General features: G+C 52.2%; 319 protein-coding genes across 319 annotated transcripts; 158 read left to right on the forward strand and 161 right to left on the reverse strand.

Moving 5' to 3' along the window:
• Positions 1-857: 857 nt before the first annotated feature.
• On the reverse strand, positions 858-2,633 carry A1O5_08957 (uncharacterized protein; the record flags this gene model as incomplete). Its single annotated transcript, XM_007749537.1, has 1 exon — positions 858-2,633. The coding sequence occupies one exon, from the start codon at positions 2,631-2,633 to the stop codon at positions 858-860; it is 1,776 nt and encodes a 591-aa protein (XP_007747727.1).
• Positions 2,634-3,088: 455 nt separating this feature from the next.
• A1O5_08958 (uncharacterized protein) lies at positions 3,089-4,156 on the reverse strand (the record flags this gene model as incomplete). The annotated part of the gene is made up of 1 exon (XM_007749538.1): positions 3,089-4,156. One exon carries the CDS (start codon positions 4,154-4,156, stop codon positions 3,089-3,091), a length of 1,068 nt encoding a protein of 355 aa, XP_007747728.1.
• A 781-nt stretch (positions 4,157-4,937) lies between these two features.
• A1O5_08959 (uncharacterized protein) lies at positions 4,938-6,017 on the reverse strand (the record flags this gene model as incomplete). The annotated part of the gene is made up of 1 exon (XM_007749539.1): positions 4,938-6,017. The coding sequence occupies one exon, from the start codon at positions 6,015-6,017 to the stop codon at positions 4,938-4,940; it is 1,080 nt and encodes a 359-aa protein (XP_007747729.1).
• A 953-nt stretch (positions 6,018-6,970) lies between these two features.
• Positions 6,971-7,438, forward strand: A1O5_08960 (F-type H+-transporting ATPase subunit H; the record flags this gene model as incomplete). The annotated part of the gene is made up of 3 exons (XM_007749540.1): positions 6,971-6,994; positions 7,043-7,124; positions 7,173-7,438. 3 exons carry the CDS (start codon positions 6,971-6,973, stop codon positions 7,436-7,438), a joined length of 372 nt encoding a protein of 123 aa, XP_007747730.1.
• A 1,623-nt stretch (positions 7,439-9,061) lies between these two features.
• Positions 9,062-12,577, forward strand: A1O5_08961 (uncharacterized protein; the record flags this gene model as incomplete). Its single annotated transcript, XM_007749541.1, has 2 exons — positions 9,062-11,589; positions 11,641-12,577. 2 exons carry the CDS (start codon positions 9,062-9,064, stop codon positions 12,575-12,577), a joined length of 3,465 nt encoding a protein of 1,154 aa, XP_007747731.1.
• Positions 12,578-13,370: 793 nt separating this feature from the next.
• A1O5_08962 (uncharacterized protein) lies at positions 13,371-15,307 on the forward strand (the record flags this gene model as incomplete). The annotated part of the gene is made up of 4 exons (XM_007749542.1): positions 13,371-13,407; positions 13,489-13,598; positions 13,686-14,855; positions 14,927-15,307. The coding sequence occupies 4 exons, from the start codon at positions 13,371-13,373 to the stop codon at positions 15,305-15,307; spliced, it is 1,698 nt and encodes a 565-aa protein (XP_007747732.1).
• Positions 15,308-16,206: 899 nt separating this feature from the next.
• On the reverse strand, positions 16,207-17,666 carry A1O5_08963 (uncharacterized protein; the record flags this gene model as incomplete). Its single annotated transcript, XM_007749543.1, has 7 exons — positions 16,207-16,620; positions 16,669-16,865; positions 16,921-17,038; positions 17,092-17,123; positions 17,180-17,296; positions 17,354-17,413; positions 17,534-17,666. 7 exons carry the CDS (start codon positions 17,664-17,666, stop codon positions 16,207-16,209), a joined length of 1,071 nt encoding a protein of 356 aa, XP_007747733.1.
• Positions 17,667-18,852: 1,186 nt separating this feature from the next.
• Positions 18,853-22,059, reverse strand: A1O5_08964 (Pro-apoptotic serine protease; the record flags this gene model as incomplete). Its single annotated transcript, XM_007749544.1, has 3 exons — positions 18,853-19,029; positions 19,087-21,585; positions 21,649-22,059. The coding sequence occupies 3 exons, from the start codon at positions 22,057-22,059 to the stop codon at positions 18,853-18,855; spliced, it is 3,087 nt and encodes a 1,028-aa protein (XP_007747734.1).
• A 1,462-nt stretch (positions 22,060-23,521) lies between these two features.
• A1O5_08965 (uncharacterized protein) lies at positions 23,522-24,704 on the reverse strand (the record flags this gene model as incomplete). The annotated part of the gene is made up of 2 exons (XM_007749545.1): positions 23,522-24,333; positions 24,419-24,704. The coding sequence occupies 2 exons, from the start codon at positions 24,702-24,704 to the stop codon at positions 23,522-23,524; spliced, it is 1,098 nt and encodes a 365-aa protein (XP_007747735.1).
• Positions 24,705-25,341: 637 nt separating this feature from the next.
• A1O5_08966 (uncharacterized protein) lies at positions 25,342-26,648 on the reverse strand (the record flags this gene model as incomplete). The annotated part of the gene is made up of 3 exons (XM_007749546.1): positions 25,342-26,057; positions 26,104-26,379; positions 26,432-26,648. 3 exons carry the CDS (start codon positions 26,646-26,648, stop codon positions 25,342-25,344), a joined length of 1,209 nt encoding a protein of 402 aa, XP_007747736.1.
• A 226-nt stretch (positions 26,649-26,874) lies between these two features.
• A1O5_08967 (acyl-CoA dehydrogenase) lies at positions 26,875-28,189 on the reverse strand (the record flags this gene model as incomplete). The annotated part of the gene is made up of 3 exons (XM_007749547.1): positions 26,875-27,614; positions 27,671-27,842; positions 27,902-28,189. The coding sequence occupies 3 exons, from the start codon at positions 28,187-28,189 to the stop codon at positions 26,875-26,877; spliced, it is 1,200 nt and encodes a 399-aa protein (XP_007747737.1).
• An 892-nt stretch (positions 28,190-29,081) lies between these two features.
• On the forward strand, positions 29,082-32,606 carry A1O5_08968 (uncharacterized protein; the record flags this gene model as incomplete). The annotated part of the gene is made up of 3 exons (XM_007749548.1): positions 29,082-29,248; positions 29,301-29,391; positions 29,445-32,606. The coding sequence occupies 3 exons, from the start codon at positions 29,082-29,084 to the stop codon at positions 32,604-32,606; spliced, it is 3,420 nt and encodes a 1,139-aa protein (XP_007747738.1).
• A 753-nt stretch (positions 32,607-33,359) lies between these two features.
• Positions 33,360-33,851, forward strand: A1O5_08969 (uncharacterized protein; the record flags this gene model as incomplete). Its single annotated transcript, XM_007749549.1, has 1 exon — positions 33,360-33,851. One exon carries the CDS (start codon positions 33,360-33,362, stop codon positions 33,849-33,851), a length of 492 nt encoding a protein of 163 aa, XP_007747739.1.
• Positions 33,852-34,567: 716 nt separating this feature from the next.
• A1O5_08970 (peroxiredoxin (alkyl hydroperoxide reductase subunit C)) lies at positions 34,568-35,368 on the forward strand (the record flags this gene model as incomplete). The annotated part of the gene is made up of 1 exon (XM_007749550.1): positions 34,568-35,368. One exon carries the CDS (start codon positions 34,568-34,570, stop codon positions 35,366-35,368), a length of 801 nt encoding a protein of 266 aa, XP_007747740.1.
• Positions 35,369-35,911: 543 nt separating this feature from the next.
• On the forward strand, positions 35,912-36,540 carry A1O5_08971 (ubiquitin-conjugating enzyme E2 15; the record flags this gene model as incomplete). The annotated part of the gene is made up of 3 exons (XM_007749551.1): positions 35,912-36,071; positions 36,130-36,266; positions 36,328-36,540. The coding sequence occupies 3 exons, from the start codon at positions 35,912-35,914 to the stop codon at positions 36,538-36,540; spliced, it is 510 nt and encodes a 169-aa protein (XP_007747741.1).
• Positions 36,541-37,526: 986 nt separating this feature from the next.
• On the forward strand, positions 37,527-38,788 carry A1O5_08972 (uncharacterized protein; the record flags this gene model as incomplete). The annotated part of the gene is made up of 2 exons (XM_007749552.1): positions 37,527-37,700; positions 37,763-38,788. The coding sequence occupies 2 exons, from the start codon at positions 37,527-37,529 to the stop codon at positions 38,786-38,788; spliced, it is 1,200 nt and encodes a 399-aa protein (XP_007747742.1).
• Positions 38,789-39,560: 772 nt separating this feature from the next.
• A1O5_08973 (solute carrier family 25, member 46) lies at positions 39,561-40,550 on the forward strand (the record flags this gene model as incomplete). The annotated part of the gene is made up of 1 exon (XM_007749553.1): positions 39,561-40,550. One exon carries the CDS (start codon positions 39,561-39,563, stop codon positions 40,548-40,550), a length of 990 nt encoding a protein of 329 aa, XP_007747743.1.
• Positions 40,551-41,939: 1,389 nt separating this feature from the next.
• On the forward strand, positions 41,940-42,532 carry A1O5_08974 (AP-2 complex subunit sigma; the record flags this gene model as incomplete). Its single annotated transcript, XM_007749554.1, has 2 exons — positions 41,940-42,044; positions 42,140-42,532. 2 exons carry the CDS (start codon positions 41,940-41,942, stop codon positions 42,530-42,532), a joined length of 498 nt encoding a protein of 165 aa, XP_007747744.1.
• Positions 42,533-43,226: 694 nt separating this feature from the next.
• Positions 43,227-44,135, reverse strand: A1O5_08975 (uncharacterized protein; the record flags this gene model as incomplete). The annotated part of the gene is made up of 1 exon (XM_007749555.1): positions 43,227-44,135. One exon carries the CDS (start codon positions 44,133-44,135, stop codon positions 43,227-43,229), a length of 909 nt encoding a protein of 302 aa, XP_007747745.1.
• Positions 44,136-45,352: 1,217 nt separating this feature from the next.
• Positions 45,353-46,935, reverse strand: A1O5_08976 (murein transglycosylase; the record flags this gene model as incomplete). Its single annotated transcript, XM_007749556.1, has 2 exons — positions 45,353-46,465; positions 46,516-46,935. 2 exons carry the CDS (start codon positions 46,933-46,935, stop codon positions 45,353-45,355), a joined length of 1,533 nt encoding a protein of 510 aa, XP_007747746.1.
• Positions 46,936-48,293: 1,358 nt separating this feature from the next.
• On the reverse strand, positions 48,294-49,466 carry A1O5_08977 (uncharacterized protein; the record flags this gene model as incomplete). The annotated part of the gene is made up of 2 exons (XM_007749557.1): positions 48,294-49,156; positions 49,208-49,466. The coding sequence occupies 2 exons, from the start codon at positions 49,464-49,466 to the stop codon at positions 48,294-48,296; spliced, it is 1,122 nt and encodes a 373-aa protein (XP_007747747.1).
• A 2,010-nt stretch (positions 49,467-51,476) lies between these two features.
• On the forward strand, positions 51,477-52,870 carry A1O5_08978 (enolase; the record flags this gene model as incomplete). The annotated part of the gene is made up of 2 exons (XM_007749558.1): positions 51,477-51,860; positions 51,917-52,870. 2 exons carry the CDS (start codon positions 51,477-51,479, stop codon positions 52,868-52,870), a joined length of 1,338 nt encoding a protein of 445 aa, XP_007747748.1.
• Positions 52,871-54,185: 1,315 nt separating this feature from the next.
• On the forward strand, positions 54,186-55,445 carry A1O5_08979 (uncharacterized protein; the record flags this gene model as incomplete). Its single annotated transcript, XM_007749559.1, has 5 exons — positions 54,186-54,409; positions 54,618-54,718; positions 54,799-54,903; positions 54,967-55,199; positions 55,281-55,445. The coding sequence occupies 5 exons, from the start codon at positions 54,186-54,188 to the stop codon at positions 55,443-55,445; spliced, it is 828 nt and encodes a 275-aa protein (XP_007747749.1).
• A 1,127-nt stretch (positions 55,446-56,572) lies between these two features.
• A1O5_08980 (transcriptional adapter 2-alpha) lies at positions 56,573-57,403 on the forward strand (the record flags this gene model as incomplete). Its single annotated transcript, XM_007749560.1, has 1 exon — positions 56,573-57,403. One exon carries the CDS (start codon positions 56,573-56,575, stop codon positions 57,401-57,403), a length of 831 nt encoding a protein of 276 aa, XP_007747750.1.
• A 280-nt stretch (positions 57,404-57,683) lies between these two features.
• Positions 57,684-58,794, reverse strand: A1O5_08981 (fructose-bisphosphate aldolase class-I; the record flags this gene model as incomplete). The annotated part of the gene is made up of 2 exons (XM_007749561.1): positions 57,684-58,558; positions 58,596-58,794. 2 exons carry the CDS (start codon positions 58,792-58,794, stop codon positions 57,684-57,686), a joined length of 1,074 nt encoding a protein of 357 aa, XP_007747751.1.
• An 820-nt stretch (positions 58,795-59,614) lies between these two features.
• A1O5_08982 (uncharacterized protein) lies at positions 59,615-60,184 on the reverse strand (the record flags this gene model as incomplete). The annotated part of the gene is made up of 1 exon (XM_007749562.1): positions 59,615-60,184. One exon carries the CDS (start codon positions 60,182-60,184, stop codon positions 59,615-59,617), a length of 570 nt encoding a protein of 189 aa, XP_007747752.1.
• Positions 60,185-62,342: 2,158 nt separating this feature from the next.
• A1O5_08983 (ATPase) lies at positions 62,343-66,692 on the forward strand (the record flags this gene model as incomplete). Its single annotated transcript, XM_007749563.1, has 1 exon — positions 62,343-66,692. The coding sequence occupies one exon, from the start codon at positions 62,343-62,345 to the stop codon at positions 66,690-66,692; it is 4,350 nt and encodes a 1,449-aa protein (XP_007747753.1).
• Positions 66,693-67,654: 962 nt separating this feature from the next.
• Positions 67,655-69,352, forward strand: A1O5_08984 (uncharacterized protein; the record flags this gene model as incomplete). The annotated part of the gene is made up of 1 exon (XM_007749564.1): positions 67,655-69,352. The coding sequence occupies one exon, from the start codon at positions 67,655-67,657 to the stop codon at positions 69,350-69,352; it is 1,698 nt and encodes a 565-aa protein (XP_007747754.1).
• Positions 69,353-71,109: 1,757 nt separating this feature from the next.
• Positions 71,110-71,730, forward strand: A1O5_08985 (uncharacterized protein; the record flags this gene model as incomplete). The annotated part of the gene is made up of 2 exons (XM_007749565.1): positions 71,110-71,373; positions 71,431-71,730. The coding sequence occupies 2 exons, from the start codon at positions 71,110-71,112 to the stop codon at positions 71,728-71,730; spliced, it is 564 nt and encodes a 187-aa protein (XP_007747755.1).
• A 670-nt stretch (positions 71,731-72,400) lies between these two features.
• On the reverse strand, positions 72,401-73,561 carry A1O5_08986 (uncharacterized protein; the record flags this gene model as incomplete). Its single annotated transcript, XM_007749566.1, has 1 exon — positions 72,401-73,561. The coding sequence occupies one exon, from the start codon at positions 73,559-73,561 to the stop codon at positions 72,401-72,403; it is 1,161 nt and encodes a 386-aa protein (XP_007747756.1).
• A 579-nt stretch (positions 73,562-74,140) lies between these two features.
• A1O5_08987 (uncharacterized protein) lies at positions 74,141-75,139 on the forward strand (the record flags this gene model as incomplete). Its single annotated transcript, XM_007749567.1, has 1 exon — positions 74,141-75,139. The coding sequence occupies one exon, from the start codon at positions 74,141-74,143 to the stop codon at positions 75,137-75,139; it is 999 nt and encodes a 332-aa protein (XP_007747757.1).
• A 92-nt stretch (positions 75,140-75,231) lies between these two features.
• A1O5_08988 (phytanoyl-CoA hydroxylase) lies at positions 75,232-76,288 on the reverse strand (the record flags this gene model as incomplete). Its single annotated transcript, XM_007749568.1, has 2 exons — positions 75,232-75,363; positions 75,413-76,288. 2 exons carry the CDS (start codon positions 76,286-76,288, stop codon positions 75,232-75,234), a joined length of 1,008 nt encoding a protein of 335 aa, XP_007747758.1.
• A 512-nt stretch (positions 76,289-76,800) lies between these two features.
• A1O5_08989 (uncharacterized protein) lies at positions 76,801-78,537 on the forward strand (the record flags this gene model as incomplete). Its single annotated transcript, XM_007749569.1, has 6 exons — positions 76,801-76,819; positions 76,865-77,002; positions 77,051-77,596; positions 77,644-78,072; positions 78,128-78,355; positions 78,383-78,537. 6 exons carry the CDS (start codon positions 76,801-76,803, stop codon positions 78,535-78,537), a joined length of 1,515 nt encoding a protein of 504 aa, XP_007747759.1.
• Positions 78,538-78,838: 301 nt separating this feature from the next.
• Positions 78,839-80,488, forward strand: A1O5_08990 (uncharacterized protein; the record flags this gene model as incomplete). The annotated part of the gene is made up of 2 exons (XM_007749570.1): positions 78,839-79,979; positions 80,031-80,488. The coding sequence occupies 2 exons, from the start codon at positions 78,839-78,841 to the stop codon at positions 80,486-80,488; spliced, it is 1,599 nt and encodes a 532-aa protein (XP_007747760.1).
• Positions 80,489-80,847: 359 nt separating this feature from the next.
• A1O5_08991 (uncharacterized protein) lies at positions 80,848-81,947 on the forward strand (the record flags this gene model as incomplete). The annotated part of the gene is made up of 3 exons (XM_007749571.1): positions 80,848-81,220; positions 81,277-81,717; positions 81,766-81,947. 3 exons carry the CDS (start codon positions 80,848-80,850, stop codon positions 81,945-81,947), a joined length of 996 nt encoding a protein of 331 aa, XP_007747761.1.
• Positions 81,948-82,647: 700 nt separating this feature from the next.
• A1O5_08992 (uncharacterized protein) lies at positions 82,648-84,002 on the forward strand (the record flags this gene model as incomplete). The annotated part of the gene is made up of 4 exons (XM_007749572.1): positions 82,648-83,170; positions 83,224-83,607; positions 83,653-83,811; positions 83,863-84,002. 4 exons carry the CDS (start codon positions 82,648-82,650, stop codon positions 84,000-84,002), a joined length of 1,206 nt encoding a protein of 401 aa, XP_007747762.1.
• A 456-nt stretch (positions 84,003-84,458) lies between these two features.
• On the reverse strand, positions 84,459-87,956 carry A1O5_08993 (uncharacterized protein; the record flags this gene model as incomplete). Its single annotated transcript, XM_007749573.1, has 2 exons — positions 84,459-87,510; positions 87,562-87,956. 2 exons carry the CDS (start codon positions 87,954-87,956, stop codon positions 84,459-84,461), a joined length of 3,447 nt encoding a protein of 1,148 aa, XP_007747763.1.
• A 491-nt stretch (positions 87,957-88,447) lies between these two features.
• A1O5_08994 (esterase/lipase) lies at positions 88,448-90,606 on the reverse strand (the record flags this gene model as incomplete). Its single annotated transcript, XM_007749574.1, has 2 exons — positions 88,448-89,790; positions 89,847-90,606. The coding sequence occupies 2 exons, from the start codon at positions 90,604-90,606 to the stop codon at positions 88,448-88,450; spliced, it is 2,103 nt and encodes a 700-aa protein (XP_007747764.1).
• An 871-nt stretch (positions 90,607-91,477) lies between these two features.
• On the forward strand, positions 91,478-91,729 carry A1O5_08995 (uncharacterized protein; the record flags this gene model as incomplete). The annotated part of the gene is made up of 1 exon (XM_007749575.1): positions 91,478-91,729. One exon carries the CDS (start codon positions 91,478-91,480, stop codon positions 91,727-91,729), a length of 252 nt encoding a protein of 83 aa, XP_007747765.1.
• Positions 91,730-94,368: 2,639 nt separating this feature from the next.
• Positions 94,369-95,835, reverse strand: A1O5_08996 (glycosyl hydrolase family 10; the record flags this gene model as incomplete). Its single annotated transcript, XM_007749576.1, has 5 exons — positions 94,369-94,447; positions 94,521-94,917; positions 95,018-95,066; positions 95,118-95,492; positions 95,548-95,835. 5 exons carry the CDS (start codon positions 95,833-95,835, stop codon positions 94,369-94,371), a joined length of 1,188 nt encoding a protein of 395 aa, XP_007747766.1.
• Positions 95,836-97,674: 1,839 nt separating this feature from the next.
• A1O5_08997 (uncharacterized protein) lies at positions 97,675-99,496 on the forward strand (the record flags this gene model as incomplete). Its single annotated transcript, XM_007749577.1, has 5 exons — positions 97,675-97,799; positions 97,863-98,643; positions 98,695-98,930; positions 98,989-99,257; positions 99,312-99,496. The coding sequence occupies 5 exons, from the start codon at positions 97,675-97,677 to the stop codon at positions 99,494-99,496; spliced, it is 1,596 nt and encodes a 531-aa protein (XP_007747767.1).
• A 693-nt stretch (positions 99,497-100,189) lies between these two features.
• On the forward strand, positions 100,190-101,623 carry A1O5_08998 (ATP-dependent rRNA helicase RRP3; the record flags this gene model as incomplete). Its single annotated transcript, XM_007749578.1, has 1 exon — positions 100,190-101,623. One exon carries the CDS (start codon positions 100,190-100,192, stop codon positions 101,621-101,623), a length of 1,434 nt encoding a protein of 477 aa, XP_007747768.1.
• A 688-nt stretch (positions 101,624-102,311) lies between these two features.
• A1O5_08999 (uncharacterized protein) lies at positions 102,312-106,154 on the forward strand (the record flags this gene model as incomplete). The annotated part of the gene is made up of 1 exon (XM_007749579.1): positions 102,312-106,154. One exon carries the CDS (start codon positions 102,312-102,314, stop codon positions 106,152-106,154), a length of 3,843 nt encoding a protein of 1,280 aa, XP_007747769.1.
• Positions 106,155-106,836: 682 nt separating this feature from the next.
• A1O5_09000 (T-complex protein 1 subunit gamma) lies at positions 106,837-108,683 on the forward strand (the record flags this gene model as incomplete). The annotated part of the gene is made up of 4 exons (XM_007749580.1): positions 106,837-106,861; positions 106,911-106,977; positions 107,030-107,238; positions 107,293-108,683. The coding sequence occupies 4 exons, from the start codon at positions 106,837-106,839 to the stop codon at positions 108,681-108,683; spliced, it is 1,692 nt and encodes a 563-aa protein (XP_007747770.1).
• A 7,410-nt stretch (positions 108,684-116,093) lies between these two features.
• Positions 116,094-118,039, forward strand: A1O5_09001 (uncharacterized protein; the record flags this gene model as incomplete). The annotated part of the gene is made up of 3 exons (XM_007749581.1): positions 116,094-116,602; positions 116,659-117,066; positions 117,124-118,039. The coding sequence occupies 3 exons, from the start codon at positions 116,094-116,096 to the stop codon at positions 118,037-118,039; spliced, it is 1,833 nt and encodes a 610-aa protein (XP_007747771.1).
• A 5,244-nt stretch (positions 118,040-123,283) lies between these two features.
• Positions 123,284-125,229, forward strand: A1O5_09002 (uncharacterized protein; the record flags this gene model as incomplete). The annotated part of the gene is made up of 2 exons (XM_007749582.1): positions 123,284-123,438; positions 123,486-125,229. The coding sequence occupies 2 exons, from the start codon at positions 123,284-123,286 to the stop codon at positions 125,227-125,229; spliced, it is 1,899 nt and encodes a 632-aa protein (XP_007747772.1).
• Positions 125,230-126,299: 1,070 nt separating this feature from the next.
• On the forward strand, positions 126,300-126,584 carry A1O5_09003 (uncharacterized protein; the record flags this gene model as incomplete). Its single annotated transcript, XM_007749583.1, has 1 exon — positions 126,300-126,584. One exon carries the CDS (start codon positions 126,300-126,302, stop codon positions 126,582-126,584), a length of 285 nt encoding a protein of 94 aa, XP_007747773.1.
• A 1,015-nt stretch (positions 126,585-127,599) lies between these two features.
• A1O5_09004 (trehalose-6-phosphate hydrolase) lies at positions 127,600-129,372 on the forward strand (the record flags this gene model as incomplete). Its single annotated transcript, XM_007749584.1, has 1 exon — positions 127,600-129,372. The coding sequence occupies one exon, from the start codon at positions 127,600-127,602 to the stop codon at positions 129,370-129,372; it is 1,773 nt and encodes a 590-aa protein (XP_007747774.1).
• A 1,032-nt stretch (positions 129,373-130,404) lies between these two features.
• On the forward strand, positions 130,405-131,547 carry A1O5_09005 (uncharacterized protein; the record flags this gene model as incomplete). Its single annotated transcript, XM_007749585.1, has 2 exons — positions 130,405-130,485; positions 130,615-131,547. The coding sequence occupies 2 exons, from the start codon at positions 130,405-130,407 to the stop codon at positions 131,545-131,547; spliced, it is 1,014 nt and encodes a 337-aa protein (XP_007747775.1).
• Positions 131,548-132,550: 1,003 nt separating this feature from the next.
• Positions 132,551-133,249, reverse strand: A1O5_09006 (uncharacterized protein; the record flags this gene model as incomplete). The annotated part of the gene is made up of 1 exon (XM_007749586.1): positions 132,551-133,249. The coding sequence occupies one exon, from the start codon at positions 133,247-133,249 to the stop codon at positions 132,551-132,553; it is 699 nt and encodes a 232-aa protein (XP_007747776.1).
• A 920-nt stretch (positions 133,250-134,169) lies between these two features.
• A1O5_09007 (uncharacterized protein) lies at positions 134,170-136,482 on the reverse strand (the record flags this gene model as incomplete). Its single annotated transcript, XM_007749587.1, has 1 exon — positions 134,170-136,482. The coding sequence occupies one exon, from the start codon at positions 136,480-136,482 to the stop codon at positions 134,170-134,172; it is 2,313 nt and encodes a 770-aa protein (XP_007747777.1).
• A 2,586-nt stretch (positions 136,483-139,068) lies between these two features.
• On the reverse strand, positions 139,069-141,809 carry A1O5_09008 (uncharacterized protein; the record flags this gene model as incomplete). Its single annotated transcript, XM_007749588.1, has 2 exons — positions 139,069-141,662; positions 141,713-141,809. The coding sequence occupies 2 exons, from the start codon at positions 141,807-141,809 to the stop codon at positions 139,069-139,071; spliced, it is 2,691 nt and encodes an 896-aa protein (XP_007747778.1).
• Positions 141,810-142,713: 904 nt separating this feature from the next.
• A1O5_09009 (histidinol-phosphate aminotransferase) lies at positions 142,714-144,095 on the reverse strand (the record flags this gene model as incomplete). The annotated part of the gene is made up of 2 exons (XM_007749589.1): positions 142,714-143,959; positions 144,010-144,095. 2 exons carry the CDS (start codon positions 144,093-144,095, stop codon positions 142,714-142,716), a joined length of 1,332 nt encoding a protein of 443 aa, XP_007747779.1.
• An 855-nt stretch (positions 144,096-144,950) lies between these two features.
• A1O5_09010 (uncharacterized protein) lies at positions 144,951-145,532 on the forward strand (the record flags this gene model as incomplete). Its single annotated transcript, XM_007749590.1, has 1 exon — positions 144,951-145,532. One exon carries the CDS (start codon positions 144,951-144,953, stop codon positions 145,530-145,532), a length of 582 nt encoding a protein of 193 aa, XP_007747780.1.
• A 617-nt stretch (positions 145,533-146,149) lies between these two features.
• Positions 146,150-146,806, forward strand: A1O5_09011 (uncharacterized protein; the record flags this gene model as incomplete). The annotated part of the gene is made up of 1 exon (XM_007749591.1): positions 146,150-146,806. The coding sequence occupies one exon, from the start codon at positions 146,150-146,152 to the stop codon at positions 146,804-146,806; it is 657 nt and encodes a 218-aa protein (XP_007747781.1).
• Positions 146,807-148,017: 1,211 nt separating this feature from the next.
• Positions 148,018-148,849, forward strand: A1O5_09012 (protein bli-3; the record flags this gene model as incomplete). The annotated part of the gene is made up of 3 exons (XM_007749592.1): positions 148,018-148,031; positions 148,204-148,354; positions 148,427-148,849. 3 exons carry the CDS (start codon positions 148,018-148,020, stop codon positions 148,847-148,849), a joined length of 588 nt encoding a protein of 195 aa, XP_007747782.1.
• Positions 148,850-150,011: 1,162 nt separating this feature from the next.
• A1O5_09013 (uncharacterized protein) lies at positions 150,012-151,997 on the reverse strand (the record flags this gene model as incomplete). Its single annotated transcript, XM_007749593.1, has 1 exon — positions 150,012-151,997. The coding sequence occupies one exon, from the start codon at positions 151,995-151,997 to the stop codon at positions 150,012-150,014; it is 1,986 nt and encodes a 661-aa protein (XP_007747783.1).
• Positions 151,998-153,586: 1,589 nt separating this feature from the next.
• On the forward strand, positions 153,587-154,498 carry A1O5_09014 (uncharacterized protein; the record flags this gene model as incomplete). Its single annotated transcript, XM_007749594.1, has 1 exon — positions 153,587-154,498. The coding sequence occupies one exon, from the start codon at positions 153,587-153,589 to the stop codon at positions 154,496-154,498; it is 912 nt and encodes a 303-aa protein (XP_007747784.1).
• A 1,263-nt stretch (positions 154,499-155,761) lies between these two features.
• On the forward strand, positions 155,762-157,168 carry A1O5_09015 (uncharacterized protein; the record flags this gene model as incomplete). The annotated part of the gene is made up of 4 exons (XM_007749595.1): positions 155,762-156,021; positions 156,096-156,528; positions 156,582-157,071; positions 157,128-157,168. 4 exons carry the CDS (start codon positions 155,762-155,764, stop codon positions 157,166-157,168), a joined length of 1,224 nt encoding a protein of 407 aa, XP_007747785.1.
• Positions 157,169-158,514: 1,346 nt separating this feature from the next.
• A1O5_09016 (uncharacterized protein) lies at positions 158,515-159,144 on the forward strand (the record flags this gene model as incomplete). The annotated part of the gene is made up of 2 exons (XM_007749596.1): positions 158,515-158,953; positions 159,023-159,144. The coding sequence occupies 2 exons, from the start codon at positions 158,515-158,517 to the stop codon at positions 159,142-159,144; spliced, it is 561 nt and encodes a 186-aa protein (XP_007747786.1).
• Positions 159,145-159,946: 802 nt separating this feature from the next.
• Positions 159,947-161,632, reverse strand: A1O5_09017 (uncharacterized protein; the record flags this gene model as incomplete). The annotated part of the gene is made up of 1 exon (XM_007749597.1): positions 159,947-161,632. The coding sequence occupies one exon, from the start codon at positions 161,630-161,632 to the stop codon at positions 159,947-159,949; it is 1,686 nt and encodes a 561-aa protein (XP_007747787.1).
• Positions 161,633-161,958: 326 nt separating this feature from the next.
• A1O5_09018 (uncharacterized protein) lies at positions 161,959-163,551 on the forward strand (the record flags this gene model as incomplete). The annotated part of the gene is made up of 1 exon (XM_007749598.1): positions 161,959-163,551. One exon carries the CDS (start codon positions 161,959-161,961, stop codon positions 163,549-163,551), a length of 1,593 nt encoding a protein of 530 aa, XP_007747788.1.
• Positions 163,552-163,847: 296 nt separating this feature from the next.
• Positions 163,848-164,681, reverse strand: A1O5_09019 (uncharacterized protein; the record flags this gene model as incomplete). The annotated part of the gene is made up of 2 exons (XM_007749599.1): positions 163,848-164,114; positions 164,343-164,681. The coding sequence occupies 2 exons, from the start codon at positions 164,679-164,681 to the stop codon at positions 163,848-163,850; spliced, it is 606 nt and encodes a 201-aa protein (XP_007747789.1).
• An 895-nt stretch (positions 164,682-165,576) lies between these two features.
• Positions 165,577-165,985, reverse strand: A1O5_09020 (uncharacterized protein; the record flags this gene model as incomplete). The annotated part of the gene is made up of 2 exons (XM_007749600.1): positions 165,577-165,767; positions 165,874-165,985. 2 exons carry the CDS (start codon positions 165,983-165,985, stop codon positions 165,577-165,579), a joined length of 303 nt encoding a protein of 100 aa, XP_007747790.1.
• An 862-nt stretch (positions 165,986-166,847) lies between these two features.
• A1O5_09021 (uncharacterized protein) lies at positions 166,848-167,672 on the reverse strand (the record flags this gene model as incomplete). The annotated part of the gene is made up of 1 exon (XM_007749601.1): positions 166,848-167,672. The coding sequence occupies one exon, from the start codon at positions 167,670-167,672 to the stop codon at positions 166,848-166,850; it is 825 nt and encodes a 274-aa protein (XP_007747791.1).
• A 1,222-nt stretch (positions 167,673-168,894) lies between these two features.
• Positions 168,895-170,310, forward strand: A1O5_09022 (uncharacterized protein; the record flags this gene model as incomplete). The annotated part of the gene is made up of 1 exon (XM_007749602.1): positions 168,895-170,310. One exon carries the CDS (start codon positions 168,895-168,897, stop codon positions 170,308-170,310), a length of 1,416 nt encoding a protein of 471 aa, XP_007747792.1.
• A 6,029-nt stretch (positions 170,311-176,339) lies between these two features.
• A1O5_09023 (uncharacterized protein) lies at positions 176,340-177,632 on the reverse strand (the record flags this gene model as incomplete). The annotated part of the gene is made up of 1 exon (XM_007749603.1): positions 176,340-177,632. The coding sequence occupies one exon, from the start codon at positions 177,630-177,632 to the stop codon at positions 176,340-176,342; it is 1,293 nt and encodes a 430-aa protein (XP_007747793.1).
• Positions 177,633-185,864: 8,232 nt separating this feature from the next.
• A1O5_09024 (uncharacterized protein) lies at positions 185,865-188,459 on the reverse strand (the record flags this gene model as incomplete). The annotated part of the gene is made up of 1 exon (XM_007749604.1): positions 185,865-188,459. The coding sequence occupies one exon, from the start codon at positions 188,457-188,459 to the stop codon at positions 185,865-185,867; it is 2,595 nt and encodes an 864-aa protein (XP_007747794.1).
• A 1,905-nt stretch (positions 188,460-190,364) lies between these two features.
• On the forward strand, positions 190,365-191,534 carry A1O5_09025 (uncharacterized protein; the record flags this gene model as incomplete). Its single annotated transcript, XM_007749605.1, has 1 exon — positions 190,365-191,534. The coding sequence occupies one exon, from the start codon at positions 190,365-190,367 to the stop codon at positions 191,532-191,534; it is 1,170 nt and encodes a 389-aa protein (XP_007747795.1).
• A 1,970-nt stretch (positions 191,535-193,504) lies between these two features.
• A1O5_09026 (uncharacterized protein) lies at positions 193,505-194,102 on the forward strand (the record flags this gene model as incomplete). The annotated part of the gene is made up of 2 exons (XM_007749606.1): positions 193,505-193,786; positions 193,926-194,102. 2 exons carry the CDS (start codon positions 193,505-193,507, stop codon positions 194,100-194,102), a joined length of 459 nt encoding a protein of 152 aa, XP_007747796.1.
• An 81-nt stretch (positions 194,103-194,183) lies between these two features.
• Positions 194,184-195,374, reverse strand: A1O5_09027 (uncharacterized protein; the record flags this gene model as incomplete). The annotated part of the gene is made up of 1 exon (XM_007749607.1): positions 194,184-195,374. The coding sequence occupies one exon, from the start codon at positions 195,372-195,374 to the stop codon at positions 194,184-194,186; it is 1,191 nt and encodes a 396-aa protein (XP_007747797.1).
• Positions 195,375-198,192: 2,818 nt separating this feature from the next.
• A1O5_09028 (uncharacterized protein) lies at positions 198,193-199,753 on the reverse strand (the record flags this gene model as incomplete). The annotated part of the gene is made up of 4 exons (XM_007749608.1): positions 198,193-198,613; positions 198,675-198,970; positions 199,043-199,198; positions 199,253-199,753. 4 exons carry the CDS (start codon positions 199,751-199,753, stop codon positions 198,193-198,195), a joined length of 1,374 nt encoding a protein of 457 aa, XP_007747798.1.
• A 1,631-nt stretch (positions 199,754-201,384) lies between these two features.
• Positions 201,385-202,137, forward strand: A1O5_09029 (uncharacterized protein; the record flags this gene model as incomplete). The annotated part of the gene is made up of 1 exon (XM_007749609.1): positions 201,385-202,137. The coding sequence occupies one exon, from the start codon at positions 201,385-201,387 to the stop codon at positions 202,135-202,137; it is 753 nt and encodes a 250-aa protein (XP_007747799.1).
• Positions 202,138-202,604: 467 nt separating this feature from the next.
• Positions 202,605-205,133, reverse strand: A1O5_09030 (cell division control protein 45; the record flags this gene model as incomplete). The annotated part of the gene is made up of 1 exon (XM_007749610.1): positions 202,605-205,133. One exon carries the CDS (start codon positions 205,131-205,133, stop codon positions 202,605-202,607), a length of 2,529 nt encoding a protein of 842 aa, XP_007747800.1.
• A 514-nt stretch (positions 205,134-205,647) lies between these two features.
• A1O5_09031 (uncharacterized protein) lies at positions 205,648-206,664 on the reverse strand (the record flags this gene model as incomplete). The annotated part of the gene is made up of 1 exon (XM_007749611.1): positions 205,648-206,664. The coding sequence occupies one exon, from the start codon at positions 206,662-206,664 to the stop codon at positions 205,648-205,650; it is 1,017 nt and encodes a 338-aa protein (XP_007747801.1).
• A 484-nt stretch (positions 206,665-207,148) lies between these two features.
• Positions 207,149-208,583, forward strand: A1O5_09032 (uncharacterized protein; the record flags this gene model as incomplete). Its single annotated transcript, XM_007749612.1, has 3 exons — positions 207,149-207,291; positions 207,364-207,548; positions 207,604-208,583. 3 exons carry the CDS (start codon positions 207,149-207,151, stop codon positions 208,581-208,583), a joined length of 1,308 nt encoding a protein of 435 aa, XP_007747802.1.
• Positions 208,584-208,622: 39 nt separating this feature from the next.
• Positions 208,623-210,236, reverse strand: A1O5_09033 (uncharacterized protein; the record flags this gene model as incomplete). The annotated part of the gene is made up of 1 exon (XM_007749613.1): positions 208,623-210,236. The coding sequence occupies one exon, from the start codon at positions 210,234-210,236 to the stop codon at positions 208,623-208,625; it is 1,614 nt and encodes a 537-aa protein (XP_007747803.1).
• Positions 210,237-211,803: 1,567 nt separating this feature from the next.
• Positions 211,804-213,454, reverse strand: A1O5_09034 (uncharacterized protein; the record flags this gene model as incomplete). The annotated part of the gene is made up of 2 exons (XM_007749614.1): positions 211,804-212,732; positions 212,830-213,454. The coding sequence occupies 2 exons, from the start codon at positions 213,452-213,454 to the stop codon at positions 211,804-211,806; spliced, it is 1,554 nt and encodes a 517-aa protein (XP_007747804.1).
• A 1,013-nt stretch (positions 213,455-214,467) lies between these two features.
• Positions 214,468-215,508, forward strand: A1O5_09035 (uncharacterized protein; the record flags this gene model as incomplete). Its single annotated transcript, XM_007749615.1, has 1 exon — positions 214,468-215,508. The coding sequence occupies one exon, from the start codon at positions 214,468-214,470 to the stop codon at positions 215,506-215,508; it is 1,041 nt and encodes a 346-aa protein (XP_007747805.1).
• Positions 215,509-216,433: 925 nt separating this feature from the next.
• Positions 216,434-217,573, reverse strand: A1O5_09036 (uncharacterized protein; the record flags this gene model as incomplete). The annotated part of the gene is made up of 1 exon (XM_007749616.1): positions 216,434-217,573. One exon carries the CDS (start codon positions 217,571-217,573, stop codon positions 216,434-216,436), a length of 1,140 nt encoding a protein of 379 aa, XP_007747806.1.
• A 1,004-nt stretch (positions 217,574-218,577) lies between these two features.
• On the reverse strand, positions 218,578-220,661 carry A1O5_09037 (uncharacterized protein; the record flags this gene model as incomplete). The annotated part of the gene is made up of 8 exons (XM_007749617.1): positions 218,578-218,892; positions 218,949-219,680; positions 219,730-219,825; positions 219,880-220,033; positions 220,088-220,145; positions 220,196-220,328; positions 220,382-220,522; positions 220,638-220,661. 8 exons carry the CDS (start codon positions 220,659-220,661, stop codon positions 218,578-218,580), a joined length of 1,653 nt encoding a protein of 550 aa, XP_007747807.1.
• Positions 220,662-221,846: 1,185 nt separating this feature from the next.
• Positions 221,847-224,630, reverse strand: A1O5_09038 (uncharacterized protein; the record flags this gene model as incomplete). The annotated part of the gene is made up of 3 exons (XM_007749618.1): positions 221,847-223,605; positions 223,654-224,255; positions 224,304-224,630. The coding sequence occupies 3 exons, from the start codon at positions 224,628-224,630 to the stop codon at positions 221,847-221,849; spliced, it is 2,688 nt and encodes an 895-aa protein (XP_007747808.1).
• Positions 224,631-225,942: 1,312 nt separating this feature from the next.
• A1O5_09039 (DNA topoisomerase II) lies at positions 225,943-231,021 on the forward strand (the record flags this gene model as incomplete). The annotated part of the gene is made up of 1 exon (XM_007749619.1): positions 225,943-231,021. The coding sequence occupies one exon, from the start codon at positions 225,943-225,945 to the stop codon at positions 231,019-231,021; it is 5,079 nt and encodes a 1,692-aa protein (XP_007747809.1).
• Positions 231,022-232,349: 1,328 nt separating this feature from the next.
• A1O5_09040 (uncharacterized protein) lies at positions 232,350-233,950 on the forward strand (the record flags this gene model as incomplete). Its single annotated transcript, XM_007749620.1, has 4 exons — positions 232,350-232,722; positions 232,778-232,893; positions 232,946-233,030; positions 233,085-233,950. 4 exons carry the CDS (start codon positions 232,350-232,352, stop codon positions 233,948-233,950), a joined length of 1,440 nt encoding a protein of 479 aa, XP_007747810.1.
• A 410-nt stretch (positions 233,951-234,360) lies between these two features.
• Positions 234,361-235,523, forward strand: A1O5_09041 (uncharacterized protein; the record flags this gene model as incomplete). The annotated part of the gene is made up of 2 exons (XM_007749621.1): positions 234,361-234,610; positions 234,658-235,523. The coding sequence occupies 2 exons, from the start codon at positions 234,361-234,363 to the stop codon at positions 235,521-235,523; spliced, it is 1,116 nt and encodes a 371-aa protein (XP_007747811.1).
• Positions 235,524-236,622: 1,099 nt separating this feature from the next.
• A1O5_09042 (uncharacterized protein) lies at positions 236,623-237,998 on the forward strand (the record flags this gene model as incomplete). The annotated part of the gene is made up of 2 exons (XM_007749622.1): positions 236,623-237,018; positions 237,093-237,998. 2 exons carry the CDS (start codon positions 236,623-236,625, stop codon positions 237,996-237,998), a joined length of 1,302 nt encoding a protein of 433 aa, XP_007747812.1.
• Positions 237,999-238,738: 740 nt separating this feature from the next.
• Positions 238,739-239,930, forward strand: A1O5_09043 (uncharacterized protein; the record flags this gene model as incomplete). Its single annotated transcript, XM_007749623.1, has 3 exons — positions 238,739-239,279; positions 239,347-239,559; positions 239,677-239,930. 3 exons carry the CDS (start codon positions 238,739-238,741, stop codon positions 239,928-239,930), a joined length of 1,008 nt encoding a protein of 335 aa, XP_007747813.1.
• A 3,967-nt stretch (positions 239,931-243,897) lies between these two features.
• On the reverse strand, positions 243,898-245,607 carry A1O5_09044 (uncharacterized protein; the record flags this gene model as incomplete). The annotated part of the gene is made up of 1 exon (XM_007749624.1): positions 243,898-245,607. The coding sequence occupies one exon, from the start codon at positions 245,605-245,607 to the stop codon at positions 243,898-243,900; it is 1,710 nt and encodes a 569-aa protein (XP_007747814.1).
• Positions 245,608-247,596: 1,989 nt separating this feature from the next.
• A1O5_09045 (uncharacterized protein) lies at positions 247,597-248,391 on the reverse strand (the record flags this gene model as incomplete). Its single annotated transcript, XM_007749625.1, has 1 exon — positions 247,597-248,391. The coding sequence occupies one exon, from the start codon at positions 248,389-248,391 to the stop codon at positions 247,597-247,599; it is 795 nt and encodes a 264-aa protein (XP_007747815.1).
• A 1,500-nt stretch (positions 248,392-249,891) lies between these two features.
• Positions 249,892-251,498, reverse strand: A1O5_09046 (uncharacterized protein; the record flags this gene model as incomplete). Its single annotated transcript, XM_007749626.1, has 2 exons — positions 249,892-251,186; positions 251,267-251,498. The coding sequence occupies 2 exons, from the start codon at positions 251,496-251,498 to the stop codon at positions 249,892-249,894; spliced, it is 1,527 nt and encodes a 508-aa protein (XP_007747816.1).
• A 1,203-nt stretch (positions 251,499-252,701) lies between these two features.
• A1O5_09047 (uncharacterized protein) lies at positions 252,702-254,470 on the reverse strand (the record flags this gene model as incomplete). The annotated part of the gene is made up of 2 exons (XM_007749627.1): positions 252,702-254,058; positions 254,115-254,470. The coding sequence occupies 2 exons, from the start codon at positions 254,468-254,470 to the stop codon at positions 252,702-252,704; spliced, it is 1,713 nt and encodes a 570-aa protein (XP_007747817.1).
• Positions 254,471-255,224: 754 nt separating this feature from the next.
• Positions 255,225-256,421, reverse strand: A1O5_09048 (uncharacterized protein; the record flags this gene model as incomplete). Its single annotated transcript, XM_007749628.1, has 1 exon — positions 255,225-256,421. One exon carries the CDS (start codon positions 256,419-256,421, stop codon positions 255,225-255,227), a length of 1,197 nt encoding a protein of 398 aa, XP_007747818.1.
• Positions 256,422-256,952: 531 nt separating this feature from the next.
• Positions 256,953-258,278, forward strand: A1O5_09049 (26S proteasome regulatory subunit N6; the record flags this gene model as incomplete). The annotated part of the gene is made up of 2 exons (XM_007749629.1): positions 256,953-257,220; positions 257,272-258,278. 2 exons carry the CDS (start codon positions 256,953-256,955, stop codon positions 258,276-258,278), a joined length of 1,275 nt encoding a protein of 424 aa, XP_007747819.1.
• A 925-nt stretch (positions 258,279-259,203) lies between these two features.
• A1O5_09050 (calcium-binding protein NCS-1) lies at positions 259,204-259,990 on the forward strand (the record flags this gene model as incomplete). Its single annotated transcript, XM_007749630.1, has 4 exons — positions 259,204-259,214; positions 259,286-259,371; positions 259,465-259,760; positions 259,811-259,990. 4 exons carry the CDS (start codon positions 259,204-259,206, stop codon positions 259,988-259,990), a joined length of 573 nt encoding a protein of 190 aa, XP_007747820.1.
• A 643-nt stretch (positions 259,991-260,633) lies between these two features.
• Positions 260,634-262,625, forward strand: A1O5_09051 (uncharacterized protein; the record flags this gene model as incomplete). Its single annotated transcript, XM_007749631.1, has 2 exons — positions 260,634-262,497; positions 262,558-262,625. The coding sequence occupies 2 exons, from the start codon at positions 260,634-260,636 to the stop codon at positions 262,623-262,625; spliced, it is 1,932 nt and encodes a 643-aa protein (XP_007747821.1).
• A 1,914-nt stretch (positions 262,626-264,539) lies between these two features.
• A1O5_09052 (uncharacterized protein) lies at positions 264,540-270,206 on the forward strand (the record flags this gene model as incomplete). Its single annotated transcript, XM_007749632.1, has 1 exon — positions 264,540-270,206. The coding sequence occupies one exon, from the start codon at positions 264,540-264,542 to the stop codon at positions 270,204-270,206; it is 5,667 nt and encodes a 1,888-aa protein (XP_007747822.1).
• Positions 270,207-272,790: 2,584 nt separating this feature from the next.
• On the forward strand, positions 272,791-273,344 carry A1O5_09053 (uncharacterized protein; the record flags this gene model as incomplete). The annotated part of the gene is made up of 2 exons (XM_007749633.1): positions 272,791-273,134; positions 273,188-273,344. 2 exons carry the CDS (start codon positions 272,791-272,793, stop codon positions 273,342-273,344), a joined length of 501 nt encoding a protein of 166 aa, XP_007747823.1.
• Positions 273,345-276,434: 3,090 nt separating this feature from the next.
• A1O5_09054 (uncharacterized protein) lies at positions 276,435-277,307 on the reverse strand (the record flags this gene model as incomplete). The annotated part of the gene is made up of 2 exons (XM_007749634.1): positions 276,435-276,865; positions 277,196-277,307. The coding sequence occupies 2 exons, from the start codon at positions 277,305-277,307 to the stop codon at positions 276,435-276,437; spliced, it is 543 nt and encodes a 180-aa protein (XP_007747824.1).
• A 4,160-nt stretch (positions 277,308-281,467) lies between these two features.
• A1O5_09055 (cyclohexanone monooxygenase) lies at positions 281,468-283,407 on the forward strand (the record flags this gene model as incomplete). The annotated part of the gene is made up of 2 exons (XM_007749635.1): positions 281,468-281,838; positions 281,901-283,407. 2 exons carry the CDS (start codon positions 281,468-281,470, stop codon positions 283,405-283,407), a joined length of 1,878 nt encoding a protein of 625 aa, XP_007747825.1.
• Positions 283,408-285,060: 1,653 nt separating this feature from the next.
• Positions 285,061-289,874, reverse strand: A1O5_09056 (uncharacterized protein; the record flags this gene model as incomplete). The annotated part of the gene is made up of 2 exons (XM_007749636.1): positions 285,061-289,509; positions 289,560-289,874. The coding sequence occupies 2 exons, from the start codon at positions 289,872-289,874 to the stop codon at positions 285,061-285,063; spliced, it is 4,764 nt and encodes a 1,587-aa protein (XP_007747826.1).
• A 293-nt stretch (positions 289,875-290,167) lies between these two features.
• A1O5_09057 (ubiquitin carboxyl-terminal hydrolase L3) lies at positions 290,168-290,967 on the forward strand (the record flags this gene model as incomplete). The annotated part of the gene is made up of 2 exons (XM_007749637.1): positions 290,168-290,195; positions 290,264-290,967. 2 exons carry the CDS (start codon positions 290,168-290,170, stop codon positions 290,965-290,967), a joined length of 732 nt encoding a protein of 243 aa, XP_007747827.1.
• A 22-nt stretch (positions 290,968-290,989) lies between these two features.
• On the reverse strand, positions 290,990-292,009 carry A1O5_09058 (uncharacterized protein; the record flags this gene model as incomplete). Its single annotated transcript, XM_007749638.1, has 1 exon — positions 290,990-292,009. One exon carries the CDS (start codon positions 292,007-292,009, stop codon positions 290,990-290,992), a length of 1,020 nt encoding a protein of 339 aa, XP_007747828.1.
• Positions 292,010-293,023: 1,014 nt separating this feature from the next.
• Positions 293,024-294,487, reverse strand: A1O5_09059 (beta-1,4-mannosyltransferase; the record flags this gene model as incomplete). Its single annotated transcript, XM_007749639.1, has 3 exons — positions 293,024-293,971; positions 294,025-294,221; positions 294,286-294,487. The coding sequence occupies 3 exons, from the start codon at positions 294,485-294,487 to the stop codon at positions 293,024-293,026; spliced, it is 1,347 nt and encodes a 448-aa protein (XP_007747829.1).
• Positions 294,488-295,460: 973 nt separating this feature from the next.
• Positions 295,461-296,879, forward strand: A1O5_09060 (uncharacterized protein; the record flags this gene model as incomplete). The annotated part of the gene is made up of 1 exon (XM_007749640.1): positions 295,461-296,879. One exon carries the CDS (start codon positions 295,461-295,463, stop codon positions 296,877-296,879), a length of 1,419 nt encoding a protein of 472 aa, XP_007747830.1.
• Positions 296,880-297,598: 719 nt separating this feature from the next.
• Positions 297,599-299,665, reverse strand: A1O5_09061 (uncharacterized protein; the record flags this gene model as incomplete). Its single annotated transcript, XM_007749641.1, has 5 exons — positions 297,599-298,343; positions 298,415-298,594; positions 298,660-298,689; positions 298,748-299,029; positions 299,085-299,665. The coding sequence occupies 5 exons, from the start codon at positions 299,663-299,665 to the stop codon at positions 297,599-297,601; spliced, it is 1,818 nt and encodes a 605-aa protein (XP_007747831.1).
• Positions 299,666-301,011: 1,346 nt separating this feature from the next.
• Positions 301,012-301,730, reverse strand: A1O5_09062 (uncharacterized protein). The gene is made up of 2 exons (XM_007749642.1): positions 301,295-301,730; positions 301,012-301,201 (listed from the first exon to the last, which is right to left on the reverse strand). Exons 1-2 carry the CDS (start codon positions 301,659-301,661, stop codon positions 301,080-301,082), a joined length of 489 nt encoding a protein of 162 aa, XP_007747832.1. The 5' UTR covers positions 301,662-301,730; the 3' UTR covers positions 301,012-301,079.
• Positions 301,731-302,901: 1,171 nt separating this feature from the next.
• Positions 302,902-304,664, reverse strand: A1O5_09063 (uncharacterized protein; the record flags this gene model as incomplete). The annotated part of the gene is made up of 2 exons (XM_007749643.1): positions 302,902-304,118; positions 304,175-304,664. The coding sequence occupies 2 exons, from the start codon at positions 304,662-304,664 to the stop codon at positions 302,902-302,904; spliced, it is 1,707 nt and encodes a 568-aa protein (XP_007747833.1).
• Positions 304,665-306,305: 1,641 nt separating this feature from the next.
• On the forward strand, positions 306,306-308,090 carry A1O5_09064 (uncharacterized protein; the record flags this gene model as incomplete). The annotated part of the gene is made up of 1 exon (XM_007749644.1): positions 306,306-308,090. The coding sequence occupies one exon, from the start codon at positions 306,306-306,308 to the stop codon at positions 308,088-308,090; it is 1,785 nt and encodes a 594-aa protein (XP_007747834.1).
• Positions 308,091-308,431: 341 nt separating this feature from the next.
• A1O5_09065 (uncharacterized protein) lies at positions 308,432-311,179 on the forward strand (the record flags this gene model as incomplete). Its single annotated transcript, XM_007749645.1, has 1 exon — positions 308,432-311,179. One exon carries the CDS (start codon positions 308,432-308,434, stop codon positions 311,177-311,179), a length of 2,748 nt encoding a protein of 915 aa, XP_007747835.1.
• A 586-nt stretch (positions 311,180-311,765) lies between these two features.
• Positions 311,766-314,129, reverse strand: A1O5_09066 (uncharacterized protein; the record flags this gene model as incomplete). Its single annotated transcript, XM_007749646.1, has 1 exon — positions 311,766-314,129. One exon carries the CDS (start codon positions 314,127-314,129, stop codon positions 311,766-311,768), a length of 2,364 nt encoding a protein of 787 aa, XP_007747836.1.
• A 2,595-nt stretch (positions 314,130-316,724) lies between these two features.
• On the reverse strand, positions 316,725-319,415 carry A1O5_09067 (uncharacterized protein; the record flags this gene model as incomplete). Its single annotated transcript, XM_007749647.1, has 2 exons — positions 316,725-316,868; positions 316,932-319,415. The coding sequence occupies 2 exons, from the start codon at positions 319,413-319,415 to the stop codon at positions 316,725-316,727; spliced, it is 2,628 nt and encodes an 875-aa protein (XP_007747837.1).
• Positions 319,416-321,435: 2,020 nt separating this feature from the next.
• On the reverse strand, positions 321,436-323,030 carry A1O5_09068 (murein transglycosylase; the record flags this gene model as incomplete). Its single annotated transcript, XM_007749648.1, has 4 exons — positions 321,436-322,095; positions 322,151-322,531; positions 322,602-322,866; positions 322,933-323,030. 4 exons carry the CDS (start codon positions 323,028-323,030, stop codon positions 321,436-321,438), a joined length of 1,404 nt encoding a protein of 467 aa, XP_007747838.1.
• A 691-nt stretch (positions 323,031-323,721) lies between these two features.
• On the reverse strand, positions 323,722-326,217 carry A1O5_09069 (DNA repair helicase rad15; the record flags this gene model as incomplete). Its single annotated transcript, XM_007749649.1, has 2 exons — positions 323,722-326,152; positions 326,201-326,217. 2 exons carry the CDS (start codon positions 326,215-326,217, stop codon positions 323,722-323,724), a joined length of 2,448 nt encoding a protein of 815 aa, XP_007747839.1.
• Positions 326,218-326,656: 439 nt separating this feature from the next.
• A1O5_09070 (uncharacterized protein) lies at positions 326,657-330,685 on the forward strand (the record flags this gene model as incomplete). Its single annotated transcript, XM_007749650.1, has 2 exons — positions 326,657-326,737; positions 326,792-330,685. 2 exons carry the CDS (start codon positions 326,657-326,659, stop codon positions 330,683-330,685), a joined length of 3,975 nt encoding a protein of 1,324 aa, XP_007747840.1.
• A 497-nt stretch (positions 330,686-331,182) lies between these two features.
• Positions 331,183-333,264, reverse strand: A1O5_09071 (uncharacterized protein; the record flags this gene model as incomplete). Its single annotated transcript, XM_007749651.1, has 1 exon — positions 331,183-333,264. One exon carries the CDS (start codon positions 333,262-333,264, stop codon positions 331,183-331,185), a length of 2,082 nt encoding a protein of 693 aa, XP_007747841.1.
• Positions 333,265-333,735: 471 nt separating this feature from the next.
• Positions 333,736-335,358, reverse strand: A1O5_09072 (uncharacterized protein; the record flags this gene model as incomplete). Its single annotated transcript, XM_007749652.1, has 1 exon — positions 333,736-335,358. One exon carries the CDS (start codon positions 335,356-335,358, stop codon positions 333,736-333,738), a length of 1,623 nt encoding a protein of 540 aa, XP_007747842.1.
• Positions 335,359-336,511: 1,153 nt separating this feature from the next.
• On the reverse strand, positions 336,512-339,730 carry A1O5_09073 (uncharacterized protein; the record flags this gene model as incomplete). The annotated part of the gene is made up of 1 exon (XM_007749653.1): positions 336,512-339,730. The coding sequence occupies one exon, from the start codon at positions 339,728-339,730 to the stop codon at positions 336,512-336,514; it is 3,219 nt and encodes a 1,072-aa protein (XP_007747843.1).
• Positions 339,731-340,274: 544 nt separating this feature from the next.
• Positions 340,275-342,215, reverse strand: A1O5_09074 (uncharacterized protein; the record flags this gene model as incomplete). Its single annotated transcript, XM_007749654.1, has 7 exons — positions 340,275-340,469; positions 340,579-340,987; positions 341,047-341,399; positions 341,447-341,659; positions 341,728-341,849; positions 341,904-341,963; positions 342,023-342,215. The coding sequence occupies 7 exons, from the start codon at positions 342,213-342,215 to the stop codon at positions 340,275-340,277; spliced, it is 1,545 nt and encodes a 514-aa protein (XP_007747844.1).
• An 848-nt stretch (positions 342,216-343,063) lies between these two features.
• On the reverse strand, positions 343,064-344,091 carry A1O5_09075 (uncharacterized protein; the record flags this gene model as incomplete). The annotated part of the gene is made up of 2 exons (XM_007749655.1): positions 343,064-343,959; positions 344,016-344,091. The coding sequence occupies 2 exons, from the start codon at positions 344,089-344,091 to the stop codon at positions 343,064-343,066; spliced, it is 972 nt and encodes a 323-aa protein (XP_007747845.1).
• A 943-nt stretch (positions 344,092-345,034) lies between these two features.
• On the reverse strand, positions 345,035-346,219 carry A1O5_09076 (uncharacterized protein; the record flags this gene model as incomplete). Its single annotated transcript, XM_007749656.1, has 3 exons — positions 345,035-345,678; positions 345,742-345,978; positions 346,036-346,219. 3 exons carry the CDS (start codon positions 346,217-346,219, stop codon positions 345,035-345,037), a joined length of 1,065 nt encoding a protein of 354 aa, XP_007747846.1.
• Positions 346,220-350,970: 4,751 nt separating this feature from the next.
• On the reverse strand, positions 350,971-352,149 carry A1O5_09077 (uncharacterized protein; the record flags this gene model as incomplete). The annotated part of the gene is made up of 3 exons (XM_007749657.1): positions 350,971-351,504; positions 351,595-351,640; positions 351,716-352,149. 3 exons carry the CDS (start codon positions 352,147-352,149, stop codon positions 350,971-350,973), a joined length of 1,014 nt encoding a protein of 337 aa, XP_007747847.1.
• Positions 352,150-353,506: 1,357 nt separating this feature from the next.
• A1O5_09078 (uncharacterized protein) lies at positions 353,507-355,450 on the forward strand (the record flags this gene model as incomplete). The annotated part of the gene is made up of 1 exon (XM_007749658.1): positions 353,507-355,450. One exon carries the CDS (start codon positions 353,507-353,509, stop codon positions 355,448-355,450), a length of 1,944 nt encoding a protein of 647 aa, XP_007747848.1.
• A 196-nt stretch (positions 355,451-355,646) lies between these two features.
• Positions 355,647-357,805, reverse strand: A1O5_09079 (uncharacterized protein; the record flags this gene model as incomplete). The annotated part of the gene is made up of 3 exons (XM_007749659.1): positions 355,647-356,189; positions 356,419-357,149; positions 357,271-357,805. 3 exons carry the CDS (start codon positions 357,803-357,805, stop codon positions 355,647-355,649), a joined length of 1,809 nt encoding a protein of 602 aa, XP_007747849.1.
• A 1,353-nt stretch (positions 357,806-359,158) lies between these two features.
• A1O5_09080 (uncharacterized protein) lies at positions 359,159-359,980 on the reverse strand (the record flags this gene model as incomplete). The annotated part of the gene is made up of 1 exon (XM_007749660.1): positions 359,159-359,980. One exon carries the CDS (start codon positions 359,978-359,980, stop codon positions 359,159-359,161), a length of 822 nt encoding a protein of 273 aa, XP_007747850.1.
• Positions 359,981-362,305: 2,325 nt separating this feature from the next.
• Positions 362,306-363,746, reverse strand: A1O5_09081 (fumarylacetoacetase; the record flags this gene model as incomplete). The annotated part of the gene is made up of 4 exons (XM_007749661.1): positions 362,306-362,661; positions 362,717-362,792; positions 362,847-363,272; positions 363,327-363,746. The coding sequence occupies 4 exons, from the start codon at positions 363,744-363,746 to the stop codon at positions 362,306-362,308; spliced, it is 1,278 nt and encodes a 425-aa protein (XP_007747851.1).
• Positions 363,747-364,372: 626 nt separating this feature from the next.
• On the forward strand, positions 364,373-366,286 carry A1O5_09082 (uncharacterized protein; the record flags this gene model as incomplete). The annotated part of the gene is made up of 3 exons (XM_007749662.1): positions 364,373-365,134; positions 365,224-365,854; positions 365,913-366,286. The coding sequence occupies 3 exons, from the start codon at positions 364,373-364,375 to the stop codon at positions 366,284-366,286; spliced, it is 1,767 nt and encodes a 588-aa protein (XP_007747852.1).
• A 635-nt stretch (positions 366,287-366,921) lies between these two features.
• Positions 366,922-367,506, reverse strand: A1O5_09083 (uncharacterized protein; the record flags this gene model as incomplete). The annotated part of the gene is made up of 1 exon (XM_007749663.1): positions 366,922-367,506. One exon carries the CDS (start codon positions 367,504-367,506, stop codon positions 366,922-366,924), a length of 585 nt encoding a protein of 194 aa, XP_007747853.1.
• A 766-nt stretch (positions 367,507-368,272) lies between these two features.
• On the forward strand, positions 368,273-370,053 carry A1O5_09084 (uncharacterized protein; the record flags this gene model as incomplete). Its single annotated transcript, XM_007749664.1, has 4 exons — positions 368,273-368,350; positions 368,415-368,939; positions 369,023-369,636; positions 369,783-370,053. 4 exons carry the CDS (start codon positions 368,273-368,275, stop codon positions 370,051-370,053), a joined length of 1,488 nt encoding a protein of 495 aa, XP_007747854.1.
• A 563-nt stretch (positions 370,054-370,616) lies between these two features.
• Positions 370,617-371,273, reverse strand: A1O5_09085 (uncharacterized protein; the record flags this gene model as incomplete). Its single annotated transcript, XM_007749665.1, has 1 exon — positions 370,617-371,273. One exon carries the CDS (start codon positions 371,271-371,273, stop codon positions 370,617-370,619), a length of 657 nt encoding a protein of 218 aa, XP_007747855.1.
• A 1,281-nt stretch (positions 371,274-372,554) lies between these two features.
• A1O5_09086 (uncharacterized protein) lies at positions 372,555-372,734 on the reverse strand (the record flags this gene model as incomplete). The annotated part of the gene is made up of 1 exon (XM_007749666.1): positions 372,555-372,734. One exon carries the CDS (start codon positions 372,732-372,734, stop codon positions 372,555-372,557), a length of 180 nt encoding a protein of 59 aa, XP_007747856.1.
• Positions 372,735-375,849: 3,115 nt separating this feature from the next.
• Positions 375,850-376,692, reverse strand: A1O5_09087 (uncharacterized protein; the record flags this gene model as incomplete). The annotated part of the gene is made up of 1 exon (XM_007749667.1): positions 375,850-376,692. The coding sequence occupies one exon, from the start codon at positions 376,690-376,692 to the stop codon at positions 375,850-375,852; it is 843 nt and encodes a 280-aa protein (XP_007747857.1).
• Positions 376,693-377,898: 1,206 nt separating this feature from the next.
• A1O5_09088 (uncharacterized protein) lies at positions 377,899-379,152 on the reverse strand (the record flags this gene model as incomplete). The annotated part of the gene is made up of 1 exon (XM_007749668.1): positions 377,899-379,152. The coding sequence occupies one exon, from the start codon at positions 379,150-379,152 to the stop codon at positions 377,899-377,901; it is 1,254 nt and encodes a 417-aa protein (XP_007747858.1).
• Positions 379,153-380,318: 1,166 nt separating this feature from the next.
• On the forward strand, positions 380,319-381,998 carry A1O5_09089 (uncharacterized protein; the record flags this gene model as incomplete). Its single annotated transcript, XM_007749669.1, has 1 exon — positions 380,319-381,998. One exon carries the CDS (start codon positions 380,319-380,321, stop codon positions 381,996-381,998), a length of 1,680 nt encoding a protein of 559 aa, XP_007747859.1.
• A 132-nt stretch (positions 381,999-382,130) lies between these two features.
• A1O5_09090 (uncharacterized protein) lies at positions 382,131-382,972 on the reverse strand (the record flags this gene model as incomplete). The annotated part of the gene is made up of 2 exons (XM_007749670.1): positions 382,131-382,729; positions 382,795-382,972. 2 exons carry the CDS (start codon positions 382,970-382,972, stop codon positions 382,131-382,133), a joined length of 777 nt encoding a protein of 258 aa, XP_007747860.1.
• Positions 382,973-383,915: 943 nt separating this feature from the next.
• Positions 383,916-384,329, forward strand: A1O5_09091 (uncharacterized protein; the record flags this gene model as incomplete). Its single annotated transcript, XM_007749671.1, has 1 exon — positions 383,916-384,329. One exon carries the CDS (start codon positions 383,916-383,918, stop codon positions 384,327-384,329), a length of 414 nt encoding a protein of 137 aa, XP_007747861.1.
• A 306-nt stretch (positions 384,330-384,635) lies between these two features.
• Positions 384,636-385,580, reverse strand: A1O5_09092 (uncharacterized protein; the record flags this gene model as incomplete). The annotated part of the gene is made up of 1 exon (XM_007749672.1): positions 384,636-385,580. The coding sequence occupies one exon, from the start codon at positions 385,578-385,580 to the stop codon at positions 384,636-384,638; it is 945 nt and encodes a 314-aa protein (XP_007747862.1).
• Positions 385,581-387,784: 2,204 nt separating this feature from the next.
• A1O5_09093 (uncharacterized protein) lies at positions 387,785-390,451 on the forward strand (the record flags this gene model as incomplete). Its single annotated transcript, XM_007749673.1, has 2 exons — positions 387,785-388,153; positions 388,208-390,451. 2 exons carry the CDS (start codon positions 387,785-387,787, stop codon positions 390,449-390,451), a joined length of 2,613 nt encoding a protein of 870 aa, XP_007747863.1.
• A 948-nt stretch (positions 390,452-391,399) lies between these two features.
• A1O5_09094 (uncharacterized protein) lies at positions 391,400-392,164 on the forward strand (the record flags this gene model as incomplete). Its single annotated transcript, XM_007749674.1, has 1 exon — positions 391,400-392,164. One exon carries the CDS (start codon positions 391,400-391,402, stop codon positions 392,162-392,164), a length of 765 nt encoding a protein of 254 aa, XP_007747864.1.
• A 558-nt stretch (positions 392,165-392,722) lies between these two features.
• On the reverse strand, positions 392,723-393,709 carry A1O5_09095 (uncharacterized protein; the record flags this gene model as incomplete). Its single annotated transcript, XM_007749675.1, has 1 exon — positions 392,723-393,709. The coding sequence occupies one exon, from the start codon at positions 393,707-393,709 to the stop codon at positions 392,723-392,725; it is 987 nt and encodes a 328-aa protein (XP_007747865.1).
• Positions 393,710-394,318: 609 nt separating this feature from the next.
• Positions 394,319-395,470, forward strand: A1O5_09096 (uncharacterized protein; the record flags this gene model as incomplete). The annotated part of the gene is made up of 1 exon (XM_007749676.1): positions 394,319-395,470. The coding sequence occupies one exon, from the start codon at positions 394,319-394,321 to the stop codon at positions 395,468-395,470; it is 1,152 nt and encodes a 383-aa protein (XP_007747866.1).
• A 984-nt stretch (positions 395,471-396,454) lies between these two features.
• On the forward strand, positions 396,455-397,575 carry A1O5_09097 (uncharacterized protein; the record flags this gene model as incomplete). The annotated part of the gene is made up of 2 exons (XM_007749677.1): positions 396,455-397,162; positions 397,276-397,575. 2 exons carry the CDS (start codon positions 396,455-396,457, stop codon positions 397,573-397,575), a joined length of 1,008 nt encoding a protein of 335 aa, XP_007747867.1.
• A 709-nt stretch (positions 397,576-398,284) lies between these two features.
• On the forward strand, positions 398,285-399,714 carry A1O5_09098 (D-3-phosphoglycerate dehydrogenase; the record flags this gene model as incomplete). Its single annotated transcript, XM_007749678.1, has 4 exons — positions 398,285-398,325; positions 398,624-399,248; positions 399,306-399,545; positions 399,613-399,714. The coding sequence occupies 4 exons, from the start codon at positions 398,285-398,287 to the stop codon at positions 399,712-399,714; spliced, it is 1,008 nt and encodes a 335-aa protein (XP_007747868.1).
• Positions 399,715-399,787: 73 nt separating this feature from the next.
• A1O5_09099 (uncharacterized protein) lies at positions 399,788-401,565 on the reverse strand (the record flags this gene model as incomplete). The annotated part of the gene is made up of 2 exons (XM_007749679.1): positions 399,788-400,358; positions 400,421-401,565. 2 exons carry the CDS (start codon positions 401,563-401,565, stop codon positions 399,788-399,790), a joined length of 1,716 nt encoding a protein of 571 aa, XP_007747869.1.
• A 974-nt stretch (positions 401,566-402,539) lies between these two features.
• Positions 402,540-403,589, reverse strand: A1O5_09100 (uncharacterized protein; the record flags this gene model as incomplete). Its single annotated transcript, XM_007749680.1, has 2 exons — positions 402,540-403,479; positions 403,540-403,589. The coding sequence occupies 2 exons, from the start codon at positions 403,587-403,589 to the stop codon at positions 402,540-402,542; spliced, it is 990 nt and encodes a 329-aa protein (XP_007747870.1).
• A 614-nt stretch (positions 403,590-404,203) lies between these two features.
• Positions 404,204-405,184, forward strand: A1O5_09101 (alcohol dehydrogenase; the record flags this gene model as incomplete). The annotated part of the gene is made up of 1 exon (XM_007749681.1): positions 404,204-405,184. The coding sequence occupies one exon, from the start codon at positions 404,204-404,206 to the stop codon at positions 405,182-405,184; it is 981 nt and encodes a 326-aa protein (XP_007747871.1).
• Positions 405,185-405,311: 127 nt separating this feature from the next.
• Positions 405,312-406,241, reverse strand: A1O5_09102 (tagatose 1,6-diphosphate aldolase; the record flags this gene model as incomplete). Its single annotated transcript, XM_007749682.1, has 1 exon — positions 405,312-406,241. The coding sequence occupies one exon, from the start codon at positions 406,239-406,241 to the stop codon at positions 405,312-405,314; it is 930 nt and encodes a 309-aa protein (XP_007747872.1).
• Positions 406,242-406,812: 571 nt separating this feature from the next.
• On the reverse strand, positions 406,813-408,925 carry A1O5_09103 (uncharacterized protein; the record flags this gene model as incomplete). Its single annotated transcript, XM_007749683.1, has 12 exons — positions 406,813-406,972; positions 407,027-407,132; positions 407,188-407,301; positions 407,360-407,499; positions 407,551-407,680; positions 407,732-407,741; positions 407,805-407,856; positions 407,912-408,340; positions 408,411-408,601; positions 408,664-408,725; positions 408,779-408,806; positions 408,863-408,925. 12 exons carry the CDS (start codon positions 408,923-408,925, stop codon positions 406,813-406,815), a joined length of 1,485 nt encoding a protein of 494 aa, XP_007747873.1.
• Positions 408,926-409,763: 838 nt separating this feature from the next.
• On the reverse strand, positions 409,764-411,919 carry A1O5_09104 (uncharacterized protein; the record flags this gene model as incomplete). Its single annotated transcript, XM_007749684.1, has 2 exons — positions 409,764-411,602; positions 411,662-411,919. The coding sequence occupies 2 exons, from the start codon at positions 411,917-411,919 to the stop codon at positions 409,764-409,766; spliced, it is 2,097 nt and encodes a 698-aa protein (XP_007747874.1).
• A 780-nt stretch (positions 411,920-412,699) lies between these two features.
• Positions 412,700-415,296, reverse strand: A1O5_09105 (uncharacterized protein; the record flags this gene model as incomplete). Its single annotated transcript, XM_007749685.1, has 2 exons — positions 412,700-414,177; positions 414,228-415,296. The coding sequence occupies 2 exons, from the start codon at positions 415,294-415,296 to the stop codon at positions 412,700-412,702; spliced, it is 2,547 nt and encodes an 848-aa protein (XP_007747875.1).
• A 1,526-nt stretch (positions 415,297-416,822) lies between these two features.
• On the reverse strand, positions 416,823-417,449 carry A1O5_09106 (signal peptidase I; the record flags this gene model as incomplete). Its single annotated transcript, XM_007749686.1, has 1 exon — positions 416,823-417,449. One exon carries the CDS (start codon positions 417,447-417,449, stop codon positions 416,823-416,825), a length of 627 nt encoding a protein of 208 aa, XP_007747876.1.
• Positions 417,450-417,906: 457 nt separating this feature from the next.
• On the reverse strand, positions 417,907-418,784 carry A1O5_09107 (uncharacterized protein; the record flags this gene model as incomplete). Its single annotated transcript, XM_007749687.1, has 3 exons — positions 417,907-418,450; positions 418,499-418,713; positions 418,773-418,784. 3 exons carry the CDS (start codon positions 418,782-418,784, stop codon positions 417,907-417,909), a joined length of 771 nt encoding a protein of 256 aa, XP_007747877.1.
• A 310-nt stretch (positions 418,785-419,094) lies between these two features.
• Positions 419,095-419,733, reverse strand: A1O5_09108 (uncharacterized protein; the record flags this gene model as incomplete). The annotated part of the gene is made up of 1 exon (XM_007749688.1): positions 419,095-419,733. The coding sequence occupies one exon, from the start codon at positions 419,731-419,733 to the stop codon at positions 419,095-419,097; it is 639 nt and encodes a 212-aa protein (XP_007747878.1).
• Positions 419,734-421,158: 1,425 nt separating this feature from the next.
• On the reverse strand, positions 421,159-422,122 carry A1O5_09109 (estradiol 17beta-dehydrogenase; the record flags this gene model as incomplete). Its single annotated transcript, XM_007749689.1, has 2 exons — positions 421,159-421,781; positions 421,837-422,122. The coding sequence occupies 2 exons, from the start codon at positions 422,120-422,122 to the stop codon at positions 421,159-421,161; spliced, it is 909 nt and encodes a 302-aa protein (XP_007747879.1).
• An 852-nt stretch (positions 422,123-422,974) lies between these two features.
• Positions 422,975-423,724, forward strand: A1O5_09110 (3-oxoacyl-[acyl-carrier protein] reductase; the record flags this gene model as incomplete). Its single annotated transcript, XM_007749690.1, has 1 exon — positions 422,975-423,724. One exon carries the CDS (start codon positions 422,975-422,977, stop codon positions 423,722-423,724), a length of 750 nt encoding a protein of 249 aa, XP_007747880.1.
• A 710-nt stretch (positions 423,725-424,434) lies between these two features.
• On the reverse strand, positions 424,435-425,093 carry A1O5_09111 (uncharacterized protein; the record flags this gene model as incomplete). Its single annotated transcript, XM_007749691.1, has 2 exons — positions 424,435-425,004; positions 425,079-425,093. 2 exons carry the CDS (start codon positions 425,091-425,093, stop codon positions 424,435-424,437), a joined length of 585 nt encoding a protein of 194 aa, XP_007747881.1.
• A 941-nt stretch (positions 425,094-426,034) lies between these two features.
• A1O5_09112 (uncharacterized protein) lies at positions 426,035-426,619 on the reverse strand (the record flags this gene model as incomplete). The annotated part of the gene is made up of 1 exon (XM_007749692.1): positions 426,035-426,619. One exon carries the CDS (start codon positions 426,617-426,619, stop codon positions 426,035-426,037), a length of 585 nt encoding a protein of 194 aa, XP_007747882.1.
• Positions 426,620-427,943: 1,324 nt separating this feature from the next.
• On the forward strand, positions 427,944-428,831 carry A1O5_09113 (uncharacterized protein; the record flags this gene model as incomplete). The annotated part of the gene is made up of 2 exons (XM_007749693.1): positions 427,944-428,205; positions 428,266-428,831. 2 exons carry the CDS (start codon positions 427,944-427,946, stop codon positions 428,829-428,831), a joined length of 828 nt encoding a protein of 275 aa, XP_007747883.1.
• Positions 428,832-430,150: 1,319 nt separating this feature from the next.
• On the forward strand, positions 430,151-430,955 carry A1O5_09114 (uncharacterized protein; the record flags this gene model as incomplete). Its single annotated transcript, XM_007749694.1, has 3 exons — positions 430,151-430,230; positions 430,486-430,589; positions 430,669-430,955. 3 exons carry the CDS (start codon positions 430,151-430,153, stop codon positions 430,953-430,955), a joined length of 471 nt encoding a protein of 156 aa, XP_007747884.1.
• Positions 430,956-432,234: 1,279 nt separating this feature from the next.
• A1O5_09115 (uncharacterized protein) lies at positions 432,235-433,139 on the forward strand (the record flags this gene model as incomplete). Its single annotated transcript, XM_007749695.1, has 2 exons — positions 432,235-432,521; positions 432,575-433,139. The coding sequence occupies 2 exons, from the start codon at positions 432,235-432,237 to the stop codon at positions 433,137-433,139; spliced, it is 852 nt and encodes a 283-aa protein (XP_007747885.1).
• Positions 433,140-437,652: 4,513 nt separating this feature from the next.
• A1O5_09116 (uncharacterized protein) lies at positions 437,653-440,159 on the reverse strand (the record flags this gene model as incomplete). The annotated part of the gene is made up of 4 exons (XM_007749696.1): positions 437,653-439,317; positions 439,377-439,883; positions 439,943-440,038; positions 440,130-440,159. 4 exons carry the CDS (start codon positions 440,157-440,159, stop codon positions 437,653-437,655), a joined length of 2,298 nt encoding a protein of 765 aa, XP_007747886.1.
• Positions 440,160-446,328: 6,169 nt separating this feature from the next.
• A1O5_09117 (uncharacterized protein) lies at positions 446,329-448,041 on the forward strand (the record flags this gene model as incomplete). Its single annotated transcript, XM_007749697.1, has 3 exons — positions 446,329-446,490; positions 446,546-446,673; positions 446,730-448,041. The coding sequence occupies 3 exons, from the start codon at positions 446,329-446,331 to the stop codon at positions 448,039-448,041; spliced, it is 1,602 nt and encodes a 533-aa protein (XP_007747887.1).
• Positions 448,042-451,309: 3,268 nt separating this feature from the next.
• A1O5_09118 (uncharacterized protein) lies at positions 451,310-453,064 on the reverse strand (the record flags this gene model as incomplete). Its single annotated transcript, XM_007749698.1, has 1 exon — positions 451,310-453,064. One exon carries the CDS (start codon positions 453,062-453,064, stop codon positions 451,310-451,312), a length of 1,755 nt encoding a protein of 584 aa, XP_007747888.1.
• A 1,001-nt stretch (positions 453,065-454,065) lies between these two features.
• Positions 454,066-456,748, forward strand: A1O5_09119 (AGC/PDK1 protein kinase; the record flags this gene model as incomplete). Its single annotated transcript, XM_007749699.1, has 2 exons — positions 454,066-456,327; positions 456,386-456,748. The coding sequence occupies 2 exons, from the start codon at positions 454,066-454,068 to the stop codon at positions 456,746-456,748; spliced, it is 2,625 nt and encodes an 874-aa protein (XP_007747889.1).
• Positions 456,749-457,827: 1,079 nt separating this feature from the next.
• On the forward strand, positions 457,828-459,540 carry A1O5_09120 (uncharacterized protein; the record flags this gene model as incomplete). Its single annotated transcript, XM_007749700.1, has 1 exon — positions 457,828-459,540. One exon carries the CDS (start codon positions 457,828-457,830, stop codon positions 459,538-459,540), a length of 1,713 nt encoding a protein of 570 aa, XP_007747890.1.
• Positions 459,541-460,181: 641 nt separating this feature from the next.
• On the reverse strand, positions 460,182-461,324 carry A1O5_09121 (uncharacterized protein; the record flags this gene model as incomplete). The annotated part of the gene is made up of 1 exon (XM_007749701.1): positions 460,182-461,324. One exon carries the CDS (start codon positions 461,322-461,324, stop codon positions 460,182-460,184), a length of 1,143 nt encoding a protein of 380 aa, XP_007747891.1.
• An 855-nt stretch (positions 461,325-462,179) lies between these two features.
• A1O5_09122 (uncharacterized protein) lies at positions 462,180-463,693 on the reverse strand (the record flags this gene model as incomplete). Its single annotated transcript, XM_007749702.1, has 2 exons — positions 462,180-463,394; positions 463,463-463,693. 2 exons carry the CDS (start codon positions 463,691-463,693, stop codon positions 462,180-462,182), a joined length of 1,446 nt encoding a protein of 481 aa, XP_007747892.1.
• A 476-nt stretch (positions 463,694-464,169) lies between these two features.
• Positions 464,170-467,565, reverse strand: A1O5_09123 (uncharacterized protein; the record flags this gene model as incomplete). Its single annotated transcript, XM_007749703.1, has 1 exon — positions 464,170-467,565. One exon carries the CDS (start codon positions 467,563-467,565, stop codon positions 464,170-464,172), a length of 3,396 nt encoding a protein of 1,131 aa, XP_007747893.1.
• Positions 467,566-468,678: 1,113 nt separating this feature from the next.
• Positions 468,679-471,115, reverse strand: A1O5_09124 (uncharacterized protein; the record flags this gene model as incomplete). The annotated part of the gene is made up of 4 exons (XM_007749704.1): positions 468,679-469,984; positions 470,073-470,132; positions 470,184-471,052; positions 471,104-471,115. The coding sequence occupies 4 exons, from the start codon at positions 471,113-471,115 to the stop codon at positions 468,679-468,681; spliced, it is 2,247 nt and encodes a 748-aa protein (XP_007747894.1).
• A 295-nt stretch (positions 471,116-471,410) lies between these two features.
• A1O5_09125 (uncharacterized protein) lies at positions 471,411-472,587 on the forward strand (the record flags this gene model as incomplete). Its single annotated transcript, XM_007749705.1, has 2 exons — positions 471,411-471,715; positions 471,846-472,587. 2 exons carry the CDS (start codon positions 471,411-471,413, stop codon positions 472,585-472,587), a joined length of 1,047 nt encoding a protein of 348 aa, XP_007747895.1.
• Positions 472,588-472,641: 54 nt separating this feature from the next.
• A1O5_09126 (uncharacterized protein) lies at positions 472,642-473,814 on the reverse strand (the record flags this gene model as incomplete). Its single annotated transcript, XM_007749706.1, has 1 exon — positions 472,642-473,814. The coding sequence occupies one exon, from the start codon at positions 473,812-473,814 to the stop codon at positions 472,642-472,644; it is 1,173 nt and encodes a 390-aa protein (XP_007747896.1).
• Positions 473,815-474,308: 494 nt separating this feature from the next.
• Positions 474,309-476,555, forward strand: A1O5_09127 (uncharacterized protein; the record flags this gene model as incomplete). Its single annotated transcript, XM_007749707.1, has 1 exon — positions 474,309-476,555. One exon carries the CDS (start codon positions 474,309-474,311, stop codon positions 476,553-476,555), a length of 2,247 nt encoding a protein of 748 aa, XP_007747897.1.
• Positions 476,556-477,474: 919 nt separating this feature from the next.
• Positions 477,475-478,836, reverse strand: A1O5_09128 (calcium binding protein 39; the record flags this gene model as incomplete). The annotated part of the gene is made up of 4 exons (XM_007749708.1): positions 477,475-478,002; positions 478,054-478,547; positions 478,608-478,668; positions 478,729-478,836. 4 exons carry the CDS (start codon positions 478,834-478,836, stop codon positions 477,475-477,477), a joined length of 1,191 nt encoding a protein of 396 aa, XP_007747898.1.
• Positions 478,837-480,865: 2,029 nt separating this feature from the next.
• A1O5_09129 (uncharacterized protein) lies at positions 480,866-482,091 on the reverse strand (the record flags this gene model as incomplete). Its single annotated transcript, XM_007749709.1, has 2 exons — positions 480,866-481,552; positions 481,606-482,091. 2 exons carry the CDS (start codon positions 482,089-482,091, stop codon positions 480,866-480,868), a joined length of 1,173 nt encoding a protein of 390 aa, XP_007747899.1.
• Positions 482,092-482,709: 618 nt separating this feature from the next.
• On the reverse strand, positions 482,710-489,261 carry A1O5_09130 (uncharacterized protein; the record flags this gene model as incomplete). Its single annotated transcript, XM_007749710.1, has 2 exons — positions 482,710-489,097; positions 489,152-489,261. The coding sequence occupies 2 exons, from the start codon at positions 489,259-489,261 to the stop codon at positions 482,710-482,712; spliced, it is 6,498 nt and encodes a 2,165-aa protein (XP_007747900.1).
• Positions 489,262-490,050: 789 nt separating this feature from the next.
• On the forward strand, positions 490,051-490,576 carry A1O5_09131 (large subunit ribosomal protein L27e; the record flags this gene model as incomplete). The annotated part of the gene is made up of 2 exons (XM_007749711.1): positions 490,051-490,167; positions 490,232-490,576. The coding sequence occupies 2 exons, from the start codon at positions 490,051-490,053 to the stop codon at positions 490,574-490,576; spliced, it is 462 nt and encodes a 153-aa protein (XP_007747901.1).
• A 282-nt stretch (positions 490,577-490,858) lies between these two features.
• Positions 490,859-491,887, reverse strand: A1O5_09132 (uncharacterized protein; the record flags this gene model as incomplete). The annotated part of the gene is made up of 1 exon (XM_007749712.1): positions 490,859-491,887. The coding sequence occupies one exon, from the start codon at positions 491,885-491,887 to the stop codon at positions 490,859-490,861; it is 1,029 nt and encodes a 342-aa protein (XP_007747902.1).
• Positions 491,888-492,911: 1,024 nt separating this feature from the next.
• A1O5_09133 (uncharacterized protein) lies at positions 492,912-496,351 on the forward strand (the record flags this gene model as incomplete). The annotated part of the gene is made up of 2 exons (XM_007749713.1): positions 492,912-493,610; positions 493,640-496,351. The coding sequence occupies 2 exons, from the start codon at positions 492,912-492,914 to the stop codon at positions 496,349-496,351; spliced, it is 3,411 nt and encodes a 1,136-aa protein (XP_007747903.1).
• Positions 496,352-499,226: 2,875 nt separating this feature from the next.
• Positions 499,227-499,833, forward strand: A1O5_09134 (uncharacterized protein; the record flags this gene model as incomplete). The annotated part of the gene is made up of 2 exons (XM_007749714.1): positions 499,227-499,277; positions 499,342-499,833. The coding sequence occupies 2 exons, from the start codon at positions 499,227-499,229 to the stop codon at positions 499,831-499,833; spliced, it is 543 nt and encodes a 180-aa protein (XP_007747904.1).
• Positions 499,834-501,458: 1,625 nt separating this feature from the next.
• A1O5_09135 (uncharacterized protein) lies at positions 501,459-502,413 on the forward strand (the record flags this gene model as incomplete). The annotated part of the gene is made up of 1 exon (XM_007749715.1): positions 501,459-502,413. A coding segment is annotated over one exon (478 nt), but the record flags the coding sequence as incomplete, so codon positions are not given.
• Positions 502,414-504,046: 1,633 nt separating this feature from the next.
• A1O5_09136 (uncharacterized protein) lies at positions 504,047-506,097 on the forward strand (the record flags this gene model as incomplete). The annotated part of the gene is made up of 4 exons (XM_007749716.1): positions 504,047-504,146; positions 504,202-504,229; positions 504,292-505,254; positions 505,314-506,097. The coding sequence occupies 4 exons, from the start codon at positions 504,047-504,049 to the stop codon at positions 506,095-506,097; spliced, it is 1,875 nt and encodes a 624-aa protein (XP_007747906.1).
• A 697-nt stretch (positions 506,098-506,794) lies between these two features.
• Positions 506,795-508,176, reverse strand: A1O5_09137 (uncharacterized protein; the record flags this gene model as incomplete). Its single annotated transcript, XM_007749717.1, has 5 exons — positions 506,795-507,042; positions 507,188-507,251; positions 507,375-507,687; positions 507,815-507,963; positions 508,060-508,176. The coding sequence occupies 5 exons, from the start codon at positions 508,174-508,176 to the stop codon at positions 506,795-506,797; spliced, it is 891 nt and encodes a 296-aa protein (XP_007747907.1).
• Positions 508,177-509,139: 963 nt separating this feature from the next.
• On the reverse strand, positions 509,140-510,249 carry A1O5_09138 (uncharacterized protein; the record flags this gene model as incomplete). Its single annotated transcript, XM_007749718.1, has 1 exon — positions 509,140-510,249. The coding sequence occupies one exon, from the start codon at positions 510,247-510,249 to the stop codon at positions 509,140-509,142; it is 1,110 nt and encodes a 369-aa protein (XP_007747908.1).
• A 375-nt stretch (positions 510,250-510,624) lies between these two features.
• A1O5_09139 (uncharacterized protein) lies at positions 510,625-512,433 on the reverse strand (the record flags this gene model as incomplete). Its single annotated transcript, XM_007749719.1, has 1 exon — positions 510,625-512,433. One exon carries the CDS (start codon positions 512,431-512,433, stop codon positions 510,625-510,627), a length of 1,809 nt encoding a protein of 602 aa, XP_007747909.1.
• Positions 512,434-513,536: 1,103 nt separating this feature from the next.
• A1O5_09140 (uncharacterized protein) lies at positions 513,537-515,144 on the forward strand (the record flags this gene model as incomplete). The annotated part of the gene is made up of 1 exon (XM_007749720.1): positions 513,537-515,144. One exon carries the CDS (start codon positions 513,537-513,539, stop codon positions 515,142-515,144), a length of 1,608 nt encoding a protein of 535 aa, XP_007747910.1.
• A 771-nt stretch (positions 515,145-515,915) lies between these two features.
• A1O5_09141 (uncharacterized protein) lies at positions 515,916-517,727 on the forward strand (the record flags this gene model as incomplete). The annotated part of the gene is made up of 1 exon (XM_007749721.1): positions 515,916-517,727. The coding sequence occupies one exon, from the start codon at positions 515,916-515,918 to the stop codon at positions 517,725-517,727; it is 1,812 nt and encodes a 603-aa protein (XP_007747911.1).
• A 559-nt stretch (positions 517,728-518,286) lies between these two features.
• On the reverse strand, positions 518,287-519,801 carry A1O5_09142 (uncharacterized protein; the record flags this gene model as incomplete). Its single annotated transcript, XM_007749722.1, has 1 exon — positions 518,287-519,801. One exon carries the CDS (start codon positions 519,799-519,801, stop codon positions 518,287-518,289), a length of 1,515 nt encoding a protein of 504 aa, XP_007747912.1.
• Positions 519,802-520,367: 566 nt separating this feature from the next.
• On the forward strand, positions 520,368-521,534 carry A1O5_09143 (3-isopropylmalate dehydrogenase; the record flags this gene model as incomplete). The annotated part of the gene is made up of 1 exon (XM_007749723.1): positions 520,368-521,534. One exon carries the CDS (start codon positions 520,368-520,370, stop codon positions 521,532-521,534), a length of 1,167 nt encoding a protein of 388 aa, XP_007747913.1.
• A 348-nt stretch (positions 521,535-521,882) lies between these two features.
• Positions 521,883-524,165, forward strand: A1O5_09144 (3-isopropylmalate dehydratase; the record flags this gene model as incomplete). Its single annotated transcript, XM_007749724.1, has 1 exon — positions 521,883-524,165. The coding sequence occupies one exon, from the start codon at positions 521,883-521,885 to the stop codon at positions 524,163-524,165; it is 2,283 nt and encodes a 760-aa protein (XP_007747914.1).
• A 522-nt stretch (positions 524,166-524,687) lies between these two features.
• Positions 524,688-525,599, forward strand: A1O5_09145 (uncharacterized protein; the record flags this gene model as incomplete). The annotated part of the gene is made up of 1 exon (XM_007749725.1): positions 524,688-525,599. The coding sequence occupies one exon, from the start codon at positions 524,688-524,690 to the stop codon at positions 525,597-525,599; it is 912 nt and encodes a 303-aa protein (XP_007747915.1).
• Positions 525,600-526,597: 998 nt separating this feature from the next.
• A1O5_09146 (uncharacterized protein) lies at positions 526,598-528,460 on the forward strand (the record flags this gene model as incomplete). Its single annotated transcript, XM_007749726.1, has 1 exon — positions 526,598-528,460. The coding sequence occupies one exon, from the start codon at positions 526,598-526,600 to the stop codon at positions 528,458-528,460; it is 1,863 nt and encodes a 620-aa protein (XP_007747916.1).
• Positions 528,461-529,239: 779 nt separating this feature from the next.
• On the reverse strand, positions 529,240-532,942 carry A1O5_09147 (uncharacterized protein; the record flags this gene model as incomplete). The annotated part of the gene is made up of 3 exons (XM_007749727.1): positions 529,240-531,402; positions 531,456-531,709; positions 531,763-532,942. 3 exons carry the CDS (start codon positions 532,940-532,942, stop codon positions 529,240-529,242), a joined length of 3,597 nt encoding a protein of 1,198 aa, XP_007747917.1.
• Positions 532,943-534,194: 1,252 nt separating this feature from the next.
• Positions 534,195-534,940, forward strand: A1O5_09148 (GTP-binding protein rho2; the record flags this gene model as incomplete). The annotated part of the gene is made up of 2 exons (XM_007749728.1): positions 534,195-534,232; positions 534,370-534,940. The coding sequence occupies 2 exons, from the start codon at positions 534,195-534,197 to the stop codon at positions 534,938-534,940; spliced, it is 609 nt and encodes a 202-aa protein (XP_007747918.1).
• Positions 534,941-535,752: 812 nt separating this feature from the next.
• A1O5_09149 (uncharacterized protein) lies at positions 535,753-536,595 on the reverse strand (the record flags this gene model as incomplete). Its single annotated transcript, XM_007749729.1, has 2 exons — positions 535,753-536,207; positions 536,391-536,595. 2 exons carry the CDS (start codon positions 536,593-536,595, stop codon positions 535,753-535,755), a joined length of 660 nt encoding a protein of 219 aa, XP_007747919.1.
• A 475-nt stretch (positions 536,596-537,070) lies between these two features.
• Positions 537,071-538,380, reverse strand: A1O5_09150 (uncharacterized protein; the record flags this gene model as incomplete). Its single annotated transcript, XM_007749730.1, has 2 exons — positions 537,071-537,118; positions 537,172-538,380. 2 exons carry the CDS (start codon positions 538,378-538,380, stop codon positions 537,071-537,073), a joined length of 1,257 nt encoding a protein of 418 aa, XP_007747920.1.
• Positions 538,381-538,876: 496 nt separating this feature from the next.
• Positions 538,877-539,718, reverse strand: A1O5_09151 (uncharacterized protein; the record flags this gene model as incomplete). The annotated part of the gene is made up of 2 exons (XM_007749731.1): positions 538,877-539,023; positions 539,086-539,718. 2 exons carry the CDS (start codon positions 539,716-539,718, stop codon positions 538,877-538,879), a joined length of 780 nt encoding a protein of 259 aa, XP_007747921.1.
• A 1,640-nt stretch (positions 539,719-541,358) lies between these two features.
• On the forward strand, positions 541,359-542,909 carry A1O5_09152 (galactokinase; the record flags this gene model as incomplete). Its single annotated transcript, XM_007749732.1, has 1 exon — positions 541,359-542,909. One exon carries the CDS (start codon positions 541,359-541,361, stop codon positions 542,907-542,909), a length of 1,551 nt encoding a protein of 516 aa, XP_007747922.1.
• Positions 542,910-543,476: 567 nt separating this feature from the next.
• A1O5_09153 (uncharacterized protein) lies at positions 543,477-544,157 on the forward strand (the record flags this gene model as incomplete). The annotated part of the gene is made up of 1 exon (XM_007749733.1): positions 543,477-544,157. The coding sequence occupies one exon, from the start codon at positions 543,477-543,479 to the stop codon at positions 544,155-544,157; it is 681 nt and encodes a 226-aa protein (XP_007747923.1).
• A 1,911-nt stretch (positions 544,158-546,068) lies between these two features.
• On the forward strand, positions 546,069-546,618 carry A1O5_09154 (uncharacterized protein; the record flags this gene model as incomplete). The annotated part of the gene is made up of 2 exons (XM_007749734.1): positions 546,069-546,242; positions 546,406-546,618. 2 exons carry the CDS (start codon positions 546,069-546,071, stop codon positions 546,616-546,618), a joined length of 387 nt encoding a protein of 128 aa, XP_007747924.1.
• A 2,551-nt stretch (positions 546,619-549,169) lies between these two features.
• Positions 549,170-550,858, forward strand: A1O5_09155 (uncharacterized protein; the record flags this gene model as incomplete). The annotated part of the gene is made up of 1 exon (XM_007749735.1): positions 549,170-550,858. The coding sequence occupies one exon, from the start codon at positions 549,170-549,172 to the stop codon at positions 550,856-550,858; it is 1,689 nt and encodes a 562-aa protein (XP_007747925.1).
• A 975-nt stretch (positions 550,859-551,833) lies between these two features.
• Positions 551,834-553,462, forward strand: A1O5_09156 (uncharacterized protein; the record flags this gene model as incomplete). Its single annotated transcript, XM_007749736.1, has 1 exon — positions 551,834-553,462. One exon carries the CDS (start codon positions 551,834-551,836, stop codon positions 553,460-553,462), a length of 1,629 nt encoding a protein of 542 aa, XP_007747926.1.
• Positions 553,463-554,978: 1,516 nt separating this feature from the next.
• On the forward strand, positions 554,979-556,843 carry A1O5_09157 (uncharacterized protein; the record flags this gene model as incomplete). The annotated part of the gene is made up of 2 exons (XM_007749737.1): positions 554,979-555,695; positions 555,755-556,843. 2 exons carry the CDS (start codon positions 554,979-554,981, stop codon positions 556,841-556,843), a joined length of 1,806 nt encoding a protein of 601 aa, XP_007747927.1.
• A 624-nt stretch (positions 556,844-557,467) lies between these two features.
• A1O5_09158 (allantoicase) lies at positions 557,468-558,649 on the forward strand (the record flags this gene model as incomplete). Its single annotated transcript, XM_007749738.1, has 1 exon — positions 557,468-558,649. One exon carries the CDS (start codon positions 557,468-557,470, stop codon positions 558,647-558,649), a length of 1,182 nt encoding a protein of 393 aa, XP_007747928.1.
• Positions 558,650-559,141: 492 nt separating this feature from the next.
• Positions 559,142-561,364, forward strand: A1O5_09159 (acetolactate synthase I/II/III large subunit; the record flags this gene model as incomplete). Its single annotated transcript, XM_007749739.1, has 3 exons — positions 559,142-559,332; positions 559,402-561,260; positions 561,315-561,364. 3 exons carry the CDS (start codon positions 559,142-559,144, stop codon positions 561,362-561,364), a joined length of 2,100 nt encoding a protein of 699 aa, XP_007747929.1.
• Positions 561,365-562,347: 983 nt separating this feature from the next.
• A1O5_09160 (riboflavin synthase, alpha subunit) lies at positions 562,348-563,070 on the reverse strand (the record flags this gene model as incomplete). The annotated part of the gene is made up of 1 exon (XM_007749740.1): positions 562,348-563,070. The coding sequence occupies one exon, from the start codon at positions 563,068-563,070 to the stop codon at positions 562,348-562,350; it is 723 nt and encodes a 240-aa protein (XP_007747930.1).
• Positions 563,071-565,379: 2,309 nt separating this feature from the next.
• Positions 565,380-566,369, reverse strand: A1O5_09161 (uncharacterized protein; the record flags this gene model as incomplete). Its single annotated transcript, XM_007749741.1, has 2 exons — positions 565,380-565,845; positions 565,906-566,369. 2 exons carry the CDS (start codon positions 566,367-566,369, stop codon positions 565,380-565,382), a joined length of 930 nt encoding a protein of 309 aa, XP_007747931.1.
• A 1,228-nt stretch (positions 566,370-567,597) lies between these two features.
• On the forward strand, positions 567,598-569,570 carry A1O5_09162 (MFS transporter, PHS family, inorganic phosphate transporter; the record flags this gene model as incomplete). The annotated part of the gene is made up of 3 exons (XM_007749742.1): positions 567,598-567,602; positions 567,685-568,859; positions 568,915-569,570. 3 exons carry the CDS (start codon positions 567,598-567,600, stop codon positions 569,568-569,570), a joined length of 1,836 nt encoding a protein of 611 aa, XP_007747932.1.
• Positions 569,571-570,344: 774 nt separating this feature from the next.
• Positions 570,345-570,895, forward strand: A1O5_09163 (uncharacterized protein; the record flags this gene model as incomplete). Its single annotated transcript, XM_007749743.1, has 2 exons — positions 570,345-570,761; positions 570,845-570,895. 2 exons carry the CDS (start codon positions 570,345-570,347, stop codon positions 570,893-570,895), a joined length of 468 nt encoding a protein of 155 aa, XP_007747933.1.
• Positions 570,896-571,179: 284 nt separating this feature from the next.
• Positions 571,180-572,853, reverse strand: A1O5_09164 (uncharacterized protein; the record flags this gene model as incomplete). The annotated part of the gene is made up of 3 exons (XM_007749744.1): positions 571,180-572,467; positions 572,516-572,714; positions 572,769-572,853. 3 exons carry the CDS (start codon positions 572,851-572,853, stop codon positions 571,180-571,182), a joined length of 1,572 nt encoding a protein of 523 aa, XP_007747934.1.
• Positions 572,854-573,824: 971 nt separating this feature from the next.
• Positions 573,825-574,295, forward strand: A1O5_09165 (uncharacterized protein; the record flags this gene model as incomplete). Its single annotated transcript, XM_007749745.1, has 2 exons — positions 573,825-574,203; positions 574,261-574,295. 2 exons carry the CDS (start codon positions 573,825-573,827, stop codon positions 574,293-574,295), a joined length of 414 nt encoding a protein of 137 aa, XP_007747935.1.
• A 399-nt stretch (positions 574,296-574,694) lies between these two features.
• A1O5_09166 (uncharacterized protein) lies at positions 574,695-575,771 on the reverse strand (the record flags this gene model as incomplete). Its single annotated transcript, XM_007749746.1, has 1 exon — positions 574,695-575,771. One exon carries the CDS (start codon positions 575,769-575,771, stop codon positions 574,695-574,697), a length of 1,077 nt encoding a protein of 358 aa, XP_007747936.1.
• Positions 575,772-576,365: 594 nt separating this feature from the next.
• A1O5_09167 (uncharacterized protein) lies at positions 576,366-578,560 on the forward strand (the record flags this gene model as incomplete). Its single annotated transcript, XM_007749747.1, has 3 exons — positions 576,366-577,417; positions 577,471-577,847; positions 577,899-578,560. 3 exons carry the CDS (start codon positions 576,366-576,368, stop codon positions 578,558-578,560), a joined length of 2,091 nt encoding a protein of 696 aa, XP_007747937.1.
• Positions 578,561-579,393: 833 nt separating this feature from the next.
• On the forward strand, positions 579,394-581,060 carry A1O5_09168 (uncharacterized protein; the record flags this gene model as incomplete). The annotated part of the gene is made up of 6 exons (XM_007749748.1): positions 579,394-579,830; positions 579,932-579,963; positions 580,107-580,174; positions 580,390-580,636; positions 580,774-580,841; positions 580,959-581,060. The coding sequence occupies 6 exons, from the start codon at positions 579,394-579,396 to the stop codon at positions 581,058-581,060; spliced, it is 954 nt and encodes a 317-aa protein (XP_007747938.1).
• A 572-nt stretch (positions 581,061-581,632) lies between these two features.
• On the reverse strand, positions 581,633-583,851 carry A1O5_09169 (uncharacterized protein; the record flags this gene model as incomplete). The annotated part of the gene is made up of 4 exons (XM_007749749.1): positions 581,633-582,832; positions 582,884-583,266; positions 583,320-583,624; positions 583,691-583,851. The coding sequence occupies 4 exons, from the start codon at positions 583,849-583,851 to the stop codon at positions 581,633-581,635; spliced, it is 2,049 nt and encodes a 682-aa protein (XP_007747939.1).
• A 1,203-nt stretch (positions 583,852-585,054) lies between these two features.
• A1O5_09170 (uncharacterized protein) lies at positions 585,055-586,492 on the reverse strand (the record flags this gene model as incomplete). The annotated part of the gene is made up of 5 exons (XM_007749750.1): positions 585,055-585,898; positions 585,990-586,044; positions 586,156-586,267; positions 586,359-586,405; positions 586,450-586,492. 5 exons carry the CDS (start codon positions 586,490-586,492, stop codon positions 585,055-585,057), a joined length of 1,101 nt encoding a protein of 366 aa, XP_007747940.1.
• Positions 586,493-588,062: 1,570 nt separating this feature from the next.
• Positions 588,063-589,916, reverse strand: A1O5_09171 (uncharacterized protein; the record flags this gene model as incomplete). The annotated part of the gene is made up of 3 exons (XM_007749751.1): positions 588,063-588,804; positions 588,869-589,757; positions 589,826-589,916. The coding sequence occupies 3 exons, from the start codon at positions 589,914-589,916 to the stop codon at positions 588,063-588,065; spliced, it is 1,722 nt and encodes a 573-aa protein (XP_007747941.1).
• A 6,792-nt stretch (positions 589,917-596,708) lies between these two features.
• Positions 596,709-599,876, forward strand: A1O5_09172 (uncharacterized protein; the record flags this gene model as incomplete). Its single annotated transcript, XM_007749752.1, has 2 exons — positions 596,709-598,874; positions 598,926-599,876. 2 exons carry the CDS (start codon positions 596,709-596,711, stop codon positions 599,874-599,876), a joined length of 3,117 nt encoding a protein of 1,038 aa, XP_007747942.1.
• An 857-nt stretch (positions 599,877-600,733) lies between these two features.
• A1O5_09173 (uncharacterized protein) lies at positions 600,734-602,644 on the reverse strand (the record flags this gene model as incomplete). Its single annotated transcript, XM_007749753.1, has 1 exon — positions 600,734-602,644. The coding sequence occupies one exon, from the start codon at positions 602,642-602,644 to the stop codon at positions 600,734-600,736; it is 1,911 nt and encodes a 636-aa protein (XP_007747943.1).
• A 193-nt stretch (positions 602,645-602,837) lies between these two features.
• On the reverse strand, positions 602,838-603,929 carry A1O5_09174 (D-malate dehydrogenase; the record flags this gene model as incomplete). Its single annotated transcript, XM_007749754.1, has 1 exon — positions 602,838-603,929. The coding sequence occupies one exon, from the start codon at positions 603,927-603,929 to the stop codon at positions 602,838-602,840; it is 1,092 nt and encodes a 363-aa protein (XP_007747944.1).
• Positions 603,930-606,245: 2,316 nt separating this feature from the next.
• A1O5_09175 (serine/threonine protein kinase) lies at positions 606,246-608,180 on the reverse strand (the record flags this gene model as incomplete). The annotated part of the gene is made up of 2 exons (XM_007749755.1): positions 606,246-606,911; positions 607,806-608,180. The coding sequence occupies 2 exons, from the start codon at positions 608,178-608,180 to the stop codon at positions 606,246-606,248; spliced, it is 1,041 nt and encodes a 346-aa protein (XP_007747945.1).
• Positions 608,181-611,339: 3,159 nt separating this feature from the next.
• On the reverse strand, positions 611,340-611,963 carry A1O5_09176 (uncharacterized protein; the record flags this gene model as incomplete). Its single annotated transcript, XM_007749756.1, has 1 exon — positions 611,340-611,963. The coding sequence occupies one exon, from the start codon at positions 611,961-611,963 to the stop codon at positions 611,340-611,342; it is 624 nt and encodes a 207-aa protein (XP_007747946.1).
• A 1,330-nt stretch (positions 611,964-613,293) lies between these two features.
• On the forward strand, positions 613,294-615,459 carry A1O5_09177 (uncharacterized protein; the record flags this gene model as incomplete). Its single annotated transcript, XM_007749757.1, has 1 exon — positions 613,294-615,459. The coding sequence occupies one exon, from the start codon at positions 613,294-613,296 to the stop codon at positions 615,457-615,459; it is 2,166 nt and encodes a 721-aa protein (XP_007747947.1).
• Positions 615,460-616,705: 1,246 nt separating this feature from the next.
• A1O5_09178 (uncharacterized protein) lies at positions 616,706-618,525 on the reverse strand (the record flags this gene model as incomplete). Its single annotated transcript, XM_007749758.1, has 3 exons — positions 616,706-618,177; positions 618,233-618,334; positions 618,393-618,525. 3 exons carry the CDS (start codon positions 618,523-618,525, stop codon positions 616,706-616,708), a joined length of 1,707 nt encoding a protein of 568 aa, XP_007747948.1.
• Positions 618,526-619,821: 1,296 nt separating this feature from the next.
• A1O5_09179 (uncharacterized protein) lies at positions 619,822-620,061 on the reverse strand (the record flags this gene model as incomplete). The annotated part of the gene is made up of 1 exon (XM_007749759.1): positions 619,822-620,061. One exon carries the CDS (start codon positions 620,059-620,061, stop codon positions 619,822-619,824), a length of 240 nt encoding a protein of 79 aa, XP_007747949.1.
• A 1,924-nt stretch (positions 620,062-621,985) lies between these two features.
• On the forward strand, positions 621,986-622,624 carry A1O5_09180 (uncharacterized protein; the record flags this gene model as incomplete). Its single annotated transcript, XM_007749760.1, has 2 exons — positions 621,986-622,026; positions 622,078-622,624. 2 exons carry the CDS (start codon positions 621,986-621,988, stop codon positions 622,622-622,624), a joined length of 588 nt encoding a protein of 195 aa, XP_007747950.1.
• Positions 622,625-623,467: 843 nt separating this feature from the next.
• A1O5_09181 (uncharacterized protein) lies at positions 623,468-625,073 on the reverse strand (the record flags this gene model as incomplete). The annotated part of the gene is made up of 4 exons (XM_007749761.1): positions 623,468-623,898; positions 624,003-624,425; positions 624,480-624,693; positions 624,849-625,073. 4 exons carry the CDS (start codon positions 625,071-625,073, stop codon positions 623,468-623,470), a joined length of 1,293 nt encoding a protein of 430 aa, XP_007747951.1.
• A 1,079-nt stretch (positions 625,074-626,152) lies between these two features.
• Positions 626,153-626,884, forward strand: A1O5_09182 (uncharacterized protein; the record flags this gene model as incomplete). Its single annotated transcript, XM_007749762.1, has 1 exon — positions 626,153-626,884. One exon carries the CDS (start codon positions 626,153-626,155, stop codon positions 626,882-626,884), a length of 732 nt encoding a protein of 243 aa, XP_007747952.1.
• Positions 626,885-627,641: 757 nt separating this feature from the next.
• On the reverse strand, positions 627,642-628,253 carry A1O5_09183 (uncharacterized protein; the record flags this gene model as incomplete). The annotated part of the gene is made up of 2 exons (XM_007749763.1): positions 627,642-627,760; positions 627,818-628,253. The coding sequence occupies 2 exons, from the start codon at positions 628,251-628,253 to the stop codon at positions 627,642-627,644; spliced, it is 555 nt and encodes a 184-aa protein (XP_007747953.1).
• A 1,457-nt stretch (positions 628,254-629,710) lies between these two features.
• Positions 629,711-631,202, reverse strand: A1O5_09184 (alcohol dehydrogenase; the record flags this gene model as incomplete). The annotated part of the gene is made up of 7 exons (XM_007749764.1): positions 629,711-630,138; positions 630,227-630,544; positions 630,593-630,641; positions 630,731-630,751; positions 630,804-630,910; positions 630,968-631,084; positions 631,157-631,202. The coding sequence occupies 7 exons, from the start codon at positions 631,200-631,202 to the stop codon at positions 629,711-629,713; spliced, it is 1,086 nt and encodes a 361-aa protein (XP_007747954.1).
• A 3,699-nt stretch (positions 631,203-634,901) lies between these two features.
• A1O5_09185 (uncharacterized protein) lies at positions 634,902-636,125 on the forward strand (the record flags this gene model as incomplete). Its single annotated transcript, XM_007749765.1, has 3 exons — positions 634,902-635,105; positions 635,164-635,385; positions 635,451-636,125. 3 exons carry the CDS (start codon positions 634,902-634,904, stop codon positions 636,123-636,125), a joined length of 1,101 nt encoding a protein of 366 aa, XP_007747955.1.
• Positions 636,126-637,039: 914 nt separating this feature from the next.
• On the forward strand, positions 637,040-639,291 carry A1O5_09186 (uncharacterized protein; the record flags this gene model as incomplete). Its single annotated transcript, XM_007749766.1, has 3 exons — positions 637,040-637,324; positions 637,411-638,611; positions 638,948-639,291. 3 exons carry the CDS (start codon positions 637,040-637,042, stop codon positions 639,289-639,291), a joined length of 1,830 nt encoding a protein of 609 aa, XP_007747956.1.
• A 54-nt stretch (positions 639,292-639,345) lies between these two features.
• Positions 639,346-641,010, forward strand: A1O5_09187 (uncharacterized protein; the record flags this gene model as incomplete). Its single annotated transcript, XM_007749767.1, has 1 exon — positions 639,346-641,010. One exon carries the CDS (start codon positions 639,346-639,348, stop codon positions 641,008-641,010), a length of 1,665 nt encoding a protein of 554 aa, XP_007747957.1.
• Positions 641,011-643,095: 2,085 nt separating this feature from the next.
• On the reverse strand, positions 643,096-643,782 carry A1O5_09188 (uncharacterized protein; the record flags this gene model as incomplete). Its single annotated transcript, XM_007749768.1, has 1 exon — positions 643,096-643,782. The coding sequence occupies one exon, from the start codon at positions 643,780-643,782 to the stop codon at positions 643,096-643,098; it is 687 nt and encodes a 228-aa protein (XP_007747958.1).
• An 857-nt stretch (positions 643,783-644,639) lies between these two features.
• Positions 644,640-645,767, reverse strand: A1O5_09189 (uncharacterized protein; the record flags this gene model as incomplete). The annotated part of the gene is made up of 2 exons (XM_007749769.1): positions 644,640-645,556; positions 645,614-645,767. The coding sequence occupies 2 exons, from the start codon at positions 645,765-645,767 to the stop codon at positions 644,640-644,642; spliced, it is 1,071 nt and encodes a 356-aa protein (XP_007747959.1).
• A 1,100-nt stretch (positions 645,768-646,867) lies between these two features.
• Positions 646,868-648,418, forward strand: A1O5_09190 (uncharacterized protein; the record flags this gene model as incomplete). Its single annotated transcript, XM_007749770.1, has 3 exons — positions 646,868-647,350; positions 647,431-647,829; positions 647,885-648,418. 3 exons carry the CDS (start codon positions 646,868-646,870, stop codon positions 648,416-648,418), a joined length of 1,416 nt encoding a protein of 471 aa, XP_007747960.1.
• Positions 648,419-648,651: 233 nt separating this feature from the next.
• On the reverse strand, positions 648,652-653,103 carry A1O5_09191 (uncharacterized protein; the record flags this gene model as incomplete). The annotated part of the gene is made up of 5 exons (XM_007749771.1): positions 648,652-650,852; positions 650,915-651,202; positions 651,254-651,618; positions 651,679-651,925; positions 651,981-653,103. 5 exons carry the CDS (start codon positions 653,101-653,103, stop codon positions 648,652-648,654), a joined length of 4,224 nt encoding a protein of 1,407 aa, XP_007747961.1.
• A 3,941-nt stretch (positions 653,104-657,044) lies between these two features.
• A1O5_09192 (uncharacterized protein) lies at positions 657,045-657,619 on the forward strand (the record flags this gene model as incomplete). The annotated part of the gene is made up of 2 exons (XM_007749772.1): positions 657,045-657,386; positions 657,458-657,619. The coding sequence occupies 2 exons, from the start codon at positions 657,045-657,047 to the stop codon at positions 657,617-657,619; spliced, it is 504 nt and encodes a 167-aa protein (XP_007747962.1).
• An 878-nt stretch (positions 657,620-658,497) lies between these two features.
• On the forward strand, positions 658,498-659,370 carry A1O5_09193 (uncharacterized protein; the record flags this gene model as incomplete). The annotated part of the gene is made up of 4 exons (XM_007749773.1): positions 658,498-658,639; positions 658,740-658,834; positions 658,946-659,138; positions 659,201-659,370. The coding sequence occupies 4 exons, from the start codon at positions 658,498-658,500 to the stop codon at positions 659,368-659,370; spliced, it is 600 nt and encodes a 199-aa protein (XP_007747963.1).
• Positions 659,371-660,413: 1,043 nt separating this feature from the next.
• Positions 660,414-661,484, reverse strand: A1O5_09194 (uncharacterized protein; the record flags this gene model as incomplete). The annotated part of the gene is made up of 5 exons (XM_007749774.1): positions 660,414-660,595; positions 660,658-660,769; positions 660,837-660,918; positions 660,992-661,402; positions 661,453-661,484. The coding sequence occupies 5 exons, from the start codon at positions 661,482-661,484 to the stop codon at positions 660,414-660,416; spliced, it is 819 nt and encodes a 272-aa protein (XP_007747964.1).
• A 2,120-nt stretch (positions 661,485-663,604) lies between these two features.
• On the forward strand, positions 663,605-664,807 carry A1O5_09195 (phosphatidate cytidylyltransferase; the record flags this gene model as incomplete). Its single annotated transcript, XM_007749775.1, has 1 exon — positions 663,605-664,807. One exon carries the CDS (start codon positions 663,605-663,607, stop codon positions 664,805-664,807), a length of 1,203 nt encoding a protein of 400 aa, XP_007747965.1.
• A 1,624-nt stretch (positions 664,808-666,431) lies between these two features.
• Positions 666,432-667,746, forward strand: A1O5_09196 (uncharacterized protein; the record flags this gene model as incomplete). Its single annotated transcript, XM_007749776.1, has 3 exons — positions 666,432-667,099; positions 667,286-667,334; positions 667,474-667,746. The coding sequence occupies 3 exons, from the start codon at positions 666,432-666,434 to the stop codon at positions 667,744-667,746; spliced, it is 990 nt and encodes a 329-aa protein (XP_007747966.1).
• Positions 667,747-670,358: 2,612 nt separating this feature from the next.
• On the reverse strand, positions 670,359-671,840 carry A1O5_09197 (seryl-tRNA synthetase; the record flags this gene model as incomplete). Its single annotated transcript, XM_007749777.1, has 1 exon — positions 670,359-671,840. One exon carries the CDS (start codon positions 671,838-671,840, stop codon positions 670,359-670,361), a length of 1,482 nt encoding a protein of 493 aa, XP_007747967.1.
• A 476-nt stretch (positions 671,841-672,316) lies between these two features.
• A1O5_09198 (uncharacterized protein) lies at positions 672,317-674,371 on the reverse strand (the record flags this gene model as incomplete). Its single annotated transcript, XM_007749778.1, has 1 exon — positions 672,317-674,371. One exon carries the CDS (start codon positions 674,369-674,371, stop codon positions 672,317-672,319), a length of 2,055 nt encoding a protein of 684 aa, XP_007747968.1.
• Positions 674,372-675,717: 1,346 nt separating this feature from the next.
• On the forward strand, positions 675,718-676,833 carry A1O5_09199 (uncharacterized protein; the record flags this gene model as incomplete). Its single annotated transcript, XM_007749779.1, has 1 exon — positions 675,718-676,833. The coding sequence occupies one exon, from the start codon at positions 675,718-675,720 to the stop codon at positions 676,831-676,833; it is 1,116 nt and encodes a 371-aa protein (XP_007747969.1).
• Positions 676,834-677,567: 734 nt separating this feature from the next.
• On the reverse strand, positions 677,568-678,629 carry A1O5_09200 (uncharacterized protein; the record flags this gene model as incomplete). Its single annotated transcript, XM_007749780.1, has 1 exon — positions 677,568-678,629. One exon carries the CDS (start codon positions 678,627-678,629, stop codon positions 677,568-677,570), a length of 1,062 nt encoding a protein of 353 aa, XP_007747970.1.
• A 530-nt stretch (positions 678,630-679,159) lies between these two features.
• On the forward strand, positions 679,160-680,959 carry A1O5_09201 (phenylacetate 2-hydroxylase; the record flags this gene model as incomplete). The annotated part of the gene is made up of 5 exons (XM_007749781.1): positions 679,160-679,378; positions 679,446-680,079; positions 680,134-680,348; positions 680,413-680,520; positions 680,582-680,959. The coding sequence occupies 5 exons, from the start codon at positions 679,160-679,162 to the stop codon at positions 680,957-680,959; spliced, it is 1,554 nt and encodes a 517-aa protein (XP_007747971.1).
• Positions 680,960-685,503: 4,544 nt separating this feature from the next.
• Positions 685,504-688,734, reverse strand: A1O5_09203 (protein Xni; the record flags this gene model as incomplete). Its single annotated transcript, XM_007749782.1, has 2 exons — positions 685,504-688,358; positions 688,428-688,734. 2 exons carry the CDS (start codon positions 688,732-688,734, stop codon positions 685,504-685,506), a joined length of 3,162 nt encoding a protein of 1,053 aa, XP_007747972.1.
• Positions 688,735-689,353: 619 nt separating this feature from the next.
• Positions 689,354-691,392, reverse strand: A1O5_09204 (uncharacterized protein; the record flags this gene model as incomplete). Its single annotated transcript, XM_007749783.1, has 6 exons — positions 689,354-689,567; positions 689,627-689,730; positions 689,812-690,402; positions 690,477-690,654; positions 690,722-691,004; positions 691,080-691,392. 6 exons carry the CDS (start codon positions 691,390-691,392, stop codon positions 689,354-689,356), a joined length of 1,683 nt encoding a protein of 560 aa, XP_007747973.1.
• A 530-nt stretch (positions 691,393-691,922) lies between these two features.
• On the forward strand, positions 691,923-694,847 carry A1O5_09205 (uncharacterized protein; the record flags this gene model as incomplete). Its single annotated transcript, XM_007749784.1, has 1 exon — positions 691,923-694,847. One exon carries the CDS (start codon positions 691,923-691,925, stop codon positions 694,845-694,847), a length of 2,925 nt encoding a protein of 974 aa, XP_007747974.1.
• Positions 694,848-695,460: 613 nt separating this feature from the next.
• On the reverse strand, positions 695,461-696,708 carry A1O5_09206 (uncharacterized protein; the record flags this gene model as incomplete). The annotated part of the gene is made up of 4 exons (XM_007749785.1): positions 695,461-695,768; positions 695,859-695,906; positions 695,999-696,410; positions 696,475-696,708. The coding sequence occupies 4 exons, from the start codon at positions 696,706-696,708 to the stop codon at positions 695,461-695,463; spliced, it is 1,002 nt and encodes a 333-aa protein (XP_007747975.1).
• A 1,902-nt stretch (positions 696,709-698,610) lies between these two features.
• Positions 698,611-698,928, forward strand: A1O5_09207 (uncharacterized protein; the record flags this gene model as incomplete). The annotated part of the gene is made up of 1 exon (XM_007749786.1): positions 698,611-698,928. One exon carries the CDS (start codon positions 698,611-698,613, stop codon positions 698,926-698,928), a length of 318 nt encoding a protein of 105 aa, XP_007747976.1.
• A 1,958-nt stretch (positions 698,929-700,886) lies between these two features.
• Positions 700,887-701,473, reverse strand: A1O5_09208 (uncharacterized protein; the record flags this gene model as incomplete). The annotated part of the gene is made up of 5 exons (XM_007749787.1): positions 700,887-700,903; positions 700,953-701,031; positions 701,085-701,115; positions 701,167-701,254; positions 701,305-701,473. The coding sequence occupies 5 exons, from the start codon at positions 701,471-701,473 to the stop codon at positions 700,887-700,889; spliced, it is 384 nt and encodes a 127-aa protein (XP_007747977.1).
• Positions 701,474-702,518: 1,045 nt separating this feature from the next.
• On the forward strand, positions 702,519-702,845 carry A1O5_09209 (uncharacterized protein; the record flags this gene model as incomplete). The annotated part of the gene is made up of 1 exon (XM_007749788.1): positions 702,519-702,845. The coding sequence occupies one exon, from the start codon at positions 702,519-702,521 to the stop codon at positions 702,843-702,845; it is 327 nt and encodes a 108-aa protein (XP_007747978.1).
• Positions 702,846-703,187: 342 nt separating this feature from the next.
• A1O5_09210 (uncharacterized protein) lies at positions 703,188-703,990 on the reverse strand (the record flags this gene model as incomplete). Its single annotated transcript, XM_007749789.1, has 2 exons — positions 703,188-703,521; positions 703,584-703,990. 2 exons carry the CDS (start codon positions 703,988-703,990, stop codon positions 703,188-703,190), a joined length of 741 nt encoding a protein of 246 aa, XP_007747979.1.
• A 2,040-nt stretch (positions 703,991-706,030) lies between these two features.
• On the forward strand, positions 706,031-709,294 carry A1O5_09211 (isoleucyl-tRNA synthetase; the record flags this gene model as incomplete). The annotated part of the gene is made up of 1 exon (XM_007749790.1): positions 706,031-709,294. One exon carries the CDS (start codon positions 706,031-706,033, stop codon positions 709,292-709,294), a length of 3,264 nt encoding a protein of 1,087 aa, XP_007747980.1.
• A 440-nt stretch (positions 709,295-709,734) lies between these two features.
• On the reverse strand, positions 709,735-710,124 carry A1O5_09212 (uncharacterized protein; the record flags this gene model as incomplete). Its single annotated transcript, XM_007749791.1, has 2 exons — positions 709,735-709,854; positions 710,062-710,124. 2 exons carry the CDS (start codon positions 710,122-710,124, stop codon positions 709,735-709,737), a joined length of 183 nt encoding a protein of 60 aa, XP_007747981.1.
• Positions 710,125-712,286: 2,162 nt separating this feature from the next.
• A1O5_09213 (uncharacterized protein) lies at positions 712,287-713,332 on the reverse strand (the record flags this gene model as incomplete). The annotated part of the gene is made up of 2 exons (XM_007749792.1): positions 712,287-713,210; positions 713,258-713,332. 2 exons carry the CDS (start codon positions 713,330-713,332, stop codon positions 712,287-712,289), a joined length of 999 nt encoding a protein of 332 aa, XP_007747982.1.
• Positions 713,333-714,745: 1,413 nt separating this feature from the next.
• A1O5_09214 (uncharacterized protein) lies at positions 714,746-715,654 on the forward strand (the record flags this gene model as incomplete). The annotated part of the gene is made up of 2 exons (XM_007749793.1): positions 714,746-715,028; positions 715,080-715,654. The coding sequence occupies 2 exons, from the start codon at positions 714,746-714,748 to the stop codon at positions 715,652-715,654; spliced, it is 858 nt and encodes a 285-aa protein (XP_007747983.1).
• A 9,129-nt stretch (positions 715,655-724,783) lies between these two features.
• On the forward strand, positions 724,784-725,197 carry A1O5_09215 (uncharacterized protein; the record flags this gene model as incomplete). Its single annotated transcript, XM_007749794.1, has 1 exon — positions 724,784-725,197. One exon carries the CDS (start codon positions 724,784-724,786, stop codon positions 725,195-725,197), a length of 414 nt encoding a protein of 137 aa, XP_007747984.1.
• Positions 725,198-726,120: 923 nt separating this feature from the next.
• Positions 726,121-728,906, reverse strand: A1O5_09216 (AGC/AKT protein kinase; the record flags this gene model as incomplete). Its single annotated transcript, XM_007749795.1, has 2 exons — positions 726,121-727,516; positions 727,570-728,906. 2 exons carry the CDS (start codon positions 728,904-728,906, stop codon positions 726,121-726,123), a joined length of 2,733 nt encoding a protein of 910 aa, XP_007747985.1.
• Positions 728,907-731,686: 2,780 nt separating this feature from the next.
• A1O5_09217 (uncharacterized protein) lies at positions 731,687-733,339 on the forward strand (the record flags this gene model as incomplete). Its single annotated transcript, XM_007749796.1, has 3 exons — positions 731,687-731,735; positions 731,790-732,837; positions 732,892-733,339. 3 exons carry the CDS (start codon positions 731,687-731,689, stop codon positions 733,337-733,339), a joined length of 1,545 nt encoding a protein of 514 aa, XP_007747986.1.
• A 4,228-nt stretch (positions 733,340-737,567) lies between these two features.
• A1O5_09218 (uncharacterized protein) lies at positions 737,568-738,991 on the forward strand (the record flags this gene model as incomplete). Its single annotated transcript, XM_007749797.1, has 2 exons — positions 737,568-738,067; positions 738,121-738,991. The coding sequence occupies 2 exons, from the start codon at positions 737,568-737,570 to the stop codon at positions 738,989-738,991; spliced, it is 1,371 nt and encodes a 456-aa protein (XP_007747987.1).
• Positions 738,992-740,346: 1,355 nt separating this feature from the next.
• On the forward strand, positions 740,347-741,931 carry A1O5_09219 (26S protease regulatory subunit 6A; the record flags this gene model as incomplete). The annotated part of the gene is made up of 4 exons (XM_007749798.1): positions 740,347-740,669; positions 740,744-741,708; positions 741,764-741,854; positions 741,913-741,931. The coding sequence occupies 4 exons, from the start codon at positions 740,347-740,349 to the stop codon at positions 741,929-741,931; spliced, it is 1,398 nt and encodes a 465-aa protein (XP_007747988.1).
• An 876-nt stretch (positions 741,932-742,807) lies between these two features.
• Positions 742,808-745,138, forward strand: A1O5_09220 (uncharacterized protein; the record flags this gene model as incomplete). Its single annotated transcript, XM_007749799.1, has 1 exon — positions 742,808-745,138. One exon carries the CDS (start codon positions 742,808-742,810, stop codon positions 745,136-745,138), a length of 2,331 nt encoding a protein of 776 aa, XP_007747989.1.
• Positions 745,139-745,613: 475 nt separating this feature from the next.
• Positions 745,614-746,660, forward strand: A1O5_09221 (uncharacterized protein; the record flags this gene model as incomplete). The annotated part of the gene is made up of 1 exon (XM_007749800.1): positions 745,614-746,660. The coding sequence occupies one exon, from the start codon at positions 745,614-745,616 to the stop codon at positions 746,658-746,660; it is 1,047 nt and encodes a 348-aa protein (XP_007747990.1).
• A 959-nt stretch (positions 746,661-747,619) lies between these two features.
• On the reverse strand, positions 747,620-748,420 carry A1O5_09222 (uncharacterized protein; the record flags this gene model as incomplete). The annotated part of the gene is made up of 1 exon (XM_007749801.1): positions 747,620-748,420. The coding sequence occupies one exon, from the start codon at positions 748,418-748,420 to the stop codon at positions 747,620-747,622; it is 801 nt and encodes a 266-aa protein (XP_007747991.1).
• An 888-nt stretch (positions 748,421-749,308) lies between these two features.
• On the reverse strand, positions 749,309-751,972 carry A1O5_09223 (serine/threonine protein kinase; the record flags this gene model as incomplete). Its single annotated transcript, XM_007749802.1, has 1 exon — positions 749,309-751,972. One exon carries the CDS (start codon positions 751,970-751,972, stop codon positions 749,309-749,311), a length of 2,664 nt encoding a protein of 887 aa, XP_007747992.1.
• A 4,765-nt stretch (positions 751,973-756,737) lies between these two features.
• A1O5_09224 (uncharacterized protein) lies at positions 756,738-758,434 on the forward strand (the record flags this gene model as incomplete). The annotated part of the gene is made up of 3 exons (XM_007749803.1): positions 756,738-757,224; positions 757,285-757,368; positions 757,422-758,434. 3 exons carry the CDS (start codon positions 756,738-756,740, stop codon positions 758,432-758,434), a joined length of 1,584 nt encoding a protein of 527 aa, XP_007747993.1.
• A 1,740-nt stretch (positions 758,435-760,174) lies between these two features.
• A1O5_09225 (uncharacterized protein) lies at positions 760,175-761,894 on the forward strand (the record flags this gene model as incomplete). The annotated part of the gene is made up of 5 exons (XM_007749804.1): positions 760,175-760,304; positions 760,366-760,577; positions 760,635-760,752; positions 760,809-761,292; positions 761,351-761,894. 5 exons carry the CDS (start codon positions 760,175-760,177, stop codon positions 761,892-761,894), a joined length of 1,488 nt encoding a protein of 495 aa, XP_007747994.1.
• Positions 761,895-763,389: 1,495 nt separating this feature from the next.
• On the forward strand, positions 763,390-768,137 carry A1O5_09226 (ATPase; the record flags this gene model as incomplete). Its single annotated transcript, XM_007749805.1, has 2 exons — positions 763,390-763,441; positions 763,495-768,137. 2 exons carry the CDS (start codon positions 763,390-763,392, stop codon positions 768,135-768,137), a joined length of 4,695 nt encoding a protein of 1,564 aa, XP_007747995.1.
• A 159-nt stretch (positions 768,138-768,296) lies between these two features.
• On the reverse strand, positions 768,297-769,294 carry A1O5_09227 (uncharacterized protein; the record flags this gene model as incomplete). Its single annotated transcript, XM_007749806.1, has 2 exons — positions 768,297-768,970; positions 769,105-769,294. 2 exons carry the CDS (start codon positions 769,292-769,294, stop codon positions 768,297-768,299), a joined length of 864 nt encoding a protein of 287 aa, XP_007747996.1.
• A 201-nt stretch (positions 769,295-769,495) lies between these two features.
• A1O5_09228 (uncharacterized protein) lies at positions 769,496-771,053 on the reverse strand (the record flags this gene model as incomplete). Its single annotated transcript, XM_007749807.1, has 4 exons — positions 769,496-769,982; positions 770,040-770,654; positions 770,703-770,944; positions 770,988-771,053. 4 exons carry the CDS (start codon positions 771,051-771,053, stop codon positions 769,496-769,498), a joined length of 1,410 nt encoding a protein of 469 aa, XP_007747997.1.
• A 2,531-nt stretch (positions 771,054-773,584) lies between these two features.
• A1O5_09229 (uncharacterized protein) lies at positions 773,585-775,293 on the reverse strand (the record flags this gene model as incomplete). Its single annotated transcript, XM_007749808.1, has 3 exons — positions 773,585-773,734; positions 773,814-775,004; positions 775,060-775,293. 3 exons carry the CDS (start codon positions 775,291-775,293, stop codon positions 773,585-773,587), a joined length of 1,575 nt encoding a protein of 524 aa, XP_007747998.1.
• Positions 775,294-775,698: 405 nt separating this feature from the next.
• A1O5_09230 (uncharacterized protein) lies at positions 775,699-776,837 on the forward strand (the record flags this gene model as incomplete). Its single annotated transcript, XM_007749809.1, has 3 exons — positions 775,699-776,070; positions 776,146-776,626; positions 776,677-776,837. The coding sequence occupies 3 exons, from the start codon at positions 775,699-775,701 to the stop codon at positions 776,835-776,837; spliced, it is 1,014 nt and encodes a 337-aa protein (XP_007747999.1).
• An 847-nt stretch (positions 776,838-777,684) lies between these two features.
• Positions 777,685-779,730, forward strand: A1O5_09231 (uncharacterized protein; the record flags this gene model as incomplete). Its single annotated transcript, XM_007749810.1, has 4 exons — positions 777,685-778,214; positions 778,272-778,433; positions 778,494-778,675; positions 778,727-779,730. The coding sequence occupies 4 exons, from the start codon at positions 777,685-777,687 to the stop codon at positions 779,728-779,730; spliced, it is 1,878 nt and encodes a 625-aa protein (XP_007748000.1).
• Positions 779,731-780,084: 354 nt separating this feature from the next.
• On the reverse strand, positions 780,085-781,143 carry A1O5_09232 (uncharacterized protein; the record flags this gene model as incomplete). Its single annotated transcript, XM_007749811.1, has 1 exon — positions 780,085-781,143. The coding sequence occupies one exon, from the start codon at positions 781,141-781,143 to the stop codon at positions 780,085-780,087; it is 1,059 nt and encodes a 352-aa protein (XP_007748001.1).
• An 838-nt stretch (positions 781,144-781,981) lies between these two features.
• A1O5_09233 (uncharacterized protein) lies at positions 781,982-782,851 on the reverse strand (the record flags this gene model as incomplete). Its single annotated transcript, XM_007749812.1, has 1 exon — positions 781,982-782,851. One exon carries the CDS (start codon positions 782,849-782,851, stop codon positions 781,982-781,984), a length of 870 nt encoding a protein of 289 aa, XP_007748002.1.
• A 592-nt stretch (positions 782,852-783,443) lies between these two features.
• Positions 783,444-785,416, forward strand: A1O5_09234 (electron-transferring-flavoprotein dehydrogenase; the record flags this gene model as incomplete). The annotated part of the gene is made up of 2 exons (XM_007749813.1): positions 783,444-785,251; positions 785,317-785,416. 2 exons carry the CDS (start codon positions 783,444-783,446, stop codon positions 785,414-785,416), a joined length of 1,908 nt encoding a protein of 635 aa, XP_007748003.1.
• A 3,911-nt stretch (positions 785,417-789,327) lies between these two features.
• A1O5_09235 (TATA-box-binding protein) lies at positions 789,328-790,210 on the forward strand (the record flags this gene model as incomplete). Its single annotated transcript, XM_007749814.1, has 3 exons — positions 789,328-789,581; positions 789,643-789,730; positions 789,785-790,210. The coding sequence occupies 3 exons, from the start codon at positions 789,328-789,330 to the stop codon at positions 790,208-790,210; spliced, it is 768 nt and encodes a 255-aa protein (XP_007748004.1).
• Positions 790,211-792,239: 2,029 nt separating this feature from the next.
• A1O5_09236 (uncharacterized protein) lies at positions 792,240-793,722 on the reverse strand (the record flags this gene model as incomplete). Its single annotated transcript, XM_007749815.1, has 2 exons — positions 792,240-792,546; positions 792,641-793,722. 2 exons carry the CDS (start codon positions 793,720-793,722, stop codon positions 792,240-792,242), a joined length of 1,389 nt encoding a protein of 462 aa, XP_007748005.1.
• Positions 793,723-794,399: 677 nt separating this feature from the next.
• On the forward strand, positions 794,400-795,494 carry A1O5_09237 (uncharacterized protein; the record flags this gene model as incomplete). The annotated part of the gene is made up of 1 exon (XM_007749816.1): positions 794,400-795,494. The coding sequence occupies one exon, from the start codon at positions 794,400-794,402 to the stop codon at positions 795,492-795,494; it is 1,095 nt and encodes a 364-aa protein (XP_007748006.1).
• Positions 795,495-800,018: 4,524 nt separating this feature from the next.
• Positions 800,019-801,357, forward strand: A1O5_09238 (uncharacterized protein; the record flags this gene model as incomplete). The annotated part of the gene is made up of 2 exons (XM_007749817.1): positions 800,019-800,467; positions 800,523-801,357. 2 exons carry the CDS (start codon positions 800,019-800,021, stop codon positions 801,355-801,357), a joined length of 1,284 nt encoding a protein of 427 aa, XP_007748007.1.
• A 2,430-nt stretch (positions 801,358-803,787) lies between these two features.
• A1O5_09239 (uncharacterized protein) lies at positions 803,788-804,624 on the forward strand (the record flags this gene model as incomplete). Its single annotated transcript, XM_007749818.1, has 1 exon — positions 803,788-804,624. One exon carries the CDS (start codon positions 803,788-803,790, stop codon positions 804,622-804,624), a length of 837 nt encoding a protein of 278 aa, XP_007748008.1.
• Positions 804,625-804,826: 202 nt separating this feature from the next.
• On the reverse strand, positions 804,827-806,114 carry A1O5_09240 (uncharacterized protein; the record flags this gene model as incomplete). The annotated part of the gene is made up of 3 exons (XM_007749819.1): positions 804,827-805,063; positions 805,219-805,944; positions 806,013-806,114. The coding sequence occupies 3 exons, from the start codon at positions 806,112-806,114 to the stop codon at positions 804,827-804,829; spliced, it is 1,065 nt and encodes a 354-aa protein (XP_007748009.1).
• Positions 806,115-806,738: 624 nt separating this feature from the next.
• A1O5_09241 (uncharacterized protein) lies at positions 806,739-808,634 on the forward strand (the record flags this gene model as incomplete). The annotated part of the gene is made up of 6 exons (XM_007749820.1): positions 806,739-806,979; positions 807,044-807,233; positions 807,320-807,593; positions 807,650-807,724; positions 807,782-808,380; positions 808,463-808,634. 6 exons carry the CDS (start codon positions 806,739-806,741, stop codon positions 808,632-808,634), a joined length of 1,551 nt encoding a protein of 516 aa, XP_007748010.1.
• Positions 808,635-809,273: 639 nt separating this feature from the next.
• Positions 809,274-810,722, forward strand: A1O5_09242 (uncharacterized protein; the record flags this gene model as incomplete). The annotated part of the gene is made up of 1 exon (XM_007749821.1): positions 809,274-810,722. One exon carries the CDS (start codon positions 809,274-809,276, stop codon positions 810,720-810,722), a length of 1,449 nt encoding a protein of 482 aa, XP_007748011.1.
• A 1,278-nt stretch (positions 810,723-812,000) lies between these two features.
• On the reverse strand, positions 812,001-815,162 carry A1O5_09243 (serine/threonine protein kinase; the record flags this gene model as incomplete). The annotated part of the gene is made up of 5 exons (XM_007749822.1): positions 812,001-812,597; positions 812,652-813,844; positions 813,894-814,063; positions 814,137-814,477; positions 814,533-815,162. 5 exons carry the CDS (start codon positions 815,160-815,162, stop codon positions 812,001-812,003), a joined length of 2,931 nt encoding a protein of 976 aa, XP_007748012.1.
• Positions 815,163-816,750: 1,588 nt separating this feature from the next.
• Positions 816,751-818,553, reverse strand: A1O5_09244 (uncharacterized protein; the record flags this gene model as incomplete). The annotated part of the gene is made up of 1 exon (XM_007749823.1): positions 816,751-818,553. One exon carries the CDS (start codon positions 818,551-818,553, stop codon positions 816,751-816,753), a length of 1,803 nt encoding a protein of 600 aa, XP_007748013.1.
• Positions 818,554-821,550: 2,997 nt separating this feature from the next.
• Positions 821,551-825,438, reverse strand: A1O5_09245 (urea carboxylase; the record flags this gene model as incomplete). Its single annotated transcript, XM_007749824.1, has 4 exons — positions 821,551-821,795; positions 821,857-822,433; positions 822,485-824,929; positions 824,974-825,438. The coding sequence occupies 4 exons, from the start codon at positions 825,436-825,438 to the stop codon at positions 821,551-821,553; spliced, it is 3,732 nt and encodes a 1,243-aa protein (XP_007748014.1).
• A 400-nt stretch (positions 825,439-825,838) lies between these two features.
• On the forward strand, positions 825,839-826,707 carry A1O5_09246 (lactam utilization protein lamB; the record flags this gene model as incomplete). The annotated part of the gene is made up of 3 exons (XM_007749825.1): positions 825,839-825,895; positions 825,946-826,117; positions 826,166-826,707. The coding sequence occupies 3 exons, from the start codon at positions 825,839-825,841 to the stop codon at positions 826,705-826,707; spliced, it is 771 nt and encodes a 256-aa protein (XP_007748015.1).
• Positions 826,708-828,638: 1,931 nt separating this feature from the next.
• Positions 828,639-828,953, reverse strand: A1O5_09247 (uncharacterized protein; the record flags this gene model as incomplete). Its single annotated transcript, XM_007749826.1, has 1 exon — positions 828,639-828,953. One exon carries the CDS (start codon positions 828,951-828,953, stop codon positions 828,639-828,641), a length of 315 nt encoding a protein of 104 aa, XP_007748016.1.
• Positions 828,954-829,232: 279 nt separating this feature from the next.
• A1O5_09248 (uncharacterized protein) lies at positions 829,233-829,544 on the reverse strand (the record flags this gene model as incomplete). Its single annotated transcript, XM_007749827.1, has 1 exon — positions 829,233-829,544. One exon carries the CDS (start codon positions 829,542-829,544, stop codon positions 829,233-829,235), a length of 312 nt encoding a protein of 103 aa, XP_007748017.1.
• Positions 829,545-831,153: 1,609 nt separating this feature from the next.
• A1O5_09249 (uncharacterized protein) lies at positions 831,154-833,673 on the forward strand (the record flags this gene model as incomplete). The annotated part of the gene is made up of 1 exon (XM_007749828.1): positions 831,154-833,673. The coding sequence occupies one exon, from the start codon at positions 831,154-831,156 to the stop codon at positions 833,671-833,673; it is 2,520 nt and encodes an 839-aa protein (XP_007748018.1).
• Positions 833,674-834,825: 1,152 nt separating this feature from the next.
• Positions 834,826-835,773, forward strand: A1O5_09250 (uncharacterized protein; the record flags this gene model as incomplete). Its single annotated transcript, XM_007749829.1, has 1 exon — positions 834,826-835,773. The coding sequence occupies one exon, from the start codon at positions 834,826-834,828 to the stop codon at positions 835,771-835,773; it is 948 nt and encodes a 315-aa protein (XP_007748019.1).
• A 325-nt stretch (positions 835,774-836,098) lies between these two features.
• Positions 836,099-837,213, forward strand: A1O5_09251 (uncharacterized protein; the record flags this gene model as incomplete). The annotated part of the gene is made up of 3 exons (XM_007749830.1): positions 836,099-836,151; positions 836,201-836,295; positions 836,366-837,213. The coding sequence occupies 3 exons, from the start codon at positions 836,099-836,101 to the stop codon at positions 837,211-837,213; spliced, it is 996 nt and encodes a 331-aa protein (XP_007748020.1).
• Positions 837,214-838,097: 884 nt separating this feature from the next.
• On the forward strand, positions 838,098-840,177 carry A1O5_09252 (uncharacterized protein; the record flags this gene model as incomplete). Its single annotated transcript, XM_007749831.1, has 3 exons — positions 838,098-838,454; positions 838,520-838,621; positions 838,684-840,177. 3 exons carry the CDS (start codon positions 838,098-838,100, stop codon positions 840,175-840,177), a joined length of 1,953 nt encoding a protein of 650 aa, XP_007748021.1.
• A 2,347-nt stretch (positions 840,178-842,524) lies between these two features.
• On the reverse strand, positions 842,525-843,203 carry A1O5_09253 (uncharacterized protein; the record flags this gene model as incomplete). Its single annotated transcript, XM_007749832.1, has 2 exons — positions 842,525-842,913; positions 843,089-843,203. 2 exons carry the CDS (start codon positions 843,201-843,203, stop codon positions 842,525-842,527), a joined length of 504 nt encoding a protein of 167 aa, XP_007748022.1.
• Positions 843,204-844,003: 800 nt separating this feature from the next.
• A1O5_09254 (uncharacterized protein) lies at positions 844,004-845,431 on the reverse strand (the record flags this gene model as incomplete). The annotated part of the gene is made up of 1 exon (XM_007749833.1): positions 844,004-845,431. The coding sequence occupies one exon, from the start codon at positions 845,429-845,431 to the stop codon at positions 844,004-844,006; it is 1,428 nt and encodes a 475-aa protein (XP_007748023.1).
• Positions 845,432-845,887: 456 nt separating this feature from the next.
• Positions 845,888-846,971, forward strand: A1O5_09255 (uncharacterized protein; the record flags this gene model as incomplete). Its single annotated transcript, XM_007749834.1, has 2 exons — positions 845,888-846,051; positions 846,110-846,971. 2 exons carry the CDS (start codon positions 845,888-845,890, stop codon positions 846,969-846,971), a joined length of 1,026 nt encoding a protein of 341 aa, XP_007748024.1.
• Positions 846,972-848,108: 1,137 nt separating this feature from the next.
• Positions 848,109-848,637, forward strand: A1O5_09256 (ribonuclease T1; the record flags this gene model as incomplete). The annotated part of the gene is made up of 2 exons (XM_007749835.1): positions 848,109-848,123; positions 848,176-848,637. 2 exons carry the CDS (start codon positions 848,109-848,111, stop codon positions 848,635-848,637), a joined length of 477 nt encoding a protein of 158 aa, XP_007748025.1.
• A 926-nt stretch (positions 848,638-849,563) lies between these two features.
• On the reverse strand, positions 849,564-850,418 carry A1O5_09257 (uncharacterized protein; the record flags this gene model as incomplete). Its single annotated transcript, XM_007749836.1, has 1 exon — positions 849,564-850,418. The coding sequence occupies one exon, from the start codon at positions 850,416-850,418 to the stop codon at positions 849,564-849,566; it is 855 nt and encodes a 284-aa protein (XP_007748026.1).
• A 415-nt stretch (positions 850,419-850,833) lies between these two features.
• A1O5_09258 (transcription initiation protein SPT3) lies at positions 850,834-852,069 on the reverse strand (the record flags this gene model as incomplete). The annotated part of the gene is made up of 3 exons (XM_007749837.1): positions 850,834-851,463; positions 851,519-851,719; positions 851,770-852,069. The coding sequence occupies 3 exons, from the start codon at positions 852,067-852,069 to the stop codon at positions 850,834-850,836; spliced, it is 1,131 nt and encodes a 376-aa protein (XP_007748027.1).
• Positions 852,070-852,987: 918 nt separating this feature from the next.
• Positions 852,988-853,994, forward strand: A1O5_09259 (diphthine synthase; the record flags this gene model as incomplete). Its single annotated transcript, XM_007749838.1, has 3 exons — positions 852,988-853,122; positions 853,220-853,344; positions 853,397-853,994. The coding sequence occupies 3 exons, from the start codon at positions 852,988-852,990 to the stop codon at positions 853,992-853,994; spliced, it is 858 nt and encodes a 285-aa protein (XP_007748028.1).
• Positions 853,995-855,022: 1,028 nt separating this feature from the next.
• A1O5_09260 (uncharacterized protein) lies at positions 855,023-856,201 on the forward strand (the record flags this gene model as incomplete). The annotated part of the gene is made up of 1 exon (XM_007749839.1): positions 855,023-856,201. The coding sequence occupies one exon, from the start codon at positions 855,023-855,025 to the stop codon at positions 856,199-856,201; it is 1,179 nt and encodes a 392-aa protein (XP_007748029.1).
• Positions 856,202-857,364: 1,163 nt separating this feature from the next.
• Positions 857,365-858,583, reverse strand: A1O5_09261 (uncharacterized protein; the record flags this gene model as incomplete). Its single annotated transcript, XM_007749840.1, has 5 exons — positions 857,365-857,441; positions 857,510-857,879; positions 857,930-858,026; positions 858,077-858,156; positions 858,431-858,583. The coding sequence occupies 5 exons, from the start codon at positions 858,581-858,583 to the stop codon at positions 857,365-857,367; spliced, it is 777 nt and encodes a 258-aa protein (XP_007748030.1).
• Positions 858,584-858,697: 114 nt separating this feature from the next.
• A1O5_09262 (uncharacterized protein) lies at positions 858,698-859,041 on the reverse strand (the record flags this gene model as incomplete). Its single annotated transcript, XM_007749841.1, has 2 exons — positions 858,698-858,840; positions 858,990-859,041. The coding sequence occupies 2 exons, from the start codon at positions 859,039-859,041 to the stop codon at positions 858,698-858,700; spliced, it is 195 nt and encodes a 64-aa protein (XP_007748031.1).
• A 729-nt stretch (positions 859,042-859,770) lies between these two features.
• Positions 859,771-861,282, forward strand: A1O5_09263 (uncharacterized protein; the record flags this gene model as incomplete). The annotated part of the gene is made up of 1 exon (XM_007749842.1): positions 859,771-861,282. One exon carries the CDS (start codon positions 859,771-859,773, stop codon positions 861,280-861,282), a length of 1,512 nt encoding a protein of 503 aa, XP_007748032.1.
• Positions 861,283-861,963: 681 nt separating this feature from the next.
• Positions 861,964-863,665, forward strand: A1O5_09264 (uncharacterized protein; the record flags this gene model as incomplete). The annotated part of the gene is made up of 2 exons (XM_007749843.1): positions 861,964-862,730; positions 862,783-863,665. 2 exons carry the CDS (start codon positions 861,964-861,966, stop codon positions 863,663-863,665), a joined length of 1,650 nt encoding a protein of 549 aa, XP_007748033.1.
• A 1,079-nt stretch (positions 863,666-864,744) lies between these two features.
• On the forward strand, positions 864,745-866,371 carry A1O5_09265 (uncharacterized protein; the record flags this gene model as incomplete). The annotated part of the gene is made up of 2 exons (XM_007749844.1): positions 864,745-866,119; positions 866,250-866,371. The coding sequence occupies 2 exons, from the start codon at positions 864,745-864,747 to the stop codon at positions 866,369-866,371; spliced, it is 1,497 nt and encodes a 498-aa protein (XP_007748034.1).
• A 633-nt stretch (positions 866,372-867,004) lies between these two features.
• On the reverse strand, positions 867,005-867,994 carry A1O5_09266 (uncharacterized protein; the record flags this gene model as incomplete). The annotated part of the gene is made up of 1 exon (XM_007749845.1): positions 867,005-867,994. One exon carries the CDS (start codon positions 867,992-867,994, stop codon positions 867,005-867,007), a length of 990 nt encoding a protein of 329 aa, XP_007748035.1.
• Positions 867,995-869,774: 1,780 nt separating this feature from the next.
• On the forward strand, positions 869,775-871,730 carry A1O5_09267 (uncharacterized protein; the record flags this gene model as incomplete). Its single annotated transcript, XM_007749846.1, has 1 exon — positions 869,775-871,730. One exon carries the CDS (start codon positions 869,775-869,777, stop codon positions 871,728-871,730), a length of 1,956 nt encoding a protein of 651 aa, XP_007748036.1.
• Positions 871,731-872,235: 505 nt separating this feature from the next.
• On the reverse strand, positions 872,236-874,077 carry A1O5_09268 (uncharacterized protein; the record flags this gene model as incomplete). Its single annotated transcript, XM_007749847.1, has 1 exon — positions 872,236-874,077. The coding sequence occupies one exon, from the start codon at positions 874,075-874,077 to the stop codon at positions 872,236-872,238; it is 1,842 nt and encodes a 613-aa protein (XP_007748037.1).
• A 3,024-nt stretch (positions 874,078-877,101) lies between these two features.
• Positions 877,102-880,138, reverse strand: A1O5_09269 (uncharacterized protein; the record flags this gene model as incomplete). Its single annotated transcript, XM_007749848.1, has 4 exons — positions 877,102-877,375; positions 877,431-879,859; positions 879,922-880,016; positions 880,072-880,138. The coding sequence occupies 4 exons, from the start codon at positions 880,136-880,138 to the stop codon at positions 877,102-877,104; spliced, it is 2,865 nt and encodes a 954-aa protein (XP_007748038.1).
• Positions 880,139-881,415: 1,277 nt separating this feature from the next.
• A1O5_09270 (uncharacterized protein) lies at positions 881,416-882,264 on the forward strand (the record flags this gene model as incomplete). Its single annotated transcript, XM_007749849.1, has 1 exon — positions 881,416-882,264. One exon carries the CDS (start codon positions 881,416-881,418, stop codon positions 882,262-882,264), a length of 849 nt encoding a protein of 282 aa, XP_007748039.1.
• Positions 882,265-882,579: 315 nt separating this feature from the next.
• Positions 882,580-884,528, reverse strand: A1O5_09271 (uncharacterized protein; the record flags this gene model as incomplete). Its single annotated transcript, XM_007749850.1, has 2 exons — positions 882,580-884,431; positions 884,494-884,528. 2 exons carry the CDS (start codon positions 884,526-884,528, stop codon positions 882,580-882,582), a joined length of 1,887 nt encoding a protein of 628 aa, XP_007748040.1.
• Positions 884,529-887,562: 3,034 nt separating this feature from the next.
• A1O5_09272 (uncharacterized protein) lies at positions 887,563-889,008 on the forward strand (the record flags this gene model as incomplete). Its single annotated transcript, XM_007749851.1, has 1 exon — positions 887,563-889,008. A coding segment is annotated over one exon (1,446 nt), but the record flags the coding sequence as incomplete, so codon positions are not given.
• Positions 889,009-890,406: 1,398 nt separating this feature from the next.
• Positions 890,407-891,796, reverse strand: A1O5_09273 (acetyl-CoA C-acetyltransferase; the record flags this gene model as incomplete). Its single annotated transcript, XM_007749852.1, has 2 exons — positions 890,407-890,607; positions 890,666-891,796. 2 exons carry the CDS (start codon positions 891,794-891,796, stop codon positions 890,407-890,409), a joined length of 1,332 nt encoding a protein of 443 aa, XP_007748042.1.
• A 775-nt stretch (positions 891,797-892,571) lies between these two features.
• On the forward strand, positions 892,572-893,166 carry A1O5_09274 (ubiquitin-conjugating enzyme E2 2; the record flags this gene model as incomplete). Its single annotated transcript, XM_007749853.1, has 3 exons — positions 892,572-892,613; positions 892,694-892,758; positions 892,818-893,166. 3 exons carry the CDS (start codon positions 892,572-892,574, stop codon positions 893,164-893,166), a joined length of 456 nt encoding a protein of 151 aa, XP_007748043.1.
• A 572-nt stretch (positions 893,167-893,738) lies between these two features.
• Positions 893,739-895,365, reverse strand: A1O5_09275 (bleomycin hydrolase; the record flags this gene model as incomplete). The annotated part of the gene is made up of 2 exons (XM_007749854.1): positions 893,739-894,665; positions 894,733-895,365. The coding sequence occupies 2 exons, from the start codon at positions 895,363-895,365 to the stop codon at positions 893,739-893,741; spliced, it is 1,560 nt and encodes a 519-aa protein (XP_007748044.1).
• Positions 895,366-896,233: 868 nt separating this feature from the next.
• A1O5_09276 (uncharacterized protein) lies at positions 896,234-897,319 on the reverse strand (the record flags this gene model as incomplete). Its single annotated transcript, XM_007749855.1, has 4 exons — positions 896,234-896,339; positions 896,459-896,620; positions 896,770-896,830; positions 896,878-897,319. The coding sequence occupies 4 exons, from the start codon at positions 897,317-897,319 to the stop codon at positions 896,234-896,236; spliced, it is 771 nt and encodes a 256-aa protein (XP_007748045.1).
• Between the last annotated feature and the right edge of the window lie 1,628 nt (positions 897,320-898,947).

An 898,947-nucleotide genomic window follows, 5' to 3' on the forward strand; every position in this document is an offset into this window, starting at 1 on the left:
AAGAGCATTCAAGAGCATTCAAGAGCATTCAAGAGCATTCAAGAGCATTCAAGAGCATTCAAGAGTATTCAAGAGCATTCAAGACCATGCATCGTCAAACCCGAGCGTCCAGTGGTGGCTATCTTCCGATAATCTCCCAGAGCCTCAGCTCAAAATGTAGCCTAGTTCAAATGGTGGCGGTCAGACTGGATTCCGAACCGCTGGAAGCAAATAAGGAGACCAAAGAATCACACCAATATTCTTGTGGTGACGAACGACAGTGGGATGGAAGACGTGCATCATACATATGTTTCTCGCCTAGTGCTGAAGAGTTGGTCCCGACTGAGGGTGACCAAGGTCGGCACGCGTCTTGGTGGTGGCTGTCGCTTGCGGTATACAGTCTTCCGCTGCAAAGGGCTGATCAAGAGTTGTATACAGTGCCGAAATGTTTTGTTGCCTTTAAACGCATCGTGTTACCTTACCAACCCAAGTCCGGCGATTCTGTTCAACTACCTTTGCGGGAACGTCAACCACTTGAGCACTGCCTTTTCTGTTGTGCTGCACCTAGTCTGGGTTGACTGCTCAGATCGAAGGCGCTTGGAAAGAACTCTCAAACCACGACAAACAAGCCATGCATTCGGGTCATGGCTTCGAAGCAAAAGGCACGAAAGAAGTCGGCTGCGGCATTTGAGGGTAATTTTGCTTGATCGTCCCGTCGCGAAACCTCTTGATCGACCACCGGCGGGAGACAATTTGTCCAACGTACGGCGAAAAGACCGGCCTGTCAACAAATGACAAGAGAATATCATCTCGTGCGCTCACTGTCACGACTTAGGACATGATCTTCGATGGCGGTGTACTGGGTACCTGCCTCTCAATCATCTTTTCCCTCTTCTCTCTTCATCCCTCTTCTGCCTCTTCCTTGATTCTGTCGCAATCATCTCGGACAAATCTTCCTGGAAATCCCAGTTTGGATTCTGCTCCCCTCTACGACCCTGCTCGTACGCTCGGCGGAGTTCTTCTTTATCCATTCCATCGTGCGCAGCAAGAGCATCCGGGTCCATTGACACCTCCACATCGCCAGGCTTCTTGCGTTTCCGAGAGGTATCATCTTGCCCGAGGATAGGGATGTTGGCTTCAGCTTGCTGTTTAGCGGCCTTTAAATCGTAGACGCGGTCGCCACCGAAGAAACCCTCGACGCGAGACTGGCGTTCCGGAATGACTTGATATGCGGACCGTGGGTGAGATGACTCTTCGGTTTCCGTGCCACGACGTTTGCGTAAGTCGAACTCGGAGACGGTTTCCGTGCCACCAATCTCAGTGGGCACGGCAGAGGTCATGCCGCTGGGTGTTTCCAGGCCAGTTGAAGCCTCTAACCCAGCATCGAATTCTTCTTCGCTTTCCTCCTCCTCCTCTTCCTCCTCCTCCTCTGATTCTTCTTGTTCTTGCAACTCACCCCACAGTTCTTTCTCGACGGGTTCGCCTTGCTGAGCGTTCTGTTGCTGTTGTAGCACGCCGAAGATGTCGCCACCGTATAGAGGTCTGTTGGTCGCTTCATCAACGGGTGGTTTGCCCCATTGTCCAGGTGCGAACCCCCAACTTGCGCCGGGTGGAGGAGGAGCATTCACTCCGGGGACTTTAAGGGCAGGATACGAAGGGGGGGGGCCGTATCTCTGCATATTGATCAGCCATGGAGGAGGCGCACCAGGGGGCATGTTGAGTGCCTCCTGCAATTCATCGGACAGTTCCCCGGGTCGTAGGTGTCGTAGATTCGTTTCAAACTCCTTGCCCTCGTAATAGACCTCGCCATACCTAGTCAACTCTGGTTTGGTCTGGAACCTGAAGAACGCGTCGTATAGTTTCTGGTAATCAATATCAAGTTTGCCTGTCTTTCCCTGTACTCGCTCACGTTGTTTCTGTTTCAAAGTGGCGTTTTCCTGCTTCTCCAAAATCGCGTCTCGCATTTCTGCGATACCGGTTTCTTGGATAAATTTCGGTAGCGCGAAAGGCGGCTTTTCGATACCTCGTTTTGAAGACAGATACTCTCTCTTAAGAGACCAATGGTTCGGCACAGGAACAACGTTTCGATATGACTTGATGTGGACCAACAACTTCGGATCGGGTGCTGAGGTGTCTGTCCATTCCACCATCTCAGGCTTTTTGACAAGAGCCTTCAGTTCTGCCACAGACAGCTTTGTCATCTCTTTCTTCTTTTTCTTTGAGATTTTTGGCACCGAATTCTCTTCATCTTCATCTGGAATATCATCGTCGTCGTCATAATACACTTCAGGCTTCTCTGGCTCCTTTAGCGTGGGACCTTCCTTATCCACCTCTTCGAATTTTCCCATGACGTCTTTGTACATGTCGAACAGAGGATTCTCCTCATCGACGATGAGAGGCTCACTGATGGGGCCGCCATTGCGCGCTTCTTCAGATCTAGTCTTTCCGCCATTCGGCGCTTCGGGTGGCTCTTCTTCTGGCTCAGGTTTGGTGGCAATTCCATCGGTGTCTGGGGTTTGTTCGTTGCCAGCCTGCATGTTGTTAATCTTGCGTACAGGTTTGCAAGAGAACAAGCATACCTTTTTCTTCTCCTTCTCGGCCTTCTTCTTTGCTCGCTTCAGCTGATTCTTTGTCGGCTTCACAGCGGCAGCCATGATGAAAGTTGTTGTCTCGAAGACTATTTCTGCAAAATGAACACGTGGCACACTGAGTAGCGCAGATTTTATTACTTCGATTTACCCTGATAAAGGTGCAACGGCAGTGAGAACATCATCAGTAGGTGATCGCAGGAACAATATCGAAATGGTGATCATCATGGGATCACGGGAAAACGAAGTAGGAGACCAACGCTGCAAAAATGCCAAGCATTCGCAAAATTTATCTGACAGTTTACCAAGTACATACTCCCTGCCCATTTGGCCATACCCAAGGCCAAGGCCAGCCTCCCTAGCCTCACCTCTCAGTTGTAGTCCGCAAGGCTGAGGATCAACATATTATCTCCATTCTTCGCACAATTCGCATTAATTGTCTACCCCATACCTCTCACTGATGATTGTCATTACGCCTCAAACACTAACATATATGCGTGTACGGAGGATCATTTGCAGACTTATTTCCTAAGCCAGGCCTCTACTAACGCCTCATCAACTGCCTCATCCCTCTTGCTCACAATCTCCCTATCCCAATCCAACCACTCCCCAGCCATTGTATTCCCCATCTTCGACCTCAAAACACCAACACTCAGATCAATGATATATGGTCTCTCAAAACTTTGGTAGAAGATTGTCGCCCCGCATACAGAGCAGAAACTCCGTACCACAAACTCCGAGGATTGATAGTGGCTGAGCTTGTCAATCTGTCTCGTTTCTTTGGTCAGGGGCCCGAATACGATTGGCTCATTGTCCACGGTGAAGAATTGGGACGGAGGTATGTAGGTCCATGGCTGCAGGGTGAAGCCTAATGTTAGGCGGCAAGACCGACAGCAGCAGAGGCGAGCGTAGTATTTGCCGTGGTCCGCTTTAGGTACAAACCACCCTTCACTGGTGGAATTATATGGCGGTGGCGCAATGAGGAGTTGACACCCACCGCAGTAGCAAGAGACTTCGAGCATTCGGCCTCTACCGGGCGATGAGGACGGCTGAGTCAGGGATGTCTCTTGGAGTTGCAGAAGGTCGCCTTCCTTTAAGGGACCATTGTCTTCGATGCTTGGCTCGGTCCTATAGCAGGGGACATTGCGGCCGCCGAGCTTCGTGAGGAATGGCGCGATGCCACCATCCACTGCGTCGTCGAGGTACCAGTGGCACGTGATATTTGTGACATTTCCTTTTGCTTTCACATGACTCCCTTCGCCTTTACTCTCCTCGCTTCTCTCTAAGATGCCAGCACAAGCCAACCACCTCCCATCCCGTTCAGAACGAACGAAGACGTTGCAGCCGCATTTCTTGCAGAAATACCGGGTATATTTCTCGGAAGACTTGTAGGCAGTGGTGCATGTGAGTGACTTCTCACTGGGCGCGCCGTTGAGTGTCACATACCATGCGCCTAGCGATCCCGTGGTATGTCGGCATACGTTGCAGTGGCACATAATGGATTCATTGGGCATAGATGAATTGGCGAGTAGCGAAGAGGGTTCGTAGACGAGGCCGCAGTGGCATGCCAGATGGGATGGCACTGACATTGTCGTTGTTAAGAGGGTACCAGACGAAGGCTTTCGAAATGCGCTCGATTCGAACAGAGGATAGTCAGCCAAACCTCACACTAAGGCGGCCACCTACTATATCATATCCCGATGCGTTTCCCCAGAGAACAGTATCGATCAGCAACACCTCGCGCCCTACGGCTCCTGTGGCTTACTTTTACGCCCTTGTAGTCAACTTACATGTCGATCGAGCAGCGTCAAAAAGCGCCAAGATAGAGAGTGACCCCAGGATCCGGATGGGGCTGATAGTCATCGGTGCAGGAACTGGCTGTGGGGCTTTTCGGTGTGGGAGACCAGTCAAAAGATTGACTCTTGACCACCGAGATGGCTGGAGGTGCCCTCGGGTAGCGTTGTTGATTAGATGGGGCGTAGAGATTGGCGGACTTGTTGTATCTACTCGTAATGTTGCAGTCAGAGACCAGACGTGGTGGGCAAAGGAATGACGGAAACATTAGCCTTAATAGATTTTATTTCTAACCGGTGCTCATTTTTGCCAATTGGCTCTAGCATTACACACACGGCTGTGCTTCCCAGTGTGGTGGGTATCTCCCCCCCCCCCCTAAACCAACGCCGTGCTGGGTCCTGTTGGCATTACAAATGCCCATAAGGAAAGCATGATAACAGTAACAATAAATCATGGAGCACCAAATCCACCCATTCGTCCATGCCGACGCCCCTGCCGCAGTTACAATGACACCTGACTTTTTGTTATCCATCCAACTGTCCAACATCGAGCGCTATGCCATTGTGGTGGAGCACATCAAGCACCAGGGAGATTCTTCAGGTCGCCGAACCCGCCGGCGTTTCCTTGCTCACCAAGCCAGCTGGGCTCAACCAAGGAGTCCTTTGCCTGAAGAAGATATCTGTAGGCGTGCTTAATAGTGGCATCACTCACACCAGCAACTTCGCTGATTTGTTTCGTGGATTTCCCAAACCCCAGCAAGTGACTAGCAAAATAGGTGCATGCAGCAGCATTGGATAACGGACTGCGCCCAGCCAAACCTTCAATAGTAGGTATCTTCTGAGCAAGCTCTCGTGCAATAGTCGACACTCGAAAAGGCAGACCGACCATATTGCAATACCGATCACAGAGGTCTTCAGGCTTGGTTGACTGGGTGCTCTTGAAACCCAGCAGATTACGATTCGCAATCCCGCCGCTTTCCTCAATGGCCTGGATACTCTCATTGGACGACTTGGTGAGGAACTTCTCCAGGTTTTTGTATGCTCGTCCGATCTCCTTCTTGGGGACTGATGTCAAACCGAAGATCTCACTGAAGGACCGCGGCGCCTGATGTTGACGACACGCAATGAAGAGGCATCCAGCAAGAATGACCTCTGTCTGCTTACCACGGAGGGCATTCGCTTCGTAGACCCGCTTGAAGTACATTTTTGCGGTAGTCTTGATGGTAGCCGTGAGCTTGGCCTTCTCGCCCCAAGCCTCGATTTGGGCATAGGCGGTCTGTAGAGCCTTGTCCGCCTTGTTCTCCTGTTGCAAGGCCTGCGCCTTCTTGAGCTTCCGTGTCTCCTTCGATACGTTAGGTCCGCCGCCACCAATCATCGTGCCGGCATTGTTGGTGAGGAATAACTCATTGTCAGCTTCACCGACACGGTTGGGATCCTCGCCCTTGCCTTCGTCAGAGTTGAAGGTACGCCACTCGGACTCGTAGCTGACCAAGCGCTCAGCAAGGACCATTCCACAATTGGCACAAATGGTATCGGCATTTTCTTCAATCAAATCAGGAGGCACCTGCTTGCAATCGGGACAGATGAGATGAGTATTGAGGTTTTCGCGCCATGCTGGCACTTCTGGCGGTTGGTTCTCGACGCCCGCGGTCGACATCTTGTCTGGCTTGGGCCCGGGCGGTTTCGGAATACTCTTTATCACACGCCCAACGAGTCTCCCTTGCAGGCGTTGAGTTTGACGTCGCTTGATCCCTTTGTAAGTTGTCCGCAAGTTGTGGTTATTTGCGAAGGTCTTGACAAACAGCGGCGAATACAGTTTGGCGGTAATCAAGGATAAGGCCGGTGGGGCCGAATTCTGTCCCAACAGGCTGTAGGACTCCCTTCACCTAGCCGGGTGCTGTCACAGATGGAAGGTAGGGAATGCGGTCATGAAACCGATAGGAATGGACTTTGAAAATATTATTGTATTAGAACGAGCGGATAGGTAGTGTAGACGCAGACTTGGAGGTCGTGGATCGTCGTACACTGGATGAGGCCGGTGTCAGTCAGGTCATCAACAAGTGAATGAGACAACCCAAACGCTGAAGCCAAATGATACTCTTGTCAACTATCTAAAGTGATGTACCTTTCTCGCGCAAAGTCGATGACGGGGAGGAGGTTATCGCAGTGTATTTGGATACAGCGCAGGCGTCAACGAAACGTGGATCTGACTTTGACCGTTCAACCAGCGAAGGTCTCGTGAGTCAAGGAAAGCCGAGGGGTTTTTGAACACGAAGAGTCGTCGTCAGCGGATCGTTAAAGTTGCGCAAGAGCGTCAAAAATGCGTTCTGTGATGAAGCGACGATAACAGAGGCGAATTCTTGACGGTCTCTGCGATATGTAGATGGCGGGATGGTGGAGAGAAGGTGGTAGAAATCTCTGAGTGAGGCGCATGTTGGGAATCAGAAGGTCAAGTCAGCGCCTAAATTTGATCACGTGATTGAGCCACAGAATGTGCTGGTGCTTAACCAAATACAGTTAGTCCTTCTTGAGAAGCTACTCTTCGAATCGTTGATGAGAGCTTCTTGACACAGACAGAGGATTTCGTTGTACCTTTGTCAAATCTCAGCAATGGCGCAAACTCTCAGGACCAGTGTAAGTGTCTTATTCAGGTGTTCCTGCTGCTACTGACCGGTGATTTAGACCCGTCTCTTTGCTCGGATGAGCTCTAGAACGGTGCCAGCTTCTCGCCGAAGCTTTATCGTTGCCCCCGTCTCGAGGATGCGTCAGTACACCTTCTCCTTGCTTCAAGAAACCTACTCATAAGCCACAGCGGACTTGATTCAAGACATGTACCTGAAAGAACTACGAGCGTACAAGCCCCCGCCACAAAAAGCTTCGGATGCCGAGGGACACGTTCAAAAATTCACACCTCCCGCCGTACCCAAGTCACCAGAAGAGACCAATCTTGCAAGCGAAATGAAGGAATACGAAGACCAAGTTGTTGAGATTGAAGGCCAGGCTGCACCAGGAGAGACACAGCCTGAAGAAGACTTTTTCGAGGACATTGAGGAGGAAGATGAACCTGCACACCATTGATGTCGTCGGAAAGGGTCTTGATAAAATCGTTTGTAAAATCAGTCAGGACATGACATAAAACATTGGGAGCTACTCGGTTTTCAGGGAGTGGTCAATTCAGTTCTCCTGCACAACGGAATCCAGACGCTACGCAGCATCCAGCCCATTTTCACACCGCGTTTCAATAAGAGTTTTTCACTTGGAGAAGTTTGAACGTGAGCCCGACTATCGAGAGGATTTGGCAAATGTGAAAGAGCAGGGTCACAGTGGGACCATGCACTTTTCTGTGAGATCGATTGTTCCGTCCCAGTTTCCGCTCCCAACCATCCAGAATGACTCGATCTCTGTCATGCTTCATGTTGGTCGGAGAGGGCAGCAGAGCAAGGGCCTAACTTCCATGATGGATTGCTAACGTCCGCAGCGCAACTTATTGCCAGCATAGAATCCGTGTCCCTTCCACCATCTCTCTCCCGAAGCCAATCACGTTCATGTCCGACGGGCAATGTTCCAAGGCATCCCAAAAGTTTTTGTACCCCACAAAATCTGACACTCCAGCCTCAAGACCACTCACAGCGAATAGAGGTTGCAGTAGCGGCCGGGCAAGGTGCCTGAGATCTACGTAATCCGTGGTGACGATAAGGTAGACTGACTGACAGCTGCGGTGTTCCAAGTAAGCATTTCCGTGATTGAGATCTGCGCCAATGGGCAACCTAGATGTATTAGATATGGCAGAGCGGCGGCGGAAATGTACGGAGGATCACCACCTGGGCTGGTACCAAGGGTATATTCTATGGGGTGGTCCATTCGGCCAGACGGGGATAAGGCCCGGACCTCGTTAATGCTGCTATCATAGAGTGGATAATATGCATCAGACGGAAGAAGAAAAGGGATTATCTTCCTACGATGATGCGATGCGATAGGGCACGGTTGGCGTCAACCTCAACGATAACCCAGTTTTTGTCGAGCTGATTGTGGGCGGGTGTCAAGCAAGCGAAAACAGGCTATGCAAGAGGCATCCAAGAGGCACCCAAGAGGCACCATAGCCGCTAGCGATGGCGGGCTGGGGGGCTGCAGTCCAGGCCCATCGGGGTTTGATGACGCCGACTGTCTCTCTTCAGGCTCCTCGCCGGACCATTCATGACACTCCAAAGGGCCAAGGCGCTCCACCACCACTGATCCTAATCCTCCGCCTGCGACCTCCAAACATGCAGCTTGCGGCGTGTGCGCCCTGAGCCTGAAAGACTGGGACACTCTTGATTTCCACTGTTCCAACTGATACGTACTGCTCCTTGTTTGCTTCGTTGTCCCATCGTTTGTCCTTCACTCTGCCCATATTGCTCATATTGTCCTTCGTTCATGTCCTTCCCAATCTTCTGATTCTTGCCATTATTAATTCTTAGATCTTTGACCCTTGTATATTGAATACCACACTGTTCCTCCGACTTCCAGCCCCTTCAATAGCGTCTACCGATCCGCTCCTCCCGGCTGGCTGAACCAGTTGTCCATCTCGTCTCATATCGATGCTCTTCCTCTGTTGTGTCGAACCTGATGGCGAGGACTAGGAAAAAGTTCACATCTTTCGCTTTGGCGTAACCGCAGCGACACGAGTGCCTAGAGTCGGTTCAGCTTTGGCACGCCGCCATCATGGCCATGGCAGCACATGTCGAAGGGCAGATTCTTCCCGCCCTTCCTGTTCACGCTCTGGCTCCTCTGCCCATTCATCCGACCGCTGCCATGTCTTCTTCGGAGTCCTTTGAACCTGGACCTCCCAGGGACTTAGTGCGCTCAGCCAGCTTCACCTACTTGCCAGCGTTGGGAACCGAGCACTCCGATTCTTCCACAATCAAACGTACCTTCTCCGAACACATCATTTCTCTCCCCTCCGATCCTAAAGTCAAGGTTAATGAAAGCATGCATTCAGCAAACTTGGAACTGTTCCGCCGGGTTTCCAGAAAAGCAAAGAGGAAAATGTTGGCCAGTGCTCGCTTCTCCTTGTCGCCAGATGATGATGAGCCTCAGCCGCGCGAGCCGAGTACCACGAACACCGATAAGGATGGACAACCAAGAAGTCTCAGCCGCTCTGTTGCAGGAACGCTTCGGACTATCGCCCGAAAATCATGGGCTGCCTCCTCATCGAGATCTTCATCTCCTGCTCGCCAAGGAGATAGGACTCCAGAGAGAAAGCGAAGTTGGTCACCCAGCAAGCGGAAACTTATCATCGCTGCAAACTCAGTCGCAATCCCGGAACCGGCGGCGTCAAGTCCTCCCCTGCGGACGTCTCCTGAAGAGAGCGAATCTTTGCTAGAAAATGCCATACAAATTCCAACCGGTGACAGACGTGCTCCAACCCCTACGCCCGTGCAGAGACCACTCTCCGTCATACAAACTAGGAATAAGAGCGACCTGAACCTCAAACGGATGTCGCGAAACTCTTCAGCAACTTCTCTGCGGAGTTTTGTGTCGAATGAAAGATCTCAATCGAGGCTGTCGCTTAACAAAGTCCCCCCTCTGCCGTCTTCCCTTTCCTCCGATCGCCTAGCGGCTCTCAGCGCCGAAGTACCACGGAGGAAAGACCCTTTATGGACTGCCTTTAGGACCCTCGACGGGGAGTACAGCGGTTTCCAAGCGAAGACGAGCCTGCAGAAGGCTAAAGTGCTTCGATTAACCCTGATCCCGTTTCTTGTCAAGTACGAACACAATCCGTCTCATAAATCTCTTCGAGCCGAGGATCTAGATCGACGAGTAGTTATTCTGAACAAGTGGTGGACCGGATTATTGGAGATGCTTCATGGAGCGAATAACCAGTCGATCTCTGGCACGGACAGGCCTGCATTTTTGGAATCCGCTACCAGAATCATGGTTCGGCCAGAGTGGAGGATACCGGGCTTCGCTTCAATCCCAGGCGAAAGCCCGCAACGCCATTCGATTCCCAAGTCCAAGTCGACGAATTCCCTCGAATCGGAAGAGGCAGACTTTCTGGTCGATTCGGTTCACCAGAATGTGCGTAACATCTTCGTCCAGAACTTACTCTCTCAAATGGAGTTTGTGACCGGCATTTTGTCGTTACGTACTGCTCCTCAAAGCCTGGTCACGTTTGCGGGAAAAGCGTGTGCCTATGCCTTCTTCTTTTGTCCTGGCGTGGCAGATATGCTGGTTAGGTTGTGGTGCCTCCCCTCGAGCGCTTTACGACGGCTGTTCAGGCAATTCGGTGTCGAAAATGGAGAGAAGCTTGATTTGATCTCGAATGCACTAGCAAGGAATTTTCCGCCGCCAGTCCGCAGCCTCTGTGTTGGATCCCAAGCATCCTTTTCGCGCCGGCTTCAGCAACGAGGTCCGATTCCGCCCGGTTCTGAAAGGATTAATTGGTTTCAACCTTGGGTCACGAGATGGTCTGGCCACAACAGCGATTTGTTCTTCGTCTTCACCAAGCAATATCACATTCTGGTCTCTGAGTTTCTGACTGAAGAGATCTCATTGAAGGATCGCGCGAGTATTCCTGGTCTGGTCCCAGTGTGCGCGCAAATGTTGGTTATTTTGGAGACAACGATCTATCGGCAAGCTGGTCAGTTTGGAATCGAAAGCTATGCACCTGGTACTGGATCTCATATGGACAACCCAGATGCCTTGGCTCCGATGCCTATGACAATTGCGAATGCAACTCGTTCAATTGCTGAAAACCGATTGATTATGTTGCTGAGAGATGTCATGGGAGACCTCGATCCTGAACACTCGCTTCTACGAAACTTGTTCTTGACCTCCTTCGACAGTGTCACCAAGGCTGCCACTGTCAAAATTTCGCTGTACAATAACGACGCATGTTTTGTGATTTGTGATTTTATGGAAGAGGTTCTTCCCATCATGTTCCGTTACCACCAGACATACATTGATACCCCAGTGCTCGACTGGCCTTTCTGGCTAGACGTCTGCAAGCAGATGTTGCAGAGTCAAACCACTCTAACCCAGATACGATCGATCGCATTCTTGTATAGTACTTGGTCCATTCTAATACATAATGAAGGACGAAAGCGTCAATTGGTTCTGGAGTGGCTATTGGATGAGAACATATTCGAAAAGCTCTTTTGCCACTGGTCGCCCATGGTTCGGCATTACTTCTACCGCCTGCTGTGCTGGAGGGTCGCGCGATACGATGGGCAGGTGTTAGACCTGGACTTGTAAGTCGGAATCTGGGATTTTCTTCGAGGGGGGCACTGACAATGCAGCAGGGAAATCTTGCAGACGTTGGCAGCTAGGTTGAATAAATGCTGGGCGCATTACCAATACCTGATTGCGGAAGCCGAGATGCGAGGGGTTGTACCACCATCATCAGCCCCTTGTTCACCTGCACCTAGCCGTGTCCTCGTCATCATCCGCACGGACAGTCAACCGATCATGACACCCTCAAAGACACATTTCGAGAGGTATCTGCCGACCTCGATCGTCACTCAGAGTTCACCCTATCAAAACCACTCTTCGGTTCTCAGCACAATCCCAGCGGCAGATTCACCTGCTCAAGGAAACAGGAAACGGTGGAGTTTGTTCCGTGGTCTGAATGTATTTGGCAGCCCTGGAAACAATCGGCCAGGAGAGGTCACACCGCCGGGAAGCCCTGACGATAATGGCGTCTCGACTTCTGGTGACGGTCCGGGCCCGAATAGTGCTATTACCACCCAAAAGAGACCGACTACTCCTCCACATCAGGCATTCTCATTCAAGTTCTCCCTGGAATTCTTGCAGGGCCGAACGAATTTAGAGAACAAGAACCGGATGCTGGCAGCACCCCAACTTCCGCCTAACGCACAAAGCATACTCATGGCGCGACGGAGCTCAGAGAGTGGGGGCAGTAGTAGTAGCAGCAACAGCAGCGATGGTGGTGGCGGTGGCGGCAGCAGCAGCAGCAGCAGCAGCAGAAGAAGCAGAGGAAGCGCGAACAGCAACGATCCTCGAGCTCGAGGCAGAGTAGCAGAGGTGAAGCCATTGAAACCCAAAGAGCATGAAATGGGCACAGCACGATATAGTGGACGATCACTAGCGGAATGGGCTCAGGTGTTGAATGAATGTCGCAGCTTCTACAGCAGACGGAAGCAGGAGGGAGTCCCGCGAGACAGCCTCGTCGAGACGCCGACCATGGGTGTGGAGAATTTTCGCTTGATGGGTGGTTGATGATGTGGATGGAGATGAAGTTGCATCATCGACAACAGTTTTTGCTTCGCTTCCTTTGGGGAAACGACTACGAGTGAAAAGCATTTGCTTAGGGATCAAGGCCTTGACGGAAGGACACTTTTAGAGAGATCTTTGGAGGACAGATTACTACGGGCGGCGCCTTGGATATGAAGCCAAACCGAATAACTAGGAGGGCGGGTCGACATGGGTTTTGTACAGAGCTTGGATCTGGAATCGGCGCACACATGTTTCCTGATGGTGGATATACTCGGTACAGTCAACAGAGACGAATATGAACCATGGACTTTTTCACAGCCAGACCTCGGTCTCTACCTACTGCCCAAGTGCCAAGCCCTTGCTACTCACGTGTTCGGACCCTTTTCCCTTCAGCCTTTTATTGCCGGCCTCGCCCCCACTCTTCGGCTTTCCGTTTATGGTTAATCTCGAATACTACCGGGAGCGGAACTTCTCGTGTTTCTCCGCACTTGGATAACAGCCGAGGACGTATCTCGCTTCCCTCCGAGGCTGCGATGTCTTGATCCTCGAGTCAGTGAATGCAGTTGGGACTAGGTAAGGGTGCTGTAACTCAGATAGGGAGCTCTGTCTCCCACTAATCAATCCCTGTTGAATATTTGTCTCCAAGTCAACCATCTGTCTGGCTTTTATTTTTGCTTGCGCTGGTTTGCTGAACCTTCCAGATCACCATTCCCCTCTCCCTTTCATTCCACCCGACTCAGTTGACAGCCAACGGTCCTAGCCGTTCTTGACAGAGGTGCTTGCAGAGGGAGTCAAGATGCCTATCTTCAGGTCGTTGCAGCCACCGATTGAGAGTTTGTCATCTCCAAGTCTCTCCCATCTCTTCTCCTCCTTGCTTGACCTTGAAGCTAACTGCCATGTCTCTCTGCGCTCAGTGCCATGGCATCTGCCGGTATGGACCTGGCTTTTCGATTCTGAATATAGTCCGATGCGACACCATAAACCTGAAGATATCCAGGGCTTCACTAATGCGGTGACCAAAGAGGTAATGGGCGTTGATTTCCTCCTTTTTACAGTACCGTCCAAGGATGTTAGATAAATGCTGACCCTGTGGGCTCGGTGACCCCTGCAGCATCTCAGTTATGTCGACCTTAGACAGCACACCACCCACCTCTCCACCGCCCTCGTGAAAAACTACGGCCTTCTCCAGGGCCAGACCGTTGCTCTCTTCTCCCCTAACACCGTATGGTACCCGTGCGCCATGTTCGGCATTTTGCGCGCCGGGGGGGTCGTGAGCGGTGCCTCGCCCGCATACAACATCGAGGAAATGACCTACGCGTTGAAAACCGCCGAGGCCAAGTTCCTATTCACAGTACCGAGTTCCATGGAGGTGGCTGCCGCGGCGGCCAAGAATGCGGGAATCCCACAGAGTAGGGTGTTTTTGTTAGAGGGTCAGATGGAAGGATTCACAACGATGAAGGACTTGCTTGAGATGGGCCGCTCACACGGAGACCGAGGACAGATTGAACAGTTCCGCCTCCCCCCTGGCAAGAAGAACAAGGACGTCTGTGGTTTCCTCTCCTTCAGCTCCGGGACGACGGGCTTGCCGAAAGCCGTCATGATCGCGCACTCGAATGTGATCGCTCAATGTCTTCAAATCAAACAGATCTCGCCAGCCACTTTACGTCGCATTCTTGCGGTATTGCCGCTCTTCCACATCACGGGTTTGGTGCACCAAATGCACCTGCCCATCCTCCTCAACGCCAACGTCTACATGCTGCCAGCATTCACCATGGACAGCATGCTACAAACCGTCCAAGACTACAAACTCGAAGAAATGCTCCTGGTCCCGCCGATTCTCATCCGCTTGGTGCGCGACGAAAAGACCCTGTCAAAGTACGATCTTAGCTCTCTGCGCCGCTTCAGCTCGGGCGCCGCTCCTTTGAGCGCAGAGATCCTGGAACTCCTCAAAAAACGATTCCCCGGGACGGGATTCAAACAGGGCTATGGCATGACCGAGTCATGTTCGTGCATTACTGCCCATCCGCCCGAGAAATATGACTATAAATACGCCTTCCGGGTAGGCACGATCGTCGCGTCCACGGAGGTGAAGATCGTTGATCCGGACACGGGAAGAGAATGTGGGTTGAATGAACCGGGAGAGATATGGGCGCGAGGCCCCCAGGTTGTCATGGGCTATCTTAACAATCCGAAAGCCACGAGGGAGACGTTTGATACGGATGGGTTTTTGCATACCGGCGACATTGGCAGTATCGATGAAGAAGGGTTGATTACAATCACAGTAAGTCTCAGGCTCGCCTTTCTCCTTGGATCTGTATCTCGCTTGGTGCAGGCTGACGGATGGTGTCGCAGGATCGGTTGAAGGAGATGATCAAGGTAAAAGGAATCGGTGTAGCCCCCGCCGAACTTGAAGATCTTCTCCTCGGACATGACGATGTCGAAGATGTCGCTGTGCTCGGAATTGCGGATGATTACTCGGGCGAGCGCCCCAAAGCCTACATCGTCCTCAAAGCATCCAAGAGATCTGGCGACCTGCAGGCAACAGGCAAAAAGCTCATCAAATACGTGCAGGACAAGAAGGTGCGGCATAAATGGGTAACCGAGATCGAGTTCGTCGACGAGATCCCAAAGAGCCCGAGCGGAAAGATCCTCAGGAGAATGTTACGGGACATGGCCAAGAGCGGGAAGAAAGGTGTCGTCGTTAGAGACGAGAGAGAAAGAGCAAGGCTGTAAGAGCAAGAGAATCAACAACGCCAGAATCGCACAGAAGCGGCGCCACCAAATACATATGAATAGAGTGTCTCAAGCAATTGGCCGAGGGGTGACAACGAGGAAAGCCAGTGGTGAAGAAGCATTGCTGTGAAAGTAAAAGTTGTGAGGAAGACTGCGTTGTACCTGAAACAGCTCGAGAGGTCGAGAAAAGTTACTGAGAAACCGAAAGAGCCCTTTGCCAGTGAAAGCCCAGACGTCCAGGAACGAGACTGGGACCAGAAAACAGGCTCATCGAAACACCGGCGCGAGGGATCTGGACAAAAGATGGGGCTCGTGCGGTGGCAAGGAGCGACATCTCCCCTGCGACCCTTGACCATTGTATGAATCAGGACTGTGCGTCTATCTACATCGATGGGTTCTCGAATGCTTGGGATGACTCTTGAGTTTGGGAACAACGCTGCGGGACAGGCTTCTTCCAGCAGAGAGACAGAGGTAGAAGCAGATACAACAGGGAGGAAAGCTGTAATCGATAAGCATGCTATTTGGGATTGTCCAAATCATACTTGCAGTCTATCATACAATACAAGAGAGTTTTTTTTTTTTTAAAAAAAAAAAAAGGCCCGTCACCTTTTGTTTCGTCGTCCCTAGCTTCTCCGTGCTAGGCTGCTATGCTCCTCCGGCCCCTGGAGGAAGAGAATCGCTGAAGGTCGAGCCAACAAACATCGCCATTCGCCCTTCATAACAGTACCAATTTGTCAACTTAGGATGTATTCATCATTTGTGCTCGTCGCCGTCTCATTGCATTTTGTCATTGACATGAGCTTGTCGTCTTCCAGCATGCACTTGATTTTGCTAGCCACACAAAACCGCTCGCAGCACTCAGCAATCATACCGTCATGCTACTGCAATTGGGCCGCTTTTCAGGAACCGATGGGTTCGGCCTCACCGTGTAGCAAATCGTCCGAAGTGTTCGGGAGGTCAGTCTTGGGCGCCGAGGGGAAATCACCCTCCTTGACTGGAGCCTTGCCGGTGGTGGGAGAAGGGATCCTCTGGCGAGCGCTTCCGACCATCTCTTGAGCCTTGGCAGCATATGTCCCAGTGTATTGCTTCATCGTGTCCAGGCCCTTGCTGGTATGTTGAGCGGTCAAATCACGGATCTGGGTAGTCTGTTGCCCGATGACATTTCCGGCGTGCTCAAGTTGGGAGTCGATGAACTCCTTGTTCTCGATGTAGATCAAGGGGCCGAGGAAGACGACGCAGTTGGCAATCAAGGCCATTCCCCAAAATGGGACGATTTTGATAAGGTAGTAGGTCATGAAGGCAGTCAGGAAAGCCTGTCACAGTCAGTCTCGGATCACAATTGTTCTATCGAGGCCACCTACAGCCGCAGTTACTGGGACGTTCTCGGCGAAAATAATCCGTTGCATCTCAATGACGAAAAAGTTGATCAGGTTTTCTAAGTCGTCAAGAGAAGCTTCCAGAGTCTCTTTGGGGATCTTGTAGTATCGTCGAGGTCGAAGCGAGCTGGCTACACTAGAGCCCATCAACGCCTTGCTCGAAGCCTCCGCAAGCGTGACCACTGTTCCCATTTGTCAAAGGTCATCCCTCAAATTGCTCGAATCTTTCACACATACCACCAAGGGTCATCCAAGTGACCTTGATCACATATCGAATGATAGGAAGGTAGCGACAAGCAAAGATGAAGGCAACGACGGAAGCAAAGGTGATGCCGGTAGCTCGCTTGTTCTTCCACTGGAAATGCGGTCAGCCAGAATTGCCACTTGGGTGATCATCCCGAGACTTACGCTCAACAAGGTGTAGAAGAAGGAATGGTAGTCTGCCCCAAAATCAGAAGAGAACCCTTTCAGGGAGGGGGGGGGAATTTTGGCCTACGTGTCAAAGTAGTATCGTTGGCAGCAGTGTACGAAGGAGGTTGACGAGAGCTGGCCAGATCGCTGAACTCGGATTTGGTGGACGCAGCATGGTCCTTGACGGAGGTTGCAACAGGGCCTGTGAGAGGTATCAACAACGGGCCTGGTGTGCGGTATTCAGGAGCAGGAGCCGTACCATTGACGATGTTTTGGGTGATAGGGTGTTCAGTCACGGTGTTGACCGCCGAAGCCGCGTCTGGAAACCTGTCAGTGGAAGTAAGAGGAGTACCGGTTCAGATCTGGCCACTGGTATTAGCGATGATGGTTATTCCTTGACTTGGACTGTGACGTAGAGCATGGAGCTTGCGCACCTTACTGTTGACGAAGGCCTCTTTCAAGGTGGGCTCGCTGGTCCCGTTGGTGATAGGAGGAGAAGTAGAGTCGTCGGCGGCAGACATGTCGGTATGCGTAGGCAGCTCTGCTGATGAATCGTAGCCTTCAGAAGACATCTATTAGGGAGGAGTATGGGATGGAAGAAGTCGGAAGTAACAATCAAGGATGGCGACCAGGAGTAGCAGTAGTGCAAACAGGGGGCGTCGACTGACTTTTTGGTAACCAGGGGATAAGAATTGGATCCTGGAACGGACTGATGAAATGGCAGATGGATGCTTGATGAAATGAGGGGGAAGAAGGCGGTTTGGAGCTTAGAAGAGGACGAGGTGTTGGGTTTGTAAGAGTTGAAAGTTGAGGACAGAGAGCAGAGAGCAGATGGCAGATGGATGTGTGTGTGTGTGCGCGCGCGCATGTGTGGGACGTCAGTTGCGGTCATCTGTGATCTCAGCCAAACAACCTGCGGGAGCTGCAGGCGGTTTCATTTTTGATTGACGGAATCCCTGGCACCTGCATCACTGTCGCCCGGCATCACCTGCATCACCTGCATCACCGGCATCACCCACAGACGCCTCGCCAGTCCCTTACTTGCTAGAAGGGCGCCCCCCTTCCCAACACTCGCTCTTCCCTCTGACGCAATTGTCCTCGCTCCCTGGTGCTGAGGTCAAGGGTGCCTGCTGGCCCTTGGGAATCGGGATATTATTGATCCCCTATCCAGTACTTTCTGCTGTCTTCCATTATCCTCGCCAAAATGGTCGCGTGCTCTACCATCAGCCCACCGCTCGCATTCGTCCCCTACTTGTTCGTTGTATCTAACAGTACAGTACATATTTCTCTTGCATCCAAATGAACACGCTGGCCCAAAGCTGCCTGTCGGTCTCCGACGAAGTCCATCTCGTCTTTATGGCCTGTGGTTCTCAAAACAACCCCTGATTTGGCCATTCTGGGCGGAAGCCTACTGTAGGTTAATGCCAATCCACCGCGGGTTTCATCTATTGGAGGGGGGTGCAAGTACGGAGCACGGAGTAACGGTGGTACCTTTTTGACATGTGATAATAATGCTCCAAGTCCCTTGGCATCGTTTCTACTTGGCCTTCAGCCTTCAGCCTTCACCTTCGAGCCTCGCGTCGGGCCCCAGTTGCCACTAATGGGAGCCAACCTGGCGAGCTGGTTATGCACTGTGTCTCTACAAGTCTTTATTACACTGGGGTTGATTTCTCCAGGAGAGGGAAATGATAACCCAACTCCTCTTCATTCCCCCAACTTGCCCGTCTAGGGTGAGTCTTTAAACCATGTCCTCTAACATCAACCTCTATCCGGACCTTCCTCTCCGTCGCTGAGCCCGTCGTCCTCGGCGCTCATTGAATCTGAAGTCATCGGCGCTCCCTCTTCGCCCTTTATCTTTCTGCCCCGCGGGCCGTAGGAGATCACTTTCCACCCATTGGCTTTGGTTGGGTCTTTGACATACTCGGACATGGGGAACTATTCAGGCGGTCTTGTCAGTATCCATCACACTGCCATTGCATCGCGACAACTTACGTAATGATCGTTCTTTTTCATCGTCACCACCCACGGCACGTTGTCGAAGGTCATTGCCCTCAGCCGAAAGTACGTGTTGTCCTCAATCTTGTTGACTTCTTTGACGAATGCGTCCAAGTCAGGAGTCTTCACCCCATTGACATGGGTAACAAAATTTGTAGGTGCCAGCCCGTATTGATAGGCCGGCGACCCTCGACTCCTAGCACTGACATAGATCTCCGAATGAAGCTTGCTGATCTGCTGTCTGACCGCATGGTGTGGCTTTTGGAGAACAGCTCCGCAGAAGATCACTGCCCGCGACGTCTCCAGGTCTTCTGTAGGTACAGTGGGCACCCGGAGGCGAATCTCCTTGCCTTTCCGGACAACGAGCGCATCGAGCCATTCCTTGTCATACATGATATCGAAGTCACTGACCCGGGTAATAAGTTGCCCATTCAGCGTGAGGATGATGTCCCCCTCTTGCAGGAGTTGTCCATCACTAGGTCCGTTGGCTGGACCGCAGTCCACTTTCCTCACAATGAACAATTGATGCCGCGACGGGTTGGCTTTGGCCACTTTAGAGATCCATTCTTCCGAGACCCCCATGATCCGACACTGTGACATCTGGACCACGTAGGACTCCATGTTCAAAATCCGAAGCTTCGGTATAATGCCAGACCGTATTTGATCAACCACCGGTTTGATCATGCTTGTAGCTAAGCCTAGATGGTATTCCGTGTCTCTATGGCTGCCTTGGCTTCTCTCACCCATGTAGGTGAGCCAGAGAGCTTGCACCACGCCATCCGCGCTCATCAGCACACCAGATGCACACTGGGAAGATAAACCCGTGTCGATGGTAATCGCATCAAGGTTGACCGCCCGGTATCTCGGAGCGGCTGCATTGGCAGGAATACCAACCGCTGTAATATCCGTGACCGTGGTCTTTGCAACCACGGCCCTATGGTTTTGGTTGAACCCCACAAAGATCGTGTCGGCGCCTTGCTTAATCATCTCGGTGGATAGCTTCGCGGTCTGGACTGGCGCGTGCACCAACGACGGATCATATTGGATCACCGTATAGTTGGTCAGCGGGTGGAGAAACACCACCTTGCCCTCGATCTGGATCGAATCTGCAACAGTCACGGTAATGTCACAGAGGTCGTACGGAACGGTGGCTCGGGATACCACCACCAGGCCTTTCTCGGCGTCGATCACCAATCCAAAACCTGTTCTTCGTGCTTGAGGGTATCCATCAATCTTAACGGGCATGTAACAGGTGATCTTAAGAAACGAACGGATAATTTCGGCCGCGGCAGGCAGATTGACGCCATCGAGCTGAATAAAATCTGCCGACTTTGGCACTTGTGGTACAGCGGGCAGCGCCTGACCCAGGTCTTTGAAATCCCACAGACCTGTTTGATCATTTCTCACCGACAACCTCATCTTCGGATGCCAATGCCGATCGATATGTACGATCGTAGTGGCCCGAGTGTGAAGATCCCTAATATGGCGGTATGAAATGACGATTCGAGACCGGTCAGGTATGGTTTTCATGACTTCGATGAAGGCGTCGAGGTCCGGGGTGGGTTTCTGATCTACTGTGTCAATGATCCATCCAGAAAGAGCACTATCCAACTTAAATGAGCCGGCAGCCTCACACACATACAACCCTTTGCAGGCGATGGCGTATAATCGAGACTGCTGATAGGACAAGTTGTGAAAGCTCCCGCCAGCCACAGTGACAAATCGATCCGGGGTGATTGCATGAAGGTCTCCCACTTCCAGTGTCACTTCGTGATCCTCTCCTCCACGCTGGAATAAGAGATGCACCTTCCCTCCCACACTGGAGTCAAGAATGGCATCCAGTTTGACAAAGGATGTCAACAACTCCCCATTGACTTTGATCAACACATCTCCTTCCTGGATCTTGTTGTCTGCAGGTCCTTCGGGCAGTACAATCTCGGCAACGAGCATGCTGTTCTCCTTCGGATGGACCTTTCGAACCGCTGATTCCCAGTTTGGCGTTAAACCCAACCTCCGACAGTCGTCAAACGGTTTTAGCATCCACTGTGTCTGGATTGTCCCTCGGGTGATTGGCTCTCCTCGTTGAAGGCACTGCAGTGCACGCAATGGACGGTCCAGAGGTAAGAAGTAATCAGTGGCGGCGCCGTCGATACGACCGCCCGCTTGCAGAGCAACCGCATGCCCGCTTAGATTTACCACCGGACTACCGGAGCTTCCACCCGTGGCCGCAGCAGCAGCTTGGATATAATTTGTGTTGAAGTCACTGTAGCCTTCACCATACTCTGGAGCATTGCGATCCAACCGACTAATCACACCGGAGAGAATGCTGAGCTTCTCACCGGCGTCGTTGCCCACCACTCTGATTTCCACACCCACTTTTGCAGACTCCGGTTGGAGTTTGAGTGCCTGGACATTCATGTATTTGATAGCTTTGGGGTCGAATTGCAGGATACCGAAATCGTGGACAGGGTCGCGATAGACAGGTTTCACGTCGCACTACATTGTTGTCAGCAATCTGTCAAAATAGTAGGCCCATGGGGCAGGCAAACGGCAACCCACTTCTTCATGGTTGTCAAACACACAATAACCCCAGAAGGGACCGGCGCAAACGACGTGGCGATTGGTCATGATGTAGCCATTTTCGGCGTCAACCACAAATCCGGTAGCTTGGGAGGAAAGGGACAAGTCGGTATCAAAAGAACATGTCTGGCAGAAGTGAATAGACACCACACTCTTAATCACTCGTTCTATAGTAGCCTGCCATTCCGGAGAGTCGCCTGCAGCGGGAACGGGGTTGATGATGGGGACTGAGCTCGAGTTGGCCTCGATGTCGTACACGGAGCCATTTTGAGGAGTAGCGTCGCCGGGGGTTGGCACTCCATTTTCTGGCTTTAACTGTTTTTTGGGTCTTTCTACGGCTGAGGTCGGGCTTGTCCTTCGCTTGAGTCGAAGCTCGCCGTTGGCAGACATGGTGGGAGCGGGAAAGGTAGAAAAAAGGCGAGGATGTGGTGAGGTTTCTCGAGGGCGTTGGAGGCGGTTATGCAGAAAGGAGGATGAAGATCGGAAGCATGCACTGGTACGCCTCGGTAGTAATTTACAGTGAGCAAGCGGACTGGGTCTGGATATCAAGAGTTGTCTGGAGGTCTTCGGATGACGGGCGCGTAAGAGGGCTGTGAGCCAAAAACTGGTAGAAAACTTCGATTTCGAAGGATCACAAAAGGGTATACAAGTAGAAGATGCCCTGGAGAAGTTGGGGCAAATACTGGATATCATCCAGAGGCGCAACCAAAGTCCCCAAGGAATGAGGGAGAGGCTCAGAGGCAGCAAGCACTTTCACGTCCCTAGTAAGGCAGTTGCAAGGTTGCGTGTAGACCACGACAAGGCTGAGCTGCGCTGAAACTGCGTTGAAGCCTAGGGCAGTGACACATAGGGCGGCGAGGCGGTTAGGGCGGCTCTCCCCTCCGCCATCACTTCTTGGCGGTTTGTAGCCGCAGCCTGACTCTTGAGTTCTACCGAATGAGCCAAGTGAAGACCAAGTGGCACAGTCTATCACCGAATGGACGCTGTATCTAATGTTGTGGAAGAGTACTCAACCACGACGAAGTGGCCGCTGTGTTAAATAAAGCTAACAGTGTTGATAAAGGATGAAAGACCAATATCTCCTGGGGTAGACGAAATACATAGCCACTTGTAAAATGAAGATTCCCTTCCAACATCGAAGGACTTAGTGTTTACCGCTGTCTGGCAGTCTGACCGTGCCATTTATTTTTCATTCCGGCTCGCTACTACAAGCAGGTATGTACTACTATAGGGGCTGGCAAGCATGGCTAACAGGGAATTGTAAATTTTCATTTCCAACCTACGGGATATCTCAACCCTCCAGTCAGTCTGGCTTGGGTCGTTATGGCCCTTGGGGCCCACCTTCAGACACCAAAATAATAAGTTTGACATGTAGATGGTACACTATTCCCGCTCGCCTCATCTAGCGGCTTTTCCCTCTTGCCCACTGTGTGTTACAATTGTCGCCACAAGGCTATTCTTGTGGTATAGATCGAGAGACTTGCCGTACGCATCCGCCTTCTGTTGGCTGAGATTTGCTGAGATTGAGCCGAAACCTCGCCATATCTCCACAAACAACCGGGTATTGAAATATTTGATGGCCAGTGGAATTGGTGGTCAATCCTCAAGTGGACCATCTTGACCGCTCAGGAGTGCAATCGCGCGACTCCAATGTTCAGCAATTCGATCCTATCTTCTAGGAATCAGGCTGTTATCCATGAGCTCATTCGGAATGACCTGCTCGACAGTGATCCGTTCCGCAACAGGCAGGTGTCCGGGAGAACTCTCAAGGCAAGCCGTGCGAGGCGCCACCGCTTTCATCGAACGGCATGTAAAACCTCCGATGACATCTTCTACATTGAACTGTGCTCGTTCACCCTTGCGCAGAGTTAAAAGATGGTGGAGGTTTCGAGCTCGCGTTCTGATTTTGAGCAGCCGCTTGCGCCATTGCCTTGTTGATCGCCGATTGACTTGCCTCGGGAAACAAAGCATTCAATTTTTTATACAACTCAATTACCTGTGGCAGGTTGGGCGGAGGAATCATGATGGCTGGTCCCGAGGGCAACGCTCCATTGGCCTTCTTTTTTGCATCTGCAATCGCGGCTAAATATGACAAATTGGCCTGTAGGCGTCGCATGCACTCGGCATACTCTTGTGATGGCGGCTTCGACTGAGGTGTTCCCCCTGCTGATTTTGGCGGTTCTCCTGGGCTGTTGGTAATCACATTGGCTGGATCTGTCGTTGAAGTGGGTGAAGTAGGTGATTGTTGTCCCTGATTCGCTGTGGTTCCCGCCTTTCCCTGAGCCTGTAATGAAACAACCTCTTGCAGCAAATGGGTATTGATCTCCAATAACACAGTGACTCGCGCTCGCTCCCTCGCAGCCGACTGCGGTGAAAGCGCAGGACCCGCGCTGATTTGTTGTTGTTGCTGCTGCTGGTGGGGAGCAGCCCGGGCCACTTGTGAGGCATTTTGTATCTGCGCTTGTTGAGCCAATGTGGAACTCGATTGCGCTTGAAGTGCCATATTTGCCGCCAGGTTCATATCTGATGGCGTTGGCGCAGACGTAGACGGTAGGGACTGGACAGAAGTGGCCACAGACTGTAAATGGGCAGGGCTCGAGGCGGGATTGGTTCCTTGGGTCACTGGGACTGGGATAGGAGGTTGCCCATTGGAGGGATGGCCTGCTGGGTACATGGAGTGAGCACTCTGACAAGTCCATAGTCCTCCTTACGAGAATCGGTGCATAATCACTGAGAGATTCTGACTAACCTTTGGATTGTGGGCTATAGCTGGATCGACTTTCCGGCCGCGGACCCGTAGCAATCTGGCCGAGTTGTTGTTGATAGAGATGCTGAGACAGAGGTTGCTGGGCCTGATGAAGGTGGGATAAGGGCCGTTGGATGTGGTTTGGGATCATGCCCGGCTGAAATGGAGTCTGGGCATGGTCAAAGGGAGTCCCAGGAGGGATGGCGTAGGCGACATTGGGCTGGGGATTGCTGAAAGCGTACGGTCCTGGATTCTGGGAAGCATATATGGGTAAGGCGGGGTTGTTCATGGCTGTTCTGGATGTGCTAGCAGTCGTTTGATTGGGCCTTGGAGCTAACTAATGAATTTCGTGAAGATGCGAAGCGTAGCGTAGCCTTGAAGCAAACGTGGGTTGATGCGGTGTGTTGGGTTTTGACTAACGACGTCTCGGGCAGGAAAGGAAGAGTGGCGCTACAGCGGGTAGCGGCTGGTCGCCGCCAACGACGCCAAAAATCTCAAGCCAAAACAAGCCGAAGACCAGCGCCAGGCGTCACTCGGTCTGTGGCCAAGAGGGGCCTTGACAGGGATCAGGGCACGGGGAATCGCAGGGAAAGGGACTGGATGACGGGAGCCTGATGCACGGTTGGCCAGATGGCAGAGATGGATGACCCAGAGAGCCGGATGGCTTGCGCAAGAAACAAGAAGGAGAAAAGGGATCGAGGTCAAGATGGAAAGAAGCGAGAGAATAGGCCCTTGTGAGTCGCTCGGCCCTCAGCGGCCACATACCACATGGGCTGCTGCACCCTTGCCTTACCGACGAGCCGAGTACTTGTGTGGCTCTGTACTGGGTGGCGGCCGTGAAAAGGGCAATTGGGTCATTTGCTGTACCGTATCAGCAAGTACATACTCGATGCGACAAGAATCAAAGACTGTGCCAGTTGAAGAATCTATTTGCCTCTTTTCTGCTTCATCTCTGCTATCCATTGAGGTGCCAATGGCCCTGGCACCACATAAATCCTCACCAGCCCGTCCACCACTTCGATCTTCCCGTTCGAGAGCGCCTCCAACAAAGTCAACTTCTTACCAACCTTCATCAGCCCGCCGCTGATTGTATCCATGTAACAGTCTACCGTCGACAATTTGTACTCGTTCTTACTGTCCCACGGCAGGGGCAGAATGTAGCTCAAATGATGGGTGATGGCATCTTTCTCAGCCCAGGCCTTGATCAGATCTGTCTGGTTATGCATCGGATAGAGCAGCATGACCGGGAACTCTAGCAGGCTGGTCGGCGATAGAGGGTCTGGCGACAATCGAATAGTTGCGTCTTCCAGATTTGGAGGCTGTTTGGAACCACGCACGGTAACCTTTCGTGCCTTCAACGCCGCCTCTAAAACCATCCTCTCCTGCTGTTTCCTTCTCAGCTCCGCCAGGCGCCGGCGGTCTTCTGTCTCTTTAGTTTTCATCCTGCCTCTGATCTGATCCAGCAATTTCTTCAACGCTGTATTGTCTGGGTCGAGCTTAACGCCGCGGGATGCCACATCTAGCGCTTCGAGCACTTTGTCCAGGGCGAACAAGGCCGAGGCTGACCTGTAGTGCGCTTTGATGTTCGAAGGATTGATACGCAGTGCAACAGCACAGTCCGCAGTGGTCGACCGGTAGTTTTCTGCATTGTCAGCATGCCTTCTGCGGTCAAGATCAGACCGCCATACTCAGCTCTAGATTGCAGCGAGCTCGATTGACATGGAGCTGTTCATTAAGCAAGACCCGGAGCTTCTCCTCGGCCGTCTGATCCTCGGCCTTGTCCCATCTCTCCTCGTCGTTGTCTGCCAGGACTGCAATCCCTTTGGTATAGAACTCTTTAGCATCCTTCCACTTCTTCTCCGCGACCATTTCGTTTCCACGCTCTTTAAATCCCTGGGCCACGTCCGCCTTTGTACCCTCGTGCTGCAAGGCTTTGATGGCCTCGAGCATTATATTCTCTCCATCTGCGCACCGTTGCTCAGCCAAATGCCTGAGCAGCCGTAGATTTGGGCGTACCGTCGTTAGCTGCTGCGTCGAGACTGTTCATGAAGAGCGGGGTTTTGCTCATGTCCTGCGCGATCTCCTCGAAGCTTTTGGAAGACATTTGGTTTGGTTCAGGACCGAATGCCGAGATGTGCTGATCGTACAGCTCCTCGATCGAGGTTTCTTTGGGGGCATCATTGAGATTGACGCGCTCGTCAAAATCATCGGGAAGTTCTTCTATCCGCGACATGATCGATCGGGCAGAGTGCCAAAGGGCTTGTCACAAAGCAGGAAACAAGATGTGCCACAACTGATCAGAAATATTGGTGCGGGGAAACCGAGCGTAGAATATCAGAACTAAAATCAATTTACTCTGACCACCCTGCTGTACTCTTGCTGGAAGAGAAGATCTAAGACTACCAGTAGGCAAAAGATGTGTCTGAAACAAATATTCGTAGATTTAGGTGTACATGGTCTCAGTAGCTCCTCGGCAGCTCGAGTACTTTTTCGCTCACAAAGTTCAGAATCATCTCTCGACTGATCGGGGCGATTCTGGGGACGAAGATTTCCCTCATGTATCTCTCCACATCATATTCCATGGCATAACCCATACCGCCATGGCTCATGACTGCTCTTTCACAAGCTTTGAATGCTGCCTCCGCTGCCAGATATTTGGCACTGTTGCATGCCACTCCCACCGCATGTGGGCTGATGGTGGTGTCCGTCTTGCTTCGATCATACAAACGAGCTGCATGGTAGGCAGCTAACTTGGCGGCTTCCAGATTCATGTAGGCGTCAGCGAGGGGATGTGCAATAGCTTGGTTCTTCCCAATGGATCTGCCAAAGACGACCCTCTCCTTGGCGTACTGTGCAGCCTTCTCGACCGCTGCATAGCCGAGTCCGAGCGCTTCTCCCGCTAGGAGACATCTCTCAGCGTTCATCCCATGCAAGATGATCTTGAAGCCTTGCCCCTCTTCTCCAACGAGGGTGTTCTCTGGCACCTCATAGTGATCAAAGAAAACTTCGTTGGCGTCGACCGCCCTTCCGCCCATCTTCTTAATCCGTTTGAGTTCCAAGGCAGGGTTGGATCTGTCAATGTCGATACAGAACATAGAAAGTCCTTCACTTGGCTTTTTCACGTTTTCCAGAGGCGCCGTTCGAGCCAGGAGAATCATCTTCGAGGCAACCTGTGCGCACGTGATCCAGATCTTTTGTCCTGTGGCTCGCTGTGAACGTGCCGTTTGATGCAAAAAGACTTTGGCCGCTACTTACCAGTGATGATATACTTGTCTCCTTTACGAGTGGCGGTGGTCTTTAGCCTCAACGTGTCCAGGCCGGTGTTCGGCTCAGTCACGCCGAAGCATACCCTCCATTTGCCGTTGATAATGTTTGGTATTGTTGACTGCAGTTGTTCTTTATTTCCAAACTTGGCAAGCGGTTGCGTCTTGAGACTTGTTAGCAAGTATTTCTCCCTAGCGTACACGAGCAGGAGCATGAGCTGACAGCGTAGACGTTTCCGTGAATGGATTGAGCTCCAGCCATGCCAGCCCCTGACTGAGATATTGTCTGTAGCATCATAGTCGCTTCTGAGATGCCCAATCCTGCTCCTCCAAATTCTTCTGGGAGAGCAATACCAAGCCATCCGTCAGCTGCCAAAGCAGCATGTAATTCTTTGGGATCGGTCTCAGTTTGGTCATGCTGCTGCCAGTACTCGTTCGGAAATTGAGCACAAATCTTCTGGATAGCCTCGCGCACGGTCAATTGCTCTTCAGTAAAACAGCTCATCTCCATGATCCTGCGGTTTCTAGTCGCAGAAAAGTGTCTTCTTCCATGGTTCAAGAACGCCTGCTGCCATAGCCGAGGTTGAGAGGAGATAGTTGACAGCGACCTGGAGCTTAGCTGTTGTGAGAGCCGATTAACACAATGTCTGGTGGGCATGGTGCTGATCTGATCAGGGGCCAGCTACAGTTCGGGAACCGTGAACACGGTATCTGTAGAGATTGTCGTCGTTAGAAAATGACGACGCAGAATATGTACTCGATATATGGTTGGGGAAACTCCGAGATCGCTGTCTTCTCCAACTAGGCCTGGAGTGCCGGTACTCGGGAGTTCGACAATTCCGGGCCGAGCCAATCGCTGTCCAATACACGCGTCTCGAAAATATAGTTGGTGATTTCGAGACGGGGAATCTCGGAAACCCGTGCATTCTGTAAGGGCTCTGAGCATGCGGCAGCGGCCCCAGAAAGTACTACATATTACGGTGAATCATCGTATCCCGCTTTTGGCTTCCAGTAGAACAATAATGAGCATTGAACTACCTTAGTTAGGGTCTGAAAGTTTGGAAGCGACACATAGATTCCCGATCGAAAACAGACGCAATTTCAGAGGGGATTATCTGAAACTGCCCAGCGCGACATGGCATAAAATACCCAAGAACACCATGCTTGTCACGTGAGTGCGTGCCCTACGCTAGTACCAATGCGGCTGTAACCAAAACATACGAAATGTTCCGGCTTCATGGACTTGCGTCTCTCGTCTCACGATTAGTTCTTGAATGCCTGAAATCCTGCCACGACAACCATGCACCCACTCACATTCAGAGATACAACTTCGAAAAAGCCTTGACGCCACCGTCCTCAGCAATCCATTATCTCTTTCCTGCGCGTTGATATAATCGCGCACAATGGCTACCAAAGGTACAGCAGTCGGATCAGTCTCTTGGATAGCTGCCGAAAAGGAGAATGCTCTGCACTTACTCCAGAATGAGAAAGAAGAAGTCATATATCCGGCCCAGCACCAGCTCGAATGGCTTAACGAGCATATGGCCGAGATATTTAACAAGAGCTATCTGTATGTCAAATTAGGAAACTGCGGCGTACGCAGAAATGCTGACCGAAAACAGTGATGTCGCCAATGTCTTCAAAACACCAGGAAAGCTTCGAGGGAAAACTCCTCGTACTGCAAGGAAACGAAACGCCCAAGATGCACGAATAGTGAGCTGACATTTTATTACCCGCTGCGACAGTGGCTAATCCCTGTTCCGCAGCCTTTGAGCGACGTCTTCTCTTCGAAACCTTTAAAACGTCAGAGTCCCCAGAGAAAAGCAAATCAAACGAAACTACGCTTCGAAGTCTCGATCGAAACCGACCAAATACAACAACCCGTCAAATCACAGACCGATTCCGGCTACCACACTGCCAGCCAGGACGATGTGGATGTCAGCACACATCCTCACTCCGCCAATGTCCCCGAGGGAGCGCAGAAAGAATCTTCCGACAATACACAAACGATATCAGACCATAACATGGACGATGCAATGGATGAGGGCCACCGCACTACCGGGGGATCGTTCCATTCAGCAAAAGAAGACCAAACAACAAAGATAGCGGGTCCGGAGGTGGGAGTGCCGGGGACCAGGCCACAGGTTATATCCCTGCAGACTCAACAGATTGACATTTTTGACGCCGCAAACGAGCACCAAGTGGACATACACCCCGAGTTGGACGATATTGGTTCCCCTTCTGATGAATCAACTCCTGACAGACCTTTGGTGAGGAAGAGCAGCCTGACATTTGCTTCCCTGCCCGCACGGGAGCCATTGAAATCAAGTATTGGCGCCAGAATCTCACGAACAAGTCATATCGACCAAGTACATCGATCTCACTCAAGTGCATATGGGCTCCGGCCAACTGTTTCTTCCAGTCAAACCGCACAGCATCCGGTCCGTGACGACAACATGGATGTTGCGATGGATGATGTAGATGCAGATGATGACGATGATGAGAATGACGAGAATGTGCAGATTCTGGGACATGATGATTCTGAGAGCGAGAATCAAGTCACCAAAGATCACTCTAAACTTTCGACGCAGAGGCTGCATGAGAAAATTGACATGCTTGGAAAATTCCCTCCTCCACGACTCTCCAAGTCGATTCCTTCAGCTATTGTGCTGCCCGACCTAAAGCAACAAGATGAACAACGTCACGAACCCCAATCTGGGAAGCAGATACAGATCGTGACTGACGACGACGATGACTGGATCAAACCATTAACCACTCCAGATGCTGCCGGATCATCTCCTCTCAAGACTGCACATGCCACCCAATCAGATAGCGAGGAGGAATATGACCTTCGGGCTCCCGAATTGATCGCACACGACGAGCGGATGAGGACTCCCGTACGCATGCCACCGGGTCCTGGTAAAATGATGCCCGGTTATGGGCACACTAAGTCTGCCTCGACCGCCACTCTGGCTTCTCCTGCAAAGGCATCCATGGCACCGCCGGCAAGCCCTGCGAAATCCATATCAGTGTCCAATCCGGCTCAAAGCAAAACAACCCCACAAGGCTCCCCGAGGCGATACCTCGATCTAAGCGCTTCCAAGTCCAAGTTGCAATCTATCATGAAGACTGCCAAGGGTCTATTTACTAGCAGCGCAAGCGTGTCGGCCGCGGCCAAGTTGGAAACCTTGTCCCCCAATGCTCTTAAGGTCGCTTCAAATGCAATGCCTGGAATGTATCCGAATCTCAACGCACTAATCGAAGACAAGCCCTTACCCGCAAACCCCCCAAAAGAGCCAAGGAAGACCCGCAGTTCCACAGAAAGAGAAAAAGAACAGAAACGAAAGGAAAAAGAGGCTCAGCTGAAGCAACGAATGGATGATCAACTGGAGAAGGCACGAGAGGAGGAGAGGAAGAAAGTTGCAGAGCAAAAGCTCGCACGCGGACAGATGGCCAAAAAGGACTTCGAGCAGGCCCCACCTTTAAGCCCCAAGCATCAAGCTGATGAACAAGAAACGACCGAACTGGCAGCAAGACCAACTCGACCAATAAGATTGGGAAGAGAGCATCCAGTCAACAAGGCTAAGCCTGCACCAGTATCAATACGCGTCGGAACGCTCTCTCAAAGAATGCCGGTCAATTCCTCGCAAGCTGCTCCGAATGCCCAGGAAACTCTGGCTGCGGAGCCCAAACGCCCGGGCCTAAATAAAAAAGCTAGCAATGCCTCCCTGCAGTCAACGACATCGGCAACCGTGAAGTCTTCAGTCCATGCGCCTCCAAAGCCAAGGGCTTTGCTTGCAGCAGAACGCAAGAAAGAGCAGGATGAACGAGAGGCCCAGAGAAAGCTGGAGCAGAAACGAGAATTAGAACGTAAGCGAGCAGCTCAGCAGGAAGAGGCACGAAGACAGGAACAGAGGCAGCGTGCAGAAGCCGAGAAACGTGAACGAGAGCGAGTGGCGGCGGAACAAGCGAAGCGACAAGCTCAGCAGCAAGCTATTGAGCGCAAACGTCAAGAGACGGCTCGAAAGGCAGAGCAACAACGGTTGGATCGTGTGGCCCATGAAGCCGCCCAGGCTGCCCAGGTCAGACCTCCCTCGCGTCTTGGTGGTCAAACTACTGGCCGTTCATTACTCAATCATCCCTTGCCTACCAATCCCGCAAAGCCTGCGAAGCGACCACTGGAAGAAGAACAGGCTACGATTCGTCCTCAGAACTCAAAATATGGGATTCTTACGTCTCAAGGCGACGCCAAGCGACGGAAGACTGAGGAAGAAAGCGTGATTGAACCCGTTCCACGCCCCGTTGTCTCTGGTGCCCCAATCCGGCAGTCACAACTTGGCAAGAAGCCATCGATCTTTAGCCACGGCACATACACGCAAGCGCAATCCTCGACGCATGTGAGCCAATTCCCCCAACCTCCTAGCCGAACTGCCCCCCCACAGATGCAACAATATGCCACTGGCGGAAAGATTCCCTTCGCGGATGCCCCCAACCCGCCAGCACACACGAAGACCCCCGTATCGCTCATGCAGCAGAAGACGATACAGACAGTCAAGTCTTCGCCACAGTATCCGAATGGAGAGGCCATTCATCTCCCAGAAATCCCAACCGATTCGGAGGATGAAGATTCAGACGATGAGGGTAATGCATTCCCAATCCCTGACTGGGCCACACCGGGCCATCTCACGGAACAACTCATCCGGCAGGAAGGGATGGATGAGGATGCGGTTTTTGGGCCTATTGCACCATTGAAAATAGAAGAGATATTCTCTAAGGGCAACAAAGACAGACTGAAGCGTCTCAGAGACCGAACGAGCAGCGCGAATTGGGCAATTAGCGGCGATGGGTTGACGCTGGAAGAGGTGAGGGCGGATCGAGAGCAACGAGAGAGGATGAGGCTAGAGGGTGGCTGGAGGTATGGCAATTAAAAGAACCCCAAGCGGAGAGCAATGTCCACATGGTTCCCTAGGATGTGATGTTGGATGAATTGGCGGCTCTTTGGGAAAGGACATGTCAAGGATAGCATACTGCACTTTGGACGGCGTTCGTTGTCCTGCGTGGGCGACTTAAGCCGAAAGGACGTAGAGAGACCAACTGCAGTGGAAACTAGGGTGTTGATTAACTTCACCGAAGCATTGGGGGCATTTCCCGAACGGCAAGGCGAGGCACAACTGGGCAACTTAGCGCATGATATTGGTCTGCTACATACGAGGTACACACGTTGTCCCTAGTTCCCAGCTACTTTTGTGAAAAGGCACTCTCACCCGTCCTGCCGCCTCAATTTCTCGCGGATCGCACCCGTGTAATATGTATTCGGGCAAAACACCGGCGGCCCATGCACTCTCAAAGCGACCTAGCAGAACTCTGAAAGAGAACGAGGTCCATGACACCTCCAGCGGGAAGTGGCGGGCACGGCTCGCCTTCGGGACAATCGTCTGGACGCGAGACGGTTTCCAAGGCCAGTCTGCCCAGTGCACACATGCTAAGGGAAATGGCCAAAAGTTCCGCCCTTGGAGACTTGATTGACTTTGTCGATCAACCGATCAGTACGAAAAAGGCCAGCTTGCGCCCTGCTGCAGAGGGTCAATAAGGAATATGTCCACCCGTCTGGGGACGGCCTCTCTTGGTAGTTCGATCCAAGGATCACAGACGCTTATCAGGCTGAGCTAGACATCAACACCATGCATTTTAAACCCCCGGTCTTGAAAGTACTCCTCGCAATCATATGTACTGCCTTAGCTGCGCCTCTAACCCACTTTCACCACCCTGCAACTGCAGCGGTTCCCAACTACGATCATCTTGTGAACACAACTCGTCATGCCGAGGATAAACGCCAGCTTCAAGTCCTTGTCGATGCAGTTGCCATCGCCAGGGTCGTGGTAACCATCGCTGACGCCCTCTTGAAGCTGGTCGACGGCATTGAAGACCTTGTGAATCAGCACCCAATCGAAAGCAATTTCACGCAGAGCACGGTCTCAAAATTAAGGGACGTCTATCCGACGATGAATGTGATTGTCTTCCATAACAAAAAGTCTGGCTACGATTTTTACGGCGGTAACCATACACATTACGAATTGGATATCGGATGGGGCAAGACGGAAGGCTATGAGACCTGGATTTTCAACCACGGCACCTCTGAACGCGCCGGTGAGGCCCGACGTCAAGTTTTATAGCATGAACGATAACTAAACGCGAATTCATTTGCCGAGGTCGGAAAGGGCGAATGAGGAGACTAGGGCTGGTAATGTAGCGAGCCGAATCACACATTGACTTCTCCTTTCTTTTTGTCCTATGGTGACGAGTGCTAGGGTTAGACTTGTCACCTTGCAGGATTCTTGGTGCATGCTTTGTGGGGAAAAGTCCACTTTACTTTACTGCCTTTCTCGTTGATACTGCAAATATGTCCCATTCAAATACTTCCACGACGGGGAGCGTGTTTCGCACTGTCAAATTCTCAACTGTCGGTTTGACGTAACCTCTACTTCCGCCGTATACTTCCCTCGCCGATTCCGATGACCACTAACGACCTTGTGGGTTTCTACATTACATAGGTACCTAGGTACGTTGGCACCACGGTCTTTCACAGAGAGAAACCACGCGCCGAGGTTTCATCAGATCCTGCCTTATACATGCCTTGTAGATAACTGATTCGTGATATGTATGTACATATGTATGTATGTACATAGATTATGGAGTATGATAACGCTTATCTTGGGCCCTTAGAGACCTGTTTGGGGACTAGCTCTAATAGCTTGAAGATCCGATGACGCCATTTCTATTGCGTATTCAACCATGAGCTATTAATCACTTCATGATCCCCTTCTCTTCGAGTACTAGATATCCGAATCTAAGTTGGCTTTCCACGTTAATCACGGCACTTTTCTCTAAGATGGCCTCGTATGCATCCCGATCATTCGTGCACTCATTCGGTCCTACGTTTCGGGCCCGAGGCGGGCCTTCACTCAGAACAAAGCCATTTTCATTGGCAAGATACACCCGGGGGTATGCTACGTCCGCCGCGGAACAGCCTCGTCTTCGTCTTGGAAGCACAGCACCCAACTTCCTGGCCAAAACCACCCATGGCGACATTGATTTCCATAAGTTCATCGACAACTCATGGGCCATATTGTTCAGCCATCCAGCCGACTTCACCCCAGTCTGTACCACCGAGTTAGGAGCGTTTGCCAAGCTGAAAGATGAGTTCGAGAAGCGAGGAGTGAAGATGATTGGACTGAGCGCCAACGGCCTCAACAGCCACGACGAGTGGATCAAAGACATCAATGAGATCTCCAAGACGAACCTGCAGTTCCCCATCATTGCGGACTCGGACCGCAAAGTGGCATTTTTGTACGACATGGTGGATCAACAAGACCTGGACAATATTGACGAAAAGGGCGTTGCATATACCATTCGGTCTGTCTTCATCATTGACCCGGCCAAGAAGATCCGGCTGATCATGCTCTACCCTGCTTCAACGGGCCGGAATACGGCTGAGGTTCTCCGCGTCATCGACGCACTCCAGCTTGGTGACAAAAAGGGAGTGACGACCCCCATCAACTGGGAGATGGGAGATGATGTGATTGTGCCTCCTTCAGTCTCCACCGAGGACGCGAAGAAGAAGTTTGCTGATGTAAAGGAGGTCCGCCCATATCTGAGGTTTACGACCGGCAATTTGAACAATTCTCATTGAAGTATATTTTCGTGGGTGGTCAGAATTGTGTTGTGGTGATAGAAAAATGGCTAGCAACAGATGTCGTACCCGGGCTGAGTCCTCCTCCTATCACATACCTAGGTTGCTATGTAGATGAAAAGTCCTGCGCCGAGTACTCGATAAACCATCCGTTATTATTAGCGAATCTGGATTTGGTGGAAGCGATGGCCCGTAGGGACGGACAAATCGGAGCAATAACGCCACTAGCTTCCATCACATCCTTGGGCACCCAAGTACACCCCACGCTGCAAAGAAACAAGAACTCTCTCAAGGCTCTGATTATTATTTTGCAAGCAAACAGGCAAATAATTCTTTCGACACCATCACCACCTCCCTCTCCCAACCCTCCAACCCTCCAACCCTCCAACGCTCTAGACGTTCTTCCGCAAGGAAGCCGTGTTCCGGCTCACGCTCCGCCACGCCGCCCTCGAGGCTGCTCTGGTCACGCGTATAGTACCTCCTGCTGTCCCTCAGTCCAGCCTGCGCCTAGACGAAAACCGCAGTCTGTGTCAATCTGCCAGTATGGCTTCCACTTCAGCGGCTGCTGTGCTCCTTGGTAGACAATTAAAACAGATGCAGTCGGACAAAGATATACCTGGGATCAGCTGTGGGCTGGTGGACAACAACGTCTTTCAGTGGGAAGTTATGCTCATGATCAACGACGACTGCAAATACTACGGCGGTGTGGATCTATTCTCCCCCACTGATCCTGAACACATGAATAGCTGACGATGGACCAGGAGGATTCTTTCGTGCCCGCCTGTCCTTCCCTCCAGAGTACCCTTTGATGCCTCCCAAAATGAAGTTCGAAACCCCCATCTTCCATCCCAACGTCTACCCGACCGGGGAAGTCTGTATCTCCATCCTGCACCCTCCGGTAAGTTGATCTCCCATCCAACCTCACCATACCAGCGCGGGCTAATGGGTCTCTTTCCTAGGAGGATGACCAATACGGATATGAATCTGCCGCTGAGCGATGGAGTCCCGTACAAAGCCCCGAGACGATCCTGATATCGGTCATCAGTATGTTGAGTTCCCCAAACGACGAGTCTCCAGCGAATGTGGATGCAGCCAAGATGTGGCGGGAAGATCCCAAAGGTTTCCGAAGAAAGTGTCAGCGGCTCGTCCGGGAAAGCTTAGGGGACGACTAAATATCGGGATGGAGGATCTACTTGGTATGATAGCGGCGTGGATTGCATCAGCACATTGGGACGGTAACATGTGGACGAGCTGCATGAGCATTCAGACATGGGCAGTTTGAGCTATAATTTTGCTGCGGGAGTTCTGAGCGTGGGAGTTGGCGGGATCGATTGCTTCTTGTGCCTTGAGAGATGAAGACATGATTGCATTGCAACGAACATGAAGGAGGGGAATTGGATCTGATCTGACATACCCAGTATTGATATGGACTGGTCGACAGGATGTTTCGCAGGAAGCCGACGTCAGCCTAGTGGCCACGCCTCGGCGTCAACGGGAATAGCCCGTGCGTGGTGTTGTGAGCTCTGGCGCCGACTAGGCGCTGCGGACATTAAACACGTTCACAGTTTTCCCCATGACCCAGTACAAGTTGGCCGGACAGGACAGAATGACTGAGGAGCGTCAGACGCGTGTTTCACTTCATGTGGCAAGGTGGGTTTCGTCGCAGCAGCCAGCTGCCAGTATACCATTTATGGAACAAGGGAGCCTAGGGGGGGCACGGGGGAGAACAAAATGACCAGAGTAGAGGTGAATGGTGAATGGTACCCCTTATTACATGGCTGTCCCATATCATCCGCCCTCGCCGCATAGGAAGCAACAATTATGGGATAATGGTACGAGGCACCCAAAGACACCGAGTGCTTCGTACTGGCGGTGGTGGCAGTGTTTTGTCGGCCGCAGGGGAAACGCGGCAGCCTGAGTGACACTGATTTGCTGCCTGCGGGGTCGGCGGAACATCTGATCCATCGGGATTGTTTCACCTTGTTCCCTTGTTCACCTAAGACACTCCCTGCGCTGAATAAAGACCATCCCATCAGCATCAGGCACCTCACGTCTCCCTCTATTCCTTTTACTCCCTCATTCTTTCTGCCCCTTCCTCCTCCCCCTCCCCCTCCCATTGTCGCCATCTATTGCTGCTTTCCCCCCATCTTTGCTCGCCATGAGTCTGTCTACCCATTTGGTTCGCCGTGGCTTCGACGTCGCCCACCATGGCATGGTCGCAGCCACAGCTGGGCCCGAGCAGCCAGGCGAGGGCGAGTCTCCTCAAGTCTCTCCCTTGGCCGCCCTGATCTTCCTCCTTTCTGGTCTGATTTGCGTTGGCCTTCTATTTTCCGTAAGTGTCTCTGCTGCTACTCTGCCGCTGGCGTTTAGGGACAACAACTAACGAGACCGAAGGTCGGTTATACTTACGGCCACTTGCTCCCGATTCTATGCATGGTTGAGAGCCCTGAGACCGAGGCCTACGTCCCGGTTGGCACGATTGAACCGACAGACCCTCCTGCCTACTCTGCAACCCCTGCACCCAAGCCCACAAACGGACAACCCGACGACCTCGAAGCCGACACAGAGGGCGATGCCGAAGTTCTCCTTGTCCGCAACAAGCCTTTTACGGCATCGATTCGCCAGACCATTCTGCACCTTCGAGCTCGAGCTGGCTACTGGTCTCGATTCCGGGGCTTGTCCATGTTCGTCGTCTGGAATATCATCTGTGGTGTCCTCATCTCCATCATTGCAACCATCTTCCCCAACCGACTGGGAGTTGCCTTTGCCGCCATCGTCGCCGAAACTGCCCTTGCCACCTGGCATATGGCCTGGGTACACATCGTCATTTCGGAGCCCAGCGAGAAGAGATGGTATAAGCGCATTCCCTCGATTCGAACCTGGCCCAAAATAGCCCCTGCCGTTGCTTTGTGGGCAACCACCCACCAGGTTGTATCAATTCTGCCTATGCTGGTTTGCGGCTCGTTTGGGTCGCTGAAGCATATGGACAATCCGCACTACCAGCCAGGCCGGAAAGATCTGTATGCTGTCGGCGGGCAGGGATTTCTAGGATTTTCCCTCATGGTTGCTCTATTCGTGCTCCTTCAGATTCCCGCCACCGTCACCTTGGTCCGCGTCGCAGCGTCAATGCTCCCGGAAGAAGATGAAACCATTGTTCCGTTTGACCGCACATTTGGCGGAAAAACCACACCTGCCATCATTGGTGGACAAGGCAAGATCGGGTTAGTCGAGGCGTGGAGAAGTTTCCCATGGGCTAGTCGAAAGCGATTGCTCAGGTTGATGGTCAAGGTGACGCTCATCTTCCTAGCTTGCTGGCTCCTCGCCACCATTGTCTTGGTCGCTGAGGCCCACATCTTGTTCGGGGACAAATTGGGAGAGATGATGAAGACGTTGCACGGCATTGCACGTGCTCACCATTGAATAGCAGCGTGACATGGATGCAGGATCTATTGCTTGGGATTTGCACTTGGCTGTCACTTTGATCATTGCATGAAAAATATGTACACTAAAGGGAAAGAGGCGTTGTCGTTGGCTCTGGAAAGCTGGGATAGCATGATGTCGGGCGTATTATATTTTGAGAGTTGGACTTTTTACAAATTCTGATGAGGGAGAATGCGAACGTACTGTACCCGGACACCGAGATTCGTCCAGACCATTATGCTAGCATCGGCTGGAGAACGAAAACATCTCGGGGCATCCGAGGGGCCTCCATAGATACACCCCACGGCTGGAGGGCACCGAGAGGCAAACCAAGGCCGAACCTCGGCTGGTTGCCCCGTGGCTTTTGAAACCTCCACAAGCTTGTGAAGGTCGGCGTTTTCTAGAGGCATGCGACGCTTGCCGCGTCCCTAACAATTTCATTCGGAGCGTGCAAAGTTCTCTTGGGGGGAGCGAATCTATATCTTTCAGCTTCAGTGGACAAGCCGTTGAACCTTGACTCCCAACGTCCTACCATGATATCACATCGCTAAATCCAGTCCCTCGCCCTTGACGCGACTGCACCTCCACCCGCCATTGACCTGCCCCTCCGACAAGCCTCTAGCCTCGCCCTCGCCGTTGATCCTTTCAATCACTCCGTCCGCCCGTTGCCTCCTGCCGCACCACCAGAAGAATAAGACGCAAAGACGAAGACTTGCCCTTCGACACGCAGACCTCAACCTCCTGCCCGTCTCTATAGCATCCCTTCTCCTCAATGGCACCAGCCACCATGCCGACGTCAATAGAGCAACTCCCCTCCACCGAGGAGGTCAAAGAGCAAGTCAAAGAGAGCGCCAAGGGTGCCTTCTCCGGTCTCCGGTCTCTCGTTGCCGGTGGAGTCGGCGGCGTCTGTGCTGTCGTCGTCGGGCACCCTTTCGACTTGGTCAAAGTCCGCCTGCAGACCGCCGACAAGGGAGTCTATTCGGGCGCGATCGATGTTGTGAAGAAAACTGTCGCTCGCGAGGGACTGGCGAGGGGCCTCTATGCAGGTGTCTCTGCTCCATTGGTGGGTGTCACGCCCATGTTTGCCGTCAGCTTCTGGGGATACGACATGGGGAAAAGGCTCGTGGACACGGTCACTACGGTGCCCGTCAAGAATAACATGCCCCAATATTCGATCGGGCAAATTTCCGCCGCGGGATTCTTCTCAGCCATACCCATGACGCTTATTACGGCGCCGTTTGAGCGTGTTAAAGTTCTACTGCAAATCCAAGGTCAAAAACACCTCGCGCCGGGCGAAAAACCCAAATACTCGGGTGGATTGGACGTCGTGCGGCAGCTATATAAAGAAGGAGGCATAAGATCCGTATTCAGGGGTAGCGCCATGACCCTTGCCCGAGATGGCCCCGGTTCCGCTGCATACTTTGCCGTCTACGAGTACGTCAAACGCAGCCTCTCTCCCAAGGACGCCGAGGGCAACGCGACAGGGGAATTAAGTCTGACGGCTGTCATGACCGCCGGCGCCTGTGCAGGTGTGGCTATGTGGATTCCTGTCTTCCCAGTCGATACGGTCAAAAGCAGGATACAGACTGCCGAGGGGAGGCCGACTATCGGTGGTGTCATTTCCCAAGTTTATAGAAGTGGTGGCATCAAAGCTTTCTTCCCAGGTTTCGGTCCGGCGTTGGCAAGAGCTATTCCAGCAAATGCGGCCACATTTGTGGGGGTCGAGTTGGCGCATAAGGCTATGAATTCAATGTTCGGTTGAGGGGATAGACTGAACAGGGGGCACAGTTTTGGATCAACAGCTTTGTTCAGGCCGTTCCGACTACCACTGCTTCGGGTTTGGCCTTCCCTATTCTCGGTGGGATCATGCATCCCGGTGTTGGAGGAGTTCTCTTTTCATGCATACATCGAATGAGGATAACAGCAGATGGTATGTACAACAACTGGGGTTTATTTGTCTACAGTCATCTTTTAGCTAGGTCTCCATTTGCGCAGATGGTGCTTCTAGAGCCTGGACGTCGGAATGGGGAATACTCTTGACACGCAACGGTCAGAGGTGTTCCAAATCGATACTAAGGGCAATCATCACCTGCCTCGCTCGCTAGATTCCAGAGACAGATGCTATCAGCTGGGGAGCAGCGGCAACCATCCGTCCATGTTGAGCACTGTGCCCTTGCACATGATGCGACACCCAAAGTTTGACGCCCACATTCTTCACATGACGATACAGCATCTACACCATCCGTCTGACCTCTCCCAACCTTCCCGAGTGGCTCCGCCGCGCAGCTTCATCCCAACTTCATTCTTCACCCTGCTCGGCGATCGTGTGAAAGAGTCATATCTAGCGTTGAACTGAGCAGGGCCAGCATCGATCGCGCTACCGCCGGGGCGTTGGCGGTTGGGATTTTCTTTGCCGACCTCAAGGAACCGGTGTACAGCTGCCCGGAAGGAGTTGTGCATTTTTGAGATGTAAGGCAGTCCTCGTCTATAGATATGGATTCGTTGCGGATTTCGAAGTGGATATGCAATGTGGGCGCAGAATCTGAAGTGTTGTTCTGATCGTTGATAGATATGTTGTATAGGACAGGTTATGGAGCCCAAGGACAGCAAGGGAAAGGCGAAACACGAATATATATACTCACATATGGAAAGCCGTTTGCCCATAGTTTTCCACACGGCCAAGTTGTGGGAGAAGCAAAATGAGTGACCGGTTCTTTCATTGCAATGATCATCACTGTAATCATCACAGTCTCTATGCCCTAACCTACCCCCACAGAAACAGGCTGATCCAGTGAGTGGTGACGAAACAGTGTAATAGTGACCACATATAGAGAAAGCGAGCGCGAATAATCACGCTGCGATGACTTCGTCGTACGCAGTCTTGAAGGTAGTAGCTCGTAAGAGTGACTCCATGCCCGCAAACCCAGGTCGAGAAGAGCGCAAAAAGGGCATTTGATGGCAGTGGCTGGGCAGTGTCGACTTTCACGAAAACGGGAAAGTACGATCTGACTCGGACTTGGCGGCGGACTTGGCGTCGGATAAGGCTGGGGACAAGGCTGGGACACGGCGACAACACACCAAGTACGAGGTACGGCATCAATTCATTTCCAGTCAATCTGCGTCTGCTTGAGCGTTGTTTGCATCTGCCAACATGGTTCTCTCCTTCATTCTCGTCCAGAATCGTCAGGGCAAAACGAGATTAGCCAAGTGGTACGCGCCTTACACTGACGAAGAGAAGGTGAAGCTGAAGGGCGAGGTAAGACAGTGTTCAACGCCACGACTATCACATTCAGTCTGCTCCGACTCCTCGAGCATGTTCATTTCACGCTGACTCCTTTGGACATTGTAAAGGTCCATCGACTCATCGCTCCCCGTGACCAGAAGTACCAATCCAACTTCGTCGAGTTCCGATCCGCGCCCTCTTCATCTGCCTCGACTTCCCACGCCCAACCCCTCGTCCGCCAGAACCTGTCCTCCACAAAGATTGTGTACCGGCGGTATGCAGGCCTGTTCTTCTGCGTCTGCGTTGACGCCAACGACAACGAGCTCGCCTACCTCGAAGCTATCCACTTCTTCGTCGAGGTGCTGGACCAATTCTTCGGCAACGTCTGCGAATTGGACCTCGTGTTCAACTTCTACAAGGTCTACGCCATTCTCGACGAGGTCTTCTTGGCCGGTGAAATCGAGGAGACGAGCAAACAGGTTGTTTTGACGAGACTGGAGCATTTGGACAAACTGGAGTGAGAGAGCGAGATCCGAGACAAAGCTCGAGACACACACGAGGAAAGGACACCACCGGTTACCGCAAAGCACTCTCTGGTCGGTCCCTTTAATCTGATATGATGTTACGTCGGCACCCTTCGCGTACCGCCCTGAAGGCGGGTTGTCAATCACGCGCAGTTCAAGCTTGAGCATTCAGTATGCTTTGCCAATTTTCCGAGGCTGGAACATCGAGTGCCAAATATGAATACTGCACGACGAACTTCTATCCTTCGACAAGAGTGCAGCATCCGAAGCTACACAACTATGACGAGTCATTCTTGGGATCTCATCCATACAAGCCAAACAGACGCCCGATTATACGGTTACCTGCTCGCAAAAAGCTCACCAAGCGCTCAAGCGGAGGGGCGGAGGGGCGGAGCTCGAATCCTGATTGATGGCAGAGGATGCACGTACTCCCCGCGAGAAAGTGTGTCGAAGATGAAGGATATGCGGCCGTGCCGAAGAAATTTCTATCCGAGTCAGGGGAAGGAGATCGTGTAGATTGAGTCTGGGGTGTGGACAAGTTGTCGCAGGAACAGAAGATGTCATGGCAGCAGCGCAATCTGCGAGGCCTGCATGTCGAGAGAACAAAATCGTCAATGCATGAGATTCGCAGCTCTTCCGCTTAGCAGGTGCCTGATCTGCCTTTTTGTATCTCGCCGATATTAATTCATCTTCATCTCTTGAGCGCCTGAAACCTCTTTGCCAAATCGTCCACAGTCGGCACGTTTCCAGGCACCGTTCCGGCACCTCCCCCAGGGGCGGCGCTCTTCCCTTTGGCCATTCCGGCAGATGGTGTGGACTTCGCATTGTTGACGCCCTTTCTGATCTCCCCTCCTCCAGGCAATTTGACCCTCGGGCTGAGATTGTCAGATGTCGCACCCGGGGGAGCTATTGAGACAGGACTTTTGGCCCCTCCAGGCTCCAAGCTCGACGGCGGTGTCGCATTCTGTAAAGTCCCAATATCGATTTTGTTCGGTCGGGACGGCGTAGCTGGGTTCGGTGGTGGTGGTGGTGCTCCGTCTGCAAGCAAAGGCAGCTCCTTCATGCCACCCCCCACGCCGTCATCATCATCTCCAGCATCCTCACCATCGACTTCTTTACTCAGTGCCTCCACTTGCTCTCCTTCCCTCTGCGGGGGCCAGTCCACTCCATACGTCCTTGCGATCTCCTCCAGATATGCCTGCACAAGCCTCGCACTCGGCGGATCGACTTTCAACTTGTCCACTACCCGAGTGGGCACGCAGTTGTCCTGGTTCTCATTTGCGCGGATCGCAAACTCCTTCCCGAACCGTTCGATCAGCATGCTTCGCACGATGGCCAGCTCTCGCACATCCCGCGGCAGCCTCGGCGCAGAGTAGATGATACTCGCTGCCGCCTCCTCCAAACCCGTGTCATCGCCCGCCTGTGCCGTGCCTTCCTTTATGTTCTTGTCCCTGACGTCCAACAGTCCCGCCCTGGCGAGAAGTAGTTCGGCATAGAGTTCCAAGATCTCCATCAGCTCCACGGTAATGTCGGTGTGGATGATGTTCTCGACGCGTATGCGCGCGGACGCCTCGCGGGACTGGGAGAGCAGCTCGGCCATCTCGCGGCGGGCCGACACGGAGAGGGCGGTGTCTTTCTTCTGTGCATTGCGGAGACGAGGGATGAGGAGGCGAAGGGTCGACTTTAATTTTATCTGCCGTGCAAATCGGTTAGTGAGAGGGAGACCTAGGTTGTTGGTATAATAATCTGACAATGGAGATAGAACGGCCAGCCAGAGGAGCCCCAATGTGCAACACCAAATCCTGAACCGAGTCCAAGAGACCACCACCAGCACGGCTAAACCTGGATTCTGGAGTAGATCTAGCCCGGGTCTAGGTAGAGACTCACCGTTTGAGGTGATGCCGCTGGCATGTTGAGTTAGCTGCGCGACCCGGTTCTATCGGTATCTGTTGAAGGGGCCTGGCTGGGGGTTCGGATTCGAAGACCGGTGCAGTATACGAAGTATGGGGGTACACCGATTCGCTGACTGGTTCTTTTCCTGTGGATCCAGAGTCGTATGTCTGGGCGATGTACTGTAGCAAGAAGAGAGAGGGTCGTCCGGGTGTGAAAGTGGTGGACGGATGGTGCAGTCCAATATGAAAGTGGGGGTTGTGTTATACGAACGATCACCAGGGACATGGAGCGGTGTGTCTGGAGAGCTGGGTTGGGCGAACCAGGCATTGTCCGCGCTAAAATGGAGACCCTGATAGGCACCTATATAGGGACATGTGTACATACTCGGTACAGTACATCTGTTTATCAACACAATTGATTAAGATCAACTATTTATATATTTATGTTCTCTCCAACCCAACACAGCCAAAGGTCAACACATTGCGCTACTCTTGAGCGATCAACTCTCCTCAAAGCCATCTCGATACTATGTCCCAACATGAACTCGCAACAAACAGACGTGGGCATCGTTAGAACAAGGTCTCCAAACCATAGATATTCTGAGCATGCGGTACCATCAACCAAAATCTCTCCCAGATGCGCAGGTGATCCGACTGCAAAAATGCGTGGTTGACGTAGCTGCGTGCCCCTTGCCGGCATTACCAGAATGATACGGACATGAAAGTATGTTCACTCAGTGCAAAAGACAGAAAAGCTCTCGATCGAAAATATCCAGGAAGAAGTGAAAAGAATGTGATCAGGTCGTCCAGCCGAGTCAATCCTCGAATCAGGTCTGCAAGACCAGCTGCGCTAGCGTTCAAGTCCCCCATAACAAAAACTCGGAGCTCTTCTGCTTTGCGGTTCCATACCACAGATTGTCCCGAGCTATGCTGGTGTCATAGTGACAGCCACGTAAACGGCTAACGCCGAGAACAGGCTGACCACAGAGAGTTGGAATGTCGAGGCGCCACCAGTGGCGGGCGAGAGCGGAGCAAACGATGACGATGATGGCCCGGACGGTATTGCTGTGGCTTCGACGGTTGTATCGCTGGCTCCATCGCTAGCCCCTGTCGGTGCTGCGTACGTGGTGTAGTTGAACAACGAGTAATAAGGTGAGTGAGTTGGTAGTCTGTAGGGGTGATTAGTTGCGGTAGTAGACCCAGTCCATGCTGATACTGTAGGAGCAGAGCTTGTTGTTATGACCGACGACGAGGTCCAGGACCAAGTCGATTCGGTTGAAGTGGTCGGCGCTCCGCTGGATGATGACTGAGATGAAGCCGTGGGTGACTGCCACGAGCTGGTACTTTGAAAGAACTGTCCTCCATTCTTACCACCCGAGGATGATGACGATGAATAGCCGCCATTGCCGCCACTGTCGCTGCTATCGCCGCCGGCATTGAAGACCACAAAGTTGGCGCTCGAACCCTTTGCAACCGTTACGACGCAGAAAGCACCACCACCTGCCCCGATGCTCGAGTCGCCGGTCATTTCATTGACCTTGTTTTGAGACGGATCGATTGCGCACGGAAGGCCTGCGCAGCCGCCATTGGGACAGTCAATTTTCACGCCCCAATCTGGCATTTGATTGCGGAAAGGAGTGGCCGGTTCGAGGTAGATGGGATTCCACCCGAGCTTGATGAAGGTATTCCCGGAGGAATCGACGTTGGCTCCGGCAACGTATGGGGACCAATTACCATAAGGATTGGTGTTGGTACCCCATACGCAAGCTTGATCAGTATCGATACCCGGGGGGTTAATGTAATAGTGCGCAGCGGTCTCGCACCAATAGCTGGGATCTGGTACTGCGATTGTGGCGAAACCGGTGACGGACGTGGGAATCAACATGGCTTCATTTCCTGGAAGCACCGTCTGGCAGAATGCCACAACCCCGCCTGCATTGTTCTGGACGCCGATGTTGCTACTGGTGGCCTGGCAATATGGTTTGTTGGGAAATGGTTTCTGTATGTTGCCGTTTTGGTCGCAGTACAATCCGCCGTTCTGAACTTGGTCAGCACAATTGGGGGTAGTTCTCAGACGTGGGAACTAACCATTGACTTGGGATATGAGTAGGATGTCGCACTGGGATCCCATTGCACAGACACTTGACCAGCTGGGCAAGCGTACGGGCAATAGGTCCCCGGCGTGCACTGCTGGTTTGGGCTCATAGCCCACCCTCCATTCTCATCTCCTGGGGTGACCGGAACCAATCCAGCATCTGTGGGAAACGCGCATTGTGCTTGCCGCTTCTCCAAGCTGGCCGGAGGTGCTGGACTTTCCGAAACCGATCTTATTTCAATCCCTTGCTCTCCAGCTTCAATTGTTGACCTGGTGGCCAGTTCACGATTTGCGCGGTGTCGTTTGTGGAGAACTTCGAGGTGCTCATGGATGCCGTTGTGTTTTGCACTGGCGAGAGAAGCGATGAGAAGGAGTAGAGCGCTTGCGCTCGACGTGATTGTCCGTTTCCGCATGGTTCTTTGCGTTCAGCGAGTTCTGCGCTATAATTGTTGTCGCATGAGCGTCGCCTCGCGACGCTTGGGAGTGTTCTGTATCGCCAATGTGGACTCGTAAAAGAGTGACTAGGGTCAGTCAGTTGTTTTGGTAAGGAACGTGGGTGCTCGCAGAGCGTGCAACAGCGAAAGACGACAAACAACGATCCCGGCGACAACGAACGCAGAAACAAAAACAGACTGAAAGACAGAATCACTATCGAAGAGAAGGAATCCAAGGTCCAGTAAACAGTAAAGGAGATGCAGATCAAGCTCAGGAAGGGCAAATTGCCTGGTGACGATGGGCAAGCCGGGGGCAGGGCCAGTCTGGGAGCCATGCAAGGCTGGCGCATTGTTGGTCCACTGAGCAGATCCAGATAGCTTGGAGAAGGCCCACAGTTAGCACTGTTTGTTTTGTGAATGGGGAAAGGCCAGGGATGCTAACCTCCCATCGCGTCCAGCCCCAGTCCACTTTGGAACAATGTCAATCTCACAGCGCGAATCAGAAATCCTCCGACTTGAGGTTAATGCTGGGGCTCGATAGGGTAATGTCCGTGGGTGAGCTGGCTTATCGAATCGTCACAGGGAAGTCAATCAGAGGCACATCTCGCCTGTTGCCCGTTGCCGTGTGATGCAGCTCGGTTCCTGCTTGGAATGCTGGAGGGGCAATCTCGTTGAATTTTAGTCAATTCCAGTCCCAAGTAAGTCGATGCTCTCTCCCCAGTCCAGGTCTTGGAAGAAGGTCTTTGCTCAGGGACGAGACTGGTCGAGGACATGCTCGCTCTTTCGCGTAGGTAGGTAGGTAGCTCTTAGTTCCACGAAAGTTGAAACCTTCTACCTGGAGGACTGTTTGACTTTGCTACCATGGTTCTGCAGAGATTCGACGACCCACAAGTTTGATAGGTTCAGCAGCGAAAGACATGCCCCTTGTTTTGGTTGATCGTTGCCGGGGTCGGGGATTAAAATTGGAGCGTGTTTGCGCCACGGCTGTCGGTCCAGCCACCTTTGAGCCCATAAGCGTGAACAGATGATGTACTGGGCACTCGGTACGAGGGTCTCACGCAAAGTGATTCTCTAAGCGCCGCAAGATGCGCATCATTGACTGAAGATGTCGGGCCGGGCCAGATGACATGTTGGTTTTATTACCGAGCAAAAATACCGAGTAGCTGTTCGCTGTTGGGACAAATGGGCACCAAGTGGAAGAGAAAGGTCGCGTTTCGGCGTCAAACCATCAACCAGGGCACGTGACATCTCTTGTTGCTTCACCAAATGAGGGCTTAATCAGTCCATCACAATGCTGAACCACTCAAAACAGACGACATCAAGACCTCGTACAAAGCTCAAGACATGGGACCGGGCAGGTCCTTCCAAGCTGAATTGTCTCCAAACCCTTTCCAGCCCCAACAGATGCAATAATGCTTTGCAAGAAGCACAAACTCCTCTACCTCGTCCATCCACTCCAACCCTTCCACACGTTCCTTCTCCTCTGGGGCTACCCATCGTTGCCAGATGAAGTCTATGTCAGCCGCTTCTGCACCTCCGCTAGGGCCGGCCCCGTCTTCCCTAAAGCCATGCGTCCTCAACCTTGTTCTCTGTTCGTCCAGACCAGCATATTTCTCCAGAGTCCGCAGTTGGATCCCTCGACTCATCAGATTGCTTACCATGGTCTTTCCAAACGAGTCATGGGGGCGGATAGGCTCGTAGATGGCAATGGCTAGTGGCGTCGTTTCCGGAAATAGCTGTGAGAAGTAGTGCAACACCGCATCAGCGCCCTCCGGCGGCAGGTACACGAGACAGCACTCGGAAATTATCAACGTGGGAAGGGTCATGTCCACGCCGGTCAACAAGGTCTCCTTCTGTGAGAGGTGCCGGAGGTCCTGAGGATGGACGACGTAGTCGGAGGACATGAAGGCAGCCGCGTCGTGGGAAAGCTGAACGTCGGCTCCACGCATGTCGACCTCAGCAAATTGCTTCGCGGCTGCTTCAAAGCCTGGGCTGCGCAATTGGGCGATCTTTCGTCTCGTGTTCGCCTCGAAGTCGAGTTCATGGTAGATCACGTCACGTTTTCGACGTTTCTGCCTCAACCGAAAATACCTGGTGTCACTGCCGGCGCCCAGGGAGATGATCTGCTTGCGTCCCTCCCCGGCAGAAGCCAGAAAGGTATCGACGATACGATCAATGCAGGTTGTCCTGACGTAAGTTCCTGCAGACGGTAAATGGAGAACTCGGATCATTTTTGCGGACAGAGGCCTACCTCTGTTCATGAGCGGCAGCCGTCTTGACACGGGGGCTCCAGTGTGCAACAGGGCAGAGAATGGATCCTCGAGATAACCAGCATCCACAGCGCTTTGCCGAGAAGTGGCAGCATCGTTATCGGTGTGTTGAACAATTTCATCGTGATGAAGCTGGTTGCAACCACCAGCATGTGGTCCGTGATCTACTCGACCTCTCCCTCGTCCACGGTGGCCTCCTCTGCGAAGGGAGTTCAAATTTGGGATCGCTGGTGCAGACATGGTTGCAAAATGCAGCAGGGCTTTCCCGCATCAACGAGATGCAAGTGCGCGGGCAATGCATGAAAGTGTCAGGCGATCGGATGGGAACGTACTGGGTACGAGTTCCTACCTCGTCGTACAAGGGCGAGTAGGATCCGTAGGCGGTAATTTTGCCGATATGTGAAAGACTTGGCTGTGGCTGCTATGACGCCATTGCTCATCTGCTGAAAAGGGGCATAAAAGGGGCATAAAGGGGTGGCCTAAAGAGATCCATCGCCATTGATTGCTTCTATCTTCAGCTTCTCAATTCACCAGTCTCTTCGTACTGTAGCTGCAAGTAACCATGACCCTAATATGCCATGGATCATGGAGGTAGACCAAGAAGGAAGATGCAGAAATATGGCAGAGGGCGCAATTCTCACCTGCTGGACACTTCACACTTAGACGTACTGAAGAACAAGGTGCAATTTTTGTCGTCGGTATTTATCTGCGAAGCGCTCAGCCTGAGCCGGTGGAATTCTGACCATGAAATATTCGTGGCTGGCATGCGAGGTGTGTCGAAATATTTGTACATGCCAAATGCCAGTGTACTCAGTGGTGAATCCTGGCCTCTCCAAAGACCATTTCTGTTTCCAGACCCAAGCACCTAGAGCTAGCTCTGGGTGAGAGTCCTGAGTCCTGATTCTCGAGCATACTGTACTTGAAGTGGGTTCAAAGCCTAACAAGGCCCCCCGAGCCACGTTCATGTTGTGAAGATGACTTGATAAGCGAGCCAGTGTAGCATCGCACCGTGGTCGCGACAAGGCTGACCGGCACAAACGTCTTTGTCTCTTTCTTTCCGCTCTGGAAACATTCAATACGGCATTTTTTTGGGGATGATTTGGTATTCCGTTCCCCACGATGTTCAGGACAGAAGAAGCAACACGGGAGCACGCGTGGGCCTGGACTTCCCTCCCATATTCTACAGCAAAACCAAAAATCCATTAGAACCTGAGCACACGACGGACGGACGGACAGCCGATGGGTTCGTTGAAAACACCGTCGACTTGCCGGATTTCGGGTGTTCGACTCAAAAGCCATCATGTTGACCCCGTTCAAGTTCGAGGAGTCCGAGCCGCTGGTCATGTACCGCGATGCGTAAGTGATAAAACTTCCAACTCTGCCGCTTCAAACTATGATCCTTCATATTTTGCCTTTGGCTGAACATCGGTTTCCAGTCCTTCGGTAAGAGATCCCGCCGCGGTGGCCGTGGGTTCAAGACCGGCTTTCCATACTTCGCTCACGGGGCAACCTGAGATCGTTTTCCCAAGCAAGTCTAAAGTCAACAGCCGATTGATCCAGAGAGAAAAAAACTCCCAATCGGATTTAACCGATGGATCACATAGTTGGCCGACTCGGTGTCAAATCTTTGTCAGCGGCGTAGAAGAGTACTACAAAGTCATGGCCTCGATTATTGGCCGGAGAGGTAATTGGGCTTGCGCCGCCCAAAAGTTCTGATTTTAACAGGGAAATCCCCCTGAGACTACCTTGCTTGGGGATGTCTGTGCTGGCATATGATTTAGCTTTCTCTATATTTTATAGACACGGATGCAGAGATCACCAAGATTACCTAAGAGATCCTCGTCAAAGCCGATATCCCGAACGTGGTCAAAACCGGCCGTGTTCACTACGCTTCCACAGATTTTACCCTAGTTCCTCGTGCTCCGAGGCAGCTGAGGTTGTTTGTCCACATTACCATCATCAGGAGATCTCTCTTCTCGCTTGTCATAATGCTATCAGTCCCAAAAACCTGGATCTGGGAAGCGCAATGCTATTGAAGAATATTCCCGACCGGGCCGTAATAGCCGAGTCGGATCGAAATAAATCATGAGATGGTACCTTAATATCTCCTTTTACAAGGTATTGCGGTGTCTTGATTCCCAGCATCCGTAGGAATCCGCAGGTATTTATTCGCAATTAGATTGTTGTGTTCATCGTCTCTCGTTCTGAAATCAACTATAGATAAAATAATTCCTGGATTCGTTTGAAGCTATGACGACTTTGCTAACATCTGTTACAGCCTCTCAACGGCTAGACTCCCGAGGAAAGCCTACTGTTCAGGTCGAAGTACGAACCGTCGATGGGACATTCCGCGCGATTGTGCCGTCAGGGGCGTCCAAAGGAGATTACGAAGCAGTCGAAAAACGAGATGGCGGCAAGGCATTTGGAGGAAATGGTGTGCTCGAGGCAGTAAAGAACGTCGGGGAAATCATTGGCCCTGCGCTCATAGCTCAAAGATTTGATCTGGGAATGGGATTGAAAGAGTTAGACTACTTCATGGTCGGCCTGGATGGGTCCTCGGACAAAAGTAACTTGGGTGCGAATGCTATCCTTGGTGTTAGTATGGCCTGTGCGAGGGCATGTGCGGCGGCAAAGGTAGGCCATGAGGATGATTGTTCCTTTCGAATAATACCTAACAGATCTCTGTTAAGAATATTCCTCTGTACGAATTTCTGGCACGCGAAACTCGATTACGCCGGCAGGGTTTTGTTATGCCGGTACCATTCTTGAATGTTCTCAACGGAGGCGTCCACTCTGGGAATCCGATGGCATTCCAGGAATTTATGATTGCACCAACGGGAGCCTCCTCCTTCGCTCAAGGTATCCAGTGGGCGGCTGAGGTGTATCAAGAATTGAAATCAATCGTCGCCAAAACTTTCGGCAAAGCCGCAATTGGCATTGGCGACGAGGGGGGATTCGCACCGCCTATTTCTCAGCCTCATGAAGCGTTGGATCTTATAATGGCCGCTGTCAAGTCCGCTGGGTACGAGGGACGTTTCAAGATTGGAATCGACCCAGCCTCAACGGAGTTTTTCACGGAGGGTGAATATGACCTGGGCTTCAAATCTGGCGAGCCTAGGAAGCTATCCAGCACACAATTGATGGAGTTGTTCCAGGGTCTGGTTGGCAAATATCCCATTGCGCTGTTGGAAGACCCTTTTGCCCAAGATGACTGGGATTCCTGGAGCGCTTTTAACAAGATCTGCAAAGGCAGTGCTGTCGAGCTTGTGGGTGACGACCTCCTGGCCACCAACATCAGGCGTATAGATAAGGCTTCAAAGGCTGATGCATGCAATTCGCTGCTCCTGAAGGTGAACCAGATCGGAACAGTGAGTGAAGCCATCTCCGCTGCAGAAAGAGCATACGAGCTCGGGTGGTCTGTTTTTGTGTCTCATCGATCCGGAGAGACCACGGACGATTTTATCGCTGACCTGGCAGTCGGCATCGGCTGTGGCCACTTGAAATCTGGTGCACCATGTCGAGGAGAAAGGGTGGCGAAGTACAATCGCCTTATGGATATCGAAGAGGAGTTGGAGGCGAAGAAGACGAGCTGTTCGTATGCTGGAGAGGCATTCAGGTATGCTCATACCAACACCAAGGGCTGAACCTTTCTCCCTGTAGAGATGAGATTAGTGGATTGCCATGCCTTCCAATGTCTTTGTTGGATGGGAATAGTGGTTATGGGATAGTTCAATCCAGACAATTCGACGAAAGAAAGGAGCGGATGAAAAGATAATCGAAGAGTTGAATGTGCTTCTCTCTCGGTACGCTAGATAGCATTCGCACCGAACGTTAGCTTTGGAATCGCAAAATAAAGCTACCAACACCCACAATCTTTCTACAGCATTTGCAAATAGACATCTGCGGCGGCTTGTATCGAGACGATCTAGGAATGGAATGTCTGACACGATGATCAGGACGCTGATATCGCAGTAAAAGCCGATGCCGTCTGAAACGGGCGGATTAAACTTCGTTTTCTTGGCGCGGGGATCGAAGTGGATCTAACCCTAATATGGTATAGGGCAGCACCTTCGCTTGGCATTGTTCTCCAAAGTCAGGACATGAAGGCAAGTGAGGGCACGCTCCATCCATGGAACCGCCATAGCAAAGGGTGACTTGATCCTCAGTCCCCAATTCAGGAAGTAAACAAGTGAGTATGGCTTCCTAGGACAATTGATACAGCCAGCCTGCGTACAAGTACTCACATAGCGGCGTTCATCCCTCGCCTGATCAACCACCACTATCATCCACTGGCTTCCGAAACTCCGCAAGATTCTGCTGTGTCCATTGGAGGTTCGTGATGCTCGCAATGGTGGCAAGAATACCATGTCAAGGCCCTTCCATATTCTTGGTCGCTGTGAACTTGTTCTGCACGGTATTGCTGGCCTATATCGTTGGTCCCGCTGTCGAAATCGAGCTCCAACAGGGCGGTTCAGACTTTCATCGCCATGTCACAAGTAACGTATCCATCATTGGCAGATGTGGACAAGCGAACTTCTCCCTCTTCTAAACGTAGTGAACGGTTATCCCGGCTGACATCGAACAAATCCAAGTGGTGAGCCTTTCCCGGCGACACTATTCCTTCCCACCGCACCGGAGGGTCGATCAATAGCCTCAAGAGAGGTCTTGCCGACCCGGATTCGTCGCTGTGGCTAGCAATATTTCACTACCCTGGAAGCAACTCGAGGTCAGCTGGCACCCATGACGTCGAGGTTGATCAAAGTCCATCATCAGCAATCGTCTTTCACTAGGCAATCGTTGCAAGATACCTGGTGGTCAGTGGAAAGGACGGAATATAAAGTCCCTCCCGTGACCAATGTCTTCTGAATATTGTTTCGTTGGTTCCGTTTTCCTGCCTTCTGCAAGCAAAATTTTGTGCCGACGCTTTTCACGACGCTCGAAGCATAGGATTGAATCAACATGGAGTCGAACGTACCGCGATATGATGGAACTGAGAACACCTTGCCGGGTGGCGGGACATCTGCAGAAGGCAAAGCTCTCGACCAACAGAATGAGTATTTGACTCGCTACCAGACCGCTTCCAGCGTGGTCATACCAAGAGAAGTCTTCGAATCGATGTACCTTAGCCCGTTTATGCAGAGGCCTGGACATCTCCGCAGCACATTTGCAAACCCTACTCCTATGTAAGCGAACTGAAATGGATGCAGGATTGTCTTGACAGTATGAGGACTGACTTGCCCTTTTATGGGCTTTTTAATCGCCTCCATGCCCCTAGGATGTAATCTCATGGGTTGGCGAGGCTCTGGCGGTGGCGGCGCTGCTCTTATGTGAGTTCTGGGTGCTCTTTCTGTGCCTTCTTGGCCTATTTACTGACTCTATGCGTCTCTATAGTGGGCTGTTCTTTTTCTTTGGCGGCATGCTCCAAGTTCTAGGCTGTGTGCTAGAGCTCATCATTGGCAATACCTTTCCATTCGTCGTTTTCGCATGTTATGGTGAGTCGACTGGCCCCAGAGGTATTTTCAGATAACCTGTTTCCAAAAGACGACCCGTTTGACAACCAATCTCTCCCAAGGTGCCTTCTGGCTCGCAATGGGCGCTACGCTCCAGCCCGATTTCAATGCCCAGGCTTACTACACTACTCACCCTGGTGGTCCTGAACAGTTCTACTCAAGTTTCGGTACGAATAACCTTGTCTCGACGTATAGCAGCTACAAATATGCTAACAGTCACTTCCATGCAGCATTCTTCTTCATGGTTATGGCGCTCGTGACATTCTTCTTCCTAATTGCTTCTCTCCGGACAAATGTCACGTTTGTATTGGTGTTCTTCTTCATCGATCTCGCGTTCATCATGCTGATGGCCACCTATTGGACCCTGGCGGAAGGCAAGACAGCTATTTTGCTGGAAAATGTCAAAAGGCAAGTGAATCATTTCCGTGTCGAATATCCTCACAAAGCTGCGAGAGTTGTGGGTGTAAGCAATGATGTTACAGTTTGCGTCTTTGGGGCTACCTAGATAAGTCTCGCTGGCCAAGAGAGTCTGACTGATAGGCAGGCTGCGGGAGCATTCGTCTTTGTGTTCTGCGTGTTTGGCTGGTATTTATTCTTCACAATGATCCTGCTCGCGGTGGATTTTCCCCTTAATCTCCCAACTGGAGATCTGAGCACCAAGATCAGGGGCGCATCAGAGAAGAAGAAGACATCCAAAGCGGATGCATAGCACCCTCCAGTGGACGAAGCAGTCTGAAAAATTGTCGCTGAATTTCGAGTTGCGGTGCGCTTGATACGAGTAGAGGAATGTGTGGTCTCACATGGGGTTGAGAGGGTTACTTACGTCTATGATACAGGCGCAATCTATCGACCACTTTGGGCCTGTTTTAAGGGTGGATCTGGCCCAGATTGGAAGCAAATCGGTTGGGGAAGAGTGTCTTGCAGATTTGTCTCGGAAATACCCCCTTTTACAGCTAAAAATAATGGGATTCTACTAGTACCCCGGATGAAAGATAGTTAGCACAGCCTGGTGGCCCCTTTCCCCCCCAAATAATTGCTAGTCAAAACTTTGGATCTGCTTAAAATGGGATAGATACAAACGTTTGACGACGGTGACAGCACTTCTCGTGATCTGTAGATGGTAAGCTGAGTCGATCATTTACATTTTGTGTTGCGAAGTTCGCACGACTCTTATGCCAAGTCGCCCGGGCTCTAGGTATGTATGTTTATGTGCATATACACACCCTGCATCTGGATCACCAACAGTTGTCGGTCCTGGCAAGGTTGGACAAGACTGGGGGTCTTCCCGGCCCCTAGGCTCCTTTGAATGTATACCCCATGTCGATACGTTCTCCAGAGCTTCTTGTCTCCGCCTGGAAGCCATCACATACGGCCGTACGAGCTATGCCCTCGCATAGCAAAGGTTGGTTGGTCTCATTGCGTTCTGTCTCGATCCACGGGGTATGGCTTCTGGCTTTACGGGGCTTCTCTGATTGCGGCACCGCTAATTTCATGGCGTCGAAGGGACTTAAATGAATGGCGGTCTTTAGCCTACTATGAGGACCTCTCCATCGAGGTGTTGATCTCTTCCCACGTGATGCTCCATGTCCCAGACCTCGGTATCTGTGTCTTCATACTCCTCACTTGAATTCTCCATTGCTAGAATGAGAATGATATAAACCGGGGTAGTTATCTCCTGCACATCAGATGGTGGAACTCGTCTCTCATCAGTTGCCACGAATACGCTGCTTTGGGTGCTACTAGCCACAACCTGCCAGCGCACGTCGCTAAGCCGCCCGCGATACTCCACCAGCGTCCCCAGAGCCCTGGTGTAACCGGTCCCGTCATACCTTCAAGATGGCTCCCATCCACTCTCCACCGCCGACACAGTTTGCGAAGCTCTCCTTCCCTGCTCCGGGTGTGGTGGTCGTCACGTTGTCACGACCTGAGAAGCTAAACTGCATGTCTGCCGCAGATGTCGTCGAATTAACCAAGGTCTTCCGCTGGCTTGACGATGAGCCTTCTCTTCTGGTGGCTGTACTTACTGGTGCTGGTGAGAAGGCGTTTTCTACCGGAGCAGACTTGAAGGAATGGCAAGAGAAAGCATCTGCCAGAGGTGCAAACCCCGGTGCAGGTCCCGGCGACGTACCTGGAGCAGTTCCGCTGTCCAACCGTGTTGGGAAAAAGCCAGTGATCGCTGCCGTTAATGGCATGGCCCTAGGAGGGGGCTGCGAAATGGTTGTGAACTGCGACCTAGTCATTGCCGCCAATACAGCTACGTTTGGCTTGGTGGAGGTCAAGCGAGGTGTTGCACCATATGCTGGTGTTCTTCCTCGGTTGATCAGAACGCTGGGCCTCCAGCGGGCAAGCGAAATGGCCTTGACGGGGAATTACTTGACTGCTCAGAAAGCGATGGAGTGGGGTTTGGTCAACAAGGTGGTTCCGCAACAAGATGTGGTGAAGGAGGCGGTAAAATATGCGAAGGTCATCGCGGAAAATAGCCCTGACTCGGTTATTTGTACAAGAGCTGGGCTGAGGCAGGGGTGGGAGACTGCAAGTGTCGTGGAAGCAACTGCTATAACAAGAGGAAAAGAATGGGCTGAATTGCAGAAAGGTGATAATATCCTCGAGGGCCTGAGGGCGTTCAAAGAGAAAAGGCCACCTGTGTGGTCACCCTCCAAGTTATGATGTATCGTAACTGTCATGATGGAAGATCAACGCAGCAGATCTCAAGACATCTGCAGCTGGAGCATGCAGGAACAGGCAGGAGAGAATCGACCGAGATACCAAGAGATTGGGAGCATAAAGAATATTGCAGCTCACTTCAACCAATTTTTCTTTCGACAATCACCAGCTTTGTCGAGATACTTCGGGCCAATTGCTCTTGAGATGTAGTTGCCACTGTTCTTTGATTCTGGACACATTTAGGATTGGCCCTTACTACTTGATCGCGTTCTTGACAACGCAACTATGAAGGACAACCTCCCTCATATGTGCCCATAGCAGCTTGTCCAGACCACCTTGCTCGATCAACCCACTGAGCTTGGCTTTCTTTCAGCTTTCCATCTGCCCAAGCCTGCATGGCGACACCTGGTAACGCACGACCGAAGGAGAATGTCAAAGCCCAAGGAACCGCATTTGGGTTGGAGTGCTTCTTTTTGTTGATGGCGTTGAGGAACGAGATTGAGTCCGAGTCGCAAAGACCGCCAGAAAGGAAGACGATGGTGGGTACAAGTGGCGGGACGGTCTTGCTCAGCACATGCACAGTGGCTTCTGCGACCTGTGCCGGAGTCGCTTTCTGGCCAGATTTGTCCCCCGGGACAACCATGGAAGCTTTCAAGACCAGACCAGCAAAGTCGACCTTGTGCAGAGATAACCTCTCAAATATTGCAGAGTAGGCAGCAATGTGAGCTTCCATAGAACGTTCCAGCGGCTGATCGTGCGTCATTAACACTTCAGGCTCGACGATGGGAATGAGACCGGCCTGCTGCGAGATGGCAGCATATCTTGCCCGCACCTCGGCGTTGTCCATGATAGAAAGTGGTGACGGCGTGGAAGGAGAGACAAGATAAGTACAGCGCCATTTACTGAAGCGAGCGCCTCGCTCATAGTACCGCTCGCAGCTGTCGAGCAGGCCATCTAATCCTTGGGTTGTTGTTTCCTCGGGGGACGTACGTGGCAGTGCCACAGTGCCCCTGTCGACTTTGGTGCCAGGGATGATGCCGCGTTCCTTGATGATGCTTACGAAGGATTTGCCTTTGTACTTGGAATCCAGCTGAGCATTGTGTTTCATGAGCGTCTCTTCGAATGTGATTATCCCAGAAATGGAGTTCTCAAACGACCCTTCCTTCGGCTGTGAACACGACATCCCGCCACTCACGGCGATTGTCTTCCGTGTTCTCTCTCCCTACTTTTTCTAGCCTCTTCTTGATGCTCCCTATAGACTCATCCGCAGCCAATAAGCCCTTGCCTTTAGCGCCTATAGCCAGCGCTGTCTTGTGGAGTTCTTCAGCATGCTCGAGTGGTAGCGGCGGTTGAAAATGCTGAGGTAGGAGAGGCGTGGATCCGTGACCAGACATCTTCGTTTCTCGTCAGGGAGGTGCAATGTTTTGACGATGCCGAGTGAAGGCAAATTGGGAAAGCCGCCGAGTTTGAACACCATGTACCCTTCACAAGTTTGATTCTCCATGGCATTCGGCAATCATTTTTGGTCATAATGACGTTTATGCTCCATATCCGCATCGAAGCATATCCACATCTTCCCCGCAAAATGATTAGACGAATGAGGCTCTTGTGGTGTTTGTAGTCTCTCTTGACGCAAGTCGTGCGGAGAGTTTTGCCCACCGTTCGAACGGCACTGGGGTGACGTCCAATGGGATGCCTCTCACAGTGCTCTTCATTGTGGATTAAGAATTACTGTTATCGGATCAATTCATTGTAATCTCCGTGGCCTTTCACGCATGGGAGTGGTGAGACAATCTACAAGAGGATTTGTCCATTGATTACGACTCCATGGACGGATTTCGAAACCATCTGTCTCTGAATTTCCAGGCTTTGACGGCCTCGGATGCGTTTGGAATAAATGTCTCTAGTTATGTATGGATTGCCGTAAGTCTACATTCTTGCAAAATAGCATTGTTTGAATGTTTCTACCGGAATGAATCTAGGAGACTACCTATCTCGCCGATCTTCATGTCCAGTTTCTGACCCATGACCGTGCATTGACCATAGACAAACATTCTAAGAGAAAGAAGAAATAGATGCGGTGTTCGCCGTCCTCGGTTGTTATCAGCGGCATAGTGCGTCCTTCGCGTCACCTGAAACTATCATTAGAGGAAGTGACAATCATGCATACCGAGGAGCAATACTGGGATATCCTCCGCTTCACCATGCCAATGCTCAAAGCCCAGCAGCTTTTTTCAAAAGCTCGTCAGAGGCATACTTGGCAACGAGCTCCTGCTTTGCGGTTTCAATCTCCGAGCCTTTGGCAGCGACCAACGCATCGATTCTTGCCTTTGCTTCTCCGATATACAGAGTGTTGGTGAGATCTCCAAGTACCGAAAAGAATGTTGCGCCACTCTCGGTCACCGGCGAGCTGAACTGAGTGTAAACACCGTCGGCTTGTGTGCCGCGCATTATGAGAATCATCTTCTCGAAACCAATGGTGCCGGGACTCATCACGACGTGGACCCGTGACTGTTCGTTCACGAGGAATTTGTGAAGAGTGTTTGGTGGAACTGAGACCGCCTTCCCCACTTTGAGCTCGATCGGCTTGAGGCTCTCCTCGTTCATATCTTCTGAACTCCAAACGGTCATTGAACCACTGACGAGGGTGAATGTCTCGGTAAAGTCAGTATGATAATGCGATGGAGCTTTGGCACCAGGAGCTAGGTCGGCATCGATAACTGTACGTTTGCCCCCATTTGTCAAGGATGACTCGACGATAGTTGGTACTTTATCGGCATCCATTTTGTGTCTTGCACTCGCTGCTCTGGGCGGGTATCGGTGGAAATCTCCTTCAAGAGTTGGAATGAAACCCAGGGAGACCTAAGGCTCTGATTTCAGTTGACACAGACTTGATGGAGAGAAGCCGCTAGCGGCCGAGAGAGTGAAGCCCTTTATAAGCGCATCCGGAGGGTGACCCGAGTTGCTTCCACCCACCTCAGCACGTAGTATCGTGCCGAGTGGGTGCAAGCATTCCCTGGGAATAGATCGCTTGTATTGGAGCCAGTGGAAAGATGAGAAAGTATGGAGCTCAGTAAAGGCATCCCCTCCTTCCTCGTATATTGCAGCTAAAATCTGACCAGGCATGAAGTAGACAAACGACGAATGCCACAAAGGTTGATTCCACGACGGCTCTGGGGGAAGAGAGGCATCATGAAACGCGGAACGAACCATGGCGGAATTTCATCACTCATACGATGTAACACCTCCAAACTACTAACGGTGCGCAAGGAGTCGCGGAGTGTTGATTGCAAGCATTCGAAAATGATCTCTTGAGAGGTACTAGAACTGGCATTAGGCAATGTGGAAGAAGAACCTGGGGTGGCTGGATCGGTGACTCGTTCGGTACCCGATGGCTGCGAGGTTGACGCCTAACGGAGGTTGTACAGCAATGCGAGAGCAAAGGGTGTATCTACGTAGACGGTGGTTGGCGGCCATATGGATTTTGCAGCGACACTGATGTTGGGCGGGCGAACAGTGGGCGAAAAGATGGGCCATCAGCCGAGTCCCCTAGTCTCCCCCCGCCGGTCCCGGCCCGATGGTCGACCTATGACAGCCCGATCTCACAGCACCTTCTTGACCTTGGGGGTAGCAGGATGCCTAGTAGGTATCTTGGATATCATAAGCCACCGGTAGACGAAATTCGGCATGAGGGACGACCGGGCTGAGCGATGCCATATGGATTGGCTGACTCAATATGCTTGTCGCGCTCTTCGCTCCTACTCGTACCTCTAGCTGGATCCTAGTGGCTGGTGAGGCCTGGTAGCCTAGGTGGGAAGCCAAATCTCACCTCCTGGCAAGCTCGATTATGAACCTGGCAGGATCTAGACCGTACCATGGCTGGCTCATAGTATGCCCGTGGCTTATTCCCCCTCCCTGCTGAGCCTAGTCCGAACTCCGGCAGCCTTCACTGTCATCAAGAGCAGCTATCTCCTCTAATCATGTTCAAGGGAGCATCTCACCGGCGTTTGCCCCTGATGGCGGATGTTGATCGTGACGGGCACCACCCCCTGCAGCTCCTCGTGAATAAGGTAACATTGATATACTCGTAGCATTCGGCTCATGGCGTGCTAAATTTTGCCGATGGCGCGATCTGATTGAACGGCTCGACGGTACCTGGAACGGACAAGCTTTGGGCTGCATGTGGATGTTTGACTTGCGGCAAAGGTAAAAATCACCCAGAATATTCCAACGCTTGAATCCCCAAACCTATTGTGACATTTTTAGATGTTGGTAGACTTGGGCATCTTCGATAACGGCTATGGCTGAGTTCTCGAGGGACAGACTTGTCCGACACTGATACGTTGACAGGTCCGATGATCCAGTCGGCTTTCAATGCTCGCATCAGAGGTAAATGGCAGTGTCGGACAAACTACCCAGTATCTACTGGTATTGTTGACCCGCAACTTCAGGGTACGGAAAAAGATAACCTTCACTTAGAATATTGGGTAACTCTGAGCTTTGGAGATAATCAACTACCTCTGCCTCTCAGGTTATTACTTCCTCCTCAGGGACATCAGGGACATCAGGGACATCAAACTTCTCCTTCAATCGACTCGGGTTGACTGGCACCGAACAGGCTCGCAGGTACCAAGTACCGAGTACTGTACCCCTGCTCCTCGATATGGTTAGTGTCTTGGCGGGGATTTGCATTCCCCAGAGTTGCATCTTACACCGTCTTTGTTTTCGACTTTGACCTGTGCCAAGTTGGATACGATGTGAGACGTCTGCTGGCGGCAAAGAATTGTCTTCGATTCATATACATACCCGCAGAATGATCTCCGAGAAGTAGCGGCCCGTGGTTTCCATCAAAGAGCTGTTCAACATATTCGCTGCCTCGAAGACGGACTTGTGCGTGGCTGGAGCCTCTTGGCCTAGCTTCCCCGTGGCTTGCTCAACCACCATGCCCTCCATATCGAACAATGCAATCTCAAGATTTGGCCTCCTATGGCCAGGACCCTTCATCCAAGAGCCTGTTGACGTCCTCGACATCGAACCAAAAGGCTCGCCAACAGCATGGAGCACACTATGCCTCTTCGCACTCTCAGCGCTCGGACTGGCAGCTCAACTTGTTGTGGCAATGAATGCGCCGTGGGCAATCCTCGCTACCGGGCTTTGGGTTGCCGCAGCCCTTCATATTGCAGCATGGCGCCCGAGGACTGCCTCGATACTTTTGTTTTTCGATTTCTTCGCCATCTTTGCGCTGGGAGCATGCATGGTTGCCGCTCAGTTTCACGAACACATGGGTAGCAAGAACGCAATTCTTACATTTTGCAGTGCGGGACTGGCTGCCGCTGCCATTATTGTCGTTATCAACATGCCGCTTCGTGACCCGGCTTTGAGTCGCGCCGAGATCAGTCGTCCTTTCGCAACACCATCCCACGCATTCCGATCTCCTGAGGACAACCTTACACTCCTGCAATGGATGACAGTGTCTTGGCTATCACCCTTGATCAAGATCGGGAACAGGAGACAGCTCCACGACGAAGATGTCTGGGCCCTCGCCTATGAGTTTCAGCATCGACATCTGCACGATGCCTTCCGCGAGCTCAAGGGCACCGTTGTCCGAAGGTTGCTGAAAGCAAACTGGATTGACCTGCTTCTTCTCACAGCTCTGGCAATCCTGGAACTAGCTGCCAATTACTCCGCTCCCATGATTCTCCAAAAGCTCCTGCAGGCCATGGAAAGAATAGCCGTTGACAAGCGACCAGCGATCGTGTATGCAATCCTCATACTTGTGGTCAGAGTTGTCTCGGCTCAGAGTGCAGTCTTCAGCTTGTGGTTTGGACGACGATGTTATGAACGGTCTCGCGGCGAGATGATCACCATGTTATATGAAAAGACGTTGAATCGGAAAATCCTGAGTAGTTTGCCCCAACAAGCTGAGAGCCACGCTGAGTCCGCCATGGAAGGCTCCGCTGATGCTTCCAACCTGGGAGAGACGGGCCCATTGCCCGAGACAGAAGGTCTCATCAGCGGGCAACTCAAACGACCCAAAAGCTTTGCAAACCTGGCCAGTGGGGCAATCCACAAAGCTAGATCCTTCTTCCTCCCCAAAAATGGTGCGATGACTGAGAAAAAACCACCAGCGTCGATGGGAAAGATCCTCAACTTGATGCGGAATGATGTTTACGAGGTCGCGCAACGCTTTTGGGAATTCCAAACTCTGATTAACAAGCCACTCGGTCTCATCGTCTCCATCTTTCTCATCTGGCAAATGCTTGGATGGTCATGCTTCGTTGGTGTCGCAGTAGTAGTTGTCGCACAGATCTTTAACTATGTTCTCGCCCGCATCCTCATCGGCTGGGAAAAGGAACGCCGGAAAGTCACAGACATCAAATTACAAAAGATCAGTCAGTACGTCGAGGCTATAAGGCATCTGCGATGGTATGGGTGGCACTTTACGTGGCTTGATGGTGTTATGGCTGCCCGGCAGAAAGAACTCAACCTGAGAATCATTACCTTTTTGTTGAATTCTGCCATCAAGTTTCTGAACTCATTTGCAAGCGGCATGCTCCCGGTCGCCACATTTTATGCTTACACTATTGCGGCAGGACATGAGCTGCGTATTGACATTGCTTTTCCAGCACTGCAGCTTTTCTCCCTTTTGCAGAGCAATATTCGGGAGCTACCAACGCTGATCACAGTCTTACTGAACGCTTCAGTGGCAGTTGGACGAATCTCAGAATTCATTGCCGAACCGGATAAGTTTGATGAAGCGGACAGTCGAGAGTATACGGACGACCGACTGGAGCTGCAAAATGCCTCCTTCTCATGGCCCGGTCTCTCGCGGACAGTGCTCCGAGATCTCAATCTCGCATTCTCTCCGGGATTGACTGTAGTCTTCGGCCCGGTGGCAGCAGGCAAAACAGCCTTGCTGCAAGCGCTTCTCGGGGAGCTTGATCTGCGCGGGGGGAAATTAATGAAGCCAGAAGCCCCAATCGGCTATTGTGCACAAACACCGTGGCTTCAAAGCATGAGCGTCCGGGAAAACATCCTTTTCAATTCGCAATATGACGATGCTCGCTACAAGAGGACGTTAGAAGCATGCGGGCTTCTGCCGGACCTTGCAAATTTCAAATTTGGTGACCTTTCCAATATCGGCGAGAACGGCATTGGTCTATCCGGTGGTCAAAAGGCCAGAGTCGCTCTTGCACGGGCAGTTTACAGTCGAGCAAAAATACTCTTGCTCGACGATCCTCTTAGCGCCTTGGACCAACAAACGGCGGAATGGATTGTCGCGAGATGTTTCTGCGGCAGTCTGATGGAAGGTCGTATTATCGTCCTTGTGACTCACCGAACTGATCTTTGTCAACATCTGGCGTCACAGCTAATCGAGATCTTTGACGGTACAGCTTTGCTGCATCGAAATGATGAGGACCTATCAAAATCCCTATCGGCCACTGGACCAGAGGTAGATCCGATGGAAGCCGAAGGCAGTGTCGAACCCATCGACAAATCTGCCGCGGTTCCAGACAAATTCGTGGAAGAAGAACACCGAGCCCATGGTGGAGTGCAGCTTCAAGTTTACTGGGAATACATCAAAGCTGGGACGCTGAGATGGTGGTGCATAGTAATCTTGACGGCCGTAATTTGTCGCGTCACTTATGTCAGTGAAAGCTGGTTCCTGAAAGAATGGGGAGAAGCATACAACAAAGCGAAACTCCGGTTTCTGACTCTCGAGGGATTTGACTTTGAAATCCACCTTCTTCAAAATCCGATCTCCGGTCTGTTCGACAAGTTTCCCGATCCAGCTGTCAATGTCCGGCCGTGGCTTCTCGGCTTTCTTGTTATCGTGGCGTGCGAGACCGTGGGACTGATGCTTTCCCAGATGTCCATGCTGGTCGTTACATACTCGGCTGCGCGTCGGATGTTCAAGGTTGTCATGGATCGTATAAGCAACGCCAACTTCCAATTTTATGATGTAACACCGGTTGGGAGATTGATGAATCGATTGACGTCAGATATGGGAACCATCGATGGCAATATCGCCGAGCTGTTCCTCACAGTCATATGGTATGCCGTTGCCTGGATCTCCTCCATGGTCGTGATTGCCAGCATCACGCCGACATTTCTGGCATTCGCCGTTTGCTTGACGCTGGCGTTTGTACTGATCTTCCTGCGATTTCTACCCACGTCACAAAGCCTGAGGCGCCTTGAGATGGTCTCTCTCACCCCTTTGATGTCTAATTTTGGTGCATTGCTGAACGGGCTGATGACCGTTAGAGCTTTCTGTGCACAATCACAATTTCAGGAGAGAAACATCCGGGTCACAGATGCATTCCAGAAGATGGATCATTTCTACTGGAGTCTGCAGGGCTGGCTGATGTATCGTTTTGACACGCTCTCAGCAGTGTCCACATTTCTCCTGACTGTCCTAGCAATTTTTTCCAACCTCTCGGCTGGTTTGACTGCGTTTCTCTTAATCTCTGCGAATAAGTTTGTCCAATCGACCCATGCCATTTGCAAATCATATGGCCAACTCCAACTCAACTTTGTGTCTGTTGAGCGAGTGGTTGAACTGGTCCACATTGAACAGGAGCCCCCGAGCTCGATCCAGCCGCCAGCCGCTTGGCCCACGTATGGAAGCGAGGTTGTCTTCGAGGATGTCACTATTCGATATCAGCCTCATCTTGACCCGGCACTGACAAATGTTTCTCTTCGGTTCAAGGGAGGATCGACAAATGCCATCACCGGCAGAACAGGGTCCGGCAAGTCCACTCTTGCGATGGCATTGTTAGCAACAATCACTCCAGAGTCCGGGCGTATCTTGGTTGATGGGGTCGACATCGCCAAAATTGACAAGCAGGCACTAAGAAGCAGAATAACCTTTCTAGCACAAGAACCTGTCCTCTTCCCGGGGTCCTTGCGTCACAATCTTGATCCAATGGAGGAACATTCTGACTTTGCCTGTGAATCTGTGTTGTCAAGGGTTTGCGGGAAGTATGGGTGGACGCTGCAGACACAGATCGATACTGGAGGACGAAATTTGAGTCAGGGGCAGCGACAATTGGTTGGACTCGCCCGAGCAATATTGCGGAGAAGCGCAATTGTCATCATGGACGAAGCAACGGCCAGCATTGACTTGGACACGGCTGCCGAAATACAACGTGTGTTGAGGGAGGAGTTGCGGGAAAGCACAATCATCACCATTGCCCACCGAGTCGCAGCTGTGGAAAATGCCGACTTCTGTGTTGTGCTTTCGGCTGGTCGTGTTGTACACCAGGGCCAGACTAATGAGACCGGGTTCTAGATCAGTTATTGCGGGCGTTCAGGTCATAAGGTAGCTCAGCACCACGGATGGACGTAATAGAGCATATAGATTGATACAGGACTTGGACGGAAGGAGTCGTCGCGCAACAATGCCATTCGGGACACAGGAGAGCGAACCCACAGAAAGCCGCCGGTCGTACACCTCTTTTCATTCATCCAGCTCTTAGACGCAGAACCCTGTTATTCCCCCGAGGGTGCATCCGGCGCTTCAGCCCTGGGTCGAGTCAGCGAATGTTGGGATTGCAGAGAAACTGCACCTTTCTCTCCCATGGTGGCTAGGAATTGATGTCCATTGTCTTGAGGCCCCTCGCAACCTTGCCACCCTCGGACGCGACTTTCTCGTGGTATTGATGTTGTGAGAGAGCACGGCAGGAAGGGACAGGAGGAGAAAGGCGGAAGGAATTCCAAGTGCTCTTGATACTGTAGCCCAGCTACCTGGGCACCGAGCATTAGCAGGGAGCGACAGGGGGACACCTTCTCTTGCTTCTCCAACCTGCCCCCGCCTAGATCATGAACTACGAGGAGTTCGGCAACGTTCGTGTGAAGAGTGAGCCATGGTTTTGGCTGGTAGAATGCGAGGAGACGGTTATTGCAACGCATGCAGCAGACGTAGTTGGACTTTGGACAATGGAAACATCCAGAACGTTTTTTGGCTGCTCGCTGTGGTTTGTCGTCTCACAGTGTGGCTTTGCCAAGCACAGCGTTTGGCAAAATGACGTTTCGAGTTTCTGCTTCCTCAGCTTCAACTTCATTCAAATACCTCGACAAACGCCTTCTGCCAAGTTTTACACCTTCTAGGTAGTTCTTGTGAAGCTCATTTATGCAGTAGTGAAGAAATGTTCCTTCATATCTAGGTAGGGACAATCTTTGTTCAATCCGCATCCGAATAGACACTCGTTTCCTCCCTGTGTTGTGGCGTCAAGCTCGGCCTTTTCTGCCACCATGTCAGACCCTCCAAATTCTACCGACGACAACCGAGCAGCACGTGTCATCGCTGGGCATCTCCCTTCAGGGTACACTGCAGGCCTCGATAGTGTGCATGCTGGTGGCGGTGACCCAAGAGAGCCCGGAGAGCCTGAGCCGGAATCATCTCTAAAACTCCAAGGGGGCGACATACACCGCGATCTGTACAAAATTCAACAGCCGAACAGATTGCAGCGGGCTGCTACCTTTTCCCATCCCAATGAGTCCTCCACCGCAATGGAAAACGAGACATCGGTCGCAGAGCAACTTGCCCCCGGTGGCTTCCGTCGAGAGTTCGTCCGCAAAAAGTACGGTCGTTTCAATCCCGCTGTCATTCCCGTCACCCGGAACTTCGTCGAGTTTCTCTCACTGTATGGCTCCTTTGCTGGTGAGGACCTGGAAGACTCGGAGGAGGAATCAGCGCTTGAAGATGAAGAAGGAGCGCCTTCGGAGAGGAGACCACTCCTCCCTCGGCGGCGGACCGCTCTAGCAAAACCAGGAGACGCCGGCACGATCAAGACCTTCTTCACCTTGCTCAAGGCCTTTATCGGTACTGGAATCATGTTCTTACCAAAGGCGTTCAACAATGGCGGCATCCTGTTCTCGTCCATGGCCCTGTTGACGGTTTCGCTCGCCACCACATGGGCGTTCCATCTCTTGCTGCGGTGTCGACAAATACACAAGAAGTGCGGTTATGGCGAGCTTGGTGAAGTAATTGGTGGTCCTAGAATGCGGGCTATCATTCTCGGATCTGTCACGATCTCGCAACTCGGATTCGTCTGTGCTGGGACGGTTTTTGTGGCACAAAATTTGTATTCCTTCCAAGATGCAGTCACCAAAGGTCCATCCCCAGTGTCGACCAATATCCTGATTGCCTTACAGCTGATCGCCTTGGTCCCACTGGCATTCATTCGAAACATCTCTAAGCTTGGTCCTGCGGCGCTGGTGGCGGACGTCTTCATCCTGCTCGGGCTAGCTTACATTTACTACTACGACATTTCCAGCTTGGTCGACCACGGACTCAATTCAACTGTTCAATTCTTCAATCCGCAGCACTACACGCTGACCATCGGGTCAGCCATATTCACTTTTGAAGGGATTGGTCTCATTCTTCCCATTCAGTCGTCCATGCGAGACCCTGACAAGTTCGAGCCCCTTCTCTGGGTCATAATGCTCATCATTACTGTCATCTTCACCTCGATAGGAGCGCTTTGCTACGCGACATTTGGGTCTGCGACGAAAATTGAAGTCATCTCCAACTTCCCACAGGGGAGCAGGCTGGTTAATGCGGTCCAACTTTTGTACGCCCTCGCCGTTATGGCCGGCACACCCGTCCAACTATTTCCAGCCCTTCGAATCCTGGAGGGAAAGATGTTTGGCCACCGTTCTGGCAAGCGGAACACGTCCATCAAGTGGAAGAAGAACGGCTTCAGAACCGTTCTCATTGTTCTTTGTGCTTTGGTGGCAATTTTGGGATCCAGCAACCTTGACACGTTTGTGGCCCTTATTGGTTCGATCTGTTGCGTTCCGCTTGTATACATATACCCTCCGCTCCTCCACTACAAAGGAGTGGCAAAGTCAAGCTGGGAGAAGGCCGGAGATGTCGTCCTGATGATATTGGGGGTTGTTTGCATGATTTACACGGCTACCATTACTATTGCGACTAGCTTCATGTAGTAACTGGGAATTCTGGTACCAAAAGTTGAGACCATTCTTTAGTGTTAAGAGACAATGCTGGCGGACATCCCAAAATTTGCTGGACTTGCAGAAATGACCAATTCGTCTTCACCCACACGTTCTTGTTCTGCTGCCTCCAACTCTTGTCGGAGCACTTTAATGTTGCTTCTTCAAGGCTTATCGCTCGGTTGAATTGAACAATGGATCTGCATCGTGTATAGAGTTTCAAGCCATCTCTCCCTAACACTGTGGCTGCCACGCCGGCTTTGACAAAGTATCCCGTCTGCACAGGAACAATACCTAAATACCCTGGGCGGAGCCCATGTAGGATTAGCCTGGTTGCCCGGTACGTTCATTGCAGGAGTTGTTTTATTGAACAAGTACAGCTTTTGCCAGAGAAGGCCTATCGAAGTCAGGATGGATGTTCTGCGAGCTACATAGGAGAAGCCAAGAAAGAGGCAGAGAGACAGCTGACGGTTATTAACCCCAATGGTGTTGGTGTCGATTAGTTCCAGAGTGCGCCCTACGCGCCCAAAGCAATCTGTCTGCAACTTCAACCCGGAATCCTTGCAAATGCCAGCATGGGGGTTCCCTGACTCCCATGCTCCCGGAAGTGAGATGAACACGGTTGGATTCTCTCCGACAAGCGGCAAGAGACTCATCAAATCATATTCTCCATTTTGGGGCCACTGTGACAGGGGCTCATCAAAGCTCGTATTTAGATACGGGGACCAAAAGAGAATCCAGGTAGAGGTAACTTGCAGGTTTGTTTCTGGTGAACTCTGGTAGACCATTCCCTGCATCGCCAAGAACAAGCGGCTATATCTACCTCCTACGGTAGGAGGCCTTAAGACAGGAGTTGTCGTTCTGCCCAAGACTATTGGCTGGGTATTTGAACCGCAATAGGGACATGCAGGGACGTGCCAAGCACATCCGCTCCTTTAATTTCAAACTTCACACAAGAGCGTGGAAAGAAGTCCAGACCTGCTGAACTCAGACACAGTTCGGGCGGTCCAAACATAACACGAGGCACACTTCCGCTTCCAACAGGATCTTATCCCCCTGCGATGATTCTCTTGGATCGACCTCGAAATGGCGACCTCAGCTACCCAGCAACTCGAAGAGGCTGTGATTTGCAACGATACCCGGTCTGTTCGTAGCACAACAGCGCTCCTGGGAAATTGCAAGACTCTGGGGCGAGCTCCCTCGGGCAAAAGTTTCAACCTTGCAAGCCCTCAAGCTTTGCGCTTCAGCTAATCATCAAACCTAAGCATCAACATGGCCTTCACGGAGGTTGAGCATCAGAATCGACCGACACCCACAGATCGAAGACACGACCTTCACCGACATCCGGACTTGGCAAAACCTAAGGCGTCTGGCGTCAGACGATCGCTGGCAAAGCTCGTGCAGGTCTGACCAACTGTTCCAGGCGTGGCTTAGACAAGGCTACGGGATAAGGCGCGACCATGCTTCACTGGGGTGATTGAGAGAGATTACGCCAATCTTCCTCTTCATGCATATGAGAAACTCTATCTTGAACGCCCTGGTGGCTGGAGATACAAAAGCCTCCTCTGATCTCTGGCGCGAGAGAGATAGACAGCAGCAAAGCTCATGTCACTCTCTTACAAGGTACACCTCATTCGTGTCCAGTCACTCGTTTCAACTCGCTCAAGTCACTCGCTTTTTGTATCGTCCTTCTACCGGTTTTGCTCTGTCCAATTTCGCATCTTATCGATCTTCGCCAACCTCAAATCACCATGAAGTTCTCCAGCATTTTTGCGCCTCTCGTTCTGGCCTCGGCCGTCACCGCTGCTCCCGGCTGGAGAGACTGGCACGGCGCAGGTCCAAAATGCCCTGAGAGCACTTGCCTGTCTCAAGCCGACGCGGATGACATTGTTGCCAAGTTCATCAGCATTCTTGATCATCCAGACGTTGCTGCTTCGAATGTCACTGCTCAAGCCTTGCTGGGGGACAATTTCTTCGAGAAGTCTGACTCCATCAATATGCTTGCTGGTCACCCGGTATGGATGCACCGTTACTATTAGTACTGATTCTCTGCCGTTACTAATGCAATGTAGATTGGCGCTACCACATTCTCTGGCAAGACTCAGTACATTCAAGGTGTTCTCCTCGCTCCATCTATCACCAACATCACGACGTACAAGACCATGGTCGCTGGCTGCACCAACGTTCTATGGTACTGGAACATGGCGGGCATTGGAAGCAAAAAGATCCCAGTTAATGGATTCAACCTCTTTGAGATCACCCCTGAGAAGCAGATCGCCGACATGTTCGTTGAATTCAACAACATTGGATGGGGCATCGACACTGGCTTCACCGTCACCAGCCGCAATGGCACGAAGCTTCCCTTGGCATAAAGCACTTGTGGCGGAGCGGCGCTGGGTATGATGCCAAATTCTCTTCTCGACGAGGATTACGGCTGCATTTTCATCATGATACCAATGTTTTATTCTGTTTCTGGATACTATTGGCTTGCCGCCTCTTCAGCGGCTAGGAACCTGCAATGGATCACAGGAACTTGGATTATGCAGAAGTGGATGTTCATTTCGTCGCAAAACACATGCTTTTCTCCCGGAAAAACTACATCAATCTCTATCTTTGTGCGGCCCAGTCTAAACCCTGTGATTTCTCATGATGTCCCTCGTGACAGCACACTGTGCCCGAAACAGTTGAAAGCGGGAAGCTGACTGTGGGGACTACTGGAAGCAAGAGCCTGAGGCCAGAATTTACGTGTCCGACTTGTGGAACCATATACAGTTTGCAACCTGCGTCGCTGTTTTAAGTAGAATTTGATTCAGCCCCCCCCGATTTCCATGATTTGGAATGCTTAAATCGCACCCGATACCTATGCATGCAAGAACCCGTGTTCAAGCTACAGCGCCAGCCAGCATTTAGAGGACCTCCAAGGTCGCTACAGTCTGGTTCAAGTCCCCAAACCACATGAGCAAAAAGAGACGTTGGACATCGAGAAAGATGCCCCCAGAGGATACCCCTTTTGGTCAGCCTCGAGCATAATACCACGAGGTCTTACGGGTTGACCTCGATAATGATCTGCCCTTCGCCTCCCAGGTCCTTCTCGACCTTTGTTCCAAACCGATGACACAATTTTCTGAGAATACGCTCCACCCATTCATGGTCCGGGTCGTCTTTCTGCAGTAACTGTGCGTGGAATCGCTCGATTCTGTTTGGAAAGACCTCTAGCCTCCTTACCTCGAGCTCGCTTTCTCCCTCCTTCTTCTCTGTCTTCTCACCAAGAGAGACCTTCCACGCCGCACTCAAGTCATTCCTGAATTTGGGGTCGACAGCATAATCATCCACGAAGTCTCCACACCCATAGACTGCCAACTTCCCTTTGTATATCTCCACACCTTGAACATGGTGGCTGCTGTGCCCGTGGATTATGTCCACGCCGCACTCGTCGATCATCCAATGCGCCAAGTCAACGATCTCCCTGGCGGGATGCCAGCGGTAGTTTGGGCCCCAGTGCATCGACACGACTTTCAAGCCCAACTTTCTCTGTCCCTCACTATGATCCTTCGCCAGAAGCTGCCCTTTGATCATCTCTCTCCCCTTTGCCGTGTAGTCGATGAGGTTGAAGGTGTCCACGGCCTTCCACTCGCTCGGGTGATCCGCGAAACTCCAGCACTTGATATCCCACCCGTCTTCACCGCCAAGCCGCAATGTGGCGGGCCTGCTGGCCTCCTCCTTTGTTCTACCCGCCCCTGCAAACTCGACGCCATTCTCGTCCAACGTCTTGACTGTTTCTTGCAGTCCTTCGACGTCCCAGTCCAGCGTATGGTTGTTCGCCAAACTCACGCAGCCCCTCTTCGTCCCACCGCCCATGCCGACGTCTGTCAAACATCGGACGTTCCCTGGATGAGTGCGGTAATTGAACACCTTGCTCGGCCACTTCTTCTCGCTTGTCGTCACGGCTGTTTCAAGGTTTGCAAGCACAACATCAGACTTTCGGATCAAGTCAGTACTATTTCCCCAAGGCGACAGATAGTCGTATGACTTGAGTTGGGGATAACGTGGGAGAATGTGCTTGTCAACTGTCCATGCGGCCGATTCGGGGTCGGAATGTGATGATTGTCGAGCTATACTGGTGGGCAGCAGGGCGTCGATGAGTCGGCCAATCATTACATCACCGAGGAGAAGGAGAGTGTATGTTTTGGGTGTAGTTGACATTATGAAAGGAGAGGCTTTTCAAGTTCTACTATGTGACGCGACGGCGGCGTTTAGATCCTGACAGTCAGTGATAGAGGTTCTCAAAAGAGACGCCTGTGGAAAAAAAATGCTCCTCGTAGATTATGGAGGATTTTTTCTTGCATCAGGGATCAATGCTACATAGTTTAGTCGATGGTGAGGAAATGCGAGGGTATCGCGGTTGATGAAATATCTTATAGGGGAGTATTTGCAGAGACATAGAGTGTAGCAATGGTGTGAGAATGGTATGACGCAGCTGCATGGCTTTGGCGACCTTTCACCAAGATATTATTCGATAGACCGCCTCTAACTTTAGTCCGTGACTGCCAGATACACCAAATGCTGCCCCGTAGGATAAAGACACAAGTGGAGTGTTGAGGAGGGGGGATGGGGAGGAGGGGGGAAGATAGACGCTGCATGTGCGATATCTAGGGCAGATCACCTTGGTCATGGTATGTACATAGTTGATCCTCGGTAGAATTCCTTGGACGGACTGGCTGTTATCTACCACTTGGCGGGACCAGGCCTGGCTATACCTCCATTCCTTTTAATTTCCAAACAATGCTGGTCCTGAAAGAGCGTGATGTGCACTCTTTGCTTTCCAACATCTCCGTCTCGGAATGTCATCGTCTGCTTAGCAACTTGCACGATATTCTCCGTGCATACTCCTCGACGAAGAATGCCCCTCAATCCGAGCAAATGATCCATCAACCGGAGAGGGAGTCAATCGTTACACGAATCGGCAACACCTCGTTGTTCATGCCATCTTCCATCACAACCTCCACGGGCATTAAGACCGTCACCATTAGTCCCAAGGGGTTGAAAGGATGCATCAATGTCTTCGCGCCAGACGGGGAATTGTTAGGTGTCTTGAATGCTGAAGAAGTCACTGCATTCCGGACCTCGCTAGCTGTCATGATCCCTTACGTTCGATGGCCGAATATCAAGAGGAACCTCGTGATCTTTGGAGCTGGTCGGCAAGCAGAATGGCACTTGAAACTTGCCCTTTTGCTAAGCGACGTGAAGCATGTCACCGTCGTCAACAGGAGCAGTCCCCGGAGGATGGAGAGGCTCTTCGCAGACCTGCAGCAAAAGAATGCCGACCTTGTCTGCCGGGTGCTTCTGAAGACGGCCGAGACTTTCGATTCGCAGCTACGAGAATGTCTTATGGCTTCGGATATCATCTTCTGCTGCACCCCGTCTGTAACACCGCATTTCTCATTCAGCTATCTTGACAAGAAGCCTCGGTTCATTTCTCTGATAGGATCCTACAAGCCGTCAATGCAGGAGATTGATTCCGAAACTCTCTTGTCCGCTGAACGCATCTATGTGGATACAAAAGAAGGATGCCTTGTTGAAGCGGGAGAACTAATCAAGGCTAATGTCAAGGGAGATGAGCTGATTGAGATTGGGGAATTACAGGACAACGAAAGCCTAAAGACTGGAGGGAACCTCATCTTCAAGTGCGTGGGCATGGGTATCATGGACTTAGTCATGGCAGGGAATCTGCTTGAGATGGCTCGAGAGAAAGGTATGGGCTTGACTGTCGACGAGTTCTGATTCTGAGGCGAGCAACTTTTGTCTGACATGCTGTCGGCGCCAAGTCGAAGAGCTCCTGCCATAGGCCCATAGCGGTTGACGGGCCTGTAGTTTCAAACACCATCGCCGAAAGTGTAATCGTTCGCCCATCGGGTGTCCCATGGACGAGACTGATTGACGAATCTAAGATCCGTACCTAATCGGATTCTGTTCTCAAGGTCGTGATTAATTGTCGAGGCGTGAATCTGCATCCTAGATCAGCAAGGATGACTACAGAAAGGATCTCATCCTTACAGCATATGCGTTATGAAGCACCACATCACCAGCCTCGTATGCTGTCAACAGCCAGCGGCGATTCCATTGCTTCCCAAATTCCGCAGGGCCGTCCGCAAGCAACCCTCCGCTCATCATATTCTGGTTGAACGCGCTTTTGGCCTCGTCGTCTGTCAATCCTGTGGCCTTCGCTTTTGTGGTGAAGTCATGCTCCATCTCTGCACCCAAGGTGTGGCCTTTGTCGAGGTAGATCAATCCACCGCCCGGTCTTGAGATATCTCCCATAGGTACCCAAGCAGTGACTGCGGTGTCCTCACCATGTCTTAGAAAAATCTGGTCATAATGTACTCCGATGGCCTTGTTTCCGGGAGTGTTATTCCGCAAGAGCGTCCTTCTGATTCCCAGTGTATCATCGCCCCAACCCGTTAGTTTTGCGATGTAGTTCCGCAAAGCTGGGTGTTTGCAGAAGTCTTCCTTGTACCAGTCCTCGGTGTGCGCTTTCAGAGCCAGTTCCACAAACAACGTAGCCACTTCGGGGTGCGGTCCTGTTGGCCGGCCGTTGGCATCTGCAAAACCAGCTCCAATGCCGGGAAAATCAAGCTTGTCCTTGGTTTCATCAAAGATGCCATCGACGGGCTTAGTGCCTGGTTTGAGTACACCGCTGGGGGACAGAAGCTTGAAATATTCCTCTCTCGCTTTGAGAACATCCTCTCTCGGCAAAAGACCTTTTATGAAAAGGTATCCATCTTCTTCATACCGCTTGCGAGCCTCCTCGATTGGAATGTCTAGCGTTGTCGGCCGTAAATCGGCGTACTGATCGGGAGTCAAGGGCCCATCATTGACGAACAATTGTTCTTCCCATGGCAGTAGAGGTTCAGGGGATTCCGCATGGGGCATCTTGACAAAGTCAGAGGGACTGCTTTAAAAGCTAAGGGGATTGATGCGAACTACGAGTAGATTCTGGTGGCATGTTGGCACTGGCAAGTTGAGATATAAACCTCGAAGCTGGGATATACTTGTGATTGATTGATGTCCATGGCAAATGCACGCAGTACCGTGGCCACTCCATAACCAACGGCTCACCTCGCCACAAACCGGTCTTCCTTCGACCTGCAGGATCGACACCGGAAAACTCCCAATCTGGCCGAAGGAGAGGAAGTCGCTGTTCAAGAAAGGAAATCTCGGCCCGGGACCTCTCAAAGCGATCGCGGCAAGACAGAATAGGCAAAGATTCCCGAAGGCGGGCTCCCCACAAAACCGGAATAGGCAACGAACCCCGGTGCCCAGTTCCCCGCAAAACCCCTTTTACGGGAAATCAAGCTCTCGCTCTCTCCCTGGGCTTCTCCCTCGTCCTCATTCTTGCCTTCAAGCGGCATGTCCTGTGATTTCTGCCGCAAGAAACATACCAGATGTGCAACTCACCCCCATGTTTGCGGTTCTGCAGAATTCAGACATCATGCTGACTTGCCTCAGGCGACAACCAGCATCCACGATGTGGACACTGTGTGAAAGCTGATCAGCAGTGTATCCGCAACCCAAGGCCATCTCGACACACTCCCAGACCTCGAAGTTTTGGTCTACAGCAGATTTGGGTGCCCGTTCCCCCGAAAGGTAGACGATGAAGCCCCGTAGCGATTCAATTGGTAGTAATTTTTGCAGTTGACTTCGTGGATGAGACCCCTTTGCTGCAGCATGGCAAGGCCTCTGACAATCGCTCAAGTGCTGTTCAGCTGGAATCTCCCCATCAGGCGCAGCTTTGCCAGCCGTCGAATGACGCCCCATTGAATGTCACATCACCGTTGCTGGCTGAACAAACATTCTCCAACGAACATATCGAGCTATCACTGCGTCATGCACCGAGGACGCCTCAGGACGACTCGCCCTTTCCCACCAAAGAATCCGCTGAATTGATGAGATACTTCGTCGATAATTGTGCTTGCTTCTTCGATTTTAGCGACGCTGAGAGACATTTCGCGTACCATGTTCCGCTTCGAGCTCGCCGAAATGCGACCTTGGCGAATGCTATGCTGGCGCTGGCTGCTCGACATCGGAGTCGGACAGGCGATTTCGAACCTTTCGCTGCCGACCGATACTACAACGCCTGCCTTCAAACAATGATTCCTAGGCTTGGAGATAGCACCGCGATCCAGGACGATGAGCTGCTCGCGGCCATAGTCATTCTACGATTGCTGGAAGAGATGGATGGTCAGTGCTCCAAGACGCCATTCCACTCCCTCGCTGACACTAATTAGTGCCGATAGTGGGATTGGATCCTCAAAAACACCTCTTCGGAACCCAAGCAATCATCGCAGCGTCCCAGGCTCACTCTCCATCACCGATGACAGCTCTGAGAAAGGCGTGTTACTGGGCGGCTTTTCGCCAGGAAATATTCATGTCCCTGTCTACACAGAGGCCATTTAAACTCATTTTGCCCGAGATGAAGCCGCCTCCAAGCCCGTCTGATGACTGGTCATGGACGCTCCAAGCGACATATCAATGTGGCAAAGTGCAAGCGTTCGTCTTTGACGAAAAATCTGCCACCGTATCAAGATATCTTCAATTGATGGAGGAGATCGAGAAATGGCAAAGAGAGTGTCCGATGTCCTTTGATCCTGTCTATCAGGAAGCCAGTAGGCTGGGGGGCTCTTTTCCAGACATTCGACTCCAGTCAGATTGCCACGGTGAGTGCCATGGCAGGCTACAATGAATGAAAACAAATTTGATGACAAAGTACAGTGATGGGTTGGCAATACATAATCATGGCACATTTGCTGCTAAACGCCCATCGACCGTTGCCGCGAGTTGGTCCATCTCATAAACAAAAAATGATGGACATGGAAAAGGTCGTTAAGAAAGGTGTAAGGACATTATGCGGAATAGCTCGATCAAATCCACAAACTCCTCCGGCAAGCCTGGTGGCTTGCATGGGTATTGCACTATGCAAGTTTGTTCCCTGCAGATATTGTGTCCTAGACCGCTGACATCTTCAAGTTGGAGATCGCTTCGATTCCGAGCCTGAGCAGGCGCTCCTCCGAGATCTCCTCCTTCAGACTGAACTCTCCACAGGGTGGCCGACTTGCATGGCGCGGGTGCAGCTCGAACAGACCTGGAATTGGACGCGGGACACCCCGCACTATCCAAATTGACATGCTTGGTCTTTCAAACCCGACGGAGACAAGAGTTTGGGCTCTGGGGCATTGCCGGGATGTGCGCGAAGGCCCATTGTTTACCTCAGACGCTAACTATTTTGAAATCATTTGTGGTTAGCCACTCCGATGATCCACGTCGACAAGTCCGGAAGCGAGCACAGCAGGACTGGACGACTCCACAGTGAGGTACCACGAGGATTCTTGCTCATAAGAACTCTTTGCTTGCCCGTCTTCGCCTTGAAACCTGTTCAAGGCTGCAGTCTCCTTAACTCGTTCCATCTTTGGTGCATCCCGCAAGATGTTCTCAATCAAACAGACCAGAGTCATTGAGCGTCCTCTGGACTATGACACCGCCAATCCTCGTCCAGCAAACCTCCCATATGTCTACCTCGTGACTGCTTTTGTGTCCTTAGGAGCCCTGCTCTTCGGTTACGACCAAGGAGTCATGGGCATTATCGTGGCCGATGAACGGTGGATTCATCTCATGAAGCCCGCCAATTCCTGGGTCACTGGTGCTGTGGTTTCTTTGTACGACGTCGGCTGCTTCATGGGTGCTATGAGCATCGGATATCTCGCAGATCATTGTGGCCGCGAGCGAACCTTGTCCATCGCCAGCATTGTATTTAGCGTTGGAGCCGTCATTCAGGCTGCGTCTTACGACGTTCCGACCATTACTGTCGGGCGTGTCATTCTTGGTTACGGAGTGGGAGCTTGCGCGGCCGGAGTCCCGCTATATGTTTCAGAGATTGCTCCGGCAGGCTTGCGTGGCCGGATCATCGGTATCGAGCAGATGATCTTGTGTCTGGGGGAGCTCATAGCGTTCTGGCTGGACTATGGCTTTGCATATTTGGACACTCCCGACTGGTGGCGTATTCCCCTGGCCATCCAAATTGTCCCTGCTGTTATCCTTGCTGTCGGATGCTGGTTCTGGGTCCCTCAGAGCCCACGTTGGCTTGTACAACAAGATCGACACGCTTGCGCTCGTGAGGTGCTGGCGAGGCTGCATGGAGACCAAGCCGCGGAAATTGAAATGCAAGAGATTGCAGAAAGGGTAGCCTTTGAAAAGACTGTTGCGGTCACCGCTTGGAAAGATATATTTACGTGGCCCATCCTGCGGGTAACGCTGATTGGAACCGGTGTGCAGTTCTTCCAGCAGATAACGGGTACAAATTCCATTGTGAGATTATGGCCCTTCCTAGAACACGTGTCAAGAAGAGAAGAATTGACAGTTTGGACCTTGCAGTTATATTATACACCGAGCTTGTATGAGCGTGGCGGGATAAGCTCTGCTCACACTCGCAACTTGGCGACAGGGGGTGTTGGAATTGTCCTGTTTGTCTTCGCTTGGATCCCCATCTTTGTCTTCGACAGACTCGGACGGAAGACCTGGCTTCAGATTGGTGTGATTGGGATGATGGGCGGCATGATCGGGATTACAGGTAATGGTCCTCAAAAGGCTTCCAGGACCGCCCAACCCTGACGAAAAGCAGTCCTCCAGTGGCACGCTGAGAGATATCCGGGTGCGAGCGGCAATTATGCCATTGTCGTGTTCCCGTATTTGTTTTATGTCTTTTTCAACATCAGCTGGGGAGTCGGCAGTTGGACATATGCGAGCGAGATATGGCCTGTGGCGTTGCGGGCAAAGGGGAACGCGCTGAGCACTATGAGTTTGTGGGCAGGGTGTTATATGGTTGCCCAAGCGAGTCCTCCAATTGGTGACGCCATCGGCTGGGGCTTGTATATCATTTACTCTGGAATCTGTGTGTTCGCATTCCTGTTTGTCCGGTACGCCATGGTCGAAACGCGAGGGCGTACCTTGGAGGAAATGAGCCGCTTTTTTGGGACTGAAGACAAGTTCGTGGTTCGGAGGGACATCGATCCAGTGACAGCATTCGAAGCGAAGAACATGGGCATCGTGCATGAGCAGGTGGAGGAAGTCGGCAAATAAACGACGCAGTTGTATGGGGCAGAGTCCCCAGGAGCAGTGACGGCATTCCTTGAGGGCGACTCTCTGCGAGGCTGCGAGGCTGCGAGGCTGAAGGAATTGTCAATCCTGCGTCCCGCGTACAAGTACAAACACCAGCAAGATGCGGGGCTGATCACAAGAAGCAAAGACGCTTTGCCCTATAAAGGGAACTTTGGCCGAAGCTCGGGAATTCCAGTTCATCATACACGTTCTGTTTGCAGGGCATTGAGAAGACTTATAAACCCGTCAATGGCCATAAATAACCATGACTTGCTTCTTTCTTCTTCATCAACTCGAAATATCCATTGCTGGCCCACGGTGGTTGCTTCTCAAAAATCAGCATGACATTCCTCTTCGGTCTGGCTCGTCGGACACCAGGCCTTATCCCCACCAACGGCGTCCGGGCTTTCTCAACCTCAGTGCCACTCCTTGCACAGCCTGTATCTGTCTATGCCACCTTGGCAGAGAGAGACCAGGGCAAACTTAATGAACAAAACCTGGAGAGGGCAGTCCGGCAAGTCCGCCATGACGGCCTTGTGATCGTCCAGAACGCCATTGACACAGATCTTCTCAACAAGCTGAACAAGAAAATGGTGAAGGATGCATTGGAGTTGCGGTCGAGAGGAGAGAACAGTCCGTTCAACTATAACCAAGGAAATCTGCAGCAGGATGCGCCTCCTGTGAGGGAATACTTCCAGCCAGAAATATTCCTGAGTGAGTATTGAATGCAATCTTCACTGGTTTCGCGTCAATAACAAGCGACATTGAAGATCCTATCGCAACCCAGATAACATCAGCAGTGCTCGGCCCCCGTCCTAAATTGACATTTTGCTCTGGCAATTCAGCGATGCCCCCGAGGCCGGATTCTCTTCCGGAGAGACAGCCAGTGCATTCGGATGCGGACTTTGCACACCCTGACCATCCCTTCGCGTTGGTTGTCAACGTCCCGCTGATTGATATGAATCCCGAGAACGGTTCGACTGAAATCTGGCTAGGAACGCACAATGCCTTCGGAATTGAGGCACAGGAAGGAGCGCACGGCGAGCGAGCCTCGGGAAGAATTCGTCCTTCGTTGTTGGAAGAAAGGTCGAGAACGAACCCACCCGTTCAGCCCTACGTCCCCAGGGGCAGCATCATCATCCGTGATCTCAGGCTTTGGCACGCTGGCATGCCAAACACAACTCCAGACGTCAGAATCATGCTGGCGATGAGTATGCAGCGTCCTGTCCCATTTGAGCACTTGCACTGATCAGTGACAGTCCACTTCGCCCCTTGGTATCGTAATCAAATGAGACTGGAGCTCGCTGAAGAGATAAAGCCGCTGGTGGAGAGCGCACGAGATCTCGACATCCGGGCAAACTTCGTAAGCGAAAGTGAGGCGTTGAAAAGATACCTCAATCGAGGGTTTGGAAACAGCTATGACTTTGGCCAAAGTCCATAGACATGGAGCGGCGTGGCTGTTCTCGGGTATCCATAGCTTGTATACAAACCTTTGCAAAATCCGCGTTACGATGCATGTGTCGACCAACCTTTAGAACGAATGTCACCCGCTGATCGAACGACAAAGGAGCTGCCAAACCACGGTAAATGTGTCGTTATCCGGAAGAGATCTGTTCATGGAGCGTCTTTTGGAGATTGCGCGATGGCTTCCGTGTTCTGCCCGGAAAGCGCCCCATGATGTGTTTAAGTGATGCCTGGGGGGAGGCTAGTGGCCATGGGAACCTAGGTAACGTCCCAATACTTGGCCCAAGTCATTCCTCCAGGGGAAACTTAATATGTAGCTGGTGTCCCTCGCAAAAAGGATGTTGCGCCTCGGTGCCCCTCTTTCTGCAAACCAATCTCTCCTCCCTGGCACATACCTAGGCAGTTACCTCGATCATTCAACACCAACGATGATTGCGCCACACATCTCCTCGACCGCTCGTCAATGAAACACGAAACATGGCCAAAGCGGCGAGCAAAAACTGTAAGTGGAACCATCTTAGTCCCGCTTGCCTGGGAGCTTGAGCCTGATTTGGTACGATAGCATGGTGAGGCCCAATACTCGTCGACGCGGGTGTCGAATACTCATGGACCTGCTGTAGTAGAACGTGTCGACTAAGGAAGTTGAAATGTGAGAGGGACCTGCACTGACGGTTAGTATGTATCTGACTGTGATACAAGGCGACGAAAAGCTGCCGACATGTCACCGCTGCGAAAGAAGCGGCCGCTGGTGTGACCGGACAGCCCCATTGAAGATCCATGCCCAAAAGAATGGTGGCAGGAGGGCGACCAACGGAGATGTCACGGACAGCATGGGGCAAGCTTCTGCTGAGCGATTTGACGAACCTCGTGTACGACTTCAGGACGAGGAGATTGCCCATTACTTTGGACACTACCTCAAGACACTAGCTCCGTGGTATGACCTCAACGACCTTGGGCAAGCCTTTAGAGGAATTGTAGGGAGCAGAGCTCAGCAGAGCTCCTTACTTCTCAGTGCCGTCATTGCATTTGCAGCCATGCACAAAAGTCGAACGTGTCACGCTGTGCCCAAGTTGTTGGCAGAGAGACATCATGCGCACTGCTTGCGGCTCTTGATCGGAATCACCGAGTCCGCCCCAGCGATAAAGGACGGGACAGCCTTGGCCGCGACGTGTTTGCTGCGATCGTATGAAATTCTAGGAGGTGAGAGTGAGGAGAATGGAGGGTCGAGACGAATGCTTGCTGATCTACATCAGAGGAGGAAGATCCGAATCGCCATCTTTTTGGGGCATTCTCACTCATACCGTCCCTGTCTTGTGTCCTTCCAGAGGAACCACTTCTCAGAGCCGGTGTATGGAATTACCTCCGCGAAGACATCACATTCTCACTCATCAATCGGTGTCCTTTGAAGATCGAAGTCGGAGCGTTAGACATCGTGCTGCGTCGCGATGATGACTATGCAAACCAAATCACGCTCCTGTTGGCCCGTGTCATAAATGCCGCCTTTGCAGATGGCTCGAGCCTTCTCGTCGAGTTGCAATCAGCCGTCAGTGATTGGAATTTGTCCGTACCGTTCCAGCCTTACCATGAGTCCCATGACGGCGTATTTCCGAAGATCCAGATGGTTGAGGATTGTCATGGTGAGTTTGTCAATGCTATTTTTGGTCCAAACCTAACCAATATAGTCGCTGCAATGCAATATTGGCATGTCGCCCAAATCCTGCTAGGTCTGAACTCTGGAAACACAGTGAACTTTGAAGCGCACGCCCGGAGCATATGTGGCATGGCTTTCTCTGCCTACAGTGACCCTGTCATTGTAAACTCATATGGCCCAATCTGCTACAGTGAGTCAATTGGGCCCCTGGAGAACGGAGCTGATTTGTGTGAAATTGCAGGCGCACAATGGCTGTCGAGAGACGACGCTAGACGGGAATTGGTCGATCGACTGCTAGACAGTCAGAAAAGAACTGGGTGGCCCGTTGAAACCATTATCAAGAAGCTGAAGCTATGTTGGGCTGAAAAAGCAAAGAAATGACTCGACCAATTTGCAGTCTGGACAAGAAACTCCGTCGTTCTCTCTATTCCACGAACACCCCCTCGGCCATAAATAGTTCCTCGTCAGCAATAACCTCATCAAACTCGTCCATGCCATCGACATGACCATTGGTGCCATTGTGCCTTGGCCTTGCGGCGTGCACCATAAAGTTGCAACTTCTTTCCTACGTCATTTGCGACATCCTCAGTAACCGGTGATAACCCAAAGTCTTCTCTGGGTGTGGGACGGTTTGCTGAGAGCAGAGAAAACGGCCATAGACCCAGACCGCCTATTACCCCAAGTTGTACTGTCTGCGTTTTGCAATGAAAGTGTTTCAGACCCAGCTCTCAAAGCATTCGATGAAGCTACAATGAGACCATGTTCTCACTGCATGCCAGCCTTGGTTCTCCCATACAGCGCTGCTGATCCGCCATTTACCATGGCACCTCCACGCTTTCAAATGGCAGTGTCAATAACTGAAATTCCCGAATCGATCTTGACTGGTGTTGGCGACGGGAGCAAAGCACAATTTTCGCTTCTACTACTGCTATCGATCACCGATACTGCTGCTTGTTCGGTAGGTTCGCCGCTTCGTATATGAGTAGCTACTGGCTCCAACGACTTTGGCTCGATCGAGCTCGGGGTTTCGATGTGATTGTCAATCTGCATCTGCATCACTTCCGTAAGGATTATAATAATCCACTTCAGCACCTCCAGGTCTTCACGGGGGTCCGGTTTTGGCATGACTGGAAGATAACGTTCATTCTCATCGGTTTCTTCCCCGGCCTCCTCTATTGCCAGCTGTTTCTCTTTCATCAATCTCTCTGCCGCTGCCAGAGGGGTTTCGCCATCGTTGTCCGCTGCGAAGGGGTCAGCTCCTGCTTCTAATAGAAACAGTACCATCGCAGGCTGCACAGATGTCACGGCTTCGTGTAGTGGCGTCTTCCCTTGCTCGTCTATAATGTCTATTCGAGCTCCATACTCTCGCAATTGCCGGACAGCGCTGAAGTTTCTGGATTCCACCGCGGAAAAAAAAGGGGTCCTTTTCTTGTGGTCGCTTGCCTCAATGTCCGCCCCTGCACCCAAGAGCACGTTTGCAGTCTCCAGTCCACCCATCGCCGCATGTATCCGGAGATCAATCTCAAGTATAGACTTTCCTTGGGACATCTGATCCCGCATGGATTTGAATTCATTCATGGGCTCAGGATACGGAGATTGTATATTCGCGAGACTCGCTTTGTGGAGAGCAGTTTGTTTGCAGAAATTGCAAGCATTGACATCACTGCCTGCCTCTAAAAGTGCTCTCACAGCAACTGCATTTCCGATTCGAGCTGCCATATGAAGTACGGTATCGCCGTACTCGTCCTGAGCAGCAATGTTTGCTCCACTTTTGAGCAATAGTGTGAGGATATCAGGGCTAGGCCAAGCTTTATGTAGGGGCGCGCAGCCCCAGCGATCCTTCGCCTCTATATCTGCGTGATTTGCCACTAAAGCTGCCACAATTTCTTTTTGGCGGTCACAGACAGCTGTGTGCAAGAGTGTGTTCTGATAGCGATCTCGGGCATTGACGTCTTGCCCAAGATCTATTAAAAGCTGCAAAGTGGCTGTGTCTCCTGCATCAACAGCAGCCCATAGACCCAAAGTAAGACAATCCGAATTCTTCTTGCGATCTTCTTCGGAATGTGACTCTGGTAGAAGCTCCTTGGCCAAACTTGAGAGACCAAGAGCCGCTGCTGCGACGAAGTCTGCACCACGGCGCAGTTCTGTCAATTTTTGGTGTTCCAGTAAATCGCCTTCTAATAACTCTAGCGTGGAAGAATACAAAATATTGTCTTCGCAGTAACATTTAAGCCAGAGGTATCCAAGAGAAGTGGAACTGTCGAAGAACGCACTGAAGAGTTTGGAACCATTTGTCCCGAAAGTTCGTGATCTTCGTGCATGATATAGCCAATTGAAGGCCGCATACCTTTCGAAAAGGTATTTGGCAGGCTCATCAGGAACTGACTCGTATATGTCATTTTCGTTGTCTGTGGCAGGGATATCTTCTTCGGGTTCATCAGGAACCGACTCATAAATGTTATCTTCGCCATCTGTGTCATCTGTGGTAGGGAAACCTTGTTCTTCCATTTCTTGAAATATTTCGTCGTCAAAATTATCCACGTTCATGACTTCAATACACCTTTTGGCAATGTTGCAGTTTCCTTCATCTGCATCGATTCGGAATGGCCTCAAGCCGTCTTCGGACTCAAGATCATTCTGCAAGAGGTAGTCTTTCAGGGAGACATGCACGAGCGCAACAAAGCCCTTGTTGATCAAAAGGAGGCCTTGGGACAACTTAACCTTGGCCTCTGTCACCACATCCAGCTCCAACTTCGGGGTTGGACCCAGCTTGAGAGCAAAACCCAGCTGGGCAAGCGACAGAGGTTCTCGGGCAAGTGCGACCCACATGAGCATGGTTCCAATAAGAGCTGAGTTCTCCTTGCTAATTGAGAATATTATACGGCGGTAGAGGGCGTCAAGTCCGGGTGGGAGATCATTGAGGGCCGCTTCAGTGGCGGAAAGGTCCACCTCGCGCAGGAAGCTGACAGCAAGGCCCACCCAGAGGAATGTCCCGTGTGCGCGTTGTTGTAAAGTCCTAAAGACATGTGTTTTCAATTCCTCTGGGTAGTGCTTGATTCGAGACAACTTGTTGACTTCAGTCCTGATCAATGTTTTAACGTCGTTCTCAATTTGTTTGCTGAAGTTTAAATCTGTGCTGGACTCCGAATATAGCTGGATCTTGGGATAAGCCGACAAGGCGGCATTGATGCGTGGCGGAAAGTCTCTGCTGAAAACCATTAGCTTTAGCTTTGGAGGCACGGTGTCCTCAAGCCGCTCCAGTTTCGAAAGCAGACACTTCAAAGACTCTGACTCCAGTTCATCGATCCCATCCAGTACACAATAGACAGTCGTATTGGTTTCATCTATCATCGTTCGAAAGATTTCCCACAAGCTCTCGAAATATTTCGGCTCAAATAGGCTCGAATGGTGAATCTGCCACTCAGGTAGGATGCATCGAATCAGCTCTGGCTTCTTGCCGAGCAACTGGTACATCATCCCTCGAAGAAGCGCAGAGACGCTCGTTTGATTCTTTTGTTTGTAGTCACAAAAGAAGTAGGTCAACAACTGAGCTCGTGAATTTGCAACCGCCTCGAGATGTTCAGTGACAAAGATTGACAGTGCTGTCTTCCCTTGTCCAGCTCGCCCGCATACCCAAAGGAGTCGGGACTGAGAGCCCGGATCTTGCCATTGCTGGTATTGAGAGGTTTGTATGATCCATGTGCAGGTGCCGGCACACTGTTGAAGCCTTTCTGTCTTCATTCTTTCGCGATCGCCTTTCGGGCTCGAAATACCCAGTTCCCCGAGACAGGTATCTCGTTCAACCTCAGGCGCAATGCAGTCATTGGGAGATGATGCAAGACGTTCAGCATTTGAGCTTCGGCTTTGAATTAATTGTTCGAGATGTTTTCTGCATGCCTCAGTCTTTTTTGATCCTTCCACGTCTAGGCTCGGTACTTACGTGTTGAGTTGAGCAAGGAGCGTATCCAAAGAGCTTTTGTCGAAGCTGATTTGGGCCAGTTTCCCGTCAATTTTGGAACTTAGCAAAGCAGCTCTCATAGCCTTTGTGGCTTTCCTGAATGGTGAGTCTTGTGGGCTTTTTGAGGCCTTGTTCAGTGCACACGAAAGTTTCTCGATCTGATCGATCAGCAGTTGGAGCCGTTTCGCGACTTCCTCTTGCTGGTAGGCCGGATCTGCTTTGATATTTGACATTACACCGTTCAAGTTTTCCAGAGAGCTGATGAGCTCACGGACTTTCTTAGGAGCACCTTTGACTTCCGCGAAAAGTTTGAGGGCATCATTAAGCTGCACCACAAGTGTAGTTGCGCTTATTCCTATGCCCAGAACTTCCGCCATCGTGAGTTACCAACGAGCGGAAACACGGCAGAAATAAAGGTCAGAGAGATGCTTCGCACTCTGGGAACAGCTTGTGGTTTTGGAAAGAGGAGAACGAACATCTAACGGAGGAAAAGAGGTGGCTGGGATCATTCCCTGGTCAAATCTGCCTTGCCTACTGAACTAGTTGCAGGTAGCCTCTGAGTGTCGTGACGGCAGCTATCCGACCAACCTGGTCTCTCGCGCAGCGCTTCGGTTACAGTGATGCAGGCCCCTGTCTCTTCGTACAAGTGATATCTGACAGCGGCTGCAGCAGCCACTCAATTTGGTTCATGCATCGGCGTGGTTGCCGAGAGCACGGCGATTAACGACAAGCCCGAGTCACAACAAACCGACATGTCTTGTTATCTTCAATGGCTATGTACAATCGTGATATTTTGGTTTAGTGTCGAGCCACAGCCAGGGCACATTGAGACATGTTTCATTGCTCCGTGCATGCTTGATCTCTCGGTTTACTGCTCGAGGTAATAGCTGATGCTATAGTTGAGCCACGCACATTGGGGCAAATCAACGAAGACACCGCTCGCCGCGGGGTAGTCTAGGTGCTTAATGGGCCCTGTGGCATTCGACACTTTCTCCCAAGGTCCCGATGCCTGGACGCCTTGTAAGGTCTTGGTATATCCTCTCGCTTGAAGGTAAGGAATTGGCGGATTAGGCTGGCCGCTTCTCACAAATTCTGCAAAGTATGCGCTGACCAATTGTACGGAATAAAGATCATTGGCATCTCTTAGGGGAACGTAGAAGTTGCCAAACGCCCAGTCCATATCGGCGCCATGGAGCTTGAAGTAGGGCAAGTTTGGATTGCCGTGAGGATAGTCGGGCGTGACCGGCGCGCCGGAGACATTCTCCGGGTTGTATCCGTTGATCGTTCGTTCGAACTGGTAGTAGTAGGCTGCAGGAAACGCCCCAGTTTCTGCGCCAGCATATACTGTTGCTTGATCGATGCAGCGGAAAGTGGTGTCGGTCGCGACACGCTGTGATACATTGAAGGAATCAAAGGTCATATTGCCAGTGCTGTAATAGGGGAACAAGCCGGAGCGAATGATCGCTTGTGCATAAGACGCATTGATCCTCAGACCAGCCATCAGCCCCTGTGTTTCGTTGTGCACCAGTGTCGGAGATATCGTAGAAAAGGAGGCGCCATCGTTTGCGGCATTGCCAAACATGATCGGGACATATGCGCTTCCCGCATTCTTCTTGACCACATTAAGTTCAGAGGAATTGACAATGGTACCGTCTTGGACGACATATCTTGCAACCGTCCCTAGATTCACTAGGGCTGTGGCATTGACCTTCTTGAGACACGCGATCTTGCCACTCAATGTCTGCTGGGTACAATTTGACGCATTAAAGATCTGGGGCCCGGCGACTGTATACGACTCGTTGACTGTGTAGTAAGACGAGTAAGGGGTGCCATAGTTGCTGTCAAGGCCAAGGGTCACTCCGCCGCCTAAGTTGGACATAGCTACTGCGCCCTGGAACAATCCAATAGCAGGGGGACTCCCGAGAAGAGTTCGGACCGAGCCAGCTCCGGCAGATTCACCCATGATGGTAATTTTCGTTGGATCTCCGCCAAACTTGGCAATATTCTGAACGGTCCAATTTAAGGCGACGATCTGATCTCCGATACCGAAGTTACCTTTGATATTAGTGCCAGGGATAGCCAAAAATCCCAGAGTTGACAGCCGATAATTGATGGTTACGACAACAATATCTTCTCGAGAAGCTAGGTTACCACCATCGCTTAACGGGTCGGCCCCAGTGCCGCCAGTGAATCCTCCACCGTGGATCCAAACTGGTTCAGTTAGCCTCGCTGGACCATGGGAAACACTCAACCTATAGGGGACTCACACAAGACGGGTCGCAGGTTCTTGGATGATCCAGATTTGGGAATGTAGGGCGTCTGGATGTTGAGGAACAAGCAATCCTCACTCGTGCCGTTGACAGATGGCTGAGAACATTGCGCACCATAAGCGGTTGCATTCACTGTTTTGCCAGTCCCAGTGTATAGATGAGAGTATACCCATCGCTGGGGCGGATCAGCATATCGGAGGCCCAGGAAACGAAACGATTTCTGATTCCGATAGCCGACATATGTGTTGCCTGCTACCGCCACGATAATTTGATTTGAAGCGCTCACGGTCGAGTTTGAAGGCTGGCTTACGTTGCTTGATTGAGTGCAAAGGACAGGCAAAGCAGTGTTGCCCTGTTGCACCGCGGGAAAAGAGAGCTGCGCTTGAGGGGACACTTGCAGGCTGCCGTCGGCAATGTGATACACCTGGTTAGGGGACACTCTTCCGGAGTATGCCAAGTATGACAATGCGGACGAGAAGTCACTGCTGTAATTCTGAATGGTAGCTTGAGTCAAAAGTGTCTCGCTCAAAGCCTGACAAGCAGCCGATCCGGCAGATGCTGACATAGGGTCAAGCAGAATTGCCCCGACATGGTTGGCGTCGTCCGAGGCATTTAGATTGTTTTGGAAGACATATGTCAGTGAACTTCCAGTATTGGACACGGCGACGTTGGCCCGGCGAACTGCATCCTGGGGATGGGCAAGGGTATGCCCAAGGAGTACAGCCAAAGGCGCCAGGACCCGAAGCAATGAAGCCATAGTCACAGGATGTCGGTTCGATTCGAAAAGTAGCTAGAGGAGGTACAAGGTAGAGAGATGGCCCAGCGCATCTGGGCAGCATGGCCTTCTTACCATTGTCATACTCAGTTCAACCACAGCACATTCCATCATCGTCTTAAAAACAGCTTCCGCCAGGCCGTAGGCACAATTCCAACAATTCATCCTATTTCAGGACGGACTCCGGTAGCGAAGAAAAGCTCCTCACAGTGCCAATCCAAGTCAGGAAGGCAGATATTGTATCATACAGTGTGTCGACGAGGCCTGGGTCGAACTGCGGAGGTGGTCGCGTCGATGCCGGTTGAATGCAGACAAGCTCATCGCCCTTGACTGGTGAACTTGACTGGTGAATCGACAGGCCCGTTTGGTAGGAAGTAATCTGGTATATTACTGCGGAGGGGCTTCAACCTGTTAAAAGAGCAGTCGATGACGACGACACCATGCAAGGTCGACAACCAACAATCGAGCACACCGAGAATTAGGCTGAATTGAGCTGGCAGCTCATTGGCCATAGCGATGATCAGCCATTTGCCAAAAAGAGACAAAGGGCTGTACTGGAGATTTGGTCCGCTCCAGAACCAAGCTGCTCGCTTCGAAAACCACAGGTTGTTTGCTCCAGAGTGTCTCGAATCTCCAGACATCTTTGCCGCCTCCGCATTTTTGTGAAGCTTGAAAGAATGTTTTGAGGCTCTCCTGACCATGGCAGCCCTCACCATCATCTTCTTGCTTCTCTTTCTCTTTGGCTAGGGTTAGACGGCATAAACGTTCCAAACCCTCATCGCATTCAATCAATCTTCCACTGCTCTTCTACTCGCGAACGCTTAGACTGCCTTGACAATCCTAGCCAGTCAAGATGAAATGGGCCGGCGTACATCGAGCAGCAGGTGATTTTGCTGAATATGTTGGACTGGTTACAATCCTCATTGGTACCGTCATGACGTTCGACTCCAGCTTCAGTTCTCAGTCTGCCTCGCCGGTTGTTATTGCAGGAACGGTTGGCAAACCGAGCCCGATACAAGCCCTCATTCAAGCGGGAAAGATCAAAGCGGATGCCATCAAGGAATGCGAGAGAGCTATCAAATACAGATGTTACCAGAGCTCTTAGCGGCATCAGCAATGCAGTTGTCATTGTTGGTGCTGACAAGCGAGGATCCGTATATGGCATTTATGATGTTTCAGAGCAAATATGGATACCGTATTAGGCGAGTCTATCTACCTTGAAAGGCGGCTTTGTCTTAAAGGCCATCGATATCAAATTTGTCAAACAAGTACCCGCGAACGAATATTTGTAATGAGCAGACGTTCCCATAGCGACACAGGAGTCTGTTTATGTACGAAATGTCACGGAAGCACAGCCGTCTCCTTCAGTCAAATATTGCGGCTTCTCCTTCAATGACAAACAGCCTGGCCTCACTATATGGCTCAACACATGTCACCTTCCCGGGAAATATGGTCCTGGCTTCAACCATCTTTTCTACTATATAATTTTCGAGTTCCCCCTGCGACAAGGAGCCAATTAGTCTCGGCCGGCTTGATAGAGTGTGTATGTGCCCATTTCCACGGTGTCAAGTCTCTGACGGAACCTCAACCTCCATGTTCTTCCTTGATGATACTCTGAGCCCCTTTAGGTGATGTGGGACGGGATGGTAGCTAACGCAGCCATGGCCAACACGACGACCTACAATGTCACAGAAGCAGGCGCCCACATCTAGAATCTGTGGTTACTGAAACCACGCCTTGTAGCGCAGAAGCTCCTGCTAGATATCGGAGGGGTGAAGAATAGCTATCTCGATTCCCCTGAAGGTACTATTATCTGAGACCAAGAGAGGGGTTTGTCTGCGTCACCAACCCACCTTGCAAAAAGGCCGCAGCAGAGAAATATAGTCTATAATATCCATACACCATTGGCAGGCAAAGGATACCCAGGCCGAATGAAAAGAGTGCTTCTCAAAGCAGAAACTAGAGTCGTTCTTGTTTTGGACAGTCTTAGCCCGTGGCGACAACTCAATGCGCGCTCTCTTTGTGATGGGCCATGGATCCTTCCTCGAACCCGGGCGGATCGATGGGCGCGCCACTTTCGCCATCGCAAGCGTACTCTGTATTCGTACGAGTTCGATCGTATGTCTCTCTTCCCTGTTTCTTCATTTTCCATGCGTGCCGACTAACGAGCCAGCTCTAATCATGTGCTGCATATACGAAGAAAGCTTGTTCAGACCAGTCCGTCAGGTTACCAGCCTTCGGAGGAATGGGGGCCTGGACCCCAGACCACGAGAGGCGTTGAATATTTTGGCTGAATTCGCCCTTTTGTCTGATCCTGGGCCCTGAGTTCCCACCCTCCCAACCCCCCCTCTGATGTGAATCCCCCGCGGGTCCTCGCCTCTGGTTGCTCGAAAAATCTCAAACGCATCTTCGTCGCGCGAAAGAGCGCGGATCACACCATCGCATAGATTATGGATCTCACTCCTCTTTAGGATTTGAAATTCTGAGGGGGTGGGTGAAGGGGGAAGAGAGACTGACTTGCGCCATTTTCTTTTGGGGTATTGCAGAATGACAGGACGGATGTTCGAATGTTTCGTGGTCATCAATCAATCGACTTGAGCGCATTCATTGATGTGCTCCAAGGTCCACGGCTGTGAGTGATAACGCATAGAGGTTCCGAAGGGCATGGTTCTGCTCACAAGGACACCACAGCCCCGTGATAGGCCCAAGGTAATGCAATGCAATGCAATGCAATGCATCTTTCGATTCATGTTTTGTTCCTTATTCTTTCTGCTGATGCGAATCGAAGCTGTGCGACTCGTCGTCTCCGTGTTCAGCAGATCATCCAGGACCGGAGCTGTGCAGCGACGTCTAGGTCGGCCCCGGACTAATCAGCTAACTTCCAAGTTAGCTTCCTGACCATGTAGGAGGTAGAACTAGCCGAGGTGGTCTGGGGGGAGCGGAGGAGGATCAGACATCTTTCCACCCTTTCCCACGCCTCGGCTTGCGGATATCAATGGCTGGTGCCCCATTTTTGAAGTCCGCCCTGCAGTGCAGAAGTCCCTAGTAGCTACAAGCGACACTCACTGGCGCGGTGTGGTGCAATACGTCGTGGTGTAACAAGGAAATTCGCGGTTGAACTTCGGCATCAACCGCTACTTTGCTGGTAACAAAATCCGTGGTTCAGGCGGATTGGCGAGATCACGTAAGGAACAGATGGAGAATCCACCAAGTCCCTTCTTTAGTGACGGCGTTTGGTGGCGTCGACATCTAAGACATGGTTCGATCGTTATTGGACAGAAAACCGGTCAGATGGGATGGACAGGATGGGCTGCAGCCCCGCGTCCCAAGCTCGTGCTCGTGCAATGCCGGGATACCGATCCAGCTGGAAATTAGTTAAGAGTGGTGTGTTTTGTATGTACGGAGCACGTATCTGCTACAAGAGAATCGCCTTTTATCTCGTCACGTCCAATCCCAGGCGGTCGTCGTAGGTATATTCTGAACTCGAGCAGAAGTCACCCCAAGCATCATATCCCCATCCAACCGAACATCCCTCCCGTATGAGACGCTAAGATACAGCCTTTCCCCTCATCTTCGTGGGAAAGATCAAGCGGTACACACAGAACACGGAACACCTTGGAGTGCATCGCCTACAGCATAGTATGCCGGTTTCCGCTATGCCGTCGCTTGTTAGCCACCAGAGAACAGCACCGGGAGGGGCACATCAGTGGAGTAAATCCTTCCAATGCTCGGAACTGGTGGATTCTAGGGGTGGTTGCTTACCCTGAAGTCAGCGTTGTAGAGGTCGGCCAAACCTTGTCCTGGAAAGCTCGAGGGAATCCAGCTTGCAGGTGGAGTCAGCCATCGCCATGCGTCGCTTGGGAACATGTACGGAGCACGGAGTACATCTAACATACCTGTACTGGTCGTCAAAATCCCAGACTGTAATACCGACACACCCTCCCACTTGGACACAGCTGGCCGTTGAGTTGTAATACTCTTCTGCTTGGAGGGCAAAGGCCGTGGCGTTTGTAAGGTTAGCTTGTGGGAAACGGATATCCAATTCTGTGATTGCCACTTCGACACCCGCCGCGATGTAGGCCTGTTTCGTGGCGATTTGGTCTTGCAACGAGGGCGTCTCGCCGAGGACGAAGTGGCTCTCGAGGCCGACGCCATCAATGCGGATGTTTCGACTTTGCAACTCTTGAATCAGACCCAGTACGGCCACTGACTTGTTCCCGGATTCGATCCCGAAATCGTTATAGTACAGCTTCGGCTTGCGTATGCCCGCCGGCAGGGAGTCCACTGCTTCCTCTGGCTCGCTGTCAGTACTTGCAGGTCATGGAACGGATAGAAAGATCCTGGATCTCCTTTGCAGTTTCTTAATTCCTGCTTCATTTCTAGGGCGACTCACGAGCAAATTGAAATGCCAGAAAGAAGTACTCCGGCCCGATCACATCGAACTGGGAAGAATCAGCCAGAGATCAAGTTACAAAGTGGATACCAATACTGACCCAGATACTTGAAGAAAACGACCCATTAGCAGCTACGGCCTCGTTGACGACATCCCACGAGTAACAAGCATCTCCAAAATGGGTGATCATTGTCTGGATATGGTTTTGCATGACCGCTATGAGTGAATCTTCGGTCCAGTTCCCGTTCAAGACCCAGTCGCTAACCTGGCTGACCCAGACCAGGTTATGGCATCTCAGATATTTTCCGTGGTCTCGGGCAATCGCCACATCAATGTCCCCGCCCGTGAAGTTGAAGACGCCCGGCTCCGGCTCGCTCAGCTCGAATTTCATCATGTTGGCCGGTGTGATCTGGCCAAAGATGTGCGTGTTGTTCAAGATCTCCTGATAGAGGATGCTCGTGTCCTCCCCGGTTCCCTGTGTGTTCCTTTTTAGTTTCCAGACTCCGTCGTCCGCCAACGTTGGCACCTACAGGTTGATCAGTTGCACTGCCAAACCACAGCTTGCCGGCTGCCTGCGCCAGATCATTAAGGAAAGGCGGCGAAAGGGGCTCAAAGTATCCGGAGCACGAAGCTGGAGCAGAGGATGCCGGCGCCAGTGAAGCTGAGGAGGTAGCGGTCGCTGGGGTGAGAGGAGGCGGCGGCGGCGGCGGCGGCGGCGGCGGATAGTGACCATGCGGTGGCCATCCTGGGCCCGCCGGGCTCGCAAGACCAAGAGCAGCAAGGGCGGACACGACAGAGGCAAGCCTGGCTAAGGACATGTTGAATTCACGTATAAACGAAGGACAAGCAGGATGAAACACAGCAGCACAACAACGTGAAGCTCCTTACACTTGCTCTTCCGCCGCATCGACACGACCTTTCCACTCTCCCGCATCTATATATATATATATATTCCATGGCGGCAAATAACCGCGAGAGTGCTCACCAAGATTCGAAATTTGCGTATACTCACGCAGACCAAATTCGCGTCATACACATGGCCGGATGGAAGACTGCCGACATTGTCAATTTCTGATATTTCAACCGGACCCCGCAATAGAATGAGAATTGACCAGCATGAGATCTAGTCGACATGAAGGACGATTATAGACCTTCCTTGTTTGGCGACGATGGCATGGAGTTAGGTAGATGCAGGTGAGTTAGCGAATCCGGGCACGATTGACATGGAAGCACCTAGGCAGCCAACATACTCTCTTTCCCCGGCGCAGGTTCACCATCTCCAATGCCCCAGTCTGGGATGTGGAGACAGGGAGACCTAGCTAGTCTGCTGTGCGAGTAGATAGAGTATATGCAGCTCATTTGTTTTTGGGACTGGGGTTGTGCTGTGGGTGCCTGGAGAGTCGACCCGCGAGCCTTGCTTCTCTTCTTCCTCCTCTGCCTTCCTGTCGCATGTAGCCTCGCAAATACGGCTATGTTAGTCATTGTTTCTCTCGTGGCGCACCTGTGGCTGTCTCTCCGTGTTGTCTTGGCCTCTCTTTTGCCGGCATGCACATTGATGATCCAGAATCCATATTTTCCCGGGCGGAGGATGTGACCCGAATTGGCTATACTTAGGGGGTCCAGTATGTAATAAACAACAAAACTAGGGGCGCCCCGGCGATGGCGTCGAATCGAACCCCGTCGATCTGGATGCGTTCTCTCTTCCTCCTTCCCAGAACGTGGCGATCGTACAACCATCGGCTGACCATGGAGAAAAGAAAAAAGGTCTGATCCAGTCCCTATCCCGGAGGACAAAGCCCCTTCAAGCAGGTGGCAATTGGAATCCCTTCTCTTCTTCCCTCCCTCCCTCGCCGGGTAATAGGATAAATTGCTGCTGGCTGTTTTCTTTGTCCCGAAGATCCTCCACCGCCCCTTTTCAGGAATAGCTGAATCCGTGCTTGATCCGTCCTTTTCCCTGGTAATACGGCATGGGGTCTGTCTCCCGGAAATCCCACATTCTCTCCTCCCTCCACATTCTCATCCACAAATCTGCATGCATGTGCACTAGAATTTGACCATACTTTTGCCGCTAGATCAATCAGAAGAGTGGAGGTTGTGCCCAGAGGTCACACACCCGTGTGTTCCTCTTTCCCGGCCTGGGTCTGATCTCTCTTTTCTTTCATTCCGAGAGGTTGCTCCTGCTGCCGGCCGGTAAAACTCCCTGGGCGTTTTTCGGTCTCCAGACTCGGGTTTTCCTGTCGACATAGACTGGTAGTCGTGATCCAAGCTTTCAGGCCATGACTGTTACACTAGTGGGCAGTCTGTTTACCCAGCCTTTCGCCTCGGATTGATCGTCCAATCCAGACCGCTTGAGTCCACCGGTATGGCACGAGTTGTGTGCTTGTCGACGCCCTCATTGGCTCATGCAGTCCTGGTCAGCTGTGAATGCAGACTTTCTAGAACGCTATCACCGAAATGCACGCGGTAGCATTTCCACCACGACCCTGAGTGAGATAAACAGGCACCGCAACGATGCCACCTTGTATAAAGCACTTGGCTTGCTCCCTCTTCTTCTCCCTCTCTTCTCTTCTTCATCAAGACTTCACGTAGGCACAGTCTCTACGCTCTTTGTCCCATTCTGCCCAGAGCTCATCAGCGATCAGTATCTTCTTGTCAGTATGGGTAAAGGATACTTCGAGCTGGCAGGCCGCCAGTTCCCTGCCGTGACATGGTATAGGGATCCCGCGCTGAGGAAGACCTATATCTGTCTTATGTTCGTGGTTCTTACCAGTGCCACCAATGGGTGAGTCTGCGCGAGTTCCCTGGCCTCACACAAGAAGTAGATTTGCTGACTTGTTATGCTCAGTTATGACGGCTCCATGATGAATGGTCTCCAGACTCTTCCCGCCTGGCAACAGCATTTCAACCACCCCAAGGGCGGTAAGATTGGCATCTTGAACGCTATCATGTCGATTGGTTCCCTGTCCGCCATTCCCTTTGTGCCATACGCAGCCGATATCCTCGGCCGTCGAATGGGTATCCTCGTGGGCTGCGCCATCATGATGGTCGGTGTTGTCCTGCAGTCTATCTCTGCAGGGTTTGGCATGTTCTTGGGAGCCCGATTCCTCCTCGGTTTCGGAATAGCTATTGCCCACGGTTCATCTCCTCTGCTGATCACGGAATTGGTGCACCCTCAACATCGTGCTATCTTCACAACTATTTACAACACAACGTGGTACGCTGGTAGCATTGTCGCTGCTTGGCTCACCTATGGAACCGATCACATCAACAACAACTGGTCCTGGCGCATTCCCACCATTGTCCAGGCCGCTCCCTCGTTGATCCAGCTCCTTTTCATCTGGTTTGTGCCAGAGTCTCCTAGATGGCTCATCGCGCACGGCAAAGAGGAGAAAGGTTTGGATATCCTCTACGATGTGCACGCCAATGGCAACCGCAACGATGAGATGGTTCAATTGGAGTTCGTTGAAATCCGCGACACCATCAAACTCGAGAAGGAAGTCGAAGGAAACCAGTGGCTCGAGCTGATCAAGACCCGTGGCAACCGCCGCAGACTCATCATCTTGTTGTCTGCTGGTCTCTTCTCCCAGTGGTCTGGCAATGGTCTCGTGTCATACTATATCACCAAGGTAAGCTGATTGTGCCATTGCTTCGCAAGGTTCCTGGCTAATGATCGTTAGATTCTCAACAATATCGGCTACACTGATACCTTGACCCAGAACTTGATCAATGGCGTTCTACAAATCTTCAACCTCTTTATCGCCGTCGGTGCTTGCTTCTTCGTCGACAAGGTCGGCCGTCGCAAGCTCTTCCTGATCTCCACTACCGGCATGTTGATTACCTTCATCGTCTGGACTATCTGCTCAGCCAGATACGCCATCTCTGGCTCTAAAGGGGCAGCTAACGCTGTTGTTGGGTAAGTTGCCAGGTCTCTGTATGAAACTCGGTGAACAACCGCTGACCATTTCGAATAGAATGATCTACATCTACTACTTCTGGTACAACATTGCCTGGTCTGGCATGTTGGTCGGCTACACCGCCGAAATTCTGCCATACAACATCCGCGCAAAGGGCTTGACAGTCATGTTCCTCATGGTTGACATTGCTCTATTCTTCAACCAATATATCAACCCCATCGCCCTGGACCACATTGGCTGGAAGTACTACATCTTCTATTGCGTGTGGCTTGGCTTTGAGCTTGCCATTGTCTACTTCTTCTATGTTGAAACCCGCAACACACCTCGTAAGTATCTTCAGACCGAGTTTTTTGGCCCTCACGCTAACTTGCATTCTACAGTGGAAGAAATCGCCAAGCACTTTGATGGCGACCAAGCATTGGTTGCTGGTGCCGCTGCTTCGAACAAGGGTCTCACCCTGGCGGCTGAGATGGGTCTCGAAGCAACCATGACTCAACACCACGATCTGGATGAGAAGAGACACTCCGTGCAGGTCGAAAACGCTCAAACAAAGAGCGAGCTGTAGAGGTTTGAGCGTGTTTGTATGAAATTTTGCTCTAGTTGAAAGTTAGTTCTTGTTTGGGACCAGTCCTCCATGTGGTGATGGTTGCAGCTGGTTGCAGTGGGATATGGTATCATCTCGCAAGTGATAGATGCTTTCCTCGAAGAAGAACAGTATTCATCAAACATACTAATACAATGACATCAATTCGTCACAGACTTCTAGCGTTTTGGGTGAACTTGGACACGTCCTGCTTTGCTTCCTCCACTTGTCGTGACCTGGAAATGCGAGCTTTTGACATCTATGACATCTCGTGGATCACGTCAGCAGCATCATTCACCTGGGTGGTCCAGTCTCACGCCCTCCAATACTTTCAGGTCGCATTCGACCCAGAGGCTATTGTCGATAGAAATTGCACATCTGCTATGTCGGTGGGCAGCATAAGGGCGCCCGAAAAGCAACAAAATAGTTCCTTGTAAATTCATCTTTGTAAATTCAATGTCGCATCAAGGAGTTTTGTCTGCACGGCGAGACGGTTCCAATCAGCGTAGAGAACGGAGCCTTGCGCGCAAGGCTGAGGTCACGGGCGATAAGATAAGCATTGGCCCAGCGAAATTTCCGACCCGCCGCCTGCGCCTCAAAAAGTCCCACAGAAACTTTTCCTTCCTGTCTGTTGAACTGCCAACTATTGTCTCCTTTCCGCCAGGAAAAAAAAAAATGCCACCGCTTAAGAAACGAAAATTGAGCCATGACGGGCCCTCCAGTGATGATTCTCAATCTGCAAATTCGCCGACCGGATCAGAGACCGCTCCCACTAGTGATGCTGAAGACGAGGTGCGAGCAAAGTCCACCAAGCCGACAACCTTCAAAGAGCTAGGAATTATTGACTCCCTGTGCGAAGCATGCGAGTCTCTTGGGTACAAAGCGCCTACGCCGATTCAAGCTGAAGCAATACCGTTGGCCTTACAGGGTCGGGATATAATTGGACTGGCAGAGACCGGGAGCGGCAAGACGGCTGCATTCGTTCTTCCTATTCTGCAGGCACTTATGGATAAACCGCAACTGCTCCATTCATTGATCTTGGCCCCAACAAGAGAGTTGGCATATCAGATATCACAGGCTGTGGAGGCTCTTGGTTCCCTGATCGCAGTGCGCTGTGCCGTGTTGGTTGGTGGCATGGACATGATTCCGCAAGCAATTGCTCTGGGAAAGAAGCCTCACGTTATTGTTGCGACACCCGGACGTCTCCTAGATCATTTGGAGAACACAAAGGGATTTTCACTGCGCCAGTTGAAGTATCTTGTCATGGACGAAGCCGACCGACTGCTCGATTTGGACTTTGGGCCAATCCTGGACAAGATTCTGAAGATACTACCAAGAGAAGGCAGAAAGACATATCTCTTTTCTGCTACAATGTCGAGCAAAGTCGAATCCTTACAACGAGCATCGTTGTCAAACCCCCTCCGAGTGGCGGTTTCCCAAGACAAATACCAAACTGTGTCGACGCTGATCCAGTCATACCTCTTCATCCCTCACAAGCACAAAGATCTCTACCTCGTTCATGTTTTGAACGAACTTGCTGGTCAGACAGGCATCATCTTTACACGGACAGTCAACGAGGCACAGCGGATCTCGATCCTCCTCCGGACCCTTGGTTTCTCTGCCATACCGATCCATGGTCAGCTGTCTCAACAAGCGCGACTGGCTGCCCTGAACAAATTCCGAGCAAAGTCCCGCAATCTGTTAGTTGCTTCTGATGTGGCGTCACGAGGCCTCGACATTCCTTCTGTTGATCTCGTGATCAACTTTGATCTTCCCCACGATAGCAAAACATACATCCACCGAGTCGGGCGTACTGCGAGAGCGGGTAAGAGCGGAAAGGCCATTTCTTTTGTCACTCAGTATGACGTGGAGTTGTGGATGAGAATCGAGGGTGCGTTAGGTAAGAAATTGAAGGAGTACGAGACGGTCAAGGAAGAGGTGATGATATTGGCGGAGCGGGTGGGAGACGCCCAACGAGCTGCAGCATTGGAGATGAAGGAGCTGCATGAGAACAGGGGCAAGAAAGGCGCGACGCTGCGACACAAGCGCACGGCAAAAGGCGTGGGCGGAAAGCGGAGGCGAGACGATATGGACCAGGATGAAGGGTAGATGTTGTTGGACTCGCATTAGTAAATGAGTTTCGTTTTCCCCCTTCGTGTCCTCTGACTCGGCCCCCAGCGTTCGCGGCCTCTTGTAGGGGGTACGACGGGGGTACCTACGCAGATATGATACCCTCGGGACATAATGGTTGTATATGTAACGCGGTCTCTAGGTCGAAAAAGTACTAGAGCAGCCTTGCGGTCAGGAAGCGCAAACGGCGGATCAATTCAACTTCCAGGCGACTTGTAGCGTCTGGCTCGCCTGGTTCGAGACGCAAATTCAGCACCTGTACCTCGAAACTGTCTGAATTTGCCCTCTCGCCCCGTAGCTTGCCAATCATGCTGGGCATGTGCGGATCGACTCCATGTCGCCAACTAAACCCCGATCAGCGAATTAGCGGCGTCTATCAACCCATCGCGAAAACTTCAAAGATGACGTCTTCTGGATCCTGCGGTTCCATTGGTCAAGGGCCGGGAAAGCGTGGGAGAAGTTTCCACAGGGGGCCACAGGCCAACACCGACCAACACAAGGCCCTCAACAGAATCAAGTTGGTCCATCGGAAAAAGCCTCTGACGTCCAGGAGGCCAAGTTTCTTTTCTTTTGCATCCCATTCACAAGAATAAAAAACATGGGGACTGTTCAGTGTTAGTCGGGTCGGAGATCTACCCCCTAAAACACTGCCAAAGGAACATCAAAGATGCCTGTCATCGACATCAACAAGGACCTGTCGGCCCTTTTCCGCCAACAGGTCTGGGTGACGCCTGATGCTGTGGCGTTGGAGGATGATTCAACGACATATACTTATGTCGAGCTCGATCGAAAGGTCGAGGCTCTCTCCAATCGCCTTCGCAAGCACCGAGTCGGCCGAGACAGCCTCGTTGGCGTGCTCCTACCACGCAGTGCCAACTATGTGATCGCCTGTCTCGCTGCGCTCCGGGCAGGCGGGGCTTTTCTCGTCCTCGAACTCGCGTACCCTCCTGAACTCCTGGCAGACGTGATCGACGATGCCAAACCAGCTGTAGTGGTCACATACAAGGCCGAGGTTGGTAAGATCAAGGATGGAATCCCTCTCATCACCCTTGATGAAGAGCAGACAAATACCAATGGAGATGTGAAAGACCTACCTCCGCTGCCTGCTGATGATGACTTGGACAGACTTGCTTTCGTCTCTTATTCTTCAGGTACGACGGGCAAGCCGAAGGGCATCGCAAACCCTCATCGAGCGCCAGTCCTTTCGTATGATCTGCGATTCGGTGTTTGCGATCTTCAACCTGGTGACCGTGTCGCCTGCAATGTCTTCTTCATCTGGGAGATCCTCCGTCCGTTGCTGCGAGGAGCGACTGTCGTTGCAGTACCAGACGAGGCAAGTTATGACCCCCCTGCGCTCGTGGACCTTCTATCTTCAAAGAATATCACCGAGACTCTCATGACGCCGACGCTCTTGGCTGCAGTGCTGTCACGCCACCCAAAGATTGGGTCTCGACTGCCAAAGCTGCGGACTTTATGGCTGAATGGCGAAGTCGTGACCACCGACTTGGCACGTCGAGCCATGAAAGCTCTTCCCAACACAACCCTGCTCAACTGTTACAGCGCCTGCGAGACCCACGAGATTGCCTGTGGGGATATTGGAGAGATGCTGGACGACGAAGCACACTACTGTCCCGTCGGCCCTCCGCTGGATCCAGAACACACCTACATCCTCGATGAGAGCGGCCAAAGGGTGGAAGGGGGAGAAAGCGGAGAACTTTTCGTTGGTGGATCACTCCTTGCTCGCGGGTACATCAATCGCCCTGAGACAACCGCCAGAGCCTTCACACCGGACCCATTCAATCCAGCGCCGGGAGCGCGCATGTACAGAACCGGAGATCAGGCGCGAATACTTCCATCAGGACTTCTCGAAATTACTGGTCGTGTGGGTGCCATGATCAAGCTTCGTGGCTATTCTGTCGTACCTGGAAAGGTCGAGCACGCCATTGTCCAACACCTCGCTGTTCGACATTGTGCTGTCACAGCTCATGGTGATGCCTTGGAACGACAGCTGGTTGCGTATGTCGTCCGGGACAAGGACAGCTCTGCAGATCATCCGGTGCTGGAGATTAATGAAATAGGTCACAGTCCCACTGCAAGACGGACGCTTTCACCATACCTAGCTCACTACATGATTCCAGCTCTCTGGGTTGAAGTTGAGGAACTGCCTACCAATGCAGTATCTGGCAAGGTGGATCTCAAGCGCCTCCCTAGACCTCCAAGTCCCACAACTGTCAACGGCAATGTGGTCTTGAATGGGCACAAGGGAGACCAAGATCCAATCGACATTGACGCCATAGCTGAAATCTGGGCTGCAAGTCTCAAGATCTCCCGTAGTACGATAACGCCGGAGCACAGTTTTTTCGATCTTGGAGGACATTCCCTGACGCTTGCCGACTTGTCTGCACGGTTCTCTCGAGTTCTCGGAGTCAAGGTGCCGCTCGCGCGTCTCGTCGACCCTGCCACTCTCAACGGCCACCTGGAGACACTGCGATCTGTGAGAGACGGCCACGCCGCAGCGGTACAAGCACATCTGCCTGATGTTCTACGCAAAGACTCGACCCTTGAGGAGAACATCCGACCAATAAATGTTAAAATCTGCGCGGCCAGCAAAGCAAGTACGATCCTTTTGACTGGTGCTACTGGCTTCTTGGGTGCGTTCTTGCTGAACGATCTTTTGGAAAGCACATCGGCCAAGATAGTGTGCCTTGTACGTTTTAGTGACCCTTCAGAAGCCGAAATACCGGAAGGAATTGCAAGGTTGCGGCGGCACCTCCTCGATTTGGGATTGTGGAGGGACTCGATCATGGAGCGCGTCGAGATCCTGCCAGGCAATCTATCCCGGCCACGCCTGGGCCTCTCCCCAGACGCCTTCGAAGAACTTAGTTGCCGTGTCCAAGTTATTTTCCACGCCGCCGCCAGTGTCAACCTTGTGTACCCGTACGCTGCCCTCCGGGATGCTAATGTAGGGGGAACAAGGGAAATTTTGCGTCTAGCATGTCGCGCGGGAGCCACGGTACAGTACATCTCCACGAATGGAGTGTTGCCCCCATCTCAGGATGGCTGGGAAGAGGATGCCATGCTGGGGATGGACGCTGTCCCAGAGAAGCTAACAGACGGATATGGCCAGACAAAGTGGGTGGCAGAGAAACTCGTGCATGAAGCTGGCCGTCGAGGCCTGCCAGTGAAGGTTCATCGAGCAGGTACAATTAGCGGCCACAGCACCACAGGCGCAGGAAACCTGTGGGATCTTCTTAACGCGATCATTGTCGAATCCATCAACCTTGGCTATGCCCCAGACGTGGAAGGCTGGCGTGCAGAGATGACCCCGGTGGACTTTGTTAGTAAAGCTATTGTCCATCTCTCAAATCAGACCGACACCACCCAGTTTGTTTTTCACCTGGGTGATCCTGATCCGGTCCACACTCGATCAGTCTTCAAAGACCTCGAAGAGCTCGGATATCCGACAAAACCACTCCCTTGGGACGACTGGGTTGTGCAGTGGCAAGAAAACAGGGGTGTTCTGCAAGGTGGAGATGGTGCATTTACTATCGATATCCTGCGCAGCGGCATGCCGAGCGTCGAGTTTTTGAGGGGCATTGTTGTGTTAAACAATGCCGCTACTCGGCCTTTGCGGGCTGTTGTTGAACGACCCAAGGTCGACAGCATATTGCTCGAAACGTATGCTCGCAATTGGTTTGCCCGAGGATGGCTGCCTCGTCCACCATCGCGCCAACATGCTCTTGGCGGAACTGCACAGCCCATACGAAGGGGGCCACTGAGCGGGCGAGTGGCTGTCATCACTGGGGCTTCGTCTGGAATTGGTGCTGCAGTTGCTGCTGCTTTGGCACGGGAGGGCCTACATCTGGCTCTAGGCGCTCGCCGCACCGAGGCACTCGAAGCTGTTAAAAACAGATTGGTAGTCCGTGAGGGCAAGGTCATAGTTCGACAGACGGACGTGACAGACAGCAAGCAAGTCGAGAGCCTCATCCGAGCAGCAAATGATGAGCTTGGGCCGGTCGATATCCTCATCTCTTGCGCCGGTGTCATGTATTACACCATGATGGCAAATGCGCATACAGAAGATTGGGATCGCACTGTCGACGTAAATTGCAAGGGTCTTCTGCACTGCCTTGCTTCGGTTGTGCCATCAATGATCTCGCGTAGAAGCGGGCACATTGTCGCCATATCGTCGGACGCAGGTCGAAAGGTCTTCCCTGGCCTGGGCGTCTATTCGGCTAGCAAGTTCTTTGTCGAAGCCACGCTGCAGAGTTTGCGTTTGGAGACAGCGGGGACGGGGTTACGTGTCACAAGTGTGCAGCCCGGCAACACAGCGACTGACCTCCTAGGCATGTCGACGGACACTGAGGCAATCAAGAAATATGGTGAGCCGACTGGTGCACAGATCTTGGATCCAGAAGATGTGGCCAACTCGATTGTCTATGCATTGAGACAGCCGCAGCATGTTGCTGTGAACGAAATTTTGATCGAGCCGAGGGAGGAGCCGATCTGATTGAACCGCCTTATGTGCGCCTTGACACGCATCATTGCTCAATTCCCTTAATGATGTTTGGAGACCAGTACCATATCCATGAAAGAACAGCCTCGAGAAGCGAAGGCGGCAAGTCATCCTTTTCGTTTCCTACCAAGGCCTGCCAGGTCCAAGACTCGGGTTATTAGTGTCTGCTAGCTTTGGTTATGGGAAGATGTGAAGAGACCGGCAACGATGAGAAGACACACGGATGGTATAATAAAAGTAGCGGCCTAAGGGCAGCGACCTGTAATCATTTCGATATGGAAGTGGTCTATGAGATAACTCTTATGATGAGGGAAGCATATTTCTTCCACGGCATGATCAGGGATCGGTCGGTGTACTCGGTGCGTGGTAGCAGAATGTTCCGCTACTGCCACTGGTAAAATGGCAAGGCTGAACTACATGCAAGAGTAGACTAGCGCAGCCTCGCCGCTTGTAAAAAAAGTTGGAGATCACCCCATTTTGCCCATCCTGCAACCACACAGGGCTTCAATTACACACAGGTTCCACACAACCATCTCTTTAAGCCTTGAGTTATCAGAGTTCTACAAGCCCTTTAGACTGCGCAATTTACTTCCTCCTCTTCATATTTCTCCCCAGGACTGCAGGTGGAACTCCTTGGAAATCTGTACCCGGGCCATAGGCCTAGACCGCAGGCAGGATGCAGGCGCCTGTGGTGGTTATGAGTGAGCGATCCAGGACTTCTTGATGAGCTGACACTGACGCTTTTGACAGACACGGCGAATGGCGAAAGACAAGTTGGTCGAAAAGCGCAAATATCGAACATTACCGCTGCGAAAACGTGAGAGACAGCCAGCAACCCGCAAAATCTGTCTGATGACTGACGAACGCAGGGTGGCTGATATCATAAGATCATGTCTCGGGCCCAAAGCAATGCTGAAGATGCTGCTTGATCCTATGGGCGGGATTGTCCTAACGAATGACGGCCACGCTATCCTCCGAGAGATCGAGGTTGCCCATCCTGCGGCAAAGAGTATGATTGAGTTGAGTCGGACGCAGGATGAAGAAGTCGGTGATGGCACAACCACGGTGATAATATTAGGTATAAATCCGCTACAGTGTCGAATGGCGGGATAAGAATTGACCAGGTGGATAGCTGGCGAGATCCTTGCACAAGCTCTGCCCCAACTCGAACGAAATATCCATCCCGTGGTAATTATCCAGGCCTTCAAAAAAGCCTTGACAGACGCGCTTGCGATTGTTGAGGAAATCTCAATCCCGGTCGACACATCAAGCGACAAGGCTATGATATCACTGATTGAATCCTCCATCGGTACCAAAACAATCTCCCGCCACGCGGAACTCATGTGCTCCCTTGCGCTGAAAGCTGTACGAACCGTGTCTCAGGATCAAATATACGTCTCCAATGCGTCGCAGGCGAACGGCACAGCGAAATCGGCATCTTCGGTGGCGCCTTCGAAACCCGTGGAGATTGATATTAAACGATACGCTCGAATCGAAAAGATCCCCGGTGGAGAAATCGAGGAGTCACAAGTCTTGGACGGAGTCATGTTGAACAAGGACATTACACACGCCTCGATGCGCAGACGGATAGAGAATCCCAGGATTGTGTTATTGGATTGCCCTCTGGAATACAAAAAAGGCGAATCTCAAACGAACATTGAGATTACGGATGAAGACTCGTGGAATAAGATTCTACAGATTGAAGAAGAGCAAGTCAAGAAGATGTGTGACGCCGTTTTGGCGGTCAAGCCTGATCTTGTCATCACCGAGAAGGGTGTATCGGACCTGGCGCAGCATTACTTCCAAAAGGCCAATGTCACGGCACTGCGAAGAGTGCGAAAGACAGACAACAACCGCATTGCCCGAGCTGTGGGAGCTACCATCGTGAACCGCGTCGACGACCTTGTGGAGTCGGATGTGGGCACTGGCTGCGGTCTGTTTGAAATTGAAAAGATTGGCGATGAGTATTTCACATTCCTCACGAAATGCAAGAACCCCAAGGCTTGTACGATCTTGCTCCGGGGACCCTCGAAGGACATCCTGAACGAGATTGAACGAAATCTCCAAGACGCCATGTCTGTGGCTCGCAACGTCATGTTCCACCCGCGCCTCTCCCCCGGCGGAGGAGCCACCGAGATGGCCGTCTCGGTGCGCCTCGCTCAAAAATCCAAGTCCATCGAGGGCGTGATGCAATGGCCTTACCGTGCCGTCGCAGACGCCATGGAAGTCATCCCCCGGACGCTCATCCAGAACGCCGGCGCCAGCCCCATACGGATCTTGACACAACTCCGGGCGAAGCAGGCCGAAGGCAAATCCACATTCGGCGTCGATGGTGATACCGGGAATGTGGTGGACATGAAGGACTACGGTGTTTGGGAGCCCCAGGCAGTCAAGCTGCAGAGTATCAAGACGGCGGTCGAAAGTGCATGTTTGCTGTTGAGAGTAGATGATATCTGTGGAGCGAAGAGCGCGAAGCAGGTTGGCGGCAGTGGGTTGGCCGCGGGTGCAGGAGGAGAAGAGTAGATCCAGATAAAGAGGGGAGGAGAAGGGCGATGGGACGTAAAGGGTGGCACCGTTCCTATGCCTCTGGGATCACGATGTGAAATGAAAGGAGCAAATGGATGAGATGAACATGATCAGACCGAAAAGTCTGCATATGACGAGGAAGCCATCACCCTCAAACAGAATATACAGTCATACAGCCATCCGGCCATGGTATGTGCAATCCATCGTCCTGCACGACTATCCACAAGATTGACAGTGCAGATTGTCTTCCTCTGCCTTGCCCTTCCCTTCCCTTTCCTTCTCTTCTCTTTACTTCCCTCCCCGGTTTTCAACCGCGACACAAGTAACCACTGCTCGACAGCTCTCTCGTATCCAAATCTTGGTTTCAGTTTGACTTCTTAACCGCCCGTTTGATTTTCACTTTCAACCGCGGAAGTTCCACCCAGTACCTGTGAGAAGAATGATTTCCTATGTCGATGCCACTACCGCTCTGCTGCTTTGAAAAGTGACATGTTTGCCCCGCTCTTTGAGTCACCGCGGTACGTTCACTCATGATCACGGCTGTTGAAATGGAAAGTTAAGTCCTCACATGACGAGGATTTGAGAATTTGAATCACGCATTCAATATCGAGAGTCCACGCGGAGGCGGCTCGGCGTCAAAGGTACGTGCACGCCCGTTTTCCCTCAGGGTATTTAAACCTCATTCTCCCTCCAGATTCTGTCTTCTTTTGTCTTCCATGGTTCACAAAACATTTGGTCGTTGCTCCCCTTCAGGGGTCTTCGTGCCTCTTCCAGGCCGGAAAGGAAGCACAACGGTTTGTGCTCCCTTTCTGGCATAATGGCGTCTTTCATATATATATATTTACCTAACCCCTCTTCCCCTGCGCGTCCTCCGATCCTCGCCCACAAGATCAAATGCCACACTCCAAGCTCGAAGCGAAAGACGGCCCCGCCGGGACTCGCGGTGTCAGGCTCCCATGTTCATCAATGGCGCCCGTGCCGATTCTATCAGCTCCTCCGGTGGTCTACAAATTGGGCCTTTGGGACGACGGAGGAGTGACGGTGGTGGACAGCCTCTGCCGCTCACATAGATTACGGGTCCGTCCCCAGGTCGGACGATCACGCGAGCACCAGACAGTTCCAGCAAACTACATCTTTTCTCCGCAAGATGTTAGATCGGGCACAGGGCTCAACTCAGAAGGAGCGTGTTATCATTTGGAGTTAACGAAGACAGCAAGAGAGCCCCTAATTATCATCGAGAGGGAAAGAGGCAGAAGACACAGAGGTGACCCAGTCTTCCTATCAAAATTCAAGCCTCCCAACAAGACTTGCGCTGAACGTTACGGATCCTTCCATCTATCCTGAGCATCCTGCACGTCTCGATCCTGGGGACGACACGCATTTCCCAGGTCCGCTACTTCAAATATCCGCTCTCTACCTATTCCTTTGAGAGCGCTTGCAACACCGGATGACGATTGACTTCTCTATTGACGCGGACAGTGCTGATGCATCGGATATGCTTTATCCACGTCCCAACCTCCTTCTCTCGGCGGTCTGGAGTCTCCGTTCGAAGTCAAACCGAGCAGCCCTAGGCGAAAGAAGACGGTTTCCACGATCTTATTTCACAACCGAGACCATCAATGTGCCTCCTTGTCGAAGCCCAGAGAGTGCTAAAGCTCCACTAGGAAGCACCGTTCCGTACAGTCCGGGTTCTGCGATCACGCAAGGAAAACAGCTCATCCACTGAGTATACGACGACAGTGGACGAATACTGAGATATAGTCGTCATCCCGGTGCCAATAGCTATCCCAGCGGAGGTTTAGACGTCGAAGACCACCAGGTAGGTGGTCTAGGGCTTGACGAAGCGTCTAGAGACGCCGCATCGGCGTGTTGGAGCAGTGCGCTGATATCCAGAAAGTCAAGAATTGGTGTTGATCCTCTACCGAGAATTCCACGCCAAATTCCACACAGATCTCCAGCGTCACCTCTTTACTTTCCCTTGCGCTTTATGTCACCGGACTCTCCAATTTCACCTCGACCAGCGACTTAACAGCCGCCCTCCCACTCGACTCAATATGTCGGACTATCTCGACGTACTTTCGATAAAGAACAGTCTTGATATGTACGAGTTTGATGGCCAGCCTCTCGGCGCCGATGACAATACATTCCTTCTCCCGACGATAGTTGCAGGCCGTGAAGCCATCGAAAGATTTCGATCATCCTTGTGGAAGGAGAGGGTGATGGAGGAGTTGGATTGAGAATGGACACACAGCTACAACAAGGAGATGCAAGCCCGGGCGGAGCGAGACGCTGAGGAGAGGGGCGTTAAGGATCAAGACGCTGACCCTCTGTTTGTGGCGACACATATCGAGAGAAGATGGTCGTTCTCATCCCGATTGAGAGCAGAGTGAATCGTCTCAACCTCGAACTGTACAAGCGTAACGCGCAGCCTTGGTTCCTCGCCGACGACAAAAATCTACAAATTTCCCGCACTGTTCACACGAACTCCTCCGCGGGCAGACGAGACGAGGTGGTTCTCTCCGATCTAACCAACTCTGAGGCAAAACTTCTACTGTGTGCTAAGGCCGGCGTGTTCTCCATGCCCCCCTTCCACGAACTGCGCGTCGGTTCGAATGCGGCCATCACCGCCAGTACTGTCGCTCCAGAGATGGCCACTACTCTAGAAGCCGCGAGCTACTAGTTCGAGAACCGGTATTTAAGTCCTTAGGAGCAGCCTCAACTTCTATCAAGAGGCTACCCACCACTGGGACCGCCACGGTTTAATTGCAATCACCTTTTGTGATGAAGGGGAGAAGTCAAACAGGATGAGGGTGAAGCACGGTCGAAGCGGGATAAAGAACTCCCACTGACTCAAGTGGTCCAATTCTATCGGAGGCACTCCTGGGGAACAATATACGAGCGAGCATTTCCCACACCTGGCGCCCGTCCATTTCAAGTACTTCGTCTCTGCCGTTTGTATGTCTAGTGTTCAGGGATCCTCCGCGAATGGGGTCCCATTGGTGGATTTAGATAATTTGACATGACGGACTTGCAGTACAAGCTCCGTTGTCGGTGTCATCTACTTTCTCGTCAATGAAAAGACCCGAGCCAGTCTAGAGAATAAGACAGAAATCCTTAAGTCAGACATGCCAATCCTCCAATCAAACATAGCTCGCTTATTTTAGGTGGACCATGTGGCAAGAGGCCGAGTTTAAAGCCACTTTTCCAAACTTGAAGTGACCCTACAGCCATCAAACTAAGGGGACAAACACCTGTGGCTACTCGATCCGATTGAGAAACATATCATCCACCGTCTTCGTAATCGTGATGGAGGGAACCCCAGATGAGGAAAGTCACCTTTTTGTTCTTGTCATATCCTTCCTTGAGAAGACAACAAGATCATCCCGGCGTGCCTGTTTAAGACCTTAGCCTGCGTAAGACTCTTTCTCGCACATCTTCGGTCATTTTGTCCGGAGCAGATGCGTCAGAAACTTGGTGACGCCTGCACTCCAAAACCCCAATGATCTGGCATGATTTGTACAAGCAAACATGACGCCTGGCAATCTCTCAAAGTAAGCGAGCATGAGTCCAGACGAGGAACTCGTCAGTGGACTTATTACCGCCGGGATCGTGTGCCAACTTTGCGTACTATTCTTGAGGGTGGCTCCTCGCGAAGATTTTGATGTATTTGTTCCATTAGTCGGTCAATATTCCACTTGGTATACGTCAATATTCCTCGCAGGAACAGATGTTTGACACAATTTCATCTTTCTAACAGCGACTGCCCACAAGTATTGGTCCAACGCTTACTATGCCCTGAAATCGATCAAACTCTCAAATGACAAAAAAAGCCTCCAGGTAAAATTCTATTGGCTGTTCAAAAATCCTTACATTCCGTTGGTCGAAGGCGAAGGTGGGTATTTGGGGTCTGGGGGCAATGAGTATGGAGAAGGATTAAAGGACAAAAAATATGGCTCGGGCACGGGCATGGGAGAGTCAGTGCAGCCGGAAGAAGGGAACACATCGATGGCCAGCTACCGACTGCCAGACGACAATAACCTTCAGCCAGGTCACCGGTACCATCATCCGCGACTTCTGGATGGGCTTCCCACTGAGCAATACAATCTGTTTGATCAACTCCGCCCAAGGCCTTCCCCACCCCCAGCGAGCGTGGAGGGGACACTCGCCTGGCCTTTGACACCAAAAAAGACGAAATCAAGCGCTCGAAAAGAGCTACACAACTTGGCCAGAGTCCTCTAAGAGGTGAGGCATGACAATCATTTAAGATCATATGCGACGGACAACCAGCTCGATTGTCACTTCGACCGATGTGTGTCAAAGTCTTTTTAGCTGCGTGTAACGGGTTATAACAAGCGACCACTGAATCGTTCCTTTTTGGAGCTCCCGTTGTTGGTCAAGGGCGACCTCAGTCGCTACCCCGCCGAAGGTGGGACCTCGCATTCTAACACCCGTCGGATACACCCATTGCTAACATTCTCTCAGCAGCTGGCCACCCCGGCCACGTAGCAAGGCATTCTGAAGCCGGACATACAAAAAAACATCTTCCAAGTGATTTGGAAGACCAAGTAGGCCCATTCCCTCTTCGAGTGAATGCTCAAGAAATGGCACCTGGAGAGCATGACTGGGATCGGGGCCTCCTTCCGAACACTCTGGCATAGCAATATTAAGGTCTTCGTGAGTCTCCTTTGTCTCTCTACCAGCTTTCTCCTCTGACACCTCATCCTCCAGGCCCCGAGCTTCCACTAGCTCAATCGACTGAACTTGCTTGGGAGCGATCTTGTTCCCAAGTTCGAAGTCGAATGACGAGTTGTATTCGTGACTGCGAGAGTACCCATGATTCTCCTAGTGGAGTACCGGAGGATAGGACTATGTCCGATTTCGTGATAAGATGTGGCTTGTTGCCTTTGGAGGCTTGGTGTTAAACCTCGGAATTTTTGTGGGCGTCTTGACGTTGCCGATCGAGGAGAAGAAAGAGGGCAGCTCACTCAGTCACGCTATGAAATACATCAATTCCGCTCAAGATCAGGACGACGGAAGAATCATCGACCTCCTCTCTCGGGGCTCAGCCCTCTCGACACAACCCAGCAGTCACCAAACCCTCCTCACTCTCACCGATCCACCAACATAGCTAAAGAATCCATACGCCGCATGTCGACTGGGGGCAGATGGATGCCGGGATAAGCCTATTGTAGGGGCCAGGAAAAACAAGCCAAGGAGGCCGAAATTATCTCCCACATGAAATCCGTCCTAGCACGAGCGTCAAACAGCTTCGTCCTTAACACAATTTTCCTACAATCCGGCCCGTATGGCAACCAGATGCAGGGCGGCAGATTCTTCTATGATCCAACCCAGAAGTCTAACACAGTCATCCATAATTGGGTTGATACCACGAAAAAGCACCTCTACCGCCGAACAATCAAGGCAAACAAGTTTTTCGTTTCGAACGCGCAGAAGACAGAGAGAGCAAAGATACCATTCACACTCACATACTTGGTGCAACAGACATTATCAGCAAAGTGTTAGGCAGCAGCGAGACGGTGCTAATTTCATGGGACGAGGTCGAGAAATGAAAGTGCCTTGTTATCGTTGATGTCCTAGTAGAGGGGGTAGGTGCGTCGAAATACTTCCATGCAAAGCGTTCTCATCGATCTAGAGCTTGACTGGCTGTCAAAGGAGCCTTGCAGACATAGAGCTCTAACGTCCTCATCCATCACCAACTCACATTTGGGATGACATTCAATGAACAGTGCAACAGCCGCAGGGCGACGTCCTATCAGTACAACTCTAGCAGCGATACTTGTTTGGTTCCGCTTCCTTGGCACCTAGACCAAGCTGCTGGCATCATCCTTCATCCGACCGGCCGAGACAAATGACCTGATTCGCTTCCCATCATGCAAGTGATGCCCTCTAAAAAAAATATCGTTCTCGAGCTCTCCCAGGGTACGAAAGTTAGAGACCGAAGACGACATCCCAAAGAAAACTAAGAAGGGCAAGAATTTGAAAAAGTTTGAAACATCTCTGCCAAATGGAAGGGCAGTCTACGGTGACAAGGAAACAGTCACACAGCTAATGGCAAGGCTTACTGAATACGATTCGATCTTTCAGCCTAGTTCAGGGACGGTGGATGCGTGCGAAAGCGAATGGGTCTCTATACTAGTTACACTAGGAGCAGACGTGAAGCCGGCCAATGTCAACCACTAGGCCAGAACGATCGTGAGCTTGAAGATTTCCTGCGAGCATGAATTCAGTTGGCAACCCTTGTCTCGTATACATTGCAAGCCATTCCAAAACCCAACCTGAATGCCATCTCCGCGCCGGGCGTCACGGCCGTGACGCCCGAACAATGATAACAGAAGTCGCCAACGTAGTAAAGCTCTTCAAGGTGATGGTGTAAGAAGTTAGATGCAGAGGAGCAGGACGTTTATCGACCTTTTCGAGATTTTCCAGATGTTGGAGACGTGGAGCACTGGCTGGTTGATCTTAGGTATGACTAAGCCGTTTTTAGCCGTAGCTGTGCGGCCCTGAGCGCCGCTTGGCAGGCCCTGAGCCATGTCTTTGAGAAACCTGAGCATAGCCATAAATGTTTCTTAGGGACCCATCATTTGACCCCCAGGTCCCAGTTTTTGATATTTAGCAATACCACCTTATTTATCGCTAGAATCGAAGGGTGTCCTTCTGTACGATGGGCAAGGCCGAATTTGCCATTGCCAAGATCTGCCAAGATTTCCGACATATCTCGAGGCCGAGTCGAAGGAAGCTTGGCACCGTGTTTGGAAGCTTGGAAAGCTTATCACCTTCCCGCTCGGGGATGGCTCATGCTTGGCGTGTCCGGGGTGAATTCAGTCTATAATGCAGATCCCACGCTAGCCATCTGATCGCGAGCCGTCGAGCCGTCGAGCCGTGTCCTGTGTCCCGTTGTGTTAGCGACCTGCGATGAAACGCTGCGTCTCTACCTAAGTACCCTGTACACCTGCCTGACCTCCCCCGTTTGTTCGTTCGAATTGGCAGCGAACGGGCCTCGGCCGCTCATCCTATGGACCATCATTGGTCACCCCGCCAATCGCAGCAGAGTTTATTGTCATGCTTGTGCGACCCAAGCAAGCTTCATCTTATCAAGAGTGCCACCCAAGCAAAGCTTCATCGTTATCAACAGGAGCATGAGATATCGCTAACGCCGCGTGCGCAATTTCCAGCGGCTGCCAATGGCTAAACCGCCACTGTTCGATTGATCGTGTGTTCATTTCATGTTACATCGCGAGAAGCGACAGCTGGGACATCAGACAGTTCCGTTCCGTGTGGCCACTTATTAGGAGTCCCTTGGCCCCCCCCCAATGACCCTGCTTTCCTTACAGCGCACGACTTCGTTTCTGCGTTTCTCACGTTCATCCCCTTCACTGTCTTTCAGCCATGGAGCATATCGCCCCAGTAACACATCCAGCGCCAGAGCTGGATGTGGTGACCGAGAAGCAGATGCGCAAGCCATCTATCTCGCCCAGTGAGAAGCCGCAGGTCATGGAGCGCGTATGGGGTTTCGCCGCTCGTGTCGATAGCACCGTGACGTACGAAGAATACGTCTACTGGGCCAAGATCGAGCGTGAGATGGAGATTGAAGAGAACAAAGTGTTCCAGGCCGAGCATGGCTCTCCCCTTCACGACTCGATCAAGAACGCCTTGTCGAAAGCTGGTCGAAAGAAGGCGAAAGCAGACAAGGAGGCCAGACTTCAGACCTTAGCACAGGTTAATGAGAAGCAGCCGGCTGGTGTTGTCACTGATGTTGACAATGGCCAGCCTGCCGAGTCTCCACTGAAGGTCTCAGACGCGGAATGGCGTACTGCTGCTCGTGCACTCCGAACTGCCAGCTGGGGCCAGATGTTCTTCCTCATCACCACTGATATTCTCGGTTGGTCAGGTGCACCGTAAGGACTCCTCGAGACTCAGATAAATACACATCGTGACTGACAGTTCAATATAGGTTTGTCTTTGCCAGCGTAGGCTATGGCACTGGTGTAGCTCTCTACCTCATCTTCGGCATTTTCGCTGCCTGGGGCGGCTGGGTTATCTGGAAAACTTTCCTCGATCTCGACTCATCTCGCTACCCAATGCAGAGCTTTGGTGATCCATTTTTGCGCCTCTTCGGCGTGAATATGCGCCATTTCATCAACGTCGCCCAATCCCTCCAGCAATTCTTCACCGTGGCCATCTTGATCTTCAGCAAGGCTTTGAACATTGAGCAGATCGCTCACTCGAGCGTGTGCTTCGTAGCGATGATGGTTGTCATCATGGTTGTCGGGATGCTTGGAGGATTCATTCGAAGCTTGAAGAAGATTGGATGGATTTCCAATGCCGCCGTGTGGATGAACATTGTGAACTTCATCATCTGGTCAGCCTTCTTCCTCGGTTGTCCGTTGACATAGCTTGCTGACCAGCGTTACAACAGTATGGTGGCGGCTTCACACTTTGCGCCTTACTACCCAGCAATCACAAGGTCTACGCTTATCCAGACTATCGAGCCCATCAAAGTCTTTGCTGGCATTCCACCAGATCAATACCAACAGCAATCTCCAGGCTTTGCGGCTACATTCAACGCTGTCAACACCATGGTCTACGCATATGCTGGCGCTCTCCTATTCGTCGCCTTCCTCTCGGAAATGAGACATCCGCTAGACTTCTGGAAAGGCATGTTTCTTGCCCAAGCTTTCATTTGCATCGTCTATATGTTCTTCGGTGTCTTCGTCTACTCCTTCTATGGCCAATACTCTGCCAACAACATCGTGAACGTTGTCAATCCATACGGCCTACAGACTGCCGGTAACGTTCTCAGACTTCTCTCTGGTTGGATTGCCATCATCATGTACTTCAACATCGGCATGAAGACGGTGTACCTTGAAGTTTTCCAGGCCATCTTCAAGTTCCCCTCGATAGTTGAAAAGAAGGGCAAGATCCTCTGGTACCTCTTGGGACCATGCTATTGGATTCTCGCATTTGTCGTTGCTGGGGCGGTACCTAACCTCAACGGCATTGTCAGCTTTGTCGGCGCCGTCTTCATGATGAATTTTACGTACACCTTTCCAGGCATGATGTACCTGAGCAGCATCATCCACAAGGCTGCTGAACTTCCTGGCGAAGGTTTCAACCCGGCCACACGCGAGACGATCAGGCACGACGACGGCTTGAAGCGATGGATTAGGGGCTACAAGAAGACCTGGTTTAGAAGCACCATTGCACTCATCTACGTTCTCCTTGGCCTTGCATGCTGTGGAATGGGTACCTGGGCTGCTATTGAAGGTTTGATTGCTGTTTTCGGCCCTGGCGGAACCGTTGCCGTCAGCTTCGGATGTCCTGTGCCCGTGTAGTTTAACGCAGTAATGGGGAAGAACGACAGAGGTTGTGAGGGCGGCTGGCCACCTGACGGCCCTCTAACCTCTTGGCACTGCTGCAAGCATATCTTCCTGCAGAGCAGGTGCAGTTGCATGATAGACCTGATAGTTCATCATACAGATTGAGAGTGATCGCATCACAGAAGAACATTCGCAATCAACCATAGCTAGCTCGTTGAGTATGCAGCCAGTTGCAACAATTCAAATAACCTACTCCGTTCGAGAGATATCGGTGCATGACATAAATCAGTAGCCACGTGGAATCCTATTCGCCTACAGAAGACCTGACATGGAGCGATGAAGGAGCTCTCGAGATAGACCGTGGGATGCAGGAGCTGAATTACAGCGCGCACTCTTATTTTGATGTGTTCGGAATAGCACGAGGCCATTCTGACGCAACGAATTAAGTAGACATGCTCTTGTACTCACACCACCCCCGTGCTGGATTTTCAATATTGCTTCCTTCTATTCCCTGGATTGGTGGCGACCCAGTTTCCGTGACCTCGAGAACAAAAGCACGCTGGCGCGATATTTTTTGGGCGAGCAATGCGGCACGATCGGCCTGTAGCGGGCAGTCTCAGCTTCAGGCAACTTCCTTATCGCTATGCGTCCGCTCGATGAGAGTGTGAAGTTCAGCTCTGGCGCCGCGGAGCCGCTGGTCTGATGTGGACCATCGTTCGGCTCTTTGTATTGAAACCAACAGAGCTTCAGAACCTCGCGAACTTTCAGATACGCGTCCGGGCTGTACGAGTCAGAAGACGTCGAGGACAACGTCCTCAACAAGGACAATATCGGACGTAAAGTAAGCTACTATCAGACCACCGTTCACGACAACTACAGGCGGATGGCTGCCTTTATTATATCTCGACTGTATCGTTCACTGGATCCGCGCGCTCTTCTCATCTGGTTTACTTGGCGCCAACGCCCAAATCGTCGCATTGTTGGACACAATCCGCAATCCGTTCTCTCCTGTCACGTTGTCTCTGGCGGCGTTGTAGAGCATAGTATGCCTCGTCAGGTCCGGAAAAGGTATCTGCTGTGAGACAGAACGAGCATCAGGCCCGTTTGATCATCAGCGCAATTTACAGTAGGACGACCTCGCCATGGACGTCGACGATAGGAGAGGTTTCAGGTTGGCCATTCTGACAGCGGCCAGATGTTGGTATGAACCGGAATGAGATCGCTGAAGGACAGGATAGACAGACATCTCGCAAGAAAGACAAATGTTATCAACTATCTGGACACTGATCTACGTCACAAATATGATTCTGCTCACCTAAACCCAAAGGCAACGATGTATTATTATAATGTCCCCGAACAGTTCAAGCATGAGTTTCCCTTCTCTTCTCCCCTCTTGTTCTAGGCGACGAGCTCTTCGTTTTTCTCGATCAACGTGCCTTGTGTTGTGTTTTCAGACGGTTGGGTTGGAATCTTTTTTTTTGCTGAGCTATATGTTCACACATAGAGCAAATAAGATGGCCTCTGTGGTGCACAACTACCTCGTGGTAGGTCGCCACCGCCTTTCCAGACCAGCTTGGGGCGCTTGACACCCCATGCCCCTAGATAGAGGAGAGCCAGAGCTCTCTAGGTAGATGATAGGCAAGAATTTTCACCGGTCTTCGTTCTGTCCCCCACAGCCTCTTCTTTTCCGACCAAGGAGTCCCTAAGACCAGCCGAATTGGACGAAGACCTCCACAAAGAGGCAGATTGAAGAGATTATCACTCATTTCCCAAAGGTAAACAACAACGACATCATGTCCGTTTTCGACAAGGTCAGAAAGGTAATTTCTGATTGCCAGGAGAGAGAAATGTCGAACGCCTACATCTCCTCCGCAGTCTCATATTCGGGTGGAGGGCCGAAGACGAAGGACCGTTTTTAGTGGTCTTTTAGAGGTGGAGATCCTGATACCAGACACCAGTTCGAAGATGCACAATGGTGGCATATTCTTTCCAATCGAGATATTCTGCACATTTTGGGGGCATTCCTCCCAAACCCCACATGTATACACTTTTTGGTCATCGGCTCCGTGTGTCTTCTTCTCAATGTGTTTGCAGGGTTCTGTAGACTTATATGGTACTCAAGATAGTACCTAGATAGACATTGTCGGTAAGAGCCATGGCAATGCCGCTATAATGGGGATGCCAACGACTATCCTCATCTAAATCACCATTTTGCTGATATTTCTCTGCGACGAGTCATCCCCCATGCACACATGGATATTCCGGCCTTTGTTTTATATTCAATTAATCGGTTTTGTCGTCAAAAAAGCTTTCCTTTTGCGTCGCTTGAATTTAACTGACTCATTCATTCTTTGCCCTAAATGGGTGATTACATATCTAACATCGCCGAAAATGGGTATTGACGATATATACGAAAACGAGTCATGCCCGAGTTGGCCAAATACACCCTGAAATCCGGGGCTAGCATTCCGCGCTACGCGCCACCACCAAGACCAACGGTGTCTGGGCACATCTCGTATCTTTTGCCAAAATGAGGCGTCTGGCGGCGTTATTCTGCAAAACATGATTGGATGAAATGGAACATGCACGGCTACCTAAACGGGCGCAGTTCTCGTATTCCATTTCAGCTAGACAGACACTTGATCATTATTGGCCAGCCTTATCCCAACGTCATGAGATGGAATGGTATCCCGTGAACCACAGGATGAGCGGGAGCATCGTGATAGTGCTTGCTGGTGCCCACATTGATATTTCTTTAAAATAGCCGGCGAGGTCCAGCTTCATAATACCACATTAAAATCCGTGTTGGACCAGCCCCATTTGGTAATTCCTGAGACCTCTTGGCGCTGCGGCACCGCTAGTATTTAAGCCTCTTCTATCCGGATGGAACTTCTCTTCTTTCTCAACACCGATCAACTTTCTGGCGCCTAGATTGGTCAATCAATCCAAACATCCAAGATTGCTAGACGAATCCCTGGATCATGGCTCAATCTCCGGAGTCGACTACTGATGACTTAGCTCAAAACCCAGTTACCCCTCATCCGCACAACCCAGTTGACAAAAAAGGCCTTATAGCTACGATTCTGCTGTAGAAAAGGTGGTTCGCGAAGATCAATGGTCGAGGGCCTACATCAACACCCTCAACGGTTAAAATCTTGGAGGTTCAAGCCAGGCTGGACATGGCTGAGAAGACAAACGAGCACGCTTTGGAAAGGAGGGAGAATGGACTGGGTGGAGAGTCTATTTTGACATCCCCAGCAGTCGACATACCCAGTACTTGAGGCTTCCCCTTGTGGACCAAGAAAAAATTGAGAAAACGTACGAGCCCGCTCTACAAAGTGGAGACAGGGCAGTGCGTCCAGATTTGACTTCAGCACTCTCGACAGTTGACGATCTGAACATAGACCCCGTAAGCAGGATGAGACTGAAGTCCGTGAAGTTCCAGCGATAGCAAGTGAGACGCGCCCCAATCTAGCCAACTCCTATACGATCATATCATTAACTCTCGTTAGTTCTACTTCGATTATCGAACGAATTACCCCAATTGATAGCGGAGAGTATAGTGAGGATCATGGTACGGGCATGAGCGAGGGACGACGGATGGTTTGGTTGGATCCGATAAAAGATCATGAGCAGCATGCTCATGAGCCTGCCCGTACTGTCAGCAGCTTGTTGCAGACTAAGCAGCAAAGGGGCCCAAATACTGGCAGTTGAGTTCCTGCAGCCGGGGATGTCTTTGCTGTGTCGAGCGCCATTGACGGGGTCGGAAGAACTCATTGGGTAGAGAAGGTACGGTCAAGGAGTAAGAAGCAGTAAGCAATAAGCAAGCAGAAAGACAGCACCAACTGCACCAACCGCAAGATGTATGCCTGTGGTCAGGACAAAAGGAACAAGAGGAATGGATTGACAGGAGGAAGGCACTTCTCGACTTTATAGGTGTCCTATGCCTAGCTCAAATCGCGCCCCCTGATCTCTGTTCAGTGGACGCCTGTCGAAGCCTCCTGGCTTCATCCATTTGGGCGAGACGGACGAGTCGATAGAGTGCAAAGAACGAAGAGGACCGCAAGTACAGGAAGCATAATCTCGAAGAAAACTTAATAGCTTGATGTTTGATGGGAAGTGATGGTTAGGATTGGACAGTGTGTTTTTGTCTCGCTTGGCCAGGGGCTGCGCATGGCACCGAAGGCAATTCTGCCGACAAATAATAGTGTGAAGAGCGCACCAGCAAGACCCCCAAACGGTACATGATCTGCAACGATGCGGACGGAAACGAAAGAACATTTCTTGCGACAAAGAGTTGAACAGCCATGGTCAAGCTGGAAGGCTCGCATTGGCTGGTACAGTTTTGTCTGCATTAGCCTTGCATTCTGTAAACGTCGGTGCATGAACAGCGCATTGAGCCGAAATGCGCCTAACAATAAAGGGCCGGGAAAATCAATACGGAGTGGAACCCCTCGGCCGCGCCCATTGGCCAGTGCTCATTTGTCTCTCTTGGCGTCGCTGCCAGATTTGACCTCATGCCTCCTCCCTTCCTGACCACACCGATGAACAAGGCAAACATGGGAAGGCTGCCTTTGTATAACACGATGTGCGACTCCCTTTCTCGCCGCTTGCCGCCGATTGTCAGCCTGGTATTCCGCCGTAATTTCGTATTGCTTATGCGCACGCCTCCCATCCCTCATCCTTTGAGTCCCTCGTCTTCCATGTCCACAGCCTTATCCTGTGCAACATCTCGCGCTTTCTTTCTTCCTCTTATAACGTGTATCGCCTCCGTCTCCGACCGGCAGTCTGGGTCTACTTCTCATTTCCTTGTTCCCCATTTCTACATTCTGCCTCAAAAATCTTCAACATCCCAAGCAGACTTGCAACGTTTACTTCACGCAGCTCCCCATGGAAATACCCATGGATTTGGACGCAGATAGCCGCCTCGTTGAACCGCAATCGAGGGCGGCCTTCCTTGCAGGCGTCCCCCACGACAAAAAGTGGGCGTTGCTGAAGGACATCCTCCAGCCCTTATTCCGTACTCACAAGGTCAAAGACATAGCTAGGATCATGAAGGAGCAACACGGCTTCAATGCAAAGTAGGCCTGTTCCGGGAGCACTCGTTTTCAAAGGCTGATCTTGTTTAAATTTAGCGAAGCGTCTTACCGCTATCATTTCAAGCGGTGGGGTTGGACAAAGAGCGTCTCTGCACTCACAAAGAATCTCATTCTGCAACGGGCGCAGGCAAGAGCTATGCAGGGAAAATCTACGACTGCAATGGTTGCTGGCTCCAAGATTGATGGGAAGAAACTGAAACGACAAGTCAAAGCCAATGCTAGGCAAGAGTACACGATTTTGGACAGTACTTCTCGCCGTGTTGATCACCAGTCCCAAGTCTTTGGGCGCTTCCTACCCTTTGGTAACAAAATGTTGTGGATACCAACGCTCCCACGGCAAGAACCGTACTGATGAATCATAGATTTCTCAATTGGAACATACCATTGGCAGCCAGCGGGGATATATGGTCACAATCTCCCAAATACACACCTCCATTCGGCTTTCCTGTCTCGACCCCGGACGGCGGCGTTGTTCGGACGCCCTCGGCTACTGGCGGTTCTCCCACGCAAATTACCTCTCTGCATGACAAGCCCTCGCCACTTTCTGCTGCTGTCTCAGAAGCCATAGCATTAGATCGGACACACCTTTTCCTGCATGGCAGGTTCGATGATCTTGCAAAGACATTGAACAGCACGGAGAAAGCTACGATGTCGAGCTGGCTGTACCAATTCTGGCTGTTTGCCTTGGTGACATCCAAACACTGGGGTCAAGAACCACGGACCTGGACTAGGTACAACCTAGCCTTTGACACTTATGAAGGCCTCTGCCGGCCCCCATCTGCAGCATCTCCGACTCTGTTCATTGATTGGTCTTCAGATGTGGGAGTCCACGAAGAAAGCCCGGAGATTCAAAGACCATCACAACGTTGCCGTTGGTCTATCCATATTGATGAAGAAGCACACGAAGTCGAGTTCGACGCCGACTTCAGCAATCCAAATACTGAAAGACCGCCAGCATCGCCCCTGGAAGAGCAGCTGGAAAATGCCCTCGAAAACAACGATTTCAGTAATATTGCAGCAGACAAACTACCTCTAGCTATGTCGCAAATTGTCAAGGCTGTCAAGAGGTCACCTAACGAGCTCTTGCTAGAATCGTTGTCGTTCAGCATCATGGCTAGAAATATTCCACTCTTGGAGGAGATGTTGAAACAAGTCAACGCTCGAGCCATTGATGTGAAACCGGTTTACCCGTTACATATAGCTACCAGTTACTTCGACGGCGGATCGACCTGCTGTCTTATCCTCGAAACTCTGTGTTCAAGGCTTCGAAGACCGAACACTTTCTACACCAACGACTATGGCCATACAGTCCTTGACAATTTGATGATGACCATTCTAAAAGGCCATTCGAGCAGCTCACCAGACATCTTAGATGACACTTTGACGCAGGACTCGCGCTTTGCGGGGATCGAGGTTGATTTGTGTGGACGCTGGGATGCTGATTCGCCATACTTTCGAGTTCTCTTACAGTCTGGAAAAGCCCAAGTTCCGCTCAAATGGAAACACAAATTCTGCCATACTTCTATTCTAGCGGTGTGCCACTGTATTGATGCCTTGCGCGCTTGTGGTCTCCTTGGCCAGTCAAGTGGACATTTTGCGAAGCGATGCTTCGGCTGCGGTCTGTCCCTACAACTCTCGCCATTCCATGTTCTCGTCCTGACAGCTTTTCAACTGGCTCGAAGCGGGTGCGAAGGTGAAGATCTTCTTGGCATGATCGCTGTTTTGCTGTGTATGTTGGCAAACAAAATGGACCCGCAGACTAGGACTGCTGTCTCTATCGACTTGCTCCTGGGAATCGACGATGGCACCCGCTGCACTCACGAGGATCTGAGGGCCATTGATCTCGCCGAAAGGTTGCCATCTACCGATGGATGGTCTGCGGAGTTACAACGGGGCTGGCACATATTTTGTCACATTCTCCGACCTGTTGAGTCTGCTGGCACCCGATTATGCGAAACAAAGTTGCTGTACGAGGATTTCATGCTCGATTCCACCCTAGATTCCTTAGACGATATCAATCAAGGTTCCCCTAGCCACGATTCGGGCTCAAGTCGCGAACATGGTGTCTTCCCTTCGGAATGTTCGGCGGAATGCTCTGAATTCTAGGATGAGGACTGTGGCGAAACCGGGTACACCTCACAGTTTGCTAATCGCAACGACCTTGGTCATGTCTGGGCAGCCCTCCAAACAAAATTGCTCACCTATCGAAGAATCAAAGAAGATGACCCCTGGGTATCTGATTACTTTGACTTTGACGCGCTCTTGACCGAACTACGGACGGGAGAAGGAATATCAATGCCACTATTAGACGATAGAATGATCCAACCCTACTGCCGCTGTGGTCGATCGGAAAGTCCTTGGGCGCCTGTCCTACGGGAGCGCATTGCGAAGTATCATTTCGGCAACCTGGATGGTAACCTGGATGCTTGGAATCGTACTTCTTTCATTCCACTCGCACAGCGCTTTTTAGCGTGATTGAATTGAGATTGAATGGGTTTTTCCAACCACTACGCCGCAACCCAAGTCTGTGCTACCTGACTTCTAAGTAACTCCCTCCTCCGTAATGTGCGGCTGAGGCTTATCGATTTATACACCAACTGAGGTAGCGCAATATCCCAGCCTTGCGATGCTCTCCCAATTTCTCGCGAGGATGACCGTTTAGACCCCCGCGACTGGTGTGAGACACTGGTGATCATTGGCCCCGCCTGCGCGAGCCGGGGGGAGCACGGGGCGGCATCACTTTTGTCCAATTCCGGGGAAAGCTGCGACCAGTTTTTACTCTGCTTGTGCTGTTAAGACTGACACGAGTTATGATTGTCTATTTAGGTATGGTCACGCATCCCTGGGCCGACGATAGAAAAAGACAATTTGTTGCATACTCCATTATCACCTCCTCTACAGGCGCCTTGACTCCAAGTATTTTATCCGAGGAGGCAGTTCGACCTTGTAAGGTCCTAAAGCCTTGTTGCCATGGCTGCATCCAAGATTTGGCAATTTCAACAATCGCTGAGGGCGGGACGTGAGTCAGTACATGTCCGATTTAGGGAAGCATTTCGATGACATGGTTGAGATATTAAGCCTCCCGAGAGCCCATAATTCCAGCAGAGCCAACCTCCTCTTCATGAAGGACAGCAGTCTCGACTACCTCTTGTTCCTTTGTCATATGAGTGATCAAGATGGACGAGGTCTACACCGTATTGACGGACCGTGCTCGCGAACTACACCAGAAGTCGATGCTGGGAAAGCCAGACCAACCCGCGCGTATTCTTATCGCGCTGGCTGGCCCTTCAAGGTCAGGAAAATCTACGGTGGGTGTAGAAGTGGTGCACTTCTTGAATAAAGAGTCGCTCACAGCGCCCTATGCGGCGGTTCTTCCCATGGATGGGTTCCAGTTGACCCGTGCGACACTGGATTCGATACCAAACAGCAGAGAGGCGCACGCCAGAAGAGGCATTCACTAGACATTCGACGCAAAAGGACTGATGAATCTGGTCATGGCCCTTCACCAGACTAGATGTGATCTACGCCACGTGCGCCTTGTTCCCAGTTTCGATCATGTTGCTCTGACATGGCTTGCCAGAATAATGTGAAGCTTACACTGAGCCCGTCTTTCAATAGCCTGTCAGGATGAAGAGTCTGAGAACGATGCTAATTTCATGTTATCCTCCCGGCATTGGCGGGCCATTCGTCTGTACGGGTACAGTACACAAGGGCGACGCGCGCTACTTAGCTCCATCCTTCCCTTCGTGATGTTCAACACTTTCCATGCTGCCGTACGAGGTAGTGACAAGGCTGACGCAGAGCCTCACATTCAGCGTGGTGACGCATGCCAAGAATTAGTCCCATGCCCCCGAAGTTTGTCCCGGCTCGCCAGGCACTTCTGTATCGAACATTCGTCGTGGTATTGCCCCCAGACGAGCCCCCATTTCCCCCCAAACGAATCCCGCCCAGTCTTGAAAGGCAAGATTCCTTTACAAACCAATACCCTCGACCCACGATCGTGCGGAACAGGGGGATTCGCAATTGATTCGAGCTCGGAGAAATTCTCGGCTGCCAGGGAGATTCCTGCATGTCTACCCCTGCACCACCTCGAAAAATAGCTGCACTCCCAGCGATTATTTCGACTCATGACCGACTGACATGACGCATCATTCAGCATCTCGGTCCTAGCGCCAGCCTGGTCTCTCTGGGTGCCTTAAGCATATGGGGGGACTGATCGCCGCCTTGGGAAATGTGGCCGACTCTGACAAAGCTCCTTCACGGTCAAATCTCAGGCTCCAGAAAAAAACTGATCTTGCATCGGTGATGAAGCCTTTCCTACCTTTAAAGAGCACAGTGTGCTCCGTGTCCGGCGGGAGTTGATCGCGCCCTGTGTCTGTTGAATAAGTTACCATCGCTCCGGACACCATCGAGCGTAACGGCAACCTCCAGTCGGAAAGCCCTCTCACAAAAGCACTATCGACTGCTCAGGCCATCATGGCAAACACATCACAAACTACAACATTGAAGCCGCCCCTCCACCGTGCTTGGTGGAAAGAATCATCGGTCTATCAGATCTACCCAGCATCTTTCAGATCGGCTAACTGCACTGTGGACAAGGCCTCGGGCACTGTAAAAGGTGATCTTCGTGGCATCATCTCAAAGCTTGACTACATCTCTACCCTTGGGGTGGATGTTGTGTGGCTCAGTCCTATCTTACAATCTCCACAAGTTGATATGGGCTATGACATCTCTGACTACTGTGCCATTTATCCGGGATATGGCACGATGGAAGACCATGATGATCTTATCAAGGGCTTGCATGATCGTGGCATGAAATACGTAATGGACCTTGTCGTCAACCACACGTCAGATCAACACGAATGGTTCAAACAGTCGCGCTCCTCGAAAGACCATCCATATCGTGATTGGTATTTCTGGCGTCCGCCTCGTTACGACGACAATGGCAACCGCATGCCGCCCAACAACTGGGAATCGGCTTTCTCTGGGTCTGCCTGGACTTACGATGAGGCCACTGGCGAATATTATCTGCATTTGTTTGCAAGTGCGCAGCCCGACTTGAACTGGGAGAATCCGGCAGTCAGGCGCGCAGTGCATTCCATGACACGCTTCTGGCTCGATCGTGGGGTCGACGGCTTCCGAATGGACGTTATTAACTTCATATCCAAGGAACCAGGCTTACCCGATGGAAAAATCACGAAGCCCGGTTTCTTGCAATCTGGCGCCGAGTACTTTGCTTGCGGTCCACGGCTGCATGAATTCCTCCGAGAAATCGGTGCGATTCTCCGCGAATACGACGCATTTTCGGTGGGCGAAATGCCTGGTGTTAAAGACACTAAAGAAATCCTCAAAGCCGTGGGGCAAGACCGTGGCGAGCTGGCGATGGTGTTCCAATTCGATATTGTCGGTATGGACGTCAGACCCGGCGGATCAAAGTGGGAACATCAGGACTTCGACCCGCGAAATCTGAAGCACATTGTCGCGAAATGGCAGACATTTATGCTCCAAAACGCAGGCTGGAATGCTGTATTTATGGAGAATCACGACCAAGGACGCACAATTTCCCGGTACTGCGATGAGAGCGATGCATACCGCGCCAAATCTGCCAAGCTACTTGCTGCACACATGGGTCTCCTATCTGGGACGGTCTTCATTTATCAGGGCCAAGAACTTGCCCAGATCAATGTGCCAGAGTCTTGGGACCTCGATGAGTACAAAGACATCGAGGCCATCAATCACTGGAAAACAGTGCTGAGAGATTGCCCGCATGATCAGGAGAAACAAGCCGCCTACAAAAGACAATATCGGCTCGTCGGACGCGATAACGCTAGGACGCCGATGCAGTGGGCTGCCGACGCAGACACCTACGCTGGGTTCCTGCCTGATGATGCTCCCAAGGATGCAAAACCGTGGATGTCCATCCACCCTGATTTCGCGGAGTGGAATGCTGAGGCGCAACTTACAGACCACGACAGCGCATTCCATTACTGGCAGCGCGCGCTCAAGCTCCGCAGGCAATACAAGGACATCTTCGTCTACGGTGATTTCGAGATGCTCGACTTGGACGACGAGTTCGGAAACGTCATTGCCTATCTGAGGATGGATGATGCTGCAGAAAGTCCCAACTCGCAGGCCACGAATACCGCCAAGTTAAGAACGTGCCTTGTCGTTACGAACTTCTCCGGCGAGAAAGTATGGTGGACTCCCCAGGTCGGGCAGAACAGGTCTTGTTTGATGAGGCTGGATTGAGGAAATGTGCCGTTCTGCCGGATTTCCGCAATTACACACGAAATGGTGAAGGGTTCAATGAGGTGCTGAAAGATGGCGAGAAAGGTTGGGCGATCTTGCTGAGGCCGTGGGAGGTCGTGGTTGCGATGGTCTGAGACTTGCCACACCCATGGGGTACACTTGACCGGGTATATACATCTGGGATGTAGCAAGAAGTGGCTAGACGTGAGTACAATACCTCATCTTTGCGGTTGAGCGCCATCGGCCAAGTAATTGTCAGAAATACATGAAAAAGAAGCCCAAAGTCTTGGGCCAGCTGATCAAGAATTTCTCCTCTCTACTACTACTGCTGCTCAACGCGCCCTCCCTCGACAGGGAAGCCAGCGAACAAACCAACAAGCTAGTGACAAAGGTCCCCGTGCCTCCCCCAGTGCAACAGCACACAAGAGTTGACAGGGCCAACGAGGCCCAGGCTCATACACGAGATGGCGCTAACCCCGGCCTCGTATTCCGCGTGGCCGCATTGGCCTGGCGCTTGAGCTCTGTCTCTCTTCTTCGTTAGATCCGCCCCAATCCGCCCCAGTTTTTGCCCGCCAATCGTCGACAGCCTTGCCGGTTTAGGGGGTACATACATATAAATCTGGTACCAAAAAAGCTGTGCTGTGCCGGGCAACATGGGTATCAAGATGTGCATTCGGACTGAGACTTGGGAGCAGAGTTAATGCAGAGCGGCGTTAATGCCATGATATATGGTGGTATATCGTGTTATATCCGGCGGCATCTCGAGACGAGATGGTTCGCTTTCGTCTGGCGAGATGGAAAGGAAATAAAAAGACTATAAATGAAGCACCCTCCAAAGAGCGGTTTTGTCCATTACATACCCAGTACGACCACACACACAGAGGCTTCGACTATCATCCCTCCCTCAGAAGTCGTGTTCTCTTCTTCTCTTTCTTCTTCGCCACCCTCTTTCTCTTCCTCGAGTTCGAGTCCGAGTTCGAGTTCGACACCTCTCTCTATCAGTGTCAAACCACCAAAGGGCCTCGTCGAGTCATGGCTCAGCAGCAGCTGCAATATGCGAAGGACCAGCCCGCGGGCTTCAAGAACCGTGTCGAAAACATTGCCATTGTCGGCGTAAGTCATGTCAAGCCCATTTACTACGTTAGACTCTCGAGACGCCCTGCTCTGGTTCCATGTACATCCTGAGGGTTTAACTTTGCGGGAGACGCATTTCATGAAGAAATAGTAACAATGCGCTATTAGGTAGGAGGCAGGATCGGCAAACATTTGACCGAAGCGCTGCTGAAGACGGGAAAGCACAAGATCACGGCTCTGACGCGGCCTGAGAGCACTACCAAGCCGGCAGATGGTCTCGTCGTCAGGAAGGTAGACTACAACGACCCCGCAGCGCTGGTTGATGCTCTCAGGGGTAAGGACGTCCTGATCATCACGATGGCCGTCATGGCGCCCAAGGAGGTCCAGTCGAACCTGATCAACGCGGCCGCCGAAGCCGGCGTGGCGTGGGTGATGCCCAATGAGTACGGGATCGACAAGACAAACGCGTCGCTGGCCAAGGACGTCCTGATCGCGGAGCCCTTGATCAAGACTTGCGAGTACATTGAGAGTCTGGGTCTCTCTTGGATCGGCCTGACATGCGGCTTCTGGTACGAGTTCAGCCTGGCGGGCGAGGAGTGCCGGTACGGGTTTGACTTCACGACCAAGACAGTCACGTTCTTCGACGAAGGCACCACCAAGATCAACACCAGCACCTGGAACCAATGCGGACGTGCTGTGGCAAGTCTGTTCAGCCTCAAGGTCCTCCCCGAAGACGCACACGACACGAGTCCGAGCCTCTCCCGGTTCAGGAACAAATCCGTCTATATTTCCTCCTTCCTGGTGAGCCAGCGCGACATGTTGGCCTCCGTGCTCCGAGTAACCAGCGCAGGGGATGACGACTGGACCATCAAGCACGAGAACACGCAGGAGCGGTACAAGAAAGCTGTCGAAGATATGCAAAAGGGGGAGATGTCTGGGTTCGTGAGGCTTCTGTACACGCGGGTCTTTTACCGTGATGGAGGCGGTGATTATGAATCGGCCAAAGGCACAGCGAATACGCTTCTGGGTCTGCCGGGAGAGGATCTGGACGAGGCGACTAGGCGAGCTGTCGAGATGGCCGAATCCGGCGAACCCGTGTAGCATGGCCAAGGACAACCCGTCCTGAGACATTTGAATAGTCCTCATTTCGCCTTAAGGAGCGCCAAGTCATATTCCAATGCACATGCCCATCCTTTCGTATAGCTGTTAGACCAAGAGACGAGTTGATATGCATGTGCCGAGATGCCGCGAGCAAAGGCGTGTTCCGTTTCCTAGTACATCGATTGATCTTCCGACCCTGCCGCGCGAGGATAGAGGATCCGTCCTCATACAAGGTGTTCTTCTTCCACAACGCCCATAAGTCCGCTCAGAGGATGAGACGAGGGATCCACACGCCAGCACTAATGAGGAAACTTCTCGTACCACAACCGCCTAAATTATCGTCAAGGACGCCCTAAGGACCCCAGCTCTGCAATCTGCCCACTCAGGGAACGTCAACGATCTCGACTCGCAACCTTCCTGGTCTCTCGTTTGTTACCATGACTCGGGCTTCCCACTCTTTAGGCCACTTTTTCGCCTTCTTCGTCGCTGCATCCTCCTTCTAGAATGTGTTCCACAATAGAAAGGTACCATTTCGAGCATCAAATATAGATTCCTTGGTGGGCGGGTGTGTATCAGTTTCTCTTCGATTAGAATGGTACAGAATGTGACGTCGACGCTGGAGCTATTCCATCAGTTACAAGGCCAGGATGCTGTGAACGCTGGCGCACATAAGCGGATCAACGATGCCGGCGGACATGGATGTAGCTCAGGAGTTCCCACGATCCATCCATTGGCGGGCCATCCATTGGCGGGCCATCCATTGATCATGTTGCTGGTTGGAAATGGTGCTTTTTTCGTCCCTGTTTTCCTGAACTCCCTTGGCTTCGCAGCCGACATTGTGTCAAGCAGTGCTGACAATAATCATATTGAAACCAAAATACGCCTCACGTGCAAGTCGTGCAAAGTTGGGGGTCTAGAGCCGCTGTAAATAGCCGTTGCGTTCCAGGCACTGTGGCTCGAATCCTGAAGAACACGGAGACTGGAGACCCAAGAATCAAGCTGTTCATGCATTATGTGCCGCACTTGCTCGTCGCTTCTTCTGCATTCGCATAACCTTCTTTCTTTCTTCCGATCCCTGTCTGTCCGTTTCCCATTTTGCTTTCAATTCATTCACTGCCGTCTCCAGTCTAATGTAAACATTTCCAGACTCGAAGGTCATGCTCTGCATATCTTGCAGTGCCTTCAGCCATTCCTCCAACTGCACCTGGGAGGCCGGCTTCGCAAAGGTGGTGGTTCTGTCGAGGTTAAAGTCCTCCGTGCGCTTGCGATTGTCGGCATAAGCAAGCCCGCCAATGACAATGACATAGAGGTAGACAACGCCGACTGTCGCAACGAAGGTGATAAAGATGTTTCGGAAGTCGTCGCGTCCGCCGTCGGGCTCGACGTGATAAAGCCATGAATAGAGCAGGTAGATGCCGAACCCGATGATATAGAACAAGACAGCCACATTGAGCACGACTTTGGGCAAGTCGAATTGCTTCAAAGCAGCAACAGAACTCTCCAGAGGGAGGAGGATAAAGGGCTTGCGGTAGTGACGCTTCTCGAGCTCGACCTTGCCACGGCTGAGCCAGAGCCGAATGTCTAGTGGTTTGTTAAGCATGCCGATATCGGATTGCTGAGACGCTGCAAAGACGACCGATAACACTCCCAGGATCATAGAGCAGGTCAAAAGAGCCCTGGCACTCCAATGGGTTGAATCCATATTTGGTAGCTGAAGTGCAGTAAGTCCAACACTGGCGAAGATGGCACCCTAAAATCATGAGTAACTCGGTTGACGTCTCCCGGGACACCGGATGGTCCTTACGGCGACCTCGATTGACGAGCATGTTGTCATGTAAGATTGTTTCCAAGCTAAGACCTCCTCATCAGTCCAAGTGTTAATATTCCAATGCAGCTGCCTAACACTGCTGGTATCAACCAGTCCACAGAGAGAGAGAAAATGGCCGAGTTTACCCCATCTTTGCCACTCGTAGAAATAATCCAGGCCAATAAAGTGACAGAAGGCGCCGAGGAAAGGGTTCACTGATGGCCAGACGGAGGTTGAGTTCATCATCGTGTACACGATGCGTTTTGATGCCGTCGGTTGAAGCTGGGCCTCAGCCTGTTTGAGCACCTATGCCTTCGCATTCATCAAGTCTGCTAGCTTTATTTATCTTGTGACCGTCTTCCGAATAGATGGAGGGTGAATGAATGCAGGGAGATCGAGGGATGCTGCGCGCGTGACCATGTAGACAATTTTGCTGTTCTTGCTGCTGGGGCCAAAACCGCCTCGTAGTGGAGAGGATGGCCTGGTGGGCAAAAAATGCTTCACCGTAGTGCACTGTACGGTGGAACTTTAAGTGATTGTCGCATTTTTCATAAGGAGAAACCATGGTCGTCTTCCGATGCGACGACACAGAGGGTGCTACATTTGATACTGATGCCTCGCTTGCATGCAACTTCGAAGCATTTGTGCACCGACATGGCTCTGGATGATAATTCAGGTTTTGTTTGTTGGCTCTCGAGACGAGACTCTGGACAATTGCACAACGCAATAGACCGCTCTCGAGTCTCGACGTCCCCTCGGCGTCTCGGGTTGGGCAAGGGACGTCCGGGGAACATGTTGTCTATCTATATGCTGATTCATCTAATCGTCACAGTCCCTACGTGGCCATCGGCTTTCATGTCCGTTTTTAACACCTCTCTAAACATGTCCCAATCGAGGTCAGGTCCCGTCCCTGGCGCCACTGCGCCCTGCCTCACCACCGGGTCAGGAACAGGATCACACTTCAAGGTAGTTATGATCAGACCAACCCTTCGCATTGGTTCCCTGGAGGAGCTCTGCCTCAGAGCGAGCCAATATCCTACCGCTGGGTCACGAGGGTTCCCGCTCTTCTCAATATAAAGAAGTGCTGCCGTTCCTTGTATGGCTCCAGTGCCCGTGGTAGGCGCTCGTGGTAAGTTAAGATCTCCATGGCAAGAACATGGAGCTCGGATGTCGGCGAAGAGCTCAATTTTCTCGAGGTGGACGCGAACATCATCTAAAAATCGCCAATCAAGCACAACTGCAGTATCCTGTCTGTTGGAAAGGGCTCGAGGACCAATACTGAACGGCGCTAAACGTGTGGTGACGTGCAGAAAGTGGTACGAGTTCAGATCTGGCTTTACTGAGGTTGCCCAGTCTTCATATTTTCCTGTCCCATCTTCCAAACTCAATTTCTCGGCGCTGAAAATGATGTAGGAATGGTCACATTCGTGACCGGCAATGGGCAGCAGTGGCCGATAGTGGGCGAAAGGTCTGCATGAGGCCCATGACCACGATGGTGCCTTGGAACAGAGACTCCCGTCCACCTGAGCCTGTGGGAATGAACTTGGTACTGGCTGAATTTCGCATAACCAAGTCAGTCCTGTGCACGCTCCCGCGCTGGTTGTGTCTCCAATGGACTGATCTTCGAAATTCTGCGCTCTTGGTGGGTAGAACGGGATGCCGTGCACACATTTAATGCCAGAGTTTGCCAGGTAGCCTTTGATAGCATCGAGGCTATCTATCTCATTCGTCATCCGCCGGCTGCAATACTCATTGATGGAACTATTCAGGTCGAATGGCCTAGCATCTTGATAGCCGACCAAGTTTGCCCTTTGCAAGGGGGAACGGACCTGCCCATGGCTTTGTGCCACTTCAACAGGCAGTATTGTATGCAGAGAGCCGTTCAAAAGTTCTTTGAACGAACCGTGCTTGCAAGTCAAGAAGACCTGTGTAGGGGTGAAGCAGAGCATTCTCGTTGATAACAACGATTCCTGAAAAGTCCAAGCCCTTGTCTTATGATGTGAAAGCTGATAAAAAGCACCTAAATCCGGACCAAATCCAAGCAGTTTTGAATTAGGCGTCCTCGCGGAGTACATGGGAACTCGTGGGACAGAAGCCACTCCTGGGAGACCAGCCTCGTCATCGTCACCCAACGCTACAATAACTGCTTGGGCGGTTTTGAAAATTCGATGCATCAAACTTAACTGCTGGCTGATATGTGCTGGATTCGTCTGGTCAATACAGTACCTGTCTGCCCATAGGTATTGCAGGCCAAGTTCCTTGGTAACGGTCACGGCATCCTCAATAGTCCGGGCTAAATTGAGTGGATTCATCTCTCCAGCCGCGGTGACAAAGGGATCTTTGGAGCGTTGCTTTGGACCCCAGATATAGCTGAGGCCCATGTAGACTGCTCCTGTGGGAGCTGGTACAATTTTTCTGTCGTGGCAATTGATCAATAGCATATCGGGAATATTAGCCGTCGAAAGGGTTGTTTCATTGTCGTCCGCAATTTCCTGAATACAGCAATCGAGCTCGACCCTTAAACGCTTATACGGTATGTCGTTGACAGTCGATGAGGCTGTGGATTTGGAGATGGCTGCTTCTGAATAGAGGACTTCACCTCTCATCAGCGTATCACGCTGCCAGGAGTGGGATCTACCCACTAGGTACAGGTGACGCGGCGCCAGAGGTTGCATGGATAATCCCAGATACCATCTTTCAACAGCAGTGTCATTTGTGCCAGTATGTGCGAGCGAACCAAGGAAGCTACACAACGAACAGGTCTGAGAATCAATGGCAGGCACCTCGCCTAGGTCAAACACAGGTACTATCCAGTGAACGTTACTGTAGGCATCGACTGTACCGTCACCCGTGCCGATACTCTGGACTGACCCATGCTTCTGAGGAGCCGGTTCGAAAGCTTCCTGTGCAGACCTGCGTAAGTCCTCATTGACAGAAGCCTGGTCGATGGACCATATTGTCTTCCAGTTAATTCGCCTGCAACGGTCACAGACGCCAGTGGTGCCTTCGAAGCCGGGATTGTCACTGTGGCGCTCGAGCGAAGCGTCGTAAGCATTCGTGTTGGACTCCACATCCTCAACAGCTTTTTGGACAGAAATTTGGAGTCCCCGCGGACGAACCCTAGGCATCAGTGGGGGGTTGAAAGGCCAAAAAGCCCTGCCACAGTCTCGAGATGAAAGATTGAATGTGGAAAAGCTTGGTTATCTTTTCGATCAGCACTGCAGCAGCTCCAAGGTCAGCATTTCCAAAGTCATCAACTCGTGGTTAGGGAATTGTTCAGTTGCCCGTCTTTCTGGGACGAGGACAACTGGGCGACATGAATGATCAAACTTCAAGCAGAAGAAGGAAAGCGCACCGACGTACACGTACTAGAGAAACAACGAGGCTGGGTCCCAATGTGTGCTGCCTGTAGGTCAAGTCAGTGAGGTGCAATCTAGCAGTCATTACCGAGTGAAGCACCCGGAACATAGGTACATAGGCCTCCCTAGCCCCACGCAAGCTAGTGGGCTAGTGGGCTAGGGCGCTCGGCTCGGGATTGCTCGGTCCAACATTGCTTGGTCAGGAATCAGGAGAAGAAAAAAAGAGGGACGCTTGGCTGTAGAAACGGAAATAGATTTAGGAGAGGTCGCCATTCGGAGCTGAGTATTGTGGTATTAACAAACACGAGGAAATCGGCTTAGCATCTAGAAGCCTATACCCTATTCGTAGGGACTAGCACGCACGACCATAAAGCATGCAAATCTATGGCAAGGACAAGAGGAGCCTCACAAAGAGGGTGTGAGATGAAAATGGCCAATACAATAGAGTGATATGGGCACATATGCTACACTTTCCACTTTGTGGGACATTTCCGAGGAATTTGAGAAGAAGCTGTCCCAAGGTCCCCGGTAGGGATGCAGGATCGTAGAACGATTTCATCATATGCGAATGATATGGCTTGCAAGTGGAAGGATGGAACGAGCAAGCCACCTCGCTCATCAGCGAAAGTGGGAACCGCTTATCAGTTGGATCCTGGGGCAACCCGGTTCGTGGTGGGATGAGCAGGATCCATGGAGTTATAGGCTCTTGCCGAGGGTTCAGTGTGCAAGTGTATAAGGGAAACCATGGGCAATGGTTGCCAGATCATCAAGCCACACGACCTAGACATCTTCAGTAGAAAACAGCAAGGCGTGGCCATCAACCCAATTCACGATGGAAGAGCTTGGGAGCGAGAAGAGAAGTTTGCGAGTAGACATGAATCTAGAGAGCCCGCGACCCCCGAGAGCCTCCTATGCACCTTGAAGTCTGGAGTTCGGAAAGCATTTTGAAGTACATGCTGATTGAAATGGTGCAGAGCGCGAAAACGGGGGGTGCCGGGTTGAGTGCCGAATGTCAGTCGCATGTTATATCTTCATGATGTTCTTCATGCAATTGTCCGCATTGCTCTGTTCCCCAATATTATAGCGGGCCTAGCAGCAATCCTTGCAACATTCAAAGCACAAAAATCCGGCGCACCTGTATGATGTGTATCAGTATCCAATTTACCTAGACTTGGTGTAATCGCGACGTAATCGGCAGGAATTATAAGACTTACAAGCCACAGCAAATGTCCTCTCCCTCACCACCACCTCGAAGGCCCACTTTGTTGCTAACTCCACTGGGATCCATGGATTCTCGCGCGGCCTGTGTGGCAAGGAGTCAGCAGATGTTTCACCTGCTTGAACTTGGGACCAAGGGTATTGAAAGGCAACAGGAGAACACCAGATCGCACAGGGCAGGTCTATCATGCATCCTATATCAATAAACGACAACATTGCAACTCACAGGTTGTTGAGAGATAGCACGGTCAGCTCCGGGTTGGGGTTCAGGAGCCTGGATTTTCTGTTGTTGATTTTCAACGTCCATGGTGGTAGATTGTCCTTCTAAGAGTCTGTTTATGGCTTGTACGGCCTGTCAAATATGAGTGAGCGTCTTGGAGAGAACAGTGGCGTCGAAAAGACTGCTGGTTTCCTCAGAAGAAGAAGAGAACAGGAAGCAGAAAAGAGCTGAAGCTGGAGCTGGAGCTGGAGCTGAGCTGTCAATTTCAACTCCTGGCACATTCCAAGTTTTGGACCCATGGCTAAAACGGAATTGCGCGGCCTGGCTGGGAGACTAACATTTACTGTACCCAGCCATCCGACGCAGTGAGCACTGAGCAGGGAAGTCACCAGCAACGAGTGTTCCAATTGAAGTCGGCGATAGGTTGGACGACGTGGCGAGGGTGGTCAAAACCTTATGTAGCCCACCAGCCCGAGGATTAGGCCAAGATTAGATAGAAATCTGACCACCGACTGACAAGCACTGCCGGGAACCTAACCAGCAAAGCTTGACCGCTGCTTGGCATGCTTGGTGGATGCTTGGAGAAGTTTATTATTGCTTGAAATGTCGGAACTTGCCGCCGGCTCCCCGCGGGCATCTCTCCCACGCTACTGTACTTACTATTAGGAGAATATAGGGCGACAGATACATACCAAGTGCTTGTACACATCCTGAGTGTCCTAAAACTATCTCAGCAGGAATCGAATCCATCTCACTATCGAGGCCAATGAGTGCAACAAGGGTATCTTATCCTCAGAGCGCCCAATTCCTTACTTCAAAAAGCAATTCATGGCATCTGGTGGACGGCGTCAACGGCCGTGACACTGTGCCATGCCCTCTTTGCTCGGCTGTACTGGATTCATGGATCCGTGCCGTGCTCATGAAGGTCGCAACTTTCGCTTCGCAACCTGCCTGATTCTGCCCAAATCTTCTAAACATTGTAAATGCTTTTCGTTTGCCTCTTCCCACCAGGTCCGACACTGTGCATCGTCTTTCAGCCACTGCATGTACGCTCCATATCCAGCCTTCTTCTCGCCCGCGCCATCTTCATCCAAAATATCTGCGTCTAGTCCATCGCTCGGTTGCGAAATCCAATGCGGACTCATCGTGCCGCAAACACGATCCTGCCTGGATCGAAAATGCTCAATCATCTTCGCGTTGAATTTGTTCCATTCGTGCATGTAGTTATCCATATTTTCAACATACTGCGCGAAATTGGCCTTATCCAATCGGTCCTCGGCCGGCGGGGTGACAGCTTTGGGTGGTTTGGGGAGATTCAAGGCCCGGATACGAGCAGTCGTGGTACGGTTGAGGTTGACATCGTTGGATGCTCGGGATTCAAATGGAAGGTGTGTTACAAGGTCCTCTTTCATGCCTTTGAGACCGGCCGACGTTGGCGCAAATGGGGCTTGCTCAGTGAATTCTTTCAGGTCCACTCCTCCGTGCGTGGATCGGCGTTTCGGTTCGGGACGGGGCGGTCCAGCACTGACTGGATATTTGATGCCGTTCGAGGTAGGAGGCCTATTGCCGTTGGTCTGCGGTGTGTCCACATCCATTGCGTCTTCTTCTACCACAATGTAGCGATCTCTAGAATCGTCCGTGGTGTCGGACACGGGACTTGCTCTCGGGTTCCCAGGAGCCGTTTTCGCGGACGCCCTAGCAGCCCAGTCGTCGGCCAACTTGCCAGGTTGGAATGCTGTCGACTTGTCTTCTCCATGACCGTTGGGGATCTCGGACGGAGATGTTTGATCTTGTTCTGCTGATCGCGATTGCGCTCTCCCTCGCGACGTTGGTTTGCTTGCAGTCCGACTTGACTTCGAGGGTGACTTGCGCAGAGACTCATCCGCACGGAAAATATCATCGGCTGTGACCTTGTCATGCCAATCCGCCGCTGAAAACGTTGTCTGAACTTTCGGTTGAGTGGAGGCATGACTGGCGCTTGGGTTAGTCCTATTGATCCACGACTGAACGCAATCAAGACTGCCTCCTTCCTTGGGGGTGTCACTCTTCTTCTTATGAGGCCGGGGAGGCGTGGTCTGCGGAAAGACACTCGAAGGAACTGCCCATGAAGGAAATCCGTTGAAGGAACATCCTCTCTGAGCAGGACCATCGCGACTATTTCTTCGGGACCACGTGTGGGAATCCAAGAAAAAGGGAGCAGCATACTTGGGTTTATCCGAACCTCCACCATCACCATGTAACACATTAGGCTTGGGTGCCTCAACATCTGGGGATGCCATGCTTGGGAATGGCTTGCGCGTCGGCTCCCTCGCATCGGGAGGCGGGTACTGATAGCGACTGTCATCAACGATTCTAGTATAGTTAGTACTAGGAAATTGACCTGTCAGGCCCGGGTTATGGTCAGCATCGTAACTGAGCCCTGTTCTGACTTGTGGTTTGCTCCGAGGGACAGCCTTTGGCCTAGAATTCTTGGGCAACGTTTCTTCGTCGCTCGACGAGGTCTCTGAGAAATCTGCATGTATTCCAGCCTTCCGCATTCCGGGACTAGCGCTCCGATGGCGAGGAATATTCTCATAGCGAGCTGACGGCCTGCCAAAGGGTCCTCGGTCGTCGATCGGTGAATTGCGGACACTCGACGAACGATGTAGACCGTCCCCATTGATGTCCGTTCGCTCCCCACCAGTTCCAGCATATCTTGAGGGCGGACGACCCCCAAGATCGTTCCTCATGTCATAATCGGAAGATCGGGCATGCCGTAGAGGACTGACCGCGGGCCTGGCCCTAGAAACGGGAGGCGATCGCATCGAGTGGTTGTCTTGGACGTGGATGTGTGGATTGGGCGGCGGCTGCCCACGTGTGCCCTGGACATAAGAAAACGCCGAACGAGGATATTGCGACGGGTCGGGCCCAGGATAGTCTGATTTTCTTGCACTGGCCGTCCTAGATAGACCCGGAAAACTTGTGGGCGGTACGTTGGGCACGTATGGCATTTCCGAGCCAGAACCGGGTTTGGGGGCAGTAGGGGCTTGCCGCGGTGTCGATCTCGGTGGCATTTGTTGAGCGGATGATGTAGGCCTCATGGCGGGAAAAACTCTTGCTGCCTCTGCCCGGGCCTCGTCATACTTCGCCCGATCCCATGACTGTGGTACCCCCCGGGTGAAAGCATTGAATTTATCGGCACCAGAAGAGGCCTGCTGTTGCTGACTTTTCGGAGCAAACGCCGGACGGGGAGCACGAGTTTGCGCTGACTTGGGAGGTGGAGGGAAGGGATATTGCTGTTTTGCTGTAGGAGTCGATTTGGAGTCGTTTGGTCTTGGGAAACCATATGGATCGGGGGGGTATGCTGAGGAAGTAGTAGCGGCGGTTTTAGCAGCCAATCTTGCCCGACCAGCATCATATTTGGCCTTCTCCACCGGATCGCAGAGGATCTCATGGGCTGCTTGGACGGCTTGGAACTTGGGAACGACCTCGACTTCGCGACCAGGGTTTCGGTCCGGATGATATTGTTTCGCTGCAGCGCTGTGAGTTCAGCTCAGCTGTTCAGGCCGTTCTTTGTCTTACCCAGAAGTCTGAATTGTTTTTTGATCTCTTCGGTGTCTGCGGTAGGAGGCAGATCCAAGTCCGCATAGTAGTCCCGTTTAACATCCGCCTTGACCATGATTCACCAATGCCCAAAGGCGATAATTTTCAAAACTGTAATGCGGCGATCAATTGCCTTCTCTTCAGCTCAATCAACATGGTTTCTCAAAGAAAGGAGGGTCCGAGGGTTTGCGCAGGCTTTAGAGATCGGGCAGCCAAAGTCAAAACGGAGTGACCGAGTAGTGAATTGACCAGATTTATTCACAATCCAACCGGAGCTGGGGGGGGGCTGATGGAGGTAGGACAAGCGAGCGGTGATCGAGGGAAGGGCAGCAATTCGGGGGCTCGAAAACGAAGTAGAAGAGGTGACTACACCTAGATGCAAGGCAGATGATGAGATCAAGGTGCAGAATGTGGCAGGCAGGTGGCTGCAGTGGCTGTATCTCTTCACGGCATGTCCATTCGCTCGGTCACTCGCATAGGGTATCAGAATTGCAACCAAGTTGCGGCCTATCGCGAGGCGCACAGAAGGCAGGAAGTTCGGGACGACAGATTTTGGAGGGCAGTTCGGTGTTCCTGCGCAGTGTCTCGAGCGCCAGGCTGCAAGGGAAATCGGTGCAGATCTGCAGGGTGTGCGTGTGTGTGAGAGAGAGCATAAGAGAGAGCGAGGCGAAGCGGTGTGGTGCTGGATTGGACGGCCGTCGAGAAGGTATGGGCGATGTGTTGGCAGGATGTGACAGGATCAAGGAGAAAGGGTGTTGTTGCTTTCTATCGATTTTGGGGATAGCTGTGAAAGTCTATGGAAGTCTAGGTATGCGACGCCCATCAGCCGTCCATCTGCCATTAAAGGCCCCTTCCACTCATGGGGACTTTTAGCCATGGGATCTGCCAAAAAGAAAAGTCCGAGCAGCCTCCACCGGCCACCCACCAGCCCTAGGCACCCTTGGCACCCTAGGCACCCGCTAGAGCATGCACGGTGGCCCCTATGATATCACACTGTTGGCAGCCGCCTCGCGTTCCCCCTCACTTCGACTGCCCTTGTCGACCCCATTCAACCCATTGACCTTCGAGCCTTGCGGTGTTGAAGCCGAGTAAATGTGACCCAAGACAGATCTGAGTTCCTCTAAGAATCGATCTACTTCCTGCTCGGTGCCCACGGTGATCCTCAGACAACCTGTGCACCCGTATTCCTTTCCCCGGAACCTAACCACCACTCCTCGTTGCCCCGCCATTGTTTCGTACACATTCAAAGCTGTCGCGTTGTCTGGTTGTCCACCCTCTTCCAGCGGACTGTCCAGAATCTCCACCAGCAAGAAATTCGACGCGGTCCCTCCTCGGAAACGGCCAATACCTGGGATTCGTGGGAGCTCTCGAAGAAGTCGGTCTCGTTGCTGGAGGATTTTCTCGCGGTGTTGTCGCATGACTGCCAGATTCTCTTCTTGCAAGGCTGCTATTGCAATGGCACTCGTCGGACTTGAGATGTTGTATGGTGCCTTGATGTTATTGAGCAGCGCTGCAATCTCGTGACTGCTAAAGGCCACTCCTAAGCGAATTCCGGCCAGACCGAATGCCTTGCTCAATGTCTGCATTACCACCAAATTCGGCCATTCCAACACCCATTCCGCCAGGCTTGACCCGTCAGGTGAGAAATCGATGTATGCCTCGTCCACAATCACTATGCCGTTCCATGTGGGATGCTCTAAGATTGGTTGAATGTCTTCCTTGGGAATGAGGGCGGCCGTGGGATTCCCAGGAGAACAAATGTACACCATCTTGATGGATGGATCAGAGGAGAGCTTTTCCAATATTGGTTGAGGCTGCAGTGAGAAGCTATTGTCGGGGTTGAGGGGCACCTGGACGATTTCAACATCGTTGACGTCTGCGCTAACTGCGTACATGCCGTACGTGGGAGGACAAGTCAGAATCTTGTCTTTTCCAGGAGCACAAAAGCAGCGCAACAAAGCGTCAATGGCCTCATCTGACCCGACTCCACAGAACAGATTCTCCGGTTTGAGTTGTTTGTCTGTATGGGTATGTGTGTTCCTCAAACGACAGAACAGTTCCTTCAGCTCGAGTTGGTGTGGATCAGGATATCTGTTCAGGCCCAGGAAGTCGACAGTTGTCTTGTCATGTTTACCACAAACACCACCCTCTTCCAGCGCGAGCCCGGGACCATACGCGTTCTCGTTCGCGTCGAGGAGGATATTGGTGCCATCGTCTTTGTAGTCACTGGGTTGGTGAGTCAGTGAACGAACTGCAATGCGCGTGGACACACTTACTCTCGCGCACACCTATAAGGGTGCAGTTTGAGGATGTTGGGTCGCGCACATTTGGAGAGATCAAAGGGCGAAGACTTCGGAGCCATCTTGGCCTTGTTGAACCGTGGTGAATATTCACGGAACCGGTGAGTTCATTGCAAAGAATGTTTTTTTAAGTATTAGAAAATATCTCCAAACTCGATCTTCTCCGCAGTGCCTGGCCGGTTGCGGAGACGGAGACTGCCGCCACGGCCCATCAGCCTAGTACAGTAGTACCCAGCTCGCCAGTAAGTCGTGGCCGCTAGTACTGGCTCACTGGGCAATACGAGGTACATAAGCTGGCGATGACTTAACCCTTAACAGCCCTTGACCACCGAGTCTACCAGTAGTGACAGGCACCAGATATTAGATCCCAGATCCAGGGACTCGTTCCTGTTCCTCGTGGCACCAGGTGGATCTATTAATAAGTGGTTCCAGACGCACTTCACCTCGGTGTGACTTGGTTGTGCTTATACCGAGTACGTACCGAGTAGATCTCTCGCGGAGACCAGAGCTCACTGCTCCCTCACTTCCTTCTCATGTTCCTCACATCTGACTGTCTTCGCTCAACTCGACATGGAACCACATTGAATCCAGGATAACTTCAGTAGGTCGACTTTGCTTGAGAACATGTGCCAGGCACAAGAGATAGTGAAAACAAGACATTACCATTTGGCCTGACTAACGTATAAAGGACCTCTTTTGAAAAATTTCACGGTGAGCATGTGCAGTATTCGGTGTTACCATGGACGCTTGACGACCAGAAAACACTTCACAACAAGGTATTTAAACAGTCTAACTTCGACGTCCTTTTGCCTGTAGAAAACAACATCCGACAATTCTCTCACCAAGCTCAAACTCCTTCTCGACACGACAAATGCTCTCGGCTGAATCGCATTTCCGCAGACAAACTTCTCATCAAAATGGAACGCATCGTTCTCCCTATTCTCCTCTTCTTGCTTGCCCTCACCAATGCCACCGCGATTCCCTCATCTCTCGCTGGCGAAGGAGCTGTCAACGGTCTGATCACCCGCAACGAAACCTCTGCCTCAGCTGCATTTGCCGGTCCTCTCATCTTCAACATCAGTCCTAACCCGGCCGGTCCACCATGCGGAATGACTTGGGAAGTCAACATCAATGTCAAGTCTCGTGGCTCCGTTGGCGACGCCAGCACCTCCTGCAATGCTTTGTACAATTATGTCACCTTGCCCTCATCATCCGTCCCGCAAACCATCAGCAAGGATGTCAATTTTGTATACCTCTGCCCTGACACTCCTGAGCCGATCAGCCCCGAGGGGTACGGTTACCGTGACATCAAGTTCATCGTGAAAGGAACATCAGATTTCCCCAGTGGTCAGAACACATTTTTGGCCCAGCTGCAAGTCTTGAACATCGACGGTCTTCCCGAGACCAATATGGATATGCCGGTTGAGATTGGATACGCCATCACCGACAATGCGGATCCGTTGAAGCAGCTCACCTTGCAGTACATCTACTGTGGGTGAACTCCACAGACGAGGACACGCACAGTCCGCAGGTGGCGAAATCATGCAGAAGCAAGTCTGAGTATCTTGGGAAAGCCTTCAATAGTGAAGAAGATCAAGTCGAATGGGATTTCGAAGCCATGATCAAAAACAGGTTGGCGGCGGTTGGTGGCAGGTTATTCCGAGAGGAGCATTTTACCTAATGCCATCTAATATCTGTTCCTAGCCAGATCACAGGCGTAGCTGGGCAGATATGGTTGCAGATTGGTTGGCGCACGGACTTGGAAACTGGCTGGAAGGGCTCGCAGCCGGAAATATTTGTGATAGAACACCTTGCTAGGTACCTACCCAGCAATGCAGAATACCTTCAGATCACAAGAACTCCCTATGTACTCGGTAAAGGTGGCGAAAATCTCGCGGAGGCGCACAAGTACTTGAAGCTGCGCACCTTGGTGTCCGCAAGTGCCCGCCATCGACGCAGGCTTCTCCGCATGGGGATCTTTTCCGATCAAACGACGTAAATTTCGAGACCTTTGATTCTCCGCATCGCCTCCTCCCTCTCTTGACCACTCTCACGACCTTGAGAACCTTACACATCCTTCGGGCTCTTCTATCCCCAGAGTTCAAGGTGCGCCATCATGGCCGACCGCAAATCCGCTTACGGTACCGCTGCTGCCTCCGATACCGACTTCCGCCGCACTTGGGACCGCGCCGAGTACGAAGCAAAAGCCAAAAAGCAAGAAGAAGAACGTCGCGAAGAGGCAAAAGCCCGTTATGAGGCCAAACTCGAAGGCAAAAAATGGCACAAACCCGTCGATTTCTCCTCCTTGGACTCCACCACCGCGCGCGGCTCAAGGTTAGATGTGGCGAGTATGGTCGGGAAGAGCACAATTGTTCCCGCCGGTGCGGGAATCGGTAAAAGGGGGAAAGGCGCAGGGTTTTACTGCGAGGCCTGTGATTTGACATACAAGGACAACGTGCAGTACATCGAGCATCTGAATTCGAAACAACACTTGATCAATACGGGGCAGTCGGGCCAGGTGAAAAGAGCGACGTTGCAGGACGTTAGGGACAGGTTAGAAATGCTCAAGGCAAGGAAGAGACAGCAGGAGGAGGAGGCGAAGATGCTGGGCGAGGTCGATATTCAGGCGAGGATTAAAAAGGCTGAAGAGATCGACGCGGCAGAACGGGAGGAGAAGAGACGGAAGAGGAATGAGAAGAGGAGGGCGGCCAAGGAAGAGAGGGGCATTAAAAAGGAGGATGAGTGGGAGGGACGACTAGGGATCATTTCTTGACTTGGATGGAGTAAATGCCATGTTCACGACAGATCGGACTTTGCGTGATGGCGACGTGAGCACATGTCTGCCTCAACGACTCACTCAACTTGCTCATAAGCACGGGTGTCGGCGTGTGCAGGCCAACGAGGCTTTCACCAAAGATTCGATATCATCTTTACGGCAGCCTCCGAGTTAGAGTCGGCAGGAGGGGTGGTTATTTGAACCAGTCGGCTGTCCGCTTATCCGCTATCTCAGGCTTCCCCTTGGAGCCAGCATCAATCCAGGGCAAGCTTCGTGGAGCTTTTGCTCCTTGCGAAATGCTAGAAAAGGACAACATTAAGGGGTTCGCAGCACGAAGCACGAGCGAGGCAATTACGCAAGTCACCTATTCGTACCGACAACATGGTTGCTCAAGGCATGGAGTACATCCGAAATCTCAAAGCCCAGGAAGGCACCAGAGACCATCTCGACTTGCAGACACCAAAGCTACCAGACTTACCGCCGGTGTCTCTTGATGATATATTCCAACCTTGACCCACACATTCAGGGGGTCATCATGCTCCAGGGATGGCACAATCCGAACTGCAGCCTCGTGGGACAGAGCAGTGCTGTTTGCTAGGACGCCACAGGACGCCCAATGCAGATATGCTGACGTTCATTGGCTGGATGTGGGATCCTGGGTCTGATGCAGCCTCGTCGGTCAAAACAACGACATCTCTGCAACCACTGAACGACAAGTTCGTGAGAATGCATCTAACAAACTATGGCGGATTCCTTAGTGGATGGGGACGCGCAATGTAAACCGGCCGCTTCCAAAATGGCCCAAACATGAGTAGACTAACAAGCAGTCCTACCGCCGGGCATCACCATCCATGAGTGACGCACATTGTACCTGGATGATCAGCATCATCATCATCTTTCTGTGTGTCTCCGGTGGTGTGCAACTCCACCTCGCCCACCCTCGATCCATGCAAAACTCTCTCTTGCTCCCATTTCCAATGGTTGGAATTATTGAATCTTGCCTGACCTCATCGACGTCACCGTCTTCACACGACGAAGGCTCTCGAGTCTCTATTTCTTCAGTGCCACCTGTGCCTTTGTGACTTTGTATCTCACTTCATCTTCTGTTTTGCTCACAATTCATTCCCCAGACACATCGACAACCCCAGTTTTCTCCAGAACTTGAACTGAATTCCCAATCTCAAGACTTCCACCTCGAACGAACCGAAATGGCATCCGATCCGTATGTGGTCTCTCCGCATTGCTCTCGCTTGTCCTTCATTTCCCCAGCTCTATCGTCAAGAAGACAGTCTCGGTTGCCTGCTATCTCCCTCTCCAATCAGTCGTCCACATTTTCCTCTATGAGAGAGGGGGAACCCTAAAAAAGACTGACCTCCCACCCATGGCAAACACAGGTACAAGGCCAAGAACAAGGACGAGCCAGGTCTCGAGGAGAAGATCACCGCCCTCAATGACTTTGCCAAATCCTGCAAATTCGGCATGATGACCACCCGCATCGCTGACTCGGGCCTGTTGGTCTCGAGGTGCATGGCTCTGGCCGCTCAGGTATGTCAGCGATTATCCCACCGCGCCCCAACCCACCTGTGGCACATCAGCTAACACCATGTTCCTCGTCAGGAGTCCGGCGGCGCCGACCTCCTGTTCCACACCAACACCGAGTCAGGCAAGACGTCGGACCTGTCGTCAGACTCGCACGTCAACATCTCCTTCCTGGCCCCGTCGAGCGGCAGCTGGGCGTCGATCTCAGGCACCGCGAGCATCATCACCGACCGCGCCACGGTCAAGAAATACTACACGCCCACACTCAAGACGTGGGTCGGCGACCTGGGCGACGGCGTGCACGACGGCAGCGAGAACGACCCGCGCATCGGCGTCATCAAGGTCAAGGCCCTGACGGCCACGTACGCGCTCCCCAAGGGGACCATGCTGGGCCGCGGGGTCGAGATGGTCAAGGGCGCCGTCACCGGCGAGGTCGCCAATGTGAATGAGCTGCGCGAGATCAACGAGCAGGAGATGAACCAGTGGAGGAGTTCACATTAGCCCACTCACTCCAAATCGCGCACATGGGCAAAACGCAGACATGCCCCCCCCCCCCCCCCTTCCCTTTTCTTCCATTTTAGCCCCGGCAAAAAACAAAGCCAAACGCAAAGAGCACGAGCTCGATACGTCCGGCTAGCCGGGTTTGGACGAGGATAATGCCTCGGACGGAGAGATACCTGACATGTAGATATTACAATTGCCCAACGCAAGGTCATGGGGATTAATAACTTGTCTTGCCTGGTAATTCCTGTTTAGGGGAGATTCTTTTCTATTCTCGTGACTATCAAATCGCTTCTTTCCTTGCTGCCATCTCGCGTATCTCCCACCTTCTTGCATCCTAAGCTTTGTCAAGTGTTGAATGTCCCGCATTTCCTTGCTCCTTGTGACCCGTGATTGATTTGACCCGGCAAGTTAGCCTCCTAATATGCAAATGCAATGTTCCAACCCAACCTGACTCGCTATAGAGGTCGCGGATTGAACCGCGCAGGAAAAGACATGGTCAAAAACATGCATAATGATATACACATGAGAAAGGGGTATCCATCACATCTATATGTACAAATTCTCAACCACGCCGTGCACACTCGGACAGGGGACACAACGTCGACGGGGCCATGAAAGCACCGCGCCCGGCGATGGAAGATGATGATTTTCGTGAGACAAGCGGACGGACTCCACTCGTAAATGGGCCACATGGCCGTCATTTTGGCGATCTCTCTATCGAGCGGAGAGTTGCTGTAGGTATAGGAAAGACAAGGATGGAGAGTGTTTCCACGGCCATGGTTTTGAAACCTCGTCGATTGGCATCGCATCAGATCCTAGAACTCCCACCAAGCCATCCCTTTAAATGCCATTGAAAACGTCGTCTTGATATAAATGCTGATAAACGACACAGGGGAAACGAAGAGCGGACGGTCTGCTCGAAGTCCATCCTGGGTAGGTGGATGGAGGAGGCCGGAGGTCTCGAAAGCTGAATGACGCCTGGTTTCTCACCTGGTCAATCAATGCCATGATAGAAGAGATGAGTATGGAGGGCCGCTAGGAATTCGCCCTAAACCAGGCCCGCTTCAACTCGCAAAATGGCCCCCGGTGGTCAACAAACGAGTTTCTCTTGACAATTGTCCTCACGTCATTTAGTGAGTCGCACAGACCACCGAGCTCCTTAACGAAACCTTCTATCACCTCCAAATCTACCGCGACCACGATCACTAAACGATGAGCTGTCTTGACCAAATGCCCCTCGACCATCGGCAGGGGCACCCTGGCCAAACGGATCGCGTTCGTCATGTCTGTCACGACGACTAGCGCCACGCGATCTTGCGCCGCCGCCGAAACCACCACGGTCACTTTCCTCTCGGAAGGTCAGGCCTTGGACACCGCCATATCCTATCTTGTCGGCCCAGCTTCTCGTCACCGAAGGCGGGGATTCAAGGCCCCAACCGTACGTCGCTAGCTCGTTGACTTGGTTGACGATCTCTTGTCTCGAGGAATTACCGGCCTGATTGAGCACAGATAACAGGCTTTGGTATGCCTTCGCCTTGTCAAGCCTGGAAACCTGCCTGACACCTGATTCAACCATCTGCATGATCTTCGCGGTTTGCGGCGAGAGTTGCGTGGGCTGAGTCATGTCCAATTTTGCCGTGTCCAGGCTCGCGTCTTCGTAAATATTGTGGGCGTGGATGCTGTTTGCCAGTTGTCTATAGTCGTTTCTCTCATCGTTTTGCAGGAGAAGCCAGCCTTGACCCGGTTTCCCAGCACGGCCAGTCCGACCCAGGCGGTGGACGTAGTCTTCTCTTCTATGAGGTGCGCCCACTTGAATGACATGTGACACGTTGGGGAAGTCCATCCCTCGGGCGGTGACGTCCGAGGAGATCATCAGTGCGCAGTCGGCATTCCGGAATGCATGCGAGTTCGCGGTTCTTTGCCGCTGATCTAGCTGAGATGACATTTCAATAATCTTGCAGGGTGCAAGCGGGTGAGGAGCAAACATTCCTTTGGCTGATGGGTCGCGCAAGTTTTTGATGGTTTCGTATGCCATTTTGACCTCGTTTAACGACCTGAAAAAGGCGATTGCTTTGAAAGGCATGTTGTTTTCCGGGTCTCTCTTGTGAGCCTCGATTGCGTTGTAGGCGATTTCGGTCAAGGCTGGAATTTGGTTCTGCAATCCTGGCAAAAAGACAATGTGCTGTGGGACGGATTCATGCGTTGCGGCATCTTCTGGGTCAACAGTCCTGACAAACTTGAAGTCGGGCTTCATGGTCTCTCTGACCAGACCAACCACGGATCGTGGCATGGTGGCGGAGAACATGAGCGTCTGACGATGTTGGCGTGTGTGTTTGGGCATGAAACTCTGGATCTCTCTGATCTCTTCGGCAAATCCAATATCAAGGAGTCGATCAGCCTCGTCCAGCACGAAAGTTTGGATATTTTCCAGGCTCAGACCATTGTAGGGGTCGGACAACAGATCCTTGACTCTTCCCGGCGTGCCAACAAGAATGTGGCAACCCAATCGCTGCATAAGCTTCAGATGGTATTGCTTCTGAGTGCCACCGACAGCCAGTTGTACCTGAACGCCGGTCCCTCGAACAATCTTCTTTGCCTCCTCACCGATCTGCTCTGCCAGCTCACGGGTGGGGGAGATGATGAGGGCTCGTGTGTCTCCGATCGAGGGTTGTCGACGAGCGAATTCGGGGTCTCTAAGCATACGTTGCACGATGGGCATCAGGAAAGCCAAGGTCTTGCCGGTGCCGGTACGAGCTTGGGCAATGACATCTGTGCCGTCCAGACATTCGTTTATGGTCATTCTCTGAACCTCTGTCATTGTGTGGATGCTCATTTTATCGACCAGGGTATCGATGATCCTCTTGTCAATAACGCCTGCATCTCCAAGCTCTGAAAATTTGGTGAACTCTCGATTGACTGCAGAGATGTCCTCTGCACCGAAATCTTCTGCGCGGGCATGTTCTTCAGCGAGAGCCTGTTGCCGTTGGTAGAATGTCGATGAAAACTGTCTGGCAGAGAGGTTTCTGGTGACAGAAATCCGCGAACTCGAAGGAACAAATTGTGTTCGCGAAGATGAGAAGGAGGCGGATGGGAGGGATCGGAGCACTCTCAGGACATGTCGTCCTTGGCGTGCAGCGCCATACATGATGGCGGTGAGATATGAGGAACAAGAGCGTAAGGGAGAGAGCAGCGGCGATCACAGTCCGCAAGAAACACAAGAGAAAGGGAGTGAGGGAGGGAGAGACTGTAGATGGTGAAGGAAATACCTAGTATGTGCTGCGATACAAAATTTCTACGAGACTCGGAAGAGCTACGGCGATTGGCGACTTAAGTCTAACCTCTTTTGGTTGACATGGTCTAACTTCTTTCGGTCAATAGGGGCGCCCATGTGCCCGTCGCATTTTCCACTTTCTATTCATTGTAGCCTCGAAACCAGACTCATCAGCTTTCCTGGGATGAAGTGCAACTAGAGAACGAAGACGATGCATTGGGCAAGTCCCGAACACATACTCGGAGTAGCCATGATTGATATCTCACCTCAACATCGAGATCCTCCTGTGGGGAACCGGCGCGCTCACACGCTTTGTTCTCGTTCAGACGCCATCTTCGTCACGTCGATATGTTGGCATTCCGCAGCTGATGCAGCGCAAGGGACATTCGGTAAGCAAGAGGAGGTAATGTCAAAATACAGCAATGACGACAAGCATCTGTCGATGGGGACTTTGGAAGGTGTGGTCAATGAACATGGAATCATGAGCACCCCGACAACCCACGACCGCATTACGCGTCCCTCTAACCCACTCGTGCATTTCTCAGTGTGCCACATTCAAGTGTACCAAGAGTACTGGGATCAAGGAATGACCATTCGTGACACGACTCGGCTGGACCGTTTGCAGGGAGGGCATCGTCTTGGGCATTGAGGAGACCACGAGTATTTCCAGGTCCCAAGCATCGCCCGTCTTCGGTTAAACATGGGCAAAAGTGGTTGGATATCATCGCACGAATATCCAAGAGCAGGCTAATTGGGACGGGGTTTGTCAACCAACTCGATGCCTCGGTTGATGGCGCAACGTCTGGCACGATTTTGTCTCTTGGTGGTTGAGTAGGCTCGCGAAGACACCGATCCAAACCTCGAAAAGCCGCAGTTTCCGTCGGCCCATCGGGCGGCCCAGGGAAGCCTGAGATATCTCTCAAATGTTCTCTTTATCATTCGTGCAAATCCGTCTGCGGTAGACTCGGGGTATTGTCCGGCGAGCCAATCGAGTATCTGATCTCGCCCTCTTGTCCTCCCCGCAGCAACCTCCAAGTATCGACCAGAGGGCGTCAAAGGGCGGTTGAGGGCGTTTGAGGGCGTCAGAGGTGATTCGAGGAAGGAAAGAGCTGTCAAGAGCAGATCCCGCAGTGGCCTTGCTGTGGAGAAGAAGTCAAAGCTCACAAATCCGAGGCCCAATTGTAGAGAGTTGACTTTATCTGGTTGCGGGTTTTTTGCCACTCAGTCTTGAGGCCGCACCGTCTTGACTGTCCAAACCGACGGCAGTTCCCCCACATTGGACTTGACTCTCATCTCACATTTCACTCCTGCTGTACCTATATCAACGGACATTTCCCCTAAGCCTTTAAGGCCCTCTCCTGCTGAGTCTTTGTTCACTCCTTCTGTAATCTTGTGTCTCTTTAACATAGTCATCAAGTTCGAATCCAACCAAGCCGCCTCCCCATAGCGACATCTCACCCATCATGGCCCCTCCTACGGCAACATACACTGAAACCTCCAATGTCCCCGCCGCCGGTTACAACACAGCGGACGCTCAACCCGAAGGCACCGCTCCCAACGAGCCCAAGTTGAAGCAAGGCAATGCCGATGTTCAGATGCAGAAGTTCCCCTCCCCACCGCGCTTCACAGACAAATACGAAGAGAGGGAATACCTCAAGGGCCGCCTGGCACTCGCATTCCGCCTCTTCGGCAAGTTTGGTTTCGATGAAGGCGTCGCGGGCCACATCACTCTGAGAGACCCCGTGAACCCCAGCACCTTCTGGGTGAACCCCTTCGGTCTGGCATTCTCGCAGATCAAGAGATCAGATCTCATCCTCGTCGACCACGACGGAAAAGTCATCGACGGCGGGCCAAACAGACTGCTCAACCAAGCCGCATACATGATCCACGCGGCTGTCCACAAGGCTCGTCCAGACGTCGTCTGCGCCGCTCACTCACACAGCATCTACGGCCGCGCCTTCTGCGCCCTGGGCCGACCAATTGACATCATCACGCAGGACAGCTGTGCGTTCTACAACGATCTCGCCGTGTACAATTCATTCAAGGGTGTGGTCCTGGCCAAGGAAGAAGGAGAAAACATTGCCCGTGCAATTGGAAACAAGAAGGCCTGCTTGCTACAAAACCACGGTCTCTTGACCTGCGGACAGACGATTGAGGCTGCGTTGTTCTGGTTCTGCTCCTTGGAGAAGTGTTGCCACGCCCAGCTCATGGCTGATGCGGCTGCTGCTGGACGTGGAGGAGCAACGGTCAAGATCGACGATGAGGATGCTGCGTTTACCTACAAGTCTGTGGGCACACCCAGGGCCGGTTGGTTCAGCGCGAAGCCCCTCTTTGATGTCATGATTCAAGAGTGTGGCGATGAGTATCTGCAGTAGTGCATCAAGGGAATGAACCTATCTTTGTTCAGCTGCGAGCAGATTCGGTTCCAGAAGAGGAACAGCAGCGGAACGTCCCAAGTCTTTCGTCAAAGGATTCGACTGGTTCTAATTCACAAAAAGGAGTCGTCCTCTATGCGTACCCACGAATGAGACAAAAATAAAAATAAATTGTCCGTGTTCGATGTACCTGATGGTGAGCGACTGGGTATTTCCTCCCCCTTTGTCTCCAGGATAACCTCATTTATGCGCCTCTCTTTCGCTGTCTGTGCTCTTGTCCCAGATCACACTTCTCTGCTAGGATTTCCAAGACCAACGCCCCATGCGCCTGGCATCCTGTGCTCTCGACGCGAATCCTCTACCTCTCTTTACCATGCCCTGCATATCCCACGACCCCGAACGAGGCGAGGAGGATTCCCTTACCTTTGCACTCTCATCGCATGTGCTCGATTACGCTTGAGAACCGTCAGGACGACGGGGACCCTGTCAGCATGTCGTTGCATCACATCAGCAATCAAGCAATCAGGCGGGGTTCGTCGTATAACGGCGTTCTCCATCCGCAACCCTTTTCTTTTCTTTGATAAGGTGGGAATATATATATAAATATATATATCAGGCAGGATCCTACGCGTAAAGATGTGGATTTGGTTCGCCGCGGAGACAGACGTGTTGAGGATTACATATGAAAGACAGAGGGAGAGAAGACAAAAGGGGAGCAGGGGATACGGGGGTGGTGCGTGGGCGGGGCTCCATCCTCCATGCCGCATGCTCCACGCACAGTACGGATGTTGTCAGCGGAAAGTTGACTGCCTCAAGGCAGATATTATCAGGCAGGAAGGCCTACCTGCCTGGATAATATGCTCGTCTCGGAGGTGCCTCAGAGGGAGGTCGTAGATTCGATAGGGGCCGAGGAAGAAAAACGAGGAGGGGGCGTGTCGACCGTGGGGTTGGCTAGTTGTGTGATGTTCCATGTACAGGCTGGGATTTCTATTCCCGCCCCGTGGTGATATGATGGCTCCTGCATGCATCTCGCAGAGTACCTAGGTATGTCTCGGTGTTCAACCTCGTGTTTGCTTGGGCGGACATGGAACAGTAGATTCGGTGCATGACATTGCATAGCCGGGTACCCCACATTCACCATAAGCATCCTGGAGTCGAAGAGGACCGTCCAAATTCTGTCAGCCGGTCAGGATAATAGCTTTGCCCAACTTACGCACATCAAGGCTGCGCTGCCCGGTAGTATCTCGACCGCACCATACAAAGATGGCCAACAGACTCCCATTGATCGCCATCTCGCTCGGCTTCGGCGCCGTGTTCTGGCAACTGTTCCTGCGCGATGCTCTCTTCAACGGCATGGGACTGGGTCGCAAGGTGCAGCCCGTCGCTGACTTCCCTTACGAATGCCATCGAATAAGCGGTGATCCAAATATCCAGGCCTGCGAGGACATGTGGCTGGATCAAAAGTCCAGAACGCTCTATCTGGCATGCTCGGATTCGCTGGCTAGGAAGGACTGGATGCCAAAGTAGGTGTCTGCCCAAGGAGGTGTCCCGTTGAAGGGGTAGACTGGGGCAAGCGTGTTAAGAATGATGCCACTAGTATTCATCGCCTCAATGCTTCCGGCCGAGCGCTGAACGACCATGTCGTGGCCATGGATATCGACAGCCCAACCCGTTCAGGAGGCTACGCTTACCGTGTTCTCAAGATGCAGGATTACCCCGGTGTGCATGGTGACGGTCGAATCCATGTCGTGGGCATGACCGGCACCAGTTCTGTCGACGGATCCAATATCCAATTGTGGTTGATCAATGCGCGTCCTTCTGTTGATCCAGAAACGGGAGAACTGCTCGACAATGCGATCGTCGGCGGAAACTCGACCATCGACGTGTTCGCCACCAACCCGAATTCTGACGGAATGAGGCATGTCAAGACGTACGCCAACTCCCAAATCGCGACTCCCAACAATGTTGCTGTTACACGCGACGGCGGGTTCTTCTTCACGAATGACCACGGTCCGCATAAGGTTGGCTTGGTAAGGGAAGCCTTCAATATCACAGTCTACGCCACACTGACAGCAGTGCGAAGCAACACCATCTATCTCCATTTCTAGGCACAGGAGACGTGTCATATTGCACGGCGGACGGGGTTTGCAAGAAGGTCGCATCTGGGTTCCAGTTTCCCAATGGACTTCATCTCGGGAGCGATGGCTTCCTCTACGTGCCCAGCGCAGCTGTCGGGGGCATTACCGTCTTCAAGCCAAACCCTGATGGCTCTGTGACCAAAGTGCACAGTATTGACCTTGATTATCCCATCGACAACCTCGCCGAGGATGCCAATGGTGATATCTACGCCGCAACTCTGCCCAAGGCATTCAAATCGTTGGCTGCCTTCGAGGATCCGTTGAATCCCAAGAGCGCTCCAGCGACTGTATGGCGGGTTCGGAGGTTGAACAGAGAGGTTCCGAACACGTATAAGTATGAGCTGACGAAAATCATTGAGGACAACGAGGGAGAGGTATTGCCTGGCATGACAACTGTGATCCATGATGCCCGAACGGGGACGTTGTTCATGAGTGGTAAGTAATATACCCTCGGCCAGCATAATGATGGATTTTCGGGTAACCTTTCCCAGGCGTCGTGTCGCCCTTCATTACCGTGTGCAAGAAAACTTGAGGGCGCCAGCTTCTTCAAACGACCTGGAACGCAGCTTGGGCCAGCATGTAAGGCCAGTGGGCTCAGGGCATTTCCATCAGCGCTAATTGAGCTCGAATGGTGACGTTGTGCTCGTCAGGGACAGAATGGACATCTTCCAAGAGTTGCTGCTAATCCTGATGGCATCGACGACGTCAGCGGGCTGGGCATGTGGACTTGTAGAGGAAAGAAGCTGGTCGAGGGTCCTGAGGGTCCTACGTTGGGACCTTCTTAGACCTTCCTAGACCTAGCAAAGCTTGATGCCGAGATGCGTATCAAGATGTATAGGCATGTAGGTTGTACCAAGTTGTACCTAGATGATGACGGCGAGTCGGCGCCCCAGAACCGCCGACCTCCGCCCCCCCCCCCCCCCCCCCAAAATGACGGCAGCTCCTACTGTACATAGCAAGCGAGTATCATCACTACCTACCAACAGCGCTGACCAGCACTGACCAGCACCGACCTGCTTTGACCGGCGCCCTCTCTCATCCCGTCCCCCTCGCCGCCATCACCAAGGCCCATCCACCGACCATCCATGATTGACGCATGCTCTCCTGTGTTTGGCCCCCTTGTCTCCTTGTCCCCTTGACCGTCAGGCTCGTAGGGTCTCCTGTATGGGGTCTTTCTCCGCTCTCTGTGGCCAACTGCATGTACCCGTTGCACTTGGAGGTATCTTTGCTTCCTGCTCTATCGGGCGCCTGATACTTGACGACGTGTCATGATTTGTCTCTATGCCACCAGATCTTTTTCCCTCTCGGGCACCGAAACATCAACCGTATCAGCCGCACCATGCTTGGTACCTCTTCATTCTCTGTTTGGGGAGGCGGGCGACCGCCGCCTACTTCACCATCCAAAAAAGCAGACTCCCCTTGGCAAGCCACATTCGTAACCTAGACGCCTTGAGCCACCAAGTTTGCGGGGCTGGTCGTGCCTCGTATGGGGGCCTCCAAGGCGAACTCGTCAAGCTGAACACCAGCAGCAAGGTGCCGACATGCTTCATGCATGGTGCCCGAGAACCGAATAAATAGGCCCTAGAGCTGACTCTGTTTATTTTTGCAACACTTTCAACCTCTCTATCTACCTTGTGTCGAAGCAAAAGAGTAGGCCATTGACCTGATCACAGCCCAGAATTCGGAATCTGCTCCTCAGGCCCTACTATATCCTCGTATTCCTCCGCTGTTCTACAACTATACAAACCACGGAACTCTGCTCAAACTTCCTCTTACTTTGTTCCCTGCTGAAGTGCAACCCTCGCCCTTAACAAGCAGCTTTCCAGTCCGTTCGCTTGAAATACACGCCCACGTTCGCACAGATCTCTTCTATTCAAGATGTCAGCCTCGGCACCAGCACCCCCAACCATAGTGATCAACACCCCCGGATCACCAACCTCTACCGTCTCTGCCCCCAGAACCGAGCCCTCAAAAGAGCGACCTCAGAAACCGGCGCTCGTAAAGCAATGCTACCTTTGCGATGAGCAAAACCCGGGCGACTTCTCTCCAACCACCAAATACCTCGAGACCTGCTTGCTCTGCTCCCGGCATTTTTGCCCCATCCACAAGTCCGTCAGTTGGGACCAAGTCTGCAACATCAATCATGCCGAGTACTACCGGGGGTGCCTGGAGCGGGCGAGGCAAGAGTTGATTACTCAGGGCAGAACAACGGAAGCAAACAGGCGATCGCTTGCGGAGATGTTGATCAATGAGGGTATCTACCCGAGTTTGGGCGAGCGGGAGAAGGCCATCTTCACAACGAGCCCTGTCAGTGAGAGTGAGTGAACCAGAATCGGGCCCCTATGGATCGAGGGGAGAAAACCTGTGCTAATGGGAGGGTGTATAGCTAAAATGCAGGAACTTGCCAACTACCGCTCCCTCGACGCCGCGTTGGCCGGAACGAGCACGCAGCCCAAGAGCCAGCTGATTGAAGAGAAGGACTTTGTCGGGGCGGACATTGCTGTGTGACGAAGTCTTGCGAGACAAAAAGTGGCACCCTGCCCTCCACTCTGCTCGTATCGACAGAGAAGGCTATGACTGGCGTCCTCGATACTATGTACCAGCTGTGGTGGACTCTGAAAGCCGACTCCTGTTTTGGTTCTCCTTTGCGATGTCTGACTATCGATGCCTTTGCTTGATGAGCGCGCCGGTGACGAGCATTACACACGGTACCATGTTCAGAAGAGCCTACCCGTGGCGAACGAAGGCTCGCACAAGAGCCCGGAAAACCAATATGAGAAAATATGAAACATGGTTGAAGTCTGGAGAATTGTTCTAGTCCAGTATCACCACTTCAGTCTCGTGAATTGGCTGCCGGTGGCTGCAAAGACCCTCATATCCGTGGAATACTCCTCCCGAACACCAGTCGCTCCACCTAAGCCGATCAGTATGTGTACGGATCCATCGCGGATTGCCTAATCCAACATTGCATTGCATTGCCATTGCAGAGAAGACCCACTGCAAACCATGCCTGTTCCCCCACCGTAACGCGGACAGGTCCATAGTGTGCCAAACCGTAACCTGGAACGCTCAATTGGATAGATCAAAGCAACCTGAGCAGTGTGATCACCATAGGCTTCGAAGCCAGTTCCGTGTCCCAAAGCGCCGCGCCCTCTAAAGATATGCATGAGAAGGGGAAAAAAAAAAACCAACACTTGATTTTCCGCGTAGTCCATCCCGTTCGTCAATCGGATGCGTGTCTTTTCTTTCCGATACTCCTTTCGCACTGCCATTCCATTCCGTTCCGGTGAATTCGATTGTTTTCCCATTCTCAAGCACAAACAATGCCCTCGAGAGCCCTCATGGCCCTCTCTCCCTCGCGTTCAAAAACGCCCACCACGCGTTCCGCCTCGGCTCTCAACCCTTCCTCCGTCTGCTTAGCGATGTATTCAATCCATTCCTGCACCGTCATGGCCTTTTCATTCGTGGAGAGCTGCGAGGAACCCGTCATCAGGCTGAGGAGTATTCCTGCATCCTCCGCCTTCTGGGGAGATGGGGGAGTGAAAATCAATTCTATGTCGGCGGGCGACCATTTCGGCATTTCTGCAGCGCCCGCGTTGGGGGATGAAGCGAGTTGAGTTTGACGGGTAGGAGAGAATGAGCTAGGAGGAGGCACGGGGGGACGTTCGGACGCAGGACGCGTAGAGGGCGGGGCATTTTCAATGTCTGAGGTTGAGAGGGAGGGAGAAGGGGAAGAGTTATTGTTGGCTTTTTGGGTTGGTGTTGCAGAACGAGCGGATTTGATTCTGCCGGTGATGGGCTTCGGCGTTGTTGTTCTTACGGCGGATGTGGATGGCCGTGTCCTCACAGGCGTAGGTGATGCTTGAGGGGGTGGGCCGAGAGGACTCAGATGACGAGGCTCATTGGATATCCGTGGGGGAGTGTTGTTTTCGTCTAATGATGGATATGCGACCTCTGCGGGAGGAGTGGGCGCTGGACTCGGAAGATGTTGTTGTTCGTGAGACTGAACTGCTGGCTCGATATCCACACCATCAACCTGGGTTGAAACTTGCTCGGGCTCAACTTCTGCTGGAATCTCTGCTTCATTTATCGGCTCGGGTTCTGACTGAGGCTCTTCCTTCTTTGGTTTTGTCGACTTGGTGGTCTTCGCTCTTTTCGACTTTGTCGCTTTCGGTCGGGGCCCAGCAGCCTTTCGCTTGCTTCTGGTTGTGGCAGTAGATGCTGTTGACATAACCGACATCGCCGACATAGTACTCGTATCTATCGACTCATCAAGATCTGGTATTAGATCGTTAACAGCACTGGGAGCTTCTGACAGCACGGTCAAATCCTGCGTGTTCGACTGTGTCGATAAACGGGTCGAGGCCTTTGAAGAACGCGACGCTCTTGATGTGCGACCTTTCTTGGCTTTGGGGCGCTTGGCTGGCGCGGTGGTCCCTGCAAAATGGAAAAATGGACAGCTTGGGGATCGCCGATGATGCTCTTCGAAAGGGTCGTCTTTTGGCTCCCAGCCATCAAGAGAGAGTTTGCAAAACGCGCAGGACACATAATCTTCGCTGTCCGGTAGAGGCGCATAATGCCAGCCGGCTTCCACCATTTTCTCAATCTTACATCGCCAACCTCTTTTTGACTCGTGCGGCCATCCGACGGCGAAGGTGGCTCGGCGAGCGTCTGCAAACAGCTGTCCCGTGGGATCTTCCATTGTGCCGACGTCGTGTTTGGCATCTTGTCCCGCGCTCATCAATATCGCCCAGCCACAGTCGCTTGAATGTTTATAATGCTCTCCAATTGGATCATCGTCTGGCTCCCATCCGTCCAGCTGTCTTTCGCAAAGGTAGCAGATGGTGTTATCATTGCTGGCGCTGGAGGGTTTGTAGTAGAAGCCCGCTCGCGCGAGTTCTTCCGGCGTTGGTGTCTTATGCGGCCATCCGAGCTTTGATCGTTTTGATGGCGGTTCAAAGGTCGCAAGACGCGACTCGAGAGTTGCATATTCCATTATGCCTATCGGGTGAGGTTGTAGGGTGTTGCAAGATAGTGACGGGACCGTTGATTGAAGTCGAATGTTGCCAGTGTTTGTTGATTCTGCCGAATTTGGCCGCGTGGAGCTTGGCGCATGACGTGCCATGTTCGCCTGACCTTCCTGCTCGGTCGCGTCATATTGCTTCGGGCCCAGATCCAATAGACCCCCATCTCTCTTCTCCCTGCACATGCGTCAGCCCACAGGAGGCAGACATTGACTTGACTTGTAAAGCGGTGGTATAGCGCTCAGGAGACCCAAGCAATGGTTGCATCGTTGAAACACAAGCACCCGACTTTTCAAAGATGACCTTACGGGCCGTCCCCAGCATCCTGGGCAAGAGGGGATTTCAAGAACTCTGCGGCAACCCCAGAAGACTCGCTGTCCTCGCCGCAGCTCAGCGGTTCCCTCTCAATATCTGCATCAGGCGATATGCCACTGTCGAGGAAAACCGAGGGCATGACAGTGCTCCACCTCCAGGATTCGACGCCTCCAAGGCGAAGCAGCGCCCCAGTTCGTCTCCATCAAGCCAGCAGTCCTCCTCCAGCATCTCCGGTCCTTCCGAGCAGAATCCCTCGAGCCATGGCTCCTCCAAACCTCCGTCCTCTACGTCGACCCCGACCGATTGGGAAGAAAATCCTGACCTCAGTATCTCAAAGTTCTCCGAGCTACCCGGCAAGGATTTCGGGGTTAATCAACACATCATCATCAATGAAGAGTTTAAGGAGGCATTGAGACAAATCCTGTGGAAATTTCGGGCGCCTATCCGCTATGCCTTTGCATATGGCTCGGGCGTCTTCCCGCAGAGCGCGAGCAAAGGCGGAGGGTCCAAAACCCTGCACCCAAACCCCCCGGAGGCTATCGCCAAAATTCAGGACGGAAACCAGAAAATGATTGATTTTATATTTGGGGTCTCCTATAGTCAGCATTGGCACTCTTTGAATCTCCAAGAACACCGAGACCACTACTCTTGGCTGGGTTCTCTGGGATCTTACGCTGTCTCCAAAGTGCAAGATTCATTTGGGGCAGGTGTATACTTCAACCCCTACGTTACCGTCAATGGAACTCTGATCAAATATGGAGTGGTCAACTTGGATACTCTATGCAGAGATCTGTCCGAATGGGACACGCTATATCTTGCTGGCCGCCTCCAGAAGCCTGTGAAAATCTTACGGGACAATCCGGCGGTGCGCCTTGCAAACCAGGTCAACCTGATCGCTGCAGTCCGCACAGCATTGCTTCTCCTCCCGCCTGAATTCACCGAGAAAGAACTGTACTCGACCATTGCGGGGATCTCATACATGGGCGATCCACGGATGAGCATTGGTGGAGACGACCCTCGAAAGGTCGAGAACATTGTCAAACACCAGTTACCCAATTTCCGCCGTCTGTACGCACCACTGATTGACAACCTTCCCAACATCTCCTTCAATGATCCGGCCTGCTCAAATCGAGACTGGTTGGACGACCCAACTGTCAATTCTAAACTTTCTCAAAACATGGACCCCGTTACTCGGGGCCACATGGTTCGCCGCCTTCCCAACGCCTTCCGGCAGAAACTTTACTTTGAGTATCAGTCCAAGTTCAAAATCCCACGAGGCGAGTTCAACAAGATGCTGGAGAAGACCAAGGACGAGGATCCAGATCGCATTCGTAGGCGAGAAGGTGGACCTTTTGAGCAAAGAATCGCCCAAGATTCCGAAGGCGGTGGACTGAGGGAAGAAGTGAAACAGGTGATCGAGCATACGATCCGGTGGCCAAGCTTTGTGCAAAGTCTGAAAGGAGCAGTAACGGCAGGGTGGTCGAGGAGTATCCGATACGCGAGAGAAAAGAGAGAGAAGGGAAAGAAGGGTGCACAGGCGCTGGGAGGAGAAGGAAAGGAAAGGAAAACTGACTAGCACAAAGCCAATGGGGAGAACGAGGGATTTTCTTGTGTGTGTTGATATAAATTGGAAATGATCGGACGCGTGAGCAGCTACTTTCCTGCACCGTCTAGAATTACTATAAGTACAAGAGCATTGGGCGATGTCCGACACCAACGAAAGATGTTTGTTACCTCGACCGCCTCTCCACCGCATTCCTTGGTCTAGTCCTCACAATCATACACTTCTCCTGCTACATACTACATACATACATCCCTTGGATGGATCTCTTTGATCCAACCTCCACGGCCATCATCTTCAGCCCGTCCTTTTTACAGACTCGCCTTCTGACCGGCCGCACCTCGCGCAGACTCTTGCTCTTGCGCTGGCCCATAGCCGTCAACGATCCTCCACCCGGCCTTCCAGAGCACGTAGGCCGGGATGCCCACGCTCCACGCCCAGACCGCGGAGCGCAGGTAGCTGGCCCGCTCACTGCGCACCGTCATGTACAGCACGCTGTAGAGCGTGCGGGCGACGAGGTACTCCGCCGCGCAGGTGTTGAGGTCGCGGGCGTCGAGCTTGGCGTGTGTGCCTGCGAGCTGTGCCACCCCTGACGTTAGTTTTTTCTTTTCTTTTTGTTTTTGCGGTCGTGTGTGTGTGTGTGTTCGCTGAGCGGTTAAGGCAAGCAAGGACGCAAGTGGAGAGAAAAGAATGGTGGATGAAGGGAGGACAAAGAAAGAAGGGAGGGAAGGGTAGATGCACCTGTGTGTGAGTTGGAAGGGCTGAGGCAAGAGGTATAAAGACTGTGAGAGCTAGTGGCAACATACCATTGCAGCCGCGAACAGCGGGAACCCCTCCAATGCATTCAAATGGCACCCTCTCGCACGCCAGAGCATGTCGGCCGTGGCCTTTGGCAACGTCGGCGCCAACGTCGCCAGCTGGGCCCGCGGCACCAGGTTCGAGTACGCGTACCCGGACGCCGTCATCAGTTTGGAAAAGAGGTACGCGTGCGGCGGGACCGAGAGCATCCACGCGGCGGGTATCGAGTGCAGAGCGAAGGCGTACGAAGAGAAGTATGGTGTGGTCGTGGTCGTGATCGTAGGCTGGGAGACAGCAACCGTAGCACCATCGTAGCTAGCAGACGTAGTTTGCCTTGTGAAAGCCATTGTGTTTTTTTTTTTTTCCGTTCAGTCACCTGGAGTGAGTCCCAATGTTGATTCACAGTATGCACCTGATTGATAAGAGGAACCAAGAAGCGACACACGATGAGAAGGGCGAATTTGGAAAAGCAAATGTGGATGGATGAATGGTGTTGGTGTTCTTCTATCCTTGCGGGAGAGCGAGAAATATCTCATTCTTCTCTCGCTCTCTTCCCCTTGTATATAATCTCCCAGATGCCATTGCAGAGCAGGTAGATACGTAATGTGTCTGTGGACACCCACGATGTTGCCTCCTTGCGTCGCGTTGCGTTATGCTCCATCACCTGGAGCATAACGTACATCTGTCAGCTCGCGCCGCATTCTGCGTAGGGCCTCTTTGCGGTTTTTCACTTTTTTTTTCCCTTTTTGTCCCTTTCGAGCGATGATTAGTATGTATACACCAATTGGAGAGCACCAATAACGAAGGAGAGAAAACTGAGTGTGTTCAGTAGAGCGTTCATCAGTCTCGGAGTGTGTACTCGGTACGTAGAGTCGAGAAGACTGTATAGAGAGGAAAAAAGTAGCCGTGTCTGACACATGAGAGACACCAGAAAAGTGGAGGGATATTTCGTCAGACAGACACATATTTGGAGCAGTGTCCTTTACGCGAAGGTGATCCGGTGGATCAACGAGGGACTTATTCAGCACAGACAAGAGAGTACCTCGTCCTCCGGATGCAGATTAAAGATCAACCCCTTCCATCATGCGGGGGTCGCCGAAAATCGATATATCGTGGTATCATCGCAGAAAACCATCTAGAGAAACCAACTTTCCATCCACATACTCCCAAAAGACAATATTGGTGGCGTTCAACTCGAGCGTCTGTGCTTGATGGGCATCATCTCTTTCTCGCGCTCTCTTCTCACAGCCCATGCCCGCCTTTCTCATTCTTTCCCTTCCTCTCTCCGCGGTTGAGCACTTCCTTGCTCGTCAGATTGCCCACACCTTCGAGCAAGCCACCTTTGCCAAGTTGGCCGCCGACGCCTTGGTTGACGTCGTCCTGGATGGCATCCACGTTCTCGTCGCCGGCGATTTTGGTTTTGTTAAGGTTATCTACATCGCAACTGGTTAGCAGATACTCACATCCAAACACGTAATGAGAAGGGGTCATTGACTAGGAACGGTCACGACTGAGGTGAGGCTTTCTGTGGTCTTGTACCTTTGGCGACGTAGCTGGTCTTGTTCTCGCCGAACCAGCCGAGAACCTTGTCTTCGACCCACGGCACCCATGCCTCGTACTGCTTGTTGTACCAGTTCTTTGCGCCTTCCATGTCGTACAGTGTTCAACGACAAGATTTGCAGGATTGGTCTGGGTGGTGGATAATTGTTCGCTGGTAAACGAAAATGGTAGACTTGACGATCGAGTGCGAAAGATCAACTAAATCATATGAAATTCCAAGGAAACAAGTGGTGTCTGCAACGAGGGCGATCACGCATATAGAGGCGGCCAGGAGGACTTGGAGTGTATGATGCCATCAGGTGCGAAAGAGAGGCATGCGGCACGACAGGCAGCCTGGCTCTGGCTGGCACGTCACCTTGATTTCCAGACGTTTGTGGTTTGCACATTCGACCCATGCAGAGTAGAATGAACCGGTTGGACGAATCAACTCTTGCAAAACGAGGGATGAAAAGAAGACAAGAAGGGAAGACGAGAAGAAGGGGGGGAGTGGGAAGAGACTTGGATGGTGCAGGCTTGAGGCTATGACGTAGATGGGGCGAGGGTCACCCTTGTAGTACCAACAGGGGTCTGCGGATCGAGACTCAGCCTGAGAAAGAAGCTGGTGAAAGGTGAATGGATCAGTCATTGAATGTCAGAATAGATACGGAAGAGAACTTGTCTTCTATTAGAAACATTAAGAAAGGCTGTCCGCTTGACAGATTCCCGAATGCCAAAGTCCCCCAAAAGAGGTGTGCGTTATCACACCCACCATGACTGGCTTAACAAGTTCTGTGAATCCCAGTCGACGAGCCCGAAGTCGAACAATTGCGTAGTAGTACACGACGAAAAGACCCAACCCGCCACCCAAGGCCTGAGCCAACATGGTCGTGAATGACGATAAGAATACCAAGAAATATGCCTCCCGAGTGCCTGGAGAAACAATTGGAGCTCCAGAATATATATGTTGGACCCCTTCACCGGCCATGACCCGGCCAATTGCCCTCAGAGCGGCCGGTGTCGTAGCCGTTGGCGAGGCCGATCGGGATAGTGCCTTGGGGGTTGTTCTCGTATGTTCCTGGGTGACATCCTTGACCATTCTGGAACGAGTTGCGGTTACTGTGTTCATCCATATCTCTTCGCATGGAGGTAGGGCGGGAGACAGGACTGGAGACGGGGTTGGGGATGGGGTTGGAGCAAGCACTGCACCGCATGACTGGCTGAGGATCGAAGCCGGTCATGAAAACTTCTCCCCCACAATCCAGGACAAAAATGATGGCTTCGGTGACGGCTTGCTTCTCTTGTGCAGATGGATTGTGTACATCAACGGGGCCGTTGTGAGCGCCGCAGGTGTAGCCATAGCTCATTGGCCGTGGTTCAATACCGCCTTGTTGAGTTATGGTTCTGAATACCTCCGGCCCCAGCGTCACCGAGATCCCATGTTTGCGAAGCAACACACAATGCTCATATATGGCCAGGTAAGGCACCGCTGTTAGGCTCCTAACCAGTGGCGGACGTTCTGCTGGTGGCAGCGAATCCAAATTGTGACGGGGTGGCTCCGCTCTTCGCTGGAGTCGAGGGTCGACTGATGGCAAGTCATCATCCTCGAGTCGCTGAAGCCCTTTGGAGAGTTTGTGTCCCTCATGCCGGTAGCCTGAGATGCGCGTCACAGAGGAATACCCGGCGTCGCTTTGTGACCTGATGTCATCGTCGTCACGGTGCTTCCTGCTACTAGGACGGGGCTCGCCATGTTTGGGCCCAGGCCGAGCGGCGATTTTCTTAGTAGTGTTCTTGCTAGACATCTTGGCTCGATCAGCAACTAGTCAACTTTACCGTCTGCCTCTTTGGGGAGAGACGAGGACTGAGCGAGTAGTGGTTACAGAGGAAGAGCGAGCCTGAGGGAGGCCGCTGCATGTTATAGACCGGTTGCAGGAAAGGGTGACAAGGCAACTGGCGAGGCTGAGCGACACAATTCCGCAGTGCTTTTGCTGCACGTTGCCCCGCGAAGATTGAAGCTGCGTGTCAGAAAATGCTTTGCAATGTTGCCTTTTCTGACAGGGGGCCTGCTGTCCGGTTAGTGAGGCTGCGAAATATCAAACCAATCGAGCCCGGTCGTCAGAGACAAGCGGCATAGGCTTGGAGAGGAAGGTGGCTTAATCATCGTCACGCGCCATTGGTACAAGTAGCCCTAGGCACAAAAGACATTGCAGGGAATTTTCGTGGGTTACACAGGCGTAAAAGGAGGGTGTAGGAGAACCTCACTTTGCGGGTTCGGGACAGGGAATCTGGGCGCGGTGGCTTGGACTGAAGCCTCATCTTTTGGAAAGGCTTTCTTCGTATTCAGCCGGAGCGGCGCCCGAATAACTAGGTTGTTGTCTTGTACCACTGCAGGGAATTGGGCAAGCAGAGCTGCCGCAGGTGTCGACTTGGGGGGACTAAAGGATCTTGTATTCGGCACATTCAAAACATTGCAAAGTCACATCGCCAGGCAGATTTCAACATAATCACGTGAGATGAATTCACGTGGCTGTCGGATGTCAAGTCACGTGGTACGATCCGCGGCATTTCCCCCGAGAGACGCCGCCGGCATTTGCCTTTGTTCAGGTTTTCCGTTCATTCTCTCCACAATCCCAACAGCCGAGAACACAGAAGATCCTCCTCCACCTTTGCATCTCCACCTTGTTGCCCTTTTGGCATCGGTCTCTGCGCCGATATATACCGGGTGGCCATTGGCATTTAACCGTAGGGATGGATGAGAGGAAGAAATGTATCGGCAAGTATTTATTTGACGACAATCTTGATTACCTTTGCGTACTCAGACAACCGCTCCCTTCATTGACGTCCGTTTCGAACTTTACGATTGCTGCCTCGTTGATGATACCCCCATAACGTCGTCTGTGTTGGCTATCTCTTGTAATCCCATTCACAGGTGTAACTACCATCTAACTAGCGTCTTTCTGCCCCGTCCCGATCCGGAAACCGAAAGCTGTTCTTCTAGAATCATCAGACACCCATTGAACAGCAATGGCGGTCATGTCAACGGCGAACCAGTTCCCTCAAGTAGGGTTCATCGGCCTTGGAGCGATGGGCTTCGCCATGTCAACACACCTGGTCCGGACGGGATTCCCAGTCACAGGCTTTGACATCTATGGGCCAACGCTGGACCGCTGGCGGTCGACATGCGACGAGATCCCCGAGTCTCGTGCCAAAACGGCCAACTCACCTGCAGAAGCGGTCAAAAACGCTTCGGTCGTGTGTCTGATGGTTGCGAACCACCATCACGTCCACTCTGCCCTGTTTGACGAGAATGGAGCGGTCCACGCCCTCCCCAAGGATTGCACAGTCATCATCCACGCGACGATCCCACCCACACAGCCGTCGACCGTGCGTGACCGGTTGACTAGGGAATTTAACCGTCCCGACGTCCGATTGATCGACGCACCTGTGTCCGGTGGCGTGGCCAGATCAATCAACGGCACGTTAACGATCATGGTATCCTCGGACGACATGAAGAACCTCCAGGAACCTAATGCGAAGACGGTGCTCGAGAACGTCGCCAGCAAGGGCAAGACGCTCTTCCCCATCCCGGGCGGGCTAGGTGCGGGGCAATCAGCAAAAGCATTAAACCAGGTCCAGTGCGGGATCCATATCCCGTCGGCCTCGGAGATCATGGGGCTTGCGGCCATCAACAGCGTCGACACCCAAAAGTTCTACGACGTGCTGACCACCAAGGACGCCTCGACGGGGAAGACGCCCCTGGGGTGGAGCTGGATGTTCGAGAATCGAGGCCCGCGAATGCTGAGCGCGTCGCCGCCAATGGCGTCCGCAACGGCCATTATCAACAAGGACGTGGGCATCATCCGCGATGAGGAGGTACGCCTGGGCGTCGAGCTGCCGCTGCTCAACGCGGCCAGCGACGCCATCACGCAGGTGATGAAGACGCATGCCAGCGCCGACGACAGCTGCATCGTGCAGTACTACCTGGGCTTCAACTCGGAGCGAGCAGACCTCGTGGTGCAGCGAGCAGACCTCGTGGTGCAGCGAGCAGGGAACCCCGAACCCTCGGCAAGCAAGCAGGAGGAGGACGGGATGATCGGGGCGCTGGCCACCGCCCACGCCGTCATCCACCTGGTGTCGGCGTACGAGACGGCGCAGTTCGCGCGCGCCCTGGACCTAATGCGCCCGGAGCAGAAGAAGCAGTGGTTCAACATTATCTCGGGCGCCGCGGGCGGCAGCTCCGTCTTCTCCGAGGTGATCCCGCGCGCGTTTGACGACGCCGACGGCATCGAGGCCGCCTTCCGGAAGTATGCGCGCGACAAGTTTGGGTCAGCCGACGTAGTGGCCAAGGTCACCGACATCGTCGACGGCGCCAAGAGGCAGGCCTACGTGCCCAAGCTGCTCGAGGCCGCGCTGGCGAATCTAAAGACTTTGCTTGCCTGAATTGCGGATTGCAGATGGCTCAGCAGCTTTGTCGGCCCAAACAAACAAACACACAAACTCTCTCGTGTCCACATTGAGCTAGAGAGGAGGAAAGAGAGGAAGATAATACCATCCCATACCACACTGCATTCCTAGGGCGTCTGTATCTGTCTTTCTTCGCTTTTCAGGGTATCTATCATACGAGGGCCATGAGTCGTACTGATTGACGTGCTGACAGGCAGGCGGACATTGCGTACATATTTATTTTATTCTATATGCGTATATATGCTCGAGCGGGTCTCCTTTATGGTGTTATATTGCAGCCCAATTAAGATACACTCTGTACGTCGATGGTGGCATTGCTTCAAGTCTCTGTCGCCGATAGTGTGTGATGATATGTGACATGTGATACCTTCATTTGCTTTTCTCCTCCTATCGCTCTCCTCCTCCATCTTACCCGTCGTTCTTTTTGTTCTTCTCTCTCCGGTGGGGTTTTTGATTCCAGTTGCCATAATGATGTCCATTAGAGAGACCTGACACTGACAATGTCTGTTGGTGCGGTTTCTGTTACACCTGCCATCAGAGAAGCTGGCCCACAGATATATTCTCTAGCTGTTGGCACAAAGGGGGTCCCTTACTTACAAATTGGACAGACTGGGTTACCGATCATATAGACGGCCTCAGGCCAATTCGGCCCGTCGAATCCACACTGGTGCAGTTATTGCTTGCTCGAGCGGGGCTTTGAAGACAGGGTCTCCATCTCTGCCGCTGGCTTTGCAGCCTTTCCGTACCAGGACCGGGAATCCTAGCTTGAGGAAGTAGTTGTCCAGCTCTCTTTAGTGACGCAGGTTTTCTCGCGTTAGACGACATTAGTCCCTGAAGACGTTAGCTATAATCAAGTTTTTCTGTGTTAACCGGAGCCAAGCGAAACTCAAGCTAAGCTGCCATGGAGGGACGAGCACGAAAGAGGCTGGACTGGAGGATCGAAGTTGGGGACGAAAGACGAGCTGGAATGTGCGGCTGAAGTACAACTAGGCCCCGCCAATCAGAGCCAGTTATAGCAAACAAATATGAGGCTGAGGCCGTGCGCGATGCAACTAACTGAACGTCGGCCAGGAGCTCCCAACTCTGAATCTTTCAACTCGTGTAGACAACCTGGCCACAGGGGTGCGTTGCAATGAGTATTTCTGTGGTGTAGACGGAACAAACTGCCTAGAGAGCAAATCCACCAGCACATGAGGAGCGGTCGGAATTCACAGCAAGAGGAAATCATGACATCCTCGATCCTGAAGCAAAGTTGTGTGTGTAAATTTCATCCCAACTGCAATTTCCGGCGACCTAATGCCTGTTGTCTTGATGAAGTGAAGGCTAGAGACTGGTGGAAAAGTGGCTGAGCCATTGTTGTCCCGCAACTGAAGAGACGCCCCTGCAATGTGTTACACGGAGATTGTTGAAGTCGGTTGTCGCCATTAGGCTATTGATTAACCAATCCTCGTGGGCAACTTAGATGGTGGTCAATCCTACGTGAACAAGGTACTCCGTGGATTGAGTCAAACCGATCCTCATCGCAACCACTGCGAGAGCATTGCAAGTAGCCATCTCTCAGTTAATGCAAGACAATGCTTGAAATTGTCCCGTCAGGTTGTCCCCATACAGTTAGAGGCGGTAGAGAGGCTGTGTCGTAGGAAGACATCGCAGGTCGCAGGCTGCGCAGGCCCAGATGCCCACTTAGCCATCGTGAGGCGGCTCCTCAACGTGATTGAAGTGGAGAGCGCATATTCATACATTGCAGCGTCGTGCAATGGTGCTGGGGAAGAAACGCCGAGGTAGGAGGGAGATGTCGACGAAGGGCGCATGAGCTTTTTGCTGATCGCAGTCTTGTGGAACGTCCTCGGGGATTCGAGCCCCAAGCGCCGTCAGACTTGAGGTGCGAGGGCGTTTTGGCGAGGCGCCCAGGATGCGCCAGCTTGACGGGCGTCGCAATCGTTGGAGCAATATTTCCATATCGAATGCAAGGGGTATCGGAGCGCCGTCTCTGGAGCAGGGAGCTCATAAAGGTGCCATGGGTTGGGGGGAAAATCCAAGTGAGGAAGACGGTTGCGCAGTCGCATACAGAGGAGATGGTTGCTGAGCTTGCTTACCGGAGGAATGGAAGAAGGAAAGAAGGAGGCGGAATGATGAGTGATCGCCAAAAGACTTACTCTGTCTGTCAGGACAGAGGATCCATCCTTCAGCCTCAAGTTGTTACTGTGGCTGGTGCTGAAGGTTGCTCTCGGCGGCTCGTCCACTGGCGCTGGTCGGGCCCAACAAAAGATTTGTTTTTCGGTCGGTTTTGTACAGCAATTCTCGCTCAAATAACCCTCAACTTTTTGGCTCGATCATTGGGTACGGGTGGAGTTGCTGCCCGTTTATTTTGCACACAAATCGCCAGAAAAGACTCCGCTCTCATCGCCCGATCACGTCAAGCAGCCCAACCGGATCATGCGTGGTATGACCCCTGAGAAAGACAGCCTGGTGGCCCGTGCACCAATCAAGTTCGCTCAACTGCCTCCCTCGTCGTGACCGCACAGGCAGCGCGTGATACAGACAGAGATGGTTGGCTCACAGCGGCCGATCCTCAGCTCCCTCAGCTAGCCACCAACGGCCCCCATCATGCGACCATGTGTGATTTCGAACAATAGATTCTGTGAGGGGGCACAGTTTCGCTTCCAGAAACCTGGTCCAGCTGCAAGCAGATCCGTCCAAGCTGGACGCGCGACATTATAGCTCGATCTCGCTATCAGAGATCTTCCATGACATATCCTGGAGGGTGGATCAGGGGCCCTGCAGCGGGAAAGGAGGGTTTCCTATTCGTCGGGGGAGCTGAGAGCCACGATTCGTCTGAAGTCAACGACAGTTAAGAGATCTTGCAGGCAACATTTTCTCTCCTTGAGGCACCTGGTATCATCATGGCTTGTCTAGTCTCCCGACGCCTCATGGGGCGATGATGATGTGTGAAATGCTTGGTAGCAAGGTCGTCCCACAACACAGTGCAACGCACCCTGACGTATATGCGGCCTTGACTAGGACGAGTGAGAGGCAGAGTAACTGGAGTGATTCGAGACTGACGAGTAATATTGGTGAATCCCCCAGACTGTAGCAGAGCTGACATGTTCGGTTGGAGGGTTTCCGCCCGTCAACGCAGCATCAGCATCAGCAGTAGCATTGAACAGTATCACGCTGCACGGAGACTTAATAGCAGGTCCGCGTAGCCAGTCTCGTTTCAACAGTCTTGAACTAATATGGTTGGCTCACCGCTATCCTACTCATTCTCGGACACGAAGTGGTATCTTCCTGCCTGCGGTCAGATATTGTATGCTGCATGGGGGGTGAGGAGTATTTTGGGAGAGACCCGCGGGTCAATTGCATTCGAGATCGAGACAGGATTTGGCCGACTAGGCAGACGATTTGTCAGTGGAAGTACGGATAGGAGCAAAAGCCTTTGAATGCAGTGACGAGCAGCGGTCTACCTATAATCGGCTGTGGCCCGGCAGTCTGACCTGGTCAAGATTGGCGAAGAGGAGTGGCGCTGGTGTGTGCTCCTTTGGGATGTCGATGGTCAGATCGTCAACCGACTGAGAGCTCTAGTGCGTGAATTAGAGAATCCTGCGTCAATCAGCCATAGCAGTGAGGTCCATGGCCTTGGATATGATGGGGTTCCTCCCGTCCTTGGTCGTCTGGGACAATTGATTCGCCATTGGCATTGGCCATGAGACAAGGGCACTCTCTCGCAGAGGACCTAGGTAGTCAGGGATTAACAGCAGCAATACCTAGGGTAAGCAGCCATGGCTTCGAAGGTCTAAAGAACGACATATCCATCATTGTCACTGAGAGGAGGGAAGAAGTGGTGGGCGGGCTAATTCAGCTGGTCAAAAAAGTGAAATGGATGAGGGGAGCAAAGTTTCAGCTCGGCGTCGCCGAGTGGCCGAGAGGTTCAACGAAGAAAATGCAGAAGACGGTGCCACTGCCAAATGACAGCAAAAGAGGAGGAGGAAGCGAGGTAGCGGCCGAGGTATGAAGACAGAAGGGATGTATTGTCGTGCTTGACATGTACAACAATCTGTCGGGGAGCAGGCTCACTGGCGGCTGAGTGGTGACTTTCAATGGGTACAACACCACCTGCCACAATATATTTCCTACATAATAATTGCGTAATATGATAATAGAAGCGAGCGAGGTGCTTGTTCCCGCTCCATACACAGCTACATCAATACTAAAGAAAGAGCTGAAGTACATCGAAGGAAGACGCAGCTGAGGCGAAAGTGAGCTGAAAGTGAAGAGTGCCTAGGTACCTAGGTAGCTGAGGTGTGCCAGGTTCGGACGGAGTTGCCCCCTCTTAAGTCCCTCCCCAGTACCAGTGGAAATTTGTCGACGCACACAGTGCACAACAATAATAACAGCAACACAGCTGTGCAAATTGGCATCTCGCCACCTGAAACGAGTCGCTAACCGGACTCCGAGGTTGCTAGCTGTTAGTTGCCATGGTGCCACTCCGCCAAAAGTACTAACCAGTTATCCGGTAAGTACCTACTGTACATACCCAGTACTTGTTACTACAGTATGTACCTACTTAGTACAAGTACTTACCCCTCTCCACCATCATGAAACATGCCCCGTCCGTGTTTCAGCCAGTGCCACACTGTAAACATTGCACAAAGCCCGACGCACTTGCACACAAACCACGGTTCATCTCGGTTTCATCGTCACTCACCTTGTTGCCGCAATGGGTAAAAGTATATATATGGACACCAAATCTCCCTCTAACAAGTATAACCTCTTCCTGGCATCCTGGCTCCCTGGTATCCTGCATGCAAATCAGCATCCTCGGTAAACGCAATCACATCACAGCAGCCGGCACCGACTAAGTGCTGATCCAATCCAACCAACTCCAAGTCTAGACACATCCGTCCCAAATTACCTGCCTGTTCTATTTCATGTCATCAAAATTCGTCAAAATACCGTGTTTCAGGTCGCCCGATCCGTCATGGCGCCGTCCGTGCATTGAACCAGGGCTGACCAGCCTTTCCCATGTGGCTGATCACCGAAATCTCATGTGGAGCCTCAGTTACAGACCACCAAATGCAATCGCACCAGTGACATACATACTCGCTCGAGCTTCAGCCTTGAAACTCCCTGCTCGCAATCAATCATAATCATATCGTCACTGCCCCAACTTCCGGCAGGATGCGCCATTTCTTCGAAACACATTCCGTTTCCCCCATGTCGCCTACTCTCGCTTATGCCATGCCCATCATTCTTTGTCGTGCCCCATTCCTCCCCCCCTCCCCTTCCAAAAATCACCACTGTCAAATCGCCGAAGAGACCTTCTTAGGCATTCCTCTCCACTCGACCTCGCCCGCTTTGGCCGCACATTCCCACATTAGGTCTCGCCAAATCGACCCCAAGTCCCCACCAAATCTGTGCTCATGGCCGGCCAGCGCCTCAAGCTCCTTAAGCGACATTAAACGGCTAGCTAGGTCGTCGTTGGCCCAAGAGCCAGCTCAAAACGTTGGAGATGAAGGATCTCAGGAAGCATGACATGGCATTCGTAGCATGGTGTGATCCAAGCCGCGGTTGCCGAGGAGCTGCTGCTGCCGCTGTGGTGGTGGTGGTGGTGGTGGTGGTGGTGGTGGTGGTGGTGGTCTGATCGATACCTACGTTAGGCATACTGGCACATCCTGGTGGGTCAATCCATCTCTTCGCCAGCGTAGCCCCAAAAAGATGTGGCCGTCGAAGGTGGAAAGGCGGAAGGTGCAAAGTAGAAGGTGGCAGGTAGAAGGTAAATTCTCAAACTGGCATTTTAATACTGCCTCTGCCAACCGAGACCCAGGATTCGGCGCACGCGCACACACGCACAGTCATACCGAGAAATCGGCGGCTTGGCTGTGTGTGCCCATTCATAGTCGTCGACCCGTCAAAAAGATTCACTACCTCCAGTTGGAATGCCATGTCAATATGCTGTCCCCGAGTCGGTCGCTTCACCCTCCGAGTCTGCCAAGTGCCTCGTATTATTACCGCGTTTCAGATTTGTCCCCCTCGTACCGAACAGGATTACTGTCTTCACTTGAGCCACTGGTGGAGGAGCCAGTCAATTTCCTTCTTGGGCTGGGCCCCGCTCCGCCACTGAGCTCATCCCTGCGCTGTTGACGACTGCTCGGTCTAGCAATGTTGCGACCGCTCACCTCCTGTTCGCGAGATGATGCATCACTGTTCTGGCGTGAATGCCGAGTAGCTCTGTTTCGATGACCCGGGCTCATTTCTCGTTCTCTAGACGACCGGGACGACATGGGCTGTGACGGATCCGACGGTTGAGACGTAGGGGGCACAGGCACTGCATGCCCGCTCGCCGTCTTCCGTTTCTTCGGCGAGTTTTGGTATTCCGACCGTAGATGTGATCCTGCGTGCTGTGAGAAGGGCGAGCCATGCGTGCTTTTGCCCGAGGGCGTCGGGGGCTGGTTGCCTGCTGAGGAAGACGATGGGTTTGGCGGAGTCCAGTGATGGAAAAATAGTCCCGGGCCAGATGGTTGCTCAGCCGCCGGAGTCTGCGCTTGTTGCGGCGGGTGGTGCAGTGGTTGTCGGCTCGTCTGGCTTGCGAGGGAACTGGGGATAAAATCAGCGGTGTTGAGTCGTGAAAGCGCGCTCGGAGTAGCTGGTGTTGGGCCAGATATAGAACTGCGGCCCTGGCTCGGCTGTGCGGTTGGAAGGGCTTGCGCAAGTGGCGGTGGTGCTTGTAAAGGTTGATGTCCTGCGTAAGGATTCGATTGAATCATTCTATCTCGGTGCATGTCCGGTGACATCTGCTGCTGCTGCTGCTGCTGCTGCTGCTGCTGCTGCTGCTGTTGTTGTTGCTGTAGTTGTTGCTGCTGAAGTTGCTGCTGCTGGGCTTGGATCTGTTGCTGTTGTTGCTGGTTCTGGATCGTCAAGCTTGCTAGATACTGTTGCGCCCACTCCAAGGTATGAGCCGGAAGGTTCCCTCCGCCAATGCCCGCAAAGATCAGAGGGACCATAGGAGGAGGAATTCCTCCCTGAAGAGATTCCCGCAACATATCCTGCTCGATGCGTCTTTGGTCGAGTCGCAGACCTTCCTGCCGGGTCTTCTCCTCCTCTTGCTTCCGGCGATCTTCCTCAGCCTTTGCATGGAGCCAACTTCGCATCGACTCATCCTGGCCAGCCCATTGAGAGGGCGGAGCCGGGAGGTGGCCGAGTGGAGGAACAGTAGAATGCCCTCGCTCTGGAGGGGGAAGACTGAGACTACCAGGGAGACCAGCAGGTAACGGTGGTAACCCTCGGTGAGAGTTGTTCATCCTCGAGTCCTCTGAGAATGGAGGTAAGTTGCGAGGGGACGGGGGAGGGGAATATCGTGAAGGTGTCGGCTTAGGATAGATTGGATAGTCATGGGGGGGTTTTACGTCGTTCTGCTGCATATGGTTAGGAGGGACCACTGATAATAACATGGAGGCGGTTGTCGAGTGGTCTGTTCGAGCAACAGAATGGTATGCTGTCGGTCGGACATGCAGGACCAGAACTGACTGCAAGTGCTCGTGCTTTGTGTCCGATCCAGGCCTGGGTGGTTCAAACTGGTATATCGCTCAGAGAATATAGTTGTTGACCGAGGAAACCGTGAATGACGTGCAGCCACAAAATCACAGATTGGCGGTAGTGGCACTTTCTTGATCAGAGACCGTCCAAATTGTGCACAGTGAGGAAGACCACGTAGATATGGAGTGGAAACGGTGTGGATGGACCCGGCGTTCTACCAGGGTGTGTTGAAATTGGGGCTTTTCGCCAGCACCCCAGACTGACATGAGCCCTGTCGGCTGAAGACACTTGGTTTGCGAGGACGGCCACGAATGCCAGAAGCCAGACTAGACTTTGGGTGATGGACAAGAGGTTACGTCTCTGTTGGAGCAGAGAAAGAGTTTTGAACGGGATCTTTGCTCGGCAGACATAAGCAGGGACCAGACCAGACCAGACCAGACCAGAGGTAGAAGGTATACAACAGTGCAAAGGGTCCGGAATCAGAACAGGGACTGTACCTGAATCCCAAAAGTTGAACAACAAAGACCGAGTGGACCGGAGAAATAACGAAGCTTAAGCGATGTGAAGGGTAGGGTGAGGTCAATCCGAGGTGAGGGTCCGTTCGAAAGTGACAGGATAGGATTCTCTGATACACAAGAATGAAAAGAGACGGCCGTTTTGGGCTGGTGATAGGGCCGGATGGGAGCTTTTTGGGTGGGCTGGCGGCCGTGCGTGTTACGAAAGGCACAAAGCGGATGGAGACCCTCTGGGAGAGGGGGGGGGTGTTTTGGTGGAGGAGGAGGCTAGAGGAAAGGTCGAGGTGACGAACCGGGATGTGTCCTGGGAAGGATGAAGTGGCGTATCAGAGTGGAAGAGGCGGGACTGAAAGGGACGAATAGATTGTAGCAGCCAGGTATCGAAAGGTTAGGGAAATGAGGCGGACTCGAGCGAGATGGGGAGAGAGAGGGTGTAGGAGGAGAGGAGGAGGACAGACATTGGACGGCTCGTTGGATGGTATTCCTGCTCTTGCTGTTGAGGCCAGCTAACTAAACAATTTTAGTCGGTCTAGAAAGGGCCAGCTATGCTAGACATGCTTTACATTGAAAGAAAAGAAAACGGTGGCTCAGCAGGGAGTGGTTTGAGAGGAGCAGCGTCGTCAGTTTCCCAAAGCGACATTAGTAGCCACAGTCCGGGAGGGACAGACAAAGTTACAAGAATGGAGTCTTGCCGTGTTGGGTAAGGTAGACCGGTGAGCAGCAGCATGAGAAGCTGGAGCCCGGGAGCAGGAGCAGTAACAGGGAGCCGGGGAGCAGGGGAGCAGGGGAGCAGGGGAGCAGGGGAGCTACCCAGGAGGGTCAGCAGCAGGGTGCAAGGAGTAGGTAAGGTGCAAGGTGCAAGGCCCGGGATAGTACCCAGTATGGGCCCTCAAGGCTCTATCTGTCTGGGTATTAGTGACGTGAAAGGCGAGAAAAGACAGCGAGAACGAGTACAGGAAAAGAAGGAAAGACGCAGATGCAGACGCAGATGCACGCAGGGATCTGTTGCCGCTGTCTGTACCACCGCAGCGCAGCTTGTAGTAGTCCGTGTGCCAGAAGTCCGGATTCCAACAACGGGCCAGTGGTCACGCCTCGTATAGAGCTCGCCCTCTTTACGTAGCATCAAAGGCTACCAAGGCTTCCCACCAGCACAACTCTCGTTGAATGGGTACGTACTGCCGTATTTTATCAAGTCTCCAAATCATCCTCGTACATGCCGCAGCAGTCTCCTCCACCAACCATCTGTGGCCCACGCCGCCACAATTGTCATCCGCCACCCATTCTCTCTTCCCCTTCATCTCAGATCGGTCTCCATTCCGTTCTCAGATCGGACTCCTGCTTCGAGAAGCCTCTTTGCTTTTCCGTCGAAGTTGCTGTTTCGGCTCGCGGCAAGCCTGATTTCTACCTACAGTACAAGTACTCTCTCTAATCTTTAGCCACGGCCTGCTTACCGGAGTCGGACACCAAAAGAGAAGGAATAATGGCATTTAATCGACAGAACTCCGCTCACATACGCCGCAACCGTCCCTCGCAGACATGACTCTGTGCTGAATGACACCGACAACTGCTGATCGTCGTACAATTGCGTCTTTGCCTCGTGGCAATGCCACCCCCTTGCCGCCCCCCTGTCACGGCGGCGTCGATTGTCGGCTGTCGACACCGACTGTGCAGCAACGCTGAACCCTGTAGCAATGCGCTCCAGGAGCAACGAATAATAAGGAATTTCCAGATGAGGGCTTCTCGCAGTTGTGTGGGTTCTGGAGAGCCTAGGAATCCATCGGGGAAATCGCCTACGGTGTTAGGGCGGCTGTGGTAAAGACACCCATCACGCCCATCTTCATGCCCGCCATACCTTGCAAAGGGAGGATCTCCATCCCTAGAGAGTCCGGTGGGAGCTCAACAGGACCCCCCAACGGACCCCCAATGCAGGTGCCATGCTGCGTACTGTACCTAATTCTGCCCGTACGAAGGCTAGGTACGCGAGGGTCTTTTGGACGCCCGTCATGATCACCCAGGCACTTCTAGTCACACCTACTTACCTACCTACTTGGTAGGTCCTAAGTATTTGGTCCTACCTACTTAGCCGTTGGAGGAATGGGGGGGCTAGTGGGCTCCCCACCAGCCCACAAGAGCTGCCATCCCTGCGCCTGGGGGGGCCCAAGACCACGTTGCCGAGGCGCTGCCGCAGCCCACAAACGTGCTCGTCGCATGGCGTCCATGGACGAACATGACTCCCCTGGCAGCCACGCGCTCTTCCATGTCGATCATCACTTTGCCCACTTTGACGTCTTGGTCCCTGGTTTCGATATTCAAGTGGCTCTCCGAATTGTTCTTTCGGACTCACCTCATGAATAACAATATCTGCCATAACTGTCCCTTGAAGTATCTCAGGAGAGCACAGCACAACTCTGTCCCCATACAGTAGAGTGGTCACTTCGGGCCGTGACAAATGCATGCAACAACAATAATAATCAGCACTTGATTTGCTTGCTTGTGTCGCTAGTTGTGGAGATGGCTTTGCTGACTGGGGCCATCAGGCGAGTGATTCTATCACCCGTAACAGGCTTCAATGACGAGTATTCACCCTGACACCGCCTACCCTCCTAAGAAGCACAGTGCCAAAGCGGTAATTACTTCGTCCTTGCTGGGCTACGCTTTGACAGCAAACTTTTTTTGTTGCCCGCGGCTTCTTGGCTTTCTCTCACACTAAAGGTCGCTTGATGGGCAGCATTTCCAGCAAGAGCCATCGCAATCAAAACAGAGGGTCTTGGAATTCTCCAGGAGCCACAAATGCGAAACGCTGGCGGCGAGTGAGCTCTGATCGGCAAATGCACCTGCCCCAGACCACGATAAAAGCCGCGACAAAGAGCCCTACCTACCTACATACCTGCGGAGTACATAGCATCTTGGCCGCAGGTCAGGGAGCCTGGTAAACCCCATGTTCACTGAGCATTTGCGTTGCTGAGGCCGAGTCAAGTTCAAGTCGGAGCGTTTCCCTGACGCCCCAGGGACAATTCCAGTTCGCAGACCAATAGCACTAATACTAGAGCCATGGGTTGCAGGCAAAAGGCCCTGAAATGCCATGGAAACTGGTTGCTTCGGGCGAGCGAGCACAACCCAACAACCGGAAAAAGCATGGCCTGGATGCAGGCCTCCTGCATTCCCGCCTCGCTTCAGCATAAATCGGGGGGCCAGCATACACACCACTACCGTGAAGCAGAAATTCTCCGACGGCACTCACCAGCTGAGATGACATACTCAAAAAGAGCTTGTGACGCCGTCGCTTCTTGCAAATGACCTTTGTCAGCCATGGTCAAAACGCGAAGTGGTGTGATAGTTTCCCTGGCTAGCAAGGTGGCCCATCGCTTCATTCCCTGTTCCTTTTTGCGGTTGCTTTAAGTAGTCGGTCCAAGCATCGGCTCCTACGACCACCAACGCCAGTTCGCATTCTGTTCCTGTCCACTGCAACGCTGCCTCGTATTTGGGCAGCACAACACTCGAGAGTTTTGCCCAACCAGGAACACAGAAGTGCCAAACTTTTGACGGCTTCCGGATCCCTTGGAAACTTTTCTGTAACTGGGGGCAGGAGATGGAGGACGTCATGGGTGCATGCACCAAAGCAGCTAACAGCCACCAACCTCGCAATCTAAACTCCCGTAACCGCGAACGCTTTTGAGAACCAAGATCATTTCGGTCAAGCCCGGAGCTTCCAGCCAAGCCGACGCGGCTCGAGGACCCTCAGTTGGCGTCATGAGCCGTCGCTGACAGGCCCGATTTGGGCTGAATCCACCCCAGCTTAGGCCGGATGCGTGCTGGGCTGGCCTCCGCCATGTCCCAAACCAGTTGAGGATCGCCTAGTCCTTTCAATTTCTCCAAGCGAACAGAACCACTTCGAGCATTCCTGGCGCCCGCAGCATTCGCGAATAACAACGGGCGTCCTCCACCGCGGATGGTCTGAGCGTCGACTTACCCAGTAGTATGCTCCTGGTAGCGAGGCCATCGCTTAGGACTACTCAGACTGTCCACAAATGATCAGCACAAAAGTGATAAGTAGGGAACAAGAAACCCAATCCTGAGCGGCGACCTCCGCTGCCCACTCCTTAGGATTGCATGAGCCACAGTTCACAAATTCCGCCCTTTTTTTTTTATCTTTTTTTAAAGGGCTGGCGAAATCTCTCCCTGCATTTGCTTGAATTCGCCTTCAATAATGGTAGCTGACTATTAAGAAGCCGCCATGTGTTCGACCTCTGCGGGTGCCTCTTCGGACCTCCGTCTTTTGCCGATTCGGACAGTGGACGGGAGAGCGATCATCGCCTGCCCGAGTCAAGTCAGACCAAGCAAAGCCACAAGCATTTCCCTGTTCAAAAAACATGCCAAAACAGACCACCCGCAAAAGGCAACAGATCGTCCTCGCTGGCATGTTATTTACTCTATGACTGATCCTAGAGGTCATGGTACAGACGATCTGCGCTTCAAACTCCGGTGCCGCGTGCTTTGACGTACTTTGGGTCGGCCACCGTTTGACGGATCCAATCCCAGCTGGACTGGGCTCTTGCCCGTTGAACTTGTCATACCAAAAAGAGAACCTTGATACTCTTCACCCATGTGCTACCTAAGTAGCTCTAAATTCTGATCGCCGCACGAGGCCACAGGGGTTTCAGCACGCGATGTTTCCAAGCGAGGTGTGATCGACAGTGCCGTCTTCACCCCTATTTGAACGCTTGTTCGTCGAAAATGGGCATCGATCGTCCTCTTTGGTCAGCTAACCGATAACTGGGGCAGATTTCCATGCTTTTTCAGGCATGTGAGTGAAAGCACTTCAACACAAATGTTGCCTCACCAGCAGACTGCCAGACATAGCCCGTCCGTCCTCGCTTCACCTGCCACTGCCCACTCTAATCACAATTTTCGTCATGCTCGCCAACGCGGTACTGAACCAAGTACTCTGCAGCGTAGCTGTCCTACACGTCAACTACACAGGCGAAGCAGGATCACATTTGCCCCTTCTGCTGCTACGTATGACAAAGGCGGCGTAGCACGCAAAGGGCTTTTCGATCCGTGTGGAGCTGATGGAGATGATCGTTCTTGCATGGGTAGAGCTTCAGTGCTGTGTGTGCAGAAGAAGCTGCTGGACTCTTTTTCTTTCGAAGCGAACCTGCTGTTGCTTCTTGGCAAGAGAGAATGCTTCCGCCACGGGTTTCGTACCCTTGGTTGCTCGCATGCAAATGGCTGGAGCGTCAAGCCACAGATCAATTTCCAAGGTGCCTAATACGAGGTACTGCAGGACGTGCCGACCCAGTAATCAGTAAAATCAAGCCACTGACTTCACCACTTTCGAACACACTGCAAAGGACCATTGGACCCCTGATGAATGCTTCCGGACTTTTTGTTTTCCGCGCCTCAAAGCAGGACAACAACGGAGGCCACCTATTCGGGCTGCAAGACCTCCAGATTGGGGCATTCTCCCGCATTGGCTTATTATATGCCATCCAATCCGAGTCCGAGCCTGTCGCCTTCAAGGCCCAAATGCGAATTCCGGAGCTGAGGACGAAACAGAAGCTGGAAGTCCTCCATACACAGGGCTACGAGGATGGCAACAGATTGCTTATGTGCGGAAGGAGCTGGCGGGCATTGTGCGCGTCTCTCACACCTTCGTAAGTGCGAACCAAATACCGAGAACTCGGTACAGCTCCCCAGACACGCAAATCAAGCCCCATTGATTTGGGTTGTCCCTGCTCAGCATACACCCATCTCACATCTAGGGGATCATCCTCTTCAATTCACGAACAAAATCACTTCATGTGGGTTTGATCGCCGGGCATTTGATGGGATCTGCACTCCGCTTCTCGCTTGCTCGCATTTCACCAGGCTCTGTCGATCAGTCGCACGTTTCTGCCGAAGTTGACGGGTGGAAGACCGCCAATAGTGCCCAATTGGAGAAGCCACGCTACGTAAACCATCAACTTCGAACCCAACCTCAGTCCACGGCGCAGCATTTGCGTCCTTTGGCACACATCTGGCGCAGCCATGGGTATTGAAGCGAGATGGAGGGTCGGACCCAAGATTTGTTGCTCCAATCTCTGAAGCGAGGTAAGCAGCACCGACAATTCCATGAATTTCATTGCCCATGTATCAAACATTCGAAAGGAACTGCTCCATATGACTTACCCAAACATTTGAATTCCAACATCCTAAACGGGTGCTTTGCTGTGGCAATACAAGCACAAAAGTTTCACAACAATGGTGCCGCTTACCGTCGTCAGTGGCTCTTAGAACAGCTCACTTTCCGCAGTCACGAAATGCGGCTGTGGTCAGCACTGAAACTTGGATGGAACTTTGTTGGTCTTGGATCAAATTGAGTCAACCTATTGGTTTGAAGGGGTCTCTCTCAGTATTGCCTCTAAACCTCCATGCCTCGAGAAGAGAAAAAAATGTTATACTCTGGGGCACGTACCTCGTAGTTCTAGTTCTGATGCTAACGACGCAGATATCACTTCGTATGGTTTACAAGGAGTAGGTCACTTCCACCCCTCGACCGGTTTGATGCTCTCGGCGCAAAAATTTGTATATTTGGGCCGATGCTTTCTCATCGCTCGAAAATTCAGGAAACAGGTGAGAATGATCTCTGGCATTGTGGGCTATCTATCCTTCTTCCTATCGGTGTCAAGGTAGACAGACACTGTTTCTGTCGACCATGATGGCAATTGGCTATAAATATGACGGTCGATATGGATATCTCTTTCCGACAAACGACTGAGGAACTTTTTCGTCTACGGAGGGGATTATGAGCTTTTTTACCTGTTTGAGGGCGGTCATTGCTATGGCACCTTTTCGTCTCATGTCCTACCAGATGTGGTGGCTCCTTTCCTGCATTCTCCATGTGTGTGCCCTTCCCTCTCTCTGATTGCAGGGAATATAGGAAAAGACATCAATGATGATGGAGGAAACAAAACACAGGAGTTGGAAGAGAGAGAGAGAGAGAGAGAGAGAGAGGAGGGAAAAGGGGGTGGCTCTCGAGTTCATTGCTCTGTTTTCATTCACTCGCAGCCTCCTTCCCTCTTGAGCCTTCTTTACTCTTCTCTTGTTAACGGAGCACGTACATAAATGCATGCATGTGTATACCCACGTACGGACCTACATCCATACATGCCTTCTCAGCTTCCGGACATGGATCTGGAGGCTGGCCGTGTAGGGTGCAGTGTGAATGGAAGAGTGTGATAGAAATTCGGAAACCGCAATATGACAGAGCCGACCAGGGGGGACCAAAAGCAATTATCGACGACGAACACTAAAATTCAGACTTCCTTTTCCTTGTGGTTCGCTGTCTCCTCTCACCATGACATGGTATTAGAAATATGCCGACATCTCGGTCTCGGTCCGATCTTCGCCTGTACAGAATATACCAAGATACACGTTCCATATCTATGTTCATTTTTTTTCGTCTACCTCTGCCCGTCTGACCCATCCATGCATGAGGCATCCTCATCGTGCCTTTATTCTCCCGTGATGAATCTTCCACTCGGCCCTCGCAATCCGCATAAAGAGATCCTCGTCCTGAATGGGGATCCAGCTGGTCAGAACCTTCATGGCATTTTCGAAATCCGAATCTAGAAGGATGTCCCGCATGCCATCGATCAGGGCCGCAGAGGCGGCGTGGAGGACGTCCAAGGTTGTTCCAAACAAAGCCCCTTCAGCGTCGGCTTGACATCTGTCTTTCGACGACGACGTACCACGGCTTGGAGGAACCGCGGGTGAGTCTGTGGCCGTGACATCGTCGCCCAGCAACATGAACACATCCCATACCCTCAATTGTGCCGGAAACGGGATTGCATAGTTGAACAATGTGAGATACCACCTCGTTCCATACGCGGTGGGCCCGATATTCAGTGCCTCCAATTTTCTGGCTACTTCCCCTTGATCCAACCATCCCTTTTCAAAATCATCCAACGCGGCCATCAACCCACCAAAGCCGGATTTGTACAACTCCCCTAGACCGCGCAGTTCCCACATACGCACAAGCATCACAAAGGCTTTTTCTTCGTCATAGTATGCCAGTAACGTGACCGCAAGCGCCGCCATACCTTGAACATATCCGGTTGAAGGAATATGCAGCGACATAGCATGAAGAACGCGGAACAACAGACGTTGGCCGCCCCGATATCTTCTCCTGAACATGATGTGTGAAGATATCGTCCGCGGCACGTCCAAGTCGATCTGGACGTCATCCGGACTCGCTTGATCCTGGTAAGAATGAAATAAAGAGATCAGGTCGGCATCACTGGCACAATTTTTCCGCCTCGAAGCGGATGCGCTGAGAAAACTGTGCCATGCCGTTGCGCGCCACTTGTCAGGGATACCCTTCCAAGTTCGCTCGATGAGTTTTGGATTTGTTGTCTCGAAAGTGTATTCGCTTTCGGAACCGGCGCCCACGAGGGGGAGACCGCTTTGGGGGTCCTTTGAGGGAGTCTTCGCCTTTGCCATCCGCCGCCATTTTGCCTCACGTTCGAGCTCTTTCCGCCGTGCTCGCGCATTGTCGATGTGCACATGTCCGTTTTCGACCACCGATTGCGCCGAGGTTGGGAGTGTAAGCATGTCCATTGCCGAGTCCATTAGACGACGGTTTTTGGAACCTGGTAGTGGTATTCTGCTAGAAGCGTTTCGACGCTGCGGGCGCGCATAGGCGCTTTGGGAACTCACGGGCCGAGGTGGAGTGTTTTCTGGGCTAGCCTGTTTGCTCTGCAATGACCGCATAGATCCATGTGCGCTGCTGGGTGTCCGGCGGATAGTGTTTTTCCTCCGTGGCGTCTCACTGGCGAGCTGTAAACTTGTTGATACTCGGGTCAGCCGCTGCGATTTGGACTCGTCGACGCCGTCAACAGAGGTGGTCGAGGCTTTGGCCATGATAAAGCCGTAGCGGTCCACATCTGCGTTATCGATATCTTTCCAGTCTTCTAAACCGCCGGCAAGCTCGTTCTCCTCGCGCTCGGGGACCATATATGAATGAGAGGCCGAGGTGGCCATGCTTGGCTGCCTCGAGTTGTTGGCATCTTCGTAAATATCTGTAGTGGAAGTAGCGCGCGAAAGGGATGGATTGCCGGCACTGCGATTATCGGCGACCAATGTCGACTGCCATCGAGCTCCCATGCGCGCTGCCAGATTGACGTTGGACTCTGTGTCATATTGACCGTCCGTGCCTGCAGCGTAGAATGCGCGGACCTTTTCAGACAAGAGTTCTTCATCGGCGGAAAGGGTCTTGGTTGAAGGGCGGCCATTCGGAGTCCTTGCCACGGCTGTGGGCGCAGATTGCCCGTCGCCAGCAGTCGCCTCTGGCACACGGGGCTCTACATTCACTTTTCTTTCTTCATCCATGATCGGAGCAAGATTGGGGGAACTCTTGCGGTTGGACTGATTGACCCTCCTCCCATCAATGAGCATGCTCCCCCTCTTGGAGAACTCAATGCTGGTCGTGGGAAGAAGCTCTTCTCCGAATCCGGTTGTAGGAAGGTTGATATCCAAGGATAGACCATGGGCTTCTGAAGATGTATCCTGTGTGCCTTTGCCTGTCTCTTTGAAGGATGCAGCCGAACTCGACCGTGACTGTCCCAGTGATAACCATCTCCCGCTCTCTGTGGTGCTGATGTTGCTGCTGCGGTCCGCAAAAGACTCCCGAGTGAAGGCAGTCTCGTTGACGCGAATCTGAGGAATGCTCAGAGTGCCCGAGGTTAGGCTGGATATTGTGGGCGTTCTTGTATTGAGGCTCAGCGTGGTGCTCGTCTGACTCTCTCGCACGGAGATTGAGCACGCAAGTTGGGAGCGCGGTCCGTCTCCATCTTGCGGCGATGCCGACGCGTGCGGGCTGTATCTCTTATTGGAGGAGGTGGACGCGCTGTCCCCTGTCAGCGGAGAACACAGTGGCTTGTCTGGCTCCAAGTCTGCAATTCGATGTAACGATGAGACTGAGCGGGTGACGGGGATGGGAGGCTTGGACGCTCGAGTTTCGCTGTAAGGCAGTCCTTGAAGGCTGTAGTTGAAGCCGGACGGGGACGGAGTCGCAGAGGCAGACTTGTAGTCGCCCATCACTTCACTTGACCTGCTGCCTTCCTCGCCCGGCGTGCTCTTGGGGGTAGTTATCCTTGCACGCCTGAACTCAAACTGAAGGGGTCGTGTGGGCTGCGGCGGGTGGCTGCTGGTGAGGCATAGGCTGGTGAGGCATAGGCTGGTAGGCTTAGGCGGGTAGGCTGGTAGGCTGATAGGCTCCGGGGGCGTGAGGAGGATCGCAGGGTAAGTCGCCGAGTAATAGGCAGTCAGCACTCAGCACTCAGCACTCAGCAGCCAGTTTGTTCCTCTTCTTCGTCCGTCTGCTGAGTCGCAAACGCAGGTCGAGGCGCAGAGTAAAAATATTTTTGATGCTCCTTTTTCGAACGTTGGCCCGCCAGTGGAAAAAAGGAGATAGTCGACGTCATGATCGAGTCAAGCGAAGCGAACTTGACCAAGTTGAAGTTGCCATCGTCCCCTATTCTGCCCTGGTGGGCGAGGTGGGTTGCGGGAGATTTCGCTTGCAGACTTGTCCATCTTAACGGTAATATTGCAGACAACGGCGGCGCACGAACGAAATCCATTTTCCAGAAGACGAGGCAAATTGCAGATATGGACTGGACGCGCAGTCGCACGTTACACGACCAGCGGGGAAAGCCAGACGCATTGACAGAAGCACATTCTCGTCTACCATTGGAACTGTGCAACCATCTCACAGCAGGGATTCACATTTTGACACGCCTTATCGCAACACGCTACCATGTTGGCTATTGGGCTGCTATCCCTGTTGCTCAATCAGCCTAGCCTGCTGTCGACACAGGCTTGTTCATATTATGCATCTCTCTGCACCAGATCCTCAGCAATCCGAGGATCTCTCACCCCTCTTCTGCACAGAGACAGCAGAGTGTTCTTCCCTTTGCCAGACCGCCGACGAGGCCAGGGTGGACCAATGTGAGGTGAGAGGAAGATGGTGGTGGTATGCCGAGTGAGTGTGATATTGTGGAATGAGCACCCGCGACGAACTGGCCTCATCTCACTTCAAACTCGCCTCCTTGCGATCTGATTTCTTTCCTCCATCGAGTCCTGCATGCCTTTCCAAGTCTCGAGGATCCTTGTTGCGCTTTCTTTCCTTCCCCCTGGAATAGAACCTCCTCATACCTGTCAAAGGAGCTACCAACTTGGGTTGCCAGGTTCTACTGGCTGTCCTCTCCAGTCCACGGAATGAGGAAACCAATTTGACAGTTCCTTCACATGTGTGATTTCAAGGCTTACTTTGCGGCGTAATGAAACAGACAACGATTTTCAGGGACCCGGCCATATTCAACATTGTTGCCCTTATAGGGCAAGTAAGATCGGACGACGTCTCTGTTGGAATTCTTCCAGTTTCTTGGTCTTCCATACTCCTGATATTAATGCCTGGTTGGGCGTACTGTACTTCGTACCGAGTAGAGCCCAACTGACCGGAAAGAGACGTGCAAGGAACGAGGGCAATAGATTGGGCGGAAAGGTGGATTAGAGGCTATATTGGAAAGGAATCGATACGGTTCTATACACTGGATCATCGCTGTCGCCGGGCCTCCTTATCTTTCCCTTAACCTGTGTCAATGCCTACGGCATCCTACAGGGTTCGTCAAGTGAGACCGAGTATCTGAGACGCCGCAGAACTCAAGCTCATGTGGCGCCTATTATTGAGGTGATCCGAAGAGTGTGATCCGATACAAATGCTCTGTACAGATCTTATGCCTCAACCCAAGTACTTGCTAGATAGACATTTCTCCACAGAACTTCACCGGCGAGGCTGTGTATCTCGCAAGGCTCGGCATGCGCCAATGAGAGCGGTGGCTTATCTTATCACCATGTGACATGAATTCTCCGCAAAACATTTTTTTGGGCCACAGTGTGGAATTCAACTTTTACAATCATTTCATGCCTCTCAATGTTTTCAATATGGGTGTAGAGGACGATACTGGATCACTGCTGTCTGCTTTGACTGCTGCCCTTCAGTCTGCAGCATGGGCATTCCCAGAGACGGAACAGCAACTGCTACCCCCCGCCGAAGGCATCTCGCTCCTTGACACCAAGAATGACCTCCTCCTCTCCTACATCCAAAGCCTCGCCATCCTGGTCGTTATCAAGCTGCGCAGTGGCTATGCGGAAGAACCGTCGACGGACTTAGTGTCTGAAGTTGTAAAACATCTTGTCGACTTGCGGGTCTATCTCGAAAGGGGAGTTCGCCCACTGGAAAGCAAATTGAAATACCAGATCGACAAAGTTGTGCGGGCCGCCGAAGAAGCTGAGCGCAGAGCTGCTAGAAGGACCGCAGTGGACCAAGGGGCAAAGAAGCAGCCTGCAAGCAAGACACCCCAGGGAAATGTCAATTTGTCAAACGAGTTCGAATCTGGCTCGGAAGAATCAGCGGAAGATGATGTCCTCGAAAACAGTTACACTGAAGGCGATATGTCGGTGGGACCAAGGCCTGCTGCGCTCCTACGGAACATGGCTGCGCAGAAGAAGGAAGACCGATCTGTCAAGCCACGATCAGCACCCAACGGCGCATATAAACCTCCACGTATAACACCAACTGCAATGCCGGAGCCGGTTTCACATCGCGACCGCGACCCCCCCACAAGGAAGCGCAGGTCACAACTTCTGGACGAATATATTGACGAGGAATTTTCCACAGCGCCACTCGCACAACCCTCGATTGGCTCCAATAGTACCATTGTCAAACATGGCCGTGGGGCTATGTCGGCAAAGGAACGTGAAAAGGAGCGCGAAAGGACCGAATACGAAGAACGAAATTTCGTCCGATTGCCTGCAGAGAGTAAGGCTGAGAGAAGGAAAGCGAGGCTACGAGGCGAAATGGACAAGAGAGACCTATTCGGTGGTGAAGATTGGACAGGCTTGGGTGGACTGGGAGACCGAATTCACAGGAGCGTTGCAGGCAGGGCGAGGGGGGAAGGATCTAGTGTGCTGGAGCGAAGACAGAAGAGAAGAAGGGAGACGCAGGACGGCCCCAGAGGGGATGGTGGTGGTATGGGCATCGGTGAGAGTTTTGAAAAGAAAAGGAGAATTATGGAGCAGAGGGCGGACAAGAAGGCGACGAGGAGGAGATGAGAAGAGGGCGCATCTCGTTGTTGCCTTTCAATCTGTCAACCTGCTTCGGTGCTGGCAACCCCTCATTCTGCGATTAGAGGTGTGGTCCTCAATCGACTTCTCAGGACTGACGGCGATCAAACCTTGGTGCAATCACCAATGGTTCAGCTTCTCACGCAACGGCTTACGAGAGAGCTTCTTTGCGCGTCGGCGAGATTATTCTCCTCGCAACCTCTATCGCCTTTGGATATTTTGCGACCGCAACGCCAGGCAAACATCCAGAAGGGAGAGGCTCAGGTCTATCAAAACGAAGCGCATCATCGAGCATATCGCGTATGCTGAATGCCCTGCGTGACGCGGCCGCCTTTTCCGTCTCACTTGTGTACGTCGTTCCCGACTCGTCACCACACCTGTGAGCCTGGCGCCCTATCCGTTGATCGCTGCCCGGAATGATTTGTGAGAGAAAGGGCGACGTCGAAATCAACCGACCTTGACGGTAGACCATGAAACTGGTCCCACCTTTGAAGCTACCGTCTTATGACACGGCGTACATACGCAGCTCAGTCCTGTTGCGCAGTAAGTCTTTCGTGCTCCTTCACGAACCACACGACAGCGTGAAGGAAGATACGGGGGAAGCTGAGAAAATGCTCTTCAGTAATCAACCAATGTGACGTACCAGAAGAACAGGAAAAGACAGAGGCCTGCCTCCCCCACCGACGCACTCGCCTACTACTTCGCTGAGGATTATTCCAAGACGCAGCCAACGCCCATACCAGAAGTACGAAGGAGTCAGAATGGCTCATACTCAGGGTTTATCGTCCCGCTCCCTCCCTGATGCCTGCCCTACTTCCTTCTCCCTTGTGTGCCAGAGGGGCCAAAGGAATAAGTAATCACGTCTTTCCGGCTATGGTACGGCAATATGTACTATGTACCTAGACTTAGAGTATGTATGTACCTAGAGCATACCTGGAGCAAATCCTACATACGTAATTATTAGCCTTGTCCATCTCCATGTCCATCACAATCTCAATCTCTCCATCTTCACAGCTGGAAGCAAGCAAGCATGCACCACAAAATCCAAAACGGGAAATGCTGGAGCCAAGGCGAGCCAGCAAGCAAGCAAGCAAGCAAGCGAGTACCTGAGTAACCAAGGGTGACCTACTTACTTACATATGTAGCCATGTAGCTATCAAACAAGACGGATCTCATGAACGAAGCGGCCTAAGTACAGTATATCCCGTGGGGCCCCTCCTCCCTCCCTCCACTGCTGACACAAGATCGGCGCCTCTCCTCTCTGGGTTGTTGCCCTCAGAGCCACGGCCACAGCAAGTCTCGCTCGCTGACACAGCGACCCCCGCCTGATTCGCCAGCCTTGCGTTGCAATATTGATTACCTCCTCCTACGTCGCTCGCCCGCTCGGTGGCCGGCTGGCTCGTACAAGAGCGGCCAAGGTATGTAGGAGGGCGGGGCGCGCGCACAGCGAAGTTGAGTAATCATCATCGATCGTCAACTTTCGTCAACCCCCTGCTCCGAATGCGAATCTGAAATCGAAATCCCGGGTCTGGCAAACGTTATGCTGGCGATGTTGGACGGGACACCTGGCCGGCTAGGGACAAGTAGTATCCTGCTGTCGTGTCACGACTCCCAGCAAGGACCAGGGTTGAGTGCTCGTACGGGTTGTGATCCAAGTTGGGACAGCCGAGACGTGCATGTGGCGGACAAAGGTCCACGTTTGCGCACAATGCTTCCAAGGGCGTACATTACTATGTAGGTATCCTCCAAGCCTCAGTCAGATCCGAAGCATGAGTAGCAAGCTCAAGTATATAAAGCGTGCTTTCCTCTCTCCCTCCCTCCTGCCTCTCTTGCAGATACCAAGTCTGTGTCCAAATCCACGGGCAACGATACCAATAAAGCCTCCTGAGCTCTTCTGTTGGTAAAGACACATCCCGATCCCTTCTTCTCTTGTACAGTCAGGCGTTCATTCCATTACCATGCCTCTGTGGCGGATCTTTTCCCACCCATCCACCTTCTCCTCTTCCCAGAGGGAGGGCATCTCCAAGGCCATCACTGATCTCTTCGTCTCCTACGGTCTCCCGCCCTTCTACGTCGTTGTCCTATTCATCGATGTGGACGAGAAGGGTTGTTTCGTGGGAGGCGAGTCGAAGAAGAATTTTGTGAGAATAGCGGTCGAGCAGATTGCTAGAGTCATGATGGGGCCGGAGACGGAGTGGGGGAAGGCCAGGAGAAAAGCCTGGATGGATCGAATCAATGGGGTAGGCATCCTTTTCCCTCTGTGCTCGTCTTTTTCAACTTTTTGAGTGGACGCCTCTCAATCTGCTCACATCTTGCTGGGAGTTGTTTCAACTTCGATTCGGTTTCTTCGGAGTTCCGGCTGATGACAATCCTGTCTAGGTCCTGAAACCGTACATCATCGACAGGACGGAGCTGGAGTGGGAACTGCACATCTATGAGACGCCTCGTGATCTCTGGAGAACCCAGGGTTTAGATCCTCCGCCGCCATTCTCGGAGGAGGAGAAGATGTGGGCTGAGAAGAACAAGGCTATCGCATATGAAGTCGAGAAGTCTTGACACCGACACTGTCATGTGGCCATCGCGGAGGTATCGAGAGGGCCGCCTTGAGGAAGATATACAGTGCACCAAATTTTTTTTTCACACGAGTTTTGGAGCAAAATACCACAACGCTGCAAGTCCGGAAAGAATAGTCACGCCGGCCAGTTGTTGAGCCAACTGCGGTTTTTCTGAGATCTTCATTCTTCCAACTGTTTCCCTCTGCTTCGACAGGACCCTTCTTGTAGTGCCATTGCTCTCGCTCGTCCTTTGCTGCAAAACATTAGACATCTGTGTCTTGTTGCTCTCCTGGGCGGCGGCGAATGTCTCATATTCCTGTACTAGTCGCTTGAGACCTTCGATGTCGTCTTTCAGGCTTTCAACACCTGATTTGGTTGCCTGAATCTCAACGCTCTGGACATTTCCAAAGAAATCGACGACCCTTCGACTCCTTCCCGCCTGCTCTCCACCCGGAAACAAGTCCCATCTGACGCCAGGATTCGAATGGATCTTCTGCACATCGTAGCTGTCGAACAGATCCCCTAGCGTCTTATCCGACGTCGGCCCCGTGACCTGCGTCTCTAGAAACTCCAAAACATAATACGTCCATCGGTCAATGACGGCCACGCCAACGTCATTATCCGCGTGGTGGGAATACGAGCTCTCGTCTTCTTCCGAGGACCCCGTCGCGATGATCCCCGGAGCGTAGAATTGTCGATAGAGCGTATTTGCCTGACACGTGTCGATCATGAACAACATTTCGTTGTATCTCTTCTTCTCTCTCATCTGGGAAAACGCGTCGGCCAGATCCCAGCTCGAAATCTCCTCGCTGTCTTGAAACTTCAAAAACTCGCTGCCGCCATGGCCCGTCATGTATATCAGGATGTTGCTGCCCTCGTCTGTTTGTAGTCTCTTGCTTGCGGGAACACTCTCCTCCCAACGATCGGTCAACAGGCGGATAAAGTTCTCCACCGTGACTTCGTAGCCGCGGTAGTCGACCTCGACGTTCTCGCCATACAGGTCCATGCGTCTGTCCGCGTTGGAGTAGACGGTTCCGGAGAAGGCATTTCTTGGGTTGCAGGCCATATCGTCGGGCAGGAGGAGAAGGATCTGAGAATCAGGGATGCCGAGCCGTTTGACGGTGCGGTAGAGAGAGAGCGTGTTGGCAAGATGCCGGTAATTGAACCAAAAGCGAGAGGTAGAGACCAGGACAGCCCAGTTAGAGGTTTGAGCGGCACAGGCGACCGCGACAAGGGTGAAGAACACCCATAGCGAATGTGTTGGCGTCATCATGTCGAGGGGATCAGAGGATTGCAAATATCTTTCACCAGGACAGTGTTGGAGGAGGATAATGCAACGATTTCATCCTTCGTCCCCTTCCTTCCTTTCTTCCGGAAGTACAGAGTAAAAACACGGTGAGTAGGTGAGTATTGTAACACTGGTTGACAAGGAGTTGGTAAGCACCACGAAGCAGTTGGAGTGCAGCCAGGAGGGCGGCGTTCGGAAAATCTCCTTTCCGTAACGACCCCTGAAATGCACCACAACACGGCACGTACCGAGTGATCTTCAGGCGGACCCCACTATTCACTACCATCGCGTTCTCTAAAGAAAAGGAAATGTTACAAAGTGCCGAGGAACATAAGAATGACCATGGTTGTCTGGTAGCTCACATGGCGGCCTCGTAGTCTGCACTTCACCGCCACGACTCGACTGTGTCAGCCACCCCTGGTGGTCAGCCACTACTCGGCTTTGATGTACGGTAGAAGCCTTAGGTAAGTCAATGCTTTGATAGAGAGCGAGGGACGAATGCAGAGTATGTGTTCTGTGAATTTGGTCGTGTCTAAGAAGGATCTCTCCCTATGAGAATATGAAGCTTTCCCTACGAGACTGAGAGTTTCGTGCTGGAAACTTTCAGGTGAGGGATGATATCGTAAAGCCTGTTAGAAGATTCAAGAATACATCCTACTATCCTCAAAATTCGTCTACTTGGCCGTCACTCGAAGTGTCTTACTGACGCTTGCGCCCAGACGTCTCCAGCTTGTCGCTTCTGTTCCCAACCTCGCACGCACATTTCGGCCCCTTGACATATTCCTTCTTGCCTGAAGATGTTTGCTTCTGGTCATAAGGGAGTCCGAGCTCGCGCCATGAAGCCTTTCTTGATCTATTATTTGGACCTTTGTAGTTGGTTTCGAGCAAAAGAGTTTTCTTTGAAGAACTTTGCAGAAGTGCTCAAAGTTTTGGAACCGCACATTCGGTGGTGCCCTATCCGTCGATGAACAGTCGCATCGTCAGAGGAGCCGGCATGACTGCCTCCGCTTATTTCATAACTGTCCCGGCTTCTGTTGTGCCTGGTTTCAAACCGATGCATGTCGATGACAAAGTCTTTCAGCGTTAGAACGAGGATTCCTACCACAAAACTAGACGCAGGACGCTCGAAGAAAGCTGCCCAGCGGTGCGCCACGGTACCGGTCTCACTGGGAGATCATCATCGCTCGAGCACTCGCGGACAGTGCAGTTGTGGAATCCTACATTCACGTTGATATCAAGGGTCGACAGGGCGAGCTGGGCGTCAGCGCGAAAGAAGTGGAATCGTCCTATTTGACAAAGAAAGATGCCTGTCTTCCGGTGTCTGTAAAGTTCCATGTCCATTTCCACGTGTATATTGAGATGGGTCAAGTTTTTGAATGCCCCTGTGAATGCGCCGAATGCAATATTTCTAGCAAGTCGCTTCTTGGGAACGTCGACGATCTTCGACCCTTCTGGGGCGATCATGACCCACTTGTCAGCAGGGTCTCGGTCACCAACTTCAATGGGACGGGGAAACGCTCGGAACGTCTGCATGGGCAACGCATCTCGCAAACCCTCGAAAGTGATACTGTAGTTGCTCACTGTCAGGGTGAAGACACGCCTCGCGCGTAATGTCCGGACATGGGTGTTGAATTGTCTGCACTTGGCCGCGAAAGTAGGAAGGCCATTGCTTGATCCATTTTAGGTGCCAGTGGACGCGGTTATTAGTGGAAAGCCAAGTGCATCGTCGTTGTTGCTGCCCAGTCTGACCCCCTGACTGTGAATACGATAGTGCTCCATGAATTTTGTGGTATCCGCCTCATTTCCGGCCAAGCCTTCGAACTGTTCCAGGCCCTCGAGCCTCGTAGGGGTTAATTGTCACGTCCATCTCATCGGTTTTGAACGGCGTTGGCTCGGTGTGACCGGGAACGAGATCACTGCAGATGCGATCAAGAATTTCATATGGCTACCCCGTGAGTTTTCTGGGAGGACCACCCTGTGGTTTGGCCGACTCGGGCTCCATGACAGCTGATTGATCTGATTCAGTCATCTAGCATCGCTGAACGAGAGGTGAATTGAAAGGGGACTCGAGACAGGTTAGAGAGATGCCATGGGGTGAGGTAGGAGTTCTGCGCGCTTTCCAGGGCGGACGGTTGCAGAGAGGGTTCTGTCACTAGACGTCCTGACAAGTGAGAAGTCTTTTTGTATGATATTTGAGGTGATGAGAGAGTGATGGACCAAGACAAAGAAAGCAGTCAAGTCTCGCTCACCTTTCACTAAAAGAACACGGTCACGGTCACGGTCACGGTCACGATCATGGCAACCTCCTGCCGTGAGTTACCGTGTACACTCTGAAGATGCCGTAGCGTTGAAAGGGACAGACGTCAGAGGATGGGGAGGGTTGTAGTGATGGTTGAAGTGATGATTGAAGTGAAATTTAAGCTGTGCGAGAGTTGTTGGTGAAGGAGGAATGAGCGGCACCGACAAACAATTCACTTGGCGGAAATGAGTCGACAGCCAGTCAAGCTGCCACATGAAGTCAAGTAAAAGAAAGACTTTTTGTTCTGCAAACCAGGGTATCTGAGGTAATGTCAACAAGCAGGTGAGGATGGCTCACGCAATGCTATATCTTTTCATACAGGGTGCTGGGCTCCTCTCTTTCATGTCAGAAGCGCCCGCTAAAATAACAGTTGAGCTGGAAGAAAGGTCATGATCGCAAGCCAATAATCCCCCATGGCGTCGGGCTAGAATATACTGTTCATTAAGACCTCTCGCGGACGATCAAATCTCGCTCCTTGCGATCCACTGCCAGGAGAAATCGTCGCTAATAGCGAGCCTGGAACCCCAAATGTCGAGGAGGCGTGCCTTGGATGGTAACACTGATCCGGCTCCTCTCATTGCCGTCGATTTCAAGAGGAGAGGGCGGTTTGGACGGAGCGTGGATTTCAAATACTTGGGTCCTAGGGGCGTTCCTGTCACCTGGGCCTCTCCCTTCGAAAGCTTTGGTGTCCAATTCGTATCGTGGAGGAAGGTCACCTGTGTTGCCACTAGCCAGTCGTGTGAGCCGTCGGTGGCGTCTCGTTCGAATATACAGGGCCACGACCAGAGCCCCTCCGAGGACAAGGGCCCCAATGCCGATGCCAATCCCTGCCCCTGCAGCAGTACTGAGGCCGCCAGACCCCTTGTCCGAAGATGAAGCAGGGGTCGAGAGAGGCTGCTGTCCGGTGGTATTGGGGTTGAGAGGACTTGATTTCAAACGTCAGTCATCATGTCTGTAGAGATGGACCAGGGTTTGATGTAGCTCACCTGTCAAGTATCTGCAACACACCATTCGAAGTGAGATAGTCTCTCGTCTTAATGAGAGACGTGTCAACGTAGACCTGGCCGTCAACCTCGGTCATAGTCGCAGAAATTCCGTCCAGCGTCGGAATCTTGGTGTTGTTCTTGAACGCCGACGAGTAATAGACCGTTCCCTGAGAGATGCTGTACTCCAAGATGGACAGGAGATCGGTTTGCGAGAGACCGTCCCATCCTGTAAACCCGGCCGAGAATTGAGACGAGTTGGGCGCGAAGATGGTGAGATCCGAAAGCGAATTCACGATCTAGATATCACCATCAGCCTATACAGGCACTTGACAGAGGCCAATAACTCCTCCGGGAAACGGGGGGCTCACATTGACTGTTGGAGAACTGGGACTGAGAAAGCCTCCTATGCTCATCAACGCCACAAGATCCGTCAACCCAGTCTTTGTGACGGTTGCTGGAAACGAAATGGGGATTGTGAGCACTGTGTCTATAATGTGAATGAGACCTCCCAGGTAGAAAATGTCCTTCGTCGATCAGCATTGCCGTCGCACTGACATTGTAAATGGAATGAAACCTACAGCCTCAACCACATGAGACTCTGCCTTTACCCCGCTCACGATAGTGGGTAGATTGTTCAATGCCGTTAATTCCACTACTTGCCCGCCTGTGACATTGGTATAATTGGGATTGGTCAGGAGGGTTGGCGCAAACAGCGGTTGTAGGCCAAATGAGGCGGATGGATGTGTTCCACGGGCGATATGGTATTCTAGCAGTGCCCGGACTGCGTCGGTATTGTTGGCCAAATCTGGATTCTCATTGCCGAGGGCAGCAAGGGCTTGGTCATTTGGAATGAGGACTGCGAGGAACTTAGTATTGGTCGCAAGCAACGGGACTTTGTTTGTCAAACCACTGAAGGTCCCCTGGTTCAAAGTATTGACCAGATCTGTAAACTGCTCTAAGAGCCCAATAAAGGTAGAAATCCCAGTTTGTTGTTTCAAGATGGTGAGAACATCTTGGTCCGCTGCCAAACCACAGGAAGCAAAGCTGAGAGTGGCAAATGTGATCCTAGACAGCTTCATCATGTATGTTTGCAGAGCATTGGGCAGAGGTCAAGAGACATGACTGTACGCCGACGAGATGGATATATTACGTGGGCTCGAATGATGATGGAGACCTTTGTTATTTGGCGGGCACACGAATCCCACAGGCTCCACGAGGGAGCTCCATCGCGAGTGGTGTTGCTGGTGCGACTCTTGAGACGCGGTCTTCAGGCTTCAGGAGACAGTGAGACGCAAGACAATACTTGCATGGTTGGGACAGCGGGAGATACTCGGTACCAAAGAGGGAGAACATGGGTATGGTGTCCGCTTACCCTGTACAGACCTTGTCGTGGTGGGGACCAGAAAAGAGGGCCCTTAGACGAACCTGCCTCCGGAAAGAGCATGCCGATGTGATAGATAGTGGAGAAATGGGGCCAAGAGGCAGGGATCTGGATAAACAAGACTTGCCGTGAGGAAGCACTCATGCAGGAGTTGCTCACTGGTGACGCGGAGGGATGGTTGTTGAGGCCATGTTGTGAGATAATCCCTGGCAAACACGCCCCAAAACGTCCTTCCTAGCAGTGTTTCAGCTTGTGAGCTAGTTTCTTTTCCTGCAAGGGACCATCGATGGTGTCGACAGAAGACTGGAGGATTTCTCGCCGGCGCAGCGCCGTGCAGCTCAGTGGCGCCCAAGCAGCCGTTGGAACGCCTAACGACAAGCCAAACCAAGCCAAAGCTAAGCCCAAATCATGAAGTAGAGTGAAGTCTACTAAGGACTTTGACGAACCGCCGAATCCTTCCCTCGTATGTATGGAGCTCATCGTGCCGAACGCGGTGCCTCAGTGCAATGCGTTCGTCTGCAACATGCAGCGAGCACGACACTTGGCAAGGCGTCTTGCCGGAAGGAAGGAAAGAAATGATCAAAAGGGGAGGGAATACTTAGCTTGCCCAGCCGATGCGAATGTGCTAGGCAGGAGAAATCTCCCTTTTCCATCAGGATTTTCGCCGAACGCTCAGCGACCTTCCTCGCTCGGTTTCTTGTCTCACTTCCTTTCAATTTTGGCGAGAGCGCGCAATTTCGCGGTCGACGATATTAGTTCTGTTGGTGAACAAGATAATAGCTGACAAAGATGATAAATGAGATGATCATGGATTCTGTTGTTCTCGGTATACCTATGTATGAGTATGGTTGACTTGAGCGCCGTACCTTGTCTACCCATGGCAAGCCAACCGTCGCTGATCACCCTGGGAGTGACAACTCCTTTGCGGAACTTTGCCCCTTTGGTGCCTCCGTGCAGAGCTCGAGGAGTACTGGGTACAAGAAGCTTGCAGGACAGGTACATAGATCGAGGCTTGTGTGAAATAGAACGTGGCCTTTCTCGTTCGGTACCTGTGCCGAATACGAAGGGCATACCAAGTATGTAGTTAGTAAGGTTTGTCCTGCAGCCTTGCTATGATGGGCGGAGCCAGTTTTTCTTCCTGGATGGAGAAGTTTCCCCTTTGGGGCGTGTCCGTGCTGAATACCCGTTTTGCGAACGTTCAGCCTTGCCAGCGTCACACGCCTTCATCTTCTCTCCCAATCATTCTCCTCCCCCCTGGGAACCATATCTCCAAGGAGAGAAGCGATATAAATAGCGTCTAAACACGGAACGTCTTAGTCTACTCCCTCTATGACGACCGTCTTCATCACCCTGATTCTGTTCAGTCTCGCAATCTCGTCACTGATCTCCATCATCTACAAACCACCAAAATGGCTAATCTGTTGGCTTCAAGCCCGCTACCCCAGCATCCTATTCTACGTCCCAACTGATAAAAAGATGGTGGCCCTGACCATCGACGATGGGCCTTCTCCTCACACTCTAGAAATCCAGCGAGTCCTCAAGGCGCACGGTGTCAAGGCCACATTCTTCGTGATCGGGTCACATATCCCCGGCCGCGAGGAGATCCTGAGAGAATTGGTCATGGACGGTCATGAACTGGCAAACCACGCCATGCATGATGAACCGTCCGTACGCATCCCGCCTGAAGAACTCGCGCGACAGATCCAAGCCGTGGCGAGACAGATCGAAGACATCTACGCGTCGGCACTGGATCTGGATCTTCCATCTGTTGTGAAGCCGCCCAGGTATTTCCGTCCTGGGAGCGGCTTCTTCAACGCAGCAATGTTCTCCCTCCTGGAACAACCGTATCTAAAGTACAAGCTCGTCCTAGGAAGCATTTATCCCTGGGACGCGCAGATTCCATGGGCCAAGTTGAATGCCTGGCATATTCTTGGTAGCATGACACCAGGCGCGACCATCGTCATTCATGATAGAAAGTGGACGGCGCCTATGTTGAGGGTTGTCTTGTCAGAGCTGAGGAGACGAGGCTGGAGTGTGGGGACTGTGACGGACCTCCTGGGCCAGTCGATGGAGGCTATCTAGGGTTAGACGAGATGGTGAGGAGCATCGTCGGTGGACATATTACCGTTGACCAAGTGAAAGAATATGCTACATTCAAGGGGCAGTAATGATGTTTCTTTCGCAACCTGAACAGATTGTATCCATCAGACGCCGAGTATGTTATGTATGTATCTTGTTCCGACCCGCGTCGCCATGCAGCGAGAAATTGAACAAAGACACGATGGGCATACAAACGCATCTGGGCATCAAGTGTTCCATTTCACGCCCAGAAAGCCCTTTCACCCGAATTCATCAGCTTTCATCCTTAGTCCACAGTCGTAACATGAGCCATCAAACTTCGCACATCTTCCAACGAAAAACGATGCCCAAACACAAAGTACACCCTGCTTGCTCTCAATGTACTCTCTCAACGGCCACCATCATCTTAATCATCCGAATATCCATCTCCATCCCCATCTCCTTCCGATCCAGCTCACACAGAGACTAGATCAACGTCCAACAACAGCCTTCAGACTCAGACCCTCCAGAAACCCGGCGAGATCCTCCTTCTTCACCTCTACTAGGCAGTGATCAAAGGAATCAATCCTGACCCGCGCGTTCGTCTCCCCGACAACCTCTTGAAAAGCAATACCAAACCGATTGTGGCCATATCCTCGCTTGCGTCTCCTCTCTTGTTCTGCTTCGTCTTCTTGGTCGTCGTCCGACTCGGAATCAGGCTCTGATTCAGATTCTGTGTCTTCCTCCTCGGCATCAGAGTCGTCGCCCAATAATTCCCTTTGTGCCTTTCGGGCGGCGCGTTTCTCCTCTCTGATCTTCCTCTTCTTCTCCCTTTGTTCCTCTCTCCTTTTCCGTCGTTCCTCCTTCTCCTTCCTTGTTTCGATATCCTCTCCGCCACCAACTCCTCCACCGGTGCCCACAACAATGTACGTCCCTCTCGCCTCATCCAATGCTGCAAGAACCAATGGTGTTGGCGGTTCTCTGCCACTTTTATCTCTCTCACTCACCGCAATCGCTTCACCGACCCACAACGCTAACTTTACTAACGCTCCGGGACTGTTCGCAAAAAGGGCCAGATCTGGTCCTTCTTTGACGACGCCCATACGAAAAGCACGTAAATGGCGGATCTGGTGTTTCATCAGCAAGGAAGAGCCGGTGCGAAGGATTGAGCGCAGAAGATGCTGCGCTGCCGGGATGGCCGTGAGGAGATGTGTGGGATGGTTTGGCGCGAGGGCATCATAAGCGGCGAAGAAGCGTGGGAGCAGTGTTTCCGAGCGCTCGGGAATGTCATCAGAGGTGCTTGTTTGTTGTGAGGAAGTTGCATATGACGTCGAAGAGGAGGACATTGTCGAGACAGTTGACATGTTATTTATGCCGACGTCAAGTATTGCTCCCAGTATGACACCCACGTCGACGGCCGAGAGTTGGGCTTTCCAGCCCCAGGAGCGGATGAAGCCCCATCCTTCTTGTTCGTACGCTGCTCGCCCTGACCCAGAAGGGACAAGGCCGTCGAGGCCATAGACGCCAGCATACTTCAGAAGGCGGTCACGGAGCGTTTTCTTGAGATCCATGTCCATGTGTGTGTAAGTCTGTTTGCATTGAGTCAAAGACACCCCCATCTTGGCAAGGAGTTTGTGCAGTCGCTTGACACCGGATTCGTTCCAGATATGCAATCGAGAGGCAAGATAAGGGGAATGCATCATGCTGTCATATAGAGACCAATGCCTTAGAAGAAGAAATCGCGGATCCGGTGTCAGTCGGATGGAGGTGTCGCTGGGTGAACTTGAGCCGCCAGTACCGGGTGATATTGCAGGTGACTGATCGGCTGGTGGGGGATTCAGACGTCTGACCTCGTCGCGGAGTAGAGCATATGTTTGGGAAGACCGCGTTGTCCGCCATCCTCTGTGCTGCTCATGTGGGAGGGCCATTTCTCTTGAAACATCTGTCCCAAGACCGGTCGATGTGTGGCCAGACAACTCGAGCGAGGTGACGCCAATGATAGCAAGCCACAGGATGTCATTGTCTTCGCGCCCCAGGTCTGACGCCAGAGAATACGCCAGAGTGGAGACTGGCTCAGAGTAGGAAGTACCTAAACTGCTGTATTGCCTGAGCACCGATTCATGTTCCTCCCGTAACTTTCGTAGTCGTCTGCGTAGCTGTATTGCTGTCTGTGGTTTGGGTGACTGTGGTTTGGACGCTGGTGACACTGGTTGAGAGGAAGAAGGACTTCGGCTTCGCGGGGACCCAATAGAGGATCCTGAGTTGCTCCTCCGTCGTTGACGCGGTCTTTCTTCGTCTCCTTCGCTGTCTTCACCTTCCTTATCGCGATCGGACCAGGACTTCCGTTTTCTGGATGACGAGCTGTCTTGAGCTCCTTCCTCTTCTTCCCTTTCATCATCACCATCGCTTTCATCTTGATCGACCTGAGGCATTTCTGCCAGCGCACAGTACGCGTTTCTCTCTGTTTCTAGGTCGCCAGCAATGTCTCCATCATCAAAGACTATTATGCCACCCTTGCCGGACTTATAGGATTTTTGGATGCATCCTTTCTCCACTCCCCGAGCGCGTGGTCTCGCTTCGTTGATGATGTCGCCCAAAGGTGCTTCAATTGGTTGCCCGCCAAAGACATTGTCCAGATTGTACGGTCTTCTTGCATCCAGCACCCACACTTCGACTCCGCACATTGTCTCACTCGACTCTTCGCCCTCTAAACCTAGAAGAGCCCCTAGGTCAACTAGTCCTCCGACACCGAGACAGATGACGAGGCCACCACTACCGCCCTCTGTAGTTTTCATGGGCCGCACCAGTTCTTCGCCGGCCTTGGACAGGTCTGCATATCCCGAGACCGGCTGTATCTTGTGAGGGATGTAGTCGCGCTTGAGCAGCGCTGTTATGATGCGGCACGCGCATAATGAATCAGGTTCGAGAGCAACCAGAAGCAGGACGGGAGGAGAGAGCGGATGGTAAGAGCGGATGAGGTTTGTATAGAGGTGTGAGATCAACGGGCGCGGGAGGTACATGACGGGATTGGAGTCGCGAGTAATTCTGGTGGTTGTTTGACCGTGGTGTTGCAGGGCATTACGATGAAGAATTAGCAGCACATTATAAAGAGGGTCGTCTCTGGGAAGTGTATCGCGTCAAGGGGTGCCCTAATTCTGTCGTCCGTGTGTGTCTGTGACTGCGTCGGAAGGATTATGCTTGAGGTGAGTTATTAGTTATGGCACGGAAGCGATTAGACCCGTCGCGTGTGAAGAGACGCGTCCCCGAGTTTTGTTGCTAACAACGTCATCCCGCTCGCCGGATTCCGGCCGCAGCCCAGACCCACCAAGCCTCTCATCACACAGATGGACCGATCGATCGGCTACAATCAGAAGGACAGAGTAGACGAGACAAAATAATCCTTCAAAGCTGTACAGAAATCCAAGAATCGCTCAAAGTACAGACACTTGCATATCCTTACAAAACGCTCACAAACTCAACAACAAAGCTGCATTATCCCCCGCATCCTCCTCATGCTTCTGGCATTCCACGGCCTTATTCACGGCGATGAGGGCTCGAACGGCGGACAATCTCCCCCACAACCACCTCCGAGATGCCATGATGTCCAGGACCAGTAGGATGGAAAACCCTCCACTTTTTCATTTCCGGCCATTCAGGAACGACTTGAGGGTCAGGCATACCCTCTTCGTCACCCAAAGGGTTTTGAGACGTAGAGCCTCCAAGGGACTCTGCAGCCTTGGGCGGAGGCATGTTGAAGAACCAAGTAGCGCTCCTGTCAATCTGTGGTTCCTCGACCCCGGGCTCGCAAAACCGGTGGCCATCGAAGGCACCATCAATATCCAGATAAACAGCGCCATGAAGCTCTGTCGTCGCTTTGATCACGTCGTTCAACATCATCACCAGCTGGTTGAGTTCCCTTCTCTTGGATTTAGTCAGGTAGTCCAATGGCCTGGTTTGACTGAAGGTGGCAGTGTCGCAATAGTCCGTGTCCTCATTGAAAAACCGAGCATAGCCAGTAACGACCAGAAGCGCGCCGGGTTTCAGATTCCGGACGGCTCCGGAGATGATGTTCTCGAGATTTTGAAGCGCCGTTGTCTCGATGATTTCTCGGGCCTTGACAAGCTGGGCTTCACAGCCAATCGACGGCTGCCAATGATAGACGCACTCATTCAAAACCACAAAAAAGTTGACATCATTCCCGCTGGCCGTCAGGGTAACAAGGTCCGAGTCGCCGATATAAGGGACCTGGTCTCGCAGGATGACGGTGCTAGTCAACCCGCCACATGCAAGGTGCTTGAATCTGGACTTGTCGATGTTGATCAGAGAGTTGTTGGCGACTTGGATGGGATACGCGTCAGAATAACGCCCACACCGGAAGTCTGCATATGGTGGCCATCCGGGTGTGCCCGCTCCAGCTCCCGAAGCGTAAGAATCCCCAATCGCGGCGTAGGAGCGTGGTGATTGATGATCGGCGCGGAGGTAGGCAGGAACTGAGTAGCCACCCAGGCAGAAGAGAAGGAGCAGAAAGGCTACAAAGCTGACGGATGCCATGGAGAAGGATTCAGAAGTTACACACAAACAAAACGCCCGAGGCGCTCATAGCTCTTCGCATCATATAAACTATCTGCGCCGAGTGCGAGGAAGAGATGAACGGAGATGCGGAGAAGGAAGAGAGTCGAAGCAGATAAAAGAACGAGGTTGCCTTGCCCTGCTGACTCATTCCCTGCCCGCCTCGCCGCACATCTTGGGTTGTCAGACACGTCGATCCGGAGCCTTCGTTGCCTTTCAACGGAGCACGTGGCGTAAAATGTCCTGTCAGACAACTGGTCATTCTAGAAAGCGTCATGAGTCGTGGTCGTCTGACCATTCTTGCAACTCTCACAGCTACTGGATGCCGTCCAACACAGTCCGTTGCTGGACCTCGAGTCCCGGGCTGAGTCGAACCTTTCGTCAAGCATCTGCGCCGCTCTCACTGCGTTTGAGTTACTTCCTTCGTACCGCTCCCTGCCCGTCGCCATTCGATGGCTGGCGAGGAATGAAGCGATCCGCCACTGCCAAAGCTCGCCCTCAACTCCCAGATTACTGCGATGTTGAGCCACGACGTGATGATACGGGGAAACCCATCTGGCCTGCTCCGGCGGCCGCCATGGGGGATGCCAGAGCATTCATAAAGGAATGGTGTGACCCGCCCTTTTCGATTTGCCCTCGTCCGAACCTCGAACTCGTGGGCCGCAATGCTAACTTGAACAGCGCCGCAAGTGGCAAGAAAGCTCTGATTGTACCAGACAAAGACGCCGACGGTCTCTCATCGGGCGTCATCCTATATCGGACGCTGACGAGCCTCGGTCTCGAGCCATCCTTGATCGACGTCCATCTTATTCAGAAGGGTTCTTCAATCCATAGTCAGCCAGAGCGGGAAGCTATGGCCGCTAAAGGTAGTTGAGGGTGAGCATCCAATTGATTGAATGCATCTTCTAACAATCAATCAAGGTCCGGCGTATGTCGTCGTGCTCGACCAAGGATCTATAGCAGCGCCACCCGTTGTCGATTTGCAGTCCACGAAATCTTTGATCATCGACCATCATTTGAGCGACCACTTTCCCGAAGGTGCACAGGTGGTCTCTGCCTGCCATTATCCGCCGGTTTCAACATCGTCCCTTCTCACCTACGAGATCTGCAAGACTCTTGCCCCGGACATTACCTCATCCTGTGCCTACCTTGCCTGTATCGGCACTCATGGCGACCTTGGAAACACCCTAAAGTGGTCTCCGCCATTCCCCGACATGAAAGAAACATTCAAAGCATTCACCAAGAAATCCATCAATGATGCAACCTCGCTCGTCAATGCACCCAGGCGAACCGCCAAATATGATGTTATCACTGCATGGACTGCTCTTCTCCGATCAAAAGACCCCAAAGACTTGTTAAGCAATGGCCGACTTCAAAGTGCCCGTGCAGAGATAAATGCAGAGGTCGAGTTAAACACGCATACTCCTCCAAAATTCAGCCCTGATGGACGAATTGCTGTCCTGCGGATCAACACACGTGCGCAGGTCCATCCGGTCATTGCCACTCGTTGGGCCGGGTATCTCAACTCAAAGGCCTTAGAAATAGTCCTTTGCGCCAATTCGGGTTACGTCCCTGGGATGGTGAACTTCTCCTGTCGTATCGCCCGATGCGCAAGGTCGAGGCATCCACCTGTCAACATCATTGAGAGCTTGAAAGCTGCTGCAGATCTTTCATCCGACGGCCTGAGAGATCGGCTCGGAGAGAGCTTTGCCAGAGGTCATAAAGAAGCCAGCGGTGGAGTTGTGCCTGCCGAAGCTTTCGAAGAGTTGATGGTTTTGTTAAAGATTGGTGAAAAGCCAGAGAAGGCCGATGACGCGGTTGAGCCGAGAGCAAAGAAAGTCAAGACTGTCGAAAAGAGTCCACAGAAAAACACCCTTGCGAACTACTTCCGGAAACCATGAATGACCTTTAGCTGGCAGAAGACATCATGCCCCATTGTATCAACTGGAATCATCGTCGGTCAACTCCGCAGACCTTGGCGTTTGGTATGAGTCCTGCAACTCTCGCAGAACAGTCGGCAAAGTCTCCTCGAGAGCCATGTTTACGAGCCACTGAAACATCATAGGATCACCGCCGAAAAGCGGGCCGCCCATCCTTTCAGAGAGTCTCTGGGGTAGATGGTTCTCGAGAAAGGTGTTGTAATCTCGGACACTCTGCATTGTGGCCGGGGAATTTGCGCAATCCACATAGGGAGTATGGGGACGTTTTGCACCGGGGAAGAGGATGTCGAAGATTCCAAACCACACGGACGTGGCTTCCCTGCGCATTTTCCTTCGCTTGACTGCTTTGTACTGTTCGTGGCTCATCTTCTCTTGAAAGGGGCAATCCCTCAAAATGCAGGCAGGCCTGGCCCGAGCGTGGACACCGCATTCGCTTTCCGACTCGAATTCGGCATAGCAGGATGAACAGTAATATTCAGGTCGCCGATGGACTCTGTACAGGTGCTGCTTCAGCCGGGGAATGTTTGTTAGACATACGCTTCGGCATCGGCGATATGGTTTTTCGTGCAAATTCTGGTTCATTTCTGAATATCTGTTTGGGTCGTATTTGGCATAAGGACAGGCAAGAAGACCATCTGACGCAATATCATCCGGGATCGGACTCTCGATGCGTGGTCTCCGTGGTCTTCTTGGCTCGTCTTTATTGTCATGTGCACGCCGTTTCTTCTTTTCGGACGATCGAGTTATCCCAGCCGCCTGTTCAGTTGACGGCCGAGACCCTACCGCAACCTGCTCCCCACAGTTCGAGCTTGTCGATGATCCTTGCGAGGTCGGAGGGGTGCATAGATTCATCCCTCGGCTTGCAGAAACGAACCCTTGCATCAAGTCTTGTACAACCCCTGAAGCCAGGTTTTCAATCTCTCTTTCACTTTCGGAGTCCATGCATGGTGGGGATTGAGAATTGAACACGAACGACTCCTCGCCGGAGGAAAATATATCCATCTCTTGGGCCAGTGATGGGGTGGTGGTTGTGAATTCTATATCAGCATTCACCTCGCCGGCATTCCTTATGGCTTGGTTTGCCTCCATATGGCTGGAGAAACTGACGAGGTCGTCCTGATCACTCTCGTTACCTGGGGGGGAGCACGACGGAAAGAAACCATCAAGCCCTTCTTTCACAAGTGGTGCAGTTGGGGTGTCTTCAGTCGCTGCCGTCAGCGCCGATCGCGTCGCAGCGGTGAATGGCCGGACCAAAGCCGAGTTGATGCGGTCTAGAGCTCCTCTCTGCTGCCTGTCGTTGTCATTAATGCTACAGGTCATCCCATCTTGGGGTTCCCAACGGCGAGTGACTGGGTCAGGAACGGTGGAGCTCGAAGTCATTGCTAGTTTTCGACCAGACAGGCCCTCGATTGAGCGAAATGTTGAAGAAATGCTCTGCTTGGAATCTCCAGAAGGAGCTCGGATGGCGGTTTCTCCTTCCAGCACGCCTTTTGGACACCCTTCATCTTCATTCGCGATCGCTTTCTCATTCTGTACTCTGGGAGTTTGATTCTGAGTCTCTAAGTTCGCCTCCTGTGGCACTCCTAGGAAAAGGAACGATGACAGGTGCTTCATGTTGAATGTCGGAAAATATTGGGGTGTTGATGCCAATGCTCTCACGTGCTCCACATAAGCATGCACAGCAGCCAGAAGGGGGCTTTCATATGAGACACCTCTTTCGCAGTCTTCGCATCTCACTTTACCATATTTGGAGGCCCATCTACTCGCATCGAACTCCCATTTCTTATCTTGCGATGAGTGAGAGTGGTGCATATGGAGACACAATGCAGAATGGGTGTACTGCTTTGAATCGGCACAGAAGAAACACCCGTCTAGATGATATGAAGCAGGATCTCCATATGTTCTGATACATGGCCAAACTTTCGAATTCTCATCAGATCTGCAGGCTCCGCAGGGTTCGTCGCCGTCGCACTTGCAGAGTTAGCTCATCACCGCAAGTCTCTGCTCAGGCCAGAACCTTACCCGGTCATTCGACATAACACAATGTAAGCAAGGACGAACGGCTGGCTTTTTGTAGTGTGGATTTATGGGGGCTGAGAAAGAGTCGCCAGAGTCTGGAGTCACCATAGGTCTAGTGCGAACAAGCCGACGCCTTAGAAGTCGCCTTACGCGCACGGCAGGATGACATTCCATCGTGGGCTAACTCGAGGTTGAGAGAGGTCGAAAATATCTCGACGTTTTTGCAGCATAAGCGATGACAACAAACGCAGTTTAAAGGAGATTCTGTCCAGTGGAAATGAGGATCCTTGTTTGATACGTTCTAAGAATTTCTCAGAGAAGGAAGCCAAACGAGGGGGCAGGAGCTGGCGTTTTTGTAGATGCAGCTCTGGAGAAGGATCCACTGACTAATAACGGGCGGAGCAGCGGCTTGCCAAACGGTCAGAGCTGAAAAGTCACAAATGTGTGTACTTGTACGGGAATCCTTCGAACAGGTTGCACAGCCACAAAAGGCGTCCCAGTACATGAATGCCCCCATTGGTCGTGAAGCGAGAATCCTATACTCTGTACAGAGTAGTACTTGTAGGCGAATATGACCAGCACCAGCGGCAACAAGAAGAAGCGCAAATACAGCCTTCGGTGGCGGCGGCATCGAGCACGACATTGTGTCGGGGTTTCCGACATCTGCTCTCGTCCGGCGAGGCTCCGTGCGAGTTCTTGCTGCTGGGACAAGAGTCTGTCGGATTTGCTCCAGCTTTGTTTGTTGAAAGCCTGGCTCGGGCTCGAGCTCGAGCTCGGGGGTTCCTGGGAGCAAAACGTCGTCGACGCACTTCTTATTTGGCGAGGGTGAGAAAATCCAACAGAAGCATCAAGTGAAGATTGCTTTGAACGACTGGAGTAGAGGGAGAGGAAGAGGAGGAGCAGACGTTGAGATCCAAAGACTATGGAGAGAGGTCGTGGACTTGTTTCTGGTTTCCACAACGGACATGGGCACATAACATACCTGGCAGCAAAGACTCCACCGCGCCAGAAGATCGAGCGCAATACATTGTGGGAAACTAACTAACTGGGGTGCTCTCTCTCAAATTGATTCACACCACCCCCTTTTGATCTGATCGACATGACATGTCCGCTGAAACATACCTACAAGAATGTATGTATGTAACTCACGCAGCTCAAGCACTCACACCTGGTCTCCGTGCCTCCTCCTGACGGTGACCATGACGTTCTTCTGCTGGTGGAACCAGCCCTGCCAAACGGTCCACTCCTTGCCGTCCATGTGCATCTCGAATTCGAAATCCCGCAAGACGGCCGGCAACAGTTTGTACATCTCGGTGGTGGTGATGTGTTTCCCGATGCAGATCCTCTTGCCGTACCCAAAGTGCATCATGTGCCTCTCCATGTTGGCCGCCGCCTTCTCGCCGTCTCGGAACCAGCGCTCGGGGATGAACTGTTCGGCGTCGGCGCCGAAGACCGACGTGTCGAAATGCACGGCGTTCGCGTTCATTAGCACGGTCGTGCCGCCTGGGAAGAAGCGCCCGCAGATCTCCACGCCGGGGTAAGGTACAACGCGAGGCAGGCCCGTGCCAAGCGAGCCATGCATGCGCATTGCTTCGCGGACGACCGCATGGAGGTAGGGTAGTTTGATAGCATCGTTGTAGCGGATGGGGTATTTCAGCGTGCCGTTTGTAAAGGCCTCTTCGATTTCAGCGCGGAGTTTGGCGAGAGTGTACGGATTTTTATGCAGGTAGTAGAAAATCGAGGTCAGTGCAATGTACGTGGTGTCGGAGCCTGCCCAAATCATCGCCCAGATTTCCGTGGTGACGTCGAGAATGCCAAAGTCGTTCTTCGGGTCGTTCGCAATGTCAATGAGTTTGCTGAGGACGTCGTTTCTATTATATGGTCTCCCCGCTGCCATGTCGTCTAGGCGTTGCTTCACGGCCGCGTGGGATTGGTCAATAACGGTAAAGAATCCCTTCGCTCCAGCGCGAGTTGCTGGATAGATCATCTGGGACAAGAAATATAGATTCCGGAAACCCCACGGGAGATTGTTCAGTGCAGCGGCTGGATTGGGCATGACGTCCATCAGGTGGCACCAGTTGTTATAGTCGACTGTAGGTATCCGTTAACGCTGGGCTGATACCATCCAGCTCTAATGCCGCCCGCCCCTTCGAAAATGGAACAGTCTTTCAACGAGACAGGGACTTACTGTTATCTCTGATGAAACCAAAGCCACCTTCGCGACCGTAAAAGATCTCGCCAATAATATCAAATGTGTACTTGCGAATCCAAACTGATACATCGAAGACCTCGCCTGTCTCGGCAAATTGGTCCATCTGCTTGCGGAAGAGGGCGATGACCCTGTCGACACAGGGCTCGTATTCCAGAACGGCAGCCTGAGTGTACAAATGCGCTACTGTCCGCCGTCGCCAGGTGTGAGCTGCCTCATCCCGTTCAGCGAAGCTGTCCTTTCGCTTAGAAATATGGGTGAGGAAATTGTTGTAAAAGTCGCCCTTGGTAAACTCATACTTCGGACCATAGATTGTCTCGATTGCAGAGGCGTCCGAGATTTGAACCTGGTTCGGAGCAAGCCGGACCATGGTGCCATATTTCTTGTGGATGGGCAGTTGGTAGTCTTGTCCTCGACCATTTCGCACGGCTCTAAAGTACCAGAGACTGGTAACCGAGGCCCAAAACGGTCCAGGTATATCCCTCAATGGGTGGAAATAGCGATTATAGATGGCGTAGCCCAGGATATAAACAATGATGGTTGGAACAAGGATTTGAAGCCCGAAGACAACATTGTCCTTGGACAAGAGAGGTGATAACAACATCTTGTTGGTTCAGTGTAGGACTGCTACACAACGCAAGACACAGCGTGAGGGAGGGTGACACGAAGAGGGGAGAGACGAATAGGCGCTGAACAAATGCAAGCCTGTACCTTGAAGTCCCCTTTGATCTCCTCAGACAGAACCGAGTTGAAAATATGCGAGACCAGCCTACCCACCTATCATTAACATCCGAGGACCTCTCCATGCATGCAGTTCCTCCAAGGATGATGCCACCAGGGATATAAAATGCGGTTGGCTGTTGATTCATGCGTCCTGGGTCCTGCGGTTGAAATGTCCTGTCGGGTATCTTGATCGGACCAAAGGGTTCAATAGTTGAGATACGTGGCACTCTCCCTGGCCATCGTGTCAGGGCAGCATCACTGGATCGAGTTAGCTGTCAAAGCAGGGATGATGCAAAGATTACCCATACGGGCCAAACAAAAGCTGCGCATTGGTTTCCATGTAAGCCACTGCAAATGAGAAGTGTTGGGAGACCTCAATTGATATGACATGTGGAAGATGATTTGACCGTTACCATGCAGAAACTACTACTGCATGCAGGTTGCGGCGCTGCCGCCGGCAGTTCGATGAATGGCGACCGCCGGCAGCTGGAAGATGCGGGGCCGTTGACGGGATCGGTCGAACTTGGGATGATGGGATGATAGTATCACGGGGAGCAGCATGTGCATGCTAGAGGGATCAGAGTGTAGGAGAGAGAAGGCGTGTGAGATGCTGATTGAGCCAGAGATGCGTCTAGTGATGCTGGTGGGTGTGCAGTTGATCCCAGGTCCATGGTGATGGGACGTCGACGGAAAGTCACGCGTGTGCCAAGGCCGAAGCTTCCCTCGCAACCGTCGCGTCCATCGCCTCGGCCCTGTTCCGCCCGCGCCTCTGACCGAAAATGTTGCATTGCAGCCACAACCACGCATCTGAACATCCTAATTCTGTGCCTAGTCTTTGCCATCGTTGCTGATGACGATCTGAATCACACTGCGGAGTCCTCCCGCACAGCCATCATGGAGTCACTCGTTCTTCGGCCCTTGAACTCGATTGAGACTCACCTCAATGCCCTAGTCGCGTCCTTCACCCAAACCAATACCTTCGCCAATGCCCCGCAACTCGCCAAAGACCTCATCGCCGATGACGACGACCTTTCCTCTGCTCTCTCTTTGCTGCAGCGCCATCAACACAATTATGCACGCATACTCAACCTCCGTGCTGAAGTCGCTACATTACAAGAGCAATTAAAGGACACGATTCGAAAGTGTGTTTCGTTCAAGCAGGATATCGGCCAAATCAACCCGTCGATTCTCGACTCCGATTCGGACGAAGAAGGCGAAGATGGGGACTCGCAAGTCGCCGAAGTCGATTACCACACCCTCCTCACCTTCGCTGCCAGGATAGGCAAACACAACACCATCGCAGCGAGGGAAGCTGAAGCTGAATCGCTACGGAGGAAGATCGCCGCAAAAACCAACCAGGATCAAACATCTCCAACTGCAGCTCTAAATGGAGTGGAACCCTCGGCCACGGGTGAAGTCGCAGTTGAGAGAACAGAGGAGGGCAGAGATGAAAACCGCACGGCCGAAACAACGGCAGAACTGATGCGCATAAACAACACAATTGCCCTTCAACGCGCACAAATGGGCATGTCCTTCCCTGATGCCGCTAGTCTGCGCGTCGGCGCCTTGGGCCAGCTCCAGCTGTTCCTGGAGCGGCAAAGGCAGCAGCGCGGGGGCGATGGAGGCCTAGGAGAAGATGAGGACAAAGCTGTGCAAGAGGCATTGGAGACAGAAGTGGAGAGGCTGGTCAGGGAGAGTGAGGACGTCGCAGAGGATACAGGCACGGGTGGGAAGATGGCGGATGCAGATGAATTGATAAATCCAGAATTAAGGAGAGCCTCGACCGTCGATGGAGAGAAGAACCACGGTGCTCCTGCGGCTGGAGGACATCCTTCAACGAGTCAAGCGCAAGCCTGGAAGCCTCCGAAGCCACCCCAGCCGAAGAGAAAACTTGACTTGGATTTCCCCGATAGTGACGAGGAAGACGAAGACTAACGCTCAATGGAAGTGCTGTAAGGCTCCCGGTTCGGCTTCTGCCTGAGCCAATGTTCACTTCGTTGTTTCGAACGAAGAACAAAAGCCTGCGGCTGAATCGCTCAGCTCAATCGAGCATCGACGCTTCGAGAGCAATTCTCTAGACGTCAAAAAGTGGCCATTCCCCCCCCCCCCCTGGTAATGGCAGCCAACACAGTATGGGCTTCGCATCAGTGAGGACGCGGCTCTAAGCCTCCAATCCCCAAACTCAGGGATCACAACAACGAGAAATCTCACATAGACTGCTCTTTTTTCCGTTTGCAGCCACGCCCGCGTGATGCGACCTAGGCCGGACCGCCCGATTGACCGACGTCGAGCTGTCCAGAAGCTACCTTGTGGTCGGCAGGTCGCGCCAATACAGCTAGACCGAGGGACAATATACCCTTCCTCGAGTCGCCGCGAATCCGAGCACTTACGAGGCATTACACAGCCCACGTCCCTTTACCAGGTTCGTCGCGTAAGACCGTCATCATTGTCGTTGTTCTTGTTGTTGGTGTTGCTCTCTTTAATCGGGATAGGCTCTGGTTTACAGCTTCTGATCATTTCTCGCGTGGGTTCATGTCCCTATCCCTATGCCTGTTCCTATGCCTGTTCCTATGCCTGTACTCGGTATTGTTCTGCCCATGCTCGTAGCTCTAATCATCCAACACCGGCGGTCGTGATTGAACTATGATCATGATCATGCCTTCCACGAGCATTCCACCACAGTTCGCCCTGTGTCGACTCAGTCAGCTACATTACTAAACTCTTCCGTCTTGACTAATCGATGCTGTAACATACATGGGCCTTATCCATCCTCCAGGCTCGCAGCTCAAAACATGATCCTCGACCTTTGTCAACAGACGTCCCTCGCTGCATTCCCCAACCAAGCCATATCAGCCGTGACTTAGCGTCTCGTCCTTCGACTCACTCTTCGATTTCTCTGCCCGAATCCCTTCACGTTGCGGTGTGTCGGAGGCTGCGAAGATGAATTCCTCGGATCAAAATCCCCGTCTCTATCAGAGTCGTCGTCTCCTTTTTCAGAAGGTGTCTCACTGCCAATCAAGTCGGATAACGTTGGCGACTTTACAGGCTGTGGTGTTGGTCCGCCGCATTCATTCAACAACATCTCGTCTTCTGGATGATAGGGAGGAGTCGGTTCGTCTAGCATCCTAGCTTGTGGTTCCCACGGTGTTATGAGTCGCGTATCTTCGACCATTTCTCGGTCGAAATCGGCTTCACCAAGTGATGTGGCGGGAGTGAATGCAGTGGAAGGGGTTTGAGGTGGCTCTGAAGAATGTTGCCTTGGCCAGTTCGTCATGTGGCGTGGCGGCTGAGATGCATTTTGAAGTTTTCTGCGACTCCTGGTCCTAACCGTTCCAGAAACAGGTTGGAGATGTTCCTCAGCTTCCTCTGCGGTACCACCATAAGTCCTGTCGAGGTTCCGGGCATCAGCATCAGACCCGTCGACAACATCGTGCTTGGACACGAAGCGATAAGTCGGTGAGCTCATTATGCTCTCGTCCAAGGTCAGTGGCTGCTGAGGGTCCGTTTCGTTGAAGTCTTCTCTTGCCATAGCAGCCGCTACGTCTACGTCGTCCAAGAGTCCCTCGCGACGCCACAGTTGCTCATATCGAGGGTATTGTTGGGTGTAGAAGGCTAGGTGCTGTTGGTGGAGAACCGCTCTTTGTCTTGAATATTGACGCATCGCTTTTCGTTCAGCCTCTCTTGTTTCCCTTTCGATTTCTGCCCTCTTCTCCTCCAACTTCTGCTGGATGTACTGCGCCTTTTGCTCCTCCAGACAAAGGCGATAGCGTCTTGTCATCTCAGGATCACATTCTAGCTGGTGCTCCGCAAACCCCTGATAGACCATAACCTCCTCGGGCTTCTTCGTGGGGGCGATACCGTATCTCAGGTCGGAGAAGGACTGGACCCAAGAGTTGCTTTCTTCGAGCATGGCTTCTTCCCACGGAGGTAACGGAGAGCTTGCGCGAGGAAGAGGATCGTTCTGGTCCGTCAGCATCTGCTCTCGTAAGGGATGCTCCATGACTAAAGCACGAAAACCTGCCGCGTAGTGTATGAAGAACCTGAGGTACAAGTCGAAGGATCGTGGGACGATGGAGAAGAACTTGACGAGACATTTTGTTCCCGCGCCTGTGAGTGAAAGGACCAAGTGAAGATCGAGGCTTCTCGGTCTGAGTGTGTAATTAGCTTGGTCGACCGGCTTCTCCGATGTCAAGAGCCAAGTCATCAATCGAGGAAGTCGCGCTCACTATGTGCTTCTTTCTGTCCCTCACCTCCTTTCACTGCCGGACCAAATAGAATCATGTCTCCACAAATAGCAATAATAATGAAACAAGTTACACTTATCCATATCGCCGTCGACGAGTTCTGTCAACATTCAAACTGGTAACATGGTGTCAGTAGTAAAAGGCTTGTCCTCAGTCGTTGAAAATCTACCTATGTACCATCCATCAATCATCTCCCTTAGTCGCAGCCAGAAATGAATATCCAAGGACCATCGAAACCTTCGAGCTCTACCCCGGAACTCTCTGATTCGGCCGAGATGGTAGCTTCGGGTATGATCATAGTGGTTCTTCCCAAAATGCGTAGGAGCTCTGGAACGACAGGATCTTGGAACAATCAACAAAGCAATGTAGGCGGGAGCAGCTCGATTCATCGAACCGACCGAATGTGAAAAGAACCAAAAAAGAATTCCCTTCGCGGAGTTTTCACCCACGTCTGAGTTTTGTTTGCAACCTGATATCACAGATACCAAGGCGGCAACGCCAGGACGAGATTTCAACTACGAAGTCAACGGTTTCTCTTTTTATTTCTGTGGGTGGCAATGTCTGCTGCGTGTGCGGGAGAAGGGAGAGGGACTGTAAGTGATAAATGACAGAGATAGAAGTTTGGCCCTGGTGACTGCGATTTCCATATGGAAGCTCTCTCATTTTCACCGCCTCCATTCAAAGCACTGTTCTCTGTATGGGCTTGACCAACCTATATGTATATCGTGGTGGCCCTAACAAGGCTCCGAGTTTTGTTGACTCACATGTTGTGGACCGAACTGTTGCTGGTCCACTTCCTGAAGGTCTTCCCGTAGACGTAAAACAAGATCCCAAAAGAGCACCACAAGAAGATCAGAGACATATTCAGCATGATCGGCGGGAGGTATCCATCGCGGATGATCCATGGCGTAATAAACTTGCCCAAGCCGTATCCCCAGACATTTTTGTTGACCGTGATGGCGACGAAGATGGAACCTGCAACCGGTTTGTAGGAGTCGACGCTGTAGGTCGAGGCGATGGCAGGGATGGCGGCAACTTGAATGCCGGCACATGTGTAGCCAATTATGACAATAATCTGGAGAGAGAATTAGCCGTACTGTCAGCAAGGTCGAGTCTGAACATTAAACTTACTCGCCAATCCCACTTGTATTCATACCCAAAGGCCACGACAAAGTTGTTGATGAGCATGACAATCACGTAAGGGATCATAGCCGGCAATCTCATCTCGGGCTCTCGGATGCCCCTGTTTCTCTTCGTCGCCTTTGCTGCGATCCAGTCGCTAAGCGGCCCGTTGGTAAGCAGGCCTATCAACGCCCCGACAAGGATGGCGAAGTTTGTATATCCGACGCTCTGTGGTGAGAAGTTGTACGGAGGCGCGGCAAAGTTTTGAGACTGTGTCAAGTTGATTGTCAAGAATGATGACGCCGACCAAGACACGACAAACGCGGAGAACTCGATAATAGGGTAGAGATGAAGTTTCCAGGGAATCCAAAGATCCAAGAGGATGGCCTGGAATGGATGGGTGTTATTTTGCCACAGCATAAACTGTTTCTTGGACGGTGTCCCTCTGTGGAGGTATGGGTCGCGTTCAGCCGTTGCGGCTGCCGTCAAATCAACAATGGTGGGTTCCACGGCCACGCCATTCTTCTCTGGATCTTCAACGGCTTCAGAGGTTATCTTCTCATCGAGGGAGTCTTGCTTCTGCTGCGCCATCATTTCCTTCGGGTGTTGGCGATGCCATTTGGTTTCTGGGAAGAGGAAAAATAGCCCGATGAAGACAGCTGAGTGAAGGGCCACGTTTAGCCACCAAAAGTTCCGCCATGTAGAGTATTGCGCCATCGAGCCTGAGATGATCGGTCCAACCTGAGAGATGCGTGAGTAAGGGTCTTCGTGCTGAGGGAGCCTCCCCTACCATCAAGCTGCCGAAATAGACAGTAAAATAAAGAGTATTGTATGCGCCTCGTTCGTGAAGAAATAATACATCGGCAATGACTGTGGGTGCAGAAGTCTGTCTCTGACTTAGACACGATATAAATTCGAATGACTGTTGTTTCTTGCATACCTCTGCAGGCCCTGCACCTATGCCGTTTAGGATGCAAGCTCCCATGAAGCTCCGATAATCCTTGGCCACGGCTCTCCAGATGTTCGAAACGAGGCAGATCAGGGTGGAAAAAATAAGGACAGGTCGACGACCAAAAGCCGTCTGGATGGGCACCCTGTGTGAATCAGCAACAGAACGGCAATTGGGGTGTTAGATTGCATTGGCCCACCAGAGGAAATTGCTGAAGCCCAGGACGAGGATACAAACACCCGTGAACTGGACGGCTCCTGCACAATGGGTGAGACAGAAACAGTAAAAAGGGTAGTTCGACCATTACCTGCGAGATCCGTGTCGAACGCTTCGATCAGATTCGGAAACATGGGTGCAAGAGCCAGAGGACCGAATCCTTGGGCGAAAGTCACGACAATCACCATTGAGACACTGGAGAACTTCCAGAAGCGGTTCCAATTCTAGAAAGCCGTTAGAAGCATCGACCACCTGAGTTGGCCGAGTAGTTGCTCACCAGAGGATCATGCTTGTCCGCCGACGGTTGAGGCACCAGAACTCGATGAGATTTATCGGATGACTTGACGAAATGATGAGATCCAACATCGCTCATAATCTCGGTGCCGGGATAGATCTGAGTATGAAGCTCCTCCTCCAACTGCGCACCGATTAGAGAAGTGTTTCAGACAGGAGGATCATCATTCACCTGGTGGAGCGTCTACAGGGCGTGAAAGTCAGCACATGAACATTAAATATGGAGGATGTGGAAATACATTTTCATCATAGTTCATCTCCATCTTGTGGAAAAGACGCGGCGGCGACACACAACCAAAATTCCCTCCTTTGTTGATATCAGTCTCGCAGAGAATTTCAAGCCTGGAAAGCTGGCACTCGATATTAGCCTTGCAGCGGCGGGTCTCGCTCATATATCTGCGGGCGTCACGGTGACTTGATGAGGAGAAGGCCTCATCACCACATTGGCATCCTGCATCGGAAGGCCAGAACCGATAGCACGCTTTGACGAGAAATTCCTCGGAGCTGCCACCTGGCGTGGAAGTATTCCTGCAGAGACATAGAATCTATTGAGCTGGTCACTCTGTAGTAGCTGAGTAGCGGACCAAATCAACGATCGCTCCCAAAGGTCTGGCCCGTACGTCCGGGAGAAACCCCTGAATGGATGGAGAGTTTATCATCGTCTCCTTCGGCTTGGTCAATCGGCTTAAGGATGGCGTTAGTCATTGGAGAGGATCGTGCGAGGCTCCATAGTTCTCTTTGACGAGTCTGGGGACCCCATGTCAATCTCCACGTTCTGTAGCGCAAGCCTCGTGTCGCCGCTAGGCTAGAAGGAAGCTCTGGGTTCCCGCCACGCGAGCTGGTGTGGTCGGAAGCGTCCAGCCTGCCGGGAAGGGACTTCACCGATTAGAAACCCTGTTGAGGCTTTAAAGTTGGAAAATACACCAAAAAGGCGGGGTATTTCCGTCATCGTATTCAAACGCAGGACATCATCAGCAGAGGCATGGGTCAGCTTCCAGTCAGTCCGCAACGCTTGAAGCCCGAGACGTCTAGCAGCTTCGGAAGTGGGCGAACAGACAGGCTGGTCTTGTCATACTCCGGTTGGCTGTTGCAGGACGCGTTTTGCTTTTTCCCTTCCAGGCGTGTGGCAGGCAGGGTACATTCCCGATTTCCTCCTTGGTCGGCAGAGGGTTTTGCGGAGAAAGATCTGGTGATAATCTACTCCATCCTTGTATCGTACTGTACTCACCGTCTCAATGTAGGAAGGTACCAGTGGGAAGTGTAGAAGCTTGAGGATCCTGTTGTCCGGGAGGCGAAGGTTGGTACGCGAGGGTCCAGGCCTTACCCAGTATAGGCCTAGAATTGCAGAAAAAAATTGGAAGAAGTGTTCAGGAGGTCATCGATAATGATTCAAATGGCTGTCTAGATCGTCAATTAAATGAGTACGTAGAAGAATGGTATGCTCGTTGTCAAGTCCCTCGCTTTCCCCATCCACTGAAAAATCCTCCCGTGCTCGCCGTAGCCGCGTGTGTAGATTTGGGAGGTTCCTTTGTCGCTTGACTAGGACTTGGCGTAGACATCGTTGGTGACTCGGTTGTGCTGCCTCGCATTGTAGGAGAGGAGGTCGCTCCGCCCAAAATCTTACGCAAAGCATCTAGTTTTCCTTTGGTCTCCTCCAGCTCCTGTCGTGCCACTGCCTCGGCTGTCTTAGCATTCACTAGCTCCAATAGCAGGGCATCGTTGGAAATGGGTTCGTGGTTTTCTGTGGCAAGGACAGCTTGAGTGTTGAGGCTGCTTGAGCGTTTCGAATACGGCCCGACGCTGCTTGATCGAGTCGTTTCCGGCCTACCTAATTTTAACTCTCGAAGTCCAGATTTAGGAGGAGGCAACTTCAAGTCTGGGAATTCGGTGATAGGAGTGTAGACGTCGGCAGGTGAATCCGGCACCGAGTTGTTGCGTGAGCGCAACTCGCTAACTGTCCTTTCTAAGCGTTGCCTGTCGCGATGTGCATCCTGAATTCTGGCTCGAGCATCTCGCAACTGCTCTTTGAGGCTGTGCTGTTCTGCTTCTCGCTCATCAAGCTGTCTCATCAGGTCCCGACACTTGGTCACCTCAGCATCATGCTTCTCCTTCCACTCCGATACCGCATCACGAAGCTGGTGTTTGGATTGGGCTACGGAAAGCCGCCTTGAGCCGTCTCGACACAGTTGACATTCAGCTTGGGCCATGAGAATATCCAGCTCCATATCTTCGTCTGTGGCATCGGAGCCGTCTACCCCTGCTATTTCTCTAATATCTGCGGTCTGTTGTCGTAGACGCTCCAACACTCTTCGTGCAATCTGCTGATCTTCTTCTCGTTCTTCACGTTCTCTCTGAAGCTCTTGAGCAAGCTCGACATGCTGTCGTTGGACTTTAGACAGTTCCGTGAGCAGATCTTCGATCTGGTTATGGAGATTCCGGTTACTCGAATCTGGGGTTGGGATAATTGCCGAATGGAGGCTAGTGGCAGCAGATACAGTGGGTTTTGGTGGTCCTTCATCAGAGAGTTCTGTGCCAACTGTACTAGCCTCTGTGTTTGTTGTTTCGAGCGAGTTCAGTGTTGAGGTTAAACTTTGACCAGAAGATGATTTTCGGACCGACTTGTTGTTTCCTGGAATCATGAGGCTCAGATTTTGAGACCTGGAAGGCGTATGTGACGAGCCTGCCCAGAATCTGCCCAAGAAAGAAGACACGGCACTCTTCAACGAGGGTGCCGCTGTTAAATTCTGCGAGTGCCTGAAATTTGCCTCCAGCGACTGAAGAGACTCTTGGCTCACCAACCCCGTCAGTGATACGAAGTCCGACACCAGATCGTCTGCATGTTGTGCGTAGGTATCCCATAGACTCCTCGAGAGCAGAAACTGCATGGCATCCTCGAATTCCGTATAGGCAAGCAGCTTTTTCTGATTCCGCTGCATCAGTGACAAGGCAACCCTCATCAGCGTTTCCGTTGCACCTTCAGAGAGTATGACGTCGTAAATCCTGAGTAGCATAGGAAGTGGACAAGTGACGGCGAAAAATGACAAAAACCATTGTGATACGTAAAGCGGTTCGATCTTTAACTCCTCGAGATGAGCCGCTAGTGCTGGTAAGTGTCGTATTAGAAGCTGTTGAAACTGGTATATTCGAAGATGCAACCCTGACAAGTCTGGCAAATAACATGAACGAAGATCATAATTTTCCATAAGCCTACACCCAAGTCAGTATTCTTCTGAAGAAGGGAAATGGCAGACGGACCTAACAAGGATGCAAAATGCTTCTGGTTCACTCATATGCATCAGGAGTGGTCCGACAACGAACCCGAGACCTTGGCAATATCCGATTTTGCTGTCATAAAGTGAGAACGCTTTCAAGACTTTGCCGAGCATTCTTTGCCCGTCACCATCTTTCTCGCGAAACATGTCGACATTTGGAAAGCTCCTACCCACATCCTTTCCGATCAAACCATCGTAAGGACTCGGCTCATTGGAGAGTCTCTGGTATTCTGAATGGAGAAAGCCGTCGTGAGCTTGAGCGATACTAGGCCAGACAACCCCACGGAGAGGTGGTGGAACGCCTCCTCGAATCTTGTTGGAGGTTAGGGTGGGCAGTCGCTGGGCTGTCTGAGTGTAGTCTTGAACCAATGCCGCCCAGAATTCCAGTTCGGTCATTGGAGGAGCAGGTAATAGCGAATATCTCAAAGAGTGGCGCTGGGGCCCATCTACCATTCTTTTTAACTGTTGTATTGAAGGAGGCCGGGTATTTTTGCGTGGGCGCGAAGTCGTTGTGATGCCAGCCTTGGGATTGGTGGCTAGCGCTGCGTTCTCTTTTTCCAAACGCGCCAGTAACAATGTTGTGGACTATCTTCACGTCAGCCGCATTCATGACCACAGAACTGTCGGGCTCACTTCATCGGTGGCTTCGTCTTTGTGCTCTTGTTCCTCCGTTTTTTCAAGGCCCTCCCAGTTCACAGAATTCAACGAAATCGAGCTCTCGGAAGTGTGGGAAGAGGATCGACTGGTCCGGGTCGATGACGGGCCACTGCGAGGCAGCGAGGTCTCCTGAGAGACATCTCGTTCGGCAATAATATCGAGATCAGGGTCAAATGGGATATCTGAAAGTCGCACTGAGACCATAGAGCTTCGTGGAAGTGGGACGTTCTCGGGTTCGATATCACTCTCACTCTCGGGGAACACATTGGAAGGGACTTGAGGGACAGCTTCGACGTCGGCCATAGTTGGCTGGTCCTCAAGACTACCGAGTACAGGGAGGTCTGCTATTTTATGCCAGGGGCGGTAAGTGAGGCGGGGGATGGATCAGAGAGGTTGGTCTCCGGGGGGTGGTTGGGATTTGGTTAGCAGCAACAGCCGGGAGAGATCACAAAGAGGGACTGCTCGCCAGGTCTGCCAGCGACCTTGCGAGGGGAGTGCGAAAGAGGGAAGTAAGGAATGAATGTCGTCGAAGACGATGAAGGGGAGGAGTGTGAGTACTGAGCACTGAACAGTGAGCACAGTCCACAGACATGTTTGAGCAGCGGTGGGCCAAGGGGCTTTGAAACTATGGATTTGGCACTAGCTCGCCCAATTGCCCACACCCAATGCTTGATTGCCCACCGTTCAGGCAATCTCGGCTCACTGCAGGCCCTGAGTGCTAAACCATGAGAAGCAAAGGCTCCAGATCATGTAGAAAGTCTCAGCATGAAGGACTCAGCACCGAGTACGAGGTATTATGACCATGAATGAATGCTGGGTTTGAAGAGGGAGCTCCTCAAGAGAAAGAGACGCGTCAACCGCGGTGCGGGGATGAGATAGATAGTATTGTGGTTGACAAAAGGGTCTGACGCTTCTGAAGCCGCGATTGCCGCAAACTATGGGGGTTACATAGAAGTGCATGTCACGCGATGAGTTGCTCTTCAACAACAGGGCGATATGTCGAAGTCATATGTATGAGTACCCAGTACGCGGTGCGGAGTGGCCGCAATGGTCGATACCTAGCCAGGGCAATAGGAAGTCTGCGGCATAGCACTATTGGTGACCCAAAACCCGCGCAGTTCAGACTTGGGTCAGGGGCTTGTTCCACTACTTGTCGATATTGCATATTACCGAGGTCATTCACTAGCCTGAACGGATTTTCAGGATACTGGGCACACCATGGCTTTCTCACCCACCAACCCACGAGGTACTGATATGCCAAATTATCGAACTGAGTAATAAAGAAGCGGATAGTGAATGGGAGGAAATGGCGAGAGGGAATACAGGACTTTTGTCTTAGCCGCCTGTGGCGCCCCCCTGATGACCTAAACAGGCCTAGTGTTTGACGCGACTTCTTGGCATTGTTGGGTCGGAAAGTCGCCTCCAAGCCGCGGTGTTTACAATATCAACAACCGTCTCCAGAGTATAGACTGACAACTTGTTCAACCTTCTGCGATAGTTGAGATAATAAGGCTGGTGATATCTCTCTGTATTGCATGCGTTCAAGATCTCATCCTCCTTGACCCCAATGACTGGGCGTTTCTGATCTACATTTCTTTTTGACAACACCAGCGCGATGGACGACTCGATGTTCGACATCGACGACGGCAGCTCAGATTTTGAGCCCGCTGCTGTAAGCCTCGGCGCGTCTCAAAGAAAAGTGAATGGGGTCTCTAACAAGCCTGTCCAGAAACCCAAGACCAAATCAGCCAAGAATGCCTCCGAGCCGAAACCCGCGACAAAGAAGGCAGCAGCAGCAAAGGCGAAGGCTGGCCCGAAAGCGAAGGCCACCGTTCCCAAGAAGCGCTCGAAGAAGGACTCTGAAGACGAGGTCTCTACAAATGAAGCTGCCAACCCCTTCGACGATGAGTCGCTCCTCGCAGACACCCCTCCCCAGGCAAAGAAAGCGAAGCCGAATCCTGTCAAAGGGAGTCACCAGAAACCTCTGGGTGATATTATCAATGAAGCTATAGGCCTCGATGGCGCGAATGACTCCCCACAGCCTCGGAAGAAGAAGCGCGTCTCCGAGCAATACCAAAAACTTACACAACTGGAACATATCATCAAGCGTCCCGACACATATATTGGCTCGGTCGAGCGCACACTCGCGCGGATGTGGGTCTACAATACGGAACAAGATTGCATGGAGTTTCGCGACGTATCTTTTGTCCCTGGTATCTTCAAAATCTTCGACGAGATCCTGGTCAACGCCGCAGACAACAAGCAAAATGACAAGAAGATGGATGAGATCCGTGTCACCATCGACCGCGAAAAGGGTGAAATCAGCGTCTGGAACAATGGCCGAGGTATACCTATCGAGATTCATTCGAAAGAAAAGATCTACATTCCAGAAATGATTTTCGGTCATCTCTTGACCGGCTCAAATTACGACGACGACGAACAGAAGATCACAGGCGGCAGGAACGGCTACGGCGCAAAGCTAGCCAACATCTTCAGCACGGAATTCACCATCGAGACTGCTGACTCGAAACAGAAAAAGAAGTACAAGCAGACGTGGACGAAGAACATGTCCGAGATGGGCAAGGCCAAGATCACTGATGCCAAAGGAGAAGACTACACCAAAGTCACATTCTACCCTGACTTTGCAAAGTTTGGTATGACCGCTATGGATAATGATCTCGAGGCGCTTTTCAAGCGCCGGGTCTATGATCTTGCCGGCACCTGTAAAGGGGTCAGAGTGAAACTCAATGGTTCCATCGTTCCCATCAGAAACTTTAAGAAGTATTGTGAAATGTACACAAAGGCGATCAAGAAAGAACGCGGTGACGAGGCTGCAAATGACACATCTGGAATCATCACAGAATCTCCCGATGACCGTTGGGAGATTGGCTTCGCCGTTTCTGATGGCTCTTTTCAACAAGTCTCGTTCGTCAACTCCATCGCCACCACCTTCGGGGGCAGTCATGTCAACTATGTTGCCGATCAAATTGTCAACTACTTGATGGAAGTCGTCAAGAAGAAGAACAAAGGCGGTGCACAAATGAAGCCGCATCAGATTCGAAATCATATCTTCGTTTTCGTCAACGCCTTGATTGTCAATCCCGCTTTCACATCGCAGACCAAAGACCAACTGACTACGAGGCCCGGTCAGTTTGGAAGCAAATGTCCAGTGTCTGAAGAGTTTTTAAAGAAAGTTGCAAAGACCGATGTCGTTAACAACATTCTCCACTTTGCCCAGCAGAAAGCCGATCAGATCCTCAAGAAATCTGATGGAAGCAGGCGAAGCCGAATGAACAACCCCAAGTTGACGGATGCAAACAAGGCCGGCACAAGAGAAGGCCACAAGTGTACCTTGATCTTGACTGAAGGTGACTCGGCCAAAGGCCTTGCAATGGCAGGACGATCCGTCGTCGGCCCCGATCTGTTCGGTGTATTCCCGCTACGGGGCAAGCTCCTTAACGTCCGAGATGCTTCCATTGACCAGATCTCGAAAAATGCTGAAATCCAGAATATCAAGAACTTCCTTGGGCTTCAGCACAAGAAGGTGTACACTGACACCCGCGATCTCCGCTACGGCCATTTAATGATCATGACTGATCAAGATCACGACGGGAGTCATATCAAGGGGCTGTTGATAAATTTCTTGCAGGTCCAGTTCCCCAGTTTGCTGAGGATCCCGAAATTCTTGGTCGAGTTCATTACTCCCATTGTCAAGGTGTGGAAGGGTGATCCTAAGAATCCTACACAATCCCGCTCGTTTTACACCATGCCAGAGTACGAGGCTTGGAAAGAGGCACACAAACACGAGCGTGGATGGGAAAACAAATACTACAAGGGGTTGGGCACAAGCACGACGGAAGATGCACAGCAATACTTCAATGATATCGACAAGCATCACAAGGAATTCGACACCATGAAGGATGAAGAAGCCGCATTGATCGAACTTGCGTTTTCCAAGAAGAAGGCGGATGACCGAAAGGAGTGGCTGCGGCAATTCAAGCCAGGCACGTTCTTGGACCACACAACTAAAAACATTTCCTACACCGATTTCGTCAACAAAGAGTTAATCCTTTTCAGCATGGCCGACAATATCCGATCTATTCCCTCGGTCGTTGATGGTCTGAAGCCTGGACAGCGAAAAGTCATGTATGCATGCTTCAAGCGCAATCTGAGAAAGGATATGAAAGTCGCTGAGCTTGCGGGTTTGGTCGGCGGCATGACCGCCTATCACCATGGCGAAACATCCCTCCAACAAACAATTGTCGGGCTGGCGCAAACTTTTGTAGGGTCAAACAATGTCAACTTGCTGGAACCCTCCGGCCAATTTGGTACACGAAACCAAGGCGGAGGCGATTCTGCCAGCGCTCGATATATTTTCACACGTCTATCACCCTTCGCCAGGAAGCTATTCCACCAAGCCGACGAACCCCTTCTGTCCTACAACTATGACGATGATAAGAAGATTGAGCCTGAGGTGTATGTGCCGATCTTACCAATGGTCCTCGTCAATGGTGCCGACGGTATTGGCACTGGCTGGAGTTCCTCCATCCCCAACTACAATCCGGAAGATATTGTGGAAAATCTCAAACGCAGAATGGCAGGCGAAGAGTGGAAACCAATGCAACCGTGGTTCCGCGGATTCAAGGGTGAGGTCAAGGCCACCGGACCTGATCGGTTTCAATTCAGTGGCATTATCCAGCAAACTGGTGACACCGAAGTCGAGATTACGGAGTTGCCGATCCGTACCTGGACGCAGGATTTCAAGGACCGGCTAGAAGAGATCATCAAAGCGGAGAAGGTTCCATCGTTTATCAAAGACTACAAGGATTACAACACCCACGACACAGTGCATTTTATCATCCAGATGGATGAGAAGCACGTCAAGTCTGCCCTCGAAGAAGGTTTGGTGGAAAAGTTTAAACTCACAAGGTCAATAGCGACATCCAATCTCGTGGCATTTGACCCGGAAGGCCGCATTACGAAATATGCAAATGTCGAAGCCATCATGGACGAATTCTACAGTTATCGTCTCCAGCTGTATGCTAAGCGGAAGGAATGGCTACTGCAAGAGATGCAGAAAGACCTCAGACGGCTCACCAACCAAGCTCGATTCATTCAGATGATAATTGACGGTAAACTCAGCATTTCCAAGAAGAAGAAGGCTGTCCTCGTTGCAGAGCTTCAGAAGCTTGGATTTGACGTGTTTCCCAAGACAGAAGATGCGGCCAAACAAGGTGAGATCGAACCTGTTGTCGAAGAGGAAGACGCCGAAGAAGAGTCCGTTGACGCCAGCGCCTACGATTACCTTCTTGGCATGCCTCTTTGGTCCCTGACGCAGGAGCGAGTTGAGAGACTCTTGCGTCAAATCGGAGACAAAGAAGAGGAGATGGATACTTTGATGAAAAAATCAAAAGAAGATCTCTGGAAACATGACCTCAATGAATTCATCGCAGAGTGGAGGTTCCAGCTGGAAGACGAACACAACCGCAAGCGCAATATCCGAAAGGGACGTCGAATCTCGAAGAAATTCGCAACAGCAGCAACGACAAAGCCAACCATCAAGAAGCGGAAGGGACTGGGTGATGCGTGGGATGACGACTCTGACTTCGAGGCATCTGCCCCAAAGGCGAAGAAGAGCGCGCCTCCGAAAACAGTTCAGGTTCCAAAACAGCGCTCTATCACCGCGTATGCTGCCCCAAAAACCAATACTTTAAAGAATGCTTTGGAGAAGCGCAGCATGTATACTGATGGTGCCAGTGACCCTCTTGAAGACCCAGAGGACGAGCTTACGAAGCCCGGCGACAATAGCCTTGCCAACCGAGTAAAGAATGAGCCTGAGGACGCGGAAAGCCGTATCCCCAAGGCCGGTACCCGACAAGCTCGGGCAGTGACTAAAAAGCCAACGAACTACGCATTGTTGAGTGACTCTGAAAGTGACAACGGAGACGATCTGCTCGCTGATCTTGGTGATATGGTCAAAGGTCTACCAAGCAATCCCACAGATAGTGGCACTGAATCACGTGCACTTTTCTCCACTTCTGTTTCCCGCCCAAGCAGCAGTCATGGCTACAAGCCGGCTCTGAAACCAGCTTCCAAGGCCGCTATGGAGCTGTCAGAGGATGAGACCGACTACAAGATGCTTGCACCGCAACAGTCTCCAAGACGATCCATCATTCTAACAAATAAGGATGACACCAACGCTATGGAGGATTCTGACGAAGACGATATACCAGTAAAGCCCGCCAAGAAACCTGCACCTAAGAAAGCCAAGAAGGTCGTCAGCGATGATAGTGAGAGTGATATTGCCCTCCCAAAGGCAAACAAGAAAGGGCCCATCAAAAAGGCAGTGAAAGAGGAGCAGCCGAAAGCAAAGAAACCAGCCGCGAAGAAAGCTCCAGCGACGAAGAAGGTTGAACAATCCCCCGTTGCGAAGGCTTACGCAAAGAGACTTGCAAAGAAACAGGTCACGGCTATGGATGCCGATATGGATGCTCTGGCGGATGATATTCTAAAGTCTCCTTCTGGTTCTGATTTAGATGCTCCTATTGCAAAGAAACCGGCGGCAAGACCTGCGAGACGAGCAGTGACCACGAAGAAGCCAACGACCTATACTTTTGATGATGATGAGGATGATGACAGTCAAGATGCGGGCTTCGACGATGATGGTTCTTCAGCAGCGTTTTCGGACGGGTGATCACGCGTCAACAGCAGTGGTTGAATTGATCAAGCACTTGCATGGGGGACTAGACGTGGAGGTTGCATGAAATACGAAACGGGAATCTGGACTTTATTGCAGGATTTTCTTGGGGCCGCGTAGACTCTGGTTGGCACAGATATCACTGTGCGATTGTGACATGATTTCTTTGGGTAGAGCATACTATTGAATTCAGCCTTTTGCTGACTCGGACAGTGATCGGCTTCTGACCACAGCGAAATGCATCTTGCAGCACGATGCAAAGAGCAGATCTGTTTCTCTGTCTTGCAAGGCGTTTGAACCTCCACAAACTCTCTGGTTTCCCCGTAGCACTTGCGAAAGCTAGAATATGCTTGATGGGCCCAAGAAGGGATCTTACACTGTTGTGTATCTTGTCTGCATATCTTGACGCAAGCGTTTCTTTGTCTGTTCTATAGCTATCGCAAGGCTAACTAATCGGTGTATCGATTGTGCAACCAGCTAATGCAAGGTACCGGCGGAGGAGGATTAGGATCAACGTCTGGATGGCGAGGCCGGCACCACCTTGGTGAGTCTTCTTTTCTTCCGAGTGAAGATTCTGATTTGGCTGATGGGTAACGGTTGCTTTTACGATACACCCTTGCCCTCCTGCCGAACACCGTGGCTCGAGGACATCTGCAGATAGTAGGCGAGTCCCACGAACCCGGCCTCGGCCTTCAGAGGGAAAAACTGTCTGCCTGCTTTGGGATCTGGCTTCATCTGAATGTTGCCGGTGGTCTTTCTGCACTTACTCTGCTGTGTAGGCATAGATATCTCGCCTCGCGTCTGCCTCAATGCCACGAATAGCCTGGAGAACCGTCAAGGTATACTAATCTTTCACAGATTCTGATCTCCCTGGAGAACCTGGCCCTCGCGTCTGCGCCATTCCGAACCTTCAAGGACGAACTCCTACACCGCTCATCCAGCGTGTCAGCCAAATTCAGTACCGTGGATACTTTGATTCGTCAAGGAAGGACGATCATGGAGAGACCGCTTCGTCCACCACCTGGCCTAGACTGGCCGCCTGCCTCAGTTATTGCATGAATGCAAAGGCATGCCGACTTAACAGCCCTTTTCTTTGTATCAGAAGGGCGAAGTGAAACCGGCTGTGATCGTTTCATGAAGATGGTGCAGGTTGCAAGCTTCTAGGCTTTGTTGTGGCATGTTTTCCTATTTGCCATTTACCATTTGCCATTCCATCCCATCAAGCAGGTATTTTTGGGGCGCGAGCAGATATATCAAACCATTCCTGCAAACGTGAAGCCTTCTCATCCCTCACTTTCTCTCAGTCAAAGTGATCTTCGTTCGGGATGGCTGCAATCCATTCTCTCCTCAACCCGATCAGAGACAATGAGGACTATGACAGCAACAACGACAGCAGGGATGAGGTTTCCGCCCCCAACAGTCCAGCCTCGCCAATGTCTGACGTGGTTGAAAATGGGCCAGACAAACGCACTCGAAAGAAGCAAAAGATGTGCAAAGATGCCGCAGTCTTCAAGCCAGGGGTCATTCAAGGGGAATGTCGATACCCACCGGACGAGTATCAAGATGAGTTGCTAGAGGCTAAACATCAGATGTACGAAGTCTACCCGGTTGGCGATATAGCGACTTACCCCAGACATATTCCTTACAACAGCGAGAAGAAGCTGTTTTGGGAGAAAACGGGGCGAGAGAGCTTCGAAGGTACTCCCTACATCCTGTTGATACATGTCGCCCAGCTAATCACACCTGCCTCTAGTCTTCCAATATCAATTCAAGATGCCAGGAGACTCAAGTACCTACACAATGCTGTGGGACTACAACATCGGCCTGGTCCGTACCACGCCTTTGTTCAAATGTGGAAACTATTCAAAGGTACGCCACTGAGTAGTTGGCGCACACAGCTGAGCTGACTGCCGGTCCGCAGACGACGCCTGCAAAGATGCTAGCCAGAAACCCTGGATTGAAAGAACTCTGCCATAGTATCACTGGAGGAGCTCTGGTTGCACAAGGTACGCCTAAGGGGTAGTGCTTCTCGCTCAGTCCGAAGCTGACACAAGATCCAGGATACTGGATTCCCTACGATGCGGCTAAGGCAATGGCTGCCACATTTTGCTGGCACATTCGCTATGCCCTGACGCCGGTGTTTGGAAAGGACTTCCCAGACATGTGCCTGCCCCCCGACTCTGAGGATTTTGGCTCCATGCAGATTGATCCAGAGATCACCAAACGCTGTGCTTTGCAAGCTCGGCACTATCGCGAACTCGAGAGCAGCTTGGTTGCATCAGGCCCATCGTCTGGCATATCCAGTCCTCGGACACCACAGACACCCCAAGTTCGCCCTCAACTCCGAAAGATCTTGCCCAAGTCATACAAAGAGACGGACACGCTGAGCGAATACTCGACAGACACAAGCCGTGAGGACAAATATGAATTGTCTTCTCCCTCGCCCCAGGTTGCCTTTACCAACCCTTGGTCTGCGGTCAACACTCCTCGCTCTCCTTCTCTCAGAATCTCTTTTGACAACCAATCGTCGCCGTCCAGCACGACTAGGTCGTCTTCCCCTTGTCGAACGTCTCGCAAAGCTCGAATGGCGGCTAACATCCCAAGATCCCATACTCCTCTTGACCTTTTGCCACCGCCTCGGAGGCCACTGTTCGCGACTACTGCGCCCATGGATATCGAGCCTGACCAATCGCTACCAGACATGTCTCTTAGTTCGGCTACGTGTGCCACGGAGGTTGACGAAGACTATGATGGCGGGTCAGACGATTCTGAGGATTGGGAGACGAAGAACGGTGTTGCGGCGAGGAAGAAGTCGTCGATGGGATTCACCGACACCAAGGCTGCATATGTGTTGATGAAGTTGAAGACGCACGGGGCCATGCTCAAGACGGACTCGAAGTCCTTGAAGCGTCGGGCTTCAGCGTAGGGGTGCCTGGTCCCGAGGGGATGCCGCTTTGTCAAGTTAAGAGGCGTTATGAGCCACTGCTGAGATGAGTGATGACCAGTCGAGGAGTAGACAAACATAGCATACCTGCTGGACCTGTTGATCGTCTCTTTCATCCTGTTGGCGTGGATTTGTGTGTTGGGCGCCTTCCTTTTACTCTTACATTATGTCTTGGTTTGGGGGTCAGTCGCCCTTGCGCCTCACTTCAACCTCTTGTCTCTCATTGTGCCTACACACTACACACTCATCTCATCCGACAGACTATTTGCTTTTACCTCTCTCTCAATTCTTCTGTGCTCAGCTACGTCGAGAAGCTCAGCTTCTTTGACTCCTCCCTTACTACTGCCGTCCTTTTTGCCAGCCGCAGTATCAACTGTCTCTCATCTCTCACCATGCCCGCTGCAAACCCACGAAACAAGCTCTACACTTGCCGATACTGGGCTCTCGGCCCCGGTTGCCCAAACACTGATGCTTTCGGTTGGCTTACCTGCGAGTTCGCTCACTGCGATACCGGTCGACTGGCCAGTTCTGTTCAACAAAGAGGTACATGCCTCCCGTGGAAGCATTTTGGATATTGCGGCAGCGGTGTCGGCTGTTGGTATGAGCATCGAGAAACGGGGGTTACGGGTCTCTATCAAGGCAGTATGGAGGCCACCATGGAAGCATAGTTCAGTGCTGACAAGCTGCAGCTGTCGAGTTGGCCGGCTTCGAGCTGGAAGTTGCAGACGCAGCTACGGAAGCTGGGTTCAATACGTTTAACCATGAAGCCTTATTCGACCTCATCTGGGCTGTCAAACGACTTGCGTTGCAAGCAGGATCTTGTCATTTCCAAAGGACCCGTCCTCCTAAAGATCCAATATACCCTGACAGGTATCGCCCCAGCGGTATAGGTGATAATGAAAGAATGAAGAGAGGTGCAGTTACCATAGAGCCTCCAGAAAATCATTCCGTGGAGTTGAAGTTTCACCCTGTTCAGCCTTTGATGAGGAAACGGCCCCCAAATGACAGGAAGCAAGAGAACTTGATTGACTTGACGCTGTCGTCAGACAATGAAACCAACCCCACAGACTCATCCAATGCCATATTCAAACGTCAGAAAATGGTTGGTGGGAGTGATAACCCAACTGCAGTCGATCACCGCCTTAGAGCTTCCACCGCGCTCCGAGGGAGAAGCGCATCGTTCACTTCAGTCCTCCGATTCTCCAAGCGCCCATCTCGAGCTGCACACAAACCTGCCAACAAGGGAGCCCAGGCTGCCGCAGCCATTCCAGTCATGCTGAAGGCACCTCTGGCAGCCGAAGACGAGATTAGCAAGCAGTTGCTCTTGGTCAAGGCCAAGCTTGATGATGCCAGGAATAGTATGAATACCTGTCAAGGAACGATGAAGGCGCTATTCGACGCGCACTATGAGAGGTTTGACAACGATCAGATGATGCTAGCTCTTAAGAATCTGAGGAGCTCTATGAACCAAGTTCATGACGGTGGCAAAGAGGGTGCAGAGGAGGTTGACAAGGCCATCGTATTGCTGGGAGTCAAGAAGGACTGCATTTTGTAGACGAGGGAACTTGTGTGACGTTTGGAAACAACAACTAACCACAGGCATTCGGGTCGACGTTGTGTGTGTGTGTGTGTCAGTACAGATTAGTCCAGGTCTCGTAGCACAGGGTTGTAGTCAATGAGCAAAGAAATGGTCATTTCCAGAGACCAGAGTCTTCCATCGTGTCGCCAGGTACAGCGACAGTGGAAGATTCGCAAGGCTGACCCGCCTGACTTTTCCAGGGGGCGCGAAGTCTCGGCACTGCGGCTGCAAAGAATCCATGAAGATCGCTTGGAGTTGAGGATCTTGAGACGACCATCACGGCCGTCCACCTGCAGTAACTGCACCCCCCTAGTCGACCTTCGCAATCATGAGTGAACGCTGTAGAACGGCCCACGCTCTCACTGCCAATGGTCCACGAATCATCTGAGGATTTCCACCGGTCAATCGCCAGCCTCGGTGCGCAACGGTAGAGTCCAGTCACACCTGCAATCACCGCTGGGCAGATTACGAACCAGGCCGCCGCGCAATGTCCTGCATGACATGGCGAACGTGGACGAAGTCAATCAACAAAGGTGTGGCCAATTTATTCTCAACTCTAACGGTGAATCCAACAGTGGTGAACGGCCGCTGCTAAACTTCCTGTCAAGAATGAAGAACGCAGACACCATGGAACTGGAGCAAGATAGGAAACATCCTGAATGATTTGGAATGTCCCCAGAGGAAATGCGAGAAGAGAAGTTTTCATGTGTCACCATAGCGGCAGCGAGGGAACATATGCATTCTGCCGCACCGTGGTAAACATGGACATCAGATTGGACTTCACGCCTGCGATACTCGCTCATGGTGATCTTCACTCGTTCGCCAGAGCACGCAGTCGCGTCGTCTGAGCAGGATTCTTTCTTTTGTTCGCGCCGTTACGATTGGGCTGATTGACAGCATCCTTACTTCTTTTCTAGGACCGATGACTTAGGACATGTCTAAGCGCAAACAAATTGTCCTGCCGCACACTGATTTTTCTTGACTACGGCAGCACAATTGCCAGTCAGTACAGGATAGCCTTGTCAACTCCTTACTCTGAAATCTGTCAACACCGCCGCATGTTGGTGTTGGGACGATGGCTACTCAACAGAACAACGGTGGACAATCTCCGCTCGCAATCGCCCCCTCCCTCATCGTCGGCATAGTGATCCTGGCCTCATTCGCATGCATCATAATCTTCGCTAGCATTTTTCGCTACTGCCGCCGGAGCCAGTCTAGCTTGGTAGATCCTGAACTCGCGTCTGATATGGGGGGTACTGAATTCTACAACCCCAACAAACCGCCATCGGCGGCACAATCTGCAAGATTGAAGGAGGTAAGATGGATCAATAACATGTACGCGTGGGAGAGAGGGCGGCAGGCGCGGATGGAAATTGGAGAAATAAGACCGACTACTATGCTCGTGGGACGAAGAGGAGAGAATAAGAATTGGGATGAATATTCCCTCGCAGGAGATAATTCGTGGCCAAACGTAAGTGCCATTGAACGTTTTCGCATACCATTATGAGAAAATGTGCGCGACATTTTCTGACACTGTGGTGACAGCAGAGCACGAGCAATGGCAGTGGCAGTGGCAGTGGCAATGCTGCAGGAGGATACTGTCATACTCCGCATTTCTACGATCTCGATGACCCTCATGTACGGTCTTCTTCGCAGCAACGCTTAAACCACCTCGCACCTCCCGCAGATCATGTCCGAAACTCTTACCAATCTACTGCCAGCGGCAACGGTTATCTTCCGCGACACTCATCTGCATTGCTCCCACCACCCGCTCATGGTCGACGTGAAGCGCTAGGATCGGTGACCCCAAAAAGCCCTTTGAGGAATGAATATCAAATTCACGCTGAAGAGCCAAACCCAAGATCAGTGTTCGAGGCTAGACCGCCGTTCACGGGTAATATAGTAGAAGATGATCCCGCTCAACGCACCCAAGGCCGGAATTCTTCTGGCGATCCCAAAATCACAATTAGCGACGAGAGTCAGGACGCGGCAAATAGGCGGTCCCCAACTCCACTGGCATACGATGCAAATTTCGAAACCGTCCCCCTCGATGGTAGTACTCAGATTGCCACAGGCGGTAGGGGCACGGACGCGATCCAACACAACTCTTCGAAGCTCAGCCCAGAAATTGCGGATCATAGACCATCAGTGGTTGTGGTGAATGACGAATCGTATCCGCAGCTCCAACTCCCATTTCTGTCACAGTCACATTACCAGAACTCAGTGAGTGGGTATGAGGGTGACGAAGTGGACCTACGTAGCGGTCCGAATGAGCAGCCACCCATGCATCGCGCCGAGACAGGAATTAAGCAGCACAAAGAAGAAGTGGAGGAGACGGATGAGAGCACAAATGGCCATGACGAGATCCCGAGGGAAAACGTCAAAGGGATGATTCAGGACTGGGAGAGAGTGAATGGAAGCTTTGGAAGGAGTCACTTGGCTGCGCCATAGTACGTGTGTGCATATCGACCGATGACGGGGTCAAGAGAGAGCTTTGGAGGCTAGAAACCCAACGCAGGCCCTTGGCATCAGGATTCTTGTGCGGATATCTGGTCCCGAACGCCTTGGAAAACAACATCAAGTGCTTGCCAACATCGTCTTCATTTGTTGGATGCGCCTCAAAGGGTCTCTCTGATCAAAGGCGAACTCTGAGGTGCTGAGTGAAGTAAGATGTTGAACAAGGCTGCAGCCTCCTGGACGCCAAGACTGCTGCTCAAGGTAACTTTTTCAAATTCCACTGGCACCTGCTTTGCTGAATATCTTTGCTTGGAAAACGGGTCCTTCGCAGTCTCATTCTGCCATGTTACTAGATCTCATATGGAATGCGTGCGAATGTCCAGCCGTGGTACGTCGACCAAATTCGTGCTGTGAAACCTCGTCAGGCGGCCCTTTGGTCCTGCTCCAACATGTCGCTGGTTGAGGACCTTGACCTCCACTGCGGGACACATACCCAGAGGCCCTGCCGTTCATTGTGGTTTGTTTCAGAGGGCATTCAGGGTATAAGACAGGGCTGCTCGCCTTCCTCATTTTCCTTTTTTCCTCCACCTTTGTTAAGCCTGCTCTTTCTCATACCATACCAAGTGTACACCTTGGAGATACGTCAAACGTCAACAAGTCTCACAATACTATCCCCTTCCTCCTTTCAACAAACACGACGTCTATCTGACGCATATTCTCCACTACTATTCAACATGCGTCTCTCATCATCCGCCGTCCTTCTCGCCATTCTCACTTTGCTGTACTTCGTCAAAGCGGCTCCCCTCGGCGCAGTGTCCATCGCCACGGCTCAGGGGCTGTTCACGACTGTGAGGACCTCTATGTTAGCCACACCAACTACCGGAGCTATAGCAGGGACCAGCACCCGCCACAGCGGAGCAAAGATATCACTGGTTGTAAGGCAAGAGGACGCCTTCCATACCCCCGACGCTAAATCGGAGGAGGATTCTACGCTTTATCCTCGCCCTGCCCCGGTGCTTCCTACCTCGCTACCAATGGTGACCACGGTCATGAGCCTGACGGGGCCCCTTTCCATTAGTTGGTGCCCTTGGTGTGGTATTGGTCCTGTGATGCCCACTCAACCAGTACCAACAACTTTGACTTCGTCTGCACACCCAGAGCCCACCGCCGCCGACCGAACTGAAAATGAGTGGGAAATGTCGACGGAATCCTCCAGCAGCCCCCCAATCGACAGCTTCCGGACCCATGTCCTGCCGAGTCACGAGCGCAATCACAGTGAGTCGGGTTGAAACCAACCCAATGCCGACTTGTCCAGCGCGTCAGGAGGCTCACTAGGCGGCAGCATTGGCCATCAGGGAAGCCGCCACACAGAGGGCATATCCAAACGGCCATCCCGACAAGGGCGTCCGGCGGTGTCCCCATGGTCAACACGCGCGACTGAAACCGGGTGTGGGCCCATTCGTGCCGAATGGGTGCGGGGTGGGGATCTTGGCCGGGATGATACCTGGAAGTGGGAAGTTCCGACAGTGCTGTTTCGACCATGATATCTGTTTTGGTGAGTTTCTAACAACACTGGAATGCCTAATTCCTATCCAATCCCTTCAAATATACAAACTGTCACAGTCCTGAAGAAGAACAGAATACTGATCTCGTCACATCCTTTTGCTTGTAGCCGAATGCCCCACGGACGACCTCCTGCAATGCAACGACGCATTCCTGCAGTGCATGACCGAAGTGTGCGAGCACCGGGGCGACGGCCTTATTGGGTATGCGAAGAAGGTGTGGTGCTGGATCGAGCGGAACATGTACGACGAGGCGGTCAGGGGCAAGATGGTGCAAGACCATTTCATGGATATGACGAGAGACCGGTGTTTTTGTGTCGAGGACGGGACAGATCCTATGCACCTAGGAAATGGGACGTATTAGTGACTTTGAAGATTTTGTTGTCGTCGACGACCACGCACTCTAGTCCACTGCCGGCGTAACGAAGTAAACTGATTTTGTACTTTGATCGACGTCAAATAAATGTTGGGGCACGTTACCGCGCGAGAAACCCCTGCCCATGTTTTTCTCCCTCTTTCTTTTCCCGTATACAGATTGATCGCTCTATGAAGACTACAGAAGCAACGCCCTGTTACTCTATGATAATGTCATTTAGACCAAAAAACCCCATCCTTGTCCAGCGGCTTCTACAGCCCTTGTCCTTCGTGCTACGGACATACACATGGCCATCGTCAGTGAAACTAAATGCTGGCATGTGCCGGCAGATATCCGACGAGGCGGCGCCCCTGTCTGAGGATGCCAATACTGTTGCGTCCTCCTCTTTCTTCTTCTTCTTCTTCTTCTTCTTCTATGACATGGCTTTCAGCCGTAGGCGGAGCTGTGGACCGTTTAACGAGCAAGGGTCTTTAGTGCTAGCAGCGCCGTGGCGACGGTGACTGCCGCGAGGTGGCCCATGATGCAGGCTTAACACCAGCCGTCACAGAAGAGTTTAAACATTATCCAACGAGCGACAAATCCATGATCCTATACGGCGTGCGGAGTCAGGATGAACAGAGGCGGGTGGGACGCACACGCGCGTACCTCGTAACGGTCGATTCATTCGATGGTTGCAGCATCTGTGCAAGACGGCGTAAGTGTGTATTTTCACTAAACCGAATCTGTCCATCTACAGAGGCCGCTTTCGCTAGATGGACTGCTAGCCTCGTGGCTGTGATCCGCACATTTGCGCAGCCTGGGTACAATTCAAGCCAAGCTGTGAGATAAAATGGAGGATGTGCAGCCGTGTCCGACTTCAGGCTGGTGACTTCTGGAAATGGCATGACGAGTATGACGAGTATGGCGAGGTCAAGCCTGCCTGGGGAAAGTATATTGCTGGCTGCTGAGGAGACATGGGCGATATCAAGGGAGAGATTCGGCATGAAAGGATAAAAGTAAGCCTCTTCTGCCCGGTCTACGTTAGGAAGAAGCGGGAGAAATGTTTTGATGGTCTAAACTTAATAGTCATGGAATTCCATGCATTTTCCATCCAACTCGAGCGGCGAGGTTGGACAAGATACAAACAACGAGACAAGAATTGTTGAGAGACGAGGTGAGGTTAAGTTCCACAGTATTCAGCTACGGCCTTGGCGTTGCCGATAGAAGCTATGCTTACCCAGGTACCCAGACAGGTGCTGTGTACCTAATCGCAGCTCTCTCCTGTCTCCTTTTGTCACATCATATCGCAAGCCCTCATGGCCATCGGGCGGCTTTGCCAGATCCTGGAGAACTTGCAAAGAAGGGCAATACACTCGGCGCGGAATTTTCGATGTTCGTGGACGGGATGCGGAACTGTGTGCAGGGCGCTGCGATCAGATTGTACGGACCTCTCGTGCAACAGTGTTAGAAGGCCCCTGTTATCTGGAGTACGATAGAAGGCTAGTTTTGTGCAATTGAACTGGATCTAAACGACAGTGTTTCTCAAGGTGAGCTATACAGAATGTCAGAGAATTCGTGGAACCCCAGTTACGCCGTCGGGAAAAGCTCATTGGAAGAGTTCTCCGGGATTGGTGGTGCATACTCCGGACCCCCAGCTACTTTGGTGGCGACTTCGCATGCCCCCACGGCAGCGACTCTGGATAAATAAATACTGCCGGTCGATCCCGGATGTAGATATGGTGCGTGCAGCTTGCTCTGTGTTCCGCTCCCTCCATCATGGATCAACCATACCGCTGCCAAGCGGACAGAAGGCGATCAACCTATGAATTAAAGCACGGAGAGGAAGATACCGATACTAGGTCTTGCGTTGAAATGGAGCTCGATTAGAAATAGCCAGAAGCCGTTATCTTGTGGACGAAACCACAACAGCCATCAGTAACTACGAGGATCATCATCAAAGAAGCGAATCGGCAGGGCCCCAGTCATGACAGCCCTCACATATGGAATGGTATTCGAATGCTGCATTCTCCTCCTTCAGGCAGAAGTTACGAACATACCGTCTATTACCACCCATCAGTAAGAATGCATCAATACGGTGATTGGCAATCTCTCCAACCTGAAAGGCAACCCAATCAAGGATCTCAAACCGAACGCTAAACTACACGAAAGTCCCCTTGTCCATCTCCTTTACTTGGCGGTTGACAGCGAAGCTCGGAGGAAACATCATGAAGCAGGCTAGCCTGCAGAATGCAGCTACCTGAAAGGGCGCGCCTTCGTGAAAGAGATACATGGACGTTATTGGCCCGGGATTCCGACCTGTATCGTAGCATATGTTCCAATTTCGGGTCTGCAAACCAAGTACAGTATCTCATTTTTCCCAGGAGCTCCATGATGATTCAAATTGGGAAAATCTATTTGAGCCGTCTTCAAAAAATTGATGGCTTTGGTCTACAAAGCTGGAGGCCCCATCATCTCAAGCCGCGGAAGGTGAGCCAGCTCGGAGGAGCCTTTACCGCTCTCATACGACGATCGAATGATGGCAAGAGTCGAATGCCCAACGGTGACTCAGTCGACGATCAACTTGGGTCTCTCGCACTATGCGGATGAACATCTGGACACCGAGGGTCTGCTAGGATATTTAAAAGGAGGCGCCGCGACTCGGCCCTCATGAGGCCATGCGCAAGCGAAACCAGGCAGGTGTTTTAAGCTTGACAAGAGGGACAACATGCCTTGCTGGGTTCCCTTTTTCTCGATAACCTAAGTACATAGTACTTGGTATGCGCGGAGTATGTTCGTCTGACGCCGCGCGTGGCACGTCGTACGAGGAGAAAACTGGGACATAGATCGATCTAACTTGATTTGGCTCGGCGGATACTTAGTCTCGGCCAGGTCCACCTTAGCTTGCTTGGCGCCACTGGCTTTGTTGGCTTGGCATTCGTCATAGGGGTCCCGATCCCGACACCGTACTTCGTATTTCCCTATCGTTGCACAGGCACGAGAGTCTATTCCTGAGCGAGCTCACTAAGTTCCGAGGCCCGTCGATCTCGCTCCTGTGCGACAGCCTCGTTCAGCCTCGCGGCCCCTGCCTCATTCAACCTTCACTCGCGCTTGTACTCATGCTCGTACCCTGCCCCCGCGGCCGTTCCCAGGGCCAGATACGGGTATGTATATACACGGAAGGACAGAAATATGGGAAATAGGGATATAGCCAGGGTATCTTTATCCTCAGCAATACCAGCTTAGTCCGATTCGTCTGGATTTGAATCGATAATCACCAGTTTGTGTATGTGTGTGTTGTTCATCTCAGTGTGTCCTGACCCTGGGCTCTCAGCTCTTGAGCCCAGCTGGCCGAGTTCGGAGGCATTGGTTGCCTTTTCACACACACACACACACACACACACACACACATCTACCCTACATATGAAATACCTGCTCGGAGGCAACCCGCCCACTTGCCCGACACGTCACATCACATGAACACAGCTGTGTAGTATTTTCTAATTGTATCGAGGAATGCACTCTGTATGGTCGAATCTGGTTCAATGTGGGAGTCGAAGATAGCAAAGGCGCCTCAGGAGAGGAAAAGCGGCGCAGGGAGCGACACAAAGGACGGCGGCTTGAACGTCAGCAACTGTATTTTTACCACCCTCGTCAGCATGCAAATATAGACGAATATCGACAAGACAGGTATCATCAAGGTTGCACCAAAGCCCATATCGTCACCCCATATCCTGTCCGATATCGCAAGGACATCACTGTATCAACCAGATCACCATAACGAGCCATGCGCAAACGTCATCCTATCCCCAGCGCCATCGCTCAGTGGTATATGCATAAATTCTCAAAATGAAACATGACCAAATCCAGACATCCAAAATCATTTTTAACCCGCAGCACCACGATCTTCCCCTATGATCATAGACAATAAATCACATGTGCAAGGCAACTCCCCCAATGTCAACCAGGGAGGGACATGTCATCGTAATAACCCACCAGCGTCCGAGATACTCAAATCATCGGGTCCACTCGGCCTCGCCGGTCGATCGGGGAATATATCCTCCTGCTGCGAAGGGAAGCGATTTCGATTTGACGACTTCTTCTTCTCCGACCTCATAGGCGAACGACCGGGGCTACTTGTCTGTCTCGGCGACGCTGTCGACGTGGAATGAAGCTCCTCCTCTTCGCGTATCCGTAATGGTCGAGATAGAAGACCACCGATGTCCGAAAGGAAGGCTTTCGAACCGGACCTGACTCCGTGCTGGTGGGGCTGCGACAGGCGACGGGAAACTTCTTGGATGGATGCTTGGCGGGAGCGAGAGATTGGTGATTCACTGGGTGGTTGATCGACGAGGCCTCCGACGTCGAAGAAGCCCATTCTGCTTGGAGTGTCTGGTTCCGCGTACTCGCTGCCACCTGCGTCTTCGCGCGGTTCCTCTAGTTGGAGTTTTAGATCGCGGAGTTTAATGTCGGCCGTTGAGGTGCTGCTGAGGGTATCTAAGGAGGACTTTCGGCGGCTGCGGGACGCTTCTGCAAAATTCCACCTTGATTTGAACGGAGCATGTCGGATTTGGTCGCCATGCTCGATGTTGATATTAGAGGCTTTTTGGGGAACTGCCACCACAGCCACCTCGGCCAAACGAGGGGTCTGTTCCATATACGTCCCGCGGCGCAGTACTGGGGGTAGCGACACGCCAACACCCCTGGCGAGATCTTCATCAGAGCCCCAATGGTGTTGGGTAACGGACACAGTCCGGGCTCTTGTAGGTTGTCGACCTAGGGAACTAGCGTCATCGAAGGACGCTGCTCTGAATTTAGCCTTCTTCACACCTCTGTCACGGATGAAGCTGCCGATGACAATAGAATTGGATACTCCTGCAGCGGCCAGAATTTCCAGTGACGCCAATAGCGATCGGTACTGCTGCGACGAGCGGCGTGAGATGGTGGAAGGAACTCGATAAGCGGTTATGGCGATGAGGATGGTTGATAGGAGAAAGAGGAGGACGAGAGAGATCTTCTTTCGGACGCGCATCGAGGATTGCCAGACCAAGGGGATGGGAAAGACAATAAGGACCACGTCAGAGACGATGTCGCACGCCCCCATGACAATTAGTTGCACCAACCCTTCTCGACAATGAGAGCCCGGATCCGGGACGACCTGCCAGTAGTGCGAGAAAGGTTGACATTCGGACAGGGTGCCAATAACGACGGCAATAAAAGTGACAGCCAGAAAGCCATAGATGAACCGGAGTCCGACTTCGTACGACTTGGCCCACGACTTCCCAATGAGGCGCTTGAGGAACTCGAGAACGGTGAGTTTGGCGATCCAAATAAATGCGGCGTAGAATATTCGCGCCGCCAGGACCAATCTGCTTCCAATCTCGCGGTGGTGTATTTGTAAAGATGTCAGCCCCTCGGTTTTTGTGTTGTTGGTCCCCCAGATTAGAATGACATGAACCAGACCCATGCGGATCATAAGGGGAATGATGCTATAGAACATGATCTTATCTTCCCGAAACAGTCTCTCGGTGCGCACCCATCGTCCAAGGACACGAATCAGGATGGCTGTGAGGGCAAACAATGTGCACCACCAAGACACGATCAGGGTTGGGTTCGTAGCCACCCGCGACTGGAGGTCAGGCGGGTCATCGTGGTATATGCGACGCTCGAGGAATTCGATGACGGCCATTTCGTTGCCGTTTGGCCAAGGCAGCAGTTGTTTCGGGCTTTAGGGTAGGAGAGTTTCGAGATTCGTCATAGCTTCGAGAGCAACTGTCAAGGCGGATAATTTCTAGAACTCTGCACCACGGCCATGGGACGTCGAGTCGCGACAAACTTGACGGTCGGGCGGCGCAGGTAAGCTCAGGTGTAGGAGTTGTAGAGGTCGTCGGCCGGAGGCGCGCAGGAGAATGAGCAAGGCGTCAATTGATCAAAGTTGGAGAGAGGGAGGAGCCGACTAGTAGCGGAGTTGTGGCAGAGGCAGAGTGTGAAGAGGGTGACGAGGGTGGAAAGAAGGCAATCAGGTGAACAGGCGCAAAGGCCATGACTGGGCGAGATACAAATGTGAGTGCGAGGAGGTGTACTGGGTAGGCGGACTAGACCCTTGGAGGGCAGGAAGGTTATCGCGGTCGCAGGCAGTGGGAATGAGACATGAGAGGAGAGTGATGGGAGTGGAGAGTGGTGGTGAGGCCGGGCTCGGTGGCGCAACTGATAAGTGAGGATGGAGCAAATGCTGGGTACATAGTTGGGTGATTAGCTGCCACCAAAAGGCCGAGAAGAAGCACAACGGGAAGAAAGAGTGGGATGGCCTGTACCCAGTACGGAGTAGATGGATGGATGGTGCCAGTGGATATGAGTGGAGAGGCAGTGGAGGGAGAGGCGAGCGTGAGATGGGGGGGAGAGGGAGACAAGAGGGACTCGCCTCGATCGACTGATGTGGTGACCTGAATGAGAGAGACGGCGAACTGTTTGGGGCACCGGAGAGAACTAGTTGGGTTACCCGTAGGTGCTGCCGTGGCCTAGGGCCTGTAAGGACTATAAGGAGGTCTTGTACCCCTGTAGGGGCTGTAGGAGCCCTATTTGTGACTTAGGCTGTTCAGTGAGCTTGCGTTATCAGTGGTTAATGCTACTGTATCTGCCCCTCCCCCCAGTCGCTCACCGGGAGCAATAATACACTACGCCAATCGCGAGCCAGAGACGTGAGCAGCATCACCATGGATTGATTGATTACCTTTCATTTTCTTTTCTTTTGGCTATTAAGGACGGAGTACATGTGGTATCCATACACATGTACCGGGTGTACCTAGGCACTCCAGCAGAGTACGTACAGATAAGACTTGCGGGTGCGCATAGAGTCGAACCAGAAGCCAGAGGGGCCGGACCCAGATCTTATTTGCCTCCCACATCTCCTCCGTTAGGGTTTAAGCACAGGTCGGTGGGCTGCAACTGGACAATCTCCCGGGCAGACAAGAGACAAAGACAAAACGCACAGACCCTTGATGGAGTGACCGAGGAACAATGACGGTCCTTTTGCGGCAGAGAGACTGCGCACCACCCAACTACTGTATGTACCACCACCACCCACTGCAGAAACTCAAAACAAGAACTCTCACTCTCACCTACATATTACGACTAATATGTACATAGCTATGTATGTACATATCTATCCATCACTATCTATCCTTTTATCTCTCCAAAATCCACCTCGACTTGCTCCTTACTCCTTTTTGTCGCACCCTCTGTCCACGGTCCTCGGTCCTCGCTAAAGCACAAAACTCAGTGTCGCGTGGTTTGATCCTCGCCTGCCCGGTGTCTTCCCGAAGCACATGTCCAGATTCTATCTTCGGCATGGTCGGCCACGCTCAGACCCTCCTCGTCTTGTCAATCCCACGCTGGGCGACAGACCCTTATCTCCTCCTCCACTGCTTGGTCCAAGCTCAACCCAGCCCCGGATCCGATACGGTGGAACTCTTAGGCTAATGAGCGCCCTGTCGCTAGCTGAGCAATTACGCCCCCTTGCTTCCCGCTGCTGTCTCAGTCTGCACATACAGTACCTGAAACGACTTTTGATGTTGTTACAAATTCTGAATCACGATCGCCCGAAACAATTCATACATTACAAGGCCCGAGTCCTCACTACATCTAGAGAAAAGAACACAATGGTGAATTGGAGCTTGCTTCATACATGGCAGGGCAGTGATGCTGTCCGCCCTCTGGTGCACCACTGCCTGATGCAAAAGCCAACCCACAAAACAACGATGGCGGCCCCCAAAACAATGACTGAGATCAACGCTGTCTTGCCTACGCTGGCCGAGAAGACGGACACGGCAAGAGCAGCAAACACCAGCGCTACCACCGATCCCAAAGGTAGGACGAGCGCTGCAATGAGGTTCACGTATCGGAAAACTTGAAATCTGACCTTGGTCCACGAGACCTTCGAATCTGCTTGCGTCTCTAAATCCTGCTGCGTCTTCTTGGACCAGGACTTGTGCACGTACATTGCCGCGAGCGAGATACTGGCTAGACTCAAGTCCATCGTGAAAAGCAGCCAACTGATTGCAATGAATGTCCGGGCGTGTTCGGGCGTGACCTGTGGGTTCTGAGTCTGCGCGGGAACCGCCTGGAAGATGCACTGAAAGGTGATGGACCCTCCAAAGGCTGCAAAGGCCACAACAGCTGCGAAGAGCTTTTCGTAGAATCTATCTTCTGGTGAGGCTGTGGGCGACATCAGGGAAGTTGCGCTGCCGGTAGTGGCGGTTCGAGCCAATTCGGCCCTCCGAGGGGCAAAGTCCCTGGTCTTGATTTGGGGGACTTCAGGAGGGGTCTTGGATTTGTTCTGCATCTGCAGCTCGTCCAGGATGAGCTGGAGCAGTTGGTCGGATTTCGACTCATTTGGGTCGACGACAAAAGTCCGCGAGCTCCGGCTGCTGGCGACAATCGGCTCAAGGTTTCGCATCTCGGTGCCACTCGACATGTTTCTCGTCTTCGTTGTGCGTGGTGCTGAACGGTAATGTTGGTTCGTCTATCGAAGAACCATTTTGCTGATCTGAATCAAATAGGAGGATGTTATCGTTGTCGCTACTGCTGCTTCTGCTCGTGAGTGGTTGGGCAATTAAAAAAGAAAGACCGTCTTCATGATCAACCGCCTCAAATATATAGACATTCAGGCTATCTGTCTCTCACCCAGTGTCATAAAGTGCTTCAACAGCATTGCTCTGCAGCGCCCGGGGGCGTGCACACTCATCAGGACGGAAATGGGAAGCGTGGATGGCTGATGAGGCTGTTAGCATCGGACTATGGGTACTCTGTACCAAAAAAGGCCCCCCTTCACACTATCCGGTTGCTGCTGGTATAGACGCTGCTATTCGACGCACAGGGGAAATCGATCAATGGTTGGCTGTGAGCTCCTTTGATGCATTCTGTGTGAGCCGCATGAGGCTGTGAGCTGCACCTCTCTCTGGTGACTCCCAAATTTGTTCAAATGGCTGCAGGCATCGCCAACACCAAGGGTCCGGTGTGCGTGCATGCATGCATTGGGGCCCGGGAATCACGATTCAAGGCAGCGATAAAGGCGGATCATAGGAATCATAGGATGTGTAGCCTGATGACGATCCAACCAACCCGCCCATCGCTGAAACCAAGCCCATCTGATTCAGCCAATGGCCTGCAAACCGCCAGCACGGCCCTTGTGCTCGTGCAGACGGGAAGGGAAGGGAAGGGAAGGGTGGGTGTGCTACAAATAAACCTCGCGAACGCACCACAGCCTCCACATCCCACACCACCGAATAACCAACCAACCAACCAACCAAGAGAGTTCTGGGGTGCGGCTTCCCGTGCCCTGCCCAAGCGGTGGAAATCTCGGGAACAGACCGACGCCGCAACATTGCATGTAGCACTTGTACATATTTTTGCAACGAGGCTCTGCGGCCCGGCCACCCACCACCCACCACCCCACGGCGAAATAAAATGAAAAAAACAAAAACACATGAGGCTGAGACGGACGAAAGAAAGAAAGAAAGAAGGAGACAAGGCGGCAGAAGAAGAAGAAGACGAGGACGAGGACGAGGACGAGAAGGAACAAGTGCGCCTCCTCTCTCTCAACTCATGCACCACACGCCTCTCCCTTCTCTCCTCGGCACCAGTCTCCCGTCTGCGGAATCTCGGCCACCACTTGTGACTCTACAAGGAGGTCCCAATCATTTTTTATCCCGGCCAATGTGAAGGAGGGGGCAATCGCCATTTTCTTCAGTGCTGCGTACCTCGCTGGCCAGTGATGTCCGTGCAAAATTCAATGTCTCTCATGCTGACGGTGCGATACCGTCCTGTACTCTGTCAATCATCTCCTGGGTCTAAGACAGTATTACACAGTGCAGAATTCCCGTCCCAATTCAGAAGATACCGAAGAACAATGGAATCCGGAAGATGCTCGCTTCCCCCCTAAACTTGTATATGGGGACGATATTGTTCCCCCAGCTCATCTCTGTCCTTCATGAACCCATTGATTCTTGAACACATTCTCATCATAGATCTCCATGCCATCAGCCTCCACAATCTCGGTGGCGACGCCCATCTCAAAGGCGCCTTCCGGGAGAGCAAATCTCGGGTTCTCCGCGAAGCAGATATCGAATGTCCTTTCAGAGCCCATTCTCGCCCCGCCTGGATCCAGACATATCGGACCCCAAAGTTCCACGCCATTCACGATCCCACCTTGATGATGGAACATGTGCTCAAAGAGATGATGTTCCCCTTGAAACATGGACGCCGAGTCGCCAAGAAGAACACACAGCAGACACCTGTATAGCCTCGTCTTTTTCTGGCTAGAGGAAATGTGAGACTTGAAGAGCACGAGAGATCGCCAACGTAGGTTCCGAGTTGAGTGGACTTTGTCGTCGAATCGTGCTCGTCCTCGCTCATCTCGATCAGCTGGTGTTGCAAACGGACATTTTCGACAATGACATGCCCACTCCATGTTCTTCATGGAGACCTGGACTCCCTTCTCGTAGATTCCTTGCTGAACATAATATGCCCCTTTGCAAAAGCCGGCCGCGGCAAGCACATCAATGGACGAAATGGTTGAAACCGGGCTGATAGGTGGAGTCATGACTTGGGATCTGCGAGGATCATCTGAGGACCTGATCGAAGGTGATGTGGGGGAGGTGACATATGAGGGAGGTCGTGAGGTCGCTTGTGGCGGTGCCGATATTGTCTCTTTGTCTGCCGATGAAGTTCGATGCAAGATCTTGAAGACGTTCCAAGACGACTTGCGTGGAACGTCCCCCGGGGTGGGAGGTGTCTCGGACTCCAGAGTCCCAATGCGCTTCTGATGCTCTGTAGGTGCAGGTCCCTCGATGACTTCCTTCATCTCATCTTCTGGAGAGGACCGTGGTATCCTCTCTGCTGGCAGCTGCGGGTTTCGTGGTGTCTGAGGCACAGGTCCGGAGGTCAGGCCAGAACGCTTCGTCCGTTCCGTAGGTGCCAGAGCCTCGGAAACTTCCTTCGTCTCTTCTGCAGAGGGTCGTGATATGTTCGCTGGCAGATTCGGGTTTACCGACCGCCCATACGTAGGTTCGGAGACAGGGCTGGAGGGCTTCTGTTGACGCAAATAGAGTTCATTGAGGATTGTAACCGCGCGCAACCGGGCCTCAATGGCGGAATCAATACAGGCCTCGAAGTCGATGACATTGTCATCTTTGATAGCGAGCATGAGATGGTGCAGAAAGGATGCCTGAACTTCAATAGTCAGGCTCTGGAGAGCCCGATGAGCAATATCTTGAGAGAAAAGTCAGCGCCGTGTCCCCGGTCCCCAGTCCCCAGAGCGCGCTGTAGCAAGTTCCAGGAATAGTGCTCACCGTCTCCTTGCTCGAAAGTTGGCCCAAACCGCCGTATGCCCTTTGCTGTAATCTTTTCAATCTCTTGATGGCCTTCTTGCAGAGACTCCTCCAGCGCCACACTTGGGGGTAGGGCGCCTTTTGCCTTGCGTCTCTCCTTGATATTCTCAACGATGGCGCCGGCGTCTTTGTACGCTGTGATCAGGGCTGCTACCGCCCCAATCACGGCGATACCGATCTCGGCTCCTGACATGTTGGGCAGGACGACTGATGGTGCAGGAAAACGGCGAAAGGCAACTTCAATCACTTCGATTGCGGTCGAGGTTGTGGTTATTTACCGAGGGTGGCCATTGTCTCACACCGCTGAGGGTTGGCTGGGTGGGACAAACAAGCCGGCAGCAGGAGGGGTGTCAGAGCAAGGGATGATGGAGATACATTGTTGCACCTGTTAAGACTCTTTGTCCCGGAGGGTTGGTATCTCAGGAGGACGGGTCGATGAAAGATTTAAGAGGGCAAACGTGCAGTAGAGTCGCTTTTAACCCTTGGTACCCTGGGGACGTGTATGAGCAGTTAGTCTCAGACGAGCTCATCTTCTCGAACAAGCAAGACAAGGCACCCTTCATCCAGGCTACAGGCACCGGTGACAAGTACTCCGTACTCCCTAGAGTGCTGGGTACACCACATCCCATCACGCCCATGGTCGACAAGCATCCACGGGAGAGGCAGCCAATGGCGATGGCAGGTGGCGGCATGCTACTGTAGCCACGAGTCCGTTGCGACGGGGGCGCAGTTAGGAGCTTCGCCCTACTCGATACTCTAAAGGGGGAGGGATGGGAACTTGACGCATGAGTCAGGGTTTGGCTGAGGAGCTGTCAAGGTCTGAGAGACATAGTTAAAGGGTGAAGGTTCGATCTGGTGGCACAGGTTTGAAATCAGAAGCAGTGCAACAAATACCTACGGCCATTGCCGGTCCTTTTCTTGGAAGACGTGGAAGTGGAAGTGGAAGTGGATGTGGATGTCGATGTGGGTGATGGCAGCGTGTTGCAGCGTGCAAAGCGTGGCATGACGAACACGACAACACTCCAAAAAGTCGACCCTTCCGCCCTCCACCTCCAACTCGCCTTGCTCGACTTGCTCGACCCACCCATCCTGGGCAGTCAATGCTCAGCCTCGTTACCAAACCATGAGCTCCACGACTCTCTCCTTCGATGCCGTTTCTCCTTGGCCCCCAATGCGGTTGCAAGGAATGCCTCCCTGCCAAGGGCGTCCAAAAACGAAAACGAGGCATTTTTGTGCCCGTCAGGCAATTGCCGAACCTGTCCCAGCCCTTTACCAAGGGCTTGGACCAAGAGAATCGTTCATCAGGGCCATCTAATCCTTCTAGAAGCTCTCATGATACATACATACCAGCCAGTCAATCGGCCAGTCATGCTGCGCGTCGCAAGGCCGCACCAATTCATGCACCTGCTGGTCTAGCTCCAAATATCCTCACCACTCTCCCTCCTCCCCCTGCATCCAGATTTTCTTCTTCCACCCAGCCAGGCACCGGTTCTCCGCTGTCTTTACTTGCAGTCACGCTCCACACTTCAGGGAATCCTGCCTTCATAGGTCCCCCAGCCTTTTGACTTCCTGGTATGGCGAAGCGAGGGTTGGTGTGCAGAGCAAAACCCCTGAGTAGACCTTGCTGGATCAGACTCAGGACAACAGATTCTACTTCATTCATGGTAGGTGACTCCGCTCCTTCGCTGCCGTATGGGACATACTGGCCGATGTATTCGTCAATGTACAGTCCCGTTTCTGGGTCAAACCCCGTCTCGTTGATGGCTGCATCCACATCCGCAAACTCAGGGTCGACGTATTTCTCATCTGACGATGAAGAGAGTGAGCTAAATCCATTCGCCGTGAATGTTGCTCTCTGCCTGCTCAACGCCCATATAGCTGCGTGATGGACATAGTTCAACCTGAGGAACGGTATTTTCTTCTCCTCGCCCATGTACCCGACAAGCAGGAAAGCCTTGCGGATGAGACTCCTCCATACAAGGATTTCACACCGGTTACGGAGCTGGAAAAGGATGGACCGCTTGAGGAACCACTGCCCAGACTCGCTATCCAGATCTAGGTACTGGTGGAACAATCCAAGATCACCAGTTTGTATGATCTTGCAGAGAGGAGTGAATCTGGGCCCAATGTCGCTGGCCTCCGGACGCGAGAGGAGTGTTGAAGAGGGGAAACGACCGAGGCATATGTTTGCTGCTATTAGGTAGATCAAGATCAATCTGCGATGCTTAATAGCTCGGCGATGGCATTGTTCGTATGCCATTTGGAGCACCCTCTGTGCCCGCCGGAAATGGTTATTGGCGAAATGGAATCGGCCGAGATAGTACAGGTACGTGACCCGCTGCGCTGCCGGGTAGTAGGATAACGGCGGGGATTGGACGTCGATACTTGAAAGCATTTGCTGAGCATTACGCAGGCGGCGACACTGTAGAAGCAGCTTTAGACACGAATTTGCTGTCAGGTAGATTCCAACCCGTTTATCATCGGGCGAAGGCCGAGATGTCCGTGGGACCCCAGGGCTGCCAGCCAAGCACTTGATAAACGCCTCTCTTAGCACATTGGCGGCGTCTTCCACGAAGCTCACTTTGCCCGGAGCACCTTCGGCGTCTTGCGTGGTAGCCAGGCTGGGATTCCGAATCAAGGACGGATTTCGATCCAGATTGGTGGCTATGGCTGCAAGGGTACGGGAAAAGGAGAGGACAATCGGGATCATTATGATCCCGTACTTGGTGTCTCCCAAAGCGGTCACACACTGGCTGTCGACACAGTCAGTACGGAGCCGACAGAGAAGAGTCACGCATGGCCCATTCACCTTGTCAGTTGCCGAATCTTGGTGGCTTTGGCTTGATTATCGGCAGACGTAAAGTCTCGAAGATAGCGAAAATACTGGATGATGCATTCAGAGAACGAAGTGCTGAATGTCCCGAATTCGTCCTGCGACACGGTCTGCTTGCATCTGGCCACGAGCTCTCCGTCCCTTTGCGGAGGATAGTCTCGATTGAGCTCTTGGTTGAGGTCGGAATATGGCTTTTGACGCTCCGGACTCAAGCTGTCGAAGTCCAGTTGAATGAGGTCCGTAATGCGTTGGCCATTCTTGGTTCTGATGCTGTCGACGATTTCCGTCAGGAACGAATTCAGTAGTGAGACATGGGCCCCGAAGCCAGCCATCTTCTTTGACAGTCGCCAGCGAGGCTCTGTCGGGCGGAAAGGAGTGAGGGTAGACGCAGCGAACGATCAAAAGATACTTTCTGTTTTTTGGTGGTGTGTTTCTTGACAGCAGTCTGTCTGTCTCGGTCAAAAACAAATCATAGCAAAACGGATTGTTTCTACGGTGAGGAAAATGGTCGTCGACGACTATTCGGTTTCGAGAAATTACCCTGTTAGATAAACACAGGGCTAAAGGTATTTTATTCTCCAGCCGCCGAGGTTTTGCCTCCGCTGTAGGCCACCAGCCTTGTTTTTTTCTTCGTCTCCATGGACTGTCACCACCAGTCCAAACTTGTCATGACCGTAGATCTACGCTAGTCTTATTCTATGAGAAATCCCTCCTGGATGCTGGAACATTATTCGGATTCAGTCTTCCTGAATATTCGATGTCGACGGTCATTTCAGTTGCACAAAACCCCATCTGTTTTCCAGGCTTTCAATGGAAGCCGGTCCCCGGAATCCTTCGTATCCTAATATAAGCTAGTCCTATAGCATGCCGCAAAGGGGGGACCTTGCTTTGCCTGGTCGGTACTTTCAAGGATGATGTCAGTGCAATCGATGGTCGATCTGCAGCACCTTTCTTCCGAGTCGAGTTCGGAGCAGCCACAGCAATCCAACGAGGCTGGGTGACTCCGTCGCTCGTATTAGATCTGGGTTGTGCGGCTGCTCTCCGTGAACGCCACATGGGCGATGATCTTATTGACCATGTCGAAGCTCATTTCTCGGTTCCAAGCACCATCTTTTCTCGCTCGCTGTGTCGGGGCATACTGCCTTTCTTACTATGTTTGCGCACATTCTCCTCTTTCCTCTTGATCGACTTGAGCTCTTCTCCTTTGATTTCGGCTGCTTTCTTCACAGTTTTGGGAAGGTGACGATGGCGTTTGATGCGCCGAATTTCCGGCATGTGAGCATATCTCCGGATCAAGGCCTGGTCATACTCAAGCTTTTGTCGTTGTCTTGCCGATTTTATGCCCTGTCGATTCGATGCATTAACTCGCCATAATCTCACATTGCCATCGTCTGAGCCAGACAAAACGTAATTGTTGTCCGGCGTAAAGCGACAGCTGAACACTCTCTGCATTCGCTTTGTGTGGTAGATATCTCTTGAATGCCCTCGATCTCTATTCCACAGTCGGACAGTCCGATCGTACGAAGCACTCACCAACTCCTCGCCGGTGGGGCTAAACTCGACATCCATGACTGCAGCCACATGATCTTTCAACACGTTTAGCGCCCTGTCCAATTTTCGCATGTCAAATATATAGATGTTGTGATCCTCGTTTGCCGCAGCGAAATTGAAGGCTTCCATTGGATTCCAGGAGATGGCATTAGACACTAGCCTCAGAACCACTTTGGTCAGAGGCGAAGAGGTACGGAGGTCATAGAGGACAATGGCTCTGTCCAGGGCCGCTGATGCCAAGATAGATGTCTCGGTCTGGTTGAAAGAGACGGCAGTAATCGTGTCCGTCGAGGTCGGCCAACGTAAGACTTGAGAAGGCCCAGAGGAAGGTCTAGATAGGTCATAAATCGATATTGCACTGGATGACGCGGCAAACGAAGGATGATCTCGATGATGTGAGATACCAGTGAATGCTCCTTGCCCAATGTAAGTTGCCAGAGGGACTCCGTTCTGCTTTCCGTTGTATGGATCCCAGACTTTGACCGTCTTGTCGGTGGCGCAAGACAACAGCTTCCTTTCTGGAGTCCAACACAAACCTCTGACCACGTTTTCATGGGCCCTTACACTCCAGAACTCGTCGCGGGTCGGCAAGTCCCATACTTTGACCACACCATCACCGCTTCCGCTGGCGAATCTCTCCAGTGACCCCGGGTCTTTTGCCATGGAATAGACACCGTCGACGTGGCCTTGACCTAACTGTCCGATGAACGGGGCGGCGAACATACGTTCCATTTTGACGGCATTGAGGGCTCTTGTATATTCTCTGGCCCGTTCGAAGGGATGATGGGCTGGGTCGAGATTTCGAGGTTGTCGCACAGCACCCTCGCCCGGAGGCGCAGGCGGCCTCGTTAGAGACTTGATTTTCTAGGCTACTATAAGTTGCGCGCACAAGTGAAAAGGGTAGAAGGCGCTTACCATATTGACAGCAGCATGTGGCCAGCAGTTCGTCGACAGTAAACAGACCAGTGCGCTGAGTAGAGACTGAAAAGTTGATGTCAAGGTGGTGTTCGAGTGCAGGAACTTTTTTGTGGGGAAGACACAAAAAGCGGCTGGACCCCTGCGCCGCAATGGTGAGAGACAAGGCTGGCCACTCCACCGCATCGCCGCGTCTTTTCCGTGCCTTGCGTCGCTCTGTCGCAGCCTTCCCATCCTCAAAAGTCGAAGCCATCGTACTGTCCATCTAACCTTTTGCACAGCTACCATCGACCTTTACTCTCTTTTATCCTCTCCTCCACCCTTCCGTCCTCACGTTCTTTCCATAATATGGCGCCTCCACCTTCAAACGCGGCCAAGGTCGACGAAGCCCAAAAGTTGGCCAAATCCGACCCAGCGAAGGCAGAGAGTGTCTACAAGGAGGTGCTCGCACAGTCTCCAGGTTCGGACCAGGCTGCTTTACAAGTCTATGAAAATGCCCTGGTAGGCCTTGGGGAGCTGTACAGAGACAGCAAACGGTCAGATGATCTGTCAGAGCTGGTCAAAACGAGCAGGTCGACCCTCTCTTCGTTCGCCAAAGCGAAAACAGCGAAGCTTGGTGCGTCAACAGGAAGTCAATTTGATAGGTGCTGCTAACGCCAATGTCTAGTCCGGCAATTACTTGATTTCTTCTCGGACATTCCCAACACCATCGAGATCCAAATCACTACCACTAAATCGTGCATCGATTGGGCCAATTCCGAAAAGCGATCCTTCCTTCGTCAGAACCTAGAGACAAGACTGGTTGGGCTCTACATGCAGAAGCAATCATACTATGATGCCCTCACACTGATTAACGGTCTGTTGCGAGAGCTAAAGCGACTGGACGACAAGCTAGTGCTTGTGGAGGTGCAGTTGCTCGAATCTCGGGTTTACCATGCTCTCACCAACCAGGCCAAAGCACGGGCTGCCTTGACTTCAGCACGGACATCTGCTGCCTCGGTCTATACTCCTCCTCTCCTGCAGGCTGGGTTGGACATGCAAAGCGGTATGCTGCACGCCGAAGACAAAGACTTCAACACAGCATATTCTTACTTCATCGAGGCTCTGGAAGGTTATCATGCTCAAGACGACACTGTCCGGGCAACGTCGGCATTACAATATATGCTCCTGTGCAAAATCATGTTAAATCTGGTCGATGATGTCAATAATCTCCTGTCATCAAAGCAAGCGCAAAAATATGCCAGTACAAGTCTGGAGGCGATGAAAGCCGTGGCAAGGGCCCATTCGAACCGATCGCTAGAGGAGTACGAGCAAGCCTTATCTAACTATCGTTACGAGCTGGGCAGTGATGTCTTCATCCGCAATCACTTGCGGCGGCTATACGATGCCATGCTGGAACAGAATCTAATCAAGGTCATTGAACCTTTCAGCCGGGTTGAGATTGAGCACATCGCGAAAATGGTGGGGCTCGACACCCAACAAGTGGAGAGGAAGCTATCTCAGATGATTCTCGACAAAGTCATTATTGGGGTTTTGGATCAAGGAGAAGGTTGCCTGATTGTCTACGACGAAGTTGAGCGGGATACTGGTTATGACGCGGCTCTAGAGACGATCGAGAAGCTCAGCAATGTGGTTGATGTGCTGTACACAAACCAAGCCGCATTGCTGGAATAGTAGCAGATGGCCGTTCTAGGATTGTGGTGAGGCTCATTCATGCCCACAACAACGTGTGTCAGGCCACCTGCTCGGTCAGCATCTGTCCACTGTGGGCGTTGGACAGAGTGCATTTCGATGAACAGCGGCGAAAAGCATCGATTGGAGCTGAGCAAAGCCAAGATGCCTTAGCTCCTGCATCAAAAGCTCGATGAGCGAGGCATGACAGTGCAAATATCCTTTCCATACCTGACAAGGAATGTGCTGTCCGGGCGGCCAAGCTGCTCGTCGGAACGAATCGAACCGTCGAAGTGGATTGAAGCCTTCGGAGCAGATCAAAGACATCCAATGGCCTGGGGTTTGTGGTCAGACACGTAAACAAGCTGGACAAGCAGGGACAAGCACAGAGGCACGATGAGACTTTGGCGATTAGTTTTGAATGCGGAAGTCTAGATTTCTTAGCAGCAATAGCGGCCGCCGAAGGCGATAAAGGCGGCTTTGTCATTTGACTTTGACTGGTTCTCGAGGCTTGTTTGGCCTGTTTGACCCCCCGCCACGCGGAAACGCAGCAGGCGTCAAAGCCTCAATCACTCCCTTCTTGTACCAATTGATCTCCGCGTCAGGCTACAAGACGGATTTGTCCTGCGGATTTTGGACTCTCAAGAAACTTGGTCGTTGTGGAAAATTGCGCTCGCGACAATACCTCCAGATTGTCTACTTCTGTCCTTCTTCCTCCTTGGACTCGTATAAAAGAGAACCTACCCCGTCCAAATCGCATTCCTCCTGCGCAAGGCCCCTGCCCCGCGATCGCAATCGTAGCCGATTACGGTCCCCTCTCAGCTCGTCAGAAGCCGACCTCGCGCGTCGCAGTTTGAACATCCTGCTCCCGGTTTCTGAGACTAGTGATTGAATACTCGGGCCACGGGGCCTTAGGTGGGCTATCAAGATGGGTCAGAAGTGAGCGCAGTGATTTTGCTCGACACCAAAGTGCGGTCGGCGAGGGTCCTTGGGGCTGACTTCGTCTCTAGACAATCAAAACTGTCGCCGCAGCAACTGGAAGAGCTCCAGAAGTCGACGCATTTTGACAAGAAGGAATTACAACAATGGTACAAGGGTATGCGATGTCTAATCTGAGCCGATCAGTCAGGCGAGAGTCTACCCCTGCCCTGAAAACGATCGCGGCTGAACATGTCTTCGCATCTCGCAGGATTCTTGAAGGACTGCCCCACGGGCATGTTGACCAAGGAAGAGTTTCAGAAGATCTACCGACAATTTTTTCCCTTCGGCGACCCGAACTCCTTTGCCGACTACGTCTTCAAAGTATTTGACTCGGATAAAAGCGGGACGATTGACTTCAAGGAGTTCATATGTGCCTTGAGCGTGACTAGTCGAGGCAAGATGGAAGATAAACTAGACTGGGCGTTTCAACTTTATGATATCGACGGGGATGGGAAGATCAGCTACGACGAGATGTTGGCAATCGTGGAAGCCATCTACAAAATGGTAAGACGGTTTCTCGCTTCCTGTGCCATCACGCTGACCAATTTGTTTAGGTGGGTTCTATGGTTAAATTGCCCGAAGATGAAGATACGCCAGAGAAAAGAGTAAGAAAGATCTTCAGAATGATGGACAAGGACGAGAACGGGAGTCTCGACATGGCTGAGTTCAAGGAAGGAAGTAAACGGGATGAGACGATTGTGTCGGCTCTCTCACTGTATGACGGCCTGGTATGATTGAACTGACAGAATCACCGACTCCAAACATTTCATTTTCCTCTTTGGCATTATGGGAAGGGAAAACATACGACGCTGGCGCCTTTGATTTTCTTGTCAGACTCTTGGATCAGAAGCCGGTGGCTTTATCTGTCCTTGGAGCAAGGGCGAAGGAGGTGCTTTTGGAACAAGCTGAAGCCCCAAGGCTACACGAAGAATACGCGCGATGAGTGGGATCACCTCGAAAACTTTGCAAGAGGGATGGAGCGTCGGATATCAATGACTCTGAGTTTTTAAATTGAATTGACATATTATTATCTGCGTTTAAATGCTCGAAATTGGCAATCGGTGGCTTGCGTTGATCAGGTCCTCTCGGTACGGTGACTCCGAAAGTCCGTGGACTTTTTTGTACATATGCGCCGAGGAGTTGGCTGAGGACAAGAAGACACCTCTGACCAACGTAGGGTACGACACGACTGCCTCGAAAACCACACGGCACCTCTGATATACTGGGTACCCATCAATCTCTACCTGAGTGATATCTGCGAGCCATTTTCTTTGCTCTAAATTGTTGCCTTCACCGCGCCCTTTAGCCATGAGGTGACCGCCTGTCTTCGATCGCGAACAAAGCACACTCTCGAATCGACCGCAGCTTTCCTTAGCTATGGCTCCCAAACGCCCTCCTATCCTTCTTGGCCTTATGCTCCTCAAGCAAGCCGCATGCTTCTATCTCCCTGGCGTTTCGCCCTCGTCATACTCTCGAGGCGACCAACTTGAGGTAAATGTCAACGCCCTCACACCTTCGATATCCCGGCACGACGAGCAAATACATGCCGTGGTTGCCTACGACTATTACCACCCAGCTTTTCACTTCTGTCAGCCTGAAGGGGGACCTCAGCCCAGGCGAGAGTCGCTGGGTAGTATCATATTTGGCGACCGCATTCAAAGCTCCCCGTTTCAGTTGTGGATGGGATTGAATCAGACATGCAAGATTGCTTGTACGGGTGACACATTTGATGAGAGGTCAACAGCCTTTGTCAACCAGAGGATTGAGGAGGCCTACAACGTGAATTTCTTTGTTGATGGACTGCCGGCCGCCGAATTGAGAGAAGATCCCCTCACCCATGAACGGTTCGCCAGTCCCGGGTTCCCCCTGGGTAAAGTGCAAGAGGATGGGACCAAGATTCTACACAACCACTGGGATATCATCATCGACTATCACACGGCAGGGCTTCGTGGACTGAAATACCGTGTGGTTGGTGTCCTAGTCCAGCCACAATCCTACGCTGATTCTCACGTCTCGGATGATGGCAAGGCAAGTTGCGCTTTCAATTCCGGCCCTCTTGTCCTGAAGGAAGGAGGAGGAACACCAGTCACCTATACATACAGCGTTTACTGGCGTCCTTCAGACACGGCTTGGGCCACCCGCTGGGACAAATTGCTGCATATCGTCGACCCCAAAATCCACTGGTTTTCTCTCATCAATTCGGCCATCTTTGTCGTCTTCCTGATCGGTATGGTCAGCACCGTCTTGGTCCGGGCGCTTCGCAAGGACATTGCTAGATATAATCGACTGGATAACATCAACCTGGACGATTTCTCGGGGACCTCTGCTGTTGATGAAGACGTCCAAGAAGACTCGGGCTGGAAGCTGGTGCACGGCGACGTCTTCCGACCGCCTCGCTATGCGCTGTTATTGAGTGTGTTACTGGGGAATGGCACGCAGCTCTTCGTGATGACAGCTATGACGGTGGCGTTCGCCATGCTAGGGTTTCTTTCACCTTCCAACCGGGGTTGGCTCACATCCATTGGTCTTCTGCTCTACACCATCTTTGGCTGTATTGGCGGATACGTGTCGGCGCGAGCATACAAGGCCTTTGGCGGAGAGAAATGGAAACTCAACATCGCACTCACACCCGTTTTTGTCCCTGGCATTGTATTTGGGACATTCTTCCTCCTCAACCTCTTTGTCTGGGCGAAGGGGGCTAGTGGGGCGGTGCCGTTCACGACGATGCTGGCCATCATCTCCATATGGTTCCTCATCAGCGTGCCGTTGAGCGTAGCCGGGTCATGGTATGGGTTCAGATCGCCGGCAATTGAGCCACCGACGCGAGTCAACCAGATACCGCGACAGATTCCGCCTGTGGCGCGCTCCCTCCGGCCACTGCCCTCCCTTTTGCTCACGGGCATCCTGCCATTCTGCGCCATCTTCGTGGAATTGTACTTTATCATGACATCGCTGTGGACGAGTAAGATCTATTACATGTTTGGATTTTTGTTCATATGCTACGGGCTGATGGCGATGACATGCGCTTGCACTACTATCCTGCTGGTGTACTTTTTGCTTTGTGCCGAGGATTATCGCTGGCCGTGGAGGGCGTTCTTTGGCGCGGGGATGACGGGCGGGTATGTGTTCCTGAATGCATTGGGATTCTGGGCAACGAGGGTCACCTTTGGAGGACTCACCGGAGCGGTTCTTTACGTGGGCTACTCGGCCCTCCTGAGTTTCTTGGTTGCTGTTCTCACTGGTAAGAGGTCTACCGGCCCTGCCATGCCGAGTGGATGGTTGAACTGACTGTTGTATACAGGCACGATCGGATTTTTATCGTCATATGTTTTTGTCCACCGCATCTACGGATCGATCAAGGTCGACTGAGTCGACTGAGCGCCACCAGTTAGTCGAATTTTGTATTTTATGGCAGGGAGTTGGAGGCAAATGGGAGGAGGAAAAAGCAAACTTTGAAGCGAGCCGAGATGACTATCGGGATTGATCGTATATTTTGATGGGAAGGCGGGTAGAATGTCTCCATACAATGACGATCTCGGATGGAGATGCCGATACGGCCAGGAACCAACCTGAAGCAGAACAGCAGAAACCCACAACGTGTTGCAGAAAGTTGTGGTTTCAGAATGGGAACAAGCTGCCAAAAGGAAAGGAATCAGCACGAGCGGGAGAGGGGATCGTCGATGGCCTATCCACTGCACTCCTGTGATTGTTCTCCGTTCATATCCGTCCGCTGCTTGAGCTTCTGGATGTCGATCCGTGGGTCCCAAGTGTTGTCTACGGAGGATCGCATTTTTGTTTTGTTTGTTGTAGTTGTAGTTGTGCTTGTTGCATGTTGTCCCTTTTTCTTTGCTCCCATATTGACTGTTGTCGGAAAGAGAGGAGGCAAAATGCAGCCGCATTTCTTGTGGAGAAAGGCAACAGCCATGGCCATTGTCACATCCAGGACTGGGTATATTTGGTTGAGAACAAACGTGTGACAAGCCCCCAAAGTAGCACCTAGGCAGAGTTGAGGATGAGACTTGGACGGAGAGTATCGACCGAAAGGGACGTTTGTGGGCCACTGACGTTGATTCGGACAAAGATGTGGACGAGAAGATGCACGAAGAAAGGTGGTGTTACGTACTTGTAGGGAGTGTGAGACGGAGAAGGGAGTGAGAGAGGGGAAACTGTAGTTACACAATGCAGTCTGCGCTCTCCGTCTTCCTCACATTATTCATCCCTATATCTGTGAGGAGAAAGAGGAAGGTGGGTGCAGATGGATGCGAGGCGGCTAATAGTAAAATACAGGAGGGTGAGGGAATTGAATCAGTTCTGTGTACTTTGTAGCCCTTGTTGTGGAAGCAATCGTGGTAATAGGTGCCCGGGAATATACCCAGTACTGTACTTGGTAGATCGGATATCTAGGAACGACGCCCGCCCAGAGAGACAAATGGCCAGGTGATGCAGGTCGTCGCAGATGGTGCGTGGGTGGCACCCAGTGGCTGCACTTGGTGGCTCTCGGGTGGCTCTTGGGTGGCTCTTGGGTGGCCATTAAGCGGCCTCTCAGTGGTCTGTTAGTGGTCTAGGGGCCCAGCCTGGGGCCGGGGTGGTTGGTGGTGCTGTTCAGTAGGTTAGTCACAGACACGCGCCGACGTCACCGTGCAGCAGCCACTAGCCCCCGTTCCTTCAGCTTCCCGCACTCCCAGTGGCCAGTGGCCAGGCCACAAGTGGCCTGTGTCGTCGACTTGTCTCGGTTGTCTGTTCTCTTCCCTCCAACTGTATATACACATCCACGACGCTGAAACTGCCATATTGTGCGAGACTCACCAATTCACTCTTCCGAAGCACGCTATCCACCTCGCCACTCCTATTCGGGTGTCGCGCACCGCACCCTTGCTCTCTCTACCACAGTATTCTCCCTCAAACTATCCTCACACTTCACACCTCACCATCAGCCCGTTTCTTTACCACCATCATACTCTCCACCTTGCTATCGTTTCCGCCTTGCGAGTAGTCTGCCTATCATTCAGCATTGTCCTACCTACACCCCTCTACTCTCTTGTATCTTGAACCTGGACCACCTCTCAACACCCTTGGGACTAATCGATCCATCTTTCCAAGACAAGACGGCGCCTTGCTGTACGCCATAGCGGCCGGACGCGCGCAACTGGACCATTTGAACCATCCTCTTTCACGAAACCTGACCCTAACGTCCTGCCCAACTTTACTCTCCATGCCTGCCCTTCGACTGCTGCGAGGTTGCAGACACCGAAGTTGGACGACCGAGTGTCTGCATCCGCAATAATGAAGTCGTCAAAATCCCAGCGTCTTGGAATGCCCCCTCGTGGCCGCTCTTCTCGAAGCACCGATGGCCATGGATCGGCGACAAGATCGGAAGAGGAAATTGTCGGAGACAGAAGAAGTGGCACAGACGCGTCCTCCCACACTCCCACCTCAGCGCACCACCAAGTGACGACTATCTTGACACGCGAGAACTCGGCTGGAATGGAGGCTATGCGACGAAGGATGAGTGCCGCGCTAGCTCAAAAACAACAGATGCGTGCTGCTGCTGCCGCAGCCAGTGCTTCTAGCGGTTCGTCCGATACCGCGAAACAAGACGACTCTTCCGAACCCTCGACGTCTCTGCAGCAGACCGAGTCGAGTTCGGATGAATCAGTCAATACCGGCGCCCTCTCGACAGATTCTGCCCGGACTATCAGGGCCTCTTTTGACATGACTCCGGGGACTGTCAGAACCCCTTCATATCCGTTCCCTCGCATGGCTTTGCGCCTCAATCGCCAAATCAGCCACCGTTCAGGCCCCTCTCATAGACCGTTTACTCTCTTGTCTCCCACCAATGAGCCGCCGTTGAGCGCAGACCCTGCACAGCCTCCCCATCCGCAACGGCAAGCATCCTCTTCGGACCTGAGTACACCAATTGGCCAGACACCAATGAGCCCAGGTTATCCTGAAGACCCCACTTTCCCGGCGCCCGACTTATATGATATCATCCTGATGCTCAATGCTGAACCAGGTCTAGAAATGTGGTGGGTCAATGTTACCGAGATTTTGTCCGAGGTCTATGGCGCTGAACGAGCATCGCTGGCGGTTCCTGGTGATATCACCGATCTAGAGAACGTGCCGTGGGGCCAGAAGGCAACCTACAATGTCAATGGCAGTGAAGGGGTGCCTTCTTCACAATTGGAATCTCTGGCTACCTCTGACGCCGACGCCACCTCTGTAGGCCGGCGACCAGATCCCGGCAATAGGATCCCCAGCGACGCTAGTTCAGCTCCTCCACGTCGGCCTCCTCTTCTGTCTCGGCATTCTATCGCAGGCCCCACTCCCGATCCATCTGCGAGAGGTGCGCGCCAGCGACCCGCAGGGCCTGTCCGCGCCTATAGCACCGTACCCAAAGAGCCCGCAGAGGAAGTCATGGCAATCTTGCCGCTCTTGCCCAGGCTGACCAGGCAGGCCGCTACACCTCGGTCGACGTCCGTGGCAGATTCAGATCCCTTGGCATTCAGAGGGCAGTACAACTTGTCTGGTTCCGCCTCGTCAACTCTTAGATGTCATGTTCATCGTTCGATCCAACCGCTAGAGGCCGAGTCTGACCCTTTACTTGTTCGCACGGGGGTTGCATCCTTGTTTGGTAAGAGGAAGCCTGTCGTATTGACGAGGGCCTATACAGATACTGCGCCGAGACAGTCACCCAAGGTAAAAGGTAGGGAAGATGATCGAAGTGCGCCACCGACGCCCTCCCCAGGGGGTTTTGAAGACCGCAAACTTGCCAGACCCGGAGATAATTCAACGTTGCAGAGCGCTTTTCGCGCATTTGACGAATATGAGCAACCAGAACCGTCACCTTGGTCGCAGAGCCCTTCACCTTCGCCTGCAGCACGCCCCGATCCAGCCGAATCGCCTTTTTTCACGCAACCTACGGCATCCATTGACGAGACCGCATTCGAACAGAATCCTCCTGCTTACGACTATGCGTCCACGGCCAATCAGTCATTGAGTGCGATAGGGGCTGACATGTCCAAGACACTTATTCACGTGCCACTGATACAACCAGTTTTGGCTAGAGGAACTATGGCGTCTAACCTCCGTTTTCCGATAGCTATTCTTTCGTTTCTGTCCCCGCTGAACCCGTATCCACGTAGCCTACGACATTCTTTGGAAGCCCTGCTTCCACATCTGGCAAGCTCATATTCACTTGCGCAGCAGTACAGTGCGCTTCAGGATCGTCTGCGTGGCACCCCAGGCAGTCGACATGGAGCGGCATTCGGCCTTGGTGGCACATTCTCTGATGAAGGCTCGGAACTCGAGCTAGTGGCTGAGCTGAGTGGACAAATTGCGCAGGATAAGGAAAACGCCAAATCATGGACACACCAAGAAGATCTCAGCCCTGGTGTTCTCAGGGAGAGTCCTGGCAGCTCTGTCGCGAGCACGCCACTCTTGGAGCAGTTTGGGTTGAGTTCGGGACAACCGCCAACCCCAGGTGGCAAGACGGGCTCTGAAATGGTGGACAGCTATTTCTCTGCTAGAAGACAGAGAGCCGGACAACAGCCACTAACGCCTGGCCCGCGACCGACAAAGGACGAGACCGAACAAGCCAAGCATTCGACTGAGAAAACTTCTGCGAGTTCAAAGGCGGCTGGGAAGAAAACTACCACAGGTAGTGCCACAAAGACGCAGCCCGACCCTCCAAGTCCGATGGCGCTTCGGACGGCGAGCATCGCTTCTGAAGGTGAAGCCGGAGACCATTCTTTCGCCTTGTACGATAGGATTGATGCTCCTCGGCGAAATACTGCTCGGCGTATAAGCGAGCATAAAGATGACGGCGAGAGACCTTTACCTGAGCTAATATCGTCTCTGATGCTCAATGCGGTTCCACTACAACTTTTCCTGGCCAAGCCGAATACTGGAGACTTGGTTTGGACAAATCGTAAATTTGACGCGTTCCGGAGTCAAGGAGAAGGTCGCGTGCGAGATCCCTGGAAGAACGTCCACCCAGCAGACAGAAATGGCCTGGTCAAGCTATGGAATGAAGCTCTGAGAACGGGGAGTCAGTTCACCCACTATATCCGCGTCAAGAGATTCAACAGTGACAGCGATTTCCGCTGGTTTGTATTTCGAGCCAGCACTTTGCTGAGTAACAGCGGCCGGCTCCTGTACTGGATCGGGTCATTCCTAGACGTGCATGAACAGTACATGAAAAATCTCGAGGCCAGTGAAAAGGAGGCCATTATGGCTCGTGACACAAAGATTCGTGCACTTGCAGATGCCATTCCACAGATTCTGTTTGAGGCCATCGAAGGAGATGGCATTGTTGCCGTCAACCAACAGTGGCATTCCTATTCAGGCCAGACTCTCGAGGATGCTCGAGGCTTAGGGTTTGCGAAACATGTCCATCGCGATGATCTGCATAAATGCGGCATTTTAGCACCATCAGACGTCGCTGCCATCGCTCGATCTTCAGCAGCTAGTGCCTCTTCGTCCAGCGAGTCAAACAGAACAGTCGCAGCGGTCGCACCGCCGCTTCCTGCACAGAAGAATCTCTTCTCGCCTGATCTGAGCTCGCTGGATCGGATGATCAAGTCAGGTTCGGTCGTCGTGGAGAAGGACGAAAATGGACGTCTGTCTTACCTGACAGAGATCCGCTTGAAATCGAGAGGGGGTGGGTATCGCTGGTTTCTAGTACGTCTTGTTCGGGTTGACACTGGCTTATGGCAGAGTCAGAGCGGAAAGGCATCTTGGTACGGGACATGCACCGATATTGAGACACGGAAAGCCTTGGAACGAGAACTAAACCAAGCCAATGAGAAGGTTCACTCAGAAATGGAGTCCAAGACCAAATTCTTCGCCAACATGTCCCATGAAATTCGAACACCACTCAACGGCATTTTAGGTAGCATGCCTTGGTTGGTCGAATCAGAATTGGATCACGATCAAAGGCGGACAGTGGACACCATTCAAAACAGCGCCAACAACCTAAGGGAGCTTGTCGACAACATCCTGGATGTGACTAAAGTTGAGGCTGGAAAAATGACACTGCTTCCGAAGTGGTTTCACGTCCGGACACTCTGCGAGGAGGTCGTGGATACCGTGTCATCCAGAGCCATCGAGCGTGGGCTGGAACTCAATTATTCACTGGAAGCCAATGTTCCTTCAATGGTAAAGGGGGATGCCTTCAGAGTACGCCAGGTTCTGCTCAATCTCCTAGGGAATTCCGTCAAATTTACCGAACAAGGCGAGGTGTACATGCGATGTTCTTACCGCAAGGCTGACCCGGCCAATTCAACAGCACAGGCGGACAACTCTGGCCTGCTCTCATTTACTGTAGTCGATACTGGGCGTGGTTTCAACAAAGACGATTTCAAGCGGCTTTTCAAGCAGTTTGGTCAGATTGGGGGCGGCAGCAGTCATGAGGCAGGTTCAGGATTGGGGCTTTTCCTCTCCAAGCAGCTGGTCGAGATGCATGGAGGCGAGCTTTCCGTGAAAAGCAAAGCAGGTGAGGGCTCGACTTTCAGCTTTTATATCAGGGTCGAAGTGGCTCCTCCTGGGTCTGAAGTTACCTCCCCCCAAGTAGCCGCTAGAGCCGGTCAACAGCAAAGGCAGTCACCTTCGTTGGGAGGGAGTGCCAGATCGAGATCCGATAATAAGACCACGACAATGGCGTCTGCCAGGGGTCTTTCGTACAGCGAGGGGGTCATTCAGACGCCCGGCCTGTCCAGATATGTCAGCTCTCCTCTGCAACAGGCACCTGCGTCGCCGGTCGTCTCATCTCCAACGCTGGTCTCACCACCGGTCCTCCCGTCAGATAGCTCCGGATTGTCGATGCGATCAAACTCAGGCAATATAGCGTCCACCTCATCGGCCACTTCGACAGTGCAAACGCCCGAATTCGCACCTCCCCCTGAATCGGCAGTCTCTACGAACGAACGGCAAATCCTGACAGAAAAGGCAATTGCCGCTCACCCAATTTTTAAGCGGAGCAAGAGCGATAACGACGGAAGTGGACTTGTGTCGGAACAGGCACATCCTCAAATGTATTCCATCATCATTATTTGCCCTGCCGAGCATGCACGGACGGCGATCAAGCAGCATATTGAGCACGTGGTTCCATACTCGATCGCAGCCAATGTCACGACCATTCCAGATATTAGTTCCTTCCTGGGTCTCTTGAACGGGCCATCTCCGGCCACTTTCACACACATCGTCTTGGACATCCCGGCGACTTCAGACATTATGCTGTTTATGCGTCAGATGGTCAACTATGGCGGTCCGGTGACACCAGCGTTGGTGGTGATTACAGACCACTACCAAAAGCGGGATATTTTGGATGATTTCACTGCCCTGACGGCCAGCGGACGTAAAGCCTATATGATTCACAAACCGGTCAAGCCCTCGGTGTTTGCCATGATTTTTGATCCTGCACAGTTACGCAACCTGAGCAAGGATCGAGCACGCGAGGTTGCGCAGTCGAGCTCTGACGACTTCCGACACATTGCCAACTTGGTCAAGGACAAGATTGGTGGAAGAGAGCACCGGGTGCTGCTGGTTGAGGACAGCGATGTGAACCGGATGGTGATCCAGAGGTACCTCAAGAAAGTGGCGCTTGTTAACGACTGTGCCAAGGACGGGCAGCAGTGTGTGGACATGGTTCTGGGCAAACCACACGGGTACTATTCGCTCATCATCTGTGACATCCAGATGCCGGTCAAAAACGGGTATGAGGCATGTACGGAAATTCGGGAGTGGGAAAGGAGTCACAGATACCGGCCGTCGCCGATCATGGCACTGACAGCGCACGCGATGCCAGAGGAACGCGCAGCGGCGGCGAATGCTGGATTTACCGACTATCTTACCAAACCGGTTGATTTTAATGTGCTGGGGACGATGATGATGACGCTACTGGACCCAAGCGTGCCACACGTGTTCTTACGTGATAGGCCTCTCGAGTCTTGAGTTTTTCGAGGCGCAGGGAAACGATTCTCGGGTAAAGGAAACCTCTGCGTTTGTGTGTGCTGTCCACCGGCAAGGGTCACTAGTTCCACTGCATTGTCAACGCGTTGAGCGAGTCATTGCGAAGCATTCTGGAGGTGGCGTTTTCTTGTTCGTTACCAGTGGCAACTTTTCTGCATCTTGATGTTGGGGGCAAGACGGACGACACACAGTAAAGAGGCTGATGGGCAGCAGCCATATTGTTTTCATCAAAAAGGGAACGGGTGGGTAATGGGGGAAGGGGTAATAAAGGCTCAACCAACACCAGGGGTGGGGAGATAATGATACGAATGTACATTGCAACCGGGTTAAAGGGGACCAATTTTGATGTCGATATGTTTAGGACCAAAGCCTTAGGGGAAAGGGCAACTCCTCGACGAGAACCACGAGATGCATGAATGGGCGTGGAGGCAAGCTGGCATTGACACTTGGTTGGGAGAAAAGCGTTCCGCCTTGCTTTGGGCGGCGAGATAAGGATGAAAGAAAGTAGCTTAGCTTGGCTGGCTGTCCAGCTGGCAACCAGCCGAGTAGGTAGACGTATCTACCTGTACCGCGCTAATGTATTGAATGAGTGAAGCAGGAGAGAGTTGAGTGTGTGATGAGCGATGACGAGGCAGTGAGTGGGAGGTTGAACTGAGGCTGTTTGACCGAGTTTATTTTCCACGCCTTGGCCAAGACCTTATGTCGCTGTCGCGCACAAATCATGTACCAAGGTTCGGAGTACTTGTAATAGCCATTGGTACCTAGCTGAACTGTTATTCCAGGAAGGTGGGTGTTCCGGGAGCAGGGAAGGGCGGCTACTTATGGAGGAGGGGGGAACTCATTGGGGGCCGGTGAGTACCTGTGACCTAGTGCCGCTGCCAGTCATTTGCAACCCACTCGACTATTTCTCAACGCCCAATGAGCCAGGGAGGGTGGGCAGCCAGGCAACCAGGCAGCCGGGCAGCTACGGGAGAGAGAGACCAGGCGCCAATTCGATTTTGTAACGCCCCCATGTTCTAAGTCCAAGGTGTACTGCAGATATGGGCAGGCCTATCGTGTCTCTAGGCAAGCCTACGAGCCTAATGTCCATCGCCCGTGCCCGTCGCCCGTGACCGTGCCATGCCTATATCCCAATCCACCCATGGCACTGTTATGCCTACTTGTACTTGTTAGCTGTTAGGTGTTGGCTATTACCTCTAATCGCCTTAGGTACTCCGTAGTACCTGTAGATTCCCTTCTCTGCTCAGCCTGCCTGCGACGGCGGCAACAACCAAGTGAGTGACTGCACCTTCCCACACTTTCTTCCTTTATTTTTTTTTTTTCAAAACTGACGACCACTCACCAACATCCTCATCACCACTCATCACCACCACCACCACCACTACTACCACTAACACCACCTCCACCTCCGCGACCGCTATCTCCTCGTCGCTCCTCGCCCTCCCACTCTCCCACCAGCACCCTGCGCCATCACCTCACCCTCCCACGCGCCAACGCCCAACGCTTGCCCCTTTCTTGACCCTGCCTCTCGCTGCTTTCATCCGGCCTCTAACGTCTGGGCCTCTCTACCACTCCTGAATCCTCCTCGACAAATTCGACATGCGACCCTCGTTTCCGCATCCACTGCTGCCCACGCGCCTCAACCCCCCCCCTCAAAAAAGTAAAATGTGAAAGTTCAATGAGACAATTTCCCAATACCTTTCTTTCAACACTCCACGTCTCACACACATATACCCTTCGCAAGTGGCCAGTCCTCCACCTCTCCTCCTCCATTTGTTCCGGCAAGATGAACTTTCCTATCTCAAACGGCCCTCCCGCCTCCTGGGCCGAATCACCGCTCTTCCCGCCTCTTCCCCCCTTGCTCACGTACCATCACGAACCTTCTCCGTCCTCGCTCCATTCGCCTTTCAGAACAGCCACTTCCGTCCGCCGTTTCGCTTCTAGATCCCGCGACTAAGGACCCTCAGGTCCTGGCAAAATGCCTCATCGACCCAATGATCGTCGTCGGCTTCCCGTTCCCTCCCATCAACTGCCTGACTCGGCTTCAGCTGAGACTTTGATCCCACCCTGCCATTTCGTGCTCGTGGAGGGTCTCTCTCCGCTCTCTTTGGTCAGCCCTTGACGGCCTTTTCCCTTCTGTCTGCCGGGCGGAAGGTGACGGACAGTGCCGACCCTGCTTCCACCCTGGCCGAGTCCTTCTCTTCTCATCATCCTGCTCGAGAAGCGGGGTCGGTGGGCTCATCATGACACCCCCCTCCTCTTGGGCCACGACTCATATTGGTCCGCCCAGAGCGAGGTGATGAGCTGGCAGTCTCCTCCCCTGCTCTCCTTGTGACGAGAGGAGCGCCCAAATTTGCCTATAAAAACCCGTCTCTTCTGTCAGAAAGTCCTCCTTCCTCCTTCTTCCTTTTCTATCACTCGACTTCGAGGAACTCAACTAACCCGTCTCCTTTCCCTTCATCAATCTTGGTCCCAAGCCTCAAGGTCCTCCCTACCTCTAACCATCACATCTTAAGTTATCCTCGACCCCCCGCCTGACCCTCTTCCTACTTATCATCTCTCCACCATGGCTACCGCCACATACTCTCGTCATCCCACTAGCTATGCCACTCACCAGAAGACCCTGCCCATTACAATGCCATCAGGGAAGGCCCCGGTCTACAGCTATCCGCAGTCCCGGGTTCTGGATTCTCCAGAACTGCCCGAGACGGGCACATCTTACGGTGGCAGCCGACCCTCCGCTGGCTCCTATTCCGTCAGATCTAGCTATGCGCCAAGTCATCACAGCAGCGGAGACTGTGATTCTTATGCGCATGCCGGCGTGGACGTTGTTGACATGCTCAGCGACAAAATGAATGCCGCCTTCGACCCCATCCGAATGGATCGCTCATTGGCGAAACAAGCCCAGACGTAAGTGGAATTTCCAGCGCTCATGGCGAAATTGGCAATCTGATCAGAAACAGATCTGGCGAATTGAATGCTAAACAGCGCGAGCTTCAAGAACTGCAAGCGATGGCCCAGAGGAGATTGAAATCTGCGCGGGTCAATTTCGCAGAAGGCGTAGAGGCCATCAAGGAAGCCCGACGAGACGTCGAATACACGACTAAGAAAATTTCGTGAGTTCCCACACACGAGGCTCCGCTCCGCCCTTTCGGGAAGCGCAACAGTGGCCAGGCTGACTTTTCCGGGTGGTAGGGCGATGAAATCGAAGGCAGAGAAGAAACATCCGGATGCGTACGCGAAAGCCAGCCGCAGTCGCCACGCATAACTCCACGGCGGCCACGATTGACGATGTTACGATTTTCCTTGCCTTTCCACGTCGGACCCAGCTTCTTCGATTTCGCGACTCATTGAGAAACCTCCCATTTTGCGGAGGGGGTTGATATGGAGGTGAATTTTCCACTGGGCTTCCGCTCCGCCCAGGCCTTTGATGTCGTCCGACCACAGCAAATCAGAGTCCATCATCAAAGTCGAACAATCATTCGCCGGGAGGGCCAAAGACAGCCTTGGCGGTAGTCCTCCGGGGTGATTGACGTGGCAGTGGGTTTAGGGTTCCGCTCCACCCCACGAATTGAGCCAAGTTTCTTGCTGCTTTTGCCCCGCATGGTGGCCAGGGCGATGGCGTGCATGACGCCAGGCCCATTTCTGCAGCCAGAGAAATCGCCCAGTTGCCGAATCTGCACTGCAGTGATCGACTCTGCAGGAACCGGCCACCCCAGCCAGCAGACGCCGAGCGGGTGCCACCATGGAGTCCCATGCAGGTACCTCGTACACTGGGCCAGTTTCCCTCGTTTGGTGCCACCTACCCCACGTCTAATTGGATCACGAGCTCCCCAGGCCATTTTTGGGACGAGATTTTTTTGCCATGTAGCGCGTTTCCCCTCCTTTCGGTCACAAGACCTCGATTCTGCAGTTGACGAGCCGCGGGAGCTGCAGATGGTGTGGAGATTGGGGCGTGCTGGCTAAGCCGGATTTGGCGCTGGGCCCGAACAGAACGGGGTTTGCGAGCAGCTTGCTGGTGACAGGATTCCCGTCTGGGTGTCCCTGGGGCGGTCGCAAGTAGGTTGTGGCTGCGTGGAAGGCTCTCGGGGGCTTTCTGTCCCGTGGCTCGGGCCGCGACTTTGCTTCTTGGTTTCCTTTTCAGACTCCATGTATTCTTATTTCCCCTGTTAGCAGTTGCAATTGGACAAAAGTTTCAATTTTAGCCGGTCCGGCGCTGAATCTGTCCCCCTGTAACGGAGATTCGTAGGGGACCTTGAGCTGGGTTCGGGGAAGACCTTGGGGACCCAAGCAGGGCCGTCTTGAGGGGGTCCAGTGGTGGCTATGTACTGATGGGGAGGCTGCTGGAGGCGTAGGGGAGCATGTTGAGGGCGTTCAAGGCTCGGTTGGCGCTGTGACAGGCGTTCCAGGGTGATTAAAGCACGCCCCCAGGGGGGGGGGAGGGGCGAGGCTGGTCCTAGGCACCCGTGGCTAAGAGTAAACTTGACCGACCCATGCGTGCCGTGGTGCAGTATGTGTTCTGTAGACTTCGGCGGACCTAGCTCCCCCACATTGTAATCTTTCAGCAGATATCTACTTCTAGGCTGTTCGTAATCGCCTAGCTGGCAGCTCGCTTGATTAACCAAACTGCCCAACGACAACTCCCCAGTGCCTAGAGCACCATGCCCAAGGAGAGGCGGGGAGAGAAGGAGAGAGAGAGAATGAAGGCATTCCTAGCGCCAAGTTTTGAGCAGCCATATAGGTCTTGTAACTTCTGTTCCAGCGCCACACCTTCGTATTACGTCCTGGATACTTAGTGCCTGCCTTTGATCTGGCGCTTGAATTTTCACGATATGACTACCGCACGTTATCCCTCTCCTCTCCTCCTCTCCCTCCCTCTCCCTCTTTGCGTGTGCGTGAAAGTATATATATACTCTCCGTGTGATTGTAGTGGTAGTTAATGAGCCTCCTGGTAGTGTAGCTCTGTGGAGATCAAACATGTGCCCCTACTCTACGTATTAGGGACAATATACAGGACCATGGACATGCCTAGGGTGGATCGGAGATTCGGGAAAATTGGAGAATCTTAATCGCGGACGAGGCTGTGCAGCCCCTTTTTTTTCTCTCCCTCTCGTGTTTGTTTTTGTTTTCTTCGTTATTGTTTTTCCACAGTGTGTTGCCCTTGCGCACTACAACTACGACAATCACCACACCATCTCTTTGGCCCCTTTCCCCCCTCTTTCATTTTTCTTTCCATTTTACCCCTTTTCGGCTACGTAATATTCTTTCGTTCCTGTCTTGTTGTTGTTGGGGTTTTCTATCGTGAGGGAAGGGTTTCGTGCATGTTAATAGAAGCTCGTGTGAGTGTGTGTGTTTGCTCATTTTGTTTCCCTGGTCGTTCTTGTTCGTTCCGTAAATTCGTCGTTCACCTGTTGAGCTGGTTTGCTTGCTTGCTTGCTTGCTTGCTTGCCTACTGCCTTCCTTCCTTGCCGACCAACAGCTCACAACGCACAATGAAAAAATGAGGTTGTAGAATTCCTAGGTCTTCGTCGTAGAGCGGGGTTGGCGATAATGTTGACGTTCTAGACAAGGAGATCATATATAAACAAGGAGCGTTGAAGTCATCCAGGTCATTGCGGCTTTCCATGTGCCTGGTCGTCCCATGTGTTTTACTTGTACTCATTCTTATGGATAGGGCACATCCTCGAGGGAGTCTCGTAGGCGATATTTCGAGCGCTTGGAAGGGACAATCGAGAATCGACAGCGAGATCTTGTCGTCACGAAGAACGATTGGTTCGACATTGCTCTGAGGAATTGTCATATTGGTCCTCTCCACGAGGCCTTCTCGCAAAGCTGTTCTAGGCCCTTGCGAGCAATGACCTTAGTCCCAACAAGTTTCTTGCGATGTAGATCCATGAATCGAGGGGGATGAGGGTGCTTTTCCATGCTTGATCGTAGAAATCTGGAGTTCGCAGTAGTCATACAATCAGTCTCTGCTTCAGGATTGGTGAGATCCCAAGGCAAGTATGGTGAGGATCAGCTGCCGTGCGCAATATTTTTCGGGTTCGCTCAACGGAGCAAATCTTTGCCCCGCTGAAATGTGGACGGAGAAATCGATGGTCGCCTCTGCGGTATGGAGTTGTGTCGCCCGCTGTTTATTTACGGTGCTGCAATACCCCTGTTCTGGCATTTTACACAATCTCGGACAACAGCGTTCCTGGATTCTAATGCTCACCCAGCCTTCTGTTGAGTTGTTCTGGCCGCTGCGGCTAACTTTCTGTTCAGACCAGGATTATCTCCCCCCATCCCCGTGTTTCGAAACCGGAACCAAGGATCATTATATACAAAGCCGGGTTTGAAGTAGACCTTGTCACCTCGCTCGTTGATTTTGCCACGAGTCCATTCATCCAGTTCCTCCGACGTATATGATATTCCCGTTTCCGGAGAAGTGAATATGATGGTTGTCTGTTGTTGTGTCGAAAAGGGGATTGAGTTAGAAGATGGCTGGGACAGAATTGACCGTTGTTGTTCCTCTCCAGGCGACTTGACGGACTTGAGGGCTTGAGAAGGGTTGGAACCCGGAAGACCAGAGGAACTTTCAACATGTGGTACTGGATCTCTCAGGGTTGCTGACTGAGATGGGACCTGCGTGAATGACGTGTCTAAAGTCAAGGTCAGAGATGTCAACTTTTTTTCAATCTCTCGAGTTGAGAGGATTGAAAAGAATGGAGGAAAAAAATAAAGAAGCAGCAAGGGGTAATATAGAGGCTCTGAGATGGAAGAGCCCGCATTAACCAAGCAAAGTGGTCGGGTCGGACTACCCACTCCGGGCTTAGCAAAACCCAGAGTTATAGTCTCACCAAGAAAGAGATTCATGGCTATGGCGAACCAGAAGATAAGCCTGTCTCTTGTATTCCAACTCAATGATTTGAAGTAGAGGGCGACATCCCTCAGGAGATAGTCCCTCGATCTTCCGCTAGACAATGACTTACCAGGTGGGTTTTTGGGGCGGCGCATCGAAAACGAGCTGAAGCCCATCATCTCGCGCATTGCAGCTTCGGGATCGGTGGAAGCATCTCGGAAGGGATGTGGAGGCTCTGGCATAATGATTTGCAGTGAAGCTCAGAAGGCGAAAAGCGTGACTTGATGTTACTGAGGAGGGAGAATCGATAAGGTTTGAGTTGGAAAAAAGAATAGTACTAGGTCAAATGACGGCGCTGACAGACGTAAAATGCTTGGAGTGTTGTCATTACAAGTCTGGGCATCGATAGCCATTCCTTACGCAAACTTCTCCCTCTCCGCTGCTATGATACTCGCATCCTTTTCTACCACCGCAGGCTCAGCTGCCTGATAGCGTATCGCAATGCGTTTAAAAAAAGAAAAAAAAAGAAAGAAAGAGGTACCGGCATCCACTATGCGTAGTCCTTTGACATGTTTCATTCGCAGCCGAGTATCCAATACTCTTCCCATTGCACGCTTCCGGCAAGGACGAGACGCGGTTTCCATAAATGTACGACGCTCTCTCCAGTCAATCCCTCCATCACTTGACTCATGGCTTGTCGAAGCAAACTTATGGATGAGACATCACCGGTCGCAGAAAAAGACCTCCCGGACTCTGTAGCAAAGAGGACGCGGATTTGTTTCCGCAACTAGTCATGCTTTTATCCATATTTCGGACGTGCAGCAAAACTCCCGTAGACGTGAATATACCTGCATGATGGCCATACGAGTAAGGATGTGACGGAGGCAGGAAACGAATCAGCATAGCGTACGGTGCAGATCGTACCATAATGGATTCAGCAGCCGCCGGTGGTATTGTTCTTAGATCATGCGTATAGACTGGCGAGCGGCGGCTGAACATACCTGGGACCCGGCGACGGCAATGGCACGAACAAAATCGTCATCGGTGTTGTCCCGGCTGAGCATCAACAGCAGAGGGCGTTGTACGAGGACTTGAATTTGCTTGTATCTTTGAATCGTCAGCAACGAGAAACATAACAGACGAAGAAAGCGCCCATAGCAGTGAACATGACATGGTTACCTGATCCGCATAACAGTCTGTTGGCGCTGGAAACTCGGACTGCCCCAGGTCGGAGAGTCTGCTCCAAATTTGCCCGCATGTTTTCATACTCAGCTCTGGAGTTGCCTGTGTGAAGAAAGGGATAGATCGGGTAAATTCAGTTGAAATATCCATCGACGAGATTGTCAGCTAGATGCCGGTCTAGCAGTTTTCGTGTTTCGATTGTGCAGACGCTATCCTGGTCAGCCCCGTCATGGTAAGCATGAGCAGTGGTCGACGGCGATCCCCTCGGCTGACCGTGCTGTAAACGGACGCCCTGAACATTTTGCATCTCGGGCTGAGCTCTTCATACAAAGGTAAATGTCGACGAATCTCCAAAATAACCATCCGCACCTCCTAAATCGCTTGTAGATGCATCATTTTGAGCCAGAGTGATGGAGCCGTGTGACAGTAGATCGACACTCGCGTCGTGCCTCGCTGGATTCATATGTGAATACGTTCCGTCCCTCATCAGGAGTGATGAAACAGTTGAAATTGCATTCATGGGTCCACCGCTAGGTCTGCAAGTGGAAATGGATTCTCGCGGGGAAGTCATCTGAGGGCCTTGCTGTTTTGTGCCCACTCCACAAGGAATATTACTCAGCTGAGATGTGGGTTGACATGTAGACGAATCGCTGTGTAGACTCGGTAAGGCCATCGAATTGATGCCATCGCTACGTGGCTCATCAGTGCGTCAATTCGAAGAGGATCTCATAGGTACTATACGATTGGATAGCCAGATTAGACACCGAACTGCTGTTCGCGGGAAACAACCCTGTCATAGGTCTCTCAAGCGAGCTTGAGTTCGGCAGCACGTTGGATGCATCCTGACAAGCGATACGCCTACTTCGACATCCTCCGCAAATATGGTGCTCGCCATCACACCAATGTTTCCGCTTCCGACATCCAAGACAGCTTGCCGCGAAGGCAGCCTCTGTCTCTTCGCTCGTTCTTCTGCCATAATAATCTAGCCTGATTTGGGGTGCCTAAAGCACCGGTCACAGCGATCATGGATCAGACACAACAAAGATGAGTCTCTGTCGCAGTGCGGGTTCGGGCCCAGTGTCCGGAAGTTGCAAGCTTAGATAGGATGAAGAACAAAAGCAGAATAGGCGACTGCATGATGGCGGATTGAACAAGATGATTGAAGATACTCGGCGGCTCGGCACAGCCTCGTCAGCTCCGGATTGGTTGTACGGACGTCTCATACGACACCGACTGCGGAGTACCGAGTACTTTAGTTAGGAATAGCTGATGAGTGTTGCTCGAACTTCAGGCATCGGGTTCGAGTTCGTCTGTTGCTTATCTCCTGCGAATGTCAAGTGCTCCGCTACCGCTGATCATCGGCTGTCCCCATCACCACTGTATTCATCCTTCGGCAAGGAAAACACAGGAATTCGGAGCTCGTGCTCAGAGTCTGTTATTTCCTGAAAGGCTAGCTAAAGCTAGCCTTAAGACTATTCAAGCCCTACTGCTTGTCTGTTTCTTTCTGCAAGAAACTTTACAAGTGAATAGATGTTGGAGCCTCGCAGGCCTGACGACCCACTCGGCGATTAGTATCGGTCTTTATCTCAATCCTACAACAATGGCGCTAACATCTCTTGAGGAAGAGTTGAGGAAACATGTTTGGTGGGGCTGTATACTCCTGGGATGTACGCTGGGCATGAAGTTCGGTCGGCCACCACTCATCAAGACGGGAGGTGGTTGCCTCTTGCATCATCCGGCCCAACTCCTGCACAGATTTTGGGAACTACAGTTATCATCGTTGGACAACTGTCTGAATAGTGGCGAACAGGGCCTATTCATCTGACGGGGGAACTACGATCTGATGAAGATTGTGGGGCAGAGGTTCTTCAGCAGCGTCTTATCTTATTGACAAGGGAAGGATTCGAGGGTTCTATCCTCCAGCTACTGCTGATGAAAGGACGAACAGATACCACCACGTCCGCCTTCTAACTATATCGGCAAGCTTTTTTGATCTTCAGTCGAGAACAGATCCAGGAGCTCTTTCTTCAAGTGGACGACGCGGCATCCGCTCAGATATGTATTGCGTCTGTCCGCCGTTCTATACAGTTGATCTGCGCGCCAGAGAATCGCCACAGGTTGAACTCGCCCTACCATAATTTGCATTATAAGCCCCCTTAAAGCCCCATAACCGGTATAAAGCTCACTCAAACTCAAAAGACACTTTTGCCGCAACTGGGGTCACGCTCAGTCTTAAGTCCAGAGACGCAGCACAGTTCGAGGCGATAGGGGTCACGCATGATGAAGTCCTCGGCTTCTGCATCGGCTTTCTGAGAAGCGTTTGCCATGCTCTTCCGCTAACAGCACGATATCACTTCATGCTGAAACAAGTCCAGAGCAAAATTGGTAGACCAGAAGCGAGAATGAGCGTTTCCGCATTGACCACGAGACCCGCTACAATAGACATCACGGGGGACAAATGACCGATCGGAACGTCAAATAGGCGATGTTAGCAACGACGCTGCTGTCGTCGGGAACGTGTATGATATGAATGGGGTCTTTGGTGTTGAGTCCCTGGATTGCAACGATCTGTTAACACATGGGCGGCGGGATAGAGATAAATACAAGTGTGAAGTACGACTGCACAGCCACACCTCAAGATGGCTTTCGCATGGCTTGGATTGAAACAGCCACACCTCCGGTTTAGCAACGCAAATCGGCAGTTGTTGAGGACAGCTTTGGCAATGGCACAGAGCGCTCTTTGTCCGATACAGTCAGAGTCTAGACCTTTGCTGGCATCCCACGGATAGATAGAAGCGGGGTAATTATCAATCCTTAAACTTCGTGCTCTGTAGCGCTCTTCTCTTCTCTTCGATATTGTACCACAAAGTTTTGATCACCTTCTATACCACCCCTGCACTCGCGCCAAGTTGCCAAGTTGTACTGGCCACTCACATCACGACCAGCTGTGGATTCTCGGGTCTAGCACGTGTTCAGGTCCGTCTAAGGCTGTGGCTGATATACGGCTCGAGCATTCATCGGTAGGGACAGTTCAAAGGTTCTGGAGCAAGATCTTTGAGCAGATGTGCTTTGCTAACTCCTTCACCTTGAAATTAAGACGAGCTCTCCTAGCTTATCTAGCAACCAGGTCAGCAACCCAGCTTCTGAGACCGGAGACTTTATCCAATAGAACCGTCACCCGTGGGTGATAACTGAAAAACAACCACAACACGGGTCAACTATGGCTACAGCTCTCATAGTCGAGGCGATGCCAACATTGGATCCATCAACAACTGCCCAAACGGCAGCAGCAATACCCAAGGACGTTAATTTCGACCCCGATGCCCTCAAATCCAAGTACTTCGCCGAGCGGGACAAGCGCCTTCACAATGGCGGGCTTGACCAGTATCGACCAGTCGAAGGCTCCCTCTCAAGCTATGTCGAAGATCCTTACGTCGAGCCTGGCTTCACCCGCGACCCTGTTGACCTGGATTGTGACGTGGTCATTATTGGCGGCGGCTACGGGGGCCAGCTAGTCGCGGTGCGGTTGATGGAACAAGGAATAAACAACTTCCGGATTATTGAGAAAGGCGGCGATTTTGGAGGCACATGGTGAGGGCGCTATGCTTGTATTGACTAGTAACGGGACAGCTGCTAACAAGATCTTCTCCCAGGTACTGGAACAGATATCCCGGGGCGCAATGCGACATCGAATCCTACATCTATATGCCACTTCTGGAAGAAACCAACTATATACCGACAGAAAAGTACGCACATGCGCAAGAGTTACTCGATCACTCGAAGAGGATCGGAGAGCAGTATGATCTGTATTCAAGATCTCTCTTTCAGACTGAGGTGCTCGTATTGCGGTGGTGCGCCTCTAATTCCAGATGGTTGGTTGACACGAGTCGGAAAGATAACATTCGAGCACGGTTTGTTATCCCCGTGGCTGGCCCACTTCACAGACCTAAACTGCCTGGACTGCCCGGTATCGAATCATTTCGAGGCCATTCATTTCACTCAAGCCGCTGGGATTACGATTATACTGGAGGAAATGAGGCGGGCGGGCTCACTAAGCTCGCCGACAAGCGAGTGGGCATCATTGGCACGGGTGCCACTGCGGTCCAGCTAGTTCCGCATCTTGGGGCAGGAGCGAAGGAGCTCTACGTTTTCCAGCGGACACCATCCTCGATCGACATTCGCGCAAACAAACCAACCGACTGGGAATGGGCAAACTCATTGCAGAAGGGTTGGCAACAAAACCGAATGGATAATTTCACCATAATTCTCAGCGGGGGCTTCCAGGAGGAAGACCTCGTCGCAGACGCCTGGACGAATACTCTCGGGAAACTCCGCCCGAACCCGATCAAAATGAAGACTGTGGCTCCCGAGGCTTATGCTGCTGAGCTCGAGCTGGCCGATTTCAAGAAGATGGAATCACTTCGTGCTCGGGTGGACGCCATCGTCGAGGATAAAAGAACAGCTGAGGGCTTGAAACCGTGGTATAACCACTTTTGTAAGCGTCCTTGTTGCCACGATGAGTACTTGCAGACATTCAATCGACCAAATGTCCACCTCGTTGACACTGAAGGTAAAGGGGTGGAAGCTATCACTACAAAAGGGGTCGTCAGCAACGGCAAAGAGTACGAGCTCGACTGCATTATCTACGCCACCGGCTTCGAAGTCGCCACAGACTTCTCCCACCGTGCCGGCATGGACATTTACGGACGCGATAATCTGACACTGACCGAGAAGTGGCGAGAGGGTGCCTTGACGTTTCACGGCTGGACCACTCGCGACTTCCCGAACTGCTTCTTCGTTAGCAATTTGCAATCCGCCCAGTCAGTGAACTTCATCCACGCCACAAACGAGCAGGCTATCCACCTCGCCTATATTGTTTCGGAATGCCAGAAGCGTGGCATCAACACCGTCGAGCCCACTGCCGATGCAGAGGCGAACTGGGTCGACACAGTCATCGAAACGACCAAGATGAGGCGCAATCTTCTGCGCGGGTGCACCCCGGGCTACTACAACAACGAAGGCGACTTTTCATTGCGTGCCCAGCGAAACGCGCCCTACGGAGGAGGTGTAATGCCGTTCCTTGAAATTCTAAGTGACTGGCGTCAAGAGGGTAAACTCGAAGGTCTAGATATTGTGTGTGTGCAAAGCGGTGACCCGTGAATACACAGACCATCCGAAAGAGTGGGAGGAGAAAGGGACGGACCGTTGCAATAGTCAGAGCAGTGGGTGCATGCTTTATTGCTTTTGTGGCTTTGGTTTAGATATTGCTTTCCAGACATAGATGGAATCTGTTCGCTTATTTGACCGAAACAAACATAAAAGGACCTCATTGTTTCATCAGGATGCGAACTACTCTAGTGAGCCAAGGATGCTGGCTCACTTCCCTCCCGGCGTACTGAAAGCTTTGTCAGAGTCTGTCCCGACAGTGCGTATTTCAGCCTTAGCCCGAGAGAACATTGATTATTGCCCAGGACGTGGAAGGACAGCCCGCCGAACCGAGGGTCCTCACTTTTCAATTTTCAGAGGCTCGCACGTGACAGAGTCTCCCATCCCTGAGCTTTTCAGCCTCGTCTACTCGGGGGAGCATCGGAGCAATATACACTTCGTCTTCGCCGTCGGCCGTGGAGAGATTCAGGGGATTGTTCAAGGGAGGATTTGGCCCGATCGATAGGGCGAGTTAGGAGCCCCAAAAACCAGGTTGAGCGTGTGCACATCGTTATTGGAATTTTTGGTGAACATGGTCGAACCTGATGAAGCAGTTCCCAGACTTGTTCAGGGATTAGCGTACATGCCTGGAGGTGTTCGTGTCCAAACAAGACCCCCTTTTTGCAGAAAGAATACATCGAATCCATGACCCTGGTTTTTCCCCTCCGATGACCCGATCTCTCCCAAGCTCCGAACTGATCAACCGGCCGGCGGAAACCCCACGTCATATTAGAGATTTAAGCCCAGACTTTCCTTGGAGCATGCAAGATTCCAGTCCGAAGGGCGCGATAGAACTCCTAGATAGAATCAGAGTTCAGAAGCATCTCCTAGGTTGCTGTGCCATCTCGTCTTTAAGCTCGCCCTTTTGTGTTGGGGGGGGGGGGTTGGCCTCTCTAGTTTGCTTCCACCTTCTTCTCCAGCAATTCCAGTCTCCTCGCGTATGTCAAAAACCGCCCAACCTACCACGAAAGTAACCCCTTGCAGTTCTGCTTTTCTTTCATGCAGTTCATTCTCCCTTCCTCTTTCTTGAGACGTATGGCCTTGCTTTGGTCCTCAATTTTCCGCCCCTTGTAGTGTAACAGAGCACTTCAGGGTTCGGCGTGCGCGTGCGACAACGCACAGAGGCCTGTCCAGCAGGTCGGGAATCGAGAACGCGTTTCTGGTTGGCGCTGACAAGACAACACCACCACCAACACCACCCAGAGAGGCAGCGGCTAGGGCTACGAACACCTAGCACGGCGGCGTCATCGAGGAGCAGGACAGGACTGATAAAACACTCAGGAATCAGGTAGACGGCACCAACAAGCCATGGAATTCATGATACTCTGTTCAAACTGTAAAGAATGGCACTCTGCCAGCACTGTAAACTGTCCCGCACCCCCCCCCCCCCCCCCCCCCCCCCCTTGCCAGCCCATTTTGGTTTGACATGTGACTGGACAACTCTCCCCCCCTGCTACCACTCCATCAGCCCAGTACAGCGACTTTGCCTTGTTACAATAGTGCAACCCTTGCAGGAATAGAGCACGACCAGATGGACCGAAATGGCATTCGATCGGGGTAATGTCACGAAGAAACTTAGGCTCTTCAGTGAAGACCTGGATCTGATAATTAGGCGTAGTTGAAGTTGTTTCGGCACAAGGGACAGCTCGAGCTATTGGAGCTCTTAAACCATCGGAAGAGGCAAGTCCCATGGAAGGTGTTGCGACAGGTCCCACATCGTTTGTTGGGGGTTTGCATGTCTGTCCCGATGATAGAGTAACAGATGGCACACTCACTTTGGCCTTGCAGAGCGCCTTGTACGTTGCGCCGAAATGCGACGAGGCCCTCGATAATGCTGCCAGTGCTGAATATGATGATTTGAAAGGTCCGCAGCCACGATTGCCAGTTCTTGTCCGAGACGCCCACTCGAGTGCGGGATGACACCGTCGGAGAATCTAGAGGATAGGTTTTCGGCAACGATATCGCTAAAGATATTGAGGGCGACTCGGGATCTACGGCTATCGACGCCACCAGTTCAGAGCCGCTTAGCGACGTTTTCACTGTCAGAGGTGCGTCATTCTCCTCTTGCGATTGGCTTTGTATCCATTCGCTGACTGTTGCAGCAGCAGCTGATATCAAGGCTGGTGCGAAATATTTCTGAGTCCAGCTCTCCAATGGCGACTTGACACGGTTCTTTTGTTCAATGAACCAACTTCGAGTGAGTCCGGGGAGAAACAGTAAGCAGCAATAATAAAGGTGCATAGCGAGGTGCTGCTCCTCTTGCTCATCTGTCTCGTCAGTGCCTCGTTCAAAGGATTTGATGTTGATCTTCGATGCGTCAATTGCCCGATTACTCGAGATCCGGCAAATGTCGCAGACGAAGTCAAGGAGGTCTCCGAGTATACCTTTTTCTTTGATGTCCGTAGCATAGAACTCCCGCAGCTTGTACGACGCCATTGAAAAGTGATCAAAGACCAAATGCCAGGAAAGCAAGTAACTCTGCCGAGAGGACGCAGACCCTGGACCGGAGGCCTGTGGTGCGTCCAACACCATATTCAAGAGCTCCGATGGGAGATGAGCAGCCTTTGACTCGAGGGCAACATCTAGCGAGATCTGCTCCTGCTTGGAGGGAATCGATCGGTGCAGAAGATCGTAGGCAGCGGTTCGGACAGGATCTTCCCGCGACGATAACAAAGAGTAAAGATCCGCATCAGGCGGCACGTTGATGTGCGAGAGCTGTCTTCGAAGCAATTCAGCAGTAATCCGGCGGGGTTGGTCAATCTCTTTGCTGGAGTCATTGAAGCTGTTGAGACAGTGCAGCAAACTCCCTTCCAAAGATGGCTGTGAGGCTTTCCAGGCATCGACTAAGTCCTCATTTGCATCTTCAGCGGTGGCAAGGTCTCTCAGACGTCCGTATACTCGAAGTGATGCATGCACGAGAGGAAGATCGCTGTTCAAGTCATTGCCATTCTGCAAAATGGCGAGCAAATTTTGCAGGCTGCGTTCCCAATGGTCCCCATAGATGTCTTTGGTAGCTGTAACGATGGGTTCAAGAAGTTTCATGGCCATTGTTTGATAAGCTAGGCCAGCGACGGCATCACCAGCGACACGCACAAGAGTTTGCATCAGGAAGATCTGCCGTTGACTAGGGATGCTCTCCAACGGTTCGGATCGTCCGTTTAGGAGAAGGTCTAGGAGAACCAGTGCCTGTAGGCCCTTTTCGGATGTGCAAGGAATCATTAAATCGGTTCCGGTGGCAATCAGCTCGTTGAGTAATTTGCGGCCTTGAGGTGAGTTGATGAGGTAGTCCCGACAAGTACAAACCAGACTTGCAGATAGCGCGACCTCTTGAACTCGGTGTAAATCCTTCATTTCCTCCCCGAAGGTGGACGTGATTATTGTAGGCCCGTGTTGGTCGATGAAACGTGACGTAACGTCGGTAAATGTCAGGCCGTAATAGAATGCCGTTGGGTTTGAATTTTTTAGTGAGCGAATCTTTTCGATCCAAATTTTGAGCATTTTATCATCTTGAGCCCACCTCTGAACCAAAGAGTTTCCTTGCGCGAGTGATTCAGCAGCTTCTTCCGTGACCTCATCGCTGGTGTTCTCCCAAAGATCATTTGCAGCCTCCAGAGTCAACTTCTGATTGACGAATTGTAGAGCAAGGGGATAATAGCTGTACAGCGTTTGCAATTGGTATTCTGATTGACAAATCATTATGTCAGTATCAAGTAGGATTTTTGTCATGTAGAGAACAAGTCGAAATAGCAAGGAGAATTCGTCAGGGTCTTTGAGCTGCTTCGTGGTCGTCACAGAATCTACAGGCTTAATCATGAAGATAAGTCCGTGGAGAGGATTCGTGATTGAGAGTGAAAGGTGTGGCATAGTGTTCATATGAGCTTCGAGAGCGGCTTTCCACTGAGTAACAGAGGGAACGAGAGCGGCAATCAAGTCAGATTCGTGTGACTGCGAAGTTTTGAGGGTGTCTTTCGCGAGATCAATGAGCACGAAGATAGAAAGAGGAACGCCGTTTCCAGAGAGCTGATCGGCAATGACAGCAGCAGAAGAAGCTATTGTGGATGACTCCCCTGCAGGTAACGTTTTAATTTTTGCTATGAGTGAGGTTGCAAGCTCGGCTGTTTCTGCACTGTCAGAATCGGAGAGAACGAGGAGCTTCGCGAGAATCGTGCTTCCTATGTCGCCAAAGATAAGGGAAGAAGTTGAACTAAGCAGGAAGCGAAGAACTGCGAGCTGCGATGGTGTATCGGCGCCTGGAGATAACTGAACGAGAATCTTTTGGCAACAATTCTTGTGTAAATTGGACCGAGCCAGTTTAGAATTTTTCAAGACACTCTTCACAATTTCTTGGGCAAATCCGTTTTCTAGTTGTGAGGAGATCTGGTGGATAATGAAAGGCTCGATTTCAGGATTCTGCAAGAGATCCTCTTCGGAAATTTGACCTAAAAGTCGTGCAAGTGCATTGGCGCTGACATTATGATCTGAGCCCATCAACTTTGCGAGAGCCTGTCCCAGATTTCGATGGAAATGTAGCAGGACGGAAGTTAAGTATTCTGCAGACGGGCTAGCGAGCAGGTCGACGGCATCTGATTCTAGGAATTCTTCCAACGAATTGGAAGCTATTGTCTCCATGGGGGAAGTGACTGCCTCGAGAACAGCAGCTGCACTATATGGCTTGCCCCTTCGCGTTTTCAGGACTTGTAAGGCGGCATTCAACAGGGAACCATCTGTCTCTTGAAAGACGTTCGCTGCACGCTGAGATTCGGCCTGAATGATAAGTGGCTTGAGGCGGAATAGCCGTTGAGCGTGCGCGATCACGTCGTCCTGCGATTTTGCAAAATCTTTCGAGCTTTCTGGCAGGGATAGCTTCATGCGAGCACTGAGTTGCTCACAGTATCGGACCCATACGTTCTCGAACGACGAGAAATTGCAGTGAATGAGATTAATGAGTGCTGACGCGGAAATCTTGGCACTGTGTGAACTCGGAATGTCCCAAACAGTTTGCTTAGGATCGTGAACAATATATTGATTGACCAATGGCAGGATGTTCGCTTCCAACAGTGCTGCTTTAGACTGGTCATCTTCCAATAGGTGGAATGCCCAGAAAGATACCTCGACATAGGCAGACCAGGCAGCTTCAAGATTCTGGCGTGGTTCTTCAGGGCTGGCTATGCCCAACCGTAAGGACTCGAGTAATGTTGTGACATCGTCTAAGCGACCTTTCCCATCGATGGTGCTCCAGACTTCGAGTGGGATCTTTTTAAGAAGCATCGCGACGTTAGACCAGAAATCCGCCGGGCCTCGCTGTGAGCCTTTCCGCAGGTACTGGAACAGCCTTTTGGAGGCCGTTGTTTTCGAAGAATAATCCGCGGTCCATATCCCCGACCGGACTGAAGTGAGGGCGAGAAGAGCTTCTAACAGTTGGCGGGACGAGCCCAGCTGACTGCTATGCAAAGCTTTGCCAATGAAGCAAGCGCTTATGATTTTCCAATCAAGCTCCCCAGGGATCACATCTGCGCACACGCAGGCTAGGTTGCAAACAGCGCTTCGCAGAACAGGATCCTCATGAGACGAGTATTCCCAAAGCTTTTTATCTGCCACAATCCTTCCGAGGCTCTCCGGAACGTCAGGTTTGCTGGTACCTGTCACTTGGGCGAAATTGATCTTGATAATTTGGCTGAGCATTTGCATGGCATTCGCAACTACTCGAACAAATTTGGCCTCTGAATCATCCGGCGTGGTCGACCGTTCATCGCTCAATGTTTGAGATGTCTGGACCAAGATGGCATCATGGGCGTAGTCAAGGAGGGTACCCCGGTAGACCTTCCACAGCGCCCGTCTCTTGTCCTCTGTGGCAAATGCAGTCGCAACTGACTCTTGCGAGGTTCGGGCCACCAACTTGTCATTATCGTAGCAGCCAGAAAGCCATGCTCCGATCACCTTTGGTAGACGAGGAGCCATTCGTTTGCCGGCGAGAGTAGTGAGAGAGCCCTGCAGGGCATGCGCGAGTTGGCGGACTCTGCGTGCATTGTCGATCGAGGTCCGAGGGTATAGGCTGACCTTCGTGGAGAGTTAGTCCGCTGTCAATCGGGGCGAAGAGAACAACACACCCATGCGTCCAGCAGGCCAGAATCAATGGAATCGCCCGAGGTCAACGAGTTCACATAGTCCTGTAGCTCCTCGAGTGCTTTAGCTTTGGTAGTACTATCTTTCTTGCTGAGGTTTCGGAGGGAGACAACCAGGTTCGGATTCGAAACAATGCTGAGATTTGGTTGTTCAGCGATGTAGGATAGGGAAGAGGGCGCAGTCTGGAATCCCGGGGACGGGGTGCGGAAACCAAAGGCGGAGGATGAGGACGATCCAAACGCAGCAGAAGCAGCACGAGCGCTCGAAGCGGAGGCCTGTGACTTGAACTTCTTGCTCATGCTGCCGCGATCGTCCTCCTGGAACGTGTGGTGCTTAAGGGTATGGACGGTTGGATGTCTTTAAATTCGCGGGGAGCCTCGTGGGCTGCCAGTGCCAATTTCTCCGCGTCGAGGGGTCTCCAAGCTCAGCCTCGCGTACGTCATGCAAGTCTGCCTCACTGGCCTTTCGCTTTTGCTATGTATTCTCCAGCATTTCAGCCTCGATTCACCGAACTCCCAAGGTTGTTTCTACACACTCGAAGTCCTTGTCCAAAAGATTTAGAAGAGCATTAAATACGATTTGCATCGCCAAGATGCCTCAAAAGACGTTTATTCCGCTTGGTGAACTCATTCTCAACCGGACGATTAAAGTGAGATATATGCTGATCCACATCGCCTTGTATTCGCAGAAAACAACCCTGAAGTCATGACCAAACTGGCCCATCGACTGGGACTGTCTCCGGCACTCTCTTTCCACGATGCATACAGCCTGTCCGACCCTGATTTGATGGCTATCTTACCTCGACCAGCCAGTGCCCTGCTGTTCACCTACCCAAGTACCGCAACCGCTGAAGACCACTACAACAGGACCAACGAGGCCGAAGGAGGTTACGAAGGTTCAGGCCGCGGGGAACCCGTCATGTTCTACCGCCAAACAATACATCACGCCTGTGGCCTCATAGGTCTCCTGCACTGCACCACCAATGGGATGGCGGCCGACTTCATCCAGGACGGGAGTGATCTCGACAAATTGGTCAAAGATACAATTCCTCTCAAACCTGCTGAGCGAGCTCAGTTCCTCCATGATTCAGAAATGCTGGAAACAGCTCACGCCACGGCCGCAGAGTCGGGTGATAGTACAGCGCCGCCGCTAGGAGAAGATCCTGGCCATGCTTTCATTGCATTCGTTAAGGGCAAAGATGGCCACTTGTGGGAGTTGGAAGGGAGAAGAAAAGGGCCGGTCGATCTTGGTGTGCTTGAGGGGGATGAGGATGTATTGAGTGACAAAGCGCTTAGCTTGGGACCCCTTCCATTCCTGAAGCGCGAGGAGGAGGCAGGTAGCGGTGACTTCAGATTCAGCTGTACCGTGCTTGCTCCGAGTATTGAGGAGTGACGAAAAGACACATATGGAACATTCATTGCGCCAGGAGAAATTCCGGACTCTTGAGGTCGACCCAACCCAGGTTTGGCTCACTCTGCTTCCAACCTAGTCGCTCTTGCACGATCTTCGAATATGTCTTGACCTCGTCGATCGAATACGACAGAAATGATACCTCTTCCTGTCGATGCACGCCAGTGCACGAGAACATTGCGTAGACCGTCCTGCTCTCTCTAGCACCGTCTTTCACCGTTCCCAGTGGCTTCTCATACGCTCCAGCTCCGTGATAAAGGCTTCCCAGCATAATGAACGCCTCTCCCATGCACATCTCTGCGTCGACAACTCCGCGGTTGCCGTCGGGTCCAAAGTCGGGCATATCATCGCCCCACAGATGGCTGCCTGGGACGACTCTCGTAGCACCATTGGCCTTGGTTGTATCGCAGGATGGAACGAACAGGCCTAATAGCATATCACGGCCTTTCTCGTACTTATCGGCATGGGAATGGCGAGCATGGTGATTCTTGTCGTCGCGATGAAGGTTTTGCGCTGGAGTTCCTGGAGGGATATCAAATGCAATTGAGATTGAGAGCAGTGGGTGACTGGTAGTCGTGAGTGGCTTGTTGCCGTAATAATGAGTCGTCTCAAGTGCCAGAAAGTGTTCGCACAGAGCTTGATAGAGCGGATCGGCAAAGAACTTCTCTCGTACTGTTGCGCTCTTTCCGATGAGTCTAGTGACTGTTCTCGTTTTGCCTTGAAGCGCTTGACTGCCAGTCAGTATGTGGAGTAATGACAGTGTTGCACGATAGAGAAACTTGCCGCCCACTTTCACACCGTTTGCTTGCTGATCTAGCCACGGCCGCACCTCCCATTCCGCTTTCTCAAGCGTTGCTTTGTCGGTGAAATCCTTGACTATCACACAGCCATCGGCTTCCAACGCTTCGATAAATAGAGACAACGGAGCTGATCGTGAAAGCTTTCTGATGCGATGTCCCGGGCTATGGTCTCCCTTATGACTGTCCCAAGCAACGCGTCGCGCGTGCTGAAGGATTGACGCCATCAGCCGTGTCCTTACTGTACCTCAATGCTAGTGTCGTAAAAAAAGATAAGGGGTAACGATGGCAACGAGCAACAGGAGAGCAGGGTACAGAGAGTGACGGGCAAGATATAGAGGGATAGACAAAGGTCTGGCACCCTCGCCAAATGGTTTCTCCAGAAACTTACCACCGTGAGATCTCCCATGATGTAGGACCAGACTCGGTGGCGTCAGGTACTTTGAACAGACCGGATCGAAGTAAGCGAGCTCACTCTTCGAGGAAGCAAGCGGCTCACACAATGAATGATTTTCCGCGTTAACAAATGTAATCGAATCACCAAAAGGTCCCGGAAAGGCCAGGGACTTTGCAAGGGGTGACGACGACTCTTATCGGAAGGGGGAGTGGTGGACTCCTCCGTTCCACTTGGCATTGGAAAGCGAGAGCGGCATAGAGATCATGTCTGCATAATCTGCTGAGTTTAATGATCAATCTGGGCATTAATGGGTATATCCATTTGCACCACGGGGTTGTGGCATTCACGTTGGTGTCTTGGCTCCTGTTGCCGCTCGGATATCTCGGATGACTGTTGTTAATATTTTGATGGTCGTTGAAAATGGAAACGTACTGCCGTGCTGATCTCCGTCTTTGCCCTCGTCGCCAAGCCATGTGTATAATTAGTTGGACGAGATAATCCAGCAATAGACTCTTTTTCTTCCCTGTGGAGAGTCGAAATGGTAATAACTGCATCGGGCTTCAACGCTGGAGTGGATTGTTGAATATATCGGCTCTCACACGCGGCTGTGGATTCAAAATCGACCGTGCTGCCCGCTCGGCCGCCAGGCTCTGGCTGCGTCCCAAGCTTTACAGGCAAGACTCGTAATGCAAAGGTTAGAGGATCCATACCTGGTGATCTCGAGGCAGGCATCCGTCTAAGTTCAGCTGAGGGTGAAATGGAGTCGTGGCCATAAAGCTTCTCAACTTTGCTGAAGTTCGCTACGTCGTAGTCTGCCATGTCGCAATCTGAGTGTAGATTATGATCATTTTACCAGACCGAGGAGCTTCCCAGCAACAGAATCCCACTCGGAGTTCCATCGCCGCTGGCTTTCCCTTGTAGCCCCTGCCTTCAACCTTGCAAGCTGTTGTGAGCTGGGATCAAACAATTCACGAAGAATGTCTGCCAACTCTTCTGAGCTGCCGAAGCCTTTGCCATTGACGTTTTCCGTCACTAGCTCCGGCCATGCTGCAAACTTGCTCCAGCCCACCACCGGGAGACCAGCACCGAACATGTCAACCACTTTCATGGGGAGGTCAACTCCACTGCTGCTGGTATGTAGGGAGACGCCGAGATCTGCAGAGCCTAAAAGAAGAGCGTAATTCTCGAAGCTAAGCCAGTCGGTGTAGATGCTCACCATTTCCAGCGCCTTTGCTGACCGCAGCTCTCGAATTTTGCCGAGATAATGTTGCCTTTGGGGACCTTTTCCTGTGATAACAATGACAAGTTCTGGGAGCTGGGGATGAGAGGAGGTGGCGCTGGTAGAGTAGCTACAGAGTGCATCCAGGAGAAGATCGAAATCTTCGTCAGGTGTCCAAGAGGTTGAAGAGACGAGCAGCCTGACCTTTGTGTCTAAGATATCACCGAAATGCTTTTGGATAAGAGGGTAGCGCTGCAAGAAAGCTATTCGCTTCGAATCTGTTAGAGGCTGGTACAAGTCTGCTGGTCGGTCATGCAAGGTCATAATGGGAGCAGTGATCTTGTAATCAGACTTTAAAACTTGAGCCATTGCGTCTGTAACAGTAAAATTTGCATTCGCGGCCTTTGCGAGAGTAGTTTCATAAAACCTGGATATTCCGACCAAAGGATGATCTGACCCGAGCTTGAGAGCCAGGATAGAATACCCAAAATTATGCCAGTCAACGATCAGCCGGGTTCGTCGAAAGAAACAGACAGTAGAAACAACCAGTAAAGTGGGTATCGAGGGGGGGTTCTATAAAGGGGTTCGTTAGAATATCAAGGCCAAACACAGCAGAAAAAATATACCTGAACAAGCATCCACTTGCAAGGATCAGAAGAATAGCTCAAAGTGGTCCATAGCGTCCATGTTTGCAGTAGGACTTTCAGAGGTCCACACAGAAGAAACAGGATCTTGTTGCTGGTTTGGAGCCATCGAGGAGGAGGCGATAATGGGCGGAGCCTGACATTGGGATGCGAGAGCAGCTCGGGCAATGGATCAGTCTCTGGGCCCATAGAGTTAGATCGGTGTTGTATCGTAGTTGTCTCGGGCCGTTATATATTCCTCACCTCTATAACCAATAAGCTGGACACGGCCACCGTGAGTCGCGATGCTCAAAGTGTGATATTGCATACGGGGGCTTCGGCCCAGGTCACCGAGCACCACGACTTGGACCGAACATTGCTGATCGGCGGCGAGCTGTGGAGAGGGCAACAGCAAGAGTAGGATGGTGACAATGGTGGAAATAGCCACCAACACCGTCAGCAGCATCTTCTTCCTCGTCTTCTCCGGTATTTTCCTTCGTCGGTGAGAAGAATGACGTCGACCAGTCAGAATGTCCAAGGTGATGATGGCCAGATTGATGAAAGTGGGTTAGACTCAAGAAGCGAGGAACCAAGGACACCTGCCACCAAGGACACCATGAGGAGTTACTAGGTGTTACTCGGTAGAGAAGCCCAAAAAAAAGGGGGGGCTTGAAGGGGCGAGAGACGAGAAGCGAGAGATATGCCAACATTGAACCCACTGGCGCGCCCATCGGCCAATTAGCGACGCAAGAGAACTGCATGCCGAGCTGCGAGATGCGAGATGCGAAGGTCAGAAAGGTCCGTCGAGGCCCATCAAGGCCCATCTTCTAGGATCAACTGCGTTGCCCCTTGAAATCCTCCATATGCTGCTGCCCACTGACATTCTTAGCCAGGGGCAGCAGGCTAGACACGAAATGTATACCCGGCTATCCCAGCTATTATCTTCGTAATCTCTTCCCCAGACCATCTCGTTCTCTCCCCCCCCGCCTGCGCCTATCGAGAAGTCGGAAATCAGCTTAGTTACCCTCCAGTCGCGTCAACATTCAACAACAACCCTGAGCTCCCTCCGCCAGGCAGCAACATCACCGACACCGCTTCTTTCGAGTCTTCCCTGCGCTGGCTATCACAACCGTGGATGTTGATTCTACACCAAAGTGTCGCCTCAACCTTCAGCACCATCTGAAAGGACCATGAGCGCCACCTTCACACTGCCCATTGCTGCCACCGACAACTGCAAGCATGGGCATCCTCATGGTCCTTCTCATGGCAGCTCCCACTCCCACTCCCACTCCCACTCTCACTTTCACTCCCCTCTGCATGCGAGTCCGAGTTTCAATACGCGCTCCCATCAACGGACTCGAACAGGAAGTCGTCTCACGGCCCCTATCCCCTTAACACGCATTCCCTCCGAGTCGATCGTCGAGCAGAATGAGGCTGCCATGACCGCGAACCGTTTACCTCCTGTGAATACGCATTTTCACGAGCATCGACATGTCAGCCCTGCCCCTTCCCGTGACAACTCGGGAACGCAGTTTCTGCCAAAGAGAAGGGATACAGAGAAGACAGCGTACTCATCCCTTGATGTAACCGAGCGGTCGTCATTCAAAAGAAATTTCTCAACACCAACACAGTTTCTACTCGACGCAACCAAAAGCTACTCCCTACTACATGGGATACTGGAAGACGATGAGTCCCGGCGGATATTTTATTTCATGATATTGAACCTCTGCTTCATGGTGGTCCAGTCAACATATGGTATCCTCACGGGCTCTCTGGGGTTGATCAGTGACAGTATACATATGTTCTTCGACTGTGTAGCCTTGCTGGTCGGGGTGTGCGCCGCCGTCATGAGCAAATGGCCTCCCAGCCTCAAGTTTCCCTACGGCTACGGTAAGATTGATACCCTGGCAGGCTTAGGCAACGGCATTTTCTTAATGCTCATCAGCATTGAGATTGTCTACGAGGCCATTGAACGACTGTTCTCTGGTGCCGATGTCTGCCGAACCGCGGAGCTGCTTGTGGTCAGCACCATCGGTTTGTTTGTCAATCTGGTCGGCATTTTCGCTTTCCATGGCGCACACGATCACGGACATGGACATGGAGGACACAGCCATGGGCATTCTCATCATGACCACGACCACGACCATGAGGACACGAAAGATCACAGTCACCACGAAGCAGTAGGAACCCCCATGACTGCTTCGGCTTCGCCAATGAAACATAGACGTGGTGCAGCAAGCGACCGCCATCGTGGCGGAGAAAATATGCAAGGCATCTACCTCCACATCATGGCCGACGCACTCGGCTCTTTGGCTGTTGTGGGATCCACCCTCCTTGTCCGCTGGACCGGTTGGAGCGGGTTTGATCCCCTAGCATCATGTATCATTGCGGTTCTCATTTTTGCATCTACCATCCCTCTCGTCACCACAACGACAAAGATCCTCCTTCTATCCCTCAACTCAGACATTGAATACAACCTTCGAGACATTCTCAGTGGCGTGGCCGAAATTCGCGGCGTCGTAGGCTACACCGTTCCGAAATTCTGGCTGGAAGATATCAAGAAAGAGCCCGGTCACCACCATCACCATGGCCATTCCCATACACACGATGACCATTCTCATTCGCATTCACACTCTCATAAAAACAGTGATGGTAAGAAGTGTGATGGCGAAAATGCCGACCCCACCGTGTTGGGTGTGATCCACATCATTGCCTCATCGAGTGCAGATCTAGAGGACATCAGGGAACGAGTCTCGACGTACTTGCGACGGCGGAAAATGGATGTCGTGATTCAGGTGGAGAGGGAAGGAGAACAGCGGTGTTGGTGCGGCGGGGGCCAGAAGAGCGCGAAAGCGTGAGCCTCGGTGCCACATGCAAGGTTTTGATGTGTTTAATGATAATAGTGCACGCCAAAATCACGAACCCAGATGTATGTATGTATGGGTCAAGCCGGGGATTGCAGAATCACGAACCATTTTCTCCCACCACTCTATATAGGCAGGGTTGGGGCGGCTGCAAATGCCGTCGCAGATAGAGCCAGTCCCACGTTATACGAGCCGTACAATACTATCCAGATCTCCCATGATCCCCAGCTGGCACAAATCCGTCGGTGAGGAAGGAGCACACCAATACCGCGAGACGATCAATACACATAGGGAGAGACAAGTAACACGTCTCATGTAAACGAAGGAGGGTGGACGAGGAATACACGTTACAAAACGAATATGATCCGTATGTACCTACAGTGCATGTACTATGTCACGTTAGAAAAGGGCGGGCCATTATCATCTTTCAACTGCCCTCCCTCCCTCCCCACCGCCCTTTCCCTTTTCTCATCTTCCTTTTTGAGAGTTTCACCTTGCTCAGTCCGCAGGACAAACCTATATTGTTAAATTGACCCCCAAACCCAACCAATTCCTTCGCTATCCCATATACATATCCCATGTCCCAAGTCCCATGTCCATATTCTCATGCTCATTCTGGTGCTGTTCTCATATCCAGCCCGTCCATTTCCTTTCAGGAAAACAAGATAACCAGCAAATGTCCTTCACCTGCTGGCTACATAAGCTACAGCAGCCTAGCCCTGCGAACTCAGCTCAGCGGGCGGTTGTTGTTTCGGCTCCGCACCGGCGCCCGGTTGCGAACTGCCCACCGCGGTGGTCGAAGTGGTCTGGCTGCGCGTGTCGCTGGTACCGAGCCCTGTGCTTTCGCGATGGGGGTGGAAGTACCGGACCTCGTCCCCTGCCACCTCGGCTGGGGGATCTTTGTATTGTTGTGTCTGGGAGCCGTAGCTGCCGCCGGAAGGATGGAATGGCGGCGGCGGGGATTGCGACGAAGGCGGGTACCCCATAGGGGGATATCCTTGAGGTGCGGGTTGAATGCCGTACGGATGGTGGTACGGATCCTGGACCTGCATCATCTGCGGCGGCTGGGCATGGGGTGCGGCATACCCGAAGGCCGGACTGAATCCATGTTGCATGGGCGAGCCGTACGGTTGCTGCACCATATTCGGGCTGCCCATTCCCGGTGACGGCGCCATGGTCGTCGCCACAGACATGTGTTTGGGATTCTCCTGCGCTGCGGCATACGCCCCGGATTCAGGGCGAATAGGCCCGCCTGCCGCGGTGTTTGCGGCTTCGAGTTTCCGCATCTTTGCTCTGCGGCGGTGACGGACGGCAAGGCAGGCCCAGAGGAAGCCAATGAGGAGAAGAGCGGCGAGGCCAACGCCGACACCGATCCCGATTTTGGCGCCCGTGCTTAAATGCGTGTGATTTTCCGCTGCTTGTTCGTTATCGGCGCAAGGGAGACCAAGGGCCCAGACTCTGGCGACAATGTTAATTTCAAAAGGGCACAATGAGGTGTTTGAGCAGCAGATCAAGGGGGCCAAGCTTACTGATTCACTATGACGTTTATTGTTGGGGTTGTCATTGTCGATTGCGCGGCCAAGGATGCCGACACTACTGAGGTAATGGACGCTAGCACCGCCGAATCGGGTGAAATGGTCGTAGTGAGTGTACTCACACAGGGGAGGTTGCCGATGATGCTTTGGCCATATGTAGTGAAGCCGATCGGGCTAGCATATTCGTTCAGTACTTCCCTAAGAATGAATGGGGAGAGACGAAAAAAAAAGACGCTCACCAGCAGACCGGGTCGATGTCAACCATATCACTGTGATCAAAAATCAGATGACACCCTTGAAACCTAGAGCTTCAACGATCGGCAATACCTTGGACAAACAGTAAGTGGAGCATTGCTCAGCATTGAAATGATTCCCGTCGGAGTTGGACTGGGAGTCGTGCCTGTCCACGATGTGCTCGACTCTTCATTATTTCCTGCACCACTTGCCTCCGTGGCTGACGGAGAAGCAGAACCCGTCTCTTCTGGTTCGTGACGTGTAAAATTCAACGACGGACAGCACTCTGGCCGATCATCGGAACATCCAACGAGGGGCACTTCCACCGTATCGCCGTCCGGAAACGTTAGAAGGGTGAATCGAGCAACATTGCATCTGGCCAGCAGGAATCAATACCGATAGAGACAATGCGGCGGATATTTTCACATACGTCCCCACAAGTAACGCCTGACCCGTGAAAGGCACAGTTTGGACGGCAGGGACACTGGTCGGAGTCGTATAGGTCGTGGTGGTTGCGCCGTCATAAGTGGTACCTGAAGTGTAGACGGTTGTAGTATACACATTGCCGTATGCGTCGGTACTGGTGACCACTGATTGCGCATGTACAACGTATGGCAAAGCAAGCAAGAATAAAGGAGACATTGTTGCAAACCTCATCGTGGCGGCCGACACGTCTTCAAATTTGGGATCAAGTAAGTCAAAGCTTGAGGGGAGCTCCCGGTCCCATTTGAAGGAAGTAGCATGGAGGAGGGAAGCCGAGATAGAAAAGAGATCTTCAGCCCTGCGGCGGCTGGGTTTCGATATACCCTTGACCAAAAAGGCGGGATGGCTCATGATTGAACCTTCCTCGACAGCCGTTTCCACAGCCAGACCACGCGGAACCTTACCCTGCAGTCGAACCACTTTGGAGGAGCAGCCAGTGTCCAAGACCAGCGTCTGGGAACTGTCTTTGTGTGCAAGTGGCACGAACACGAAGTTGGGCCCCCAACGGCTTCGCCCTTGCGTTGTCATTGCTGGAGGTTTAGGCGACGACAAGCAAGCCAGGTAGCTCATGGCTTGACTCTAGCGGCTAGGTTGTATTGGCCCGGATTGGTAGACCCAAGTCTGGACCCCAACTGATACGAGGCTCAACACGAACCCTTCCAGCCAAACAGGTCACTTTGGGGCGGCCGATTCGCCGGCGCGGGCGGGCAATAAAATCACATATCGAGATTAGGCTGCAATACTGAGTGAAAGTGAGTTTCTGGGCTGGATCTAGCCAAAGCCGAATGGTATGCGAAGAAAACAGTGTCTGAGTTGCACAAAGAAAGAGCGTGTCAATAGAGAGGGGGGGGCGGTCCTGAAGCAAAATGGTGTTGGTTGAGAAGCCCTCAGAAGCAACGGCAAGATTCTTCCAGTCTGGAGCTCACCCCCTCGCCACCATCACTTAGGCTTTTCAAAAGAAAAGGCTGGACCAGCCCTGTCGGGTCAAGAAATCGTAAAAGCGTCTTCAAGCTCAAAGGTAGAGAAAAGAAGATTTCAGCTGCCAAGTCTCTTGGCATCTCTGCAGTCTTGGCGCAGATAGAAATGTACTGTAGGAGCGAGGGAGGAGCTTAGAGGTAGAAGGACTCTCCGCCAGATATTTTATAACCCCAATGTTCAGCTAATCGTCCCTTTTTCTAACTTGTAGGAGAGGGTTTCCTCTTTCATTGCCGTATGTCCATGTCAGCGGAACGCCCTTCGCTAGAAAGGGCGGACGCCAAGGAGGATAAAAGTGAGGGCAAGGAAAACAGTTGCACGGCTGCGCGACAGGCTTGCTGTGCTACCGTTGTGCAACGAACCCTTCTGTGCTTCAGGTCAAGGAGGCCAAGCCTATCTCGAATGTTCTTTTGCCATATGACGGCTCATTAGCGATGGAATCAGCAGAAAGAGAGGTTGATTGGAATGCTTGCGTCCAGACAGAGCTCAGCGGAGTCCGCTGAGGGTACGGTGCCATTTCTATTATGCCCAGCTCGAGCATCATGGACCAGCCGTGTAACTATTCTCGCCTTCCAGTAGAGAGACGTATTTTGGGTAGACGATACTCTAAAAGAAAAGTATACCCCCCTTGAGCAGAGCTTTGGAACGGAAAGCCCAATAAGATCGGCCGATCTATTGTTCATTGGTAACTGCGACATCGTCATAGTAAGCTCTCTTCGACTGGAATTATTCGGTTGCCTGAAATCCCCCAGCCTTTTTGCCCTCCACAAAGACAACTGGTGACGTGAAGGGTTCTTTTCCATGGACAAAATAGGATATGACACTGAGCAGTATCGAACTTGTCTACACTGACGGCGCTTAATTTCCTGTACTCGTGTCAACCGGCAAGGTTGATGGGAAAAGTGGAATACTATTGCAAAGCTGCAATAAAGGAAGGCGAGGTTGTTGATTGAAAGCCTGTATCGTCTCAGACTCCATCGCGCCGCTGGCAGTGGCTCTCCTCTGATCCGCTTGAGACAAACACACCCGATCGAGACCATGCATGCGCTGAGCAGAGCCAGCAAGGTAAGAGAATAGATGATATTGAGCCTGCAAGGATCGTTTGGGCTTTGCCGATATTTATGGAGAGGTATCAATGACTTTCCGCGATGCAAACAAAATCATCCGAGGAGAGACACTTACGCAGTTGTTGAGCCAATGTTGATGACGCAGAGCACTGCAACCCAGAAGGATGTGGCGTATACTGCATTGAAAGAAATGTTTCGCCTTCGCTCAATCTTACTGAGCCATTGGGAGAACAGAAACCCGCCATCTCGTGGGAAAAGCAAAGACCTCGCGGCTGGTCGTGGCAAGCGTTGTGATATCGCCGCTGAAGATGCGCACCAGGAGAAGAATACACAGCACATAAGCCAGGGCGCTCGAGCCTGTGTTGAGAAAGAGCTGTAGATACGGTGTCTCGGCGTTGATCGCCTCTTCGAGCGGTGCGATGCAGCATAGTAATCAAGGTGATGATTCCCATGAAGAGATTCAACAAGTAGCTCCACCACATGGAGCAGGGAACATTTAGCGAAGCATCGAGGTCTTCCTCCGAGAGATGACATGTGCTATCCGATCCTGCAGCAAGAGAATTAGTCTTGACAAGAGACCCGTCAAGCCGAGTTGAAAAATAAGTGGCACACTCAAAATTCCTCGCTGTTAGACTGGTTGGTGGCCTTCGTCTGTAATGAGCATTCCGTGTCCCTTGAAAATAGTGGTCCTCTGTCATTCATCCTACACTGTCAATTATGTTCGATATAGCGGCCGCTTTGACGTTACTGAGCGCCTTCGAGGCACATATTCCATGACAAGAGTGTGCCAATAATCCTTGAATCTGGCTTGACCCGTATTGGTGCCGTACCATATGGATGATGCGCTTACCTAAGTTGCAATATGACAATAGCGCCGAAACAAGACATGAGAATTTATGCACCTGATGGCTCCGGTGGAAGGCCGATGTAAATCCTTGATTGATTTGAGCGATGAGCTACTGGATCTGAATGGTGAGCTGTGTTAGGGACTGTTCGCGGACATTGCCTTCCATCAACGCAGGCACGTTTTGAAAACTTCGCCAACTCCTCAGCGACAGCGTGTTCAGTTGCGAGGGCTGAGTCGCGTGGTCGCGAGTAGTTGTAGCATTCCTTGGTAATGACAATGACACTGTTTGCTCGGTCCGTAGGAGGCTCGGCGGCAACGCTGCCAACTAAGGCAGATGAATCGCAGAGCCGCCTAACCCGACTTCTCGATAACAAGCACCTTGTAAGGATACCAGAATTTCCCGCTCCTCAATAAGATTTCACGTTTCGAAGAGTACAGCGAGGTTGAGGATAAAAGAAACGATCTTCTGTTACAATGACCATATCGCTTTGACATTAGCACTATAGCTACCATAATAGGAAAAACAGGCATGGTCCAGATCGCGGGATTTAGTGATAGGGGAGAGAATTGTGGATTGGTGTAGATTACATGGTCATCAAATTGCTTCTACCCAAAAGATCGCGAAGAACCTATCTACTACTGCTTCCAACACATCTCACTCCACGCGTTCTCAGATAGCATCTGTACAGTTGTCCAACGAAGTGGTCGGCGTCGAGTCATTCTCATCAGCACGCAAACATGAAAGCGGCCTCAAATATCCAACATGTCTGAAATTGGTTTTCCCAACAACGCCTTGCATTTAATCCAATGTAAAAATATCTTCAAAAGCAATTGGGACTGCCTTTTGAATGATATCAATTATTATCAACCAGTCTTCACAAGCCAGCGGCGATCTTGCCGGCAACTTCATCCGCAACGCTCTCCTCGTACCAAGCCTTGATGCGAGCGGCCTTTTCGGGGCTGCGAACCTTGACATCCATCTCGAAAGGAAGGGGGCCACCGATCAGGTTAGGGGTGAAGGCATCGGAATCAGGCCACTTGGGTTGACCGTTGGCATCCAAATATGGCTTGAGCTCGAAGCAACCGATGATGCTGCCGCAAGCGACAAGCAGTTCTGCCTCAGTCACTTCAATACCAGGGCACATGCGGCGACCCATTCCGAAACCGTGATGGCCCATGAGTCTGGGATGTTCCGTAAGAGGCTCCTTGTAGGTGGGGTATTCCTTCTCGAGCCATCGCTCCGGCTTGTAGGTCTCGGCATCGGGGTAAAGCTCGGGGTTGCGGGCAAGAGCAAGATCGACAGCGTGAATAATAGCGCCCTTGGGAAGGTAATAGCCGTTCCATTCATCGTCCTCCTCAAGAAGGCGGGGAACACCCAATGGGACTGGCGGTCGCCATCTGACGCACTCCTTGATGGCTGCACGAAGGATGGGGAGGTTGGGAGCATCAGAGACTTCAATGACACGGTCACCAATGACTTCGTCGTATTCCTTGTGGACCTTCTCTTGCCATTCTGGGTGGAGGACCATAGCGAGGAAGAAGCAGTAGAGAGGACCGCCAATGGTGAAGATGGCGACAGTCACCAACATACCAACAGCGTAGGCAGCCTCGTGGTCGTCGAAACCAAAGGATCGATTGCCAGCCTCGGCCTCCTTGCGCTCAAAGTAGGTTCGTGCGTAGCTGATGGGAGCGATACCTTGATCCATTTCCAGACGGACCTGCTTCATGAGACCCTTCCAAAGCTTCTCCTCCTTCTCACGTCGCTCACGCACGCGTTTGATGGACGGGTTAAGCCACTCGGGGAGACTGCCAAGGAAAGGCAACAGGTTGGTGATTGGGCCCGAGGGTGAAATCTGGGGAATGAATTCACCAGCATTCTTGCAGTGAGCAGCAGCAGAAGCAGGGCTACCGTAACCGAGACGAGCGCTAATACGGCCGCAGAATCGATCGGTCAAGGCGAAGTGGTCCTTGGGGTCCATGAGGAGCTTGTACAGGAATCGCTTGCACTCGTGGCTGACGTAGCCGTAGTATTTTTGGTTAAAGCCCTGGGTCAGGACAGTGTGGGCGAATTTGCGTTGGTTGCGCCAGTGATCTGCGTTCAGCATTAGAATTGAAACCCTCATCAACTGGATGGATTCTAGAACTTACCATCATGCGCCAAAAGGGGCAGGTACTGTCCTTGGGAATCACTTCCGGGGACAGCAGGCACCATAGGACGGGAAGAGTAGATTCTGGCCTTCTTGCAAAGCAAGTCATAGGCGATCTTTGCATCACCAACCCAGATATGCATCTCACCGCAGATGGTGGAGCGGAAAATACCATTATATTCATCACAGAACTTCTTCATCGCAAACCAGGGGGCCATTGGGTCAACGTCGTGGACACGGCCTATGTAGGGGATGGTGCTCATGGGGCCGGGAATGAGCTTGAGACCTGGCGGAGGGCGGTCCCTCAGAGCATATTTGATAATCTGGATAGCGGTGACCAGGATGAAAATACCAGTGCCAATGAACCACTTGTAGGTCCCAATGGCATTGACGGCTTGTTGAGACTGGAAAAGAACGTCGGAGGTCTCATTGGCATTGAGATAGCTAGAAATCTGGGTCATGATGACCGACGGCGAGATGGAGGCCGCCATTGTAGGCAAAAGGAAAAGGGACTGCCCTGCAACTGACACTTGCAAGAGAAGCAGAAACCAAACGAAGGGAAGGGGTGAATAGATATGGAAGGACAAACGGGACACCAGGGGAGGTGCGGGCAGTCAGGGTGCCGGTAATATATCAGGGCCAGTTGGGCCGGCCATCAAGCCATCAAGCCAGCAAGCCAGCAAGCCATCAGGAAGATCCGAGATGGACTGGGCCACGGGCCTGGGCAATTCCTCCGAAGAACCAGCCTGGCCGATGTGATAGGTGCATCGGGAGGGCGCAGTTGGCAATCAGGCCTGGGAGCACAGGAAGTCAGACTGTGTCCGTGGCTAACAGGTTGTTCTTCCCAAGAGGTGCTTCAGCCCCCCCCCGAGCATTGGCAGCATCAGCTTTTGAAAATGGTCGACACGATACATTAGTCCCACATTAGGCCTCGACTAGCGCCCGTCAATCATAACACCTTCATACCCAAAGCGGAGAGATGTGGATCCATTTGTCTCCAATTTTGGAACACGAGCGGTACAGCCACGGGGTACCCGCAACGTTCCCCTGATACAGCCCCTGAGACCGCTTTGCTAAGATTGGCATGTCCGTAGCGGTGCTAATCGACGGATTGAGTATGGCTCAATGCAGCCAGACTCGGCGTGCCTGCGAAAATGTGAGATCACATGACTTGGGATGTAATCTCCTATCGTCCAATACCATCTGAATACCCAGTACCATCGAGACACCGTCTAATTATCCGCCACTACACAGGCCCCCAGCAAGCCTACCAATAACACGCGCCACCCTTTGAAACATGGCAAACCTTGGATTGCGGGTGCAGCACAAGATCCTTCGATCCATCCCCCGTATCTGGACCGAGTACAGTACATATCTTGCCTGGCAGGCCATACAGTATCATCATCATCATCATCATCACCACCACCACCAGCCAACAGCTTCAACGGACCACTGTAGCACCATTCCTCAGATGCTTCTCGCTCCCAGTCTTCCCTTGGCACCTTGGGTATGCTGACGGGAGTACTGGGTATTCAGGCCGAGGAGAAAGCCACACTTCCTATCAGCAGGATCAAATTGGATCCTCGTATCCTCGCACATACGGTAAGTCCTCCAGCTGCACCACATAGGGGCATCCAGGCCCTCCCCTTACTTTCTTAGTCTCGCCCACTCCCACATGTAGCAAGTAAGCGGCGATCGAAATTTTGCTGACAGGTTTCGGAAATCGGGGAACCAGGGGTTTTCTCGTCAGCCTTGTCAGTTTCTCTTCTCTCCCACGTGCGAGGCTGAAGCCTCTTGGCGTTGCCCACTTTGCCATCTTGATTCCCATAGCAACTGGGATCCTCGATAGTATTAACTCTGTCTCCGGTAAAGAAAATGCCCAAACTATTCTGCCGTTGAGCCTCGGCGCAAGACACTCCGTCCCCAGTATTCCGTATTTCCTATGCAAGACACGTGCTAGTCTAAGCATTGTGTTTTTTGCCAAGTGTCCAGCCACCACTTGCTTTCATGTTGACAAAAATCTTTCCCGGCAAGCCAGTCAGACTGAGCCACCTCCACGCTTCCCCCTCGCTTCACGGCTTCACGGCTTCACGGCTTGACTATAGCCAGCCAATCTCATTTTCTTGTTTTCAATGGACACTCTCAGAGGAAGCAGCCTGGACCCAGTCACTCTTTCATATTGGCCAACCTGCAAAAATGCGCTGACCTGGTCGCTCGAGGATTTGGCCGTTGCTGCAGGTGAGCTGGTGTATATCCTAACCCCTCGTGATGCATCTCGATCCCTGGGAGATCCAGGACACAAGCAATGGCACACCTTTGCTCTCCGCGTTAATCAATTTGACCCTTCCGAATGGCCTTTTCAAGATTTGGCCACCATCACTCAGTTCTCGATCGGCGAGGAACTCTCTGAGTCTACAGTTCTGTCACTCTCTTGGTCTCCGTCTGGACTGGGCATTTACCGAAGAAGCGTTCTTGCGATTTTGACTTCGAACCTCGTTCTCTCACTTTGGGAGTCTAATGGAAGGCTGGGGACCTGGCAGCGAACGGCAATTGTTAATCAGTTTTTACCGATTCAACCCAGTGACAAGGACGCCAGTATTTCTAGACGAAAACGACGTGTTCGCGCCTTTCACTGGCTACCCGCACTCTCGCTTTCTGTAGGATCCAGGTGGGGCCTCCAGCTCCTGGCTGTGGCCGACGATGATTTCACAATCTCGTTCTTTCAGCTGTGGAAGACCAACGGTACTGTTTATGGACAGTGGTCCTTCAAGCTTCTTGCACAGTACAAGGTCCCAGATCTACAGCATTTTGATGCCAATGCGATGAGAAAACTCAGCTTGCGAGCGATTCTAGCCCAGTCCTCACCGATCTCGAAGCTGGAGTCAAGCAAATGGCAAATCAAGAATGATCCAAGTAAGCATCCCGGGACAGCAGCTGCGGATATCAAGGTGAGCTTTGGCCAGTGCAGCGAGGCGAAATATGTGTCTCTACAGGCCAAGTTGGTGGATGCAGACAGCTGCCCAACCCAACATGAGTTGGCGCTTTCAGTCAGGCCTCTAAGGTCGGCGTCAGGATCGTTCTGCCTCGAAACGCCCACCGAAAGCCTATTCGATCTTGCAACTAAGAAGCCTCGTTCCGAATTCGACCGAAAGTTCAGACTTGGGGGAAGAGTTCGTGTCAATTACTGGGGCACTGCGTTCTCTCCTGATCACGCCATCGCAGCGGCATGCATCTCGTTCCACCCTTCGGACATGATTGAGTATGGTGCACCGTCGAGTCAACGCACTACAGTGGTATTCATACACACGCATGAGCCGCTCATCTCGGACTACGTTGCAGAGAATCCGTCAAGGGTGCAGGAACGCATCCTTGAGTTTGTGAGGGACTCGCCATCTGGCTTGGTGAAAACAGACTTGGATAAGAACATTTTGCGGACTGCCGCTGCCCTGATAAAACTGGATTTCAAAGACTCACCGTCTCTCACTCGCTGGGCAGATGAGTTGCTGACTCTGCTTCCAACGAGTGCTTCCGGCGAGGATACCAGTGGCACGGACAAGCAACAAGACAGCACTGTGCTGCAGCAGGCTGACAGTAATGCGGACCACACCGCAGTTGTCGAAGCTGGAGATAAAAACTTTCTAGCCTACGAGATTTGCGAGCTCTGTGGTGATATCATTCCTTTTTCAGCAGCAGCAGACCCAGGTCGAGCGAGGTGCAACCGAGGTCATCAATTCAGCCGTTGCAATCTTTCCTTCGTTGCTATCCAAGAGCCTGGAATTTCAAAGTACTGTTCTAAATGCGGTAGGCAATTCCTCGATCCTGGCAAGCTGGAATCTGCGGATGGTCCAAGCTTGAGTCAAGCGCTATTTGACAACTTCGATGTCTGCCCGTATTGCCAAGGCAAGTTTCGGGGGTGAGACTGGAATGCGGCTCGACGAAGCCTTCTGTGTCACCATCATAGATTGGGGCTGAGAACAGGTTTCCTCCACCGCTACCATGTTGGCAGAAGAGGGAGGTATTGAGCGTCTCTTTGTCCTGTCCGAAGAAGTCAAATTATCCAGCCCGTCGCCGGATTCTGAAATTCTCGACAACTCGACGGCTTTCTGGGAACAGATGTTGCCGCAAACGGAAATATTCTTTCAACCATGAGCGCTCACCGCAAGCAATCACCCAAGATGGTGCTGCTTAAAACACTCTCCAGCGATGATACTAAATCCAAACTCCTTGATATCTCTCTTGTTGTGAATGTTCACTGCCCATGGTCTTCAATCCTTCGAGCCCGGAACGAGTCTTTGCTCGTAAACAAGTCGTTGTTCCTCGTATTCCGAAGCCTCAGCAAGAAGAAGCCGCCGCAGACAAGAAGGCCAACGAAATGTCGCTTGACAGCGTGCCGAGATCGTCTTCGCCGAGTTCTGGCTTGCGCAGAGGAATTTCTCGGCTGATGCGACAATCGCAAGACCGGCCACACCCGCCTCCTCCTAAAGAGGTCAGTCGATGGTCCAAAACCACCACAGAATCAGAGATTTCCGATGCATTGCCGGAACCGCCATCATCCTCAGACAAGAGAAGGAGCTTCCTCAAAAAGAAATCGAAGCTAAAAAGGCAATCAAAGGACACGACAAACTCAAGCCCGACAGACCCATTCTACGACCCGGTGACAAGGCAGCTCCAACCAATTGGAGACATCCCTCCTGTCCTTTCCACAAGTCGAGATGACGAGCCGCCGCGGACAATGTACAATTCGGATTCCGATACTTCGTCTGAGCTCGACCCGACAAGCCCGATCATCCACAGAGCAAGCAGCGTCCGTGTGAGCAGACCGCATATTGTGCAGCACAGCAACAGCTCGGGTGGCTCTGTCCCAAAGCTATATGTTCCGCACTCAACCCCGACGTCGATGAATGATGCGCCATACATAGAAAAAGCATCGCAAACCTTGGGCGAAGGACTCAAAAACCTCTACAACTTGACACCCGGTGTCGAGAAGAGTGAGAAAACTATGGTCCCAGGCGGCCCAGGTGACGCTCTCAAGGCGCTCGAAGGTCAAGGAGTGCCGGAACTTAAAGATGACAACAACACCGCCCTTTCCCAGGCCCCGGCCGAACTCAGCAACGAGCCGCGTGACACCATGAAAGAAATCATCCTCGAGTGGCCAGACACTCCCAGCCGTATCGAAGCGCTCGATACCTTGCCTACACCGTTCGGTGGGTTTGGTTCTGTACGCATCCCTCGCACCTCCTACGCAACCTACTCGACAAGCCTGAGTACCAATGCCACCTATGTCTCTCCTCCGTCCATCGTCACAGACGGTCTCCGGTCGAACCCCCCCTCCGAGAACGATAAAAAACTTTCCCGGGCCATCTCAGCACCAGTGCGTAACCCCGCGCGACGAGTCATGATCCGGCCTACGGATCTGATCATCAACAAGGGTGCCCACGACCATAAACTGTTCCGTGAGAATATCGTCAGCACACCGTACCCGGCGAGACATAGCAGTATCGGCGAAATCGACGAGATTCCTTCTCACAGACCTCAAGAAAAAGGTGCAAAGACGCCCAAGCTAAGGCGGTCGAGACCACTGCCTCATCAACCCGAAAAGTCCGAACAAGACGACGAGAGCAAGAACGCAACCAACACCGGCAATAACATCAACAACACTACAGAGGATTTCCAAGACGAGAAAAGAGACGTCGCCCCCGAAATCCCCTTCTCCACAAAACCCACGCTCCTCTCTCCAAGCCCGGTGCGGCCTGCAACGGCAAAATCCGACCGCTTCCCTTCCCCGTCGGGCCCGGAGATCCTTTTCCTGGACCTGTGCCTGGACCGCCACCCGTCAGCCCGGGTTACGGTGGAGATCGAGGTCACCGACAAGGCGACCTTCGACGACGAGCAATTGTTCAGCATCGTGCGGGACAAGTATGTGACGAAGCTTATGGGACGTGGAAGATGGTGGTTCTGCGCGCGGACCTTGGAGGGTGCCAGCAGCACCTGCAGCAGTGACGTCGCGGGGACAACAAGTCAGCCATTCGTGCCAGGAGTGCCATTCTGGCTCGGCCAGCAGCAGGTTGGCGGCGGCGGGGGGGACTTTGACGGCGCAGACTTTGTGCGGCACTTGCTCATACCCCGAGTTGGACGGAGGCGGAAGATGTGGCTGCTCTGGCTCCGCAACAGCCAGCATCACGACTCGCATGGCAACAATAACAATAACGACAATAACAGCCCGACAGCACGCCGCGGGCGCAGGTCCTACTTGGCCCAGCAGCAACACGCTGGGAATGGAGGATACGCGTATAACAGTAGTAGCAGCCCGCAGCAACAACCAGGCGAAGCCAACAATGCGACAAGCCCGGTCTTCTCCTTCGTCCATTCGCCGAGTAACAGCGACGGCATTGTGGGCAATAATATCGAGCCATCATCGACAACACAGGCACACGGGCCCAGTAACGGTGTTGGTTTTGGTTTTGGTGCAGGTGGAAGTGGAGGTCCAGGCCTCACGGCGAAACAGCCCTCGATCTCTCTCCTGCGAATGCCCTTCCAGGCATCATCAACTCCAATGTCCTTCCACCGGACCAAATCCCTCGCGGCGCTCACCAACCTACCGTCTTCTTCCTCCTCCTCTTCCCCGTCCAGCTCCTACGCAACGAATCCTCACCCCACCTACCTGGCCCAACTCCAACACCAACACCTCCAGCACCCGCAGCGACAAGGTCCGCCCAGGATCCATCTCCACCACACATTCTCACTCGTCTCCATCGCCCTCTTCACACTTCTGCTCCTCCTGCTATCGTGCCTGACGGCGACGTTCTGGATCCTGTTCGGCTACCCGGGCCGCAGCGCCGCGGCGCGCGACGGCGCGACGGCGGTGGGCGGGCACGAGTACGCGCTGAGCTGGCGGCGCGATGCGCAGGCCCGCGTCGGCGTCGGCCTCGTCATGGGCGTCGTCGTCCTGCTTGTTGGCGTTGCGGGCGAGGTCGGCTGGGTCTGGGCCAGTTGGGTGCTTGTCTAGCCTTGCCTTTTCTGGATCTAGCACATCTACATAGCTGGCTGACCTGCTGGCCCATCTGCTTGTCCATTTGTTTGTTAGCTAGCCGCAACGAATAGGAGGATGGGGCATTTCGCAAGGTCGGCAAGTCACAGAGAGAGAGGGAGGGTCCGGAAGCTCGGGAACGGTGGAAAAGGAAGGGAGCTACGTAGACAGAAAGACAATTCAAAGATTATACTCATCACATTGTCCTCCGTACTGTACTATAGTTTACTCTCCTTTCTTTTTCTCCCCCTGGCCTGAGGTTCTGTGTCCCGTCGGCGAGGCCAACTGCCTGCCCGTATGTAAATGTATCGCCCAATGTATTTCGGACACATATCTCTTCCTTCGTCGTCTCGTTGATTCAATAGATGACGCTACATCTATCCATACACAAATACATAAATGGCCCAAAATCGCTGACCACCAGTTCCTCAGTCGTCCGTGCCACATCAAATCGAAACATCTAGTATATGCTATATATGATATATCCTCCTATAACTTCCTACTCCGCTATCTCGAAGCTATCCATTCTACCCTCCCCATCTGAAGTTCTACTTCCTGTCTGCAACTAAGCATTCACAGTCATAACCTCGGCCACCCAGTCGGTCGCTGTCGACTTCCTCTTTCCTGTTGGTTTGTCCTTTGCCTTCTCTAACTCCTTGTCACCGTTGGCTTGCTTCGCATCAGGATCGAATTTTGAAGTAAGAGATAAATCAGGTGTATCGAAGAATGAGGCTGAGAATTCTGATTCGAATTTTTCTGATCCAGATTTTCCAATGGCTGGGGACGTAGTGGTGGTGGACGTAGGTATTTCTGCAAAAGGTGTGGCAGCGGAATTGTCTTCCACCTTATCTTCTGTCACGATTTGAGCCTGAGCCGAAGCTGGAGGCTGAACTGAGGTGGCAACAGGCGTGGGGAACATGTCTGCACCTGCTTCTATGCTCGGGTGTGTCAGGGGAATACTTTCTGTAATCTCGCTGGTCATAGGTTGGGAATCATGGGTCGCCATCACGGGTACTGGTTCAACGAAGGCCCGGTCTGCTGATGATATCAGCTCAATCACAGGTTGGCTGTTCGCAATTATATCCTCGGCTGCAACGGCAGCGTCATCGACAATTTGATTGTGAACACCAGTTGTCTCGGGGTCCGCTGGCTCGCTGATGAGAGGTTGACTCTCGTCCGCTTCTCTTTCCGCTTCTCTTTCCGCTTCACCCTCATTTTCTTCGGCTATCACGGTTGAACCCACATTTCGTCGCCCATGCAAACTTGCAAACCTAACAAATTGAGATGGAGTAGAATGTCTCTTCATCCTCCGTGGACTCGAACTCAGCTGTCCGATGGGCTGCTTGACCGGACTCGAGGAAGCAATATTCATATCCATGTGTGGCATCTGCTCACTCTCGGCGGCAACCTTTAAAGGACCCGTATACGGTTCAATTGTCGCCTGACGCGTTTCGTTCTCACCCACCTCCATTGGGATAATGGGCGTAAACTTATGTCGGCTCGCATCAGAACTCCGCCTCTCGGATGACCCAGATGTTCGTTCAATCTCAAAGCTGAAGTTTGTTCTTAGGTTCTCGTTTTCCAGCACGGGACTCAGTCCGCTTGCATATCCCGGGGGCCGTTTCATTTTCCCACAGCAGGCGCATCGAGCATAGACTGGAGCAGAGATGATTTCCTTTTCTTTCCCTTTGAATTCGCTCGGGATAATTACAGAAATTGGGCGAATCGCCGGATGTGTCGAAAAATTATCGTTCTCAATCGTCGCGCCATCCACTTTTACTTCGTCAACTGCCTCAACCGAGATCGCAGTCTTGTTTTCAGATTTTTCTGCGTCGTTGTTCTTGCCGAGGGATAGAGTCCGTCTTCTCATCTTCTTGAGTTTGCCCCCATTTTCCGCACCTTCATGGTTGCCCTTATCTCCACCAAAGAGAGCAGCATGGATCGTGAACCTCTTCTGCTTTTCTTTTTCCTTCTTGGGCGATTCCGGCTGGCCAGTTTGATTTCCCTTTTCGATGGACGAGTCTGTTGCCTGTTTGGGCCGAGTATCGACATTCTCCAGCTTCTGTTCGTTCAGAGCGACTTCTTCATCACTTTGAACCTTGGGCTGATTGTGTAGATCATCTGCTGGGTCTAAAACTGGGAACTTCTCGGTGCAATCCACAATCATCGAGACGGGTGAGTCAGTCACTCTCGGCGGACTTACCGGCCTTGATGATGGAGCGCTGACGTTCGGTACAGAGTTGGTGCGTAAATTCCGCAAACTTTGAGCGCGATAAATGCTGACTTCTGGTGATTCATGTCTCCCCCGCTCTGGCGACGTGCTGACCTGGCTCTGTCTCGGTCTTGAAAAGTAAGACAGCGGATTGGAGACAATCTTCTGAGAAGGGTGCTGTAGCATGGTCAAGGATCCTGTTCGTGTAACTTCTGGCCCTCGGTAGGTGGGAAGTCCACGGTATGAGGAAGACCCAGAGCTTGATGGGCGAGAAGACAAGCCATTCGCCGACATGAAGGCAGCTTGCGCAGATCCCCGGGGTCGAGGAGCATGGATAATACCGTTGGCGTGGCTCTGGACCACATGATGGCCATAATGATGGCCATGGGTGCTAGATTGGGACGATCTTCGATGAGTATTAGGCGTAAGTGGAGGGGTTGGGATGTTGACGCTGTTGTTTTTGGAGATAGAGTTTCTGTGTGTCTGTGCTATATAGGGTGGAAGCTCATCAGGGGATGCGGGAGGAGTTGCATTGGTTGAACGTCTTGATCGGGATTGAGTTGAAGTCGATTTCGAACTGGATTGACTACCCGTCTTCGAGGCGAGGGCACTATGGTTAAGCGATCGAATCTCGGCCGGAGTAAGTTTGGTGACGTTGGCACTGTTTCGGACGGCATGACGTTGTCGTTGCTTCAGCGTCTTCTGTAACTTGGCCATATCAAACTCGTCTGCATGAGAATGAAATACATAGGTTAGTGGACGTCGGACAAGACATGGATGAAGTACTTGGTGGGAGGGAAAAAAAAGCAAATAAATAACGACAACTGGAAAGGGCAGGGCAGGGCTGATGGAGATGGGTCCGTGAGGGCAGTCAACGGAAATGGTTGGTGTTGATGTCAATGGTAAGCCCAAACAGAACTTGACGTCTGCAAGGTAAGCTTCCTAGCTGAGACAACACAAGTCACTCACCCGAGGGATGTGCGGTAGCCATCGCTGGCATGGCTGGTGTTGGATAAGAGTGCTCTGCTAGTAGGATAATGCCGTCAAAGTCCGCGGTAGGATATCCGGTCAGCTGGTTGCGGTAGCACAGCCAGTGGTACTGTCGTGCGTCCGGCCCAGCCCCAGGTGACCGGACAATCTGGCTTGCCAGGCAAGCAACAATAAAAGGGACAGGTTCCGCCGATTTTTACGAAAAATTCAACAACGAATGCAAGACGTCGTCGCTAACTGGCAGCAAGACCGGTGCCCAATCTGTAGAGAGGGAAACTGCAGACGATCTTCGGATGCTGGAATGGGAATCAGCGGTTGCGGTGTGGAATTGGCGGTGCGATCGTCATTCCCGAAGCGGTGCTCTCGGCTGGATCCTTCACAGAAAGAAAAACGTGGTCAACGGAGTCAGAGTTGAAGGCGACGGACTAGTGGTGTTCCGTCGCAAGGGGCGCGATACGTTCGACACAGGCCGCGGCTGTCGGACACTGAACGAGTGATGAGAAAGAAACGAAAGGAGGGTAGCTGACGTGCGAGCGATTGATGGATAGATAGCCAGATGGAGGGATGGACGAGGGATGCCGTGGATGGGAAATGGTGGATTGGAAATAACAGGAAGGAGGGGCAACAGTGACTCTCACCAGGACCCAAGTTGCTGGACCTGGAGCAGTGGTGTGGCTGCAAGAACCGACATGTTAGTGTCTTGTCGCATTCTTGCCGATGGGATCTTTGACAATGGTGACGATCGACGGCGTGGATTTGAAGGAAAAAGGCGGCAAATGCCTCTCCAGGTCTTTCTGCGTTTCCCTTGGTTTGTTTTGGACAGTCTCTCCCTCTGCTTCCTCGGGTTGTTCCTGTTCCTCCTCTTTCTCCCCCCCGGGGTCTCGATTTCCAGCGCGCTCACTTGCCATGGTGATGGAGAATTGGCCAGATTGAGCAAGGGCTCGAACAAACGGCGGGATCAGGTGGATGGGGGTTCGATGGAGTCTTGCGGCGCGAGATGCTAGCGAGGTCGTTGGCTAGGTTTTGGAGAGTGTCTTAAGTTTGAGGCGCCGGGCTGCCAATAAAATGCCATCCAGGCTTGGTAAATTGAGGTACGCCAATGCCGTCGACGGGCCATGGCTTTTTGGGCGGGCGTAAGGTGGTCACTGGAGGGGTCCCAGCTCGCCACAGCAATACTCGGGTACCCAGACTACCTACAAGTAGGCGCCCGAGGCTCCCTGGGGGCTTGGGCACCCTAGGCTGCCAACTAACGCAAATGAACCGCCTAACCGGACTTCTCTACAAGTAAGACGTCGCCAATTGAGCATCAAACGGGCGCCTGCGGTTCCCTCAGCACCCAGCATCCACCGCACCCACTCGGGGAGTTCCCAAACCCTGTTTGCCACGCACCGCCCACTGCATTTGGGAGGAAAACAACTGAAACATTGCAACAGCCTCATGCTCAACCTCTCGACCCAGAGCAGAAGTCTTGATGAATGGTTTCCGTATCCAACGGGTCCAGTGACCATGTCCAGCAGCCTCATTTCCCTATCAGTACCTCGTGCTCGTCCCTCGGAGGGCATTGCCTCTCATCTCTCCTCATCTCGTTTCGGGACCCTGGGGTTTTGCTGACGACTCCTCCCCATACCAGTACCCAGTAATTACCATTACACCGATAAGGGACAACAGCAATCCTTGCGTCGTCTCACATATCCTGGCTTTTCTTTACAAGTCCAGGTTGCCGAACTCGTGCAAGTTGAACCACCCCTTGACCACCCTCAGCTTTGTACCTGGAGATACATACCTCGCCCACTAGCCCGATGATTGCATGACGAAAAAACCCCCCCATCCCCGGGAACCCTCAAGCCACTCATTGACTTCTTTGATATAACACCAATCTCGCCTCGTCTGCTTGCTTACACATGGCGTATTCAAACTATCGACAAAATCAACCTTATCAGATAGGATACGACGCAAGGCCTTGCCCCATCATACACATCTTGTGCCCGCAAGCTTCTCCCGGAGCCCATGACCGAGTACCGAAGCAGGAGATGTGTGCACACGCGACAACGCGTCATCACAAAGATTTTTCCCATGTCCAATTTCCGTAAGTATCTTGAACTTCTTCCGTCATGATATCAACTCCAATTCCATTGCGGGCGTTGTGTCATCCCTCATAGAAAAAAACATTCGTAAGCATCCTGCGCGAGGCAGTGATTGCTTTGGGTATTTCGATACATGTAACCAGAAGAATCCTCCCGATTTTAAGATACCTCCGTCTCTACATACCTCTCGAGGGTGATGGCGCAGGATGGCCATCAGTCCTCTTGTTTTCGTATGTGTTTACAATGCAAGGCCGGTGCCGTCACCAGTCCATCTGTACAAAGCAAGCACCTCGCGTCGCCAATGTTGCTGCTCGGCCAAATCCTCGGGGATGCGTCCTCGCACTTGCTGAAGAGCCGATCGCATCACCTTCCGGAAGTTGCGCTGCCCCTGATGTCAGTCCCTGGACATATTTCCATGCTGCACGCGTCTCTAAATCCAACTTACCTGATATTGCGTATCCAAGGTGGCGACGCACGCCTCATGCGCTCGAACAATCGTCTCACAAGCCTTAACCACATCGGGGCTGACGTCGCCTTGCAATTTGTCCGCGAACAACAACAGCAAGAAGCTGCCTTGAAGAAGATACACGCCGAAAAAGAAGGGCATAAAGCTCAGGTCGGGATCATCCTCGATGATTTCGGCCACTGCCTCAGCGGCGCTCACCGCATGTCCCGTGGCAGTTACAAATGACTGAGAAGAAATCCAGAGGTCGTTGTCGTCCAGTAAAGCAATCGGATCCCACTTGCCGGTCAGGAGAATATGCAGCACGTGCATAATGTGTGTCCCATAGGCCACAACAGTCTTGGTCTGCAGCGCCAGTTCCGAAACACTGTGGGACTCATTCGTGCCCGCCGATACCACCGATGGAGTAACCACATCATTGTGGCTGGTATCTTGAGAATGTCCTCCGGAGGCCTCAAAATCTTTCAGACTCTGCCCATACGTCTCCAGCTGTTGAGTGATCTCGTCGGTGTGATCGTCCCAGTTTTTGGCCTTGTTAGCCCTGGGTCCAAACCGTGGTCGATTGCGGGCATGATTGAGATCCAAAATCTCCCCTAGGATTACCATCAGAGGTAGGAAATAGCCGAACACGCTGTGCGACGTGCATTCAATGTTTAACCCTCTTCTGCGATGCGCGGGATCCGACGCCTTGTCGAATCGCCCGGCCTGGAAGACGTCGTCGTCCAATGGCTGCAGCAGGCTCTCACATTCCTTGTTGAGGAAGAACATGGGTCGATTGTAGCACAACGCCAGATGACGATCTTGCATGTACAGTAGCCACCAGGTCCGCCGTCGTTCCTCCCTTTCTTCTTCCGACACATAGCCGATAGAGTTGCGCCGCGTGTCATCCACAGAAGTCTTTCGGTTTTCTCCCGAGTGGCCGTCTGTGTGATTGCTTCCAGCATTATTTTCTTCGCCATCCTGCTCCGGCGGGTTAGGAGGAAGCTCACGACCCAGCCGGATTTCTCGAGCGAGTGACCAAGCAGCATTCCACCATCGGAGGCTCGCTGCTTTTCGTTCGCTCGCGGACACCACCGTAGCCAGGTGTATGTACGTCGCTAGATTGTCAATTTGTGCTCGATCGACGCCGTGACCTCCGGAATGTGTTGGCACAACGAGAGCACCCAACCCGCCATCATTGGCCGCCATCTGCGGATAGTTGGGATTCGGCGTCGGAGCGGAGGTGTTGGGGTGGCTGTGAATTAGGGGTTTGAGCATGTTTATGGTGAGTTCCAACAATCTTTGACAGATCCGAGCTCGCGCGTCTAATTGAGTTGTTAAGAAAGCAGCATCACTGGTTTGCGCCGCGATCCACAACATGCTCGCCAGGAGTGCAGGAGTACATGGACGGGGATCGGTAGGGTGCAAGAAAGACTTCTTTCGGAAGATGTAGCCCAATATGTACGGATTGGCAGGTCTCAGATAAGCCGAAGTTGAACTGGTGAAGTATTGCTCCAACAGGTCGCACGCTAAAGCTTGAGGAATGATGGATTCAATGTGAGGCAGCAGAGGACGAAGCACGGGATATCTTAGCGTATCTGTGATGCGAGGCTGAGCCGGTAAGGAGTCGTTGATGAACATGGGCGACGTGAGCGCAAGCCAATCCGGCGATTCGACCATAGGTGCTTTGCCCATGAACGCGACTGAATAGTCGTCTCCCAGCGGAAACCCGAAGCCTTGTGCTGCCCCTTGCACGTGCATGGAGTCGAGGGTGGACGGCGCATACGCTTGGTTGGGAACGGCAAAATCAATGGCTTGACTTTGGGTAATTTGAGGTACCATGGACTGATCCATCTCGTGCAATTGATGGGCCGCAGGAATACCCACCCCCGAAGAGGGATCAAAACTGGTAAAGAAAGCCGCCTGATGATGGTTGGCGTCAAACCCAGCGCCAGAGGGAGTGTTGTTGGTAGGCAAGGGATTTCCATCGAGCATGCTGTCGCGACCGGCGTAGGAAGTGGTGGAATACTTTCTGGGACCAGCCGACTGGTGAACAGTGGAGGCATTGTTGTTGGCCAGTTGAGCGGTATTGGCATAGTTGGATTCATCGGCGGCATCCGTCTCTTTCTTTGGAGCCCGCCCTCGTTTCTTATGAGCGCGAGCATATTCGCAGACGAGAGCATTGTCTGTACAGTGGGCACAGGGCTGTTTGCCGTCGCATTTGGTACGTAGTTGATTGCACTGATCACAGGCCCGGCTTATTCGTCGTCGGACTGCCGCCGAATCATTCATATCATTTGGGTCCAGCTCCGACTCTCTTCTCTTGCGACCGGCTTGCAGATTGTCATTGTCGTATGGTTTGGCTTGGTTCTGGAGCATCGAGGTAAGCTGCTGAGGTTGGGAAGTAGTGATCATGTCGGGTCTCTGAGCATAGTCGTGGAATTCCGAGTAGGAGTTATGGGTCTGTGGGGGAATGCGGGAGAGCATGTCTGCGGGATTCGAGGGCGACAGCAGCACAGGGCCACTGTCATCGCTCTAGAATTGGATGAAGCGTCGTCGTCAACAGACCGGTGTTGCTAAGAAGAAGATGCGCAGTCGAGAGCGTCGGGATGGTGGTCAACGGCAAGCGACCGGAGACAGCTCCTGCACCCTCGGGCGTGATACAAGCGGTGCCAGCAGCAACAGCAGAGAGCGCATTTGTGTGTGGAGATTTTTTTCGCTCACATGAGACGGTGAAGGGATCAGAGGAGAGAGCGGGACACGGGCGAGTCAAGCCTCGACCATGAACCACCATGGAGCGGGGATTGGCAGAAGTTGGGGCTCGTAGGCGAGGACTGCTTGCTGGTCAAAGCAGGGTCTGGGACTCTGGGTAAGCAGTTTCTGGGTGGTTTTGGTGTTGGATGACGGGCCCTGGGGGGCCCGCGCCGTTAAGTTAGGTAGGCAAGCTGGGGCCGGGGTAGGGGATGGGCTAGTGGATGGGCATCTTTATTGGCAGGATGCTTGCCTCCTTGGAGGTTTGGTGACAAGCACAGGGATGCATGCGAGGTGTGAGGAGTCGCAATAGGACGGTGGGGCCGGCCATCAACAACGTTCTGCCGCTGAGATGCAGTATGTAGTAGATACCTCGGTGAGTTGGTCGTACATACCGAGTACTAAGTGGTTCGTACTCACAGCTTACTCAACTATGGGCGTTGATTTCTAGGCAAGAGAGAGAGGATGGCACGTAGATGACGCCTTGCTCAGAGATGAGTAAAGGAGTGGTTTATAAAGGCCGGATGGATGAGTGAGAGGGTTGTGTACGAGGTACCTAAGTAGATTGGTGTGGTGGGTGTGTGTTCCAGTTCCTTCGTTCGAGCTTCCTCGTGGGGAAAGGCTCTACTAGGCCACTACTGGGTAGGCTGTATGATGCGGGGCACCCCCATCCCAGGCAGCTTTAGGTTGCTCAAGGTTGCTGTACCTCGTAGAGCCCATACCAGTACATTCCCCCAAAGCACCCCCGTACACGGCTACCTCGTACTTACGGTGCAGGCTGTGGCTGTCCAACATCACCTGCTGGGTTAGTCGGCCATACTTACCGCCACCAACGGGCGCCACCACCACCCACCCAAATCCACTGCGTCATGATGCTGGTCCTGCTCTTATCCAACCACATCCGCCTTTACGATGTAGCATTCGTGATCTCAATGCTACCTAGGCACTACCTCGTACATAGCACACTTTCCTTGAGCTCACTATTTCTCAGTTGCTACAAGTGCCGACGTCTCGGACTTTGCGCGTCGACTTCTCCCTCCGCGACTGGAACCTTTGCCACGCCCGCCCAATCAGCAGTGCGCCTTGTGTTGTTTGTAGTTGCGAGATATTCTTGTATTTCTACAGGAGAGAAGCATTACCAAGTGCAATCCTGCCATTCCTCTATTCAAAAATGACCCTTGGCTGAACGCCTCTCCTCCACCGCCTTCTCTGCAGCTTGAAGTGCAACGTACCGCCACTGTTCTCGGCCGCTTTCGATGTCGAATGGATGCTAGCTCTAGCAGGTTTACGGAGTGTTTTAGGTCATCCAGTGGTGGAGCATGACTTTGCCCCATTTCGGAGAGTGTTGATACTGAACGACCCAGCTCGCCAGGCTTTCGCGAACTGCGTCGTTCTCATCCTCTGCGGGATCACTCCCAGAGTTGCCATTTGCGATGTGTGCATGCGTAATCGTCCTTTGATATGCACAAATATCTTCACAAAATGCCAACTTCGCCGCCTCGTTCCTGTGCCACTCGAGGGTACATTTTTGTCGAGTCATCCTCAGGGTGGTAGTTGGCGCCAGGTTCACCACGGATGAATCAGCATGAGGATTCTTGCCACCTCGGTGCCACCGTAAATTGAGCATGCGGCGGGACTGGTGGGTTACGCGGATCTGCACATGTTGATTGCGGATTGACTCGGTTGGAGAGCGGTGGACGGTGTGCCTGCTCCTCCATGATGGATCATCCGCCTACCGCAATTGAGCCGCTGTTTGTCACTGAGGAGCATGCTCGCTCAAGATCTTGTTCAGTCCATTCCGTTGAACACATTCGTCAAAGTGGAAACTGTGCGCCAGTTCGTCCAGCTCTTTAAAATCCATCCCCTCGAATTGTCTGGCAAACTCGTCCGAGAATTGCGCGCTCAACCACGTCTGGATCACGGCGCGCATGAGGTGCCTTTCAGTCTGCCATGGACTTGGATAGGCATCCTTCGCTGTCGGACAGATCTTGTCAATCCACTCCACGAGAGGATTCAAAACGGCTTCCGCCTCGGGCGCATGATGGACCCCCCACGCATCCAGACGGTATCTCTTCTTCTTGTCCAGGAAGGACTGGATGGTGCGGTTCCATTTCGAATCCCGGCTTGTGTGCACCATTCCTTGGACGCCGATGTCCTTGTATAGCCAGATGCTCCAACTAATCTTGTACTTGTCGTAGACCTTGAACTGTTGGCCGAGCATGTTGTACCGATCCTGGTTGATGGCTTCTGCGTCTTCGTCCTCGGCTGGGTCAGCGTAGACTGGTCCGAATTCGCCATTCCATATGGGACATTTGTGCTCGAGCATGAATGCGGCCTTTCGGAGGAACTGTCGGTCCAGTTTGCTGTTCTGGTCGTCGGTGCCTTTGTAGCGTTCGCCAGTAGGAAATCCCATCATCTACATTTTCTCATTAGCAAAATGCCCGGCGTCTGACCTAGACCTCAAGACAAACCGAGTAGTCATGGAGCGCGTATACACAATTCGCCAAAACCTCATCAAAGCCTTTCCATTCCATCGAAAAAGTATTGCCATCCAGCCACAGGATGTGATGATTGTCCATGGCACGGATAGCCGCTTCGATCCGTTTGTAGAACGCCGGCAGGCGGACATGCTCGGGATCGCATGGCTCATTGATGGGGTTGTATCCAGCCACCCATGTGTTATCCCGATACCTTTTGGCAATCTCCTGCCACAACCAGATCGTCCTGTCCTGATGGTCCTTGTAGTCCCAAAAGGCGGCATAGTTGGTAGGATTATCGGAGTGCCAATCGGGGTTCTGGCCGCCCGGCGCGGTGTGCATGTCGAGAATTGTGTAGATCTGATGCTTTGCACACTGGCAGTCACGTCATGGCAGTTTAGTCGGGAATGCTTGGGCCATCATCGTCGGATGATAATATGCTCACCAGATCAATAACTCTGTCGAGGTGCTTGAACCCAGACTCCTTCAGCACCCGAGGGTTCATGTCGTCTTCCAGGTGCCGGTAGTTGAAGGGGAGTCGGATGCAGTTCAGCTTCAGGCTGGCGAAGAAGCGAGCGTCCGCCTCAGTGAAGTGGTATTCCAGCCACTTGTCGAAGAAGAACTCGGCCTTCTCGTCGCCCAAGACTTTCCGCATAGATGCTCGATGCTGCGACTCGTGCCCAGGGTAGCCGGTGATGAAATTCTCCATGCTGCGAAAGCACCCCCGTCAGCTGCCAAAACTCATTGTTCCGCACGCAGCAAAGAGGACGACTTACTTCATCCAGCCTCCAATAGCTGCTCCCCGGAGAACCACATGGTGGCCATTGCCATCTACGATCTTGTCGCCGTCGACCCTGAGATAGCCTGCCGCCATCTTTGGTGGTGGTGAGAGAAAAAGAAAAACAGACCGAAGCTACAACGATCTTCTGTTGCCTTGAAGAGATATCCTTACCTTATTGCTCCCGGGTAATTAAAAGCGGGCGGAGGGGCGAGCTCACAGAACATCGTTTGCTATTCTTCGGCATTGGCTGGCGGGTACAGGAGTCAAGACGTTTCCGAACTCGCGCACCGAATGAGAGAGAGTTTAAAACCCGTCGAAGCTCTCTGCCAGCCCAGGCAGAGTGTCCGAGCCAGTGAGCGCATCTTCTATCTCAATCTGTAACTTACAAATGTGTCCACATGGCCAGCGGTCCGGCTAAATGATCTGGTCATTCGCCTGATATACAAAGAGGGACCGTTGAGACGCTTACGGACCATGGTTTAAAAGTGATAATCGCCAGCCATTTAGCCGTATGACTCTTGGCAATAGACTTCTACCGAGTGCTCGTAATGGATCGTCTCTCAATGTGAAGATGACTCGAATGTCATGGTGAGCATTGTTTATTACAGTTCTCCCCATCTTGTAAAATGCCTTTCTTCACCCGCGGGAGTCACCGTTTGAGCCTCGTGTAGTTGTTAGCGGTTAGTGTCGTCGTTCCAACCTTTTCCATTCTCATGTGTATCAATGGAGCAAAGAGATGAACGTCACCAATTTGCAGTGTGGATAAAGAATCCCGTCGTTCTCTTCATTCCACGACCATCGCCTCGGCCATAAGCAGTTCCTCGTCAGCAATAACCTCATCAAACTCGTCCATGCCATCGACATGACCATTAGTGCCATTTGGCTCTGGTGCCTTGTTCACCTCACTATGCATGTAGTCGTGCATTGTTGCATCTTCTCTTCCCATATCCCCTTCTCCTCGCCTTGCTTTTTGCTCTTTCTGGAAGTTTTCAAGCTCTTTCAGGTCCCAGCTGTCTTTACCTTTGGTCGAGCCGTCAGGTAGTTTCTGCCCCGGCCCCAGAGGCTGAGCTATACTCCTCAAGAACTTCTTTGCCATGCCCACAGCAGCATCGGTGCTCAGCCCAGTCTGAGCATCAGTAATCTCTTCCGCAATCCATCGGGGTAGTTGGGTCCGTTTCTTCTGAAATCGACGGTCGGCCAGAACCATTATGCCGTAGTCATCTTTCCCTCGCAAGACGCGCCCTAGACATTGGGCCGCGTGTCGCATGGCGTCGAAAGACAAGAAGTCTTGTTCCCTGATTCTGTAGTTCTCTCGCAGGAACTCCAACCGTGCCTTCAGAATCCTCGATTCGGTGTACTGGAAAGGCGCGCCCATGCACAGCACAGTACGTCCATAATGATGATCGAAGTCGATCCCTTCAGACACTTTGCCACGAGCGACGCAGAGCAAAATCGCGCCTTTGCCATTTTCACATGCAGTGCGGTAGGTCTCCAGTGCCAAACTAGTCTCTTGGGCGTCCGGGGTCTCCACCAGAATCAACTTGTATGTCCAAATTTGGTCCAGAATACCCATACCCTGCCACATACTGATGATCATCTCCATGTAAAGATAGGACGGAAAGAAGACAACGATGCCGTCTGGTGTAATTTTCGCAAATTCGTACAGTAAGGCGCCGTAATTCCGTACCACGCCTGGATCCGAGCGAGATTGGAAGCCAGATGTTATGGACTGCTGATCCGAACCACGGGTGACGATCATTGGCAGGAAAGATCGTCTCGCAAGTGACATTGGATATGACTCCTGTGTCACGGTACTAAAGTTGAGCATTCTTGGGTACATCTCCAGCGGAGATATAGTTCCAGAAGTGATGATAACAGAGGAAAACCTTTCGAAGACCGGCTTGATCGCAATTGAGGCATCAAGACAAGCGAAGTGCAAGATTGGGTTGGGGACTGTCGCTTGCTCGGTCTCGAATGGCTCCAGAATCAGGAGGAATCCGGTTTCGTAAGTTGCAACAAGTGTGGCAAAGGTCGCTACTTCTTGCAACGGCTGATAGTCTTCAATATTCGTCAGTTCCAAGGTGCGGACGAGTGATGTTAGTCGTTCGGCACAGAACCGCAGTGGTTTGCGCTCGATGAATGTCAACTCTTTGAGATGTGCGAGGAATGATGGAGCGGTTTCCTGAATGACGTATAAAACTTTCATTCGGGTCTTCAAGTATTCGATAAAGCGTTTGAGAAATGCCACGAAATGCTCGGCTCGACGAATATTGCCAGGGACAGCCTCTTTTAATAAATCATCCGGCAGCGTTGGATTAGCCATGAAGGCGTCCTCTGCTCGAGCTTCATCTGCTTCTCTCAAGCCTTCCACGAGCTTCTGGTATTCATTCTGAAGCTTTTCCTCATCGGATGCCTTCATCTCCTCAATCTTCCGTTCCAGGTTGCTTGCACCACGAGTGGCCTTCCTCAGCGAGTCTTCGGTTAAATCAATGGATAACGACTCGATGCAGACGTTGTCGATATTGTGAGCTTCGTCGAAGACGACTATGCAATCCTTGGACAGCTCTTTTGAGACACGTTCCGCAATTTTGGGGTCGAGGAGATAATGGTACGAGTAGATGATAACGTTGCAAAAGGGCATCATGCGCCGGGCTGAGAAGTAAGGGCACTGCTTGTGATCTTCACCATACCTTATAAGTTCATCCAGAGTGAATACGCCAGGAGGGACTAGATTGTGCGGCTCGAGGAGATCTAGATTATCGTGATAGACGCAAACCTCGACATCTTCTCCTCGCTCCTTTTTCTCTCTGACAAAGCCGGCTGTGAGACTTCGACACCTGGCATCGACGACAGCACCACTCTTTTCCCGCTTGACCGAGGGATGTAGGCACAGATTCTTTCTGCTGGTCAAGCCCAAACCTCGAAAGTCTTCAACGAACCCAAGTTCTTTGGCGCGATATTTCATAAGGGCTCTCAACTCAGCCAAAGCCTTCTCGATCTCCGACATGGTACGTGAACAGTAGATGAGCTTGCGGTGTTCGGGATAGTGCTGCTGGTACGCCACGATGAGGGACAGTAAGGAAACGGTCTTGCCAGTCCCTGAAGGCATTTCAAGGACGCAGTGACCCCCGGCTTCGAGGGTTCTTTTAAGATCGCACATGTACGCATATTGTTCAGGATAGATTCGAGGATAAGGGAAGAGAACAGGCAGATCGCTAGAAGCTGTTAGCTGTATGGGGCGCGATAGAAGGAGACGAGCGCACTCAATGAAGAACTTCATATTGAGAGCGTGACCTTGATCGGCCACACTCCCCCCTGCGTGCGTTTCAGAGAGCGGCTCTAGGTCAATCCCATGTCAAAATCTCGATGGCCTCAGCGTTAGACGCTCTGAGGTTGTGAACAACGGGAGAGTGATGATGCCATCGGGATTGTGGTTTGCTTTTCCACTGTGGTGGCACGCGTCTGGCACGGCATAGGCAGCACCAGCCTCGCGTGACGTACGCAAGGCTGAGTTTGGAGGCGCAGACACCCCTCGACGCGGAATTGGCACTGGCAGGCGCTGGCTACCTTTATCGCGTCACGCCATGCTCGATATTTGCGCTCTTCATTGCGTGACCACGTCATTCACTGATATATCACCCTGTTGAACTGACAACAAGACCAGTTTGTGCTCGAGCATGCGGTTCAAACAATAACCATCCAAATCCCACTTTGGTCCTATGCGAGCCATCCTGCCTGGGCGACCTCAATCCAAGAGACAGGCCCTTTGCACCGCGCATTGGTGCAGTCTGCGTCTGGTCGTGAGTTGTCTTCCATTCCACCGTTCTCAGCCTCAGTCTTGACGAGGTGTGCAGGCATATGTATCCGGCAATGCCGCTGTCATCCTCAGCGGCCCTCAGTCCATCCTCCAAACCATTTACGTCGATACTGTCGATGCCCTCACTGCGATAACCCTCGAAGAGACTACGGGTCGGATAGCCCTCTGCGATGCAACTCATGTCTATATCTACAAACCGATCGGCCGTGAAGAGGGTGTGCTGAGATGGATTCAGGTCCACGAGTTGAAGAATCCCGATGGACTGCAGGTGGAGTCCTTGTCTTGGGGATCCTCTAAAGAACTCTTGCTCGGTGGTTCCAGACTTGTCCTCTGGCTCGTACCCGACGCTGGTTCTCCGACTATCGTTTGGAATCAGCCACTGGCATATCCCACCGCCCTTGCATACTTTTCTCCCGACAGCAGCTTGATTGCCTCGGTAGGCCGGTATGACCGACTTGTCAAGATCTGGAGACGCCTTTCGTATGAGGTGGAAGGGACCAGATTCGACGTTTCCTATCTACCACACCCGGCTGCGGTAACGAATTTGCATTGGCGCAAACCATGGCACGAGGAACAGATTCTGGACAACCTTCTCTACACGTTTTGTTCCGACAATCACATCCGTGCCTGGACCAATTTCGACCCCCACGCCCTCACAGCACTACAGCAAGTCAGTGATATCAACATGAACTCTTCGATCCAGCCACGGAGACTAAGCACCAATCCTATTAGCACCAGACGATATGCCTTCATCATTGACAGCCGTGACTTTTCGACGGCCACGGAAAAGGCCGTTGAGAACTCTAGTCCCAAAAAAGCGGACCATGCCCTTGAACATCTCATTGAGATCGCGAATCGAAGTCCAGAGATCTGCGTCGTCCTCGACGGACTGGGTCACATGTCTGTGTGGGGACTGGAGAACGCTGGATATAAGAACAGAATTCTTCCTTCTGTGTTTCACATCTCCCATGTCGATGGCATGAACGTCCATGTTCCACAGCTGAGCGACCCATTGGAAGATTATGTGCAATTCTGCATCTTCGCTGGTGGGATGACCGAGTCATCGTTGTCAATTCTCCTCCATTCTTTTGCGGGAGATATTGATTGGTACGATAGTCAGATCACGCATCTGTTTGACACGGCCGCGAGACGAGATAGGACGGAACTGATTTCGACAATGGCGGGACACGGCACGCCAGTCCGGCGAATTGTCCGAAACGTGGTCGGCACCGTCGTCCTGTCTGGTACATACGACGGCAACACCAGCATCTGGCAGCACGAAGGAAATCTATCCAGTGCTCCCCTCTTGCGACGGAGTTCGTTCAACGTCAATGTGGAAATTAAAGATGCAGTCATCTTGTCTCGTGGGAGATACGCAGCAATCCTAAGTAACCATGGTCTCGAACTGTGGGATATCCGCGAAGCGAAAGCTAAAAGACTTGGAGTCTGGAAATCTGATGGTAATCATTTACCAGTTCGCATTACCCAGAGTCGAATCGCCAGCGAACGAGAACTTACCAGCCGCGTTATCGTGGGTTATCACGCGGATGGGACTGTTGAAGCCTGGGAGCTGCTCCTCCCAGCGAAAGAACCAGGCGCGACAAATGGTTATCGCGAGATGATACGATCGTTGGGAGATGTCAGGCTACATGCGCAAAACCGGTACAATGCCTTGATTTCCGTCTGTGACAATATGAGCACAAACAAGCGACCGGCCGATCCTCGCGAGATCCACGCTTTAGGCTTTGCCGCAGCACTTGCCAAAGATGGCACCTTGGAGATGGTCAGGTCTCAGGAAGAGCCAGATTCGACGAAGCCACATCTTATCTCTGGTGCTTTGATTGAAACCAACATCCGCAAGCCAAAAGCGATCAGTGCAAGCGGATACGGCAAAATTGTGGTTGTTAACGATGACAGCAGCAGCCTTAGCATATGGGATGCCAAGACCGGTTCGTGGGAGTATGAACATGAGCTTGATGGGACGGACACTATCCATACATTCGCATGGGCTGTCTCGCCACAAGGCTTGGCCTTAGTCGCTGTTTGCTTTGACTATCACATTGTCATCCTGGGTCAGGTCCGATACGCTTACCCAGTCAGCGAACCGGCTTGGGTAGATCTGCGACATATCAGAATAAGAGACTTTACCACCCACTCGATCGGAGACTTATGCTGGTTGAGGAGCGGCGACCTCGTCGTGGGAGCAGGCATTCAGCTTTCCATCTTCAAGGGGTTCGCGAGGAGTCATCACAATGAAAACGCCAAACCTCTACAAGATTTACGAGCAAAGATGCGAAATGGCGAAACTTTCGCCATGATGGCAATGTTGAACTCATTGGTCCCAGTCTTCCATCCCACCTTTCTCGCACTGCTTACTTGCGTTGGAGGGCTCAAGGCTACCAAAGATGTGTTATATCACCTTCACCGTGATCTGAAGTTCTTCACCGAAGGCGATGAGCTGTCGAGCTTCGTCAACATTCAGCCTGACAGGATCACCAATGCGGAGAGGCCAAGTCAGACGATTGACAAGCCGTATTATACGGCGAATGGTGATTTAAACGGCGATGCTGAGAATCTACTACTTTCGGATTATGCAGAAGGTCTAGACGACAACTTGCGACGATATAAACTGTGGCAATTGACGAACGATGAACAAGCCAGACTAGTGAAACAAGTCGATGTGGTTTCTGAAATAGAGAAACAAGAGGAGTCGGTGGATGCCAACGGCCAGCGCTACCTCCAAGCTCTATACACGTACGGCGATGAAGGCGTTCCATGGAGTGCCATTGCGTTCGCCTCGTTGAGCACGTCCCAAGAAGTTCTTGTCGACCTGGTCACTCGCTTGTACGGTGGTAAACTCACTTGGGAAGCGGCGCGGAAGTCGGGACTGTTCTGCTGGCTTTCCGATGTGGAAGCCCTCCGGCAGCAAATGGAAAACGTCGGTCGAACCGAGTTTACAAAGCACGAAGACCGCAACCCGGTGGATTGTTCGCTGTATTATCTTGCCCTTCGCAAAAAGACCGTTCTATTGGGTCTCTGGAGAATGTCGATCGGGGTGCGAGAAAAGGAAAATACTATGAAGCTGTTGGCGAACAATTTTGACGATCCAAGATGGAAGGCCACTGCGTTGAAGAATGCATATGCGTTGCTAAGTAAGCGACGCTTTCAGTATGCTGCTGCCTTCTTCTTGCTAGGAGACAGTCCCTGGGACGCGGTGAGTGTCTGCATACATCAGCTGCAAGATCTGCAGCTTGCCATTGCTGTTGCACGAGTGTACGAGGGTGAAAACGACAAGCAGCCTTCAACTTTGACAAGGTTGATGGAACAAACCATCCTGCCCATGGCCGTCGAAAATGAGCAAGGACGGTGGCTGGCAAGTTGGGTGTATTCGGCGATGCTTGATCGTAAAGATATGGCTATTCAAGTCCTTGTGCATCCTGTGCACAAGATCGTGGGTAGACCATTACTCGATGGGCATGAGGAACCGGGGATGGTCGGATCACTCAACTATGCCGCCAACGACCCTCTTCTGGTGCTGTTGTACACCCAAATTCGCGCTCAACTGGCGAAGCAAAACCAATGGCGCAGCGAGGTCATAAGCGCAAAGGACGAATGGGGTTTCATCATGCGTTGCGTGAGGCAGTATCTCCACATGGGATGTGACGTGCTTGCCCTGTCCCTCGTTAAGGACTGGGAGTTCGTCCCTGAAAGTTTGGACAAGCAGACAATAATTGCAGCAGTGGAAGAGGTTCCGCCCCCGCCACCCAGCCCGGGCCTCCAGCGCCGCAAGACATTCTACGATCTGGAAAAGGAGGAAGACGAAGAGAATATCCCGCAGGCGGAGAAGATGAAGAACAAACAGAAGAAGCCCCCTCCGACCATGTTCGAGGAGCCGAGTGCGGATAGTTTGCTCGATAGTTTTGGATTCTGATTCTGGTCCTGGTTCCCTATGCCGATTCGGGTTGCGACCGCGAGCGCGACCGCGATTGAGATTTTGATGGGGTGGAAATCAACGGCTGATTTAACATTTAGACATGGTCGTGAGCTACTATTGTTACTGATCATTACTTTTGTGATGACGACGAGGTACACAATGCATACAGAGCATACAGGTAGATTTCGTCTTCCGGGCTACCTAGCACGTAATTTCATGTAGAACCTCTTTCGCGATTGATCTTCATTCTCAACCAGCACGGATGGCTACGGGTATGAACAACCAAGATAAGCGGTGTCCAAGATTCAAGATGCTCTCTATCCATCCATCCATCTATCCTTCCCTACTCCTAGGAATTGGATCTAGATCTTGATCTGGGCTCTAGCTTGTGGGCCCTTGATAGGCTCTAGCTGGCGAGGCTCCCTTCATCTCCTTCCATGTCCATGTCCAACTCTCTCCTTAGGTGCTGTGGGCGGTATCGGGGATGATCGGATTCACACGCTCACCTTCTCAGGATCGTCGTCCTGATCCTCGACGACCTTCTCCTCCTCGTCGATCTGCCTGACCAACATCTCCTCGCGGCGGAGGACGTCGTCGTCGAGATCTGTCCACCCGACCTCCCGGAGGATGGGGCCCGTCATGTGCAGGTACTTCAGGTGTCCCGACACGCGGTCCGTGAGGTCGAAGTTCTCGACGCCGCATACGCCCTCCTCCGAGATGTCCTGGAGGCCCGCGACGGCGAGCTGCGCGCTGCTCGTGCGGTACAGGAACGCCAGGATGTAGTCCTGCCGCGAGTAGACGTTGACCAGGCGGCCGGCGACGACGGAGCGCATGGCGCGCCACTGCGATGCGTCGCACGGCACGGGCGCGCCCATCAGCACGACGTTGTCGACCAACCCAAAAGCACCGCGCTTGGCGAGCGTCAGCAGGCACGAGTAGACGACCCGCGCGCCGAGAGACTGGCCGACCAGCGAGACAGGCCGTTCGCCTTGGACCTTGTTGATGAGCGCGTCGGCGAGCACTTCGCCGGCCTTGACGGCGCGCAGCTTCGCGATCCCGAACGGCGAGTCGACCAGCTTGATGGCCTTGCGGATCACCAGTGGCGCCATGAGCGCCGACCACACGACCGCAAAGACCGTGCGCTTGACGAGCTCTCGCCGGATCTGTGACCACGCCTGGCTGACCACGAAGTCCTTCAACGCGGATCCCAGGTTCAGGAGGGCCTGCAGTTCCCACCGCAGCGCAAAGGGCTCACCACCTTCTCCCAGCACGCGCCACGGCAACGTGACTTGTTCCTCCTCGGTCAGCCACCCGGATATCCCAACCGTAATACGTAATCGACGTCGCTGCTTCTGGACTTCTTCCGGGTCATCTTCCCTGCCGTTGATAGGCAGGAATGCAAAGTCGTCGATCTCTTTCGAGTACTTTTCCATCGTTTGACTCGTCATCCTCGCTCCATACGCGCCGAACAAACCTCCCACAAGCATCGAGCTTCCCGCCAGAGCGCCCAGATACCCTGCCGCTGCAGTCGCTCCAAGTCCCAGTCCGCCCATAAGCGTGCCCACACCGGCTGCCAGCAGGGGAGCAGCAAGACCGCCGGTAATTCCAATCAACGCGGCACCGGCCACGCCAGCGACGCCGATCTTCCACTTCCTCGCCGTAGACGATGCCTGTTGGGCTTTCTGGGTGGATTCGCTGGCGTCCATATTCGCTGCCGCGGTCAGAAGGCCATACGCTGTATCTTTCTCCATTTTGGAGACTTCCGCTGCACTGATGCGGAGAGACACCGCAAGGCGCACCAGGAGGACGCGAGAATGGGCACGGTAGGATTCGAGACTGAGCAGGAGGAGGAGAATTGCCTTGATAATCGTAGAGCGTTCACCCTGACTTAGATTTGCCAGCGGTGTTCGTGTAGATGGAAACACCTTTGAGAGTTTGTTGTCCACTTCTTGCTCACGAGAGGTGGGTTGGTATTGTTGCTTTGCAGATTCGGTCGCGAGGTTGCGGTTCCGCTCATAGTGTCTATTTTGCGTCGCTTCCTCGCGGGAATTGACCACCTCACCGACGCGGAGGATGACGCTTTCGGCCCAGGCGTCGAAAAATGTCAGGGCAGCACTCTTCAGAGCTTTGGATTCAGGAGTTGGCGAAGTCATCAGTGTATCTGGTTCCACCTCGGTCTGAGGTTCATCCTGAGGCTTAGTTTCCCCATCTTCGAGTTGAATGCCGCCTGCCTTATCGTCGACTGCCGTACTCTGCTTCGCCGACAAGCTCAATTTGGAGACCTCAATCGCTGCCTCGTCAGCTTTAGCTTCACCCGTAGGTTTCGGTTTCGGTTTCGGTTTAGGAGTCGGCCTCTCATCAAACACTCTCACAAGGCTCCTCCTCATCTCTTCGATGGTCTGAGAGATGAGGAGCGTCAAGTCGGCCCGCTCTTCACGGGTGAGGAGCGTTGCCAGTGACTGGTCATCTTCGGCGTTCCGCTGTTGGGCGCCGCTCCCGGCACGGCCAATGCCTCCCGGACGCTGCTGGGGAATGGCGGCGTTGACTCTGTTTTTGAGAGACGAGAGTGAAGGCATCCTCTGAGACTGCTGGCTGAAGATGTGCCTCGTGTGGTCAAAACCACTTGACCCAATGGTTGAGGATGGGAAAGCTTTGTTCAAGTATACAGGGGGAGATGTGATGTGCTATATCAAAAAGGCGAGAGGAGACAAGGGAATACTCAAGCATCGGAGAACGTGGTACATACTTGTAAGCTGACAGGGTGGTGACGTGAGCCAAGCACTTCACAGCCTCGTCGGTCATTCGTCAATGTTGTTGCGAGGCTACGCATGTGAGGAATGTACCAAGATCTTTCATAGTAGTCTGGATTTATCATGTCTTTCCCTTTACCGATGGGATCATTCATATCATTCAAAACACCATATAAGCACGCACGATGACTCGGAGCTTTCCACAAGATATACCAGGACCTTCCAATCAGATCCCCCATTAAATGCGTCAAGGGATGCCCTTGTTCCGTCAGGAAATGCGTGCGGTCTTGCCTTTCGTTACTCCTCTTCGCTAACCTCGCTCTCGTCATCCTGCATATTTCCATGCGCCATTCCAATGCCCAAGCCAATACCTCTATCCTCGTTCTCGTCCTCTTCTTCCAGCGCCGCTTCTAGTGCCGCTTCAAGTAGATCTTCGTCGTCATCGTCGTGCGAATTGACTGGTTCAGGTGGTGTTGGCGGGGCTTGGTCAATCTGCTGTTGCTGTTGTGGCCGACGACCACGGTCTCGCCGGTCTTCATCTTCTGACACATCATCCTGCGATCTCGAAACATCTCCTCTGTTCGGCACGACAATGCTCTTCTCCCTTGGACTTCCCAGCTCGAACTCCTCCACGTCTTCGTCTTCTCCCCCCGAAGAGGCGCCTTCAATATCTTTCATCGTCACGTCCCTATCCGTGTCCCGTCCTCTATCCCTTTCTCTGCCAGGACGACCCCTGGCGATCTCCTCCACAGGCGGTTTAGAAACCGGCCTTGAAGTAGAACGCCCAATATTCGAACTTAACCCACCAATCGGCGTTGCGGTATGACTGCGGAACATCTCTGGATCGACCCTCCCACGTCGAGAGCGTCCATTGTCTGGAGGGGGACTGCCCATGTCGATTTCCAGATCGCCATCATCGTCGTTGATGATGATATGGGGTGAGCTGCCGATATTGTCAGAGACATTGCGCGTGTGGCCTTTTCCAGCCTTTGGCTGACTTGGTCTCGCGGTGGTGCTCGCTGATTTAGGTGCAGCTGCTCGAGTCACGTCGCTAGATTCATCATCTTCGTCAGAGTCAAAAACGCGGGCTTTGCTGAGAGGTTGGGTAGGCTTGGGCATGTCTCGCTTTGTGGGGGCCTTGGCAGCGGGTGCACGACCGGGCCCTCGAGATACATCTTCGCTCTTCTTCTTCCGCTGTTGCGTTGCTCTAGAAGTGGCAGGAATCGAGGTCGGTCGGGATTGTGGTGTAGTAGGCAAGAATCGACTTCCTCCAGGGGCAGGCGTGGTCGTGCCACTCATCGGAGTCCGACTGCCTGGAATGGGCGTACGATTGCCCGGCACATTTGTTGACTTTTCGAGGGTTTCGCGTGCTTCGGCAAGGAAATGTCGGAAGTCGTAGGGGTTGGACGGATCCGGCGTCTCGTCGTCGGAAGATGGGGCTGCGTGCCCGTTTGCTTCCGGTTGTTTTGTAGACGACTGTAGATGGCCAGGTAGTTGCGGCAATGCCCGAGCGTCCTTGGAGGACATGCCCGGCGCAGCTTTCAGGTTCATGTCCAAAGACGTCGAGATGGCCTCCAAGACGAAGGCAGACTTGGACTGGTCGAAGATGAGAGCTAGTGATCTTGACTGGTCATCGGGTGTCCCTGAAGGCTCCGAACGCGACTTGCTGCTCAGATACTCGTATTCAGCGGAGTCACTATCGGACACTTCCAGATGATATCGGTCACCAGCCTTTCTCAGTCGACTCTCACGGGCGCCGAAGCCGGATTTGGGTTGCCAGTTATATCGAATGTTCAGAAACAAGTCCTGGGCTTTCGCATCTGCCTTCAGGCTCTCTCCGAGGATGATGGGATAGTCCCCGGATTGTCGAGGATCAACCAAGCCTGAAGGCTTGCTCGGATGGATAGCAGGCGATGCCATGGGGCTTTCTGCAGAGTAACGGGCCCGATAGAAGGCGGAGATGTTCGAAACCGCAGGGGGGGGGATCTTAGACGAGGGGCGCAGTAATACCACAGAGGAGCTTATATATATTTGAAGGGAATAGTAACAGATATTAAAGCGAGTGACAAGTATGAAACTGGTGACACCGCAAGGACACCAGTCACAGAGAGTGACCGAGGCAGTCCATCACGGGAAGGTGGCGAGCAGGTAGGAAGGCAAGAAGCTACAGGGAGTAGTTACAAGGGGTGGTGGTTACAATGAGCTGTGGTGATGGATGATTAAAAGGACAAAAGGACCAGGGAAGATGAATCGGGAACAAAAGGGAAAGTTACGGGGTCCAGAAGTCCCAAGATGAAGCGGGTGGGCAAAGCGGGCCTCCGGCTCCACTTCGGCTAATTCCGGCCGATATATAAATAAATAAAAACCACTTTGTTCCCATTCTCCGCTTCTCCACTGCCTTGTGTACTTGGTACTTCTTACGACATGTTCAGCCGCAGGACCAGAGGGTGAATTCCAACTAGATTGAAAAGAGAAAAAGAGAGTTTCTGCTTCAACCACTCGAGTTCAGAGTCTGGGAAGTGGATGGTACATGGGGTTGATCGAAGCCACTGTTGAAGAGGGCCAGGGGAAGAGGGTGAGGAGAAAAGAGACCTAGATCTTCCTTGACATGAAGAAGTGATCTTGGTGAGGCCGTGGGGAGAAAATCCCCCTCGAGCGGACCTTATTATGGTACTCCATACATAGAGTTCGGAGGTGGCGCGAAGCTTGCAGCCTCACCATGCCGAACGAGGCCTGCGATATGCAAAGCAGGATAGATTAGGCCTGCAACCGGCATCATGTCCAGCCTGCGAACTCACCTGGTGGCCCCATGAAGCTAACTTGAAATAACCCTTAGGAAATGGCTACCTAGGTAACCCTTTCGATCTTTCGAGACAAATCTGTCGATGCCGGAACCCACGCACCTTCATGTAAGAGGATAAAACCTGACCATGGCCTATGATCTATCCCGAATTCAAGCCCATCTACTCCAAACCATGTCGTCCAGCACGCCCTGTCACCGTGTGGGCGGGTATCATGAATAACATCATTCATCATCATCACCATTACCGGGAAATCCCTTTCCCTATTGAGATTACTTTGCCGCTGCAAAGCGATCAAGCAGTGCCTGCAATTCGCCATTCAGTCTCTTCAGCATGACAATCGCGCCACGACTCAATGGCTTCATGAACACTTTGGTCTCGTCGTCCTTGGCACCTGCTGAGTCGACCAGTGAATCATCGTTGTTTGATCGAGCCTTCTCAGAACTCTGCAACAATAGTTTTCCTCGCTCAACAACAGTGCCAAGTAAGCTGTTGCCCGGATTCGAGACATCGTGCGGAAGATATAACCAAGCAAGGATGTCTTCCACAGCCCCCGGAGGGTGGAGCAAAGCATTCTTCACAAATCCCCTGCTGATGACAAATGCTTTTTCACTGTAAGCCTCGGATTCCCTTGTGTACGCCTTGTCGTGTTCATATCCCTCGAAACCTGCCTCGTTGTAGAAGGGCTTCTTCACAAACACCAACCCCTGCAATGAGACGAGAAGCTGCAATAAGGTTGCCTTCGGGCTCCAGGTCTCGCTTGCCTCTTTTCCAGACCAGGTTCCTAGGAGGCTCAAGCAGATCTTGCCTTCTTCGTAAAGGTTCGGATTGATGCGACCCAGCCCACTGGTCCAGCTGTGAAAATGGGCTGTAGGAGGTTTCGAAGGAAACCCCGCAGGCAAGCACAGGTCGATCAAAAAGGGAGCATTTTCATAAGGCGTATCTTTCGGACCGATGATCAGGCACCGCAGGAGGTCGAGTCGACTCTCGTACGTGCGAACATAGATCTCGCCCTCGGGAAGCGACGTCGCCAATATCTGGTGCTCTTTGAAGATACGTTTGAGAGGACGGGGCGCTGTCGAAACATTCTGAAGCCCGAACTGATCAGATGGGGGCTCCCGGTCCACCACAAGAAACTGCGCAGGCGGTTCAGATCCCAGTGTTTTCTCCAGCAGAGAGAGCGCACCGTTTGAGCTCTCCGCGGTGCCCTGTTGCTCTCCGGCGTCAAACATTTCCAGATCCCCGTCACCATCCTGTAAGTCTTCTTCAGCGTCCGCAAACGTCTCGTCCTCATCAGACACCCAATTTTCGTCGCCGCTGTCATTGTCGAGACGCACTCCGCCTTCGTACTCTACACTCTCGGATACGGCCTCGGCGAAGCCTTCAGAGAATTCAGCCCACGAGTCAATGTCCATAAGACTGGAATTCGACGGATCCTCTTCCATATGATCGCTGAAAATGGCGAAGATCGAGTCAACATGAACCACCACATCTCGACAAGGTTTAGATGCTCCTAAACGGACAGTAACGGAGCCGTCAAGTCCCAGTGACACAATTTGACCAACCCACTCAAGCTGACCTACCGGGTCCTCTTTCTGTTTCGGCGTAGCCGCCCTTGACGAACAAGAAGCCGGGGGACGCTGCCGCTGAGGATCTGCGTTCATGCCGGAATCTAAATTCTCTCGAATCCGCCCAGCTGCCCCAACAAGCTCTGGACGATATAGTGTGCGGATTCCATTATCCGAAGCTTGGAATTTCTCCTGAGTTGCTAGCACACACATTGAGCCTCGCTGCATCATCAACGACGGAAACGACATGATTTCGAAGAGAGATACATCCTCGACCTCATCTCCAATGGGGCCAAACCAGGAGTACGGCGCCAGGATTTGGCCTGATGCACACAATACAATTTTGGGTTCCTTGTACCATCGCACGCGGGCAACTTTCTCGGTCGGATCAACTGACTGGACCACACCCACGCCGGTTGGCAACAGGTCATGGGGCTGCTCAAAGAACGTCATCTCGTCAAAGTCTTTTATCAGCCCATTCGCCTTTCCCGCTTTGTTAACTGGTCTTTGTCGCATACCTTCTCTTCTCAACACAATGTCCGTGGGCAGGACTTCAGCCTCGAAGAGGGCAAACGTTCTCAACGACTTCGAATCAGTTGTAGTGACACTACCGTCTTGCCACATGACAGTAACAGACGACCGCAAGAAAACAATTTTGTACTCGTTGAGATCACAGCCAGAAGGCTGATCCTTCTCAATGGGCAGAAATCTTCCATGTGAAGTTCCCTCGATTCCCTGATATTTTACCCTGGCTGCAGAGGGATCTCGAAAGTGGACATGGACGCCAACCCCCATACCATGGCCTGAATAAACAATTCGGCTATTGTTGACTTCGTCATGGGACGCCTGACCATTGGCAGCTCCAGCTCCAATGTTAAAGGCGCGTTGGTCAGCAGGCTTTACAGGCATCTTGCCATTGTCATAGATCGCCATACCCGCCTTCAGGCGCAGATCTGGAACCGTCTTGTGGGAATGGATGTTCTCGTAGATGTGTGTCTCGGTCCTGGGTGGTGGACCTGCGTTGAGCGGGGGCGGGTATCCCATGATAGCCCAATCGGCCATGACATTATGAGTTCGGATATCAATGACGACGCCTTGAGAAGGGATCCTCGGGTCGTATGATCCATGTAACCATCTCCCATTCCGGAGAGAAGAACGATCAATAATGACAAAGTCACCGCACTGTGCAGCTGTAACGGGGATAGTGGTTGTCCAACCTTCAGTGGCCCCTAGAATATCAGGTCGCCAGAGTCCATCGAGTTCAGGAACTGCAATGAGAGGCTTATGGTTGTCGGGAAGAGGCATACGCATGCCGAGAGACCCGTAGATGACCACGACGGACCTGTTTGCAAGCATGACCACGGTGTCGTATTCCACATCTCGAGCAGTTCCCACCCATTTACCAAATATTAAAAAGTCATCTAATGCGACATCCTGTGCTCTTTTGACTTCGCGTGCAGGAACGTTGTAAAGGAGGATGTGTGGGTTTGGATGCGTGAAGTGCTCAGGCAGGGTTCGCGGACATGTGTCCAAACAGGTCGGAGGCGCTGACAGAGTGTTGGCGAAAACAGGATCAAGGATGTAAGTCTCAGACACATCGATGACCGTGCCAGTCAACGGGCTTCCATCTCGTTTGACGTAGTCGCCGAGCCGAAACGAACGGCTGATGAGTACGATGTCGTCCTGACTGACAAGAGAGCACCCTGCGGTTGGATGCGCAAACTCGACGTAGAAATAGCCTTCGGGCGGCACGCCAGTAGTGAGGAATCGATTCAGGATGTTGGGCGGGACTTCGACATGGGCTATGATCAACTCCTCTTCGGCGAAAATTCCAATCGCTTGACTATGAGTGCGCTGGATGTAGCCATGTAAGGAAACATCTTGTCTGAGAGCGACATGATCAGAGACGTCGAATGGGCTCATTGATCCTGAGCGGGTTGAAGAGGTTCGTCACGCCGGGTTGTCGCGCACCAAGGAGAGATTGTAGAGGTGGATGAAGGCCAAGTGCGGGAAACGTCGTTAAAACGACCTGCGACGCGTCGACGACATTGAATGCGCGGGGCTGGTGAGTGAACTTGGTTACCATTACAGGCAGGTGGAGCGACCTTTTTACCAACACCCAGTATAAGCACCGCATCATAAGGCTGAGCTAATTGTCCTTCATCTCTCAAGTCTTGTCTCTCTTCTAGCAGAACTCCTTGTGCAACCAAGAACAGCGAGCTAGCTGGCTTAAATAGAGGCATATATCTTGAGAAGGCTGAGAAGTACACCAAGTAGCGACTATACATCGATCTGTACTGTGAATTGGGTTTAAAAGTCTCCAAGATGCTCACTTGCTGTATGTATAAGGGCAGCGTGAATGGACGGGACAATGGACCCCCTGTATTTCCGGCCACCAGTGAAAGCTACTTGTTTGTAGAGCTACTCCTTCATTGCTGCATTGTTCCAAGAACGAGGGACTGCTCTATCATGCTTTCTCACTTCTTTTGCGCAAATATACCTCAAGTCCCTCCTGAACCACGAAAAAGGTAGAGTGATACGCCAATGGCCGTCCAGGATGCACAAGAGTCACGTCGTACTCCCTCAAGATCTGCACGAGAGTCTTGTTCATCTCAAACAGCGCAAGGTTACGACCAATGCAGAGATGGCTGCCGCCTCCAAACTGTTCGGTGAAAGAGGCACAGTAAGCATCTGCCCTGCCAGGGTGTTTTCATATCTCAAATACCTCTCACAGAGGGGGGTGTCGATGGGGGAAGGGCCCTTGAACATACCTGATATAAATGCGAACCCATCAACTTAGCGTCCCGCTCAAACCATCTCTCTGGCCGGAATTCATCGTAATCATCTCCAAATATCGAGGCGTCCCGATGCAACACCCATCCATTGACTGCAACCTCAACACCGCCAGGGTAAAATTTGCCATCGATCTCGACACCCTCTGGTGGGGTTTTGCGGTAAATCCCTAGACCCACTGCTGGTCGCACCCGCATAGCCTCCTTCAAGCAGGCCTGGAAATAAGGCAAAGCCTGTGCTTCGGCGTACGTGACAATTTCAGACAGTTTGCCGGCCTTCTGAGCCTCATCGATCTCCTGGCAGAGATTGGCGTAGACCTTGGGAGCGTTGAGGACCAAGTAGAAAAACGACTGCATTGTCGAAGCTGTTGAGTCTGATCCCGCAAACCTACAATCACGCGTAAGCGGATGGAAAAAGAAACTGTGTCTTGTGGCAGCACCACTTACACAGCGCCGTGAGCAATGCTGAAAACATCATTCACTGAGAACTTCTCCGGATTCGCCTCATGTGCTCTCAACAACTCGGCCAGTAGATCAATACCTGTGGAATCGTAGGTACCGTCCTTCTGTTTTCGCTTCTCAAGTTCGGCGACGGCGATCTTCGTCATCGTGGTTGGCTTCATTTGCAAGCCAAGGTAGGGTCGGATGGGGTTGTTTCGGAGTAGTATATCGTATTCTGCGATATGGCCCACGATTCCATCGTACCACTGAACGTCGTCAATGTTTTTGATTGAGCCTTCAATGTCGATTTCTTGTTCCAAGAAGCCGAATTGTCGTGAAAAGGCGACTTCTCCAAGTACCTGAACGACCTTAGCTAGCGAGTAAGGAAGGGTTGCGACAGCCATACATCAAAAGCGAAATAATGCAACAAATTACCCAGGTTGCAGACCCTCTTATTTTCGGTGGCATACTTCTCTAGATGCTCCATCAAGAGCTTGATCATGTTCTCGATTGGCTCTGATCGCTTTTGCATCTGTGCGAGGCTGTAGGGAGTGACGGCATAGCGTTTCATCTGCGCATGCTTCCATTCACGAACTTCGGTGAAGATATCCGGAGCATGCTGTAACGCATCACAATTAATTTCTCTGGCCCGACGGCAAAGGGGCACATGCGGGTCATCGAATTTACCTTTGGCGGGAAGACGCTGTAAAACATCGTCTTATGGAAACCTTTACCCACAGCAAAAATGTCTTTGGCGGCATTGCAAGTGCCGAAAGATACCTCGTTGGGGGCGGTTCGGACTACAGGTCCTGCAGGTGGTCAGATTTTCGGCCCATTGTTTGGTTCGCAGCCACGAAGCTTACCGTATTTCTGATGCAAAGCTATATGGTCCAATTCGGTGTGCCCATTGTAAGTACTCCACACTGTTTAGGTTGAAAAGTCAGCAAGCACGACAAGAGAAAGGCAGGATCAGCAGGACTACCTTTCCAAAGCCTCGAACACGAAGCCAGCCACGGGCCTGGCACATTTCGCAGAGGAGAGGCATAACGCTTATAGAGGCATCGGATGACAAGTGAAACGACTGCTAAAAGGAGCAAATTTGCCTTCAACAAGGCCAGAGTCTGGGCAACGAGCGAATGGCTCGCTGCCGAAGACGATGCGTTCTCAGCCTTCATCTTCACAGGCGGTCTTCAGGTGAAACACGGTGCCTCGACGCTGTGGCTCAGGAGTAGAAGTCTGAAAGAAGGAGGAGGAACACAAGCAGCAGGAGGAAGAAGACAGGAATGAACCCATAATCACTATATCTAACAGTATGCGCCCCCCGCGCAACTGGGCTTGGTTCGCATCGTTCTGCCGATGGCTTCCCTCACGATCGAGAACCTCGTGTGATATCATCCCCCTGAATGTTCCGTTTCATCCAATCAACACCGCGCCTGATCGTGCGCCCTGGAGCGGCAATTGCAAAAGTCAGGCTCGGCTGAATTTGATTGGCACATTTGCTGGGCTGAAGAGTTCTGCTTCACCGATGGCAGTTGTTAACCGTGTAGCTCCAATGCAGCAGTGGCCCCGCGAGAGTCATCCACATCGGAAAAACCCCGTACACGTCGGCAGTGGCACTCTGACCCCACATCGCCGTTTGTGGAAGGTTGGATCGAAGCACCCCATGTTGTGGCGCAATCGATGTGGCGGTTGTGGCTGCCTATCTTCGCGGACATCGACTTTCTCAGAAGCGGGTAATCGCTTGGTGGATGGCGAAGGATGTGAGTGGTTGCAGTCAAAGGGTTGGGGCGTCCTTGGGGCGTCCCGACCATGGAGAGAATCATTCCGCATTTTCGAAGCACGAGGCTGGCCGTGCAAGGTGATGGGAAGCAGTTAGGGCAATTTTGGGTGGGTAAATTCCACAGGTATATTCTCAGCCTTGTTTCCTGAGCTCTACCTACCGGGTGGCTACATAGCCTTTCAGACTAGTCATTCATGTGGCTGGCCTAGAGAATTACATGGCCTCGCCTCTACCGAGTACATGTTAAATTTCAAACTTCTCTCCAACCAACTCTTCACTCAGTTTCCACAATTTCTCCGCGCCCTCCATACTCTCAGCGTACTCGTACGTACTCTGGCACTGGCAATCTGTCATATACATCCCACTCTGCGATTCAATTCTAGGATCTAAGGCCGCTACCAAAGTCGTGGAAATACCTTCCGCCATGCTCTTTGGTTTCTCCTGGTCGAGGGGGAAGTGTCTGCCAGTATTCTTCTGCGCGATTGCCTCAATGCTTGCGAGCGACGCGGGAACATCGGTCATGTGGTTTGCCAATTGCGTGTCGTATATGCCGCCTGGGTGGACAGCGTAGCTTTGGATGCCACGGCCACGAAGTTTGTTGGCGAGATATAGTGAGAAGAGAACATTGGCGGTCTTGGATTGGCCGTAGCTAGACCAAGGATCGTATTCCTTGCCATCAGAGAAATTGTAGTCCTCAAGGCGGACGGGACCGATTTTGTGGCCGAGGCTGGTCAAGTTGACAATTCTCGATCCAGGCCCTGCGGCAAGAATCTTGGGAAACAAGCGTTTCGTAAACAGGAAATGACCCAGATGATTGGTCGCAAATTGAATTTCAATCCCGTTCTTGTTAGTCGTATATTGTTCGATCGCCATAATTCCCGCGTTGTTGATTAGAATGTCGAGCTTGGAAATTTTCCCGTTGATGGTGGCCGCGGCGGCACGGACGGAATCAAAGTCGTCGAGTGAGACGGGGACGAAGTCGACCTTGATGGCAGGGTTGATTTCTTTGATGCGGGACATGATCGATTCCACCCGGGATTGAGAGCGAGCAAGCAGGATCAAGTGTGCTGGATTGCCATGGGCGAGTGCAACGGCAGTCTCTCCTCCTAGGCCTTTCTCGCTAGCGCCTGTGACGACGACTTATTGGCTTGTCAGTCCTAAGCATTGCAGAACATTCGGGGCCAAAATAACTGACTGGTCTTGCCCTCAACTCTGTCGGCAAATTCTCTGACAACCTCCACTCCGGTGGTCTCACGACTGAAAGTCTTCATCTTGAGTGACTGGCGTGAACAAGCTGGCAGAATCTGGCAATCTTTGGGCAAGGAAGTTGGGGTGAGTGTTTGAGATACGGTTGTCTCAGAAGAGGGTGAGGTAGGCGCTGGGGTTAAATAGCCTCGTAACCCAGGCAGAAGCGTGGAGAGCACCTGGGAGATATCCTATCTCCATCTCTACCACTTACCATTTTAATACTTTCTATCATTCCCGAAGCGGGAACATGACCGATCTGCGGATAGTTGTGCACACGTGTGACTCAGCCAGACGGCCGCTTTCCGCAAATATTCTCCATATGCCGAAGGGCTCAGGAAAGAACAATTTGCATTGCGGCCGACACTCGAACAGAGCAGTCTTGGAGCTGGAAAAGGAGAATTAAACAAACGGAGAAGCAAGCGCCAAGGATTCGGTCGAAGGCGGCCGCATTAATCCGCAGCAACATTAGCAACTCGGATTTTACATGTAGTTAAAGGCGGATAGGCGGCGATAGTCAGCGACTCACCTCTCGATGGTTTCTCAATCGGACCGATGCTTGCAATAGCGTCGACAGGGGCACGCGAACGTCATTCGTCAACATCGTAACCAGCTGTCATTAATAGACCACAGGAGAGGGAAACAGGTTCATTTAGGTCATTATTGGCTGTAGTAGCTGCCCGCCAGCCTCGCATTCGCGCTTTGGCCACAACTTCGGCTTCAAGCGAGGCAAGTCCTCATTCGAGCATAAAGAATATTGATACACAGCTTAAAGCGAGTGTTGATACTCATAAAGGGGTATCTCGAAAACAGAAAAGAACGCCGAATTTTCATATTTCAAAGCCAAGCCAAGCCCACCAAGTCCCTGCGTCGTTCAATTCAGCTCCTTCTGCCCCGTCAGTCTGGGCTTTTCCGCACGTATTTCCTCCGCTGATCTGATATCCAGGCTGAGAGCGATGGGCACATTCTTTAGATGTTCTCGATAACTCTGGCGTTCATGGCCTGTTGGAAGCCATCGTTGCTATCCATGTTGAAAGCGTTGCCGGTATTTGGCTTGGAATTATAGCCACTGGCTTCGCCAGTGGTCTGATTTTGGAGCATGGCGTTCATATCGGTGGGCATGGTCTGGTTAGTTGCGGGCAAGAAAATGACCTTGCTGTTGGCCGTCTTGGCCATGGCTTGCATGGCTTCGAGATATCTGATTTGCATGGCGGGCGCAGAGCTCAAGATATCGGCAGCTTGTCTCATAAGTTTGGCCGATTCAACCTCAGCACGTGCAGCAATGACCTTGGATTCACCGATTCTCTTGGATTGAGCGGCCATTGACAGCGAGTCTTGGAGGTCGTTGCTGAAGATGATGTCCTTGATGAGCATAGATTCGACCTGGACACCCCAGCCTGAAGCGACCTCCTCGATGATCTCGCCGATTGACTGCGCAATCTCTTCACGACGTTCAATCACATCCTGGAGAACACGTGCACCCACCACGTGACGAAGGGTGGTCTGAGTACGCTCCACCAAGGCCTGGCGAATGTTGGAGATACCAAAAGCGGCCTTGTGAGGAGAGGTGATGTGATAATAGATGACCGATGTCAAATTGAGGGTCACGTTGTCTAATAAAATATGGTACTTTAGTAACAACACTTGTTTAACAAACAACAAGGAAATCAACGTACCCTTAGTCATACACACTTGACGTGGCACCTCCACGATCTGGATCTTGACATCGACTTGAATGAGGCGTTCCGAGAGAGGGTTGACCTTGACCAAGCCGGGATCGACGGCGCGCGAAAAGCGCCCGAATTTGGTGATCAGGCCAACGTTTCCTTGAGACACAGGTTTGTAGGGGTTAGGGCAGATGATGCAGCATGGAATGGCACCAATGCATCCAATGCATTGTCCCAGGGTGTTGACTGCGCCGTATGTTAGCAGCGCCGTTCAGGCTCCTGACTCTTTGCGGGAGCGCATACTCATAGACCCGTACCAGCCATTATTATCATCCTCAGTGTCTTGCAGAGTCTGCGCATAAGAGGGTTGTAGGTCCTCACGTCGCGGTGGCTGCACCTTGATGACACCGCCGTTCTGGGGCCGGAATCCGATCGGAGGAACGGCACTCTTGCCAGTGTCGCCGGCAGACTCACGAGGAGAATCCATTGTCGAAGGGTCCGACTCAGAGATCAGGGGACGCGTGGACGACGACACGTTGGGCGAGGGAGGGTTTCTAAGACGAATTCTCAGAAAGGGAGGGGTTCTTGTTGTGATGGAGATGTGGTGGTGGAAGACTGTGTTGTACGCCCAGGAGAGTTGCGACAAGCCGCAACTGAATGGTGAAGGGGGATGAGACCGGGAGGATAATGTAACGAGTCAGTCTAGGTCGTCATGGATTGAGGGACTGATATACTCCGGACTACCCAGTAAGTATGAGAGAGATCTGAAAGACGGCACCAAGGGTGGAGGAGCAGGTGTGGCAGGCTAGGAGGAGGGCGAGCCGTGAGACTGGGCAAGACTGGGCCTAGCGGCCTAAGGGTCTGGCACCACTTCCTCCAACTCCCTTGCAACTTGGAGCATCCTTGAGCATCCTGCGCCTAAAACACATCCTGAGGCACGCTATTTCTGGAAGCATGGACCCCCCTTTCTCGCGCATCAGGATCCTGTTAGAGGCAAACTCCCTCAGTCACGGGGCATGAACATGCTGCTTAAGGACACTAACTGGCGTCTTGCATAGGTATCCATCTAACACTAGCCGAGCACCTGCACGGCCGTTGTCGACCTCCGAAGAAGACCTAGAAGACATTTCTTCCATGATGGGGAAGGACAGGTGCGCCTGACAAGACGACAAGGGGACGACACGCTGGACGTTCCCCTCGTATTCCGATGCGAAGGACATTTAGCGCAGACGAGGGATGAGGAGGTGGAGAAGCAATCGTACGACCAATGTCCAGTAAGCACTGGTCTGGCCGGGGCGCACATTTCCTGCTGAATTTTGACCTGTCATTGCAACTACAGACGAGGCAGTGCAGACAACCCATCTCCACCTGCGCATTACGCTTTCTTTCCTGTCTGCCTCGGGCCATCAGTGAGTGAACGATTTGCGTGGTCATTGTGCGGGTGCTGATGGTGCCCTGCGCGTCCCACACCTCAAGATGCGGCATATTCACCGCCATGCCTTGAAGGTACAGTACCCAGTATCTGCTGCCTATCCGATTGTACAACGGATCAGTAGCGTCAATGCAACTGTACCGAGTACTCCACTTGGAGACCTTCGGCAAGAAAGCTTAGCATTGGAATGGATGGCAAGAAAACTCGCCGACCTGTTTGCGTCTAGTCCCTCAACTTTCCTACTCGACCAAGCGACGGAACGCGCAATCACCCAACACACCACTTCTGCAGTGGACAGACAGGTATGCAACCACCACCAGACAGCAAACTTGCAGGATGCCTTCTTGGTGCTTTTCGACCTCGAAATGCTGTACCGAGTGCGGAGGTGTCTTCTTTGGGCCGCCATCGACATTGCCAGCTGCGAGTGAGCCTTGCCTTGGCAATATTGATCCTTCGTGGCTGGGGTTGATTGTGGGATGAAATTGCTTCTCCAGATCAGATTAATTGACCATATTAACGCCTGGGTCGCTCGGTGGGCATGTCGCCCCAATGCGGAAGATTATCTCTGTCCCCGTGCCAGGTTGATCGCCGCTGGGCAACTAATTTTGCTGCGGCCATTTCCCGACGCCCTCCCCCCCACAGCCATGCCACCCTGCCAGTCCGAGGTTGGAAACTGGAATGATCAAAAGAGCTCGACATGGGCAACTACGGCAATGTCGTCACTCTCCTTATTCTATCGCTACCCGCGAATGTTAATACGACGAGTTGTACGGGACAAGACGGGATTCGGCAGCATTCGTTCGAGAATCTTCCCTAGAACAGTTAAGCTTGTCGCTGGGGAGACAGCACCTCCACATCCACTTCGATATCCCAAAAATACCAATCCATCCACCCACCCAGTGACACTTTCAACCGGGAACGGCAAGTCGACTCTTTTTGACCCTCCTTTCGACCGATGAGCTTTGCAAGCTCACCATCACGTCGATGCTGCATCTGGAGACTGCATTGTCTGGCCTCGAGACATGCGTGTCTTGTGAAGCTGGATGGTGGATTGAGGACAAACGGGAAGTAAGATGGAGGTTGGTTTGCCATTTCAATCAAGGAATTTGAATTGCTCAGTCCTTGGTACCCTGTACAGAGCCAAGATACTCTGCACATCGCGAATATTGATGTGATTTCCAAATCTAGTAGCACTCGTCGGCTTCATCTGGATACATCTGGATACATCACCTTATGATGAGGTGCTGAAAGATTGCTTGCCTCAGTCCTCTGAGAGTAGGCGTTCCTGATACGAATACGATAGGGAGGAATCATTTTACCTTAATTTACCAAGTACTTATGTACCTACCTTCAGAGTATCTACTGGGTAGGTACGTAGGTCCTCAATAGATATTTAGAGCTCGTAAGCTACAAGTCAGGTAAATTGAGGAAGGCAGGCCGACCCGGAACTACTATCATCCGAACCACTAAGCTGTAGTATATGCGTCCTCCTAAACACGTAGTTCGGTAGGTACTGCTGATGGGAGCGGAGCAAGAAAATAAGCACCTAGGTACTTGGTAGAGAACCTTCTTTGAATGATTTTCATGAGGAATCTCTGTCACACAGTGAAGCGAGTCTGTGGCGCCAATACGAGCTCTCAATCACTCGGTGCACATCTTTGATCACAAGCTACTCCATACCTCTTGGTACATGCTTTCCACGGAATGCAAAGGATTCATCCTCTAGTGTTTTACATCGGCTGGCCGCGGATCTGCCACCGACTTCTGGTGTTCCCCAAAATACACGGATTTGGCGCGCTGAATGAACATGTGTCCAAAGGTGTTAAGATTCAAGACGGGTACGGAGTACTTGAACGGTGGACGGTCGAGGAGATTGGGCGATTACTGAGCGTCATTTTCCGTGTCAGGTAGGGTCAGATCTATTTGATCTCACCAACTATTCCCCTATGATTTTGAAACTCTCCGAGAGAAATCTGCCTTGCCCCAAAATAGTCGGCTATCATAGGTAGGTATGGAACAACTTGTGTCAGGATACTGTTGCAACCTGGCTGGGAGAGCCAATGGAAAGCGGGTTCTGGCTAAACTTCCGGACACAATCTTCCAAGAAATCACATCTTGTTGACTGTCGACTCGCTCGTTTACATGTGGAGTGGCATCCTCCTGATCACACCTTTGGTTGCAGACCATATTCCACAGCACAGCCTCGCTGGGTCGGGACGCCGTCTCCACTTTCCCGTGCAGGCATGGGGCGCGCAGACGAAGGTTGGAAGGAGCGCCTATGGAGGTGAAAGCGATACTCCATACAGGTGGAAAACAGACTCCTTAATTCTGCGTCCACGCCCGAGCTACAAATCCATCCGTCTATCACAGTCCACCGCGGGCGCACATCCACATTTACCGCCCTCAGTCCCGTTTGGGCTTTGTCCCGTCAATAATTGACGCTCTTACATTAAGGGGGGACACTATCGGATATTCGAGAGCCACAATGCCGCCGCAAGATGTCGACCAACCGAGCCACTGGTGTTCGAGAAGGTTCAGAGCACTGCTGCATGCTGATACTGGACTTGTCGCACAGCCACGACCGAAGCAATTCCTGTGAATGACACAATTATGTCTAGTTAAGGTGGATCAGCGCTATGTGCTCAGGTGCATCGCGCAGAAACTTGATGGGATGAAGGTGGAATACAGCATCAACAAGGCAAACCGTTGGGTTGTTACATTCACCAGTCCTCTGATCGTCTGTGCTCCGAATCCATTCTATGAGAAGACAGTCCATGATTCTTCCAACAACCAGCAAAAGATTCTTCCTTCTGCATCCCTAAGCCTGTTGCCTCGTCTTACCTGGGCAACCAGGGCCAAACCAATGCGGTCATCGGGTCTTCCATCCACCAATGTGATGGATCTCTACCTGGAGCTATTGGGGGAAAAGGGGTGTTGTCCTATCCACCTGATAATCCAAATCTCGTGGCGCAGCATTGTGTCTAATACACTGTTCCCCCGGGTTTCCGCAGCACGAACCATTCTCCGCAGAGACATTGCATGTGACGGATTGGATTCGATGGCTGAGCTGAGCCGACCTTGGGTCTCTCGTGTTCGCAAAACAGAGCCTTTTTTTTAACCGCGAAGTCCCGGGGACATGCAATGGCCATCTTGGTTAGCCATCTCGATCTTGATCAGCTCAGTTATGCGGGTAGTCCAGAGCATGGTGCGAGTGATAGCTAAACCTAGGGTTCAAGATTTCAGGTTCCATTGAGTCGAGTCGGAGCATCAAAGATCCATCGGAAGCTCGATGGGCTTGCGGCATTTGATTGACAAAAGTTTGATCATTCTGGTTTGCCCTTTCCTTGTTTATCTTGTCTAACGAAATATCTATGTAGGTACTCGGTGACACGCCGCCTGGCTGTGTTGTCCTATTTCCTACCCAACCCACTTCAACCAGCGTTGACATTGCCCCCCAAAATCCATGGCATCGAAGGCAGTTGCGTGTCTTGATTGCCCAACCCCTCACCCCCAGACATAGAGACTGCGTAAAACGTCGATATACACCCGAGCAGAGCGATCTGACTCTGACCGACGGCCTGGGAAGTCAACCTGCGTTCCGATCCTCCATCTGCTTTCGCCTCGCATCTCGTCTTAGTATTTACCTCAGCAACCAGAACGTGAGTCGTTGGTTTGCATCCATGACACCTGTCCGAAGAGTGCACCAATCTCCGTGTCTCTGAGTTCAGGAGAAAACCGTGTCGTGGATGGGGGTTCTGCAAGTCCCCGCAGCTAGCTGTCCCAAACCTCTGACAGTAATAGGATCCCTATACACTAAACGGCTTCTTGATCTCGGCAGCCGTGCCAGCAATGCCCCTCTGCTCGTCCGGGTTGAGTTCGACGCCGAACCAGGTCTTAAGCCCTTGGACGCGCTCCTTCTCCGACATGGCATTCAAGACGATTTCCTTAGGGCCTTCCCCTAGCCTCCTCTCAAAGACAGTCCCCGACAGGATCACAGTCCCCGTGGCTTTCGTCCTCGTTTCCTCGTCCACAAGAGTCCGCACCAGGACCAGCCGGTGGGTGAACCAGCTTGCCGGGTCCTGACTCGTGCGGTAGTTGATGATCTCGAAGTCCATGGGCAGCCATTCTAGGTCAGCAAAGCAGTAGCCGCCCTGCCACTTCGGGTAGGTCTTGTTGCGAGTTTCGAGGACCCAGAGCTTCTGGGATTGATCCGTGTTTGAGGCGATGGGCCGGTGAACGAGGCGGACCTCGGCGCCGGGGACGGCGTCGTAAGGCTTCGGGCTGCTGTGGTCCAGCGGGATGGGGTGAACCGGGGACGTGCTGCCAAAACCGACATCGACCTAAATAGAGGTGTTGGGAGGAGTCTTCGTGCAAGATCCGTTGGGCATGTTTGTTGGATTAGGGAAAGGGGGGGGCAATGAAAGACATACCAGATATTTCTGATTGTCAATGATGACGATGATCACCTCGTGCTGCCTGTTGACACCGTTACGTCAGTTACGGTTCCGTCGTCCTCGAGACTACGGAAAAAATCGACAATTGGACACGTACCATCCAGCAAAACCATCCGGGTCGACCGAATCGCCACTCAAAGCGAGACTGACGCGTGCGCCGGTGACATAGAGGCGATAGCCCAGGGACCTGAGGACGGTGCTGAAGAAGGCGTTGTTCTCCATGCAGTAGCCGCCCAAGCGGCGCTCGACGAGCTTGTGGTACAGCGCTTCATGGTCGAGGGACAGGGTGCGGTGCCACGAATAATGCAGCGCAATGTTCCCCCACGGATTAAAGGCCATCTGGCGCAGCTGCAGGGTCGCCAGCGCCGCGAGGGGATCCGCCTTGATTTCGGCCTCGAGTGTCGCGAGCGTGTAGTCGGCCGACGGCGGTGCGATGCATTTCGAGACGTATGTGGCGAGTTGGTCGCGCGTGTAGGTTGGCCGGGAAGACGAGAGGGAGGTGGTTGCAGCAGGGGTTGCGTCTTCGCCCATTGTGCTTTGCTACCTAGCTAACCAGTATTCAAGTTTTGCGTCTGCAAGATGGGATTGAAGGTGGATTCGGGATCTTGATCGCGGTATCGTTCCGGTTCTCTCTTTTTTTGTTTCTCTGTCTGTCGCAGGCATAAAGTCGCCTTCGCTCTCTAATATCAAGCAGTCGCGAGATCCAGCAAATCAGCGGTATAAGAGCTTGAGCACCCTCGTTGAAGAGAAGCGAAAGATATGAAATCAACAATGAAAAAGAGAGAGAACAAAAGTTCGAGTTGTGATGACTCTATCGGCGCCACCATCGCTGACAAGTTAGCAAGCACATACGCAGCTAGAGGGATTGGATCGGGTCTGTCCAGGCGGAGATGGACGATTCCGATTTATCATGCAAATTAAGCCATTGACGATTGAGCATGTTGCGTTTATGCTAGTAACTAGTAAGTAGGGACTCGGTAATCCACGTGGAGGGGGACGGAGAGGAGGAAAATTGGCAGGGCGAGGATCTCGTATTCCACGTTCAGCACGTGGAAGCGGGACATATTATAGTACTAATTAGAACTCGGCAGAAGACCTCGTACTACTTAATTGACTGTATCTAAGGGTGAGGGGGAGGTGAGATGGAGGTGAGATGGAGGTGAGATGGAGGTGAGAGGAGCTGTATATATATGTACCAAGTTTGGGTAGGGAGATATAGGCGAGGAGTCCATAACATATAAAACCACCACTGGAACTAATATCCTCCTTTTCCGGCTCATAGAAACAGAAGGGAGGTGAAGTAAAAGAGGCAATCCTTCTCAGCGTCTTCTCAGCAATTACCAAATCGCAACAAGCGGCTACATAGGCATTACCTAGGACAATAAGATTAGGTGACTGGGTGACTGGGTGACTATGGTGGGTGTCATTCATCTGTGGCTAGTGTGGCCCAGTACCCAGTAGCCCCCTTCAGGCACCAGGCTTCCTCCTTTCCTCCCCTCTCCCAATTAGCCTGTTTCTCACTTCCCGCCTCAATGCCACCAGCAGTTCTGTACCATCACGACCACGTTGTCCATTTCTCATCTCTCTCGTCCTTGGCTGCTCCGTCATCCTGGATCAGATCATGTAGACACAAGTCTATCGATCCCAAAATGGCCCAGTCTTTGCATCTCCATCTCAGTTCCAGCTGATCGACGCCCGGGTCGCTATCAGCTGCCACTCAACCACCACCAAACCTCCAAACCCCCCACTATCCGTTGCCACGCTACGGCATCTGGGTCCTGAATCCTGATTGTGGTCCTGATTGAAAACGCCCAATGCTGATTCTGATTCCTGTGCCCAGGCAGCGCGTTGTCCGCTGTCCGCTCGTCGACAACGTCTGGCTTCAGCCATGAAAGACACTCTGCGCAAGAAGCCCCCCAAGACTAGCTCAGGCAGCGAGTTTGACGTGGCTTCGCAGCTTGATGTCACGTCCCAGTCGAGTGAATCCGTCTCGCCAAATCCATGGGCCAGCGAGGCTTCTTCCACCCTGAATGGTGAAGGCATTTCTCGCCAGATCTTCAAGTCTTCCAGAACCCCCGACACTACGTCGCCCATACGAAGCATCATGTCTACTGCCACCAAAGAAGAAGAGTCGGGGTCGCCTCCCCCCTCGACCCAGCGATTGGAGGTTCCTGGCGCTGGCGACAACGCTGTCCCTGACGACTCAAGCAAACCCACTCGCCGAAGAAAGACCGTCACCAAAACTCCCCACACTTTCGAGCTCGAGGCTGATCTGACTTCTGTCAAGCAAAAGGAACAGCAACCTCCCTCTGCACCAGAAGAGCCGCCCAAGCAAGACGTCCAAACCCCAGCCCCCAAAAAGAAGAAACGCGTTTCTCAAGTTGTCCCTCCGGACGCCGCAACCACTGCAACCACTCCCACCGTCATGGTCAATTCAGTGCCATCAACTGGACAAGCAGCATCTCCATTATCATCCCCCAAAACACCTTCCTCTATTGCACCATCATCCACCTCGAATCAAACTCAAATCTCCGCTCCCTCAGCGACGACTTCGCCAGCCTCCCTCAAACCATCCGCCTCATCGACAGTCACCCCGGTAAATCCATTCACGACACAACGAACCAAGAAATCTCAGTCAATGTCTTCGGTCCCTCAAGTCTTTGGTTCCAATCCGTGCCGTTTTACACCACCGCCGCTTCCGAAGGAATCCTTCCACGGCAAAGTCATCGTTCTCACTAACGGCGCCAGTCAGACAGGCCAGTCGTTAATACGTCATTTCCACGCGGCCGGGTGTCGGGTGATTTTTGGCGACACAAATAGCGACCAGGCTCGCAAATTCATCTCCTCTCTAGGCCCACCGCACGTGGTCCACTTTAACAAATGCGACATGACCAAGTACTCTGACATGCTGGAGCTCTTCAAGCTGGCCATCACCATGTACGGTCGCGTGGACCATGCCATCTTCGGCGTGGGCGACGATGGCGGTCAAGCATGTACGGTGGGCGCAGGTGAAAAGGGCTGGTTTGAAGACCGTCCCGGCATAAACAAGACGGCCAAGATGGCTTACGAAGAAGTGGCCACCGAGCCCGCGGGTTTAGCAGACATTGTCACAGCGAGCATCCGGTTTGCGCGGATTGCATTGGCCTATCTGAAATATTCGCCCAAGTCCAAGAGCAGCAGCAGCAAAAAGGCATTTGTGAATCCTTATTCGAGACCTCAGCCCGAACCTCCTGCCTCGCCAGGCTTGAACGATCGCAGTTTGACCTTCCTCACCTCTGTGGCAGCTTTCAAGGAAACGCCGCAGCTGCCCATCTACCAAGTGACACAGCATTCGATTCTCGGGCTAGTGCGCAGTCTCTGGACCAACATTGACCCAGACCCTGAGCGGGACGGCGTCCGCATCAACGCCGTTGTCACAAACGTCATGGTCCCGCGTGCCGTCGCGCAATCCGGAGGGCGTAGCATGTCCGTGCAGCTCCCGCCGGACAGGCCCGAGGACATCGCGCGGGTCGTGGTGGGTGTGGTCGCGACCAACGCATCGACGCCGGATATCAACGGCGCCGGAAGGGAGACCTCAAGCGGCGCTGCCGATGGCGGAGGCGGAGGAGCAGGGGGTGTATGGTACGAGAAGGGCCACGAGAGGGGCATGCGCGAGAAGCACCTCCACGGCCGAGTCATCTACGCGGTGGGCACCGAGGGCTGGGACGTGCAGGAGGGCATGGACCGGAGCGAGGCCATCTGGCTGGGACAGAGGCCCGCCGAGGCCCTGAATCGCGGAATGGCCGGCCTCCGTCTCGGTGGCCAGAGTACCTGGATCTTGGATTTGGTCTGAGCGCAAAAAAAAATCCCATTTATCCATATTGTAGGTTCTGATATACACATCCCGTGGGCCATGTAGCTACGAGGCTATGTGGCTTATGTGGCTATGTGGCTGGTGGGCCGTTATGGCCGTGACTCTTCTATGACCTCTCCCCTTGGTCACCCCAGGCGAAGGGGCCATTGATCCCAACGAGTGCATGGCTAACCAACTACATGACCAACTCGGGCTTCTCCTTTTCCTTCATCTGCACGGTGGTAATGGCGCCCCAGCCATCGTCTGCGCTGTCCTCATTAGCCATCATCCGCCTTCCCTGCCTCCTCCCCCTTCTGCTTCTTCGCCTCCTCCGCTTCTTCCTCCTCCTCCCCCCTCCCTCCTCATCCTCACTCGCAGTCCCAGTCCCAGTGCCATACCCACTCTCCCCTCCCCCTCCCCCTTCCTCCTCAAACCCGAGCGCCATCTCACGCCTCCGCGCCTCCGCTTGCTCGTCTTGGGCTTTGAGCCTGCCCCTCCACCGCCAGAAGAAATACAACCCGAGCACGAGCGCCGTGAGTCCGAGGCTGACCACCCAGAAGATCCAGATGTAGCCGCTGACCCGCGGCGGGGAGGTGGTCAGGTCGAAGAAGTTCATGGACACGATGGCGGCGACGAAGGTCGCGGGCAGAAACACCATTTGTAAGAACGACATGGTCTTGTTGGAGTCGGCGTCCTCGCGGCCTGATTCGTTGTCGCGGAGGGAGATTTTGCCTTTGATCTGTGCAGTATGCCCAGTACCAGTGGAGTATGTTAGTCACCTGGTGGTGGTGGTGGTGATGCTATATATGTGAATGGACAGATGGTATTTAGGGTTCTTGTGGGCTGGAGCGCGTCATGACAAATGAAGTCGGGAAAAGGGGAGTGAGAAACGGGAGAGCGAACAGGGGCTCGACTAAAGGAAAACAAAAACTGGTTCGGGGGAACAGAAAGCAAGAAAAATTGCTCACAAAATCCAGAGCATCTCTCGTCCTCGCCTGCAGATACAGGCACGTGGACAGGTTGTTCTCGATCAAATGCGAGATGTTCATCAATTTCTCCTCCATGTGCGGGTTGGTCTGGTAGACGTAGGTGCGGTACGAGGCGAAGGTGTCGTCGCCTCCTCTGCCTCCTCCCTTGGCACCACCTCCTTTGGTGCCGCCGCCGTCCCACTCGCGCAGGAAGATCTTCTGCTCGAGGAACTCCATCGTCTCGAGCAGGAACTTTGCCAGCGAGCGCAAAAAGTCCAGGTTGCGACGCACGTACTGCAGCTGTGTGGTGATGTTGTCAAAGTGCTCGAGCGAGCCGATCTGCGCGGCGCGCGACAGGGACTCAAAGTGGCCCACCTCGACGCACAGCCGGTTGACCTCCCAGGCGGCGTGGTCGAAGAAGATGCCGAGCAGGATGACGGGCACGTGCAGCGGGTGCACGTACCACTGCTGGCTTGCCTTCAGGAGACGGCGCGAGACGTCGCCGATCGCCCAGTCCGTGAGGCCGTCGAGGAGGCACCGGGTCTTGCCGTCGCGCAGGGAGTGAGACATGGCGAACGACCACAGGAACGGGTCGTCGCGCCGCGGGTTGTACATCGACGACTTGAGCGATCGGCGCGAGGCTTCTGGGGCGCGGCGCCCGCCCTTCGTCTCGGTCAGATATTTTGCTCGCCGCGCTGGGCGGAGAACGAAGGGGAAGTGGATGACCAGTCCTGGACACGCATTCAGTTCAGTTTGGCCCTTTTTCTTTGTACCCGTTTGCGAGCCTGTGCCGAAAGAGAAAAGACGGGGCCATGGGTTTTTGAGTCTTTGAGTACATTAGCAGTCACATACCCATTCGGAGCGCCCTGGGAGGCTCGACATCAAAGCTCCAGACCGTCCTGCGCTGAAAATTTCCCACTTCTCGCGCGTGCAGCCTCATCCAGGTGTATTCGCGATTGAGATCCCACTGATGGACCGGCTCCTGCACGTCCGCAGCGAGGAAGGGGAGATAGTTGATCTGTCGATCGCCCGGGGGTCCCGTGTCATCGTGCTTGGCCGTCTGATTCACCCCCAGCGCCGGCCGCGTGCACAGGAGGCGAAGAGCTAGACGGCTTCCGCGCGGTGGGATCGAGGGGTGATACGCCTCGAACAGGTCCGGGGGAAGTCGCCGCGACAGCGGGTAACTTCGATCCACGACCTGCGCACCTCGGCCGACCGTCTCCCATATGTCGACGGTCCTGGCTTCGAAGAGAGAATAGCGATCCGTCTTGTTCGGGTCTTTGTAGGCAGTGTTCTCGTCGTCGATGGTGGCGAGGAGAGACACGCGAATGGGAGCCACCACGAACTCGTCAACGCCGTCATGGACCGGCTCTGTCGACTCGCTCATCTTCCGCGCTTAATGAATTTGAAAGAGTCAAACCAGAATGTGACAACCAAGTCCAAAAGCTTTCATCTAAAAGAAGGTGTCCTCCGTGCCGGAGCCATCCGCAGCAAGAGAGCATAATTGCAGGCCAACGGCCATCCCGAGAGAAGGCGACGGCGAGATGGTTCCTTTAAAGCATCCATCCTGTCCCAGAGCCGAGTGTGCACGCCTTGAGATGGATTGATTTCCCGCAAAAGTCAATTTTCTGGCGCTGTCAAGCCCAGTCTCAGCTGGTCTCGACGCAAGCCACAAACAAGAACCAGAAACCCTGCGCGGGGGTGAGCGAGCAGCGCATGGACGCCGTAGTCATCTCGTCCTTGATCGTTCCAGCCTGATGCAATCGATGAGAACTTGGGCCAATCGGATGTGACGAAAAAGGATGACGGATCTCGCGCACCATGCACGGCCGTTGTTGTAGACTTCTGTTGTCGTTATCATCGCTAAACTTGAGCGAGACTGTCGTTCGTTGAAGCAACCGAGCTCGCGGGTTAGCAGTGAGCACAGAGGGTTTTTGAGCTAACGATTGACGGTGCCGAGCGCTGAGGGCCGGTGGACATCAGCCAAGCTTGATCAAGATCATCAACAGCTACTAGGAATGGAAGCTGTTGCAGAGCAGCATTGTGTCATGGCATAGTAGTTGAAGTGCTCTGCACCAATGATTCACTCCATCTCTCCACATGTCGAGCATAGCTTTTACCGAGGCGCCCTTTTGGTGTCAACTGAGACGAATATGTTTACTTGTAGGAATTGGCTTAAGAAGGAAATCGAGAGAGCTAGATGGAGACGAGTGCGCTGCATGTAATATGGTGGTCAAAGGACAATATATTCGCGGGTTGAATGGAAAAAAGTCATGTGTATCATCTTTTATTATTGACAGCCTTAAACCCATAGCTTCGAGTGATGCGGTGTCCCACCATTATCAAATAGGCGCTGGATGTCGCAACTCTTTACCAATCCCTTCTTCTTACCAGTTTTGTCCGTCATTCGAATTGCGCCATTTCCTCTACCGAGATCGAGATTCTGGAAACATATCGTAACGCCGATAGATGTGGTAGGAAATTCGCCTTCGCTCGAAGCTCGGATGATAGCACCATCTCCGAGTGCGACCTGGTGAAACTCGAATGTATTGAGGTGGTCGTGAAGGTCTAGTATCACTCAAGGCCTTGTTCGGAGCCCATGTCTTCCAGCTACCGGGAACTACCCATTTCCGAAGCATTGAGGATTGAGAATCATTTGGCTTTGTGAGCTGAACAAAAACTTGAATCCAACTGCAAAACGCTTATTTCAAGGATGGTCGAGGAAATTATATATTTCACTTCACTCTGTCGAGGAGTGCTCGTTTGGAGGTAGATGGTCTTTCCAAGTGTCATATGGTGCGCATTGGGTATATCCGGTAGGTGCTCTGACACCACGAACGGAGCTGCCTCCGTCGGCTCGTTGGAGGGTTTTGTGCCTGCAGTGGATAACATGATCATAAGAGATCAACTCCGTGATGAGCGGCTCTTGATTCCTCATCGACCGGACCAGCTTCTCCCAGGCGTAGATACAGTGGGTAATGTGGTAGTCTTGAGCGACGTATACCGCATCGTGCTCGCCTTTTCTCATCTCCTCCAAAGTGTAGGCGTAGCTCGCCGAAGGATCAGCGTACCAGGTCCAGTTGCCAACGTCGAGGAAGCGGTTTGAGAGAATTTCGTCAAAACACGCAGCGGGTGTCCAGAGTTGCATCATCACATCGAAGATGCAGCCGCGGTCTCTGGCTTCTTGGGGTGTATATCCGCAGTTTTGGATTTCATCCTTCGACGAGGTTGAGTCACCAGAATCCTCGGTCGTCTTTACCGAGTCGTCACCGATGAGAGGGGTGGGTGTTGCGGCGACGGTGCTGGCGACCACAGCGGCTGCGCTGGTGGTTGACGTCGAGAGGGAATCGGATGTGGATGGAGAGGCGTGGGAGACAAATACCGACGAAATCAATGAAAAGATGGCGACAAGGATGGCGATGAACAGCGTGCCTGTCGCGACGGAAAGGCAGAGGGACTGCTTGCCCCAGCCTGCTCTCGGTTGAACCTTTTCGCTCGCCAGTGGGAAGGATTCATCGTTGTCGTTGGTGGAAACGGAGCGATAGTGGTTGCTGAGGCCCATGGTCGCGACGCAGGCCTGATGCCGCAAATCCTGGTGGTTCAGATCGGTGCTGGTGAGATTGAGAGAGATCGGGCCAGCGGTCACTTAAGAAGAGGAACGCGAACGAAAGGAGACAAGAAAGAAAACGAATGTGAGTGTTGCAGGGGCAACGTGAGACAGTGACAAATTGACCAAATGGGCCAGCGGAAGAAGATGTAGCAATAGGGACAGGAATTTGGCTGGGAGGGGATGGCGATGTTTTCATATGAGCAGGTTACAGGTGAAGTGGTTAACTGCGCCAACAACTGCGCCAACTGCGCCAACTGCGCCCATCGCCATCTCATTGCAGCATTGCATCAGCAATCAGGGAATCAGGGGGGGGAGGGCAGTAACGCCGAGCCACCCGGTGCCAAAGTTTAACCACCAGGGATAGTGATGGCGTGAGAAGTGAGGTGCTGAGGGTGGCAAACCCCCCAAGCCTCAGCCCCTAAGCCCCTAAGACCCCGAGCCCAAAGGGGAGTGTGGCCCCTGGTGGTCCTCCCCAATGGCCATTGGCAATGGTGCAGTCGCCCAATCGCTACACTCGCTTCTCGTCTAGAGTCTAGAAATCACGAGATGTTGGAAATTACTCCTATCGATAATCCCACTTTTCGCTTCATCCACTCTCACCTGACCATGTCTCTGATTTCTCTGCGTCCATGGAGTCAGCAGACAACACAATGGATATTACAACATGATTCTCAGCGTACTCGGTCCTCGCTACAAGTACGGGAACAAACCAGCGTGCCGATGGCTATTCTGACAGGCGCAGCAAAGTATCTCGCCCCAAACCTGATCTACCCTGATTCTTGTGAAATTGATTGCCCCCTAACCGAGCGAACTGGCGTCATACCTTACAAGCAGTAGTACTCTGTACTATTGGTGAACCTACTTAGAGCACTCTGTACCGAGTAACTCGTACCTACAAGTACAAGTATATTTGCTACCATTTAATCCCCAGAAAAAGGGGGCTCTCGCTTCTTGTCCAACTGCCAAGAGTCGGGAAATCTGCTCGGCCTCCCTTGGGACTAAGGTGATGCCGCCCTATGCAATCTGAGTGAGAACAGAGGTCAGTAAAAGCAGCGACGCTGCAATAACGTTTTCGACGTTAGCATCACAACTTCGTTTAGCCCGACCGGGTAAGGCTCCTCTGGGCTCCTTCATTGCGCTTGGTGACTGTCTCTTTAGCAAGTACTTGGTACTTGTACTGTCATGTAATGCTCGCCCGACAATATCAAAAACACTCAGCATCCGACGGACAGCCACAGTCTGATATCGTGCGGAGAATGATCTATCCAGCCATGACTGAAGCCGGGGGCTCGCTGCATTGTCATCACTGGGTCCCACCCTTTTAGCATATATGGGTCGTCGATTCGTGATCAAGCAAGTCAATAAGCACGAATCTCCCGTTTCCACCAGCCCTGAATGCTCATTTGAGCGAGATACAGCCGATCGAGAAGTATTCGAATAGCCTGATGGACCCGCCACAGCCAACTTGCTAGATATACATCTCCATTGGAAAGGCCAAGCCAATGATCACGGTAATTTAGTGTCTTAGACCAGCCCTCTCTCATTTGCACTGCGGTACATCTTCTTTCGCCATCTCTACCGAAAAAGACAGCTCGTCTCTGGAATTAATTCCAATCTACATCATAGACACGGCAACCCTTACTCGAGGGCCTTCATCTAGGATATGGATCTTGTCCGCGCATTGAAAGAGTTTAACCAGTCCGCATTGCCCAATAGTGGTTTGCAAAACCTTCACTGGCTGAAGACAAGGAAGTATCGGTCATTTGAAGGATTGTTTTACCATGGCGAATATTTATCCCAAGGAGCCTTAAAGACGTTGTCAGATAATATCACCTCGAAGTCTCATCGACTCTGGCATTGACACCCGGTGATCTGAATGACGAAACTCTCCTTTGACTGTTCCAATTAACAGTCTTTTTAAGTGTGTGCCCTTGGAATGATCATGCTGGAATCGTGCTAGTAAATTATTGGCACATGACGAAAGGAGCAATGTTCATCAACAAGCACAAGAATCGCCAACGACCCAACTCTCCCCGAGGTTGAGCTATTCGAGCTATTTGCGCAAATCTCGCAAGCGGTCTACTTGGATTTTCGGATGTCAGAGATAGCTGGGATGTGTTGGAAGCAGCCGTCCCGGTCGCCCGCTAACATCCTCCCCATTCAGATGGTATACGCGAGGCGGAAGTTTAGCTTAGACATGCTCGCTTGCACCACGAGAACTGTCTGTGTGAGGTTCAAGGGCTTTGTCTTGAATATTTCATCTCGGCACCCTAAACATCAGTTGGCCGGTAGCACCTCGCCACGGCATATCCCAAACCCCACGTTTTCAAGGCCGTCTTTTGTCCGTATCTGTGCGGCAAATTCGACTATATCGCCGTCTTCGAGATAGGTTCGGCGAATCCGTTCTCCAGACGACCCTTCTGCGCTCATTTCACAGGGCTGTTCTCCGTATCGAGAAAGCTCAAGGAAACATCCTTCTTCTGATTTGGTAGGTCCAGACATTGTCCCCGTGCCCATAATGTCGCCTGGTCGCAATGGACAGCCGCCACGGGTGTGGTGAGCAATCATCTGGGCAAAAGAGAAGACCATAAACTTGGTATTGCATTCCGCCACTGCATACCTAGTATGGTCAACTGAAAAGCGCCTCATTAGCAGTCATCCTAGTCATTACAGGAGCATGTTGCTCACCTTCTAGTGTTGCTCGAATAGGAACCTCGAAGATGGATTTGGTCTCTTTCTGCATCAAGTAATCAGGAAGCGGACGCTGTGAAAGGTCAGTCATGTGTTGTCAAAACTTCCCGTGGACCAATTGACTTACATCCACCTTGATTGGGGAGACCCGAAAAGGCTCCAGTGCCTCGAACGGGACGATCCAAGGTGATATCGACGTGCCAAAATTCTTGCAGGTGAACGGCGCACTGGGCTCCCATTTTTGAAAGTCCCGCGCGGACCAGTCGTTCAACAAAACAAATCCAAAGATATGGCCTTCGGCTTGGTCCACCGGAACGGCTTCTCCCATTTGACTGGGTTGTCCAATTACCACGCCAAACTCGACTTCGAAATCGAGGTCTCGGCAGGTGCCGGACACTGGCTTCCCACCTTCACGATATTGACCTTTTGGTCGGTGGATAGGGGTATCAGAGACCACGACTGAGGATGAACGCCCATGAAAGCCGGAAGGAATGTCCCAGAAGCTTGGTAATACCTGCGTGATATCTGCTCCAGGTTTGAGAAAGCCTGCACACTAGGCACCATGTCAGCAACACTGCATCAGGATTGGAGTTTGCGCACTACCCACGTTATTGGCATGATGAAGACCAACAAAGAAATCTGTGAAATCGCCAACGGTCACAGGGAGGTGCATAATAGCGCTTTGCATCGAGACCAGGCACTTTTGCCGGAGGTCGTGGTTGTCGCGCAATACGTGGCCTAGCAGGGTGTTGTCTCTTAGCAGCTCTTGCAACTTCTTTCGAATCTGGCTGTGCACATGTTGTCCGAGCCCGGCGTATGCATTGAGGGTCTTTTCTTGGAGAGTCGAGTCGTCAAATTTGATGTCTTTGAAAACTTGTTCTCGAGTTAACACTTTCAAATCGAGCACATGATCTCCCACCGCAACGCCAATGCGTCGAGTTGGGTCAGCGTCTGTGCTGAAAACTCCATAGGGTAGATTCTGTAGCGAGAAGTCTGAATCGATGGGGATTGGTAACCAAGAAGCCATCGTGATTGATTACTGGTTTATTCTTTTAAGTTTTGATTCTGCTCAGCATGTCTCAACATTTTGTGTCCTCTTCGTTTCCAAAGTATATGTATGTAGTTTGAGCAGCCGTAACCCTAGGAATGAATCAGTCGATGGCATCTTCCGTCAAGCGTCTGTTAGACACAACCGGGCCTGCTAAGTCCCAAACGCCGAAGCATATCGCTCGCACAGGTACCAGGAATGGCAAGGACTCGTACAGTAGGTTCCGAAAGTCTCGTCACTTGGACGGCAAATCAATCGATCCGGAAAATCGCCCCATAGTTTCCCGAAGCGAACACGATCTGGGCCACAGACTTATTAACCGACAGGAATTGTCACCCCGTGGGGAAGATTATGTCTTGGAACAGCCACAATTTTGGTTGGAAGATTGATACCTGAGTTCGCCGCCAGACCAGCTGTGTAGGATGGAGCAAAAGGAGGCGCCCATGACTGCAATGCACTAAGAGTGGCACAGCACGCTCGTTACCTCCCAGTGACTATATGATTTCCCTGTCTCCTGCATATACGCTCGTCTATTAACACCAAAGACTTCGCCACTGCCATTCATCCAAGCTGTTCTCGCATACCCTGCGAAGCTGTCGCCCAACATGGTAGATACTATAGCTGGTTCTGACATCACCAAGAAACAGGCTCAACACCATGCACTCGAGCATCTGGAGAAAGTCGACTCGAAGGATTCACTGCACCGCAACGACCTGGGTCAAGATGCAACAACTCTGGGAGGTTACTGGGCCTCGCCTAGACTACTGGGTTCGATCTTGGCCTCATTTCTCCTCGCAAACAGCATTTACATCGGCTACGCGATGCCCGTCAGCATTCTCTCAGTCATGAATGCTGACATCGGACCATCTCCAAACATCTATCTGGTTTCACTGGTATACACGCTCTTCACCGGAGTGCTGCATTTGTTCTTCGCCCGTCTCTCGGATATCCTAGGCAGACGGTATTTCCTCGTGGGAGGCCAAACGTTTGGAGTGATTGGTTCCATCATCTGCGCCACGGGCAACAGCATCAACGTTCTCATCGGCGGTAGCGTCCTCGCTGGCATTGGTGGTGCCGCAGGGCTGCTCTATCCTGTCGTCATACATGAGTTGCTACCTAACAAACACCGGCCCTGGGGTCAAGCTGCAATAACACTGGCAGTCCTACCTACTCTGGGGTTCGGCCCCGCCATTGCAAGGACCATGATCGCCCAAACCGCGGTTGGCTGGCGAGGAGTCTACTGGCTCAATGTGGCAGTGTCAGGAGCGTCAGTCGTCCTCTTTGCCACCTGTTACTTTCCGCCAAACTTCCATATGATCAACAGTGAGTTGACGAAGTGGCAAGAGGTGAAGGCGTTAGACTACGGGGTGAGTGATTGCCATCTTTGCAGCAGCTTCGAGTTCTCTCCTTCGTTCGAAGCAGAGCTTACACCTGTACTGTGCTGACTGTTGCCCAGGGTCTTTTACTATATTTTGGTGGCTTGATCTTGGTCCTCATGGGGTTCACGTGGGCCCAAGGGACTTATGCCTGGCAAAGTGCACATGTCCTTGGCTCACTCATCGTTGGGACCGTCACTTTGGTGGCATTTGGTATCTATGAAACGTACATGCCACTGAAACAACCGTTGCTACCGGTCAGACTGTTCAAAATCCCAAACATCACCGCCTGCATCTTTGTCGGCTCTACGATGCAGATGGTCTGGCTGGCACTAAATGTATTTTGGCCCATCCAGATCAGTGTGCTTTTCACTTCGAACGAAGTAACCATCGGCTTGTTATCCTGCACTACAGGGATTGCATTGGCAGCGGGGGAGCTCATTTTCGCACCTATATTCAGAGCTGTGGGATATTTGAAATGGCAGATGATAGTTGCGAGTTTAATGACCGCCGTCTTTGGCACTGCGATGGCCGCAGTGACGCACAAAACAGAAAACATGGGCATTGCCTTCACGGTGCTGGCCGGTCTTGCAGTTGGATGGATCGAGATGGTAACTATTGTCATCACCGGACTTGTGGCTCCACCAAACGATATTGGCGTTGCCCAGGGTTTCTTTGGTTCTACCAGACTGACTTTCGGAACTGTCGCGGGTAAGCCACCGTCTTTTCAAAAAGTAAGGCGTCAATTGATCTAACTCACTGTGTGTAGTCAGCATCTACCTGGCTATCTACAGCAACAGGCTGACGGCCTTCCTGCCGCAAGAGATCGTTCCCGCTGTCTTGAGCGCGGGTCTGCCCGCCAGCAGTATCCCAGATCTTTTCACGGCCATAACCAATGGCACTGCAGCAGCCTTGGAAGAAGTGCCGAGAATGACCGATGGAGTTCTTGATGCTGTTGTTCTAGCCACGAAACTGGCATATGCCCATGCTTTCAAGATTGTGTATCTGGCAACACTAGCCTTCACGGGCATTGGATTGGTCGCAGCATTCTTCATCACGGACGTCGACGCTTTCCTCACAAACTACGTCAACAAAACTATACGCAAACCAATGATTGGAAGTTCCGATAAGGCCGAAGTGTGAGCAGAGTCCATCTGCTACACTTGGAGATCTTGCTATTCAGCACAACGGTCTTTGGGGGGGGGGGGGGGGTCAGGGACTTAACAAGATTCCTAACCTGTTTTTGCAGAATACTTCTGTAGCAAACAGATGAGCAAGTCAAAAAAAAAAATCGTGTTCGAAGTCTTCCAGCTCTATGAACATACCGAATTTGCTTTTGCAGATGAGAGTCTGTTGCCACAGGAGGTCTTGATTCTTTAGTTGTCACAGCATATTAGGCGGCGTTCTTGATCATAATGTCGGTTCCTAATCGAGGGGGGTATTGTCTTTCCTCTAGGTCGAGGCTATCAAGTTCTGTGGGCAGGAGCTATCACTCTGTTTCAAGCACGAGTAGAACAGCAAAATGATAAAGTGACTACTTGAGCCGAAGACCGATTATTCAATGTCAGTAGTAGCCAAACGGTGAGCAACCATGGGAGTTTGCTTAAGGACTTCTCAAACAGGAACAATTTTAGAGGCAGTCTTGACGGAGTACCAAATTCTCTTCTACAAGTGACGAAAATGATTCGGTGGCCTCGAACGTCAAGGTCACGGCCTTGATCAGCTCTCCCGAGCGTTCTGTATTTCGTCTTCTGCACAGCCTTTGTGCGAACCCAATCTCACTCTCTATCATTGGCACTCTCTGGCACATGTCCATTAGCCGCGCCCAGGTCCTCCTTGAATCTCTTCCCATTCACCAATAGTGGCTGACAGTCTTGCAGGACGAACAGGATCCTCGCCCACTCGGTCGGACTGGGGTTGCTCCACGCGTGCATGGTGCCTCGTTGGATGGCGACATCTCCGCGCGTCATGTGCGTCTCACTGCCGTCGTCCAGTTCAAGCACCACCTCGCCTTCCATGACGATGCCATAGTCGAGGCTCTGGGTCCGGTGCATGAATCCCTTGCTGTTGGGCTCAAAATCCACGAAACGACAGACGGTGCCCTTTGGCAAGACGGCAGGAGCGACTTTGCCTCCTGAAGTTACCTCCTGGTGACTCTTGATGTCTGCGTCATCGTTCAGGTTGGGCGGCATCGTTGTTGTCGTGTACAGTAACGCGGAAGCGTATTTCAACTCCTTGAAGGCCGTCCATTGGGGTATCTCTGAGCTGTGAAGTGTCGCCTGGCCCAAAGTATTATGTGTAGTGATGTGAATGGTCGACGGGGATAATGGGGAGGGCTGATGGTTGGTGCCGTTGGCCAACATCTTGACGATGCGTTGGAACTTGTAAACGTTCTGAAGCCGGGAAGAGAATGTTACTCTTGCGTTCGGACTCGGGAGCCTTCTTTTCAATTTGGAAAAATATTCAGCTACCTCGGGGGCGTACACGACTTCACTGAGAGCAGCCAGACACCCCTTTTCACTCCACGGCGTGCCTAGACTTCATGCCCCGAGGTCAAAGAGGGTTGCCACCCCCAGCATCATATCTTGCATCAAGTCGGACAATTCGGCTAATCTGGAAAACTCGAATCGCGGCAAATGGGCCCCTTGCATGAGTTCCCTTTTTTTGTGACCCCTTCTCCAATGACCGGAGCATGATCACTGGCGCGCAGCTGGGCAGTTTGCAGGGTGGACAGCACGGACTAATCTAACCTCATTTGGAAGGGGATTCCCTATTGGTGGTGGGGAACTTCAACGAGACTACGGCATGGCAATCCCTGTTTCGAACCCATCAATCTTCTTCTTTTTTCGCTCCTGCACATTAGTAATGGCCGATACGAATTGTTACACCCCGTGGGCTTCTCAGTCGGAACCGAGCTTTGTAATCCGGAGCCTCTGGAGGTGCCCATGGGGTGCGTTAATCCCCCACATCTGAGAACAGAGCACTAGAGCAATAACCGAGCTTCCAACATCAATCACTCATTCCGATATTGTTGACTTAGCATCCTCGCTGCCGCCTTCGAGTCGCTATCTCGAAGGTGATACTTCGACCCTGTGGCCCCTCAAACACGCCTCAACGACGACTGCAATCATGATTTGGGCTACCTCTGGGACATTTCGATACCTTGTACCTTTGGCATTACTCGTAGTAGTAGCATTGGCCATATGGGTGAGTAATGTTATCCTTCAATCGAACAATTTTGTGTCGCGCCTGCTCACAATCATGCATGTAGGTCATCGCAAAAGCGTTCTCCGGCCCGCTCTCAGCAGTACCGGGACCATGGCACACAAGGTTTACAGGTATCGTGATCAAGTACAAGATATTGACCGGCCAACGCATCTTCTATGTCCATGACCTTCACCAAAAGTACGGCCCTGTGGTCAGAGTTGAGCCAGGCGAGGTGGTTGTGTCCGACCTGGACGCCTTCCGCGAAGTCCATCGCATCGGGAGTGGATTCGTCAAATCTGACTGGTACAAGTCGTCTACGCCGGGAATCGAAGACAACGTTTTCGCCATGACGGATGTCCAGCAGCATGCGGCTCGTCGAAGACTGCTGGCCCGCCCCTTTAGCAGGTCATCACTTTTGGCCAACTTCCAAGACTTGGTGTCAGACCGTGCGCGACTGGCCGTTTCCAAGATGAAAGAGGAAGCGGACCGAGGAGACTGCGACGTGATGAAATGGTGGACTTTGATGGCTACCGATGTCATTGCAAACGTGGCTTTCGGAGATGATTCACATCTTCTAGAAGCCGGACAAGTAAGTTGACCATGGCTCCTCCACCCATTGGCCCCCCCCTTCAAGCTGAAATGCCGAACGGACAAGCTGATAATAAAGTAAAGAAAAGCAGCTACATCGACGACCTGGAATTAGCGTCGATGATCTTCGGGCTGGTAGGCGAGGTCCCGTGGCTGTACAAGATGATGCGCATTGCAGCGCCCGCTTTTACAAGAAAATGCGACACTGCCCTCCAGAACGTGGTCAACTACGGACTATCAGCCGCAAGCCGCGCCAGGGAAAAGGTCTCCTTGTCCAGACACAACATCATCAAGGGCCTAATCGACGCGAGCCGCGCCGAGGGAACCACTATGACCGACTTCAGCCTGGGTTCACAGGCCTCTGCCCTGATTGTGGCCGGGTCCGGCACGACGGCCGTGACGCTCACTTATGCAGTCTGGGCCATCCTCCAACATCCAGATGTGCGGCGGAAGCTGGAACAAGAGGTGAGCCAGCTGCCGGACGACTACGACGACACGGCATTGGAGAAACTGCCGTATTTGAACGCCGTCATCACCGAGACCTTGCGGCTGTACGGATCAGCACCGGGGGCTCTTCCTCGCACCACACCAGCCAAAGGTATCGAAGTCAACGGGCTATACATTCCGCCTGGGGTGACGTTGACGACCCAAAGCTACACGATGCACCGCGATCCCGCAGTCTTCAACGATCCAGAAATGTTTGAGTCACCCCTTTCCCCCTTTCTTTCCCCCCCAAACTACGTTCTCCTACTTTAGGGCCGTTGCGGCACTGGGAAAACGAAACCAAAAAAAAAAAAAAAAAAAAAAATCCCTTGCGGCTGGCTGACCTGTGGACTTTTCACAGATACGACCCCGATCGATTCTACCTGAAGCCCCTGGAAGGCGCACAGAAGTACGCGTTCGGGCCTTTCGGAGGGGGAACGCGGATCTGTCTGGGCATTCACTTGGCCCAGATGGAACTGCGACACGGATTGGCAGAGTTCTTCCGTGAATGTCGCCATCTCGAGCTCTCCGAGGCGACCACACCGGCGTCGATGAGGATGGAGAATTACTTCCTGATCAGTCCGATCAGTAAACGCTGCATGGTCAAGAAGTGTGGGAATGTGAAGATGTGAAGCTCAATTGAGGCTAGATCATAAAAGACGCTGCGAATTGTGCCTAACCATGCATCTATTGCTACTGCTATTATATTGCATCTACTGGAGAAAAGTAATTGTACAATGAAAATTTCCAACGTGGACAATGTCAAGATAGATCACATGTTGACCTGAGAGAGGTCAAATGATATGGCTGGCTAAAATTCACCATCGTGGTCAGATTTCAATGCAAGTAGTGAGCAGCGACTTGAGTTTACCAGTAGGCGATTGCGCCTCATAGAACCGCCCATGAGGCGTGTCGAAACCACGTCCAAGTCATGTGAGCAAGGAGTACTACCATGAAAGGAGTACTGCTTAGCCTAGCAGTACCCTTCGACGCCTCGAACATGCGGGAATCCGCTGCAGGAAAGGGTTAGCTTATTCCGTACCCCAGCGCTTCCCTAAACTTGGGAAGCGGGGTCCGGGTTGCTGCGGAGACAGAGCCCATGCAGCGTTCGAGATGGTGTCGAGGGCATGTGTTAAAGTGTTTGCGCATGATCTATCAACCCATGTGTGAGGCTTGTGACTCGCCGCAAGCTTTGTCAGCATTCTTCACCAGGATCCGTTGAACCGGCGTTCCAGCCTTCAACATCAAAGTATTCCAAATTGCTTAGCTCCGTATCCAGCTGGGAAAGATCTGGCATCTCTCCGTTTGGGAAGAGATCGAGCATCGTTTGGTCAAAGAAAGGATAGTATGGGTCCAAAGTCAGCCTCTCTGTGACACCTTGGCCCTGGAGTGGGAAAGGAGGCCCAAATCCAATATCAGCCTGATTGTGCTGAGGCCATGGCTCTCCCTGCTGCTGGTGTTGCGTCTGATTGACGTTGATCTCCGGCTGAGTTGGAACATGATTGACGCTTGAGTCAGTGCCTCGTAGGTACTCACGGGTTTGGGGGAAGTCTGATGGTAGAGCGACGGGGCTGTCTTCCCGGGGTTGTTGCCGAATTAGAGCGCTCTGCAGGTCGTGCATGGGGTCGTCGTGTATAGGTGACCTTGTTGCCATGTCACGCTCGACAGTAGCTTGTTCAATTCCGAGATCTTTGGTCTCGTCTCCTGAATCCACGACTCCGTCACCTTTAGGCCGCAAAATGTCGATGAAACCGAGAATAGAAGCACGAGCATGTGAGGCATTGACCTTGAAGTCGACCAGCTTTCTGATGTCAATATACCTAGGCTCGTCTTCGAGAGTGTTTGGGAGCATTCGGTGGATCTCGTACAAACAACCAACATGTATTTGCTAGAAAGACATTAGCATAGGCTCCAGTGTTTATGAGGTAAGATCATCAATACAAGCAGCGCGGCGAACTTCCAGTACACAGCCACACTTTGTATAAGTTGAATGTTCGCCTTGACATTGGCACGTATACGACCTCGTACTGTCGGATTAGAGCACCACATGAATGGCATTTGAATAGCACATCCGGAATACGCTGCGTATGCAACAAAGGTTGGTATGGCACCAGGTCGAGCGTACGTCGAAACAACTGTTTTGACCAATTCTGAGAATGAGCAGGCGTGTTCAAATGCCACTTGCGCTGAGCAATGTCGAGAGGTAAGCCAACTGCTATCGCCGGAGCTCCAAGAGAAGAGAGGGATAATGGACGCGTGCAGCGCGCCCAGAGACTGGTGATATACGGCGTTGAGAAGCAGGATTTTAGGGAAGGAATGGGCGTCGGTCGCCATCTCGGGAACTTTTGATGGTGTCAATTTAAAGTCTGGTGACACTTCTTGCCACCAACTCGATATTTTTTCGTCGAACGCATGCAAGCTGGTTATTCTCTCACTAATATCCGTTTCGCGACACTTTATGAGCGAATGTACCGAGTACCTACCAAGAATTAATCTCTCCGTTCAAAAGGGCATCGGGAGCCAATATTACCAGAGTGTCAGGCCTTTAATCACCTCAGCATATAGGCTATGACCACCAGCCGCCGTACTTCGGTTAGAATCCAGGCATTCCGATGGTTGTCTGGAAACGCCAATATCGAAATCTTCTTCCGGCCACGGCAAACTCAAGCTTGACAGATCGACGAGTGGCTCGAAGAAGGTCAGGCTGTCGGCGGACTGACATTGCATCAGATAGCAGGCCCACAGTCGTCGGCGGCGCATTTCAGCTTCGAAGGCGTTATCACCGTACAACTTGGCTGGTTCGAGACCGATGACATAGAGCAACTGACAGCCCACTCCTACCAAAGTGAGTGTCCGCTCCACAACTAGACGGTGGTGATGTTAAATTATACCTTTGTAAAATTGGCTGACTCTCCAGGAGCCTTGACTATACCAGAACAGGCCCAGAGTCATCAACGTCACGATCTTATCCTCGTGGAGATCCTCAGGTTGTTGGAACACAAGTCGTCCAGCTTTCCTGGCCCATTCAACCATGAAGCCGTGGTCCTTCAAAGTTGCCTGACCATTTTGGTCTCGGTGGAAACTAAAAGATGTTCTATTAGCCAGTTGTCGATAAACTCGACTGAATTTCGCTTTACTTTGCTGCCCACGCGCAGATACTTAGCACGACATGGGGATTGGCTCTTCCGCGCTCGAGCGACTCTAAGAACAGCCTTTTGTGTAGCACGAGGGTAGCGTTGTATGCGTTGTCGAAGAACACTTCCACCAGGGTCAATATCAAAGACTTTGGTATTCCTAGGTCATAGTGGTCCATATTGGAATGGTTGGGTAGATTCGACGATGCAGAAATGTGTGGCATTCTGTCTGATATTGCGATATTTTCGGTGTTGGTTCTACCGCCATGCTGCCGCTTGGAAGATGCTGCCGGGGACTTATTGATGTTTGCGGAAACGAAAACATGATGTTTCCTTGCAGGGGTGCTCGTGCTGCTGTAAGAACAGGGTTGTCTCAATCTCGAACATCTTTTACAAGTCGGACGCTCTCCAGTGCACCGTATCTTTGAGTGGTGTTAGTTAATGCATAGGCATGATGAAAACCACATTCAGGAGGTCAATCACAGCGCCTCACTTTCAAGGTCTGGCATGTACCGCAGGCCGTGCGCGGACGGCCGACAGAAGGCCACATCTGGCAGAGCAACTCGAACTGGACCAAGGAAGTATTAAATGATGAAGGCCAGATGCAGCTACTCTGTTTCGTTTAGATGTGGACCAGATGAGAGGGCGCAGGGGCTTGTCATATACGAGGAAAGCTTCAAGCCGAATCATGAGATTCGTGGGTTTCAAATTCAATATGAACTCGGGAAGATGGTACCTGGCAATACCTGGGTAACTCCCTACCTGTGGCGTACGAGGCAAGTGGTGAGAAGACTAGCAAGGCGGGGATCTGGGGAGACGGCTTTTACGGATTTAATGATCACAGCGCGATGCCGCTGAACGACCCGCCGTACGACATTTCCTGGTCCTAACGGTTAAGTACTTAATACTCCACAAGTACCTCGTACTCGGTACCTCGGAATATTATATTCACCAGTCAGCTCGCCCTCTTTTGGAATGAGGATGATGCCGCCCTGTGCATGCTCCCACGTGAGCTGGCCGTTGATCTACGAGGTACTTCGCGTGTCGTCTTTAGCCGCCGCTGTAACTTCCTCTTCTCCGGATGCACATCCTTGTACATTCTACCCAGTTGAAGCCAGGCAACCAAGTTTCTCTTCTTCTAATTACCATCTCTGCACGTCTGCGCCTCACTAGGCTGCCACAATTTCTGCGCAACTCGGCAAAAGGTCTTGATCGAGTATAGAGGATAGAGGATTCCAGCCACAGCTCGTCAAGCCTCAGCTCGCACAAACCTTAGCCTCAGGCAGACACCAAAGCGGCCAATCGTATTCGTAGCCTCAGCCAATCATGCCATACTTCGAATGCTTCCATCAGTTGACGTTGAGGCGTCAAAGCCTCAGCTCGCGACCATGGTGAAGGGGTATATGTTTCGTGATTCCTGTCAAGAACGCGCCCTCGAATTGTACTAACTACACAGCATTCAACTCCTGCGACCATCCTACGGTCGAATAGCTCACAACCTTTGCGCTTGCGACCTCGACTACTCTTAACCCCGCACAAACGAGATACCCAAAGTTCATCTGTGTCTTTCTACCGACGCCATTCTTCAACCATGGGGAAACTTAGGTCTCCCGCGTCTCCAACCAACAGAGGCGCACCGAGCACGTTCCCGCGCATGGACCCTCCGCCTCCCTACGAAGAGTCTTCTCGTTCCTCCTCTGCTCATAGCAACGACCGACTACAAGGAGAAGAACCTGCGCGGTCGCAGGGTGAACCTCACCAAGCGGCGTCGCAGCCGCAGCCGCAGCCGCAGCCAGAAGAGCAACAAGCTGCTTCCGGGGCACATGACTCGTGCCAAAAGAAAGAGGTGACGGAAGGCTGTTGCACATTTGGTGAGGGAGCCTCAGGATGTATGGTGGTTGGAGATCATGCCGAGGGGTGCTTGAATTACGGTGACAACACGAGTGGATGGTATGGAACCCCGGCGCTTCCTCCTTGATTTTCCCTGGAGGCACTGCAAGATCCTTGTGCGAGAGGCGTGTGCTTCAATTGACAAGGCGCTGACAATGTCTCCATAGTCTAAACTACAAGTCCAGAGACGGATGCTTGCTTTGGAATGCTACCGAAGGCGGGTAAGCGACCAACCAATTTCAACCAGTCGTCGCCGGCTATTTCCAGTCATGCTAACTCTCAAATGCTAGATGCCTGAATTTCAACACGAACAAACAAGGATGTTGTCAATGTGGCTGAAAACAACATGTCATCACAACGAGCATCGATCAGATCTAGGCGGTAGGAATGTTAGTCATGAAGCTCACGCTGTGCGGGATATCATAGCATCGGCGTTGGAAGAATAGATGTTGTGGAGTTCCTGGTCAGGTTCGACTGTTGATAACACTCTGGGCGGCAATGCAATGCAATAATACGAATCTTTTCGTCCCCCCAACCCCCTTTCCATCTCGAGCGCCCTCCACCGCTCATCCATTCATTCTCCCGTTTTCTCGTTCTTAACACGAGCCAGTTCCGACGATTTGGCCTGACCTGGCCATGACCCTGTCCCTGTCCCTGTCCCTTCCCCAGACAGTGACTTGGGAACCGAAACAAGGGGGCCCAATCCCACATTCCCGCAAAAGACAAGAGATGAAGGAGAACAAACATCGAACTCGAATTCGTGCACGAACCAAAACGGCTACGACAGCGGCCTTACGGGTTTTCGTCCTGCTTTGGAACGTGCTGTACCTACTCGCTAGGGAGCCTTGTGGTCCAACGGCCACGGGTGGACATTTGTCCCTGCTTCGGGATACCCTTGCTGGGCTGAGTGGCCTCGATGTACTTGGTACGGAGTACCTACGGAATACAGTCTCGAGAGTTTACATCGGGGTTGCGAAAACTCTCGATGCAAGAACCGAGGGCGGCTTGCCCATACAGATGTAAATATATATAGATATATATCAGCAATCCAGGCAGAATATCTAGTGTACTTTGTGTTTATTGGAAACTACATAGTAATGCATGGAGACAGAAACGCCTGCATCCCTCCTCGGGAAAATAGTGCAAAGAAAGAATTGGACGTGGATCTCGTAAGAAGCGACCTGACTTGAAGGTGGCCATTGAACGGTCATACTCGATGCTTGAAACATGGGGCTTTTCGTATACCTCGACTGCACACACGCTGTTTATACCCCGCTGAAGTCTTCGTCTCCCTCTCTTGCCCCGTGCTGTCAGATCCTACGAGAATCGCGAGAAATAATCTCGACGGCTCGGTGGGTGACTGTATATAAGATGTCAGTAAAAGTCCTTGTGTAGGGGTAACATTTACTTTTGACTAGCAGTCTCCATTTGTGGAGTCGGCGATGAACTTCTGACATCTTTCTTGGCGGACTCCTGAGGTATGACCTGCTCATCCGGTTGTGGGTTGTCATCCACCGGAAAATGTCCCGGCATAGTAGGCCAAGGTGTTTTTCGGGGTGTTGTGGGAGGTGTTATATTCCCAAAATGAATTGCAAGCTCGGTTGTCCCGCCGTTACGAGCAGTCTCTTGAAGCCTGTTGCATTCCCGTTGCGTCTTTAAGAGCTCCTCACCAGATTCGTTCGGTGCCTTTTCAAGTTCACTGATTCTAGCCTTCAGCCTAGCATCGACGCCTTCAAGGGCCCTATTGTGACCCCTCAACTGAGCCCTGTCTTCTTCAAGGACCTCATTTTGATCCTTCGGCTGACCCTTGTTAGCTTCAAGGGCCTCACGTTGGCTCTTCAATCGAACCTTGTCTCCTTCAAGGGCTTCCTTCAGTTGAGCATTCTCGGTCTCAAGCTGCCCACATCGATGCAACAGCTGAGCATTGCCGTCTGTAAGGGCCTGGATTATTGTCTCCAGTTTGGTGTCAACTTCAAGTGTCTTTCCCTTTTCGGCGGCTAATGCTGGCCGCAATTTCTCAATTTCGGTCTGTAGACCAGCGTTCACCTTTTCCACCCCTTTGAGTTGTTCGCCACGTGCAAGCCACTCTGTTTGCAGCGTAGCATTGTGAGCCTGTAGATTTCCAATTTGTGCCCCTTGATCAGTATTCCGTTGGACGAGCTGTTGGAATATCGCGATGCCAGCGACCCGGTTGGGACAACTTTCGCAGCGATGATAATGACTGGATTTCCTTCTTCGTGAGGACATGATTCCAAGTGCAAAATGACTCGGATCGACGACGCAGAAGGGATTTGAGTGGATCCAGAATCCGCACTGGTCTATGTTAGTGGTCCATCATCACGTAGTGATCAGAGCCGTTTATGGATAGTGAAGATAGCAACAACCTTCTAAATGGAGTTGGTAAGGCTGAAGGCCAGCGGGTGCAGGTCGATTGCCGCTTCTGCAGAGATAATTCTGGGAGTCAGTTGAAGACATGTTGACTGCCTCGCTGCTTCCCATGTCTGGGCTGCGCCGCACGTGACTGTTCAGGTGCAACAAGTGGTGACCATTCTGTACTCGGTACTCAGTACATCGCTCCCTTGTGTAACCTGGGCAGATGAGAAGTTTCGCCTTGGGATAGGCATGGCCAGAGCGTGTGATGGCCGGGTATCGACTCCTCTAATGAGCGAGTGGACGACACTGTGAGTGGAGATACGATCCCCTGACGAAGCAAGTAGCTGATGATTGCATGGGCGTGTAGATTTTCTCAATGGCTTGTACAAGTAGTACTTCATGCATTCGCCCAATGATGACCCATGAAGTGGTGAACCTGCTCTTGTATGTGGAGTGCGAGAAGTGAGCTGTCGATTAGCTCTGGACACATGCAACGCTTAACCCTATGTGACCTAGCTCCAGATTAGAGTGGGCGAGAGTGTGGGGTTGTGCGGCGCTTTTGAATTGTTTTCGAGTGTCGAGGTGTATATATACATCAATACACGCTGTCTGTTCTGTCTGTTTATCTTCAATTTTTATGGATCCTGGATTTGCGCCGTAGGCAGCGCCCGAGCTGCACTGCCCAGTTTTATTCCAACCTAGAACTTCCAGACTTCTCCTGATGGCGCCAGGGTGGTAGAGTGATGCCCTCATCGCTCCTTGTCGAGAGTTAGGTGAATACAGAGTGAAGCTCTATCACCTTGGAGACCCGACATCGGAAATCAACCATTTTGGTATTCTGGCAATTCGCCGTCGCCTTGGGAAGAATGGCCGCGTTCTCTGCAGCCTAGCATCGTTACTATCCTCCGAAAAGGAGATCTAATCCAGCTGTGGATCTGTTTCTCTCCGTAGCTAAGTATACTCGCTGTATATAGGATGAGGCGTGCTGTTCAGCGTGCTAGGAAATCACCTCATGGGTAAGAAGGATCTAAAGAGCGTTACATTTGCTGGCGATTCGCAGAGTATTTCCCAGTGTCCTATTCAATAACCTTTAACAAAAGGAAAGGTATCATGATTAATGATAGGAGAACTTACCCACTTAGGAAACGGAGTGAATTTGTAGCGCTCCCCATTGAGAATGAAGGTGCCTTGAAACTTGCAGAGCTCAAAAACGGCGCCTGGCGCCTTAACTATTATTACTTGGGTCGTTTGAAACCAGGTTAGGTGATCCATAATCCGCCTGATGTCGTCGATTTCAACAGACAATCTTCGTAGAAGGATGAGTATTTCGAGCCAAGAAGTGAGAAATGCCTTGTCGCGGTTGTGCGTACACTTGTAGCCATACTTGTCCAGTACCGAACGCACGCTCGTGTCCACCATTTGCCGGATGTGGTCTTTAAACTCCCTGATGTCCGGGGTTGCTTCAAACTCCACAATGGACGTAAGGGTGAACTCGGCAATTTCAAATAAAATCCACAGGCGTGCTTCAAAGGGCGGGTAAAACCAAATAAATGCACAATTCCGAACGATTCCCGGCATTGTTCCCAGCGATCGTAGAAAATATGTCTCTTCTGCCTGGGTGCGCGGACTCTGGGGTATGCATGTCCAGTCTACCCAGATGTACGACCAATGCTGTGGCCGAAGCTCTGCTTGAAGAAGGCGTAGACATTCGCCGTCGGGATCAGGGTGATCTTGCGTGAGCCAAAAATGGCTCATAAAAAAGCATTCACTCCGGCTGACGAAGCCATTTTGGGCAGGCAGAAGAATGTAGTCGTCCAGATTGTCACGGCTCCATTTCGTCATTGTTTTCTGTGATAGAAAGGTCTTCCGTTGCTGGAAGAACCAGAACATCAGCTCCTTCGGTGCTTTAGCTAAGAAATCATCCAGACAAGTATAGCTTCGCAAGATTTCTGTGATCCAATCCAGGCTGTCAATAGCTTGCGCATCAAACGCGAGCTCCGACAACGACGCTAAGCTGCGAGTTGCGAGCGAATCCCACGTATCTGGAGGCGGAGGAGGGGGAGATGAGACTTCAGAAGCTGCTTCGTTGGACCTGACGAGGTCCCAATTGGATCTTTGTTCGGCATTGACCGGGCTCGAAAGATGTAGTTGGCCACTGTTTTCTGACGCCTGACTCTGGTCATTTCCCTCACTATCCAGTAGTCCTGCAATCTGGTCCTCGCGAGACACCAAAGGCAGAGCTACGCTTGGCTCGCGACCTGATTCCAGACATGAGTCCCGGATAGTGAGTTTCTGCAACGCGTCCGAGGTATCAGAGGGCTGAGGCTGTGGCATTGCCATCCGCCTGCCACAAGTGGGATTGCCTGGGGATTCAAGGTGAGTTGCAAACGCAAGTGGCCTGCCAACAAAGAAGACGGGAATAAACTCTAGTCCTTATCGATTCTTGACGCTAAAGCTAGGATCGCAGAAAGAATAATCACTTTGAAGTAAATCGTTGCCACTTTTCACACGCCCTGCCACGGCTTTCGAAAGGAAACGATGGTTGTCACCCTTTGATTGTACTGAGGACCGTTGCATGTGAAATGAGCATGTCCTTGGTCGATACACATGAAACGCTTTACCTGTGCGACCTAGCTCTTTGTTGCGGTAGGCACCAGTGCGGGCCTAAGTTATTTTTGAGACCATGTCCATCAGCCTCGACTAAAGAAGTGGAGTATATGTACCAAAGTTTCGGGCATCTCTCAGGGCGCAGGAGCCGAGCTGAGAGCAGCTTCACTTCTCGAACGGCTACGTGCGGAGTAGTGATGATCTAAAGTGATGAATGATGATGCTCAGATGCTATCTAGTACCTAGTACTTAGCTACATATCTGAGGAACGATTGGGATATTTACACGTAGGTGCCAAGCAGTGCCATGTCAAATACCGCAGTTGGAGAACACCACTACACAGCTAGTCTGTCCTGTCCTGTGCGGAGCACGTATGTAGAACGTGGCGCGGCCCGGTTGATGGAAGGATGGAAGGAAGGAAGCCAATTCTTTCTACTCCCTCCATAGATAGACCAGGCCTCCAGGCTGGCCAACTGAGAAGAGCCAGGCCAAAGAATCAGGCCATGCGCGCCATCCCCCCGTATTAACTAAGGTTGTCAAGCGGCTGGGTAAGGGCTAAGTCCTGAGGTAAGCTGATATAACTCCGTCCTGATCCTTGTGCTCCGTATATACGCCGCGCCGCGGAGGATAGGGGAGGACGAGTTAAAACTCTGAGGGGGTACGGTGCGTCAAAAGGAGAACACCTCCCACGTAGATAGGTCTTCATTAGGGGGGAAGGGAAGCGGGGTCGATTCGTGCATTTATGAACACGAAAGACTTCGTATCTATATATCCTCGCCCTTCGCCGGGGAGTCTGTAAGGTCTCTGTCCCTGTTCCACCGTCATCGCCTCATCATCACCACCATCACCATCACCATCGTCGACAGTATCGTGACGAACAAAAGAGCGCAGACATGGCCTCGTCTTCATACGACTATATAATTGTCGGAGGCGGCCTTGCCGGGCTCGTCCTGGCATCTCGTCTCTCCAAACTCCTCCCGCCGTCTGACACCAAGCAGGTGCTCGTTCTCGAAGCGGGCACAGACCCTTCTACAACCGACTACATCCTCACAAGCCAAGGCGCGCATCAAGCCTGGACATCTCCACACTCGTATCAGCTCCCGATCTCGCCCAATCGGCACCTCAATGGACGTAGCACGACTGTGCCGGTCGGCAAAGCATTAGGTGGGAGTGCGGCGATCAACGGTGGTGCGTGGACCAGGGGACCGAAAAGCGACTACGACCTGTGGGCCAAGTTGGTGGGCGACGAGAGCTGGGGATATGATGCATTGGTGCCCTATCTGAGGAGGGTCGAAAGTATGGCTTTGGTGGAGGGGATGGAAAAGGATGAGACCCAGCATGGATACGACGGCCCCTTGAAAGTCACACCAATTCGATCGCAGTGGCCAGCGAGGAAGTATCCACTCAGGGAGTCCGTGCAGAAGATGTGGGAGGAAGTCGGAGTCAAGTACATCCCTGACGGGAATGCGGGGGATCAGAATGGACTGGTCGAATTCGTCGAGGCCTGGGTCAAGAGCGCCAGACAGCTGCCGAACAAGATCCTGGATTTGGCAAAGGTGGATATTCGGACTGGGAGTACGGTGCAGCGCGTCACTTTCGCCAAAGTCGAAGGACAAGGACAGGACCAGCCCGCTGCCAACGGTGTCGACCTTGTCGGCGGTGAACATGTCGTGGCGAACAAGGAGGTAATTGTCTGTACTGGGACGTATCATACCCCCCAAGTCCTCATGCTCTCTGGAATAGGCGACCCTGCTGAATTGACAAAACACGGTATCGAAACTATCGCTGCCAACCCCGAGGTGGGAAAAAGCCTCAAAGATCACTTCGCACTGGGGATGGCCTGGAAACTGAAACATCCAGAAAAAGGTCTGGCCATCGGATCGCCGCTGTTCACCGACCCTTCCTATTTCTCCGGCTGGCCGATGGATTTTATCGAGTTCGGGCCTTTGGAGGAACTGTCAAAGCTGGAGCCTCTGGTCAAGAGTCAGGAAGACAGAGATTTGGTGCTCCGGCCGGACGCTTCGCATATGGAGATTGTGACCCTGTACGCGGGCATGGGCAAGGGGTTCACGGGCATTGACACTCCAATGGACGGGAGCTACATTACCACCATCGCTTGCTATCTGACGCCCACATCCAAGGGATCCGTCACCCTGCAATCGGCTAGCATCGAGGATCCCCCGGTCATTGATGTGAATTTCTTTGATACCGAAGCCGACAAGGTTGGTTTCCGACAGGCACTTCGGAAAGCAGCATCCGTCCATCTTGAAACCGAGGCCGGGAGATCCTTTGTCTCGCATGAAGTTCCCCCAGAGGGATACGCGTGTATCACCAAGGACACGACGGACGAGGAGCTTGATAAGCGCATTGCCGACCTTGGATATACCTTCCATCATCCGATGGGCAGTTGTGCAATGGGAAAAGTTGTGGACAGTCATTGTCGCGTGATAGGTATCAGGTGCTTGAGGATAGTCGATGCCAGTGTCTTCCCGGTCCCCATGGCATGTCATCCTCAGGCGGTGGTCTATGCGACGGCCGAGAGGGCCGCGGAGTGGATTGGTCGCGGGGACTAATAGATCTTTCTTGAACGATGTACTTGTAGGGAAGGAAGCCACGTATTACACGCGGCTTGTCATTCCAATAAGTCCTCGCTTCACTGATGGCTTCACGCCCAGACAGTTAACTCATTGTGCCTCCAGAGAAGCTCAGACTGCTCTAACTGTCGACTCTGATGTTGGTCTCCCCGGGGTTAGCTCCGACCCAGGACGGCCTGCTGTTCCTTGCGCCGGTAACTGTGCCCCCGGACGTGGAGAAATTCTCGATGGCGGATCCGTCGACGGTCCTGGCGTAGGATTCGGGTTATAAGGGGTCGAGCCTCGGACCCACAGGTCTGGGTAATTAACTTCGGCATCGGTTCTGGCTTGGTTGTACGCGTCCCTGATTTGTTCCATGACCGCATACACGTCGTCACGGCGATTCGGATTGCGGAAGTTCGCTTCTGCATCGTCGAGTTGGTCCACGATCTTCGCGAGGTCGTTGCGGAATTGTCGGGCGCGATTCGGCTGGTTGCGACTCTTGAAATAAGTAATGAGGCCCGCAATGACGGTGTTGGTGGCGCCAAGGAAGATGGTTGCGGTCCGAGCCCTTCTGTCGTTGAAGGCGCCCAGCACAGTGAGGGAAGCCGCAATGAGGATCTGGAAGAAAAGGAGCGAGTTGGAAAGCACTGCAACGAACCAATACTGGTAGGTGTGCCAACGGTATGCGTCTGTCACACGTTTTCGCAAGGTCGTATAAGCTTGGCCATCTAGACGTACTCAGTCAGAACAGCTTCAATGGGGTATGGACCTTGTGTCCTGAGATTTTAAATACCTGTACCGGCAAGCTCCCCAAAGAATGTAGGGGTGATCGGGTGCTGAGGAGACAGATTGCTCGATGGTTGCGTCGTTACATTGTGATCTCCAGCTGGAGGTGTATGAGTCGCTGCTTGTGGCTGTACATGGCTGGACTCTCCTTTCTCATCTATTGTCACAGCGGTCTTTGGGTCCATGGTGAACAGCTGCGCGAACGCTGGCACGCAAGGCGAGTGCGAGTTGAGATGCGGAACTTTGACATTTCCATGTCGGACAAGACGGGCTGTTCATTTTAGTGAATTCAAGGAGTGGCGGGAAATCAAGCCCAAATTGGCTGCTGAAGTGTCAGGGCCGAAGCGATGGCTCTAGCTGCCCAATCAAGGTGTATTGTAGAAATGACCAGCCTTCTGTGGTGTCTCGTTTGTGATGATTGTTGATGAAATATCGAAATGGGGAAGGCTGGCAAGACTCTTGGCGCCACTGGGCGACCCTGGGGATCCCTGGGTGCTGCCCGGGGCATCACTGGGTCATCACTGGGTGCCCACTAGCGGGTGACAGGGGGGCTTTTGAAGGATTGCCAACCCAAAAACTTCTGCGGGGCGTCGGTTTTTGATTGCGTTCCGGGGCACCGCCGCTAGTGCACGTGCGATAGCTCTCGTTCGTTAAATCCCTTAGGCGCGAGCTGCACCAACTCGTTAGGCGGAAAATCTCCGAGTCCCCCTATGACGGTCTACCGTGTGTACCCAGTACTGGGTACCGAGTACTGGGTACCGAGTACTCCGATAGACAACACGATACGACCCCCCGTCAGAACAATTGTCCTTCTGCTCGCCGTACCATATCAAAACCGTGAAGCATCCTTCCGAGTCGTCACCCTAATCCGCCTAATGACACTCTTGCAGGACGTATTCGTAGCAAAAGCCTCAGCCGAAGCCCGAAAGAAAATCATCATGGCTCGATCGAGACGAGTGAGAACGTACCTACGTAGGTAGGTTTATAAGGTGAACATAAGGAGGGCGCCTGGCGGGCCTTGTTTTTGGAGCAGGGAGTACAGAGGACTTGCCCTCGCATTGTTAGTGTGTGTCTCTTGCAATCGACAACTCGTACTTGATAGAGTCCTTCAGAGCAGAACCGTTCACCATGAGCACCACAACCGCATCGGAAAACATAGCCCTCGTGCGCCGCATGGTCACCGAGGTCCAACAGAACGGCCACTTCGACCTCATTGACGACTTCATCCACCCGAACTGGGTCGACCACCCCCAAATGCCTGGCCACCCTGGAGATCGCGAAGGCGTATACATCATTATGCGCAATCTTCACAAAGCCCTGTTAGATATAAAAGTGGAAATCATTCACAGTGTCTGTACCGGCGACGTCGTGGCCACCAACAAAATCATCCGCGGAAAGCAGGTCGGCGAGTTGTTTGGCCAGCCAGCATCGAACCAGGCGATCGAGTTTCGGGTCATGGACTTTATGCGTGTGCAGGATGGGAAGTTGATCGAGCATTGGGCTTGCCTTGGTCGGATAAACCCCGTATCAGAGGGAGCTTGAGTCTCAGCCTGGATTAGGCGATGCCGTACCGTTGCTGGCTCTGTTCAAGGCTTTATCAGGACATTCGAGTGTACAATCCCATCAGCAGATGCGGAGGGACAACAGGGACAATGAGACAACGAGAGAACAGAACAACATGATCAATGATTATGGGGTTCTTCCGAAATCCCCTTTCCAGGCCCGCAGAGTCCCTTGACCCCTGTGTCATTTTCCTCCATGCTATCCTTGGTTCATGCAATCGGCCGTTTGCCTTAAGTTAGGCCAGACAACACATCTTCGAAGCCTACTAGAACCATCGTAATGAGCCTAGAAAGGCCACTTGACCTGCCCTGCGAATTCCTTCCAAGATGCCTTCTTCGAGCCCGGTAGCAAGAACTTGTCGCTCTCAGCCTGATTCTTCTCAGCTCCTTTGCCGTAGTAGCTCCAGTCTCGGATCAGCATCATATTTTGTGCTATCTCCTCCGCGATCTTGTTGCCAAGTTTTGCAGCGGACTCGACACTGGCGGGTTGCTCGACGAATTTGATTTCTTTGCCCTTGATCTTTGATAGCGTGTCGACAATTTCCTGGGGGTGCATCCACTCGTCGACGCCTTGGACGTAAACTCCATTGGCTGCCGACCCGGCTTCGAGAAGGCCCACCGTGAACAAACCCGTGTCATTCTGAATATCAATCAAAGGTATCCAGGTATTCTGGGGATTCCATGGGAGACTGAGCGTGATCGCACCGGTCTGTTCGTCCGGCTTGATTTGTGTTTTGAGGTTGGACATGAAGTATCCCGGCATGTAGTACGAAACGATCATATCGCCTTTGACCTGCTCTGCATACTCGGCCACTTCGGCCTTGGATTCAAAATGCTCGACCTTGGTCAGTTCGCCGTGGGTCAGCTTGGTCACATGTGGCAAGGTCGACCAGACCAAGTGCTGGACACCTGCTGCCTTGCACGCATCAACAATGTTCTTGCCCTGCCTAATCTCGGCCTCTTTGGATGCCGTCTCCCAATAGTTTGTGACAGCGAAAACGCCATATGAGCCCGCGACGGCAGCTTTCACGCTTTCGATATCGTTGATGTCGGCTTTGGCTAGCTCAGCCCCTTTCGAGGCAAGCGCTTGCGCTGCTGGCTTGGATGTGTCGCGAGTGATGGCACGGACTTTGTACTTGGAGGCCAAACTGGGGTTGTTGAAGATGGCTGAGGCTGTGCTGCCACCCTGGTTGCCCGTAGCTCCAAAGACAGTGATGATTTTCTGGGCCATCTTGACGATGTTTCCGAAAGCCACTTTGGGGTCGACGAGCTTGAGTGTGACGTTTTTGATCCGCCGAGAGAAATACACTTTTGAGCGAACCTGAAATGGGTTGAGGTGACGTCTGCGATCTTTGGGACAAAAAGAGTCAGTCTTGCCTGAAGCTTTGAAGCTCCTCTTTATATAGGTAAAGCCATCGAAAGATTTTCACGCAAAGTTCTGTTCTTTTAATGGTCCCATTGGCTTCAAGCGCTGTGTTACATTAGGTAAGTACGTCTTTGCCGTTTCCAGGCGTCAAGGAGGGTCAGAGGAGTGAGGGTTAGTCATGTACTCGGGTTCGGCCTTCGCTGGCGATTAGGATCAAGAGGATTAGCTGGACCGGAAGATCTGGTCGGGAACCGAGACCGCGAGCAAACTCGAATCTTAAGACGCGCATGTGGTGCATGTGGTGCATGTGGTGCATGTGCTCAAGTGCTTAGGTCATGTACGGGGTGAGGTTAGGTGGTTAGGGAGGAGGGGGAGCTGACCAATTCCTGAGGCATGTTGGTCATTGTCGGCATCTAACTTCTCGCTAAGCCGAAGCAACAACTCAGCATCTTGGCTGATGACGCAAACTCTGGTTTCCTGTCCTTTCGGCTTCAGCATCTGTCACTGTGACAGACCGGCTCTTGTCTTGCTTTCAATTTCATCGACCAGTACACCCTCAATCCGATCCCGAACCCAGCTGATCGCTCTCACACGTCGTGGCACCAGGGGTTATCGATTATCAAGGAATGTTCTTTGATATCTTTCGTGACACTGCACATGTTTGACACACGAAGTTAAGAAAGTCGGCATTATTTCCAGCTTGTCCGTGACCATCTGTTTGTGCTCGAGAAAATTGTATGCAGGACTGTCACTCAGCGCCCAAGACAAAATCCGTTGCTTGCTGCTTCTTCGTGCTCGGCAGCGTCAAGGTACTCCGTATGGTACCTCGTACCTTGTTTAGAGTTACCTGTGTCTACGGTAGCGTCCAGTCGAGTCACCTCCAACAGAACTCCACAGATAGGAACAAGACGCATCTCTTGAGCTTACAAATTCCATTCAAGGGCAGACGGCCACGAAATTCTGACTTGGCGACACACCATGGGCTGAGATAGGCAATGACTAGAGACGACAAACAAATGCATGCCACATGGATTGCGACTCCTCCGTGAAAGATCCCAAAGGATCAAAGCCAGCCAGCTATGCCAAGCATCTAGGATGAGTTTCCTCGCACCTTGACGTTGCCGCTGCTACCTTGAGTGGCTACGCTCACAAACACAGATTGCTTGTGGTGTGAGCAGGTCTTTCCATAGCTTCCAAACTTCATCCGTAACTGAGGATAAACATATTCGAATGGTTCAAGCGAAGGCAAAACTACACCACCTACAACGGGGTTTATACAGAACTCGAAACTGGACAGCTTCCCCCCGCTTCAAGTCCGACCTTGTTACATGATGCGGCAACGACGCGCTTCCCGGTTAATACTCCTCTAGACGTTTATTTCACTGGCGCGAGTATCAACCTAGCGCGAGCCTTTGGCCCTGCCGTTATCAACATCTCGTTTCTAGGATACCACTGGATCTACTAGGTTGGGCCTCTTTTAGGATCATTGGTTGCTGCCACATTCTGTCACCTGCTGGAATTCTTTGACCGGAAGACGGCTAATCTGGGTCAAGACTACGATAATCTCGAAGCTTAGACGCTCGATCCAAAGAAACATACCGAGTACTCCTCGGTCGAAAATATATGATCACCTGCCACAGGGTCCAGGCGTGGAGGGTGAGAAAGAGCAAATGGAGGAGCTTGGATCCCCACACGCAAAGTAAATCCAACACAGAAATCGAAGTGCACACTACAGACACTTTGTAAAGAGCACAAACAAGGATTGAATTGAGATATGAAGCTGCAAAACCTTCTCATAGATGTATCTTCAGAACTAATGTTGCTTGAGGTTCGGCGAGGGACTGGTGGTTCCGATGGCCTCCGATTCGTAGAAGGATTGCTTCCATTCCCCACCCTGCCCGCTGCCGTAGCAACAATCCGTCTTTCCGAAACGGGCTGCCTACAACAGCGCCAAGACATGAGCGGTAATCTCAAAGTCATTTTGTATCACTGATAATAAACTTCTCCGGCTGCAAAGCTGGCCTGGAAAATAAACCCCAAACCCTTCACACTGCTCCTTGTTCTGCATCATGGATAACGCGGTCAAGATGCCATCCCAAACCTCGCTGTTCCAGGTCTATCTGCGACTTCGCCCGCCATTCCAAGTTCCGCAGTTAAAGCAAAAGCCTGAACCATGGCTCATCGTGGAACCGCCGAACTCGCCAGCTGAGCACGATGAAAATCCTGGCAATAACTTCTCTAGCCATATCACGCTACAACCTCCCAACGACTCGAGAAAGCGAGCAATCGAGAGATTCGGGTTTACGAAGGTTTTTCAAGAAGAGGCCACGCAATTAGACATATTCGATGAGACGGGCGTAGCGGACACAATCAAGAGCGTGCTGCAGACCGGAAGAGATGGACTTGTGGCTACACTGGGAGTTACAGGCAGTGGGAAGGTAAAAGACCTTGACCCGAGAACACCTCGGGGTAACCCACTGACGAGGAGGTAGAGCCACACAATCCTAGGATCCAAGTCTCAACGAGGCCTCACACAGATGACTCTCGATGTCCTTTTTAGATCAATCGGCGAACATATACGTCGACCGCACCACCCAGATCTGCCCACAGACACCAACCTCCTCTCCACTCTTCAAGCATCTGATCCTACAGAAGCCCAGATCTGGTCCGCAACTACGTTTCTCGAGTCGATTTATGCCGATGGCGACCGAGCCAGATTATCCCGAGCTCAGACCCCCATGTCACGAGCTCAAACCCCCATGATGGTAGGCATTGACAAGAATGAGCTTCCCGGCTCATTTCCCGCACCTCCCCGAACACGCACAAACACAAGCACCGTTGCAAATTCATCGCCGTTGGCATTTCTCTCAGACCACTTTACAAAAAGTGCTATGTCAACCACCCAAATGCTGCTGAGTACCCCTACGGCGTTTTCTTCGCCCAAGAAGTACCCCTGGCGGCCCCCGTCCAAAGTCGCATTTCTATGTCATTTGAAAAGCTTGAAGAAGTCCCCTGCTAAACCTTTGGTCGTTAAGGAATCTATCGGCCACTCAGTTCGAAGACCCCCTCTGCCCCAGCCGTCCACGTTCCCACAGCGTCCTGACATAGCAGGCTTTGCGGTGGACATCGACCGGCAAGCCGAATACGTCGTCCTCGTATCCATGTACGAAGTATACAACGATCGTATTTTCGACCTCCTCTCAAATCCTACATCACCCAATGCTCCACCCACATCGACGCGGCAGGGAGCAGCTCTGCAGAAAGGCTTGCTGCGGCGTCCATTACTGTTCAAGAACACTGAAATGTCTCCCGACATGAAGGTCGTTGCTGGCCTCCGGAAAGTTGTATGTGGAAGCTATGATGAAGCAATGATGGTTCTAGAAACGGGCCTCACTGAGAGAAGAGTGGCAGGAACTGGCAGCAATAGTGTCAGCTCTAGAAGCCATGGCTTCTTTTGCATCGAAGTGAAGAGGCGAATGAGGTCAAATCATAATGGCGGGTATTTGATGGCGTATCAGTCCCCCTGGACTGGTGGAACCATGACCATCTGTGATTTGGCCGGCTCTGAACGTGCTCGCAATGCCAAAACTACCGGATCGACGCTGGCCGAAGCAGGAAAGATCAACGAAAGCTTGATGTACCTTGGGCAGTGTCTGCAAGTCATCAACGACTGCCAACAAGAGGGCAGTAAACCCATCGTTCCGTTTCGACAGTGTAAGCTCACCGAGCTTCTATTTTCAAATTCCTTTCCATCGTCAAACCAGGTTGCCACATGCAGACCGCCGCAAAAGGGCGTGATGATTGTCACCGCTGATCCTTTGGGGGATTTCAATGCCACGAGTCAAATTCTGAGGTATGCAGCTATGGCTCGGGAGGTCACTGTTCCCAGGGTCCCCAGTGTGACCAGCACGATCTTGGGCGGTGGAATTCAAGGCAAAGCGGCACAGACTGGCAGGTCCACTCCGCACGATGTTGCAAGCCCTTATTTCATCACGAAGGAACTGGAGCAGGCAACTCATGAGGCGGCAAGACTGGCCGAAGAATGCGATTTCTTGGCCGTCAAACTTGCAGAGGAAGAAATCAAGCGCACCGAGGCAGAACTGAAGCTGCAGGCAGCGGAAGAGAAACTCGCGGTCATGGAGCAAGAAGTACGCGAGGAATGCTGGACAGAGATGGAGGAACGATTGGACGAAGAGCGAGAAAGATGGAGAGCCGCATGGGAGCAAGAGAGATTGAGAGGAGAGGCGTACGTGGACGGGAAGCTGGAGATTCTCGAGAAAACAGCAAAGATCACGATCCACGAAGATGCTCCCAGTGGGAGGATCGAAGAGCTCGAGAGAGAAAATGAGAGTCTTCGGACCAAGTTGCGAGCTCTGCAGCAGGAGATGCAAACAAGAAGCCCAACCAAGAAGTCTCGAGGAACAGCAGCGTCCAAGTCTCCTGTCAGGGGATTGGTTCTGCAAGAGTCATCCAACGTCAACATTGCGACCAACCCGTTTCTTGCTTCACTGAGGGCGTCGGCCAAAGACAGAAATAGTGAGGCAACGATCAAGGCCAGAACGAGCGAGGACAGGCTGGATGTATGTGATGTTTCGCCCCGGAAGCTGTCGTTGAGGAGCTCAAGTGCAACCAGGGTCTCAATGCTGGAAGACTCACAGTCTGCTGTTCCAGCGGCGAAGAAGCAACGCAAATTGACGACGCGCAAGTGGGATCTAGGCGACCTGGATGACATTTGAACTAGTTGTTTTGGGGAGTTTACTCTGTACTCTGTACTCCGTTCATGTTCATAGGCGAGTTATGGGATAGATGACGATGACATCGCGTTGTGTTGCTCCATGTCGGAGCCATGTGACTGACAATGGTCCTGGTCCTGGACTGTCAACTGAGGCATTCCGCAACCATTGAAGCCTGTGGGGGAACACCACCGGCGGCCCGCGTATGTCAAATACACAGAGAGTGTCAGCAATTCCATGTGGTACGGAGTACGGAGTAGGTTGGGCTTATTTCGCTAATAATAAAACTGCACCATTGTGAAGGGCGAGTGAGATGAAAGTGTGAGATGAGAAGTGCGATGGTCAAACACCAACCACCCGCATTATAGCACGGAGCGAGCCTTTGGTATGATGTAAGTAGCAGTTTGGGCGAGTGCCGGGGCATGGCACTAGCCTAGGGGCCGCAGCGGGGCTAGTGGGCGCAATTGCAAGGCCAAACAGACGTGGCTGGGATCTCAATCTTGAGACGGAAAGTTAGAAAGAGAAGTGCACACCACACACCACATTTCACACCACTGCTACACCAACCTCTACCTACGTTGCTTCTCTCTCTCCTGTTTTCTTCTATCCAAGCAATTTTCCGTACCTTTCTCCTTGCTTTGGCTGCTCTTCTTTCAACCGTCGCTCGTTCTGTTCCAGACTCAGCTATTCTTTCGACTCCGACTCCGATTCCATCCTTCACACCGCACGTATCCCGCGAGTCGCTATTGGTGCCCGCAACTAGCTGAAATTCCACCTCTCAGCCTGCCTCTCAGACGCTCGTGAACGTTGGGCAGCACGCAGACAGGCAAGAGGAAGAAAATATATAACCAGAAGCAAAGCCGCAAAAAAAAGGACAGGGTATCGTGGTTCCATTGAGACATATCTCTATTCACCCTCGATCCTCCCTCGGGGAGAGTCCGAGCTCAATCAATGGCGCCGACGTCCTACATCCGCAGCGTCAGCGCCTCGAGCGAACACTTACGGACCCTCGTTTCTCGCTCCGTGTCCTCGACCTTCGACACAGTCTCCTCGAAGCACTCCCTTACGACTTCCCGAACTTCCCTCGCATCTTTCTTCGCACTCATCATCAGAGAGGCGCTACAATTCTCACGACGCACGCTCCTTGCCTCGTCTGCCCCTTCAAATGCCATCCGCCGGGAACCCGTGCAGCCCGTCTTCCTTCAACCGTCAACGCATCTCGATAAACGGCAAAATGCCATCCTCGCAATCCCGACCACCTACGCTGGTCTGAACTCCGGTCCTGCTCCCGGTGCCTTAGTCGGTATTGTGCTCGGCTCCGTTGGTGGCTTCATCCTTATATTATACATCATTCTCTCGGCATTCCGCCTCTCAGGCTGGGGAGGCGGCCGAGAAGTCGTGCAAGAAGAAATCATCCGGCATCATCGAAGAAGACCTTCCCGCAGCAGTCCGAGCAGCAGAAGCCACAGCCAGCCAATGAGCCACGTCAGCAGTCCCCGATCGGAAAGGATAGTAGTGGAGGAAGATATTGTGGAAGTGGAAGAACACCACGGTCCACCTAGCGTCGAGGAAGACTATGTCGAAGTCATTGAAGAGCACTCACCAGAACGGTCGCCGCCGCCAAGGAAAACCAGTCGCAGAAGTGGCTTTAGGACGGTGGATCCGGCGGAATTTGGGGGAGGAGGAAGGCCGATGAGGAAGGTTTCGAGGCGGTAATGGAAAATGGTGAAAAAAAAAATTATGCTATCTGTTGCGATATCATCATGGTCATTTGCTGTCTGATCCAATGAAGCGATGGAGTTGGTTGGTTGAGGCGGGAATGTTGCTGCTATGGGATAGTAATCTGCATCTAGGGAGCATCACGGCCGAGCGATAAAGTGGATTTGCTAGAGAACAAGATGTTTGAAGCGTGTGAACTACCTCCTACGATTTTTGGTGCCCGTGTTCTTTCGAAACTGTCCATCTGCATTGACGTCCTACGATGCTTTATCTCGTCCGGTCGTGGCCAACTACGGAGCGAGTATATTACCCGCCCTCGATGTGCCGATCTGCTCTCTCCTTTTGTCCTCTTCCAAGGCACATTGACGTCTGATCTTCACAGTGCGGAGTGCGGAGTGCGGTGTATATTATTACCTACTGTAAAAAGTGCCAGTAGTGGCGAGCTAGGTAGTGTGCGTATCGTGGAAGTACCGAGTATGATCAGTCCCCCTATCACCCCTTTTCCACGGAGGACGGAGGACGGAGGACATACCGTCCCCCCCCCCCCCCCCCAATTCAATCCCAGCGCTTCTTGTGCTTCACGCGCAGCAGCGTCTCGGCGTTCCCGTGGGCGATCATCTCCAATTGCTGGGCTGTCACGAGGCCGCTGCGCTCCAGATCCTGCATGAACGCCAGGCCTGCCTCGTTGGTGGCGAAGGGGTAGTCGACGCTGTACAGGACGTGGTCGAGCTTGGTGTTGCGCAGGATGCAGGCCATGGGGTTGACGCTCCAGTCGCCACTGGTGGTGATCCAGATGTTGTTGTCCCAGACGGTCTTGAAATCGCGGTCCCTCGGCCCCCAGCGCGGCGAGAGCTGGATGATGCGCTCGAGCATGAAGGGCAGCATTTCGCCCATGTGGCCGATGATGATTTTCAACTTGGGGAGTCGGTCGAAGAGGCCGGAGGCGAAGAGGCGCAGGATGTGCACCGCCACGTCCGAGTGCCAGCCGAACGCGGACGAGGAGAGCGAGATGGATGCTGCGCCGGGAATGTTGGCACCTGTGTACAGCAGCGACATCATGTCGTCGGTCGGCCATATCGGGTGAAGGTAGATGGGCACGTCGAGGTCCTGGGCGGCCTGGAACATGGGCAGATAAGCGGACTCGTCGTAGTAGGTGCCGTCGGCTGCGTGGTTGTTGATCAGGGCGCCGACGAAGTCGAGCTCCTTGACGCAGCGGGTCAGTTCGGCTGCGCATTCGGCAGGGTGCGAGACCGGGAGGACGGCAAAGCCGGCGAAGCGGTCGGGATTGTTCTTCACTGCCTGAGCGAGCTGGTCGTTGGCAGATTTGCATTGGGATGGCGACATGGCGGCCGGGGCGTGAGAGACAATTTGCAACGAGACCTTGCCGGCGTCCATGGACTGGAGACGGAGGTCGCTGACATCGGCGAGTTTGTCGATCAGGCCGGGGATGTGCTTGAGCTGTTCTGAATATGAATCCGTAGACTCCGTGAGAATGGCTTGGGAGAAGAAATGCTCTTCCAGAGCGATGAGTGGAGGGACCATGGTGGATGTCTATACTGAGGAGCAGGTCGCTACTACGCAGAGGATGTATCAAACCGGGGGGCAAGCCACAGCTATATATCTCAAGTGAGGCCTCGAAGGAGGATGATCTCAATGGTTTTATATGCCGGACAATGACCATGTCGGGGTGGCCCTGAAGCGGCAGACCGATGGAGTCAGACGCGGGCAACGAGCAACGGGCAACGCGGGGTCTGGAGGCGAAAGGCGAAAGGCGAGAGGCGAGTGAAGCTGCCCAAACGAGTAGCTGGCAAGCTGGGCCTTGTTTTCCATCACTCCCTCTTCTCACTCACCTGGACTCTGCTGGAACCCAATCACGGATCAAAGCAGTTGGGGAACATTATGCACGTCAAGGGGTAATTTGTTTGGACTGATGAAGGCGGCGGATGGCCGTGAAGAGACGAAGAGATGAAGAGATGAAAAGATGGCCAGCCACGTCGGAACTTAATAACGAGTGCCGTGGCGGATGAATCCAAGTCCGATGGCAGGCAGCTGGTAACCAGCGAGCCAGTTCTTCTCACCTACCAGTAGATGTCTGATCTCTGCCCATAGCTCATCGGCCTCACCAGCCTCACCAGCCTCACCGGCCTCAGGATGGTCTCGGTCAAACAGCTCCCCTCGCTTCTTCCTGACGAGCCAAAGGGCCATCACATCGGCACCCCGCCCAAAGCCTTCCAAAACCCGTGGCCCTCGTTCAACCCAGGCCACCACAGTCTGGGGAGCATCATCAAGGTTCGCTTTGGCAAAGACAGACCACCCTTTGTGCCGATTCCCAGTGACCGCTCCGAGTTGGTGCCCGTCCAGAAAGTCGACTTTTCCACTTCGCACCCAGGCCCAAAAGTGACCTGGATCGGCCATGCCAGTTTCTTGCTGCAAACCTGCAGGGAGGAACCCGCTGCTCGAGGTATCAACATTCTCTGTGACCCTGTCTTCTCGGAAAGGACCTCTCCATTCACGTGGCTTGGTCCCAAAAGATACACACCCACCCCGTGTAGTCTGGAGGAGCTGCTTGATGCTGTCGAGGTGGACCTGGTCATCATAAGCCATAACCACTATGATCACGCCGATGCAGAAACCCTAAAGGCGATCTGGGCCAGAAGAAGATCAAACGTCCATTTTCTTGTCGGGCTGCACAATTCTCGCTGGCTGACTGCAGCGGGCATCGATCGTTCATCCATTACCGAGCTGGACTGGTGGGAAGGCGTCGAGATCGATGTCGAAAGTGTCGGGAAGGCCCAGATCACATGTACGCCCACACAGCACTTTTCCCGGCGAAGTATCTGGGATTCAAACCACGACCTGTGGTGTTCGTACGCTATCCGGGATCTGCAAGGGTCTGGCAAGAGAATCTACTTTGCGGGAGATACCGCCTATCGGTCCATCCACTCGATCAACTTGTCGCGAGAAGAAGAAGATGCACAGCCTACATGTCCGGCTTTCAAGCAAATTGGCAATCTGTTAGGACCATTCGACCTGGCCCTGTTGCCCATTGGGCTCTGTGAGCCGAGGGACTTTATGTCAAACGTTCATGCCAATTCATGGGATTCGATTCGAATACATCAAGATGTCAAAAGCAGGAGGTCCATCGGTATGCATTGGGGGACCGTCCGTGGCGGCTTGTCTCAGTATTACGAAGACGTTCGAACCCCAACGAAGCACTGGAGGATGGCCGCTGAAGAAGCGGGCTTGAAATGGGGAGACGAGATAGGTCTCTTGGATATCGGGGAAACGTTGATATTGTGCTGAGCGCTGACTTCAGCTGTCTCGGTGGCCGTCCCAGCCGTCTTCATTCGGACACTGCTACCCCACCCGTTTGAAGTGTCTATATGGACACTCTTTGTTCTCGCCCACAAAAATTGTTCATCTAGGCAGCAGTATTTCGGTGCGAACGAGCCCAATCTTCTATCCTGCAAAAGCGAGCCTTGAGAACAACTTTATCCGACCTTTCGACCGGGGAATTCCGTACCTGTGCATTGCACCCCAGCTTTAACCCCGGGGGCTTGCAGCTGTTTAGGAGGCTCCCATGGACCCCCTTTGGCTGGCCCGCCACCGCTATTTATGTACTTATACTGTCATGGCCAGCAAAAGCCTCGGCCACAAGCCCCTCTCGCCCGGTCGGTGCTGGGAATCAAGCTCAACGCTAATGCACGACACTGACATGTTTGCTTGGATTGGCCGGACGCGATCGCCTGGCCCTTCACTTTCGTCCTTAGCGGTGGATGCGGAAAAAGCATCTCATCTTTCCTTCCCTCGTCCATGTTTCGTTCCCAAGACGACTATGGATCCGTGGCCGATGGACCAGGATGAACTAGTGTTGCCTGCGCATTCTTGAGCTTTGTCGAAACTCTGATTTGCAGGACAAACATGGGTCCAAGGTTTTCCGCGAAGTTCGATGCAAGGTCGATCTCCTGATGTGTTCTATCTCCGACGACGCGCCTACCCAGTTGAATACGAGTATGAGAAATCAGTCGACCAAGATGACGTCCCACATTCCTACAGATTCTTCGACATATAAGTCTAAACTGCCGCTCGACGGGGGGGTAAGGACATTTCTCTCTTTGATCACCCTTTCTGCTCGCATCTCTCTTTCTGCTTCGTTCTCAGTGACCACTGCGTTCAAGGTCGACATTGTACACCTTCTTCACCAGACACTACTGCAATTGATTGACATCTCCCTTCTCCAGATAATCAATCTCCAACAGTTTTCATAACTCTAAACTCCTCGCCAACATGTTCTACGGGCTTCGCGCCCTCTGGTCTCAATCCTTCCGATTGCCCACCCCGTCGCTCACGGAGAAGAACCTCCCCGATCAAGCCGGCAAAGTCTATATAATTACCGGGAGCAATACTGGAGTTGGATATCAAGTTGCGAGCATCCTTTACGCACACAATGCCAAAGTCTACATAGCCGCACGCACAGAGTCAAAGGCTCTAGCAGCCATCGACTCCATCAAGGAGCAACATCCCAAGTCTCAAGGCAGACTGGAATACCTGTCTCTGGACCTGTCCGACCTGAGCACCATCAAAGCAAGTGCTGAGGATTTTCTGTCCCGCGAAGACAAGTTACATTGGCTGGACAACAATGCTGGCGTGATGATCCCTCCGCTAGGCTCCAAGGGCTCCCAGGGCATGGATCTGACGTACCAAACAAACATCCTTGGCCCATTCCTATTTACAAAGCTGCTCCTCCCCATCCTGAAGCGCACAGCAGAGGGTGAACCCAAGGGCACCGTGAGGGTCAGTTGGGCGGGCAGCCTTGCCGTGGATCTACAGAGTCCGAAGGGCGGTGTGAGATGGAAGAAGGGCGCAGATGGAAAGGAGACATTGGATGATGGAAACAGCAATCCCTTCACATATGGTGTTAGCAAGGCGGCAAATTATTTCTTTGCGACCGAGTTTGGGAAACGATTTGGTGAGAAAGATGGAGTTTTACACAACGTGAGTCCCTCCGGGGCTTTGTCCCTGCACTGTTTCCCCCGGCTGGGGGATTGATATCGTCATTATGCTCCAGATTCATGTCCACTCAAGAACTAACCGTGTGGCGCAAACAGGCATATAACCCTGGCAATCTCGCATCCGACCTCCAACGGCACATGGACGACCAATACCCGTCCTGGGCACGACGGTTCTTGCACTTCCTCCTCTATCCAGTCGTTTTCGGCGCCTACACCGAGATCTACGCGGGTCTGTCGCCCGACCTGACGTTGGAGAAGGACCAGGGCGCCTATATCATCCCATGGGGCCGCAAAGGGTCAGTCCGCCCGGACTTGGTTGCGGAAGCCAAGAAGGAGAACGGGGAGGCCAAGAAGTTGGTCGACTGGTGTGAGGAGGTCACGAAGGAGTTTGCGTAGGGGCTTTTGCTGGACGGGTCTCGCGTGCGGTCTTCTTGCCTTGCCCTTGGGGAACACATCCCCTCGTGAAAATTGAAGCCGAACCTTTCGGGCTGAATCCGGCGGCACTGAGAGGATTTGAGATCTTTCGAAGCCTCATTTTGAGCGCCTGGTGTACCAGAAAAGGGTGCCTTGACTCTGGAGGCAAAGACCTCGGGGACACTCCTCGCCTTTCACTTCACACAGACAAGTAAGAGATTACGTGTAGTAGGAGTCGAAGGCATCCCCCCCTCGGGTCCCGGTGCGCTCCCGGCGCCCAAGCCGACTTTGTCGATATTACCAAAACGAACAAGAAATCGCTTTGCCGTTCTGCTATGTACCTAACGTATGTGCGGGGAGCATTGCGCCGTGTATTAAGGTAGAGCGGAGAGAGGAGGAAACCGGTCAATCGGTCCGACATTGCGCCGAATCTGCCCTGAGGAGCGCTTCAACAACCCCGGGACCTGGGGCGGGCGGAGAGCGAGAGCGAAGAGCTCAAGGAGCAAGCACCCTCCAATGCGCCAGTATGCGGCGTGGAATGATTAAATACTCCTGCGTCAATTTCGATAGCGATAGCAATATCGATACCAACATCAATGTTTCAGTATGAGATTGAGATAGAAGAGATAGCGAAGGATATAGGTAGGGAGGGATCTATCCAGCGAGTCACTATATAACTCCTGTGTCAGCGATGGGGAAGCCCAAGGCCTTGTTGCTGGGCAGACTTGATCAGTAAGTACCTACCTACCTACCTACATACATAAATACATATTTAGGTCATTCATGTACTGCACCTATACCCATATCCATATCCATATCCCATTCCCAACCACATGCATGCACCCGAGGACACCGCTGTGAAGGAAAGACTTTCCTCTCAGAAGCTCTGTTGTTGGTTTAACTTTTCTCTGTCGACTCCACTGGATGATTCTTGTTGTTCTGTTGGTGTGATGTGGCTTCGACGCCCCCAAGTCTCTGTCTGCGGGAATCGATCGGGGGGCTAACAATCCACTCTGCTGCACTATTACAGCGCTCGCGACGCATGGAACGCCCTGTCTGGCGTCGCCGAGCTCGTCACATCCCATGCTCGCAGCCGGGCTGAGTTCATCGAAGAGTGCAAGAGCGGGACACACGACGGCGTGGTCGCCATCTGCGACCGGGCGCCGTCGAGCCTCGCCGTCACGGGCAAATACGACGACCAGCTGATCGCCGCACTGCCCAGCAGCTTGAAGTTCATATGCCACAATGGCGCCGGCTATGACAACATCGACATCCGAGCTTGCACGGCGCGCGGGATCCTCGTGTCCAACTGCCCGAAAGTCGTGGACGACGCGACCGCCGACACAGCCATCTTTCTGATCCTCGCCGCCCTGCGCGGCTTCAACAATGGCATCCTAGCCATCCGCAACGGGACCTGGAGAAGCTCCGTCCCGCCCCCGCCACTCGGCCACGACCCGCAGGGCAAGACACTCGGCATCCTGGGCCTAGGCGGCATCGGTCACAATCTGAAGAGGAAGGCCGAGGTGTTCGGGATGAAGGTCATCTACCATAACCGGACGAAATTGAGCGACGAAATGGCCGACAGTGCAGAGTATGTGAGCTTCGATGAGTTGCTCGCCAAAAGCGACGTGTTGAGTCTGAACCTTCCCCTGAACGTTCGTGTAACCGGGCCATGTTTGTCGTCTAGTCCCGCGCTGATCCTTGGCCCATAGTCGAAAACACGGAACATCATCTCGACCAAGGAGTTCGAGAAGATGAAGAGAGGGATCATCATCATCAACACCGCAAGAGGTGGCGTAATGGACGAGGACGCACTCGTGGATGCGCTCGATTCCGGGCAAGTTCTCTCCGTTGGATTGGACGTGTATCAAAGGGAGCCGAACATCCATCCAGGCCTGCTATCAAACCCGCATGTCTGTCTACTTCCCCACATGGGGACATCGACTGTGGAGGTACGTTTCCCCCTTGCGATTTGAACTGATCGACCCATGGGAACTATCTCTTAACCGGGTTCGATAGACCAAGACGAGGATGGAAGAATGGACAATTGGCAATGTGCTGGCGGCGCTGGAAAGGGGGAAGCTGAATAGCGTGGTTCCTGAACAGGCGCACCTAGTTTGACGATGCATTACAGATTACTGAGTGAAAGGGTCAAATACTGTACAAGGAAGTTAGTGGCCTTATTGCAACCGCGTTACAGCCACTCGCCGTCATTTTCTGCTCCAAAGACTCCCCCCATCCGTGGAACACTCAACTCGCCCACGTCAAGAAGAGAAATGTCGAGAAAGTCAAAAGAATTGGGGAAGGCCTCTGGCGCCCGGTGAACCACCAAAGTACCGAGCAAGTTTTGGAGCCCGTAGGAAGTTCGTCTCGTGTCGTTGAAAATTTCAAGCCCTGTGGGTCCACCGGGATTGTTCTTTGTGTCCAAGATCAACTGGATGATGTCGGCATATCGCTGAGCGCACAACCATCGGGTGGCCATGTGTCTCAGAACATTGAGCAAAGGCTCTAGGTCTGTCGGCGTGGACCCGTAGGCATTTTCGTAGCCCGTCGTCCAGAGAATGATAAGACTTCTCGCAGCCACCCATACGACAAAGGCAAACATTGGATGGAGCCGGTCAAGCTCTTGCGTCTGCAGCGAGCTCGCCAGTGACGCCACGGTTCTGATGGCCTGGCGGCAACGGCCGCGAGCCGACGCAGACGGTCTGAGATAAGGTGACGTGGTAGATGGGAATGCGGCAACCGTGTACATTCGAATGTTGATGCTACGTCACGAAGAGTCAGCAAGAATTTTACAAGGTAAAATTGGAGAGCGTAAAATTCTTACAGATGAAAGGTGGCATGGAGCATGAACCACATCGGATCAAACGAGGCTGGCCGCTCTCGGACCTCTTTGGGCAGATTCTCGAACCAGGTGGACATTGTGATGTCCAGTCGCCGAAAGATGCTCTGCCATTCCTGGCAGTGAGCAGGAAGCGACAAATTGACTGGCTGGATGAGGAGCTGATTTGAGCGATCCAGCAATGCAAGCAAATCAATGTTATGATGCCACAGACTAGCAGGGCAGTGGGTATGTGCGGGCTTCGCCTGCACTCCGGCTTGGAACCACTCGGGCGTCATTGTCTGACCCCAGTCCACGTCACTCGACGGATAGGGCAGTTTGATGGTCTTGGTGTCGATGCCACCGGACTGTCCGTGAGAGACGCTTGAGAAGCGATCCAGGCTGTAGATTGCCCAGAACAGGCGCCGCTTCTCCTCCACCGCGACATTCGACGAGTCCATCCCATCATCGGGGTCTTCATTCCTTACCAGCGGAGTGTTGGTCTCTGGCGTCGTCGGAGAATGACTCTTCCCGAGACCCAGCTGGTGGGCCGCCGTGACAAGCATGGCCGTCAAGTTCAACGTTCTCGGACCTGGCCCTTGACCGATGGCATCCAGGGCTAAGAGGGCGAGCGCTTGAGTAGAGACCAAAGTACAGGTGTCGACGGTCTTCAACAAGACCTGCTCGCGGGAGAATTTCACGAAGCTATCCCGCTCTTCGGGAGAAGGAGCCTGTTTCCTCCAAAAACGGAAAGACACCGGCACGATACCGTGAAGCAGGATCTGGCGCTCTGGGGTAAACATGTTGGCGGTAAAGTTCTGTTTGCAGAACAAAGGGATGTATGGATAAACGACTTCGAAGAACAACTCGACGAGCTCCTGCACCACCTGTCCAGGTGGTAGCCCCCTCTCGGTAAGGTCTAGGGATGGCAGACTCAAAGGAGCAGGTAGGCGTTCTATCAGCGGACTGGCAGGGAAGTAAGGCATTTCGGGTAGTTGCTGTGACGGTTGCCACATTTGGGCCTCTGGGCCATTTCTTCCTGATGGACCCGCGTCACGAGCCGGGGCTTCGAGGACAGTACTTGATGCGGCGGCAATGTCAGGTCGGACATGGTTGAGGACGTCCTGGATTGACTGATTTATTTTGTCCATGTTGCTTTCCAGGAGACTTAGGCGCTGCTCTATAGCCTTGCCATAACCTGGACGTAAGCCAGGCTGGCCTTTCTCCCGGTAGACGCAAGCAGTGCCTAAATAGAGGAGATGAGTGACCAAGTTCAAGCGAGAGCTGCACAAGGGCTTGCCTTACCCGTCCGGCGACAGGTGCCGCAATGTGGGCGGGAACTGTCGCACCTTGTCTTTTTCTGCTTGCAGGTCTCACAACTATTGGATGCGAATGTCATGTTAGCCGATCGATGTGCAGGAAAAATGCGGGCAAAGGGACACACAGAACATACGCTTTGGACAAGGTCCTGGGGCGTTTGCTAGATGGCATGAGCATGTCCCCGTCCGCCGTATCTTGACCATCGGTGGACATGATGGAATTACATTCTCTTCGAATCGACGAGGGGGGAGCAGCGACTGTGCATTTCGAGGTGAGGAACTGGAGATGTCTGGAAAGCTGCTGAGCCAAGGGTTGCATATGGCGAGTTTTCAGACGGAGAAACGCCGCTAGTTGAGTGGTACACAAAGTATGTACCTAGTTGATGTGCTGGTGCCGAGGCCCTTGTAAAGATGACAGTAACAAACAGCTATATATATCCAGGTTACTACCCAGGCCACTACCACATGTAATGAGTGATATCGAGTCCCCTCGGCTCTCTCTCTCATGCGAAGTATTGTCACGACTTTATATATGTCTATCAGAGAAGAGGTTGAAGATGATCTTGTTGCGTCTACCTAAGGGGGTGAACAAGGCTACCTATATAGCCTGGAAAATGAAGAGGCTGGGCACGATCTCTTTTTGAAAATGTCTACTGAGAGTGGTGGACTGTTTTTTTTTTTTTTTTTGATGCTACAGATAAAATCTCTACGTGAGAACTATTTGAGACAGACGACCAACGACAACGTGGCAAAGCCAGGAAACGTACTTGTCCTCCCTGACTCAATCCAGGGTTTTCCTGTGGCTGTCAATATGCCATCACTCCTGCAAGTCGCAGCACCTTGTCGGTGACCTGGGGCTTTTCCAGGGGCTCGGAACGGTGTCGAGGGTCGGGAGTGCCATCGGGTAGTCTTGCTTGCAGATCTCGCAGCTTGATGTTATCGTGCGGCCAGTGCGTGGTGGCTCCCCACGCGCCGAAGACTCGCTTCTTCTCATCGAGGGCCTCCCTTGATGCCAGCTTCGCCGGGGCATAGGCGGCGTAGATGACTGCCCTCGTTGTGGTGCTCTTCTCCGTAGGCTCCCCGCCCCAGTGAATGGTGCGCGAGTCCCAGAGGATCAAATCCCCCGGCTCCGCGAGGACTTTCATTGGCTTGAGACCACGCCTGGTGAAGAATTCCATGTCCTTGTCGTCGAAATAGCGGTTGTCCTTCCACTCCCAGCTGGACGGATCAGTCTTTGTGTCGAAGAACTCCTCGACGAGCTTGGAAGAGCCCGGAATGACCACCAGCGAGCCGTCTTCGGGACCGGCGTGGCTTAGGTTGATGATGCCCTGGATGCAGTGCAGCCCGCGCTTTCGAGGGGCTTGGTCAATATGCGGCCATGGGGCACGGGGGGTCTTGAGGTTGGGCAGAGTGACATTCAGAGAATCAAACGAGACCAGCAAGTCGTGCGTACCCCAGATCCTGGCGAAAGCATCCATGACACCCGGCTCCTGGCGAGCCTCCCACATGAACTTCTCATGGACGACAGAGTAGTGCTCGTAGGTATTTCTCTCTGTCTGAACTGGGAGCTTCTCCTTCTTCCAGGTCGACGGGTCACTCGGATTCAATTCAGGGTCAAAGGACTGGAGCCATTCGATCGCTTTCTGCCGGTAATATTCTGCCCGCTCTGGTGGAACGGCACCCTTCACGACCGCATAGCCCTGAGACTCCAGTTGGTCGAGCCAATCTCCTGTCGAAGCCGTCAATCTGTTGCCGTTGTTTAGCACTGTGCTTTGTTAGAGATGCAAGGGGCCCTTCCAAGCTTACCTGAATGGGCTGTAGACGCGAATGGAAGCAGTGATGGTTTCTGTAGCCATGTTGATGAGAATCTCCTGGACGACAACAGGCAGACACGTCAGTCATGGATTTGATGCCAAGTATCCACCCTTCAACTCAGGCGTTTACCTATATAAACCCGTCGAGGGGTCTCACGAAGCCTATTGATAGCATCATCCAGGGCGTCACTGAGAGGCACAACTTCCCCCGGCGAATGTTTGTCCCGAGCAAGTCGAGACTCAACCATGCTACCCCTCCCTTGCGGGACATCATCGTCGCGGCTGTCAGGGGCTAGAGGTATTGACAGCCTCGGCCTTCCCCCGGGGCTCCACCTTCCAGGAAGCCACAGATTGCAACAAACGGGGGATAATGGATCTTCTGACAACTCGGCAGATGTTGGCCCAGGAACGCATCTGCGTGACAATACTACCTTCCCGTGCTTGCTGGTATACCACTTCCGTCACCCTGTGCGATTTCGGAAAGTTGCTCGGGAGGTACAGGGGGAAAGCCCAACGTGAGCGCGGGAGAGAGCTCCCCTAGCAAGGCTCGACGTCGACTGCCCCTTAAGTAACCCGTCCAGGTTGGAGGACATTTCATCCGTACCAAGTTCTTTGGATCTCTACACTGCCCTGAACACGCCTGGCAAGGCAAGAAGATGCGTATTCTCGTCAGCGGAGCGGCCGGATTTTTGGGGCAGATTGTGTCCAAGGCCCTCCTCGAAGATGAATCCCACGAGCTCATCCTGGCAGACATTATCGAACCACCCATCCCTCGCGGTGCCAAACATCCACGACGTGCAACGTCGGTGAAAGTAGACCTCGTGGAATCCTCTGCCAGCATCATTCCAGACAATCTAGACGCCGCGATTCTCCTCCACGGGGTCATGTCCTCGGCGGCCGAGGCAGACTTTGAGCTTGGATACCGCGTCAACGTCGACGCCACGCGATCCATACTGCTCAGCCTGGCGAAGAAGTGCCCCGGGGTACGAGTCATCTACGCGTCGAGCGAGGCCGTGTACGGGACCCCCGTGCCCAAGAACAACGTCACCGAGGCCGACATCCCGACCCCTGAGATGTCGTACGGCTGTCAAAAGGTCATCTGCGAGACGCTCATCAACGACTTCACACGCCGCGGCATGATCAACGGCTTCTCGCTCCGCTTCCCGACCATCTCCGTGCGTCCTGGCAAGCCGAGTCCCGCCGTTTCAGCATTCTTGTCGGGCATCATTCGCGAACCCCTGAACGGCCAGACGTGCACGGTGCCGCTCAAGGACCGCGCGTGGCGCCATTGGATGTGCTCTCCCAAGACCCTGGTGTACAACGTCCTTGTTGCTCTCCGGCTGCCTCGGGACGCACTCGCGCCGCATCGCAGAGCAGTCAACGTCCCCGGCTTCGCGGTCACGGTGCAGGACATGCTGGACGCTTTGGAAGAAGTCGGCGGCAAGGACAAACTGGCCTTCGTCAGGGAAGAAGAGGTCCCCGAACTGCGGTCGGTGCTGTACTCCTGGGCCGATGATTTTGACAACAGCCTCGGCCTCTCGTTGGGCATGAAGCAGGATACCTCTTTTGTGCAGTCTGTTCGCGACTATGTAGAGACCATGAAGGAAGCCTCGGCGAGCGAGACCAATACAGAATAACCATAAAAGGCAATCGCTGGAACTTGAATCTCTTGAATTCTCTATTAGCTTGTCGGCCTGCTCAACCCTGATACTTTACGCTCTATCTTTTGTCCACTGGCCCCAAAATAGGGAAAGAAATAACCACCTAAGCCTTGCCCGTGGACATCAACCAGTCCATATGGTACTCGACCACGGCCTGCATGGCCTTTGTCTGTTCCTCTATCACCTTGGTCAGGGGGACTTGGCCAGTCAGCTCAGCCTGGACCTTTGTCCAGGCGGCGGCGACGGGCCCGTTGATGTTGACCTTGGCCATGCCGTGGGCGATGCACTTCCGGAGCAGCTGTTCGCCAAAGTAGTCCTCATGCGCGCCGTGCAGGACGAGCCGGACGCGGTCGCCGACCTGGTCGTGGATGCGCTGCAGGCGGGCAAAGTCCAGCTGCGGGCCCCGGGGTCCGTAGGCGCCGTGCACGTTGCCAAAGGCGGGCGCCAGCCAGTCGATGCCCAGGGCGACGAACTCCTCGGCCTGCTCAGGCGTCGTGAGGATCTCCTCCATGCCCACCGTGTCGGCGATGCCGTCCTCGCTGCCGTTGATGCGGCCCGGCTCGCACTCGGTGATGATCCCCCGCGCGTTACAGTACGCCACCAGCTCCCGGCTGAGACGCATGTTGTCCGTCTTCTCGTAGTGGCTCATGTCGACCATGATGCCGTCGTAGCCGCCCAGGTCCGCCGACCGCCGGATGATGTCGGGCGACTGCGCGTGGTCCATGTGCACGCCGATCGGCACCGTCGCTTTGTCGGCCGCCTCGGCCGCCGCGTGCAGCAGCAGCCCGTCAGCGAATTCGATTGACCAGGGAAACAGTTGGATCAGGGCCGGCGACCGTTTGGCTTCGGCGGCGCGCACCGTCGCCAGTACTGCCTCGAGGTTGTAGCAGCACACTGCAGGAATGGCATATTTGCCGGCGTAGGCAGCGTCCACGATGGCTTTTGCGCGATTTGTCTTCAGTTTGGCAGCAGCAGCATCAGCGGCAGTGGTAGCTATTCCATGTGTGCCATTGACGCCGTTCGTCGTCGCCATGTTCTTTGAACCGCAAAAGAGGGGGTCACAATGCAGCTGTAGATTCAAGCGCAGCCCAGGCTACAGGTGTGAAATCTGCAAGTTCTTGTACTGCTTCCACTCTCCCCTCGGGAGAAAACATCGTGTCCAACTGCCCGAAATCGGACGCGCCTGTCGTGTTATCTGGTGCCGATGCCCTCTGCTCCTCTCTCAGCGGTCGGGGTATCATTCACATGGTCATGGAAAAGGAAAATGCCGGGGTGTGGACCGCTGCATGTGGGAAGGGCAAGATGAATGGCCCGATATCTGCTGAGGCGTCGGAGAGACGGCTTTCCTGACTCTCACGCAGAATTGACCATTACGTGGTCCTGAAGGAGAGTCTGAGAAGCACGAGAGTGAGTTACTTCACTAGATATGGCCCAATGGGATAGGCCCTCCAGACCCAATAATCGCAGCAGGCATTTGAAAACTGCTTCGTTCCCCACGTTTTTCTCCACATCTTCGCGCCATATCACTACACACTACGGAACCTCGCAAAGCCCTTTCCGCCCTTGTTGATGCTCTGAAACGGGCAAACATTTTGGATACGAATCTAAGCTTTGACCTCGACATGCGCGGTGCTGCTAGACTTGGTCTCATCGGCCTTGGTCGCTAGCGCTGCCTCTTCGGCGAGAACCTCGCGCTCCTCGACCTCCACGACGTGATCTCCAAACGCCGCCGCGATCTCTTCGAGAGTCTTCTGCTTAGTTTCCCTAAATAGCCGTCAAAATTCCGCTTCTGCTGGGATACTGGGGGTTGTCACTCACGGGAACCACAGGTAAATGATGGCAAGGTACACAGAGCAGCAACCGACAAAAACGTAGTAGTAGTTCTCTCTGATCTTTTTGAAGGCGCTGGGCCCGGCCTCGGTGACTGTGTCGTACAGGGTCAGCGGGAAACATAGATCAGGCCTAGAAGAGGTACGCACTGGCGACATTGACGACGTAGTGTGCCGTGGCAGCAACGCCCATGAACTTATTGCGAAGGGACACGGGGAGAACCTCAGCGCCGTAGATCCAAGTTACCGGGTTGATCAAGCTATCTGGCCTTTGAATCAGTGATGGTGGGCCATTTGAAAGTGCTGGGGGGTAAAGACTGACAATATCCAACTGTAAATACGTAGATGCCGAGAATGGCGAACCCCTTCCCAACGCGGTTGTTTGTATCTTGAAATTCGCGCTGCATGACGGCGGCATATATCTCGGTGACAATTGTCCAAGCGACCCCGAGGAGCAACATCCTAACAGGCTTTAGCTGACGAGCCATCTGGTCCGTTGGGAAAGATACTCACTTTCGGCGACCCCAAATGTCGGGGAGAAACTTGATGGATATGGCACTGGACAGGAAGGCGCAGGTGCCCCAAACCGCAGTCAGTGCCAGGACAGTTCGACTTTGGATACCTAGAGATTTGTAGAGGGTCGCTGAAATCTTGTGAGTTTACTTGCTGAGGCCTCCAGGTCATGGCCGCTTACTTTGGTAGTACTAGGTCGACGATGTCAATAAACTCCTCTACAATGGACACTGACTGCATGCAAAGCAACGTACCTGAATGACATTGACTCCAGTCACCGCTGTCAGGACCTGAACTGCGATAGACCTAACCGCCCAATCAGTGTTCTGTAGGCAACGTTGTGCTTGGTGAAACGACGTACACCAAGACCCGATGGCGATAGAGCTTGAATGCTTCCCCGAGAGACGGGAGGTGTCGCTCCATCTCGAACTCGATCTGAGATCTCATAAGGCCGAACTCTTGGATCACGTCGTGGGAATGCAAGTCACTGCGGATCTTGACGAACGCGTTGCGTGCTTCTTCGACTTTACCCTTTCGAAGCAGGTACCGGGGGGAGTTTGGCATAAAAGTCATGAGGCCAATCAACATGATTATTCCCCATGGGATCTGGAGGCCGAGAGGAAGCCGCCACTGCAAGGTGCCATAGGGAGCATAGTTGCATGCGAATCCAACCCAGTTGGACACCATGATGCCGCAGGACAGACCGACTCCAGAGAGACCACCGATTAAGCCGCGCGACTTGGGGCTGCTGATCTCGGACAGATAGATTGGGACGGTGGCACAAAGGGCGCTAATGGAGCCGTGAATGATTAGTGTCTGGGTTGAACAGCTTGGGTTGAGCGTCGTAGATATATCCTTACCCCACTGCAATGCCGGTCAAAATGCGTCCAGCAAGCAGCTGGCCAATGTTGACCGCTGCGGTTTGGATGACGCATCCAATGGTAACAATCACACACAGCAGCTGCATGAAACCGATTCGACCCAGCTTGTCCCCGATCAGGATTTGTAAGACAGCACCAAATGCTTCTCCGGCGATGTAGATCGCGCCGACCTGTTGCTCGTCAGGATGTTTTCAATGGCGCATCTCTGTTGGGCTTGATGCCCATGCCATACAGCTCCAACAAGACCAGGATCCGGATGATTCATGTACTCGACCCAGCTCGGGTGGGCGATAGCTGTCTTCACCGTCAGTCCTCATGGGCAGGCCGAAGGAGTTGAGTCTGCTTACTGGTTGTCACGATACCCGTATCGTATCCCTGCCATCACAATCACTATCAGTAGGCGGGCAAGAAACTAACAAGCAACAGCGTACGTATAAGAATGTGCCCAGAGAGGCGAATAGGGCAATGCCCAAGGTGTATCGATTGCTGGCCATGGCAACGGGTCCACGTCTTTCAACGGAAACAGTGATCCTGGAGGACGAGGACAGCCCAGGGCATCCGTCAGAGTAATATCTTCAAACGTTGACCTCCGCCTGGCTAGACCACCGAGATGAGCGGCTCGTTGGTTAGCGTTGTTAGATGCATTTCTGCGGGGTGTTAATACCCCGGGTTTTGCGGGGGGAAAGCGATTGAGCTTGTGGGGATTGCGGCTCATTGTCGACCCGGAACAAGGCTAGGGATTCTAGCGACGGCGGACAAATTCGATAGAGAAGTCCACGTAATAGGTGGCTGGAGAAGCCGGTGACTGGCAAGTCAGTCGAATGTTGCCCCGGACCCGGCCGAACCAATTTGTCGCCGCTTTGAGGGCCGTTGTTCTCTTCTCCAGGTACCGAGATAGCGAAGTTGGACTCGACCACCTGGTGACTTGACTGGAGCCTGGAGGTAGAGCCTAGGGAGAAAGCATTTTGTTGGACGGTGGTGCAATCACCCATCCCTCGCAGCATAGAAATATCAGAGTTCCACCCCCGTGCACTTCGCTCGTCACCGCACAGAGTTCCGAGGGAAAAAGGCAAGGCAGTCTCCTCTGAATTTAATAATATTGCAATATGGACCCAGTCGCTTCGGCTTCAAACGTGGGAGTGGGACCTGATGGGAGGAAGACTGAGGATGAGTGGCTTGGCGCACTTCTTGTTGATGCAGACACGAAGCTTCAGAGAGGCGTAGGGTGCGAGGTTGATCCCCACGACACAGGCCAAGCAAGGTTGGAAGATTCCATCTATTCGTAGATAGCCCTCATTTCTCGTACAGCACTCTGACACTTACTCGTGACATCTAGTGACTCTCCCACACTTGCTGACCCATGGAAATCAGCCGATTGAACAACTCATCTCTTTCCTTCATGGCCATGGCACGGTACCGCGATCCGTCCTTCGCGACGATCTCAATGCCGTCCTTGACCTCCCTCTCCGTCGCCCACCCGACCACGATCTTGCCCTTCCATCCCAGCCCACCGATCTTCTTCACCTCCACTATATCCATCATGAACACCGCCCAATCTGGGTCACGAGGCATGCTCTCCACGTTTTCTTCATCATCAAGATGCGTCGTGAAATATACACACGGCGAGGCAGGCCTCCTGCCACTCGGCGGTGAAACTGAGCTGTCAACATAGACGGCGCCCTTCCGACCATGATATCTCGTCGTGAATGCCACGGGTCCCTCCCTCGCCTTGCGTCTCAGTTCTGCTCGAGAAGGAAGCACACCCAACTTCTCCTTCGCCTGGCCAGAACCCATGGTGGCTTTAACCGTGTCAGTGGTCAGCTTGGTCTCTACTGCGCCGGCCGTGGTGGTCTTGAATGCAGAGAGGATCTTGGCGCCGAAGCCGCCCTTCTTCTTCTTGGGTTCCTGGGTTTCTGTGGCTTGGGTGCCGCTGGGTTCGTCAAGGGTAATGACATTTTCGATTTCGGAATGCGACGCATCTAATCCTCCTTCGGTAATGGCTTGCTTGTCGAGCTCGGCCGGCTTGTCAGGCGGCGCTTCATAAGACTTGGGCGGTGGCGGCAGTGGAGCACGGTTGGCCTCGCCAATGCGCAGTAAAGTGATGGTGAGCTGGGCATTGGTTGGCACGCCTTTGAGGAGAGTATTTCGGATCTCGAGGTATTTCGACCAGTCTGGGATCTTCTCATTCAACAATTGAATAGCGCGTCTGATTAAGGGGTCGGAGAAGAAGCCGAAGCCGGTGAAGAAGGTCGATCCCTTCATAACCCATTGAGCAGGTGTGATCAGAGAGATCAGCAGAATTGGCACGAAGATTGCCCCAAGCTGAAGACGATTCTTTTGGGAAAAGGGGGGTGTTGGCGACAAAGCGTTGGCGAGGCATTCCCACATGTCAGAGACCTCTCCGAGGCCGTGCATTATCGGTCGAACTTGTTTCCACATGGCATCCTCCATAGGCTTCTTTGTCTTGTCCTGGACGGTATCAGGGTCACCGCCTTGAGCAGCCGAAGAAGCATCTGCCGCGGTTGTAGCGATCTTGGTTGGATCAGGCATGCCTTGATCCAAGGTCTTGCTACCGCCTTGATCGTCTGGGCTTGCCTGGTCGTGACGGCCAGCAGCACTTGAGATGGCCACAGAAGCAATGCCGGAGACCAAATTACTAGCTTCTTGCTCAACAGCCTCGCCCTTGTATTTCTCTGGTGCCCCAGTGACACTATCATGGCTGCCCAACACGCCAGCCTTTGGTTTCTGCACTCCACCCGTCTTATGGCTGACCAAGGCGAGGGGCGCCGAAGGGAACAGGATGCTCCGAGACCGAGGAACGGTGATGAGGACGATGATCATGGCGAGCAAGCTGGGCACAATGAAGTCGAAAAGCCAAGCCACAAAGTAAACCGTAGCAAAGCAAGCGGTCCGACGGGGTTCGCGCCAGGATCTCAACCTTGCAATGTGCTTTCCAAAGGCGATGAGTCCGACAATGACGGTCATGTAAAGACGTTCAATGTTTGAGCGGAGCTTGTCGGGGGAGAATTCCTCGTCATCGGCGGTGTTCAGGTCCAATCCTCCAGGAGGAGCCTGAGGGATGGCTTTGACATGGTACATTTGCTGGCAGTGCGGTAAGCGTGTGTTCCGAGAAGCAGCCAAAGAGAAGAGAAGCTTGCCTTGTTGAATCTCCTGATCAAGGTCCATAGTTCATCGTTGGGCAGGCCGCCGACCAAGTTATCTACACCCACAGCGTTGGCTTGCCATCCGAGATTGGTTGTTCTGTCCTCCTTACCGGCCCTCTGAACAGCGCCCTGGACTTCATGGTCCCCTGTCGCTCCTGTAGCTAATTGGTGACTTGTCGTGGTATTTTGGGCCAGGGGAGCATTTGAGGTTACCGCAGCAGGTTTCGCAGCTTGGGTGATTCCTTGACGGAACTCTGAATCGGGAGGTTCTTCTGCTGGAGGGGTATCGCCGCCGTCGCGGAAGACGTAACCTGGGGCGGGCATGTTGAAGATGAGTGGTAGAGCAGAAACGACCAGTTGCAAAGAGGAGAGTTGGTATGAAGAAGGGAAGGAGGTTTGACGTTGGTGGAAGTGATGAATGCTCTCTTTGCCGTCAGTTCTGCTCCTACGTCATTGGCTTTCTCCTTACGCATCTCAACCAGGTCAACTTTTCCCCGCCACGGCCACCAATCGATCCTTGTCGCCAATCGTGTCGCCTAAGTCGTGGTCGGCTCCCTTAGCCTATTATATTATCATTCATCATCAATCTCTGGGTACCTAACTCGAAGTGAGTCCCTGGGGGGGGGGGGGGGGGGGGGGGGGGGGGGGGGGGGGGGGGGGGGGGGGGGGGGGGGGGGGGGGGGGGGGGGGGGGGGGGGGGGGGGGGGGCTTTAACTATTCATGGCCTAGTTGGCAGCCCCCGGTGGCCCCGCTTCATGTCTCTCTTCCCTGTTCCCTGTTCCTTGTTCTTGCCGCCCAGATATAGACACCGGTCACTGACACGTGAGGCAAAACAAGGGCGTGGATGAATATCCCCCATGTGAAGCACTTGTAACCTCCATCAAAGATGCCCACCGCAATACTTCGGGCGCGAGTAGAATTCCTTTTGGTCAAGTTCCGATACCTTATCGTGAAAGATTCCCAGTGTATATGTCCTTGTGTTCTTGGTGCCTCGTATCTCATATCCAAGCTCCGTGCCAATTCCAATGTGTTGCCCAGATTGCCCCCGCTATGTCCAGTCGATGAATGATATCCGTCCGACCATCCCAGATTCGGTCGGCGCTTTTATGCAATTGAATAATATGTCTCATGTAACGGTCCCGCCTGCGCCATCGTATACGGTTTCCCATGCACGTATTTACTCCTCATTGGCTCCTCATCGATCGCGCAGTGGATCTGTCCATCTCTTCCTCTAAACCATCCCAATCCGTACCTCTTGTTTATGTTTTTCAGCCTCGTTTCCATGGCCTTGTTGTTCAATGTCTCTGTATCAACAAAATCTGTGAGCATGTTGCTAGCATAGATGAAGGCCAATACTGCTGCAATGGTGGACGGCTCCCGCGGCAGGAAGGGGTGTCGTCGTCGAAAATATACTAGTGACGTGGTGAAAATGACGAAAAGTAAGATGAGCATCGACAGAATGAGTGAAGTCCAGAACGAAACGAACGTCTCGTCGCCGTTGGACCTGTCCTCCCCGTGACTGCCCACGTGCATAAAGTCCTCCGAGTTAACCGAGAAGGAGCTCACAGTCACCGTCAGGATATCCAACAACACCGAGGATACCCCCACCAGTGCCAGGAGGTAGTGGCCATTAAGCAGGGCTTTGAAGGGCATAAGCCCGTACACAGTCGCTTGATAGTCCAGCGTAAGGCTATTTTCGGGTCTGGCGTTTCCTCTGGAGAGCTGATAAAAGGGTTCCATGAGTCGAACATCAGACTCAAACGTGCTGAAGAACAGCTTCAAGCCAGTGGCAATCAGAATGGGAAGCCATGGGGCAGCATTCGGTACTACCCTAGCTTTGGTCAACGTGATGATGGGGATCGATATGAGACAGAAAACCATAAAGGCCAGGAACGGAATAGCCGCTTGCATCTGGAGCATCAACGGATGCGGACTGGTGAGCTTTCTTTCGCTGTCCTGCGGCGGCTCACTCTTAGTGCTCCATTCACCCTGCCAGATGGAAGATTTGTAGAGCACGTATCGTCGATGCGCCAGTCGTTTGTGGATCTTTGCGCAGTTTGCTTCGTCCAATCCGGCGAAATCTTGGAGGATGTGCGATTTGGTGGCCATCGAGGCAATCCCGGCGATGCCCTTCGGGTCGCTGAGCAATCCAGACTTGCGCCGCAACTGAATGAACAGTATGACCAGCACGATCGCCACGAAGATATAGCTTGCCGACAAGGCCCGAGACCAGCCCGGCGAGATTCGCACCCAATAATGCTTTTCATCGCCGGGGCAACCGTCCGCATTGCACCTTGGATCCGGATTCGTGGCAAAGGTGATGGAGGGGTTTTGTAGGGCAGGTGACACCATCGAGGCAACAATGTTGCCCGTGGTTGAGAAGAACACGGCCCACTGGCGGAGTCTAAACGCCTTGAAGGGGACGAAATACTGGAACATGGTCAAATGATCCAAATTTAGGCTGGCCGCTGCTGAGGCTCCTCGCGGTCGGGATAACTGATAGAACGGTTCAAGACGGCGAATGTCGAAATCCATGATCGAGAACAGGACGGCGTAGACGATGGTGATCATCGTGGGAAGATCTGGATCCCCGTTAGCAGAGTGGACGTGGGGATTAGCGGTGATCACTTACACTTCCACGCAAAGAAGTCCCACGTCGAAATCTCGGCCACAGCGTCGAACGCGAGGATGCCGCTCTTTTCCCGGACGCTTTTGAAGGATCTCTGACACAGGTACTCCTGAAATCCCGCCAAACCCAAAGCAAGCACTATTAAGGACCAAATATACCAGCTCCGCATTGACCATGGTTTCCAGTTGGGGATGTCCGGATCCTCGGGGAAGAAGTAACTCTTTGTTTCTTGGGGCAAGACGCTTTGCCTCATGGACATGGCGTCGAAGCTGCGACTCTGGCGATTTTCTGAATTCCCTCCATCCAGGGTGCTCAAGTCAACCACTTCTTCGACCTCGACGATCATGTTCTTCTTGTGCGCAAGATCCTGGCCCAGGTCGCGTACCGTCTTGCTCCGGTCGATGCCCGAGCTGTCAGCGCTGCGTATTCCTCCAGTCCCTCTTCGTACTATCCTGGTCGGATCACGCCGCAGTTGCACGCCTACCCCCTTCATTCCGTCACCTACCGAAGCGCGCTTCTGCACAAACGAGCGAAAGTCAGGTTTTCCGCTAGTCTTGTTCACACGCACGTACTCGGTATCCTCATCTTGGAGGCGCTCAGCGTCGGGGTTTGACAAGTCGGTCAGCTCCCAGCCCATACCCTCCAACGACGAGATATCTACTATAGCATCTTGGCCATCCTCGCCATCATCCAGAGTTGCATACTCCCGGCCTTTAGAACGTTTGGTGGATCGAAAAGTGCCTCGTGACATAGGATTGATTTTGGTGGTCAAACGCCGGAGCACCGACGAAGCAGCGGATTGCCCTGCGCTAAAACGGCGAGCCTTCGGCGGCGATGCTGGTTCTACCAGGTCGTACGATTCATCTCGCATACTCTCGGTTTCGTCAATCGACTTCAATCGTTCTTCCCCAGAATGACCTCGTGAATGTCGCCGATAGTAAGGAGCGGATTGTGTCGCACCGATCGAGACACTAACTCCAGGCGAGCCCTTCCTACCGAGAAGTTCAACCTTGTCTGGAGTCGAGGTGCCGGCCAGAGGCATTGAACCGAGATCGTACTGTTCGTGATCCATGCTGACGATTGTGAGACCTCAATTGTGTTGCGACGTGTCGGATAGAGCGGGGTCATCTGTGGTCCATAATTGTTTCGACGGTGAACAATGTCAATGAAGGCATGCTTCGATAGCTTGATTGAATTCCTCGTAAATGGCGCCAAAAACAAAATTCCCCTAGAACCTATCCAGAGCCGATCATTCGTTGTTGCAAAATATCGTGATACGGCCTTGATCACTCATCGGGACGACAGTAACACAGGTTCGTTTGACAGGAAATGCTCTGGACAACCAAGGAATGGCGGTGTCAATATGGAGGAGAGCAATGAAATCCCAGCCGTCAGCAGGACGTTTGTAGCTTTTGACCCTTTTGGTGATCAGAGGGTGGTGTTGCTAATATCAATCGCCCGACTAGCAACCGATAAGCAACTGGGGTCGGGGAAATTGGGACGCGCCTGTTGAATCAGGAGCTAGACTCTGTCTCGTAAGGCTGGCGTTGGGCGCATGTACGAAGAGGACTTCGTCCCCAGTACCTAAGTAGCAGTGCTCCAAACGCGGGTTCGGTGGAAAGCCGCCTGTCACCTGCGCGCAACAAGCATCATGGCAAGGATCAACGACAGATGGCACAAGATGCACAGCTGGTCGAGAATGGAGGAGAAAAGATATGAAGGAAGAGGAAGCAGCCCAAACTGAAACGGCACAGCGATAAGGAGGCCGCTTACGTTTTCAGCTTGTCTTGGGAAGAGATGATTCTGGCCATCGTGGAACGAACCATGCGGCGCAACACGAGGGGGAGAGGAGCAAAAGGACAGGGGCCGTATGCCGTGTGGCATTGGGACAATGGGATTTGGCCATTGACTTTCTCGGCGCCATGAATAATAATATTAAGAGTCTCGGTGCAGAATCTAGATTCCGGATATGGCGCCATGCTGGATGCCCGTTGGACGCCATTAGCCAGGCCCAGTGTGCGCCCCCCTCCCCTGAGCCACAACCCTTTGGGAAGATTCGCCCTGTAAGGAACACGCAAAACACTCTGGTGACTCCATACTCGTAGGGCGCCTGGCCCTGCTCAACGCATCCTTATTTGTCACTGCCGACGGACTATTACAGCGAGGATCTTCCGGACTGTCCATCTAACTGTCCGACAACCCACTGCAGCGTCAGCACCAGCCTGCTCGCCTGCACCCTATCCGGCCTGGCATTCTCTGGCTGCATGTGTTTGCTGTTCCCAGCAAGAGGCCTCATTCCTCACTGCAGAATTTGGGGTCCAAAAGCCTTTGACCCTATACATCGGCCACAATCCGACAACATCCCTTCGACTATGGCAAACCGAACCCTTCTAGCTCGGTATTTTTCCTGGCTCTGCTAACAACTACATGCCATATCTGACGGGTGTGGGAGTGGTCAGGCGACTGATCAATCGGGGCGGGAGGTGTTGGGAGTGTTATTTTCTCTCGTGGTTCAGGCATGTTTCATCCTTTGGAAAAGGACGGTGTCCAGGATGGACCATGGGCTGGCGCGCCTTATTGGTCAAGGAGCCCGGTCATTTACTCTCTTTGCAAGATGACCATCAAGCCCATGATTCCCAGCATGACCGTCTTCAACCAAGGGTGCTCGCTAAGCATGATGGTCACGTATCCAACGGCTGGCACATATCCGCGGACACTGCCAATAATATCCTCTTTTCTGTCCAGATAGCTCTGGCCGCGCGCATAGAGTTCCGTGTCGTCGGCGACGTTGTTGTCGCCTTTCGTGAGGAGTTTTGGAGAGGCTTTCGACAGGTTCCCGCTAAGATCGAGGATTAGTCGAACGGATTCCTTTCGCCGGAGGGTAGATAGATGTCTGTACCTTTTGTCGGCTTCGACAGGGGCCGCAGCTGCATGACTGCGGACGACGCGATGAACAATGGGAATATCCTTGCCCTTGACGTTGTAGACGACAATTTCCCCCACCTCGGCCGTTTTGTCTCGATTCCAGAGGAACAGTAAATCACCCCGTTGAAAGGCAGGTTCCATCGATCCACTCAGCACCACCACGATAGGCGAGGGCGAGTCTGCAATCACTGAAAGAGACTTCCATAGCATAAAGGCCGTCGACAGGACCAGGGCAAAGTTCAGCACCTGCGACAGCGATTGCCGGGGATTGGAAAGGTATGGGGCAAGAAACGGTAGCATGGCGACGAACTGGTGGGTGCCAGGTCTCAAAGGAAGCTTCTTAAATTGAGAGGTGCAACATTGACGTCGAGAGATGGTTGCCACGGAACGAATTCAACAGGACGACAGGAGCCTCAGTGTGCAGGTAATACTGTGTAGCGCATATTCGGTACGAGGTATACTCACCAAAGACCAGGTGGCAGAAATTCGGGCTAGGGAGGCATTTCTTCCGGGGTTGACCCGGCTGGTGAGGCTCACTAGGCTCACCTTGGGCTCACCCCAAGCACCCATAGCGCAGGAAGCCTACGGAGTACTCAATACAAAAAGGTACAATCAGACAGCCACCATCATCTGGCAGCATTTAACTTACACTCTTTCACAAAATAGACTGTGTAATTCTTGCTGGCCATAACACTCTATCACATCGCCCTCGTAATGAGCCAAAACATCAGTCAGTAACAAGCAACATACACCTCACTCAGAGAGCACAGTTCGATACTGCCCAAACCCAGCCTGTCAATCGATTTGCAATGTCACTGGCGTAGCAGCTTGTTGAGTATCCGCCCTCGTCCAGATTACCGCTCTCTGCGATTGACCCGGTATTGTATTGTCGGGCAGTCCGATAGTATGCCTTCGCGTCCTTGCCCGCTCCTTGATTCAGGATGCCAGCGAGGCCATCCCCGGTTAAGGTTCCAGCGGTACCATCAAGGACCATGCCAGTGATCTCAGAGGCAGGACACGGAGTCTGGATGTTTCCATTCGTATTGCAAGAGAAGCCGCCGTTGTGAGCTTGCATCAGACCTGGATTGGGTACACCGTTGTCAGTTGTTCGGACGCGAACGCAGCCATTGGATTCTTGAAGGAGGATTGCCAGGATGAAGCGGTGGTCCACGTTGGTTTGGGATGAAGCGGACTGCACTGCGTCCCAGATTTGGTCGATTTCTTCGTCGCTGTTGTCAGGCCCATTATCTGATCCTAGGTTGACACACGACACCCGCATGAAGTTTTTATTCGCGTTGAACCTGCAAAGATATCAGTCGAGTTGAGGAAGGCTGTTCTCGTCTCCTCACATGTCTTCAAACGAAACCCATTGCGCCATCTCCGGCCAGCCAGCTGACGCTGAGCCGTCGCCAGAATAGGTTCTGTAGATGTCACTTCCCGCACCAGCGCCATCGTTGATGTCGGTTGGATGGTTGGCAGCGCCCAGAGCAAACACTTGGTTCGATGCAGGAGCAGAGAGGGGAGCAGGACTGACAATGCCGAGCAAGGACGCGGCACACAGGAGCTGCGGGACGTGTTAGTTCGAAATGACAATGACGGGCTTTCGCAAACAGTTCCACTCACGGTCAGGTACATGGTTGCGGGACACGTCGACGCCCACTTGTCGGCCACAGATAAAAGACAAATAGTCATCGTGATGGATGTACTCATGGTGTCTCCTTTACTGTGCGGAAGCCTGATGATTTGGGATGTCCACGAAACAGCATTCTCCTGTTGCGTCCGCAGGATACTCGTATGTTCCATCACCACATAATATCCCCGCCCGACACAGCGCCGCCCCTTTTCTTTCCAGCATCCATAGTGACAAGTCCGCATCCATGGTGGCTATCAGTCCAAGTTTTTTGAATGTCTCGGTAATATCTGGTGTTCCTACGCCTTTCTGCCCTCAGGCAAAGAAAATTGGCGGCTCACCTCGCAGCGCCCTATATCGATTGGTGGCAGCCTCCAGGCGAACAGCGCCCTTAACGAGGAAGGGCCAGTCGTCTGCAAAGCCTTGAGTGACCTCCCAACTCTCAGTGACATCCGGTTCGCCCCATAGCACGCACCCATGTTTCAAAGCAAGGTCGATCTCATGCCATGTATGCCTGCCGGCAATCGCCATACATAGCCTTCCCTCTAAGGGATGCTTTTCGACATACCAATATTCAATAGCATTGTCTCTGACAACAGAGTCAGGAAAGATGTCGAAGCATGGGTGGTGCGCCACGGTTCGTTGGAGGAATGTCGGCTGAAAATCCGGGGCCAGGGTCGAAGTGTCAATATTCCCAGAGATAAAGGGACTGTCCGAGGCCCAAGACGCCATAAGGTGCATTTCGAGGTTCAACGCTCTAATGTTCTTAGCGAGTCCACGGAAGACATTGTAGTACATGAGGTTAAGAAGCTGATCTTCGGGGCTGGGAATGAACGTGTGGTAGCGTATGTCTATGGCGTGGATGATGTTTTCTTCGAATGTGACAGGATCTGAATCTGTCATCGAGGCGCCTTGGTCGTCGAGCTCGACATTGATAGAACTAACATGCAGCATTGTCTCTTCGAATCTTCGGCACCACGACTGCACGAGCCCAAGTTTATGATGACGGCGTGATGGCTTGGACGAATCGGCAGACGTAGTGATGTTGGTTTGTGCAGAGAGCTTACCAGCAGCAGATATCAAGGACCGTAGAGAGATGGGTTCGTTTGATATCTTCTCATCCTTCACTCCGAGCACAAAGACGCCAACACCGGGAAGGGTGGGCGCCCGGTTTCTGGCTCAATGCCGGCTTCAGCCATGGTCATCTTCCGAACCAGCTTTTGTTCGGCCTGCCGTTTCCCTGCGCACCTTCATCAGCCGAGGGAATACGTGTCAGAATGAGAGAGCCCAACTGTATGCCCGTCGATTCAGTCGGTTTTGCAGTCGGCGTCGCTCTTTGACATCCATTTTGCCAGCCCACAACTCATCCACGTTCCGAGCCTCTGGATGACCCATGAGCGTCACATCAAAGATGCCATGGTCTTGCGTGCGGTCCATCACTGTCACTCCCTCGCCTTCTCAGCTTGACTTCGCGGACGAAGGGTTGTCCGCAATAGACTGCTATCAAACCGGTCGAACGAAATTTGCGGGTGCAACACGAGTTTTCTATCTTGTGGTGAACGATTAGTTGGCCAGAAAGGGTCCATTGTTAAGAGATAGAGCTAGGTTTTGAAGCACGGATAGAGATAGAGAGTTCAGGCCGAAGCGGATGGTATATTTGCTAGGTTCAATGATTACTATTCAATGATTTCGCTGACACGTCGGTGACACGGAATGAATGCGAAGGTGCAATCATGGCAACCTTATGCTGACGCATCAACATTGGCCAGCCTATAGCCGGTGAGCCTGAACTCGAGGCTGTGGACATGTTCAGTCTGATATCCTAGGGCGTCATCGCGGGCCGAGAGTTTTCCAGCTCCTAAGATGGGGATGGTCAGAGCGTCAAGGATGAGATGAGATAGGGGCTTTTCCCATTTGGTGGAGAGCCATGATAGGTTGTCTCATGGAAGGCGAAAAGGTTTATTGGGCGAAGATCATCTGATTCCACGTATGCCATAGGAAAGAGCCCAGTCATTCTATTCCAAGAAGCACCCCCCTGATGAGATTCAGTAAGGGGCTCAGGGAGCTTGTGCAGGCAAAGGCAGGCAGACACAGGCTGGTGGTCGCCGGTTGCACCTGGTGGCAGGTGATTTTTAAATGACGTTAAATGACGTTAAATAGTCTTGTGTTGGGCGAAGAGGAAAATAGTTACTCCGCAGGTTCTAATTGTCCGCACAATCGTATTCGTTTCCTCGAAGACGCGCTGCGCGGCGAACTGCGTCCCAGATGCCTGTGTCCAGGGGGCGTCATATTCACTCAGAATATGCAAATACACACGAACAGGGTTGACTTGCGCACACACGGTATTAACGGTTATGTTTTTGAGCCGTTTGCAGGATCTCACTTGAATTTCTTGACCTTCAACAGGTCCGCCAGGCCGAGTCTGTTGAGAAAGGTCTCTCTCACCAAGTCACGGACGCCGTTGACGATAGCCGCGCCACCTCCGTCGTATTCAACATGTACTCTGAACGGCCGCTTGCCGTACTCCGCATCAACAACGCGACGGACAGCTTCAGCAACGGCTCCAGGATCAGCATCTGGTGATACAATCCTGTTATGACCCTCAGCAGCAATGTGATCCCACCCTTTCAGAGCGCCTTCCATGTACTCTTGTTCGATTGCTGTATCACCGGCCTTCATCGCCGTGGCGAAGTGGCTGGTGCCTTTTGTGAAGACGCCAGGCACGACAATTGACGTTTCAATACCGAACTGGGTGAGCTCCACGGCATACGTCTGTGCGAGGGAATCTTGGGCAGCTTTTGCCGCAAAATATGGTGTCAGGAACGGCGAGCTCGGTCCGTGAGCACTGCTGGACGATACCCATACAAGGAGTCCACTTTTGGCCCGTCTCATATGGGGCAGAACAACTCGGTTAATACGATGGCAAGACAGGCAGTTGACTTCGTACAACTCCATAAATTGTTCGGGCGTAAAGGCCTCGGCGGGCCCAAAGTTCATGTGCCCTAGAACATGTCAATCCCTGTGCGAGTCGCTTCTCTCGAGGTATTTCGCGCGTACCAGCATTGTGTACAACGACGTCTATCCTTCCCTCTTCGGCCATGATCTCGTCAACCGCCCTCTTGATCGAGTCGTCCTTGACCACATTGAGTTGTATGCCTCGAAGCTGACAGTTGTTTTCTCTAGCGAAGTCTGCGGCATCCTTGTAATCCGGAGTTTTGTCCTTATTGGACTGAAGGAAGCCAGCATATACAGTGTGGCCTGATCTTGCCAGTGCTCGAGCTGTTAAGGCTCCAAATCCGGAGCCTGCCCCAGTGACCAAACTCACCAGAGGTCGTACAGCCATTTTCTAAGTGTCTCCAAAATCTGGCAAGTTATATTGTCCGTGGTGAAAACAGCTGCGAATGACAGACCTCTTATATCTCCTAATTGTCTAGAGGATCGCTTGATGTTCCAGATGCCCTACATATCGACTCTATCCTCATTTCTTTGGTTGGACTTACCAGGCACGGCGGCCGGAGATCTGGATCACCTCACTCCAGGGACTTTCACTCCATAATCCGCGCCTATGTACGAGCGGAATACAAGGATGCACTCCATCGAAGTTAAAAACACCATACGTTGGTAGTGTTTTCCAGAGATAATTACATCAGTGGCGGCCTTTCTCGGCAAAAGATTGGTTCATCCGATGCACACCCGGGCACTTCGGACCTTTCTTCACGAAACGTTTCGGTGTTTGCGGAGAAAGGTATTTCCCGAAGGAGTATGCTTTCCCCTATCGGCAAGGCTCGGTCTGCATTGTTGGCCTTGCTGCACGGCACTAAATGTCCGGGAACTCCTGGGATAAGAGAAGAAAACAACTCGTCTTCACACGACACCCGTCAGGGACACGTTTCGATGCCTATCACCGTGGATGATCGGGACTTTGTCCGAGCAATAGCAGTATCATTTTGCCCTTGGAAATACCAAAACTCTACGGCAGTCATGGCGCCACAACAAACCAAGTCATATATTAAAGGGAGACAGCGATCGAAAGTCATGAGCAACTCCCCGTCCAATCCATATCGATATCAAATTCATGAAACAGATCAAAGCAATCATATCCCGATACAAATCTAGCAAAACCTCTTCTCCCCAGCAAGCAAATCCCCTTACCACACCTGCGACTCAATCACCAGCTATAACCAAACCCATCGCGATGTCTTCCGCCCCCCTCTCAGGCAAAGTCGCCGTGATCACTGGAGGCACGAAAGGCATTGGCGCAAGCACAGCAACACTTCTAGTCAAACTCGGAGCCAAAGTCGTGGTCAACTACGGCCGTGACAGCGCCGCGGCGGAGAAAATCGTCTCGCAACTCGGCAGCGACAAAGCATATGCTGTTCAAGCCGACGCAGGGACGATCGCTGGCGTCGAACAACTGGTGAAAGCCACAGTCGAAAAGTTCGGGCAGATCGACATCCTGATCCCCAACGCGGGGATCCTGCCCATGAAGACGGTCGAGTCATGCACGGAAGAGGACTTTGACAGGACGTTCAGCCTCAACGTCAAGGGGCCCTTCTTCCTCGTGCAAAAGGCCCTACCTTACATGGCGCGGGGAAGCAGTATCGTGCTCATCTCCACGACCCTCTGCCACGCTTCGACCGTCAACGGGCCCTATACTCTCTACTGCGCGACAAAGGGCTCCATAGAACAACTCACCCGCCTGCTCTCCAAGGACCTGCTCGCCAGCAAAGGCATCAGGGTGAACGCGGTCGCGCCAGGCCCCACGGCTACAGACCTCTTCCTCGAGGGTAAGAGCCCACAGGTGCTCCAGATGCTCGCAAGCTTCCACCCGGCCAACCGCATCGGCAAGCCTGAGGAGATCGCCGAGGCCATCGCATTCCTGTGCGGCCAGGGAGCCGAGTGGGTGAGCGGGCAGACCATCAGGGTGAACGGCGGCATGGCCTAGGTAGTGAAACGACATTTCATAGCACCGAATGGAGGTGTGAATGAGTGAGACTATATAGTCTTTGCGCTTAAGAGTGTAAAAATAAATATAAAAAAAAAAAGGGGGGGGGGGGGGAGGGGGAGGAACAAATAGAGCGAATGGAAGATATATGTACTGTAACTATGTGATGCAGAATAGTCAACTGCACTACCTGTGAGCAATGGAAGGGCTCCATTATCTAAATTTTATCAATACTTCATATATATATGCGCAGGGCAGCATAGCATACATGACTTGTCTTGGTTCCGATGTATAGTGTAATATATTCTCTCCTATGATTCATGGCAGCACGCATACACACACACAGACTGAGAAACAGCGAGCGAAAGAGTAGTATGTGCCGCAGACACCGGAACTAGTTCTAGATTTTTGGGCGGGAGTGCATGCATTGATAGCAAGCGTTGAGCCTCGTTGACAAAAGAGAACGGAAATGGTCAGGGTCATATCGTAGCATCTCATATCACATCACACATCACACGCTAATCGTCACCATGAAGGAAAGTAAACCCCCAAAAGGAACATGCATGCATCTTTCGTTCCAGCTTTGGTCTCTGCAAAATACTTGCTGGCAAGCTGGTTCATCTCGTTTAGTCAATACCGAATTCGTCAAGGGGTGCTTGCTTGTCCCCTTTCAACCGCTCCCATATTAAGAATCGATACCATGAAGCCCATCATCCTCTCTTTCCCGGGCCAGCTTGCTTCAAAGCAAACGCATCCCGAATCTTCTTGGCCTGCAATTCCTTCTCCCTCTCGAACTTCTGCTGGTTCGTCTCGGCCCGCTCTTTTCTCTCGCGCTCCCGGCGGGAATCTATCCCAGGCGGCGCAGCGCATATCGGATTGACTTGAGGGCTTTGGGCAGCGGAGGGCGGTTCGGCGGTGCCACGGAGGATTGCGTCCCAGTGGTGGTGATCTCTCGCTTCTGCTCGGTTGCTGTTGCTGTTGCTGTCCGTAGTATCATTGGCCGAAATCTTATCGACGACGTAGAACGTCTCCGGGAAGGTTTGGGTGCCATCGTCGTAGTACCATCGCAGGGAAATGATAGAAGTAGAGATATGACTCGTTCCGGTGTGGTCGGTGAACGTGGTTGGTGCACTCGAGCGAATGGCGCCGCGAGTGGCGACAGCTTTGCTCTTTGAGATGATGCTCTTGGGCAGGGTGCTATCGTGAAGGGCATTGCACAGCTTGATAGGATGTTCCTGGCCCTCGGCGATGACGAAAATGCATACTCTCGTATTCGAAGCCTATTACCAGTATCAGCAGGCATGCCGTCCAGATGTGCTCGGCTAGTAGCGAGGAACACGGATCGAAACCGTACCATTGGTAGAGTCATGTCAGATGGACGAAACAACTGCGGACGGCGGGCTTGCCAGGAACGATATGAAGACTCGAGTTGATGAGGATCTTGCATAAGAGCGTTCGAGATTGGGCGATCGCGCCCTGTGGACATGCCTCAAAAGGGGCGGGCAACCGAGGAATGAGGCGAGTACAAGGCAAACAAGCCAACAACTGAAACTGCGAAACGGCTAGACAAACTTCGTGCCCAAGCCCGGATTGAAATGCCCATGAGTTGGCAAATCAGTATTGGAGGATTCTTCGCCTTTCATATATCCGCGAGAGACTGTGCTCATGTACACCTTCTGCCGACGGTACATCCTTGTCGACCGACGACTTCAAGTGATGAGGTTCTGCTGCACTCCGGCTCGCTGGTCACCTGGAAACGTTGGGCGTGACCATGAACGCTAGATTTGTCACTTCAGAATGCAGAGGTTGAGAACAAGCCACAAGCAGTAATTGACAGGTTGAACAAGACTTCTGAAGATACCAAAACGAAGAGTCTCATTCTCGGATCCGCTGTGGCGGCCTCTGGGATGTTCAGATGACCATATCCGTACAAAAGTAACGTCGTTGGCCGTCTGGCAGTATCTTGGTGACTTGGAACTTTTACTCCAACCAGTTGTGTAACAAATCCGTCTTCAGTAGCCCGTCCCTCAAACGCCGTCCTTGGTCCGAATCCAGATTTTGGTCGGATTTTGTCATACAACTTCGCTTCAGAAATCCGTGGCGAGAATGTCCTTTCTCAGAAATTACGGTCTGTGTCTCATCGTTGGTGGTACATTGCTGGTGGTATATTTTTCTTCATAAGTTGAACATCTGCGCTCGTTCTTCATCCGGTTGGTGTGCTTTTATTGTGAGAAGGTTGATTCGATGCCCTAATGTATGATGCTATAATTGCAAAACGCTCCACAGAAACCACCAACTTTTCGGATGTCCTCATGCTGCCGTTTCCTTTCTTCGGTTGTGCTCAACCAAAGTGACGAAGTCACTCCAGTTCTCCTCGATCCACGGTCGCCCGAGGATGCAGTCGAATTTGGCTTCGGAGTCTGGAGGCAAAACATAGAACGGCGCACGATATGAACGGGAACTCTGGTCCGCTTCGGAACTGTAACTCCGAAAATGCCACTGAAGGATGACGGTGCTGCTGAGTTCGGTGTATCCACCAATCGAATGCACACGGCCCTTATATGGCTGTTTGGTCAGATCGAGCTCAGTGTGTGCGTCGTCAGAAATCAGATTGAAATCGGCGCCTGTATCCAACAGTACTCTTCGTGGAGTGGTCGTTGATTGATGATGACCTGCCCTTTGATCCTTCTTCGGCTCCAGGTGGATGAACATGAGGACCACAAAGAGGTTGAGACGCTTCCTCTTTTCCTCCATCAACATGACTTCTCCGAGACGTTTTGACGGACCCTCACTGTTGTCGCATCTTGCTGCTCTGCTCTGCTTTTCCACCTCTGTCTGGAACGAACGCACGATGCTAGAACCTCGCAGCTGGTCAAGAATGGGCTTTCTTGCCATGTCCTTTGATTCCGGAATAACTCGAAGTGAAGTGGACTTCGTTTCTTCTGGCGAACGCTTCATCCAGCTGTCTCTGGCTATCCTGTCGTCCACAAAGTCAGTAATTCTAATGTGCGCCTTCGGAAGGTGGAAGAATTCTCGTACTGGTTGGTGGCTTCTCGGCTTCCTCCCTCACTCTAGGTCAGCCGTCTCAGATTCCGCAAGCCATTCAAACTGCAAAAGGATAGGGTCTTCAGCCGCCAGCACGCTGAAAAGAGCAATGATACGGACAGACAAGTCTGTCATCTTAAATAACACCAGGTAGCAGTCAAGCTGCTTTGGGGAATGGCATGATCTCTGCTTGGAATGTGTCGTTGTACAAGGTCGGGCCCGTCCTTCGAGCGAGCTGCAATATGCCAACATGTGACAAACTCCTCCAAGCACGACGAGAACCCTTCTCCCATCTACAGGGCTGCAGCTGTGGGCCTCCGAAGGCTTGAGACATGTCGACTTTCTTGACAAAAACTAGACCTTTCATGTGCAAAGCAGGACAGTCTTGGACTGCTCGGAAGCACCTCCCAGAATCATGGATCAGTTTCACGGCAGGGGGCGTGTCTTTGCAACAGTAGCACCACGGTTTGGAGACTGATAGCAACTGAATCGACGATTGCCAACGGAAGCACCGGTAACTATTTCAGGGCCACATTTGGTAAGGGAAGTTGCAGCATTGGATTTTGCCGGGCTGAAGGAGTCCGAGACCTTGTCAGACTCTCGATGGGTGACTGTTGCGGTGCAAGCCGTGTCTCGATTTTTAGAAATGACCAGGTATCCAGGGACTGTTGGACTATAAATCAAGATGGGGTCATTCCTACCTACCTCATGAGATACCGCAAAATAGGCTGGAACATGTGATGAGAGTCTGCTTCAGAAAAAGCACGTGCGTAAAAGGCCGTTGCCACGTAGAATTGACAGCACGCGATAATCTTCGCATAGTTTCCGTGCGCAGGGACAACCAGGCTCGCAATATGGACTCACCGCGAGAACAACAGTCAAATGGAGAGCGTTTGGAGAGTGGAATCGTCCGGTCATGCTCCTATTGGAAGCTTCCCGTCAATGAATGCTTGAAGAAGACACCTCGGAGCCTGCCAATTCCTCTTGGGCAGCGACGCAGGTGCAAGCCCACCGACGGGCGCCCCACTGGTGAGGAGTGGCGGGTGCGTTGGACGAGTTAGTTTGTGATTCCTCATTATAAGCAGACATCCGCCCGCCGTCCTCCCACAGAAGACATGCCCCTGATCTCCATCACCGTCTCGGAAGCCACCGACAAGATCGCTGCGTTACGGAAATGACAGGTTACGGGGCTTTGGCAGCAATGATGGCTAGCCATCAAAACATTGAAGCTTTCAGGAAATTCTCCAGCATGAACCTGGAGAATATTCTGCATATGCAAGCCGAGCTGCAGCATCTCGAAGTGGTGATCAACGAGGTGAGGAAGATACCAGGGTTGAACAGCTTCGACCGGATCTGGATCGATGACCCTGAGAGCATGTCTGAAGAGGACATCCGCCGAATTTTTGAGCGGTCAAGGACCCTGCTGGACCAGTATTGTAGGAAGCAAGGCTCTGGAACCAATGACTGAGAATAGACGGCTGACCAAGTGGGGGCAGATCGAGCTCTATTGAGAACAGCAAGAATCAACGCGCTGCAGCAACCGCGAAAAGACAACCTTCAGCTCCGCCGGCAATGGTACGACGAAGAAAGTGGTGGCGACCAGTTCTTGTATGGGGTGGAAGCGGGCATTTTCCGAGATGCGAGCATTGAGGCAGACCTGCTAACGCTGAATGAAAACATTGGAAGCAAAGATGCTCTAGCCAACTTTCTGAGCGAAAAGGTGGTGCCGCTATATCACCGGGTAGTAGGATATAAGCTTCACCGGTCCATGGCAGAGAAGGCATTTGAGCGGACCTGGGAGTACAGACCAGAAACATTGGTGCAGGTTGGGAATACGATATGTATGCTGTTGTCAGCCGTGATCCCGGCATTGTCAATCCTGGTGCTGTTCAGCGTGAAAAGCATGGCAGCACGCCTGGTTGCAATCAGCATGATGAGCTTGGTGTTTTCATTGGTGATGAACGTGATTGCTCAGAGACGAGCCGACGTCTTTATGTCCACCACAGCATTTGCTGCCGTGCTGGTGGTGTTTGTAGGCTCAGCAAACGTTATGGGTGGTTGACAGTGGATCGCGAGAGGTATACAAGGGAAAGGGAGAAAACCCCCGAGCAGTTGCACTGTGACACCTTGACCCAAGGAAAGGCTGGTTGTGGTCATTTCGTTATCGACTTCTGTCACACTCGGGCTGCTGTGGGAGCTGGAAAATGCAGTCGTGCGGGCTCAAATGCAATTGTTGGGGTGCAGGATGGCCAAAGGCAAGATATGTCGTCTGAGGAGTTTGATGTGTCTGTTATTGTTTGTACTGTGAGCACACAACTCCGCGCAACCTCGGTCAGCACAAAAGGGCAGATATTAATAACGGGTCTCAAGCGGAAAACTCTTCCATGAAAGCACTCGAGATGAGACAGAACCCGACGGCAATGATTCGGCCGCACCGGCAAGGGATGGTTGATTGAGGCCAGAGAAAAGGGCCAAAGGGCAGGGGGGGTGGATGGAGAAGTGCCCTGTAGGCACCCACGTGATTATGGTGGACCTGTCGGCACCGCAATTTCTATTTTCCGAATCACGGGACCCGGTTGGCTGCTCGGCTGGCTGAATGGTTGGCTTGGCGCGTTGATGAGTGCTGACAGTTGACAGGTCGAATACCTCGTAATTGAGGGGTAGCTAGTAGTGTCCTCACCCAGCATGGAACTTCGGCAGCGCAAGGGCCCTTCAACTAGCCCGGAGAGCAAGAGGGCAAGAGGGCTAAGCCAGAGAGCCGCACTTGTACGCACTGCTACTGTCTTCTTCCCCAACCTCCTTCTCTCGAAGCTCCCAGGTGACGGAAGCTGCCTGCCTCTCCCCCTTCGCCCTTCGCCTTTCGCTCCTCGCTCCTCTCTGCTGCACTTTTTCTCTCTCTCGCACTTCCCAGCTCTCCTCTTCTCTCCTCCAGCCTTCTGGAGCTTCCCTCCTTGTCAAGCAAGGTCAAGCGGCACGCCAACCACTGGGCCAACCTCCTTATGCATTATGATGCTCACACTTCGGCCTCTGCCTCTTCCCACCCCCGACTGCCTGAAGCCCGCCTCATCCCTCCCCCCCTCCCCCCGATTTCTCTCCTCTCCCATCTGTTCCCTCCCCTGAGCAGCTGCTGACTAGTGCAGACCTGAGCCCTGGACTCTGGGCCCTGACGTTTGCCAACAGCTCCCCCCCCCCGAGAGGTCTCCCAAGTTCTCAGCCGTAGTCCACACGCTCACCCCCTACCTCGACCACGCACCTCTTCTCCCTTTCCTTATTTCCACCCATAGCTACCTTTCACTTGTTCCTGTATCCTTATTTCATCTCCTCTGGACCTTCTGCCATCTTCCTTCGTCTACAAGTCATATTCATACATCATCTACACCCATGGCGCCCACCAGAAGCCGACCTGGCGATGAAGAAGAAGAGCTCGAGCTCCCGGAGGACGATGACGAGGAGGAAGAGGAGTAAGTCTCGTCTTGTCCGTCCTCGTTTGTTATTTGCCTCTGCTTGGGCTTCCTCCATTTGGGGTGAACCCGACTGTGTGAAGTGTCTTTAGATTTTTCATTACCGTTTCTGCCTCATGATTGTGCGCGAACCAAGTCAAAGCCCAGCATGCATCATTTCATCCTCCTTGTTCTTGCTGTCCTACACTTGCGCCACCAATTGTGCTCTAACCATCCCGGACAATTCAAAGTGCTGATGTTATTGGTCCTGAGTAGGTATGAAGAAGACGACGACGAGGATGATGAGGATGAAGAGGAAGACGATGAAGAGGAAGATGTAGAGGGCGAAGAAGAAGAGGAGGAAGAGGAGGAAGAGCAAGGTAAGTCCTGATCTCACCATGACCTGAAGTAAGCTCTGCTACCGTCGAAACTTGATTGCTAATCGACTCGACGACACAGCTCCTCCCAAAAAACGAAAGGCTGAAGCCGAACCTGTTGAACCTGTATCCAAGAAGTCCAAATCTACCGCCCAGGAAGAGGAACAAGAGGAGGACGAGGAAGACGAGGAGGAGGAGGAGGAGGAGGAAGGAGAAGAAGAAGAAAATGGCGAGGATGCTCCTGAAGACGATGCCGACGAGCAAGACCAGAAAGTCGAGCCTGCGGCCAAGACCAAAGTCATTCGGGATTCCAACAGCAAGAAGGCCGTGGCCGCTGCCGAAACTGAGGAGCTCGACGATGAAGACTAGCCATTGATTGTTCTCATGGGCGGGTTTCTCTGGCCAAGTTGAAGTGATCGTTGGCATGAAAGATAGACGACGGCGAAAATTTTTCCAATGCAGTGACAATATCTCCCGCACTGACCGCCGCGGGGAAAATTGCCGTGTCGCAATCCCTTTTCTTTCCCTGCCTCCTCCCAAGCTCCTCCCCTATCTCTCTGGAAGTATTTGCCATCGGTTGTGCCAAGTCGCCCTTATAGACTGCTCTTGTGATCCTGAGCGAAGATTTCTTCTGTCTCCGTGATCTCTTGTTTTGCAGACTGCAAATTAGTCGATGGCTTCAATCCGAGGTTGCAACCAGTTCAGCCAGAGCTAATCGCCAGCCATTAAGAGCGTTGCTCCTCCCTTCCTGTCTCGGCTCGGGACATCCGGTTCGCCTGACTTGGCCTGAATATCTCTAAGCTCCAAGCTCCAAGCTCTTTCGCCTTGCACATTCTGTAGGAAGACGTTGCTTAACTCCTGGATTGCTCGTGCTGATCACCTCTCTACAACTGACCGTGTACTCAAGCTCGTCAGGCGATCTGGTGAGCTTGCCAGCTATTGCCCGTCCGTTTATATGGTACTGAGTACTCGATTGACTATGCCAAAACCAGCGATTCGGAAATAACAACAGTCCGCTGGTTCCCTCGGGCGCAATTACGGTGATTAGCGGGCGAAGCGGCCGCACATGGAATGGCATCCCTTCGCTTGATATTGTTCGCAACAACCAACACCAGCCAAGCCAGCTTACCAGGAGGCGAGAACTTCGTCTAAGTCATACTCGGGGTTGCATTCGACATTCATGCTACTCAGTGCCTCTCTCGGTCTTTAGCTGGTGGCCGAGAGATTTTGTGGTCTTGGCCAACGTTGTGAGCATGGAAATCTGTTCGCACGGACTTGATCATTTGCTTAGATCCTATTAGGGGAGTTTAAGCTTGAATTTGTAGCCGCCTGCCTATGCCTACTCTACTTGGGCATCATTTGTAGCAGATGCTCCACTGCGAGATTACTTCATCAAGTCCGCTCTCCGCTGCGTAGATCGGCCGCTTGCTCTTGGCTGTGCGCAGGCAAAGAATGCATTCTAAAGGCCGAGACATGCAAGAGCGCCGGGTTGGTGGTATAAAAGTGTTCACAAGGTCGACCTGTGTCAGTATGAGATACCCAAGTTCTGTACAATAACGATCAGCCACTCCTCGAGCCTTCTCCACGGGCCAAGTTCCATTCACGATCTCCGGTTATCTCAGTCGAGCCTCGATAACATTTCAAAACAATGGCAAGCTGCAAGGTCTGGTTTATCACCGGGTGCAGCAGTGGATTTGGTCGGGAACTCGCACTTGGTGCGTTGAGACGTGGTGACAAAGTGATTGCAACTGCTCGCAATGCCAGCAAGCTTGACGACATCAAGGCTGCCGGCGCCGCCACGATGAGTTGGGATGTCACTGCGCCGTTGGAGGATCTCAAGAAGGCAGCTGAGGAAGCACACCAAATTTACGGAAGATTCGACTATCTGATCAACAATGCTGGTTATAACCAAGTCGGTGGATTAGAGGAACTCACGTAAGTCGTTCTTTGCTCGTTTTGATATGATAGCCATATTCTGATTGAGGAAGTCCGGAACAAACTCAAGCACAATTTGCCACCAATGTCTTTGGGCTGTTGAACACTACTCGGGCTATTGTTCCGTTCATGCGAGCGCAACGGTCAGGGGTTGTGGCCAACTTCTCCAGCGTCGGAGCCTGGCGCGGTGTCGCCGGCGTCGGTCTATACTGTGCTTCCAAGTGGGCGGCCAGTGGTCTCTCGGAAACTTTGTACTTTGAGCTCGCAGACTTCAACATCAAGGTCTGTGCCATCGAACCTGGATATTTCCGATCCAACTTTCTCAACGCCGGAAACAAGCTCAAAAGAGAAAACGTAATTGCTGATTACGAAGGAACGGCTGTGCGAAGGGGAGAGCAGTTGATGGATGAATATGACAACAAACAGCGAGGCGACATCAAGAAGGGCGTCAAAGTCATTATCGACGTCCTCACTGGCGACAGTGGGAGGGAAATTCCAATGAGATTGGTGCTCGGACCAGATGCGTACGCAACGATCAAGGCCAAGTGCGAGGAAACAATCAAGGGTTTGGAGGAATGGAAAGATCTGACTTGCTCAACCGATCTGGACGAGAAGTAGAGTGAGATGGCCCTGATGGTCCAGGTGTCGACGATAATTGGACCTCGAATACTGTTGATTGACGGAGGCCAAAGACCAACTTTGATTTGAGCAGTCGGTTTACTGGGCACGCCTATCTCGCGGCCTCGTGAAGGTGTTTGCATTAACAATGCCTTCTGGGGCGATTTGCACACTTGTCTCCCTCTGTTTCATGGATATCGGATCGCTGCTGTCTCGGAGGATGGATTCGTTGCGAGAAACTCACGGGATTTTGCCTGCTGTCGTCCTTCCTCCTCACATGGTAGCAAAACCGAACAGTAAATTGGGCGGCTGCTGCTGCTGCTGCTGCTGCTGACTGGGTACTTCTCAAAACTCTATGGAGGAGTCGTGTGTGGCCTTTTAATGTACTTGGTCCGTATACAACGACGACGACGACGACGACGACGACGACTGTGCTGACATTACCTTAGGTCAGGCCAGGCTCTAAGGTTGGTTGACCTATGCACCACCTTCTGCTGCCTCGTCCTCGTCCTACTCATCCTCTTTCACCCCATCCACTCGCATTTCCTCGTCTGTCTAGAACCCTTCCACCTAATCTACCGTCTGATCTGATCTGATCTTATTCGTCCACTCGCACGCCCGCCTCCCTTGTGTCTTCCTCCTCCTGTCCCTTTCCGCTCATTCCCCCCACTCAATTCTACCCACGCAGTCGAGTCCCGAATCCCGAGTCCTGTCTAGCTCAGACCTATCAAGACACATCTAGGAAGGAAATTGAAAAGTACTCCGCACAAGGAGCCAAGGGTCGAGGTGCCATGAAATGACATGACATAACGTGTTCAGTCCCCCGAAAATCCGCCCCCGAGTCATGGTCACAGTCGTATGTATGGAGTAGCCATGATCATGATCCCAAGGTCCATCATTTCATGTACAGTGTGTACGGGTCCCATGCCCATTCTTTCGCTGCTTTTACTACATCTCGCTTCGAGTGCGGTGATAAAAATAAACTACCCTTACCCCCCCAGCAGTAATAGCGAATCCCAGCACTCGGAAAACTTCATCCTCCAAGCTCGAACTGGGCTCGGGGACCATTCTCAGCCCCCATATTAAAGTACAGATACTAATACTTATCCATCTTTTGAAACCCCGATTGCCTTGTCCACCCCTGCTACCCGTATGTACCTACGTTAGGCGATTTCCCAGGTGACCCGTTCGTTCTCCTATCCCGCATTGAGCAGGAGTAACATATCCTCTTTCAAATCTGGGGTGTGGGAGGAGGAGGGGGGCCTTTTGCTTCTCTCTTCTTCCTGGTTCCCTGGCCTTTTTGAAACTTGCTAGTGCCTTTGCAGGCGGATTATTCTTATGCTTACTTACCCGCTTAGGTGTTCTAGAGAACACGAGGAGGGACGCGTAACTCGATGCCAATTTCAACATACCATCTGTTGGACCATTATTGTCGTTTCGAAGGCTGTACTCCGTTTCTGACAAAGCTACTTACCTGTCTACCTACTTGCCTTGTAGCTGGCTAGTATGTACAGGCTAGGCTAACTGCATAGCTAGTATTACGCTAGCTAGCCTTTTACCCTTGTTGGTTTACCTCCCTCCTCCCTCCCTAGGTAGCCGCCTTCCTTGTACGGACAGCAGACATCTCAATTATTTGGAATAATCTGGCCACCTAAATATAGCTTCTCCTTCTCCTCCATCCCTCCGAGCTTTCCCCTTTCAGGACAGGACCTAAGGCCACATACAAGGACAGGTTGCGTTGATTGACTAATTTGTTTGTTCTGGATCTGGCGCTAACCTCTCCACCCCCTGGCCGTGACCCTGGACTTCGGATGGTCTTGCCTTGATCCGAGAGAGCGGCGTGAGAGAGAGGAGTACTGTAGGTCGCGAGTGGTAGATACTCCGCCAGACGAGGCTGCGACAATTACGGAGTCCCTACGTCGAGATATGTACACGGTTGGCAATTAGTTGATTAGTTGAAGCTTCCCTGCCTATACGTAGCCAACAAAGCCGCGCCGTTCGTGTTCGTGCAACCACCTACTCCCTACTGTTCCGCTTCCTTGAGGTAGATACCTATTCAGGTCGGTAGGTAGGTAGTCAGGCATGTATCACGTTTAGATCATCTCCTCCTCTATCACAACCATCACCGTCGCGACTACCGCGGACCTGATGCTTCCTTTCTCCCCTTGTGGGAATGGGAACAACCATCAGCCCTTTGGGTCCGGACAATGGCCGCGAGGAAGAGCTCCTCCTTCCGTTTCCCGTTTCCCGTTTCCCCCGTCCCCTCTTGAGAGGGTCTGTGTTGCTAATAATATGAACGACCTACTCCTCATCCTCCTGCTCCCTCTCCTCTCTTTTGCCCAATTACCCATGCAACTTAGGCATGGAGTACTCTACCCTAGGGAGGAGTAAATTCCCGTCCCCCATCCCCCCGTCCGTCCCTCGCCTATGTAGACTCCCACACCCTCTTGCCTCCCTCCCGAGTCTACATCTCCCCTTCGATTCCCCTTATGCATGTGCATTGCATGACATTGCATGGATCTATTCGTCCACGCGGACGGCAGGCCAACACGGCTACAAGGGCTGGTCCCGTCCAATCACCGTGTGCGCCGGTGTGCTGGAACCACTGTCATCCATCGTGTCGAAAAATTTGCCATATATAGCACGGCATATCTCTTATGCAGGTATGCCATACGGCGCGCTCTATACTTTTCCCCCCAGAGCCTCGTTATGATAAGTCCACGCATGGTCAAGCGTGACCATTTTTCCTTTTTCCATCATTCCTTCCAGCAAGCTTCGTCCCACCTTGGTTGACGTTCCCAAAGCGTATTAGGGTGTTCCTGGTGGTCCCGGCACTGTACGGAGTAATCCTACACTATAGACATCGTTTTGTCACTTTCGCACCCTTCCAAACAGGGCAATAATGCCTCCTGCTGACATGCCTAGGTATTATGGAGCATCAGAATGCCAGTACACCCCGTTCAAACTCCTCTGCATACGTCTCTCTTTGTGGCTGTGCTCGGGTCATTCGTTTTCTTCTACCCTTCGAAAATCCCCGACGGAAAAGACAGGCACTTCATCCCCTGCAAGACCTCTTCCCATGACAGCTCTTTCGTGTCTCGTAAACTACGGAGTACTTACGTCCTTCATAACTCCACTTGTGCAACCGGTGGCGAACACCAAAGACCGCCCTACCAAAAGCCCAGCGGCGCCCATCTTTCAAGACACAAGGTCGCCACATGGTCGTAAACTTTGCCCTGCAGGTGTTAATGCAAGGCGACGACGGCGTGGCGGCCGCTCGTAAACTTGCTTCCTGCTAACGCAAGCCTTGGACCGCACGAGGCTGAACCGTCGGACGATCCCCACAGTCATGACCGGGGGGGTTTCATTGAACAACACACACGCACCGTCATTGAAGCGCGCTTTATTTCCCTTTCTGCACCTCACACACTCTCTCGCCTTCCTCCACATTCACAGGTTTGATCTCCACACATGAAAACGAGTACTGTACCGTACCCGTTAGCTTTGATGAGACCACCATACTCCCCGGTCAGAACAGACTCGACCAGACCAATCCAGATCAGATCAGAGACCAAAGCGCCCGGTGTGCGTGCCCATCTCGACCTCGTATCGCATCTATTTAGAGACCTAAAATTAGAACCTGGCGCGTTCGCACTCAATTTCCACGACGACCCGCGCCATGAGGCGGTCCCGCTCTGAGCGTTATAATTCCCATATGCAAGTGAGAGCAGACGGCAGAGATCCGAGGGGCACATGCAGGCATGCAAGGCTTTCAGAATGACAAAGCCTCCCATGCAGAGCGAATTGACGACGGTTTCGTCCGTTTCTATTTTCTGCCCTTTGACAACCGTGATGAAACGTCGAGGATGACGGTGCAAGTTGCAATGGGGAAAAGAGATGAGACAAGAGACGTTCGAAGATGGCGCGGTTGCCCGTCACGTGGAGGCATTCCCTCAGGCTCCCTGCCCGTCAATTGCCAGCTTTCGAAGAGCAAAGGGAGTTGAACATTAATGGAATCTATGTGTATATTGCGCGCGTTGAAAACAACCACTCACCAAAACTGGAATCAGTCCTGTGGCGTCATGATAGACTCGACCGTGTCAATGCAGAGCAATTTCCCATCCCAACCCAAAGCGTTCATGATGCATGCCCCATGCAGATTGCAAACCTTTCCCCCGCTTCCTGTCCTGTAGACGGATACTTGAATAGTCACAGGGAAAGCAAAAGACTTTTCCCCTCGCTCCGAATTTTCCTCCCGTGCTTTTCCCAGTAACCGTCTAGAACCCGCCAAATAAAGATCGTCAAGTTCAAAATCCAAGCGTTCGTCTCGTCGTCACCCGTCGTTGCTTGATTTGCATAATGCGAGAGTTGCCAAATCGTATGTACAAAGTGTGTACGCGGAAGAATTTGTTGAAAGAACGGTGTCCAAAACTCTACCTCCTCAGGAGTCTGTCCATTTTCCATAAGACTCCGTCGAAAATTCGTATTGAGTCTTTTGAGCTTGGCCAGCTAGTCACATATGGACTGACTGGCCCTCGAAGGTATCCATGAAATTCCAGTCGATATCGCCCGTACTCAACCTTGGGTGTGGATCGAGATTGTAACCTAGCAGTGCCGTCCTTGCATGCGGATCAACCTCGTTACTGCCAAAGCTGTGCTCAGAGCCCACCGGGAACTGTTGTCCGGGAAAAGCTGGTAGGAAGTCTTCTGATCCGTGGGCTGGTTCCGAGTAGAGACTGCTTCTCATCCCCGATTGCCATTGCATGGGTGCAACGAAGGAACCCGGGGTATCTGGTTGTGAGTATGCCCCATGCACCAAGGCCGGATTTGACAGTGCTTGAAACGCCGTCGGCTGTGCGAGATCCATTTGATGACTAGTCGGGGTTGGAATGCTGAATTTAGCATTGGGTGGTGTTGATCCGTTCGAATAGGTCCTTCTAACTTGACTTTGCTGGGCCTTTTGGCGGTCCAGGGCCGCCTTCATTCGCTTTCGGATGATGGCGTTGCTACGCTCCAAAACTGGCATGGTACTTGAAGTCTTTTGCAGCACCTCCAAGAGAAAACTCAAGCCATTCTTCTGTGCTGCAGCCGCGGGGTCATCGCCCGGTTGGTATTCTCTTTCAAATCGCAGAACAGCGATGGTTGCGGCAATGTAAACGCTGTAGGCATTGAGATAGGAGACATGAGTAAGTCCGAACGTATTTGCTTGCAACATGATCAGATCGTGGATGGCCCCTGTTGCCTGAATGCACATTTGCCATGACCGCGCGGGTCCCGGTGCGCTCATGTCCCGTGCTCCAAGCACAACCGGGCGGTGCAGAAGGATCACGGTTGTGTGGTAGAGTAAATTCAGCGACATAATATGGACGGGTGGTGCTAGAGATGGCATTTGATCAGGGTTGATTCGCAGATGAGGAGGCAAGGAAATGAGCCAGTCTCGTAGGTCGCGCGAGATTCGCACAAAAGGCGCCTCGCTGACTGCTTTGGCTTCTGCTGAATGGTCTTCCTCTTCCATCTCACGGCGAGCCGCCGCCTCAGAAGAATAGATGTTGTGCATCAGATCGTTAAGAATGACGCAAATCTTGCACAGCTGTCGGAAGCATGAAACCACATATCCAGGGCAAGGAGGGTAATTGGGGGCACTCGCGAGTTCAGGCGTCGGCGTCTCTCCATAGTATGGTGCCCAGAGGTCGCTATCACTGTAGTCATCCATGAAGGTAAGGGGAACTTCCTCGGTCGCGGGAGTGAAACCGGGCATCCGACCCAGGTATAAGGACAGGATTTTATCCCAAGTATAGCAACTCCAAAACAAGCGCTTTCGAATTTCGATGTCTTCAGGTGTCAAACTTTTCACAAACGCCTGGAGTTTGTCGCTGGGAAGGTGGATTCCCATATCTAACGCCATGCGAAAAGCGACGCCTGAGAATGTCCACGCTTGAGATGATCTCCCAAGCACGACTTCTCGGGCAGACTGTTGCAGCAGGGCTTGAATGGTTGGAATAGAGCTGTTCCTCAAAATGTCCATGCCCAAGCCAAATCGCGCTTCATCTGTGATTTTTTGCATAAACTCTCCAGCGCTCATTGAGCTTCCCATGGGGCTGTGCTGGCTCAGTACACTGTGATATTGGTCCTGGTAAACGTCGTGATTCAAAAATCTGGAACCATGTGCGTGTATCACCTAAAAAGCCAATCAACAAAATAGCCTGAATCCGGATTTTTGGCAAGGTTTTGCCATACCTTCAACAGAGTTTCTGAAAAGTATGGTGGATCTTGGGCGCCTGGAGTATTCAGATCCACCATGGCCATGCCTCTTGTAAATGCAGGCCTGTACACAAACAGAAATAAAGGATGCATCCAGCACCAGTGATACTTGAGCAGTTCATGCGAAATTTCCTTTGGCACGTTTGTCTTCGCGGCGCCATTTGCAATTGCAAAAGGTTCAATCTGTCTTTGGTGAGTGGCATTTAAGATTAGGTCTCGTTTTACACGCTGGTCCTCGTGCAGATTTCCACTGTAACTGAGCTGGGCAGCTATAGGGGGGTGATGGCGCTGACTTGACGGTGGTTCGTGAATGGGAGACGTCGAGTTGTGAAACGTTACACCTCCACTGTCGTCCACGCTAATGTCGGCTTCCCACTTGATATGTCGATTTCGATGTGCCAGAGCTTGACCTGAACTTTGAGATCCGGCGGTTTCGCTAGCGGGCGATGCTGAAGGCAGCTTCTTGTCATCGTGAGAGCCGGCCTGGCCCCATCCGTCAGATACCCCTGGTAGCGAGACACAACAAAGAGGCTACTTCGTACCCTGCTTAGCCAAACTTGGGTCTTGGCTTGTCGCAGTTGCGCTTTCAGTTCCTGGATTTCCTCCTCTAATGATCGCACGTAGGCGAGTGAGGGCGGCTTGTCGTAGTGACAGTCGTCTTTGTATGCGATGCACCTACAGATTGCATCAGAGCTATCGATCCGACGCACATTGACCGTCGTTACTCACGTGGTGCACTTGGGTGTTTTGCCGTCGCATTTCGACTATTGACAAGTTAGCGATTTATGCGAACGCTTCTGGGGGCCACCAATTGCCCCCCTTTCCGCCCTTCCACCAGGCTGAGGATTGAACGAAGAGAGGAGTGAGTGATCAATGATACCTTTCTTCTACGGCAACCAGCGCATGTGGACTTGCGATGCTTGGATTTGGGTTTTTGTTCGACTTCGGTAGGCATGTTTGAGTATGGAAGGACAGATCGAGTCGGGATTGCAAAAGTTGGGAGAGCAGAGAAATGGCCAAAAGTCAAGTTGAGTTCATGATCCAAAGCCTCGTAGGGCGATGAGGGACTTTGAATGGCTTGTTCTCCTCACGAGATCAGAATCAGAATTGGAGACAAGGTCCGTCAGCAAAAGTGCCACCCCTGTCTCGTGTCTGGAGAGCTAGGATATTTTTTTTAATACAGAGGCCGGCATGGGAAGGCAAGGTATTGCTTAGCGTCATGCGAGGGCGATTGTCGGGGCAGCAGACCCAAACGAGACGGAATAGACAAGGGTCAAAAACTCTGCGGGATGGCGGATGAGCAGTTAGGGATGATACTAGCAACGACCTGCACTGGGAAGGGAAAGTACCATCTGATGCTGAGTTACTTCTCTTTCTGGAATAGCAAATATGGGACGTGGGAAGCTACAATTCTCGAGAATGAGTTCAGAACGACCGGGGGTGAGTGGTGGGTTCGAAAGCTTAGGGCACGAGTAGTACGAGGAGGAGGCCGGGGGGGTGGTTGTGGGTGGTGGGTGGTGGAGGACGGCGGCGCAGGGCTGCGTGTGTGGTTGTGGGATGACGAGTTTGGTCTCTTCCTTCTCTTTCGCCTTCTCGTCCGCTCCAAAAAGCTCGCAGCTGGACTGGAAATGGCAGAAGGTGATGGGCCAGTCGAACGGGGGGGACAGCTGCTCGACATAGCCGAAGCCGCAGCGAACACGCAACCGTCCGGGAGGGAGCAGGTGAGCAGGGATGCGGCATGGTGATCAGGATCTGAGGGAAGTCCGACCCGTGTTGCAGGATGCGCCCAGCGCCGAGCGACACACCTTCTCAAAAGCGCAAAGGGCAGCGCAAAGGGCAGAGAGAGGAGCTTTTGGGAACTAGAGAGAGCTAACCCGCCGCTTTGACAAGCATTGGGCTGATCAAGAGGGAGTTGGGGGGGATCATAGTCAGTAGGGGTCGTGATGACGGGGATGGCCAGGACAGAGGGAGGCACAAGAGGCATTAGAGGCACTAGAGCAGGGGATAGATCGGGTTCTATGACATGCTGTGCATTAGCGGGATTTGTTAATACAGTATGTCCAGGCTAGTTGAGTAAAGATTCTTACTGAGAATGGACCTTGACGGGAGAAGGAAGTGTTGTACCGAGTACTAGTGAAATCGTGCGGTACTGGTACCCGTAAAACAACAATACCGAATGTTAGAAACAAGAAGATTGACCAGAGAGGCCTATTGTTGGTAACTCGGTATGCTGGAGGAACCACTTTCTGCGAACCCGTTGATCAACCACTCTTGTAACCCTCTTTTTCTCTGTCTCCAACGCTATTATCAAACCACAACTACCTCAACAAAGGGCAGGTGGTGGTGGATGGTGCACCCGGCCCCGAGGCCTCACCAGCCCAAAGCACAAAGCCCAAGAGAGAGTTTTGGTCCTTCTCCAACCAGGCAAGCGCCATCGACCCTGAACGAACCAACCATCTTGCCCTTGTGCCAGCTCACCTGTCCAGCGGCTTTGACACGGACTGACTAAAACACGGCGTCGACTGCGATCACCACCGATACTCCCCGTGGACGATGGACTGCTCCTGCCACTGCCGCTGGCGCCTTACAAGTGGCAATTTCTCAACTGCTTCAGATCCTGATTGATGATTGATGGCCTTTGCTTCCCCTTTGTCATCAAATAATAAGAAACTCAGCGCCTTGTCATCTCCGGCCCAAACTGCTGGAAGCCCCCAAGAGGAGGAAAAGGCCCAGTGGGAGACAAGCCTGTGCCACGTCGTCATAACATCTCGCTGAGTTTCACGAACACGAGTCGGTCAGCGATAGGCAGGATAGGCCATGCAGGGTCAAAGCCCACGTCTGGTTAGTTCCAACCTGCCCCAACCGACGGGAACCGACCTCTCAGATCGCCCTTTACCCTTATGTTGACCGTGTCATCGTGGGCTGTATTGCCTGGTTTCCAATGTATTCCAGCCTGCTCACGGCTCACTGCTCATCGCTGAAGGCCTCAGGCCTTGATGGCTTACGAGTATAGGGGAAGCTAAGTAATCGCACAATTTACACACCCCCGGACGCTTCTCCTGCATGGAAACTCCTTGTTCTTCTGTCTATCCCAATGTGATCGAAAGCCAAAGCTTCGAGAAACTCGAAACCTGGCCCGACAGACCATGGCTGCTGCTGCTGCTGTTCCCACTGGTGCTCTTGCGGATCCGCACCGTCGATCTCTCTGAACTTGAACGAATACGGAGGCTTAGCCCAATCGATACAATGGTGTTGGGGTTCTATCCCAAGTATAGGAGCGGTCAGCACTCTATTCGACATAAGCACTATTTGCCTCCCGCTTGCTCCATGCCTGAAAGCCAGACGTTCAGTGAGTCGTCGGCCGCCCTTGCTTGCCACGAGGGGGCCGAGTTATCAACCACTCTCAATCAAAAGGTATGGACTTGAATGGATCCAGTAAATATGTCCCGACCATTGCGACTTACCCTCCAGCGTCCCCTAGCCTTATTCTGGAGTTTTCGTCTGGAGAATCCCGGTCGATTTTCGAGCCCACCCATGCCTTTGGAATAGCACACAACCTGCAATCACGAAAGCATGCCTTTCCCCATCGACAACGTTAGATAATAGACTTCCGGGTCATAGGCAAAACTATCTGCCAATTTCTGCATCATATGCAACGTCGGATATTCATTATCCAGTCTGACTAACCCTTCTATAGCAAATCGTGGCGTCCCAACGGCGCTGATATCCTATGGGCTAAGGGCACAACCGGGGCGCTGGAAACAAGGCTAACGTACCTACACTGGGTCCCTGGTCTTTTTCCTTTCTCCAACGTCAACGAACATTTCGAGATTTCCACTCCCTCTCGATCTTGATCAACCAATTGTTTCATGTTAATCCCGAAGGATCAGCTTTTCGATAGGCGCTCCGAACCGTGGTTCCACTGAAAGACCTCTATGAGATGACCACCCTTTTGATGTCTGCATCTCTAAAATTGGCGCGTCTCGAAATTGGTTGACAGCCGTTAGACGAAGCCTCGCAGCTAGATTCCCACCTCTGCGTTCCCATGAGTTCTCGTGGAGAAGGCCACACGCATGATGGGCGCCCGAAATCTTACAAATCAATAATTACCAGGCTCGTGAACCCTGTCAGTTACATGCTGTGATTAGTGCTCAGCCTCCTAGCTTGCGAATGCCAGACTCTCTCTAATGGTCTGTTTGAGGAAGGACCATTACACACTGATATTATTGGGCCCGATTGCGACTCCCAGGCTTTCGTTTCCCAGTGACGTCGATTTCGAGTCAGGTTAGGCGGAGTCAGAATGCTCGCACAAGCCCGAGGCACAAGAGGCATTAATCTCTCAAAGTCTTCCAAGATTTCGCAAAAAGGCTAAGCCGACGACTCTCTTTGTCAAGCGTCGCGGAGCGCTCATGCGCCCAATCTTGACAGCCGATATCCGGGGTTCTTCGAAGGATTGGTCTAACACCACCAACACCTTTGCTGGACTTAGTCATTCGACTTAAGGTTAGTGAACCCAAAGTGCGTGTTAAAAAAAAGAGGCTAAATTGCCCCTCCTCATGCACAAGGTGACTTGACCAAAAGTACGTGCAAGGACACATGGACAGGAAAGGGATGTACCGTCAGCCAGTCACGGATGGGTCTATTTTCTCTGAATCTGAATCCCATGCCAGATCACGTGTTTCCACCCTTCATCGGGCAGTCGAGAGTGGCTAGCCATTCTTGCAAGAGTTCAAGGTCCTTTCATCGCTTGACATCCATCCTGATGGGTTTGCGATAGTCTCCTGCACCAAACAAGTGGATGAAGTCAAAGGTGGTGTTACATATCTTGACTCTCTATTATCGCAAGGATCCTGCTCCGCCATGGAGGCGACTTTGCTTCCCACGTTCTGGACCTCCTAGATCGTTGTTCAGGTCCAAGTCATGGACAGCAAGCAATTCTCCATAGCCATCCCATTGACCGGTGGATTCTACTAGCTGGAACCGCCGGCGTCGCCGCTAGCCTTGGAGTTCTCGAGATGTCGTCCAAGTGCTCCTGCCCCAAGTCAACATTCTGCTGCTGCTGATCAACAGAGAGACTTCACACACCTGCTCATACCAAGTGTAGAGCTCTGTGGCCGGGCAAGGCCAGGTCCTTCCGCACGACAAAGGTGACGGCCGTGATCACTGGTGCGGACCCATCACATTTACCCCGCGTGGTCAGGGTCTTGAAAGTTCGACGATCCACGAGACCTAGGCCACTGTCTAGCAAGACGCTCTTCGGGGAAGAACGATTCTCGCGTAGAGTGGTGTATCTCGAGTCCTCAGCAAGACAGGTCTGCCACGTCGTACGCCGCACCACCACGGCGGATCCAAATCCCCGCTTCTATACTGTTGACCAACAGGGAAGAAATCAAGCATCATGCGCAACGGCCCATGCGCCGTCTCATACTAATTATGATACATACTCTTCCAGGCTCAAGGTCCCGTCGGGACGGCTTCGCACGAAGAAGGACCAGACACAGAAGGATATCGGCGTGAATCAGATTTCCCAGACGACCCAGGGAGGTTGTTGTTGCTGGTCCGCGTGTTTCATCCTGTTGAGGTGGTCTTTGACAACAGCATGGCTTTTCTGACCCCAAACTTGAGACGTGGAGGATTTCTCTGCTCAGGACATCGCCTCGCCCTGTTGCTCCTGGAGCACCTCATCGTCGTTGCAGTCGAGGCAACGGCGGAGCTGATTAGCCCTCTCTTAACTGTCCGGAAAGTGGCCGGTCAGGTGCTATTTCGCAGGGCGAGGTTTCAAAGGCCGCGTCAATCATAAGTACTTAGACATGTGCTTCCAGGTACATAGTACATAAGTCTCGCTGGACCCTTCTGGCTTCTAGACTCCAAACCTCCAAATTCGAGACTGCGGTGCTGTGGTCTGAGGTCTGAGGCCTGAGGCTAGGGGAGACACTATTCACAAAGAATGCAAAATCGGCAGAGAGAACGAACTGTCGCCGGGTCGTACTCGGTCCTTGCCTTCCAATGATGCAATGAACAATCTTCGACTGCCGCAAAGGAAACCTTGGTTCTCATCTTTGGCCCTGGCCACCCTTTCTTGACCCTTTCCGGCTTCTGCTGAAGGTTCGTCATGTTCTCAAGACAAACACAGAAGCAGCCTGGTAAGTGTTTCGTTGAATTGGCCTCCGCCGGCTCTTCACTCTTGCCGCGCGTAATTTCTTTCTACCTAGATGAAGAGAGAGATAGGGAGAGAGAGAAACGGACTGCTTCGGATCTCCTCAGCACTGTCGCAGTCTCCAGTTTGGGTCAATATCCTTTTTTTAACATGCGGGTTCCTGGCTTCTCACCTACCTACCCAGTACATAATACCCGTACCTAACCGTTAGGCTGTTTTCTCTGCTGACTTTACCGACCGACCAGGCCAGGGTGCCGCCGTCCATTGTCATGGAACTTTGTTGGTGTGCCCAGCCCACCAGCCCTATGGTTTCGTCTGGAAACTGCGCCCCAGCCATGCCTATCCGAGGCTGGTGAGGCACTTTCAACCCTCCACATTGTTTTCCCTAGTCATGCTCACCCACAGGTATTGCAGCACCACGGGCATGTCCACAGTGCCCCTAGTCTCACTCACTGCGTTGCTCGCAAACTTCATGCAAGAATGCCATCTAAAATATCCCCGTCCCGAATGCCTGCTGCACCTTGCCACCTACCGCCCGGTCGCCCGCGCCCTCGACCTGGCGTCTCAGAGCACACATGCCATTGCTCACCAGCAGTAGCCCAGTCCTGAAAGGGACTTCGTGCTGATGGGTCTTTTCTCTGTTTATCGAAGCTCTAGTCCGCCGCCGAGATGCTTGGAACCTGCTTGCGGATGTCAAGGCGACATATCTATCCTGTCGTCCTGTGTCGCTCTCCCACCTTGTCCTAATCACGGCTACCCACAATCTGCAAGATGGAGAAGCCAAGCATGATAGAAAGAAACGACAGTGACTCCGGGACCTTGGCGGGGGAAGAGCTGGGAACAATTGAACCCTATGGAATACAGCCAGAGTGTCTGAATCCTCGGCAGTCTGAAGATGCGCAGGATCCTCTGAACTGGCCTCTGTGGCTCAAGGTTGGCCCATGGAATCTGTCCTTGAAGGCCCAGAACTCCTGTTGATCATCTGCAGATTGTCATATTGACCCAGACGTCCCTTCTTGCCGCAATTGGCGGTCTGAACACGGCTGCCATCAACCCCGCCTTGGTGTTGCTGGCCCAAGACTTTGGGATCAGCAAAGTTGCCGCTTCGTATCAGACGTGAGTCTTATCTTGACGACGCCTCCTCGTCCACCAACTGCTGACTTTGCACCAAGCACTGTCTGTATAGCCCTCAACGGAATAGCCCCTTGGCTATGGATTCCACTTTCGAACAAATATGGTAGACGGCCTGTTTACTTGGCTACGACTTTCTTGGGCTTCATTTCCGCCCTGGGCTGTGCCTATACCCGATCTTATGGTCAGCTCATTGCTGCCCGGGTCTTCAATGGCTTCTTCCCAGTCGCTTTTGCCCTGGGTGCTGCCACCGTCGTGGACTTGTTTTTCTATCATCAGCGCGGCAGAGCCATGGGCTTTTTCACCGTGACCATGGTCAATGGAAGCCACCTAGCTCCCATTGTCGGGGGCCTGCTGGGTGAGTACTGCGGCTGGCGATGGATCTTCAAGTTCGTGGCCATTGTGGATGGGATCATGTTCACCACCGCTTTTTTTTCTCTGCCAGAAACACTGTACATCAGGAAAAGGTCTGTCAGCGCGTCGAAGCCCAACGTGGTAAAGCTGCCGACTGAGCATCCACCTCGATTCACAAAAGAAGTCTACTTCTCCCGCTTACAACTCTATTCAAATATCCCTGAAATCAGACTGAGGCTCAATCAGTTCGTGCTTCCGGCGTTGAAGATGATCAAATATCCGTCAGTCCTGTTTCCGGCTCTATATTACGCCACTATGTATGGTTTTGCATCCATTCTGCCCGCCGTCACTGTCGCAGCAATCTTCACAGAGTTCTTCCATTGGAACACACTGACCATTGGCCTCACTTTCGGCGCATCTCTCACGATTGGAGGAATCCTCGGCGAGTGTGTCTCGGGGTGGGTGGTCGATCGCATGGTCAAACGAGAGCGAAAGCGACTCGGCCGTGATCCGGAACCGGAGGTTCGACTTAAAGCCATCTGGATGGGTGAGATCATCGTGCCTGCTGGACTTTTGATCTATGGCTTTTGCCTGCAATATCGCACGGTGTGGATTGCGCCCATACTCGGGATGGGTATCGCCTGCTTTGGCCTGCAGATCATTACAACGACGACATACACATACGCAATTGATTGTTACCGCACAGAAAGCAGTGAGGTTGCGCAGCTGTTCAACTTTATCCGTCAAGAAATTGGCTTCACTTTCGCATTCTATGTCGTCCACCTGGGGAACAAAATCGGATACCAGTGGACTTTTCTCATGTTCGCTCTCATTGGCGGCGTATTGGCCTTCATCCCAATGCTCTTCATCATTTTCCAGGGAGAAAAGTGGAGAAAGAGACTTGGAAAGCCAGTGGGCGTCAACGTCCTTGAGAGCATGATGGAAACAACGGACGAGCATAATCATGCCTCTGGACGGAACGACATCGGCAGGGCATAAGGCCCAAAATGCGAGATGACATGTGGCTGATGAAACGCACAAGGGGATGGCACGCCATGGGATTTTGGAATCCCATGCCACTGGCAGCAGGCCTGTCACGCAGTGCCTCAGCTAATGCAAGTCATCTGCATCGTGACCAGATCTCCTGCAAGGCTGATGGAGCACGATGTCGGCACGACCCCGCGGGAACCACGGCTATCAGTGCTGCACGTCAGTGGTACATATACATGACATATACGAGGTGACATCTCACTGATAAATCTGGGTATCCCGATGGTGTGTGTCGGAAGCGAGGATGGCGCCAGTTGTCCGGGGGGTTCTGCGTGGGAGGGTTGTGTCCCCGAAGCTTCTTGCTAAATCCCGGAGATTTCGCTGGTACATCCCCCCTCTCCCCTTAGCTGGGCTCCCAATGGGTGTGAAAGATGGTCCGCCCGGGAGGACTCCGGAGCGCATCATCAACCAACCACCAGTCTATCTTTCATCGTTTAAACTTCGGACAGATTAGGATCACCGCTGCTGAAGAACACTGCAGCGGCACGGCCGTGGGATATCCGTTCATTTCCGCTTGGGTTCCTTATTCTGCTGCCTAGCCACAATCAATTCAGCTAGCCGTGGTCCCACCGGAGTCTGCTGCAAGAGAGCGGTCATAAGATGGCGACAAGGGGTGAATCTGACATGCTAGGCTCTTCATCTGTCTAAGGTATATTAAGCTAGAAGGCCCTCGACAGAGAAAGCCTGCAGGGCCCTGCAAATCTTCGATTCACAATCGCCCCGGAACGAAGAATTATCCAATGCTTTGTTTTTGCCATGAAGAGAGTCTCAAAGAACGCTCCATCGCCCGAATCTTTTTTTTGATCTAGCTGACCTAGGAGAGTATCTCCAGTACTCTCGAGTTTTCCGGCTTTTGAGTCCGCTGTGAGGATCATCGATATTTCAAATGTTTGGTGAAGGGGCAAACCCTTTCATTTGCAATGAAAGCAAGCCGAAAGGCATTGAACCCTCAGCCTGTGAAGTCCATGGTATTCTGGACTAGGCGCCTTCATTGATCGTGCTTAAGAAGCCGGAGGACCACAGGATAACCAGGAGGTCTTGGGACTTCCTACTCCCGTCGACACTTTGAAAAGGTAGTTTTCTTTCTTCTACTTCGGTCAGAACTATGGCTATGTTGACCTTGCCATACACGATATATCTCTTCGAGACAACCCTTACGCTGACACAATGGCAGCGCGCCACAGCGAATGGTCGGTAGTCATCTTGCTTCACAATGTATCAGAGAGTTCTTACTCTGAGGAATTGCACATGGAGAGACGGAGTGGAGGATGGGATTGTGTGTCATGATACGACTCGTACGTACAACACCCAGTCGTCCTCTGAGTCATGGCCTAGGTGGAGATCTCTCTCTACCTTTAGGTACACCATCAAACACCAGTAGACTGGCCGGAATATGGCCGCCCTTCGTTCGAGATAGCCGTGACGGCAACTACCCCTCGTTCTCATGGGATGTTCTGGACCGAAACTCTCAAATGCCCATTCACTACTAGACCTCGAAGCTTGGCAGCCAACGATACAATCCCCATGAACTCCCTATGAGGAGCCTAATGAGTTAGCTCTGTCAAGGGTAGTCCGGACTCGAAAGTTTTCCAAACGGAGTGACGCCGCTAGTCGAGATTGCTGTCTAACAAGTAGGTACGCGCATGGAGTTCTTATACGCAAACGCGTGATCATCGCTGGATCCCGATCCCATACACCAAAGGGAGCCAAGAAGTGCTTGTCTCCACTTTTGGGGACGTGCCCGCCTCCATTGGGGGAGAGAGGAAGGAAAAAGAGAGAGAGAGAGAGAGAAAGAGAGAGACGAAGAGTTTGCCAACCTACCTAGGCAGGTGGTGCCTTCCTATAATGTTCAAGTGCAGAGGAAGTCCTATCCAGTCGCAATTCAGGTGAGGCTAGAAACGTGAGGAGCGGTAGAGGTTTGGTGAGGCGAAGTGAGGTAAGAAAATAAGGGAACGAGAGGGGAGATACGCGGCAAAAGACGGGAAGAAGAAGACGACGAAGGGGAGGAACGGAGAGTGGTCCTGGATTCTGAACTCTGGGTCCCAGGGGCTTGGAGAGGAATGGGCTTGAGAGAGAGAGCGCGAGAGAGAGTCGGGACCGTTGAGAGGACGGACATTCGCCGGGCCGGGGGGGGGAGGGGAGCCAAAGAGGGAGCAAAACGTATGGAGTCCTCAGGACGACATGGCCTGCCTGCTCATGGCATGTAGAGCACAAGCAAATGAAAAAACATAATTATAGACGCGAGTACAAGGACCGGTGAAGAGGTAGGAGAGGCTGTACGTCGCTGCAAGTCCAACTCCGTTGAAGGCGACATCCCTCTTGACACATACGAGGAAGGTACAGAGTTAGTGACTACACCGATATTCTCTATATCTCCTCGCAGCGACAAGGCTCTGGCTCTACATATATTTTATCTACGTTCTTCTCTCCTCCCCTATGTACCTAGGTAGGCTTGCACGTATCCAAGGGGACAGAAAAAGGATAGTAGGAGTCCCGTCCGTAATACGGAGTAGTTAGAGGACTTGTATAGGCGAAGGAGACACGGAAGAGGGGAGTGAGGGAGGGAGAGAAGGAGAGATGGAGCATGGAGTCCCTGTTATTCCGAATGCTACGATTACGATATAACAAGGACCTCTTGTCACCCTGTTCTGTCCTCCGTACTGCCACCCTGCGTGTAATATGTTTCCTCGGCTCGGCTCAGCTCAGATCAGCCCACCACCACAGATAAAATGAGGAACCCTCAACCGCCATCACCAGCACAGACGGAGGGCAAGTCTCCATGCAGATGCCAAAGCCAGGTGTACTCCCATACTCTGTCCTGTATGCATGCTTCCTCAGCTCAGCTCGTCACGATAGACAGAATTTCTCCTCGGTCTGGGAACTGAAACATTGAGCCCAATGGGCCTACAAAAGGGGATAATAGGGAGAGTCCAGATCCAGTACTGAGATTACCGGGGAATGCTTTCAACGCCCGTGTCGATCGCTGCTTTATTGCTGTGGAGTCAGTAAGCTATATCCTTGTACACCCGGTGCAGTTCTTCAACTATCGATACTCTGTTGCGGTCTACACACAACCAGTATTGAGACGGCAAACCTCTCACTTTCATTCCGACCTCTGTTCATCTAAAACCACAGACGAATCCTGGCGAGCCAGCCGCTCTTGGGCGGTTGAATCAGCTCTTACCCGCTTTACTGTGATCAACTCTGCCGATCCGTCCTAGCCTTCAAAGTGAAACCTAGCATTTCCGCTCACGACCCTCATCACTCTGGCCTCATTACCTGCTTCGAAGTTTTCTTCTCCCACCCGATCGGCTTCGAGCTCGTCCCTCCACATGTCATCTGAAGTCAGAGGGAATGTCTCTGCTCGGGTTCTTCCATTGGCGGCATCATCGCCCTGAAGAGCCTGTTGTGTAAACCGACTTTCGTCCCTTATCCTCAACCGCTGCAACCGAACGCCTGCAGCCCGCACACTTCTCATCAACTCCCTGTTCCGCCGATCACGCAGACTGATAGCTCGTGCAGTTGGACTCTGCTGCGCGGCTTCCTGATCCCAGCCTTCTCGGCCATGGTATGAAACAGAGGCAGATCCGATACGGAGCATCCCCGGCGGTGCGGTATAGGCAGCGTCTTGCTCGGTGATCAATGGATACCTTGAAATATCAGCGGGGGTTTGTGGTTGAGAGCTCGCAGGAAATGAATCATTATACACCGTGTAGACATTGCCATCCGGATATCGATGCCTTGAAGGTCGTGGCTCAGTGCGTGGCAGAGCAGCAGCATTGCGAATCGGCGTTGGCGTGATTGGCAACTGGGTTGAGCTGGGAGATGCATGTTGCTGCTCAGAGTCGTCCCTTGCTGGTGTCATTGGAAGAGGAGGGGAGCTCGACATATCAGTTATGGAATACATGTGTCCGAGGAGGTCGCTGCTTCGACGGCGTTCTAGAGTACGATCAGCAGGGTTGTTGTTGTATGCATCTGCGGAACCATCCCCTGGCGGTGAATCCAATACCGGACTCGCGAACATGATGTCTTGTGCTGATTGTGTCCGAGCCGTGGTCCAAAGGGGTGGTGTCCGTTCAAAGGGCGCGCTATCCGCCGTATCGTCCAAGGAGATCCGATTGATCCCGTCTAGGATATGATCCTGGGTCAATGTATCCGTAACAGAATCTCGCTCGGAGGATTGATATGGGTAAGTATGACTTCGCCGCTTGTAGTTTCTACGTATGGGAGTGACCATCGGCGCAGGAACAGTTTTTGCCTCCTCCGGGTCAGCAGAAAGACGCTCTGGTGACACCGCCTCGGCAAATCGCAGCAGTGAGCTTTTACGAGGAGCATGCCGATTGATGTGAACGGTTGGAACTGGTAACGCGGGCGACATTGGCCTACGGTCCTGGGAATCTTCACCCTGGTGAGCGAGAGATTCTGGAGTATTGTCTTGCGGCTCGCCAGTGTCTCCAGAAAGGTCTGGAAAGCAGGAGACCGGCTCATCTGTGGACTCGGAAGAACCGCGAAGAGCAGGGCTTTCAATCTTGAATTCGCCTTGGTCACTTTCTTGCGGCGACGGCCGGGGACGAAGGTAGGACAGTTCGGTGGTACTCAAGATGGACAGGTCGAAGCCTGGTAGACCGGGATAGACTGCATCTGCCGCAGTCTTGCGGTAGTCGTTCAGATAGCGAATAATGTCTTCCTTCTTGAAGCCTTGCCTCAACAAGCCTTGGTAGATCTCTGTTTGTCGTACGTGGAAATCAATATCGCTTTCTGAAATGGACAGGCTGCTGGGTGGTAAACGAATCATGATGCAGTAGTTAGCAATGAGACAGGATTCCGATACGAATCCGACTTGGTACTGAGGCAAGGGTCGAGGCAGACGTGTGTTCTCGCTCCTCTGTATCCATGAGGCCATCAGGCGGACAACCGCCACGGCTTGCGCGCTGGACTGAGGCAGGAACGTCACCTTCGCAGTATCCAGCATCCTCGTCGAGCAATGGGGGCAGGCAGGAGGGACAGGCCTGGTCACGGAAAGATGTTCCCTTACCTCTGCCATTGATAGCAACATTTGATGTGGACACGATGGCAATGATGGGTTGACATTGAATCACACCTCCCTCCACGCGGTCCTTCCACGTCTGCCCATTCTAGACGGTCATTCTGAAGAAGGCGCAGTGCGTACTCCGTACAACAAGACGAGAAGCTGTCGATAGACCACCCGCCCCGGTTACGCAGCGGGGGAATCTTTTGTACATACGACGGACGTGGATGTCTGGTGGATGTCTTGGTGGTCACATGAACTCCACCGCAATGTTCCCATCTTTCCATCTTTGCATCTTTGCGTCCATCTGCGCAGCCGAAGTGGAAAATGGCCATCTAGTAATTGCTCGACGCGGCGCAAACAGTGTGAATATAATCAGTGCAATACTCGGTACACACATAGATAATATCAGCACGAAGATCGCGTCTCGACTGCAGTTCTCTCGGCTAATCGGTGGCTAATCTGTCCTGGGAACTGCGCTGCGCCGCAGCGCGACCCAACATCCATCCATCATCCTGGCGAACCTTTCGAAACCATCAATTCGTTACCCGGCTGCACCAATTCACCAACTACTGTTCTTCTTTTATTCAATCACTCTCTCCCCACGCTCGCTACCGCACCTCAAGCTCTTCGCCCTCGGCGCCGTCGTCCTCATTCTGTGCTGTCCGTCGAAACGAGAGCCCTAGATCAGACTCGTGTGTCCCAGATCAGATCAGATCCAGGGGACTCGCAACCCGCAATCTGAAACGACTCGCAATCTGTCTTGAATCCTCGCATCTTGACAAAGAAAAGACACTCACCTTCTCACTGCTGCTCTGGATGCCGCAGCGATGAGGACACCAGAGTCTCTACTCTGATCAAACCGCTCACCACCGAGACGTCATTGGGCACAATTCCTCCTGTCCAAGCCACCTCGTCCACGAGTCTGAATCCCCCGTGCCACAATGGCCGACCTCTCACTTGGTCCGCTGCGGATTGCGAATCCCGATGATGCTTCGCCCGATACGCCATTGCAGCCTCAACCGCCCGCATCTCAGTTCCCCCGGGTTTCGCCTCTGGTCGACGCCGATGGGAGGACAGATTATATCTCCGCCACCCCTCAGCGCTCTCACAGCCCTGTGTCCCCAATGGAGTCCGAGACCGGGCCCGAAGACCTCCCATCTCACGCGGTAGCTCCCCCGTCGTTCTCGTCAATACCATCGTCTACGCCCACGCAACCTAGCTTCATCCAAAATAATGCATCCGCCGAGCGGCTCGCCCAGCGACAAAACATCCCCTATAGCTATCAAGATCAGCAACAAGCACAATTTCCTCAATATCCTACCATGATGCCTCAGAACCTCCACGATCCCAGGTCGAATGCCTCACGTCCGGGTTCCGCATATTACACTCAGTTGCCGGTCAACGGCTCAGCTACCAACGGGGTTTCCCGGCAAGGATCGTATAGAGTTCGGAGCGATGGGTCAGGCTCCACAGGATTTCCTCAACGGACATCCTCAAAGCGCTCGGGACTGGGAGACGTTGCTGGAGTGCCGTCAAGAGACGATAGTCACACCGAAAGAGCATATGGTCAAGGACAATATACCCCGGGCAACGGACCATTACCTCCGCGGAGAACTTCTCGGGGTGTGCCCGGCCCTCGCATGGGAAGTACACCGACCGGCAACACACCCCTCTCCACCACCCCTATTTCCATACAGACACCCTTATCAAGTTCCCCGTACAACATGGAAGACCGTCCCCTGACTAGCGCCGAGGAGTGGCAAGAGCGCGGAGCCGCCGTCGGAGTAAAGAAGGAGATTGGAGCAGATGGAACTGTAGCTTATAAACCGGTCAAGAAGGGTGTGAGGGACTTCAATTTCGGCCAGACCCTTGGAGAGGGCTCTTACAGCACCGTCCTCGCCGCTACGGATCGCGCCAGTGGACGACAGTATGCCATCAAGGTCCTAGACAAGAGGCATATCATCAAGGAGAAGAAGGTCAAATACGTTAACATCGAGAAAGACACCTTGAACCGCTTGACCGACCACCCGGGCGTGGTGAGACTGTATTACACATTCCAAGATGAGCGATCTCTATACTTTGTCCTGGATTTGTGTCCCGGTGGAGAGCTGCTCGGAGTTCTGAAGCGGATGTCGACCTTTGATGAGGAGTGCACTCGATTCTACGGCGCACAAATACTGGACACCATTGAGTATATGCATAGCCGGGGCGTCATCCATCGCGATCTGAAACCTGAAAATCTCTTGCTCGACGAAAACATGCACATCAAGGTCACCGACTTTGGAACGGCCAAACTGCTGCCTGAAAGGCGGAACGCCGAAGGCAGAGTCGATTTCGAACCCGACTCCACCTCGACCGAAAACAGGGCCAACTCCTTTGTGGGCACCGCAGAGTATGTGAGTCCCGAGTTGCTGACCGACAAGAACGCATGCAAGGCCAGCGACATGTGGGCATTTGGCTGCATCATTTATCAACTATTGGCGGGACGGCCGCCTTTCAAGGCCGTCAACGACTATCAGACCTTCCAGAAGATTGTTGCGCTCGACTACGAGTTTCCACGAGGGTTTCCTGACGTCGCCCGAGATTTGGTTGAGCGGTTGCTAGTTCTCGACCCCCAAAGACGGTTATCAATCGAACATGCAAAGAACCATCCTTTCTTCACCGGCATCCGGTGGGGTCGAGACTTGTGGAAGCAGATAGCACCGCGGTTAAAGCCATATGTTCCTCCTGCAGCACCACCTATCAAACTCAACGGCAGCAGTGCACAAGACAGCTATCCACCAGATATCATTCCCGGCCACAGTACGCATCCGACGATGCTCCCTCCCAACAACCAAAAGCCGCAGCCGAGAGTTGTTACAGAACTCCCGCCGCCAAGCCAACTCGACATCGAATGGTCACCTGTCCTCACGAGAAATAACGAGCGGATTCTCAAGCTAGGCAATCTGACTGTGTTGTCGACGCCCAACCCTCACAGTCCGCACGGTAACGAGGGCGGGGGCAAACTATCGAGATTGTTCGGCGGCAGCAACACCAAGAAACGGCAAAGGCTCGTTATGGTGACCTCGAGTGCAAGGATCATTATTGCCGCGGCTGGTGGGGAGGACAAGAAGCCGAAGTCGGAAATCTCGCTCCTCTCGCCAGGGACTGAATATTCCAGCGCGACCGATTCCAAGGGAGTGACCCAATGGATTGTCAACACCGTAAGTTCCACGTGAGAGTAGTGAGGGATCAAGAATGGGTAACTGACACATTGAGCAGAAGGACCGACACTATGTTTTCGAGGACCTAAAGCCCCAGTCAGGTGAACCGATGGCCACAGCGCTTGCAGCGCAGGAGTGGCTGGACGTGTTAGGACGAGCACGAGAAATTGCGCTATCCTCGCAGAATGCCAACAACAGTTACTCAAACGACGACGCCCTCAATCTCTCGTCCTCGGCGTTGTCGAGCCATGCCAGCACCATTGATCAACCGACGGATCTCAGTCCTCACAACGCAAATCAATCACATTCTGGGCGAGGAATGCTGCACAAGCAACATTCAGGCGGCGACGCCGAGTCGCTGAAAGGGAGAAAGCGGTTCAGCAAGCGGCAGTCCAAAAGTGGACTGACTGCAGTCTTCTAGACAGCGGTCGTCGAGAAGAGAAGCGACGATGGTGGCGTTGCGGGTTTCCCTGTGCATTTCTTGACCCTGAATTAGCATAGCATGGCACAACTTGCAGGCGCGATCAGCATGGCGATTGGGAGGGTGGGAAAAGAGCCTCGACGAAATGGCCTACATATGCAGCGTCGTCGAGGGTGCATTTGTAGAGAAGGGCTTTTGAAAGATCTAGAGAGGAGACTAGGTATATACCAACAGTAGTCCGCCTGACCCTGGTAACCCTCTTGCGGTGTGTCCAGGCGCGCTGTCTGCGAGGATTAATGATCACTGGCGAGTATTAAAAGGGACTTGCCTTTGACGGATCCGCTGGATTCATCTTGTTCTAGCTGATTGTTTAGCGCCCTGTGTTGTCTACAAATGAGATGGGGGCGTTGACTGGTGGTGCTTGTTGCCTTGGTTCAGCTTGGGGCACGACTGGCTGAGATGGACTGGACAGACTTGACTCGAGCTGCAGGTCCCTCCACACCAGGCACTCCTATCCAGTAGTGATCCCAGACTACTCTCCATCCGGCCTGCGCTCTGCTGCTCCTTCGCCACTTCTCTGTCCCGCGGTAGCCTCTTCAAGCCTCTTCTACCCAGGCCACAAGACGCCTTTCCCACCATGGCGCGCAAGAGACAAGACGTCGCAAAGGTGTGCTTCAGCACCAGGACAGGTGCTACAAACCCCGAAGGCAATTAATCGACCCCTCGGCTGCCATACTGCAACACGCGAAGTTGCGTCGACGAGGTCAACCAGTCTCAGGTACTTGTCTGCTGAGAAACGTCCTGCGACTCCCACGACTTACGCCCGACTTCTGTGGGCGACAATCGAAGGCAGCTTCGCAAGGCAGCTTTGCGAGGCAGAAGCAGCGGGCAAAAAAGGTGACAAGGTCGGCTTCTATCCAGGGGAATAAAGACTGCGACCGTCTTCCATATGAGCTTCTCTCGAATACCAACAATTCCTGATGAATGCCATTTCTGGGTGACATGACATGAACCGGCAGTCTGCGCCACAAGCACCATCTCGCCCCGTCCAGCAAACAACCCCAACCTCAGCTCTACCGATGGTTTCACGCGCCGAGGTCGCAGAACACCCTCACTCCCGCTCCCTCTCCCAATCTCGAGGCGCGCCTTCTATTGCTTCCCGCACCTCACGATCGAGGCATCATCACCACCGAGGTCGCTCACATTATGGGGCCTCCTCTCATGTCCCGCAAAATGAGTTTCCCTTCTTTTTACAGACCGGGGATGTCGAGATAGTCATTGCATGCGATGGTCAAGAGAAGAGATACCTGCTACACAGTTTTACCTTGGCCCAATTTTCGGGCTTCTTTCAGGCCAGCACAAGCGAAGAATGGTCTCGAGGTCAATGGCAACAAGGTGGGCGCAATGTGACGTCTGCTTCGCGACCTGGCCGGGCGTTGAGTGATATCGGGGAGGAGTCTTCTCAAGTCAGCTCTACTCCTGGACCCTCTATTTCTGCCCCTCCACCAGCACCGGCACCGGCTCCAAGCCAGCGGCGGAGATGGAGGTATGAACTCGACTGGGAGGACCTTGACGAGGACGACGAGCCCATCCTGGTTCAAAAAACTCCCGAGGGTGGTCTTTTCACCGCAGCAGCAGCACCGCCGCCGCCGCCGCCTTCTCAGCCAGAACGCCCAAGACATCCACCCATCCACGCATCCTTCTTCCGTTCGATGGCCAACTTGACCCTTTCTCACCACAGCCCGGCTTCTCAATCCAGCGCTCAACTCGCAGCAGCCCCTCCTGACCCATGCCTCACGAACCCGCTCCTCAGAGACTATGACAACCTCTTTCGCATTTTTTACAATTACGCTCCGATTTTAAACTCCTCCAACATCGCCTCCGCCTATTCAGAATGTAGGGCTCTCCTTTCACTTGCAGACATGTACGACGCTCTTTCCGTGGTTGGACCTCGAATCGACCACCACCTCTTGCGTTTCTCATCTCGGCTCTTCAAGCAGATTGCCAAATATCCGCCGTCGTACCTCAAGCTTGGTTACCTCGCAAGAAGTCGAAGCATCTTCTCTGAAGCACTGACCCACGTAGTAGGCCAATGGCCAGCCGCCTTGCCGCACATCAAGCCACCCAATCACTCTGGCGGAGGATATGAAGTGCCTCAATCAGTGATTGATCTGATCGAAGACAAAGTCGACGAACTTGAGGAGTTGAAGCAGAAGATCGAAACAAAGTTGTTCAGGTTGACTCTGACCACGACTCGCGGCGAGAGGGTGAACCCGGCAAATGATTATCTTGGCTGGTTGGCCGTTAGTCTCTGGCGCCAATGGCTGGCAGAGAATACAACCCCTGAGATTAGAGGGATATTGAAAAACAGTCCAAATTCGAGACCCGGTAGCGGACATGCGAATCCAAACATACCTCCGAGTCCACAAGGTCGACCACCGCCTCCTCCCTATCAGCCTCATGCGCCTGCTCCATCGGCAATCAATACCGGCCGCATCTTTCGCTTGATCGGTGCTACCAACCCCGACACATTTCTCGCGCACGACGAACTAAAACGCTTCCTCAAGCTTCCACCCCCCGGCTCTACTCACTCTCTCTACAGTCGCGAAAATCTACGACGATTTGAGCGCAAGATTGACGAGATCAAGAACGTCGCTAGAGATATTGTGAAGCCATTGACCAGGAACTGCCTCGAACTGGATTTGAGGAGTCTGAGTGACGGGGGAGGTGGAGGACTTGGATACTTGACGTGTATGAGGTGCGAGGAGGACGAACTGCCCTGGGAGATTTGACGCAAGAAAAGTTTGATGGCTCGATACCGAGGAAGAGGAAGGAACTAACTGAACGCTCGGCCATGCCCACATCTGTCGAAACAGAAGCCGCCCTATAATGCCGTAAGATACAGCCGTCGACGCCATCAATCGTCAAACTTTCAGATCTCATCATACTTGTCCAGTCACAAAGCTCGACAAACTTCACCCCTTCAGGGCCTTCTTTGCCCCCAATCACCTCCTTGATACCCAGAAAAGCATGATTCACAACCAACTATTTGTTTCACGATTCCCTCTTGACGAACGATCCCACGAATCTCCTTTATTCACGATTGATGTCATTTTGAGATTTTCCTGCTTTTGGTTGCGATTGAAATTTAAGCCATGAGCCGAGCGACTGTGCAGTACTATGTGCTGTAGAAACGGAATATCAGAAACAAGGATAGTTGAGGAGAAGAGGGACAGAAGCGTGCATGCATCATTGGAAACGAAAACCATGAGACAGGTGTAGACATATAGGTGTTTTTGCACCTGTATAGGTAGACACTTGTGGACATTTAGGATACCCTTTATGACATTCATATTCATATTCATGTTGATGTTCATATTCCTAGCAATGCCGGCCAGCTTCAACAGATCCATTCAGGAAACACGATGTATCTCTACCCCCATTTCCATTCTTGGTCTTGGTCTTGGTCTTGCTGCGGTCCTTGCTCCGGAACCTCGCCTCGCTCGACGAGGCTCCGTGCATTCGCCGTGCTTGACGACGGTGTCCAATCGCTCTGTAGGGTGGGGAATCTGATGTTGATGTTGGTCCAGTCCCAAGCGTTCCTACGGCCGAGGTGGCCGGTCGGACGGAAGGGGAAGCGAAAGAAACTTGCGGGAAGGTCTTGGAGATGGCGGATCTCTGTTGCATCTGCGTCCATGTCATGGCCTGTACCGGCATCTTCTTCTCTTCTTTCCTGTTCTGCCGCGCCCGTGGTGGCCGTGGTTAGCGTAACTGGGTCGCAATGTCGGCGCATATTGGTCTCAGCTACCGCCGCCACGCGCAGTGAGATGTTGTAAAATGCGTGCAGCTCACGGCAACGGCTGCGACGGCGAGGTGCGGGATCCCCGTGACAAGGGGATTCCGTATCTGCGTCGTAGTCGGTGTCGGTATCAGTGTCGTTTTGCTTCGATGCTTCCTCTGCTGGCTCCTTCGAACGAGTCACCGCTCTGCTGTCGCCGTTGTCGCCTATCTTCGAGACGTTTTCTTCACTCTCCTCGCTCTCGTCCTCGGTTTCCAGATCCTTTTCATCTTTCTTGTCCCCTTTCTTTTCCTTCCTGTCCTCTTCCCCTTGACGACTGCTGTTGCTGAAAATTCTATCTTCGTGGTATCGATGTGACTCATTGGTGGTCTGCTGGTTGCTGGCTGGGAAAGAACCAGGGACTGGCGGTTCGAAAATGCCACCATCATCTTCATAGGCCAATTCCTGATATCCAAGTTGGGGGATCTCGGCTGTGGAACCCCTGCTGACCTTCTTATCATCGCAGCAGCATTTGGAGGCAATCCAAACTGCAGCGTTTGTGTACAAGTATAGCTGGAAGACCTCTAGGAGGAGCTCTTCTGCTAGCATGACATGGTGCAAGAAAATGGACGCCGTCTGGTCAGCCAAGGAGAGAGCAACAATGACGCCCGACACGGTTGAGACAAAATATTCGCCTTGCAGGAAGAGTAGGGCCATAGCATTCCAAGTTACCGGGACTGTGAGGGAATGAAGGTGAGGATGTGCCCTGGCCCAGGAAAGCAAGTCGCCGCTTTCCATGGTGTCACAGAGCCATAGAGCAAAGTTAAGACTGAGGCAGAGCAAGCAGCGCTCGTGAAAATTATCACGCGAGCTCCAAACCCAGAGCCATAAGCTGTCAGGCAGAGCAAAAATCGTGGCCATCCACGGAAGGATATAGGTCGTTGCGCTGGTGAGAAGGAGATCGTATGCTGCAACAAGGAAAATGAGACCCCGAAAAGAGGCTGGTTTGGGAAGTTGTACCATGGTGATTGCTGGTCGGCACCTCTAAGTTTGATAGAATATTTGCTGTGTGGATTGAGGCTATGTGCTAGCGAGGTGAGCGTGGAGGAACAGAGGGTTGATATATGCGAACAGAAGGTCGATACACATGGCTGGCTCAGCCATCCGAACCGCAGCGTACAAAGAACTTTTCGTAGTACGCCGATTTGTTGTCGTGGTCTTACCCTGGGGAGGAGCGCTTTCATTCGCATCCGAGTACATGACGCCGGTGTCTTGTCAGGGCATTGTCGGGTGAATTTGACATCTGGTGCTCCAGGAGACTGATAGGCAATGACCCAGAAGGTCGTCTTGTCGAATACTAAGACTTTGGAGCCTTCTATGCGCCTTTCTTTAAGCTGTTCTTGACATGGTTGTTGGGGCATTGTCTCCTGAGACATGCATTCAAGCTCTTCAAGACAGGGTTGAAAGGTGACGGTGGCAAGGCCGAAAGATGCGGTAGTAGACAACAGCGCAGCAAACTGTTTTTGGCAGAGACAATCAGGCTATAATGAGACCTGAAGGCTTTCACGCAGAGTTGACACAGAGTTGACACAGTCTGGAACGCTTGGACCTTTGTCCTCGCGCTGCCCAACAATTCCCACGAGATTCTCGTTTTCATACTCTGCCCAGCCAGAGCAGTCTTTGTGGTGTCAGCCAATATCCATGATCCATCCTGGTCTGTGAGGCAGCACCTGGGCTGCTGATCCCTTGTTCCCTTGCGGCTTTCAATTCGACCTGATTGATCTTCCACGATCGAAGCACCCACGTACTTGCCGCAGCGAGGAGGAACATACAGCCCACAAAGATCTGCGAGCTGAGGTATCCAGACGCACTGACCATTTCAAGGGCAATCGGTTCGGCGAAAGTCGTCGGCACAACCAATGACAGACAAATGATGCCAAAGGAAGAAGGCAGTCGTTTGAGCCCTACCACTTCGGCGGTCACTGGTGTGACGGTGTTCCAGAAGATGCCGCAGACGCATCCTGATGTCAGAGCGAAGGCTATGAGGACGCCGTAGGATTTCGCTGGCACCCACAAGGCGAGGCAGAGAACTCCACAGAGCGCGGTCATAATTGCTGCCATATTGATACGGCCAAAGGCATCCGAGTAGTATCCAATCACCGGTCTGCCGACTCCAAGACCAAGATTGAGAACAGCACCAACAACGGATCCTTGTCCAGCCGTGAGACCGATAGAAGTCGCGTAGTTGGGTAGAGAGTAGAGCAAGACAATATAACCCAGTTCAGTAAGCACTCCCCAGATGACGACTAGGATAACCTCAATGTGGCCGTATTCACGATAGTTGAAAGCGTTTTGCAAAGGTTGAACGGCCTTGTTGCGGTCCTTGAGCAGGAGTGAGCAGGCTCCGTTGACAGCGAGCCCGCAGAATGCCAAAATGCGGTAAGCCCAATTCATGCCCAAGCTCTGGACGATGCCACCTGCCGCGAGATTGTACGCCAGCCCCCCAAGACCAGCTCCCGAAGATGCAATTCCCATGGCGAGGCTCCGGCGCGTGGAAAACCATTGGGGGAGAGCAGCAGTAGCCGGGATGTAGAGAAAGCCCATGGCCCATCCGAAACAAACACCTTGTGTCAAGAACAGATGCCATATCTCTGTCGCATATGAAGCACCGAAGAGGGCAACGAAGAGCAAGGCGGTGCCGATGAGAAGAGTGAACCTCATGCCTAAGTGCCTCGTGGAGATGTTCACGACAGGCGCACTTAACAGAGACTGGGAGATTGAGAGACCGCCAATCAAGGCGTACTCGAGATGTGACGCGTGTTGGAAAGCAGGATCACTGAGGTAGTGGGCTAGGAAGATACCCCATGCCTGTCTCAAATGAGCTTTTTTTTCTTTTTTTTTTTTTTTTACCAATTCGTTCGTTTCATGGTGCTTACACTGTTCAGTCCCCAGGTATGGGCATTGATCAGGAAGACACAAGCTGTGCAAACCCAGCCATAGCCACCATTCGGAGGTACATCTTCAGCAGAGACAGCATCTTGCGGAGGGTTGGCCTCCATTTGGTTGAGTGACGATTCCTCGAAGACGTAGCTCTGAGTGCCATCGGATGCAACGAGCTCCAGAATTTCTGCATTGCTCATGCCTTGGCCGCTGGTAGAGGTGGACATCGTCGTCGAGGATGTTTCACAGCTGGGAATTGAAAGGACGAGTATATATTACATACCACAAGTCGTTGGTGGTTGCGGAAATGGGCGACAATGCGGAGAAGTGGAAACCATCGACTTGGAGAGAGTTGAGATGGCTAAACATGTCACTTACTGAGAGGGAGATGCCCTGGACGCATGCACAGTGCCGATTTGCCAAAGGGCGTCCAATGACGTATCAAAACATGCGTATTGCTGCCTAATTGACTCTTTGGATAGTTACTATCGGGTGATAATATCCATCATGGTGAGGACAACATGTTCATTGTAAAGGCCCAACAAGGACCCCATGCTTCGTTCTGCAAGACTGAATGATGAAAACCTGCGCTTCTTCGTCGCCGGAGGGTGCTCAATGTTGTCAAAGGTCTAGGAAATGCTATCGTCCAATTGAATGTCTCAAAGTACTCATCTCAATAGGATGCAGAGCCGTCGTTCTCCTCCTATGCTGGGGAGTTGGCAGGAACCTTCAGGTGCGATCTTGGAGTGAGAATAGCCGGGCTCGTTGCTGCCGTGTTAACTGATGCTCCAGTTTCAACACCTTTTGATCCTTCCTCTTCACTGGATTGTCCCGTCTTTCTATTCACCGCTGATACAGTCCTCCTGCATGAAATCTGTGGTAACCTCGAATATTTTGCCGATTGCAGCACATTCGCATCTTCTGATGAGTCATCCGAATCTTCCTCGACATCGATACTCTGTGGGAAAGGCTCGCTGGCAGTCAACCGCCGGCGAGCGTTTCCTGAAAGTGATTTGATTTCTGGTTTGGCACCGTCGCTCTCCGGTTGTGCCTCTCTTGAACTCTCGATAGAATGTTTCTCTCTACTTTCCAAGGCCTCACGACCTTGTCCCGCCCACTTTCGCTTCAAATGGAAAAGCAAGGGTGGGCGCGGCTCCGAAACCACGTCTGGCGAATTGTGAATACCTTTCGCTACCGTCCCTTTGAAATTATTCTCCTGGTTGGAAAGCGTCTCGAGTCTGTCTTGTATTGACTGTCCGTTGACTGAATTCCCCGGATGGCTTTCTCTCGCAACCGACATCTCTCCAACTGAGAAACTTGTACTGTGATTGCCATCTTGGAATCGTCGAGGTCTGAACGTTCGAGCGTCGGGGTTGAGAACTGACTCTAACGATCCGCTTTTCCCCGGCGACTTTGAGCGCGAAAGTTTCCTACCCAGAGCATGGGCAAGTCTTTTGGTGTTCGTCCTACCTCGCGCGTCAACAGCAGTATGCGATGCCTGATGGCTTCGACGCTGTTCTTCCTGGATGCTTGATGTTTCGTTGGTGGATCTAGGTTCTTGTTGCTCTGCGTCCCCATCCTCGCTTTCTCTGCTCATCCTCTTGACCAAACCTTGGGTCTCTTGCCCACTGGCACTCAGATCGTTGATGAGGACGGGTGCATGCAGTTTTTCTGGGGAGCAAGACCGGGATTTAGATTCACGCTCCTCAGCCTGCAGGCGAAGTTGGCTACGCCAGAGCTCATTGTAAGCGCCATCCTGTTTGATCAGAGCTTCATGCGTGCCATTCTCGACAATCTCGCCGTCGCGAATGACAAGGATATGGTCAGCGTGCAGAACTGTAGACAAACGGTGCGCAATCACGAATGCAGTCTTGCCTGCACAGAGTTGGCGGATACTGCTTTGAATCTTCTTCTCGGTGATACTGTCGACGCTGCTGGTGGCTTCATCCAGAAGCAGAATGTCCGCCTTTTTGAGGATCGCTCGCGCAATCGCGAGTCGCTGGAGCTCGCCACCCGAGAGTTTTGTGCCGCGCTCGCCCACCTTTTCCTGATAGCCATGCGTAAAGGACATAATTTTGTCATGTAGTGCTGCTGCTTTGCAGGCTTCAATAGCTTCTTCGACAGTACAGTCAATATCAGGGTATCTGACATTTTCCAGCACCGACTTGTTGAACACGACCGGATTCTGAGGAACCATGGCAATGTGTTTGCGGAAGCTTTCCATCTTAATGTGTCGGATGTCCTGGCCATCAATTAAGATGCGGCCTTGGTCCACGTCGTAGAATCGGAAAAGGAGTTTCAAAATGGTACTCTTGCCACCTCCCGTCTGTCCGACTAATGCTAGAGTCTGGCCTGGTTCCGCCCGGAAGGTAACACCCTTTGTCACTTGTCGTTTGCCATCGTAAGAGAACGAAACATTCTCAAATTGAACGGCGCCTTCTAGAAACACAAAGGGTTTAGCATCTGGCAAGTCCTGAATGCGTGGCTTCTTTTCCAGTATCGCCACCAGCTTCTCGGCGTTAACTAGCTTTTCAGCTACTCTTGATAATTCGCTTGCCAAAGAAGATAGTGGTCCAGTGAGTTGCGCCCAGTATGTGATTAACACAACAAAATCACCAATTTTGTGCTGATGATGTGCGATTTGCAAGGCGGCCACGCTGCATGCGGCAACAAAGCTGATGCAGGGAATTACGTGGCGCAGTCCCCGGGTCCAAGTCTCATATACCCACCAAAGGAGCATTCTGTTCTGAGTGATGTCGCCTTTCTCTCTATACATCTGGATCTCATATGGAATGCGTCCGAATTGGCACACTGTTGACCAATTCAAGGTTGACTCGCTCATTTGGTAATACTGCTCGTGGTATGCATCCAACCAAGACCGACGCATAGATCTCTTTTTGACAAGTGCCTTGAAAGTTAGCCAATAGAACAGGACCACCGTTAATGCAATTATATAGGTCATGTAAGGCCCAAAGAGACATGTGAGGACCACGGCTGCCGAAATCAAGTCGACCGTTGTAGGCAAGAATTGGAACATAACGTCATGAAGCAAGTCAATCGCATCTTGACCTTGATGCATTGTTTGCCAGATGATCGAAGACTTTTTGGAATCGTGGAAATCGGCCGATAAGTTCATGATGTGACTGAAGCAATGTCGCTGCAACGCGACCACCAGATCAGTGTTGACTCGCCAAGACAACCAGGTTTCAACGAGTGGGAGGCCAGCGTGTGACAACAAGAATCTGAGCAGAACATATAGAGCAATTGCCTTCCAAGGAATCACCTCTCCGAGTCCATCAATGACCATGCCGAGACTGAGAGGGAGTGCAATTGTAACGACTCTCGTCAAAGCGTTGGTGACGCACACTCCACCAAAGTAAAGCTGTAACCTGCGAGACCTTGGGTACATGTATGGCACAAAGAGCTTGAAAGAGGCGAAATACTGCCAGAATGGTCTGTTTCGAATGCGCAGTCTGTCTGCTTCTTCCTCGTCCGGTCCTTGTGCCTCGCTGTGTAGATTGGGGCTGATCGGAGATGACTCATCGCCCAGCAGCGGTCGAGTTTCATCCTCATTTTCTGTGTGTTTCTTCCGCTGTACGAGTCGAATGAGGAGAATATCTCCGAGAAGACCAATCTCAACTGCTAGCTGAAGTCCTTGGAGAAGGGACCGTGCAAGTAGGTATTCGTCCCGGGACGCCGTGCCAGGAAGGGAGAGTACAAAGACCGCGCCTTGGCAGACGAGAAGAATCGTACAAGTTCCAAGGTGAGGGAATGATGTGATTGCGGGAGTTCCAGTAAGACTAAGCAGGATGATAGCCCAGACCAGGGAGAGGAAGAGGGCGTAAACGGCGTCCGGATCGGAGATTTGGTAGGCGTAAGATCTCTTCAGGTCAATTACTGCTTCGGCAAAAGACAGGATAGCAGCGATACAAGCCAAGCCAAAATGAAACTTGGGCAGATTTCCCGTTTTCGGTGCTTGGGTTATGGAGAATGAGTTGGCGATCGTAGCAACGGCGAAGAAGAAAGAGGACGCAACAACGGTGAGGAGCTGAAACACCCTCAAAATGAATGGGACTTCAGGTGGGGCGTCAAGTACCATGTTTGCTGTCTCGTCAATAGAGAGGATCGTGGGATTGTAGTGGGAGAGGAGTAAGATTCGATCAACAAGAGGTGGTAGTGAGGCAGAAGTGAGAGCAGCGATGTCTGCCTAGACAGAGGCGTGTAGGCAGCACCTGATCGAGAATACATAAACTTTTTGTTCGATACCACAGAACGGATTCCCAGGAAAGTAGGAGACATGTAGACTCAGCACAGAAGCAGACTATGAGTGACCAGAAGAGGAGGTCGTCGTGATGGTGAGATGGACTCGTGCTTAGAATTTGATCTGTGGCAAGAATTGGGGGCCAGTTCCGTTCGCGTGGCAGGAGCTATCAGGCCGGAGAAGAAGCCATTTCGCGGCTTTAGCATTTACAACTGCATGAACGATAGGCTAAGGAGATAGTAGTAGGCTGAATCTCTGTTGGATTTCGATGAGGGTGGACTCAATCTGGCTTACGGCATGCTTTGCAGCCTCGCACTAGCTAGTGACACGGCCTCGTTGGTACCATTTCATCTCTTCTGGCGAGTCAGAATATTGAGGTAGGCTTCTACAGCCTGCATGGGACGAAACTTGCGCAGAAGAGAGGCAGTCTTCAAGACTGCCGCCAAATGGGAGCGGGTTGGTGTCAGGTCAGACTGACAGCACGCTGCGTAACCATAACCTCACGAAGGAAGTGCGAGACTCGTGTTCTGCAACAAAGCTACCTCACAAACTTGTAGCTAGCCTTGCTGTCTCGCTCCGTTTGCATTCTTCGGCTGGAGGCAGATGGGATGGGACCTATTCGACCAGCATCCCCTAGTTAGACCAAGAGGAAAGGGCAATGACAGAGTCCCGGGAACCTGTCACCAGTAGTGATTGGCTGTCGGCAAACCACTAGGTGCCCATAGACAAGGAACAAAGGATCAAAAGCTGTCAAAAGGGTTTGTTGCAGGAAGACTGCATGTCCCGTTGCATCCGAAGTAGTAGGACGCGCCCTTTGGCTTGTTTGCAGCTGGATCTCAATGTCGCACAACATCATGCTAGAATAGGCGGAAGGGTTGCCGATCGCAGGGCGGCACAAAGAATCGATAGAATGGATGCAGGCCGCTTGATCTTGCTTCAACAGGCGTGCTCTCAGCACCGGCCTAGATTGATCGATCTTATTAGCGGCATCTGTACCGTTCCAGGTCCGGCGATACCAAAGAATGGTGCAATTGCAGTCTTGGTGACTGCTTGGAAAAGTCCACCGACAACGGTGTCCTGGAGATCCTGTCCTGTCTGCTTGAAGTCCGGATAGGCATTCAGTTCCAGTAGCCACACATTACAGTCGTGGTCGATTAGGAAATCCACGCCGAAGATTTCAAAAGCATTCGGCACTGTTTGGAAGTGGACCATTTGTTCACGAGCTGCAGCCTCAAACACTTCGCCAGTTATGTCGCAGATCTGTTGGAATACGTCGTCCTTCCAGTTTGCGTGCATTCCGGTTGATTCCAGATCCCAGAACCGGTGCACAGAGGTGATTTTGGTCGCCTCATCTTGAAAGCAGGTATTTGTCAGATGTTGTGCCAGGTCAAGCATATTAGGGCCTGTGATAGAAGCGGGAGGCTGATACGCCTTTGCCGCAAAAAGCGCTAGCATCTCCTTGTATACGTACACCTTCAGAGCTCCAACCGCCAACACGTAAGCCCGGATGTGGAACTTGCGGTAGCCGTAGGATTCCAGTAGTAGAGGAGGGTCGATGTAGGGTTGGGCGATGAAATGCCTGAGTTGAGATGTCATTGCGTTACCCTCAGGAGATTCGCCCTGTTTGCTCGTATGAACATGATGAAACTCGTCCTCCCCACTTGAGCTTTCGGCATCGACATCGGGTGCATCCTTTTCCCACTCCTCGAAGATGGTCTGAAGTTCACCGCTAGTTGAAAATAGTCGGATGCCGTTGCCACCATCACTCATTCCTGGCTTCAAGATCCACCATTTCTTTTGTTCGACGGACTCTTGCTGCTCGTTTTCCGCCAAGCTCTCGGTCAGGTCCCATGCATCCACCAGTGCCTCATCTAGAAATTCTGCGTAGTCAAGTTCGAAATGCACACATGGCTTGAAATGCTTCGCCAGAACGCTGCTCGGGTGTTTGACTAACCAGGTAGACACGGTATTCGACAGATAGTGCTTGCGAATAAGCGCTTTTCGGATGACATAGGAGCAAACAAGAGAGGTCTGCAAGTGCTGCATGGCATGCTCGAAGTCAATTCTCTCGTACGCAGTAAATTGCAAAACACGGTTTGAAGGATCTGGCAAGTCACCCAGGTTCGAAATGAGCCGAACAGGCGCTGGAGCTAACTGTCCGAGGCCGGATAGAATGAGAGGCTGCACATATTCATCCGGATAATCAATCAGTGCATATATGGGCGGAAAATTCGGGTCTATATTGCAGGCTATTGAGCTTGAACGAGTATCATCTCTGTGGAGGAGCCGATCAGTAACTGTGCCGGGGCTGCGTCACCTAAATCGCCCAAGGTGAACTTACTCACAGCTTGATTTCACCGGTGTAGTGAGGTAAGTGCCAGAAATTGGCGATCAATGGGGTAACCCTGTGACTATAAGTGTGCCTCCTCAGCCACTGTCATCTTTAGAAGACTTACGTGATGTTTCCTTGCAGGACCTCCCAGCCATCGCCCTTGCCAGCATCGACTACCGCCTTGCGGACGTCTGCAAAATTCGGAGACCACTTGAACCTGCGATGAGCTCTCCTTGTGACGCGGTTGTTGTTGTTCCCGTTGTTGCCGTTAGCTTCACCAGTCTCGCGGATTATCTGCTCCTCCACGTTTGGGTTCTCGTTGTCTACCTCCTCGGGCAATTCGGTAAACGAGCTGCCGCTGAACCATCGGTTTTGTATCATTTCAGCATAGAGAATTTTGGTATTCTCGACCCCTTTTCGGAGAGGAACGTTGATGCTGTATAAATGCACGTCGTCCGGCCACTCTTTGGTCAACTTTTCCATCAGTCGAGTGCTCAACCTCGAAGCGGCAGAGACGATTTCGAGATCGTGTTCTCTAGAATCGAAAGCATAGGATAAGGCAATGCTTTTCACGCCGCTCATTGCGCCTTCCATAGCGCCGCCAATGGTCCCGCTGGACAGAGCAAAGACTGCGGTGGTATTGCGACCATAGTTCGGGCCGCTGACTACGAGGTCGATTGGACCCCTGTCCTTGAAGACATGATGGAGACCGATCTGCACACAGCTTGCCGGTGTGCCGTCTATCAAAATCCATTCTTCTCCGTCATCGTTAAACGGCCGATCCGAGGTGATCCCGTCGTCCTTCAAGAGGGAGCCGGGGCGATAGTAAGTCGGAGTCAAAGTGTGACCAACCATGTGTGCTTTCCCTATCCAAGACCTCTGGACGTGAGGCAAGACCACTGATACCAAGTGCCCAGCATCTTGAAGAGCGGCCACTAAAGAATGAACGTATGGCGATGATTGATTCGACGGAGGGCCGTCATCATTTACAACCTGGCCCAGGAGTCAGCATATCTTCCCATCAAAGATTTTGGAGTCGCTCACAAGTATGTGCATGTCGAAGGCTAAAGTCTACCGACCAGACACTAAGTCTATAATGCAAAAAGGTCTATGGAAAAGGACTATCTACATTAGAGAGAAACGGACCTGACAAAAACTCGAACATCGGCTTGGCATGGGTCTTGGCATATATTGCGCCGCTTTAAAGCATGATCCTCGGGGAGGTATCCTCACCTTTGCTCACCTTCAACTGCGGCGTGACTTCGGCGCAGCGAAAAAGACCACACCACAACGATGTCATTGCATGGGGACTCCGTCTCTCCCCTGCTCTCCCAAGAACAACGCAGGCACAATGCCAGAACACCACCGCCACCGTCCTCGTTCACGTTCTCGCTCACGTTCTCCCAATCGTCATGACCACAGACGCTCCCACCATTCCCACCGTTCCCGATCTCAGGAACCGCATCACCAGCGCATCAAGCAATCTCCTGCACCTACCAAGCCATTGCCACATGGAGCGCGAGAGCTTTCACGCCACGACCTCCCCGCATACCGGCCCTTATTCGCGCTATATCTGGATATCCAAAAACAGTTGAACCTCGAGGATTTGGATGACGTGGAAGTGAAGGGACGGTGGAAGAGTTTCGTTGGAAAATGGTAAGAATTCACCACATGCTCGCCGACGTCTCATGAGAGCCAGCGGAAAAGCAAGTGTTTGAACGTTGATTCCAGCGGCGCTGGGGTGTGGAGATGGAAGGCCCGGTAAATACGCAGGCTAACATGGCAGGAATCGTGGAGAACTTGCGCAGGGCTGGTATGATTCGGAGACTTTAGACAAGGCGAGAGCGCAAGACCAAGTCTCGTCCGACTCCGACCGGAGGACAAGCACAAAACGGAATCAGGAGAGGACATCTGACACTCGACCGCCGGCGCAGGGCGACGATGAAACCGAAGAGGTAGACTTCGGCCCCACCCTCCCCTCATCCCTCACAAGCCGCCTGGAGTACGATGACTCCGCTAAGTCTCGAGGCCACGGCGCCTCTATCCCTTCCCTTGAAGACCTCCGTGCGCGCGACGAGCAGGCAACAGAAGATGCCCACGCCACCCGCCGGGAGCATACGCAACAGCTCCGTCACGAACGCCAACAAGATCGCAAAATTCAAAAAGAGCGCCTCGACGAGCTTTTACCGCGCGCCCAACCGGGGACCCGCGAGCGCCAATTAGAGAAGCGCCGCGAGCGTGCTGAAGCAAATCGCTCCTTTGCAGTTTCAAAGGAAGCATCCGGCGATGTGGATCTAGTTGATTCTGACCTCATGGGGGAGGAGGACGGTCTAGCCGAGTTCAAGAAGATGCAAAAGGAGCAGGAAAGAAAGAAGAGTGAGAAGGAACTTCGCAGAGAGGAGACATTGAGGGCCAGGCGCGCTGAGCGAGAAAGTAGATTGCAAGCAGTGAAAGAAAAGGAAGAGAAGACTATGAGTATTTTTAGGGAGATTGCACGGCAACGGTTCGGAGCCGGAGAGGCTTCATGATTAAAAGGAACCCAAAAGAATAACACTTTTTCCAATTTGCTGGGATATGAATATCTAACTTGCGTTAAGAGCAGCGACAGCCTCTGCGCCATCAGGCGGCTGCTGCTGCTGAGAGGATGATCCCGAAGATGTGCCATTGGCGGTGACTGGCACATTAGCCCCATGGCTCGCAGCCGCCGGGCTAGGATTATTTGCCGCCTTGAGTGCCGCCATCTGCCACGCAGGAATGGAGGCTTTGCTGGTAGTTGTTGGTCGGCTCGAAGTTGCTGCAATTGGAGTTGGAGTTGACGTAGGGAGTTGTGATGTCGAGCTCGTCGACGATGGTGCTGGCCTTGGAGTATTCACACCGCTACCGGCGAGAGTGTTCTCAGCCGAAGGGGTCGCTGCCGCGGTGTTTGACGCGGAGGCAGACGTGGGGCCTGGCAAGGTAGCCGGCTGCGTGCGTGGGACTGCAAAGACACTGGAACCACTACCCATGCGATTCCCCATGAGGACTTTCAAGCTGCTCAACTCGTTGCTCAGTTCTTTCAACTGTCTCTCACTCGCGTCTCGCACATTATCAACAGAGCGAGGCAGACTGTCTTTCATGTTCTTAATCTCTGCTTCCATACGTCGGGCATCGTCTTCTCGCTTCTGGTTCGCGGCTTTCAGCTCTGCGACAACCTCTTCGATGTCGGTGATGGCGCTGTCTAATCTTTGGGTTCGGGCTTCTTCCGCTTGTTTCAATGCAGCAGTATCGGAAGATAGTGTATCGAGAAGCGCAAATGCCTTATTGAATTGCTCGTCGATGGCGGCTTTATCCTGTTCCAATTGCGGAGGCGTGGGCGGCGATATTAACGGTTTGATGTATCTCTGAGCAAGAACGTAAATGCCATATCCTGCACCGCCGACAACGGTGGCCATGATGAACCAGTCTCTCCAGTCTCGTTTGGGTGGTTCCGGCGGTGGTGGAGGCGGCCAGTCGCCGTATGGGTTATAAGGGTAGGGGTATCTGGGACCCGGAGGACCTCGGACGTTTGGAGGAGGATAGTAGGGCGCATTGTGTGGTGATGGAGTTGGGTTGGCAGCTGCATCGCCGCTGGCACGGGCGAGAGATACAGCAATCTCCTCTTGAGTGAGGTTCTTGGATTTCAGGAACTCGATCCGCTTCTCGAGGGGAGCAGATGCGACGGATGGATCTTGAAGGAAGGTTACCGCCGATGAAACGAGGTCTTCGCGGGGCGCCATTGTCGGCGGACTATAATCCCTCAAACTAAGTCATTCAAAGTTGAGATTGTGAGGTTACCAACAGGTAGGAACAACAATTCTGATGAGAAAATCGAGGCTGGAAGAAGAGACCCGATGGAAGGAGGCAATGTGATGGCGTCCAGCCATCTTCAATTGCTTGCTCACTTCTGCTCAGCCGAGGCAGTATGTCACGTGCGGTGATCAGTACCTTAGTCAGCGGTCGCCGTGGTGATGGCTTAGCGTGTTGAAGTAGCCTGGTTTGCCTGCCCAGCCTGCCATAGTCTGTTTACACCAGAAAGCCGCTTTGTCCCCCATTTCTATCGAGCGCGTAACTTTTGAGCGCCACAAACAATCCCCGCGACTCACTATTCCTCTCCATTTTGCGCCCACATTGACTGTGCCGACAGGGTCGAAAAACTGAAGTAAGCAGATTTTTGGATGTCGAGAGGTCCATTGGGGACTGGCACAATCACGATCGCAGGCAGTCTACCACGATGTCCCAACCCACCGGCTTGTTCAGCGTCCGTCGACCTAGGGAGACCTTGGGCAATATCACGAACTTCTCAGGAATTCCCCAACCTGCCTCTGCGATCAAACGCACATCTTCGAACACCGAATTGCGGAATGTGCCCTACACCGCATCCCATGTGCGATCCACCTCGATAAACCAGAGCATCCAGCGTCCTGCGCAACCAATATTCCAACGTTCGTCGTCTGGCGGCAACTTGGCAGATATGGGCATGTCAACGGCTCGGCGATCGGTTTCGAACAATATATTTGGAAGTCAAAGTACTGGGCGACAGAGTCTTGCGCCAAACCAGCTCTTTGGCTCCCAGACTCCGGCATCGCAAGGTTTACAGCGCAGAAGCAGTATCTTTTCTCGTCCCTCTGGCCATGGTACCACTGCGCATCAGTCATTCTTCTCACAGCCTCCCGCTCCGGCAGGCGCACCTAAAGACCCGAGACCATTGAGAGACTCGTCGTATAGGGCACGACTAAGCCAGGAATTGCTGGACTATCTGACGCAGAACAACTTCGAGTTGGAGATGAAGCATTCGTTGACCCAGAACTCGGTCAAATCCCCAACACAGAAGGATTTCACATTCATGTTTCAGTGGCTATACCGTCGCATTGATCCAGGTTACAAGTTCCAGAAGAGCATCGATACTGAAGTCCCTCCTATAATGAAACAGCTGAGATATCCTTACGAACGAGACATCACGAAATCACACCTGGTGGCGGTGGGTGGTCAGAATTGGCCTCGCTTCTTGGGGTTGCTGCATTGGATGATGCAACTCGCGCAGATGCTGGACAACTTCACACGTGGTGCTTATGATGATGCGTGTACCGAGGCCGGTGTTGACATAGCCAGCGACCGCATTGTCTTCAGATTCTTGTTTGGCGCCTACCAAGACTGGCTGCAGATGGGCCCAGAGGATGATGAAGAAAGTGAAGAAGCAGCACTTCAACCACATATTCGGGCAATGACGGATGAGTTCGAGCGAATCAATGCCAAACATGCGGAGGAGCTCAAACTATATGAGGCGGAGCACGAAGCGCTGAGGGCACAAATCGAGGAATTTGAGCGGAACGCGCCTGACATCGCCAAATTGGACAAGCACTTTAAGATCTTGGAGGATGACAAGAAAAAATTTGAGGAATACAACGCCAACGTCCAAGCAAAGATTGAAAAGTACGATTCAAGGATAAAAATTCTCGACGCGGAAACCCAAAAGGTCGAGGCAGACTTGGAAGTTGTGGAGCAAGAACGGCAGAATTTGCAACACTCGGTTGATCGACAGGGCTTGAACATCCAAGACATTGACCGAATGAACACAGAGCGAGAGAGACTCGCGAAGAGCCACGAAGATGCCCTGGTTGCACTCGACGAAATCAACAAGAAGGTCCTCGAGAAGGAAGTCGAAGCAGCCCGCAAATTGGAAGATCTAGAGGCGGTCGTCAAACGGTACAATTCCCTGGGCTACCAAATGTCCCTCATCCCGTCGTCAGCAGTCAATGCCAAAGGCGCAGACTACGAACTGTCCCTCAATTTGTCGGAACAGAATTTCTCCTCGTCGACATCTCAATCGCGCCTGAATCGTGCCTCACCCATTGAATCCGACCGCCTTGTCACTGACCAAAATGTCGGGCATTCGCCCATGCATCTCCTCAATCTAGACCTCCGCGGCGTCGTTCGCAATGCATTCATCTCGCTCCGCAAAGAGATCAACGAGCGCCGAAAAGCCGCAGCGGAATCGGATCTCAACGCCCGGGACTTTCTCGACAACATATCGGAGGCCCTGCACGAGAAAAACACGGAGATAGACAATCTGAACTATCGCGTGCAGGAGGCTTCTCGGCAATACTCGACCTTGAAAGAGAATGGCCAGACGGCGCACACACAGCAAACTTCGGCGATCGAAAAACTGGAGAAAGAACTGAGTAGGATGAGGGAAGGGCTGGAAAAGGGCGTGTTGGAACTCGAGCAGCGCGAGATGGAGGTCCAATTGGCATACGAGGGCATGCGCGAGGAAAGCTCAAGAGTCAGGGAAGAGTTACACGGCGGGATCGAAAAGCTACTGGAGGACGTCATCCGCTTCAAAGTCCACGTCCAAAAGGGCCTGGAGGAGTTTGAAGGCTGGGTGGGCGAGGAAGTCGAAGTCGAGTTGTTGGGCGATGAGATGGGCGAGCTTGGTCTGGATGACAAGCGGGATGCAAAGGTGGATGAGGACATTTTTTGATGAATTGATCCAAACCGTCTTTCCTCCTTTTTTTTGGGCGCGGGCTGGGAGCGTGTTTCTTTGTTTGAGTTTTTCAAGTCCGCTCGATCAATGAACAGAGAGGAATTGAAACGCCCACCAGCTCGCTTGGTTGTGGGAGGGATAATCCGGGTACGAGGTACGAGGTAAATACATATGAGGATATGTCAGCGAAAATGCCCACCTCACCCCGCGATGTACACCACCACCCCCTTTTCTTTCTGGACAACTACTACGGAGTATCTCATCCGAGGTACGCAGGTTCGTTCATCTCCATGAAATGCATGATTTTGACAGGGTACCGAGTACTACGCGTGAACAAGGGCGAGGGACAGCCGGTGGGAGTCGAGGGGCTTGAATAGCCCGTTCGATATCTCCCACTATATATATTTACAGCAGCGTCGTCGTCGTCTGCTTCGTCTTCTGGGAGGAGCCGTGCCTTTTCATTTAGACCACGGTCGTTCATTCGTTCACGCATGCATGCATAGTGTATTCATTCTACTCCGGGCTTCTTTCGTCATCGTCATTCTTTTCTCATGAGCTTCTTCTGTCTCGTAGGGAGGAAGCAAAGAAGGTGGAGGAGAAGTGAGACGGCACGGCTCTTAGCTCCTATGTACCTCCTCACCATGGTTATCCTGACGGTATGCATGTATGTATGCGGGCAGATACCCATATTGATACCGTGATACCGCCCCTGAACCGTCATGACCGGGAACTCCCTGGAGTGAACAACACCGCACACCAATGCTATTCCGACGCAGAAGTCGCGAAACATGAACGCCCCAAATCAAAAGATCCGATCATACTTTCCGTCATCTCCGACGCCAACACCAGTTCATAAATCAAACGAGCGGAAACCTTCGTCTCCCGAGTTGATACATCAATCCAGGTCGAAGCGTCACTATGCCCCGACACTGACCTGCCCGCCTCCATCTCCCGCCGCACCGCTTTGGCTGTTTCCCCTTTCCCTCTCCAGAGACTCCTCGTCAGGCAACATCTCCACTTGTCTGAGCAAGAAGCTCTTCTCGTCTAAGAACTGATCATCGTCCGTCCTTCCCTCCAAAAATGTGGGCAAGAACCTCAATAACCTCCCGCGGTTCTTGACCAGGATCCTCTTGACCTCGTCGCTCTTGTTAGGATTCGCGACAAATACCTTGAATACGTGAAATGCCTCGTATTGGACCATCTTTCTGTCGTCTTTGAGCAAGGTCATTGTTAGTTTCAAGTGGTCGGCGCTGGAGACGTATTGGGTCATGATTATGTAGTGGCTGCGGTCGAGGAGAAGTTCCCCCAACAGTTTGATGGATTGGCGTTTTGTGACGTATGAGGGGGACAGAAGGAGGATGGGATTGTAGTATTGCGTGAAGAAGAGGGTATAATTTGTCGTGAGGTATTGCGAGACGAGTTGTTTGTGTTTGGTGAGGATTTCCTGGATACCATGGTAAGACACATCGGCCATGCATAGAACGTATCGACATACCCTAAACGTCGTAAACGCATCGGCAGACACCTCGAAGCTGCTTTTATTGATCCACTCAAAAAACTTCCAAAACACACCCTTGCCTGTTTGCTTGCGGCTGACGTCCAAATCTTTCAAACGCACGGCCTTTTCACCCGGCTGAGATTCGTCGTATAGTATCACGGCCGCAATTGTGTCGTACGCCAGTGCCTGTCGCAAGATTGTCCCACACGGCATTGCTGACTGGGGGTATTCGTACCCGCGACATAGTTCAATAATGATCTCGGGCCGTTGAAGTACAAGGTAGGAGATCGCTGAGGGCTCCGATTGACCAGACTGTGACGAGGTACTGGTTGAGGAGGCTTTGTAGCGAAGGATGTGGGAGAAAATGATCTGTGCATCTTTCCGGGCTTCAAAAGGCAGAAGGCGGATGGACTTTGCCAGTTCAAAGAGGATGTCTTCTTGAATGATGCAGTGCACGAGTTGGTGGACTTGTTCGGGGCTGCATTCGACTTCTGGACTCTCTTGGTTAGAATAGGTTGTGGGTTCGTCGCGGGGTTGAGGAGGGTTCGAACCAGGAGTGCCTTGAACAATCAATTTCATCTGGGACATGTGTTTCGCGACATCTTCTTCTACCTGTACAAGAGGGGTCAACACTCGATCTGAGAGCCGGGTTGTGAGGGCAGATCTGCAAACCTTGGGACTCGGATTCGGCTCGTGGAGTTTGACAAGCAGGTCTTTCAATGATCTTGCAATCTCAGCGGGCTGCTTTTGCCGCCCTCTCCCACCAAACAGAAAGGCCATCTCGGACCTCTATCAAGAAGTAGCATGCAGTCGCTGAAGAATGGCCTAGAGGGAAAGAATGAGATGAAAGCAAGTGACCATTCTGCGGGCGCTTCGAAGCGGGTGGTCTGGTGGCTGTCGCTTTCCTGCGCGCTGTCACGATCGCGGCCGCAGTTGGATTGAATTTGGACCCGCAATGTTTTGGCGTATCCGTTGATTGGGCAACCACAGTACATATTAAGGAGGATACGATATGATTTCCTCTCCGACTATCAAAAGTGTCAAGACACTTTCACGCCCTCAACTGAGAAATATCCTGCCTCTATCACCCCGGTGGTCATTCACGTTCAACGAACCCCCACCGACACATCCTCTCAAGCCTCTCACCACGATGCAGGGTTCTACCTTCCCCCCTTCTCGCTGTTCTGCCTTGACGAGCACGCAGCTCGCTTTCATCAGAAAATCCCGCCACTATGCTTTTCCACAACAGGCATCGCATCTGGTTATCGAGTGGAACAGGCCTCCGACATAACAGCAGCAAGACTATCATCAGTTTCGCAAGTCAGACATGGTCAGATCAATAGGGCAGAATTGTCTCATGCACTTGCAGCTGAGGGAGGAGATGGTTGTCCTTACCTTCAGGTTCCAGGATAAGCAACAGTCATCATCGGTTTCGCACTGCGCGTCGTAGCCTGGAAGTATGGAACATTTCTTGGAAGCCTCTTGATCTGCTGGATTGGCGGATCCGAGGCTATTGAGGTTGTCGGTCGCACTGGAGTTGTTGCTGACGTCCATGTCAATAGGAGTCGCTAGGGTAGTTGCTGGACCGAGAACGAGAAGGCAAAGGGAAACAGTCAGGATAAGAGATCTCATGTTGGTAAGCTCTGTTGTTGTTGTTGTTGTCGTTGTTGATGTAGCAGCAAGGCCGACTGTCTAGGATAGAGAATAGAGAGATGCGGACTGATCCATCACAATTTGAGAGGCGCCTGGCCTGTTTATTCGGTCGGGCAGGCAATCCTTTTGTCACCATCATTTTGTCACCGCCGTGAAGTCGGCCTGTGCCGTGCCCCTTCATTCACCATCGACATGCCTTCACCATCACCCGGTATCCATAATGCTCACTTTTCCGATTTCACTTCCTTAGCTCATAGGCACAAGCATGAGGAGCTCGATGAGGAGGCACAATGACCGATCGGGATTAGGTTGAACGGCGGCAAATAGCTCTGAGAGAAGCAGCAGCAAGCCTTCTTTTATCTCAGAGTTAGCGATATTGCCCATCACACTTAGCACCAACTGAAAGTGTTGAAGAGGATTTACCTCATTGTCCCAGCCCGCACAGCAGTCACAGTCACGAGTGCACGTCTTATCTTTTTCACCAGGCAGGATGGAACATGCACACGACTTTTCGGCGAGAAGCTCCATGCCCGAATCGGTTGGATCGGTGATGTCTGCTGTGATGGTCTCGTTGGCAAGCATAGTGCTCGAGGCAATAGTTGAGGTGGTGACGATGGTCGCTTGGCCAGAGTCGGAGGAGGTGGGAAGGGATGTGGTGAAGGTGCTGAGCAGGAGGAGAGTGATTCGACCGGGCGTAAAGCAGAGCATTTTGATCGAGACTTCTGATTTTCTCTATGATGCTGTAATGGTGGAGAAATCCTCTGTTCAGGAATGTTTATTTCGTGATGGGAGTAGTCAACCGTAATGTGCATTTGAGACGGCGCAGGTGCCTAGGTAGGCAAGTGGTACCTAGGTGGGCATGTCCTGGTTGTCGCCAATGCATTCAAATTCGCCCGCCTCTAATTCACCCCCAGAAGCGTCTTCACAATGAATCCTTTAAAACCACAAAAAAAAAAAAAAAGGTGCTGTGTAGGTCAACGGTCAACTGGTAAGAACAACTCCTCTTGTTGACGGAAAAGTGCCCCCAATGTGAGAATAAGGTGAAAAGTGTTCCTCCGCTGATGAAAACAGTTCACGTTCAGAAAAGTCTTCAACTCTCGTCCTTGCAGTATGGCTGGAATCATGCTTCGGCATCGTAACCCAGGTCGGCCACATTCTATCGCTTCCTGGCTTCGGCTGCACCATCCGAAAGCGCTGTGCTCTTCCCCAGATCAGTCGGCTCCCCCATCTCATCACTCTCCTCATCTAGGCTCTTGGGCCCTGAGAGAGTTTCATAGTCGAGCTCGGTCGCAGCCGCCTCCACAATACTTTGCTTTCGTTGTCGTTCTCGTTCGCGAGGAAATTCCTCGTGGGGTTTGCCTTCAAACCTCTTGAGAACCGCCTCAATCATCTTGCCGAACCAGTAGAAGTTCAATGAGTTCAGTACCAGATTGCAAGTCAGATACACTCCCGCCAGCCAGAAGGGAACGGCTTTAGAGTGCGGGCCAGTAAACTGCATCACTTCAGTTTGTGCTACGATGCAGCTCTTGTCGCCCAGACAGAGTTGTCCATCTCTGGGGACAAATATCGAAGAATGGGGAGAGGTAGGAATCTCTCGAAGAACTGACCCCGTCTGGATATTCAGGTGCATCGTATGCCAGACATCTTGATACACCCGCAGCGACTGGTAAGTTCCCCAAATCAAGCGACAGCCAAAGAATACGGAGAGAAGGATCATTCCATTGTACCATTGGAGCTGAGACCCGGTCATGTTGAGCTTGTCGCAGAACCAGTGGATGTTGAGGAAGGGGGTGGATAGCTCGTAGAGAATAAACACCGGGCCATAATAGTTGCAAAATGGTCTCTGCACGACTCGGTCAGTCATGAAAAACGCTACTCCACGACGAAGGATCTTACAAATCCTAGGGCAAACACCGAAAGAGCCGTGATAGCATGAGCCAATATACCCGGACCAAAGATCTTAATGTAGCGCGCACTCACTACAAGGTCCCAGACGAAATATCCCGTCGCCAGACCTTGAATGAGCCCCGAGGCGCCAGTGTACGCGTATATTCGCTCAATTGGACTTCTTTGCATATCCTTTCGCTCTTGATCCTTGAAAATCACCCATAAAGCCGCAGTATTGATGACACACGACTGCAGGAGGGACACCACGTGCACATCCCAATTCACGCGAGTGCGTCGCGTGAGCTTGGGATAGATGTTGGGGAACAGGAAATTCGAGAGAACGGGCGAGATGATGGATTGGGTTGTCTGGTAGAGGAGGAATGCTCCCACGACTTCGTGAATGTGATACGGCAGAGAAGGGAGATGGAGAGCCTCGCTGAAGGGCTTCACCAGACTAACAGCCCATGGTGGAGGAGGCGGGAGAGGGTCTAGCATCTTTCAGAGAGACCGAGGTGTTGATGGAGGAGGCTGTGAGTTAGCAAGAGGATTCTCCGTCGAGCGAGTCTGATAGAAATGGTGTAGGTTACTTTGGATGTCAATGAATGCGAATAATAGGGAAGAAAGCGAGTAATTTGTACAAGTTGGCATCAAACAAGTGGCATTGTGCATCTGGCTCACTGGTTACCAAACGCAGCGAATAAGGAAGGAATGACGCACAAACAGGCGGAAATTGTTGGGGAAGCAGGGGGAGGAGCAGGGGCAGCCTAGTGTAGCCTAGTGTTGCCCCTTTGGTGCCTTGGCCCTTGAGGAAGGCAAGTGATCGCGTTGGCAGGTCGAGGGCCAAGGCTGCGAGCCTGATTGGGACGAGGCTCCCTCCAGGCCGCTGTAGAGGAGCTCCTGTAGAGACTCAGTATTAATAGGTGCATGAAAAGAATCAATGTCCATATTGACTATCTTCATACTTGATCCGTCATCATCCCATGCTGGGCGCTATGTTGTAATACTCGCTGAACGCTCACTACTACCCTTCATCTGACTATCTAGCCAAAATAAAAGCATCGACTCCAGAACGCCAACCTTTCCAATATTCCATCCTCTTCAACTGCACATATCCTACGCCGTCATCTGGAAGTATTCGTTATGGCTCTCTGCCCCTGCCGTCAATGGCTCAGTACCAAGTCCGCTGTCGCTACCGTGATACTTCATCCCTTCCTCGGTTATAGCAGGCGGGGGCTGGAGATCCGACATTGTTTCTGCTTCGAGATTGGGACTCTGCCCTCTCTCCAGCGTGGTTAGAGCCATCGAGCTCTCTTCAGCTGCATTGCCTTGATGGTCGTCGCCTCGACCGCTGTGCAGTACCATAGCGGTTTGTGTATTCTCGTCCATCTCCTGTTCCTCATCCTCCTCGGCGATGCTATCAGTGTGTCCGTTCACCGTACCGACAATACTGCTGTCACAGCTCGCCGACCGCCTGCTGTCGCCACTCAAGGTGCTTCCAGTGCCATACGTCATGCTGTCAGTGTACATGACGCTCGTCCCATAGCTGGTCCTCCTTTCGGTGCTTGCTTCGCTATGGTTGTCGTCATCACTCTCATCGTGGCCAACGTCAAAATTCTCCTTGTCCGTCAACTCCGTTGGAGCACCATTCCAACTGGCCTTCCGTCCGTTGAGATAACTGCTAGGGTTGCTTTTCACTGACTGGCTTCGTTTGAGACTGACAAGGCCTGTCGATTTGGGCACAGGGGCAAGCATCAATGCCATATCAGGCGTATTGCGACCACGGTTGCCGGTGACATGGCTGGTGCTGAGAATTCGCCGATCAACAGCGGATGTTCTTGGAGTTGACGCGGCCTTGGCGTTGGAGGTTAGGGGCGTTCTCTTTTTCAAGGCTGTACTAATGGCACTGCCAATCGCTGAGTTTCCCCCTTTGATGGAAGTTCTGGCTGTGGCCGTACTTGTGGTGCTTGGGACACGCTTGAGGCTCATGGATGCATCGCGTTCGGCCGGACTGATTTTGGATCTGTTGATAGCCTTGGAGGATGTCTTGACCGTTCGAGCCTGGTTTACAAGGCCTTCAAGAATGCGACGCTCGAGGACCTCTGCTCTTGCGTTCATCTCACGCATTTCGTCTTGACGGATTTGCAGCGCAGTCTCAAGCTTCGCCACATCTCGAGTCAACTTCTTTGTCTGTCCAATGAGCTGTTCTTGTTCTCGCCTCAATGTTGCCATGGACTCCAGAAGAGAATTCTTCTCTTGATTCAGGGTAACAATATCAGCCTCGACTTTCTCCTTCTGCGCCGTTCTCTTCTCCAAAGCAATCGCCGCCTCCGTCGCCTCAGCAACTTTCGAGTCATGGTGCTCCCCCATTAGCCTTGCCTGTGTGGTCACCATACTTGCGATCTCAGCAGCTGTTGACATGACTTGTTGGTGGATCTCGTCAAGTTTCAAGAGGTTGGCTAGGGAGTCTCGAGTCTCCTTCTCATGGTCCTCTAGCCCTGCATACATCTCTTTCGCAGCATTCGCATGGGAAACAAGGATATCCAACTTGTCATGCACCTCACTAGTGTCCTTCGCCGAGTTGGCATGGGACAGCAGGGTGTCTAACTTGTCATGCACCTCGCTGACCTCCTTGGTCGAAGTCGTTCGAGACAGCAGGTTGTCTAACTTGCCATGGAGCTCGCTGATACCCTTCGCAGAGTCGGCACGAGAGAGCAGTGTGTCTAATTTGTCATGCAGCTCGCTGTCGTCGTATTCCTTTTGGGCGGGTAATTCTCTGACCGGCTCAGCAGCAGGCAAGGCTGGTAACAAGGGTGGAATAGCTGCTGGAATGGAGTCCACCCCAGATTTGATCTCCTCTGTTGCTCGTGCAAAGCTCTCGGTTTGCTGCTGCGAATGCTCGTAGTGCTGGGTTACCACTCCAAGCACTTCGCGAATGGCAGACAGTAATGCAGGCTGGTGGTCTAAGAGACTGCCTTCTACCCTTGTTGCTGCCGCTAATGTCTTTGCTACCTCCTCCCGAGTCACACCATGTTCGAAGGCATTGACGGTGTGAAGGTTGTCCACCTTCGAATTAGTCTCTTCGATCGAACCAAAGACGGTTTTCGAATCTTCGGAGATACGTTCACAGGTCTCCGTAACTGTGGTCCCTAAAGTGTCCATGAGCGATTTGAGATCGTCGACAACCGCCTTCGTACTGTTCGTGGCTTCTAGATGTGCGCTGTCTCGCTCCTCCAGAGAACTCAATTTGGCGTCGCTAGCAAGCTGAGCGTCGTCGTACTTGGTCATTAGAGCATTGAATTTGTCCTCAATGACAGATTTGAGTTCGGCACCCGTCTCCTCGTGCTTGGTGAATAGCGTAGCATCCCGTTCTTCCATCTCGGCTTTAATGGTGGAATGATGGTCCATGTGCCGCTCAAGTTCGCCCTTGATCATGGTTGACATTTCTTCAATGCTGGCTGCTGTGGCGTACTTGCTCATATCGTCATGGTGCATTCCAAGTACTTTGTTCAGTTCAACAATTCCCTCTGCACTTCCCTCCACCTTACCGATGAGGTCGTCCCGCAGGTCGCCGATGATATTTTTGACATCGTCAATCTTTGTGGCCAAGCCCCCATGTTCGATTTTCCTGGCTTCAAATGCTTGCGCAGTGAGGCCATTGTCAGCCTCGAATTGCTCCCGAAATGATTTGAGGTCATTCTTCACATCTGTGATATCCTCCTTGCTAGGCAGAGAGGCGAGATCTGGAGGTTTGATGTTTTCAATCTGGCTCTTGATGTCCAGGCACAGGGATTCAACAACTTCCAAGTCACACTTCTCGAGACCGACCTGTTCGCTCTTCGCATCCTCCAGCTTAGATTTGAATTCATCCATGCTGTTTTGGACGTCTTTCAACATCAGTTCGATCAAGGTAAAGTCTTCTTTGTTGGTTTGTTCAGCAGCGCGCTCGCTCGCTTCGTCGACTGCTACTTTCATTTCCTTCAGTGCGAACTCCAAGGCATCAATCTGTCTGGATTTCGCCAATGGTTCAGATTCTGGCGAAAAGGTTTCGTCAATCCTAGCCTTGATATTTCTCAGGAGAGTTTCGATGGCTTCAGTGTCTTCTTTTGATGCAGCATTCTCCGGTAAGACCAGTTCGGGTGGGGTTGCTTCTCGAACTCGACTGACGGCATTGGTGACATGGTCGATGGCGCTATATAAACCGTCTAGATCATCTTTGTGGATCCGAGTCTCGCCAGTCTGGCTGCGGTCGACCGACTCCTGAACTTGCTGGATGGCATCTTGAAGCTCATTCATGTCGTCTTTGTGTATTCGAGTTTCCGTAGGAGGCGGTGGCCCAGGCATTCCATCTAGCGCTTCGACTTTGATTCTTAATTGTGTGATCATCACCTTTAAGCCTTCGATTTCGGTGGTGATGCGGTTCTGGTCGTGTATCACCATCTCCTGTCCCCGAGCCGTTGCCGTGTCGGATTCTTCAGCCTGCTTCTGTTGAAGGCGCGAGATATCTGCTCGGACATCCTCAATCCCTGTCTTGAGCGCATCAAGGATTTCGTAGCTTGCGCTGAGGTCAACTGGGCGATCGGTCAATTTCTGGATGTCGGCTCGAATACCGTCAACTCCGTCCTGAAATGCGTCAAGGAGTTCACTAGTATTGGACAAGATACTTTCATTCCCGTCGATCTTTTGACGCGATGAGCCAAGTCCCTCCCGGATGGCGTCGAGAACTTCATCGCGGTCAAGTGAAGAGCCACTCTTGATGAGTGCACCAGCGAGAGCTGTGCGCATATGCTCCAATTCCTCCTTGACTAGGCGCACAATGTCTTCACTGTTGCTGCTGAGAGTCGATTGTCGGTCGTCAGCTATGTCACGAATGGCGTCGAGGATCTCATCCTTATCGGAGAAAGCATGGTTCCTAGCCATGTTTTTGTTGATAGTTTCACGAAGGTGTTCAAACTCTTTCTCCATTGCGTCCAGAAGTTCAGGTGTGTTCGGCGCCCCACTGCCGCGTGCTGCAAAACCTTTGTCTAGATCTGCTTGCATTGCGGCAAATCCAGCCTTGACCGTTTCGATGATTTCGTCCTTGCCAGTAACGTCAGAAGCACGGTCGACATAGCTCTCTATGTCGGCCCTTAGGTCTTCGAGTCCGTCCTTGAGAGCATCGAGGACCTGCTCCGTGTCCTTACCGCTGGCGGCTGAATATTGCTGGAACTCATTCTTCATGCTACTGAGAAACTCATGCATAGCCTCAATGACCCGTTCTCCCATTCCGCCAAGGGGATTCTGTTCGCCCTCCAGACAAGCCTTGATTGCGTCAAATAGATCTTCGCGGTTGAATTCGACCTCTTTGGCAACGCGATCCTGCTGAGAAAGGCTGTCCTTGATGGCATCACTGATTTGATCTCTGGTAACCGCCTCATGTTGCGCTAGTCCTTCTCGAACGGCTTCAAAGACATCGTCTTTGGTCAGATCAATGCTTGTTCCCTGGGACGCAGTCATATCTGGCCATTCGATCTCCTTAATGCCCTCGCAGACAGCCGCCAAGACATCTTCCCGGGTGATTCCAGCTGGTGTTGGCATCGGAGGAAGTTCGAAATCTGCGAGTCCCTTTCTGACAGCTTCGAGCACGTCTTCGTAAGTGGCGCCAGCATCTTTTGCAGTGGGTTGTTGTGGTTGATAGGATTTGAGACCCTCTTTTAACGTCTCCAAAATCTCGTCTCGTTCTAGTCCAAAATGCTCGAGAGCAATTTCCGGTTTGCAATCCTCCCAGGCCTCTCTAACGGCGATGAGCAATTCTTCCCGTTCGGCAACCGGGTCTCGTATAGCCTGTTCGCGAGGCTGAGGTAGTTCGGCAAGGACTTCACGGACCGCCCGAACGACTTCTTGCGTGTCAACTGCAGGACGATTCTGCTCTACCGACCGTCTCCCGCTTTCTTGGACAATGTGGTGCATATGTTCCTTAAGTTCAGCGAGGCCTTGCTGCACAATCATTCCGACCTCGTCGCTTGTGGCTGCCTGAGCTTCGACACCAGCACTTTTAGTCGACGCTGTCGTTTGTTCCAGTTTCTTTGCAATCTCGCGTCCCATTCCCAGGACTTCTCCTCGAAGTTCCCGAACCAGTACTTTCACTTCATTTGTGAGACCCCCTCCTTGGGCCAATGATTGCTTGACACTTTTTAACATCGCAACAACATCGTCAATGGCCGAGTCGGGGGCTAACATCGAAGCCCGTCCTTCGGTACTGGATTTTGCTTTGGCCAAAGCCGCTGCTTTTGATTCACCTTCAAGATAGAGGTCCAGGTTTGATGGGCCCTTGTGACCATCATTGGCGCTTGATCGCACCAGCGCACGTGATCCGGATTCCTCCTTCATGTCCTTCATGAACACAAGGATATCCTCCAGTTTCGACATCATAGCAGGGTCGAAGGCGGTTGAAATAGGTGCATCTGATTGGGATCGAACAAGAGCTTGTGACTTTACTGCTTCCAGAGTGCTCATGATTTTGTCTTGTCCTTCGCGGGTGGCCATCTCCCTCAGTACTTTCTCGAGGAGGGCAATGCTTGCAGCACCATCAACACATGTGATGGAAGGAGACGCCGTCAAGTCCCGATCAAGTGCAGCAGAGAAGCTAGATGGACTGCCAATGCGCGGCAGCCCGAGACTCTTGGGTCGTGGAGAGCCGTTATGTGCTTTGTCGTCGAAATACATCCCTAAGTTGGGCGTTGATCTGCTGGCATCTGGAGGAGCAGCAAGTAAGCGAGAGTCGAGATTTGTAAACTTGCTTTCCAGACCCGCTATAAGTTCTCTGAGGCTCTTGCGGATGTCTTCGTCCCTTGCCGTAGTCGCCTCCTTGAGACTCATGAGGTCGCCGTAGTTATCTTTGCTTCTCTTATTCAGACTCGACATCTCTTTTTGAACATTTGTGACAATCGATGTCAAGCTCAGGATCTGACTTGACAGGGCATCAAATGAGTAGGACGTCGGGACCGAAGGCGACGCTCCATTCGTGATGTCACCTAGCGGTGTGGCATCCTGCCGATTTCTAATGGTCTGTAAGGCTAGCATATTTGATGGAGGTGGTGTGTTCTCTATATCTTTTGATCTTGCAGAGCTCCTTTCAGTGGGTGTTGGGGTCTCTGATCTGGGTCTGGTTGGACTACGTTCCGTTGTTTTGCTGCTGGGGAAATCCTCAAAATCCACGAACTTTGCCGTGCGAAGACCTTTGTCTGGTGATCGCCTTTCCAAAGAGTCGCTCAGCCTGCTTATTCCCGGGCTCTGTAGGTTTTGCATTCGCCTATTTTGTGCTCGTATGACATTTCTATCTGGCGATGTCGGGGGAGGATTACTGGTGTAGGCACTGGGGGCATTTTCTCGTGCCCTCGCAGCAATCAGAGCAGCGGCTTCGTCGATCCGTTTCGATGTGTTAGATCTCGTCAGAGGGCTTCCTGGAACTCCTGGGTTCAGTGGAAGTGGTGGAGGTGCTCTATCGGGATCTGAGCTATCCCACCTGTCCAATGGGTCAGTATTTACTTGGAGTATCCCGCACGGGCAGAAGACTCACATAGGCACTGAGCTCCTGCCAGACTCTGAGAATGAATGTTGATGCTTGACCATTCGAGACTCAGCACGGTCCCTTGAAGCATCACGCGAACTGGTAGAGTAGGTTGACATGGTCAGTGCCTTCTGCGGAGAATCTTTGCGAGGAATGTCGTCAATTGAACTGAAAGTGCCCGGTACTCATAACGCACTTCCCTTACTCCGGCATTAGCCAAGCACAAAGTCAATAAGGAAACAAGACACAATAACACATGAAGTTCAATAATGCTAGTATGGTATTGAAAGCAAGAGACTTTGGCGCTGGCCTGCTTGCACAAGTTGACGTTGGGTAGCGGTACTAATGTGATTGGCTAGACGAATCGAGATGTAAACAAAGCTAATTGACGAATCGGCAGACCTGCCTCTGCAGTACTTGCTAGAGGGGAAACTGCGGCGCCACGTGTCCGCCCTTGAAAAGAAAAGTGGCATAGTCTGACAACAGGGGTGTGCGCCAGCCTAGCCAGCTAACAAGTTGAGCCTGGCAAGGCTGGTTGACTATCAGAGTAGCAGTCGACCTCATTCACACAGGAGACCATCTCACTAACAATGACATGATGATATCCTGTCATTTAGTTAGTAAGTATACGGAGTACTCGGTGCTGTCACCGAATAAGGGACGACATCGCCGTTGGTTGTGCACTCCTCTCCTCGACGCTTAGGGAAGTTGCACCGAGTGCCCACTGTCAGACCGCTACTTCATTTCTGGACTTGGCGCTTGCTACACGTGACCTTGAAAACCCTACTCCGCCAAGACTAATTTTTGAGCAATTCAGCACCTGGCAAGCGAACTTTACGCCATTTTGCAGCCCTATCTTCTCCCGTTCTGTTCAACGACGACCTCAAGCGCGAAAGTCTGACCTCAAGATGAAGTGTAAGTATAACCGCATCCGAGTATTCCTTGCGATAACATTGACGCATAGCGCAGTTCTCAAGGTCGGCCGCGTGGCCATCATCACTCGAGGCCGGTATGCTGGAAAGAAGGTATGGAAGAGAGAACGGACTCAATCACCTGAAAAGAATCCGAGGCCTGACAATTTCTCTGCAGGTTGTCATCATCCAGCCAGTAGACTCCGGCACAAAACAGCATCCGTTCTCCTACGCCCTGGTTGCAGGCATTGAACGGTACCCTTCCAAAGTCACTCGCCGCATGGGCAAGAAGCGAATGGAGAAACGATCAAAGGTCAAGCCCTTTATCAAAATGATCAACTACAATCACATTATGCCCACGCGGTACACACTTGAACTCGAGGGATTGAAGAACGTGCTTTCGAACGATACATTCAAGGAGGTTTCACAGAGAGAAGATGCGAAGAAGAACGTCAAAAAGGCCTTGGAGGAGAGATACTTGAGCGGCAAGAACAGATGGTTCTTCACTCCTCTGAGATTCTGAGTGTGGGAATGTGCATTATGTCCGTGAGCAAGCATTTTGCGACGATACGCAGGGGGATTTCAGACGTGCGGTCTGCGGGAGGCAGGAATGTTTGCATCGTCAATAAACCAACCCCAATTATCAGGCGGTTTTCAGATCAACCATTGTCGCAAAGGTTTGTTGGAGCGGACTTGATCTCTGCACCGGCAGGGCTGCAATGGATGACGAGAACGCGGCCCAAATGAAAACAATTCAATGTCATTGTGAAGATCTGCTGGTGTTTGCAATCAAGGGCTTCAGGGCTCATTCGAGATACAAATCATCTTTCAAGCGTTGCAGGTTCCGGAACAGTCCAGCCGCACCGCCGCTTCCTTCAGTTGAGCTTCTCGGATTTCTGCCCACGGCGGAGCTTGGTCGTGCAGAACTAGCCATTTTAGCATTCCGAGCCCTCCCTTGTGCATCCAGCGTCTTTTTCCTGTCTTCCACCAGTTTAGCCAACGAATCGACGAACTTCAGTCTGGTCTTTTCTTCGCCCGTGCCCTTCCAAAGTATTGCCAACTGCCTGTATTCTTCTATTCTTTGAAACGCTGCCTCCAGACCGGCATAGCCGTCCGACTCTGGTCCCAGTAGATCGTCGATTTCCGCCCGAATACCTTTCAATACCTCGCGTGCCTCGTCATCTTCTGCTGTACTCTGTATTCCCAGTTCAGGTGAAGAGACTGAGATGAGAGATGAAGCCATGGACAACTCCGAGGGTGGTATCGGCCATTTCATTGCTTCTCCAAAAATCGTGATCACAGACTCCAGACGTGCTTTAACCTTGCCTAGCAGCCGCAGTCGAGTCATGAAGTCCGGCTCCTTCTCCGATCCCGCATTTTGCAAAGTGTCATCACCGTCAGCCTCCGGGCTCAAGACTGGTGGCTCGTTGCCAGACACCTCGTTCTTGACAAACTGACTGATATCATCTCGCAACGACTCGGTCAGCAGGTCGTGGAATCCGTTCACATCACCACGAAGGACTTCTACTTCATAGGCAAGCCGGTTCCCACTGCGGATGATCTCGTCCGTTAAGGATGTCAATTCCGCGGAGGAGCGAATACTGATCGTGTTGAGAGATGCGAGCAGCGCAAGTGAGTCGGTAGAGGCACTTTGAATCTGCGTCGACCGGCCTGATTTTGAGATCTGGGTCTGGGATGACAGATTTAGGTTGGGTAGCGAGTCGTTCATAAAGTCGACGGGGTCAAACTGAGGCTGACTAAGTTTGGCAAGCATAGATCCACTGCTGTCGTCGTTTTGCGGATTGTGCTCCTCGCTGTCTATGCGAGAAGGCATTTTGGTCTTGAAGACCCAGCTGTGACCGGTTTTCACACCTTCAAGCCGTCCTGTGCCAATTCCAGCATGCGTCTGAGCCCCATTCGCCTTAGACTTCTAGGTCGAATGTTCAATGATCCTCCAATAATCAATCATGATCAGGACATGTCATGTTGTGCACGGTATTCTTCTCTGTTGCGGATAATGAATGTTGTGGGAAATACTAATGAAAAGAGAGATCATCAGCAAAGTTCCTCGTCACCTTGTTGTCATGACCATCTCCGTCGGCTCGGAACGACTATACACCGATCAACCAACATGCCCTTGGCGAGGCCAATTTATTCTCCAAACCGCGTCTTCTGACCAGCTCTTCCATCTCTCTTCTTCGTAGTTTCCAAACATTGTCGAAGAATATATATGTAGTAGGTTGGAAGTTTGTTGTCGTGAGACCAATGACCAAGCTAGCAGAAGACCGTCCACAAAGCAGGCTGCCAACAGGCAGGAAAAGACTAAAATGGCAGTCTCACTTGCCATTATGCTCTTGAGGAGCAGTTTGACCTGTGATGGAAAGCGAAGACTGAGACAAGACACAGCGATCAGGTTACGGCGACTGGCCCCTTCGCTGGATTTGCTATGCTTGCGCTGCGCCCTAGAAAATGCGGGCTGCATTTCCCACGCTGCGGCCCACCGACTTCACTCGACTTCCTCTGGTCCACGACCTCTTTGTCGACGATGATAACTAACTGCAGGGCTGCCTCACTTGAGCATTCTTCACACGCCTTTGATTCTACTGCCCGTACTTCAAGCGCCTTTCCCCTTCTTTCTCTTCTCTCAACTCTCTCCCTCCCCACTATCTCCCCTAAGGGCCTCTCACAAGGTGATGTTTACCTGGAAAAGCTGAGGTAAATCTTGTTCTTCCCTCGGTGAGTCTCTCAGCTACCTAAATTTCATGTCTATCTCTTCATCGGATTCTCATGCCGAGTTCTCACAGTTCAGATCCGAGCAAACGTAAGTAACCTCTAAACGGACCCCTTCTCTGCCCATTATGGGCCGGAAGCTCTTCCTCAGTCACTTGGCCGAAGCCAGCCGCCTAGGGATTGACAACATCCGCAACATCCACAGCCCAGAGGATGGCATCGTGGCCTTCAACTATGTCTATCCAGACAATCACCTTTTCCGAGTCAACGTCGAAGCTTTTGCCAACGATCTAGCAGAATATCCAGATGGCAACTCGTTTGTGCTATCCACCAAGGACAACTCGCTCGATCCCATCGTCGCAGGGACATTGCAAAAAGTCACCGAAAATGCCCATGGCAAGCCTCTTCCTAAGTTGTTGACTGAGGTCTCAGAACTTTTGACAACGGCCATTACAAAGGAGTCTGCGCAAGACTGTACCCTGGCCGACCAGGCAATAGCGGACGATGATTTTGATTTGGCTATGGAAGGCGACTCTGACGATGAATGTTTTGGCCTAGCTGCCCTTGACCCCGGCAGTACAGGGCGCGCCCACGCCCCCAGCTTATCAGCTGGTTCCGAAGAGAAGATGGAAAAGATACGTGCAGATCTTAAGGCCCTTAAGAATTCAGGCTATCGCGTTGGAGTCTTTGGAAACATCGCCTGCTCTGGTATCCTATGCGTTTCAATTCGAGTTTCCAAACTTGGTCTCTCAGACGAAGCCCTGCAAGCCTGGAACATACAACGAAAGCATTACTTCCTGTTGCTGATCAGATACACTGGGGCTATCGTGACGCAACCAGAGTTACCGATGCTCAGGATCTGTCGAAATCCATGGATATGCATGTGGGACTTTGTGATCATTACAAACCTCCTCTGCCCCAAGTCCTGGCTCTCTATCAATACACAAAGCCGGACAATGTGACCTCAAACGACAATGCCGACACTATATCAAAGGATGATCCTGCATTCCAACAACTGTTCATCGGCAACGCAATCAACCAGTTACTTGAGGAGCGTGTCTTCAAGATCATCTCGGCTCGGCAGCTGTACGATCTCACTTGGCTGGGCGCAGAAAAATACATCAACGAGATACAAGCGACATCGTCGTCTTCGATCATTGGCGACATGACACCCTATCACTGTAGTGATGACCCTGACGCGAGCAATCTTCCCCCGATAGTCCTTGCAGACCACATGCGCCAAGAACGACTTGCGAAGGCTTCGTTGCCCCTGATCATCATGCAGTTCGCCCTGAGACACTTTGTCCGATGCACGGAGTTCTGCCTCGTGTGCCATTGCCGAGTCGACGACGCTTTTGAGGCTTTGAAACCATACGTCTGCTTGAAGCCTCTCTGCCTATACCAGTACATGGCGCTTGGTTTCGGCCCTAGTCTGGAATGGGAAATCATGACCCAACCGTACGTTGTGGACCTTTTGGTCAGCTTTTGCTATGCAGCTGCTCGTAGTGGCAGAATCAAAGAATTCCCCATTGGCATGAACTTGATGGTGCCCGTCATACCGCGTTTCAGTGAGGTATCCTACCCCAGAAAGTCCTTTGCATGCTTGTGGAGTATGAGCTTGAGGTGCTTGGTGGTCGCAGATGACGAAAAGAAGGAATCAGCTGTTAAGAATCTCAAGTCTGGTGACTGGGTTGTCCTCCTCTGTCGTCAGGCTGGCGCAGCAGCCCATTGCCGGGTTATGAGGGTCGATCTGCCTGATGTTTGGCTCCATGAGCCAATTTCGGTTCCATTACCAGAACATTTCAGGATTTTTAGCTGTGTCACAAAGGAGGCTCATGAGAACGGCGGCTTCCTCAACGCAGAATGCTACCTGTACGACAAGAACTTTGATGACCTCGTTAAAGAACACCAGCAAGGTGCAATTATGACAATGTTGGATGCCCTTCCAGGCGTGATAGAGATGCATCGATATCTGGAGGGCCAAGGAAAGAGCCACGAGTTAAGCTTGAAAGCATGGTCTGACCGGATCCCAGAGTCAACCGTGAATCTTCTTCGTTGGATTGTCGCGTCCAATAGGTCTTGCATCTTCCAGGTCGACGACATCGGCAGCAAGAATGGCTGCGAAATCCGTGGAAAGGCCGAAGACCGTGTTGGAGGAATGGCGTCTTGGATCCAATTTCGCTTCGCTCAAGGAGCTCCGGACAAAGAGAAGCGTTTCAACAAAAGTGTAGAGCGGCATGCTCGAGCCACTAGAACCAAATATCCGACTCTTTTTGCATGGCACGGAAGTCCAATGGGCAATTGGCATTCAATCATCCGACAGGGCCTCCGATATGATGACATCCTCCACGGCAGATCATATGGGAATGGCGTCTACATGAGCCCACATGCGTCTACAAGCTTGGGATATACGCACGAGATTGCTCAGAGCAATTGCGCCTGGCAAGGTTCTTTTCTCAAAATTGAGAAGATGCTTTCCCTGCAAGAGGTGGTGAATGACCCTGAGCAATTCACGTCCACCATGCCGCATTATGTGGTGCCCAAGGTTGACTGGATTCAGACGCGATACCTATTCGTTAAGACCAAGGATGCACCTGTTCGTCGCGACTTGGCAGTTGAAATCTATGAGCAAGATCCAAACCGACGAGCCTACAACGAAGCGTGCGAGGTACTGTCAATTCCAATGACTGCTATTTCCAAGGCTCGACGACCTGGAAACAGCATCGACACGACCGCGACCCCTCGCGGGAAGCGTACCAAGAGAATCTCGACAACGGACTTGGCGACGGCCGAGCAACGAGAAGACGATGCCGACAGTGTAGTGTCGGATGCAGATGATTTGGCCCTGTTTCAAGTTGCCGATCAGAAGTATGATCCCCGGCTTCATGATTCTGATGCTACTGCTGAGAGCCTGTGCGTCAGTGGCAAAAAGCGGCCTGCAGAGGTAGCAGTAGAGACCGACTTTGTACCCGGCAAATTGGACGTCAAGGACATCACATTTATGGAAGCGCCTCAGGACGCTACGCCGGTAGCCACTAAGGCGCTCATGCGTCTATTCAGAGACGCTCTGAAGACGCAGGAAACCACCCCGCCAGCCACACTCGGATGGTACATCGACCGCAACTTGGTCAACAATGTGTATCAATGGATCGTGGAGCTGCACAGCTTTCCAAAGGATCTACCCTTGGCCAAGGACATGAAAGATGCGGGAGTGACGTCAATTGTCATGGAGATGCGATTCACCAGCCAGTATCCTTTCAGTCCTCCATTCATTCGAGTGGTCAAGCCTCGCTTCCTACCCTTCAACCGAGGCGGAGGTGGGAACGTCACTGATGGAGGAGCCATGTGCATGGAGGTGTTGACTAACAACGGATGGTCTGCAAGCCTCTCAGTTGAAAGCCTCCTGCTTCAAGTGCGGCTAGTCATCTGTGATACCGAGCGCCCTGCGAGGCTTGCCCATCCACCTGGCTCTAACTATGGTATTGGAGAGGCCATTGCAGCGTACATCCGTGCGTGTCGTAACCACGGCTGGAAAGTTCCTGCGGGGTTTGAGACGATCCAAAATTGAAGAGCTCGACGGTCATCATGCGATCTTGCCAGGGAAAGGGCATGGCATATCAGCCACGAAGAAGACGAATTCGACATTGAGGCGCATGGGACTTGTGGATCGGGCAAATGATAAGAAGATGAGAATGGGGTCGGCCATTTTGAAGGGCGAGGGTACAGGCAAAAGATGGAACCCTCCAAAGCGCGTCTCGCCCGCAATTCCTCAATAAGATGTACGAATACGCACCTTGGGTTGGTAGCACAGCATTGCATTACATAGCATGGAGCGGCGGTCAGGCATACAGGGTGACCAAGGACAGACGGCATTGGCATTCGAGGAGACAGGTGACGTGAGCCGCTGAACAAAGGGCGCGGCAAGGCTTGCCAATCAGACATTGCCGTCCCGGGCTCGTACTGTACACTAGGTGGACCCAAAGTGAGCTTTTCCATAGCAGAGAAATTGTTGAGCATTCCATGTTCCCTGGTCCATTGCAGCGACACAGGTGCGGAGCATTGTGACAGCCACTCAGCACCAAGCGAAAAAGATTGGATACAAAGGGGCGATATTATTACGCAGGATAGGCATGATAGGCAGGATAGGCAGGATAGGTAGGCTGGATCGGCTGAAGGGCCTGACAGTGAGTGACATGTGCCATTCATTCTCATTTCCGTGACGGACATGCACAATGCACGATGCACATGCTTAGCGCCTTTCGACCCGAACAGTTTCACGCATGAGCCACGTGTCTATCTGTCTACTACGTTGTACTCGTCCTTGTTATACATGTCTCGTCCTCGTCCTGACCCTAGGGCCCAGTGCCCAAGTGCCTAATGCCGCGCAGATCGCGCACGTAGCAAGCAACTTGCTGTATAGCCAATGTCGATGGTCGCTTTCTTGACGCGTATTGTTAAGGAGATGTACTCGGTACAAAAGCACATGCTCGGGACACATGGTTACATTCCCATCGGGCTGTGCTCGTGGTGACGGGGGAAGCCAGTCTCGGGGATTGCCGTGTCGGCTGTTGTCGCTTTGGTGAGTGATGAAGCTTCGGAATGTAGATCGATCTAGATGAATACTTATTTACCGGAAATTAGAAAAGGCCCCCCGGGGGGGGGAGAAGAGATATATACTCGGTACAACGCTCTGCGAGTCCCTCCATAATATAACTCACATGCATACCTGTTACATACTGGTAGTACATACTTGTACATACATACATATGCAAGGCCGTTTTTAGAACCCGCAGGAAACCCACAACCCGCCGGGTCCATTTTCACATGCGAGGAAGGAAAAAGGAAAAATGTATCATGCATCATGCATGCAGGTCGCAATTTCTCTCCGACATGCTCGTCACATTGATTGCCGTTCGGCCAGGCTCTTGTTTGACCAGATACAGGAAACGTGATTTTATCTCTCACAGCGTGGTCCCCCGGCCTTGCAATCCGATTACCTACATATCACTCGGAACGAAGCAGCAAGGCGTGTCTATCTCGTCAAATACCCGTCATTCAAGGTTATGCTTCCCAACACAGTGCTTACCCCAGGAAAAAGGATCGTTGATGCATGATGCGGGACGGGTCAGACAAAGACATGCGGAGGAGAGGGGTCGTAGGCTCGTTCAACAGATAGCAAGGATATGGATTACCAAACGCTAAGTCGCCGCGAGTGCACATTGCCATCCCACTTCCTTCTTCCTTCTCCTTTGTGTGATAACGACGAAACAAGCATTGATGTTCCTAATTAGCCGCGTATGTGCAACACAGCAGACCGAGGTCGACTCGATGTTTCAGGTATCAGGAGAGATATGTCATTGCCACACTCGACGAGGGCGCTCCAGGCAGCCGGTTCGGATTCTCAAAGGTGGTGTGAAGCCAACAACCATGCGATGGGATGTGGCGAGGCGAATATCGCGATTGGCTGGGGGGAGTGAGGATGAAGGAGCTTCCACGGACATGGGACTGCAGGGGATGAAGTTAGCAGACATGACCAGAGACAAAAGAGGACAAGCCGACAAGCCGGAAGCGGGAGAAGCGATAGGGTGGTTTAGAGGTGGTTTAGCTGTGGTCAGTTTGTCTTGCCAGTGCTGTGTACTTGTTACTGTTCCACATGCACCCAAATATCTTTCCATGGCATCATTCATCCAGGATCCGGGGGAGTCGATAAATGGATAACGTGTTGCAGCACTAGCAGTAGCAGTAGCAGTAACAGCAGGGGGAGAGCAGCGGGAGGATGAGGATGAGGAGGAGGAGAGACGCAGTCGGAGGTGCAGTGGGTGGTTCGGAGACTGCAGACTGCGACTTTCACATGCTAGACTTGGCAGCGGCGACACACACACGTTGCGGCTTCAGTCCACTTTGTCGGGCCACTGAACCAATGCGCAGTCCTGAAGGCATGAAAATCATCCTCCCTGGCCACCTCTGTATCGGGTTGCTCTTGATCAGCCTAATGGCTAATGGCTAATGGCCAGCGGCCCCCAGCAGCAGCTCAACAAGAAACCAGCCATGCCACAGGCAATGCTATAGCCACCTGCTTGGTCCAGCTCACAGTCACCATATTATTCCTCTCACTCCCTGCTCCGACTGGCCTTTTCAGTTCCCATCCTTGTTCTTCTTCCTCCTTCACACACTCTGTTCCGTATCAGAACTGCATTGACCGGCACTTGGGTCCCATCTCCACATCATCCGGTGAGTATCAGGTCCTTGGGTTCCTGCAGCAAATTCCCCCAGCACCGGACCACCGATCTACGCCCGCCTTCCTCAACAAAAGGAAACCCCGAGTAGCTAGGCTGCTTCTCCCTTTGGCGTCTTCACTGCTGCTGACTAGTCTACGCATCATCATCTCTGTCTCTGAGCATAACTGATCAAGTGCAGTCTCCTCGAAAGTCAAACAACACACCATGGGTGAAGCTACCGTCAACGGCGACATGCCGCATTCTGCCTTCCTCTCGGTAGGTGGCCCTGTCGAGCCCTCTCCTCTGCATTGTGCGTCTGCTAATCGCCTGTTCCACCCAGCACATACAATCCTATCCTCTCGTCTCAGACTCGATCAAGACCATCCAGCAGAATCCCTATGGTGTCAAGTCGATCGAGCTGACCAATGCCGGCTACACCAAATTCGTCAAACCCACTCTCCCCTACTTCCAGACGCCCGCCTCCTACGCAAAACCCTATGTCGCCAAGGCTGATGAGCTCGGTGACAAGTTCCTCACCAAATTTGATGAGCAGGTGCCCATTGTCAAGGCCGAGACCAAGGACATCCAAGACAAGGTTATGGGCTACATCCATTGGCCACTGGAGACCGCAAACACCACCAAGGACTGGGCTCTCGCTACTTACAAGGACGAATACAAAAAGTGCGGAGGGGAGGGCTACGTGGCGGGCGGCAAAGCAGTCATCACCACCTCCCTCATTATGAGCTCCGATGTCCTCAAGTGGATCAGCTCTTTTCTCCAGGGCAAGAAGGAACAGGCCAAAGAGGTTGTCAGCGAGAAGACCAGCAAATAAACGTATCGTCATTAACTGCACCCGCTCTGCCCTGTTCCGGCGCCTCCAACGTTGGGAGCGCAACCCCTCCAGTCATGTACAAATGAACCAACCCAGAATTTGATACCCCGATAACTACCAGCACACTGAACAAGATCCGATTGCTCCCCCATCCGGCGGCATCCAAGTCCTCTAAGGATCCTATTCAACAGCGCCACAACAATCCAGCAACCCCCAACTCATACGAGCAAGCGATAATCACGGCCCTTTTCTTTTTCTCGCGAGCATTCGCTGTTGTGGATCTCCTTCCCCAACTTCGAATTTATCCTTGATAGAAGTTTGTGGTCTGCGTTTCTGAACATGCATAGAATCGGTAGTTTTTTGTTGAAATGATATCAAGTTCAACGCAATGTCATACTCCCTTCGTGGCGATCAGCAGCTCAATCTTCGTTGGGCATGCCTGTTCTGAAACCCGGCTTGCGGCAAAGCATGTGAAAGTGTTTTCTTCTTTTTGCCTTCTTATCGTTATCAGAAATTTTCACATGCTATGATGTCGTCTGTGGAGACCGGGAGGATTAACCGCCTCCTTTGAAATTCGACTTCTTGGGCAACTCAACCATTCGTATCGTAGAGGGATTCACAATTCCAGCTCTGGAAAGAGGCAGACAAAGCGACAAGACATTATGCCCAAAGAAATCCATCTCCCCCTCTTGGCCCGCCTCTGCCAGGCTCCTGTCCTGCGATGGCCAGAGGACAGGCAGGACCCGGGCCGTTTCGTACTCGGGGTCCGGTGGGAAAGTGGGAAAAAGGCAAGGTCAACGAGACTCCTGTTCGCCGGACATAGTCTCCACCATCATGCAAGACGTGATCCGATCAATCTCGGGTCTTTTGCTTCAGCCGGTTCAAAAGTGGCCTGGCTGTCTCTGCTGATAGAGTGGGACCGTACTTGTTTTGACGCGACGAACAGGACCATGACCAGGATCCAGCTCGCCAGAGAGCCGCACAGGTCGGTAGGTAGAACAATACATACTTCTTGAAAAAAGTATCTCCCCCTATCTCGTCTGATGATCGGTTTTCAGGCATGTGCGTCACATCGGTATACAAGTACAGAGAGGTGCATAGGTAACCCACCTGTACCTAGGTGTGCAGTATTGTACCCATCTCTTCCCTGTCCCTACCTAGACCACCCATGCTGGAAACCGCGATTGCAACTGGAACTGGTGATTCAGAACCCAGCGCGCGTGCGCTGAGCGAACTTTACCTTTCATTTCCTTTCCTTGCTCTTCGACGGCTCGGTTCTTTCCTACCGAGGGCATATCATGCATACTGAATACCCCCGGCCCGGGGTTCTTCTTCCCCCCGCGACGCCATATGCTTGATTGTCTAGTGGATATATAAGGTCGTTACCCGTGCTTGTGCTTGTGCAGGTTATACCCCGACCTCGAACCTGGGATAAAACGGGGGTTCATCACGTCTGGGTAGACCTCCTGACGCTTATTCACCTGATGGGAGAGTAGGAATGGTCGGGTTTGCAGTATGCACCTACGTGGACATGTGCTCGGCATTTTTCTGACTCTTCTTACCCTTTGACGACGGGATCTGCAGAGGTTTTCACAGTCTCGTCCCTCATTGACACGCACTTGACAGGTCCCATCACTAGGCTCAATCCGCCGGAGTTACACGTCAACGACCCTGCATTCCGCGATAAACTGTGTACCAATCCACCCCACAAGAGCAACAAGTACCAGTGGTGGGCGAACCTGGTTTCCCGTGTCCAGCTCCGGCTTCAGCACCATTCCTCAAGATTCACATCGTCTGCGCCGAAGTGGGTTGGATGCCTGTTTCTCAAAGATGACCATGTGTCAACTTGAGCCTATGATAACCATGATAACAGAACGGTTGGGAACGTTCTCCAGACGCCCCACCGAGGCCATTTGCTGGCGGTTTCCATGGATGGTGTCCTTGATGAAGAGTATGCCGCAAGACGTCGTAGCCAAGAAGAATTTGGAGGTTGGGCTAGGTGCTGTGAGTGAGACTACCGCAGCGATCCCGTCAAGAATATTTTTCTACCTGATTGACATGCCCTCGAATCTGGAGAAGAGCGTGCGGAACTGGCGTCGCTGATTTCATCTTCTAGTTCACCGATACAGAATCTTTCAGAGATAGAGCCACTTCCTCTCATACCAGCCTTCATCAGCGGAGGATTGCGCATCAGCTATGGTGTCGCCGCTCGGACACCACGCATAGAGCCAGTGAGATACTACGTTATGGCGGCCTCACCAACCCACCAGGCACACTGACATCAATGGCTAACGCTCTTGTCTCGATCGATTTAGACATCTTCCCTGACGTCGAACGCTCGAGCCGCGACGTTGGCTGCATAACACAGATAACCAAAATCTCGACAAGCATCAAGTTGCCAAAGGTTCCCGTCAATGTCTAGGTATGAATCTAACGTACGCCGGGATGTGCCTTGCCATGACTTTGAGGTCAGGCTTGAATTCTGATCTTGTCGAGACTAGAGTAGAGGGCGTGAGGTGGAGGCACGGCTTGTTCATGGGTTCCCGGAAAGAGGAAAGGGACCCAAGGATAAATCGAGATGACCCACACAATGGACTGGGGAGGTTGCGAAGAAATGCCAAGTCGATAGGTGCTTGGTGGCCTGCTGAGTCGTGACGAGCGTGCAGAGAAACAGCACTCACCTCAAACAAGGCTGTAAGAACCGATGGTCTCTGATCTTGACAAGAAATGATAAAATCCGTTATGAGCCGAGGAATTTTCGACGTCGACAGAGCACTGGGTATGGCCTGGAGGGTAGGATCGCCCGAGAGCCGAAGATAAGTATGGATGCTGGTGATCAAGCTATACGTAAGTCGGTTTGACGATGGGAGATAGATACCAGAATCTTCGCATGAGAGCAATTTCGCTCTTGGTGCCGGTAGATCTGGGATTGCAAGATAAAAATGGATGGGCACGCATTGAGATCCCTCTTGGGTTGAGTTTGTGCTGATAAAAAAGATAAGCCCGAGCAGTCAGTACCGAGTATGTAGAGCAAAATTGTCAAACGAAGTCTCAGGAGATTACACTCCACATTGCCTGGGACAACAGGTGCAGCCCGGAGGAAGCCGTTACCCGCGGGGAGCACAGGACCTGAGACTGGGATACCTGGTGGATCGAGGACATAGGCGCATTCCTTTGCAGGGATGAAAACGTGGAAGTGGTATCGCGTGGGAGGAAAGTAGCCAAAGTGAGAAGGAGGAGGAGAAAAGAAGCTGCGCAGCGTGCAACCTGCATCAGGGCCAAGATCAGGCCCAGCACCCGGTGCGGATGATGTTTTTTCCGGCCTGCCGATTGCGCAGTTGCGCTGCCCCCATCTTCCCATCTTCACCTATCACAATGGTCAAAATGGTCCACTTCCAACCACCACACGCTTGTGCCTGCCATTTGCGCTCCTGGTCCTCGTCCTTCTGCATGGTTTCGACTCCAGAAAAAGCCACAAAAGCCACCACCCTGTGCCACCACCTCTTTGCCTCTGAACCACTCATCCTACGTCAACTGCTAGTGCTCATGCACAACCTCGCCAGGGCGCAGAGATAAGCTCACGCAAGGGTCAAGAGATACGAAGAAATGGACACGATCAAACAAGCCTCAGCCAGATCATGGCTTATACCTCTTGAACGATGCCGCTTCTGCTTCTCTTGTCGATCTAGCTATAGCCATTGACATCACCAACAAGATCTCGCTTCTCGTCGCCAATCGCTTTGGACACCCTGTTTGAAAACACGAAGGGATCAACAAACCATAATCGACCCTTCACCTGAGGTCTTCCAGAAGAAAGGCATTATCATACGTCCTCGGTATGTCCTCTGTACAGGTTGCCGTGCCTTATCGTGCATCCACGAGTGCAGGGTTCACTAAAGGGCCTAGGCCATGGTCAGCGCCAACCACGATTCGATCAAGCTTTGCCGACCCTGCAAGGCCTGCTCTTCTTGTCCAAAGAGAATGGGGTTTGGCCCTTATCAGGGACCTTGAAGATCGCGAGTGGATCCCAACCTTCGGCCGATTCCCACCCAACGGGCACCGACTTCCTCTCCCGCATCGCAGTGCTTTGCATCATATCGTCTGCAATTATCGCTACGCTGCTCATCCCCTGTCGCGTATATCTTTCTCGCTGTCCGCCCGTCGGCACGTACCTGTTTTTCACTCTATGGTCGGGTTGTAAGCCACCGACAAGATGTCGAAATACGTGACAGAAACAAAGAAATATATCCCCAGTGGGGCGACTGTCAAGGCCAGGGCGACCACTCTCAGCGTATGGGAACTCCCTAAGCAAGGTAATTCCATCTCCTAGACCTGTGAACTGACACGGCTACTGACCCAAATCCGTAGATTCCGCTCTTGCTCCCAAGGATGTATGGTAAGTCGATGCCTGCGCACCCGCCGCCTGAGGCGAACCGTCAGGACTGACCCAATATCCAGGACCAATGCGGACATGGACCCGGTCCCCCCAAAGTACCAAACCTGGACTTTGTGGACTTGGATGGCATACTGGGCAACTGACACCATCAATCTGGGTACCTGGGAAACCGCTTCTTCTGTGATTGCCGTGGGTCTAAACTGGCGCGACGCAATTCCCATCATGGTTGTCGGTACGAGCTGCGTGGCTGTGCCTATGGTCCTCAACGGTGCCATCGGCGCCAAATTGCACATTCCATTCTCAGTCATTGTCAGATCCAGCTTCGGTTACTACTTTGGTTACTTCTGTATCGTCTCTCGAGCCATCTTGGCCATGTTCTGGCTTGGTATCCAAGGTGCCAACGGCGCACAGTGTATTACTCTCATGTTAACCGCCATCTGGCCATCGTACGCACACATCAAGAACCACCTCCCCAGTGATGCCGGTATTACGACGCAGGGAATGATCAGCTATTTCCTCTTCTGGATAATCCAGCTTCCACTATTGCTGATTCCTCCGACGAGGCTTCGCTATCTTTTCATAGTCAAGCTGATCGCTGCACCAATCACCGCATTGGCTACTCTCGGTTGGATTGTTCACAAAGCTGGAGGCGGTGGCGCCATCTTCTCCTTGCCCGAGACAGTTCACGGCAGCCAGCGCGCCTGGCTCTGGTTGTCATGCATGTCCTCGGTCACAGGGTCTTGGGCCACACTGGCTTGTAACATCCCTGACTTCAGTCGTTATGCGAAGACCTCACGCGGTCAGTATATTCAGCTACCTTTCCTTCCGGCAATCTTTACAGTTTGTGGTGTGATGGGTATTGTCACCACGTCTGCATCCAAAGTTCTTTACGGAGAGTTTCTTTGGAACCCGTTGGATATTATCGCCCATTGGTTGGACAACCCTGGCGGTCGTGCCGCTGCATTCTTCGCCGCGCTCTCGTGGTACGTTGCCCAAGTTGGCACAAACATCACCGCAAACAGCATGTAAGTCTTGAATTCTTGAGTCTGCCACATCAATCGCTTTCATATGCTAATGTGTCTAGTTCCGCCGCAAATGATCTGACAGTTCTATGTCCCAAATACATCAACATCAAGCGTGGTTGCGTCATTGCCGCTATTATTGGTGGTTGGGTCATCGTCCCATGGAAGATCCTTAGCTCTGCAACGACCTTTTTGGCCTTTATGGGCGGCTATGCCGTCTTCCTCGCTCCCATGGCCGGTATCATCGCCTCCGACTATTGGATCGTCAAACGACAACACGTGGATGTGCCTGCCCTGTACGATCCTCGCGGTCGATACAGGTACAATATATATGGCATCAACTGGAGGGCGATGCTCGCTTTTCTTCTCGCCATCGGCCCCTGCATGCCCGGTCTGGCATGGAGCATTAACTCCAAATCTAGAATCACGACGGGTGCACAACACCTGTATTCTTTTGATTGGCTCTATGGCTTTGTAGTCAGCATCTTCGTCTACTCCGTTACCAGCTACATTTGGAAGCCGACTGATCAAATCGTGCCACACACGGTGTACGGCATCCCCCAAAACCCGGATGACGAAGAGGCATACGAAGAAGCGTATGACGAGAAGGTGCTCAGGCGGGACAGTCTGGTGGGAAACCCCAAAAGTTTCGCCAATGTAGGTGGGATTGACAGCATGGGCAGTGCTCTCCATTTTAGGAAGTCTGTTGATGAAACTGCCAGGGAGAGTATCGAGGTGAGACGAGCAAGTAAGGCGAGTCAAGGTGGTCAAGGGCCGCACCACCCGGGTACGGTTCCGGAACATCTCAAGGGTGTTGATCAGGAGGTGCTGAATGAGAAGGTCTAGCTTAGCGTGATCACATCGACGTGACCTAGGGAAGCAAGACGTCTCATCGCCGCGTTGGTCGTGCTCTGGCATCAAGCTCAAGGGCCCCATCCCGAGCCAGATAAATATCAACCCCACGATGGATTCGCAACCAGCTCTTGAGCCAGTTGGTCGCCGACTGTTCTCTAGGGAATTGAAATGATACCCAACTACATGTCCACGAGACCAAAATTGTATCGAAACCTTGTCGGATCAACTTGTGAAGCAAACCAAAACGGAGCTAGGCAAATTGGTGTAGACTTGTGGGGATCCTCTCCTACTTAGGTACAGACTAGAATCTGATATTGATCTAGCTTTCCCTTCGAGTTCAATCCGATGGTTCTGTTACGTGAGTCTTGATCATTTACTATGCGTCTGATTCAATCCCGAACTTGGACCGCCCCCGAGCAAGCAAGTGAGCGAGCGTTCGCTTCTCATGTCCCCTTACACTAGCCATGTATGCACGTATGTACCTATGTAGCCGTGTGTATATACGTATGTACCCACCACCCCCCAGCAGTACCTTTGGCATAGCTTTGCGCATAGGCCGCGTCCTGAGTCCTGCGTCGCATCTCCTCCTTCCCTCCCTTCTTCCCTTCCTTTCAATTCCCCTCCCCCTTCCTTTCCTCCTTCTTCTCTTCCTTCCATGTCCCACATCCCTCGCCCTGCGAGCTCAGACTCAGACATCGACATCGCAAACAATAAAATACCTCTCGACGACGCCGCCGGCGATGACCTTGCCGTGCACGGGGTCCACGGCCGCGCCCGTCAGCACGGTGATCAGCGACCCGTCGTCCCAGTACAGCAGCTCGGGCTCGTAGTCACGCGCCTTGACCAGGCGCAGGATGCCCGCCTCGCCCTTGAAGCCATAGTCGAGGAGGTGGTCGCCGCTCAAGCGCGTTTTGAGTGCCAGGACGTCGGGGAAGACTGGGATGTGGTTTTTAGTTTTGGGGGGTCTTTTTGTCCGCTGTCCTTTGGTGTTGGGGGGCCGCAGCGAGGGCGGCATGTATGGGAAGAAAAGACGGGAAAGGGAGAAATGCAGATGCAGATTGTGAAAGCGGTCAGGACTTACTGCACACTGCGATATCGTCTGTTCCAGGTATGAGCGAGAGGTTGTCCGCCGCGGCGCCGAGTTGCTGTATTCGCGCAATCAGCCGGTCAGTCCCCTTTAGTTAGATCTGCTCCTGGCCCGATCCAGATCCATTCCCGGGACAAGAACCAGGTGGAAGACTCGACAAAGGACAAAGATGATTACGTACGACTTTCTTCCTCACAGTCAAGGTCTTGGTCTCGGGGTCGACATCGTAAATCGTGGTCGTCGCCTCGACGACATCATTCACCATCAGCGTCTTCCCGTCGTCGACCAGAAGCGCGCCGTTTGCGCTCGGGTGGGCGTTCGGCGGCGAGACGGTCTTGCAGTCGATCTCGTGGGACGACGGGTCCGACGAGGCGTTGCAGTAGACGACGTCTGAGGCCCACTTCCACGGTCCCCAGTGGTCTTCGTGGCTGCGGAGGATGGTTGCCAATGGCCCGCCGCCGTAGAAGTAGTGGTCGTTGGTGATGAAGAAGGAGCTGTGTCGCGCGACCGAGTGAGTAAGTGAGAGAGAAGAAATACTTGTTTTGGCACCCTTTTTTTGCTTCGTGAAACACACCCAATATCTCTCGTTGCCCCAATGTCATGGAGGGTGGGAAGTCTTACCTCAAACTCGTCGCGGCCACGGCATTGGGTGTCTTGATAGCTGGATGCTTGAATTCGCGAACGTACGTCAACACGTCGGAGCCGATGGTGTGGGAGAACAGGACGATGGCTTCTCCTTTGCGATCGTGGTTGACGGCGAAGAGGTAGATCTACCGTTGGTCTGGTCAACGGATTGTTTTTTTTTCCCCCCTTTGGCAATCGTGGGACTAGGTCGACAGAAGACTCAGGAGAGAACAAAAATATACCTTAGAGTCGTCGTCTTTCGGCACCAAGATGTCAATGCCGTGCAAGATCAGGTCGTGCGAGGAATCGATGCCCTCGATTTTCAACTTGGTGGCTTTGTCCGTCTTTGAATCGACCATTTTTCGTCAGCTTTCCCCCGGTCTTTCCCGCGAGCTCTATGCGCTCGTGCTCCTGCTTGACTTTACCTTGATATCGTATTTCAAAAAGTACTCGTGATAGCTGTCCGCGCTCATGGTGTCATGGCGGTTCAACGGCGGATAGAACGCCTCTCGGGTCTCGGGGTAGCCGCATGCTATATAGAAGAAGGGAAGTGGTCAAATTGCAAGTCCAGAAGACGCCAAAAGCAACAGCAGCAGCTTCAGGTGTGATGTGAGCCGAGCTTTGGAAAAACAAAGGCCGCGAACGAACCTAGGAAAGCCGTAGCAGACGGATGATGGATACGGACGTCCTCGCAAGCTTTACCAACTGTTTTTAAGGCGGGAAAAGAACCCTTGGGGTCAGTTTCTTCATGTTCTCTTGGACCTTGATACACACAACTTGGGATCTCACGAACGAGGATTCGTCCAGCATTTGTCATTGTTCAATGGGCCATGATGCAGATGCGTCGTATGGATCGTCGCATCCGCCAGTCGTCCACCATACAGATTCAAGACCGGATACGGGTATGCGTAGAAGATGCCGCACAATGCGACCAGGAAGGACAGCGGCCCGAACCAGACCCAGTTGTTGACAGCCATGTCTAGACGGCGCGAGCAGGGTTGCGAACTGGCCGGTGGGAAAATCAATCCACAGGGATCTGGAAGGACGTGTGGTGTTTGTGATGTCTTGATGGCATTGATCGAGGGTTTTCTGGAGGGGAAATGGGGAAACCTCGGCTATGCATCGGTTGACAACAGCAAGCGACAGTCAGATCTGTACTCGGTACGAGCCATTACATACGAGAAGCTGACCATATACAGAAGCGGAGTTCCCCCGTTCGTTCTCTGACTGACTTCACAGACGCCAGTATCGGAGGGCCTATGCAGTAATGATTTTGACGTAAGGACCTTGAAGATAGCAGCCTTGCCCTCCATCACCTGGGGCTATGTGTACTCCCTCAACTTCCTCAATATCTTACCTCCAATTTTGTGGATCAGACTTGCTCGCTGCCCGTGGCCATGCTGTGATTGGGATCCTTGCTGAAACATGTTTCCAGCCAGTCCACCAGAGCTCGAGACTGAGGCACCGCCACTCCACTGCCCAGAGACGGACAATGCACAGCACATGGGTTGGCCGTCGGGATGAAAATGCTCTGGCCCGAAACTGAGGATTCTCGCTTTGCGGTTGTTCCATCCTTGTCCCTCATGCTCGGTGGCGTGATAGATGCAATACACCCTTCCATCTCCGTACGGGGAAGGAATGAAACTTGCATGCCCAGGCCCGAACGGCCCTCCCTTTGCTCGGTCACTTACAAGCAGCGGCGTTGGTCGTTTCCTCCACGATGACTCCTTCAAGGGGTCGTCGCCGACAAGCTGTAACAGGGCCAACCGGTAGTCGCTGGTCCAGCTCCCGTTGGCGCTGTAGATGATTCCTTGAAAGCCGGGAATGCTGATGAACGTGGGACCTTCGTTGACGCCATGGGTTCCTCCATCCGCCCTCTCCCATGGTAGTTCTGCCCTAGAAATGCAGGTGAGTGTCGCTGGTCGCGCGACTTCGGGAGTCTCCAGCTCGATCAAGAACAAATCCTGCTGCCGGTCTGAATGATCGCCCAGCGGCCACCCGGAGTAACAGCAATATAGCTTCTGCGTACGCTGCAGATAGAAGACTGTCGCGTCGATGTTCCAGTGATCAGGCAGGCCTTTCATCTGTCCGAGGAATTCCCACGCTCCCGCCTCCATCGGGTCTTGACTTCGACTGCGCAGCAATAACGTTCTATGTGAGGGGTTTCCGATCTCCGGGTGGGCGCCGCAGAAGTAGATATACCATCTTCCATTCAGGTAGTGCAATTCGGGGGCCCAGATGTCTGCCACCCAGGGAGTTGCGGGCGGTGGCTTCCATGCGATGATTTTCTTACAATTCCTGAAGTTTTCCATGTCGTGCGACATCCATATCTCGACGCGGTCTCCGCAGGTGAAAGTCAGGTAGAAGCGGTTGTGGGCGGCGACCATCCAAGGATCAGGAGTATCTGTATCCGCTATGGTCTGGTTGGACATGATGCCAGTTAGCTCACGCTGAGATCGACAAGATCACAATGCGAAATGTTGGTTCGTAAAACCGGGCAAGCATGTCATGATCCTGCGATGGTTGCGAATCAGAGAAAGTGAACAATCTCAGTTGTCATCGACGTAACTGACAATCATCGGCTGGGCACAAGTTGCCGAATCGTGTCCCGCGTGCTGTTGTGTCACACGACATTTCATCGTAATGTGCTGTATAACCTCTCACATTAACTGCCCCGGAGAAGGGCTCAGAAGTGTACCAGTGTTGTGATAGGGTCTTAATGATTACATTGTGTCTCTGTATAAATTTCATTTCAGCTCCTGGGGGGTATCATAGTCATAGATCGTGTACACATAGCTCATAAAACATTACTCCTCCTCTTCCTCCACTGCGCCGACATCCCTCCCAAAGAGCGCGCCAGCTGGGGTGTAGGCAGGTGTCGTAGAGGCCAGCAGCTGGTTCCTTCGAGCCGCCGGCGTCGCTGGAATCAGAGAAGCCTCCCTTGCCGTCTCTTCATTATTCGAGCTAGCCGACACCTGCCTCCATTTCTGGAGAAACCAAAGAGCCCGCTTCTTCTCATTACGATGGAATAACACATCAGCATCCTCCTCGAGCCTCTTTGTTCTAAATGCCGCATTCCTCCAATTCCTCAGCATTGACAATGCGTAGCTGGCGGTTCTTGTTGCCCGGTACTCGTCTGCTTTCCTCTGATTCTCGAGCATCTGTCGAGTCGGGACGAGCCAGTTCGAGCCAAAGATTTGAAGGTGCTCAATAAGATTCTTGCGGAAGAAGAGATCGGCTTCGAGGTTGGCTTCTTGCATCTGTTCGGTCTTGTTGAACATCGTTACAATTGCACCGTGGGCTGTTCGTTTTGCATCCTCCACGTCTTTGCGAGCCCGGAATTCCTCAGCGGTCGTATTCATTTGACGGATCTGGGCGGCCTTCTGCCTCCAAATGTTCAGTGCCGTTCGAGCGATATTCATCTTGACCTTTCTTCTCATGTTTTTGTATGCCTCGGTGTACTTGGCCTCCTTGCTCTTCCTGGTTGCGGCTCGCCATTTCTGGAAGTATCTAAAGCTTAAAACATGCGTACGAGTTTCCACGGCCTTTTTCTCCTCAACTCGGAGTCGGGCCTTCTCCCGCCATTTCTGGAGACTATGCTTGCTTGCAAAATAGTCTGCTGCGGCCTCCGCTCGTCGTTCATTCAATCGAATATGCTCCAGCTGCACCAACCATGTGTGGAGCACTCTCCGGCTCAGATTCCCTTCATACACAAGAACGGCTTGACCTTCTGCTTGCTTGATTTGGTACCTCTTGACCACCATCTTTTCCAGGACATTTTGAAGTGCTTGGCGGTCGCGGAAAGCAGCAGCTGCGACGTCCATCTCTCTGAGGCTCGTAGTCTTTTCTTGCCATTTCTCTAGGGTTTTGCGGAGTATTCTCTCATCCCTCACTTTGACGAAGAGCATTTCGCGGGTAGCCAACGTCCAGTGCTTCAACGAAAATACAGCATCACGTCGCGTGCGAAAGTTGTTAGCGACATTGTTCATTTGGCGGATTTCCGCGACGGTGTTGCGCCAATGCGATAAGACCTTTCTTGCCAGATTGCGTAGGTATAAGCTGTCCGCCACTGCATTCATAGCCGGGTCTTCGTAGTCCAAATATGCGGCTCTTTGCAGCTGCAGCTTGTGCCGCCATTGTTCCAGCGCTTGCGATGCCAACTTTCGGTTGTCGAGGGTTACAGCTTGCTGCCAGAGAGGATCATTTTCATCAACTGAGTCGATCGAGTCAGATGTACCGGGTCGATAAAGCATGGAAGCAGCAGTGTTGACCCGTCTTTCTTGTCCATCTCCGTAGTCGGTTGCCCCATCCGTTGTAGTTCCGTCTGTAGTCAACACTATGTTCGCCTCTTGCAAGACGTCGAGAAATTTTTCGTTGAGGGGAATGTCAGGGTCGATCTCGAGTAGGTCAAGGAGCCACCGCAGGCAAGGGTCATCGTATTGTGTTGAGATATGGCTTTCTGAGCATATGGCTGCGTATTCGCGTATTATAGCAGTGGGTGTAAAGTTAATGGAGGCTTCTTGGAGGCGGAAAAGAATACGGTGCAAACGGTCAATATCTGCAGGGGAGAAGAGCGTCACATCACTGACAAAGGGTGCCAATTGTTCCGGCGTCATGATAGCGTTCAGAGAGCACCATTGTCACATACTGAGATATTGTAAGAAAGGGAGGGCACACTGGAGCCAAGCTGGATGGGCTGGACCAGGCGAGCCAGGGGATCGCGTTCAGCCTTGGCAGGTGACGCGAATGCACGTGATTGAGGCGCATCTCGGAAAGCGCTGCACAGCTCGACACCACCAATCGCCCCTTTTACCTTCAGCCCTTCAACCTCCGTCGCTATCTCCATACTACAAGGTGTATATAATTAATCGCTTTGTGACTACTGTCTTACAAATCATACTTCTCCTTCTGAATAGAGGTTGATCTGTTCCTGACTGCATGATTCTTAACGCGGCCTGAGTATTATGTTACTTAAAAGCTGACAGATCGGGAAAACTCCGACTCTGCTTCGACCTCCACCCAACAATGCTCAGATGTAACAGCACTAATGTCCATATGCTCCCGTTGTCAAACACGTATTCCAGGAAGTCGGCGCAATCCCGCTGCAGGCAGATGACAAGCTTTTTCCGCCTCAAGGGCTTTTGCTGACGAGGATGAAGAAGCAAATCAACCGCACCGGCGTGTCATCGCTTGGGCGGGTTTCCTAATCGCGTTCTGACACTATCCATCTTACTCGTACGCAGCCTCGCCGATTTCTATCCCTGGTCTCGCTATTGCTTCGAGATGAGTCATCTGGCGATGCGTCGTGAGCCGTGTCTCGGGCAAAAGATTTTGAACCATAAACTCTAATGACCGAAAAGGATACTGCCCTATGGAGACGCGGACGGCTGCTGACGCGGCTCAATCAACGACGACAAGGAGCCGCCCTGGCTGTGTTCGAGCATATTGAGGACCGAGTACACTGAAAGACATTCTACTCACCATTCGACTGACTTGAAGTTGGCTTGTCTGGTTTGACCCACATGAACGACGAGAAAGGCAAAAGGTGGAGTGTGAACAGAGGTCTGTTAAAAGCTCGTCCTTGCTCATAGTCGAGCCTTGAGCGCTAGTTGGCTGTGAATATCGGCAGTCTCACTATCTTCAGGGATAAAATACAAAGGGTACGGCTGCCTATGCTGTAACCAAGACTCACTTTTTCAATCAGTACGAGGCATACATGATGGCTCAGTTAAGCGCCATCCAACTCTTCCTTGCCGTTCTAGGTGTCTTCACAATACTGCTCTTTGCGTACAGACTATTCTTTCTCAATCCACAGGCCAATGTCAATCATTCACTTCCGCCCGGCCCCAAACCCAAACCGTTGCTGGGAAATCTACCCGACCTTCCACCAACTGGCGCCAAAGAATGGCTACATTGGATCAAGCACAAGGAGCTTTACGGCCCGATAAGCTCCCTCACGGTTCTGGGCCAGACCATGATACTTCTTAACGATTACAAGGTCGCGGTTGAGCTGATGGAGAAGCGTTCCGCCTTCAACTCGTCTCGACCAAAGCTAGTATTTGGGTCCGAAATGTGCGGGTGGGAACAAGCACTTGGACTCATGCCCTATTCCAACAAGAGCCGCTCCTACAGAAAAGCGCTGCACACCGTTCTCGGCACCTCTGCTGCTATTGACCCGTTCCGACCGCTCATCGAGCTGGAAACGCGTCGGTTTCTACTCAAAGTGCTTGAGCATCCCCAAGAGGTGCTACAGCTTATCCGGACTCAAGCTGGCTCGATTATTCTGAAGATCGGCTATGGCTATACAATCGAACCGAATGCGCGCGATCCGCTGGTGGATCTTGCGGAAGAAACCCTCGATCAATTCTCCAAATCCTGTATGCCTGGAGTCTGGACGGTGGACGTGATACCTGTGCTCAAATACCTCCCCGAATGGCTCCCCGGTGCTAGCTTTAAGCGCACTGCACGTCACTGGAAAGCAACGCTTCATACAGCGGCGGAAGTGCCTTACAGATTTGTGAAGGAACAGCTTCGCAATGGGACGGCCGAGCCCTCGTACCTTTCCAAGCTTCTTCAAGATGAACACGGACCCCTGTCTCCGGAGGCAGATGATGTGGCCCGGTGGTCTGCCTTCTCAATGTACGCAGGGGGTGCCGATACCACCGTATCCTCCGTGGCCTGCTTCGTCTTGGCCATGACGCTCTATCCTGAAGTCCAACGCGAAGCCCAAGCGGAGATAGATGCAGCAATAGGCACTTCGCGCCTGCCGACATTCTCCGACCGCGAGTCTCTTCCCTACGTTGACGCGTTAGTTAAGGAGGTTCTTCGTTGGCATCCAGTGGCTCCTATGGGCGTACCTCACCTGACGACCAAGGCTGATGTCTACGACGGATATTTCATCCCCGAAGGTAGCCTTCTAATACCCAGCATATGGGCCATGCTCCACGATGAGGCCATCTATCATGACCCCGAAGTGTTCAACCCTTCCCGCTTTCTTGGTCCGAACGCTGAACCGGATCCTCATAATGTGTCGTTCGGCTTCGGCCGCCGGATCTGTCCTGGCAAATTGTTCGCCGATGCGACTCTATTTTCGACAATTTCTGGGTTTTTGGCAGTATTTGATGTGCGGAAATGCGTCGAGAATGGAAAGGAGATTGATCCAGTCGTGGATTTCGCCACTGGAATAATCAGTCATCCTAAGCCGTTTAAATGCGACATCAAGCCGAGATCGGCCAGTCACGAGAAGCTGATTCAATCTGTTGAGATCGAGTATCCCTCTCCGGAACACGGTGATGCAAGACACCTGTCCAATGCTGCTGCGGTATAGGCCGGGCAGTCGAGAGGGTTTGGTCTCTAGGGTGGCTCTATTCATTGCAAACAGCCTGTGTTGGTTGTCTGGAACGCCGATGATGGCGGTTTGACTTCGTGAACGAAAGGGATTCAGCTGTAGGAAGCTAGCTGCAACGAGATCGATGATGTGCAAAAGCCGGCGCTCGAGGTATCCTGAGAATGATCTTGTCTACGAGTTCAATGAAACACAGGAGGCCTGACTTTAGTTTGATCAATATATTCTTGCTTTCTATAGCGGATTCCCCAGCGACTCCATAATCGGGGTATTAGCTGCCAATATACAACTAGATAATCAATCATGCTGGTGACACGAGTCACATGTAGACACAAGTCAAAACGACAAGAGTGTTGAACAAAAAAACATATTGATGGTTCCGTAAATAGAACGGGACAGGACAACTGGTCCCCGCATCCAGCCTTGCCAGCCTCGGCTATATATGCACTTGGGGAGTAGAATACATAGACCAGATTTCTTAGGCATCGTTTATGAATCACCATCTCGTTCAAGAGAGCAGAGACAGGAAAAGTTTGACAGACTTAACAACTCGGTGCATGTCGGCTGCCCTGCTGCTTCTCGCGCAGCTGCTTTTAATGGCTATTTCGTCTCGTTGATGAATGTTGCGCCTCCGTCACACAGAACTCTTCAACCAACAGAGGGCATATATACATAATACTCGGTCTCTAGTCCAAGATGTGCATCTAGAGCGTGCTCACACAACAACCCTAGGGAGTTTGATCGCTGCAGAATATGTCTCCAGCATTGGAACAGCCTGCACAGTGGCTTGAGAGCTACGCGACCGATCGCCATGACTGGCAGCAGACGACAAAGAACGACCGCCTCATCTTCTACCGGCGCATTGGCATTGTCGAAAGCTTGTTTAACACCGATGGCACCGATTTCGAAGGCAGGGCAGATCTCACGATGCATCTGCATGTGAAAATGAGAACGTTGCTGGAGTCCGAAGCTTTGAAGGCGCGAATCTTGCTTGCGTTAGGTGTTATGCGGCAGAAACATATCCTTCTCTCCACCAGAGTTGCCAGAGCTGTCGATGTCCTCCCGCCTGGACAGTATCCTTTTGCTCCCGAAGACGGTTTTTATGTCTTTGAGCCATGCAAAGATCTCGAAACGATGTTGATCGAGGCAAGGAAGCACGTCGTGTTCGTGGAAGACTATTACCCGGAGGCAGAACCTGATGAGTTCTTCGTCCACACTCTGAATTCGAGTCGATGCATTGACGAGGCCCATGCGCTGAGCAGGCTCTATGTCATGCCGATCAAGAGTGCTGCAGACGGCCTGCATCAAGTCCATTTCATGTTCGTCGCAGGGCACGAAATTGTCGACGGTCTCACTTCGATGCGGTGGATGTCTTCGTTCATCGACCTGCTCAATCTCTCAGCCGAGCGACTGTCCTCTGAAGCAGACCGTCTATGCACATCTTCACCAATCGGCAGACTGCCGCCTGCCCAAGAGTCTTTGTATCCTCCAATGAAAGGATCTCCGGCAAGGCAGCGATGGTCATGGCTCCTTACTCGCATACTTCGCCACGCTCGAAATCCACCTCCCGCATCGTTTCAGAACCCGCTTCGGCGAAGGACAAGATTACCCCAAGCCGTTTCACTCGACCGGAAATTCGCCAGCGTTCTAGACTACACCCGAACGCCACCACTCAACACTTTCTCCGTCAGAGCAGTTCTAGGCCCAGTGTCTACAAGAAGGCTCTCCAGAGTCTGCCGTCAGGCGGGAATCAGCATAGGAAGCGGCTGTTTCGCGTTGGTGGCAATGGTGATGATGCTCTTCGAGGAAAGACGCAATTCGCATGTTCCTGCGCAGGAACGCCTTTCCTTCGTAGGCTCCTTCCCTGTAAACCCGAGGCCCTTCCTAAGCGGTAAACCTACTACAGGGAGAGAAGACAGTCTCATGCTCGCATTCAGCGACGGCATCACCCTGCCGTTCCTATCCAGCGACTTGGATCTCGAGGGGAGATTGCGGTTACTGGGTAAACAAGCACACCGCCAACTACGCCGGTACCAAAAGCGGCCGAGGACCGTGGAGGAAGAGATACAGCTCGGTTCCAGGAGCCTAAGCCGGCTTCTGCCCCTGCTGTACCTCTCCACCATGGAGTATCTCGAGAGAAAGAGTCAGACGGCCAGAAAGCGCGACTGGAACATCCAGGGAGCCTACCCGGCCAGCACGGGGTCTAGTCTAGCGACCTGTGGGGTGAGCTCGGTGGGCGCTCGAGGGTCCATCATCGCCTCGGGCAAATACGACACGAGCGGCCAATCCTTGCGGCCAGGAAGAGGAGCGGGAGAGGGAGATCGGGACGTCGTGGTGGCGGATTTCTGCAACCTTCACACCACGGTTCGCGCCAGAGACGGGGAATTCCTTGTCGGCGTCGCGGGGGACGGCGATTACCTGATGTTCGGAGTCAGCTACGATGGATGTGCAATTGACCCGGACCTGGCGAGCGAGTGGAAGCTCGTCATGGAGAGCATTCTAGAGGACCACGACCCGGGGAAAAGGATCACCAAGGTGCCGGCCATCCCGTCCCACAAGCTCTGATGGGACCCTAGCAGATTATAACGATGCTAGGTACTTGCAGCAGAACATGAGCTGCGGGCAGGAGCAGAGGCAGAGCAGGAGAGACACAAAGGGAGGAGGGCCCTGGTTTCACAACCCCACCAGTACTCGGTCGGTGAGAAGGTTGCACCATCGACGCTCCAGTTCAGTCGTGCTTTCAGAATTGCCTCACAACGCACGGAACGATGACGGTGGCGAACTAGCTCCTCCCAGCTCACATGCTCTAGCACTTGCCACGGAGTCGAACGATGCTCTACGCAGGGATTTATGGTGAAGTGAGCGTGGATTTGTCTTACGCGTTGCAAGCTTGAAGTCCTGCTTGCGTTGATCCTTGACCGAGCGAGCCGTTTTGTGAGCGAGTGAATGAAAGAGGAAATATTTTGAAACAAGGAATTCGATTAGCAAGCAAAGCTCATGAGCATTCTGTAGTCTCCCTTTCCACGACTCGTGCCAGTGGAGTCACGTAGACAACTGTTTTCCCCTCCTTAGTAAGTGATACGTATGTACCAGATTGCCAGCCTAGGCCGCAGCGGTTTGTTTTCTACAAGATATACCTGAAATTCTCGCTCGAGTCGGTTTCCGCGCCGATCTCGTCCTCGGTGTTGACGATTTCGCGGACTGGTCCGTACTTCTCGTCGAGCTTCTTGTTCAGGTGTGTCAACCAAGCAATCTGCGTCAATGCCATCGTCGCCGCGAAAGTGCAGAATCCAAAACTGATCCAGAATCCCTTCTTGTAGTGAGGCGCCTCGCTGGCCGGGAAGATGTGGGTCCCCACGAGCGGCCCGCACTGGCCTACGAAGTTCATGAGGATGAAGCCGGCGCCGCGCTTGCTGTCGCTGCCGTTGTTGTTCGCGACCCAGGAGAGGACGAGACCGATACACGGGTACAGTCCGCCTGCGACGAGGTAGAGAGCAAAGTATTTGACTCCGACCACTTCGACCAGACATAAGATCAGATAGCCCACGGCGGCGGTTCCGCTGCACATGGCGAGGAAGATGCCTCGGCGTTGGAAATGGTCGGAGAGATGACCGATTGCAAGCACAACGAGACAGGCAAACAGGTAGGGCGGTGCCGAGAGACCTTGGGCGTGGAGAGCGGTGAAACCCATGCCTTGGAGGATGGTTGGTATGTAGATTGGCAAAGAGGCGTAGCTCACATTGCAGGAGAAGTACATGAGGGTCGGCAACCAGTTCTTGAGGTCGAGCAATGATGCAAAGAAGTTCTTGATATCGATCTTCCGGTCACGCTCGACATTTCCGACCATTCGGACCATGCGAGCGCGGGCAATCTTCTTTTCCTTCTCGGTAAGGAATTGGCAGTCTTGAGGATTGCTGGGGAGCCAGTAGTAGCCGAAGAGGCCCACGGCGACAGCAGGTAGACCTTCCACGAGGAACAGGGCACGCCAACCTGCGATGGCATGATGGTGTTTTGTGACAAAGTAGGCGAATGCTCCGGCAAAAGAGGCCCCTAGAGGAGCAATTGACACGTACCAGCCCAGTCGTCGACCCATTTCTTTGCGGTAATAGAAGAAGGAGAAGAAGTAGGCCAGTCCAGGGCTGTAGGAGGACTCGAAGATGCCCAACAAGAGTCGCAAGACCAGCATGCCTGCAAAGTTTTGGGCAGCACCGCAGCATCCAGCAATGGTACCCCAGATAATGATGACGGTGGGGACATAGTATCGGGCTGGAAAGATCTTGTAGAAAACAGTCTGCCAGTCAAAGAGAATGTAACCCAAGTACAACGCAGTCAAGAGCCATTGGTACTGGCCATCAGTGAGGCCCAGATCCTTGGACATACCAGCCGTGTTAGCGTTTCCTATGTTGCCGCGATCCATATATGCCAACAGGTATGCACCGGAGACATAGCCTAGGACGATGATGTCGATTTTCGTGAGCATGCGTTTCTCCTCCGCCTTGGTATAGTTGAAGGCGAGGGCCTCAAGCCTGCCGACGGCCTCGATTTTCTGCTCGTTCTCGGCGGTGGAGGTGATGTCCTGGCCTTCGACATGAGTGATGTCGGTCTTGCCTTGGACAACAGAGTCTTTTTCGGCAGCCATGGTGGAATAGCTTGCTTGATGAGAGGGTGCAATAGAACCGGAGAGAAAGAGAGGAGTGTGAGACTGGCTAAAGACGTGGCGACTCGGTCAACCGCTTTATGTAGGCTCGAGGGAGGCTCTAGAAGCACCGTCCCTCGTCCAAGCCCCTGGGATATCGGCAGTGGTATCATGGCTAGCCATGGCCTGATCCGTGGGGAAATCTATTCAAATGTCAGGAGAATCCCAACCCCCACTGTACTCTGTAGATCCATGGCGTTCAAATCCGGGGAAAGCTTCTTCGGCCACTCTCCGGATGGGTGAAGTGCCTGCATGAGTCTTCATCCCCAAGTGCCGCAGAATTCGGCTTTATGGGATAGAGCTGCTTTAGACATGTTCCGGTCGGGGAATGGCCGGCTGGGCAAATTCAATTCGTACGTGGGGGATTGTCGAGCGATATCGTCGCTGCACGTCGGTGTCAGTCGCCGTACATAGTCCCTTTTAAAGAACGATACGCCGGTCCGAAAACTGGCAAGACTGACACACTTTGACATTTTACACCGTTCTGTTCATTCAAACTTGACCCAATAATGCCTTCTTTCAAGATTCTCGTACTTCCCGGAGACCATATCGGCGCTGAGGTCATCCGCGAAGCAGTCAAAGTACTTCGTGCGGTTGAGGCCCATCCCTCCGTGGCTAAGCAAAGCATCAAATTTGACCTCGATTTTGATTTGTTGGGTGGCCAATCTATCGATGTTCACGGCATCCCTTTGACACCCCAGGTCATCGAAAAGGCAAAGAACTCCGTTGCTGTGCTCTTCGGCGCGGTCGGTGGCCCAAAATGGGGCATGACTGGAGCCTTGCGGCCAGAGACTTCGGTGCTAGACTTGAGAAAGGCACTGAACTGCTGGGCTAATATCCGGCCATGCAAAATCCCTTCTCCGGGAGTTGCCAAATGCTCGCCACTGAAAGAGTCCCTTGTGTCGGGAACCGACTTCATTGTTCTTCGAGAAAATCTTGGCGGCGTATACTTCGGCGAAAAGAAAGAAGAACTCGACTATGCTCATGATGTCTGGGGCTACCACCGATGGGAGATTGAGCGAATCTCGCGAATGGCTGCTTATCTGTCACGCAAACATGGAGGCCCTAAAGGTCCCAGCAAGATCACTTCTGTCGACAAGGCCAACGTTTTGGCCGTTTGCCGACTGTGGCGTGAAGCTGTGACCACGATCCACGACCGAGAATTCCCGGACATCCCTCTCCACCACCAATTGTCCGATTCTCTGGCCCTGATCATGGTGAAGAACCCTAGATCGCTGAACGGCATTGTGATGTGTGACAACATCTTCGGGGACTTGTTCTCCGATGAAGCAGCGGCTGTTGCAGGATCACTTGGCTTCAGTCCTTCCGCTTGTTTGTCTGGCATTCCAGGCGAGCCACTTTCCACAGGCATGTACGAGCCGAGTCACGGTTCGGCACCAGATTTACCACCCAACAAAGCCAATCCAATTGCAACGATTCAAAGTGCCGCCATGATGTTGCGGTACAGTTGTGACTTGGACTTCTTGGCCAATGCCATTGACGAGGCTGTTAGTATTGCACTTGATGACAAGGCCTCCGGCGGTCTCGAGGTTAGAACGGGCGATATCGGAGGTACTGCCTCGACGACGGAGATGGGGGATGCTGTGGTGACTGCTCTCTTGCAAGTTCTGGATAAGGCGGAATCAAATGCCATGTCTGAAAGCGCTAGGCTGTGAGGACATCTCGATAGATCAGTAGATAGCGGACTGAAAGTCGAATCCAATACATCTCGACCCCCACGGATTTTGAAAGACTACACATTATCTCTCTCGCAGCCACGTGGAGACTTGGGGGTAATGGATGTGCGGTTAGTTGCAAGTCGATGGGAGCTGATCTTTCAAGGTGCCTGGAGACCCTTGAGACGGCGGTATGGCGCTTTCGAGGGAGCTTCCCCCACGGAGCCCGGCCATTCCCCGGACACGTGAACAAATGATACATACTGGTGATGCCTCTTGCTGGCAGATTTGATACGAGCACTGCCTGTGTAGCACACGACCGACTTCGAGAAGCCACACCGAGTCGAAATGCCTCTCACACTGTACGACAAAATCTACCAAGAACATTTGGTAAATCCTGACGACAAAACAGCACCACTATTATATGTGGATTCGCATCTGATTTTCGAGGTCCCAACCGCTCAAGCATTCGATGGCCTTAGGAAGAACAAACGCCCCGTGCGAAGGACAGACTTGACGCTGGCTACAGTTGATCACAATGTTCCAACGGATGACCGGTCCCAATACCGGGATGCGGCGTCTTTCGTCAAGGAGCCACAAGCCAGAACCCAGATCACATTGCTTGAGAAGAACGTCAAAGAGAACAATATCAAGTACTTAGGCATGCCCGATCGCCGGCAAGGTATTGTCCATGTTGTGGGCCCGGAGCAAGGGCTAACGCTCCCTGGATCTACAATGTTCTGTGGCGATTCCCATACGCCTACCCATGGAGCAGTGGGCGCCCTGGCTGTGAGTGGAGGAACTTCAGATATTGAACACGTGCTAGCCACCCAGACTGTGCTTCAGAAGAAGTACAGGAACTTCCGCGTTCGTGTCGAAGGCGAACTTGGTCTGGGTGTCTACTCCAAGGACATCATCTTGTATTTGCTGGGCAAGATTGGCACAGCGGGAGCGACCGGATGCGTCATTGAATTTTGCGGGTCGACCATTCGAAACCTGTCCATGGAGGCACGAATGGTGCTGTGCAATATGAGCATTGAAGGAGGTGCTCGAAGTGGACTCGTGGCCCCCGATGAGGTCACATTCGAATATCTAAAAGGGCGACCGCTTGTCCCTTCGGGGGCCGACTGGGATAAGGCTCTTGCATACTGGAAAACATTGTATAGCGACGAGGACGCTCAATGGGACTATACTGTCGACATAAATGCTGCAGACATAGGTCCGTCAATCACCTGGGGTACCTCGCCAGACGACGTCATCCCAGTTAATGGCAAGATCCCGGATCCAGCAGAGTATGACGAGAAAGAACCGTTCAAAGCCGCCGCAATCCGCCGCTCACTCAAATATATGGACCTGAGTCCGAACATGCTTGCCACTGATATTAAGATCGACCGTGTGTTCATCGGATCTTGTACGAACTCGAGAATTGAAGACCTTAGAGCTGCCGCAAGAGTAGCAAGAGGTAGAAAGGTCGCAGATTCGGTTTATGCGATGGTCGTTCCAGGCTCGGGGCTGGTAAAGCAGCAAGCAGAAAATGAAGGCCTGGATGTTATTCTGAAAGCCGCCGGCTTTGACTGGCGGGAAGCTGGCTGTTCCATGTGTCTGGCCATGAATCCTGACGTCCTTGCTCCGGGAGAGCGATGCGCCTCAACGACAAACAGGAATTTCGAAGGAAGGCAAGGACCTGGCGGCAGAACCCACCTCCTATCCCCAGCCATGGCAGCGGCGGCCGCCATCAAAGGTCACTTTACTGACGTAAGGGAGTTCTTGACCTCGCAAAATGGATCACTCGGGGTAACACAACTGACGCTCAACGGAGACAAGGTCAGGAGCTATGGTCCAATTGAGGTAACTCCCGCCGTCCCCGCCTCTGCAATTGATGGCGGAGATGATGCAATTGCAAAACGACCATCGGCAGAAGCCAAGCACAGTGTGGAAGGGATCCCCAAGTTTGACGTGGTGCGTTCTGTGCCCGCACCATTTGACATGCAAAATATCAACACCGACCTTGTGATCCCTGGAGAGTATCTCAAAACCACGAAAAGGACTGGTCTAGGGCCACATCTGTTTCAGGAATTGCGATATGACAGCACAACGCACGAAGAAGTTCCCGAATTTGTCCTGAATCAAGACCCTTACCGGAAGTCTAAGATTCTGGTATGCACCGGGGAGAACTTCGGCTGCGGTTCCTCGAGGGAGCATGCTGTATGGGCACTGGTCGACTTCGGCTTCCGATGCGTTATTGCTCCTTCTTTCGCATCCATATTCTTCAACAATTCCGGAAAGAACGGGTTGCTAGCAATTCCCCTTGAAGACGTCGAGGCTTTGCAGAAAATCCATGCTGAAGGCCTCGTAAAACGTGAAGTCGAAGTGGATTTGCCCAAGCAGGAGATCAGAGATGCCGATGGCAAGCTGATTGCAACATTCAAGATGGATCCATACACCAAGCACTGCTTGGTCAACGGTCTGGATGACATCAGTAACACGCTTTTGAGCGAAGAAAAGATCTATGACTTTGAAGTCAAGCAAAAGTCGAAGTTTCCATGGTTGTTTGGTCGCATTCGGAAACTGCAATCTCCGAAGCGTCTCGGTCTTTATCTTCCTGGTGCACAAGACATCTTTGACTGGTAGGATTCGGCGTATGGAGGAGGCAAATTGGACGCCATCCATCACACATATCCAGCTGATGTCGGCCAGCACGTAGATAGTTTAGCTAACTGCTTTCATTAAGCCAAGAAAGCCTTAAATCCCAATTCCCAATAACATGCTTTTCATAGTCGTTTTCGAAGCCTCGAGCTCGGGTTCTCGGGCTCATTTTGCCCGCAGTTGTTAGAATTATGGCGACGTGCTCTCGACGCGTGGGCACGCCAGCATTCTCCCAAAGAACCAGGATAGAGCGGAGGGCGGAGACCGCACCCCACGCCTATCGCCCCCACGAGTGTGAAGGTTTCGACCCGGAGCCTTGGGCTACCCCAAGGGTGGTGGCGTCGGGCTTTCGCCGTTAGCAGTGGGGAACCATGGCGAGCCGTGAGGGTGAACTGGGAGAGAATAATTGCTGAGTGAATGGTGGAATATATTCCTTCAGGTCGATAATTAAGTCGAGAACAAAAGACCAAAGACCAGATAAGAGCTTCCTTTGAAAGGAGTATCAATATGACGATCTCCTATCCGACAGTGTCGCCACTTCGTTGCGGCTATCTCTCACCTCCAGCATCGAAATTCCTCGCGGATGCCAAAGAAGGGGAGAAATTGACCATGCCGTCAATGGCTTTCTTGATTCAGCATTCCGCATCAAAGTCAAAGATTGTCTTTGACCTGAGCATCCGGAAAGACCTGACCAAATACCACCCTGGACTGCAAAAGCACCTTGAAACGAGACATCCATTAAGCAGCGAAGACGATGTGAAGTCAGCGTTGGCGCTGGGAAACGTCGACGCCTCACAGATCGACTATGTGATCATGAGCCACGTGCATTGGGACCATGTGGGTACCCCATCTGATTTCACCTCTGCAACTTTTATTGCCGGCCACAATACGGGCAAGCTGCTCAGAAATGAAATGGGACCGGACCTAGCAAACCCGTTCTTCGAGCCCGACCTACTGCCGATGGATCGCACGATCGAATTGCCAGCAACACCGAGCCCCAAGACTGGTGAGGTGTTTGACGAGGCTCACAGATGGTATTGGCGGCCCATATCTCCGATTCAAAATGCCATTGACATGTTCAACGATGGCACCGTTTACATCGTGGACAGCCCAGGTCATTTACCCGGTCATTTGAACGCCTTGGTACGAGTTGCTGTTGACAAATGGGTGTACTTAGCTGCTGATGCTTGTCATCACATGCGGATTTTCAAAGGCGAGACGGATTTCGGGTCCTGGAAAGATGACAAGGGTCGAACAACCACAATCCATAAAGATCTCGAAGCAGCATACAAGACGCTAAACACCATGCGCGTGCTTCAAAGGGATGGGCTAAACGGCATCCCGGTCGAGATTGTCCTCGCACATGATGGAGAGTGGCAGGAGAAAAATGCGGACCATTTCTTCCCAAATCATCTTTAGTGGAGTGGCGTGGCTGGCTTTGTATAGGACTTTGATGTAGATACTGGGATATGTGGCATCGCTGGATGACATATTAAACTCCATATGCCATGATCACGCGACTTGGAGCCATCAGGTACTGATTCGATGAGGCGGCAGGACCCCCGGTTACAACGTTGTCATTGACACAGGCCTCCGTACGGCAATAACGTGCTCTGCGGTCGTTCCCACGCACGATTGCCGAGGTTGAGATACAAGTGGGATCTGGTCTCGTTGCTTTGTAGCGATCCCTCTCTGTGCATACATGCGAGTCCGCAGCAGGCGGGAAGAAGCTTGCGAGCTTCGGTCTCGTCTCCCCGGATTTGTCCCAGTAAGAACTGTTTTCCGTGGGGTGGGATTCTGCTCATCCCATCTCGGTGGATATCATCTCTGCGCCTGCCACATGCAAAATGCCGGCACGAATTTGCTAGGTCGCAGATTTGGGGTCGTACCCTCGTCCACGAAGGTTCAGCTAGCCCCCACAACATAGGATTGATAGTTTCTGGCACTTTTCTTGGAGACGTTTGGAGATGGTTGTACCTGCGTTCTCCAGAAGGATCTCCTTGCATGGTTGTGGAGTGTCTGGCGATCTACCGCGGCACTTCTCCTTCGAATAACAGGGTCTTGTGTCAACCAATGCCATCATTCGTATAACGTCTCCAACGGTGCCCGAGCATGGCCGTTGTTGGACACTCGATTAGAGCAACTCTATGGATTTCTCTAAGACGAAATGTGCCGAGTACGAGGTAGAAAACTGGTGGACATGTTAAAGTTTGGGTCCCGTTGGAATCTAGGCATTTCATTTGTTCAGACTCGTCGGGCTCCACCGCGTCCGATGTCTCGGCATCAACTCCGCTCCGCTGATGGGTCGCGAGCTTTTTCTCCCGCCTGCGCGTTGAACGCAACCTCACACTAATAAAAAAGAATACAGACGTCCAAAGGCCTCGGCCCGGATTCATAGGCAATAAATATATGACAAGATGAACCCAGTGCAGGGCACGTTGATGCCCTTTCTCTACCCTTGCCTTTTCCAGGCCTCTGCGAACTGCCTGCGCGCTCAAGCTCGTCGGATTCAACTTCACACCCGCCCCCGGTTCCAACATCTACACCAATCCAGTCGACTCTATAAACCGTCCGTTGCGGAAAACGATGCGTCTCTCATCGCCCCTACCTTCGAGGCTCCTGTACCACTGACCCCTGCTGCATTGACCCACCTGAACCCTTCACCGGACGATTACTCCCGCTCGATCTTTGTCGACAAATGCCAAATAACCATCCACGCGGGCTCCGGTGGGAGTGGATGCGTGTCATTCCTACGCGACGCTCACATAGCCGATGGGCCGCCCAACGGCGGCGACGGCGGGTCTGGAGGAAGTGTTTTCATCCAGGCCGTCTCTGGACAAACTTCCCTTCATAAACTTGCCAGACGAGGTGTCATAAAAGCCGGTCGCGGCATAGGGGGGCAAGGCAAATCCCAAGGTGGACGCAGGGGGGAGGATATCTGCGTCCAGGTCCCTGTGGGGACGGTCGTGCGAGAAATATGGCGCAGCGATCCCAGCGCGGAAGAGGAAATTCGCATCAAAGAACTCCGCGCCATGAGTGATGAACCAGACCTCTTCAAGATGCCGGATAATGGTCTAAGAAATAGATTCATCATCTACGCCGGCGCCACAACTGCAGACGACCGTCAACAGATCTCTTCACATTTGCCCTCGCTCACTTCTCACATGCTGAAGCCCAGAAAGTCCCATCTCGCCATCCTGCAGCCTCGGGCACCTATCCATTTAGACCTGGATAAGCCCATGGACAAACCCATCCTCCTCGCCGCAGGGGCGGTGGGCGGGCTAGGAAACCCGCACTTTGCGACGAAATCCGACCCCAAGCCGAAGTTCGCGACGAAGGGTGAATTAGGCGTGCGGATTAAACTCGAGTTGGAGCTCAAGTTGCTAGCGGATGTGGGACTGGTTGGGTTACCTAATGCTGGCAAAAGTACATTCACGCGCGCGATATCCAATTCAAGGACGAGGATAGGCGACTGGGCGTTCACCACTCTCGCACCCACCATCGGAACGGTGATCCTGGATAACAACGAAGGGCGTCCATTAGTGCGTTCCGGCGTCCCATCCGGACACCCAGATAACTCCTCTTCATCTAGAAGCATCATCCCGCGTCAATCCTTTACCGTCGCGGACATTCCCGGACTCATCGAAGACGCCCATCTAGACAAGGGTCTCGGGCTCTCTTTCCTCCGACACATTGAACGGGCAAGGATCTTGGCATTTGTGGTGGATTTGTCTGCTGGAGATGCCGTCACGCAGCTGAAGGCCTTGTGGAAGGAGGTCGGGGAATACGAGAACCTCCGGGATCGAGAAGTGAGTGAACAGACGGAGCGGAGGCTAATCAATTGGTCCCCCTTCGAAGCCCAAGCTGCGCCAGCCACCGGGGACGGACTCTTCAACGACGAAGGAGAGGAAATGTCAATATTTCCTTCAAGCTCCGCCTCCTCCCGTACATCCTCATCCACACTCGAGCCATTGGCTTATCCGCCCATCAGCGCGAAACCCTGGTTCGTCATCGCCACAAAAGCAGACATCTCTCATTCGGTGGCAGCCGCCGCGACGACACCAGAAGCCAACGCTGCGTCAACGCAGGCAAACTTTCTTTCTCTGGCAGCATATATGAAGCAAGTGGAGCACGGGCAAGTCGAACATCCCAGCGGGAAACAAAACGGATGGCGGAATCGCGTAGCTGCTATACCCGTTAGCGCTATAAGGGGAGAGGGGATCGATAAGGTGATGAGATATACGGCGGGCGTCTTGGACAGCCTTGTCATTGGGCGGTAGGTTGTGAGCTACCAGACAGGGGATGGACGGAGTGAGATGAAAAGTGGGGTCCCATGAAAGCAGGGTGACGTGCTTGAGACTGGAAGGGCTCAGGGACAGAGAAAAGGAGAAAAGGGAGGAGACTCAAAGAAACTCGGCGGGTTTAACGTACTAGGGCGATAGTGATCTAGTCGCAGGCATGAGACGCGAAGGCAGGGGGGGAACTTTATACGCTCGGGTGTTGCGATATATGGCTCAGGCAATGCCCCGATTACAAGGACGGGCTCGTTGAAGATATACCACTCGGAAAATGGCATTCAGGTGCTCATCCCTCGAGTGATATTAAGGTATAAATGCAAGCATGGTCACAGAATACACTCGAAAGAATCAACCAGACGGAGGTCGTACCTATACTTGACCCCTTAAAAATATGAAGGCGGAGAGCATCTCCTTGCCAAACTGTAGAGATGCAGTGGTATTCAGCTATTCAGCCCTCTAGGCATTAAAGCTGCTCTCTGTGAATATTCTTACGTGGTCTTGACGACAATCCCACCGCTCAGTGTTGACGCCATTGAGGTGAGGCCTTGGGACAGATACCGTCCCTACCTCTATGAGAAGCACCAGCGGACGCACACCATTCCCTCTCATACGAAACCCGAATGAACAATGAAACCCACAGAAGCGCCGCCAGCTCAATGAGTCGCCGACATACTCCTTCGGTATTGGTGAGCATTAAGTTGCAGTAAGTTCTCTCTGCGCAACAGCTCTCTGCCAAATTTGGTTCTTGGGGGAGTCAACCACTAGAAACTCCTACCTGGAGGTCCGAAGCTGTTTGGTTGGCCGACGATGCCGCCCAATGGACTGGCGTGATGGATATGCTGACTATGACCCAGTAAAGGGCTTCCTATCTCACCAACGCTGCCTCTGGGCTGTTGACTCGGGGCATCCTCGACGAATTTGATGACTTGACCTCTAGCTTTGTCAATGATCACCTCAAAGGATCCGCCGCCATTTTGTGAGTTGCCTTCGGTGTCACAAATCCCAAGCATTTCGTCCATGGAAACTGGAGGTTCACCTGGTCCTTTGAGACTCTCCAGCAGTCTGAGAACATTCTGCACCGGATGATACCCATCGGCGCTCGCAACCGGGATTTGCGACAACTGACGACAAGCTTGGACAAGCATAAGTCTGACGGCAATCGGACGTGGGAGATGGGACCTTGAAATAGCTTGAGGTCCAGAACCGATGGCTCCAAAGGGGGGTTGAGCCCAGCCAGGACTGGGACGTTGCGAACCGGGCGGGCCCCAGCTAGGAGTAGGAGCCATGCCAGGATTGAAGCCACCCCAACCAGGGTTCCCCATACCGAAAGGCTCCTGCTTGTGCTCGGGGAAGCTGCTCGCGAATGGTATCCTCGTAGATCCGGGCGGACCGACAGGTGGGAGACTCATGCGTGCATCCGAATTTTCCAAGAACGGCGCATCCGAATCATCCAACAACGCCTTGCTACCAAGCTGCGTAGTCAAGTAATCAACATCGACGTCCGGAGTATTTTGTGGTCTCTGTTTGTCCGGGGTTGTGCTGGATGGTCGAGCAATGGGTCCTAGTCCAGGACCTAGTCCAGGTCTTCCTATTGGCGCCTGCTCACTGGACGGTTGCCTGGAATGCACTTGAGGTTTGGGCGCTGGCTGTTGATTGACAATAGGGGGCACTTGACCTGGAGCTTGTGGGACAAAGGGCATTTGTTGACCCGGTTGGAAAGGTCTTGGAAACCCTGGAGGATACTGCATGCCATTCTGGGCGAATCGCTGCTGGTTACCCATAGGAGGGCCCTGGTACATGTGCATCGGAGGCATCATAGTTGGCATCATTCCTGGAGCACCCATCGGGGGACCACTTACTCCCAAACCAGGCAATCCATTCATATGGAACGAGTATTGCCCCCGGCCGTGGTTGTTCAGAGGCGACCTTGGAGCGGAAGGTTGCGGGTGATGAAGTGGCGGAGGTTGCCCTTGTGCTTTCGCCGCCTGGCCTAAACCTGGTGTCTGAGGCATGGCGACAGTTGCTGGAGAAGCAGAACTTCGGGATGCCTCGGTGCTAGCTTTTTGTGATCTGGGAGACGAGCCATGAGAATGCTGCCCGGGTTGCGAAGGTTGTCGATTCCGTACAGGTGTTGGGACCTTGGGAGGAATGATCGGAGTTGCAACAGAAACGTGTGGCGACTGTATGCTCGGACCGCGCGAAGGAGGCTGTAGCCCTGGAGGGAGAGCCACAGGCTGTTGTTTTGTCGGGTGTTGATGGGCTGCACGCTCCTTGGTCTCCTTTTCCACCCTCAGAGCCGCCTCTTTTTCCTTTCGTGCCTGCTCTTCCTTGGTTTTTCTCTCGCGGTCTTCCTTCGCTTTTCGCTCCCTAGCCTCCTTCTCCTTGGCTTCTCGCTCCTCGCGTTCCTTCTTTTTTGTCTCCTCGCGTCTCTGCCTTTCTCGCTCCTTCGCTTCGCGTGCCTTGCGTTCTTGTTCAGCTTGTCGCTCGCGCGCTTCCAGCTGCTTCCGGTGCTTCTCGGCTTCCTTGCGTAGCCTTTCTTCTTCGGCAGCCTTCTTCTCAGCTTCGCGCTTCCTTCGCTGCTCTTCGCGACGATGCCGCTGTTCCTCTAACCGCTTTTCTTCCAATTCTCGCACGGCCGCTTCCTGGGCCGCTTTCTCGGCTTCCTTCTTGGCCTTCTCCTCGTCCTTTGCTTGTTTCTGGAGTCGCTTTTTCTCCTTCCGTTTGGCTGCTTCTCGGGCTTTCTTTGCTTCTCGCTGTGAGTCGAGTCGGCTCTCTTCATCTAATTCCTCGAGCAATTTTCTCTGTCGTTCCGCGGCAACTTTCTCTCGGTATGCGGTCAAGACACGTTGTTCGAACATTCGAGCAGCAAAAATTTGGAACATTCGTCGACCTTCTTCCATGCGCTGTTCTTCGGTCATGGAATCCTAAGGCAAACGGTCAGAAGTTTTGCCGAGCACGGAGATTAGCCACCACTGACCATGTCATCGCCCTCGAAATCGTCCTCTTCTTGGGAGTCATAGTCCTCGTCATCCTCCTCATCGTCATAGTCATCATCGTCATCTATGGGAGGATGATTGTGACCTTGATGGATATCTCGATGAGCTAATGAAGAGGAATGGTAGCGAATATCTTCCTCACGTTGCATGCGTCTCTCCGCCAATTGCTCCATCATGTCTATGAAATGTTTTCCATCGTTCTTCAGCAAGTCGTCCGCGACGGTTAGGATGCCATCTGTACAACCTGTTAGCCCATTACACCACTGTAGAAGAACATTTTGTCCAGACCCTTCACAGTAAGACTATTGCCGAATTGGAAAAAATCGGGTGGCCCAGGTGGCAGCCCATGATCATCAAGCTCTCCTTCATCATCACTATAGCCTTCGTCGTCCTCATCGTCGTACTCGTCGTCGTCCTCGAGATCTTCTTCGTCGTCTTCGATCTCGTTAACTCGACTTCGCGAAGGGTACGAACCAGCCATGGGATGTGTCGCTCGTTTGAATGGAGGCCGGGGCGGGGCCATCATCTGAGGGACGTTAGAGAGATCCGTGTTGTGGTTGGCAAACTGCTCGAGTTCCTCGTAGTAAGCGTCGTAAAGCACCTCCAACTCTTCTTCGATGGCGGTACGTTTTCGTCCACACACGGAGCAGCTGCAGGAATGCTTCTGCTGTTCCTTCATTTTGCGCAAGACAGCCTCCTTCTCGACCTTGACCAATGATCTTCGCTCATCTTCGCCCAACTCCAGCCAAAACTGCTTGATATTCTCCCGCTCAGCCTGGGTTGAAGTGTTCCAGATATGATCGCTCGAGAGTTTCTGGGAGGCTCGCATTGCGGCATTCGATAAGGGCGGGATGTTGGAGCGGGACAGCATCGTTGAAGTTCTCGACAAGGCGTCGGTGGTAGGTTTGGACTTCTTCCGCTTGGTGGTATTCAGCCAGGAACTGTCGTGCATTGCATCTGCACCTTCTCCATAGTTGGGATCTTCGTCGCCGCTGTAAAAAGCTTCTTCGGGGCTTCCAATATCGGGGTAGGCAGGGTCTGCGGGATCTGGATAGTCAGGCTCTTCGGTGAAATAACCCTTTACTGGTCCGCGGCCTTGTTTAACTGGCGGGAACTGTCCGTTTGGTTTGGGTTGTGTCGCAGAAACATGGCCATTTGGCATTGGCATGTCCGCCTTCTCCGCCGCCCGTTTTGCAGCCTCTTTTTCCCGTCTCTTTTGCTTTTTGCGATTGACCGCCGGGGTGTGAGCAGGCTCTCCAGCCGATTCAGTGGTATCACCCGTCTTCAGATCTGCGTCTAGCTTTGCATGCGAAGGCTGGCTGTTTAGCGAGGGTGTGGAAGACATGGCCGGCCCCGAGTTTTGCAGGGGTTGAGGTTGTGCAGGCGCATCTTTTGCAGAAGTGTTGGAGGGCAACGGCTGTGGTTTGGCAGCATTAACCTGAGTGTTGGCTTTCTTTTTGGAAGGCATAGCGCCAGACCGTCACTAAAGGACTGTTAAGTTCGATATCGATCTCGGTCTCGCTAGGTTCACATCAAAGGCACGGCGGTTTCGGTTGCTGGTGGGGTATCACAAATTGGCAGGTGACGAGCACAGGAGACGCCGTATGGGAAGCAAAGAAAGAGGGTGAGAGAAGGGAGAATCCAACGAGCCGAAGGCGTTGGAAGGGAGAAAGCGAGGGTATGGTAGGAGGATGGTGGCTCCAGTTTGTTTGAATTGTAGGAAGTTGAGTTGCTCGACGTTCAAAGTCCCAAATCCAGTCCGAGTCTGGGCCAACTTCGGTTTCGTGGGGCGGCGACGTCCAGTTGAGGCTGTGACTGCGTTTGAAGGGCCAGTGCCTCCCTGGTGTGCCTTCGTGGTGGCCCCAAGGAAGTTGCGGTACAGCAAAGGGGCCTTTACGGCACTTGGGCACCTTCGCTGCCCACCAGAGGAGAGTTCAATAATTGCCCCGTCACCACCGCCAGCATCGTGGTACTCCAATTATATACCTTCTCCTCGCAGTTCTTACACCTACCCAGGTATTCACACGCACACAGTAAAGCGACATTGAGAAGACACACAGATTCACCCCAATCTCAAGCCTTGGATAACTCACATCTACCATTGCATCATCATCATCTACTTACTGATTTGACCGGAAGAACTGCTCCTTATCGCGAGATCCAGACCCCTGGTCCCTAAGAGATCTATTTGTGGCTGCGCCTCAACCACCCTCTCCTCTCCCAGTCGCTGTGCCGCTTGAGGTGGATTTGTTCTCCGTTGGACCCCACGAACTCCCAGCGGACTAGTCTCAGTTATTCAGAAACAAGATAGCCTGCTCTCTCTTCCTCAGCTACAATACAAAAGATCGTTGCAGTCGACTGAAACTGCGGCTGGCGGTGCCGGTCGCTGGTGGAGGTGAACGTACCCCGTTTGTGGATTGGTCTTGACTGGCTTCGCTGGCTTTGCTGTATGCGACCTCACTTGCGTCCAGTTACACCAGGCCGCTCCTCCACTCCCCTTTGACTTCATTTCAGCTCGTCGTCAAATTTATCCACTGCACAACAACGACTTAAGACTCTTTGAGCCCTCCTTCTGCTTCCTCATTCCTCTACTCTGCAAGAGCTGCTCGCCATCTTCCTCCAAAGCCGCCGCGGTTCCTGAAGCTCTCCCCCGGACCACCGACTCTGTAGTGGTGTGATCTGCCTGCCCGTGGGACAGAGCCGCAACAGCTTCTACCGCCATGGCACAAAATCAGGCACAACAGAATGTGATGAGAAGGTATGTCGGCTCTCACCAATTCACCACCCACATGGTGGGAACAGTTGCCCGTCGAACTCAGCAATTCCCCTGCAAGGCTGCCTAGGTCACACGTTCCGCAAGACCTCCAGAACAATCACTAACGTCGCCTCGTGCAGGAAGCTTGTTATAATAGGTGATGGTGCCTGCGGCAAGACGTCACTGCTATCAGTCTTTACACTCGGCTATTTCCCGACTCACTACGTCCCAACCGTCTTCGAAAACTACGTCACAGATTGTCGGGTCGATGGCAGGTCAGTACAACTGGCTTTGTGGGACACAGCAGGGCAAGAAGACTATGAAAGATTGAGGCCCCTCGCATATGCAAAGTCACATGTCATTCTCATTGGCTTCAGCGTCGACAGCCCTGACAGTTTGGAGAACGTGCGGCACAAGTGGATCGAGGAAGCTCGCGAGCGATGTCCAGAAGTGCCTGTCATCCTGGTCGGCCTGAAGAAGGATCTGAGAGAAGACCCGATGGCGATCGAAGAGATGCGGAAGAGGAGCCAAAAGTTTGTTACGCCCCGGGAAGGCGCCGAGATGGCCCAGGCTTGCGGTGCTCGCAAATACCTTGAATGTTCAAGCTTGACGGGCGAAGGTGTGGATGATGTCTTCGAGGCTGCCACAAGAGCTGCTCTTCTGACGTTCAATGGTAAGCAAGGTGGAGGCGGATGCTGTGTCATTCTATGATTCACAACGGGCTATGGCGAACTTGGATGAACACGTGCTGGATTTGAAAGCACGACAGGTGGCCGTTTCCTTTGATTCAACCCCAATCGGAGTATCTCTCATGCACAGATCCGATATCGATACTCAAAATTGCGAAAAGAAGACCATGTGCCTTTTCATCTTGGGGAAATGAAGTCCGGATTGGCATCCTCTCTGGGGACGGATCGAACCACACCGGACTTGGGTTTGAACCTGCGCGACACGAGGCGAACGAATTTTTCATACTCGATTTAGCGAATTGACATCAATGATCGACCTTCTACTAATCTCTCGTCTTTTCAACTCAGGTTTCGTGGTCGAAAAGGGCCGGCTACTGGCGAGAAAGATAAAAGTTTCCAAAAAGTTTTCCTCATTGTATATATACATGTTGATTCTTTCCGCTTGCTCTCTTTGGGAGAATAGGGCTGCTATTATGACAGCCCATGCTTGTCCGGGATTTAACAGTCCAGAGGCTGCCATTGTACTCCATGCAGCGTGTCACATCTGATTCGCCACCCTCTATACTATGAGAGCCTCGCCAGGAAAGGCCGCCTATTCCATTCTCCTCTCGCTTTAATATCTTCATTGTCGAGTGAAGCATGGCTTCTGTAGTCAATATCCTTTTACTGAATACCATTGCCAACCCTTGTCCGTCGCTGGCCGGCATAGTGATACAAAGTTCGATTCGCCAGTTTCGCCCATATCACCTTTTCTCCCGTGCCGCTGCCATTTAACCCTTTCCTCTTTTCCTCTCTCACGGTGCCGGCCAGAGATCTCATCACACCAACGTGAGATCAATGTCTTTTCCATGCGTAATCCCATATTTTGGCTTTGCTCGCGCTTCCTTCGGCGGCGGCGGCTTCTCCCCCTCCAACGCCCAGCCCGCCTGTGCTTCCCACCCACTCTACCAGACCTCTCGCGTACTCGATGGGGACACCTCCCTTCGCCCTGCCTCCTGATCCAGAAGCACCACCCACGCCCGAACCGCCGATGCCCCAGATGCCGGTCTTCATCTGGGCTTTCCTGAACAGGCGGCCCCCGTCGCTGGCTCCGACGCGGAGTTCTTCATTCGCATCGCGCATGGCGTTGTATTGGCGCTCCAACTCGAGCTCGCGGGACTTCTTGAGGTTGTGCCGGTACAGGTTCCATGCGCGGGTGATCGTCCAGTGCCGTAGGTATCTGTTGCGCGAGAAGCGGAGCGGCCGCGGCGTGAGGGTTGTGGGATGGTGCAGGAAGTAGCGGATTAAAGCTGCAATATGTGTTAGGACCTGAGGAAAAGAGAGGGAAGGAGGAACAAGGTTCGATTGAGCAGCATCAATTGCCGCAGCGTATTAGAAGTAGATGGTGTCACGCGAAAAGAAGAATGTATGAGTAGAAGGATGAAGGGGAAAGATGCGGAAGAGAGCGAAAAGGAACGCATAGAACGACTCACTTATTCGTCTATCAGGTCTGCCGCCCCCTTTCTTTTTTGCATAGTGGACGGCGCTCGTCGAGAAGGACAATCTCGAGTTTGTGGTCCCTTTTATCGCCGTATTGGTGCTCGAAGAAAGAGAAGTCGAAATCACTCTGCGGAGCGACGGTCGAGGTGCGATCTGGAAGACGTGTGCCAGCGCGGCACGGATCGACGAAGTGTGCATCTTCCAACCTTAGCCGCCGCAGGACTTTGTCTGGAGGTGGGAAGAATAGGTTACGCAGGAATCACTTGATATGGGAAACGGAAGTTGTCCAAATCTCAAGCTTGACCTCGATTGAAACCTTAGGCTTGGTTTTGGCGCAAACTTTCATGATGCAAGGCTGAAGCTTGGCACGTTTGCAATTACCAGCCTCGCATTGTTGCATGGTCACTCCACATCTACATTATGGCTGCATGGCATCTCCCCCCCATTTCATTCCTAAAGAGCGAGATCCAAAGCAATAGAGCTACTGGGTCCGAAGGGGCCCCATTAGTCCCAGATGACCTTCCAGCAGGCAACCGTGCTGGCTATCTATTATCGAGTGAAAACCTACCTCCCAATTGGCTGCCCACTTATCATAATCTCAGCCCAATCCATCAATTCATATTCAGTAACAGCTCTTAGGAACCCTTATACCGAATACTTTTTCGTTCGTTTGTCAAAATTCATAATGCGCCTTTGCCGATGTCCCTGGGCCAGCTTCCATCTGCAGTAAAGCAATAAAGCATCCTTGAGCACCACGAAAAGGCATCCACCTACCACGCTTCGTCCCCATTTCGTCGAAAGCAGTCCAGGCCGACCATTCGTGTAGTTGCGGTAAGTCAGCCACGATGACGGCAAGACGCAGCTGATGAGATTGCCCATTCCCGCAGCCACCGCAGGGAACACTAACGCTCCAATGACGGTCTGTCCGATACTCCCACTGCCATCAACGAGATCGTGGCGGCCTAATATCCGACGGACGTGTTGGTTCTCGGGGTGACCCTGTGCATTTCCCCCATTCCCGGCAAGGCCTGCCTGCTCTTCGCGTCCGTCTTCATCCTCTCCTTCGCCATTAAGATTGACGTCAATTTGAAGAATAAGTTCTCCATCCTCAACCGCCTCTTGCGCTTCGTCCTCATTGTCGTTGCCACCATTTTCAACTTGCGCCTCTCCTCGTTGAGAATGTCTGGGTTGCACTTCCGCCAGCCACTTGAGGTTGAGATCACGGAATGTCCAACGGTAGACACGGTTGTAGATCGATCTCATGGCAGGTAAACAAGCAAATACCGTGCTTGGCAGAGGCGGCCAGATGGTCATGTCAATGTCAAATTTGTCGGTGATCTGTGTAGAAAGAAGAATCAGACTGCTGCCGGGAAGGGCAAAATCGGCATAGTCAGTGCGGGCGAGAATCAGATTGACCGGAATCAGGCAGTACATCCAAGCAAACTCGGGCCGTTGTACGGCATATCTGAAAACTCGATCCGCATCCTCATGACCAAACACCAAATAGACAGATTGAAATCCGTGGAACCATGCTCCCGCCCATAATGTGCCCACAAAAGACAGACCCAGTCCCGGCAGGACTAACTTTCCAAGCGTGCGGTCAAGTGCGCGATAGCTGTCTACCACATAGCTTCTTGGTCTTGATATTCTGATTTCGGATTTGCATTGAGGGCATAGAATGTGTCCAGAGCCCTTGTTCTTGTTCTTAGGATTCTCGAGATCCGCCACCCAATCCAACAGGCACGCCTCATGGGCAGTCAAACTGCAAGAGCACGGCGAGCACCATACGGGGGGGTTGTTGGGATCGTCTTCACTTTTGTCGCTCATACATATCCAACATTTGGGTCCAAAGGTCGAGACGCGTGAAGGGGCCGGCGGTCTTGAATTAGAGTCATTCGTTGGATGCACGGCATCGGTATCCGACCGGGCTGGATCCCGGGATGATTGATGGAGCGCGACGGTATCAGAGCGTTCTGAATCCATCACCAAGGCTGATTGCGGCGGGGAGCAGATTGAGGTTTAATGAAGGAGGTCCAGGTAAAGGGAGGCAAGTGCCAGCCCTCGGGGAATAACCAGCTGCCAGCTTTTACTTAATCATACATCGCCTCCGAGTGTCGAATAGTAGCAGTAACATACACAGCAGAAATAGACCTTGGTTCCAGTTAGGCAACAGATCGTGTGTCTCAATTGTGGTTTGATTTACCGAGTAGAGTAGCAGGCTCGGTTTAACACCAAACCCGCCGCGCAGGATGCCGCAGATACGTAATTTGTTGCCATTACTTCTAGGCGCCATCAGAGTAGCCATTTTTAGCTAGCATGTCATTGTTTGGTTAAAACGGCAAGAAGTCGCCCAGTTCTGGCACTCCGCGTCGCTTCGATCGTCAGTGCATCTATTTTTATCTACTGGGTAGAAGTATTCGACTTTTCTTCGGCGGCTGGAACTACATACTCTTTGGATCTCAAGGAGATCTCAGCCCAATCACCGGGATGCTGGGCTGAGGTCATTCAGGGGTCTCTGGAGTTCTTCGCCCAACTGATAGCTGAGTACCATCTCCTCAAACCAGACCGACCCTTGAGATGGAAGGGGTTCTTCGTACGAAAACCCCTGGAGAATCACTTTCAGATCCTGCCAAGTTAAAACCTGCATTGACCAAGCCATCGCGAGCAACTTTCTGCGATGTACAATACCCACATCCTCGCGTTCAGATACTTGTTCCCCACGCCTCGTGCTGAAAATATCTCACACTGGTCTATGGCGTACCCTAGCGCATTCAAAAGTCGGCAGTTGTCATCAATGGGCACACCCATGATTCGTGGATTGTAATTTTTCCATCTTAGGAGTTGCGCCGATGCCGGTGCGAGGGCTTTGTGAGCATAAAGGTAGGCTTTAGCCATGTCAGTTAGGCTATCACGTTTGGGCTGCTCCTCGCTGTCCAGATAGTAACTAATCATCCGGCCGTGGCAGTGGAACGCGAGTGACACAGCAGAGGTCTGTACCAGCGGCAGAGGTGGAAGCCTCTCACTATCAGTATTCTGGATCTTTTTGTACTTGAGCGTCGGCCGGCTTTTTGTGAACCAAAACGAGACGGTCTTGTCTTCTATAATAGCATGATCCAGTTCTTCTTCGGGATTTATGGGCATATATGGAGCGGCCACGTCCCAAAGAGGCTTCAACACTGTAGGCAACCACTCGCCCTCATCAAATATCGGACGGCTAAGGAATCTAGAGGCAAATTGTAGATCCTTGTGGAGTTGGTACAATAACATCTTGTAATCCAGTCTTCGTTGTTTCCATTGCCGTCTGAAAACATGCAGCAGCATTTTGCCGAGCACAATCGCTCCGGCTAGATTGGCATTGATAATTTCGGCATTGAACAACGTGTTCATGTGCAGACAGCCACCAGTGTTTTGCAAGTCCTCATTGCGCGAAACTTTGTCTCGAAGTGTTCGAGTGCTTTGGCACGAGTATTTTAGGGCCACGGGCACATGCCAGGGTTCCCTCGAGCGACGAGCGAGCCACAGCGAGCCAAAGTGCCGAGCGCTGCCCTCCTCTCTTCAAGGGTAGCCACATTGTCTAGTCAATCTCGCGTGGCAAGCTGATTGAGGTTCTTGTCGCCAATTTTGAAGTGGTACGCCACCGGGAGAATGTAGTCGCGGTATAAAGATATGAGATTGTTCTCTCCAGGGCTAATTGCATTGGAGTAGACTTGAAACGGATCCGAATTTCCCCTACCCACGAGCGAGAGATGGGAAGTGGCTTTGGCGACAGGGTCGGGTGTCGTAAATTGTGTCTGCATTGAGGGGGTCTGCTGGTGAACCTCGTCTGTTTTAGGACGGAGTCTTCTCTGCCTCAATTCATGACTGATCTTCCGGGAAGACGAAGCTCGGAGAGCCCTAACATTCTCTCGACGCTTCCAGGCTCGATAATTTGTTTGAACGTGCGAATATATTCGATGCCTGTGCGGCGAGGCTTGCATATTTTCTGCATCATGGTGGTGCCAAAGTAACTGGTTGGTAAAATGCATGGCGACGTGGGAAGCCGTAGTCCCAGTGCTCTCCATAGAGCTCCGAAAACAAGAACAAGAATGATGGAATCAAGACCATGGACTCGTGCAGGATAGGGATCTCGAAGCCGGAGGCGTTCTCCTTCATTTATTTCATGGCAGGGGGGCCTGGCTATACCTAAGTAGAGGAGGCCCTGTTCTCCACAGTCCCAGCAAAACGCGGATTGGTCTTTGGCCATGCGCATTTACAAACAAGTAACTTCGTCGTTTCTCGATAGCACGTGTCTCGGGGTACTTAGTATATTTCCAGCCCTGTGTTATATTGGCGGAATAGGTTAGCGAAACCAGGCAGGGATCAGTGGACAAAAAGGGTAAGCCAGGCATCATGAGCCAGAGGACGGCAGATGCGCACTTGGTGGCCCTGCTGTCAAAACTGGTGTGGTTAGTTAAAAGGCTGACATGGAAAAGGTTTTGGCGGGTCGTACGTGCCCGTAGCTGCTCCAGCGTAAATACCTAGGTACCTAGCAAGCCAGGAATCGCGTGTCGCCATTACATAGAGCCATCGATTTCGAGATTATGTCTGCAAGACCACAATTAGTACCCGGTGTGTAGACGTCGACAAGTTTGAGCAGTCCGAGGAGTTCACCGTCCGCGACAACAACATTGAACAAGTCTCGGCTGTGACATTTTTCCGTTCCGGCTGCGTCATTGCGATTCGATTGTTTCCCCCCCCAACTTTCCGAAATGAAAGCACTCCATCTCAAGAACAGGGAAGTCGGCCACAGGATTGTATCCATTCTCTGAAGTATCTTCTTTCTCTTGCATATGTGACTCTCTTCAGCTCATTTGACATCTAACAAACAACAATACGACTAGCACAAGAGTGCTCTGGTTCACTTCAAGGTGTTGGGCAAACAAAGCCGTTAGAAAATCTTGCAGTTGAACTGTGTCTTCAACATGGCAGGCCTTGTGCCAAAAGTTGACAGCCTAGACCATGTGTATGCAGGAGCATCCGAGAGTCGCGCTGTGCCTGTCGAGCTCGAGCAACGTTTCAAGAATTTGATCCAGACGTTCAAAAGCGACTATGGCCACAAGCCAGACTTCGTGTCCAGAAGCCCCGGACGAGTCAATATAATTGGCGAACACGTCGATTATTCGCTCTACAATGTTTTGCCGGCTGCTCTGACCGTTGATGTGCTGATCGCAATCCGGATTGTCCCCCGTGGAAATGGTGATGCTGCTGAGATCAAGATTGCCAATATTAATCCCACAAAGTATCCTTCGAAAAATTTGACAATTCCGAATTCCGGAACAGTCAAAGTCGACCGCGAGAATCATTCATGGAGTAACTACTTCTTGGCTGGATTGAAAGGGTCGCTGGAATATCTCCAACAGCAGTTCGGCGACTCTTTCAAGCCCAATGGCATGGAGGTCCTAATCGACGGGAATGTCCCGGCGGGTGGCGGCCTGTCTAGCAGTGCAGCCTTTGTCTGTGCTTCTGCTTTGGGTGTTATGGCAGCGAACAACCACGACATTTCAAAACAGGATCTGCTTGACCTCTGCATTGTGTCGGAACGTGCTGTCGGAGTCTTCTCAGGGGGGATGGACCAAGCTGCGTCGATATTCTCTGAGAGGGGTTATCTTCTGTACTGCCGCTTCTTCCCAGAATTCTCTGCAGAACATGTCCCTATGCCCACGTCGGACCCGGAGGTCACATTCCTGATAGCACAATCTTTCGTTACTTCCGACAAGGCGGTGACGGCACCGCTTCATTACAACCTCAGGGTGGTTGAGTGTACCTTGGCGACTGTGGTGTTGGCAAAACTCCATGACATTGCTCTGAATCCAGATCACAGCTCGCTTGGATTTTGCCTGCGCAACTTTCAAGAAGAACTCATGAAGAAAGAAGGGCGTACAGATGAGCCTCTGGCGGCACAGGTCGACTCCATGATCGAGATCATAAAGTCAAAGCTTAAAGAGGAGGGCTACACTAGACAAGATATTGCAGAGATTCTGGGAATTTCCGTACAAGAGCTGGAAAAGCAGTATATGTCGAAGTTTCCCATTCGGGCAGATCTATTCAAACTGAGGCAACGAGCGTTGCATGTCTTGGAAGAGGCTGGGCGTGTCCTCAAGTTCCGAGACACTTTAACGACGTCAGGAAAATTGGATGAAGGGAAGTTGCTCTATCTCGGTGATCTCATGAATAAGACACAAGCTTCATGCAGAGATGTGTACGAATGTTCATGTCCTGAGATTGATCAGATCTGCTCCATCGCACACAAAGCTGGGGCGTATGGAACTCGACTCACCGGTGCCGGCTGGGGTGGTTGCACAGTGCATCTGGTGCCTCAGCACAAGATTCTTGCTGTGACTGAAGCGCTTAAGCAAGAATACTATTATAAAAAGTTCCCAGAGATCAGCAAAGAGAAGCTTGAGGAAGCCATTGTCGTCTCCAAACCCAATCAAGGGTCGTCGCTGATTGTCGGTGCGGCCCTTGATATTTGATGGGAACAGACGTTACATAGGCCACGAATGATCCAAACTGGCTTCATGGGGACAAAGGATTCAACATGCAGGCTCCATTCTCTTGGACACTGCCTACCACTGTGTGCATCTGGAGACCGGCATTTCTGCGCGCGCCCCTATTCAATATGTGTGCCAGCCAATGTTGCAAATTTGGACTTCACTTGGCTGTTGTCAAACTGCCCATAATACTTTCTCCAGCTGCGTCTCCTGGACAGATCTGACTGCATAACCAACAAACACACAAGCAAGAGCAATCTGCTCTCTTGCTTCCTTCTCTTTATCAACCCCGAATGTCGGAGAGCGACCCTTCTTCCGCCCTCCCCCGGTCGGTGTCGAGCCTTGAATACGGTATCTCCTATCTTGAACGTCGACTGAATCCCTCGTCCTCAACGCCCTCGACGTGGTCATCGGCTTCACCTGGACTCTTCTCTTCAAGACCCTTGAGTGATCTCTTTCCTCTGCGAGCCCCGAGCTTCCATCTACTCCCCTCACACCTCTTCCAGGCATCACAGTCCTCAGAAAACACAAGCTAAGTAGTAGCCCATCATGTCGTTCATGTCCCGGAGTCCACGAGCACGCTTCGATCCATACGGCTGCTCGAGCTCTTCTGAGCACGGCCACTACTACGCGCAACGCAAACCCGCTTATTCTGGACCATGGAGCACTCTCCCTGACCGACTAAAGCGCTCATATTACATGGAACATGCCAGGAGACGTGAATCACAGATGGCAGATATTTTAAGACACGCTTGCCTATTTCAAACTCCCGAGGGCCAGAAAAACTACCTTTCCGTCCTTCCGATGCAAATCCTCCACCGAATCATCAAGCACCTCTGCCAGGGTGAAAAGATTGAAGTCCGTGGCGATGTCACTGATACTGACTCCGCTTCACATGGTCGTGTCGCCGAGGCCAACAAGGCCGCTTTCATGGCAACCTGCTGGAAATCCTACTACATTGCAAGGCCGACATTCTATTGGGAGGTGAAGTTTATATTTAGGACTCCCGAAGCCCTTCATACCTTCACGGTGGTGGAGACGACGGCCGACAAAGAAAGATTGGACTTTGTCAGGAACGTTGAAATTGGTCCGCTGGCTCTACCGGCATGGGAGGGAAAGTCGGATTCTTTTGGGAATCTGAGGGCCAGGGGCTTCATTGGGGATGACAACTTTGCGTCTGGCTACGAGGCGGATGTCGAGGACAACGAAGACAGCCATCATGAAGAGTGAGAAACGGGACGTCCACGGACTTCGGTGTCGATGCAATCCTTGATGACAGCTGCGATGGGGATGACCACTGCCTTTTTGTCACATGTTTAAATAGCATATACTTCCCAGCCGCACACCGATGGCATATTGCGACAAAAACAACGCCCACTTTCTTTGCAGACTCGGTCCTAAAATTGCTATGCTTTACTCAGTTTGTCGACCGATGTTGACTAACTCATACTCGTGAAACAGACAGGAGCCACGATGCGATGAGTTCCCTGACCATCGCCGGCGCTTGCAGAGCTTATAAGGGGCGGTCGTCCGATCACTACTCAGACCTCTGGTTAGGAGGTGTCGAGGCCATCTTGCGGGTCTTTCCTTTGTCCACCTCCTGTGACGTTCTTTTCTCTGTGCATGTATTTGGTTGTGAATGGCGAGCCTTTCTGGACGTTTGCACGCAAACTTGAATCAAACGCGTGGCACACTCATAATACTGAAGTGTCATTCTCATCAAGGACAGGCAGAGGCTTTCAGGTAATATTGCAACTTGATTCATGTACTGAGAGCTCTAGACGTCAATTTCAACCGCCCACTAGGCCTAGTGTCGTATCTCGAAAAGAAAGGAAGAAGGCGAAAGAGGAATGCCGCAATGGGAGGGAATTGGCTGTAACTGCTGCATCCAATGGCTAGCTAGTGTAGCTATCTGTTTGATCTGTTTGTTACTGGGCTGTCTCTGCTGGAGAGAAGAGAGGAGAGGAAGTGTGGGTAGAGAACTGAGAAGACTAAATAGTCCTCGGCACACCTCCCAATTCAACGCCCACATGTGACACCCAGTGCTTTCCTGCTCTTTTAGCGAATTACCTTTGGAACATACGCAGCATTCACCTAGTTCCATCTGAGATACGTGAACGCCTAGCAACTCCCCGAATAAGGCTTCAGAGTTGATACTCCTTGCGAACTCACTTTCTCACTGTCCATTGCTAACACCGTGACTTGCTCAAGGTTGCCTTGGGTGGCCCGTCTGAAGAGAATCGCATGCTGTTTGAAATCCAGCCACGTCTACCGCAGACTTGCCAGCCTGTGCACAACTAACTTCATCCTAATGGTCTCTTCATCAACATGCCTCTGCCTCGTTCACCTCAATGTCCTGTCGTCGAACGACATCGACAGTTGCGAAGCCCCCTCCTCAGAGTCAGCGGCTCTCCAATGGCACTCATGAACTGCCGTAGCGACGCTCATGTCCTTTCTGAATCGTGCCTAACCTGACCGAAATGATGCCCCCTCACACAATGATTATACTGTCGCGTATACTTGTCCCATGGAACTGGCGTCAGTCTACGCGCTACTCGACGAGATTCACCCGAGTCTACCTACGCGGGACGACTGGAGCAGCTATGTCTGGGGAGCAATAGAAGAACAATATTGAGATCGCTGTTCTCACCGAAATCGGGAACAATGCGGCCGCTGTGACGGCGACGCAGCTCATCAATGACTTTCCATTGGTGCGATTTGGACTGCTCATGGGAATTGGCGGTGGTATGCTCCATCTCCCCAATATCAAATCGGTTCGACCGGGTGACATCGTAATCAGCAAGCCCCCAGCGGTGTTCCGAGCTACTGTGCAACGGCTGATGGCAAACCATAAGTTGGCATATAGCAAAGTGCTCGTCTACATGTCACAGATGCTGGAGAAATAGGCTCGAATGAGGTACGAATATAAGAGAACGATTAGTTGTTCGAGACACCATACAGTCACCACGGTGGCTAGGATTGTGTCTATTGCGACTCTTCACACGTCATACAACGGCCGCCACGTTCCAGCACTGGCCCTGTCATTCACGACGGTGCGATGGGTCCGGCCGATTGTGTGCTTCAGAACGCGGCCGAATGAGACAAGTTGAAAATACCCATTTAGACATTATTTGTGTGGAGATGGAAGCCGCTGGACTGATGGACTCATTTCCATGTTTGGTTATGCGAGGTATTTGTGATTATGCCGATTCACACAAGAACAACCAGCGGCAGTCGTATGCTGCGGCCACAGCGGCTGCATTCATGAAAGAAATGCTTTCGGTGATACCACCCCGGGGTCGGCGGAAGTTCTTCGTGAGTTGACCTACCTATTGATTTGTGGAGATGCCATAAGATGTGATAGGCTTCACGAGCACAACACTGTAGATATGATTGCTTCTCTATCCCACCGTTCCATATGGGTTTTCTTTTGTTGTCGCCTGTCCTGTCCACAACTAACTTGCATCTAGAACACTAGGCAGCGGTGTATCCTGCTCACTGGACCATTACTCGTCCTGCCAACACGTTTACTGGTCGAGAGAAGATTCTGTCCGGGCAGGAAGTCATCGTCCATGATGCCATAAAACGTCCAATTCGTCAGAGTCTGTATCGGATTGTGATCTCGGACATTGGCGGCCAGAGCAAAAGTGAGCTCTGCCTCCAGCTCGCTCAATGCCTGCGACAATTGTGAGTTCAATATTGTCTATCATTATCATTGGAAATTTCGGCATTAACTGACCTAGGTTCTGGGTTTTGCTTTGGGTCAATGTTAGCACGCCATCCTGGGCCGATATTGGGTTCTTGAATATCGCCAGCCGACTGTCCATCTCAGTCCAGACGTGGGAAGATGCCCGCCAAGGTCTCACCGTCTTGAAAGAGCCGTGGCTATTGGTGTTGGACCACGCCGACAACGTTAATGATGATGACAAAGAACACTTTCCCCCGGCACCGTTTGGTGTTGTGTTGTTGATATCCCGGAATGCTGAATGCCGACAGTACGCCACTGACAAGTGGATTGAATTGAAAGGATTAACAAAAACAGAAGCTCGAGAGTTACTACTACGGGCCACTCATACATCCAGCGAGCGATATCAGATACTAAGAGCCGATGCCCAGGCCGAAGCTTCTCTTCTCCGATCACATCCTCTTGTTCTCACTTACATACGTGTCTCGAGGTCATTGTACATTGAAAGATTATCCGAAAGTGTATCAACGGTAACGTAGGCGATTGATGACATTTCGACTATCCTAGGCGCGGTCGAGGTATGGGGACGTCAACATCATTTTTGAGGCGTCTGCTCAAATTCTCCAGTTAAGAAAGACTGAGTCGGCTGCTGATGCTTTACAGTTGTTGGGAGTCTTGGCCCCGCTGGAATCCACTCAACTGCCACTGCTATTATTCAAAGCTGGACGAAAAAGAGCTCAAAGGTTATCGACAACGATGGTGATGATGAATACTTGACTTGCCTAACGCCGTGACATGTTTCCCATCTACTGCCACTCATTTCAGCCAATAGCTGTGATTGGGACTCGTTTCGGCTTATTGAGGCCATTAATCTTCTCAAGGCCATCCCTATCGTCACGACCGATACTTCTGCCGACGCAAGGGTGAGTGTGTCCATGCATCCCTTGATCCATGTATGGGCAAATGATCGGCTCGACGTGGCAACACAGCATGCATCGTGGGTACGGGCCGGATACTTCTTCGCGATCTCCCGTTTGGACAGAGTCTTGTGGCCACAACATCAATGGCAACTCCAACCTCATTTGCATGCGCTGGTGTCGTGGGAGACTGGCCAAATGTTTTTGTCTTCGCCTTCTTTAATGATTGTTCGTATTGTGATGAATTATGGGTGACAGATATTTTGGATGCGAAATGATGGCCAGCTATTTGACCTCATGAATCGGCCACTGGCTCACCTTGGCATGGACCCGATGACTTTGGAGCGACCATGGCCGGAAATATGTGATCTCTCTGGGCGGAATCTTCTCAACCGTCGGGTCAAGGAGGCAGTGCTATTGTTAGAGCAGGTGGCCAAGATACACGAGGACTCGCTGGCGGAGAATCATACAGATCGACTAGCGTCGCAACAGGCACTAGCGATTGCATGTGAGGCAGATGGACAAAGCCAAAAAGGCACTATCACTATCGGCGACACGTGCTTCGGACACACTCCTAAACGCTGACGGAGGATCATCTAGAACGACTGATGTCGCAACATGCACTGGCAAGTGCATATCAGGCAAACGGACAAGCCAAAGACGCAGTATCACTATTGGAGCACGTGGTTAAGATCGAAGAGCAGAGACTGGCGAGAGTTTATTGCTTGAGGGACAAGTTAAAGAGGCAGCAGTATTGGTGGAGTGTGTGGTCAAGATAAACAAGAAGACACTTGCGGAGGATCATCCATTTAGACTCACGGCTCAGCAAGTACTTTCCACAATTTAAGGGGACCTTGAAAATTATCAGGCTGCAATATAAATGGCACGTCACGTTGTTGAGATTCGACAGTGGACCCTCGATGAACATCACCCAGATCGAAAGGAGGCTGAGGGGTGGCTTGACTACTTTGAACCTCACGTGGGCTGTCTCGAGACTATACAAATCGATAACAGAAAAAGGAATGATGGATATGGTTTCTACTGGAAAATCTTGGTGTACGTGGTAGCAGAAGAGCTGGCTTGGTGGGTACATGGTAGAAACAGAGTGGAGTCTGGGAAGCGGAAGCCCCTTTTTAGATTGACCGTAAGACGAGCTTCTGATTCCTTCGAAGCTTCTCCTCGACATACACGGTACAGCCAATTCACGGCCTCTTCTGTGCCAAACCTCCAGCTTCAAAAGTTTTCGGGGCTGGTAGCCAAATGACACGATAAGCTTAGTTGTGGTTCCAGATGCTCCCAAGTCCCAAGTCTCAAGTCTCAAGTCCCAAGGCGGCATGGACCTCGTCAGCCTCGGCCTTGGAGATCATAAGCTGACAATCTTGCGTACGGAATCCTAGCCCTTTAGAGTCTATGCAAGTCGTGGCGCTGAGTCGACCCTGCTTACATTTGAGTGTCTCAGCGCTCGATGGAGCTGTGGAAAAGTGGCATCACTCTTACAACGCACCTTCCACTACCTCTCTGGAATGATAAGTAATCAGCCGCGTCCTCCCCTTTTCTAACTCATCCTCTTCACTGTCTCTTCCTTCTTCCTCGAGTTCCAGTTTCTATCGGCGGGCGGTAAGGCCCCTTTTTCCCTCGAGATGCCTTGTAGAATCTACCGCTCATCCTACCCACCCGTCGAGTTGATTGACAGCGATTTATTGACCTTCCTCTTTTCGAATCCGAGAAACGCTCCAGACGATAAGCCGATATTCATTGATGCGGTCACAGGCGCACATCGCAGCTATGGAGACATTAAGCGAAGGACGCGGTCACTCGCGCATGGTCTGCGAGAGCTAGGAGTCAAGCCTAAAGATATTGTTGCTCTATTCAGTCCCAACACTATTGACTACGCAATCACTTGCTATGGTATCCTGGGCTGCGGTGCTACCGTGTCGCCTGTCAGTGCAGCCTACACCCCAATGGAACTGCAGGCGCAGCTCGAGACCAGCGGCGCCAGATATCTAATTGTACATTCCTCGCTCCTCTCGACAGCCGAAGAGGCGCTCAAATCCATCCCCGCCATTCAGGTCATTCAAGCAGATGGAGTCCGCGACAAGAAGGGCAAATCGACCGCCGAAGACCTCGCTTCGAACTGTCCACCCAGCCCGGTCGTCAGCATTGAGTCGAGTGAGGCCGAGGAACGGCTTTGCTTCATGTGCTTCTCTTCGGGTACCACGGGTCGAGCAAAGGGCGTGATGACAACTCACAAAAACCTAGTATCCAACATGCAGCAATGGGACGCCCAAATGCCCGGCGAGACGACAGGGGACCTGACGACGGTGACATTTTTACCATTCAGCCACATCTACGGTCTGACATCTTTTATTTGCGTAAACACATTCGTGGGCAATGCCGCCGTCGTCCTAAGTCGTTTCGATCTAGAAGTCTTCTTGTCGAGCTGCCAAAAGTATCGACCGGAAATGGTTAGCTTGGTTCCACCAGTTATGTTGTTGCTGGCCAAAAACCCCTTGGTGAAGAAGTACGACCTTAGCAGCCTCCAAAGACTATTCTGTGCCGCAGCTCCGTTGAGTGTGGAGCTTCGGGAGGCTGTTGAGGCACGGTTCAAGGAGTTGTATGGGACAACTGTATTGGGTCTGCAGGCTTGGGGCATGACTGAGACTAGCCCGCTTGGCTCGGCCGTCCCTCCAAGCCGGCCGGACAAGAGGCATACAGTCGGGTGTATCACACCAAACATGGAATATAGGGTGGTTGACCCGGAGACCATGCAAGATACAGGGTATGAGCCAGATGGGTCTGCAGTCCCTGGGGAGTTGTGGTGCCGCGGACCAAATGTGACCAAGGGTTATTATCGGAACGAAGAGGCTACGAGGAGTGGTTTCGCAACCGATGAGGAAGGCAAGCTGTGGTTCCGGACCGGTGACATAGGGACTATTGACAAAGACGGATTCCTGATCATTGTCGACAGGATAAAGGAAATGTTCAAGTATAAGGGCTTGCAAGTCATTCCGTCAGAGCTGGAGGGTAAGCTCCTGGAACACCCTGACGTCGAAGATTCCTGCGTTGTCCCCCACTGGATCGAAGAACAGGCAACGCATGTTCCAGTCGGATTCGTCGTGATAAGTCAGAACGCCAAGGCCAAGGGCCAGAAAAATATTGTTGAAGACATTGACAAATGGTTGAATGCAAGAGTCGCCAACCACAAGAAACTGAGAGGAGGCATCCATATCATCGACGCGATCCCCAAGTCGCCTTCCGGAAAAATTCTGCGGCGAGAACTGGCGGGGATGCTCAAAGAGAGGAGCGGAAGAACGGGATCGAAGCTGTGATTTCAAGTATAAAAGCGCATTGCATTAAGATGCTCCTCTTATCGGATTCATCGCACTGGATTTTGGAAGGGAAGGAGACAAGCGTTCGATCGTACAGCATCAATGCAGACAATTCTTCCTCAGCCTCGCCGGGTGCCGCAAGGCTACGGGGGCGGATAGTGACACGTGCCCGTCGGACGTCATTTCACGTGAGTTGACTGACTGCTCTTGGCTTTTTCCTCATTTTCCGCTTTGTGAGCTTCCTCATTCTGCTGCTTGCGACCCCAAATTCTGAGCCAGAAACACACGTCCGAACCCAGCGCATTTAAACGCACTAGTCAGAGTGACCCGAACAATCTTTGATGTCTTTCCGTCGGAAGAAGCACACCCAGCCGCCCGTCTCTGCCGGATGGGGTTTGACCACAGTTGCTGGGGGAAAAATTTTGTTTGCCAGGCCCGGTGTCCCTTCCAGCCATTGGTCAACTCGGTAATCGGCAATGGCTGCAATCGCTGTGGTAAGGGCGCAAGGTTCCCAGACCCAATCAGACCATCTACAATCCTTGGGCGGGGAATGCCCGAGATCGGACTCCTCAGTCCTGGGCCATGCTATTGGAAGAACTGGACATGGCCAACCCCGAAAGGAGTCGAGCATCCGTTGATGTTGCGGTCGAGGAGGTTATGGGGATCTCTGGAACCAGTATGGTTGGGGGGATATCGAGGGTGACGGTGAAGCAGGGCCTCGAGATGATTGCTTCGTCTACAAGTCCTCTCCGTACAGTGGTTTGAGTCATTTTCCCTTGCATCTTCCTGCATATTTGCGGTCTGATTTCATGCCTTTTATGAGTGTCTATATCCCCCTTGCCACATCCCACTATCCTCCAAGGATTTTAATAGATTCGCCGTCATTCTTTTGGGCCTCGTTCGATTTGACCGCAGTCACTCCTTCCAGGAAATGAAAATTAGTTTTCAAAGACCGTTTCTTTCACAATATACAGGATGACAGGCGAACTCCACCACGACACCGTCCAAAGTGACAACGTCAGTCCAGAGATTCACCCTATCTCGTCACAATCAGACCACCCAACTTCGCTGGATCTCGAGAGAACACCGACAATCAGCATAAGGGACCATCGCGGAGACGATAAACCTGATCTTGCACGCATCCGCTCGACCATCTCGGCGCACGAGATCCAAGGTGTGCCCAGCCACGATAGTTCATTCGTCGAGATCAATGCTGCCCAATATGAGCGTTTCAGCGAACGTCGAAAACTCGTCATCACCTGCGTTCTCTCGCTGTGTGGCTTTCTGGCTCCTATCTCTTCGACCACCATCCTTTCTGCCATTCCCGAGGTAGCCGCCACCTACAATACCGACGGCACCATCATCAACTTGTCCAATGCGCTCTACCTCATCTTCATGGGCCTGTCGCCTTCTCTTTGGGGTCCGATCTCCAACATCTATGGCCGTCGATGGGTGTGCATCATCACCGCGATCCTGTTCTTTGCCTTCAGTGTCGGCACGGCCCTCGCACCGAACCTGGCATCGTATTTTATCTTCCGGATGCTCACCGCATATCAAGGTACCTCGTTTCTCATCGTCGGAAATTCCTGTTTGGGAGACATTTACACGCCTACGGCGCGAGCGACCGCCCTTGGCTGGTTTCTCTCAGGGACCCTGATCGGCCCTGCCTTTGGGCCGTTCATCGGAGGTATCATCGTCACTTTCCGTTCCTGGCGCGACATCTTCTGGCTGCAATCTGCACTCGGTGGCCTCGCAGCCGTCCTAGTAGTCTTGCTGCTTCCGGAGACGATACCGGAAAAGAAGATTCATGATCTGCGGGAATATTCTCGAAAAGAGCGGACTGTGCGCATTCTTCATTGGGTGTCGCCTTTCCGGATCGCCATACTACTCTTCTCATACCCGAACCTTATCATCGCCGGCCTCGCATCCAGTGCTCTTGTCTGGAACATGTACGGCTTGCTCACTCCGATCCGCTACGTGCTCAATCCCCGTTTCCACCTGACATCTCCCATCCAGTCAGGGCTCTTTTACATTGCCCCTGGCTGCGGCTATCTGTTGGGCACCTTCTTTGGTGGTCGGTGGGCTGACAGCATCGTCAAGAAGTGGATTCGAAAGAAAAATCGACGTGTAGCCGAGGATCGGTTGAGATCGTGCTATGGCTTCATTGGCGGCGTCGTGCCCGCTTGCATGCTCATTTACGGTTGGTCCGTCGAGAAGGAGGTTGGCGGCATCCCACTGCCCGTGGCGGCCATGTTCGTACAAGGGGTTGCGCAACTCTTCTGCTTCCCCAGTCTCAACACCTACTGTCTCGACGTTATGCAGTCGAAGGGCCGATCCGCGGAGGTCGTGGCGGGGAATTATATGATCCGGTACGCCTTCGCTGCGGCGGGGTCTGCTGTGTGTCTGCCGGCGATTGAAGCGATCGGGGTTGGCTGGTTCAGTACGATCTCTGCCGTGTTCCTTGTCATCAGCGCGGTTGGCGTGTGGGCCACGACTGTATGGGGAGAGGGCTGGCGACACGCCGTTGACGACAGGAAGAAAAAGAAGAGGAAAGAGAAGGAAGAAGCGAAGGCGAGAGAGAAAGGTGGAGAAGAGGGCGTATGAATGTGGCTTCCATGACAGATCTGACAAGCTCTGGCAAACCACAAATCATGCCAGTTTGCAGAGAAGAAGATCGTTTCGAATGCTTTAACACGAGTGCTTTGGTTCTCTCTGGCCATGGTTGACGACGGCAAATTTACAAGGCAAGGGGCTGGATGGCGTTAATGACTCCAGGAAGGGCAGGACAACATTACTAGCACGCAGGCTTTGGGGGCATGTGGAACGGACAAAAAATGGTACATGACGGTGTTGGCAATAGGAGCGGATAAAGGGTTTTGGTGTCTTGGGCTAGGTGTGGATTCTGCACCTCGATGAATGCGCGAGCCGTGCAAGAGAATGTTTTTTTTTTTTGAGGGCAAGGATGGATTCGAGACACGAAATATAGAGACTGTGGGAAATTCCCCCTTGGACAGCGGGTTGCGGCGGGCGTTGGCCTGGTATAGAATTATAGAGTGAGGAAACACAGTGAGAGACATAGAAAAGTCCAAAAAGCATGTAAAAACAGCGTCTGTATGGTTTGTGCTCTGGTGGAAAGGAGGTGTCAGTCTCGACCCGGACCATGATGCCGTATGCGTGAGAAGCATTGCGAGACGTCCTCGATATGTCCTTGGTAGAATCGTTGCCGCCTTCGGTTGTAGTAGTTCTGCCGTTTGGGGTATGGTCGTAGGCTGGGGCGTGACGCCGCTTTTTGACGTCTATAGTATGAACGCCGTCCGCCCTCCAGACTAATGTCTAGTGATCGTGCGAGTCGCACGATGCGGAGGCACGTCGACAAACATCAACATGATTTGCTGCTTCACTAATTGCGAAGTGGCAGTTGCATTCTGATGCATTACCTTCAAACCTAGGGCAGATATATGGCTTCTAAGTCCCGCAACGACTAACCAGGTGGTCTTGTTTGAGGGCTTGGATGATTAACCGACCCAATGTCGCGTAGCTAGTCCATCACTAGCCTTGCGGTGCGCGTTCGCGAGGCTATCCTCCTCCTACGGGATGATGAGGGGCCCATGCCAGTGCGCAGACAGAAGTTCAAGACAAGAATGGCGTACTCCAGACACTTCCCGGTCTAGCTTCGTCGGCGCTTCTCATGCGGTGAGTACCAGGTTATAGTTGATGGTCTGCTGCTGTTTGGCTAAAGAGGTGGCGCCTCTCATCTACGTTATATCAGCATCGAGATCCTTCCGGGAATGCGCAGTCTTTCACTCAACAGGTCTTCACAGAGGTACTACGATCCTCGGTCCACATGAGGCTCATGCGGCTTCTCTACATGGTGGAGTCTTCCAGAAATTCGCCTTTCATTCTCCTCCTGGCTATCTCGAGCTTGCTGCACCAATCTGTAGCGCAAAATGTCTCACTGATGGTCGACATCAATGCCTTGGATCCTCTGCGGACGCGTAACCGTGGGTACGGGCGAAGTAAGTTCATGCTTCAGACATTGGTTGAGAATAGACTGACCAAGCTCTAGTGGTCACCGTGAACAACAAGGTCTATATCTAGGGGGGAGTAAGCATCATTTCGAATGGCACGACCAACACCTTATGGACCCTCAGTGAGCCCTGGACCTACTTCCTACCGCTGTCAAATTGCCCAAGCTGATCGCATTGCAGACCGTTACCTCCGCACTGTGGACTTCTCGACCACGCGCGATTTGTCCGATCCTTCTCTGATCACCGCCAAACCTCTTCTGGATTTTGTGCCTACTTTTGACGAGGGTGCCTTCTGGGAAGATGGTCAGAAACTCTACGTCGTGGCCGGTCTGCAAGGGTGCTGGTATCACCTTACGGAACAGGGATCGTTCGTAGAGTCAGCTTGGAGCCTTGCAGACCTGTCAGGGCAAAGCATATACTATTATGACATCGGCTTGGGCAAATGGTTGACGGATACTGCACTGCAGAACTATTCACAGACAGGTCTACCGATGGATTCGACATTCTCTTGGAACTATTTTGGTTGGAACTCACGTCTCGCAATAGGCTACGTCCACAATGGCATCGGGGCCGCCGGACACGCACGCCTGAACCCTAACACCGATGTATACGTCCTCGTCCCCGGAATTCCTCAGATCGGAGAAAGGTTCATAGCGTCCTTCAACACCAGCGACTGGACTTGGACCAATAAGACGATCTCGTCGGAGCTTGTGCCGACGTGGAGCGAACGTGGCAGCTTGGTATTTCTCCCTGGAACCGAGTCAAACAGCGGTGGATTGGCCGTTGCACTTGGGGGAGACACAAGACCTGTAAGTCTGTGCTCGCGTCCAGGATGGCCTTGAACCTGTTTGACTTGTTACCGACGCAGGATACCCAATATTTGAGCTTGAGACGAGTACTATTGTACGATACGGAGGCAGATGAGTGGTTTGAGCAAGACACCACCTCCGAAGGGGGAACATATCCAGCGCCACGCGCGTCCTTCTGTGCTGTCGCCATGAGCGCTGCAGATGGCAGTAGCCACAATATCTATGTATATGGTGGTTTACAGGCAGCTACCAACGATGCGCTTGGTGACGTCTGGATCCTCACGCTTCCTGCATTCCATTGGATTCCTGTCACCACGAGCTCAGTACCGCGATCTGCGCCTGCCTGTGCCGTGGTGGTCGACAGGTATCTAGTCACATACGGCGGCATGCATCAAACGATCGAATGGCCAATCCCAGCCAGATACGACTGGCCATGCGATCAGGCGCAATCTGGTCTTAGGCTCTTCGACCTTACACACCTAGAATGGACATCCACTTATGAAGCACCACCTGAGCAGTCCTTCTCCGTGACAAGCAAATTTTCTACGACGTCGAATTTGTATGCTATTCCCAGCCAAGTGTACAACATCATCGGCGGGAATGCCGGTGGCGGTGCGACTATGACGGCACCGACTGCTGGGTTTGCGACCAACACTGCACTCGCCTCGATATTTGCGAACGCCATCAAAGTGTCAGGCTCTCCCAGCAACACAGCTTCCGCTGCCACTCCGTCCATAAACAGCAGCAACACACCTTCCGCGACTACTTCAGCCACAGGTACCGGCAGCACCGCCACCGGGTCACATTCAAGCCATTCTCATGCTGGGGCTATTGCTGGTGGTGTGGTGGGTGGGGTTGGCGGTCTTGTCGCTATCGTTGCCAGTCTAACATGGTTCGGCCGGCGGGGAAGACAAAAGACTAGCTTTCCTGACGCCCTTGAGGTGAGCAAGGGTCCACATGAGGTTGACGGGAAGAGCTCGCAAAGGGTCAACAGTACGAGGCCATACGAGGTTGGCGGGAATGAAAGGCACGAAGCTGATGGAAGTGAAAGGTGTGGAGCTGATGGGAGTGAAAGGCACGAAGCCGATGGTAAGCAGACAGCTAAACCGGCAGATCTTACTCACGAGCTCGAGGCGCCTCTCAAATAGCATGAGCCTTCGGACTACCTGTTATAATATAAAGAGGCAACGTCCAGACACCACTTGGTAGAGCAGAAGTAGGGCATACTCGCCGCATTAAGGGGAGAAATCCCGGTAGCCTACGTTGAACTGTAGAAAAGAAGCACGTGCATCTCTGTTGGATCACATGTGAACGGCGGGGGAGTGAAAATGCGAAAGTGCAAGTGGGGTTCGATGGCTCGATGGCTCGATGGTTCGATGGTTCAATGGCGTGAGAGGGAAACAATTCCATTCTCTGTACTTGTTACTTGGTAGGTTTTCTCCATCGGCCTCCTCCGACATCCACGGTTTGGATTGTCGTTTGTATCGAGTAAACACATTATCGATTTCGGGTCACGCACTCCAGACCGGCACAAGATCTTCTGATTTTATTTTAATCTTCTCTTTTCCTTTCCCTTGCTCATTCATTGCTCTTAGGGGTCGCCTGCGAGCATCGACTCAAATCACTCCTTTGCCAGTGGGATTCTGACTTCTGCTTATATCTCGAATATCTCGAATATCTCGAATATCGTGAGAAGTGGTTGCCCCCAGCTCCGTTAAATCACCCTGTACTCTCCCCAGTTCCCCCCTTATATACCGGCCGTCGAACCAGCCATGGAAGTCAATATCCAGCCGCTCTCGGAAGCTCTGGTCGACAAGACCCACGCTGTGCACACCAACTCAACCTCCAGCATCACCGTAACACACGTCACCGCCGACATAATCGACATGATCTTCTCGTCCTCCACGAATTTGACCACCACCGTTCTCGGGGCGTCTATCGTTTCATGTTCAGACGAATACTTCGCCGCCGCCTCCAACCTCCTGACCCCTACGCCGCCCATTCGCAGACCGGGAGTATTCGTGCACACAGGAGCGTGGTATGATGGATGGGAAACGAGGAGACATAACCCCAAGGAGTTTGACTGGGTGGTGATTAAACTCGGGTGTGTAGCACAGATAGATGCAGTGGAAGTGGACACCAGTTACTTTAATGGGAACGAGGCTCCGATGGCTGGATTGGACGGAGTTGCCTTCTCGAGGGACGAGGACGACAGTGCCGCCGCAAAAGAAGGGTATGACGGGTGGACTGCAATTCTCCCTCCCCAGAAATGTGGACCCTCCCGACGGCAGGCGTGGAGAGTGTCTGGTCCAGGAGTGCAAGGGAAGCAGTTCACGCACTTGAGGTTAAAGCAGTACCCCGATGGAGGGATTGCAAGGTTGAGGGTCTACGGGACAGTCGTGCCACCTTCACTACCCGTCAGTGTGACCTCCGGGAAGGAGGAAAGGCCTCGGGAAGATCTGGCAAGTGCGCTCAATGGTGGTGTTGCCATTGAGTGCTCGGACCAGCATTTCGGCGGCAAGAATTATTTGCTTCTGCCCGGCCGAGGGAAGGATATGGGTGACGGATGGGAAACTGCTAGAAGCAGGGTCAAGGGTCACACGGACTGGGTGATTGTTCGGCTGGGATTGAAGGGGAGGAAGATTGAGCAAGTCATCGTCGACACCAAGGATTTCAGAGGCAATTTCCCTCGGGCCGTCAAGGTCGAGGGATGGTCAATGGAAGGTGCGAAGGCAGCCCTGGGCACCGAGGCAGATCCTAAGGATGATGAGAGAGGATGGACGGCATTGATTAAAGGGGAGCAGCCTTGTCAAGCGGATACAGAGCACGTCTTTGAAGGGGAGCAGCTGGTGGCGTCGGAGCTTCCAGAAGGCCATGTGTGGACGCACGTGAAGATGACCATTATTCCTGATGGCGGGGTGAAGAGACTGAGGATATTGGGGAAGAGGGCATGAGGGTCCCCTCAGTATACATATATCCCGTGTCATGGGATCTGCAGGCGGTTTCTATATAGGAGTACCGAGTACCTCCTTGTCTATAGCAGCATCTCTACAGTACTTGGTACAAGTATCTCACCACCTTCTGCGAGGAATCTTCCGCTCCTCCGCCGAGTCTCGATTCGTCTGGTGCATGCCAAGAGCGACATCGGCCCCACTTGGGCCACGGTGAGTGGTCAGCTTTCTCTCCGCAAAATCGGAAGGCAAAATTCGCAGATTGGGATGCCACCGAGGCATCCACAAGGGTCCATGCCACCTCCAAGGCCACTCCCACTGCCACTGCCACTGCCAGTTCCGCACCTCCAGACACCACACACCACTCAACCACCGGTGCACCCCACTGACTCATAAATCATTTTCCTGTCTTGCCAGTCTTATTCAGAGCTTTCTTATTGCAACCCTCTCCCTCTCTCTGGCCGTACGGTTGGATTCTCTCCTGCCCAGGCAATCATGGCGACTAAAATGACGGCCATACGGCCTGGCTCCAGTGCCATTCGCTCTTTGTCCAGAAGGAGACCTTCGTGCTCCCGGTCCTTTTCCTCCACTGCTCCGGCAGCGGCTCTGTCGCCTTACCGAAAATCCCAAAAACCCTCTCCCGAGCAGGCAAGAAGACCGGCGACGACTGCTGCCGCTCAAGCACAGTATGTCAACACCCGAGCAGAAAAAAAAAAGGTCCTCCCGAGGGATCGTGCGCGCTGACCTTGGTGCAGAACCACTCGACCCATCCCCAGTCCCGCCTTCAACAACGACTTCCGCCGAAATGAGCCCTCACCTTTGGTCAACAGGCAAGTGCCTGAGCTCGACGACTCGTTTGTCGGGCTCAGCGGCGGAGAAATCTTCCACGAAATGATGCTGCGACAGGGTGTCAAGCACATCTTTGGCTACCCGGGCGGCGCCATCCTTCCAGTTTTCGATGCCATTTACAACTCAAAACACTTTGATTTTATTCTGCCCAAGCACGAACAAGGTGCGGGGCACATGGCAGAGGGCTATGCCAGAGCGTCCGGGAAACCTGGCGTCGTCCTTGTGACTTCCGGCCCCGGCGCAACAAACGTCGTAACCCCAATGCAAGATGCGCTCTCCGATGGGACACCCATGGTCGTATTCTGCGGCCAGGTCCCCACCACCGCGATTGGCACGGATGCTTTTCAAGAAGCTGATGTGGTTGGCATCTCAAGAGCATGCACAAAGTGGAATGTTATGGTCAAGAATGTGGCTGAGCTGCCCAAGAGAATAAAAGAAGCCTTTGAAATCGCAACTTCGGGCCGACCAGGTCCCGTCCTCGTCGATCTGCCCAAGGATGTCACAGCGGGAATCTTGCGGAGACCCATCCCGATGCAGTCAACCCTGCCCTCACATCCTTCAGCCGCCACCCTAGCTGCCAGAGAGCTCTCTCGGAAACAGTTGGAGGACACCATCGCCCGTGCGGCCGACCTTATCAATATTGCAAAGAAGCCACTGATCTATGCGGGTCAGGGCATCTTGGGCGCTCCCGAGGGTCCGAAGCTCCTCAAAGAATTGGCCGACAAGGCCTGTATCCCCGTCACGACGACTTTACAAGGTCTCGGCGGATTCGACGAGCTTGATCCCAAATCTTTACATATGCTCGGTATGCACGGCGCGGCCTATGCCAACATGGCGATGCAAGAGGCCGACCTCATCATCGCCCTGGGAGCTCGCTTTGACGACCGAGTCACCCTCAACGTCGCCAAATTCGCCCCGGAAGCGAAGAAGGCCGCGGCCGAGAAACGAGGAGGTATTGTGCACTTTGAAATCATGCCCAAGAACATCAACAAGGTTGTGCAAGCGACTGAAGCTGTCGAGGGCGATGTGACGACCAATCTGGGCGAACTTGTCCCCAAAGTCAAGGCGGTCCAAGATCGGCCTGAATGGTTTGCACAGATCAACGACTGGAAAAAGCGATTCCCATTGAATAGCTACGAAAAGGAGACGCCTGATGGCCTGATCAAGCCGCAAACCTTGATCGAGAAGCTCTCAGACCTGACCGCTCCCAGGAAAGAGAAGACGATTATCGCCACCGGTGTCGGCCAACATCAAATGTGGGCCGCTCAGCACTTCCGCTGGCGGTATCCCCGGACCATGATCACCTCAGGAGGCCTTGGCACGATGGGTTACGGCCTCCCGGCTGCCATTGGCGCGAAAGTTGCACGGCCAGACGCCCTTGTTGTGGACATTGACGGTGACGCCTCTTTCAATATGACCTTGACCGAACTCAGCACGGCCAGTCAGTTCCAGATCGGCGTCAAGATTATCGTCTTGAATAACGAGGAACAAGGCATGGTCACGCAATGGCAGAGTCTCTTTTATGAAGACAGATTCGCCCATACACACCAGAAGAACCCCGATTTTGTGAAGCTCTCGGAGGCCATGGGCGTGCCGGCACGGAGATGTTTGAAGCCCGCTGATGTGGAAGAGAGTTTACGGTGGTTGATCGAGGGTAGTGGAGAGGGCCCAGCGCTCCTAGAGGTTATCACAGACAAGAAGGTGCCGGTGCTGCCGATGGTGCCGGCAGGCAAGGCATTGCATGAGTTCTTGGTGTATGATGAAGGTATGTTCCCTGACACATCCGAGCCATGTCGGCGCAGGCTAACATTTGCTCCAGCGAAAGAAAAGGAGCGGAGAGCGGTGATGAAGCAACGGTCGGGACATTAAGAGAAAGTGCGTGAGAGAGGATGGGGACCAAAAAATTCGACGATATTCTGGGATCCAAAAAGTTGCATCAAAAAAAGTCGCAATATAAAGAACCCATCAGGCGATTGGAATCTGTACAGGCGAACATACGCATTTCTTGCACAAACACTTTTTCAAAGATCAATAAAACTTCCCGCACGCTGATTCATTCTTATCTGCCCTGCTCTTTTCTATTGTAGCATCCCAGGGCCTTGACTTGATCAGACGGCACAGCTGCTTGGCACCAGCGCGGAACGAGACGCCGTTCGGGGCTAAGGACATGCATGCATGCAGCTGTAGATATTCTTGTGTGCGGCGGTGTATGCGTGTATGTATATATACCTCGGACACGTTGGTGCGTTCTTCCTCCCGAGCCGCTCGACTGGGCTTCTGGTCTCTTCCCCACCGAACCGAACCGAACCAAACCAAACCAAACCAAACCAACCAGACCTCACGCCTGACTCCTCGTCGTATCGAAACACCATATTCGTGGGCCATCGGGCGCACGGGGCGCATGGCGCACGCTGTCCTTGGGCCGTATGCATCGGTTGAAGAAGACATGCCTGCCTATCTATCCATGCCCTTATGATTCGTTGCACGCGGTGATCCCCGTGTTGTCCCTAGCCTCCCGCACCCTTCTTCATTGCCCGCTCCGCGCCCGAACTCGGTCTTCTTGTAGCGTGCCATATCCAACGAAAGCAATGGCAGCGATGCGGCAATGGCAAAGAGGAAGGCTCGCTCATCAGGACTGGTGTCTCCCGCCCAAGGGATTTTCAGTTGATCGGCTTTTGAACGGGAAACTCGTCAAGAAAATCATAGGTCACAGGCTGCCCTGCTGGAAGCGGATATCATGCATGCAATGCAGCACAGCACAGCACAGCACAGCACAGCACAGCACAGCACAGCACTGCACTGCGTTGCCCTTTTTGCTTTACAAAGAAAAAAAAAAAAAAAAAAAAAAGAGCCTACCGTTGCACCGTCACCGTCTTCAGCTTCTCCTCGACCAACCGCCCGACGATCTTCTCCAACATGGCCGGCGCGCCGCCCTCCCTCCCCGCAACGCCTTCGAGGTATCCGACGACGCTCTTCTCGACCAGTTTCCCGACGATGTCGATCTCGACGTTGACCTCCTCGCTGGCCGTCTTGGCGGCCATGACGACCCTCTCCTGCGTGTACGCGATCAACATGACCTCGAACCAGCCCTCCTCGTCGTTCACATTGGTGACTGTCAAACTGGCGCCGTCGAGCGTAATGTAGCCTTTTTCCACGATATATCTCAGCACAGCCGTTTCACGCGGCTGGAGGCGGAAAGTCAGCGCGTTGCCGTCGGGCGTGACGCGCAAGATCGTCGCGATAGTGTCCACGTGGCCCTGCACGAAGTGTCCCCCCATCCGCGTCGACGCGCTCACCGCCCGCTCCAGGTTGACCCTGCTGCCTTGCTTCAAATTGCCCAGGTTCGTGCGCCGCAGCGTCTCGGGCGCCACCCCGACCTTGAAGCTGGAAGCATCGAACTCGGTCACCGTCAGACACGTGCCGTTGACGCAGATCGAGTCGCCCAGCGCCGCGTCCGAGAGGATCGAGCCGCAGTCCGAGATGGTCAGTGACGTGCCGTTGCCGCCCGAGGTCGAGGGGTCCAGCGCCACGAGCGACGTGACGGTGCCGATCGTTTCGACGAGGCCGGTGAACATCTTCACTTTTTCTTGTCCCTTTCTCTTCCTTTTAGGGAGGATAAGCGTGGTTGATTTGGACGGGTATGTGTCGACGTGTGTAACGCGGTACGATTCTTTATTGCAGTGGTGTTGTGCGGTGTTCTCTGTAGAGGGATGTATCACACAGCTTTGCAACCAGGCCACAGGGATAATGAGTCTCTGGGAAGAAATCAATCGATGAGAAAGAGGATAAGGTTGACGGTGATGATGATGGTGATTGGGAAGGTGAGGGTGATGGTCATGTTTGATGATGCGAGCGCCGAGATTTCACTTTTCCCCGCATTGGCTGTGACAGCCTCGCGGGCTTCCCCACCATGCGCCCTCCAAAAGCTCACTGCACACCAGTACGCAACAAGGCTGGCCCAGGTTCAGTCCATTGACCCAAACTGTCCATCTGATTTACTTTTCCCTGGCATCTTCGATGGAACAGACGATCTAAAAGGCAGCTTCTCCGTTGGTGCGCCCAAGGGGTATCATGTTATATACACATCACAGACCATCCAAACTCACCACCAACGCTAACTACTAATTCCACACCATGCCGCTGAGTGTTCTGTACGTCCCTCGTCGTCGTTCGTGGTCATATATGTCTATCCCTTCTTCCGTTTCTTTCATTAGAGCCTGGCACTTTTTTTTCTCTTTCTTTCTTTCTTCTTTCCCTTCTTCCTCTTATGATAGTCCATTTTTTTTGGGTTCCGTGTGCTTCCCCATCAATGAAACGATCAGTCGCGCGTTTGGTTCGCGAGATAAGGAGTACATAGACATGCAGAGGAGCGACATCCCCGGCTTGCTGTGGACGGCGTATATACTCCGTTCGACAGAGAGCGTGGTGGCCGAATCTCTGCCTCATAGGCCCGGAACATGCAACATGTTCGCCATTGCTCTGCCTTTTGGGTTCCAAGGCGCATATATATATGTTGGTGGGTGGTTTCCTCAATGGATGGATACTCCCCTATGGGAGTTGGACGACCACGACCAACTCAATTTCTGGCTGCGTTTTGTGGTGATACCAGTTTCCGAGGCGGAGCTTCGGAGCTTGAATTCCTGTTATCCTTGTCCGCGACGACAGAGGACTAATCTCGTATCTGTGCGCGTACAAGAATAATGGTGGGATTCACGTCTCGAGTCACGCGTGACCTTGGAACTCCGCTTAGGTCAGTCCCATCTCGCGATTTGTGTTGCTGTTCACTTATTGTCAACCGCTCTTTTTCCTCTTCGGTCGACAGCTCAAAGCAAGCTGGAGAAGACTATTTCGGTCTGCGCGACACGATAGTCAGCGTACTGATTGATGACTAGAGCGCCGCGAATGCCTCACCTTCTTCATGGTTGAAATAAATTTCCGCCTTGTCCAGGTACGGAAGACTTCGATCCCAGGAGAACCGTCTTGCCAGCGATTTAGCCGACACAAGCGTCGCGTCCGAGTTCGTGGTCGACATGGATCCTCTTCTTTTTCCAGATTCGGTCTCGTCGATTTGTGCATGTATGCCAGTCAACAAAAGAGTTGACTTCCGTCCGGTCCCCTTACTCTCAATCTTGATGGTGTCTTGACATACTGGGCCCGGACGTCAGCAGCATAACCACTATTTGATCATGGGCAGGTACTGACGGTTGAATTCCATGTACTTCTTCCGCCGCTTCCCCCTCTCCTGAATCAAATGCACCATAAACCGCAACTCGGATCCCATTTCCCAGACCCTTACGTTCTCCAGGCCGACTAGGCGATCATCATCCCTGCCTCTGTGAGGACGACAAATCTCAGTCACAGGCACAAGCAGTCGGAGATTCGAGCCATAGACTAGCTTTTGAAACTCTTCACAGTCTGTCCCAAGAGGCTAGTGAGCTCAAAGTCCACTTGTACGAAAAAACACTCACACGCACAGATGGTGAACTCACCAGGGATACTGTTGAATTTGTACTGGACCCAAGTTGTGGGAATTCTCGGATGGTCCCTCCGCTGGCCCCCTTCGATTGTGAAGAAGGTCAAACCTTCCCCTTGCTCTACCACAGCAGTGAGTTCATCGCCGTTGATCGAATAGGGGATAATGTATTCCCAAGTGGGCACTATAAAATGGAGACGGATGCTGGTCAGGTCCAAGAGCTAGGGAACTTGCCGGAAACGGGAGGGGGACGTACCTCGTTGCCTGAAGCGTATGGTTCTCTTGTCATTCAAGGTCCAAATATCCTCTACCGCTGCGCCGTTCCTTATGAGCAACACCCTCCCTGAATCACTGGCCTCTATCGAAACTCCGTCTGAGGCCCCAGGCTTTTGCCAGACGAAGTGGACTGACTCAACTCGTCTGGGAGTCGGTCAGCAACGATTCTTCATCCCATAATGATTTGGGACTGAAATACATTTCGGCAAAGTTAGCATGAGCAGTAAGCTGTTCGACAAATTCTTTTTGTTCTTTGCTAGACGCGAGCTTGACATGGCGGTACTGGTCCCCGGGCGTGACCCCTACAAAGCTGTCTGGCAGTTGCAGCTGGTCATCAATATCTTGGCCAAAGTCGATCTCGTCGTTGTCGAATGTCGAAGCTGGCAGCCGTAACGGAACCATGAGCTGAGTTTGCGTGTTTGATGAAAGTTCTGGAGAGTTAACGTGACTCCCAGATCCCCTTGTTGTGAGCGACGGCGATGTTGGAGTGGGCGATGGGCTAAAGGGGCTTGGCAAAGGGGTTGGAGATGAGCTTGACATAGCAAAGGCGAGCATATCCCGCATATTGCTCATTTGGACAGATAGTTGGTCAATTTGTTCACTGCATAAAGACAGTATCAGTCCCAGGATGGATTACTCTTCAAGTTGGGCAGGAACTTACGATACCAGTCCGCCTTCCAGCCAGGTTAGCATCTGGATGTTCAGCGACAGCTCTGATCGGAGCTTGTCGACCACAACGGCTTTTGTGGTCCATTCAATTGTCTGGTAAACGGCCTTGAAGGCTTCGATCCACTGCTGCCAGGCCGCATCGGTTCCGGGGGGAGTCCCTTTCTTTTTCACGATATGCTCATACTTTGTCGCGATACTTTTCAACTTGTTGGTTGTCTCCGCGCATTGTTCGAGGATTGCCTGGATGTTGCTCTTTATGTCGGTATGCGCTTTCAGGATCGCACCATGCCGGCGAAGCCTGCTTGCAGCCGATCCCACGCATGACTGGTATCGATCTATCTCTTCGAGAAAGCGTCTGATCTCGCTCGGTGCATGTTTGGCACCATGGAGTGTTCTTGCAACCTGTGTGGTGATCTGAACTAATGCGATAACATCTCCTACGCCGTTAATAGCCATAGGATGCTGGAAATGGGGTTGGGGTCACCAAACAGAAGCAAGCAACACTGGGAATATCACCTCAAGAAAGCTAATGCCATCGAGTGAACGTAGGAAGACCACATGGACCAACAGGCCCCAGTAGAGTCATCAGCGTGGTCATTGTCAGTGGGTTGGGCGTAGTGTGTCGGCAGCTTCCGCGCGTGGCAGCGGTCCAGGGGATGCTTTCCTGAGCGTTGAATTTCTCGACACGCTCAACTTGGAGGAGGACGAACAATTCGGGCCAATTGGAATGAGAACGACAGCAACGTGGACAGCAAGTACCGAGTAAGCCTTGCCCAAATTCACCCCGCGCTAGATTCAATCAAGAGATGGCAACAGGTGACGCGAAGGCGCAAGATTTTGAAACAAGGCAACGGCTGTGTTGTCTTTATGGCTCAATGAGGCCGGGCTCGGTACGAAGGAATCTTGGATCCGGTCCGTTGGCGGACTTGATATGGAGCTCGGGCGTCGCATCGACCCAATAGTGTCGCAGCTGCAATGAAGCCGGGCGCGTGAAGCCGCAGGGTTCAGGGGCTCACGCGGCTTCCACAAGGCTACCTGGTATGCTGCGCCCCCTAACAGTTGACAGTGGAAGCGATGTAGCCTTCCCCCTTCCAGAGAAACTTGGGTAGTACCCGGTATGGCTTTTCGCAAGGCGAACCCAGCCTGATTGAGTGATTTTGTACTCCCTACTCTGGGCCGTCCATGTAGTCTCTGCTACCAAATTAAACAGTAACACCTTGCAATGCTTTGGATCCCATTCAGGTCCGCTCAATACGCTGGGTGAAAAGTGAGCTTGTTTGCGCATGTTTCTTCAGCCCGATGCTGGCACCACCGGTACATTTTGAAATAGCCAGAACTTGACAGGCCAACAAAGGACCATCATGGTTAAGAGGCACAAGGCCTTTCGGGACTTGGAGGATGAGTATAAGCACATTCGGGTATGTCGAGCTTGTTGAGGTGCCTGATGCCCAATGTGCATTTCAGCGCTGATCGGTATTGCCTCAGGATCCAACTCTTCGTCGACGTCTCATCTTACGGGATATCAATGAGCGATCCTTCAGCCGAGCACATGTTCGAGCTATTATGGTCGCTGGGACTGGATTCCTGACTGACAGTTATGATGTCCGTGGTCTCCCCAAGATGTTCTCTTCTTTGGAGCGTACTGACATCTCGTCAGATTTTTGCCATCAACTTAGTATCCGACATGATGTAAGGCCGTTGTCTCTCTTCTGTAGCAAAACTTTTGCTATAGGGTCCTCTACTATCTGTACACGCTAACAAAGACTGGTAGTGGGTTTTGTTACTTTCCAAAACATGGAAACAAGATCCCTCAGGTCGACGACACCTTGATCAAGGTCATGACCTCTGTCGGCACGATCGTTGGGCAGTTGTTCTTTGGTTGGCTCGCTGACAGGGTTGGGAGAAAGCGCATGTATGGCTATGAGTTGCTGATCATTATGCTGGCAACTTTGGGCCAGTGTATCACCGGGCCTTCGTCAGCAATCGGCATAACAGGCCTGTTGGTCTTCTGGAGAATCCTCATGGGTATCGGTATCGGTGGAGATTACCCCTTGGCAAACATCATCACTTCCGAGTTTGCCTCGACCAAATGGAGAGGCACAATGGTTGCAGCGGTGTTCTCAACTCAGGCTTTGGGGCAATTCATCGCCAGCCTGGTTGCTGTGGTTGTGATCGCGGCGTTCAGATCGCAAATCGACAACGGCAACAATGTCTGTGAGGACGGTACTTGCACTCAAACCGTTGCTGCACACCTAGCTGTTGATAGGATGTGGAGGATCATCATCGGAGTCGGTGCAGTTCCTGCAGCATTGGCTCTGTATTACCGCTTGACCATCCCGGAAACTCCTCGATACACATTCGACGTGAATCGTGATGTGGAGCAGGGCTTTGCGGATTACAAAGGATGGGTTCAAAACACTATTGGACCGAGGACCGGACAAGGGGAAGTCGACGATGAGAGAAGGGCGATTCGTGCCGGCCTGAGACCCGGTGAAACTCTGGGCGGCCTCGATGCTGCCGTCGTCCCCCAGTCATCCTGGAGCGACTTCAGACGATACTTCCGACAAGGCTCCAACGGCTGGATTCTCCTTGGGACCTGTGGGTCATGGTTTTTCCTGGATGTTGCCTACTATGCCCTTGCGTTGAACAATACCATCTTCCTTCAGAAAATGGGGTTTGGATCCGTCAACAACAGCGACCCTACAAGATTATACACGATCCTCTGGAACGGCGCGATTGGAAATCTGGTTCTGGTGGTTGCAGGGGCTATACCAGGCTCCATCTGTGCCATACTGCTCGTCGACAGAATTGGTCGCAAATCCATTCAAGTCGGAGGATTCGCAATGATCACCATACTCCTTCTGATCCTCGGCAGCTCGTTCGAGAGCATGTCCGACGCTTCACGGGTGGCTGTGTTCGTTCTGATCCTGTTCTTCGTTAATTTTGGTAAGTCTTTTACTCCAAAACTTCATGTGCGCCCTCGATTAATATTTTTGTGAAGGTCCTAACTCTACAACCTTCATTGTGCCTGGCGAATGCTTCCCAACGAGGTACAGGAGTACGTGTCATGGGCTGGCGGCAGCATCTGGCAAGATCGGTGCAGTTTTGGCCCAAGCGCTAACGGGGCCATTGCGAGGGATCGGGTTTGAAAAGGGCAAAACAGACGCCTCACCATGGCTTCCCCACGTCATCCAGATACTCGGCGCCTTTGCAATGCTGGGTTTGCTATGCTCCTTCCTCATCCCAGAAACGATGGGACGGTCGCTTGAAAAGCTGGCCGGTGAAGAACCCAGAGCACTGGAAGGCGAAGAAGCAAGCGACGACGAGGACACCCGTCCGAAGTCGCTACTTGAGCTGATGTGGGTTTCATGCACGCCTGTGGTGTTGTTTCAGTGGCTTTTCCGCACCCGAGGCCACGCAGCTGAATATGATGATATCAATGGTAGCAAAGGAGCGCTGACTGAAGAGAGGATATCATTGTCAATGGTCGGAGCTGCCAACGAGCCGTCCCCTGCAAAACCTGTTGTCCCCGAGGGCGATCTGTCTGAGCAACAAGGTGACGGTGGGCTAAAATTACTGGAGACTGAGGTAGAGAGATTATCCGGTGAAAGCTCCGACCGAAGAGCCCATGATGATGAAATCCAGCGGATCACGTAACTGGTCAGCGCTGGAACTTTGTATCCGAGATGTTCTGGTCACAGAACTCTGTCGAGAAACAGTATAATCAAAGAATAAATATTGCTGGCTCAAGGCAACTCTAGCTCTATATGCGTAGGTCGCCTGTCGCAGTAGAGTTAGTCAGTCGCATTGATTTCATCAAACCTTATTCATGAAAAAAAAGAAGAAAAAAAAAAACGAAAGCATGATAACACCGGTCATCCGGGTCCCCAGCGCGACAAGCAATTTCACCTCTCCCACAGAATAGCAGTCCCCCGTGGATAGTACAATTGCATAGCGCAAGCATTCCCAGAGCATCATAATAATACCCAGTGAAGGGAATTGCCAAGACCATTCAAGTCAGCTGACCCAATATCGGAAAACTTTCCCTTTCAAGAGAGAAGACATCCCCTCACTCGGAACCAAGGTGTGGGACTTTATTCTTCTCATCAAGCATCTTCCACGGCAAGTGGTCGCAAAACCCTCGATTCCTGCCCTTGACCCTCCTACACTCATCTCTGGAATCTAAAAGAAACGGACCCAGGTGTCTCAGATCGCAGACAGCCACTATCAAGATGGTCGAGATTCCACCAGGTCCGTTCAACCCTTCGCACCCAAAACTCAATGGACTGGTCTGTTAACGAAGGGGAGAAAAATTCGCAGAAGTCGAAGCACATCATAAGATAATGCGGGAGACATTGTACAGATCTCCCCTCATGATCTCTGAAACCGTGTTGCATGACTGATACACCAGGCAACCACTACAGCTTCGCAATGTCAACTCCCCTTCTTACCCCCCTCAACCTGACCCTCCTCGTCCTCATCCTCACCCTCGCCTACCTGCGTCTGCGTCCACAATCGCCGCCATCACTTCCGCACGGCCCCCAACCCATTGTGTTCAAGACGTTCACCCCGCGGACTCTCCTCAAGTACAACGGTACCGACAACTCCCCCGTTTACCTTGCCGTCCGCGGAAAGGTGTACGACGTCTCTTCCGGCCGCAATTTCTACGGGCCGGGCGGTCCATACGAGAACTTTGCGGGACGAGATGCTACGAGGGGCTTGGCTTGTCAGAGCTTCGATGAGGAAATGTTAACTAAGGACCTGGATGGACCGCTCGATCCATGTGACGACTTGACTTCAGAGCAGGTGGATAATTTGAATGGATGGATTGAGAGATTTGATGAGAAGGTCAGTACTCACACTGTCATTTGTGAAATCAATTGTCTTGGAAGAGATTGGTCGAGAGACAGGATGCTGACGTTCCGCTTCAGTATTTGGTCGTAGGCAAGCTGCTACCTTTCCGGAAGACCGATTTCCATTGATTTCATGACGTATCGGACTCCCAAGGATGGAAGAGAAAGTAGAATAGCAAAGCAAAATATGTTCTGGTAAACAAGCATATCTTTTCATTCACGGTAATTGCTGTCGGGCTGTCGTAGCTAAAAAGCTCTAAAGGTACAATCTCGTAAGCTGTGCAGCAGCTAACCTCATGCCCATGGTCATCCGTTGATTAATCCCTCGCCAGACCAACTCCCCGGTGCCTGTGTCGCCACTAGATGAGAGCCACCACCATCTAAGGGTACCCATCACTCCCTCCATAAACACCCTACAGCTCATTTTTAGCGCTTGTGGCACTCTTGGAAGCAGCGCTGGCTGCAGAGCTGGCAGACTTGGAAGCAGATGCAGATGCAGCGGCACCAGTGCCTTGGGCTTGTCCAAGAACCCATTGCAATCCACTCTTAATTCGTTCAAAAATGGTTCCTGAGGGAGTCGATGTTCCGTACTTGAAGTAGTTGTATTGCTTCTTGGCTTCGGCGCGGAGTTCGTTGGCTGTTGTGCCTTGGTAGTTGGGAACGCCGTAGCTGTCAAGGTAAGACTTCAACTCGCTGTCGGACCAGGTATCAAAAGCAGTGTCCTTAGCAGCATCGGTTTGCTTGGCAAGGTAACTGGTGACCGATGCGTAGTTTGTCCCGCCGCTCTTGGAGGCAGAGGCATAGGAATCTTGGGCTTGTTTAATCAGGTCGTCGCGGCTTGCCTTGGCGTTCTTCTTGTATTTCTTGCCATGGGCTTCAAGATACTTCTGGAGATTCTCGAGGGTCCAAGTGTCAAATGTCCATGCCGACCAACCAGTGGCAGCCTTGTGCTTGTTTAGTCGGACTTGCTTCAAGAGCTCGTCTCGCTTGCTACCCTGAGGAACTGGAACCCCACGAGAGTCCAGGTAAGCCTTGAGGCGAGAATCAGACCACGCCTCGACGGCCTTGTTGAACGCATCATCAGCCATGAGAGAGGCATCATCAGTTGCCTTTGCATACTCATTGCCGGCCGACGAAGTAGCCGCGCCAAATGCGGAAGTAGCAGTGCTAGAGAGCGAGGACCCGCTCGCCTCGAGTTTCGCACGATGTTTGCGAGCCAAGGCGATGAGTTCGTTCTTCCTGCTGCCCTGTGGAACAGGAACTCCATGGCTGTCAAGGAACTCCTTCAATTGGCTGTCAGACCAAGCGTCGAACAGAGCATTACTAAGGCTGGCCTGTGCACTGGAGGCAGATTTGCTGGCTAAAGAACTGGCACTGTAGTAGGAAGCGCTCGCAGCAGATGCGGCTGACGACATGTTGAGAGAAGCCAATCGAGAATTGCGGCGGACATGGGCGATGAGCTTGTCACGGGTGGTGGGTTGTGGAACAGGAATACCACGCTCGTCGAGGAACTCCTTGAGGTCAGATTCGGACCAAGTCGTGTAGAGCCAGTCACCGGGGTAGGAAGCGTATTCTCCCAGCTGCTTTGCAATAGCATCGTAGTGCTGGCGGACGGTGGTCAAGAGGGTATCTCGAGTCCGTGGTTGAGGAGCGGGAATGTTGTGATGGTCAAGGAAGCTTTTCAGACGCGATTCAGACCAGCTAATGAATGTCAGCCAGGACAACAGCAGAAGGGAGCTTCATGCTCACCTATCAAAGATCCAGTCCTTAACACTGTGATAGCTCTCACCGGTCTTGTCCCCGGCTGTGGCGACAGGGTCAACCACTTTGGCGTGCCAATTCTCTTTGACAAGGTTCTCGAGGTCTTTCCTGTCCGCAGGGGTCGGATAAGGGACATCGTGGTCGGAGAGCCAGCGTTCGAGTTCGGTCTCATGCCACTTGTTGTAAGCTGCGAACGAGGTCAGCAGTGTCCCTGTGGGCATCGTCAGAGCTTTGGTCATACCAGCTTTGCTGAACCAGGTACTGGAAACAACGACCTCGGTCGAAGCTAAGGCGACGACAAGGAATTTGGAGAGGGAGAACCTCATGGTCGCAGGTCGATGTCGATCTTGGACTGTCTTCGGGTAGGCAGTAGGAGGAGGAGGAGAGTTAGAGATCAAGGATTATTTGTTCAGGAGATTTGAAAGGGTCGAGAGAAGAAATTTAGGCAAAGTTGACAGATTGAATGTTTGTGCCAACCTTGACGTCAGAATTTGTTCACCATTTACTGGAGCGATGGGTGGTGATGAAGGCAGGTGGTAGGTGAGGCAGAAGTGGCGCCACAGGCAGCTCGCGGTCAGGGCCAAGTCAGAGGAAGGGCAGCCAGACGCCCAAGCTTTACCTTCCTTAACCAAAATTCACACAGTAGACAGTGGTGGCTTCCCTCTGCTCCCTGCTCTCTGCTCTCTACTCGGTACACCAACTGCCTAGAAAAATCCCGTGAGAGCTACCAGCCGTTGCCAGTCAAATTGGCGGGACAGGAGTCCGACGAAACAAAACAGCTGCAGCGCCCAAGGTGCGTGACGGCAATGACTGACGCGATTCGTGATGCGGGGAAAGCAAGACACGCGCAAACCCAATGTGACGTCACTGCCACTTGGTCAAAAAGGGAGTCCGGATGAGTCTCGTCCTCATCCGCAATTGCCTGGCAAAGGGCCTTCTTAGTCTCTCCCGAGTAATATACAGGTAGAACAAAGAAACGCCTTGACATCAGCCTTGCGAGTTTCAAGTAAATAATTACGGGTAGTCTACATTTGTGGGGGACTAGGGTTGCGGTACCTTATGCTCCCTACCTAGTTCTCCGTACCCCGTACGAGGTACTATCAATGGTCTTGGTATTCAATGAAGTCATCGAAGCGACGTAATGTATCAGAGGATCATCAGTGGCACTCAGTCTCAAAGCTTCCAAAGGCTTTTTGACCATCTCTTTCAGTCTCGTCCCTAGGTAGAATCCTCGTATATCTTTGGCTCCTAAAAGTTTCTGCTCCCATCTAAACCGAGACTCACTGAATCACCCAAAATGCACCCCATTCTCCGTGTGGCCACAAGGCCAGTCCGAGTCCCTCACCGATTCCCAGCCCTGGCCTATCCTTCACAACCATTGAGGTCAGCACATCAATCATATGGGAATGAGCAGTCTGGGATGCAACAGGGCACCGAACAGAAAAACCCCAAAGCCAATATGGAGCATCCAGGCCCAGATGCTCCGGCAACTAGCAAAGGCGGCAGCTCTTCCACAAGCGGGGGTGGTAGCCCTAAAATCCAAAGCCCCAAATCTGCCGCCGAGAAGGACGACCCAGATGTGCGGAAGCACAATGAAGAGCTGGAACAACGACACGAGAGGACAGTGAATCAACTAAGTGAAGATGACAACAAGGTAGACAAGCAGTTTTGGAAAGGTCCGTCTTCTTCCCCCCAAATTGATCGCTGTGAACCAAACTAAACCTGATGGACAGGCGACGTGGGACGGCCCTCGGAAGATAAAAAATAGTGAGATTTAGGGCAGCTGAAGTGCTGTGAAACGGATAATGCATCTGCGACATAAATCATCGTGGGTGGCATTCAAATTCGCATCGGGCGTTCAGGGCCTTCAAAAGCAATATTGAAACCCTTGGTGATTTCTTGAGTGGACTGGAAGTGCGTCTGGGGAAGGCCCCGGAGACGCATTCAAGACGCTCCTGTACAGAGCGGCGAGATTTGCTCAAAGGTCCCAATCGATCATGGGAAGGGAAACACATCGGCACACACATGATGTGTTAGTCTCGTAGTGCGTTTTAGCGACCAATACAATCATGGAACCTGTTTCGCTTGACACGTCAAGAGAGCCTTTCTTTTCCCTTGGTGATTGAGCCAGATCATATGTGGTCTGACTTGCCTCAGCTGGCGCGCTCTATATTTTCCTCAGAGCGAGAATGTCTGCGAGACGTACTTGGCCTCGTTGTCCCCAGCCGGCTTGGCCTTGTTCGACATCTGGTCGAACCCGCGTGTACCAAGTCTGCGCCCTCTGGTCGAGCTCTTGCGGGTTCAAACTCGATTTCCAACTCTTGCAAACTGTGTCGATCGCTTTAAGAACCATAGCGGCAGCTTCCTCTCTCTTACTCGCCAATTCTTTCGGATTGGTCTTCTTCATGGCCGGTGCCTTTTCATTGGGAGCTCTTTCGGATTCTGCGTTGCTCGACTCAACAATAATCATGGATTTGAGAAGATAGTTTCGAGGTGAAAGAGGTTTGTGTATAGGAGGGCCGGCAGAGCTCTTAATGTCCTTACCCACAATCAATGGTCCATTTGATTTGCGAAGTGCATCGAGATCAAGTCCCCATAACGCTACGCTGGGGACACTGGTCTCATACCCAGCCGAGGGAGTGATGTGTCTTCGCATCACTGCCACCTCGCGGCCCATTATCTTGACTTTAGGCTGACCCTGTGCCCAGCCATCTTCTTCCGCAGTTGGCCCAGTTGTGAGGCCGAGATATTTGGCTTTGCTTTGCGCACCTGCGCTCACGACAGCTTGCGCCAGGCTCCACCGGCTTGAAAGAGGCTGCTCGGGATGCGTATATGCGAGGACCGCGATCGCGAAGGCCAGGAAAAGAGGTGCTCGGTTCGTCTCAATGGTGACATTCTCGAGCTCGGCAATGGACATCTCTGTTTGGGGTAGCGCAAGAGAAGTCTCATCATCGAGCGTGTCTCCATCTGCCTTTGTGCGCTTTGAGGTTAGAGAACCCGACTGCGCCGCTGCTCGTTTTTTGGGATTAGAAGCACGCTTGGCCGCGTTGATCACCTGCTTCAGCACCTTCTCATCAGCAAATATCGGTTTGAGGTCAGCCTCATCAGCCTTGGAGATGCTCTCGGGCGTATTGAGCTGCTGTTTCCGAAGAGCGTGGATCTTTGGCATGGCTTCTGCCAATGGAATGCGGGCATCTTTTGTCAGGAAACGCAGCAAGGTCTGCACCTCCGCCGCCGCCGCCATAATGGTCAGAGACTTTACGTTGAGAGACGGCACTTATGATTAGTACCTGACGCACAGCGAGGCACTCCGCATAACGTTGGCAGTAATCGCGCAGTGTCCCCGGTTAAACGATTGCAGATATCTCAGGACAATAGGGATCGACACCGATCAACTCCGGTGATGCTCGTCAAGTCAGCAGTTGCAGTGAGCGAGGCAGACAAAATTATTATGCGAGGCCTCATGCCACTAGTTTCAAATAGAGCGAGTTCGGTGGAGCTGCCAAGCTGCCTAAAATCACCCAGAGCACTATTGGGCGCTATTGGGCCGGCAGCCAAGACCAGAGCGGCATGGGCACGGCAAGTGCAGACCGAGTCTAATGAGACCTCCTGTTCCTGCCCTGTCGCTGCTCATGTTCCGCTCTCCCAATTCATGATCATCCGACAAGTCCAACATCGACCACCTTTACCTCACCCGCCCCCCGCCCTCCGATACGTCCCTCTCTACATAGAACCATCCTGTATACCACGTCTCAGTCCTCCTCCACTCTCCTGGTCCCCTCAATTGCCAGTCTTCGCGTATTCGGAGCCGGTCTCCTAAAAGGGTGGCGCAGCGCCCATGGCGCGACGACCTCCTTCAAGACGATCAATATCGATGGAGGGCGACCGCACGCCGCGAAGGTCATCAATCGACACCCCAAACCCCGATGTCTTCAGTGATGAATATGCGGTCGACCCTGCAGAGTCAATAGGCGCTTCAAGTCCGACGGACTCCATTGGCAGTCGACCCGAAGAGCTGAACCTAGACCAGCGCAACGACACAAACAATCATCCTCGAGAATACATACCTCCTGGACTTTCTGGAATCCCAATCGGCCTAAGCCGACTTTCTATCTCCAAGAGAACCCTTCCAGCCGAATCCTCCGCCCATCCCCACCGAGCCGTATCAACCTCGTCCCGTTCCATAGCAGATACCCGAAGAACCCTCAGCACCTCGTCTCGATTTTCCATCCCACGGGCTCAGAGTCCTTATCGGGGACCAACAGCCCCAAGTCAGCCATATGGACTATATCCTCAAGTTACAAGAGCCTCCAGTGTTATCAGCGACTCGACTATTCGGCCCCTAGAACTCCCCTTTGTACCACAAGGCGGTCCTGAACACCCATATTCTATGTACCCTCAAAACACAGTCCCTGAAGATGACAACTCGGATGCTAGTATCGGTTTGGGGTTTCCGGGAATGGGTCAATCATACCCGCCTGGTACAAGTTCTTCCAGTAATGAAGTGGGCGACATTGTTGGGAGCGATGGCCACATCGAGCAATTACCACCTTACAGCCGATATGCTGACAATGTAATCGCGAAGGGGGACATGGCGACGATAGACCCCCAGACGTCCTCCATCACTGAAGAATCAGCTACCGCCTCCACCATCCAACCTCCTGCCGCTTCTGATTCGGACCTTGAGTTAACGGCAGTTGGGACTGGCTCTTCTCAGGACGAAGTCGCCAAGAAAGAAGGGTTGGTTGAAAAGCGACGGAGAAGGACGTGCTGTGGACTACCGATTTGGACGGTCGTCATTGTCGCTGCGATCGTGGTGCTAGCAGCGGTAATTGGCGGTGTTATTGGCGGTGTCGTAGGCAACCAACATGGAACACACCAAGTCGAGGTGTAAGTTGACTAAAAGCAAACAGCTCATGTGGGCATTGCTAATCGTTTAACAGCGCTGCGACTACCACAGTTTGGCTCGACGCTGACCCCGCTCAAACCGGTCCATCAACACCATCATGCCCAACGGGCCACTATACAATCCCTCTGAACCAGACACAGCAGGTAGATTCGTGCGTCGTCGACGATGAATACTCTCATACATGGGAATGTCTAAACTTTGCTCTCCTTGGGATCAATGTCTTCCCAAGCGGGCCGAACTTTTCGGTAGTGTTCGATGACTACTCTGTCAGACCTCAATTATTCAGATATGGACCGCAACCTCCCGATTTTAACGGAACGCGTTTCGCAATGCAACCATACAAGGACAAGGATGACGATCAACTTGGTGTCGCCTTGTTCTTCAGTGTGCTGTTCGATAAGCTCATAATTGGTAAGTGCTCACCATGCTCTTCAACAATCAATCCCTGACTTAGTTGTCTAGTTCCTAACATTGAACTCTCTCCTGACTCTGATGATCATATGAAACGCTCAGTATCTGCACCAGAGTTGGCCCGAAGGGGGACGGGCAACTGGGGGGCCAGCTATCTCGGTGTTGGTGACAAACCCTGGTACTGTTTCTGGAACTCCACCATCAGCGAATTCTGGGTCTTTTTGGAACAGGATATGGATGACGCCTATCAGACGTATAAACCTAGCTCTACAATAACGTCTGCGACTAGCGGACCCACCAGCGCTGGCCCTTACAGCACGTCACATAACACGCCAGGACATGGGACTGGACCGACAACCACAAACCCGTCAACAACCACACCGTACCCAAGTGAACCGACTGACGAAGACTACTGGCCCGACACGAAACTCAAACGTCAAGCCACCGTAGGCTCACCGGACTTTCCCAAGCTTGTCAAGATGGTGGAGAAGCGGAAGCCTGACAACAATGTGCAGCCGTATTGCCAACAAATGCAAGTGCTCAACAATTGGCAAATCATGCCTATACCCGATGTGCCGACCATCTGTATCAAAGAGAGCGACTACGGCGCCCCTACTTCGGCCACCAGCAGAAGGAGAGTGATGCCCAGACGGTCACCCAATACAGTGGAGCAACTAGGGTCGAATTGTATTTGTGAATGGTTCAGTGTATAGACCCCAATGGAGGATATGGGAATTTGTCTCTGTGTCTTTATGTGTTACGAACTCATGAGTGTGCTGCTGGAAGGCCTGCTGTTTGATTTTCCCTTTTGGAAGGATGTTGTCAACGGACGAAGGGTATTTATTGGATCATTTCAGGTCTGTATATTTGGAGTGTGATTCTACTGTCTGCTCTTTAGGCATGGTGGACGGAGGACAGGCAAAAGCAGGAATTACTGGTAGAATCTTTCCTACTGTTACCGGCAACAGGAATTTCAAGGATCCAAATTCGTTTCACTGGATGCATACTGAGATCTGTCCAAGCCCTTCGGATTCAGATGTGTAGGAGAAGGAGATGGGCCACTGTTCCCCTTGTTCCCTTGTTCCCTTGTTCACACCCGTTCGTCTTACAGCCTCATGTCGTCATAATAAGGCTGATGACAAGCTTCATCCTTTCTAGCTATGCGCGTCTGACTGCCACCATGCTTACTTTTTGAACCTGTTCACGTTTTTCCACGACTAGGTGGGATAATGGCTCGGGTCTCACATGATGAATCAGTCAGCAGGAGCAGTCAAGGTTTTCGTTTTCCGGCGGCTAGTCAGCTTGTCACTCTGTTCGGCTAATGGCTTCGAATAACTCCTTCGGGCGTAAATTGCGAGCTGAGCTCGGCCGAACCATTTACCCATTCCCGTTCCCGCCGTGTGCATTTGCTTGTTTCTATTCTTGCGGGCTGAAATAGCGCCTGAGCTTTGTGGGATTTAAATCGCTCACGGTGATTTGAGGGTTGTCGTCTCACACAATCTCCCCTTATCGTTTCTCAAACAGCAAGGGAAAAAAAAGAGAGAAAATGGGCCGACGGAAAGCGCTGCTCATTGGCATCAACTACATTGGCTCGCAGCACCAGCTCCAAGGCTGCGTTGACGATGTCAACAACATGGCCGAGTTCCTCGCGTCGCGGGGCTTCTCCAATCATCCCGCCAACATGGTCGTTCTCACCGACATGAACGACCCGCGCGGACCTTATTACCCAACCGCGCACAATGTCCTCGCCGCGATGAATTGGCTGGTCAGTGAGCCCGGCTGTATGTGCTTCTTGCACTATTCGGGCCACGGCGGTCAGGTGCCGGATGAGGACGGGTCGCATTCGAGTGGGTTTGCGGACACGATCGTCCCCGTGGACTTTGAGAGGACGGGCCAGATTGATAGTTCGACGTTGCATCGTGCCCTGGTCAGCGCCCTGCCGCCGAGCTGCACCTTGTTCATCTTGTTCGATTGTTGTCATAGGTGAGAAGCCCGAATACTCCCCCATACTCCCCAGTACTTCCCCCTAATTGGGTATAAATGTAAGATACGTTATATCAGAATTACTAATTTGGGGCCGCCAGTGGTTCCGCGGTGGAGTTGCCCTTCGTATACCGTAAGTTCCCATTTATTGTTTGGCCCCCCTGCTGCATGAAGCCGACGGTTCCTTGTGCTAGCATTAGAGGAATTTTGTCCTAACAGCCCTGCCCCCAGTCTGCTGATAACGAGGCCATTTTTCGATGTTAACGTTCAATGCAGGGACTGATGATGACGGGAACGTCAATCTTATGGACAACCTGAGAGCTGGCGCCGAACTGATTGGCGAGGTGAGTAACACTGTTGCTTTGCACACCTTTCTGTCGCGACTCATCGGTCTCCGCGGCGTGAGTGCCCGACGAGATATCGGGGGAATGTATGCATGCATCGGCCATATCCCATTGATTGGGACTGCATGTCTTATGTGACGTCCTTTTGGAAAAGTGATGGCGGTGAACAAACGCTGATGGGCGCACGCCCCCTTTCTTTTTTTGGGTTTGAGCAGGCCTCACATCTCATCCGAGGAGACTTCGCATTCGACAGCGCGGGCGAGGCGCGCCATCTCCTTGCCGGGGCGACCTCGTTCTTCCGTGGTCTCAAGCACCAGTACGATGGCGACTATGAGGAAGGCCTGCACAGCGTGGGCGAGTTTGAAGAAGACTGGGGCCGCGAGAACAGATCGGTCTTTATGTTTTCGGGCTGCAAGGACGAACAGACGTCTGCGGACGCATTCATCAACGGTCGACATGTCGGTACGTTGTGTTTCTTCCCTACCCTCCTTGAACCCTTCCCACCCTTCGAAACCATTCTCTCTCATCCCCCCGCCATATGCACCGTCTTGGAAGTTGGAACCAGTCAATCCCTTGCTGACGATGGATGGGAATTTTAGGAGCCATGTCGTGGGCTTTTCTCGAGACCATGAAGACAGATGTCGATTGGAACATGTCCTACGTCCAGGTGAGTTGACACCCATCCTCCTCCATCCCGATCGATCACGATATTATGTCCCACCAGCACCGGCACCAGCAGAAGTGCCCGTAAAGAGACAGTTCTAATTTTCTTCTCTCCTCCCAGATCTTGCAAAACACCAGAGCCCTCCTCCAGCAGCGCTACTCCCAGGTCCCCCAGCTGTCGTGCGGATATCCGTTCGATTTGAACAATCCGTTCAAGATATGATATTATGTGCTACGGTACGGTACATGACGACGCGGAAGATGGACTTAAAACACTTGGGAGCGGGGACCAAAGGCGTTTCGGGTCTCAACTTGGCTGGGAGGTCAGGGGGTCCAGTGGCTAGAGGCCAGGGGCATGAAACAGAAGCTCGTGCTTCCCAAGATCTTGCGACGATCAAACCGCGAAGGGCCGAATCATTATACACTGTTTAATCTATCGAGGACACAGTTCTCTTGGTCGCGCACTTCCATCCCGGTCCATAGCGGTCTCGCTTTTTCCCAGCGTACGGGGGAGCCCACCCATACCTTCACCGGCCCTCAGCATGTTTTCTCGTAAACGTAAAAGCCATCTTTGATTGAAGCACAGGAGACAGCTGGGACTACGGAATTCGAGCAGCTTCTTCTATACATGAGCCTTTGATTCAACGGTCGTTCGTGTCTGGCTCGTGCTCAAGTCATCCAACTTCAACATTCACACAAGGCTGGCGTCGGGATTGTTGTTGTAATCCAACCTACTACTGAAGCATTAGACGGGCACGCTAACCCAAGTCCAAGCCGGCAGATGTTAAGAGAGACTTACCCCTCATCAAACCAAAATTGAAAATTGTCGAATGGACCAAAAGACGCGAAGAAATCGTCGAAAGCAGTCCCGCTCAATCCGCAGGAGTCCAGCACAGTGTTCATGGAGTTCATCTGATCGTCGCGAGGATGAGGAGTGCTTGCTCGCCCAGCCGGACCCTGGAGACCCGCCGCGTAGCCCGCATATTGCTTCGCGTCTCCTGTTTTGCCCGTGTTGAACGCCTTCAGGACCTCGCTGAAGAGGTTGCGATGCATGTCCGCGCTCCAAAATGTCTTGTTGAGATGGGAGAGGACCATCAAATACAGGTTTAAATTGTGCCCGGCATGCTGACGGATGAGGCCGTCGGATCGAGCAAGCTCGAACAAGTGGATCTGCATGACAGTCATGATGGCAGTCACGAGCATTGCAGGTGATGTCTCAATCATATCCTGGGCGATTAATTTGTTGAGGGTGCTCGTGGAATCAGCCGCGGCAGCCTTGGATCTCTGGGTCGCGACTGCTTGGAGACTGCTTCGCTCGGCCGGCGACAGGTGTTCGGGTGTGGAAAGAATGTAGGAGCGATGAAGCAGAATGATGGTTGCATCGCAATAGCATCTGAGATGGCTCATGTGCAGGCCCAAGATTCGAGATTGTTTTTCTATGTCTATGGAAAGGTTGTCGAGAAGATTTGATACGTCCGCATAGTCGGCTTCCAGCTGAGACAATGATAGCGGTGGCCTTCGCGGTCGGTAATGCAAAACCATGGCGTCTTCCAGCTTTATGGACAACCGGAGCAACTTGATCCAGAGCTCCGTCAGTTCCTCGAGATCACGGGGTAGGAATGCCTCGCGCAGCTCCGGAGATAGATCTTTGACATCATCCACGACATCGTGAACGGTCGGCAGGTTCAGGTCACAGTCATCCAGGTGGACGCGCATCGGCCTTCCAGTGCCCAACGAGAGCCAGGCATCGCGGTAATAGCTGCACCACCACAGCCGTCTCCAGAGTGCTCGTTGTGATGAGGGGAACGGACACCGCTGAAGCCGAGAGTAGCTTGGTTCACGATGGAGCCCAATACCAAAGGACAGGTGGATGGCTGTTCCAATCCAATAGGGGGCGCCGTCTAGATCCTCCAGGTCAACATACCAGTAACCTAGGAGTAAAGCCGACGCAATGATAGCGGACTTATCAGCCTCGAGCTGCGCATCATACGTCTTCTATGTGTCGTTAGCTCCCTCTGTTATATGATGTTCGACAAGTCCCCTTACCTTGGCATTCTGATAGCAAAATTGCTTCAAGATTTTGCGGGATTGGAACCCTATAGCTTTGAGAGTCTCCGCATCAATGTAGATCGCCGCAGCAAAAAATACCGACCACAACAACAGGCAGCTGACGCTGTTGGGATCATCGGAATACTTTGTAATAAATTCCCCGGCATTCACGACCGGTAAGAAAGGGTAGACGTAGCTAAAGAAGCAGCGAAGGAGCCGCGCGCAGACCGAAGGGGGAAATAGGGGTCTGGAACCAGGCGTTATCTCTGGTTCGAAGCGTTGTCGTTTGAGGACGTTGCGGCTGATGATATATGGGCTTCCTTTCACCGGCCGATTTGGCGAGCAGAGATCGAACACAAATTCGAGTCCCTCAGACTCTCCTAAGAGCCAAAGTCAGTCGTGTCGAGTTCCATCATAACAACTTTAGAGATACCGGCATAATAAGGCACTAAGATGTCCCGTGAATGGTCAGAGCTGCGAGGTCTTTCAGATATTGGGTCTGAAACCGTGGTGGGAGTTTGCTGAGTGCCGGTTGCGATCTCGCGGGATGTGTCTGGACCCCTTGGACAGTCCGGGGACGCCACCTGTGCCGGGCTCTTCTCCAGGTTTGCGCACTCCCGGGGGACTTCGACTTCATCCGATCCTTGGTGCGATACCTCGGCAGTGGGTATGGATCTTGGAGACGGCGTCAGAGGGTAGACTGGTGTCGATGAAGGTCGGCTGGCCTGGCCCGAGCGGCTGTTGTATTCATTCCAACGCAATGAGCGACCTGGTTCCTGATCGGGAGGATGGAAGATCACCTACGCGGCATGCTGCTGGCCATAGACCTTGCAGACGGTGCCATCCTGAGCACAGTTTGCACATGGGATGCCCTGGAAGGCCAGCGAGCAGCGGACTTTTCGATCGTGGCAGCGCGTGCAAGCGATGGCTGAGCGCTTCCTCTTGCGCGCGTGTTGCGCCTCCATGGATTCTTCTCCTTCTCCTCCTTTGTGCTGAATGAAGATGGTGGACGTCGCTCTTTGCAACTGGCCCATAGCTTTTGCAGGACTCTCCGCCTTATGTGTGAGTGGACGAGGGGAGGGACCTCGGATCTTGGTCTATTGGCGGGAGATTGCGGGGGAATGGCCAAGAATGGCCCACAAGGGGTTGGTACAAATTACTTACAAGTACTGTGGAGGTGGTGGTGGGCAAGTGGTGGGATGGAGGAGGAGGAGGAGAGGAGCGTTTGGTTTGGTGCGGAGTCGCGCTTCCTACCTAAACAGGAGGCAACTCTCCGTCCTACACATGCACAGCCTTGTTGCCTCACCTGCACCACCTTGACCACCCTCTCCCTTCTACCAATACCTCTATGTCGTTCACACGCCTCCCCTTATTGCCGTTGCATGCAATTGTGAGAGCATTCGCTCTATCAGGACCCTAGAAAGAAGAATTCCACTATTGCGGCACGATGGGCTGCAAATTACGCCTGGTCACACCATTTCCGCGCCTATCCCAAGCCGAAAAGGAAGCTACTAGGCTATTCCGCAATGCCCCCAGAATACTTCGTTCATGGTGGAACATCAATCGACAAATCATGGACGAAAGGTCTCATAGTGCTGCGAATGTCTCTTTCTACTTTCTCGTATCTGCCTCGCATCTTGCACCCCACGACATCCACAGAGCGAAACCGAGGCAGCATACCGAGGTAGCCTGTTGTTGGCTTCCAATGCAATTCAATGCAATAATTAAGCTGCCATTTCTTCATCCATTGTGCCAATCAGTTGGCTCTATACTGAGCTATTGGAACTAGCTCTCAGCCGGGTTCGCCAACGCTAGACTGCTAATTGTCCATGGAGCAGTGGCCTATGGGTCGAAAACTAGAGCAGGAAGAGGCGGGTCGTAGGTAAGTGAGCAGGTGAGCAGAGGAGGAAGGACAGTGAAAGGAGAGTGGAAGGAGAGTGGGAGGGAAGCCACGTTGAAAAGCGGCAGAGGGTCGAGGTGCGCTGGTGGTCGATTGACCTTGTCGTTCGGCCGTCACCTATCTACTTGCTTCGCTTCGACTGACGAATTGAAAAAAAGGAAACCAATCAATCAATCAATCAATCACGCTTTACTCTGCTCTCTATGTCAGGACCTTCCCGCAGATTCTCTCACCCTGGCTCACTCACTTGCGCCACCTGCGCTCCTATTTATGCCACAACGCCAGACTGCCGTAGCGATGCAATCTCCTTGTCCTCCATCTGGAGCAGGTCCCTCAAAACCACGTCGGTGTGTTCGCCCAGCGTGGGCGGCGCGCTCCTTACGCCCGCAGCGCTCTCAGAGTACTTGACTGGGTGGCTGACGACCTTGATGGTGCCGCAGGCGGCGTGGTCGAGCTCGGTGATCATGTTGCGGGCACGGACGTGCTCGTGGTCGAGGGTGTCCTTGACGTCGTTGATGGCGGCGTAGGGCATGCCGCTGCCCTCAAGGATCGCCAGCCACTGCTTCGTGGTCTTGGTCCTTGTGATCTGCTCGATCATGTCCTCAAGCAGGTCGCGGTTCTGGACACGAACGTCGTTGGTGACGAAACGCGCGTCGCTCTTCCACTCTGGCCGCTCCAGCTTGTCGCATATGATCCCAAAAAGTCGGTCGTTGCCGCCGCCCAGCATGATGTCGCCGTCCAGCGTCTTGAACCCCTTATAAGGAACGATGCTGGGGTGTGCCGTGCCCCATCGTCCGCCATCCCGTTCTCCGGATATCAGCACCGAGCTGGCGATATTTGCCAGTGTCGCGACCTGGCAGTCCGCCAGCGACACGTCGAGATGCTGTCCCTGGTTCGTCCTCTGTCTAGCCAACAGAGATGCCATAATCGCGTTGCAGGTATACAGGCCCGTTGTGAGGTCTGTCACCGCAACACCCACTTTTACAGGAGACCCGTTTCGTTCGCCTGTAATGTGCATGAGCCCCATTTCGGCCTCGACCATGACGTCGTAGCCGGCTCGGGGACTGTAGGGGCCATACTGGCCGTAGCCGGTTATGGAGGCATAGATTAGACTGTTGCGTCGAAGACGGTGTCAGTGGATTTGGCCACCGGGAGAGGCAGAGAGATAAGTTGGTGGCCAAAATGGTTAGGAGGGAGGCTCACCGAGGGTTAATCTTCCGTACTGATTCGTAGTCTAGTTGGTACTTTTTCAACGCTCCTACGGGCGTCACACAAGTGATGAGTTAAGACCACCCACCAGGAAGGGATTTCCATTCATCCATTTTTAACATCCATTTGCAGGAAGTGCGCAAGCATGCAGCATACGTACCAGGAATATAGTTTTCCACCAACACATCGGATGTCTTGGCCAACTCATGCAAGATCTTGATGCCCTCGGGGTGCTGGAACGAGAGACCGACTGATTTCTTGTTGCGGTTCACCTGGAAAGCAGCGACACACACCCCCAGCGTCAGCACCGAGCCCGCAACCAAACATGCCGCAGATGCATGTGTAAATGACCCGAGGACTCACGCCGATAAAGTACGCGCTTTCCCCAGGCCTGCCGCCTTTCACAACCGCTAAGGATGAGAGGCCGAGTCAGTGGCTGTCTCTCGTGTCGTACTCGGGGCGCAGGGTTGCTTCTGCTGTCTGAGGCTAATTACCATCGCTTTTGTACTTTGCGTACGGCGGGCCCCAGGCTCTCGTGTCGTCGCCCCGCGTAGGATGCTCGATCTTGATAATTTCTGCCCTGGAGGACGTTCAAAAAAAAAAAACACTGTCAGTTGATGTATTGTTTCAACACCACAGCTTCCGGTCAGACCCTTGCCATTCTGGGCAGAAAGCCTGGTGTGGACAGGTTGGGGACATAATGCGTACCCACCCTAAATCGCCCAGAATCTGCGTGCAATAAGGCTACCACATTTCGAGTTCCAGTTAGTCGCTCTTCGATTCCTCGCTGACACAGCTTGGCCGAAACCCAAGCGGATACGCAACTTCCATTCACTTTCTCCAGGGGCCGATTGCTCAAGTACTCGGAGGAATAAACAGGTACTCACGCCGGCCAATACTCGAGTCATATCCAGCACTCGGACACCTTCTAGCGGCGCTACCTTCCCGCTCTTCGTACTCGTTGACGAGCTGGTGACAGACGCGAAACCTCTACGCGACCTGAACGACGTCTGAGACCGAAGAAGGGACGTGCAACCCTGTTGGCCCGGTAGGGCTCGTCGAAGAGCTCTGCTGGGAGCCATCGCGGGGTCAGAATATTTGGGGTATTAAAATGAGAGATGCGCGCAGAGGGTGGTCAAGAGAAGGGCACGTAATAGCAGGTTGTTAGAAATCCCTGGGTCCTTTTGGGAGGAGTCGAGACCTGACAGCACCGTCGCCGAAACAAGCCGCCAAGCGCCGAGGCGATATCTCCCAACAGCCCATCGTCGCCGAGGTGGACATAGGGGGCCACACACCGTCTCCAATTCTTTCAGTCGAAGGATGGCAGATCGGTCAGAACTGGTCTTCAAAACCCACGGTATATGCGGGTCCAGTGAGAAGTGCATCATCAATGTTTGCCAAAGATTCCTCTCTAAATCTGACTCTAATCTCTTTATATCATCAGACGGTCGTCATCGACTCCCTTCATTCCTGTCTCATCCCCTTAACGTACAAGCTATAGTTACACAGATTGCGAAACCTGCCACCAAAACGGTTCGCGACATTTCCCAATCGATAAAGACAGACATTTCAAAGTTGCCAGGCGAAAGCCCGCAAGGTATCTTGGACAAAAGACCTCCCAGTATTTTTTTTCGTAAAATAATGAAATGAGAGTACCAAAAAAAGAATCAAAAGCACAAATAACAAAGCCGAAAAGCGTTGCGTAGATGAAAAGGTGCAAAGGCAGAAAGAACAAACGCGCCGTCCCAAACAAAGGTCCTCCCAATGATACCCCATTGATTCCTTCGCTGTCCAGCACTTTCTAATTGATTCCATGTAAAAGGTGTCGCGGCTCGCGCCGCTTTGAAAGCCAGTCTTTTGTTACCGTAAATCCAGATCATCAGTAGGGGAAAAAAAAAGGCATTTCACACATTTGAGCAAGCCGGCGGCAGTTGATGAGCCTCCAGATGTTGAACTCCAGACTCAGTAAAAAGTGTCGAATGTGGTGAGCGAAGTGGTTGCTGAGCCTCTAAGATTGTGTGAAACAGGATATCCCAAAGCCAGTTTAGTCCTTTTGTGGAGTCGGGTTCATGCTTTCTCCGGTGTGGTCTCTGCAAGATCCAGGTTGTCGATGAAAGCCAACCGCTCACTGCGAGGTGAGACGCATTCATCGTTTGCTTCGACCACAGAAGGGTGCAGTAACGGTTCGCAGGTGCGCTCTTCCCCTTCACTCGAAGGACGATCCAGACGTCCATCGGGATCTTCCATCCAGTAGCTCTCCAGAGCTCCAGCGGCGCAAACCAGGCCGCCCGCCCACCAAGCCAACCCGCTGCAACCAAGATACAGTCCATAGGTGTGCACGAATCCCGTCACAACGGGTCCAAAGGCGCGGGCCAAGCACGCCATCGATGCAGCAAAGCCATTAACTTTCCCGAGCACACTCTTGGAGGGCACGGCATTAGCAAGAAGAATTGCGTTCGAGGGAAATGATATGGCTTGAAACGTGATTTTGGTCAGAAGAGAGATGTAGATGCCCGTTTTCTGCAGCTGCTCGGGAAGGAGAACCAGATATGGTACTGCAAAATACAGCAGTGGCCAAATAGTCATCGCCAGCCGAGACGCATAGAGAGGTCCAAGCCGTCTGGCCAGAAAAGGGAAGATGAAGAATTGGGCGAATATCGAATAGGCGCCCTGCACTGCCATCATGAAACCGATAGCTCGAGTGCTGAGGCCAAAACCTCCTGAGAATTTGAAGGGAAGAACAAGTTCTGTCTGCATTCGTTCTTCGCTAAGAAAGGTGGGCATCAGGGCATCGAATGAAACGCTATGGCTAAAAGAAACATGTCAGTCAGCGCCAACGGACTCCGAGGTTGGTCAAGAAACATTTCACGTACTAGGCGAGAATTGCGTATGCGACAATGATCAAATTCACCTGCTTATTGAAGGCATTGACCGCGCCGCGCGACTCCTTCTCCCGCAGAATCTCCGAGTCCATTTCTACCGTTGAGGCGGAGCGCAGCAATGGCGAGTTCTCCGTACTTTGGTAACCCGGAGGCGGATCGTCATGGTCAAAAAAGTCCATTTGGTCTCCGATTGCAAAGCCAGTTTCACCGTGCTGTGACGGATGCTTTTCCGTCCTGCATCGTTTGAAGAGCGTCTTCGCCAACTCACGGCCGAAATCTGGGCGACCCTTTTTCTCTGCATGTGTTTCTTCGAGAAACAGAATGCCCACAGTAATACCGCAAAGGAGCACTGCAACACAGACAAGGTTGGGCAACAAGAAGGGGAATTTGTCGAAGAGGCCGCCTCGAGGGAATCCCAGAGTGTCACATGGCATGGCCAAGGCTCCGCCTATCGACGGTCCAATGATGGAACCAATGCTCCATACCACCGGCATAATGGAATACGCACGAGGCTGATGCTCCTTTTTTGTCACGAGCTCTGCTACAGTGGTCTGAAGTACCCCCACGTTGCCGTTCAAGAGGCCGCCGAGGGCTCTAGCGAGAACCGCACACGGCAAATTGGGCGCAAACCCAAAGCATATCATGCTCAGCGCTGTCCCCGCAAGACCCATGATCAAGACAGGTTTGCGGCCGAAGCGGTCGCTGGCTTGACCCCAAAGCATTCCGGTCGAAAACTCGGCAAAAGCAAACGCGGTAATGAGCATGCCTGAATAAACAGATATTCGTGATTCATCTTGGGTGATATTGAAGGATTCAATCATGCGGTATGCATAGGGGAATATTGACATGAAGGCGATTGGTTCGCATAGGCGACATATTGCTGTAGGAGATATTGTTAGTTGATTCGCAACAGCTTGCCAATTTGGGAGAGCCTGCGAGATGACGTACCCAGGACGCCCAATTGTCTGTACGGAAAACCATCGTCGACCTCTTTGGGCCTGCGTTCACCCAGGAACAGTTTGGTGAGACAGTTCGGCATCGTCACCAGAGAGGAAAGCGACTCGTCGTGGCAGGGCGGGAAGGGAGGTGAACGAAGAAGAGGGTCATATGGCACTCGGCGCGAGGAGGGCAGTCCATAATAAGGGAAAGGAAATTTCCAGGAGACAAAGGATCGAGCAACGATAGACAGGGCGAGCGGGGCGCTCTCATCTCTTTCTTTTCTGACGGGATGGCGCATCCGCCGCCGCGTGGAAGAGGCGGTGGACTGCCTTGGAGCGTTGGGATAGCACAGAGCGCGGCAACGAGCAGGACCTCGCGATGGAGACATTTCTTCGCATAGCCAGTGGCCAAAAGACGGCCACGGTAACACGGACGAGGAGCGCGGAAGGAAAAGGTAATCAGGCAAAGTCTCTGACATCCGCGCCGGGTTGTCCACAGAAGGCGGTGTTGGGCAGCTCCAGTCAGAGCGCTAGAGCCTGAAGCCGTATGTGCCGCCAGACCAGTTTGTAGTCACCCGAAATAAAATGTCCGCGCGGACTGGGGGGGGGGGGGGGGGGAGGGGATGGGAGATGATGTTCTTCAAATCGGACGGTTCAAGCAAGTTGGGCAACTCAGGTTGCCCGTCAGGAAGGGCCGGAAAGTGGTGCGTGATACTCGGGGAAGGTGCGACTTGTGCCCAGGTGGGATGTTGTTAGATCCTGGACAGGTGGGCACAGGAGGGGGAACGGCGCTGATGGAGTCAAGGCCAGGATGGTAAAAAAATGGAGAAAAGGCCAGATGCTCCCCTTTGGCACTTTGGCTTTTCGCTGCCGTTTGGGCTCCAGAAAGTGGGTTTCAGGGCTGCCATGCGATGGTGGCGATGTGGATCCGGGATTGGTATCGGGACAAGGAGCCCAAAGGTTCAGCGGGCTTCAGGATGCTCTGGAGGGAAACGGGAAGGGCGGGAAGAAAAAAAAAAAAAGGACACCCACGCTCGTGTGAAGTAGCCAAGGGTACTGGGTACTGGGTACTGGGTACTGGGTAGAGCTCCCCAGTTCATCCAGTGTGTACCGAGTACTGTAAGTACGGCCAATTGAACGGCGGAACCGCCCAGTATCCAGAAAATATTCGGTATCATGTCCCAGGCCAGTAGAATTAAAAGCGCATCTGAGCGCAGGAACCGCGACAGCGGTACCTCAAGGGCCCTTACTTATGATTCGGAGGATCGATAGGCATGGGCTTCACTTAGGCCAGAGTGGAATTTACCCCTGACCAGAGCTCGAGTGGACCGAGGTGAGCCGGGCTAGGAACATGATCCTGGTCTTCCGCTGGCCGGGGCACTAGGGGAGGGTGCTTACCGAAGAGCATATTACCTCTAGCGTTGGCCCTTCCACCACTCGGCTAGCACTGGGGCTTCCCGCTAGACTGCCCCCAGAAGCTTTTGCTTCTTCGCTCCTCCAGTGGCGAACAAGCCGGCTGGGAATCCTGCTCAGGATCCAGTGCCCTGTACTGGGTACTGGGTACTGGGTACTGGGTACTGGGTACTGGGTACCGGGTACCGATTTGACTTAATCTGTGACGAGGGGGCGCCACCACTACGCACCAGCTGCTGCATCAGCAGCATGTCATCCTTCTCGTTTCACAGCACCCTCGTGACCTGCGCGCCGTACAGGCCTGATCTCAGTAGGTCAACAATATACTTGACTTTTTGAGCCCTTGAGTCATCCAGTCCTTGGTTTTCTCACCGATCGTCCCTTCAAAGGCGTGGGATTTGGAGGCGGTGAAAAAGGCGGTCATGCCCGACGGAGGCGCGGATAATCGATCAGTTTGGGTTGTAAGGAGAGCCAGAGCTGTCAGGACACGCCGAGGTGGTGATTGGCGATGAAACAGTGCTCCCGTGGGGTTTAGAGGACAGAATACCGATCGGTGCGTGTCATAGACTGGGGTCAGCTTTCAGGAGTAGCGAGTGAAAGGCGCACAAAAGCGGATAGTTGGGGGTGGTTGCCTTGGAATAACTAAAATGTTCGAGTCGGTAGGAGGAGTGACTGCGCTTGCCGCTCGCCCCACTGCTTGTGCTCGTACCCGAGTTCCTTGATGACGACGATCCTGCCTCGTACGAGCTACATATTTACGGATTACACACTCGGTTCTGCTCGTGCTGGTGGTTCGGGCCCACGGCCAACACGGGAACGTGTCTCAAGATGGGCGACATGCAGCAGACGGCACCGCTGCAGCAGGTGGGGAGCCTCAAACGACTCGTTGTCTTTTGCCAAAAAGACTGGGAGAAGAAGCAAGGGCCGCAAAAGGATTCGGAAGATGAGCGGGCCAGGTTTTGTTCGTTTTTGTGAACAATGGAGAGGGGGAGTGGATGGGGATAGGATGGAAAAAGCAACATGTCTGACATGTCCCAATGCACCAGGGCGGGTATATACCTAAGAGAGACATGGATCATAAGGTTCACTGTGATGGGCTTTCTGGCACAGTGATTCGACTACATTGACCAGGGCCAACGCACAGTCCAAGGCAGACTTCGCCTGGGTCCACGCGCGGGTGAAAGGCAAGTCGGAAGGTGAAATGAAAGTGAAAAAGGAGACAGCGCGAGTGCGAGAGCATGAGCAGGGAGCAAGGAGAAGGGACCAAGGGAGGAGGCAAGGGAGGGCTTCCGTCTCCTTTCTGTCGGTCGCTTAGCATGTTCGAATCGAATGAGCACTGGCCGGACAAGCATCTCCATTGGAGCAGCGACCCGGTACCGTCTCACTGGAGAATAAAGTTGGAACTGCAACTGGAGCTGGGAACGGGGGGAGCAAGCATAGCGAGGAAGTTAACGACTCGTAGCCAAAACTCATCACACAATTGACTTTGGAGGTGAAATTCGCGAGTTTCACCGGAAGCTGAAGCCAGAATTCCGCCACCGGGGAATATTCAACCTGTCCAGCTCGGGTGGACTTGGCCTCTTGTTACCCCTGATTCATTTTCCAGAACAACGCCACCGGGACTCCGGCCATGCTGCTACAGAGTTACGTCGACCTACTTAGTATGAGATGCTCGGTACCTGCGACTTTTGTCAGGAGCCGGCGAATATGTATGAGAGAGAACAGAAATATGAGACTTCAAGCCCCCCCCCCCCCTCCCCAATGGAATATTCCCGAGTTTCCGGGGAAGTGGTTCGCCCTACGTAGGTACCTAGATCCATAGTGACCTAAGTACCTAAGGTTAGGTACTCTGTACAAGCAAGGGTGATTACGGAGTCCCTCGAGTCCCTACCTAAGTAAGGTAGGTGAAAGAGCTTGCTGGGCCCCTAACTAGTCACCCTACTTAGCCGCGGAAACCCAGGCTGCGGCTGGAGGCTGCAGAGCTTTTAGGCATTTTTCTAGGCATACCACGCCCAGCTCGCCAGGTGCCCCGTTTTCTCTCCTCTCCAACGAGCCAAGCCGCGTCCCTTGTCACTTGCCCCATTCTAACCCTTCATGAGCAGAATGACCTGCCGCAGATGGCGCGGAAAATCTTGCACCGTCCTTGCACGCCTCTCTTGGTCGCCCCTGTTGGTCCATTCCTCTATTTTTGGGGTCATGCTGCATGGAATTTGTCGTTTGTGTTACGGTATGCAAGGCAGTTGAAGAGGCTACAATGGCTCCTCCGCGAACACCCTCTGCCCTTCGTCTGTCTGATTCTCTGAGTAGCCAGCATATTCGGGCAACCATGTCGATCGAGAGAAACCACCAGAGTTTCATTAGACCATCTGCAAGTGACTCGTTATGTACAAATGTTGCAACGTGTGTGTGCGGTCGACCTGTCACTGAGCAATCGACACCTTCTGTCACTCGCCCAAAAGAGCCAGATCCCTTTGGAAGACGACCGAGTTTGTTGGTTGCTGCATCATCCCTGTGCCCCGGAAAAATAAGACCTAAGAGCAGAAGGGCTGTTGTCATGACAAAGAATTCTTCCAAGCTAAACTAGCTCTGCCTCACTATGTGACGAGGTTGTACGATTGCCCACATGAAGATGCCGGAGAAACATCCTCCTCAGATTATGCACCCTGCAGACTACGGCGGCAGCGGCGGCGGCGTGGGCAGGTGCCCTAGAGCATGCACAATGTCGTATATGATTGTCGCGTTGCACAAAGGACCGCACAGAGAGCTGCGTGCCTCGCCTGCGTTTTGGAGCCTCGTTCACACCCCAGGCTCGACATGCAAGGCGCCACCTGACATCTCATCCTCCCTTGCAGAGTTGGGCAATAACATCATCAACCACCAAACAACCGTCGCTTTCCGGTCGCACAATGCATCCTCCATCTGGTGCCAACACATGCCCTGCCTGTCAATCAACCCCTCCAACCGGTGAGGGGATTACTCTTTCTGGTCGACCACAGTCAAAGGACCAGGTTCGGGGGCGGGTCAACGGCTTTTCAACGTCCTAGCTGGCCTCACCGTCCGAGATGCATCTCCCTTGGTGTGACCTGTCACCTCGCCTCCGACCATCAGTGAGAATTGTTCAAGTCTATCGAGAATAAACCTTACGGCATCTGCCCAGGAGGGCAAAGTGATCCGAATGTCAGTCAAGTAGCGGTCAGATAAAGTTGCATCGTCTCCGATGGACACGAAATTTGCATCCGTCAAGACCCTCTCCATCCCAAATCTAGACCATCGGATTCTGCATCGGATGATTCCACCGAGGCTGTCAGGTTGGGAATAGTGCCTTGGAAGTGTTTCATGCATTCTTCTATGACTGCAGGTGGTCGATGGTATGTGTCACACTGCCATTCGGTCTCTCACCTCTTTCGCCGTTCTTTTGTCTTACACCTTGCAAGTTGCAACGTCAACCACGCCCGGAACAGCCGAGTTCTTGAATGCTGATCGCCTAGTCTGCGCTGACCCGCTTGTGCCCAACGTCCTTGCTTGAACGGATACAATTCGACAACTCGGCCAGTTTCGAAACGACGTCGTCCATCCATGCACTACCGGAAAGGATGGGAATCGCCGGACTTTGGGGGAAACTGTGGCCCCTTAGGTGGCATGCCAGTTCAGTGGAGGGACCACCCTCACCCTTCATAAACAGGGCGTCTGGTGGCGATCTCTCTGAGAAAGGACCGGTCATCTGCATCATTTCTGGACGAGTTCCTTGTTTTTGGCGGTAGGCAGCACTTGGCCTCCATGATCCTCGGGGTACGATGAGTGGCTGCAAATTGGAAGTAGTTCTGACGTCTAAGCCATGACTGCGCCTTGCAACGGTGGAAAGTCCGGCGTGGAGATGCAACCCCGGAACCCGTAGGAGCTGAGGCGGACACGGTTGTCGCAGGCGACCAGATTGCAGGTATCAGGTAGGAAGAGGACCCTTGGAACGGCAGACCAAGAAGTGTCAATCGATGGCAATCGCACGAGAGCTGGACCGCTAAGTCCTACTCTCTGTGAGCAACTAGGGAAATTATCCCTTCAGTCCCGAATGTCATGAACGAGACTGAGGATGCAACTGCTTATCCGATTCCATTCACGGTTTTAAGGTTGAGGATGATGGCTATGAAGGTTGTCAAAATGTCTGGATCTGTGCGACGCTCAGGCTCAAGGGTTAGTTCCTTGACCTTTTTGACCTTTTCAACAGGAATGAGGCTTGTATAAGATGGATTAACGGTTGACGCGTGTCCACAACCCTATGTCTGCGGTCCCACGTCTTGAGCGTGGTCATGGCCAGACGCTCGACACTTTGCGCAATATGTTTTGGTCACCTACCACGGTATGCACTTACCCATGACTGACATACGGATGATCGCTTTCCAGAACAGCCGCCGGCACCGAACCCCAGAACAAGTTCGTAACGTCGAGAGTGCTTCCTGGAGCGAATGCACGGAAGACCAATGTCTGACCCTGAGATCGAGGCTGTCCGCCTAGTTTCCATGACCCAGCTTGCACAGTGATGCACAGTCAACAAAGGAGACGTGAGTTTTTCCACGGCCTTCCACAAGGGTTCGTCTCCTAGAGGCCAGTATCAGCGAAGGAATATGTGATCCTGGCGCAGCCCAGTCTTTCTCGTCCCGGGTCATCACAGGCTTCTCGGCCAAGAACGGGATGTGCCTTCGGTGTTCAAAATGTATACGATGTCTCTCTTCCTATCCTGGCCTTTCTTGGGGTTCTTTGATCAGCCAAGAATACAAAAGGAGATCTGTTGCTCATGTCGTTGGCGCTGAACTTGTGTTTGGAAACGTGGACCAGAGGCCAAGGCAATCTCACTGGTGATACTGGGAGATGTCCATTTGAATCTCTTCTCGTTGGTGCTGCCGCGATCGAAACAATTGCTCGTAGGAATCTTTACACTCGTTGTCTTGGGGTTATTCCGCTTGAACTTGTTACTTTGAGGTGAGATTGAATTCACTACAAAACTGGCACGTAGCAGGGTTGGACATGGTCATCATTGTGGACGGGTTCCCCAGCAGCACAGACCCACCAGCTCCTTCACCGAATACTTTGTACATACCTCTGCTCCGACCTTTGACTGTCCCATCTTTCATGAAGCTGGCGCCGCGAAAGAGGTCTTCTTATATTTACTCGATTGCCTCGTTTACTCTGGCGATTGGCGAATGTAACCGCGGCAGTTTATCTGCCAAGGCGTGGGCAAAGCGTCAACGTGATTTGCTGGGGGCGCATCTCGAGATAAGGCTACTCAGTCTTTCCCGTACTATGGGGGGAGGGGGGGGGACACAGCAAAACGCAGTCTCCGCCATGGCCATCCACACGCCGCACCGCACGAGGCTGACAGGCCCTGCTGCAGTCTCCTTTGCATGCCGCCTCAGTAGCTCTGGATAGTGCACTCTCTCCATTCCTGGCAGAAGATGTCAGTGTCGTTCTCTGGTTCATGACATGACATGCCCTCATCCGCCACCTCTCCTCAGACCGCCGGCCAGAAGCGAGCGTATCCCGCCGACGAACCCCTCGTCCCACCGCAACCACAGGATGTTGCAGGTGCCGCATCCTCGACCAACTCTCCTCCTCTCACCTCTGCTGCGTCGGCCACCTCGGCCTTCAGGAATGTCTCTGCCTGCAACCGCTGTCGCATTAGGAAGAACCGTTGTGATCAACGTCTGCCTGTATGCTCCGCTTGCGAAAAGGCCAATGTCCGCTGTGTAGGCTACGACCCGATCACCAAGAGAGAGATTCCTCGAAGCTATGTCTACTATCTCGAGACACGACTGGCATACTTCGAGCAGCAGCTCAAGGCCCATGCAATTCCTTATAACGCCGCCGAGGTGTACAATGCTGAGTCCAAAGAGTTGAGTGATCCGATTCAATCCCCAGGGAGCGCAAAGAGTTCTTGGATAGGACCACAATCTCCGAGTAATGGCTCGCCGCGGCCCATCAAAAATGAAGACTGGGACAAGAAGCAAGAAGATGCCGATAAGCTCAACAAGCTAGTCTCAAACATTGGCATGGTCTCTGTGCAGGGCGCTTCCGACGCCCGATACCTGGGCTCTACATCTGGGATATCGTTTGCTCGGGTTGTGTTGGCTGCGGTCAAGAGCTCCGTGTCCTGCAACAACTCGGAGCGTGCGGGTGTCCGGCCCAGTCGTCCCTTGCCCAACATAGCCAGTTCAGGAGGTAGTTCCATGAGAGATTCATACTTTGGCCTCCAGACCAAACCCACCATCAAAGAAGCCCCATTCCCGGATCGACCGTTGGGGGAGAAACTGGTCAATTTGTACTTTGAGCATGCCAACCCGCAGATCCCGATCCTCCATCGAGGCGAGTTCATGGATTTGTTTGACCGTACGTACTCGATCGACCCTTCGAAGCGTACCTGCCGTGAACTGTACTTGCTCAACATCGTGTTTGCAATTGGCGCGGGCATTATATGGGGTTCGTCTGACCCCCAGCCAAACTCTCAACCGAGTGATTATGCCCACAAACGAGCAAGACTGGCTATGCAGCAAGCGCAGCCCGAGGAATACCATGCCTCCGCTATTGTCAACCTTGGGTCATTTTTGGCTGCCAGTTCATCCATGGAAGCAGCTGAACGTCCCAATGGTGATTTGGAAGAGCTCCAGGCTGTCCTGCTCCTATGCAGTTTTGCCTTGCTTAGGCCCGTGGCTCCAGGGCTCTGGTACATTGTGGGCGTCGCCATGAGACTGGCCGTGGATCTCGGTCTGCACTATGAAGATGGGACAGGCATTGACGACAACATCGAAGGCCACCAGGGTCCGGCGACCACTATGGAGATGAAGCCACCGGGACAGGTGGACGCGAAAGAAAAAGGGCGACGAGAATGGATTCGCGACTTACGCAGACGACTTTGGTGGTGTACCTACACCTTCGACCGTCTGGTCAGCACTTGCGTAGGGAGACCGTTTGGCATCACAGATCAAGTCGTCACCACTGAATTCCCCTCCTTACTCGACGACAAGTACATCACGAGAGCTGGCTTTTTGCAGCCAGCCTCACCAGATGAACCCACGTACAAATGGGTCTCCCACCACTATTTCCGCTTGCGACTGTTACAATCTGAGATCCTTCAAGTCCTTCAACATCAACAAGCGCGGCAAGCCCGTCTGAACGGCACCAATCGCCGCAATCAGTTCATGCACACCAAGCTGCCCTCACCTTTCCTGATCAAATTCGACTCGTTTCGTTCCTGGCGACGAGACATTGATCAGCGACTATATGAATGGAAAGAATCGGCGCCGGAGCCGTCGGAGACCGGGGTCAGTTTCTCGGTACAATTCCTGGAGCTCAATTACTGGCAAGCCGTCATTATGCTTTACCGGCAGAGCCTCAGTGTTCCAGCACCTCTGGCAAACGAGTTCAGCCCGACCGAGGACGTATCCAGCCCGTCAAGCATAAGATTGGAAGAGAAAGAGGACGAAGATCTGGTGTTTTTGAAATGTGCAGAGGCTGGTCAGAAGACGTTGAAACTCTACAGGCAACTTCATCGACTGCGGCTTGTGAATTATACGTACCTCGCCACGCACCATCTATTCATGGCCGGCATCTCCTTCTTGTATGCTGTTTGGCATTCACCAGCTGTTAGAGCTCGCTTGGTAAGACTCCTGTCTCTTTTCCAGTGTTTTCGCTAAACATTTGCCTCCTAGACACTAGATGATTTCGACTTCACAGTCCTCGCTGCAACATCCGTCCTAGGCGACCTCATGGAGAAATGCCCACCCGCAGAAGCCTGCCGAGACGCCTTCGAGCGAATGAGCAAAGCAACCGTCCAAATGTGCATGTCCACACCTGGATTTGGCTTCTCGATGGAACGGCGCGCAGAATACCAACCAAGACAACATCTCGCCCGACAGTCCAGCATGCAGAGCCAGTCTGGACAACCTCAAACGCAACCTATACCCATGCAAATTGACTCTTACCCTCCTGCGACGACTAGCACCACGACTCGCATCGCTCCAAAACCAATGCCCAAACGACCACCGCCCAAATTCGACATGGATTTGCGCGAGCTGTTTCCAGATGATCTCGAACCAAGTTCTCGACCCTCTTACTCTTTTCCTCAACCACTGCACGGCCTCCAACAGCAGCAACAAAGATCACCGCAAGGATCCATGGCAATGGGGCTGCCGCCGCTACAACAACACCCGCAGCATTCTCCTCGCCAACAACAAATGTCCCCTGCCTCAAGTATCAACTCGCAAATCAACAACGGTCTCGGCATGGGCACATCCAACAACCCCTTGCTCTTCAACCAGACTTCTGCCCAACAGCAAACCCAAACGCAGCAACAACAACAAACACCGTTCTACATGCAGAACACATACAACCCCGACTTCATGTCCAGCCTGCCAGGCATGGACTTCCTTAGCACCACCATAACCGGAGGTGGCGAGGGAGAATTCAACTTGGACGTCGGCGGTGGATTGGATCTGGGCTTTGGCATGACGGGACTGGATTTCCAACACGATTGGAGCGATGGACAGGGTCAGTATGATCTGTTCGAGGGCTTTTTCTTCGGGAATGGATACGGCGGCAACGGGTTCGGCGGTGGGAACGGGAGTAGTGGTGGTGCTGCCGGTGGCGCGGCGGGAAGTTGATTCCTGCGCTTTACTGTAAGTGAGATTTGTCTGTGAAGCAATATCATATGGTTTTAGTAGGTCCTTTATCGCCATGAAGATGCAATGCTCGACATAAGGTGTTTGCCCAGAAAGAAATGTTCTTGTGGTTTGCGACAATCATTTTATCTCGTTTCGTTTCTTTTCATTTCATTCTCTACCCGCCCCTTTCCTCATGTTTATGTCCATAGCCACATCCCGAGCCATCGCCTGACTCCCCCTTATCCTCCCGCGTATCGGCGGCCCTTTCGTTCCTCTACCTACATACTGCGAATTTCAAGATCGAATCGTCTCTCGCAAATAGCTAGCCTGGCCAGCTGACTGGTTGGCTGGATGGGTGGTCGTTGGGCCGTTCTTTCCTGCGCCGGACCCAAATGATTGCGAGCGAGCAAGCAGACGCCGTTTCTACGACTTGGACGGCCTTGTGATGGACGAGATAGCATAATATACATCGCATAGCACGACGCAGGGACGGGGCATTTCGGTCTTGTTTTTGTCTGGCAAAAACATCTCCTCGGAGATCGGTGCGTCGTGGCCAGGCCCCCGGCCGTGGCCGTATATTCGCCTGTAATGAAGAGTGTCTTTAGACGTCTGCACGCGGCGTTGTCGTGGAGGTGGATGGGTACAGGACAACAAGTGCCCAGATAGGCTTAGGCTCAGGCTCAGGCTCATTGAGCATTATCGAAGGTCCGCCTGGTGTGGCAGAGGTTGTTGGCTGCAAAGAGCGGCTTGTTGGAATCAATCGATTTTGTCACGGGTTAGCTTCATGACAGCTTTGCAAGGATCTGAGCCACCTGTCGTTGGCAAACAGTGTCGTCTATTGTGAGTACTAGCTCTTCTCATCCAAAGCCTTCGAAGACGTCCTCTTGGTTACTACCCGCCTTGGTTTGCTGTCGTTGAATCTGCTGAATCATCCGCGCAGTCTCAGCTTCATATGCCTTCTCGTCTTCCGTCATCTTCGCGATTCTGTCGTGCTGTCTTTTCGCTTCCTTTTTAGATCGCCTGACTTCTTTGTTGGCTTTGCGCTCGAGCTTTTCAGACCACGCCACGGTAGTGCCCTTCCGCTTCTTGGACGCAGTCGCCTTGAGACCCCTGGACTCATCTTTCAGACCCAGCTCGAGCATCTGTTTTCGATGTTTTTCACGCTGCTTATCCTTGTACCCATATTTGTTCCAATCGACATCCTGCGCCTGGTACGGCTGTAGCTTGGTATTCTTGAGCTCAGCAATTTTTGGCATCTTCAATAAACCCCATGCAGCAGCGTGATCGTGCCAGTCAACCCCACTCAGGTTGAAGATAGATTTTGCTTCGTGCTTCGAATAGCTTCTGACCCAGCTGACAAATGCCCTCTGCCCCTTGTCGTGCAGTGCCCGATCTGTGAGGACAATCTTGCGGAACTTCTCTTCAGTCGCAAGATAGTCCTCGTTTATCTCGGAAGTAGCGGGTTCGGTCAAGGGCTCAATGGGAGTATGTCGCACTTTCAGAAATTCCACATAGTCTTCCTCGTGAGGGAGGAGGAAGACGACGCTAAGGCCTTTACGACCCGCGCGACCTGCTCGCCCACATCGATGCAAAAATACTTTCGGGTCCGCCGGGGGATCAATCTGCACCACCAAGTCCACTGAAGGGATATCCAACCCCCTTGCTGCAACATCGGTAGTCAAAAGTACAGAAGGAGACACTGAGTTGGAGAAGCGCATAAAGTTCTTCTCCCGGACATTGGCTGGATGCTTACCATGCAGAGGCACAAGCACGGCGTCGGAGGGCATAATTGATGGTAGCAGGGTCTGAAAGTAGTCCACAGCGGCACAGGTGGACAAATACACGATTGTCCGAAGCGGCATTGGATCGAGCTGTTTCAGCAGAGCTGTCAAGAAGGGAAATCTTTCAGAAGCTCTGGTCACCGCATATGTCATCTTCAAACTCGCTGGCGTCCGCTTGTCTTCCACTCCGTTTGCCCCTTTTACTTTGACTTCAACCTTTACAGGATTCCGCAGACCAACACGAATCAATTGGTCCAATGCTTCGCTCACACTGGCACTGAAGAGACCTGTCCTCCTCTCTTTTGGTAGGAGATTGAGAATCTTAGTGAGCTCGTCCTTGAACCCATGATCAAGCAATCTGTCAGCTTCGTCAAGCACGAGGATTTCGAACGAGGATTTCGGATAGTGGACATCTCTTGAGGTCATGATGTCGACAAGTCGACCTGGTGTCGCGACCAGCACATTTGGAGAGGCCGTGAGAAATTTACTCAGGTCCTGCGCTGGTGTGGTATAGCCGCCTACGAGCAGCTGCGGGAGAACTTTCAGCGTTGAAGGGGGAAAACACTCTACTTCATTGTGTGCGTGCGAATCAGCGTGTGCATCCAATGGTTCGAGCCCCGCGGCGGAAGGGGGGTGAAACCTCAGCAGTGAAACCAGAACGTTGTATATTTGTGTGGCCAATTCTCTGGTGGGAGAGATGATGACAGCACCAACATGGTGTCTCTTGATCGGCTCTTCCAGTCTCAACAACTTTTCCACTACTGGTATGAGGTATGCCAACGTCTTTCCACTACCCGTGACAGCTTCGACCACGACGTCTTTGTAGGCCATGAAGAGGGGGATGGTCGAGGCTTGGACTGGGGTCATGCGGGTGAAATTCATGGCTGACATTGCTTCGAGGATCCATGGTGATAGCGGAGGGTTGAGAGCTTCCCATGTTCTAGAGGTCTTCCCCCTGGAGAGGACTGTCCCCCTATCTGGCGCCATGAAAGATGGACGAGACTGCAGACGGCGACAACGAGGTACGCGGAAGGGAAAATAGAGCACAAGATTCTTGGGGGAAAGAAAGAAATCGGTATTTCCTCGGCACATTATTTTTCATCCATATCGATAAGCGAAATCTTGCCGTTTTAGAAGACCTGGGCAAGCCCTTGAGTGGCCTTGGCCTCTGTCGCTCTATTTACACCGCAGCCAAAATTTCCTTTTCAATCGCCTCTCCAAAGGTCTTTGTATTTCCCTTTCCTCCCATATCCGCCGTAATGACATCTTCTTCTGCTCGAGCGAGCACGTTTTCGACCGCCTTCAGCATCGCCGCCGCAGCCTCCTTAAATCCAAAGTGTTCCAGCATCATCTGACCGGCCCAGATCATCCCAACAGGATTGGCGATCCCCTTTCCAGCGATGTCAGGCGCGCTCCCATGTACCGGCTCGAATAAGCTTGGGAATTCACCAGTTGGGTTAATGTTTCCCGAAGGGGCTATGCCTATTGTCCCCGTGCAAGCTGGACCAAGGTCTGAAAGGATGTCTCCAAAGAGATTGCTGCCAACTATCACATCAAAGATTTGGGGCCTTTGGACAAAGTGTGCCGTCAAGATGTCGATGTGGTATTTGTCGACCCTCACTTCCGGATATGATTTGGCCATGTTCTCAACTCTGGTGTCCCAATAAGGCATTGTAATGCTTATGCCGTTACTCTTGGTTGCGCTCGTCAGATGTTTCTTCGGCCGGCTCTGGGCCAATTCAAAGGCGTACTTCAACACTCTGTCGACTCCAGTTCTGGTCATTACTGTCTCTTGAATGACTGTCTCTCTGTCTGTGCCCTCAAAGATCTTGCCCCCAATACTACTGTATTCTCCCTCGGTGTTCTCTCGCACGATCCAGAAATCGATATCTCCGGGATTCCGCCCTGCAAGCGGACAGCGCACTCCCGGCATTAACCGTGCAGGCCGCAAGTTGATATATTGATCAAACTCGCGGCGAAACTTCAAGAGGCTGCCCCACAGACTAACGTGGTCGGGCACTTGGTCGGGCATACCTACTGCGCCGAAGTAGATTGCATCAAATTTTGATAATGTGGCATTCCAGTCCTTTGGAAGCATGTCACCATGTTTCTTGTAATATTCACAGCTTGCGAAGTCGAATTCCTCGAACTCAAGTTCAAACGCAAAAACTTTTGCGGCTGCTTGGAGACATCGTACGCCATAGGGCATCACTTCTGTGCCGATTCCATCTCCAGGAATGACTGCGATTTTCAGTTTCTTTTGTTGAATCATGGTGATAATGGACAGGCCAAACAAGGCTTCTGACAAAATGAACAGCACGCCTGGGGAGTGAGGAGACGTGGATCCGAAGGATATATAACATCAATTGTCGGGCTAATTTTTGGCCGACTATCTTTTGGCCGACGCTGGTAGCTATTGCGAAATCGGAGTCCCTGGCAAGGGAAATATCACCGTAATTGCACCAATTAACAACAGAAGTGACTTATGATTCATGGCTTCGAGGATAAGTAATTACCTGGATTGTGCTGCTTGCCTCTGTGAGCACGCTGGTCGCCTCTTTCACGTTTGACCCTAGTGGAGTGTTACAGCCTGGCTGTTGCCTGGCGAGCAGGATGCTATTGCCTCTCTTACATAAGCAAGGCTGAACCCCCTGGTGCCCCTTGATCGGTTCTCCACGCCTGGCTGGCTGGCTACCTCAGTCTCAACCGCTGGGGAAAATGACCCAATATATCGTCGGATAGCACTACTGCCCTGAGCAGCACGTTCTAAGTGAACATTCTCTTCAAAGGTTGAGCCTAGGATCGTAGCAAAGAGAAGGCATTCAGGTCATCCCTCCCATCATGTTCTCTTGAACAAGCCACAAGTCTTGTGGACACAGGGCTCATTTCAACAGGAATTTTTATTTTCTCCAAGACTGGTGACAGCGAATTGAATGTTGTGGAGGCTTAGAGTACAAGGCGCAGAATATATGGTCTTTCTGTCCCCGGCATTTTGAGTGGTGCGGGGAGTAGCAATCTGGACATTGAGCGAAAGGGGGACGTATTGCCGGAGCAGGAGACATAGGACACCAGAAAGGACTGATGTGGCTCACGTGGCATTACCAATACTGCTTGAGAGACGTCGGTGAAGACTCAGATCTCAGACTAACTAGAACGTTTTCGGAAGTTTATGATCAACTCGGCGAAGAGCAGGGACAGGACTAATGGAAGATTTGAAGGCGAGTTGAGAAAAGCTTGGTCTGGTTCTATACGCGGGCCCCAGGACTAGCTAATACGATCAGCGCACTGTCAACCACAATGTTCCGCATCGCACCTTTTACAATGTCAATGCTTCTCTCAAGCCAGGTCAACATCCCTGACTTTTGCCCACTCTCCTCTCATCTTTGAGCTTCCTTCACTCGCCATCCATCGGGTATTGACCGTGCAAGACGCGCCTCACAACATTGTGGATATTTGTCTCAGTCTCGACGACGACGACGTGACTTGTCCACTGGTACTTGCTTCCCTGGACCCCAAAGCCTGGAGTGCGCTGAGGACACATCTGGCTCTTTAAATCTTGAAGAGCTACTGATATATCCTCAGCAGCGCAAATGAGCTTGATCAGCAGGTCGGTGACGTCTCTGAATGCAGATAAGGAGGATGGTGCTGGTTGTTCGATGGCGTTCTTGGCCGGGCTGCTAAAGGTGTCCTGTGTCTGGCTACTGGTTATTTGGTCGTCTTCTTTTCCGAGGTTATTAAGGTGCCTTCTGTCTAGCTGCTGGAATTTTTGCAGACTGCTTGTGTCTGCTAGTTGAAGATTCGGACTTCGCGACGTGGCTCGTAGCAGCTGTAGATTCCGTGGTCGGGCGACCAGCGGAAGAACAGCTTCCAGGGCAATCCCTCGGGTCCTGTGGCACCCGCATCTCAGTAATATCGCCGCATTCTCCCGGCTTCATCTCGGGATCTTGCGTGACGACAATACATTGCTCAATATAAGCTGCGAAAGCTTCCAACTCCTTCCCGCATTCGCAGTATCTCCCGACGAAGACCGTGTTACACATAGTGTCTCTTTTCCTTCTTATAGTGGAGGGGTTTGGGTATGATGCCAGGTAAATATTTTAACTTGGCTAGTGTGGTAGGAGATGAGACATAGCTGCCGAGATATGGCCAAAAGCCCAATTGCAAGCTCTGCACTGCTGACCCTAGCTTTGTCGTGTGCGAAGATGAACTTTTGATAAATAATAAGATGAAGCCGAGGGAGTCATTTTAATCGTTACAGGAAGCGCTTCCGCCTGGGCTCATGTGGCCTGTGTACCCTTTGTTGATCAGAGTTGGCGCTCAAGAATGTTGTTTCGGAGGGTTGCTTCATACATTCTCATTCTCCCTTGTTCTGCCTCACCGGCTCTTGTAGGGAGGGGCAACCTTCGAGGTAAAGGGGGGCTGTTGTTGGTAACCTACCACAGCTTTTACTTCAAAGGCTCTGCCTTACCATCTGGACGACGTTGAATCAGGATCGGTTCACCTTGAGCCTCAGTCAGGGCACATCAACGCGGCTTAGGTGGCCCCCCCAGCAAGATGATTGAGTCAGGGACGGACCAATCCCTGATGTCTAAGATACATGATTGACATTGGCTCTTGGGAACTCACTTGAGTTTTTCTTTTTGGGTTTCAGTTTTGAATGGGCAACAGCAGGCACCGGGACTTTACCTGTTGGCGTGAAAATAATGGATCGTTGATGCTCATTTGACCATAGACGTTCGCGGGAGTCGATTGATGACAGCCTGGATTTTGCTGCTTTGCCGACAAGGTCGAGGATCTGACCATAGCCATTCAATCTTTTGTCTTCAAACTCTTCGGGGCGCGTAACAGCGACAAGTGTGACGAACAGAGACCAGACATCCACTTTGGACGTTTGATGATACCCTCCATAGCATATCTCCGGAGCCTGGAATATCGGAGCACCAGCTTGCGTCTTGGCCCACGCTTGTTCATTAGCAAGACCGAGATCCGCAAGCTGAAATATGCATTCATTGCGGTTCACCGGGGTGTAGAGGATGTTGTCGGGTTTAACATCTCGGTGAAATAGTCCTTGATATGCAAGGTTTTCAAGAGCCTCCAGCATTTGTTTTATTAGGCGGTCGAGAACGACTCCGTTGGAACGTAGATTGGGGTGCATTCGGAGTAAATCGTTGACGTTCCCGGCCTTGAGGGCCATATCAATCCGCCGAGTTCCTCTCTCCTGCTCAGAGTAGCCGACGTACTCGACAATGTATTTCTGTCGTGAAATGTTAGTATCTCAAAGATTAGTCTGATTTAATGACAGACACGCAAAATTCTAGAGAGGATTCTAACTTCGCGATATAACCTTGTTCGTAGCTCAGACAATGTGCCATTGGTATGTGGAGAAAGGTTGATATTTTTGATAGCAACAAAGCGCCCCGAATCAAGGTCCACCGCCTTAAAGACCGTGCCAAATTGGCCTCTTCCCAAAGCCTCTCCTTTCGTCGTTCTTTGTGCTCCGCCGCTGGAAGGCGTGCGTAGTCGCGTGTTGTACCACGATGGAAGTTCTGTCGGCCCGTTATCGACAGTCCGCGCTCAGCGAGGATTCTGTGCCCTTTCCTCCGCCAGTTGGTAGTCGCACTTGATGACCTCCATAGATTTTCCATTTTCACCCACCAGCGATCGAAGGAGTATTGATCTTTTTTCTCGTCTCCGGCGCCGATGTGGTACTCTATGTCAGGAATTGGAACAATCTGACGGAAATTTCCGTCCGCTCGGAAGCATTCTGGCTTGATTATGGTCGTATGATATCGAGACCGGTTGTGAAACATAATTTCCTTCGATTCAGGATGCACTTCGAAGATTGGACCTTTGAGATAGACGATCCTGACAGAATAAGATCGGCATTTCGTCCTATTTCCACAATGGCCTCCGAACAGGGCATCACACGAACATGATAGCCAATTTCAAGGCCGAGGTTTCGCTCGGTCACAGCATCCTGATCGCGCCACTCGGTCCCTCTCCACCTGCATTGGTCGCACGGCTTCCCACATCGCATGTTGATGCACAATCGCTGGGCCTTCAATATCAAAGATGCTAGGTTCGGGAACCAGCATCAGCGCCAAGTCTCGGACCGTTACGTCGTTCAACAGGCTCAGTTGCGCCTCACTTCGTCGACCGAGGTTCGTTTACAATATTTCGAGCGGGATGCCACCTCCTCGGAGCTAAAAGTCAAGTCAATTGTCGAATCGCCGTCCTTCCACCAATGCGTGATACTACCGGGAACCGTACGCAATTGGAGGTGGAAATCTTCGATGATGATGAGTAGAGGTTGAGCGGCGGAGATTCCACGGTTGGCATGTCGATATGTTGTCGACCAAAGTGGGTGGTATAGGTTGAAGTCCCCGAGCCCCAGGAGTTCGTCGTCGGGATTTGACCTGCTGATCGCTGCTCTCAGGTCTGCGAGTATGCTGGTTCCTACCTCATTGTAGACGTTGATGCTGCGGAGCTTATTGCCGAGAGTAGAAATGCTGATTTCCAGCATGGTAATGTCTTTCGTGGGGTGTGTTGTGTTCCATTTGCCTGGATCAACGCGTTTGTTAATGTAGAATCATACCCTCGTGGCGTCATCGTTGAGGTATACTAGTTGAAAGTCGGTTTTGAGTGGGTGGTAGGATGTTAGAACGAATGGGTTCCTCCAGGGCTCTTACATCGCGAGTACGTCGTATTCGCGGATCCATCGGTCCTGGAACAGGCTCGCAAAGACGGCGTCTCTTGACTTCTGGACGTTGTACTATAAGATGCGAAGCTCCTGGTGTCCTACCATAAACGTGGTGTCGTCTGGGCACTGTTTGCGAGAGACTGACTCCGGCTTGTCCAGGGATTAGGTGGACGGGCTGGAGGTTCAGAACCCGTTCGACGGGCTTGGGTGCCTGTGTGAGGCATAGAGGTCCATCCTAGAGTAGCGTTACCCCATCTACCACGTGGCTCAGAGTATATGCTGACATTTCTTTGCGTATATCTATTCTTCTTTAGGTGTCTGCCTAGCTCCGATGCATTTATAAAGTCGTCACCGCAGCTACACACACACTTTTATGCATCGGGCGATTTTCAGCTCCGCATCTTTTGTTGGCCAACTGCTATTAATGCCCTGTGGTTCTGAGCATTGGCAGCCTTTGTAAACCACCCATTGGGCCAGACGGGGATCAGCGGCCTTTGAGGTCGGAATGGATGTTTCGTCTTCCATGATGTGAGGTAACCACTCGTTGTCGATGTCGATCATGTTGTCTAGCCAGTCATCGGCGTCCTGGAAGCCAAATGTTTCGTCTATTTCGTCCATCGGCTGCGATTGAGGTTGGCTGTCTCCGGCGCTCGAGCAGGTGCAAAGGACTCTTCCGTCACTCTTGCCTGTACCTCTATAGGCGGGTCAAGTTGCTGTTGTGTGGGTGCGCGCTGCGTCGCTGGTGTTGCTCAATCCGCTTCGATCGATCGAGGAACGAGTGCCTGTGTAGTTATTCCTTCCGTCGTCGTGCCCTCGGCAGGTGCCTAAGCCGTTGAGGGTGTCGACACTTGTGATGTCATCTCCACGATTGGAGGTGCAGCTGATTGATTTATCGGTAGAAATGTTTGTCGCCCGGCTTATAAAAGAGTGTCGATATCTGGTTCTGTGAGTCTCATCGTCTCTTTTAATCTCCGGGTTGTCGTTCGAGCCAGGAGTAGATTTTACTGGGAGGCGTGCTTGCGTCGTAGCATCGTTGTTATTATTGTCACATTCTTTTGGTCGTGTGGCGTTGTCTTTGGAAGGTACGTGCCAGTAGATGCTTCGGATCTGTTTGGTCCGTTCGACATGTCCCATCTCCTTCTTCCTGGCCGGGTAGGCATTGCTCCATGAGCTTGAACTGGCCCTCTCTTCTCAGAATCATCCATGCATACGGGTCCGTGGCGCATTCTCCTAAAAATGTTTCGATGTTTTCAGATGCTGTCTCAATCCTGAGAAGACTACAGCATGACAAGCATCGGAGAGGTCGATATTCAAGCCGGGGTGCTCATTGAGGATGTGAAGAAGGCGTTCGAAAGCAAGGGCAAAGCAAGGGGCGTCGATCACATGTTTCTGTGGGTGTCCTCAAGGATTGTCAGGGTCTTTTCTCCCGGCGAGTTTCGCATGGCTTCGTGAAGAAAAAGGTCTAATAGACGGTTTCGACCATTGCTTCCTCGCTGACGCGCTCTTGGCGCTCTGGGCACGCTATCCCCAAAATGGTGAATGATGACTTTTTGGACAACTGAAAGAAAACACAACTCGTAATACTCGTCGAACACCGACACCAACTTCTTCGATCGCAAACTTAACGACAGTCAGGGAGTCTTTTGCGCCTGTGCTGACACCGTGGAACTGTCTGCTTATACAGCATCAAATTCAGTATTGTAGAAATGGGTATGGCGTCGCATTTGTTCGCGTCGTCTTTTCCAGTGCTCCAGCCGCCACTTTCCTTCCCATTGTCCCCCGAATCCTCAACTCTCGGGCTCGGTCATCGCATCATGGCAATCTTATTTGAACCTCTTCAATGTTTCTCTCCAACTCTACAAACTCCTTCAACTGCACCTGGCCTTGACCCAACTTGCCATCTGCGCGACATACAATCGGCCCCGACGTTGCTTCGAGACTCCCACACACATTTATGATACCTGGGATGGTTGGCTGTTATGACGGATCTTAGGGAAACTTGAAAACTTTGGATGACAGCTCAAGGGGTCTGTGGTGTCCCCTACAGTATAGCTCCGCCCAAAGGCTATTTGGACGTGTTGGCGAAAGCGACTTGCTTGAACGAAAATTCCACGGTCACTGGCGAGGCGCAAGACTTCGTAGGTTGTACTGCGTGGATTTTCCTGCACTTTCCCAAGTTGTCTGAGCAACCATGCCTCCTCCCACCTCCTCCCAAGAACACCACCTCAGGCCACAAACGAGAACGAGTGGGCGAGGACCTTGGCATCCCCGACAGGTGTGAAGACAATGACGACGACGCTGAGTTTAACAGTGAGACTATCGTCCTAAACAGACCTACTAACGTCCGAACTCCCTCTAAGAGCCGACGGCTTGATCCTGTCCCAGTACGACGAACGATCAGGAGGGAGAAGTGTCCGTCGCCTAGGGCGCCTGCGACGCGGTGGTCAATTAGCTCGAGACCCGAGACTGCTCACCGGGATGAGAGGTCACGAAGCCCAGAAGGGCAGTGTCCACAATGCGGTAACACTGGCCACTGTCGCTATCCGCGATGCCCTTCCCACGTTGGTCGCGTCTGCCGACATTACGAGAGCCTCGGCATTGAGGTACGTACATGACCGATGTCTCACACGAGATGAACTTCAGATTGACCGTACGAAACCGTGCTTTGGAACTCGGCCCTGCTTGGCATGCGCCCATAATCCCGAAGGTTGTTCCTATGACGGGCCCGACTCCGAGGCGGATGACCACCGAGGGAAAACGCTGTTGCAACTGGAAGCACCGCTTGAAGTGTCGGTAGATGATCGCTTGGTTCCTGTCAGACATACAGGCACAGAGGAGGAAGGGGAAACACCATATATTGACGACTTAGTGAAATGAACCCAGCATGTAAGTTGGAGGACGAAAAGAACTCGCTCCAGAGCCGGGGCAAAACAGCCGGAACAATTTTTAGATACGTCCCAACGAATGTAGATCCACCACGTTCTACATAGCTTTGAATCTAACTAAAGTGCGGGAGCAAACTTGAAAGTCGGTACCCTGACCAGCCACGTCGGCGCCCTTCTCGATCAAGACCTGTAAAACCTTTTCATGGCCTCCCTCCGCTGCCGCCTGTACTGCGCTCCCATGAAATCCACCCTGGGCGTTAACATTTGCGCCTTTGTCCAGTAGGATTTGTATCACTTTCTCGTCCACACGGTATGATACCGCTTGTAACACAATGCTACAATATCCTCCTTGAACATTGACCTCCGCCCCTCTGTCGAGGAGTATCTGCACAACCCCCTCATAGCCACTGCGTGATGCTCCTTGTAGGGCATTGCCATACTTTCGTCCTTGGGCACTCACCTCTGCTCCTCTGTCCAAGAGTATCCCCACCACTCTCTCGTGACTACCTCCTGATGCTGCTTGTAGCATGTTGCCACAGAATCCTCCTTGAGCATTCATATCTGCTCCACCGTCGAGAAGTATATGAACTATCTTTTCGTGACCGCCTTTTGATGCCGCTTGTAGCGCGTTGCCGTACTTTCCTCCTTGAGCATTGATGGCTTGATCTTTCGACTCCAGATCGGCGCGCTTCTTCAAGTAATCTTTCGACCATTGCGTCATGTCCAGTCTCTGCTGCGTAACATAACGGTGTTTGGCCGTTGTTGCTTGTCGATTCCAGAATGGCACCTTTTCCGAGTATTACTTCGATTGCCGCCTCGTGTTCTGGAATTTTTTTTCCCCTTGATGTTCGAGGGCGGTGTGCCTGGAAGAGTGCCTGGAAGAGTAGCTCAAATTTAGTCAACGCCGCAAGCGCTGATTAGGATACGAGGTAGAAAGGAAACGAACATGCAAAAGCGTAGTAGGTGAAGCCTGACCTCCCTTCATAACAATTCTGAAAATTTCTCCATCCGTTCAAAAAGGTTACAGATGCTGCTTTTGCCCTCCACCTTCCACGTAATCTACCTTGGATACCCTTGGAACAATTCGTGCCGACATCTTCTCGATCGTGAATGTAGCTACCGCATGCGTTTTCCACGCTTCTCTTCGCCGTGGAGTTGCTTTTGTGGAGCAAAACTTGGTGGTGGGCGAATGCTGCTTGGCGGCGACCGACTAGGCAGACGCCGAAGATGATTTGACCAGTTGCAAAGTTAAACTCCCACTACCTACCCTTGGTGCCTAAGTAGGGCAGGCGTTAGAGTTTCTCTTTGGCGGTGATGGTGAAACAGTTCTGGTGGTCGAGGGCTTACCAGGGTACCGATAGTCGGGCGGGGTTGGGGGTCCATCAGCGTCAAACTTCGACATCACGAAGCCAAAATGATCCCGAGAATTAGCGTACGGAGCATTCTGTTAGACCTGGAGTATTTGATTCCCCCGCCCACTTCCCCATACCCCATCTGTTGTGCCTCCCGGTATCCTCACACAATTGATCTCCATGTTTTCCGGGCAATCTACGGGGCCTGCCCCTAAACTCCACTACAAGACTCCTCGCCGGCAGAATCGAAGCTGTGACCAATGTTGACGCTCTAAACGGGCTTGCGATGCTGCTTTCATGCAATGGACTGGCTGTTCAAATTGTATCAGAACAAGGAAGACTTGCACTTTTGGGAGCCTGCAAAAGGAGGAGGTAAGCAATGCAAAACCCCGACCTCTCCAGAGGGGACATATACTCGGAACAAGAAGCGGCATTGAGCTCCCAGACGGAACAACAAATAGAGAAAGAAGTGCAAGTCTCAGTACTGCATCAGGCGTGGCTTACCACCGCCAGAGCAAGTCAACTGGTTCTGGGTTTCCCCTAGCTTCATATTTCGGCCGGGTGGATAACATCAACGGCTCGCACTGCCTACCCCCGGCTGGGCGTCCCGAGGACAATTTCTATCCACACGAACCGTTGTCCAATTTTGCCGATGCTTCGACATGGAGCTGCGTTCAAGACACTGGTACATCACATCACATGAGCGAAACGATCTACGGGAGTGGACATTCGGATTCACTAGGCGAGGGCGACTCTCTACACCGTAATTTCAATAACGACGACAGCGAGGGCCATCCAATCTACGAGTTCGAAGAAGGAAGCGCGGCCGAGGACAGAAACGCGTGGATGGGGACATCGGGACAGACTCATCCACGCGTTAATCTACCAACGCACTATTTGGCCGAGAAAACCAATAAATCTCTCATATCTTCAAGCCTAAAACATATCTATTGCGACACTCTGGAAAACGCATTGGTGTGTTGGGTTACCGAGCAGAACTGCCCTTATAACAATGAAGGCATCGACCGACATAGAGGGCGCGTCCAGGACTTTGGGGTACACAACGAAGGCACCGTCAGAAAGTACGGTATGATTCGTCGAATTCAGAGGCTGGATCGCCCCTCTTGCGTTCTCAGCGAGCGGCCCCTGACACCCAGAGAATGCCAACTCGCATCGCATGCCCTGCAAGCGTCAATCATGGCCTTCGCAGCCCAATGGTCACAGCTCAGTGGTGCTAGCGCATTTGACTTATTCAATGGCCGGGGGGTTGGAGATAGCAATCAATTCTCCAAAGAATTCCAGAAGTTGATCGAGGCATCCCTGTTCGATTTCGCGGAGGCAAAGTTGGCAAGTTTCGACAGATCTCTTCAAGAAACATTATGGAATGAGGCTCGCCGGGCCTTGCAGCAGACCAGCGGCATTGATTCCTTCCAAGTCGCCTTCGCTCAGGTACTTTTTGCCTTCACGCAAAAGCCGCTCTCGAACGAGGACTTTCAGCGCATGAAGGACCACGGCAAAGGAAGGACGGATTATTATGGTTCCAGCATAGCTGCGGAGGTGGCCTCACGTGGCCTCGTGTGGAGCGACGATGAATCCGATTCCCAGGGCCGTGCCCGTGTTGGCGGTGAATCATCCACCCGTGTCCGTCCAGGCAGTGTGCCAAACTCTACCGAGACGCAGGAACTTTTAGACATGGACAAGGATTCACTTCATATACGGGAGTCACTCATGCGGCTATCTGCGAGGAGAGTCAAGCTCAGTGGGATGAATCCAAGGCATGACAAATACGCTGGAAGCGCAGGGGTGTTTTACTCTCCACCATACGAAGTCGATGCTGAGGTCTGGCTGGATCGAATGACGTTCAATCAGCTGTTTTGGCTGGTAATGTTGTGCGATACACTTTCAGCGACCATCAATAATCGTTTGCCGGTGGTGTCGGACGAAGACTCCGTGATCCTATCCGAGGACCAAATGAAATCGATGGTCATCTCAGAGACCCTGAGTGAAACAGATTTATCCTTATCATCAGCAGATACTCACACCAACGTGCCCATGAATCCGTGGGGAATGTATTTCCTCGGGCGCAACGTTCGCCCCACAGGGCCAGTCAATTACTCGCTTGAGAAGGAAGCTGCAACTGCACTTCTTCGGGAAGCAGCGCCGGTCAAGGCGGTGTTGTTTCGCAAGATCAAACAAATACAGAATGCGCGTTTTCGGCGAACGCATCCTCAAAGATTAGAACAGACAATATTGGACGCCCTAAAAGTTTACGAGTATTGGAACGAACACTACGGCAATTTCATCAGCACCTGCATCGACCGCCATGACGAGCTGGCCGTACAAATCCAGTCATGGTACTCAGTTCTCACCAGCCACTGGAATCTAGCCTGCTTTCTATTGTCCGATCTCATCGAGGACCTCGACAAAACTGGCGAAAGCGACGAACGTCACTGCGCGATACGACGGTCATGCGGACTTTTATTCCATATAAGGAAACAAAGCGCATTCGAAATGGCCGAACTCGGTAAGGTTGGCAAGGTGAGGGAGGGATGTAGCTTTGGTCAATCCGACGACTTCCACCCTACTGTCAACGACGGGGCACTCCTTACCGAACCATGGACCGAGATAATGATCCGTTCCTTTGCAAGAGTCTCCGAGCAGTTTTTGACTTGGCTTGGTGAGATTGATCCTACATCGGGAGAGCCTGCCACACAAAGGTGGACTCCAGGCGATTTTGGACAACTTTACTTAAGTTTGGGCCACTGTGTGGAAGCCCTTCTGGACCTTGGTCGGAAATCAGATATGGCGTTTCTATTGGCAATATCCTTGAAGCGAAGGATGAGTCGGTTCACCAACACAGACTGAAGGCTGTCGCTGGCAAGTTTGTGGATTTAAGTTGATTAGCATTAGGTAGCTAGCATTTATCTTAATTTGACCCGTTATCCCACCAAGAATTGGTGATGATCACGATGCACGCGTTAAATACTTAGCTACGTATCAAGGAAAGCCAACCTCCAGATTGAACTATCCATACCAACCAGCCGGCCATTAGGCATCATTAAGTAACAAGTAAGAATATCCTTCCTATACTAGGCGTATACTGTAACAGAGCATTTTAGGGTTTAGCATGCACGTGCAACAACGCACAGAGGCCTGTCCAGCAGGTCGGGAATCGAGAACGCGTTTCTAGTCGGCGCTGACAGGGCAACACCACCAACACCACCCCCAGAGAGGTAGGGGCTAGGGCAACGAGCGCCTAGCACGGCGGCGGCATTGAAGAGTAGGAAAGGACCGATAAAACACTTAGGAAATAGGTAGACGGCACCAAAAAACCATGGAATGATACTCTGTTTCAAACTGTAAAGAATGGCACACTGTCAGCACTGTAAACTGTCCTGCCCTTCTAGTCCATTTTGGTTTGACCTGTGGGCAGCCAAATCTCCTCCCTGCTACCCCTCTACCAGCACAACACAGCCACTTTGCCTTGTTACAGTACTAAGACGGGCGAGAAATGGTAACGTAAATAACTAGGAAGCCTAACGTTCATGATGTTCCCTTTGACTCGTAATTATTAACTTTTCAAACAGAGTTACCTTGCCAGCGTTTTATTTAATCGCCCGTTGCTTCCACAGGACCGCATTTTCCGCCATGTGATGCGTTGGGTGTTTTCTAGAATCATTTAGATAGTTACTACCCGGGTGGTGCTGCATATACTGTACTAAGTGCAGGCACTAGAGATTTTGTAAACGCTGACACTCACCCTCGCAATGTTCAGACTTGTTTACTCCCTGAGGACATCTCGGCCAGTCAAGGCTGAAGGTCGTTAGTAACCTTGGTGAATGAGTTTCCGGGCACGCTGTCTCATAGAGCAGAATTCGAAAGGCGGCCACGACTGCGCGTAACTCAACAGCATCTCAAGCGTAACTCTCATTCAGTCACGCCTTCTCAGCCTCGAGTTTTCGTCGTAATTCTTCTCAAACCTGCTCTGAGGCGTCGCCCCACATGGAGATGCGGATGAGCAAGTCGAGATAAGAAACATGAAGCAGGAGTTAGGCGTGCGTGAAGACCAAGAAATCGAATTTAGCATTCTACCTTGCTGTGATGTGACAGACTAGGCTTTCACAACCTCAAACCCCTTGAATCCTGTCAAACAGGCCCGAATTTCTGCGCTGTAATTGCCCAAGCCGCCAGCATAGCTGACGAATTCGCGTTTTTTCCCAGGAATACTACCTCCCATGTAAGTGCTTCGCTTTGCTTTGGGAAATAGTGTTGCGCTCGCGAGGCTATCGATTCTTTCCCTCCACTGCTTAGTTGCCTCGTCAGTCGGGTTGATGTACTTGATATCTTGTCTGGTAATCATATTAATCGCATCGCGAATCCATCGACCCTGGACCTCCACACATGATGGACCATTAGATAGAAGCGTAGGACCATGCGCCGCATAAAGATAAAAGAAATTAGGGTATCCTTCAATGGTGACTCCGAGGAATGAGTTGATGCCCGTCTTCCATTCGTCATCAAGAGTTGTATCACGGATAGACTTGAGTCCCATCTGAGTTAGCCCGCCAGTGGCGACGTCGAAGCCGGTCGCAAGGGCGACAACCTCAAATTCGTATTCGTCACCGTTCGTCATCTTAATTCCCTTCTCTGTGAACTCTGCAATATTATTTCCAGATTCGTCGCTAATGTCGACGATTGTGACGTTCTTTTGGTCCATAACTTCGTAGTAGTTCTGCTCTAAGCAAGGTCGCTTTACACCCCACGGATGCGGTGGTTCAAGAGGGCAAAGGAGGTCCTGTTTGACAGGATCCGTAAGTCGCGCCCGTTGCTTCTTGAGCCAAAAGTTGTAAGTCTCGCGATTTGCTTTGTCGTCAAACAAGAAGTCCTTGTAGTTGGCAAGCCAAAGGCGGAAACCACCTATCTTCCAGAGATTCTCAAAAAATGCCTCGCGCTCTTCCGGAGTATCGTCAAAGGTATTGCGCTCGCAGAAATCATAATGAAAGCCTGCGAAGCATCGATCGCGAAATTCGTGCACCATTGAATAGATGCTTTTAAGCTGATCTTGTCCCTCCTTCGTGAGGTCTCGTCTTCTCATGGGTATAGTAAGATTTGGTGTCCTCTGAAAGACGTGCATACTCTTGACAGTCGGACCCCATTCTTGGGCAACTTGAACCCCCGAGGCGCCGGTACCGATCACCGCAACATTTTTGTTTTGAACATCGACGTCTTCATTAGGCCAGAAGGAAGTATGATTGATCACACCTTTATATTTTTCGAGGCCTTTGAATTGAGGAATATAGCGTTTGGCGGCCATTCCAGAGGCCGCGATGAAGAACCGGGCTTTACAGTTGCGTCCGTCTGAAGTTCTCACTGTCCATTTGCCGGAATCAACGTCGAACTCTGCCGAGGTTACCACGGTTTGGAAAGCAACGTCCTTAGAGAGGTTTAGGACCTTATCAACGTGGGCAAAATACGCTTGTAGCTCCTTCCAGTCTGGATAGTTAGTTGTCCAGTGCCAGGTCTCGTAAACCTCGGGGATGGCAAGCTCGTATATCGGAACTTCGCTGTCAACTCGGGCGCCAGCTACAAAAGGGTCAGATTGAAGTCCTAGTATAGTAAAAGGTCTAAATTCTCGTACGATAAACGTTCCACCTCCAAGTGCCCCCGAAGGAGGTGCCTGCATCATATACAGTGGTCCGATAGCCGGCCTTGCGCAGTTCGTAGAGAAGGTACGTGCCTCCTAGGAAACGGTTAGTTGAGTGCGTTGCCGGTGGGCCGCCCACAAAAGCTGGACCTACCGAAACCGGCTCCAACGATTAGAACATCCACGTCCAAATTATCCGCATAGGGCCCCTCATTGCTACGGCGGTGAGCAAATTCTGTTAACTCTGTCCTTAGAGCATTTCCGGGATGAGGGGTGTATTCGCCCATTGTTGTGGCAGAAATACTGGCTAGTTGGATTTGCCGCGTGTGAAGCTATTGTCGTCGTTGTCCACGACTTTCAGTTCTCATTTTTGCCCCAGGGACGCGTCCCTGGAGTATTTATCCTCCAGGTCGTTAGCATCCCTCAAACATTCCGCATTGGGTAACGCCAAGTTGGAAAAAGCAGCCTTGTCTCCGTGAAAACAAAGATGCCATTGAAATCTCCGCTCCACCCCCACCTCCTGGGGACTCGGAGTCCTAGAGCCCTGTCATCGATGCGGAGCAGCCGGTCTTTGGAACTCAAAAAATGTCTCCTCTGACTTCGAATCGTCCATCATTCTTTGAGGCTTTGAAGTCTACGGGGACTCCAGTCAATGCCAAGTATCTATCTCTTACAAATGATTGGACAAGGGATTCGAGTCCGATATGTTTTCGCAATCTGATAGTCACTTTTGCGGGCAGTTCGAATCTGAGTTCAAGCGCCCGCCCTGAAACCATGCTCCCCCAGCCGATTGTGGTTCGCCGAGTCCAAATCTCCTTGATGCCCAAGGTTCCATCTGCTGATCTAGATATAATCACCTTCTTGCTTAGAGCAATGATCTTCGGCTCCTGGCGGAAGATTTCGGCAGACAATCTTCCTCTTTCGTGGGGCTTCATTTTGGGCCCATCCATCAGAAAACGCGGTTTGTTGTCCCCAAACCATGGTGACAAGCTCCCGTAACGTCAAATCGTCGCACAAGCACTTGTGGAGCAAATTATACGATGCCCGCTTTTTTCTTCAATATCAGATTTTGAGTACACTAGAGAATTTCAACATTCGTGTCCAAACTGCGATGACCGGCTTACGTGTAAGAAAGCAATGGATGTATCTGATGCTAGCATTGTGTATCTTCTAATTCCAATTCAACAATAAATAGGAAGCGGAGAGGTGGGCCTTGCTGTCTGCCTGACGGGTTCTTGATAGTGTGGTGATGCGCCACCCTCTTGCAACGTATACATTTCCCATGTATCCTCCCTGCATGTGTCGCAGGGTGTTACAGCCAGATGGAGGATTCTGTGAAACTTAGGGAGCGTCAGGCCATCGACCTTGTCAAAGATCAGTGTGACCTCCATGGTGTAGCCTCTCGATACAAGGCCCCATTGACTAGACGGCTGTTGGATAAAATTGGGTGCCAGGAGATCAAGTTGAGATATTGCGGTACATGAATGAGATGGCGCTACCTCCGCATCTGTAACCTTTGTGTCCTGGGAGTTAAGCACCGGGCGGAAATATATCGAGGAACTTTGAATTGGTGAAGTCTCAACCTATTTGAGGATAACTCGATCTGTGTCGAACTTCGCACCGGAGTTGTCCCGAGTCGTCGAAAAAGAGACCTTCATACTCCACTTGACTTTGACACGGCATCTGAGGGGCTGCCTGGTATCCCAGGGGAGAATTTCCTTGGCGAAGCTCCGAGTATTCATTGCGAGTGTTAGTGGGAAGGATATGTATCGATTGCCCATTTTATGGTCCCGGGCGATAGGCTCTGACTCTCCAAAGGTCATTGAAAGGTTGACAGTCCTTTGATAAAAAAACAAATTCGCGAAATAACCAGAATTGATAGGGATAGACAGATGAGACGGCCGTCCGATCGCAATTTGTAAGCAAGGATATAGATCAGAAATCCGTACATGCTTGATTAAGAAACCAACTTGTTGTTCCTCAAGCCGAAATTCTGCCTCGACCCAATATGAGGTTTCGCAGACTCCCTGGGTCACTTTCTGATCATTCAAGCCGCTGGAGTTTGGGAACCTTGGAGCAAATCTAGTAAGGACTGCTGAATGTGGGAGGTATCTTGTTCCACCCCATAGCCTCGGTGCATGGGTAGGTAAGCTGAAACCAAAGCTCACATTGCTGTTGCCATTCGCCTCATCAGGCTGGAATTGAGCAAGCGATTTGGCATCGGTCAATGTGACGAGATCTTCGATGGATGTGTCTTCTCCCTCAGATACTAGAATAATGCCTGTAGTCAAGAGTTAGATCTCATCGTAGCGGGTGTCTCCCACGCCTGACAAACCTCTCAGTCTCAACAGCAATGTGTCAAAAGAACTGTTTCGGACTGCTTCACCTGAGACCACAACTCGACCCCCAAGACATCGTATGGTGCTTTCTTTTCGATCCTTGGCATTTGGACGCCCCAATTGTCTCCATGACCAGCTAGATTCTAGTTCTATTGTAGCATCTATCATGGTGAGAGCAGACATTCGGTCACAACTTAGTCCCGCTCAAGGCTGCCATATCGGCAGTATTCGGTCAGCAAGTCTACGTATATCATACTCTTCACACCTACTCCTGAGGGCTGATGCTGCCACAGATTCTTGCAAGGCACCCGGATTTCGTACAGCGGAGAACTAGTATAGAGGCGCCTGTAATAGTGTGGAGCAATATGGCGGAGCCGTCTCCATAGTGTGGGGCTGCGGAGCCGACTCTATAGTGCCAAAGTAAATTAAAAGCACCACACAAGCCTATTTATCTTGGATGTCCGAGGATTCCTTCCTAGCGTCAAACCGGGTCCTGTATCATCAATCCTGGCTTGGTGCTAGACGAGCAAATGGTCACAATCACTGGGGAACAAAAACCCCCGGACGCTTCATGAGAGCAGCGATCGTCGAGGGACTTTGTTTTGATAGGCTCTGGGGCCACATCCTCGCCATTCCTACTTTTGATTGTTGGAATTATTAGTATTGCACTTGGTAAATTCGTCTTGACTCCTTTTGGCCGCTCTTGACAAGGTTTTATTCAGCTCTCCGTAACAAATCACCGCTTGTTCGTCCCGAAAATCCTGGAAGAGGAGGAACTCTGTTTCTAATGGCTTCCACAGACAGTCTGCTGACAATCTTCCACTTCCAGATTCCCCGCTTGAACGACCGCTCTCTCCCCAGATTAAAGGCTGATTAGCAAGCCCCAGCATCTAGCGTGAAGTCAATGCCTCCACCAGAAGTGATCGTGGTCATTTTAGAAAGGTTTGTGCTTGGTCTCATTTGCTGGATAGTCTGAGCTGAAATCGGCACCGTCAAGTAATTCCATTCACCCGGATAGACTGGATATCAGCCAACGTATTTGACGTCCAGAAGAAAGTATAGAAAGCGACCTGAGTCACCGGCTGAGTCTACAGCAACTCCGTCTTGCAACCTTACCTGTCTCTATCTCTTGGGACCTAAACTTTCTGACATGTTGAGCAACCCACGAAGGCTATCTGCAGACATCGAGAGGGCAGAACTCCCCAAGATGGATTCCCAACTTCCTAATGGCAGCCGTCCTCAACACGTTGAGGTGAACACCAATCCTTTCAACAGTGTTCAATCCTCTCTGGGAAATCCCATGCCGCTGTAGGACACCATCACACTCGCTGAAATCATACCTACTCACGACCTCTATAGTGCGCTTGCCGGCTTTCTGCTTTCACTTACACCCGTTTCAAACGTATTGATGGGCTGGCGAGGTGCCGGCGGACTCGGTGCTGCCGAAATGTAAGTGCATCCCCGGTTCCCGGACGCAAGTCCTGTACTGATTCCTGACAGCGGCGTCTTCTATTTCTTCGGCGGTCTGCTCATGGTGATTGCGTCCTTTTTCGAATTTTTCCTTGGCCACACCTTCCAGCTCGCTGTGTTTGGATCCTTCGGCGCTTTCTGGCTCTCATTCGCAGCGACACTTACACCCTACTTCAATGCAGCTACTGCATACCAGCCTCAGAAACCAGAGACGGCTCTCGCAAACCCTACCTTCAACGCCACGTTCGCTTACTTTCCGCTTTACATGGGCCTCTTGTGTTTTATATACTTCATTGCTTCCCTGAAAACCAACCTTGTACTCATGTTGACATTCCTGCTCCTGGTTCCCGGGTTGGGTTGCCTCTCCGGTGTCTTTTTCAAGGCTGCTGAGGGCGTCGCTGCAACATCACTACAGACCGCCGCCGGTGGCTGCTTCTTCGCGGTCTGCATTCTATGTTGGTATCTACTGGTGGCGCAGATCCTGGCCTCGGTTGCATTCCCTGTGCAGCTTCCAGTTGGAGATCTAAGCCAGTTATCGACGATATTCCGTGGTCGGTTGAATAAAAAGCGGAACTGAAGAGATCACATGGAGGTTGTAGGGAGGGAATGTAACCTTGTCAACGGACGACAAACTTTCGGGGAAGGGGGAGGGGTTCAATCTTTCCGCGGAGAGTTCAATATGGATCTTTGAGACTCTAAATCATCAATCACTACGGAAGTGGAAACGTACTGGATGTCGAAAGAATGTATGGTTTAGCAGAAGCTTTAATGCGTGGAATCGGATAGCACTTACCAACTGGATGAAATGATGTTGGTGAAAATTGAGCTCATCACTGTTCATGTTCCACTGTCGTGCAGCCAACTCTGAATTGGAGTACTCAAATCAGCATGCCAAGCGAAGTCTTGACATCTAGGCACTCCTGAAATAGAAATCTCTTGACCTAGGGGTTTGAGATGTCGCTTCGATTCCTCGGGGGAGATTGTTAACTGGGCGCGAGCCAGTGCTGAAGACATGGCTGTAGCCGTCGGCTATTCAAAGCCTTCAAACCCGCGCCACCTTGGCCTCGAGTTCGCGAAGGTATACCATCGTGCGCGATCCCACCGCTTCGTCCCTCAAGGAGCCCCGACCTGTCTGACACCTGAGTTGAAGCGAGTCGTAATATAGTGATAGGGGGTATCTTGGATGACCTAACATCCAGCGGGACATTAATGACTTGTTCAGTGATATGGGTTCTGATGTTACTAACGGGCTAGATTTGCCTGGTTTCTTCCCAATATATCGTATGGTATTTCATGAAGAGCATATAGCCCATGAGATTTGCGGTGATGAGTCGCCTCTTTTTATACCTCCCCAGGCTAGACAGCATCAGCCACACCTCGAACAAGCTTCAGTTTCTCATTCATGTCGTTCCACGTCATTTTATTTCCAATACTCGCGCTGGCGAACCCCACACTGAGGACTGAGACTGATCCTCTTCAAGGCGTTTATTTCATTCTGCCCACTGCCTTCCGCCATAAACCTTGCAGCTTCCCAAACTCTTCTCTTCAACACATCGGAATGCTCAAGCTGAGGAAACTTGGTCGTTACGAGTCCCAGGACAAGGTGTTTGTTACTAGGCAATTCCATCAATGGTTCGAGCCCGCCAGACCGGTCCGTGTCGAATTCAAGAAGGAATGTATCGACCTTGGCCTGCTTGAAGATCTTCTTTGCAATTCGCTCGTAAACACCAGTGGCCCAGTGCCTGCTCATGAAGTTGCCGCGGCACAGATGGAGTCCGACATGAACGTCAGCAGGCAGCAGGTTAATACAATCATTTACCAGTGCGATATATTCGTCGATCACTTCGTCGACTGTTTTCTTGTTCATCGGGTCGTTGTGCCAGCCATCGACAAATTTCTCATCGCAGAAGTCCGTATATTAGTGTGGGTTGCGGTACTGATCGGGCAAAACTTACACGCAAAAGTTGGATCATCGATCTGAAGATTCCGCATGCCCACAGCATAGACTGCTTCCAATTCCGCTTGATAAGCTGCTGCGACATCGTGGTAGTATTCAGTATCACAGGAGTAGACGTCGGAAGGGTACGCACAACCCGGCCGATATCGAAAATGAAACCAGTGAGGTGAGCCCATGGCCATGTTGATGTTCTTGACCTGTTCCGGCCGGACCAGGCCCTTGAGATATTCGAATGATTCAACAAATGTGCTACGGACGTGCTTGATCTTGCCCGAACACAACGTTGTTTTGGCACCCTTTGCGCCTGCATCGGTAAACAGCTTGAAATCAGGCACATAGTCTCGTAGAATGTGGATGGACTGCTCGTTGACTGTGACGTCCTGGAGCCCGTCTAGATTGGTGAAAAAGTCTCCCCAATAAACTGTCAACGGAAAGTGAGTAATAACACTTTGGACACCCTGATGGGGTAATTCACCCTGTCGACGATATTCACCGTCAGTTATAGCTTGAAAGCGAAGATCCTGCTGGAGCCTCACAATATCCTTAATGTACCTATTCTCCGCATCCGTTAGATCCTGTTGTGCTCTTTCGCCTGCAGCGACAGATTCACGAAGCTGTAATAATTCTGCTGGTCTCAGCAGGGAGCCAATGTCTTCGGCTCGGAAAGGCAGAGACTGATGCATTTCGTTCTGAACACGTTCGTTCAATTAATCCTGGCATAGCAGCAATCCCTCTAAACTGGCAGTTTCCTTGCGAGGCGTATTTAGAGCTCGATATTTCCAATTGTGAGACAATACGAAGCAGTGACTGGTGGCTGTGCTTGATTGTCAAACGAGCGAGTTACAGCACGCGGTTTCAGCATGTGACAATACGCTTGGTTAGTGCTCAGGGTGCAGAAAGTCGACAAAGCTTTCTGGCGAGGCGTCCAATTCAAGGGATCTTCTGGGTCATCAGTCGGCGTAGGGATCAAGATGACATCGGTGTTCCCGGCGTGTTTAACGTTGATTCTACCATCAGCATCGGTCAATTGGACGGTGCCAGGAATCCTCATATCTTCAGGCGATAGCATTGTTTTAGACGCTTAAGTTAAGAATGGAACTGGGGAAAGGGAGGGAATTTGCACATGTCTGTGGCGCCTTATATACTTCTCTACCCAGTCTTTCAACTTCAACTGTAGGGATTATCTTGTTTGGTTGCTGGGCAGTTTCTAACAGTCTTCTATGTGCATTTTCGGAAGATGTACTCTTAGTGAAGCTTCATTGGTTAACGCGAAAGCCCTGGCAGTGCCGGAGCAGGGCCGATACTTTTAGGAAAGGCCGGACATCTCGGACGATGAGTTAGAGTCAGTTTCTCCGTTGCGAAGTTGAGTTCACCGTCTTGGAATCATATTATATCCTCAGCTGTGACCTAGTGCGAACTTGCAGAGCTATTCTCGAGGCACGTTTTCTACGGGTCACTTGCTATTCGGCAGCAGTCAGGATCGTCACGTCGGGCAACTCTCCAGCATTATCTTTCGCGATGTTTGATTTTCCTGACTACCGTTTACATTTCTTCAATCTACTGGCAGTTATATCGTCATTGTACCTCCGATTATACACTTAATATTTCCTGCGATGGGTGCGTTCAGTGCCCTAGTGCTAGGAAAGTATGTTAGCAGACAACCGCTTCTGACATGTTGTATAGATGCCGTGGGGTCGTGGTCTCCTTAGATCAATCTTCATCAGCTTTGCGATATATGCGATTAGTTTCGGCTACCACGTTATTTTACGACTCAAGCGCTCTGGTCATGCTCCAAATATTTTCACTTTCAGACGCAGCGGCACGAAGGTGGCTTCGGCGCTCCTCCTTGGATCGTTTGAAGCAGGATGGCCTCTTATAACAGTCCTCTCGGCTTGCCTCAATCTTTTGTGCTTCTTTTGTGTTGTTGACTTCATCTATCGAGCCCAAATATTTCACACCAGTTCTGACTTGTCCTTTGAACGAATTGGTTATGTGAATGCCAGTAGTGCACGTGTTTCCATCCGGTCACCAAAAGAATCAATAATACAGTTGTGGTACAAACCACAATCAACAAGCGTCGTGGAAGAGCAAGGAAGGGAACCGTGGCAAGCAGGTCCGGTCGTTTCTACGACGCCAGAAACCGACTACATGGCTACCTTCGTTCTTGAGAACTTGCGCTCCGACACACAGTATGTGTATTACACCAACGCTAGTCACAAAGGAAGGTTTCACACGCATCCTGAGCGTCCTAAAAGGTGGTCTATGGTCTCCAGTAGCTGCATCAAAGCCTTTTGGACATACAACCCTTTGGACCACCAACTTAGCATCCGGGGCCTAGATTTCCTGTTAAAGGTCGCGGAGTCTAGGGAGCTCTCTTTCATGCTGTTCCTTGGCGACTTCATCTACATTGACTTGCCAAAAAGGTTCGGTTGGAATACGGAGGACTATCAACAAGCTTACAGGCAAGTATACGCGTCTCCAAGTTGGTCACAAGCTTGGACAGAGCTACCATGGTTGCATCTATATGACGACCACGAGATCAACAATAATTGGTCGTCAAATGGGACAGGAATCTATCAGCAGGCTATCAAGGCCTTCATGACTTACCATGACGCTGCAAATCCGCCTCCATTTCGAGATGCTCAAACATACTTCACCTTCCGCCACGGTGATGTGTCATTCTTCATTGCGGACACAAGACGCTACGGGTCAGTTGCGAAGATGAAGGACGGCCCGGAGAAGACTATTCTCGGCGCACAGCATCGGCGCACAGCAACGGCGCGATTTAGAAAGCTGGTTGACCGATGCTTCTGGATGGAAGGTCGTCGTAAGCAGTGTCCCCTTCACGCGGAATTGGAGGGGTCCCGACGTCGAGGATAGCTGGGGTGGCTACTTATGGGAGCGAGAGAGACTGATGCAGACAATGTGGCAGACTGACGGTGTTCTGATCATCAGCGGTGTGAGTGTCTCCATTTTTTCCGTTCACGGCCTGCCGCTTACCCTGGTAACTTTGTTTTCAGGATCGACTCGAGCATGCTACCACTTGTTTTCGGCCCCCAGGCAGCAACGATTCGAAAATTATCGAGTTCTCGACGTCTCCCCTGAATTAATTCTACGAGCCATTTCAGAGAACTTATGCACAAATTGAAGATACAGATGTCGCATTGTATCACCATTACCCGGGCCACTCCAAATTGGGGATCTTCACGCTCGATACCGAGCAGGAAGACGCCTGGACAATGAAATTTGAGTTGATTGTCGATGGCCGAAAGACATGGTCGCAAGTTGTGCGTCAGTCCCACCACAATGGAGAGGCAATGGCCGTGGTTTGAGATTGGGTATGATTAAACAATCCTTCTATAACGTATGATTCCGATAGGAAAGAGGGTGTGCGAGATGCAACTATCAAACAAGCTATCATTCGGCATTGTTTCATGAATCGTTGCATTTCCCCCCGCCTTGAGCCTCTGTCTGTCTCTCTTCAGGGCTTGCGTGCTTGTTTTGTCGAAGTCCTTCACACGATAAGTAAATATATCGATTCACCAATGGCAACTTCGGCACGATGGCGGTACCATGTACAAATCTGGCTGGTATTGATTCCATAAATCAGACGCAGGATATAGCATCTGATCTCAAATTACGTTGAAGTAGTCACCTCACCTCCAGGAAACCTTTCAGTTCTCGTCGCCGATTTCTCAAAATAATGAAATCCATACGTCAACATCCCAGCACTATAGTATTCCCCTGGTTTTCTGTCTTAGTCTTGAAGTTAGCCATAGGCCGCTTGATCCTCTTAGAAAACATCGTACTTACTATAATGTGGAGGGAATGTCACTCTCCTATCCGCGTAATACCTTTCCCTCAAGTCCGTCCCATCTTGCTTGCAAGAGTAGGTTGCATAGACACTTGGGCGGCCGTGATCCGTCTTATTCGGTGCACTTCGGTGGGCCAGGTGACTTCCAAATAGCACGATGTCGCCTGGCTCAAGTGGGAGACAGACCCAATCTGCGCTGGCCTCCCAGTCTGCAGCAATGCGACCCCCCTCACCGGGACCCAGCTTGACATTCATATTATGGCTGCCCCGAGCCACTTCCAGGCAGCCGTTTGCAATGGTAGCTTCGTCGACTGCGATGTTGACGGTAACGTGGTTGACCCCGCCGATGTGATCATAGGCGGGCGCGTCAAGATGCGCTTTGAAGCCATTGCTGTTGGGGAGCTTGTAATTGATTTTTTCTTTGAAAAGGAGCATTTCCTGCGACTCCGTAGCTGTTAGAAATGGATCTCATGGACGGAAAGATGTGGAGGGGTATGGTCTCCTCCCCAAGCAAGGCTAATGAGGGACGCAAGACAGAATGCTGGTGCTAGAGAAAAAGGCCATCAAGAAGTTGAACTCACATCGCCAGATAATTGTTTCAGGACGTTGCAAAGGACTTCACCGCGCAAGAGTTGAACAAACTCGGGATGATATTCGACGAATGCTTCCGTTCGGAACAACTACTGTTTGCCATCAAGGCTAGGCTCCCTGTAGCAAAGCCATTTTCCTGATTCATATGGCCAGCTTTTGTCTTCTTGGTCCAGGCTTGAAGCTCATTAGTTCGACGATTTGATGCTCTTCGAATGGGATATGTAGATAACAGTCCCGATGATACTGTTCAATATGGCTGTGGGAGAGCTTGTAAGTTCTCGGCATTTTGCTTGCAGCGGGGTCAAAAAGTCCTCTGCTGTGTGCACGGATCCTCGAGGCTACACTATCGCTTCTTTGTGAGTGCGTTATGTTTAAGGCTCTAAGAACATTGATGTCATCACATATGTGCTTCGGACTGGACCATGCGGATTCGGTGCCGACCCGCGCGCTACCTCCAAGGTGGGTGTGCTCCGCCATTTCACAACTGTCGGCGATGGTCCCGCAGCATACCCTCTCAGTCTCCGGGATTCTTCGAACATGATAAGATATCTCGGCAGTAAAGCCGAGGCCTTTTTAGGAGATACCAGAGGCAGGCGCACCTCCGAGTGATGGCATGTGAACCCCCCTAGGAGACTTCCAGCATACTATTCACCTTGCTCTTTTGACTGGCCAAGTTGGAAACTATTTTTTATTTGTTCGCGAGAAGGGTCGGCCAATGCGATTGGCGCAAGAATAGGTGGAGTACGTCTGTCATGTCAAATTCAAGTGGGAATATTGACTCTGTCCCCAGAAGCAACTTGCAGGATCAGAGAGACTTATATATCTTTGAAAGGTACAAAAATGAGTGTCGAGAGGAGTCCATCGCGTTCCATTGTCCATCCCAGCTTGGACGGGCAGCTGAGACTATTCTAGGCTGCAGTGCCACCGGAACGCTTAACTATGAGTCAGATGAGCGAACAAGGCTGCACGAGGCTGACTCTTGTACAGGACGACAGCGAGGTCCATGGTGTTGATGTCATAACCAGATCTGGTGCCTGCTGTCCAACACTCTTAGGTCTCTTACATCAACAAGATTGACCCAATCTTGGGTACTTTGATTGTGTCAGCTCTTTAGAGATCTCATCGAATTGGTTGAGACTTTTTAGTAGACTGTTTCAGCGATGAGTGTCAATTGCGATGAAAACAAAACTTTCATAAAGCAGCTGCCTCCACTTCCGAGGGACAGCGTGATAGAACGAGCTCTTGGCCACTCCAAAACTGACCGCGTTGGCTCTACGCCTTTGGCTGACATTACACAATGGTTACTTTGACATGTCCAAAACATATCGGCCTAGAACCTGGCCCTTTTCCATCAAGGCGTAGACCTCCTGAAGCTGGCCGAGTCCAATAAGCTTATATGGAGCCTTGATCAACCCACGTGCGAAGAAATCGAGAGCTTCTGCTGTGTCACGGCGTGTGCCCACATATGAGCACTTAATTCGCAACATCTTCAAGACGCCCCAAAATACAGAAGCCTTAATATTGGCGTCCGGCGGTAGACCAATTGGGACGACGGTTCCGTTTGGGCGAACATATTCAGATGCCTGCTCGAACGGCTTTGGACTAGTTGATACTAGGATAACACCGTGAGGGCCAAGTCCGTCCGCAGTGGCTTTCTTGACGTCATTCACTATGTCTTTGCTCTTCAGGAAGTCGATGTAGGTATCGGCACCCAACTCCTCAAGCGACACTAGACGCGGAACTGTCAGCCATCCAGACGGCCCAACATTTCGCAAAATAACTCAGAGCATATAGGAGAGCGGCGCCCAAGAACTCACTCTTTCCCTTTTCCTCTCCTCCGTCAATGGCGATGACCCTGAGGCCCATCGCCTTTGCGTATTGTTGAGCCAAGCTACCGAGTCCGCCACCTGCACCCACAATAGCAACAGTCTGGCCGGGCTTGCATTCGGATGTCTTCAGGCCTTTGTAAACCGTGATTCCGGCGCAGAGGATGGGCGCGACTGCGGCCATGTTACACCCATCTGGAATCCTGGCGACTGTGGCAGCTTGGGCGAGACAGTATTCTGTTCCCATTCTATTAGCCAAAGAAGGGTCTGAAAGAACAGAGCTTGCACCGACGCTGGAATGTCCCGTTCCTGTGCGAACATTAGCCAAGTATTTAACCAAATAAAGATTGAGCGTACGTGGTATAGCCAGAGAATTTCGCCGTGGGACACAGTATGTCGTTTCCTTCTTCACAGAATTCACAGGCATGTTTCATCAGTTAGCCATGGGCACTCACAGACGTAACCATTTCTCTAGTTTCATTTTGGGGGACAAACCAAGCATATGTTGTTGATCCACTAACACACAAGGTCAGTATCCAGTTTGTTCTAGAACTAAGCAGCTACCAACCTTGACACCCACTTTGTCTCCAATCTCGATACCTTCTGTTAACTCGCCTTTGCTCACAACAACGCCAGCACCCTCGTGGCCTCCAATCAACGGGTCATTTGGGGGAACTACTAGGGGTCAGATCCCCCCACAGGCTCGCAATTTGTTTCAAATTGGCGACATACAAGGCCAATCGCCATTGAGAGCGTGAAAATCTGTGTGACAGACACCGCTGTAGAGGATGTTTACCAGCACCTCTCCTTTGCCTGGTTTGGGAACCGGAATCTGCTTGAAATGGAGCCCTAGGAGCCGTCGAGTAGCATCCATCAGTTTTGGAACTGAGCCACAGTCGCAAAGGCGGAGGGAATACATACTTCCACCCTCATTGACCTGGGCCCACTGTAGCTCTGGAATGGCCATGTTTTGGATACTTATTTAGGTGACAATCGATTTTTTGATTATAGAAGTCCGTAGCGTCGAGTGACTCTTCTTGTGAGGGAACTTGCATTTGCGAGCTGGGGTTAGCTATATATCTGCGTTTACTTTGGGTACCTTTGTCTCCTACTCATGCTGAATTAAGTCATCCCCCCATGTCTTTCAACAACGCTAGCAAGGCGCTGAGTTCATTTAGGCGAAACACGGTCGGAACAATTTTTTCTTCTGCCCCGCAGGATGTAAGTTAACGCGTGACTCTTCCGCTATACCAATTGGCCGTATTTAATTTCACTAATGCTATCACTTGGAAGATCATCCAGCTTGGTGTATGTCCGAGTCGCACGCTCGAGAACCCATCATCGCGATGCTCACCATACACTAGGCGTTGGCACCCTGGATGTCCCTCCGGATGTCCAGACCTCCCGATTTTAAAAAGGTCGGGAGGCTGGGGCATGGAGAAGATGGTGCCTGTGTGATCGACTCTCACTGCACTATCCATTCATGGAGTTGGCGTTCGTATCCTTGGCCTATCGCGTCCCCCTTGAAAATGGACGGTGTCTTGAACGGTTGCGATACTTTCGGGAGAACTTGTGTGTGTCCTGCCGTGTTGGTCTTCATAACGAAATGGTCAGGGAATTGTCCTGATGCTGCAGATAGGCAGATGTCGAGCTCATTACCTGGACCCCCCTCTCTCGGGGTGCCCAGGACATTCCCATCCATAGATAGCGTTTCAGCCCCTAGAGCATACGGCATTTCAGCCGAAGAGGCATGAGAATGTTAAACGGGATCGGCAGAAGCACAGCTAGGAATAGCGACAATCCGATTATAACCGCTCGAGTAGATTATGGCGCCCTTACCACTTTTCCGCAAGAAATTATCTAAGCACATGGTCTAACTGCACCAGTCTCAATGGGAATTAGTGTTGGCGGCTCCGCCTCTTAGCTATCGGAGCCGCGGTGGCACCGATCTAAGTTTACTTAGCTACATCTCACCAAATTCTAACCCACCATAGGGAATATCGGCTACTAAAGAAATCGCAGTGAGTTTCATGTGCCTTCCCGGGCTAAAGATGAATCTTATCGTGGAGGAGAGCGAAGTACTGATGTAGAGCAGTCTTTCTCTTCTTCGTACTACTGTAACAGAGCAATTCAGGGTTTGGCATGCACGTGCAACAACGCACAGATGCCTGTCCAGCAGGTCGGGAATCGAGACCGCGGTTCTGGTTGGCGCTGACAGGACAACTCCACCACCAACACCACCCAGAGAGGCAGCGGCTAGGGCAACGTACGCCTAGCACAGCGGCAGTATCGAGGAACAGGGCAGGACTGATAAAACACTCAGGAATTAGGTAGACGGCACCAAAAGGCCATAAAATTCATGATACTCTGCTCAAACTGTAAAGAATGGCACTCTGCCAGCACTGTAAACTGTTCCGCACTCCCTCTGCCAGCCCATTTTGGTTTGACATGTGACTGGACAACTTTCTCCCCCCTGCTACCATCTTGCCAGCCCAGCCCAGCCCAGCACAGCCACTTTGCCTTGTTACAGTATAAGAGGGCTCATTCGGGCTCCTCGATTAGCCGTGGCTCTGGCTTATGTCATCGAACAAAGTTGAAGGTGACCCTCGACTACAGTACTGGTAGTCGACTTCTTCCAATACACTAGCCAACTCGAGTACCCTGGTCGACTCCCCCCTAAATACACTGGTCAACCCCAAAACCACCACGCGACTCTATCCCAGGCGGCATCGTATTTCAGAGAACTACACTTATTCACTAAAGTGCGTGGCTGGGAGCATTAATAGTGGCAAGAAATTCCTTGCGAATTGACCGTATCGGTTCCCCGGAGATCGCTGGCCTTGAATCTCAGCGCCTCGGCGCTTGTCACAGTGTTACTGGAGATCCACCGTTCAAGATAATCTTTAACTTCCCGCTTCACCAACACAGTGAGACAGGTACAACCCGAATTGCGATCCGAGCTTTATCGCTAACGCCACCTCGACGTCGAAATCCACTGACCTCCACGCCTATTTGACCGATCGAGAGAGGACCAGGTGGGCTTCACTTGCGCCCTTCCAAAAAGCTGACTGCGGGCAAAAATCCGTGAGCTACCAGAAATATGTTGGTTCCAAAAGACAATTAACAAGATTTCGAGGTTCATTCCTAGATACCAAAACAATGTCCACAACATGGTCCCTAACAAGGTTAAGCTTCCAGTACTCACGGCCTATACGTGAGCACAGTGCCTCGCACGCTCTCTTGTCATTCAACGTTCACAACCAGCATCATCTTCCGATATCCTTCTATTCTGGAATTAAAAGGTCTCGCTGACCGTTCGCTCCGTCGAAAACCCGGGTTCTTGTTTCTTTCCAGTGACGCTGGAATCCAATCCTTTTCGTTAATATAACTCTCTGGCTTCCAGCACACTTTCCACCGCGTCAAGAACTGGGCCTCGTTGCCGATGTTGCATTTATCGATGATGCTATGCACGTGTGAGAACAGAGTGCCGTAGCATCCTGCCCAGCAATGGTGTGAATACGGATCGAACTCGGAAGGAGTGTCCTTGTGCTGTTGAAGCATGGCTTCCAGTGTAGCCTCTGCATCCGGCATGTCAAAATTCCCAGCAAACATCTATCGATTAGCGATCCCAAGCACGAACTCTATCTCCCCGTGGTCGGAACAGCACCACAGGTCATAAGCTTCGCTTTGATTCCAGAGCTCATCGGAAGAGCTGGCCCACGACCTGGAGGCTGCGCGTAAAGAAGTGGATCAGGTTGACCATCTACGTTGCCGTATCTGCATGGTCAGCATTCCAAAGGCGGTGATCAAATATGGCCACGTCTTTTGCAAACCGTGCCTGACCGAACGGCTTCGGAAACCGTCACATAACTGCCCGATCTGCAGAATGGAGGTGGAAAAAAAGTGATATCCGGGATATCTACCTCGAGCCCCATGATAGGAACTCTACTATACTTGATGATGAAGGGGCAACAGAAGTGTATATGCCCATGAAGGGAAGCTCGACATTCAGGATCCAGACAAGAAGGTCATCACTTTTCTTAAGCTGTTTTAGATGGGGTTCGACGTGATTTCGAGTTTTGTATACCGTGGAGAAATGATGGAGTCGAACTTCGTATGGTGCCAAAGTATTCAAGAAGCAGAACATACACTGAGTTGTTGTTGGAGCCTTGGGAAAAGGCTCGCAGTCTGGCGACCCACTTTCATGTCGAATTCCCCACGTTCGATCCGGTTTGTGTTGCAGCGGAACGTCTTTTCTTACGGCATAAGGCAACAAGCGCAAATTTAAGGGGACCTCCGCATACTCATCTTCTCCACTCCATTCCACTCAAGCGATCAGGAGGCCGTAGGATGGAGGGGGCTTGCGATCCTGCGACCCGATGGCCCGAGGAACGCAGAGCTGGAGCGGGCTACTCGAAAAAGTCCTCAAAGCTCCAACGGCAATCATACATACAGCATGGCCGGCCTGAATTAGGACGTCAGCATCTCACGGAGCTTACGCCATCAAGGTATTAAACCCAAACACTTTATAAACTGCTCTTCCTAAATTTGAGAGATATTGGTACGTTCCGATTTTGTATCAGTAAGAACAATTGCATTCTCATCCGTCCAGTGGACCCTTAAGGCGTGAAGAAAAAAGCGGTCGAGAGAACCAACCGGTATCTCAATGATAATCGCTGCTCACAACATAGAAACGCCATGTCACCGGCAGTACTTTTACGTTGGCGGAGTCTACGAGGAGGACAAAAGCACGAGCTTTGGTGGACATGTCATGAGAGACCAGACATACGTCGAATGCCTGACACCACTTGGCGGAGCCATACGGGAACACCCTTTGGTTTTCGTCCATGGAGGCGGTCAAAGTGGGTTGGTATGGCATAACACTGGGCCGTGGGAGTTACCAAAGGAGCGGGCTAACACAAGCTTAGAACTGGCTGCATACGCTGGACGGCCGAAAGGGATGGGCCTCCTACTTTCTCGACCAGGGTTACACCGTCTACCTGATAGACACGGCGTCAAGGGGCAGATCCGCACCGGCCCTTCAACGAAAGCACGTCCATTATCCGACAGGCTTCGTGGAAGACATGTTCACCGCACCGAAGGCGGCGGGAAAGTGGCCACAGGCAGAATTGCACATGCAATGGCCTGGTGTGAGTCTGGCAACCATTTGCTACCGGAGCCTCATGTCCCTGCTCTACTGACTTCCGTGTAATAGAGAGGGAAGCGTGGTGATCTGATATTTGACCAGTTTTACGCCTCGACTTTACCGAGTATGTCTGACCTGGTTGCATACCAGCAGACTCAGAAGGCAGGGATAACTGCTCTGCTCGAACGGATCGGCCGTCCAAGTATTTTGATCATACATTCGCAGGGTGCTCCCGGTGGATGGCTGGCCGCAGACGCATGTCCCCATTTCGTCAAAGCCATCATCGCTGTCGAGCCAAACGGGCCCCCTTTTGCAGGCACACATCCACACAATGGCTCAAAAGCGCGGGTGTGGGGTCTCGCTGACGTCCCCATGGCATTTTCGCCGCCGATAACAGATCCTTCAGAGCTTCGCCTTATCACCATTCCAGCGACCCAAGGTGGCCGGTCCCCAGTAGTGCTACAGGATCAAAGTGAAGGGCGGGTGATACACAAGCTGAAGAACCTCCAGAACATGCCAGTGCTGGTGGAAGTTGGCGAGGCCAGCTACCATGCCGAGTACGAACATGCTACGGTAGCGTTTTTGCGACAAGCCGGAGTCTCCTGTGATTTAATCCGGCTAGAAGAACTCGGAATCAAGGGCAACGGACACATGCAAATGCTGGAGTTGAACAACCTGGACATTGCGGCAGTGTTGCAGAAGTGGATAGAAGACAGGTTTCCTCACAGCAAAGCCGCACTGTAGGCTGGTAGATTTCTTCCCGCACCGCTTGTCATCCTGCTACCGAGACCATGCGCGCGAGCAAGCCTGCCTGCACTCTATTTCGGATCCAGCTGTGTGATCGTATTTGTCGCAGCCCAAGTCATCATCCGCATGCATGACAAAGAAGAGTAGCGGGAGAGACCCGAAGATGGGAAGAGCCTTTGAAGGCATGGTTTCGGCGATCTTGTTCGCGTATGCTGAGCCATAAAGGAGGTGGAAGTGACAAATCGATGAAAAGAAGGACAGAACGACCATTGCGGACTTGCCAATTTGCCCGGGAGGCTGGGTGCTTGCGTGGGCTTGAACCGTGGCAGATCTCGCGCGAAGGGCGCAGAGTGCGAGAGATCGACATCCGCCGTCTTTGTAAAGTGTTTTGGAAATAAGACTGAACACAGAGCACCGAGCACCGAGCACCGGTGGTAAAGAAAAAAGGTCCTGCAGAGTACCGGAGGAAGAGGTACTGTCAAGCGACAGGCCCGCGATCCTGTCGGAGACAACGCCGAGCCCGATTCGCCATGACTCAGCAAGGCTCCAGTTTCGACTTGAGATTTTAACATTCTCAAGACTTCGTGATAAGCCATGTCCGAGTCCGTCACGTTTAGCCCATCAACGGCTCACCTAAGGGTTGACACAATCGCTCGCTTCCTTTCCATCGCTCTACATCGCCTCTGCATCTGATTGGGTGGCTACGTCTTTGAGCTTCTGAAGACAAGGCTCCAGCCTGAGGTAAAATGTCGGCCAGGTTCAGAACCTGGTTGACATTTTTAGACTGTCTTGAGCTTTTTCTTTCCTCGCTCTGAGTGGTGAAGTCCTAAGGACCTGTGGAATCCTTGAGAGATACCTGGACTCGACACTCGTCCTCAGAATCTAAACGCCAAAATGCTGGAATGCCAGACATGCAACCCTCAAAAGACCATACCAAACATGTACGGGCGTTTTTCAGAAAAGCTCAACAGTTGCAGCCCGAAACTAGAATCCGGCAAAACAGAGATTCTGAAGTCCTGGAAGCAGTTCACACAGCTATCGAAAGTCTGAAATTGTGCCCTAATCGACTCTGGGCAGTGACCAGGAATCTCCCTGATGGCTTGGAGAATATACCGCGCGGCTCTTTCCGCCCGGGCAAAAAGTGCGATTATTTCCGCGAACAAGAACGAGTCATGACCAATGTAGCTTTCAATTCTGTGAGCTGTCTCAGCTTGATTTCACTTCCGTCGACCAGCGCCACGAATGCAATTCCAATTCTTATGGATGTGAACAACTCAAACAGCATTTTCCGAGTCAGGTTCTGAATGAAGCTGCGCGACTGGGAGAATGTACCGCATGGAACTTCACCGGGCAGTCTTTGGTGAGACAGCCTGCCGGCTATATGGCCATCTCTCACGTATGGTCTGATGGAACTGGAACCGGAGCATGGCCAGAGAAAGGGGTGAACCGCTGCCTCTGGCATTTCTTTATACGGGTTGCAAAAACACTGCAAGTCTCCGGAATCTGGTGGGATACAGCTAGCCTCCCCAGAGACAAAACAGCACGTGCCAAAGCTATCAGCCGAATGCACCGCAATTACGAAGACGCGCGTGTCACATTTGTCCATGACTGTTTTCTTCGGGAGATAGATTGGGACGACAGTGACCCTCGAGCTGCTGCGGAAGGCGCCAGCCTCGCCATCATTATGTCACCCTGGTTTGGTCGAGGCTGGACAGCTTTAGAGCTGGCAAAATCATCAAAGGTCAAAATAATGTTCAGAAAAGGGAAAAGGTATATCTTGAAGGATCTGGACAACGACATTCTCAGTGCGTCAACGGATCAGACACCTGCTTACCACATAGCGACTCAAGCCATTCAAAATCTGAGACGGGGTACGATCACAAGTATCGACGATCTTTTGGCAATCCTTGGCCCTCGTTCTACGTCTTGGAGTAGGGATCTAGCCGTCATCGCAGCGTTGCTTACTGGAATTGAATTCACCAGTACCGACTCCCAACAAGAAATATATCAAACTATTCTACGAAAAATTGGCAGAGTATCCCACAGACACCTCTTCCAGAACTCTGCTACAATGTCGAAAGGCTTTAATTGGTGTCCTGCCAACATACCCAATATGCCTTTCGCTTCACGCCCTGCCTCGCTGCTTGTGGAAGACAACGGCAATCTGGTCGGCACCTGGAAAGTGTTTCAGATTGGCAGCATTTCCAAACGCGTGCTGGCTTGGATTGGTGTTCCTCCCCTGACTGGAGTGGCGATACGTTCAGCTTTGGAAAATCCCAATCAGCATGTCTTCATGGTAGAGCCGGACGGGAAAGACTTCGCTGGGGCCCTGCTTGTAAAAGTCCTGGGTCGTCACAGAATGTTTCAAAGACTCTGTAGCAGAGATGTAGGATTTTTACCATTTCACCCTGCCCAAAATCTGCAGGCCAAAACTACGATCAACTTGGAAGTGGGCTTGGGTGATACAGATATGATAGAGCAAGGTGAAGTTAAGGCTTGGAGAACAGTGACATCATGTCTCCTGGATTTCAGAGGGAAGTCTATGCCCATCAGAGCTTCACGGAGCCTCATAAGCTATCCGTTGAAACCTCTTGGACTCCAACGCAGTATTTTTCGTGTACCGACAAAGAGTCCACCACTGAGTGTACGAAAGGCACACAGTTCTACGGTTGCGGATGCCATTGGATGTCTTTCCGAGAGGAGCAATGCTCTTGACACTCAAGATGTTTCTAAAGGAGTAGCTTTGCATCGAGCTGCTTGGAAAGGCAAAGAAGAGGTGGTTAGCAATCTCCTCACCTAGGAGGTTGATCAGGACGCAGCGGACAAATATGTTCAGCTGCCAATACACCTGGCGGCAGAGCGGGGGCATGTCAATGTAGTCAAAGCATTGATGGCTAAGTCAACGAACATCAATCAGAGAAGCATCGGTGATGAACAGACCGCACTACATATCGCGGCTTGGAGCGGCTCACTGGCAGTTTTCCGTCTGCTTGCTGCAAAGTCTGCTCTCGACCTAATGGACAACCGTGGACAAACAGCGTTACACATTGCAGCCGCGCTTTCCTATTTGCCCGTGGTAAGCCTCCTGTTACAACGGGGCGCGAAAGTCTACGCCAAAGACGAGCGCGGCTGGACTCCAATGGCATGGGCGGCCCGCAACTGAGATGAAGAGATTCTGAAGGCGTTTCTCCAACATAGCAATATCGAGATCAACTCAATGGATGAGCTTGGACGGACTCCACTATACTTAGCATCATGGTACGGACATACCAGTGCTGTAAAGTTGTTGCTCAAGCATCCAGCCATCGATCGTGATGCAACCGACAGTTTTGGACGAACGCCGGTCTTTCACGCAGGCTTGTATGGCCATCTCGACGTAGTGCTGGCACTCTCTGATCACAGAGTAAATGGCACCGTTCGCCTACTTGACTTGCCACAGGCCTCCCATTCCGAAGCCGGGAATAAGTGTCTTGCAGTTGTCGACTACCTCCTTCGATATCAATGTCCTCAGAAGCGGCGCAGAGAATTTCCTGGGAAAGGTTCAACCGATAGACGGGATGAGAACAGCAATCCTTTACTGTGGGCAGCCTCTTGGGGCCACTACGAGATAGTTGAATATCTTCTCCACTGTGGTGTGTACCCGGATCCAAAAGCTGAGTCACTGCACCCGGGCACAAAGGCTGAGATATACGTCCCACCTGAAAGCCCACTCCAACTAGCTGCTAGAAACGGGGATGACAGATTGTTGAAGCTGCTCCTCCGAACTGGTGAAGTTAATATCAATTATTGGAAAGATGACCTCCAGCCAGCTCTATTTTCGGCTATCAGGAGTGGTAATCAGGCTGCAATTGGACTCTTGCTTAGAGAAGATGAAGTTGACCTTGGTTATGACGATTTCAATAATTCATCAGCCTTGATACACGCTGCGAACACCGGGAATCCCGCAATTTTTAAGCAAGTGCTTGCAACAGGGCGAGCCGCCATCAACTTTGGCGGATTTACGGATCCTTTAGCAATTGCTGCGCTGCGCGGACACGAGGACATAGCGAGATTGCTACTGTCCATACCAGAAATCGAAGTCGACAGTGATGAGGCACTTCGCTGCGCCGCCGAGAGTGGTCATGCGGGCGTGGTTGAAATCTTACTCGAAACAGGCAAAGCTAACATCAACGCACAAGCAAGGTACAGACTCATGACACCACTAATGAGCGCTGCTGATAATGGCCATCATGCCGTAGTCAGTCTGTTGCTTAGTACGGGAAAGGCCGATCTCTCTGTTCAGGAAAAGAATGGCGAAACAGCTCTTTCTTTGGCTGGCAAAAGGGGCCACGACAGAATTGTGAAGCTTTTGTTGCAGCACATCCGCGACGTCAATGTCCGTAACCAGAAAGTGGCCTTGGAAGCGGTGATCTTTGAAGGTGCCTGGTATGGTCTTGCTGCTGTCGTCAAAGGACTGCTCGAGATCGCTGAGAACGTCCAGCTCGATCCCAGGGATAGCTGCTTGCGCACACCGTTGATCTACGCCGCCATGTTTGGGGCCCTGGATTTCGTCAAAGCACTCCTTTCATCGGGCAGAACGGTTGACATTAACGCACAGGATGAATGCCTCAGGACTCCACTTTCATATGCTGCAGAACGAGGCCACGAAAGCGTAGTTGTGGAGCTGCTGACACTCGGTGAAAAGCTGGATATCAACCTCAAAGACTCGGCTGGGTATACACCGCTCTGCTATGCGACGTTGCTGGATCATACGCGCGTGGCAAATCGGCTGTGCTCAACAGGTAGAGCAGACCTCGGCGGAGTGGACTTGACGTCCACTCATTCGCTAAATATTGGACAGCCACCAATTCGCGGCAGCATCTCTCTGGAGCCCTGGTTCTGACCATGCTTGTAATCTCAACGAACCATCAGTACGCTTGCATACTTCCGCCAAAAGAAGAAGATGCCAGACCCGGAAACCTCTCGACACGGGAGCGTAAGCCTCAGGATTCTTGAGGGATCAAGCTTTGTATAGGATTCATTGAGCATGATCCGACCTGGTTGCAGCCTGGGCGCACTGCCTCCTTTGGCAAGAAACCTTCAAGATGTTGCAATTTGATCAACTACGTACAAGCTTCGAAGCAATTGGCGCTATCAGATGGAATTGCTAGCTCTTTGTCTAGAAGTCTGAAAGCCATTGTCACAGTTCCCTTTCAATCGTCTTCCTTCCACGTCTCTTGAAGAAACCCAGCCATGTTGTATCAAAGATCATCGATCATCCCCTTGACTTTCACCACTTTTCCAGTCACATGCTCAATGCTCTCCCAGATCTGTTCGCTTTCCTCCCATAACTCGAGGTACTTCGCGTCCTGAGTTGTGATCTTGGATTTCAGCTCCTCGTTCTCCCTTTCCAGCGCTTCAATCCGCCTTTGCATTTCTTCGATCCTGCAATTCAATTGCTTCTCCAGATCCGCGCTGCTCTTCTGCTCATCAGCCTGTCTCCTCACCCTGCTCTGGATCGCTGGTTCCAGTGAATCCGCATGCTGTCTCAACGCGGCCAATTTTTGAACCCGGAGGGTTGTTTGTTGGCGGAGCTCGTCGCCCGAATGCTTTGACGAGGGGTCTGACTTATATGCGCCGTCTTGGGGCTGTGGCCACGTCATTTTCGAATTCTGCCAGTCATCCTCGCTCCCTCCAGCTCTGCGGGAGTCCCTCTTGGTGGACCTGCTCGTCATCCCGGTCGTCCCGAGGGCTTTGTTTGTTTGTTTTGCCTTAGTCACTTGTGTCAGGGGTTGGGTAGGAAATCCTAGCCCTGGAGTGAAGTATTAAATTTCTTCGACTTCGGGCCTTCAACAAACCTATGGCTCGATGCAGCTGTCTCTAGAAGGAAAATTGGAGAGTCGGCGGATTCACCAGTAGACTCTCCGGGGGCATGCCGGTGTACATACAGTATTCTCACACAACACCAGCTCTTCAAGGCTACAGACTTACGGAATCCGTCGTTTCCACTAGACACTGGCAAGGACAACTCGTCTGTGAGAATTGATAGTTCAGCAGGAGGATGTCAGGTCAAATGGTCCAATGGCAGGTTGTATTACTTGCTTTTGCGGCTTGTCTGATGGGATGCGACCGGTGTGGTGCATTGGTGCCCAAACGGCGCAATACAGGGCGTGCACAAAGGCCAAAATGGGTAATCGTAGGCAACCGAATGTACGTGAATGAAAGTGAGGCATTCATGCGAAGGCAAGGCAGAGTGTCTCTGCTGAGCAAAATTGGAGATCCCACCTGAGATTAACTTGGGCACCAGAAGACTCGAGACGATGGCCCCTATCTACAACCTGGAATACGGGAGTGGTGGGATATCAGCCTAGCAGGCATTCAAGGCCAGCCCAAAAGTGCCTGTCACGGAAGGGGCGAGGTGCATGCTCCAGTAGCTCCAACAGCTGCAGATTGCTAGACAGCAGACAGCATAGCAAGAATACGAATAACCAAAAAAAAAAACATACCAATGCGTCTCCAACGATCCGGTACAGGTGCGATCTGAATTACGACGGGAATCGAGCCATCCTCGGTTGAGTGATTCATTTACACCGGTTGCCTGGTCTCGTTCGTTTGTAGTCTCCTCGGTGGTTAGTATGCGCGCTACTGTATGAAGACCCCCATCTTCGTCGTCATCGTCACTCATCGAGACGCTACTGTTCAGCTTGGTTATGTAGGGCAACCCGCGTCGCAGGTGAGGAGCCGATTTGACTCTGCCCTGATGTTTGGTGGGGGCTGGATTACGTACAAGAGGTGCCGCTGGGCTAAAATCTCAACCTTGCATACTGTCGGACTGGGAATGGGTCAAGATTACCAGGCGGTTATTGGCACAGGGTTTTGCTGCAATATCGATTGGGGTTGCGAAGCTACAGTACGAACGATTTGGAAGGGGCGTCACGGGTTGCAGTGAATAACGGCCCCCTTTCCGCCTTCGAGAGCCAACTCATACCTATCTGCCAAGGGTGATTCCAATGGCTAAAAGAAAGGCTGCAACCACAGCGACCAGAACCTGCATGACCAGCTCGCATTTCCTCTCCACCTCTGCGAGCTTTACATCGAGCTTTGCGTTAGCATCTTTCAACCGCCGTGTTTCATCCTCAGCCTTTCTCTTCGACATCTCGAGAGCGGCAATCGGCTCTGTCTCCTTTCCGACACAGGAGCCTTTACCATCCGAATCCTCTGGGGTCTGTGCCTGCCATTTTATGTTGCGTTGATCTGCCCCCCTGAGTCGCGACGCCAATATTGTGTTTTGTTCAGCCAGATCAATGACAGCCTTGTACATCAGCTTCATACGCATGCGAATCTCATCCAAATGATTGGGACCCATCCCTCCAACACCAATCTCCTTTCCGCTGCCGGTTTCTTGCGGGCTCAAGGGCCTTTCCAAGGCCTTGTCTTCTTTGAGAGCATGGTTTTGTTCGAAACTATCAGGTTTCGACAGTTTTGCCTTCAAAGACTTCAGAATCGAATCATCTCTCTCTTTATAGGTGTCTGCTCGATGCGAGCCCTCGTTATGCGTCTCTGTCATCTCTCTCCTCTGGTTTTTCGCAGAGTATTCCACCCATGAACCGGGAATTGATTCTATTGAGCCTGTCGCACCCGTAAATCTATCCCCATTGTCATGCATGGTAGCCATCGTGTTGGCCTCTAACGTCGTGATCGATTGTCTGCTGACTAGTGCTGAAGGGAGATGCTGAAACTCCAGATCTCGCATCCGTGAGTTGTGAGCGTCTGGGTTCGTAGGCAGACCGGCTGGTAGATCCAGATTCAGATGGTCCCGTAGACATGATGCTGGTTTAAAATTTTATTGGAATTGAAACGGGTAATACATATTACGCAGTAGATTCATTCTCTTCTTGGCAGCGCCCCGAGAGCCACCTCAAATGGGCCTGCAAAAATGGGGGGATTCTAGGGGGCAGCGGCCCGGTTTGTTGGTCTCTCTGTGTAGAGATGACACCACTTTACCCATGAAGTCGGCTCTGGTAAGAGTATCCCGTAGGTAGGAAATAAAAGAATACCTCTTGCGTCAGCCCAATCGAATGGGCGCTCTCCCAGCAAGGCGTGGCTTTGGGGCGTTGATTTCTGCCTTGCAAGCGGTTGGCGGACACATCGTCCACGTTGCATTGCGGCTGAGTCAAAGAGCAATAACGCTGGCCGTCAGTGACAAAGGATCCAGTGCACATTCTCCCTGGCTGGGCGGAGAATCAGCTGGGTGGTGGATTAATCATCGCCGTCGCTGGAGGTAGGGAGACTGATTTTGCAAAGGCTTTTCATAATATGGAGTATATTTGTGTTCGGCCACAATATTACCGGCACTGCTTTCTCCGGGCCAAGATTTCGAATCGCATCCAAACTCTGACTACCGAGTACCGAGTACCTAGCGTGCTATGTAGGTACCGAGCCTGTCTCAACAAAAAGTGCCTAGTGCCACAGGCTTCCTATCAGGCAGCTAACCCAGTGGCATGTGATCTGGGATCCAACTAGATATATCATTTACCGTTGTTTCATCTTCTTGGGAGCAGCATCACTACCCATATACTTAGTAAGATCCGACACATGATAGAACTTGCGCGTAAGCACCATGACACTCTTCCAGGCCCGGCGACCGGTAAGGGGGGCATTCTGGGCGTCTAGGAAGCCGTCAACCTTGGCCTCAAGCTGAGCTAAGTCGCTCAGGTCATAACGGGCGCGCAGGAAGCCAGTGTAGACCACGATCATGATCCACGACTGGCGCTGGAAGGTGATGGCTGAGAACAGGAGACTAAACCAGATGAAAATCTCGAGTTTAGTCACAACTGACATAGAAATGTTGTAATACGTCTTGATAAAGACACCGATATTGTCGGCGATAGAGTCGAGTGTTGGCGTCTTTGCACCTGAAGTGCCAATAGGAAGAGCGGTAAACCTGGTGACTAGATAAAAGATGGGATAGATCCACTGGGGCACAAAGAACGATATAATGGTCGGAGCAAGCACTGACATAGACATATCATAGCATTTCTTGACGAAGACGCTAATCTTGTCAGCGATAAAGTCGGATGCGGGCACCATCTCCGGAACTAGAGCGGCCGCAGCAGGAGCGACAGGTATGGTCTTGAGTGTGGCCTGGAGCTCAAGGTTCAGATTGGTCTGGAGTGCTGTCTGGAGCGGGTTGAGATTTGTCTGCATTTTGGATTGGAGCGGGCTGATCACATTGGTCTCAATTTCGGTTTGGATTGTGGAGACTACATTGGTCTGGATTGTGGAGACCACATTCGTCTGGAGTGTGCGGATATCTTGGATGAGATTGGCTTGGATTGTGGGGATCAGATCGGAGCGGATATAGACAGCGACATGGAAGATGGAGTAGATGCAATAAGGGAGCAGAGCACTATGCCGCTGAGGCATAAAGAGCCAGACTAGGGCCAGAGCTGAGAAAGATGTCAGCATCCAAAGTCCGGATTATTCTGGGGAGGAGCGCGACACACTGAGATACTGGACAGTCTCGTAGGCAGCAACGCTAAGAGCACCACCCGGGACCTTTTGGCTGCTTCGGGCGCGGAAACACAAAATCTTATAGACGGCAATGCCATAAGTAGTGGCAGCGGAGATGAATGCGGTACGGTAGCAGAACCGGGCCATGTCGTCGTAACATTTCATGCGGATCCATAAGGAGGTGTATTTTAGGACACAAAGGATGAGGCACAGATGTCTACATTGCTTGTTAGTTATTAAAGCAATCAATTGTGGTAATAGTAGCGGTAGGTGAGGAGCCCTTGGGAAGACAGAACGTACCCAATAAACCAAGCGACTAGGCCAGAGTTAGTAAGGCGTAAAATTAGGGTCTCAATCAATGCCATTCAGGATGCAAAAGTTTGACACCGGGGGGGAACATACATTGGAGTGACTTGACCAGGAGGATCAGACGCTGGAAGATCGTCAGATCAAGGGACGCTTGGGCCCTCATGGGAAGGAGATTTGAAAGAAGACTATGGCAAAGATTTCCAGGGTATTTCTTATGGATGTAATCAAGAAGGCTTTTAGGGCGAAAGTTCTAAAAGTGTTACGGGTAAAGCTGAGGCAGGAGGAAGAGGAGGCGCTCTTGAAGAGAAAAACCAGAGAGGCATTCCAGTTGGGGCCTGCGAGCGCTGACTCTAATTCAGAGCACACCTGGAAAAAGTTTCAGAGCATCTACGTGTCCCGATTTGATTTGACCTGACGTGATTAGGAATAAAGGGCTGGTCGAATGAGGTATTGCTGGGTTTTGGGAGAATCTGTAGGTCGAAAAATTGCGGTGCAAAACTTATGCGAGAATTGCAGTAGTGGCTGCCTTGAGCTAACACGAGCCTGGTTCGCTCGCCCGTCTGCCTAGGTAGGCCGGTTGCAGAGCCTCGTTCTCAGTGCTCAGCTCCAGAAGGGAAAGGAGCTTCCTAGCCCAGCTGCTGTATCCGGGCTGAGAAATTACCGCTATTGTCAGCTCAAAAGCTAATTCAACCTTACCAAACCTGCCTCTCCACCGTCGTACTGCTATAACTCGAATCCGGCAAATTCCGCACGTGCTTCATCAGGTCATTAGTATCTGCCGGTCAAGCTAGAACAGTGGCCCCTCAGTTTTCAACCCAGGTAATATTTCGACCTCGTCTAGGACCATCCCGCAATACAAAATCCACGAGTTTCAAATGTATCGATGGAAGTGCCTGGAGAAAATAGCCGGAGGCCACCATACATGCAACTTAACTTGCATGGTGGATGATGATGAGGAGAACAGCAAAAGGGCTACTGCGATCGAGGTGCAGGTACACCAGCTTTATGATATACTTTTTCACCTCGCAGATAATCTAGAATCCTCCGATAGAACGTTTGCTGTTCCAGCGAAAGGGTTTGAAAGCCTCGCAGCACTATTGGGGCAGATTTCCCAGGCCGTCAAGGAAGCAGAAAGAAACGCTCCATCCTCTGCACAAGCTGAGGGTGAAAGAGAGCGAGAGCTCAGACTCACTTCGGAAGCTACAGATATTGCCGCAGTTGCCGCGAACGCAGCAGTGGGCGCAGTAGGGGCAGCGGCAGCGGCTGCATCTGGGGCTGCGGACCAGCGCGTCGCAAAGAGAGCCGTGATTGCAGCTGTCTGGGCTGCTGGGTCTGCGTATCGAGCAGCTGGGGTGGCACGGGGTGTGACGGCAGCGGAAGCGTCTCTACCACCCGAGGCCCAGCTCGAATACCATGGCGAGGTAAGATGAGGTCTCGATCTCAGAATCCTGAAAATGTAATGGAGTATCCCGACTAACACTCCTGCTTTCCACCAATCAAGTTTGCCGAGGATTATGTGGAAGAATTTGAGCAGTGGAACAATTTCTGTCGACTCCTCTTTCGCGATCAAGAGCTAGAGTTGCAAACATCCCTGTATCTCCAGTTGTCCGTTCTTGGCCGAGGAGCAATTGCACAAGCGGCTTCTGCCCAATGGGACAGTATCTTGGAATTTCTACGCAAGATCAAGGATCAAGAGATTGGCAGCCCACCACTCGATACTCTTCTCAAACTGATTCAATCTGGCAACCGGAGCCTGAAGGATCTGGTAAGACAGTATGTGCTGGAATCGGTACCTTTTAGGGATCTGGCAGTCCTGGAACGAGTTTCCAGGAGTGACGCTGCCGTTGCACTGGGTCTTGGTGATGATGCCGATCTTCGAGCAAGAAATCTTCGCTTACGGGTGAATATCCTTCCCATCTTTTTGTCATTAGGAGAACGGCTCACATCGTTATCAGCCCGATCTGTTCCAAGGGGACCGAGATGCCGGTGGTGGCGGTGGGCCTCAATGTTCCATTTGTTGTTCGGAAGAAGACAGCGAGCTGGTCTCCGGCAAAATCGATCAGAGTGCGAATGACGACTTTCTCACATTCCCGGGAAAGTTCAATGGCAAGGCCATCAAGCCCCTCATCGACACTGGCGGGGGATGTAACCTGATCAAAGCGGAGTGGCTGAGGAAGCAAAACATTCAGGTCAATGAATCTTCGCGCCGCTTTCAGACGCTATTGATGGCGGATGGGTCCACGTCAACGAAATGTCCCTGCGTTGAGGTGAGGTGGAGCTTTGATGGGAGGAAGAAAATCTGGACGGATGTGGAGTTTGTTGTTGTCGAAGGATACAAATATGATGCCCTGATAGGGCTGCCTTTCTTGAAACACACTGAGACTCTTCACAATAGCGCGGGTCGCTTGGTTTTCCCCGAATTCAAGGGAGTCCATGCGAAGAAGGATTCCATCCCACTGTACAATTTTGGAGTCAAGGCCAGCACATAGGCAGCAATCATTTACCATGTGGTTCCTCCGCTTTGACAATTCTATACCTCACTTTCGACAATAGGTGTAATATCTAGCAGGAAAAGTGTCACAATGATGGGCCTGGGCTGCAATGTCTTCGATTCAACGTATGTAAAGTCCCTTGACGAAAAAGCCTTCAACAGACTCCTCAAGACTCCTCAAATCATGGCCTCCCACTCATCCACCCACCCACTCGAAGTCTCTGCATCAAATCACAACATCAACTCCAAAAAGCTCCATAGATCCACAGGCCGAAGAACCCACAGGCCAAAGAGCCCTAAGGCAAGAAACACCTGGAATATCTGTATCCAGTTTGAGACTTTGCTTTGGGGGAACACTTCCTTCTTGTCATCCGTTGCTGCAAGGGTCCAAGGGTGCGCACTTCCGAGTGTTGTCTCCAGTCCAAGGATCGCAGTGGAGTAAAGACGCTTCGCTTCCTCATGGTGGCCCGGACCACTTGCACCCAACACACCAGCTAACCTCGCCTGCGCTCTGTATGTCCAGGGATGGTCGTCGCTAAGCTTCAGATGGTATCCATCTATCGCTTTCTTGTAAGAGTTGATTGCCCGATCAGATTCCCCGAGACCCTTGTACGCGTTGCCGATGTCCTCCAAGCACATACATATATAAGGGTGGGTTTCCCCAAAGACGGTTTTCCACCCGTCCATCGCCCTCTGGATAGCCCCCAGCCCTGTTGCATTTTCTCCTTTGCTAACACAGGCACTGCCATACCGGTAAACGGCCATTAATGTTTGCGGATGCTTCTCGCCAAGGATGACCCCCAGAGTTTTCTGGATGTGCTCACACAATTCCAAAACTTGATCATAGTCGCCGAGTTGCTGGAGGACATCGGCTCGTCCCTGAACAGCCACCAGCGTTTGATGATGATCTGCCCCAATTGCCGCCGTGAGCCCTGATACTGCTTGCTCAAACTGCTCCAAAGCTTCCTGATATTGCCCTTGACAATTGAGAACACTGCCAAGTCTGCATCTCGTTTTGAGAGTTTCGGCATGATTCTCGCCGTACTTCTTCCCGTAAGCCTCAACCAACTGCTGGCTCATTCCAAGTGCTTCACCATACATTCCTCGAAGCTCAGCTATATGGGCGGTGCAGACCCTCGCAGCCAGCATATGTTCGTCATTTTCGCCTAGCTTTTGGAGCCCTTTCCGCGCAATCTCACACCATTTCACTGCGTCCTGATACTGCCCTTTGTCGCGCAGCACTCTCGCTATATTGGTGGCGGTTGGAAACTCCCCACGTACTCCCATATCCAGTCTCTTGAAGGAGGAATGCGCCGTCTTGTATGTTGTTTCAGCCTCATCGTATTTGGCCTGGCGCAGTAAAATGTCTGCTATGCCCGAGTATTCGCTGGCAATCCAAGGATGATCTTGTCCTTCTCCAAAAATATCTTCGAGACCTTTCAGCACTTCCCGGTATGATGCCAAAGCATTATCATATTGTCCCAGTCTTTCCTGTATGCTAGCAATGCTGTCCATGGTGTCAAGTGTTGAATAATGACCTACGCCTAGAGACTTCTTCTGCTCTTTCAAAACTAAGGCATGGTGTTCCAGAGCCTCCTTATATTTGCCTTGCTTTTCGAGAACCGTAGCAATGGCGTGAAGTGTGTCAAGTGTGTTCGGGTGATCTTCCCCTAGACTCTTCTTTCTGTCCTTGTACACCTGCTCCAGTTGTACTAGAGCTTCTGGATACTCTCCTGAGTCTCTAAGGACACAGGCGAGTTGATGCTGTGTCTCGAGAGCTGAGGAGGGCTCTTGCTGCCTCAAAACCTCCTTATATTGCGCAATAGCCTCAGTGTACTTGCCCTGTTCTTTGTATATAAAAGCGACATTGTATGCCACGGTAAGTGCCTCAAAGCTTTCCTTACCATGTTGGGACTCAATACCATCCTGCGCTCGCCGGCACCAGCTCAGCGCCTCGTCGTATTTACCTTGCAATCTCAGATTCACTCCGAAAGAATCCATCATCTCCAAAACTAGGGGATGGTCAGGGTCACCTATACCCATGAGACTCCGTTCGTAGAGGAGACTGGACTTCTGCACGTAACCAAGATCTGTGTACACTCTGGCGAGATCATAGGCGGCCTTCTGATTCCAATAATCCAAGTGACTATTACCGGAAGATAGCTGCGAATTGAAAAGTTCCAAACATCTGTTGATATGCGGCAAGATCCGACGCTCGTAGGCACACTTGTCAGCACTCCTCCTGTCACCAAAAGCGAACGTAGACCTGATGATATCTATCACCAACCTAGAATTTTCGAGTTTTGCATTCTCTGTGTGATTACGAGCCCATTCATGAAGAAGCTGGTGCACGTACAAACTGTCATCCTGCTTCTGACCGACAAGAGAGAGGGAAGTAAGTTCTCCAAGAGCCTTATATATGGCTCGGTCGGCTGTTGATAATTTGGTACGTTAGTCACACGAGCGCCTGTTGTTTGATTGAATAGAAGCATACAGGTCATCCAGGCTATAATGCCCTTTCCTCCCAACAGAAATTCCTTTGGGATATCTTCATTGCCCATTAACGAAATTAGCCAAAATAAATGTTTTGCATAAGCAGTGAGTTTCTGGATTGACATCTGCCAGACAGTTTGGAGTGGCTTCAGTGATTCGTCGAGATTCTCCAGGTCTTGTGCATATATATTAAGTGGCATTGGAGCCTTGCACAAGAATGCTCCAATAAGAGTGACGGCGAATGGATGTCGGCCAACTGCCTCAACTAAATTCACTGCATCCTCATTTTCTAGGTATGTTAGACATGCATCGATGGCAGCACAAATTCAGCGAGACGTACCATTTGGCCCAATGTCCTTCCCCAGTATTCGGACTAACAGATCCACCGCGTCGTGCTGTTTGATGCCTGTCGGGACTTCGATTCTATTGCAGCCGGGGTAGGAATTTGGACTGCAGCTTGTAATAAGCACATGACCAAAATCTTGAGTTGGCAAAAGCTTCTCGAGATCGCAACTTGCTGGGTCATCATAATTGTCCAACACAAGCAACCATCTGTTATTACACTCTTGACCCAACCAATTCCTGAGACACTGAGCACACGATGATTCATCCACAGCCTTCAGCAGGCTGTCTTTGCATGTAATATTAAGCACCTCGAGGCCGAGTGACCGAGCAATACGCCGATAAGTTTTGGTCGAAGGGTTTCTAGAGCGATACCGAATGATTGACTCCACTGCTTTGCGAGTGCTGACGTCCATCTCAGACTCATTTTTGGTGTTGATCCAAAAAATTGCTGAATACTCCTCGGTGTATCTGTACGCATATTCCAGTGCAATTTGTGATTTTCCAGTCCCTGAAGAACCCGAGAGCGCTATTTGTTGACGATCCAGACGGTGTCCCGTAGGCCCTTTGGCCCAAAACAGCCTCGAAACTTGTTGAAGTGGTTCCTCTCTTCCTTTGAAATACCGGTTCCTGTGATACGGGAGTTCAACCGGAATTCGATATTTATCACCTAGTCCAAGGGAATTGTCAGAAGTTATTACCGTTCAGGAACGAATATATTTTACCTGCTGGTATGACAGACAGAATTTCCCTGTCCAAGTGGTGGCGGGTATGCTGAAAGTACCGGGTGTCGGCGTTGTACTGGTCGCCAGAGCCAATGGTGTTATTTTGAAGTCCGGAGCCAGCATTGACGTTTCGGGAACCACTGCTCCTTTGATTGGCATGGATTGCAGGAACGAGGAGCAAGATCTCTTTGGCGCACGCAGCCGCCGTGGCAGCAGCGTATTTCTGCCAGTTCTTGTTCTTGTGGGAATCTGCATAGTCGCTGATTCCTCGGATCACGAGACCTTGGTAGTGGCTCAATACACCGGCTGATTCCATTTCAAAGCAAATCATCCCGTAATCTTGGTATAGGCTGTTGCGTTTTTCACTTGAGATCACCAGCGTATTAGCCGAGCCGATTGTGCCATAATGGATAAGTGGTGTATCTTCTTTTCGTGCCGCTTTGCTGCCTCGATCCTTCCGTTGCCTTGACCGCTCTATATCGCACAGTACTTCACAGGAGACAGCCCGGTATGTATGAGAGTAATCATCATCAAAGAGAAGATCGTGCTCCTCCCCGGGGTCATGGAAATCCAATAATTCATGGTCCCCAATGTTTGCTCGTAAATCGTGGAGAAATTCGGGGATTCGGGTGCCTTCCTTTAGCATATGACGGCTTCGGAGATTGTTGACTGCAGTCAAAAGAGTTGAAGATGGATGGAGCAGATGTCCACTAACACTCAGTTTGCCCTTCTCCACCCAGGCGCCGAATTCATAATGCTTCACCCCTCCATCATTATTCAGTGGCACGCCAACGACCACGTCGCCCAAGACAATTTGTTCCTGCAAATCTAAACCATAGTGGGGGATCCCACCTGCTATGCCAACCACGAGAATATGTTTGATGCTTGGAAATGAGCGGCACATATTCTCAACGACCGAACTGGCGGCAGCGGTTCCAATCATTGAGGAAACAGCCATCACAACAAAATGGGGTCCTATTTTCCCCACATGATAGATGGCTTTATCATCCGGTATCGACACTTCTTTATGGTCTTCCAGGATCGCGATCGCAGGGGTGAGCTCCAAAGACATGGGAGCGAGCCACCCGACGGTGTACTGGGTCGGGTCAATCCGGGATGTCATGTTTGTGAGGCACGATCGCCGCTTCGGCGAGTTATCGCCTCAAGTCCAGAGGTAAAAAAGAAACTCGATCGAGAATGGAAAGAAGAAAAGAAAATAGCGACTAGCGGGGAATGTGTTGTCGGCGCTCGGGATTCTGTCAATGGTGACTGACAGTTGACGTGTCACAATTTAGCCCCAGAGCCAACATCGTATTCGGCGATTAGAGCTTCCTATCTTGGGAGATGGGGTGGCCTCTGCAAAATCAGGCAGCAACGCGGCTGAATCGTTCACAACTGCGTTGTACGATGCAGGTGAAGAACAGTCGGAAATTCCTCAGTGACCTAGGTACCAACAAATTGATCTGGGTCACCCACCAGCGTCGACATGGAATCACCGCAAATGTCGCGCACGGACCAGTCAGCTTGGTCATTTGGATAAGAAGGTTCGTCCAAGGACTTTCTTCACCACGATGAAGGTGTGTACTTGCCCTACCAGAAGATTGATATTGAAGAGAACAGTATTAGGACAACGAGAATGGACAAAGGCCACACACATGTCCCTTAAGTTTCCGATATTGCTGTCAATACCGAATTTCTCATCGGATCCAACACACGCAACACTGTGGCTGAGTTGATAGACCTGCCTTCAAACAATATGTCGATCCTAATGTAGTAGCTAGAGAGCCTCTAGTGCTTTTCTAAATTGGTGCTCATGTTGACTTTGAAGACTTTCTCCTGGGATCGAAGGTCAAGGGTATCTTTCAATATGGTTTCTGCTCACTGGGCGAGGACAGCAGCCATTCAGACTGTTGAGGCTGATACCATCAGCCTGGACGTCTTTCTCAAAGTAAATCGCCCTGGCCGATTGACTACCATGCTAACTTTGTGAGTTAAGGTTACCAAAACCGCAGTCGGCAAGATTGGTTTGCAAGGTGAATATGTATCAACATCTGTAATACCACGAGCCACTCCTGACCTAGTCCCAGTGCCCACCAATATGGGTGCATGCAGCCAGTGGAATAGATGGACAAGCTCCTGGGAAAAGTCTTTCTCCGTGTTGATGAGCACTATGTTCGAATTTGAGCAAGATATGCACGGTCACAGCGACAAGATGCAGCAAATGCATCAGGCAATCCTGAAGCCAGGTGTTTGTCCAAGTTCATAGACTCATAGTAAGCTTTGAGCTAGCTTGTCCATCAAAAGCTGGTTCGGAACTGCTAGGGCTTCATTGCGAGAATATCTTCACCTGTCTATCTTGAAATAGCAAAACAGTCAAAATTCTGGCCTGGAGGAGAGTTTCTGGAGGGTTTTCTATCGATCGTTGTCCAGGAGCTCCAAATCAGGGTTCTCTTGCTGATCTAATGTGTTCGTGATGATTCTGGCTTTGACTCTGGCGACATCCTCCGTGAGCAATGAACTGAACAACCTGACCTTTTCAGCCTCGCACCTTTTCATAGTGGGTCACCCCCAAGGTTGCCTTCTCGTGTGTCCTGGACAGGGTGTGGGTCGTCTGGTGCTTTTGCATGCGGCTTCGTTCAATCCCCAGCCAAAAAGAAAAATGGCTTGCGATATAGTGTCTTTGCCGACAATACTAGATGGCTGTTTATATCTGACAACTATTGATGAGCTGAGTGAGTCGGAATCACATCCAAAAATGTTACCGCTGCATGACTGAGAAATGCGACCCAGTATTACAAGAATCTAGATACAGGCTGCGACTGGCTCGTCCCATATTGTGGTCAACACTTCCCACCCTTCATGGTTTCCCTTTGCTGAAGGCTGAAGACTCTCGGGCACTAGAAATCTGCATTTTGACGCTCATTAGAGCCTGACCCGCACCACGGGCCAGATTTCCGCGACTTCCAATGTACTCTTGATCTTCAATCGCCTCGTCATGACACATTTACGGTTGTCAGTAATCTTCTTCCTCCCCACCTTCTCCCTCTGCGCCTTCTCGTTGTCCGCCTTGTATCTCTTCGCCCTCTTCCTGTTCACCTTCTTCATCATGAAACTCCGCCCGGGGTGGAAATTCTGGTAGAGGGTGGCCTACAGGATACTCCTGATATGCGGGTACAGGATTGGATTTGGGTAACAAATATCGATTATCAGGTCACAAACGCCCAGGGCAATAAGTACAAAACAAGTGATATCATGACTATTTGATAAGGACAGTGTCATCCTGGACGAAGCGTCCAGGAAACACTGAGGTATGGCCCTCTAGACACAAACCAAACATCTATATAAACAGGAATGGAATCACTGGACAGGATAGACAGACATTTCTGAGTATAGGAAAATGCGATCAACCATCTGCAGAGATCCCAGTACCACAAGAGTCCTCTAGGCTGTGTACAACTTTGAGGAGGGAATAAATGATAAGCATTGCTGGGCTGAGGCTTTTCGCATAGATGAAGCTCTTGGTCAGCGGTTCTTGGTGCATCCCACCAAATATGAATGCCGACGCCGTGGTGGGGAATTTCGTGCTAGATAATCTAAGGTTGATCATCCAATAAATCCGGAAACTCACGGTGAAGCTTGCCTCGTTCATGATCTGTAAGTCAAAATTGAAGAGAGTTAGATGAGTTCCGGGATATTGCAGCCATCTTAGGATCTACTTACCTGGCCTGTTCTCCTATTACTACCTAGCCTGAAGCCGATGGATAATCGTCTTAAAGAACGTAAATAAGTGTTGGGATGATTCCAGGAGGAACTTGAGGTTGTTCTTCTTCATCAAAAGAGCCAGTACTCAAAACCTTACTGACGGTCACAGCTGCAGACTCATTTAAGATGGCAGTCCATTCTGGCTGCATATGTTCGTCCTGAATTCTGGCAAATTAGGTATCTACTCTGTTGGGTAGTGTGTTGGTTGCAGCCGTAATGTGTTGGTTCTGAAAACGAGTGCGGCTCCTGGTGGAGGCTTCCAAGCAACCTGATTTTCCTCGAATGGAATATGTCGCACATTCATTGCGATTGGAGCAGCTTTTTGAGCCTGTTGCTGAGCGAGACATTGAGTGGAAGGTTGAGCGTGAGGTTGAGCGTGAGGTTAAATGGAAGGCTGAGTGGAAGGCCCTGCGTGAGTAGTGAGACTCATCTTGAATCAACAGTCATGCTCTAGAGTAAAACTCTTGAGACTGGTAGATATAAATGTAGTACTTCGGTGTATCTGGTTAGGCACACACAAGATAGCGAAATGGCTTCAGATGACGCAGTGCCAGAGAGGTAGGTTTAAATAGCCTTCGGAACAGGAAGACACTGTAAGCTCACGGGGTTTGAAAGACCGATGACCATTAACAGACAATAGGGAATAGAAAACTGCTCAACTTGAACAGCTCCCATACTTACACTGTGAAGGAGTAAACGAATATTAGGTACATAATCTTACCTACCTAGAGTATACCATTTTCAGTACAAGATGTAGAACGTTCCAAAGTTGTAGTGTAAAGTACGGTCAGTACAGCTCTGCCCCAGTGAAAATGCATCTACTCAGACCCACCCACTACCATATATGGAAAGATCCACGACACCTGCTACCATTGTAACAGAGCTCTTTAGGGTTTGGCATGCTTGTGCAACCAACGCACAGGGGCCTATCAGGCAAGTCGCTAATCGTGAACGCCTTTCTGGTTAATGCTGGCAAATCAACACCACCACAAACACCACCCAACGAGGGGCGGCGGCTAGGGCAACGAGCTCCTAGCACAGCGACAGCGCTGAGAAGTGGAAAAGAACACAGAGAATGTGCAGGAATAGGTAGACAGTATCAAAAGACAATAGAATACTCTCATCAAACTGTAAAGAATGGCACACAGCCAGCTCTGAAGACTATTCGGCGCGTGAGCAACGATTGCCCTTCGAATATCTGTCTGTCTGTCTGTCTGTCTGTGTCCTGTTGTTTTCCGCCGTCCTCGTTGTTACGTGCCCAGCTAGTCCTTATTGTATCCTGCCCTCACAGTCACAGCTAAAATGCTAGCTCTTTTTGGTCTGATATGTGACCAACCAAATCGTTCCCCTACTGACCCAGCGCAGCCACTTTGCCTTGTTACAGTACGCGCGCTGTTTGATCTTGCAGACGCTGAGTCGCACGAGGACGGGCGTCTGAAGCTCGTGCTTAAAGACCGCTCTCCCGGGGAATGGGACGAGTTCAGCGTGAGCAGCAAAGGCGAAGACTATCGTGTCCCAGAGGCATTGGTAGTCTTATTAGACCAGAAGATCTGGTTCGCGTTATGTTTGAACCTGGACGTGGGTTTCGCAGAGGCATACATGCGCCGAGAGTTGCAGTGCAACAACCTTGTGGATCTTTTCTCCGTACGTCCTCATAAATTCTGCGAGACTCTGTGGCTTCCATTACTCACACAGGAGTCTTGTTCACCATCTAGATTTATATTCAAAATTGGGCGACTCTAAGCCATGGGAGCCCTTGGTTGCAGCGTGTCCCTCGCATCCTTCGCCTGATGTTTAAGCCTACGAACGACGTCAAGCACGCGCTTCAGAATGCTTCTTCTCATTACGATACGTGGAAATATTGGGAGATCACGTAGCCTCTGCTGTCACAACCCCCGAGCAGGCTCTACCACCTGGCGTCCCTTTGTGACTGATCCTTTTGACATGCCGGTGCTCTAAGCGAGGTATAATGAGCAGAAAGGTGGTTTTCTCGTAGCATCGTACCAATGACATGGGCGCGGAATGGTGCTCGCTGTGTCTCTCGCTCAAGATTTCATTTCTGCGATCAACACCTCGAGACAGGGCTGTGTGAAGATCCTAGATACATGCCACCTTGATATTATGTATTTGATTCGCTAAACATGCGTGGTATCTGCTGCGTCGAATGCCCTAAAGGATCACATGATGGGCATTGTGCGGCCTGTCAGACCACTTCCCAGGCTTCAGGTCAGCTGAACAAGTTACACATCCACGGCTACCTCTACCTATTAATGCCGTTAACACACCTCAATCTTCGGCTCGAAGCAGCTTCTCTCTTTTTGGCACCGTTTCTTTTATTGTTTCAGAAAAGTGGCCCACAGATTTTTGCAAGAGGAGGAAGACATTAGAAACTTAGCTTACCTACTCTCATTTTTTTTATTCAGGTCCTTATTGCTCTATGTACTCCATTCGCCATGGAGGCTTTCCTTCAAAGGGTTTCTTACTATAGAAAGATGCTCCTGACACAGTTCTTCCTCATGGTAAGCGTCAGTTACGGTTTGATCTTGGCAGTCGTCCTTCGACCATGGGGGAAAAGTCTTCTCAGCATGAGCATTGCTGGACGTTTGTTCTATCGCTTGGTGCGTTGGGCGACCGGAATCCGAGTGCAGGTGGTGGAGGGAGCAGAGAGGCTACAACTGAGGGAAGCAGTTTTCGTGGCCAATCACCAGAGGTTCGCTTTTGTCGTCTTCCCCGTCATTTTCGTGTTCATCTCTTAATGGCGACAAATCTGACTGCTTTTTGTGTTTCTCGAGGTGTTAGCGAGCTCGATATCTTCATCTATTCCGGGATCATCCCCAAGTACTGCACTTTGGTAGCCAAGAGTGATCTGAAGGCGGTGCCGATTATCGGATGGTTTTGTGAGGCACCACTACCCCTGTTACTTGATCACAGAAGTTCAAGGCTGAGAGCACTGTTTCAAAGAGACTGACTATTCTGAGTGATCTCGGGTCTGTGTAGTGTCTGCAACAGAGACTCTGTTCGTCGATTTCAAGAACAGCAAGTTGACTATCGATGCATTCAAGAAAGTGGCCATCGAGCTCAGGCGACGTAGAGTAAGTTCGACTCCCTGTCCGTGAAATTCCTCAAATCTATTATATCGGTGACTTTATCGGCAGCTATTCACCCCTTTTGAAGACTTTTCATGCTAAGATCAGCGTGGACAGCATGGCGTGTTCATCTTCCCGGAAGGCGAGCGCTCCTTCTTCCTCAAGCCGAACCTTTTACCTTTCAAAAAGGGCGCATTCCACCTTGCCGTACAAGCTCAAGTGCCTATTGTTCCGATTGTAGTCAACAACTACGCGGATATTGCAGAGAAGCGAAGCAAGACTCTCCGTCCCGGGAAGATTCTGGTGAAAGGTCAGGGTTTGGCTCTTATCCACAGACCGGAGCTTCGGAGACTCTTTGCTAATTTGATACAGTCATGGAACCGATTGATACCAGGGATTATACAGCCGCAGATGTCGAAGGACTTACAACACGGACGAGAGAGAAGATGCTCCAGGAAGTGTTGTCCCTTACTGCACAGGGTAACCCAATCCCCTGTCCCAAGCTGGCTAAAGGAGCGTTCCGTGTGCTGACTGGAGCCTAGAACGGTCAATGGCCAGTAACGGAGAGATATGCATGCCAGTAGACAAAGCGCTATGATATTCCTGAACTTTGCACGGACGCTGTTGAGGCAGTCACAGCGATGATTTTGAAACATTTCCTGAGGCATTCTGCAAATACCTAATTGCAGAATGAATGAATTGCGGCCTTCATTTGACAAAAGATTCTGCAATGAGTACCGCCGCCATCACCACCACGAAGTCAGTAGTTGATGGCAGAGATATGACAGAGACGTCGAATATAGTTTCCGAGCGATTGACTTGAACCCCCCCCCCCTTTTTTTTTTAAAAAAAAAAAAAAAAAAAAAAACAGCTAGTAATTAGTTTCAGATAATTCTCACAGCAAGGACTGTCAGATAGGTGCATAATTGTGCAAACGTGTGCGAGGAGCATCCAAGACTTCTAGCAACCATGTCGCCGCACCGGACAGTTTACAAAGTGTGCGAGGGTTACGAAAACTGTAGCGAATTGTGCTTCCCGTTCCAGGTTTCACAATAGATGCCATCGCCTGCTGCAAAAAAAAAAAAGGAACAAAGAGTCATTGCTTGCAGGGGCCGTATCAGGATTATCAGCATCATTCTATTTGGAGACGGAGCACAGTGGTTAAAAGAACATTTTTGTAAACTCCAAATGCATTTATTTGGTTCACTTTGAGGTGGCTATTGGTCCTCTTGCTTCTGCCCACCCCCATCCACTCGCTGCGTGTCGAATCTTGTCAAACATCCCACTCAAGAACTCACCCAGTCAAGCTCCGGGTGTTATGTTAACGACTGCTTTACCGATTTCAGGTGCAGGCTAGGGACGAGAAAAGTACGCTCGTCCCATTGACTGTGCTCTGCTCCGTCCAACAGCTTCTCATACAGCATTTTTTTATGGAGCTCAAGTAGTATACGCTGTCCGGTCGGTTAAGCCCAGACCTTAAGTGGAAAATCAACCTGGGCTCGCACTTTCCACGACTCATGACAAGACATCGTCACTAGAGGCCTCTCGCTCTATCATCCACTTGAGCTGGACGGCTTGGTTCTCTTTAACAAGCATATTCTTTCGCCCCTGAAACAGAAAGCTGTTCTCCTGTGATCAAGCTCGCCCTATCGCTACACAAGAACACCACAGCTTGAGCCACCTCTGTGGGAAGGCCCCACCGGTTCATTGGGATTGTGTTGATGAGGGCGTTGTAGTTTGCCCCACGCTTGATTGATTCTTGCGTAACTAGGGAAGGTACCGGTCAGCCCCCAAAAAACTAGAGGTAGGGGGGATGTAGAGTAACTTACGGGCGGTCTTGATAAAGCCGGGTAAGACCGAGTTGACGCGTATACCGTCCTCTGCATATGCGACGGCATCAGTTCTGGTTATTCCCAAAACACCTGTTTTCGCTGCGGAATACTGAAAGTCAAAGCAGTTAGCCAGGACTGCAGCCTCGTAGTGGGCAGGCTGATGGTCGAGCACGTACAGCGCCAACCGTGGGATGGCTGATGAGACCAAACAAAGATGATATGTTGACGATTGCACCGCGTTGTGGGGGAGCACCGGTCCTAAGCAATATCAGCCCTATATTTCGTTGCCCTGGCCGCTCTCGAAGTTCAGCCAGGGAAATACTATACACACCTCATGGGCAAGTCAGCTTCCTGCTTCATCATCTGCCTCAACTCGGCTCGTTGGCACAGCCAGACGCCCCGTAAGTTAACCTCCTGGACCCTGTCCCATTCTTCAGTCTCAAGCAAATGAGTCTTGGTTCGGACTCTGCTGGTAACGCCGGCATTATTGACGCAATAGTGGATAGCCCCAAATTTCTTGACACCTTCGGCGACCATGTTCTCAACCTGTTCTTCAGATGATGTGTCACACTTAACCAGGCAAGTCTCCACCGCAGGATTGAGCGACTTCAGCTCCTTGACTGACTCCACGAGAGCTTCATAATTGATGTCGCTCAAGATGAGGCGGGTCACTCCCTCTTCGATAAAGACCTTGGCGCAAGCATGGCCAATACCGGCTGCTGCGCCCGTGACGAGGGCCACGCTTTTGGACTCGGTTAATAATTTTCAACCGTTGGACAATGTATCACATACCCTGGTAATCCACGATACTGCGCTTGAGCCATATCAATCTGATGACGAAGCAGTTAGTTCGAAACTGAAGTGGTCCTGATGTTGATCGGATTCCTCTGTAAAGAATGAAGAGCACGAAGGGAAACGGAACGCGAAGACAGTTCTTAATGCATCGCGCAAACGTCCGCCTTTTCTAACACTCTACTCTTGGTACCAGGCGGGGAGGTGGGTGGTCCACCAGAGGTTAGCCGAATATGCGGGGAAATGTCATTAGGGGCTAAAAGCACAGAGGCCTCACAAACTCATGCGGGCAGGTGATTTCTCGGCTCGAACGGCTGAGTGCACACCCATGGTCTCTTTACCAGAGGGCATCTCGGGAGTGAGGAGCGTCGTCCACAGGAAGACACGATGACCGGAGTCCAAATGCCGAGTCCAGCCTATTGAGGATTACCAATTGATTTGGAGGATGACTGACTGCCTCTTAATATGCGAGATTCGCTCTTTTCGTATTTTGAAGAGTCAACTGTGGTCTATCACCCACAGAAATCCTCGGCAACGGCTAATGCATACCTAGGTAATCACGTTCTCAACCCCCCAGACGTTAGACGTCGAAGAAACGAGCGCTAGACTCACCAGTGCTTTGAGGTTCTTCCAGTGTGCGGAGACGTTGGCTTGGTTGATGGTTCTGAGCGGATAACCTTCGTCGGCTTCATATTCGACGCAATGCCACGAGACACCCCCCTGCAACCCCCAAAAAAGAACCAAACCGTAAACGTTCTGGGTGCAGGAAGTTGTGCTTGAACACCCCAGTCCCTATTCTGCAAGGGAGAGAGCGGCTGCACCAGGCCCAACATCATGGGCCAACGGGACTATGGGGTCGTCTTCGCGACGCCGAAAGTTGAGGTCCTGGTAGCACAAAGGATTTCTGATCATAACCAGGCCATGGAAGCTGTCGGACGCTCCTAGAGCAGCGATGGTGGGTTTTGCTAAGCAACAGATTGAGCCCATCTCCTGCGATTCGGCCGCCCAACCGTCGCATGAGTCCTGCACGAGGCACAGTGAGTCGATCCAGATATGTATGAATAATGCAGTCTTCTTGTCACAGCAATGGCTTCTGGCATCGTATTAGGAAGCGTGTCTAGCTCGAACCACCCCATGGAGCAGGTCGACAGATTGTTCTAGAGCAGCCGTGGAATCTTAACAGTAGCAGAAAACCAGATGCTGAAGGTTGTCTTCAGCGTCAACAAGCAAGATGAGCTCTGAGATGGAAGAGAGGCCAGTATCCAATGTGACGTACCCACAAACAGGAGCCGAGCAGGAAAGCTCGTTGGGTGAACACCATTCTCAGCAGCTTCGCATGGCTTGTGTTCAGCCAGACACCTGCTCAGCCACCACTCGGCAGTGCGCAGTGCCTCATCGTCTCCTGTTGATGCACAAAGCTGAAATGTAGAGCATCAGCACTGTTTCGCCCTGTTAAGCGAGCTGATGTACCGAATACTCTGTCCTCTTAGGCCATGGACTTGTTGATATTGGGCGCTCGGGCGGTAGCTGACGCTAGGATGGAGGAGAAGATACACCGCCGTTGATGGATAAGTCTTTCAAAATTTATTACCAGGTACCGAGTATTAACGGCTGCATTAGGATGACGTGAACCGTACTAGACCCCAAATGGGTATTTAGTGATGGCATCACAAAAGTCAAATCGGCATGACGATTGTCCCGAGTCCTTGATAAGCGAAAGCAATCTCGGTGGAAGGTGGTGGTGGAGGTGTGGCTAGTGAGGCTGGTGGGCTGCGATAGTGGTGGGTGGCTTGCTTTGTGCCTGCCTGCACATGTCCCATGTCCCCCTTCCACATCCGGTTTTCCTTTATCCAAGGGCACAAGATCTCATCCATTCGCAACGCCCTCCGCGTCATCCTGCGAATTCCAGGATTGCGACCAGGCTCAAGAGACTGTGTTACTATGCAAGGACTCCTGCCCTTCTTCACTATGCCGCCCATTTGACTGTTCCAGTTCTACTTCCCCCTGCGCTCCCATCCTCGCTCCCATCCTCGCTCCAATCGCCTGCTGGTGCGGTGCGCAGGCTGTAAGAAATTTCCATCTCACGGCCTGCTGCTTACCTGCAACCTCTCTACCACCCTCGATCCTCGTCGGCCAGCCTGAAATCCTCCAGATGTCCTATCCATACCCTATCCCTCCCACTCCACGAGTTATCTCGCCCTCCCCCACCCCTTCCGAGTCCTCCGAGCGCCAGGACTCCTATTTCGCGCCCGTCACACGCTCGGCCGCCAAAGCCCAGCGCCAACGGTCCCCTCAACCAGATCCCATAAATGAAGAGAAGGATGGCTCTGGCTCAGACTCGAGCTTGGAGAAACGTGCCAGAGCGCGCTCCAGGAGTCCTGTCTTGACCACCACCACGCGCATGAATGGCTCGGCAAACGCCAGCAAGAGGAGACGCATGAGCGGGCTCACTTCGATAAAGCCCGTCACTAAATCAGAGCCTCTCACAAATGGCACCATCCCATACCCACAATCCAACGGCCACCTTTCACCCTACGACCGAGTCAAGAAATCCTGGCGAGAGTTCTCCCGCTCACCTTCACCGCTCGGCTTGATCCCGCTCCACCGCCATTACCGAACTTTGATCCACAAGCATGAAATTCCCCGAAAGCTCCTCCACGTCTCAATTGGATTCTTCACGCTTCGTTTATACATGACAGGTGTACAGACCTGGGCTATAACACCGTGGCTGCTCGGCGCACTCGCCATAATCGCCCCGACCGACGTCCTCCGCCACCACTCAGAACGATTTAATAGATTCTACATCTCTGTCCTGGGCGCTTTGATGCGTGAGACCGAGGTGGACGGATACAACGGTGTCATTTGGTATCTGGTCGGTGCATACGTCGCTTTGCGATTCTTTCCGAAAGATATTGGCGTCATGTCGATCCTTCTATTGTCCTGGTGTGATACTGCCGCCAGCACCTTTGGTCGGTTGTATGGACGCTATACTATTCGCCTCCGGAAGGGCAAGTCCCTGGCAGGCTCCCTTGCCGCGTTTGTTATTGGAATCCTTGTGGCTCTCTTCTTCTGGGGCTATCTGGCTCCGAGAACCGGCCCTTTCGACGACGACCCGATTGAACCTTACATGTTCCAAAACCGCCTGACTCTCCCAACTCAGGTAAAGGAGCTTCTTGGCTGGGGCCCAGATCAGGGCGTCATTGTCGGTGAGGCTGCACTCGCGGTTATGAGTATTTGCACAGGGCTTGTCGCCAGTATCTCCGAGTTGATAGATCTGTGGGGCTGGGATGACAATCTGACGATCCCACTCCTCAGTAGCGCAGGTCTTTGGTTATTTTTGAGAGCATTTGGATAAATCCAATCTTGAAGCCGCGGCGGGACAGAGGCGCATGGATAGGAGAATTACTCTTCTCAGGGCGGTTCTGGTCGGCTTTTACGCGAAGAAAAATAATTGAATATAATGACGACCCCACACAGATTCTTTCGCTCTCAATTTGCTAGACGGATCCAAACCACTACTCAAGTCGTCCATTCGTCCATTCGATTTGTTTGAGTGGTAAGATCGTGTCATCGGCGCTTTCTTCATGTCCTCAAGTCAAGACTTCCCAGAGGTTCTCGACCATGATTTTCATCTGCCCTACGACGCGCCATCAGAGGTCCATCACAGATCAGGTTGGGTGCTTGCGACAAGGTATGTGTTTCTGGACTCAGGTCGAGCTACGGGGCGAGTCCGGACGGTTTGCTAAGGACCGGGCTAGTATTTGGGAAGACTGCGGGATATTGTCACAACTACCCTCATAATCTACCCTCGGAGTATGGCTGCTGTTTCACAACAACACAACCACGCCCACGAGTCTCGTGAAGGATCTACAGACTCCAGCTAGTGCTAGTCAAGCGACTTCCCGCAAAAAGCAGCCAAATTTGAAAGAAAGGAATATGTTCGCTCGAACACCAGCAGTTTGAGGACAACACCTCAACAAAAGACAAACACCCCCTGACCGACCGAGACGATTGCATGATTCACCAATACGTTGTGCTCAATCTGCGAACTCTTGGTGAGTAATCATCCGCGAATCTCAAGCTGTGGAATCTTGCAAAAAAAAAAAAAAAAAAAAAAAAAACCACTTAATAGCTTTGCCTTTTGTGCAGTACACTCCAAGACTACTCTCTATTCAGTGGATTTTTCTTGTATCCACTGAGTATTGCAGCGAAACCTGATAACTCGGTGAGACTAGATAGCGGACACTCAGTAAGTGTACCTGTCTCAAAAGGCCACCCAGTATGGCTATTCTATATATCAAGTGGAGAGGTGTTCTATCGCTGCTCCCTGCTCCCTGCTCCCTGCGTCGATTGTTCATCATTACCTCTACATACCTTCATCAACAGGGACAGGGACTGCGATCCATGTACAGGGCACTCGCGACCCAGCTCCATTCCGTACATCATTTAGATCAATTCCTTCCCGGGCAGCTTTGGCAATTCAAGGCCCCTAGGAGTACTCCATACCTCGTCTTGCTCGTCCTCGGGTCGTTGGCGTGCTTGGCAAAGGTCTCCACTGACGAGGCTGAACCCCCGTGCTCCAGCCAAGTCGGCTCGCCGGCAATGCATCATAAAAAGAACAGCATTATCCAATGGCTTCGCCGCTACTACTGTCTTGGTACGTTCGCGGTGATCAATCAATCAATGCGAGACACTGTGACCTCGGATAATCTCTTTCCAGTAGACTTTGGCCGGCGATCTTGGAGAATGCTTTCTCGGGATTGACCACCATTCCCGCCTCTTCCCCGCAACATCAACGACCCCGAAGCCTGCGGAGACTAATGCGACAGCATTGACACTCCTCTTCGGAGTTTGGTATCTCCAACATAGAATTATGCCTTACGATTCCATCAAGGCAAATCGTCTCGATAAGGAACAGAAAGGTCTCCTCTTCCCTTGACGTGCCTCCTTGAAGTAGCCGTTTCACAGTTGTAGCCAAAATGGCTTCAGGCGCGTCGATCGCATTGAGAATGGTCAGGAGACACCCCAAAATCCGGCATGTCTTCAAGGTCCTCGTAAACCCAACCGCATCGTCACTTCTGCAGTCAAATACATACCAATCAATTCGTGCGATCTCGACTTCCCGGACAACGCCAGCAGCAATCGCTACGCACAACATCACCAGCCCCAAAGACCCACCGAATTTCTCGCCAGAATTCACCTACGGCGCGTACCAAGAGACGGGCGCGACGCCCGTGAAACGAATCCGCTACCCGAAATTCCAGTCGCTGGAGAGCGAGCGGGCGTTCCGCAAACTCCACCATGCCGCTGCGTTGCGCTGGCTGGGGTACCAAGGGTACAACAATGAGGGCGCAGGCGGACACGTCACGGTCCGCGACCCCATCCTCACGGACCACTTCTGGATCAACCCGCACGGCAAATCCTTCTCGTATATGAAGCCCGAGGATCTCGTCCTGATGAGCCCCAAGGGCGAGGTCGTCGAGGGCGGGAACATGCATAGCGTGAATCCGGCCGGGTGGGTGATTCACAGCGCGGTGCATGAGGCCAGACCCGATGTCGTGGCCGCTGTTCACTGTCACAGTGTGCCAAGTAAGGCATTTTCAGCACTTGGCTGTCACATAGAGCCTATTAACCAGGATGCATGTCGGTAAGTGTCAACCTCAACAAGCGTGGGAACGTTGAAAGAGTGCCAAGGAGGAAAGGGTATGTGGCAGAGAAAACGGACGGGCGAACTTGGCTTCCTTTGCCTTTCTCGACTTTGGAGACCATTTCATTCGGGCTTGTGATTGAGCGACTAGCCAAGCACATGTTAATATCGACTCTATCATATCAGATTCTACAAAGACCACGGCATCTATTCCGGCTTTGGCGGGATCGCCTTCGTATGTCACTCCACTCCTCAACTGAAAGTCTCATTCAATCCCTGAACGAGCCAAAATTTCCCACCCCCTCTTAAAGACACCATCTGTCCACCTCTATTTGGTCCAGAGGGAAGGGTGCTGACAGACAGCAAACCAACAGAAGGCGGACGAAGGCCACCACATCGCCGCCGCTCTGGGCAACACAAAGGGCGTGATCCTGCAGAACCACGGCCACCTGACGGTTGCAAAGACGGTCGACGGCGCCGCGTTCCTCTTTGGCGCCATGGATCGCTGCATCCAGGCCCAGTTGCTGGCCGACGCCGCGTGCGCAGGCAGGGGCACCAAGACCATCAAGGTCGCTCACGAGGAGGCCGAGTACTCGCGCAACGTGTACAATGATGAGATGGTGTATATCATGTTTCAATCTGCGTGAGTTAATCTTCCCGCCCTTCTTCCTCGCCCTTCTTTTTCTATTCTGAGTATGATGAGCTTTTAATCGAATCATTAATATCACCAGTCCGATACAATTCCTTTTTTTTTCTAATTCTATTTTACAGATTCGAAGACGTCATCAGGGCGTCGAACGGGGAATTGCCAATGCACGCCCAGGGAGAGCTTCCTCGCGACTGACTGACTGAAGCTGAAGCGAGGGAACCGGAAAATTTGTGGTCTGTGCACGGGTTTGACATTTTCCCACGGGAGAAGGAATCCATCTATGAAGCAAGAATAATGCACTTCCCTCCCTCTATATCTGCTTTCTTACCTACCTATGTCTCTATCTATGGATGCATGGATGTATGTCGGAGTCACTACTGAGCGAGTTGTCCGCTTGATGTCCACACGGACGCCGCTTGTTTGACTGCTTGTTTCCTTCCCTCCACAAAACCAGGTCGTTCGATCGCCTCCATCCTTCCCTCAGCCACTTCCCGGTCCCGTATGTGGCTAAAACGAATAGTACCGCCGGCCTGGCTGGACATCTCCGGGCGTGCGAAAGCGGCTCCAGGCTGTCCTAGCCCCAGAAACTTTCCCCCACTCTATTTTTCCACCTACCATATTAGTACTACCCGGAGAACTGTGGTTCTGCCTACTTGCTTTGCCTTGCGTTGCCTTAGGAAATGCAACCAGAGGTGAGAGGCGAGAGGCGAGACACACCTGAATCGAGAGACAAGAGTTGGCAGCACGCGACGCCGCGAGGAAACGGACCTCAGTCGTGGTTCGGAGTAAAATGGGGTTTTATTTCATCTTTCCTTCTATCTCGCTTTGAGCTTGAACTCGAGCTTCACTTGGGCAATACTATCGCCCAAGGTTCACTCTCTCATTTGGGAAATGGGTCTATGTAGGTACATGGCAAACAGTATATTCTAGGCACTTCGCACTTGTTTTCCAGTCTCAGCCGTTGAGTTCGTCACGCCAGTCGGTCGTCTTCACAGGAAGAGCGGGAGCAAGAGCAAGAGGCGTAGGAGGAGGACTTACAGAATACCGCTCACGCACGGCATCCTGCCAGTCAGGGATGAACTCGGATCGTCTCAAAAGACGGTGCCGGCGCCGTATTTCCAGCGTGTCCAAAAAAAAAAAAAAAACCAAAAAACAGAAACGTCACCATCCCCCGACGTCCCTTCTAGACCGCCTGCCGTCGCTGGCCGAATTCCCCTGCCCCCTGTCCTGCATTCGCTGCTGCCTCTGCTCCGCCATCTGGCTCGCCGTCCATGTCCCGCCCAGGCCATCACGCACTGCTACGCCCGGCCTGCCCTTCCGTTCGGGTCCAGGTGCATACGTCTGCATCAAGGGGACTCCTCGCGCGTCGGGCTGCATGATCTCGACGAAGCGGCGCAGCGCGCTGCTTGGCGAATGTGACTTTGAGGCGGGAGAACAGGCCCAGGCCCTGATTTCCCGCGGAGACCCTGCTCGACGATACCGGTCGACGGGCCGAAGGTCGAAGATTGGGAATGGGGCCCCGATCCCCAGCATTATCAGGCCAACCGTCGCGCTGTAGGATGTACCGCCCCTAATCGGCGTTTCGTGGGTCGACGAAGCGAGTGACGCCACTGTTTAATAGTGAAACTGTCGCTCCCCATCGGCGTGTTCATAGATCGACGGACAGAGTGACGCCGCCGTCTAGTAGTGAATCCGTCGCTCCTGATCGGCGTTTCGTGGATCGACGAAGTGAGTGACACCGTCAGGGTGTGAACCTCACAGTGGATGACAGTATCCCAAGGGTGGACCTTTGCCCTCCCAACCTGGGTCTTCACAAATCGACGAAATAGGCGACGCGAAAAAGGACTGTAGACCGTCTTCGGGACGACGGCGTCTTAGGCGAGACGTCTTTCACTTGAATAGCTATCAGTCAGTAAACACCATACAAAAGGAGACAACCACCTGTCTATTACCTGTCTCTTTCTTTTGTGCAACCGCAACCCCCCACAGCAGCTCAAGCCTAAGCATTGCGGTCTCATTGACCACCCGTTTGTTATTTGAACGTAGATGGAGACCGGTACCCCAATAGCACCAGAGTCGAGGTCGACCACATCCCCGTCGACAGGCTATAGATGTCCGGGGCCACGATGTAGAGCTCGGTGATGATACCGAGGATGGACGATGAGGGTGAGTCGGAGGAGGACATGGTCTGAGCAGAGAGGAATGAGTTTGCAGATATGAGGTTTTCAAACACGATTCTGGGGGAGTTTTTTTTGGTTTGTTTCTTTCTTTCTTTCTTTCATGTCTGAGATGGGATTTATATACAGTTGCTTGAAAGTTTTCGGCCGGATGACGACCAAACGCACCATGACGCCCTCCATGACGCCCTCAATGACGCCCACCCGGCGGCGTCGGCGCGAGAATTCTTAGCAATACCTAGCTGGCGAGAACCCAAATATATTCAATCGATGTTTGTGAGCGAGCAGGACGGTGCTCGATGGAATCGGCGTCCTCCATCACCGAGCGAATATCCTTGGACGAAGAGGATCGCTGAGCTTGCTTTGAAGAGCGCACAAGATCTCCATGAACGGTGCGACCATGTTCCCGTATCATGACCCAGACTGCGCAAACTCAACGAGGTCCAATTTTCTCCAAACCGCCCATATACTTTCTCAGGACCTGGGGGAGAACAACGCAGCCTTCATCCTCACGCCAGCCATTCTCCAAGATCGCAGCAAGAACTCTCGGGATTGCTATGGCCGTCCCGTTCACCGTGTGCGCAAACTTCTTCCTCGATCCATCAGGCTCCAAGATCCTCGTATCTAATCTGCGACTTTGGTAGTCTGTGCAAATGGAAGCGGATGTAACTTCGCCCCATCCCTCGTCCCGTTTCTTCCTCGAGGGGAACATTGCCTCGATATCAATCTTGCGATACGCACTAGCACCCAGATCAGAAGACGGCATCTCAAGGACTCGGCAGGGCAAGCCAAGTGAAGACAGGATCTCCGTTTGTATTTCCACCATTTCTGCCAGAAGTTGGCCTGAATACTCTGTCCAGCTTGCCTCATCTGTTAAGCCTCCATTGCTGCTGCTGGGAGATGGGCAGTCAGTCCACGCGAACATCTCAACCTTTGTAAACTCATGCACACGGTACAGACCCTTGGTGTCGACTCCGCGAGCACCAGCCTCGGCACGGAAACAGCGGCTTGATCCAACAAGCTTGATAGGCAGACGTTCTGTAGGGATGACTTTGCCAGCATACATTCCTGCGAGAGGAATCTCAGCTGTTGCAGCAAGACTCCTGGTGGGTTTTCCCAAATCCTTCTCAGGCTGCGCTATTTGCCAGATCTGTTGTTCATCGTGTTGGTCTCGAGGTTGGAAACCGCAGGCGGTGGCCATGTGAGAATAGATGAGGGACGGAGGGGAGACAACAGACCAGCCCCGCTTCATGGCGACGGATAATGAGTACTGAACCAGAGCTTGTTCCAGTAAAGCTGCCTCATTCAGCAGGAAGTAAAACCCCCAACCAGACGTCATCGAGGACGATGCGAAGTCGAGCAGACCAAGCTTCTCACCAATTATCGAGTGATCAGCCGAAGGGCCATACTGCGGAGGACTATCTGGGTCGTAGTTGATGTAGGATCGTAATCCAGGCTCACCACTGGTCGGTGTATTTGAAAATGTCAGGTTGGGCAATGACAAAGCCATGGTGCGTGTCTCAAGTTCTAGTGCGTCATGCTCAGTTTGAAGAGCGTCGACTTCTGGCTTGATAGATTTCATCTGCGACACGATATCCGCCTTGTTTCCTTTTGTGGCATTCAATTGCTTCTGCAGCTCTTTCAGTGTATGACGGGATCCGACCATGCGTTGATCAAGCTCTCTCATCTTTCTGGCATTATCCGCCACTTGGTGCGGAATATCCTGATGGCTGCCATAATTTCGCACCAGGCAGTTTCGTTCGTAGAGCTCGACATTGTCTCGAATCTGGCTGAGAGGAGGATATTGTCTCGGCGCAGTCGCTGGTCGAAATTCTTGGTAGACGGGGTTTGTTGTACAGTATGCCCTTCTGCATCGAAGCAGAAACGCCCTGGCTTCGAAGGCTTTCCTAGGCATCAAAGCTTGCAACGTCGTCTATACAGCAAACCTTTGAAAATGCCACGGTGAAGAAAACGCGGTTGACGCGCTTCTAAAACTTCTCCGCAGCTTCAATTGAGGTCAGATGCGGCCAAGCCCACGTCCTAATCAGGTATGGTCGCTGCTCCCACCCCACAGCCTTGCGAAGTCCAACAGCGGGCAACGAACTACCGTACTCTGTCTGTATCGGACTCGTATATCTCAGAATTGAATGTGCCGGCTGCAAGTGGTAAAGGCAAAGTCCAGCAATTGCTGATGCAGATTCAAGAGGCAAGCGTTATTCCCTGCTTACAGCCTTTCGATGACGCTCATAGCTTTTCAGAAAGACATATGAGGAATGTGTGGTTCCATACTTGTATTCGAGTGCCAACGGCCGTTAGGAAATCCTATGTATTGTACACATTTCATTCGGGGTCCAGAGCTATCAATGTGGACCCCATTACCTGCTCTTTGATTTAATGTCGAGCCTCACCCTTGTGCTCAGCCTCCAGGCGATCAGCATAGATGCTGAGGGATTCTCCAATCAAATTGACCATCTGCCACACGCTGCTCGATTGATACAGCTTAGCCCAGAGCCTGACAACCATGCCACTCAACCGGACCTTCTGTGTCAGGATTCGGTCGCAACTCATTTTATATTCAGTCTCAGCCACGAGCTGGACCACAAACTCGAGCACCCTCTGTTCCGCGGGCGTCAGTGGAGGATTCGGATCTGGCATAGTGACGGCTTCAAGCCACTTTGCGAGCAGCACCGCACACTCCAAAGAGCATAGCGCATGCTGGTTTGACCACAGAATCAGTTGTGTCTGGGCAACATAGTTGATTCCAAGCTTCACTGGAATACTGAGGGCGTGTGCGCAATGGAGTGCTGCCCGCGTCATTTTGTCGCTGCGTTGGACTTTTGGGCTTTGGTGCAATGAGTTAGCGACTGTAAACGGATCCCAGCTGCTGAGTGACCTCACAGGGCCAAGATCCATGTTGAGCCGAATATAAGCTAGCCGAAGGAGTGCGGTCGATGTGAATGTTACAGGGCCGTGTGGACTTAGCGGGTCCATTGATGATTCCTGATCACGTTCCCAGTACATCGCCCATCGTTTCAGCGCCCGTTCAAAGACATTCATTTCCTCGTCCGAGAGGCTGCTTGAATCTTCCTGCACGACTGGCAGTCGTGCATTCCGAGCCAACCAAATATGTTGAATGACGGCATGAATAAGAGCACAGCCACCAAGAGCAGAGAAGCCTTTCGTGATCATCTGGGTCGAGCCATTCCACTCTCCTGGGTTTGCAAAGAGACAAGAGAAGGCGTCTTGAAAGTCTTGACGAGGCGACCTCGATTCAGCGCGGGCTTCTCGCCAGTCTAGCTCGTTGGCTGCTTTCCACTCTTTCTCAGAACAAGGGAGATCGAGCCGTAGTCCACTTGCGAGCATCATGGGTGGTAGGTCAAAAAGAATTGTGTGAATATTAAAGAAACAGAAGACCACCAGGAGGGTTCTTTTGATGGTCTCAAATCGAACCCACTCTCGCCACTCCTCCGACGATTGTTCTTTAGTTCGCGATAACTCGTCATCTTGAATGAGCGAGTGTAAGACACTCCGGATAGATAGCGCGTCGGTTACTGCTGGCTCGCGTCTGTACCAGGACGCAATGGCAATCAGAAGCAGTAAAGTCTGCACCATCTCAACCACGCAAAATCCTTCGTCCCTTTTACAATTCGAGTCCAGATTCGCGGCGGAATTGGAGCCGAGTCGCGTATCGCTCCTGGAGAAAGAAGTATTCTGTGCCCTCTGCTCCAAAGACATGTTAGCTTTTCTTCTCTGGCGTCTGCGAAGACGCTCCAAGACGACCGATCTCGAGACGCGGAACAGCTCAACGCCCATCTCTGGCTCCCTGGTGTAGCGAGCACCTAGGGCCGCGATTGCCAAGAGCAATTCCACATGGATACTGTCCATTCGCAAAGTGGCGACGTGGAAGAAGGGATAATGCGCATGAAAGTTTTTGAAATATCCACCTATCAGCCGCGACAAGGCGTGTCGGGAGGGAAGAACAAAATCCCCATCTATGCAACCAGAGAACGTCGCCAGCTCATCAATTATGTGCTGTCGACATTCAGCCGAGATAAACAAGTCGCGACTGTTCAGCCTCGTGGGGCCCTGCGGATGAGGTCCAGTTTGCGGAGGCTTGTCCTCAGGAGCCAAGGATGGCAGCCGAGAGCCAAAACGTGAGATGGACGCGTCAACGGCCCTTATATTGGCAAGGGACAATGGTGTCGCTTGTATCGTAGTAGTTGCCGTTGTCTCATCATGCGAGTTTTCGCCCTCTTTGAGATCGTTGGTGTTTTCAAAAACACCGGCCAAGGGCAGATCCAAATTTGAAAAGAACGCCGGCAGGGGTTGGTAGGTTGGAGAGAATGGATGAGTGAGATTAGGTACGCTGTCCATGAACGCGGCAAAGTCTTGTGTATAGGCTGGCTCGAGCGCATCGAAGCCGCCATCATCAAGACCCAGGCTCATTGAATAATCCGGGACGGGTGCGGAGAAAGGTTCCTTGACTCCCTGGCTTGAATTGTTGTCATTTGGGTGGCCGAAGAAGCGCGAAGGTAGGTGTTGGAGCTGATCAATGTGCTGCTGTTCTCCCCTAGTACTACTCACGAGAGATTGCGTGGCAGGCGAGACCACATGGGGCTGGGAAGAAAGAACTGAGGTGGGCACTGAATGGTACTCGGTCCAGTTCACCAGAGGGAGCGGCGCTGGTAACAGTGGTTCGGGCCTTGATTGTACATGATTTTGTCGAGGGCGCGCCTCTGAGGGCGACTGATGTGATAAGCGTATATGACGGGTCAGCAGATCCCTTGTTCTCAAGTCAGCATTCGCGCCAACAGCAAAATAGTCTCTTGGAGGCAGCAGCATACTTCCGGGTGAACCCCTTTTGACATCGGGGACATCGAAATGGCTTCTCCTTGGTGTCTCGAAACTCGGTCAGCCATTGATCCAAACAACTATGTTCAGTTTGCCCTACGCGATCTCTCGTGGCGTTGGAGATGTTCCAGGCGGGCAAAACCACGATTACAACGGTGGCACACGAATGATTTGGCCGGGGTGGCGAGATTCGTTGTCATGGCTCGCGCATTTCTGGTCGAGGAGAGATGGCACTGGTGGCAGTGGGGAACTGACAATGGATTCGGGGAAGAGGCTATATTCTTTAAGATGAAAATTGGAAGCTGAGGTTGGATGTTTAGAATGCGGGGCATTTGGCGCGGGCTGGCGGCTGGCGGAGCCCCGGAAACACGGCTAGTCCCTAGCGTGCTGCGGGCATCAACGAGGCTGCCAATCCCAGAGAGTCTCCGCTTCTCCAAATCCTCCAAATCGGAGACACATCAAGACATGCATCAACAATGTCCCATGGTCATCGGCACTATCGGCAGTGACCTTGCTGACCAGGGACATACGCAACCAGTCTCACCCTCACTCCCAACCCTCCCCTCGATGGCCTGTACAAGGCCTCACCAGCAACTAACTTATCAGGCCCCTCCTGTTCACTCCAATCATCCATCCCACGTTTCATGCATGTCGCCCATTACCCAACACTGGCCCTTCCCCGAGATTTGCATACCTCTCCCTCCCCCCTGGTAGCTGATGCTCCTACATACACTACGGCTCTGATTGTAAGATACTGAAGTCATTCGCTTCCACATTAGGTTGCCCACAGTCTCCTGCTTCACTTCCGCGAGTGGCACATTGCCAAATATATATCGCGAGTCGCACCAAATTATAGGGCGAGAGAGAACACAAAAACCCAACCCCGATCCCAGCACGAGACTGAAATTTGTGAGGCCCTCTGGCAACGGCCATATCCCGATATGCGAGCACAGGTGTTGGAGGCGTTCAACACGCCTTACAAATTCAAAGACGTCCCAGTACCGCCAAACCCAACCGGTCAAGATATTCTGGTCAAGGTCGGAGCGGCATCTTACTGCCACACTGATGCTGTCTTTGCGTCTGGTGCCATGTGGCAAGACCTGCCCCGGATAGGATCACACGAGTTTGCTGGCACGATTGTTGCCATGGGTCCGGATGTTTCACCGAAACTGAATCTGAAGGTCGGCATGCCAGTTGGCGTTCCGGGTCGGGCTTTCCATCCTTGCGGGTCGTGTTACGAATGCCGCAATAACGACGGTGACCCAGAAAAGTATGGGGTATGGTGTCCTGAAGCTGGCAACCTAGGTCTCTCGGCCAATGGCGGGTTTCAAGAATATTGCATTGCGGATTCTCGCCAGATCGCCCCCATGCCAGAAGGTATGACGGCTGTTGACACCGCTCCCCTCATGTGCGCTGGTCTGACTATCTGGAATGCACTCGAGAGAGCGGGAGTTCAGATGGAAGCAGGAGGTGGAAAAGGGCTTACGATTGCCATTTCTGGTGCTGGTGGTGGCCTTGGTCACCTGGGAGTACAGTTCGCTATTAAGCTGGGATGCAAGGTCGTAGCCATTGAAGCGTCTGACCCGGCTTTGGCTCTTCTGAAGGATGTCGTCATGGATCTAGGACCGCTAGGGAGCGGTGTTACCATTGTTGATGCAAGGCAGCAACCTGCAGAGGACGTTCGTGTGTCAATTTTTGGGTCTCCGGAGCCTAATTTGGAAGGCGAAAAGGGGGTTGATGGAGTACTAATTCTTCCTGAATCGCAGAAAGCTTTCGAATATGGGATGAAATTGGTCAAAAATCATGGCATTTGTGTGACCGTTAGTTTCCCCAAGGAAGGTTTTCATATGCAACCACGAGACCTCGTGTTCCGCCACATCTCCATGGTTGGAGTCTTGGTTGGCAGAAACCGACAGCTCCGAGCCATGTTGAATTTCGCAGCAAAGGAGGGCGTGAGGGCCAAAGTAACTACCTACAAATTGGAGCAACTAAACGAACTGGTGGAGGACTACCACAAAGGTTCAAGCGGAAAGCTGGTGGTGGACATGTCTAAGTGAACCCAGTTGGCTTTTGCATGCTATTTTGCGGTTCTATCGCTTACTGCGGACATATGTGCTATCACTGCAGAGCATGAATAGAAAGGGCAGACAAATTATTTGCAGGCTTTATAGAAATTGCTTCTTCAGCCTTATGTACTATGTAAGTTTCCTGGGCCTGTAAGCGTTACAACTCTAGTCTTGCCTTTCAAGTTCACGGTGAAAGTTATTTGCATTTGAAAGATGTCGCTCTAGCAAATCGAATAGGTAGAATACGATGTAAGAGGCCGATGTTTGTTGCTGAGAACTGTAAGTGACAACGTCTTTCGAGAACAAGTGACTTCATCCCCGCTAATTGACACAGACCAGAGCATGGATCGGTAACATTAGTCTCTCGATCGTGATTTGATATCTCTTACAATTTGTTTCGAGAAGGTCACTGTGCTCTTGAACATGGACTTCCTTCATACTAGCCCACTCGCATTATCCAAGCGAGGCCGAACCCCATCGAAGATGTCAGAGGATCTGACATGCATTCATTCAACTGTGCTCCAATTTGGGGACCTTGGATCTGTGTCTGATTTCGACGTTTCGAGACGAATCGAGACCGTCTCGAGATATCCGATCAGGGAGGCGCCTCGGATATCTCGCATGCTAGCCATTAAACTAACCGTCTCCGAATCCCGGTGCTCTGGAGTGAACGAATTTTCTGAAAATTGTGGATTTCTCACACAATCCAGCCTCGTGAGTGATTTTCAGTTGAGCCTTGTCGGAATATCCTTTCCGTCAAGCCATAGCTCCAAGTTCAACGCTGTATCCTCATACCATCGATTCATGACTCCTTCTTCGACGTATCCCATGTGTGGGCTGAGCAGCACTTGGCTTCTGCCATCCTTTCCCCAAGCAGTTGTTCGCCATGGGCTTTCCATCGGCAACGGCTCTACTTCATACACGTCCAAAGCCGCGCCCTTGATCCTGCCGTGGATTAAAGTTTCCAGCAAAGCTTTCTCGTTGACAAGAGGCCCTCTTGAGGTGTTGACCAAGAGTGCGGAGGGTTTCAACCAAGCGAGCTCTCGCTCTCCCAAGATATCTCGGCTTCGTTCAGACAGAACATAGTGAATGCTTAACACGTCCGCTTCCTTGAGCAAGTCTTCTTTACTGGCGGCCACCTTGAATGTTCCCGGGGGAAGACCAAACGATTTGGCCTTCTGCTCGGCGGCTTCCTGGGTGAGATTGCTAGACCATGCTAGAATCTTCATTCCAAAGGCCCACACACCTCCTGAGGCAACTCTTGCACCTAAGTTGCCAAAACCCAACAGACCTAATGTTTTTCCCTTCAAGCCTGTAGCTGGAGAAATCTCCCAGAGGCCAGACTTGATAGCCGCATCGTCGCGAGCAATATTCCGAGCAATCCCCAGGATGAGTGCCCAGCAATGTTGCAAAGTGGAATCAATTGACGTCGGCAAACTCACGTCACCGGACTTCCCAATTCCCTTTGCACCGGCAACGATTATGTTCTGTTCAGCACAAGCGGCCATGTCAATTGCCGAATTCTTCATTCCTGTAGTCAGGAGCAATTTGAGGTTGGGAAGAGATGTGATCACATCTTTCGGCAACGGTGTTCGTTCTCGCATGGTAGAAATAACGGTAAAAGGTCGAAGGCGTTCGATTAGGGCATCCTTTTCCACCTTACCGCTGGGATTGATATTATCAGAAAAGGTGGTGACTTCAAGCTTGGCCTGCAGATGAGAGAATTTGGCTACAGCAATACCCTGGTAATCATCCAGTATGGCTAAACGTATCTTTGAGGTCGCCATGGTTTGTTATGTCAATTGCCTGTACGGGGCCAAAATGGGCCAAATACCAAATCTTCAAGTTCAAGGCGCTCTCACAACGATGTTCTCGCACTCACGCTCTTGAGTATGCGTCCACATGCTGGCGCCGACCTGGACAAGTTAGCCGTTGTAGGTGCCCATGAGGCTCTCCACGGCTATGGTAAGAATCAGCTTCCCCAAATCGGAGGCTTATTGTACACGTTTGATATCCGTTCAGGCTGACCTAAGGATACGCTGAGTATGCAGGTCATCTGCAGATCTGTTGATACGCCCCCGAAATGGACGACTGCAGCCCCCCAACTTGGAGACCGCTGCATCGCTGGATGGCACGGAGATAACTGCATGGAGCACCATTCAAACTTGACAACGGCAGGTGCAGTCGGCGATTTAAACAGTTGATACTTCTTCATGGCTTGTCAGTCTCATTCTAGTCAGTCTTATTCTAGGGTGCATTTTCCCCATTGAACGACCTCACCAAAGAGATTTCCCAAAGTGCCATATTTCTCTCCAGCATGCATCCAGCGATCGGATTCTTCTTTGTTGCCTCTGTGATTGCGCTACTCATTAGGTGGGCCAATAAAACTGATATCCCTAAAATCAAAAACCTTCCCGAGCTTCCCGGAGTGCCCATCTTTGGGAGTCTGATCCTTCTGGGGAAGTATCACGCCAGAAACTGCGCTAGATTGGCCAAGACGTATGGCGATGTCTTCCAAGTTCGCCTGGGCAGCCGCGTAAGTGAAGCCTCCTCGGTGGTATGTTGCATGTCGCTAGATCATACTGACTCTTCATGTCTCCTAGAGATTCATTTACGCGAACTCATTCGAGTCTGTGAAGGAGCTGTGGATTAAGAATCAGTCGGCACTCATTTCTCGACCCAAATTCTGGACATTTCATGATGTGGTTTCACAAACCCAGGGAGTGTATACCTTGGGAACCTCGCCGTGGACTGAATCCCTCAAAAAAGCCCGTAAGGCAGCAGCTACGGCCCTGAACAGACAGGCTGTTCAGACATACCTCCCATTCATTGACCTTGAATCCACGGCCAGCATCAACGAACTGGTACAGGACATCAAAAATGGCTACGACGTCGACCCTAACGGTTATTTCCAACGCTTCTCCCTGAACATCAGCCTCACTTTGAACTACGGCATCCGCATCCAGGGCACTGTCAAAGACAGCACTCTCAATGAAGTCGTTGCCGTAGAGCGAGAGCTGGGGAACATCCGCGGCATTGCGCACAACTGGCAAGACTATGTGCCTTTGCTCCGACTTCTACCAGGTTACAAGTCGAATGCGATCAAATTCCGAGGACGAAGGGACGAATACATTCTTAGCTTCTTCAACCAGTTGAAGGAGCGGATCGCGAACGGTACTGACCACCCTTGCATCGCCGGCAACGTCTTGAAAGATCCAGAGGCCAAACTAGCTGATAGTAAGAATCCAAATCGTGCTGTCTATCGGCGGTTGGTGGCTGACTGAAGACTAGATGAGCTCAAATCGATCTGTTTGACCATGGTCGCTGCCGGTCTTGACACATTACCTGGAAATATTAACATGACAATCGCTTACCTCTCGTCACCACACGGCCAGGAGATCCAAGCACGAATGTACGACGAAATCATCAAATCGTACCCCGGGCAAGACCCATGGCATGCATGCTTGTATGAAGAGACGTCAGAACATGTTATTTCCTTCGTGAAGGTGAGTATCAGAACTGCAAAAAGCGTATACACCTGCACCAAACCAGAGCTGACTGGTGGCCTAGGAGGTCCTTCGCTTCTGGTCGACGCTTAATTTGTCCTTCTATCGCCAAAGTGTCAGTGACATTACTTATAAGGGTGCCGTCATCCCCGCCGGGACGCCTTTCTTGATGGTACGAGATTAACACCTCCCGCAGGCTTTATTCCCCGTCGTGCTAATGATTGATATCGTAGAACATGTGGGCCGCCAACCACGATCCTGCGCACTTCAAGTCACCCATGGAATTTACCCCTGAGCGCTTTATGGGACAATCTGGTGTCGGGGAAGGCACACAGCACTTCGGCTATGGCGCCGGTACCCGGATGTGCGCGGGTGCTCACCTCGCCAATCGTGAGCTGTACATCATCTTCACTCGCCTGATTCTGGCCTTTCACATCCACGAGGCCACCAATCCCAATGACAGGCCGATCCTTGACACCATCGAGTGCAACTCGGTGCCGACAAGTATGGTCACCCAGCCCAAACCGTTCAAGGTCAGATTCATCCCTCGCGACCTGAACCAACTTGAGACCTGGATCAGTCGCAGCTATGAGAACACTGCTCACCTGTGAGCACGCAAGGCCCGCCAGCTTATGATATAGAATTATTAGACATATCCTGATTGTCTGAGCTGACGTGGACCGACTTTGGGTGCCTGCTTGGTCACTAAGCCAGCCGACCATTTTTTTCCGCATAAGAGCTGACCACCATATGCGTGAGACATTCACCGCCGAAGGAAGAATACTGAATTCCGCCATTTTCTGGTCTGCGATTCAGTGGGCCGCATTGATATGACACGTACGACGGCATGGTTTTAACATTGGCCGATAATTAGGCTTCTCCAGCGACTGACCAACAATATGGCTGATCCAAGGAGGCAAGAACATTTGGCCTGGTGGGCCTGCGAGACAAATTTTCTTTTGGAGGCCTGACAAGCACGAGATGCGAAGTGAATAGCTATGACAAACAATCCTTATGCAGAATAACTCCGAGAAGTGAGGTTTAGCCAAGCATGGACGATGAATGTTGGCGCTTTGACCTACTACTCGTACCCCCAAGATCTTTGAGCTTAACCTATATACGTAATATTACCTAGATTACTCGTGAGGGACCGCAAATAAGCCTTTAGCCGAATATCACTAAGCGCTTGGAGAGGACTCCTGGAGTACTCCGCAACTAATATATCGAGAGTCTAATCTCGTCTTCTAGTAATGGACTGAACGATCTCTCTACTACAATTTTGCCATTAAAATCATATAAACTCGTTAAGATTTACGTGTTTGCTAAAGCGCATAAAAATCGCACCTAGAGATGTATGACAATCACCACTAGAATAGCTGCGACAGCCTTGCTCATCAGAAGACCGGTAGGCGAGAAAGCATCGTTGCTGTTATAAAGAACGGACAAGGCTGTTGTGAAGGAGAAGACGGTCGGGAATGTAATGAAAAGATCCATTTCTGCGTCGGGGATCTCGCGAGAAGAATATTCTCATGCTCGGTACGTGAATGAATACCGGTGTTATGAGGGAAGATTCTCAATATCATGGTTCTCATTAGTTCTCGAAGCCTCCTTCCCGGGAGACTGTTTTACAATTGCCCTCCGTCTTTGGTGTTATTTGCCTCACACCATAATCGCAAAGTCTCGCAACTTGTCGATGGACTATTTGTCGATCCATCTGCGAGAGACGAACAAGATCTGTCAAGATCAGATGCCTGCTAGCGCTCACCAACAAACAGGTTCAGTCGTGAGCCAGAGATAGGCCTTCTCCGATCTGAAAATGGAAAGCCTGGCATTTTGACAAATTTCGCAACAGAATCAACGAGTTGGTCCCTTATAGCCAGATAGTGAAGCTCGACACCAGGATCAAACCCAGGACACTGCAAAAAACTCATCTGTTAACACCGACAATCCTAGTCTTAGAGGACTGGTGTTAGCAAAGGAAACCATGCGACAGCCTCCTGATCGACGTCAAATCGTTGAGATCTCAAGATGAGTGGCGTTTGTGAGGACTTGTGCTGCTCTCATTTAGTCCTTGAAGAGTCATATCCTTGCAATTGTCACATTCCCTCTGCTGACTGCCTTCACCCTCTCTGCTGATGATCCTATTAGTCCGTTATCTAGCATTGGCCTTAGCAACGGGGCTCTCGTGTTACCTATTCTAATTCTTCTCTATAGGTGTACCTTTTCCGCAGCAGCAGACACACTCTGGCAGAAGCTCCAGTGGTGTCGTCTCTTTGAGAAAGGAGAGCCACTCCTAATGTGGTTTTCGCTTGACTGCGTGAATACGGGACTGTTGCAGATCTTCGCTTGGGGCGGGCTCAATAATGCTATGATACGGCATTCACTCGTACAAAAGGCCAATTCAAGAAGGCCGTCGGGCATCCCAAACGGTGGAGTTTCAAGGTAGTGATTTTGGCCCCAAAGTGAAGGGTTTGAAGCTATCAATGATTGGATTTTTCCGAGTCTTTCTAGACTGATAGCAATTGCTTCGCCGCAGTTACCTGGTCTTATCATCATGTGTAAGAATCTTAAGTTACCAGCAGACAATCACTAACTGACGTTCCTCGCTCAAAAGCAAGCTTTGATCCCAAGACCTCTTATGTACTAAACGGATGAGGGCATACCAGCGGAGGAATCGGAATCTTCAATGCCGCCCTGCCAACTATGGCTGGCACCGATACAGAGGTGGCTCAGCTTGTAACAACTGCCTTCCAAGACACTCTGTTCCACATCCCTGGTGATGCTTGGGGCAGCAACTGCCGAAACTCTGGATGCTCTTGTCTGCCCTGTCTCATTCCAAGCTGATGTCTGGGATGGACCAGAGAATGACTGGTGGGATCAAGGATGGTACGACGTGCTCGGCGTCATTCCAAAAGAGATCTTTCAGCTGTGTGTAGCTGCATCTGGCGAGGCTCCAGATGTATTAGTTGCTGGTGATGTAGACGCTTTCTGTCTCCACGAAAACTAGCTGACCTGAATCTCCTTCTAGGCTGGCGAGCTTGTCCATCAACCAATGAGCCAAGTGGAGTCTCCTAGTTGCACTCAGCCGTGGGAAATCATCCCGATGTTGTGGGCTACGTCTATATCTATATGCCGGAGAACTGCAGGGTCACAGCCTCGCGAGAAACTTCCTGGATTCTTGAAATAAAGGATATAGGTCCGCCACACATCCAATCCATCCCAGTAAAGGACCTCGCTACCGCATTCTGTGTTGTCCTTGTGCGATTTATTTAGCGGGTCCAGTTACGAATGGAGTACTGATGTCCCTAATTTCCAGCTTACGGCAAATATCCAAAACGAAATGAAGGTTATGTGGAGGCTCCAGCGAGCTCGGCTCCGTTGGATCACCTACGAAACTTATTTGCCACTTGTTTATATACCTTCACACGAACACTCGTGTATAATACCACTGAAACCCCCGACAATTAAACGATCACTCACATATTTCCAGGGTTGCCCGACGAGAATTATTTCAATGATTCGTAGTGTGGATCATGTTGTTCCTCAGAGATGGACCGCTATCGTGTACACTATGATATCGGCCTGCATCCTTGCTACCATCATCTGAGGCCTATTCTGAATGGAAAACATGAGGGCCCAGAACAGTCAGCGTGCTCGTTCGTCGACATATCACGACTGCGATGGGAAAAGACCGGTGGAGGAGCTGGATTAGATCTTCAGCAAGTCTTCGAGCGCGCAAATTTAGATGACGACTGGGATATAATGAAAGCAGCGGAAGTGAAGGTGTTTTTGAAACATCTGACTCATAACCTCCGACAAAGGCAATCCTGGGTGTATCTGTATATACTTGGATCGAGAAGCCTCCAGTCCTGTTACGGACAGGGCAATATATGGCGCTGGATTGCTGCTGTGTGCTTTTATGCGTGTCCTGGGAGGAAGAAAAGAAGCCACTTCGGATGCCGACCCAATCATCTCCTTAAGATTACCACATATAATTGCATTCCATATCGCGACCATTGGAATTATACAGCTGGTGCCATACGGAGCATTCCCAGTCGTTGGCCTGCTGATTCACTCCCAGGCAATTAGCATGCCTCGTTTGAATTTTGTTTTCGCTCAAAGCATGTGCATATCGCTTCTTGGTTAGTTATGCTTGTTTCCTTCCTTGCCTCTTTGACTCTAGATGTATCCCAGCTAAGAGGTGAATCAGTAGAAATAGAGCTTTGTGGGCTGGAGTGTCCTCCCTATGCTCGCTAACAAAGCTGTGTACCTGGCCCACGAGGGGTAGAGCGGAAATGGTGTATTATCTAACCCCGAGCCGTCACCCCCTCACCCCCTCTCTCCAGGCTTTTGCCGATTTACGACCCGCACAAAAAAGCAAGGATTATATATTGGTCTCTCCCATTTATCTCCGAGTTGGCTCACGAATCGCACACAAAGAAATGTGATTCTTCAACACCGCTCTGCACGGTGGCGTGGCCTAATGGTAAGGCGTTGCTTTCCGGTTATTTATCTGGAGCTTGGAGTGTGGCAAAGACTGTGGGTTCGAGTCCCATCGCCATCGTTTTGTTTTTGTGGCCTTTAGAGCCTCTGCCAGCCTTATTTTTAAGCTAAGAGGTTTCCATAACAATAAAGAAGTCGATTTATTCCTTCACTATATTCGAAACTGAAGGTGCTAGGTCGGTATTTTTATTTCTGCGGATAGTCTTAAGTTTGGGTGCTACGAAGCGGTCAATATTATCTACTATCACTTTAGAGGGAAGCAGTGGAAAGGGATAGAAGTTCTGCGGGTTTGGAGGTTGTTAATTTGACAATGTGGTATTTATTTTGTCCATCGGCTCACTTAGTCCAGTGTCTTAATAGCCAAAGTCGACTATGTCCGAGAGAGAAGTGGATCGAAGTCTAGACGAACGTGACGCCTTTAACGCCATGAAATTTACTTTCCCCCTTGACCTTCTGAGAAGGCCAAATTAGCTAGAGCCTGAGCAGTCCATCAATGACTATTTACAGATGCCATGGTAGCCTAGCCCAACTAACCGCGGTCTGGTACTGATGTCTTCCACGTCCTCTCGCGCCTTCATGTCACGACTCTTGACCCTTCCCTCACGTCATCCCAGTCCTGATCGTACAGATGATCGTGCTGGATTACCACTACCTAGCGTCGACCATAACCGCCTTGGCCATATCCGCCGCCGCCATAGTTTCCGCTTCGATTGTCCCTCGCTGGCGGTCCCCGGTTTTGTCCTTGATAATAACCATCACTGAAAGACCTGCCACCATTCTGCTGATATTGTCCATTGCTACCGTGGTATTGATTTGGTGCCTGCCCGCCATAGTATTGGGCCTGTCCCTGGTTTCCATAGTAACCTTGATCCTGACCCCCATACCCTTGAGCAGTATGGCTGCCGTGCCCTCCGTATCCGTTCGTGGGTGGGGGATTGCGATTGTACCCACTTTGGCCACCGTAGCCTGGTGGGGGTGGGGGAGGCATGCCTGGAGGCCAATGGCTCGGTGGTGGCACACCGGGAGGGCCTGCATCGAAGGGAGGTCTGTCGACAGCGTAGTTGATGCGTCCGCCTCGATTCTGTGTGTCAAGGCGATCACGTCGAGTGTTATCATATAGAGGCGCACCGCCAAAATCCCTTCCCGATGTCCTAGCCTTCGATCGGAGGATGGCTAAGTCACTCTTGTCAAGAACCGGAGGCGGCAAGACGACTCCTGGGAACAACATGGACTTGTGAACATGGGTAGGAGGCGGCATCGTGAAATGCACGTTCAAAGACCGATCATCGTCGACTTCAGGTTCCAACCTGATGTCTTCTTGCGGGCCCACAAGATCCATGTGAGGCAGGAAATCTTCGTTTTTGGTGACCTCTCCGGCCAGTTGACTCTTCTGCATGGACAACTTCACCGTGTTCGGACCACCCTTGGCCTTCTTCGAGTAGAACTTCATGGCCAAGATGTCGTACAAAGGATTCTGGTCTGATATTATCAGAGCATCATGTCCCCGCTCGTTTCTGGCGTGTTCGTCATCTGTCAACAGATGATACTTGGTGGCCATGGCTGCAAGGAGTCGCTTCTCGTCTATAAACGGCAACAACACAATAGCTTTCCAGGATTGCTTCGCGCCGTTGAGATCGAGGTCGAACTGCTCTGGGTAGAAGTCGACAATGTCGGATTCTGGGTCGGTCATGAGTGGGTGGAAAGCGCTCGGGATGGCATGATTTGAAGATGCCGGGAGCACACCCATCAATTGTTCATACGGTCTGAACGGTGTGCCTTTGTCGAACTTGACGGCATTTTTGTCAATGTCGACAAAGTCTGCAGCGAATGGAGCGTAGTGATAAGGATAGTACCAAGTCCAGGATGGACAGCCTTGGAAATAGTAGAGAAGTACCCAGCACAGCCCTTCAACATAAGCTTCGGCTACCTTGTGGCGGAAGCCGATGTCTTTCGGGTCGACATGAAACTTTTGCTCGTAGTAGCGGTCAGCATAACCCTCCTCCCACAATCGGACTGTGTCTGGGGGCGGGTTATTCGGGTCCCCGTTGTCGTAGGTCTTCTTTTCAATCGGTGTATTCCTTCCAGGAGTGCCAACACTGTCCGACTCTTCCTCCATCAATGCCCCCTTTCGCTTGCTCACTGCCGATGCAGGGGTGACATCGCTCTCTGACTCTGCCTCCATTATTGCAGCCTTTCGCTTGCCTAGTATTGACGATGGACTGCCGCCCGAGGAACTGGGGGTCCCATTGGCGCCATGAGTGCCATTCTTAGTTGGTGTCTCGGCAGCCTTCCTGGCAAGCATCTGCTCTTTCAGGACTGCTGCTGCGCTCTTATTCGACGCAAGGCTTTTATCCACGGCAGCTCTGTTCACAATGGAGTTGTAGTCCAAAACTGGGAAGTTCGTAGCTTCAAAGGTCTCTTGAGGTCCGGTAGGAACCCGTGCATCCGGTCTGCTACCCTTGCTGTAGTCAGGAGAGCTACGGCGTCTCTTCGCGGCACGCGCCTCTCGAGCCTCGTTTGCGTGGTTACGACGCTGCTCATTCCGTGCTCGTTTGTCTTCTATTTCCTTTCTGCGTTTGAAGATTGCATCTTCTTGCTTCGCCAGACCTTGCAGAATGATTTGGGCACGTGCAAGGTCGACTTTTCCATCACATGTCAAGTACCCTCCCATGATCGGGATGTTGTCTCTCCAGATAGCAATGAGCTTGTCGATACCGTCTTCTTTGATATCGAGACTTGGGAGATGAGGCAGGAAGTCATTGCCGACGAAGAAACACATGAATACCCAATCGTCGAGGGCACGCTCAAGATCGAAACGGAAAGTTTGACCGGGAACAAACATCTCCGCACCAAGATACTCACGTAGTATGGGCACATTTAGCCAGACAAATGGCTTCAGCTCCTCCGTAGTACCTTTTTCATCAAATTCGCCTGCTTTTATCTTGGCGTCGCCTCTGCAATTCTCGGCATAATGGCCTTGCTGACCGCAGATTCTGCAGGTTTTGGCTTTGGCATCTCTGAGTTCGACGTCTTCTCGGAGGACGCGGAAGTGAGGCTCATGGGTAGCAATGCCCAGCATGATCAAGTCTGCATCAAGTCCATACATGACGTGTCTTGTGTTTGGATCATATGCGGGATCTGAGCGCTGGGAACGAATGAACTGCATAATCTTGTGCTCACCTTCTCCGGGCACACTGGCATCTGAGATTATGACCTTCAGTTGAGCCCAGGCAGGGTCCGTGTTCAGCTTCCACTGGACCCAGTATCGAATAGATTGAGCGAGAATGAACATGAAAGGCGTGCCAGGTGTGATGACATTACTATCCCATGTTTTCTTGATTACGTCGTCCACTGTTTCTTCCTCTTCATCTTCATCTCTATCACGCTGCTGTTGACGTAGGAGTGTTTGGAATTCCGCTTTCTTTTCGTCCGCCTCTTTTGCGTCTCTTGCTGACCGGAAACGGCGCGCTCGTTGTTGATTCATCTTTGCTCGCGGAGCAACCCCATCTGATCTATGTTAGTATCCATTTGTGAATCGCGTTTCGAACAGATTAAAAGGGAAGAGTATCTACTTACCAATCGCAATCATCAATAACCTCCTTGGACGCACCATGTTCACAACGCGGTCAGTGTACTTGAAGATTTCCAACATCATCTCACTCTCATTTGCCGGAGGAGGCTTGTTCTCGGGATGCGAACAAGGGTGGACAATGCCATTGAAATCAAGATAGAGGTTGTACATTTCTTCTCCATTCGGATTGGGTTTGGTGGTGTCCACGGGATATTTCACCCCATCAATCTGGTATGGCTGTTCCTCGATCACGGGGGTGATGATCTTGGGATACTTTCTGGTGAGCCATCGGAAAAGAGCTGGGACTCCCATCCTGACTCGATCGAATTCCGCAAAAAATCAAGGGAAGGAAAAGAATAAGCCAAGTAGGTTATGTCGTCGTCGATAGAGAAAGGCGTAAAATTACGCTCCTGTTTGCGGCAGACAGTTAAGCAAAGGAATGACACTTGGGCTGTGCACAGAAGAGGACTCGAGGGTTGTGTGAGATCCAAGTCACCATGAAGAAGTCATGTTGATCTCGGCGACAATTAATAGAGATGCAAATCGATGGGAGGGTGATGAATGCCTGGAAGGAACTGCGCCTTCGAGCCCGACCGAAATCTGAATCTAGACCCTTGACTTGGCCAAATCCGGTTGGCGCAGGCTTGGCAAGGCTCGTTGAAGTACGGAGTACAAAGTCGTATGCCGCAACTACGGTGGACCATAAGCAAAATCTAACATGTATTGCATCTGCTATCGAGCTCTGTATCCCGTACTGTGCAAATTCACTTCCGTCTTTCCAGCTTGTCGACCTCCATGTAATATCACTCTACCTGAGACTGCAACTGTAAAGGGCAGCAGCCGCCAACTGATCGATCATTGTTTTGATGTTCACGAGTTGGGTCACCGGGTCTCGGAAATACTCAAATGGGTCGCTCTGCGGTCCGAAAAATCACAACTTCAAAGGACGAGCCGACGGCATTTCAGGCAGCTTTCGCCGCATGATCTTCCCACTGCCTGTTCTTGGAATTTCGTCAACGAAGTAGATCCCTCCGGTTAGCCATTTGTGGGGAGCGAAATTCTGCTGGATCATCTCGAATAGTTCCTTCGCCGTGAGTGTATCGTTCTTGCGGACAACGAAAGCCCGAACGTATTCCTCCCCGTCTCTGTCAGTGTGAAGTTAGTTCATACTACAGCGAAGGCTGGAAACGGCGTGGCTTCTTACATTTTAGCAGCCATAACAGCGGCGTCTGTCACCTCAGGGTGATTGAGAAGTGTCAACTCAAGCTCTGTTGGCGAAACTTGCAGGCCCTTGATCTTGATAAGTTCCTGGTGGATCAATAAGTTAAAGAACGGTATGCATCATTTCGCCGATTCACTAGGTTGAAAACTTGCCTTTAGTCGGTCCACAATATAGAATTTCCCTTGATCATCACAGTATCCAATATCGCCAGTCCTCAACCAACGGTGACCGTCTTCGTCGACAATCGTGGTTGCAGTGGCTTCAGGCTTATTCCAATATCCCTTCATGATGTTTGGTCCAGATAACCATATTTCTCCAGCCTGCTGTTCCGTGACAGCAGATTTGCTCAACTCCTCATCCACAGGGACAATTTTTGCAGCACAATTAGGATTCAGCCAACCAATCGAGCGTCCATCATCTTCCTCATCCGGTGAGAAGCCCGTCGCAGAACACGTGCACTCTGTCATTCCCCAGCCTTGCTTGACCTGTACGCCTGGTCGAAGGTACAATGTTGCTAGAAGCTTCCCTAGTTTTGGATCAAGAGGCGCCGAGCCGCTGACGACTTGCTCGAGAGATTTCAGATTGTATCTTTCCGGAACGTCTTGCTTGCACAGCATTGCGATAACGGTCGGTACGCCTGTCATGAATGTGATACGATAGGCGTCGAGGTACTGTAAGTATTTCGTGACGTTGAATTTTGACATGATGAACACCTTCGCCCCTAGCACGGCGGCATTTATAACGTAGTAGGTTTGACCCTGCCATCAATGTTAGTCAATTAGGAGTGGCCTGGACTGGACCGAATTCCGCCTCCGATAGACTGATCACTCACATAAGCGTGGTACATGGGCAGAGGCGCCAGCCATCGCTCACCCGAGACATCGAGTCGTTCCTTGCGAGCACGTGCTTGTGGTGTTCGTCCAACCAAAGCTCTCTTGAATAACAGCTGCACGGAGTTGGAGACGAGATTATAGTGAGAGATCTGCACCCCTTTAGGCAACCCAGTGGTTCTCGAGAGCTGTCAGCAACGCGAGAAGCACTTCCTGTAGCCTCAAGAGGTTTCTGTCCGGAACTCACCCGCTGGAATAGTTGATAATTGCCGTCTTTTTGTCAGCTTCTTCGAGGGTGGAGAGCCGTTTCCAAGACCAATATCGCACACCTTCTTCAGATGTCCAGATTTCTGTCCATGATTTCAGGCCGTGAAGATTATACGCCGATAGATCTTCATCTGGATCATGGAAGACTGACACCCTGTCCCGTGACAACCCTACCTCGACCGCAGCACTAAGAGCGACGTCAATCCTGTCCGGCCCAGTGAGTAGCAATGTTGCCCCGGAATCCCGTAACTGGTAAGCCAATTCTAAAGCACAAAGTCAATGGATGCGCCCTTCTTAAGGCAAAACCTCCTGTCAGAACCCCTAGAAGAACGACTAACCGGACGACGATGCCGTGGGAGAGGCTGCAGTAAAAATGCATCCCGCGGCAATTGTTCCCCAGATCGCAACTGGAAAGAAGAGTCGATTGTTGGAGTACAGTAGAACACGGTCATCTGTTCGAAGCCCGAGTCTTTGCAACCCAAGAGCAACCCTTTTCGAATAGGTTTCACCCTGGGCTAAACTAAAACATTTTGCAGGCGTGTCTGCGTCGAAGTATTGAGGTGCTTCACGCGATGCTCTACTTCCAGACTGAAAGACGAAAGTATTGACATCGATCAGAGGAATATCGATGGTGTAAGGAGATTTGAACATTTCTTGACCTGATCGAGGCTCGGCTATCTTTGATGCGGAAGATTTGAATCTAGGTCACCAGCCAAGAAGCATCTACTCCGTACATCAAGTGCATATTTCTCAACTCCAAATTATCATTATTGGAGAGCGATACTGAGTAGTAGTCACAGCCGATTTACGGAAACCTTGCCTAGGTAGAGAGGGGGCAGACTTTATTTGCCTCGGTAGAGGTTGAGGAAACGCCAACCACGTAGCCTTGCCCGCCTCCCCCCCAAAGGACAAGGCTGGTGAGCTCGCGAGCGCGCTAGGCTAATTTATCTTGCCGCTTTTATGCTCGGAATAATTCTTGGCCTGCCTCCAATTGCGGACAAGTTGTCTGTTCTGCCGAAGTTCAGAACGTGTTGCATGAAACCTGATGCTGGACACCATTGACATTGACGATCGCCTGCCTTTCGAGCCGAGCATGCGCAGAGCAGCTTCTTAACCTATGGCTAGGAGACGTTCAGCCTCAATAAAACGAACGTGTTCGTGACAATGAATCTTGCCTCAAGATGATGCGAATCCTCGAAGCACAGGCTCCGGCACGGCAGACTGCCACGGACACCATCCAGACGCTCAGCAGCCGCCTTTCAAGCGCCACTCTGCTGGAAGATCGACGGGCCGCTATCCTCGGTCTGCGCAGCTTCGCAAAGCTATACCCTGCTTCGGTCGCCTCCGGCGCGTTGAGAGATCTCATTGCCGGGCTGAGACGAGATGGAGACGATTCAGACACAATCAAGATTCTGCTGGAGACACTGTTGATGCTGTTTGAGCCGGATGAGAAATCAACAGAGGCTTCGGAGGAGATCAGTTTGTGGCTGGCCGACGAGTTTACACAGAGACAGGACAACATCACCGCACTCTTGGACTTACTCGAGCCTAATGAGTTCTACTTACGCCTATACGTCCTCCAAATTCTTTTCCATATATCCACGGCACGACCACAGCGAACTCAAGAGGCTATATTCTCGGCGCCTCTGGGCGTCTCTCGAATAACAAATTTGTTAGATGACGGACGTGAAGCAATTCGAAATGAGGCTTTGGTTCTGCTGGTAGCCTTGACCCCTACATCTGGGGAAATACAGAAAGTAGTGGCCTTTGAGAACGCCTTTGATCGTATATTTGCTCTGATTGATGGCGACGGCGGTCTTACGCACGGCTCTACCACTGTTCAAGATTGCTTGTCACTTTTGGCCAATCTTCTGAATCTCAACACTTCGAACCAATCTTACTTCAGAGAGGTCGGTGGGATCCTGGAGATCAAGAAGCTGTTATCGGCCACCGTGGAACAAGAGGACTCTGGAGATGACGGCTCAGAATGGTTGAAGCCACAACGGGATATGAACGTATGGGGCTTATTGGGGGTCATTCAGTTATTCCTTGCTCAGGGTTCTCAAGGGACTGTGGTCAATCAACAAGCATTTTGGGGCACCGGAGTACTAGACGTTATCCTGCGAATTGCCTTTCATCCTGCATTCAACACGGGTGTGCGGACAAAGTCATTACAAACGTGTGGCGACATCATCCGAGCAAATCATAGTCTCCAGGAAAGATTCGGAGACCTTGGAGTCCAGATCAAAGAGCCCGATAGTCCTACTACTAATGGTCACCCGTCAAATGCCATCAGTGAGCGGCCGTCCAAGCCGAAGAACCCTACTTTCCGGACTCAGAACGTCATTGAGTCACTTCTAGAGCTGGCACTAGAGCCTGCTCCTCTGGCTCTGTTTGATGTCCGACTGGCGGCATGTTCCTGCCTTCAAGCATTCATGAATGGCCATGCCGGCATACGAATTCACGTGCTGCGGAGGGCTATTGATGGACACAAAGCAGGCGACGATGCAATTCCCAACATGCTTAGCGTTTTGCTTGAACCTCCTGGGTCACGCAACAACTCCGACCCCTATCAACAATGGATGGCTGCGGTACTTTTGCTGCACCTCCTCCACGACAATGTTGAGACCAAAGAGATGGCTTTGAAGGTGACAGAAGGCGATGCCGAAAGTGGGGAAGAGGTGGTCACTTTCATACAGAGCATAACCAGCAACGTGGTTGCGGGGGTACAGCATGTGGAGGATGAGCGCGCATTGCTCGGCTATTTGATGCTGTTGTCTGTATGGTTGTTCGAAGACCCGGAAGCGGTCAACGACCTGCTCGCAGAAGGCAGCAATGTGCAAGGTCTCATCGCTGCTGTCAAGATCACCAAAAATTCGATGCCTCTCGTTGCTGGTCTCTGCGCATTCATGCTCGGAATAATCTATGAATTCTCAACAAAAGACTCTCCTGTTCCGCGGAGTACACTTCAGGGACTTCTGACAACAAACCTGGGCAGGGAGGCTTATGTGGATCGACTGACAAAGCTTCGAGAGAATGTCTTTGTCAGAGATTTCGAAGTCCTCCCGCAGACTGGCAATGGCGGCTTGCCCGAAGTGTTCTTCGACAAGATGTTTATTGACTTCCTGAAAGATAATTACAGCCGATTCTTACGAGCCATTGACCGGGATCCGAATTTTGAGGTTTCCATTGTCAGCAACGGCGTTCAGAAGGGCATCTCTCGAGATCTCGTCGACAGCCTCAGAGCTCAAGTGGAGGAACAGAAACGAGCCTTGGAAGCCGCAAACAATGAATTGCTGCAGCTGAAAAGGAGGCTGGAACAAGAGGAGCTCGATCACCGTAGGACACGAGAGTCTGCCACTGTCGAGCTATCTAGAATCAAGCAAATAAATCAGAACTTGCAAGACAACCATGAGGACGAAATCAACAAAATGCAAAACGGGTTCGCCCATGAGAAAAGCAGCATGCTGAGGAATCACGAGGAAGAGCTTAGCCGAAGGCGCAATGAACATCTTACTGCTGTCGAAACCGCGCGAAAGCAGCATGAGTTGGAAGTCCAGAGGTTCGAGCAACGGCTGAAAATGATTGAGCAGGAAACAGCGCGGGATCACGCCGCTCTGAATGAGCGTCACACACGAGAACTGAGCGAGGTAGAGGCTCAAGCCCAGAAAGCTCGGGAGAGAGAAGCGGCCGAGATTGCAGACCTGCAACGCAGAATTTCAGAGTTGGAGTCTCAGCTGCTGAAGGCTGAATCCAACCATGTCCAGGATCTTGAGACCGCACACGAAGAATACAAGAACAAAACCGAGAATTTGGAAGCCCGGCTCAAGCGGGCTGAGAGTCGTGCTCAAGATGCCGAGAGCCGATCAAAGCATCTAACTGACGACCTCGAGAAAGAAAAGTCCGCTCGAAAGGACGTTCAGACCGAACTCGACGACCTTTTAGTTGTCTTTGGCGATCTCGAAGCGAAGAGGTCCGCCGATAAGAAGAAGCTCAAGGAACTGGGACAGGAAGTCTCCGAAGATGAAGACGAAGATGAGGAGGATGAGGAGGGTGAAGATGAAGACGACGAGGAGGCGGGCGCTAATGATGATGGCGTGGATTGAAAGAGCACGTGTGATGCGGACGGTACCCAAGGTCGACCATGCTGTGCATATGGGAAGTTTTGCATACCGGGGCAACTGTTGGGGAAAAAAAAGTCTGACATTATAGAACGATACCCTCCTGTACAGTAATCAAATTTGGTTTTCGCCAGCTTCTAGAGTTATCGCAAGTAGACCAGCCCCTTCCATCTCCAACCTTTTAGATCACCACTTCCACGAACGACAATTCATATGCACAGCCCTTGGCTGGCAACCCTTCATTCAACCATTGACAAGCAAGAGGAATAGAGACCGAGTTCTCCAGGTGCCGCGAGAGGGTTGGTGACTGACTGACCGATTGACTGACTGCACGGCAGAGCTTTACGTTCAAGAAATGGCGATATCAGACTTAACCCTCTGCTTCAACAACACTTCCACCTGAGAGATCTTCATGGGATGAAGGGATTGAGGGACGCCATGAGTACCGAGAGCGAAGTAGAGCAGTACTGGAAGGGGATGCCGCTCGTGCCGATCACGTTCTCTCAAGAAGTGTAGACCGGCCTTTAAAAAAGAGAGGGAAGGGAATCTCAGCAGGAGAACGCGCGAGAGAGAGATTGTTATGGACGCTCCAAAATATCTATTGTAGTTTCCGCACGTCGCTCCCGCCGTCCTCAGCAAACAGTTTCCATACGCTTCTAGCCTCCATGCCCTTGCACTTGTCGTTCTTCCTCGCCTCCACGAAGACCTTTTGCACAGGGTCGGCGAGGACGGTACCTGCGCCAACGGAATTCATGAGTGCCACTGCATCATCAATAACGCCACCAGCCAGCTCGGTCGTGAACCCCCCTTTAAAATCTCGGGCGGACGATGCGGCGGGGTTCACTCCTTTGACAGGGTTGTGATGCAGGGAGTTCCAGTTCATGCCCGACGAAGCGTTGATAACGTCTAAAAGAGACTTAGTTAGATGATCGTTTTCACCTAAGTCGAAGAGCGCCATGGCACGAAAGAGCGTGTCGAGGAGATTGAGGGACCTACTTGACAGAATCTTTGGGTCAAGGCCGTAGAGCATACCTGCATTCATCACTGAAAAGCAGGTTAACATCGGCATTCGACTAGCATAGAGCAAAGCCCATATTCATGTGGCTGCGAATGATCAGTGCCAAGTGACAACTCACCCTCGCAAAGCCCCAAATACCCGACATAACCCAAATAGTTATTCAACTGCTTGGTTGCCAGCCCGGCACCTAATCCCCCACACTGATAAATATGCTCTTCCTTACCCATCATTCGCAGAATCGGTTTAACGACGTCAAAAATCTGCTCTTTGGGTGTTCCAACCATAAAGGTCAAAGTGCCAGCGTTAGACCCTTGGGGACCTCCTGAGACAGGAGCATCAACGAAGAGGCCGAATCCTGTGGAGGCCACCTTTTGGGCGAGGGATGTTGATGTCGCGACGTCGATGCTGGAGCATTCCAGGAACAGGCGTGGCGGCAACGAGGACGATAGCCCAGATATAAAGCCTGTTTCGGGATTTGTGAAGGCTTCGTGGACGTGCGGTGCCCGTGGGAGCATGGTGATGATTATGTCCTAGATGATCATGGCTTCCCTTAAGTCAACTCATTCCGTCTCCCTGGCATTGGAGCTCACTCACAGCCTTCTCGGCGACCTCGCGCGGCGAGCGCGCCACTTGGACAGAGGCATTACATTCCTGGAGAAATTGCTCCCTTCTTGCCTCGTTGATCTCACATAGCACAAACCCAGCTGTCTGGGGAATCTTGGCGCGGAGATTCATTGCCATTCCGTATCCCATCACCCCAATGCCGACGAATCCATAGACAGGGTTCGAGGGGATCATGAATGATTGTTGAGCTGTATTATCGCCCATGTTTGGCATCGTTCACCATCAACAAGGACAGAGTATTTCTCGCTCTCTGGCACCCACGAAGTCCAACATTCTGTTTCAGGATGTCCCTTGGGAAGGGGATTGTAGTCTGGATTTCGATTTGGAGATATGCCCCCGCATACCCTCAATTAAATTGCTGTCCATGGAAGGTAGTAAGGCATTGCTCTTGCGGTTGTTGTTTCGAAGCCTCCGCTCCTTTCTCCAACGGCTCTCCAATTGCGCGGTGCGAGGGTGGTGGACGATCTCTTACTGTCTTGTTTCTAAGTCTATCGGCAGTACCGTGGGGCAAGGCTTTGTCGACTTGGAAGCTTTTATGCAATTGATTGTTACCATCTTCCTGTGGAAGGATGTACCTGCTACAGTACAGTGGATGTGGACGCAAACGGGGAGCAAAGGTACCAGGAGAAAGGCAGGCAGAGATGGAAACACTCTATGTCTATTAGCTGTGTTGCTGGTGTTCACTGTTGTCGTGGGTGCATGTTCGAGAACTCATTAGCAACGTCAGGCATTCCACGAAGTGGTGGTGGTGATGACGGTGACGATGGTGGGCTGGTGGTTTCTTGGGTCGCCCATTTCAAGTTCCCCCTTCTCCAAACACCTCGAGCAACAGTGAACACTGCAGAGCAAATCAACAGTCATGCAAGAGACTCAAAGTTGGTCCGATCTCTCACTGTTATTCTTTTCTATCCCATCCACAAGCTTGTCTGCTCTTCAGATACCTTCCCCACAGAAACCGAAAGCTGAGCAAGCGTTGCAGTCTACGAAGACGTGATTTCATCTCGCCATCAACGGCGTGGGCTCAAGTTTTCCGCGTCGATCGAAACTCCAGTCGCCATCGGATTGCCCGTCATCCAACGCGAACTGCATCTGTGAACATTACCAGGCACACCGATTTTCAGTGCTGGAATCATGACTGAGACTTACAGACCTCACTAGCTGGCAACGCAACACACCTAGGTGTCATTCTGTCCTGGTTGGGGAGATGCTGATACCTTCGATTCTCTATTATATTTTCGTCCCCCAGCTTAACCGTTACCGGGGCTCATACGACGCCAGCACATCTTCCTCGTTTGCACGAAATCAAGTCAAAGCTAAGATGACAAATTTCGCCATTCCGCGCAATGACAAGACCTGATGAAGAGCAAGCGGCCAGTTGGTGAGCAGAGCTTGCCGGCCCGCCCAATCCTCCTCTCCTTTGGTCTAGCAGATCTTGCAGGGAGGTTTCCTCGGATTGATCTGAAAATTGAGCCTGAGAGTTTGGAGACTGCAGAGAGGCCCATGGTTTCCGGCAGCCTGTTACCAGGATACCACATAACATCAAAGGGCGCGAAACACACGGTCTGAACAGAAGCAAGATTAGCAGATGCTGGAGGGCCGGAGATTTTTGGATGGCCAATTGCAAAGATGGATACAAGTTCTTTCGGGGTAATACAGAGATTCCTGCTGGCAAATTCTGGGCATTTATAAATTCCTACTATACAGCACAAGTTGCCATCGACAGGCTTCCAGATAAGGCCTGTCTGCGCATGATCAGCGATGCAAAGAATCTAACTCCCTCCCGCTAATACAACATCCGTACTCGGGAAATGTTCGTCGATGAGAGATCAATCCACTGGTTCTTCAGCTGCTCATCAGCTGCCTTTTGAGCTGGCTCAGGACATGCATGACTACACGCTTTCCATGCCGTCAATGCGCCCCTGTTCTCTCCAGTCTACCAACAAGGGTCATAGACGTTGGTCCTTCTAATCGCAATATGCCTGTTCGGCTCCACATATCGACAGCCAATCAAAAATGCATTTATTTTACGCTCGGCCACTACTGGGGACGCTCACCTGCAGAACAGTCAACTTCGTCAAATCGATGATTTGCTGCAGCTGTCTGACCATGCTTGCTTCAGAACCGGTTCCGGACGGGATAGAATGGGGCCAAATAAGATCCAAAGACGACAGCGATTTTGGTCAAAGGTTTAAGACTGGCTCATGCGGCGAATTGCGCATGTTGGAAGATCTGTTGAGCAGAGACAGCCAGGCATTTTCTGGGACATGGTTCTTGGCGGTCGAAGCATATACTCGCCGTCAGCTGACGTTTGAGAAGGACAGACAGACTGCAGTTCCAGGTCTGGCCATTGAATCCCAGAAGGTGACCGGCGACGTGTATCTGGCGGGAATGTGGAAGCAGGATCTCCTTGATGGACTTCTGTGAAGTGTTTGGGCGTTTGGGTGTCCGATAGTCGGAAACACTGAGGCCCAAAATGGTGACCATGGTCCACACGGGGCACGCTATACAGGCATCCGTATCCGATACACCGAACAATACGAACAATACGAACATGATGATGGGGTCGGACAAACCTTCATGGCTGATGTGCTTAACGCAGACAGCACTCCCTTGGGCCTGCGCATAGCCTCGTCCAGTTACAACGGCAGCATCGCCATACGTGGCAATCTTCGCGAGGCTGTCACCAAGGTTGAGAGTCCTCTCGTTGATGATCGGGAGAAACTCAGTGCGTTCCCTCTGTTGACCACGATAAAATCAATGGGGGTCGAGGCTGGACCGTCTAATTTGATGCTTTGATCCAGACAAGACTGCGATGAGCAGTTGGGTCGAGTGATAACTGAGCCTAAGGCCCTAGAATAAAAGGACAATATGAACAATGCGCCAGAGACTAGGGGCAAGACTGCTTTGTCAGACATGGCGAGGTGTACGGACGAACAACCCAATTTAGATGCTCATTGTGCATCGACCCGAGTTTAATAGAACGTGCTGCTGAGCGAACAATCAATTAGATATCATCAGAGGATTTCGGCGGATCGACTAGCATCGTCGACTCGAGGAATGTGGAAACGGCGGCATGGTTGGTGCATGCCCTGCTTGATCCTCAGAGCCGGAAAGCAATTGGATTTTGGGCGCCTGACGTCTCAGATTAGGCGGGACTCCTGGTCAGAAGGAAGCTGGTATCATGCCTGGCGATCTCACGGCGCAAGAACTTCATCTGGTGTCCTAGGTTGGTACGGAATGGAGACGATTTAGATGAATGAACGCGTGCTGGATTAGCGTACGTTATTGCCGAACAGTGGGAGGCCAGTGCAGATGGATCAGCTGTGACTATGAAGATAACTTAGCGCGCCAAATGCCTATATTCTTTCAAACGAAGCAGCATCGAGCTGCTTCTTGATGGCTTGTGATCGTTGGCATATTGCAAAGGTGGGCACAGGCAGCCTACAACGTACTCGACTCATTCCTAACCGTACGTCGTTGTTCTTCATACAGTCCAATATCTTGCCCAAAAGCGTGCTGACCAGGCCGTATCCATTAGGCCAACGACCCAAAGAACTGAAGTCAAAAGAATGTATGATGGGGTCAGATGGCTGCTGATTACCGCATTTTCTTTTCTTTTTTTTTTTTTTTTTTCTGGAAGCACTGAGCACATATTGTGAACGTTTGCTCCGCAGTGCTTGAGGCAGGCAGCGACGTTGTGGGATTGGGTATCTGCCTTTGGCAGACACCTGCGGTTACCGACGCCCAAACAGTCAGCTCAGCCGACTATCATAGTGAGATATCAGTATAGAGCTTCCCTAGATATAAGTTCACAGGTTTCTGATACAGTGCATTTCCAAACACGGAGCACCACCTGCTGTAGCCCTTTCTGGCAAGTTCACCGCTACTCCCTGAGATCTCCCAACTACACATGGATCGGAATTGCCGACGAGTCATCACTCGCCTCTTCAACTCCCTTTCATCCTTGCGTTACGTCGGTTCTCTGCCTGGTGAAGAAAATGTTGACTTCCGTTGGTGCCTGAATGATTGATGCTTGCGAAACTCATACCTGCATCTCTTTTGTGCCTCGTCTTGGCCTCTGAAAAGTAACAACCTCTACCTATGTTGCTGGATTTGTCAGACTTTCCAAGCTATGTGACTTCCCATTGGAGACAACATGTAACCATGTGGCTCTAGGCTACTGTAGGTGATAGCTGAATGGTATATGTCTGATTATATCATCATCTGCTCTACTCGTTTGTCTTGCCAGCTGCGCAATGCTTGAAAATTCCTACAGGTGCGCGGCACCTCAAAATCCCAGTAGAGCATGTTGCTGACATTGTCCCATCTCTCAGGGACAGGGGTAAGATCGCCACTACATTGCACAGTTTGGCGCAAGTGGTCTAGGCAGTGATCTGGCCTGTCAGCGTAAACGTTGGTGCAACGAGGTCGGCGTGTGTCCAACGTACCAACATGTAGCCGACGGATAGGAAGCGGGTCGAGTCTGTCCCCATAATAATCAAGGTCTAGTACCATACGAACATAGTTCTGTGAGCCAAGTTAGTTCTGTTGACTTCAGAGACGGAGTTGTGGGTGTATACGATGCAATGTAATGAATGGAACACGTCAACACTAATGAGAAACTGTCAGCCGCGCGGTAGCCAAGAGGATGTGATTCCTCACCCCGCCCAATATGACTGCTTGCTGGGAAGCGAAAAACTTTCAAGGCCGATGCTGAATGCTTCAGACGAGGTCAATGGAGTGTACCGATCTGGTCTGGGGTCAGGCAATCCATTAAGCAGGGAGGTCAAGAGAAGTCACCATGTATTAATGCTTCCCATTCCGCATCTATGTCTTGGCTTGGAGTTCCGACATAGGTTGGTGCTTCTGCATTCACATTTCTGTATAGCGTGCCATTCTCATCGTACAGCAAACCGCCAGTAAATTGAATTCGTTGCAGTTGAACAGCCGGGTGTGCAGCTTCTGGCATGTGATTCAGCAAAGGCTTCAACATCGGGTTTGAAGAACAGAAAAGCACTGACTGAATTCTGTCGAAAAGCCCGTCTCGAACGACCCATCCCGATGCAGCCGAAACAGCTTCAGAGACAAGATAACAACGACTATGGCCAGAGCCACGTTAGATAACAGCAGGAACGTCGTTCCAAATATTGTGTATTTTGGAGGTGAAGATTGTGAAATGCGTTCTGTATCCTCGTTGTTTTCGCCAGAGGGCAACAACGAGTATTTGAACAGTCTCATGAGACGGTAAAGATTAGAAACACTTTAACGACAATTTACAAAGGGATTGTCAGATTCAGTCAAATTATGGATGGAGGGTAACCATTGATAAAAGGGGATGATGATCAACCAGATTCATGAATACGGATAGTCGGCTTGCGCAAGTCAGCTTCGCAGAGTAGTGTGGCTTCTGAAAGGATTTCAACATGCATCCGCATGAATCAGAGCCACAAAGGCCATCTAGGACGCTAAATGAGAGCAGGGAGAGTGAGTTCAGGATGGACTTGCTCATATTGGCAATTGTGACGTACCCTGGGACTTTCACACGCCGAGTAACGAGCATAATACACTATCCGGCAAGCCGAGTGATACAGTGCTGTCTGTATACGCTAGTATGCCTCACGAGCCTAACCATAGTCTAACGTCCTCCCTAAAATCCTTCGTGATTTCATTGCGTCCTCCTACTATCACGAGAATTCTGGCAACGTGCTGAGGATGTCGATCATGATTTATTTGCAAAAGGAAAATCGAAGACCCCACGGTTGCACTGTCTCTGACTTCTGCTGACATGCAGAATCCATGGGTCTGTATCGGGCAACGAGACTCGAATTTACCCCGAGCGTAATAGGTACCAGGGGCTTCAAAGCCATGCGTTTCTTATATATTGTCTTCCATCTTGGCTCAGGCGATACGCGACAGCCAAGTGAGTACCACAGATCGCCCATCAGCACAAAACAGGAAAGTCAGCAAGCCAAGCACATTACTTGAACCCGCTACGTCCAGCCCGAAAAGTCAACATGGAAATCAAAGTCTCGACCCTCCTCACCTACCTTCTCCTTACCGCCACCACTATCAATGCCGCCGCTGTTCCCCTAGGCGCACGTCAGCTTTCTGAGTGTTACGGCAAGGACTGTATCGGCAACAAACGAGCCGTCGAGGTTGAGGAACGTCAACTGTCTGAGTGCTACGGCAAGGACTGTATCGGCAATAAGCGGGCCGTCGAGATTGAGGAACGTCAACTATCTGAGTGCTACGGCAAGGACTGTATTGGCAACAAGCGGGCCGTTGAGGTTGAGGCACGTCAGCTGTCTGAGTGCTACGGCAAAGACTGCATTGGCAACTAAAGTGCTTTGGCCAAGCGAACCTTGCTTTTGGGAAAATATACAAGGTCATATTTTCTTGGAGTGAACCTCCAAGCACAGCACCCTTCTTCGCCGCGACCGGCCTGTCAGGCAGAACTGCTGGTTCGCTGGCTTAACCCAAGCTACGTACAGCTTTGCCCTTCGTTCAGAAAACCGAAAGTCTCAAGCCAGGAGAAGGCCATGCACCAGTGGGTCGGTGGGAAATAGATACATTCCTTTAGCTTTGCACCACGATAGGTCACTACCAATGCAGATGTTATGGAGCACCTTTTATGGTAAAAAGCCTCGTGTCTTCCATCTTGTAAGAGGGCCAATTCAGACTGCTTAGATTGTTTCTGATGAACTATTGATTCGACTTAATCCGCTCAGAGGCTCATTCTTTGCTCGAGATCCATATTTCTCCCTCAACTCATAAAGCTCGCTGGGGTCTCGACACACTCTCATGTCATGGGCCCCATTGATCATTCCCCTGGTGCCATTGACCATTGGCGGTGGCCTCTCGATCGTACCGTCAGCATTGCACAGAATCGCTTGCCGCAGATAGTATAGACAGTGTGGCCAATGATGGTCGTCGCGGTTGTCGAGGCCAATCTGTCCACCTTCGCGAGCAAATTGCATGATTTTGCGGATTGATGTCAGGCAGTGGAGTTGGTGGAACCTAGCAAATATGAGTACAATTACACGCTGTCATGGAAAAGGGAGGAAAGGTGCTTCACGCACATCGTGATTGCACCAGGTTCTATTTCCTCGTCGCTGCCAACACCCAGGCTCTTGCCGTCAGGAGGAATGTACACAACGGCGTTATTCGCAGCGAATTCATGGTCCCATAGGTGATCGTACTTGTGATCCAGCGACATGTAGCTCTCGTTGCTACCGAAACTTCGATGGAGTCTGCTCCCGTCTTTCCTTTTCTCTGCTAAGTTCGTGATTCGTAGCGTAATGTCCACGACAAGAAGAATACACAATAATGACACCAGGGCAAATGTCAGGACGGTTCCCCAGCCTTGATATGGTCGCGAACGTATTGGAGCTGCTTCTTTTTCGCCATGGTCCCCACCACCCAACAAGGTGTCGCTGTCCTTGCTATCGTCCGTCAGGTTGTGGTGATATGTCGAACATTCTGCCATTGTGAGTGATTTGACTGCACCCAGACGATAATGTTAGCAAGTGAAAGAGTGCTGCAGCAAGAACCTTCTCGCCTGCATCATGGCATAGTCTTCAATCATTGATCAGTAGGAGCGATTAGCGCTATGTTACAATGGCTTGTGCATACTGGTAGGATTGGGGAGACGACGCCAGTGACCCATGCCAACCTCGCACCGGCATATTAGGATGATCTTTTGCCTGTATCATCATATCACCCACCTAGTGATCGTACAATTCTGCTACTACACGTGCCAGTTGGATAGGTGAAGACGAGGGTGGCCACACGACACTGCAGGTAGCACTGCAGGTAGCGTTGCGGTCAGCGTAGCACGAGAATCTGCATACACTGTGCCGTATCCACGTTGGTGGACTTTTCCCCTGAAACATCTAGCCTCTACGAGGCAATGATCGTACCCTACAGATGGCCTTAACTATAATGGGACGATCATCACGAAATCCCGGTACCTTAACAAATGTGTTTCTGTGCTTGCGGATGACACCGTGTATCATCGGGTATCTCCCGATTACGGCCCCAAAGTACAGGATGCTACAAGAGGCAAGTCACAGACCTAGCATATTAGTATGATTTCGTTGAGCAAGTACAATACCTAATTCTGTCCCCTCACTCTCGTTCTTTTTTCTCTTCCCATGTGCGGTAGAGAAGCTCAGAACCCTTGATCTCCTAATTTATTTCGGGGAGAGAACCGCCTTTGGGCGCCGCAGCGTGAAACATAACTCTGCCCCATGTCCTCGATCTCGCCATGTTGCCCTCGAATGGGAGCACTTTTGTTACAAGAGCTATCATTCAGAATTGAGTCTAGTGGCACGATTACACTTGACCTTCCGTAAATAGTGGTAGGGGAAGTCAGTTCCGCCCTGGGTCGGACAGCTTAGTCAACAGCCGTGTGGGCTGGGACAGTGGGCTTGAATGAGCGGAAGTGGCTTTGTCCTCTTAAAAGGACAGCTAGGGGCGCGTGCCCTCTATATATCTGTTTGACTCTTCTGTACCTTGTAGATACAGCAAAACAGACAGTAAAGGAGAGAATTGCCAAGGTTGACGGGCAGCGTGAGAATCCTGATAAAGGGTGGCCGTTGTTGCCCACGTTGAGGGCGCTGAAGACCCTCTCTAGGCAGTGACATATCCATTGTCATAATAAGGCTGTGTCTGTAGCAAGGGGCTTTACAGGACGCCACCAGCGAGGTGCCTAGGAGTGGAAAGGCGGCCAGGGTGGCCAAGGCGCTAGGTGGGCTGCTTGCCAACAAAATAGTTTCCTGTAGGTACCGGAAGCCTACAAGTAAGGGCCGGTAAGAATGAATCAATCAATCACTCCCTCAGGAGTCTCATCCAATCAATTATATCATAATCGAATTCGTTCGTCTAGAACCCGGCACACCTTAAATATACTCTGATTGTTTTACTGAGAGCTCTCGCTATGTTACCTGATTAGGAGGAAAGCTTTGCGATTACCTGCGAGTGGCATTGTGACTTGTTGTTGGACCAATCTAAGGCGCCAAAACTTACTTGATTGACTGATTGATCCATTGAGAAGGGAGAGAAGGTCCATCTGTGACGGAAGAGGTTTAAATACTAGCCGACGCCATAGCGCTAAGAGACATCTTAGCTAGCCTAATCGGACTAGTATGACTATAGTATGAATTCTCCTTACGTCGTATGTTTACCGCGGATTATCGAGTACAATTAAAAGGCAATTTGGTTGGATTTGTTTCATATGGTATTATTGTGATTAATGTCACTTCAAGTTGTGTTACAGATCAAAAAGTACTGAGTCGACGGAAGGAGTGAGTAGGGAGTAAGGTACCGAGTACCTCGTATGGCGGTGACTTGCGAGCACCGGGCTTTAAAAGCGGCACGATCAGGGTGATTCGCTCCCCTGTCAAAAGCAGCGCAGGCGTGTGGGTGTTGCCGCCAAGACATGTATCAAAATATTGAGTCACTCTCCCTCTGGTGCCTCTTCAAAAACACTCTTACGCCCCGCCAATTCGTTCCAACTTCTCCAAATATGGCTGTAGATTTTTCTGCCGAAGAGGCGGCCACGCTCAAACGCTGGCGAGAAATTGACGCCTTCCAGACTCAACTGCGCCTCTCAAAATCGAACAAGCCCTACACCTTTTACGATGGCCCCCCATTTGCGACCGGCTTGCCTCACTACGGCCACTTGCTGGCCTCCACCATAAAAGACATCATTCCGAGATACTGGTCCATGAAGGGCTACTACGTCGAGCGGAGATTTGGCTGGGACACACATGGCTTACCAATCGAGTATGAGATTGACAAGAAATTCAACATCTCCGGACCGGCGGCGGTGAAAGAGATGGGGATTGCAAAATACAATGCGGAGTGCAAGGCCATTGTCATGAGATATGCGACCGAGTGGAGAGAGACCATTGACCGGTTGGGAAGGTGGATCGACTTTGACAACGACTACAAGACCATGAATCCCACTTTCATGGAGTCAGTATGGTGGGTTTTCAAGCAACTGTTCGACAAGGGCATGGTCTATCGCTCCTACAGAGTCATGCCCTTCTCAACCGCGCTGAGCACGCCGCTAAGTCAACACGAAGCTCAATCCAACTACAAGGAGGCACAAGACCCTGCAGTGGTCATTGCGTTCCCGCTCCTTGAGGATCCTGACACCAGCCTTCTCGCCTGGACCACCACGCCGTGGACCCTGCCATCCAACATCGGATTGGCCGTCAATGCCGATTTCGAGTACATCAAGTTCTTGGACCAAGACTCCGGTCAGAAATTCATCATGCTAGAGAAGTTGCTGCGGACGCTGTACAAAGACCCCAAGAAAGCCAAGTTCAAGGTCCTAGAGAAGATGAAGGGTTCAGACCTAAAAGGCAAACAATATCTCCCGCCGTTCGACTACTTCTACGATGAATTCAAGGACAGTGCTTTCAGAGTTCTCAATGCCACTTATGTCACGGATGATGATGGTACCGGTGTTGTCCACCAAGCACCAGCTTTTGGTGAAGAGGATTTCCGAGTAGCCATGGAAAATGGCATCATCAGCCACCAGCACCTCCCTCCCAACCCAGTCGACGAGACAGGCCACTTCACAAAAGAAGTAACAGACTTTGCGGGTCAGCATGTAAAGGAAGCAGACAAGCATATCATCAAGCATCTGAAGGGCACCGGGCGTCTCATCCGGGACAGTCAACTGACCCATCAATATCCGTTCTGCTGGCGATCAGACACACCCTTGATCTACCGAGCTGTGTCCGGTTGGTTCGTCAACATTGCCGGAAATGACAAGGTGCCCAGCATCATTCCGGACATGCTCGACGGCATTATGAAATCCCACTGGGTTCCCAATTTCGTCAAGGAGAAGCGATTTGCGGAGTGGATCAAGAACGCCCGTGACTGGAACATCTCAAGAAATCGGTATTGGGGCACTCCGATTCCGCTGTGGGCAAGTGAGGACTACTCAGAGGTCATTGCAGTGGGCAGCATAGAAGAACTAAAAAAGCTTAGCGGCTATAAAGGTGAGATCACAGACCTTCACCGGGACAGTGTGGACGACATTACAATTCCGAGCCAGAAAGGCAATGGTTTGCTGCGCCGGGTCGAGGAGGTATTCGACTGTTGGTTTGAGTCCGGAAGCATGCCGTATGCCTCTGCACATTATCCCTTTGAGAACTCGGAGTACTTTGAGAGGACATTCCCTGGTGACTTCATTGCGGAGGGTCTCGACCAGACTCGCGGGTGGTTCTATACTCTGGTTATCCTGGGCATCCACTTGAAGAAGGTCCTGCCCTTTAAGAACTGTGTTGTCAACGGTATTGTCCTCGCAGAGGATGGCAAGAAGATGTCTAAAAGACTCAAGAACTACCCGGACCCCAACACAGTCATTGACAAGTATGGTGCGGATGCTCTGCGGTTGTACATGATCAACTCACCTGTCGTGCGAGCTGAGCCGCTGAGATTCAAAGAATCGGGTGTCAAAGAGGTTGTTGCAAAGGTCCTGTTACCTTTGTGGAACAGCTACAAATTTTTTGAAGGTCAAGTGGAACTGCTGAAAAAGATTGAGGGTGTTGACTACGTGTTCAATCCGGAAATGGACACAACCAACACCAACGTCATGGACAGATGGATACTCGCCAGCTGTCAGAGTTTGCTCAAATACATTAACGATGAAATGGCGGCATACCGACTATACACTGTCGTGCCTGGCCTGCTGAGCTTGATCGATGAAACCACAAACTGGTACATCAGATTTAACCGAAAGAGATTAAAGGGCGAACTGGGCGTGGATGATACTCTGCATGCTTTGAATACTCTGTTCGACGTCCTCTTTACGCTCGTCCGTGGACTCGCTCCATTCACTCCATTCATCGCCGACCTCATCTACACCAAACTGCTTCCATACATACCAAAATCCCTTCATAGTGAAGATATGCGAAGTGTTCATTTCCTCGCCTTTCCCGAAGTCCGACAGGAATTGTTCGATCCGGTTGTGGAGCGACGTGTAGGACGGATGCAGAAGGTCATAGAACTCGCGAGGCAGTCACGGGAAAGAAGAACTATCGGTCTGAAGACGCCGCTGAAGACGCTAGTGGTCATCCACAAGGACCAGCAGTACCTCGACGATGTCAAGTCACTTGAAGGGTATATCACGGAAGAACTCAATGTGAGAGATCTGGTTCTGTCGTCAGACGAAGAGAAATACAACGTACAGTACAGCGTGACGGCGGACTGGCCTGTCCTCGGCAAGAAATTGAAGAAAGATATGCAAAAGGTCAAGAAAGCACTTCCCGATGTCACCAGCAATGACTGCAAGACGTATCTTTCAGAGGGCAAGCTTACGGTGGCTGGGATAGAATTGGTTGAAGGTGATTTGGTGGTCAAACGCGCACTCAAGGAAGACGAAACGTCCAAAGACCAAGAAACAAACACTGATAATGATGTCTTGACCATCCTCGACGTGGCTATCTACCCGGAATTGGCACAGGAAGGTCTCGCCCGCGAGATCGTCAACCGTGTCCAGCAGCTCCGAAAGAAAGCGAACCTGAAACCGACAGACGATGTCAAGATGGAATACAAAGTCCAGCAAGACCCGGATCACATTGGGCTGGAAAAGGTCTTTCAGCAACAGAGCTCCTTTATTGAGAAGGCGTTGAGACGGCCTGTGGATCAGCATGTTGTTACGGAGGTGGAGGGGCCGATCGTGAATGGGGACAATGGCGGCGCAGATTTGATTGTGGAGGAGGTGCAGGAGGTGCAGAAGGCGACCTTTTTGTTGAGATTGTTGAAGCTCTGAAAAAGGCTCTCGATTGAAAGAGACCATGAGCATGAAGACGACGTTGTTATGACGATCTTCCAGAGAGACAGATGCCGTGGACAAGGTGTAGATCTGGTCAAGAGGCCGGAAAAGGAAAGTGTAAAAACATGGAGCATGCATGTCACGACTTCTTTGCATGTCTCTGCAAGATGGAAGAATTAGCTAGATGTCTTGAAAAGAAGAAGAGATGGATAGATATATCCCTTGATGAGAAAGAAGACCGAGGAGACTCAAGACCTCCCTGATTGATCAACCAGTCCCAATCATGTTGGGTTTGAGTTATATCTGGCTCATCGCCCCCCTCAATGCATAAGGAGACCAAAACATGACCCCAAACCTGGCAGTGTGAAGCATTCTCAAAAGAAAGATGTATGAGATCTTGAAATTCAATGACGGGCCGACGCCGTTGAAACTGGAACTCAGTACTTGTACGGAGAACTTACGAGATAACAATCCTTCAGGCGCATGAACTCCTTCGCGCACATGTCCTGGTACGTTGATTGGTAGTCTGCCAGAATGCATTTGCCGTATGCGGAGGCCTATTCTTGGTTCGGAGTGATTCGCATCGTTCAGCGTTGTGTCTTTTTCTGTTCTTTTGCGGAGTGCGTAGAGCAGGCAGGAGACGAGACGGGCAGGCCGTGCTTTGTGGCTTGGGGCTGGATGGGATGGATAGAGGAAGACGGAATAGAGAGCGTATGGGAGAAAGGGAGAAAGGAATCAGGAAACGTTCAATGCTCGCGACGTACCTCGACGGAACATTTTGCGGCCGCGGCGGCGAACTTCTCGATCGGCCTTGCGCGGCCGGACATGGTGGGCATTTTGTAGCAGTTGTTTAGTGTTATTTTTGTGGTTGTGGTTGTGGTTGTAGTTGTTATTGCTTCCGAGTCAATCAAGGTCATCAATATGTAAGTTGGAAGAGAAGAAAAAGAGCCCAATAACTTGCTTAACAGCTGTCGGTCGTCCCCTTGCTTCTCCGGCTTGAATGCTCAACTGTAGCAGATTCCGGAGGAGCAAGCGCACACTAGCTAAACTGATGCCTGTCAGAGGGATATGCACAACTTCTTCTACCACTTCTACGGATACACAGTATTTTAGTTGACCTCGCCCTCTAGCAGACGATCCACAATTTCAACCTTCTGAGTCTCCGACAACGCCTTCTATATTGACGAATCAAGCTTGCCGAGGTGGGCTGGCCGCATGCCTCTTCCTTGATATTGGGTCTCCCGTTACGGACTCTGGGGGGTCGACGCAAGTCTTTCGAGGTGCGTCCACGTGTCGTGCTAACCGTACCTATATTACTCGCAAAGGAAAAATCTATCTACCAAATAGAGTTTGGTCCTAGAGAGTGAGCAAAGGCCACCCCAACCTTGAGCTTTAACTGAGCCTGCTGGCCTTTAATTGGGTCTCACTTGAGCACCCCCTGAGCAGGACGCTGGGCGGCCGAGTTGTTTCTGGCCCCCATCATTCAGCTTCACCAACCTCTCAACTAGGCATTGGGTTTGAATGGTCATGATTGAAGCGGGTAAGTCGCTACACCTACGCTGCTGCCCAATATCCCTTGCGTATCGCAAGTTATATAATCCATGCTCCAATTCAAGGCGCAGCACGGTGGTGCGGTTGCTGCCTGATCCAAGAGCTCTTCTGAGCAGTAGTCATCCTATAGGATGGGCATTCTGTTCAGGGTATTCTTGTTTCGGTTATGCATATCCATTCGCACACGGAGCACGACGCTAGCTATACAGGACCCTCGAATCCAAGAACTACCGACCGGGCAGCATAACAGAGCGGTTCTACGTCGTTGCATTCAGCTGATCCACGCGCCCACTGAGCTGGCGGCGTCGAGAACCATGAACGGTCTCAAGATGACGGAAGAAGGTCAAGTTACACGATCCATTGTAACAGCTACAAATACTCTGCTAGGAGGTCTGACTCACTACACCAGCCCGCCGCATAATATTCTGGTGGGAATCGGTTGTCTTCTCACCGCTGTCACGGCGCTTGCTCAAACAGCTGATCTTCCCCGTGTCTCATGGCTTCGGATTCTCCTTCAAAGCGAAAGGTCAGTGGACAATTAAGCGTTCCCGAGCTCATCACCAGTGACGGCAACCAACCAGCCAGACTCCATTATGGACCTGGTTTTAGGTAGATTAGTACATAGAACAGAGGGTCTTTGAATTTTGCAGCTATCCATTCGAGCATCAAAATGTTCCAAAGGATAGTTGAACGTGATTATAACCTGGTGATTGGTAGTATAACGTTCTTTTCCCATCTGGCTCCACACCCAAAGCAATTGAATTTCTCAGACCAAAGCATTGGCTCCGGTCAAACTCGTTGGTGAGGGTAAGCTGGGATGGAGGGAATTCTCGATAACTGAAGAAACGGGATATTTGGTTCAAACCCATCCTCGGTAGAGACACTAATGGCCTAGGTATGTAGGTCGGCTATTCTTCAGCACGCATGAGATGGGGCGTCGCATGCCGAGGTCTACCGCCTTGCAGGGGTGTCATTCTTCATTAAAGGTCGCAAATTGTCGTGGATCCAATCAACCGATCATGGTCCGTTTGCGATATTCGAGCTGACTCCCATCAGATACGTGGGCGCTTTCCCGTCCTCCGCATGCTGGCGAATTGCTCATCGATTCTTCCGCGTTGAGACTCAATTGTGCGAACAAGGCGATTCATCACCGAACAAATTGGCAGGGATAGAAAAGCATGCGACACCCCAGCGAAGGGCTCGGATCGCATAGCAGGATGTCTTCAGCAAATCTCTGAACTCGTGAAATCTGACATTCCGTAGCCTGGGACTTTTCTCTGCCTTAACGCCTGCCAAACCATGCTGGGTATGTCCTGGGGAAACACTGTCATCATTAATGAAACAATCACGCCAAAGCGGTGCAACCTGCCAATCCATTTTCAACGCCCTGTGTCACGATATACTGCATCTCAGCGCCCAGTCCAGCCTCCCAACGTTCCTAGAGACCCGGTGCGCCACGGAGGTTTCCCATCGATACCTTGCGCAGGATACCAACGGATCCATGGATCGCGTTCTTGATGAATCTTCTGGGGTCTCTGCTGCGGAACTTTTTCTCCTTTTTGATGGCTATATAGGCATCCCGCATGACGTCTTTGCCGATGATCAAGTCATTCTCTGTGTTCCCGTCCACTACCCAAAAGGTTGTGTTAAATATGACGCTAGGAAAGGCATCGAGACTCCAGAGAAGTGGGACCAAGCCGAGAGGTTGATGCTTCTGGCCTCGAAAATCTCCGAGCGCCATTTGACTTTGTAGCTCCGGATGCAGGTGGGAGAACTTTGTGAAACCTTTCTTCAACCTCCGCAATGTCTTCAGTGGTATGACACTGACTTGCGCGCCAGTATCGAACAGAGCCGAGAATCCTTTGGAACCAGGAGCGCCGCTCGTGTCGCTGTCTCCGTCACCCGCCGGCCTGCGGTCTAGCACGCCATCTCGTCCTGTACCCAGTACCGTATCCTGTGTGGAACAGGAGCTCTGTTCTTGAAGGGGATTGCTTCCGTCGGGTATTGCGTCTTCTCCAAAAATCATTACCTCCCCGAGACTGCTATCACTCTCTAGATCACCCTTGTAACTGTCGTCGACAGCCTTTTGAAATTGATCTATATTTTCCACACCTCTCAGCCACAAGACAGATGTGAGAGGAGTTGCTGTGGGACATTTATCAAGCTGAGCGGCATCTTCTATGGCTACATTGATGGGATGGTTGCTCGGTTGGGGTGTTATGTCAAATGTTCTCGGTGGAGGCTGTGGAGGTTCGACAGGGACAACAGGTTCGGCAGGGATAGCAGATTCAGCGGTGATGACTGGCGCGGCGGTGTGGAGGCCTTCAGCTCCGCCGCTTCTTATCCAAGAAGCATGCGGTGTCTATAAAGGTAAGCATCTTCGATGACGCTCATGGACCCGTTACTCACATTGACTGGCAATCTCAAAACGCTCTCCAAGCGTTGAAGGAGCCGGCGTCTTCTGTCTCCAGGCAGCGAAGGCATGGACGTCTGTTATAGAGAGTATGCCCCTTTTTGATACGTGCACCTTGAGACCTGGTCAACGTCGACAACTTCTTGTGGCGCTCCTGGTGCCGACTGTCACCGCAAGGATGCTAACAGCCGAGGGTTGTGGTCGTATGAGGGATCACTGCTAAGCTCTCCAGGCTGTATTCGAACAATGACTGGGCAAGATGTTCCAATCAAGAGCACTCTCCCCTACACTCACATGGAGTGTAGGACAAGCGCGGTGATGAGACCGATAATGAGGAGCTCGTATGTTGAGACAACGAAGGAGGCGGTTCGTGATGAAGACACCTGCGGCTATAGACTGTGTTAGAGACGAGGCTCAAGCAGGGAAAAGATACTCGAGGGCACAAGGTTGCTCATGGAATGAAAGCACAAGGTCAGTCTTGATGTGAAAGCCTTCATTTGCAACGCAACCTGCAGTCCTCCTCCAACGTTGGTGGCGGTGCCCGCAGTGAGCAGAAATCAACGCTCTGCGAGAGGCTGCGGCGATTTCATTGATCTCCTCCGATGTTCAAGGCAGACAAGCAGCCGAGAATCGAGGTAAGCGTGAAACTACAGCCCAATCAGGGCGAGCATATAGGCGTGAAGAGAAGCAGCTCTGTAATGCTTCTTTGTGGGGCGGGCCCTACTCGTCCTGGCTCTCATTCTCAAGGAGCTCGCGAGGAAGTCATTCCAGGTGTTGACGATAGTTAATCGATACTCGCAAGGTCGCAAGGAACGACGAGACTTGCGGCATATGTTCATTTCCTCGCGATTTGGCGGGAAGGGCGCCGTCTTTGGCTGCTTGGAACCTCTGCTATGAAAAGGCCAGAACCGTCACGTTGATTTCTCCAAAGGCCAACGGTCTCGTCTGGAGTTGGACACATTTTCTATCCACATGAGATCTGGACAACCAGCAGGGCAACCAGTATGAAGGGTGTGTCCACCATTACTGGTGAAATTTTGCTTGGAAGAGGCTGTCTGCTCGATTCGTCATTTTTGCAACGGGCCCGATGTCGACTTCTAACGGGTGACCACACTCCACCAACAGCAACTGACGGTAAGCAATTATGTTCGACCAAAATCCGTGTCACGAGATCGATCCCGGGTGGGTGGGCGGCGCAAGGAAACTCTGATCAGCAAGCCACGACCGTCCCGACTGCCAATGGGAGCATAAGGGTGCAAACTAAGCGGTGTTCATGCAGAACATTCCCATGCCGGCATACTTGTGTTGGGCTGTGTAGCCCGTTCTTGCCCGTTCTCACCCACGCACACGATTCATGCTGTCACTCAGCCTGATGTCTGCCTCTCTTGGGTCAACACTCAAAAGCGAGTGAGTGGTCTCGTCTACTCGGCCAGGGGACATTGTGCGACCAGAGAATTGTTTCGGAGCTTTGCAAACACTTCTAGATGGTTAGCTACGACGAGCTTTCGACGTTGATCGGAAAATGTCCAGAATTGGCTATCGTGCGGCGCTTTGGCCAGCTGGCTGCCCAAGTGACTCATCGCATGCAAGCGGAACTTCTGGAACTCGAGCATGATCTGAGAGTGTTGGGGAAGTTCGAAATGCAGCGCCCAGATTTGCGTGGGCACGCAAAGTCATGGGAGAAAGTAAATGAGGCGATCGATGCCGGTGGACGGAGCGTGCGCAAGGAGAAAATCCTCGAGGCCGAGGAGAAGCTGGGGAGATACTGTAAACCCGGCGTCTATCTGTTTGAGAATGCAGGACGAGCTGACATTATAGATGAGTTTGTATCGCGGACAGCAGCAGTGATCAAACTGGGAAGTCCCGACTCCTGCGACATTGACTTCCTCCGTGCCTGGCTTCGAGACGAGAAATGTGGCAACAACTTCTTGAAATTGTCCGCCAGCGTCGAGGCCACGGCATGGGACGTAAACCACACTGGCGACCTCATAACGCTGAACAAGAGACCCGACCGCTTCGCAGCATGGGTCGCCAATGCCCTTGTTCCACTGTACCATAAGCGACTCGGTCATCGCCTGCAGAGGAGAACCGATGAGGAGTCACTCGGCACTTATTACGCCTATGATGACAAGAAGTTGGCCATTCTGGGAAACGTGCTCTGCACCGTTCTTTCCACCATGGTACCGTCGTCCTCGATTCTTGTTCTTTACTACGTGAAGAGCATGTTATCTCGACTGCTGCTGATCATAGGTTTCAGTTCGCTATTCTCATTAATCATGGGGTTTGTCGCACATGGCAGGCGATATGAAATTTTCGCCGCAACGATTGCATTTGCTGCTGTTCAAGTAGTCTTTGTGGGAGGGGTCACTGCCGGACCGCGCTCTAGCAATTGACGTACCACTACCCAGTACGATGTGGCCCGGTTATACGATTTGAAACGTTAAGGAGTGGAAGATAAACAGTACACAGGTATGAAATTGCTTGTACACTTGGAGTCCTCCAAAGGCGACGTTCCTTCACTTGGTGCCCTGACCTGGTTTCTTATACGCGTCTTCAAGCTCCCTTTCCTTCTTCTGTTGCGCAGTGCTCATATTTTCCGCATGAGCCCTCCGGGCAGCCTCGTCGCTCCTCTTTTGCCGGTCTCTTTCGTCTGCTCATCCGTAAGCCGCTAAACTCCCGCAGTGCTTTCAGCGACGACTTCTTATCTCCTGATATGCAAAACAGACCATGTGGTCGAGGAGTGACTCACCTCCGGTTTTGGGAGGCAATTGGTAAGTCGGTTGCACTGTGGGTGACCTTGCCGGTTCCGGCGCAGCGAGTGTTATCGGGACCAGAAGGTGGACTCTTGCCAAGGTCGACTGGGAAGACACATAGATCTTTGCATCTCTTGTACTATTGTCGTTGCCCCATCGATAGCTAACCTTGATTACATGCTCGCAAATATGGTGGTAACCATGGTCATCTTTGACAGTCCGAGAAGGGATTCTTCTCCAAAGATCCCGCCCTTGGAGCAGCCGAACTGCTAGCTCTTCGGAGACTACAATGACTTCGGCAGTTCCATCAAGGCGGAGCTCCTCCCTTTCCACCCTGTGGAATTGGGAACCATTATCCGCTCTGATAAGAATACACTGACCCTGTTAGAATCGAATATTTCATTTGGGAATAGAATGGGGTCCATGCCATTTGCGTTTTGTTTTTTTGGCCGGGTTGGTTCTTCTCGATCCGTTTTCGACGTCGGCCACAAAATCGTGGGAAACCTTCAGCACCCAGGCTGAATACTTCAGATAGCAACCTTCCGCGCTGAAGTGATGAGGTAGCTGGTTTGAGAACCCGTTCTTTTTCATCAATCTCAGGTTCCTTCCCCCACTTTTGGCACGAACGGTGCCAGGGAGACATTGTCGATTGATAAAAATCAGGCTGAACAGCGATACCTGAACAGCATTTATACTGCTTGTATTGGGCAACAATTGGATGCCTGTTCAAAGAATGCAATGCACGGCTCGCAGCAGTGCTGCGACTTCGACCCATGAATGTGCAGGTTTACCCATCAATCAGAGGCGCACGAGACGTGAAATATCCTGGCATAGAGAGACATCTGAACGCGAGCGAGTTGGCAACGAGGCATGATCAACACCACTGATCGATGATTGCCTAAACGACTGTCCACGGTCACCTCGTTCAGCCTCACGAGTGTCCAGGACATGACCGCAATCTAGGAGCGAGGGGGTGTCATGCGACAAGCACGACGTCCAATGGGAATTACTTTACTGCAAGGATCAACTGGAACGTTACTGGGGTTTGAGCGAGAGAAATCTGCGATCTGAGGGCCGAGAGCCTATGAATGAAGGGACTCCCGTAAATGCAAACTGCAGGTGCATGAGTATGTCTGTGGGTGTGCGTCTTTGACGACGGTTTAGGCCAATCAACTCTGCCTTCAAGAGTGTGGCATCTTTGCAACCAGCAATTTCGCCCATCTTGGCTCACTGTTACTCCTCTGATGCACCACAGGCCAAACAACCTCCTCCAGTTGCACAGGACTCGTATTCGCAGCCCAGAACATGTTGTGTCTACAGCTGGTAGGTTGCTCTCGATGATTGCCGGAAGCTCTGGTCTGTAGGGCGTCTCCCTTCGAAAAATAGTTGTACTGACCGGTCAGCGGAGATGAGGCTGAAAGATGCCCCATCGCTGCTGAGGAGAGTGGCTTTTCCACATGTTCTTTGCGCCCCTACCCCTGCATGCTGCATCTTTTCGAGCAATTTGGGCCTTGTAACCATAGCTTCCCCCAACTGCCGCTGCGGTCGTTCAACAATTGACCTTGTTGAACTGGCCCCAACCCATGCATCGGGAGACTCGTCCCTCCACGATTGACTCCTGCTCCGCTTGGCAGTAGACTGGAGATACCGTGGAGACCCTGATGTGTGTCTAAACGATGTCAGCAGATGACAAACGTCGCCTCTGGACTGGCAGAACATGGCTGTCCATGACATGGCTGTTGGAGCATTTCCAATCAAGCCAGAGCCTCACTACGGTAAATAGACTCTTGAGACCACCTTGAGATAGCCAGAGGCCGTTCCCTGCCATCCCAGTTGCCGCGCGCATTCCCTGAACTAGGCTGTGTCACCTTGTCGCGGCCAGATCCCACGCGGCCGCAGTCAATTGACAAAAGTCGCAATGTGAAAGATCGACGAGGCACGTTTCCACGGAGGTTCTCATTCGGCCTCTGAATATCACGACTATAGGCCCGTAAACCTGGGCTAGTTACAAGTGTATTATGATGTGCTCAAGTGGTTCCTTATGAGCCTCCCGCACTTGCACTTCTATTTCTCAACCATCAAAACTCCCGGAGCGGCTGGTCTTCAACTCTCTCCCGATACGCCCAACCAAGCCCAACCTCTCTACTAGATACCCGGCTCCTCACTTGGCGATACTGCCTTCTTCCACCGCATCTTCCCACTCGATCCTCTCCCCACCTTCGCCGCCTTCTCGGTACCCTCCGTCACGCCGATCCCTCCAAGCGCGATCCACCCTTGCATAGCACCTACTGCGTAAGCAGCGGTGTGGGCAGAAAGTGGCCTTCAGGGCATTCCTGGCAATGAGAACCGAGCAGGTGGGCGCGGAACTTTGCCCTTCCGGCCACGAGAAACAACAGATTATGCGTCCTTACACAGGCCCACGGGCCACGTCTCCCTTTCATTTTCTTTTCCCCCTCTTCCCCGTTAATTCACAGCGGACGGGATGAGACGTTAAAGCGAGTTTAAGTTGAAAGCGACTAGCTAAAGTTACATATCTGTAGCGTAGCGAAATAGGGAAAGATCAAGCTAATATTAAGGTTAAAGTACTTGTACACATTAGTTTGACAGATCTGAACACTCAAGATCCCATTCCAAAGACCTTCGCAGACCAAACTCCGCGTCTCAGAAACAAAATACACTTACACAATTATTTAGGTGTTCTCCACTGTTATCTCAACAATTATACGGCAAATTGGTTGAGGATGATTTCAGATCCGGATTCTTACTGTCTGAATACCATCCGCCGAAATGTCCGCACAAAATGGAGTGTAAAGTCCATGCGGTCGCTTTAGTTGAAATCCCCTTTACCGAGCTATCAAGCCTTGTCCTACACCTGGAGGGAATCAAAAAGACAATCGCGAGATATTAGTCAATGGTATGAAGCGTTAAGGAACGAGAAACTTAGCATCGACTCTTCTGCATCTCCACTGTGAATAAAGCGGCGTTCAGCTCTGGGCAGATGGAGTGTGCATCAACCCGGGAGATGAGACCGAGAGAGGGAAGCAGGTTCTTATTATGAATGATATATACAGGGAGGCCGAAGAGGTGATTGCGTGGGATCGGAGAAAGCTCTAGCCACAGTGTTCTCGCGTTTGGTGCGATCAAAGAAGGGCGCAAAAGCCGAAGAAATTGCCGATCGAGGAGGAACTAGAGGGTTGGTCTGGTCGAACTTACCAGAGCGCAGTGCAAAGCCTGACCCAGAGACCTTATTGGACAAGACTTGGGGTCCTACGGGAAGTAGTCGTCACTAAAGCAGTCCAGGTGGTATGCGGCTATCGACAGCTACCTTTCGAAGTCTTTGTGAAAGCAATGGATGCATCGAGGGTGGCGGCAAAGTAAGTCATTAACGGAACAACTCCCTTCTTCCTTTCTTGGGCAGCTGGAATCTTCGGGTTCGTATCCCTTGGACGAAATGATTGACCTACGAGAGCAGAAAGAAGGTGTTTCGAATGTTGTAGGGTCTAGTGTATCACCTTCAGCACCCCCTCCCATCCTTGGATTTTTTTTGGTTTCTTCCCAACATTTACAAAGCAGTGATTTACGGGACAAGATCTATGGAGTTCTAGGCATCGGGACCCACAGAGAGAACTACAAACAGCTCGTCCAAATTCGCTATTCCAAAAGGACTGAGACACTCTTCAGCGAGGTTGCTCCAGCGCTGATGGAGGACAATCAAAGCCTCAGAACCATCAGCATCGCCCGTGACTGTCGGCGATCAGAAAGGCAGCCCCTTTCATTACCATCCTGGGTACTTGACGGGACTAGCAGAGAGTGTATGAAGCACTTATACTTTTACGAACGAGGACCCAACGAAAAGCCCTATCGAGTCAGCATCATGGCAATATGTCCGCTTTTCATGGGACTGTCGAATTTTGTATGCCGAAGGACTTATCAACGACACAATATCTACCGTAAATTCAACTTAGTCTCTGGACTATAAATCCAACCTGAAAGCACTGTCAGAGACATTGGCCAACCCCAACCTGCTAAACGGACTACCCATAATGCAAGCTTTCTTTCATGCAATCTCCAGAAATCATGATTTCTGGGGTGCCCAGCCCTTAAGGAATTCTCCTCGGACGTCTATGGTTCAGACTGACTTTTTTCAATCGCACCGTTTATCCGTGACTTGTCTGGTGCCGAGGGACCAGAGTTACTTGAGAGCCTCACACGGTCATTCATTGGGGATCTGAAACCGGATTTCCACTCACTCGTCGAGAACATCTGGGCCGGAGAGGAAGATGCATTGAGGAGCCAACCCATGCCCAGAGACACAGCAATGATTTACTTTCGGCTTCTATTCGTATCCATAACAAAAAAAAAAATCGAGCAGGGGGGGTTTTTTTTTTTTAAAGCCGAGAACGGAACCTTGGGAATAGCCTCCTGATATCGCGCTTGGCGACAGCATTTGTTTTCTGATGGGACATGCTGGATTATTGATTTTACCACGGGCTGAAGAGTTTTATATCTAGAGGGAGAATGCTGTCTTGCCGAATTGAACCTCGGAACCTCGATCCAAACTGAAAGGCTTGGTTCTACTCAATGACTGGAAATTCATTGATGGCGAGCTTCGCCGTGAAAGGGTCATTGACATTAAGACTCAGAATTGTCACTTCTGACAGCTTTCGAGTGAAAAGTTTGTGTGGTAGTCAAATGGAGAAAGTATATTTTGATTTTCTTTCGGGCATTAAGTCAAAGACGAGGCACCTCCATTTGAAGTGTAGACCTTGCAATTAATGCGAGCATACGCTTGTCACTAGGTTGATGTAATGAGGCTTCCTAAACATATTTATTCAATAGAGGTACGATAACTGTTGCCTTGTCTACCGATAGGTTGTGTCTACAGAGACGAATTGCTTCGGGTTATGTTGGGTGCACTTTACACATACGTTCCTCCAGCAGGCGGTCGGTGGCCTCGCACGTAACGATTGTGGAAGGCTTTTGGTGAGAGTAACAGAGTAACACTCAGATCTGGGGCCCGAATAACGCTGGATTAGACGACAGGGTAGAGTTGACATATTCTGCACAAGAGCTAGCGCGAGTAGCTGATAACAATAAGGGTCTAGCAATGGAACTGGATCAAAGGTAAGCACACAGAGATCTGTCCAAGTGCTCCAGGTTTAGGATTTCTTTGCCACTAGTATTCGATTGCATTAGCCCAGTACATACACCGCCATATGCGGAGATGAAGCGGTGAAGGCCTGGAGAGTTCAGAACAGCGTAAATTGTGTAGAAAACAAGTCCTCTATAATGCTATATCCCATGATCATATATTCCACTATGTCTTCGCCTCCTCCCGTGAGCCCATTGCGTCGCGCCACCTCCCGGAGGCACGCGCTTCCGCAGCACTTGAAAGGAGAATCTAACTATCGGTACTACCAAGTGTCTCGGTTTCGGAAGGAGAGAATGAAGACACAATGCTCGCAAACCCGTTTCCGTGCCAATATGGAGAGTCGGTGCCACTTTTTGTGCCGTCCGCTGATCTCACCCCGTAGAGCTGGACCAGAGACCTTTAGGTGCGCACACCAGGCAAGACTTCTGACTCTTTTGAATGATGTTAGATGTGAGTTCTTTAACGCGGAGAGGACCAGTGTCTCACAATACAAGCATTGGCACTTAGTCATGAGGTGGATGGATCCTTACAGCCGAGTTATTCATGTAGATATCGATAGGGTCAAAAGCGGATGGCGCAACGTCGTTGTTATTGTTACCTGCAGGCGGGTTGGGGAATTGACGAGGCTGTGGGCTTTCGAGGGGAGGCGGAACAAGTTGATCAAGCTCAATGTCTGCCACACGGACTGGTGCTCCTTCCAACACGGTGGGTAGAACAGATGTCGCTGTAACTAAAGTATAAGCATCTAATAGACCGTGGAGTAGGATCTACCTAGGACGACTTGTGCTTGGGGAAGGTGTCTGGAAGACTGACATAAATGGGAGGGAGACTGCCAAAATGCTTCTCGCATCACAGTGATGATCTGGACAGCAGCATATATACTCGCAGGGATAGCAAGTATAAACATCAACCACTGTACAATGCTGTACTGCTGCAAAGCACTGAGCGCGAGTGAAGCGCTGGAGTCGGTCGGCGTCGATGGTGTTTGTCTAGCCTCGACGGTGGCTAGAAGGGATTTAAATACCACTGCTGGGGCCATGGCAATGGTGATGGGTTGAGGGTGAGGCTAATGATTAGGGCGGGCAACAGGGCAACCAGGCGCCCAGGGAGTCTCAGGCAGTCACGTGTCCGGGGGTGGCGACTTGAGTGGGAAGTAAGGAAGAGAAAAGGGCAGATGAAGAAGGCAACGGGGCGACCAAACGGGTTTTTATGTCTTTCAGGCGACACCTGCGGGCAGCCAAGGCAGCTTCGCCGCCCTTGGGACGCTCACTCCGACAACGATAGGCAACCGGTTGCCCTGCACGTGTTGGATGCCCATTCGCTCTAACCAGGAGAAAAACCTGCTGCCACCCTTGTCCGCCTTGTTTGGACTTTCTGCCCCAAACAACCCGATCTGCCTCGTTCCCGCTCCGCCTGATGCCTTCCCCCACCACTTGATATGACGCTTTGGGCTTCGCAATTTGACCGGTTTGGAGCAAATTCATGACTACTTCAACAGACCAACCGTCCATCCTATCTTCATCAGCAGCAGGCCCTGACGATGCCGACCGTTCTGTCACCGAGATCTCCCGGCCAGCAACAGTGACAGAACTTGTGGGAGACGCCCGCTGCTTTCTATGCAGGCGACAAGGCAGTAGATGCCATGTCGAGCGAGGCTCCAGGTCTTGTCTGCAGTGCTCTGTGGCCGACGACTGTATCTTTGAGCGCCTCATCGTGAAGCGGGGTCATCTTCTCGACTTTGTGTGGTCGGATCTGATCGGGCAAACATCTACCATCAAGAAGCAACCGAGTTCTACTGTTTTGCCGGCCAAGGACTCTCTGGTCGAACCGAGTTTTACTGTTCAACCAGGCAAGGAGCGCCTAAGCACACCCGTTCTCCCTAATATCCATGAAATCCTACCTCGTCCACTTTCGTACAGCGGTACTGTTGTCCGCGCAACGCAGCCGTGGGCCGCACGGCAACCGCTGGACGGTGCTTTCGCTCATGCTCGTCGACGTGGCTCCTTTACCGACTCTGGAATCTCAACGAGCTCAAAGCCACCGCAATACCACGTCGAAACTGTGACTGGGGAGCAAACAGAGAACGTTGCGCGCGCGACATCGCTCGAGGCCGGGGCGACAGGTGCTATTCTAGAAATGCCCGTCAGGGCGACGGCAGAAAGCGCCGCCACCGCTAGGCGCTTTTCAAGCAGATCAAGAGACCTCGAATGCTCCGAATGTGACTACGTAGCGAAAACTCGCTCAGATCTAAAGTGCGTGCCCCCCACCAATTTTTATGGCACCCAGGGATCGTTGCTAATTTGGCACGCACCAGAAAACATTTGGCTCGACACAGACGAGAGCACAAATGCGTGTTCTCGGAATGCCCTCAATCTACCAGGGGTTTTGCTACTCGCAATGACCTTGACAGACATCTCAAATCCGTTCACAAGATTAATAACAGGAAAGCAAGGGTCTACAGGTGCTTCGCCAAAGATTGTAACAAGGCGGGGAAGGAATGGGCTAGACTAGACAATTTCAAGCAACACCTTCAGAAGGTACATGCAGGGGAGGAAATAAGCTCGTTACTCCGACTGTAAGTCGGTATTCAGGACCCTGAAATAACGCGGCTAATCTAGGACTAGGTCTAATGATTGGTACGAGGACCAGCTTGGCCAACAGGAGGAGCATGATGCTCAAGCAGTTGCCAACGAGGTGGAGTCTCCTACATCACCGCTCCCCGACCCACCAACAATTCGTATCGTCCCGATTGAAGGGGATTGGCGTGAACGAATTGAACGACTTTCAACGACTTTCTTCTCCGGGGCTACGAGGGCTGGCTAGAAGTCAGAATTAATATTCCTTGAGCCGCTGAGAATGTCAAATTACACCAACGAGTTGAATTGTCAGACGACAGCGTTCCCTGCAGTCTTCATGGCTTGATATGCATGCATGAAGAGGACTTCGGTCTTCGTCGGTGACAGAGGTACAAGGCTCGGCTACCAAACTGCCCAATTTCTGAGGGCCTTGAAGGACGACCAAGATCAGTCTCCTAAGTAAGGAACCTCAACACAGGAGGATACACAGCCTCGACGGGTATACTGGCAATGCTACTCCGTCCTGACCAAGGCATGCATCTGTCCCAGCTCGACTGGGCTTATGGAAACGCCAAGAGATATTTCCTCTTTGGGGCTTGCACTCCCAACAGTGACGTTTGGACATATTACGTCATCGACCATTTTCATGGACTGGACACTTTCATGCTTCATGCTTAGGACAACAAAGGAATCAATCAATCAATCAATCAATGAAAGACCAGTGAACCGACATCATATACCTTGGACCTCGCACTGAAGCGAGATTCATTTGAGCAGTCCATCGTGTCTGCCATCTCAACTACCGACAGCAATACACAACTCCAACTAAATCGATCACTCAAAAAGACGGCGTTAAGTATGTCCTCTCATCACAACCACCACCCCTCTCACCACTCTCACTCCTCCCATCAACACGGCCTAACCCATGATACTACTGTCCATTCTCCCCATCGCCACAACCACCCGAACAACCCAACCCACCATTCTTCGCTCCACTCACCCGAAACCCACAGCGGACCCGGTCCAACAACGCACGACAAAATGAACACCGATCCAAACACCACCACCGACCCTGCCTTCGCCACTACCCGCAATGCCAACGCAACAACAGACGCAAGCAAGACCGATACCTCCACGACCGCGACATACACCTCTTCCGACCCCTCGACCGCGCCGCACGCCCCTTCCACGCACAAGATACTAGGCGACGTCAAGGGTGCGGTGCACGGCGTCACGGGATCCATCCAAGCGGCCACGGGGACCATGTTCGGACAGAAGAAGCTGGCGGAGAAGGGATTCGACAAGATGAGCGACGAGGACGCGCGCTTGGCGGCCAAGACTGGGAAGCCGCCCGTGGGGACCGAGCAGAGGAGCTCTGTCGTCGAGTCCACCTCCACCAAGAGCCCCGGTAGCGCAGCCGAGCATGGGCGCGGTCTGCCTCATGAGCGAACTTGAATGTGGGCAAAGACGTCAAGGAGAAAGCACAGAGACAGAGACGCAGCAATGGAGAGACGTCTATCTACTAGTCTGGAAGGGAAAGGAAACGAAAGGAACGGAAGAACAGTTCAGAGGAGTTTCTTACTAGACTTTTCCCGGTGCAGGAGATTGAGTGAGCTGTGGGCGAGTGGGTGTATTAGCTGCACGAGAATGAACGGAACTTTCATCTTTCAGAGCGTCGAGAAAGAGACACACATGTTCAAAAAGTATGATGTACATTACGTTGCCATTTCAATCTTGCTTGCTTCCTTGCATGCTCATCAAGCGTCCTGCCTGTCCATTGAAGCGCTCGAGGCACCTCTACACCGTTCCCACGTTTCCCCTTCGTTTCGGTCTCCGCTTTGTTTCCTTTCTTCGCTTTGCTCGCGACCGCCCACCCGCCCGCCGACGCCGATCGTCAGTCAGTCAGTCGTCAAATCGTCAATCGAACTTGTTTTGGTTTGGTCTCGGTCAGTTCGAGGATCTCCCATTTTGTTTTTCTCAATCCCCTAGGAACCTCAGGGTCTCTTTCGCCTCATCTCGTCTCGTCAGACAGATCGTCATGTCCCATAGAAACAAATACGTGAAAAGTGAAAACAAATTAGAACAAGTTTTGCTTTTTGTTTGTGGGTAGGTAGTATGCAAATCATGCATGCCGGGGGCCAACACAAGACCACGTCAAGGCATGAATGGACGAGCATGAGCAACGCTATGCACAGAAAATCATTAAGAAGGTATTGGTGGCTTTTGGGTGTCCCTTTTCTCCCCTGGATATTATCAACGGATCCGACACGCAGCTGTGCGTTGGATGAGCGGGTAATATTTCGACGCTGTGCCTGTGTGGTTGCGCTCCGGGCTCGGTTATCCAACATAGGCATAGGCGTCTGGTCGCTCCTAGTGTTTCATTCCTCAAAAAAGAATCCATCCTCACCAGTCTTCTGTACACCACTCATCCTGTGCTCAAGTGTCCTGGTCCGTGCAAGGAAATTGTCGTCGACCCGATTATCCTCGGCATCCCGCCCCCCACCAAACTGATGCTCCATAGTGCTCTCGTCCACAAAGGTGAATCCTTGGAAGGCATTCTGCATGGTAGGCGACAACGGCGTTGATGCTGGTGCAGCGCCAGCGGCCAGAGCAGCCGCTCGGGCATTTAGAGACGACGACGTATTAAGAGCGTTGGTGAACTCAGGGTCAAAGTTGGAGGTATCGGCAATCGACGCCAATTTGGGCTTGAACGGAGGTACCAAATTCTTCTTGCCAAGTGCATCCCAGTCAATGTCGGCAAAAAAGGGATGGCGCATCAATTCTTCTGCATCTCCATGTGCACCTAGTCGGTGTTTAGGGTTGCGGTTCAGCAGACCCTTGACGAAGTTTCGACCCTCAGTGCTCAAGGCGTCTCTCGGGAACCGCACTTTGCCAAACGCAATGTTCTTGTACATTTGCTGAGTATCTTCGGCATAGAATGGACTCCAGCCACAGCACATTTCAAACACGAGGACGCCAAGAGACCAGAAGTCTACCATTTTGGTGTAACCTTGCTCGTCGAGTAACACCTCGGGGGCCAAATACTCAGTCGTTCCGCAGAAGGTGTTGGTAGTGTCGTCCTGTGCCAAGTTGGCCTTGGATAGACCAAAGTCACACAGTGCAATGTGTCCATTTGCGTCGAGAAGGATATTTTCTGGCTTGAGATCTCGGTAGACGATGTCGGATTGATGAAGGTGTTTGAGGGCAAGGATAAGCTCAGCGATATAAAATTTGGCACGGTCTTCTTTGAACCGACCTTCTTTTTGGAGATGCCAAAATAACTCTCCTCCAGACATAAAGTCCGTGACCAAATAAAGATCCGTAGGTGTTTGGAATGAGAATTTAAGGCCCACAATGAAAGGCGATTCTGTTGTTGCGGTTCGAACCAGGATGTTTCGTTCTCCGATAGTGTGCTGGATCTCTTTCTTCTGGATAATTACCTTTTTCGACAGAACCTTCATAGCGTAAATGCGCCCAGTGTCCTTTTTCCGGACTTGATAAACTTGTCCAAAGGTTCCCTTACCGATCAGCTTTAAAATCTGGAAGTCATTTGGTCCGACATGTTTCTTTTCGACTGGAGTGAAGTGCATTCGAATGTGAATCTCGCCTGTAATATCGTGGTCCTCTGGGCTACGGGGTTCCAGCTTGAAGAAGCCTTCTAACGTGGGATTCTGTTCTGTAAGTTTCAGACATAAACGAATATGGCCCAGAAAAGTTTCTGCATGGCGGTCGTAGACGGTAACATCCAATTCTGACTGGTCGCTGACGACGTCGCTTGAAGGCAGTCAGTTAAGGCACAGACCAAGTAACGTCATTGAATCGCTTACAAGATGGCTTCGTGATCCCACTGGGGATCACTGACCCTGCCATCTCCATTCGTGCTGCTCTGGCGACTTCTCATGGGAATGGCCATGGGCTTCCCCATGTCGCTGTCGGTCCTCCGGATTGATTGCAACTGACCAACCGGTCCTTTCCGGTCATCGACGTCGACATCCATCTTGTCGTGTCTGGGACCCTTGGAAACATACTCATTCCATTCGAACTGACAGACCACGTAGGGATCGAATGACGGCTTCAAGTCCCGACCTTCTGCAATCTTGATGGAGAGCTTGCCTCTTGGCGTGCTGTTAGGAATTTCATCTTTGGTTGGAAGTCGCTTCTCGATTTGGGAATTTCCTTCGCTGACGGTGGTACTCGCGCTCGACAGTGGCGACCTAGTATCGGCCCGTCGATGATCTTCTTGGGACAAGGCTCGAGGGGTATGAGGAGGGGTGCTCTTTTCACGCAGCCCAGCGGCCGCGTTTGAAGTTAGCTCATCTGACCCTTTCAAAATTTCAGACGGTGGTAGCTTAGCATGACTTGGACAAGGAGACTTGGGGCTTTGTGGTCTCGAGGAATGCGTGGACGATGCAGGGTTTGAGATGTGTGCGGCGGAAACGGTGCTTTTAGTAACGCCTGAGACGGGTAGAGACTGGTGGCGGCGGTCTTTGGCCCAGGATGCAGACTTGGGGAGTACGAAATTCCTCAAAGCCTGCGTGATGGAAGCTATACCGCCGTCTAGCATGGACCCGCCGTTCTCTGCCACTTCGCCATCTCTATGCACCACGGAAGCGGCGGACGAGAGTGGCGTAGGTGGGAGCCGAGAAGTGTCACCCTCTGATACGGGTGGTGCAGACTCCTCATGCAGCTCATCTGGTGGCGGTGTTGAAATGGAAGCTTGTTCTCGTTCCACCATCACCATCGAGCCCAAAGAGGCAGACGAATTCCGCCTGCTCTCACTCTCTTGTGCGGGCTCTTTCAGATCATTTTGTTCAGGTTCAGGTTCAGTTTCAAGTTCAGGGTTTGTGGCAGCTTCAGATGACCGTGACGGTGTATTCTGAGAAGGATCTCTACCCACCTGGCCAAAATAGCCGTGTATTATACCCGGCAACCGCTTGTCGTGGAGGTCTGGACGCGGCGTCTCCACACCAGAGGGCGTGGGTGAATTCGATCCGATCTGATCGTGGAAGTCATCTCGGTTTTCATGTCTTGCACTGCTGTTCGGGAGGTTAGCCAGAAGGTTCAGAGGATTCGCACGTTCAAACAAAGAGTTCTTCGTCGATGATGACGACGACGATGCTGCGGCTGCAGCATAGCTGGAACCCAACCCGAGCGGGCGGAACATGGCTTTGGCGTCTGGGTCTTGCTCTCCGTTGGACGCACAGCAGGTCTCTTCCCAAGGCTCATGAGGTCGAAGACTAGACACACACACGACTTGGGTCTTTAAGAGGCCAAGGTGACAAGGCCCCGTTTTCTTTGCAGCTCCTCAAAACCGAGGCTGGGGTAGAATGAACCCCGCCATGCAAACGGCCAGCCATACACAACGCATTCCCAATACGAAACTTGTTTGCTCAAAGGAAAAGATCGGGACGTACTTCTGGGCCATGGCCTGTCTCAGCAGGTCTGCAGCTGCAGCTGGGTTTGGGTTCACTCCAGTCTGCGCCATGTTGGCGGCCTCCCTCTCTAGTCTCCTCCTCTTCCAAAAACGAAATCGACTCTTGTTTGTGAAGTATCGGCCCAAATGTCGCCGCACTCACCCGTCTGGGAGAGGGGCTGGTTCCTGAGATTCCCGGACGCAGGCTCAAGGCCGAGTGACGGAAAATTTGCAGAATTTGGAGAAATTCGGAAAATCGGTCGGCAAGGATTGCAGGGCTTTCTCGGGGCTTGTTCGCAGGGTCCTTAACTCAGAGCAGCGGCCATCCGGACGTGCAGTGAAAGGTGAGACTCGAGTGAAGAATTCGGAGCTGAGGTGGCGATTTGGCGGTAGAGGAAGAAGATAACGACGGCAAGCTCGACAGGAAGGGGAGAACAGGCGGGTGATATAATCGAGTTGCAGGCCCAAGGTTCAAAAGTGTGACTTGGAGAAAAAGTCGGCGCGCCCAGGTCCTCTGGGGGGGCGCAGACCTCTAAGGTTTTCGGGGTGGAAGTGGAAGGGAAACCAGAGATGGAGTGAGCGTGGGATGCGGAAGGGTCCAAGTGGTATGATGGCAAAACTATGTGCAGAGCGAGGTAGTTTTGGGCAGTCCAGTGGATGAAGCTCAACGAGGTAGAGGATAGAGGATTTAAGAAATGACAGCTGGTGGTAGCAGGTGGCAGCAGCCAAAAGTAAAATAATAGAGGCCTGGAGGCTCCAAGGTTTGCTGAGTTTGCTGCTGGCCATCGCCAGTGCCGCCTAGTAGCCTAAGTATGGCCCATATGGCCTATGGGGGTGACCAACTCCCTAGGTCAAGGACAAGTTCCGGGGTCTGACGCTGGCACGCTGCGCTGAGTTACAGCAGGCTGGAGCCCAATCGCCCCTCACTTTTACGATCCATGGTACTGATTCGATTATCGGTGAGTCCTTTTTCGGGCCTGGGAATTTTGCATCGGGCGGGCTCAATCAGAAACCCACCCTTTCAGAAAACACCAATGTGCCACTCAGGGCCAGGCTGTGCTCGACCAAGGGAGCAGGCTAGCAAGGGGCCTACGACACAACATACATGGTACAAGTACACATCGACTCAGATGGCGAGTCCAAGGCTTCGCCCCCTGCATCGTCTATGCCTGGTTTTCTGCATAGGTATGTGCCCGTGGATGAGCGGTGGGTGAGTGGATGGATGGATGGAATGGGTGAATGGGTGAATGGAGACGATACGAGAGAAGGACAAGGCAGACGACGTCATCCATGCGCTCATTGGAATCCTGCTGGACTTCGGCCTGGCTTGGAAGTTACTCGTCTTTCCCTCTCAAGCATGTCTGGGAGCTCTGGACAAAACGTTTGGGCCACCCGAATCCCTTTCTGAAAATCGTTGAGCAATATGCTTCGTTGCGCAAGCCTCAGCGCCGGTGCGACTCATAGGCAATAATAGTAGCCGCCATTTGCATGTGCCATTCTGCGTTTCTCAGTCAGCTGCAAGTGTCCCCACGAAGCCTGTCAACCAGAAGCAATTCAGTGCCCCAGCTCCCAGCACATGCAACGTCTCGGAAGCCCCGCCCAGTCATATGCCCAGCCCTGTATCACCAAATGCGTCTGAATGGCCAGAAAAGACGATTGCTGGCTCGGCTATCCTGATAGACTATCGCATATCTCCATAGCTTTATAGCAATGTCTGAAAGAAAATTTTCCTGTCTTCGACCCGCTCGGACAGAAATCTTCGACGATAATGCGTTGAGCAGGAAGCGTCTGCCCAAATTCAGCCTAATCGAGACCAAGGAGACACTTGATCGCTGAACATGGCAATCTGTCAATTTCTTGGTGAAGGGGTTGGAACCAAAAAAGCGCATGCCGTTTGCTTTGCGGGAGAGGGCGATATCCGTCCAGTAATCGGCGTAAACGATCTTCTCCGCTGGAGCTAGACTTTCTATTCAGGGCATGGCTGGGACGGCCTGTGCAGATGAGCCAGCTGTTGTGGAACAGTAAGTGGAAGACATCGGCTAGATGTTGTGCAACTTGTGCAACTCGAGATGCGATCGATGCAGACTTGGTGGTAAGGCTGAAAGAGGCCAAAAGACCCGATGATCGCAGGGGCATACGGTTGGGGAGCCTTGGAATGTCGGTCTGACCTTTGCATCCCAGTGTTGATTTAGAGATATTAATTGTTCTGGAGACATCGTTGAGCCGATTCGCTCACTGTTGTACTGTACCAAATTGTGACATCCCACCAGATGCATTGTTTTGCGAATTGCAAATTCCTCGACGCGGTTCGTTGCGCGTTCTGCGCGTGGTTGGGCTGGCGCGAAGTGAAAAGGTGGAAATATGGTCGACCGTAATTGCACTAATCATCTGTAAATCCTGCCGTATAATGCCAAGACTTAGTTGTGGCTCGCGTGGCGCGTTTTTGTCGTTTGTTACAAGTCGAAGTCGCAAGTTGGAGACTGTTCAAGCCCAAAGATCTGTGCATTTTGATTTGGGATCTGTTCGACATAATGGCCCGGCGTCCGCGTCTTGCAGCGCAAGCCGCTCAAGCATCCATGCGTAAGCCTCTCGAGTGAAGATTCTATGATCATCACATCTGTTAACTTGAGAAAGGAACTCCAATCCCTAACATATCCGACAACGAAGACGAAGAGATGTTAGATGCCACTCCTGCAGAGGCCCCTACACCACAAGAAGACGATGATGATGCAGAAAATGAAGAGGAGGAAGACGGGTTAAATGATGCAGAAGAAGCTGCGACTCCGTCTCGAGAGTCAGAGCAACCGTCCCGTTCGGCGACTCCTCGCCGCGGTCGACCTCCACTGCTCCGTGGGCGCCGAGGAGGAAGGTTGGGTAGGCCCCCAAGACATCGCGTTGCTACGGCATCTGAGGATGGAGATAACGATGCCGCTTCTGAAACCGCCACTCCGAAACGAAGAGGTGGTTTCCGAGGTCACAGGGGTGGAAGATGGGCAAAGTACAAAGCCGGAGGGTCACGGCCACAGCAGGCACCTCTTGACGACGAAGGAAATCCAATGGAAATTGTCAACGACGAAGTTTTACTACCCGAGGACCCCGAAGGCGAGCAGAAGGTTGACAAGAATGGCCGTCTGCTGGGTGGAAGAGAATATCGGGTGCGGACGTTCACGATCCTGGGCAGAGATGACAGACTGTATATGCTGTCAACAGAACCAGCACGTTGCATTGGTTTTCGCGACTCATACCTTTTCTTCCAGAAACACAGGCATCTCTATAAGATCATCATTGACGATGATGAAAAGCGAGACCTTATCGATCGAGATTTGATCCCTCACTCCTACAAAGGTCGCGCGATCGGAGTGGTTACGGCTCGATCTGTGTTTCGAGAATTCGGGGCTCGGATTATCATCGGAGGGAGAAAGGTGATAGATGACTACGAGACCAAGAAAGCACGGGAACGAGGCGATGTTGAGGGAGAACTAGCCGTCCCAGAAGATCGCTTGCCGCTACCCGGAGAGCCTTACAATCGAAATCAATATGTGGCATGGCATGGTGCAAGTGCAGTTTACCACACCAACACGCCCAGTGTGCCCCTTCCCCTCGCGAAAGCGCAGGAGGCCAAGAGGCGAAAGATCATGGTAACGAGTGACAACTGGATGCTGGAACATGCTAGGGAAGCCAGGTAAGGACTCCTCTCTCTCGGGGAGCCTACTTCGAAATTAACTGATCGGAACAGTCGATTCAACGCGCAATTGACAGCGAACCGTCTGGAAAATCTCAACGGTGTGTACGACATACACACCAACGTCATGCAGTACCCAGCCCATATGCAACCAACACACGCACGATGGGAAATTGTTGACGACCAGGAGAACACTGAAGACCTCGAGAAGACAGGACGGCTACCTCGCCTTGACCCGGTGTATGGGCGAAACTTCCGAATCCACGATCTCTGTCTCGAATCGGCTCCAGAGTCCTGGTATGCGACGCCTGGGAGCATTGAAGAAGGAGGCGGCCTCTCCTCAATCCCGTCGATCATCCTGGAAGAGCTTCCTGCCGAATGCCTCTACGCGTTCGAAGAAGCCAAGTTACGGGAAGCCGAATGGCGGGGAAAGTGGCATACAGAACGGGAAGATGGGCTGAGAGCACGCATTCTCCCTTCGTTTGAATGGTTTCCAAAGTGAGTTGGCCCTCTGGAACAAAGTGTAATCATCATCCTCAGCGGATCTGGAGAATGCCTCGATGGTTTCGGCTTGCAGTCTCTCGCACAAGGATCGGTCAAGCTGTTGCACACGACACTAAAAACCAGCCTCGGTCGCTGAGACCTTTACACCCCCACACCAACAGGATTGGGGCTTATCATACGCCGAAGTTCGCAAGGTTGAGCTCGTACATATGAGACTCGACAGGGAAGAGAGGATGTTGAAGGAATGAAGACCAATGACTCTAGGTTGAATGGGTTGGATACCCAACCTCCCAATTGCCGGCGACGAGTGTCTGACAACGGCCATTGGACAGAGAGAGGACTCCAGGGCCAAAGGGCTCTGCAACTCCCGGTCTGCGCGTGCGGGAACTGACGCGTATGGAACGTTCCAAACTCAAAATCGGTGGAAGTCGGGGGAGTGAAGAGGGGGCGTGTTTAACCATGAGCTCCAGAGCTCCAGAATTTATCTTTATTGTGCAGATGAGGACCGATTTCCGGCGGTGTTTTTAAACAAGAAAACGGTCGAGATCATGATTGGACGTGTTCCAACCCCATCCCCGAGGGACCTGGTCGTGTTCCGAGCACTGGACCAATTACTCCCTACAAAGAACGCCCTTTTCGTCCAAGCATGAGACTGGCGGTTTGTGGCCGTCAAAAAATTTTGTGCCGCGGTAAACCGCCCTTTTCAAAGAGGCGGAAGCACGACGCCAGAAGAAATCTACCGTGTATTCCACGGGCCAAAGCTCGACCGCATTGGCTTTCCATTAGCGGCTACTATTGAAGATGATTCAGAGCTGGACGCTGCCGGTGGGCCGGAATGCGTTGGTGTTCCATTGATAGAGTGCGGCATCTTATTCAGCTGCACCTGGGGGGCACTGCACGGTGACCACGTGAGGGGCGGGCGCACGATGATGTCGTCGTACGTAAGAACCGCCCGCGTCCAAAATGGAAGCGTTGAAGGATACGCAGCACTAGTACCTCGTAGTTGTAGCGGCCTTGTTTCCCTTAGCGGAGCGGGCAGCGTCGGTCAGCCGTCCTTTGTGCTACCCAAATCAATGTTTTTTGATGACGCCGGCTGGCTTCTACATACAAAGGAATACGGTAGAGGAGTTTGCGTGTGGGTGATGAGAACAGGCATCAACATTTTGGGCCCAATGGAACTAGAAAATCCAAACGAATTCCAGTGTGAAGAGAGGGAGCCACAGCGGCAAACGATCGGTCATTGTTGGGGGGCAACCCAAGGATGCTGCTCAAATTCTCACACATCTCACACCTGACGCGGGGGGCTTTTTCTTATTGCAAGTCACACTTGGCCCTCGCATGCAGTTCGATTGGCACTCGGAGTTTGGAACAGAAGGAGCTCCTGGCAGCGAGTGGCGGGTAACCGAGCCAGTTGAGTCTGCACAAATGCGTCAGTACGGAGAACAGTGGCAATGGTGGGAAAGTTTCGAGAACAGGAGCCTTGGGATGGACGGAGGCTCGTACTCGCAGCGTTCGATGGTGGATGGTTGATGGTTGCGACCAACGATGATATCAGCCATAGCCAGGTGTCAAAGCCAGGTGTCAAAGCCAGGTGTCAAAGCCGGCGGAGTCACGGGCAGTGGTCTCTGGACGACATCCAGCATCATCAGGTTTGGGCTAAGTTGTCGATCACAAGGGCCATCCGCAAGTTGATACTCCGTGCTTGGTGACTCGCATTGCGCGGCTGAAGGCTGAGAAAAAAGAGGTGAAAATGGAGGGGGAGCAGGGGACTTCAACGGTGTCGTCAGTCAGTGCTGACAATCGGTGTGGTGGCTCCGTCACAACGGTTGCAATAGACACATTAGTTAGCGATCTTCGCAGGGGGGCGAGAGGCGCAGAAGAATGGAAAATGGAAAAATAGCCAAGGCGCTCTTCGGACGGACCGGAGAAAAAGCAGCACAGCAGCAGCGCAGCGGCGATGGAAAGGCGGCAGCAGTTGGCAATTGGTCGCCAGCGATGCAGAAGACAATGATCGAGGCCTGACCCCAACTTTTGTCTGGTCCACCCAGGGCCATTTGGGCCACTTGGGCCGCTAGTCCCTTTTGCCGCTTAGCAGGCCCTCCATTATTAATGGCTCGTTCGTTGTGGTGTTGGAAGGTGAGAGATATTGTGTTTTGTTGGTGCTCTGTGTCGGCGACGCGGTCGGGTAACTCTTAGCCAGTTCATCCTCGCCCATGGCAGAAAGGACTCGGTGGATGACTGCCTGACAAGCACAGTATGGGATATCAGTAACAGACACTGTAGCAGGAACTGACTGTGAATGTGTGATTGTCATATTAGCACTACTTGTGTTAACTTGTACGAGCAAGTCAGCCCACCTCCGACTCCGATTCTTCACTGGTTGCTGCAAGCATGTTCTGAGTCGTTGGGTCTTCTGACTGGGCCAAAATGCCCTCGTGCAGTATCGCGTGGCCAGTCAACGTGCCTGGGGGCCGCCTGTGGGTGCCTGTGGGTGCCTGTGGGTGGCACTCTTCCCTCTAGAGCCTCTGAACCGCCCCTCTGACGAATGATCCGACGCTCCCTTCCTGCTCTGTCCCATGTCTGTCCCTGCCCTTCCGGCTCCTCTTCGCTGCAGCCGCCTTTACCCAAGCCAGCTCAAATTCAACGAGCCTAAGCTCGCTTTGAGCATCGCCCATGCTCGGTTTCGCCTTTGCCTTTGGCTCACCCGCGCCCTGCTCGCTCTTCCCTCGTGCCTCCGCCTTTCACTTCGCTTTCCCTCCACTCACACCTCATCTTTTGCACGTCGCTGCGCTCCTCCAGGGTCCCGGGTGCCTCAACCACTCCTTTTCCCTTCCCTTGCCCTTGCCCTCTCCTCTCCTCTCCCGGCCTCTGCAGCTCAAATTTTCGACCTCATCATCTTTCCCAATTCATCTTCTGCTTTTTCTTCCTCGCACATACACACCCTCTCTCCCCTCCTATCCCTACCCCTATCCCTATCCTTCAAGACTCTCTCCTCCCTCCTCCCTCGAAAAAGCGACAGTCCATCAACCCCCAACGGCCCACGCTGTGAGTTGTTGTTCGTTGGTGCAGCCACCGTTGCTATTCTCGGCCTCAGACTGGATTTGCCCACCCAGCCCTTCGAATTGGTAATTTCGGACCCGGGCCCACGTCCTGCCTCAACTGCACCTCCTGGGTGACGACTCCTTGCGGTCAGCTTGATTGCCACAATTTCCCACGGCACCACTGTCGCCAGGCTACCGATATTTGGCTCTACTTCGCCATACCGACTACGTCTCGCAAGCCTCCGTCGTCCCAGGCACCCTTCAAACCATTGCGTTTGCGACTTGGTGGCCAGATTGGAGGTTTTTGTTTTGCTCACCCCAGGACCACCAGACGACGAGTCACGAGCCCCGTCAGAGGCCTCTTTTTCTAGCCTTGCCTGCGCTCCTGGCTTTCCCGTTGCTAGTGGCTGTGTGTTGCCAAATTCGGGGCGCACCCGTCCGTCCACGCTCAAATTCTCCATCACAACACCTCTCTCTGTGCCCTTGATCCTTTCCAAACAAAAGTCTCAACATCGAACTTGCTTCTGCGCGACAGCAGTGCATTGTTGATTCAGTTGGAGAGCCAGCGCGCATCGAGGTGACACTACTTGGTATGATCACGGCCCAATTTCGAAGGTTCTTTACCAGTCAAAGAAGCTTGATATTGAATCGAGCATTTCTCTGTTCCTCGCCTGTGGACACCTTTTTCTGACTCTGTCGCGTCTGCAGGCTGCCTTCCGGACGAAGACTTCACACACCACCGCCCTCCACCTTTCGACCCGCCAGATCAGCCATTTCGACGAGCTTTTCACTAAGTCTTGTCCCCCCAAATCCGAACGCCGCTCAACCTAGATTAATCTACATGACATTCCTGTCTGTCTACAAGTCCCCATAGCATTCAACCCATCCGTCAGAAAAGCGACAACGTCTGATCAGTCAGGCTCGATCATCGCTGTTCCACCTTTCGTTTACAATACCTTGTTTGACCAACGCGTTTGACAAGACAAGAACACGTCTCCATCCATGCTCTGCTTTTGAGTAGGATCAAAACAACAGCTTTTAAGCTCCGGCTTCAACGCCCTGGGGCGTGGCCGCGCAGTCAGCAGCAGCAGACGGTAAGGACTCCTCTTTCTCTGTAACATTTATCGGATCCTAACCATACCAGAGCCCACGGCTGTCTGCTCTGCTCAACCTTCTCGACCGAGCATGCCTTCTTACCACAGCTGGGGGGCAGCTGCCCAACACCCACGACTTCCCCCGACGCCTCCAGAGTACCAGACCGCCTACCTCACGCCCTTGAGTGCAGTCTCTGACCAAGGCTTCTATCCTTCGCAAGGCTATCACTCCCGCCGATCACTCTCGTCCCGGGACTACAACGATAGATATCAGCCTCCGCCGGCCTACACTACTCAGCCGCCCCTAGGTGGGCAAGTGCCGCGAATCGGGCATGCTCATCCGCCTCAAGAATACCCTTATCCTCAACCCTATCATATGCATGGTTCGTCGTACTGGACGAACGCGGTCGGGGCGCCAATTCTCCCTCCCATCCGTGTCACTGAGGCTATAGATCATTTCCCAGCACATTACGGAGCACAGCACACCGAATCGAAGCCGAAGGAGGACAAGCCTACGGGAGGCGTAGCGCAGCACCTAGATTACGACATGGACCTCATGTCCAGCTTCGTGGCCGAGATGTCCCAGAAACTGTGAGTACCGCAGATCCAGATTTGACGTACGCAACTCTGACCTATTGCCGCAGTGTAACACCAGAATCTGCACCAACATCTCAGTTCCGCAAATATGTGTCCCAGATCCTATCCTCTACTCGCCTGCCGAGCTCTACAATCATGCTCGGGCTATTTTACCTGGCCTCGCGCATGAGGCAAGTCAACGAACGCGGGCAGTCAACATCATCCTCTGGCACTGTCTATCGCATGCTCACTACCTGCCTCCTTCTCGGGAGCAAATTCCTTGACGACAACACCTTCCAGAACCGTTCTTGGGCCGAAGTCAGCAGCATTCCAGTCCACGAGCTGAACATGATGGAATTGCAGTGGCTGACGGACTTCAACTGGGAGATTCACGGCATGATGTACGACGAGGATGAAGGCTTTTTCATGTGGGTCGAGCACTGGCATGCCTACGAAGAAAAAGCACAGCTGGCCAAGGTCAAGGAGCTGCAAAAGCTTGCTCCAATCGAGACGAATCTTCACCGCCATCATGCTGTCCAGCATCAGCCACTTATGTCCCCTGAGGGCCCTATTCCACCTCAGTATCAACAAGGCTCGCAATACGATACCCGCTGGGTTCGGCCTTACATTTCGGAATATTCACCCCCGTCTGCCCCACACAGTGGTCCATCAACGCCAGACTACTATAATGCTTCTTGGTCTTTTACACCAACCGGTCCTCCCCCATATGGGCGCCAACAGTATCATTCCGAAAGTGGATCGGTGTACTCGGCCCAACGCAACCAGCTGCCCACGTATGCCCAGACGTTTGGCTATGGTTCGGGTCTGACCCCAACATGGGTGTCTCACGGGCCCAACTGCGGCTGCAGTCTCCATGCCAAGCACTCGGACTATTATTTCAATCACCCCGGATACGCCATGCAAACTGTGGTGGGTTAACTTGTTCAAACTTCAGCGTTCAGCGATCTAGGTCTGGCTCAAAAAGTTCTCGAATCATACCGGGGTGTTCGGTATTGTTTTTACCACCATTGACCTTTGCCTTCAAAGAACCACAATCGACTATGCGAGGATCAGGCCCATCACGGTTGTTGGAGCCTCGATCAAAAAAAGAAAAACGCTCCTCGCCGGCGAAAACATTTCTCTAGTCGAGTTTCCCAATCTAACGACCTTTTACGACCGGCACTTTCTTGTCTTTCGTTATTCAGCATCTAAAGCGAGCAACTCTCCAAAGAATAGATCGAGTTTTCTTCCTTTCACTATACATTTGACGATGGGGATGCCCGGGCGGCGCTTTCATGGCAGGAAAAAGTCAACAAAAGTTCCGACTCGGGAAGGGTTTTACTATGGGGGGGTTGGCGTCAGGATTAATCAGCACAAGGGGTATCACGCAGGGGCTCGTTTATTTCCATTCAAAGACTTTGTTTGCTTCACAGTTATTACACCCTGTTTACGAGACTTGAATCGACACAAAAGGATGCTAAAAGATCATGGCTTGCACGAGAGCTCGCATAGCGTGGCATCCCGGGGGATGGTCGACTGCCAAAGAGGTTTGCTGAATCGTCATTCTTGTAATTAGCTATGTGAAACGAGGTGGTCCCTCCAATGAACGAGGTTGAAATGTGCTACAAGGCTGTCCAACAGGGCCCGAAAAGGCTTTTCTTCAAGGTCAGAGTCTGCTGCACGAAAACACAAACACGAGGCACCCTGTACGGAGTACGGAGGTGGTGATGTTGGGCAAAACAGGAATCACAGGACATATCGGTCGACATTGTCATGGACCTGCTGTCGTCTTTTTTTATTCATACGGCCGAGATTTGATACTCGGGAGGCATATACCCCTGATAGACCGCAATGGGTTCTTTTCCATTCGCTTGCAAAGCCTGCAAAACATACAATACAAAGTAATTTGCCAGTAAGATGTATTTTTTCTGGTATGGTGCAAGATGGAATCTGGTGGCTGAACAGGGGTCTGTAAGTGTATTTCTCCGTAGTACATAAGATGGACTGAAAAGGACCAAGGCTGTGGCCAGGCTGCGAAGCGTGACGCGGTAGAGAGCGATGCCAAGCCTGGAGCCGCGGTTTTGCCGCAGCGCCTCTCCTACCTGACAACTGACTGCGAGCTTCCATCTCGTCTCCGAAGTAATGTAATCAATTCAAACGCCCGTAATACCTCAAACAGACCATTTGACTCCTATCATCCCAAATTATTCCCCTTGTCCCAAATCTCTTGTGTCTCCATTTAACAGCACTCATTCCCGCCTCGATCCAGAAGATCTCGTCAAAAGTCCACCATCATGTCGACATTAGAGGATATCGATGACATGGAGCGCGATGAGAAGGAGCAGAAGAAGGATGGCGATGACAAGGACAAGAAACCTACTTCCAACGGCGAAGCCAAAGATGCGGAGATGGAGGATGCAGACTCAAAAAAGGATGAGGAAGAACAATACATTGACGACGAGATTCTTCAGTCAAGCACAAGAGACATCATCAACCGGCGGCGACTACTTGAAAACGAAATGAAGATCCTCAAGAGTGAGTACCAGCGGTTAAAGCACGAGGAGACCACAATGAAGGAGAAGATTAAGGACAACTTGGAAAAAATCGAGCAAAATCGGTGAGTTTGAGTGTGCTGTCTGTGGCAACGAGGCCACAAAAAAAAATGCGATGGCTAACACAAGGAGTGCCTAGCCAATTACCATACCTTGTGGGCAATGTTGTCGAACTCCTTGATCTTGACGTCGAAGCTGAAGCAGCCGAAGAAGGCGCAAACATCGATCTCGACGCCACGCGAGTGGGCAAATCAGCCGTGATCAAGACAAGTACTCGACAGACTATCTTCCTCCCCCTGATCGGTCTGGTGGACCATGACAAGCTGAAGCCCGGTGATCTCATTGGTGTCAACAAAGATTCATACCTTGTTTTGGATACCCTGCCGGCTGAATATGATTCCAGAGTGAAAGCGATGGAGGTCGATGAAAAGCCGACAGAGAAGTACACCGATGTGGGTGGTCTCGATAAACAGATCGAAGAGCTTGTGGAAGCGGTGGTCTGGCCGATGAAAGAAGCGGAGCGTTTCAAAAAGATTGGCATCAAGGCGCCGAAGGGTGCTCTGATGTATGGACCTCCCGGGACGGGCAAGACTCTTCTCGCGCGTGCCTGCGCTGCCCAAACAAATGCCACCTTCCTCAAGCTCGCCGGTCCCCAACTCGTGCAGATGTTCATTGGTGACGGCGCCAAGCTGGTCCGAGACTGCTTCGCCCTCGCAAAGGAGAAGGCCCCATCGATCATCTTCATTGACGAGCTCGATGCTGTTGGCACGAAGCGTTTCGACTCGGAAAAGAGCGGCGATCGCGAAGTCCAGCGGACGATGTTGGAACTGCTCAACCAGCTTGACGGGTTTGCTTCAGACGAAAGAATCAAGGTCCTTGCGGCCACCAACCGAGTCGATGTTCTTGACCCTGCCTTACTTCGATCTGGCCGATTGGATCGGAAGATTGAGTTCCCCTTGCCAAATGAAGAATCCCGCGCACAGATTCTGCGTATCCATTCTCGAAAGATGACTATCGACGAAGGCAACATCAACTTTGATGAATTGGCTCGTTCAACAGATGAATTTGGCGGTGCGCAGCTGAAAGCAGTCTGTGTCGAAGCGGGTAAGTTTGTTGCTCGTCGTCGGTCGCTAGTCAATTTGCTAACCACTCTTATCAGGCATGATTGCGCTTCGCAAGGGACAATCAAAAGTAAATCATGAGGCATATGTAGAAGCTATTGCGGAAGTGCAAGCAAAGAAGAAAGACACGTGCGTTCCCACTCTCCCTATCTGTCGGTTGCAGGAATACTAACACTGGGTTTTACAGGGTCAATTTCTACGCATAGTTCAACCACGCACTTTTCAAGTCAGCCTTTAGGGAAAATTCATGGCAGGACATGGCATGTACAATACTCAAGCAAGGGACAATGCTTCCAGATAGATGACTGCCATTCTCTGGCAGTTCTATAATCCATTGGCCACGGCTATGCATTGCGCTCTTCCAGATTATTTTCCCACAGTCCAGCCTGTTCCTCTCTATTCAGCTCTCTGGCCGTATATAATCCGCCAGGATCTTCTAGAGGAAGTATAACCCAATATGACAGTGGGATCAGGAGCTCCTCGAGATTGAGTTGATGCAACGACGCCCATTGACCAGATATACTGTAGTTCCGTGTATTGGTTTGGTCCTCATTGGCCAGTCATGAGACGCCTTCCCAGTTTCCTGCACCGAGTTCATCGTCTCGGTCCGACTTTTGTACCTGTCCGCCACACAACTGTTCATTGCTTTCTCACTGACAGATTCTTTTACTTACGTGTCTGCGGTCTATTCAGAGCTGCACAAATTAGCGATCAAAGCTTGCGGCGAGCACCCATCGTGAAGGGTTCAGTATTTGTGGTGGCATGGACAATCCATGGTACAACATATACGCCCGAGGGCTCCGCGTGCAGGTGAAACTGTGGTTCGTATTTTGCTGAAGACGTCGGCCAGACCAGCAGCCGTATTTCCGTCTCTTCTTCGGTCCATCGAGTTGTGTTGATGCCTGGGCCGGTAGAAGATGGAAGGACAGACAACAAACACCCAACATACCCGCCATGAACTGCCATATTCTGCTGGGGCGGCGTCCCGACCCCAGCTGCTGTCAATTGCATATCTCGAGCAAATGCAGGGCGGTGTGCCAGCGATGCACAACGAACACTGTAAGTCTGTCTGGCCGGTAATCATGTGTTGTGCTCCTCAATATCTCAGGTATACCCACATACAGATCGTCGGGCAGGATGATCCCTCAATGCTGCGGAAATGGAGGCTCTCACGAGCAGCACGCCTGATACGTCTGCGTTCGACGCTCCGTTCGAGACCACTTCTCGCCGCTCTGGTCAGGACACTACACGTGCCGGATCCTAATATACCCATTTACTTGGTCAATGGCACTCCAAATCCTGAATACGATACATACCTCTGCACGCTGGCGTCCGTCGTCATGGAATGCCCAAATCTGGAAGCTCTGACGGGTTTCGTCGCATTCTACAATCACACATTCGACAGACTGACGCACGCGTTGTCCACACGGTTGAAACTACGACAGCATGTCTGGGTCATCGCCGAAAACGAAGATGTCAGTATACGAAGTCAGATCCAACTACCGCCGGGGCTTCTGGACGGACATCAGACCTACCAGTTCGAGCTTTATCATCAGCGGTGGAAACGCCTCGAAACTCTACTGCTGTGCTCACCAGGCGGTGTTGGAGTGATTGAGCACGAGTTGTTCATTCGCGTCCTTCATTCCCTACCTGCTTTACGGAGCTTGTGCATTTCCTCCTTTGACGAGGATGATTTTCACGACGTGACGCTCCTTTCGCTACCACCGTGGGTCAGAACGCTGCGGCTGGAGGAATGCCTGGGGATCACGGACGCAGGGTTGATGCAGTGGGCAGCGAGCCCCAATGCAGCGCAGATTGAACGGCTGAGTCTGCTCCATCAGAATATTACGAGCTTACTCACACTGACAAAAATCTTTGCCAGCTTGGGTCGGTTACGGAAGTTTATGATCCTGCAGACCGATGTCGTGCCTTGCTTGCCCAAGGAGGCGGGATTGGTCCTATTCCAACCTGTTCTCGCCTCGAAATCTTTAAGGTTCCTCCATTGGGACATTCTGTGCCAGTCGCCGGAAGCTTCCAACTGCACCAATTATTTTCATGACGCCGGGCGGCAAATGCCAAACATGCATCTTGCACTCTCGATCTCCTCCAATGGGTTCCCTTCATTGAGGCATTTGCGTGCCCCTCGAGATATCTCTCCGCCTGGCGTTCTACAGTCTGTTTGCCAGCTCATGGAAGAGGATAACGTTCTTCCAGGCGATAGCCTTCTGTATCAACCGCAGGACTTGGCCAGATCGAATTGCTTACTGGCAGCTCGTATGCGTGCTCAGAGCATTGCTCACCAGACCGCTGCGGAGGGAATGAATTCAGTTCTTCCACATGCCCTTCGACATTCAGTGGCGACAGGTTGGAGCCCCGAGCTAGATCCAGCACAAAAGTCCAATGGCGAAATTGCAATGCCTGCCTTCAATTTTTGGGAGCCAGTTGCCTCTTATGCCCCCAGCCAAAGTAGGGACATGTCCCCTACAGATCTGCCCACAGTGCACGAACCGGTTTCACCAATTTCTCCCAATACTTACCCCTTCACGCCATTGGCTCCGGATGACAGCATCATCTCCCCAATCACTGCGGAACGAGAAGAGAGGGATTGGCTTGGCGGAGACCCAGACAAGGAAGTGACAGTAGGGCCACAGCGAACGAATGCACCCCTCGAGCAAATGGCACACCGGGAGTCTATCTGTTGGGCTATGCCAGGTCCGAATCGAAGGGGAGGGAGCATGTGCGTCTGCGGAGAATGGGGAGGTCAAAATGTTGAAGAACGAAGATGTGGCATCTCACCGCCGCCCCGTAGTCCTCTCCGGCCTGCACCTGGTGTTATCAGTCTTGCGTCCTCTGTTCGTGGCAATATTCACGTTCGCAATTTCCCCGAACCTCAAGTGATGGATCGAAAATGGACTCAGATTTCAAGTGGCGCAACAAGAGCCAGTCCACCCGCACGTCCCATCTTCTCTCTGGAGCCAGACATTGCAGGACGGGATGAGAACGGAGGCTTAGTCGGATGGGGCGAACTCTTGAAGATCCGTGAAAAAGCCAAAGTACGCACGAACGATGCGAACGCTGCGAGATCCGGTAGACAAGATGCCAAGCCAGATGAAGGCGATGGCTACGGTCAAGGACATACAGGCGACAAGTGTACAGGCTACTGGAACCGATGTATCCATTCTGAAGATCAACCCGGTGAACTCGTGAAAGTCCTGTCTGCGCCGTCCACAATGGGCGGCAGCTCTAGAATGAAAGGCCGGCCGAGGTCGAAATCCAAGTCATCCTCGAGATTGAGCTTGTTTCTGGATCTCCGGGGCTCGAAGGAGAAGATTCGAAGCGAGGCGTCGTCCAGGCATGTGGCGCGTCCGAGAGGCGACAAAGGCGGATGTGTGTCTGCCTCGGATTTCTTTTAGCCATGTAATGTGGTGTAATGAATTAGCTGTGCCTGGTCTGCTCAAGCTTGTCCTTTCGACCGTGTCTCTGGGCGACAGGCCATCAGGAAAATATCGTGACGACACACCTGTAGTAATCTGCGTGACAGAACACTCGGATTCCCTGAACCTCCTCGCCTTGCCCAGCAGAAGGCAAGATATTGGGACAAGAGTGCAGCTGTGTTGACCATGTGCTGGCTGCTGACCATGTACTAACCTTTGCCATGGGCTAATCATATGCTGATGATGGTATAGTCCGCTTATACTCCGTGCGCTCGAGTAGGGCAAACAGTCACCAAAACAGTCTATGCATACATCCAGGCATGGAAAGGCGACGTCGAATGGGGGCGTATTTTTTTTTATTTTTATGGTGATTTGATTGGATTCTTTTTCTTTAAGGGTTGTGTTCTATGTACTGTCCCTCCCACTCCCACTGGCACGGCTACATACTCCCAACATGGTCTCCCTTGCCGACATCCAGCTCAACAACAACTCCCTGCTCACCCCTGGCAGCGGGCCCGCGTGCGCCCTGGTCGGGTGCACAAGCGGAATCGGGCTGGCGACGCTGCAGGCGGTACTGCGATCCACGTCGTCGCCCACCATCTTCCTCGTGGGGCGGGGCGGGTCGGCGCGCTTCGAGGCCCTCGTCGCGGAGGTGCAGGGCCTGAACGCATCGGCGCACCTCGTCCCCGTCGTCGCCGAGGACCTGACGCTCGTGGCCTGTGCGCAGCGTGCCGCCGCCGAAATCGCATCCAAAGCGTCCCGCCTGGATTTGCTGATCATGTCCCCCGGGTACCTGTCCTTGAGTGCCGCGTCCGACGTCTCCCCTGAGGGCCTCGACCGCGTCACGAGTATTCGCTACCACGCCCGCATGCGCATCCTACTCACGCTGCTGCCGCTGCTGCGCGCGGCGCCGTCGCCGCGCGTGCTCAGCGTCTTAGCAGGCGGGAAGGAAGGCGCGTTGAACCTGGTCGATCTCGGCATGACGCTTCCCGGTTCATATGGCCCGTTCTACGCCGCCGGGGCCGCAGCCGCCATGACGACGCTGGTCTTCGAACACCTCTCCAAACAGCCCGGGAATGAGAGGATCGTCTTCCTGCACGTCTGGCCCGGCGTCGTCTACGGCACGGGCCTTGGCCTCCAAAACTCCAGCGCCCCTGGCAGTATCAGTACCGTCGTCTCGTTCCTGTGGGACTGGGTCTTCAAGCCCGTATTTAGGGTCGTAGGCTACAGTCCCGCCGAGACGGGCGAGAGGGTCCTCTTCGCCGCGACGAACGGGCGGTTCCGCCGCGTCCAGGGGGACCCCGAGCGCGCGCGGGGCACCTTGATCCAGCAGGGCAGCGACGGCCTCTTGGGCAGCGGCGTGTACCTCGTGAACGCCGATTCGAGCGTCGTTGAGGGCGGTGGCAACAGGGAGCTGAAGAGGTTGAGGAACGAGATGGACGGCGCGAGGAAGGTATGGGAGTACACGATCGCCGAGTTTGAGAGGATTGAGAGAATGTGAAAACAAATCCTCCGTACTATGATGTAAAGGATGAAAACGATATCGGGTACGTACAGAGAAGGGGGAAGAGGGAGCAATGTGTTGTCAAAGGAAAAGGGCTAGCTGGACACGTTCCAAAAATCATGACGTCGATCAACAGGTCTAATCGTCGCGAGAGTGCTCTCACTCGGTAGGGCATGGAATGTTTGATAAGGGGGTGTCTGACGCTTTTTGGCTTTAGGAAACTTCGCTCGAGCAAGAGTCTTTATGGATAGGGATGGGTTGGTAAGGAGCTGAAGACTCCCCGACTGCCCATCCACGCCCCGGTGTGCTCGAGGCGCCCAGCTGTTCCCATGCCACCATCTAGGCCAAGAGCGATGCTATCTGTCTATCCTGAACACCAATATCAGTTTGTACGCAGTACTCTGCCCAACCTTGTCGGTGACGCCCAAGTGGCAAGAGGGGATGAATGAGTAACCTGCTCAGTCGCCCGCTTTGGACTTCTGCGGAAACCATGGTCATCTTAATTGAAACACTCGGACATCCACCCCGCAGGGGACATCCCCCAGGCCATGCATGCATCTTTAATTCGGGTCAAAGACATCAGATCCCCAAGTTACGGGGCCACTCAGAGCCGTGAGCTGGGCGCTGACAGCTGGACGCTGGGCCGGCTGTCGAAATTTCTTGGACAAAAAGCTAGGTCTGATGTTTCCATGCTTGCCTGCCTGCTTGATCTCAAACAGATATTGCTTGGTCACATCCAACTGTTTCCGTCCATGCTGCCAGGTCGGATCTGTCATCGTTCGGAAGTCAGTGGGTTCGTCACTGAGCTGATATGCTTCTGCTGTTTACCGGATTTACCGGATCGCTCGTGCCAGCTATTCAAGCACAAAGTCACGCATATTTGTCCGGTAGATGTCAAGGGTTATATCGTTTGTTTCGATGTAGAAAAGCAAATAGAATCAGCCAAGGATGAGCTTTTAATCGAGTGTCGCTTCCTGAACGAGATGTACCTCTCGCCAGTCTCGCTCGATAGTTCCTCTGTCCAAATCGGCTCGCCAAACCCTCAATTGCCAACGTGGAGATCCGTTCTGTGACTTTTCCGGTAAGTGGAACCGTATCGGAAAGACAAAGTGTATTCTATAGCCGCGAGTCTTCTTCTGGAACGCCTCTCTGACCGGGCCGTAGCCGTCTCTGGACTCTAGGACATGCCATACCTTTAGCATCACATTCGCGTCTGAAAGTTGGTCGGAACCTGCGTGCTGGGGAATATTGATTGTCCAGGTTTTTGGGTTCGGCGAGAAGGTGGCTGTTCGCAAGTTGGGAAATTTGTCCAAGTGTAGCACCCATGTCGACTCAAGCTCGGAGACATTCAGCCGCACGTGGCGCACCTCTTCCAGGCCGTGCAAGGCCTTCATCCTGAGCACAAACGAGTGCAGGGCTTGCTGGCAATGAAGTTCCCACATGGCCATCTGGATAAATACACGCTGTGCCTCACTCCTCACCTGCCCCGGCGGCGCAGACTTCAGCAGCCACTGGTGGTCTGCACGATAGGGGCCCGTCGCATCGGAGAAGCAATAACAGCCCGACTTCGCCGTCACGGCGACCCGGTTGCCGCTGAAGGCGTGTGCAAAGACGTGCCAGCGGATTTCGGCGGGCAGCTCTGTTAGGCGTGGGATCACATCCTGGAGTCGCTTGTCGCGACTTTCGGTAGGGAAAAAGTATGGGCGGGCGTTGAGAGTGTGGAAGTATGAAGTCTCGGCTACTGCTGACTCGGACATGGCGATGGAATACTGATTGTCAAGGGGCTGGGTCTGCACAGTATGTCCACCTTTTCGCATCATCAGCCTAGAGCAGATGCTTGACTGTAGAGGGCCTGATTACTAGCAGCTGAACCCCAGCCCAATGCTGAGGGTGCTCCGTTGTCAGCAGCTGGTGATTCGTGCTGCGTAAGGTGGCTGGAGGAGGTACGGTAGACTGACGAGATGGTTTACTGCTCTTGGTGATAAGGACAGCAAAAGATGGCAGAGATGGTATCCGGTGGTATGTATGTAGAGAGTACGTAGAGATTATGGTGCACCGTATCGATTACTACGGTGACGCAAATGGAGGCAACGAATAATCATCGCATGCTGATATCTGCTCTACATACCGAATACAGCACACCCATTATCTGGCAAGTGTCACTCCCTGCAGCAAACCGTAGGAGAGGAAATTTAGTGAGAGCTAATCTCAAAGGAACAATCCAAATCTCCATAGCAATAAGAAGTGCTGATAGGCTTGAAAATGTACAATGCTTTTCTATTTCGCATGGCTGGAAGCCCACCCACCCAGACGAGCAAGAATATGCTGATGAATAGACGCTTCTATGGAGTGGCGCCGGCGAAAGATGATTGTGTTTCATGGTCGGCGAGGTGGTAGTACAGATGACGAGGTACGATTTCGCAAGGTGACAAACCCGAAACTGGCCAAATGCATCAATTCGTGGACAATCGACTCTCTGATCTATGATGGTACCCCTCAGATGGCAGCTTGTGGCATATCCGACGGAGAGTCAGAATGCCCGTTGCAATAATAAATGTCGGAGTTGGTAAATGGCAATGGAGCTTTTCGCCCTCCCGTTCACAGCAAACAGTCCTCATCACCATGGTCTTCATGCACCACGTGCTTTATGCACCTGTTCGTATGGAATATTGGTCCTGCCTTGACCGACTCCTTGAAGATGCCTTGGCTGTGTGCGGATGTCTCGTATGTCGGAAAATGTCGTGGTAATCGTCATCATCATGGTCTAATGTATTTGGAAGACTGTCGACGCGAAGTGGATGTCCTCCGGTGGCAGCGGAGGATAGGTGATTCAAAACAGCGAGATCGTTACTGGATGTCTTGAGAGTGGCCAAGCGTTGCTTTGGCTTCATAGATCGAGACTTTATCGGTAAGGATGGCACTGGAGGTAACTCTCGATTCGGGGGCGGCTTTGTGGGTGGATCAGAAGGAGGCCGAGGGAAGTATCTCACACCCTCGTCTGACGACGCACTTGTGCTGTAGTTCAGGTACGTGAATGCACCAGTCTCAATCGACTCACCAAAAGACAGTCTTGGATCCACTTGACTGTCATTATTGTGCCAGTTATTCCACTGTTTTTGCTTGGGTGTGTCCAGCTCATCAGACCAAGGCACCTGTTTACGGGGGACAGCTGTCACTGCGCGGCGACCGCTCCGGTGCAGGGATTGATCGCGAGAGCGGGGACTATCTGCGACAACCGTGTCGGAGACGCCGTCGAAATTGAAAGACAATAGTGAGCTGACGGAAGTTGTTCCAGGCGTCGTGGTTGCGCTTGGTGGAGTGTGACTGAAGGGCAATTGAACTGTTGGAGCGCCTGGAAGAAAAGCCTGCTCCTGCCGCTGTCTTTGTTCTCTGACGATGGGTCGTGGACTTCGAGAGCTTTGACGCAGGTGATGCTCTGAATTGTAGGCCTCTAATCCTTTCTCGGAATGTTTCTTCTCCCGAATCGGAATGGTTTTGCTTGTTTCTTTGCTCTCTGATTTCTGTTGAGCTGCACAGTGGAGTCGATCGACACCGGCAAAGCGACGGATGAGATCGCCCAGCTTGTGCTCCAATTGCCCGCTACTCAGACGCGCGGAGGGATCTCGCTCGAGGCACTGAAGAATCAGTTGCACAACAGGGCCCAGGGCATGAAATACCTGGCCACCGTCCTTTTTCGCTTTCTTTTCAGCTTCATTCTGGAGAGCCTGAGCCCACAAGAAGACCTGGCCAAGGTTTGCGTGGAAACTCGCATCGGCTAAGCCCCCGCCACGGCCAGCCATTCGATTTTTGGCGGATCGATGCCGTGAGAACGAGCCGTAGCTGCGTTTGCAGAGCAAATTCAGGATATCCATGATCACCGCCCCAAGTGAAAACACATCTGATGCGAACATGTCCTGTTCCACAGACTGCCAGGTCTGGACGACTGCGCTCCGACCCTCCGGGGCCGAGACGAAGATGGGGTGGTTGAGCGAAGGACCACTCTTGCCATTTGAGCTAGTAGATGATAGGATTGAGGGTGCCCTTCCCGGGACAACCGGGTCAACGCCAAGGCGTGCTGTATCTTGAGTTGACACGGATCTGTTGTCGGTTGGTGACACCATGTCCCGACCGCGACTGATGGGTTGGGGCGGAGCGTCGGGACTCATGGCTGCGCTCAAGCGTAACCTGGCATAGCCTCCTCTCGAAGTGGGATGAAATGTGTAAGTTGCTCCAGACGAAGCGGACCTGCTTCTCGCAGTATTCCTGCCGTCTGAAGACTGCAATCTTGCACTTCCACCCACCTTCCGCCCAGATCGTCCGCCAGAGGGGAGCGAGACGGCGGCAGACCCAGTGCTCTGAACGGTCACCGCTCGCTTCCATCGCTCGGGTGGACCGTACTGGTAGGCTTCGATGTCGTCATGGCGAGGTCTGTGACGAAGCAACCCATCTCCGTCCAGGAGACCTAGCGAGATGGAGAAGGAGTCATCAACTTGGATGTTGGATGGGCGAATGCCGCCATGAAACTCGCCGTTCTCGTGTAGCCAGGCTAAAGCGCCGGCAAGGCAGTGTGGCCAATTGATCAGGATTCGTCGTCGCTCGGGCTTTGGTAGAGCACCGAAACTTTTGGGAGTGTCAGTGAGAAATGTCTTGAGACTCCATTCGGGCGCTGGGGCCGAGAGGACATTGAAGGCGCCTTGGTGGAGGTATGAACCGAAGACCGACACGATATGTTCGTGACACAGTCTTCGGCTTGCCGCGATTTCATTCAATATGTCCTCCTCCGTGAGCGGAGCTTCCAGAACGATGCGGCGGCGAATGAAAATCCTTTGATTGTCGGACGGGAGTCGAACCCTGTCGGTGCCTTCGTGACCGAGCGAAAGAACCACCGATTTCAAACTGAGAGGGACGACTGGGACTGTTTCTTCATCGGCATAACGGATATGCTCCCCTGCGCCGACGATACGTGTAAGGAAGCGGAACTGGTTCTTGTAGAAACGTTTGTCCAAAGACCTATCCGGTTCATAGGATAGTCGGAGATCGGGGACGGCTTGCTCGATGATAGGCAGATCTTCATCATCGTACGAATCATCGATGATGCCAAAGATCTGATCGGGCACTCCGGTGGCGACGAGGATGAGAAAGAAGCGCTTTGCTCTTGTCAAGATCCAGTCCAAGTAGGTGTCGTCTGTCAGATCTCCTCCAAAATATAAAGGGCGCTGAAGATACTCTTGTTCATCTGCACGGAGGTGAGAATGGACATATGCGGAAGTGACCGTCTCGTCCACACGCTCATCCGTCCACAACGACATGATTCAGATGATTCGCCCTCGCCCGCGCCCTTGGGAGCAGGATGATAACAAGAAGGTCAACGTCAAGGCGAAGTTTTGAGTCGGTAGCTAGCAAGTAAGCCATAGTCTTATCGGAGAGCATCCGGCCAGGACAACAGGGACTTCTGAACAAACACGTGGAAAGTGGGCAGCAGACATAGTTAGTGACATATAGCAGGAGCCAAAAGGGACGCCAGGAGCAAAAAGTAGCTGCGATGCTTACTCTACAGGAGATGAAACCGGGGAAAAGGTCGAAGGATGGGGAATCCTGCTGTCTTATTTGGCTCAAATTGGGAATGTCTGTCAGGCAGGTCGCGTGGATGGAGTGGAGTGGAGTGGGAACGGTCTCGCATGGCAAAGGGCAGCCTGAGAGGATAGCTAGAGTGAGAGATAGAGGATGGAATATCGAGTGGGGGTCAACCTACTACCAGGTAGGGGAGGCGCGAGAGAAGTAATACCAGCTCGCTAGATAACATGGGAGCTCCAGGAGTAAGACGGAGGGGACAAGGCACAACACACCTTATCTCACCAACCAGGGGTAAGGAGTGACAGCCATCTCTTAGGCCCTTGCTGGCTCTAGAAGACAGTGACCTCTGCAAAGACAAGATAGCATTTTCACACGTCCTCCTTTTTCTTTCCGAGACCTCTCTGCACCCCCGAGGAAGAAGTGGGAAAAGGAGCTGGTGGGAGCGTGGTCTGGACTGAGTAATGTGCCAGTTCGGATGGCGATAATCGAGGGGACTGGGTGTTGGGGGTGATATTGGGCATGGCGGTGACGAACTCCCCGGTGACTCTCTTGTACCTTGCATTGATTGTTCCTTTTTGTTTTTGACTTTTTTTTTTTTTTTTTGGCAGCACAGTGATGTCGTTGCTCGTATGTGGTTGATCGTTTCGCGGCGGTGGCGGCTGCGGCGGCAACGGGGCGACGGTGGGTGGGACTAGGGGAGGTAGAGAGAGGGAGGCAGAGGAAGAGAGAGCGAAGATCGGATGCACGGTGAATGAATGACTGTTGACAACTGCCAGGGGACACCTCCGACTGGTCGCTCACCAGCCTTATCAACCACCACAAAGTACTATCACTAGTCGCCGAGTCCCTCAAGTCAAATAAATGACAAGCCTCTGGTTCCGAGTCGCGTGGGTCTTTCATCTTTGGCAGAAGCAACCAACCTCGGCTCCCCCTTCGATAACAGCTCTTTACCATCCAACAAGATACTCCGTTCAACGGCCAGGCGACTTCCGCACATTGACAAGGCCTGCTTCGGTCCTTTGTGTGGGGCGACTTCTCCTGGTTCGGGGGAACGAACAGCACGGATCACGGCAACACGGATCTGACTAGGCGCCTCAAGAGTCAGAAGTGAGAGCGAAAGGCTGGGTTTGGACTCTAAAACAGGGGACTGCCAACAGGGGACTGCCAGTTCAAACGCCCCAAGAAAGACTCCAAGGACCCGATGCACGGCTCCCAAGTATAAGAACCAGCATGATGACCACTCCTGAGAACACGTTGGCGCTGTGTCGTAGGGCCTTCCATCGACCTACTTGAACCCTACACGGTACGAGGTACACCGTTCAAGGATCCCTATGGAGAGACCACTCCCCACCGATATAATCCCGCAGGACCTGAAACAGGGCGGGACATCTTTACCAAATCGGCGCAAACAACCACCAAGGGGTCATCATCATTTTCGACCACACACACCGACCTCGTACAGAGTGATAGTATTCTGTCGAGCTTGTCCCTTTTTATCTATATGACTGAAGGCGGCCATCCATCACCAAGACGTGTCAGAGTCAACATCACAATCAGCCGCTCGGCGCAGCTCCAGGAGAAAAAAGTGCCGCCGAGACAATTTCTCACCAGAAGCCACTGGATGCTATTACCGTCCCCTATCCCTTTGTTTACCACGAATAGTCATTGCTTTTGCTCACGACCCGTCTAGTTGCCGAGTAATAACGATGATCTAGGCCCGTGGCTTTTCGCATCATTTCTTTAGTCGCCAGTATATCTCCAGCATTGTTCCTGCCGTGGTAAAGTCCCAATATCCGGAGCTAAATCTTGCCGACGAAGAACTCAGAAAAGGCACTACCCTTACTCATCTCGCACTATGAAATCAACACAGGCGTGTTCATTTAATGTATACTTCCAAGGCACGCATACACTTACTGACATGACAACAAGGTGGCAATGTAGCGTCCATTTCAGTTCTTACGGGAAAATGGATCGCTACGGACTCGTGGCACGCACACTTTCAACTTGGAGCGCAGAACTATTCGCAACGTGAGCTTGTGAGGGATGGACCCTTACCTCGCGCCTTCTCGGGTGAAGAGGATTGGATCGTTCGGTGCCTGGAAAGATGGTGATGGGTATACCGCGGACTCAAAATGTCTTGGGACCGAAGATCGGAGGATGTCGTCTGAGGTCTCAAGGTCGGTTCATGACGAAGCGGCTGTGTGAGCTGCCTCGTGGTTGCTCATCTCAAGAGAATCTCAAAAGCCTCAGTTCGTCCACATGTTCCTCAGGAAGCAGGATGGTCGCTGTAGAAAAGGATGAATGGCCTTTGGTTTTCCGAGTCGAGATTCCTGGCTTTGAAGGAGTGTTTGGTTGCTCGGCATGAAATGGTTTGCGACGGCATCGACAATACTGTCACATCTCCTCGGTATCCCATGGACTGCAGGCACAGGGTATCCACCGCGAGAGGAACGGCTCCTCCCAGATGATCGAAGGGCCGGCTCTGACCGATGCTCAGACCGTTGCCACAGCGGTGCAGAGAGCACAGACACAAGGGTGTGGTCATGTGTTGTGAAGCAACGGCCTTGAGATGAAACGGCCGCATAGCAATCGTCCAGATACTCTGGGGCCCTACTACCGCCGGCAGAAATGCTACGAAAGTACGCGTTCCACATTACCCTCACTACACATGGAGGCGGGAGGGATGATTCGAGGAGTGGTTCTGAGGAATGTCCGAGCTGGAGGCTTTGACGGCGCCAGATCATTGCCAAGTCTGCAGAATTGCGCGAAACCGGGGAGATTGGGCACCCCTGATCGACAACCAGAGAACACATTTCAGGCCTGAAGAACTTCTTCGGAATCGTCTTGAGTTGGGTGCACAAGTAGGTAGGGCTGATTCATAGTCCAGCCGAAGGGTCATTGGTAAATGCCACGCGGGTGCCCGGCTGGTAGGGACATAGGTATACTTAGTCCGTACAGTGTTGCGACATAAAAAACTCATCTTTTCAAGGTGCCAAGACCAAACACCTGATATCAACACAACGACGGGGCAAGGTCTTGGGATGTGTACCGAGTACGAGGGTTACTAGCGCCACCAGCGCCGACCCAAAGCAAGTGTCTCGCAAACTGGAGGGCCAAACTGGAGGGCCAAATCTCGCGGATGGCATGATGAGATGAGCCGGATGAGACACAGTGGTGACGGTGCGGTTCACAGCCACAGGTTCCTTCGTCCTGGTGCCTTCTTAATAATAGCACCTTCCGGTAAGGGGGGGAACGTCTGTCAACACCGGTGACGAAGTACTCGTAAGCCACGGAGTTATAACGGCTCGAAGCCCGACATGCAAGGCCAAAATATGCTGGACAAAAGGCACAATCGTCAGGATGGGATTCTCTGGGCACGGGCCAGCAACACGAAGCAAGTGGCCGCCCAGTTCGATTTGATGCTCGTGCTTCGTAAAGCGAGCTAAGTGCCTGATTGGGATCGTCCAACGGAGAGCTGTTCCTCCCTGCCAGCGAGCTTCAAAGAAGACCTCAAGGCGCTCAACCCTATTTCCTGGGTGAAGAAAAATCCTACACACCTCATGCGCGACGGCCCAAGATGATCCACAGGCGTTCGCTAAGGCGCTCAGTCCCCTTGGAGCCCTGGTCTCTTCGCTGGACAAAAGAATTCAAGTGCAAGGCTAAACCACAGAGTTTCCCGTTCTGCTTCGGAAGCCCCTGTCACGGAAATGTGGCTCGCACGATCCACGAGGGTCTAGAACACGCCAACTGTCATCCTCGACCACCCCGATCCTAGGGATTGGCACTCCACTGCAATGTTCTGCATAGCCAGATGCCTGTGCCTAATCCTCTCCCTGCTCGCTGTTGGGCCTGTTCGAGTGCCCACGTAACTTTTGGAGCTCCAAAAATGGCGCGAAGGCTACGGTGCTGTACCTGCAAGTGCTCCAGCCCGTCTCCTTGACCGCGCCTCACCCGCTCAAAGGCCATCAAGAAAAAGACCCTCACATCTGGTCGTACATGAGTCTGGTGGCCCGACACAGCCGAGTGCTTTCCTCGACATCTTTACTTCCTTGCTCGATCTCACCAAGTGTCCATTTGCCAAAAAGGCTGTTCTCCAAGCATTTCGCCGTGTGAGACTGCCTCTTTACTCTCGTCGTTACTCGCTTTTACTTCCTGTCCTTCGTTAACACTCTTCTCAGCTCTCTGGTTGGGCTTCTGGCACCCAATCTGCCTGAGAATTTCCAAATCCGTCCTTGCAGTTTGGCCCTAATTGTCTCTACCTTCGACATTCTTCCGCGAGCAGATCTTCATGGGCTTGCCATATCGTTCCCGCCAATGACCTCCCAGCCCCTGCCGCTGGATAATGGCTTGCCCACTGTATCCAAACGGCATCCGGTAGTCGTGCAAATTCAAGAGCTTTCCCTATGCCTGTCAAGGAGAGACAGATGCGACGAACTCGCTCATGGCGTTGTAGGGATTTTTGGAAAGTCTGAAGACGGTCTCAGGGATGGTTCAAGATCCATGTTGGACGGACTAGGGCTGAAGAGACCCTACAGTGATAGTGGACAAGAACAGAAACAAACCTCACGCCCCAAGCCACGGAGGAGATCGTCGTCACTAGGATCGCTGGAAGGTATCAACATGGGGCTTGAAGACTGCTTCGGTCGGAGAGAGCAACCAGCGAGGATCTATAAAACTAGAAGTTCCGATGCCGCCGGCCCGTTTATCGCAAGAGTGGAAAAACAGAGGCATGAAGGAATCCATCAGGATATGGTCAGAAATCGCCCGGCGTTCTCAGATATGACTGCCGCTCCCGCCAAACTTCCGGGACCGTTGCCCACCCACGGCTGGTTCCATCCTTCACAGTTCCTCGGACAGGTCCTCAACGGGCCTTGTGGGATTGTACCGCCCCTCACTCCTCCAGAAGACATTGACTCTTTCAAATGGGAGACTCCGGCACAGACAGACGCTAGTGGAGGTGTTCAGACTGCATCAAACGTTGACCAAGGTAGTTCACAAAGCCAGAGACAAAGTCAACATCGCACTAGCTCCACATCCCGTCCATCAGAGATACGACTACCAGAACCATCAAATATGGCACGAGACGAATCAAGCAGATCAAACTGGCTCGAACGCGTCAGCCAGCATCTCGGTAAGATCCTACTCGGCCCAAACAATCACTATCTACTGACTGTGAATGCGTAGTTTCTTCGTTTGGCGACTCAACCAGCCAACACCAGATTCAAATGGTTGTTCAAGCGTTACCGTCTCAACCAAGGTCGACGGACACGATGCCAATCTACAACAGAGTCGTGGAAGACGTCCAAAACCATTTCACATCCCCACCATATATCACAATCACGCATGCGTACTCTCAAGCAATCAGCATTGACGAAGTTCCAGCCTCACCTCCAGCGACACCAAACACCAACCATCCGAGTGACGACTACTTCCAGGATCACACTGTCTTCATCCATGCCGCCGCTGTTCCGGCTTACCACTCCCAGACGACGGCGCACAGCACGGTTGGTCCACGTCCATCGAGTATTATCGCGGCTCCCAGCAGTATACAGATCTCGATTCTAGAGCGGTATATTCCGCCTACGACGTCCCGGGAAATAGAGGACTTCTTCACGCTGAGCAGGCGGTCGTATTTGGCAGACAGACTGCTTGAATTGTCGTCGAATGATGGCTCTTTGCTCCTGGTCTATCCGACCAAGCAGGGGGGACAAACATTCGCAAACCGATACGTCGGACCGGTCATCGAACCTTTTCTGCGACAGTTTATTCTTTTGAACAACCTTTACACCGATATTGCGATCCAATTAGGCAGAATGGCAGCGGTCTCTAGTATGAAGAGCTTCGAGGAGATGCAAACCCTCCTAGCGGCGATGTGCGAGGCACTCGGTCAGCGAGCGCCTTCCCGAGGGCTACCGAGTCGATACCAGATAGTCCACGCTGAAACGGCCGAGGTGGTACTAGACCGCGCCCTGTGGAGAGAGTGGTACATTGAACAAGAGCAGCCCCGCCTACGACAGAACTTGGTGGACTATCACAAGGGGGGTGGTCGTATGCCAGCTAGAAGTGGACGGATTGAAGTGACGCCTGGTATGCTCGCAAGAGAAGTCGTCGATGGGATCCGACAAAGTCGGGAAAACGCGGGCAATGTTGGTGTGGAGGTTGCCGTGTTTGTCGTTCGACGCACGACCGTTGTGTAATGTTGTTTGCTGGACAGGAAACTGCATTGTTTACGGCACGGCTGGCGGCTGGGGTATACAACAAGGCAGTGCAATTGATCAAGCAAGGCGTTGCGGGCTGACAATAAAATGAGGCTTTCGGGCGCGGGCGCTTTTTGGGAGCCACAGGACAATGAATGAGCAATGAGATACCCAGCGGACTGTGCAATTCTAATGAAGACTGTCGATGCACATGAACAAAGACATGCTCATTGGCAACAGTGCACTCAGTACAGAGTACTTGTTCAGCCGGACATGGTTCACTCAGGGCGACGTGATTCTCGCTGACCGCCACCATTGTCCTTGACCGAGACTGACGTCTACGGCGTTTTCCTCCACCAAGGTCAAGAGCAGTCACTATCAAAATTAGCAACGCTATGCTACTGTATGTTCGGATGACGGGCGTGTGCCGTCAAGCGAAATTGTTCGTGTTTCAGAAATCTTATCGCACAGTCCAAGACCAAGATAAGTCGTACAAGGGGTTCCCGATAGAAATAGCTTCGAGAAAAGGAGACGCTCAAAGCCAAGGTAGGAATGGGGGCATCTTGGGCATCCTAGGCATCTCGGTGTTTCATGCCTACTCACTGGGTACTAGTCAAGAGCCAGGAACGAGGGTTTGAGAGGGGGATGGGGGGCAGCCAACCAACCAAGCTTTTACTCGTAGGCATGCCGGACAAACCCTCCGGGGGTGCTAGGGCGGCCTTGCACCTATAAGGACATGTACCTAGGTAACAGTGGCTGCAGGCGCTGGCTCCTCGCTACAGTTCCCTATCTCGACCACTTGTGAAAGCTCGGTAGAGACGTGGGCGAGCAGATAAAGGGCTGGCGGACAATCTTGCATCCTTGCCATTCATCCTCCACCCACCCACACCTCTCAGCCTCCAGCCACCTCGCCACCTTGAAGCCCGCGTTATCGATTCGGCGACATGGGTTAGTATGTACCAGGATATCGATGCACGAATGCACGAAACTTGTCCATCTCCCTCCACGCTATAACCCAATCGTTATCGCGTCTTCCAACTTTCCTGTGCCCTGAGCTTGCCATTGATTAGGTTCGGGGCAGCTTGCAGCGGGAGGTGACCTTGGATTTTAGAGCCCGTCGCAGGTGTTTGCAGGATCAATCGCATTTTCGTGGCCAACTGGATGCGGGATGCGCAACTGGTGGCGGTGGTAGCGGCTGAATTGGACCATGTTGAAGCTCTCCTCGAATTTCACCACTGCAATATTGAACCTCTTCCCTTCATTGTCTCCTTCGCTACTTGTTCGTCCTTGCCATTGTCGCTGCTGGCGTCACCGATGATGTTTGATGGCTGTCGCTCTTGACTGACCTGTTGTCTCCTCCCTCGTTTGGTCCTTGGTCGCTGTCGCGCCTGCTCTGTGAAGAGCACTGCGCCTGCCCATCGCTATTTGCTCGAGCGTTGCTGCTGCGCCTGCGGCTCGTCTCTCTTTGTCTTCACCCTAACTTCATTCACAGGCGGCAGAGTCACTCAAATCCATTGCCTTGGGAACGAGGTCTTTCTCTTCTTTCGCACATATTTATTTGTCACTGCTGATGGTTGTTTTATGTCCGACCTCTGACGCAGCCTGCCACTTGACCACAACTGCTGTCACTTGTGAGCGATTGAAACTCGAAGATTTTCAATTCCCAGAAGTGTTTTGACATCGATATTGCACTTAATATCACCTCTCTTCAACCAAGACTCGGGAACGCTGAACGAGACCATGAGTGCTCAACCAGCCTTGATCCTCCTGGTCCTTGCGGCCATCTGCACCACCATAAATGCCATTCCCACTATCTCAGCCGTCGGTTCCAAGTTCTTCACGAGCGACGGCAACCAATTCTTCATCAAAGGTATGTCCGAACCCTCCTGAGAGCTCCTCCCTATGTGGGCTGACCGGACTGGTCTGCGCAGGTGTGGCCTACCAGCTCGTCGAAGATGACCCTCTCGTGAACACCACCCAATGCAAACTGGATGCCGCGCTCATGCAGCAGTTGGGCGCCAACACAATTCGTGTGTACCACGTGGACGCCACTGCAGATCATTCAGGTTGCATGAACGCTTTCGCTGATGTTGGGATCTATCTGTTTGTGGATATGGACAGCTTCAAAACATACATCCGATACGTACGGGCGGTGACAATGACCCATGGCAAGAGACGAGGGCAGCTGACACTTGGCCAGGAATCTGACTCGTCGTGGACCGCGAACAAATCGGCGTCGTATCGAGCTGTTATGGACAACTTCCAACAATACGACAACACCGCCGGCTTTTTCGTGGGCAACGAGGTGCTCAATGTTTGTATGTGGCAGATCACTTGCACTTGGGGCCAAGGAAACCTACTAATGACCCAACAGTGGCTGATTCTGGAGCTGCCCCTTATCTTCTCTCTGCCGCCGTCGACCTCAAGAGCTACCGAGACGCCAAAGGCTACCGCAAGATTCCCATCGGCTATTCGGCGACAGACACTGCCGTGCTTCGACCTATGCTTCAGGACTACTTGGTGTGCCGTCCTAACGTGACCGAACGCCTCGATTTCTATGCATTGAACAGCTACGAATGGTGCGGGTCGACTCCTGATTTTCAAACTTCTGGATACATTGGGTTGCAAGCGCTTGCCGAGAATTATCCGGTCCCCATCTTCTTTTCAGAGGATGGTTGCAATACCGTGCCACCACGAACATTCGACGATCAAGCTGCAATCTTTGGTCCGCAGATGGTTGACACCTGGTCTGGGGCCATTATCTACGAGTGGATTCAGGAAATGAACGCTTACGGACTCGTCTCATATGGTCCGCCGGTCGGACCAGACGTCAACGTGGGGTCGACCATCGTGCAAGGGTAGATGATGGCTGACAAACTACGAGTTACATGCGCGGGAGCACTGACCGAGTTACAGATTCACCCGTCAAGGAGTCCCGACTCCGGTGTCGCCGGACTTCAGTAACCTCCAACAACAATGGATGACGCTGAATCCCACCGGCGTGAGTTCAGCTCAGTACGCGGCGACGGTCAAGACCACTCCACCGACTTGCCCAAGTTCTACCGCCGGAGGATGGACAGTGGACCCTAGCGCGCCTCTCCCCACGATCGGAGTTGGAGCCGTTTCAGCAGGTATGCCAAGCGGCGTGCCGAAGGGCAGCATTACAGTGGCCTCTTCTGCCGCCGGGACCCCTTCTCCTTCTACTTTGCTTTCTGTTCTCACTTCTTCCACGTTGCTGTCCGCGTCGACTTCGCAGACCAGTAGTACTTACAGCTCGACAGTCACCCCGTCGATCAGCTCGAAGGCCAGCAGCACTACATCCGGGGGCGCCAGCTCGGCGACCTCAGAAGGAGCTGCTGGCAGAACCGTTTCCGGACCTCCATCGTCCAAGGATGCTGGGATTATCGGCATGGCACTTGCGTTGGTGACCGTGGGCGCCGGTGTGATGGTATGGCTGTGAAGGCAGGAAGGGGTGTATCAAACCAGGACGCGGCTAACTGTACGAGTCACGAAAAAAACATAATTGGTGGGTTTTCGATTGGTAAAGACAATCAAGAATTGCGTGAAAGTTGAAGGTAGACGATACGCAAGTATGCTTACGTGACTGCAATAAGGAAACAGAAATAGATTTAATGGTAATCCAAGGGTGAGGCCCTGAGATGGAGTCCAGCGTCAACCGCCTTTCGTTTCTGTTGTTTTCGATCGGCAGCGGAAGTTCACATCATGGTCCGACGCTGGAAGCTGATTGATGGCCTTCTCGATCTTCTGCATAACCGAGTCGCCTCGCGGTATCATTCGTCAACACCGCCGCCTGGCGCCCGAAATAGCGTACCCAACAGTAGGAAAAGCATATCCCATATAGGCAGCTCTGTGCTGGCCTGCGGTGCACTCACCGTTTTCTCAGAGCTCTCCGGCTATGACGGCACGTTTCCCACGCGTTGTCAGCCAACTGGAAGGACGTGAGATATGGCCAGACAGAAGCAAGGACGATAATGGTGATGAGATCCCGGGGGGAGGGTGTAAAGAGTAAGCTATTGTGGTTCCCTCATGCACATAATTATTATTATTTTTTTTCTCCTACCCACGTAGATATCTGCCCGAAAAGTTCGGCCGAAGTACACGAGTCATGCAGGAGCGACAGGTGGATTCGGCGAGTGGCAGATGTCAGATGCGAGGCCAATGGAGGCGCACGCTTGAAGCTGACACGAGTCGTGAAATCGAAAAGACAAGAAAAATGATTAAGTCCGGAAAATCATCCGGGACCCACTGGCGAACTCGCTAAGTCTACGTTCACTGACCTCAGCACGTATTTTTCGTCTCGCTTTCCAGCTTGAATGCCATCACACCGAAAAAAAGGGTCTGCGTGTTGATGGTGGATTTGCCCCTCGTGTCTCCCCCAGTCTCTGTTTCCCGCCCTCCCAGCCCAACAGAACCAACTACACGGCGCCAGCCGTGCAATGATGTGATTCGGACGGAGCAGCCATCCCTCCATCGCCATGCCATCCCTTTCTTTTGCTCCCAACCCGCTCCAGGCTTATAAATCCATTCTTCTCCACGTGCCTGGCGGCTTTGTTGAAGTCCGCAATGTCCGGCGTTTGGCTTGTCGTCGGATTGGCACTCGTCATCATTGGTACAGTAGTAACCTTGCGGTGTAGGGCGAAAGGCCTATTGTCGCCGTGTATCTCCATTCGTTCGCTTCTTTCTGTTTCCTCCTTCAATATCTTCACCCCCTAGCCCTTCCAAGAAATTGACCATACGCCGCCTTCTCCTCGTCTCTTCGGTTCAAGCTTCATTTTCTAGGACACTACCGGGAAAACTGGCCGACCTGCCGGACACTTATAAATCTCTTAATTTGAGAGCTGCCCGACCCGCAACGGGGACGAGAGTGCTCTGGATATTGACCTCCCACTAGACAACCTCATATCTCCAAGGACTCAGGACGACAGTGAGGCAACATGTTCAACCAGCACAGCGGAGAGATGTTTCGACGGCGGTACGGCCAGGAACGTGAGTTCTTCTTCAACAACACCCTCTATTCACCCCAAAACTGACCAGCCTAGCACCTCTCACGAACTTGCACAATGTCGCTTTGCCCGGACAACTCTCGCAGGATACAAGTGCAGTGCCATCCCTTCATGGATCTGGAGAGCCGTCAAGAAGCCAGAGCCAGGAGCGAGACGGAACCTGGGGTGAGCGAGATGTCGGAGGGCCTGTCAACCGTCAGGAGGCCATGGCAGAGTTCGAGGAAATTAGGCGGGAGATCTCCAAAATCAGCCTGCAACGTACCGCAACTCGCGAATCTGGTGCCGAAAAGGTCAGAACCTGGCTCTCCCGAGGTCGGTCGCGGCCTTCGGTGGCTCGGACCACGACAACAGCTTCAAGAGCCAGCAGTGTGGCCACCGATACAACTTGGGATAAAGAGACTGGTCCCGAGCCGGTCGAGGAGGATGACCTGGATCTAGGCGCTTTCCTCAAGGACGGTCACTTCGAAAAACGGACCGAGGCAGGCGAGTCGGCCAAGAAGGTCGGGGTGCTGTTCAGGAATCTTACCGTCAAGGGAGTGGGTGCTCAAGCCACCTTCACAAAAACTCTGCCAGAGGCCATCATTGGCACATTTGGACCCGATCTATATCACCTCGTGACCGGATTCATCCCTACACTTGAGTTTGGCAAATCGCCTCCGACAAGGGATCTGATCCACGATTTTACGGGCAGTGTCCGCGATGGCGAGATGATGCTCGTGCTTGGTCGTCCCGGATCGGGCTGTTCGACCTTTCTCAAGGTTATTGCCAACCAACGGGAGAGCTTTGCTGGCGTGGAAGGCCTTGTCACTTACGGTGGTATCTCCGCCGAAGAACAAAAGAGGAGCTACCGAGGCGAAATCAACTACAATCCAGAAGACGACCAACATCTCCCCAGCCTGACTGTGTGGCAGACTCTCAAATTTGCATTGATGAACAAGACCAAGAAACATGATGCTAGCACCATCCCAATCATTATCGATGCGCTTCTGAAGATGTTTGGTATCTCCCACACGAGAGACACGTTGGTGGGAAACGAGTATGTGCGAGGTGTTTCCGGGGGTGAGCGAAAACGAGTCGGTATCGCCGAAACCTTGGCAACAAAGTCAACTGTGGTCTGTTGGGACAATTCGACGCGCGGTCTGGATGCCTCAACCGCTTTGGACTACGCAAAATCGCTCCGCGTCATGACTGACATTTCAAATCGAACGACCATCGTCACTCTCTACCAGGCAGGTGAGGGGATTTATGAACTTATGGATAAGGTCTTGGTCATTGAAGCGGGCCGTATGATCTACCAGGGCCCGGCGAACCAAGCACGACAGTATTTCATTGATTTGGGGTTCCATGCACCCGACCGGCAAACCACGGCCGACTTCCTAACCTCAGTAGGAGACCCGAACGAGCGCCAGTTCCGAGAGGGCATGGAAGCTTCAACACCTAAAACTGCACAAGAGCTAGAGGCTGCATACCGCAAATCGGACATTTATAAACGAGTGCTTGCGGAGGTCGAACGCTATGAGATTGAGATGGAGGCTTCTGACCGTTCAGATGCCAGGCAGTTCCAAGCAGCCGTCCAGGAACAGAAGAGCAACAGTAAGCTCATCTCAACACGTTCCAGCTATACTGTCTCGTTTTGGCGTCAAGTCATGGCGTGCACACTTCGTGAGTTCTGGCTTTTTTGGGGCGACAAGTCGACTCTGTACACTAAGGCCTTTATCATCATTTCGAACGCTCTCATCGTCGGTTCTCTGTTCTATGGCGAAAGCCTCGATACCAGCGGCGCCTTTTCTCGAGGTGGCGCTCTCTTCTTCTCTATTCTGTTCCTTGGCTGGCTCCAGATGACTGAGCTAGTAAGGGCGGTCAGTGGCCGAGTGGTGATTTCACGGCATCGCGACTATGCATTCTATCGACCCAGTGCGGTGGTCATCGCCAGAGTCGTCCTAGATCTGCCGGTTCTCGCCGTCCAGGCTGTCGTCTTCATCATTGTTCTCTACTTCATGGCCAATCTCGACGTCGACGCTGGCAAATTTTTCATCAACCTTCTTTTCGTGTATCTCAGCACGATCTGCATAACCGCGCTTTATCGCATGTTTGCGGCGTTAAGCCCGACCATCGACGACGCGGTCAGATTTTCTGGTATCGCACTCAATCTCTTGGTCATCTTTGTCGGTTATACAATTCCGAAGACTACATTGACGGGCGACGTGATTTGGTTCGGTTGGCTGTTCTACATTAATCCGGTGTCATACTCATACGAAGCAGTGTTAACGAACGAGTTCCATGGTCGATTGATGGACTGCTCTCCTTCAAACTTGATACCGCGCGGCCCCTACGCCCAACCGGGCTACCAAGGGTGTTCGCTTCCTGGAGCGACTATGGGCAGCACCAAAGTCAGCGGTGACGCCTATTTCCAAACTTCGTTCGGCTACTCGCGGTCACACCTCTGGCGAAACTTCGGTGTGGTCATCGCCTTCACGGTTCTCTACATACTCATCACAGCTTTCGCTTCTGAGATCTTTTCATTTGCTGGAGGCGGAGGTGGTGCGTTGGTCTTCAAGAAGACTCGCAAGGCGAAGAAGATGGTCGGCGAGAAGACGAAACATACAGATGAAGAAAAGGTCGTGACGCCCGCGGAGCCCAGCTCAAGTGGTACCTCAGAAATTCTGAAGGAGGAGAAGGACGCGATCGTGGGCGGCATCGCCAAAAGTAAGAGTGTCTTCACGTGGGAGAATGTCGAGTATGAAGTCCCATACCAAGGTGGGAAGAGAAAATTGCTCAACGGAGTTAATGGATATGTCAAACCTGGAATTATGATCGCCCTCATGGGTGCTTCCGGAGCTGGCAAGACGACACTGCTCAACACCCTCTCGCAGCGACAAACGACGGGCACTGTTTCTGGGGACATGCTTGTTGACGGACGCCCTCTTGGAATAGAATTCCAGCGCGGGACTGGTTTCTGCGAACAAATGGACTTGCACGACGAAGCCGCCACTATTCGAGAAGCTCTTGAGTTCTCGGCGATATTGAGACAAGATCGGAACGTGCCGAAGCAGGAGAAGCTTGACTATGTCAACAACATCATTGATTTGCTGGAGCTCCACGACATTGAGGATGCCATCATTGGTTCGCTGGGTGTGGAACAGCGTAAGAGACTGACTATCGGTGTCGAGTTGGCTGCAAAGCCCGAGTTGCTTCTTTTCCTGGACGAGCCGACCAGTGGTCTGGATTCTCAATCCGCCTTCTCGATCGTACGTTTCTTGAAGAAGCTCTCTCAAGCCGGCCAGGCAATTATCTGCACGATTCACCAGCCCTCGTCGATGCTGATCCAGCAATTCGACATGGTCTTGGCACTCAATCCCGGAGGCAACCCCTTCTACTTTGGTCCCATTGGAGAGAACGGCTCGGCTGTGATTGAATACTTTGCGAAACGAGGCACTCAGTGTCCACCCAACAAGAATGTGGCTGAGTTTATTCTCGAGACTGCTGCGAAAGGAGGGAAGAGAAGAGCGGACGGAAAGCGGGTCAACTGGAACAGAGAATGGCTCGAATCCGAGGAAAACGCGTCCATGCTCAAGGAGATCCAACGCCTGAAGGAAGAACGATCCAAGGAGCAGCCAGCAAAGGGAGTAAAGGAACAGCGCGCCTTTGCCGCCTCTGTACCTCTACAGACGTACGAGCTCACGAAGCGCACATTCCGTTCATACTGGCGCGACCCATCGTATCTGTATGCGAAGCTCTTCGTCAGCGTGATCATTGGCATCTTCAACGGCTTCACATTTTACAACCTCACCGACTCGGTGGCATCGCTGCAAGAACGGTTCTTCACTTCCTTCCTCATTATCGTCATCCCACCCACGGTCGTAAACGGCGTGGTCCCCAAATTCTACCAAAGCCGCGCATTGTGGGAGGCCAGGGAATACCCATCGCGGATCTACGGGTGGTTCGCATTCTGTACGGCACAGGTTGTCGCCGAGATTCCCACGGCCATCGTTAGCTCCGTCATTTACTGGCTGTTGTGGTACTATCCGACCGGGCTCCCACGCGATAGTGAGACGGCGGGGTACATGTTCCTGATGACCATGTTGTTCTACTTCTTCATGTCATCCTGGGGCCAGTGGATATGTGCGTTTGCGCCGTCCTTTACGGTGATTTCGAACACCCTCCCTTTTTTCTTCGTTATGGTCTCTATCTTCAACGGTATCGTGAGGCCCTACAGCCAGTTACCGGTGTTCTGGCGGTATTGGATGTACTATGTCAACCCGTCCACGTGGTGGCTGCGCGGCGTGCTCGCAGCAACGCTGAAAGACCTGACGGTCCGCTGCGCACAGGGCGAGTCGACACTGTACAATGCCCCGCCGGGTCAGACCTGCCAGTCCTACACTCAGCCGTTCATCAACTCCTCCGGGATGGGCTATGTGAGTACTCTGGCCAACGGGACCTGTGCGTACTGCCCGTATGCGAGCGGAAGGGAATACCTCTCCACATTGAACACCAAGCCGGACGAGCAGTGGCGCGACTTTGGCATCTTCTTGGTCTTTGTGTGCTCGAATTGGCTGTTGGTCTATTTCTTCATCTGGAGCGTGCGGGTCAAAAAGTGGAGTTTCGGTATGCGCTATGTCTTCGGGATGGCTGAGAGGCTGACTGACGGGGCCAAAGGGTTGGTGACGAGGAAGAGATAAAGGAAAGGGAGAAGAGAGCAGACATGTGACGCCCTCGATCGATGTACCCAGTACTTGTTAGGATATACCAAGTAGTCCGTTCTTTGTCTTTTCGTTTTTGGGCAGCGACTAGAGACATACTTAGTAAATGTCAGGAGCTACGAGCTTAGCCTAGCGAAGCTACCAGAACGTGCCCGTCAGCTCTTCCGGGCTCAACTCAAAGGGCGCAGTGCTGAGCCACGAGAAATCGATCGTGTCGTCGAATATCAGATCCGGCAGTGCGGCGCCGCACTCGACATTTCCATCTCTGTCTCCGTCTACTTGTCTTTGAGCTTGAGCTTGAGCTGGTACCGGGATTTGTGCTGTTGCATTTGCCAGGTCGGCATCGAGCTGAAAGGCGAACAAATTGCCACAACTGCCGACGCCGACGTCGCCGGGAGCGGCGCTTAGCTGTCGGCAATGCTGCTGCATCTGCAGTTGCTGTTGTCGATATTTATCCTGATGCTGGTCCCGAGCCTCCACCGCTGACGCCGTCGAGGACGAGGACGAACAACCTACCCCTAGCCCTACCATCACGTTTGACTCTTGCACTTGCCCCTGCTGCTGCTCCTGTGCCATGGCCGCAGCACGACCGCCGGCGCCGGCGCCGGCGGTCGTGGATGGAAGCCAATGCCTGGGCGCAAAGTTCCGCGCAGCCAACTCCAAAAGCCTGACGCATTTCACAGCCGTGCGGCGCATGGTCTGGTAATGTCCTAAAATGGTCAGGCATTTGGTCCAGGATGCCTTGAGCCCTGGGTCCAGATCGGGCCGCCGGTGGCGGTGGATGAGGAGCGTCATGCCGCAGTTGTACAGGTCTGTCGCATACACGACCATAGGTATGACGGTTAGAAAATGCTGAGCGGGGGTCGTGTGGATGATTTGGAATAGGGTTACGGTTTGGGAAAGAAAGAAAAGAGCGCAGCTTGGATGCATATATGTAATCACTTACAAAAGATCGTGTACCACGACTCCGGCATCGTGTCGTTGCGCGTGTGGTACGCCAGGTCGAGCAGGTCGATCAGCTCGATGGTCGCGTTGATGCACATTTCCGACGTCTTGTCCAGCAGCGTGCGCCGCAACGCCGCGTCGACGGTTCTTCTTCTCACCTCCTCCTCTAGCGGCGGTCTCTGCTCCTCCATTATTGCATCTGTGGTGGTGCCATTGGTGCTGCTGTAGTTGGTATGTGTGCCTGATTTGTGCAGCAGGAACGGTCGGCTTGCCAGGATGTACGCGTAGAGGTTTCTATAAGTTGCTCACTATGGATCAGCCCAAGCCGAGCACACGTACAGAGTATTATATGAGAAACGCCCGACACCAAATGTGAGAGAGAAAAGAAAGGCTTACTGCCCGCGCAGGACAACGGCCTGTCTGCTGATGTCCCTGAATTTCTCGGGCGTCGCGCGAAGGACTGCGAGTTCCGGCAGACGTAGAGAGTCCGGAAGCTTAGATTCCCACGACACGAGGGCGGCTTCGACGGCGACAAAGTCGTCCATCTCCATGCGGTGCCTGTGGTGGGAGTGGTAGGGAGTAGTAGTAGTAGTAGTAGTAGTTGATCCTTGCTTATTAGACGTTCGAGGCGGCCAAGGGGTTGCGCTACCGCTGCCGTCCCAGCTAGTGATGGCAGTGTCTGTTTCTGTCTCGTCGTAGAACTTGGTCACGATGTCCGAAAGGTGCTCCTGAAGCTGGACCGAGTGAGACAGAAAAGTTACAGCGTTCCGATCGCTCTCGGTCAGGCTTTCGCGCTGGATCGCCAGTTCAGAAGGGATTAGCCACTGGGCTGTCCTCGACGTAGTCATCGGCGGGCGGCCGTAGATCGTGGCTGATCTTCTGCATCTCGCTATCAGTTCATCTCTTGAATGTAGGAGACTTCTCCTTTCGCCTCACCGGTCCATCAATACACAGCCGGCCCAGGTCCGCCAGCGAAGACAGCATGTTTCCACGCCACGCTTCTGCTGCCACGTCGGTGACTTGCGGTGGCAGTGCAGACCGAGCGCCTGTGCCATCCTGACAGCTATCGAGGTGAGATTCCAACACGCCCCCGTCAGTTCGCTGGAACTCTGTAGGTAGACGGCAGAGTACAGCAGGGCCTGGATGAAGATCAGGCGCGGACGGTTGAATATGTCAAAGTCGAGCTGCAGGAGCCTCTTCCAGCGCTTCCAGAACAAGGCCCCTCTCTGAATCTGACGCTCGCGGGTGTCGGACACCTCGCAGTAGCTGCAGACGGCGAATATCGCGTTCAGGAGGATGTGGAACCGCCTCGATTCGGGGATGTCGTCGATTGCGGGCCCCAGTTTGGTATAATATTGAGACGTGGTGAGATAGGAATGGGCAGGTTGCATGTTGGACGCCCAGAGATCTTCGTACGCGGCTTGGAATGTGCTCTGGTCGAGAAAGGGGTACAGAGGATAGACTCGACTCCAAAATATGGCCATCAGGCCGTCCGCTTCCTTTTTGGGTGGGAGAACGTAGTCGTCAAATGCCGCCACGCGCCGTCTCGTCCTGCTCTTGTTAGTTCAAAAAAAAAAAAAAGACATTTTTTGTTAGTACGATTCTGCGGCATACTGGTCTGAAGGATAGCTCTCGTCCAAGAACTGGTCCGCCTCCAGGAAACTCCGGTTTGACTCCCGGAGGATCCGTTGGGCCTGGTGAACGAAGTTGTATGTGCTGGACTGGCCAAAGTAGAGCGACTCCTCGTCCTCAGGAAGGGAGTACACCAACCCATCGTTTACGACAATTCCCATGCCGTCGACTTGGAAATTGTGGTGTCCCTGACTTGTGTCAATTTTTCTCTATGAGTGGGTTATATACCCAGTCCTCCCCTGGGCACTTTACCTGGTCCTTTGCATGATCCGACAGAGGCTCCATATGCTTTGGCCCATGATGGCCATCTCCGGTCATTGTGAACGGGCCAGAGTCTAGTGTTGTTGATTCCAGCCCCCGACCGAGTCCATTTGAATCTGTCCAGTGCGAGGCATTTCTCGGCGACAGCGACGACGGGGTTTGCGGTCGAACTGACGGACATTCAGATGCGGGCAAAGGGACATCATTCAACAATATTGCCGCACCGCTTCGCTCTTGCTCAAGTTCGGCAATGCGTTTTTCCAAGAGCTCGATCTTCCTTTAAAGGTATTATAGTCAGCCCAGAGTCCAACATATCCGGGGAGATGGTGGCCCTCACCTCGATGTCCGCCCCCTGCGCGGTTCCAAGACGCATACCGCTGAAGGACCTTTTCTTGCGCATGTCCCACAGACTGGCCGGATCCCGTCGCACCGTCGTTTCCCAATGCGGCAGCTCTCGCAGGACTTCTGCCCCTTTTTCCTGACAGGAGGGGCCTGGGACGGACAATAACGGGGCCCTTCCAGATTTGACATTATCTTGGTTGCAGTCTTCTAAACCCGTGGACCTTGATGATGAGGACAAGTCGATATCTCAAATATCCAGGGGAGGGTCCACGTGAGGCCGCCACTTCTTATGTTTTCAAGTCCCCCGGCGGGTGGGGGATCCCTTGCCTGCTTGGCCATTTGTTCCCCAGACTGTCCTCGATCCGGGACGCATGTACTCCACATTCAGCCCATGCATCATGGAGAACGTCGACTCCCGACGAGTGCCATTGCTACAAGGAAACTCCACCCACCGAGCGGGGCGGGAAGCGGTTGTAGAGCAGCAACCAATGGTTGAACCAGGCTTTGCGGCAATAGGAAGGCCGCATCTCGCGAATGGAAATTCCGCCTCGTATCTCGGCTCCGTCTGGCGTCGCATCGGACAGTGCATGGACGCGAGCCGGCGACTTTCGCTGAGCGAGAAGGATAAATCTTGGTAATACCTCTCATGATGACTTGAGAATCGCTGGTCAAGTCCACATCTAACATTCAGATACTTAGGAAGCGGTCCCGAACTCTCGCTAAATATGGGCGCAAGGGGGTACAAGGGAGGCTTGAGAATACTCAGCTCTTTCTCATTCGGTACATCTCCTACTCGTCCGCATGGTTGATGACCCATATGGAGTGCAATGTAGGCTTCCCGTCCATGGCTTTCCCACGCCTCGCCTGCGAAACGCTTCTCGCCGTATTGCTGCCACGCCAGAGGGATCAAGTTGCGCCTCTTCGCGTCGAAAAGTCGCCCAATGAACGTGGTCGTGTGAGCTTCGAGGGCAGTAGGGCGAAGTTGGTTGTCCAAGATGTACACAGATGGGTCCACAAGATAGATCCGCAGTCCGCTCGGAACTGGTCGAGAGCAGAGAAGGATGTCTGGGACTGCTCTTCAGCCTGCGAAATGATAGCAGGGTCCATTCCACCCGCGAGTCTCTTCGCGCTGGGGGAAGTCATGTTAGCCAGCATGTACAATGGATGCTAAGGTACACACAAGTCCAACTTATATTCGAGCGCCTTGCGGTATGCGTCTGAGATGCCCGGCTGCTCGAGGAGCACATTGATAGCGACGATGGGGCCTTTGACTCGAGCCTCCGACGGTTTGAAGCTCAAGCTCATGTAGGAGACTTCATACCATTGGTCCAGAAGCCGCAAAATCCGGTCTTTGAGATCCTCGGGTGGCAGGTTTGGATATATTTAACACAGGTAGTGAGCGATGTCCATGGACTCCGTCAGATTGCTCGGCAAGGCTGAGTATACAAGAGCCGGCACCTGGCCCTTGCGATTGATGCTCGGTTATTCTTCCGTCATGTGGCCGCCCTTGCAGATGTCGACAAACTCTTCGCTGAACTGGTGCCGCTCTGACTTCGAGGACGCCATTGCTAGAGTCATTTGCGCCATGATGGAGCAAGTAGAAAACGGGGTGTAGTAAAGACGACACTGGGCTGGGGCATCTGAACCAATCGTGACAGCAGTTTTGGTTTCTGCTACTAGAGAATAGGTCAAGGTCTGTTGCCGCTTGAAGGTGAATATCATCCGGGCCTTGGGAAATTGATAGATATAGAGAAAGAAGAGGCCACTGGATCCAGACTCTTGTTCCATTTGCAAGCTGTAATGGACTGTCAAAGGCCGCAACTAAGCGTCTCCGCAAAGACGTCCAAACTGCAGGTGCGGTAAATCGGAAGATCTCTATAACCTTGAGTTGAAATATACAGCGCCGAAGCATAGAGCAAGGACCTCGAGGGTTTGACTCTCCGTATGGGAGTATCCAGGGATCCATGTCCGCAAGCGTTTGGGACTCGGGCCATATGAAGGTCGCAGCGAACACGATCTTCAGTGAAATTGGGTGTTGCCGATATCTCTCAGTTGGCCAAATTCATTGCTTTGCGAGGCATTGAAACAGCGGGCGAGATTTGAAGGGCTTTTCTAACCATCTTCTTCTCTGACTCGGCTACATACGAAATGTCATTCATGAGATATGACCTCATTCCCTCCTAGAAGTGCTTGTTACATGTCAATACTCCATAGAAGGTCTCACGCCTCGCCAGTCTGAGTTCATCTTACGTCTCTTTTGCATACTGCAAGACCCCAAACTTTTCGGCGGATTGTACAACGAGCTCGCGATGCGCTTTACTGCGTGGGTTTGCTCTGGCTGGAAAAGGCTCGCCAAGGGTATGGATGCCTATATTCGAAGTATCAACCGGTCCAGTCTGTTGAGGATGTTGTTCAATGTTAGCAATCGGTGACTTCCCTGGAGGTGGGTTGATGATGGAACAGTCCTAGACTCACCGCTTCGTAGTCATAGCAGTAAACCAAGCGTGCAATATTGATGAACAGGGACTTTTGGGCAAGTCTGTAGCCCACGCAAACCCGGCGACCTCCACCAAATTGCCATACACCATGAAGGATGTTGGATTCATGTCCGTCCAGCCATCGTTCTGGTCGGAACACTTCAGGCTGCTCGCATTCTTCACACAGTGCTATATGATTGAGAACAAAGTTGGTGCCCTTTGGAAAATGGTAGCCCTCCAGCTCCACGTCCTCCGTCAACATGTGCTCCGGGGTCCAAGTAAAGATAGGCTTCCATCTGAGAAGTTCTTTGGAGAGCGCGCAAATGTACGGCATGTCCTTTTCATCGGCAAGCATCGGAAGCCGCTCGGCGTTGGCGCCACATACTTTGTCGACTTCAGCCCGAGCTTTCTGAAAAGCCTCTGGATTACACAAGGCCGCCAAAGTAAAGATATTGAGCGACATCCGAGTTGTATCGGCGCCGGCCTCAATCAGTTGGAGGGCCAAAAACATGCCATCCGTCTCGGAACCTGTGAATTTTGCTTCCTTCCCAACAAGAATATCCTGAGCAAACGATCTTGGTGCTGTCCCCGACTTGATAGCCGTGATGACAGGGGCCCAGTATTGGCTATATGCATCGAAAGTGAATTTCCCAATAGCCGCGTACTTTCGATGCCACCAATGCAGGAAACGTGGAAGCTTCGCCAGCTCGGGAAAGCAGTCAATGATGTTGTGTGGTGGGATGTTGGAGGTAAACGCCTTTTGGGCGTTGAATACACCTTCATAGGATTCATGTCTTGACCCCACTCGTTCGCCCAGTGTTATGCGGTGGATGACACTGTTAGCATATCGGGAATGGTGTCGGTACCATTCGTCAGGCCTGAACAGATACTCTGCCAACAACTGAACGCTTTCCAGCTCCTGGTATTCCTCGTACTTGGCCACGGCTGTGCCAGTCAATAACTGATGCATCACCCGGCGTTTGTCCGACCACTCTTCGGTGGGCTGGAGAATGGTCCTTTTCCCAACGCTGATTAGGTCGCCCACCACTGGATATGGTGGCCGTCCGTTGGTGATGAGGCCTTTGCGGTTGTAGATGATATTTGCCACACGAGACGTGTTGAGAGTCACCCACAGCTTGGATCCGCAATGGACTGTGGCCATTTCACCGTATTTGGCCAGATCCCTCGCCTGGTGGGCAAGTGTCAGCCTTGCACATCTCTTCATAGAGTGAAATTTCACCTACCGCGAATTTCCCTTTCGCAAGGTATCGTAGATTACCAATAATGGGAAGGCCACGTGGGCCTGGAGGAAGTTTCCATGGTTTGCCCCCGGGGGAGAGTCGCTTATCCACCGGTCGAAAGAACTCATAAATCCCCCAAATCACAGCGCAGGCGACAACAAGAAGAAAAACGGTCAGTCGCAGAGCATCTTTGAGGTCGGTGAGATGTTCCAGACACTGAGCCAATAACTCAGTCATTTTTCTCTTTGTCTCTTGGTTTGAGAATGACTGGGAGCAGACAGTATGGCACTGGTGTCAACACAGCACTCAAAAACCAAGTAGTATATACGGCATTTCCATTTTCTGACGTTAAGACCAGCTATACTTGGATGAAGTCATGTCCAGAACTTACCATGTCTCGATTGCGGCCGCACTATCCCGCACAAACTGCGGTATGAACAGCTTTTGAAAAATGACACTGGGACGGTCTTTTCAGCATGCGGCATTGCTATTCTCCACCATCGCGGGCTCTCATAAGACCGCTCTGACGTTCTTCTTTTGCGGAGGGCCTTGAGCCTTATCCACAAGCGATCGCATATACATCAGAGCCATCCTCCCCTGAATGCTTCTTTCTGACGCCCCATCACCGGGCAAAAATCGACGATGAACACCAGCATCACACCCTCCAACTTTACAATTGATGTGCACACACATGCCATCCCTTCATACTACCGCGACTCTCTGGTCGGGGCTGGGTACAACGCAACCGATGCTGAGCATGTCTATGTCGACGGTTTCCTGGTCCCAGAGTTCTCAATAGAGACGTATCTGACGAACCGCAAGAAATTCGGCTACGATTTCTCGATCTTGAGCATTACCTGCCCGGGAGTGTCGTTCTTGCATGGCAACTTGGCTGCGAAAATGCTCTCACGGAAGTTGAATCAACAGCTCTTTGAATGGGTGAAAGCGAACCCCGAGGACTTGGGGGCTTTTGCTGTCGTTCCGCTTCCCAATGTTGATGCAGCAATCGACGAAGTAAAGGCAAGCCAGTACCAAATTCCGAGCAGACGTTGCTTCTTCCTCTTCCGTGCATTAACAATCCCACCATAGTACTGCCTCGATGAACTGAAGTTTGAGGGCGTCGGTCTCTTCACAAATTATGAAGGCGTATACCTGGGCGACCCATCGTTTGATCCTCTGTTTCAAGAATTGGACCAACGTAGTGTGACAGTCTTTGTACACCCCACTGCGCCAATCCCTGAAGTAAAGCTGGGCGCGAACATCTCATCGCCAGTCATAGAGTACCCCATGGACACGACGCGGGCTATCACAAATTGTCTTTTTCGAAAATTTGTCCAAAGGTTCCCTAACGTCAAGATGATTTGGTCTCATGGTGGAGGAGTGCTCCCTTTCCTGGCTGACCGGCTTGCGCTACAAACCACATTTCCGTGGCAGGGAGGACGGAAATATGAAGATTCATACCGTGACCTGCAGTCTTTCTATTTTGATACTGCTGTAACTTGGAGCAAACCTCAGCTTGCTGCCCTCAAGGCTTTCGTTAGTGCTGATCGCCTGCTGACGGGGACTGATTGTAAGCCGCTCATTTTGGTAGGAGAAGATCAAAGCTGACTGCATCGGCAGACCCTTATCTGCCGGAAAGCTATATACCAGTGGCACAGGCAGGAATCAAAGCATTCTCGGGCAACGAGGGCTTTTCTGAGGAAGAACATCAGAAGATCAGGTTTCGAAATGCGCTCGAAATTTTTCCCTCTATCAAGGCCAAGTTCCCTGAGCTCGCTTGAGCTGGTCTGCTTCAAATAGCATAGAAGAGAAGAAATACAATACGCCGTCAAGCTAGGAAATTTCTTGTGATCAAGGCTCGCTGAGGAGGAAATCTCGACGAGCATAATGCGTGAAAGGTCGACGAAGCGTGAGAAATGCCTACTATAGAAACGTGTACTTCTTCTCTGCAATCAGGCGTAATTGCTGTATATGATGCTTGGATCTTCGGGTCGTCGTCTTTCCTGACACGTATGGCTTAATCTAGGGTTTGGGATCCTCACCGCGACTGCGTTTAAGACGACATCCGTCAATCGAAGGTTGCAAATCCACCCTCAGCATTGCTAGCGAAGGTAGAGAAAGCAGGGCAGCTGCTGACTGGGCTGTGGATTGAGAGTCTGTTGAGTGGCATTAGGAAAGGCACAACGGGAGGGTCGAAGTCGAGAAGCCAAAAGTGGTCGCGGCGACGCGGTGCCGCAACCATAACACGCTAAGTCTAATTTGGTTAGAACCATATTTGCGGACACAGAATCCCGCAATACCTCGTCCAAGTCCAACACGACCTGCACGACTTGACGATGGGAGTCAATCACTGTCGACCACACCTGTCGACATGTCCGCAGACGTCGACCGCCTGGAGTTTTGGCTATCCGAGAATCAGCGGGCTGACACGCGGACCGACACGGCAGTGGCAAGATGGTGGGATTCAAATCACCGCTCTGCACGAAATGCTCAGTACAGTGCTCTTGCGCTTTGCCTAAGTCTGCATCATATCTATCTCGACGAATCCTTCCTATGCAGCGATAGCTGTTAGATTCCTGCAGTTGATCTGAATGCGAGACCTGACAAGACCTGACACGACTCCCCGTCATGTCTGCCAACCCGATCCTTGTCTCTGACAATATCGAGAATCAGCCAGTGATCAATCTTCTGCCAGACAGAGTGCAGAACACAACCGAGACCCTCAATGGCACCGATTCTCACACCACCAACGGTACCGATGGCCTCAATTCCCATGTACCGCAAGAGTTTCCAGATACGGCGATAGAGAACTTCAGACCATTGCGAGTCGTAGTCATCGGCGCCGGTTACAGTGGGATCTACATGGGTATCAGAATCCCAGAGTGGCTTCGCAATGTCGACCTGACAATCTATGAGAAAAACCCTGCTGTCGGCGGCACCTGGTATGAAAACAGGTATCCTGGTTGCGCCTGTGACATTCCCGCACACTCCTACGTGTATACATTCGAACCAAATCCCCACTGGAGCACCTTCTATGCTGGCGGGCCCGAGATCCAGGACTATCTAGACAGAACAAGCGAGAAATACGGGGCAAAGAGATTCATCAAGTGCGGACACAGGGTTTTCAACTGCCAGTGGAACAAACAAACCAATAAATGGTGCGTATTCTCAAACTATGGCTTGAATCGAGCAGCGATTGCTGATGCAATTGTTAGGGAATTGCAAGTCGAGGTGACTTCCACGGGGCAAAAGTTCGACGACCAAGCCGACGTGGTCATCTGCGCGCGAGGAGCATTCAACGAGTATGCGTGGCCTGAGATTGAGGGGCTTCGGTCTTTCGAGGGCAAGACTGTCCATTCAGCAGCTTGGGATACAAAGTGAATGACATTGCTGGGCACTTGCTGCTTGCTGGCCTGGCAAAGCTAACCGGGGTGTAGCTACGACTACTCGAACAAGCGCATCGGTGTGATTGGTAATGGCAGCAGCGCAATCCAGATCGTACCGACACTTCTAAAGCTGGAGAATGTACGAGTCAGCAACTTTGCGAAGGGGAAGACATGGGTTTCACCCTCCTTTGGAGATAATGCGACGACCAAGCTAGGGCTCAAGCAACTCGACTGTAATTATCCCTATACCAAATTCTCTTGACCCACCTGCTGATGAAAACCAGTCAAGGCCGAGGACCAAGAAGCATTCATCAAAGACCCCGAATGGTTTGAAAGATTTCGGCATATCATCGAGAGCGAAGCAAACGCGGTACATGGAATCACGCAGAAAGGGTCGCCGCTCGCTCTTGGTGCACAAAAGGCATGCGAGCAGCTCATGCGCGACCGCCTCGCAGGGAGGCCAGACATAGCTGAAGCACTCATACCCAGCTTCGCCCCTGGCTGTCGTCGTCTGACACCAGGACCTGGGTATCTAGAGGCGTTGACCAACGACAATGTCGAGTTCATTAAGACGCCAATCGTAGAGATCAACCCACAGGGCATAAAACTCTTGGACGGCCGGCAAGTCGATCTTGACGTCCTCGTTTGCGCAACGGGATTCTACGCCATGGCCGCTCCACCATTCCCAGTCGTCGGCACATATACCGACCTCGCATCTCGATTCAAACCATATCCAGATGCCTACATGTCGACGGCTGTCGATGGATTCCCAAACTTCTTCCTTATGCTCGGGCCCAATTCTGGCGTCGGCAGTGGCAGCCTAACGAAAATGATCGAGGCAACCGGCGATTATATCGCCAGATGCATACGGAAGCTCCAGAAAGACAACATAAGCGCGATGACCGTCAAAGCTGAGCGACTACAAGACTGGTCCGCCTTTATCGACGCGTATTTCCCGAAGACGGTGTTCATGGACGACTGCAAGAGCTGGTACCGCAGCGACCAGGGCACCGGAAACCGAGTCATCGGACTCTGGCCCGGGAGCACGCTCCATGCCATCGAAGCCCTCCGAAGTCCACGGTGGGAAGATTACGAGTACGTGTATGACGGCGACAGGGAAGGCAAGCTTGTCAATCGTCTCAATTGGCTCGGAAATGGCTGGAGCATCCTCCAAACTGACGAAAGTGGCGATCCGGGCTATTATGTCCAGCGCGAGTATATCGATTACCCCAGCCATCCACGGCCGGAAGAGACGCCAAAGTGGAAGAAGCTGCCGTTTACATATTAAATAAGATTTCCATCTCTCACGAGACGGTAGACGCTGCTCATACGCTTCTGATGGTCACCGCGATCCTTTGCCAGGTTATTCGTCGATTCGTAGAGCCGAACTGGTAAGAGGTGTGAAATACACAATGATTTCCACGACCCAGACAGGCAGTCTGAGAGAGAAATCAAGTGGAAAAGACTGTCACTATCATTAGTATTGGTATTTTACTATTGGTATGTGCCTCGCTCGCTCTCTTTAAAAAGAATGAAGAATTGTTCGCCTTCAACAAAATCCGTTCCCACTTCCCTTCCCTTTGGCTGTCTACCTATTTAGGGACATCCTATTGTAGGTAGATATATTAGCCGCTCAAGTGCCTCAGTCCTCCTCCTCCACGCCCACGAGCTGGCAACTGACAGACCACAACCTCTTGGCGGCTTGGACGTCGTAGCACCACTCCGCATGGCCGGGGGCCTGTAAGACCTCAGCCTGGTCCCTGTTCACGGGATTGCTGACGGCGCAGTCGTCGAGGAATTTCCCACCTTTGCCCTCCAGCTCGGTGTCCACGGCAGCCAGCACCGACGTCGCGGCGCCCTGCTGCAAGGATTTCATGCCCCGTCGGATCTCTGGTAAGGCCAAGAGGGCCGAGAAGTCGGCGTGCACTTGCAGGCCGGTGTCAATGCCGCCCGGGTGCAGCGACCACGCGTGCAACGGGCCGCCGCGGCCACCCTCGCGCGAAGAAGAAACGGCGCCAGAGCCATAGCGCCGCTCGATCTCGTTGGCCATGTAGATGTTTGCCGTCTTGGACTGGCCGTACGCGCCAAAGGGCGTATACGCGCCCTCCCGAGAGAGCGACAGGTCGTCGAACACGATGGGCGATTGCCGGTGGCCGTTGGACGAGACGACGACGACGCGCGAGTGGAACGCCGGACTGGAGCCGGCCAGCAGCGCGGGCTTGAGCAGCTCAAACAGCAGGAAATGCCCCAGGTGGTTCGTCTGGAACTGCAGCTCGTGGCCGTCGCGCGTGAGTTGCCGGTCTGGCACGGCCATGATCCCCGCGTTGGTGATGAGGATGTTCAACTGCTTCTCCCTGGCGAGGAATTCCGCCGCGCAGTGCCGCACGCTCGCAAAGTCCGCCGTGTCGAGCTGTAGCAGCTCGACCCTTCCTGCCCGCCCTGGCTCCAGCAACATGTCCGCGAGCGCCGCGCGGCCCTTTTCGAGGTTCCGCACCGTCGCGTAGATCTTGGCTCCCGTGGCTTTGAGCGCGCGCACGGTCTCGACCCCGATACCACTCGAACAGCCCGTCACCAGCACGACTTTGTCCGTCAGGGCATTTTCGAGCCTGTTGTCCGCGATGATCTGGAGCGCGGTCGGGCGAGAGTCGCCTGGCCCGGCCAGGTTAGATGGGAGGTGAGCTTCGGCGTAGCGAGTCGTCATGTTTTTCAGTGAGACGGAGAGCTGATTTTCTTTTCTCCTGTCAAAATATCTGGGCGGAAGAAAGGCTTGGCGTTGGTGTTGGTGTTGGAACTGGATCCTTGGACATCTCATCAAAGGTCTACCATCACGGCTCTCTTATATAATCATTTTGCTCCTCGCTTCATGCCGCGCCTTGATCATTTCATCCCCTTCCATGATTTAGCTCACCCTGCAAGACAGAGGAGATAACTTGGTGCTCCGCCGACGCATCTTGCCCTGTTGACTCTTACCTTAACACCGGTTCCCCTTACGTCGTTGTGGCTTGTTGGAGGTGTTCTTGATTGCGAGAAGCGGACCAATAAGGCTGGGTGCGGACCTAGTGGCTGGCTTGGATGGTTGTGTCCCAAGAGGGAAATTAAACTGAAACAGAATAGTCGCGTTGGTAGTCCATACTCTCGAGCCGAATTAAGAGGAGGAGCCCAGCGGCTACCGTTCGTGCGGTGCGTTGAATTGGATGACGAGATGATGCGATGCACGGTGCTTACGCTCGCTTCGGAGAGGGGCACCAGGGGGCGCGTGGGGAATGACATGACTTAGCTTGTAACTCCCTGTTTTGAAGCCTTGCCATGGCTGCCAATGCCGGACGTGGACGGCACGGACGAAGATTCGGTACTGGTAGCCATTTGAGGTCGCAGTATATATAACAAAACCAGGTTGTGAGTGTGACAAAACACTGCAGTGGGCAACTGAGTAGCAGAACAGAGGACACTTTACTATACAGAAGATATACTGTGCAGGGATTTGGTGTCACCGCGGTGCTCATTGTATCAAGTCTAGAGCCAACTTGGCCAACCATCTGTTACTCCCAGCTAGAAATCTTCTCATTCGACCAGAATTGCCCGTTCCCTTTGATGTTTCCAATGGCCAACAACACCGGCGTCTGCGCTCCTTGGTCTGGTGTCTTTACTCCTCCGCCTTTGGTCATGTCGGTCTTGACGTAGCCCGGGCAACAGCTGTTGATCAAGACTTTGCGGCCCTTTTGCGCACTCTGCTCGGCGATGGTCTTCGTCATCCCTATCACGCCAGCCTTTGAGACAGCATAGGCAGCGCTTGGCCAATCCCTTTGGTGTGTTCCTTTCGACACCGCCGTTGAGAACTCTTCCATCAGTTGGCTGATCTCTTCCGGTGACTTTGCGTGCAAGAATCGAGATCTGATGGAGCTCGAGTACCTGGAACCAAGTTGGCCCGCCAAACTAGCGACGTTGACCAGTCTCCCGCCATCCTTGATATGCGGCAGCAGCTGCTGCGTGACCTCCAAGGTCCCGAAGTAATTGCAATGCAGAGTCTTCTTGGCCACATTTTCGTTAAACCCGTCCATTGCAATTGCAGCATTGTTGATCAAGAAATCTATGCCATCAGGATGTTCTTGTTTAATCTTGGCTGCAAACTCTTCGATGCTCTGCTTGCTGTCGATATCGAGTGGAAGATATTTCACATCTGTGAGGCCTCCATGAAGTCTCAACGCCTTTGCACGTTTGAGCTGCGGATCCAGCTTGATTGACTCAAGCGCTGCCTGTCCTCGCTCTTCGTTTCGTGCAGTAAGGTAGATGAGTAAAGGGCCGCTATTGAGCGGGGATCGAGGATACTGGAGGGCGAGTTGGCGAACAATGGCGAGTCCGATGCCTTTGTTGGACCCTGTGCAGACACCAACACGCGCATAGGCTGTCATTTTGGCTGTTGTGAGATAGAAGAGGCACAGAGAGGATCAATTATCTAGATGAAGCTCCCGCATGAGTAATGGACATTAATTGAAGTGCTCACCTTTGTTCGGGGTTAGGGGATAGTGGACGGAGTGCGTGTCATGATTCTGCCTGCGTCTTCCATGCGTCCATACTTGTACAGGGAATATGATGCATCGTAGGGGCCTGAGATACATTGTCGCGGGGCCGCATACATGTTTGCCGACCTTGACATGACGGTAATGGAGGATTCTAGAGGCAAAGCTGACAGCAGCAGAAAAATGGGCGTTGACCGAGAGGGACGGCGAGACACGACGGGCAGAAGGAGAGAATGCTTTGGATTGCCGCGGTGGCCATTGGTGGGTGATTCTCGCAGCCGAAGGCGCCTTTCAGTACCCAGTTACCCAGTTTCAGGATGAGCCGAGGCCAACCGCCTTCCAACCGCCTTGAGCCACTGATCTAAGTGACGTCTTTCGCGCCGAAATGCTCAATCGCCGAAGCATTTCCAAACCTCAAGTTTTCATGTGAAAAGACCCATCCTGCTCTCCTTCCAGCCTCTTTTCCAGGCTCAGCGCACTTCCAATGGCCTTGAAACCCCTTCCGAGGCCTCTGTTGAGGCTCGCCGCTCCAGTCCAGCAATGTCGTTTCTACTCCAGACCCTCAACTTCCATATTCCAAGCTTGCCCCGCATCGCGTCCAGCTGGTCGCACCCTGTCACGAGCTACAAGACCAGTCTTCGTTGCGGGCCAAAGACGCTCCATTTCTGCCAGCTTGCAGCGACGCTATTCCGGTGTCGAGGAAAACGGTTTCGACCCAGCTACCGTCGAGCGTGAGTCCGACCAGGTCGACGTCTGCATCGTGGGCGCCGGTCCAGCGGGATTGAGTGCTGCCATCCGGTTAAAGCAGCTAGCCAATGAGGCCGGGAACGAAGAATTTCGCGTGGTAGTCTTGGAAAAAGCTGGAGAAGTGGGCGCACATATTGTATCGGGCAACGTGTTGGAACCGAGAGCTATCAATGAGTTGATCCCGGATTGGTTGAGCGAGGACAACGAGAATCGATTTACGGGGGCCACGGCTGCTGGGTTGGATAAGATGCGATTCCTCACAAAATCAGGTGCAATTCCTATACCGGCGCCGCCGCAGATGCACAACAAGGGCAACTATATCATTTCTCTGAGTCAGTTTACCAAGTGGTTGGGCGAGAGAGCTGAAGAGGTGGGCGTCGAAATATATGCGGGCTTTGCGGGCGCCGAGATCCTATACAATAATGAAGGCGCAGTCAAGGGCGTTGCTACGAACGACCAGGGCGTGGGGAGGAACGGAAAAGCAAAAGCCAGTTTTGAGCGTGGTATGGAGTTCCATGCCAGAGTGACGCTCCTGGCGGAAGGGTGCCATGGCAGCCTGACCAAACAAGTGTCCAAGAAGTTTGATCTGAGGAGGGACTGCCAACCGCAAACCTATGGACTTGGATTGAAAGAGGTGTGGGAAGTCCAGCCAGACAAGTTTAAGAAGGGTGAAATCTCGCATACCATGGGCTATCCACTGTCCAAGAACACGTACGGTGGCGGATGGATGTACCACTTCGGGGACAACTTGGTAAGCCTGGGATTGGTTGTTGGCCTCGATTATGCCAACCCCTGGATATCCCCCTACGGCGAGTTTCAGCGTCTGAAGCTTCATCCGTTCTACAAGTCAGTTCTGGATGGCGGCAAGTGCATCGCGTACGGCGCACGCGCTCTCAATGAAGGCGGCTTCCAATCAATACCGAAATGTGCATTTCCCGGAGGCGCCCTAATCGGCGACACTGCCGGCTTCCTCAATGTGCCCAAGATCAAGGGCACGCACACGGCGATGAAATCTGGCATGTTGGCTGCCGAAGCCGCGTATCAAGCTCTCGCGCACAACAAAGAAACAAGCACCATCTTCCTGTATAACTACGAGGATGCCCTGCGGGAGAGCTGGATCTGGCCTGAACTCAAAGCTGTGCGGAACATGCGACCATCCTTCCACAACCCCCTTGGCATCTATGGTGGCATCATGTATTCTGGCCTCGAGGCCTATGTCTTCCGTGGCATGATGCCCTGGACTTTGAAGCACAAGCAGCCAGACTGGGCGGCCACGAAACCCGCAGACCAATTTCCCAAGATCGAGTATCCGAAGCCTGACGGCGAAATCACCTTTGATATCTTAACCAGCGTGTCACGAACAGGCACGAACCACGAGGAGGATCAACCTGTACATCTGCAGGTGAAGGACTGGGATGCTCATGCGCAGAAAGAGTGGCCGAAGTACAAAGGCGTCGAGAACCGGTTTTGTCCGGCCGGCGTCTATGAGTATGTGGAGGATGACACCAAGGATATTGGAGTGCGGTTTCAGATCAATGCGCAGAAGTAAGTTTCCCGTCACGCTAACGGTGAGAGTTTGTTGTTCTGAATGCTTACCCTTATGCCAACAGCTGCATCCATTGCAAAACATGCGATATCAAAGTCCCAGATCAAGACATCAATTGGCAAACCCCGCAAGGTGGTGAAGGACCAAGCTATAGCATCACGTGAGAGGTAGTATGGGAGGAAATTGTGACCATGCAGCACCGACTTGACAGGGTTCAACTGGTGTGGGGAGGGCAATCTTCCATCGCATCCCAGGAATCTCCGTCCAAGCTGGTTTGATCTCTGGGTGCGATCCGTGTACGATATGCTTGAGTTCTGGATATGTCACATGCCATTTGGGTTTCAGACGCTGTTTGCGAAAAGCACCGCAGTCCTGATCTTGTCGCACATAACACGAACCTGATTTCGGAGAAGCATCACACAATACAATATCGACATCCAACCAACCAATCAACCAGCCAGCCAGCCAGCCAGGGTCATCACAACAGGGGAAATGCAATGGGTACGTTTTCACTGCTACAGGGAGACAAGACAACTTGAGGGGTGGACCCCAGGACCAACCTCAATCCCGCCATGGTGGCCCGTTGCATATATACCTGAACACAAGTACTTACAACTTCATTTCAAAGTATTCAATAAACAGGTACTTGTACCAACTCTGGTGATCATGATTGTGACATACTAGTATCACTCTATCTATGGTACAGTCGGAAGGAAGTATCAAGTCCGTCTTGAACGTGGTGTGCAGTATGCCCTTGGTACTCGCATATTTCGCCGGGGAGAGATAACAGTGACGCTCCTTGCTGAAGCACCCCGGTGCCATGGCAATAGAACGGGATTGTCCGAGCACACGGAGCAAAGCATACCATACCAAGGCATGCATAGTCCAATCGCGGCGTGAGGCCCCAACAGGCCAGCCGGCAGAGTTGGGCGGAAGAGCGCAGGCCGGACAAACAAACAGGCCCGTTTTTCCAATGCCTCGCGCTCGGGGCGTAGGTTGGCCTTGGACTGGATCAATGAGCCTTCTGGAATCCCCCCAGGCTTTTCTTCAGCTATAGCTCACAAGTAGCGACAACCGCGTGTGAGATTCGAAGCACAGTTGGCATATGTCGCACATCCGTCGAAGCATCTCGCGGGAGATTCAATGCCCATGGAGCGGGACATCGTTGTTGGAGCAGGATTCCCGCTCATCGCCGAATCGACTTCATGGAAATCCACCCGGGTTGAATCTGCCACTCATGCTCGTCATCTCTTCTGGACAGTGCGTCGCAGCCACGGCGAGGGCGAATGAGGGCCTTTGGCGGTCTCCGGATAGTATCGACTCGGACCCGTCCTGCTTGTTGCAGCGCGAGATCGCAGTCGACATCGACGTCCGATCTCATCACCACAGTCAACCACTGCCTCGGGTCTATTTGCACAATGTTGACGGTACTGAAGAGGAGACCAGCGGCGCGCGAGTAAGTTATCAGGGGATCCCGACAGTGTTCTGATCTTGGTTGACGAGTGCGAGGAACTCGCCATCCCACCGGGCCACTCGAATGGTGAGTGGTGCAAGGATGCATCCGTGTCTGAGAATAGTACACGCGACTAAAATTCGGCGGTGCATATGCATTTGTGTTGGGTACTGACATGGCAGAAACCATCTTTTGCGTGCGGATTATGCCTTTTGGTTCTCGCTTCGCACCAGATCTTACCCAGGGGGTGGTTAGCACGCCAGAGGAGACTTACCAGGACTTTGAGAAAAATACTTGTACATACAAGTACAAGTAGAGCGTTGGTTGTACGGTCAACGAGGTCACGCCAAACATCAAGCAAACACGATATCATGTCAATTGACGCATCACCTTTCTTTGGTGATGCCGTGGTAGTGACAAGGTGGTTAGCGAGCGTCGGTAGCCTTGATCACGAGGCTCGGATTACCCAGTACAAGGCTGGACGTACACGATCGAAAAGGGCAGGATCTCCGAGAGCGATGGGTGGCCAAGCTCGGAAGGTGGATGAATGTGGATCCATCGTATCCTCACGCAGATTCATTGGCTGGAACGACACCGGTTTGGGGGACTTTTTGGGCGGCTTTCTGGACACGGTTTCCCGAGGGTGATTGGACAGCCGGTTGTCGTCATCCCTGCACCAAGTGGCCTGCCAAGCCAGCATGTGAAACAAATTGACCGACCGATGGCACCGACTTGGCCCCGATCGCCCAAACCGCGTCAGGTTCGTGACTCATCGCTCATTCCCTTTTGCCTCCCCTTCCAACTTTGTTTGCAACAAAAATTTCCCTCCTTTTCTTATCACCATGCTCGGTACTGGGTACCGAACTGGCTTTGGGTTGCCTGCCATCGTCGTGCACAGTGACCTCGTATACGAGGCGGGTGTGTTTGACACCTGACTGCCCGCTTCCCAACAGCTCGACTCGGTATCTTGCAGGCAAATGGAAAAAAAAAAAATACTGCGAAGATGGGCGGCAAACCCGACCTCTTCCCAGCCATGCCAAACTCCCTCACTGCACATCTCCCGCACAAACACCTTGAAGGACCACCACCAACCACGTGAGCAGGACCCACGTTCCGGAGCTCACTTCCCAATCTTGCCATGCCCATCCGAAAGTGAAAATTCTGTTTCACATAACAAGTACAGTACAGCTCATCATCTTTTCATGACCCTCTGATGATGGCACGACTCCAGGCAGAATGTTTTGCTCTGGCAAGGACAAAGTAGGTGTTGATGCAGCATGCATACTTTTAGTTTAGGGGGGTACGGCAGGGCGGATTAGGCAGGAATGCCCTGGCGCGGGCTTGGAGTGGTATGCAGCAAGCCAGAGGGAAGAAAAAGGGGCAGATAAGGTGCAGCGTGCAGGGCGAAAAAGGTTGCAGGGGTGGCTGCACAGGCCGGCACAGGCCTGCTAACCCTAACATGGGCTGATTCCCGGTGGATGAGGGCGCAGTGTGGGCAGCTTCGAGGACACTTGGGCGTTCAGATGACGCGTGCTAAGCCGCCTTGGGCATAGCGCCCCTCCCAGGGCGGGGTTCCCAGTCTGCGCTCTGTGGCGACTGCCTGGCACTATAAATGCCGCCTTCGCCCTCTTTCCGCGCGCAGTACAGCCGACCTCTTTTTTCCCGTCCTGACATTTTTCGTTCTTGGCACTCCCTCCTGCCAAACCACTCCCATCCACCCCCCTCTATCTTCCATTTTCCATCATCCATCTTCGCACGGCATCCAACGCGCAATTCCTCTTGCCAGCCTGCGATTAATCCTCCCTCTCTCTGGCATCGATTGGCTCTCCCACACAAATCGTGCCGCCATAAACTCTCTTGGGCGCATCCCGCAAACCAGATCCCCCCACAGATCTCACCTGCGACCCGCGCCTGCCATTCTCTTCACAAAGGGCAAACAAAGGAAACAAAAAGAAAAAGAAGAAAAACCCAAGCAAGCCACAATAGACTGTCTGCACTTTCCGCTCTTAAGTAATTCGCAATCGCAAATCTACGCACTCTTGCTTCCTCTTGCTCCCTGTTCTCCCAACCTCGTCGTCGCCCTCCAGACCAGACGAACAAGTTTCTCCACATCTGATCTGAGACCAAGACTCAATCAGTCGACCGACTTCTCAGTTGGAAAGTAGGGCAGTTGTGTTGTAGGGGAGACATTGAGTTGTTCATCTCCCACATCTCGGTACGAACCACCACCGCATCCATCTTCTCTACCTTGTCCTCCTCCAGGTCAATTCTACGATCTACAGAATCCATCGTCATCGTCGTCGTCGTCGTCGTCGTCGAGTTGAGACGCCGCTGCTGCCTACTGCGGGCTCAAGTGAATTAAATTGCGAAATTCACTTCCGCCTCCAAAGTCGAGCCTCGCAGCACTGACCGACCGACCGACCGACCGACCGACCGACGCGATCGATCGCCTCTGCCACACCCTCGCCACCTTCTAAGTCACTCATCAATTCCTCATCCTAACCTGACCTTTTTTGTATTTCTCCAGACTGCTTTCATCCTTCTTCGATCTCTGCCATCGATAAGGATACCAGCTGCGACCGCTTTATTGCGCCGCATCGACAACCTCACGTTCTTGCAATCATGGAGTCTCTTACCACTCATCCGTCCACCGCGCAGCAGGCCAAAGCCTTCACCTCTCCCGCGTCTCTGTCGTTTCCCGGTGGTGCTGGGGATCTGACACCGCCCTCCTCTGAGAAAGACGGACAAAACCTAAACGGTGGCTCATACGCAGATGGGAAGACCAATGGTCAGCAGGGAGGAAACACCATTCAGGCTCCGCAGACTCCCGGCGCAACTCCTGGTGCTGGAGTGAGTGGTATTGTACCCACCTTGCAGTGAGTATTGTCCCTTTGTTGTCCTTCTCTCAAGGTCAGCAGAGGTTAACATTCTCTCAAGAAATATCGTCGCTACGGTCAATCTAGACTGTCGTCTCGATCTCAAGACCATTGCACTCCATGCTCGCAATGCTGAGTACAATCCCAAGGTAAGTGCCCGCTCACTCGTGCTCGGTAGTCTCAGCACCCACTAATTGATCCAGCGTTTCGCTGCTGTCATTATGCGTATCCGTGACCCCAAAACCACTGCCTTGATCTTCGCCTCAGGCAAGATGGTTGTCACTGGCGCAAAGTCGGAAGACGATTCGAAACTTGCCAGCCGCAAGTACGCTCGTATCATCCAAAAATTGGGCTTCAATGCCAAGTTCACCGACTTCAAGATCCAGAACATTGTCGGCTCATGCGACATCAAGTTCCCCATTCGACTAGAAGGTCTTGCGTCAAAGCATCACCCTTTTAGCTCGTATGAGCCCGAACTGTTCCCGGGTCTCATCTATCGCATGATCAAGCCGAAGATCGTCTTGTTGATCTTTGTCAGTGGCAAGATTGTGCTCACAGGAGCCAAGGTCCGTGAGGAGATCTATCAGGCCTTCGAGCAGATCTACCCGACGCTGTCAGGTAAGCATTGAACGAAACGGTCGCTCCACGTGTACCCTACTAACTTGGGCCTACTAGACTTCCGCAAAGTCTAGATCTGCTTACGCGGGGCGGGGTTTTCCCGTTAGCCTTGTATCAACAGTCAATCTTTATATCGGCTCCTCCCTGGCACTGGTCACACTGTCGCAGGGAAGCCGACATGCTTCCGTCTTGCGTTTTGCAAGCCAAGCATGACGCCAAAACCTACTTACCAGATCTTGCCCTTGTTTCTCGCCTGTGTCACGACTATCTATGAGCATTGCATGGCGTTTTTGAGCGAAGTCCCTTCATATTGTTTCCTGGGGCAAAGGCACTAAAAAGGGCGCGGGTGCAGTCGGCCTGCTTACACCGTATTAGAAATTGGGTCTTCATCGACAAGGGGACATCAGCTTGGGGGACGGTATTCGGCGCTGGTCGATTTCGCATACCGTCTTTGTGTGGAAAATATCTTCTCAGCTTCCTCTCTGCGTTCCTGGTCGTGTGGCTGTGAGAGAGAGAACACATCACTTACCAGTTGCTATCCGGCGCACAGAGATCCTTATCGGATATGGGAGGCTTAACTTTACATTTCAAAGCTCGGGGTTATCCATCCATGACTGGAATTTTTTTACGTCATGGGAAGAAAAAACAGATGGGCGAAGGAGACTCCGTCCATTTTGTCAGATTGTTCGAGACAGAAATTGCAGCAGAAAATGCTGAGTGGTGGACTCCAAATGGAGTGAACGGATAGGAGGGTTGACACGATACCTGGATCGTAGTCAGTGCTGCCCACGACTGCATGATGATAGCTCAATATGAATTCTCATCCCTCCATCTACTTGGGCTTGTTGCGAGCAGCTAGCTCTTTTTTTTTGGTGTATTGTCGTAAAATTCGTCACTTCTAGGCCGTGGAGAACCTGAGGCTCAGGGATCGTGCTGCTGGTGAGGAGCTTGTGTGAATGAAGCATGTTCTCTGTTCGCTGTGCAAGAACTTTGTGGGTTTGCTTGTATTGTTTTTTGTTCCTGTACCGTCCCGAGGGGATGAAGGGGGGTTATTTGTTGGCGTGCAACGAAGGACTGACCAGTTCTAGTGCTAGATTTTTGGTTCTGGTTCTTTGTTGCGTGGGTGGTGTATGGGCGGATGGGCTGATCGGTGAATGGGTGTGGCGTCCGGATGTACTCCATAGGGATGTGAGGAGTGAGTAAGTGGTAAGTAAGAAAGAGAGAAACAGAGAGAAAGAGGGATCTGGATCTCCATATCATATCAGGCCAGGTCAGGTCAGAGATTGATGGCTTGCTTTACTTACCTTCAGCCCAGCCAACCCATCAAGGCACCATGGCATCAACCCATCACCACGGCCACCCCCTCCTCGTCTTCGTGAGAGGATTGGATTCCAGGTCGCTGCCTCCCTTTCCCCAGCAGCGACGGTTGCGTTCATAGCGTGGATCCCTCTTCGAAGCAAGACGATAGATGGTGAGTCATGGTGATGGTGAAGAGACGGAGACAGACGAGGAGACGAAGAAGGGAATGATCGAGAAGAAAGATAAATTGAAATAAAATAAGAAATATAATATAATTAAAAAAAAATTTCATTCAGAGGACAGGAATGTCGCGGTTGTTGGTGTGAGGACCTTGAGCTGCGGCCAGAACTGGAACTGGAACCAGCTTCGAAAGGGATGAAAAGGGAGATGGGGAAGACCAGAGATTGGCACGTCCGCGTGTAGCACCCTCGCGCCTTCCCGTGGCCGGTACCGTTTCAGCGCCGCGGCTTGTTGTCTGTCCGTGCTGTGAGTGAGACAACTTTATTGTGTGATTATGTGTGTGGTTCGCGGGGGTTTGGAATGAAATGGATGGAATGAATGGGCAGCCGAGAGCAGCAAGTCTCACAAGGCTTTGCTTTCACACTGCCGTCCGAGCGACTCTGGTGCATTCCGGTTGATCTGTACTCGGCACTCGGCCTTTTTCCATTCATTCATTCATTCATTCATTCATTCATTCCTTCTCATATCCACACGACGCAGATCAAGGACATCGTCCTTGCCCTACCTCGATTTCTGCCTTTGCATCTCCTCCCCCAGCACCATCCCCTTTGGTCCCGCACGGCTTCCATCTTCACACCCCGTAAACTCCCCTCCGCCGTCTCCGCCGCGTTGAATCGTGTCTCTCAAATCCTCCTCACTCCTCCATCTCCAGATCTGCGCCAGCTCCGGCTCCAGCGTTCCTTGGATCGCGGAGACAATTTTGTCGCCTATCACCGGGAAGAACTTGAACCCGTGACCTGACCCTCCTGTGGCAAGGAAAAGACGTTTGAAATCCGGGTGAAAGGTGATGAGGAAGTCGCCGCTGGGCCTGTTTCCAAATTCAATGCGTTGAGAGACTGCTTTTGGGGGTGTGTTGCATGATGGGATGATGGGGGTGGAGAGTCTTGAGGAAATAGACTTACGTATCACAGTACCAACATATCCGCGAGCGAGTGAACGGTCTGTTGGCCATCTGAGGCAGAAGCTCGCAAAGGGCTTCCCGCAGGGCTTCTTCAGCTTCCAGCGGAATGGGGATGCCAACCTTGGGCACGCTGACTTCCACATATCCAGGATCAATGTCGCTTGGGGCATCAGGTTTGATGACCCCCTTTGATATCTTCACCGGGTTTCGATATCCGTAACCATGTCTCGCAATCTTTAGTTCTTTCCCTCTCGGTGGTATGATGAATGTCCCTCGACTCATATTCATGACGGTCGGCCTGTTTCCCATTGCCGCCTGCTCTTCGGGCGAGATCTCCAGAAACGCCACCGTCTGCCCGGTGGCAAGACACCGCCCCTGAAGGTCGATGAGGCTAGGACTCCACGCGCCAGCAGCCAAGATGGTCAACTCTGCCAGAATCTGCTCTCCGCCGGCCAATTCCACGCCCTGACACTCGCTTCCGGAAAAGACGAGCCTCGCAACCTGCGCACCTGGGCGGATGGCAACGCGACCATCACTCTCGCTCTGGATCCTTCTCAAAGCATGCGCAACACATGCTTCGGCATCAGCCCACCCCGAGTTAAAGTTCGCGTACCCATGGTCGCCACTTACACCGTCGTAGCCCGTTGCTTTCCGGATCTCGTCCTGTCCGTGTAATTCTCTGATCTTGCTCGAGTCCACATCTCTACCGCTCTCCTGTGCCAGTCTTCTCACATTGGCCAAAGACTCCCTCAAGTAGGCATCTTTGTCTTCATCAGCCGTCAGCACGAACCCGGGCTCATGGTATCTGCCTTCGCCTCCCCAGGCTTCCTTCCTCGTGTCGCGCCAGAGTTCTTGCGCTTGGAGGGCCAGCTGGGCATAGTGCTTGTCGGCGTAGTCGGCGCGGACAATGCGGTTGGCGTCGACGGAGGAGCCAGAGGGGTTGGGCAGCGAGGGAGAGGCATCGATGATAGTTATGCGGCTGGCATTGTATGTGGGGTTGGAGAGGAGCGACAGCGCCGTAGAGAGGCCAAAGACGCCGGCTCCAACGATCAATATCTGCTGCGCCACTGGAGTGTCAGACATTGTGGACTGGACTTTTGTATCTCCCCTGCGCTTTTGAGCGACGAGAGTTCATAAACTTACCGAACGCAGCACAGCGAGATATGAGCCCCCCTTCTAGCTGGTCACCCAACAAGACGTTGTTCTCCGCAGATGAAGGGCGGGCTCACTGATGGGCGCGCCCTTCAATGTCCGAGGTCGGATCAATCTCGGCTAAAAGGCTGTACAACAGCATTTTGGATTTTAGGCACAGCCATTCGACACGGGCAGCATCGTTTTCCGATCTGAAAGTCCAACAGATGTACAGTTGATCCTTGTGCCTGAACTTGGCTATGGCGGAAACTACAAGGTTGTATGTGGAATCCTCGAGGATTCCGCACCTCGCATTCTCCATTTCTGCGAAGCGCGTAGCTCCTCGCTCAACATCAAGATGTCTCCATCAGCGGCAGCCTCTTTCGCGTTCAGTCCGTTGGTGCGCGTTGTCGGCACCTGTAAAAGCTGTGAGACCTGTCTATAGCTCCTCTTATTACCTCCCATCACGCAGATACGCCTCCACAAAGCAAACCATTCCAAACCCCAACATCCCTCGACCCGTGCAGCCCCAATCGCAACATAGACCCAGACCGACCCTCCTCGATCGCGCGTCCGCCCAAGATGCCCTTGACGCGCTCGCCGCCAAACACAGGAGACAGCGTATCCACATGTCCTCCAACACCTACTTCTGGATCACTTCGCTTTTCGGCTTCCTCCTCTCCACGTACGTCGCCTACACGTACATGTCCTACGCGCGCTCTGTGAAGGAGTATGAGAATCTCGATCTTCCGCAAAACGCCGATGTCTCTTCAAGATGGCTGGATCTTTCGAGGAACTTCGATGACGAAGTCGAATTATCCGAAAAGCTAATGTTTTTGCGGAGCAAAAGGGAAAAGTTATGCAGAGAGGCAAGGGGCAACGTGCTAGAAGTGAGCGCTGGCACTGGGAGGAATATGGAGCTATACCCCTTGGATCCTCTGGTGACACCAGAAGACAAGAGAGTGGAAAGATTGGTGTTTAATGATTTGAGTGAGATTATGCTGGACCAGGCACAGAAAAAGTTCGAGACGCTGCAGGAGAAGGCGAAGCAGAACCGGCGGTTTCCTGGGCCCGTGCAATTCGTGGTCGGTGATGCTAGTGACAAGAGCCTCATCAAGAGGCCGGAAGGTGGATTTGATACCATCATCCAGACCATGGGGATTTGCAGCGAGACTAACCCAGTCGCATTTTTGAAACAGCTGGGAGAATTGTGCAGACAGCCCGGCGAGAAGAGTTCGGGCGTGGACATGAAAATAATCGAGAAAGAATCCCAACAACATCTTGAAGATCTCAAAAAACGTAGGGATCACGGTGCCTCGGAGCCAGAACAGAAAAGGCAACAGGAGGAAGACACGCTCGTTACAGAGCACGGCGGGGATTTGGGAGGGAAGATCCTCCTCCTCGAGCACGGCCGGTCATACCTTGGATTCATCAATCGAGTCTTGGACAACGGGGCAAAAATGCACGCTGACCACTATGGATGTTGGTGGAACAAAGACATTGAGCAAGTCGTAAAGGATAGCGGGCTGATTGTGGAAAGGAAGAAGAGATATCACTTCGGGACGACTTATGAATACGTTCTGAGGCCGAGACCAAGGCCGAGGAGCGAGGACGAGATAGAAAGGAGGTCGGAGAACGTGGACGGTGGAAAGAACGCTGTACTTGACGTCAGTCAAGGTGTGAAGGTGAAAGGATGGACGGGTGGGTGGTTCAGTAAGAATTGAGTAAAGAGTGCTGGAGAATTTACCGAGTTCGAAAGTGCCTTAGCAATGATATTTTTAAAGCCACAAGAGGTTTCTATGCCCACCGTTCCGTGTTTGTGGTAATAGAATTCACCGACACCGTGAGCGAGGCACGGACCACGAGGCTGAGGAGAAAAGGAGGGAAGGACGATGCCTCACGTGCCTCACGTGCCTCACGCGCTGTTATCCTGTCTGCGGCATCACCAGCCTATGAGACTCGAGCCGCCCACGAGCAGTCTCCCAACGGCTTCGTGCGGACTCCTTGCAGCCCTAGCAGATAGTCCTTGTTTCTGCTTGGCTCGAGGCATGAAGCCAGCAAAGCAGGGGGGACAAAACTCCGCCAGTAAAGTTTGAAGGTAATGCTTTGTTATCCGGCGTATGCCTGGTACATACCGAGTTCATGATGGACGGTCGAGTCAAGGCGGAAGTGCGACTCCAGTGACTTCTAATATTCGCCAAGTCCTCCCCATCGGGCAAGGGTTCGGCCGCGTGCACAGCTGCGCAAAGTTGAGTTTCGAGACTGCCGTGCTGGGCCGTTTTACATAGATTATATGCTTATCGCTCAATGATCCCCAACATGACAGCAATACCCTGCAAGGCAATCATCCTCCCATCGTTGTGCGGAGTACATGCGACAGAACTCAGAACGAGTTCACAGGTGCCGAGCAGCGAGAGATGTAAGCGAATGAGCAGGGTATGTAGTTTAAGAATGATACGAGATCAAACATCCAATTGGCAATGGTATGACCCTATGGTCACGGGAAAGTCGGGAAGAATTAGATTTCTCTGTTCGCAGATCCGGGTGAATAGTCGGCGAGATGAGAGCTGAAAGAATGACATCGCAGTGCTGCGGCAACCCATCGACGGACTCCAAGCTGGAGGGAATTTGGAGACGTCCCAACCATCACCATATGCTCTCCGCATGATTATTGCATCATGACACTCCTTGGCCGCAGATGATGGAGTCTCAGATTGGCGGAAATGCAACCAGGCACATAGCGACCTATGCAGACTATGCGAGTGTGGATCGAACTGAGTCGCGATGTGGAGAGATGACTGAACTGGTGAGACTGAAGGATCAAGACAGCAGGACCGAGTTTTGAATCCTGATCTCATACAGTAGAATTGCATCCCAGGGAGAAATATAGTAGGGGATATCTGTGCCGGGTTGGCCTGAGCTTGCCTGACCTACCAGGACGATTGACCCCACGAGAATGACTCGGTGGCATGCGATTCAGTTGCTTTTGGAGCTGCCTACCCTGTCACGCGAATCATCTCTCGGGCTGTCGCCTATTCTCCAGCTTCGATTCGTGGAGTTGACACCTCTCCCGCCCAATCCGTGTTTCAGAACTCCAGAGGTAAGTAGGTATCTATTCGACAGCGTGAGGTGGGAGGTTAGATCTGTCTAGCCTCGGGTCTACACTGACCGCCTCGGTGTCGCCAGTCGAACACCCAGGAGAGAGATCATCTCTGGGCAGCGCCCTCTTTTCCGAAAGTTGGTATTCTGACAGATGAGGTTGCAGGCTCGACAGGGGCGCATCGAAGTTAAGCTTGCCGAGGATCACGTGAAGATAAGGATTTTGCTCGGCTGTAATAGACGGATGGAGCGGACGGATTGTGGAGGCATCGTGCAAAGTCAAATGTTTTTTTTTTTCGACTTTTTTTTTTTTCGCTTCTCGCTGACATTTTTATGTTGCTTTGAATACGTCAGTCATGATGGCAAAGCGAACTGAGTGGATTTGGTTATGAAAAGAAATTCACTCGGAGCCAGCTAGAGCAATAGCGTAGCGCGTTTCTCTCTCCGGCAATGAAGGCTAAGTACGAGGTACATCAATGGCTGCCCGCAGTACCTACTCGGTAATGCCAGATGCGGGAGAGCATCATCATCCGAACTCTGGGCAGCGTTGTCCAGAGCAACGAAGCTTCGTGATGCGGCCGTGCCTCTATTGGTGCTGTGGTGGGCAGGGCGCAGGCAGAGTGTTGATGGGCCAAGTCAATTGCCCAATATGGAAGGATCTGTCCCTCAGAAAAGGGATTGTGCGGACAAAGAAAAAGTGAGAAAAAAAATTACTCCGTAAATAATTTTTTTGGGAGGGGATGGAGGGGCAGCGGGGCGCTGATTCGCGGGACCAAGTTGCTGGCCAGGTGCTGGCCTGGTGCTGGCCTGGTGCTGGCCTGGTGCTGGCCTGGTGCTGGCGTCCTGGTCACCGAGCCACCCCCTGGAGACTGCAGCAACCTTGCATGCAAGCGCATCCAGATGCGTCCGGCGCAAAACTCTGGTTCCCCCGTTCCAGAGCCGGGCTTTTCCAGAACTCAGGAGGCTATGAAGTAAGTTTGTGTTTGGTGTGCCATCAATGTGTCAAGGTTGGCTGCTCTACAACTATCTTCCGCACACCATCACCCAGCCAGCAAGCGCTTACTAGAGATGCCGTTACAAAACTTGGCTCTGCGATGACATACCTTGATCTGTACTCGGTACAGGCTAGTACCTGCTCTTTCAACTGGTGGATGGTGCCCGTAAGTTGTCGGCTCGATTAGTGAGGGTTGGGGGAGGGTGGAAAGAAATGTCAGCCATTGCAGCTACGCGAGCCGTGGTAGAGTCTATCGATATCTCCGAGAAAAGCAAGTGGTTCGGCATTGCAGGAAGAGTGAGAGTAATAAGTGATACCTGGACGGCACAGCTGACAGGACATGGGCCTGAGCGACGAGGTATCGAGTAGATAACTACTGGGTACTGGGTACTACAGGAGACTTTTATGCGACATCTGGAAAATCACACCACAATCCACTCTGGCAATGCCGCGACAGAAGGCCCAAATGCTGCTGCTGCTGTACTTGTACTTGCTGTGATGTCTTTCTCTCCTCTGCCGTCAAATCGGCGATGGATGAAGCTGAATATAGCAATTGCACCTGGTTGGGCGGTACCCGGTATTGGGCAATGACAAGCACACGACGTAAACAAGTGGAGGCTTCTGGTAAAAAAAGCAAGAGAGACGGTTGACTGGCGTCGGGCAGTTGTACCGTAGCGGTTTGTGAAAGAGTCGGGCAAGTGCATCCGCGAGCCCAGTACTGGGTAGGCAGGTCATGGCAAGTTATTCACAGTGGCTGCAAGGGCTGCAAGGGAGGCTGCAGGAAGGCCGCTTAGGCGCTCAGCGTTGGCCCCAAAGACACTAGCCTGGGCTAGTAGGGCCGGATGGAAAGCGCTAGAGGCTAAAACGATGACCCCGAATTTAGCTTGGCCACTCGGTCACCTCAGAACGGCCGCCTGGTACCAGGGTGGACTGGCTCTGGGCAGCTCTGGGCTCTCGGATCTCATCCCCAGGAGACCTGAGTTAATGGCTGAATGGCATCCCAGGCATCGAACTTCGCCATTACAAGTACAGTAGGTGGCAGCTGGTGACAGTTTGGTGGCATTCTTAGGGCCCAGGCACCCATTTCCGGAGCGCCCACGAGGGTTTTTGCTGGAGGGGGGTTGTTGTTGCTGTGGCGTGCTGCTTCCAGTGCAGTCTCTTCCTTCGATTCCTCCTTAGCACCTGCCTGCGCATCTTCTCATTCCCCTCCATCACTGCTCCCTTCCGGGTTTGCATCAGAGCTTCCCTCTCTCCTTGCTCTCTATGACCACCACCACCACCACCACCTCCTCCTCCTGCTGGTCCAAGTCGCAGAGACCTCATTCTTTCGTTGCAACTCCCAACTCCTTTCCTCCCTTGACGGTGCATTTACCACAAACCATCGACATCTACTGGGACAGTCCAGAAAATATTTGAACCGACCCACATCCCTCACACGACCCTTCTCGGGACCCTGAAGCTGCGCAAGTAACAGAGGCGAAGGGGGCACGGACGCCTGCTAGGCTGCCATTACCGCCATTTCTCGCTTCTCGTTTCTCGCTTCTCCCTGTCCAGCAAGTCGTGCTGTCACAAAGAGACAAAATACATACAAGACCGCACCACACTTCTCTCCTACATCTGCCTGCTTACCGCCGTTTGACCTCAACAAGTCAAGTGGTCGACTCAAGATCTCTTGACGCAAGGAGACGAGGGCGCAGCCAGTGAAGGCCAATTGAAGCTGATCCCTGCTCCATGCTGGAGGGTTTTCATTGCTCCACGATCCCGGCTCCTTGCATCGCAGCCACGCATTCCAGCTCCCTTCATCCTCCAATCACTGCGCCGGTGTCCATATACCCGTCCGTCTAACCCACCGCGCATCTGTCACATCTTTCGCCCTCCCTTGTCCAACGCTACGCTGCACTAGTCCATCCCTCGACTGGTGTCGCCGCAGCCTGAATCATCATTCTGCCATTCGACAACTCCACCATCCCAAAAACAAATTCCCTGCTTTTTTGGGGCTCCTCTACAGAGCGGTTTACTGTTGTACACGACTTCCCGCCCATCCATCCCCCTACCTGCCCAACAGTGTCGCGGCTTCATTCACTGTGCTGTTATACAACAGTCCACCGACAACATCCTCTTGTCTTCCACAAGCGGCGACACATGACATCTCACCATGCCTTACAATACCCGTCGGAAATCGCTTTCCTTGCCTTCGCTGGGCATCCATCTGCCCAATGCCTCTCGCGCTCACCGCCCAGCTCTTAAGACGACAACACCACCTGCAGACCTCTCTACTTCTCCTCCGCCTCCAACAAAGAAGCAGAAGCGCTCTCATGATGGCGAAGAACCTCTGTCCCCGGTTTCCTCCCCGCGCTCCAAGGTCGGCTCGCCTGCGATCGACCTCCCAAGATCAGCCGCACCAGTACTCGCTGCTGCTGCTGTTGAGCAGACACCTCCCCCGTCTCCAAAGCTTGGTGCTCCGATCCGAAAAGTCGATACGGACGGTATCAACGATGACATTGTGGTCGCTGTAATCGAGCAGTTAGAGAAGACGGGGAACAGGCCACACCTCATTAGGGATATGGCGGCGATATTGGCTTCCACCAATGCCAGCATTGCTCAGTAAGTCCGAAGGGTCTTGAATTCAGACAGGATTGTGACTAACTTGGTCTAATAGTTCTGCAAACCCGGCTGCATTGCTCTCCTCTCGCCTCAGTCTCTACCTCAAGAGACCATGGACTGCTTTGTCACCGTGCCCACTGGCCAAGGAACTGATCCCGGTCCACCCACGGAAGGTCTTCTTCTTCCTCACCACTCAACCGCGAATGCCGCTCCCTGAGTCCTCCAATGATATCCTCCCCCAACCAGTTCTCTCGGTCAAGAACCTGACCCCTAGCGTGTCAGATCACAGCCAGGTCGATGATGATCTAGATCAACGAGATCGTGCTCGGCTATCTCCCAGCCCAGAGGTAGAACTATACTCTCCCGATCTAGATCAGGATGATTCCATGGAGCCTCCAACCCCTGGCGACCACTTCAGCGCCAGGAGTAGTCTGAACCCAGACGGTACGACTGACGTCCGTCGTAGATCTAATCGGGCTCCCAGTCCCGCACTCGAGGAGGACGAGCGTGGCTTCACGGAGACAGCCACCGCGGTCCGCGCCCGTGGCATGAGTCTACACAATCCTACCGTTCAAGCATCAATCGAGGTTGATGAAAAGCCATCAGCTGTCGAGGTGTTGGAAGAAACCCCGGAACAGCGCCAGAAACGGGACCGAGAACTGGGCTTGGCTCTCTTCGGTCAGTCTCATCAAGCCCTCCACGTGCCGGAGCAGAAGTTGTTTTCAAGCAGTCCCATGATCCAGGCCAGACCTGATCACCAGGCGCCAGTGGCCAAGTCGAATTTGACTCTTGACCTGGACGGAATCGAAATGGGCATGGCCTCCTGGAGTATGATGAGTCCCGAGCAAATCGACGTCGAAGAACTGGACGAGATGTTCATGGGATTCTAAGACACCGACCATTGGCATCACCGCGTTCCATGATGGCGGCCTAGTTTTCTCACCTCACTAGATTTCACTCCACTTCCAAACATCTCGACTTTGGCGTTGGCTATTGATCGACATCATTGCCAGATGGGTCAGTTATGCGGTTCGATGGTTGGTTCTTGATGAAATGGCACGTTATTCCTTTCGGTTTGTCATTTGATGTCTGAAGCGACGCAAAGCCATGTGTTGATAGAATTCACATCTCCATGAGAAAGTAGAGATTTTGTAGTACTAGAAGCCTGTTGGCTGTTTGGGGAAACGGCGGGCTCAGCCGCGCTGAGATCTCATGGCTCATTTGGAGCTGAGGTTCCAGAAAAAGAAATGTATCACTTGCAATTCAGCCAGCCAGCCATCCATCCATCCATCCATCCATCCATCCATCCATCACAACTCTAAAAGAGCCTCAATTCTGTCTTTCCTCGAAATCTTGTGCCTCAGCCGGAGCCTGTCGAGCTGTTTTAGCCTGTGCATTGCTTTGTCAGCGTCAGTGCCAATTTCCTGAACACTTCCTTCCTTCAATATCCTATGAGACAAGTTCAGCGGCGCTCTTTGCGCTGTCCACATGGCAACTTCTGGCGCTCAATCACCTGCTCCACTGCAACAAGATTCTCGCTCTCAGGTTCCCCTTGTCGTGAGCCCTGATCCAACGAAATCTTTCTGCCTTCGGATTCAGCTTGACGATAGTTGACTAGGGGGTGAAGATCCGTGCGAACGGGGTTTTGGTCCAATCAAAGTGCTATTATTACTGCTCAGGGAACACAATTCATCAAGGTAGCTAGCAGGCCCTCGATTGAAGGACAGCGATCATCTGCGGCCTTGGCTTGAGGAGAGGGACTCTGTGTAGGAGGTCCTGCGATCCGATGGCGCTCGGCTGTCCTCTTTTCGCCCTTGTCTTTCTGACGCCTTCGACGTTTGAATGGATTTCTCGCTACCAATGGTCGAGGCGGCCAAGAGACCTCCCCCATCTTGTCTCACGGGATTTTTGGTTTTTGAAGTGTGCTGTCGTTGAGCTCGGTGCTGCACTCACTGGGATCTTGACGAAAATGACAGAGCTGGCGACGGAGCTGTCCGTCTTGTTCTCCAAGAAGATCGAGGCAAGTCCGTGGTTTCATATCCTTTGCACATTGCCGATCATGCTCCCAAGACCGTACCTGTCCTTTAGCGGCAAGCGTTTTTGACATGTTTCCAGCATTCCTTCGGCACGCACTTTGTAGCCATTGTTAGGATAGCCACAAATCGGGGGCTCCTTCCGGGGAATCTCCAAACTTCGCGCTATGCACTTTGACAGCCTCTAGGCTCTCAAGCAGCGTGTTGCTCAGTGTTCTACCTAGCCTACTTGTCGAAGTTGGGAAAGATCATTAGTGCAGAAAGAATAAGCGAAAGTGACGCAGTGAAGCAGATTGACTGCCAAAACGAAGCTGATGCCATCGAAACTCTTGGGCTCAAACGACTCTAATCCTCATGCTAGGCTGCGCAGCTCAGAAGTCTGTTTGCATGGCCGAACCAAGAGGGCCCATCCCTAGCCATGGCCCAGCGCAATAACGAACAAACCCCGCTTCTGAAGACGGTTTCAACTCGTGCGAGAGAAGTCTTACATCAATTCCGAAGACTGCCTCCTCATAAGCCATGCTCAAGCGCGTTAAGTTCATCTGGCTCCGCCAATATACTTCGTTTTCTCCATATGTCGATCCAGTGCGCTTGGCCGTGACAGAAGCCAGGATTCTTCGATCAGCGTCTGTCGCGCAGTCCCACACTCTGCCAAATACCGACAGCGGTGGACGCGATGTATAACGTTTTCGATGCCGAGTAGCAATTGTCAGGAGCCGCAGGTACCTGGATCGGCGAGTGTCCGACGGAAATGGTGATGCCGTTTGCGTGCCGAGCAGGCACACAGTTGGGACCATCACTGGGACAATATTGTACTGCCACATTTGCCAATCAGCCTGCCACCTTTATGGTGAGCAAGAAACCATTCCTGAAAAACATATTCATGAGACGTGGTTGTGGAAGACCCTACATAAGACTGACCGTGAGTTACCTCATTCGGCCGGTGGGAGCTGCACGAGGCTGACGGGTGTTTACCTAATTGGGCAGAACTCAGCCAGTGGCCCTGGTCCAGGCATGTATAGACTGGCCCAGCACAAGCATGGATGCTGATTCCCGAGGAACAGATCATACCATGATTCCAAACCTATTGTGGGTCTAAAAGTTTGGTTGCTGAAAAGACAAGATCCGGCTTGACCGCCCAGCGAATTGTGATGGTATAAAAATGCTCGAGACCATACCGTGCGTGGCTCTTCTCATCTCCAGCTCAAGAGAAAGGTCCTTTTTTCTTCTTCTTTCTTTCTTTCAATCTTTGTTGCAAGAGGGAGCCACGTGGAAATCGTCATCAATATGGCTGCAAACAACAGTGCTCTTCGGATTACAAAGATTTCTCCAGCCTACTGGCGCGCAACGCTCAGCAACCCGCCGCTCAATATATTCGGTCCGCACCTGTATGCCGGCCTCCGGCTGTTGCTCGACGATCTCGAAAAGGATCAGCAAGTGCGCGTGATTGTCTTTGACAGCGACGTAGCCGAGTATTTTTGCGCGCACTACGACATGGCTTGGCCAAAGGAAGGAGTCGACATCCCGGGCTATGCGCCGGTAAGGGGTGATTGGCCGACCTTCGTGCACCTGCTCAGCAACCTGGGCGTCGTCAGCATTGCCTCGATCCGCGGGCGCGTGCGCGGCATCGGCAGCGAGTTCATTCTGGCGTGCGACATGCGCTTCGCAAGCCGCGAGAAGGCCATCTTGGGCCAGCCCGAGGTCGGCGCGGGCGTCGCGCCCGGCGGCGGAGGGCTGGAGTGGCTGCCCCCTCTGTGCGGCCGGTCTCGCACGCTGGAAATTGTGCTGGGCAGCGACGACTTCGACGCCCCCACGGCCGAACTGTACGGGTGGATTAACCGCGCGCTCCCTGACGCCGACCTGGACAGGTTCGTCGACACCTTTGCGCGCCGGGTCGCAGGCTTCGACAAATTCCCCCTCGTCAATGTCAAGAGGATTGTGAACCAGCGCGCTGGCGTGGCCAATTTTGCCGACCTGCACGAGTCGCAGCTCCTCTTTGCGCGCTGCGTCGAGACCCCCGAGACCCAACGCCGAGTCAGGAACCTCTTCGCAGCCGGATTGCAGCAAAACGGGGACACGGAGCGGAATCTCGGACGTGCCCTGGCACAGCTCACCTCGGATTAAGCGAGGAAAAGATTCCCTTAGCCCGGGGGGGGGGGGAGGGGGGCAACCTTGAGTCGGTGCACAAACACACAGGGAGCTTGGAAAGCATGCCGAAATCAAATTTTGAAAAAGAAAAGGAGAACAAATGAGGGAGTGGAAGGGAGCGTGGATAAACTTTTGTATTTCCAGGCTTTCACCATCTCTCACTAACAACCGCTTTTTCTTACTCTCCCGGTTTTCGCCCGTACACGAAATGGAAGTTCACGTAGAGATGGTTCTGTGAGTTTTGCAGCTCCTTGATAACGTGAGCCACGAGCACGCGACACTCGTCCTCGGACCAATTCAAGTAGCGTGTGAGGAACCCCAAGGCAAAGGGCTCGATGGCCGAACACACCTGCGGAAGCTGGTACTTTCCCAGGGTCTTGAGCTTCGGGTCGCGCGGCCACGTGCCGACGGGGACCTGGTGAGAATAATTAATGACGGATTGGTGGTTAGCGGAAGGTATCAATCCGAAATTGTCGAAAGCAGAGTGAGATTTATAGACCATATAGGAGAGGGGAGAGATGGGGGAAGAACTAGTGGTGGCCCCTTTCATGGAAGAGCCAAGGAACCTACCTTGTAGACGTCGTCTCGGACGTCGATGAAACCCGCATTGATCAGGCGTTGTCTCTGCTCTTTGGCCACGTCGAGGTCCTTACCGAACACCTTGCTACCCTGGTTCACCTCGTCTTGCCACCGTTTCAAATACGGCGTTCGGCTAAGGTCTGGGTCGTCGTCCGATTTAAGCCACGTCTCATACTCCTGCATCTCCAGCCAACCACCTGGCGTCAGTGACCGCAATGCCTGCTGGTACAGCCTGTCCCAATCCTTGATACTGCCGGCCATGGCACGACCGTGGATGAAGTCGTAGGTCTCGCCCCCGGAGTTTCCCTCGACCCAGTCACTCTCGACGTCGTCTACGTAGAACCGGACGTTTGGCGGCACCAGATCTGGCTGAATAGGACTGAGGTCTGTACCAATGACCATGGCCATGGGGAATTCGTCGGCAAAATCCACAGCCCAGATACCAGTCCCAGTGCCGAAGTCGAGCACCCGCTGGGGGCTTGCTAGGATTGGTGCGCGGAAGAGGCGTCCATCTAGGGCCAGTCGAAAGACGTGGTGGAGGAGATCAAGGCGAGCTTGCTCCATTTCATCGTTGGGCAGTGTATATTCGCCTTGACGATAGGCATGGTACCGTCTGCCGTGTTCGTAAGGGTAATTGTATATGGACGAGGCTAAAGATGCACTGGTGACCGAGGCGTTGTCGCCCAGGGTGGAGTCCGCGTCGCTCGCTTCGTTGGACTAAAGGAGAGATCAAGCGTTAGAGAACCCAGGCTTGACCAGGGCAATGAATCTTTGTCTGCTCTTACGTCTGGCTGGATCTCAGCATCCGGATCAGGCGCGGCGGGTTGCTCAACTATCGCGCCCGGTTCCGATGAATGTTCTGGGTTTTGTCTGGTGGCGTCGCTCATATCGAGCCGTAGTGCAGCCTTGCTCACTCACTGCGTCGTACAGTGGATGCTGATGTTTTGAATGGTGGGCGGGGAAACTCGTGGAAGAGCGGGCCGTAGAGAGCATATGTACATGGCCACAGGAGGAAAGTGACGGCAAGTGGTGGTAGTGGGTGGTAGTGCACACAAGCTGCTGAGGGCTTCGGAGCGGCCCGCCCAGCTTTAACTACTGCGGCGTAAGGTTTTGGTGCCATTGGGGGTGGATTGGCGGCACTTGGTTAGTGCTTCGGCAGGCCCTTAGGTGCATATCCGGCTCCCTGGGCCTCACTAAACGACCTTCCCTCCAGGTGCCTATCTCCTCCATCTCGCCTTTACTTTGGCCTCGTAGGTGCCTAGGGCAACCCCCCACGCATGCTGCATCTACGCGAGGACTGGGTGTTGTTCGTCCATTGGTGCCACCTATCTATGTCCTTCTGTTTGTATGTAGGTGTCCCATTGAGAGCAAGCTAAAGCATCAGCTTCAATCCCGTGCCCACACACAACCAGGCGATCGGTCCATCTCGTTGCTGATTCACCTTTCGCAACTGGCCCATCCTTGACCTCTCCATTTTCTTCAATCCATCCTGCTGTGTGAAACATTCAGCCATGGCCTCGGCATACTTCGAGATTCTGTCCCAGGGCTCTCTGACGACACCTCTAACCATCCTACTGACCACATGGCTCCTGTATCTGGTGTCGCTTGTTGTGAACCGGCTGTACCTCTCGCCCATCGCAAAGTTTCCCGGACCGAAAGCGGCCGCCTTATCACGATGGTACGAGCTCTACTACGAGGTCGTCCTGAAAGGCCAGTACTCACGGAGGATAGATGAGATGCACCAGCAGTATGGTATGGCCGGCTTCTAGTGCCAGGTGTTATTGAGTAGAGACTTGGCTGACCGATCACTACCAAGGCCCCATTGTGCGAGTCGCGCCAGACGAGATCCATATCAAGGATAGTGACTTTTTCGATGAGCTATATGTCAAAGTCCCACGGGTTGACAAGCATGAATGGGCTGCTGGGAGGTTCGGAAACCATGGCTCGATCATTACCACTGCAGATTTTGCTCTCCATCGTCGTCGTCGTGCGGCACTCAACCCCTTGTGAGTCTTTTCCAAAATGCATGCCTCGAATTGGGGACGATGGCTCTTTGGACACGGATTCAAGGAAATTTCTGACGCCAATATAGCTTCTCTAAACGGTCAATCGTGGACTTCCAACCGGTCATTCGCCAGAAGGCTGAGTTGTTAAGCAAGAAGCTTGGTGAGTACAAGGCCAAGGGCGCTCCCGTAGTCCTGAGCGAGGCATTTCCAGCGTTTGCCGGCGATATAATCACGGAATACTCCTTTGGAATCTGCTATAATCACTTGGATTCTCCAGATTTTTCAGAATCCTTCCATGCTGCGTTCATGGCAGTCGGCGAATTTGGCCATGTCGCGGTTCAGTTCCCCTGGTTCCATCCAGTGAGTTTTGGCTCGACCACACCGGCTTGATTCGTGAATGCTGAAAACAGCACAAGCTCTTGAATTCTCTTCCGGATGGCCTGGTTCGGAAAATGCAGCCGGCTCTGGGGAGTCTACTGCAGCTTCAGGCTGTAGGTTGGGGTGTCTCAAGTCTTTGAATTTCGTGCCCACTAAACGCTCGGACACAGGATTTGCGGAATATGATCAAACTACTGACTCAAGGGGATGACTTGGGTGAGGGGAAATCGTCCCATCGGACCATTTTCCACGACCTGCTTCAGAGTTCTCTCCCGCCCGAGGATAAGGGAAACCGCCGCATGGCGGATGAAGCTCAAACAGTCATCGGAGGAGGCCTCGAGACAACAGCCTGGGCATTGAGCGTGGCGTCATTCCACATTGTGAACAATCCCAAGATCTACAAGCGACTACACGACGAGATTCTTCAAGTGATGCCCGATGCGTCCACCATCCCCGACCTGCTAGAAGTCGAAAAACTGCCTTACCTTCGAGCCTGCATCACCGAAGCTGTCCGCCTATCTTATGGCATTTCCGCTCGCAACCCTCGTGTGCTCAATCAGCCGCTTCAGTACAAGCAGTGGACCATACCTGCGCGTACGGTTGTGGGCATGTCGATTGTGGACGTCCATCACGACGAGAACATCTTCCCCGACTCGCATTCGTACATTCCAGAACGATGGCTGGGGAACCCCAAAGCGCCAAATGGGTCCCCTCTTGATCGCTATTTTGTCGGGTTTGGAAAAGGCAGCAGGAGCTGCCTTGGAATAAAGTACGTGTCTTGACCCTCAGCCGGGTCACACCCGCGAGCGAGTTCTATTTCTATCGAGCTAACCCAAGGACTATCTGCCCAGTTTGGCGTACGCGGAACTGTTTCTGCTCATGGCGACGCTCTTTCGACGATTCCGGTTCGAACTGTTCGAGACCGACAGGTCGGATGTGGAGTTGAAGCATGATTTCTTCTTGCCGAGCCCGAAACTGGATTCCAAGGGCGTGAGGGTGAAGGTTGTCGAAGTTTACAAGTGAGAAGATAATGGTTAGTGATTGACTCTGCACTACGTGACCACATACTCCGTATATATCTACATACTTGCAATTCGCTCTCCGATCGTCGACCTTTTCATCCCGAATGTCGTAGGACCCACAGAAAATACTAATGCGCGGGATACATGTCGACCGTACCACGGCTAATGCATGCGGGACCACTCGGTATCTACAAGTAAGTGTCAATTACGGAGATTTCGTCACAAGGCCAGAGTCAACGCCACACGGTGCAATCCACATTCAGTAGAGTGCTTACTTGTGTTCTTTGATCACCAGACTTGTATCAAAGCGAAGGTGTCAAGCACGCTTCCATAGCCATACAGAACCCGTTCGCGCCGCCAACGCGTCGCGTGCCCCCACCTATTCAAGCTGCTTCTGATTTGTAGAAGCTAGCTTGCTCGCTACAGCAATCGTTAGGTACGTACAGTCGTTGCCGAATTCCCCCCTCTCTCTACCTAGCTATCTGCGATCCTTCGAGGCGAGGGAGAGGGGAGCTCTCGGGGACCGCATGGTCGAGCTAGTTAACAGCTTAGCAGCAGCGAGCCAGAGAGAAGAGTTTGCTGGATAGTACGTGTACTCCGTACGAGACTCTGGTCCCTTTGGACACCCGCCTCTCCATCCATGGAGGGCGAGGAGCCCTTGGTGCAGCCAGCTCAGCAGCAGTGGCAGTATATGACGGCATCTCCGGGCTTCAGCGCAGCCTACATCGACGAAATTTCCCAAGGACGACGCACACTCAGCAGCACTGCCCCTTCTCCCTCTCACCATCTTCCCCAGTCATTAACCACGGGGACGGGCGCCAGCATCTACAAGTCCGCAATTATCCCCGCGATTCGCGCCGCGCAGAACGAGGTCGTGCTGGCAACGTGCTTCTGGGCCGCGGCGTCGACGGCCCGCACGCAGATCTGCGAGGCGCTCAAGGACCTGTCGCGGCGCGTGCTGGCGACGTCAACATCTTCTTCATCGTCGTCATCTTCCAGGAAAGTCTCGGTGCAGATATGTTTCTCGTCGTGCTCGCTGGCGAGGAACATGCTTTTGCCCACGCCGCGAGACGGCCAGTTCTACCAGGCTGCAAGCTGGGGGAAGCTCCTCGGCCTGCCCGAGCCCGACGAGGTCAAGGGGCTTGAGCTCCGGGTCGTGCGCAAGTTCTTCTGGCCCTGGGGCATCCTCCATTCAAAGTACGTCATCGTCGATCGCACGCTGGCCATATTTCCCTCGTGCAATGTCTCGTGGGAGCGCTGGTTCGAGGTGGCCATCTCCTTGACCGGTCCCGTCGTCGACCATTTACGCCAATTCCATGCCGACTTCTGGGAGAAAGGGACGCCTCCGCCGCTGCCTGAGTGTCCCGACCCTCCCCCCCATCCCACTGCTGCAGCAGATCCGAACACGCCGGCCCCAACAACTCTCCTGCCTTCACCACACACTCCGGCGGCTCTTCCGAACCACCTCCAACCGCGCGTCCTCCTCGGCCGTTTTCCATGCCTGCCCAGCGCCCCGCTCACATTCCCTCCCACGCCGCTGTTGAAGGCAACGCACCACCTGCTCTCCACGGCGCGGACCCGCATCGTCATCCTCACGCCGAACCTGACCGAGCCGGCCGTCCTAGAGTGCCTGGCCGAGGCTCTCGGCCGCGGCGTCCGCGTCTGCATATGGACGAACCGCACCCTGATGACCGCGGAGCAGCTCGTCACCGCCGGCACAACGACGCCGCGCTGTATCCGGAAACTCCGAAGCAGGGCCCAGCGAGCGGGGGCGAGCGGGCTGCTGGAAACATTCTTCTTCGATGCCGACGACGGGCCCGGTGCGCAGCTGCAACGGCGACTAGTGCTGCGAGAAAACGAACGTGACGACGCAGAAAACGAAATCGAACAGGATGAGGGGCAGGGCCAGGAGTCAATCCCCGTCAAGCTGCACGCCAAAGTGACCATCGTCGACGACGAGAGGATCCTGCTGGGCAGTGGCAACATGGACGCCGCGAGCTGGAAGACGAGCCAGGAACTCGGCGTGCTGGTTGAGAGTCGCGCCGTGGTCGACGAATTCAAGCGATTATGGACGTATAGCAAGCTGTGAGCTTTTGATCGTCATCCTTGTCATCATTATAATCAACATTATCGTCGTCGTCGTCGTCATCATCATCATCATCATCATCATCTAAGGTTTTCTGAATTGATGAGAACAGCGCTTTTCCTTCCGTCCTCCAGTGCCAGGACGAATGGCATCGATCGGACCCGGATGTGGTTTCTCATCTGAACTACCCCATGTCCTAGAATAAGAGATCTTATTCCTGTTTGGCCATATTTAGATCTCCGATCAGTTGGAATGTCACATCCATTCTTCAAGGCTTCAGTTCACTCCTCCGTGGCCCCGTTCTCAAAGACGACCCAAACATCCATTGATCTTGTGCAAGATATCGACCGTGAGGCGTGGAACACGAGGAAAATTGCAGCCTGCAAGTGACAAAACTACCCTGCAATTGACATCGCATGTTCCCTGGAATCGAGCTTCGAATTCCCTTCCTCGACCTCAGCGTGACCCTCGATTAAAGACTGACGACCACTTCTTTCGGAGGGTTTCGTCCAACATTTCTCACCGCGGCGCTGCCGAACTGTGCAAGTCTGCGGCGTTGGCGCGAAAAGGATCAGTCTGGTCATCCAAGTCGACATTTCTCAAACCACAAAAAACAGTCCAACAAGTTCATCCCCTGGAGACCTCGACAGCAATCATCATACGCTTGGCAATTCTTAAGAAGAAGTCTGCTTTCACAAAGGGTGTAGCAAGCGGAGAGGTGTATTCGCCAATTTTTTGCGCCCCTCTGAGTCGGCGCAAAGGATCCCGTTCCACAATAGGGAACTTTTCTTTCGATTCAGCGGCGTCTCAGACGGATTTTTCCATAAGTGAGAGTGACAGAAGACAAGATAACGCCCAAAGAATGCGATGTTCAATCTGTGAAGGTGCCATATACTGGTTTATCCCTCGGCGTCATCGGCCGATGGCGACCGGATCGCGCAGGGCTCGCATTTGCGATATTCTAGCGTCGTCCTCGATAGGTAAACGGTCAATCACTACTCGACGCGAAAGCCTTGCGTCATTCCGAAATGGTTCCCCAGCAAAAGAGGTCTCGTCGGGCTTTCGACCTTTGCCCATCGATGTGTGTTCCACCTAACCAGACTGATGACAGACGATAAAAGGCGGATTTGGAAGGCTGTAGGGTGTACGCGAGTGGCGAGATGCTGGCGTATGAAATTGCGGCGGCTCAGATATGCTTCAGTCAATTTGTCGGATTGACTTGCTGCAGCACCACAGTTAACGGATTGTCGGGATAGCATCAAGCCGCAGCCCCTGATACTCTCAGTCGGCGTCCCAATAGCCATTGATGCTCCCAAGCAGCATCTTCCACACATTTCCGTCGGCACTTGTTGTGTCACATATGTCCCTCGCTAACCCCCGGGCCTCCTTCAGGTCTTCATCCAGCCATCGGAGTCTCTCTATGCCACCTTCATCATTGCCGAACCTGATAAACTGAATGCCTACCATTCCCTCCTTTTTGCCTCGTTTCTCGAGGTACTCCACCAGTCTCTTGATGGAACGCGCAACGGCGTCCAGCTGACGGTCTCCAGGTTGCCACCTACCATCAGTAAAGACATATAGACTTATGGGCCTGGTATCCGAGTTGGCTGCAAGCTTTTTCTGATATGCTTCCAGAATTTCGTCGAGTCGGTGAGCAAAGTCAGACTCCCCATTGAGGCTTTTACCTCTGTCTCTGACCATATTCTTGAGCCTGGTAGTGTGCCATTCTTCTTTCCGTTCGTCAGATATGATGAATCGCAGCTCGCTTCCATTGGGATCGAGTTCTTTCTTCTTGATCATATAGATTAGGCTGCCGTAAAGCTGGGTGAGATCGGGCCAGTATGGGTCCATGCTTTCGCTGTCGTCCAATATAAAGACCTATGTCTGCGTAAGTGATGCGCGATACTACAGGTTTGCAACGTGGGAACGTACGTGATCTCTTTTTTTCAGTTGACCAATAAGCTCGTTCTCATGAGGAAGGGGAAAATTTTCTTGCCGGCGGAACTTTCTTTTGCTCCTCTCTTGCGTTTGTTGAACCCAGTCAATCAATTCTCTCACCGTCAAGGACTTGGTCGGAGCTTTGTTATGTGTGCTGCCTGATGGGGTCGGGTCTACCGCTTTTTCTTTCCCTTTGATTCTTGCCTTGTCGGAAAGCTCTGCAGGTTCCAGAAGGGTTTCTACACCTGGGGATGAAGGTTGATGACGGCGACTGAAGGTATCCAGGGGGGTTGTGGGGCTTCGCATGAGTGTAGAATGAAAATTCGAGGAGGTGTGGACGACGTCGGCACTTCTTGATGCCAACAGTTCTGTCTGAGCCCTGTCGTGAAGTGGCATCTTCACTTGATCAAGACCTTTGTCTTGAGGCTCTGGATAAATGGAACTGCCGGCGCTTCCGTGGGTGAAAGAATCTCGACCAAATCCACATATTGACAAGGATGATTCTCGGTTGCCGTTTCTACTCAGAGATGAGCTGTCAGCATCACGACTGCCAGGTCTCTGCGCTAGTCTTGGGCTGTGATCGCAGTCCCTATTATGAGGAAGCTCGATTCGATGATCATCCGGAGGGGTCCAAGGATATCCGACATAGCTCTGGCCATGCAACTGCTGGTACTGGAATTCGGGAGGAAGTTGTGGCGGTGTCATTGGCCTCGAACCATTCTGCTGGTATGGTGCGGTCTCGGACTCGTCGTATGCCGATGGCGGTGGCAATTTATGTCGAGCTTCTTCGATGACGTCCTCGGAGTGGCGGAGAACTTGATGCGCCCGGAGGCGAGACGACGGTGACGGCTCAAACATGTACTTGAGCAGTTTTTCCCACAGGATAGGCGTTATAGAGTCCTCCCTCGCGCATATCCTTTGGGAGTCAGCGTGCCAGGTTTTCACCTTCCCTAGAAGATGTCCTGTTTTATCATGGAAACAAGCGCCCATGGTCTTGTCGACACCCGCGTCACTCATTCTCTCCTGACGATATTTGCGCACTCCATATCTGCCCTCCAATCCATCCACGGTCCACACATGGAACTCGCTGTAGACACAGGCGAGTGACCATGTGTCACCACTCTGAGGGGCCCTGGATATGTGGGGGTGGTGGTTGGTGCTTCTCGCTCGGTTCAGCTCCGGGGCGCCTAGACCATCAGTAACGTATACCGCAAGCTTTGCTGTAAAGGGACTCACCGTAAGCTTGTGAGCCGCCTCTGCTCTCTCTGGTGACACTATGATCGCTCTCAACAATAGCCGAAAAGTGGCTCAAACCCAAGTCAGCGAGCATGAACCGAACATCGTACGGCTTCTTGTCGATATCACCAGAGACTAAGATATTAGACGGCTTGATATCTTCATGGCAGCTTTAACAAGAGTGTCAGTACTGAAGCAACTCCTTGAGTGTCCCAAAATCGCCGACAAGGATTGGAAACTCACCCCTGGAATATTTGCGGCCGTCCCGTGCGGTCAGTGCCTGTGTTCTCATGTATCTGCACGAGAGCCTTATTAAGCTTAAAGCAATTGTCCCACAAAGTCACTATGTCCTGTCCTAGCTTTGGGGGCTGAACTTTTTTCCAGTAGTCCTCCAAAGTCCCGACGTTGGCATATTCAAGAATGATGTGACGACTTTGATTCTGTGTGAAAGCACCATAGAATCCTATCAGGTTGGGCATTGGTGCTGATGACTCGTTCAGTTTGCGAAATGCCTCGACTTCGGCAGAATAGTAATCGTCTGCCCCGAGAGGGTAGTAAGACTTCACAACGTATTCATGCGGGTCCTAGTAGAATTCAAGTTAGACGACATTATTGATATAAGCACGGGGATATGCTCACGTTTTCGGCATTTGAACTTTTGCACAATTCGTCGTACTCTTCATGGATTGTGACCTTGTGGACCGAGGCGCTTGAACCCTCGTTCTTGTCCACCTTCTGCATCGAGGTAATTGGGAGGATTCTGTCGTTCTCAAATCTTACGGGTGCGAGACTGTAGCTCAAAGCCTCCACACAGAATTGCCACTGGGTCTTGTAGAACTCGTCAAAAAACGTTGCGCCGCCGCCGAGTTTAGGGAAAAGGTCTCGCTTGTCGGAGAGAAAGGGTAATTTGCTGTCGCGCAGCGTCGATTCCCTGACAAAGGAGTCGATATACTGCGAGTGGCCGATGGTCACCAGGATAGTGAAGACTTTGGGACAGTGTTTCGCAAGGGCACGCACGTCCAGTGGAGGCTTGGAAGCGTGTATGGTCGCCGCTGCGACAAGTTTCTTGACCTTTGAGTAACTACTATCCCGGCTGCAGTCGAAGTATTCGGTGATTGCTCGATCTGGGACGAATTGACATGTCGTGTAGGAGGATCCGTCGCTGAAAGTTATACCCTGGCAACTGTTCTCTTCTTTCCATGTCAGAAAGGACTGAATCTCGGGGTCGGTGAACAGGTCAGGTTGGGGAGAGCCTTGTTCCGCTGCCATCGCAGCGGATGGATGGTATGGCTACCGTGTAGCGACAAGAGGACATAGAAGGTGGTTCTGGGACGTCGGTGGTGCTGGATAGGGCCGATCTTTCGACGGTCCAGACAGAGGTTCGAGAAGGAGAGTGAAGGAGGCATCGTCGACGTTCAGCGCCAGCCTCATGGGCTTGAACTGCGCATGCAACGCGATAGTGACCAGGCCAGACTCGGTTAAGAGCTACTGAACTGGTGACCAGCCTCATACTGCAGCCAACAGTCAACAGCCCACAGCCCACAGCCCACAGCCCACAGCCCCTCCATCAAGCTTTCCCTTGGGACTGATTGATTGGGCGGGGCAGCGCTACATAGGTACATAGCGAGTAGCAATGGCCTTGTCTGCCTGGTCGCCTTTCCTGTAGCACAGCCAGTGCTGCGGCTCACCAAGGATCGTATTTTTCAGGCATTCGAACATGGCTGATGGTAAAGGCGAATTCCTCTCTTTTTGCACATTTCAACCTCGTTGATATCAATGCCGTCGATTTAGCCCTTGGCGGTGAATGCAGCTCGACTTTGCGACGACAATGCTCAGGGCGTAATTCCTGTGAAGGCTGAGTTGTCCTTTCTCGTTAATGCTTTAGAGGATCGAAGTCCTGAAAGGCAACTCACAACAGCAAAGTTACTTGCTTAGGGCTGCAAACCAGAGACCAAGTCGTAGTAAGAAGCTTGCGCACCAGACCTTACCACTAAGCAAGCACTAAGCTAACAAGCCCCGGGATTGCCCGGGCTTACCTGTAGCAGGCTCGGGCCACCCCCCCCCTCTTCCCCCCCCCCCCCCCCGGGGTCCCCGTCAGCCGAGCCCATTTGAACTTAAAAAAGACAAAGACACAGATGATATTGGAGGTACTCAACCGCAAGACCATCTCTGTTACATCCCAGTCCTGCACTTGAAAGTCGCAAGAAGCTCTGTCGCGAATTCACAACACCATGTACCAGAATAACAAATATAACATGGGTCCAACATTACCTACCATCCCGCTACTCGCTACAACAACCTGAAAGTCACCCGCAATCTGCTCTTTTTATCACCAGTGATGCTGCCGTCCCCATCAAACATTTTGACGCGTCCTATAAGGGGTTGTTTCATGTCATAAAGTCGTGAAAACACATCGAAAGCCCTAGACATCAAGCCCAGCAATAAATGCACAACGATAATTCGCTCACATTTCCACCAGCAAAGATCATAATCATGCAAAGGTAAGATACTTTCAAATAGAGGTCAGTGAAGAGGACGGTGGTGTCGTGCCACGAAACAAGAGGACGCTCGTCAGTACGATTCGTTCTCCGTTCCAGATTTGCCCACCACTCAAGAGCTGCTTCGCGATTCTCAAAGTAACACGTGGATTTCGAGCCTTGCTGTACAAGATATCCAAAAGGGCCATCAAGAGCCTCCCTTTTCAAGACGGTCCAGATTTTTCGAAACTACACGGCTCAACGACCAAATATCAGAAATTGAGTTTGTGATGGAGACATGCAGCAACCTTAGGAGCACAATGCCCCGGGGTCTCGATGGTTATCCCTGTTGTCGCGCAGAGGCCGATTGCGGATAGCATTTATCCGCCGTAGCGGAGGGCTCCCCAGTAGAGCGCAAACCCAGAACCGAATGTCGCGGCCATCAATGAGAGAGTCAGACAGAGAAAGAGCTTGACTGCTCCCAGAGAAGTGCTGCCCGATGTGATCTTGGAGTCTTGCGGACTGAAGCGGACAATGTCAGTCGACATGAGAGTCGAAACAAAGGTTGCGGGCAGAAAAAACACTGTTACTACAGTAATGATCCTCATCAATACAGTTTCGAATGTTGTTTTGAGCGTCAGATGCTTCATTTGTTCTGTCAACTCCTCCATCCGTTTCGCCGAAGCGCGTGCCTCCAAGGCAAAGGCTTTGTTGGCCTGCATGCTTTGGTATTCGACGATCCCGTATAGGAGGGTTTTGCACTCGGCAATCAGCTTCGAAATGGTTTCAATTCTGTTGAGGTGCATGCCTAGGTCATTCCGCAGAGACTGGACACGCTGCGAGAACTGAGCCACAGATGCCTGCATGCTCCTGCGGAGGGTAGGGTCCAGATGTTCCAGATCGGAAGATGTCGCAAGGCGGTGGTAGAAATCCTCAATCCGAGAGAGGACGGCAATGTCGCTCTTGAGCACCAAGCCAGCATCATTGACGATGTTTTCCAGAGCCTGCGCCTCTTGAAGTTCCTCGATCCTATACACGTTCTGGTCTTCGTCCCCTTTCAAGTGCTGATTCTTGGGGTCGTACTCGGGAGGCAGATTTGGAGGGTCCTGCGGCTCATCTGGCACATTGATGGCAATGCTAGGCGGTAGGAGCTGCAGAGGCGGGGGAGAGTTTGTATCTGGCGCCATTTGGGAGTTGGTAGTATTAGTACGAGTGCGAGCGGCGCGCAAAGTCCAGGTACGCCTTGGAGCCAAAGTATTACCCTGATTGCCTGCTAGGATCGTTTCTGTAGGGCCTGCGAAAGTGGCTACAGGCGCGACCTTGTCCACCAAAGCACGACGTTTGAGTGTGTGTAGTTGTTCTTCGATGTCGTTCATACACCACCTCCAGTTTTCTCCACACCATTCGACAATCACCAAGTGACAAGCAAGGGAGTTGGTGAACTTCTTTGCGATGCTGGAATACGTGTCAGGGGATTTGGACAGCAGAGTTGCCGACACTTCTTTGAGCCGGCCGCGTATAATGTCATTTGCCTTGACAACGATCCATGTTGCATGTCCGTTCTGGACGTCAAATGAATGGAAGACCACAACCTGTCGATTCGACCAGGGCCACTGCAGTTCGTCTTTGCGCTCGAACGATTTCAGATTGTAGCAGATCTGAAAGTCTTGCCCGGAACGGTCGAGCTCTGGGATCGGGTTTCGTTGGAGGCCTGGCTCGAGCCGCCTGTCCTCTCTGAAGCCACTGAACTGCGAGTCCACCGCGTACAGCTGTTGGCCAAATGCGAATAAAAACTCCAGGAAGATGGGAAGCACTTGAAAGACCGAAAGGATCCAGGTCATCATGTCTTGACTGATGTACAGTACATCACGGGAGTTGCGAGCGCCAACGAAGACAAACAGACATTGTTTGTCTTTCTGGACATGGCCGGCAGAGGCAGTGAGTTGCTGTCTCAGCAGGTCGACAGAACGTGACGTCTTGCTTTCGAAGGTCCCGCGCGAGTCGTCGTAGTAGAAGAGCTCAACAGCAGCTCTGTTCTCGGGACAGAACAGCTTGGGGGCTCTTCTAGCCAACGCTTGTCTGTATTCTTGTTGGACAGATGGGTAAAAGGGGCCAGCATCTATCAGGTTGGCGGGGTAATCCTGGGCCCGGCGGCAAGACGCGTGGAAATCAACGAGCGACATCGTTTTGCTTTAGTGGTATGGGGGGTATCCCAATTGGTCAAGAGACCGGTGTAAGAGGGGAAATACAGTGGTTTCCAAGAGGTAGTTCAAGAATATATATCCTCTCACACAGCCCCCCATATCGCCATCGAGGCTACTCAGAGTAGACCGATCTCGTCCCCCACGGGTCGTGTTCGTGACGCTCGACCCTCTAAGCCCCTTGGCGGTTGCGGAGTCTGCGCCTACTTGCCCACTAGCCCACAAGACCACCAGCCCCACCAACAGGCCAAGTCTGCCTTGTTGCTCTCAGGGATGAAGGAAATCAAGCAAGTGGTGGGAGGGTGGAAGGCAGCTGGGGAGGGAAGGGGGAGGGAAGGGGGAAGGCAAGATTCTCGCCGTCATTTCTCGGCGCCTTCTCATCCTGGTTTCTCTGTCGCTGGTTCGGGGATACGACAAGCCGGAGCAAAGGACGCTCTGTCAAGCGTGTGGATTTTGCAACAGTCTTTTCTCTTCCTACGATTCGGTTATGGCCGTGCCTGAGGGCTGGATGTTGGTATCGACTCACGACTGAGAGGTCGCGAGGCACCCAGAATCGCCATGTCTGTGCTCTCCGCTGATCTCGTCAGCTGAAACATCGTGTCTGTGCCTCAAGACTTGCAAGTCACCTCGACATAAAACTTCCAGTTCCCAAACTTTTGTCGCAGCCTTTTTTCGAGGATTTCTTGGGTGAGGTTTTCGTAGTCTGGAATGTCATTCCAGCGCCATCGGGGTTCAGCATTAGCCATTGTCTGGCGTCGGTCGGTGAAGACACTGAAACTTGCTGAGCTGGACCTTCGAGTGGCAAGAGTGGCTAGGCTCAATCGACGACCTGGACGGTCGCAAGCGCCCTTATAAAATGAGGGGAAACTGGCTCGCCAGCTAGGTTGCACGTGGCAGCAGCGTCAGGAGCCTCATCCTCGTCTCTTTGCAGTTGTCCATGGCCCTGATTTCAGCCGCTTCCTTATCACGCGACTAGTTGTTGTATGCCATGATGATCATTGGACAGGAGACACTTTCCTTTACCGAGTGCGAATGGTCATACATGCGTCAACCCCCATTGGCTCTCAATGGCTGTCCGCCGTATCAGCCACCACATTGGAGGCTGGGAAGACTGCAGATTGCCTGGTACAATCAATCATATTAGACGAAGTACGGAGCCTGATATGAGGGATAGAGCTCCGCAACTAGGGAGGACACAAATCAATATCTCGCCGCCCAGAACCCAAAATCACAGCCAGCAGACGTTGATAATAGGTCCACCATACCGGTCGTGGATTAGTGAGTTCCCCATCCACCAGCGTTCCTGTCTTTAGACAGCAGTGCTTTGCGAATAATATAATACTTACATTCGGGCCACGGGCCGACCCTTAGCCCCCAATGCCAAAACAGCGAGGCAAGCAAGGCTGTCTCCAACTTTTGAATCCGACTGAATCCATCTAATCGTGCGGTGAGATACAGTCTTAAAGTGATATCTATCGAGGCAACCACAATGCTGGCACCCACGACGCAAGACGGGCCCAGCGGTCCCCAGTCGAGTGTGCCAAGTGTCTTGCGGCGGCCATGCACTCAGCCTTGGTCTGGCCTGTATCTCCCAAACACGAGGCTGAGTAAATGCAACAAGAAAATGAGCAAGGCAGGCATGAGGTCCTATTCCTAGGGGTCTCTTAGGGGTGAACACAAGCCTATGGACCTGGTCTGTGTTATCACGAGAAGGCTGATTCTGAGTCCCCTGGATACAAGCCACTAGGTCAATGACGCGCGAGTCTACATTGTGACAGCCCGAGCACCGCCTCCCTCCAGATATGCATTGTACTTACAGTCGATCATGGGCCCACATTCCGTGCCTCGTCCAGCTGAAAGGAAACCTATTTATCGGTGCTCGTCACAACTAATAGGATGGCAGCACCATTGCCACGCTGACCACCAGATCACCCGAAGACTCGCCTGTTGTGTCTGTATTCTCTTAGCTTTGGATCTACAAGCAGAGGCAACCAGCCTAGTTGCAGGCCACCAAGCCTAGTTGCAGGCCACCAGGCCTAGCCCTTCCGACACATTCGGCATTTCCCGCATGTAATATCTCGTATATACTGCAATATTAAAGACGGGGCGCGAGGTATAGGCATTTTTCGCCCTGATGGCCCCTATTGCAACGGGCCTATAGGCTATTCATTATTCTCCTGCAACCCTCGCGCCCTTCTATTGCTGTTCCCCCACCCTTGCCTTTGCCCTGTCAATACAATGCAGTTATTTTGCCACGGTCCCGCTGCATTCCGCGTCCGGGGCGTGTGTGCATACCTATGTACATTGTATCGTAATACCTCGGCGTGTTGCGCACACTCCTCCCGGGGCGTGTGCCTTTGGTATCTACGTACATACTATTCCGTCAAATCCATATTCACACTCCGTGTGCATTGCTGGCAACGCCACTATACCAGATCATGATTCTTTTTTTTTTTTTTGATCTCCATCTATTACACAAATCACCCATGAAGAGATCCCGTCTTCGATATCTATTATGAGTCCAATGGTGTCTTTTGGCTCGGGGAGTGCAAAACCAGATTCCTCTACGGAGCGAAATTCTTCAGACCGCTGCGAAATACCCCGGGCAACCTGACCTCTAGCTGCGACCATTGAGCTCTCTCTCTCTCTCTCTCTCTCTCTCTCTCTCTCTCTCACACACACACACAACTGACGAGATGGTGGATGATGTCTAGAGTCTCGCTTTCGACAGATGAGAGCCCTGGACAGGGAAGGGAGGCCGGATGTGCGTCGATCTGACCCTATACATGACGTTTTGGCACGACTTCACTTGAGCGGACAGGAGTTACATTTATTGTGCCAACAAAGTTATCCAACTCCTGTTATATCTGTCTCAGTCTTTCAGTCAGGCGGCACTACTCGCTCACCAGGAATGGGCATGGCATATCTTCTCCCCCTTTGTCAAAATACTACTATATGTCGCAGAGAGTTCTTAAGTGATCATCCCTGGGTAGCACGTTGAAGAAGCATAAGTGGTCTCCCAGCCTGCACCACGTCGTTAGGCTTGACCAGCAATTTCTCCACCGTAGCGCCTTCCATGCTCTGTTCCGCCTTGACGGGGATCTCGAGCTTCATCGCCTCCAGGATCGAAACAACTTGCTCCAGCTTGACGCTGTCGCCTTCCTTGACCTCGACTTTCCACACGTTGGCGTTCAAGGGCGCTTCCACGGGTATGATGTCCGGATCTTAAACACACGTCAGTCTTCCTCTCAGATTTCACATGGGCGGAGGTGTATAGTATATTACCGTGCAGCAGCTCCTCCACTGTATCCATGCTGATTTTCCCTGCTTCCTTCTCTTTGTTCCATTTTTCCAGAAGTTCCCTCTCCAGCTTGTCCATTTCTGCCTGCGCTTCTCGCTGTTTGGCGCGGATTTGCGCCACTTCGTCCTTCGTGTCTCTCAGGAGCTTGTTGTGCTCTTTCATGTCGAATTCGGTGTCCTCATATTCATACTCGTACCGACCACTTCGGAAAGTCGCCATCATGCCTTCATACTCGTCCTCGGTCACCTCGTAGAAAGTGATCTGATCAAAGTCTTCGAACAACCAGGGCTTCTCTGAGCTGTAACCTTTCTTGAAGCCCAAGATGTCGGCTCCAGGGATGGAGAGTCCCGTCATCATGTACCCACCGGGTGACTCGACGTTGTATAGTGCCATGCATGACCCTCCCCAGCCGACCTGCCCTTCTGGAGTGTGGACGCGGGAAGGGTTCATTTTTGGACACTGAATGCGCTGGCGAGGATCAATCGGTAGGGCGATTGGAAGGGCCACAAAGAACCCCACGGCTACCACCATCAATGAGGATTTCGTATATATGTCTCGAAGCTGTTACGCGTTAGAAAATTTGAAACACACCACTATCAGTCAGAATTTCACCTGTTGCATCGTGAATGCATTGTTCTTTGCCACGAACTCCATTGGATCAGGTAGATACGACGCATACGGTCTTTGCGTCTCCATATACCTCTGCAAGCTTTCCTTCTGCCTCTTACTCTCGAACGTGATGGGAAGTTTGTACTTGCGGCTGGGAAACTTGGCTTCACTGAGATCGCCGAGTTCATTCTCAAGCTTGAGAAGATAATCCATCATCTTCTGGCGCGGGACCTTTGTGGAGTCATAGTAGAGCATCAGAGAATTTCCGCAAGCCATTCCCGTATGCATCGCGCCATTGGAGAACGATATCTCTCCCGCGGACTCTCTGAGCTTTCCATACAGCGCGACTGCACGGCACCGGTAGTTGAGGTCAAAGGAGCCGTAGCCGTAGTCGATCAAGATGAAGTCGTCACCACCCTGACGGTACGAGACGAGCGGTTGGTTGCCCTGTTCTTGGATTTGGTGGATGATTGCAGCCTCCCACCCTTTGTTCTCCACGGACGGTGGGAAAACCTCGTACTTCAACGGCGAAACATTTTCGAAGCTGCTCTTTCCATTGCAACAGTCGTCAATCGAGCCTAGGAACTCTTCGACTTCCTTGCGCTTAGCAATTGCGTCTTGGTACGAAACCCTCTTGAACCTCAACTTGTTGCCGGCCTTCATTTGGCCTAGTCTCCAATAGTCGGCCTTTACTATTGTCGTCGCCGACACGAATCCGCCAAAATCGGGCGCGTCGATGGGGAAGAGGCACGGATCGTCCCCTGTCCAATTCACGGTGCCCACTGGATAGCCATATTCGATGACATTTGAAGGGTGGGCGCCGCCTTCTCCTCCATCGGGGCGTGCCCATTTTGGTTTCGGGCCGATAAGTCGTATGCCTCCTCGAGCGGCGTTATGAGAAATCGTCCAGGTGCTGTCGTAGAATTCCTCAATGGATTCGTTGGTGACGAAACCTTCGTCGTAGGGGCCAGGCATCGCAAAAAGATCCCACTCTTCTGGGTAGGACGGTATCAGGTCGTCTGGTAACCTGAGCTCGCCGCTGACGTCGGGCAGATCAGCTGTAATTGCCAAAAGATCCCCAGCTGCAAGGGCTCTTCCCTGATAGCCGCCGACAGCAGTCATGGGCGCAGTTGCCTTTGACCCGAACCACGTCGCAATACTTGGGAGACCTCCATATATCGCCAAGTACGATCTGCATCCCCCTCCTGTCGTCCTGCCGATGGTCAATCGCTGACCAGCTCCAATCTTCAGCCGTGTCCACATGGGTGCATCTTTGCCATCAAGCTTGACCTCCATTGGAGCTCCACAAACGGCTACAATGGCTGGCCCAAGGAACTTGAGATCTGGCCCACTCAAGGTGATCTCAATTCCTTCCTTACCGGGAGGATTGCCCACGAGAGCATTAGCTATTCGGAACGCCAGAGGATCCATGGGCCCAGAGTGCGAGAAGCCTCTTCCAATGGTGGGACGACCTGGCCAGTCCTCTATCAAGGTGTACGCTCCACCTTGTAGGACGTCTATCGCTGAAGGTTGAAACTTGAAAGTCTCTAGGAATTTAGTCATCGTATTGCCGGATTTGAATGTGCTGTCTTGCAAGATGGCCTCCAAGAACTCCATGTTTGTGGGCGGTCCGAATATCTGGGAGCCTTCCAGCATTTCAGACATCAATCGGAGCGCTTCGGGGCGGTCTGATGCATGAACCATGACTTTAGCCAGTAAAGGATCGTAAAATGAAGTGACCTTCGTCCCTGTATGGATCCAGCCGTCAATCCGAGATCCGCGAATCTCTTTCCAAGAGACATGTTGCAGTGTGCCTGGTGATGGCGCAAAGTCCTTTGCAGGATTCTCGGCGTAAAGCCGTACCTCAATCGCTGCTCCTGAAGGAGGACTTTTGGGTTGGAGACGGCGGAGATATTCACCATCGAGCCCGCCCTTCCCAGAAAGCTCGGCATCGGCTTGCTTCAGCATCAGCTCTACCAAGTCAATCCCATAGCACATCTCAGTGATGCCATGCTCCACCTGCAATCTTGTGTTCATCTCCAGAAAGAAGAAGTCCCCTGACTCATCATCGACAAGGAACTCGATGGTACCAGCTGAGCCATAGTTGATTGAGTCAGCCAGACGGACAGCAGCCGATCCTAGCTTTTCCCGGAGTTCGGGATGTTTCGCCACGAAGGGACTGGGGCACTCTTCAATCACCTTCTGATGTCGTCGTTGAATTGAGCATTCGCGCTCCCCAAAATGTATGGCTTCACCAAGCCCATTACCGAAGACTTGGACTTCAATATGATGCGAAGAAGGGTAGAACCTTTCCATGAAGACGCCCGAGTTTTTGAACAGAGTCTCACCACGCGACCGAACTGTCTTGAGCGACCGTCGGACTTCGTCTTCATCCTTGCATGCTAACAGCCCCATGCCGCCTCCGCCTGCGGTGGCTTTGAGCATTACCTGGAGCTGTCAATACAGTTTACAACACGAATGGTCACACCTACTGGGAAGCCCAGTTTCTTCGCTTCCTCAACCGCTTCATCCTCCGACCTGACAAGACCCTTAGTTCCTGGCACGATGGGAACATTCGCCTTTGCAGCAAGTTCACGGGCTGTATGCTTAATACCGAAATCGTCGATACATTTGGGACTGGGTCCAACGAAGACCATCCCTGCTTCAGTGACATGTCTGGCGAAATCGGTGTTCTCAGATAGAAATCCATAGCCTGGGATGATTCCGTCTGCTCCTTTGGATTTGGCAAGTTTAATGATCTGTTGCGTATCGATGTAGCCCTTAGCATCCGGTCCAGAGAGCAGAACAGCTTCATCTGCAGCTCCAACATGAGCCGAGGCGGCATCAGCTCCGGTGTAGATCGAAATCGTCTTAATGCCGAGTTTGCGGGCTGTCTTGCATATCCGTACTGCGATCTCTCCTCGATTCGCGACCAGCAACGTCTTCAATTTCTCCATCTTGTGAAGGCTGGTGAGGAAAGAGGGTGAAGGACGAGCGGCAGCTGACACCCAGCTCTGCTAATGCGAGGGATTGTTGGCATTATCAAGCCATGTTGCATTGCCTTGATATCAGTGAAAGCATCCTGCCGTCATTGGCCCTGATGTGCAAGGATTCCCCCAAAAAAAGTCCATGAGGGGGCATGAAGCTATCGTGCCTCCGCAAAGTCGTTCTTCTCCGCCATCATAGTGACGTATGATTGGGATTGGCCCAAGGATGGGCCAAGTGTGATATACCAGGGTGCTGTTCCTCATGTCCGGAAAATGAAGATAATGGAGAGACCCGCGCGTGGTTTCTGAAGTTGTTAATTTCATCCTCACTAACAAATATTTCGCCGTATATAATAAAGCCAAATTCAAGATGACGCCTCCACCAATCAAACACAAAGCCTTGCTTAATGTTGATATGGGGGAAGGGGTAAGCGGACCCGTTCCGACCGTGGGCCATATTATCTGATCAGTAGGCAGCACGGCAATTATGTCTGCGGTCCAGACTTGGAGTTGCTGCCGTTTATTGATCACGCCAATGTGGCATGTGGGTTTCACGCGGGGGATCCTTTGATAATGCTGGACACTGTCAGGAATTGTAAGAAACATAATATCAAAGTCGGGGCACACCCTGGACTTCCTGATATACAAGGTAAGCTTCTGAACCCGATCAAAGTCAACTCGACCTAACATCATGGAGGTTTTGGCAGACGTGAGATCAAAATGTCCCAGGAGGAGCTGACAGCCATCACGGTATACCAAGTTGGAGCATTGAAGGGTTTCCTTGATCTAGAAGGTGTCCCCTTGCATCACGTCAAGCCCCACGGTATTTTGTACGGAATGATGTGCCGTGACTATGATATTGCCAAAGCAGTCATGGAAGGAGTCCCCAAAGGCGTTCCTGTCTTCGGCCTTGCAGGCACAAACATGGAAAAGGCTGCCAACGATCTTGGTATCCCCTTCTGGGCGGAGATGTACGGAGACGTAAAATACAGCAACGATGGCATGCTCGTGATTGACAGGAAGAAGAAGGCGTGGGATCTGGAAGATGTCAGAAAACATGTCAGTCAACAGCTCAACTCACAGTCCGTTACCGCGACGGATGGCAGTGTCGTGCAGCTGCCAGTGAAGGATTATCCGATATCCATATGCTGCCATTCAGACTCTCCTGGTTGTCTTGGAATAATCAAGACCACAAAGGACGTGATTGACAAGTTCAACAAAGAACACGGAAGGATATGAGAATGACAGGACAGGGTTGATGCGAGACCACCTTGCAAAAAGGTTCATAGCTTCTTTCTTTGAGGCCTCCTACAGGACGTCTCCAAGAGTCCTTGAATTGTACCACACAAAGTCTTTGCATGCTGCTTCTATGCGATTTCCCATTTGTTGTCGATTTAGCGGCATGCTCATAGGTTGGTCTTGAAGTCTTTTCTGTCGTGCCCATACCATGGGTAGGATTAGGTCATGGCTGTGAACAAGAGCATCAATCTGGACTAGGTCGTAGGATATCCAGGATAGCAGTGACGGGAGAGCTTCCATCCGAGGAGCATACTAGGTGTGAAGGGTGCCCGTAGCTTGGACTGACTAGAAGGGCTACTGGACGGCTTCATAAGCGAGCCATAAGCTGATTCAATGAACGCACAAAGTGGTCAAAGGCACTAAGGATGCAGATAGAATTATGAGAAAGGGAACACGTTTCCTGATTGAGATGCTGAAGTGAACTTCTAGTGCCGCATCTAAATGAAGGACCGAGATAGGGAGAGGAAGGATGGATGGTATGATTTTTCATCGCTGCCCCGCTGGAACTGCCCCGGCTCGTCCGTTAGAAATGTCTCGTCTAGGCTCATTGTCGGCTAACTTGCCCCACAAAGTTCTGCCCGGAGCAGCCTACATCGGGGTTCCTGCTTCTCCCCAAAATACCACCTGATATATTGATTAAAGCCAATAATCACTTCAACATTCAGCAGTCCGAACTGTGAGTCCCTCCGCATCAATGTCAACTGAAGTTGAAAGCTAATACCCTCAATAGGGTGTAGAGGTAACATCTGTCGCTCTCATCTCACGAGATATGAAAGCCCCCGACATGCCCGGGGTTCGATTCGTAAGTGATCCCACTATGGGTTCAAACTACATGTGTACTAATTCCCACAAAGCCCGGTTCGGAATAACTGTGAATCTTTTTTTTCCCATTCTTTCTTTTTTCTTTGATTAGAACACTTTTTGCTTTTGGCAAGACCTGCTGCAGGTATGTAGGAAGATCAGATTTGTGCGACAGTCCGCCAGAAAGGCAAATGCACGTGCTCGTGACACACCTCCTTTGTCACGGACAAGGTGTCGCCTGGGTCGAGCCACATACACATCTATCTGCCTGCCCGAGAGCTTGCTTCTCACCGAGATAACTGATGTAGTTTTCAAGGCTGGTTGCCAGTCGAATGACACAACATTATGTCTGATTCCTGACTCAATAATGTGACTACCATTATCACAGTGGCGCGGCGTATCGGCTGACAACGTATATAGGCTAATGAATAAATTTGGTCTATGACTACATCGATTTTTTTTTCTTTTGGAATTCGTCGAAGCTGTTCTGTTCATATATTTATTTGACAATCAAACCTGCTCGGTCTCGACTGGGCTCGTATTTGGAGATTCTCGGCTCCTCGTCAATTGCAATCCGCTGTGTTGTTCCATCCCGCACCTCAAACCAACCTAGAGCATACGTCTTACCACGTGGTGTGGCTTCCAGGGTTTCAGCCAGCTTCGTGGAATGCATGTACCAAAGCAGATTCGCAAGGGTTCCTGGCGGGCGTGGGAGCCACGATCGCAGCTTCTGCGATTAGAAAATACCAGGCACCTATTCATGGTAAGGGGGACCAAGGGGCGACCAAGAAGGCCGTGACCAAGAAGGCCCAGAGGTTCGCGAATACTATATTCCTGGGAGACTGCTCCATATCGCCTATTGATGAGATGCAAATTACGAGGAACTCTGCTAGAACACTACATGTTCCTAGAATTGCGAGCCGCCTGCGGCGATTGAACAGTGCGGCGAATGGTAGGGCGATAGTCGGCAGACCCGCATACTCGACGAAGAGAATTGCAGGTGGTGCGTGGCCTAACGCCGATTGCCAGTACGGCTCCATTGCCCTCTCAAACACATCGAGCTGAGACTATCACATCTTGTAGATGACTACCATAGCGGTGGACAGCCAGAGAAACTTCACCGGCACGGTCCCTGCAGAGCTGAGAGCGCCGAAGATGATGAAGATCTCTCCAAGCGAAATCATGCCCCAGGTATACCACAACGACAGAGCTAAGCGCTGTGGGTTCGCCGTGATGTTCTCGCTGCGGAAAGGTGCACTGGTTCTGTCTATTCGCAGAGGATGAATGCGTCCGTTTTGGAGAACAAAGCGGCCAGCTGTCAGCCTTGGGTCAAGGGATTTGGCGTCACTCCGTCCTTCGCCGAGCTTTTTGAGGTCGCTCCACATTCCTTCACCGATCACTGCAGCGACTCCGTATATTCCGCTGGGGTCACAGGACAGTCCGGATTGTTGCCGGCCAAGCAAGAGGTAAAGCCCAACAAGGCAGGAAGCTACCGGAATCAGTGTCGCTGCTAGTAGCCGAGACCAAATTGCAGAACCGATAACAAGTGTCCACAAAGACCCGTCAGCAGGATCGGATGGATTTGCGGAACACCTTGTCTGAAAAACCAAACCCTGTATGACGGGTGCAGCTACCGTGGCTAGCACATTCGTGAGTGCTGATAGCTATATCAGAGCTCTAGCCTTGATCGGCTTTCGAAGGTATGTGAGATAGCACACCGGATCTCGAATGAAGATGTCAGTCCCAGAAAGACCATTCGGTCTACTGAGCTTGTAGAAAGGTGCCAATCGCATGTAGCGCCATGAAAGGTATTTGGTATTGTCAAAGTCGGACGCAACGAAATAGCGTATGAGGGCCTTGCCCTCTCTTTGCAACTCGTGAGCATGCTGATAGAGGTATTGCATGGCCGCAGCAAGACCCAATGACAGTATAACCACAAAGCCGAGATACAAGCCTGTCAGTGCACTACACGCCATTTTAGGCGGCATAGGGCTCGCTCATAAGCCGGATGCGCAAGAGTAGCTCCGATGGCAGTATGATCGGGCGACTCAGCTTGGTTTGCTTCTTCAGGAGACTACCTCGTCTCATGGACGCGATGTATTTCCTTGGTCTCGTGGGCGTCTTGGTCGCCGGGATTGTAGCCGGGTCAGATAGTGCGCAAGTCAGGGTTGACCAAAGGGGCATCCGGTGGTGGAGCGAAGTCAATGCTAAGCTTAGGTGGTGAGTTGGGGCACCTTGAGACGGGTTGATAGTCTTTTGGGATGGTGGATGCCGTCTTCTTCGATTGATTTGGAAGTCTCTGACAATAGTGATCTTTCCAGCGTCCGTCTGTGCCTTCAAGGGAGTTGCTCCATCTATCACTGGCGCGCAGTGGCTTCCGAAAACCATCTAGCTGCAAGAAGGCGCATTACAGGGTGTTAAGACCTCAACAATGCGCAGATATCGTTGCGAGGCTGGAGAAGCGCAAAATAAGTACTAAACGGCAATTGGCGACTTACCTGCCCCTTTGCATTAGGTGGAATTTTCGGACGCGGCTATGTTAAAGGGCAAAAGGAACCACCATTGTCCCAATCTGCTCCAGACTGTTGACAATGCCTCAATAATGCTAAGCCATGGGAGTTGTTAGGACGGTTCGGATGCTATTGTAGTTAAAAGGTATTTGGGAAGGGGACCAGTCACTCTGTACATGTGGTATTGATCTTGGATATCTCGCCTTGTGCCGCATCTGAAAGGCCGCCCATGTGATCAGCCTTCAGCCTTCAGGATCCGAATGTTGGAAGGGTATAAATAAGTACCGAGCAGAGGTAGGTACTCCAGGTTTTCCTCCCCCAGATACTTTCCCCAATCTGTATATCTTGCCGTATTAATTAGTTCTGAACAGTGCTTTTCTAAGATCTGAGCAGAATGCGAAGTGCGGAAGGGAGAATCGCATTGAGGTCGGTTTGTCAGCGTCCCACCAGGCGACCGGGTTCGAGAGTGGAATGGACACGCGGCTGAGCCTTATTTTCAAGTACGCCAGGGCCAATGCGACGTCCTAAATGCACCCCTGGCAGAGCTCGTGTGACGACCTATTGCAGGTCCAAACATTGCGCGAAAAATACTCCGCTATCAACTGAGGATGGCGGGTCGGAGAGTCAACAATTGGCTGCGGGACAGCGTTCGAGGGCTTCCAGAAGGTGCCTTTTGGTGGCATAAGCAGCCACCTACGACGATGCCGCTGCGCTTAGCTCACTCGGACATGTCCACCAGAACCAATGCTCTCGGGCCCTGTGGGCACTGACTTCCCCGAAAAGGCGCAAGGACTGAGAAGACCCCAGTCCAAATGTCGTAGGAAGGGCGTGCAGAGGGTGAAGAAGCCAAGGCTCTTGCACACCCATTGGCATTCATTCCAGAACTGCCTGAGGAGTCATAGACCCTATCCACCGATCTTCGGAGATTCGTATTCTGGTCCGAGGAGAAGGCTGAGTATCGCTCAAAAGGTACGGTCTGGTCATCTTCTCGCCCTCCTCCTTCTCTTTCGTTGCCATTTCTCCGCAAGTACTTACTGTATGGTCCGGCCTTGAGGACCACAGGCGAGAAGAAAAAATGGAGTACTTCGACTTCGATGATGCCTCCCATGCCATTCCGGCATTGGACCTCGATGATTGTTCGTCGGTCGCGGGCGAGGCCTGTGAAACTGATGCCACAGACTGTTATGAATCGCTCTTTTTCGACAAATCTGCCGCTCTTCCAACCAGTCGAGCACCAGCCATCAAAGTCTGCAAACTCAAGCTGATCAACAACGTTGAAATCGAGGCCATCCCACATCCTTCCGACATCACCGCGGAATACCCCATGTTTCGTGCCAAAGAGCCTTGTGATCTTTGCGCGCGAATGGGTCTCGATTGCTTCTTGGCTACAAGAGGCGCTCTGGTCACGGGCTGCACTTGCTGTATCTCTCTGTATCGAGAGTGCAGCTTCGTCCACCCAAAAATCCCCAAGGGCTTTGTCAACACCTTCCCGGGCATCGCTGAAGATCAGCAGATTACTGAAGGACCATTGACTGAACGCAGAAAAGCCATGAAGTCGATGGAAGAGGGACGAGGCCGGAAGACTGGTGCTCGATTTCCGCGCGATGCTGTCAAGATATTGAAGCAGTGGCTTGCTGAACATGCTGACCATCCGTATCCCAACGAACGAGAGAAAGACGAGCTCAAGCAAGTTACCGGCCTGAAGAGGAGCCAGATCTCCAATTGGCTGGCTAATGCACGCAGACGAGGCAAGGTCAGGCCTGCTGAATCGGGTCCATCCTCACCTATGCTTGGGGCAATCGACATTCCCCATAGAGCCGACAATCCAGACATTGCAGATCTCAACCCCCTGGATAGATGGAAAGCCTCACCGCCAGAACACGAACCCGCATCCATGACTGCTATTGCTCGTGCCGTCACCTCCACACCTCTGCCAGCTCGCAATCCTTCTCTGCCAAGTATTCATGGCTCTAGGCCGAGCTCGAAGAAGGCTTCTAGCGAGGATGATTCATCTTTCTCCATGTTCCGTGCTCCATCGGTGAGCAGTTTTGAAACAAGAGAATCCAGCAACTCGGATCTTACCTTTGCCTCCTCTCGGTCGAATCGATCCAAAGGATCTTTCGCGTCCTCCCAAGACCGACGCAGGCGCAGACGAGCTCCCGTGGCGCAACGTACTGCTGCGCAACAGGCTAAGTCGCGAGCAGCAAGGATCTTCCAGTGTACATTTTGCACAGACTCTTTCCCTGCTAAATATGACTGGCAGAGGCATGAAAAGTCTCTTCATCTCGCTTTAGAGCGATGGACTTGTTGTCCCAATGGTGGGACAATGACTGACGCACTGACGGGCATGGGCCTGTGCATCTTCTGCCGCGAGCCAAACCCTTCGGCGGATCATTTGGAATCGCACAACTTCACTGCATGCCAAGAGAAGACATTGCAAGAACGTACCTTCTATCGGAAGGACCACCTCAGTCAGCATCTGAAACTGATGCACAATGCAAAAGTGCAATCCCACATGGATAACTGGAAAAGCACCACGAACGAGATCAAGTCCGGGTGCGGCTTCTGCCCGTCCAAGTTCACAACTTGGCAACAGCGAGCTGATCATCTGGCTGCTCACTTCCGTAATGGTGCAGACATGGCCAACTGGAGTGGCGGTTGGGGATTTGAGCCGTACGTCGAAAGACTGGTCGAGAACGCCATACCACCCTACCTCATCGGTCACGAGAGGAACACGATGGACCCGTATGTCGCGAGAGTGGCAGCAACACCGTCCGCCAACACCGATGCAGGATTGACCAACGGTACCTCTGCAGAAAGCACAGAGCCTGATCAAATAACCCGGGACTCTAACTGCTGGGGTAGACTGGAACAAGAATTGAGCAAGTTCGTGTCACAACAGAGAATTGCTAGTCGCGTTCCGTCAGACAAGGAGTTGCAGGATCAAGCTCGCATGATCATTTACGAAGACAGTGATCCCTGGAACTGGACCTGCGCGGACAATCAGCAGTGGCTTGACACCTTCAAGTATCAACAGGGGATCGGAAGTGTCACAGACGCAATGGTGCCGACCAAAACCTTGGCTGAAGTGCCCATCTTAGCCCCGTACGTGATTAAGGGCGGGCTGAAGTCGAAGCCTACGACTGCCCAAAGCCAACGCAGGAGTTTGTCCACTGATACCAACTCTTTCCCAGCCATGACCCCTGACTGTGGTAGCATGCCTAACTCTGCCACAGCAGCGACATTTGATAATGGTATGGAGCTTGACTTTGACAGCATTGACTTCAGCAACCTCGACCTCGGAATGGTCGATGATTTGAACTTCGACCTCGGGCTCGACAACAGTCAAGGAGGAGGGATGGCATGTGGCGGTGGAATTGGCGTCTCCATGGCGCCTGCAACGCCGTTCTCATCAAGTATCCAGGGTGATACATTGTTCGGCTCGTACGGGGTAAATCACTCAATAGGCATAGGAATGGACATGAACACAGGAATGCCGTCGCAGCAGCAACAGACACAGCCTGGCAGCAACGGTCGGTTTATGAGTGACCGTGATCTGAGCCAGTTATCTGGGTACGTCGCAGGATTCAACTGACTCCGCAACCAAGCTGGGAGGGCAGAGGGAGAAAACAACCCACTGGGTGGGAGTCGGAGAGTATTTCAACAATGGAACAGACAAGTACATTTGCCATGCGTGGATCTGCACTGGTCAGGCGAAGGGCGTAGGGCTCTTTGAGGAAAGGAGGACATGGCGCCATCGGTTCACAGTCTCGTCATCAGTGTCTCTGATGAGCAGAGCAGTAGAAAAGTAATCAACCATCTTAATGAATAAGGAATGCTGTCACGCCCTGCAGGTGATGCAGGTGATGCAGGTGATGCCTGTCTCACGCCTTGTGTCTGTCAAGGCTGCAGTGATGGCTGGTCTCGGTCAACTCGGTCCGCTTCGGCAGAAAGAAGATCCGGTCCCGACGCTCCCACCCAATTTTCTCCGTCCTCGGAAGTCGGGGGGGAAAAGACAATTCTTTGCTCCATGTTCCCCTTTTAGTTCGACCTCAGCCTGGAGAGCAAGCATGTGAGTATCAGTTCGTCTCTGGCACGTGTCCCCCATTGTCTGTATGATCAGAGGTCTCCAGGCATTAGAAGAAAAGCAACCAGATCGACACGACTGGCAGCCTCAGCCAGACCATTCCAATACAGGACTGCTCTCAACCGCTACCACCGCCAGTCTCACATGTCAGAAAGCGAAGGTTTTTCTTCTTCTTGCGCTTGTCCCGCGTATCTAGGATCCATCCCGCCCCAGCATGGCCCAGCATGGCCCAGCATGCCCCTGCTGGTTCCGTCTCAACAAACGACAAAAGCGGCTGCTGAACCACCAGCAAAACAAATCTTATCCTCTCATACAACCCACCTGCCCGCCTACTATCTTGTCCTTTCCGCCCTCGTCCTTGGCTTTTGCCTGAGTATGCGTGAAAATGTCGTGCAGCAGATTATGTGCATGTGAAATGACCACATGCCATCGTGGCGGACCTCACAACATTTCGCTGATATCATCTCCATCCCACCCTCGCTTCGTCTGTTGCAACTTTCCACGCAAGTGCTCCGTACTCCAACGTTGGAACTTCCACCCGGCGCCGGAACCTGTGTGCAGAACGAAATTCTACTTACCTAGCACAATAATTCTTGAGCGCCTAGCGCGAAGCAGACACCCGAGAAATAGTTCCCGTCCACCTCGACATTGGCGTTGAGCATGGCGACAGCTGACTCTCGACCTGATGCGAAAGTAACAGGATCGGGCCCGATACCATGTGGAGACCTCTCTAGATCGACCATCTACACTATGATCCCCTCCGTGGTCCGGTCGAAGATACCTGTCTTGACCTCCCTCCGACATACCGCAAGAACGGTTGTGCTTCATGGCACGAGCGCTCGCAGGAGAGCATATAACTTGACTTGCGTCGAGTCTACCAAAGAGAAGGAAAGTTATGGGTTTGCATCGACCACCAACTCAAGTGGATCCACGACACCCACGATCAGACCAGACAGTCCGGAAGGAAGCGTACCTTCACAAGACCTGACCCTGAGAATGCTCCCATCTCTGGAGGCGAGATCAGGTGTAGACTGGGATGTTGCTCTCACTGGGGTCAGGTTATGGGTCAACGCCAAAACCCAGGCAGAGCAAGGAGGGGACCCGGTCGCCCTGCGGAGTATGCACATTGACGCATTGCGGTATATGCACATGGCCCTTCCGTCAGATCTGACGACGCTCGAGATCCAAAATTTGCGAGCTAGCATGTCGCCTCAACTCATTTCTCAAGCAGAAAACCTCCCAGAGTATCGTGCGGAACGACAGCCCAATATCCTCCGCCAGGGTGTTGCCCACGCCGTGTGCTGGCTTGTTGCTGGATTGCTACTTATCCTGCCCATTGTCATGACGCTCCTCAACCGACTTCTCCAGTTTGAGCGGGATCATCAAGTCACCGAGCGAGTGCTCGCCAACGGTATTGATCTGACTTCCGCTCTTGGTGAACGTGGTGTTGAGCTACACCAAGCGATAGTTCGCTTCAAGGATGGTCGCGTGGGAGGCGCCTGTGTGGATCTTGGATCGTGGTTTGTAGAGGGGATTGTCGGTGGTGTCAATGATGGCCTCGACGCTGTCGCTCAGAATCGACGGAAAGCAACCCCCCAAATATCCTAGCTGATGATGTCCTCTCCTGTTCCGCATAGAATCGAACCATTATAGAACTGCAAGCTAGCCACCGAGACCACCTTGTTCGTCTTCTAAAAGTATAGATGCGGTGATCATCTCGTGCGTCTTTGCTGTCCCGCGGGCTTTGACCACAGCAATTGGCGGTGCCGTTGCGCATGCTCAGCCTCACCAGCCGCGCTATGCGGCTGACGAGGTCCTGCGCGGTTGGTGAGGCTTGAAGACAAGAAGGGCGTCTGAGTCTCGGCGTGGGGCAACTTGGAGGAGCTTGTCTCCGCCCTTTGGAACTCAAATTCCCATTTCCTCTTCCACAACAATGTCCCTTCGCTTGCTTCCTTCTTTTCGAAGACAACAACTTGTGTTGGACTTGTGAGTGAGTCGCCGAGACGCTGACTGTATGGGCTGACATAGTTTCAAGCTCTGCCCTGAGAGGACACTGTCCGGAGGGGCTTTATGTTTCTCTGACTCCTGGCGACCCCTCTCTCTGGGCCGCGGTCATTTTCGTGCGCAAAGGTAGCAGTCCTCCGCGAAGTTCCCATGGCATCATCAGAAGTTTGGCTTGATTCTGACTTGAAGAGCACAGGCCCCTACGCAGGAGCGGTTCTCCGCTTCCAGATCTCTCTTCCCGACACGTATCCCGACCTGCCTCCTCTCGTCACCTTTTCGACCGATGTCTTCCATCCTCTGATCGTGCCTTTGACCACCTACACCTTTAGTGCCAATAGCGTTGATGCGTCTGGCACTGTCAGTGCTTCAGATGAGGCTCGCCTTCCCCCTGGAACCTTCAGTCTGCGCTATGGATTTCCCCACTGGTTCACAGCCAACTCTCTGCCAGGCAGCAAGGATGACACTTTTGGTGCAAACAAGCAAGGAGATGCGCGTCATTTGACTCCTGGCGACTTGGACTCTGACACTGTAGACGCAAATGAGGATCCTCAAGTTGACCGAGAACCTCCGCAAGATCGCAGAGTCACCATTTTGAAAGTATTGCAGCATATTCAAGATGCATTCGAAAATGAAGGTTTGCTGGATAAACTCCCTCTTGAAACAGTTGGAGATCCCAGCGCGTGGCACGCGTGGCGTGCCCATCGTGGGCTCGCGAGGCGGCAGAACGAGCCTCAAACGCCTGTGTCCGAAGTCAAAGATGCAGCTCCTTCATCGCCAAAAAATCCCGGAGAGTGGAAATGGGATGGTGTCTGGGAGTCACGGGTGAGGAACGGTATCGAAGCTAGTATAAGTGAAGCCACTCTTTTCGGCAGTACTGGTGGTGGTCGAGCCGGGTCTATCGTGATGGACACTACAAGCATGGACCCGCACCAACGATTGCTGGCTGCGGCTGATCGACAAATCCGCTTTACGAAGTTGAGCGATGAGCAATTCGATAAGCTCACGGACGAAATATCAGTCTCTGGCTCTCCTGTGCCTCTCTGATGACGGGGTTCTGCAAAGATTCCGAATAAGGCAAAGAGGAAGTGGTTGTGGCCATGTCTCGAGACCCCTCGCCATTCGAGCCTCGCGTGGCGCTCTAGGTATGCTCCTGAATGCCCCATAATGGACAGCGCCTGCTTTTTCCTCAACTTGAAGCTGCAAGAAGCTGTGGACGCTCTTGCTGTACGGACTCAAGCAAGGACTCAACCTAGTCTCTCGTCCGCAGCTTGACCTTTTGCTTCTCTCCTCAACAATTCAAGCTACGCAGGATACCCCGTATGGTTGTTGCCTTTAGTTTTGAATACTGGCCACATCATGTACAGCACCTATGGCTTCTTCATATGACTGATTTCCCATATCAAGGAACAAAGTGGTCTTTTGGGACGCCGCAGTATTCGCCATACTCTTTCTCAGGATCGTCCTATTGCTCTTCTCCCCCATGGAATCACTTCGCTATTTCAAGGAGCTTTACACATCCAGATCTTGTCAGCCATCGGGCGTTACCGATTCTTGGACTCACCTGCTTTGCAAAACGCTCCAACTCCTTGAAGCCGGGCCAAGGCAGCCATTGAATGCCTTTGCACTCCCTCCAGATCACTTTCCAGGCTGCGTCATCTGCTGTCTTTGCATTCACAAAGACGAGAAGACAAGCGCCTGTGAGAACATCACTTCTGCTGCCGAGGAAAGCCTTAGGCATATAAACATATCAGTTGTCTATTGCAAGGAAATTCGTCGCTGCATTACAGAGCATGTACGAATGTCCGAGGGACAGCCTTGAGGAGACCACTTTTCTTTGTCAGCACCAGCATCGGAGAGAGGAGGAACGAGAAGAAACCAGCTTCTTTGGCTTGTTGCCGGTCTCGAAATCCTTGAATGTTGTCAACACCATGGACAGAGAAGACGCGGACGCGACCCCAAGAGTTCTGAGAGTGATAAATCCGGATTTCAAGGAGGAGAATGCAGATGATTTACCGCAGCTTGGTACCAGAAAGACCGCCTTCTCACTTAGATCGATTTCGGGATCCTTGTCTTCAATTTGGGGAAGAAGGCATGCCAGTACCAGTACGTCCTCCTCTCAACGCGACTTTAGCCAAGACGAAAGTTGGACTGTCGCACCCGACCTGGATCTGGATTACAGTCCACCTTCACGCGGCTGTGTCTCGTTCTCAACCCTCCTCACTGCTCGCAAATCATCAGCTCCTGCACGCAGAAAGAAGAGGTTGAACGGCGACAAGGACGACAAGGTGAGCATCTTGCCTCAATCTATTGTCGCATCTCCCACAAAGCTTTTTGGCTAACGTTGTCGCAGTCTTGTTCACAGAGCCGCTCTTCCGTCTGCGGACCATCCTCAAATTATCTCACTCGTGCGCAAACAATACAAGAGCGATTATCGGTAGACGTGGACAACGAGGTGAGTACTCGACAGGGGTCAGAGTTCCGTTGTCCTGGAGGCTTTGACTGATCGTGTCTCAGCGGTCTTCGGCGTACAGCTTTGGCTCTTTCACGACCGATCATTCCTCAAGACACTCAAACAAGGTTCATCAGAATCCAGTGGAAACCCCTCCAAAACGTGACATCTTTGGACAAGCGAGCCATACAATCATGCCGTTAATCCTTCCCAATGGTATCTACGCGAATGGCGTCCCAACTGACCGAGATTTCCGCGAGACTCGCCCTTTCAACAATCACATCACAGCTCCTGCTGTTCAAGCACCAACCTTGCAAAACATCTTAGACTATCGGGGCTCTCTTGTAAACGAGGCTTTTGCGGCGTCCATAACAACTCCCGTCCATCAGAATGAGCCGCTCGTTAACGGAGAGACAATTCCTTCCGCTCCGCCCCCGAGTGTCGCAGGCACAATGAACCACGAAGACACTGTTGCTCTGCCCGTCGACAGGGACTTTATCCAGCCTCGGTTCGATGCGCATCATTTTCACAACAACTTCCGTAATCCTGCACGAAGCCACCGTCGCAATCCTCTGCAACCGCCATCGCCACCTCCACCTCCACGGAACGCCCCGAACGCGCCGGTCGTCCCATTGCCAGCCGTCGCTGCGCTAAAAGTGGAAACCTTCGCTTTCAATGTCTTGGACGCAGGTACAAAATCCCCCATGACCACATATGTCACGTTCAACATTACCGCTGTCAAGCAGAACTACCTCGAGACACAAAGTCGTACCCATCAGCCTCGAGATCGGTCCTACATCCTCATGGAAAACGATGAAGGCTCTCTGATTGATCTTCAAATCCAAACCAACGTCAAAGGTCCTGCCCACAAGCTCTTCGAGGTCGGGGTCCAAAGCATCCAGAAGCTGCTTGTCAAAGACCGATGGACTCTTTTACTCAAGCTTAATTCGAAAGACAATCCATTGAAATCCAAACTCTCTGCCTCCATGAAGTCGGACCCCAACAGAAAGTCCTCATCTCTTTCATTGATCGACCAGTTCTTGGCAAGCCTTAAGATGGACAGCAAGAGGAGTGAACCAGTCTCCGTCGAGGCAGTAGTCAAGTACCGCCACGCCTTTTTGCCAGAGGACACCACTCTGGAGACCCGGGCCGTCTGCCGTGTTGCGTTGCTCGCTTCCGCCGCGTCCATGGGCGCTATTGAAACTGGGGAGCTCGCAGGCTCCGTCGTCCATGCCCTTGACCCAGGGGTCAACACCGTCAAGCTGCTCTCGGTCGAACAACCAGAGCAACAGCACCACCTGGGCTTATGTGGCCGCGAGGGGTTGGCCCTCATCTACGACTTCCGACATGCGTTGGGCCATGTCGTTTCGGAGTCGGTCACCTGGGACCTCGCCGTCCTGGAGACTTACTACCGACAGGTCCTTGCGGAGGAGTCTGCGTCTCCGCAGACTCCAACGCTCCGAGACACCATTCGCCGCCGTGTAGCAACGGTGGCGAATCGGTTCTCGCCAAGGAAGTCGGGTGTTGTTGGCGCTGCGACCGAGGGGCACGTGGGATAGAACGCCACGGGCGGCGGGGGCGGTGCTGGTGCTGGTGCTGGTGCTGTTGGTGGGAACGGCGGCGGCAGCGAGGACACAGAGAGTGTCCAAGGCATGGACGAGGCTGCCCTTGTTTGGCAGCATATGAGAGAGGCCTCCGGCCTGAACGACGAGGCAGAAAGTCTCTATGAGACGGGGGTCTGGGGGCCGCCCTGGCTATGAGAGCCAAATAATGTTGCACGGTCACATCCTTTCCGTTCCTTTCCTTCGTGATGGTTGTAGTCGGTGACGATCGCCGTGAACAGCGTAATGGACAGCCTAGGTGTACCGTAAACCGCCTAGGTGATGATAGCCCTGTATAATGGGATACAAAATGCCCTGTCCAGCTGCCCCTCGACCTCGACTTATGTATTCGGCTGGTACTACGGAGACTAACGCATTCAGCACGAGCCGCATGGGGTGAGAGGGACATAGATGTGCGGAGGAATACGACGACGACGACGAAGAAGAAAAAGCAGAAGAAGACAGCCTCTTTGTCGCATATTGATTTTCGTCCCCTCAATATGCTCCTCATCCCCCTCCTCCATGACTCCGGCATTGTGTGTTGTGCAACAAGTGATTCTCTGCTCCAGCCTTCCGGCATAGGAAATCCCCCAATCAATCCACGGGTATTCCGCTCGCTAGTTTCAAGTCCATTCCTAACCTTCAGTGGCTTTTGTTGAGCCCTGTGCGTTTAATCGTTTTTTAATCCACTATTCTCCCCCCTTTCCGCTGTATTTGTAGCTTGGGGCGTCATATGATTTCTTCGCCTGAACAATGGGAATGGCAGCGGGAATGCGGAAATTTTGCACTCTCAGATCGAATCTCGAATGGGACCGATGCTGTGCTGTGAGGTGAACCGCTTCGGTCATGAGGTTGTTCCTTCCCAATCCCTGGGGGTCGTTCTCACCAGAGTCATGTGCTTTGAATAGGATGCCAGACGAGTGAGCAAATGCCAAAAGAAAATGCGGGCGCGGTGACGAGCCGGCACGCCTCTCTACCTCGTGTATTCTCTAGATCGTTCAGAGTCCGTATTGGTTAAGATCGAGTGGGATTGTGAGGGTGGATACAGGGCTGGAATGGAAATAGATGGTGATGGGTATGTAACATTCTGGGGATCTCTTTCGCCTCAGCCGTTGCTGCTCTGGAAGCCCGTTGGCTGTCATGTTGTAACCAAGACATTGAAATCTTCGATGGCCTCAAGCAGCGGTATTCTTGTTGTGCTTGGAAAGACACCTTGCTTTGTGGAAGCTAATATGGGATGCTGTGTTCTTCTAGCCTAATCCCTTACTTCGGTTCGAGAGCATGCACTTGGACGGGGCGAAACACAAATCGGCCTAGAGGGAATAAAATACGTAGCTATATGCTAGCTAGGCAACGAATGCTCTCTCCATTAAAGGCGGTGACGGTTCTTCGCCTGCAGCCAAATAATTGAGCCTGTTATCATTGGCGGTAAGGTTCAACGTCTTCCAGAGTATTTCCAAAGGTCAATAGCCATTATATTGGTCATGTGTAGGTCTAAAAACGCTAGAAGTGGTGATGGGCACCAGCTGCCAGACAGGCAGGGAAGAGGATATGTTTCCTCAATGGTATCGAAATTCACTCCTAGACAAGTGAGTGTCCTGCCATCGACGTCCAACTTCTCGGTTTGGAAAGACTCTGTGGCTGAGCCAAAGGGCCATTCTCCACATTTAGAGTCCAATATATAGGTCTGCACGGTAGAGTGCGACCATAGATAGGAGTCCAAGATGGGAGGGAAAGATCATCGGTAGCGAGCCAACGCCAGTAAGTCGAGAGACATGGAGACTGTTCAGGCGTAAGGGAGCCACCTTGATATAGACTTGGTCATAGCTTTGAGAGTATTCTGGCTGGATCAGGGGGGCAAAGTCGATACCTGTTCGTCGCTCTGCGAATCCCAGCATAGCAAAATTCGATCTCTCAGATCTCAGCATGATGTACCCGGCCTCAGAGAGAGTATTTCATGGAGATAGATGAAATAGCGACGCGATTGATTTTGGCCTTCAATCTCTTCTTGGCTAGAGGACGGAACCAAAGCAAGAAGGCGTTGGTGTTCCTATGCCACTATGGCCTCGGAGCAAAGTTCCCACAGCTGCGCGACACTGATAAAAGGACTGAATTTAATTCCGATGTGAATTGAAACCAACCCAGCTTCATCAAGCCCACTGAATATATGAGGGCAGAGAAACTCGACATCGTATCCCAGTCGAGTTCCATGTGGCCGCAAAACGATCGCGGCTTCCTGGCGAGAACCAGCCCCTGTGTGGTCCACACCCGAGGGAGCCATCGACAAAAGAACAATGAATTCGAATCATTTCAGTAGGATTGTGGCAAAATCTTTAACCCCTAGTATCTCTTCGTAACTACCACTAGGGAACGGAACGTTCAGCTCACGTTCAGGTAGAGGTCCATCGGCGACTGCTTGCAAAACAAGGGGCGCAACGTTTTGTGTAGTCTTGACAAAACTCGAAGACAGGTCGGTTTCGTGCGCCGGCCAGATCAGTACCTCTGCAGCACGAGAACATGTTTTCCCCATCGGTGTAACCCGGGAGACTCGTTCCTCCAGATCATGTTGTCTGATACAAAATGCATCAATCCAGACCCATCCACAGATGTTAGGCGTCGCAAAACTGTGCAGAGCGTAGCGAAAGTTGGGTATGACTTCGATCGCGCGGTCATTGCAGATGATGCAGAAGGCTCCTGGTCGCATAAATGGTCAGGCTCTAGATCTAGACAACCATTTCGGATGCGGATTTTTTTGGTAAGGAGCGCCAAAATGTATATGACAGGGTCCTGAACTTAGGCGCGCATCGAATTTGAAGACGTGCAATCTGCCTTTGGGACTTTCAGAAAGGGATTCCTCAGTAGAACAGACGAAACTCCCCAGGCAGCAACGGTCTGGCGGGGTCGTTCAAGTCGAGAGGCAAGTCCTCGTTGGCCGTTCCGCCCTGGTTGAGTGATGGTGTGGGATAATCCGAGGTCGACGACATTGCGAGCTTCAGACCAAAACATAGCTTGCAACTGATTCCAACAGCGAGGAATATCTGGAACATAAGATTGGTGGCTGAAGATGTCGACATTCTTTCATTTCCGGCTGCGTGCTGGGAGAGGCCTAGGCGGAGGCGGAGGCTGAGGCACACCAAGCTAACATTCTTCAAGGAAGTGTAGCTGACTGCCTGATCTTGTGAGAAGGCAAGGTAACCCAACTCAACAGGTTGCCTACCAGCCTCCTAAGTCACTAAAGGTATACCAATGTCTCGTTGAGGAGAATCGATTCTGCCATTCTCCCAGCCCACCACCCGCAGCTGATGACAAGAACGGTTTCCCCCTAAGAGCTAGCTAGTATCGGCAAATCTCAATGCACCCGCCTTCGGAATAGTCCAAGCAACCTGGCAAAGCATCATCTCAAATCAGGACGTGCCATTCTGTCGAGTTGTTCGTTCAAAATGCACATACAAGTGCCGGCGCGGCGGGAAAGAGGGTATCAAGACACATACAGCAAGCCCCATCTGATGTGAGACTTGAAGGCATCACTGCTGTTCCGCCATCGCAGGCACAACTTGCACGACAGTGCCGATTGCCAACTTCTCCGACTGTTGCATGTTTTTCCAGTCCCAGTCTTTGTGAGAACGAGCGATAGCAAAGCGGTGGCAAAGCAGTAGACACTGACCGACTTCTGTGCGTCAGAATGGCACCAAAGACACAGGGAACTCGATTTGGCAATCTTTTTCGCCTTCCCGGTTGTTCGTCGGAATGCATTTTCTTTCAGCATATGCAATGTGCTCGCTGCTCACTCACATGGTTCGGGATCTAGGGGTCTCCATGAGCCATCCTCATTGCCCATCTCGTCCTGGCAATTCTTTTCCTTTTGCTCACTCTTTTCTCCTATCGCATCATCCTTCCAGCTCACAGGCACTCCGTCATCTGTAAACCTCGCCCACTCGAACCACCCACATCCCTCGCTGCCTCCTGGTTTATTTCCAACCTGACACATCCACATATATCTGCCCCTATTAGCCCTTTGTTTCTGCACTGTTTTCAATACACAAGGGACCCCGCATCTGCATTTTGGAGTGTATTTGGGGCGAAATTCTTCACGATACCACCGATAGGTGATGTTAATGCGTTTATTGCCGGCGACGGGATGGGGGGTGATGGTAAGAGCCGGTGCGATGCTGTGTTTCCATTCTTCTTGCATCTCGGCATGCATTACGAGGAGAGAATTGTGCGGCAGGTGGATTGCGATTTGGCCCGAAATGTCTGCTGCTGAAGAGGTGCGTTCAGATTTGTTGTTTTCGTCGTGATCGTCCTTGGGCACGATCTTTCGCACACGAAACTCCCTTGCAACTCCGAGGCTCAAGCTCCCTATGATGGCTCGAGGCCCTAGATAGGAGAGCTGGTCAGAGTGATAGCCCACATGTTGCGCGCCACCATCGTAGCAATTGACGAAAGCGGCGTTGGGCCTCCATGGCTGAGACGATTGATATTTCAATTTTTTACCATTCGGGTAAAAGTCACGGATCCGGATATCGATCTCCTTGTTCACTGCGTCACGAACAAGATCGCTGACTTGCTTCATGACCGGCAGAATTTGCCTGATATCACCGAGATCATTGCCGTTGTAGTAATACTCGCTCCTCTGTCGCTCTACATCCGCCAGGCTGTCGACGTAGAAACATGCCGTGTGCGGAGATTTCACGACATTGTCGAATATCTTGAATTGAATGGAGTCGTAAGTGGGGACTTCAGCGAGGAGTTCTGCCAGCAGGGCATTTGCAAGGTTGGCAGGCAGGAAATTGTGGATTATGGAACAGGGGGTATGGCTTGCGATGGCTTGGGGCGTGTAGAGGTGGAGAGTTTTGCCCTTTCTAGTCAGCGGTTGTTGCGACACTGACTTTGATGGACTCTTGTTCTCTGACGTGAAGGGGAGGCCGGTCTGCATATTGGCGCCGGTCAGTCGACGCTTCGGTGGTGGAGGGGCATCTTGCGCAACAGTCGAGAGTGCTTCGACGGCAGCGTCCACGGAGCCGTCACAGCCGAGCAGGACTTCCAGCAGGTCACCCTGGGATCTGCTTGGGTATAGAGATGACAGAATTGCCAGTTTGACGTCGGTGGACTCGGCGTCCTCGTCGATCGGTGGTGTAAGAGGAGTCTTGGGTTCAAGATCAGCCTGCGGCGAAGACACGCGACGCCTTTTGCGCAAGATGAACGCGTCCATGGTCAGTGTGTCCTCGACTGGGAGCCATCATACAGGAATGAAGTCCAGGGTGACTCCTGAAGTGTTGGATGCAAGGTGCAGGCTGCCCCAGGCCAGTCCCAAACATTAGCCAGAGGAGGGAAGTTCTTAGTAAACATGAATACGCGTGGTGGGCTCGGTGGTGGGAGATGATGGCAATGGCAATGGCAATGACAATGGCGGGGAGAAACCTCGGCCTGGTGACAGGTGCAGCCTGAGACTGCAACTGCGTCTTCTCTTCCTCTCCGCTTCACATTTTACTCACCGGCCACCAACAGCCAGCCTGTACGAGGTAATTCTACCCTAGAACCATCGCCCTCGAGAGCTCTTTGGATGCAAAGCTGGCCTTGCGCTTTGACACTGACCTCATCGGCGCAGAGGGAAGCTGGACATGATGAGTGACTGTTCACCTTCGCGACGAGAGCTTCAATATCAGTCATGCTAGAATTCCGCACACAAGGCTTCCAAGGCTACGCAGTCAAGTACTCCCCTTTCTTTGACAATCGCATAGCAGTCGCTGCGGCAGCAAATTATGGCCTCGTGGGAAATGGGCGGCTGTATGCGCTGGAGCTGACTCCTCAAGGCATTGTGCCTGTCAAAGTGTACTGAGCTCGCAGAATTCCGAGGGAAGACAAACATCAGTGCTAACTGGTCGTCCAGCTATCCTACGCAAGATGCGCTCTACGATGTAACGCACTCCGAAGCCCATAGCTCGCATCTCCTCACTGCCTCCGGCGACGGCTCATTACGACTCTACGACACCTCCCTTACTCCCGAATTTCCCATTGCCAAGTTCGAAGAACATTCGCGGGAAGCCTTCTCCTGCAGCTGGAATCTTACATCAAAAGCAACCTTTGCCTCATCGTCATGGGACGGCACCGTCAAAATATGGAGTCCGGAACGGCAGCAGAGTCTGCTGACACTACCGACCCATTCCTGCACGTACAGTGTCCAATGGAGTCCCCATACTGATGGCATGCTCAGCGCAGTGTGCTCAGACAGTCATCTGCGGGTGTGGGATTTGAGAACACCCGCCAGCGCAAGTAACCATCTCATATTGCAAATCCCTATTCATGCGGCTCCCTTATCGGCCGGCGTCGGGGCTGGGAAGATCCAACCAACCTTCCCACCTGCTGAAGCTCTCACTCACGATTGGAACAAGTATCGAGGCCCAGTCGTCGCCACGGCCGGAGTCGACCGAATCATTCGAACATTTGATATCCGTCAGCCCAAGGGCCCCCTAAACATGTTACAGGGACACGGCTACGCGGTGCGGAAGGTTGCATGGAGCCCACACCTCCCCGATCTGTTACTCAGCGCCAGCTACGATATGACTTGTCGTGTCTGGACGGATGGCGGCGAGCAGGGAGGGCCCGCTAGAGAGCTCGGTAGTATGGGTCGACATACCGAGTTCGTGACGGGCGTGGATTGGTGCTTGTTTGGCAGTGAAGGGTGGGCGGCCAGCTGTGGCTGGGATGAACTTCTTTGTGTCTGGGATGTGCGAACAGTCATGCACTCGTGATACGAAACACGAACCGCGCTGTGGATGGCGTGTGCTCGATTCCGAAGGTATCATTAAATTAATTTTCACCATAGGACCGCCTTGAGAATTGGTTAACAAGGAATCTATCCCACAACAGAACGAAGCAAGACGCCGCTGGTTACTGCTGTCAACAACAGCTCGAAGTGGATATGACAGATACCAAAATCTGAAACTCTTATGCATCATGGCTGATCCGACCCGGAAACGAGGTTCATCGCCGACTTATGTTACATCTTGCACCTTGAACAAGACCCTGGAGCGAGTCGACCTGTTCGTTCGGCAGGCATAGGAGGGCACGAAAGGAGGGATTGCCTTTGCAGTTTAGTCCCGAGCATCTAATCTCTTTCCCTCGCTCTCCGCTTATGTCTCCAACCAATCAGCCTGCCAAGACCTTCTGGAAGTCATGGATGCTGTCGATCCTCGGCGCCTCGTCAACTTTCCTTTTTCCTTTCGTGCTTGACATCTACGCCTTGATAGGTGCCGGCAGAACAACCCATATGGGTCACGGTTGTCGCTAAAGCGATATCTGCGCATTGCATGTTGGACTTGCTCGGTCCTTGAGAGCCTTATTCTGGACCGCGGAAATCTCGTGCAGGCGCCGGTCTGGGGAAGGCTCTCGCTGTGACCACTAAGGCTCTGTGTGTCGAGTGCTGCGGGTACCTGCTTTAGCAGGAGCAGGCCTGCAACCTGATCTTTGTTGATCGTTCCCTGTTGTTATCCTGGTCGGCCGAGGTAAGACAACCACTATTGATGGGCATATTGCACCCTGAAAGCAGCACGCCGGCCTTTGCGCTTCGGAGCGGGTGCAAAATGATTGTTGCAGGACCATGTGGATTGTCCTTTTTGTTACAAAATCTGCACGTTGACCCGTGGGGTCCGATACCATGAAGCGTCACCAAGGCCTTCGAATAGTACTTAAGGGCATGTCGCGATGGGTGGTGGACCGAGCGCAGAACGCAAGGAGCGAGCATCAAGGAGCTGAGAAAAGGTTCCTTGCTAAGGAGAAACAGGCCAGCCTTGCAGCCTCGTTATCCTATTGTTCAAGACTGCCTCTGGCTTTTCTTCATTATCAACTACGAACTCAAGATCAACCTCTTCCAAACCACCCACGCAACAATGCAGCTTGCACAGGTTCGTGAAACCAGACTCGGATCCTTCGTTTCGTCTTCTAATCCACGCTCAGATCTTAGCTAGCGTCCTCTTCACTCTTCCTTCGGCCCTTGCCCTCCCTCCGGGCCTCTCCTCCAGCAAACAACCCGTATCGCCTTCTTTCTGGGCCCGGGAATTCCACCCCTCCTCCTTGACGAAACGCCAACAGTCCTGCACCGAAACCTGCGGCGACGTATGCTACTACCAATCGACTATCGACGCCGCTGTCTCTAAGGGCTACTCACTCTTTCAGAGTGGCCAGACCGAAGGGTCTGACGACTACCCGCACCAGTACAACAACTACGAAGGATTTGATTTCCCCGTGGATGGACCGTACTATGAGTTCCCCATCATGGACGACTTTGAAGTTTACGACGGTGGATCGCCCGGCCCGGACCGCGTCATTTTTAATGAAGCGGGCGACTATGCTGGTGTCATTACGCATACTGGTGCCAGTGGAGACGATTTCGTCGCTTGTGCTGGGGAGGATCCGTGAATACTCGCGGGCTACGTATCCGGTCGTTTGAGAGAGGGTGGCACTAGGTGGAAGTGGCCAAGGGGGATCTTGGGAAGAGGCTGAGGTCCTGGATTAGGTTAGGAATTCCATATTGCGTGTAGCAAGGAAATCGAAGACCAGAGCCTTGCCTTGCATACGCGGGCGAAGATTCCGAGCGAGTCTGATATCCCTGGACGAAGTACTAGCCCCCTCCCCCCTCCCCCCTCCCCCTCCAGTATGCGACAGACGCAGAGACGGCCTTTTGCCTCAGAATGATATTATATCTGTACCAAGCTTGCCTTCCACAAGCGTGTGTGCCGTACACGTCATCGTTCCCTGCCTGTCTGGCATGAGTGAATGGCATTGAACTCTCTTGCGCGCGATAGCGGGTGACGAGATGGGCGAAGGGAGCGTGGGTGAGTGCCGATATAGAATGTCCTTCCATAGCTACCTTCCGACCTACATACCTAGGTCCTAGTCATTCATGAGGCCCCGATATTAACGTGTCTCTCCTGCACCGTGTATTTCCTGGGCATTCTTCTCGCATAGCCAGTGCATATCATATCGCAAGATACGTAGAGGATGATCATCATGTGAGGATGTTCATTAACCTACCCTCGACAACCAAACCCCCTTCATTTGATCGATGTTCCATTTCCCACCTCCAGTTGTGTGTCGCATTTCTCATGTCTTCATGGAATCGTGTCATGTAGTAGTCAGCTGTGTTGACGCTGTCCCCGGATGGGAGAACAAGACTCGTGTTGAACCTCCGCTTCTTGGGCAAGAAGAGGGGCGCCATCACTCTCCCGACAGACAGAGACTCCCATGTCTCTTCGTTCTGGAGATAGGCCTTGGTCTTCGGGACCAGGAATAGGTGCTGGCCATAGAGCTCCAATACCCTGCCTCACTTCAAACGCTGAGAGGATTCACTTCTCGCTCAACCGATTCTCCACCCCTTCCCTCACTTTCTTCCTCACCTCGGCCATTTCATCCTTGCTCGCATCGTATCTCACGTTACCTGCCTGATTGAAGGGATTCTCGTCCGACTTCTCGAATTCCTTCTTGATGAGCTCGATCTTCTGGTTTCTTCGCAGGCCCGGCCGCTCCTGGTCGATCTCCGGCATTCTCCGCTCCTCATACGCCTTGTACGCGGCAGGGAATCGACGCTCGGGGTGCCTGTCCAGTTTCAAGTCGTTGGCGGATCCGGTGGTGAGAGACAGGACATCGAGTGCGTTGTCGATGCCCGAGGCGTTGAGCGCCCTCTCCTTTGCACTCGAGTCGCCGTCGAGCTGGGACAGGTCCAGAGTGCCTCGACTCTTCTTTTCGGCCGTCTTCTTGTTCGCCCCCTTGGGCTTGTCCCGCATTCCTTTCTCTTCTTCCGCTAGCATCGCCTCTCTCTCGGCCTTCTTCGCGGCCTGTTCTGCTGCCTTTGCCGCAGCGGCTTGTTTCTTAGACGTGTCCTTGGCGCCTTGTTGCCATTTCTGCTCTTCCCTGGCGGCAACGACAGCGTCAGCGGCGGCTTGCTTTTGCGCGGCGGCTTCGGCCTTGCGGGCGTTTCCTGCGACCTTCTTGGTGTTTTCACCTTTTCCTTTTGGTGCCATTTCCACTTGCCCCGCAGTAGGAGGGCGGTCGGTCGTGATATTGTTCTCGTCGATGCGGGGTCGTCGGGTAGTTGCTCTGGAATCTAGGTAGGCCGTGGTGGTGATGTAGGCGCTGATATTTACAATCACGAAAATGCGACTGAATTGTGTGGGCGAGAAGATGAACGGGTTATGAGGCATGCAGGAAAGGGTTGGCGAACGATGCTAGATTGATTGGAGTATAGGGCAGGCCGCGATGACTCCGACTGCGGTGGCCTTGTGCCTTTCTCGCATGTGGCCTGAGGCTTTTTGCTGCGTTGGCTCGCATCTTCATAAACAACGATCATGATGTAATACAGCGCGACTCGAATGTCATCGCACGCTGCCGCTTATGTATACCTCGCCTCTGTGGAGTGAATAGGAATATAGGGGGAAGGAAAACTTCGAACGTATCCTCGGTGGTGTTGATATGTCTTTATTCTAGTACTCAAACCTTCATGCCATGCCTGGTTCATACCATAAGGATATCGGATCTGGATGTGCTCCTTAATTCTAAACGGGCCACTCCCGTTGCACCTGGAAGAAACATGACACATGGACGCCGTCGCTCTGAATTTCAAATCAGCCTCAATGGTGTCCTCATCCCAGCGAAGCCTTGTCTCATGAACTTGTACTTGTTTGGCACCGTCTGGAGTCTTCGGAACGCCTCTCTGACGTGCTTGGGCTCGATCGGTGTCCTCCCTTCCTCGGGCATCTCAAATAGACTGCAACCCTCCCTCTTACGTTTCTTCGACGTGTCCTGATCTCCTCTGCCGCCGTTCAATTTGTTGTTGGCCAGATCCTCAGCGGCTTTGACCTTCAGCGCTTCCTCCGTCAGAGTCTGAACGATCTCGAATGTTAAGAAGCCGAGAATATCGACAGCATCGTCATTAGGTCTGTTGTCAATGATCGTACCAAACCCGGCCCATTCGCGAAATCGCTTGCCCTTGCGGAAGGTGAAGCTCGCTTGACGACAGTCAGACCAGTAGACATATTCATCCTTGGTCATGTTCTTGGTGCGTTCGTCGGCAGAGGCAAGGCGGGCGAGGGTGGCTTCATTCTGCTCCTCTTCCTCTTCGTCTTCTTCATCGTCTCTTTCAGGCACTTGTTCGGCGTAAAACGATTGGATCTCCCATGGCAGGACGAGTTTCGCCTTCTTGTTTGCGGTGGGCTTTTGCGGAGCCGATGGGTTGACGCCTCCGGAGGCCTGGAGTCTCATTCAGCTACGTCTCCCAAAAGCGACTAACAACATAAACGCCTACCTCGTCGAAATCGCCAACTTCAGCAGCGTCGCCTCCACCTTTGTCGTCCGAATCCTTTACATTCTTGCGGACATCCTTCCACGAAAGGAAAGTCTTGAGTCTGGAGACTTTGGCCCTGTCGTGGCGAATCTGGAAGATGAGGTCGGCGATTGAGATGGTCTTAGAACCTCGGCGGTTTGCAAGTGCAGTTGCTTGTGTCAGCTATTTCGTAGGTTAGAAACGTTGCAGACAATTGGCCGAGGATGCCTAACCATCTCAATAACCTGCTCTCTTACGATTTCTTCGATCATCCAAGTAGTCTCTGCGCTCGGCTCTGCTGTTTCACCACTCACGAACATCATCTGTCCAATCCAATTTATTAGTCTCCGCTTGAAGTCTGCTGCATTTTCGAAGTCATCGTCGTCTCCGGGCTTGTTGGAAGAAGATGCAGCTCCTGAGCCAAGGCCCTCGCCAGGGTGGCTCTCGATTGCTTCCGGACTGTCTGGGGCATCTCCGAATATGAGAGCTTTCGAAACACTTTGTTTGAGATCCTCCGCTCCACGGTTCGCCATGATTTGGTTGCGTTCAAACCATGCTCGGGAGAGGACCTTTTTTGGTTTGTGTTCTCGCTTGGGTTGGCTGTTTGGATGGAGTGGGACGTGATTCTCAGAGGATCAATTGGGATTGCTTGCCCATCCAGATCTGGCAGTTGACCGGCTTTATGTACAAACATTGTGCAGTCGGCATACTGGTGCCCAGGAGTGAATCCAAAGAGATGCCCTGACATGTCGGGCGTGTGCTTCGTGGATATATGTGGAGTGAATTGTCCTATCGTCCAGACTCCACGGTCTAGGTCCACGGCCCCAAAGATGGCCAGAAGCTGAGGCGGTCATGACACATGAGACGGAGGAAGTCGTCTTCAACCAGATTTACTAGGTAGATTCGTAGCATGGATTCGACTCGTATATTCTTCCCACTTTCCGTCCACCAGATATACAACTTTCCAGTGTCCAAAGCGATGGGCTGTCGACATCTCCAGCGGTCCGGCAGTATCTTGCAATAAAATGGCATAGCAAAGACAGTTGCTCACCTGCTGGATCTCCTGCCGGTATTTTGCAGGCCTCTCACCCGCCATTCTGACTCCTGGCCTTGGGCCGTAAAGTTTGTCTGGTGCGAACTTCTCTGAACTTCTTTGTTCTAAATCCACAGATCAAGGATAATGATTGCTCTCCATTGATCAGATCAGCTTATGATGTTTGCAGGATGGAATAGGTGGTTGTGCATGAATGACAGATACCGGATGGAGTCATCTCTGATGTACCTCGTATGGAGCACTTGATCACTACAAGAGCACTAGAAGGTTGTTCGCGGTGACGATTTATCCGAAGTTGGCCCGCGCCGTCACTCACAATGCTCATCAGTCCTTCCGAATTATTCAACTGATTCTGCTTTCGAAGTCATTCTTTCACGTCACTTCTGCCAAATTCAATATGCTTTACCTTGTTGGCCTTGGTCTCGCCGATGAGAGAGATATCACTGTCAAGGGACTGGAAGTAGTGAAGCGTGCAGAAAGAGTCTACTTGGAGGCCTACACCAGCATTCTACATGTTGGGAAAGATAAGTTGGTAAGACCAGAAACCTTTCACGCCTCTTTTTATTTAGTTTCTACCTACTTCGTCGCATGTTTCGCTGACATGGGCGCTTCTCTGACAGTCAAGGTAGGAGTCACTCTATGAGCGCCCCGTAATTGTAGCAGACCGCGAAATGGTCGAGTCCTCCAGTGACGAAATCCTGGAAGGAGCAGACAAAGCTGACATTGCTTTTCTGGTGGTCGGCGATCCATTTGGGTAGGTTGGTGTACCCCAACACCACTGATCTCTTGCCTGACTAGTTTTGCAGCGCGACAACTCACACGGATCTGGTCCTTCGGGCCCAGGAGCTCTCCATCCCCGTCAAGTCCATTCCCAATGCCTCAATTCTCAATGCCATCGGTGCGACTGGCTTACAACTCTACAACTTTGGCCAGACCGTCTCCATGGTCTTCTTTACCGAAAACTGGAAACCGGCTAGCTTCTACGACCGCATCCGAGAAAATGCCTCTATTGGCTTGCACACCCTAATGCTACTGGATATCAAGGTGAAGGAACAGTCACTCGAAAACATGGCTAGGGGAAGAAAGACCTATGAGCCTCCACGTTATATGACTGTCATGCAGTGCGCCCAGCAAATGCTGGAAATAGAGGAAGAGAAGAAAGTGCATGTCTACGCCGAAGACAGTCTAGCTATCGGTTGTGCGAGAGTCGGTGCGGATGACCAACAATTCGCCTGCGGAACGCTGAAAGAGCTATGTAACATTGACTTGGGCGCCCCGCTCCACAGTCTCGTGCTTCTCGGTAAAAGAGCGCATGAGTTAGAGAAGGACTACATCAAAAAGTTTGCAGTGAATGAAGAAACCTTCGAGGAGAGTTGGAAGAAGTACCATGGAAGGAACCAATGAAATCAGTCTCGTGATTACTGGACAGAAAGCACCCGCTCGTCTGGCAGAAGTGGACAGAATCTGGCTTCCAGGATGACCTTCTGTGGACTGGGGATCTGTGCAGGATAAGCGCATCCGCCAAAGGGAGAGCTATTCGGGTCTGCTGCGATGCAGCCTTGATATCTCCGCCGCTGGTTTCAAGCCTCGATCGCTTCCGCTGCCGTCGCTGGGGATGGACTAGAGCACACTTGAATGGAGCACAATCCCTGGTCTGAGAATGGTCCTTAAGACGGCAATCTTGATTGAGAGACATACGCAGTATATCAAGGGGTTGGACTCTCAATCAATAACTTTCAAACGAGTCGTGAGAGTGACAGAAAAGCAATGCAAGGATTATCCCTGAGCCAGGCTAGAAGTAGTGACAGGACATCTGCTAGAACTGTCTGTACCCGCCCCTCTTTATCATGGCCGCTACAAGTAGTAGCCGATGGCGAGGCTGAAAATAAGGAGGGGATCCAACATGGAACCCGCATCGTGCGGCAGAACCACGTGGTGGAAGCCCCGAGCCCATCGCAGCCCTTCGCTACCAATCGTTCGCCCAAATCTCTCGTAACAATCCCACATTACTAGCCTAGCTTTGGCGGGCTGTTACAGCTCTCGGGTTGTACACAGCAGCAACCGTGTGTGACAGCGACCTCCTTCCTCCCACAGCGCTACAGAGGTGTCGGTGAGAGAGAACGAGGAAGGGGAACCCGCCACGCCGTACAACAGCAGCTTACTGTTCCGCTCCCCAACAACTGATGGAACATGCTTGTACATCGACGACGACTCAACATGTTGGCATATCCACATTTACGGGTATATGTCTGAGCAGCATATCGTTTGCCCACAGCAACAAATACTCCCCGGAGCTTAGCCTCTCTGTATCGATCTCGACGACCGACGAGCTCCACGCACTTGAACAGCACCACTTACCCTGCCTTCACATAGTCCAGCGGTCCAGAGGCCGTTCTCCCTGAACAAGTGACAATTGCACAGAAAAAGATATAATGCCCGTCTACCTTGTTCACGGCTTCCGCTGGCCGCGCGAAGGCTTCACCGGTATCCGCGTGCACGCCGTCCTCCACAACCTCGACGAATGCAGCACCGAATACATTCAGAACGCCAATTCCCGTGAAGAGATCCTCCGCTCCTTTCGCGAAATATACCCCGATATAATGAAAGAGCTAGACCACTCAGACACAACCCCTGCGTCGGCGAGGAGGTTGGAGTTCATCGAACAGTACAATCCAGACGATATAGACGGGCCCTACGCAGTGAGCCAACCATACGCATTTGTGGGAGACAAAGTCGTGGTGATTGCGGCCGGACCGGGTATGGGATTGACTGGACCTGGAGTAGCGCAGGCAAGATCATACCAACATGTCCCGACAGAGCCGGACTCTTCGCAATCCTCGCAGAGGAAACCACGAGCAACAACGCTCCCAATGTCCAAACCCGCACCCTTCAACTCACCCGCGGACACCACGGCGCTAAGCGTTAACGTGGACGAGGTTATTGCCGATGGCCCCGGACTGACGAATAAAGCGTGGGAAGCGCTGGCAGATCTGAGGGACAAGATCGCCGAGGGCGAGAAGATTGGGTGGTGGGTCGTCTACAATGGCGATCCAGAACGGTCGTTTGATGGCATGGAGGATGACGAGGATGACGAAGAAGACGAAGAAGACGAAGAAATGGAAGACGTGGCCGAGCAAGATGAAGATAGAGAAAAGCAAGATATCCGTGCTGTTTCTTCTCCTACTTCGCCTCCTGGTGCAGGTGCTTCGATGAGAGGTCATCGCCCCACACCCAGCGACTCCCTTCCAATTCCCACGTCCACCATCACGGGTCACTATCCGATCTCTACCCCGCCTGTGGCGCCCATGCTCGCCCAAGCACAACACATTACTGCCCAACAACATCACCAACGGCAGCAATCACAGCAACATCAAGAAGGAGGTTCAGGCTCACCAGGCCTTACGGCCCTGCCCGTCCGACCCACGCCCCCTTCATCAACAACAGGACCAGCGACACCACGCCCAACCACAGCATCGGCCGCTTCGGAGCACACCAGCACCATCAGCAAGGGCAAACAGAAAGAAAACGTTCCAGAAGAACAACCGGCCAGGCCAAAGGAAGCAGCAAAGTCCCAGGGTCTGAGGAAGAAGTTCTTCGGAAGGAGGTCGTGAATATGTTTTGATCATTGTTGCCATGCTCATGATGATGAATGATTTCTGACGATGTCAGTGGACTGATTCTACGAGGGCGTCGGGGAGAGAGAAAAAAAAAAAAAAAGGAAAACCCATAGACAAAAATCCTGGATCTCCGTGAAAGTTATCCTTGGAGAAAAAGACGGTTCTATTGTCTATATTATTACTTTGAACTCTGACTAAAACCCCGCATCTTGCATTGCCTGTCCAAGTCGCAGCAATGACGGTGGTGGGAGCAACAGCAGCCGTCTTGAACATGCAAGTCATGTTGCTCGTGTGGTTCGGAACAGTTGCAAGCCGTCTGATTACAACGGCGAGTTCCATTATCTATAACAGGTTTGCTGCAGCCGGACCAGGAGACCAATCCGGCTACGCGCGTCATGGACTGGTTCGCCGCCTTGGACAACAAAAAAGCTTTCCGGCGTGTATTCGATGCCTTCAGGACTACGAATTCATTCACATTGCGGCACAGATAAGTTGGCTGTTGCTGCCTGCAGCGAGAGCTAGTGTCAACTTACCTAGTCCCTGCTTTTGATCTCTTAAGTCTTAGATTCTGGCAGACGATTCGAAGCAATTTTACAACGGACCAAGGGGCGTGCCTCGAGCCGAAACGGATACTAACGGCAGGTGTTCTGAATGGGCCGGAAGCCTTGGATCATCTCAACCACAGGTCTTCGGGGCCAGATGGAGCAGGACACTTCACCCGCCGAGGCTGAAAGACGTACGGACAAGAGCTTGACGGGTTCAATTGTTAGCCAGGGGGCACGTTAGACTTTTGACGGCCAGCTCCAAACCAGTACTGCGGGAATCAAGGTTGAGAGTTGCATTTGGTCCGATAAAAGCCACGCAGAAGATGTCCAGACTATGACCTTTGTGTTTGAAGTTCTCTCGGGTATCAAAATGCTTTTGTATGTCGTAGCTCTGTCATAAGGGCCCGAAACAGTAAGGGATGTCCTGCCAATTACAGAAGTAGTCCACGCAGAGAAGTTGAATCAATCCGGCTTTAAGATCCTTTCCATAGTGCAAGCTCTGAAGTTGCAATTGAAAACACCGAGACAATATTGTCGTGACGATATTCGGGCAGTAATCCTCAGGATTCGCCAAGCAAGTCCAATCGACCACCTTTGGCTTAACAAACTTTCTCATGGCTCCTGCTCAGTCATGGCTTCGTTATCCGGTTCTCGAATCAGGGAATCCGAGTAGTTTGATCTGAGTTTTCCTGCAGTTGAGTAGTTAGTTGAAGGAGACCTTCCGAATCCCTCTAGTATCGTCGGTCGTCGTAGCTACCATAGCCACCTGAATAGCCATAGCGAGGAGGGCTTCTGGTTCGGCCATACGGGTCGCCACCTCGAGCATATGGATCATAGCCTCGAATGGGGGGTGGTGGCGGTCCACGAGGATCATACGGGTCAGGGTCGTATCTCCTCGGTGGTGGTGGTCCGTAGTCCCTGGGTGGAGTGCGTCTTCCATAGCCTCGATCGTAGTAGTCATCCATAGGTGGGCGACGTCCAGGCGAGCGCTCACGGTAGCCTCGTGGGCTCCAGCCTCGTGGAGGAGGCCCGCGCCGATCGTAATCATCAACAGGACCGTATCGGCCGCCACTCCTAGGTGGGGATCTCTGTCGATAGCTGCGATTGTCCGGTCTTTCTTCTTGAATCTGGGTGGGCCGGTTAGGGAAGATTGCAACGGGCATTAAGTAATACGTACATCGGGCGTACAGTGGACAGTCGCTCCCTTAAAGGTCTGTCCATCTAGTTTTTCCACAGCAGTCTTGAGGTCGGACGAGGTTTCGAATTCCACAAATCTTTGACCAGCGGTGAGCAGATGCAGGGATGGAAGGGACGTCAGAGTTACCCTTTACCGTCACGGTCACGGCCAGTCTCGGAGTACACGACATCCAGTTGACCTGAGCTTCGCGCAAAGTCCTTGAGATCCTGGAAACTGGTGAGCACGTTTCTCTGAGTTAAGGGAAGGTCGAGTTCGGAGACAGGATGCGACGAGAGTCAAAGCTGAATGAGGTCTGTTCGACTAGCCAAAATGTAGCTGCGCAAGCTCCAAAAGTCCAGTTCTTCAAATATGGGCATGCTTCGTGGAATCTCCGCCACATCAAAGGAGAGGGGCAACCGAGATCGAGGTTGATAGGCATCGCTTCGGTAATATCTGATCCAAACGGATTGTGCGAACATGTAGAAAAATGGGAATCCTAACCTGCCAACTAGTATCCGGTTGGAGTCCGGTAATCTGCATGCGATAGATAGTGCGACGTGGCCGGGGGACGTTTCGGTCAGAGGGGCCAGCGAAGTCGTCCTTCCGGCGGGGGCCTCGAGCAAACTGCACAGTAAGTCGCTCGCCCTTGAACATAGTCCCGTCTGTTGTGGATGTTAGGAAAAGCCACCGCGAGAAGAGGGAAGGAGGGAGAGGTATATCGTACGGAAGGCTGAAAGAAAAGTTAGCGCATTAGAACTGGTCAAAGGATCAAGATGACTTGCCTGGAACAACATCTCGCGCATCCATGGCGTCCTCGTATTCAATGAAACCGAAGCCGTTCATGAGCTTGATTTCTTTGATAGAGCCGGTGCCATGGTTGCCAAAGTGGTCCTCTATATCCTGTTTGGTGACTGAAAGGGAGAAACTGAGAGTCAGCGACTGGCGCAGTCCCGGAACAGGTGGTGAGCGGGTCCAGGAGTCAATATTCAGGGCTCAGCCATCCTCCAAGCGTGCAACTTGTCCAGGGAGACCAAAGGAGGGAGAATGGATAGGAGCATACTGTTGCGCGGAAGGTTGCCCAAATAGAGCCGGGTAGACGAAACATCGGCCATGGTGGACTGCGGCCTGCAGACAAGTCCGGACGACGATCCAGGGAGATCGCGACTGTGATTCAGTGGTCAAGAGCCGTGGGACAGACCAAGTTCGCAGGCAAGACAGTAGCCTGGGGCGTAGAAATGAGGCGGAGGTGATAGAGCCTTGCAGGGACAAGGGATCCAACAAGCGGACAGGAGTGACAGGAGTGACAGGACGGAAGGGAGAACGGTAGCTGGATAGCTACAAGGACGAGATGTGAAGCGAGAAGGATAGAGGGACCACCAAAGTGATAGACACGCACCAAGCAGTATGTGGATGTGAAGAAGATGCAAAGTGGAGGGCGCAGAGGGCAGAAGGGGGGAAAGTTGTGTCTTGTTGCAACCTGCAGGCGTGAGCTGTGCCTCACTTCGAGATGCTGCCAGCGCCAAGCCCGCACTCAAAGCGCACCCTTGGTCCCTTGCCCACCTGGGCACCCAAACCGTAGCCATGGCTCAAGGGCAGCAAGGGTCATCACTGATGATTGACAGCTCACCAGGCTTCATGGCTGCGCCCACTCACCACCAAGACTATCTCCATCCTCCCACTGGCAGCAGCCCGTTGCCATCACCTGCCACGTCCACCAGCCAATCGCCTCTTTTTCTTGCAGCATTCCTCTCACCCTCCCTCCTTCTCTTCGCTCTCACCAGCCCTATCCTCCTCTCGTGTTCATCGACTTCCTTTTGCCGCCCGAGGCTTCTTCAGCCCTCATGGTGGAGTTCAGTGACGGCACCTTTTGGCGTTCCATAACACTTCACCTGCAGAAATGTGGCCCAGATGACCCTATTCACAAGTGTTTTCCAAATGGCATGGGCAAAAGCGTCCTGGAGCAGGCTAACAACCTGTTCAGCCTGGCGGACAAAAAGCTCCATACGTTTCCCTTCAAGGATGTCCAGCCGTGTTGGTTCCGCCTCTACACTGACGCCAGTATTGCCAAAGTGCTGGAATTGCTTGGCCTCACCTCTCCCACTCTAAATGATTCGTCGCTGTCGGAATCTCTGAAGACTCATTTGGATGAGATTGTGTCCATCCTAGACATGGCACTAATCATGGCCGGAGGCCTAGGGCGAGAAGAGATAATTCACGATATTTTGGCCAGATTACAGGCTGTCAGTGTAAGTGAAGGGGAAGACAAGGAACACCCGCGAAAGAGGAGGCGAGTCGACCATGAGCCTGGGTTTGATCATGTTTCCGACGATCGCCTGCCTGCTGACAACGTCTCTATACCAACCATTCTATTTCCCATCCTGCAAATGGACCAGCCTACTCTTACAAAATTCTCCCACCACATTCAGCAAACACGGCAGCCTGCGGTCTTGACAAACATCATGAAGCATTGGCCAGCTCTCGAGAAATGGCAGCGAACGTCGTTTTGGCTTGATGCCACCATCGGCGGCCGTCGTCTCGTCCCGGTTGAAGTTGGGCGGAGCTACGTTGACGATGACTGGAGCCAGAAGATTGTCCCCTTCCAAGACTTTCTGAGTCTCTACATACTGCAGTCGACGGATCATGGATCTAACGCTGGTACTGGCAAAAATATCCAGACAGGCTATCTAGCGCAACACGACCTTTTTAAACAGATCCCCGCTCTTCGAAAGGATATTGCAACCCCGGACTATTGCTATCTGGACGCTCCGACTGCTGAACCCGGTACGCCGGTGGCCTTGAGCAAGGCAAGGGAGAGTATGAAGAAGACAAGCCATCCCAAAACTATTCCTCCCGAAACCCGCGATCCGCCCGACGACGACGCCGCTGACGAGATGGGACTTGGAGACGAGCCCCAGACCAATATCTGGTTTGGCCCGGCATGGACGATTTCTCCCCTGCATCATGACCCATACCACAATATTCTCTGCCAGGTCGTGGGCACAAAGTACGTAAGACTCTATTCGCCACAGCACAGCAAAAGGTTGCTGCCCAGACCTGAAGACGAGCCTGCTCCTCATGTATCCTCTACTGGAAACGCAAAATGTACGAAGGGTGACGTAAATGATGGGGAGCAGCGTTGTGAAACAATTGATATGTCAAACACTTCGCAAGTTGATATTGCCGCCATGGAAACATCCCCGCTCGAGGACTGGGACGAGGTTTACCCCGGGATTAATCAAGTGCCGTACGTTGAGTGTGTCCTTGAGGCTGGCCAAGCGCTCTATATACCTATTGGGTGGTGGCATTACGTGCGGAGCTGTTCCGTAGGCGTCTCTGTGAGCTTTTGGTGGTGATGGGCTAGGACAGCAGATCCATTCTATGATGATCGGCTCTACCCAGGTGTCGATTGCCCCCCATCGATTGGGGACACTAGGAGCACAGACCCGCCCACGCACGCGACGAAGGGAGGGGCCTCTAGCCTATTTTCGAGCAAACCGCCGCTACTGGAGTCCATCGTTCATGATCTCGTGCTCGATTGTTGGTAACCGCCACAGCACAAGATGGACACCAAGTACACGTGGTCGAGCATGCAGGTCAAGGTCTGGATATCCAGAAGTCGGGAAATGCATATCTTCTCGTGATAAAGTTAGATGACCAGAGGGTGTTCAATGGAGCACCTCGCGTGCTCATCCCGCAAAAGGGAAGGCTTGTCCGGGGCTTGACAGGGATCTCGACTCTTTATCTTCGACTATGGACTCTGGCTGGATGGATTGTTATCAGCAGGCCAAGGACCGACTATGATCGTCTGCAACCCTAGCTGCTGGTGCTGCCAGCTATCGTTTGATCTGTGGGTTATAAAGGCAAAGGCGCCTGCCACTCATCGGAGTCTGATCCTGAACGACCTACCGACGGAGCTTGTCATCGTGAGCCCCTTATTTGTACTGTTCAGCCGTCTGCAAGCACATGCTCGTTTTTGTCAACGGCCCGGCCCCCACAATCTCCAAGGTTGTCACGTCATCACCACCAACAGCCACATGGCGGACAGCGAGTATGCCGGCACTGCTGCTCGCAGCATGTCCAAGGATGAAGGTCGTCTACGCGAACTAGGCTATAAGCAAGAACTGAAGCGCGACTGGTCAATGATCCACAACTTCGGTGTCTCTTTCTCCATCATTTCTGTCATCACTGGTATCACGACCCTGTTCAGCTATGGACTGAATACCGGCGGGCCGGCGGTCATGTCCTGTGGCTGGCTTGTTGTCTCGTTCTTCACGATGTTTGTCGGCTTGGGAATGGCGGAGGTGGTGTCTGCGATACCCAGCGCAGGGGGACCTTACTTCTGGGCTGCTATCCTGGCACCGAAGCCATGGGCCCCGTTCGCGAGCTGGGTTACAGGGTGGTTCAATTTACTTGGTCAAGTCGCAGTCACCACCGGTATCACCTTTGGCTGTGCGGGACTGATTTCCACATTGGCCAGTATCAATGGGTACGAAGCAACGGCAGGCAGAACACTGGGTATCTATGCGGCGCTTTTGTGCTCGCATGGCATTGTCAACTCTTTTGGTGTGCATATTTTGCGTTACTTGAACAACACCTCCATAATTCTACACTCTTTGGGCGTCTTCAGTTTTGCCGTCGCGGTCGTCGCTAAAGCTCCTCATCATCAGTCCGCCAAATTTGTGTTTGCAACGTTCTATGACGGTACTGGTGATCCAGGATGGTCAGTCAGGGCATCCTCTGCCTATGTCGCCTGCATTGGTATCCTGATGTCACAATATACAATTACCGGGTTTGACGCTAGGTGTGCCTCACTGAAGAAAGGAAGAATTCTCACATACTGACCTGCTGTCTAGTGCACATCTGTCTGAGGAAACCCAGAATGCGTCGTGGTCGGCGCCCATTGGTGTTCTCATGTCGATTGGCTGCTCCGCTGTCTTTGGGTGGTTTCTCATCCTTTGCCTTCTATTCAGCGTCCAGGATTTCCAGGCCACTCTGAACTCAGAGTACGGTAACCCGGTTCTTCAAATCCTGGTCGATGTGTTCGGCAAATCAGGAGCTATTGTGCTATTTGTCCTGGTCATTATCTGCGTCTGGCACTGTGGTCTGTTCAGCTTGACCTCCAACTCGCGAATGATGTTCAGCTTTGCTCGCGATGGCGGAATCCCGCACTTCTTCCATAACGTGGACGCGCGATTTCGAAGTCCGATTCGAACTATCTGGCTTGCCGCAGCACTGGCTTTTCTTCTGGCAGTACCCAGTCTCGGATCCTCTGTTGCATTTGCTGCGGCAACTTCGATCGCAACCATTGGCCTCTATATATCCTATGGGCTTCCTATCTTGATCGGCATGGTAAACCCGCAGGGCTTTATTCACGGCCCTTTCAGTCTTAAATGGGCTTCACGTCCTGTGGCACTGATCGCATGCCTGTGGATCGGATTCATTACCATCATCTTCTGTCTGCCTGAGCTGAACCCAATCAATTCACAGACGCTGAACTACACCCCCGTGGCCGTCGGTATCATTGCGGTATGGTGTCTTGCCAGTTGGTTTTTGTGGGCTAGGAAATGGTTCAAGGGTCCCATTCGACAAGTGGCCGCTGAAGTAGCCGGGGTCAATGTTGATGATCCAGATGCAATGGACCGGGCTGAGCGTGAAGGCAGAATCCCCGAACTTGACGAGGCTCAAATTGGCAATGAGAAGAGTCTGTTGACCACCATGAAGCAGAATTACAACTGAAACCACGAAAGTGGGTGCTAATGGTAGGAGGAATATGGATATATCCCGGGCAATGACCCATGGATCCTTGACATCTTGGGCGACAGATTGCCGATTGATGGTGATTTCGTCAGGACATAATGGCATACTGATCGACTCATCATGGCCTTTATTTCTCTGCGGGCCAACAACTCTCGCTGTTGCCAGCGTTTTCATAGAGAATATCTAGTCATGTTCTTGAGGTCCGAATGCTTTCAGGTTCTGGAAGATACTGGCGGTGCGGCCCAATTACCCGGCCCTATTTGTCTCGTATTTCGCATCCAGGGAGTCACATACCACTTTGAGGTCTTGTTCTCGAATCTCAACTCCAGATTGGAAGGCGCATGGTGAATCCGACGAGGTTCTAGTGGCAATTGGCACCGAGGGACAAGTCTTTGGTCGGGGTTCAAAAGCTGACTCGATCGAGAGCCCGAAGCGGGGTCGACAAAGGGGACAGAGGCTGAGGTGGGGGCAGCTGCAGCAGTACGTACACCTTTTACTATACGCAGCAAGAAACACAGTCTGAATATGAATACGATGCTGCTGCCTGCTTGGGAGGCCTGTGTAAGATGGGAACAGACGTATTCGCATCACAACTGCTCCAACATTACTAATACCTCAAGCATCCAACGTCCACCACAGCTGAGATAAGAGGATGCCAAAGTGGCCATCAGGTTTCCACTGGAGCATCGCAAGATCCAAGGCTGATGGCAGCCCCACGAGGTTGCAATTCCCCCGCCATATTCCGCTGATGACTAGACGTAAACGGAGTACCTCGCTACGCCCACTGCCCTTCAGTCCACCCGAGATGATTGCCTGAGTGAGAAGTCTATATACTTAGCGCTCGCGTTTTGGTGGTGGATGAGTATATAACTAATCCTCAGTTTCATGCTTCCTCGTCTTCGCTCCGCTATCGGCTGAGGAATCGCTTTTTATCGCGTTTACATTTTGACCTCGTCGCTGCTGGAACATCGAATCTCACCAGTAACCGGCATTGTTGCGTTCAGTCAGGCATCAATCTATTTCTACTCCATCGGACACCTCGTTGCCGCTGCGTTATCATGGGCTCTCTCACACAGTCTTCTAAGCGGAGCATCACCGGCGAGGACATCTCGAGTCTGAAGTCTTTGCTATCATCGACCAACGCCACTGTTCTCACTCCACAAGACGAAGCTTACGGTACGTCTATAAAACGCTGGTCGAGCGCAGCTCAGAAACCAGCTGGAGTTGTGGTGGTGCCGACCAACGCAGATGAAGTCGCCAGTGTGGTCAAGTATGCCACTGACCATGGCATTGACCTAGCCGTCAAGGGTGGTGGCCATTCGACTGCAGGTGTCAGCAGCACAGACGGCGGGCTGCTGATTGACCTAAACTCCAAAATGAGGCATGTTGACGTCGATCTGGACAAGAAATTGTTCATCATCCAAGGAGGCGCCGCATGGGGCGACGTGGATCAGGCTGGCGTGAAGCACGGTCTGGCCACTGTCGGGGGGACCGTCGCAGATACGGGAGTCGGCGGGTTGACGTTGGGTGGTGGCTACGGATGGCTCTCGGGCCAGAAGGGATTAGCGATCGATAACCTCGTCGAGTGCACGATCGTGCTTGCGACAGGGGAGATCAAGAAGGCCAGCGAGCAGGAAAACCCGGACCTGTTCTGGGCGCTGCAAGGGGCGGGACAGAATTTTGGAGTGGTGACCGAGTTCGTTCTCAAAGCATACGATCAAGGCGATGTCTTTGCCGGGATGCTCATATATCCACCTACGCCGGAGATAATTGAGAAGGTGGTCGCCGCCACGAACGACCTGTACACTCCGGACGCGAACGGGAAGACCAAAGTCGCCGGTCGAGGCGCTGGTGGCATCGCCTTTGCTCGACCCCCGCCCGCCGAGGGCAAGGTCATGCTGATGGCCGTCATCATCTACTTTGGCACCGAGGCCGAGGCCAAGGAGAAGTACAAGGCGCTGTACGACATCGGCCCCGTGGTGGACACGACAGCCATGGTGTCCTATCCGGTCATCAACACTATTCTTGCGCCGCCGATTGGCCTGCGAGCGAGCATGAAGGGCACGTCGTTTACGATGCCGATTCGGGCCGGCTTCGTCGAGGACGTCCTGCGCGAGTACACAAAGTTCACCGATGGCAACGACGACACGGGCATCAGCCTCGTGCTCTGGGAGGTCTACGACCCCAACCAGGTCGTCGCGCACGACGAGGTGGGCAGCTTCGCCAACCGCGGCTGGCACCTCAACGGCATGATCTGCCCCATTTGGACGAAGCAGGAACACGACCAGGCCTGTCGCCAGTGGGCCAGGGACATGACCGCGCTGTTCAAGACCGAGCTCGAGGCCCAGGCCAAGACGACCGGGACGGGCGTTGACGGCGGTGTCGGTCTGAGGGGGAAGAAAGGAGCTACAATGCTTTATGGAAATTACGACCGTGAGTGCTACTCTTCCTTCTCTTTCTGTATACATGTTCTTCCCTCATACTTTTTCTCCTTCTTTCCCTGTTAGTCCCAGCAAAATTTCTCTGTGACATATCCAACTAACCGAACAACCGACCTTGACAGAATACGACGAGAAATCCCGCGACATCTTCGGCGAGAACTACCCGCGCCTGCAGCAGCTCAAGGCCCGCTACGACCCGACCAACATGTTCAACAAGCTCTTTGGTGTTACGCCGCTGGCGTGAATGCATACACAAGGGCGTGCGGTGGGTGGGGTTCAATGTATTGTAGATCAGGGAACGAGGCATAGACAGATATGTCGGCCATAAGGCATCGGCTGCAGTATAGGGAATGGCATATTGGCAATAATGAGTCTTGATCCCCCTGATGACTCCTGCTGGGTCTCGATGGGTCTTGGTGGGTCCTCCATGACCACCCTCGTATGATAGCGATGATAGCGTCAAGCCCATGTCCTCTGCCGAGCGACATATAGGAGGGAAATATTTAAAATACAAATACCCTCGGCAGGGTAACGAATAGAGCTGGACTCATTGGCTCATAATTGTCTACAACTGGATAGCCAGGTATAAAGTTGAATAGCGTCTTAATAACAACTAAACGTGGAGAAGTTGTATTCCGTATGTTTACGGGCCTCTACAAGCACAGGCTACAGCCTTGTTCGTCTCGTGGATATTGTCGGCGAGGGGGGGGTGTGTATTCTGTCTGCTCTGATTTACTCTGCTCGATGCAATTCTCCTCAAGTTACTCCCATTAGATTCAGTTCAATTTAGATATATCTATTCATTATCGTCCTATCCTATCAACCTGCCTTACGTAGATATCTGAATAGAAGTGAGCCCGTCTGATCCATTTCAATCTCAATGCTTGACCACAATCTTGCCGCCCGCATCGTGGCTGTCCAACAACGCGTGCGCCTTCTGGATATCCTTGTACTCGAACACGTGCGTTGGCTTCGCGTTCCACTCGCCCTTCTCAATCTTGTCCGCGATCTCCTGCAAGGGGATGTTCTCCAGCGGGAAATCCTCACTGCCGAGCACTTTGCTGTGGAACAGGCTGAAGTGCACACCGGAGTCCATCTCGATCATTGGGTTGAAGTCCTTGACCGGCGCGAGGCCGCCGAGCCAGCCAGCCTGGAGCATCCGTCCGCCGGGGCGGGTGAGGCGGATGGAGTCGAGCAGAGCGATGTTGCCGATCAGATTGAGGGTCTTGTCGAATTTGTGGTCGGGGACAAATCGTTGGCTGAGTGGAAGTTCTTCAAGGATCGCCTCTTCCACGCCCATCTTCTTTAGCATCTCGAATCGCTGCTGCCGTCTCGTGGTCGCTGTGACTTTGGCCCCTGCATTCACGGCAAGATGCACGGCGGCTTGGCCAATTGTGCTTGTCGCGCCGCGGATCAGGATTCTTTGTCCCTTGTGCAGGTCGAGGATGGTGAAGAGGCACGAATATGCCGTGGAATATACCTCAGGCAATGCGGCGAGCTGTTCCCAGGGTAGATTGGTCTTGATTCTCACCACGTTCGCGATGGGGATGTTGACAAATTCGCCGTATCCACCTGGTCGATTTCGACCCATCCCGCCCATCACGCCAGCCACTTTATCACCCTTCTGGAACTTGCCCGAGGGGTCGGCCTCAACGGTGCCCACGCATTCGAGACCGGAGATGGGATTCCATTCGTCCCATTCACCCTTGCGCATGTGCATTTCGGCGTGGTTTAGACCAAATGCTTTCACGTGAACGAGGACCTCGCCTGGCGTCGGAGTGGGTTTCGGGGCCGTCTGGAGTTGTAGGACTTCCGGGCCCCCGAAAGCGGTGATAATAATCGCTTGTATCGTTCCTTGGTCAGACATGGCTGTAAGATGAAGTTGTTTGACTATAAGTTGATGATAGACTCCGCCGTTGAGGCTTGATTTATTCTTGTGGTAGTAGGGTGAGCACTTGCTTGATTGCATGGACTCCTGTTCTGATGGGTCATGGCCAATGCATTTATACCTTTGTTCCAACTCACCGCGCGTATTCAGCCACCGTCATTGCTCTTGAACGTCTTGTTCTCCGTGCTGCGAGGCTCTCGTCCATGAATACGCACATGGATGCACGGGCAAGGATGAGGTGTCTCCTGTTTCGTAGCTAGCGCATCGCAATGGCAGTAAGGTAAAGCAGCGGCTAGTGTCCGCTGCGAATACGAGTCGAGTGAGCTTGTCAGGTAAGAGTTCAGAATGCGCTGGGAAGTTGTCGGCTGCTGAATTAAGCAAAAGCTCCATCAGCAAGGCTGTCTTCTGCAGAGAGAATTGATGCAATCATGTCATGATTGGCAGGAATTCTGGAATTGAGTTGCGCGGTTTGTTGAAAGCTGACAAAGGCTGCATCTGGTAGCAGGGGCAAGCAGGGGGCAGATGTTGGAGATAGACATGGGTTGGCTGTGTGAAGTCGCAGGCCCTTCGCAGTACGATGCCGCTTTTATATGACGTAGATAAAGTCACCCAATCCGGAAGGTTGTCCGCCGCCCAAGCATCAGAGTTTCAAAAGCGGCAAGCTGGACTCTTTTGCAATCTCTGAACGCAGTAGACAGCGAGACAGGAACAGAACACAATGCATGGTCAACACTTACGCCCTCCTCCAACACAGAGACAGAGATACTGCTTGCACACAATTCCCTTGCGAGGGATCTCAACCCCGGCCTTTGCTAGTCGAAGGGTCCAAATCCCCCCAGTTTCAGCATGCAATGCTGACACCTAGCAACTCGCCGTGCAGGCGTCCCAGACACCTCATCTCCTCTTTCGATCAATCGACCTACTCAGACACTTTATGACGGCCAGAAGCTGGCCTAAGCAAGATTAGACTCCGGGAAACACCATTATTGCACTTGCCGTGGTCTGTGGCTAGAGCTTGATGAACAAATACCCGGTACTGAGTACTCTGTACTCCGTATTTAGGAGCAAACTTTCTTTTGCAAAAATGGCGCAACTCTCGGCTACGCCAGCCGACTAACAGCTAAGTCGACCGGGGGCCCGGATGCCGGATGCTTGTTGCTTGACGCCGAACGGTGGGCAGAGAAGACACCTAATTTCACCTCCCTTCAAACCTTGAGCTATCTACATATCCCATCTCATTTCAAGAAACTGAGTGAACAGCTGGAACACCTCCCCTGCGTACCTAGTATGCTTCGACAACAGTCCCCTGGCTTCACGGGAGAGGCCTGTTTCCGCGCTAGCCCTTGGCTGTTGGGTTGGATTCTTGGTAGCTACAGCCAAGAAATGGATTGCGTACCAGCGCTACATTGAAAGGACACCAAATCCCTACGGGATGGTCTCTAGGATGCAATCGCGGGCTTGGACTACTCGCCTGGCCCAAAGCAAACATTCCACCTGCAGAACCAAGTGCTGTCGAAGCGCCGCGAACAGTCTCGACTTGCCTCTCCCGTGCAAGCGCGCTTTAATCGACGAGGACCTAAAATTACCTGGGCCTAGGGTCATTCGGTCGAGCCGCGCAAGATCACATTGAACCTTGCAAGGCATACTCGGTAGGCAACCAGGACCCCCACCAGGCTCCTCTGCAAAAGTACAAAATGGAGTGCAAAGGTCAGTTGGATTCGATGCCGCTTCAGCCTGTTCTGCTTCTCTCATGCCAGCCATGGTCTCTACACCTCCGCTGCGGTCTGCCGCAGCATTTTCAGCTATCCATCCATTCACTTTGAACACTCCCTCTCCTGCTACGCCCGAGCTGGGGTGGTCTGCGTCACCAGCAACGCAGCTCCCTCTGACCCCAGAAATTCACTTTGATCCTAACGACCGTATACGCTTGCCCGGTTCTCCTCTTGCAGCTCGCACGGCAAATCTCAAGACAAACGCTATCACCAGTCTTAATCTTTCCCCGCTTGACTCATATGTGCCAGAGCAACTACTGTCAACGCTGTCGAGCGAGACAAGTCGAAACAAACGTCTCTTCCGGAATGAGCTCTCCAGCAGGACTCTGGCCGCCACATCTCAACCACAATCACCTCCCTCGAATGACAATCACCGTACCATCCCGGTGCCTTTTTTTAAAATCGAAATAGAGGAAAGGTCTTGGCGAAGAACATCTCTACAACCTCTTTATCCAAGCGGAAAGCTGGCCGGGCATTGCAGTGATGCCGTTGAGCAACATGCTACTGCACGCAGTGCCCCCACAGTTGCAAATGACATCAAATCAGAACATCGTTCAGTCGTTTCTGATGAAAGAGTTGCTGGTGAATCTCAGACCAAAATCATCACAACCACCACCGCGACAACCGTACTTCCTCAGTACTCGAGAAGGAAGAAAGCTTTAACACTCTCCATCGTATGGACATTGAACACAAAGCTGACCACCATCTTGCCTCTCGAAGCGATAGAAAGGTTCGATGCCGATCCTTCGCATTGTATTGGAACGACAGAGGACGGTTTAAGATGCAACAAAACAACCACGCGATCATCAAATAAAGGTTTTGTCACAAAATTGTTCACGGCTCTCTCGACATTTCAGCGCTCTCTTGATTTCGAATCCTTTGCGGAGCATATGGCCCCACTGATTGAAAGCGTAACTTGCACACAGTGGCATGGAAAGCGGGCTCGGAGTTGTTTGGATGAATTGTGCTCTTATTCCTGGCAAACACGGGAGATCGCCGTTACAGACCCACACCAAGGTGAGGCTATTACGAACATTATCGACAGCGTATTCAAATTCTGGATCTCGGCTTTGATAAGAGTTCCAACAATCGCCAAATGTTCGAACGTACCGGCAAAAGGAGACGCTGATGGTGTGCGAGGAGCACCTTGCTCGACAATCGTCTTCTCCGACGCTGCACCTTACGGGAATCCTGCGATCTTTCGTCATGCCAGTCTGCATGTAACAGCACCGTCAAAAAACGCGACGAATAGCCATGTCACAAATAAGAGCACTACTGGAATACCAGGAACTCAAATGACAGTCCCGAAGGCGATGCGTTTATCAACTCATCTGAACCACGCATTCGAACCATATCCTTACTCCAAAGCAAAAGCAAATGCTACGCCTCAGGCCTTGATCCGGCAGACTCTGAAGAAACCGTTAACGTACAGCGATATGTTGCGTTCTGGGGTCATCTACGTTTTCTGGCATCCGGGTAGTATGGGTTACGTCAAAATAGGCTATGCCAACAACATCAAGAAGAGGCTTGAAGATTGGCATAAGCAATGTGGATTCAACCTCGAGCAGCACAAGAGTCGGGAATATATGGACGTGACGAAGGTCCAGCACTTAGACCGAATCGAGAAGCTAATCCATGCCGAACTTAAAGAATACCGGGTGTTCGAGCCATGTTGCAGCGGTTGCGGGAGAAAACATCTAGAGTGGTTCCAGGTCGACCCGAGCTACGCTTTGAGGGTAGTGGCAAAATGGACAAGAAGGTCCCTTTACTCAGAGGGGGAATTGGATCCCAGTATCAGCAAAGAGGAGATCGAGAAGCTGTGCCAACTAACCGAAGCCGACCGCCCGCTACCGCTGCCCAGAAAGGGAACGAAGAACTTCAACGGAAGCATTCGTGGTGGTGGTGGTGGTCGTCGTACATCAAAGCCTCAGGGAAGTCGTTGAAAGGTGAAATTTTGCCTTGATGGATGGTTGGTCGCCGCGCACAGGAACATGGCGCAGCTGGTGAACACGGGGGATGCCGCTGGTCAAATCACTAAGCATGGTAACCATCACGTCGCGTCTTCTTTCTGGGGTTTATTCTCGTTCATCATCTATCAGATATCATCATAAATGTCAGGTCCTTATCAATCAATCACTCACCCACCCAGGGCGCAACCGCGACTGTGGAAGTGGCAGCCAAGCCTCAACCTCAAAGACCTACCCGCCCTTTCCCCCAGAGGTCTTTTTTTGTTTTTTGTTTTTTGTTTTTTTGTTTTTTTTGTTTTTTTTTTTTTTTCACTTTTGGGTTCATCGCAGGGACTCCCGAAACACGACGCCGGCGTCGCCTCATCTAGCTTAGACAAGGGAATTTGACTTCTACACATCGGTGCATTGCAGATCGGGAGCTCAGGGCGATTTAGGCATTCAAAGCCTCAGCCCCAGCCCCAGCTGTCGTTGCGTTATTACGTTACTCTAACATCCCCCCAACCAAGTTAAGCAGCTTTGTGAAATTGGGCGTGCCCAGCCCCGTGGCAGCGTCCCAGCCAACTGTGGCCTTCCACCCAGCGCCGGGGACCTCGGGCGCATCGAGGCCCGAGGCAGTCGTGCTCTCGCACCCCCTGGACGATCCCTGCGTGATGTCCGTGAGGGCCTTGTATCCCTTGCCGTACAGCCAGGGGTTCAAGAAGCCCAGGGGCTTGTGGCCCTTGGACATGCGGACGGAGTTGACGTTTGCGACGATGGCGGCCCAGGTGGGCGTGGCCGCGCTGGTGCCGCCGCTCAGTTGTTCCACGCCCAGATGGAAGATGGGGAACGTGATCCAGGCCTGGGCCGCGACGTCCGGAATCGCCCTCCCGGTCCTGTTGTACAGGCCCTTGAACTTGTCCTTCACGGTGCCGTTGAGGTACGCTTCGACCACCTCGCGCTGGTACGCGGGCCGGGCAAACACGTCGCTGAAGCCGCCTCCGGACATGACCTCTGCGATCTCGGGCTGCACCAGGCCCGTGCCGCCCACGCTCGTGACCCACGGACAGCTAGCGGGGAATTGCGGCATGAAGCGCGTCGCGTTGCGGCCGTCGTTGGTCATGCAGCCGTCCCCCGGCCCGCCGTCGCCGCTGGACGCAAGCACGCTGACGCCACGGGCGCCGAGCTTGGCGAACAACTGGCACACGCTGAGCATGTAGGACAGTGGGTGGCTCTGCTCGTCCTCAGCGTACGAGATGCTAATCACCTGCGGCAGGTCCTCGTTCGTGAGGTTGAGCATGTACTGCAAGTACTCGAGGAACGGCTCCTGCTCGTTTAGTGCTCCCGGGATGTCGGGCTGTTGGAGGTCGTAGATCAAGGGACCCCGGCCGCCGACCTTGTAGAAGTGCACCGGCGTCGGGTACGACAGCGTCAGGCCATACTGGACGTCCATGTTGGCCTCGGAGGCCCAGGCCGCATCCGTGGATTGGTTGTTGACACCGCCATTTACTGAGGTGATGGAGAAGTTTGCGCCGCGCGCGTACGACGCCCATTTGCCAACGAACAGTGCCAGGTCGTGGCGCACGACGTTCTGGCTGGCGAAGGCGGGGATTCCCAGCCGCGACCCGGAGCTGGCGTTGGCGCGGAAGTTGCCCAGTCCGTAGAGAGCGCGGATACAGTCTGGCGAAGTGGTGGTGTTGCAGTATGTTGCGTTCAGTTTGGTTGCTGAGCCGTAGACGGGGATCGAGTCGGTGGTTGGGCCGGGCTGTTGAGCCGGACGGGAGCGAGCGAAATGTGTCGTTGGCTGGATCGTTTGGATGTATGGATGGAGACTGTCAGGGATGGAGTACTGGAGGGTGCGAATGCGCCAGCTATTGTCCGCGCGGTTGTGGAAGTAGTCGAACCTCGTGTCGAGGAGTGTCTCTGCCTGCGCGACGCTAGCGACGACGGTAATCCAGTCTCCGTTGTCTTCGATGTCCGTGGCATCCACACCCTGAGCCTCGAGCCAGGATAGCACGGCGTTGGAGACGGCCGGCTCAGGACGCATGAGGGCGTTGAGTGAGTGGGCATCGTAGTGCTGGCCGTACAGCTCGTGCTCGGGATCCGAGATTCTCAGCAACTGTTCCTGCAGGAAAGCGTACTTGTCATCCTGGCGAATGGCTATGCGCAGCTTGAGACGTGCGCTGGCTGGAGCTGGTTCTCCCTGGTCCCAACCATCAGGGACGTCGGCGAGTTGCTCGAACACTCTGAGCTCGGGGTCGCTGTCGGGGGCGCCGGCGTTGGCGATGCTGCTGGCCAGGAGGGCCAACGCACAAAGCACAAGTGACCTAACAGTGAACCTCAACATCCTCGCCAGCTAGGTAGTAATATGCGCAGATTGTGAATAAATAAGGGAGTCTTTCGAGGCCCAGAGAGCTCAGTATAACTCCTTTCTCGCATTGAGATGTGGCCTTACGCCCATTCTATAACCTCACCGTACGGAGTGTTAATATGTATGCCTGCTCTCTTGTTGGATCGACCCAAGGCTGTGCAGTGTAGGATCCGCGTCTAAACCCGCACCGGGTCCATGAAGTGGGTATGTTTTGAGTAAACTAGGCCCCGGGTACCACCCCACACGTCCGGCTGCAGGCCTTGTGAGGTACCCAGTACCTACCTAGGCACCTGGATAATGGGAATAACGCTGCCTGAATACCATATGCGAATTAATGGGTATCCTCGCGGGCGACGATCACTGACGAGAGGAAAACACCACCGACCAGGAGGGCTAATGCATTCATAAATGAGCTTGGACGGGATTAATTACCTTGGACAGTCAGCAGGACTATGTTCATCGAGGGCGACGACATCTTTCTTCAGTTTGGGGGGGGGAGGAAGACTAGGTACGAGGGCGGCTGGCCGCTTCACGGCCCACTAGCGCTCTGGCGCTACTAGGAGTACCTAGAAGTACAAGTATACCTCTTCCTACCTCCCAGTGGCACCCGCTATAGTAGCTGGCGTTTTCAATCCAGCTTCAACTTTACATACCTACTTGGCACACTCAAAAAATGTCAGGACCCATATTTTGGGTCCACTGCGGCTTTAACTCTGGGCGATGATCAAGTCACGCGTAGCTTCTTCCAAGTCCCCAACCAACAGGAAAATCGCTAGCAGCGGCAATGATTCAAACCTAACTCGACAGCGCAGGCAGCAGCCTGAATTGCTGCCCGGTGTCGAAGGACAACACCTCTCTAACGCAAACACTGACGGCGTGAGCCAGGATACAGAGCATTGACCGAGGCGCGTCAAAAGTCCAAAAAAACAAAAAAAAAATAATAATATTCCCGCCGCACCGCCGCAATCGTTAAAACATTCTTCAAAATGCCTCCTGCTCCGCATTGCAGAAGCTGCACTTGCAACAGAAACGGACTTACCACATCTCTCAACATAGCATTCCAGATACTGGGAATACTTGCAGCTGTCACATTTGGCGTCTTCGGGGCCCTCCAGTGGTCTCAGGCAAATTCGAGCAATCTCTTGGGAGCGCAGTTCAATATTATAAACTTCTGTCTTGCCAATCAGGTGCGTGTTGATTCTCATCCGTGTTGTGCTAGTTCTGAGAGGTGGCTTTAGGAATTCCGAAACACAGAGGCTTGCCGTCAAGCTATTGGGGCCACGGAGCAATTGCTACCCAGATTTGCAGAAGTGGCAATGTGTCAGGCTTATGGGGACATTCACCCTGTATATGTGGATCCGCATCTTACAGCCTCTCCCATATCTCGAGCAAGTGGCCCTGTGTCTACAGCAACTTAGCTTTGAAGGAGAGACTCTGCTTGTACAGCCCGACGTTCCATGCACCCGTCGAGCTATTGGCCAGCGGCAGTTAGAGAAACAAGATCAGAGTCTGGGGAGAAGAGAAAATTTGATTGAAGCATACACTCAAACGAGGGGATTCGAGAATTGGAACAACTGACTAGCAGTAGGAATGTGATTAGTCGATAGGAGAGGAGGTTGTCCAGACCGATATGCAGAAAGGAACGACAACTTAATATGCTTGGGCATGAGCTCCATGCGCAGAAAAGCAGGTGTCGAAGTTCCCCCCCTTCCCTCATCTCCGTCGTTTCGCCAGACTACTATTCCGTGGGTAAGTAAGGAGTGTGCGCGGCTGGAATCACCGACCTTACCGCGAATGCCCTGGTGGCAGCGTGGAGGAGTTATATCACTGGGCAAACAAGACGGACAGCATGCTACATGGACCAAGTCGTATGAGGCACCCATGTCCACGTTCCCGCTGAGTGTCTGGAAGACTGACACGATGCTCCACCATGAGCTTGAAACTCGATCCCCACCATATTGTCGGCTACTATCCCAGCCGAGACACGGTGCCATCCGCACCGGCAGGTAGGCGTGTAATCACCATGTTGCGACCATGGATCCGTCCTATGTAGCACGTAGCCGTTGTTATCGTGCGGCACCCGGCCCTTGTATTGTTCATGTTCTTCATCGAGCATGGCTCGGGCCGCCGTCAGCTCTCTGGAGAGGGCGCAGACCCGGCCCACTTGGTACGCTTCTATTAGTTGGGATAGATTAATGCCGCTTTTAGGCTACGGCGCGGTCGGGCGCTCCCACGACTTTTTGGACGCACAGAGTATGTAGCAAAGTACATAGTGGTGACTGTCATATCTGTAAGATCTCATATGTGATCAGAATATGGCCCCTGCCGATTGGCCTTATGCGAGCGAGGTCCAGCAGATCCTCGGCCATATCTAACCGCGAGAATGCCTTTTTCCCTGCGGGCCTCAGCCCAGAAGCTTGCTGGCTGGTTGACTATGTACCCGCCCAAGACAAAGGTTCTTCGTTCCCGAGCTCAGTAGGCAACGATTCATGACAATCATACCCTGTAAAGCCGCTGGAGTTATGTACGATACCCATGCTGGTTAGTATAGGCAGATTAGCACCTGAGAGAGCTCTGAGTGGTTTCTGCTTGTCCTCTTCTTTCACGGCGATGGCACTGGACAGCTTGACAGGGCCTGATGTGGCTTATCGGGGACGAATGTGATAAAAACCAGTCGTTCCGAGTTCTGGGATTCTGGAATTGTCTACCTTCTTCAGACAAATGTACAAAAACCGGGTGATAGGAAAGGGGCCATCTTTCAGGTCATGTATCCCATAAAAATCAACCAAAAGCCCTTGTCAAAAAGTCGCCGTCGCTCATGATGCATAAAACCTCGGATAGCAAATGTGGTTCGTCAGTGAGTTCAGCGTATCAAATATCCACTCCTGCTGTCGATTGTACTTCTCCGATGCACAAGCTATGCATCCAAGCTCAACCAAACCCAGCGCCAACATGCAGCGGAAACGACAGAAAGATACTGCTCGTTCGTGCTTGTGGCTCTCATCGATTTGTGTTGAAAAACCAACTGCTTCGTTTATTGCCTCCTTCTGATCCGCTCAGGTTCGAGATAATCGGTAAGCCAGGCGCCCCATTTGCCCCATCAAGATGTGACGGCGCACCGCCGCCTCCACGGAGGGGTTTGGCTATCCTTGCACCGGCGTTCATGAGGCTGTTAAATCCACCGGTCGCGCCAGCTCCAGCAGTCGCCATGTTTCTTGATGATACTTTTGCCGCTTCGAGACGTTCCTTGACGGCAGCAAGTTGTGCTTCGAATCTGTGAACAGTGGTCAGTTGTCGATGCGGGTGCAAGAACAGTAGCATATACATACCTGTGGTTAGCTGCTGTCAATTTGTCTTGGCTATCGGCCAACAAACTCTCGAGACTCAGAATCCGTTCGTTCCGGGCAATCAGTTTTCGCTCCGCGATGGCGACTTCCTTCTTCAGGCTAGTGTTCTGGTCGACAAGCTGCCTCTGCACGACTGTGAGTTGCTCAAGGTTGCGTTCTAAAAATGCCATCTTCTTCTGTTGTTGACGATTGTTGCTGGATCGAAGCACGTTGTTGTATTGCTCCCGTGTCTCATCTAGTGAGATCTCCAGCTCTACCACGCGCTCGCACCGGTTCTGTAGATCACGCATCAGGTTCTTCTTCATAGATTCGAAGTCGGCAATTTGTTGTTGTAAAGTCTTGCTCGTAACGCCGTTGGCCGCGCCCGCGCCGTTGGCTGCACCACGTGACTGGAGGTCCGTGATGGTTTTTTGTAGCCGGTCGATTTCCTGCGACCTGTGCGTAAGTTGATCTCGCAAGTCGTGGATAAGCTCGCTTTGGGCATCCCTGCGGTCCGAGAATAATTGCTCGAGTCGTCCTTTGACATCTTCCACGTCTTCGGGACTCAAGTTCCGAGTCAACAAGTCTTCGTAATCTTGCTGCATGGTGGCCAGTTTTTCCTCCAGCGCGACTGTTCGATCCTCGTGATCGTCCTCGGCGCGTTCATTGAGAGATTTCTCTGCCTGTCGAACTAGCGTCTGTGATTCCAACAATTTCGAGCGTAGGTCTTCGAGAACATGGCTTGGTACAGTTTCGCCATTAAGGCTTGCAGCATGCAATGCCTCCACTTGATCAAGCATCTCTCGCATACGATTTTCGTTGTCGGAGAACGCTCCATCACCTAGGTCAAAGCCTGCCATCATCTTTGCCATTTTCTCTTTCTTTTTGCGATCCTTTTCGTCCAAGGCCGCTGTGGTCTCTTTGGCACTCATCTTGAGTTCCAGCAGCTGCTGCTTGACCGAAATCAGCTCAGCCTCTAGCTCTGAGTTCGCGTCTTTCAACCCTTCCATCGTGATTGCATCTTCCTTGCTCTGGTAGGACAACTTCTGCAGCTCCAATTGCGACTTATTTAGTTTGTCCGCCATGGTCTCGTTCTCCTTGGCTGTCCGCATGGCACCTTCCTTGTATGACTTGAGCTCTTCTCGAGCCTCTTGAAGGCTTCGCTCCGCGTTGGCCACTTGAGTCTCCTTTTCAGTAAGTTGGTCTTGAAGTTCATTCTCGCGGCGCAAAAATTCCTCTCGCTCGTCTTTCTCAAGTATAATGCTGGGTGTACTTGATCTTTCGCCCGTCCGTGAGTCGGGCCTACTAGGGGTGTCTGATCTGAGAAGTTCTGATGGCGCTCTTGAAGGTGTGTCCGGTCTTGCTTTGGCTTCTGATTTCTGTCCTGAACCACTTAAAGGAGGCACCCATTTTTCTTTGGGCACCGTCTCGCCCTTTCGCCATAGCTGTAGCTCCGAATCCAATGATGCAATGTACTTTTCGAAAGTCATGGTCTGGTTCTGAGCGATCTTGAGCTGGCGCTTGAGCTCCGCGGGACTCAACTCGGCGTTGATCTTGGCCTTGTTCTTGATCGTCTTTGCTCTCATACCAAATCGCAGGGTGCTGACAGTTTCGGCATCATTGTAGCTGCTGGGGGAACAATTTATAATCAGGGTCGTTCTTGAATTACCGCCCAAACTTTCCTGCAAAATCCGGGTCAACTTGGAGTCTCGATAGGGGACATGTGTTGATTTGCCGTCTGTCAGTGCATTGATGACCATTCCGAGTGCGCTTAAGCTCTTGTTGATCTTCTTTGCTTCTTCTAATGTCTGTCCACTTGCGCCCGTCTTGCCGACCTTTTCTGAACCCGCCAAGTCCACGAGATATAGCATACCACTCTTTTGCGACCCGGTGTTGACATCCTTCTGATTTATGGTAACCAAGAATATTGAATGCGAGCGCGATGACTCCAGATTCATGTTGGTGGAGGCGGTGACTCTTGATCTCTGGCCCAGATGCATAGCCGTATAGACTTCCTCCACGGTGTTGACATAAATTTCACGCAGGCCTTTCACATATGGGCCCCTTGGTCCTTCGTTAATGGGAAGGTTGTCCATAACGGGGTTCAGCAGATCACGTATTCGTTCCATATAGATTTCCAGATAAGAGATGCCCACGGTATATTCGATTTGCGCTGAACCGTGAACAAGAATGGAATCGAAGATCTGTTCGGTAATGCGAGGAATTATACCCTTCTTGTCTGGATCGTCCATATCTCCCATCATCGTATACGACTTTCCGGCACCAGTCTGGCCGTAGGCGAAGACCGTGCCGTTGTAACCATTCATGACATCTTCCACTGTGGACCTGATGGAGAAATCAAATATGTTGGCTTGTTGAGAGGACATGTCAAAGACTCGATCGAAGGTGAAGGGGGCATTGGTTTCGGAGGACTGCTCATGTATGAGTTGGAGTGTTTCGTCGGGTCCGTTTGGGTCAAGTGGAAGCACATTACCTGAAGCTGGACAGTGTCCTCGCCCATGAATTGGACAATAGGTTGGCCTCCATTTGCGAGTTCGACTTTGTTCTGCGGACGGAAACGGGCAACAACTGTAGACGCAGTCAGCGAGGTATTGGACCAAGGAGTTTGAGGACGAAGTCTAACCTTTGATGTTGTTCCCGCCTCCGCTACTTCCTGCGGCAGAACTGGAATTCATGGTCAGCTCTGTCATGTTGGGAAGCGATGGGTCGTTGAAACATACGCCATGGTTATTCAGGACTCGACGTTGTCAATCTGGCCAGGCGGAAAGCATCAGTTCTCCTGGGTGACGGCCCGACAGCGCGGGTCAGGTTGTAAACAGGGCCAATTCAGGGTCGCGGAGCCCCAATGTCGACAGACCGGCCGAGAACGGGAGAATCAGCGTGGAAGAAGGAAGGTAGGCTGAAGATTGAGAGCGCAGTCAACCGCAGTGTCGAAGCCTGGCAGCTGTTGGGATACTTTTTTTCGCGAAATGTCCACTTTGGTTGACCGACGCAGCATGAGGTCGCAGACGACAAGGTGTCAGGCATACACGCGCGGTGCCCGCAGGTGCAGATGCAGATGCAGAGTGCCAGGCGCGCCTGCAGTGACAGCCTGGTGGCCCCCTAGCCTGTTGTCTTGTTGACGCGCCAGCCTTAAGGTTGGAACCTTGATGCCTGAAACTGCGGCGCCCTTGTCACCTAACTGGCCTAATTGGCCCTGCACCCTTGCCCAACGACGCCCAGGGCTTTCCTCCCGTTAATGCGACTCGGCACCTGTCCATCCCCAGCACGCTACTGGTATGGCGCCACGTGTGGCGCCGCATCTCCTCATCTCCTCACCTTCCTCCCGCTTCCAACACAGTTCATCGAGTACTCGGTACCGAGCTCGCGGGCAATCAAGTTTAGTAATTGTCCATGTATACGCCTTGACGAGCACAGGATCTCTTCGGGCCAACAAATACCCAGGGCGGAAGGGAGGAACACATAAAAACTCCCCAGGGCAGAAGATCAAACGCTTTCTTTCCTCTCTCCCTCGATCCTTTCAGTTTAACCTGAAGCAGTCCAATTCTCTGCCACCATTGTTGAATGAAGCCTTGGTGCCCTCTCCATCAACCAACTATGGCAGCAGAAGCAGTAGCACAGACTTCTCAGCTCTTCTCCTCGCTCAAACTCACCCGCAATGTCACCAAGACATCGTCTGGCTCAGAAGTCGTTAGCTACATATCCAACCTAGGGCCCAACTCTCCTATACTGACTCTAGTTCATGGTTATCCTCAATCTGCTTATGAGTGAGGCATCCTCCTACGCAGCTGTGACCGTTCGCTCAAGGCTGACAGTTGGAATCAGATGGCGTCATGTTGGTTTTCCCCCTCGCCCCTTAATAATCCCCTTCCCATCACGTGTCCGAGAGCCGTGCCCTTGCACAATATGCGGCATTAGCTAGCACCGCATTATCCTCAATCAGATCGTTGTTTCAATTGACCTAGCAATGCAACAGGTGGTCCCTCTCCTCCAAGGCAAGATCTCCTTATTCGTACCCGAGCTTCCCGGATACGGTACCTCAACACCTATCCGCGACCCGGCGTCTAACACCAAACGATCCGTGGGCACCGCTTTACTGGAGGCTCTCGCCGACGTCTTCAAGACCAAATCGGCCGCTTCTCCAAGACGGATCATCCTAGGTGGCCACGACCGTGGTGCACGAATCAGCCATCGTCTCTCAGTCGACTTCTCGCACCCGCATCAGTCCTCACCCACCCTCTACAAGGACTGGAACCTGACGGTCCTCGGCACAATCCTGCTCGACATAGTCCCGACCAAGGAACAATGGACCGCTTTCTCCGACCCGGCCATAAGCCAGGGATACTTCCACTGGCCACTCCTGGCAAACGCGGATCTGGCGACGGAGATGATCTCCGCGTTCGGCGGCGCCAACTGGGCCAAGGGTGCACACACACGCATCTCCGGCCCAAACCCGAAATCGCTGGAAAGAATCATTTCGCAAAACGCGCTCGACGTCTACGGCGGCCTATTCAGCGAGAGAGAAACCATCTACTACTCCTGTCTTGACTACGCGGCCGGCGCGGCGCCCGAAGCCACAGAGCAGGACGAGGACCAGAAGGCCGGCAGAAAAGTCGGCGTACCCTTGCTTGTCATGTTTAGTAAAGCCAAACTGGGGGCGCGCATTGACGTCCAGGGCGTGTGGAAAGGGTGGGTGGCTGAAGGTGTGGATTATGAGGGATACGGCGTGGGTGACGGGTATGGGCATTATTTACCTGAAGAGGCCTTTGAGGTCGTGGCAGAGAAGGTTTCGGCGTTTATCAAAAAGGTGACTTGATTAGAAGAGCGATGATGACGACAACAACGACGGATGATCCATCAGCCGCGTGCCGGAGTTCACACCTATAGCAGAGCGAGGCTGATGAGTGTTTATTTACATTTGAGTGAACTGCATCATGACTAGATAGATGCCAGAATATGATCAATCGTGTCTCATGAGCGAGAGAGCGAGGTTTCGTTACCATATTATATTATGTATGTGCTTGCGAGTTTCTCATGAAATGTCGTCCAAGAGGTGTTCCCCCCAACACGGTTCACGGATTGACATCCTGTCCTGTCCTGCTCGGGCTTCGACCAACCTGCCATTCTTTTCTCACGGGGATCTCTCGACGGCCGTCCACCGTCTCTTCCCGGGGCTCCTCTCGCGCTTGATCGAAGATTCACCGCCCCAAAGCCCTGCCTGACTCGCGCTACGGACAGGTAAGAGGGGGAAGGAGCCTGGTTGCTCGTCACTGCCCATGATCTCTAGGTTCGCTCCGCTGCCACGACCGCTCCAGAGCTGGAGCTCCTCTTGTATACTGTCTGAGCGACCGACGCTGAGCGAACTGGGTGTTGCGAAAGCGTCACTCGACGACTCGGTCGTCTCGTCTCGGGAGTACCGACTTCCTCGCCGCCAGAGTCCCGTGGGAGGCTCAGATGAATCCACCGTATCTGCTGCATGGGATCTCTGACTTATGCTTCTAGCAGGCATCAGGGATGCAGAGCCGCGGGGTGCCACTGACTCTCCTAGGCTGAATCCTTCTGGGGAATCGGCTCCCACAGCTCGACGACTGGCAAATGCCGGTGACTTTCCAAGTCGAGGTGAGTTCAACCCTAGTGGATTGGACGGGGCACGGAGATGTTCGGTAGAGGCTATGATTTTCATGTCGTAGTCCTCCGATATGGTCAAATCCAGAGATCCTCTTCTGCGTGTTGGAGACGATGGTTCTGGGGGAGCTTGCTGGGTTTCTTTTCTCACGGCCATAGACAAGGAAGAAAGACCCACGTCGCGCAAAGCAGGTGCGGCTGTAAGCAACCTGATCAGAGCGTTGCAGCCTGCCTGATGGGTTACCAGAATGACCACGAGTTCTTCATCGTCATCTTGCTCGTCACTGTTATTCCCGTCTCCGGCATTCTGGCTCTCGTAGAATGCAATCATTTTCTGCAGACCATTGCGAAACCTGCGGTGCATTTTCCCCCAATCCTCGTCGAAGGGGCCACCATCGCCCCACTCAAGTGGTTCATTCTGGCTGTCCCAGTCCCCGTCAATCTCAACACAAGCATCTCGTGCATGGGCCACAAACCCCGGGGGGATTTTGTCAGAAGATCCAATTGCATAATTTGGCATTGGAGGGCTATAACCCAGAGGCCCATGAAGAGTTCTGTTCAATATCCGCGCACCATTTGCTAACTCGGTCCCAAAAGAGATATTGCGTGGACGCTTGGGAAGAGAATGGCCAACGGCCGCCATAGCCCGTAAACCAGTCTTTTCATGGACTGGTACAGATGTGATTTCGGTTTCTGCCTCTTCCGTGTCGACTGGTGGTGGCAGGTTAAAGGCGAGGGAACCTGAGAGATCGGCGCCTTTAATCTCTTCTTGTGGGTTTTGGAGGCTCATCTTCGCTTGTGAGACGAGGACGGCGGAAGGGGGAGGAGCAGAGCCTTCTTGGAAATAGCCGGCAGATTGCCATTCCCCCAGAAATGCATCAATGCGCAACTTGCAGGTATTGTAGCCAAGACGGTTTGTGTGCCCCTTGCCTTTGGTAGTTACGCGTTCGAGAGACGCTCGATCAACTTCACTCGAGTCCTCAGCCGTGTCCAGCGCTTCGTCCATGGGCGAGAGATTAGAGCGGGACGAGAGTTGGCGCGACTTCATGCGCGGCCGAGAGTGGTTCTGAGGATGTTGTATGCCTGCGGCAATCGCAATAGAAGATTGGACACATCGCAGATATGGCGAACTGTGGATAATGACCTTCCGTCTCTTGCGAGGCTGGGTCTCTTGCACACCGTCTTCCTTGCCCTCACTTTGAGGTTTGGATTGCTTGTTGAGGTTATGCAGTTCATTGTTGATCCTCAACCCCAAGGTTTGGCACTGGATCCAGCCGCCATAAGACAGAGGAGGGTCGTAAGGGGCTTCGGCAGTGGCAGTCCAATTCCTATCTGCCTGATCGAGACGGGCGCCGTGACTATTGAACAAGAATCAGCGCGGACGTTCGAAAGACCAAGAAAATTGGAAAGGATGTTGCACCGGACGACAAAGACAACCGCTGGCTGTTTCCCCATGTTGAAGGACTGGTTATTCCAGCGCAAATGAGTACTATTCAGATATTGCAATTTCAACGTAGGCGATATACGTCAATGTTGCAGAATTGCGGGGGTTAGGGCTGGTAACACAAAGGAGTCGGTTCCCGACAGCGAGACAGAACTGAAAAGCAATGAGACGTGCCGGGTCATCGCAGGCGTAGGCGCGACATCTTGAAGGAGAGAGTAAAATGTACCAGGTTGATGGTACAATACAGAAGTCGAGACTGCGAGAGGAGTGGCGAGAAAACAGAATTCACTTATGTTTGGTGGCAGGCGACGGTTTGGACGGTCAAGGACGGTGAAGGGTCACAGTGGGAATTATTTTGGGTGCGCAGCCTGCGGGCGTCAATCCGGTTTGTGAGATCGACATCCATTTCACTCCCCATTCACTCATCGGTCCGCCTGCTCCTTTGGCCTCGACAACACACATCAACGCACATTCAAGTCGGCGGGCGGAATTTGTTCCAGGTACGGACACTGCCAGCTTCTTCTTGGTGCATTTATCCCCAGTCACTGACACTGGTAAATGTCAAGGGCACGATGTTAATCTTGCAACAAAGATCGCAGTTCACCAGAGAGCCAGGTACTCCGGACTCAACCCATGAACTGCGTCGTGGAACCGTTTGAAGATACTCGTCGGCTGCCACTATTGTCTGACGAGTTCCAGCCATCTACCAGGTACGAGGTACTTGGTACCTAGGACCAGAGCAGGCGACAACCTCGGCAGGCCGCCAGTACCTGCTTGGTGTCTCTCTCCGTTTCATCCACGCGTGTCGGGCGGCATCATGATAGTCCGCAGCCATCCTCGTCTCGGACCGGCAGCCCGCGTATCTCTTGATCAATCTCGTTTCAAAATTGAACATCAAGAAAATGGCCTCGAACACGAGCACAGTCAGGCTTACTTATTCTCCGGGAAGATTTGCCGGGAGACACTAATCCATGGCTATGTTCATCTCGCTTGAAGCATGATCTTCTGCTAGATCAGTAGGCAAGGGTTTGCTGCGAACATGGGATTTGCACAGGTGCACTGAGATGAGAGCAACTGATGGGGGAGAGCTCACGGGTAAAAGAGCAGGACAACGGACAAGAACCAGCCGATGAGATTTTGTGAGGTGGCAAAAAGGTAAGGAATCAATCTTGCTCGTGTGGATGATCAGACGCGGCTCGTGAGGCCAGGATCTTGCCAGCTCACCCGCCCTCCTTTTGGGCTGTTTCAAGTTGGTGGATCAGCCACGGCCCTGGAGCAACCTGAATGGGCGAAGCCCGCAATGCTCTACCTACTGGGTACAAGTCCTTGTAATCGAGTCTCGACAATACTCGGTACTTAGGTACTGTACTGGGTAGGTCCCCCGGCAATCTTTAGCGATGAGGGATCTGCCGCGCCCGTGCTCACAACGCCTCAAGCGCGTCTTGTTAGCTGGGCTCAAGGCCTTGACTTGGGTTGATGATGGCACACCAATCATGGGTTAATCTTGTGGTCTTTTCTTCCTCATGGACATCGCTGCCCAAAATACGAAGTAAAAGGGGAGGCTACAGTACGTACAAGGAGCAGAGTCTGGTTGCCAATTCGTCGGCATCGCCCTGCCGCCTTCTCTTGCTTTTTCCTCCCCCTCTGAGTTGTGTGTTTCGAAGAGCTGGTCACAATCCACTAACTCTCCACATTGGTCCATCGTTAGGCATCCGACCATGCCGATGGTGTCCTCTTGTTCCTGACGATCTGGAGCCAGGAGTTCGTGGCTGCGTCCAATGCCTTCGCCTGCTTCCCTCGTGCCCCTTGCATGGCGCAGGCACTCTGCCTTGTTCCCACTGGCACTCGGTGGGAGGGGAACCCAGGGGCTCTGTTCCGAAGGTCAGTCGATCCACGTCGCTTCCTGTTCTTTCGCGCGTTTCAAAGTCCTTATTCATCGTTTTGCTTGTGCCCGTTCATCAAAGATGGACTTTTGGTTCTTTGACTGGCAACCTGCATTGTCATGATCTATGTACCGCGTACTGACCCCTTCTGAAGCGGATTGCGCACCTGATAATCGAGATTCTTCGTCCCGCTCTCGCTCTCGCTTTCCTTCGCCTCTCATCCGTTCCTGCATCATGTGGCTCACTCTCAAATTGATTTGTCCAGATTGGCAAATCCGCCCTCAACAATGACGCTATCTTCCTTTCATTTGCAACAAGGTCCTGGCCCCCAGGGATCAATACATAGTCAGAGCATTAGGGCTGGCAGTCCCAAGCTAGACCCCTCGTCATGATTTCAATCCATCCAGGGCCGTTGGAACTATTTCCATCATCCTGTCAGAAGCGGGAAGCCTGGCAAGAGGCCAAAGGCAAACTTTTGGATCCTTTATCCACATGCTTCCCGCTCCCATTGAACGATTCCCACGCGAGAGAGTCGTCACTAAGTATCGTTATTGGTCCAGGCATCTTCCCTGTTGACACCGCACTTTTGCTGCTTCTCTTCTCTCCTCACGGAACCTTGCTATCTGCTTCATTCATTACTGTACTCCGTCCATTTCGTTGCTTTTCACTTGCTGGTTCTTGTTCTCATTCGCGCCCTCCGCTTCAGTCGGAACTCTTCTCTTCAACTCGACATTCGCGTTTCCGTCTCTCTTTCACTCACCTTTCTCCCTATCGAAGAGGGATTTCCGATGCCGTACTCTCCCGTTCCATTCCAAATTCTATTCACTTCCTGACCGGCGTATCCTTGGTCTTCGCGGCGACAATCCGCAAATAATCGCAAAGACCGTTTTTCACCGATACCGGCAGATCTGAGTTCGAATCTTCTCAGTTCAAGCGTCTTGAAGGTCGTGTCAGCTCCCGTCAACCTTCCAGCCAGCTATACGCCAGGCACCTCGACATCTTATCATTTGATCCTTGTGCCAAATGTCAATGCATCAGTCACTGAGTATATCATCTTACTCTTAACCCTATAACTGGGGCACTCACTCTCCACTGAGTACCTACGACCCTTTCGAGGGGACCCGATGTTCCCTATCCTCGTCGCGGCGTGTTATCTTTCTTCATGACGACTCTTCTCGATGATACTGGGTTACCGCTATGGGTTTACATCGTCATAATTGCTGTCGGCTCGACTCTTCTGTTGCTCGCCATTGCTGTTGCGTTACGATGTTGGTTTCTACGTCGAAGGGCCAAACAACGGAGAGAGGTGGACAACCTCACCGGCCCTCTTCGCCGCGTTACCTTGAGGCGGGGGCGGATAGTTCCAACTTCACAGCACCTGTCTTTAACAGGCTCTAAGTTCGGCATGAGGCAGTTTGGGGTTCTGGCAGACAACGAATCGGCCATGACAGGTAGAAAAAGTCCTTTCGAGTGGTGGAGCACCATTATGGACAGATCACAGTCTCGACAAGAATACATGTCTCAAGCCGAGACTGGATCAATAAATACTCGGCCCACGTCCAGAGCCACCACCATTACACTTCGAAGGGAACTGTTGACTGCTACTCCCGTTCAGACTCCCGAAAGATTTAAAGAGCCGCCTACCACGAGAATTTGGGAAATAACAATCCCTTCGCCATCGCCATCGCCATCGCCGTCACCATTAGGACCGAATAAGCATACCAACTTTTCCAGATCATTCAGCAATCGTGCTCCTTCATCGCCGGTCACACAAAGATCTCAAGCGACTCTTTCCCGAATATTAGAACGTTCGCCACATCAGTCTATGATCAGTACAGCAAATGGACCGAGTATATCCCCATTGCCTCGTTCTTCTCACCATTCCGCAATAAACCCGTTGGATAGCACACCGCTGGCAGGGCAGTCACCACAGCCTAGCCCTGCCATCCCGCGGGAACAAATGACTCTTACCGTCCCGGCCCCTACTACTCAATCCAAGACGTCGCTAAGTCGACAACAAGACCGCCCCACCTCCTCAAACTTGTTACCCTCACCCAACAGACAACATAAGCTGAACGCTTCGCCGCCGACAGCATCTCGTCTTCTAGAACCGAAGCCGCTCCCGTATCCAATGCCCCCATCAGTTACGCGCTCAAGCCTTGCCGATGTCCGCTCTCAAGGCTCTAATTCCTTTTATCGACAGATGAATCAATCTCAGGCCAATCTATCTCATCCACGCCAAGACGGCAAGACCAACTCACCTGCCACGTCCACTACAAACCTAGCTAGGATGTCCGTCTCCAGCATTGGCCCTAGCGGAATCATCTATGAAACCCAGGTTCCCCGTTTACACACCTCGACGGATTATTGGTCAACCAGGATGGATCTACACGACATTTCTTCTCATGGACAAACTAGTTCCGCGCCTCGCTCCGGACACTCTTCTCGAAATCCAAGCACAGACCAAACCCTTCGGCCTCCGAACTCCTCTCCTGATCAACATAGAGAGCAGGAGAGGGAGAACGTCATGGGGATTGTGACGGTGCCCGGGAAGAACAACCAGAAAGTCCTCAGAAAGAAGTCTTTGAAGAGAATGCAAGTCGTCAGCTCAGTTGCAATATAGGCTATGATGAGCTCGAGGATATGGGTTCAGTGGTTATGGGCGGTAATATGTTATTCTATCTCATTCCTTTTCTTTTCGAGCGGCGACGATCTTTTTGACGAAACACCATGACCAAACTTCTGAGGGTATTTGCGTTTTCCCGGGGGCTGCACCCCACCAGTCTACACACGGCCGAGACGACCTCTTTTACCTTCACTTACACCCGGCTTACAAAGTTTTTGGTTTCAGATAACCGGGTCTGGAATCTGGGATCTGAGACAATCTTGTTCCATTGATGTCACTATATCGGGCTTGCCCCATCATCGAGGTTTCGCCTCCCTATGTACCTACCTTCACTTACGAAACCAAACCACACTCCGCCGCTCAGCAGCAGGCAAATAAATCTATTCTACTTCTTTTTTCATTATTACCAGTATTTTGCAAAATTGGCCACGTTTCGACCCGGTATCGTCAGGAGGACCACATCCCCACTTTGCGCCCTGGGAAAGAAAGAAGGTTGAACCCTGGCGCGTGTGTGGTAATGAGGTTCCTGGGCAGCCAGACAGGAGCTCGTACTTCCAAGACAGTACGAAGGAGAGACAACCACATACCCAGAGAAGGTACACACACATGGCAAAAATCAATCACAAATATAGTGGCCAAACGTACCCTCAGAGGAGCATGGTTGGCGTCATTCTCTGTCGTCTCAAGTGTACGACGCAATAGTGCGTGTTTGAGTGCTCCATTTGTGTGCTCGTGCCTTAGACGCGAGGGAATACAGCACACAGTGCTCGGGAATCCCAGCCCTCACACCCCTCCTTCATCAAGGCCATCTGTGCCCAGTTGATACGCCGCCTCGCCTATCTAGATCTTATAGGGACACAGGGGTACATACGTCCCTGCTCTGCTTACGTAGGTAGCATGTTCATAACTCGAGGCACGGCATGACACCGCGCAGCGAGCGGGCTGAGCCCAGCCAGGTGAGTGACTGAGCGGACGTTACAGGCGACTGAGGTGATTGAAGCGGCGCCCATGGAAAGGGACGGAGGTCGAGATCTTCGTAGTATTGAGACTTTAAGCCATATCTTGCATTTGTGGATGACGATGGATCAAACGACAACGATATATGGGCACAATCACCCACCGGCCGCAACTGGTCATCAATGCCCTTATACTTGTGGTTGTGACGGTCCCTCTGAATGACAGCGTGCTGGGTTTCAAGGTGATAGTACTGTACAACGCCGGCGCTATGCCTGCGACGGCTGGATGCCACCTTTCACTAATTCCACCATCGAGTAAAATCCAGCTTTATCCCGTGTGTCCTCCTCGTCGGAACCTCAACCCTCATTCTTCTTTTCATGTAGCTCATTCCACATCCAGACCATTACAAGGCCTAGCCCGTACTTAGTCAACGTTCTCGATCCGTTGCACAATCATGGCGGTCGCTGCACCACCACCGTTGCAAATCGCCGCGCATCCGTACTCGCCTGGCTTCAATTGATGCAGCAAGGTCGTCAAGATACGCGAGCCCGAGCTGCCAAGGGCGTGGCCGAGGGAGATGGCACCGCCCAGCATGTTCACCTTAGCGTCCTCCAGACCAAGAATCTGTGAACAAGTCAGCCCAAAAGGCATTCCTATATAATTTCGAAACTGTGCAACTCACCTGTTCATTTGCCTTGATGACTGCCGCAAACGCCTCATTGAATTCCCAGATCGCAATGTCGTCTTTGGTCAGCCCGGCTCTTTCTAGCGCAATAGGCACAGCTTTCGCGGGCGCGATAGGGAAATCCACTGGATCAATCGCTGCATCAGCGGAACTAATGATCCGTGCGAGCACACGGCTTCCCTTGCCATATTCCCGCGCAATAGCCTTGTTGCCCAACACCAACGCACTTGCACCGTCATTGAAGGTCGACGAATTTGCAGCCGTCACTGTTCCTTGGGAAGGATCCTTTACAAACGCCGGCTTCAAAGTGGGAACCTTATCCTTTTTTAGGTTGTTGTAACCTTCGTCTTCGGAGATGATAGTGTCACCCTTCTTTCCCTTGACAGTGACGGGGACAACCTCGTCTTGGAATTTGCCTTCCGCCCAAGCCTTTTGCGATCTTTCAAAGCTTCTGATGGCATATTCATCCTGCATTTCTCTGGAGATGTTGAACTTCTTCGCCGTGTTTTCTGCGCAGTTACCCATATGAAACTGGTTATACACATCCCAGAGCCCGTCTCCAATCAGTCCATCCTTCAGTTGTATGTTTCCAAACGCTGGGTTCTGTGCTGCTCTGGGCAGGTAGTAGGGCACACGAGACATATTCTCCATACCGCCTGCAATTTGCGCCTCCGCCAGTCCAAGCTGGATATTCTGAGCCGCGAGGACAACTGCTTTCAATCCCGAAGCACAGACCTTGTTGATTGTTACGGCTTCAATCGTTGAAGGTAAGCCAGCGAATATGGAGGCTTGCCTGGCTGGTGCTTGACCCAACCCCGCCGCCAGTACGTTGCCCATATATACATCTGTTATCTTGGATACAGGAACTTTCGACTTCTCAATAGCAGACTTGATCGCAATGGCGCCCAGCTGTGGGGCGGACATGCTCATGAAGCCGCCGTTGAACTTGGCTGTCGGGGTGCGGGAGGCAGAGAGAATGTATGCTTCGCCGATCTCTTTGTTGCGAGCAATAGGGGAGGTAGCATTGGTGCTCATCTGGCTACGCATCTGTGAGAGGCGGGCGCCGGCGCTGGCGGTGGAGGAGGCGCGGGACGCCATGCGAGCGGCGGAAGAGGTAAGGGAGGGCATCTCGACGGTGTTGGAGCGTTGGGGATCCAGGTTGGGAACAGGCTCGAACAGGGGCACCGGGGTGTATATATTAGACACTCAACTGCACATGTCAGGTCAAGCTTTGGTCTTGCTCGAGCGGGGAATGAGGAGCAACGGTCGAAGGAGACGAGGTCGACACAACGAGTATTTAGAGAAATCGCTCGAGCTGGAGGTAGAGATGCCCTACTAATCAGTCAAGATCACAGGGGGAGGCAGAGCTCCATTCATAAAATATTGGGAGGCAAACTAGTCCTTCGGTCTCCCAGAGTCCACGAGACGCGGAATCTGATCTTTCGGATCCGTGAATCTTTCGTAAAGGGCGGAAGCACATCCTCGGCTGCGACATGGAGGAATTTCGGAAGAAGCTGGAGGACCCTGGAGGCCCTTCTTGGCAGTCACGTGGTGCCATGGCGCCGTTGGGCGGCGCAAGGGCCGGTACCCCATGGCTCGATGACTAATACCAGTACGACGGAGTATAGCGTCCCTCGTGACTTCCCTTCTGGCTAGGGTGGAGTGTTCACCGTCGCTTCTGGAAGGCTGACTCGGTGAATCGAATGGAGGGCAAACCATTCTTCGTATTGGTATTGGCGTGCCACTCCGTCTTCGCTGCTCTTCTATCTCTCGACCTCGCGTGCGTCCTTCCTGATCTCCTTCCCTCCTACACACCTCCAACTACAAACAAGTCGACACTCAGAATAACCTCTCAGCCGACTCTCCCACCGCCTACCCCATCTTAAAACCCAGAGAATCCGCCATGTCCACCTCCGCACGACGCCGCCTGATGCGGGACTTCAAGGTACGCAGTTTCCGTCCTTAGGATATGGCTTTGATCCTGGCACTTAGTGTCCTATGAGTACTAACCTAGTCCTCTTACAGCGTATGCAAACAGATCCTCCTGCTGGTGTCTCTGCCTCTCCTATCGCCGACAATGTCATGACCTGGTAAATCCTTACCCCTCACCGTCCCCGTCATCTCCGGATCAACTCTCACAGGAATTTAGGAATGCTGTAATTATTGGTCCTGCAGATACTCCGTTCGAAGACGGCACGTTCAGACTAGTCATGCAATTCGAAGAAGCCTACCCGAATAAGCCTCCCGGGGTCAAATTCGTTTCACAAATGTTCCACCCAAATGTCTACGGCACTGGCGAGTTGTGCTTGGATATCCTTCAGAACCGGTGGTCTCCAACCTACGATGTCGCCGCAATCTTGACGTCTATACAGAGTCTATTAAACGACCCAAACACGAGCTCTCCGGCCAATGTCGAAGCCAGCAATCTCTACAAGGACAACCGCAAGGAGTACACCAAGAGAGTGAGGGAGACTGTGGAGAAGAGCTGGGAAGATTGAGAGCAGTGAGAGTCATCATAAAGAACTGCGAATGGCCTAGTCTTTCAGCGACTGCATCAACAAGCGGATGGCCGGCGTTGGGTTTAGCATCGGATGTTTTCTATCAGTCAAAGTGGGATTTTATTTTGCCCCAAATAAGGGTGTGCTTGGACATGGAACATGGCATTGTCTTGTTAACACCTGAATGCCTCGAGATTAGCGAAGGAGTTTCTGCGACAAGTTTTCCTCTCACGGGCTCAGGCTTGACGGCCATGCCAGAGCAGCCTTTCGGCCCTCCATTCTCCAGGACTTCGCCGTGATTGAGCCTCATGCGCGTCACAGTGCGTCCGGCTTGGTCACGTAGCTCCATGGTACCAATCTCAATCATTGTATTCTAATGGAATCGCTCCATCGATAGTCTACAATCCTATGACCTGGTAATTTAAAACAGAAGCATGACCGCATGAACACGTGAACCCGCTTTATCTATTCGCTCATAATCGTACCACATCTATCATCGGGAGGTCGTGGTTAATATATCTCCTCTCTGTCTGATCCATCTCATTCGTCCTCCTTTTCCACCTGTGGGGTCTTCATGCCAGGGCCCCCATAGGATCCCACAGCGGTAGAACGACTGGCTCGCCCTTCAACACATCGCGAACCTCCTTTGCCACAAAACCTGGATCCACCACGACCTGGTAGACAAACTCATCCATCCATTTATCTGTCATGACGAAGTAACCTTTCTCACCAGCGCTCTCGCCCCAGGAATTCATCACGCGCCACCGCACGCTCCTCTCGCGGCCCTTACCGTCGTCTTCCATTTGGACGCCCGTCAAGACCATAGCGTGCGTCATCGCGGACTCTCGTACCTTCAGGCGCTGAGACTTGGACAGATTGAGCGAGATGTTGAATGCGAGGCCGTAGTCGTACAGTTCCGGATCCATGATGCCGCTCTGCGAATTGGAGAATTTGCCTACGTCGCTGCCGAAGAAGACAGGGAGGCCGGCGCGAAGCATCGCGATCGCTGCTCTCTTCATCGTTGTCATATCCACGTTGACGTAGGTGATTGGTCGTCCGCCGACGACGTTACCCAGACGTGAGACGGTGAGAAGGCCCATGTACTTGTTCCGGGGATCGTTCACGAGGCTGAACATACGGGAAACGTCAGCACCGCCCAAACTTCTCACTACACTCGGTGTGGAGAGGGATTTGGCGAGTTCGAGCGGCGTCATTGTTGTTTTGTGGTACTTTTCGTCCTTGTCGTAGAATTCCCATGTGAACTTCTCGTCTGGTTTGGGAGGCGGGCCCAGCATGAGCGTGAGGATGCAGTGAATTTCACGCATCATTTTCGCTTTTGCAAGAGCCAACGAGGATGACCTTTTGGTAGTGGCCGAGACTCCGTTATGGACCAGAGCGCGCAGAGCAAGACCATCTTCTCGTAATTTTGTTGTCAGGATCGAACCCATGGCCGAGGAGTTCATGGCGTTGTAGCTGTCCGGGTACAACTTTTGTGGAACCTGCATATCACCACAAATGTCAGTATTGAAAGCTCTAGTACGAGCATTCTGACAAGCATTGCCTTACCAATCCGTATTTCTCGACCAGGTTACTCGCCATGTCCCACTGCCCACCATCATTGACCGGCGCCGACAACAACTCCTGCGCCTCTCTGTCTCCCAACTCCTTTTCCGCCGTGTCAATCATTTGCTCTAGAAACCAATTCGCCTTCTCCATCTTATCCCAGAAGAACAAATAAGACTGACTCAACTCAAACTCTTTTAGATTATATTTCTTCATAATCGGCACACGCAGCACATTTGTGGTTGCGAACAGCCAACATCGTCCTGAGGAGCGTTGGTTTGTCACAGGCGACCCCTCAAACGGGATCTTGACGTTGAATGTTTGTGTGTCAGGAAGAGTTGCAACTTTATTGCTTATGACAGAGCGGATATCGTTTGAGATGAGGGCGTTCAATGCGAGGCGGTTCTTCGGGGAGGAGAGAAGTTCCCTTTCCCATTCTGAAGCGGTTTTTATGTCCAGAGAGGGATCGGTCGAGTAGCAGTGCGGGATTCCCTTCTCAGCTTCGACTTGTATATACTCGTGCTCGGTTTCGACTTGGTAGAGCTTGTCGCGTGTGCGGAGTGACTGGAGTTGTTGGATGAGGATCTTCTCGACCGCGGGCTCATTGAGGTTGGACGAGCTCTGCGAGTTGCCCATTTTGACGGTGATTGATAGGAGAAACGCGGCGGCGGAGGAGTACGAGAGGCTGTACTTGTCTATGAAGAAGTGAGTCGAGATGAGACGAAAGGGAGAGCTCTGCTGGCGGGGAGATTGGAAGATCGATGGAGCCTCGCAGATAAGCGATAATGGACGCAATCGAAGTCACGGGTCCACCTGCCGATTCACTAACCGGGTTGACCGGTAAGTTGACCGCACCACGACCCTAAGGGATTTCTACAAGTAACAAGTACAGTCTAACGCAAGTTGCGGGGAAAGTTCCTGCCGAATTTGGGGGTTGCTGCTGCCGCTTTTGAAGGTGGATTTCCCTCGATGCCAAGAAGGCTAACCTTGGTCTTCCCTACTGGGTATCCCAGACCAACTTCCTATAGGCAGGTACTACGGTGTTGTTATCAATATTAGCATTTAATAGGTAGGAAAAGCCAAAAATCACTTTCAAGAACTTCGTTCGAATCCTAATAATCCATTCTCGTTCCCAAGAAACGCTCCGTCGGTTACAAGAAGCGGCAGGTCGAAAGACAAGGCTTAGGACTTTGCATTCCTGTTTCGAGCGAGTCCTAAGCTGCTAGTAGTTCTTTGGAGCGGTTGCAGGTCCCAAATTTCCCATGCTCAGTCCTCAACTTGACGTCTTCAACCACTAACCCTAGCTACATCCCACTACCTATGTACTAACAGCAGTCTTAGCAGTCTTCTCATACAAAGCTGGCTGTATATGCGACCCCTGATGGATTGATGGATCCGAGGTCCTAAGGCCCAACCTTGTCAACCTCTCATTCTCCTCCGCTAGCATCTTCTCCTTGACCTTTGCCATCTGGGGCATGATAAACTCTCTTTCCCCCGTGATCTTCTAGTCCTTGAACTTGTCCACATCGCCGCTGGCGACGTCTTGGATAGTCTTGAGCTCAATGAGGCTGTAGTCCCTTGAGTTAGGACGAGAGAATTGGCTATGATGCCTGTATCGTATCGTGGGCGTCAGAAGATGTGTGAGTTGTGAATCCTCAATTTGGAGACAGGCGATGAAATTGTGGCGCTTGGTTGCAGATCAAATAGGATTAGAAAGGTTCAAACTTACGGATCAATCTGCGCGCATTCTTGCCCGCCGTGTGCAAAGTGAGTGGCTGCATGAGGATGACATCGCCATACTTCCCTCCTCATCATCCAGATGAAGCTCTCATCAGGTGCTTGCAGGATTTCGTCCGCGAAATTTGTACGGGGTGCGTTCCATGGTTCCGAGCTTGCACTCCGAGGCGACATGCACGGAGACATTCCTTCGGGATGATTGTACTAGATAAGTAAAAGAGCACGTGCGCAACACAGAACACGTTAATAGCATAAACGCACGAAGTTCGAATCAAATTCTGCAAGTGGAAAACACAAACTCACAAGCCATTTCCCAATGCGTTCAGGCCCCTCGCTGCAAATCCAAGTTTCCCAACCCCCAAACCTATCTCATCAGCGTTGGCCCAGCACGGAACCACCAGCAGCACCTACTTGTGCGAATCAGGAAATGCACAGAAAAGTCCCCGTCAACGTGCCACTCCTGCAGCTCCTTGGGCGGCACAACATGACATTCCACTTCAGCACTGCCCAGATTTACGATGAAACCATCGCCCCATACTTTGCCGCCTGTTAGCGAGCCGGTCTTCGCCGCCGATTGGTTCGCAGATAGGATTGCAGACTGTGGGCGAGATCTGCATCGCATCCACGGCGTCATGTGGTTTTTTGGCATGTTGACACGCTCTTTGGTCCAGGTTGTTTTGTCACTGGGGTCCATGCCTAGGTGGGTGCAGACGTGTTTGGTGTAGGATTCGCAGGTTTCTTTTGGGATGGCGCTGGGGAGGCGGAGGAAGCCGTGGGTCATGAATGACGAAATTTGGGGTGGGCAGAGGGTGATGAAAGTCTTGTGTTGTAGGATTTCTTGGGCTGTGGCCATGTTGGATACTAAGTGGAGCGTTGAGTTGACTTCAAATGATGTTGTAGGTGGATGGATGGGACGATATTGAGACACCCTGGAATAGGTAGATGGCATCAAAAAAAAAAAAAAACATGGAATACTCTGCTCAAACAGTAAAGAATGGCACATGGCCAGCACTGTGAAGCGTCAAGCACGCCGGCAACGATTAACTACTAGTACAGCCATTCTCCAACTGTCTGCTGTGCATGCCTATCGCTATTGTTGTTGTTGCTCCTTCCTGCCTTAAAACCTCTCATCCACAGCCAGGATACTAGCCCTTTTTGTCCTGACATGTGACCAACCAAATCGCCTTCCTTCTACCCCCATACCAGCACAGCGCAGCCACTTTGCCTTGTTACAATATAAATAGGGTATGGCCACACTTGGGAGCCTTATTAAATCACAGCTCATAAAATCGTTCACCTACGGGTTTCCAACAGTCTGCCTAACATTGTACGACTTTATTTAGACAGCTTGTGACTTAGAGACGGGCAAGCACTCTCTTCAATATGCGTAGACAGGCAGAGCATCGCCGCCTGGGTGTTCTACAAGAATGAAGGCAGTCGAATTTCTGTGGGAAAACCCCCTTGGGGATAGACTTGAGGAGAGGATGATTATTGGTTCTATCCAACCGAATGGCCCACCAACGCTAAGCTAGATAAAGTTCTACGCTAACCTCATCTAAATCTCTTCCGGCACTAAATAACGCCGCTCTATTTCCTTCTCTTGGTTGAAAGATAAAGCCTCCGAGGCTCTCCACAAGTCTCGCGGAGAGCTGGTGCCCTTCTCGCCTTCTCCGTTACAGAAGTTCGACGAAATCCCACAAACCCATCACCTACTCAACACCCGTGCATTGGTTTTAGGCCATGCACTCTACGAAATATCTCAGCTCCTGCGACCAATGCCGGTCGCGGAAAGTGCGATGCCTGAGTAAGTACTCCGTACATAGAGATGCGATTCTAGGAACGAAAACCCTCTAATTCCGATGCCAGAACACAGTGAGCTAGACCAGTCTTGTATACAGTGCAATGTATGACATCAATGAAACAACACACGACCAGACAACCGGATCATCTCTGACCGTTAGTAGAAACGGGGCCAGCAGTGTCGCTTCTCCCCAGTCAGGACTCGACAGATGAGAACGACGAGGACATCAAGCAACCAAGAATTTCGAGGTAGGTATTACTTGCTCACTCCGAGTTATTGAATCAGAGTATAACTAAGAGTTAACATCCATGTCAAGACTTCAACGACCTCTCTCCGAGCGTTCAAAACGTGACTACCGAATCTCTCACTTCCGTGCCCACTAGTCAACACCCACGTCTCTCCAGCCCTGACTTGACCGTCAATGTATCGGGTGACGAGCACTTTGTACGACCTCCACACGTACAATTATCGGAAGCCACTCCCCTACCTGTGTTAGAGATCCTACTGGGGCCTAACTGGGTTAGGGTTCCTAGTAACAATCTGAATAGTATGAACTGGTTGGGAAGAACACAAGGTATGAGAAGTCACTTGTCACTAAGAACTATCAGTCCAATAGTTAACATGAGTTGGCTACGAAGAGAGTGTAACTATCTAGGGGAAATGAGGGTGTATATATAATG

Source organism: Cladophialophora psammophila (assembly GCF_000585535.1).
Source record: "Cladophialophora psammophila CBS 110553 chromosome Unknown aczJe-supercont1.15, whole genome shotgun sequence".
NCBI lineage: Eukaryota > Fungi > Ascomycota > Eurotiomycetes > Chaetothyriales > Herpotrichiellaceae > Cladophialophora > Cladophialophora psammophila.

Coding starts and splice junctions, on each gene's coding strand:
- A1O5_09062 (XM_007749642.1), bottom strand. CDS start 301,661: ATGTGGTGGAGCTACTTGTTGAATCTCTTCATGGGAATCATCACCTTG. Junction 301,202..301,294: donor AACATTGGCTCAACAACTGC/GTAAGTGTCTCT, acceptor CGATCCTTGCAG/GCTCAATATCATCTATTCTC.